Source organism: Ptiloglossa arizonensis, chromosome 8, assembly GCF_051014685.1.
Source record: "Ptiloglossa arizonensis isolate GNS036 chromosome 8, iyPtiAriz1_principal, whole genome shotgun sequence".
Classification (NCBI taxonomy): Eukaryota; Metazoa; Arthropoda; class Insecta; order Hymenoptera; family Colletidae; genus Ptiloglossa; species Ptiloglossa arizonensis.
Window position 1 is genome coordinate 17,801,785 of NC_135055.1, and position 855,411 is coordinate 18,657,195.

At 40.3% G+C, this 855,411-nt stretch overlaps 64 protein-coding genes, 9 long non-coding RNA genes and 4 other non-coding genes across 162 annotated transcripts; 34 read left to right on the forward strand and 43 right to left on the reverse strand.

Annotated features, from left to right (window-relative positions):
- Positions 1–326: 326 nt before the first annotated feature.
- Apd-2 (apidermin 2) lies at positions 327–2,261 on the reverse strand. The gene is made up of 3 exons (XM_076318864.1): positions 2,205–2,261; positions 1,034–1,196; positions 327–602 (listed from the first exon to the last, which is right to left on the reverse strand). Exons 1-3 carry the CDS (start codon positions 2,214–2,216, stop codon positions 547–549), a joined length of 231 nt encoding a protein of 76 aa, XP_076174979.1. The 5' UTR covers positions 2,217–2,261; the 3' UTR covers positions 327–546.
- Positions 2,262–13,972: 11,711 nt separating this feature from the next.
- Positions 13,973–15,052, reverse strand: LOC143150797 (uncharacterized). The gene is made up of 3 exons (XR_012993182.1): positions 14,902–15,052; positions 14,651–14,726; positions 13,973–14,045 (listed from the first exon to the last, which is right to left on the reverse strand). It is a non-coding gene; the product is annotated as an uncharacterized LOC143150797 (long non-coding RNA).
- A 19,380-nt stretch (positions 15,053–34,432) lies between these two features.
- LOC143150471 (glutamate receptor ionotropic, kainate 2) lies at positions 34,433–216,365 on the forward strand. Of its 3 annotated transcripts, XM_076318749.1 has the most exons (20): positions 34,433–34,635; positions 43,899–44,101; positions 87,884–88,045; positions 113,596–113,847; positions 130,559–130,734; positions 132,584–132,637; positions 132,705–132,869; positions 158,058–158,210; positions 187,228–187,329; positions 187,433–187,534; positions 188,993–189,196; positions 193,642–193,845; positions 202,254–202,358; positions 209,668–209,925; positions 210,073–210,270; positions 210,336–210,561; positions 210,673–210,837; positions 211,532–211,632; positions 212,573–212,848; positions 214,107–216,365. In XM_076318749.1, the coding sequence occupies exons 2-20, from the start codon at positions 44,008–44,010 to the stop codon at positions 214,206–214,208; spliced, it is 3,099 nt and encodes a 1,032-aa protein (XP_076174864.1). In that variant the 5' UTR covers positions 34,433–34,635; positions 43,899–44,007; the 3' UTR covers positions 214,209–216,365. The 3 variants fall into 3 exon arrangements, with proteins under 3 accessions (XP_076174864.1, XP_076174866.1, XP_076174865.1); XM_076318751.1 differs by lacking the exon at positions 193,642–193,845; XM_076318750.1 differs by lacking the exon at positions 188,993–189,196.
- A 7,840-nt stretch (positions 216,366–224,205) lies between these two features.
- Positions 224,206–497,434, reverse strand: Sesn (Sestrin). Of its 4 annotated transcripts, none has more exons than XM_076318753.1 (12): positions 497,230–497,434; positions 447,995–448,321; positions 446,326–446,892; positions 442,062–443,274; positions 439,332–439,397; positions 395,197–395,226; positions 242,525–242,695; positions 234,287–234,469; positions 233,959–234,199; positions 231,441–231,703; positions 228,157–228,531; positions 224,206–225,659 (listed from the first exon to the last, which is right to left on the reverse strand). In XM_076318753.1, exons 3-12 carry the CDS (start codon positions 446,571–446,573, stop codon positions 225,573–225,575), a joined length of 2,877 nt encoding a protein of 958 aa, XP_076174868.1. In that variant the 5' UTR covers positions 446,574–446,892; positions 447,995–448,321; positions 497,230–497,434; the 3' UTR covers positions 224,206–225,572. The 4 variants fall into 4 exon arrangements, with proteins under 4 accessions (XP_076174868.1, XP_076174867.1, XP_076174870.1 ...); XM_076318752.1 differs by having other exon boundaries at positions 497,140–497,434; XM_076318755.1 differs by lacking the exons at positions 395,197–395,226; positions 439,332–439,397; positions 442,062–443,274; ... (1 more) ...; positions 447,995–448,321; positions 497,230–497,434 and adding an exon at positions 270,895–271,484.
- Positions 280,713–280,785, forward strand: Trnaa-agc (transfer RNA alanine (anticodon AGC)). Its single transcript has one exon. It is a non-coding gene; the product is annotated as a tRNA-Ala (tRNA).
- LOC143150241 (uncharacterized) lies at positions 297,233–300,965 on the reverse strand. Its single transcript, XR_012992999.1, has 3 exons — positions 299,920–300,965; positions 299,481–299,714; positions 297,233–298,294 (listed from the first exon to the last, which is right to left on the reverse strand). It is a non-coding gene; the product is annotated as an uncharacterized LOC143150241 (long non-coding RNA).
- On the forward strand, positions 325,559–326,242 carry LOC143150328 (uncharacterized). The gene is made up of 2 exons (XM_076318511.1): positions 325,559–325,776; positions 326,101–326,242. Exons 1-2 carry the CDS (start codon positions 325,559–325,561, stop codon positions 326,240–326,242), a joined length of 360 nt encoding a protein of 119 aa, XP_076174626.1.
- On the reverse strand, positions 326,414–326,486 carry Trnak-uuu (transfer RNA lysine (anticodon UUU)). Its single transcript has one exon. It is a non-coding gene; the product is annotated as a tRNA-Lys (tRNA).
- On the forward strand, positions 380,676–383,010 carry LOC143150176 (uncharacterized). The gene is made up of 2 exons (XR_012992973.1): positions 380,676–381,874; positions 381,945–383,010. It is a non-coding gene; the product is annotated as an uncharacterized LOC143150176 (long non-coding RNA).
- Positions 398,887–427,525, reverse strand: LOC143150478 (uncharacterized). 2 transcript variants are annotated; one of them, XM_076318761.1, is made up of 2 exons: positions 427,091–427,525; positions 398,887–403,806 (listed from the first exon to the last, which is right to left on the reverse strand). In XM_076318761.1, exon 2 carries the CDS (start codon positions 403,648–403,650, stop codon positions 403,387–403,389), a length of 264 nt encoding a protein of 87 aa, XP_076174876.1. In that variant the 5' UTR covers positions 403,651–403,806; positions 427,091–427,525; the 3' UTR covers positions 398,887–403,386. The 2 variants fall into 2 exon arrangements, with proteins under 2 accessions (XP_076174876.1, XP_076174877.1); XM_076318762.1 differs by lacking the exon at positions 427,091–427,525 and adding an exon at positions 426,763–426,899.
- Positions 497,435–497,819: 385 nt separating the features above from the next.
- Positions 497,820–507,952, reverse strand: LOC143150477 (hexokinase-2). The gene is made up of 10 exons (XM_076318760.1): positions 507,702–507,952; positions 507,517–507,621; positions 501,834–501,987; positions 501,068–501,286; positions 499,600–499,886; positions 499,403–499,515; positions 499,170–499,328; positions 498,952–499,091; positions 498,746–498,879; positions 497,820–498,678 (listed from the first exon to the last, which is right to left on the reverse strand). Exons 2-10 carry the CDS (start codon positions 507,598–507,600, stop codon positions 498,589–498,591), a joined length of 1,380 nt encoding a protein of 459 aa, XP_076174875.1. The 5' UTR covers positions 507,601–507,621; positions 507,702–507,952; the 3' UTR covers positions 497,820–498,588.
- Positions 507,953–514,438: 6,486 nt separating this feature from the next.
- Positions 514,439–518,936, reverse strand: Nompb (intraflagellar transport protein 88-like protein nompB). Its single transcript, XM_076318763.1, has 15 exons — positions 518,621–518,936; positions 518,487–518,537; positions 518,233–518,408; positions 517,949–518,144; positions 517,657–517,874; positions 517,323–517,554; positions 516,882–517,039; positions 516,611–516,797; positions 516,328–516,514; positions 516,123–516,270; positions 515,936–516,047; positions 515,793–515,861; positions 515,435–515,726; positions 515,163–515,357; positions 514,439–514,806 (listed from the first exon to the last, which is right to left on the reverse strand). Exons 1-15 carry the CDS (start codon positions 518,753–518,755, stop codon positions 514,691–514,693), a joined length of 2,472 nt encoding a protein of 823 aa, XP_076174878.1. The 5' UTR covers positions 518,756–518,936; the 3' UTR covers positions 514,439–514,690.
- A 309-nt stretch (positions 518,937–519,245) lies between these two features.
- On the forward strand, positions 519,246–523,567 carry Ceng1a (Centaurin gamma 1A). Its single transcript, XM_076318757.1, has 13 exons — positions 519,246–519,810; positions 519,920–520,152; positions 520,255–520,396; positions 520,474–520,605; positions 520,772–520,929; positions 520,997–521,139; positions 521,214–521,412; positions 521,495–521,597; positions 521,678–521,905; positions 521,985–522,102; positions 522,274–522,486; positions 522,579–522,723; positions 522,809–523,567. The coding sequence occupies exons 1-13, from the start codon at positions 519,645–519,647 to the stop codon at positions 522,983–522,985; spliced, it is 2,157 nt and encodes a 718-aa protein (XP_076174872.1). The 5' UTR covers positions 519,246–519,644; the 3' UTR covers positions 522,986–523,567.
- Positions 522,270–526,897, reverse strand: LOC143150475 (protein zwilch homolog). Its single transcript, XM_076318758.1, has 12 exons — positions 526,236–526,897; positions 526,100–526,157; positions 525,898–526,030; positions 525,591–525,825; positions 525,361–525,525; positions 525,127–525,300; positions 524,847–525,048; positions 524,667–524,746; positions 524,334–524,572; positions 524,014–524,244; positions 523,841–523,953; positions 522,270–523,757 (listed from the first exon to the last, which is right to left on the reverse strand). The coding sequence occupies exons 1-12, from the start codon at positions 526,365–526,367 to the stop codon at positions 523,687–523,689; spliced, it is 1,833 nt and encodes a 610-aa protein (XP_076174873.1). The 5' UTR covers positions 526,368–526,897; the 3' UTR covers positions 522,270–523,686.
- Positions 526,702–529,372, forward strand: LOC143150476 (leucine-rich repeat protein soc-2 homolog). Its single transcript, XM_076318759.1, has one exon. The coding sequence runs from the start codon at positions 526,955–526,957 to the stop codon at positions 528,785–528,787; it is 1,833 nt and encodes a 610-aa protein (XP_076174874.1). The 5' UTR covers positions 526,702–526,954; the 3' UTR covers positions 528,788–529,372.
- A 2,677-nt stretch (positions 529,373–532,049) lies between these two features.
- LOC143150687 (uncharacterized) lies at positions 532,050–533,192 on the reverse strand. Its single transcript, XM_076319135.1, has 4 exons — positions 533,031–533,192; positions 532,513–532,856; positions 532,216–532,399; positions 532,050–532,145 (listed from the first exon to the last, which is right to left on the reverse strand). Exons 1-4 carry the CDS (start codon positions 533,190–533,192, stop codon positions 532,050–532,052), a joined length of 786 nt encoding a protein of 261 aa, XP_076175250.1.
- Positions 533,193–533,462: 270 nt separating this feature from the next.
- Positions 533,463–534,577, forward strand: LOC143150757 (uncharacterized). Its single transcript, XM_076319235.1, has 3 exons — positions 533,463–533,697; positions 533,861–534,013; positions 534,094–534,577. Exons 1-3 carry the CDS (start codon positions 533,618–533,620, stop codon positions 534,326–534,328), a joined length of 468 nt encoding a protein of 155 aa, XP_076175350.1. The 5' UTR covers positions 533,463–533,617; the 3' UTR covers positions 534,329–534,577.
- Positions 534,578–534,760: 183 nt separating this feature from the next.
- Positions 534,761–539,008, reverse strand: Mcm2 (DNA replication licensing factor Mcm2). Of its 2 annotated transcripts, XM_076317908.1 has the most exons (15): positions 538,882–539,008; positions 538,516–538,688; positions 538,279–538,442; positions 538,124–538,206; positions 537,874–538,056; positions 537,585–537,796; positions 537,317–537,509; positions 537,037–537,240; positions 536,549–536,780; positions 536,216–536,466; positions 535,991–536,155; positions 535,616–535,915; positions 535,340–535,522; positions 535,100–535,255; positions 534,761–535,022 (listed from the first exon to the last, which is right to left on the reverse strand). In XM_076317908.1, the coding sequence occupies exons 1-15, from the start codon at positions 538,882–538,884 to the stop codon at positions 534,894–534,896; spliced, it is 2,631 nt and encodes an 876-aa protein (XP_076174023.1). In that variant the 5' UTR covers positions 538,885–539,008; the 3' UTR covers positions 534,761–534,893. The 2 variants fall into 2 exon arrangements, with proteins under 2 accessions (XP_076174023.1, XP_076174024.1); XM_076317909.1 differs by lacking the exons at positions 534,761–535,022; positions 535,100–535,255 and having other exon boundaries at positions 535,458–535,544.
- A 378-nt stretch (positions 539,009–539,386) lies between these two features.
- Mrgbp (MRG/MORF4L binding protein) lies at positions 539,387–542,034 on the forward strand. 2 transcript variants are annotated; one of them, XM_076319232.1, is made up of 5 exons: positions 539,387–539,608; positions 540,543–540,796; positions 540,940–541,061; positions 541,136–541,496; positions 541,564–542,034. In XM_076319232.1, exons 2-5 carry the CDS (start codon positions 540,691–540,693, stop codon positions 541,716–541,718), a joined length of 744 nt encoding a protein of 247 aa, XP_076175347.1. In that variant the 5' UTR covers positions 539,387–539,608; positions 540,543–540,690; the 3' UTR covers positions 541,719–542,034. The 2 variants fall into 2 exon arrangements, with proteins under 2 accessions (XP_076175347.1, XP_076175348.1); XM_076319233.1 differs by lacking the exon at positions 539,387–539,608 and having other exon boundaries at positions 540,542–540,796.
- On the reverse strand, positions 539,701–540,612 carry LOC143150756 (vacuolar ATPase assembly protein VMA22). Its single transcript, XM_076319234.1, has 2 exons — positions 540,465–540,612; positions 539,701–540,273 (listed from the first exon to the last, which is right to left on the reverse strand). Exon 2 carries the CDS (start codon positions 540,208–540,210, stop codon positions 539,710–539,712), a length of 501 nt encoding a protein of 166 aa, XP_076175349.1. The 5' UTR covers positions 540,211–540,273; positions 540,465–540,612; the 3' UTR covers positions 539,701–539,709.
- Positions 542,035–542,091: 57 nt separating the features above from the next.
- Positions 542,092–542,537, reverse strand: LOC143150759 (small ribosomal subunit protein eS28). The gene has a single exon (XM_076319243.1). It carries the CDS (start codon positions 542,476–542,478, stop codon positions 542,281–542,283), a length of 198 nt encoding a protein of 65 aa, XP_076175358.1. The 5' UTR covers positions 542,479–542,537; the 3' UTR covers positions 542,092–542,280.
- On the reverse strand, positions 542,489–547,587 carry LOC143150754 (stromal membrane-associated protein 1). Of its 2 annotated transcripts, XM_076319231.1 has the most exons (9): positions 547,327–547,587; positions 546,585–546,718; positions 546,307–546,474; positions 546,033–546,237; positions 545,682–545,954; positions 545,318–545,610; positions 545,093–545,236; positions 544,887–545,019; positions 542,489–542,629 (listed from the first exon to the last, which is right to left on the reverse strand). In XM_076319231.1, the coding sequence occupies exons 1-8, from the start codon at positions 547,442–547,444 to the stop codon at positions 544,903–544,905; spliced, it is 1,452 nt and encodes a 483-aa protein (XP_076175346.1). In that variant the 5' UTR covers positions 547,445–547,587; the 3' UTR covers positions 542,489–542,629; positions 544,887–544,902. The 2 variants fall into 2 exon arrangements, with proteins under 2 accessions (XP_076175346.1, XP_076175345.1); XM_076319230.1 differs by lacking the exon at positions 542,489–542,629 and having other exon boundaries at positions 544,612–545,019; positions 547,327–547,583.
- A 122-nt stretch (positions 547,588–547,709) lies between these two features.
- On the forward strand, positions 547,710–549,488 carry Ssb-c31a (single stranded-binding protein c31A). Of its 6 annotated transcripts, none has more exons than XM_076319238.1 (4): positions 547,710–547,771; positions 548,164–548,239; positions 548,393–548,609; positions 548,688–549,488. In XM_076319238.1, exons 2-4 carry the CDS (start codon positions 548,189–548,191, stop codon positions 548,768–548,770), a joined length of 351 nt encoding a protein of 116 aa, XP_076175353.1. In that variant the 5' UTR covers positions 547,710–547,771; positions 548,164–548,188; the 3' UTR covers positions 548,771–549,488. The 6 variants fall into 6 exon arrangements, with proteins under 6 accessions (XP_076175353.1, XP_076175357.1, XP_076175352.1 ...); XM_076319242.1 differs by having other exon boundaries at positions 547,754–547,771; positions 548,396–548,609; XM_076319237.1 differs by lacking the exon at positions 547,710–547,771 and adding an exon at positions 547,778–547,962 and having other exon boundaries at positions 548,159–548,239.
- Positions 547,712–557,006, reverse strand: LOC143150753 (uncharacterized). Its single transcript, XM_076319229.1, has 9 exons — positions 556,858–557,006; positions 556,265–556,435; positions 556,061–556,194; positions 555,851–555,995; positions 555,615–555,746; positions 555,252–555,469; positions 549,614–555,176; positions 549,490–549,548; positions 547,712–549,412 (listed from the first exon to the last, which is right to left on the reverse strand). The coding sequence occupies exons 1-9, from the start codon at positions 556,898–556,900 to the stop codon at positions 549,320–549,322; spliced, it is 6,558 nt and encodes a 2,185-aa protein (XP_076175344.1). The 5' UTR covers positions 556,901–557,006; the 3' UTR covers positions 547,712–549,319.
- A 1,360-nt stretch (positions 557,007–558,366) lies between these two features.
- On the forward strand, positions 558,367–564,186 carry LOC143150484 (lipase maturation factor 2). Its single transcript, XM_076318772.1, has 10 exons — positions 558,367–558,622; positions 558,953–559,136; positions 559,214–559,315; positions 559,381–559,574; positions 559,657–559,835; positions 559,921–560,170; positions 560,242–560,447; positions 560,536–560,773; positions 560,900–561,116; positions 561,185–564,186. The coding sequence occupies exons 1-10, from the start codon at positions 558,529–558,531 to the stop codon at positions 561,462–561,464; spliced, it is 1,944 nt and encodes a 647-aa protein (XP_076174887.1). The 5' UTR covers positions 558,367–558,528; the 3' UTR covers positions 561,465–564,186.
- On the reverse strand, positions 560,702–565,895 carry Pbp95 (proximal sequence element A Pbp95). Of its 4 annotated transcripts, none has more exons than XM_076318768.1 (2): positions 565,497–565,895; positions 560,702–565,227 (listed from the first exon to the last, which is right to left on the reverse strand). In XM_076318768.1, exon 2 carries the CDS (start codon positions 565,089–565,091, stop codon positions 562,311–562,313), a length of 2,781 nt encoding a protein of 926 aa, XP_076174883.1. In that variant the 5' UTR covers positions 565,092–565,227; positions 565,497–565,895; the 3' UTR covers positions 560,702–562,310. The 4 variants fall into 4 exon arrangements, with proteins under 4 accessions (XP_076174883.1, XP_076174885.1, XP_076174884.1 ...); XM_076318770.1 differs by lacking the exon at positions 565,497–565,895 and adding an exon at positions 565,379–565,486; XM_076318769.1 differs by lacking the exon at positions 565,497–565,895 and adding an exon at positions 565,343–565,483.
- On the forward strand, positions 565,797–582,054 carry Nak (Numb-associated kinase). 2 transcript variants are annotated; one of them, XM_076318765.1, is made up of 14 exons: positions 565,800–565,915; positions 565,987–566,159; positions 566,652–566,767; positions 566,881–567,014; positions 567,081–567,192; positions 567,273–567,476; positions 567,558–567,661; positions 567,765–567,897; positions 568,130–568,715; positions 568,797–569,142; positions 569,220–569,358; positions 569,820–570,069; positions 570,231–570,278; positions 576,422–582,054. In XM_076318765.1, exons 2-14 carry the CDS (start codon positions 566,000–566,002, stop codon positions 578,521–578,523), a joined length of 4,434 nt encoding a protein of 1,477 aa, XP_076174880.1. In that variant the 5' UTR covers positions 565,800–565,915; positions 565,987–565,999; the 3' UTR covers positions 578,524–582,054. The 2 variants fall into 2 exon arrangements, with proteins under 2 accessions (XP_076174882.1, XP_076174880.1); XM_076318767.1 differs by having other exon boundaries at positions 565,797–566,159; positions 569,220–569,349.
- Positions 580,566–585,073, reverse strand: LOC143150485 (uncharacterized). 6 transcript variants are annotated; one of them, XM_076318773.1, is made up of 6 exons: positions 584,955–585,073; positions 584,700–584,858; positions 584,335–584,585; positions 583,106–583,468; positions 582,825–583,038; positions 580,566–582,546 (listed from the first exon to the last, which is right to left on the reverse strand). In XM_076318773.1, exons 4-6 carry the CDS (start codon positions 583,435–583,437, stop codon positions 582,334–582,336), a joined length of 759 nt encoding a protein of 252 aa, XP_076174888.1. In that variant the 5' UTR covers positions 583,438–583,468; positions 584,335–584,585; positions 584,700–584,858; positions 584,955–585,073; the 3' UTR covers positions 580,566–582,333. The 6 variants fall into 6 exon arrangements, with proteins under 6 accessions (XP_076174888.1, XP_076174890.1, XP_076174892.1 ...); XM_076318775.1 differs by lacking the exon at positions 584,700–584,858; XM_076318777.1 differs by having other exon boundaries at positions 583,106–583,629; positions 584,335–584,858.
- A 148-nt stretch (positions 585,074–585,221) lies between these two features.
- Positions 585,222–588,346, reverse strand: Tim23 (translocase of inner mitochondrial membrane 23). Of its 4 annotated transcripts, XM_076318781.1 has the most exons (7): positions 588,104–588,346; positions 587,688–587,841; positions 587,468–587,591; positions 586,964–587,213; positions 586,700–586,869; positions 586,504–586,621; positions 585,222–585,387 (listed from the first exon to the last, which is right to left on the reverse strand). In XM_076318781.1, the coding sequence occupies exons 3-7, from the start codon at positions 587,562–587,564 to the stop codon at positions 585,378–585,380; spliced, it is 645 nt and encodes a 214-aa protein (XP_076174896.1). In that variant the 5' UTR covers positions 587,565–587,591; positions 587,688–587,841; positions 588,104–588,346; the 3' UTR covers positions 585,222–585,377. The 4 variants fall into 4 exon arrangements, with proteins under 4 accessions (XP_076174896.1, XP_076174894.1, XP_076174897.1 ...); XM_076318779.1 differs by having other exon boundaries at positions 587,468–587,841; XM_076318782.1 differs by having other exon boundaries at positions 586,494–586,621; positions 587,468–587,841; positions 588,104–588,345.
- Positions 588,347–589,217: 871 nt separating this feature from the next.
- Sirt1 (Sirtuin 1) lies at positions 589,218–597,465 on the forward strand. 2 transcript variants are annotated; one of them, XR_012993116.1, is made up of 11 exons: positions 589,218–589,385; positions 590,072–590,204; positions 590,281–590,515; positions 590,611–590,826; positions 590,957–591,164; positions 591,263–591,421; positions 591,927–592,203; positions 592,326–593,170; positions 593,248–593,493; positions 593,568–593,826; positions 595,566–597,465. XR_012993116.1 is itself a non-coding variant. In XM_076318994.1 (10 exons), the coding sequence occupies exons 1-10, from the start codon at positions 589,238–589,240 to the stop codon at positions 593,672–593,674; spliced, it is 2,574 nt and encodes an 857-aa protein (XP_076175109.1). In that variant the 5' UTR covers positions 589,218–589,237; the 3' UTR covers positions 593,675–597,465. The 2 variants fall into 2 exon arrangements, 1 of the variants encoding a protein (XP_076175109.1); XM_076318994.1 differs by having other exon boundaries at positions 593,568–597,465.
- Positions 597,466–599,410: 1,945 nt separating this feature from the next.
- Mask (multiple ankyrin repeats single KH domain) lies at positions 599,411–615,866 on the reverse strand. 5 transcript variants are annotated; one of them, XM_076318992.1, is made up of 29 exons: positions 615,535–615,866; positions 612,420–612,570; positions 612,127–612,335; positions 611,468–611,615; positions 611,050–611,330; positions 610,681–610,966; positions 610,292–610,593; positions 609,980–610,195; positions 609,077–609,895; positions 608,864–609,002; positions 608,226–608,785; positions 607,948–608,124; positions 607,645–607,855; positions 607,158–607,571; positions 606,723–607,064; positions 606,463–606,654; positions 606,009–606,374; positions 605,764–605,918; positions 605,375–605,550; positions 605,151–605,283; positions 604,295–605,037; positions 603,899–604,213; positions 603,591–603,785; positions 603,349–603,496; positions 603,047–603,254; positions 602,087–602,907; positions 600,709–601,965; positions 600,275–600,466; positions 599,411–600,008 (listed from the first exon to the last, which is right to left on the reverse strand). In XM_076318992.1, exons 1-29 carry the CDS (start codon positions 615,736–615,738, stop codon positions 599,985–599,987), a joined length of 9,384 nt encoding a protein of 3,127 aa, XP_076175107.1. In that variant the 5' UTR covers positions 615,739–615,866; the 3' UTR covers positions 599,411–599,984. The 5 variants fall into 5 exon arrangements, with proteins under 5 accessions (XP_076175107.1, XP_076175106.1, XP_076175105.1 ...); XM_076318991.1 differs by having other exon boundaries at positions 608,879–609,002; positions 612,127–612,570; XM_076318990.1 differs by having other exon boundaries at positions 607,158–607,568; positions 612,127–612,570.
- Positions 615,867–616,504: 638 nt separating this feature from the next.
- Beta-phers (phenylalanine--tRNA ligase beta subunit) lies at positions 616,505–619,695 on the reverse strand. 4 transcript variants are annotated; one of them, XM_076318185.1, is made up of 12 exons: positions 619,509–619,685; positions 619,289–619,445; positions 619,122–619,177; positions 618,852–619,006; positions 618,570–618,639; positions 618,199–618,465; positions 617,953–618,132; positions 617,480–617,860; positions 617,313–617,393; positions 617,151–617,243; positions 616,810–617,089; positions 616,505–616,713 (listed from the first exon to the last, which is right to left on the reverse strand). In XM_076318185.1, exons 2-12 carry the CDS (start codon positions 619,344–619,346, stop codon positions 616,562–616,564), a joined length of 1,773 nt encoding a protein of 590 aa, XP_076174300.1. In that variant the 5' UTR covers positions 619,347–619,445; positions 619,509–619,685; the 3' UTR covers positions 616,505–616,561. The 4 variants fall into 4 exon arrangements, with proteins under 4 accessions (XP_076174300.1, XP_076174299.1, XP_076174301.1 ...); XM_076318184.1 differs by having other exon boundaries at positions 619,289–619,684; XM_076318186.1 differs by lacking the exon at positions 617,313–617,393 and having other exon boundaries at positions 619,289–619,695.
- Positions 619,696–619,951: 256 nt separating this feature from the next.
- Positions 619,952–621,154, reverse strand: Cni (protein cornichon). Of its 2 annotated transcripts, none has more exons than XM_076318193.1 (4): positions 621,007–621,154; positions 620,628–620,696; positions 620,282–620,538; positions 619,952–620,138 (listed from the first exon to the last, which is right to left on the reverse strand). In XM_076318193.1, exons 1-4 carry the CDS (start codon positions 621,016–621,018, stop codon positions 620,114–620,116), a joined length of 363 nt encoding a protein of 120 aa, XP_076174308.1. In that variant the 5' UTR covers positions 621,019–621,154; the 3' UTR covers positions 619,952–620,113. The 2 variants fall into 2 exon arrangements, with proteins under 2 accessions (XP_076174308.1, XP_076174307.1); XM_076318192.1 differs by lacking the exon at positions 621,007–621,154 and adding an exon at positions 620,828–620,990.
- Positions 620,698–622,933, forward strand: LOC143150140 (uncharacterized). Its single transcript, XR_012992963.1, has 3 exons — positions 620,698–620,989; positions 622,459–622,641; positions 622,765–622,933. It is a non-coding gene; the product is annotated as an uncharacterized LOC143150140 (long non-coding RNA).
- Positions 621,756–623,461, reverse strand: Spict (magnesium transporter spict). Its single transcript, XM_076318191.1, has 4 exons — positions 623,146–623,461; positions 622,930–623,052; positions 622,712–622,854; positions 621,756–622,630 (listed from the first exon to the last, which is right to left on the reverse strand). The coding sequence occupies exons 1-4, from the start codon at positions 623,240–623,242 to the stop codon at positions 621,965–621,967; spliced, it is 1,029 nt and encodes a 342-aa protein (XP_076174306.1). The 5' UTR covers positions 623,243–623,461; the 3' UTR covers positions 621,756–621,964.
- A 301-nt stretch (positions 623,462–623,762) lies between these two features.
- Fy (fuzzy planar cell polarity protein-like protein) lies at positions 623,763–625,860 on the reverse strand. Of its 3 annotated transcripts, none has more exons than XM_076318190.1 (6): positions 625,795–625,860; positions 625,347–625,459; positions 624,868–625,260; positions 624,611–624,808; positions 624,330–624,529; positions 623,763–624,236 (listed from the first exon to the last, which is right to left on the reverse strand). In XM_076318190.1, the coding sequence occupies exons 2-6, from the start codon at positions 625,422–625,424 to the stop codon at positions 623,891–623,893; spliced, it is 1,215 nt and encodes a 404-aa protein (XP_076174305.1). In that variant the 5' UTR covers positions 625,425–625,459; positions 625,795–625,860; the 3' UTR covers positions 623,763–623,890. The 3 variants fall into 3 exon arrangements, with proteins under 3 accessions (XP_076174305.1, XP_076174304.1, XP_076174303.1); XM_076318189.1 differs by having other exon boundaries at positions 625,347–625,534; positions 625,795–625,810; XM_076318188.1 differs by lacking the exon at positions 625,795–625,860 and adding an exon at positions 625,611–625,728 and having other exon boundaries at positions 625,347–625,534.
- A 2,673-nt stretch (positions 625,861–628,533) lies between these two features.
- On the forward strand, positions 628,534–637,127 carry Wts (serine/threonine-protein kinase warts). Of its 3 annotated transcripts, none has more exons than XM_076318181.1 (5): positions 628,534–628,808; positions 629,087–629,440; positions 629,535–631,956; positions 632,444–632,721; positions 632,858–637,127. In XM_076318181.1, exons 2-5 carry the CDS (start codon positions 629,162–629,164, stop codon positions 633,287–633,289), a joined length of 3,411 nt encoding a protein of 1,136 aa, XP_076174296.1. In that variant the 5' UTR covers positions 628,534–628,808; positions 629,087–629,161; the 3' UTR covers positions 633,290–637,127. The 3 variants fall into 3 exon arrangements, with proteins under 3 accessions (XP_076174296.1, XP_076174298.1, XP_076174295.1); XM_076318183.1 differs by having other exon boundaries at positions 629,120–629,440; XM_076318180.1 differs by having other exon boundaries at positions 628,534–629,440.
- A 581-nt stretch (positions 637,128–637,708) lies between these two features.
- On the forward strand, positions 637,709–638,918 carry Mpc1 (mitochondrial pyruvate carrier). Its single transcript, XM_076318174.1, has 3 exons — positions 637,709–637,902; positions 638,033–638,133; positions 638,566–638,918. Exons 1-3 carry the CDS (start codon positions 637,847–637,849, stop codon positions 638,721–638,723), a joined length of 315 nt encoding a protein of 104 aa, XP_076174289.1. The 5' UTR covers positions 637,709–637,846; the 3' UTR covers positions 638,724–638,918.
- A 343-nt stretch (positions 638,919–639,261) lies between these two features.
- On the reverse strand, positions 639,262–643,297 carry LOC143149933 (uncharacterized). Its single transcript, XM_076317814.1, has 12 exons — positions 642,455–643,297; positions 642,257–642,375; positions 642,044–642,188; positions 641,839–641,968; positions 641,593–641,758; positions 641,347–641,527; positions 640,901–641,259; positions 640,671–640,827; positions 640,317–640,448; positions 640,066–640,183; positions 639,831–639,985; positions 639,262–639,734 (listed from the first exon to the last, which is right to left on the reverse strand). The coding sequence occupies exons 1-12, from the start codon at positions 643,120–643,122 to the stop codon at positions 639,632–639,634; spliced, it is 2,433 nt and encodes an 810-aa protein (XP_076173929.1). The 5' UTR covers positions 643,123–643,297; the 3' UTR covers positions 639,262–639,631.
- Positions 643,298–643,848: 551 nt separating this feature from the next.
- On the reverse strand, positions 643,849–646,957 carry LOC143150780 (uncharacterized). Its single transcript, XR_012993179.1, has 4 exons — positions 646,736–646,957; positions 646,331–646,409; positions 644,940–645,082; positions 643,849–644,049 (listed from the first exon to the last, which is right to left on the reverse strand). It is a non-coding gene; the product is annotated as an uncharacterized LOC143150780 (long non-coding RNA).
- Positions 646,127–671,016, forward strand: Syp (synaptotagmin binding cytoplasmic RNA interacting protein). Of its 10 annotated transcripts, none has more exons than XM_076319287.1 (12): positions 646,127–646,150; positions 648,999–649,384; positions 649,479–649,586; positions 649,708–649,884; positions 653,311–653,446; positions 657,356–657,561; positions 657,661–657,810; positions 657,972–658,117; positions 658,207–658,322; positions 660,664–660,812; positions 665,230–665,395; positions 666,843–671,016. In XM_076319287.1, the coding sequence occupies exons 2-12, from the start codon at positions 649,001–649,003 to the stop codon at positions 667,088–667,090; spliced, it is 1,986 nt and encodes a 661-aa protein (XP_076175402.1). In that variant the 5' UTR covers positions 646,127–646,150; positions 648,999–649,000; the 3' UTR covers positions 667,091–671,016. The 10 variants fall into 10 exon arrangements, with proteins under 10 accessions (XP_076175402.1, XP_076175403.1, XP_076175409.1 ...); XM_076319288.1 differs by lacking the exons at positions 646,127–646,150; positions 653,311–653,446 and adding exons at positions 646,232–646,640; positions 651,945–652,080; XM_076319294.1 differs by lacking the exons at positions 646,127–646,150; positions 653,311–653,446 and adding exons at positions 646,232–646,640; positions 651,945–652,080 and having other exon boundaries at positions 665,230–665,386.
- A 715-nt stretch (positions 671,017–671,731) lies between these two features.
- On the forward strand, positions 671,732–683,906 carry LOC143150462 (tolloid-like protein 1). Of its 6 annotated transcripts, none has more exons than XR_012993065.1 (17): positions 671,734–672,398; positions 674,056–674,116; positions 674,240–674,338; positions 674,958–675,135; positions 676,183–676,209; positions 676,287–676,498; positions 676,593–676,800; positions 677,653–677,861; positions 678,033–678,264; positions 678,396–678,581; positions 679,115–679,360; positions 679,875–680,095; positions 680,196–680,378; positions 680,807–680,936; positions 681,092–681,276; positions 682,397–682,536; positions 683,489–683,627. XR_012993065.1 is itself a non-coding variant. In XM_076318740.1 (17 exons), the coding sequence occupies exons 4-17, from the start codon at positions 674,248–674,250 to the stop codon at positions 683,896–683,898; spliced, it is 2,718 nt and encodes a 905-aa protein (XP_076174855.1). In that variant the 5' UTR covers positions 672,618–673,130; positions 673,212–673,414; positions 674,056–674,116; positions 674,226–674,247; the 3' UTR covers positions 683,899–683,906. The 6 variants fall into 6 exon arrangements, 5 of the variants coding, with proteins under 5 accessions (XP_076174851.1, XP_076174855.1, XP_076174852.1 ...); XM_076318740.1 differs by lacking the exons at positions 671,734–672,398; positions 682,397–682,536 and adding exons at positions 672,618–673,130; positions 673,212–673,414 and having other exon boundaries at positions 674,226–674,338; positions 683,489–683,906; XM_076318737.1 differs by lacking the exons at positions 671,734–672,398; positions 682,397–682,536 and adding exons at positions 672,618–673,130; positions 673,212–673,414 and having other exon boundaries at positions 683,489–683,906.
- A 3,769-nt stretch (positions 683,907–687,675) lies between these two features.
- LOC143150464 (uncharacterized) lies at positions 687,676–693,810 on the reverse strand. 2 transcript variants are annotated; one of them, XM_076318742.1, is made up of 10 exons: positions 693,138–693,808; positions 692,909–693,056; positions 692,631–692,756; positions 692,326–692,477; positions 692,072–692,188; positions 691,909–691,969; positions 691,543–691,838; positions 691,339–691,470; positions 690,976–691,197; positions 687,678–690,887 (listed from the first exon to the last, which is right to left on the reverse strand). In XM_076318742.1, the coding sequence occupies exons 2-10, from the start codon at positions 693,028–693,030 to the stop codon at positions 689,740–689,742; spliced, it is 2,376 nt and encodes a 791-aa protein (XP_076174857.1). In that variant the 5' UTR covers positions 693,031–693,056; positions 693,138–693,808; the 3' UTR covers positions 687,678–689,739. The 2 variants fall into 2 exon arrangements, with proteins under 2 accessions (XP_076174856.1, XP_076174857.1); XM_076318741.1 differs by having other exon boundaries at positions 687,676–690,887; positions 692,326–692,756; positions 693,138–693,810.
- A 449-nt stretch (positions 693,811–694,259) lies between these two features.
- Positions 694,260–704,052, reverse strand: LOC143150461 (uncharacterized). Its single transcript, XM_076318735.1, has 7 exons — positions 703,391–704,052; positions 703,032–703,205; positions 700,653–701,266; positions 699,800–699,973; positions 699,020–699,138; positions 698,451–698,597; positions 694,260–698,160 (listed from the first exon to the last, which is right to left on the reverse strand). The coding sequence occupies exons 2-7, from the start codon at positions 703,040–703,042 to the stop codon at positions 695,077–695,079; spliced, it is 4,149 nt and encodes a 1,382-aa protein (XP_076174850.1). The 5' UTR covers positions 703,043–703,205; positions 703,391–704,052; the 3' UTR covers positions 694,260–695,076.
- LOC143150469 (uncharacterized) lies at positions 698,542–698,971 on the forward strand. The gene is made up of 2 exons (XR_012993066.1): positions 698,542–698,635; positions 698,772–698,971. It is a non-coding gene; the product is annotated as an uncharacterized LOC143150469 (long non-coding RNA).
- On the forward strand, positions 701,159–701,674 carry LOC143150467 (uncharacterized). Its single transcript, XM_076318746.1, has 2 exons — positions 701,159–701,283; positions 701,367–701,674. The coding sequence occupies exons 1-2, from the start codon at positions 701,223–701,225 to the stop codon at positions 701,672–701,674; spliced, it is 369 nt and encodes a 122-aa protein (XP_076174861.1). The 5' UTR covers positions 701,159–701,222.
- A 1,831-nt stretch (positions 704,053–705,883) lies between the features above and the next one.
- Vps16a (vacuolar protein sorting 16) lies at positions 705,884–710,091 on the forward strand. The gene is made up of 16 exons (XM_076318744.1): positions 705,884–706,099; positions 706,203–706,389; positions 706,535–706,663; positions 706,747–706,891; positions 706,964–707,091; positions 707,172–707,353; positions 707,413–707,785; positions 707,861–707,988; positions 708,077–708,221; positions 708,319–708,453; positions 708,523–708,684; positions 708,767–708,916; positions 709,001–709,248; positions 709,325–709,421; positions 709,515–709,618; positions 709,697–710,091. Exons 1-16 carry the CDS (start codon positions 706,044–706,046, stop codon positions 709,833–709,835), a joined length of 2,508 nt encoding a protein of 835 aa, XP_076174859.1. The 5' UTR covers positions 705,884–706,043; the 3' UTR covers positions 709,836–710,091.
- Positions 709,978–712,122, reverse strand: Ppcs (phosphopantothenoylcysteine synthetase). The gene is made up of 6 exons (XM_076318745.1): positions 711,420–712,122; positions 711,222–711,352; positions 711,049–711,146; positions 710,730–710,944; positions 710,443–710,625; positions 709,978–710,351 (listed from the first exon to the last, which is right to left on the reverse strand). Exons 1-6 carry the CDS (start codon positions 711,546–711,548, stop codon positions 710,166–710,168), a joined length of 942 nt encoding a protein of 313 aa, XP_076174860.1. The 5' UTR covers positions 711,549–712,122; the 3' UTR covers positions 709,978–710,165.
- Positions 712,123–712,259: 137 nt separating this feature from the next.
- Nd-mlrq (NADH dehydrogenase (ubiquinone) MLRQ subunit) lies at positions 712,260–712,935 on the reverse strand. Its single transcript, XM_076318747.1, has 3 exons — positions 712,776–712,935; positions 712,561–712,707; positions 712,260–712,441 (listed from the first exon to the last, which is right to left on the reverse strand). Exons 1-3 carry the CDS (start codon positions 712,824–712,826, stop codon positions 712,391–712,393), a joined length of 249 nt encoding a protein of 82 aa, XP_076174862.1. The 5' UTR covers positions 712,827–712,935; the 3' UTR covers positions 712,260–712,390.
- Positions 712,936–716,591: 3,656 nt separating this feature from the next.
- Positions 716,592–721,708, forward strand: Fer (tyrosine-protein kinase Fer). Of its 5 annotated transcripts, XR_012993138.1 has the most exons (16): positions 716,592–717,144; positions 717,231–717,404; positions 717,468–717,564; positions 717,622–717,817; positions 718,011–718,148; positions 718,225–718,434; positions 718,525–718,708; positions 718,885–719,055; positions 719,433–719,666; positions 719,746–719,922; positions 720,040–720,253; positions 720,355–720,507; positions 720,593–720,715; positions 720,792–720,914; positions 721,011–721,449; positions 721,619–721,686. XR_012993138.1 is itself a non-coding variant. In XM_076319165.1 (15 exons), exons 1-15 carry the CDS (start codon positions 716,932–716,934, stop codon positions 721,151–721,153), a joined length of 2,550 nt encoding a protein of 849 aa, XP_076175280.1. In that variant the 5' UTR covers positions 716,592–716,931; the 3' UTR covers positions 721,154–721,708. The 5 variants fall into 5 exon arrangements, 4 of the variants coding, with proteins under 4 accessions (XP_076175280.1, XP_076175281.1, XP_076175283.1 ...); XM_076319165.1 differs by having other exon boundaries at positions 721,011–721,708; XM_076319166.1 differs by lacking the exon at positions 718,885–719,055 and having other exon boundaries at positions 716,594–717,144; positions 721,011–721,707.
- A 986-nt stretch (positions 721,709–722,694) lies between these two features.
- Eif2balpha (eukaryotic translation initiation factor 2B subunit alpha) lies at positions 722,695–724,765 on the reverse strand. Of its 3 annotated transcripts, none has more exons than XM_076319175.1 (8): positions 724,441–724,765; positions 724,266–724,367; positions 724,055–724,194; positions 723,829–723,945; positions 723,640–723,752; positions 723,418–723,562; positions 723,224–723,349; positions 722,695–723,150 (listed from the first exon to the last, which is right to left on the reverse strand). In XM_076319175.1, the coding sequence occupies exons 1-8, from the start codon at positions 724,451–724,453 to the stop codon at positions 723,001–723,003; spliced, it is 906 nt and encodes a 301-aa protein (XP_076175290.1). In that variant the 5' UTR covers positions 724,454–724,765; the 3' UTR covers positions 722,695–723,000. The 3 variants fall into 3 exon arrangements, with proteins under 3 accessions (XP_076175290.1, XP_076175291.1, XP_076175292.1); XM_076319176.1 differs by having other exon boundaries at positions 724,266–724,381; XM_076319177.1 differs by having other exon boundaries at positions 722,696–723,150; positions 724,055–724,191.
- Positions 724,766–724,895: 130 nt separating this feature from the next.
- On the forward strand, positions 724,896–730,281 carry LOC143150724 (coiled-coil domain-containing protein 149-like). 2 transcript variants are annotated; one of them, XM_076319174.1, is made up of 9 exons: positions 724,896–725,425; positions 725,501–725,670; positions 725,737–725,980; positions 726,053–726,219; positions 726,289–726,361; positions 726,452–726,536; positions 726,611–726,752; positions 726,823–726,920; positions 726,987–730,281. In XM_076319174.1, exons 1-9 carry the CDS (start codon positions 725,354–725,356, stop codon positions 727,214–727,216), a joined length of 1,281 nt encoding a protein of 426 aa, XP_076175289.1. In that variant the 5' UTR covers positions 724,896–725,353; the 3' UTR covers positions 727,217–730,281. The 2 variants fall into 2 exon arrangements, with proteins under 2 accessions (XP_076175289.1, XP_076175288.1); XM_076319173.1 differs by having other exon boundaries at positions 726,608–726,752; positions 726,987–730,280.
- On the reverse strand, positions 727,721–729,053 carry LOC143150688 (uncharacterized). The gene is made up of 6 exons (XM_076319136.1): positions 728,947–729,053; positions 728,764–728,882; positions 728,449–728,682; positions 728,208–728,356; positions 727,972–728,134; positions 727,721–727,897 (listed from the first exon to the last, which is right to left on the reverse strand). Exons 1-6 carry the CDS (start codon positions 729,023–729,025, stop codon positions 727,721–727,723), a joined length of 921 nt encoding a protein of 306 aa, XP_076175251.1. The 5' UTR covers positions 729,026–729,053.
- LOC143150722 (proclotting enzyme) lies at positions 729,439–736,174 on the reverse strand. 4 transcript variants are annotated; one of them, XM_076319169.1, is made up of 8 exons: positions 735,981–736,174; positions 733,849–733,920; positions 733,102–733,431; positions 732,377–732,704; positions 732,040–732,299; positions 731,500–731,692; positions 731,143–731,420; positions 729,439–730,217 (listed from the first exon to the last, which is right to left on the reverse strand). In XM_076319169.1, exons 1-8 carry the CDS (start codon positions 736,003–736,005, stop codon positions 729,922–729,924), a joined length of 1,782 nt encoding a protein of 593 aa, XP_076175284.1. In that variant the 5' UTR covers positions 736,006–736,174; the 3' UTR covers positions 729,439–729,921. The 4 variants fall into 4 exon arrangements, with proteins under 4 accessions (XP_076175284.1, XP_076175286.1, XP_076175285.1 ...); XM_076319171.1 differs by lacking the exon at positions 735,981–736,174 and adding an exon at positions 735,219–735,439 and having other exon boundaries at positions 729,441–730,217; XM_076319170.1 differs by lacking the exon at positions 735,981–736,174 and adding an exon at positions 734,721–734,905 and having other exon boundaries at positions 729,441–730,217.
- Positions 730,290–731,062, forward strand: LOC143150726 (uncharacterized). Its single transcript, XR_012993140.1, has 2 exons — positions 730,290–730,420; positions 730,555–731,062. It is a non-coding gene; the product is annotated as an uncharacterized LOC143150726 (long non-coding RNA).
- Positions 736,175–737,027: 853 nt separating the features above from the next.
- LOC143150208 (uncharacterized) lies at positions 737,028–744,578 on the reverse strand. 2 transcript variants are annotated; one of them, XM_076318310.1, is made up of 15 exons: positions 744,245–744,578; positions 743,844–743,931; positions 743,610–743,758; positions 743,247–743,492; positions 743,142–743,166; positions 741,854–742,007; positions 740,729–740,769; positions 740,342–740,610; positions 740,094–740,256; positions 739,766–740,013; positions 739,192–739,694; positions 738,942–739,115; positions 738,715–738,851; positions 738,351–738,507; positions 737,028–738,268 (listed from the first exon to the last, which is right to left on the reverse strand). In XM_076318310.1, exons 1-15 carry the CDS (start codon positions 744,365–744,367, stop codon positions 738,106–738,108), a joined length of 2,640 nt encoding a protein of 879 aa, XP_076174425.1. In that variant the 5' UTR covers positions 744,368–744,578; the 3' UTR covers positions 737,028–738,105. The 2 variants fall into 2 exon arrangements, with proteins under 2 accessions (XP_076174425.1, XP_076174424.1); XM_076318309.1 differs by having other exon boundaries at positions 738,715–738,854.
- A 331-nt stretch (positions 744,579–744,909) lies between these two features.
- Positions 744,910–746,210, forward strand: Arpc3a (Actin-related protein 2/3 complex, subunit 3A). Its single transcript, XM_076319017.1, has 4 exons — positions 744,910–745,139; positions 745,343–745,519; positions 745,590–745,785; positions 745,846–746,210. The coding sequence occupies exons 1-4, from the start codon at positions 745,134–745,136 to the stop codon at positions 745,998–746,000; spliced, it is 534 nt and encodes a 177-aa protein (XP_076175132.1). The 5' UTR covers positions 744,910–745,133; the 3' UTR covers positions 746,001–746,210.
- Rpl15 (ribosomal protein L15) lies at positions 746,143–748,054 on the reverse strand. 3 transcript variants are annotated; one of them, XM_076319015.1, is made up of 5 exons: positions 747,919–748,054; positions 747,387–747,567; positions 746,949–747,085; positions 746,736–746,846; positions 746,143–746,529 (listed from the first exon to the last, which is right to left on the reverse strand). In XM_076319015.1, the coding sequence occupies exons 2-5, from the start codon at positions 747,556–747,558 to the stop codon at positions 746,335–746,337; spliced, it is 615 nt and encodes a 204-aa protein (XP_076175130.1). In that variant the 5' UTR covers positions 747,559–747,567; positions 747,919–748,054; the 3' UTR covers positions 746,143–746,334. The 3 variants fall into 3 exon arrangements, with proteins under 3 accessions (XP_076175130.1, XP_076175129.1, XP_076175131.1); XM_076319014.1 differs by having other exon boundaries at positions 747,817–747,929; XM_076319016.1 differs by lacking the exon at positions 747,919–748,054 and adding an exon at positions 747,826–747,850.
- Positions 748,055–748,261: 207 nt separating this feature from the next.
- LOC143150596 (uncharacterized) lies at positions 748,262–761,628 on the forward strand. 3 transcript variants are annotated; one of them, XM_076319011.1, is made up of 7 exons: positions 748,262–748,361; positions 748,626–749,004; positions 749,224–749,414; positions 750,169–750,537; positions 750,907–754,960; positions 755,099–756,771; positions 756,930–761,628. In XM_076319011.1, exons 2-5 carry the CDS (start codon positions 748,671–748,673, stop codon positions 751,138–751,140), a joined length of 1,128 nt encoding a protein of 375 aa, XP_076175126.1. In that variant the 5' UTR covers positions 748,262–748,361; positions 748,626–748,670; the 3' UTR covers positions 751,141–754,960; positions 755,099–756,771; positions 756,930–761,628. The 3 variants fall into 3 exon arrangements, with proteins under 3 accessions (XP_076175126.1, XP_076175127.1, XP_076175128.1); XM_076319012.1 differs by having other exon boundaries at positions 755,099–755,195; XM_076319013.1 differs by lacking the exons at positions 755,099–756,771; positions 756,930–761,628 and having other exon boundaries at positions 750,169–750,771; positions 750,907–751,010.
- LOC143150595 (putative peptidase C1-like protein F26E4.3) lies at positions 751,442–764,928 on the reverse strand. Of its 2 annotated transcripts, none has more exons than XM_076319009.1 (8): positions 764,276–764,928; positions 754,058–754,352; positions 753,907–753,970; positions 753,618–753,816; positions 752,803–753,098; positions 752,353–752,552; positions 751,993–752,147; positions 751,442–751,914 (listed from the first exon to the last, which is right to left on the reverse strand). In XM_076319009.1, exons 2-8 carry the CDS (start codon positions 754,332–754,334, stop codon positions 751,795–751,797), a joined length of 1,311 nt encoding a protein of 436 aa, XP_076175124.1. In that variant the 5' UTR covers positions 754,335–754,352; positions 764,276–764,928; the 3' UTR covers positions 751,442–751,794. The 2 variants fall into 2 exon arrangements, with proteins under 2 accessions (XP_076175124.1, XP_076175125.1); XM_076319010.1 differs by lacking the exon at positions 764,276–764,928 and adding an exon at positions 755,372–755,663.
- On the reverse strand, positions 754,363–755,056 carry LOC143150600 (uncharacterized). The gene is made up of 2 exons (XR_012993119.1): positions 754,948–755,056; positions 754,363–754,876 (listed from the first exon to the last, which is right to left on the reverse strand). It is a non-coding gene; the product is annotated as an uncharacterized LOC143150600 (long non-coding RNA).
- Positions 764,929–765,625: 697 nt separating the features above from the next.
- Trnap-agg (transfer RNA proline (anticodon AGG)) lies at positions 765,626–765,697 on the reverse strand. The gene has a single exon. It is a non-coding gene; the product is annotated as a tRNA-Pro (tRNA).
- A 482-nt stretch (positions 765,698–766,179) lies between these two features.
- On the forward strand, positions 766,180–766,253 carry Trnat-agu (transfer RNA threonine (anticodon AGU)). Its single transcript has one exon. It is a non-coding gene; the product is annotated as a tRNA-Thr (tRNA).
- A 594-nt stretch (positions 766,254–766,847) lies between these two features.
- Positions 766,848–774,549, forward strand: Nan (transient receptor potential cation channel subfamily V member nanchung). The gene is made up of 14 exons (XM_076317887.1): positions 766,848–767,060; positions 767,721–767,899; positions 767,972–768,059; positions 768,159–768,335; positions 768,841–769,030; positions 770,022–770,175; positions 770,237–770,491; positions 770,987–771,606; positions 771,832–771,997; positions 772,290–772,551; positions 773,459–773,640; positions 774,019–774,135; positions 774,204–774,329; positions 774,399–774,549. The coding sequence occupies exons 1-14, from the start codon at positions 766,970–766,972 to the stop codon at positions 774,525–774,527; spliced, it is 2,736 nt and encodes a 911-aa protein (XP_076174002.1). The 5' UTR covers positions 766,848–766,969; the 3' UTR covers positions 774,528–774,549.
- A 449-nt stretch (positions 774,550–774,998) lies between these two features.
- Positions 774,999–776,000, forward strand: LOC143149996 (dynein axonemal assembly factor 19). Its single transcript, XM_076317967.1, has 3 exons — positions 774,999–775,268; positions 775,330–775,556; positions 775,809–776,000. The coding sequence occupies exons 1-2, from the start codon at positions 775,116–775,118 to the stop codon at positions 775,504–775,506; spliced, it is 330 nt and encodes a 109-aa protein (XP_076174082.1). The 5' UTR covers positions 774,999–775,115; the 3' UTR covers positions 775,507–775,556; positions 775,809–776,000.
- A 210-nt stretch (positions 776,001–776,210) lies between these two features.
- Positions 776,211–782,964, forward strand: LOC143149994 (putative phospholipid-transporting ATPase IIB). Of its 2 annotated transcripts, none has more exons than XM_076317963.1 (13): positions 776,211–776,925; positions 778,190–778,334; positions 778,412–778,684; positions 778,776–779,018; positions 779,095–779,283; positions 779,374–779,960; positions 780,030–780,446; positions 780,518–780,683; positions 780,754–781,132; positions 781,204–781,444; positions 781,551–781,717; positions 781,798–782,001; positions 782,078–782,964. In XM_076317963.1, the coding sequence occupies exons 1-13, from the start codon at positions 776,756–776,758 to the stop codon at positions 782,209–782,211; spliced, it is 3,315 nt and encodes a 1,104-aa protein (XP_076174078.1). In that variant the 5' UTR covers positions 776,211–776,755; the 3' UTR covers positions 782,212–782,964. The 2 variants fall into 2 exon arrangements, with proteins under 2 accessions (XP_076174078.1, XP_076174080.1); XM_076317965.1 differs by lacking the exon at positions 776,211–776,925 and adding an exon at positions 777,622–777,818.
- Positions 782,965–783,283: 319 nt separating this feature from the next.
- Positions 783,284–785,246, reverse strand: Phers-m (Phenylalanyl-tRNA synthetase, mitochondrial). The gene is made up of 4 exons (XM_076317966.1): positions 784,924–785,246; positions 784,134–784,849; positions 783,777–784,069; positions 783,284–783,695 (listed from the first exon to the last, which is right to left on the reverse strand). Exons 1-4 carry the CDS (start codon positions 784,935–784,937, stop codon positions 783,405–783,407), a joined length of 1,314 nt encoding a protein of 437 aa, XP_076174081.1. The 5' UTR covers positions 784,938–785,246; the 3' UTR covers positions 783,284–783,404.
- Positions 785,247–785,256: 10 nt separating this feature from the next.
- On the forward strand, positions 785,257–785,977 carry Bcn92 (LYR motif-containing protein bcn92). Its single transcript, XM_076317968.1, has 2 exons — positions 785,257–785,415; positions 785,566–785,977. Exons 1-2 carry the CDS (start codon positions 785,330–785,332, stop codon positions 785,759–785,761), a joined length of 282 nt encoding a protein of 93 aa, XP_076174083.1. The 5' UTR covers positions 785,257–785,329; the 3' UTR covers positions 785,762–785,977.
- A 441-nt stretch (positions 785,978–786,418) lies between these two features.
- On the forward strand, positions 786,419–788,834 carry Syx16 (syntaxin 16). The gene is made up of 5 exons (XM_076317710.1): positions 786,419–786,684; positions 786,778–786,996; positions 787,145–787,352; positions 787,426–787,685; positions 787,778–788,834. Exons 1-5 carry the CDS (start codon positions 786,604–786,606, stop codon positions 787,985–787,987), a joined length of 978 nt encoding a protein of 325 aa, XP_076173825.1. The 5' UTR covers positions 786,419–786,603; the 3' UTR covers positions 787,988–788,834.
- A 472-nt stretch (positions 788,835–789,306) lies between these two features.
- On the reverse strand, positions 789,307–799,784 carry LOC143149902 (oxidative stress-induced growth inhibitor 1). 5 transcript variants are annotated; one of them, XM_076317707.1, is made up of 7 exons: positions 799,340–799,784; positions 792,862–792,948; positions 791,545–792,011; positions 791,121–791,371; positions 790,633–790,898; positions 790,094–790,507; positions 789,307–789,992 (listed from the first exon to the last, which is right to left on the reverse strand). In XM_076317707.1, the coding sequence occupies exons 2-7, from the start codon at positions 792,926–792,928 to the stop codon at positions 789,751–789,753; spliced, it is 1,707 nt and encodes a 568-aa protein (XP_076173822.1). In that variant the 5' UTR covers positions 792,929–792,948; positions 799,340–799,784; the 3' UTR covers positions 789,307–789,750. The 5 variants fall into 5 exon arrangements, with proteins under 5 accessions (XP_076173822.1, XP_076173821.1, XP_076173820.1 ...); XM_076317706.1 differs by having other exon boundaries at positions 799,336–799,784; XM_076317705.1 differs by lacking the exon at positions 799,340–799,784 and adding an exon at positions 796,964–797,121.
- A 3,047-nt stretch (positions 799,785–802,831) lies between these two features.
- Positions 802,832–804,339, forward strand: LOC143149904 (histone H2A). Its single transcript, XM_076317711.1, has 3 exons — positions 802,832–802,994; positions 803,073–803,280; positions 803,740–804,339. The coding sequence occupies exons 1-3, from the start codon at positions 802,973–802,975 to the stop codon at positions 803,915–803,917; spliced, it is 408 nt and encodes a 135-aa protein (XP_076173826.1). The 5' UTR covers positions 802,832–802,972; the 3' UTR covers positions 803,918–804,339.
- Positions 804,340–804,520: 181 nt separating this feature from the next.
- Positions 804,521–806,310, forward strand: LOC143150295 (UBX domain-containing protein 1). Its single transcript, XM_076318471.1, has 7 exons — positions 804,521–804,683; positions 804,754–804,807; positions 804,870–805,028; positions 805,107–805,358; positions 805,424–805,640; positions 805,723–805,903; positions 806,033–806,310. Exons 1-7 carry the CDS (start codon positions 804,628–804,630, stop codon positions 806,086–806,088), a joined length of 975 nt encoding a protein of 324 aa, XP_076174586.1. The 5' UTR covers positions 804,521–804,627; the 3' UTR covers positions 806,089–806,310.
- A 23-nt stretch (positions 806,311–806,333) lies between these two features.
- LOC143150296 (ribonuclease Oy-like) lies at positions 806,334–808,258 on the reverse strand. Of its 2 annotated transcripts, XM_076318474.1 has the most exons (4): positions 808,146–808,258; positions 807,387–807,600; positions 806,718–807,237; positions 806,334–806,645 (listed from the first exon to the last, which is right to left on the reverse strand). In XM_076318474.1, exons 2-4 carry the CDS (start codon positions 807,437–807,439, stop codon positions 806,484–806,486), a joined length of 735 nt encoding a protein of 244 aa, XP_076174589.1. In that variant the 5' UTR covers positions 807,440–807,600; positions 808,146–808,258; the 3' UTR covers positions 806,334–806,483. The 2 variants fall into 2 exon arrangements, with proteins under 2 accessions (XP_076174589.1, XP_076174588.1); XM_076318473.1 differs by lacking the exon at positions 808,146–808,258 and having other exon boundaries at positions 807,387–808,098.
- On the forward strand, positions 808,104–809,248 carry LOC143150297 (uncharacterized). The gene is made up of 4 exons (XR_012993022.1): positions 808,104–808,433; positions 808,505–808,531; positions 808,714–808,923; positions 809,075–809,248. It is a non-coding gene; the product is annotated as an uncharacterized LOC143150297 (long non-coding RNA).
- A 346-nt stretch (positions 809,249–809,594) lies between these two features.
- Positions 809,595–822,930, reverse strand: LOC143150273 (ATP-binding cassette sub-family G member 1). Of its 6 annotated transcripts, none has more exons than XM_076318430.1 (12): positions 822,607–822,930; positions 819,335–819,604; positions 815,567–815,684; positions 813,454–813,640; positions 812,158–812,303; positions 811,733–811,971; positions 811,457–811,659; positions 811,207–811,375; positions 810,801–810,901; positions 810,568–810,723; positions 810,216–810,456; positions 809,595–810,109 (listed from the first exon to the last, which is right to left on the reverse strand). In XM_076318430.1, exons 2-12 carry the CDS (start codon positions 819,507–819,509, stop codon positions 809,937–809,939), a joined length of 1,908 nt encoding a protein of 635 aa, XP_076174545.1. In that variant the 5' UTR covers positions 819,510–819,604; positions 822,607–822,930; the 3' UTR covers positions 809,595–809,936. The 6 variants fall into 6 exon arrangements, with proteins under 6 accessions (XP_076174545.1, XP_076174547.1, XP_076174542.1 ...); XM_076318432.1 differs by lacking the exon at positions 822,607–822,930 and adding an exon at positions 820,725–821,020; XM_076318427.1 differs by lacking the exon at positions 822,607–822,930 and adding an exon at positions 820,470–821,020.
- A 1,932-nt stretch (positions 822,931–824,862) lies between these two features.
- Positions 824,863–847,909, reverse strand: LOC143150272 (ATP-binding cassette sub-family G member 4). Of its 4 annotated transcripts, none has more exons than XM_076318425.1 (13): positions 847,741–847,909; positions 846,544–846,640; positions 840,958–841,329; positions 834,155–834,272; positions 832,256–832,445; positions 831,947–832,092; positions 829,115–829,353; positions 828,744–829,040; positions 827,980–828,146; positions 827,746–827,914; positions 827,569–827,669; positions 827,131–827,472; positions 824,863–827,046 (listed from the first exon to the last, which is right to left on the reverse strand). In XM_076318425.1, the coding sequence occupies exons 3-13, from the start codon at positions 841,148–841,150 to the stop codon at positions 826,888–826,890; spliced, it is 2,121 nt and encodes a 706-aa protein (XP_076174540.1). In that variant the 5' UTR covers positions 841,151–841,329; positions 846,544–846,640; positions 847,741–847,909; the 3' UTR covers positions 824,863–826,887. The 4 variants fall into 4 exon arrangements, with proteins under 4 accessions (XP_076174540.1, XP_076174539.1, XP_076174538.1 ...); XM_076318424.1 differs by having other exon boundaries at positions 846,519–846,640; XM_076318423.1 differs by lacking the exons at positions 846,544–846,640; positions 847,741–847,909 and adding an exon at positions 841,893–842,280.
- Positions 847,910–850,502: 2,593 nt separating this feature from the next.
- On the reverse strand, positions 850,503–851,453 carry LOC143149762 (small ribosomal subunit protein eS28). Of its 2 annotated transcripts, none has more exons than XM_076317370.1 (2): positions 851,349–851,453; positions 850,503–851,167 (listed from the first exon to the last, which is right to left on the reverse strand). In XM_076317370.1, the coding sequence occupies exon 2, from the start codon at positions 851,136–851,138 to the stop codon at positions 850,941–850,943; it is 198 nt and encodes a 65-aa protein (XP_076173485.1). In that variant the 5' UTR covers positions 851,139–851,167; positions 851,349–851,453; the 3' UTR covers positions 850,503–850,940. The 2 variants fall into 2 exon arrangements, with proteins under 2 accessions (XP_076173485.1, XP_076173484.1); XM_076317369.1 differs by having other exon boundaries at positions 851,237–851,453.
- Positions 851,454–855,411: the final 3,958 nt, after the last annotated feature.

The following is an 855,411-nucleotide window of genomic DNA, read 5'->3' on the forward strand; positions in this document are numbered from 1 at the left end:
ACAATTTATAATATTCTTTTCTTCCCAGATATCAAATAAAAGTTTGTTTCAAACTACTCAAATAATAGCCTGTCGATATTGTCAACAATTGTACAATTCAATCAAAAAAAAGCTGTACCGTTATCGAATATTACGTACAAGTTATATAATTTATTTTATTCTTTTTTTTCACGTAAGAATCTAATATCTAACGGTTGATAAGTCTTGTAAATAAAAACTTTTCGAAGACTTCGAAAGAGCCACTTATTGGTATCGCCTTCGAGGATATAATTTAATTATCGGGAGAGGTATTGAACAATAACAGGCATTGTAGATTTAAAATAAGTTTATTTTCCGATGGTATAATTTAATTCACTATAAGGAGAGAGGAGAGGTGAAATTTTCCATCGTGCCAATCGCAGGGGGTCGAACGGAATTGCGGCCGGAAGGGGGTTGTTGGGTACCGTCAGTCGCCGAATCCAAATTTAGGCGCGATGAGAGTCTCTTCCCATCGTCAAGCTTCCTCGTAATACTTCAGGTCCAGTTACGCCGGTGTATTCATAGCATTTACCATGCTTTGACTCCCAACGCGGGAGCAAGGACGGGAGATGCTACGACAGCAGCTGATTCACGAAAACAAATTGTCGTGAAACTTTTCATTTGGATATTCGACGCTTGAAAGCTGTACACAATCGATTAAACGTCCACAAAACGATACTTCAAACAATGACAGCGCTACTGTAGAATGGAAACTCTTTTAAGACAATTATCAATGTTTCTTGATTCGACAAATCAGTCTTAATCAAATTTTAGCGTTGAGTAGAAAATGTACAAAATAATTCACCGAGAATTACAATCGTAGATTTAAAATCAATTTAAAATCAAATAAACATAAGGAAACTCGAGAAGTTATTACGGTTTTTCTTATGGGATTTCAGAAATATCAATAGAAAAGAATCTAGAGAAGTTCTGGAAGAAATAAATTATAGCACGAACGTGTGAAAATACCCCGAATCGAACGAGACGATTCGTTAAAAAGCTGGAAGGTACTTACGCGCTGCGAGGAGCTTAGGGGCAGCGGCGATGGCAATGGGAGCCGCGATTTTGGGTGCAGCGACCCATGGTGCAGCCAGAGCGGGAGCCGCGAGGATTCCACGGCGTTCTCGTTCCTGTTCCGGGAAGGCAACGACGACGGCGATGATAGCGAAAAGGATCACCTGTCGAAGAACAAATCATTGCTGGTCGTCCCAAAGACTAGGTTAACTCGTCCCAAAGACTAGCGACACACCCACTCGTTCCATAGACTATGGTAACTTCAGTCTTCTCAAAGATTAGGCATACCTTCACGCCTGTCAAAGAACAGGATAATCCAACTCGTCTCAAAGACCAGGATAACCCTACCCTTTCAACAGACGAGAATAGCCCTACTCTTTCCAAAGTCTAGGATAATCCTCGTCTCAAAGACTAGGATAACCCTATACTTTCGAAAGACGAGAATAGCCCTACACTCTTTCCAAAGTCTAGGATAAGCTCACTTGTCTCAAAGACTAGAAATACACCCACTCTTTTCAAATACTAGGGATACCTTCACTCGTCCCAAAGACTAGATATACACCCATTATTTTCAAAGGTGAGAATAACCCTATTCTTCTCAAGGATGAGGATAACCCCACTCCTCTCAAAGACTAGAGATACACCCACTCTTCTCAAAGACTAGGGATACCTCCAGTCGTTCCAAAGACTAGAGATACACCCACTCGTCTCAAAGACTAGGAATACCCTCACTCGTTCCAAAGACTAGGATAACCCCCTCTTCTCAAAGACGAGGATAATCCCACTTTTCTCAAAGAGGAGGATACTCCCATTCGTCCCAAAGACTAGGATAACTCCCTCTTCTCAAACACGAGGATAACCCCACCCTTCCATAAGACAAGGATACCCATACTATTCCCAAAGACTAGAGATCCCCAACTCGTCTCAAAGACAATCCAACTATTCCCAAAGACTAGAGTAGCCCTAATCGTCCCAACGATCGGGTGTACTCCCTCGATCGTCCCGAAAACGATCGAAAACTGAACAAAGACCCCTCTTTCTTCGCGTCGAGCGATCATCTCGTCGAGAGTGTCGCTTTGAGATGATCTCGGCGAGACCATCTCGCGGAGACCATCGTCTCTCTGGTAAGAGACTCGGTCCTAGTATAGGTGCGTGCGTTCGTGTTCTCTTACCAAGGATTTCATTTTGATGGTTGTGGTTTGGGTTTGCTTGGGCTTCTTGGAACTCGAGTGTGCAAGCGACTGATGAAAATCCTAGCGTAAACTTTGTCTTTTATACTCTTATTTTCCTACCCTCGACGGGTGTCGCGGAGCGGGCGTGGCCGTGGGGGACCTGAATCCGTAAATCAAGACAGCGATCTGAAACGATGAACTCGCGTAGCGGCGATGTTGCATCAGAAAATCACGATGGCGCGGCCTGGTGCACGCAACGCCGCGCGAATGTTGCAGAAGTTTTCAAGCGTCAGCGAAACGGGGTCATTGATATTTGCATATTTCACCGCCGCCGCTTGATTTTTTCCCATCCCCCCATCGGTCGTTTGTACTCGGTGTACAGCCACCGTTGCCGCGTGGGGGAAAAAATCAGACGGCAGCCAACGGCCGTCGCAATTTAGGCTCCGACTATAAGATGCAATCCGCGACGGTTGTTGCGTAATCTCTCTTCTACCACGGACTTTCGATTCTACGCGGTCGATCGGCCTTGAATACTCGCCCGATAGCTAAAATGTACCGCGGATAGCCATACAGGAAGGCAGGAAATGCTGCCTTGAAAATCCAGTTGAGCGTTACGACATAGGTGGGCAATTGCCCGTGTCCGCGCCTCCAATTCGCCCATTTTTTAACCCCAATTGGAATTCTATATTTTTCTTTTCTTTTCCAGCGATATTATTTGCTCTACCAACGATGAATAATACCGTTTAGCGAGTATCGATGCCGATCATTTTGAACTTTCAGTTCTCAAGGTTCTTCAACCGGGTGGTAGATCTGCTTTGCGAGGTTGTACGCTTGGAAGTTGTTACACACGGGTAAACATTCGAGACGAACGAGCTTCTGGAAGCTTCTCGAAGCTACCGAGTCCACGGTTGGACGTATCGTGTTACCTTTCTCGGGTGATAACTATTTTCGAGGGACGGAACGTTTAGGATGGGAAATATACCCATTGCTGGAAATTTTATTTTACGTATACTCGAGTTTTCGAGCGTTTTCTGTGTGGAATCTATACGTACGCGAAGGTTACCGTAAGTTAAGAACAATTATCTGATATCGTTACTTCTCGTATCGAAGACGACTGCAGAAGTAATTTGTTCACTTCGCTAGAATTTTAACGTTCCTTGTCTTAATGGATCTCTTGTGTCGCCTATACTCGATCCAGAGATCACCTTCAAGTGAGGAACTTAAGAATATGTGAAAGTCACTGCAAGTCAAGAACGATTATTGGATATTGTTGTTTCTCTCACCGAAGGCGACCGGAATAGATTAATTAGTTCACTTCGCAAGCAACATTCTTCTCCCACTAGATCTCTTATTTGGTCTATACTCCATTTTCGAGTCACCTTCAGCCACCGACATAAACTTGTGCAAAAGTTACCGTAAGTAAACACGATTATTACGCGTTCTCTATTTCTCTCGTAATTTATTTACATCAAGGATTCGATTCCTTGTCCCTGAATCTTATATTTTCTGTAAGTTCGTCCCGAATTGTGCACGCGATGAAGTCGCGAGAACGAGTCCTAGTTTTCGAGACTCTAAAGAGAAAAAGAATCGCGAAACTGCGCAACTTGGACGTAAAGTTTGCTACGATATTGCTTCATCAGTCGAGCTGGCTCTGCTTCCAGATATTCTAAAGAGAGAAGGAGTCCCATCGTATCGTCAAACTAGAGTGGAAGTTTCCTGGCACGCTGCTCCATCAGTGAAGCTGGCCAGGTCATCGAGAGACTCCCTGTTCCTAGGCCCAATGATCGAGAATGGCAATTGTCTATAAATCATCTACCAAGTACCTAAGACGTCCAAGTACAACGGAACGTTGATTATCCGGAGAACGATGATTCGGACACCGATTATGCGAGAATTGATTCCCCGATTATTGATTATGTCTGAGAGTTTACACTATGAGAACCGTAGTACGCGATACTTGCTGGATCGACGCTAGAAAGTACCTGCAATGTGACTTTAACGAGGATTATTTATTATTCGGTACGAGTGTCCTCCATGAATCGAAGCAAATGCAAACGATTGTACAGTGTTCGATAAACAATCCTTCAATAATATCAATTTCTCCAATTTGAGTATCTTTACGTAATAGAACCGAAGCCTCGAATTCTCGAGTCCACCTGTAATGGAGTTCTGAACATTAAGAATCTTTAAGAACCGCTTCATAAAATTAACCATTTCCAAAACATTGCTACAATCTTTCAAGTCTCGAATCTTGGAAAAGTAAAAATAAAGATTTTCCCCACTCTTCCACTACCCCCTTAATTTCTTCTGTTCACTCGGAGCGTTTCTGTGACACTATTAGCTCAATTTCTTCAGTATTTTCAAGAACTACCAAAAAAAAGGGACAATCGATGAAATTACCATTCGGTCGTTTCAGTCCCTTCTATTCTCCCATAATCGCTACCAATCGCGCTGTATTATACATTTGAGGCTCGGATCTTCGGGGTGACGTAAAAACAAAGATAATCCTCTTTTTTTCTCTAGAATCCCCCAGCCAGACCCCTAGAGCGTTCCTTCGATCGTCCTTCGCCCGTACAATCGAGCGAGCAGGTCGCTTATCGATTCGTCGTACCCGAGCTTGTTCTACGTCCTGGCCGGATAATCGTCCCGCTGCACCGTGTCCCGAGCGTTCAGTCTTTGTTCTGTTTTCCAACGCGTGGAATTCCTCGGAGACCGAGTAGGTACCTGATCGAGGAAACGGGGCGCGGTGACCTTTTTCTTTGCTCATCACGGGAGGCTACATCGTAATGGAGTATATAACGGTTCAATCCGGTTCGAGAAGGATCAGTAACAGACGCGAATGCACCGACGGGCGTAGAGGAACGCCGAGGGAAAATATAATAGGAGAGGACGTCGCAGACAAGGAGCCATGAAGCTGCCGGTAAGCGGAAGAAACTTTATCGCGGCTCATCGAGCGTGCCCGGTCGAATGGGAGAGATTCTTACGAAAAGAGAATCCGCGTGCCGTTCCTGATGAGAAAACTTTAATCTGTTGGCTCGTAATGCACTTTCGTGTCGTCCGTGAAATATGAACGGTACCCACCCCGCCTTATACTCTGACCAATGTTATTTCATATATATATAGAGAGAGAGAGAGAAATTCTGTTCGGGAAGGAAGGTGGTGGGATAATTGAAACGACGAGTTAAAAGTGGTCGTCAAAAATTAATCGTGATGCTGAGAAATTTTCAAAGTCCGCGGGGAACTTTGGTCAACCTTCCAAGTAGACCTTTCGCGAAGTCGAAGTCGAAGTCGAAGAAGGGATTCTTGGAAGTTTGGGGACAGTGGTACGATCGAAACTGTTTTGTAATTTAAAAGTGATTATTATAAAATTCCGGATGTCGAACGAATTTGAAAGTCTACGAAGAAAGAACCAGTTCGATTTTTCCAAGGGTCAATATCCCAAGTAGACCCCTTTATGGTTCTGGTAAATATAGCGTTCGTAGAAGTTGGGGAGCACTCGAACGATAGCAACTGTTTCGTAATTTAAAAGTGTGCCTCGTAAAATTCGTTTGTATCGAACGATTTTCAAAGTTCGCGAAATGTAACTGGAATTTTCATGAAAATTCGTGGTCTTAACAGCCAATCGTCCAAGTAGCTCCACTCCGGGGAGTTTAGGTCCCAACGAGTCTGTCGTTTTCGAAACTCGGAAACTCTCCGTTCTTTTTGCTCCGTATCTCTTCCCCTGAATCTCCTGAACTGTGACGAATCTTCTTTGAACTTCGTCTTCGTACCAGGGAAGATGAGAAAGTCACAGATGGTCAAACCGGGAGAATAGGTAGGATTTCCAGCTACCCTGGAACGAAGATAAAACTCAAAGGGAGATTTGGCACAGTTGGGAAGATTCGTGAAGCCGGTGTATCTAAAAACGTAAACAGACGATGCGAAAGGTGTTCTCGCAACGATGGAACTAATATCGAAACATTCGCGAATGTCGAAACATTCGTTTCGATGTCTTCGAGTGAAAATAGGAAATAAGAAAGAATGGCCAAAATGGAACTCGTATTTTTGACGTTACACGGAACAATTGCGTCCCCTGCGATAGCTCCGACCGTACGAGAAACAATTACGAGTATTATGGGTGGGACTGTGACCAAAGGACCAGGTTTAACAATGGTAGCTGGTTCCAATTCGGATCACTTTATCTCCGAGTGTCCTTCGTTGCGATCCCCGTGCGTAGGAAACTTTATAGCTCCTCCATCGAATTAACACTCGTCATTGTACCTTCGTAAGAATGGTGTGTTCGGGAACCCTTCTTTTATTTCCCTTCCTCCTTCCGGGATCTCTTGATCCCAGTCTGGTCGTGTCTCCTCGTTCGGAGTCCCGAATGGCTCGGTGATTTCGATTCCTCGATCAGCAAGGATCGTTAGGTGACACGGTCGACCAGGGATGCCCCGAGACATCCTCGTTCGAGGCAGCATCGGTCGCACCGCTCGTAAAATGTTTGCTCGAATGCTGTCCACGTGCTGGGCACGTAACCGCGACGATGACGACGCGTTTCATGCGCGGCACGTCTACGGGGAATCGAGTTATGCAAATCCATGGTGCGTGCAACTCTATCCGTGGACATCGGATGCGACGGATGCGTGTCGGATATTGTCCTCGAAGCACCCGTAGCGTTCTCGCGGCCCGCGACAATAAACGCATCGGTTAGACTCCGATCAGCCGAGTTACTCCCGTTACGCTCGATGGAACGTAATCCCACCTAGCGTGGTATTATTACGGGGAACCGAGTTTTCGTGGCCGGAGATGCAGTCTCGCGTTACGTGGATAGAGATACGATCCTCGGGGGACAGAGTCGCGAATGAAGTTTCGAAGAACCGAATGCGTCTTTTAAAGATCGGTGCGGGAGAATCGGGAAGACGAAACAGGAAGGAGTACATCGAACTGTCAAAGTTGGTAGCGAGCTGTGCTACGGATGAGAATTGAGAAGATTGCTGGGTTTAGAGGAATATGGTAGCTAGAGTTGATAGAATGTGAACGAAGTGTCTTTGATTCAAGAATCAAGAAGGTATCAGAGTTAAGATTCTGGCTATAATAGAGACCTGGAGAAATGATTCGTAGGTTGAAGGGAACGTAGACCGTGTACGAGTGGAACGTAGACGAACCTATGAGTTAAGAAAGCACATCGAACGGTCGAAGTCAGCTAGAAGCAGGCTACGTTGGTTATTGCATTGGCCTGGAAAGATGACTCCTGGGTTAAGGAGTGTAACCTAGCACCGCGTGTAACAAGAATGTGGGCTCCGAGTAATTTTTGCTTACTTGTACCTTCTTCCAGATCACCTTCTCAGCTCCTCCAGGGAACCTACTTAGTAAAGCTAGGGCAGGGACATTAGCGACTCCCCGTTTAGCCTGGTGCGACCCAGAACCTCTTCAAATCCTTCGCTATCTACGTTTTCCACAACGTACGCTATCGTGAAAACTTGTCGAGGGTCCCCTCGTAAGACTGTCCAAACGCTGTACAAGCGAAAAGATATCGCCTACAGACGTCGCGTAATAAAGAACACGTAACTATATTCGATCATAGAGGCAGTCGCGGCAGACGTCGGTTAATAGAAGATATTTATGGCCGAGATTACGAGAAAACATTCCAACAATTGTGTCGCCTAACCCAGGGACGCCCGTGCCCACGTTTTACCTGCGGCAGATAACGCGTCGCGGCCAGTGAGGCTCGTCTTAATAAATCACACCTTATCCGTTTTCAGCTGCAGTTAGCGGCATCGATTCTCCTGACATCCGTTTGCGCCAACGGCTGGCCTTATCGTGAAATAGTAGGCGTCGGGCAATCAGCAACGCCGCTGTTCGTTGCACCAGTTTATGGACTCGCACCTGCGCCCGGTCTGTTGCCAGCGGAGGCTGCGAAAGAGCTCCCGACCATCGTCTCGGGCCCCGTAACGGGGACCACGTTCGTCGAAGGATCGTCATCAGGACCCGTGACCATCCTCTCGCCCGGTGATCCAGTTACAGCGCTAGAGAACGCTCTTTCGACGACGCGAAGTAAGCTCCGTCGTCTCGTGGCGTTCGAGAGAGATTTCGAACTCGCGAAAATCGAAGACGCGGGAACCCGCGCGAACCTTTCGAATCAAATTCGAACGTTTACGACTCGAACCGCGGGACTGGTCTCGATTGCGTAACCGAAGTAGCGCGATATCGAAATCTATTGCCTCGTATACATTTTACGAGACGCGTAAACCGTGGAATTTATCGTAGCCGCGTTTCTTCGACGAACTATGGATCCAGTACGTTCGTAAGTTCGCTCCAGGGTGGTATCGTAACGCGCGAGTGTTTCACTAGCGACGAATCGGGGACGCGGAAAACAATGAAAAATGTACGGACCGGGATAAACCCGACCGAAATTACGGGAGAAAAATATCGATTCGAATGTTCCTCCTGGCGAAGTGAACGCGGAAAGAGTCCTTCGCAAGGAGAGCCAGACTCTGTTCTTCGTTGGCCAATAGACGTAAAAGTTGTTTCAAGGTTTTCTATTTGCAAATCGAAGAACGGGTCTGTGCTCGATCGGCACCATGGCAACTGGAACATAATGACTGTGTAATTTAGAATGGTAAATCCTATTTTAATCGTTCCCGAAGGAGAACTTTGCCTTAGCTTTGCACCAAAGCAATTTGAACGTGAACCAAGAACAGGTGTACGATCTTGACTGGTAGTTATTAAGAATCTATTCTGATCGTTCCTGAAGGATGTATTCCTCTTGGACCGAAACTAGAGCAATCTCCTTTCCCACAAAGGAAAAAAGATTATCCGACCTAGAATGATAACCACGAAGAATCTATTTGAATCATTTCTGAAGGAGACCTCTTAGAGCCCAATCGTCGAGAAATGAAATCACGTTAGAGATTGCTGCCACCGAGGAGATTTGTTCTTGATTTGTGTCATTAATTTGTTCGTTTTGATCGGTTGAATCGCGATGACTATCAATCGACAACTGCCACGGACTTCGTTAATTTTCTTTCCAGAAGCGAACGATGCACCAGGTGCGCCCGAAGATTCGGTGCTCATTAAGGGAGCCTCGGCGGGCCCGGTAACGCTCGTCGCTCCTTCCGACAATTCCGTCGCTGTCGCCGGCGCCGATAATGCAGCGTCAGCTCGAGCGGAAACAAAGAACGAGGCTGTTGCATCGTCAGCATCGGCGGAGGTCGCAATCGAAAACGCAGAAGAATCATCGGCCGCGGGAGCGTTGGCGAACGCGGCTGCAATCAGCGAAACAATAGGAATAGCGTCAGCGAAGGCGGTAATAGGTCCCTCTACCGGACCCATAATCATCGTTGGTCCGACCGCCCCGCCAATACCAACTGTCGCTCCCTTAGACGCCCCAGTGACGATTGCAGCTTCGACTGATAGTAGTTCTGTCAATGTAGCTTCGACTTCTAGTAGTTCTGCCAATGTAGCTTCGACTGATAGTAGTTCTGCCAATGCAGCTTCGACTTCTAGCAGTTCTGCCAATGTAGCTTCGACTTCTAGTAGTTCTACCAATGCAGCTTCGACTTCTAGCAGTTCTGCCAATGTAGCTTCGACTTCTAGCAGTTCTGCCAATTCAGCTTTGGCGTCTAGCAGTTCTGCCAATGCAGCTTCGACTGCTAGTAGTTCTGCCAATGCAGCTTTGGCCTCTAGCAGTTCTGCCAATGTAGCTTCGACTTCTAGCAGTTCTGCCAATGCAGCTTTGGCGTCTAGCAGTTCTGCCAATGCAGCTTCGACTGCTAATAGTTCTGTAAATGTAGCTTCGACTACCAATACTTCTGACAACGTAGCTGCGACTGCTAGCAGTTCCAATAGCGCAACTTCGTCTACTAGCAGTTCCACTAGAGTAGTTTCGAGTGTTAGTAGTTCCGAAAGCGCTGCTTCAACCGATAGCAGTTCCAATAGAGTAGCTTCGACTGCTAGCAGTTCCAACAGCGCAGCTTCGGCTGACAGCAGTTCCAACAGTGCTGCTTCAACTGCTAGCAGTTCCAATACAGTAGGTTTAACTACTAGCAGTTCCAATAGCGCAGCTTCGACAGCTGGCAATTCCAACAGTGCAGCTTCCACTTCCAGCAGTTCCAACAGAGCAGCTTCGTCTGTCAGTAGTTCCGCCAATGCAGCTTTGACTGCAGCCGCTAATGCTAAAGTTTTGGACGTTACGATTGTCGAAGAACTTAACAATGGACGTGGTATCGCAACAGGTAAGTCACCTGATCCCTTCTGCCTCTTCTCACAACATTTTTCTCTTCAGTGATACGTCTTCGATTATTAAAAATAAAATCGAGTAGTTATCGAGGATGAGATATAACATGAAGAGTTTTTGAAAAACTCTGTATATTAAACATAAAATTGAGTAGTTATTGAGAATGAGATATAACGTACAAAGTTTCTTAATTGACTCCAACTTACAAATGAAAGAAAAATGATCGATTTTTACCTGACAATGATTACGCGACGCAACACAAAGTAACGCGTAACAACTCGTTTTCCTAATCGCCTAGTTCTTTTTCAAAGAAGAATCAGGTGTCTTGAATAAATAAATATTGAATATTGTGCGTTGAATAAATACTCAGTATCTACTCTCGGTATCTATTTAAATGAAGTATTAGAATAGAAGAGATCAACATCGAGCGGAAATTTTCTGCATTCGCTAACAGTTTACACTGCACGGTAGATGTTTACGCTCTGTTTTCAGGCACAAGGGAATCAACCGGAGCGGAGGTTAGAGCGTCCAGCTCGACCTGGGGAACGCGGAATTCTGGGAATTCCGTAGTAACCGCCACGGCTGGGGTTAATTCGATTACGCCCGGAGCTACAATCGCAGTCGGGGAGGCACCCTTAAGTAACGTTGTCGTATCAGCGCCGACGGTTCCCTCCGCGGTCGTTTCCGTGCCTTCGGGTGCCATTTCCGCCGCCGCCAGTGCGTTGTTCTTCCAGGCGCCGCTCTAACCGTTCCGAAAGCTCGCAACGACCGGTTTGTTGGTTTCTGTGTTCTCGCGAGGTGAAAAATCGTTTCGTTGCCAGACGGCTAATTTACGAAGCTGCTGGCCCTGTAGCTGCACGCATGGTAGCGATGGGACCGATACTGTTAGAGATTTACCACTTGCCGATACTTTCGTGGAAGTATCAAACATGTATTAAATACTTTCGTGGAAGTATCAAACGTGTATTAAATACTTTCGTGGAAGTATCAAACATGTATTAAATACTTTCGTGGAAGTATCAAGTATGTACCAACTACTTTCGTAAAATATCGAATATGTGCCAATACTTTCATGGAAGTATCAAATATATACCAAATACTTTTGCAAAATATCGAATATGTGCCAATACTTTCATGAAAGTATCAAATATGTACCAAATACTTTTGTAAAATATCGAACGTGTACCAATACTTTCATGGAAGTATCAAGTATGTACCAAATACTTTTGTAAAATACCAAATATGTACTTTCGTGGAAGTATCAATTATCTATTGACAATTTCGCGGAAATATCAATTCGTATAGTTAATCTTGTAGAAGTATCAGATGTGTGTCGATACCTTCGCTAAAGTATCAGACAAGTATCGATACTTTCGTGGAAGTATCACATACGTATCGATAATTTCGTGAAAATAACGACATCGTGCGATGTTAGGTTATAATTTGCGGGCTGGTCTGTTGCTATCGATTCGATATCGTTCCCATCGATACTCGCTAACCTTTCGAGAGAGTTTCAAGCGCGCGCGTGCGCCAGTAAGTCCAGTGTGGCGAGAAAAGGAGCGCATTCGTTGACATTGCGTTGGCGATCGTAGCGATACGAAACAAGGAAGGGAAAAGTTGTGCAAGGACGACCGGGACACGCGCCGGATAGTCGTTGGCATTGATGGCTGCGCGTTGCTTTCTTGTAAACGACCGTTGAATACAATGGCGGCGATTTTCACATCTCTACGAGGCACCGAATACCTCGTTGTCGCGATAATTGTTTCCAATAAACGACAAAGCAGAGAAAAATTACGTTTCTTTTTTTTTCTTTTATCTCTCTGTCTCTCGATTGTCTCTGATTTTATTCCATTCTTGCGACCACGAAACTTTTACGATCGAGAACTATAAAAAATATTCCTTTCGATTATAATCTATCGGCGTCAAACCGGAAACGAATTTACATAATTATTCTTTATCGATTCTGAAACGTGTGAAAACTAGTCTCCAACGGGGCAGATTTTTACTAGGAAGTAGTGTCCGTATCGTGTAATTTTAATTGCGCAATACGGTCTGTTAGTTGACTCGATAGCGTGGAAACTTGTACCGATTATATTCATCCGTTAACCTTGCAATAGGGGGTTCATCGAACATGGCTACCCTACAACCTAACCAACCTTAATCCTAAACTTGTAATCTATTTAAACGCAAGATTAACGATGCTGCTACGCAGAAGATCGTTATCATCGAATAGAAAAATTACTCGGCGGTAAAGTTTCGAAATTCCGTTCAAGTGGGAACGAGGTGTTCGGAAGGCGGTGATAAAATACGAAGAAACAAAGGCTAGAGGAATCTAACCTAACCTGATTTAATCTTAAACTCATAATTCATTTAAACACAATATTAACGACACTTCTGTCTGGAAGATTGTTATTATCGAATAGAAAAGTGATGGAGAACCTAACTCTACTTAATCTTAAACTTACAATTCATTTAAATACAACATTAACGACGCTACCGTGTAAAAGATTTATTATCTGATAGAAAAATGACAAAGAACCTAACCTAACTTAATTCTAAACTTACAATTCATTTAAACACAATATTAACGACGCTACTGTGTAAAAGACTGTTATTATCGAATAGAAAATTGCCAGAGAACCTAACCTTACTTAATCTTAAACTTACAATTCATTTAGACACAATATTAACGACGTTACTATGTAAAAGACTGTTATTATCGGATAGAAAATTGACAAAGAACCTATCTTAACTTAATTCTAAGCGTACAATCCATTGAAACACAATATTAACGACGGAGCTAGATAGAGAATCGTTATCGTCGAATGGAAAAATTCTAGAGAACTTAACCTAACTTAACTCTAAGCTCACGCTCCGTTTAAAGACGAGAATAACGATGTCGATACGCGAAAGATCGTGATCATCGAACGAGAGAATTATTCACCGCTGGAATTTCGAAATTCCGTTCAAACGAGAACACTGTGGAAGGAGTGGTTGATTTCGAAGTAATGAAACAAAGACAAACGAGGAGAGAAAGACATTTCGATTAACATCGATGGTAAACACGTTGTTCGATCCACGGCGGCGATGAATTTCGGTATTGTTGCTGAATCGCAACGTGACGCTCTAATTAAGTTATATTTATCCCGTTAATCTAGTTAGCCGTGCTCGCGATCGGAGCGATCCAGCGGCTGGTGCAATCTCTATTTTGGGTTAAATCATAGCAAACAAGCTGAACCTAAACCATGCGATTAAGCTTGAAACTCAATTATTACCGTGCCGCTTTCACTAGGCAAACGGACTGTGTCCGAGTTGGCTCGCTGGTGGACTTTTGCCGCGCGGAGGCTAGCAAATCGCTCGTCTCGTTCCGCATTTCGAACCTCCTCCTGCAACTATTCTAACCGGAAATACTTTCCGCGACGGTGATCCTCCACGTTGAGCTTTGTCCAGTCACCTCGAAGAACGATCCCTCGAAACGCACCCTGTGCTGGCATGTTTCTTCAGCCTCGCGAGAAACGCGACTCGTGGTCCGAAAGAAGATTTACTTAGGTTCCTGACTTGTAGAATATCATTTTTCGAGTAGTGAAAACTACTTGGACGATAATCGAGAATTGTTGTACGGCATGCTGAGCCCCAAAAGCAAAATAGTGAGTTGGAAACTAACAAGTATTGTTAATTATGTACATTCTTAACTGTAATCTATATTATTGGAAATATATACACTCACACATATGCATGTGTATATGTACATGTACATTTTTGTAATGAATATTGTTTACAATTCGTAAACAATACTTATCCAATTCTAAAACATCAAGAAAATTTACTGCTTAATCAATTTGTCTTTAACAACGTATTTCAAGTTCCAAACGCAAATTTCAATAATAGTCGTTTAATGCGTTGAAAAGTAGAAAGTTCAAGCTTTAAAATGGTTTACCGTTCATCGAAATCGAATGAATTTTAACGGAGTTATAGCAGTTTTAAGATTAAGTAAACTTATAGTAGTCGTGTCTGGTTTTTCGAGGTAAACGCGCCATTTTGATTACATCGAAACTATGATCACACGCAACGTTGTATTATTAATACTTTTAACCATATTTATCATCCATACATGGAAGTAAATATACAGATATATTAAAATAAATATACATGTAACAAGAATACGTATGCATACACGAGACGAGGTGCGGCTAAGAATTCGATTACGAAACATAACCTTGCAGAATCTAACCTATATCCACGCAGAGATAAATATTGAAAATTCCACGCACGAATTGGATGACTTCAAACTCCTAGATGCAGCTAGGCTAAAGAAACAGAAAAAAATTTCCAATTAATGATACGGTATTGCAATGTCCATTAGGATAAAATCTTTGCATTCTTCTCTTTGACCAGAGTGCTCAACATAATGTACAAGATGGAAAACTCGAATCGAATGTTTCTCAGAAGTGTATACTATGTGTTATTAAGTAAAGAACGAACCACAGGGATTGGAATGGGAATAATTTCGGCACTTTGTCCACCCTGTCCATTGTCTCCACCTTGTCCACCTTGACCACCTTGACCACCCTGTCCACCTTGACCACCTTGACCACCATTATCTCCACCTTGACCACCATTATCTCCACCTTGACCACCATTATCTCCACCTTGTCCACCTTGTCCACCTTGTCCACCTTGTCCACCCTGTCCACCCTGTCCACCTTGTCCACCCTCGCCCCCGTGATCACAATTCTCATTACAATCGTTGTCCCCTCCTTTTCCATTCGTTGATGATCCTCCTCCGTTTATTACATTGCCACCGCACGAAGAAGTACAACTTTGTTCGATCAAAGCTCGAATACTTCTCAATTGGCCCATAATATCACCCCCTCCTGGGTGAGGGCTCCCACCCCCTGATGAACTTCCTCCTGAATTACTCCCGCCTTGCGTTTGCAAGGCTACGTTTTCCAGTCGAGATTCCAATTGAGGTACTTTGACGAGGTTTCGGAAACGTTGCAAAAAGCGGTTCGCGGAGGCGTGTTCGATCGTCTTCAAATAGAAAAGGGACAATATTTTAACACCTGAATCGATGCGAAATTATTCGTGTAATGTTACAAATTTACGTAGAGACGTGAAATACAGTAACGAATACAGTAGTCGATATATGTATCGTTTCGTTTAAAAATGTTCACTGGTAGAAAAGTTTCACTTGCACGAATATCCGCGGACACTTTGCATAGATAGTTACGATCCGTTAATTAATAACTTTACTCCGCTTTCCTTATTAAAGAACAAAAAAGTTGGGATGAAAAATTCGTGCCTCGTATTTAGTCATTAAAAGTTTCGATATTTCGAAACGTTAAGGGTTCGAAATATTTACCATTCGTAAATAAATCTGTCACGGTGAATCGCAACGGTGTCGCGAGAAGGGAAAGACACGGAATTGAATTTAATTTACGTTCCCCGATCAATCGAAGAAACGTTGTGGAATTAATTTCCACGTTTAAAATTGCATGGAAAGATTCGTTCTCGCTCCGAGCTAAAAAGCGACAATGACGATCGAAACGCGATTGTCCTCGTTTTCGGTGCATGACGTGTTCCGCGCGTTGAAGGAGCGTTAATTAAAAACTGATTGCTCGTTTAAAAATAAAGAAAATATGAATAGAATATTTTCGCACGGAATTCTATTCGGTAAATAAAATTTTTGTTCGTAGACTCGTGTTTGTTGAATGATCATCGAACGTATCGATCGAGGAATACTTTAAATTGAGTTGAGAATTTTTTATACGTACGTGGAGGGAAACGAGAAGCAACAAACCGACGGAAATCATTTTCGTTCCACTCATGGCGAACATGGTAAAGAATACAGGTACTCGTAATCCACCTGAGACAAGTGTACAACGACTAGTGAATTGCACAATTTTTATGCCACTTTATATACCTCAATCGGCACGTAACGATTTTCAAAAGTATTTTCGTTACGTGAATACGATAAACGAAGTTTTGCATCGTCGTTTCGTTATTCTCACGATTTCGATTTACTTATGTATACGCCATAGAGCATGGTTCGCATAAACGGTGTCTACCGGAGGATGATTTCGTGAGAACACGAAAATATTCGCGAAGACGATAGTACGCGTTGCGTGCCGATAACGGTGTTTCGTAATAACAACGAACGTCGGTGTTCGTGTTCGCAGAGTCATCGATGTACAAATATGCGTGTTCCAAGTGAAGGAAGATTCATCGAACCGCGGTTACGGTCGTGTGTTATCGTTCGCGTCGATTGAATTGTAAACAGTGTTGAACGTCTGTTGGATCGAAAAGTAAACACCTTACTACGGTGATCCAATTATCGTGCTTGATAAAGTCATGACATTTGTACTTTTCTGGTATCTGGTCAACATCGTCAACTATAAAGTTTCGATCTTTCCATGTGTTGTGGAACCCTCGTTACACTTATGTTCGTGTACACTAAGATACAAACTGATTAGCCAAGAAGCTACAACGGATCAAAAAAGTGTATTTACACTATAGTACGAGGAAATTAACCTAACTTACAGGTCTGACTTAAATGAAAGTTTATGTGCATATAAAGCATACTGGGCCATATATGACATAATTTTTCTGTCGATAAAAAATGTTCTCGAGAAGATAAAATTCATACCTAAAAATGCAACGTTTTTTCAACGTTTCGATAGAATTCTTTTGGGGGACCTTTTTCAGTGTTTAAATTTGTTAATATAATAAACGAACATATAGAATTTAAAAGGTCAGAGACATCAAAGCAGTGTGCTCCTTTCATCGTATCATTTTGGTTCATATATTTTTACAATAAATTGGTATCTTTCTATGGAAAGGTTTCTCTAAACAAAACTGTAAAGTGAAAGAGTTCTATTGCAAACAGTGTTTGGGAATATTATTCCGAGAAACAAAGCTATCGCCACGCGATCGCATACCATCGTGACGCGTACTATCGCGAATTTTTGCATCCTCCGTGTGACGAACCATACTCGATAGCGTTTCGATAACGTTCCGATAGCGTCAATCGAAATCGTGAGAATAACAAGACAACAGGACACAACTTCGTTTACCAAATTCGTGTAATGAAATTTGTCTTGAAAACCGATACGGGTATATAAAGTAACCTAACATTCTTCGAGTCACTTTACATCGTACATTTGTCTCAAGTGGATTACGAGTTTCTGCATACTGTAAACGTTCCTACATAATACAAACTATGAATGGAACGAAACACATTACAGTGGCTTTGTTGCTTCTCGTCTCCCTTTACGTATGTATATCAAATTGTTCATTCATTTCAATGCCCCCCGATTAAATTCGTTGCTCTCGTCATCGCTGTCTGTCCCCAATATAGACAAATTTTGAATATTACACGAACAGTATCGTAATAATAAAAATTGTCGAATGTTCTTTCTCTGTTTGCAGACGATTCGAGGCTCAACTTCGATAATATTACGGTGTCTAATTCGAGACGCTATCAGAACACCGATAGAGGAATTGCACAGAAACTTCGCTGGTCCGAGTCTAATGTCAAGTTTGACATCGCCGTTTAAAATTTTAGGCGAAGTGCAACAAATTCGAAGTTTGCTCGAGAGTGGTTCGAAACCAGGAAATTTATATCATCCTCAGTATCAATCTCCAGATCCAGGACCAGGATCAGTTCTCACCCCTTTGATGAACGATAATAACCAAGAAAAACCGAATTTACTTTCCAAAATTGACACCACACTCGAGAGTCTACCTCGTATGGGAAATTTGCTCGAAGGTGATTCGAAACCAGGAATTTTCCATCATCCTCAGTTTCAGTCTTCAGATTCAAGACCAGGATCACTTGCTTCCCCTTTGACGAACGATAATAACCAAGAAAAGCCGAATTTACTTTCCAAAATTGACACCACACTCGAGAATCTACCTCGTATGAGAAATTTGCTCGAAGACGGTTCGAAATCAGGAAATTTCCATCATCCACAGTTTTCGTCACCAGATTCAGGACCAGGATCACTCGTTTCCCCTTTGATGAACGACAATAACCAAGAAAAGCCGAACTTACTTTCAAAAATTGACACTACACTCAAGAATTTACCTCACGTGCCAAATTTGATCGAAGACTCTTTGAAATCGAGACATTTTCATCATCCACTGTTCTCGTTTCCATTTTTACAACCGGGACCAATCATTTCAGGATCCCCTGTGGCTCCTTCGACGAACAATAACGATTGTAAAAAACCGAATTTATTTTATAGAATTGAGAATCTACCTTTATTAAAGAATCTTTGAAACACAGGACGAGAGAAGTTCTTGTTATCTGAACCTCGTTCGTGATTATAAGCGAAATATTATAGTTAAAGTAAACAATTGGAAAGTCGTTTCTAATCGACCGTGTAACCTCTATCGTTTACCCTTAATTCTATTTATTTACGAGAGCGCCTGAGTACAAAACAAAGAATCTTTAATCTTCACGTATAAATAGGTTAGGTTCTAAGAGGTTATGTTCGTTGTTTCTAATCGAACGCGTAACCTCCATCGTTTACGTTTAACCCTGTTTACTTGCGAGAGATTGTGACACCTGAGTGAATAAAAAAAAATTGTTTGTCCCCACGTATGGACACGTCAGGCTTTACGAGGTTATGTTTCGTAAGAAACGATCTGACCGATATTGTACACCGTAATCGTAAACAGTATCTATGTTGCGTGATAATTATAGACGATAAACAAAATTGTTTCGTTTCTGGCTGGACATGGATCAGGGAACAATAGAATTCCTCGAAGGCCCAGCTGAACAAGCAATACGGTCACGACTATTTACGAGTTAGGAGTGGTAATTAAGTTCGATGTATGTAAATACTGGTCAAGAAACACTTTACCTGTATGAATAATCAAGTTAAGATATACGAATCTGAACGACGTGAAAGGTGTCGGTCGAAGGAGGAGGAGAAAAGGATAAAAAGGGGAGGTGTCCTGTTCGTAGTCTGCCAGAAGCCTCATCAGTCTGGCTACCTGGCGGATCTCTGCTTCGGTTGTTGGGACAGTCGGTTTCAGTATAGTCGGTTTCGGTATGGTCGGTTCGAAGGGATCGATGTTAGATATAGCAGACGATCGCCAATTGAAATATTACCTTCGAGACGGGAGAATTTATCGACAGACTCGATAGTTCAATCGATCCAGGTTCCAATCCTGCGTCGATAGACCCGTCAAACCACTTTCTCGTTTTCTTTTGCATCGATCCTTCTCTTAGAGAATTTTCTCTCGAATTCTCTGGCTTGGTATTCGTTGTTTCTTTGGTTGAAATTCAAGTTTCTCGGGCCATGTTCGTCAGGATAGGAAAATTGTACGTTAGAATCGTTTAGGTGCATCAGGTTTAGGGAAAGGTATCCATCTTCGATTTGTTTAGGTCCAATCGGCGAACGAAAGATCTGAATTCGAATCCTGGGTGCAAAATTGTAATCTCTTTGTTTCCTTCTGCATAGATCTTTCGACAAGTAAGAGACACAGGGATAAATGTAATGGGAGTAGGTTATAACGCTGGCTTGTAGTTTCTAAATTTAGGCCCTCGTAATTTGTACCTTTGCTCCTAAATTAGTGTCGTTAAGTGGTCAGACAAAGTATAGTTTTCTCGAGAAAGTAAGTATTGTAATAATAAATTTTACTGGTTACTCGTGCGTTTAAAGCTATAAAAAAGCATACTGTCGAAATTTTGGTTCGGTTGATGCTGACTCAGACTATATAGTGTATTATTCAATTTGAACGATGCACTTGTTACCTACACAGCTCCAAAATTCGATAAAATCGAAGGACGATTCCTCGTACAAAAACAGATTCAAAATAAAAAATGAAATTTTCACGCACGAGGTTCCGCTCTGAAAGTAATTGATTTTGAAAATCAAAAAGGCAGCCTTTGTGAAAATATTTTAACGCAATATTTTAAATACAAAATCACCTCGCTGTCGATTCTAACACCTCAATCTCAAAACACCGTGTACGTTTCTCTCAATCCTATCACTCAAACCGTGTGCCCCGTACATTTCCAATACCTTTTATCTCTACAAATCATCTTCCCACAAAAAATCTCATTCCACCTTTTCGACGTAGTTTTAAGTACAGAATAATCTCAGTGTCCGTTCCACCCCGAATCTCAAAGGGTGGCGTAAATTTTGTGCAATTACCAAAACCGTAAACTCGAGACGATCGTTAAAAAGAAGGTCTCGTCTCGGTGACAGACGACAGGTAAAAGGAGACATTTTTCGTCGATTGAGAATCATTCGTTGGTCGAAACACGGAGCATGGAGTACCAAGAGATGCCGAGCATCCCTCGAAAACGTTTATCGGGGTGGCAACGCCGCGACGGGGAATTAATTCGACACTGACAGCCGACACGTTTCCATCCCCCACTTCGTACGCCTCTGTCCCCTCTGCTCGTTCCCCCATGGCTCGTGGAAATGCAGGCGGACGAGGCAACAATGAATCCCAATAAACGGGGCAATTTTACGGCAACAGAGAGAAAAACAAGGGGCGCCGTGGGCCGATGGTAATTCTCGTAATGGCGTAACGCGTTCCGGGGCTCGATGCACTTTGCTCTAATGCACTCGGCCTGCGACCGCCGACAATGGCTGGCCGGGAGCCCTCGAAAATAATACGGTAGCAATTTTACCGTGTGTTCGGCCACCGAGCAATTAATAAGCGCTTTTAACGTTCTCCCCACTCGTCGTTCCCTGGAACACGCGAGCGTTGTTCCCCTCGTAAACAATTGAAATTCGACGCTCGATATTTACCGCTGGGCGAAGATAACGAAGGACGCGGTTACGAAAGTTTCTCGCGCTGAAAAACATTATCTCGTCTTGAGCGAACCAAACGGGGATAAACTATGTTATTTTTCACGTTTTTTTCTTTATCGACTCATTGTTACAGGAGGTAACGTAATGTTACGATCGGTATCGCGAAATTGTAATTTGTGTAATACTGTAATCGGTATTGCGAAATTGTAATTTGGGTAATACTGTAATTAGTATTGCGGAGATTCATTGGAGTGTATAATATGTTCATTGTAGAGAGTGAATATCATTTTGTAGTGTATTGTGACAATTTTGGAGATCGTAGGTTATTATTGTACAGGGTGTTCTGGGACTTGACGATGAACCGGTGTCAGTATGTTTTGTGAGTAGAGGAAAAGGTTTGTGAATGAAAATGTTATAATAAATACACGAAGAACTTTTTCTTAGCATCTTGTAGCGTAGGAATAAATCGATGGCTTTTCTGTACTTGATATGGCCGCAGATGACGTAGCTCGTATTAATCCCTTACTGTTATTACTCCATTTCAAAGTGTTCCTATTTGTCGATACAATATTGATGTTTTAGTTTGTACGAATAAAAGCGATAGAAACTGCCTTCAGCAATTTCAAACAGCAAACACAACGCGTGCAAACACATTACGCAAATATTATCGACTCCTGTACACCCTATGACATATTAACAGGAAGTTTGTCTCGACCTTATACTTCTATTACGATTCTTCGATAAAGCATTTATTCGACTTTATTTACAAAACTTCTTTTTCTTATTTTTATTCACAAAACACACTAATACCGGTCGGTCGTTGAATTCTCCAACGCCGTGTACAATAACAAGAACTATATAATTTCCAAACCCCGAGAATAATAATTCAAACATTTATTCGTATATACAACATAAAATGCTCCACTGTTACAACGCACCTGAAAAAACAAGACTGTTTTCTCAGGAAAAAGCATGTCGATAATAACAAGAACTATATAATTTACAGACCCGAAGAGCGATAATTCAAATATTTATTTCCATATGTTCCAATGTACCCAAAAAAAAAAAAAAAAACAGTTTTCTACAGTCGTGTAAAGTAATTCGAAAGAAGTGCATCGACACCGATAAAAACTGCATAATTTAAAGACGACAGAAGCAATAATTGAAACATTTATTCCCATAAAATAAAAAAAGAAAAAAAAACAATACCATTTTCTACAGTCGTGTAAAGTGACTCGAAAAGAGTGGGTCGATAACAGAGAGACATTTACCTTATCTCGTTGCGAGTGAACACTGACAGCTCGACTGGCCCACGGACAGCCGGACAATCAACGCGTCGAAGCCCTTCACCGCAATTAACATCGACTACCTTCCGCGCACGCGAGAACCCCTTCTATAGCACCGGTACCTCCCGGCGTAGAGATCACACGGCTCGTTAGCGAGTTCTTTTTAACTCGTTATCGCGGGACACTATCGACCCAGGTCACGGCCGGGGGACAGGAGCATTATCTTCATCGGTTACGGTGAGATTCGACATCAAAGGTCGTTACGGTAGATTGCATGGAATGTCGCCGCCGTATAAAAGATCGTCGGGTCGAGAGGACGAAAAGAGAACCGGTTACCCGGTGTACGTGACGCGTGACGACAGAATGGTAAAAAAAAAACATTGGTGGAGGTCGGCCGCGAAATTTTCTCTCTCGCCGGAATCGGTGGAGGGGATACAGCGGGCGAAGATCGACTCGAGACGCGTGAGATCCACACCGGTCTCGATCGTGAAATAAAGGCGCCAAACGTGGCAACGATACATCGCATAGCCAGAAACGCGAAACAGAGATTCAACGGACGTTCGTGACTACGCGGAGCGGCGAGCATCGCTGATAACGCGGCAACTTTACGGCTGGACCCCGATAAGGGCCGGAGTCCGTGAATGGGATGTCAGTGGAACGGCTCCGCCCGGATTTATCCGGATTTTGCACCCGCCAGGGAACTTTGTATACTACCGACGCTCTGGCGATTACATTGGCGCCGAGATAGATTCTTTCGGTTTTCAACAATTTCTCCGAGGGAAATGAGAGATCCAAACACGACTACGGAACGTTTTCCAGCGGTAGATTCTGCGAAGGGGGATTTCCAAAGGTAGAAAGTTAATATTCTGATAATCGTGAGAGACAGGTAAGTAAACTGATGCAAGAAGTATCTAACGTGTAAAAAAATAGGAAAATGAAGATGATAAAAGATTAGGATGGATTAATATATCTCTGAAGAAGGTTAAGGTTCAAATGTTCCTTTAGTATTCGCTAGTTGGGCTTTCAAGGGGAGTAAGGATAAAAGCGTAAGGTATAGGACGTAGTGTTTGAGCATGAATCAGGATTGGGTGACACAGAACCCGGATAATGTACGGATGAAATGACCAAGGGAAATTCTAGCTGGAAAGAAGATATTGGGGAGAATGTGTCGCGGATAAATTCTACGATGAGTATGAAGTGCAATGAAATGTAATATTGTTTTGGATAATTGTTTGAATTTGAACTTACGTGTGTCAAGGTTCAGATTGTACACGAGGTATCGTACCGAAACACGATGTTTAGTTACTTGGGTAAAAAGAGAAGCGATTCTCCTTTGTCCCGTCGTTTTATGTAAATAATGATGTTGCTACTCGGAGCTGTCGTCGCACCATCGTACAGATACAAAGAAGCCCTAATCTGACGGAAACCGGGCACTGGACGAAGATTAATAGTCTCGCGATAACGGATCTCGAGGAGCTTCGAGTTCTTTGTACAATTTGCACCGAGCCTACGATCGATGTTCCCCATGACGTGGAATAACTCACTCGTCTTTCTATTCTAACGTACACAGATCTGGAAATCTCGATATTGCAGGAAACATACGTCACGAGCTAGACACCGACGATTCAAAGTGTTCTAAAAACGATCGTGTACTCCACGACGTAAGATTCATCTTCGAGAAAATAATTTTTACCTTTCTGCAACGAACCAACGACTACCAAAAATCCAAAAATCATAATATAAAATAAATCACTTCTTACTAAAAAAAAACTCAAAGTGGATATTTCAATTGCCTATATTATTTTAAATACATCTTGTTACTAAAACGGAGTTGAAATTTCACCTAAAAGTTACTCCCAGAAATAGAAATTCCTTAAAAATAATTTCTTCCACGTACGATTAGTCTTTGAAAAAATAATTTTGACGTTTTCGCAACAAATTGAAGAGACTCAAAGATCTGACCATTTCTTCGTTACCCCTTAAAGCTTGTCGTCTAAAATTCATAGCGAGTCTCTCCGTGCTGAAAGATACTCGAATCGTGTATTTCAATTACAGAGCCTCGGGAGAGTTTCTGATCAAATTCTTCGGCAAACTTCTCTATACGAAGCTCGTGCATCGTGGCCACGGTTTTCCATCTGAAAATTGTTCCCCGGAATAGAGCGGCGTTCGCGTTTACGAATTCTTTCGTTTACGAACTAGACGCCGAGAAGGAACTCTTTGACTCGCGGGAGAAATTCTCGCCACGGATAAACGTTTTTCCGCTCGAGGAAATCGCGTTTAACCACGCGAAAACACGCGTTGCGGCAACACGGGGAAACGAGGTTGCGAAAATTCGGGCCCCGCGAGAAACGAAGAAAATTTAACCGGACGAGTGATTATCATCGGCTTGGAATCCCGTGCACGAGCGAAACGTAATTCGAGAAATACTGACCGATTAATCGAATAAATTACAACCTCGTGGAGCCTAAGCAGCGATCCGTCGGCTATTCCGCGTCGCCATTTTTCTCTCGGAGCTCTCACGAATTCACACCGTCCCTTCCAGCTCGTCTTATCGATCCTACGGGATCCCACATCGGTTTCCCATTAATTCTCGTTACGTTCGCAGCCGTGTTCCGCTCGTTCATTAAATTTGCCATTCGAATGCGCCGCGGCAGCCGGATGTCGATCGTATTAAAACGAGCGGTTAATTTTCGGCTTTGATACCCTCACGTTTCGGTGTTACAACTTCCACGTGATACCTTGTCACCGGAATCAAGATCCACGATGGACGGAACGGTTAACGAGCTCGTTCGAAGTGGATCAATTTTTACAAAGGACGTCCTCGACTCTTGCACACGACTCTGCAGCTTTGTTTGTTCACTCTTCGTACACGATCTTCGAACGTTCGTCCGTCAATACGAATCGTGCTCTAGCTCGTTCGAAGATACATTTATTCGATTCTGTACGAACGAACCAAAGGTGACCTTTGGAGCTTACCAATAGAAAACATTACACGAAAAATCTATCATCACCTCGAAGTACCAAATAAACCACAGAAGAACTCAAGAATTAACACACTTAATTCTTTAACATCCTAGACACCTAAAGCGGATTTGTATCCCAGATTCGTATATTTAGGAACGATTAGAAGACGAGAATAATATTAGGTTGTTCGGAAAGTCATTTCATTTTTTTTGGTGAAAATGAAACACGATTCTTTTAGAGTATACAAACATTTTATTAAATTACATATTCTCCATTTTGGAAAACGAAGTCACTTCCCGAACAACCCAATACAAAAGACACCAGCTTGTAAACCGAAGATACATCTTCAAAGTTATTCAATGGCGTTCAGTGTATTTCGATTAACAAGTACTGAACCAGCCCTTTCGAAAAGAACGATAAAATTGTTACACGATTGCAACAGATTGCACGTATTCTCTAACACATTTATGGTTCTCTGACCTCGCCAATCGATTCTTCCGAATCCGTTAAAAATCGTGGGAAAAAACCACGAAAGGTGAAACCATCGTCGAAAATTGCACACGTTTGTGCCGAACAACGGCAGCTTATCGTTTGGCACACGGGAGAGGATCGATCCCCGGGTATCGTTAAAACATGGAATCGTTCCGGTCGGCCACCTTGTCGTGAATGCTAACTCCTGCAAGCAGGAGTAATCTGAACCGTTTCGAAGATAACGGAAAAACAATACCGGGCGACAACCTCCGGGTTACTTGTCCGGCCGATAAATTTCCCGACAACGTTCCGGAAACGTTGCAGGCGACCGGTGGTACCCGAGCCCCGATAAGGGACAGACGTTTAATCAAGGGCACCGAGCCAAATTAACCAGCGCCCGTGGACCCGGTTTCGTCGATCGCTTTATTAGCACCGCGTACGATAAAACGCGCGTGCGCGTAACGGGAACCAGTTCGAGGCGAACGAAATCGTCGAAAGCTTCGGAAGACGAAACGTGGAGGGTAGTTGGGGGACAGAGACAGAGGGGAACGAAACGGAACAATGCATCTCGACCTGGACCAGTCGAGGGATTCGTTAAGCCCGAGGAACAGAGTCTTCCAGGGGTAGGGGCCACCACCTCTGAAAGAGACTCTTTAGGATCTTAGAGCAGCAAGGAAGGACATTTTCTGGTGCGGAAAAATTGTGCATCGCTTGAACACTTTAAAGAGTTTAAATCTAAGGGGTGTATTTTTTGTGTATCACGAATCTATCAGGGATGTATTCCCACCTCTTTGTTTCGGATGAAAATTACTACTCACCAGGGAATACGAATTATGAATATTTGTAATTTTAACGGTTATTTGTAATATTTTAAGCGATTCGAAAATTGAACTTACCTTGTAGTTGAAAAGAATTATAGAATCACGTTGCTCGGATTCTCGCCAATCTTTTCCTTCGTATGGTGTTACAACGCGGCAAGTACGATCGATTTATCCCGTTGGTGGGATAAAACGCGATTGTTTCCATATCTCGGGCAGCGTCGAGACGACAAAATGAATTTGTTTGCCAGACGGGAACTGATTTCACGAGTCGAATGCGCGAGCAGTTAACTGAAACAACGTAACACGGTCTTGCGGGAAAACAGAACGCGTGTTCGATTCTGGCTTTCCCTCGTGGTGTTTTCCGCGGAAATTAAAAGCATCGCTAATGGAAGCCGACGGAGAAGCCATTACGGTCATTCCGAAAGCGTAATTCCTCGGCGTGTTCGCATCGATAGCAGAGGCGGCCTTCTGGAACAATGGTAACACCGGAAGTTTTGCACAACAGAAGCTCTGCTCGTTGGCGAAAAATTCATTCGGCTAGGGAAACAGAAGCGTAACGAGTCGCGGGAATATTTCAGTCGGCGAGCACTCTGACGTGGAAGGATACGTCTGGCCACGGGCCAGCGACCGGGAATTTATCACCGACACCGCTTATTATTATCCTTTATTATTATTACACTTTTAGCAAGCGCGGGCAGCTCGGTGCGCGAGTGTATTCCGGTGTCGGGCAGGGCGGGACCGTTTACCATTGCGTTTAAAAGTAACGAAGCACCGGCTGGTAGATGTAGTTCTCCTGACCTTCAACCTAGGTCGTTGGGTTCGTTTCGCCGAGCCATTGTTACCGGGTAAACAAAAGGATGTACGGTTCCATTTAAACTGGAAATAATATTACCATTGAAACAAAAGTCATCTGTTTTCCACACAGTTGAACAACCTCTGCCTCGAATATTGTTTTTTTATCTTTGAAACGGAACGAACGAACCGGACTGTGTAACATAAATACTCCCCCTTTTATACAATCGGGGCAAAAGATACTCAAATTGGGTTCTGTAATCGTCGAGCATATTCAAATACTCGAATACTCGAATAGTGAAGTATTTGGTCTACGTTGGAGTGGTCGAGTATGTTCAAATACTCAAGTTTTCGAATGATCGAGGTCGATGCTAGAATATTTGACTACTCGAATATATTCGGGTAATCGACTATTCGAATACTCAAGCATATTCAAATACATAACTACTCGGATACTCAACTATTTCAATGCACGAATATATTCACATACTCAGCTACCTGGATACTCAACTATTCAAATACTCGAGTATATTCAAATACTCAACTATTCAAATACTCGAGCACATTCAAATACACAACTATTCTAATACTCGACTATTCGAATAATCGAGCACATTCAAATACACAACTATTCAAATACTCGACTATTCGAATACACAACTATTCAAATACTCGACTATTCGAATACACAACTATTCAAATCCTCGACTATTAGAATACACAACTATTGAAATACTCGACTATCCGAATACACGAGTATACTCAAATACCTAGCTACTCCTATACTCGACTATTCGAATACACAACTATTGAAATACTCGACTATCCGAATACACGAGTACACTCAAATACCCAACTACTCCTATACTCTACCGTTCGAACAGCCCTGTGGATCCAAAGACTCGAGCATTCGACTACGTACTCGTACATTACCGGAGCACTCGAGTACGTCGAAAATTACCCACTCGAGCGTAAAACGATTCGACAAGTAGTCCCCAGGCTCGGTGCTGGCACGAGCGCGGGGATCGAGCCCGTTGTCGCGCGTCGAGAGCAAACTACGGGGCTTATTTAAAGCGGAGACTTCCGTTTCCGGATTTCCGTCCTTGTCCGGAGCCACGGCCGTATCCGTAGGAAATTCACGGTATTTTCCGGCTCGCGAGAAGAATTTCGTCCAACGAGCTCGACCGGTACTCGTGCATTCTCGGTCGCGCGACGACCACCGCGGAAATTGTCCGTTTAGCGCGCGTTGATTTATCCTCACTTTTATCGATGCATCGACGTTACCCGCGCGCTTCCTCGAGCGCGATCAATTCGATCGCGGCGCTGGCCGCGTTCAGCTTTACTTTCGTTCGCGTTCTGAATCGGAATTTCGCGCGTTACCCGTGTCCGCGGGGCTCACCGTTCCTCGATTAACATCAGGAAACGCGATTCCGCGTTACGCGCGGTAGAAAGCGTTGCGGGGCCACGTGTAATCGGGAACAAATTGCCGTTGCTTCCACGCGCCGGTGTTACGCGCGCTGAACGCGTACCGCTCCGCTTCTACTCGCACGCGCACAATATGCCCGATATGCATACGTAATTCGTAACCGGTTATACCCGCTCGACTGTTCCTCCGTTAAATACCACTACCACCAGCGACGCTTTTACCGATCGCGATATTCTTTGTACGCAACAACGTCGCCGCTCTCGTCCATGGAAACGAAATTAATAATCGCCTGAAATTTACACGACCCCGGTTCTCCATTTCGACACGATCCTCCAGGTATTTTTCGTTGTGTTTTCCCCCTCTTTGACGACAATTTACCACGCAAAATTATTTCGAATTCTCGTTGACACTCTCAGCGCGTTCGATGCATCATGTATAATACGAAGACGAAGAGAATGCACTTGGATCGAACAGAGAGATTCGCTAGAAATGTCTCCAAAGGGATTAATTCGTTATTGTGAGTGCATTGTGAAAATCGATTTATGCAAATTATCGCTTCTTCGTAGCTTCTTTCAATAGAAAATATAATTTTCTAAGGTTTCAAGACTCGAGAGTACAATTGTCAGGTAGAAATTGGAGTAAGTTTCTGATGGATATGAAATATTTGTTGAAATCAGATCGAAGTATTTTCCGTTGTTTAGTTACTCGAATATTTCTACATTATTCGCATAATTCGAATATCTTTGAAATATTCCAATATTGAGTTGTTCCCTTGGTCTGGACATTGTCATCGTAAAAAATCACAATTCATGGACGAGTATGCCTCAGGAGCATTCTTTACAGTCGCTTTCGGTAGGTTGAGGTCCGATACAATGTTTCCTCAATATTTCGAGACTCGAAGACACAATTACGGGAGAAAAATTCGAGTAATTCCCCGATGGTTACGAAACATCGAGTTCGGGACTCTTGATCGTCGAAATATTCTCAACGATCGCATCGTCTCGCCCCTCTCCCCCTCCCTGAGCTCTAAGACTAGTATTCAACCGCTCGAATACTCCGAAGTTATTCACAGAATTCGAATATTAAATTATCCGGTTCGTCCACGTCGTCCGTTCGGACGTCGCGACGCGTCCACGTTACGTGACGCGACTCACGGTCGCGAGACGTTTCCGGTACGGGGACTCGAACGTGTTCCAGCCCCCGGGGAAAAAGTGGCACGGAATATCGAGGCACGAGGAAACGAGGGAAGAAATTCCGTGGCCGTTGCGCGGAACTCGTTCGCATTTATCGGACAAACAGTCGTCGTTTCCCGCGAGAGTAAATTCGAAACTGTAAACCTCGAAACTGAGGCACAGTTGGGGGTGTCCCTTCGCGTCTGAATTTCTACGTGCGTGTACGGTGAAAAAAACGAAGAAAAAGGTGGAAAAAAGAAAGGGAGAGAAAGAAAACAACGGACAGAACGAGAAGAAAAATAATAGAAATAAACTAGGAGGGGAATTCCGTGTACAGTGAATTCCAGCGTACGTGTGATCCGTGTTTGAAGAATCGGGTGAAAGTTGCGCGTCGAGAAGTATTAGATAGATCGAGAGTGTCTCCATCCTACGGATACCCGGGGAACTACCTCGTCCAACTGGAACTGCAGCGCTTAAGTTTCGATCCTCCGATGCCACAGGTTTCTCAACGGGTTCGTGTCCGTGCTGAACTCGTGTCCTGATCCGTGGGAATATAAATGTCGCCAGGGACCTGTTGCGCCCGTTGCTTTCGCTACTCGCGCACCGTCGGTGTACCACACTTGGCCGAAGTTAGGGGTGCGATTCCCCTCGCCTAACCCCGTTCGGGAACTTTCGAGTTGGCAGCCTCCTGAAAATCCCATCCCTGACGGTGGCCACCGACTTGCTGAATATATTTAAAACGTTATCTTCGTGCTTGTTTCGGCGAGCTTGGAACTAGGTCAGACGTCTTCGAGAATACGATGAGAATACGTTGTTCGTGAGGCAGGGAAGATTGTTGCGTACACTCCAAAATGGCCGACGATGAAAGTGAGATCGAATGTCGGGTTTTTTTGGGGGATTTTCCCTTGTCGATCGGGGATCGAGATCGTCTTTGGGGAAGAGAGAGGGGTATTTGTAAGACTATGTGGTAGATCAGAAAGAGTGTTTCAAACGAACTCGTTCCAGTTTGATTTAGGTCTTCAATCGTAGTAGAAACGACGTAGAGGGCTCTGTACTCCAAAATGGTGGCGATGAAAGCGAAATTGAACTTTGTCAGAAGCTCTCGAGGATTTCGACTCGTCTTCAGGAGCAAGAGATGTCTTGTAATACTATACCGAAGATTAGACGATTTAGGTCTACAATTTATGTGGAAACGACATTAGAGGTCTCTGTGCTTCAAAATGGTGGCGATGAAAGTGAGATCGAAACGTTAGGGTCTATCTAAGATCTCAGCATACATTCAAGAGCGAGAGACATAATTTCCTCTTTCCTTGTTCCTTCTTCCATTAGATACGATCTTGACGCAACAAAGCGTACACTCGACGACTAAGTATAAAAGATCCGTCGTTGTAACTAATAATAAGCGACGACCAAACGTAGGAGTCACATTATCGATCAATTTTCTTTTCCTCTTTCCCTTCGTCCTGTTTCACTTCGTCCAGTAAAGTATCCACTCTAGGTGGCTAACTATAGGTGACCCCTCGTTGCAAGAAATAATAAATGACGACTAAACATAGAAGATCCATTATCGAAGCGCAGCTTCATGCAACCCCTTCGAGCGAGATTCTCGTACGGAATTCTGGGTCGCGAGGTCGGCTCGTCGAAAGTTGACGTTTCGTTTGAAATCTCAGCTCGGTGGGTTCGTTGATTATTCAGGGACTCGAATTAGCCACCGAGGTCGCAGCGGAAGGATCTCGCACGCTTTTAAATTTCTCCATGCAGGAATACGCCGGGATAACCTCGCCTTCGGCTAAAGGTTATCGTCGAAGATACTAAGAACGTACGTGAACGCGCGCGTACCCGAAAATTTATCACGAGGTGATAGAGCGCGTTACGAGCGAGTCGTTGCCACACCGCGGATGAAACTTCCTCGAGAACTCCAGCGTGTTTTACGACGCGTGTTCGCCATGTTCGCGATCATAGGGTACGGATAGTAAAATGGGTAATAACCCGAAAGACTTTCACGATACGCGTTCCCGCCTCGAGACGCGTCTTCGGCCACGCGCTTTCGGAAGAAAAAAAAAAAAAAAAAAAAAAAAAAACTTTACATTCACCGAGCGCTTCGTCGAGCTCTCGGTGGCTCGTAAACGCAAAACCCGCGTGAAATCGAAAAAACGACCGTTTCCTCGTTCCCCAACGCGACCACGAGGATTTCATTACAACAATATGAATTTACGCGTTCTTCGCGCGAAACCTGCTCGTACTATCGGAATAGCCAATAGACGAAGAACAACGACCGAGAGTAAAGTTTACGTCGCGAATATTGCGATCGATCTCGCTAAAATTGATAGTTGGAAAGAAAATACGTGGAAAAGCGTTTTTTCTTTTTTAAATTATTCGTCGACCAGGGAAATTGGAAAATTATCGTCGGTTATGAAGTATATTAAAGTTAGGAGATAGAAAATTATTCAAAATACCCGAGGAAATTGGAACGACAATTTCTCCTTTCTTTTTTCGTTTAATCGTTCTTTTCTTTTGGTAGATTTTTCATATATCCACTGATTTCTAACGTTCACGTGAAATATCGTTTCCTAAATTTACTTTACTTTTCTAAGCAATTGTTTGTTCTACGAGTGTCTATCGGTGCGAATTTAAGTTACTTTACGCGGTGACTTTACGAGCCGAACCCACGGGGGGGAGTGGTGGTGGTGGAAGTTATAAACGTGGATATAAAATTTCGGAATTTGTTCCGAAATTAGTCGCGACTACTGCCACTTTGAGAGTGTCGTAAACCCCGTGGAACGTGGTCGGTCTCGTTTTATAAATCTTTGTCGCGTAACTGATACGAAACTGGCGCTGAATTCTCATCAAGTCAGGAGCGGTGTGTTATTTACGGACGCCCGGGTTCTATTTCATTAAGTATTTAACGGGCGAGAATTATACGGGAGGTTGGCGGGAAAGTCAATTTAAATTTGCGATGCTGGGTGGGGATGGGGGAGGGGGAGGAAAAAGAAATACGCGGGGGATAGTTCGTGGCAACGCTAGCGGGCGATTCGCGGTAGTTAATGCAAACGCGAACTGAAAGTTGCAACTCATCTACCTTTCATCGTCGCTCGTCGTCAAACAACGCTCCCCCTGGGAAATTGAATTTTACTTCGACGTTACTTGAAAAATCGTTATCGTATCCCCCCCTCTCCCTCCTCTTAGAGCTTTACGCGGCTGCAAGCTGCGACCAGAAATTATGGGGACACGAAAAGGTAGAAATTGTTGATACAGCTTTGCGCAGAATTTACAAATCGTTAAGAAGTCGGTTGCGAAAAAATGTTAAGTACTTGGAAATTGCGTGGACGAAAGTTTATATTGAGAAAAGGTCATCGCGGGTGGAATTCAAAATGGCGAATAGAAATGAACGGAAGACACTGACGACAACGTTCGAATTAATAATCAGGTTCGTGGAGACTAAATTTGTTTAAGTTTCTTCAAGTAAGCGGTATGTTATTTTATGGAATATCCAAATAGAAGTTTCTTACTGCTTCGCGAAAAGTATCGTTTCGTTGTAGAAATCGAACTCGTATAATACGGAAGAATGTGCTGCTTGAACGATAATGGAGTAAATAAAACAAAGTACGTAAAAGTTCCGTGAACTCTGTAGCGAGAAATGTCGCGACAGGTTAGAAATACGCGAAGCTATTGTATCCGACGAGTGCTTATCCCATCTCTTTAAATAATCTCGAGAGACAGAACGAAGCACGTGAGTCCGCAAGACTTCGCGGAGACTTGTAAATTTCGTAAAACTTTCATAGCGATTTAACAGAGTTCACCGAAAGCAGTTAAACTTACCGAATCTAACGTTTATCGGCAAACGGAGAGAGGCGTAGAGATGACGCCAACGGAGCACGAAACTTCGCTATCTTGTTCGAGAATTCGGTTCACGAATCACTTGGAATCACTTCGTTAAATATCGACGAACGTCACCGATCGAAAACAACGCGTCACCGTAACGGTTCTAATGGCGTACGAAACACTTCTACGATTGTTGAACTCGCAGATCGATGTATCGATAGAAATCTGTGTTCAAGATATCGATATATTTTCAGAGGGAAAGTTTCCATTCGCTCGCTCGTATCGCAAGGCGCCCCTACTTTCACGAACACTGCCTTAAAGGAACGAAGCACGTGGGAACGCGCCTGCGCGGTGGCAGCAGGAGCACGTGTCCGGCACGAGCCGCGACTCGTTCAATTTCGGATGGTTTCGCGAGTCGACGGCCGAAGGACCGGCGGCAGTCGCGCGCCGGCCGCTGCTTCGAGAGGGTGTTTGTGTCGATGTCGTCGCGATGAAAATTTGGCCGCCATAGAGGTTATGTTTACGCGTGTCGCGGGAACCGGACCGACCACGCATGCCCTGCTGTGTCCAACGTTTTGAAAATTCTGCACGGATCCATCGCCACGTGTTCATCGATAAATTCATCGGTCGTCATTGCTCGTTTCGCGGACTAGCCTGGCAGCGTTTAACGGACGCAACGAAAACTTTGTAAGTAAATCTAACATCTTACTTACCATCCTCCATCGGAACGACTCGGGATTAGGGGTGACAGCACGCTTCGGTGCGATCCAGTAGGATTTGTAATCGATATCGATCTCGATGAACGTTCGTCATCGCGAATTCTACGTTCGAGACAAATAATTCCACACAGTTCTCGTTTCCAAATTGATTAAACGTTGTACAGACGTTTCAAAGGTGTCTCGAGCGTGTCCCATACCTTGCACACCTAACGTAGCGTAACCTAACCCAGACCTAACGTAGAAACATTTCTTTCGGTCAATTTCGAATCGCTTTAAATTTAACATGTACGCGGTTCTGTTAAAATTGTTCGAAATGATCCGTATTCAGGTCCGAGTAAACCGAACGTAGACGAAAAATACGCGCGGAGAATCCGATACGCGCGATCGTATTTCACCGAAAATGGACGTCCACGGTGATTTGTTCGTCAATAACTGTTCTAGGGTGGAACGCACCGCGCGATGCATCCTGTCGCGATATTTTTCTCGTTCGGCGCGTAGACTTTGAATATTTTTCACCGCGCGTCTCGTTCGAACGTGGTCCATTTCCACGCGAGTCCACGCCGGCACGCGAGCTAGCCCGCGGCCGTATATAACACGCGCGAGCGCACACGGAACAATGGCGCGAGTTTTAATATCGTCCAACCGCTTATAACCCTGCTGGTGAATTACGATGGCGGACGGACGTATTTGGGTCCACGAGCGCCGATAACAATTTTACAATCGGGTCGTTCGGTACTTTTCCACGCTAGCGAATAAATTACGCGACACAAATGACTACGAGTCGGGAATCGGATTTATTCGAAGTATCGACGGGACCGAATCGCGTAACTCGACACATTTATCATCGAAATCGAGGCTCCCTTATGGGAACCGTTTCGAGGAACGACCTTGAACGATTCGAGCATAAATTGAACTTTGTCGTGTACCTTTGAAAGTTTCGACGACGTCGTCGAACGACTCTATCACCTCTAGGATGTAAACAGTACCGATTGCTGTATCCGCGAGGACTCTCTGCGCGAGTAAATATTCTACCGAGTTGTTTCTCGTGAAATAAAATTCTCCATCGATAGAATATTTCTTAACCCTGAAACTAATTTAGGTAATCGCGTACGATGTAATATATTTTACAATTGGTTGGAAACTTTTATCTTAGAAAGAAAAGAAGGTCGAGTGACTCACACTGTACAGGGTGTCCCTTAGCACGCGAACACCGCTTCAGGGATAAATTCCGCGCGTAAAAAAAAAATTGAAAAAAGATCGTATAAACGCATGTTCTCTTTGACCTTGATTCTCTGCTATTAGAAGACTCTCGACCCTCATCGCGTACTGTTTCTATCCGTCCAAAGAATTACCGCAAAATCCCCTGCAACTGGAAAACAAAGTCAAGTAGGGCACACGTTTCCATCGATCTTCCGCATAGTTTTCGCAGCCAGAGTCTTACCTTGAAACGACCCCCGCGCGCCACGAGACACCCTGTAAGCAACGCGCGGCGTAAATGGGTTAATTGTATTCAGAGCTCGCCGGAACGAATACACACACGGTGTCTCTCAATCCACTGTTCGATTCGTAACGCGAAACAACGCGAGTGATGGCGTCAAGTACCCCAGGAATTCCAGCAAAGAGCAATTATTATTTTTTCGCTGATCAGACGGTGGGTAACCCGATTGCTACCGAGCGGGATTTACTTTGACGCGGGTAATTGGATCGGAATTCAAAAAGCAGCACGTCGTTCATCCAATTCGACGTCATGGAACCGGGCACGGAGCGATTCGCGTGCACCAACGGGAGATTAAAGGGAAACGTTTTACCGCCTGACGCCCTTACAACTGCCAGAGGAATTTAATTCGATCTCGGTGTTACCGGCTCTCGCGCGACGTGAACAATTTTTCGCGGAGGGCACAACGAAAGGGCAACACACTCGTGCCACTTTATTAAATTTCCGTCGAGACCAACGGGAACGAATCGCGTTCCACGGGCTTTTCTTCGTCCGAACCGAATTCATCGAAGTAGCTTTTTACGCCACGTGGGTAAAAACGTTCGACTCTGTGGATACGGAATAACTCATTCCGAAACACTCGTAACGTTTCGCGATTCTTCGATTCATAGCGACGGAATTGGTTAGAAAGGAGGTGGGGGAGTAAGGTTTGTTAGAAGGGAGAGGGAAAATGGAGTTTGTTGTAAAGGGAAGGGGGTAGAGTTTGGTTGAAAGGAGAGAGAAAGTAGAGTTTAAAAAAATGGAGGGGATACAGAGTTGGTTGAAAAGGGGATGCAAGATAGATTTAGTTAGAAAAGAGAGGGGATGTAGAGTTAGTTGAAAAGTGGAGGGGGAAGTAGAGTTAGTTGCAAGGGGAAATAAAGTAGGGATAGTTAAAAAGGGGAGATGAAGTAGAGATAGTTAAAAATAGGGAGAGAAAGTAGAGTTGGTTAAATAGGGAGGGGGAAATAGATCTAGTTAAAAAGGAACTGGAGAAGGTAGAGTCGGTTAAAAAGTGAAGGGAGAAGTTGGAAATCTTTCCTCGAGTGATTCAACGCATTCGACGGGCGGTTGGAAAATAAGTATTTGATATTACCACTTTTTGCGTTCTCCGGGAGCATCTAATTTCGCGGATCTCTCGGTGGCACGTGACCAGATAGGCCAAGCGATAAAAAAGGGACAATGCTCGCAATCGATGGAGCTATTGTACGAGCTGACGTAACCGTCTACCGACCGGCCTTTTGCGGAATCGCCCGCATAAGCGAAAATCAGTTCTCGGTGGTCCGTGTTGCAAAATTCCTGGCCCTTTGAGGCTCGTGCCATTTCGATCGTTTGTTCGTTCGGAAAACTTGCCCCCGAAATGTCCCGGCATTCCCCCCAACCCGCGTGGATACGAAATATTCCCATCACGCTGCGCGGGCAAAATTTGCGATCACGTGAATTCGCGTAAACTCGAGTTATTTATTCGAACGCTGAAAGGAGGCAAGGAAGCAGGTGGACACGAGCCGCGAACTTTCAATTACCTTCGATAATTGCGATGCCTACTTTTACTCATTTGTTTATCCTTCTCGCTTCTTTCTACAGTGTTCATCGTAACCCTCTACCATTATATTGCTTTTAAAAAGAGGTCAACGATAACTGCTTGCTTTATTCATTTTATGATTCTTTTTTCTCTTTTCTTTCCTTTTTTTTTTATATTATTTTATTGCATTTTAATTGGATCGTTCCCGAGATTGGATCAATAAGGGTGTGCAGCTGTATATTAATTTCTTCTTCTTTTGTTAATCGCCACTGTATTTCTCGTTGAACGCAATCTTGGCACGAAGAGGATACATTATCGTTACATTGTTCTCGAGCTCGGGTCAATAACAGCGTACGACTATACGTTAACTTATTCTTTTCATTTTCTTCGTTGCTACGTTTCTTTTTTAAATCGCTACTTACTTTCTTATTAAATACAATCCTCGTACCGGAAGACACATTATATTTTCGTCGAGATTGGATCGATAAGAGCACGTAGCTGTATATTAATTCCTCTTTTCGTTTTCTTCGACTCTTTTCATCTTACTCGCTGTTTCGTCTCCGGTCGAATACAATCTCGACGTCGAAAGGACGTATTATTTTCGTTATTATTGCATAGAGAACATTCGAAGATTTTAACGAGTTCAATACGCGTGGTGTTTACCGACCATGTTTCTATCTCGCGAAAAAAGGAAAGAAAATAGAAAACTGCCGAGCCAACGTTTCCTTTATCCGAGGCTTTCTAGATGATCTAGCGAAGATGCTTCGAACAATCATAAATCAGAAAAGGAAGGCTGACAAAGGTGTTGAGCAAGGGTGGGTGCGAAAAAGAGGTGCAGATAAAACGAGAAAGAAAAGGAGCGACTGAGAAAGGGTGGAAAGGGGTGCGCGCTAGTTTCACCCCATCCTTTTCTCAAACTTTTTCCATCTTTCGTATCAGCGTTGTACCTCTCTCTTTCTCTCTCTTTCTCTATCTTTCTCTCTCTCTATCTCTTTGAGTGTGATTAAGACGTTTCTATAGTCACGACGAATTATCGTCGAATAAAAGGGCGCGATTATTGCGAATCACGAAGATACGGAAAGGGACTCGCGTTCTCCCTTGACCGTTCATTTCCTCGCGAAAGAGACGCCCAATTTATATTCAAAACGTCAGGAGGATTGTTTGTCGGTAACGTTAAACCGTCTCGTTCGTGCTAACTGTGGCATCTTTAGTTACCGGCGATGTTAATTTTCGGCTGAAATATTTAGAATAGCTCGAAATTCTCGAATTTCCACGCACGGTTTATTCGTACCGTGCGTTTTCATTTTCGTGAAATTTTAAATATTCCGCACCCCGGAGAGTGTAAATACAACGTTCGAAATAATTACAGTAGAACGTTCGTGTACATTTTTGTCGAGAGAATTAAATATTGGGAGCGAAAGAGATATCGTTACGATGATGTATTTTAATACAGTTGCTGTATAGAATAGAAAAATTCATTCGGGTTGTTACAATTTCAACATGTACACTTTCCTTGTACGCTTGCAATTTTCGATGGAATTATTTTCTGCGAATAAGAATCCCTCGAAAAGCTTGCCGTTCGTGAATTAAAAATTACGATCTTCCGGTGCAATTTGTCAAGGAACGATAATAATCACCGACGAAGCACCATTCGGTATACATTTCATTAAATGTAAAAAAGAATACTCCATTTCACTTACTACGATAAAATACAAATTCGATCTCATAAAGTCAGCGTATCGTGCAACAAAACTAGATGAAATTCTACGTTCGAAAGAATCATAATTTTACAACCGAACCCTATTTACATTTCATTATCGATGCTTTCGAAGTATCGAGTATCCGGCACGTAATTCTCCGGTTACTCCCCCTCTCCCCTGAAAACGTTCCGAAAAACAGCCGGGAAAGAATTTAATATAACTTTTGCCAAAGATCCTCGTTTCACGCACGTTTCGGTCTCGTAACCGGCATTATTAACGAGAAACAAACATTCCCCGAACAAACAAGCTGGGTAGTAAAAGTCGAGGATCGTAAGAAGGGAAACCGAAATGTCGCCGTCCAGTCTGCCGGTTCGAGACCGCTCCCGATATACGACATTGCGTTATCGTTGAAAGTCGTTTTCCATTGTTTCGTACCGAGGAACGAGGGAAAAAGCTGCCCAACTTACCCGAATTCCGTCCGACTCGCGAAAGAATCGTTACATTGAATTAAAGTCGAATAAAACGTGGCGCGCGCTCGCGACACACAAAGTCGAATAGTAGTTGGGGGCTACCAAGCCTGTTTCCACGGCTTTTATCCTCGATACCCGCAAAACAACCACGAACATCTAACGAGGTACTTTCGGCGTCGATCGAACGACAAGCACCGCATCGAATTTGCAATTTATGCGAGGTAATGGCGGATACGTAACCACCGGGCACTTTTATACATCGCGGAAGAATAGAAAATAATGGTGGGTCTGAAAGCGTGCTCGCACGCGGCTTGATTTGTACCCGCGAAAGAGGTCGTGTCGGTGCGAGAGAGAACGAAAAGCAACGTTTCTATCTGAAAATACACACGCGCGTTATTTTTACGTGGCTTGATTGCGCTTGACGCGCGAGATCGATTCCATAGCCGAAGGGAGCTTTTCGTCGCCCGATAGAGCGTAAAGGGTTTCTTCGTTTCCCGAGACGTCTGTACTGTTCCCTCGAATTAATTTACACCGTTCGTTCTCTACCAGAGGACCGTGCGAAACGGATCAAAAGAAATCCCATCGACCCGTGAGTAGGTAATGCCTGGAATTGAAAATCGAAGTAGACAGTGTCTGTAACGGCAAGGTTTCGTATTCTCTAGTGAGAGTTTCGGATTAAGGGAACGTGCATTTTCACAATTAAGAATATCTTTCGTCGCGGAGCAGCGTGTATTTTCCCTAAATCGATTTTCTAATTTCGATCGATCGTGCACGAGGAATTTGTACCTTATTTATTAGATACTTATCTTCAGTGCTCTCTATTTTTTTATTACAATTAAACTGCCGTACCTTCATCTTTCCCACACGATCTTAAAAGTGTGCATCGTTTATTACCCTCTCTTCTGATCGAATAATTTCGGTATGACCGATACTCTCACGTCTAAAATCGCGAACTTTATCTTCCGAATTTCGTAATCATGAAACCTCTCTAGGCAAAAAATATTTCACGGTGTGTCGGGCAAGCGGGCCTTCGGCGATTGCTTCGTTTGCATCGCGGCCTCGCTGCAAATGATTTCGAGAACGCGCGAACGAGCAAATAAATTTCAGTTTTACAAGGTCCGCGGCGCACTCGACGCCCGGTAGCTAGCAATGTTCGCGGCGATAAATCCCGTGGCGGGTAGCCCGGGGCAGTGCCCGCGGGCAAAATGTAAATTCACGCGACAAAGCTCCCGGAATCGGGCAGCGACTTTTCGTTTCGCGGGGCCAATGAGAAACATTGAATCGGGGACTCCGAAGCGCGCGATACAGGCGGTCGAGCGAAATGAAAATTTTCTCGGTTCTCCTTTCTTTGGTCTCTCTCTCTCCCTCTCTCTCTCTCGTTTCTTCATTTACGTTGGACTAACAGAAAATCTCGCTTCTCGACGTTTCTTGCCACCGTTGTCCAGGCAGAGAAGAGTGTCTTTCGTCGTTAAACGAGTCCAGATACACCTTCCAATTACATCTCGAAGACACACGACGTGGAAATGTTTGTCTCGACGAATATTCGACATTGTTCATTTTCGGATCTACCGTGAAACCGAGTAGTCATTCAGATAGCCGTGATTCGAATCGGTGGGCGTTTGTACGAAATTGGTAAATTCGTTTCAAACGAAGGAGCGTATTTGAAATGGAAAAGTGCGTTGTACGTGTATTTTCAAATGTATAGAGAAACAGTGTATTTCAAACACTGTATATTTTCAGACGTACAGAGGAACGGAGTAATTACTTAGATAACAATGATTTTAATTAATAGGAGTCTGGGATCCGTATTCCTGAAGTATCCGGGTGGATATTAATTTAATATACGGTAGATAGGAATTTTGCCCTTTTGGTACTTTGCATTAAACGTATGCACACTGCGAGGGACTCCTGTATAAAGAACTGCTCGAGTCGTGTCCCCGGTGAAATGGTGTTAAACTCCAAAAGCAGAGATCACCCAAGAGTAAACATGGTTGCTGGAAATGGGAAGTCTAGGGTCTTTCGTAGTTTCTCCCGGTAATTTGAATACGATGAGAGTTAGCTCGAGTCAGACTTTCCAGTAGTGGTGGATACTAGATGTTAGATACTTTTGTACCACGTCATCTTCCGATTAATGAAGATGTTGGATACTTTTAAAAACACGTCATCTTCTGATTAATGAAGATGTTAGGTACATTTATACTACGTCATTTTCTCAATTTACAAAGGAACACTTACCGAAACTTCGTGAAGCTTTCTCAACAGAGCCAATGAAATTTCCGAATGGAAAAAAAATATTTAGACAGAAATATATACTAAAATAGCGGTTCGGTTAGCTATAATTTTAATCGAAATACAGACGTGGTACAATGTCGATCAGATGCAATTGTCGAGTCATGAACTCTTTAACCGATCGTTTCTGAAGCAAAAATCGAAGAAAATTTCATCGAAGTTCGATCGAATTACCCGCATAAAAATGATTTTCGCTTTCGAGTTGAGAAGCGTTGAAATTTGAAAAAATTATTCGTCTGTGATCCACTTGCGGGATCGGTGTAGCGAATCGTTCGCGGGATCGATGATTTTCCAAATTTCCGGGAACAATTCATGATCGAAAACGTGCAATGAAAATTTTCATCGTTGCGCCATCAGCGCGCAATGTGCATTCGTTTCCCGCGCGCTACGTTTCGGTCATCACTGGTGCCCCGGTCAAAACATCGAACGAATTCGTCGACTCGAATAATTTGGCAACAAACGGCCGTTTTCATCCCTCCCCTCCCCTCCCCAAAACCCTCTCGGCCCCTCGATACGTCTGTTCGCATTAATTCACGGTAATTTCCAGGTCGGTCTGTAACGAAGCGCAGAGCGACGTGCGCACGACAGCGAACCGAAGTTCGTTCCGCAAATTTTCACTGTAACGATTATTTATGGCCGCCAGATTGGCAATTACGCTTGTTTCACAAGCGCCGTGAATTATACGCCGAGAGATTTGTAGGATGGAATATGAACTCATCTTGGGTTTAAAAAATTAAACAAATTTATGTACGCGTTACCGTAATGCGATACCCTTTCGGTGACGAGGGAAAAGTATTGTAAACGTTATGCACTTCTCGGAGATGCAACTCTACAAGGTGTGGTTCTGTTTGAGTTTGTTCTCGATTGCGTGAACAAGTATGAATCTGTGCGAGGAAAATTTCCATCAACTGGACGTCTGTTTTTTTTTACACTGTATCAATTGTGATATTGAAAATTTCAGTATTGAAAGAATGTATTTGTTTTTTTTTTACTCGGTTCCAGATTCTTCAATACGTTCCTCGTCGTCCTGTTTTTGAAACATCCTGTACGATGAGACTACAATATTTTCGACATCCCGGTCGAAGCTGCTTTCCAATGTATCAGATACATCGTCGGTCTCTCGAACCGGTGTTGTTTCTGTAATTTCTCTCGGCGTTAAAATTTCGGTCGTTACTCGATAAAATAAACAGTAGAAATAAATTAGAATATGATAATACCCGTATTCCATGTTGGACCAGTTTCGAGCGCTGCCGCGTTATCGTCGCGCGAATTCCACGAGATAACGTCACCGCATGGATTCAGCTTTGTTTATTTAGACCGGTGCTTTCCAAACTTTTTATAAGACTGGCTGAAAAAAATACCCGTTCGCGATAAGGGCTAGGTTTAAAACTATATACACAAATACTCTACTGCACTTGTTAAACTCGGTTAGTTAAGTTACAATCTCTTTTGCAACGAATTAAAAATTTCTGTAACATAATTGTTATTACAATTGTACATCAAGTACAACTCGATCCGTGTATTTAGAGATAGATTTAAGTTACGATCCCCTTTGAAACAAATTAAAAATGGTTTCGGTATAGTCGTTAAACTGGATCCGTGTATCCATTGATATATTTAAATAATACTCCCGTTTGTAACGAGTGAAAAATTTGTATTGCATCTCTCGTGAATTGTAAGACACTCCCCCTAGGGGTTGCAACCCTGACTTTGGAAGAGGAGGCACGCGCGAACGTTTTGGACCAGTTGTTCCGAACTTTGTTCCCTTGATTTCAGGTAAATGCATAGAAGCGTAAGGTGTCGTGGCTCGCGGGTGTAATTCGTGCGGTGGTGTCTGTGAAAAGGGCCAACGAGAGGCCGCAACGGTGGGTTTTCGAGATGAGCTATGAATTTGGGTTGCCTGGTAGCCACCGTCTTTGTGCTTCAGCTGCTCCAGCTGCCATCCCACGTCGCAGCGCTACCCTCTGTCGTCAAGATTGGTGAGTCGAACGAATGTGTGTACACGGGAGAAAGAAGGATCTTGAAGTAAATCGAGAAAAAACTTACTCGACAGTGTAAACATTGCCCTTACCCGTGCTACTATCTCCCCTTTCGCTTAGGACTGATTTGTCTTTCTCCCTACAATATATAGCTATAATAGCGTCACGATATAGGACGAGATCGGACAGGGGATTATTTCACATGGAAAAATAAGTCGAGAAAATGGAATGATATTCTTTCGGAATATTCTACGCGTACGGTTTAATTATTTCCAGGCTTGGACGTATACCAGTAAATAAAGAATGTCAGTGTAACGATAAGCATCGATACGTTCATCAACGGTTTCGCGTTTACGTTGTTCTACGCTCAAATAATCGAATTGTCGAAAGTCACGCCCGAGAGGAAATGTTTGCAACCGGCTGATTAACCGTAGAGATTCTACCCGCATACCGGATAGAATTTTCCAACTCGATTTTCACGAAAAGAGGACCCCGAACGAAAAAATGTTATTTTTTTTTCGACTTACTTTCTCGCGTGGAATAATCCCCTGCCCGGTTGTACCATCCGTCTGGCCTCACCCCGTATACAGGGGTTTTATCTCGACAGAGTGGAATATCTCTTGAACAACTGATGACAAATAATTTTTTTCAGAGTATATTTTTCGTATCTCCGATTCTTCGTGAAATATCTCTCGATGGTACAGAAACAACCTTGCGTGTGTTGTTTGGGATGGAAACGAGGTGAACAATTATTTATACCGTGTCCCTCTCCATATCGAATAATATTTTTAAAAACTTACTTCTATATTCCACCGTATCGAGATAAAACAACCAGTATACACTGCATAGACTCTGGAAAGGTTACCACTCCGTTTACGAGACAGAGCTTCGCTCCACGCGAAGAGTCGAGGGAGTGGGGGTAGTCGGCCGGTGGCCTTGAGCGGCCAATACATTCGACCGCTACCGATACACTTTCTCCGTGAAATTCTCACCTACCTCTTCGATCTCCGACCATCCTCCCCGCTCGATCTTCTTCGATTCGATTCATCCCCTCCCAAGAGACACGTTCCATTTACTTTTCTCCGTAAGTCGAGGTGTCGCGACATCGGTTAACTAACGTGTCGTTTAAATAAATAACCAGGGTGGGGCAGGGGTAGTTGTTTTCACAATTCTCCGGTAAAACTTCAGGAAACTTATATTGCGCGACAGGAAGTCGCGAGAGAACGTGACGATCTCGTCTCCAGGAGCGGGGTGTGCCTCCTTCTCGCTCGAAGTTCGAAACTTTGTCTTTTTCTTCCCTTTCGTTCGTCTCTCGAAAAGTTTCCCACGTCCGTGCACACTCCTCGAATTCAACTTTTCCCCAAATATCCCTAATTCCGCTCGAGCTCGTTATCACCGCTCCCGACGAGCTGTTCCGCGCGCGGAAGGTGTCCGAGTCGTTACCATAAAACGAGAAGGCGAAAAATAAAGCGCGACTGCGAGTAGTTAGTATTCCGACGATCACGAAGTTAAGACGTAATTCGATAAATTGAACTTCTTAATTCAATCCCACGAAGTTTCCAGCGGGACAGCTTTCTCGCTCCTTTGTGTAATTGTCGATTAATGGGCCCGTGACCGCGTTCTTCGTTGCGCAGCAGGCTGCAAACGCGTGCACTCGAAGTGCAAGTGCAAGTGCAATCAAAACTAAGCACGGAGCGGGGCAATTCGTCCGTATTTAGTTTCAAAATAACGATATTCCCTTGGGTAGACTTGGGAAGAATAATCGATGCCTCTCGGAGAAGGGCTAGCTTGAAATAATAATTTTATTAGCGCTGCGGAACATTTTTCACTCTCGCATTTATCTAGATTAGGCGCGCAATTTTACATTTTGCAACAGGAGTCGAGAGAATCGGTGAATTCGTAATAATAATTTTATTAGCCTTGCAGAACATTTTGAACCTTTAAACAAGGGTTTGGAAAATTAGAAATAAAATTATGAATAAATAATACTAAGAGTACAGGTAACACGGACGAAGAAACGGAGCAAGGTATTGGTTTCAGAATAATTAAATTCGTTTATTTGACTTTCTATGTGTTTTTTCATTTCAGAAAGTAATCTTTATTTTTCTTGGTATCTTTGCAACGTTAGATACTTTAATATTGTTCCAAATATTTTGATATCGTGCCTCGAAGGGGGGGACACGAATCCTTCCATCGATACATTCGCGTTCGTTAAATCGCACTCGCCCACTGTCCCCGCCATTTTATTTTCATTTCGTGCGACAAGAGTTCCCTCTTTTGCTAGAATTTCGATGTTTCGCAAACATGGAGTCGCGAACCGAGTAATGGGTTCGTGGTCGTGTTCTTCGTTGCGTATCGGAGTGTATCTTGATCACCGAGAGTACGCTTGCTATCAAACGCAAACAGTGGCGAGCATTTCAGCGCATCTGGTTTCAAAATAGTGATATTCGCGTATCCGAATAAACGATCGCGGTCCGATGGGTGGATTCATCGGTATTTGGTAAATATCGAATCACGAGCCGCTCGTATACCGTCCCCGTAAAAATAGGTTCTCGATCTTCGCTGGTCTACGAAAACGTTCGACAACGGATGGAAGTCGAGCTCACCGTAAAATCCAGCGGAGTTCGATATTTTCCACGTGACCAGCCAGATGACCCGTATGTTTCGCGAGCTGACATCGGCAAAAGTTTCACTAAAAATTCCAAGTTCGTGTCAGGGCAACCCTGGAATTCACTGCGAACCAACTTTCGACCATCATTTCTGAGAGAACGTCGAACACCTTGCACGCTCGATTCTCGTTCGGGATGTTATTGATGAAACATGGATTGCCACGCGCACGAACGATCCAGTCACGTACCGATCGAAAAACGATATTCGTCACGCTACTTAATGCTTTCTCTATGCACAACTCTTTGCACTCGATGCTCTTTCCCACGAGAAACACCCCCGGGGGAATTCTTCGTATCGTCGCACTTTTATTTCGATATTTCACGTACGTACGTTGACGTTTCACGAGGGTGTATTTAAATCCCAATTCAGACCCCATAGTTCTCCAAAAAAAAGTAGAAAATATAGAGTAAAGTAGAAAATTAGAGACTGAGAGATCCCTCTCGAATCCAAAGGGTGAACAGTGATAGCTCCTCCTTTTAAATAACAAATTTATTCTAGCTTCAAATCAGATGGAATCTTCTCATCGATTTTACTCTCTATTGTATTTTATTTTCTTGTTTTTTCGAAAATTATCAAATAAAATTATTTCTTAGTTATTCACACGCCCAGAGATTAATTAATATTCGAATTAGACAATTAAATGGCCGAGTTTGTAGAAATACAAGAAGTCCCCCGAAAGAAAACTTGTAAAATTTTCCTAAACGAGTTTCACAGGATTTTGATCGAGTTCTCCATCGATCGCATTATGCAAGCTGGTTAAAGATGCGAATCTCCGCGAGATCGTTCCAACGCACGTGGTTTTAAGCGCATCCAGGAATCCATATCACGGAACAGGTTGTCGATGCTCGGTTTCATTCCCGATTTCTCCGAGAGCATCGTTTTCGCAGTCGTTTCTTTCGGTGGTCGTGCAAGCTTTCAGCTGCCTTAGCAAATTGGCTGCAATTTGCATGACTCTGTTGCCACTCGAGTAACGTAACCTTTGAGAGGGTCGATACTTGCCGCAACAGCGTCGAAGTTCCTGTTAATGGACTGCCGTAAGTCATACGATAATGAACATTAGTTCCCGCATTTTGCCAGAAGCGAGTACCACGTTTCCGTTTCAATTAACTCTGTTAAATAGAATTAACGACCAGTCCCCCCCGGTTTCATCGAAACTAACATTCAACGTTTCGTAACCGATTCCACCGATACTTTTTCCAAGCTTCCAGGAACGTTCTTTCGAACAAATCATTCGAATAAATAAATCGAACAACAATTATTCTATATCGAATAATTACACTAGTCCTAACAATACGTGCAATGTCCGAGTTAAAAATTCACCTCGAAATACAAAAGATTCGATCTTTCGTTACCTACGATAGTAAGGGAATACTTATTACACAATATAGTAATTGAATTTACATGGAAGGGGACTGAAATACAAGTGATCGATGCGTTCTGTAAACAAAACTCTTACTGAATTCTTATCCACTTCTTCCAGACTGCTCGAATAATTCCATTCAGTGAGAATAATTTCGCAATTTTTTTCCCCCAATGTCAAATGCTTCGAGGCGTGAAATTTCGAATAGTTTCACAGGATTGATACAATCAATCGTAAGAGTATGAACAACAATCTCAAGAATAATTGAACTTTAACCGATCGAAGTATAAAGCAAAGATATTGAAGTCTGATTTATTTGAATCGAGTAATATTTCCAATGCTCACCGAGCAATGAATTGATTTTATTCCACGAAGAAACGCGCGCCTTTTTGTTCTTTTTTTTCTTTTACAAAGAATACCGGCTGATATTCACGGTGTGTAATTTTCGAACGCGACGAAATTAGATTCCCTTTCGTTTTCGAGCGTTTCTTTCGGAAAATGTTCGGCGGAAGCGACTTCACGCGAATACATTATCTCCGATGGGCCCGAGATATACACATTTCTCGGCAATGTTAGACAGTCTCGGTAACTTTCAACTATCTCGGAATGGTATTACCGGGCTCTGAGAACTTTTGCCAGGAGCGTAACTCATGATACATAAGACCGGGCTCTCTCTCCCCCACACTCCCCCCAAGTTCCACCCCCCGTTTCGCAGTTTCTCTTGGACGAAGCTCGTAGCGAATGAATAGTGAACAAGCACTCTCGTCCCTTCTCACTGAAAGATTTCGCTTTAAAGGAAAGAAAAACGGTCGGTGGATTTACGAAAGAATGGAAGCCGATGATTAAACGCCGTCTCGTATATTTCCCTCGACCGTTTCGTCTTTATTACAAAACGATGGACGATCCTCCGCGAACGAACACTGTCCAATCCGCGAGAGATCCGCGTCGTTCTTTCTTCTTTGTCTTTAATAGTTCGATCGACGGGGGTGAATTAAGCGAAACGTCTCGCTATTTGGCCAGACGAAAGGGCAGAGTTGGAACACTTCATCGTGAAACCCAAACTAGTTGCTCGACTTTGTTTGTCTTTCGAGTTTAAGCGAGTCTTCCGAGGAAGATTTCCTGAAAGCTTCGAGACAGCGAAGGCTACGAACGGCGCTCGAAAGGAACATCGTTTTTTTTTCTCGTTCTACGGTCGTTCGAAACGGTGTTGCTTCCTTTCGTTGCACGTATTTTTAAATTTAACCACTGTCAAGTACACGACACTGTTTACTTTTGAAAACGAGGAAATAGAACGAGCGTCACGCGAGCTTTTCATTCGAATCTTCCTTGGAAGACAATTAGAAAATTACACGACTTTCATTTTTTCGACTCGCGAGTTTTCGAGTTCCTAAAAACAACTATTTTTGAATATTCTTATGAAGGAAAAATAACACAGAATTGTACAACTTTGTTTCTTCAACTCGTGAGCTTCCTAAAAATAATACAACGTACAATTTTTACTTTGCGCGATTTCGTTCCGAAAATTATTCCAAAAAATCACGCGTCGACGATAGAGAATAATTGTTCGGGATTTTTTTATTCTCGGTACACTTTCCAGCGTCTCTGCTGTTTATTTTCTTTCGTAACGTGAAAATTGTCACACTGGGAGGCTATTTTTATTCGGCAGAGTTCTTTGTGGGAATCGTCGCGTATCTCGGGCTCTCTGAAAATGTATTAGCGCGTACAATCGAAGACTCTATTTACCATTGGACAAAACGAAGGACACGTCCTCGTGTATCGACAGGAATCGTTTCTCTCGCGTCTACCGAGTCTGAAATCGAGGTGAGGACACTTGGGGGGATCGCGTTTGTCAGTCGTCGGGAATCCCGCTGGAAATACACCGGCACTCTCTCGTCTCGCGCAGCTTTCATCCCTCCGTGGTTGACGAGTGACGAGCAAAGAGGGCGAATGAATGGACCAAGTTCGGCAACAAAGGAAAGTCGCGGTTAGCCCCCACTTACCCCCGACGCGTGTTCTCGAATCTTCAACGTTTCTCGTCCTTTATCGTTCTTGTTCTCGTGCACAGGGCCGTCGCCGCGAACTTCTCCATTGGCAGACGCCAATCCCCCCGAGCAAACTATTTTTCAAGAAACAAACTCGCAAATACATTTCCTACCTAACCGAAAGCAAACTATTGCGATCGGGGAAAATTACGGAGAACTTTCTCCACTTCTAGCGAAATCTTATTGTTCTCTTCCGTTGTCTATGTATTCTTTAACCGAAGAAATTTTCAAAAGGGTTTGAAATAAATTTCAAGAAGAATCACATTCAGCGTGAAAAAGTGCACCTCTCCTCTATCTTCTCTGCTAAAGAAAAAAATGAAATCTTATCGCGAGATTGAATCAGATATTTTTCGTCCGAACGTTAAGTATTCCGTGTTCCCCTCTGAAGGAAAAAATTCAATTTTATTTATTTCTCGTCGGGAGGTGTATTTTATGTAACTGTATTCCCCCACGATGGGAGAAAATATAGAGTGAAAATGCGAGTGGGTTATGTATTCCAGAAGAATTTTTATACGTGAATTCTTACTTGTGTTGGATTAAGATTCACGGTACGGTGAGAGGGTAATTCTTCGTATAGGAGTAAAGGAAAAGTGGGCAGTAAAATTTTGGATCCTCTATCGTGGCATCGGAAACCGTATGAAAATAACGGGGATAGGAAGGAAACGTGGAGACTCTATGTAAATAACAGGGAGTTCTCCGTCTTCTGGTCGACTTCCGGTCTCGCGTCGGTATCAGTCCGCTCGCTCGATGGGTTTCTGCTGTCTGTACCTAAGTGGAGAGTCGGTCCAGGGTAATTCAATGGGACGGTGAGGAAAGAGGGAAGCGACAGAATGACAGCACGGCCGAGGGATCGAAAGAGAGAGGGTGGTACCGGAAAAGAAGGCCAGAGAAGAGGGTGGTTACGACTCAATGGCGCCCGGAACATCGGTGTACCGCGAACTTTGTCGTGGTTCGTCGCTCGAAATTCTTGGCGCAATTCGTACACGAATTATATATTATTTCTCGATCGGTGAGAAATTTATCTATTCGTGTACTTCGACAGCACACGTTTCCTTTGGATTCGAAAGTTTTCAATTCGAAACAAAAGATTCAAAAGTACGTGTACGCGAATTTGTTATATTTATTTTCAAAGAGGGTGGAGATCGTTCGTAATTTCCAAGGGAAATTTAATTTTCACTGTTATTCTTACGAGAGATAATTCGGTTCAAAGTATTAGTAATTTTATACACGTAGCGAAACGAGAAGCATCGTTATTTTATTTTTTACCTTTTCAACCCTTGCACGGGGCGGTGAAGTTTCGTTTCGAGGGTAGCTTCTCCCGGAAGCTTTCTCGTTTAACCTACGATTTAAATTTCGATAAAGCGTGTTGTAATAAACGGCAAGTTTCGACACAACTCTCACAGTCCTCGCTAAAATTTCTCTTCCGAGACATTGTGCAAGTGTTCTTTCCCAATATTTTTAAGAAAATGTATCTAAACGTATCAACGCGGCCAAAACTCACCCACGGTTCTTATAATATATTCGACTCGATTTTCTTACCGCGAGCCTCACGCGATATTCTAGACGAAGGGGTGAACCGATACTAATCATTTTTCGCACACCTCTTCTCTCCTTCTCGACTCAAGCTTCCGTAAATAATTCAAAAAAAATCCATAGAAAATCGAGCCTCTCAATTTTCAACACATCGAGCGGCAAACAATTACAATGAACAAGAACCTTGCCGGTCCATTGAGCCCGCGAGTTTGAATATCGTCCAAGTCCGAAAGCTATGAAGTTCGTAAAATTCAAGTGCTTCGTGGACCAAATGGCCCGTGAAGTTGAAAGACCGAGAAGTTTCGGTGCGTTTGAAGTTCGATTACTTTTGTAGAAATGTTAACATAATTCTGGCCCCTTGTTTACGAGCCACGAACCACCTCGAGCGTTATCCGGGCCCGGTCTCTTCGACGAACTCGCGAGCATTTCGATCGTTTCTGCGTATCCACGAGGACGATATATTACCGGAGAGGGTCGATAGATTATCGTACACTCGATCCAAAACAGAAGAATGCTTTTAGTAATTCGTCGACAGTTCGACGAACGGGGCCAATCCTTCCCGTATGCGCTCCTCCACGGGAATTCCTTCTGTCTACGCGACTGGGAACACTCAATTCCATTCCGTCGTTCCTCTTCTTCCATGGTCGTTTCCAGCTTCGTAAAACTTTCGGATCGAAGCGTTCGACCGAAACAACCCCACGACTGGCTACGAACTTTCCGGACACTTATAAGGAGGTAGTTCCTTGTCCCCTGTCCCAGTTCCCTCCCCTTCCACGGTATTATTTTCATCCCCGTGAATAATGGCCGATATTTATTTGCACTCCACTTCTCCGCTACCATTTGACTTTGCGGAGACTCCTCGAAAGTCGGCTCGATTAATTTCCGCTATTACGTTCCGTGGAAAGCTTACTCGGAAACTCGAGGTTCGGGCCATCGAGAACTCGGAGAAGATGCTTCCCGAGGAAATTATCTTCGTTTTCTCTCCCCCACTTTCGTCCCCGTTGCTGTTCCCTGGCGACGCTTCGAACTTTATTATCGTTTTCACAGGAGCCACAACGAACCAGCTATTTACCTTTCCACGTTCGTTCACTCGTTTGTAAATAACTCGTCAAATGACTCGCGCGGTTCGATAACTCGAGTTTTCCCGCGTCGTTTGACTTCTTTTTCCATCCACCACCCCCCACACCCCTTCTCTCGTTTCTTCTCCGTAGGGAGAAACGTTTCTCACGGAACGACGAGAGTACGCGAACCCCGCCGCGATGGGTTTGCAAACATTACGCGGTCCCGTGCAAATATTTGTCCAAGCCACCGAGCGCTCAACCCTTGTAAATTATACGCGGGAATGTTGATGTGTTTATGAGCGGATCTTACGGAGGGTGACCAAACTGGATGATTCATTGCGCGATCGACGAAGAGAGAAGTCAATTTGAAGCGAGCTTGACAATTTTTCTTCTTTTCGGAATTAGGTGAGCGAGATGGTTTTGGAATCATTTTTCTGAATGGGAGTAAGAAACTTGCAATACATTTTAAACACACTGGGGTATTTATAATCGGTGTAATTTATTTCGAGGGTGACCAAACTGGATGATTCATTTTGCGATTAACGAAGAGAGAAGTCAATTTGAAGCGAGCTTGACAATTTTTCTTTTTTTCGGAATTAACCGAACGAGATGGTTTTGGAATCATTTTTCTGAATGGGAGTAAGAAACTTGGAATTCATTTTAAACACACTGGGGTATTTAGAATCGGTGTAATTTATTTCGTAACCGTTACTCGAAAGCCAAACGAACTCGCTTCTACGATGTTCCTAATTTTTCGAAACATGTTCTGGTTAGAATAATTCTCCGTAAGTAAAGAAGTCGGCGAGTCTTTCGGAATCGTTCGAATTAACTTCCAGCCCTTAATTCTTCGGTTTGAAATATTTAAGATCGATTTCCCTTCGTTCCCAACTTACCAGAACTCGATCAATAATTCTCCGAGTCCCGAAAGTTCCACGAGAACTGAATTCTCCGAGCACGGTATCGAATTTTCAAATTGCGGGAATAATGAAAAATGCATCGCTCTTTGGACGAAGTGCACATGGCTGGCTACGATAAAAAAGTGCAATTGATCGCGTTGACATCGATTCGCCTCTCGTTCGAAATTTCCCGCGTCTCTGTTTACCCAATTTCGCGATCGAGGGGTTCTCTCGAGGATAGCGAGTCGACTCGCCCTATTATGCACCGAATGCAAGGTAAAGATGCAACGTCTCGTGGAAGCCGTGGCGTCGAAGATCGCGAAGCGGTGGCGAGTGACGATTTTTACGCGAGAACGAGCCGACGAACTTTCACGCAAGTTTTTTTCTACCCCGAAGAGCGACACAATACCCCGTCGAGCTCGGTCGATTGCGTTCTGTTCCGTTCCGTGGATGGTCGTCGTTCCGTGAGCAGAGAATCAGGGTACGTGGAAGACCGCGATGAAAGACGCCGGGAAAGAAAACGGTTACGCTCGGAAAGCAGAAGACGAGGTAAACCGAGTGGAAGGACGGTTTTGCACGTAAGTGGGTTACCGGCTAGTTTCGACCGAGTTGCGGGAGAATTTTTGAAATTGTTCCAGTCGTCCCTGTCACCGACGAGCCTCGACGGATATATCCAGAAAGCGACGAGATCCGAAAGGAAATCAGAGATTTTACGAATTCGAACCTGGATCGATGGGCGGTAGTTGGAACGGTTGTTTGGGAGAAAGTGTGACAGAAGCAACGATTAGGGTGGTGTAGCTTGTGACCAGGAGTGCGTATAGAATTAATAATTATATTGGTGCGCATTTGTGAGAAGTTATAGGAAACTAGGTGTTTTCTGAAATAATAATTGGAGAGGCTTAGAAAAGATTACAAGAGACTTGGTACCGAAGTAATAATTAAAACAGCGTACGCTTGGAAGAAATTATAACAGACTAGGTACGTACTGAAGTAATAATCAGAATAGTGTAACTTACTCGTGAAAAATTATAGCGAACTGGGTATCTATAAAAATAATAATTAATGCCTGTACGAATTAAAGCACACCAAGTGCGTAAACTTATAATTAGAATATTAACCTGCTTGTGAAAAATTGTGAGAGACTCGGTGTCTGTCGAAAGAATAGTAGTCGGTTTGCTTGGAATTCCGACAGACCAGGTACCTAGGAAAATAATGGAACGGTAGCTTGCTCGTAAAAAATAGCGGCGAACGTGTGCATCGAGAAGAAAATAAATCTCCGTTCGTTGGAAAATATTCGAGGCCGAGATTTCGAGGGACGGTGTACGCGGGGGTGAACAAATTTCCTTTTCAAAGTGTTTCGCACCGTTATATTCGAAACGCGAGTTTAACGACTGTTCGCGACGAGGCCGAGGGTTCTGTTTGTCAGACCGATGGGGTGGAGGGACTTCCTTGCTTTCTTACTCGGTGTCGGATTACTCCAGTGTGAAACTCAAGCATGGAATCTAGAGAGAATCATTGACCTCCTGTCAGCTTGAAATCGCAGGGGAGGGATGATGGATTATTACCATTAGTTTCGCAAATCATGCCGAAGAAGCCAGATGGTGATTGCGATGGGCTGTCATGTTACGGCCTCGACCTCTCTTCCACGCGTCAATTCCTTCCCCTAATGTCTGACAATAACTGTAGGGGAGGCTCGTATAATTTCGCGATACTATGAAACTTCCTTCTTTTTACGTGGAAGCGTTCGAATAAATATCAAACTAAAATACTAAAATATCAAACTAAAATCTCCACGAGGTAAAGTAACGTTTAGAAATTTTTACATTAAAATTCTTCCGGGACCAATTAAGAAATTCTAAGGGTTCGGAACATTTTAACGCAAGGGAGATCCACCCAGTTGAACATTTGTCACGTTGGTCTCTAAATTTCAAGGGTTTGGAAAATTTAAACGCAAGGTAGATCCACCGAATTGTACACTTGTCGCTAAATTTTTAGACGATTAAAAATTCTTCCGGGTATAATATCGAGGAATGTAAAGGGTTTGGAAAGTTTTTGCACGCGACGTGAAAATATTCTATTCGTCGATATGTCTCTGACGAGCTAGGAAATTTTCTCGCGTTCTCGACGACACGACGAAAAAAATTGAGTGCACACGCTGTGTAATTTGGTAGCAGACGTACCGACTCGGGGACAATCGGTGTTGGTACCGAAAGCTTGGATTTCCACGTAACGCGACCGGAATTCCAAGCAACGTCGATGCTTCGCTCAACACTCGGTTCCAGGAAATTAACAGAATTACCGCAACCTAACTCGATTGCTTCTCGGAGAGTTCTCTACTCGCCAAAGATGAAAACCCAGAAATGACTTCCAGACACGAGAATCGATCTCTACCGCAGTGTGTTTCATTAGCGGCGATATCTACGTTAACGTAAGTATTTAACGAATACCTCGACGCACGCTCGAAGGTACTTCAATTCGATTTACCGAATAATCTAGGAGGAAATTTGTTTAATCTTGCACGAAATAAAAGGAGATTACGATTCAAAGTTAGAATTAACAATAAAGTTAGAAATAATTACGTAGGTGTTCTTCTTAAAATTAAGTACATATTACAACTATATTGGAAGAAAATATTGGATAATATTGGAATAGAAAAGAAAAATATTTGTTTAGAAAATACTACATTTTTATAATCGATTTTCATTTTCCAATGTGGAGCATGGTGGTCAATTATCAATTCGAGAAGTAACCAAGATTCTTCGTGCAACGTAAAATTTGCAACAATTATTGCATTTCTGTCTTTCATAGCTCCGGATTAATTTCTTCGCGACACGTTCAATTTTCTAGCGTCCATAGAAGCTCTCTCGTTCGCGAAATACTCGCAACAATCAAACGGGAACCCGTGAAGGCAAACGTGGCGCAAAATTCAATCCACGGCGCCATCATCTCGTGGGCTTTTAAGTGCTTGTTGCGTTTCGCTGGTGAAACCTGGTCCTTTCAACCGGCTTCCCTTGTCTTCGAAAACAACCATCTCTCTGCGCCGAAATGAATTCAGTCCCGGAATTATAGCACTCGTTCGAATAAAGGGAGAATTTTCCACTGAATTCCAAGGACAAAGAACGCTCGTCCGAGGCTATACTTTTATCTTTTCTAAGGCTTCGGGTTAGCGAACGTATAAGAATATTCTTGTCGGGGGAATAACAAAAATAATTCTTTGGATATTCAATATCGTGACAATAATACCGGAAATTTTACTCCGATTTAAAACGTTCTCGACCATTGTTCTTCTTTTCCTTTTTTTTTTTGGACACGATACTTTTTCGTCCCTCGCTGAAAATGAGCCAGAAATTGAGGTCGAGAAGGTTCCCAATTGGACGGAATTTAAAAGGAATATTCAATTTTAATAATTTATATCGTAACGCACCGAAACGTGACAAAATCGTAGTCGATTCGTTCGAACACTCGCAGCTTCGATAAAATACGAAAAACAATTTCAGCTTATCGCTCGATCCTTCTTTTCTTTTTACGCGTAGCTGAATCCTCTTCTCTTTACAACGATACTTTCCGAGATATAGCTATGACGTACCAGGCCAGACGGCTAAATATGTTTGCCAGGCTTATCAACGCCCCTAATTCACTTCAGCTTGACGTGTTATTCAACCTGACCCTGTGTCTCTCCGCCCTCTGAGTCACCTCGTCGGATTTCTGACGCTGTCCCTTTGATAGACGCCGCAGGACCAACGTTCCGAGTGTACAAAGCTCGCTAATATGTTCGTCGAGCTCAGAATGCTAATTAGAAAAAGAACGTTAACTGTCTTCCGTGAAGAAAGGACCGCGACACGGAAACGCGTTGACGGTTGTTTTCGCGGTGCTTCTCGCGGTGAATGTTAATTCAACGCTCGTAAAACTTACTCAAACTGGAACAATAAAATACAAGACATCGTACGTTCTCCGATTAAAATGTACAAAACTTGGATAAACGATCGATCGAGTTCTCTGGGAATTTTAATTCGAAATTTTACTCGTAATTTATTCAAATTCATCGCGTTTTGATGTTTACGATGGTTGTACCACCGAAGAGAATTAAATTTCTTATTTCACAAAATGTCCAATCGGTTCGGAGGAAAAATTGTTCTTTTACTCGAAAAGTTAGTATATTTATGCAGCAACAGGTGTAGATCGACGATGAATTTTGTTACGATTGTTAAGTTTCCTTTTTTTTTTTTTCGTTTTCTTAACGTGTTTCAAAATTGCGATATTTTTAACGTCGGATTTGTGTGTTCCTTCACGAGGAATTCAGTTATCAGAGCCAAGAAATTCCTCCGGGGAATAAACGGCCACCAATAGAGAGAAAATTAGGGTTCCTTAACTCATTCCAATCTTTTAAAATATGCGCGGCGTTATCCACAAATCCTGTCGTAAAGTTCCTCCATTGCGCGCACGATTTCTTTAATGGCCCCCCACCCCCGGGTCGCGGGAAATATTTATCTGGGAAATATGTTGTGGGGCTTTAATATTTAATGCAAACGACGGAAACACGTACGGAACGATTCCGACGCCCGTTACTTTATGGTTCGTGCTGTATCTTTGCTTTCGCGTTTTTCTTTTTTTTTGCGCCATTATCTTTATCTTCGGAATTTTATAGCCAGTGTTCACCCTCCTCGCGGGACATCGGGAACGTAAATAAAATCGTCGCGTGCCAAAAATCTCGGCAAAATTTCGATAACGTACAATGTCGTGGAAACTTTCGAGACACTTGACGGGAGTTAGTTAAACAAATTTCGTTCGATCGATTTTCGATAGTGTTTCCGATAGGCTTAAATTGATCGTTCATCAGGTGGTGGAGAGAACGTTAAACATTAGGACGAGTGGCTATGTTAGTTCTTTCGGCCTGTTGGTGCTTCCAGTCACGCGTGACATCACGGTGACATTACGCGAGTTTAATTGGCCACTCAAGGTCGCTTTCCCGATCGTGAACGATGTCACAAATTACCATCTCTGTTACGGTATTGTTACGTATCTCCATATTTCAGATCGATGGATGGATATTTATCGGTCTACGATAATGATAAACCTTAAGTGCATAAAGAAATATCTGTTTGAAATACAATGGTTATACAATACAAGTTTCAGGAACTTCGTGTAAAATGGTAGTTAATAAATGGTAATATTAATTTAGATATTTTCTAGATGATAAATATCACTCTGAATACATTCTAGATAATCAATATGCTTCTGAATATTTCTTACATAATATTCTTCTAAATATTTTACAAATAATTAATATGTATTATTCCAAATATTTTATAGATAATATATACATTCTAAATATTTCATAGACGATCTATAGTGTATATTATAGATAGTGAATGAAAATATTCAAAATATTTACTACTCCAAATATTTCGTTTTTTACGAAAGATATATCGAAAGTCAGGTGTTGGTTTGTCTCGAAAGGTGGGGGAAAACTCGAGCACAGCTACGACAAAAACCTTGCACCTTGCTTCGTCCAAACGACGCGTTGTTTGCATCTAGCCATAATCTCACTCGAGGGTGCATTTAGAACGTCATTCTTGGCATTCGTACGAATCTTTGCCCTCGTGAAAAGGACCCGTTCGATCGTCCACTTTAGTGTCTCGCGCATGCAGAATTCTAAAATGCAGTTCGGAGAGCTGCGTTGCTCCAGAATCGATTGTGTCAAGGATTTGGGCTCCTCGAGCCTCCAGCGTGCCCTGTACGCTTCGTACGGGTTCGATTGGAAGGAACCCGAACCCGAAAGATCGAGACCACCTTTTCTCGAGAAAGAACTCGAGGCACGGACCGTCTCGTCGCAAGAAACGTCACTTTGCTCGTCGAATAAGCCACAGGGACTTCGTTCGAGGTCCCCCCCTTGACCTCCATCTTCTTTTCTTTCACCCCTCTTCTCATATTTTCTCGCCTACTGTACTACCACCCTTTCCCTAATTTTTCTCTTCTACTATACAGTTACCCAATTCTTGTTCTTATACAGTTATCTAGTTTCTGTTCCTCTATTATACACTTGTCTAATTTTTGTTCTTATACAGTTACCCAATTCTTGTTCTTATACAGTTATCTAGTCTCTGTTCTTCTATTATACAGTTACCTAATTTTTGTTCTTATACAGTTACCTAATTTTCGTTCTTCCATTACACAGTTACCCAATATTCGTTCTTTCATTGTACAGTTACCTAACATTTTTCCTCAATTAAAGAAACACCTAATTCTTTTGCCTTACATTATACAAGTACCTAATTTTTTATCTCACATCGTACAATTACCCATTTCCTACTTCATTTCTTCCGTTGTGTACTTACTCCTATCCTAATTCTTTTTTTTTTCTTCGATGTCGTTCGTAACGACGTTCCATTTCGCGCAAATACGAGAACAGGTGAAACAGTTATCCAGAGGGCCGAAGTCGATTCTCCAGGACCATTAGCCACTTCTCCAGGAGCGGTGCATCAAACACGCGTGGCTTATCGGCGCGTTAACGACGATAACAACGGAACAGGCTGTACACGCGACCCATCGTTGGCTGGATCGATTTATCTCGAACGCGACGCGGCGAATACCGATGGCCCCGTTAATCCTGTGGCAGATAAGAGCATTATCGGGGATTCGTGAAGGATTACGCGGCCAAGGCCCGCGAAGTCTTTTTCTTCGAGCGGAGATGAAAAGTTCGACAACGTACTCGGCCTGTTCGATCGTTCGAACACGAACAACACGGATTTTAACAACGTTGAACGATTTTTCACGTAACGATCGAACCTCTCCGGAATACCTCCCCTCGTCGATTCTTCGGCCACCGTGTTCCTCAATTTCTCAAGATCCTTGGAGCAATTTCGTGTCCTCTCGCCTCGAGCTCGTCCTTGGAATCACTGGTAATTGGTCATGAGGACTGGTTCGTTTTTAATTACATTTGGATATTTTCAACTTTTCAATTTACCTAAACTTAAAGGTCCAAAAACTTGGCTCGCGATTTCTTTCCCTTATTATATTGGTCAGATTTCTTTGAGTGCTGACGCGCCACGCTGGAATCTCAATTTCGATTTAGGATGCGTTTCACAGTGATCGTTGAAACTCGCGATAACCAGTCGAGTTTACAATTTTAAAGGAGAAGATTAGAAAAGTATAGTCGGGAAAGTAAAGAATCTAGGTCCAACTACAGCTCTCAAACGATAGAAGGTAGAGCCAACCGTTATTAGAGAACATTTTTTTTTAAGAAAACTGGTAGATTTCTTTATTTTTCTGTGGAAAAGCATTGAGGCACTTGGGTCGAAAATTCATTGTCCCTACAAGCTACTCTAAGCTCTGAGGTATAAGATATAATCTCAATTTCCTAGGTACTTACCGATGACATTAATAGTGATCGCTGAAAATAATAGAACACTGGTACTGTACAGTCTGATACTTTAGCCATCTGTCCTTCCAAACCGTAAATTTATTCTACTAGATTTTAATTTATAATTGACTACGACGAGTCTGTTACTGTACAGTCTGATACTTCAGCCATCTGTCCTTACAGTTTAAGTTTATTTTACTCGATTTCAATTTACAATTGACTACGACGAGTACACAACTGTCACTCGAGTCTACGGTTACAAATAACACTAAAACCTAACAACGAAAGAAGAACCATAAATAATCCCAAAATGGTCCCTACGTAACCTTCGATACTTGACCTCCCCTGTCCTTGCAAGCTATTCTCAGCGCGAGCTGGTCACTACATGGGATATTTTCGTTAGAATCGACACGGCCACCGATCCTCGTATAGTTCTGGTCACCGAGTTATCCCGAATCGGAAGAATTCTCAGCTGCGTATACGAGACGAGAGTCGAGAGAGCGCTTGCGTAACGAAACGGTCGAAACCTCTTGGACAGTGGCAAAGCCGCATTGTTCCACGAAGCACGGTTACGACAACACGGCGTTTATAGGGTTATGCTTCATCCTGTTTAACTTCCGTTCGTTCGTTTGTTTCCGTGGTGCGGGCATCGTCGACGACCGTGAAGGGGTATAGGTAGCTGGGGTTTTAACGTCCACCGCGAAAAACGCAGCGAAAGAGCACCACCAAAGGGGCGGTAGGAACAGAACCGACAGAGATGGAGTTCTCGGTTCGCCGAGGAAGCTTTTCTCCAACCCCTGCTCGTCCAGCCTGACAAAAGGGGTGATGGAGCGTCGGCGGGGACGTAATGAGAGCCATACACGAGAGCCATAATGCGATTACCTCTCGAGGGCTTCAGCCAACTACCCCTGAACTCGTCGGATTTCCAGCTATTGCTCTGTTCCAGCTAAACATCCTCCCAGCGATTGGCACCGTCGAGAGTCCACGATCCAACGGACCACCCCGATCTCTTCTGTTCCCTTTCAAAGTAATTCTCCCCTGTGCTCGAATACCTTGGTACCTTTTTCGCGGACGCCCTTAACGAACGACCACCACCGAACGGAAGAACGTATTTGTCGATGGTGGTTTGTCCGTTATCTCGTATCTCGTCCTTATCTCTTTACGTTTCACCGGCTCGCAGAGAGCCGCAGAAGCGATACGAAACAGGGACCCGTAAATGCGGTTAGAGTGGAAGTTAGTTATTTATTGACAAACGGGGGGATCTAATTGGATTTCTATTTAACTGTTGCGGTCGGAAGAATCGATAGAAGCATTAGAGGAATACTCCCGCGGAATTGCAGCATTGGCGAGAGACTATTCATCAATTAATTCGTACGGTAGTGTGTCGCGCGTATGCCCGGGTGGTTAATGAAAATTCCATCGGGTGGGCTCCATTGCCACGCAGTGTCGCCGCACGCGGAAAATTCACGTGACTGTATCACGCGAATGTCCAATGGATGCGTGTGTACGCTACGCGTGGCCGATAAGTTAATCTATTACCTCGATAGGGTAACGAAGACGTTGCTTCGTTCATCGATTCGCTCCTGGTATTTCGAAATAATCGTTTATGGGGTTTCTCTTCGGTACGGAGACTTCGAAATTGGACGATGTTTCGGAATTATTTTTCGAGGATTTTTGTTTTTTTTTTGTTTTTGAGAAGATGAGGGAATTTTTTCAACGGCAAATTTCTGATTTCTGTATCGAGATTGTACGATGAATTGTTACACACTCGGAGACAAAATTTGAATCGAAAGTCAAAAAATGAAGTCGGTGGAAATTATGAAAGGTCTCGTAAAATGTACATCGACTCGAAGCAATGAAATAGAATTTTTCATCTTGTCGAAAGACGAGGGTAGTAAAGTTAAAAACGTGGAGTAAAGTCAAGTGTGTAAATAAAGTTGTAAAATGATAAGAGGGGTGTACGGTTAAGGCGACCATCGAGCAGCCAGCTATCGTTTCACTTTTCCATTTTATCTCTCGATCTAACTTATATTAATTCGCTATCGACTGCAAATACTCAGGTTCGTATTTGCCCTTTGAGAACAAATTCTTCTTGCGCTATCGCCGTTACGATATTTCTCTCGTCTGAAGCGCCAGTATTGAAAAAATATTCAATAATTCGGTTCACTTTGATACAAGTATGAAAACGACTGAGAAGGTTTGTACCTAATGTGTACAATGTAATGCAGAAACTTTTATGCATTTTTTTTTTACCTAAAATTCTATCTGTGCCAAAAAAATGAATTTCCATAAAAGAAATATGTAATTTCTCAACGCATATGCACCATTGCATTCATAAAAAAAATACTCCCACAAATATGGCACCCTTCGAATCATAAATAAACACCACGCTAATCTTTTACTACTAAATACTTTTTCCCACAAAATTCACTCTGTTGAGTGACCAATGCACTTATAAAACAAAAACACTCCCACAAATATGGCACCCTTCGAATCATAAATAAACACCACGCTAATCTTTTACTACTAAATACTTTTTCCCATAAAATTCACTCTGTTGAGTGACCAATGCACTTACAAAAAAAAAAAAAAAAACACTCCCACAAATATACCCTTCGAACAATCGGTACATTCTTCTTCAATCGCGTCAATAATCAACATTTAACCCCTAAACAGTGAAACGAATCACCCTGCACACCCCATCGTCTCGAAATACTTTCCACGGTGACTGTACGTCCCAAAACGCGATCAATCACGGCTCCTTAAACATTTTCGTCCGTCGATGAAGAAGCACAGGATCGCTACGAAGTATCCTGTACCCCACACAGAGATCATATTGGTGGAATAGGGGCCAGGGGTGGATAAAAAGAGCCACGGTTATCGCATAGCGTTGCAGTTTGACGCTCGATCAGTGTCCTTCCTTTCTGGACTCGTTTGAAAAGGTCGGGCGGGAAACGGTAAATATTTTCCGGAAGATGCATCGCTCGTGCTGGATAAGATTGGATCTTTGCCAGTCGTGGATCGAGAACGTTGACCCGCTCGGCGTATCTCGGGTTGGGTTATGTTTTCGAGGGACCATTTTCCATTCCCCTCTCCCCGCAACGTTTTCCGTTTCTTTTTAAGGGTTTTACAGAGTAGTCGCGCCGGTACACCATCCGTCACTCGTAAATTACAATTATCGCTTTCGGTTGGCGTTCTTCCGTTGGAACCACGCTTGATAATTAATCGCGACGAAGGTCGATCGCGATTCGGGGAATAAAGGAACTCGTCCCTTACCAACTCGGCGATTTATGTTCGCGGAAACCGGAGTCGAGTACCTTTGCCAAGGGCAGTGACGTGTGATTAGGAGGATAAGATAAGAACCGTTCCTTCTTTTTTTTCTCCCACGGATTCCCGTGTCCTTGATCGGGGTGTTAGAAGAAGTTCGAATTACAGTTACTTAACCTCGAGGACTGGAATGTTTGTTTACTATTCTCGAGGCTGGTATCGGTGTTCGGGACGGATTATGACAACGGTGTTGAAGGAGAGTCACTCGCTCTACAGAGCTCGTGGAAGAAGAATGTAACTTTGTTTAAGCAGAGTATCACCTGTGTTGGGGAAAAGGACAATTATTAGTAAGCTTGTAGTACATTTCCGTAATCCTTGTAATATATTTAAGCATCTTCACTTTGACAGGTATGTATATTACGTAATTAATCGTACTTAGTGTATTAATATGGCAGGCTTTACTGTACTTAACATTAGGTCGTATGTTTCCGTTAACCTGTATTTGGTAAGGTTTGACACTTTAGTGAATTTTATTTTGTTAAAGATTCAATTTATTTAGCTTCTCGATAAAGTGAAGAGTGTAAATAAAGTTATAAAAAGATAAGAGGGGTGTACGATTAAGGCGACCATCGAGCAGCCAGCTATCATTTTACTTTTCCATTTTATCTCTCGAACTAACTTATATTAATTTGCTATCGACTGCAAATACTCAGTTTCGTATTTGGTAGATGGTAGTTCACAGTATCAGATCTTTTCTTTCTTAAAAATGCTTACAAATAGTTAATGAATTGTACGAGATATTCCAGACATCACAGTACCAATGAAAGGTCAAACGAATTGGATGTCCAAATGATAGAATTTATCGATTTTGGTATACGTTTTACCAATGTGCACGTATCGCGCGAATTTTTAATATTGCAAAAGATACAAGAGTTTCGAAAATCCTACGGATATTAAATTGGTTGTCAGCTACAGTTAGGACAGTTTTGGGGAGCGTAACATTTATTCAGATCATGTCAACGGAAACACGGGATAAAATACCACGTCACGAAAATATGCGCGCGAGTAGCTCGGGTGTATAAAAGTTTTTAAAAATTGATCTCCCCGGTGCTGATAATATTTCGTGTAATTAATCGCCCGAAAGTTTTTAGCGAATTTTAATACAGGGCGTTCCGAAAATCGGTGTCCGTACTTTGATCGGTTGCGATTTTAATGCGACGTTTGTTGTTTCGCGTACGGGTGGGTAAACGCGCTGGAGATTTATTTGTTTATTTATTTACGGCTCGTACGAGTTTCGAAAGACACGTTCCCGGGCAATTTAATATCCAAAAGTGGTGACGTCTACCCGACAGCTCCCTTTTTCTTGCTTTCGAGTTTCGTGAAGAGCTAGGTCTACGCTAATGAACCGAGAACTCCGGAGCAATTAGGGGAGAATACACGTCAAGAAATGAAAAACATTTTCCGAGAATCCTTGGGAAATGTGCAAAATTTACAAAGTCTTCGAAGAGTTTTGAATTTTCCAAGCTTTGATAAATGTACGCATAGAAGAGTGCTCCGAAACGTGTAAGCGTAACTTTACGAGCGAATTTAGGGTACTAAACTGCGAAAAGAAGTCGTTTAAGTGTAAACGTATGTCAGATACGACCTTATTTTTTAATTACAGCTATTTCTGTCCTTTGGTAATTGAACTCTTTCGTGAGCTCGTTCTGTATGTTTGGACTACGTATTCAAGATAATTTCCAACAAATTAGAGTAATGAAACAACTATGACAGAACTCTTCAAAAGCCTGTACTCGAGGCGCAGGTGTTCGCTTGGAAAAATTTCTGCGAAAATAGTCGAACGACTGGTACAATATACAAACAGCTGTACTTCGCAAACAAGGTCGTATTCCACATATATTTACACGAACTTCTTGTTTCAATCTACCAAATTCGTCTCTGAAACTGTGTCCACAAATTATGGGAAACTCTACACATATACTCAAAAGTTACTTAAATACGAAAGATGTTTCTAATTTTTCGAATCGTATTCCGTTCTTCGATGTACAAAATCCCTTCGAGACAGGATTTCCCACTGCTCGAGCCACGTTAATAATTGTAACACGTTTTTCGCAACATTCCACACCCTTGAATTACACAATCCCCTAGACGAGAAGTCGTGCCCGATCACTTTGTATTCCAAAAGCGAGAACTCGGTGGCTGGCCAATTTTCTTCGTCCTTGCGCGTTTGAAATTTCTTTTTCGCTTTACAAAGAGAGAGAAAAAGAGGGAACGAACGAGAGAAAGAAAGAGAGAAAGAGAGATGGCTCCTGTGGCGAGCTTTCTTGACAAGAAACTCCTCTCTTGGAGTATTTTATTCCGCGCCATGCCGCTACCGCAATCAACACCCGCCATGGCGTCGTTTCCGCAATCAACACTTCTCACGGACAGTGTTCACGGAAATCCGTCGGTGTGGTTTTTCAAAAAGCTTTATTCCGTCCGATTCTCGAACGTCGTCGTCGTTGTCCACTGTTTCGATCCCCCGTCAGGTTTCGAACAACGATCGCGTCGCGAACTATTACGTCTCATTATCCACGAACCGATGAACCATTAGCCCCGCACCCTTTAACTCGGCTAAAAGTCCAGTGACCGTGGTCTGGCCGCCGGGAGGGTGGCTCGCCGCGAAACACCGAGGGTGTTTCGAAATTTTCGACTCAAGCGCGGCTCCACGTTCCAGCTTCGTTGCCCTGGAATTACATTTAATGGAACCGAGCGTAGCCGGAGTCGCCGCTGGAGGTTTAACGCTCAGCGCGACAAAATCGTCACGGATCGTTGCTTTGCCGTTGTTTAACTCTTTGAGGCACAACATTGCTCAACGTGTGAAATAGAAAACAAGTGAAACTAAAAGTAGATTAATTAGATATTTGATTACGAGAAGGAATATCAACGTCCTGCTAGATGTATGAAACAATAGAAAATAAATGAAACTGAAAGTAGATTAGTTAGATATTTGATTACGAGAAGGAATATCAACGTCCTGCTAGATGTATCAAACAATAGAAAATAAATGAAACTAAAAGTAGATTAGTTAGATATTTGATTACGAAAAGGAATATCAACGTGCTGACAAACGTGTGAAATAGAAAATAAATGAAAGTGAAAGTAGATTAGTTAGATATTTGATTAGAAGGAACATCAACCTGCTGCTAAACGTGTGAAATAATATTAAATAAAAAATAGATCAATTAGATATTTGATCATGAGGTGGAATATTACCAGTCTCACCGTGCAACTTGTATGGAGTTCTTTTGATTTTTCATGTTGCCCTGAAAAATATTCCAAATGTATATAAGGGTATTAAAAAGGTGGGACATTTTCTAAGCCACTAATGCCCCGAAGAGTTAAATGCGCGCAACGTCGGTATTAATTCGACGAGAACACCGACGAGACGAGCAAGACGTCCGAAATTTAATGCACAGTGTCGGATAAACACGCGCTAACACACGATCATTAGTACTCGATTGTTCGCTGCTTCCTAGTCGGTGATAACGGACCGGGTAGAACCGGACAGTTGGACGAGGAGGATGTTTTCGTCGATGATTGCTTTTTACGCGAGGTTTTGAAGAATCCTGGATGTCCATTTGGATGGTACAGGACTGGAAAATTTTGGACGTCTGGGATGTGGAATAGATTTTTCATTCTGTTGGTGGATAGATCGCTTCTGTGAGTATTTTTTATTTACTCCGCCCTGTAAAAGTAAATTTGAGCACAACTAGTTCTGATCTGGAGTTCAAAGTATCGGTACAGAGTAAAATCTAAGGGGTATTGTTGGTCAAACGAATAACTTCCAGTATTAGAATTTAAATATTAAACGTCACAGAGAATAATTTATAACGTGCTTATTTTGTGACTGAACACTCTCATCTCTCGAGTAACTAAAAATAGAATATTACTCAGATCGACACTCCAGAGCCTTCTTTGTATCTATACAATTGTACTGATCTCTCGGGCAATTTTTATAAATATAAAAAACTTATTTAGTCACAACTTCTATATAGATACACTTCTCTCCCGGGCAATTCAAACCCTAAGAAAATTGTTCAGCGCAGTAAAAAAAAATTCACATAAAATCTTCCATCCTTCCCTTCGTTTATCCTTTTAAACGATCGTTCGAAGATTCATCGATCGAAGACTGTCGTAGATCAGTGTGGCTCAGCCCGTGGCAATCTGTTGTTAACTCGGGGAAACTTGTTCGTAATCCGCTCGATCGCGTTCGAACGAATACGGATTCGCAAATTGAATAACATCCGCGTATTCGTCGAATAACACTCGATAGGTTTGTCTTCGCGTGTGAGGGCAGTCGCGTTAATTTGGAACTCGGTGCCCGTTGCATTATTCAAGAGAGCTCTCGCCGGTGGTGCATCGACCCGACTGTGCCAGTTTGTAGGTGCATCGCGTATAATGTTCTCGGAGCACCCTCTAATAATCAGAGCTCCATCTCGACCTCCTTGATCGATCCGGACGCCTTGCTTGACTCGCGGAGACGCGGTCGGACTGCAGATACGTCCGTAATATTTATTAATCTTCATGAAAGTCTGATTCGTTTCTGGCCGAGTCCCCCGACGGCCGGGAAGATATTGAAAAATGTTCATTTCTGTCCGGTCACGAATCTGACCTATACAGATTTATCGAGCACAGGGTGTCTCGCGAGCTCCTGGAATTCGACAACGAGATGCCTCGATGCTTCACCATCGTTGAATTATCGGAGATTTCTGGATCATATCCGAGAAAGAAATCTCTCAGTATTCTCGTCTTTACCGGACGATCTGTACTTTATTCGAATAAAAGACAACGACGTTCGTTGAACGAGGACTTTACACCGTAATTAAAATTCTAACTTTTATTCACCGCGCAAGCGGATAAAAAATTCCTCCCTTTTTATTCATCGGTTGAAATTTCTATCCGAATGAAAATTCTGCTCGTCTCGCTAATCGTGTCGTAATAACTTTCACGGTTGTATTATATTTTTCTAATTGTAACGCGTAACGGTGGTGATTTATCGTGCTTATTGATCGGTCGTACGATCGGAAACTCGACCAAGAGGATTTCAATTTGGAAATTGGACGCGCTCTCTCGTTATTTTTCCCACGTGTATTTATTACACGAGTATCGTTCGTGTTACGGTACGAACGTGGCCGATGTTCGCGCCGGAAGAACGCTGTCTACGTAATTATTTTCTCTCGGAGACGACCGTCGATGGACAAATCGATTACGATTGCCACCTCGCGAAGAGCGACGTTTCGCGTGGCTGGAAAGGGCGGCGGTCTCTATAAATGAATTACGAGAACGGGCTGTTACTGCGAATACCTTAACGGAAATGTCGATGGTCGGCCATTAATTCAAACGGTTCGTTGCCTCCTTCTATGAAATTGGCTTCTTCCCTCGCCCTTAATTTATCGTCCAACCTCGAATGAAAAGCGAAATCGTTCCCCTGGCTGCGCCCCTTTCTCTCGTACCGTTTTTCCATTTTAGTGTTTCGTTGCACAACGTTGTTAATTCGTTCATATACGCCGACTGAGAATTTTTTACGCTAGAATGAGTATACACACAAACACCGTGCGATCGGTCGAAGAATTTAAAGGCGTTGTAACTGTCTTTTTTGCGACTTTTGAAATATCGGTGTCTGACAACGGTCCGCCTATTCTACTCGTTCCTGTTCCGATTCGTTTATCTGTACACGATCCACTCGTGTGAATAAATACAAGGGTATTGAATTACTGTTCCATGTTTTTTTCTTTCGTTCCTCAAGTATCTGCAATCGTACCTTTCATTAATATACTTATCCCGAAAATCAATTCGAATTAAATTGAAAACTTAAAAATTACCAATAGTTTTCCATTTTCTACTTTATCAAACGCTCGATCTATTAAGTCGTAGAACAAAAATTATTTTCCCCTATAATCAAGTTTGATCGTGCACCAGTGATCCACTTCAAGTACCCAAGAGTCAAGATATTATACTGTTACATTGTTACACAACTATATCTCCCGCTTAAAATGATATTACACGATACTTACATCTGCTACCTAAAATTATACAAAATTGCACACAGTAAACGCTACTAAAAATTCCAAACACCTACCACCTGTCGCATTCCTGAACGTTGAAACTTTCTAAAAAAAAAAGAAACTTCCCTCGACGAAAAATATTTCTCGATAAAATACACTCGGGGAAAGTAATCGTTGAAAAAGGTAAGGAACTCCGCGAATCTTCCAACAGTCCGCTGCAATCGTTGGCGAGTCCCGGGTCGTCGACTTGTTCCGAAAACGAAAAGGTAGTCTCGTCGGCCAGGTTCTTCGGCACGATATCTTCCATTGTTGGAATTCAATTGCAGAGATGCACTCTCTCTGGCGCGCTCTCGCGAGAACTGCATTCTCGCGGTTCCGGTGCGCGTCCTTACGCAACGGTTCTCCACCTACGCCGAATCCGGCAGGACGTGCATCGCGCAACAGAGCGAAACTTACGAAAGGCTGATTCCGTATTCACGGAAAGTACCGCCGTGAGCATTCGTTGAAACGAATGCGACGCAGCTTGCACAGCCGAAGAGTACAACGTGTCCGTACCAGGACGTATCGTGTAACACGCGCCACACGGCAAACGAGAACGGACCGCGATCGAACACGGAAGATACATTTCCCCGGTTATTGGATCTCTATTGGATCGTCTGCCGGATACCGGCACCGTTTCTATCTTAATGTTATCGCTGGAACATCCCGTGGAATCCCCGGGAATCAATTTTCTTATCCCGTCGGGAACAACCGGATCGAGCCGGAAGTTTCGGGTTGGGTTTTGTTTGTCGCGGCGCGGCTTAATTCTCGCGACGAGTAAATGGAACCGGTAATAGGAATTTCTCTCCGAGTTGTTCGACGACGATATTGCCAGTCAATCGGTCGCTATTTCGACCGAGCGGTTGATTAAATCACCAGGAACGCACCGTGAGGATGGGAGTGCAACATTCGACGGGGCGATGGTAGGTAGCCCGGAAGAATCGCGTTCAGCGATGTTGTCCCTCTGATGATTGCACTTGGACTTAACGTGCAATCGCGTCCAAGTGGTCGAATCGCTCGCGACCGAGCGTTTTAACGCGAACTTTGAGTCATTTACACGCTGGGAGGAGAGTTTTCTACCGATCGGGTTTTGTTTGTCTCGTTGTCGAATGTGTCGTACTAGATGCTTGTCTGCAGTCAGAAATATACCTGGTAGGGTGTCCATTCGCTGAAAGTTTTAGGGTGATCTTTGGCACAATTAGTGTAGAGAAGATACATCGAGGCAAGTATTGTTACAAGTATTCAGAATATAAAGAAAATCGATAACGAGTTAATTTCGACCGATTGAAATTTAACAAGCTGGTAATTTTTGTAGATTAGAATTGAATGGCTTGTAATTCATTTTCCAATATTTTCGTTTCACGAAAATCGATCTAAATGATTTTCTCTACGGAAAACGAAGGACACGCGACTATCTCGGAAATATCTACACGCGACGAAATTAGAGAATAATTAATCACCAGGTTTGAATACACGTGGAACGTCGATAGAAATATAAGTAATTTTTCCGAAAGTTTGAAAAACTTTCGTGGTTATTCGATCGATAGGAATCTCGCGCGATCGATCGATCGAGGCACGTCGTCCGTCACAGTGTCACAGTTTCACGACCTTATATTCCCTCGTTTAACGTTCGCCATATCGCGAACAGGTTTTAACCCCTGCTCGGTGGTCATTGATCGCTGTTGGCACGTTTGGACGGCTCGTGTCAGTCACTGATTCTGTATGGCTTTGTTTCGCCGTGGTGAGAAATTCACGGAACTTTTTACCTGGAACTTTGACTGACAGTCGTGGCGAGGAATGCGTGCAACCTTTGTTTTTTACACTCGGTTGGGACCAATTTATCAATATTTCAACGGTGTCCTACGTCCGACGAAAAGTTTACTTTTCTCCACTGACGTGAATTGCTCTTTCGTTCTCTTCCTTTCGTTCGCCATTCGTGTCTAATATATTTTCAATCTGTCTATCACGGTCACCTTCAAAAACTATCTATATAGAATAATTCACATCGAAGAAAAGAAATACATAAATTATGTATCAAGAAACTATCCGAAAGGAAAGAAGTGTATTATTTGGACGACTCTAAAATCTAGATAAAAAATTAATTAATACGTAGCACAATCGAACGCTTCTGAAACAGAAAATTTTTATAATTTCGCACATTTTGTTAGAATATTTTTACTCGCACTAGATTCATTTCTACCAAAAAATCTCTACTTTTGGTAAGATCACTTTCCAGAAAAATAAACATCGATTGGTAAGACTTAAAAAATAGATACTATCTCAAATAATTTTCCACACTCGTTCAAATCGTATTCGTTGCACAATTCACACAATTCGAACAAAATTACCTCCGCTTCTTTCTCTGCCGCTTTAAAAAATTATTAAAATAATCTCGCCACAAAATTCTCCTCCTTCCCCCTCCAGAGCCGAACGAAACGATGAATGCACGACATCGGTTAAAAATCCCACAGTTGTCCAGCGAGGGATGGTTCCGACGCGGTACGATTCAATTTGATTTCGACCTTTGTTCTTTTTAATATTCATAAGCGGGATCAGCCATGAGAAGAGTTTAATCTTTGATTGAAATCGTCGTACGTTGTTCGTGGATCGAAAAAAATTCAATTCGAATCGTTGGACAAACGATTCCCGGCGAATCTCCACCCTCAACCAACGAGAAGAGTTAGTAACAAAATCGATTCACATCGACGCGCGATTTCGCTCGAAATTTCGAGCGATTCGAGGCGCGGATTGCGCAGCACTTTGTTCGAAAACTATGCGGCTCGTTAATGACACTAATTTCGACGTATGGATCGGCGAAATTTGGCTCTGGACACCTCCAACCCTCCCCTGTCATCCTCGATGCTCTTCTCGATGGACACAGAAGGGCTGGAGTGGTAGAGATGGCCGCGAACTACTAACGAGTCGCATTAGTTTAATAACTCGGTGGCACCGTCTACGAGAAACGCCCCCCGGCGCCCTCGACGATGAACTCCAAACGCGTCGCGACGCAGCGCGAACTATTAATCACTCGGTACCTGGCCATTAATTACACCGATGCCCCCACCGCCCCTCGAACTCGTTCTTCCAACGTGGCGGCAGATTCGAGGGAACTTACAGTCGGTCTAACAAGTAGGGTGAAATTTTTACCCGATAATCGGGGAAATTCATCGAGTAGATTCTTACCCCGATACGCATTTTAGGGAAGGTTTTGATTTCACTTCGATCGTTGCGAAAGAACGATATCGTTGAAGAGGGAGTTTCTTTCTTTTGATATCGAAATGAATGTGATTTTTGGTAATTGTAACCGTCTCTTAAGGGCAATGAGTGAAATATTAAAGTAAAATGGTTCTTGGTGAGTTTTTGGTAACGTGGAACTTCGATGTAACTTCTACTCTACTTTTTATATATTTTTTAATATTCTAAGGTGTACTTTCTTCTCTTGGTACGATTTATCGGCTGTTGTTCTTCGTGGACCTGTCGACTCAAGCATCTTAATATTAGAAGCAGTTTTTAACAATTATAATTGAATGTTAATAGAAAGCGAAAGAAACAACGTTTTTGGTTGCTTCGACTAGTCTTGGCAACAGTTCCTACATGTTTTGAATGTAAAAGCTTCTTGTTTAATCAGCGAGACTTCGGATAGCTGACGGTTATTACGAAAGCTTCAAAGCTTCAGGAAACGAAAGCGTATTACAGTATCGGTTGAAAATAGTGCACAATGCCAGTTATCAATAGAAATTTCTGTATACCCCTAACAACAAATGGTTTCGAAAACATGCTCAACGAAACGAGAACACATCGCAATACGGGTCCGTGAAAAGGCACACAATGCCAGCTGTGCGCGAACAATGGACACGTTAACAAACTCTCGGTAATAAATTATTTCGTACACGCGCCGAAGAGAAAATATGCTATTGTCGGACAGATTGTGTATTTACGGTCTCTGGTCGAATTTAACACTTATAGTCGCGTGTCGAGCGAACTCAATGATCACCGCGGTCGATGGTATCTCGCGATACACAATACCTCGCCTTTTATCCGTGCAAAGTCGAGTGCCATTCGCGCGTTCGTATCTCGTCTTTTCACCAGCCTTGGTTCAGCACGGTACGCGTCCCTTCGTGGGCAAAGTTTGGAGACCCTTGACATACTGGTCCTCCGATAAACCGAAACTCTTTGAGGGATCTATCTAGTCCACGGTGCTAAAAGTTGCACGAGTTCGAGGATTTTTTTCTTCCTTTTTCTTTCTTTTTTTTTTTTTCTTTTTTTGTTCGAGGTACGACGCTTGGAAGCTATAGCATCAATTTTAAATTTCGCACGTGTACACTCGCGTTCCCTGTTTCGACGAAGCCGGAGGAATTTTTTCAACCGTGAATAATCGTGTTTGTGGAAATTATACGGCGTTATGCGCGTCGCGTGTAAAAAGACAATTTATCCTGGGGCTTGGCGCGGTAACTCTCCTACCGGTCGTCGGAAATAACAAAATTAGAGAGATTATAAAAATTTACCTCTGTTTTCACGTACGAGGGAGTTTCTCTTTTCCGTCTCTCGAATACTTTTTCCCATCGATGAATTTTTTACGTATTATGTAAGTTTTTGTAACGCGCTGGTTATTGGCAGCTAAACAATCGGAGAGATTGTACTAATGTATCTCCAGTGTGACGGTTCCACCGGATTTAAATTACATTTGGATGATTTATTTCTTTTTTAATTCTCTCTCGACTGTTTTCCACATTCTGTGAATTCTGTTTTTTCCTTTTTTTATTTCAATAGATATTTTTCTATCAAAGAAAACACGGAGCTTTGGGAGTTTCTACCAAGAATATTAATTCACCCTGTCCTACCCAAAAACAATATTATAAATTTCTTTTTCTTTAACTCGAAATCTCCGGAGAATCTATATCAGTCGTGACACTGTCTCTTGACCAATATTGGAATTAAAATTCAAATATTTTTCTATTCAAGAAGACACGAAACTTAGGGAGTTTCCACTAAGAATATCAATTCACCATGTACTACCCAAAAACAATGTTATAAATTTCTTTCTCTCTAACTCGAAATCTCCGGAGAATCTATATCAGTCGTCACATACCATCTCTTGACCAATATTGGAATTAAAATTCAAATATTTTTCTATCGAAGAAGACACAAAGCTTTGGAAATTTCTACCAAGAATATCAATTCACCATGTACTACCCAAAAACGATATTAAAAAATTTCTTTCTCTCCAACACAAAATCACGACACGGTATCTCTTGACCAGCGTATTGGTCGGGGAATTACGTTACCTTCTGTGACAGTTTCCCCTCCTCGTCAGCGTTTTGAACTTTAATTCCTATCGGCCGCGTTTCTTTGTCCGATAGGGGGGTTAAAGGTAGGGTGTCTTGTGTCACCGAGCGAAAAGGAGGGAAGCACTCGTCGCGAGCCCCACTCGACGAACGAGACGGGAATTCCATGGAACGAAACGACCCTCGAAGAAGATAAGAACGCGACGAGGAAGGCGAGAGCGTGGAAGACGAGGGACCTTGGAGGGGGGAAAGTAGAACAGAGGCGCGAAGAAAAAAAAAAAAAGGTCGCGCGGTCTCGGTGGTATTTCAAAAATCACTCCTGGACCGACGTTAAAGGCTGCGGTACCCCATCTGGGTCTTCTCTCCGCAACTTGGCCCCTCGAGATACAGGTGGGGGGACGTGGAAGAAAAAGAATCCACGGGAGAGAAGTCAGTTCGACGAGCGGACTCGGACAGCAGTGGTCGCGAAAAGACAAAAGAGAAGAGAGAGAGAGAGAGAGAAGGAGAGAGTAGATAAGCGAGGGAACGAAAGATGAGAGGCTGGATTCTTGGAAAGTGGAGTAAAAGTTTTTGCGAAACTTTTCCATTCGCCGGAGACATTATACCGAGTGTAAGAAACTGCCCTTTTGAAAAGTTGCCGGTACTCGGACCAAGGAAGACAAGAGGGGAGGGGAACTTGTAATTGTTGTTGCAATTTTTACAAGCTACTGTCTTCCTCCAGACCCTGTGTTTCGTATCTCGTCGTCGTTTGCATCGCTTAATCGCGTCTTCTGTGAATAAATTTTCGTTGATGCGCGCGCGGTGTGTAGAAATTTGAATAAGAGGCGGGGAAAGGGAGCTGCACGGACGAAAATAACAGCAGAAGGTACTTATTTTCGGAACTATTTCGTATCGTTAAGAGTAATACGGAATACTTTCAAATTTTTCCGCTCGAAGACACCACGTGGGTGTACCGTTCACTCGTAACGTATATATTTATTTTTGTAATTTATCTACGAGAGGGTACGAGCTCAATTTCGCAACCATATGAAGGACAATACTTTTGTCCTTTGAAATTTTCAAATTTTCCCGCCTAAAGTCGCGTGGTTCTACGATTCACCTGTAACACGGTAATTTTTGTAATTCATCTACGAACGAACGAAAGCTTATTTTTTCAACCGCTCGTATTATCAAAGATATTATATCATCCGGACAAACCTACCAACAGTAGATATTTTCCTAGGATTGCGCAATATTTAATTTCCAAATTTCCCCTCCTAAAGCCGCGCGACTCGTCTCCAATTTTATCCACGAGCGTGCGAAATCTTATTTTTGGAACCGAACCGTATTATCAAAGATAACACCATCCGCGAGAAACGTGCTCGCGGTGGATTCTTACCTTGGATCGCGCGATATTTAATTTTCAAACTTTCTCGTCCGTGGTCTCGCTCGCGGAGTGGATCGCTCGGGAAATTCGCGAATATTACCGGCTGGAATCTCGTTGAAACGTACGTACACAAACGAGGGATGGTCAGAAGTGCGCACGACGATCGATGACGACGTACTTGTCCCGTCGTAGACGGTTTCGCGCAAATCGCGTAACCCTAATTCGAGCTGATCGAAACCGTAGCGGTGTGAGTTACTGCCAAGCGGTTTCTGGGACGGATTTCCTATCGCGAAACTCTGTTATCCGACAAAGTCGATACGTCTAGTTGCGGGCCAGCGTTGGTGCACGCGGACGATAATTTCGGACCATTAACGTCGCGCCGTGTGCACCGTATCCCGTTTTCATTAATCATCCCCGTTCCCGTGATTTTTGATAACGCAACGTTCATTTCACGGTGTTGCGGCCGCCGCTGTCCTCGTGGCTACCAATCGGCCAATAAAGTTCGGTAACCGAGCAATCGAAATCGAAATTCAACGCTCGGTGCACGAGTTGGACGTAATTCGAAAATGGAATCGGACGACGCCACGTTTCGCGACTACGTTCGCCACGATCGAAGCGAAATCGTTCAAGGTCGCTCGTTCGAGCGAGATCCGCGTTTCACGGAACTCGGAATTACACGGTCGGCTGGCTTCTCGGAGAAACGGAGAACGTGCGCCAACAGATATTTCCAAAGGTGGTAGACACGCAAGGTGTTTTGAATCGAGCGATACCATCTTTCGGGTGGCGATTCTGGGCGAAAAAATGAACGAAAAATATGGAATAGAATTTTCTCCTACGAGGCTTCGTTTTCCAGAGATTCAATCCCGAAGTGTTTCCAGCCGAATCGTAGAACTCACCAGGGGGTTATTCTAGGTGAAAAAATGAATAAAGAATGCGGAATAGAATTTTCACGTCGAGGTTTCGTTTTCGAGAGATTCAATCCCAAAGTGTTTCGGGCTGTATCATGGAACTCGCCAGGGAGTCATTCTACGCGAAAAAATGTATAAAAAAAGTGGAATAGAATTTTCTCGTGCGAGACTTTGTTTTTGAGAGACTCAATTTCAAAGTGTTTCGGGCTATATCATAGAAAACACCAGGGAGTCATTCTAGGTGAAAAAATGAATACAAAATGTGGAATAGAATTCTCTCGTCGAGGTTTCGTTTTCGAGAGACTCAATTCTAAATAATTTCAGACCGAATTATAGAACTTTCTAGAGGGCGACTCTACGTAAAGAAATGAATCAAAAATATAGAATACAATTATCTCGTACGAGGTTTCGTTTTCGATAAACACAACTCCAAAGCGTTTCGTACAAAACGATCAAACTTACCAACAGTTTATTCTGCGTGAAAAAATGAATAAAAAATATAGAATAGAATTTCCTCGCGCGAGGACTCGTTTTGGAGATACTCGATTCGAAAGTTGGTCCGGCGCGCGGGTAGCTCGGCGCGGCGGTGTCTGTCCACCGCCGGCTAATTCTACTTGGTACGGTATTAGTTTCGACCGCTTCCGATTACACGTATACTCGTGTTCGGAAGTACCCGTACAGCGAAAACGAACGTAGAACTGTTTTCCAAATCCCTCCGTCCACCTTTTACGTTATTTACAACTCGGCGAACACCACCGAAACGCATTTGTCCGAAACTTGCCGCGAATTAAAGCCGCGTTCGTTTCGCGAACGAAATTTTCGAATCGGCATTAACCGCAACCTGGAGGTAAAATCTCCGTATGCTCGTCGGCGTTCCGTTACTATTGTTCCCACGATCGTGTAATAGTTTCTCCGATTAGCCGAAAGTTACCGCGAAAAGACCGCCATTTCGATGACACGTTCACCGACCACGGACCTCCCGTAATAATTCACGGTGGCAGTCTCCCCGGAGTTCCAGGGGTGCACGGAAACAGCGGTAGCAAACTGTGTCGTCAGCGTTGTACGGCGTCCGACTGGCAAAACGATGTAAAGTTCGTAGTGTCTCACGGTCCGTTGGAAAACTGGTCCATTCATCGTGTTAGCCGCCCGAGCGGTGGATCTCTCCTCCGATGCGCTTGTGCTTCCCGCGGATCGGGAGCAGCTCGTAATCCTGAAAATTATTACACGTTAAAACCATCACACGTGGCGTCGCCTAAATCCACCCGCGATACCATCGCCCGTTGGATTTGATATTTTTCCTCGAGCGTCGCCGAACCTCCCTATGCCGCGCGCGTGCCACTCCTCGATAAATCCGCGGGGGAATTCGCGGATTTATCTTCCGCTCGATGGGACACGTTCCGGTTGTCCCGTGAAAGATTTAAAACTCCTCCGGCCGCGTAGAAGGTCCAATATTGCTTTACGGGGAGACAGGAAGGGTGTACGGGGTGGGGTTATAGGTTCGACGAAGTACACCGGCTTTGAAACGGATGAAATTTACGTACAACTTCGAAGGAGACTCTTCGACCACAACCGGGCGGGGGAAGCGAGTTTTTCCGGTCGGGGAGTTCGTCGAATAGACAAACTCCGGCACCGTTCGAGGAAGATTGAATTTATGGTGTCACGGCGCTGTATAACAAACTTGAACCCCGAGCAACTGATAAAAGTAACCGAGAAGCACGAGACACCTGAGTAACCGACCGGAGGGAGTATTCAACCGTGAGTTCTTCCATTGGTAGAGAGGGAATTTCAACGGGGGATTTTCTTCCGGTGTTTCACTTGAAAATTTCCCAATTAGCCAAATTTCCCAATTAGCCAAATTTTTACAAGCTTCGAAGGATTAACGAAAATCCCTTGGGGTTACTTTTCGCGTACCAGGGGGTGTTTTACAGGGTAGGGAAGAGTATTTTTTACTTTTCCTCTTCGCGTAAGCGTAGAAGCACGGTGTAACGATGATTCATTCGTGTAAGACAGTTATCGAACTCGATGTACAGTACGCGCGCGAAAAGATTGCGTTCGAAGGTCTCGTCGTTCGGGGGTCATCTACGAACGAATGATATGATTTTTTAACGCGCTCGAGCGTGGAAAACACGATGCATCGGAGGTTCGTGACTCGTCCGACGTTTTACGAGGACTGGAAAGTCGTTTTCCTCCCGATGGAGGAACCCAGCTAACTTCCGGGGCTCGTTAACCGCTCCGCCGAGAGCGGGAAGTTTCGGGGGGGACTTTGGCGCGAAACGGAATGGAAATAACCGCGAATTCCGGTCGCCTCGCGCGATCGAATCTAATTCGCAAGTTCGCGGAACACCGCAACCTCGTCGTTCCGATTAACTTTTTTCATTCGATTACCGGGGCGCCAATCCAGCCTGGAAAGTTGTCGTTTCTTCGTTTTCCACGTCGCGGCGAGAGTATCGCGGTTGGACGCGGTGTATCGTTGTTCCCCTGGAATGCAATTACTTTCCTCCCTGAAACGAGAGTAGATTAATACGCGAAGGATGGAAGATGGCCGCCGTTCACTTTCGCGCGCGTGAACACGCCGTTGCCACGTCTCGCGACACGTTTTCTCCGAGGAATTGGAGGACATATCGCGTAAAATGTAGATTAATTTTGAATTATCTTGTGCACGGGATGAGCGACGAGGTACGAAACGGTACGGAGGGATTCTTTGGGCAAAAATTGATCGAAAATGTGAAACGGAATTTTTTACCACGAGGCTTCGTTCTCGAGAAGATATAATTTGAAAATTAGTAGGCTACGGAATGGGGATGTCTGACCAGTGCTCGACATTTCTACTTGCGTTCAACGCTCGTGTGGTATCGTTCGATTTCTATCGATCTCGACTCGTTGGAATCCTAATCGTAAATTGAGAAATTGCTCGCCACGTTGAATTGTTGGTAGAAAAATAACAATCAACGCTTCGGTATATTTTATGTAAACTTTACGACCCCGATACGAGCTGCTCGGCGAAACTGCAAGAATCCAAGCTGCAAGAGAACATAAAGTGAACTTATTTACGAGCAATATTTAATCTTTTAACCGACCATTAATCGGTCTTGCGTATGAAGAAAATTTGATCTCCCGTGTTTACTGTATCTTTATTACCGAACGACTTTTTTTTATTTTCTCTGCGATGAATTCGGTGCGCGGGAACTGTGTAGAAGTATAAATTGTCTTCGCGTTTCGATTCTTCAGCGCGAGAACTCGGTACTCGGAGCGTGAAACGAATCCCGCGATGCGTGAAATATTAGAACGAAAGAACGGAAGAAAGTAAAAGCGGAGATTTAATTCTCGCCGAGCGAACGATCAGCGTTATTAAACTCTCCACTCTCCAGCTTCCTTACGGTATTTTAGATTTATCTCGCGTCGCTCACGTTGCCGTGTACTGACTCATTTGCGGCGGTAATCCCGCAGAAATGGAGATTAACCCGTAGAAATCCAGGCCACCTTATCCTAAGCTCACAGGATTCGCGAAGATTACGTCGAAAATGGATGCGGGATAACGTCATTCATTTCTACAATACGAGACTCGAAGTGTCTTCTTTTTACGAGCGACGTGTCAAAATTAAGAAGCAACACGCGCTATTTTAACGATCGAATTTTTTCTACAATTTTCAGACACCTTGGTACCTGGTGAATTCTTTTTAATTTTTTCGTCGCTTCGTCGACGATTTTTCTATGTTTTTCTGTTATCGTTTTTTAACACCGTTTGCTTACATTTTATCTACTTGAACTAATCAATACGGTAGGTTAGTTTAAAATCAGAGGAACGATTCGTATCGTAGTACAGATAGTCCGGATGGTTCGGTGAATAATCTCTTATCGATAAAAAAAGAGAGAATAAAATTTTTCAGCGCGAGGTGTTTGTTTAAAATTGAAATAACGATTCCAAGCATAAATATTCGATTTCACGAGCTAAAAACGTTAATAAAACGAGTACTGAGGAAATTATACAAATATGTTATTTTCGATCAAAATTTCCACTCCTTGGATTGAACAATTAGAACCAATTCGATTTCTGGATAGAAAATTGAAACTATTTCACTAATTTTAAAAATCAGAATTATTTCAATTCCCGAATGAAAAATTCAGTTCATTTACCGAACCGAAACCTAGGACTGCTTCGACACTTGAACGAGAAATGAAAAGTACCGCGGTTCCTGAATTGAAAATCAGAACCATTACGCTTCAACACCTGAATGAAAAATTACAACCATAATGCGTCGCATCTCGAACGAAAAATTCCACTTGTTCCTCTTCGAATCCCGTATTGAAAATTAGAAGTCTCCTTCGCGTCAATTCCCGAATAAAAGAATTCCACTCGTTCTTCGAATCCCGCATTGAAAATTAGGAACCAAAAAGAAATTACCGTTTGAAAGAAAAGAAAGACCACAAAAAAAAAAATAACCACTGTTTCGATTCGCGATCCACCCTCCCGTAACGCCACATTTTCCCGATATCGCGACAAACATTCGCCAGGTGATCGTTCTCGTCGAGGGAAACTCGCGTCTGAAAATACCCGGCCGAGCGGGCGTATTTTTCCCCCGTAGTTCCCTTTACTCTCCATTTAAGCGACGAATGATAAAACGGGGCCGTTAAGGGGATGCTTCTCACGGTGCAGGAAAGAAACCACCGGAAGAAGCGGTCCACGTCGCTCGTCGAGAGTCCCGCAGGGTGCTTATCACCGTACCAGAAGAACCGAGAAACAGTTGCGTGCCCGGCACCCGAGCCGTGGAATAAGAGTTCGAGGTGGAAAAGCACCTGGTTGTACGACGATAAATGGATTAGCCGTATCCACCATGGCCACGACCGAACCAACCACCTAGGAACTGCCTCCGAGGGGTGGTTAAAGGGTTGCCGGGTATATGGGGTGGCAAATGGCGCGTGGGGTGATTTCACGTTGCCGCGTACTTCTTCCGCGCTTTTTTTCTACGGCTACCCGGTCGATTTGTTGGATTTTTGTTTCGTATACCGTCGAGCTGGGATTACCGCCATTAGACTTGGCGAAACGCGTTTCCTTCGTTCGTCCTTGTTGCGCCGAACGGGGCTCACGCTCTGTGAAAAGAAAATGGAGAACGAGAACGTCTTCCGATGGACCTCCGGAAAGAAAAAGAACGAGGACAACGACTGTGATAGAGTTGAGGAAAAAATAGTCGAAAGAGCGAGGTTCCGGAGATCTGCAATAGAGATTACAACAGAGATCTCTGCTACCAGGAATACACAAACACGGAGATAGTTTCGCAGACCGAGGTGACTCGATGTTTGAAGGGATTGTAAACAGATCATCAATGTGATACTTCGAGGGTTACCAAAGATGATTTCGTTTTCGAGAGGATTTCTTGGATTTTTGTTTCGCGTATTATTCAGCTGGGATTACCGCCATTAGACTTGGTGAACGCGTTTCATTCGTACCTTCTTGTAACGCCAAACGGAGCTCACGCTTTGTAAAACGAAAGAAAAAGAACGAGAACAACTGTGAGAGTGTTGAGAAAAAAAAACAGTCGAAAGAGCGAGGTTCCGGAGATCTGCAATAGAGATTACAACAGAGATCTCTGCTACCAGGAATACACAAACGGAGCTATTTTCGTAGACCGAGATGACTCGATGTTTGAACGGCCTGTAAACGGACCACCGATGCGACACTTTAGGGGTTACCGAAGATGGCTTCGTTTCCGACAGGATCTCTTGTATTTTTGTTTCGCGTATCATTGAGCCGGGATTACCGCCATTAGACTTGGCGAACGCTATTCCTCCGCGTCCGTCCTTGTTACGCCGAACGGAGCTCAAGCTCTGCAAAGAGAAACTGAAAAACGAGAACGTCTTCCAATGGATCTCCGGAGAGAGAAAAGAACGAGGACACCAACCGTGAGAGCGATGAGAGAAAAAAAAAGAAAAATAATTGAAAGAGTGAGATTCCGTAGATCTCTTCGCCCAAGGATACACAAACGAAGCTATTTTCGCAGACCAAAGAGACTGGACGTTTCAAAGGGAGGAAAGACAAACTATCAATGGACCACTGTCAATGGTCTACCGTCAATGGTTACTGAAGATGGCCTCGTTTAGTGACAGGGGTCACCGACGACACTGCCCCACCCCTTGCGTGAATGTTCGTTCCGTAAATGGAATCTGTTGGCGGGAAATTGCGAGCCTGGCCCTTTCCAAGGACTTCTGTCCATTGGTTCAAAGATTCGCGTTGTCGCGGAGCCTTTGGGGCTGTGCACACGTCCTGGAGGCGCGAGTGGACGTAACGGAGTGCTAGTTAGGCGTTTTGACCCAATGCCACGGGGCTGTTTGCGATCGGTGGGGAAATTAACACCGTGACGCCGATGAATGGACCCCGAACGACAGAGGGACTCGACGAAAGCGAGGACGCTACGATTACCGGGTACCCTCGTACGTCACTGTCGTAGCCTCGGGCGACCATGTTTTCGAATGGTGTCTCCGAGGAATTGATAACGCTCGGCTAACGGAAGACGTCGAGTGATTTCTCAGCGACGAAAGAACGATTCCGTGTGACGTCTCGCGACCACCGATTAATGCCCGCGTCTCCGTTAATTAATTACGCGTACCAGACAAGAGGTTCCGGATCCGGCCCGTCTCTCTGTTTCGCTCGAGGAAGAGTTCGATAGCTTCACGTAGGAGACCGGAAAGATGTATACCGTTCCAAGGGATTGCAAATAGCCCGCTGGAGAAGATAACGCGAACCTTGTCACGTATTTCGAACTGTTTGTACAATACGCGAGCGAGAAGATTGCAAACGGGAGTTACGACGGACTGCTATTCGTTCGGGAGCCATGTTGCGTTGGGAGACGTATACAGACCTCTCGCCCCCCAGAATCTCCGATGAGATTGCCCCTGAACGTACACGAGCTCCCATCGTTCCGGTGGCAATCTTCTCGCCCGCGTACCGTACTTCCGGCTACGTCGACAATTGGAAGAAACGAAGCTACAGAAATTTGAATCGTGTCCACCGAAACGCGATTGCACTTTCTCCAAAATGGAACTGTACGTTTCTCGCGTTACCGGTATCTGTGTTTCGAATATTCTGAAAGAAAGGAACAACCGTGAGTTTTATTTTTTAAGATTATTGCAACTGTTTCTCGAATAGATAGAATACTTTTATCCGAGTAAGTGTAATCGTCCATCCGATAACTATTCGATCACTGGAGAACCATAAATCGGATTAAATTGTTCCCGGTACCGTTACTCGCGCTAAAGAGAAGTTACAAGCAAACCAAAAGCTATGATTTATATTCTATACGCTTAGCAGAGCGTGCGTAGCCGCTTTGTGTTTTTTGTTTTTTTTTTTTTTTGTACACTGAAAATATCCTGTAAAAATATTACCACGCCGAATGCATACATATATGGTAACGGTATCCTGAATTTTTCAAACACGTGACACCAGGACAGCCTCGGGCAGTTTTCGAGCGAAATCCTAATTGGTGTTCTCTGTGTACAACACTGTTGAAGGGGGTCAAACGAAACCAGCTTATCGAAGCTTGTTCGGGGTATAATACTCGTTAAAGTTACTATGACGGTCCATTGTGCCCAGTCCTTTAAAATTCTCGGTCAATCTTCCTTTCATTTTCCACACAATACGTAAATATTCCCCGCGACGAGGTATACGAAAATTCTATGCTTCTATCCTCGATACTTCGTTTCGAAGAACGTTTTAAAACTGACGGCTATTGTCTACCACTTCCTCTCCAAGTGTCCTCTCCTTTGGAGCTGGAATAAAATTCACCCCCCACTCTGACGTCCTTTGTCGAGATTGTATACCGGTGAAATCTTGTTTTCATTTTCCGGGGAATCCCTTCTCGGAGCCTTTGCTCGACGACCGATCGGATTTGCGAACACGCGAATCGATGTTTCCAAAGGAAACAGTGGTGCGAGTGAACCTTGGAGCGACTGTCTCGAGTCGTCCGGAACACTTTCTTTGCCCCACCGTTCCGGTTCCCTCAATCTCATTTACCGACTATATACGACTCATTTACGTACTATATACTCTGCTTGTCATACTCGAAACAAATAATCCGGTATACATCAGCTCTATCCACGTCCTAGACCGAAGCTACTTTATGGTCATCTTAAGTACGTACTCTCTTCTATTTTCATAACCTCGTTTGTACTTTTAACCCGTTTCGATCTTCTTGTATGTAGGTGAGAAACATTCCAACGAGAAATTATTACTTTTGGAGATTATGAACGAATAACGACTCTGTGTTGAATTTTAGTGAATCGCGTTATTAGTATGATAATTTTATGATGCGTTTTCGAGTAATTTTTTAACGCAGAATTAGCTACTTTTGGATTGTATAAATAGAGATACGTATGAATTTGCTTATGTATGAATAGAGATAGTTTGATATTTAAGATTTTTTTTTATCAGTCTTCATCGATTCGTGTACATAGATTCACCCGTGAGAAATGTAATGAATATTTTTCTTACACTCCATAGAATCAATCGGATTAGGATTGCATTCATTGTAGGACACTTTATATATAAATGGAGACAAAAATTTGACCTTGATCTCCAAGCTTCCATGCGACGTATCCTCATCGATCCGTAGACCCACGAGAGACGCGATAAATGTTTGTTTACACCTCGTAAAATCACCACGGTTTCAAGATATATTCATCGTGAAACACTCTGTATACAAATGTGCACAAAAATTTGACCTTGATTATCCTTTCTCGACAAATCTTCATCGATTAACGCATATAAGTTCACCTACAAATATTTATCAACACTCCACAGAATCACCAAAGATTTTAGGATACACTCGTCCTACGACACTGCGTACGAAACGAAGGCTGAAATTTGTGGAGAAAAATTTGACCTTGATTCACCTTTCTCGACAAATCTTCATCGATTAACGCATATAAGTTCACCTACAAATATTTATCAACACTCCACAGAATCACCTACAATTTTAGGATACACTCGTCCTACGACACTGCGTACGAAACAAAGGCTGAAATTTGTCCACCAGTTCGAAACTTGCCAAATACTCGATCGATCGACACGCGTTCGCTCTTGAGACGCGATAAATATTTCTTTTAGACTCTTGACGCGTATCGGATACCGAGTATCCTAGAATTTACGTAGCCACGAACTCGTAAACAGGGCATTCCAATCAACCAGCGACATACATGCATACCATTTGTGTATGTACACCACCGAGTCCTTGACATGCCTCGTGTCGGCGGCCTCGCTCAGGTTGGAAGCATCGATCAGCAATTAGTAAACGAGTTTGCTCCGCCTCTCGACTGGCAAGAGAACTCGAAGAATCTGCCATCGGGCGACTGATGAACTCTCAGAATGCAAATCCAGCGGCGTCGGGCCGTTATGAAGTGCCTCGACTGTACATCGTGCGAGGAAAACAACGTCACGGATGTTGCGTTTCGTCTGTTCACGAAATGAAAAGAACAGGTGTCCATTGTTGACCCAGCTGGTGTATCTCGAGAATGTTAACGTTGAAACTACCGACCGTGAACCACGATATTTCTACCTAATTTATTTCAAAATCGTATCTTCGAAGAAAAGATAAATCAACGTACGAATATAATTGGTATTTCAATAATTGTCACCGGAAATATTTTAGGCAAAAGTGTGTCGTTAATCGAGTAACTTTAAAAAGATATTCGAAACGGCTCGAACGAACCCTTTGGTAATTTTGGTGTTAAACAGGACCAACGATAGATCGCTTCCTCGAGTATCCCGTCCGAGAGCACTTGTCCTTCGTCCAGATAGAACAGCAGGGTCAGCAAGTCACCCATCCACCCTCAACCTTGCCCCTCCGACGTATATTAACGGAAGTGTGCATTTTGAACGGGAATTTTTTGCGAACCGTCGCGAAACGATATCCGACGAGCCACTCGGCCAGCTGGTCTGATCCGTTCGATTGATTTCAGGTGCTATATTCACTCATGACCAAAAGGATAGCAGTACGGAGCTGGCCTTCAAGTATGCCGTGTACAAGATCAACAAGGACAGGCTCATCCTGCCGAAAACGACGCTGGAGTACGATATACAATACGTACCGAAAGATGACTCCTTCCACGCGTCGAAAAAGGGTGAGAATATTTTTCTGATCGTTAGAGCGGGAGGACGGGGTGCGTGAAATAACCTAAACTGCGTAGAAACGTCGGCAAATGGAGTACGAATTTTCCACGAGCGAGTTTTATTATTATTTTTTTTTTTTTTCTTTTTCGGAACAGTAAATAAATAAATCGATTTGCTCGAATCGTTCTGCTCTGCGGGGGGAAGAAGAATGTAAACTGTAAAGTAATTGAGATTGATAGCAAGATTCGATTTTGAAAACAAACATTTGCGAATTTTTTTCTTTTGCGAGTAGATATTTTTTATGGATTTTTTGCACGGCAGTTTTACCTCCGATTTGAAACTTTTCGCAGTTTGGGATTTTTTGTGTGTATTTTGTTCAGGTGCTAGTATAAGCTGTGCTTTTTTTTTTTTTCAATTACTATTTCACGCTATTGAAACATACACGGTGTAGAATAACCGTATAAATAATTGAATATAAATGGATACTTAAAGATTGTACTCTCGATAAATATAGGCCACCTTCGACACTGTATCTAATTCTGATACTCGTTATGAATTTAAAAGTAACCTAAACCGAAATTCCGAAACAGAAAAACAAAAATTACAAAGGATTTCCACCGAAATAATTAAAAATTCACATTATAATTTAACAAACCCTGAACTACGTGTGATTGAAATTCGATTCAACCAGAATCAATTTGCAGGGAAAAAATTGTACACAACCGTTTCCATTAATTTGTTCGCGGAAAATTAATTTCCTTTCGGTATGCTCGACACAGCCTTGGAGAAAATTCTATTTCTATCTTTTTTCTCGCGAATATTAAAATCCGTCATCGATCGTCGATGTTTCCTTTTTTTTTCCGAATGCATTCCACGAACTTAAGAGCGTGTAAATTCTGTAAAAGCGTGTCGGTGAACGAGACAAGGTATTCCAGTTCCCGTTGAAATTGTTTCGGTACATAGAGCAAGTCACTGCTTTCAGGAAAATTTATCGCGGCGACGCAATATAAGCCGGGCAAGGATAAAAGGGTTGTTGGCGGTGTCGTTATTAAAGTAGCACGTTATTATCTCCCTTCTGTCAACTGCCAAGTGCACATCGTCCAACGGTGTAATTTAACCGGTAATATTGTTTACAACGCGCGTGAACATCGACGTCCCGTATCAACTCCGTAACTGTCGTAATTTCGCAAAACCCGACGCATCGTCACGCGTGAGAAAATTGAAAAGTACCTTACGACCTCGCGTTAAGTATCATTTATTTATACTACCGTTTCGTGACTACGGTGAATTTCCAGCACGGAGTGTCTTTACGGCTTCTTTTACAACGTCGTTAGAACCGGTATCTCTGATCTAACGTGCCGAGGAAACAACCCTTCTTTTTCCGGCGAACGACCACCTAAGGAGATTTCGTTCAATTTCGATTCGTGCTGACGAATTGCAACAGTGTCCTTTCCTTTTTCATTCGCACTGTATCTATCCCCAATTTTACGATAAAAATTACCATTGCTTTCGAAAGAACCTAAGCACCTAAAATAATTAAAACTGTTTCCACAACCCTCTCAAATTATCTTTGATCTAATGCACTTAACGAGTGTTCTTTGTATTTCAATTTTTTTATAGCGTTTTCTTCTTACTTATACTGTATTTTTCCCAATTTTTATTTCCCGATAGAAGTCACTGTCGCGTTTCAAAGATCCCTTGCATCGAAAAACAAAAAAACCTTCCACATCCCTTTCGTCGGGGGAGGAAGTTCGATCCTCCGATTTTCCAAGCTCCAAACTCTCGGGAAGCACAGTTAACTCCAATAATACAAGGGTTAAGCCTGTTTCGCGCCAAAAATCCCCGCGAACCCTTGCCTCGGAAGTTATTGTTCCTAAATTCCCCTTCCCCTCTCCCGTCGTCGCTTTCCATTCGCCAGGATCCTCCTCCCTCGCGTTACGAGCCTCTATCGTTTCCTCTCCCTCCCTGGTTCGCAACCTCAATGATTTAATCGACTTTGGCAGAGACTCTGGGTCAAAACAGACCCGAAACTTGACCTTATCCGGAGAAATATTGCAAAGAAAAATTCCATCATTTCATGAAACTCTTCTTAATTTCCGAAGAAAGTTATACCAACTGTATAATAGAGGGAAAATCGCTCCGGGTCCTGAAAGACCCACGCGTCCCAAACTTAACCTTTCAACAAACCCCAAACTTAACCTTTCCGGGACAAATATTCCAAAAAAAGATTCCGTTACTTCATCGTACATTTTTCGTTTCCAAAGTAAAACTGTACTATCGATGTGATCCTAAAAAAATCTCTCCGGGTCCGAAAAGACCCACGCGTCGTTCCACGAAGGTGAAGTGATCCCTCGTGTGCAAAAAGAAGGTGAAACCTCACCTCTGAACTCTCAAGGAGCACCGTGTGCTCGATAATACAGGGGTTGAGTCCACTTCGCGTGAAAAAGTATCCGTAAATCGTTGTCTCCGGAGTTATTGTTCCCAGATTCCCCCCACCCACGATCGTTTTCCATTCGCCAGGGTCCCCCACCACCGCGTTACGAGCCTCTATCGTTCCCCTGGTTCTTTAAACGATTTTCGGGGCGCCTCTAAACCCCTCGGGACACCGTTTCGCGAAACGCTCGCGATGATCGTCGAGAACAACCGAATGTTCCAGGTCCAAACCCCCCCTCTTCGTTCCTCCATGTCGGTGTTCGCGCGTAACTACGTGCACGCGGCCGTATGCATGCAAATGCGCGACACTCGTGACCGAGATGAACCTGGCCGGACCGTTCGTTTCGCATAAAGCGTTATCTGCATCCCTCCTCCCGTTCACCACCGACCCTACGGTTGTTTTTTCTTTTTTTTTTTTTTCATGCTTTATACGGTTATATGCATACGTGCTGGGTAAACGGTAACCAGGGGCAGCCCCGATACCGCGGGACAGGGATTCGAGGGCTCGATTCGCCGAGCGTATTTAGAAAACCGAGTACCTTGTACCGCGTTGAGAATTTTAAACAGTCGGATCAACCTGGTACAACCAATGTGAAATCGAGTCGCGATGAGATTAGGATAGTTCGATGCGAACCTACACAATGATAGCATCCGCGAAACGGAGGAGGAGAACTCAATGGTGTTTATTTAGCGGAGAAACAGAGAGGGTGCGAATGACAGTTTCGAGGGTACGGTGATCCACCGTGTAATAATTAATTATAATAGAGAGTTCGATAAATTTTGTCGTTGGGTAATACTTATTGAACAACCTAGTATATTCAGAGTGTACTTTCGTGCACTGATAATGCGTCGGTTTGCAAAATAAACCGAAGAGTTTAGCGATGCGAATGGTAGTCGAAAGTTTGTATTTTTTTGTGTAATTTTTTTAAAGATTCTTTGATATTGAATCGTCAAATTGTCACGTGAAGAGGGTAGTAGGATGGCTACTTGAAAGGGAGGATTTTTCTAAAGATTCTTAAATGTAGTATTGTTTAAAGTAGGGGTTTGTGTTTTTTCACGGGGCATTCACTTGTATGTTTAGGTAGAGGGTAGTATGAACGTTATATAGAGAGAAGAAATTTTTCTAACGATTGTTAAAAATGATCTAAAATCCCTTTCACCTCGTCACGCTCAATTGTTGAACTTTTGAACCGTGTAGAGGTAACTGAGAAACTTTATACAGGGGAGAAATTTATCTAAAGATTGTTAAATATAGAATCACCTTTTTAAAGGAAGATCGATATTCTCGAGAAAAGAAAATTATTATATGACTGTTGCATGCTGGTGCGAGAAATCCTAGAATCGACGAAGCAGTGAATAATTAATCAGTATCCCAATCTTTCGAAAAATTTCACCCGCAGTTCCCTCCCTACTCGTTCTTGTCACAGTCTGTGCACTAATATTCGAAACTAGTGGTCCATTTGCCGGAAGTATTTACTTCTCTCTTGTAAGAAGATTTCGAGGATCTGCATTTGTGTTTCCAGGGACCATCCTCGTTCCGTTACCATCTATATACCAAACTATGTTGTAAACCGGTGGCCCTCTTGCGAGAAGTATTTACTTGTCCCCTCTCTGCAAGAAGATTTCGTATTTCGTTGGACTGAAGCGCGTCGAATCGATGGGGGGTTGGGGATGGGGGTGGTTGCATTGTGCGAAATGTGCGAAGAACGTATGCAACTCTTGCTCTGCGAACCTGCAAGAAGAAATCGGGACTCTGTACAACGTCACGTCGTGTCACGTGTTCGAGAGCACCACTTGAGGCTCCATTCTCGATGCCTTTGCAGGAATAAAGGTTCTTCGTGCCTCCACGGTTCTCGATCTTCGATCTTCCTCACGGAGCTTTCTCGGTTGCGAGGGTGTACATGTTCTCGCCAGGTGTGAGAGGGCCGGACTCGATCGTGAGCCATTTTAAATAATTAATTTAAATTTCGGTTCGCAATCAATTTTAAAACTCTGACAGGGATCTGAAACTTATCTAAGACACGAATCGTCGATCTGTTCGGTTCGAAAGGATCTGACAACGAATACTTCCTAATTCTTTCTCTTTCAAAAATTGAATTTACCAAATAATTACTCCTCTATCTTTTAATTATCACAAAGTTACTATTACTCGAAAATTGGAAAATTATTGGAATATTTATTATACAACCATCACCATTCACCTCGACAATAAAACTATCTACAGTGAACGTACACCTATTTCTACCAAAATACGTACACATCTTTCAAATTATAACATGGACGAATCAACTCGACAATGTAATTACTATTTCAATCGTTGTTATCGAAACACCGTTAACAATTGAATAATCTTCGAAAAAAAATTCTGGGAGAGGTTTCCGGTAAATTTTCAAACGATTGAAAATGTTCGATGTTTCGTCTCTAACTATTAACCTGTGGGTCCGAATTCAACGACTTTTCTGGTCCCGTCGCCCTCTCGTGGATCAGTGTCTCGTGGCTCGAAACCGCTACCGCGAAATCTGCGAATAATAGAGCCTACGGCGAAACTCAAAGGTTTCGTGCAGAGATTAAGCCGACCGTATCCGGTGATCGTATTTCAGAGTCGGGTCAACGACGTTCGTGCAGCCGCTGCTCTTTTCGCGATTTAAGCTTCGCTCGGGGCAGCATCTGCGGTCCTATCGCGCCGAGAATCGTGCTAACGCCGCCGCCATTCTGCTCCGTAATTCTCGGCATAGTGTTTCGGTGAACACCAGCGGCCCAAATTTTCGCGTAATACGGTGTCTGTTCGAACAGCTCCGCGGCTAAGGGTGTCTACGCGCCGAAATGGGTTGCGATCTCGGTACGGTGTGTTCAATGTTCACTAGAAGAAACGTCAAACTTTCGTTTCTTGCAGTTTGATGCACCTGGCGTGTCACTCTTCCGGTGAAAGAATCGTCGAGATCGGTTCCTGCGTGATTTTTACACTCGAGGATATTTAGAGGTTACCTGAGTCTATTGGTGAAGATTCACGGTTAAAAATATCAGTGGAGTGTTATTTATCTATTATGGATTGGATAAAATTCATAGAAAAATCAATCGAGAGTGATTTTGACACTCGAGGACATTTAGAGGTTACGTAAATCTATTGGTGAAAATTCACAGCTCAAAAAATCAGTGGATTGTCATTTTGATACTTGAGGACATTCGAAGGTCACCTGAGCGTGTCGATAAAATTTATAGAAAAATCAATCGAGTGTGATTTTGACACTTGAGGACATTTAGAGGTTACCTGAGTTTATTGGTGAAGATTGACGTTTCGAAATATCAGTGGGGTGTTATTTTGATACTCGAGGACGTTTGAAGGTCACTTGAGCGTGTCGATAAAATTTATAGAAAAATCAATCGAGTGTGATTTTGACACTCGAGGACATTTAGAGGTTACCTGAATCTATTGTTGAAGATTCAAGGTTCAGAATATCAGTGGGGTGTTATTTTGATACTCGAGGACGTTCGAAGGTCACTTGAGAGTATCGATAAAATTCATACAAGAATCAATCGAGTGTGATTTTGACACTCGAGGACATTTAGAGGTTACCTGAATCTATTGATGAAAATTCACGGTTCCAAAAATCACTAGAGTGTTATTTTGATACTCGAGGACATTCGAAGGTCACCTGAGTCTATCAATAAACGTATCCAAAACTCAATCTCGTAATTCAACCGACTGCCATTTCGATACAACGTCTCGCAATAATTCGTTACACGAACCTAAGAATTCTACTAAACAAGAATTACTCTCTCTAATAGAGACTCTGCCCTATTGTCGAAAGCATCAAGAGTGTTTGGAGTAGCCACAAAGAGGTTGTACCAAAAACTACCCAAAGAATAAAAGAACTGCTGTTCGAGTGAACCTGAAATAATCGCCTTGTCGAGACCGTAACGAACGCTTTAAATTTCGTTTGTCGACGATTTCTCTCTTCGGTTGTTTCCGTGACCGTAATTCGATTTTTGGTCACAGTGAAAGGCAGAGATTGTCGAAGAAAAGCTTTTCGTTTCGTCGTGTTGCGTCAAGTGTCGTCCTTTCACCGAAACGCGAACGTCTGGAAACAAAAGGACAATCGTACACAGTATCGTTCGCTTTTCTCGCGGACGTTTGTTTTCTTACCGAGCTTACAAGCCGGACACTGCCCCCGCGGGCAGCGAAAAACTCCCCTTTCGTCTTCCCTCCTCCGTGGGAAAAGATTTCTCGCTCGACAAATACCCGTCTAGCCGCAACGAAGGCGATGTTCCAGCGTTCTAGGTCGGTTTACACCGAATTTCCTTCGTTTCCTCCGTCTCCTCGCAGTCACGGTCGCATTATCATGAAAATAATATTACCCGGGGAAAATATTTTCATCCCCGTGCGGAGCAGGCTTCTTCGTGAAATTACCCGTGACTCTATTGCGTCGATGACTCCTTGTCTCTCCGTTACATCCGTGCGTAAAGTCAATCTTCAAATCTCCTCTTTTTAATACAGAAGAGAGCAACAAATTTTACCAATCCGAAGAAAATTTCTATTGACGTCGTACACGGATCTCTACTGAGAAAAAGTACAGTATTATTCGTTCCAAATAATTCTAACCGGTTGGAAGACCTCAAGATCGACGAAAAATGACCAATGTACACTTGAACACACCAACCTGTAAAAAGAATCACTGACGATCGATTGGTATTCGATCGCGCGTGAACTTTCCAAATGGAAATCCTCTCGAAAAGGAAGTCTCCGTTGAAAAAATTTCATTCCACGTTTTCGATGCACTTTCTCCCTTAGAATGAGCCTAATGTCCCTCGTGGCATCGGTTACTCCCGTGCATCTCGTATTATCCATTCAATCAGTGCAATCTGATCTCGCTGGTAGCAATGCGCTTCTTTCGGCGCTTCTTCCATTACCGATTTCGGAAGGAACTTGAGCTCCGGAGTTGGTGATACGCTCCACTCCGCTCCGGGAGCATTCTAACATACTCCTGCGCGAGTTCATCCTTTGATACCGGGCTCCATTCGAGGCATTCCGCTCGATTCAGGGTCGTGACTCCCGTAGACGTTGCCCGCCACCCTTCCTTATCAAAACGTACCTACTTCCGGCGTAGTCGGAGGTCGCGGCCCTCGTAAGCCGCTTTATCGGTGTTTTTACGAATTTCTCTCCGATTTGCTCTCGACGTACCGAGCTCGTTTTTTCCACGAGTCGATTCTGTTCGCGAGCGCGCAGAGAAACGGGTCTGGAGGGGAGGGCGATGGAAAAGGGCGAAAGGGAAGAATGGCAAACTCGCGAAGCAGGTACGAAAGCAATATCGCCGGAAACGAAACAGACGTTCCTTTTCTAGCGATTCCACACCAATATGCGTATTCACGGGGTATGTGCAGGGTCTTTTGTCGAAGAAGGGGATGAATTCATGGGCGAATTCGGTGTAATAAAGATAGCGAGAGCAGGTCGGCTGAATATTCGTCGTAATTGACTTGGTGCTACACTCGGAATGCGCGTTTAACGTTCGAGGCGGTGTATTCTTCTATTGGGATGTTTATTCGCAAGTGTGGTGGGTTTACGAGGTGTCTGATCGATGAAAATATCGAATGTACGAAGATTCGTAGAGAAAGTTTCGTGTGATAAAAATAGCTCGCGTATCGTATTCGATTTCGTACTCGACAGATGTACTCAACGTTTGGGATAGTGTATTCTTCGGTTCGAATATTTACTCTCGACACGAGGTGTCTGATCGATGAAAATATCGAATGTACGAAGATTCGTAGAGAAAGTTTTGTGTGATAAAAATAGCTCGCGTATCGTATTCGATTTCGTACTCGACAGGTGTACTCAACGTTTGGGATAGTGTATTTTTCTGTTCGAATATTTACTCTCGACACGAGGTGTCTGATCGATGAAAATATTAAATGGTCAATTTCCCAAGTGGGCTTGTATACCTTTTCTGCTCAACGAGTAATCTGCCACTGTAGGTGGTTTAATCGATGAGAATATCACGTGTACGTAAATTGAATCCGCGACGAGAAAGAATCACTAATTGTTTCTTTTCTTTCGTTATCGACGACTCGATACTTTAGCATCGATTTAGCGTCGTATATTCAGGGTCGATCAATTTTTCGTTAAGTACCGGGCAATTGAGCGAATAATCGATGCACTTCGGCACTCAGACGTTGACAGAGTGGGCTGAAAAACGGTCCAGACCCGGGGAGAGAGTGGGTGGATTCTCAGACGGTGTAATATTGATTCCATGGGGCGGACGAAGAGATTTAACGCACAATTAATCTGATTGAACGAAGCTGACTAGTCCTCGAGGGGGGCCAGACAGTGAATTACCGACATCAAAGGACAAACCGGTACTCGCCACCTCGTTAAGGGAGTTGAAAGGAACAGCCAACAACGACTGGACACCTCTGCGAAAGGATACGCGTTGTCCCAATCCAGAGACACCCCGAGTGTCTTTGTTATCTGTTTCCAGTATTTCACAGTGCTTCGTGCGCTGAGAAATGAACATCCTGTCCGCTACCTGGCCCGAGCGTTTCACTGCTTTTCTAAGGATGCCAATCAGCGTCAGAGACAGGACCCGATCGACCTGGAAAGATGTGTGGCGCGATAAAATAACAACCGTCGGTGAATTGGTCGGACAGAATCGTTTCATCGTGATTCAGGTTCGCGTGAAGGGACACGGAAAGATCTGTAGAGAAGAATCTTTTTAACGAAGCGTAATAGGGATTTATGTAATTGAATTATTTCTTTCGTATGTTTCGTTCAAGGATGGAGGTCTTCGAGAGAGAAATTTTGAATAATGTTACAGAATTATTAAAAATGTAACGAAATAATATCTGATTAATTTGGTATCGGTGTCGTTTTCTATGTGAAAAAATATTTCTCGAATTTACAAAACTGAGAAAAATAGAACAAAATACGATTCCGTTAATTTGTCATCGGTAGGCTTTTTTACGTGAAAGGATATTGCGAATTTATATAGTTTGTATTGTACTAGTGGGAGGAATTATTAAAATAAAAAATCCTTTATTTATACTTCACAGTAGATGCATTGTCAGAATTTTCTTCTCAATAGTAACCTCAGATAGAGCACATCATCATTTACATTAATCGTATAAAAGCGAAACCAAGAACCATCCGATAAACAAATTAAACAGTGCTTCTTCGACTACAAAATTTCCCATTAATCTTCCATAATAATCATCCATAGCGTACTACCAACAGTTCGTAAATACCCTGACGTAAAATTGCTCGTTTCCCGATTTGAAAGTGTTGAACCCGGGACGAAAGTAGAAAAAACGTATTCCATTACCGGTGTCGATATCTCCAGAAGGAACCGTAGAAAATAAGTAGCTAGTTCTCGCACGCGTTGAATTACTCCAGAAATAGACCTCGTGGAAATCGTGACCGCGCTACGAAAGTTTACCAATCTCCAAGTTCCGCGATACCGTCTGTGACAACCACGCTGGTAGCTATTCTACTTGCAAATGAAAACTGTTTCTCTTGTGTCGTGTTATCCGATGTCACGCATGATCTTTATCGAGAAAGCTTAACAACGCTCTCAAGAAGCATCCGTCCGGACAAAACGCATAGCTTGTTTCAACGGTTTCCCATGATTCTCGACTCCTTGATCGAGGATCGTTCCCGTGAATTCTCCCATTAAAATATGACTCTCGATGGCCGAGGGGTGTAACCGTAATGTTTCCACTCGAGCGAATAATTGAAGCGAAATAACGTCGAGTCCATGGGTTCGCTGAAGCGTCGATTCGCGATTATTGGCAATTAACGAGCGAGCGAGCCGCGGGCTCGTGCGCGTTACGAAGAGGAATCGCGAGTGCACTTTGGAAATTTTAACGAGCAAACGCTTTGTAACGTCGTCGCGGAATTTCGTCCACGTTTAACGAAAGGAGCAACTGACAGCGACGAAAGATACAATCTCGAGGCAATTACAGCCGCTTCTCGCGCCTCGACGACAATTTTCTTATCGGTTTTGTTATCGAGGGAACGCGAAAGAGGGTGGACGAACGAGACTCGGGAAGATTGGTCGAGAGAGAACGCAACTGGGAAGGTTTGGGTTAGGGACATTTGCTCTGTGTTTAACTGATGTCGCTTGAAGGGTGGAATTTGTAAGTAGCTCGAGCCGGTTAGAAGCCACAGGGATCGTTGAGATGACACGATCGTTAAAATTTGAAATGTGTACAAAGTCGGGTAATCGTAGCGGGAAGTAGTCATTCGTAGTCACCTAAACATCTGCTACTCTGGTATGTGGGTAGGGTGTATCGTAAACGCGACAGAAGGGGGAATGATCTTTTTAGAGTATAATATACCGAGGTGGTGGCCTAGAGACATTTGGCTCGTGAGAAATTGTTAATTAAGAGTTTGTTAATTAAGAGAGCGAGTCGGTTAACGAAAGATAAAGGGGCTTTGGAGAAGACCCAAATATTGACGTTTCCAGAGTAGATAACCCAAGATGGAAAATCCCAAGGAGATGATACTTGGCTAGCAATAGCGGTCCACGCGATAGACACTTCAATGAGGGAAATATTTAACCAATTATCACCGTAAAATCATAAAAATGTTCAACGTGGAGAAATTCTAAGTCTCGGAGTTACCAGGATATCGGTTACTCCTGTCCCTAGGAAAAGGGTATTATAAGCCCAAGGGAAGTTGTGTATGATCTTTCCAGAGTGTAGGGCAACCCAAGAGGGCGATACTTTGCCAGTAACGGTTCAGAACGTACAATGGTGCAGTAGGGATTGGAAGTTCTGTGTATCCACACTGAGAAACAGGTCATACATCGCCACCGAAACAATGTATCGTTACCTTCTAAGAAAAGCGCCGTAAAGACAAGGGGAAAGGTTACACGATCCTCCCAGAGTGTAAAAAATCCCAAGAGGGCGGTACTTCGTTCGTACCAGTTCGGAATACAGTGCAATAGGGATTGCAAGTTCTGTGCATCCAGAATGTAGTTTACTTCCTTCCCCCGAAAAGCTTCAGGTGCAAGGGAAGGGGGGACACGATCCACCCAGACTGTATAAAAGCCAAGAGGGCGTTACTTCGTACAAGTTCGAAATATAGTGCTGTAGGGATTGGAAGTTCGTGCATCCAGAAGGTCTTTTACTTCCCTAAAAAGAGCGTGTTATAGGCCCCGAAAAAGGAGGATCGAGATCCTTCCAGGAGCCTGGAGGGCATTTCTTGCAAGTGTTTAGAAGACAGTATACTAGAGATTGCAGATCCTGTAGTAGAATGTAGTACAATAGGGATTGGAAGTTCTGTGCATCGAGGTCTTTTACTTCCTTCTCTAAAAAGAACGTGTCACAGACTCAAAGAAATGGGGGAATCATGATCCTTCCAGAACCTAGAAGGCATCACTTCTTTTGCAACCGTTCAGAAGACGATATACTAGAGGTTGCAGGTCCTAGGTGTCAACGTTGATCGGTGCAAATCCTTCCTAAACCTCTATCACCTCTATAGACCAGTGAGATATTAAACCACAATTCACGTGACTCCCAAAACTCTAGCTCGTGGTACAAACTGTCATGGCAATCCTACTCCGACCTCTGGATCTGGGAAATGGACACTAAGCACCCTGTCCATCCAACCGGAGCCTCGAGAGGTACTCGGTGAACAGCATACCTTCTTAACCTCTTAACAGATCCGTGTGTACTGTTTAAGCCACGGTGAAGCCTGTCTGTCACTATCTGAACCTTGCCGGGTCTAGTTATCTCGACATTCTTAGTACCGGTCACCTGGCGCTTCGAAAAGGCGGATATGGTACCGTCCAACAGTCGCTGGTTTTCAAAATGGACGCTCTACAGGACGGTTCAAAAGACAGTGGTAACGAGATAGAGAATGGAAGCTTTTGTTCGCGGAGCTTCATCCCCGAATTCGATTCATTCTTTGGACTCTAGCCACAAATATGATCGGAAGATACTCTTCTTTAGGTATGGATGAGAATCCTTTGGCTTGGTTAGTGTTTTGACAATCTTAAGAGGAGACTCGTTTCTCGAGAGGATTCGACGATACTCTATGTTACGAGAAATATTGATAGTGAAGGATTTCGAGAGGTTCTGGCTTCGATTCAGGTTAGACACGGGTTACACTCGGATGAACAGAGAGTTTACTCGATGTCCCTAGCTTTGCACGCTGGTACTCTGAGCTGGAAGTTGATCTCCGGAACGAATTGCGAATTTTATTGGGTCGGACGATTGTGGGTCCGTGGCCGAGCAAAAATTAGGTTACCTTTGGTCGTAGTACTCATTTCTCCAGCTAGAAATTGTTCAACAATTTCCAGCTGTGTCCTTCTGGAAAAATAATTAGTGGATCTAAGAAATTGTTACGTAGGTAAATTCTTTTGGTAAGATTAGATTATTTTCCACAAATATATATTTCATACTGGTGATCGCTTCGGGAAGATTCGACTGTCCAATCGACCCTTCGATTCGTAAGAAAAATAATTTCCAATTGTACCGTTGGACAATGGTCGCTAACCCTGTAGCTAAATTCATCGAGGATGAATCTAGCGTCCATGTGTCCTTAGAACCAGCCTTCAATGCGGATGAAACATGGATAATTAATTAATTCCAAGGACCCGGTCCAAAGGTCTCTCGAGTGTTCCATTTCGCAAAAATTGCAGATTCATAATTGTGTCAGCTGTATTGTGACAATCCTCGAGACAGAAACGTACCACGAATGCATCTTCTTGAGCTTTTTAGCTGTTTTTCTTTGGCAAACGTCTCAGGACGCTTCTCCTCGCCGGCGTATTTCGCGTCCTTCGCCTCCTCAAAGAATTTCTTGGCACCGATTCCATGGATCCACTTTACGAGCAGGAAATAATTATGAATTCCAAGAGAAGTGTTATTTGAAGCGTACGTGAATTAAAACTGTAATCCAGTTTACGCGTGTAACACAATAGATAGGGAGTTCGGAGTTAAAAATCATTCTCTTCGCAAAAGATTCTAAATTTTCCACACTCGTCGAAAGATCGCAAGTCTTCTCCACTTATCCATGGATTCTAAATCTTCTATACTCGTCAAAGGATCCTAAATCTTTAACACTCGTATCAAAGATATCACATCTTTTGTATTCCCCAATTTTCTGCAACTATTACGAGTTTCAAGCTTCAATAAATGACCTTAAAAAAAGAGCAAAGTATCATAAATTGATAGATTAGAATACACTACTTGGATAAATGAGAACAGTTTCTTTAAAAGAAGGAAAGAAGAATCTCCCCATGAAATCTTGACTGCACCTAGAGATTCTTGACCACCGTGATATCTTCCTCACAAAACGAAGTAAGTATACTACAAACATTTTTCCAAGCATTCGATAGTTAAAAATATAATTATGCAAAAAGTTCAAGCAGAACCCCCTGTATCCATAAAAACTTCACACGTGAGTCTGCTCCCAAATAAACATTGTACAATTTTTTTTTTTTAATTCAAAATGGATTTTTATCGATTGTCGATTGCACAATCGACATCTTTTTTATCCTCCGTTTCTTTTGATCGGTCGTTCGGATTTATCGCTGTACGAGGTTCGGTCAGAAGCCTAACAATCGATGCAACAACGATAAAAGATTCCCAGGACGAAAAAGAAACCGGTCCCGGAAACGTCCAGGAATTTACAACGCCTCTCGTAGCTCTCGGCGACGTTCGCGTATCGATTCCAGGGACCAGCGTCGACATTGGCACGAAAACGAGGACGATAACCGATGGCCAGCAGCCAACGTATCCGAAACTTTCCGCGTCGACCGCGCGCGTTTTCCCGCAAACGGGTCTAGCCGCCCGAAACATGCAAATAGGTCTTAATAGGTTCGTCGCGATTAATAGTATCGATCTCGATGCAAAAACACTACAATAATAACTAATATAACACTGAAAGTGTCTCTAAAGCCCCCTCTTGCCAAAGAACATCGAAACAGAGTATAGAACGATAACAGTGAACCGTTCTAATCTGTAAATTACAAATATTTGAAATAGATTTTAACAATTCCTCGCGATTAATAATACAGAACTTAGACACGAAGATACTAGAATAATAATAAGTATAACAATAAAAATGGTGTTTTTGAAAGTATCTTTCCAAATTGTAAGCGACAAATGCTCGGGTCACGTTGAAACAGAGTGGCAACTTGATAAATTCTGTCACGATTAATAACACCGATCTTAGCCCAAAAATACTGTGATAAAAGTTACAGGGCCTTTCGAGGACCCCCTGTAGGGAAGAACGTCGATCATCCCACTTTGGTATGCCAAGGGTTAAGTGCACGACCTTCGTCTCCGATGGGGAGACACGGTGGTGGTTCTCCTCCCTTTCTCCGTTTTCACGGGGAAGTTCGATAGGTCGACGAATCGCTCGAAGGGAGAAACAGAGACCACTAAGAAGATTAACATCTCCTTCCATTGGCGCTGAACACCGCGCGGAAAGTTTGCCGACGCGATCCCTCTCGTAAACAAATTCGGATTCAGCTGGCTGGCTGGCTGGCTTCCATCGTTACTTTTTGCTCCTAGTGTTGTTACTGTTCGCGAATGTATTCGAAAGCATCGATCCTGACGAGGGAAGGAGGCTGGTTCTGTTCCAGGGAAGTGGGTGTCCTTGACAGAAGAGAAGCTTGTTTTCGAAATCCACCGCGAATTTAACGAGACTCCCGTCGAAAGGGAGGAATTAATGTCCCCTCATTGGTCGTGTATTCGAAACCGAGGAGCGATTCGTAGCAAAGAGGGTGGTTTAAGTATACAATGATCGCTACGATTCAAGTTTCTCTTTGTTCGAGAGGTAGAAGCTTCGTCTCGAATCGAGGAGAAAGATTTACGTAATTCCTTTTACGTAGAATTTCATTCACTCTAGGGTGTAGTTTTTAATGTTCGAAGGAAGAGGATCATTTTTTCAATGAGGTGTGTTTTCGACAGACAGGGAACTCGTGTCGGAAAATCTTGACGAATTTGACACTTGGAATTTAACGACACCGTAGTTAGAAAGAAGGAAACGATGTCCCATTGATCAGATATTACAGAAGTTCAGTAGTAAGAGTGAAATTAACGATGAGGGTATTTTTCAACGAAGAGAATACACTTTCAGTGTGCGATGAATGCTCTCGATTTCCTTTACCAGAGAGTGGAAAATTGATGCAACTTGTGAATTCCATTTTTAAGGAGCAAAGATGATGCATTTCTAAAAGAGATACTCGACAAAGAGGGAAACTTTAGTACCCTTCAAAATTGATTTAAAACACGTATAAAAAGAACTATTGGTAACAACAAGATCTCCCTTGACCAGCCATCGTTACCTATTGTTCTGAAAATTGAATCGAGCCCTCGAATAAAAATATAAAAACGAATCAGAGAGTTTCGTCGATACCCATCGAACCGTTTAAACCCAATCGCGTTGACAGACATATGTACATACGTGCGTTCAAAAACGCATTCTCCCTTTTGACATGGTCAGTTGGTCGAATATACGAGCCAGTTCGTAGTTAATTCTAACGAGATAACCATCACCATCGGTGTATTCGCGAAACGGAGCGTGTTCGTTTACAGAAATTCAATTTCCTCGCAGAAACGTTCCGTTCCTAGTGGTTAGTATGCGAGAACTGTTTTTCCTTCTCAGGTGGGTAACACCGAAGTCTCAAAACCAATCAAGAAGATACCACCTTTCGGGTAGGTGGATTAGGGGGTTTCGATCGTCATCCTCTCGAAACGTCCCTCTCGAGTGTACCTTTCAAACTGTCTTGGGGAATTAACGGCTCAGGCTGCGGCTTCGTTACAGGTGCGTCGCACTTCCGGTACACGAGTCCTCGGTCCCATGTGGCGTTGGATCACGAATTTATTGGTCCGGCCGCAGAACCGAGAAATTGGATTTTTCCTGTCGGAGCGTTTCAACCGAAACCGTGGCGGGCCAATCCTTGGTGACTGGCGAGATCGATGCCAGCTCGCACTTAATTGCTACCCCTGACCTCCCCCATGCAGCTCCGTTTCTCTCCTCCAGCGATTCTGGCTCGAGTCTGTCGTCGATGATGTAATTACCAACGCCAACGTTTAACGGTAAATTCAGCGGAAGCTTATCCCATTGGTCTTTGCTCCTTCGGGTTAATTAGCGGAGATAAATTAATCGACGAACTGGATAAACCATCGAGCTGGGAAAAATTGAAAAGCAACTCGCGGTAAGCGAGCGATTATCACCGAGAACGAGAAACTCTCGACGATCGAACGATAATTGAGACTCGGGGACGGTCGAGTTGCGACGAAATAAAGTCCTCCTTCGAAATTAATTCCAATCGAGACTTCTCCTTTCGCGCGATGTTTACTTCTATCCCGAAGGGTGAGAAAACTTTGTTTTCGTTGTGTGTATACGTATTAAGGATAATATTAACTCGATCGGTTTAATTTCATTTCGTAACCTGGGGACTAGTTCAATTTCTCGGATAACGTTATTTAATATTGTAGGGAGTAAAATCATTTTCAATGGACAATTTTCTAGGAAATGACGCTTAATTTGTTGCATTACCTTTCTTAACGCGAAGTTTTCGAGATTACTTTTCTTTATGCATAAGTTTTATGCTATCATTTTTAGGTTTAAAAAAATCAAATGTCTCATCTCGTACGACGATAAAGAGAAAATATCGATTCGTGCTCTGGTTGAAAATAACATCGAAATTTCCTCGAAGAGAATTATTCTAGAATCTATGAAAAAGGAGATCGAAACAAAATTAACAAAATGGTGCACAAAACAAAGCATCGTTTTCCATCGAAACGGATTTTATTTTCAATCTCCGAAAGCAAAGTTTCCAAAACCGTTTCAGAGTTTCCGTCCGAAATCGCACGTACTGTAAACGCGCTGTATTTTTTTTTTTTTTTTTTTTAATCAACCCAAATCTTCGAAATCGAGTCATCGCTGCAAAATGAAGAGAGAAAACACGTTTAAACTTTTCCGCTCTCGAGTACGCAATTTTGCGAATTCTCGGTCCAATCGAGCGACCTTTCGCTCCGGAAAGACGATACATTCGCGCAATTCGATAAACAAACGACTCGATACCTCGACCGTTCACTCGCCTAACACACCAAAGTGGGAGACTTCGATGCTTGGCAATCGTCAGGAGTATCGCGTCAAAATCCCTTTATACGACTCGGTTTCCGATCGTAATCGTTTGAAACTGTCCCCGTAGCCAGGAGAGACACCGAACGTTCGAAGTAACCGGGAACTACGTTGACGCGACAATGGAACATCGAACGCAAGCTGGAGATTTAATTAAAAAGTTTAATTAAAGTCCGTTCGGATCGTAGTCTCCGAAGACACCCTGTCCTTCGCGCCGCCCTTGCAATTTATACACGATCGGTCGATCCATTTTCGAGAGCTCGGAACGACGAGCTTGTATACTGTACTCTCTCTCTGCACCTGTCTCTTTTCCTCTGCCTTTTTTCAAATTTATACAATCAGCCGACGTTGAACGCGAGAAATTAATTTCCACGGGCCGTCGACGGTCGAACGTTTCACAAATAAAACGTGCACGCGCGTGTTACGCGTGAAACGGGAGCATCGCTGGCCCTCGGGATAAATGAAACGGGGTTCCCCTTTTAGGCGAGGCATCCATCGTTGAATACTCGTGAAAGAACCAAGACAAATTGTGGAGCTTCCAACGGCACGGAGTTACGTTGGTCCACGTCGTAAAAATTCGTTTTCAAAAGGGGAAATCCGTATTTAACGAAAGAATTCGTAATTAGGGCTACTTCGTGAAAGTTTCCACGAGATACAGCGACGAGCAGAGGGGGTGGGGGATGGGTGCTGGAGAGTAGGGCGACATCAATATTAAAAGCCTTTTTAAATCTCGAGCCAGACTAGGTGTACCATTTTTACCTCGAGTCGCGTAATTCTGTCTCTCGCTTTGCGCGAATACGTTTTCACGTAGGGTGCCGCCCCCTGCCCCCCGTCCCGCCCCCTCCCGTCCCGTCCCGGCTCACTCCCTTAATACGTTATAAGTTAGCTTCCCGCGAAAGTGTTTCAGCCATGGCACATTTCACGAAAGACTGGTCTCGGTAAATATGCTCTTTACGGGCAAATGAGCTTACATTTCCTCGCTCTGTCGTTCCGCGTCGTTTTTCTTTCCCCACGCCCCTTCACCCCCCACCACGCGCTCCGGCCAATGAAGTTACGGGACTGTGTGTTTTACTCGCCGCGGTAATACGGAACGTACGATACGAAATGTTTATGGAAGAAACGGTTCGCGGTTCGTACCGGGCAAATGTACCTCGAAACTTGAAAGTTTCTTTTTAATTACCCACCATTTTTTACCCGGCCACGACCCGACGGGACGCGTACGCACTTGTTTGGATAAAAATTTCGCACAACGAACGAAAGACGAAGAACACTTGTCCCGTTATTTTCTCAGTGAAGAGTACAGTGTGAATTATCAAACGAAATTGTATTTCGCGTTACGTGGATAAAAGCTTCGAATAACTGTGCGGTGGAAAATGTTCGTTGTTCGTTGTTCGAATTAAATTTTGATTTGAAAATTCTGATCGGTTGGAGTACAGTAAAGAGACGTTTGAGGGTCGATCGAATTGAAATCGATTTCTTATTGAAATATTTTTCTATTCGAAAGGAGAATATTCTCGTGCGAATGTTATAGTCGATGGTGATTAATAATTAATTAGCCGAAGGAACGAAAGCAAGGGAATGTGTAGAATTTTTTCAACTCTGATCTTGGGAAGTACGTTGGATCGAAATTATTGAGCAAAGTTTGGAAATAGATGAATGAAAATGATAAACCAAATTTTGAAAATATACTATGTTTTTTTCTTCTTATTCGATCCAAACGAGACTAATTTTCTTTTACCTTTGTTAGGAATGTTATACACAACCAAAGTTTCGATTGTGCAACATGAACAGGATCTCTGGAATGTCCCTTCCTTTTGGAAAAAAGGAGCTTAATGCTCCTGTAACAAAAACAGAACAATATATTAAGAGACTTTATGGTAGAAGGACTTCTGGAAGTACGTCAACCTTAACTGGGTTAAGATGGTCGTCGAGCAGATTTCGTACATTCCACTGGAATATTCTGTAGAGCGTTCCAGTAAAAATTTGACCAGTAGGGAACATACGAAGCAGAAAAATTACCAAATAAGTATAAATCGAAGACAGATCGTTTAAAGAATAATATTCACCATTATTTTGTCCATTTACAACCACGATAACACTACCGATGCTCCTAAATTACTCCTAAATTAATACTCCTAAAATTATTTCTCAATTTTTGATTCGTCGAAGAGTAAACACATCACTACCAAAGATGACACATTATTTAATAAAAAACAACAAAAACCATTATTTCGTCGTTTGCTCCAATATTCCTAAAATAATTTCGTAACTCTTGATTCGTCGAAATGTGAACAGACCGTTACTCTCTAGTAACAATACTCATCGTAGATCCATATTTATCGATAATTTCCGAGCATCGTTCCCCTCCATTATTACGAACATTAACAACCTCGCGATCCGGTTGGCTGTATCTCTTTCACTCGGAATACATTTTTATTATTCCCGATTGGGATCCCCGGACCGGAGCTTTCGTATTTATTTCGAAACCCACGGTTTCCTTGGTCTTATCGCGGCCATTATTCCACTCGTATCGTTCTTCGTTTATCTTTATCTTCGACTCTCCGTTTCACCTCACCGGCCCTTCTCTGTCATTTCCACTCGGCCCGGGGCGAAATCGTCGGTTCAAAGGACACGTTAATGGGCCGGATATTAAAAAATAAACGAAACAGAAGAACACGGGACCAAAGTGGTAAATGGAAAGCGGCGCTGCGATTCGAAATACCGCGCCATTTTGCTTCTTTCCGTCTCAACCCCCGTCCGTGAATTTCCAAGTACGATTACTTCGTTAAATCGTGAATTAATCGTCCTGTTTCAACGAGCGACTCGTTCACACCGCCGTTGGTTTCTTTGCGTAAACGAAAACTTGGACTTGTTCGCGTTCGATTGATTTCCGTGACGCGTTTCCGGTCGTTTGGAACAGGAGTCGCAAAGTTTGCCTTTCGAACACGCTCGTAACGTGCACGAGCACCTCTTCGCGAGGTGAACAAACGTTTGATCGTTTTGTCGAGCGATCCGATAATCGTCGAACGTTTCGAAATCATTGCGGGGAGAGAAAGAAAGAACGCGGTGTTCAATATTGCATCGCGTAGGAAATAAAAACGGACAATAAAATAGTCGACGAACGATCGAGCGGCATAGATTTGCGTACGGTGGTTCGTAACGCGAAAAATAGAAACAAAGAACGGTGAAATTTCTCTCGTTTCACCGACGCTGCTCAATTTCCTCGAGCTTTCTGTCACGCGGCCAACTCTCCGCCGACATTCTCCCAAAGGTGTACTCGCGTTTCTCTCTGATAAGCGCGCGAGCTTTTTTTACGATAGTACACGGATATCCGGGAATAGATCCAAGGCTGGGGATACACAACGGGGGCCCGGCGAAGTAGCCGTAAGCTAAACAAATTTCTCCAGAGAGGATTTCAAATCCTTCGCACCGAGTTTACGAGTTTAAACCACCTGGTTAAAAAGTGCGCGATAGCTGTTGTTTTTTGAACGAAGGGTTTAAATATGCGCGCGTGTTTCGAACGCGGTGACTATGCCTCCCTTGGAACCTATTTGGTAAATTAATCGTTTTCAGGGAAGAATTGAATATTTTTACTGTGCTTTTATAAAAAACTGCTTTTGTAATGTATTGTCTTCGTCGATGGGGAGACGTTGATCGATGTTGAAACAGTTTTTGATTTTTTATATGCTAATCTTTTGATCGAGTTGTTTCTATTTCGATCGAATAATTGATTTACGGTTTCGTGTTTCCCTTCTTGATCGTTTCGAAAAGAAATTTCTCTTTTCGATAATTTTGTAAAGATTGTTTCTTCTTCTCTGTAATTTTTAAAACACTATTTTTCCTTTTCAATTTTTTGAAAAAAATGCTCCTCGATAATTTTTGAAAAACTATCTTTTCTCTTTCTCGATAATTTTGAAAGGATTATTTTTTCTCCTTCTCGATAATTTAAAAAAAAATTACTTTTTCTCCTCCTCGATAATTGTGAAAAGATTACTTTTCCTTCTCGATAATTTTGGAACGATTATTTTTTCTCCTTCTCGATAATTTTGGAAAGATTATTTTTTCTCCTTCTCGATAATTTCGAAACGATTAGTTTTTCTTCTGGATAATTTTGAAAAAACTACTTTCTCTCCTACTCGATAACTATGAAAAAACTGTTTCCTCCCCTTCGAGCAGCTACGTTCGGAAAATAAACCGATCTCTCTCCGAATTATCCCTCCGTATTCCGTCCGTTTATTATTAAATATCCACCCCCGGAACACGAGAGTCCGTTACCACACGTGATAAAGAAATTTTGATACGGAAGAAAAATGAGCCAAGGCCGGCGTAATTCGCGTATAATGACCACGATGGCGCTCCAGAATGTGGCGCGATAATGGACCACCGAAATCCCATTATCTCGTTCGCTGAGAATTCATTACTCGTTAGCTACTCCCACCTCTCTACAACCGTTGGTATTTTTCGGTCAGATAATCGAAGGAACCGGAACGAGGGAGCTCGTAAATTCTGGTGGCTCGTTGTCATAATTTACAATCCGGTGGAACCTCTGTTCCACGAAGTGGCGTCACGACGGAACGTTCCTTGATCGTCGACGCTGTACCAAGTACGCGACGTCGGGCGTCTCTGTGACGGAACGATGATAGATACCGCTTTTATTTTATCTCCACGTGCACGAAGCACCGCTCTGAAAGCCACTTGGTCGTTGTCGTAAGTAGATAAGTCCCTTATACAAGGGACTCTTCGAGTACTCGGAGGGACCGGTCGACCCTACCGGAAGATTAAGCGACCCGGCGAGGAATTTCCGGAGCGGATTACGCTCCCGTTTCATTTTTCGGCGCGTCTCGAGCCACTTTTGCCCGGCCCGATCGGCGTTGAATCTTGTATCGAGCCACGTTCAGGCTATACCGGAAGGATGAGGTTCTCGATCCCTCGGGAGAGTTCCTCGCCTAAACTTGGAACAATTCGAACGACGTTAGCTCGCGGAAGCGTTGGACGAGCTCTTACACTCGGGGGGAGTCTAAAATTGGTTTCGGTTCGAGTTAACATGGCGAGGATCGAAACTAATTTCTTCCTGGGCGAGTCTTAACCGCTCGATCGAGAAGAATCTTCGTAAGAGGAGTCGAGTTGTCGCGAGACGTGTCAGGGTAGCTCTCAGATCTGTTATCGAAAGATTTAGCTTCGTTCTGTGACACGACTATCGAATGTTCGGGAGATGACACTTTAATCGAGTGAATGTGTGAGAAACGAGGACAGTGTTCACTCAAGTTGCCACGAGACGTGTTAGAGTAACTCTCTGATTTGCTATTGAAGAACTTAGCTTCGTTCTGCAACATGACTATGAGAAATTTGAGAAACGACACCTGGGTCGAGGTGAATATACTTCCACGTGTAAACAATGAGGATAGTTTTGAGTCAAGTTGTCACGAGTTGTTCTCAGATCCGCTGTCGAAGGATTCAGCTTCGTTCTGCAACGAGTGCAATGAATATAAGGAGTTTAAAGGCTGACACCTGGATCAAAGATAACGACGACAGCAATTTAATAAAGTTAAACTCACAATTTTACACCAATTGCTTGCTACTACTCTTCTCTCAATTTTTCACTTCGTTCTTCGCAACTCCAGTGCCAACAAAATTATACCTTTCCTTCTCCTCTGACTCCCTCAGTAGTGACAACGAACAGTAAGAATCCAGTCTAATTCGACAGAAGTCGTCCTTAAATAGCACACCAGTCGTCTCATCTACCAGGACAGTTCGTGCAACTTTTTCCAAGTACTTGGCAAGTTCCATTTTCCAGTAAAATTACTTCGATCCTGTTTCAGGACCGCGTGGTCCTCGCAGGATCGATCTTCTTGTTCAGTACAATTAATCGCGCTTCGTTCAACACGTGTCTTTCGAAACATTCGATCGTGGGACTCGCAAGTGGAGACCCTTGCTCCTTAAACCATTCCAGTCCTGGAGTTCGTGTCCCGTGTAATGTATTAACTTGGCAACATAAGGGCCGGTTGTCTGAGGTTTGAAAGGCATCGCGGAGAGTTGGCTAACTTAGGATCCTGAATAGCACCCACGCCGACCGTAACGACACTTGCAAGTGAGGCAAGATAACACCCGGGATCCGGGACAACTACTCGGTCATTCTGCGCGTACACCTGCACTTATGCCAGTGCACCGTACGCCGAAGACTATGCAAGGAACAGCTTTACGAACAACGCGATCTTTGAGGTAGTTCGGTCGAGCGTTAACGCGATAGTAACTTCGTACTCGCGTCCCACGAATCATCCAGCCGTTAGATTTCTCGAAAATATCATTCGTCACCTCGAAGTTTAAACATTGACGAGAAACTCGAGTGATTTACGTAAGGACTTCCATTTATTCGGAATCGTTCACAGGCTGGATAATTGAAATATTCTTTAGAAAATAGGTTACGTATTTTTCCAAAGGCATTGGATATGTTGAAACGATTCGTAGAATGTACAATTTCAATATTTACAAGGCACAATTTGCATACTTTATAGAGAATTTACAGTCTGAGAATTCAATACGTTTCTGAATGAACAAACGGAGATTTTTATGCAGAGTCGACTCGAGCGTTATGTTTCGTCTCTTGGTTAACGGTTGAACGAACAAACTCTCGATTAATTTCTGTTTTCAATACACTATCGATCGTACGTTTCTGTATTGTAGATTATTTCTAAAGGTTGGCACACTCCTTGTAACCACGTTCATCTTTCGATAGATCGATAAAACCATCGTGAAACATTCTCCTTACAATAATCTTCTTACACATTAGTACATTCCTATTTAAGTTGACAAATCCAATAAATTGTCCACGATTTTTGAAACTTTCAAAATGCACAGGGAATCGTGAACTAAAATAATCCAATGTTTCAATATCGTTTCATTATCGTGTATTATCATTAACGTTAACACTCTCTGTGTACGTAAGAGGGAAAACAATGGCAGAGATACGCAATGAAAGAAACGATCGCCAGAGAATTCGAAAGCAACGATACCGTTGCACACCGCCAGTCAGAAAACAGATACGACCTGGTGGTTTCAGGGATTGCGGTAACGCCGGGGTAAGCGTATCGCCATTATCGGTAATAATCGAGATTTCTCCAGCCGGTGCAACAACTTCGAACAGCCATAAAGGAAGTGTACGTCGTTGAACGACAACCACGGTCATGTGTTCAGCTTAGCGAGGCGTTAATGGCGCATTAACATCGTTCCCCAGTCGTTCTACGCGCTCACGATCTTAATGGCGGTAGGGAGGGTACGTTTACTCGCTCGCTTGCTCGCTCGTTCGTGCGCATGCGCACGACCGAGTCGTCTCTGACCGATTTCTCCGTGTAATGGTTCATCGAACCAACGACCAGGGAAATTGTGCCGGTAGATAGCTAAGCAGATTCGCGAGTTCTCTTAACGAGAATCGAATGAACCAGTCGGTCGAGTAGTCAGCGTTTTAAACGAGACGCGTTACGATATTACGATATTCAACCCTTTCGACCTCCGATAAACGTTCGAGAGACTTCGCTATTCGTTTCCCATTGGCGTCATTGATTTTCTTCCGGCGAAGAATCTCGTCCAACTGGAACGAAACCTGTCTTTCGACGGTGATGAGTAATTAATTCGACGATGCGACTGGGTTGGATATTTCTTTGACGATGGGAGAAAAAATGATACAAAGTTGTTACAACGTGGTGCGTCTTTCCACGACCTCACCTCTCTCCTTCGTGCACCGATGCACCTGTAAAGTGCAATTACTTTTCCTCTTCTTCTTCCTCCTTTTTTTTTTCTTTCTTCCTTACCTTTGCATCTGCGACTTTATGAATAGAACGAGGTTCGCGAGAGTCTTCTCAGGTCCGTGTAGATCCATTCAACGATTTGTACGGACTCTGCTTCTTTTCCCACGTCCGCGACCCAACAGAAGGAGGTACATACCCTTTTCAGAGTACGTGGCTCGCTGTTAAGGTTACGCGATTCGATTATTTTCAAGACTCGAGGACGCGTTAAATGACGGTCCCTTCTTTTTGTTCGCAGCGTGTCAACAGGTCAAATACGGCGTGCAAGCGGTATTCGGGCCGTCTGATCCGGTACTGGGCCAACACATTCACAGCATCTGCGACGCACTGGACATTCCACACCTGGAAGCCAGGCTGGACCTGGACCCGGAGGCGAAAGAGTTCAGTATCAACCTTTATCCCGCACAAAGTTTGCTCAACGCCGCTTATCAGGACATCATGGAGTTTCTTAACTGGACCAAGGTCGCTATCATCTACGAGGATGACTACGGTGAGTGGATTCTTCGTCTCGATTCGTCACGGTATTGTTTACAATTGACCAAGTTACTCCGACGACTCGAGAGTTCTTTGAAATTATTCACCAACTACTTCCATTTCGTAATCAACGAAACGAAGATCCCGACAGGGACGAACAACATTTTATTCGTAACGTGAAACTGGTATAATTATATATTTGTAACGTTTGGAGTATAATTCATATTGCAATTTTTATCGAGAAAGTAACCTATCGGAGGTTATTCACCTTTGATTCGTTACTCGATAGTTTTATCTGGACAAAAATTTTAGTTCTTCATTCGTGAGAAATTAATTTGATTTTTATCCGTCTCTTGTTCTTGATTCGTAAGAAATTAATCTACGTTTGTACGTCCCTGGTTCTTCGTTCGTAAAAGAATTAAAAATACTTGTACGATTTTTGGGGAGAAGAGAACGTGTCGTAGGAACGTCCTATTCTAATTCCAAGTAGTTACTAAACTGTTATAATAAATGTAGGAACTACCGGTAGCCAGTTGCTTCCCGTGTCTGACTACGGACGCGCTATACTACTTCCCGCGCTCGTTTCACTCTAAACGTAGCGTCGAATTTCCAACGGGGAAATTAAAAACGAAAAGTGCTGATAAAACTAGCGTTGTAAACTTTAGGGCTGTTAAGTTTTAAACCTATCATTTTTACAAACTGTTTCAACTAATATTAGCCCGTTGAATGGTCTCGTTTACACGCGCAATAACACGAGAGTATAACCATTCGAAAATGAAATTCTTTAAACGAATATCTAAATTTTCGAATCATTTCCATTCCTCGAGGAATATAAAATTCGATAACAACTTATTCTCCATCTCGTAGATTTCTACTTCCGTGGCGGACTATTTCCCATATTTTCCAACACCTCTGTGAGCCGACCCAAAAGAAAAGAATTCCACTTTGGTTAATTATTTATTCGAGAATTCGTTAAAAAAAGTGACTCGCGGTAAAACGAAAAAACCTTCAACCTTCTTCTCCCTTGTGAAAATACACACTCGGTCCTCTGGTTCCGACCTCGAAAAGCAAGAATTTTTCACCGAAAAGCAGAGCCTCGTGAACATTCACGATGAAGAAAGTAACGGCGAGTGTGCTCGCTGCTTTTTGCCAGGGACATTAACCGGAATGCATATTCATAATCTCGTCGTCCTGTTCGACTTCTCGAGGACGCAGGACCGTGAACAGTGGCATCGTCCTCGAAACTTTCGGCCCGCGTCGTTTCTAGTGCACTCGTTCGTTATAATTCGACGTTATAAAAAGCAGCGTGCTCGAGAGGCCGGTCCCGAATATTAATTTAAATCGTTCCGATGAATCGGTCTTCGAACGCCTCCTTTGGCTCCCCACCCACTCCCCTCCCACTCTCGAGTAGAAAGTTTCGAGCCAACGAAACGACTGGAAAATCCGTGAGTATCGTTAATTGTATCGATACTCTCCACCGATTTACCCGAGGTTTGATTATCAATTTGCGCGACACTCTACCGGTAAGAAAAGTTCCTTCCAATTACGGGGTTCCCATTAGGAACGATCACCGCTGGTAATAACCGTTGATTAATAACGCGGGGAAAAATTGGAATAATGAAATTCATTCGTAACGAGAGACCTCGTCTATTCGGTCCCCTCGTTTCTATCGCGAAGAAACCAGTTTCGCGTGGAGGGAATTCCGTCTAATTAATTCATAAAATGGCAGTTTAAACCGAGCGAAGATTCCATTCGTCGACGGTTCAACGGTTCCTCGTACCACGTACCGCCATTCTTCGGTCCCGATCTTCGACGATGAATAATGTAAGGGATCGAGGGGAATTATGTAAGCTGCACGTGAGCGATATCAAACCCCTTGGTGGTGTCGCTTCGCGTTCACCGGTTCCACGGGATTTTAATTAACATTTGCTACATACCGCTCGTCTTCGATACAGCAACGAAACGATAACCATTCTTTCGAAATGTACCCGGGAGATGGATCAGAAACGACACGAGGAACAGTGGATTCAATGAACGGGACCGATCGTCGGTGTCTGATCGGGTACTGGTGTAATCTACTCGGTGCAGACTGAGATGTTTAGAATGGCATTTAAGTTCGACATTGTTATTCCTCAGAATGGTTTCCTAGGAGAATGTGTTTGTGCCATTGGAGAATTAACTGTGTGGTCATTGTATCCACCGATTGTATTTGAATGTAAGGATTATCTTTATTGTACAACACGTGACTAAAGTTTAGAGGTTTGAAGAGTAACGAAACTTTTTTAATAATACTAGTATATTTATTTAAAAAGAAAAAGTAACGTAGCAGCTCTCGCTAGACTTTCTTCGATTCTGACTTACTTCGAGAAATCTCCAACAAGTGTTCCAATTGCGTTTCTCTCGTAACTTATATTCTCACGCGCATTTATTTACTTTTATTCTAATTCTTAATCTTTCTCACTCCATGTATTTGATTATATTCAAAATTCTTTAGTCTGGTGCCATTTTAATTGCTCATCTTTCGCACCTTAGTTCGGATATGTCATTTTGTTCAAGCACTTTTTTTTCACGCCTTGAAAACATTTAATTCACTTTGTCTATCTCGAACACTCTTCACAATTTTGTCAGATTGTATTTCGTTACAGTCCCACATATATATATATATAGCTTGGTAGTTTGTTAATTATGGTTATCTGGCGCAATCTCCTTAGCGCAGCCCTGGAAGTTATTATTCACGTTCGATATTATGGATAAATTATACTAAGTTTGTTTTCCAAACTCGGTGCCTATTTAAGATGGAAATCTAATAAATTTTCCACGATTGGCGACTAAAATATTTCAATATTTCGTAACTTTATTACTGTCGTATATTTTCGTTCTCATTAACGATTACACTGCCCGTGTACATAAATAATATACCACGAGGGAGAAGAATTACGAAAAGATGATGCAATACAACATGAAAATTTTAACAAGTTCTCGCTTTTAAAAGGTCACGGAATAATTCACGGAAGAATAACGAACGCTCCAATTGATGAATAAGAGTAAATCAAAATTACCATCAAATGTGCATGTACCCAAGACATTGTCACTTATTTACAAATTAAAAAAAAAAAAAAAATACATCGTGGCATAGACGTACCGGTAATCCACACTTTGATCCCGAAAAACCACAGAATTTCTCGCGACAAGGTATCGAATAGAGTATCCTCTAACTACTCCACGTCCCCAAGAGAATTAAACATCAGTCCACCCGAGCTGTGGTTTTCCTTTTTTTTTTGCCTCTCTCTTTTTTAAAAACGGTTCAAAACGTCACGTAGTCGGTCGACATTGACGCACGTCCCGCAATCGGCTGATCGAGCAGCTTCAACCTGGATTACAGCAGGTGCAGGAGAAATCATCCGCCATAAGCCCGCGTTGTACGTGGGACTGTCGGAATATTCTTGTGACAGATTGTCGGAGCACGTGCATCGCTGGTGCATTTCGTGCGCAATGAACGTGACTCTTCCCTCGACGAGTACGAAGGACTCCTACGTTGTCAGTGAAGGGGAAATGGCGTATTCGTCGTCGGAGCGTTACCAATTCTGAATTATAAACGCGCCGGAAGCGCGTCCCGGAAACTGGGAAACTTCCAGTCGCTTAAGTATCGCGATAAACTCGTATGGGGACGGATACCACTTAGGATCTCGGGATATCGATAGGTAAGGGGGCCCTTTTGGGATTCAAACGTTCATTTATTTAAACAAACGGAAGCTAAAATGTTGCTCGGGATAATCTAAATCTTTAAAATAGTTTCACTTTGTACGCTACTATTGTAATAATATAGACTTTTACTTCAAGTTTCGTACTAAGACGTAGTTTCTCTCGCTTGCTCTCTGCACTGCATTTTGTGCCTCTAATATACTTTTAAACGAATGAATTTTAAAGTCCACCGAAGGAACGGCTTGTTAATTTTGTACGTGTTATATTTACAGAAATATGAATAGTAACCTTGTGTTTTTTAAAGACACTGTATATTTAAATATATATATATATAAATTTCCCGATAGTTCGAACGGTCGATAAATTTGTGAAGTTGGAGCAACTGAATTGATATTCATCGTAACGAAGATCGTTCACGGTTATCATCCAGCCCCCTCTGGACCCTCGGCTTACCACGGCCCTGCTCGAAACTCCCAGACAGTAGAATCGTGTTAAGACCGATTGGCCTACCAGCGTCCATTAGTAGACTCGTTGATAAGAGGATTGTTTTGGAAAATAGGATTCCGATACCGCATCGAATCGTCTCTATTGCCAAACGAGATCCAATTTACACTTCAATTAATACCACGAATCGTGGAATCGACGTTCGAAGTCGATCGGGGACGTGTTCGTCGCGGTGCATCGTATCGTATCGAAGGATTTCGTTTTCTTACCGGGATCGAAGACCCGATAGGATTTCGCCGTAAGTTAAACAACGTCGATGAAAACATCCCTCGGCTTAACCGTCTTTACCAACGAGCTTACCTATTTGCGGAGGTGCACGAAAGTTACGCGTACAAGCCGATTAGGGCACCCGTAACCCATGGTTCGTTCTCCAGCTATCGTACCCTCTCTCCATCCACGTTCCATTCCAACCCCCTCGACAAACTGATTTCCTCCAAAGATTTACCGGAGCTCCAGAATTTCGGTGTTTCCTCCGCTATCAATTCCAGCCGGCGGTTGTAACCACGGGAGGCAACGAATCCTGGCTCCGGGAAAGGAACACGTCTGGAGTCGTGTTCAAAGCCACCGACCGACCGTTCCCGGTCGTCTAACCGTCTCCTTGCCCCGTAGGGTGAGCCGAGCTACGAAACCGAAAGAGCGTGACGATTTTCTGACGAGTCACGGAGAAGTTTAATCCGTTTTGGCCTGCGGGCTGGCCAATTTGAGAACGAGCCGGGAACCTGTGCTCGCGTCCTGCGGTTCCAGCGCAAACGCTAAACGACTGGAAACGTGGACATTAATCCCACGGCGGGTGGTCACTGCGATGACAAATTACTTAAACTCGTTCGCGGTGGAGCCGCGTCTGGCAGGATACATCGTGTTTCTTTGTACGGATACTCCGAAGTTCCAAAAGTTATTGGTAGTGATGGTATTTTCTACTGCGGGGAATTCTCTTAGAGGCTACTGGAAAACAGGGTATTTCTTTCATCGTGGTCAGAGTGAGTTTAGGAGTTACCGAAGAAAAGGGTATTTTTTACTGTGGTGAGAGTAAGTTTTAGAGTTATCGAAAATAAGGGTAGTTTTTATCGCGGTGGGAGTAAGTTCAAAAGTTAAGGAGTAAGTTAAAAGATCATTTGAAAAGAAGGGTATTTCTTACCGTGGTGGGGGTAAGTTTAAAAGTTACTGAAAATAAGGGTTTTTTTTACTGTTGTGAGAGTAAGGTTAAACGTTTCTAAAAATGAGGGTATTTTGTAGTGCAGTGAGAGTAAGTTTAAAAGTTACTGAAAAGAAGGGAATTTCTTACCGTGGTGGTAGTAAGATCAAATGGTACTGAAAATATTTTTATCAGGGTATTTTTTACCGTGATGGCAGTAAGCTCAAAAGTTAAGGAGTAAGTTAAAAAAATACCTTGAAAAGAAGGGTATTTCTTACCATGGTGGGAGTAAGTTTAAAAGTTACCGAAAATAAGGGTATTTTTTACTGCGATGGAAGTAAGTTCAAAAGTTACTTGAAAAGAATTTTTTTCACTGCAGTGAGAGCAAGATTAAAAGTTACCAAAAATAAGTGTATTTCTTACCGTGACAAATTCTCTCGAAAGTAACCGAAAATACGAATACTTTTCACCGCGGTGATACTGGTGAGCGTTATCCGCAACCTTTTCGTTCTTACATTATTCCATTGTGTTACACGAGAGCTTTCAACTCTCCAAGTTGGTAATTTTCCAGATAATATCAAATTCAGGGGAAGAAGTTTCCCGAGATTATCCTCGCTTATCCTACACGCGTTATTGCATCGTTGTTCCGTCTAATAAAGAGACGAAAAATAAAAAATAAAAAAAGAAATCCGTAAATAAAAACCGACCGGAACATTCGTTAACAATCTCCGCCCGTGGAACGTTACACGGATTCTAATTACAGCGAGCCATCATTCTCATCCGGCCTTTATTCCGCGACTTGTTGAATTATACCAAACTGCGCACTTAAAGCGCCACCGTTTTACACCTATTACAACGAGACCGTAGAAAATTACAACGCCCGTTATACAACCCAATTACCGACCGGTATTTCACCCATAAACTCAAAGAAGCACAAAGAGACGTATCCCGTTCGCGCGGAAGTATACACGCTCGTGTTTGAAACTAAGGTTTCCCGCTAGCGAGCATCGCCCATTCGACGTTGGAATTTCCAACGATCCGAATGAAGCTCCAACAGGGCCCCACCCTTCGTTATTTCTCCATTGTCAGCGTTAACACTCGTTAACGTAGGATCTGCCGTCTTTCGTGAGAGTTGGCTAGACTTCGTTTCCTCTCCGAGCCCTATCGTCCCCCTTACGACCCTTGTACGATCCAGGAACTCGAAAATTTCCTTTCCTCGGTCACGCGAGGCACCTTCCATCCGGTAATAACCAACGTTCAACGCGTGTTAATCGCGCTCCTTTGATCGTTCCCGCCTTATTAAACAGCGGCAAGTACGCGCGTTAAAAGTTACCACGCCACCGTCTACGCGACGCCCCCAAACCCCCCTTACCCTCGGTGAGATTCACCCTAGGGAAAATTTAAGACCACGGAGCTCTTTTGCATCGCGGGCACATTCCTCGCGCGCCCTTGGCGGTGTAACTTTCGTCCAGCACCGGCCCGACCACCCCTTCCCGTTAACATTGTAATTTTAACTTCGCGGACGCGGACAAAGCAACGACCAAGAGGGGGTGGGGGCAAATGGGGAATATTTCTGGTCTCGATGTCCCCGGCCGGAGAATACTATTCTAGAGGAGACCGAAAACCCGATTACTTACCGGGATTCCAACTTTTGTGTTCCCTGTATTGTTTCGGGCATCGTGACTTAATTAAAGCAGAGAAATAATAACGCTCGACCGGCTTAACATGAATTTTTCGAACGTGGAATTAAGATTTTCTTTCGAGATTTCCAGACACTTACCGCTTCACCGTGTGACGTTTTACTCTAGGGAGTTTGTCGATTGAGTTTTTCTTCGTATCTTGTATTTTCCGAGACATCGTGGTGCGTTTTGTAGTTTTAGAGGTATCGAGGTGTGTTTGGTATTTTTAATGGTGTCGAGGCGACTTTGACTTTCTAGAGATACCAAGGTGACCTTGAGCGTTTTAAATGATAGTACATTTTTCAGTGACGATGAAACGACTAATTACCGGTAATGAGGTTACCTCGAAAAATTCAAGGCCATCTGGATATATCTGAAAATACAAAACATGACACGTTAATTCGATACACCTAGTAAACTTGAGTGCAATGTATCGCGTAATGTTTTCTGATCGGATCGATACCTAGTGAAATATTTTAGGCAGTTAAAAACAATCTTACTCATACACACGTTTATGTACACAATGCACGGTAATTGCCGCTTTCGAGCGAGCGATTTGCTCGGTGTACAGCGATTCCCGTCTCGAGCGTCGAAAGTGAAAGGGACGCGCAACGAGTGCGAGAGAGACGGAGCATCGGCGAACGAGTCTCCCATTACGTGCCCACGGTAGCCGAAACTTCGAAGCGATGCTACTCGCGTATCTGGCGCGACGTCGTACCGATATTTCCATACAAAAATTTCTATAAGAGTTTCCCAGACTTTCCCCGGAAAATATTACCATAATATCGATATTCCGTGTTCGGTGGCGAGTCTCTGATTTCCACGCGCGTTTAACGACTTTATTCGGTGTAACGAGGGGGCAGGGGAATCTTCAAAATCGATCTCCGCTCGGAAGAGGTCCAAAAAAGAAGCAAACAAAAAGAAAAAGAAACAAAGGAAGAAAAAAGAAATACAGGGGTCAGGATCCATCTCTTCCTCTAATTCCGGCCAAGCGGATTCCGTTCCCTCGCGCCTCGAGAATCGTCAATGAACCTTCAACCCGGTCCATCACCGACCATTGTGCAACTTCCAGGACCTTGTTCTCTCCCGCTCTTTCGTCGTGCCTCCCTCTCGATCCCTCTTATTCCCGAAACTTCGTTCGCGCTTCTCACGAAACATTCCCGACAATGGGAGCGCTGTCAGAAGGGGGCGGAGGGGGCGGATCGACGGTGGCGCGCAACCCTGCATTTTAAACTTTAACACAGAAAATATCGCTTATCCTTTTCCCCTGTGTTGTCCGCGGTACTTGGACCGAATAGTATTCTTGTCATTCGGCTCCGGAGGGTTGTCACCCCCGAGGGGTTATTCCGGTTTATCGAGGAAGTATCACCGCTCTCGCTTTGACCTTTTCGATTTCCGGGCATTTCGAATGCCTGAAAATAATAACTGGAAATTTTCAAATTTAGAATCGATCGAGTTGAAAATTGTCGACAGAGGGTTGCTTCGATTTTTTTTTCGATTTTAGGTACCTTGGAGTGTTGCGAATATTAGGTGGAAAATTTTCAAATTTAAATTGCCCGAGTAGAAAATTTTTAATCGAGTTACTTCGGTTTTTTTTTTTAATTTTTGGACATCTTGGAAGGCTGAAAATAATAACTGGAAATTTTGAAATCTAGAATCCATCGAGTTGATAATTATCGACAGAGGGTTGCTTCGACTTTTTTGTTTTCGATTTTAGGTACCTTAGAGTGCTGCGAATAATAGGTGGAAAATTTTCAAATTTAAATTGGTCCAGTAAAAAGTTATCAGCACGGATGTTCATTTATTGTTCGAACCATTAATTTTTAATAACTGCTCGTGATGTCGAGCAATTAATAACTGGACAATTTTCCAATTCAAATTGCTCGAGTAAAATATTATCAACACGGGAATTCATTAGTTATTCGAGCTGTGAATAGCAATTGCTCGCATTACGAAAGCTATTATTATTGTCAGTCATGAAAGTCTTTGTACATAGTCTTACAAGAATAATTCGTAGAACAGCGAGGTACAGTCAGAAGCTGCGTTTTAATCTAACCTCAAATTTACTGTGCAAGCACCTACTTATACATTGTGTGGATATTGTTATACCAATTTGTATATTCAGTATAATCGGTACATGTGGAAGGGATATGAGGTCTAGAATATACTCTAAATCTTTGAGAAAATGGAGAACTTCGGGCAGCACAACTTCGATCACGTCTTGTTAGTATATACTTTGAATTTAATATCTCTTGACATTTTTTTCAAACAACTAATTTTCTTCCAACCTTTCCGTGTTAATTAGCGTCATCCGCTGCGGCCAACGTTACAAAGTTCTCTGTGGTCTTAACTCGGTTTAAAAGCATGGCTGCCAACAGCGTGTAGAGTTTCTAGACGATCAATCACTTAAACGTTAATTTAAGATGAGAGTGTTAAAGAAGACCAGACTAAATGACATATTACATTTTACTACTCCGCAGATAACAAGCTTTCCAACGAAAACTTTACATTTACTCTTTAAATATACTTTGATTGACACAGAAAAAATTCGTTCAAAATATTAACTTCAAATTCTTACAAATAATACATTCCAGATCTCGTATCCCTTCCAAATATACTCGATACAAATAATAGTTCGCGTAACAATCTCCACACGGTACACACTCCTACAACAACATTACTGTTAGCTCGATAAATAGCCTCTGGTCAACTAATAGTTGCACAAACCGTTTGTACAAGACGATCCACAAGTACATTTAACAATAATAAAATCTCTTCCGTGACGCTTCGACGTCAGAAGCAACTGGCAAGGATTCTCCAGAAACCAAGGATTATTTTTTGCACAGAAATTCTCCATCGTCGATTTTTAAAATCTACTCGATGTACTCGATACAAGTACTTACTACCTATAAGTACTCGCTGATGCAAATAAAGGTACGAATCCTAGCACAATGTAAATTTCCGGAAACATTTCGAGATTAACGCTTCGACGTCACGAGCAGCAGCCAAGGATGACGTAGCCCCAGCTCCCGTGGAATTCCAGCGTCAATTTGTTCGCGAAGGATTCCGAAATGGGAAGCCAACGTTCCCGATTCCTACAGCCGCGCAAACACGGACTTATTTCACCCTATCGCGAGGACAGATGAGAAAGAGAAAAAAAAAAGAACGTCCCGTACAGTGCACGAAAATCTTCGTGTCAGAAGCAGACTCGTGTCTCCGCAGCCGGGCGATATTGGCAGGCGTGGTGAAGCTTCACACCATCCCCCGTAGGCGAACGTCGTCGAGAAAGTGGCGAGTAACGTACCCCACGTCCCCCCAACGAACGAGGGTGAGAGAGGGTGAGAGAGATTTGCGAGCGACCACTTCAGGAATACGTATCCGGTTTGCCACGTACGCGTTGCGCGGCAGCTAAATCACTGAGACGGAGAGCTGACGCTGTCTCTTCTTTACGATTCGCTCGTGAGAGCTGAAAGATGGAGCGGAAGCGTGCTGGAGACCATCCGGTGAACGAGATACCGGATGGGAGGAAAACTCACCATGAAAACATGGAGAAATTTAACCTAGACGGGATTCTAATTCGAATCTCGCTCTTATTGAGGAGGAGGAGTTCCCTAACTCTTAGGGAGAAGTTCATCGAGCAGGGTGATTGTACACGGTGATCTGGAAATTTTTACACGCGTCAACGACGTATCCTTCGTCTTGAGAACGCAAGAGGTAATCGGTAAATACTGGAGACTAGAATCGAGGCTTGAGTTTCTCAAGAAAGGCGTAAGTAGGATTTTGTTGGATCTGAGGGTACCTAAACTTTTCGAGTATCTGGAGTGATTGTACTAACCAGAAAAAGAACGAGAAATTTCAGTAATTTTATTAATCGGTGAGATTGAAGAATGCATCGAAAGCTGCACTGGACGACCACTTGTAATTGTAGACGGATCGCAATAGCGTTTAAAGGAATTCTAGTACGTTTACGTCTCGAGTTCGCGGAGAAGGGTACAATCGTTTGGAAAACTTGAATATACCCACGCCTCTCGAGTAATTTCATTAACCGGAAAAAAATGCAGGCGTGAGAAATGCATCCCAGAGGGGTGACGAGACGCGTTGAACCGGTTGAGCCAAGGACGCGGGATAAGAAGCTACCGGACGAAAGGGGGAATTCAGGGGGGATCTACCAGTTGGAGAAAAAAAAAGAAAAAGATCCTCCCCGTTGGAGGGTGCTCTCGTGACTGACGAGGGGATTAAAAAGTCCCGTGGCCAGGACGGTAGACGAGGAACGTCGCGATATAATGAAGGATCGCTCGAGGTCTCGTTGTTCGAGTAAAAACGGTAGGCAACAGTCGTTGACGTTATCGTAAAGGGTGGGCGAAACGTCCCGTGAAACGAAGCTCTAAACGTCAGGTCGACGCTTTATCGCAGTGTTCGGGAAAACTCGTCTGGTGTGTTGGGGGGTGGGGTTGGTTTCGCGAGGTTTATCGTGTCGCTCGCGTTTTGAGTGGTTGCGAAGTAGCTTAATCAGCGTCGTTTAAAACGACGTTAAAGTCAAACGACGCCGCGGCGAGGAAACGAGAGGGTGTTGCACGAGAGAGAAGTCATCGAAACGCACCGACCATCAATCTCTCGTCCTAATAACCGGTACGCAGGCCTGACGCGAAAGGGTTGAACGGTGCATTGTCGCGGGCAATTTATCATCGTTATCGAGACACCCCCCCCCCCTCTCACCACCGCTTGTTTCAATAAAATATGTACGTCGAAAGACGCGAGCAATTCAATTTCCTCGGATATCCACCCCACCACCGATCGAAGGTCGAGAGGGTGAAAAAAAAAGAAAAGAAATGAGGGAACGACTTCCTTCCTTCCTTCCTTCCTTCCTTCCACCACGACACCGCAATATTTCATCCCCCCGGGGGCGGTTATCGGTATTCGCGGCACGATCGCGAGCGGTTGTCATTAGAGTACGTAAATGCCGATATAATAATTTGTTTCGAGAAGCTTCTTCCTGGAACCTGTACCCCCCGAGGGAGAATCGTCCCCCTGGTGCCCCATTCTGACTGGTTTCTTCGTTCATCGTCGGTACGAGTTGGGCCCAATTCGAGCAATTATCGTCGCGTGTTTCGTGCCAGGAATTTCTAGGTTCTTTCTTCTTGGGTTCATCCCCGAGGTGGGGATGGAACAACCCCCCACACCCCTAAAGATTCACGCGACCGTTATTCTTCCAGTGTTTCGCGATCGTGGAAGTTTCGGACCGCTTCGAGGGCAGATATTTGTCGAATACGGTGCTCACATCGTGTTTGGAACCGAGAAACTGTGTCTATTTGATCGTGGCGACGGGATAGATCAGGGGTGCAATTAATTTCGGGCTTCGAGACACGTCAGAGGTTAGGTTTCGTGACAGTGCACGCGTGTGTACGAAATGCTTCACTGGCGATTCAATCAATTAACGTCTTCGCTGTTTTGAATTACGGAAGTGTTGATGGAACAGTTATATAAGTGTTGATAAAATAGTTGTACAACTGTTGATAGAGATGTTGATAAAATAGTTGGACGAATGTTGATAGAGGTGTTGATAAAATAGCTGCACAACTGTTGGTAGAGGTGTTGATAAAATAGTTGTACAAGTGTTCATAAAGGTGTTGATAAAGTAATTGTACAAGTGTTCATAAAAGTGTTGATAAAATAATTGTACAAGTGTTCATAAAAGTGTTGATAAAACAATTGTACAACTGTTGACAGTGGTGTGGATAAAATAATTGTACAAGTGTTAATAGAAGTATCAATGCAAAAATTGTATAGTGCACAATATAGCGAGATTTTTTTTCTCTTGAAAGAGAACATCGGTAGAGAATATTTTAATATTTTTATTTCACGTTTTCAATGTTAAAGGTAACGATAATTGTCAAGTTGAAAGTCGAGTGTTTATAAATTCTTGGAAACGAATGACCCGACGACAATTAAATTCTCGATTAATCGCTCCGATCCTGGTTTCGCCCCGTTAATTGACGAGTCTCCGATAAGAAAAAAGACACTCGCGACTTTTGTAGCACGTGAGACTATTTGCTGACACGTGGTAACCATTTTCTCCCGCGCGATAATTCGTTTGTGTTCGTTCGAAATTACTAATTGCGGCACGATCGTTATCGAAACAAATTTTCGTGAAAATATTAACGTAATCGCGCACCCCAATCGCCCCTCAATAATCGATCGAATATAATTAACTCTGGTTTATCTCGCGTTGAAAATTAATTTCATACTGCAATTTGCACGCGAATCGCTCGGACGAGTGGATACACCGCTTGAAAGTTTTAGAATGCGTAGTTTTGTAGAAAACATTTATACCTGGCGCAGATTGTGAATTTTTAACTACTTTCTTCACCTATTATGTTTGTACAACAATTACCGGTTAATTTTCACAATTATCGCGTAAAGCCAGTGAATTTTATTCCCACAGATATGAAATTTTTGCATTGGTTTTTTGTTCTATCCCCGTTGTATTTGACAAATTAATTTACACTGAGTTTGGCTCCGCTTCGACGTAAAATAATACGATGCTTATTTTTATAGGATTTATCGTATCGTTTCGAAGAGGACAACGCCCCGAGTGGTTGAAACGTAAACAACTGCACAGGCAGAACGTAAACGCGTTCTCTTGTTTCTCTGAATGCACTTAAATAAATACATTTTTACGAACAACGCGCAGCGTGATATTTATTACAGCAAAGAAAGGAAAATACAACTTCCAGGTTGTGGAAGAATGAAATAACATCGCGGCAAAAAATGCGAGAAATTTAATCTGAAAAATATGAAATACCACCACAGGTTATAATTGAAAAACTGACATATCGAAGATATAAAAATATAAATATTATACAAATTTTTTTTTGCGTGTGTAACTTTCCAAGATATTAAAAAGCGTAAATATTCGCTAAAAAAAATACTTTCTTCGCATTTATCAAGTATTAAATGAAATCTTGTGAAAATTTACAATTTTCCTCGAGCTTGAATTATCTTCAAAATTATGATCAGTGTTTTATACATTATTTCTTCTTGTTTCTCTCTCATTCCAAAGTGGTGCAATGAGGATATTTAATAAAATTTAAATATCAAAGGTAGTACATTTACTTTTCAATTTGGTAAAAGAAAATTAAGATTCTAAATATTAGAAATTCTTGTTAGAATTTTATCGTTCGAAGAACTGAACGTAGAATGAATCCCAAGTGACACTGGCCATCTCCTGGTTGATTTAATTATTTCGTAACGGTGCAATGGACGTTCTGAGTAACGGAAAATAAAAAATAAAAATTCGACAACTGTCCCAAAAGTTTCGCGAGGGTATATAGAGATCCATGGAGGTTCTCCTCGTCGAGATTTACGCGGAAAGATTAGATTGACTCAAGTACCGAAAGGATCCCAGAAACACTGGTCCCCACGGAGTGTCCCGAGGACAGCGAAGTTCTCGTGGAAACTTGAAAGGGAACGAACTCGAACCTCGGAAGACCCGCAAGTCGAGATGATACCTTGATTACTTAGGCGGTGGGAAGTATTGATTTCATCGGGCGACGCGATTCACGGGTTTCCGTCCCATTAAACGGCCGGTCTAACAATATCTAAGAAGATCCGCGAAGAAACCATTCCGTCTCTCCCGCGGCTATTATTGGAATCATAGAAGTGGACTTCGTAAATATCGTTCGATCCAAAAATTGCCCGGAGTGCCCGTGAATTCGATGGAGAAGAGTCAAATAAACGAAACGTTCGATCTGATTGTAAAATTTTCAACCGTGTGAAAACTACTCGTATCGTTGATCCGAACGTTTCGTCCAGGAACTAGATTTTTAATCCCCCTTTAAATCGAAAATTCATCGACGAGAATTAATATACAATTAATAACAAACACCGTCTTTGACGAACCACCCGGTGCAATTTATAAATTATATAATCCGCTCGAAATAATCGGGCGAACGTTACGGTATTAAAAATATCTGGTATTTTCGCGATAAAATAACGATATGGAGTATTATTCACTTGGTATTGTTTACGTCTTGAAGTGTACGAATAAAGAGAAATTTTACGTGGAGTGGAGAGAAAGGGGTTTCAATTCATTTGTTTTAAAATTTCTATAATCGTCGAAAGTAAAAAATTCGAGCGATATTATCCGGTGGGATTCGTTGGTATCCCGATGATCGATAAATTGATTGGAAATGGTACAGGCTTGTCTTCCATAAAGAATTTTATTTAATTCCGGTGGATAGATACAAAAATTTGGGAAATATTCGTAAAGGTTTCTTTTCTTTCCTCGCAATGAGTAACATTGCTCGAAATCATTGACCCGTCTCGCGAATCTGCATTCGCAAATAGCACGACCACGGAGTCACTTCACGAAACACACCCGAGTACTCCGAATTCCGTTTCCGCGCCTCATTTTACTCCGAATTTACGAGGTCGTTAACATTCCGCTAAGACGTCGAGGGTGTAGTTTTCGTTCGCCGAGTCGAATTCTATTGCTCGGGAAAAACTCCCTTTACCGACGGGTGTTCTGGAAACACCCTTCGCGAGTTTTGGCATCCGTTTGAATCGCGCCCGCTGGATTACGAGTACCCGGGGTATACTTTACGATTTTCACGAGAGCTGTCGCGGATAATTGAGGCATCCGCGCGTACAAAAGAATTTGAGTGACAGAAAGAAAATCCAAAATTACATTCCGCCATGACCGGAATCCGAGTATCACCTACCAACAGAATTGGACGAAAATATACATCCTTTATGATATTATTTAATTATTTCTCCATTTTTTTTACGCGTGACTGTACAACCGAATTAATCTATTATTTGTAAAATTCACTTCTCGCAGCTTAGATAACAAACGTAACCTGAAAATAAATTTCGGTAGAAATATTATCCCAAATTCGAATTTACCTACACAAAATAAACTACTCGAGTAGATCATCGATCCCACCATCTCTCTCTCCTTCAAAATTCACTTTTTGCAACCTATGTAACAATTATCCAAAAAAATTATCCAAATTCGAACTTACCTTCATACTTAAAACTCTCTCAAATGAATCATCGATCCCACCATCTCTCTCCTACAAAATTCACTTTCCCCAACCTATACAACAAACAACACCTACAGAAAAATAAATCTCGTTAGAAAAATCACCCGAAATTCGAACTTATCTTCGCACCTGAAACTCACGAATAAATTCAAGCATCGGCTCACATATCAAATTCCATTTTCCTCGAGTTCCACCCACCCCCACAACCCCGAGTTCTGCGTCAACGCATCGATTAATCTCGACACGCACCGTTAACCACACATTTGAAAAATCATTTCGATCGGACGCGACGCACCGTTGCCTGTTAATTTTTCCGATCCAATAGGCCATAAACCACCCGTTCCGTTACAAATCGAAGTCCAATAGCTTTCCGCGCTGTTTACGACGATATCATTTCCCGCGGTCGACGACGCTTTATCGTCGCGAGAGAGCGAGCGAGCGATTTCCGAGCGGAAGTTAACGTGCACCGATATTCGCTCGTGAAATTGGCGACGTGGTTGTCGGTGCGTAGAAGGAGCTAAAAAAAAAAAGAAAAATAATAAAAATAATAATAAAAAAATATATCACCACCAACTATCCGACCCCCTCTCGAGGAGGTCTCGTAGATGATTGGTTCCGCTTTAATCGACGCGACGGTTGCTTAATGGTGCCACGCGTGGGTTTCAGGGCTGGTGAAGCTACGAGAGCTCGTCAGGTCGCGGAAGTCTCGGGAGATCGAGGTGAACCTCAGGCAAGCCGACCCGGATTCCTACCGGCTGGTTCTCTCCGAGATGAAAAGCAAGGAAATACGGAATCTCATCGTGGATACTAGGCCGGAGCACATGCATCATTTTCTACGAATGGTAACTGCATATTCGTCTATCGATTTCCCGCTCGCCGCGGCTTCGGTAATCCCGACGAGGATATATCCGCGATATTTTCCCGCCTCGCATCGTACACGGGCTGCCTCGAGCAAATAACGTTAACATTGCCACGGTATTAATCGAAGGTCGAGTTGTTCTCGTAAGGGCGATTATTCGCGATTCTTCCACTCGAGCCTCGGGGAAACAATGCGAACGGATTGTTTTTATGCGAGATTAATTCGTTTTTACGGAGTTTTGGGTATCTCTGCTCGGAATATTTAAAGTTTTGGAAGGATCGTGGATAGAAGCTTTTTCGTAGTGATATCAAGGTCGTTTTGGAGTTTTCATATGGAACTTTTGAAAGATAAATGGATTTTTTTCGTTGTATTGTAGAAGACGTCGAAATTAATTTCAAAGTCGTATAAAATTGGTTTCTTTTTTGTATTAATAGTATCTTGTTTGAATTTGAATTTTTCATATTTTTCGAGCGAAGAAATGTACATGAGATAATTGTATTTATCGATCAAAACACCTTGTACATTTTCGATCTCGATTCGTAGATTTTGAGACAATTTCGAAAGCGAGAGAATAGATTATAAAAGAAAAAGAAAAATTCGAAACGGGAGAATAACAATATCGAGCGTATTTTTAAAGAATATTCATAAAAATCCTAAATAAATACGTAAATGGAATACGAAACCTAAAATGAATGTTTGTTTACCTTTCGTTTCATTGCTCGAATTTATCGTCAAAATAAAAATCAAATCATTCGCGTGTGTTTCAATACAGACGAAACTGTTCGTGTAGGTGTTAACACTTTTCCTTTTTTTTTCTTTTTTTTTTTCGAAGCACGCCGTATTTATTTTCAACCCGACACCGGTTGCGGATTATCGTTATCTCGCTCGCGTTTAAATAATACAACGCCCGTGAAATTTGCCCCGTGCCTTTTATATATGTTTCAATATAACCCAAGGTTTCCGAATTTTTGGAAACAGACCCGGTAGTTATCGTCCGGGTATCTGGGTCGTGGGTAATTGCAAAAATTTCGCTCCGAATTTTTCCCATTGTCGCAAATCCCACGATCTTGCGAGGCGGGCCAGTTTTGCTGTGTACCTAAACGGAAATGGAATTAAATTAAAACCCGGGACTGTACAGCGTACGAGTACAGGAGATGACTTTCATGGAGAGGATAAGTTTTGAACGCGAACGAGACACCGAACGTTATTACACAAGTTTCCGTTTGTTTTTCTTTTATTTTTTTTTTCGATAATAAGAAACTATCACCATACCTTATTTTCCAAGAGTAAAAATTTCTATACTCAAAGTCATTTCAAGGTCAAGTTATCATTCGTTTCGATATTAGTTACATCGTCTCCAAATAATAGGTATCTAATTAATATTTTTTAAATATTAATCGACACTCGTTCAAATAGTATAACCTTGAACGAAGTAAACTAGAAATAGTAATATTTCAAAAATCGAACAATTTTTTCTTTTGTTTCCATTGTCAAAGAGAATGGAGATACTTTGGAGAATGGAGATACACCTGTATTTCGAACAAACGCTAAAAGTATGATACCACCCTAACGTTAATTCGTTTCTGCAACGTTCACGCGAAAATAAAATATCCCTAGACGAGATTTACCCCCGAAAATGATTCCAAACGATCGTACGCGAGACTTCTCGTCGCGAATTGTTTCGAAACGTCCGAGTGGCGCTCTTAACTTTTATTAGCAAAGAATCGAGCACCGAGAAAATCGAAACGAGAGGGCTACGAACAATAACGTAAATATTACCCGAGCGATCGCAGCTGGCTCGGTGATAAATCTTCGTACGTACTTACTTTCAGATTCTGCAGCTGCAAATGAACGACTACAAGTACCACTATCTCTTCACGACTTTCGTAAGTACCCTTCGGGCACGGAGAGAGACAGCCACGAGCTTCGGGATCCATCTGTCCCTTTTTCCAGGATATCGAGACCTTCGACCTCGAGGACTTCAAGTACAATTTCGTCAATATCACTGCCTTCCGTCTGGTGGACGCCGAGGACGTCGGCGTCCGGGGTATTCTGAGGGACATGGAGCGGTACCAGCCATCCGGGAATAAGATCCTCAACAAATCGAGAGTCATACAGGTAAGATTTGTCCGTGTACTGGAACCCCTGGGCGATCGAATATCCGCTCGTTGAATGTTTACGCGATTCGAGACTCGAGCAGCGACGAGTTGCGTTTTTCTTCGCGCGCTCGTTTATCTCGTTAACGGGAAATAGCGGTTAGAAAAAATATACAACTGGTTCTTTTATCGCACGGTTCGATGATCGATATATATTCCGAGATGCATTCACATCGATATATTTCCAACCCTTCAGAGTTGAAGAATTGAGGTAGTATCTTTTCAAAGCAAACTGCTACCAATGTGTACAATATGTACCATTTTTTGAGGCACGATGTGCGTTTTGTTTAACGTATACTTGAACGACAGATCTCGAGAATGTTCGAGAGTGGAATTTTTAAGAGGAGTGTAGGCAAAAAAATTACGATGACACGGTTTCCTGATGTTTTAGAGCGTTGCTTGTTTAAGACCGTAAAATAAATCGGTGAACGGTTAAAATTTGCAAGGTAGGTTTCTTTGAGTTGTATTTTCTAGGGGTATTGTGTCTTCGATGTTGTCCATTTCGATAATTGTCCACGAATACTGTAAGCAAAGACACCATCGATAATTAAGTAATTTTAACAACAAATTTACAACAAATCAAATTGATAATTTTGATCATTCTAGTGTTAAAACTGTGCTCATAAATTCCACGTCAGATCAAATAGGTATCTTCGAAGTTAGCTGGGGAAATTAATTTACGATCAGTTGTTCATTTCAGTAATTGTCCACGAATACTGTAAGCAAAGACACCATCGATAATTAAGTAATTTTAAAAACAAATTTACAACAAATCAAATTGATAATTTTGATCATTCTAGTGTTAAAACTGCGCTCATAAATTCCACGTCAGATCAAATAGGTATCTTCGAAGTTAGCTGGGGAAATTAACTTACGATCAGTTGTTAATTTCAGTAATTGTCCACGAATACTGTAAGCAAAGACACCATCGATAATTAAGTAATTTTAAAAACAAATTTTCAACAAATCAAATTGATAATTTTGATCATTCTAGTGTTAAAACTGCGCTCATAAATTCCACGTCAGATCAAATAGGTATCTTCGAAGTTAGCTGGGGAAATTAACTTACGATCAGTTGTTAATTTCAGTAATTGTCCACGAATACTGTAAGCAAAGACACCATCGATAATTAAGTAATTTTAAAAACAAATTTTCAACAAATCAAATTGATAATTTTGATCATTGTAGTGTTAAAACTGCGCTCATAAATTCGATGTCAAATCAAATAGGCATCTTGGAAGTTAGCTGGGGAAATTAATTTACAATAAATTTTTCATTTCAGTAATTATCCACGAATACTGTAAGCAAAGACACCGTCGACGATCAAGTAAATTTGAAACGAGATTTAAAACGGATGAAATTGACCACGTTGGTAGTTCCGGTGTTAAAACTGGGCTCATAAATTCGTTCGACGCGGATCGTGTGAACGATCGCCGCGACGATTGAAAAATCAAGCTTCATTTGTTCACCCCTAAACGCAGAAACAGTCGGTCTGTCCCGCGACGCGATACTTTATTGATCGTAAAGCTCGCGTTCGAATCGAGGCCGGCGCGGCGTCCAAACTGCGAAACACGTGTCGGCTCTCGCAGCCTGCGGATGTAAAACAATGCGACGCGGAAAAAGCTCCGCTTGGAAACGGCCCGTTAGAGTTCCCGTCGTCGATACCAAAACGGACGTTTCGTACAACCATAAAATAATTTAAAAGCTTTCGCACCACGCGCGCCCCGAAATCACCCTCGCGAAACGGTCACTCGTTAGTACGCGCGAAATTCACACGAATCGAACGTTCAAATGTTCAAATTATCGCGCTACGATTTCAGTTTCGATAACGCGTGTCGTAATTAACATCGAACCTACGAATGTGGACAAGACTCGTTTCAAGTTTTTACATCCGGTCTGACTTGTCGCGATAGACGAAGGGATTAAGGGACGGTTTGGCGCGTTAGAAAATAATATACATTGTAAATAAATACCGAAACATTTGGTGGGTATAGATTCTTGTCGTTTAATTTACACTAGAACAGAATTGTGAAGAACATCGGCAATTTTTTAACGAACGAAATCGAGCTTGTCGATTTCAGAAAAAAAGAGTTGGTTCGACGCTGAGAAAAACGTAGAAAGTTAATATCGAGTACGTACGAAAACGAAAGAAACGCAGAGAATCGGGAAACCGATATTTCAAGCTCACCACCTGTCCGATGTTACAATTAAACGCGTGGTCGCGAAAGTATCCATATTTCAACCAGAAATGGATATTTCCACGGTCGGGAAGAATGTGAAAATTTCCGCGAAACTCGTTCGAACGAAGATGCGAAATTTGAAAATGTTATTGTCGATGGAAGTAACGAGAAAATATTGAGAAAAGAAATATTCGTTACGCTCCACTTGAACCCATTACGGCTGTAATTCGTGACTCGTAAATTGCGAATCTCTCCCGTTCAACGAACAATGCCCGATGTTCCATTGTTTGTTACCGTTTTGTAACGTTGGTTCAAAGCCCTATGGAGTATTAAACGGTAATACGGAACGCAATTAGTTGCTACGAATGCAACTCGTTTACGTCACGTCTCGGGCCGTAATTTATATCACGGACGGGACTCGTGTTCGTTATTCTTTTTTTTTTTCTTTTTTTTTGGCTCGTAATACCTGCCCCAGGAGTCCGACTCGATATTACCAGGGGGTTTGGGAGGAGCAGCTGGCTCTGGAAAATGGCGCGCGCCGGGCGTACTCGTATCGTAAAACCGGGTTTGAAACGTTCTAACAGGCGCTGAAAGTCCCCGCAAATGCGTTCGTTACGGGGACGTTGGGCCAACGGGCGAGGCCGGGGGACGGTGGTATTAGTCAAATTTCGTCGGTGATATTCTTTAATGAAACGGTACAGTCGGCCGACAGACCGAGAGGAGGAGTATACTTCGCGCCGCGACGTGCTTACGACGCGTGAACTTTAACATTTTTCCTCGATTTACATGCAGATTAGAACGCACCCGGGGTTCACCGGCGTCCTCGAGTCGTCTGGCGGGCTCGAGGTTGCGCGTGTAATCAGTTTTCAAACCCGCGTGTATGTCTTTTCGTGAACGGTCGTGGAGAAAATCAAATTGAACGTCACGCTCGCGTCAATCCACTGTCGCTATCTCTGTTACGGTAGTCCACGAAATTATGAAATTCGGGGAATTTTTTTTCTTTTTTTTTTTTTTTTATTGTGAAAATGGAGCAGGTTCCCGAGTTACGGGAATTCTTACGCGATTAGTTCTAATTTCTTATAATGTAGCTGAATAAAAAATGTTTCCCGATTATCGCTATCTCTGTTATGGTCGTTCACGAAATTATAAAACTCGGGGAATTTTTTTTCTTTTTTTTTTTTATTGTGAAAATGGAGCAGGTTCCCAAATGGGAATTCTTACGCGATTAGTTCTAATTTCTTATAATGTAGGTGAATGAAAAATATTTCCCGATTGTCGCTATCTCTGTTATGGTCGTTCACGAAATTATGAAATTCGGGGAATTTTTTTTCTTTTTTTTTTTTTATTGTGAAAATGGAGCAGGTTCCCAAATGGGAATTCTTACGCGATTAGTTCTAATTTCTTATAATGTAGATGAATAAAAAATAATTTCCGATTGTCGCTATCTCTGTTATGGTCGTTCACGAAATTATAAAATTTGGGGAATATTTTTTCGTTTTTTTTTTTTTTTTATTGTGAAAATGGAGCAGGTTCCCGAGTTACGGGAATTCTTACGCGATTAGTTCTAATTTCTTATAATGTAGGTGAATGAAAAATATTTCCCGATTGTCGCTATCTCTGTTATGGTCGTTCACGAAATTATAAAATTCGGGGAATTTTCTTTTCTTTTAGAAAATGGAGCAAGTTCGCCAGTGGGAATTCTTACGCGATTAGTTCTAATTTCTTATAATGTAACTGAATAAAAAATGTTTCCCGATTATCGCTATCTCTGTTATGGTCGTCCACGAAATTATAAAATTCGGGGAATTTTTTGTTCTTTCATCGCGAAAATGGAGCAAGTTCCCGAGTGGGAATTCTTACACGATTAGTTCTAATTTCTTATAATGTAGGTGAATAAAAAATATTTCCCGATTATCGTTATCTCTGTTATGGTCGTCCACGAAATTATAAAATTCGGGGAATTTTTTGTTCTTTTATCGCGAAAATGGAGCAAGTTCCCGAGTGGGAATTCTTACGCGATCAGTTCTAATTTTTTATAATGTAGGTAAATGAAAAATACTTCTGACAAATTGGGAATGTAAATGAGAACTTTTCTTTTTAGTCGTACAAATGAAATTGGATCGACTGTACGAAAATACACATCCAAGCGTTAAAGTTCTTTTGTATAAAAGTCGGTGACGTATTCGGGAATTTGCAACGAAGAAGGAATCGATCTCTCGCATCGAATATTCCAAGTTATCTATATTCGTTTTAGGCCATCGTTTAAGGTGATAGGTCGTGTTAATTTTGATCCAAAGATGACCTATTTACATACGAGCCAAATAGAGCTTATCAATATTCTTGAATCGATTGACACAGAAAAGCTTCCGTTAATCTCGAAACTAAGATAATTACGACTCCTTACGCATCGAACGTCTTAAATATTTTAAACACTTCGGGACAAAATCGATCTTTCGCTTTTCCAGAAACAATTTAAAGCAATGTTTCTTTTCCAAATCAGAGACAGAAGGAAATGTCTTACAACCCAAATAAAAGAAAAGTTTCAACGTAGAAAAATGTACAAAAATCAAACACAAAAAATCGATCCTTCACTTTTCCAAAGACTTCTTAGAGCAATGTTTTTCTTTCAAATTGACGAAAAGGGAGGGTATCTTACCACCCAAGTAAAAGAAACATTTTAACATACAAAAATTTGTACAAATCGAACACTTCCTTCTGTTAATATCGTCGAAACTTATCAACCGTAAGTGTATAATTAAATCTAACATCTCGGGTGGGAAAATTTTCTTTTTCGTTTTGTAGAAAGTTTCGAAAGCACCGGTTTAGAGTCTACGACACTAGAAAATTCTTTCTCTCTCGATTCGATACTCCCAATGGTTGTTCCCAGCAAACGAGACGCGTGAACAAATATGGCCACATCGACGGATTAGATACTCGTAGATCTTTCGTTCGTGGTACGACGGGTCTCTAACCAATTACGGTCTCCGCACAGGTTTCTTTTACTTAACATTCCAACTGACTGCCGTCTAACTGTCAACACCTCTTTTGCCGCGTTTCTGCTGAATCAATTTGCCACCGTCTCGGCCGAGACTTGCCTAGCAACGGGTGACGAGTAAACGAGCAATGGTAAAATTTATTTGTTTGTACGCAGTGTACTCGAACCGAAGAAAAAATGTACTTAAAATATGTAGTCTATATATTCACCTAATCTCCTCTTGCGAAGATTTAAATTCCACGACGAAATCTTTTAATTCGTCGACCGTAAACCTATTTTAATTCAAAAATTTAATTTTCACTGGAGAAAAGGATGAAAATTATCGAACAAACGTACGGTGATATTTTAAATATAAAATATACGTTATATTTTAAAAGGTGTCAAATTTTATTTGCTTCTTAGGGGTTCAGAAATCGTGCAAACTTATCAGATAACAATATCGTGGTGTAACTTTTCTAAAGTTTGACGAATGCAAATTTTCAATCGTGAACGAAGAGAATATAGTTACTCGTGGAAATAAAATTCAATGTCCATCGATAGCGAGATTAAACGGTCAGATAATTTTCGTGTAATGTATTGCAACGAATAACTTTATTGTCAAAATTTCGTGACAATCCGCGATTTCGCGCAATGACTGTACAAGTAGTTCGTTTAATAACGCGAGTTTCACGCGTTGAAAATGCAAACGGGTGTCAAAGTTTACTCACAGATACAATATTATTTCATCCGGCGCGGTTCGTCAAGATAACCAGATTCCTGTGTAAACGTGTCCTATTCGAGCTCCTCGTTCGTCTGAAATATCGGCTATTATTATACACAGTGTTCCTGAAAATCAGTCCCAAATCACCCACCATTTTTCTCCCACGCAGTCATCTGTTATTTTTTTACCCTCGCGAAGTAGACACGTGGGAGATTTATCCTGAACGTGGACGAGAATATAGCCAAGCCACGATAAACATCGTTAACCCAGTTAAGGCTGACGTTCTTCCAGAAATTGCACAAACTTTTTAAATATACTCTTTTATTTTTTTATCGCCAAGGAGTTTGAATTTGCGTCGTAGAGGGGTCGTAACTCTCGAGTTTCGATAAATAATATACGTATACGAATCAGTAGTCTTTTATCATTTTTAAATGTTACTCCATGATCAAATTACGCGAGAAAATTTAATTGTATACGGTTTAACACTTCGAAGAATTTTCTATTCCCCGAGAAGTAACGAAAGATACTTTCTTCTTTTTAGAAATTATTTGAAAGTAAAATATGAAACTAATTTTTCTTGACACGAGCGAGAATTCATCTTCCGAAATAATATTAATCGTTAAGGGTACCGATGGGTTTCGAACCATTTCGTGGTACTTTCGACCAGAGAGAACAAAAGTCGAGAAGTCTCGAGAAGTTTGACGTAATTTTTTGCGTCGAAAACCTTGCAAATTCGCGAGAGTCTCGAAACTTTTGACATTCTTACGAATCTTAGCGAGACGTTGAACGAATGTACAAGAAATTTACGAAAAACATAAGAGAAGATTTGAAGCGATTTCTTTGGAACAGCAACGATACCAACCAACGGTATCAAGACAATGGAAAAGTTTAAAAAAGAAAGTTTATGTATTAGCAAGTCGGTCGAAGCTTTTAAAACTACGATGACATATAAAGTATTCAAGAGTTGCGAAATATTCAAGAGTCTTTAGGTATTTAAGATCTTCGAAATATTCAAGAACGAACGAAATCTACGAGACTTTCAAAATATTCAAGATCAATGAAAACCTCGAAGATTTTTGAAATATTCAAAACTTTCGAAACTCATTGTAGTCTCGAGAAAATCTCAGAGTGAAAACTTCGCATTCTTGACTTGCTTGCTTCTTCCCTAATAAATGAAAAACCCCTAATAAATTAACCCTAATAAATTAAAAGAAATATATAATCGAACTTGAACGTACGTTTATAATTATATGGAATGATAAAAGTAGTTCACGATTTATAATCCATTCGTGTTATAGGCTAATTTTTTGTTAGAAACAACTGGTGTTCTAACACTTCTAATCGACAGTGTGCAGCTGTGCTCAAAGTGTTCACGGAACATTTTTTTCCCTTCTGTTGGCACATCTAGCGTCGACCGTGTAGGGCCAGTGAATTCTCCCGTATTTGTTATTCGTTTATTGCATGTGACGAAGTTCTATCGCGTATTGGTGATTTATTGTGAATTTTTTATTATTGTCACGTCGAGACCATCGATCAGACGAATGGATCGAAGTGAATCGAGTTTCGACAATGCATCAGGACACGCCTCGGTCACCATAAAAGAGTTCATCGACCGAAATTTTACTATAGCGCTTCACCATCCTCTGTATATTTTTACATTGGTCCCCGGTAAACTCTTCCTGTACCCTAAATTCAAATAACTCGTGCTAGGGACTCGTCAGAACGACGTAGATACGATTTAGTCAACGATTACGTAACATTTAACGACTTTTATCATTTCACTGTCGATGATAATTATCTTTTTAAATATTTGAGTATTTTCTTAGAGCTTGTGACTGTGTACCAATGAACTGCCATTGCAACTGACTTCGTATCAAGAAAATTATTTCAATAATTGTGATACATTTTACAATTGGAATTTTTATTTTCAATTTTCAAGCATGGAACCTGATTGTGTAATTTCAAATAGAAATATATGTTTCACACTGTATAATAAGCGAACTCGTTACAAACACACGCGAACGTATAAATATCGCGAATATTATCTCTTCTGACTCTTCATAAATTTCACGTTATACAAATGTACTCGTATATTAATAACACTCGTGCATAATCTCTACATTCACACGCATCGAAATCACCAACGTAATAAGAAAGATGAAAACTACCTTCGAATGGCGAGCTCTAGAATTTTTAAAAATTCCCAAAAAATCCACCTCCTCGTCACATTTATTACTATAACGCAGCAAAACTGTAACACGGTACTTTCAAGAAATATTTCACGACCCGTTTCATATCCCAGCAAAATGACAATTAAAAGTAGCGCGAATCCTCTCGATGCCAACTTGAAAACGACTTCTCGTTTGGTGGTGATACATTCCCCTGTGAGTTATTAGAGCAGCACTTGAGAAATAGATTTTCCAAGCTTTTCCGCACCAAGGCGGCCCGTTTGCGTAAAATATACGAGAGAAACGAGACACGGTCGGAGGTGTGTATATCTGCCCCCCACGGCCCCGAAAGAAACCGTATTTCTTGTCCCAGACCGAAGGACTTAATTCTCCGCTTTAAAAGTCCGTGGCCCCCACTCTTTAAAGGTGCGCGAACGGTGCTCGTTTGAATCGACAATCGAGAGCTACGATCGTGAAAAATAAATTCAATCGTGGACGAAGAATTTTCTCCTAGCCGAAAAAGGGGGAAACCACCGATGCTTGGAGAGGATTCGCGCGTAAAGAACGCGAAGAGGAAACGCTTTTTCACGAGATTTAATTGAGCGGTCGCCGTCTCGGTCGTGGTTCTGGCTCTTTCTTCAATCCGCCATCTTCCCCCTCTACAAAGGGCGAAACGTTCAGTCGATCCTTCCCCCCACCCCACGCCCCCTCTTTTGAAGAGAAAAAAGCGAGCGAACTTTAAACAGAAAAATGAGAGAACACTTTCAGCCGAGTCGCCGGTATTAAAGAACTCGAGAAGATTTACGATTCGCGGGGATGTTGGGGAGACTCAGAAAGAGTTTCCTAATTACATCCGTTGCAACTTCCCGCCGTGGGTCGAGCTTGTGTTTAATGTTTTACAGAGCTATCCGGCGAAACAACATTCAGCAACAGCCGGTACGAACGATGTATCAATTTTAGATTCCACATTTAATCCGATACTTTTTTAATAATCCGGCGAGGATTCCTTAAATCGGTGCTGCACCTTTGGTGGAATTTTTTTTGGAAGTTATTACAATGTGGATTTCTATACCGAGGACCCCTTCGTAGAGGATAAGATCGTTTGGAATTGACTCGATTGTGGCTCAAGAAAAATGTTTTCTTTGCGATAGGTAATACCAAAGTGAATTTTAGATCCGAGTAGCATATACAGGAACACTTCTTTTGAGAGATTTTAAACAATTAATCGATAATGCATGTAAGATTGTCACTTCCTGGCAATTGTACTTGAATTTATTTAAATTGATTTGCAAGTGGATTTCTTTCTCGAGGATCCCTTTGGAATAACTCAGTAAGGTATTCTAAGGGAATTTCAAATCAAAGTATTCAGTACAGGGAAATTTCTTTGCGAATTAATTTACAAATAAGATTACTCTTCTATTTCGTTCATTCTCACCGAATATTGCGAGTAAGAGCACAGGTTAACCATTGGGTGATTTTTGAAAGAAGTTCGAAACAGACTGCTAAATAGCGTTAATTATTAAAGAAAAAAAAACACGAAACATATCGTTCGAAGAGATTCGGATTACATCCGCTGTGGTTCGTTCATCTTGTAACAAATTTTCGTAATTTCCGGTTCATGAAATTAATCCCTCGCGTGATAATTCCGTGCAACTCCGCCACAATTCTTTAATAACATCGATAATTATCCACCGGGTGTGTGGGATTGCTCGCGTCGCCTCGTTAACGCTGATTGGCCGAATCCGTCAAAAAATTGAAATGGGCGTGGAGCACACGCACGCGGGTGTAGCGTACACGTGTTCGTCGATTGACAAAAATTCCGTGGCGTGTCAGAGATAGCCGGGATAAATATGTCGGGTACGCTTTTCTCCTTTTTTTTTTCTCCTCCTCTCTTTTTTTTTTTCGTTGTTCACTCGATCGGATAAAGTGGAAATATGCGAGGCCACTGTTTCGCGATTCACGGTGTAAATAAAACGGTGTTCCGTTTTTCATGCATCGACGAGCGCGTGGCCAATCGAAGCTCTGTCACCTTGTTTGCATTACAGGAAACGTTTTGCGCTAAAGAAACGGAACGGGGCACGAGGGAGGAATTTTTCTTCGCAAATAAAGGAATCGAATTAAATTCGTAATGATCGTCACGGGTGCTTGGAAATGTAAACTAAGAAATTAGATTTTCTTTTCTCGCGTAGAAAAAGAAAATGTACACGCGTGTAGAGAAAAGGAGTATCAATCGAATTGAATTAAATTCGTAATGAGCGTCACGGGTACTTGGAAATGTAAACTAAGAAATTAGATTTTCCTTTTCGCGTAGAAGAAGAAAGTGTACACGCATTCAGGGAAAACGAGTATCAATCGAATTGAATTAAATTCGTTATGGACGTCATAAACGCTTGAGAATGTAATATTCTTTTTTCACGTGGGAAAAAAAAGTGTACACACATGCAGAGAAAAGGAGTATCAATCGAATTGAATTAAACTCGTAACGAGCGTCACGAGTGTTTGGAAATGTAAACTGGGAAATTAGATTTCCTTTTTCGCGTACAAAAAGAAAGTACTGACGCGTGTGCAGGGAAAACGAGTATCAATCAACCCGACTGAGATTAAAATATACGAGACGAGTAATCGATATCAGTCGGAAGGTAATCGAGGCTCGTGCAGTGATTCGAATGCAGAGAGTCTTTTTACGTTGGAGAACAATTTTTTTCTTCTTCTTCCTCCATCGTGGCTGAGATTACAGACAACACGATCGTGGCGCGGAAGCGGAGATCGTTATTAGTTTTACTCGATAAGTGAAACGGGCGCAGAGGTAACGCGTCACGTGACGAGGACTCGTATGGTTTCGTTTTGCTTTTGCAGTGGAACGAATGAGAAATCGTTGTCACCGTGATCGGATCGTCAGTTTCAACGATCGACGGGCCAATGAACAACGAGGCCTTCGGGTGGCAAATATTCGCGGCAAAAGTTTCACGTTTAATAACTTTCGTACCGAGAATGATGAATCTTGAAATGAATGGGTGGCCCCGTTCGAAGGCTTATTGTTCCAAATGGAGTGATAAGTTTCGAGTCAGTCGTTTCGCCGAGTATAACAATTTTACGAACAATGGGAAAAATATAATCCCGGTCCCCGAACCTGTAGGGGATTTAATTATGCTTTCGTTCGAACCGTTTGAAATGTACGCGCTAACAACTTGTAAATGAAGTTTCGAGTTCCGGACGGCGAAGAAGAATGGAAACTTTTCTATGGGGCACGATAAATTTCATTTTCTACGATACAGCACTCGGAAGAATCTTACATTCCCTGAGAAATAACGAAAAATACTCGTGCACCTTTCGTGTTTAAAATTCTACAATTCTCGTCCGATAGAATTTGTTTCTATTTTGATAAAAGAGAAGATTTAACCCAGACCTAACCTAAATCTACATTAGAATCTAGAAGATCTAACCTAGACCTAACCTAACTTATCGCTTCGAGGAATCTTACGATTCCTGAGAAGTAACGAAACATAATCGTATATATATTACAATTAAAAGTTTGAGAAAAAAAAAGCAAATATAAATGTAAAATTTCAATCTTTACAAAACGGAAAAAAATAGGTGTCCATTGGTATTTAATGCTCTGTAACTTTCGATTCTATTTCCAAGTTGTTATCGTCCATGTCACGCGTATTATTATTCATTGTATTCACCGTGTGCAAAATCTGAACGAAATCAGTGACCTACATCACGCGAGGACCACTTTCAAGTACGAGACACGGTGTATATTCGTTCCTCGAGCGAAAAAAGCGATCCATTCCGGATCTAGAGGAACCTATCGACGCGTCTGTCCATTTTAAAATTCAATTCGTTCGTCCAATACTTCCAATCGCCCGCGAACCTCGTCTTCGTTCACTTGATTACCGAGCGCGATACCCCCGACCGTGAAAAAGAAGAATACCGTGCAAGAAGCGAATCAGTATGCAAGTATCGTCCGCGCGGTGTAACAAGCTCTCTGGGGGTGAGGGGGTGTGTCAGACACATAGAAGAAGAACTCGTTTATTTTTCCAACCTGGAGAGAACCCATCTCTACAGGGTGTATCATCGTACACGGGACAAAAGGTAACGAAAAAGTTCATGCAAACACGTGTGCCTTATTTGACCTTGTTTCCAGATTGCAACCGTTTCTCTCCACCAGTGATTCTTGATAAAAAAAATTGAGCCACTCTTTCTCCGCGATGTTCGATAAGTGCTCGGTGTCTATTCTGTTCCAAAAGTGCAAGGTTTTGATTAGATTTTAAACACGTCTACCCTATTCAATCTTTCTCGAAAATTCCAACTATTTTTTCACCGAAATAATTCTCGATCGCAGATTGAGCTACTGTTTCTAAACAATACTCGATAAGCGCTCGATTTGACTATTCTATAAGTGGAATCAATCAAATTTCATGCAGACAGATTTTTCATATTCAACCGTATTCTCAACTTGCGTCCAGTTTCCAATTTCAGTAATTCTTGTTTGAAAATTGATCCATTATCTCCACCGAGTACTCGATAAGAGCTCGACGACTCGTTCGACAAGCCGTATCACTCGAATTCGGTCACATTTGATAACCAAATCCAATTCGTGAACACACTCTCCACAAAGATATGAAAAATATCAGATGTCCGTCCAAGCATACGGTTCATCTTTTATTCACGAGCCTGTTTTAGGTCTCTCTTCTTCGTCTCATTCTTCTTATTCGAAAACTTATGTCGAAGACCAATGAACAAACAGGTCGAAACGTTCATGAATAACAAACGAACCGTGTGCTCCGTTCGACTGTTACTTTACACCGAGCAACAATGCCATTATTCCCTCCAAAATTAAATCCATGCGTCACTAGGTTACAAGGGCGGTTCAAGAACTAGGGAACAATGTCAAAAACACACATCGACACGAGCTCGTCTCTCGTCCACCAATCTCGTCCACGACTGTAGGTGAGCTCCACATGTTCCACACCCGATACCACCCTGTATTTTCCCATGGGAGGACAACTTAGAACCCCTATTGGAGTACGTGCCACCCTTGTATCGTCCTCGCCCCATCTTCGTTCGTCTTTTGCTTTCGGCGTTGATCGAGACCGTTCTTTTTTTCGGAACTTTGCCCGGTCGTTTAACAACGAGTAAAAAGAACCATAGTCGTCGTCAGGGGGATGGCGAGGGGATGGATGAAGTCGAAAGGGGGATCGAGAGGCGCGAAAGAAGGGGACAGACCGCGAGCAGACGCCGGTGGATTTTCGTGGGATGTCTCGTCGTGGGAGAACCTTTGGGGAGTTGCGAAAGAAAAGCTGTCCCAGGTAATTTCACCGTGACAACTCTCTATGGGAGCACAGAGGCATCCCGAGGTGAACGGGACGTGCGGATGACAGAGAGACGGTGCCTCGACAACCCTTACCTAACCACGAAAGAATTGTTCTTGGTGAACTACGGAGAGCTCGAGGATCGGGGACATCGAGTTTCCTCGACGATCGATCGCGCGATAGAACTATCGTGAACGCGATCAGGAACGGGGAAAGTGTCTTGGCAAACGTAGGTCGACCGATCTTTTTTCCAGAAACAATAGCTGGGGGAATACATTGCGGAGACTTGATCATTTTCAAGGTGAAAGAAAGTATATGTCTTTGCTGAAGGATATTAAACACCGGTGGATGACATTGGAGAGTTGTTTGGGTGATATTTTTTTATTTTTTCGTCTCTTTATTTTGGGGGTGTATGTTTTCTTCTTTTGGGATTGCAAGTGGGGAGAAGATGACATTTTGACAGAAAATAGTACGCGATAGTGATCTGGGTTAGGTACAATTTTGAAGACAATTAACATTTTTCGAGTCCTCTTCAGATATCTATTCTATGGAGAAAGATGGATCAGTTTTCCAAGGAACTGTGGCTAGTAATGGGTCAGACGCTCGGGGTTAGGTATAATTATTATAAAGACAATTAATATTAAAGGGTTCGACCCTTTTACCGGTGCTACCAGATTCCTCTTCGCTCTTAATCTTCTCCCTGCAGTAGATTAATATTTCGAACGAAAAATGTATTTAAAATAAACTTAATTTCAAGATTAACGCTCGATTCGATATTCTGGTAAATGTAATTTATTTCCTTAAACTCTATTCGAGAGATTCTAAAAAGGATTGGATTTATCGATACTATCGAGTACTCGCAAGGATCGTAGCTGCATTGTAGATTCCATCGACGTTCTCCGAGAAAAGACAAGTTCGATCAACTTCCTCCCAGTTACTTAATTCACCGTAAATTAGAAAATTTATCGAGCGCAGCGATAGGAAAAGTGACGACAGATTTCCCCGTGGTCGTTCTCTCCTTTTCTTTTTTTCTTTTCTTTTTTTTTTTTTCTTCTTTCACCCCGGACGTTCCAGTCAGCCAATGAATCACTGAGTTTCCCGCCACGAAGAGGGATAACCTTTGCTCTCGCCGTCGTAAATCAGACTATCTCGTACTCGAAAGGTTTTATTATTTTATCCGGTACTCGTCCCAGCGTGGTTCTCGCGACGAAGAATTTCAGATGGCGGGGTCGTTCCGGCGCGGGAGATGCCCGAAAATTCAACGAGACGCTTTCCTGATCGGTTTACTAGATTTTGAGTTTCATCTGACCGTGGATACGCGTTTCAGAAAACGTATCGCGAAATACTTCCGCTTGCAAAGTAGAAAAACGTCACGCCAACGACCCCTGTAAATATCGGAAACCGGATTAACCGCGGTATTTGTTGTTCGCGAGCGATGGTCCGTCCAAAATATCCATCACTCTGTGGATTCGAAATTTCGTGTTCAGTTTGCGAAATGAATCGAGTATCGCTTCTGAAACAAACGGTAGAACTTATTTATACGTTCGTTATCGGAGTAACTTGAATTATTTTTCACTTTTGAGGAAAATTACCCGGTGAGATATAAATGGAGGGGTATGTTTAAAAAGAAAGTATTGTACACGAAATGTAACTTTTGCGTACAGTTATTTATATTGTAGGTAGTGGAGTTATAATGGTGGGGAAAAGATACAATTTTTCAAATATTTATTTAAATACGTGGATCGAAAATAACACGAGATTGTAAGTTGTTGATCGATAAAGTATAGAAAGAAAAAATATGAATCTTGAATTCAGAGAAACCTGGAAACACGAGGATGTACAATCTGCATCTGAGAAAGTGCATCTGCATCCAAAGACACGATGGGTCCTATTCGTTCATAGTCGATCTCAAACGCGTACTGAACCACGTAAACAATCTGGAATACTTTCACATTAATCAAAATTGATCCAGTTGACTCCCATCTCCCAAAATATTTCCCCACAATAATTCCAATGTCCCCATCCCTCTTCTTTCGACAAATGCAACACGTAGAGCCAACGAGAAAGGAAACGAAACAGCGACGACAATTTAATCTACACTGTAATCCAACCCCGTATACCGACGCATACATTTTTCAATAGTTCGTAAATCATCCCGAATCCTTGCACTTCCCCTGGTACCATGAAATGTTCACATTGTGGAGTAATTTTGCATTAGTCAGAAATCTCGCGAGAGTTGACCCAGTGTAACTCCTCTTAGGATCGATCTTCCTTTCTCGGTACGGTATGAAGATAAATTGCAACGTATTCCTCTTCCCTCGATGAATAAAACCGATGGAGTCAATGAGAGAAAGAAGAACAATTCCGATGCGTTCTCCAATGGTTCGTGAATCACGCTCGAGTCCCGCGATACTTCTCGCGAATACCGGTCCAGGAGCAGCCCGGTTTATCGGTGTTATCGCGTCGCGGTGGTGTGGCGACGCTACCCACGCTTGCCACCAGAGGGAAACTTACCACTAACCGTTTCCCGCAAGTTCCCGTACCTGCTCCGATCGGTATATATACGATCCCATACCGATCTTCCAATGTCCCGGCGTATAAGGCAGGGCCTGCTAGGATGCCTTACCGACGAGTCCACTAGCAGGCCCGGGATGAAACGCTTCTCCCCACTTCCTTATATTTCCGTTCTCTCCTTCCTCTTACATCTTCAAATTTAGAGCCGCCAAAGTGGTATTCCGATTCCGTCACGTGCATAAGGACGACGATACCCGTTTCGCTTTAAATGCTAATGAACAAGCTCCGATCCCGGCTACCCGAAAACAGGAGCCAGTCGCGAAGTGGCGGAGTTCGCGGACCTGGCTGGCGCAGCGTGGATGAAAAATGACATGGCTGGCCGAATTAATTTCGAGCGACAATTATTCCAGAGGGACGGATCGTGGATTAAGACGTTCCCTCTGGGAAGTTCCAGCCACGTTCCTACGGACCTTGTAATTTCGATGCTCGCGCGGAACTTGCGAAATTTGTGGCGCGCGACAAATGTCTACCAACTAACCGGCAATCCGTCTAATCTACTCCACCCTGAACCGGGCATTAGGCCGCCAGCTTGAAACCGGGATTACGGAATCCTCTTAGACACCGCGGGACTTTTAATTTCGATTAATTAACTGCCGCAATCGCCCGTGAACGTCCCTTAATTTATCGCTGAGATTTCAGGGTGCGTCGAAGTCTTCCGGTTGGCGAGCTGGTTGCCGGTCCTTTGAGGAGACACTCGACGATATAGCCAACCCAGGTGTAACTTGGACTTTATCCTTTGAGAAAACACTGGACCGTAAACTTAGCCCAGACTTTGCTTAGACCTTCGAGGAAACACTGGTCAAATTTAACAACTTTAACTTAAACTTAATCTCGATCTAACTTAGACCTAATCTTTCAAAAAGATACTATAATAGATGATAGATTTAACCCAGATTTGGTTGTTGGAGAAAATCTCAATCCTAACGCTCGAATAAGTTGCCATTTTAGCCTAGCTTGGTTCGAGGAACTTGTCTACGCGTGCGTTGATGTCTCTTTCGAGGCTCCAGAGTCGAAAACCAAACGCAAACGCGCGAAATCAACTCGCACTGCTTGTATTGTTGATCCATTTTTATGAAATCGTCCAATCTATGGACAATTCATATCCAAAAGAAAAGAACTCCCATTTTTGAAAATCGTCTAAACGAAAATATCTCCTACGTGTTTTTAGACAAAATTTAGTGACCAAAACGAGAGACATTAAAGAAACGAAGAAGTACAAAGGATCCTGGAACGATGAATATAAAAAGAATTTCAATTATCTATCCTTTTATGTACACAAAGTATGTTCTTTTTTCTCACGATAAAGCGAAGTGTATTTATAAATTGATAAGAGGAAACGAATGAAAATTTTACCGATCAATTTTACAATTTCTCTCTCGGGAGACTGTTTCGCTTAATTAAGTTACCCGAGCCGGTGTTACCTGTTCGAAGACTATTATGCTAAATGACTAGCATCCGCGTAAAGAAAATTATACGAACTGGTAGAACAAGGAAGACTCCAGACACGATTCCAGTTGAAACCGGAGAGCCGGTGCGTGTAACAAAGTGCTGAACGCGAACAAGCTCGACGTCGCAACTTCGTCGCGTTACCTCGGACTTCGGCTAATTAAAACTACGCTCCAATTAGCTCGAAATAACGGTCGTGTGTTCCTATAGCAACAATTATAGCAAGTTTGGTCCGACGATGGTGAGATTTCCGATTACGTAGCTCCTTACCAACACGAGTTTTTCAACAGCCGGCTGCGGACTGAATTTTTCGTCGATTTTAATAGCGATTTAATTTTCAACGACTGCGAATGAAAACTAAAAGAGCATAAAAGCGTTCACGTTGCCAAGTTTCTTCGAGGAACGATGGAGAATTGATTCGTAAGTACTAAATTTGTTGTAATACTCGTTGTAATTGGTTGTAATTGGTATAAAGCAAAGCTTGTTTCATTGATAAACTTCGTCCGCGTGTATACAGTTAACTCAATTCAATCACCGCAATTTTTACCGTAATTAGTACACGAATCAATATTTTTCTTCTTATTACAATTGATACGATTTTGAAGAATTTTTACCTATATTAATAAAAAGTCTTTCGAACGTTTAGGAATACCTTAGTGGGCAGTTCTCTGCACGGGGCCATTCCGAGACGTCAGTACTCAACGTTCGAAAATAGTAATCGAATATCGTTAAGGTATTGAAGAATTAAGAGAACAGGTGTCCAGTAAATCGTGAATAATGTATTTTAATTTTCTCGACGCACGCGATCGCACTTGGCAGACTTTCTCATTTTCCTCCTCGCAGTTCACTCTTAACTGACTTTGCAGGAAAGTGCACGCTCTCCGGGCAACCCATTCGTGCGCGTATTCCTCTAAGTTCCTCTAAACGTAGCACTTCCTATAAGAGCCTAATGTAACGTAAAGCTGACTGAAGATACGGACGCTCGAAGCTAAAAGCCCTTCTAAATGAAAACTTACCTCTACTGAATAATTCGCCCAAAGGGTTATCAGAACTTTTTTCCATAAAACGAACCTTTGAAAATACTACAGAACTCTCGTTGGTGCAGCAACAATATCACCGGAACGTGTACCATTCACCTCGCGGATGAGTTCAATGCTATTTTGTTCCTACGTTTACAATGTACCCGTACAAAATTTTGTATCGAAATTCATACAATAGCTTATTATATAATAATATTGGAATATTCTCCCTTCCCAATCGTTCTACTTTTGTCCAAAACATTCTCCACCGCGGTTAATTGTAGCGATGTAATCTTCGTTTATGGTAAAAATGTATTCACAGCGAAAAGAGAATCTTATCGTTACGTAAAAATGATTCTTACAGAGATACTATTTTATCAAGACGGTGTAACCTCTTTGAATTTCCACTTTTCAACTTACTCGGAGATGGTTTTCCGCGGTATCGTGGGTTTCTTCTCTGTTCTTTCGATCGAAACAACTTCGACGAACCCCACACTAACTTCGCAAAAAGTTTATTTATTTCTCAGCCAACGAACCCTCCAACTGTGGTTACATCGGATCGTTAACCAAGTTCTACGGATTTTGAACTCGAAAATATCCAAATATTGCTATTACAATATTTTTTCTTACTCGAAACTATAATCGAAGCAGCGAGCTCAACAATACAACAATACACTAAATAAAATATAAACCTTTGTAACAACAAGTAACGACCTAACCCTCTTACAATTACTCATGTTTACACGATAAATAATTTACGTTCAAAAATTAAATTCTTCCTTCTTCGAACAATTGGAAAATTATCAATCTTCCTACGAAGCCTCTAAACTTTCGTTCATCGAATCTCTTCTACTTAAAAACTTCGATGTGTCGAAAGCTCTGTAACTTCGATAGACTCGGAATACGTGTAACTCGAAGATCTCTTAGCTTTTCCTTTAAGATTCGAGTTAATACTTCCGCTCTCGCGAATTAAATTCGTGGAAATATTTAACATTATTTTCGGTTCTGAGACCGTGCGAGAACGCGCGCGTACCGGCGCGAAGGAACGGGCCGCACACACGAGAAATGCTGTTAGCGCTGATTATTTCCGAGGATAACAACATTTCGACGCCTGGGCTTTGTGCGCGCGTTTCCATCGAATTTCCTGGCATGCCTCGTAGAAAACGCAGGCCACTGGGCGTCGAATAATTCCCACCCGGTCCGTTCATCGAGCTATCCGCGTCATTGCTCTCGATTTTGTTCCGAAACAAAGGCCACGCGGGTCGAGGAGTCTCATTCATTTGTCCGTTCGGTCATGCTGCTTATTAACGAGAGAGCTCGGCCTGATAAATAGCTCGATCGAACAACGATTATTCCACGCTCGTTTTTCGGCCATTGAAGTTAATAATCTTTCAAACGACTCGCTACACGTCATTCAGCGTGATAATTCGTGCGGAAGAAAGTCTCTCGTTAAGGGTATTGAAGATCGCGACGAGATCGTCTCGCTCTGCTGCACGACGCGCGCGTGTACTGTGAGCAGCTGAGAAAATTACCTCCGGAAGAAATTGTGAATCGCGTCGAGTCAGAGGTCGAGTCGCGTAGATCTTCGAAGATCTACGACTTGGCAAACATTGCTCGACGTTGTCCAGATTCTCCTTGGACGAGGTGCTACTGTGCGGAGCTGAGAAAATTACCTCTGGAGTGAATTGCAAATCATATCGAAATTGTATACAGTGGATCATGGAAAATCTGCGACTTATCAAAAGATTACTCAACGCTTTCCATATTACCCTTACATGCAATGCTACTGTGCGGAGCTGAGAAGATTACCTCTGGAGTAAATTGCAAATCGTATCGAAATTGCATATAGTGGATCTTCGAAGATCTGTGACTTAGCAAAAAATTACTCGACGATGTCCATATTCCTCTTAAGGGAATGCTACTGTGCGGAGCTGAGAAGATTACCTCTGGAGTAAATTGCAAATCGTATCGAAATTGCATATAGTGGATCTTCGAAGATCTGTGACTTAGCAAAAAATTACTCGACGATGTCCATATTCCTCTTAAGGCAGTGCTACTGTGCGGAGCTGAGAAAATTACCTCTGGAGTAAATTACGTATAGTATCTACATATGTATAATTGGTCTAAACTATTCACTCGCTCTTCGATTATTTTACACGATAAACTCCTTATTGCGCATATTTGACAAGTACAACGATTTAATTACACAACCCCGATCAATCCTACAAAATAAGATTGATTAATTCCAACTTAAATTAAATCACTTGCTATTCGACACTAGTTTCTTTAGAAATTATTATCGAATACTGTAACTCGATATTTAACACACCTGTTACTGTTTCGTATCATCTACCTTCGTGAGATTTTTCTTAAATTACATTTCCTTGAGTTCTACCAAAACCATCCTAGTTGCAACTTGTGTGCAATTTCCCGCAACCTTGCACCTCGGTCGGTGACACGTGTCAAATATTACATTCGACGCGGCACAATATCAACGAAACTTTACCAGAATTGTAAGACACAACCAGAAACTAGTCATACGTTTCCAAGCTGTGGTAACTCAAGCTTAAAAGAAAAAAGTTTGCGCACTTTCTCCTTGCCAACAATAACGAAACTCTTGCGATCAGAGAAGGACTATTTTTCCTCGAAAATCGTAGAAAATTTCTTACAATTTCTTCCATCTTCTACAGTTCTCGAGCCAACACCAGCCACCCCCAAAAGTTTCTCTCTTTAATTCGTTCGTCGTCTGTATTCTACACGACGAAGAAAATAAATAAATAAATTCTTGATTTAGTCGTTCCGGTCGGATTCGACGGTTTAATGAAAAACTTCTGTATAGTTTTCGAGCAACACCAACAGTAATCTATTATTCTCGCGGAGAGTGTTATCGAGTTAACGCGTAAAGACTCGACGCTGATGGTTAACGATCGGCCCGGTTACCATCGACATCGAGCGTTTTAAAACGCTCGATCGAATTTTCCACGAAACTGGTGACGTGCGCCTCACACCATCCCGTAATGTCGGCTCGGTGAACTCAGCCCCGGCAATTCGCTCGACGACGTTAATTACGCGAAGTTTCCCGGCCGCAGAGACGATAATGAGCCACGCTCCGCCAGAAAACTTCGCCCCGTTGAGTCGAACGTCTCTCTCGAAGACGATTAAGAGATTCGACGGGCTACACGCGCGTCTTAGCTTTCAGAGAAAGCACCCCTTGGTATTTCGGTTCGCTTCGGGGTAGACTGCACCGCGTGTCTTCGAGATTTTACCCGTTTGTGTTTGTTCCGAACAAACACGTGGCTCTCCGGGACCTCTACGCGCGGAAACGAGCTGGAAGAAACCAGAAAGAGAGAGAGAGAGAGAGAGAGAGAGAGAGAGAGAGAGAGAGAATTGTGTTTCGGAAAAATTTCAACCCCCAAAACGGTTTGCCTTTTCCTGGAGAGATCAAGAGGTCAAGAGTTAACAGAGATGATACACTTCTGGGAATTTTTTTCTCGAAATTTCTGAGACCTCTTCCAGTTAATGTACCTTCGTCGGAAAGAGTAGACTTTGGACCGATGATTGTATTTTTTTTTTTTTAGTTACAAACACGCAAAAATGATTAAGTTACTGGAATTTCTCCGAGGGCTTTCCCCTCAGAAATATATACAATACTTTGTCACGGAGAGCGTCACTGAGTTCGCGGTTATTTAAAATTACGAAGGAAGAACATTTTGTTGGACGATAATGTAAATTTATCCTCGAGCGAGGGAGTTTTTCGAAATTCCTGGCAAAATGGCAAACGTTCGTTGGGAATGTTTTGATTTTTTTTTTACGTTGAATGGCTAGTTAAAAATCAAAATACTCTATCGAAAGAGAATTCTTTATTTCGAGGACGAGTTGTTTACATGCGAAAAAGACTGTGAAAATTTCGTCCAAATCGATACACTGGTCTTCGAGATATCCTGTCCATCGATGATAAAAATACAGTTTCGAGGAAAACGCGTGCGAAATTTCAACGCGTGTGTTTACTTTAATCGTAACGCTTGAACATTTGAACGATGGTGAATCACGTTTCGGGAAAATTTCACGCGGAAAATGCTTTGATTTTTCCAGGAAAGATTAATTCGATTCGTGAATCCTTTCTGACGAGAGGATTGCACAGATGTTGGTTCGTTGGTCGAAATTCGTCGACGAATAATTTGTTAGCCCCGTTTGGGGGCTGGGAATCGGGTCGCGCCCGCACCGGGGCTTCATTAACGCGTATGGTATTGTCATCGGTGGAAATTACGAAAAATTGCGATTGGAGGGATGAAAAATAGGGTGCAGAGACATGATAAATTTTAGGGTGATTAAACACGAGTCCAGGGCTCGAATGTGCTTCTGTATCGATTAAATGCACAACGCAACGAAATATTATCGATAATTGGATGATCTCCCGTTGGAACGATGCGCAATACCTTAATGGCGTAATTAGGTGCTCGGTAAACAAATATTATGGCCACGAATGCGGTCGAGTTTATTCAACAAGGAACGGATGATATTTTCGAAGCTACGGCTACTTTTTAAAGAGTCCATTATTTGTTTATTAATTTAACCCAATTGCATCATTAGCGTATGTACGCGCAATTTTCCTGACCATTATCAGAGCGGCGACCTCGGTTACCTTCGTCCACATTGTGAGTGAATAATGTTGTCCGAGAACAGGATAATAGAATACACAATGTATTGTACATTTTAGTTCTTTTATTTATATTTCAATTTACCGGTATGTTTTTGAAACACGTCTACCGTGTAGAAATTGCAGGTATTGTATAACTATGAAATGTTATTACCAAAGAAGAGGACAAAAAATATGTACGCATAAATATGCATATACGAATATTTGACTTTATTTTTAACTTTCAAAAAATCACCGAATTAACTTCCAGGTATATTTTAAAATATTTATTCTTAGATTTAACAAAAAAAAATTTAATGATAACAATTTCCATTCTTTTTCTATCTTTGGTACGATGCAAATGGGTTAATAATTCATATTCTAACAAAGGAACTACCGAACGACTTACTCGTCTCGTAATACGCTCTTATGCTTCCTTGTAATATACAAAGTTTCATAAATTCTTAAACGTTGCGAAACATTTCTGTGTTACAATATTATATTTATTCATACGTCTCGAAAAACTGTTTCAACTTCGCAATCAATTACCTCGGTATTATCCACGACGAAAATTATATTATTCTCCCGAATAATACCAATTACCAGATCTCGCTATGAAAAGATTGCCACGAGCTGTGTCACGAAAGAGATCGATGGAACCCCGTATAAATTAATACCGTATCATTGTACATCGATACGATACGAATCTCTTACTGGTAAATCGGCGCGAAAGTCAAACGTTCTTTCGTTACAATTTAATCAGCCCATAATTAAATGGATCGTCGATAATGATCGTTCTAAAACAACCAACAAACGAATAATTCACGGGGCAAATAATCGTGGAATATCAACAATGTGGCGCGTAATTAAAATGGAAATTAATTACGCCGCAGTCGCGGCCAAGGTAGAGCTAGATGAATTAATGTTTGTAATCAACGCGCGAAATAATGAATTAAAAAGTTAGCTCGTTTCAACAATCCGCCGACAGAAACTGTATCCAACTTCCGCGGAAGTGGAAGGCGAAGGAATGCGAAACGCATTTCCGGGCCCGCTCCGGTGCAGCATCGGCGACGTCCACGACCTCGCGTACTTTTCCAAGGAAGCTCGAAAGCTGACGGAGCTTAGATTATTTTCATAACGGCGCGGTACGCGTAGCTGCGTTTATGAAGATCTCACGCGACGCGAAAAATGACGCGCGACCGAAATTAATACCAGTCGCGAAGAGCTGGGAATCCACGCCTCCGTCTACCCCCCTGAATATTGAATTTTTTCACCACCAATAACGCGTCCCGGAGTTTTATCCAGTGATCCGGTTTCGCAATCTATTAAAGCGACCCACGGGGAAATATTGAACACCTTTGCATAAATAAAATTGAAATTCGCGCTCGCCAATTGAGAGTACAAGGTTGGGTAATAGGTGAGTAGGTATATTATTATTTTTAAAAGGTTTGGATCAGTGGTTTGCGCACTGTTCGATATTTATGGATTGTCGATTTGGAAGAAGGCATAGAAGAATTAAGTATGGTAGATAGCAAGTGGTCGAAATATTACAAAGTTAAATGAAATCTTTTGTCGCGTTAATTTATATAAAAATATTACCTTCGCGAGTATTTTATTCACCGAATTCTGAATCGATGGAACGTGCTGTCGGCAAGGGCCGGAACAAAGTGACGTAAACGTGAAAAAATTATCGACAGAATATTCATGTTCGCGCCTTATTGTTTGATAATTTATACAAAAATGTTTCCATCGCGGCTACTACGCTCCGTTTATTCGAAATTAACGTATCATCGCCGAGGGTTGTAATAAAGGAGTGCAAACGATCAAAAAAATTGTTAAAATATTCGCCAGTACCTTATTGTTCGGTAATTTACGCAAAAACGATTCGATTCAAGGTTAGCTGAAACGATCCATTCTCGTGTCTCTTTCATGGTACTATCGTCGCGAAGCGTTTAATAATTTTCGGCCACGCCATTCGCAGGAAGTGATTTCGCACTTTCGGTGTAATTTATGCCGCCCTTGGACACTCGTCCGGAAAAAAGTGGCGGCACGTGAAAATATTTAATGCCCCGAAGACCGCCAAGGCGTAGAACTGAGGTTAACGTTAACTTTTTCAGGCGGAGCCAGCCCTGATGTACGACAGTGTGCAGGTGTTCGCCGTGGGATTGAGGACCCTGGAGCAGTCGCACGCGTTGAGGCCAGCGAATATCTCTTGCGAGATGGAGCACCCCTGGGACGGTGGACTGTCCCTCATCAACTACATAAACTCGGTGAGTTTCCGCGACTTACGTGCACGTGTACCTCTTTAAGAGATCGCGGACGTGTAATTTCGCGAAACTTGATCCTCGTTTTGCTCCTTTCGCGCGAAATCCACGTACATTTACGAGCAGTTACGATAAGTAACATTTTTCTGGCGTCCGATAAGAAGTATTTGCGATACTGGTCCGCAAATGCGGCATTCGCAGGGCTACCGTCGTTTCTGAATCGAGTGGGTGGAGTAATAATTTTATTTCGAATCGATGGAGATTTTTTAATCGAAGAAAGGGAGAGGGTGAGAAAGTAGCCCTCGAAGAAAATACTCACTTGTAATTGTTTACTAGGGTAAGATTTTTAAGTGGAACTTTAATCTTAGATTTGAGATACGTTTCATCGTTTTTCTTTTCGATAGAAAGATATTGAGAGAGGGAAAGGGGTTGAAGATAGCCCTTGAAGAAAATACTCAGTTCGTAATTTTTTACTCAGGAGAAATTTTTAAGTGGAAATGGAATTTTTCAGAGTTCTGTTTCTTTTTTCTCGTGTATTTTCGAGAATACCAATCATCAAACTATGATGTACTTCTCAATCAGTTTCAATTAATAGAAATCTTATTAATGCAATATTCTAAATTCGCAGCCAATTAGCTCGGTACTACCCACGACGAATTATTGTTCGTCGCGAGTAATACCGATTACCAGGTCTCACCACGTGGAGGTTGCTGCGAGCGGAGACCCGGAGAGAGATAGATGGAATCAAAGTTCCATCGATCTCCCTCGATACGCAGTACAAACGAAATTACTAAACCATGGAGATGGAAGGAATCAAAGTTCCTTCGATCTCCTGGTTTAGTCCTGCCGAGCAATTACATGATGGAAAAATGAGGCAAAATTGGGAAAGACGCGACGCGAACCGTGGAGTTGGTCTTACTAGGTCTATCCCGTTTCCCCTCAGTGGGCCCGATTCTCAAGGAAATGCGCGACGCCGTCCACTCCGAGGAGTGCCCCGTTTCTCCCAACTCCGCAGCCAGGAGCCACGCAGAGCGTGGACCTGACTCACGGAGGATGACGAAGAGAGGGTCTTATGGAACAAGGGCTTCCGCAGGGACCGGTGCGAACACCTGCCCCTGTGTTCGCAGCATGTTCTCTCTCAAAGCGGACGCACCAGAAGAGACGGCGATCGACCGTTCGGACCACCTACACGGCCGGTCACTTGCTTATGCAACAAGCAGAGGTGGCCGGACTGAGAAACGAGCAAGCGAGCAAAAATAAGCTAAAGATTGGATAATTGCTCGGCAGATCACATTATTCGTACACGGTGGCCTTAATACTAACTTAGTCTAACCTTAAAATTATAGACGCTCGGAGGATGCGACGAAGCAGTCCTCTTCGTTCTTCTTTTTTCGATAAATCTAGCTAAAGTAGCCAAATGAAATTTGCAATAAATATTAAACAAGTCAAGACAAGATCAAAAGATCGACACGGTACGTGTGGGTTAATGGTTAAACACAGTTATGCAGTAACGAAAGAAATAAACATGGAAAAACAAGTACAAATAAAAATCGGAGACCAAACAAAATAAATAAGAAAAAAAAATTAGAGGGAGGTCGCCAGTATTGACCACCGCCTACCAACTGTCAGTACCGGTCACCAAGGGGTCCACCAGTGTCCGCGTGGTCCGTGGAGGGGGGCCAGATACCTAAAAAGGAAGAGATCCATCCATCTCCGTGGCTACCTGTGGAATGAAATTGTCGGTAACCGGCGGTTCTATATATAGCTCCTCGAAGGTGACTTACCCCTACTTCGACCGCCTTTGTTCCATCTAACCGAATATTTCAACAAATCGATGGCTTTTCAGCTATTGTTTGTACCAGGATATTGTTAACAATTGTTTAAACTATGTTTCGACGACGATTGTTAACAATTATGATAAATAAACATCAAGGTATTGCGAAATCCGCGAAGATGAACGGTTTCTGCGTATGTTTGTTCGTCTGCGCGATTGTTATTAACATTTACGCATATGCTGAATATTAATGTTACAGTATGCAATTTATGTATGCATTAAAACATTTGAAATTCAATTAATCACTTGTCTAGATAAAAAGAGATCATCGTAATGAATACTTGTGAATCGATAATCGATCTCAACGGAAAATTCATTCGCGAACATACAATATTTCAACGAAATGAAATTTTAAGCTATTATTGATACTAGGATATTGTTAATAATTGTCTAATGTATGGTTCTACGGTGATTATTATTAATAATGATAAATAAACAAAAAGATATTGCGAAATCTCTGTAAGCACGTTTCGAATATTAATGTTACAATATGCATTTTATTCATGGAATATACATCATTAATTAGTTTACAGAAATTAGTTTTGGTCGAAAATCGAGAAACATGTAAATACCAATCTTTTACTGTGATTTTCGATCAAAATTAACTAATTAAAATGATTTGTCTTGCATAAATAAATGCATATTGCATATATTAATATTCGGAACATGCGTAGATATCATTAACAATCGTATGGAGGAACAAACATGGATAGAAACCGTTTACCTTTACAAATTTTGCAATATCTTGATGTTTATTTATCATTATTATTAATAACCGCTGTAGGACCATACATTAAACAATTATTGACAATGCCCTGATAAAAATAATGCCTTAAAATAACATTTCGTTGAAATATATTTTGTTCGCGAACGAATTTTTCGTCGAGGTTAACTGACACTGTCAAGGCTACACGTATCGATTGTCGATTCACAATTGTACAACACGATGATTTTTCTATCTAGAAAGACGAAAAATTAAATTACGGCGCTTTTAAATAAAAAATGCAACTTTTACGCGTATTGTCTAAATTACGAGAATTGAACAAATGCTAAATTAATGTACCTAATCAACAATTATTACTTTCCATGCTTTAAAACTTTATGAAACATGTTTTTACTTCGAATCTTGAGCAAAATTAATTTCTATAGTCAAATTAATCATTCTTAATGAATAAATAGGATGCATACTGTAACATTAATATTCAGCACATGCTTAAATATTAGTAACAATCGCGCAGACGAACAAACATACGCAGAAACCGTTCATCTTCGCGGATTTCGCAATACCTTGATGTTTATTTATCATAATTGTTAACAATCGTCGTCGAAACATAGTTTAAACAATTGTTAACAATATCCTGGTACAAACAATAGCTGAAAAGCCATCGATTTGTTGAAATATTCGGTTAGATGGAACAAAGGCGGTCGAAGTAGGGGTAAGTCACCTTCGAGGAGCTATATATAGAACCGCCGGTTACCGACAATTTCATTCCACAGGTAGCCACGGAGATGGATGGATCTCTTCCTTTTTAGGTATCTGGCCCCCCTCCACGGACCACGCGGACACTGGTGGACCCCTTGGTGACCGGTACTGACAGTTGGTAGGCGGTGGTCAATACTGGCGACCTCCCTCTAATTTTTTTTTCTTATTTATTTTGTTTGGTCTCCGATTTTTATTTGTACTTGTTTTTCCATGTTTATTTCTTTCGTTACTGCATAACTGTGTTTAACCATTAACCCACACGTACCGTGTCGATCTTTTGATCTTGTCTTGACTTGTTTAATATTTATTGCAAATTTCATTTGGCTACTTTAGCTAGATTTATCGAAAAAAGAAGAACGAAGAGGACTGCTTCGTCGCATCCTCCGAGCGTCTATAATTTTAAGGTTAGACTAAGTTAGTATTAAGGCCACCGTGTACGAATAATGTGATCTGCCGAGCAATTATCCAATCTTTAGCTTATTTTTGCTCGCTTGCTCGTTTCTCAGTCCGGCCACCTCTGCTTGTTGCATAAGCAAGTGACCGGCCGTGTAGGTGGTCCGAACGGTCGATCGCCGTCTCTTCTGGTGCGTCCGCTTTGAGAGAGAACATGCTGCGAACACAGGGGCAGGTGTTCGCACCGGTCCCTGCGGAAGCCCTTGTTCCATAAGACCCTCTCTTCGTCATCCTCCGTGAGTCAGGTCCACGCTCTGCGTGGCTCCTGGCTGCGGAGTTGGGAGAAACGGGGCACTCCTCGGAGTGGACGGCGTCGCGCATTTCCTTGAGAATCGGGCCCACTGAGGGGAAACGGGATAGACCTAGTAAGACCAACTCCACGGTTCGCGTCGCGTCTTTCCCAATTTTGCCTCATTTTTCCATCATGTAATTGCTCGGCAGGACTAAACCAGGAGATCGAAGGAACTTTGATTCCTTCCATCTCCATGGTTTAGTAATTTCGTTTGTACTGCGTATCGAGGGAGATCGATGGAACTTTGATTCCATCTATCTCTCTCCGGGTCTCCGCTCGCAGCAACCTCCACGTGGTGAGACCTGGTAATCGGTATTACTCGCGACGAACAATAATTCGTCGTGGGTAGTACCGAGCTAATTGGCTGCGAATTTAGAATATTGCATTAATAAGATTTCTATTAATTGAAATTGACTGAGAAGTACATCAGAGTTTGGTGATTGGTATCGAAAGAAAGTCAAATATTATTTGCACAAAGTTTCAGTTTGTCGAACAGTGTAAATAGAAAATAATGATTCCTTACAAACCTATCGTATAACTGTGTCGAATAAGTTTGTTCCAAAATAAATACGAACTAAAGAATTTTGCAAACGCTATGTTTGTCGAGATAAGATTCTTTACTGAATACTTCCGAGACTAATGTCAAGCGGTATGAAAGTTATTGCGTTATACGTTCAGAAATACTTGAATAAAGCCATGGAGATCTCTTGAAAGCGGAATTCAACGTTTCCTTGCGTTGGCAAAATATTAGATGGGAAATGCCTCGGAATGCTTATGATGGTTGTCGGAAATAATAAAAAAGGCCAGAAACTTTTAATTCGTTTTAATTTATCGTGTAAATTGAAAAAATCCTTTGAGTACACATACGTATCGTTAAAAATAAGTATAAAATATATGAGAGCTCAGTGAAAAAGTGAATGAGAAGTTATTACGTAAAAACTAAAATGATGTAACGATTAATTCCGTCCAGAAAAAAATGAGAAAAGTTCGTCTTGATTACGATACAAGTTTCTATCGATATACATGCGGTATAAATAATTAAACGACTCGTGTAAACTGTGTTCGATGAATCTTTCAAACGATTTGAAAATAATAGAAAATTCCACGCTACGTAATATTTCCCAAGCGAGAAACGAAATCGTTTAAATATTTGTACATAAATAAGTCTCGTTGGCCATAATCGTGACACGGTATTGTGGAGGAAAGCTTCACTCTTTATTACTCTAACCCGCTTTCAACAAACAACGACGTTTATCACGCGCACGAAGAAACCTACACTGTGGTTGGCGATAAATTACGAATGCAAAAGGATTGGACGAACGCCAAAAACTACTCTGGATAATCGCGAACAGCGGTATCGAGTTCTTTCGGTGAACGAGGATCGAACAAATCATGGTTTATAAATTTGAAACAGGTCGAAGCTGAAAATGAAAAAAAAAAAATATCCATTAACGATACATCTTGATGCTACGGTTCCTACGACGGCTATAAAATATTATTCTTTTAAAATTCGGAAAATTTCGTTACACGAAAATTCAACACTTGATTGCCAATTGTTGCTCACAATGTCAATTGATTGTCCATCGTTGCGCCTTTTCGCGAAAATTCTCGTTGATTAACGTATCCCATTTCGCGTGTCGAATAACTCCGAGAATTCTGAATATAAAAAAATAAAATAAAAAAAAAAAAAAAAAAAACGATGGAAAGAATAAATTCAATACTCGGGGAAGATTACGTTCGCGAGAAAATTGTTCTCAAAATTCGTGCAGCTGTCAGTGAAAAATCGTGGCGGTCCGAGAAGCGAGTAAAAAAAAAAAATGAAAAAAAAAAACACGTAAAAACATGGCCCGATCGAATATTAGGCGTTTCGACAATGTCGACGTGCATGTTAATTGGAATTTACGCGACTCTGACGCAATTCGAGCCCCGTGTAATGAAACTTCCAAAGCTAGTCGATTTCGATAATGAACAATCTCGTTAGGATCGGAAACGAGTAAATCAAACAGCTATAATTGCGGGGTGGGGCGCGCCTAATTGTAGCTGTTTCGCTACTAACAGAATAATCGCGATGGCAATAACAGAACTAACGATGTTCTCGATAACTGATTTTATTTTGAAAACGTTCGACGCGCCTCCCTAACGTTGATGACTTTTCGACCTAGGCGAAGGGCTCCGAAACTCGAAAATATCGATGGACACGATGGATAAATAAATTTCTATCTCAAAAACCGACGTCTAATTATTCGAGGAAGAAAACAAAATGAGTCTCGAATTAAGAGAGTAATTATATCGATAAAAAAAAAAACATTAAATTTATATATTTTTCTCCTGCGAAGCAATAATTGAATTAAAATGAAAACTAACAGACATATACCTCGTGCAACGTACTTCGATAAGATATTATTTTTCCAAGCAAGTTTTCATCGTTACTCCTAATATTATTTTATATAAAATTACCAGACCAGGAATAATATTACCCGCGTAATTTTCTCTCGCAGAAACTATTCCAACATTTCCTTCCAAAATCTTTTTCTCTTCCTATTTTGATCTCCCTGCAATACTATAATACGCAACGATCGAAGCAGAAATAATTTCCAGCTACAATACGCGATTCAAAGGATGCCGGGTTTCATTGTAGCCGTTTCACCGCTATTGTAATAATCGGTTCAGGCAATAACTGTGCTAATAACGTTCTCGATAAATGATTTTATTATTTTCCCTGTGTTTCATACGCGCGACAAGAATTGCAGACACGTACGAATCATCGGCTCGCTAATGACAGGTTCCCGACCCTGGCCCTGTCGAGGGCACGAAAATTCGAACATACCGATGCATAATGCTCGAAATGCGGCAATATTCGGCCGCTTTGTGCGCCAGCCAGTGACAAGCTGAAAGCCAGTTTCTATAAATTTCAATCAACGTTTTACAACCGGTGCGCCCGCCCCCCGGGCCTGCGGTTCCGCAGGAGCTCGGATAAATTGTTTAATACAATAATGAACGGCTGCAAACCTGTCACCGCCATTGACCGCAAAACCTTCTGCGGTCTTGCTCCTCTTTTACAACGGATTCGTACCTTCCGATCGAAACACGGCCATTTTTGCGCGACAAATAATTAAAACTGTCAGAGAAATGGAAATACGTGGATTATTTCTCGTCGCGTTGAATACGTTCGTCAAAAGACCCTGAACGCAACTGGTATACCTCCGTTATTCGAAATTACAGGGCCGCAAAACGTTTGCAATGAACCACGGGAATAAAGGGACGGAATATTTAAACATCGGGTATAATTTGTGTCATCGAGCGCGGTTACAATATCGTACCGATCGAGGCGGGGTGAATAAATTTGATTCTCCCGATAGATCGTATTTATTAGTCCGACGCGGGTTATAATTCTAGATTATAATTTTTGTCGAACGAATAAAGCGTAGGAAAATTTATCTCCTCTCGTCGTTCGAAATTTGCGCGAAATTAAATGTTTCGTTAATCTTTGATAATTGGAAAAGGGTATCGATTTCTTTCGTAATCACGATCGTTTCAAAAGGACTCTCCGAAATCAAAATTCCGGTTAATCGACGTTCTACTGTACTTTCGATTTGGGATCTTTGTAAAATTGCATCCGTGGACATTCAATAAGAATAATTGATAATTTAAAGGGACAAAAACTTTGACCATTTTATACGTGATTTTTTTCGAAAATGTAACTATACATTGTCTACGAAGTTTTATATATACAATTGGTTGTTGACACTAGGTAAACACGAATTAATTCCGAGTTAGTTATTGTCACACCTTTAACGACGTTCGATAGTTTTCACCGCGAAAAACAGTCTCGGTTCCTTCGTAATCCAGACGGTCCTCGTGCCCGAAGATCTTCCCTCCACACATTATGGACCACCATTAATTTAATAGCGGGATGGCTGAATTCCAATATCGGTGGTTCCCCTAATAGTCTCCAGATATTTGCACCGTCCCGCCTCCCTCGGATTCCGGGATGACAGAGTGCATACTTTCGTCGCGTAGGTGGACAACGGAATTTCGATTTACGACGCGTTACGTGCAATTTCCGTGTCCGAAGATAACGAGTAAGATTGAACAAGATGAACAGTTTTGTAAATGGAATTTTCTCAACCCCCCCACGATCCACTATCGCGACTTGATAACTTTCTGGGGGGATAATTCGATCATTCGACCAGCGACGAAGCTGAACATTGAACACCACAGGATTAGTCGAGTTTAGGGTAACGTAGAATCGATCAACGTGGTGCGACTTGTACAGTATGCGCGCGAGAAGATTGCATCCGGAGTTATGGTGGCTTCTATTCGTCGATCGACTCTTTGAGTGCATATGGAACAAATATATACACATTTCTAAACGAATAGAACTCGCCGAAACTCTAAATGCAATCTTCTCGCGTGCATACTATACATTAGCCATAGTTCTCTGCGTTCGTGTGGCTCCTGTTATTTCAAGGACCTCTAAGTATACCTAAGCCATACGTTCTTGAAGAAGTAACCTCTGAACGAATAGAACTCGTAAAAACTTCAGATGCAATCTTCTCGAGTGCATATTATACATGAACCTCTGTCGTCTATGTTCTTGCGAGTCCTACTCTTTCGAGGGCCATCTCCTCGGCACATCCAGTCCGTTCGTTTCAGAAAAAATTACCCATAATCGAACAGATCCCACAAAAACTCCAGATGTAATTTTCTCGTGTGCGTATTGTACAATAGCCACAATATTCCGCGTTCCTCCATGTTCTATTCTTTGAAGGACTGTATCTTCGGTATATCCACTCTTAAAATATTTCCCCTGAACCCACCGAAACTCCAGATGCAATTTTCTCACCCACGTACTGTACACGAGTTCTGCGTTCGATGATCCTCTATACCAATGTTCTGTACCGTCTCACTATGTTCGATGAAATTTATGCAAGACGAGAAATTGGAGCAGAAACTACGTTTCATTGTACTGCGTTCATAGTTGACGATAGAGGTTAGCGGTTCATGTCAGGGTTTCCTGACAATTTTAAACATCCTCACTGTTTACGATTTAACAGCGGTAACGAGCTGGCCCGTTCATAAACGGTCCTTTTTCCCTTTGAGAGCGTCGCGCGATAACGATGAAGCTGTAAAACTGCTTGGCGGCCCTCCAAACGCGTTTATCGCGGGATTAGCTATCCCGCGTTGTTTGTCCGTACGCTTTTCCCCGAGCATCTTTCGGCAAAAATTTGGCACGCGCGCGCGCGCGCGCGCGCTTCCCCTGTTTATCCGCGTTGGCACCGATCGCGCTCGGGGTTCGTTTCTCAATTTAGAAACGCTCGCTTAAGGCGAGTGCAGCATGGAAATGGGTCGTTAGGGTTTGGTTACGAAAGTTCCGACGCTCGAGGAAAATCCGTGATCGCTTTCAAAAATCTTGCCTCTCCTCGAATGCAGAGCCCTTGCAAATTGAAGTATCTTATTTTAATAAAAATTTATATTTTTCCCTCTCTTCAGTTATTTTCTAAGATAAAATCTAAGCAATGATAATTCAATAGATGAAATCAGTTTGATAATTAATTTTTCAAAATCTTAACTTCAGTCAAATTGAGTCATCTTAAAATACAAAAATATATTTCTAAGTCTCTTCAGTTATTTTCTAGGATAAAATCTAAGCAATGATAATTCAACAGATGAAATTAGTTTGATAAATAATTTTTCAAAATCTTAACTTCGGTCAAATTGAGTCATCTTAAAATAAAAAAATATATTTCTGGCTCTTCAGTTATTTTCTAGGATATAATCTAAGCAATAATTATTCAATAGATGAAATCAGTTTGATAAATAATTTTTCAAAATCTTAACTTCAGTCAAATTGAATCATCTTAAAATAAAAAAATATTTCTCAGTCTCTCCAGTTACTTTCTAGGATAAAATCTAAGCAATGATAATTCAATAGATGAAATAATTTTGAAAAATAATTTAAAAAAAAAACAGTACCGAAGCAGCTTGTTTTAATAAAAAAATATATTCTCTCGTCTCTTCGGTCGTTAGCTAGGATGAAATATAAGCGATTATCCAAATACCAATGACTTTAATTAATAAATTAACTGCTTTCACCTTCCAGTTGAAAAACTATCCGCTACAGACCGTCCTACCTTTTGTATTATAGTAATATTGTTTAATGCAGTGGATACTCTATGCACAAATTAAATGAATTGAACAGGCAAAGCGAATATTCTGAATAATGTACTACTTTGTTTTCTCATACGGGCGTGAAATAGAAAATCACTGCATTATATACACATATGTATTCGTACCTCGGTCGTTTGTGAGAATTTGCATGTGACAGAATACATATTAATTATTATCGTTTGCTTAAACTACGTATTAAATTTTAATAATTGGTATGAAACTAATTATCGATATCCGGGTAATCAAGTAAACAGGAAACGTAAATATTGTAATACTTGATTTTATGAATTAATATACACAGATAATATTGCGTGTAATATTGAACGATAATGTTGGGGCGCGAAAGCGAGTTTTAAATTGATATTGTTTTTGTCAAGTTTTTCGGAAAATCCGCTCACCATTATTCGGGTGAGCAACTACGCATTCGTGTAATTGAAACCTGATCAAATTAAAGATAGCAGACTCCAATATACACTAATTAAAAGGTACAGATGAATGATAAATTAAATGTCTACATTTTTGGGCGAAAATTTCGTAACAACGGATTGAAAATTGCATATGCAAAACATTGAACAGTTGATTGCTTTGCCAACATCATCGATCGAATACGACAGTTATTGGTGGAAAGAATAGAAGGGATCATACGGCTTTCATTCGCCAGTCGAATTAGTATAGAACACGTATGGAAAACAATGCAAAGTGGAACTCGCGTTATAGATTCCACTATAAAAAATACCATCGTTGAAGCGTTTACGATTGTTTCTCGTGACGTCGAAAGGATCAGGTGATTCATAATACCCATCGAAAAAGTGCGAAACGATGATTTATTTTACCCGCGTCGATGTTTCATCGATATTTTATTGACGGAATATCGAAGAGCGTTATTAATTTCGATTCGTTGTACGTATTGTCTCCCTCTCTTCGCCCCCTTCGTCTTTTCGTTACGATTCAATTGTCACGATGCTCCTGCAAATTTTTATTTCATAAAACGTTCAAACGAAAAGTTTCTCTAATCACTTATAGTTTCATAAAACCCACCCTTTCTCTCCGCTACAAAATAATTCAAACAAAATAAAATCGTACCTTATTTATTCTAGTAATTTATCTATTTTATTTATCTCCGTAACGTTATTATTTCTCCGTAACGATACAAATTACACAAATGGAGAGAACAGGTGCCCCTGGACAAAAAAAATAATTTTAAAGAATTCTGAACAAATTTTTCAATTAATTCACCGATCCGTAATTTCATTTTTTCTACACGCTAGAATTAATAAATCTGTTACATATTCCTTGCGAATAATTTTCAATCGGCTGTCAGTTCCCGGAGGCTTCTCGGATTAAAAAATTCGAGCGTTAAAAATACGGTAAAGAAGGTCGAATAATCAATGTACCCTTGTGCAGCGAAGAATCTGTGCATCCTCGCGAACGCGTTTAATCTCTCGCACCCCATAGACGTGCATTCGCGCACGCGATGACGCGTGCACTTTACGACGCGCGCCAAGTAGGAACTCGCTTGTCGATAAATCATCGCGATTTCATGGTAAATCGTGCATCGAGCTGTTTATTTCACGCGTACCGATACGCCGAGGAATGCTTCGCCGTTCGTCGAATAGAACGCCGAGAAATAAGGGACGTGGTCACATGATCGCGTATACGAGTGGCAGATCCAATCTTTCCTCTTCCTTGGTTCCCCCGAACAATCTCGTGGAACGCTCGCGGGCCAAAAGCGGTCCTTTTTCGTTTAATCTTGTCTTCGTCCAAATGTCGCACATTTCACTGCGAGTGGCTCTTCCTGTTTCATTAAAGCATCCTGTTTCTTGCGTTTCCTCGTCCTTTTTCTTCGTCGTCTCCCTCCTTTATTGTCACGAGATAGTATTAATAAGCGTGGTGGAAAATTAACCGAGTGAAATAATTCCAGTGGTTATTCGCATAATTGGACGCGTTTTATCGCGCGAACGAAAGTGTGAATACTTTTCACGTTTGATGATAAAGGCGACAAATGATAGAGATATTGAGGTAGAAAGAGAAAGTACACGGAGAAATGGGTTGTAACAAGATACTGAATAAACGAATGTGTGTAATAATATTGCACAAGGGAATCGAGGTAAATTGCCAACCCAAGCTCAAAGAACAAACACACGTGTCTGGAAAAATAAATATATTTAAATATTCTCATTCAATTTCGTAGAATACGATTGTATAAAATGTCAAAAAAATACTTTCAATTCTGTGTTTCGATACTTTCGATCGCTATTTCGTGCAATTAACCGTTGCAAAAATTTATTCGAAAGCTCTGCGTTAAAATTGATAAATCGTTCGAGCTTGAGGAACCCTTGAAACGAAGAATCTTCTTCTTCAAAATGGTTTCCCAACGTGATCGAGTCCCGTCGTTCGAGACTGGTCGATAAAACACCTGCCATAGAACGCAATACTCGCGATGTCTCTAACGTATGATATAATTTGTACATTTCACAGGTCCCTCTGTTTTACCAGGTGCGAAATTAGTCACTACCGGCGCAATCCTTTACGCTTTACGAGCGCGAGGCCGCTGCTGCTACTTCTCAGTATTTTCCTTTCTTCTCTAAGCACCACTCTCCTTACATCCAGCGATCCCTTTATTTTTCCAAGTGTCGCACTTGTTACTTCTAATGATCCTTCTCTCTTCCCAAGTGTCGTATCTGTTCTCGTATTATCCTTCCTCTTCCCGTGCACAACGTTTGTTCCCTTTAACGATCCCCGTCCGCGTTCTAAACGTCCCGCTCGCCGTAACATCTCGCGGCATCCTCTCGTCTACTCTCTTGGAGATTCGCCTCGGTTTGTTTATCGCGATGTCCCGAGACTATCGACGCGAGCACGGGATTAACCGCGCTTCCGTTTCTCGCTTCGAAGAATAGAGAACGCGCGCGATTCCACGCGGGACGATTCACGAGCCCGCGTTGCGGAAAACGCGTGTAGCACCGCTACTTTCGTGGTGCGCGTCGATGAGCTTTCCATGCGCCATGTTTCGCGAGTTCGTTTGTCGAAATTCCACGAATCGTCCCGCTCATCCGCCTCGTCTCGAGTATATTTTCAGCCACGGTGTCTTTCAGAGCGTCTGAAATCGATAATCGAAACAATTCAATCCCGTGAAGGCAACTTCTGCATCGTGGATCCCGAGTAAATCTTATTTTTGCTAGTCGTCGATCCATCGGTCGTTCGAACGTACAGAAATAAGGATTCGTTTACGTGGAATTTTTGACGATTGATGGAAGGACCAATTATCTTCGAAGGAAGTTCAATGATCTTCGAGAAAAGATCTTTCTCAACCTTCGAGGAAAGGAGAATAAAAATATATGTGTGTAACGTAAATTGAAAATAGAAGATAGTCTTCCACCGTTATTATTTTCCACAATGGATACTGTGAGCATCCCTTGAATCAGCACTTATCTTTGGGAGCACCTTGTATAGATTCTTTATACGTAGCTCCACGTTCAAAGGAATGTCTGATACGTACGCTACAGTCGGGAAAAAATCAATCGATGTACCAAGGTCACATTCCCGAGTCAGGAAAGTCTCCAAACATACATCTACTTTTTCATCTCGGACAAATTTCATCTGCATAGTGAGACGAACAAAAGTTAATATCTCGAGTAACAGTCGAAAGATATAAATCGTTCGTCGTTTGTACATTACTTTATTCGTCGTATTTTGGACTTGAATTTTAGTAAATCGTGCGAAAATTTGACTTCGTTGGCACTGAAACTTCGAAGATAGATCGAGGTAGTTTTTAAATACGTGAGCGTCCATATTGGACACGAAGAGTCCAACTTTAAAAATAGGATGCTTCCGCGTTGACGGTGCAGCGGGCGCCTCGGTGACCTTGAGAGGCAATCTTTCGAAACCGCGACCGTAGCGATTTTTCCTGTCGCCCCCAACTTTTTCAGCTTATCAGCGCCAGTTAAAATACGAGAGCCACGACCGCGAGACGAAAGAGCGCCGAGTAAATTGGAATTAAAGCGGAGCGTCGACAAAGCGACACCGCTCCGTGTTATCGCTTCAGTTATTCATGAATCATCCGCGGGAGAGCGGTGTGTCAAAGAAAAAAAATTCATAGCTAGAGGCACGAGCGTTCCGCGCTAGCCAGGGGACCCGCTCGTGCAAGTAATCGGACTACCGAGCGTTAAAATTGTGCACGATGCTCTTTTATCATGGCCGCGCAATCTTCGTTGAACCGTCATCGTCGCTGCCGGGACACGGCAATGTTTTGGATGAACGGTTACCGAAATTGCTGCCCGTTACGTCCACCCCAAACCTCCGACGCGTATTTCTCCTCTTCGTTCCCTGTATTCCTATCCATTTCTCTCGTTCGCTCAGCTCTCACCATCCTGGACTTTATTATCTCGTTACTTTTGTTTTCAATCCGCTTTACTTCCCTCTGTGAAATGCATTTCCCTCGTCGGTATGCATCAACTAGCTGGATCTAATTTCGCTGTATATACTCTTCCGAATCCCGATAATTCAGTTCTTAAGAGAAAGTCATCGAAAGGAAGTCCTTCGAAGAGAGTTCGCGAGAGCTAACTCGCATAGTGCTGTCTGTCTAGGCCTAGTCTAAGTGTAACATCATCGGGTGTTATTGTCTCGTTATTTTTGTTTTCAATCCACTCTGCCTCCCTCTATGAAACGTATTTACCTTCGTCAGCAGCAGTCTAATGTCGCTTTGTGATCTTCCAAACTCTAGTGATAGTCAGAAGTTTGAGATGTATTGTTATATTGATAGAGGAGACTACTAACAGTCTGTAGGTCATTTGTAGAATGTGCTGAAGATTTCTAGGTCAACACTGTCCAATCTAGAAGGTAGTGTGTACGTTGACCCTACGTGTATTGTTAGTGTCGCGTTTAGATAAGATTGGAAGCATCCCAAAGCTCTTATGAGCTTGCACAGGTAATCTAGGTGTAAACTTTGTTGCATCTAGCATTGTCCATTTGACGTACAGACTCCCGGATGCTTCTTCCAGTAGACAATCTGCTTCTCGTCATATTTTTCTAGAGATTTGAAGCTATTATTTTCTATATACAAAAATTGAAAATATTGCCGTTCAAGGTCACCGAGCAGTCTACCCCTTCCACATCTTGTTTGGGTGCCAGTCTTTTCCAACCATGTCTTCTCTCGTTGCGTGTAATTAGCAACGACTACGTCTAACTTTTAATCCCATTTTCTATTTTATCTCGCAACAGAATCGCAGAAGTTAATGCAACTAGTCGTTGCAAACATATTTCAACCATATTCAAGCGTTCTCTAGACGTTTGCCCTTCTGACAGACGCAGTAATATTCTTGGTTCTCGGTGTAGAAGGGGCGAGAGCGAGGGAAAAGTGAATAACTTGCGTAATCTCAGTTACAGAACTCTCGAGGGAGAATAATTGCAATATTTCGTTAAATTGAACGTACCGTGATACCTCCGTGAAAATACGGGAAGCGACCATAAATGAAAAACAGTCTGTCGTCTCTGAGCTAAGTGGAGATACAGATTCTACATGTCCGGATCAAAGACTTCGTTTCTACATCGAAAACTATTCCACGATGTACGATCCGTGAAATTGTTTTTCCTGTGACGCGAGACAGAGCACAGAGTTTAGTATTATCGATAACTGCGCTCGCCAATTTTTCAAATATTTGCTAAATCCACGGACCCAATTCAACGAAACGTCGATACAAGTCCTAATAAAAAAAAAACCCTATAATCACAGAACGGTGGAAAGACGCCTATAGAGATCGTCGAATGAATACTCTGGCGTGTTGTCCTCTGGTTTTTCGATATTCGTCGTATCAGAGATGTGAAATCACAGAGCAAGTACTGTGCTTGGACAAGTGCTTCTGGATCAAAGAAGAGAATACCGATCCCTCTGATTTGGAACGAAATGACTCGTTATATCGTGCAAAAGAGATCTCCTTCAAACGAAATGTACTGTGCGGACTCGAGAAGATGACATCCAGTAGGAATTACAGATCGTATTCAATCAGAACAAAAGTTACTCAATATTTTCCACGTTCCTCTTGCACATGGTATACTGGAGACCTGGAGAATTTTCTTACATCGTGAACATCGCTCAGAGGCATTCTTCGCAACTGCTTCCAGTACATTCCTCTCAATTCAGGATTTTTGAATCAAGAATTATTTATAACCGGGCGATTCATCTCGACGAATCTTAGAATCTGCTTTCAAGGACACATGGCAAACTTCGTAAAACACCTTTAAACACCTGAACACTCAACATACAGGACCACAGAATCCTGAAAACCGACCTGGGAATCCCAATGAGCGTCTTCGTTGCTTCGCCAGATTTTTCAACGTAAAGTATCCGAAATAAAATGGCTTCCTCCGCGTCTAAAGACTCTTCTGGCCATAATCGCTTCTCCAGAATCCATCCCAGTGGCTCGATGCGTATTTTCCACGAAAGCTGACTTCTCTTGTAAAAATGATAACTCAGTGTTACGGAAACGTTCCCCAGAGTGGCATTACCGGATCAAGGCATCGCTCTTTGAAGCGGCAAGCTGAATAGTCAACGGTATAACGAAGTTTCTGCTCCCTAATGGGAGCATTTCGACGCGATCCTAAATCCTGGCTCGCGATATTACGGTTCTTCCCGCGCACCGGCTTAATTGAACCGAACGAGAAGTAATTGCCACGAATAACCGCTGGCTACGAGAGGAGGCGCGGATGCTACGACTGTTTTTAGAATTCGCTGTCGTTGCTCTGGAGTCGCCATGCTCCGGGTGAGAAGAAAGGATAAGCCCACCCGTGGAACACAGAACTACCGTGTTCCCTCGAATCGATTGATCAACGATCATCTGGCGATGCTTCGTCCAACGTGGCGATCATTTTTGCGAATTAATCGTCGCTTCGAATAGGATTGCAAGCGGTGAAGATTTAGTAGGAGTAGAAGCAGAGTGTCGTGAAGTTTGGAACAATGGGGACGAAGTGTTAGAAACGGTCACTTTCGAACGAAATGCAGGAGACAGTTGCGATTCGTGGAATAAACCATCTGTAATCCTTCTCAGCTTCGTGAGCCCTGTGACTGATCGCAAGCACTCTCTACCTACTCGAAGTACCCCGTACTCGGTAGAGATTTTTCTTTCATCGTACAGTACATCAGGTTGCAAAGGTACGGAATACGTTTCGAGTCTTTGCTAGAACGACCAATTATCGAGTTTTTTCAAAACTAATACTCTTGGTACGCAGAGCTTCTCTACCTAAATCGACCGTCCTCTCGATTCGTACCAAGTGTCCTCTCGGTCGTTCATTCGCGATCGAATTCATCTCTACCACGAGGATTCAATTCATTCTGCGCATAATCAGCACTGAATCGAGTCATCGTTCATCCGAACTAACGAATGCAGGAAAATCGTCGTTAAATGGCCGTGTCCGATGAACGTCGCTAGGCAACGCCTAATTACCGACATAATTGCAATCGTTCGCCTCGAGAGGACCTCCGCCAGAGCAGAATATGATTACGCGGCAAAGCTTGGGCAAACCAGGTTTCCTCTACTTCGGACCAATGAAAAAACACACGGGGATGCGACTGGGAGTCACGAGCGTTGTTTCGTTGGCCTCGCTTAAATGCTTGAACAGCGAGCCTGACAAAGACGACGAGGGGGGCAGAATCGCTCGACAAAGAGCCCTCGACGATTTCCGTTAATTACGTACCCTGCGCGAGATTCACGGGCTGGCAATGTTGTTGCTCGCAATGTTATTGCTCGTTCGTTTTCGCGGCGCTAATTGTTCGTCAAAATCCAAGTTGTCTCGTGGGATTCTCGACGATAATTACGGGAGACACGTATTCGACTTGGATTATATACACTGCCGTTCAAAAGTTTGGAGCTTTCGAGCGTAGTGTCTATTAACACGGATATATGTCTACGTGATACAGTAGTTTACCATTTAAGAGGTTGTCACTAAATTCGTATATGTTCGTCGGTTCTTGTGGAACGAACTCGGTTGCTTTATGTAGGAGGAAAAAATTCTTATCTGGATTTGGAAAGGATAAATAACTATTCGTGGAGTATTTGTTCGGTAGAAATTACGATTAAATGAATCGGTAGGAATTGCGATTAAATTGATAGCTGTTGATAAAAAAAAAACATTGCAAATAAGTTGTACAGTTTTTATTGGATGAAATTCTAATCGTATATGAGCTGTGGGCAGTGAGTAACTCTACGGGGCACGTGAGCAGAGCGAGGTAAGATGGGAGATCTGGTGGGGAGAGAATGCAGGAGTGGGGGTGTGCAGAGGGATCACGTGAGGAGGGAGCGCAAGAGTGGGGGCTACGCGAGAGTGTCGGGTGGGGAGAGAGTTCAGTAGTGGGGCAGCGCGCTCGGGAAGCAGTCACCAGTGCGCAAGTGTACGCCGTAGGCACTGCTCGTGCATCTGTTGCTGCTCCCTACCCGTCACGTGTCCTTGTACCGTCACTCTGCCCGCAGCTGTGCCCACGAGCGCCATGGAGACCGATTCTCGTGCCCCTGAAGAGCCTAGTTACCCGTCTGCGTATCACCTTACAAGGTTAAAACTTACCAGACCTTACTAGCATAGTTGTATCGAATTGTTTCGGTAATTAACAGCCCTTAACATACAAAATTACTCGACCCACCTTTGATCCAAAACCACGCTATTAGGAAAAGGATATTTTTAAAAAGTAAGCCACATTAAGAGCATCGAAAAACAGATTGTTCATTTCGACGAACGAATAAGGTAAACAATACGCCTCTTGTTCGTAATATCGTTTCGGTCATTATTCCTCCCCCGAAACATTTTCATCGCACGAAATCTCCCGCGATTCCGGTCAATTTTCCAGTAAAATGGAAACATCACGATCGCTTTTATTATTATTATTCCAATTCCCCTCCCCCCTTTCACGGTACACCTACGCACCGCAAACCGCGTCCAGACGCCAAGTCTCCCCGGTTGCGGTTTTGTAATGTGATTTAAATTCACACACGGTCCCCGCTCGCGGCGGAAAAGCTTCACGTCCGAGCAGCGTTACGTAACGAGCGGTCCGCAACAAAAAGTAAACGGCCCGCGGGGGTGGTTGTTGGCAGGCAGCGGACAAACAGAGGAGTTTTTGGGTTTTCGAGCGTTTGTTCAACGACCGCACAACTCCGGCCACGATTTACAAGCGTTAAGACGAGGTTGAGTTTTTTACGATACGAGTCGGGAAAGCTAGACAATAGTTTCGTGGAACATCTGCCGTGGAATATTTAATGGAAAATGGTCGCGGGTACGAGGTAATTAATTTTTTACGCGAAAAGAACTTCCATTCGCAAAAGATTTACTCGTTTCTGGTAGATTTTTTCCCACTACCTAGGAGCGACAAAATTACACACGTTACTATTAACTTAAAAGTGCTCGATATTCACTTCCTTTTTTAATCCTAACAAAACATTGGAGCTCACCTCGACGAACCAACAATGGTCTATAAATGTAGAAATATTTCTTCGGATTTTTATCGTGACCCTATCGAACGTAGAATTTAAATTTTGGTTTGGGAGTAATTTTACAGAAAATATTTTCTGCAACTATACATTACACAACACAAAATTGTCGAGGTCGAAATTAATTTCATTTCATATTTTCATTTCACATCTTTATTGTACAATCTTTGTACTATATTATTGTGCGTGTAATCATTACCGCGAAAGGTATATGAAAATAGAGTATAACTCAAAGTGTACTTGAAGTACAGCTTCTAAATCTAGCCTCAAAAATAGACATAAAAACGTTATGTATCTACACACGACCCACCACGAGTTCTAAAGAGATTAAGTTCAAAATGAACTATTCTCTGTACAATGTTATCGTCCATGTCCGAATAAATGAAATTTATTACGTTCTTCGCTGGAAAATAGATATTTTAGAAATCTCTGGGGACCGGGAAGACATCGTTAAGCGATCCTTTTTCTCGTGAAGCAGACAAGGGAACTAAGGGCGATTAAGTGACCACGGTAAAGTACTTCAGGTAATCCAGTCGTCGCTGTCCAGTTATTGCCCTTTTAATCCGACGCTTACGCCGTCAGAAGTTAACGGGCGTCCTCGCTCGAAACGCCAGAAGTTGTGCGTCGTTGCGGGACAACTTGGACCCAAGTTTCGTGCTTTAACTAGGACAAAAACCGTCCATTAATTTACGAGGATGGCGCGTTGTCCCAAGCCACTGTTTTGGAGGCTTGCGCAAACTTGTCCAACTCCTACGATTTAACACCGAGTGTTCGTTGGTAATTGACCGTGAGTGGCTTTATTTCACTGTTGTCCAGTTATTTTAACGTATTTACGTATCACGTACAGTCGTACCTAGACTTATGTCGTACCAGCAACACGACAGGGACATAAGTGTAATGTTCCTTGTTGCACTTAAATTGAAACTTAACAGTTTCGTTAATTTTAACAGTGTGTACAGAGTTAGACATACGTGTAACAATTATAAATATATCAGAGTTAGACGTACGTGTAACAATTATAAATATAACTCTCAAAAATATTAATACGTACATCTGAAGTAGACGCTCAAGATCAGTCGAGGTTAGGGATAAAGGAAAAGCAGTTCCATTTTTCCAATGGAATTTATTTCTAACATTTAATTCGATACAAATAATATTTTAATTTTCTCTAACATTTTTCGATGTCGTCTAAATTTTTACAAATACAAATTGGTAATACTTCACGTGGTCCATTCTGTATATTGTAAGTAAAAATTATATAAAGAGTTCAATTTAGATCTAGAATATATGCAAACACGGGTTATCTTAATTGGGTAATTCTTCGACTGGTACAGGGAAGATCGATATTTAAATTGCCTAGAACATTATGCAGGATCGTTTGTATCCTTCTCGAATCCTGAGACAACAAATTACGGATCTGATCGGTTGCACGAGAAAATCCACGGACGGTTCTTCCGTATAAATTTGCATTGCCGATATTTGTTTTTACTTAATTAGCGCAAACGCGGCCAATCGATCGATTCGGTACTATTAATCGACGGATTCGGCTCTGGAGAATTCGCGATACTTCGAAATTGAAGCACAGTTACGATTTTCCCAAGAGAAACATAATTTTTATGGGAACAAAGAGAATAGAGCTCTCGATTAAACGATTGAATTCTTTTATTCGTTCATAATTTTAACAAACATCGAGAATATAAAAAATTGGTAACCAAAGTGCCAAGACACTTTAAACACGTTCATTTCCAACGCCAAGTAAACAATAAATTCTTATTCCTAATACAGACTCACGATTGAGGTTTTCATAGAGCATGTTTAGCTCCGGCTCACCTGTTGCACATTTACGTGTCCTAATTATATTTCACCGTTATGTATATTCATCCACGTACTACGCAACAGAATTTTTAACCAACAACTCCTCTCTTACTTGCACACATATTTCATCACTATCTCATCTTTATTCGCGTGGATTCCCACGCTCTACAATAATAATATTCAACAAGTTTAGAGTTCTACAGGCTCGATTCGTGCCACAGTGTCCGTCGTCCATTCAACCGAGGAAACCATCGTCGAAAAAATATCGTGGTCGAATGTCGCGTCCAGTTAACGAAAATGAACGACGACACGTGGCCGCGGAAAGAACGCCGCGGTTCCGTAACACCGGTGGAGCGGACTCTTCTTTACGAGCCGCGAGATCTCAAAGCGGAGAAAGGGAGTTCCCGAGTCACGTATATCAAAACGAGAGCCTCGAACGAAATCCACGCTGTGGGAACAACCACCTACACCCACAGCCCCTCCATTTTTGATCTTCTCATATTCCAGCCGCGTGCAGAGGATATATACGCGACGACGCGGAAGGAGCCAGAGAGGAACAAGCGACAACACTCTCGCGAGCTGGTGCGGTTTACGAGAACGGTAGCGCGTTTCGCCCGCAAGCGGTTTGAGAATTTCCGTTACCGCGAGGACGACAGGAAGCGAATCGTTCCACATCGATTCAACGATTTTGGTCACGTTCGAGGGTGTACCTGATAACTTCCACGCGCGAGTCTAATTAACAGCGAAACTTCCATCGAGCGAGTGTCCGAGCCTCGACGATACGCTCGATCCTCGTTTCGTCTCTTCTCGATCGTGGTACAAATTCTGAAAGACAAGGGCGCAAAGTGTCCAGAGAACAATGGACAGACACCAGAGTGGTCAATGGAAGGAAGAGTGGAGTTGTTCGAACGTGGATAAGAAGAACGCGTCGCTGGATTTGAAGTAAATAACTGTTTACAAGAGGTGGAACGCCATGTGTCCAACAGATGGAGTTTAATTTGCAATTAAATTATTCAATTATATGCGATTAGATTATTTATACACTCCGTGTATAAATATATTGTTCGCATACCTTTAGAAATAATTTAATAGCGAACGGTTAATATTATTGACGGACAATATTGGTACACAAATGTATTATGTATCTATCGTTGTACAAATAATTATGTATCTTGTTACACATTTGCGAAATGTTTAGATACGTTAATAAATGGTATGAAATTTCAAGTGTTCTGTAGTATTCTTTTAACCGAACTCTTCTTTTCCTATCCTTCAAACAACCCCCTAATTGACGTCATTTCCAAGAACCGGCGAAATAGTGCCACCTCCTCGCATATCATGTTCTCCTGATACCAAAGTAACGAAATCGACGAGAAAGTTTAGCAAAACTACAGAAATTCAGTTGAAATTCCCGCAAAATTTCAATTCGTGGAAATTCCTGGAAATGACGTCATTTCCAAGAACCGGCGAAATAGTGCCACCTCCTCGCACATCATGTTCTCCTGATACCAAAGTAACGAAATCGGCGAGAAAGTTTAGCAAAAGTTCAGAAATCCAGTTGAAATTCCCGCAAAATTTCAATTCGTGGAAATTCCTGGAAATGACGTCATTTCCAAGAACCGACGAAATAGTGCCACCTCCTCGCACATCATGTTCTCCTGATACCAAGACTCGAAAAATTGGCAAAAATTTCAGCGAAAGTCCAGAAATTCGATCAAAATTCCCGCCTAACGGAAATTCTTGGAAATGACGTCATTTCCAAGAATCGACGGAGTAGGAATACCTCCTCGCACATCATGTTCTCCTGATACCAAGACTCGAAAAATTGGCGAAAATTTCAGTGAAAGTCCAGAAATTCGAACAAAATTCCCGCCTAACGGAAATTCTTGGAAATGACGTCATTTCCAAGAATCGACAGAGTACGAATACCTCCTCGCACATTATGTTCTCCTGATACCAAAGTTCGAAAAACGGCGAAAATTTCAGCGAAAGTCCAGAAATTCGATCAAAATTCCCGTCTAACGGAAATTCTTGGAAATGACGTCATTTCCAAGAATCGAAAGAGTACGAATACCTCCTCGCACATTATGTTCTCCTGATACCAAAGCTTGAAAAATCTGAAATTTTCTAAAATTCTTGCCCGATTTTCAGACTTTGGTATCAGGAAAACATGATAGCAGAGGAGGTATTCGTATCGTGCCACTTCTAGGAATTGACGTCATTTCTCAGAATTTCTGGAATTTCATGGAACAGTCGTCATTTCTGAGAATTTTCGGGATTTCTTGGAACTGACGTAATTTCTGAGAATTTTCGGAATTTTTTGGACGTGGCATTATTTCTGAGAATTTTCGGAATTTCCTGGAACTGACGTCATTTCTAAGAATAATCGGAATTTCCTGGAAATGACGTCAATTCCAAGAGTTTCCGAATTCGGCGGTCCAGGTCTCCAAACTGGAGACCCGTTCACCTCGGAGGCTCCCGGCGGAATAAAATTTTCATTGACCGGCGGCTCTATTTATACCCCTCCCCCCAGAAGGTCACTTACCGTTACCTACCGTTCTAAGAATTTTCGGAATTTCTTCGAACAGACGTAATTTCTTAGAATTTTCGGAATTTCCTGCAATTGACGTCATTTCTGAGAAGTTTCGTAATTTCCTGGGAATGACGTCATTTCTTAGAATTTTCGGAATTTCTTGGAACTGACGTCATTTCTGGGAATTTTCGGAATTTCCTGGAAATGACGTCTTTTCTAAGAACTTTCGGAATTTCTTGGAAATGACGTCATTTCCAGGAGTTTCCGGAACTGAGGGGGGGGGGGTCCAGGTCTCCCAACTGTAGACCCGTCCACCTCGGAGGCTCCCGGTGGAATGAAAGTTTCAGTAACCGGCGGCCCTATTTATACCCCTTCCCCCAGAAGGTGACTTACCGTTACGTACCGTTCTACGAATTTTCGGTATTTCTTGGAACTGACGTCATTTCTGAGAATTTTCGGAATTTCCTGGAAATGACATCATTTCTTAGAACTTTCGGAATTTCTTAGAACTAACGTCACTTCTGAGAATGATCGGAAATTCTGGGAAATGACGTCAATTCCTAGAAGTGGCACGATACGAATACCTCCTCTGCTATCATGTTCTCCTGATAGCAAAGTCTGAAAATCGGGCAAGAATTTTAGAAAATTTCAGATTTTTCAAGCTTTGGTATCAGGAGAACATAATGTGCGAGGAGGTATTCGTACTCTGTCGATTCTTGGAAATGACGTCATTTCCAAGAATTTCCGTTAGGCGGGAATTTTGATCGAATTTCTGGACTTTCGCTGAAATTTTCGCCAATTTTTCGAGTCTTGGTATCAGGAGAACATGATGTGCGAGGAGGTATTCCTACTCCGTCGATTCTTAGAAATGATGTCATTTCCAAGAATTTCCGCCAGGCGGGAATTTTAAACGAATTTCTGAACTTTCGCTAAAATTTTTCGCCAATTTTCGGACTTTGGTATCAGGAGAACATGATGTGCGAAGAGGTATTCGCACTCCGTCGATTCTTGGAAATGACGTCATTTCCAAGAATTTCCGTTAGGCGGGAATTTTGATCGAATTTCTGGACTTTCGCTGAAATTTTCGCCAATTTTTCGAGTCTTGGTATCAGGAGAACATGATGTGCGAGGAGATGGCACTATTTCGTCGGTTCTTGGAAATGACGTCATTTCCAGGAATTTCCACGAATTGAAACTTGGCGGGTGTTTCGAACAAATTTCGGAACTTTTGCTGAAATTTCTCACCGATTTTCGAACTTCGGTATCAGGAGAACATGATCGCCGAGGAGGTATACGTATTCCGCCGATTCTATGCAATGATGTCACTTCCAAGAATCCGCGAAACATTGCCACCTCCTCGCACATCGTGTTCCCCTGATACCAGTGACGTCGTTTCCAAGAAATTCCGCGAACGGAAAATTTTAAAAGGCAAAGTGTGCGAATTAAAGAAGACTTGTTTCGTTCGGTGGAAGAATAACTTTATTTTCTCAAATCTCGTTACATCGGAAAAGAAGTATCTCGAGATGGTGCGGTATATTTCCTCTCGAGAATCGAGAACTTGTCCCATCTCTCCACCTCTGCGATACCCTAAAATTTTCCATTTGCTCGCGATCCCACTTTCGAGCAATCCGACGGGAAACGGAAGCTTCCGTTGCTCGCGCGTGTCTTCGAACGAAAAACCGTCAGATGCAGCAACCGTGAAACTCGCGGATCGCCCTCGAATCGCAATCTCCGAGACATGCACGCCTCCGTCGCCTAAAATCGATCGAATTCGTATTTATGAAGACCGCCTCCTGCACATTGGACGCAGAGGGGCCGCGGAGAGGAGGCTTTCGCAATTTTATAGCCGACGTTTATGCGTCCCTCGTGAATCTTCCCGTATCTGCAACATGCCGGAAGATGAGAACATTCAGGGACGAGGTTATGGTAAACCGTGCACGACAAATAATATTCTTCTCGCTACCCTTTCCCCCACCTCTTCCTCGATTCGTAATTCTCCTTTGGGTCGCGCTCCAACTGCTCCGCTCTCTCATCGCCGTCCTATTAAACCATTTGAGGGGGCAAAGGTGGGGGGGGGGGGGGGGCAAATAAAGAGGAATCAACGATCACGAGGAATCACGTGTTCGTTCGATCGCTCCCCGCCCCCTCGACAATGAGATCGGACGTCGAATATCCGACGAGATTATTTTGTCCGTCGAGGCGAGAGTGGAAAAAATTCAATATCCACCGTAAACTACCCCCGACCACGGTACAATGGAATCGTTCTCGGCTCGTTTCACCTTCGTTTCTGCCCCTTTCGATGCCGGTGACTTCGTAAAAATCGAAATCAAATAACCACCGGTTAAGAGGAGATGAGCAACGGTTCTCGAGAAACGCGGACGATCGCTCGATCTTTGCCAACGTTTTCACGGAGCGTGAATTTAAAATTATTCAACGTTGTAATTTCTGAATGGAAAATGGTGCATCGATGCGACGAAAGGAGAGTCCAAGTTTACGAGACTTTTTAACGTAAAAGGTATACACTGTAATTAAATTATTAATCCACTTGCTGTGTTCGTCTATTACAATTTACGATCGTAAATTTTCTACGATTGGATCAGAGCTAGTGTTACGACGATTATATTCTACTTACTCCGTTCGTCTGTAATCTTTCGGTGTCTTTCGTTTCACGAAAGTATCCTACGATCGCGTCGACTCTATCCACGCTTTTGAATAATTTCTCAACGATTGTTTCTATTCTCGAAACAGTGTACTTTCCGCCCCACGTTTCGAAATTCCCCATCCTGGAACGCGGTGATATAAAAAATACTCAATTTCGTTTTACGCCGCTCGTAAATGATACACACGGACACGAGTGGGCTCGGTTCACGGGACGATTCGCAGGAATAAGTGGATCGTCATCGCCTCGTGATCTACAGGCACGATTCTTACGCGCGGGGGCGCAAAAGGCCCGTAATACTTTTATATCCCCGCGATACTCAACGACGCGGATTTCATTACGACGTGAAACTGCCAGCGTCGACCTCCAGCCGGACTTCCGTTCGGAACGTTGGATATCTGTCTTCTGAATACTTAATTAACGTTTTCGTCGCGACTTCTTCCTCCTTTCTCGGGGAACGCGCGCTCCCAACGACGAAGCTGGTAAATTACAGCCGTGCGTCATCGTTGTTTCGCTCGCTTCTTCGACTCGCCGAGTGAAATTCAACGTAACCGTGAAAAGAAACTTTGATGTATCGCTTGGAACATCCTGGAAGCGCGGCCAGTGAAAATAATAATGTAAAGGTTGGCGGGGAATTGGAAAATTCGATACCGAGGGAGATGGAGAGTATGAAAATAAAAAATAATGAAAATAATTCACGGAGGAATTAAGTCGAACACACGGACGAGGAAAGAAAATTAATTGTAGTTATTGCACGAGCTCTATTAATATTGTAATATATTGATGCGCGAAACAAAAGAAATGATAAAATATTGTAGACTTAATAGAGAATAATAATTAAATAAATATACGAATGAGAAATATGTAACAATGTGCCACAAAAAATGGTAAGAAATATGTAACGCGAGGAATAATAAAATATAGTAGACTTAAGAGAGAATAATAATTATATAAATATACGAATGAGAAGTGTGTAACAATACACCGAAATAATAACAAACACTTTACTGTTACTATCTCTTTCTCTTACCTTTTCAACCATCTGCCTTTCAAGTGATAGAAACTAGTAGAATTGCAACGCAAGTAGAAACAGTCAGTGCTGGTCAGACGCGGATTCCAAGTCCCGCGCGCCGACCAATTTTCAGGTTCGATTTTCTCGAAAAGGAAGCCACCTAGAAAAAAAAGTTACTCTACATTTTCGATGTGTTTTTTCTCGACAAAAAAGATGTTCTTCGATCTTGAGCTAAGACTTGCACGGTCTGCGATTCGTTAATAATTCCTCGCTGATAAACGTAACGGACGAAGTAATCCTCGTTCGCTATCCCCCGGGGAAGATTTACGATCCCGTTGGCTATTTCCAAGAAAATTCGCAAAAAGAACGTTGAGCGAGTTCCGATCCACCGACGAGCCAGTTCGAAAAAATCTTTTCGCGATCGTTGAATCATAATTGCGCATTTGCATCCGAAGCCAGCGAGCTCCCATTGCGACGAGAAAAACAAGAACGCGGAAGAGATTAAAAAGTCCGCTCGCGGGGCAAACGGAGGGGGGGATCGTTCAACTTGTTTCTGAAAATTTATGCGTCCCACGATCCTCTCGAGGAGTGAAGCTACGGCCTCGTACTCGAACCTTCGGCACGTTTGCAAAATATTTTCGCGCAAAAGAGCCGCGGATCAACGTTTCGCCGAGTTCCGCGATGGCGGCTGGTAACGACTCACCCCCTTGGTCCAAGGAGTCGCGGCGATAACGACTTTTTAAGCGGGGAAATTTTTAACGCGTATCTGGGATCACCGTTGATCTCGACGAAGAGTATTACGCTCGCACGCGACCGGATGAATGGCGATTCGCGCGATATCGATGCTTCGAAAGAAACTGGGAACACCCGATCTTCGAGTTTTGGTATTCCGTACGGAATAGTGGAACACCTGGAGTGTATCCGAGTCCTGAAGTACCGGAAGAAGTTATACTTTTCCATTGCGGAGGGATTGATTCGCACTGAGTCGATTTATCGAGCGATTCGCCTGCTGGGCGATTTGTTCGTGCGTGTTTGGGGTTTGGTGATCTTTCGAGTCGAGTAACTCGAAGAAGTTATATTTTTCTATTGCGAAACAATCGATTGGAACTGAACTCGTTGGAAGATGTCAACGTAATTACAATAAAATATTTACGAAAAAAATATTTGAAAATTCTACTAAAGATCCCTCTAACGTACCTTTTTCTAAACGCGATCGGTTACCGGTCGATCTCCGTTGCTTTATTTATACACCGAGATTGCTCCAATCGCCGTAGGTAATGCGGTTTCTCCTGGTGTCTTTTCAGGTCGAGATGAAAGGCATTTCCGGACCCATCGAGTTCAAAGAGGGCCGCAGAATTCAATTCAAGCTGGACCTGCTCAAGCTGAAGCAACACTCGCTCGTCAAGGTACGTCCCCGCGGCTCGCCGGGAAAGCGCAACACGCGCGAGCTCTTATCGTGGAGGAACGTTAAGATTTGCGAGAAGTGTACACGAACGGTTTCACGAACAGGTGGGCGAGTGGCGTCCAGGTGTTGGCGTGAACGTGACGGACACTGCCACCTTCTTCGAGCCCGGATCCGCTAATGTCACTCTCCTCGTCATCACGATACTGGTGAGTCTCTCCCACCCAGCCTCCCAGCCTCCCCACGAGCATGTTACCGTCGTACGATGTTCCGCCTTGAAACGTGGTTTTTTTCTCTGTCTACGTCGGTTCGTCGCGACGAAATCGAGACATCGACTCGCGTTCTGTTATCGATGTTAACGAGACGGATACGCGAGCCAACAACGGGGAAACATTTAACGAATCCTCGGTACCCGGACACCGACGACTCGGTGTCGCGATCGGAGATCGGGGAACACTCTCGTAGCGTATCAAAGGGCTCCGAGTGGTTTCAGGCACGCGAGCGATAACGTCGTCTCACCAACGAGACGCCTCGGTCCGATATGCAGATTCGAGTACTGGAGTAACCCATGGGGCGTTTGCGATCGCAGGAGGAACATTCCCAGCCACCGTGGCGAAGTAATAAACAGCGATTGCGTCTCCCAAGCGGTATGGAATCTCGTACTTTATGTCCGGTATCCGTTATACGTAACGCGTCGTTACGATCGGGATCAGAGGGTTAAAACGTTGTAAAGTTTCAAACGTTTCACGGGGATCAACGAGTGCGGGAATCCGTCGACGAGGAGAGAAAAAAAAAAGGAATACGAAGAAAGTCACACTCGGTAGTACTGTAAGTGTTCTTTTCCTTTGGCCGGGGACCGGGCCGAATCAACTGGTCGCTCAAGGTCGCTGGCGAGCTACCCCCACTATTACGTCGGTTTACAAGGGCTGTTGTAACGAGTACTCGTGCGAGCTGGATACATTCACGAGCAATTGTGATTCGAATCGAAACTTACGAAATTTGTGGCCTCATGTATACCGTGTGCTTCTGTAGGTACACGGTCGTATTGTTTAACTAGAGACCAACAGCACATTAACATTTGAAATCATTCTACTATATGGAATAATATCATTAGATAATGTAAAGCCGTTTGCGAAAGACAAAGCTTGTTTAAGATTGTATTATCAGTCTCCACTGGTTTGTATTATTGACGAATCTACTGTTCGGTGTTTAAAATGTCAAACCCCCTAGAAATAGTATATAAATTAATATCTATTAATAATTAAAATACAAAACTTAGCGATCGTGTATTAAAGAAACAATAGCAATCGTAATATCGAAACATCTATAACTTCGCGTGGACAACACCCAGCGCGTAGCCGTCGCGCTAGCGCCTCAGAGTGGGGGGGGGGGGGGGTGTGTGACCTTGAGCGGCCACTCGATTCGGCCCTCACCCGGCGCGTACATTCTACGCGTACCCCGAGCCTGGACACCGCGCACGAGTGACTCGAACCGCACGATCGTGTATACACCATCGACGTGTGCGTCCCATTTTGGGTGAAAAAAAAAAAAGAAAAACCATAAAGCCTTCGAAGGCAACGGAGAACCATCATCGGCGAAACGGGGTGGTCGACGAGTACGATCCGATCGTGTTCCGTTCTTTGCATGGGCCCCGTGTTTACGCACAGGAAATTCCGTACGTGATGATGCACTACGAAAAAAACTACACGGGGAACGCGCGGTTTTACGGTTTTTGCGTGGACCTTCTGGAGGCGGTGGCGAGGGAGGTCGGCTTCTCTTACCGATTGGAGCTGGTACCGGACAGGAAGTACGGCGCGAAAGACCCGGAAACCGGGGAGTGGAACGGCATCGTCAGAGAACTCATGCGACATGTATGATTTGGTTTGTTTAATTTTTCTCATCTTACTTGGTTCACCCTTGCCGATTCTAACACACACAAACACACACGCGCGCGCACAGATACACGAAATGATCTCCGTAGGTAACTATAGAAACTCTTACAACCCCTATTTGCTGATTTCTTTAGTATGTTTTCATTAGATTACTTTACTCGTTATATAGTTTGATACGAACGACGAACACATATATATGTACATGTACGCGTATGTACGTGCTCGTTGACGAATCATTCGATTATTTATCCACAGTCAACACGAACGCACCTTAGTACGTTAGCGAATCTGAACCACTATGCAATTTAACGTTCTGATGTACTATGCACTTTTAGTACCCGATTCGATGTAATTGTAATGAGAGCGAAGATGGTAGCTCAGGCAGTAGAGAGCGTCTACGAACCTCTGCACGGAAGACTCTTGCTTTAAACCTCGATTGGATCTACTGTGTACATTCTGTCTATCAAGGAGTAATTTAACAAGGAACGTCGCCCGATTGTCGTATCTCCGGTTTCGATGTAATTTGACGCACGGATGAAACGTTGAAAGATATTGAATACACGTTAGTCGATCACCTTCGTCTTACTTTCTTTAATCGTAATCTAGTGCTCGTTACTATTCTCTTTTTACAAATATTTTCAAGGTTAAGTTTAGAAACTGCACACCACATCTCTGCACACTTCACTTAATTACACTTCTACTCTACACATAAAGAATGTTAAATGAATAAACAATATCTACCCAGATGAAAAGAAACACAGGTCCAATCGCACTCCGTGTGTCAAGTTACGTAAACATCGGAGTCGATCGAGCTCCTTGTAGACAAAAGTCCATTCTATGTACAGTACGCGAATGAGAAGATTGCATCTGGACGTCCAGGAGGTCCCGTTACTTCGATTATACCCATAGTTCATCCTCGAGAGATTGCACCGTCCGAATAAATTGTCCCCAGGACGAACAGAATTCCCGTATAATCCCACATGCAATTTTCTCGCCCGCGAACAGTACAAATGAGATTGTTTCCATTGAAATTGAATCGAACTTTGATCTCGTGCACTTCGATCGAGGATTAAGGTCACATAGCGACACGTACGCTCGAATTAAATAAATTCCCCCCTCCCTACCCCAGCCACCGTTCAAAAATGCAATTTTACTCGATCCCGAGTGTACCTACCCGTCCCTCTACCGGCCACCAGCCTAACCGCCAATTAGAAACGCGTACAACCGTAAATGACGTAGAGAATTTGACCAGCACCTTCCCCGTTTACAAGACACCTTCACACCGGGGCGAGTTTTCATCGTGTTACGCGCACCATTGGCTCGCTGGAGGCGGTTGCTCGTTTTATAGACGTTTCATCGTCGACTCGTTTAGCCATATCCCCCCCCCCCCCCTCGAACCTGTCGCCTTCCGACTCGTCGTGATCGATCATCGACCGCCGCGAGTTGTAGGCGCGGTTCGAGGAGTCGAAGGTAAATCACGGAGCCACGCGTTAATTGCCAGCGAGCGTCGACTTGTCGCGTAACAAAGCCCATAAATCGAGCACGGATTATAGGACGCCCGATTGGGCGGAAGCGTCACGGAGGCGAGCGTCTCCTTCGAATAACACCCTCTCGTTGGTTTCCCGCCATTTTTAAACGACAACGTAACCGTGTACAGAGCGTTGATGAAATATGTTCGCAGACTTCGAAGACACGATCGTGTGTTTTACGTATTTAATAAGCTTCGATCTTATTCGCTATTAGAAACCTTGATTAAGGTACTTTAGGTGGAGGTGCGTGTGCAAATTATTGGTACAAATTGTGACAGTGGACTTGGAGATAGCGTGAATTTAAAAGGGGAATATAGTACAGTTGGTACGATTCAAATTTCGATGAAAGGGACAGAGTAGATTAATCGAGGTTTGGAAATTAAGTGTGGATACATTTGTGAGTTGAACGAAACTTGGGAAATTTGTGGAGTAATTAGAAATATTTAAGAAATATTTTTCGTAACGATGAAGGGGTGGAAAGAACTGTCAAATTCGGGGTTGGAAAGTGTACGCGAAAAATTGTTTGGATAGTGATTAACATTGCGATTAAATTTTACAACCTTCGAAGTCTGCAAACCATTTATGCCAACGCTCTGCACGCAAGGTATAATATTGTACATCTAGCCCTTGAATCTGTACCCCAGTCAGAAATAGAGAATAATACTCGTCACACGAAGATTGTCCGATTGAAAGACACACGAAACAATGAAAAATCGTCGGCACGAGTCTTCCATTAATATACGAATTAAAATTCAATAGCGAAGTCGAGTCGAGTCGTTTGCAAGTCCCATGGAAATGTGTTCCAAGGATGATCGATGGAAGAGCTGCGATCGATCAGGCTTAGGGCCAATAGGTGTACACTCGACGAAAGTTATTTTAGCAGTAACGTCGTTCGTCGATTATCGAAGGAAGCTTTATTAATCGTCGGTCGTTAATCTTGTCCGTAGTCAATCGACGATTCCGCCAGTATTCGAGACGCGCTCTCGCCATTGGGGGCGAAATTATTAATCGTCATACTTTACGCGAGTTCCTCTCTGTTCCTCTTTACGAGCACCGTCGACGTCCTTTCACGTCGGTTCGTTCCCGTAATTTAATAGTTTGTATTTAACGTTATAATGTATTTAACGGGACCTTTCGACGGTGACGATCAATTTGCACTTCACGAGATCCCGATGGGTTAATGTGCGGGCACGTCTCCGATGTTCTCGACTCGCTTTTAGCTGCTCGCGAGTTTGCGACGTTAGGCGAAGCGAAACGATGCTTGGGAGATAGGGAACTCGGATACAATGAACTGCCAGTCTGGTCGTTTTTGTGTTCACGAACGTGGACAAGATCGTGATTTCTTGTGGACGAGATATCGCCCGTTAGTTTACAATGGATAGATTTAGAGTAGGATTGAATATTAAGAAGAGAATTAATAATTTAAACAACTGGCATAGTGCAAGGTTTACGAATAAATCAATCAAGATTGTTTATCGAGTACCCTAAGATAGCCAGGAATACAGAGAAATGTGTTGCAGAGATTGTACGAAGAGGAATAGAGAACAACCTCGGTTATTGCAAGAAAACGGGGACACAAATTCCTGGAGCGATCGAGATATGGACAATAATCAAGATAACCAATGAGACGGAGTCTACTCGCACACTAAATCTCCGCTACCTGTGAACGCTACTGCAAGTTACTTCCCCCCTCCAAAATCAGTCGTTGCCAAGTAACCGTCCCTTCCACTCGACAACGCAGCGCAACTATCGAGACTCTCGTGCAATAATCGAGGTTCCGATCTAATTCTCTTGGCCCGGACCGATGAGTTAGTTAGATCATAGAACGTATTTCCGTTTACTTGTATAATTTATTTATTTATTTATATAATATTTTCATTGCCCAAAGCCTATATTGTACTCGTAAACGCTTAATTACCAGGAGAGACGAAATACAGTGAAGATAAATATGCAAAGTGACGAGGTGGAGTTCCCAATCCTAACCTCGATCTTGTAAATGTTCGCGCGCGCAAAAATGAACAAAAGTAGTCAAAGTTTATATCAAGATTCGCGAGATCAGAGTTTGCAATTAGTCAAATGCACCGATTAATCTTCCGAAAGACAAAGCCTGACAGAACGAACAAATTTCCCCGCACATTTTCCATTTATATTTTTCCGATTGAAAGAGATACCAGCCCGGAAAAAATATTCTTGGTTGCTCGTACGTCCGAGAGTTAATTAACAATCGATCTCGGACCTTCCATAGGTACCGGATATCCCCATTGGATAACACAGTTCGTTAATTAAAATTTTCCGGACTAACGACCTTTCTCGAGATACATTAGGACCGATTTTTCATTCTCTCTAGAACACATCCAACGAACAAAACCTATGTAACGATACGCTCGATCGTTTAAAGAGCACAAGAAGGCTACAATTGTATCCTTTCGTTCCACTGAGTGACCTCGAACACGAAGAAAAAGTATGGATTCCGGATAAAGAATAGCGGTCTTAACGGGGTTCGAATAACAAAGCTCGTATTCTGTGATACAAGAAACGCGGGAAATTCAAACGGACGAACGAACGAACCGAAAGAGTGGAAGGGGGCAAATTAGCGAGAAGAGCGTGGGAAAAGGTAGAAGAAACGGGGGCAAAGAGGAACAGAGAGTCGCCATCGGGGGGCAGGCAGAATTTCGAGTACATGCACACTCGTATACACACACGCGCGCACACACACACACGTACACACACGAACGATAAAAAAAAAATACTAGACAGCGACAGAAGGGAAAAGGAAAAAAGAACCCGGGTTTTCGCAGCGGGGAACAGGAAAAGATACCGATAGGCGGGCCGTGCGAGAAGAAGAGGAACAAGAGGAGGACGAAAGGTAGTAGCTCCTTTTTATGGTCCCCGTAGGAGCAGCCGTACGTAATGCTGAAGAGCAGAGGGAATTTCAGCGGGAACGCGCGTTACGAGGGCTTCTGCATCGATCTGCTCAAGAAGATAGCTCACATGGTGGGCTTCGCCTACAGGATCGAACTCGTGCCCGATGGCAAATACGGCGTTTACGATTACGAGACCGGCGAGTGGAACGGAATAGTCCGCCAACTGATGGACAAGGTGAGTATGGCCCGCGTCGTCGTACCCCAAACACCCCACCGACCCCATGTCCCCCACACCCACCAACCCTCGAAGCATCAATGTACGCGGAGTCGTCTCTATTTACATACCGTAACCTCGCTCCGTGCTGGTTGCGATTCCGAAACCCCCACCCCCCACCCCCCACCCGAAACGCGTTACGTCGGCTCGTAAGTACGCCCCACCCACAAGCCCCCCACCCCAGAACACTCTGGTAGTCTAAACAACTATTCCCGAGCGACGAGCAACCCCGAGAATCGACAATGAGACGAGCTCGAGAGACTCGAGGAATTTTCCGGGGTTAACGGAGTTCCGCGGGATGGAACACAGGATCCATGGGATCGAAATTTACTTTAAAGGGTGGAAGAACGTTTCCTCGAGGTACCGAGGCCGATGCCTTTAGGGACGCTTGGTAGGGCACGGTTGTTTCGTTGTTCGAACGAGCGATGCTCTCAAAGAGACAGAGGGATCTCTCTTCGAGGATCTCTTTGAGGGGTGTCGAAGTTTGCGTTGAGACGGCGATGAATATTTCAAGAGGAGGGTTAATTCCGTTGGCAGGGCGATAAATACCGGGAGGTGTCTTCTGCGAGTACCGTGTAACCACGATGAAACGAGATTTAAGATTCAAGGTGTACTTCGAGACGGGTGAACGTACTTTTGCGTGAAAATCCTGGCCCAAGGGATTAACGATGCCAATGGTGACGATGATAGAGGATTCGAGAGACGCCAGGTTGCCAGAATGAATTTCAGACGATTCGGGGAACTACGGTTACTATTGCTCGACAGGTTGGAGAATATACCGGTGGTGGGGGGACGCTGGCCACGCCTCTTCCCCCACCAGACGTCCCGGTGGACTTTCACTTTCAGTTCCTTAGCGGTGACAGTTTCGCATCACGAAATTTGTACCTTCTAAGGTATATTCTCTCAGTCTGTAATTAGTATTTTCAAATATTATTTTTCTAAGATTGCCGCAAAAAGAGGGAGGGGGTCAAGAACGTTAATATTAATAGTTTTGTGAAAGACTATTAAAAATTTTCAGTTTCGTGTTACGAAACTTGTGGTACTTTCTGCGGAACTTTTTCTACCTCTGTAATTTTTATTTTTGAGTATTATTTTATTAATAGTAACCCAAGAAGGAATAATCAAACACGTTAATATTAATTGCCTTGCAAAAAACTATCGAACTCTTTTAATTCCTCGACGATTTCTTGCTACGAAACTTGTAGTATTTTCTAGGTGAATATCCTCTAAGTTTATAATTTTTATTTTTAATTATCATTTTCCAAAGATCATTCCAAAAGGAAAGAAAACGTTAATTCGAAAACTATATTAAATTAACCTGTGAAAGACTGCCTCTTACGTAATATCTCGAACAAATATAGTATACAATACATTAAAAGACAGAAGAAGAAACACACGATACCTTAGCATCATGCGTAACGTTCTCGCTTCCGAGTACAGAGGTCCCGAGTTCGGATCCCCAGAATCACCTAAAAAAATTTTCATCGAAATTCGCGCGAATTAAATATTCATCGAAGCTTTTACCGGTTGAAAAACATTTGAAACTTTATTAACCATTGTTGAATACCGTCGAAAGCTTGCATTATATAACTATCGAACAAAGGAACACACCCAGCGTTTATGTGTGTGTTGTGTTACATCGTCGATTGAACTATAATACATATACAACGCCGTAAATTCGAAATTCACATTTCCAAGTTACGAGTTCTTCGTCGTACCGATAACGAAGATAACCGAGCCACGGGTGTTTACGAGAGAGAGAGAGAAAACGGAGGAGAGATTCTAGGCGCGCGGCGGCTTTGCAATGCAAATCACGACTACAGAACACGTGGAAATGCGTGCAGCGTCGTTGTTCCCCTAACTGGGAGGTGCGAAACCACCCGTGATTCCGCGTAGCTTTAGCTGTCAGCCACGTCCCACGTAGCAGCGCTAATACGCGCATGGCCGATTGATTAAGTGTGGGCTTACGTCGCAGATCCTGCCCAGGGAATAATACTCTAATGGAGTTAGTAAATTAGCGTTATTAGCAGCCAATCGAAGCTTTCAGCGAGACCCCCACGGAAAATGGCGACAAAAATTTGCGTGGGTGGTGTAGTTTATGAATATCGATATGATGTAACAAAACTTTGCAACCCCGATTTTGCGTTAAAATTAACGATGCTGTACAGAGAGCGTATTCAAAATTAACATTTTTCCCTGTCATGTGCAATTTAAATATCACCTGATTTCTACCGTACGACGTTGAGACGCAAAGTGCACTGTAATGTTTTTATCCAACTTTTTTTTTATAATATTTCACGCGTAAATGTAAATATATCCGGCAATAATTCACCTCGTTTCGCTATTCTGGAATATTCCCAAATTTTTGTTAATAAAATCTCGCGCGATTATAATTTATCAGAGAGTATGGAATGATTGTTTCTTCTTTGGTATTTTTCGATTAGAATGTGCTGGGATCGAATATAAATTTTGGCGTAAATTTCAGGCTTGTTGGATCAACGGAATATATGTAGAGAATTTTTTGAAAAGTATGCCAATGGTGGTAAATTACGGACGAGATTCGTAAGGGTAAATTCATCATCCAATGGTAACGAAACTGCGACGCGCAACTCCGAATGGGTGTGTCTACATTCTGAGGCTACTTTCGCCATAAATCTTCGTCGGGATTGGGATTAGTATTCCGCTTGGTCGAAAGTCGAACGATCTACTTTTCCACGAAATACATTATGTATGAGCGTAGCATGTTTACCGAAGTCTGTATCCGCGGAATAATTAATATCGCGGTTTCGGGGCATTAACGGGGCAATAATTTCTTCGTGTTTACGAACACAAGCGAGTTTCGAAATAATGCTGAACCCTGGATCGCGTATAGTTGGCGGCAATTATTCTAGCTGTATGAAGAAATTACGAATTCAAATCGGAAGTCACAATGCCTCTGTCGATGTACTCGAAACTACCAACCCTGAGTGGAAATAATTAACCCTCGAACGCGACCTAAGATAAATTATCCAATTATCGACACACGTTCCGACGATCACTTTGAACGATGATAGGTAATTTGTTTTCTTGCTATATTACTATAGAGGACACATATGTTTTATTCTTTTTACAAGAATAATAAATTCTGTGTCTGTAATAAATTCCCGAGGATGAACCAATGCACGAGTTGTGTAATGAGAAACGTAACTGCTATTTTTAATCTTTATTTGTAAAATTGAAACAAACTTTGTAATTTTTCCATTTTTGAGAGAATATTATTATTGCATTATTAAATCGTCCAAGTTTTCGGTTGTTTGAAAGAAAATTATTTGAAAGTTTTCAAAACCTGAATTACAATTTATATCATTTCTCTCGCGAATATACTTTCCAAAATTCTGCTGTCTGAAACAACGTTCTGTAAACCATGTGTCGACACAAATTTGGCGCGAAAATATTTTATATTGTTAGATAGATCATACTTTGGTTAATTTTCGTTAAATAAATAACATTTTTGAACTATACTTAGCTGTACCGTATTCGATACTGTGGTACGTATCAGTGTGTTACAATCGTGGCGATTTCAAATATTTTTATTTAAAAAATTACTGACCCAGAAACTCTAACACCTGTCCAGAATAATAATTAACAGCGTAGCCCGATATTAATAAATCTGCAGCCGTTGAATCGCTAAAAATATGAAAAACTTAACAAAGCTCTCAACAAATTGTTATTAATCGCGTAAATGAAATAAATCGAGAGTGTCAATGGTTCGATCGGTGTTGAGATTAGGTGAATTTATTTTATTCAAGAACCAGAACGAAGAATAATTGATCGTCACGGTATTTCAGACTTTTTCTTCCCTTTAGATGACAGCTGTTACAAAGCGACCATGGTCGCTGTATCGCTGCGACCGCGTTATTAATTTCGTCGGATGATCATTAATAATTTTCGCGCGTCGTGGCAACCTCGTGAACGGGAAAATGCGACTTAACCGCCACAATTCCCCATAATAAAGAAGGAAGAGAACTCCAGACCGAATAGCCTGGGCTACTTCGCCATTCTCTTTCGTCCCCTAATGGAAATAGATAGGCGTATAATTTACGCGAGTCTTGTGATTAATGAGCAACCTTATGAAATATGCGTAAATTAATTACGACGAGTTCTTAATTAAAGATTCGATGGCACGGAAATTTTTCGCATTTCTCGTTTTCGATCTAGATCGTACAAATGTCTTCCTTGTTCTCCAAAAGTAATTTTTGTTAAGTTGATGTCACAAAATTATTTCCACGAGAATATATATTTAAGAAAGAAAGGATCGAATGGTATTTTTAACACCTGTGCCAATTATTTTGCGAATCACTGTAGATTAGATTCAATTGGAACAAAATGTTTGTAAATTATTCGGCCATCTCGAGAAAATAGGTTTTCATAGTGAAATAATTACAACACATTGTTCTTTGTACTGAGTACTTACAAAATTGAAAAGAGAAAATCGCTAATTGAATTAATTATTAATACTTTTTTAAGTATTACAACTACACTTTCGGACATCCGTTGTATTTTTATGCAGCGTTATTTCTATTTAAATATCGCGCGTTAAAATATGTGACAGCGATGAACGAAACATTACCGTCATGCATATATGCATCGTACGATAAATAGTTTTACAAGTATTACGTAGCAACGATTTTGGCAAATAATAGAGAGGTGTGGATCAAAAGCACGCCTCGTGAGATTGAATAATTAGTATGTGTCTGGGAGTTTGAGCGAAACAATCCTCGAACTCATCAGAGGGAAATATTCGCTCGACGAGCAAAGACTTGTCGAACACTTTGCACGAATATTCATCGAACTAACCAACTTAAGAACTATGGAACATGCATTTCGTTGCTGCTGCTTTTCATCTCTACGAACAAATTCACGATTTTAATAACCAAAACCATTTTGATTGTTCAATCTAAAGATTCTTGGATACGAAGATAATTAAAATAATTCCGACATTACCAAATTGCTCAATTTTAATACAACCAATCGTTTCACGAAGGTTCTACAATTTTTTAAGTCTCTGGTCCGTTGATGAAGTAAAATTAAAATAAAAAATTGAAATTAAAACTAAGAATTAAAATTTCTTAAATATTCCCGAGAAGTGTTCTACTTACTCTTTGTAGACACGAATAAAAAGAGTGGCCGTGATAAAAGAACTAACCCTTAAAATTGAAAGTTAAATTGGTCCAATGAACTTTCGTGCAAAATTTCGATTGGTTAATCGCCATCTAGTCGTCTTCCCGTCTGACGCGTATCGATTCTCGAGAACTATCGACAACTTCACTGCGTAGTTGTCGTTGTGCAAAAGTACGAGCAACAAATTCCTGGATTATCGAGTCGAGAGGCAGTTGTAAATCAACGCGAAATTATCGCGGTACGAGCCCGTGCAACGCTCGAGGACGTTACACGGAGTTGAATGAAGTGTTATGGCATTTATCGACGAAGGAGGGATGACGAGGGTGCGTGAGCTGACGGCTTGGTTTAACGAGACGTAAATTTTGATTAGACATTGCGGTGAATACTCCGCCATTAAGCGTCCCGAAATGGTGAACGAGAACGCGATACTTTCGCGAAGTGTACTTCGAACTTTGGAAACCATTAAAATCGGATCGATAGTTCTATCGCACATTTTACGGTTGTTAAAGTTCTAACGTCTACACAGAGTGATCCAAAATAACAAGATTTTAATCCACCAGGTTTTTCCTAAAAAAATGTTGCAACTGTTTTGAATAGACATGTGGTCAAATTGTGGTCAATTTTTGTAGAAAAACATATAGTCTAATTTCTGTAAAATAAGTATATAAATACTTTGTTAATTATTGCTCGAACTTACTCTCAAAATCTTGCGTCTAAATCTCGTACGGTTGCGGCAAAAAAATGATTTCAATACTATCGTCTTCAAATCCAAAATTTACACTTTGTGGTATAACTTCTAAGTTATTAGTCCGAATAGGGCCGTGTTTGGACTCATTTTCACCGGGAAAATCTTGCCAATCTATTGACGATCCTCCTACTTGTATTCGAGATAAAAATTGTTGCTTGAAAGCGGGAATTACCGATTTTCGCCTCCGAATTCTTTGCTCGATCCTCAAATTTTTTACCACTCCGTACACCATCCTTCGAACTATCGTCTTCGGCCTCTATACAAATTGAGACAAAGGTGTATACACGTACGAAATTTACATTTCGACGAGTTTCTTGTTAACTGAGAGCTCGTTGGACGCAAGCGAGAAATTGGTGGGGAAATTTGGAGCAGGTACGAAAGGTTGAACAGGTTCTTTCAACCCTTTTTATCGGTCGTGGCCACGTGTACGGTTTCCAAGCAGACTCAGCCTCGGAAATAAATCTGCCTAGGCTGGCATAGCGCCGCGGCATAGCAAGTGCCTTTCCAGACGCTGAAAAAGCAGTCGGACAACGCAGCCATGAGCGCGTGTAGTGCTCCTCGACTGGAAAACATTTTCCAACTCAAATCCTTGACGTCCACGAGCCTCTCGACCGACCATGACGCGGATCTAACGAGATTTCCTCGACGACTTGCAATTCATCAAAAGATCGGCTTGGAATTTTCAAGAGGAATTCAGGGGGTTTGAAGCAGATCTTTGGGCGGGTTAAAGACTTTTGGGAAACTGAAAGCAATCTTGAGGAAGAAAGCCTTGGATAAGATTCTAATCTGAGGGAGTACGGTTGACGTCATTAGAGATTGACCTTAAATTATTCTATCGGGTGGTTCTAGCATAGAAACGTACGAGGAAGGGATTAGACACTTGTTGAGCGTTGCTTTCCTGATGTACATTTTTACGATGATGGAACAGTACCTTGGACAATGTAGCGAACAAGTAAAGTGACACATTGAAATAAATTATCCGATCAGAGCAAATTTATCAATTGTAGACAAAATTTTAATTTTGATATTTGCGATATCTTGTTATTTCGAGTGATAGATATAATGGATAATATAACTTTCGGAGAGATCTCGGAGTCTGGTTTGGAATTTTTAATGAAATTTTTCAAAGAAAATGTTCGTAATATCTCCCCTCGTATAAAATGACCAATTCTCGTGTCACTTTTCTTACGTAGATATTTTGATCTAGGAACTAAAGACGATAGATAGGCATCATTGGAGATCGACCGTTCGTTATTCCGTTCTCCAGATGATTTTAGCATTAGAAATAATATATTAACATTAGTTTCTTCTTGCTTAGGAAGAAAGAAGATCTCGATGAAAGAAGCCTTCGGATAATGTGTTGATTTAGAAACTGATCGAGCGACAGATTCCTTTTAAAATACGATCCGTCGTTGTTCTGTCTATGAGGTCTAACGTAGCAGTAGAATAAATAATTAAACTAGTGTTAGATTTAGCCAAACGCTTACGCAACAATCTTGAACCCCTGCGCCTTCGATGTATCATTCTCATAGTAAGTCGGTGTACTAGCTCGAAATAGAATAAATATACCATTGTTCTCGATATTCAAGCTGAGTGTGCATGCGAAGGAATGTGAAGAAAAACGCAGGTAGGAAACGCTATTTCGTGCAAACGCCATAAATCTCGTCCCACGTTCACGAATCACAGTCAGCAACCTTGATCTACGTCCTCGCCGAGCTACACGGTGTGTACTGTTGGGACCTGCCGAGAAACGTACAGGATCAATCTGATTGGTCAGAGTCGATCCCCACCTTGACGCGCGTGACTGGGAGGGGACTCCATGTGGCGCCATCTGTTGGTCGATGTCGAAAGTTCAATACTTCGCGAAGCGGGAAATCCAAATTATCGAAATTAAACGCTCCCTGCGAGAGCCTCGTCTATCAATCGATATTAAAAATTCAAAATTGAATATAATTTACGATATAAATTATTCCAACCAAACGATACCCATACGGAACGCCATTTATTATTTAATATCTGTTCAATTATTCGCTAAGCTGGAAATCTAAATTACATGGATTAGTCTATCATTGTCCAATTATCGATATTAAAAATTCAATATATTGCGAATCTAAATTACTTAGACTGAGCGAGGCCTGCACGTGGCGCCATCTATCGATCAACATCGAAACTTCAATCAGCGAAGAAACCAAACACACGATCGAACTCGCGAAGCGTTCCCCTCGGGCCACACGTCCCCTCGTGTGAGTTCTCTTCGGCTCCGAACAGTACACTCGATGCACCAGAACGCCTCCTACCCCCACCACACGTAGATCCACGTATCTCTGCCCGTGTTAGCGTTCACAGACACGCGCACACCGCGAATCGCACCACACTGCATCGAAACTCTCTCACGCCTCTCCAGCTGCGATCGTTTCAACATTCCCGCGTACTAATCGTATCAATCCGTCTCTATTCGCAGAAAGCGGACCTGGCGGTCGGCTCGATGACCATCAATTACGCCCGCGAGAGCGTGATCGACTTCACCAAGCCGTTCATGAACCTTGGCATCTCGATCCTCTTCAAGGTAAGGAAAGAGAACAATTTTTTTTCCTCTCTTTTTACGAATAAAAAAACAGCGGTAATTTCGCCGGCAGCTGGAACGCCAGAATTTACCTAATCGCCGGGCAATTATGCCGCGCGAAAGGATGAGATCCGGAGCTCTCGCTTAAGAGATTGGTCGCCCCCGAATAAAGCACGCCCTTAATCCAACCTAGATTCGAAATTGCAGCCCCCAGTCACGTTTTCGGGACTCATAATTTCGATTCCAGGTTCTGGCCTCTACTGGGTGTCCCGAGCCTTAACCTGCTCCGTGATAGTGGCACATACGTACGGTTCTGGACGAAATAACAACACGTGTGTTCACTATTTTATTTCTACTGCTACGAAATAATTTCCAATAGACGATTCTGATTGCAGTGGGAAGAATTCTGTTACTAAATCGGTCCATTTTGAAGTAGGTTTCTCCTCGAGAGTCCTACACGATGAGAGCAACCAGACAAGATATTTAATTCTGAAAAGATTCTAAATACGTGAATTAAATATAAATATATTTCTTACGCGAGAATGAATCGTGTGAGATTTTTGTTTTAATTTTTACTCGAGAGTGTCTCATTGGTAAAGTTTGAAACACCGTTTGGAAACGGAGGAGAAACTTCGACCTCCGCAGAAATTTTCGAAACGAGAGGAGAATTGTATTACGCTGGCTCGTTTCAGCAGAAGCACCATTGATACCGCCAAAATGGCTGTAACATGGAAACAGAATCGGACGAGACACGTATTTACATGAATATTTTTACATACAATTGCGTCTCAAATCCGCTGTTAAAGTCAAACATAGCGATACATTCTGCGTTACCTACCTCTCGATCTCCTATATCCTTTCCACTCTTTTTATTATGATTGCCAGGATTTCCAAGGGATTTGAGTCAATATTTAAACCGACATTCTCGAACGGAGGTCGTAAAGTGATTTTCCTTATCTCGAGTCTTACTATTACTTTGACACGGTTACGATCAAACGAATGTTAATGCAAGATTATTTTTCCCTCCTCTTTGGGTCTGAAACGTTTCGGGTTACCACCTCTGACACGATCGAATCGTATATTTCAATTTATTCTCGCTTCATTTCTCCATTTCCACTGGAGAAATCGATCGAGAAAAACCGATCGTGTTTTCCCTTTGTAGATTTATCAAGCGACGGAAATTTTCCAAATCGACTGCAAGTTGTGGAATTCCCTCGATTTATGTACCGTGGAAACTCTGACCAATCTCGTTGCAAAAACGACCATTTATGGTACTCGTCTGAAAAGAAAAATAGATAACGTACTCGTACGTCCTGAGAAATCAAAACTCGATAGTTATTTAATTGACATCTAGTAGGAAAATTCTAATAACTTTTTTAAAAATAGTTATTTTTTGATACTTTTTTTTGAAAAGGAAAAATATCGACACAATGTGCATTCTTGTACATTCTAAAAAATTAGCAATCGACAGTGTTTAATCGACGTATAATAGGACCAGTTTTAATAACTCGTTTGATAGTGGACGTTTTTGGTAGATTTAAAAAAGAAAACAATTTTTATTCGACGTTTCTTACGTACCTTAAGTAATTAAGAATCGATACTCGTTCAGTGAAATTGACAGATAGATTCTTCGATGTTCTTCTTCGAAATATGTCAAAAATGGTCATTTTTCAACAACAACTCGCCAATGAATTTTTCACGAGAGGAAAAAAGAAGATTATTGTATCACAGATGGTGAGAAATTCGCGCGAGTAACGCGTGTTCGCGCTAGAGACACGCCGCCACGTGTCGCAGTGCTAATTAGACCGGCTCGCAGGTGATGGCGCGTGGATGATTTAATAATCTCGAATCGCTTGGCCCGCTCGACCGGGAAATTCGATTTTCGTTCGACGATCCGCTTCCCTGGCTCTCGTTTCCCTTTTCTGTCTTCGACCTTCCTAACCCCCGTCGTCTTTCCGGCGCTCACCCCCGTGCGCCGGAAACGGAGAACACAATGAAAGTATTCAGAGAACGGTCCGGCGACCGTGTCAACGACATCCGTTTTAAGGTCAAATTTCTGACCGTACAACCGCATTTCAACTTGTCTGACCATAAAAAAGCATGTCTACTCGTCTGACCATACAACCACATTGTCTGACTGTGCACTCGCATTTCCACTTGTCTGACTGTGCACTTGCATTTCCACTTGTCTGACTGTGCACTTACATTTCCACTTGTCTGACCATAGACCGATGTAATACCACTTGTCGGATCATATACGGGGGTCCTACTACTTGTCCGACCACACACGGTCGTCATACTACGTGTCTGACCATAGACGTGACGGGTCATACTACTTGAGTAGTACTTAAGAAGGGGTTCTCAAATTCTGACACTTGTTTGCCTTCGAGGTGGCGTTTGGCCCATAAAAATTCGATATAGAAATTGAGGTACCCCAAATTCGATACAACGAAATTGTGATGGTATGGTCAGACAAGTAGTATGATCCCGCCTGTGGCCAGACAAATAGTATATTCCTGTCCATGGTAATACAAATAGTATGATCCTGTCTATGGCCAGACAAGTAGTATATCCCTGTCCATGGCCATACAAGTAGTATGATCCCCGTCTGTGACCAGACAAGTAGTATATTCCTGTCCATGGTCATACAAGTAGTATGATCCTCGTCTGTGACTAGACAAGTAGTATATCCCTGCCCATAGTCGGACGAGTAATATTCCCCCGTCTGTAGTCAGACAAGTGGAATAGCCCGGTCCGTAGCCAGACAAGTGGTATGGCCCTGTTTATGGCCAGACAAGTAACATAGCCCCGTGTGTGGTTAGACAAGTAGTACTGTCCCGTATGCGGTCAGACAAGTAGTGTGCCCCCGTCTATGGTCAGAAAAGTAGTATAACCCCCTCTGTGGTTAGACACGTAGTATAACCCTGTGCATGGTCAGACGAGTAATCTACGCTTCTATAATGGCTATAACATCGTTAAAAATCATTGCATTTTAATGCTCTCGCACTCGTTTAAAAGGCAAATGACTACGCTATCCGACAATCTGACCAATAATTTACTAACTCTTTTTTTTTAAACAAATTGTAAAATTCTCTAGTGAACCACGACCCGATGACAAGTGTATTTCGAAAACTTCGTACGAATTGAGTATCTTATAACGAGAAAAATCATTTTTATTATTCTTCTTAGAGGATGATAGATTTCTTGATTCGTCGTTGAACCTAATTTCTATTTTCCATTTTTGGATATTGGAATTATTTTCTAAAATTTATTTCACCGTCCAAGTGAAATAAAAGGACACCGTCCTTTTATTATTTTGAGTATTAGAATAAATTCCTCGTTGGTGGTAAATTATCTATAATTACTAACAGTACGTATAGTTAATAGTACATATTTCCACTTTGACTACCCTGGAACACTGTTATCCCAATCCGTTAGAATCAAATACCTCTAATTGTTTCAGTGACAGGATCGATACTCCAAATAACAGAATGTACAATTACCGGAGCACAGTGTGTGAAATGACTATCGACCATCATTCATTTCAACCATTTCGAAACACTGTTATTCTAAATCGTTAGAATCAGACACCCCCAATAGTTTCAGTAACGGATCCGATACACCGAATAATAAAGCGTACAATTACCGAGGCAGAATCACTGTCAGATTTCCATTTTAACAATTTTGAAACACTGTTATTCCAAATCGTTAGAATCGGACACTCGTAATCGTATCGATAACAAAAGGACCGCAACGAATGATCCATTTGTACCGTTGCTCTATTTTCGTTTAATTTCGTCTCGCGTTTGTTCCAATCGTTTCCCGTACGAAGATTCGACGTCGAAAATGTTTCCTGTTCGCGAAACACACCACGGTATCTCGCGGACAAGGTCTCGTCACGTTGAACAATCGATGGAACAACGTTGTCGCGCTAGAACGATAACGACGACAATAATGAGGACAGGTCGAAAGGGCGCCAAGGGTGCCGAGGGGGAGCTCGAACGGTCGAGTCGGACCCTAAATAACATTTTCTCTACGATCGTGCCTCCCGTCGGTTTCAGCCTCGTTTCCACGTCTCGCCTTCTATTTGGCCCCGGGTATCGATGGAAAACTCAATCGAGCATTTCGCTCGGCCAAATTTACGAGACGACCGTGCCAGTTCCACTTTCCCCTCGTTTCTCTTCCTCTTCCACTTTCCGCGTCTCCAGGCCTCGTCCTTTCTTTTTTACCTCGAGTCGTAGCGAGCATACGATCTTCCGTTCGTAGATCGCGTCACCGAGTCGATACCATTGTCCCTTTTAACGACACTGGATCGAATTCGGGGAGGTGGTCGTGCCTCGATTTCGTGTCATGTCGAACGAAATCGTAAGGGTGACTTCTTTGACGATCTTGGCGAGCCTTTCGACGCAAGATTCACGGTACTGAGGAAATGCAAATACAAGGGGAGGAGATGTTTCGAAAAGTGATGATCTTTCGAAATACATTGTGCGACGATCTTGAAAGTAATGATATAATAAAGGTCATAAGAATTATTACACTCTGACGAAATACGTGGGGTAAAGATCTTTGAAATAATTGAGATATTTAGAAATACAAGGCGTAAAGATCTTCCAAATAATGGAGATGCGTTTTGCATGTCTTTTGAAATGTAAATAGCGGGTGAAAAGATTTTTGAGATAATTAAGGGCTTTCGAAATATAAATGAAAGATGCAAAGATCTTTGAAAGAATTGAGATCTTTCGAAACACAAGGCGTAAAGATCTTCCAAATAATGAAGAGGCGTTTTACATGTCTTTCGTAATGTGAATACGTGGTGAAAAGAATTTTGAGATAATTAAGGGCTTTCGAAATATAAATCAAAGATGCAAAGATCTTTGAAAGAATTGAAATCTTTCGAAACACAAGGCATGAAGATCTTTGAAATAATTAGAATCTTTGGAAGTACAAGACGTAAAGATTTTCAAAATAATTAGAATCCGTCGAAATACAAGACGCAAAAGTCTCCGTGTGCCGAATTTTGTTAAAATCGAAGATTACCAACCGAGCGATGTTCCTCGCGAGCAAAAGTCACTCGACACTGTCCACGTTCCCCGGAACCATAAACGGTTTTTCCAATGCCTCGAACAAACGACAACGTACGCTGGTGCGTTGTCACACCCCTGACGAAACTATCCCGACGTTCGCGAAACATCGAAAAGCTTTTCGAAAATGACACCGGAAGCCTCGAACATTGAGCGTGGGTTCCCTGTAGCACTCACGGGGCACCTAGGCGTACACCTATAACACCATTGGTCGGAGATCTCCAACTATAGATGTATACCTCTGATGTCCACCATTGTTAAAGGGTTTGACTCGAGATAATCCTTTTGTGATTTTCGAGTCATCGTGGACAGTCAGAAAGAACTCTTGACTTTTAACAGTGAAAATTGTTCACTCTTGTGTCATTTTATTCGATGAAATTCAACACACAATCTCGTCCAGGTTAAAATCCCTTGGAAGCCTCGTACCGTATCAACATCCCCTATTCCAATGAATCTCGCGACACGTGACACATTTGATAGCCTCCAAGAACAAGATCGTAACTTCCGGCGGTAACTGTGAAGCGTGACGAAAAATATATCCAGTCTCGTAAATCCCTGCTGGTAGACAGTGGAGATTGCGTACCGCGCGAAATTTCAACGCCGGATCGGATATATTGCGAAATTTACGAGAAACGCGGAAATGAGGCAGCGCGATAATGTACTGCACGCGCTCGAAAAATTGACAGAAATTGCGTAAACGGATCCACGGTCGTTCGTCAACCGCAGATCGTCAACACTTTGATCGATTCGCGATCGTACGTTTCGCCACTTACCCTCTTTGATCGTCGAAGGCCTCGATTGGAATAATTCTCGTTTTCGAGTCACAATTTTTACCTCGGATTCTTGAAACAGAATTATCTCCACTTTTCATATTTCTTTAACGGTCCTTGTTAACTTTACGAAGTCAACGAATTAACAAAGTTTAATTGGGAATGAGAATCATCAATCACCCCGCTTTCGAGTAACGAGTTTCACCTCGGATTCAAGTAATGTCGTCGCTTCACTGTTCGTACAAAATTTACGTAGCGATAAAGAATGATTTTAGTTCCGGATGAAGATCAGTACCTACCCCGTTTTCAAGCGACAGTGTGTTTACCCCTGATTCGTGTAATCCTTCCACTGTTTATGTTTACACAGTCCCTGCGGTGTATTCTACGTGTTACAGCCTGGATGATAGAATAGAACAATGAGCTATAGGAAAATATTGAACAGTCAATTCATCGTACGGCCACGACAATAGAATAAAGCTTTGCAAATCTCTATTCATCGAGGCGTACGTATCATAAATTCAGATATATACATATATATACGTAGACGCGTGCACACGTAATAGATATACGTATACTCCATTGAACCGCGCGTACGCATACACGCGCGATAATGAATTCTCCTGTTAGTTAGAATTTACAAGCAACGTTATGAGGAGAGCCTCGTGTAAACGCACGGGACGCGAGTTTAATTGAAATCAGAATCGATAGGGTTACCGTCACGTTCAATGCCAACGGACGCCGTTCCGGAAACGGCAATAGGCTCGTTAATTTTAGCGGTGGTTAAGCTCGACAATTAAGGGACCTAATCCAGACCTAACCCAGACACCTTGAGTCACGTAGCTTCCTGTAATAGTATTTCCATTGCTACCGATGGTACGCGTGATTACGGAAGAATATTCCAAACGTTGCAATAAACGTGCCGAATTGAGATATCGCTAAAAATCCATGTCACCGCCAAATGTTTTGACCGCTCGGGACGATCTCTTTAATCGTGAGCGACGTCTCCACAGGTTGTTGCGAAATATTTTGGCTGCTCGAGTTTCTTTCGCGCAGAACTCCTTCTTTTTCGTTCAATCTCGTCGTTTCAGTTGAGTATTAACTCCTGGACGTCCGTATAACCACGAAATCAGTCCATTTTAGAAAACCTGAAAAATAAAATAAAATTCATGTAATTAAGAATAGGAGGAAAAGGTGACAGAGTAGCTGGAGGAGTGTCGTGGTTTATTTCTCGGTGACCTTGAACGGCCAAAATATTTGGCGCTAACTCGGTCGTAGTACCAGGACTACAGCATGTTTCACCGAAGAACGAAGCTTCCCTGCTCCGCTATCTCAACCCACTCTCTCTAGAATCACTCTTCTCAGGGTGTACTGTGTTTAGTACGCTCCGTGTTCGTTTGAAAACGTATAAATTGATAATCTGGCCGTGATCGGATGATTCACTCGATGGAAATTCAATTCCAGGTACCGACCAGTCATCCAGCTCGCCTCTTCTCCTTCATGAACCCACTGGCCATCGAGATTTGGCTTTACGTCCTGGCAGCATACGTACTAGTCTCTGTGACGATGTTCGTGGTGGCTCGATTCAGTCCATACGAGTGGAACAATCCGTATCCCTGTCACGCGGGCTCCGAGGTCGTCGAGAACCAATTCTCCCTGGCCAACAGCTTCTGGTTCACCATAGGCACTCTGATGCAACAGGGCAGCGACCTGAACCCCAAGGTATACCATTGATTGAACGATCTTACGTCAGAATGTTGCTCACAGGCGAAACCAGTCGAACCATCTGCTCGAAATTACTCGAATCATCTGCTCGAGAGTACTCGAACACGGAGACAAGCCAGTCAGTGAACTCCCATTGGTTGTTAGGCTACCAGCACGAGAATAGTGGGCGGGATCTGGTGGTTCTTCACGCTGATAATCATCTCGTCGTACACCGCGAATCTCGCGGCGTTTCTCACGGTCGAGAGGATGATAACGCCGATCGAGAACGCGGAGGATCTCGCTGGACAGACGGACATCGCGTACGGAACTCTGGACAGTGGGAGTACAATGACTTTCTTCAGGGTACGGTTGATCTTCGTAACCCGAATGCGCAAAATCTCGTGACGTGTTATTTAATTATACCTTAGGACTCGATGATCGAGACTTACAAGAAAATGTGGCGGTTCATGGAGAACAAGAAGCCATCCGTGTTCGTGCCCACTTACGAGGAGGGGATCCAGAGGGTCCTTCAAGGCGATTACGCGTTCCTGATGGAGTCGACCATGTTGGATTACATCGTGCAGAGAGATTGCAACTTGACGCAGATCGGTGGACTCCTGGACAGCAAGGGATACGGAATTGCCACGCCTATGGGTAAAAACATACCTTCTGATATTTTGTCCATCGATACTTTCAATGTTTCAAAAGCGTGTACGACCGACCTTGTCGAATCGAGTAACGAAATCGTTCTCGATGCTCTTCCAGGCTCTCCTTGGCGCGACAAGATATCTCTGGCGATTCTGGAACTGCAGGAGAAGGGGGAGATCCAAATACTGTACGATAAATGGTGGAAAAGTCCTGGTGACACTTGCATGAGGACTGAGAAGGGGAAGGAGAGCAAGGCAAACTCTTTGGGTGTTGCCAACATAGGTACACATCGATCCACAATGTCGCTACTCGGAAAGAATGTTCAAGAATGTTACCGGATTTCATAGTACCCTCTTACCGAACTAAATGTTCGAGACTATTGCTAGATTTTACGTTGCCCTATTACTGGACCAAGCATCGAACAACATTACCGTAGTTTACGATATTCTATTACTGGAACAGAAATAGAAATTATATTCAAGAATATTGCAGGCCTTTATGCCCCGCATCATTGGACTTTACGATATCCTATCACTGGACTAAACGTCCAAGAATAACACCGGACCTTACGATGTTCCATAACTGAACTACACATTCGAGAGTATCGCCAGGCGTTATGTTGTCCTATTACAGGACTGAACATTCGAGAATATCATTGAATCCCCTGCTCTCCTTTTTACTCGACCGAACGTGTATACGTTACTAAACTTTACGACGTTGCAGTACCGAGTATTTACAAAAATTGTCCTGTACAATTTCACAGATCTTCGCGAAGTCTACTTCAGGGTGTTCCACGAATCGACGTGCTTCTGTTTCGATTCCTTTTTCTCGCTCCTTCTCTCTTTTTTTTTTTTCTTTCTCTGGAAAACAACCTCGCAGATTAAATGCAAATTTCAAAGAATTATGTCCTGCTCGAAATCGGGACCTTCGAATTTTTACATTTGCCTGAGGATGAACGTCCTCTGCTGCCTTCTAGGTGGAGTATTCGTCGTTCTGATGTGCGGTCTGGCGTTCGCTGTGCTGATCGCGATTTTCGAGTTCTGCTACAATTCGAGGAGAAACACGCCGGCAGAACGGGTGAGTTGAACGTGAACGTAAGACGAATATTCGCAATAGTTTGAAAATAAATTGCAGTTCGCGCGATCACCGCTGCAATCGCCTAGCACGTTTCCTTTGTCACCCAACGAATCGTCGTACGAACGATTCTCTGCCTGACCGCGGAAAAGAGATACTTTTTTCCAGACGATCAACCGAAGCACGTGATGCATGAGCTTTAGGATCGCATGAATTTTTGTCGCTTTTGTTTCATTACGGCCGCCCGTGGGTTTTTTCCGGCGCAGCATGAACTCATCCTCCACTGAAGTATGTCGGCCGACCGCACGCGCACGAAGCTCAATCGTGAACCAAGGTCCGTTTTTTCAAAACTTCATTAACCATCGGTGACTCTGTACGTTTTGATTTTTCCATCGATGACACTCCACCTTCTCCTTTTATTTTTCCACGTGCCGTTACAATTGTAAATCGACCACCGATAATTGAAAATTATCTAAAAAGATTCCACCTTCGTGGAAATTTCAAAATTTAACAAATACCGATTCAAAGAAATCTTTTCATACCCTTTTTCGAGTCAAATTCTCACAAAGAATTCTTATCTGTTTTAAACAACCCCTAAATTAAAAGTTTCATTTACCATTAAAGGAATATCTAAACTTATGAATATTTCCCCAAAAGAAAATTCTTTTCAAAATATCGCGAGAAATTAATTTTCCCATTCGTCGTAAATTCTGTAAAGTTTCTCCAGATTTACAAATCAACCGGTAATTTTTCGTCGAAACGAGCGTTCTCCTTTAATATTCCGGGAATTTCGTCCCGATCGGTATCTTTTTAATTGTTTCGCGAATTTGTTTGCATTGTGTAACGCACGTGTCAGTGTCCAGAGGACGTCTACGTTGTGTTCGTGAGCGGATGTTCGATCGTTGTACGGTGCAGGATGTTCACTGTTGTGGTATCGATTCAGAGAGCTCCGGTACCGACGCCGGCCTGTTCGGGTTCTCTGCAAGGGATCTCCCAGTCCGTGCAACAGCAACAGCAACAGCTGGCGCCGCAGCAGCAACAGCGGCAACAGCCGCAGCAGGAGTCGTTGTGCTCGGAGATGGCGCGGGAACTGTGCCGCGCGTTGCGCTGCCACGCGTCCTCGCGACGCCGACGCGCCTGCGAGAAATGCTCGACCCACGTGCTCGGCTATCCGCCGGACAACCCCACTGCCACCCCCCTCAACGGGATGAGATCCCAGGTAGGATGACATCACGAAAATTGTGTTCCACTCGGGTACAAACGTCGCCCGAAATCTTGTCTTTTCGTTGTCTTAAACGACGAAAAGATTTGCAGAGTTTTGTATGGTTTTTGGAAGTATTGGAAGTGAAGTACTTAGGAGACATTTTTATCGTTTGTAATGAAAGGAGAAATTTTTTTGGGTTAGAATTTCATGGAATAATAGACATTGGGAGGATAAAAGTATCGATGAGTGTTCTAAAAGTGATAGTTTCTTTGATGTCGAATATCGATCCTTTCAATTTTTTTTTATCGTTCGCAAGTGGAATATTTAAATGATATTTAATATCGTTTGAAGCGAACTTCAATAATCGAATGTGTATCTGTTTTTCAATGTGGAGAGCAAAATATCTTTCGGATGGATTTATTGAAATATTTGTTGTTCCATACGAATTCTAGATTTGCAACAAAAAAAAACAACCAAATCGTGTTTGTAGAATTATTTCGGTAATTTAATTAGCAGATAATTCGCTCAATTGCTTTGGAATTGTTTCGATGTAAAAATTACATTCGCCGCGATGGATTTCATTTATTAGCGTGTTGTTCGCGAAGTATCGGAGTTAATAATTGCATTAGCACGCCGGAAGCGCGCAAATTCAATTAAAAGCGGATAATAATATCGACTGATATTTTCACCTATTTCCTGTTGTCGATAAAATGCCGCGAGCTAGGCACTTCGTTCGATTAATGGGTTAATCGAGTGCACTGGGTAAACATAAATTATCGTCTTCCGTCAGGGGTTCTTAATTCCGACCTACTTGACGTTGCAACGAACATCCACAGACTGGTTCTATTGTATTCAAAATATGCTGCACGTTTACTTTCCTATTACCATATCGATCACTAGTGCGAAATAAAAATTTATTAATCGTTACAAATTTTTGTAAATTGTACCTCTTGATATTAGGAATGGATTGGCGAGGCTTTCCCGATGAAAACGAGCCCAAACACGACCACATTCGTACTATTTTGAATCGTACGTTATTCAAAAAAATTTTGAAAATCTTTCAACCACGTATAATGAAAATAGTTCGAATACGGTCGTGTTTGGACTCATTTTCATCGGAAGAACCTCGCCAATTCGTCGGTAATATTCTCGCAAAGGTACGACGAGTAAAGAATTTTTTAATTTTTATTAAAGTTTTCCAAGTTATCAACCTCGCAGCTCGAACGGTAGTAACGAAGAATCACTGCCCTGATTCAGAATTTCTGGGTTCCAGAGAAGCAGCCTGGGTGTTCCCACAGTCGAACTGTCGCCACACATCCACATGCATCATCATGCACCACCGCCGCAACCGCCTCACGATTACGACGGAAATTAGCCACGACTATCTTCACACCTTTGTGATCACCTAGACGTAACGCAGCGAAATAAAGTTAAGGACGGAAAAACCGAGGGAAAAAAAATAAAATTTAAAAAAAAACACAGACACGAGAAGCAAGTACAAAACGCATCAAGTGGCACCGGACGGAAAAATAATCGACGAGTTCGTTTCTTCTTTTTTCTAGAAATCGAAGTAGAAATCCCGCCGCGAGTGTCGCGTTTGCGAGTACATTCACCGAACGAACGTTGCACAATTCCTCCACGGACGTTCGCTGGCGATTCGACGGGCAGAGAACCTCTCTGTTCACCGACGTTTCATCTCTTTAGCCCGGAGAGAGCTTTCGTCCCTTCGTACACTTTCGTAGAGCTTGCAACGACGATTGTTTGCACATCTTTGGTAATGGAAGATCGATCGCTGGTAAGAAGAGCTCACAATTGGAACGAGTGCAAAATGTGGGGGACCATGAATATTTTTAAAATATAGCTTTAATCCATTATTGGGTGAACCTTTTTCTCGTACGTGAGAAAAATTACTTGCAAAATAAAAATTCTCGAAACGTTGTTTCTTACTCTACTGTTCGTACATATTTTTAACGATTAGGATTCGTAGCGCGTGCGACACATTACGAAATTGGGACACAAATCGATAGTGGATACACAAAGTGGATGTTTTCAGTGTCTATTTGCAGTGTCATAATTCCCAATACTTCCAAATATGTATTCAATTGATATTCTACGATTTGATTGTACACGTCGATCTCTGCATTTGCACCTGGTCCCATCCAAAAAGCGCTCGTCCCGATTATAAACTCTCGTAGATCTTTATCAGCGATCGTTTCACATTTTTCTTGCAATTTCTCACTTCTCTCGCGTAGAAATATACAGGTATTCGTTACAGGAAGAAACAGTAGCTTGAGAAAACCGTGTTTCGCCGAGTAAAAAGGTCGCACCGAAATCGCTGCAAGATTGCAACTAACGTCGACACGTAATCAATTGGCCGTTCAAGGGCCCCGCCCCACTATATCGTTCGATAACTGCGCCATCTCTCGTCTTGTCGCGCAACTCTGAACGCGCACTCTCCATCTCTCTCACAGAAAGACAATCTATACCGAAAAACCGAAAAGAATGGTTCTGTACAAAATGCAAACTTAACGACCAGAATTTTTTCAAAATATAATTCACCTACGGCTGTTGGATATTTACGATAAACGTTTCGATCTTTGAATCTAGATCTCCCATATAAATGAAAGTATAGAAAAATTAACAAAAAACAACCGAAAACCGAAGTCCTGGATTTAAGGTCGACACGTTTATTAAAAATAAACAATTATATACTTGTACCGCTCATTTTCGTACACGATCTGGTCCGATAGTATCGCTATCGTAAAAATGAAATTTATAAAAGGTATTCAACGACTCGGAGGCATTCTTTACAGATTTTTCCAGTAGCACGACAATTATTATAAAGAGGAAGAAAGAATAGACACAATGCCACGCGTATAACCTTCGAAAGTGTATCTATCTTTCTCTTCCACCGTAGAAATAGTTTCGAGCGCGATTCAGGATAGAGAGGGGGTGACCTTCGGCGGCCAATACATTTGGCTCAGACCCGGCATCGACGCACCACGCGACTCCGCGATCACGAAACACGATCCTCGAGCATCGTTCGGCTCTGATTATTCTCTCTGCTCGTGCAACTAGGTTTCCTATTCCATCCGATGGAAATCGAGCCTGAAACCGATGGAAATGTTTCCGTATATTCGATTTCTGGGCTCGTGCTCGCCGTACGCGGACAACGTTAATCAATTCGATCGCGGAAATGGAAATACCGTAGAAACGCCGCACGAACAACCCCTAGCTGTCGTTTCTCCACCCCACCCCACCCTCCAGCCCCCATCAACCCCTGTTTTTGCGTCCACGTAAACGAACTGCACGTACGATTACCACATAAACGGCCACCGACCACCGAGGACAATTTGTGTAAATACCGCGGCGGTAAAACGCGCGAAAGTAGAGAAAATCCCGCGCGACGTATTTTAAAACTAAGCGAGGCGAGCGAGTAAGTGTTTAGCGTTTAATCGAGTACAACCAGGTAGACGTTTGGTGTCATTTACCGTGTGTATATGCAGATAGACGGCGAATAAATGTAAGACGAGACGACGGGACTGTCGATAACCCTTCTTTTTTTTCTTTTCTTCACTCGTATCCTCTTCCTCGAAAATCCTCCTGCAGAGTACGCCGCTCGCCGTACATGGAATCGTAAGTATGATTGAATCGACTCTTGCCTGGGAACTGCCGACGTTTAACCCGACCGGGCGTTAAGATGTACTTAATTACATTACCGATTCCCAACTTCACTTCCGCAAATTGTGCTCCGGACGCTTTCAAGGAATTAAAATCGGACCTGGGAACCGGAGAACGCTGGGAGAGTGAAAAGCTATCTCGTTGAACCTATAAGCAAAATAAAGGACGCGTTAAAAGGGAAATGGAAAGGAACTGGATGCTCTGTATTTGGAGAGGTGTCTGGTAATTTTGGAGTGATACTATTTTTTTGCATCTTCTCGGAGATCGAAGTCCTGGAAAGATTGTGCTGAAATTTTTAGAGGTTTACACCGAACTCCATTTTTTTTTTTTTTTAATTTTTCAGCACTTGGAGCAGTGTTTCTCAGCCCGTGTGTCACGGAAGTATGTCATACTTTTATAGTTTTCTTACATTTTTGGTAAATAAAAAATGTGTGTTTTAACTGTGTTTTAACATGTTCGATGCACTTGTTTCTTTCGTAATACATAGGAACATACGAAAGTGTATTATGATCGTGGCAATTGTCAAGAATTTTATTTGAAAAATTATTTAAAAAAACAAAATACAAAATAGATAAAATTGCCTAAATATATCCGATTCGTTCGAAATCGTGCACACCACCGAGGCAGAGATTACCTACCAATTTTTACTCGAATCGAGATCATTTCTCTAAGGAAGAAAATAATTCTCCAATCCGAGATACCAACCTGTCCCCAGAAACCTGGAATGGAACCGGAAGTGTTGCAAGTACACCGCAAATTGATCACAGTATCGGTCGTTTTCTCGTCATTTTTTTTTATATAACATCATTTATTAAGGGATAAAATAAATGACAAATAACATATCACTTATATGAAACTATAACATTTCTTAGAGTGTTCATCATTCGTTATGATATAAAAGAAATCACATCACATACGACCCTCCAACGTAACTCTCGACGGTCGTTCTAGCTCGAATCGCGTAGCTCTCGATCGCGTCGATCGGTCTCTGTCTGTCTCTCGATTGATCGTGTTCGCGAAAAGAACGATCGATCCACGCCTTGAACGTTCCGATCGTCGATCCAAGAGAATTCCCAAACGCATCGAAAATTCGAGGACGACTCGGCCGCGGTCCATGATAAGATTAGGCTTCGACCGCGTCGCTTAATCGAATCAACGTGACCGTGATGTTCGTTAGCCTGAGTCGCGGGGAATGGACAATTCTCCAGGTTCGACGATGGGGAAAAATCATTAACTCTCTCTCTCTCTCTCTTTCTTTCTCTCACTCTCTCACTCTCTCTTTCACTCCCGTTTCGAATCACGAGTTTTAAAAAAATTCCGACGAAAGTTTAAAAGCACGACCGAATCGTCGGATCGAGCGGATTCGAGCTGGCACGTCCGTGCCTACGACTTCTCCTGACACGATGATAATAATAATAATATATAACCGACTGAATCCATTTGGAAGGGCCTAGTCAAATCACTTGTAATTATCACACGATCGTATTCGACGCGGTGGCATGTAAATTGTTGTTCTGTTCGTTATTATTTCTTCTCGTCTCTCTCTTTCTCTCTCTCTCTCACTCTCTCTCTCACACTCTCTCTCTCTTTCTCTCTCTTCACAAAATTTTCTTCCTCCCCGCTATTCTTTCGCAAATATATGCGTACATACGTACATATATGCTTTTGTGACTCTCGGAGGTGGCTCGAGCTCGCGATTAACGCGCGCCCATAAGTGCGTCGTCGTTTCGAGCTCGTATATAGATCTTCTCGTCTCTCTCTCTCCTCGAAATAAAACAATGAAAAGAAAACGAAGAATACAAAGAAACGATACATTTGTGTATGCGTGTACGTGTGTGTGTGTGTGTGTATGTTTTTTTTCCTGTACGTACGCGGGTATGTTCTCTTTGTGTGTACGTATGTGTTTGTATATGTGTTATACGTGTATTTGTGTATACATATAGATATATTTATATATGCGTAGAACAAATGCCTCGTTCCGAGTCTCGTTTCGTTCGCCCCGGATTTGCTTTCTTATCTTGATCTCGTCCACCTCCAGGGTTTAACTTTCACCCTTGAACGCTTCCGTCGAGGCATCGGAACATTGCTCGAAAATACGGACGCGACCCATTGTCACCCCTCTCTCTCGTCTCACTTCGAAGTGGAAAAATTAGAAGCTTGTTAATATTTATTTTTCGTCCCGCGAAGACACGTGAGGAAAATGGGCCGTAGAAAGAAATAAAAATCGATTAAAAAATTGGTTCTCCCGTCGCCCGGCTTCTCTACCATCTACCTCTACCTCTATCCCTCTCTCTCTCTTCTTTCTCTCTCTTTCTCTCTCTCTCTTTCTCTCTCTCCTTCTCCCGAACAATCGACGATTCTCTCTTTCTCTGTCTACTCTACGAGAGAAAAAAAAAAAAGAAAAAAGCGTCGCGCGCTCCTCCTCGTCTCTCCCGCACTACTGGAAAGCTTATTACTTATGAGATCAGTTCGGGCACCTAGCTCGTGCCGCGAACACCGCGATTTTTTTTTTCTTTTTTCTTTTTTTTTTTTTTGTATCTTTTACACCCGCGAATCGTCCTCGAGGCGTTCTCCTACGGGCTCTGATCGCTTCGCTCTCTCACAATCCGCGTGATGCGATTCGCTGTTCCACGGAGACGGGGGTGTGCGAAGAAAGAGAAGCATGAAAACAGACAGAGCGAGGGAGGGGAGGCGAAGAAGCGGTGAGAATGTAGCACGCGGAACGATCGCGCCCTCCCCCCTCCCACCCGCCACTGGATCGTGGGCTCAAGTCCCGTTTCCACGCGCGCGACATCGCGAAAAACACGAGTCGTACGACTATTTCGCCCGTGCACTACACTCGAAAAGATTTCTTTCAACGATTAGTATGTTTTGCCACGTCCGCGTGTTGCGTACACGAAAACAGAGCCTTAAGCCGCGTTCTCGTGTGAGCAATCCGTTGCGCGGGACGCGATTTGGACAGTTACCCTACCCGTATATTATCTTTGAAAATACTTTTTAAACTATTAGAATTTTCTCTGCGCTGCACGTTGCACGCGTGAAAGCGTAGCCTCAAGCCACGTTCTCACGGGAGCAATCCGTTGCGCGGAACGCGATTTGGACAGTTACCCTATCTGTACGTTATCTTCGAAAATACTTTATAAACGATTAGAATGTTCTCCGTGCTGCGCGTTGCACACGTGAATACATAACCTTAAGCCACGTTTTCATGTGAGCAATACGTTGCGCGGAACGCGATTTGGACAGTTACCCTATCTGTACGTTATCTTCGAAAATACTTTTTAAACGATTAGAATCCTTTCTGCGATACGCGTTGCACAGGTGAGAACGTAACCTTAAGCCGCGTTCTCACATGAGTAATGCGTTGCGCAGAACACGATTTGGACAGTTACTACCCTACACGTTATCTTCGAAAGTACGTTTAAACGATCGAAAAGTCGCGCCAATTGGAATACAACCTTAAGCCGCGTTCCCACTTGCGCGACGCGTTGCGCAGAACACGATCCGCGCACTTACTGCACGCGCGCTGCGTTTAAAAACACATTCTAAGCGATTCGAATCGTTTTTGCGCTACTCGTAGCACGCGTGAGAACGTGGCCTTAAGCCACGCTCGCAGTTGTGCAATCTGTGGCGCAAAAATAAAAATTTGAACCCTCTGTTGCACGATGTGACCGATCGGATAAAAATTGAAATAAATTTTATTGAGAAAATTGTACAGGATTCCTTCTGAAGCTCTACAGACTCGGTCACTTGTTGTTTCGAACATTAATTCGTACTCTATAACCAAAAATTTATTTTTCGAAAGATAAAGTAAAATTCGTGCAACAGAGGGTAGCTGAATCGTGTTTTACGCCACGCGTTGCGTACATGGAAACGTGGCTTTATGGTGGTTTTGGAGTCGAGAGGGAACGATCGTTCCACGTGGTACGAAACCGAATTCGAATGAACGTTCAATGTCCAGCCTCGACGATAGAAGTCTCTTTGATCTGCTTCTCAACCGTTTACACGCCGCGTATCATCAACACGTCGGGATCGAAAATTAAATTATACCACTTCGTTAAATAACTCGACGACTACGTTTAAATATGCAGCGACGATTCCTGGACTAACAACGCGATTGTTAAAATATTACGAACGTGCTCGACTGTTCGCGCGAAAAAGAACCGCGCGTGTTACAACAAGGGGGTTGTTCTCATCGTGTCTCTCAGGTTGTCGCGTGAAAACGCAACGATGGAGAGACACTTCGGGAACACGTTTCGACCTTTTCACCGCCGAATTAATCAGTGATGAGAAAAGCCTCTGCGCTGAATTAATTTCACAATATATATGCCTTGTGTAATTATACTTATAAATATATATATATGTAAACATTAAATAAAGTAAAAAAAAAGAAAAAAATCTAAGAGAACCGTCCACGAAAGTCGAAAAGGTTTACAATACTTAGCCGTTCCTTTAACTTGAGCATTTCGAATAGTATATATTATTATATATATATTTTTTTTTTTGAGTATGTACGGTATGCTCGCAGCGATGAAACGGTCGAAACGGTTCATGGTGTGTCCCCTTGTGTTCACCGATTCTACGTACGACAGTTCCTCGACGGGGTACGGAAGAAAGAAGAGGAAAGATATACATATATATCGTGTGTAGAATGAAATCGCGAAACACGTTCGAAGACAGGTGAGAGAAGAGACGAATTAGAAAACAGCGAGAGAAAGAGAGTCTCGAAGTGGAGCCCGGAGGGTAATGAACGTCGAAGATGTGTGAAATACTGTCGTTCGCGCGGCTCGTCGCAACCCCCGTACAATTTCGGGCGGACTGACGACATGGCTGTATGAGAACACGTGAAGAATGAGAGAAGAACGAACAAAGTTTGTGAACGCTCGAATTGCGTCGCTCTCGTCCCGAACGCGGTTAGGATCGCGCGAGAGCGAGGCTAGCGCCCTCTATAGACTCTTTTCAAGTGATATGTGGGGACGTCGTTTAAGAGGCAAACGCGTCGCTGTTGGTCGAAAAGTCTCTCTCTGAATGTGTGTGTTTGTGTGTGTGTGTGTGTACGTGTACGTGTGTTTATCTTTACGTTTACTTCTGTGTCTGCGTGTATTTATCTTTATGTTTACCTTTATGTGTGTATTTATCTCTATCTTTACCTTTGTGTGTGTATTTATCTTTGTGTTCACTTTTGTGTGTATTTTTGTGTTCATCCGCTGATTCTCTACGTTTAATTCGTCGACACGCACCCCAACCCGTCTCTCGATCGCGAACCGGCTGAGATTAATTAAAAATGCGAGAGTACGCGTACAAGAGGGAGTGTATGTGATTTTCTTTTCTTTTCTTCTTCTTCTTCCTCTTTTTGCGGACAGCTCGTCTACAAGGGTCGATTTTAAACGCGCGCACCTCTCGTCGACCGGTTCGCGATCGAAGCTGATGGCGTTGCTCTCCTTGAAACACGACAGCTCCGAATCATATACACGAATATACAATAAATTCCAGAGCGCGCACATACACAGTTACATAATAAAGAGACATTGTAATTACAAACGCTACACGTATATCCTCCCACGATCGATCTTTCTTTCCTTACTTCTTTTTTGTGATTTTTTTGTTCTTTTTTGCTTTTTTTTCTTTTGTTTGTTTGCTTCCGCTCGGTACGCATAATCGATACACCACGCACTCCTCTTTCTTCTCTTGCTCTCTATCTCTTTCACACTCACACTCTCTCTCTCCCTCTCACTCTCTCTCTCTCTCTCTCTCCACTTCTCTCTCTTTCTGGTCGCCGTTAACGTAAATACGCGTCGTATGTACCACCCGTGAGGTACATACATACATATGTATATATATATAATATATATCGGCCCTTTTTTCATTTTTCATTTTCATCTCGACAATGCGTATATGTTGTATACATCTATATTATTATGTATATATAATATATATATAATATGCGATCACAGACACGTGTAATTCGCGTGTAATAGAGTTTGTTTTCATCTTTTTTGTGCCACGTTCCTCGTGTACCGTAACGACTTAATATGGATTTGATTTGTTTAAACAGCCTCTCTCTGTCCTGCTCGCGCTCGACACGCGACGAGCTTTTCATCTGTGTACTACTACTGTCGCCAACCGATTGGTCATCGGAAGAAGAAGGAGCGAACACCGCGATTCACCCTCTCCCCAGCCCCGTACGCCGATTTACACATTTCCCACCGATTCTTTCATCGTTCTCGTTAAAAAGTTCGCGGCTACGCGAAAGGCATGAAAATTCGTTGATAAACACGCGCGCGCGCGACAAAATCGACTTCTCGGGCCCATTTGCCCCCCACCCCCTCCCACACACATACACTCTAGCCCCCTTTATCTTGTTTCGTTCGCCCCTTCGATTGGTCCTCGCCGTTCAACGTTTTCGTGGCCACTAGACGAACGCTGTATTTCGAGCAACAATAAAAATTTGCGCAGCGTTCAAATTACAATCGTTGGTAGAGATATCACGAAAAGTCTTCTCGTTTATTTATTTCCTTTTTTCTTTTTCTTTCAATCGACCGTGTTTACACACTCGACGTGTTTACACTCTAGAACCACCCGAAGGGTAAATTTGATCTGTTTGGAACTTCTTTTTAAAATTACTCGATCGTTAACGACGGTTTTGCACGCGATATTCGGTGACGATTATCAAAATGGAGAATTATATCGAAGAAAATTAATTTGTTCTCTCCCCTTCCACGTGTACCGGTACGAATAGAAATACCGTTCACCGTTGGTAGTTTTAGCGTTAAACGTTGTCCTGAAGAGAAAAGAAAAAAGAAGAAAAAAAGGAAACGTTTCGAATTTATTCGAAACAAAAACGAAGAAGACTTCTTTCGTCTCCGGTGTACAATTTCACCGGTGAAACTCGAAATGATGATCGTCGCGGAGACCTCGAGTCTCGAGTTCACCGCGGTTCCAGTGATTGCGAGCTCGCCTTAAGCGCAGTTCTCTCGCGACAAAAGGGACGATAGAGTTACCTGAGAATGGTATACAGCGCGCGCAACGGGCCCACGGGAACTACTCGTCGGTCGCGCGCACGGGTTGGCGGACAGTAGCGCCGCCCACCTCACCCCCACCACTCTCTCCCGCGAACCATCCATCGTAAATAAACCACAGCCGACAGGCATTGTTGTCTCTGCGCGCGCGCGCGAGCCATCGGTTGCGTCTCGCGTTCGCGCGCAGATCGTCCTACGATCTAAGATTTTTTTTCATTTATCATTTGTATTTCTCGACACACGGATACGACGAACAAAAAGAAAAAAAAACGAAGGTACACTTTGTCGTTTATATTATAGCTTTTTCTTCGTTATACGATAGTCATTGAAATAAACGAGGTTAAAACGTATATGTATTATATATATAATATGTACAGGGGGCGCGAATCACGACCGCAGCGCGATGGACGAGAAGAAGAAGAAAAAATATAAAAAACAAAGAAAGAAAGAATAGGGGTCCGTCGTCTCGCTCGTACACGCTCTCCGTGGTCGTCCCTGTTGCGCCGTTTCTTTTTTTTTTTTTTTTCTTTTCTCGCTTCTTTTTCCGTGCACACGGACGACGACAAAGCGGAACGACGACTCGGTCCATCGTCTCGGATTCGCCATATTTTGTAAATTCCTTCGTTCGCTCTTGCGACTCCAAAAAAAAAAAAAAAAAAAAAAAAAAAAAAATTATTCTCTCGACTGAAAGTGCCTCGAGGAGTCGATCACTATGCGAAAACGGACGATTGGCTTGGACCCTCTCCTCCCCCCGTGCCACTCTCTCTGTCTCTCTCGTAAAATCCGAACCGTGAATGGAAAAAAACAAGCGGCCAATTTTTTTTCACGAGCAACGTCGACTTGGAAACAGTGAACGAAAGTTTAACGACCGGTAAACGAAAAGAAGCATCATCGTCCAATGAATTACGGGCCGTCTTTGAGAAGCTCTAACCGGCGCGGTAGAGGGGACAGGGGGCGGGCACGGTACCGGGGGAGGGGCAAAACTTCAACAGATCTGAAACATTTAACGAAACGCGCAAATAACAATCTACTACGATCTCGCGAACATAGAAAAATACGAGCGTCTATTTACAAAAACAAACGATAAATCTCTCGCTCTCCTCTCGTGCTTGTATCCCGTCTCCGTGCTTGCGTCACTATACCTCGCAACTATACCTCTTCCCGTTCACAATCTCTCCTTCTCTTTCTCTCTCCGAATCTATTTATCTGTCTCTCTCTAATTTTTCTCGACGCGTGTCCTTCGTCACGTTTCGTACCTCCCCGAGGAGGATCAACCGTGACGAAGTTCCGATTTTGCGGAACGGAAATACGACCGATGCACGATGGTGAACACGCGCATGCGCGCACGATCGTCCTTCGCGGATAAACATCGAAAGCTCGCGTTAGCCTCGACGGTGTATATAAATTCTTCGACCCGTGTCGAATTCTCACTCTCTCTCTCTCTCTCTTTCTATATATATATATAATTATGTTTTTCTCTCTCTCTCAAACTCTCTCAATCTCTCTCTCTCTCTCTCTTCCTTTCTTTCTTCGGTCGTCCTCCACCAAGCAGCTTTCCCTTCTTCGTTCGATTAGCACTGACTCATCACCAAAGAGATCTCTCCGTCGTTTATGGTTACGATCGACGAGCAAACGACGAACATCTTGCGACGACGTCTCACAGAGTACACTCGACTCGGGCCAGGTATTATTATTATTATTTTTTTTTTCCTTTTTCTCTCTTCTCATTCGTTGACGCGCGCGATACGTGTGTAACGTGAGCTTCTGTCTCTATCGCGTATGTGTGTATTTTATTGTGTGTGTTGTGTGTCTGTGTTTATGTGTGTGTGTATGTAATCCGTGTGAGAATATATTATTTTATATGCTGCGTTTGTGAGTATGAGAATCGGTGTCTCGTTCGCTCGTTCCTTCTGTGCCGTGTGCAGAGTCCGCGAAAACGCCTCGCGAATCCGTGGCGCGAGTTATACGATTTAAAAAAAAACCAACGACAAACTGACTGACAGACAGCAAGTAGACGAAGGGAGCGGCGCGGTCCTCGCTTAGGTCATGTATCGCATCACCGCGCGGAGCGCGTACAGCAACTCCGCTTGCATTCGTGCCTCCAGGATCATCAGGTTCACGTGGACCTGGAATGAGAAAGAAACGAGAAATAATTAATCGTTCGTCGGTGAAGAGATGATGAGGACGGAGAGGACGTGGGAGGGAACAGTGATCAAGGGGAATACGATAGCACGAGCGAGGAGTGAAGAGGGATCTCGTCGTGGTCTCACGAAGGCTGACTGAAACTATACTGGTAGATGATGGATCTTTGAACGGAAAAATCATGCGTTGTCATTTGGGGAGAGACAGAGTCTTGTCGATTGAGTCGCTGTTGTAGGGAGAGAGAAGAGTCTGATTAAAAGAAGTATTTTGCTCAGACTTGGGTCTCGTGGATCTCAGAACATAAGAAGAGGAATATCTCTGGTTAGTTGAGTCACTATTGTAGGGGGAGAGAGTAATCTCTGTTTGGAGGAATATGATAACACGAATGAGGAGTAAAGTTTGTTCAGACTTGGGTCTCGTGGATCGCAGAATTTGAGAAAAGGAATCTCTGGTTAGTTGAGTCATTATTGTAGGGAGAGAGAATAATCTTTGTTTGGAGGAATACGATAGCACGAGTGAGGAGTAAATTTTGCTTAGTCTCGTGTCTCGTGGATCTCAGAATTTAAGAAGAGGAATCTCTGGTTACTTGAGTCACTGTAGTAGGAAGAGAGAAAGAATAGTCTCTGTTTGGAGGAATACGATAGCACGAGTGAGGAGTAAATTTTGATTAGTCTCGAGTCTCGTGGATCTCAGAATTTAAGAAGAGGAAGTGTCTCTGGTTAGTTGAGTCATTATTGTAAGGAGAAGAGTCTCCGATTAAAAGAAATACGATAGCACGAGTGAGGAGTAGATTTTGCTTGGTCTCGAGTCTCGCGATGGCTGACTGAAATAACACTGAGGGATGGTAGATCTCTGACCAGAAGGATCACACTTGTATTGTAATTTAAACAGAGATGGAATCTGTAGTCGATTGAGTCGTCATTGTGAAAAACGAGGAAAAACAGCCTCGATTAAGGAAATAATATATCACGAGTGTAGAGTACTCCTTGCTTGTTCATAGATCACTCGAAGACCTAAACGCGTGAGCCAATTGGACTCCGTAATATCGTTCAGAACCTGTTTTTCCTCCTCCATGGAATAACCAAGCCATCGACGACTTATTTCTTGAATATTCCGAGTCGACGTGTACCTATCGGTCTGAAGTTTCGTCGCCTTTTGTTTTTCCTTTTTTTTTTTTTATTATTATTTTTCAGTTCCCGTGTGAATCATCAGATTTCTGTACACGTGAAACAGAAAAACGTGCATAAGTGGAAAGAAGTCGTGTGTAAACAAGGTCACGTGTTCCTGCTGTTCGGTTACGTGTGCCTCTTCCAGTTAAGAAATAATTGAACGAAGCTTTTGTTTCGAACATGATAAATGGTCACATTAATTACCGATTGTTATTACAAGCAAGAAAGTCAACTTCGAAGAGACTTCTCCATTCTTCTTCAACCGAATGACTCACTTTGATCTATAAATGTGCGCGTCTCGGGTTATAAATAGAACGACGGGTGTGTACGAAGGTGTTACCTTAGAACAACTCGCGGCAATTGTTGATAACTACGGGAAACGTATTCAGTAATGCGTGGATTGTCATTCGTTGTATTACAACGTTTTCCAATGAAACTGGAAATTTGATACAATTGAACACTATCTGTCCAGACTCTATATCTCACAATGTTGATTTCTTAATTATTTTCAATTCTTCCTTTTATGGTTCGGTGTGCAAACTATCTTTCACAAAATATCAATTATCCCTCCGTTTGCACAAACTATTTTCTAGAAAGTATATTTTCTGTGAAATAAATCACCCAACATTGTTTTCTAAATTCCTTTCAATCGTTCCTCCCTTTGAGCAAACCATTTTTTACAAAATATATCGCCCGATATCGATCTCCAAACTCCGTTGAATTCCCCAACCGTTCGCGGAAACAATTTCATCTCGATCTTCGAACAAACACAATTACCAACAATGACGTGCAATCGAAGTTCTAAACAAATCGCTCGTCACGATCGTATTTTTCGTTGTTTATCGCTGGTTCGCGACTCTGACGTAGCACTTTCTCGTTCTGCGGCGCTTAAACGTGTAACGTTTACATAAATACGGTTATATATTTAGTTGTATTTCATTCGTGTCCTTCAACGGCATCCTGACCTCGTGTCACCGATTACGTAAGAATTAACGTAAATATTTTGCTTCGATTTTTTCTTTCCTTTTTTCTCTTCTGGTTCGCACCGCGCGTACACACCAACGATCGTAAAATTCATTAAGCAGTTGATCGCAAACACGGATGTATCGGAAATAAATTTATCGTCGCTTTAATAAGCGACAGATATCCCTGAAATCATTTCCAGCGGAGTTCCACGAGGATCAGGTTGGAAAACGTGCGAAGATCTTTCCATTATGTTAATTCGGCTTGTAGGGATCGGCTGTAAGGATTCCGATGGATGTAACCCGAGAGGGGAAACTCGTGACCAAGAGCGACAGTCAGGGATACCAACCTTCTCGCTGTGCTTGAACTCCCTCATAACGCGATCGTAATCCCTTTTGGTGACGCGTTCCGGATAGCAGACGGCGCTCTTTATAAAAGTCTTCAGGCTTCGTTCGAGGAGTTGATTGACCTCGTTGTAATCGTAATCGTCGTGCCTAATTCCGAACATGCACTGTATGTAGTTCCAGATGGCTCGTCTGAAACGCGAAGTGTCCACCTTGCTGTGCGTGCCCATCGTGTAGTACGTCAGATTGTAAGCTGTCTTGAACTTGTCGTCGAGGAGATTGCCAACGTCGTTGTACAAACGGTTCACCAGCGAGTAACCGTGATCGTCCCACGAGCAGTCCTGCACGCGGAAAGTCGGTATGTCGTTCAGCTGACCGCGCTGGAATATAAACAACAACGGATAAGATTACGCGCGCTGCGTCGGGAACGTTTGTTGAACGATTACAAAAAATCAATATCCTCTAGTTTTTTCAAGCGTTGCGTTACACACTCTCAAAATATTACCGAGACGTTCGAAATAATAACGAAGACGCAACGTTCTTTGCGGAGCGTGTCGAGACCTTTGTCGGCAGGGTACATCGTCGTATTTTGAGTTTAAACAAATTTTTACCATTTTTTTTTTTTCATAGTTCCGTAAAGTATGAAAGTGTACTTCTCTAAAATCTTACGAGGAAATTCGAGATATTAACGAAGATACAACGTTCTCTGTGAATCGTGTCGTAAAGATTCGTAACGACGTTTATCGATGGGGTACATTACCATTGTTTCGATTCGAAAAAATTTCTATCTTTTTTCCACAGTTTCTTAAAGTAACGAATTATACTTCTCTAAAATCTTCCGGGGAAATTCGAAATATTAACGAAGATACAACGTTTTCTATGGAGCGTGTCCCAGCCTCTGTTGAAAATACTTGTCGAGGGGATACGTCACAAGAACGCTTATATTTTCCATGTACGTGGACATATTTTTACGAAACCTGGATACAAATATTGTCCAAAGTGCGTGCTTTTAATACACGCGCGAAACATTTACGTTAGAGGTTCCGTATCGGTGGAAAAAAATTCCGAAATATCGGCATTCTTCTCGTCTAGGAGAGACGATGTTCCCCCTTAAGGCGGGTTCCTCGTTCGTGTTTCTCCCTTTTATCGAGCTTAATCGCGCGACCGTTTATGGTTAAGCGTTCGCCGCCGCGACCAGAGAGAGATACGCACGTGTCGTCGCGTCGTAAATATTCATGGTATCGACGGTGGAAACGGGCGATCGAATCGACGAACTTTAAATATTCATTCGGCGAGCTTCGACGTCGCCTTGAAATGTACTTTCGAATCGGGCTCGTAAAAACAGCACGAAAAGAGTGGTATAATCCTCCGCTCTGCGTTAGCCGAGTTAGCCAATCGGGTTTCCTCGGAAGGACAGTTCTATCGCGTTGTACTGGACGTTATTTTATTATCGAGTTCTTGCAAAGCAAGTGTCCCGGGTAACTGTACTCCTGGTCGTTTGGAGTCGCGTAGATAACAAGAGAGCCATTGGGCCCCCGAGGAGGCCCCGACAGCTCCTTATATGTCGATCTTCTAATTTATCTACTACGAAAAAGAGTGGAAGAAAAATATTTGTATTCTTGAAAAATAGTGTGTGTAATTTTTCTCTGAGAGTGGATTTACCGTGAAAGTACTGGGCCCCTGAATAGAGGGCCCCGACAGCTCCTTATTTGTCGATCTTCTAATATATCTACTATGAAAAAGAGTGGAAGAAAAATATTTGTATTCTTGAAAAATAGTGTGTATGTAATTTTTCTCTGAGAGTGGATTTACCGTGAAAGTACTGGGCCCCTGAATAGAAGGCCCCGACAGCTCCTTATTTGTCGATCTTCTAATTTATCTACTACGAAAAAGAGTGGAAGAAAAATATTTGTATTCTTGAAAAATAGTGTGTGTATGTAATTTTTCTCTGAGAGTGGATTTACCATGAAACTACTAAAGCATTGGGCCCCTGAGTAGAAGGCCCCGACAGCTCCTTATGTATCGATTTTCTAATTTATTTACTACGAAGAAGAGTAGAAGAAAAATATTTGTATTCTTCAAAAATAGTGTGCATACATAATTTTTCTCTGAGAGTAGATTTACCATGATTACTACTAAAACATTGGGCCCCTGAGTAGAAGGCCCCGACAGCTCCTTATGTATCGATTTTCTAATTTATTTACTACGAAGAAGAGTAGAAGAAAAATATTTGTATTCTTGAAAAATAGTGTGCATACGTAATTTTTCTCTGAGAGTAGATTGACCATGAGACTACTAAAACATTGGGCCCCTGAGTAGAAGGCCCCGCCAGCTCCTTATTTGTCGATCTTTTTATTTAGCCACATTCACCATCGTAGAAGAGTTAGTAAAAATAAAGACACAATTCTCAACGATACCCAAAACGTCTATAATTTGATCTCAGTATTTATTTATCGTAACACGATCCGGCAGGCCCAAGATACTTTAATAAATACGAAATAAATGCACTCGCGCCTTCGTTAAAGAGATGCATATTATATCGATCACTGTAGCGAGTCAGTGTTTCGTATCTTCTAATCGAAAGTTTTCAATCCAACGTCGTGTTCGCGCGCTAACTTTACATTCCACAACTGTATTAATATTATGAACAGTATACTACTGCGTAATGACCTAAATTCAATTTCCACGTAAAAAGTACACTCTCGAATTCGAATTAACTTCGCGCTAAAATTCTGCTAGCATCGCGCTCAACTGGTACAACCTAATAAATACCTAAAACCTTAATACCTAATAAACCACGAATTACGCGGACATATTTCGTTTCGAAGAAATTCTTTTTCCATCGATAAAATTAATTACAATGTTCCACCCACAGATATTTATCATCCTTCGATATCGAGCGACTGATCCCCAATGATCCCCAAATTCTAATCGTTCCTCGTTAATCGGATACGTTCGATCTCTCCATCGTTAATCTCTCGCGAAGTTCCGCTCCGTTTCGATATTTCAATCGCTCCGATCGTTCGATCGATCCGAGACGTAGACGTATCCGAGAATAAACACCATTTGTTCGTCGTTGAATTATGAAAAACTATGCGTTCGTGGAACCCCTCGATGCGTAGCTGACGTAATCGAAAAGTTCGATTCGCGATAACGATCGATCGTCGACGAAAAACACTTAACGCGAAACGATCGACGAATGCTTGTTTACCCGCGAAAATAATTCGACGTGTCGTTGAACGATAGTCGCGCCAGTTCCGTACGATAATTACACGATCGAATGAAGTACCTTGGCGAAGTCCTGATAGATGAAGGTGGGATCCTCGATGAAGTGGCCAATATCCGAGTCGAGGACCGAACTCCTCTGCGGAGCAGCTGCAAGCTCCGCTGACTGGGTCTCGACCGTCTCGAATCTCTTGGAAAGCTCCTCCTGGGTGATCTGATAGGACTCGGACTTCTCCGAGAGACGCTTCATGCGCTCCATCAGGGCCTCGACGCCTACCTCCTGCTCGCCGACTATGCTGGGCGAGGATGGCGGCGACGACATGCTTTCTGCACAGATTGCAAAACCGTATCTCGTTATCGCGACGGCCAATAAAATTAATCCACCGTCGAGACCGCGGTTGTAAATCAACCCGGGACGAGAAGCCGGAGCCGGCTGTTGTAAATCACCGATAGACGATCAGATTTTAGGCCGGTAATCCGTAGAAATGAACCGTCGTGACCGCGTGCGTGACTCAACACGGCTACGATGAAATGTTTCGCAGCGCCGATAAACGTGCGGAGTGTACGATTTTTCTAATTACGTGTCGCTCGAGAATTTATCGGGTATTGTCCGACGTCTCGTTAATATCGTGACGTACGGTGGTCGTTGAACGTTGATTGGAGAGACGTTGCGTCTACGGTGCGCGAACGACACGGGGATGAAGAACGTGTAATTTTGTATCGAGTGAAAAACGAATTGAGTATCGAGGCGAGAAAAAAAAAGAAAAGAGAGTATCGAGGGGAGGAAAATGAAAGTGGCGAGTGGGGAAAGAAAAGAGATGCACTGTTGAGTGGAAAAGAGGAAACGACTTGTTGAGTGAAAAAAAAGAAAGTGAGTACCGAGTGGAAAGAAACAGAAATTAAATACTGAGTGAAAAAAAAGAAAGTATCGAGTTGGGAAAAAGAAATCAAGTATTGAGCGGGAAGAAAAGAAATTAAATATTGAATTTCCGGGGGGAGGGGGGATGCAGTATCGAGTGGAGAAACGAGAAACGAAATCATCGAATATTGTTGGTTACGAAGTTGTGTGTCGTAAATAAAATATAAATAATAGGAGCACGTCTTTGTCGCATCGATATTGTACAAAGAAAAGAAATGAAATATCGAGCGGGATGAAACGTTATGAAAAGAAGTACGTTAACAAAAGCGAGGAACAATTGTGTTTCGTTATTGACGAAACCACGTCGGGTAAAAATAAATCATTGAACACGTGTAAAGGGAAAAGAAAGACCGATACCAAGATAATTGTATTTGTACTCGATCGACTAAAAGAGCTCTACATTAACCTGAAACCAGGAAGACCGAGTTCTTCTCGGAAATGAACGAATGTAACGTAAATTACGATGAACTCGACTCGCCCGACCAATCCGTTCTATCCGTAAATACCAATTTACAAACCGTTTTAACCGAGACCATCTTAGCAGCTGATGGTTAACCGTAGACCCGGCGTTTACTCCGAGTCGTTAAACGATTCGAGCGAGTTAACATTGTACGTAGCTAAGTACGCAGGAATTTAAAATTAATTGGTGCAATCAAAGAGCACGACTGCGACGGTGATTTTCAGGCGGCGTTCAATGTTTGACCTTTTGACTTCGAGAGACTTGGACGCAGAACGTACATCCTGTGCGGAATATCTTCTCGCGCGTTTAACGTGCATACGCACCGAACGTCCATGGGCGTTTCCCGCACACGACCAATGAATCGCGAAACAGAGATTAGACGTCCATAGACGAGAAGGGGGTACATACCTTTACGAAGTACATACATTATGAAATGATCAAGTACCATTTGTGACCGAAAAATGAATAGTATTTAAAAGTAAAAAATGAATAGTATTTAAAAATAAAAAATGAATAGAATGAATAGTATTTAAAAGTAAAAAATGAATAGTATTTAAAAGTAAAAAATGAATAGAATGAATAGTATTTAAAAGTAAAAAATGAATAGAATGAATAGTATTTAAAAGTAAAAAATGAATAGTATTTAAAAGTAAAAACTGAATAGAATGAATAGTATTTAAAAGTAAAAACTGAATAGAATGAATAGTATTTAAAAGTAAAAACTGAATAGAATGAATAGTATTTAAAAGTAAAAAATGAATAGAATGAATAGTATTTAAAAGTAAAAAATGAATAGAACGAATAGTATTTAAACGTTAGTTCGAAGATTTAAAAACAATAAATTTATCGCGCGAAACTTCAAACATGTTTCGTTCAAAACTTTCCAGAGATTGTTCACGGGCTAGAATTTAATAAAACTCTATCAATTTTTAAATAAAATCATTCGAAAAATTCCAATCGTACAGACAGTGGAACTATGGCAGGCATATACGTGAATTAATCCCTCGGCCATGTTTGCTCATACAAAATTGCGACAATTTTTTCAAATATTCTACAACGTATCCCCCTTCCAAGGAAACAAAAATTAAATTGATTCACGGAGTAGTATTTCCCGAATATTTTCCCCGAGCTGTTTCTTTCATCGTACAAAGGTATGTACCCCCTTGGAGGGTCAAGGGTCGTAAAATAGAGATGTGGACTCACCAGTCTTGCCATCGCCATTGAGAATCTTCTTGGGACTACTGGAAAGCTTGTCTTTGGCAGTCGGTACGTTATTGCTATTCTCCTGGACGTTCTGTTTGTAATGGTGTCCAGCAACGTTGTCCAGCTCCTCGTTGATCCCGCAGGAGAAGACGAAAGACGAGAGGGAGTGGAAGTGAGCCAACAGGACTATCGCGTGAACGACCTCGGCTAAGGACCAACTGTCCGCCCCCTTGGTCAGTTTCTGAAACCACGAGAACGATTACTCTCGTCCCCGAGTCTGGATAAATAAATCGTGATCTCTTTGTTCACGGACGGACGACTGACTCACCTCTATGTGCGTTTTGTTCAACAACCACGGCCTGTGGGCTAAAATCTTGTTAATCTCGTAGAGATTTTGCAGCTTTCTTGGAATCGATTTCAGACCCCGAAGCCACGAAGGGTCCCCGCCCTGAAGGATGAACTCTCCCTTCTGAAGGTTTATTAGATAGCTGCACTGGTGTCTACCTGCGGCCTGAAAGCACACGAGATCTTCGAGTTTTTGTCCTTTCTAGATTACTCTCCACTCTGCCACCGCCACATAATTATCTCTCGGTCTGGGTACAGACTTCGGAGAGGATTTTCACGTTTTTATCGCGGCACGTTTCTAAAAAATGTACTATCCATTCAGAGACGAATTTGTTACTTGTAATCGTTTCTCGTAGCACGTTTCTAAAAATCTACTATCCATTGAGAGACTAATTTATTATTTATAATAGTTTCTCGTAGCACATTTTTAAAATTGTACAATTTATCGAGAGATGTTCTCTCTTGCGGTAGAATTTTAATTTTCTTCGACAAATGGATAAACATTAACAAATACAGTTTCGTTGAAAGAAATTTTGTCTTTCTTAATATGAACCAAATCATTGGTGCCTCGTAATGTAGACTAGTGTGAAAATTGAAAGTACAGTAGTGTGAGAAAATTACCGAAAGTATCGACAAGTTAATGTCTACAGATACTATAGTGATAATTTTCTTAAAAAGCTCGTCCATCTTCGAGCGATGGTGGTAGTTTCGTGCAAAACGTGTTCGATCGGTCGTTGTTTCGTCTATATTGAGTTCTGACAATTTCGTAATTAATGATTCCCCGAAATGGGACGTTCGAGCACAAAGGTGGGTCGTAAATCACAAACGTGTAAAAGTAAGGACTGTCTCGCCGAAAACGGGAGACAGGTGGCAACCCTGGACCCTGGGTAGAAAAAGGGCAAAGAGAGGTGTTCGAGCGAAGAGACAAATTGCCAGCGACGCGACGTATCGAGGCGCGAAATTGAGCGAAAATGTGTCGAGCGTGTACGTCGTGTTGGCACGACGCAGAACGATCGCCGATAAAGCTCCGACATGGAAAACATCGTGAACTGTCGAGCGAAAATTTTCATGGAACTTTTCACAATTCGATGCGATCTAAGAATTCCTCCACACTCCGTTGCAGCTACCTCGCGAATTTAATTTTGCGCCGAGACACGATACATTTCATTCTATTAACACGCTTTCGCTGTTAAATTTTTCATTCTCGTTTCTATTTCATTTCGTGGAAGATAATGTGGTACAGTGTATTAAAGAAAAAATACCCTGTGCTTGGTAACAATCGAGGAGAAATATTTGCAACGTTGTTAATTTTTTTTTGCAATTTCGGAGCGATAAAATACTTCAACCATAGACAGAGCTAACGTTGGACGTTCTTGGGTTAGGTTTAAACCGCGTGGATCGAGACAGCGTGATGGAAACATTCGTGCTATTACCAAGTTTGTTAAGTAGTACTTCATTCAGTATATTACCAAGTTTGTTAAGTCGTACTATATATAATATACTATCAAGTTTGTTAAGTCGTGCTATATATAATATACTATCAAGTTTGTTAAGTCGTGCTATATACAGTATACTATCAAGTTTGTTAAGTCGTGCTATATACAGTATACTATCAAGTTTGTTAAGTCGTGCTATATACAGTATACTATCAAGTTTGTTAAGTCGTGCTATATACAGTATACTATCAAGTTTGTTAAGTCGTGCTATATATAATATACTATCAAGTTTGTTAAGTCATGCTATATATAATATACTATCAAGTTTGTTAAGTCCTGCTATATATAATATACTATGAAGTTTGTTAAGTCATGCTATATATAATATACTATCAAGTTTGTTAAGTCGTGCTATATATAATATACTATCATCAAGTTTGTTAAGTCGTGCTATATATAATATACTATCAAGTTTGTTAAGTCGTGCTATATACAGTATACTATCAAGTTTGTTAAGTCGTGCTATATACAGTATACTATCAAGTTTGTTAAGTCGTGCTATACACAGTATACTACCATACACGACCAAGTTTGTCAAGTCGTGCTATATACGAGGCTGTCATCATTTTTTCACCGTGTTATAAAAAAGTCGAGTACACAATGAGAAGACCAAGAAAGTACAGAACCATTTAACTGCGTCTACAACAGCTTCCATTTCAAATTTAGAATCCATTGCAACAATTTGAATTAGAAAAATAAGAACCCACCCTCCACCCTCAGAATCACCAATGTCACGTGCACCTACACAACTCTTAAATCGCAGATATCGAAAACCATTTCGAACGAAACTTGCGCTCTCTCCGGAGCTGTACAAATCGCTAATAAAAAGAAACTGTTGTCCCGAAAGGAGGGCTTCGATACAAGGGGTGGTTTCTCCCTTAAACGTACAAAACAGCAGATACGAAACGAATCGCTTAAGGCCCGGGAAGGTTCGTTTTGATGAAAATCGGGCGCTAGATCGTTCCAGGTCGTTCCTTGTGAACAAAAGAGGGGCATCGAGGACAAACGGAGGGTAGGTGAACGGGGGGTTGAATTTCGCGACGCAACCTTCGAGGAAGACGACGCGACGACCAGGAGGAAAAATCGATGGAAATGATCGCGAACGAGACAAAGTTCGTGATTAATCGCAAAGAGGAGGGAACGTGTATTCCATAACGCGTAGGAGAGGGGGAGAGTAGGAGGAACGGAAGTACAGGGACACGTTGGAACTCGATCTTCTTAATGGTTTGTTTTGATCGCGCTGGAATTACATCAGAAATTCAAATGTCGGCGACTAACCATTGAAGACGGAGACGAATAGGTGGACGGACGAGGGGGGTGTCGGTGGGTTGCTGATGGTGGTGGTGGTGGTGGTGGTGGTGGTGGTGGTGGTGGTGGTGGTGGTGGTGGTGGTGGTGGTGGTGGGGCAGCTACTCGAGATGATAAAGCGCGTAAACAAGACACGTGTTTAACATGCGGCCCAGCGGATCGATCGACTCGAGAGACGCGATAAGCGATAAGAGGCGTCCACAAATAGTCTACCCGGCCAACCAACGTCACAGCACGCGTCTGGAGAAATTTTCTGATCTGGCCCAGTGTCGTTGGATAAACGATTCGATAACAATAAACGTCGAAACAGCGAACAGTCTCGTTCTCACTACCGCGAGTCGTTTCTCGGAATATTCCCGAGCAAGAAATTATACAATATATCAAAATTAATATTTCGTATGTATATACGTATAATTTCGAAGATCACGTTCGGTAGATCCCGTACCAATGTAAACGTGAATTATGCGAGAAATTTCGTTACTTCCGCGCGCAATCTTTCCAGAGTATCTTTTTCCGAAATACTATACACGTATATAATTTCGAGGCAACTTTCGTTCTTCGATAGATTCGAAAGAATACACATTGTAGAATCTTTGCTACCGAGATACATGTATGTAGATATTTGTCGAATTTCAACAACTTTTGTTCGTTAGATTCCGTAAACGTCGATTTTGAAACGAGGAGTTTCCTCGTTAAACTAGTGCGCGCAATATTACAGAATATTTAAACAAAATGTACATGGTACATTTCGAGCACTTTCGTTTAATGTGTAGATAGATCAATTTCCGTTCGATAGTGAGCACGATCGCGCGGATTACAATGTTAGTTTCTTCGTCTGTTTCCGTTAATCGTCGATTTGTTCTCGCGAAACGCGCGCCGAGGATCAGCGAATCGCGAGAGCGAATTCTGACACAAGACGCGCACCAGGTGGGAATGTTTACCGGCAGAAAAGCTGTTTTTCAGATATTTTATCGCTTTATCGCGCTACTCCGTATACCGAGCGACGATCACCTTCCCTCTCCCCCCCTGAACTCGTACGCGTCTCGCGTAACTCGTCGCTCCCCGCTCCCCGCGCACCCCCCCTCGTCCGTTTATCGCGACCGATAAAGTGTTTTCGGTCGATCATTTCCACGACGATATTTCGTGTATCGACTACCGGCGTGACGCGAACTGTTATCTCCCGACGACGATATCCGAGTACTCGGACAGATTGGATCGTATGTCGCGATCGAGACGACCGATTCGCGAGGATTTTACACCGATAAACACCGCCCGAAGAAGCTGCGAAACCGAAGAACGTGGATCGAGAAGAATGAGAAACGAGAGAAGGAGAGAGGAAGAAAAAATTGAAACGATCAGCGAGAAGAATTTTTACGGTTCTTGAAACAATTTGAACGGTTAAAAAAATTGAACGATTGGATAATACCGACGAAAATCGAGAAGTAGAAGAAAGAATGGACCGGTTAAGAATTTTTCTCGTTCTTGAGATCTATGTATGTGTATATCGATCGAAATCGAACGACGAAGAACGAGAAGAAGAAAAAGAAAAAAAAAATAAATAAATCGGTTATTTTTCTTGTACTCGAGAATTAGATTCGTGTGGTGTCGATCGATGAGAACGACGAACACAACGAATCGATCGAAATCGAACTACGAAGATCGAGAAGAAAAAAAAGAAAAAAAAATAAATCGGTTATTTTTCTTGTTCTCGAGATCTAGATTCGCGTGGTACCGATCGATGCGAACACGACAAACACAACGAATCGAACGACGAAGATCGAGAAGAAAAAGAAAATAAAGAAGAAGAAAAAATAAATCGGTTATTTTTCTTGTTCTCGAGATCTAGATTCGCGTGGTACCGATCGATGCGAACGACGAACACGACCAAATGATTAAAATCGAACGACGAAGATCGAGAAGAAAAAAAAAAAGAAGAATGGAACGGTTAGGGAGAAGAAGTTTTTCGTCCTTGAAATTTACATCCACGTGGCACCGATCGATACAAACGACGAAAACAATTTTCTGCGCACGTTTTTCTTTGGTAACGGGGAATCACCGTGGCTGGTCGCTACTTCCGATCATTCGGGGACCTATCTTCGGGAGCAGGAAGCTGCAACCTCGATATAATATCCTGTTTACCGTGGCTGCGTAACCGGTTCGATAAGGCGCCGAATTTTCTCAACGTTAACGAAACGTGAAACGTTATTCTCGATACGCATAAAATAATAAATTTTTCTCGGTGTTCTTTAACCGTAGAACGTTTAAAAAAAAAAGAAACTCTTTCCAGGTTGTTCTATTGCGATAGATTCAATTACAGAAAAAGGATACATTGCGAGCACGCGATGGATCGAGAGAGAGCCGAGGAAGGTTATATCATTGGTTGAATAAAAATTGAAATTTCAATTACAAAACGAAACGCGTCACAACGTAGAGATAAAAATCGTCCGTTAGAACAAACAACGATACACTTCCACACGATCGAAAATCCCTCGATAAAAGTTTCAAAGTTGCGATAACGAATAAACTACTTTATTTGCGTTTCCGGTTTAACGAAAATTGTAACTTCGATCGTAGAACGCAACGTGTAACAATGCAGAGATTAAAATCGTCCGTTTGAAATGAAAAAAAAGAAAAAAAAATACAACAACGATACACTTTTATTCGATTTGAAATTTCTCGATAAAAGTTTCGTGCTGTTAATAAAACATGAACTGCTTCGTGTACGTCGTTCGTTGAATAAAAATTTAAATTTCAATCATACAACGAATCGTGTAACAATGTAGAGATTGAATCGTCCGCTCGTATAAATAACGCTATAGTTTCGTGTACGAATTCAAATTTTCCCCATCCCTTGCGCCAAGGGAGTTGTATCGCGGATCCCCATGGATCGGTGGGATCGATCCACGACATTTTAATTGTTTTCCACGGAGCGTAGCGTGCTCGAACGAACGCCACGTTACGAAACCAGCTTGCAGTCCTCTTTTCTCGATAATCTTCGACCCCGGCGACCCCCGAACGATCGTACGGTGTCGTAGAACTCGAGGAGACAGATTCCCTCGACAGAAAAGAACTCTCTCGCCGCGAATAAATCGCATTCCGGTTTATTACTCACGCTGGCAGATTACGTTAGCGCTGGTACGTATCGCACGATTGCGACGCTCACGCGAAAACAACATCGCGGCGACGAAAAACATGTGCACTCCCATCGGGGATGGAAAATCGATGCGGTATCGATTCTCCTTCTCGAGAACCACGTACACCGTGTTCCCGAGAATCTGTTCTTTTCTTTCTTTTTTTTTTTTTTTTTGAAGAGCGTGTTTCGTAGATATTAATTATCAGTCTCGAAGAAGCTATTTCTTTCTTAATTAACGACTCGTGCGCGTTCAGGCAGTTTAAAAATAGACACGACTGTATATTTATGAAATAGAAAATTAAATTTTAGTACACGAGGCGGGAAATAATCGAGGGATTTTTTGGATTATTAAAATTGTAAGTAATAATATTAAATTGAGAACGAAATTTGGAGTAAATAATGATAATCCAACAGGCTCGTTAGAATTAAAAAGAAACTAGTTTTTGTGTGGTCGATGGAGAAACTTGGATCGAATTCATCGTAAAAGTTACAGAGAGAAAAATATAAATTGTAGTAACATTTTTCAGAAGAATTGTTACGAAATAACGTGTCGGTAGAAAATTGATTCGATCTTGCTGAAACATTACATCGACTGTAAATATTCCGACCGAGTATCATCCAGAAAGTTCTTTTTCCAATTTCTGTGTATCGTGGCCATTATTATACACCGTTACCAGTATCGATATTATTATCGGTATTGGAGTTAGGATTTAAATTATCATCTCGGTCTATTAAATTTATACTCTACAGTTATCACTGTTTACATTGTTCCCGTCGCTACTGACATTATTTCATGTGTTTAAAAGATGTTACCCCGAGTCAATAAATCTATCCAGCTACTTAATTCAGCCATCGTATCTCTCGATGATGGCTCGCAACGAACGACACGAACACTCGTAAACATATAATCTCTAAATTCTTCGATCCCACGCGCGTGCCATTGTACGTTACGTGCCGTGAAAAAGAAAAAAAAAAATTAAAAAGAGAAGAAAAAAACCAAACACATTTACGACGGTAATAAAAGCAGGGATATTCGAGAATCCCTTCTCCATCGTGTTCGAAATGTTTCTTAGATTTCTCTCGATTGTGTTTCACGAAAAATTTTTGCACAAGGTGGCTCGTAAAATAGAACAGTGACGTCAAGTGTCGGTATAAAAAAGAAAATCGTGGAAAAATTTCCTACGACACGTCTAATCCGTCTCGTCGAATTTATTATTAACATTCGAGTCGACGTTTCCGATCGTTCGCGTTGGAAAATTTCTGACGCGTATCCTCGTAAAGAAAATTCGACGCGGAGCATTACGAAAACGTTTGCAAATAGTGAATAACGTAAGCGTGGGGTTGTAAATAACCGAGCGGAATCAATTATGCTACCACAGTATGGAATGGGAATGATCGAAACACTAAAAACAGCTGCATCTTGTAAACAAAGTCAGATAGGGCAAACGTTTATATATGCCGGTGATTACGAAAGCGGCATAAGTCATGTGCATTACATATCGTATATTATTATAATACGGTTCAATGTAACAAACGATAAGCAGCGTATTCGATTTTCACGGATCGTTTTAGAACGCTCTTCTAATCATTAATTAATAAATACCAGCGCGTGTGCATTTTTCTACGCGAATTTTCTGCCGACTACACGCTCTTGAAATTGCGTCTAAATTTTACCGACGTTGTGTACAATAATTCGAAGAATAAACGAATGAATGAAAATGTAAATTTTGGAAATTTTTAACGCACACGGTTGCGCAATTTTGTCAAATGTTTACCGGTGTCTGAAGGTGATTTAAGTCGAAGTACGATGAATGGATATCTTCTGGATACCTTCTCCGTATCGTAATAAAATTTTATAGACTCGTATTCGTCACTCGACGTAATCAAAATTAAATAAAAATGTATATCCCTTCATAACTCGTCGATTGTTAAAATAAACGATTCACGACACCTCTCGTTCCTTCCACCCCAAGAATATCTCAAACGTTACCCATTTCTCAGAACCACCCGATTAACTCATTTATTTATAGATTTTTCTGAAAGAAAAAATTCACTCCTCTACTCGAGTGTCTACCAACGTACCCCAAAAAATTTCGATTCGATGCATCGCGTTCTAGTCCCCCCAGAAAAATTCCAAACATTCCCTTTCGAAACCCTCGGTTAACCGATTCACTCGTAGATTCTTTCGTAGTGGGTAAAAGAAAAAAGAAAGAAAAGAGAGAAAAAAACATTGGTAGCCATTACGACCAATTAGAGGTAGATAACGAGCAGTGGTGGCACTTACCATAATGGCGATGAGATGCCTGTAGTCGTATGAAAGCGGTCCGTCGCCCCTGAGGATGAAGTGTTGGGTACGGAGAAAGTGTTCCAAGTACGAGGGATGCGAGGCCATCACCCTGGAGACATGATCCAGCCTGTTGTTCTGGAGGAACGCATCCATCAACAGGATATGAGTCTGCGAACAAGGTAAAAGAAAACGTAGCATCGGTCAGAGGTGCCATTTCCACGCGATTAAGCGAAAGTGAAAATTTCAACGGGTGAAATCGGCGGAGTCGCGCGTTTTGGGAATACCTCTCGGCTAACAACCTCTCGGTTGCTAATTGCTTTCACGTTTTCGCCGTGTTTCCGTTCCGTCCCCTCGAAAACCTGCTCGGGTACGCGTGCACGCTATAAATTTCAATATTAGAAAGTTCGTATCCGCGGCACGATTTTTCGCTGAAAGAACTCGCCGCGCTGGCGTTTATTATCTAGCCTTGAAATCGACGCGAAAAACAACCGAACTTTTACGACGGAGGATCGTTTCGAATTTAATTTCGATTGCACGCGTTAGATCTAGGTTGGAGAATATTTGACAATTAAAGAACAAAATGAGAACCGAGTTTTTCGAGTAGGTGATTTCGAGTCGATGACCTCGAGATCGAGGTTTCGATCGTTCGTTTAAAGTTCGATTTTGGTTCCACGTGTTAGATCCAAGCTGGAGAATATTTGACAATGAAAGAACAAAACGACAACCGAGATTTTCGAGTAGATGATCGGTTGTTTAAAGTTTCATTTCGATTCCACGTGTTAGATCTAGGTTGGAGAATATTTGACGATGAAAGAACAAAACACAACCGAGATTTTGGAGTAGATGATCGGTTGTTTAAAGTTCGATTTCGATTCCACACGTTAGATTCGAGCTGGAGAATATTTGACAATGAAAGAACAAAACGACAACCGAGATTTTCGAGTAGATGATTGGTTGTTTAAAGTTCGATTTCGATTCCACGCGTTAGATCCAAGCTGGAGAACATTTGGCAGTGTTCGACACGTTTGGCGAAGAAATTCATATTTTGGACGCACGCGTGGGTAAGAATTAAAAAAAAAAAGGAAAGAGTATCTTTTCCTTTCGGGAGCGGTAAGGCTCGTGGAAGCGATTGAGGCAACGATCGTAAACACTGATCCCATAATCGTATTAATGGCACAATCGCGTTTGTTCCGTGGCTCGACGGTGCAGGGAGAAGAACTGGGTCGCTCGGAAACGATTCTCGAAATCAGGTGTTTGCGTTGCATCATCCATCGAACAACCAGCAAGATGCAACTCGCGTCTTCGAGGATCGACAGCGCCCTCGCGCGTCCACAGCCGGGAGCTATCGAGGATGCAAGCTCGATGCAAGCTCGATGCAACCCCGATGCAAGCTCGATGCAAGCAAGCTCGTGAAAACCGTGAAACCGATAGACGCGCTGGCGTCGCGTCGCTCTCGAAACGCAGATGCACGGTATCTATACTTAGATCTTGTATCGTGTCGCCTCCCGACACTCTTTCGGCGCTTGTTCCTTTTTGTTTTAACCGCGACGAGGGTCTGTTCGTTTTCGTACAGCTGTGCGACGAAGAAAAATATCTTCTTCCTCTATCGTACTCTTTTCAAACGGTTCGTAATTCGAGTCGTGAATAAAGATAAATTTTCCCCCAATCTCCGATACGCGAAAGCTCGAGTAAGTATATTTTAATCTAGGTATATTTTACCTGTACCTAAGTATAATATAGGTAAAATATACCTAAATATATTTTAAGAGGGTTCTTGGGAACGATTTTGATTTTTAGTATTTCAAAAATTAGATTCGGAACATTAAATCGAGTATAGTAACGTACAACTTGTTTTCAGTGTTATCGTATTTAATTCTTTCACTGGTGATTTTCCATTCTTTCGAGATACAAATTCAAGGATCGGAACTCAGGGTCATTACCTTTCAGAAGTCTTGAATATATTTAAAAAAAAAAAAAGAACTTTTGCGCAATGAGTAATAGTTTCCGGTACAAGTATGAAAATTCACCGTTCCAAGTTCAAGCACGCCATAAGAAAACTAATACTCGTATTATTGCATTGTATTGTTCTCCGATACTTTCTACGCTCGCTATATACTCCCCACTCTGGTACACGAGGAAACGTGCGTCTGTTTACAATGATAATTAAAATAAAGCTCACCCAAGACGAATCGCTACCAATTAAAATTCGATCGACGTCTCGTACGGACACAACCTAATTTCCAAACAATAATTCAACGACCATGCTCCACGCGACGACGAATGAAAATTGAAAATCAGATTCTTGAAAAATTCGGAATTGTTCCATGTTAAATTCGTGCAACAATACCATTTTACTCTTGAAGATCAAAATTGTATAATCGGAATATCTTCGACTACTGATACATACCTACTACAGCAATCTTGATCGTTTTTCTAACTCGAAGTCATTCGAACTAACTTTGTCTGCACTTTGTTTACAATTTGGATTAGGAGAATTAGAGACAACTTCATTCATTACTATACTGCTCTAACATTGTACTTCTGTACTTCGTTTACCTTCCATATTATAATTAGAGGCATCTCTATTTATTGTTATTCCGCTCTAAAATTATACTTCTGAAATTCGTTTACCTTCCACATTACAATTAGAGGCAACTCTACTGACTATTGTTCCGCTCTAAAATTCTTCCATACTACAACTAGAGACAACTCTACTGACTATTATTCCGCTCTAAAATTATACTTCTGCACTTCGTTTACCTTCCACATTACAATTAGAGGCAACTCTACTGACTATCGTTCCGCTCTAAAATTATACTTCTTCACTTAATTTACCTTCCATATTACAATTAGAGACAACTCTACTGACTATCATTCCGCTCTAAAATTATACTTCTGCACTTCGTTTACCTTCCACATTACAATTAGAAACAACTCTACTGACTATTGTTCCGCTCTAAAATTCTTCCATACTACAACTAGAGACAACTCTACTGACTATTATTCCGCTCTAAAATTATACTTCTGCACTTCGTTTACCTTCCACATTACAATTAGAGGCAACTCTACTGACTATTATTCCGCTCTAAAATTATACTTCTGCACTTCGTTTACCTTCCACATTACAATTAGAGGCAACTCAACTCCCTGTCATTCCCCTTGAAAATTCGATTCTCTAAAATTCTACACCTCGACGAAAATTCATCGACGATAATTGAAAATTACCCACGAGGAGGACGCTTTCGGATAATTTTCGTGGCGAACGCGAACACTCGGAGAACAGTATTCAGACACGATCCTCGTGCGAGTACGAGCACAATATATTAATGCGAACAGTTACCGACCTTGCGTCGGGTCGACGACCCGCGCGTACAAATTAAACGGGAAAGGCATTTCACTCGGAACGCCAGCTTTCGCCGCGCGGTGAATAATCAATTCGCGTTCACGTCGATCTAGCGCAACGCCGAGGAACGAAGCGCGAAGATCATCGCTACGAGCCAAGGTTGTCGTATCGGAGGCTACCACGATCAAAAATATCAAAGGGACTGGGTGTGACGAAACCTTACAGGCGACTACGGCCATTAATCTTGTCAGTGGAAAAGTTTCACAAGTACCGGCGCGAGCTTTACGTTTCGCGCGCACCGCTCCCTCGTACGACGTGTACTAGGTTTCGTTTGATTTTTTCTTTTTTTTTTTTTTTTAAGATAAACTCGACTGTACAAAACCCTCGATCGTGATTTATTCGATGCGTATCCATCCGGAGAAACTTGCTTTTACGTCGATACAAGTATTTTGGAGCTTTTGGTAGAGATGTCGATCCTTTAAGGTACAATTGAGTGATGAAACATTTTTTATCGATACAAGTATTTCGGAGCTTTGAAAATTGTAAGATTTTATAGAGACATCACACCTTTGAGGTAAAATTGAGTGTGAAATATTTTTTATCGTTACAAGTATTTCGGAACTTGTGAAAATTGTAAGATTTTAGTGGAAACATCACACCTTTAAGGTAAAATTGAGTGTGAAAATTTGTTTATCGTTACAAGTATTTCGGAGCTTCTGAAAATTCTAAGATTTTATAGAGACACCTTTGAGGTAAAATTGAGTGTGAAACATTTTTTATCGATACAAGTATTTTAGAGCTTGTGAAAATTGGAAAGATTTAGTAAAGATACTCCTTTAAGGTGAAATCGAGTACGAAAAACCTTGGATCGTGATTGATTTAATATAATATAATAACTTTACAAAAATTCCTAATTTAATCGTACAGTCGATATTCGATTTAACCCAGACCTAATCTTTTATCGTTTTTTGTCTCCGCGTCTATTCGACGATCCCTGTATTCTAATGGGGGGAATGTATACAGTAGCTACTATTTATTTATTCATCGACGTTAAAACCAACAGGTGTTCTAAAACTTTCGAGCGGATTCGGGTCGTCGCTTATCGTCGATAACGATCTTTCTCTCGACCGAGACCGCTTATCAGAGTATTTGAACGAAAACGGTATAGTCAATTATCTATCCGGTGACCTGCTGCCAAAACGCGCGACTGGAAAATTGATACCTGAGAAAAAGAAATCTCGAACTCAGAAATCCAATATACTATCTTCCAAATCTCCTTAAAAGATCATTTTGTTTTTTTATTTTGAAGACACACTTTATCCTCAAGACCGTAAGACAAACAAATATATTGAAATAGGATAGAAAACAATAAACCTAGTTATCTGATAATTTGGTGTCGAAAAAGACGCAGGTAGAAAATTGATCTCTGAAAAAGAACGAACAGCGAACTCAGAATTCTCAAGAAAATATTTTATCGTCAAGATCGGAAACCAAGCTCGAGAAAGAGTACCAAATTAACTCTACAATGGGTCCCTCCATTTCAAATTTAATTATACACTACCAATTCCATCGATTTCCCCTCAACGGAAACAAAAAATCTAGTTATCCGGCGATCAGGTACCGTAAACACACGCAGGTAGAAAACCCTCGGAAAGACGAGCAACGAATTCAGAATTCTCAAAAAAGTATTTTACCAAAGTAACTTTTCAACTCCTTCATTTTTAACTTAATTATACCCTATCTGTTCCATCGATTCCTCCTCAACGAAAATAATAAACCTAGTAACCTGACGATCAGGTACCGAAACACATAAATAGACAATTGAACCCTCAGAAGCACGAACAACGAATTCAGAATTCTCGGAAAGAGTATTTTCCAAAAGTAACTTTTCAACTCCTTCATTTTTAACTAAATTATACATTACCTGTTCCATCGATTTTCCCTCAACGAAAATAATAAACCTAGTTACCTGGCGATCAGGTGTCGAAACACACAAGTAGACAATTGAACCCTCAGAAGGACGAACAACGAATTCAGAATTCTCGAAAAGAGTATTTTCCAAAAGTAACTGTTCAACTCCTTCATTTTTAACTTAAATATACATTAGTTATTCCATAGATTTCCTAGAGTTTCGATTGCCAAGATACCGTGCCGATTAATATCGTATCGGAATCCTGTTCGGTACCTGGTTCTTGAGAAACGGTGCACATTATGAAACGGTGCTACTGTTCCGATCATTCGAGCAGAAACACGCTAACGCGCGATCCGTCTGGTCTGGACAGGTTCTGGTAGAAAAAGAAGGCCCACGGCGTGTGGGACACTCGAGCTGTTACGATGATTCGAGTGTTTGCCCACCACTCGCTCGTCACTGCTTGCCGGAAACGACGAATTAGTTCGGAGAAATTTTGTCTAGCTGAACACGCCACGAAAAACGGGTTTCGTCCTATCACGGAGGTGTTTACAATGGAAAAAAAGTAGCGATAAGAGTTAAGAGCGCGCACCTAGTTGGCTTAGTCATCGATAGCCGGTAGCCTTTAAACTTTGGAACGATACGAGCGTCTTATCGACGTCGCTCGTAATTTTCGCGCGAGTTACGGCTAGGTGCATCGAATATGGAAATTATTAATCCCGACAACAACAATATGGAGATATCACGAATGGAACTCCCAGTTTTTTTTTCCTTTTTTTTTCTTTTTTCTTCGATCGTTCGAACGAACGAGCGCGAAAGCTACGGTCGATGACCAACGTGATCGTGAACATTGCACCTGGTCAAGGATAATAACACCTGGATGCGTACGAGATACCTGGACTCGGTTCATCGGTACCTCAAAGAGTACCGAACTTTACAACACGAGGGAAGATCGAGTTTATCTTAAAATAATCCCGAGTGTTTAACGAATTTACGAAAGACGACATTTCGTTGGAGTTCTGCACGCAGAGTAGAATAATCGTTGGGTAATAACACTAAGGATGGAATAATTCTTGGGTAACCACGAGTAAGGTAACACCAAATTTGTCTCAAAACAATGCTAAGTATCCAGTAAATTTCTAAGAATTATTTTAACGAAGTAAGTTAGCTGTTGCTAGGTGGAGGTTTCTCAAGAATAGCTAAGATAGCTAAGATTAACATTTCGATCGGAGTAAGTTAGGTGTTACCAGGTGGAGGCTTCTCAAAAATAGCTAAGATAGCTAAGATTAACATTTCGATCGGAATAAATTAGCTGTCACCAAGTGGAAGCTTCTCAAAAATATCCAAGATCAAACTTATCCCAAAGTGATCCCAAATATCCAAATTTCCACAACTTAACATTTCGATCATAGTAAATTAGGTGTCACCAAGTGGAAATTTCTCAAAAATATCCAAGATCAAACTTATCCCAAAGTAATTCCACATATGCAACTTCTCATAACTTAACATTTATCATCGTCTATAAGTTAGGTGTTACCAGTTGGAAGTTTCTCAAAAATATCCAAGACCAAACTTATCCCAAAGTGGTCCCAAACAACCAACCACCCAAAAACTTAAACACTTCCATCGTAGTATCTAGGTGTTCCTAGACGAAGACCACACGAAAATCCAAAATCTAAATCCTGGAACGTCCCAATCCTCGCGGATGGGACCGAAAGGATGAAACGTGGCCACCGGCGATCAGCTGCTCGCGAATTAAAGATAGACAGTCGCGTCACCAACCACAAAAGTATTACTCAATTAACCCGTACGCGGGATTTGGCAAGATACCGTCGGATTGTCCCAGTGAAGCCCCCGAAAACCGTGGCCAGCACGCGAGAGGACCCTCCTCTTCCGAGAACTCTTTTTCTTTTGGCAGAAACCACTGGCACGTAGCCAACTCTCGGCAGCGCTCAGAGACTTCGTGGCGAGCCGCCTTCTTCTTCTTCTTCTCCTCCTTCTTCTTCTCCCGCTCCCGAAACTCTCGCTCACGTTCTCCACAATGTCCTCTTCTTGGTCGAGTCGTACGGAATTTTCCCTTCCACTGGTCGTTGAATCTCCTCCCAAGGGATCGGTACCCAAAGTCGTCCAAACGGACGAGGACTCCCTCGACGATACTCCCATCCGTGTTTCTCGTCTCGATTGATAATTTTAACCCCCATCCGTGACGCGAATTCACCGTGTCGTTCGTCGACCGAAGAGTGGGGAGCTTCTAATATCGAAAGCGTGTAAACACGCGCGATTAATAATCCGAGACGAACGATCTGGGACAACCGAAGCAGCTCCCGCAGGTGTTGACAGCTGAACCGTTTGCCAGATGAGAGACGCTAATAATGGTTTCGGTGACAGTTTCGGTTTAGAGAACACGGAGTTTCTAATTTTACTTAATGCCGTGTTTATATTTATAAACTTTCGCGAGGATTTGCGAGTTCTAAATTCGAACGGGCGGGACGGGGGGTGGAGGCTTTTAAATAAGAAGCTCGAGTTCCATTCCACGAGGCTGATTTTCGATTCTCCACGTGGAGATTCTTTCCTTTTCACGTTCTCGGTGATCCCAGAGATCGAGTTATCGATCGTTGAGCTTCTTCGGGGATTCTCCTCGAAATTTCAACACCGATGATGAATTTTCCAACGAGACGAAGTGTTCACCGAGGTGTACGTGGTCTCGGTTTAATCGTTGATCGGAGTTTCGGTCTAGGTAACGGTGTTAACGGAGAATCCGGGACGTCGTTGAACAACCACCAGGAGTAGCAAACAGTCCTCTCGATTGTCGAAAATTCTGATAACACGACCGCCGCGCTCGCTCGACTAAATGCCCTCGGCCACGGCGAACGGTTTCCAACCTCTTTCTCGAGATACCAGAACCCGAAGGTAACTAACGACGCACGCCGAGACCTTATCGGGGACCCAAATGCAACACGAATGGCCCTCGTTAACGACTCCAGGTTGCCACACATCCAGTGCGTCATCTCGACCAACGTCACTATTTGTCCCTCTTCAAAAACACAATTATCGTGTTCCACGAATTCGTGGATCCATCGAGAAACCTTTGAGAAATCGAGATACTCGTCGACCATATGGTCACTCGGAGAGTACACTAGGTTGTTGTCCAATTTGGGAAAACTTCGCGGTTTGGAATTGAAATTAGAGTTCGAATGTACTTCTATGGGATGGAAATGCACGTGAGTGAAATATTGAACGAAATGTGTTACGTTCCAAATTTATGTGTCGATTTGAAGGATTTTGAAAGAGCTTATCGAGTATTGGAAGCAACGGTTAGCGACTCACCACGGTAACGAGCTCGAGTTTGTATCATAAATCTTCGAGGAAGTGACAAAGTTTCGTCAGTTTGTGTAATAGAGACAATTACGATCGTGTTGATACACGTTTGTTTGTGTATCGAATGTTCGGATATCGTCGCGCGATATTTTCCTATCGAGACTCGTACGAGAATTAAACAATAAGATAATATTGCACAAATTTGTCCTCCCTTCCAGCGCGACGTACTAAATACTGCAAAGTAACTGTGCACCATCGAGGCACGTTCGTTTCTTTATCTCTTTAACATAAACGTTGACTGAAGTATCACGTGTCGAGTAATGACGTCAAACTTTGTAAACTATAGCTTCGAAAGGACCCAGTTTCAATTATGCCAGGGTTAACCCTCGCGTCTCTGTCCGACACGGGTCACGCTCGTTCTCGATAAATTGTGTTCCTTCTAATTGTTCAAGCGAAAAATTTATCCGATTACAGCTTATTTTCGAAAGTACATTTTATCTGTCTCGAGTATGTACCGATGGATAAACAATGACTGTCGTAATTTTATCGACAGAGTTGATCTCTGCAATCTACGGAATGTAACTGCGGTTAGTTAATTAAATAATACGACTTGGAGGGTAACTCCCTTCCACGAGTGCAACCGTGCAGTTAATCAAGCGTTGGAAGTAGACCTTCGGGTCGCTTTCGCTTGTTATTAATCGAGTTTAATTCCACTCGAGGCGGTATAATTAATAAATCCCAAGGCGGATCGAATTCCTTACGAAAATTAACTTTCGATCCGTACTACCGATATAGTTGTACAATTTAACGTTAATTGAACATTCAAAGTAGTCCTTGTAGCCCTCGTTATCGAAAGTGATCAATTTTACCAAGAGAACGTCCATTGAAGACAATATCGTTAAGAAATCCCGAGACTTTTGATCTTCTATCGATGTAACCGTTCAATTTGATATTAACCAACCACTGATACTCCTTACACGCTTCATTAATTAATAAAAATTAATAAAGACAATAAAATCCTCGATGAAAAGATTCTCAAACTCCTCGCAAGTAACATCTTCCATTCCCTCTTGTCAATTTTGTACACCTTAAGTCAGGTCTTGCAAGCAGTAGCCTTTCGCACATTGTTGATCATTTTATTCCGTATATCGTCCAAATTGGACATCAACGAATTTCTTTGTTGGTAACGCCACCTCTAACGATAGATCGTTCGCTACCGAAAAAGGTGGTCACCACCATCCCCGATTCTAATTTCGCGTAAAAAGTTACGTTGCGATCGTCGACGGAGCGACCTGGTGAAAAACTGTTCGCTACACCTGCAATATAAATAGCAGTGCACGGCATGCAGCGCCGAGCCGTCAACAACGTGTAATCCTCTAATTATAATCGCGACCGGTCCCGCTTCCGCGCTATTCTCACGTCTTGAGAGGGGGAGCGGCCCGTTTCCACCCGGGGTGCAGAGGCGCGAAAGAAAATCCACGATGAACGACAACTACAACGACTACAACGACGACGACGACTAGGACGACTACGACGATGACGATGATCCCCAGAGGCGATACACCGGCCGCCGAAACGAACACTCGTGTGCGGGACAAACAAGATTAGACGCCAAGAATAGCACGCGGCGTCCGGGTGCGTGGGTGTGGGCGCGAAAATCTCCTAAGGCTTATGCGTGCACGTGTTAACGAAGCGACGACTAGATTACGCGCGAATCACCGACCAGACCCATCTTGTTTATAGCGACACTCTCTTTCGTGGACATTCGTTGTGTAATGGGATCACGATGGGGAGATATTTTCGAGAGGGTCGATTTTTAGTAAAAGGTGTAATTTTAAGGGTACACTTTGTGTAATGGGATCACGATGGGGAGAAATTTTCAAGAGGGTGACCATTTTGAGGGTACCATTTATGTTGTGAAATCACTGTGAAGGGAATTTTTATGTTAAGTTTCGAGTATTGAACTTTTTGAGGACATACGTTGGGTAGTGGAATTACGATGGGGAGAAATTTTCGAGAGGGTCAATTTTGAGTAAAAGGTGTAATTTTGAGGGTACACTTTGTTTAAGGAGATCACTACGAGGGGAATTTTCACGTTATGTTTCGAGTATAGAAGTTTTTGGGGATATTTGTTGGGTAGTGAGATCACGATGAGGAGAAATTTTCGAGAGGGTGACGATTTTGAGTAAAAGGTGGAATTTGGGGGTACCCTTTGTGTTGTGAGATCACTGTGAGGGGAATTTTTATGTTATGTTTCGAGTATAGAAGTTTTGGGGATATTCGTTGGGTAATGGGATCACGATGGGGAGAAATTTTCAAGAGGGTGACGATTTTGAGTAAAAGGGGTAATTTTGAGGGTATCCTTTGTATAGTGAGATCACTATAAGGGGAATTTTTACGTTAAGTTTCGAGTAAGGGGAAAACAATTTTTTAAGAACATCCATATTTAATAACATCGTGCCTAAACTCCACTACCTTGGAGACTCAAACTTGTACTTCCCAACGATAGCAAACGATCTCAAACTTCCAGGTAGCTGTAACAAAAATTACACCTTCTCCGCAAAAGTGTAACTTCCCTAAACGACAAAAAGGTTCTCCAAAATGGCGCACGAAAGTGCTCCACAAGAGTTTCCTAGACTCAAGCGCGTCAAACGATCTCAAACCCTCGAACACCTAACAAAACGATGAAAACTCTACTCCGCAAAATTCCAACCTCCATCGACGAAACATTCCCGAAAAATGTTACACTTCGAGAAGGATCCACGAAAATGTCCAACCCCGTCGAATAACCTCGTTTCGATTAAAAGCGAATAGAAGAAGAGAGAAAGAGAGAGAGAAAAAAAAGAAGAGTAATCACCCTCTCCTGAAATTGGCACTCGCGGCGACATTTATCGCGACACGTGACCTAATATTTGTTCACCGTTCCGGTCGTCACGTTTATTGGCAGATCGATCCCCCGTTTCTCTTTTTCGCTCCTTCGTGGCGGGAATTTCGGACCGCGGCGATTACGCGTAACTCGCGTAACTCGTTACACGTTTCGTCGCGTTTTATCGCGTCGTGGCACGTGTGTTTACGCAACCGGCCCGGCCAATACACGTTCTCTCCTCTCTCTCTCTCTTTTTTTTCATTTTTTTTCTCTCTTTTTCCTCTTTTTCTCCCCTCCCTGCGGTCCCCGACCGATAAAACCGCGCCGCGATAAACAGCTCTCGGTGTTCCGCGAGGCGAGTCATCGACGCTCGAAAATTTCATTACCGATCGTTATCGCGGTTCAGTGATCCAAGAAAGTTATTAAGAGCTTCGAGTACCGGGTACGTCGACGTTGTTTGGTTTATTAGCGATTCGCGCGCGGCCAACGCTACCAGCGAGGGAACAAAGGAGCCATTAGAGTCTTCTCTCCGGCGCGAGGGCGCGCGCGCGCGTGCTCTTTGTGTCACCGGTAATTGCAGGTGTTCCGAATACAGGGATTCCGTTATAGGAAACAACCGTGCGGGGAATATACATACATTGTTTCGACGCGCCCGGTTGCATTATTCATCCCCTCTGGTAACGAACAACCGTGCCCCGAACGTTGGTCTAGTTTCGAGGGAAAAGAAAAAAATGGGGCTTCCTTTGGCGCGTATTCGGTTCGTAACTTTTAAGGAGGTGCAATTGTCGCTCGATGTATACGATTTTTTTTTTTTTCACGTGGACGAGAAGGAAATTAATTAACTTTAAAGTTGAATTTCACCGTTATTCGAGATTTGTTAGTTTTGTTATCGCGTAGGCGGTTCTTTGACGCGAGTTGTCTCGAAGAACGTGGTCCTTTCGTGTGGAAAAAATGGGAAATGAATCAACTTTGGATTGATTTCACGGTTATTTGATATTTGTAATTTTGTAATTTTTGTTATCATATGGAGCGTTTCACGACAAGTGTGGTTTCGACGGAAAGTAAAAGAGATTACCGATGTAACGCTCAATGTCGAAATACGAAAATAAATACACGTACAAGATTGGAAATTCATGTATCCTCTCTCTAAAGAAAAAAAAAGAAATCCTTCGTATCGTTCAATTTTCCGAGTCGAGATCCAAACAAACCACCGATGTGCAAGTTCCAGATCGATCATTCGTACATAGGGAAAAAAAAAACATAAGTAAATATACAAAACGTGAACTTTGTGTGTATCTCTTTCTAAAAAAAAGAAGAAGAAATCCCAAAGATCGTTAACTGTTCAAACTCGAGAACTAGACAGATCACTGACGTACAACTTCAACAGAGTGGCTCGTAAGTACTTCAAAAATCCCTCGATTTCGTCGAAAACGCTAAAAATAAATGCCGGTACGAAATTTCAAATTCATATATTCTCTCTGTAAAAAAATATTCAATTTTTAAAGCCGAGATCTAAACACACTATCGACGTTCGACCACAGGCTCGATCGTGGAACGATATACACACACGTAAATACACACACGAAGGAACTGACGCGTTCGATAATTATCTCGAAAATGAATCTCCGATATTATCCAATTTATCATATCCAGATTCCAAACAAACCAACGTATCGTGCGGTTGATCGATGAAAAAAATTCCTCCGAACGTCAAAACACACACAAGTGCAATACATACACACCCAAACAACTACAAACTTCTCCATGAAAAAAAAAAAATCCCCGATAAAATTCAATATACCAGAATCGAAAGAAATTACCAACCACTTAAAAAAAAATTCCTCCAAATGTCAAAACACACCCAAGTGCAATACATACACACCCAAACAATCTACAAACTTCGTGGAAGAAAAAAAAATCCCCGATAAAATTCAATATACCAGGATCGAAAGAAACTACCAACCACTTAAAAAAATTCCTCCAAATGTCAAAACACACCCAAACAATCTACAAACTTCTCCATGAAAAAAAAAAAATCCCCGATAAAATTCAATATACCAGAATCGAAAGAAATTACCAACCACTTAAAAAAAAATTCCTCCAAATGTCAAAACACACCCAAGTGCAATACATACACACCCAAACAATCTACAAACTTCGTGGAAGAAAAAAAAATCCCCGATAAAATTCAATATACCACAATCGAAAGAAGCTACCAACGACTTGAATAAAATTCCTCCGAATGGACAAAAGACTCGTACGTAACGATGCTACGTAATTGATTCTTTTCCTCGAAAGAAATCAATTCGTCCGCTACTCGTCTCCGGAAGGTCTCCGGTGTCGTTCAATTTATTAAGAGAAGCGAACCGGTGGACGCGAGACGACGAAAAACAAGGGTGGTAAAATTGTCCGAACGGTTTCGATTAATTTCCAGAGTGGCTACACGTCGAGGCGTGTACACGGTGACTCACAAAGGGTCTCTTCTCTGCTCCCGGGAACGAGTACGCTTCCGGGAGACGCTTCAAAGGCGCGAGAAGGATTTGGAAAAAATTGCGTCATTGGGAACAGATGTCGCGCAGCACCGTGTCGGCAGAGAGGCTCGTAAACTCGGGGGATCGTGGAGAGAAACGAGGGGGGAAATTTCGGTTCTGTTAGCGTCACGGTACAGAGGACAGGAGGATCAAAAAGCTCGACCCAATTTCGCGCGAGGCCTCGGTCTTCGACGCGACGACGCCGTTTCGGACGGTACCGTGGCGCTCGGCGTCGGGAATTAACGTCGGATAAATCACGGCCAATATTCTCGTGGAAATGATTGGCGAGGTGCGCATGTCCGAGTGGTCCGCGAATTTCACTCTGTGTACTCGTGCTCCACGAGTCTCGGTCCCCCGAAATATTCCTCGGGACCTTGCCCGAAGAGTTACGAGGAAGCTGCTACCGTCGAAGAATGCGTAAACACGCCGCTAACGCATTAATCGGCGACAACCTGTCCGCCCCGAGACGAATTATAGGTGCCCGGAGCTGACGACTTCGAGCCCCGCTCTGTTTCACCCGTATGTTTATTACAATGTTATTCGAGGAGACGGTGGTACCTCTTGTAAATATCAGAGACGTTCGGTACTCACCCTGCGTGTACATCGCCCTGAAATAACCGTCCCGGTGATTCACCGCTAGCTGGAATGTGACTCGCGGTTGGACTCGCTTTCGAGAATATCGGGACTCGGTGCTCGAAAGCGGGGCAGGTAGCGAAGAGGAGTATGATTTCCCTGAGGTGTTCGATTTAACAGAGATTACGAACTAACTGGTGGATCGTACCGGTTGGAAAGTCGATGGAAAAAATTCAAATATATATGAATACATTTGAATTTTAGAACGTATTTCGTAGATTTTTGCGGGTTGGTGAAAAAAGGAAGTGGGTAAAATATGCACGGTTACTTGGTTGCGTAACGAACTAAGATAACGAATCTTCAACTTTTGACTCTTTGGGTTGACAAATATCTTACCTTCTTGATACTCGTGATGTTCATTTCGGATGTTTTAACTCGGTGTGGAAAGTTAACTCAACTCGTCGCAAGTTGCACACGGTGGTTAGTATCCCTGCTAGTGATTAAACGATCTTTCGAAAATCGTCGTATAAAAACGCGCCGACCTCTTTACGATCGTTTAAGTATTATAAACTACTCGGTGTACCCTGAGTAGTTCCCTCCATCCCTGCCAGTGTCTTCCCACCATGGTTTCGACGATCGTTGACCCGCGAAAACAACCGAGCCACCAGAGGGGAAAAACAGTCTTGTCGCAGCAGTAACACGTCAATTATCAACGCGGGACATAAATGGGAATTAGAGTAGAGTAAAAGAGCCAGTTGGCGTTTTACAGCCTCTACGTGACCAAACGAACGACAACCAGGGCGTCGTAAGAAGCGGAAGGGGACGATAGAATAATATCGTACACACCCACGCCTAACGTTAATCGCAACCATACGTGTAGAGATACGGCTCAATTAAGATCGACGATTAACGGAGATGCAACAACAAGTGGGTACGGAGCGGTTGTCTCACGGAGTATCCCTGTTTTCAGGGAACGTGGGTAACGTGAAAGTGGAGAAAGCGTTCATCGAATGAACGAACGACGATAATCGATGGATCGAGAAACGTCAAACGTGTCGACTACTCCTGGTAACCTAAACAAGCGCCAACTGCGAGACGTGAGAAAATAGTCCTCCCGAGAGAGGTTCGACCAGCTACGCGGGATTATTGCACAGCGAAAAGTTTCGTCGGGCGCTTGAAGGTCGTGAAGGAGAAACGGTCTATTAAAAATCACGTGAATGTTGATGACAATCATTCGCGAAGATGGCTAAATTGGAGATTCAATTGGTGGCTCGTAAAAGCCTAAGGCCCTAGAAGCTTGAAAGCGCGAGAGTCCGAGAGTTTAGAACCCGGACCGGTTAAGCGTTTAGAGGTCGAGAGGATGAAAGAGCACGGTATCGATGAGGTCCGGGTCTTGCCTTTGAAAATCGAGAGACGTTTGGAACCGTGGTTTGAAACTTGGAGATCTAGGATTCGGAGAATCCTGGAACCTAAGAGTCTGGGATCTATGACTCGGTGTGTGACCAGGAGTCTGGAGAATTCTGTGACTCCGGAGTCTGGGACTTGACAGTCCAGGGCAATCGATTAAGTCCAGGAACCTGAAAGGATAGAATTCAGGACTTTAAGAGCCTGGAGAATTCTTCGACTCGGGAGTTTGGAACCCAGAAGTCCAAGAAACTTGAAAGTTTAGGATCTAAAAAGTCCAGAACCTGAAAGTATAGGATCTAAGAAGTCCAGAAACCTGAAAATCTAGAATTCGGAAGTTTAGAACCTGGAGAATTCTTAGACTCGAGAGTTTGAAACCCAGAAGTCCAAGAAACTTGAAAGTTTAGGATCTAAGAAGTCCAGATACCTGAGAGTCTACGATCCAGAACTTTAATAGTCTAGAAAATTCCTGGACTTGGAAGTCTAGAGTCTAAACGTCTAGAAATCTCATCAAAGTCTAGATTGGAAGAAATCCAGGAACCTAAAAGTCCATGTATAATCCATAATTTAGGATTACAAGTGCCTAGAATTCTTGAACTTGGAAGCTTCGAACCTTAAACATCCTAGGAACCTGGAAGTCCATAATCCAAGAGACACCTGAAAGTCCAAAAGCACTTAAGAGTGTACAAACCGGTAAAGGGGCTAGAATTCCGGACCTCGGGAGTCTAGAATCCGGTAACCTGGTAATCTATAAACTCACAAAACTGGAAGAACCTGAACGACTGTATCTCTATTCTTCAGAGTCAGTCTCTCGATAGACCACGGGTCCCGAAACGGTGCTCTCGAAATTTCGAGGACTCCGTCTGGAACAATCAACTTTTGTCAAGAACTCCCACTCGAACGCACACAAACACACCAACACCGTCATCCGCAGTAAAAACATTTCTCAAGACTAAACACTGACAAATTCAACAAATATCGAACGCGTTGCGCGTGTCAGGAAGAACAATATTTACAACTTGCATCAAGCATCGCGCGATTAACCAGCCGTTAAACGGTACCGTTGCCGCTATAAAACTCCTACGACACATTTATGGGTACTCTTCTTCTTCTTCTTCTTCTTCTTCTTTTTCTTTTTCTTTTCTTTTCTTAAGAGAAAAAGAAACTCGCAAAGCTTTTTAAACGCGCGAATACACGAGTACACGGCACCGATAAAGCGCGTAGAGGATCAGAAACGATGTTAGATTTCGCATCCTTTTAAACCGCTTATCTTTATTCCAGGCGGAGTATAAAGCAAGCTCTGTTGGGTTACGGCACTTGTTTGCCTGGCCTAAAACAACATCTCTGCCATGCGGCTCGAGTGTCACTGGCCTTATCGCGCGCGCGCGCGCGAGCGCCTGTGCGCGTGTACGCGTGTGCCAGTGCGCGCGTGTGACGTGCGTGCGAGAGAACCAGGCGCCACGAATTCACGCGCGCGCGCATGCGCGCCAACGTCCACGAAACCGGACGAACCGCCTTTCCGAGAAACCGTCGCTCGTTTCTCGTTTAAAATCACGAAAGCGGGATTTCGTTCCCGGAAGAGGCTGATGACGCAACTCTCTATCGATACTCAACACATCTCTCCGAGATACACGCAACTTTTTACTTTCCGCAAGGAAGTATTGGAATCGTGGTTATGCGCGTCGAACAAATGTTTCCTTTAGAATATTTGTTAATTTTTGTTAATATTTGAGAGAACAATTTGACATACGTGTGCATTTACGTACGTATGTACACAATTCTTTTGCGCTAGAATTTTACGCGTTGACACGTACGAAGATCGAGTACGAACGATTGAATTCGATCGAATTTTGTATTTCAGTCATCGGTGTCTCAAGACCTGATTATTGAATGTGAATAAAATCGAAACGATGGACGATTTTGGACAATGTACGTTGCTCGAAACAATTTTCGAAAATGTCTGAGGTTGAATAAACTTTTATTGTATCTTCTTCGATAACGATCCATGTTTCCTTCGATTAATATAGTATCGAAACGACGTGTCTAATGCACTCGTCGCCGAATTCCGGGTCGATATATTCGCGATTCTTCAATTGAAGAGCTACTTGTATTCCTGGTGGAGCACAATAGCACGGAAAGAGTCGAGTGTAGCGCTTATCTTGTTTTCGATAGGACTTGAAGGACGCGTGGCGTCCTTCGCTCGACTATACACCGAGATTGGATTCTGCCATCGGCGTTCCTGCGAGAAAGAACCCAGAACCGAGCACAACGATCGTCCGATCGCGTCTCTGAACTGTTTTGCAACTTGAACATTCCTCAACCGTTCTTTAAATAAAAATCCACAACCTCTCGAAAACAAGATCGCTTCCCCCACTCCTGCTTTCACCCAGCTCTCAACGATAAACACTACGGTGGGGGTAGCTCTCGAGTGACCTTGAGCGGCTAAATAATGTTGCCTCGACTCTGGCCAATTTCGAACCCCGTTTACTCTACGACGAAAGCAACGAGAAAGATTCTCCGTGAGAATATTTTTCTCGTAACAAAAGAGGAAGAGCTTTCGAAAGTATCCACGTAAGTACAGCAGATAATCGAAAAATGACCAGGAAGAAAAAAATCCAATTCGATTCTCAGACGCGTTGAGTCATGCGAACGCGCGGTCTCGTTGACATATCGATACGGGTATCGCGCGATACCAAATGCTCAAGGTCACCGGATAAAATTCGATAATGCTTGTTCCACCGCTCGAAGCGGTCGTCGACGATTACCAGATGCCTCTCCAAAGAAGGAGGTAGGGGGGGAGCGAAAAATGAGAAAGTGGAGGGGGAAAACAAGAACGACCCAACCAGAAGGAAAGCGAACTGCGTTCGAAAAATACGAGAACGCGACGCATGCAGCTGAGAGAAAAGGGAGAGGATGACGCCGGTACGAGGAACAAAGGAACTACGAGAGTTCGATGCTCCTTTCTTATCAGTGGACTGATACAGCCAAGACAGCGGCGAATTCTCATTGGTCCGCTCGAGCTCAACGTCATCGTATCGATTGTCGGGGCTACGCCATGTGATATACCGAACGCCTCTCTCTTTCGCTCTGGCCCTACGACCGATCGCGTCTCTCGCGTGTACACGATCCGCTCCCTCCCTCTTATGTTGTCGCTTCTGGCCCAGTGGCCGATTCGAGGACACCGGGGACAAAGGCCACATCTCTCGTTGCTGTGGATTCACAACGTACGCGGTGTAAACGTTCTACGGCGAGTTTTGCATCGTGGACGATTGTCGTTTCGATTCGGTGCAAATTGAATTTCGAATTTCGCGTAACGAAAAATTGGAAATTTCGCCGCTCGACGACAATGCGACAGACACACCGGTGCAGTTGCGAAAGGATGTCGGTTCACCCGTTTTCCGTGGAAATTCTTCGCGTAGGTTCTACTTTTAGGTTCGAATCTTTGGATAGTAACCATCGTCGACCAACATTCTGTTATCTTCACGGTTACCGAGTGTCTTAAATGCCTCGTACAGTAACAGTTTATTATGCAAAGAGGTTGCCAAGTCTCTAGAAACTGAACGACAAAGGAGCTAGGAGACTAGACCCTCGCTTCGACTAATCCCCCACCAAGGATCCACGCATTTAGGTGCTAAGCAAGCACATTGCAACGGGGTAGAATATTCTATATATAAATTTATATAATATTCAGTAGTGGAATATTCTCTTACGTAGATACGTAATGGAAAATATTCTATATGTATGATATACTCGGTACTGGAATATTCTATGTGTAGATACATAATGCAAAATGTTCTATATGTAAATGTATGATTTTCGGTACTGGAATATTCTGTACGTAGATATGTAATTCAAAATATTCTATACGTAGATATATATAACATTCAGTACTGGAATATTTTATAAGTAGATATGCAATGCAAAATATTCCATACGTAGATATACAGTGCGGAATATTCAACACGTGAACATATAATATTCTACAGCAGAATATCTCCCTACATAATTTACAAAGTTAAGAATATTTTTACCACAATCTCTACAAAAATGCTTGTTCTCGACAATAATTACGATTTATCGAAATTATTCTCACGAGAGGTGCGAGAATCTTTTTTATTCCACCGACAGTTAACATTCTGTATCTACGTCTACGCCAATGGGTTCCAGTCGCTCGTTAGCGCTTCGTATCGGCTTTATTTCGAAGCCACTCCATCGACTTGGCCAATAACGAAAATGCGTGTAATTCGAGATGTGACGACCAATCTGACTCGTTGGCAACTTACGATCTCCGCGTAGTATTTCCAACCCGATCCACCGTACCGAAAGGGTCGAAGATTGGACGTCGTCCATAGGTTAATTCGACCGGTAGAAGCGAGTGTTCCGTAGAACCTTGACAACAGCGATCCTGGATTCGAGAACCCATCGAAGTTCAAATCCAGCGAACGACCCACAGTGAATAGTGTTCTAATCGACACCCGGTTGGAATTGGTAACCGAGGAACGAGACACGCGAACGACTGACAAACGAGCATCGAATTCGATTAAACCGACTAGAGACTACGAACTATTCGAACCTGTTGCAATGTTCACTCCCGTAACTTCCTCCTCCTCCTCCTCCCCTTTCTCTTCAGAACTGTGCAACTATTTCGCTAACGAGTTCTCCAGACCCTAACCGATGGAACATCGTTTCAAATTCGAAGAGGGTAGCCTCTGGGAGAAGAGATCGTGCATTACTCGCAGGTTATGGGACATAACTCCGGATCCTCTCTTCGTCAATTTGTGCCACGAGAAGCGAAATTACGTAACAACGGACTCTGGATTCGCTCCACGAAACGAAACATTGCGTAACATTTCGAGAGTACCTTCGAGGGAAGTCCGCGAAGATGAGATCACGTATTATTCGAACCTTCCACAGGCCCTTCCACAGGACTCTGTTTCCATCTTCGACTCAAAGTGTCCGTAAGAAGCGATCGTTAAACTTCCAAAGACTCTTTCAACAACTCTGGTTTCACTCGTGACGACAAAGCATTGTTCAACGCGTAGACCCTTCAAGTACTCCGAGAAGAGATCAATTAGTTGTTTGGACATTTCTGACACGAACTTCCTCCTTTCGAGAAACAATCCAGAAAGCTATTTTCACGTATTTACTCCGTACCCAGAACGTTGAGAAGTGGGAACCTCTTTTGGGACCAATTGGCCCGATCGAAGACAGTGTTACGAGCTCCACGGCGGGGCCGTATCTCATGGAAAGAAACCGGTCAGCGTGTAACGCCATAAACAATGACTTTCTAACCAGGATGAACGCGCCGTGAAGAGACTCCGAGGATCCCGTATTTCGAGGTCCACTCTGTGACAATCTCCAGACGTCTGACTGTTGTGAATTTATTTCAACCAGATGCACTTTACGCGGGATAATGAAAATACATTATTATAAAGAAAAATACACTGTAATTGTGGACTTCAACTTTAAAGTATCGCCATCTTTTTAAGTCTGAAGATTTTATACTTCCTTGTCGAATAGAATGCTTTCAATCTTGTCAACATGCCAGGTAAATTTGCAATAACTTTTAGAATTACTATATTTTATTGAAAAAAATTATGACCGATCTCAGAACGTATTTAAGAATCTGACGATCACTTCAGAATGCAGTTTTCATCGGTGTGAAACATTCTCGAGAGTAACTAGTAATTGTTTACATTCAAATGTAACGTTTGTGCAGCGACGAATCGTTGAACACCGACAACGATAGTCAGAGTCGAAGAGTTAGGGCAAAGACGTCGATGAAACAGACGAGGAACATGCTCGAACTCGCGTTTAACCTTTCGCGTGTTTTGCTACGCCGATTGGCGACATTAACGACCGATAAGAAATTACGAAGAAGACCATCATCGTTCCGTGAAAACGTCACGAAAACTACTTTAGTAGTCGACAACAAACACAGCCTCGTGACAAATATTTTTCATTTTTCGCGTTACACGAGCGCCCAGTCATCGAATGTTTGATTAGCCTCGCGTCAACGAGCGAACGTTAATCTCGCGAGTGAAGAAAAATAATCGTTTGAAAATTCTTCGCTGGATCAACCGTGGACTCGGGTTGCTAGTGACTCACGCGAGACTCGCGCGCTCACCCGAGTTGCATTGGCCAATCGCGCGCAACACTCTCTGGAACGTTCGAACGAACGCGACCAAAATGTAACGAAGATAAACTTTCATCGAGACCGTTGGTGTTTACACGACGTGGGCGATCAACGACGTGTTTACCGGTGGCGGATTGCGTTAAAATTTTTAACATTTACATAAGATGCGGCACGACGATAAGCGTGAGCGAGCGCGCACGCGTGAATTCGTGTGAACAAACAGCTCACTTTCGTGAGCTAGATATACGACGTTTGACCCGAATTGGGCAACACGCGATCGACCATTTTATGTTCGATAAAAGCTACCCCCTTTTCGGGAGATCCGATCGAACCGTGAACAACACTATCCTTGGGTAATTCCTCTGCTTTGGAAGGGAATATTTCTTTGCTAAACGGGAGAATCCGAGCGAGTTGGATAAACATGAAATTTTATTTCCCTATTTGTTTATGCGGCTAGTGTATTGTTCTTTCGGTGAGTCTCTTATTGAACCGAGAACACGAATCGTTTCGGTGCAATTCTTCTGTTTTCGGTGAGAAGAATTTTAGCTCAGTTATGGGAGAATCTGGGCGAGTTGGATAAATACGAAATTGTATTTTTTTATTTGTTTATACGGCGAGTGTATTATTCTTGGAAGGAAACTCTATAGAACCGAGAACACGAATAGTTATGATCCAATTTTTCTGTTTTCGGTGAGAAGAATTTTGTTTTGATTACCAGAGGATCTGGATGAGCTAAATAAATATTAAATTCTATTTTTTTATTTTATTATCCTTGTAAGAAGAACCGATCGGACTCGTAACACACGGAGACTGCCTAATTTTTCTATTTTCGAAAAAGCGAATATTTTTCGTGATAAACGAACCTTGGACCGATTTAGAAAAATACTGACTTTCTTATTCTTCTTATTTTATCCTGGTTTCACTTGTTTACACTATGACCACGATACCCGAATAAATTCGGGCGTTGCAGGTAAGCAGGTAATGCATTCAACTGGACCGAGAAACGAACAATGTTTCTCCTGTGTTCCACAAGCTTCAAGATGAACAATCATTTAGAATATAATTAACAATAAAGAAACTTAAACATTCTATACCTTCTTCTAGTTAAATTTCTCCAATCTCGATTGTTGTAACACACCCAAGACTTCTGTTTCCATTCAACCATTATCTACACCGTGTTCAACCCCTAATCGGTACCACGATGTAAAAATAACCCGCGAATCTATTTTTTTTATTCGAAAAAAATCGGTGCACGACTGATCCTCCTAAAACTTGGTGAGTCTTACTTCCAGTCTGTTGTCGAACTTCGATCGAAGTGCACAGTATCGAATCAACCATTCTTTTTTCCTTCAGTGCTACGCAATTTCCTACCAAGCTAATTCAGCACAGATGTAAATGTAGTTGCGTACTTAGTTACATAAGAATACATTTAATTTTGACCTGAAACAGTTATGCAACAAATATTCCGCGATTCTACTCGCCTATCGAGTGTTACACTTTATCTAAAACGAGTTTAGAAAATACGAGTAGCGACTTGGCGAGACGTTTGTTTCGAGAATTCGAATTTCGACGAATCGAAAGTCGAGGATGTGTTTTATATGTACCATAAAATCACCTCGAATTTACCCACGTATATATTTTCTCATTGTCGACGAATAACGAAAATAATCACCGGTTTCGACGAAGCGAGGCCCGCTAAAAGCGAATCCAAGTTCATTGAGCGAAGGTTCCGCGAGTGTCGTTGCCGCACGAAACGAAAGAAAGAAAAAAAAAAGAAGAAAAAGAAGAGACAAACCTCGGGGCTCTCGCGGGGCCCCTGGACCCGGTTCCTCGAGGTCCCCTAGATCCCCCCTCCGAGAAGCGAAGGCGGCCTATGACCCCGCGTAACAATATTGAGTACCAGAACCCAGATCTCCGAAACCGGTTTCGCGCTCGGAAAACAATTTTACGATCTCGGTGGAGCCGAAGAGCTAGAGGGAGGCAGCGTGGGGATGAGAAGGAGGGGCCTTACGGAGAGAGAAGAAGAAAAAAAAAAAGAGAAAAGGAAAAGAAAAGGAAAGAATCGACGAGTAACCGTGTCTCGACGAGCCACCGTGCCCAGATGGAACGCATATATACTATATTCGTCAGCCTCGAAAAGATTCGAGAAGGGACGAATAAGACGACCGGGGAGTAGAGGGGAAAAATAATAAATGCACGCGGGGGAGGAGGGGAGGGAGAAAAGAAATATAAAACATCAGGGCTCGGGGATAAAAATAATTCAAAGCGATCTCTCTTAGAGCCGGTTAACTCTCCGCGTGTCCAATTTGCGCGCTACTTCAAAGGCCCTAGCTGGATCTTCAGCCTCGAGGATAATAAACAGAGAGTTCTCGATTCCGCGCGGAATCGAGGCGCTCCGGTTTGCACGGTTGCGAGAGGATTGCGTAACACGGCGGCGGTGGCGCGGATGAAAAACACGAGAAATGCAAAACTACGATCGTGTCTCGCGACACGTATTACCCGCAAACTTGTCTCGTAATGACCGCTGACCACCGTTCGTACGCGCTAACCGAGAGATCGCCGGGGCTCTGTTATTTTCAAACGTCCGCGAATAATTCGTGGACGTCTCGCGAACGTCGGATAAGCGAGAGGGAAAACGTTTTCGTGGGAGTTTCAACGATTCGCGTGTCACCGCGGGGCGAACCAGAAGCGTACGAGAGATGTTTATGAATGAAATTGGCGAGGCCGATCTTTGCATGCTAATGGCGCCGCGCGGCGCACGGGGCTGGCCAACGTGACCGAATATATAGCGCTCGAACACATTGGGGAACAGTGGGACAGATTTCCCGAAACGTGGCCGAAATTCGAACGAGCGATTTATCGATATTCCGTGCCACGAGCGATTAATTAATTACCGATGAAACGAACGCGTGTCACGCGTATGAAATAAGAAGGGGAACTGGCTCCTCGGTGGCCCCGCTACTCTCGATGATTACGTTTCCGATACGTTTCCATCGGCTGAGTCTCTGCTCGATGGTTCGTTCGTTCGGGCGTTTTGCTTTTCTTTCGGCACAAACGTGGCCGAAGAACCGGAGCGTTCCGGTACCTCGAATCAATAGACGTTTCTACCGTGACACGGGACGGAGGATATTTGGAAAGACGGTCGGTATTTACTTCGGGTGTATCGCGACGTGGGTGAATCGTTTTCTATTCGAATATTTTGCGGGCGTAGGTAAGAATACGAAAGTATTCGGAATGTTTGGGTATTTCAGTGTTCGAGTACTTTGGTATCTGAGTATTTGAATACTTGAATATTTGAGTGTTCGAGTGTTCGAGTGTTTGAATATTTGAATATCTGAATATTTGAGTATTTGAATATCTGAATATTTGAGTATTTAAATATCTGAGTATTTGAATATCTGAGTATTTGAGTATCTGAGTATTTCAGTGTCTGAGTATTTGAGGATTTGAATATTTGAGTATTTGAGTATTTGAGTATTTGAATATTTGTGTACCTGAGTATTTGAATATTTGAATGTTTAATATTCAAGTATCTTGATATCTGAATATCTGAGAACCTGAGTATTGGAGTATTTTGTCATTGGAGAACTTGGTCATCGAAGAACTGAAGGGTTGCTTACCTATTAGAATACTTGGCTACCGAAGTGCATCCATACTTGAATATCACCATTCGAATACATGAGTGATCGAATATCATTCTACTAGCTACTCCAATATCATTATTAGACTATTTGAGTAGGTACTCCAATATACCTACTCTACAATAGTCGACGTCTATTCGAATGCTATTTGAATATTTTTTGTGGATATAATATGGAGTACAAATTAACCCATCTGTTTCCTTTTCAAACGATATGTACTCGTTAAGTATCGGAGTACCTACTCCGATATACCCACTCCACAATAACCAACTTCTACTCGAATGGTATCCGTACTCTATTCACCGAATATCCGCCTCGCGAATGTCCCGGAACATTCGAATACGTGGAAAGTTTCAACAAGTGCTCCCGTTTGCCTGTATCGAGTGCTCCATTGCGTGCGTTCGCGACAGTCCGTAAATATGTAAAACTAACGTCGAATCTATACGAACGGTTGAACTTTGATATTCGAAACGTGCTCGGTTTCCGCTTATCTACCAACGGTCTGGCCACCGACGGCAGAAAATTATTAACAAAGTATCCGGCGCGGTGCACCGTGGACAAACAGGAATTACGCGTCCGCGATAAGACGATGCGTAACACGGCGTCGCGGAACGCAAAATTGACGCTGCAAGGGGTAAAGCCTCGAATGTTGCAACGCAGCACCGTCAATAGCATCGTGGCGGGATCGGGTATGCACGAGCTACCGCGATAAGAAGACGACGTTGGCTGGCACATCGTTGGATGCAGAAAACGTGTAAATACAACCGATCCGAAATTAGCGACGTGTCCCCACGTGCCGCGTACATGAACAACGGTGAACACGCGTGTCACGGGTTATGGAAAAATATAGAGTTTCGTTTGTTCAGGTAACGGAGATAAGACGAAATGTATCTAGCGTGATTCTCGGCGATGAGGTAACGCGATAACGATATTTCTTAGTGCGAAAGAAATATCGGATTCTGGCCACGGATCCTCGTGTAAATTTCGTATTTTCGATCGCAGGGAGCGCGAGAATGCCGCGCGACGGTTGCCAAAAAAAAAAGAAAAGAAAAAAAAAATAAGAACCCTCGGCGGAAAACGATCGTGTACACCTACCTAGCGACTCGCGGTCAGTCCGCGCGAACGTGGCACGGTTGTGACGCAACGCGTCGATAAATCGCGAATGTAACAAGCGAAATTACCAACAATGTCTATTTCCGTTTGTTTTCGTCGTGTTCCACTTACAAACTCGCGAACGCGTTACACGGAAATCTAGAATTAAATTCTCACAGGTAGCTGCGACCGAGCAGCAGCGACGTGTAATTTATGGGCCAAGCCGCACAGGCCTGGGTGAACGTACAGTACGATGAAACGCGTCGATAAAATTTGGCAGGGACCGGCTCAGGGACGAGTCAGGTAGCGGGACGACGGGGGTGGTTGAGGGTGGTTTTCTCACGCAAGAATGGACGTCCCTTTCGAGTCATCCCCGTGCACGATCCACGATCCGCTGGAAAAGAAGGGAATCGTTCCGCTGGCTGGGGCCCGTGTGCCACCAATGACGAAACCACGACTACGGTATTCACGCGACCGATTAAAACACGCACGGAAATAGACACGCGGGAATTTGCCAGAACCGTGGCTAAACGAACGCGACGATTGCACGGGCTATCGCTCGAGTTCGCCGAGAACAGTGACCGATGCACCGTAGAGAGTGGGGAGAGTAGAGAATCGTCGCGACTCTTCTCGATTCCAAGGCAGATTGCGTCACTTTTTGCGCGAACGCGTTTACGTTTACGTTTCTCGAGCGTGAAAAGAAATATTATAGTTGAGGTTGCTCGGTAAAGCGAACCAAGTACGGAAATAGTCGTTACGAGTGTCTTATTATTCGTGATAATATTGAATCAAGTTTAAACCGACGACTGCGTTGCTCGCCGCGTGGTAAAACCCGCTAAGCTTTTTAGACGGAGGGAACGAACCGACGTTCGATTCGACGTGCACCGCTCGCGCGTATCGAATCCGTGAAATGTGACGTTCTGGTAGCTTTCGACGGGAACAGAATTCACACAAGACAAGAGGTGTCGGTTTGTTGTTTCGCGTACGAGCGAGCCGTAGGAACGGTTTGCAACGTATAAGTAGGAGAACACGAAAGGAGGAGCGCCGGCTCGTGTCCGTAGCGGTACAACCGAGACGAAGCTGAATATCGAGGAACGGTGTGCGTTGTCGAAAACTCGAAATTAATTCGAACGTACGCGTTCGGAATACACCGTCTCGTACGGTTGCTCTTTCGAACGTTCGGTGTACGGGGGTCTTTCTAGCCTCGTATCGCACTCTATTTCTGCCCGGCGTGCCGTAAGGTCTCGGTGACCACGTATACGAATGCGCCGGTCGCATGCGTGCCTGCGTACATACGTATGTACGTACGTGCGTGTCGCGATCGAGAAAATACATAAGACTTTCGAGGCTCGTAATCGCGGCCGACGCACGAAGAACGACGCTGTTACCAAGCGAGCAAAAAAGAAGACGAACACCCCGACCGGCGTCCCAAGCGACGAGCGCATTCGTCGTCGGTAGTCGAACCGGGCCTCCTGGATCGGGCGATCGTTCGAACAGCGATTAAGAATGAAGAAAAAAAAATACAATAGAAAAATGTACGAATAGTAAACTCACGTCATTTCCAATCTGACCCATGCTGGCGGCACCACCACAATTCGCGATCGTATCCGCCTTCGGGTAAGACTCGGTCACGTTCGCCACAGGAATTTTGGACGATTCGAATAAATACACTATGTATATAAAGATACAACACGAAAGACTCCGGTAGACGCGCGCGTGTTTTGTGGTGTATACGTGTGTACGAGTGACGATAAAAAGGAAATAAGAAAGAACTTGGTTCTTGGTGGTCTCTGAACGCTCGGAAGCTCTCTCGTGGAGAAAGAGTAAGGAGCTACGCTGGAGCGTGGCGTTACTCGGTAACCTCGCGACGTTCCGCGAATTTTCACCGACTAGTTTTGACGGTGGGTTTTCCTTTGGGATAGGACGTCCGTGAATTGTCACACTCGAGGTACACCGGCGAGAAATTACTAGTCATAATAAATATCACAGAAATATTGCTCGTACCCTGTTGACGTGGGTACCGGCGACAGGCTCGACTTTTCGTACGCTCGTAACTAAGGACTCCCGAAACGATTGAAAGTAACGGATCAAGGAGAGGAAGAAAAAAAGAAAAGAAATAAAATAAAATAAAATAAAATAAAAGAAGACTGGAGGGCTGCAACGATCGTTCACTACACCGACACTCGAAACTAGGAAAAGCACAAGAATCGGGTTACACTGGACATTACGTGCGGGGAGTGCTACGATAAACGATGTGTACTGAAAGAGAGCCGGTTGCTAACTGACGATAACTGATGCCTCGATAGCTAAGCAGAGCCGCGATCATCTGGTCGGGCCGGCTTGGTGGGAGGCGAACAGCTGGAGGGGAGACTCGCCGGTTCTCCGGGCTTCCCATTGGTCGACAGTGCCGTAGCAACAGCGGGTGTCGCGGCGTTGTCGCCGAGACGAATTTACGACAAAGCTCGCGGAAAAGCAACCGTCCCGGTTCGCGATGATTCGTCCTCGATCGTGAACGTTTCGGTTACCGAGCGAAACGTCCGATACAATTATCGAGGGACGTTCCGCGAACGCGACCGAACGCAAACGAGGAGGTTCGCGCGACGAAGCATAGATACGCGGCTGGCGCACGCAAGCGGCCGGCTTGATCAGCTGATGCCTTAGCAACAGGAGTACGAACCGTGCTAAAAATATCGATCCCATCTGATTACCGGTATGATGCAACCCGTAACACGTTACGCGGACTGCACGGTAAAAGTAAACGAAGAATACACCGGCTTGTCGTATTTCCCTTGAATTTTCGTGACGGGAACACCCCGAGAGAAAGTCAAAATTCGAAGATCCGCGTTACGAGTGCTATTGACTCCTCGTTTAAAGTCTTACGCGGAACGCACCGTGTTCCATCCATCGCTATAGCGACCGGGACGCGCGCGAAATGTAGTTTCGAATTTAATTTCCGTCGGAGGATGTTTCGATTCTTCTTTTTCGTTTTTTTTTTTTTTTTCAAACTTTGCACACTCGATCCGAAATTCGCGGTTTCGAACGATCGACGATCGTATCTTCGATTGCGTTATCGCGGCGCGATTCCAATTCGGAATTCGTGAAAAACATTTCGAACGCGTCAACCTAATCTCCGTTGTTTTGTCACTGCAAAGAAACGGCGAACCAGTAATCACTCTTTGCGTAATCGAGGAGCGTGGATTCTTCGAAGGCGAAACGTTCGCGTTGTTTATCAGCGTTAATGAAAAGCCCCTTTCTCGTCGGGGGTGTGGGGAGTGGGCATTATCGCGATGGGTGTGTATGCAAGAATGCTGTGATTCGCGAATGTTCATCGTGGCGAGCGTTCGTCGTGACTGTTCGGATCAATGAGAACCCTGCCTCTTTGTAACGAGGGGAGAGATGATGAAGAGCCATTCAGGGCCTTTAAGGTTCCTTTCTCTTCCAAGGACAACGCGAAATAAAGCCTCGGAAGGAAGCAAGTAAGGGCTCTCCCCCTTTCATTTCCGCAAAACACCGACGAACCTTTGTTGCGGCCACGAACAGCGTCAGGAATAACGTGCCGCGAGATTTTTACTATACGCCATAACCGAGAAACGAGCCCACTCCCTTCGATGACCCTCTCTTTTCCTTTAAAAGAAATTCCAACTGCCCCCGGCTCGACGTCCACCGTCTTATTCTCATCTGGCGAGTATCTGCTCGCTTTTAATTTCGTACAAGAACAATAAAAATCTATATATTTCTCTGGGGTCTTATCAAGGTCGTCTTGTGTTCTCCAAACAATACAATTTCGTTTCGGTACCGTTATTCAACGGAAAATACGAATCCTATTAGTCAGAGGTCACCTTCAGAAGGGAAAATTAACGAAACAGAGAAAAATACGAGTTCTGCGTTACTTAACGCACTTTGTTTCTATTTTTCGTCGGAAATGTTCACCTACCCTTGTTAAATGCCTAGTCCGTTTTTATCTTCCAAGAGGGTGATCGTCTATAATGCGTTGCCAGCGAGAAAGAAACCAAACGATACGTTCCATCGACGAATGGAGTACGATGGACCGGTAATTGGGCATCCCGAGGTACTCGAGAAAATATTGTTTATCGTACACCTACTCCAGAAAACACGCCGGGCGAATCACTGACGCACGCACAAGGGTATCGAAACAAACGATTGACCTCGTGGCCAGCCAAGCGTTTCGCAACGGTTTACAGCAGAATTTGATACGCGAAGGTAGAACTCTCGAGAACACCCTGTAAATAAATCCGTCTCGAAATCGTTGATACGACAACCACGATCGTTACAAACACCCCTTGTACACGCCCGATTCGTTCTTTTACACGTGAAACCGAAAACCTCGAAGAGATCTGAACGAAAAGTAAAAATCGTGAAGTCAATTTGAATCTCAAGTCTTCGTACGTTCTACGAAGCATTTTCGTTACGAAGTTTTCCTTAGAAAAATTCAAAAAAATTAGAAAAAATTCCGATTGACGAGCGAGAGTCGCCTCTCGAGCGCAAAGGGTTAACCCTTTCGCTACGGAGCGCCAACGTTACATTGTGAACAATAGTACCTCGACTCGTGTCTTTTTCCGACAAACGACACATTTTCGAACTTGTTTTTTTTTTGATGCCTCATTCGAGGCATTTTTCATGCCAGATACTCGATTAACAAAAGTATCTCGTGTAAAGTATAAAATAAAAGTATATATCGTATGAACGTATACATACGCTCTTTGTACCTCCACACCACTTCTCCAGAGCGTATATATACGCTCTTCTTACCTCAACGACCAGTTTTCCCGAGCGTGTATATACGCTCTTCGTACTTCAACGACCAGTTTTCCCGAGCGTGTATATACGTTCTTCGTACCTCAGCACCACTTTACCCGACGATATATGTACGGTCTTGGTACCTCAGCGACCACTTTTCCAGAGCGTATATATACGCTCTTAACCTCAGCGTCGACTTTTCCCAAGCGTATATATACGCGCTTCGTACCTCAGCGACCACTTTTCCCGAGAGTATATATACGTTCTTCGTACCTCAGCACCACTTTTCGAGAGCGTATATATACGCTCTTCGTACCTCAGCGACCACTTTTCCAGAGCGTATATCTACGCTCTTTTTCTCAGCGACCACGTTTCCCGAGCGCATATATACGTTCTTCGTATCTCAGCAATCACTTTCCAAAGCCTATATATACGCTCTTAACCTCAGCGACCACTTTTCCCGAGCGTATATATACGCTCTTAGTACCTCAGCGACCACTTTTCCAGGGCCTATACATATACGTCTTCGTACACGAACGGTCATTCTTCGAGAGCGTATCTATACGCCTACCGAAGCGCAAAGGGTTAAAATCCATCGCGTTGTTCCTTTATCCGAACTAACCGCTCTTCGTTGGTCCGTCGATCGAGAACGTCTCACCGTTCACCACTTTTCCTTCTCTACCCCTGATACCCGCCGCCAGTAAAAATAGACGTATTCTCGGGCGAGATCGACTACAATGACGCCGATTGCGTTAGTCACGGTGCTCGACGAACGGTCGCGATGACGCGACATCGAGAATCGCCGTTTGAAAACGCTCCGCGAGACGCACCGGGGCCATCGATCGTCGCGACACCGGTTCGCGGAACGGGATTTTCCAACGGTCGGGAAATACCTGGGCCGTTCGGATCGATGACGAGGTCGCTCGAAAAATTTCGCTCGCGACAATACCGCCCGGCCGGCCCCATCCGTCGTCTCGTTCCATCGAAACGATCGTATCGATTTCGCGTTACGATTTCCCGGTAGCGAGAACGCGAAAGAGGCCGTTCGCCCGGCCGAGTTCCCAGAAGAAGGCGATTTAAAGGGATTGGAACAGCTTGGCCGCTCGGCCCCCGGAAACGGCCATTGAAGCTCGATATAGACGGGCACCTTCGTTGCTCGACCGCGCGCGGCTTCAGGGATCCTCTGGTCAATCAGCTTCCACGAAGACCCGCGTCGTTTGTCCTTCTCTGTCTCGGCCGCGTTAGCAACCGTCGCCGCGGGAAGACCGCCACCCGAGTTTCTATTATTTCGTATTCCCGGGAGCGGGCATTTGGGCGAGGTTAGTATTGGAAGAGCGAAGAGGTCAACGCTCGGGAAAGCGCCTCTCGTTACGGCACTGCTATACGATATTATAGGCCCCGTCGCTCGGAAATCTCCTCCTCCTCCTCCTCCCCCTTCCAGCAGCCCTCTATCCACGACCTCCGCCCGCAGAGACCGCTCTCGCTCCACGAACTCGGGCCCCCCCTCCCTCGCTACGCGTTTTCCACTTTTTTCCCTTTCCCCGTCGTTTCTCCCGACGTGTGCGATCTCCTCCCGCGTCTCTCTCTCACTCTCTCTCCCTTTCTTTCCCTCTCGCGCTCCGTCTTCGTGTTTCGTCGGTCTCGCGTGCGCGCGCCACGTCCCTTTCCTCCAGCTTTCTCTTATTCATTTCGTTCCCCGCGATAGCCGTGGCTTTTTATCCGTTTCCATGCCCCCTCTCGCTCCGACTACGGTTCCCTTTCTCTCTCTCTCGCCCGATGAGAACCGACTCCTTCCCCCGTACCGCCCTCCCGCGCTCTCCAGCCCGGTGCGGCAACACTCTCCTCGGTGGATTCGTTTTGTTCTTGCTTTCTCCGCTTTTCCATCTTTCTCTCTTTCTTTCTTTCTTTCTTTTTCTCCCGCTCCGGTCTCATCCCGTCCTCGTCCACGCGAGCATCGGTCGTTCCTCTCTTTCCTCGATCGTTGGTCGTTTTCTATTCTAGGAGGGACGGAGAGTGTACTCCGCGTCTCGTTTTATCCAGCGTGGAACTTGTGTAGCTTTCAGCCGGTCGCACGCATTGTGCCGTTATAACGGAGGAGAGGAACTCTCTCTCTCGCGGCGCTCCTCGGCACGGCACGGCTCGGCTCGGTTCTCTCTCTCTTTCTAACGCGCACGCTCCGTACGATACGCGCGCAACGGTCAGCCGGCCGTCGAGAAATCATCGGGAAACATCGGCTCCCGTTCGTTGTGACCGCGACGAACCAGCGACGCGAGCGACGGGGCTTTTCACGAGCGCTCGTGAAAACCCGGCCCAACCCGCTCACCGCGACCCCTGCTATCTCGACTCCACTGGGTCGAACGAGATTACCCGACCGGTCTTTCGGTCAGTGGGATGGATCTCGCCCGAATCCCATCCTCGCGGACCGATGTCGCTGAAAACGTACCCGACTGGTCTAGCGGTTGATGCTCGACGAGAGTCGGGCACGAAACGCTCGCTCGCTCGCTCGCTCGTAAGAACCGGTGATCGATCGACGCGGCCAGTCGTGCCCCGTGACGATCCTCGATTCCTCGTCGTAGAGAAAAAACAAAGTCGATTTCGAATTCAACCGAGTCCCGCGAGATCGATTCGCCGAAGGATCGTTTCTTTTTCCGCTCACCGAAATCTTCCACCGTCTCGGTTGTAAAAACGTCGAAAAACGTTACGATACAATGGCAGATCAAATTTGAGAGAAAATATAAAAAAAAAAAAAAAAAAAAAAAAAACAAGCGCAACGCGTACAAAGGACATAGCGAATCGGCCGCGATAATATATCGTGCGTTCTGCATACGATTCCGGTGTGTTTCCTTTTCGCGCACGCACGCGCACCGTGAATGCGTAAAACCTATAATCTAGTCGTTACCAGCGACATCGTGAATACCAAGCGCGACGTCCAACGAATATAATTCTCCCGCGCCGCTACTATTCCAAACAAATTTCAACCACAAACTCTCTCATTCTCTCACTCTATCTCTACTCTCGATACTTCGTGAAGATTCTCTCTGTATCTTCGTAACTTCGATAAGTCCCCAAGAACGTGGAAAATTATGGGATAGGGGGAATAAGGTTCCTTTTTTCGACCGAAATCGGCGTTGCTCGATATCGTCGAATCAAGGCCACCTCTGCGAAAACATCGCGCGGAATCCTTTCGCGGCGATGAGTCACGGCTCGCGTCGCTAAACCGTATTACGAGGCGATGAAAAGTTAGCGGGCGGCTGCGCGTAGCCCGGCTATCGTTACCGCTGTAACGAGGAACAAATTGCGCGGGCCGATTGTTCCTTCGTTCGTTCGTTCGTTCGTTCGAGCGCGAGAACGATTGCGAAACGAACGCGCTCGGACTTATCGGTCCGTTGGAATCCTCCTCGCCGATCCCCGACCGGTTCCCCGTTAACTTGTAAATTTGTTCGTAACGCGCGTTCGCGAAACACCGCGGCGACGATAACGTTGGATATTTTTAGACGAAACGGATCGAAAATTACGCGCTCGGAGGCGACACGATCGCCAAGGACACCGAGCACCTTCCGAGTCACGGGGGATGAGTCAGCGGCGCGAAACGACGACCGATAACGAGGAGCTAGCTCGCACCGTGGCGCGAGAAAGGGGGTCACGGAACCGTTCGTCGTTCGATCGCTGTCGCCGCGGATGATCGACGCGCACGTGTCCAAGACACGCGATCACGAGGACGATAAGGGATGAGGGAAAAGGCAATGTCGCGGAAACCGACAACGCTCCGAGGATCCTTCCGGGTGGTATGGGTGGGGAGGGGAGTAAATTGACCGAGAGTGGGAGAGGAGGCGGGATGTTACACTCGACCCTTCGTCCCTCGCTTGAAAAGTTACGCGAGAGAAGCTCGTGGCGAGTATACATGAAAAAAGAATTACGACCGGTACGATTTGAGTAACCGGTGTATCCGAGCGACGATTTGGATACTTTTTTTTACGAGAAATTGAGTTTTCACGTGAATGAAAGATTCGTTTGCAATTGAGTATGTGGAATATGTAGAAAATATGCAAGATACGTGGAATGTGTTCAATAGGAACAAAGAAGAGCTCGTACCGCGTTCAATGGTAAATTATATCGAAGTTGTACCGGTTTGAGAATTTTATTGTACCTTATCGCGTTATTGTTTATCGGTGATGCGTGTTAGGGTATCGAGAAGAGACGATCGTAACCTCAACATCGTCTCGAGAAAGAAACGATCGTAACCTCGATATCCTCGAGGTTTTTTTTTTGCATCGTATCGGGATTTGCAATATAGCGACAAAAGCTACGTTTCGAACGGTCTCCCTTTTTGTATTCGTTATTTTTCCATTTCCGTAACCGAGACCCGCGCGACACGTTTCTTGCGACACGAAGCGATCAAAGTCGGCACGGTGTTCTTTATTATCTCTAGGTTTCTTTATTAGTTTCGATAATGGAGGTTCTGCAGTCCCGTGTCGGATGTTACCGTCAATACCGAACCACGCTGCGAATAATACCGCGAGAAATAAATTCCGAATCGTTCTCTTTCAAAGTCCCGAGGAGAATGGAGTACGATGAAAGGATAGAGCGCGGTACGTCTACCGAGGAGCAATTTTCGGATTGCAGAGACAATCGATAGCGCAAACGGTGAAGACGACACTCGTAGGGGGGGTACCCAGAACACAAAAGATTGAAGCTGAAACACGTCTGTGTCCACGCGTGACACACAATTCAGAGAGACGTACACTTGTTGCACCAGACAACCTGTGTACAGACACTTCGACCGATCGAATGTACCTTTGTTCGTGGTATGACTCAAGTCTGCCAACTTCCTGACTTTACTTCTCGCCCGGTACGTTATCTGGCCGCCTTTATGGCACGCGCAATAGTAACCCGCACGTGGCACCGGGATCATCTTTATTCTTTCGCTAATGACGCATTCTCGTCAACGCTTTCGAAACAATAGCACCGATACGATCGCTCGAAAAGGAGCAACTAACCGAGGGAAAAGAAAACACACGGAGGGCTGGGGGAGGGGGGAGAATGGATAAGTACGAGCGTTCGATGATGCATGAGAACCACGAGCGCGAATCTATTGCGAAACCGCGTGAAACGGATCGTTGAATAAAAAGAAAAACACAATTTTCCTTTTTCTCTTTCAACTCGACGACGATGAGCCAACCCCCCTTCTATTAGAATCTATTCGCTTTAAAATTTCATTGCGTCTACTGGTTCTAGAGTGTATTGTAGTTTACTGGGTTTGGGGCACACTATGATCTACTAGCTCTAGAGTGTATTATAGTCTACAAGGTTTAGAGTATACTATAATCTACTAGAGTGTACTAGTCTAGAGTGTACTATAGTCTACTAGCTCTAGAGTGTATTATAGTCTACTAGCTCTAGAGTGTATTAGAGTCTACAAGGTTTAGAGTACACTATAATCTACTAGTGTGTACTACTCTAGAGTGTATTATAGTCTACTAACTCTAGTGTGTACTACAGTCTACTAGGTTTAGAGCACACTATAATCTACTAGCTCTAGAGTGTATTATAGTCTACTATGTTTAGAGCACACTATAATCTACTAGCTCTAGACAGTACTATAACCTACTTAGTTTAGAGTACACTCTAATCTACCAACTCCAGAGTGCACTATACTCTTCTACTAGCTCTAAAGTACACTAAAGACCTAGACTTCGGATCGGATATTTATCGTCCAACAACTATTACCACCTGCCATCGATCTGTCAACTGTAAAAGACATCCATGTTTTTTTCCTCCGTCTCTCGATTCGTTATCGGTTAAAAAAAATTTTTTTTTTTTTTCATTTTCGATTACACCGTTCGTATTCGCGCGGGTCACGCCATATTCGCATTTGTCGTCGAACGAAACGCGTTAAATCGTCTTTATTGTACGTACATACGTGTACGATAAAAAAAAATGACTCACTCGACAGGTTAATGTACCATTCCTGTAAATTGTGCCTCGCGTGTCCATACCGTCAGAAATTGTTAAGGCCTGTCCGGCTTATCGTAATAACAATAATGCATCTTTATTGCACCTAGATAAGTATTGGCTGCGACAAGGTGGGGGGGGGGGGGGGGTAGAAAGAGGAGAAATGAAAATTAATGTACAGAAGTAAAAATAAGTATACGTTTACGGTACAGTGGCACAGCTACGCGGGCGGTTGTTATTAACCCAACCTCGATAATGACCAGTAGAAACAATAGACGATGTTAACAATGCCATGGTACAAGTGGACGTCGTAAGACGCGATGTTAATTGAGAAAGAGAATCAAACGGTTTTTCGTTCCGTGATTACCCTGATCCGTACGATTGCAAGAGGCCACGGCTTAGCGAGTCGTTAAGTGCAACGATCTGACACACATAGACGATGATTCAACCATGAGTAATAGAGAGAGATCGGCGATAAACGAATTTCGCGAAGGACAATAGTTCGATTCTTAGGACGAACCGGATGCAGCCGGCTCGCAATCGGTCGCCTGTCAATTAACGGCCACGGATCTTCTAAAAAATCGGATATTAAGAAATTGGGACGCGTTATCATCGACGTCTGCGCTGCGGAAGTTTCGTGGAATTTCACTTCTGTTTATCAGGGGGGCGTAGCTCAGATGGTAGAGCGCTCGCTTAGCATGCGAGAGGTACCGGGATCGATGCCCGGCGCCTCCAAAATCTTTTTTTTCCCTCTATTATCAAAAAAACCCTAAATTTTCCTTGTACACGTACTCTAATGTTTGTTGAAATTTTTGTAAAAAATATGTAAAGTTTTGAACACACGATATTTTTCAACGGGTCCGAAAGTGTCCGAAATTTCTGCCATTCGTTACATTGCAGAGGTGTTCTATTAAAATAAATGATTTATATTTGCGTGGGAATTCGGTTGCAAATCTTTATAAATAATTGCACCGATATAACAATTACGAGAGGGATATTTTTTAATTTTATATTCCCGTGTTATCGTAACGTACATCGTTGCGAAAATAAACGATGCGTTCAATTATTGCCAGATTTTTGAGCAATTTTATAATTACCGTGCATATATTGTTTAATGTTGTTTCACTCTCGTGCCTCGAACGTAGTGAAATCGATACGGAACGTAGGTACCATAGGGGCCAAGTGGCGAACGCTGTTTCATTAATTATGAAAAGAAAACATTTTATTTAACTCGCTGTTGCAAAAGTAACGAACAAATGCTCAACAAGAGAACATTGTTGAACATTGTATGTGCGACTGCTGGCAGAACGCCAGCTCCCTGAGTTATTGGCAATGGCACGTAGGCACCTAATTATGGAAAAATTCCAATCTGTCTAATTTTGGCACTTAGCCCCTTCGGTAGTTTCACTCTACAATTATAATGTGCCTATTATAAATATTGGGTCATTCTATATTAATGTTCCGATATCTTGCACATTCGATCTCATTTTTGGAAATTGTTTTCCCAAAATGTTTTCTTCAACCCTCTATCGTATCCTTTCTTTCTTTTCTAAGAGTAAAAAAAATATATTGAACAATATTTAAATAGTTTCTCGTACGAAAAAATATATAGAAAAATGATCGTAGCTGTAAATAATATCGAGAGTATTTTTTATGAACCGAATAAATGATTTTCAGAGCCACGTTTGTTAATCCGTTATTCCTCTCCAAGTCCTATAATACCTCAAGAGTGCACTCACTAATTTAGCACCCTGTATACGATGCAAGAAGTGCATCGACCACTTAACTATTCCCGACGAAGACGTCAATCTTTGCCTGCGGTTCTCGCGTTTGGAGTACCCGCTTATAGTCACGCAAATAGACAAGCTGGATCCACAAAAGAATCTTGTTTCGAATGCTTCGATGATTCCCCACCCTGTATAATTCTATGCACACCGTGCGATGCGTTCCCATAAAAATGGAGCACCTCGAGTGCAGATTAGATCGCCAACCGAAATTTTGATGTCAATAAGGACGATAACGCCGCGCGGTTATCACTCACGGGGACCATGGGGCGACGCTCGGCGTCCTCCGGCGTCGAAACAGAGCCGTGGTCGAAACGTTCGCGATACGACCAATGTTTGTCGCTCGAATCGACTAGCGAATCGCGAGCTAACACGGTGTACTATCGCGCATCGAACAGTTACGGTAGAAAGATTTTCTATTGCAACGCGCTAGAGGTACTTCGAAGCGACCGAGTAGTACCTCGGTTATTGATAATATTATAATAACTGTCCACTCGGACTCGTGATCTGGAGTCGCCCGTTATTTGTGTCTTTTTAAACAGACGACGGAAAACACTGTACATCGATAACCGTCGAGCTTTGAATTTGTACAAGGTACTTCAAAGCGACGAAGACGGTTTCGATATATGTTACGATCGTGTAACAATGCCTTGTAACCGCGAAACGACACGTTCCGTGTTCGTGTCCGTTGTGCAGAGACGGGGAAAATTTTATTGAAATAATAGACAATGAACGAAACTAATCTACAGTAATGCCTCGGTTATTGATAGATCTCGCTCGGATTCGTGATCAGGAGTCATCCACTGTTTGTTCATTGTCCATCCTTCGGTTGAGCGATAGAAAACATTAGATATTGATAATTCGTCGTTTCGATTTTCGATCATTATGCGAGGCACTACTGTACAGTGACTTATATACGACCTTTCAAATTCTAAGTTTTGCGTAATAGTTCATCGTTGTGTACGTTATTGGAAACTTTTATTTAGATAAAGACTGTGCCCGTTCCTGAAGCGAAACGTGCGGTACAGATGTTACCGTGGCTAGCAGAGTGTGGGTATCGTAATTTGGAGGAAATGGTTAAGAGGAAGGATACAATGACCTAAAAGGCTTTTCAACGGTCGAAAACCGACTACGGTTGCTCGGGGAAAGTATTCGAATCGGTTCTTTTATATAGAACGGTACCTCGCTTATTGCAATCCCTCGCTTATTGCAATCACTACTCGCTTATTGCAGTAGAGATTAATTCGATGCGTTGCGTCGACAAGGGGCAGGGGGCAGGGATGGTCACTTAGCAACGAACGAAGTTCGAGAGGGGGAAATAAGTGGTAAAAGTGTCTGTAGGTAGTCGAGATAGAGTCGGTAAATAAAAAAAAATTGAGCAAAAAAGTATGGAACACGTGTACACGTGACTGGTCCGAGTCGTGGACGGAGAAACGTGAACGCAAATACGAGATGTAATGACAGAGAAGCAAATGACTCGTCAGATAGCTAGATTAGATACAGTTACTTTCTTGCAGCTGATATCGATACACAGACTGCTTAGCGGGTTCTCGAGATATCTCAAATTCGTGAATCGTTCCCCCCACAAGGAATTTAAACCTTCACGGACGCATTGAATTTACCAACAAATATTCCATTTTTCGTTGCTAAATTTCCTATTTCTGAATCATAAAAAATTCTAAACTCGAAGACACTGAGAGAACAGTATTGTATTCGTGGAAACTCGAGGAAGTTGTGAAAAATTCAACTGACTTTTTATCGCCCTGGATCGTATTAAAAAAAAACATTTACGACAACAATCCCTGTGAAGTTACTTGGTAATTTGCTCAATTACCTGGCAATTCGATCGCAGTGTTGTTTTTACCGGACGTTAAACGGTTCCACGGGTACGAGTATTTGAATTTATTATTTAAAGTGTAGATACCTAGGAATTTTTTTTTTTTTCTTTTTTTTTTCAACGATAAAATAAAATTCAAGCAATAAAGGGTTAATGGCCCTGTGGACGGGCATTGGAACGCGTGAAACGGTCACTCGTCGTTTAACCCGATCAACGATACTGTCAAGTACGATCGGTTGGTGTGATTCCGCGCGACAGAATTTTGCAATAACAATACGCTCGGCTGATAAAGCCTAGATATCCGTGTCATCCCGTCGCGCGAGTCCCGTCCGTACATTTTGTTTCACGAAAACATGGAACATTATCGCTGCCGGCGAGCACACGACCGCATTATCTGCGGCTCTATTGACAACGAAATATCAATAATAGGAGACGAAAATGCGCGGTCTTCGTATTAGCGGGGAGATAATAACACGCTATCGGTCGAGCGATAGTCTGGCCGATCGCTGTTAAGGCGATTCACTTTTATAAATGTTTGCTCGAATTATACTCCGACGTCGCGACTCCCGATGTTATTTCCAAAGTTGCGGACGAGCGTAAAAAATTAAATGGCAGAACGAACGAAGATTGAACGAAAGAATGAAAAATACGAATCGAATTTGACAGAGTAAAGGTTCTATTCGACGAATCATTCGGTATTTGAATAGTTGTTTCAGCGATTCGAATATCTGGGGAATATAATTCGAGTACTTGAGCATTTGAGTACCTACGGTTCGAATACCTGAGCAGTCTGAGTAACAAAATGTAACACGATAAGGAATATAGAGTCTATATAACGTGCGCGAAGTATTTACTTAGTTGAATATCCGAGTAGCATGATTCGAGTAACATTGATCGTTCGAGTAGCATTATTCGATCACTTGAATATTTGAGTGGAAATATTCCAATACTCAAATATTCGAGTAGTAATATTCCAATATTCAAATGTTGGAGTAGTAATACTCCAATACTCAAATATTAGAGTAGTAATATTCCAATACTCAAATATTGGAGTAGTAATATTCCAATACTCAAATATTGGAGTAGTAATATTCCAATACTCAAATATTGGAGTGGTAATATTCTAATACTCAAATATTGGAGTAGTAATATTCCAATACTCAGGTATTCAAATAGCAACATTCGACTACTCGAATATTCGAGTAGAAATATTCGAATACTCGGATATCCGAGTAGTAATATTCCAATATCCAGGTATTCAAATAGCAACATTCGACTACTCGAATATTCGAGTAGAAATATTCGAATACTCGAATATCCGAGTAGTAATATTCCAATACCCAGGTATTCAAATAGCAACATTCGACTACTCGAATATTCGAGTAGAAATATTCGAATCCTCGGATATCCGAGCAATGACACTCGAATACCTGTAAAATGATCGGATATCGAGTAATCGAAAGCTACGTGGCCAACCCTACGGTGGAAGTTACTCGATTGTTTTTCGCGCGATTTCGGTAAACACATTCGGTAATTACGAATGGTTCGTCATGCGAGCACGGGTGCTTTAAGGCCGGCCGTAAATAGCTTCTTGCATAATTCCACCGGAACACTGCAAGTACACAAGATCGTCACGTTGCACCGGCGTAATCTGTTTACGAATATTGGCCGTGCCGTTTAATTGCTGTACTTTCGCGCGATAACGACCGACAACACAGTTGTAACACCTGATAACGGGCGTTTACGAGGGGGAACGGGACCATGAACCCCAATGCTACCAGACACTGCCCCCCGCCATATACGGGAATCGTTAATACACGCGCGTAACATCTGTTTTGCATCGATTTTTACATCCGTTTTCTTCTTTTTCCTCTCGTTTCTTAATAGACAATACGATACGCGAGAATTTTTGCCGACGGAAGATTGCCTCGACCACGCGCGCGTGTAAACAGTGTGTTTTCAAGCAGTCCGGAGAATGCAGAGCTGATAACGCCGGGACAAAATGATACACTGTTCCATCATCGTTTTGACCGTATCTGATTGGTCGTGACTGTCCGTTAATCCGAAATGTTCCCCACTTTGCACCTACCTGTCCTCGAAACCGTGTTTGAACCTTGTCTCGGGACTCGAGAAAGTAACGAGATGCAAATTCTAGCGACACGTCGAGAAATCGTTGTACAAAATCCTTCCAAAATTAATCCGGACTTACGAAATCGAAGATCTGCTATCGATACATCGGTGTACCGTCGTCCTGGACGGTAGCTACGATAAAAGGGAACGATATCGAGGGATCTTTGTTCGAAGTATCGTCCTTCGTTCGATTCGATTCAACGATCGCCTTCGTCGGGAGAACGAATAAAAAATATACATTCGCCGGGATAAGGTGGGGGAGCGTATTTACTATTCCTTTTGTTTTATCGAGATTGAATTGACCTCTACCGGTTGGAGATCGCGTTATAATCCGTCAAGAACGTCAGAAAATCTTCCGTGAGGCTACGAGGCCTCGACGTCGGATTAACGTAAATCCCATCGTGTGATGTTTCATTCGAGGCTTTAGCAGGATTTCGAATAACGAGATTTTCAAGCGTCTCGCGTTAACGTACCTCGTCCGGACGTTCGAGACACGACGATGGTTAAGAAGTTGTTTGTTTAAGCTGCCGCGTTTCATTGGTACGCGGCCTCGTGGCCGTTATTTGTCGAGCAGATAATCGAAAAACGATTAAGCCCCGTCGAACGGAAATCGGTCCTGGAAGCCGCGACGGGACGTCCAGTTGGTAGCTGGCCAGGCTACGATGACGTAAAATATAGTCGAACAACACTCGGGTGCTCGAAATATCGGGAGCGAGGAATTAAAAAAAAAAAAAAAAAAAGAAGAAGAAGAAAAAAGAACGGTGAAAAAATAACCGCCCCACCTTCGAGCCGCGAGTGACGTGCGCGAAAAATTATCTGCAACGGTTTCCAAGCTTCTATCGCGCCCGATTCGGCGCAAACAACCGTCGAATTTCGTAAACAGCGATATCGAGCGGACAAATACCGTTGTTGCAACATTTTCCGCCACAATCGGTTTCCACTGCTATGAAAATTCGAGCGATCGATGTTTTTCCTTCGGACGTTTCCCTGTTGTTCCGATTGCCGATTGCTTTCGTAGTTGCTCCGGATGTAATTGTAATTGAGGAGTACCGGAATAATTTCGCATTCGAATATTTTACGATTGTTCGAACGCTATGACTGAACTTCGAATATTACTACTTGAATATTGGTACTCGAATATTTGAGCCTTCGAATATTGCTACTCGAATATTTCTACTTGAATAATTGAGTCTTCGAATATTGCTACTCGAATATTTCTACTTGAATAATTGAGTCTTCGAATATTGCTACTTGAATATTTGAATATTCGAATATTTCTACTTAAATAATTGAGTCTTCGAATATTGCTACTCGAATATTTGAGTCTTCGAATATTGCTACTCGAATATTTGAATATTCGAATATTTTTACTTGAATAATTGAGTCTTAGAATATTGCTGTTCGAATATTTGAGTCTTCGAATATTACTACTCAAATATTTGAGTATTCGAATATTACTACTCGAATATTTGAGTATTCGAATATTGCTACTCGAATATTTGAGTCTTCGAATATTGCTACTCGAATATTTGAATATTCGAATATTTTTACTTGAATAATTGAGTCTTAGAATATTGCTGTTCGAATATTTGAGTCTTCGAATATTACTACTCAAATATTTGAGTATTCGAATATTACTACTCGAATATTTGAGTATTCGAATATTACTACTCGAATATTTGAGTCTTCGAATATTACTACTCGAATATTTGAGTCTTCGAATATTACTACTCAAATATTTGAGTATTCGAATATCACTACTCGAATATTTGAGTATTCGAATACACAATTCGAATACTACTTGGATAATGGAGTCTTCGAGTACTGCTATTCGAATATTTGAGTCTTAATACACCACCTATTTTAATTCGATCATCCTTAGCAAATAATCGATATAGAAAATAGCTCATTTCAAAACAGTGCATATACATTTTTTAGAGAAGAAAATTTAAAATACACTTTTTCGATGAACGCAACTGGTTTCTCAAAGCAGCTGCCTTTCGTCCTAGGCTACTAGGAGACTAATCGGTACGGTTAAGTACACAGCACCGGTATTTGACGTCAACGTCACTATAAATACCGAATTATGTATACTACCGGTCGTGGGGAATGCAATTTCATGAATAAGGAGCTTTTGAATTTGTAGGAAGATAATTAAGCGCAGAAAAAAAATGGCTGTTTTTTGATAACACATCACATACCACATAGTACACATTGCACATGACATTAATCATAACACAACATACATACCACATACGCACCACGACAAAGACACACGCGTACGTACGTAAAAGATAGTTTAATCATTTACATAACGAATAAATATTTACTTGCTCATCTGCATTAATCGGGTAAATTTTTATCCGTTACAGACGTACACTACGAATAATGAATAACGATTGTCCGATGAATTATTCAAATAAAACAGTTTCATTTGTGTAATTATCTGGATAAAGATTTATTCGAAGTTATTAGAATAACGCCCAACTATGCCCGGAAGCAGTATCGCTGATTTATCGAGTGTCGAAGCTTTGGAACGCCCATTGGAGGATCAAGTGTCCACGGTCGACCTGTATTCGTTAAATTAACTTATGTCGATCTTGTTGGTCAAATAAAAAATAAGAGTGTTATCGATAGATAAAACATTGTCCAACCTCTTTTATTTAGATTCAATTAGTATTTGAGGAAAATGAAATGATCGACCTACCTCCCTTTTATTTCTTTTTTTTTTTTTAAGACAACAAGGAATACAATGCAAATATTACATCATCGTTAAATTATCCTCATATCTTAACGTTCCTTAATACGACAAAGTTCCGACAATTAAGTCAATTAAGGTAGTGAAAGTTGACAGTGTACGTTGATAAAACTACGCGAAATTTCGTATTTTCACGTACACATTGTGTAATAAAAGTATTATTATACTTATTACTTTCTTATCTTACTTGTTTAGTTATCACAGTATCTTGCGTTTTACTCGAAGCAACAAAACACTTAAGAGCTTTCTTCACAGTGTCGTCATTTTAAAAATATTCCACATTTCTCTCCGTTCTTTCCATTTTTCATTCACCGTAATAGAATTTAAAAGAAACAACCACGAATTTACATCCATACTTGCATCAAGGATTCCCTTCCTTGTTAAAACAACGTTAGATCGATATTCCGTATTTTTAAACAGATTCGGAAATCCATCGTAAAGAAGAGGAATATTTCGTGACCGGTTCGCGAATATTCTCGAACGTAAACTTATATTTTTCTACGATCCTCTTACCACTGGAATCTCGTATTCGAATCCCTGAAGTGTTCGAAGGGAGAAAAAAAAAAGAAAAAAAAAAACAAATTCGATAAGCAGTTCCCGACGAGCCTGGTCCAGAAGAGTCCTACTCTCGAAGTCGTTCCCACGAACGTTAAACGACGCTCTCACGTTCGAATAAATTTATCAAATTACATCGTATCACATTGTGATCAGCACGAAGCAGGATCGGCCCCCGGCGCGGTTCCTTTGTCGCTCGAAAACACCATCGAATCGATGCGCGCCCTTAAACCGTGGCGAGCGACTTTTATGCGGCAGTAAATTAAGGAGAGCTTTCGTAGAAAACCGGCGGGAAAGCTCGCGACGCAGGCGAAAAAGTTAGCGGCCCGGGACATAAAATTCGAGATATATTTTCGCGACGCCCTTCTCCCTTACCCGGCTCTCCCAACGAAATATTCTTCACCGGATACGATCTACGGGTCGCGGGGGATTAAGCGAGGAGCCGCGCGTTTTACGATCGGGAACCATAAAACTGTGTCAAACAATGCACATATCGCGTCCCTGCTCATTTTCCTTGCGATCATAACACGACCAGAGCCCGGGGATCGATCGTCACTCGAAGAGGGGACGTCTAACCACCATTACCTCGGATATACGATGACCCCTCGTTAAAACGTCGCGTTCGTCCCTCGATAAAACGCACCGAACCACCGATTTAACTTCTTCCGCTCGAGAGATCGTTCAGTAGCTGATCGTGGATTCGAAGACCTCACCGATCGTACTCGAGCGAATTGTAAATTTTTATATTTCTCGTTGTACCTTTGTGAAAGCTTCGTCAACGAACAGGTGAGGTTTCCCCGATGAAAACGAGTACAAACACGACCCACTTCGGACTACTTTTGGTCGCGCGCGGTAAACGATTTTTCAAAAATTTCTATGGCAAGTAAAAGAAAAAGTGGTCCGAACAGGGTCGTGTTTGTACTCGTTTTCATCGGGAGAATCTCGCCAATACTATAATGCCACTCTCGCGACGATACGACGCGATTCGTGAAAGACGGCACCTTTTAAACGGGGTTTTGCTATAATTTGGCAGCGAAAGTCGTAAATAAGAAACGATCGGGAGAGGTCGGAAAGGAGAAGGGACGCGAGAAAATAATCGATGCCAGCCACGAACCACTCGTAGGAATTTATGTCTCGATAAATCGATACTCGCTGAAGGCTGCTTCGTGAAGGGGATTAGGGGCCGCAGCGCGAACTCCGCGATCTCTACGACCCCTCCGCAGGGTCAGGGGCTGCGGAAGGGGTGCAGAAGTGATTGCGGGCCATGTGTCAACGGCATAATAAAAGGTTCCCGGACGAACGGGAGAGGCAACTCTGAAAATTGCGCGAGTAATAATACACAGACGTGACAGCGCGGAAGAAAGGAGCGCAGCTACGGTACCTTCGCGATTCTTAAAAAGAGAAACCGACTCATGGGGAGGGAGGGGGGTTGCCACTCCGTTTCCGGTAGAACGTGAATGGTCGAACGAAGGATGCAACGCGATAATTTACAAGAGGTTTTTCTTCGTTAGGTTGTAGTTTCGACATCTGTTGGATCAACGTGGAAAATTTCGTGGAAAGGAAAGCTGCACGCGCCGACCATACTGTCCCAGTTGGAGGATGATCGGTCGAAGGAAACCGTCGAGCGATAATTTATAGATTTTCGCCACGGCAACCGCGACTGCCTAATTTGACACACATTCGACGAATAGTTTTAACGGCCCCTGGTCGCGTGAATGCGATATTCTTTCGTTGGTCGTGTCACCGTCCGCGCGATTTATCGAGTTTGGTCGGTTTCGAGTCGGTCCCCGCATCGTATATTCCTCGCGGTGTCCACACGCACGGTTCTTTACAGTAACGCTTGGTACGTTGCTAAGCGTCGAAAGCAATATTCGTAGGAGCCATCAGCCGAGATGATTTATCGCGAGTCGTACACGTCGAGTTGCAACGCCGCTGGATGATGTACGATGGTGCAACAACCCCGCACACTTTAACCTTAAAGCTTTCTTCGACTGTACAATCGAAGTGTTCGGGTCAAATATGTCCCGAACGTTAGCACTCACGTTTTTAACTTTCGAGTACCAGGAGAGGGTTAAGAAAATACCGGAGCATGGTGTTACATGTATTACACTAGCGCTGATCGTAGAACGATGTATTTCGAGAACAAGATGGGTCGAAACGGACCCGAAGAAAACACTAAGATCGAAATAACATTTAAAGAATCCTGTCGACGCAAACTGTTGCATGGAAAAATCGTTGCACCCGTTAGATTATTTCCTGCAACGAATCACAACCACGATTCGAGGAATCCCAACCCCTAATAATTCACAAGACCTCGCCTACGTTACGTTCGTTCCACCGAACAATTTCGGGGAGAAGAAAGGGTTTCTGACGAACCGAGACACTCGAGAAGTTTCGGTCGATAATTTCTGAATTTCAATATAATAAATAAATAAATTTCATCCCCGTTGCTCGCAGTGCAGCCCACTCCCGTACCCCGAGTCGTCGTACGTTTCGAATAAAAGGGGTTGCGCAAACCCCGTCCCACCACACGGCGATAAAAAGAATCGGCGTCCCCGTGGAAATGCGATTTCCACCCCTAAACCGGCGATTCGTGGCTGTTGATAGAGAGAAAATGGCGACGGAGGGCATAAAAGGGGGACCTCTTACGACCCCATGGGCGGGGTTCACCTGGATCGTGACTGGCACGAGGTATTATTGCCACACGGGGTCGCTCGTAAAGAGAATCAAAAACACGTCCGAATTATGCGTGTATTTACAAACCGGGGGAGCCGAGAATTTCGCTGTACCCCCTCCCGAGGATCAGCTGCCTCTCGAGGGTACCTGACGCCGGGGAGGGGGCACAATTTCACCATTACGATCGCGGAGGTGGGATTTCACGAACATTTAGGGTATCTTCAAGGCCACCGTGGTACTTACCGAATCTCACGGGGGGCTGTTTACGACCCCCCGGCCCCCTGCACAATGGAGAATTTCTTTCGACATTTTACAAGCGGACTGAATTCGCCATCTTCGAACGAGTGCGTTGGTAATATTCTACGAACATTTGGGGTGTCTTCAAGGTCACTGTAATACTCATTGAACCTCAGAGGGGGACTGCTCACGACCCCCCAGGCCCCCTGTGTAACAGAGAATTTCTTTCGAGATTTTACAAGAGTGAATTCGCCATCTTCGAGCGTTCCAAGAGATGAATTCTCGGCGCAGCGTAATCGAGGGTATCGGTGTTTTGACAAGAGGGATTCGAGTTTGCGGCACGCGCATTGGGGGCGGGGCGAGGCTGGAGGAAAAGGGGGGCAAAGATCGAGGGGAAAAAAGGAGAAACGCGGGTAATTATCGACGATCGGTAAACAAAGCCGGTTATCGTCCGCCTGATGCAACACGGAAGCGAGTTTCGTCAGCTGCTGCAAATAGACCACGCGCGAGGACTATAGATAAACTTAATCAGCCATAATTGTGCATTTTTCCGACGAAAAAATCGCGGATAACCATCGCGAGAGCGTGCCAACGCGGATCCGATGAAAACACCCTTCCTCGGTTTCTTTGTTCGCCGCACGATGGGGGCACACGATGACTCGCGCGAACATCAAAGAGGAACCGTTGCCTTTGTATCGTTGCGCAACTATTTCGTAAGATCGCGCAGTATTTTTCATAAATTAACACACTTTTTTCTTTTTTTTTTTCTGCGAGTGTCCGTGTCGATGTTCGTCTCGGTGACCCGCGACCAATCACGCGGGAACTATGACGTCCGTAATTATCGAACACTTATCGGGGGAATCGGCGTTTGTAAATACAACCTCAAAATCGCTTCACTAATTTATGAACCGGCTGCACTTCTTTTTTATAGATCGTACTTGGGCAAAGTATGTTTTATTGTATTCGAAAATATGCGTTTCCTCTGGAATATTCTTGTGTAAATGTGAACGAGTGGGGGATGGTTCTCAGAGGGGAGGAAAAGTAGAGAAAATTCTTCGAACGTAACCTCAAAATTATTTAACAAGTGTCTTGTGACTTGTGAACAGAGAACGTGCTTCATTCCTAGAGTTTGTCCTTTGTACAAAGTATGTTTTTTTTAAATATGTTCGAACGTAACCTCAAAATTATTTAACGAGTGTTCTCGTGAATTTCGAGTATCTTTTTCTAAAGATTGTCCTTGTGGGAGGTATGCTTTTATTGAGAAATATACGTTAGGTTTGGAACATTCTCGTACCTATGTGTTTCTTTATTGAAAAATGTCCAGAGAACGAGAAACTGGAAGGAATCGAGATCTCGACGAAAAAAATGGCGACGAGTGAATTCCCGCGAACGTACGTTTATACGAGAATTTATTTTACAGCTTAGAGATAAATCTGCATCAGTGATTCTATTCTAGGTTCACATCGCCGGTCAACATACGGCTTATCCGACGCTTCTATCGTGACCCATATTTGCTCGGAGGGTGATTATTCCCCCTTGATTTTCTCCTCCTCGTGCACACTCAAAGAGCAGTCCATTGTTGCGTGGAGGGAAACGCGCGATTCAAATTGAAATGTACTTTTTTTTTTTCTACCCCTACCTCGTGCACGTGAACGCGCGAGGGTTACCCTACGGCCGGTACACGTCATAACAAAGTTGATCGACAATTTGTTACCCGCTGTTTTTTCTCCCCTGGAAAAACCTCCTCCAGGGAATGCACGATCGTCGAAGCCGTCGTAAAATCGCTAAAAAGATATCCATCTCGAAATTATTTCCCACCCAACCGTAATAATCCGCTTAATTAATTCTCAGAGTGTTCGAGACACGAATTCAAAGTCAGTCGGGGAATTTATGAATATTCTCTTCGGAGAATTGTTGCAAATAAAACTCACGTTATTTGTTTAGAATCGTCGTTCGTAGAAACGTTCGAAGAATGATTAAAGAAGGAATCCGTGTATGACGAGAAATTTATTTTCACAGATTGCGCCGAAACCCTCGAGGAGTTGGTTCCTATCGCGCATCGAAATCTCTGGAAGCAGCCTCGTGGCGCGACAATTATAGAGTCGCCAAGATGACTAACCGTGTCGTTTCGAACCAACGTCGATTAATCAATCCGTTACGACGGCAGATTACCCAGGCGAATATCGAAATGCTCGCGTAATTGTTGCAAAATGTTAACATCATTATCGTCCTCGGGGCACGCAGACACTCGGAGCCGCTTACCGCTAAACGCTCGCGGTCTTGCGTGTGTGTACGCGATGATTTCAGAGATTCGCGAAGAAATAAAGAGAACCGAGAGGTGTTCCCGTGTCCTCGACGAGAGAAATCCACGGAGTATTGATTCCTCTCGAGGCATTCAAATCATTACATTCGGCCACCCTCGTCCCTCGACCCGATGCCCTTCCATCCGTCTCCCTTTCGGGGCCACTCGGGATCCCTCTCCCACCCGGCTCTTTTCTGGTCGTTTCACGAGGATCTTCACAAATCCCTTGTCCCTTTAAAGGCTAGGCGTACCTCGCCCAGCGGGAACGCACGGCCCCATGACGGGGGTTTTTCGTTTCCGACCCCGTAACCCATCTTGCAGAAATAAACCGTACTGACAGTCAGACCGGGGAAATTAGTGGCTCGTGGATAATGGTTTGCGGGACGTTCGATTGCCAACGAGTGAAACGAGGGAAAGAGAGAAGTGAAAGACCGGGCGACCGAGCCGAGCGAAACAGAGAGAGAGAGAGAGAGATGAAAGTGAGAGAGTGAAAGAGTGAAAGAATGAGCGAGCGAGTAAGTGGGAATAAGAGAGTGAGTGAGTGAGTGAGTGAGTGAGTGAGAATAAGAGAGTGAGTAAGTGAGTGAGTGAGAATAAGAGAGTGAGTAAGTGAGTGAATGAGAATAAGAGAGCGAGTAAGTGAGTGAGTAAGAGCAAGACAATGAAAGAATGAGTGAGTAAGAGAGGGAGTGAGTGAGAGAGAATAAGAGAGTGAGTAAGTGAGTGAGTGAGAGCAAGACAGTGAAAGAATGAGTGAGTAAGAGAGTGATTGAGTGAGAAGGAATAAGAGAGTGAAAAAATGAGTGAGTAAAAGAGTGAATGAGTAAGAAAGTGAGTAAGTGAGTGAGTAAGAGAGTGAGTAAGTGAATGAGTAAGAAGGTGAAAGAACGAGTGGACGAGAAAGTGAATAAGTAAGTGAGTAAGTGAGTGAGTGAGTAAATGACTGAACGAGTGAGTGGTTGAGTAAATGAGTGGTCGAGTAAGTGAGTGAGCGAGTAAACGATTGATCGAGTGAACGAGTGGGTGACCGAAAGGGAGAAAAATAGATAAAAGTAAGATATACGTACTGTGTATTTGTCCATAGATAAACGAGAGGGAGCCGAGAGTAAAGTAGCGAGCGATAGGTGGAAGGGGGCACGGAGAAGAACGATTAACCGCGAGCGAATCCAGCGCGACCAACTTACGCGAGTCACGTGAAGTTTTACTCGAGCGAAAACGAAACTATCCGCACCCGTCCTTGAACCGAAAGCGCGCGAGAAACGGTGTCCCGTTTATTTTAACTCGTTAGCCCAATTTTCTCCGGCGCGCTTCACTTCACGGCCGACACTTTTCGTTTCGCGTGTACAACGAGCCCTCGTGTACGAAGAGGCAGGCACGCACACTCGCGGAGCGAGGTGAGAACGATACGACAAGAGGCGAGAAGAGAACGTAGACGGCAGCCATTACGGTTACGAGGCAATGGGTCCGCCTAGTTTGGCGGTAAAGTCAATTTAACGATTTTTATATTTTTTTTTAAAGGCTCCACTCGAGTCGGGCTTCGCGAGTCGAGCGTCGCGTATACATTATGGTGTTACTACGTGTACAATTTTCCATCTAATGATACAATGTTTGTCGCTTGTTATTCGATGTGTCTCCATCCACGTGATTTATCGAGTCAGGCTGGAGTTTGACATTGCGAAGATTTCGATTTCGAAAACATTATTTTCGAACCGACTGTTTTTCCTTTACTTTTTTTTTTCAAACGACAGTCTTCAGAGTGATCGATGCAGTATCTCGAGAACCGAGATACAGATTGACTCGAAGGTTGTCACAGATATAAACGGCTGTACATCGAACGAAAATCGGCTCGATGTTTGTAAAAGTATTTTTATTTCTTTGGATGGATCTACCGCGTGGCGATATCAAATTTTTTCGTTCGGATGATGTAATTCCCCGATGATTAATTCTGACTCAATATTTTCAATTTATCGCGAGTCCTCGCGAAAGAGCTGCATCTTATTAGCTCCCCGTTTTATTTTTCTATCGCAACAGTACATTATGCGACAAATATAAGAAACCCGTTAAATATTCATTTTACAAATTATAATTTATAATGAACAAAGCTTTCTCTTCACTGTTGGCAGAGATATCGATGAAAAATTCATTTCCATGGGCGATTTCGGATACAGCTAGGAAATGATTTTAAGCGAAAGTAACCTTCAAGGAAATGATATCCACGAGTGTTAACGAGCTTCCTTCGTAACGAACGATTTTATTAATTTTTAAAATTCAAGGTCACTTCGTACCAACTTTTTCTTTTTTAATTTCACTTTCGTTAGAATTTCTGTGATCGATATACTTCGTCGATAGGGTCTTTCCACGCACCTGGAGTACAATATTAATCTCCGTCGTTAATGACTTATTATTAGTCGTAAACGCCCGCTATGCGCCTGAATATTTTTACAACTGCAAAACCTTCGTTCAAAACGCGAATATCTGTCAGTGACTCATTCATTTCGTGTTAATAAAAAGATAATCAGAGTCACGACATTCTTAGTAATCAATAACGGAAAAATACATCGATTGCTATATTCCAGGCCGACTGAGAAAATTTTGTTCCGTACGATCGATCCGTTCGAGCTGATAACGCACCTGTTACAGTCCTTTCGAATCAAATCTAAGAATTCGCAACGTGTACTATTCTCTATTAAAATTCACCGGTATGATATTTTCCATCGGAACTTGATTTACCGTAAGACATAGAATTCTATCAATTCGTACGATTATAATTCAATTATTCAATCAAAAAAAAAAAAAAATAGAAACACGTCGATAAGAGTTTTCACAACTATCTTTACCACTGACGCTATTACCAGTCTCGTTTCTTCGTTCGTTCATAAAATGTTCATTTCAAAGTTCTAAAATTGTAGTTGGGGTTCATTTGGGTTGGTCGTGTTTCTAAAAATCGACACCTTTCTACGCGAGTGTACACGAGCCATGTTTACTCTTATCGCGAAGGTGCCCCGAGCGCAAAGGCGAAGCTACGCGATAAAAGCGACTCGCGACACGCCTGGTGCGCCGAAGTAACGCCAAGCCACTAACCTCGTTCGATTCACGCGCGAAAGGAAACCTATATTTGCTAATTAAATTGGAAACTAAATTCAGTCATACATATGCATCGAGCCGCGTTCACGTGGAACAAAGAGCCTCTGTGAAGCTCGAGCCGGTAGCCGTGATACCAGATTATAAGCGAGGCGTTAAAGTCACTTTGCAGAACCGGTCTTGCATGCGGTAGCCGTGCCTTACCGCGCGGAGAATGCAATAAAATTACCAGGCAATTGTATCCACGTGCCGTGGACGACGAAAGGACACTTAGTTTCGGGCTTGTGATCCCTGGTGCAACGTTAACTGCCACGGTGATTAATACGTCTCGATATACAGGGTGTCCCGTGTGCACGTACACCGGTTACCCGTTTATTCAATTTTATACACGTCGAGAAGGTTCCACCGTGACGTTAAAAATTATTACGGAGTACATACAGGGTCGAAGTAGACACTGCGTGGAGTACATACAGGATTGAGGTAGAATAGGAAAAGACACTCGGTACGTAGAGGATAAACGATCGAATTGAATCGTAGACAACGGAAAAAGTTTGTTAAACGCGGTTCGTATTTTCCATAACGTGTCTAGCGAATTCAACACTCGCTTATTAACACGAATTGTAACAACTTCAACTGTTTGCATTAAAGGTGCATTAAGTTTGCATTCCCGAGAAACGTCGTAGTTTCCAACTGTGTTACCGTCTGCATCTGCTCGTACATTGTATTTGTTTTTCTACTCTTTTTGCACTTTGTACCGACGGTGTAGTTATTTTTCAAAGTTTCAACTTCGATTTACCGATACGAACAATAATCGAGTTCCTGGTACTGTTTCATTTTTAACGACACGTCATCGGACTCGATTCTGATAAAGTAGAAAGTTTCACCTAAAAACCAGCAACAACCGGGATGATTAATCTCGACGATGTAAGGTAGTAATTTTCCACCGATTTTCTCCACCTTCCTCGACCTTCGCGTTTCCAATTTCCTACGGTTTAACTTTCGAGGCACGATTTATGCATTAAAATCGGACAACCTGTACATTTAGATACGCGAGACTTTCACGAGCCGGGTTCTTACGGGGGCCATAGACGCAACAATTTGTTCTGCGTTTCGTAGACGTGTTGTACGTAGGCTTGGGACCACTCGTGGAATTTTTTCGAACATTTTCTGTGATTCGAATCTTCGATGAATATGTCGGATATTCGACAAGTGTAATTCGAATATTATTCGAATACTTTCATTGATTCGAATATTCCACGAATATAATTCGAATACCAGGTATTCGAACATTTTCGGTGATTCGAGTATTCGACGAATATAATTCTAATACTATCTGAATACTTTCGGTGATTCGAATATTCCACGAATATAATTGGAATACCAGGTATTCGAACACTTTTGGTGATTCGAGTATTCGACGAATATAATTCTAATACTATCTGAATACTTTCAACAATTCGAATATTCCACGAACATAATTCGAATACTAGGTATTCGAACACTTTCAATGATTCGAATATTCGACGAATATAATTCTAATACTATCTGAATACTTTCAACAATTCGAATATTCCACGAACATAATTCGAATACTAGGCATTCGAACACTTTCGGTGATTCGAGTATTCAACGAATATAATTCTAATACTATCTGAATACTTTTAGTGATTCGAATATTCCACGAATATAATTCGAATACTATCTGAATACTTTCAACGATTCGAATAATCCACGAATATAATTCGAATACCAGCTATTCGAACACTTTCGATGATTCGAATATTCGACGAATATAATTCTAATACTATCTGAATACTTTCAACGATTCGAATATTCCACGAATATAATTCAAAGACTATTCGAACATTCATTACCGTTCAAAAAGTCTTATCGACAATTACACAGAGTGTTACACGAGCATACATATTTTCGTTCTCTATTACATTCGATACAAATTTTTCTTTTAGAAAATTATTCGGACCAACGTCCAGCTCCGCTCGTGTGTCGTCCGACCCTAATTCCCCGAGACGAGTATTATTTTCCCGCTTGAATTATCATCAAGATTTCTACCTGCGCTCGTCTCGCAAGAGTCGAGTGTCCCCGTAACGGGAAAAAAAAGCTTCTCCTTGGCTCCCCTCCAGTTCCTCATCTCCACAGACCTTTCTCAAAACTGCTAAGACTGATTTAAGAACACCCCAAGCTCTCCCGGGTGCTTTATGACAATTTATGCAAATTAGAGGCGTGGACGTCGAATAAACCGGCCCGATAAAATCGTCGTAATTAAGGATCTGTCGTTTCGTGAATCTGAAACTCAAAAGAAGCAGGCGATGAAAGTGTGCCGACGAAGGGGAGCAAGACCGAACGATTAAAATTAATTAATCGACAACAATATATTATATACGTCTTTATCGTTATACTCGTACAACGCTTTTATCCGAGTACCTCCATTTTTCTTCCTGTATATTCTCAAACATTGTTACATAACAAGAATTAAATACTCTCTCCTTACTTCTTTTATTAAATTCTTCTTACACTCTCGGATAAAGTTTCGTAATTTAATCGTAATGCTTCTCACTTTATTAAGTATCTAACCGTCCCATTGACTCGTCATTCTTTCTTTCTTCCAGTTTCCTTCCAAATATACCACGCTAATCTGTTTATATATTTTCGTTTAATTTCTCAAACTTCCCTCAAAATTCAAGCGTTCAAAGGTTCTCGCAAACTCGATCGCAATCGATCTCAATGCTTCGTTATTGGTCGAAATTAAACGCTGCAATCTCGTCTATCTTTAAAGAAACCTTTCTTGATAAAAATAAAGAGTTACACTTTCCAAGACACTCGAAACGGTGGAAACTCACGTGGAACGACCGCGAGGAACATGTATTTTTCACTCTCGACGCGTTCGATGTATCGTACGCTGAGAAAACGTGCTCGCCACTCCAGATCGCGTTTCGGGGTTAATTTCTCCTCGGACGACCATCTTGGAAAATTCCACGAGCCTTTTGTGTCCGACGAAACGGTGGACGTTTCCTCGAGGAGAGAGCCTGGTATAGTTATACTTGCACAGCCTCGCACCCTCGCTCGAGGCACAAGAGTACAGGTAGGGAGAGTTTTATGGAGACCCTTCGAGAAGGACGATGTCGCTCCAAGACACCATTGGTCGAGGAAAATTTTTTCCTCTTATTTTTCGATCGATTATTCCATTCACCGAAACGCGTCGTTAATCGTTGCGCGACTATGGTTGGAATCCAGAGCAACCGAGAGTCGAATGACTGCTGTGGGGATAACCTGAAGACTGATGCAACTGTTCGACAGATGACGACCGACTGTCAACGTATTTATGTCGAATGAACACGTAGTGTACACGTGTACTGTTTCGGGGTGGTTGACGAAACAGTATCGATCGAAGAAGGAACGACAACACGCGAACTGATGCAATTCTTTAACAAACGACGATGTAGTTACAAACAGCAGAGACTCCTGTACTCGACTAATGAGAAACACGAGACGTTCTTTCAATATTGAACTTGATTTATCGAAAAAGAAACGAAGAGTATTGACAGTTTGTTTACGTATTTAAGGATCGTGTGTCTTTGCGACTATTATCGGAGTACTCGTGTCAGAGTATTCGGTTACGAGAGACTCTATTATATTTGTATTGAATAGATATATATACTATAGACGTAAGGGAAGATCCTTCACCAGCACTTAAAGTTGTTTCGTTGTAATTCGAGCCTGAGTCGATAAAATAGAAAAAGGTGATTCTTAACGTTAATGGTACTTGGTAGGAGGAAAATTTATTTATGGAAATTTCGTAGGAATTAATAATTCTGAAGAATGAAAATGTTATTCAATAAAACAGTAATCGGTTACTTTGTTAGTACCGACGAATAAAATTATATGGGAAATAATATGATTGATAGTTTTCTGGTTCGTTGCACGTGCATCCGACCTTTACATTAACTGCATTGTACTCGATATTCGTTGCATGATTTCTTACGCACAATAGAATCAGTGACGCCTTAGTCGATCAATGATTTCTGTACAATCTCCACTAAAGTTTCTCTCTTGTTTTTTTCTGGTCTATCTTTAATCGCGCGATGGTGAAGGTGAGAATTAGTTTTGGTCGATAATGGGGGACCCGACCCTGTATTATTTTAGGTCCTATGTCGGGATGAACGTTATTAGTCGAAGATGAAACGTTGCGTATTAAACTCCATCTCGTTTCGACCACAAGTGTTCAAAATTTCTTCCGATGCAACGGAAACCAATTCGAACGGGGGTGGGAGGAAGAAGACGAGATAAAAATCAGGCGATGCAGGTGGCCACGCAATGACTGTATCACGACCTACCTAGATATTTCTTATCTGATACAAGATATTTTTATACGCCGACACGTAAGCGTACTGAAATTTCAATCGACTGATTCAAAAAACAAACCTTTGTTGAAAACTCGAGAACGTGGCATCCTTTTACCAGTATAAACGAGCGACATTTGGTGTTCGAATAACTCTCAAAATTTCTATCCTGGTAACTATCAAAATTTCTATCCAGGTAACTATCAAAATTTCTGTTCAGATAACTTTCAAAATTTCCATTCAAGAAACTCTCAAAATTCAAATCACACAGTAAAGTACAATCTCAACTGCTCGAGTAACTCTAAAAATTTCAATTCAGGTAATTTTCAAAATTTCCATCTATGTAAATCTCAAAATTTCCATCCAGCTAACTCTCAAAATTTCCATCCAGGTAACTATAAAAATTCTATTCAGGTAACTTTCAAAATTTCCATTCAAGAAACTCTCAAAATTCAAATCACACAGTAAAGTACAATCCCTACTGCTCAAGTAATTCTAAAAATTTCAATTCAAGTAACTATCAAAATTTCTATCCATATAACTTTCAAAATTTCCATTCAAGTAACTCTAAAAATTTCAATTCAGGTAACTTTCAAAATTTCCATTCAAGAAACTCTCAAAATTCAAATCACACAGTAAAGTACAATCCCTACTGCTCAAGTAATTCTAAAAATTTCAATTCAAGTAACTATCAAAATTTCTATCCATATAACTTTCAAAATTTCCATTCAAGTAACTCTAAAAATTTCAATTCAGGTAATGTTCAAAATTTTCATCCATGTAACTCTAAAAATTTCCATCCAGCTAACTCTCAAAATTTCCATCCAAGTAACTCACAAAATTCAAATCACCCGGTAAACTACAATCTCAACCGCTCGAGTAACTCGAACTCTCTATCCAGGTAACTCTCAAGATCTCCATCCAAGTAACTTTGAAAATTTCCATTCCTGTACCCCTCGGAATTCAAATTACACCTTGAGATAGTACAATGGCGACAATTCGGGTAACTTCGAAACATTCCACCGTGGCAACCCTCAGAATTCAAATTGCACCGTAGAAGTACAATCTGAACGAACGAATAAAAAATTTCGCTAAGTCCGATCGTGGAAACGTCTCGTATAAATCGTGACACGTTTTGGTGGCCGTGTTTCGTCATCCTTTATTCGGAATAATACGCTACCCGTACGATTCTGATTCATGGGATCGGTGCTCGGCTCCCGGCCTTGTATGAGAGTAAATAAATCATTCTTTTCATAGAACTGCTCCCCGATTGTTAGCAGACGGTTTATGAATTCCAGTTAATTTCGAGGGACGATGTCGAAAGACCGAATCATCGACTCGCGTTGAAGAATTCTCCGCGCCGGGTGTGCCGGGCGAAACGCTCAACGAGGAAAGCGCTACCATTTTCCAGAAACATCGAGAACGATTTCACGGCCACGATAAAAAAAAAAAAAAAATAATCTCGCGTGATTCATCGTTTATCGGGAACAACCGTGGACAATGGTGACGCAACACGCACACGCGATTCCATCCGCGGTGCTTTCCATCCGTCCACTTTTTCCACGACCCTTTTTCTTTTTTTTCTTTTCTTTTCACGATCGTGCGCGCGCGCGTGCACGCGAAACGCTCGAGAAACACGGGCCCAAGCATCCGTGATAAATGATAACAGCCTGTTTCGATACGACTTTTAAACGCGCCGTTCACGCCTTCACGCGGCGTTTGCTCGAGTACCTGTTCCGTTCTTCCTCCGAGCGGTGTACACCTTCAATTAATGCAAATGTATTAACGGCCTCGTTACGCTCCGGGCCCCGCGTTCGTGTAATTTAGTCATTTTCGAGCGTACGATAACTTTTCATCGTTAACGCCGCGTATCGTGTCGATTCGACGCGGTGCTTTTTCATCGGCACCGGGCCTGTTAATTAAAAACAATATGCGCGTGTCAGTGACGACCAGAGGAGCTCTCGATTACATATATACGTATATTATGTGTGTATATATATATACTCTTGACAATAATGTCGAGAGCAACGATTGGAACAATTAGCGAAACGGTCGGCGAAAGTATTTTATTTACACTTTCTGACTCCTCGAGGCGTCCGATCCGAGAACCGTGATATTTGTGTTGAATTTACGTTCGTGTCGGTGTACGTTTCGCGGTGTTATAAAATTATATTTTAAACGGTAAACAAAAAGATTGTACGCGATGTAAATATAGAAATTTCTAAGAAGCATCGTCGTACGTGCTTAGTTTCGATTTGCACAGGGTTTTCTCGTGCTTAGCATTTTTTTTTTCTTCTTTTTTTTTTTATTACTCTTCACTCGGAACGGGATCGTTTTATCTGACGGTGGAACGAGAGGATCTTTTAATTGTGTTCGACGATACGGAGTGATTAAATATTAGTTATTAAATAACCATACGGATGATTCCGCGCGAGTCAATATTATCCGTGTTTATCGCGGCGCGGAGCTTTAACGTAAATTGAAATTTTACGAATTTCTCGGAATGGGATATCAAATTTTAGGGGAAATATCGTTTCGATGATTCAGTTGCCAAGTATAGTGGAGGAATTGTAGTTCGGTTTCAGTTTGGGAATCGGTGAAAAAGTTTGAGGAACACTGAACGATCGAGCGTAGATCTACCAAGACGTGAAAATTAATGTTCTCGAGCACCCGAAGACACGCGATATAACCACCCGATAGAAATATTGCTACGTTAAAACACTAAATTTTTTCTCGCTCTTCCGCGTTGTCTGGAAACATGATCGCTTAATGGCTCCGTGCAGTTTTCGGTTCGCGATGTTTTTTAACGGTGTTCGTGAAAGAAATTAAACGGCCAACGTTAATTAAACGAATCACCGGAAGATCCACGACGAATCGTTTTTGTTTTCACATTTATTTTCGCGTGTACCGAAATTATACGATACTTCGTGAAAATAAAATTCCAATTTACAGGGAACGCATTCTTTCGAAAATCAATTTTAAAGTACGTTACGAGAATAGTAATTTAACGATCGATTGCAAATGTAAAATTACGTGAAAATAAAAATTGATGGTCTCGAGTAGTCAAAGACACGATACGACTACTTATTGAATAAATCTTTGATATTTCTGTGTACTGCTAATTGAAACTTTCAATTTCAAATATTGCTAATTAGACGAAACACTGTGAGAAAAATTCAAAATTTAAACGACACACTTTTTGAAAATCCTTACCGTAGATCTTCGAAAATGTTTAAGAATGTTAAGAAACACTAATTCAGATTATTGAGCGTAGATTCACGTAAAACATAAAAATAAAAATTGACGTTCTCGAGCAGCCAAAGACCCATGATACTTATTAAATAAATCTTCGATATTTCTGCGCACAGTTAATCGAAACTTAAAATAAAATTCAAAATTTTGAACGATCCATTTTTTTCGAAAATCACTAGATCTTCGAAAATATTTAAGAAACATTAATCCAGACGATCGAGTAAAACAAAAAAATAAAAATTGACGTTCTCGAGCAGCCAAAAACCCACGATACTGATTAAATAAATCTTAGGTATTTCTACGCATCGTTAATCGAAACTTAAAATGAAATTCAAAATTTTGAACGACCCATTTTTTTCGAAAATCACTAGATCTTCGAAAATATTTAAGAAACACTAGTCCAGACAATCGAGTAAAACAAAAAAATAAAAATTGACGTTTTGGAGCAGTCAAAGACCCACGATACTCATTAAATAAATCTTCGATATTTCCGTGCACCGTTAATCGAAACTTAAAATAAAATTCAAAATTTTGAACGATCCATTTTTTTCGAAAATCACTAGATCTTCGAAAATATTTAAGAAACACTAGTCCAGACGATCGAGTAAAACAAAAAAATAAAAATTAACGTTCTGGAGCAGCCAAAGACCCACGATACTCATTAAATAAATCTTAGGTATTTCTACGCATCGTTAATCGAAACTTAAAATAAAATTCAAAATTTTGAACGACCCATTTTTGTCGAAAATCACTAGATCTTCGAAAATGTTTGAGAAACACTGATCCGGTCGATCGAGCGTAGATCCACGTAAAACATAAAAATAAAAATTGATGTTCCCGAGCAGCCGAAGACACGCGATATGACCGCCGGTTAGAAATATTGCTACATTAAAAACACTAAATTCTTCCTGGCTCTTCCGAGTCGTCCAGAAACATGATCGCTTAATGGCTCCGAGCGGTTTCCAGTGCAATATTTTACCGACTTATTTACGTCGAGAAATTCTTTGCCAAGGGTATCGGTCGCTGCTGGGCCCCACCGTGAATAATGTCGAGCGACGCGGGACGACAATTTACATTCGACATGATTGAACGCGACTCGAAACTAAGAAGAACGGGAAATAGACAGTGAAGACTTTTGATAAACAAGGGAACCACGAGAGCCGATGAATGATTAAAAGTAACACAAGTCGCGAAAATGGCGGCGCGATTTCCACGATGTCGTGAACTTAAAAACGAGAAACACTCTTCTCGAACGCTCTTCGATTGTACAGTGTGTTTCGTAACACGTGGACAATAATTAACGAACACACTCACTGTCTAAAAGTAACGAGAAAAGTTCCTTTAAACGACCGTGCAACCCAAAGTTTGCTATCGTACGATAGAGAAGAAATCTTGGCGGATTTACAAGCGTCAATCGTATTTATACAGTGTGTTTCGTAATGAGTGAGCAACGGCTATGGATTTAGTGGCTAAAAACAATTTAAAGAGTTCGTATCAACATACATCCATGATTTTATAACCAATGTTATTAAACGATCGAGAGGAATCTTGGCGTATTTACAAGCCTTAATCGTGTTTATACAACGTGTTTCGTAACGAGTGGCCAGTGGAGATAGATTCGATACCCAAAAACAATTGGAGAAAAAAGAAATTTCTGATTCGATTATCAGATTCGTCGTACATAATTCAGTTAGTGAACGAAATAATTTAAACGACAGGTGACAGTTACGGGGACGTCTAACCCGGTGGACAATGAAATCGAATTGGACACGATGAGTCGGTAAAAAAAATTTTTACAATTTTTAATCGTCGAACGGATCCTTGAAATATTTGAAATATTGTTCACTATTTGTGAAACGAGCTCAAAGGACGAGAAAATCGAATTGGACGCGATACGTCGATAGGAAATATTTTCATTGAATTTTTTACAGAACGAATCGGTCGGTGAATTATTGCTCGCCGGTTGGAAAACATTCTGCATCGTTTCTTTCGCGATAACGGCGAGATTGCACTTGAGAACCGAGCCTGGATGAGAATGATCGACGATTCACGATCGAGAAGATTCTTCAGGATTTTGTTCGCGAAGGCGTTGGCTGGCGATTCCCCCGTAAAAATAGACAAAATTGTACGAAACTCGCGCGAATGTTTTATATTTCGTTTGCACGGTCGAGGCACTGTAAATCTTTCCGCTTCCGGCTTACACAATGCTACGCGAGAAAAATAGCGCGTAATCAAACGGTTGATTAATGTTCCCGCGACTGATAGACCAACGCACACGTGGCGCTGGAACTTTCGAAATACACGCGACGCTACGCGAAAGAATTGCTTATTTCTTTATTTCGAGTAACACCGAATCGTTTCCTCCGGTGTATTTATACGTGACGTTTCTCTCTCTCTTTCTTCGGTTCCTTTTCTTTTTTTTTTTTTTTTTTTTTTTTTATTTTGGAGCTCCGAGCAACCGTAGTCTTCCAGAAGATTCTTAAGGGGAACCTTTCTGAACCGGAGGGAAAGTTTCGGGAATTTTTTCCGACAACGAGAAACGCTCGATATAATTGTTCGATAGGTGTGGCAAAAGTACCTACTTTGAACGATATTTCTGCCAATTTTCGTAGAAAAATATTTACACTTGCGGAGAATATAAACGTTCTCGTGGCACGTTGCGCGAAGTTATATTTGCGCGTATGAATTTTTTTCAAATATTGGTTCGTGGAGGAGAGAAGTTTTTTTCGACAAAGTGTGAATTTTTTCGAAGATGAGAATGGTTTTTGAAATTTTTTTCAAGGAGTATTGTAGAAAGAAAAATCGTACGCGAAACGATGCAGTTCGATGAGCGATCATTTTTAATTTGCTGTGAAAATGAAACGCATGATCGTAGAGTTTAACGTGCTTCGCGTTTTATAATTCTTTCACAACGTCAGCAGGATAGACACTCCAAGTGGACGGAATTAATAACAATCACGACCGTAGGTATAACAATCGTTAAGATTAATCAGCGATCGTAAACTATATTTACGATCCGCAATCGTGAATAAGTAATTCGTGATTGTGCAATGAGCGATTTTTGTCGATTTTTATCTATTTTTATTATTGACCTATTGATTCAAATCGCGATGAAATCTATAATAGATCTTCGGTGAATAATTAATGGGTTAATCATGTCCGAAGATTGTATTCGTCTCGATTATTTATATTATTCTTTAATAGAATTACCGATTACACAATAATCATAATCATTGATCGCTGATGGCTCGATTACACGTTAATCGTAATCATCGATTGTTTATCAGATTAAATTTTCACCATGACACTTCTATCTATTTATTCGATCCACTCTACGATTTATCTACACACAACAAAGATTCTCCAATCGTTAGATTTTGTTTAGACTATATATGCAACCCCAACTGAAAAATGTCTCCTTTTTTTTTCTCTCCAGATACTATTTCCAGATATGTTTCATTTTTTTTCAAAATTCTATTATTCTATTACTATCTTCCATTACTCTCTCCAATTTTCCATAATTCCCCTTACCAAAAATTAATAATCAAAATTGATATATTTCGTACACCATTCTTTTCATACGTCAATAATAATACAAATATTCCAATAGGTATTCAAACCTTATTCAAGACACATAAAATACAATATAAATTTTTACTGTATTTTATATCGGTGGAAGAAAATCACCAGTTAGAATATTGCACAAACCAGTAAGATGCATCCACAATAAAGGACCATAAAACTAACGAAAAGTATCTTATTTTCAGTGGTGTTGATTTTGCATCTATCACAAGATGCAATGGAGGAAATTCATCTAAATGGATAATTCGAGTAGAAAAATTAATCTAAATGAATAGTTCGAGTAGAAAAATTAATCTAAATGGATAGTTCGAGTAGAAAAATTAATCTAAATGGATAATTCGAGTAGAAAAATTAATCTAAATGGATAATTTGAATAGAAAAATTAATCTAAATGGATAGTTCGAGTAGAAAAATTAATCTAAATGGATAATTCGAGTAGAAAAATTAATCTAAATGGATAATTTGAATAGAAAAATTAATCTAAATGGATAATTCCAGCAGAAAAATTCATCTAAAGGCATAATTCGAGTAGAAAAATTAATCTAAATGGATAATTCGAGTAGAAAAATTAATCTAAATGAATAATTCCAGTAGAAAAACAATCTAAATGGATAATTCGAGTAGAAAAATTAATCTAAATGGATAATTCGAGTAGAAAAACGTACAGATCGGAGCAAACGTTTCTCGAAAGATTTTCCACGATGTGTTCACACATGTGTCGTCTGTCGTTGGAGAAAATTGTCCGTAAAGGTTTCCACGTGGACACTATGAAAGGTCGAATGGTGTCGGGAGCATCCCTTAATTTAAAAAAAAAGCGCGCGCTCCTCTTTTATATTTTTCACCGACCCGTTGCTTTTATCGCGATTAAATGGATCGGTGCGCGTTACTCGCAGGGAGGCTGACGTCTTGCGTGCGTTCTGTCGTTTTTAAAAAACCTGGAGTGGTAGATATTTATAACCTCGGTCTGAAATTCGACCAAGAATGTGCCGAAAAACACTTGCTGTCTGCCATCTGTTGTTTGCCATTCGGTATCAGGCTTCCATTACTCACTCGGCGACACGGATTTTACGCAAATATTGTATCAGCTTTTGCAAGACGGTGACGTTTCGGAGCCAAATAAGGCCGCGAAATGTATTCGCTGCTCCCGATTTTTCGATCGATGTTAGCGGTGCCCGCCGCCTCGAATAAAATTCATTATTTATAACCGGGGAGTGCAAACTTTTTTCCCGAGCGGGGCCAAACGATACAAATTTTCTGCCGTGCTCCAAGAAATTATGCACGTACATTGCCCTATTCTTTTATTTTCCGATTGAAATTTTACGGGGAAGATACAGTACCGAGAAGTTTTTTTCTTTTTTTTTATTATTAACGAAATTGAAAAGGTAACAAAATTGTCTCCTCGAAAGAAAGTTAAACCCACAGGACAAACGATCGATAATGTGTATTAATGGTGTAATATTGAAACACTTGAGAAGTTTTTAAAATTCGTGGAATTTTTTACCAATTGAAAAATTTTTAAATAGGAAAATACAGTACGATTCAGAGCAATTTTAGGTATTTCTATTGTAGAAAAATTAAAAGAATAATATTGCAAATCCAACATTTCTCCCTTGAATATGTTTAAATTTAAAGATTCTTAAATTAAAAGTACACCCTAACATTCCACTAAATTGTATATGTATTATGCAAAAGTTACAATATCTGTTTCTATATAAATAAAAATTTGTAAACCCATCGGAGAAAACGATTAGTGCAACCGGTGTATTAAAAATTTATTTAAAAAGTCATTCTCATCGCGAGGGTCGTGAACGATGCCCATACTTCATTTACACGAAAATTTGACGGAAGAACGCGGAAACGAATTCCAGTATGGGTGTTAGGGGTGGGTGGAGGTAGATGGAATCAAAATGAAAAGGAATCGATTCTCGCGCGAGAAACAATGGCCGCTATTATCGGCGACGTTGCACCACGAAATGCAATTCAGGCACACCTGCAACGACCACCGGTCCGCGGCTCATAAAAATATTCATCGAGGTCGCCGAACGAAAAATGAATTCCCAGCGACGATCGCGGCCGATCCGAACGATCCAATTTCCATACGGTAATATGTCACTGGTCTGCATAACCCGATCGGGTACAAAGAACTGGACATTTTCACCGGAAACGCCAGGGGAACCAGCGCGCTGTGAAAAAACTGGACGAACACGAAACGAAACGATCGAATGGAGGTTTCAGAAAGACGCGGAGGACTGCGAGAGAAACGTTGACCCCCTCCCTTTCAACGTAAAAAAGAATAAAAAAAGAAGGAAAAAACAAGTACCATCGAACCGGGGACGAGCAAAAAATTTTCACCGGTATAGAAGTTCCGAGCAACGAATAACTTTTTATGGAATTCGAATTACAAAGGAAATATTTCACGGTGAAATTTAACTATTTTATTGGAATATTTTGCCCCGACAATGTTCCTCGAAAAATGGTGAAATTACTTGAATACTTTTTGTAATATTTACAAATTTGATCATTTCGATGATTATTCGAGGAATTCGAATCTACTCGAGTGTACGAATTTGTGCACCGGATTGTGCATTCGGTATTTGGATTGGAAATTGAATTTTATTTTGAAACTTTGTTTGAAAATTTTTGTATTAACAATATTCCACACAGTAGAATTTTAAGATAAAGTAACAGTAAGAGGAGATGCCCTCTTTCCTATCTCGCGTTTCTTTTATTGCTCTTATCTAGATCTATAATTTGGAAAAATACTTATCGTTTCAATCAGTACTGGAGGGTTTCTACGAAGATTTACAACCAGCTGGATTTCTCTTTTAATTGTTTACGTCGATGTTCAAGTTCTTACTGTTAGTAATTTCGATGTTCTTGCTTGCAAATACTCGAGCGAGCCGGGAACGCGAAGCTTTGTGTCACTTTGAGACTGTTTTAAAACTAAAATAAACTCTGGGAGTCTGCAAAACATTTAAACTTTTGACAACCTTCACAGTGTTTGTTAGTATCGTTTAGATACGGAAGAATTTGCTTGCGTTCGTTTTATATAACTAGATTAAAAGATAGTGTTGTCAATGTAATCTTTTTTTATATTTCTTGTAAATCTTCCTTACGTATGTTTACCATTTTACCAAGATATAGAAGAATCTTAAACCCCGGCAAACATTCAAGAATGTGTATGACTTCAACCATGACGGTGTTGCAAAACGTTTCGAGTACAATCTTGACTTCCGCTATGTGTATTTAGCCAAATTTAAAATAATCGAAGTACCTCGTTCTAAACAAAATAATACAACAAACAATGTGTCACAAATTTCAGTCGAAGAAATTTACGTACTTTGTTCTCTGTCTTTTAACAACCATTGGTATACATTTTCCTACTTTAGAAAAATATAAAAGTTCTTAACTTCGGATTATATACGTTACGTAATACGTTATTACTCCTACAAAAAAATATAGACATTTGTACCCAATTTTAGGTTACAGATGTAAAATTATTACAAATGAAATTTTAAAAAATCCAAATACAACTTTAGCTTTGTCGAGTGAATCCAAAATGGCGAAACGAGCAAAACTAGAATCGTTTATACCAATTTCTACTCTTTTCATATAAATTAAAAAGAAAAATCCAAATGCAACTTTAAATCCTTCTCGAGGTATCTGGTAAGAGAGCAGAAGACAAGATTCTACAAAGAAGATAGGCAACAAGTATATACAAACTTGAATCTTTTGTACCAATTTCAACTCCATTTATATAAATTAAAAGAAAAATCCAAATGCAACTTCAAATCCTTATCGAGGTATCTGGTAAGAGAGCAGAAAACAAGATTCTACAAAGGAGATAGACAACAAGTAGACTCGAATCTTTCGTATAATTTTCTACTGGAGCTCATTCTGTACAAATTAAAATAGAAAAAATGCAAGTTTAGCTTGGAACGATCGCCAAGGTGGCGAAACGAGCGAAATCGCTATCGAGGTATCCGGTCAGAGAACAGAGGACAAGATAATGAACGGGGCTGACGTCGACGCGGGAAACTGGAGCGATAAGTAAAACGATCGACTCGTAAATCACGAGAATGACGGATGGGGAGGGTGCGAGCGTTGATCGTTTATTGGCAGACATGCGATCCTCGGCATCAAGATCGGGCTGCCAGCCGGCTACTCCCGTATTCATGCTATGCACAGCCGTGCGCATTGTGTACACGTTGCACATGCAACCGCCCCAATGTATGCACACGCAACCGTCCAATGTATGCGCATGCATTTAGGTCGGGCCGGTAACTCTTCGGCGCGGTCGCAAAATTAGCTCCGTGTTTTGTCTTTCGTTCTGTTACCAGGCGCGAGCGAGCAAGCGAGCGAGCGAGCGAGTCGCTCACCTAGCGACGAGAGCATTGAAAAATATTAGCGCAAAAGGTGCGAGAACCACCTCCAAAGTTATCGACGAAACGCTTATTCGAACGTCGCGGAAATATACGCGCGCGAAGAGTAATTAACGATACTCGAACGATCGTCTGGGTAAACTATAGCTCGAGGACGGAAAGAAGCTCCCTAAGGGGCGTGGTCTGCGCGTGGTGGGGATGAAATCGAACTGTGAAACGTAGAGTCGGCTACGAAGTGTCATCAAACGGTGATTAAAATAAGTAAAATTGCAGAGGACGAGAATTTTGTCTTACTAAGGGAATAGAAACATTTAACATCTCGACATATCTCGAATCAATCGAGTTGATACTTCGCGAGATTTAGTTCTTCGACATTGTAAATATATTCTATAGATTTTCATCGCCACATGTAAGAGTACCTAGGAACGATATCGAAATTCCAAGAATTACTGTTCCCCCATCGTGGGGATATTCTCTGAATCGTCGAACTGTACATCACTGCCCGGGGGATCACGATTATGGTATATTTTCCAAATTGGCGAACTCTTGATTAAAATGTATCGAGTGGTACACCGATTGTCGACAGCTTACCGATATCAATGACAACTTATTTCAATACTGTCCCTCCGCACGACACCTGGGAATTGATACGAAACTAATGAGTATATCTTTGGATCTGTCTGGTCGTTGCTCTCTATCCCTTTGGGTTCTCGTTCGAACTGATTTACGCTCGTCGAATCCTGCCCGAATAAACACTCCGCTCGGTCGGAAATAATCGCCGACGGTGATTGCAATTTTCTCCCGCGTAGTCGATTCGTCTTCGAGCACCACGGTGAAACTTCCGACAGAAATTTACATCGTTTCGCGTGGACGCGGCGGCGCGTTCCCGCCGCCCGGAGCGAGATTAATTTTCCGTTGTTGCTTTGATGAGCTCGCGATGTTTCGCGAGGCGGGGTATTAAATTTATTTATTTACTTTAACGAGACGAGGAGATCGTGAACCGGGTAATAACGTCGAGACTATAAGCCGTGGCTTCTTTGCTATAGGATTCGTCGTGTCGAAAGTTTGGAGCGACAGACTTAGAGACCGAGACTTCATCGGTAATCTCGGTGACACGTTTATTCGAGTGTTGTCGCGCGTTCCGAGGCAATCTTGTCGTCCTTTCCTACGCTTGTTTACACTTTTCGTGCGCGACGATATTCCACCGATAGTATTCATCGCACTACTCACCTCCGGAATCCGTGCCGGTTACTTTTCCGAGAACATCGTTCCATTGGAACGCAGAACTCCTAGAAACTGAAGGCATCGTTGAAAATCTTCTCCCACGTACGGAAAGAATCGTCTCCGATCGTCTTCGAAGTAGAACGGGTGAATGGAACGCAGCGAGAGCGAGTGAGACGGAGCAACCGCTCGCGAGACTCGCACTACATCGCCTCGGTGCTCGAAACTTCGAAGCAACGCTTCGTTCGTACAAGTACAACGTGAAATCTCCATCTGCGCGGAGATTTGCACACTTGCGACCCTGTTACCAACCAAATAAGCTTACGCTCCTTTCGAATAATTTTCCAACCGCTCTCAACGACGCAAAATCGCGACTGGTCCGAACAAGGTCGTGTTTGTATTCGTTCTCATCGGGAGTACCTCACCGATCCGTCGACGACATTGTCGCAAAGTCACACCGACGAATTACAACGATCCGAGCTCGCGTCGAACGACAACAAAACGTTCTCAGAGCTTTCCAGTGATCGTCTCCTACTCGAAAAGCAAAGGCGCGAAAAAAGAAATTAAACGTAGCTCTTCCACGGGCAGGAAAAACGTCCGTCCGTTTTCTCCCCAGTTCGGTTGTTGTCAGTCTCGCGAAAAGTGAAACGGCACACCGAGGCATTACAATTTTCACCGAGCGTGCTCGAGTCCCTCGCCCTTGGTGCACGATTGCTACAATTACGTCGCGCAGATAAGATTACGTAAAGCAGCGGGTTTGGCTCCTACGGTCTGACTTCCGAGCTCGACGAGGCAGGGCAGAGAAGGAAATAGATGCACGAGAGAGGAGAGAAAAAAAGAAAAAGAAGAGGAGGGAAGGTGGAGCAGAGTGTGACGGAGGAGCAGGGGGCTGGCGACACGGGGGGAGGGGAGGAAACGAGCGCGAGAGTCGAGGAAAGAAGGAGAGGGATCCGTATGACTGCTGGCACCAAGCAGTCTGCTCCCGCTCACCTCGGTATTCCCGCAAGCAATGCCAGACCGAGATTGCTGCTCGGTACTTGACTCGCGTTCACGACCGTTCACGAACACGCACGAAGCCCGTGCCATCGACGTGCACCGACGCGGCTCGGAGTGGGGACAACAGAGAAGAAGGGTGGGGGGAAGAGAGAGCCGGCCGCTCGCGACCAAACATTCGAGTCTCCTGCGGGGAACACGTGTTACAGAGCGAGCTGCTTATGCTGCTTATGCTGCTGCTGCTACTGCTACTGCTGCTGCTGCCTTCTCCCCGTTCTCGGAACGAAAGAGACACGGATTCTCTCGAAGAACACGCCCGGGACCATTGTCAGAACTTTACATCGCGGAGACGCCGAATTCCGACGAAACTTTCCGCACTCGTTCGGTACACGTTAAAGAAACTACCACCCCGAGTGTTTCATCCCTTTAATACCACCTTCCATGTTCAACCTCCCAACGGAAACCGTTCTCAGGAGAATTCCAAGATGCTGCACCAATTAACCGAAATATCTACCGATTTCGTTTTCTCTCTCGTTCCAAAAATTATTCTTTATATTTTAGGATTAGTTTTTCTATCGCTTTATTCAATCGCTCGGACGAACGAATTCGTTCATTAGACAAGATGGAAAATAAAGTCGGATAAAATTAGTACAGAAAGGACGTCGCTGGTCGTTTCAAGCGTATTTTCCAGCGGGGAATTCTACGCGAAAGTTCACTGCTATGAATTATGCGAAACATTTACCATTTCTGGCAGGGATATTGTGTTGCCCCGGATGAAAGAATTAACGCGGAAGAATAACTTGGAATCAACGAGTTATTTTAATTCTATCTAAGCGTCTACCGGGAACGGAAAGCATTTTTAGAGGAGTTGGTCTCCTTCTTGTATCTCTTGGAATTCTTACCGGGATAATTTTCTATTTCTGACAGGGGCTCGTGTGTACGGGTGAAAACATTTATTTTCCACTTTCAAGCGGGTCGGAAGATACGAGCCGCTCGGGTAGATTTAACAAGTCGCGTCGCTTTATTTCTGTCGGGGTATGGAAATCATTTTCGAAAGAGTACGCGTCGGGTGTTCACCGTAGGTGTTAATCTACGAACAAAAAAAAAAAAAACAAAAAAAATTCACCCGTTACGTGGCTCGCCGTAAGCGCGAGCGGTGCGGGTGAAAAAGTAAATTTTTTCGACCAGATGGAAAAGAGAATAAATTCAGCTGGAATTAATGAGTTTCGACGACGTTGAAGTATGGTAAGAAATGTTGGCCGATGTATGGTTCGTGGATACGTAAGACTGGTACGGCAATCAACGCGCCGACCATTACCTAATGAAAATAGAGTTCTTTTTTGTCCACGATAACTTCATCGACTTCCTGGATCTATGACGAACGATGGAATATTACGAAGCGTCTTGCGTGACTAGTGAAACTCCCGAGTAATTGCTTCACGGTAGAAGAAAGAACGAAAAAACAACGTACGAACAATGCGTGTACAAACGGAACTGAAATATTTCGCGAACGGAACGAGATTGCTATAAATTGGAATCGTTACGAATTAGGTATCGCGCGGAGGAGACGATGTTCGGGAAACGAGCAAAAAGTAACGGTTCGATATTAAAGTTCGCCTTCGTTCTTGTTTTTTTTTTTTTTTTTTCGTTTTGTTAAGTAACTGTCACGCGTCCTCGAGGAACGGTCGATATTAAAATTCAACGGAAACTCGACTTCTGCCTATTTCTATTAAACGACACTGTCTCGCATCCTTGACGCGCGCTCGATATTAAATCCTCCTGTCCGCGAAACGAGCCCCCTCTCGTCCCCCCCTACGCCTATACCGGATGCGAAATTTAATTCGACGGCATCAGCGTCGATGGGAAATTCATATTCCCCGAAGAAACCGTGCGCACAATGCGCCAGACGCGGCCAATATGGCGGCCGAAATATTTCGCTCGCGACCAGCCCGCTACCTTTCTCTCGTAAGGTCAGGGGGGGTGAGGTGGAAAGCGAGCGACACGTACGATCGAGAAAAGAACGAATTGGTCCCACACGTTCCCCTCCGGTGGATTTAGAAGAAGAAGAAGAAGATAAAAAAATAATTCTCAACGATAAACGTAATTTAATCGACGCGAATTACTTGGAAGTCTTGGACGACTGCGCGATTCCCTTCTGGAGAAAAAAAATAATACACACCCGGAGAGCCCGGTTAAATTTAAGTAAACAAGAGGTTGGCGTTGAAATTGTCCCGGAGCAGGTAGCGACGTTATTCGAGACCCTCGACAAGGAAAGAGAACAAACACAGCGAAAGTAATCGAGAAAGAAACAGTGGGACCCTCGACCCTCGAGCGCTTCGACCGAACCGCGATGAATCATCCGATTATAAAAATTGAAATTGTTCATTTTTTCGTTTTATCTTTGTAAGAACGGTATCGACGAATCGGCGAGATTCTCCCGATTAAAATGAGTCCAAACACGGGACAAATTGAAGAAATTTTACCGTTGCTCTATTATTTTCGTTACGCGGAATATTGAATTTCGTTGGAAATAAAGTTCGTTCGATTTGCGTCGTGTTTGGACTCGTTTTAATCGGGAGAACCTCGCCGATCTGTCGGCGTCGTTTTTACGAAGATTAAAGCGAAGATTATAAAAATGAACATTTTTCGTAAACGGACGATTCATCCTTATGCGTGCGGCGTCCCGTCGTTGTCCTTGAGCTTGATCATCGCTGCTTGCCACACTGTTTCTCTCTCGGTTACCCTTAACGATTCACCGTCTTTGTTCACAGGATTGGATTACGCTCGACTCGAGACACGTAGAACGGTGGATCATTGAAATTTAGGCGAGACAACTCCGTTGAAATCCAATGCCAGCGTTACCGTATCTCCGGGTGGAAAATTAAAGAAATCTATACCTATGTATTTTTTTTTTTTCTATACCCAATTTTTTTCTTCTCTTTTCTCTCTGTACCAGCAAACGTGTACTAATATTTACATTCGTCCCGAAGAAGGTCTCGCTTTGATAGAAACCTCGAGATTATTATTGCCCTCTACAAATATGCCTCCAGCGAAACAAACTACGTATCTCGTTACTTTTCAAATATATTACCTTTCTTTAATTTTACATCACAGATACGTCGTTCGATACGAATTATTTCCATGGAATTATCAATAATTTTCCACCGTCCTTTAACATCGAGATGTTCGAAAAGGGTCACGATTCTCGTTTTCATCGATCGTGTTCCGAAAAATGGTTCTTAATGGGAAAAAATACGACGAGAAAGGTGGGAACAGGGGACAGAAAGAGCAAAGGTCGAGTTGGTACGACAAGATACGATTCGATTCTAAATTTGGTCGGGCCGCGCGAATAGGCATGGTCGGTTACGGGTCGGAAAGGAGCATTAGCTGGGTCGGGACGGGAAACGCGGAGGGGAACGAGGTGTACTCGAACAGACCGTTCATTGTTTGTAATGGGCTGCCTGTGTATACGTCCCGTTCTAATTTCCTTCCTGTTTACGTTCCCCACGACTACTGGCCCGTTCTCTCGGTTTCCAGCTGAGCCGGTGAACATATTTCGGAGCATTTCTCTCGGTTACTCCCAGGGAAAGGAACCGTGGTTTTCGTGGGTTCGTCACGAAAATACACAGGATGTTCTTGGTATCGCGGACCGGGGTCTTTTTTTCTTACAAATGATAAGTATGTAAAAAAATTGAAAGAAGAAAAAGAGGAGTTTCACTGGCTTCAATTATCGATACGACGTGTATTGATTTTTCATATTTGCGATGTTTCTCGAGAAAACGAAGACGACTTCAAACAGTACCAATCGGTATACATTTCTCTGAATTCACTCGCTCAGCTATGATTTGATACTATTTATAGTATTCGAAACCCTCGTTGGAAGAGTTTCTTTAGTTTTCATGGTATTCGCAAAAAAATTGGTATTGTGAACGGAGAGAACATTTAAATAATTACAAGAATTTTTTTTTTCGTATATTTTTCTCACTTGTGATAATATTATTCGTAGTTGTCGAATTTTTCGCTGAAAGAGACGTTTCTCGTCGCAAGGTAAGAGATTGGCGAGGATTCGCTGACAAGTTCGGGCCACGAAGCCACGGCTCGTAAGTTCGGGCCCCGAGTGGCGCAGGTGTCGCCGGAAGTCGTTTTACGAGCGAGCGGAAACGTAAATCGGAGCGCGGCCTTCGTCACGGATCCGAGGGAGCTGAATACACAGGAAGGGCCCGTGCTCGAACGGTACTTGCACGCCTCGATAAACTTTAAATATTCTTCCTCGAGTTGGCACGGGAACCGATCACGATCGCGCCATTCAGAACTATTGTTTCGACTCGTGCTCGAATCGAACCCTGTTCGATGTTTCTCGTTCGACCGGTTCCGAGAATTATATAATTCGATGCTCGATAGTCGAAGTTCGCGCATCCACGCGATTACGTTATCGACACGATACGCGTTCGGTGTGAATCGTGCTTTAAATTTTACATTTAAAAGATCACATTTCTCGCAACTTCAATGTCGAGCTGTACTCGACACTGTACAACCACCTTGGTACTCAATATAAATGAAAAATATATTTTTCATATATTTGTATATATTCGTGTGTGTGATGTACGACTACCTTAATAGTGGTTACTTTATATAAATGAAAAATATATTTTTCATATATTTGTATATATTCATATGTGTGATGTACAACTACCTTAGTAGTGGTACTTAATATAATTGAGAAATATATTTTTCATATATTTGTATACATTCGTATACGTGATGTACAACTACCTTAGTATTTAATATAAATGAAAAATATATTTTTCATGTACATACAGATCCCCTTCTTTTTATCTATTTTGTAAATTAATCGAGGAGTTATTGGTATGTAAATATATTAAGAAATGCAAACGGTTAATCCTCTCAGTGGAGGGTTAAAAGTTAGAAAATATTTGCTAGTGAAAATTTTAACAATTGAACGTACATGGTACGACTAAATTACTATTCTAACACTTTTACTCCGAGTTAAATAATACGAGAAAGTTATTTTCGTATATATTTCTATTCGCGTCCACAGTCGTATATATGCGTCCATAATCTACACCGATAGCTTTCTCTAAACGTATATATACGTCCATATTGCTCAAAGGGTTAACTCTTTGGAGCACAGTGTCTCTTTTAACACTTTCATACTCATGGATATTTTTCAACCCACCATGAATAATTAAACTAACTCCAAATAAGTTGTATACACTATTGACTCTATCTCGTAATTAAATATCTATTGGGTTGTTATATAATTATATAATTTAATAAAACGTTTGTACACTCTAAAAAAATTGTGTTTCATTTTCCCCCCCCAAAAAAAAAAAATGACTTTCCGAACAACCTAATAATTAATCTATTTTTTAGTTTTAGTTATTTTGTATGGTTTTTACACGTTTAGCAACTATGCCCAAGGAGACTTGAATAGATTCAATCGCCGGGTGCATCTTCTCGTAAGTACATCGGATGCATTGAAATGCCCTACCCGGTCAAATAAACAGGTCGTTCGTTGAATACCGATAGCTCGACCGATATCATTTCTGCATTCGAACACCTCCACGGAGTGCATTCTGCAAGGTGCACTTGTTCGTTCCGCGGTCCGTGATCGGATATCGAGCAGGTTGTGTATTTAACTTTTGTTATCGTTTTACCGCGTAACAACGACCCGTTACATTCACCGCGTACGATTTGCAAAGAATCGTTACACGAATTGTTCCAAAGGCTCGTTTAAATCTCTCAAACGTTCAATTATCAGACGTATATCCGCCACATGGTGAGAAGACGCGCTAATGAACTTATGAATAGGCTTTGTACTTCGAAGTTAACTGCTCTTAACGCGCGTCCAAGGCCTCTCCGGAATAACCTCTTTCCTGAACTCGAGTTTAGAAGGAAAAGAAAAAAATGAAGAAGAAGAAGAAGAAGGGGAAGGAAAAAAAAAAGATTTGATTTATTCTTCCTCCGTATCAATTTACGAGCTTTCAACCGTTCCTGTGCATTCGACGACCCATGAACTCTTTCAGCTGTACTTCTATTCCAGTTTCGCGTTTCTTTTTCTCTTTGTTCCACGATAAACGAAGACGTTAAATTGGTACTTGAAATTCGAGAAGTCGTTCGTATCGTCGTTAAGTCCAGCTTGCGAACGTTTTATTACAACGTTTGCCTGTAACTTTCATATCCGACCAAGTAGAAATGATCGGTACGTAGGCAGTATTGTAATTATTATACCGGCAGGGAAGTGAACTTGTTAATGGTGCGATTATAATTTTAGGTCTATCGTTCCAATATAAAGAATCTTATAGCTTCTGACCGTAACTTTTAGATTTTCATCGGTAGAAATTACTGGCTAGAATTTTACTACCGTACGAGACGTGAAAAACTTATTAATTTTGAGATTGTAATTTTCAGTTTAGAATCGTTTCGATGTAGCAAACGTGATACCAAAACTTTCGACCGTAACTGATCGATTTTCAACGGTAGAAATAATTAACACGTTAAGAAAGATGATTCTGGTTACTATGGTAATAAAGAAAAGCTTCTTAGCTTTCGATCATGATTTGAAATTTGCACCGAACTATTTCTACCCTCGAAGTTACGGTAAAAGGCTGCAATAAACTGTTCGTAGACTGGAGTGTCAAACGTGGTTGAATCGTTACTCCTCGATCGTGAGCATTCTTCCTCGTTCTTTGTCAGCCAAGAGACTCTCGGTGACCAGTGTTCACCTTCGGTACTGGTCACTTGGCAAAACAGACGGTAAGTAGCGTCACGGTTTGCGACAAGAAAAGCGAATAGTTGCATCTGTTGTTCGCGGAGTGCGAGCAGGCACGGGAGGAACGACTGAAAACCGGAAAAAAAAAGCCAGCCCGTCACGTTGCTCAACCGTGAAAGGAATGGAGAAGTAGCTGCCAGTGACTAATCAATAATCTCGTCAGCCAAGAAGCAGGGAGAATAATGACAGGCCAGGGAGTCGTCGGCTCTGATTGATCGTAATCGCGCCCGTTCCAAGGATAATGTCCCCAGGCGTTTCGCAGGTCTTTGCCAAGGACACGATCCAGCTATCCGTTTCAACGCGATTGCATCATAATTGCCAAGGCAGCGGTCGCCCAAGCTCGTCGCAATTTCCACGAAATTCGCGCAAGAAACGTGGAAAACTGTTCTCTCTCTCTCTCTTTCTCTCCGAATAGCTTCTATTTTTTTTTTCTATTTTTTTTATTTCTCTGCGAAACGTTCGAAACGAGACACGAAGGTCAGAGTCACGTTTCGCAAAATTTGCGAAAATAGAACAGCGATCCAGAAGTGTCGGGATTATTTGATATTTTTTTATGTACTCGAACGACAGGATGCTTCGATGATTTGAATATTTGGTGCATTCGAGCGCTAAAATAGTGTTCGAGTGCACGATTACTCGAACGGTTGCACGTCGGAGTAATTGGACGCTAGAGTAATTTTGAGCGTTGGGATATTTGAACTCTAGAATAATTTAGCGCTGGAATATTTGAACTCTAGAATAATTTAGCGTTGGAATATTTGAACTCTAGAATAATCCAGTGTTAGTATAGTTGAGCGCTAAAATATTTGAACTTTAGAATAATTTAGCGCTGGAATATTTGAAATCTAGAATAATTTAGCGTTAGAATATTTGAGAGATAGAATATTCGAGAACTAGAGCGCTAGAATGTTTGAACTTGAGCGCTAGAGTACTTGAACACCAGAATACCGTCCGAATACCTGTACACCAGAAATAACTACTCGACGCTAGAGCCTCTGAGACGCTTTTAGCGAAGATGTAGCGGGAATATTACAATATTCGAATTTCGTAAAATTCGACTGTCCATAACGTATTCGAATATTACCAAATACTTAGAGAATACAATTGTGTACTTTGAAACAAACAATTTCAGTTACCTTGACGCGAATAAGACACAAATAACAATAGTTCGTTCAAGATGAACAAAATTGGTCACGGTCTAGCCAAACACTGAATTATTCAAAAGGTACAAAAATAGTCGTGCCGGCTCTGGGTTTCGGAAGACTCGACACTTGGATGGTACGAACACCAAGAGCGATTGCGCGCGCGAGAACGTAAACAGTTGGGCCACGATAAACTGGAAAACAAACCGCGGGTTAATTTGACGCATACGCCGCGTGGTGCCACGTGGTGCAGTTTGTATTGAAAGGAACGGGTTCACAGAAACGGAGATTTACAGAGGTCGAAGATCTTCGCCTAGGCGCACATGTGGGCGAGTGGCTTTCTTTCCGAGGAAGCTTCGAAGCGAGTTCGGTCGAGGAGTCGGCGAGGAGACAAGGGGAAAAGGGCGTGCGCGTGAAAAACGTGGGATCGGCTCGAACCGTGCAACGATTTCGATACAAAGACAAACGAATTTACGAGCCGCGTCGTAAAAAGTGAAACGGAGTAATAAAAAGGAATAAGAAGGGAAAATAAAGAAGAGAGAAAAAATAACCACGAGACGAGACGATAAACCGGGATGAGTCCGCGATCGCGCCGGGGGTGCGATTACGAAATTCGTCGAAGGAAAAAAATGAAACACTCGTTCCGCGAAACCGCGCGGTCGACCGTTTCTGTTTTCGTTGTTTATTCAAGGTCGGATCGCTGTTCGATAATAGTCACTCGCCTTGAACGGGCACTCGCGTGTTTTTCCTACCATATTTTGCTCCTTTTTCGAACGTTTCGTATTCACGAATTCGCACGTGGCGCGAATAAGACACGACGGTAGCCGTGGTTCGTTGCGCGTGATGGCGACGCCATTGCGTCACGCGTTACTTTCGTCGGTGAGTTGCACCGGGAAACGGATCGAATTTCTCGCCGCGTTCGATAACGGTTGGACGCGATTAGGCACGCGATTCGTCGACGTTCGCGTTCATCCTACGGGAGAATACGAATTTCAAGGACGAGCCGTCGAAACGATCGATAATATTCGTTAGTTCGATAACGCGATATCGTTTCTAACGCCTCCACGTTCGAAGCATAGAACCGTCTACGCCAATGACCGTCTAGTTGCATTCGATGCGACGCTACACGTACGTAAAGTCAATGCGAATGAAAGAAGAGTGCAACGATATGTAAACGTCGAGCACAATTTTCGCACGACGAGCATCCAGTTACAAGTTCGTCTTTAATTAATTATTCGAGACTTTCGTCCAGATAAAAATTTCACCCACGTGTGTCGTCAATTTCGAGGACATTCTGACGAAATTCGTTCGCTTTTTACGTGTCGCGTTTTAATCAACTTTTCCATTAGTTAAGATAGGAGAGAGAGTGTTGCACAATTTCTCTTGTTTTCGACGTTTACTTTTGGAAATAGATAAGAACGCTCGACTCGGGGCAACAACAAATTTTTATTTCGAGTGGTCCCGCGCGGTTTGTGTTTGCACGAGCGCGAACGCGCGCGCGCGTAAAGCGGACCAGCGGGGGCTGAAAACGGAAATATTCTGCGAGCCGCGTCGCGACAGAAATATGAACCACACGTGCGCGTTTAATTTACATATATGTAGATCCCTATACACGTGCCGGGTTTTATGTCTGTGCGTTTGTGCAGCCCACGCGAAGAAAGTGTCGCGTTTCCTGTTATTCGGTTCTCGAAAAACCTATCTTTTCCTCGCTCGAGATTAGATAAACTCGATCCGATCGCGATCGTCCAAGGAATCGTTACGAACAAATCGATTTTATAGTAAAACAAACGATCTACGCTCTTCACGAATCGTCCGTGAATATTGTTCTGTTTTTTTTTTTTTTTTTTCTTCAATTTGTCGTTGTATTCAATTCCGACACAAGAACAGATAAGTGAATTAATATGTATTTATAATCGTATTTATACTCGAGACTCGTCCGTGGAAAAATACAAATTACACGAAAGCTTGTAATCGTATGGAATTTTACAAAAATATGAATTTATTTCTATTTATAGTTTCTCTACGAAAGATCGTACTATTTCCTTCCATTGTGTACAATTTTCGCAAAATATACATACGTACAATTTTACACGAACGTTTTCGAAGAGGGATATTCAGATAATTTGAAATTTGTATCTATTTGTTAAATATCTTTCTGTCGCATTTGGAACGATGTAGGTGCAAAATAAAAACGATGTAAGTGACGACTTTTTAACGACACTACGATGTAGATGTAAAGTAAAAAGTATAGTGCGAAACCACAGATTAAAATAATCGGTGTTCCTTGGTGAACAGTTTCGAAGATTGTAAATTTTAAGAACGTTCATATTCCCGAATAGAATCTAGATCACCTTGACTTCCACGAGTAGAAACTACATCGTTTGTCCCCGTTGGTATGGTAGAAGCCATTTAAACAAGCCGAACGATGACGCAATTTTTATTGGCGATGATGAATTGCAATGAAGATCGCGCAAAAAAGGACGAATCGAGGTCCGCGACTCGTGTTCCATTTGTCGCTGCATTAACGTCAAACATTGGCATCGCTGACGTCGAATGTGTTAACGTGAAAATGTTTTCTCGTTCCAAAGAACGTCTTTCCTATTACGGGAAGTGGTCGGTCATTTACGAGCGGATTAGAGTCTGGTAAATTATTACCTTACTTTTTAACGAACAACCGAACAATCTTTATTTGCGATCTCCTTCTCGGAATTACCTTAACCTTTGTCATCGCTTTATCGTTCGATAAATTGGGAAAAAAGAAACGAACGTTACCGGTCGGTTCGAAGCGTGAAATTTTACCGTAATAACAACCGAGTGTGAACATACATTTGTTACCAAAGCGAGACAATTTTTATTTCTACTCGATAAATTTTGTAGAAATTTATTCCCGAAAAATGTCAACCACGAGACGAAAATGTTTCTATTCACGGATGGTTAATGATTCTTTTTTTTTTTTTTCCTTCGTAGGAAAATACCTATTTTGATGTACACTGCGTCTACCGTACTGGGCATTTGTTGGTTAACCGACTGGAAAGTTGTGTGCAAACGTATTCCATTTTACGGGAGCAAGTACGAGAGAGGAAGTTCACAAAAACGCACGATCAAGTAGGGTTACGTAACGCCACGATCGAAGCATGGTTCTGTACAATAATAATAATAATAATAATAATAAATTGTGTTAAATATTTTTGGTAAATTATAATAAATTGTTGCACCGTATTCATGAGATCGGAGGGAAGAATTTGATAGTCGCGTATGAAAAGAAAAGAAAAAAAATATTCGCCCGAACAGGGACTCGAACCCTGGACCCTCAGATTAAAAGTCTGATGCTCTACCGACTGAGCTATCCAGGCGATGGAAGTTAGTTTCCATATTCTGTATTATATCGTGTATTTCGTTACTTAATTCTTTCCATAATAAAAGTTATCGATTACGCGATATAAATTTTTTTCTATCGAGATTACTAATAAATTTCCTTTTATAGGACGTAAATTTATTTCTTGGAAGAGAGGACAATTTTCTCTTCGTTGATGATACATTTCTCGTGAAATCGAGGCAAACAAATATACATGTATACATAAATATATATATATCGTTCGCGTAACAATGTACATAGAGTTTTTAAACAACTTGTTGTGCAACGTCAAGCACTAATCGGCTCGAAAACAATGCTAATCACAATATTTTTCGTTCACCGTGATACATCGAAGCCTGCTAGGATAAAAGAATCTAATAATTATAAGTCGAGCGATAATTCGCGGAAAGAAAAACCAAGGCCGTCGTTGTGCGTGTATCATCGATCGAGGACTCGTTCGCGATTTTTCGCTGTGTTGTTTCGAGCGCGATTGTAATAAAATATTAATACAAACTCGATTTTTATCTCTCCTTACCGCGAACCGATAAGAGACGGAGTTTAAATCATAGCAGTTGCGGCTCACAGGCAGCTTGTTTTCTTAGCAAACAAGATGATTCCGCGGGAATTTGGTAATTCGCGTCGGGACGATTATAGCTCGACAATTTTCGTTGTTCGAATCTAGCGATGGCTTCGAGACGGAGATTGGTAACGTATTTGTTTAGACAAAAATAATAATTTTCTTATTCGTTACCGTATGGAATAAAAATTAGAATTTGAATCGTAGAAAAAAGTACTTTCCAATGAACGAATAAAAATATAACCGAATAAATCGCTCTACGGTGAATTTATTCGATATTTTTCGTTCGAGTAAAATTTAGCGCGTTTCTTATTCGAGACAAATTTTGAAAATTGATACTCTGGTACTGAACGAAACTATACGAATATAATTGTTCCTAAACAAACAATATCCCCCACTACTTTTCCACTTCATTTGAAATAACTTGGTCTTTTGTAATTCGAACGAAAAGTTCATACTAAATGAAAAAAAAATAGAATCGAGAAATAACTGTCTATCAACGAAATCATCGTTAACCCCCAATATCCGAATTAATTTTTCTTTCGCTCTAACTTTAATTTTTGTAACAACCATTGGTAAACAAAATTCAGAATAGCTTCGTTTTTCAACTTCTCGGTTGATACGGTCAAAGTTGCACAAAAAAGTGCAACGTTACGATTTCGAACCCCGTTGTCGCAAGATACAACTTAAGTACAAAACGGTACATTCGTGGTCTACGAAGAAGTAAAATGTTCCATTGGCAGAGACCCGTTGACAGAATTGAATTATTCTCGTCGCGTTCGGAACGTCTACTTTGTTTTCGCGTTCTTTCATTTTGAATGCAACTACGATCGAAATTCTGGCACCGTGAGGAGGAAACACGGTTGTCTGGCACGAATTAATATCATCGAGCGGATACGTGATCGAGAAATCCGTCGCGAGTGGATCTCGCGAACGAAAGATCCCCCTCGATTGAAAATATCGCCGAACGATCGATTTGTTTCGCGGTTCGATTCTCGTTCCTTATCGCGAGCCCACGCCGTAAGAACTTCATCCACTCGAGGTAATTAGATCGAAACGACGATGGGGGACGGTCTCGCGTGCGAGCTGCGATCTATTTACGGAGTCCATGGCGAAAATGAAAAATCCGATCGGCGAAAAGACACGACACACGGATCGCAGCCTTGACACGAAGCGACTCGTTGTTGATGGACTAACCATACGCCGAGCCGCGGATTATCGTCGGCTAATTAAATAATCTACTGTTTCATTGGCCGTTATTTTTCCGTAATAATTTACTTATCTTAACTAGTGGACTATACTTGGTTCACGTAGAAAATAATCACTACGGAGTGTAGAGTCGATACGCGGATTAAACGTATAAAAAGAACGAGTGTTGTTCAGCGAACGGAAAATTAATAAATACGCGGAGAGATTATTTAGAAGAATTTTCGCGCGAATAATGGTTCATTCGAATGGTACTTTTCCTGGACACGCGATCGAAAATTTGCACGAGAATCGATACGCGAATTAAGCGAATGAAAAGAGCGAGTGACGTTCAGCGAACGGAAAATTAATAAATAAATGGAGAGATTATTTGGAAGAATTTTCGCGCGAATAATGGTTCATTCGAAAGGTAGTTTTCCTGGACGCGCGATCGAAAATTTGCACGAGAATCGATACGCGAATTAAGCGAATGAAAAGAGCGAGTGTCGTTCAGCGAACGGAAAATTAATAAATAAATGGAGAGATTATTTGGGAGAATTTTCGCGCGAATAATGGTTTATTCGAAAGGTAGTTTTCCTGGACACGCGATCGAAAATTTGCACGAGAATCGATACGCGAATTAAGCGAATGAAAAGAGCGAGTGTCGTTCAGCGAACGGAAAATTAATAAATAAATGGAGAGATTATTTGGAAGAATTTTCGCGCGAATAATGGTTTATTCGAAAGGTAGTTTTCCTGGACACGCGATCGAAAATTTGCACGAGAATCGATACGCGAATTAAGCGAATGAAAAGAGCGAGTGTCGTTCAGCGAACGGAAAATTAATAAATAAATGGAGAGATTATTTGGAAGAATTTTCGCGCGAATAATGGTTTATTCGAAAGGTAGTTTTCCTGGACGCACGATCGAAAATTTGCACGAGAATCGATACGCGAATTAAGCGAATGAAAAGAGCGAGTGTCGTTCAGCGAACGGAAAATTAATAAATAAATGGAGAGATTATTTGGAAGAATTTTCGCGCGAATAATGGTTTATTCGAAAGGTAGTTTTCCTGGACGCACGATCGAAAATTTGCACGAGAATCGATACGGGAATTAAGCGAATGAAAAGAGCGAATATTGGTCAGCGAACGGAAAATTAATAAATACGTTCAGAGATTATTTAGAAGAATTTTCGCATGGTGTGAATAATGTTTTACGTGGAAGGTAGTATTCCTGGACACACGATCAAAAATTTGCACGAGAATCGATACGGGAATTAAGCGAATGAAAAGAGCGAGTGTCGTTCAGCGAACGGATAATTAATAAACACGCGCAGAGATTATTCAGAATAGTCGGCTAGACGCGCGATAAAAAATGTTGTATTGTTGAAAGACGGAGACCGATTTGATTAAACCGTAGACGCGTTCGATAAAGTGTAAGAATCTGATAAAATACAGCGAGCAGCGTCTAAATTCGCACGAACAAATAGAACACGCGGAAGAAACAGGAAAAGCTTCGTATAAACACCTGAAGTGTACGAGATAACAGCCAGTGATAATTGACTGGCAAAACAATGGAGCGAAAACAATTCCCCCAGACTTTCCCGCGATTAATACTAATCTCTTGGTGATAATTGACTGGCAAAACAATAGAGAGAAAACAATTCCCCCAGACTTTCCCGCGATTAATACACTAATCTCCGACATCGCGGAATTCCGAAATTACGAATTATTAAACGAGAACGGTATCCACGGTAGCAAGTCGAAGTATTTGCGCAAATTATATTCAAATCTTGAGGAACAATTTTACACTCGTTCCAAATCACACGACCGATGTCACTGCACGATAGACACTGTTCTCTCGAGGTTAAAGTTTATTATTACGCGCGTTAATTAACGTTAGAATTTAAAGACGAATTACGCTCGGTGGATTGTACACAAGTTTACGGGACGTGTTTTATTAGATACTCAAGGTGATCTGATTTTTTAATAATAAGCTTATCCATTCGCGTTTAAAATTCAAGTCAAGGAAACGTACAAACGAGATAACTAAGAATTCAGTAACACGTGTTGGAAAAACATTGAACGTAAATTTCACATTTTGCGAGTTTTTCATATTATTATCGATTGTGTACAAAGTAGACTCAAACGTGGCGTACGGTATCACGAACGCAACAAATTTGTTCTTCGTTACTTCTTTTTTTTCTTAAGAAAGGAACGATATTTATCACGAACGAGAGTATCAAAGACACGAGTTGTGCTTTTAGCGCGGGCAAGATAAGTGCACGTTACAATTTTTTTACAAGAAACGACTGCCATAGGTCGAGACGTGGCTCTGATCGTTCGATGAAGGAATGTCTATTCGACGAAGGAAACTTTACGAAACGACGAGTGAACTCGTCGCGAAACATTGGTAAAAATCGAATCGATATCTTTTTCTTTACCTTCACCAACGAATCCTCTGGTTCGCGTCTCGTCTTTAATTGTATTATTCAATTAGCGTCGGAAATAAATTACGACACATCGTATTCTCATTTTACAACGTGGAAGACGAGTTAACTCGTCTCCGTTCGGTTTTAATTGCACCAGCAGAAGGCGTTTCTCGTCGAGAAATGACCCACTTAACCCTCTGAAAAAACATCGACTATCAGTGTCGATATCTTCGTAACGCTTCGACTTCCGTTCGGTTAATTAAAACCACCTGTTTATTTTTTCGTTCGATCAATCGAACTTAAAATCGCATTAGATTATGATAATAAGATGAAATACTCTACGAATAAATAAATATTGCGTATTTACGAATACACAGGATACTCGACAGGTTTCCCTGCAAATTTTACCAGCGGAGCGTGTTCTACAACTAAAAGTAAGAGAAAAAATCTTGGAACGTATCACCGTTAATAGTTGTAAGAAAAATACGCAATCAAAGAGATCGCTATATTTATATTTTCATTAAAAAAAAAAAAGAGAAAAAAATCGTTTATTCAAATCAACGAAGAATCCAAGTATAGACCGGTAAACACTTCCATTCCCAAATTATTTAAAAGGTGCACGAAAAATATTCCCATTTTTCTGCACAATAGACGATAAATAATCGAACGGTGGAAATATGTCGACACTTTGACCATATTTATGGACTTTTCCCCTACTATAATACGCTTCGACTCGATCTTCCCGTACGTAAATACAGCTGAAATATTTCAAGAATGTTTTCCTGCCCCGAATTGTTTCTGTATTTAAATGACCAATAATAATACACTTTATTTTGACCAGAAGTTTCTCAATATGTGCCCAAATACACACCGGTACCGTTTATACGCAATTAAGAGGAATCAATATCGATTTGTATAAAGTATATATACACAGGTGGGCAGTGAGACTTTATTTCATATTTCTATATATATATACGAAGATACGGGAAATGAAAGGGTTAACGAATTTCTCACTTATTGGTTTTTTCTTCTTTTTTCTCTCAAGAGTCTTTACAATTTGTCCAGCAAGGACATTCGGTAAATTGTAGTATGGGGTTTGGTTAATTAACGCGTAAAAGTTATCCCTGTGGTTAACATCTGTTGAAGCCTGATGTTAGGATAGAAGATCCTTTAAACGTTTCCTATGCAGTCTGCGAGATACAGTAATTTTGTATAGATTTTTCGCTAAGTCATTGGGATGACTGTCTATTCTTTTTTTACAGCTGTCGCAACGACTAGTGATTTCGTTAGAAACAGTTTTAACTTCGAGGTCCTTCCGAATATCGTTTCGAACGTACCACGAAGCATTGGTCACTGTTCTGAGAATTATGGATCGTAATCGCACAATTTTAACAATGTGGTCGACTTATCGGTAGCACACCTCGAACGAATTAATCGCGATACCAGTTCTACCGATTCTTCGTAGCGTTAAGGGCGCAGTGTAGAACTGTAGCCCTTTGAATTTTTATTCCCACGTTATTCCTTGCTAACCGAACAGCCAGCTCCGAATGTTCGAGAGTGGAAACGCCGGTGGAAAAATAAAAACACGACGGGGAAGAGCGTGGAGCGTTGCATCACAGCGTTCGTCGTTGTTTCCTATAATTGACTTTTTCCGCAACGCTGGCCCGGTTAGTTCGAAACCCATTTGTTTTCACAAGCTTTAACGACCACCGTCGGGATGAACCCTTTGCAAGAACGACCATCGCCACGACGAACTTTCCAACGGGGTGTGCGTCACGATTCACGGCTCCAAATACGGTAATTCCCGTTTTTAAGTAACAAAATTCGAAACGTGTTCGAAGAATGGACATCTCGCGATCGATTCGAATTCTCCTTGACAATGATTCTTTCGGTTGGATCAGAAATTAATCAAATCGTCGCTCTTTGTATTCCCCGTGAAACGAATTCTAAAATTGTGAAACGTTCTGTCGGGAAAACAGAGTTTCTTCAATTAATGAACGATTTGAGATAGCACTGATAATCACTTTTCTATCTCAAAGTAAAATAAATAACAACGAAACGCTTTATATTCGACGAGAAACGAACTTTGTATCGATTGAATGGAATTCGATGGAACAGAAATTCCATGATCGACTATCGATTGTTACAGATTCATGAAATTTGATTACGTTTCTGGATGAGAAATTCTTTCGATGTTTTACAGAACAGAACAAATTTTACATCAATGTTTCTAATAAATAACTGTTTTAAAACATCGTTCATTTGTAAAACAGTCCGGTAACTTTTCTACCTCGAAACTCTATCAAAATTCGCTTCTATAGATTAATTAATGATTTATAATGCATAAATTATGTGCATATTGTAACGGTAACGTTTATAAAATGCGTAAATATTAATAACAATACGAATCGGAATAAAATTTCATCGAAATCTATCAACATTTGCCAATTTCGTTATATCTTGCTATCTACTTGTTGTAATTATTAACAACAATCATCGAACAATAATTGAAATAATTATTAACACTATCTATTGCGTAAATAATGGATTGTGAATGTCGTTTTACTGCCAAAATCATTTTTCACGAAATAATTTTTGAATCAAATCGAAAACAAATGGTAACCATAAACCTGTGACCTCGTGTCTCTTTGAGAGTATAAGTATCCCTTCCTTAATCGAAATTTCACAGATGCCTCGGAGCCTTCGAGGTGGACGGATCTCCGATGGACATGTTTGCTGACCGAGGTTGGACCCTCCCACCCCTCTTGGACCACCGCTGACCAATGGTTGGACGTGGTCAATACACCCGATACTAATTTCTCCCTGTTTACTAATTTAATTTTTTTTTTATTTCTTCGTTTATTGTCTCTGTTTCACATATTTCTTGTTTTCATATTGTACCTTGAATTTTTGTGTCTGTTTAGATAGGTATAACATCGAATAAAACTAATTTATATTAAAATATTTCACTTCTTTGTTTATTTCTTTGTTTCGTCTAACCCTGTTTCGTGTTTATCAATTCGACTTCCTCAGCTAGATATTTCTCTGAACGAAGAGGATTCAAAGTACAACTACTTCGTTGCTCATCGCACCCGCCGAGGGATCTTTAGTTTTAAGGTTAAACTAAGTTAGTTTTAAGACCATCATGTACGAATATATGTGATCTGCCAAACAATTATTCAATCTTTAGCTTATTTTTGCTCGCTTCCTCGTTTCCCAGTCCGGTCACCACTGCTTGTTGCATAAGCAAGTGACCGGCCGTGTAGGTGGTCCGAACGGTCAGTTGCTGTCTCTCCTGGTGCGTTCGCTTTGAGAGAGAAGATGCTGCGAACACAGGGGCAGGTATTTTTGCCGGTCCCTGCGGAAGCCCTTGTTCCATAAGACCCTCTCTTTGTCAACCTTCGTGAGTCAGGTCCACGCTCTGCGTGGCTCCTGACGCGGAGTTGGGAGAAACGGGGCACTCCTCTAGAGGAGTGGAAGGCGTCGCGCATTTCCTCGAGAATCGGGCCCACTAAGGGGAAACGGGACTGACCTAGTAGGATCAACTTCACGGTACGCGTCGCGTCTTTCCCAATTTTGCCTCCTTTTCTACGAAAATGTAATTGTTTGGCAGAACTAAACGCGGAGATCGAAGGAACTTTGATTCCTTCCATCTCCTCGGTTTAGTAACTTCGTTTGTGTTGCGTGTCGAGGGAGATCGATGGAACTTTGATTCCATCTATCTCCCTCCGGGTCTCCACTCGCAGCAACCTCCACGTGGTGAGACCTGGTAATCGGTATTACTCGCGACGAAGTACCTTCGTAGCGGTAATACCGAGCTAATCGGCTGCGAACTTAGAATAGTTTCTTAGACGTAAGAAAAATTTTACTTTGAAAATATTTGTAACATGGAAGAATTTATAGACCAAACAGGTCTGGATTAATTAGAGTAGTTGTCTAAATGTAAGACGAGATTGTACGCTAAATATGTTTGTAAAATGGAAAAACAAATAGACCAAAAGTGTCCGAGTTAAGAACGATTGTACCGAAATATGTAAAATCTTTCTCTTTCTTTCCTCCTCTTACTCGATCCTGAATTATGAAACAAACAAGTATATAATAAACTTTTATATACTTCTTCGAGCATATTGCTTTTAAAATACACAATAAACAAGAGACTTCGAAAAGTAGGAAAAATTTGAACAAACTGCTAGGGTATCTCTAACTTTGAAAATATTTTTACTCCCGCGCACTCCACGACCTTGCTAAAATATTTCGAGCTATGTTCCAACGTTCTCGACAATGTTTCAAATTCCGTCCGTATCGTGGTACAAAAACGATATAAATTTATTTCGTAACTTTCCGTAATTATTATTCCAATGTGTACCACTTGAACATTCATCGTTGGTATATTTTCCAATGCCGATGAGATAGAAAGCGTTACGATCTTACACGAATCTGTAACCTAAATTCGCGATTATTTTTCTCATTACTCCGATATCCAACGTCCGTCTGTGTCGAGGCTGAAAACTCTTACTAGAAAGCGGGCAAACACGTCTTTTTTTTATATTTTTTTCTTCTTCAACGGTGGTCGAACCGGTCGGTCGCGAACAATTTCATCGAAATCGATGAGAACGGGATCGTTGTGGATGGAGCATTACGATACGCGTGATTCAGGGTCGTCGTCCAGCGAACGAGCGTGGGGGAGCTTTCCCGAAGCAAAGATTCTTGGCGACGAGCCATTAACTTCCCGATGTGTCAAGTTCTCAATATTAGAAGTTACGCGCTACCACTCGCCCTCGTTGAGAGGCGAGTTCTCTTCGCGGGGTTCGAGTCCCCTCGTGTGCTTGGAACCGAGCTTGAACGCTGACACGAGCGTGTCGCGACGATTAAATTTTGATAAACGTTCCCCGTTTTAAACCTGTCGCGTAAATTAACCAATTCGGAGATACATAAGTTCGCGTTCAGTTTCCAAGTTACTCGAAATATCATAGGTAACAACTACGGGCGAGGACACGTATTCGAAACTTCCCAAATGACGAAACGCGACAAACTTCGTCGTAAAATTCACCGAGACGCGCTGGTCGATGTTAATACGAATTTTTTATTCGTTACGAACGATACGATTAATCCGCGAACGCGTCGAAGATGCCTCTATCGAGTCGTAAGTCTTCGTATATTGTGCACGCCGCTTGTCTGGTTCCCGCATTTGCGATAATTCCGTTCGGTGAAAAATACAAGAGTTCTCGTCGTGTTTAAACATTCTTTCCACGCGCGAGACGATCGTCTCGCGCGTTCTCCAGAGTCCCCGAATTATTTTACGTATCGTTCAATGGTAATCGGTCGGCAGTTTATTTGGTAAACCTCGTTCAATGGCAATTTCTCGACGTCTGTGTTCGTCTATGACTCGGTTTAAGTGCCGCCGTAAACTTTGTCGATATTCGCAATTGTGCAAGAAAGATATATTCTTGGAAACAGGAAGAATCGTCGCGAGCCGTACGGTTTCTTTTAAAATTATTAATGAACGTGCTGCAAAGTCCAACACCGTTCGATTTATCGACTTTAACGCCTCGTCTTTCTCGTTCGAGGCGCTGTCCACTCCTCGAGACGCGATTACTCGCCCCGAGATACAGTCGTGGAGATTCTGTTCCTGGTATTTACAGCCAGGCACCGACCGTTGCTGCGATTTTCTTCATTTTTTCGTCTATCTTAATAGCTTCATTACCATCGGGGTTTATGGAACCGTCTGTAATATATTTCTACGAACGATCGCGTGCAATTTCGATGCACTCTATCTATAATTGCCGCAGCCTTAAAGATTGCGCGCTAAAATATGCCCCGTTTAATAACAAACAACTACATAAATTCTTCAATTACGTTATCCTAATTTCCGTGTTATGTACAATGCGATAAGTCTCTATTGTAATATATCGCGTTTTCACGTACTTGAATCTGTACATTTTCTCTTCATATATATTGATAAAAATATATATACTATCTAAAATTCAAAAATAATCATCGATGAGAATTTTTCGCACAATTAATGAGAGATCGATCGTTGAAATTTCATTGGAAATTCGTTCACGTTCTTTCGAAGAGGAAGGAGTATCCTATTATTTAATTTCCGTGTTATGTACAATACGATAAGTCTCTATTGTAATATATCGCGTTTGCACGTACTTGAATCTGTACATTTTCTCTTCATATATAGTATATTGATAAAAATATATATACTATCTAAAATTCAAAATTCTCATCATCGATGAGAATTTTTCACACAATTAATGAGAAATCGATATATCAATATATAGTATATTGATAAAAATATATATACTATCTAAAATTCAAAATTCTCATCATCGATGAGAATTTTTCACACAATTAATGAGAAATCGATCGTTGAAATTTCACGTTGAAATTTCATTGGAAATTCGTTGACGTTCTTTCGAAGAGGAAGGAGTATCCTATTTCGAACTGCAACTGCACTCGCAATCGAGTATAGCAACGATCTAGCGTTTCGACGATACGTTTGCGTTGCTAGTAGCACGCAGCCAAACAGATTAGTGACGCGTGCAACGATACTATATTGTCGAGATTACATCGTTGCTGCATACGGTGTTACGTCAGTGGTGGGTTTCATCAAAGAGCAAAACTTGTTCTCGGGCGGCACGTTATCTGGCGATTCTCATCTTCGATCGTGTCCGTAAATAACGATGTTCCGGCCAGGAACGAGAACCTTCGTTCCGCGTTGCACCGCGAAACGTTCGACCATTACTATTTACACCGGAGCGAGTGCAATTAAATTGGAACGCAACCTCGACGATCTCACCGAACGATCATTTCTACGATTCGTTTTTAAATTTAACATTTCAGTGCAGTTGCACTGTTTCGCGTCGGAAAAATTGAATCTTTCGTACCTTTCCCTCGTTAACGCGAAACGATCGTTTTAAAATGATCGAAAAGTCAAAATGGATCCAAACAGTAGACGATTTGAATGTAGGCTCTTGTTATATAGTTCAGAGAGTGTGTTTTTAACGTGTGTATGAAATGTGAAAAAATTCCTAAAAATTACTCTTTTCACTCTTGTTCAAGGTGGTGTCTCTAAAATTAATTCAAAGAGGGGAAAATCGATTCTAATGTTTCGTAATTGTTGCAAATATCGCTCAAAGTATCTACTCTTTGCATAATCCATAGATTCGCAAATAATTCCCAAAAGCTACTCTTTTCTTCTCAAAATTGCTCCAAACGGAGAAAAATCGATCCAAACGTTTCGCAATCTTTGCAAATACCTTTCGAAACATATATTTCTATCTATAAAATATTTTTGTTACACTTTCCCTTCTTAGAGTCGCAAAAAAATTCCTACAGATCAATCTCCTACTATCCCAAGGGTAGTGTTCCAAAATTGCTTCAAATCTGAAAAAAGACCCTCTCCAACGTTCCGTAACTGTCTCAAATATTAGTCAAAGCTACTTTTAACACACGTGTCAAATATCTCGATAGAATGATCCACGATGACACGTACGTCCACAAACGATCCCCAAAAGCTGTTCTTTCCTTCCCCAAATTGCTCCAAAACGGAGCAAAATCGATCGTAACGTTTCGCAATCGTGGCAAATACCTCTCGAGACGTGTACTTGTACGTATAAAATATTTTCGTTACACGTTGCGCAAAAAAAACTTCCCAGAAACGAGTCTCCACCGATCTCCAAGGCGAGGTGGCTCGTTACTTCTTAAATGTATCATTTGCCTCGAAGTAGGAGGGGGGAGAGATCGAGCGTGCCACTTCTCTGTTCTCCGATCGGGGATACGTGGATCTCGGCACGTTCGTGAGGAACGAGTAACGACGACGATGACATCAATCGCACCACGATGACTTTATGACGACAAATAAGAACGAACCCACTCGCTGAGTGACTGACGTTTACCGATCAAGGTCTCTCCGATTCGATCGCGTACTTTCGTTACTCGCGTCGAACGATCGCGATTTCTCGGAATCGGGCACGAAACGATCGTTCGTTGCTCGTCGTCGCGGGTTACACAACTCTGTGTAACTTCTTCGCGCGAAAAAAAAAAGAAGAAAGAAAAGAAATCCGTCGCGATCACGGAGACGATCCACGGTCGATCGTCGATGCAGCGTGGTGAACAAGAATCGAAATAATTTCGCGTTATCGGTCCGTGATCGCGATCGAGGCGCGATCAGAGTCGCATAGTGCACGCGGTGAGCACGGTTCCGTGCGTACGTCGAAAAGCTCGGCGATTAACCCAGAAAACCCGATGATCGTGCATCGACCCGCGCATGGACTCTTCGTGAAAGACAGAGAAAGAACGAAGAACCATCGGCCGAGAAGGAAGGGGAAGCAGCTCGTTTCTAAGAATCTCACCGTGCTAGCAAGCATCCCTTGGAAACGCGCCAGCATCGCCGTACCGCAAATACAGCCGGTTAATGCTGGCTTCACACCGAATCTCTACGTTTCTAAGGTGAGAAATTACTTTTTCTACGATACCGAATTTCGATATTCATTTACGGCTACTGTTTGTCTATTCCGATCATTGGCCATAAATATTGTAGGTAAAGTATACCGTTAATGATCGAATAATTTAAAAAAAGAGATTTGAAACGATTCGATTGAGTTTTGCAACGACAGCTTCTTGGTTCTTTAATATTAGGAATAACGATGGTGAATATGTTTCTATTTTATGAGATCATGTAGGTATCTTTGAAGTTAGATGGGGAAATTAATTGACGAGGACCGTTGGTTGTCTATTTTGATCATTGTCCACGAATATTGTAAGTAAAGTATACCATTAATGATCGAATAATTTAAAAAAAAAAATTTGAAACGATTCGATTGAGTTTTGCAATGACAGCTCCTTGGTTCTTTAATATTAGGAATAACAATGGTGAATATGTTTCTATTTTATGAGATCATGTAGGTATCTTTGAAGTTAGATGGGAAAATTAATTGACGAGGACCGTTGGTTGTCTATTTTGATCATTGTCCACGAATATTGTAAGTAAAGTATACCATTAATGATCGAATAATTTAAAAAAAAAAATTTGAAACGATTCGATTGAGTTTTGCAATGACAGCTCCTTGGTTCTTTAATATTAGGAATAACAATGGTGAATATGTTTCTATTTTATGAGATCATGTAGGTATCTTTGAAGTTAGATGGGGAAATTAATTGACAAGGATCGTTGGTTGTCTATTTTGATCATTGTCCACGAATATTGTAATTAAAGTATACCATTAATGATTAAATAATTTAAAAAAAGAAATTTGAAACGATTCGATTGAGTTTTGCAATGACAGCTCTTTGGTTCTTTAATATTAGGAATACGATGGTGAACATGTTTCTATTTTATGAGATCATGTAGGTATCTTTGAAGTTAGATGGGGAAATTAATTGACGAGGACCGTTGGTTGTCTATTTTGATCATTGTCCACGAATATTGTAGGCAAAGATACCGTTGATAATTGAATAATTTGAAAAAGATGTTTGAAACAATTCAAACTGACCCCTTTGGTAGTTCTAGTATTAACGATGCTTCTAAGATGAATTCTTCGTAGGGATGCAGGGAGAATTTTATTCGAACAGAAAGATTAGAATGTTTGAGAATTTGCAACGGTTAATAAATGGTAATTTTTGTTGAATAAATATGAAAGAATATCGTTTATTTGTAATACAGAATGTTACACGTGTTACAGGAGAGTATCTATTTGCAACGATCGATTGCCCAATTTTTGTCGAATGAACATGCAATGAAAGTTTATCATTTATTGTGTAATTTTTGTTGAGTAAATACGCATTGAAAGTTTATCTTTTATTCGTGACCACGAAAGATTCATCTGGATAAGAATTTTTCCTATTTCTGTTGCATCGTTGCACGAGAGATTACTCTAGTGAGATGCAATTTTTTATTTACGAACCTGTTTTTGAATTTTTTCGAAAGAAAGGAAAAAGTACACCTTCGACGAGTCTTCTAGGATTACTCGAACCGAAGGAAAGGGAGAAATTGATTCTTTCCTTAAATTGATCACTATTGTTCAGAGATCAAGAAGCGAAGGAATTGACTTCAATTGTATTTATCGATACTGTGTATTAACCTCTACTAGAATAATTTATTTTGTACGAAATAAACGAGAAATTCAAATATCGCCCTATGACATCTATAAATCTTACGATTATGATACCGCGTCATTAGAAAATTTAATTACGAATAATTATTCGCGATTTTAGCGATTGCTTTCATGTTAAAATATTTTAAGTAACTTCGAAACGTATGCATGTGCATCGATAATCCTTAAGAGGTTAAAGCACCAATGAAACGGCAAGTTTGCACACGTGATGCGTAAAATCAATCTCGCGATCTCCAAGAATAGAGTCACTTGCCGGGGAATATAGTAGTTTAATCGGCACAGATGACTTCTGTGTTATCAGTTCTTTGATCTAGGTTAAATCTATAAACTAATATTCCCGCGACTCGTAAGATCTGAATTTCTCGTTAAAGAATCTTTTAATCACTGTCGCTGCCTTCTATGCTATCGCTCCTTCGTTCTGACTTATTTACACGAACCAAAAAACCTAGAAACTCGTTACAACAATTTTCCATAGACTCTGTTGGCTCTAATGAGAAAAATTGATCACTCTCTAAAGTCTCCAATCAAAATTTCTTAACGAAGAATCCTTCTTCACAGTTGACTACTTCAGTATTGTACTTCTCTGCTCCAAATTAATTCCACGAATAAAAAAACCTAGAAACTCATAACAGCAGCTTTCCATAGAGTCTGTTAACTCTAATGAGAAAAATTGATCACTCTCTAAAGTCTCGAATCAAAATTTCCTAACAAAGAATCATCCTTCTTCACAGTCGGCTACTTCAGTGTTGCACTACTCTGCTCCAAATTAATTCCACAGAACAAAGAAACCTAAAAACTTACAATACCAGTTTTCCACAGAGTCTCGTCTCTAATAAGAAAAATTGCTCACCTCCTGTACTCTCGTCGTCTAAATTTCCTGTCGAAGAACCATTCCATCGACACTCGTGGAATTTCCCACCCTTGTTCCCCTCAATCGTTAACAAAGGCTTCTCCCACGATAAAATTCCCAACTTTCGATCGTGTTAATCACCTAATCACCGTATAAAGTTTCCAATTTTACGATGTATTCCACAACAGGATCGTGGCGCTCCCCGCTTTCAAGGCAACCAGGCTAGCTCACTCGGTAGAGCACGAGACTCTCGGTCTCGGAGTCATCGGTTCGAGCCCAACGTGTTGGTATAGTAGGCGAGACTCGATTTTTTTTTTTTTTTTTCTTTTACTTTTTTCTCTCGCGTCATTCCAATCTACGGAAGTGTCAATATTTGAACATCTCCCTTCCGTTTCGGACGCGTTACACCTAGAAAAATGTCCGATAAAGAGTCGTCTCGCTTATTTTCTTTTTTTTTACTTTTTTCTTTTTTTTACTTTTTTCTTTTTTTTCTCTGCACGCGCGAACCGCGTCAGCGGTATTTTTCCCGCGCTACAAAATACACTCTCCCCGAGGCGTGCAAATAATCAAGATCTTCGCCTCGTAATCTTATCAGAATCAACAGACGGGAAGGCGGCGGAGCAACGCACGATACACATTTTCCCGCGACGATGGAACGCGAATCAGAACCGAGAAAAACAAGAGACCGGGCTGACGCATCGTCGACAGGGAACCGAGACAAGGGGCGCGACTTCGATTCATCGATAATGAACACGGTCCTGAGAAACAATCGGGGATTAAACCCGACGCCTCCTCGAACGATGTATAAAAAATCATGAATGACTTTCAACACGCTCGCCGTGGATGTATACACTCGCGGACAAAAGAGACAAATTCGACGAATGTTTGTTCGCGGTCACGGTTCTCTCTCGACGTTCCTTCTTTTTTTTTCTTTTTTTTCTTTTTTCGCGCAGTGACGAAAGGGACAAGTGGAGCGTGAATTTCGAGACAGTTTTCTTTTCGAGCGATGTCCAATCGGTGTGTCTCAGTCACATCGTTACGCAGAGGATGGTGTCGAATTGGATAAATGGAACACGAATCTCGCGAAAGAATTTTCTTTTACATTGTTGTATAGGGGAAGGTTCCAACCTGGGTTCTATTTCGAATTCTTTTCTTGCAACTTGGGGTAAAATTGGTAAAATAGAAGTTTTAAACGAGTAAAGAAAGGAGGAAAATGTAATTTACCAGTGGACAAATTGTCTTCTATTTGCATTATTTTTTATGTATTTATACAAATTACTTCTTACCCCATCTTCGCTATTATAATATTTCTTAATTTCTTTTATTATGTATCTCGAATATATATATCATTTTGACTTTACGTCTCGAGGATGTACAATTATTTAATTCGTTTAAAAAACGACCTCTTACAAAATTTCATTCCACGCGACAAATGTCTCTCCTTCGAAAAAACTCCCCCCACCCCAAATCCTTATTCTTTCCTCCGTTACAAAATATTCCAACATTTAATTTTCATTCCAAAAATAAATTCCAACTTTTAAATTTCATTCCATGCGACAAATATCTCTCCTTCGAAAAAACTCCCCCAAATTCTTATTCTTCCCTCCGTTACAAAATATTTCAACATTTAATTTTCATTCCAAAAATAAATTCCAACTTTAAAATTTTATTCCACGTGACGAATATCTCTCCTTCGAAAAAAACTCTCCCCACCCCAAATCCTTATTCTTCCCTCCGTTACAAAATATTCCAACTTTTAATTTTCGTTCCAAAGATAAACAAAATTTCATTCCACGCGACAAATATCTCTCCTTCAAAAAAACTCCCCCCACCTCAAATCCTTATTCTTTCCTCCGTTACAAAATATTCCAACATTTAATTTTTATTCCAAAAATAAATTCCAACTTTTAAATTTCATTCCATACGACAAATATCTCTCCTTCGAAAAAAAAACTCCCCCTACCTCTTTATTCCTCCCTTCGAAATTTCGAAAGATAAAAGCCCGGATAAAAATATTTCCCAAGCTTTCTCGGTCGATCGACACGGTCGTCTTCGTGGGTTTGATTCTTTTCCGCGTTAATCCAGGGGTGGATTGAAACTTTCAAAGGCGTTCCTCCACGGTGGTGATAGAGGAAGGAGGAATTCGTCGGACAGGTGCGTGGCCGTTGTGGAAAAAGCGCGGGTAGTCGGTTAGACGGGGAGGCGGTTAGGATTCGACCGTGCAGAATAGAACTCTGGGGTGCCAGGTGTTTCGGAAAGTTATTTTCGATTGCAGTACCGTCGAGGGTCCGAGAGGCGGTGGGGAAGGTTGGATCGGGTTGTACGAGGAGAGGGGCGGGAACGGGAGGGGGAAAGGGCCGGTCCGCGGAGTCGTGTATTTTTAGTGGTGCACGGCATGCGGCACACCACCGCAACGTTTCGACACGACCCGAAATAAAGTGTTTATCGAACGACACCGGCGGATCGCAGCCGGCGAGCAACGGCTTTCGTCTCTGCCAGCGAAAGTAGATCGGTTTACGGGACGAAGACAATGTGTAATTAATAGCCCGTGGTTCCTTCCGTTTCGCGCCGCGTATTGAAATAACGTCGTTTATTCGCGGTGCGCCGTACCGCGATGGTTAAATCTACATGGGATGCGCGATATCGGCACGCGTGAGGTGGGTCGAGTTTGGGTCCGGGTCGAGCGAAGATCGACCGCTCCCTTTAACCGGCACGAACGACCCTTTCACGGGTCGGTTAGGTCTGGGTAGGGATATGGACCTTGGGTACGAAAGTAAGGGTATTGGGGGAATTTGGTATTCGAATTTACCAACGTTTCAGTGCTCGAGGGTTCGAGTATTCGAATATTTTGTTGATCAGGTGTTCGAGTATTTGAATATTTGAGTGTTTGTGTAATCGAGGGTTCGAGTATTCGAATATTTGAGTGTTTGAGTACTTGAGAGTTCGAGTATTCGAATATTTTGTTGATTAGGTGTTCGAGTATTTGAATATTTGAGTGTTTGTGTAATCGAGGGTTCGAGTATTCGAATATTTGAGTGTTTGAGTACTCGAGTGTACTAGTATCCGAATATTTGAGTACTCGAATACTCGAGGGTTCGAGTATTCGAATATTTCATTGATCAGGTGTTCGAGTATTCGAATATTTGAGTGTTTGTCTAATTGAGGGTTCGAGTATTCGAATATTTGAGTGCTCGAGTACTCGAGTGTACGAGTATCAGAATACTTAATTGATCAGGTGTTTGAGTATCCGAATATTTGAGTGTTTGAGTACTCCAGTGTACGAGTATCCGAATATTTAATTGATCAGGTGTTCGAATATCCGAAAATTTGAGTGTTTCAATACTCGAGTGTTCGAGTATTCGAATATTTGAGTGCTTGAGTACTCGAGTGTTCGAATATCCGAATACTTCACTGATGTTTGAGCATCCGAATGTTTGAGTGTTTGAATACTCGAATATTTGAATGTTCAGATATTTTTAAGTATTCGAATATTCGAAAGTTTGAACGTTTGAATATTTGAATGTTTAAGTATTCAAATGTTTGACTACTCGAATATTTTAGTATCCGAGTATTTGAATAGCCGAATACTTAAGCGTTCGAGTACCATTATTTCAACATACAAATATTGAAATATACAAGTACTCGGACATTTGAATTCTCGAGTATCGTTACTCGAACATCCGAGTACTCTAATGTTCGATCATCGTTACTCGAACATCCGGATACTCGGTTCCCCGTAACTCGAATATCGGAACACTCCAAAGGAGAGCAAAGTTCGCGAAAGAACAAAGAGCTCGACGAACTTGATTCACAGTCGCGGTATTCAAATAACTACGAATATCCAGACGGCCGATCGCTGCACAGACATTCGAATATTTAAATAATCGAACGGTCGAGCAGTCTGAATAATAAAAACACGCATAATTACGTTTCGTCAAACGACGGAAGTGAATCGCAACGATAGTAATCCGCGATTGCGAAATCGTTCGCATCGAAAACGATGCTCGTGCAAGTTCGCGACGCGCATGAAATTTCCGAAACGGTCGCGCGTGCGATTTGTTTCATCGGCACGGTTGTTTTTCACAGCTCTCCTCGTGAAAACAACGACGAGCAACAATCGATGCACGAACCGTTGTTCGCGAGATTTTTGACAGGTCATTGACACGTTTTCCTGGCTTATCGTCGCGTCTGCGAACACTCGCCCCGTATCGCTCCCGAGGATCGCCTTCGATCTTTAATAGATTTATAGTTATCGTTCGTCACGGCCTAGAGATGTGGCCGGCTAGACCGGTAAATAACTATCGCGATAATACCGATTCTTCCAACGAGTATAATTAAATATCGATTGCGAGAGTGCAAAGTAACAAACCAAGATTAAACCTTATCGCCAGCAGCGATTAGATAGTTTTATAATAAGAACTCGCGAATAAACCTATGCAACGAGGCGTTTAGTTAGGTCGGTGTGCGAACACGCGAATAATGTTCAAATATTGACAGAAGAAATCTGTCGATGGCCTGAATACCTGGATTATTCGCCTTGGAAACTTTAGATCCTGGTTCGATAAATAATTTTATCGACCGAGTCCTTTTTCACATTTCAGGGCACGTCGATCTAGACAGGTTTTATCGCTTGTTTTGTCGAGGATCGAACGAAAAAAAAAAAAATCGTTGAAAAAAGTCGAACAACAAGGTCTCTCTTCCTGTGATCTCAATTCTTCCGTAAGTGCAACGATACCGTGTCTGCGGAATACATTTGCACAATATTTTTCAACGATTCGATTCATCGGCTCTAAATATTCTACAACGCTGCGAGCACTTTTTAAACTGTTTTCGAACACCTCCGAAGAAAAACCGGTACGACTCTTCCGTTACGAAAAAATGCAATTGCACTTTTTTGCGCATGCAGCGTTGCAGTTCTGGAAAAAATGAGACCGTAAGAGAACGCGTAGAGATTTCTTCGATCGGATACACACAGTTCGTTCTACCATTCAAATTTCAATTTTTATTCAAGGAGGTAGAAAAAATTGTTAACTTTCCTTCCACCTAAGAACAATGGAAAAGATTCGTGTCGACGTAATCTTGTTATTCTTAAAAAATTCTCAATCAATGAACGATTGTACTTTTCCTTCGATTCGATACAAAATTGTCCACTTATTACGAAACACCTTGTAAACGATTGCATTTTATGTACTTTTCCTTCGATTCGGTTCAAAATTGACCACTTATTACAAAACACCTTGTAAAAGATTGCATTTCGTGTACTTTTCCTTCGATTCGGTGCAAAATTGACCACTTATTACGAAACACCTTATAAAAGATTGCATTTCGTGTACTTTTCCTTCGATTCGGTGCAAAATTGACCACTTATTACAAAACACCTTGTAAAAGATTGCATTTCGTGTACTTTTCCTTCGATTCGATACAAAATTGATCACTTATTACGAAACACCCTGTAGACGATTGTATTTTGTGTACTTTTCCTTCGATTCGGTGCAAAATTGACCACTTATTACGAAACACTTTACAAACGATTGCATTTCGTGTACTTTTCCTTCGATTCGGTGCAAAATTGTCCACTTATTACAAAACACCTTGTAGACGATCGCGTTCGTGTACTTTTTCGTCAATTCGGTGCAAAATTGACCACTTATTATGAAACACCTTGTAGACGATTGCATTTCGTGTACTTTTCCTTCGATTCGGTGCAAAATTGTCCACTTATTACGAAACACCTTATAAACGATTGCATTTCGTGTACTTTTCCTTCGATTCGGTGCAAAATTGTCCACTTATTACGAAACACCTTATAAACGATTGCATTTCGTGTACTTTTCCTTCGATTCGGTGCAAAATTGACCACTTATTACGAAACACTTTACAAACGATTGCATTTCGTGTACTTTTCCTTCGATTCGGTGCAAAATTGTCCACTTATTACAAAACACCTTGTAGACGATCGCGTTCGTGTACTTTTTCGTCAATTCGGTGCAAAATTGACCACTTATTATGAAACACCTTGTAGACGATTGCATTTCGTGTACTTTTCCTTCGATTCGGTATAAAATTGTCCACTTATTACAAAACACCTTGTAAAAGATTGCATTTCGTGTACTTTTCCTTCGATTCGGTGGAAAATTGACCACTTATTACGAAACACCCTGTAGACGATCGCGTTCGTGTACTTTTTCGTCAATTCGGTGCAAAATTGACCACTTATTACAAAACACCTTGTAAAAGATTGCATTTCGTGTACTTTTCCTTCGATTCGGTGCAAAATTGACCACTTATTACGAAACACTTTACAAACGATTGCATTTCGTATACTTTTCCTTCGATTCGGTGGAAAATTGACCAGTTATTACGAAACACCGTGTATACGATCGCGTCCGCGTACTTTTCCTTCGATTCGGCGGAAGCCACGGGGCGTGTGACGAAGAGGGCCACCACGGGGCCGACACGTGATAATGCTAGACGAGAGCGAAGAATTACGCACGTGCGGCACGTAAACACGAGCCCCGTGAACCAGCCGGTGACAAACACGCCGCGTTATAAACGTATCCGGGTACAGCTATTTTGCGAGTGGCCTAATTCCATCGCGGGGGACTGTTTGACGACGTATTTGGGAATAATTGCGACCACGAGATATAACACGACTACGAGAGATTCATCGAGGTTTGCGTACGGTGAGATTTTAACAGCTACGGTTTCTAAATAAAAATGTGAGAGAAATAACGAACGAGGTTGAGAGAGAGGAATGATGTTGCTACGAGGAACCAACTACGTTCGTTTGCGAATAAATATACGCGAAGATTAAAATTAAATCGTACTTGAAAGAGAAGAATGATTTAATCGGAAATCGAGAAAGAGAAGAATGATTTAATATGAAATAAAATTGCACCATAGTGCAAACGAAAACGTGTAGCCTAAAATGAAACGGAAGAGCTCGCGATTATTAAACGAACGGAATAAATTGATATCAACATCCCGAAGTAAATCGCCGTTACGTAATTGGTTCGTGTTTTCTGTGCAAAAAGGAAGCAATTACGAAGAAGTATTTAAGTATAATAATGTGATTCCTTCCTCGTGATTTTTCCAACACGAATTGTATTATATTTTCAACCACGTGCCTCGCTCGGGGAAAAAAACCATCTATCCGCTATGGAAATTAAAAAGAAATAAAATTGTAGAAAAATATTCTATCTTTTACGTAATCGAATACTTTTAATTTACATTGTAGATACATTTCTCTGAAGAAATCTGCACAAATTGTACTTATCTCGCTCTTCTTAATTTTTATCTCCTTCTGCAAAATTACAGAGACAAAAAGAAATACTAAGAAACTTAACGAAGAACCCAATTGTTAAAAAATAATTCGACATCGGAAGCTGCACGAACAATTCAAAGAATACCTATTTCGACTATTTTGTAAACTCTCTTTCTTTCTCTTTCTCCCTTTTCTCTCTCACTCTCTTTGATTTATTCGTGTCATTTCCAAGTGACCTAATTTGAGAACAGTCGAATCAATGGGTAACAATGACCTCGACTACAAAAGAAGTTTCCGGAACGCCAATGCGTTCCTTCGAGTCATTCCGCGAGTTCCCTTTCAGCATTATTTGCCACTGACCTAAATCCACGCACTGCTTGCCGGCGAGTTTGGGAATAATCGAATCAATGGACAAGAATAACCACGGTGGCTGCGCAAACCGTTTACGAAACCTCTTTGCGACAGTTTGCGATCACGTTTCGAAAATTTTTATTCTCTACCTTACTCGAACGAAAAGTATTCATTCGTCTAGTACTCGAGTAAACAGTTGTGAAGGATCTTATTCGTCAACTACTCAAATAAATAATCATAGAGAATTTCTACTCGAGTAAATAGTTATTGAGAGTTATTATTCGTCTGCTATTCGAAGCAATAGTAATAGTTATAGAAAATTTTTATTCTCCACGTTACTCAAATGAAAAGTCATCATTCGTCTATTACTCGAGTAAACAGTTATGGAGGATCTTATTCGTCAACTACTCAAATAAATAATCATAGAGAATTTCTACTCGAGTAAATAGTTATTATTCGTCTGCTATTCGAAGCAATAGTAATAGTTATAGAAAATTTTATTCTCCACGTTACTCAAATGAAGTCATCATTCGTCTATTACTCGAATAAACAGTTACGGAGGATATTATTCATCTATTCACTACTCAAACAATAATTTTTATTCATCAACTACTCAAATAAATAATCGTAGAAAATTTCTACTCGAGTAAATAGTTATTGAGAGTTATTAATCGTCTGTTATTCGAAGCAATAGCAATAGTTATAGAAAATTTTTATTCTCCACGTTACTCAAATGAAAAGTCATCATTCGTCTATTACTCGAATAAACAGTTATGGAGGATCTTATTCGTCTAGTACTTGAATAAACAGTTATGGAGGATCTTATTCGTCTAGTACTCAAATAAATAGTTACAGAGTATTTTATTCCTCTATTCACTACTCAAATAATAATTTGTATAGAATTTTTATTCGTCAACTACTCAAATATATAGTTACACAGTATTTTATTCCTCTATTCACTACTCAAATAATAATTTCTACAGGATTTTTATTCGTCAACTACTCTAATAAATAGTTACAGAGTATTTTATTCCTCTATTCGCTACTCAAATAATAATTTGTATAGAATTTTTATTCGTCAATTACTCAAATATATAGTTACACAGTATTTTATTCCCCTATTCACTACTCAAATAATAATTTCTACAGGATTTTTATTCGTCAACTACTCTAATAAATAGTTACAGAGTATTTTATTCCTCTATTCGCTACTCAAATAATAATTTGTATAGAATTTTTATTCGTCAACTACTCAAATATATAGTTACACAGTATTTTATTCCTCTATTCACTACTCAAATAATAATTTGTATAGAATTTTTATTCGTCAACTACTCTAATAAATAGTTACAGAGTATTTTATTCCTCTATTCGCTACTCAAATAATAATTTGTATAGAATTTTTATTCGTCAACTACTCAAATATATAGTTACACAGTATTTTATTCCTCAATTCACTACTCGAACAATAATTTCTACAGAATATTTATTCGCCAACCACTCGAGTAAATAACCGTAGAAAATTTCTACTCTGCCCATCGCTCGAATAATAAATCCAACGAGTATTATTTCCCTCCTCGATTGCCCTGGTAAACATCAAAGAATGTTCGTTCGTTCGTCACCCGAATAAACAGTCGCATAATATTTTCATTCGTCCGGCACTCTTGCAAAATTCCGTCCTGCGGAAACGCAGCCGTCACCCGGATACGGTTCGCGCGACAACTCGCGTTAAAAGAGCTCCTCCGGCGCGATCACGAGCCGCGTATTCGCCATGCCGGTTAATTAACAATCGCATCGAGCGATACGTATCGCGTTAACACGGTTGCAGCAGGACTTTCACTCGTATCATTTCGCTTCGTCGGGTAAAACTTCGATTCGAGGAAGAGAAGCCGACAGTGAGTCACTCGGGCGTTGGTAACCAACGGGGCGTTAATTTTTTCGTTTTTGCGTATACTCCCCGTTCTCTCTCTCTCTCTCTTTTTATTTTTTTGTTTTTTTTCTCTTCCACACTTTTCCCACTTTTGCGTTTCGTTTTACAAAGAGCACGATTAGAAGAGCGTGAAACAATCGTACGCCACCTCGATGATTCATACAGGTGCAACGTGACTAATCGAATTTTCGCTCGCGAACGTCTTTCGAATCGTTTCGTTCGCGACATTGTTCACTCGGACGCGATTTCAACGTCGCTCGGGAATTAATCGATCCTTCGAGGGATAACGGGTGTCTATTATTACGCGGGTATTTGTCTCTCCTTACCTCTGACGCCATGTTTCCCGAACGCCGCGAAGAACGTTGGAGATCTGCCCCGTGCAATATTTCAACAGTGCTTTCGCAGACCAGAGCTCGAATATACACACGCGACAGTGGACCACGTCCAAACCAACGAACGAGATTCGTTTACGTCGGTGTCGCGATGCACGGTGCACCCAAAGAGTGCATATTTTTCGCGGAATTCGATTCAAAACGAACGCTAGGAATTTCGTTCATCGTTTAGGCCGGCGTCTACAATTTTTCGGATAACATTCGATCGTGACGAACGAAATTTTACAAGATTGAATCGACCAATGTAAAATACTTGTGAGTTATCGGTGTAACTTATCGATGGGAAATTTTTAAACACAATGTTGGCTAGTCTTCTATCTTCTCGAGAAATGACGAGAACGAGCACGCGTGATTTGACGAGAAAGATTGCTGGAATTATGGAATCGATCAGGGAGCATCGAAGAGTATCGATATTTCACCGATTGGAATTTTTTAATAATATTTAATCTTCTCGAAAGAGTGAAATAATGTGTATTTATTTTCCACGGGGAAACTATGTTTCGGAGAAGGTAAATATGTAACGTTATTTACAATTTTACGACAGTTAGGAACACCAAAGGGGGTGTATGTCAAAATTGAAAACGAATGTCAAAATTACGAGTTTGTAAATTTTGTTGCTTCTTGGAGGGCGAGATATTTTCGCTTTTCGCGCATCGATCTCGATTTCGGTATACTATCGGTAACGACAAACCGGGAAACTCGAATGTTGAAAGCTCGATTGTTTACAATTTTATAATTGTAGGAGTGGAAGGGGCTAAGTGCCAAAATTAGACAGATTGGGAGCTTTCCATAATGAGATGCTAGACGTCCTTGCCAATAACCTTAGAAATATATCTTCCGTTAAACGTACTAAACATCGATGGCCTCTTGAACATTCCTGTGTTCCTTTTGCAATAGCAACTCGAATATTTCCTTTTCATAATAAAAAAAAAACAGAATTACGAGAAATTCAAAGGTTAGTTATTTTCAAATTAAAGTTCAATATTTATATTTAATCAAAAAATTCTCTCAAAGTTCTAACAGCCATGTAACGCAACTACCTATATTAATTTGTATTTTTAAACACGAGAATTAAAATTACTATATATGAAATTTTTTCACTTTATTTATTTTTACGTAAAAATTGTATATTCCATTTCTACGACCTCCCCCATGGATCATCGCCTTTTAGAGTGTCTCGTACATTTTTTACCATCCAGGAACATTGAACCTACTCGTGAGTCATTTTTAATCGAAGATTGCGATACAAAATTGCGAGAAATTCAAAGGCAAGATATTTTCAAATTAAAGATTCATATTTATATTCAAACAAAAAATTCTCTCAAAGCTCAAACAGCAATGTAACGAAACTACCTACGTTAATTTGTATTTTTAAACACAAGAATTAAAATTACTATATATGAAATATCTTCACTTTATTTATTTTTACGTATAAATTGTATATTCCATTTCTACGACCTCCCCCCATGGATCATCGCCTTTTAGAGTGTCTCGTGCACTGTTTTCTCGCCATCTAGGAACCGTGAGCCCACTCGTGAGTCATTTTTAATCGGAGAAACTGCTGGAAGAGTAACGCCTGTTACGCGGCGCTCGCAACCTCGGCGCCGAGTCACGAATTTCCAGCGGCGGTGTAAAAAAATTTAACGCGATTTCACGGACGGTCGAGCAACGGTAGAAATCCGGTCGTTAAGTGGGCAACGAGACGGCAAGACCAGCGATCGTGATTTCACGAACCGGGCAGCAATAATGGGCGCTGTAACAGCTAATCGCCCGCGGCCAGAAGTTCCGCCCGTAATCGCTTCTCCATGATTTACGAACACGCGAGTCGCGAAACAACGGATCATTAATAGCGCTACATTGTAGCTATTGTTCTCTTCGTTTTTCCGTAACCGTCCTGTAATCGAACGTTGACTCGTCAGAGTTTCTGGAAATTCGTGTTTCGAGAATTTATTTTTAGGTTAGGAATTCCTCGGGTCAATTGCATTCGTATATTACGATATCGTGTTATACGATCGGTTCAACTAGAGAAATTAAAGATACGATAATATGGACGAACGATTATTATCGTTGATGTTATTTTTAAGAATTGCGGAATCGAACGTTGACTCGTCACAGTTTCTGGAAATTCGTGTTTCGAGAATTTATTTTTAGGTTAGGAATTCCTCGGGTCGATTGCATTCGTACATTACGATATCGTTTTATATGGTTGGTTCAACTAGAGAAATTAAAGATACGATAATATGGACGAACGATTGTTATCGTTGCTGTTATTTTTAAGAATTGCGGAATCGAACGTTGACTCGTCACAGTTTCTGGAAATTCGTGTTTCGAGAATTTATTTTTAGGTTAGGAATTCCTCGGGTCAATTGTATTCGAATATTACGATGTTCTACAAATTTCTTTCCGTTTCTACAAATTGTTATCGATTCGTTTTATATCATTGGTTCATCTAGAGAAATTAAAGATATAACAATATGGACAAACGATTATTATCGCTACTGTTATTTTCAAAAACTGTGAAATCGAACATTGATTCGTCAAGGTTCCTGGAAATCCGTGACTTAAAAACTTATTTTCAGGTTAGAATTCGTCTGGCCAATCGTACACGAATATTACGATACCTGTTTCTACGAATTGTCATTGACTGTGATCGATTTATTTTACACCATTGGTTCAACTAGAGAAATTAAAGATATAAAAATACGAACAAACGATTATTATCGCTACGGTTATTTTCAAGAACAGTGGAATCGAACGTCGACTGGTCAAAGTTCCTGGAAACTCCTCTTTCGCGAATATAGATTTTTAGGTTAGGAATCGTGTACCTCGTCGCCGAGTGTGACACAATTAGCCAATTTAGTGTACGATCGATTCGACAAAATTGAAGATAATGGTACAGCCGTACGATTACCGCGGCTGTTATTATTATTTTTAGGAATCGAGGTCGTAAAACAGCTTTCCCCGTGGCAGTGTTGCTATACGTATTCTGTTTCCTTTTCTGTTTCCTGTTTCGTTGCGGGGCAATAAAGACGCTGAATAAATCGGGCAATAAATTTCGCGCGTTACATCGATCGTATAAAACGGGGCAATTAAGTAACGTTTAAACATAGATTGTGGCAGTATGTAGGCAGACGGGATGCCGAAAAATTGTCCAATGTTCGCCGTTCACCGATTCGAACTAGGGTAATTATAATTTACCGTCATCCCGACGAATCTAACGATTCTCGAAATTGTTTCGCAATCCCGGGCATAAACAAGCCAAAGATACCGCGCGACGTTAGCTCATACACGAATGTAAAGATAGAACCTCCTCGTTTCGCGTTTGCACGCGCGGGCATAATAAGTACGCGCGTCGTATTTTTGGAACACCGGGTACATGCCGCGGGTGTAGCGTTGCCGGACGAGCGGTTGCGCGACGCGCCGATTACGAATTTACGATAAAATTTCAGCGACTTTACGAGCGATAAACCACCGATCGAGGGCCGGTGAACGACTCCACGCTGCGATATTTATCGTACGAGCTCCGCAGACTTCTCGAATCCGTTCTAGCAGTAAAATTTTAACGATAGAGTAGATTCTTCGCGAAAGGTAGTACGCCCTCGATCCTTGCACCCGAGTTTCTCCTTCGCGATTCATCTATACATTTTCTTTTCATTTATTTTACTTCATTCGACCACCACGTATGTGGTTATTCGTTATAAATAACGAATGTTATTTATAATTATTTATGATCTTGGATCTGTATTATTTTGCTTCATTTCATTCAAAAAGGAAATAATGGACGAAGATATTACGTTGGATGTTATTTATAATTATTTATGATCTTGGATCAGTATCATTTTGTTTTATTTCATTCAAAAAGGAAATACCAGACGAAGATATTACATTGAATGTTATTTATATTCATTTATAATCTTGGATCTGTATCATTTTGTTTTATTTCATTCAAAAAGAAAATAACGGAGGAAGATATTACGTTGGATGTTATTTATAATTATTTATGATCTTGGATCTGTATTATTTTGCTTCATTTCATTCAAAAAGGAAATAATGGACGAAGATATTACGTTGGATGTTATTTATAATTATTTATGATCTTGGATCAGTATTATTTTGTTTTATTTTATTCAAAAAGGAAATACCAGACGAAGATATTACATTGAATGTTATTTATATTCATTTATAATCTTGGATCTGTATTATTTTCTTTTATTTCATTCAAAAAGGAAATAACGGAGGAAGATATTACGTTGGATGTTATTTATAATTATTTATGATCTTGGATCTGTATTATTTTGTTTTATTTCATTCAAAAAGGAAATAATGGAGGAAGATATTACATTGGATGATATTTATAATTATTTATAATCTTGGATCTGTATTATTTTGTTTCATTTTATTCAAAAAGGAAATAACGGACGAAGATATTACATTGGATGTTATTTATAATTATTTATGATCTTGGATCTGTATTATTTTATTTTATTCTATTGAAATAAAATTCTCCGAACCTTCTCTATTTCACTAAGAATAGAAAAATATATTAAACCGTTAAAAACGAATATAAACGACCTTCAAATCTCCAAAAGTCGTCCAGCTATAAACAAAATTGATTACTGTCATATCATAGCCTCTTCCATAACACGAAACTTTGGTTGAAAGTGTCCGAAAATAAGACAAATATTCAAGATGATCGAATTTACTTCTGCATCCTGTACACGAAATTTACAGTCAACTCTGAACACGAATCGTGTGTACATAAAAACTGTCCGATTATACGATTATGCATTCAAGTAAAATTATCTCGATTTCTTACTCGTGGAACGAGTAGCGCGAAAAATACGAAACGTTGAGCAACGTGGATCTCGATGTTGAAAATTTAATAGCGCGGGGATCGGGTAGACGAAAATACGTGTTCGCGTGGATAATACACGGTGATCGGGAGTGTTCCCCTGATAAAAAAAAAAAACAAACGATCGTTTTCGAAGAGTGTCTCGCATTCCAAGCGCATCGAGAATGCAACGAGCCGCGATGTTGACCGACGAACGTGTAATTGCGAGAGATTACGCGCGTTCTGTGATCGTTGAGCAAACTCCGATACACAAACAAGAAGAGGGGCTTGTTTGAGCTCGTTTCTTCTCAAAGTGGCAAGACAAACATCTTTATTCGTGGCGTCCTCGATCGAGCTTCGATACAGACGACAAAGCGACAGAGACACGCTCGTTAACGAGAAAATAACAACAAACACCGCGTATCGGCTACGTGCTTTTTCACGATCACGCGGCTACGAAAAGTCTCCGGCTGGACAATGGCGATGATTTTTCGATGTGTGTCACGGGTAACGAAACAATGAGGAACTATTATGCGAATGACGAAGCCACGATGAATTTACATGGATCGAAATCGGACTCTCCCGAACGCGGCGTCCATATAAAGCGAACAATTCCTCATTGTATCGATCGGCTCGTTTAAAATGACACATCATTTATCCGCCGTGAAACGTGCTATCTGTCCCTTTAATCTGACGCCGGGTGACGTTCGACAAATGTACGAGTTTCGTTACCGAACCGTCGTTAAAGGGATACAAATTGTATGCAATTTTCCTCCGTCGTTCGTCCATTAATCGTCCAAAGGAAAATTGAGCCACGAGGGAAACGATTGTCAACGTCGATGGAAAAAAAGAAAAAGAATAATAATAATCGTCGCGTGCGTGAAACAATTCACGTTTACGCGTCTGTTAAACGAAATTTAGAGAACAGTGGAGAAAGAAGAGATAATTTGAAAGAAAGATGTAATTATTGCTTGCATAAAATAACTCATTTTCACACATACGGTTAGCCAAAAGTATTACGAGAGAGTGGTGGTGGAAGAGTAGAAAATTTGAAACAAAAATGTAATTATTGCGCGCTTAAAATAATTCATTTTCACCGATTCAAAAAAAAATTCTATTGTATAAAATAATTCGTGTCCACGCGTTCCGTTAACCGAAAGATTAACCAGAGGATGATGGAGAACCGAGAGAAAATTGTTCGTCGAACGTTTACGGTAATTGTAAATTGTTGAATATTTTGTTCGCGTTGCGGGTAGAATCTAAACGAATAATTGAACTCGATTCAATGGACAGGGAGTAAAGATACAGGGCCCCGTGTACGATCGATACGCCACTGAGAGAGGAACGGAATACGCGCGGATATTATGCAATCGGGAGAATCTCGGGCGTCTTGGTCGATGCAACAAGTGTCTCGCGGTGCAGTGCACACGTCGTTCGTTCCGCGAAAAACTTCGATATTTCCGACAACCGGCTCTTTTTTTCCCCGTGGGAACAGTATCTTATCGCGCGAGATTGCCGACCGTTGTAAAACTCGTCCCACGTGTTACATACCTGGTAAACTCGCTCGAGAGTACGGTTTGATATCGGAGCACGAGGCGATCGGGCGTTGCAACGTGCAACGAAGATGTTGGGTGATTTCGACACCCGGACACTGCACGTCGAGTGTGGACACTCGGAATCCAATGAGAGAGAAAACAGAATAGTGGAGAAACGCTGATGTATTTTTCAACAATTACTTTTCAAGAATCCAGAATTTTTTAAATTCAAACGTAAATATAAACACTAGCTAGAACACAGTAGAAGAAAAGTAAAGTTTGAAATACTATTGTATTTTTGAAGAATTGAGAATTTTTCTTATCATTGTGTTCCGATTGGTGTTTACATTCAGGTACAGTGTGCATGTTTTATATTTTACAATTTTTGTGGCTCGTAAGAAGGGATCGTTTCATAAATGATTACTATACGATAATAAAAAATAGAATAAATCATTGCGCGTAGTGATCTTAAACAAGTTTGACAAACCGTGAAAAATACAGTGATTAGTTGTAGAAGTGGACAAAGTATGACAAATTTACAAAAATAAGTTCGTGGAATTTACCAAGTTCAGTTCACTCGCTTTTTCTCCCGACTATGTACAATGCGCGCGCGAGAAGATTGCACGTGACGCAATCTTCTCTGACGCGTACAATACATACGTCGTGTTTTCGTACTTTAAAACTTAGAAATCCCTACAAAAGAATCCCTACCGTCCCTGAACCTCTTCGAATACCCCCGTACGCGTATCTTAAATATTCTCATCGCGAAAATCCTAAACAAATATTTATAATTCAATTTCCAAGTAATACAATTCTCTCTGAAGATCGATACGCTCCATCCTGATAAATAATTCATTCGCGAAGACGTTACACATCCCCGGATAGCGTCTTCTTGGATTTCATCCCTTCGGTTAGAGAAAGAAGGTAGTACGGATTCTCGTAAAGGGATTCGCGTTCACCAGGACGAATAATCGTCGAGGATGGTTTCTGACGAAACTCGTACGGTATAATATCGTTCGTAGGGTTTCCATCGTAGGGGGCCACGGGCGCGTTATGTGCTTTCAGCGAGGTAAATACACCGATAACGCGTCTCCGATCCGAGAAAACGAAACCTCGTTGCCCGAATGCAATCTAGCGAACGATACATGGCCGCGGCTAGCAATGTTATTACATAAAAGATAACGGAACGGCAACCCACTTTAACCGCGAGATTATCTTTTTGCGTAACGCCCCGAGCCACGTATATTTAAAGCACTTTGCACTATTGCTTACGATCGTTGTTTTACGATCCACGGAGATGACTTAGACTTCGCGCGAACTAGCACGCGTTTAAGACACTCAATTTTTGGGCTCGTTAAAAGTTTCAATTCGTTACATCTCGATCGGAAACAGTGAAAACAACTCTGTTGTAAGATAATAGAGATAACCGTGTGATTTATTCGACGATAAGTTTCAACGAGCGATAGCGCTCGAATCGCGCGTTAAAGGGTCTGGTATTTTGGGTCGACGATCGAAGATTATTTATACATTTTTTTTTTCTTCTTCTACGAACGAACAACTGGAACGAGTCGAAAATTAATGCATACGTACGTACCTCGTGCAATACGATACAATATTATTTTTTTGCGACAATTTTCCATCGTTGGTTTACTAAATTCGAAACGCGATAAGAGAGAATAGCTGTCACGATTCCTGGACACGATTTCGGGTAAATCGTTGATCCGACGGACTGAAGTCGAACGATTATTAATCCGGATTACTTTATCCGTCGAATACATTGTTAAAGATTTCTAAAATTAGAAGAACCGCCTTCAAGTATTCTATTTTTCAATCTTATCTTCACTTTTCTGTCATGGAATATCGATTCCCTCTTGAATTATTTTTTTTCTCTACGCCTATTAATATGTCTGCGATTCGAATAATTTTACGGCGATCGTTGCACACCGTGCCCGGGAAATATCGTTTCGAGGGAAACGTTTCGAAACTGCGAGAGGAGAAAAATATTAATCCGTACGAAGTTCGAGCGGATATTAATTTCCTTTGAAACAGTCTTTTCTGGAACCGAAAGACTTACATTCTCTTCGAAGGAAGTAAGAGGATTTCAAGTAGGAAAGAAGATCGTCTTTCCCAATAAAAAGGAAAATCCCGAGTCGTACCTTTTCCAGGGGAACGAAGACGACGGCCATTGGAACAAAGGGCAATAGCGATACACTAAATCCGATTAAGTTCGATAACGCCGCTATTTCCGTCTGTTATCGCCTCTCATTTTGGCGGGACTGTAGACACGCTCCTCGAGAGTCAAGATACATACAATTTACACAAAAGTGGGGTAGGTCTTACGAGCAGACCCGCATTATCTATCGGGCACAATAAGTGCAGTGTCCTGGGTTTAAGACGAGTCCATTCTGTTTGATCCATGGAACGCGCTTCGTGTTTACAATTCACGACACCACTGATACTAACCGGGAACGTAAACAAGCAGCAAGTTTTATCGGAGGAGAGATTATTAGTTCGTACTAGAACCACGAGGGTCTTTATGCGACCTTATCGTATCAAATATTCATAATTTCCTTGAAATTACCGGATCGTTTCATTTTAATCAAAGGATTCGTAGAATTTATTATTATAAGTGAATATATGAGCACGGTAGGGGGGGGGGGGGGAATTGTATACGAACTTTTAGGGGGTCGTTGCAAAGGGGAGGCTTTCGTCTTCAAATTCGTGGTACTTTTGCATGTTTGAAGAATTTCTTAAAGAATTTTGAGCGGTTTGAAATTGTTCAATTTATTTTGAGAAAACTTCTCACTTTTCCACTCCGCCACTTTTTAAATTGTTTCCTGGTGTAAGAGGATTTTCAGGGGGATTCGACCCAGGGGGTGAAAATAGAGGGTTCGAGCTTTAAAACAAGCCCACGAAGACTATTGTACGATTAGTCTTCGCGAAGTTATAGTTGCTCAAAGATTGGTACCATTTTTACTCAGGGGTTCGGGAACTTTTTAGGAAGAGGGCTTTAAAAATAATGTAACTCTCAAAAATTACCCACGATAGGAAACTAAACTTTTTATATCGGGAAATAAAAAATAGAACCTCGAAACTTAAACCAAATGAAATCTCAAGTCTACAAAAAATGGAACCTCGAAATCGACAAAAAATTGAGCCTCGAAACTTACAAAAAATGGAACCTCGAAACTTGCCAAAAATGGAATCTTGAAACTTACAAAAAAATGGCACCTCGAAACTTACAAAAAATGGAACCTCGAAACTTACAAAAAAATGGAACCTCGAAATTTACCAAAAATGGAATCTTCAAACCTGCAAAAAATGGCTCCTCGAAACTTACAAAAAATGAAACCTCGAAACTTACAAAAAATGGAACCTCGAAACTAACAAAAAATAGAATCTTCAAACCTGCAAAAACTGGAACCTCGAAACTTACAAAAAATGGATTCTTCAATCCTGCCAAAAATAGTATCTCGAAACCTATTTTCTCGACGTGCCGAAAACATCGACAGAACCAATCCCGTCACGTGAATCGAAGATTAGACGCTTCGAATCGATTTTACGAAACTGTCATCGATCTCGTTCGAACGTCGCGACAAACGTGCACCAAAACGCTCGAAGATCCGAATCGATGTCTCCCCTCGCCATTTTGTTCGGGAACGGGCGAATCTATTAATAAAAATCATACGTTCCCGTCTCCTTGAGACCTACGTGTATGCATTTTCTACGTGTGTTTAGCATGCGAACGATAAGCCGATCGTTAGTTTGCACGTGTTCCTCGTGACCACCACGAGCGCATCCGTGCACGTACGTGTGAGTACTTTTGATACGTGACATCATCCCGCGGTGTTCGCAGCCACACGCGCACCCACACACACACGCACGCACGCGCACACACACGCGCCCGCTTGAACACACACAACGGAGAGAACTCCACAATCGCGGCACCACACTCCCAATAACTACAACAACGCGCGCCAAGGCCTGCTGTGAAAAATTCATCGGACAACCATAAAACTCTGTAATTCAACGTACAGCCGCGCATGCGCCGGGGATAATAAACGAAGCGCAGCTCGTTTCGCTGCCGGGCTCCGGCGCTACGAATCCTTTTGCAAAACGGTAAACAACACGGAGGACGAATCCGCCATTTACAACGACGCGAGCGTCCCCTCGATTAAACGAGACGTTTTTTTTCTTTAAGAGAACGTCAGTGACATTGGTACAGGTTATTCGGTATCGACCATTCCTTTTCTTTTAGTTGTAACTCGTGTAAACACGGACCAAGTATCGTTTTTTAAAGAGTGATCGAGTGAGTGTAGCGTAAACGGTACTCGATAAAAGGAACGTTTGGTTTTTGGACATTTGATAATATACGTTGATAATTATTGTAACTAATATTGTAATTCATAGCCTAGGGAATACTTGTCCCCTGCTATCAAACAGTTTAAGTTCTTTTATCGTGGATCTAGAGTCGATGAGACGCAGAACTTTTAAAGAAGTCAACTGTAGTGTAAACGGTACTCGATAAAAGGAACGTTTGTTTTTTGAAGATTTGATAATATACGTTGACAATTGTTGTAACTAATATTGTAATTCATAGCCTAAGGAATACTTGTCCCCTGTTATCAACTATTTTAAGTTCTTTTATCGTGGATTTAGAATCGATGAGACGCAGAACTTTTAAAGAAATCAACTGTAGTGTAAACGGTACTCGATAAAAGAAACGTTTGGTTTTTGGAGATTTGATAATATACGTTGATAATTATTGTAACTAATATTGTAATTCATAGCCTAGGGAATACTTGTCCCCTGCTATCAAACAGTTTAAGTTCTTTTATCGTGGATCTAGAGTCGATGAGACGCAGAACTTTTAAAGAAGTCAACTGTAGTGTAAACGGTACTCGATAAAAGAAACGTTTGGTTTTTGGAGATTTGATAATACACGTTGACAATTATTGTAACTAATATTGTAATTCATAGCCTAGGGAATACTTGTCCCCTGCTAACAACTATTTTAAGTTCTTTTATCGTGGATCTAGAATCGATGAGACGCAAAACTTTTAAAGAAGTCAACTGTAGTGTAAACGGTACTCGATAAAAGAAACGTTTGGTTTTTGGAGATTTGATAATATACGTTGACAATTATTGTAACTAATATTGTAATTCATAGCCTAGGGAATACTTGTCCCCTGCTAACAACTATTTTAAGTTCTTTTATCGTGGATCTAGAGTCGATGAGACGCACAACTTTTAAAGAAGTCAACCGTAGTGTGAACGGTACTCGATAAAAGTAGGATTTGTTTTCGTAGCTTTGGTAACGTGTATTAATAATTCGGAAAAATGAAAATATTGTAATTCGTGACAATTAGAAACGGTTGTTAGTTTATCCTAAACGAAAGTGTCCCAATCGTGTCACCTCTCCTCTAATAGATCCTCCTTTAATGCTCCTGCGTTCCCTTAAACCTCTTATTCTAATGTAAAGTTACAAATTCAAGACGCAGAGCGCATTAAAGTTAAGGATGATGCACGCTCGGTTGTTCTTGAAATTGTGACGTAACATCGATTATCATTCGTTGTGTAATTGCAATCAAGGGTGTAACTACACACCTGTGGGATGCATTAATAACCGCTCCTAGAGACTCGCGGTTGCAGATGCAGTTACGTGCACTCCAGCTGGTCATCGAAATTGCTACTTCTTCGTTCGATGAGTTTTAACCCAGCGTGATCCTGGAAGTCTCGTAATTAATCAGGGTTCGCTGTTCAGCGAAATCGCTTACGTAAGCTCCGTTTATCAGAAGGAATTCCGGCAGACAAAAATGGCTACGATTCGGAAACGAGATCAGAGGTCGCGCGTTTATACGAAACATTTTACAACTCCGTTTACACATTCGACAAATTGAGCTAGTACAGTCGATACCGCGCGATTTGTTTACAAACTGTTCGACGTTTGACCGATTGTACCGAACGACACGATCTACGAGAAAAGTCAAAATTTGCACACAAGTGACGAATTCTTCGGGAGACGAGTAATCATTGAAAATCATGGTCCAAGGTTCTTTTTTTTTTGTTTTGTTAAAACTTTAAAGAGAACTTTAATCGTTTCTCTGTGTAAAATAGATTGTACAACCAAGTGTGTACGAATGTTGAGTCATTTTGCTATATGTGAAACTATATACTATTGTTAGATATTAATTGGGTGCAATTTGACGTGAACTGCTTCCACGAAGTAAAAGTTTATCCGAATACATTGTTGCTCGATAATGGAAGACTGTTTTAACTTGTTTACCAAACAACATCGAAGACAAAACAAACAAATAATTGACCGTCGGTATATATTCAACAAAGTGATGAAATTCGATGTTCGTGTTTCCTCGAGAAAGAGCAGTTTGTAAACATTTCGCATTTCTCTAACGATTAATTAAAATATGCAATTTCAATCTTCGGTCAAACCTATGTGAAGTCATTCTAACACAATTCTCAATGAAATAGGTACATCTACATAAAACAGCCTTATTTCTATAAAAATCTGCTACTCCAAACGACACCTACATTGAACCCAACAAGATCTCTGGAACGCGCAATGTTTAAAATAAAAATGACCAAACACCCCACCAATAGTGATACACTCTCGGACATATTTCTATCTATTACGCAAGAAATAATTGTATCAACGTAATAGCCTCGAGTGTAACGAAAAGCTATTTAAAAGAAAGAGAAAATTACCAAACGTGTGATAAAATTTCAAAAATATTTCCACGCCACACCTGAGGCGCTCTCGCAACACACAAGTGTGTCACGGTTGGGAAACAGTGGCGCGTATAATGGGCTCAGGGTTGACGGATTCTATTCCCGAGATCGTTACTCCTGGAGAAGAAACGCCTAATCGACCGAACGACTGTTCGAGACTCGTCGTTAGACGATATCCGAGACTGAGTTCCGTTCGAGTGATTCGCGATTCCCTGGTACCCTAGACACAACAGCGTGCATCGGGACGCAATAAAATATCAAATGCCCGGGAGATAATTGGTACGAGCCTCGCGTAATCGTGGAGGGAAACGAAAACGGTCGACGATAACCGGGAGCGTGGATCTCATGGTAGCCGGTCGCGGATGATAAACCAAACGCGGTCCTGGAGCGGAGCGGAGATAAATAATGCAAATGCGTCGGCCCGGGACGATAAACCGGGGTGAGGGGGGGACGAAGACGATATTGCAGAATACGCGCGAGCGAGCGAGCGAGCGAACGTCGCGACGATTTCGGTCGTTCGGCCGCCGGAGATAAAACTGGACGAGGCCCCGGCGTGCACGGGGCAGCAGTTTTCGAGCTAAATAGATAATGGCTAACCGTCACCGCGTATAAATAACGCAATCGGCCGCGAAAAATAGGTCTCCAGATACGATGGAGGAATCCAGCGCGGATAACGCCGATTAAATCATCTGGACCGAGATTTTTCCGGAACCGATCTGTATCTCTTGGAGATGGGCCCTGTGCACGTGTCACTGGCTCGAGACGAGAGTGTGACACTATGGGAGGGTTGGGTGTGAGAATTTGACCTTCAACCGTGTGGTGATAATTGTAGGGCTCAGTAGTGAGTAGAAGTGTACTATACTTTGACGTCTGGTTGATGAGACGAGACAATTGTAAATACGTACGTTCAGTATTAGATACTAGATCTAGCCACGCCTCCTCGTCCAAGCCACGCCCTCGAGGGTTTTTCTAAAATTGTACAATATATACAACTGAAAATTCTTCAAATACGATTACATTTCGTATCCGTTTCATTGTGAGAAATTCGTCGATCCGATTGGGATAATTTTTTAATACTATGCCTATAGATCTAGCCACGCCTCCTCGCTCAAGCCACGCCCTCGAGGGTCTTTCTAAAATGTTCAACATATACAACTGAAAATTCTTCAAATACAGTCGTGTTTGGTATCGTTTTCGTCGTGAGAATCTCATCGATTCGAATCGAGTGTTTTACAACAATTTGGGAAAACATACAAGGACGCAGATTTTCCTGCTTCGACGACTACCGGATCAGTGGTGGGGACGACTCGTTGACGATTACGCTAGGGAAAAACCACGATGCTTGTAGGAGATACGATGCACCGACGTCTAGACGCCTTATTCTCTTTCGGTGCTCGGGTCTTCCGGATACGGAGTGGTCGGCCAAAGATCGCATGCAAATTCGCACGACGGAAGATAAACATACTCGGGACGGCCGGACTTTCAGCAGGCGACTATTTTCGATCCGCGTCGGCGCGTAGTTTACGATCGTAAAACGTCGCCGCGGGGATGTCGTTATTCCGTTAATTCGGCGCGTGGAATTCTGTTTGTTCGTGGCACGGGTATGTAGGTCGAGAACGTACACGTTTTCCGTAACGTTACAACGGGGGAACGACTCGCGATCGCGAAATAAACTCCAAGCACCCGCGAGGTTCTATTATTTACCGCGGCGCGTAAAGGAAAGCGACTCCGTGCTCGCGATTGTTTACAGATCGCGAGAACGCCAGCGGAAAAGTAAGGCCACCGGTCTGCCACGTGGAACACTCGTCCCGAGATACCACCCACGGAAGGTTATAACTTATAATCTGGCGATTTGCTCCGACACTCGTTTACCTACCGACCAGAGATGGGCAGAATTTTCTTCGAACAACACGCGACCAATAAAATCGAAAAAAATGTTCAACGATGGTCACAAAAATCGGCAAATCCATTTTTACTTACACTATTTTTTCTAATTTTATAAATCGAACCGAAAGATCTCAATTCTAGTCACGGAAAATTGAGAGACTATTTTTCCAGTTTCCTTCACAAGAATAAAAGTGAAAGATCTTCATTGTTGTCACAAAATTGAAATAATAACATTTATTTAATTTTCTTCGAACAACACATGATCTATTATAACTCAGAGGAGATTGTGAGAAAATTGAAGAATTTTTTGTTAATGTGAAAGCTCCCGGTATATGTTAAATTTCAATTTTCATTCGACGAGCAACGAATAAAAGATTTATTTTTTATTCGTTGTACGTAACTTCTGGATGGAAATTTTATCGGTGTCTGACCATTGGCCGACCACGTGTTCCTTGGTGTTTTATTGGAACGCGAACGCGTCCCTGTATCGGAGTCGATTATGCGAAGAATCGCGTGGGCCGAACAGTCTTCGACGCGCCGTAAGGACTTCGCGTTACGAGAGGATTACACAAATCGTTGCGTCAACGTTGAACGGCTTGTTGTTGCGATTGTTTTCGCAGACGTGTTAACCGTGTACGAACTTTCTATCCATTTAGAACAACGTTGTCCAAATTATGGACGTGACTCATGGAAGAGGAACCTCGCGAACCAAGGGCAACGCGATGGAAAATTTTCGATGTAGAAAAATGTGGATTCGACTTAAAAATCTCTGTTTAGAAGCTTAGCAGCACAACAGAGCTGTGTAGCTACGTTTTTGGTTGAACGTTACTTGGATTTTTGGATCAATTGAACGAGCAAACTTTATTTATAAATCTTGCAAGTAGAAGACGTTTCAAGCGGGTGCTTTCGAAAAGTTTGGAAACTACTAGATCATCCGTCGGAGTATAGTAAGCAAATGTACACTCTATACTCACGTTACGGAGCTATAAATTAATTTATCTTAAATGTAGTCATTTTTTCCTCAGAGTCTTTCGAAAAGTTTGCATTTAGTTTATATAATCCCTCTCTGAAACCTACATCATCTATCAAAGTGTAGAAATAAGTGTACACTCTATACTCGTGCTATAAACCTACACTCTATCTTATCCCGGTACGTGGAAATTTTCCCATCGGAAAAGGTGTCTTTCGAAGTTTGAAAACCACTGGTTCAGACACGCCCGCCCCGGACCATAAATCGTGATTTTTCAAAGTCTGTGAAAAAAGTATACACTCTATACTCGCGCTACGAACCTGTACACCAGTTTAACGCGTTTACCGCTGTACCGTACAATTATACAAATCACCTCCGTCGTTAGAAGCGAACAAACATTCCCTGCATTTCCACGACCACTTACGACCGTTACCTTGGAATTAATTACAGAAAAATTGTACCAACCATTGCTCCAAGATTCTTTGGCTCTAACGAACAATGCAGCGGTGAAACACCAAAGTACCAGTTTCGTGTATTTATAAACGAATGGAATTCGTTCTGCCAATTCGGTTCAACCGAAATGGAATTTGGTTAAGAAAATTCGGTGAAAAGTGATGCAATCGGGACAACTTTGGCCATTACCTCGACAAGATCGTCGCGTAGCATCTGGATGCAATTTGGAAGCGTTTCGAATCCCGGAAACGTTGACGCCAGCAATGACCGGACATAGCGCGCTCGTTGATCGACGAACGAAGATACACCACGTGCATTGTAGCGCAATGGGGCAACCGAAAAAGACGTCTCCCGGCGTCTTGGATCGACGCGTGTCGCCGTGACGCCCAACACTGGCGGTGAACGACGCAATAACTCGGCACGTGTAATATCGTGCACCATTTGAAAACAGTTCTATCATGCGTGGACCGCGTGCACCGGTCGCATAGCCAGCATACTTTACGCCGACACGCCGCTTCGATTTATATTTACAGTCGGAATTTACAGCGTAGAGGGTACACAACATCATTTGGCGTTCGTTTACAGACAAACAAACTTCGCGTGACTCGCGTACGCGACACGAATTAGGATAAGAAGCCGCCACTTCGCGCTCGTTCGATTACGAGAGGAGAATACGATTACTATACACGGCTGTATATAGTCCGGTAGGTGTTCCTTTTTTTTTTTTCTTTTTTTTTTCTCCCCCCCCTTCGCATCGTGTCTCTCTATACCCTTCTTATTCTATTCTTCGCACGTTCGCGTTCTTTGCTCGATACATTTGGCGCGCAATTTTAGAGTTTAGAGTGTTGAAATACAGAGAAGGTGGTAATACGGAATTTGGTTTTGTATTTGAACATTGATTAGGAACTGTGTTGGAATGTCACCTGTGAGAAGGAAAAACGTTTCTCTTTCAATACTTTGTGCACGATTGTTCCAAATGTAGGCGAGTGATTTTAAATTTTGAATTTGAAATACAGAGAAGGTGGTAATACGGAATTTGGTTTTGTATTTGAACACTGATTAAGAACAGTGTTGGAATGTCACCTGTGATCTAAGTGAACAAAAATGTGCGTTATTGTGAATGAGAAGCTTTTCTCACAATTCTTTGCACACGATTGTTCCAAATATGTGCAATTTTTAAATTTTGAATTTGAAACACAGAATTTTGTAATACGGAATTCGATTCTGTATCGGAAAAACGAAATGGAGTTTCCTGTTACCTTCTCTATATTTTTAGACTTCTCGTTTCGGCCCGGAAGAGGCACGAGGCATAAACTGTACCGTGTATTCGTAAATAAATTCCGCTACTTGCGCCGTGACGATCGACAGAGATATTTATCGAATCGGCGTGAAATTTCGCGAGAAACGTCGCCGTACACGGTGAGAAAAATTTCACAATTATTCCTCTGGCGTGGATTTCAAGCCTTTGCCAAAATACTCGAGCTAGTGTCGTCCTCCCTGCGTTAGTGTCTCTCGATCGACCGAGATCGCGTCGCATCGTTTTCGCGAGCGTTTCGAGAGTGTAACGTCCGGTTGGAAATAAACGAAGAGAAACGACCGATTAACGCGCAGAAGAGACGATCCGCTGGTGTTGAACTCGCATAATTGATTATTACGTAAACTTATGACCTACATACCCTCCGCGCGCGAGATCGCGGCACCGAGCGATCGAACAAGCAGGAAATGGCGCATCGTCGGTAATAGGAGCAAACGATTATTCTTATCGTTCGCTATCGGTGTCGTTATCGTTACAGGCAGTTCCTCTGCCAGCGCGCGAGTGCCTCGAGAAACAAAGAAAAAAAAGGACAAACAAACAAACAAAAAGAAGAAAAAAAAAGAAAAGAGAAGAAACAAAAAGAAAGAAAAGAGAGAAAAGAAACGAGAAACGAGAAAAGAATCACCGAGAGGAAAAGAGAAGCGCGCTCCTCGCGGAACGAAAGCTTCGATTGATGCACCGTCGCGCGACGAGGATGCACTCGATGCACTTCGAAAGAACTCGTCCACGCCGCGTCTACGAAAACGCGTAGGCGCGCTTCGACTTCCGATTGGTAGAACGAGGTTGTGCTCGCGAACCGATTGGCGACGTGCTTCTCCGGCTCGTTCGTGATAGCGAGTGTGTTTCTTCGTTCCCCTCCCCCCCACTACATTTTGTTTTTTTTTCCCCCCGTTGTTGCTTTTTTTCCCCCTTTTTTCTTCATCGTACCCGTGAAACTGTTTACGCGCATATTACTCTTTCGACTGACCCAGTTTCGTTGTTTTTCTACGATACGCCCAGTTAGAAACTTAGCAACGAGATAGAGCGTTTGGCGATAAATTGGCGCTGTTTTACAGACACAGTGAACCGTCGTTCACTGGGTTGAAAGCGCGCCATTGTTGCTCGTTGATTCAATTTGCTTCGTTATCTGTCGAACTTCCCCCTCTTCGCCCTTTCTGCAGCCCGTTCGAAGCTTTTTTCCATTCGACGTTTAGGTGCAGGTTGGGTTGGTTTTTATTTTTTTATTTTTCTATTTTTCTTTTCTTTTTTTTTTCAATTTCCCTGACGACCGAACGATTTCGCTGACAGGCGAGCTAATAACCGGAAGATTGATCGAACCACCGAAATTCAATCGTTCTCGTGGTTTTTACCCGGGATTTATTTAACCTTGTGACGTCGATCTTCGTAGCTGGCACGGAACTTGCATTTTTCGCGTACTGTCCATCCATAACTTGAACGATCTCGTTGGTTCGTTTTACGTGGCTCGTGACAGGTCACAGATGGTCCTGTTGCGGATATCTGCATCGCGGTCCGTACTCGTTACGCGGTGTATATTATCTTTCGATGATTGTGCATCGCGGTGCAGCAGTTCGTTTCGTCGTCTTTCTCGGAACAATGCACCGGCTCGATCGTTTCGATCGCGAGGAATTATTTCTGTTGCATTTTCCAATGCTCGTGAAAAGTCTGAAAAATTGTTTCCTTTGTAGTGAATATTATTCGATCAAGATCACACTTTTTTGGATATTTACAAATCGGGAACATTGTTATCTACAATGTACCTATAACACACTTCCATCGTTGAATATTTCTGTTGCATTCAATGCTGGTGAAAAGTCTGAGAAATTGGTCCACAGTAAATATTACTCGATCTAAATTACCCTTTTCTACAAATTTGAAAATTAGTAAAATTGTATCTAAATGGAACACATTTTCTTTAACACTGCTCGATTGCGTTCAATACTTCCCTTACATTCAACGTTAATAAAAAGAACAAGCAATCGTTTAATCCACGACAAATATTATTTAATCGAGATTACACTTTTCTAAAAATTCCAAACTAATGAAATTTTAATCAAACGAAGCTTACAATATACTCTTAATACAATCGTGCTAAATACCAATACAAACACATAGCAATCGTTCATCGCTCACAAATACCATTCGATTCGTCTGGAACTTTTCAAAACAAAATTTCAAAACCAATAATCGTTTAAACCGACCCGAAGCATTCCCTCGAATGCACATCGATCGTAATTCGATCCGGTAGAATTCGATTCGAAGAATTCGAAACCGAATCGTGTTCGTGCTCCCCATATTCTGCACCATAAAGATAACAAAACGTCTCTGCGCAACGTCTCGATTACTCGTGTTCCTGACCGTTCACCCGTTATCGAGGGATCGACTGTTCCTTCGACTCTCGCGAGACTGCGTCGATTTCTGCCATTGGCTCGAGATCGGTGAAGATCGATCGACCGTACCCAAGTACATATTCACGAGCATACGTATTCTCATACGTGGCGATAACAGGGAGTTTGACCCGGGTGTATCGCGGCTGGACTATAATCCATACAGTGACGTAGGAGAGCCAATCGTAACTTTGCACGGTCGCTCTAGCGAATTCGCGGTGCACACTGCACCGTTGCACTGTGCAGAGAAGAAAGAAGAAAAGAGAAGAAGCCAAAAAAAGAAAAAGAAAAAAGAAAAATTGAAATAAAATAAAATAAAATGAAACGAAAGAAGAACCACGAGTTAACGGATAGGGGACACGGTCGAACATGCGACTGCAACCGGATAATTGGTGATATCCGGCCACGTTTCGGCCAGGCATCGCCAAGATCAATTATGCGCCTCGTCGTCGCCTGAATCCCACTTACGGACGCGCGAACATTATCGTCTGCTCCAAATCGGGAGATTACCGAATCGAGGTAACAATATCTGCTCCGAATTCGTGTAATCCGTCGCTGACGATGCTATTTCCGAACGGAGGAGACACAACCTTTGCTTGCACGAGAAAACGGTTGTGTACGATCCTGCGATTCGGAGTTGCGCTCGAATTTTACTCTCTTGTGTTACCTTTACTCGTGCAGTTCAGATTGGAAATTTTACCATCCTCGATACGGAGAACGAAATTGGTGAATGGAATAAATGAAAATAGAGCAACGTAGATGTCGCCCGTATCCACTCGCGTGGTTTGGATATTTTGTTCGTGTAAAATAAATAAAAATAGAACAAAGTAATAGAAATTCTTAGTGTCTGTACTCATGTAACTGAGATTGGAGATTTTGCCCTCCTTGGTATGGCGGATAAAGTCGTGAATTAAAATAAATAAACATAACGCGCAGACTATCGTGTATCTAGAGCATGTAGACTGTAGAACAACGTTAGCAACATTAACGAGCATTCCAACAAATTTTATGCATTTATCGCGTGCACGTGTACGAAGCATATTTATGGTAAACGTATGGTAATTTTTAGAGAGACTGGCCACGATTTTAAAATACTATTTAGAAATACTAAACGTTACAGGTTTTTATAATACATAGTCGAGGAAAGAAGAAAATAACGTTTCGGGAGGCTTGCGCCAATTGGAAGCTTATCGATGTTATTGTATCTTTGGGGAAATATATTCCGTGTGAATCTTACTCGAGTTTTCCATATCTAGAAAACACCCTCCAAGAAGTATAATACTATTACTATCCTATCACTTCGTAAACCTTATTCCATATCCAATAACCCATTAACCTCTATCACACCCAGAAAAAACAAAACCTTGTTACTACAACAAATTTACAACCCCTCGTTCCCATCAATTTACCCAACACACTCCATACCCACGTTACACCTACTTTCCGTATCTATAAAACCATAAAATTTCAAGAGCTCTGTTCCCATGTGCATTTCCTCCGTACACGCGTATCATCGTCTCTTTCCCATGTTCTTCCTCGCGATGATCGAACCTTTGTCCCCGTACATGGTTACCTAGACGCGATAAAGAAGCTCGATAAACTAATGAACGATCTCGCGTTACGCAACGTGGATCCTCGTTACGAAACGTGTATCTTCTTGGTTCCCTCCGAATGTAAACAGCACGGTTGACGCACGAAAATATCGCATAAAAATCGCCACCGAATATTCAATAACCACGACGGGACGGTTGCTGACACCGAGCGCTGTCAACAAGGGCACCCGGTCGTCTGACACAATTACTGATTGCCAGTTTAGTCGAACCGAGTCGGAGCAGAGGGTCAATCGGACGATTAAGTGGCCGGTTCGTTCTGCGGCGAGCTCTTATCGAATTTTTCCTACCCCGTAGGATCGCCACCGTCTCACGCCCCGCCCCCTTCCTCGATGGCTTTCCAATCCCAGCGGATACTTTCACCGCGCCATTCTCCGCAGCTCGTTCGACGTCGCTTTATCGGCACCGGTCGTCAATAAATCCTCGAACCCCTCCCACCTACCTCCCCGATAAACGAACGCAATGAAAGAGTCACCGGCATGCAAATGCATTTTTTCCTACCAGTCGATGCCTTCTTCCACGGTATCCCCCCCTCCCTCCCGTCCCGTCCCGTACCGCGCGGCGGTTTGTTATTTTCAATAGCGAGTAATGCTCGATCCGTGCAATTAGCATATAATTGAACCGGGTTCGACGATCAACTCCTCCGCGATAGGAGAGGGTCCAAGTAGGAGGGGGACGGACGCGTTTTCTCGAGAACGCGAAGATAAATCGAGAATGACGTCCGTTACGCTCGAAACAGCGATATTCCGATCGTGAAACGACCGTGTCTCGGGAAACCGTGATCCCTCGACGTATGTTTCAGCGTCGTATTTCGATCGGAACGAATTTGTAACGGGAATCGTCGTTTTGTCGTCGAAAGTTTTCTGGGTTTTTTTTTTTTTTTTTCTTTTAAAAAAGGAATACTTTTTCTCGATCGTGTGAGTGAGATCGAGATGGAGAAAGAGGGAACATTCGTTGAGAGATTCTCCGCGTGGAGAATTTGAATTTAAGAAATGGAAACAGTGATAGAATTAGGTGTTTGTAGCTTCTGATCGTTTGGGTCGATCATAGAGGATTCGTAACGCGTAGAGTTACGTAGAGTCATTCAAAGTTGAAAATTTTAAAGCATTGGGTCGTTCGGAAAGTATTCTACTCATAGAGTGTAGAAACATTTTATTAAATTATATATTCTCCATTTTGGAAAACGAAATGACTTTCCGAACACAATAGTATCCACGGTAAATAAAATGATAGATTTGTCATTTACTGTGCCATCGAAAAAGAAATACTCTTTCTCGACTGTAAGTCGATCGAGATGAAGAAAGAGAGAAAATCTACTGCGAGATTGAAAATTAAGAAATCGAAACAGCGATACAATTAGATATTTGTAATTTCCGATCGTTTGGGTCGATCGTAGAGGATTTAAATTCAAACTTGAACATTCAAAAATGGTACAAAATCACAGATTTCGATATTCCTTCGAATTGAAATTTCAATCGTAACGAGTACCAAGGATACCGTAGCGACCGCGTGGCGACTTCAACGCCCGATGGAACAACCTGACGCGTTTCACCCTTGGGGTCAAACAGTGCTGCGAAGTTCGAACCGTTTGATCGTTGAAAGTGCACGCGATCCGTGTTTGCGAATAAAAAAAAGAAAGAAAAAGAATGTAGGGAGGGAGGAATTGCAACGCTTAGCTAGCGCTGAACGCGTTAATAACCTCGCGTTACATTTTCTCGTTAATCGTGTGGTCGTCGAGCGGAGTCACCTTCGGTGTTCCTGGAACTGTTTCGCCATTAAATTGCGTTTACCGCAACGCGTCCGCGCGTAGCGAACCTAACGCCTCACCGACGAAACGATATATGCTAACGAACCCGATCGTCGAAAGATACAACCGCCGCGGGATAAAAGGCCGCGGCGACGCTTTTGCATAACAATCAATGTGTTAATAACCTCGCGTTATTTTCTTTCTTTGCTGTTATTCGTTGTCCTCGCGCGGCTAATTATAACGGCCAGATAAAACGCGGTTCAAAGGGTGAACGCGTAAATGGGAGAAAGAGAGCAAACCGAGAACGGAAAAGAGATAGCGACCACGGGAACGCGTTGCGTGGGTGGCTGGGTGGTGGTTTACGTAAACGGGAAAACAAGAAACCGCGGGACGAACGCGCGCGATTTGTTCAAACGGAGCGATCGGTGACGGAAATCGTTCAGCCACGACGAACGGAGTGGGGAGCATCGTTCACCACGGTGTGTCCGATTCTTCGAGAGGAATCGTTTTTAGAAACGATTTTTATTCGAACCGATCGGGAATTCATCGTTGAAAGAATCGAGTTTCTACGAAATGGGAAAATCGAACGTTTTGTTTTCCATTCGTGTCTTAGGGATACTTTGGAATTTTTAGGTTAGGTCTAAGCGTACTTTGGAAGCTTTAGGTTAGGTCTAAGTGTATTTTGGAAGTTTTAGGTTAGATGTAACGTACTTTGGAAGTTTTAGGTTAGGTGTAACGTACTTTGGAAGTTTTAAGTTAGGTCTAAGCGTACTTTGGAATTTTTGGGTTAGGTCTAAGTGTACTTTGGAAGTTTTAGGTTAGGTGTAACGTACTTTGGAAGTTTTAGGTTAGGTGTAACGTACTTTGGAAGTTTTAAATTAGTTTTAGGTGTGGTTTGAAATTTTTCAGACGGATCTGTGTATACTTTGATATTTTTAGGTTAAGTCTAGGTGTACATTGGAAATTTTAGGTTAATTTTAGGGGTAGTTTAAAATTTTTAGGACGGATTTGTGTGTACCTTGATATTTTTTTATTAAGTCTAGGTGTACTTTGGAATTTTTAGGTTAGTTTTAGGTGTAGTTTGAAATTTTTCGGACGGATCTATGTGCACCTTGAAATTTTTAGGTTAAGTCTAGGTGTATCTTGAAATCTTTAAGATAGATCTATATGGTCCTTGAAATGTTCGACTCGGATCTGCGCGTACTTAAAAATTCTTAGAATAAAGTCTAAATGTACCTTGAAATTTTTAGAATAGATCTACGTGTATTTCGAAATTTTTAGGTTAAACCCAAGTGTACTCTGAAATTTCTCGATCCACGTGTACTTCGGAACGTTTGGACCAGATCTCTACACTTGTACCTCTACACAAAGGAAAGAAATATTCTACAAAAAATCTCCTGCTGAAACATCCCTTACAATCAGCAGATACTGTCCGACGACTCTTAACGAGGCACGAACGATCCCCTCGTACCGTCAAATAACACCTTGGAGACTGTCCAAAGCGAAAAATGTAGAAACTCCAACGTAGATACTTTCCATTGTCGCGAAAAATCAGACCGAGTATAATTTAAAAGGAAACGAAACGACGAGATTCTTCGAGCAGAACGAGAAAAAACGAAAAAAAAGAAAAAAATTGGAGCGTGCATCGATTTCAAAAATATTCCATCCAGGAGGGATAGATTTTTCAGAAAATCGATCGCGAACCGAACACCCCCGTCATTGTTCCGTCGATCCTCGATGGAAGAACCGAGCCCACGATGGCCGCGCTCGAATTACCATACCGATGAATATTCAACGTTGTCGTTCGAATGTAAATCGTGCTTCTTTTTTTCTTTTTCTTTTTTTTATTCGGGATGAAAAACTACATCGCGAAAAGTATTCGCTCGCGCTCGTGCACACCGTCCATTATCCTGTTCTATTTACATCCGAACCGGTTAATAATTACGCGATAACCTATGCGAAAGATGCCACTCGGCTAACTATAGCCTGGCAAGGCCACGATTAATATTTCGCGTAACGCCGCGGCACGCGTGCCGAAGTCAATCGTACTTCGATAGCCGCGAGTCTTCCTTAACCGGTAGGGTGGAAACGGGAATGATTCACAACGCCGTGAACAGTATGAAAACGTTACGTACGATCGGTCACGTTATCTGGGATTATTGTACTCCCTACCTTCGATCTGTTGAACTTCACGCGAAACGAGATTAACTCGGGATAACCAGGTTGCAGAGGTCGAAAGCTAAGGTCATCCTCGCGATGCACGCGCTCCGTGTATAATTGTTTTCTTATTATTGCAAAGTAATCATTATCTCGGTCAGAGCGACACACGGTACGAAAGTAGTCGATTTCGTTCAATGTCACTTATCGACGAAGGGTTAGTTTATTATTCGTCCTTGAGTTTGATGATTGTTCTCACATTTTTATTCATCGATGCACTAAACCTTTTGTAATCGCCAACGGAGGAAACATTAATTTTAATTCAAATTACTCGTCATCGAAGGGCTCCGGTTCGTTGTTCGGTTATTATTTATCGAAGCAGTGAACAGTAATTCGCCGAGTAGAAAACAATAGAACGATGAGAAGATATTAATTTCGTGCAATGTCACTTACCATCGTTACTGGTTGTACCAAAGAAGTTTTCTCTCGATTGTTAAGTTTCTGCTCGAGGTATCCGAGAGAGGAAATAATTGAACAAAATTAACGAACCAATAATTTATGACAAAATTCACTACCGTTTGAGAATATTACGGTTAACATTTCCCGGTTTCTCTAAATATAAAATTAAAACGAATTGAAGAAAACAACGATTACAAACGACGTGTCTGAAAATGTTATACCTTCGTAATTATTATATTTTGCGAAGTCTCGATCAGTTCGGTTTCGTGACAATACGTTCGCAAATATGACACGCGCGCTGTTTATAAAATATTCCACCAGGACTTATTGTTTTGAATTTTCAGATAAAGCTCTAAAAATATATTTTTATAAAATCGTACAGTTTCTCCGATCACAGGGGACAATGTTAACGCGATCGTTCTCGTATCGGAGTTAACTCAGATAGCGCACCCTGTTTGTTGCTCACCGTGTACGAGTTTCCTCGGATAAGAAGACACGCGAGCCCGAGCCACTCGAACGAAGTTCGTATCGATTTCTATCGCACGGTCGTTCGAAAAACAAACGTTCCCTGTTCGATTCGAATGCACGTTGCTCGTCAGTTTCGCTTCCAACATCGCGACGAAAATTACGCGCTCCGAATGACCATGATACCAAAACGAACGACACGAGAACTTTACCGCATACTTTAATAAAAGATTTTCGTACAATCGCAATTTCAAGCACAGCTCGAAAAATAGAAGATTCGGAAACATCCACTCGTGGCTCGGTAGAAGATACACGCGCGTTAACCGAGAACGCAAGATTTAAAAAAATCAATTCTCCTAATGAAGAATCGTTTCAAAGTCTATACGTTAAATAAAATCTTCGTCGCGATTGCACCACACCGGCGACCTTAAACGAAACATATATAACATACTAACCGCTTACGTCTATTAAACCACAGTTACCGTGTCGAGTAGTGGATATAAGATACAAAGTAACAACCGTGCTAATTAAATCTAGTAAACATATGCTGATTCGTTCGATTTAACATTATAATCGCGTTACGTAATCTGCTTGTGTACCGAATAGAGAGGACACGTGATCGAGGGGAACACCTACACGAATTCGTTGGATCGTCGATCGTAGCGGAATCACCGCACGACCGATGAAACTATTTGCGAAAAAACATTACTCGGCTCGGTCCCTCTCGATTTCGAAAAATCGTGACTTCGTGGCGCCACTTGTCCGTCACGTGCTCGATGCTCTGATATCACTCCTCTTCGATATTGCATCATATAACACGGGCTTGCGTAAATCGATTCAAATTGCATAATACGTGGAGGAAAACAAAGCGAACGATAAATCCTGTTCCCGACGATCGAGTCGCGGGCTTTTATTGTGAGGGGGTGGGGGGTGGGGGGGATTCCCATTAAGAAGACGATTAATCGTGCAGGCAATTATTGAACGTTTGTTCAACGGGGGATTTAATTGCACGGACTTTCGGCGGTGATATTTATCGAGCCACGAAATTTTATCGTTTGGATTTCTTTAACGCGTTGCAATAATTATTTCAGGCGTTCCGTGCTGCGATGCATCCGCTGTCCAAGCAAAGGTGTTTTTACTATCGGCACGATTGGCACCGTTCCACGGATAGGAAACAGATGGAACGAACAAATTATTGAAGTATACGAGCGCGGCTATCGCCCCCACCGGAGTGTAAAATTGTAATTTAATTTGTTGCGTTTCGCCGAGAGACAGTGTCGCAATTCTTGGGCAGGCTGCCGAAGAAATTGGAACAATTGAAAGACTCGCTCGCGGACGACGGGGAAGATTCTCAAGAACGGATCGTTTGCAAAATTAGAAACTTTTCCAAATTTTCTTCATGCAGATCCACGAACGAAGACTACAATGTAACCTTTCGTATTTTTAATCGATGATTGAATACTGAATTTTATCCAGAGCTAACGAAATTGAAAATTGAAAGACGTACATTCAACAAATCGATTTTCTAATGTTTCTAATGGAAATCCTCTCCGAAATTCTAATTTAACTTTCTAGATTTTAGTGGAAGATTTCGAGATCGTGGCAACCATATCGAACTTCGCGACAGGTGAAAAAGTAGAAGATTCAAGGATGTGGATTCGATGATGAATCTTCCGGAAAATTCGATTAAGGAAATCAATTTCTCAAACCCTACTGATGGAAATCCCCCTGAATCCATTATCGTGACTTGCTTTGTGCAATGTGGTCATCGTGGATAAGCGGTCCCTCTCGAGAACGACTCGTCCTTGACACGTCTCCCAAAACCGGCTATTAAAAGTTCCTCGTCGACGGACTACTTCTTCCTTGTTCCACGTGTGTACGTGTGCGCGAGTGTGTACGTGGGCGCGCGCACACACGAACTCGAGCACACTCGAATCGCGCGATCGCACGAATACCTCGATGTGGGACACGCGGCGGTCCTGTCGAGCGGTTTGGCGCCACTCTTTGCAAACAGAAGCACGTGTCACTGTAAGAACGAGGCCTTGAAGGAGAAGTCGCGAGAGAGAAGAGTGGGGGGAAGAAACTGCGAGAGAAAGGGCGGGGTAGAAGTTGAGAGTAGGGGAAAAGGCGACAGAAAGGGCGGGGCAGAAGTTGAGAGAGTGGGGGAAGAAAGAGTGAGAGAAAGGGCGGGGCAGAAGTTGAGAGAATAGGAGAAGGAATCAAAAGAGAAAGGAAGGGGCAGAAATCGAGAGAGTGGAGGCAAAAGTTGAGAAAGTGGGGGGAGAAGTAGCGAGAGAAAAGGAGGAGCAGAAGTTGAGAAATTGGGGGAAGAAGTAGCGAGAGAAAGGGAGGAGTAAAAGTTGAGAAAGTGGAGGAAGAAGTAGCGAGAGAAAGGGAGGAGCAAAAGTTGAGAAAGTAGGGGAAGAAGTAGCGAGAGAAAGGGAGGAGCAAAAGTTGAGAAAGTGGGGGAAGAAGTAGCGAGAGAAAGGGAGGGGCAAAAGTTGAGAGAGTGGGGGAAAAGCTGAGAGAAAAGTAGGGGGAGAGAAAAAAGGCCTATTGTTTCGACGAAAAGAATCGATGAAAATCAAAAGGGCGGAATTTCGACAACTTCCCCCACTACACCCTTCGTTGATCCGCCCACGCGTCCTTTCGTACGTATCGTCGCGACGCTCGATGTTCCCACGACTGTGAAGAATCGTGAGAATAGCTCGAAATTATTTATTCGATAAAACGAGGTGAAGAAACGCGGCAGGAAATCGAACAGACAAACGAGCAAACTGACGGACAAACGGGAGAACCTTGCGTAAACGAAGCGTTGCGTCGTCGAGATCGGATAAATTTGGAAAAAGTCGTGGGTCGAAATAAACAGCGGAGCGTCGTAACGTGCACGAGTTCTGGCAACGTCGCGAATCCTCGTTGAAATAAATAAGAGTGGGATCTATCCACCGCTGGCCCTGACCGGCCAAATTATTTGGCGCGGACTTCTAACGCTACCTGTTGTTTACCGTCGACGATTCTGGGAAGTCTCGCTAGAAAATACATTTTTCGAGACAGTCGAAAGGTTAGGAATTTTTCGCTAGAGAGCACACTTTTCGAGACCGTTGGAAGCTTAAGATTTTCTCACTGAAAAACAATCTTTCGATACAATTGAAGGATTAAGAGTTTCTCGATTAGAAAATACATGTTTCGAGACAATTCGAAGGTTAGAACTTTCTACTCGAAACAATTCTAAGAGTAGAATTTTCTCTCCGGAAAACACACTTATCGAAACAATCGGAAGGTTAACAATGCCTCGATTTGAGAAACTGTCCTCGTTTTTTCGAACTTTTCGCGAAACACCGATCTCGAGACAAACGAATTAGGATAGAATCTTTAACGTTGCATTCGATTCGAGTCCCGTGACCGCGAAGTCGATAACTTTACACCTGGAGCAGTACTCGTAGACTCGCTTCGGAGAATAAAATACAACTTACCAGCGAATGAGCGTTACGGGAGAGGCCAACGGGGCCTCCTGAGTTATGTGCTTCGGGTCCAAGTGGGCCGCGGTCGGAAACGTTTGGGAAACGCAAAACCTGAACGGATGTACAGGGTGTACGTGGAACAAGGTATCGACGACCGGAAGAACCCTCCGACGACGAAACTGGTCGCACGAAAATACGAAAATACGGGTCCTGGAATCCTTCTGGCGAAGATAAACAAGCACCTAAAGTTGGACACCACGGTACGTGATACTCGGATACACAGACTCGACAGAGTCCGTGTATCCTACTAACAGTGGCATTACAAGACAGGTTGGTTCCGAAGTGTGTTTACGAAAGAGAGGAACATTCAGGACGGATCTAGCGCAGGCATTAATCCACCGCGTTCCAGAACAACAGACCCACCATTAAGGCTATTGATAGTCCCGTAAAATCGCATCAGCAAATATGTCTGTCATCTCTCAAACTCGCCGAGCTACACCCGACTTTACTTACGATATAAATAGACGGTAGTCGAGAAGTGTGTCGAGTAAAGGAAGAAGCAAATCGTACGTTCCATTCTTCGGCCTGGTTCGTGGATTCGATCTGTACGAACGAAACGAAAATTGTTGGAGAGACCGACTCCCAGATGATACCAGTCGCGATTACACGTTGCGAAATTCCATTTCGTCGACCGAGGGAAATTTTCGGTGTCGAAGAGACCTGGAATCTCGAAACGTAACACGGAGAGACGTTAACGTTGGGATTAAATCTCGTAATTGGCAATGTTAATATTTAACGGAGCATTTGATATTTTTTTCTCATCTTTTGGTAGATTCAAGGGTAAATTTATACCCGCTTCGTTCAGATATCAGTGAGTCGAAACCAGTCGTTTCGACCGGTTGGTAAATGTAGTGTTAAAGCAAGTAGTTTCTCGTGGTTTTATTCGGAAGCTAGCAATAACAGCTGCGGTACGAAAATGGCTCGCGATACACCAACGAAAGAATGCGTCGAGTGCTCGCTGCTCTAGACTGGGTGACGCTGCAATGGTTTTAGAGCCACGAGGATGTGTAAGAGTGCTGTTCGAGTACTCGAGGAGAATCGAGTAGCTCGAACGTCTCTTCTAGGAGATCGAGATGTGCGACCTGTTTCACTGTAAGCTGAATACCTGATCGCTTTGAAAATTGTTGTCGTAGCGTACTCGTATTGAGAACAGAAAGTACAATAAATATTCATTATTCTCGCAAACTGGTTTAGAAGTAGGAAGGAAGACGAGAGAAAAATAGAAAAAATGAGATGGAGAACTGTGTGAAAAATACGTCGTTAAAGAAACTATTTGGTAGAGAGTGGGATATTTTACGGTGTAAATAACTTTCCAACCTCCTTCCTCGACAATCATTTTTCTTCGATGTATAACATTTGATCGCTCGATAATTTTGTTCGGTGAATGGTAAAACTTGTGTAACGAATCGCTTAGTAAAAAATAACGCGCGATATACTTCTCGAGCAAGCTCTTGAACGAAACAGTGCCGATCGCGTTGAAGAGATTCGGATTGCGCGAATTGGTAAATTCGAAACTTGAAAATCTATTACCTCGAGCGTAGAATTTTCTTTTTCTTTTTTCTTTCGTTTTTCATTTTTCTATGGATTTCCAGTAAGGATCGAGGTGGGCCCAATTCCTCGGGGCAGGTCGGCGCAAAACGAAACGCTCGCTCGAGGCTGCGCGCGCATTCGCCGCGTATGCGCGAGAAACGACCAACGTAACGGGAACAGTCTTTATCGCCTACAACCGCAATGACCCGGTAATTTCAATCTGAATCCGACCGCAACTAATTACCACGCACTTCTACGCCGTGCGCACAGACTCCCCGGGCGTTCATGGACCCGGCCCGATCCAATCCGATCGCTTTTATTAGCATCCCCGGTGCACCAGCTGCGAAGTGCACTCGTCACGGTGTATCGATGCGAGCGATCTGGACGTTGGGCGATCGAATATCGTTCCAGATGTGCAAAACCGTGTCATAATCGCGAATCGAAAAATGTCTCGAACCGCGATTTACGCCACGACACCCTTCGACTCGATCGTACACGTTTTTCCTTTCCTTTTTCCCCTCTCCTCGCTCTTCCATCTGGAAACAGATTTGTCTCCTCTTTTTCTCTCTTTTCGTCTCTATTTATTTCTCTAATTATTTTTACTCTCTCTCTCTCTACTTCTCAATCTATATTTTTCTCTATTTCTCTCTTTACTTTTCTCTATACTTTTCTCTTTACTTCTCCGTCTCACTCTTTATTCTTCACTCTAGTTTTCTCTCTGGTACTCTATTGCTCTCGTTACTTCTCTATTTTTCTCTCTATTTCCCCCTCTCTATTTCTCTCTTTACTTTTCTCTATAGTTTTCTCTTCACTTCTCCGTCTCACTCTTTATTCTTCACTCTAGTTTTCTCTCTGGTACTCTATTGCTCTCGTTACTTCTCTATTTTTCTCTCTATTTCCCCCTCTCTATTTCTCTCTTTACTTTTCTCTATAGTTTTCTCTTCACTTCTCCGTCTCACTCTTTATTCTTCACTCTAGTTTTCTCTCCGCTACTCTATTGCTCTCGTTACTTCTCTATTTTTCTCTCTATTTCCCCTCTCAATTTTTCTCTCTATTTCCCCTCTCAATTTTTCTCTCTATTTTCCTTTCTATGTTTCTCTCTACTTCTCTGTTACTCTCTCTACTTCTCTACTTTGCTCTATTTCCCTCTCTATTTTCCTACTGCTCTATTTTTGTCTCTATTCCTCTAATTTGCTCTCTACTCCTCTATTTTTCTCTTCACTTCTCTATTTCCCTCTCTACTTCTCTACTTTTCTCTCTAGCTCCCTTTCTATTCCTCTCTCTACATCCCTCTCTATTCCTCCCTATTTCTCTCTATTCTCTCTATTTCTCTCTATTTCTCTCTTACTCTCTCCCTCGATTTTTCCCTGTTCCTCTCTACCTTTTTCTCTCTCCTCCTCTCTATTTCTCCCTCCCTCCCCCTATCAACCCGATATACAATGCAACGATTGTTCCTCCGGGCCCGGGTTAAACGAAAGACGATAAAACGACGCAGAAGTGTTCTCCATCGAGCACAACCGTCCCCGTGCAACGCGTTACGTTCATTGTTTGTTTAATTACGTTTACACCGAACAGACCCCGGTACCGTTTCCCGGTTTCACCGCTACGGTTAGTCCGAGGTCAGTTTTCCGCGTTGTTGCGCGAGCCAATCGTCTATATTTATCGCCAAGTACATGAAAACGCGGCAAACAAACGAATCGAACGCTCCGCTCGGTGAGACGGCTTTAATCGTTATGCGCATTTCTAAAAAAAGCGTTCCCGATACCACCCATAGATCATCAACGATGAGCGCATTGTCGATTATTATTCACGATATCGCCTTAATAGCAAACACCGAGGTGGTATTTTTAATCGTTCGATTGAATAGAGTCCGGTTGCCGATCGCCAATCGTGATCTACGATTGCTCCAATTAACAATTTTTCACGAAGTGAAACCACCTGGTCTTCCACACATTTATCGAGAACACTGGCAAAACTATCTAATCGAAAATAATTACTCGAAAGGCCCCTTTCGATGTTCCGAAACCTCTCGCGAAAGGTGAACACTGCTAAAAAAATATATTCGTAAATCTACTATTCCCCTTTTTGTAACAAAGAATTTTTTCTTACCCATAGATATCGATAAACGATCATCATCGTCGTTGAATTGTACAAAATACCCAGAGGAACGTTCCATAGAAAAATGTCTCGGAGAATATCGAACAATTTATACGATTACCACCTACATCGTACGATAAATTTTCAGACGTTAGGTTCCGAGTGAAGTCACACGGAAGATTAGAATATTCACCTTAGAGGAAATATGAAAAAATTGACAAATAGGTGACTCTTGGGGGCCCCGTGTAACGAATAAGTAACACTTGGAAGCCGCTTCTAATAAATAAGTAACTCTTGGGGGCCCGTTCTAGACGGGGTCCCCGAAGCTTCGTTAGTTTCACGGTACGTTCTATCGGGCTGCTTTTGGTTCTCGATGCTCCTCGATCATTCGTCGGCGATTATTGGCCAGATCCTTGATCGTAGATCGCGTGGAACGTTGCACAGAGTAACGCGGGACGAATAAGGAACGAAGAGGACGCGGTAATTCGCGACGGTTCCACGCTTTCGTTACGCAAATGATTTTCCATTTATTAATAGCAGCCGCGATTTGGCAACCACTGCTGCTTACCAAGACCGGCCATATACGGGGTGGTCCGTGTGTGCGTGTCGCTCGCGAGCGCTCGTCATTACGAGGGCTGCTTGCGCTGATCGTAAATGTAATTGGCGATTCGCGCGCGAGCACGCGACGGATCGGTGCGCGAGAGACCGCGTTTACTATGAATTTGCACACAATGCGCGAAAGCGAAGCGCGTTCGTACGGTGTCGAACGCAGACCTCGAACCCGCGATCGAAAGCTTTGCTCAAAGAAATCCGAGTTTCTATTTCTTTTTTTTCTTTCTTTCTTTATTTTTTTTTTTTTCTTTTTAGCGATTTATCGATCCCGTTTTTTTATCGCGGCCAGTTCGTACGATCGTTCAGGAGTCTATCGGATCGCAACTGCTCGAGAAACGCACGAGATGGAGCTCGAGGTAATTTTTAATCGAAGAGAGATCAAGTCGAGTCTTGCGTCGCGTCTAGCAGTGGGAAAGAATCGATAGGGTAATTTTTTTCTTTTTTTTTTTTAAGATGCAAAAATTACGTCAATTTAAGTGAAAAAGGAATTGCCGAACTCTCGTTAGATTTCCGACGCTCGAGAAAATGTTCAAAACGAACGAGAGTTACGAGTTATTCGGGACATTCGAGACATTTAAGACATTCGAGACATTCGTGACATTCGAGACATTCGAGACATTCGAGACATTCGAGACATTCAAGCCAACAAAACTTACAAGATTATTAAGACTTCTAAAACATTCGTGACATTCAAGGCACTTAAGCCAACAAGACTTACAAGATTATCAAGCCTTCTAGGACATTCATGTATGCAAGAGATTCAAGAGATTCAAGAGACTCGAGAGATTCGAGAGATCGAGACACTCAAGAGATGCAAGAGATCGAGACATTCAAGAGATCCAAGAGATTAAAGACATTCAAGATATTCAAGTCGTTCGGTACATTCGAGCCAACGAAGCTATCAAAACTGTCGAGATATTCATAATTTACAAAGTTATTCAGACTTTCAACACTTTCAAAACGTTCAAAACGACCGAGACTTTCAAGACTTCCAATACTTTCAATACTTTCAAGACTTTTAAAACTTTCAAGACTTCCAAGACTTTTAAGACTTTTAAGACTTTTAAGACTTTCAAAACTTTCAAGATTTTCAAGACTTCCAAGACTTCCAAGACATTCAAGACTTCTAAGCTTTCAAGATCGTACAAGATTTTTAAAACTTTCAAGACTTTCAAGACATCTAAGACTTCCAAGCTTTCAAAACTTCCGAGATTTCTAAGACTTTCAAGACTTCAAAGCTTTCAAGATTTTCAAGACTTTCGAAACTTTCATCAATACTTTCAAGACATTCAAGACTTTCAAGACTTCCAAGACTTCCAAGACTTTTAAGACTTTCAAAACTTTCAAGACTTTCAAGAATTCCAAGACTTCCAAGACATTCAAGACTTCTAAGCTTTCAAGACCGTTCAAGATTTTTAAATCTTTCAAGACTTTCAAAACTTTCAAAACATCTAAGACTTTCAAGCTTTCAAAACTTCCGAGATTTCTAAGACTTCCAACATTTCTAAGACTTCCAAGACTTCCAAGCTTTCAAGATCTTCAAGACTTTCAAGGTTTTCAAGACTTCCAAATCTTTCATCAATTCTTGCAAGATTTCCAAGACATTCAAGACTTCCAAGCTTTCAAGATCTTCAAGACGTTCAAGACTTTCAGACTTTCAAGACTTTCAAGACTTTCAAAACTTCCAAAACTTCCAAAACGTTCAAAACTTTCAGACTTTCAAAACTTCCAAAACTTCCAAGACTTCCAAGACTTTCCAGACTTCAGAGCTTTCAAGATTTTCAAAACTTCTAAAACTTTCATCAATACTTTCAAGAGATTCAAGACTTCCAAGACTTCGAAGACTTTCACGACTTCCAAGACTTTCAACACTTCTAAGACTTCTACGACTTCCAAGACTTTCAACACTTCTAAGACTTCTGCGACTTCCAAGACTTTAAACACTTCCAAGACTTTCAAAACTTCCAAAACTTCCAAGACTTCCAAGACTTTCCAGACTTCAGAGCTTTCAAGATTTTCAAGACTTCTAAAACTTTCATCAATACTTTCAAGACATTCAAGACTTCCAAGACTTCCAAGATTTTCACGACTTCCAAGACTGTCAACACTTCTAAGACTTCTACGACTTCCAAGACTTTCAACACTTCTAAGACTTCTGCGACTTCCAAGACTTTCAACACTTCCAAGACTTTCAAAACTTCCAAAACTTCCAAGACTTCCAAGACTTTCCAGACTTCAGAGCTTTCAAGATTTTCAAGACTTCTAAAACTTTCATCAATACTTTCAAGACATTCAAGACTTCCAAGACTTCCAAGATTTTCACGACTTCCAAGACTGTCAACACTTCTAAGACTTCTACGACTTCCAAGACTTTCAACACTTCTAAGACTTCTGCGACTTCCAAGACTTTCAACACTTCCAAGACTTTCAAAACTTCCAAAACTTCCAAGACTTCCAAGACTTTCCAGACTTCAGAGCTTTCAAGATTTTCAAGACTTCTAAAACTTTCATCAATACTTTCAAGACATTCAAGACTTCCAAGACTTCCAAGATTTTCACGACTTCCAAGACTGTCAACACTTCTAAGACTTCTACGACTTCCAAGACTTTCAACACTTCTAAGACTTCTGCGACTTCCAAGACTTTCAACACTTCCAAGACTTTCAAAACTTCCAAAACTTCCAAGACTTCCAAGACTTTCCAGACTTCAGAGCTTTCAAGATTTTCAAGACTTCTAAAACTTTCATCAATACTTTCAAGACATTCAAGACTTCCAAGACTTCCAAGATTTTCACGACTTCCAAGACTGTCAACACTTCTAAGACTTCTACGACTTCCAAGACTTTCAACACTTCTAAGACTTCTGCGACTTCCAAGACTTTCAACACTTCCAAGACTTTCAAAACTTCCAAAACTTCCAAGACTTCCAAGACTTTCCAGACTTCAGAGCTTTCAAGATTTTCAAGACTTCTAAAACTTTCATCAATACTTTCAAGACATTCAAGACTTCCAAGACTTCGAAGACTTTCACGACTTCCAAGACTTTCAACACTTCTAAGACTTCTACGACTTCCAAGACTTTCAACACTTCTAAGACTTCTGCGACTTCCAAGACTTTCAACACTTCCAAGACTTTCAAAACTTCCAAAACTTCCAAGACTTCCAAGACTTTCCAGACTTCAGAGCTTTCAAGATTTTCAAGACTTCTAAAACTTTCATCAATACTTTCAAGACATTCAAGACTTCCAAAACTTCCAAGATTTTCACGACTTCCAAGACTGTCAACACTTCTAAGACTTCTACGACTTCCAAGACTTTCAACACTTCCAAGACTTCCACGACTTCCAAGACTTTCAACACTTCCAAGACTTCAAACACTCCCAAGACTCCCAAGACTCCCAAGCCACCCAAGCCTCCCAACCGAATCGAATTTTCCGTTATTTTCCAAATTGGAAGCGTCACGTGCCGCTGTCTGTCACCGTCCGTGTACCAACACCGTTACGGTCGTTTCGAGGATCCCTGGTCTCAGGAACAAAAAGCGAGGGAAGCGTTCGCGGGCGGACGGGTTGGCGTTCGCGCGCTCGCGCACGTTGACCTCGCCCCGACTTCTTCGGGATGTCATTAACCGAAATGACCCTGCCGCCCGGGGCTATCGCGCACTTTCACCGAAACGGTCGCTTTTACTCTCGGACCTTGGTGTGTATCCGCGCTCGCTCGCTCGCACGCTCGTTCGCTCGAGCCACGACCTCGATGCTCTCGTGCAGGCTCCGTCGCTTGAATATGCATGCAAATTCCATCCTGTTTACAACGAGTATCTGGCAACCGGTCGACCGATCGCTGCGGGTGACACAGATATTTTCTTAACCTCTAAAGGCACCTACGGGGCCGGTTCTGCGTGCAGCCGGTTATGCATAAGAGAGCTTGTATGCAAACGCGGCCTGTGCCACGGGACAGACTCGCTCGGATCTCAGCCGGGAACGTGTCGTTACGCAAGAACGCGCTCGAGCCTAAGTCGTTCCCCGAGCCGATGTCGAAGTTCTCGCTTTTTTTCTTTTCTTTCCTATTTGTTTCTTTTTTTTTCTTCGTTTTTTTCCCCGTCCATCCGCAACCGATCCGTTTCGTACCCTCGTTAAACCTCCATCGTCACGATCTTGCACCCCGAACTCGTCACTTTTCCGTTTCGTCGCGATCGAAATTCGATTCCCCGGCCGCGCAGGCACGCGCGGAATTGTTTTCAATTCCTCGACCTTGGGTTCGAGTTTCTACGTTACCCCGTTCAGTGGCACCGAGCGCTACAACCAATAACACGCAACGGACTAGATATCTTATTGATTGACAGAGTAAATAAAACGGTATGCATAATCGACACGGCTGAAACACGCGTAATATTCTCGTACGCGTCGATGATGGTGAAACGCTTGAAAACCGTTGGATTTCACGGGAGAATTGAATGCGCGATGGAAAAGGTGAGCGGAGTGGTGCAACGGTTCACGAAGAGGGAGTTGGGACCATTGAGTTGCGCGAGAGAGTCCAGGATGGGAGCAATAGGTTGTTCAAGAAGTTTTGTCGTTCGATAAAATTTATTGAACAGTTGGGTTCAATGTGGTACTGTGACAAAACTTACAGAATAATCTAGTACTGTTCAATAAGTTTTACTGAACGACAAAATTTACTGAACAACCTAGTACCGTTCAGTAAGTTCAATAAGTTTTGGGGTTCGATAAAACTTATTGAACAGTTCGGTTCAATGTGGTACTGTGACAAAACTTACCGATAAGTTTTATTGAACGACAAAATTTACTGAACAACCTAGTACTGTTCAATAAGTTCAATGAGTTTTGGGGTTCGATAAAACTTATTGAACAGTTCTGTTCAATGTGGTACTGTGACAAAACTTACCGAATAATCTAGTATTGTTCAATAAGTTTTATTCAACGACAACATTTACTGAACAACCTAGTACTGATCAATAAGTTTTATTAAACGACAAAATTTACTGAACAACCTAGTATATACTTGGAAGGGTACTCGCGAAAAGTTGCCATCTTGAACAAGGTACCTAGTAAACGATCCGGGAACAAAAGTACGGAGGTTGTGGAAGGGGAACACGAAAAGGAAAGAAGATACGTGCCGATAGGTATCGAGGAACTCGATGATGAATGAGAATGATTACTCGAAACTGAAAACAGTTGTCTTGAATGGACAGGGAATAGATCCAGGAATGAAGAGAGCAAACAAAGAGCAAAAGAGATAGTATTAATAGTACAAAATTTTGGGAGGAAATTGTAGCTGGTAATAATACAAATATTTTTGTGAAAACTAGAGTAAGTTTTGTAATATTATAGAATTATGTCATAAATTATCATCGTGGATTTGCAACTTTTAAAAGCTTAAATTGTGAGTCTAATAGCCTGAGTTTCTTAAGAAATCTGGAAGTTTAATATATAGTATGACAATCTATTCTATGATTATGTTGGTGGATTCTTCAAGGAAGTGTACTGATAACAATAGTAATAATTTCTTCGAGAAAACTACACCGAGTAATTTTTGCAATAAAGAGAAAATTTCCTAGTAACAATAATAGTACTTTACCAATAACAGTAATAGTACTTTACTAATAACAGTAATAGTACTTTACCAACAACAATAATAATACTTTACCAATAACACAAATACTACTTCACCAACAACAATAATAATACTTTACCAATAACACAACCCCTACTCTACCACAACTGACCCTAATATTTTCCTCCTACAACTACAAACAATACTCCCTTCGGGAAAACTGAATCGAGTAATTCTCCTAATAGAATCCCCACCCGAGTAATCATCGCGAAGTCCACGCACCGATTTCTTTCCCAAAAAATTAAATCTACTCAGCGCGGTCCGGGATAAATTCAAAAACCACGTTTACAAGCCACCACTAGGCTCACCCTTTCGCTTCGGAGGAATATCTTCATTTTTTCTTTTTCACAATTCTCCTTAAAGAACAGTGTTCCCGCGGGTAGGTGGCCGCGTGCGTTTACCTAGGCGAGCGCAACACCGCGCTCGTAATCGTCGCCGCAGTTACGCAATCCAGCTCGCGGAATAATATCCTTCAATTCTGCGACGACGTTGCTCGTTATCTACTTGACTCGGTCGTCGAACCCTCCCAGTCTCTTTCGATCGGCGCGTCTCGCGGTTTTCGCTCGACTGCGTCGTATTTCGGCCCCCCTCCTCCCCTCCACACACGAAACGAAACACTCCTACCCACGGGATAATCGCATGTCACCGGAGAGACTGCTCCACGTCACGCGTTTAAAGTTAATTACAGTAATCCCCGAACGGAGTGGGGAATAGAATTTTTCAAACCCCCCTCCAACAAGATTGGATGAAACGGAGTCGTTCGTAACAACGTTTTCGTACACACGCGAGAGAGTGAGACACGTTGAACTGAATTTTCCGGAGCGATGAAAATGTTGTTCAATAAGTTGAGGGAAATTAAATTTCCCGCTCTTTTATCTCCAGCTCGACATTTGGGCGCGTTTGGGTATGTAACAGGTTGCTCGATAAGTTTCGTCGTTCGATAAGAAATTGGAGCTATTAGATTCGTCGGTTTTATTTTTTTTATAGATGGTTCTACCGTTTGATACACGTGTTCCAAGTTTTGTGTAAATTCGTCGAATCGTTCGTGTGTTTACAGTTGGTCGAGGTTCAAGTGTTATGGTATTTTTTTACTATGGAGCAAACGACAAAATTTATCGAACGACTTAGTATTTACAGTTGTTCAAGGTTGAAGTATCGTAGTATTTTTTTACAATGAAAAAAATTACGAAACTTATTGAACAATCTAGTATTTACAGTTGTTCAAGGTTGAAGTGTCATAGTATTTATTTACAATGAAACAAAATGACAAAACTTATTGAACAATTTAGTATTTACAGTTGTTCAAGGTTGAAGTATCGTAGTATTTTTTTACAATGAAAAAAATAACAAAACTTATTGAACAATTTAGTATTTACAGTTGTTCAAGATTGAAGTGTTATAGTATTTTTTTACAATAGAAGAAACGATAAAATTTATTGAACAATCTAGTATTTATAGTTGTTCGAGGTTAAAGTATGATAGTATTTTTTTACAATAGAAAAAAGAACAAAATTCATCGCACAACCTAATATTTACAGTTGTTCGAAGTTCAAGTGTCGTATTTTTTTTTCCAGTGGAAAAACGACAAAACTTACTTAACAACCTACTATATTCTCCTAATATCAAAGTTTAATAATGATATTAATACATTAAAATTTTTGTCGACGTGACGATACTCGTTACAGCGCTCCGAATCTTGGACTTTAAACGAGGTTCCCGCGAAAGAAATTCTTTCAAACGGATAGTTATATTTTCTCAGAACGATTTCAGAAGAGAATTCTCGAGTGTTTCGAGAGGAATTAAATTTTCTCGAAACTCTTCTCTTTTCTTAAAAAGTTTTCAAACTAATCGATATTTGTAAAGTATTCTAATTTTCCTCGCATTTGATCGTCGGAACCCGAGAGATCGATCTTCACCTGGTGAATAGGAAATTCGTATATATCTTCCGCACGAGTTAATATTTTTTAATAAAAATTGGCCCAAATATTGTACAAAATGTGTACTTTTAACTCGTATACCAAACATTCGTATCAAACATTCGGATATCGTAAAGAAAAATTCGAAAGGTATCGTAAACTTTTCCACGTTTCGTAAAATGTAAACAATTTTAAATTGCCCTTTTCGAAGGTGATTTTGGGGATTTTCTAACAACGTGGGGATCGGTTCGTACAGTAAACCGTATTTTTTCTCACGAATCGTCGGCGAACCGAAGGAGAGCGCGTAATTTCACGATCGATTATCTTAATGATCTGCTTCCGCGTAGCTCCACCTACGAGCTCGAAACCAACGTGCTCGTCGGCCGTCTAGTTTCTCGAATAATCGGCCAATTATCGCGAGGCACCGTGGAAATCGCGCATTATGCAATCTCGTTAAAAATTAACCAACGATAGCGCGGCGGGCAAACAATCGAAACCGGTGAAAATCGCGCGAACGTTGGCCGAAAACCAACGACCGTTCGTTAATATCGTGGTAACGTCGGTGAGCGTAATTTATTCGTTATTAACGTGTGATTACAACGAAATTAATAAATGAACACCTGCGGTCGCTAAAGTTGATGAACGAGCCGAAGGCGGAGCAGGTGTTCCTGCAGTTATAACTGCATTTAATCGCGAGAACAGAAACAAGTTCGAGCCCATTTGGCAAAAGCTGCCGCGATAAATAATATCTGCAAGTTATTGTCGAACTCCATCTGCGTGGAAAATTATTTTAAACGAATTATGAAACGCTCATAGACAGTAGGAAATTACGAGCTGGTTTCTCGACTCGTTGGCAGCCATTTTACTATTTAGAAAACTATTCATTTTCTTCGATGGTGTTTCGAAAATTAAAAAAACAAAATTTATTTTTCGTTTCCAGTTGCGAGTGTCTTATTTTATAGAACACCCTTGTAAAATTAAAAGAAAATCTTATCTCCTCGTAACTTAAAAAAAAAAACAATTCTCTCATCCGTTTAATATTATCGAGTACGATTTTTTGGAAAATAAGTACAAATTTTAAAGAAACGATTATTACGTAATCTAACGCGTTAAAGATTCTTTTCCCCTGTATCGATCGAAATCCTCGATAAGCGAGAAGGAACTCGTTTCTGACGCGCGAGATTAAACCGAGCGGGAAATTCAGAGGCATGCGCGCGCAGGTTGAGAGACACGGAACAACTTTTGAAACAGTGTTTGCTCGCGTTAACAGCGTTCGCGTACCTCGATTCCCCCGGCGGTGGCTCTGCCTTGAAACGCTCTTATTGGTTTTGCGTACACACATATTTTTCACCGGGATTACATAACCTTGTTCCTTTACGAGAACTTAATCCACCTACGACAACCGTGAACGAACGCCTGATCCGTGATTCGAGGCACGTGCCACTTCAGACTCCGCACGGAATCTCTAAGCCGATGTGAAATCTCGTATCGGCGTGTTCAACGAACGCGGTATTATCGCGTCTGGTACGAAATTGTACGCGAAACGAGTGAACCGTTCCGATCGGTGAAACGTCAGAGGTCGTTAACATCGCGGATCGAAATTTCTCGATTGGTCTCGCGCGCGATCCCGGTGAGACGAATTGTACGTTAAAAGAATGACTGTTCTTGGATTTCACTTACCCGTAACGAGACCTTGAGCAATGGGGGGTAGGTGACTGAAAATTCGTGGTAGGACTTACCTTTTCATCGAGATTGTTCAGATCCGGCAACTGTAACAGAAACGATCGTATTAACTCGAGGCACGAGCAACATTATTCTAATGGCGACCGTGAAAAACGATCGCAACCCGTCGATTTAGATTTTCCCACTTCGCGATAGAATATCAACGCGCGAGAACACCGAACGTACGAAAACGATTACCTTGAGCGTTGAACGAACCGATGCGGGACAACATGGTTCTTGACCTTCGTTAATTGTTAACTAATTTCGACGAAAAACGGGACGCGAACGCACCGCTGCATAATTACTTGGCGCGAATTCGTCCGAGGTACGATGACCCGCCATCTACGAGAAACACTGGAACCCCGTTGTCCCGAGCGGTATACGAAGCTTCGAAGTCGGTAATCGATCGAGTCTGTTTTATCGACGGTTGAGCTAGAGCGGTCGACAGATGCCGCCCACGGTATATGAATTTTTACTTGCCCGCAAATTGAAGAAATTGAAGCCAATTTGCAGCAATCAGCCGCCGTGGTTAGAATATATTCACCCGGAGACCACGAATAGCGTGCTGGTATTAATTTAACGCTCGATGTGTCAACCCGTCTAATTAACCTTCATTATGCTCGTACGTGCTACGAAGTGTGCGAAACAATGTGAAAGCGGAAAAGCAAAGAAACGCGAAATTTCCTTCCGCGCGGAGATTCGAACAAACCGGCTTCCCGTGGGGTGAAAACAGTATCACACGAGTTGGCTAAAAAAAAGAAAAAAAAAAAATTTCCGCTCTATGCAAATTTAATCGCGCCGAAACGAATAACAATTTCGCTCCGAAATTCATGTATCCTGCCCCTATGTGTCCCTACCCCTGACTGTATACACGTTTCGTCTCTTTATCGAGCAAAAGCGTTTCAATAACACGAGTTGCGAACAAATTGGCGCGATTCGGTCGAAAACTCGGATGGATCACCTCGTTCACGGTGTTGGCCACCTGAACGCTGGAAGAGGTCTACTTAAATATCAAGATATAGCGGACGGACATTGATCACCGCTATCGTATTCTTTTGCCCGCGTTCAGGTTTCTAGTTCACCTCGAGCCAGATTATTCGCAGCGTCCGTGGTACCGTGCACGTGTGATTCACTTCGATATGGAAATAACTGCCCGCTAAATAATAATTTAACAACCTTGCTCGGCGCTGAAACGCGAGAACTTGGCTCGAGCAGGGGACGGACGACGTGTTACGTAAACGGAACGAGATCTTCTCCGATAACTTCGCGCGAAACGTGTTCGGGAACGATGTTCGGTGGAACGCGTTGAACACCACGGCGACGACGATGACGAGACGCACACTAACAAATCGGTGAAATACACAGACGTAATTATTTACCATTATCTAGTCGCGATAAAGGCACGGTCGAATAATAAGTAAATATATCGGGACGTGTGTATATGCCTATCGTGTGTAACGATCACGAGGAGGACCACTTGTAAACGAAACTCGTCGTCGAGTGGTACTCGACCGGTGGTGTTTAATTAACCGGGAGACTAATATCTACGGACGGTACCGTGACGCGACCGATGTCACGTGAAGAAAAAAAATGTTCCAGGTGTCGTTTGCGGAAATCTAGGTGACCTTGGAATACCCTTGATGCCTCCGCGCTCGACGATCTTTATCCTATGCTAATGTCCTAATCCAGCTTCGTTAAATCCCACGTGTGCGCGTATTCGCTTGCTTTTAAATACGCGCGTTCAATTGTCCCGCTCGGGAAATTCCTTCTATCCGCGTGTAAAGCCGCGTTTCCACGTAAGCGAGGAGAAATATTTTTTTTTTGCGAACCACGTTCAGAAGAGAAGATTATCATCTCGGTGTAAGACTTAAGGTACTTCATGTGTTCCACGCGAATATTTTTTTTTGTTTTTTGTTTCTAGAAAACTTAAAGCCACGTTTCCACGTATGTGACTCGAGAAAATTATTCCCGCCGAGTTTCAAGGAATTTCACGCACGAAACGAGAAAATGAATTTCTCTACGGTTAAAGCTACGTATCCATGTATGCAACTCGGTGTAATATGACTCCCTCGATGGCTAAAGCCAAATTTCCATGTACTCGATTCGGCAGAATGATTCCCTCCAAGCATAAAGCTATTAGGTATGTAATTTGACCGAACGGCTTTTTCTAAGCCTAAAGTTACGTTTCCACTTGCGAAACTTGTAAGTATTTCTTCCTCGAAAGCTAAAGCCACAATTCCACGTATCGAAACTACGATTTTATTCTTTCGGAATATAAAACCGCGTTTACATGTACGCAAGTTGAAAAAATAATTCCCTACAAACCTAAAGCTACGTTCCCACTTATACAATGCGAACAATGTTCCCCTTTACGCCTAAAGCCACGTTCCCACGTATTGAAACTCCGATTTTATTCTTTCTGAATACAAAACCACGTTTACATGTACGCAAGTTGGAAAAATAATTCCCTACAAACCTAAAGCTACGTTCCCACTTATACAATGCGAACAATGTTCCCCTTTACGCCTAAAGCCACGTTCCCACGTATTGAAACTCCGATTTTATTCTTTCTGAATATAAAACCACGTTTACATGTACGCAAGTTGGAAAAATAATTCCCTCCAAACCCAAAGCAAAGTTCCCACGTACACAACGTGAAAAATATTCTCCTCTACACCTAAAGCCGCGTTCCCACGTACCCAAATTACAAAAATAATTCCCTCCAAACCGAAAGTAAAGTTCCCACGTACACAACGGGAAAAATATTCCCCTCTACACCTAAAGCCACATTCTCACGTACGTTTAGAAACGTTCGTGGAACGATCCACTCGAGCGTTACACGCGCGGGAACGGCAGCCACGTTCGAAACCGTCCGTCAACCGTAACCACGATTATTATTCCAATCTTTGGGAACGGTTGTCATTCCGCTCGCTGTTTCCCGGAAATGGTTGACTGGGAACGATCGTGAAATTCATCCCGGCGTAATCGCGAATAAATCAGGAAAGGGCGCGAGAGAGAGAGGAGACCACCAGGGCGATGCATATTTATGCGTCCGTGGTAACCGGAAAATTAAATTCGCGCGTTTCATCGGGATTTACGGGAGAAACGAAAGGGGAACGGGGACAAGGGGGAGGGAGTAGACGCACGCATATTTCGCGGTCGAACGTCAAAATGCGAACAGTCGGAAGAAATTTATGCCGACGAGCAGGTATTTTTTTTTTTTTTCTTCTTTTTTTTTACCTTTTCCGTGTTCTCCTCGTTCCTAAGCTCGTCGAACTCGTTCCGTCGGTTTGTCGTTAAAAATATCAAAATTGGGAAACTCGACGTGGCGATGAACGTGTAGAAGGATGAATCTCTGTGCGCTCCGCGTAATCGTGGAACAAAAGCGCACGCGTTATCATCGTTTGCAACATTTCGAAGCCGTTAACCGCGTTATTTAACACGACGAGAAACTCTCGATCGTGAAACGGGCACCGGTTAAATTAACGCTCGAAATTTCAACGAATCGATAAATTGGAAAGGTTCCGCGACGACGATATCCGGGTAACGTGGCTCCGGATCCGTGGACGCGATTAAACTTTCATATTTTGTGCTCGGTCGCGATACAAAGGAAAACACGACGAGCATCGTTCGGGAAGATAAAAGCCAGGCAGGGAGAGCAACGATCAACGTCCAGTGTCAGAACGTGAAACGCAAGAACGCCACCGTTTCGTAACTTGTCAGAGGTTTTATTAGAAACATAAACAAATAGTATTTTACAACGACTAATCAGGACAAAGGCTCGTTATCTCGCAACGTACATATCTCGTTTGCATTCCACGAATAGTAACCTTCGTCGCACACGCGCAGTCAATTATCGTTTTATATTTAGAAATCTCTCTCTCTCTGTCACTCATTTATTCGCTTTTGCTCTCTCTTTCTCTCTTGTTTTCGGAGCAACAAAATTCCGCGCACGCGCCCCCGCGCGCAGATGATTTATCGATGACGGTTCGCGGCGCACATACCGCATCGAAAGTCCGTGGAAATTTATCGATCGTCCGCGAACGTAACAATATCTGCGTCGTTAATCGAAATGTGTTTCGCGAATAAATATATGCAAAATCCCCGTGGATAGCCGGGATGTATCTTGAGATCTAGCGGCCAATTTGTTCGTACCACGTTGACGCGACTTGTTATTACAATCGGTGGTTTTATCGCGGTGGAAATAAATTTGGAAACTCCACCAAGTAAATCAGAGTCGCGTGTATCCGGGTACGTAACCATCAGGCTTTTACACGCAGGTAATCGGTCCGCGCAATATTTTATTCGTTCGTCGAGTAACAACGATCTTTCCCTCGTGTATTATTTCGAGGTGCACGATATAGCGAAAATACAGAGTCGAGACGAGATCTCGAATGTGTCTCGTCGATCGAAAATATTCGAGGATCTCGGATACATCGAGATTCTCTTATAGGTAACTATTAGTTATTTATTATTACTATTATTATTATTATTACTATAGTTACCGGCCAGAAGGCCCTTTAAATCTTACGAGAACAATACATACACCACGAATGGTAACTATTAGTTACCTATATACGAGGAATTACTCCCCCTTCTATCTATTACCCTCCCTCGGGGTAAATTTTAGTTACTTGTATACCTACCATTTATCTAAGTTCTCCAAATTTTCGAGAATCTCGATACATCCGAGAATCTCGGATCATCCGAGAACTCGACGATCTTCGGGATCGTCGATGTTCCCGAGTGACGGGACACTTTCGAAAACCGGTCTCGACTCGAGTCGTCCGGTCTCGTCTCGAACCCACCGAGATCTCGATACATTCGAGATTCGAGTACACCTCTGACAATTTATTTCTACCCTCGTGCGTATCGGATTGTCATTGTCGAGACGGCGCACGATTTTTGTCGTTCGTCGACCGGGAAATTCCGCGTTCGATTAAAATTTCCCCCGATACATCGTCGTCCCTTTTCCCTTCGAAGCGAGCAACCAGCCGCAACGCTATCAGGGAGTCTTCGAGCTCGAAACTTGGCCCGATTTCTCGATTCGCTGCGCCTTTAACCGTGGATTTCCGCGCGGTGAAACTTTTCCATTTGCCGACTTCGCGTCAAGAACTTATCAGCTTTTACCTCGTTCCCCCTACCCGTTCCCTCGCTGCCCCCTGAGGGCTTTCCAGACCGTGCTACGAAAATACTTAATTGATCGAGAGAATTGAACGCGAACTGAAATCGCTCGACCGTACGATCATCGCTGGAAACCGTTCGAACAAAGCCACGTATCGCGGATTACATTTCTCCGGGGCTGAGCAGAGGGGAGAGGAAGGGGGGGGGGGCACAATCGGGCGCCGTTGTTAGGCGGAGAATCGATACAGAAAGAAAGTATACGTATGCACCGTGTGCCACGAAAATACGCAACACGGAAGTCTCTCGTGCTCCCGTCAAGGCTGCAAACCGTTTCGCGGTACCGAGAGATCCTATCCGATACGTTGGCTTTACGACCGAACTTTTATACCGAAATTAAATGTACAATTTACTCCGCGCGTATCTCGCGTAACATCGGCTTTAATTCAACTGCCCGTTATATTTCAGTTCCTTTGTGTTCTTATCACTCGTTCACGGCTTCCACTCTTCTTTTCTACGTGTATACGTGTATTCTTATGTTTTTACCTCCGTTGCTTTTTACGTGTCCGTCGTGTTTTGCAAGATGAAAATCTACGACACGGGGAAGTAATGAATCGTACCTCGGTGTTCTCTGAATTCGGTAATTTCGATCCGTGAAAAGAATTATGTACACGAGGAAAGAAATATATTGTAAGCGATTGGATATTTCGTACGCTTGATTTAAGATAATAGTGTAAGAGGATACAGAGTGTCTTGCTTGTGACACCGGTGTTAGACACCGGTGTTTCTAAAATAAGACTTTTGTTCGAGGATCGTTTGGAAAACGGTATTGCAACGATCCGATGATCGTGACTTTCGAATCCATGTAACGTTACACCATTTGTGGGTTGATCATCGTAACAGTTTTAAAAATTACACGGTCCACGTACGCGTTCAGCTCGAGAACAGAAAATTCCCACTCTTGAAATTCGATGTACACTCTATACTAACCGTACGTTCGAATTCGAAATTTTCCCCGAATGGTTCTCGCGAGTAATAAAAAATATACAGACAAAACAAAGTATTCACGCTCTTGAAATTTTCGTTCGATGTACACTCTATACTAACCGTACGTTCGGATTCGATATTCACCCCGAATGGTTCTCGCGAGCCGAGAGAAAAATACAGCCAAAACAAAGTATTCGCGCTCTTGAAACTCTCGCTCGATGTACACTCTATACTAACCGTACGTTCGGATTCGAGATTTCACCCGTTCGGAGAGAAAAAAAGGTGTAAAAAAAAAGAAAAGAATTCTCTATTCCATTCTTTCGCTCGATACCTTTCGAGCGGGGATTCATCCTCCATTGTGTCCCGCGTATTTTGGGACACTCCGTGCCACGCATGCACGAGCATTCGGGACGAGGCGAGGCAGCAAATATTCACAAAGGAACGACGCGTGCAAAGTAAGCAGACTGCAGGTTGAAAGGTTTTCGCGAGTATCTCGAGTACTACTCTCGTTTGGCACAGGGTCTCCTCCGTTTCAGAGAAGGGTAGGAGAAGGGCGGAGGATTTGTCGATACTATCAAACGAGTAAGGAGGTTTATGCACGCTCGAACGTATACACACACCGATCTCCCCTTTGATGTTTCTCTCGTTTCGCGTATCTATGCAGAAACGTCCACCGCGCGTATTTTCTTCACCGACTTCCAACGAGATCTACTTGGACCGCAGAATCCTCTCCCTCTGTTCACCCGGGGCTTGTTTTTGTCTCGTAACATCTATCTTCGGCGTCGAACGAAATCCAAAGAAACGAGACGCGGGTCAGCGAAGAAATATCAGGTTGTACCGTAAGTAACGTGATTTCTTCCCCCTTTTATCGAAACGATACAATTTATTCGCGAAACTTAATCCTGATTACGAAAGATCCTTTATCCGTAACGATACTTTCCCGACTGGTAATTCGATGGAAATTTCAACGGGAAAAATTTCACCAAGGAATCTTTCTTCCGGCGAATATTTCTCAACTTCTTCCCGCGGGGAGATGGTTTCACAAAGTTCTGAATAAGTAACAGTCCAACGGAGTCGCGTCTAGGGAGTAAGTAGAGCGAATCGGGGACCACATCCACGGAAGATTTCGTTCTTCTTGCGACGGAATATGGAGAGAAGCCATTTCGAGCTTTAGAAACTTAATTGATCGATTAAGACGAAAGTTTATCGTTAGATGGATGGTAGGCGGTGTTGATAAAAGGTCTAGGGTGATTATAACAGAAAATATAATTGTTCAGATGAGAAAGATTCGCGTTTTTTTTACTCTTGTAACATATTTGAAGGTACCTTTTTTTTTAATCGAATATTTTTATGAGATAGAAATTGAAAGTTTCTAGAAAACGTATCCATGTTTCCAAATCCCTTTGTGTCACACTTTGATCACCCTGATCCTCGAAAGAATTCGTTCGCAAATGGTCGATTATCGGTGGGACGTTCGATCGAACCACGGACTTGGGAACTTTGTTCATTCGAATCTTGGGGAACGCAGGATCCTCGGGACATCTACTTCTTATTGTTCAAGTTTTTCGATCACCGTACCGAGATCTCTCTCAATCTTCGTATCGAAATCTCTCGATCATCGTATCGAAATCTTTCGATCATCGGTGTAGGAGAGCTCTAGATCGCAATATCGAGATCTCTCCTGGTCACTGAGATCTCTCGATCACCAGTTATGGATCTATCGATCACCGAACCAGGATCTTTCGATCACCGTACCGAGGTCTCTGGATTACAGATCTCTCGATCACCGAATCGAGATCTCTCGATCACTTAACCGAGATCTCTCCATCACTTAACCGAGATCTCTCCATCACCTAACCGAGATCTCTCCATCACTTAACCGAGATCTCCCGATCATCGTATCTCCCAATCACCGTATCGAGATCTCTTAATCTCCATACCGAGATCTCTCGATCACCAGTACGATCCACGAGCGAATTCGACCCTCTGCCCAGATCCAAGGGTTTCGACCGACTGTCGAATCCGCTCGATGGTTTCGTTCGAAGCTCAGACCATCCCTACTCCCCCGTCCCACGAAGTCCACAGCTCCCGCGGGGTCTTTAAACGCCGATCAGCAACCAGGGCAGTATCACCGTCACGCACAGTGCCGCCAAGCAACTGGCGCACATCGCCAGGGGGCTGGCAGCTGCCTCCGGTTCCGCTTCGACCGCGTAATCCTCGTCACGCTCGAACTCGCGCACCTCCACGTCGCAGCGGAAGCACACGCGAGTCGTCTTCGGATGAGAGCTGTCCCGTCTCAGCAACAGGGCCGAGCCTTTGCGCTCGATCTTCCATCCTGGTTCTTGGAGCAGCATACGAGTCATCTCGGTTCGATGGGTGAGTCAACTGGTCGCAAATCGCGGATGATCGATTCTTCAGGGGCCGTGGAGAACGATCCAAGCGTCCTCTTCGCGACTGTCAGGATGTCCTTGTGTCCTCGACGATACACGCTTCGCGAAGCTGGTCTCAGAGCCGACTACCTGAAAGACGAGACAGAGTGTAAATGGAGGGCACATTGGCAAAAAGAGTGGTCGGATATTTAACGCACGATAGCCCTGGTAGAGGATTAAAGGGTACGAGAATTTGTTGACTCTAACCTAAAAGGTTGTAACTCGCGGTAACTAGTTTCGAGTCTACCTCGAGACTTGGAATTTGTCTGAATAGGTGTCTCGCAGTTGTTGGATATTTATTCGTAAATCTTTTGGTACATTGATGAAAAGAAATAGGTAGACGACATACGAGAGACACCAAAAGTAGCGCAGAAGTTAGAGAAATCGAAACAATTATTGTAATTTCCATTGGTTCCTATTGGAACAATTCAATTGTCCTGATGTATGATTCCTTCTAGAGAATAGGTGTTTGATTAAAGGTAAGTGATGTGTGAAAGTGTAAAAATGGTAGATGGAACATGAGACGTTTACTTTCAATAGGGTACAAAGGTGTTGCAACTGACGCTGAATGTGACAAAAATCGTGGTCACTTGTAAAGGCAGGTCTACGACCTGCGCAGCTAATGAGATAAAATCTGATAGAGGATTTTCTGCATGGTAATTTAACATTACCAATTCTACGTAAGTACGCATATTCGATGATTTATTAAAGTGTCTTCTACTGAGTTTATTTTCTGATTGAAGAGATGACATTCGTTCTTAGAGACAAGGTGGATGTAGTCTTCAGACGAGAGTAAGTGGAAGAACTTAGAAAGCAAAATGTAAACGGATGCGACGACCTCGATTTTGGTAACACAAAGAAAGAAAATACGTATTGGTATAATTACGAAGAATTATAAATAACGAACTAAATACCAGTACTTTCCGGTGTAATTAGATAGTAAAATAGTTGGAACAAATTGCTGGCAATAACCAGGGCCTCTAGAGGTTAATTATGCGGAGACTACGAAGAAACGACGATAGCTTTTTCAACATTAATTATACGCTTCCAATTACGTTGCGGAAAAAAAATGTATAGCTCAGAGAACGTGTAGTAATTTACCGAAATCTTTTATTGCTTAAATTTTTCAAGAACTTTTGTTTGAAGTGAACTCATCGTGATCCACAACTGAACATTTTCCAGCCAAGATTCATGGCAAATATAGACTCTTCGAACTGATCCCCCCCTATAGCCTAATTTTCGTAAACGATACGAGTAATCTAATCTTCGTTAACTGTTTTGGTCAACGGTTCGATATCTGTGAGTCAGTGAGATATTTTTTACCCTACAAGGACACAGAACATCGACGAAAAATAATAGCCTACAATGAAGTTACCAAGTTATAGTCCTGTTTCTGACGTACGATGTAAACGAAACAATATTTAACTATCGATCGTGGCACACTATACCCGTTAGAAGGCACAGAATACTTTATACGATGTTTGGATTAACGTCGAAGATAATCGGTTATCTAATATCTTCCGTTTCCTATCACGAATGATCGAACGATTTACTAGAAAAGTATTTTTAACAAAAATCAGACCACGTTGGACTTATCAGCATTTCGATGTTCTGAATTTTTATCGTATTTGATACAATTTTCAGTGGAATTAATTCGAGAACTCGAGAAACAAATTTCGTTCGAATTCAGACAAATTTTTAAGTCCACGATAAATGTGAAAAACGACCGTACTGAATCTAAAACAACTTTTGCGTTCTTATAAAATTTGTATTATACTAAATCAAGCTCCAAGAAGATTCAAAGGACGAACAATCAAAATTTTATTCCAATTTGACAAACTTTATATTTAAAAAATAGTGTATTTGAAATATAAAACTGTGAGGGAAACCCAAATCTGTACGATAAGTGTAAAAAACAACTAAGATAGATCAAACACAACTTTCACCTTCTCGCAAAGTTAGCATCGCGTTAAATGATATTCGAAGAGGATTTAAAGTACGAACAATCGTTGTTGTATACGTAATTAACAAACTCCGTATTTTGAAAAGTAACGTTAAGAATCGTGAACGAAACAACAGAGAAGATACTTAGCGAGAAGAATCCACGTTTCCGTTCGCGTGACTTGACGACGAATCGAAAAACGACGAAGCGAGCGGGAAATGTCACGCGCGCGTGTACAAAGCGCGCGCGAACAAAGTGAAGCGTATCAGATTCGGTGTACTTTGCTCCCATGATACGTATAACGCATCGGGACGATGGATACAAACAATTCTGTGTGTCGTACCTTCGTGATTTCTAAGCGAAAACTACTCGTCGCGTTTCTTTGTTTGGAAGTAAACGAGGTTGATCCAATTTACGGTTAATTATGGCAATCACGCAGACCACGGGCAATGGTGATTCACCGGAGCGATATGGAATTTTAAAATCTAGGCCTGACGATATAATCATCCGTTGGATTACGAGGTGTGTCGATGGAACAACGAGCTGCCAGCAACAGAAACGAGCAATGACACATCGAGAATGGACGAAAGACATTGACTTTGATCCCTCTGCAACCTCGATTGCAAACTATCTCTTGCTCGATAGGCGATTGGACGATGAAAGTTATGTTTTTTTTTTTTTTTGAGAACTTTAGTTTAACGCTTTGAAACTACACCGATCTTTCTTATTCTCTGTTTTTCTCTTTCTTTTTTTTTTGTTTCCTGCTACACAACAGGATTGTCTCCGTTAATAATAAATATTATTATTTTATTGTTATTTTGTAGGCAATAATCGAACTAGTTCAGTGATTTTATAGCAAATAATCTCTGGTAAAATGATAATCGTTGTTTAACGCGCGCAAAGTATTTACACTATTGATTTTTCTTTTGTTCACTTCTACGTAGCGGGTTCGTCCCGTTAATGAAAATAAATAATAATAATTGTTATCGAATTACACTTGGTTACAATTATCATTACTATTCTTCGTATTCTGAATCTATGGATCGTTCAAGCGTATAGGAGAGATTTTTCTTCGTTACAAAGAACAACAGTCACGATTTACGTGTTCGTTCACACCGTGTAAAAACCTAATTGCGGAGGAGAAAAACGCAGCAGAATCGTTATCTTTTTCTCCGCGGAGAGTTCTCGAGCCCGCAATGTTCCCGACTCGTCATTAGAATCGAACGCTCGAGCATCGGATTAAACGGTAATCGTACCGGTTCGAAGCATCGATGATAAACGAACGGATAATAATCGCACTAAACGCGCGATTTCTTACCAGTGAGTTCCTCAGTGACGTTAAATAATTCCACCGGTTTAATTCTGTCGCCCTTAGAACGGAATCGTTACGTACGAATTTAGAAACGGGACCAGTCCGCGCGAACGACGAAGGGAGAAATTTTCTAATTTCCCCCGGCGACACGTTTTCCAAAAATTACGGCACGCGAACATTTTCCCCGAGCGATCGTCAAGAGAGTCCCGTGAGCGCCTCCCGAGTTTACTCGTCGAGATGTAATTACGTCGCGCGAATAAAAAGAAAGATAGAAATAAAAGTAGAAGAAAAATCAACCGAATGCCCGAAAAACGAAAGGTCCCCCGGTTTTGTTTACCCGATTCCCGAGTAACCGTTACGCGTGGTTTAAAAGTAGGAAACTCCGCTCGCGAGTGGGAATTTAGTTAGCAGGTGCTACGGTTTTATGAGCATTTAATACGTGGACACCGATACCCACGGGCGCTTCATCAACTTCCTCCACGGAGAAACGAGAATTAATCGAAGCAACTTCGGCTATTTCACCGCAGCTTCCGAGGGTTCGCTACTAAACCTGCTGAAACTCGTGCCGGTCCCCGAAAGTTCCCTCGTGATCGAGCAATTCCGTGCACGTGATACCGTACGATTACAACGCAAACACCGACGGTATAGGAAACCTGTTAATCCGACGAAGATGAAAGCCGATAGGTCGACGACGACGACGTTCGGTTGTAAATTTTCATCCCCTTTTCGAGGGAATACTCGCGTTAACGAGCCACACGGAAATTAAATATCTGTCGATTGGACGACGAACAATCAGAGAAGCAAGGGGATCGAGTATCTTCGAACGAGCCGAGGAATAATCAGAAATGCAATTAGATCGCGGACGAAGGTGGCAGGGGATGCTGGACGATAAAGAAGATCGATCGAAAACTGTGGATGGCGATAGTTTATAAGTTATCGGGTATATTTGACTCGTACGCGATGCACAGGGATCAAGTGTCTTCTGATGGAAGAAGGAACGATTGGAAGACGAGGACAACAGTGGTGGAAATAAATTTTTGTCCACTGTGAAGCTTCCTTGCTTAGGAAGAACAGAAATTACAAATTAAAAGGTAAATAAACATAGTAGGAAAACTGGGAGTTTGAAGACGAGGAAAGTCTTTGGATGAATGAATGCAGTGGTTGTAAATTTTCAACCTTTGAAGTGAATTTCCACCTACGGTGGAGAAATTTAGAATTTGAACTCGAGTTACTTCACTACAGGAAAATTATCAACCCAAGGAGGAAAACATCAGTTGGGTCGATGACTAAAGTACTTGTGAATTTTCCTCCTCTAAAGTGAATTTCCACCTACAGTGGAGAAATTCTAAATTTGAACTCGAGTTACTTCGTTAGAAGAAAATTATCAACCCAAGGAGGAAAAGACCAGTCGGATCGATGACTAGACGATTGTGAATTTTCCTCCTCTAAAGTGAATTTCCACCTACAATGGAAAAATTCAAAATTGGAACTCGAGTTACTCCGTTAGAGGAAAATTATCAACCCAAGGAGGAAAAGACCAGTTGGATCGATGACTAGACGATTGTAAATTTTCAACCTTTAAAGTGAATTTCCACCTACAGTGGAGAAATTCAAAATTTGAACTCGAGTTAATCTACTACAGGAAAATTATCAACTCAAGGAGGAAAAGACCAGTTGGATCGACGACTAGAGTGCCCGTGAATTTTCCTCCTCTAAAGTGAATTTCCACCTACAGTGGAGAAATTCAAAATTGGAACTCGAGTTAATCTACTACAGGAAAATTATCAACTCAAGGAGGAAAAGACCAGTTGGATCGATGACTAGAGTGCTTGTGAATTTTCTTCCTCTAAAGTGAATTTCCACCTACAATGGAAAAATTCAAAATTGGAACTCGAGTTACTCCGTTAGAGGAAAATTATCAACCCAAGGAGGAAAAGACCAATTGGATCGATGACTAGAGTGCTTGTGAATTTTCCTCCTCTAAAGTGAATTTCCACCTACAATGGAAAAATTCAAAATTGGAACTCGAGTTACTCCGTTAGAGGGAAATTATCAACCCAAGGAGGAAAAGACCAGTCGGATCGATGACTAGACGATTGTAAATTTTCAACCTTTAAAGTGAATTTCCACCTACAGTGGAGAAATTCAAAATTGGAACTCGAGTTACTCCGTTAGAGGAAAATTATCAACCCAAGGAGGAAAAGACCAGTTGGATCAACAACTAGAGTGCTCGCGAATTTTCATTCCACCTAAATTTCCACCTTAATACAGATATTAAAAATTCTGTAAAGTGAAGGAACTACGAGGATCCAAGGGAGAAGAAACTCGCCGAGATCGATGACTACGATGATTGTAAATTTTCATTCCCCCAGAGCGTTTCCACTCCACGAAGCACGGAGATCGAGAATTTTCCAACGCGGCGACGAACATTCGTAATTAAAGTCGGATCGTAAACAACGACTACACGGGAAAACTCGTCGACGACACGGAAAAGTCAACAGATCGGTAACGTCTGCACTCGTAAATATTTATCCCTCTTGTACACGATACGCTGACTCGACGAACCGTAGTGATTAGAACTACTTCCTCGCGAACAATTAAAAGAAGAAGAAGAAGAAATAAAGAAGAAGAAGAACCACAACCACGTTCGAAGGAACAATTCGATCAGCCTCGAGCGGATGATAAATGTTTCGTCGAAAGAAAGTCGTTCTGTGCCCGAAGCTGATTGATCGAACGGGTCTCTCGTTCCTCTGGAGAAACGATCCATCGATAATAAGCCGCGAAAACTGGTCAAGAGGCATTAAGTTCGGGAACTGGTAACTTTCATCGCGACGACCTTCCACTGCGTCGAGTTTCGCCCTAGTTTCGCTTCCCTGACAGCTATTAGTACCGATTAGACGGAGTTTAAGGCAACGTCAAGTCGGAAACTAGGCGACGGAGGAACGTTTTTTCAACAAACTGGTTCAACGGTCCATTAATGGAAACCGACGACATAACCGCGCAGACTGTTCGAAACGTTCGCGAAGTGTACATCGAACACTTGGAATTAATACACGTATATTTCCTGCTTTCATCGGCACGATGTTTGCGTAACCGTTTGCTCAACACGTTGACTGCGACACGACATGCGTATGCAAATTCAAACGAGAACAACTCTACCTAGAAATCCAGTACTCGAAAGTGTTACGTTTCCGGTGAATTGCGTTGATAATCGATCGAGACAGAGACTCGAGTATATCGTCATTATTTATTTCGTTGCATTGTAAATATTTCGAAGAATATCGAGCTGTTGATATAGATAAAAATCTTGTCAATGTAGGACGAATTTTTAAAAATATTTTTTCCATTCCAAATCGAGTACTATAGAGTCCTATTTAGTCATTATTTATTTGGAAAATCTTACTTCGACTGTACTTGTCGAATATTCATTGACGATGGTGTACATGACGAGAAATGTAAATTACAGACAAAATTTGAAACGACATTCGGGAAATAAATGACGAAGGTAAACGTATCACTCGTGCACACCGATTATTTGTATTCCGCAATAGGAAACGGTTTACGTAACAGACTAGAGACCTTCTTCGAATAGTAAAGCGCACGATTTCCAGGAACACCGTATTAATATAGTATGTAACAATTGGAACTCTAAATATCGATCGATTCCTGTTATTCCGGCGTGCAAAATTCAACCTTCGGAAAAAGCACGTTTCACCTGTACCGGTCTAACACAATGGCTCGCTAACTTAACTGCGACGACAGTCAGACCAGCTCTAATAATAGGTATAGCAGTGAACTTTCCGCCAGTGAATCGATCTCTCGTAACCTATGAATTGTTTCGCCTTTGAGCGAACAAATCCCGAACGGAAGTCTTTGGAAATTTATTCCAGGTGAAAACGAAGAGAAATTTCTCGATCAGTGTTGTTAAAAAAAAAAAGATAAAAGAACTTTGAAGGGTATAGGTAAAAGTGGATTAAATTCACGAACAACGAACGACGAAACGCACCGTAACGATTTGTTCGCGTTGATCCGTCGCGATTGACGTAAAAGTGGATTTTCATTCGGTTCGTTTCATTCTGTTGTCGAAATTCTAATTTTTATTCAACGCGTCACGGGTAAAAGGTTCTCTATTTTCTGTTCGTTACTCGAAATTTCGATTCAGATACGAGCAACAACGTGTTCGACCGTGCAAACCCGATACACCGGTCCGGGGTTACATCATTTTCGCGAGAGCGACTCAATGGAACGAAACAAAAATTGCATCCGGCCTGATTACCAACGCGTACGCTAACTATTCGAAAATACAATACGGAATGCAATATCCGTTCGCTGTATAGCACCGCCTGGCCGTTTCGAGCTTTAACACGGGAAAATATCGAACATCGGCTTTGAAACGACCTTCCGTGCCACCGGAGTTACTAACGCGTGGAATTCGTAATTCGATAACGCGTTACTTTACGCGGGTGTAATTAGCTACGGGACATCGATACTTGCAGCCGAGAATTTTCTAGCGGGTCGAGCACGCGGAGTTTCGAGTCGCACGGAGATCGAAACGAGCGCTACGAAGCTTTGAAAATTTCGAGTACTTGGACAATTTTGTACCTGTCGAATATTTGGAATATTTGGAAAATCTCGAACCCTTGGAAAATTTGAAATGTGCGGAAATTTTGAACCTTTGGAAAATTTGAAATACTTGGAAAATCTTGAGCCTTCGGAAAATTTTGAATATTTGGAAAATCTTGAGCCTTTCGAAAATTTAGAATATTTGGCAAATTTTGAACCTTCAGAAAATTTGGAATATTTAGAAAATTTTGAACCCTTGGAAAATTTGGAATATTTGGAAAATCTTGAACATTTAGAAAATCTTGAACATTTGGAAAATTTTAAATGTTTTAGACTCAATAACGAAAGATTTGCCGACCTTGGCATTGCTCGTCGGTATCGTTACGATATGGAATAATTCGCTTCCGTTTGTATTATATAACTAACCGCAAATGTCGTCAATAAAATTTTCTCATCGAGAAGACCCGTAAATCTTTCTTACTTTCGTTCACGGATTTAATAAAATTCACAAACAACAATTTGCCCCTTCTTTGCTCTTTCTCGCGAGTTTGATCAAATCCGTAACAATTTCGAGAGTTTTCAAACGTCCAAGAAAACTCGTGAAATTCGTTAAATTCGATAAACTCGATAAACTCGATAAACCCGAGAACCTCGAGACGTCGAAAGGTTCGGGACACTCGAATATAATAATTCTATATCTCCGAGTGTATCGAGTCATCAAGATACCAAGACACCGTAACGTTCAAGATTTCCAAGAGCACCGTAGACGCTGCAAGAATTTGCAAAGTTCAATAATAAGAGTTTTTTCAAGCCGTTTCGAGGGGACTCCTCGAGTGTACCTCTCCCTTTGACTCGAGATGTCCCGAGACGTATCAAATCCCATCGACGGTGTACAACGTGAAAAACCGTCCGCGTCGCGAGTATTGCGTCAGATCTCGAAACCAGTCCGGACGCTTCATAATTTCCCTGTCGCGGTGGAATTCTTTTACCCTCCGGTGGAATTTCATTTCACGGCGGCAGATGAAATATCACGGGCAATAAAAATGTAAAATAAAGGTTAGTTGATGCGGCGAATAGGTTTTAATTGAAACGAGGCGAGCCGGCACCGGTGTAATAAAGTAGACGCGGGCATTCCGTGATCAGACACGTTTCGCGCAGCCCGCCATTCTCCACTTCCGGACTATTTTAATCCGTCCGGAGAATAAAGTGGAGCATTGGTCTTATTCAATTATAAGGCTAAAGCAACGAACGAATCGTGTCAGCTTTGGATGCCGAAACGAACGACCGGGCCGCGTCGAATACCTCCTGGAAACGGACTTTTAAGAGTCGACTCGTTATCGAAGACAGGGAACGTTGTAATGTTTCCCACGATGGCGACGATCGGGGCATTCCCTGTTCAAGTAGGTGGGGTTTCAAATGGTAATTTCGGTACCTTTTCCCTCTTAATGTGTATAAACGACGCCAACTCAAGCTACATTCTATTCTCCGTGGTCATAAAAGCACACTTTTCGCTACCGACGGTATAATTTATTCACCGTTTCGGCCATTTGCTCTCTTCGAGGGAAAAAGGAACTCGAAAGTATATTCGAGCCTCTTGGTGAAACTTCGTAAATCGGCGTACATTTTCTACAAAGTGTATCGCGAGTTTTATCGATTCGAATGTACGATCGATTGGATCGTTATCTCGATTCTATAGTGTGGAGTTACACGTCTACACGATAAGTGTTACGTTGAATTCGTTTATCCTACAATTCTATTAATTCGAATGTACAATCGATTGGATTATTATCTCGATTCTATAGTGTGGAGTTACACGTCTACACGATAAGAGTTACGTTGAATTCGTTTATCCTACAATTCTATTAATTCGAATGTACAATCGATTGGATCATTATCTCGATTCTATAGTGTGGAGTTACACGTCTACACGATAAGTGTTACGTTGAATTCGTTTATCCTACAATTCTATTAATTCGAATGTACAATCGATTGGATTATTATCTCGATTCTATAGTGTGGAGTTACACGTCTACACGATAAGAGTTACGTTGAATTCGTTTATCCTACAATTCTATTAATTCGAATGTACAATCGATTGGATCATTATCTCGATTCTATAGTGTGGAGTTGCGCGTCTACACGATAAGAGTTACGTCGGGTTCGTTTATCGTACAATTCTATTAATTCGAACGTACAATCGATTGGATTATTATCTCGATTCTGTAGTGTGGAGTTACACGTCTACACGATAAGAGTTACGCCGGGTTCGTTTATCGAATTTGCACGGAAAAGTAACTACGCGTTACACGATTGTGGAAATTTAAATAGAGGACACTCTCGATAAAAATAATGGACACTTTCGCGAATGAATTTCTCTCGATTGTATTCCGGAAAATACAAGATTTTTCATCTCAACGAAATTGGAATCTTTTTATCGATTAAAGCCCAGTGCAAACGATAATCTCGCGAAAATTGATATCCGATTCTAATTTCCTCGAAAACCGTTACACACGAACGCCAAAAGCAACGACCACCGATAAAATGTTTGCCAATTACGTCGATGGCTGAGATTTCCAACGATTTCACCGGCGCACTCATCGAACCAGTTCGTGGTTAAAGATAAAAAAGAAAGAAAAAAAAAACACGCTCTAATCGAAAACAATCGGGAACAAGTTCGAGACGAACGTGACAATGGTTGTCGTTGCTAGTTTCCAGAGAATCTGTACGTAAATTACAGTGTTCGAGGAATATCTACAGGAAGGAAGGAAAAGGGAATTTCTAACGAGGCCTGAAAAATAATTGGAAAAACAAGTTGCTTCCAAGAGAAATCATCTTCGATATATCTTGACTCCGCGGACCTTTAATGGCAATTTTCTGCCGACTTGACCCAAATTGGTGGTTCAACGACAGCAGTTTCACAAGCTCTCAACGCCCGGAGTGATGGTTTCCACTGAAAACGACACGATTCCAAACCGGATCCGGAACGTTCGATTTTTCCACGGTTTTCCTGGTTAATTACGCTATCCTTGTTGGTAATATTTACCAACAATCCGGTACGAAGATACTGGAAACACCATCGCACATTTTTATTCGTATCTGATTCAAAATTTTATCCAACTGATTCGATAACTATCGTACTCGTAAATTAATATCAAAGTAAAAAGAAAATATCTTGTGCTGGATGATTTACCAAAGCTCTTCGATTCGAACCAGAAAAAAACTTTCACTCATCGTTGAGTTTCTCCACGAGCTCGAACCCCTCTTCCTCGACAGTACGCGTTTAATTACACTACCTTGATTAATAATATATACCAGCAATTATAATCGGTACAAAACACGTTTAATTACACTACCTCGATTAATAACATATACCAATAACTACAGTCGTTACAAAAATACTGGAAACACTATCACATATTTCTGTCCGTGCTCAATACAAATTTGTACAAAGAAATCCAATGTTAAAAGTTTCAAAAAAAAAAAAACAAAGTACCATCTTTTCAGTAATTTTCCAAAGCTCTTCAATTCGAACCAGAGAAACTTTCCCTCTCAGTAGAGTTTCTCCTCGAGCTCGTATAATTACACCACTTCGATTAATAACATATACCAACAGTTCCAATCGTTACAAAAATACTGGAACCACTACCACGCATTTGTACAAATTAATTTGTAACATTATACAAACATATACGTACAAATAAATCCAATATTAAAACTTCCAAAAAAAAAGAAAAAAGAAAACTAAATCCCATCTTTTCAGTAATTTTCCAAAGCTCTTCAATTCGAACCAGAGAAACTTTCCCTCTCAGTAGAGTTTCTCCTCGAGCTCGTATAATTACACCACCTCGATTAATAACATATACCAACAGTTCCAATCGTTACAAAAATACTGGAACCACTACCACGCATTTGTACAAATTAATTTGTAACATTATACAAACATGTACGTACAAATAAATCCAATGTTAAAAGCCCCCCCAAAAAAAGAAAACTAAATCCCATCTTTTCAGTAATTTTCCAAAGCTCTTCAATTCGAACCAAAGAAACTTTCCCTCTCCGTAGAGTTTCTCCGCAAACTCTTATAATTACACCACCTCGATTAATAACATATACCAACAGTTCCAATCGTTACAAAAATACTGGAAACACTACCACGCATTTGTACAAATTAATTTGTAACATTATACAAACATGTACGTACAAATAAATCCAATGTTAAAAGCCCCCCCAAAAAAAAACTAAATCCCATCTTTTCAGTAATTTTCCAAAGCTCTTCAATTCGAACCAAAGAAACTTTCCCTCTCCGTAGAGTTTCTCCGCAAACTCTTATAATTACACCACCTCGATTAATAACATATACCAACAGTTCCAATCGTTACAAAAATACTGGAACCACTACCACGCATTTTTACAAATTAATTTGTAACATTATACAAACATGTACGTACAAATAAATCCAATGTTAAAAGCCCCCCCAAAAAAAGAAAACTAAATCCCATCTTTTCAGTAATTTTCCAAAGCTCTTCAATTCGAACCGGAAGGAAAAAAACTTTCACTCTCGGTAGAGTTTCTCCGGCGAGGTCGTGTCCCTCTTGTTCGACACCCAGTACACGTACGCAAAAATACGGTCAGCCACGGATCGATAAGCGCGACGACACAATCGACGATTAATAATTGCGTCGCGCGAGCGACTACTCGTCGAGGATCCTATCAACACGGACGAGCATCAGGAAAATCGTTTTCCAACGCGCTGGAACGTACAATCGTCGCTTATTATTGGACCCGTTGAAACGGTATCGTGGCTCGTTACCCGCGTTGCATCGGGCTAATTCCACGCGAGATTTGTACTCGGTGTACGGAAGGAAATTGGCTCCCCCGGCTTCAAGACGCCCTAATAAGGAGACGACGATATTCAGACATGTCCGAGGAACGACAAACGTTACGCGCGGATACGCCCGCGGCAGCCAGCGGGCTGCCGGAAAACAGAAAACGGAATGTTCCAATTTAGTAAATTGCGGACTTTTCCGAGCCAGTTCGCTTCCACGTTCTTTGGATAACGTTCGCGGCCCCGGTTTCAAAGACGTCCGTGTTTCGTTGCACCTTTAACGTCGCGAAAGTTTCACGAGCTACGAGTGGCCCTACCACGACTACGGTTATTACAGCCTGGCACAGAAAATACATTAATTCGACGATAATTGCGAACAAAATGTAATCTCGAACACGCGGATACCTTTCACCTACTGAATTAACGGCTGGTGGAAAGTGTTTGAATTAATTTCGTAATTTACTTCGCGGCGATTACGTTCGCCAACGGGGGTGTGGGAAATAAATTAGCGAAGAATCGTAGAGTAGTGTAGGGTAGCTAAATAGTTAATGCATCTTTTGTGTGTGTGTTTTTTTATCAAAAAGATTATATTTCTGTGGAAGAGGTTATGATTGTATGTATCTGTAAAAAATACAAGAAATTTAGAATAAGGTAAGGTAGCTAAATAGTTAATGTACCTTATGTGTGTGTGTGTTTTTTTACCAAAGAGATTATATTTCTGTGGAAGAGGTTAAGATTGTATGTATCTGTAAAAAATACAAGTAAAGAACTTTAGAATAGGGTAAGATAGCTAAATAGTTAATGTACCTTATGTGTGTGTGTGTGTGTGTCTTTTTACCAAAAAGATTATATTTTTGTGGAAGAAGTTAAGATTGTATGTATCTGTAAAAAATATAAGGTAAGAACTTTAAAGTAGTGTAGGGTAGCTAAATAGTTAATGTATCTTTTGTGTGTGTGTGTTTTTTTATCAAAGAGATTATAATTCTGTAGAAGAGGTTATGATGATATGTATCTGTAAAAAATACAAGTAAAGAACTTTAGAATAAGGTAAGGTAGCTAAATAGTTAATGTATCTTTTGTGTGTGTGTGTTTTTTTATCAAAAAGATTATATTTCTGTGGAAGAGGTTAAGATTGTATGTATCTGTAAAAAATACAAGAAATTTAGAATAAGGTAAGGTAGCTAAATAGTTAATGTACCTTATGTGTGTGTGTGTTTTTTTTTTTTACCAAAGAGATTATATTTCTGTGGAAGTGGTTAAGATTGTACGTACGTATAAAAAATACAAGTAAAGAATGTTAGAGTAGTGAAGGTAACTAAATAGTTAATGTACTTTATGTATGTGTTTTTTTTTCTTACCGAAGAGATTATATTTCTGTGGAAGTGGTTAAGATAGTACGTACGTATAAAAAATACAAGTAAAGAATGTTAGAGTAGTGAAGGTAGCTAAATAGTTAATGTACTTTATGTGTATGTTTTTTTTCTCTCACCAAAGAGATTATATTTCTGTTGGAAGTGATTAAGATTGTATGCACGTGTATAAAATATAAGCGAAGAAACTTAAAGCAGTGCAGGGAAGTTAAATGGTTAACGTACCTGGTGTATCTTTTTCTTTTTTAACAAAATAATTGTATTCTTCCGAAAGTGGATAGAATTATTTTACTTGGCCACGGGTGTGTAGTCAACAACAGTGTTGCCCAACTACACGAGTAAGAGTTGCGTAATATCACCGTAGCGACTCACATTAAATCGTATCTGACTTTTTCGCTATCGCACTTTTTATAATTCGATATACAATATTTATCACTCCGATTTTCGTATTTCCAGACTATGCAGTTATGTATATCTCGGAGATAATCGAAATCGCACGACTCGTAACGCGAATAAAAATAACGACACGTAGGAACGTATTGTAATGTATCCAAAGTCGGTTCAAGAATCGGGCAAAATTAAAAGTATCTAAAATCTCTGCTATAATTTCCTATTCACAGATTGTGTAATTACACATTTCCACGCGTACAATTACTTACACGTACATATATATATAAAACTATTTCAATTAGAAACTGAATTTTGATTCGTTTTCTCTGTATACTCGTTGCACCGTGCCACGGTATAAAAATTGTACGTAACAAAAACTACCTGAAATCGTGCTATAATTCAATATTCATAGATTATGTAATTACACCCTCCCAAGCGTACAATTACAAATAAACAGAACTATTTCAATAAGAAATTGAATTCTGATTCGTTTTCTCTACGCATTAATTACATCGCGAAGACATAAAAATTACGCAAAGCAAAGATATCTAAAATCGCGATATAATTTCCTATTCGCGGAGTGTGCAATTATCTCGTACCTCGTTCGTTCGATGCATCCCTCTCGCGTATGCACTTTCATTCGATGGTTCAACACTGCACCTACCATGGAGTATCAATTTGACACGTTTCGAACTTCTTTTAAAAATTGCTCAATTATCAACGGTATCTCTGCCTACAATATTCGTAGACAATTATCAAAATGGACAACTAATGGTACTAGTCGATTAATTCACCCTTTCCCCGTCCAACATCGAAGATACGTGTATTATCCGATACAAAGAGTAACAAGTTGTAGTGTTAGGAACGACGTGCAGGAAAGACGCCTAATATCGCGGGATATTTTCTAGAACACCCCCAAGTCGCTCTAAAAGTGGACTTTTTGTTGGACGAGGCAGCTTTCCCGTCCGAGACTCCGAGAGCGGGTTGATAATAAATTCACAGAGAAGCAAAACACGTTGCGGACGGTATCAAGGGGAGCGAATGCTAATTAACCGGTCTTTCGCGACGTCGACCGCCGAAAGATTTTATTTTAAACCGTTCCAATGGCCTTCCAAAGGCGTATTATTTAAGCTGCCGCGCTGAAGACCGTCGCGAGCAAATTGCTCGAGCGCGACGGAACCTTTTAGCGTGTTTTAGAATGCGGAAATTTGCACATCGTTTGCATATCATTACGCGAGTCGCGAAAGAAACGCGAACCCTGTCTCGCGCGTGTCGTGGCCGTCCATGCATATACGTATTTTCGTATACAATTTTTATTTTTATTTTTTTTTTTTTTCCTTTTCTTTCGTTCGTTTTATTTCTCTTTATTTCTTTTCCTTTTTTTCTCTTTTTTTCTCCGGTTGTTTGCGAGCCGCGCCGAAGTTTTCCAAACAGAATTACCCGTCGTTCCGTGTGACATTGTCGACTCTTTAAAATTGCGTTTGCGTCATCGCGAGAGCAAATGTTTTGCAACATCCGAAGAAAATAACGTTCAGCGGGGACGAACGCTGAATCCGCGTTTCAAAATCGTCGATTCCGCTGGACACCGAGGTGAGGATCCATCGAGGTGGACGTGTTTCCTCCGGATAACGTTCGAGTTCGGCTGGCTGCAGCGTGGAAACGAGTCTATCGCCGAGGAAAGCTCTGTGAAACGAGCTTGCCAGCCTTTTGTCGGACCGGACCGGGCGAAAACGTCTGCACAGACGTTTCAGCCGCGGCGACACAATTTTCCTCGACGAACGAATACATAAAACGTATTTATACGCATTTAAATGCACGCCGAGCGAGTTTGCGGGTTGACAAAGCGGCCGGGAGCCGCGCGCCGAAGGATTTCATTAAAACCCGCGGGCCAAAGCGAAGCGAGCGCGATGAAAGCCGAAAAGCCGACTCGAATTCTCGAAACAGAGTTACCGCGTTTCGAACAGAAGCGGGGGACTGGTCGACGAATTTTTATCCTGCTCGAACACTTCCAAGTGGGAGGTTCCAATATTTCGTTGATATAATTTCAATATCGTTCGAATAGCTCAACACTTGAATAGCATTCGGATGTACGACTGTTTGAATACTCGACCATTTGAATACTCGACCATTTGAATATTCGACCATTCAAATACTTGATCATTCGAATACTCCACCATTTCAATATTCGACCACTTAAATAGTTGGCCATTTAAATATTCGACCATTTGAATACTCGACCATTTAAATATTCGACCATTTGAATACTCGACCATTTGAATATTCGACCACTTAAATAGTTGGCCATTTGGATACTCGACCATTTGAATATTCGACCATTCGAATACTTGATCACTCGAATACTCGACCATTTCAATATTCGACCATTTAAATAGTTGGCCATTTGAATATTCGACCATTTGAATACTCGACCATTTGAATATTCGACCATTCGAATATTCGACCACTTAAATAGTTGGCCATTTGAATACTCGACCATTAGAATAGTCGACCACTTAAATAGTCGGCCATTTGAATACTCGACCATTAGAATATTCGACCACTTAAATAGTGGGCCATTTGAATACTCCACCACTTGAATACTCAACCATTCAAATATTCGATCATTCGAATACTCGACCATTTGAATACCATTCGAATATTTTGTCCCCTAATCAAGTATTTAAATATTTTCAGTATCAAGTTCCTTAAGTCTGTCCTCAACTTTAGTTTTGTTCAAAGCACTTCGTCACCGATACATCGTACAATATATCCATTTCAATAAAGGAAATTCTTTTTAGAAAGAACGAAGGAAACTAATCAACACCGTATTTATGCGATAATATTCAAAAATTTATATTCGAATTAGTATTCAAATAACTACGAACCATTCGAATAATTCCAGTTCTAGTTCAAAGTCTCCCTCGAAGATTTTTTTCTTTCTTTCCTCACACATCGAACGTATAATTATACAGTGACAAAAAGACGTGCGTCAGAGATATTGCAACCAAGAAACGATAAATAATGAATCACGTAAATAACTGTTCGAGAGAATATATTACTACACGATAACAGACCGCAATGCCGAGAGAACTTTTGCACACGAGGGGGACAGGGGGGGGGATAAGAAATCTTTTACGGACTCGTACGCAACATTTCGCTTTCTCATGTCCGCGTATTTGTCTTCGCGTTGCATGAAATTCAAATCGCAAGGAATTTGCAGAGTTGGTCTCGCAAGTAGCCATCACACGGAACTGCATCGAGGAACTGCATCGATTTACTTCTAATTTGTATTCCATTACGTATTTTCAAATAGTGCTCTGTAATCGTAACGAATACCCTTCGATATTACATACAATACTTGCGAAGATTAATGAATATATAGAAGGAAAAAATATTCGATCACGTAGAAAAAATATTTGCAACTGTCTCGTCCCAAGAACAGTTTCAATACTTCGAAATCTTTCCAACGTTCGTGAACTCTGATACCAAACTGTTCTCTAGATAGCCGATACGTAAAATGTTAATGATATGCACTCGTTATGCTAATTTCTCCTTCTTTTTCAAACATCATAGATCATTTCATAATTTTAATAATTTAAACCGATCGGTACCTACCATCGATTAAAAAATATGTGATTATTTGACAAGAGAAATAAAGATACTCGCGATTGTGCATAAATTCGAACGAAAAATAATTCGTTGTATCGTCTTTTGCAAAATGTTGACGATAAAGGTGATAAATATAATTCTTTCATTTCCCCGTTAAATTTTTCTCACCAATACGTGGAACATTAACAGAAGAGACGGTAAAAAATTTATTACAAAAACTTCCATGTGTCTTGGATAGTTTTCGAAGTAACATCAGGGGAATGAAAGTTCGGAGGATAGCTATGCTCTTTAAACTCGAGTTATCAAGGTTAAACAGAGATACGTGTCCTTTACTTTTTGTCACTTTACGATGTGCAAAGTTTCATCAAAATTGTCGAGGAGGGGGAAGACCCTTCACGGATGTTCCTTGTTAGGGTGGCAGGATACTTCTGCGACCAACTGTATATCACCAATATTCGCGCATTGTACGTACAACCTCGTCCATAAGTATCACGATACCTTATACATTAAAAAAAAAAAAAAAACAGTGAAAACCGTTTCGAGAAAAAAATTTGTTGCGTTATTTTTGAGAGCCCCAACTATCCTTTCGTATGATAGGAAATTTCAATTTTCTTCTCCCGACAAAAGTGAACCCTTTTTATTTCGTTCCAGCGGATCATACATTTGTCCGTAATACTCTTCCAATGTGACTCTTTAATATTATTTTTAAGCCTTTGAGCCACCGTTTCGAATTAAAAAATATTTCAATTTTTTGCCCCATCGCGAAGATAACCCCGCAATATTCGTTCCATCAGCGGATCGTGCATTTATTCGCGAAACATTTCCAACGTGACTTTTTTAATATTATTTCCTAGGGCTCGGTACGTCGTTTTATGTATAAAGAAAATTTCCATTTTTCTCCCAACGCAAAACTGACGTTTCAATATTTCGTTCCACGCGCGATAGTTACCCACTTCCTTCGAGACGTAAAATATTAAACTCGGGGAATATTTCTACGAGTCTTTGGACAAGTTTACAATTTTAAATACACTCCCTACACAAGTGCCCGAATATTTCTGAACGTGCACCTACACAAGTGCCCGAATATTTCTGAACGTGCACCTACCCAACGCGGACGCATCGATTCGCTTCCGTTTGCGTGCTAGATGGAACAAATCCCCGTAACCTTGAACAAAAAGAATAATCTCGTTACAGGTATCATCGTTACAGCATCGGTGCAATTTGGCTCGATATCCCCTTGTCAAGCTTCACGCGAATTCGTCACGTGTCGGGTCGCGTTTCACGGCACGCGACGTCGTGAATAATTCACGTCGATCGAGAATACGTGCAAAATTCAACAACGAATCTTCCCACCCCCTCCAAAAATCCCGAAAATATTCGTAAACCATCTACCATGTCCCTTTGCGAGCATTGTAATCGCCTGGCGTTACAAGATCGCGAATAAATCTCGTTCAACGAACTTTTTCCCGGTGGATAATTTACGAGAACGTCCCGGAACGAACCCGACTTCCGTTCTATCGCTCATAAGCATTTGCCTCGAACTTCCTTTCACGAGCAAAGGCGACGAGTTCCCCGAAAAATCCGCGACCCGTGGATAAATCACAAATCCCACGAGCGAAACGCTCGTACGTACGCCGCGTTTGATCACGAATACGGTCCGAGTCGTAGATTTTATATACCGTATATTGGTACAATGTAGATCGATGTTCTGGCTCATTGAAACTACAGAGAGGGGGGCAAATACTCGGCGAGCGCGGTGAGCGTAGAGTGTACACTCCGGTCTATAAATCACCGGAACGCTCGATGAATGCGGAATAGGAACCGATGTTGCGAAACCTCGCGAGAAAATTTTGATTTACGATCGAGGATCGATGAACGATCAGTGGAGAAGCTAGATATTAAAAATTGATAATACGGGGCATGGAGAGTTTGCCAGTGAAAAAAATGATTAATACGGTGATCGATCATCGGAGATTTTGCGAGTTAACGATTAATTAATCGGGGATCGACCGTTGGAGATTTCGCGGGTTGAACATCGATTGTACGGCGATCGACGAACGAAGATTTTGCGAGTTAAAAATTAACAATAACAGGATCGATGTCTATACACCAGTCGCGTTATTCGGTTCCGGGGTTGCGTTAACCATCTGTGCTCACAATGTTGTCTCTACACCAACATTGTGCTTTACACTGTAAAGTTTGCGAAGTTTCTCTTGAAGCGGTGCTCGATGACTGTGGTACATTAATATTTCCATTAATTTTCGATCGGATAGTGGATGATACGTTCTTGAAGAATGAATCACAGTTATCGAATACCGTCTAAAGAATAACCTTTCCATAGAGTACAGTATCGATGCAACTGGCATTCAAAGTGCAAAGAAACGAGTGCAAAAGGTTAGAAAAATAAATTGCTACTTCCTTCCAGGCTAAGAATACTTTTCGAACGAATTTATCACAATTATCGAACACCGTCTCAAAAACAAATTTTCCTTGAAGTACAGTATCGGTGCAACTGGCAGTCCAAGTGCCAAGAAACGAATGCAGAAGGTTAGAAAAATAAATTGCTGCTTCGTTTCAGGCTAAGAGCACTTTTCGTACTAATTTATCACAATTATCGAACACCAAGAACAACTTCTCCACAGTGTCAATGGAACTGGCATTCCAAGCGCAAGAAAACGAGTAGAAAAGTTTAAAAAAATAAATTGCTACTTCCTTCCAGACTAAGAATACTTTTCGAACGAATTTATCACAATTATCGAACACCGTCTCAAAAACAACTTTTCCTTGAAGTACAGTATCGGTGCAACTGGCAGTCCAAGTGCCAAGAAACGAATGCAGAAGGTTAGAAAAATAAAATGGTGCTTCGTTTCAGGCTAAGAGCACTTTTCGAACTAATTTATCACAATTATCGAACACCAAGAACAACTTCTCCCCAGTGTCAATGGAACTGACATTTCAAGTGCAAAAAATCAAGTACAAAAGGTTAGAAAAATAAAATGCTACTTCCTTCCAGACTAAGAATACTTTCAGAACAAATTTATCACAATTATCGAACACCAAGAACAACTTCTCCCCAGTGTCAATGGAACTGGCATTCCAAGTGCAAAAAATCAAGTACAAAAGGTTAGAAAAATAAAATGCTACTTCCTTCCAGACTAAGAATACTTTCAGAACAAATTTATCACAATTATCGAACACCAAGAACAACTTCTGCACAATATCAATGGAACTGGCATTTCAAGTGCAAAAAATCAAGTACAAAAGGTTAGAAAAATAAAATGCTACTTCCTTCCAGACTAAGAATACTTTCAGAACAAATTTATCACAATTATCGAACACCAAGAACAACTTCTCCACAGTATCAATGTAACTGGCATTTTAAGTGCAAAAAATCAAGTACAAAAGATTAGAAAAATAAATTGCTACTTCGTTCCAGACTAAGAATACTTTCAGAACAAATTTATCACAATTATCGAACACCAAGAACAACTTCTCCACAGTATCAATGTAACTGGCATTTTAAGTGCAAAAAATCAAGTACAAAAGGTTAGAAAAATAAATTGCTACTTCGTTCCAGATTAAGAATACTTTCAGAACAAATTTATCACAATTATCGAACACCGAGAACAACTTCTCCCCAGTGTCAATGTAACTGGCATTTTAAGTGCAAAAAATCAAGTACAAAAGTTTAGAAAAAGAAATTGCTGCTTCGTTCCAGGGTACAAAAACGTTTCTCGAAGCTGTCGAAGCGGAAGAGCATTGTGAGAGGAAAATTTGTTCTTCGACGTGACGTGGCTCGGGTGTCTCTCCGGGTTAATTTCCATCGTGGACGACTGACAACGTTCCGCGCGTTCATTGCCATGGTGACTGTCACCGCATGCGCCATCCGACGCTTCAAATTTGCGATATTACGGAAGCTCTAGCGAGCCTGGGTGCCGCGCGAATGCCCAAGGTCGCGCGTTTGACCCAGAAAAACAATGCTGAATGCGCCACTGCGCGCGATCCTGCACCGCATACCGTCGCCACCCAACTTCTTTGTGTTATCCGTACGAGGAGCCGCCTAATTCGGTGTCGTAAACTTCCTCGCGACATTGCGAAACGATCCGAAATACTCACGGAAGCACGGGGGACAACAAGGTACCATTTCGAAGCTACACAATACGTCGCGTTGCACTCGAGCCAAACTAGTACACACCCGTGATACACACGACCGTCATATTTTCCTTGATACTTTTATCGTTCGAAAATTGAATCGCGAATGTACGAAAAAGAAACAGCACGAAGAATCGTGAACGATAATTGAATTAATTCGAAGAACTGGTGCACGATTTAAGTGAAGATTGTGAGAGGAAGAGGTACCATTTTCGCCTAATACTTCGAACCGTAAATAGAAATGGAATACGAAGAAGGAATAGAGAAATAGAAATCGAATACGATAGAATCTAGAATATGGTACTTACGCACGTGATGAGTGTAAGTGGATGTACGTAAAGGGAAAGAGTACCATTTTATGCGTCGCCTGGAAATTGAATTTTAATTGAATGCAGATACGAGTTATAGATAAATCGGAGACCTTACCGGCGATTCGATATCTCGAGACTGAAGATATCCCGAATCCAAAATACGATACCCGGTGTAAGAGAAGATACAATTATCCCAACCGATGGACGGAATTCGAATCAGGGCAAACGGAAATACTAATCGGGTTTAGGTTAGATCGATCGCACACCTTACCGACAATTCGGTGTCCCAAGGTACGTAGATACCGCGAACCGAAAACGCGGTATCTCTGTATAAAAAAAAAATAAATAAATATCCTCTATAGCTGCAGAGAAATAGGGTGTCAATAAACGAAAATAGAAAACAAATCGAGAGGTGCGTACATCTGACGCGCGTTATCGATTCGATATAGTAATCTCGGTTACGCCGCAGAATGCAAAATCTGATACTCGAGCGAAAGTACAACGTAACGAGTCTTCACCCGATGGATCTCTATCGGCGAGGTACGCGTTCCTTTAAGAATAGATCGCATTACCAATTTATCCGTCGCGGCCCAAAACACGGAATCGAAAATACTCGTACGTGGAGCCCTCCGAGCGAGAAGTGTTTCTCAACCGCACAGTCGCGCACAAGACCGCGAGACGTACACCGCGATCGAAATGTACACGTGCGTACCAGTGACAACACCAACGCAAAGTATTCACCGTGTCGAATCCAAAGTACGTAACGTCCGATCGAGAGTTCGAATCGCACGAGAACTTGTCCAAAGTGCGTCCGGTCGCGTGGAAATCGAGTATGACGCAACAGGGACGAAGGTGGCGTTAAAAGGTTCGCGAGTCGAACAGGTCCCCACCGCTACGTACCTGTGATATAAGGTAGATCGAGGCAACACGCGAGACTGGCACGTGAGTCCTCTCTCTCTTTCTTTCTCTCGCCACCTATCTCGCTCGCTCGCTTTCTCCTTCCTCTTATTTCCCGTTCCCTCTCCTTCTATCGTTTCCCGTTCCCACTCTCCTTTCCGGCTCCCTCTCTTTCTCCTTTCACCGTTCCGGCTCCCTCTCGTCGACGAGGAACGGTGCCGTGTACGAAACCGAGCGGATGGTTGTTGTATCGCGCACGTGGAACCGGTAGCCTCGAGGCGCGATGCGTATATACACACGACCGCGGAGTCGTTGGTGCAACCACGTATCGTGGTAGGGAGAACGGCGAGGACACGCGAGAGCGTCCTACCTCAACCACGTCCGACACGCGAATGAACACCCGCGAAGAGCGATGTCGCGAGGTGGCTGCCGCGGCCAAGGGGAGGAAACTAGAGAACGCGCAACAGACGCGACTCGGTAGACCCTACCCGCGGTGGTTCGAGTGTACGCGGGCCGCGATTGGTCGTTTCCCTCCCGGTCGCGGCTCCGATTGGTCCACGGATACGACGGCGACGTGTACGCGCCGCACGGCCGGTTTTGCCTACGGATGATCGAACACATCGGACGGATATCTCGCGACAGCTGACGGCCGCACGGATTGCTAACGATAAGCGATAACGGTATCGAAAGGAAACTAGTTTCGTTCGCGGTGGGACCGTACGAGCCAGCGGTGGTACCGGTGACTGGCGTGGTTCGCGCGTGGGCGAGTCCGTTTCGATGCCCGATGAATGAACCCGCCGCGATCGATAGCGGTGGGATCGAGCTCGATTCACGCCCAGGGACACGTATCGAGCTCGCCCGATACGCCGTGGCTCGTTCGCGCGAAATCGAAGACGAATCGTTCGACTTCGGCCAGCCTCGGGACATCCTCCTCGAACCGCGTGCAATAATACAAGATCTCGCGAAAACCAATATTCCCGAATCGATCCACCGTACACCCGACTTACTTTCACCATTTCGACGCGTCAAGGAAAGAAAAAATATTCCAACGATCTCTCCACCGAATTACCGATACGAGATTCGCGGGTCAATACCCGATTGCTTCTTTCGCGTTGATTAAAAGTACTTCGGAACTTCGTACGATCTCCCGCGCTGGAAATAGCCGTACGCGAGACATTCGGAGCACGATAATCACGCATAACCCCGAACGATCCGATAGGTGAAACGATCGTGTTAAACGATCTGTTTGCTTCTCGACCGCTCATCGTACGACCGCTCCTTATCTCCCTGGCCTCTAATTCTTGCGTCTCGAGAGTTCGAGGAGGGGAGAGAAAAAAAGAAAGAAAAAAAAAAACCAGAGGTATTTAGGTCGTTTTGCGTAAGAAGTTTCCTCGTAAGGCACTTCGGGGATTTACGAACTCGTGGAAACTCGGCTCGAGCACCGTCGTGGATGGAAGCTCCGCAACGGTGTCGAGCACCCGGTGTTCTCGACCTGGACACGTTACCCGTGTTTTCGTAACAATCGCGGAAACGATATCGCGGATCCATTACGATGTTGTTATCGCGCGGACCCTAAAAGTCTCCGGGCCCCGTAGCCAGAAGCAAACAAGTTTCTACCGAGCGGGAAACAAAACGGTTAAATATATAAGCGAGAACCTAAACCGGGTCCGGTTTTCCGTTATAGAATAATTCACGATGAAAACGTCCGTGATCGAAACCGACCGTAGAAATAGCTCCTCGTGACCGCGGATCGCAATTAACCCCGGAGTACGTCAACCTGATAACCACTAAGACCAGCAGCACGGCTATCTTGTCATAGATTAGGAGGAACTACTGCGTGTGCGGTGGAAGGCGTGTCAGCCATAACGACCAATGACTCGGAAATGGAGAGAGCACCGAGAACCGATGCACAGACAACGCTGTACAAAATCGGAGACGATCTACGATCCTCTGGGGAGACTGGATCCTTCTCGAGAACCATCCGTGGAGAATGATACGAGAACGATCGCCAATTCGCGAAGAAACACGAGTGAAAATCCAATTGTGCTCACGATTGCACGCGAAAGTCTTTCGCGACAGGTTCTCGGCCGTAATTCCGAATGAATAACGATTATCGATCGTTCGATTATTAATTGAAATACGGGAGAGACCACGCGTGGGTCAAAATAGACCCGTGTGACACGGGTATCAAATATTTTGAAAGACACCGTTATTTCGACGTAGTTTTCTCCGCTTCTACGAAAAGTCGGAGTTTCAAGTTTGGGGGAGCCTGTCCGGGTCACAAAAGACCCACGCGTAGCACCAAGAAGATTAACAGGCAGTTTACCTTTCAGGAATCGTCTTTCCGGGGCAGAGACGGACGGGAATACAGTTCGTAAATCGAATTTGTGTACACGAGCGTTTACGATTCTCGCCGGGGGAATTAATTAAAATTTAATTTATTCGTTCGGTAAACTGAAGAACCCTCCGGTGTGGAAAATTGACGGAATTCAATCGCGGGTGGACAAAGCGCCGTACTCGATCGACGATCGGAGCCATTGAAAGATGAAAAATCATCGAACGCTGCGAAATGAATATTAACATTCCTAATTACGGGATTTGTACGGTTACGGTCGTTGTGCACCGCGTGCGTTGAAATTCCTGTCGGAGAAGAACGTAGGTTCTTTGGTAAACTCCGATGAAAAGGTAATATTAAACAAAGCTAATATTTCAGGACGGATAACGATGCCGAGCAGAACTTCGCGAACGTATACAATATCGTGCATTACGAATCTCGTTTCGAGGCGTAAGAAAAATTTATTTCGCGAACTCCACCGCGAGTGACAATTATTTGGAATTGTACCGAGATGGTCGAAGATCGATGAATCAAATTTTCTCGAGAACGAACGCACATTTATTTCGAATTATCGATTATTACGTACACACGTACGATTCATCTCGGACATCGCCACGAGTCTGTATCTGTGAACAACGTGTAATCGCTCGAGACAGATTGTTGAACTTGTTTTCGATTTAAGAACCGTTGAAAGAAAACAAAATCGCTCGACAATTAACCTAATCGTACAGCTTGTACCGACATGTTTTTTTTGTATTTACACCTGTCGGTTCGATCCCCCTTTCCGGGTGTTACCTGTCTGCCAATCGTAAAACACATTTCGTGACACGGGGAATTACGTAATGGACAACGGAGATAACGTTACTCGACGTTACATCGATAACGGGAAGTACATGTGGCGACTAAATGAAAAATTCCTTATCACGGGACTACACCGATATCGAGGTCGTTTATTGGCGTCGCCGACGTCGACGTTTCCATCGAATTATCGACGTAAAAATTACGGTGCACTAAACGCACTCGAGAATCGTTTCGCTCGTTGCCGCGAAACGATATCGAAGTATCCCGGTAAATCCATTTCAACGCAGAGCAATTTGTCAGCTACGCGAGTATTAGAGTTACGATTGTTTGATTACCGTCTCGCGTCACCAACGGTGTGTAAATAAACAAGTGAAGCTCGATGTCTCGTAAAACATTTCGTTCCTCATCTTAAATGCAACCACCGAATCTGGAGCTTTAGCGATACCGATGCGTCGGAGAGAGTGCAACGTCAATTTTTAAGGTAAGTATCCTTTAGAGTAAACAAACCTGCCTTTGCACTCGAACAAAGAAGAATCTTTCGATGTTCCCTTAATGCTCGAAACCGTGAGCGACATTCTTGGCTATTCTTTCGCATTGAAATCTATCTCAACCGAAAACGTCACGTATGGGTCTTTTCTGACCCGGAGAGACTTCTCACATTGCTCGATCACTGGTAAAATTTAGTGAAACTTAGTAAATAAAGTACTTGGTAAAACTTTCCGTAGTAATTAAGAAAGGTACGATAAAATAACAGAATCTTCGTTCGAAATATTTATGCAAGATTTTTGTCGTTGCGGGTCAATTTTGACCCAGACGTGGTCTCCTCCCTGGTCGCTGAAATCATCTGGTAACGCGAGAGTTAACTCAAAAGTATCACCCAAATCGATTCGTGGATGATCGTAATTGTAAAACAACGACTACAATCGTTAACGAATTAATTAACCGTGTGAATTTCTCTAACATCCCCTTTTGAAACATCCCCGCACTCGTTGTTCGAATCAACGTTATTTTCACTCCGAAACGTACCGTTGCTAAACATACTTTACTTGGTCTCTTGTATCGTAAAAGGATTCGCAAAGCTCGTTAATGAAAAAAAGAAGAAAAAGAAAAAGAAAGGAATCGATTTCGGAGCAGATGCGTCGCGACACTTTTATTTCGGAAAATTCGTGTCCCGGCGCGAGAAACCGGATACTCGATTCGAGGAAACGAAATGAAGCTTCGAATCCACGCTTTCGTTGGAAAAGACACCACGATCACCGTGTCACGTTCTCTTCGAAGCCGTGCAAGTTTCGCGGGCGACGTTTTCTCCCGAATATTTAAAATAGCGTCGGTATTAAGGCGATCCGTTACCACGGGGACCACCCTGTATATCAGAAGTAATATTCCCATAGGTATTCCGGAGGCAGCAGCTGGTTATTTACGCAAGGGCTTACAAACCGAGCGCGGACTACACGGGTGGCAGAGGATTTACATGAAAAATTTCACTATTTCCACCCCATTCCCGGCTTTACGTTTCCCTATTTCTCCACTGAAAAATCTATTCCTTCGTGTCTATATTTCGGGTTCGTTTTATAGGGGAAGCTACACGAGGCTCTATCGTCGTCGTCGTCGTTGTTGATAACAAGCCCCGATACCGATTCTCCTCAATTTCACGTGATGTAACGTGATTATTTCCTCATACATGTACCAATTTACGCGACATCGTTCCACCGTGTAAACGGCGGGATGCACAATTTTATTAACTCGGTCAATAATAAGCATCGAGTACAAACTTGCCATGGGTAAGTACACGTGTAATTACATCGAAAATATTCTAAACCGATTACGAATCTGTAATTGAATCTGTATCGTGTACACGAACGGTTTACGCAACTAGAACAGCGTCTATAACCCTCGTTGAATATTGATTCCAGCTGGAAACTTGTTTCCAGATGCGTTCGAAGGAGCTCGTGGAATATATTGCTCCGAATTTTTTTTCTTCTTTTTTTTGCGGAGTGAGGATGAGGGGGAAATTTCAAGGAGATCTTAAACATTTCTCCCGTTCGAATTAACCAGTTTTCATCGACGAAAGTCACAGACAATGGTGAAAGTTACCAGGTTATATTAAATAACGCGACCTTCGAACGACCTTCGCGCAATATTTTACAATTAGAGAAACCGTTCCTGGAATTTCATTAACTGAACGCGCACGATAATTTTCTCTTATCTCGCATCGTGTGCTTCATTTTAGCGGAGATATTCAAAGTGTCGCTTCAACAATAACAACATCGATAGTAAAAAGAAAAGCATCGAGATAAGCGGAAGACTGGTCACACAGTGATAATTTTTTATTTACAAAGCGTACACGAGGTGTCTAGATAGCGCGATATCAGACGCATCGATTAAATTCTCAAACGTTAGTCAAATTTGCATAATGGTCGTTCGAAGGTCGTACGTTTATTTAACGAGCGTCGATTTTCGTCGGTAAAATTCACGGTTTTTCGATGGAAATAAAAGTTACTTCTATTCTTGAAAAGAAAAAGAAAAAAAAAGAAACTACATACGACCTTGGCATTTCGAAGAAACAGGAGTTTCGCGAAAATTAAATTCTTAAATTCTTGACGATCCGTATGCACACGTGCGTGTGGACAATCTCGGGAGAAGATTGTTCCTCGAAGGAATCGTCGCTCGTGTTTGGTCAGACATTTTAGTCGGACCATATTCTACTTACGCGGAGATTCTCGAGCAACGGGCCTAGAAAAAATTCGCCGGTTCTCGAAAGATGAAGAAAATCTCACAATAGAAATTTCTCAAGAAAGGAGGGCGTTTACTCTGCGAAATTTTAATCTTTAAGCGTGTTGAAACCTTGTTAAAAACTTTAAACGCGTTTTTCCCGATACCGTGTTTTTTAAATTGGCGGCCAGGTTAATTAAAAAAGTAATCGATTCAAGACAAAGCTCTCTTACAACCTAAAATTACATTATATTCTTAATATAGAATTATATACTTCGCTCGTAATATTCTCGAACGGAACTTCTAAGAAATGTTTAAAAAGTTTACGAATAGAAATATTGAAAACACTATTTTGCGAATGGGGATGTTTGGAAATACTATTTCACGAATAGAGATGTTTGGAAATACTATTTTACGAATATCAATATCAAAAAACACTCTTTTCCGAATAACAATATTAAAAGATACTATTTTACGAATAACAATATCAAAAGACACTATTTTACGAATAGTAATATTAAAAGACACTATTTTACAAATAGAAAATTTAAAAAGATCCTATTTTACGAATAGCAATATCAAAAAACACTATTTTCTGAATAACGATGTCAAAAAATACTATTTTCTGAATAGCAATGTCAAAAATACTATTTTACAAATAAAAATAACAAAAGACACCATTTTACGAATAGAAATACAAAAAGACTTTTTCTCCGAACAGCAATATCAAAAGACACCATTTCACGAATAAAAATCCCCGGAAAACCGCCAGGTTCGAAACTACGTTAGCTGTCCGAGCGTCATGGAGCAGCCAATACAGTCGCGCCACAATATCAATTGTCGCATACCGTCGATGTTATTCGCGATGCACGTGGACTCGTTTCAGATTGGCGACGTAGCGACCGGCAATTGAAACACGCATGGAAAGAAATTAACGACCACCCGTGAATTTACGCGTGACCAAAGACCTCCTCGAACGAGAGAAAGGGAGAGAGACGGTAGTTGATACAATTAACGAATTCGTTGGTTCTCGACGATCTTGTATAAGATACCCCGTGGAGTCGATCGTCGATCTACCTGAAAAACATCGTGAATTCGTGGAAGATGTTATCTTCCGCTCCCTGGTCCGAATTATTATCCAAATAATCGTTTCGTCGTCTTCTATACAAACCTATATATATATATAGAATTATACGTATCAATATACCAATTTCACGATTCGAAATACGTAGTTGATCAGAGCGGTAATTAAACGATAATTTCGCGACGACGATCGTAGCGGAGAAAAATCGTAGATCCTTTTGAAGGAAAACGGGCAAGAAAGGGATTCAATTAGATCTTCAATGGAGCTTGTATACGAGACACTTATAGCCACTTGCGACCGAAGCTACCGGATCGCGATGACCTGACCAGGATTCCCCTGAGGCCCCCACCCCCCTCTCACTTCACGGCCCCTACCACCACCGCACCGTTCCCCTTCGGGCTCTTTCACTTGGCAAACTTCGGGCACCGATCCAAGATGCCGCAGAAATCGCGTGCCATGTTAGAAATTCAGGGCAGTTTGAACTTGGCTCGATGCGGCACCGGCTGAATTCCACTGGACCTACACGTGGACCACCGAGTGCTCCGTCATACGGAATCTGTGCATAAATTTTCACGATGATTCGGTTCCTCGACCCACCTCGAAGGTGGGGACCCTCCCGAGGACCCCAACCGGCTCGAGAGATCGAGACATCGATGCCACGAAAAGAGGACGAGGAAGACTTTCGTCGAATATTATATCTCTGACCGGTTGAGATTTCGTGAAATTGTTCACTAGTGATTTTCTTAACGATTGTAATTTTTTCGGGGGGGGGGGGGGGGGGGGCTTACAAGTGGTTTTTAACGATTGTGATTTTTGGGGGGGACTTACAAGTGGTTTTGTAAGGATTATGATTTTTTTGAGAGACTTACAAGTGGTTTTTAACGATTGAGATTTTTTTGGGAGACTCACAAGTGTTTTTGTAAGGATTGAGTTTTTTTTGGGAGACTTACAAGTGGTTTTGTAAGGATTATGATTTTTTTGAGAGACTTACAAGTGGTTTTGGAAGGATTGAGATTTTTTTAAGAGACTTACAAGTGGTTTTGTAACAATTGAGATTTTTTTGGGAGACTTACAAGTGGTTTTGTAAGGATTGAGATTTTTTAGAGTTTAGAGTTATTAAATAACGTATGCAAATATGTTAGAAAATACGAGAAAGGTATTTCCACGAGAAGAAATTAAATATGTTGTGAAGTATGTAATGTTACATTGTAAAATTTATACTAACTGTAAGTTTGTTATAATTTGTTATACTATCTATTACATGCTCGAAAGACATTATGTAATGGTGGTGCAATAAATAAATAAAGTGCATAATACAAATGATTTTGGGTAATCTCAAAATTCCAATATTCTTGGGAAGATTTATCGCTTAATTCCCACTGTGGTCAGCTACGTGTTTAAAATCGTGAAATTGATATATTAATATCTATAGATTTATACAGAAACGACGAAATGATTATCTGGATAACATTTTAAATCAAGGAATAAAAGATAAACGATCGTTCATACGTCATTTGTTCGATAAAATCAAATTGTGTTTCACGTTGAACGAGTAAGAACTTATTTGGATAACTGTGCGATCGAATGAACGTTATTAATATTTATTATGCGAGGTATCGATGATTCGAGTTCTCGAATATTCGGTGTAAATGACATTCAGAGAAGAATTTGATTTACAATTCACATCACACTAGTATTCGAATTATACTCACCGAATACTCGAATGTTCGAATTATGCTCGTCGAATATTTGAATCATTCGTGTATTAGAATTATACTCGCCTAATACTCGAATCACTCGAGTGTTCGAATTACATATGCTCGTTGAATATTTGAATCGTTCAAGTATTACAATTATACTCGTCCAATACTCGAATCACTCCAGTGTTCAAATTACACATACTCGTCGAATATTTGAATCGTTCGAGTATTAGAATTTATACTCGCCTAATACTCGAATCACTCGAATATTCGAATTACATATGCTCGTCAAATATTTCAATCGTTCGAGTATTAGAATTATACTCGCCTAATACTCGAATCACTCGAATATTCGAATTACATATGCTCGTCAAATATTTCAATCGTTCGAGTATTAGAATTATACTCGCCTAATACTCGAATCACTCGAGTGTTCGAATTACACATGCCCGTCGAATATTTGAATCGTTCGAGTATTAGAATTTATACTCGCCTAATACTCGAATCACTCGAATATTCGAATTACATATGCTCGTCAAATATTTCAATCGTTCGAGTATTAGAATTATACTCGCCTAATACTCGAATCACTTGAGTGTTCGAATTACATATGCTCGTCGAATATTTGAATCATTCGAGTATTAGAATTACATATGCTCGTCGAATATTTGAATCGTTCAAGTATTACAATTATACTCACCTAATACTCAAATCTCCTGGATGTTCGAATTACACATGCTTGTCGAATATTTGAATCGTTCGAGTATTAGAATTATACTCGCCTAATACTCGAATCACTCGAGTGTTCAAATTACACATGCCCATCGAATATTTGAACCATTCGAGTATTAGAATTATACTCGCCTAATACTCGAATCACTCGAGTGTTCGAATATTCAAATCCAGAAACTTGTACAAGTTACAGCGCTAGTAACGATATGAACGTACGGAATAATTTAACCGAAAAATATTTAACCGTCCACGCGTTTCTACCCGAAACAATTTTTTTCGATATTTTGCATAATCAAGAAACCGGTTGTAACAGACACCAGCAGCAGGTAGCTTCGTTAAAACCCACCGTAAATAGTTCCGCACGAATAGGAAATATATACCGTAATATTTTTCAATAAAACTGTACACTTCCCGAAGGAATATTTAAAAATGAAAAAAAAAAACATTTTCGGCGCGACGGTGTGCGTTGCGTTTATCGATCGAGGGAGGAGAGAGAAAAAAAACTGTCCCGAACGAAACGAATTTCGTATTCTTCGCGTTTATGAAACGCCACACCCGCAAATTCGGTGCATCCGTACAATATGGAAACACACGATCGCGTAACAGTGGCCATTTTTCGAAACGGGATCGCTACGTGAAACGTAATTACTTTCTCATTGTGTAATTCCGTTCCGCTTGCGTGGAGTAAACCACGCGTTGTTTACTCGTACAAAAAACAGACAGGATCGAAATTAAAAATCACACGTACGTGTTCAATCGTAGAAAACGTCCGTGTGCGATACGTTCACCGTGACGATATCCGTTTAAACGACGAGAGATGGAAAACATTAGTTTGATCAAAAGAAATTCGTGAAATCGATTTTTAAACAAACGAAACAATTTTTAAATATTGAATATCGAACGCCGTATCGGAAAATCGATAACGTTTCATCGTGGTAACCAACTACTCGGTATCTCTGTTTAACGTTTTTCGAAAAAATTAATTCGAATTAAAGAAGAGAAAAAATGCAGAACGCGTTACAATAACCATACGAGACACGAAACGTTTGTTTCTTGAGAATTCTTTGATCTCGAGGAGGATATCGGTGTAATTGTATCGATTATTTAGCAAAACATCGAATTAAATTTCAATTTGATAAAATTAATTTTAAAGTGTATCCGAAACGTCGATGAACAGGGCGATCGTGCGTGTACAGATTAATTGGAGAAATGAGAAAGTACTTTATTTCGTACTTACCTTGCACGCTTCTTTCGGTGAAATTGCACAAAACATAGACGAAAAGAAACCAACGGGGCGCGAAGCAAAAAATTCACTTCGTGCCAAAATTTCGTGAGGAGTGGAAACGATTCTCGAGGAAACACGGTACCGGAAACGCGAGAGTAAGAGAAAATAAGCGAAGAAAGAAAAAAAAAAGAGAGAAAGAAAAAAGAAGAAAAGAGAACAAAACACGGGAAAAACGTAACGCGCCGACAGAGGTTGCATAAAATTATTTTGTCACGTAGAACGGTACGTGTTTTGTCAGATGTATGAAATGCGAGAGTCGGGCTGAAAAAACAACGAACGGGAGCGCACGGATCGCGAGACGTTCGCAGTTTTCCGAATTTTCGCACCGTGTGAAAATATTATCGCGAAAAGTATCGCTCCTCGGTGCCGTTTAAAAACGTTTAGGTCGTTACGTGTTCCGCAGAATCACGTACCCGCGATACCGAGTCTCGTTAACGGTGGTACGTGAATGCAGCACGAGTGCAATCTTATCTGCGCTTAACGATTCGGTTCGTCGTGGTAAAAATTTAGGAAACTGCGCTCGAAGGGAAAAATTTGAAACTTGAATACGAAAGATCGGATAAAACTCGAATTTAAAATGTTTAAATTAATATTGAAAGCTAATCAGAGCGTTTGAAAACGCAATAGGAATTATTGCACGCAATTTCACTTCCGTGATTTGTCGCGCTAAATTTAAACGACGCAAAAATTCGTACGTTGATTCGCGAGCGTGGTTGGCGCCATCTGTCGGCCACTACTGGAAGTATTTCACCGATTAATATAAACGGATCGAAAAAAAGAAAAAAAAAAATGGCACCGAAATGGTAATAATTCCGTTGTCGCGATAAAATGTGTTCGAAGCACCGACACGAATGCACGGAGATAATAAAATTTGAAATTACGACTATTATCGACGCGAGAATCGAATTATTATCGACGCGAAGTTCGGCTTGAAAATTTGATCGTTATCTCTCGCGGTGATATTTCACCCGCGGTACGATCGTAAACACTATTATCGGGAATTAAATCTTTTTCCGAATCGATTAAATCGCGAAACAATGTTACTGTCGATAATGAAGGTCCCTTGAACTTACGAGTTACAAAGAGCAGCAGCCGGAGCGAGAAGAGCACCTAATTGTTCTTAATTAGGCTAAATTGAAGGTTACCAGGGGACAAGTAAATGTGAACCAATCCATGGCATCGTCCTCCTCTCAACCAATCGTGAGACTCGATTTTACCGACGACTACCAATCGCAGGGCAAAACTTATCGGCGCTACGAGCGCCAATTCGATGTCCTAGATTAAGCCGAGCGTAATGATTTTGTTTTTCTTGCCCTAATATTTCACGTAAAGAACGAACGCGACAATTTTACAATCGAATATGTTTATCCGACGTCCCTTTAAGTTACTTAAAAAAAAAAAAAAAATAATTTTACACGTACGTACACCTTAAAATAAATACTCGAATATTTCATACATCTGACACCGTCACGTCGTTTCTCGTTGACCGGTACACGATAATTGCGAAAAGTTCGTTGCAATATTGCAAAAATAACAAGTACTAAAATATCGAACAAATACAGCGTCGAGAATGGTACGATTCAAAATCTACTTACCTCGGTTGTAGGAACGAAGGCACTAGGTCCATCGAAAGCTGGCACTGGCACTGGTAGTCCCCTGTCCTGTAATAAATAAACATTCTCTTTATTAGTGTTTCATTTCCGACTAGCTTGAATACTATGAAAACTTCAACACCATTTTTAACGGATCAAGTAGCTCAGTCGATAGAGCGCAAGACTCTTGATCTCAGGGTCGTGCGTTCGAGCCCAACGATAAGTGAGATCGTTTTTTTCCTCATTTTAATAAAATAATAATTCAATATTTACAACCTTCAACCTTTTCGTGTAACAACAAATTGTCAACGTTGAGTAAAAAAAGACGTATGTTTAAATTCCGGTGAGGAATTGTGTTACAGCGCGCGTGCTTAATTTTGCTTCATAATCATGTTATATATTTCACGTGAGTCATACGAAACCCTATCGATCAGTCTCTCTACACGCTACGTTAGCCATCGATTGCAAAAACTCTTCCCAAAAATACATTCACCGTGCATAAATGGAACAAATAGCATACGTAACTTTTTTACGGTATTTTATTTTATTTTTTTTCTAATCGTAAACCATCGTATTAAATCAACTCGCTACGGAACTTTTATCGATAAAACTCCGTCTCGTTATTACGATTCAATCGCGATATTTCCCCGAAATTTGCAGCCGGCAATCGATAAATTAATCTTCCTTGCGAACGCGCGCTAGACATGACTGGCATTCGCGCAACGAGCAAGTTAAAACGACCGGCCGTATTTTTAGGCCACGGTTCGAACTTGTTCTATAAATAGAACAGTTAAAACAACTCCATTAACGTAATCATTGGTCCTTCCCGATCCGTAATGCACAAGAGTATCGCGTTGTCGGCGTGGTTCCACACGAAGCGAGTGACACTATTTCCGATCCTTAAAGGAATAAAAATAGCCTTTTCGCAAAACGACGCGACCACGGTGGCCGTTTATTTACGAGGAACTCCGGGTGAACATAAAATTATTCCACCGGAGCGTTTTACTGTTTCTAAATGGTCACGGCGAGACGTTCAGATACGTGCTCATAAAACGAGCGACTCCGGGGTGAAGAATAAACATTCCGAGGACTATTATTTCAAACTTCTCCGCTTTCGAATTTCCATCCGCGTTCAACTAATTTTATTGTTCCACGGATTCGAAACTTTAAAAACGTTCGACCGACAGATAATGGGATACATATTTCCTGAGATTTTGTGTACCGGATACTCGACTCGTAAAATTCTCGTCTATCGAAAAAAAAAAAAAAGAAATATCGTAACGTATAAATTCACCGTGAAGTCGAACGGTGATCGGAACAATAATTTTTCTTTTATCGTTCGTTCGGCTTGACTATAGTCAGAATAAAATCAATTGGCCGTTCAAGGTCACCCAGGAGTTACTCCCACCGTATCTCATCGATTACCCTGTCACTCTACCTGTCGTCTATTCGCGCAAGTCTTTTCCATCTTCCGACGGGACGATAAGTTAGAGCTCTACGATACCGTTTGCAATTACCAGGCTGGTCGAAAAGAGTACATTTGCTTCCTAGTTAGCTCCGAGGGATTAAAGAATCCATACGATGCTTAACAAAGCTTTAAAAAACTTTTGTTAAGCACCGTATGGATTCTTCGATCCGTTGTTTCTTCCTGGTTTTCTAATCTGGATTTTGATAGAACGTACACTCGAATATTTAGTAACTTTAGAAAATAAGGTGAGATATAAATAACCTAGAAACGGAGTCGGTCGAGACTACGGCTGGGACTGCTCGAACAATTAAAAAATCGATATTACATTTTTCATAAAATAGTGAAAATTGTAAGAAGAATTCCAGTTTCTAGTTTCGTTATTGCTACTGTGTGGAGTTGAGAAGTTGGTCTCTGAACATTACCCTGTTAATGGTTCCCTCGACCCAAGGGTCATCTTTCCAACTTTCGTCAGTACATTTTCCCCTGAAAGTTTCTTCTCTGTCATTAGAAAACCAATGTATAGAGAAACTCCTTTCACAGAAGTATCTGAAGATTCGAATCTGGAAGAATTACATCTTCTGCAGAGAGTGTCTTCTCTACCATTGAAAATCATTGCAAAGAGATGTTGCTCTTACAGAAGTATCCTAAGATTCGAATCTGAAAGAATTGAGTGTCTTCTCTACCATTGGAGACCCATTACAAAGAGAAGTTGCTCTTACAGAAGTATCCTAAGATTCGAATCTGGAAAAATTACATCTTCCGCAAAGAGTGTCTTCTCTACCATTGAAGACCCATTTCAAAGAGAAAATATTCTCACAGAAGTATCTTAAGATTACAATCTGAAAGAATTACATCTTCTGTAAAGAGTGTCTTCTCTACCATTGGAGATCCACCACAAAGAAAAGTTACTCTCACAGAAGTATCCTAAGATTCGAATCTGAAAGAATTACATCTTCTGCAAAGAGTGTCTTCTCTACCATTGGAGCTCCACCACAAAGAAAAGCTACTCTCACAGAAGTATCCTAAGATTCAAATCTGTAAAAAATCTCTTCTCTCTCATTCTAAACCCACTGATTAAACATTCTAAGACAAAGAAGTCACACCTTCCCCCGAAAGTGTCTTCTCCACCATTAGAGACCCACCGAAAACTAAAAGAAAAAAACTCCTCGCAGAGAACCGTTCCTCTTTAAAATCCGTAAAAATTCTACCAGTCCCTGGCAAATGCCCCAAGTATCAAGATAGGAGGAACCCGTAACAGTGCTTACCTTGACCATCTCCAGTATCTCCGCGCACTTGATCCTGACGTTCTGGAACGGGCAGTTGACGCTCAGCCTCAATATCACCGGTAGATGCAACGTGACCAGGCTCAGATACTTGTTCGCCTGAGCCTGCCGCGGGCCGTCGAGCGCGTTCCCAAGATTCAGCATCCTGCCCACGTCCCCGGGCGTGACGTCGGGACTCTCGAGCACCCTGCCGCTCTTGAATGAGACGTCCTCGTCCTGCGAGAGCGGTCTCTTGATCTGACCAGCGCTGAACTTCCTCTCGTCGTTCTTGCGGAGATAATCCTGCTGGGGTTGATCGACCTGGCGCGTGCTGGAACGCTGCTGACGCGGATCGTCCAGGTGGTCGTCCTCGCGGGCGAATATCTCGAAGTTCTGTAGCTTCGCGTCCTCGTTGGTACGGTTGTCGTCCGGCAGTCTGTGATAAATCTCGTTCGCGTTCTCGTTCTCGAAGCCGTCCAACGTGTTGAACACGACCCCGTCGCGGTTCCTGATCGCGATCTCGGTCTCGTCGAAGGACACATCGTCACCGCTGTCGTAGCACCTACGATCGCGGGACAACGCCTCACCGCTGCTCACCGTACGATAATTCAAATTCCGTCGATCGAAGTTCGCGGCGAGATTCTCGTCGAACTTCGGACTCTTCCCGTAGATCCTGGTGTCGGAATCCAGTTCGTCGTCCTCGAGTTGCTTCTGCTTCGCGCCCTTGACCTTCACGTAGTTCTTGGCCCTGGGTCGATCCTCGAGGCTCACCTCGTTCAATCTCTCGTTGGACGAGGAGCCGATGTACTTCCTCTCGCTCTCGCTGCTGGACCCGAAACGCGTCTCGGATCCGTCCTTGAACCTGAGGCAACGGTCCTGCTCGATCTTGAAACCCTTGCCCTCGTCGGACGACGTCGAGTGACCGGACCTGTAGCTGTCCAGGTCGTATCGTCGCCTCTCGTTCGGTGTACCGTAACCGGTCTCGATCCCCAAACGACCGTCAACGCAATCGAACGAACCGGACGGGTATCTCTCGGTACACTCGAGGCTGCTGTCCTCGAGAAACGCTGGATTCTCGGTCACGCTCTGGGGGAAGAAACCCTCCGTCCTGAACGTGTCCTGGAGTAGCTGCTGCTGATGATGATGATGATGGGTCGGCTGCTGCACGTTCTTCGGCGCTGACTTGGTCGGCGAGCGTTCCACGCTCATGTCGTATCTTCGCGCGAAAGGTTCAACAACAAACACGCTTTGGTGACGATTCGTTAGCGGGATACCCGTGTGTACGGGGGCCGGGTGGAAAATTCGCGGGAAAACGCGAACGATGGGGAAACGTCGTTTCGCGGGTACACGGTCATTGGACGGGGAACGTGGCCGATTATTACATCGGGACGCAAATATTATCTTTCCCACGGAACGAGCGGCTTCGGTGTTCATAAATCATTGCGTATCGACCACGCGAGGATAGAGCGGAACGTACACCACCGTCCGTGAGTTGACAGCGAACGGGTTCGCGGCGTTGCAGAATTCTACGTATCGGGTGTGTGCGAACGAACGATCCGTTATACATATGTGTGTATACATTTTCTTTTTTTTTTCCTTTTCTTTTTTCTTCGTTGAAGGTATTCGATGGTCGCGCGGGACGTTGTGACGTTTGTCGACAGGTTGACGCGTTGGATCGTGACCCTTGGACAGCGACTGGGTCACTTCGGACCCCTAACGAAAGCTCCGTATCGCGTCACGGTGGAACTTTCTTTACAGGATGATACTCCAATCGGTGAGGAGACTCGAAAACAGTGACATCGTTTAAACGTAATTGTGACTATCCTACGTTTGCCTAGATCGTTCTAAGTTTCGTACAGATGAATCCAAGTTGTTGTGCGGATCGTCCTAAGTTTCATGCAGATCGTCCTAAGCTGATATACATCATCTTTCGTCCGGATCATCCTCAAGTTTGTACAGAGCGACTTATCGACGAAGAGATCGATAACGTATGGTTGAAGACGATCGAATGCTAACAACCAACAACGACATCGACCTCTACGTCGATAGATCATTTTGTACGAGAACTTGAGCCCACCGATGAGAGAATCACCCTGTATATATTCTCCATTCACACGAACGAGATTTCTCGCAACGAATGATTAACCGAACTCTTGCTGAACTTTTATTACACGAAGATACCGCCTCTTTCAAATCTTACTCCCTTCGTTACAGGTCTAACGTAAACGAATGATTCGTCAAATCGGGTCCGAACGGACCCGAGCGTCCAGCAGAGCTCTCTTTGCTTTTCGTTCGCGCGATTCTAGAAAGTAATTCAACGTGGGAAATTTCTAAATCGGTTGCACTGAAATTTCTCCGAAAACTCGACTCGAGAAGGTCGCGAAAGAGGCGTCGCGTATCGAATGCCAAGAAATTTACTTCTTGCTCCAACGAGCGTGGAAAATATAATATTAACTCCGTGCGGGAACTTTTCTAAATTGGTTGTACAGAGATTTCTCCAAACAGCCGACTCGAGGAGGTCGCGACAGAGGCGAAGTTTACATTTTGCTCTCAACGCGGTGAAAAATATTAATTCCGTAAGGGAAATTTCTAGATTGGTTATACAGAGATTTCTCCCAACAACCGAGCGAAGAAGGTCGCGACAAAGACGTTCCGCGTCGAATGCCAAGGAATTTCCTTTTTGTTCGCGCCAGTGTGGAAGAAAATATTAATTCCGCAAAGGAAGTTTCTAAATTGATTACAGAGACAGTTCTCCGAACAAACTCGAGATCTCGACAAAGACGACCCGCGGCGAATGCCAAGAAATTTACCTTTCGTTCGCGGCAGCGTGCGAGGGAAATCTATCAATTTCGTAAGGAAAATTTCTAAATTACTCGCGGGCAGAGATTTCCCCGAATAAACTCGATGAGGTCGTCGCGAGAACGTTCCGAATACCGAGAAATTTACAAGGGAACTCAACTTTCCGTTCCCGCCGATACAGAAACCGTGATACCTCTGCGGAAAATTTCTAAATTAATTACAGAGAAGTTTCACCGAACGAGCGCGTTCCTTTTCGTTCGTCCCGATCCGGAGGAAAATATTAATTTCGCGCGGACAAATCTCTAAATTGGTCGCACAGAGATTTCTCCGGGGAGATTCGAAGAATTCGCAACAAAGATGTCCCGCATCGAATACCAGGAAATTTACAATGAATTTAACTTTCCGTTCGCACCGATACGGAAACTATAAACTCCGCGCGGGAAATGTTTAAATTGGTAACAGAGAGATTTCTCCGAAGACTCGATTCGAGTTCGCGACAAAGACGTCCCGGCATCGAATGCCAAGAAATTCGCAACGGGAACAAGTTTCGAGATACCAGGTTGTTCGATAAGTTTTGTCGGGTTTTTCCATTGTAAAATAAATATACTTGGACACTTCAACTTTGAACAACTGTAAATACTAGGTTGTACGATATAAGTTTTGTCGCTTTTTCCATTGTAAAAAAATATTACGATACTTGAACTTTGAACAACTGTAGATATACGAATGAGTCGACGAATCTACGTGAAACTTCACACGTGTTCAACTTCACACGTGTTCATAGAACAGTAGTACCATCTTTAGAAAAATAGAACAACTAACCTAATAGCTCTATTTCTTATCGAACGAGAAAACTTATCGAGCAACCTATTATACGAATGACTCGACGGATCTACATGAAACTTCACACGTGTTCAACTTCACGTGTGTTCAACTTCAGACGTGTTCATAGAACAGTAGTACCATCTTTAGAAAAATAGAACAACTAACCTAATGGCTCTATTTCTTATCGAACGAGAAAACTTATCGAGCAACCTACTATACGAATGACTCGACGAATCTACATGAAACTTCACGTGTTCATAGAACAGTAGTACCATCTTTAGAAAAATAAAATACCTAACCTAATACCTCGATTTCCTATCGAACGACGAAACTTATCGATCAACCTGCTGTACGAACCTACGGACCTACGCGAAACTTCACAGGTGTTCATAGATAATACCATCTTTAAAAAAAAAAAAAAGTAAAACACCCAACCGAACACCACGATTTCTTCTCGAACGGGAAAAACTTCTCGAGCAACCTCTATCGGTGACCCCGAAAGCCACGTACGGCCAGTTTCGCTAACCCTCGGCGTTCCATTCCGCGCGTACAAGTGAAAGATACCCGCGATACGAGCTTTCTCAATATTGACACGCGCGGTTTTACGATAGGAGGTGTTGTATCGGTGGAAGCGTACACTCACCTTCCATCTTGGCTCTTGAACGTTCCCCCGAGGTTCTCCGCGTCCTCCATCTCGCCGGTGTCGTCCCAGTGATTCGGGCTACCGACACCACCGAGCCATCCCTCGACCGTGTTCCTGGCCGCCGCCAGTGCAATGTTCCTGGCGGTCTCATCTCTAGCGCACAGAGGCGCTAAAAATCTGCTAACGATCTCGACCTCGTCGCCCTTTGTGGACCCGCTACCCGAGGAGCTGTTCTGATCTCTGTACATCTCGTCTTGTCTTCTCGTCGATGTTTCTCTCTTCTCTCTACGCTTCGATACTTTTTTTCTTCTTTTCTTCTTCTTCACGCTACGTGAGCGCGCTCGCGTGTACGTGTATCTATATATGTATATATATATATATATATGTACACGTGTACGTGTGTGCGCACGTGTGGCACGCACGCGTGCGAGATACTACGTGCGAAACGATACGCGGAGTTACGCTCGACGCGAATTCCAAAAATGGTACAATTTAACAGAATTTGATCCTTCCGCTACTGAACACCCGTTCGCGAGCCTCTTCTTCGTCACGGAGACCACGATGGACCTGAAAAAAACGAGTACCAAACGTCAGAAAGATCACGAACGGGGCACGACGATCGCCGCACGAATTGCTTCCGATCGCTGTGTAACGTTGTTTGGGAAGTGTGGTTCAAGGAGGGAGCTCTGTGGAGCTTAAGGGTGGATTTGTCAGACTTTACCGTTAAATTTGATTATTTGGAAAGATATCTTTAATACAAAAGGAAAGAATGCTCGAAACTTCTAGAGTAACAGTTCCGAGGAATGTTACCTAAAAATTGAGATCTCAAGTTTAAAGGAGGATCTACCAGGGCAATTATTATTCAATGGGATAATTCAGAAACATATATTTAACGTCGAAGACAAATATCGTTTAACCCCTACGGTAGTAGAATCTCTCGTCGCGAAAACAAGACACATACTTCTAGCAGCAAAGAAAAGTTCTCCCAACCCGAACAACATCCTTCAAGAATAAAGTCACCGTCGAGTTCAATGAACGATCAGCCAATGGTTACCGTTCGACAATTCGGAAACATATTTGCAACACCTTGAGAGAAAGAAAAAGAATATTCTCCCGTACCTCGTTTGTATTTCGTTCCACTTACAGCCACGATTGCCGAACAATCGGTGCGATTTGAACATCGGAAGAAAATCGAGGTTATCTGGGTCAGGGGACTCGAACGAATTTTCCGATCGATGGTAATCACGGTCGATCGACAGTTACGCGCGTTATGTATTTTTTCTTAGCTCCCCTCTTTCACCGCTGAACAAAGCACGAGGGAAGGTAGGTAAAAAAAAAAAGAGAAAAAAAAAGAAAGAAAAGGTGGGCGAGAGAAGGGTGAGGGTGGGGGGCCGTGGTACGATCCCCCGGGGTAATTACGGGTCGTTTCGTCGCGTTTCGCCTGTGAGAATCGGGCGTAAAACTCGTTTCTCGGGGATTTTGCAGCCGCGTTGCAGCCACGGCAGTCGTTCCACGGCGATAGAAAGTAGGCGGTGTCGACTGTCGAGCGATCGTGCGGCGATCTAGCGTCGTCGAGGCACGTTGGAACAGTGAGAAGAAGAGGGGAGGATGAAGAGAGGGTAGGGAGGGCCATAAGAAAAGAGAAAAAGAAAAGCCACCGCGATCCTACCGGAGCGAACACTTCGAAAGGAAACGATCGATCCGTGTGCAAAATGGGGGTATGTAAGGGGCTCTGGTTTTCCGTTGATTATCCGTTTTCTCCTTCCCCGCTTTGTTTCCCGCGATTCGGCACCGGGGGTGGTTCTCCCTTCTGGTTTGACGGCGATACGGGAACGTGTTGCTGTTATCTGCACGACAACGCGTTACATTGTTCTTTACATCGTTACGCGGATTTCTTCGTCCAAGTGTCCGCGGGATTCCGTTTTCTCGGTATCGGGGGGCTTGCTTGTCCTCGGTTCCGCGTGGTTCGCCAACGTCGGGTTAGTCCATCGAACGTCTGGAAGCACAACAATACGAGATTGTGAATCGTGGAAGTGAATGTGGAAGGAACGGTTATGATTACGGTGCAGGGGGGTTGGGATGATTTTGTTCGGAGAATATACACGGGGTATACGGTACTCGATAGATTTCGTACGGATAATTGTTAATTTAGAGGGATTGTACTGGGTTTCGTACGGATCGTTCTAAGTTTTTATGGGTCATCGGAAGTTTTATGCAGATCATTCTAAGTTTTGTACAGATTATTCTAAGGATGGTATAGATTGTTGTAAGTTTGCATAGATCGTTCCAGGTTTCATGCAGATCGTCCTAAGTTTGTATAGGTAATTCTAAGTTTGCGTAGACCACCTTAAATTTCATACAGATCGTCCTAAGTTTGCAGAGATCGATTTAAGTTTCATACAGATCGTCCTAAGTTTGCAGAAATCGTTTTAAGTTTCATAGAGATCGTCCTAAGTTTGTAGAGATCGTTTTAAGTTTCATGCAGATCGTCCTAAGTTTGTAGAGATCGTTTGAGTTTCATACAGATCGTCCTAAGTTTGTATAGGTCGTTCTAAGTTCGCATAGATCGTCCTAAATTTCATACAGTCGTCCTAAGCTTGAATAGATTATCTTAAGTTACGTACAGATCATCTTAAATTTGTGTAAATCACGTGTAAGTTTCATACACACCATCCCAAGTTTGTATAGATCATTCTAAGTTTTGTACAGATTATCCTAAGTTTGTATAGGTCATTCTAAGTGTCACGCAGATCGTCCTAAGTTTGTACAGATCATCCCAAATTCGTATAGATCCCAAGTTGACCAGAACAACCAGATATACGAAATTCCCTCGTAACTTTCACCGAGACTCGCTCGTCTTCGTTTATGAACAAATAAATGCAAAAGAGCTCTTCTCTTTCCAGCGTACTCCTGAATAACATTATGAAAAGAATCCTCAATCGAAAGAAGAATTACTCAAAAAATTCCTAACATACATCGAAGTCAAAGATCACCATCCTGAGCGATTGTAGTCTCAAGAATCACAAACCAAGTATAAAGATAACACTACACACAGTTCAAATACAGACGCAAATATGCAATACGATAAACGTTTAAAAAAGTTAAAACACCTCCCAACTCTACAGAATACCTCCAAACTAAACACCAGGACCTATGCAATTAATTCTCGTCGAATTTGTTTTTCCTACGCACCGTAAAAAGGAGGGAAAAGTGTAGAATTTTAAAAAATACCCATGAACTCGAAACCTCGCAAAAAAGCGAACAACCTCGAGAAAGAATATTTTCCGCGCGCATCTGGCACCGCGAGATCGTACATTACGTTATACATTACATTACCAAGAGTAACATTGAACTCTCGGTAGTTTGGTCTCGCGACGAAAAACTAAGACGACGATACACTCGAGACACCCTGTAGGTCGTATCCTCTCGATACAAGCGAGGAACGCAATCCCTCGCTAACGGAGAACTCGGAGCAACCGTGACGGTGCACGAAAAGATAAAAATCGTTCGGTAACCGGCGTTCTTTCCGCGCGGAATCCCGTTCAGCGTGCTTTGGTCCCGGTCGTTCGACCAATTCCACCGTCCCTTCGATAGTACCGAGCAATTCGGCTACGCCTACACCGTGGCTGGATTTTTAAACCGCGAAACGGTTAATAGGCGAAGCACTTCTCCGCGATCGCGCGGAGATTAACGTCGATCGAACATTGCGCAACGTTCGCGATCGCAAAGCTGGTAACCCGAGCGCGGAGTTCTGAACTTTAACGTAATCACCGTCGCATTGTGCCGGTTGATTCCGGGCTCCTGGATCGTTAACCCGTGACGACTTCTGACGCGTTAACGCGCGTGTATCCAACGATCTATCGAGGTGGTATTCTTGTACGGAATCTTTAAAAATCAATATTTCTTTTTTTTTTATTTTCTGTTAAAATATCGTCGAAATTAACGCGCGTGTATCTATCGAGGTGGTATTCTTGTCCAGAATCCTTAAAAATCAATATTTCTTCTTTTTTATTATTTTTTGTTAAAGTATCGTCGAAATTTTGCCTCGTCTTGACTCTTTGAAATACAGTCGTTGAACGTGCGAAACGATACAAAATAAGTAAAAGTGAAAAATATATTTGGATATTTAATTACGAATATTCGCAGTCTCGCGGTGAAATTCGTACGTAGTTGTTTTCATTTTTCACGATTGGATCGAGAAGTGTGCTAGGATGTGTATTAGAAAGGTGGTATATTTTTCAACCCACTGTACTCCGTAGAGTTAACGCGCGAAACTTCCATGGTCGGAGGAGGATGATCGATCGAGCCTCGCCCATCGGTGAGTTTCGATGGTGGAAAAATTTGATCGAGCCCGTGGCCTGGGAATAGGAACGAGCGATTATCGGGGTCCGCTTACGCAATTAGTCGATGTCAGGCTGCACCAGTCTTCCCATTGATTGATCGACCCCGCGAGGGAAGGCCTAGGTCAAGGCTGCCGAGGTCAGGAAATAAGAGAGGTCGCGTGAACGCTTGCAACTTATCGAGAAGGGGAGGCTGAGCCATCCAGTATCTTCGAGAGGATAAAACGGGGGTTGCATTCGCACGCTCGAAGCACAGAGTGGCCTCCGAGCATCGATTTTCCCGCCGTGAACCGTGCGCTTCGACTCGAAGCGGTTATCGAATCGATTCCTACACGAAAACCTACCTACGGATAGAAATTGCTCGAGTTCTTTTTATCGGTGTGAAACTTTGCGACACCGCCAGTCGGATATATCTCGAGTTAGCGGTAATTAACGAAGTAGAGTTGTGTGTGTGCATTTTTTTTTTTTTTACGGGTATTAATATTTAGAACACCGCCGATGGAATATCAGGAGTTAACGATAATTGGTGGAACGGAGTTTATTCGATTGGTATTAAAATTTAGAACACTACGATTCGAATATTTCGAGCTAGCGGTAATTAACGAAGTAGAGTTGTGTGTTTTTTTTTTACAGATATTAATACTTAGAACATCACCGATGGAATATCAGGAGTTAACGATAATTGGTGGAACGGAGTTTATTCGATTGGTATTAAAATTTAGAACACTACGATTCGAATATTTCGAGTTAGCGGTAATTAACGAAGTAGAATTGTGTGTTTTTTTTTTACAGATATTAATATTTAGAACATCACCGATGGAATATCAGGAGTTAACGATAATTGGTGGAACGGAGTTTTTGCGATTGGTATGAAAATTTAGAACACTAGGATTCGAATATCTCGAGTTAGTAGTAATTAACGAAGTAGAATTTCTTTTTTACAGATATTAATATTTAGAACCGATCGAATATCAGGAGTTAACGGTAATTGGTAGAATAGAGTTTTCTTTATCGATATTAAAATTTAGAACACTACTATTCGAATATCTCGAGTTAGCGGTAATTAACGAAGTGGAGTTTTTTTTTTTTTTACAGGTATTAAAATTTAGTACACTACTATTCGAATGTCACGAGTCAGAGGTAATTGGTCAAGTAGAGTATTTCTTTTTTTTTTTTATTGGTATTAAAATTTAGAACATTGCGATTCGAATGTCACGAGTTAACGATAATTGGTGGAACAGAGTTCTTTTTCATTGGTATTAAAATTTAGAACACCGCGAATGGAATATCACGAGTTAGCGGTTATCGAATCGATTCGAACGAAAAAGCTTCGAGGACGATTTAACGAAAATAGAATAGAATTTTTTTCACCTAAAAGTTTTTCACGGTAGAATTTTTTTGCGGTGGAATATTTAATTCCGAGACCTTTTAAAAGCATAGACGAGAGACGTATACATTCACGAGCGATCGCACACGGTTAAGAGACAAAGATAAATTCGACGAAAAAAAGTAATTGTAGTCGTAATGATTCGTCCAACGAATACGATACCGAGGAAACTTCATAAAAGTCCGTAGACTGTTGCAGTTTCGCTCTAACTTGGATATTAACCAACGGTGAAAAAAAGAAAACAGAGGGGCAACAATAATAAACACTTGTTTCACGGTGAGCAATTTCTTTAATAGTTAATAGAGATACCAGGTAGAGTACAGCTCCCGTGGCATTCGACGTATCGCGGTTATAGAGTCACGAGTAAAATTGAAAACCGTAATAATAATCGCAGGTTCTTCGTTGAACCGAATTAAATATACTAAACTGAAACGCGAACAAGTAAGACAAGAAAGTAATTGGGGCTCGATGTTAGTCGCAATTACGATGGAAAACCGGGGTGCGGCCGTACATCGCTACTCTAATCTCGAGTAAAATAACTATTAATAGACCGAGTGGCACGAGCTTAACGTATAAAATTGAGAAGAGTTTTAACAACGATAATGGTGGAATAATAACAAGGTATACGGGTTCGGAAGGAACGACGTTGTAATCGCGAGGCAATTTCTTAACAGGTGAGATGCATTCTGCTTGCAACAAAGCGGGATTGCGCAAATCCTCGTGGCACAGTCGCGGCATTAACCGACGATAAAAAGCTCACGGCTGAAAAGAATTCGATCCCACGCACCGAAACGCGCCCATAATGCGTGTTTTACTATTGCGTAAACGCAGAGAACGCCCGCGGCGGGTCGGTTCTGGGCCTGGTACTGCTCGTTCAATTCTTCCGTGTTCGAACGTCGAATCACATTCGGGAATTTCGAATATAACGTGAACAGAATTCGAGGGTATTCGAAGGTATTCGAATATTCGGTGAATAGAATTTAAAGGTACTTGAACGTATTAGCATATTCGGTGAATAGAATTCGAGGGTACTTGAACATATGCGAATATTCGGTGAATAGAATTCGAAGGTACTCGAACTTATTGGAATATTCGGTAAATAGAATTCGAAGGTACTCGAACGTATTCGAATATTCGGTGAATAGAATTCGGAGGTATTTAAACGTATTAGAATATTCGGTGAATAGAATTCGAAGGTACTCGAACTTATTCGAATATTCGGTGAATAGAATTCGAAAGTACTTGAACGTATTAGAATATTCGGTGAATAGAATTCGAAAGTACTCGAACTTATTGGAATATTCGGTGAATAGAATTCGAAGGTACTCGAACGTATTCGAATATTCGGTGAATAGAATTCGGAGGTATTTAAACGTATTAGAATATTCGGTGAATAGAATTCGAAGGTACTCGAACTTATTCGAATATTCGGTGAATAGAATTCGAAAGTACTTGAACGTATTAGAATATTCGGTGAATAGAATTCGAAAGTACTCGAACTTATTGGAATATTCGGTGAATAGAATTCGAAGGTACTCGAACGTATTCGAATATTCGGTGAATAGAATTCGAAGGTATTTAAACGTATTAGAATATTCGGTGAATAGAATTCGAAGGTACTCGAACGTATTCGAATATTCGGTGAATAGAATTTAAAGGTACTTGAACGTATTAGAATATTCGGTGAATAGAATTTAAGGGTACCTGAACGTATTAGAATATTCGGTGAATAGAATTCGAAGGTACTTGAATGTATTGGAGTATTCGATGAATACAATTCGAAGGTACTCGAAGGTATTCGAATATTTTGCGAACCGATCGAGTATTTGAATATTCGTAGTCTGCCAACAACTCGACATGGTCTACAAATATAATTCTTCCAGTTCATCGATCCTTTTTCAACTTTATTTTTGTCAAATATTCGAACAATCATATTCGAGTACTTGTGTATTTAAATAATGATACTCGGCTACTCGTATAGTCGAGTAACGATACCAGACTCCTCGAATATTCGAATACTAATACTCGAATAATGACGATCGTCTACTCGGATACTCCATTACTCAAATATTCGATGCACGATACTCGACTACTCGATTATTCGAGCCACGATAGTCAACTACTCGAATATTCGAAACGCGATACCCGAATACTCGAATATTCGAATCGCGATACCCAACTACTCGAATATTCGAACATCGATACTCGATTATTCGAATATTCGAGCAACGATACTGGATTATTCGAATATTCGAGCAACGATACAGGATTATTCGAATATTCGAGTATCGAATTATTCGAGTAGTCCCTAGCCCGATTCCGATCGGTGGACGATCGTCCCGTATTCGTTCGGATTTTATTTAATTTCAGAGTGACGCGACGGGGACACGCGAGGCGACCGTTTTATCGCCTCGAACATCCGCGGGGGCCCTGACCATCCTTATATCTCGAAGACAAAGTACACGTATCAGGAATGCACGGCAACGTGCACCGGCATACGGTAGCACGGCGCGACATTAATAATTCATAGCGACGCGAATGGAAGGGTTAGGCTTTGGGGAATTATAAATATTTAGATCGTTCCGGAGATCGTCGCGAAGAAACGCTGGAAACGCCGTTTTGCGCCCTTTCTTCCGTCGGCTTTTCGTTTTTCTTTCCTTTTTTTTTCCCCTGTTTCTTTTGTTTCCTCGGGCGATAAACCACGCCGTTATGCCATGCCGCATTGTGCGTGCGTGACTCCGTTCGTTGCTCCCCCCGAACCCCCTCGTACGTACCCCGTGACTGTCGAATTTCTTTTTCGCCGTTTCGTGTCGCGCGTATCGTCCTTTTGCTCCTCCCTCCTCCTCCTCGCCCCACCCCACCCCACCCCCACTCTACCGCAACCGTTCCCCCTCCAGCGCACGTAAATTTCGTCCCACGAAACTCGTATCGTCGAGGGCCCTCCCCACTCCAACGAGCATCGATTTCCGCGAAACGAGAAACGCCGAGCGCTCCGAAACGAGATATTAAAAATGGCCAACGATCGTATCGAGTGGCCCGCGATCGATGTGTTTGCGAAAAAATGGTCTCGAGTGGCGAGTTCTCAAAATGGACTGCCCATCGGGAATGGTGGAAAAGAAAAAAAGAACCGCGGGGAACTATTGTGACCGAAAATTACCATTTTTGATACTCGAAATGGATCATTTTAGGAATGTAAAAGAGAACAAAATGAGTATCATAGATGGAGAAGTATTGTGTAGAAAATTACCATTTTTTGTTACTCGAAATGGATCGTGTCAAAATGGTAAAAAAATGAGTATCACCAACGGGGAAATATTGTGATTGAAAATTGGTATTTTTGCTACTCGAAATGGATCGTGCTAAAAAAGTAAAAGAGAAAAAAAAATGAGTATCACCAACGGAGAAATATTATGATTGAAAATTGGTATTTTTGCTACTCGAAATGGATCGTGTTAGAAAGGTAAAAAAGAAAAAAAAAGGAGTATCACCAACGGGGAAAAATTGTTGGTCGAAAATTGTAATTTTTTGACACTCGAGCGGAATTCTTGACGACGCGAGTGAAAGTAGCACTCGAACGTGGAGCACCATCGTGTCTCTACCTCCCTGTTCTATCAAAATTGACCACCGACACCTCGGACCAGTACCGTCCTTGGCACCGAGCAAACGGTGCACTTGCCCCGGGCAAAGCGCTTAAAATCTCGAGTGGAAACGACGAGTCTTCCCCGCACGAGTTCTCTGCCAGACTCAACTTCGACGGACTACCCCCACTACAATATTTCGAGTGCTACGAAATTTAGAACCACTGTTAATTTATATAAACACACTCGGAGCAAATTGGAAAAGAATTTTGCGACCTGACGACAATGTATTTAGAAAAAGAAGAACAATCTTGAAAATATCCTATGCAAAGAAAAATTAATTTATGTTTTCTGAAAGAAAAGGATCAAAATTTGTGGTGCTTGTTTCTTATCGAATATGAGTACGTAAAGGAAATAATGCTGCGACACTGTGCGAAGTGAAATTTCCAAATTCATTTTGTGTGCCCCTCAGGAGTATGGAGGTCCTACTACTATGCAACGGGACCGCTGAAAACCTAACAATGAAATTTTTCGACCAGAACTAGCTCTGCAGATGCTTAAACAATGACTGATCTCTATACAGTGGCGTAGCATCCCCTCGAAAGCTTAAAAATCTTTCAGTTGTATCAGAATGGAAATAACGGGCCCCGTGATCATTAAGAGCGACACTATATCAGACACTCGAACGATCAGCGACACGTTGTAACATCGTCTTGAAAATATCCCATGTAAAGAAAAATGAATTTATGTTTTCTAAAAGAAACAGAAAATGAAAATTTGCGATGCTTGTATCTTATCGAATATAAGTACGTAAACGAAATAATGCTGCGACACTGTGCGAAGTAAAATCTTCAAATTCGTTTTATGTGCCCCCCACGAGTATGGAGGTCCTACTACTATGCAACAGGACCGCTGAAAACCTAACAATGACATTTTTCGACCAGAACTCGCTCTGCAGATGCCTAAACAACGAGTGATCTCCGTACAGTGGCGTAGCATCCCTCGAAAGTTGGAAAATTGTTCAGTTGTATCAGAAAACAGGCCCCGTGATCATTAAGAGCGACACTATATCAGACACTGGAACGATCAGCGATACGTTACAACATTGTTCGTGCCTCGAGATAGTAATATCGAGGAGTTAAAAATCGTCGAACGATAAATCAAACAACGATATCGCAATAACGTCACCGACCGAGCGGACCAATTTTTCATCGGGCCCGTTTCGCGTTACGATCCCCTCCAATCGGTCCCCTCCCCCCTGATCGTTACTTTTGTCAATCGGTCTTTCGTAATCGCGTCGTTGGGCGTAATTACCGCGCAAAGAATAATCACAGCCGAGCGCGGTGCGTATCTCGTCGAAAGGTTCGGTGCATCGTGATGCAACGGGAGAATGCAATTTCTCCGATCGCATATTTATAAACTGCCGTTCGATATCACACGGGTCGGTTTCGACACGACACGCACGGCCCTCGATCGTTGGTCGATGTTCGATATGTACACCTCGAGCGGCCACAACCGCGCGATTAACGAAATTCGTGGCCCCGCGTAATTCGCCGTCATTAAAACCGACGAAATTTTACAAGTTGCCATCGCGTGAGCGATCGAACGGGCCCGAAATCCTCCTGTTCGCTCGCTCGCTCGCTCGCTCGCTCGCGTTCATCGAGCGGCGTATTCGCGTCAAAATGTGGGAAACCATTGCACGGTTGCCCCTTCGCTAAGTTCTACACGTAATATTCGTCGACGCGAGGGGCGAACTACGTCCAAATACCAGTCTCGCTAACAACGGAATACTTTACGTGCATTAACGAAGCTCACAGCTCACGCGCGAGCCAATCAGAAGTTTGAGTACCATTTCGTCGGGGCACTCGACGCGTCTTTTAATTTTCAACCGTGCGAAAACAGGGGAGGGATCCTGCCACCTGACGGGGAAGAAAATTGCACGTTCAACGATCAAAGGTCTCTGTTCGAGGTTTCCCTGAGTTTCGAGAGACTGGAGGTAGACTATCGATGGTATGGTTCGGATGTTTAGTTGAAGATTGCATAGAAATATTTCGCAATGTTAGGTCAAATGCGAGTCTCTTTTATAGTTTGAGAAAATGGAGCATCAAAGTATTTTGCAATGTTAGGTCAAACACGAGTCCTCTTTTATAATTAGAGAAAATGGAGCATCGAAGAATTTTGAGATGTTGGATCAAACACAAGTTCTGCATTTTGGAGCAGACCATCGTAAACTGACGCTTACCGGAACAATTTTACGAATTTCTCAATTCCACGTCCCCCCAACATTTTCTTATTCCATGAACAAAATTAAAACGTTACCATACTGAACCAGCTTACTATAGTACACAATGTAAGATTCATCGAGTCAAATTCTCGTTCGCTATACCCCTTCGATGAACTATGAATCATAGTATCGAGTATTCCTCGTGAGCGTACCTCGATCCCAACGTGAGTCCATTGGGTCAACTTGTAGCTGAGATAGTGTCGTTCGTCGCACTGTACACTACGGAGTGTTAAATGGTCGAACGATTATTAACGAAAGTGATACTCAAGAGTATTCGTGGAAATTGTTCGCGTAGGTACATATTATTGAACGTTCCACGAGCCGACAAGTAGAATAGCGTTCGAGGGACAGACACCGATAAAAATGCATAACATTCATGGAAACCCAGAACTCGGGAGTTCGTCGGTCGGTAACTTTCCAACAGCGATGTATATCCAACGCGCGAGCCATTGCATCCTATCGATGCACTGTCTGGTTTCCTCATTACATAATTTAACTATGCATACAATCATGCGGCCACGTGACTGGGGAGACTTGACTGGTTTCAGCGATGACCTCTCGATACAACGAAACAGTTGCTCGAATTTATTGGCTCCGAAAGTTTTCGAAATCGGAGCACCGTTTGTCCAGTTGTCAAAGATGGATGTCAAAGAACGACCATTTTCGGCTCAGTTCGAAAGTGAAAAATTCGTACAGAATTTTTAACCCGAGAGCACTCTTGTCTTCGACCGTATGTACACTTTGAATCTCTGTACGACGAACGTCCTGAACGCGTAACGAACGTCTCCATATTGTATCGTTTTCCTGTAATTAAAGCTATTACAATAGACGAAACTGGATACTCCTTATTGTATTACACTCGTACTTCTTAAACCAAATGAGCCTAGATCAACCTCGAGACATTACTCTCTTCACCGCCAAGAAATACACCGTACCCTGTATGCTAATGTAAATAATCATTGAGACTATTCCTCTATTCCTTATGCTACCTTCGTGAAAGAACTTCTTCACCTTCTGAATTCGAATGATCAACTTATACGAAACGTATGCATGCCAAATGAATCATTAAGCGTTAATAAAATACTATTCTTATTGTATTAGATTTCTTCGTTCGTTACGATATCTTCGTGAAAAGACATCTACACGTTATAAGTCCAAACGACCAACTTGTTTCAAATGTATACATATCAAATGAGTTATTATCCATTAATAAAATACTATTCTTATTGCATTAGTTTTCTTCATTCCTTGAAATATCTTCGTAAAAGGACGTCTACACGTTATAAGTTTAAACGACCAAATAGTCTCTAATGCATACATACCAAATGAGATATTATCCATTAGTAAAGTACTACTCTCATTACACTAGATTTCTTCAATCCTTACGATATCTTTATAAAAGAACATCTACACGTTATAAGTTCAAACTCGCAACTTGTCTCAAACGTACACATACAAATTGATTTACTACCCGTCAATAAAATATTACCACTCTTGTCATCGAGTTAGAAACACAAGTTCCACACATTCTGTACATTGAAACCCGAAAACTAAAGATTCGTACTCGTACCCCGAGAATACTTCAAGGTCAATATTGCGCCCACGACGCGAGCCGATTCGCGTCCCAGTTTCCGGAACGTTTACGTCACATTTATAACCGAGAGACTCGAAATACACGATCGTAGCGAAGAATCGCTTCAAGACCAAGATCGTCCACGCAACAAGGATCTGGTTCGCGTTTCCAGGATCACCCTGTACACGTATCTGGGAGACTCACCTGTGGATACTCGAACGAAAGGCACGTCAGTGTACGACGGATCGATTCGGCGATAACGGTGCACGACAAAAAGCTCGCTAAATGCGAGGCGTCGTTACGCCTGCTCGGCTCGATGGTTAGCGCAAATTGCAAAAGCGCCGAGTCGGCGTTACGACCTTGCGACACGCGAGAGAGACTCGCGATAATGCCTGCCACGGGACACCGAAACGTTGAAAATTGCCCGAACCATTCACCAACGGTGCGAGTAGTACCCTTTGCCACGACCAAGATCGTCGTTGATTCGATGGTTGCACGGATCATCGATCGAACGATTAAAAATCTCTAACAGACGATCGACGTTGACCGTGACACCAGCCACGTGTACCCTTAAACAGCGTACAGAGTACCGTAAGACACTGGGATGTTAACGCGCCCTCGGACCTAACCCATTATCCATTAGACGCAATAGACACGGTGTGTCTATGGTGGACGCAGATTGTACCGGACTCTGAAGGCCACGATCGCGAACAACGCGTATCGCGAACCGCGTATCTTATCGCAACGGTATCCTTGTACTCGGTAGACGTCGGAAACGGTGTGTCTCTCGGTTTGTCTTTCGTGTTTGTGCGAAGAAATTGGATACAGCTACGCGACGATGATAATAATAATAATTACCTGGCTTATTACACGGCGATATAAAGAAAATACGTCGATACGGAGCGGTCGTAGAAGGCGAGGTAGGTAGGTAGGTTGGTAGATAGGTAGGTAGGTAGGTTTTCTATCGAGCATGGCCCGTAATGATGGAAAGAGACGAGAGACGAAGGAAACGCGGAGGTACGGCTCGACGAGTTTAATATGATCCCCGAGGTAGCGAGATAACGAGATCGGGCGATTAGACTATAGACGGGATAGCAGGTGTCATCCGAAACCGGGGGATCTTGTTTTGCTGATCTGTGATTCGAGACGGCCTTGAGGAGTCAATTGAATTTGCGTACAACGTAAACCGGCCGGCCTTTTTCGCGATACTACGCCAACGAGCGAGCGAGCGAACGTTCCACGAGTGTTCAAACGTAGCCTTATCTGGGATCACCGACAAAGCTAATTGCGACTGCACCGCTGGCAAACGATCCGAACGATCCACCGAAAGAACGTGTCTCGCGCCCAGAAGCCCCGACCCGTGAGAATCCTGATACTGGCTCGAGATAACAACACCGGACGATTAGACTGTTCAACTCGCCGATCTATAATTCCTCGATGATCCCGAGGAGTTCAGTTTTAGTTCCCTTCCCTTAGACCGGTTCTTTTTCTACGAACTACCGAGACCACCACGGGGACTTCCACGAGAACTTCCATGACAAAGTTCCACGAGAAGTTCCACGGGAAGTTCTAACGCAATCTTATCGAGAACCACCGGCAAAGCCAATTAGAACTGTACCGCTGGCAAATTATGGTATAAGGCTACTTAATTCGCCGATCTACGCTCTCGAGATACCAAAACGAATTTGCGTCTACCGTGGACTCTCGATCTACGGTCTTTTTCCAGCTATCGAGGGTTCGAATCTTCCGAAAGAACGCATAGCACGCTTCCTCGATCGTGAGAACCGTTGATAGCGTCTCGAGATATCCGAGACTAGACGATCAGTGCTATCTGCCTCGGTGATCCGTAATTTCTCGATGACTGTGTAGCATCGATCGATTTTTCATCGATCTCTTTCGAACCACCGACAGTTCTAATCTCCCTGAAAGAAAAAAGAAAAAGAAAGAAAAGAGAAATACCCCTCTCGCACTTCGAAGCCTCCGATCGTGAGAATTCGATGCGCGAGAGTCTAAAAAATTCTCGTTAACCCTTATCGGTCTCCCGATCTAAAATACCTCTAATAGCTCGATTACACCGATAAAACTAATAATCGTAACTCTCCCGATCCGTATCCGCGCGCATCGAAAGATACCGATTGATCGATAGAACGCTTCGAAAACGCTCGAAACTAATCCAGGAAGCGTTCACCGAGTTAATTGAGTGTAATGCTCGGAGATAAGGGAACGTTCTACCTCAGAAGCGGCGAACCTGTTGCAAGAGCCGGCATTGAATTAAACAAACGATCCCGTTCGTTCGATCGGCAGGCATCCGCGGGTAAAAGTCGAGCCCCGGTGCAACATTGTGAAACACAATATTGCTGGTCCATGGACGACTGTTGATCGACTCGAACGTGTAGAATAGCTCGTCGGTATTCCACGATCGCGAGTTAACTAGCACGGTAGACCGCCGTGAATGCCGTTTCAGAGAGAGACGCATACTCGTAGATTTCAAGATCCAGCCAGATAGCTGTATAGCTAGATAACTATACAGCTAGGTAGCTACGTAGCTAGATGACTGTATAGATAGATAGCTATACAGCTAGATAGGTAGATAGCTAGACAGCTAGACAGCTAGACAGCCAGACAGCTAGGCAGCCAGACAGCTAGACAGTTAGGTAGCTAGATAGCTAGATAGATATGTAGCTAGATAGCTAGACAGGTAGACAGGTAGGTAGTTAGACAGCTGGATATCTAGGTAGCTAGATAGCTAAACAGCTAGATGACTATATAGCTAGATAGCTACATAGCTAGATGACTATATAGCTAGATAGCTACACAACTAAATGACTATACAGCTATATAGCTATATAGCTAGATAAGTAGATAGCTAGACAGCTAGACAGCTAGGCAGCTAGACAGCTAGACAGCTAGACAGCTAGACAGCTAGATAGCTAGATAGATATATAGCTAGATAGCTAGACAGCTAGACAGCTAGACAGCTAGGTAGCTAGACAGCTGAAGAGCTAAACAGCTGGATATCTAGATAACTAAATAGCTAAATAGTTAAACAGCTGGATATCTAGACAGCTAGATAGCTAGACAGCTGGATAGCTAAGTAAATATATAACAAGATAGATAAGTAGATAGATAGGTAGCTGAACAGATACATCGAGGGAGAAGGTAAAATCGACAAAGCAGCAGGTTGCTCGAAAGTAACGTATCCGATATTACGCGAAGAGTAACCAGAATCCTAATAATTTGCTTAACGATTTCACCGTTCCCTTTTTTGCTCGCTCCAGATCCAGCGATCGGAGAAACTCGATAATTCGCTGTTATTCCGATTGCTCCTCGAGATCTCGCGCGTAACGCTCGATACGCGTTCAATTCACCGGCGTGTATCATTATTTATTTATCGAACGGAGAAGTAGATTTATCGTAGACCACGCAGGCTGCACGGATTATAGAAATATCGAACAACGACGAAAATTGCGATCGTGTATCGAGGTACGGGTAGAGAGGAAGATTTCACGAGATACAACGAACGTTTTAAGAGAAACAGCAGATCATGGAGAAGTGGGTTTATTGTACGTGAACTGTGCATACCAGCAGAGAAATTATAGAAATACAAAACGACTACGACAATTGGGTTTATGTTAAAGTATGAATGGAAAAGAGTTCGACGGAGATTTTACGAGATATCTGTACACGGAGGTTTTTAAAGAAACAGCAGACCCTGGAGAAGTGGGTCTATTGTACAGTCTACCAATGAGAAAGTTATGGAAATATAAAACTGCAAAGAACGATAAAAATTGTAATTATATCGAAGCATGGACAGAGAATAAAAGGAAAGGGAGACGCTCGATAGAGATTTTGCAAGATATCCGAACGTGGATGTTTTAAAAGCAACCCTACATCCAACTTATCGTACCCAAGTAATCAGTAGTGGTATTGTTCCAGGACTTTCTCATAAAAATCGACCATCGATCCTTTCAAAAGATTTCCACATTTTCACGCATATCGACGCTAGTATTCTTTCAGAATCTCATCATTATAATTAATCACTGATCGTCTCGAATGAAAAGATCTCCACATACTCGTGCATCGACACTGGAACCATCAAAGCGGGTCAATTTGACCCGGTAGGAATTTCTGTCTCACAAACTATCATCTTCCAATTCCAAAGATACAATTAATATTAACAAATCAACTATCCTCTTCCAATTCCAAAGATATAACTAGCATCGACAAATCAACTATCCTCTTTTAGTAATTTTCCAAAATTAATCGTCCCCTTACAATTCCAAAAATACAACTAATATCGACAAATCGACTATTCTCTTCCAGTTCCAAATATACGACAAAAATTTTCCAAAATTAATCGTCCCCTTACAATTCCAAAAATATAACTAAATCGACTATTCTCTTCCAGTTCCAAATATACGACAAAAATTTTCCAAAATTAATCGTCCCCTTAAAATTCCAAAAATATAACTAAATCGACTATTCTCTTCCAGTTCCAAATATACACCAAAAATTTTCCAAAATTAATCGTCTTCTTACAATTCCAAAAATATAACTAAATCGACTATTCTCTTCCAGTTCCAAATATACACCAAAAATTTTCCAAAATGAATCGTCCCCTTAGAAATCCAAACATAAACGATCCAATGGGAATCTGACCATTTTCACCGTCGCAAGTTCCTCGCGTGAAATAAGAACAGTCGTTAAACGATCGTCCGTACAGAACCGTCGAAAAGCAACGCGAAAACGGTACCCGAAGCAATGGTCCTCGATACATCTGGCTTCCCACTTTTCATTAACCGAAAATTGCATTCGCGGTCACCGACTGAACGTACGGTACCCTCGCACGCAATACTTGTTGAACGTTATTCCCGAATCGAGAAGAGAGAGGGTACCAGGAGGCGGAGGAGGAGGCGGAGGAGGAGGAGGTGGAGGAGGTGGAGGAGGTGGAGGAGGTGGAGAACTGAAATTTCACGGATTCAACGCCGCTGACCACTGGCGTGCGCCCGAACGTGTGGTAAATGCAACTGACCGACGCTGGGTGTCGCTCGAACGGAGTCAGCATAACAAGTAAGAGAAACGGGACCTAAAATAATGCGCTTAATATCGCTTGTCTTCCGTTTTACCCGACGAATACCCATCCAGCGTGGACGGGAGCAGATGCACGGGTATACTAATGGGTCGTGGTGCATCGTAACGTATGGTTTCCAGACCGTACATGCAACACTTGTTGAGCATTAGTCTCCACCTGGACAGAATTCCGCGGATCCAACGTCGCTGATCCGTTTAATCGCCTCGTAAACAGGACTTTAATTTTAATATCAACCGCGCCGGGACACTGCGTAGCGAGTCGAGGGTCAGAGTAACAGGATAGGGGAAAAGTGCTACCCGAGATGTTGGAAATACGTGGGCACTTATTGTGTCCTATAAATACAAACACGGTGCGATGTAATTTACGTTCGCCACGGTTTACCGCGTGTCGGAGCAACGAGAGAAGATCTCGTTGGTACATAGTTCCCGAGAATTGTGGTTATTTTGTAACGATTTAGGGACCGTGTTGAGGATTTACGAAGACGCGAGAGATACTCCATTTGCAGTGGATTTAATAATTGAGTTTTATATCGTGGAACGCGTGGGTGTGTATTTTTCACTCTGAGTGGAAATTGGATTGAACTTTTTTTTTTAAGAGCGTAGGTGTGCGTGTATTTTAAGCGAATGTATCTTTTGTTATTCCTTTTATAGTGTTTATAAGTTGAATGGTGCGGATTCTTGAGTTTGGTACGAGTAATGGTGCACACGATCGAGAAATACGGTGTGGAGTCGGTATGTTTGATTGTGGAGCATCCTCCATTGCACAAGGCGTTGGAGAAGTCAGTGTAGCTGTTCAAGGTTTCGATGACTTTTAAGAAACTACTTGATCCAAATACTATCTCGGCAAACAGTCGGATACCACTGTGCGGTATTAACGAAGCTGGTTCGCTCGAGCGAATCAAAAGTTTGAGTGCCACTTAACGCGGCACTTGACCGTCTTTTAATTTCTATGTGAAAACGATGAAAGAAGAAACTTTCTGTCGAAAAAAAATCGTTTTCATAATTAACGTTATTTCATTTTCCTTTAAGTGTATCGTTATATCTATTTTAAGTAAACTTTTTAAGCTTCGAGGGATAAAAAGGTCGAGCATGCCCGTAGAGTGTCGTGCACCCAACACACTCTTCCAAAAAATTATCCCGACAGCTTACAGCATCCTCTTTCACCTCTTCTTCTTAAGAATGTATCTGCTCTTACTTTACATAAACTTCTCCAGCTCCAAGTGAATAACACTACCGACAATACAAAGGTAATAATACTTTTCAAAATTCATATCGTGTCAGCCTAGATACTCCCCAATTCTACTCCAAAGACCACACTGGTAATTATCAAAGAATCAATCCTCAAGAAATTACTTTCACGATTAACATTATTTAACTTTTTTCAAGAATATCATCGTATCTATTTAAATGAACTTCTCGAGCTCTAAATAATAAAAAAATCTACCCTATTGTGAAGCGTTATCTTTGCAATACAAACACCCGAAAATTCTTATCACGTCAAGCTAGATACTCCCCAATTCTACTCCAAATACTGGTAATTATCAAAGAATCGATCCCTTGTCAAGAAATTACTTTCACGATTAACATTATTTAACTTTCTTCAAGAATATCGTCGTATCTATTTAAATGAACTTCTCGAGCTCTAAATAATAGAAAAATCTAGCCTACTGTGAAGCGTTATCTTTGCAATACAAACACCCGAAAATTCTTATCACGTCAAGCTGATACTCCCCAATTCTACTCCAAATACTGGTAACTATCAAAGAATCAATTCTCAAGAAATTACTTTCACGATTAACATTATTTAACATTCTTCAAGAATAACGTCGTATCTATTTGAAATGAACTTCTCGAGTTCCGAGTAATAAAAAAAATCTAGCACGGCTACTGTGAAGCGTTATCCTAGCGATACAAACACCCGAAAATTCTTATCACGTCGGGCGAGATACTCCCCAATTCCAGGCCAAAGACCATATCGGTAATTATTGAATCTCCAACGCGTTCCTCCGTGCGTTGGCTGTTAAAACGATTCGAGGAAGTTTCCTCGGTTTTCCTCGCGGCGAGGCGAGCAAGCCGAGTAATCCGTGCAACGACATTGGCCCGTAACAATGTGGCACCCGTCGCGTACCATTCCTTGCGTGCAACACTTGTTGAACGTCTCCTTGGTACCGGGTCGAAATTTCACGGATCGAACGAACAGCACTGACCAGTCTAACGTCGGCTCTGTTACTCGGCGAAACGTCCGCGGCATAACAACCGAGAGGATAGATAATAGCGCAACACGCGGTGAGAGGGACGAGGCGGAAACGAGGCTACTCCGCTCGAGATAGCTGGAGTAGAGGGAGGCGGAATACGACCCTGATTGCCAAGGAGAAATCTGCAGCGTGATCTCGCGCGAGCTACGAGCGTGGAATAACGTGTCTTCGCGTCCGAGGCGAACGCAACGCGGTGAAAAGACACGGGGAAAAAAATATACTCGCTTATAAACACACGTACGTCTAGTGTACACACGTAGCTACGGAATAGAGAGAACTCGATCCGTAGAATTCGTTGTCATTAACGACACTGGTTCTCGGTGCGAACACACCAGAAGAAATACACTCGCGTTTAATAGATATATATACGTTGGAATAGAGAGAGAACTCGATCCGTATAATTCGTTGTAATTAACGACGACGACGACGACGACCTCGGTGAGAGGAGACGAGACGGAGAACTCGATCCGTGGAATTCGTTGTCGTTAACGGCGACTACTCTTGGTGAGAAGAGACAGAAGGAGAAGGGGAACCGTTGAATTCGTTGTCGTTAACACCGATGACTTTTAACGAGAAGACCGAAGAAGAATAAAATGAGAACTCGATTTGTAGAATTCGTGAACGACTACTCTCGGTTGGAAGACACGAGAAAAAGCAGAACTCGATCCGTTGAATTCGTTGCCAATGGCGATACTGAGTCTCGGTGAGGAGACTCGAGAAAAAATATACTCGCGTGTAAATATCTGCGGCATAGAGAACTCGAACTGTAGAATTCGTTGTCGTTAACGACGATAACTCTTAACGAGTAGACCCGAGAAGAAGAACTCGATTCGTAGAATTCGTTGTCATTAACAACGATAACTCTTAACGTGTAGACACAGGAAGAAATACACTCCTGTGTAAGCACATGTATACTTACAGAATGGAGAGAACTCGATCCGTAGTATTCGTTGTCGTTGACAACGATAACTCTTAACGAGTAGATACGAGAGGAAATACACTCCTGTGTAAGCACACGTATACTTACGGAATGGAGAGAACTCGATCCGTAGAATTCGTTGTCATTGAGAACAATAACTCTTAACGTGTAGACACAGGAAGAAATACACTCCTGTGTAAACACACGTACACTTACGGAATAGAGAGAACTCGATCCTTAGAATTCGTTGTCATTGAGAACAATAACTCTCGGTTGTCCTGTTCGAAGATTTTCTTCTCGTAAGGTTTTCCATCGTCATCGATTCGAAGGATCTCGAAGAACAACCGTCTCATCTCGCTCCGAGCGAACAGTTCGCGAAAGGGGAATAGGATATTCACCGTAGCGGCCCGTAAACGCTGTGTACAACAGGGCCGTATTATCGTCGAGTCAACGCTGCTCGCAGATAAGCCTCGGGAAATATTTACCAACGAAACTGACATACCCTTTGTCAACGGAGGTGGGGAGCCGCGAGAGGACGCGGTTACACCATTGTTAGCCGTACGAAAGATTATCACGGTGATCCGTTCTTTGTTCGAAGTCGCCCGGTTTACGAAGCGACCGACGAGCTCGTAGATCGACGATTAAAAAAAAAAGGAAAAAAAAAAAAATAAACAAACTCGGTACTCCCGAGAGGACATTCCGATCTAAAATCTCTCGGGAAAATCGACTCTTCTTTTTTTAAATTTCTCGGAGTCCACGGGTGTAACTCCGCCGAAAGGTATCGCTAGATTTGCGAAAGTTACCAAGATTTTTGAAAAAGGATCTCTTTCGATTCCACTGGACCGCTCCAGGTACACATGGAAGCATTCCTCGTGTTTAGTTCAGCTTGAGTTCCGAGCGAAGATAGAGTGTGTGCTATATAAAATTTGCATACCAGTATTGTATTTGTTTTGTACCAGTTTACCATAAAAAAAGAAGAGAAAGAAAGAAACCATCGATGTATGATTCTAGATTGACGAATTGATCGTAAGTACGTGTGATCAGTGTGAAATATTTCAAACACCATTTTCTCGACACCATCTTCTTTCAAATAATTGCTAACCTCGAGTTCCGGTCGACCGATCGACGCTAAATTTGGAGAGAATGTTCAGCAGGTGTGTCTCTACTGAAGATTTTCAACATCCAATATTCCCTACAATATTTTCCCAACGCGCCAAATATGAAGAAAGAACACACACAAAAACTAAAGTTTAACATCGAAGTACCGTCAAATTTTCAATTCCCAATATTTCCCCACAATTCTACTACCACTTGTAATCACGTTCGTGCTAAATAAAATAGTTTCTCAATTTTTTATTTCAGTAAAGCACAAGCGAAACTCGTCTACAAGCACGAAGACACTTCCAACAGAAGGTAGACTCTACAGCAATGGCTGTAGCTGCTGAGATTTTGATTATTTTTCCACGTTAAAAAATGTGTACACTCCTGAAGCATAGACGAAAGATACGCGCGCAAACCCGATACGAGATCGTGTTATGGTTTCGTTGAAAAAAAATCTCAAAGAATCCCCGAGAAAGTGCAGTTTGGATCTGTTGGATCAGTCGGTGGGGCCAGTGGATCCGTAATCTGAACGCGATACACGTTGGGAAGAAGGGAGAAGTATTTTTTCAAAGCGTGATTCGAACGCGAACGATAACCGAGCGAGCAGTCGCGGCCAGGAATAAAAGAACCCGCTAAGTGGAACGCGCGATCAGCGAGAATACGCGGGATTTTAATAAGCGTACGTGTTCACGGGTTGCAGAGAGGCGCTAGCTCGGTCTAGGCACCGAGAATCGTATACAGGGTGGGGCCAGTAATACCGAGCCACGATCGATAAGCAGGTGATTTTTCAGGTTCAACGTGAACCACGGTGAGCACGGAACAAAATTGTCTCGTACGAGACTTTGCTTTCGAGGAGATCGAGTTCGAAGGCTGAGTCACCTAAAGGGGAACACCCGAGTGCCCCGCGACGATGTGCTCCTGGAGGCATGGAAATTTCGTCGAGGTCGTGGTTGCATAATCGTAAATCGACGAACGGCGGGTCTACGGTTAAATTACCGGTGAAAAGAGAAAAGAAAAACGAAAGAAAACCTCGGGGAAAAGGTGTTCTTTTCTTTTTCTTTTTTCTTTTTTATAGTACGTACGCGTCGTGTTTACCACGGGTCGTTGAATTCGTATTAAAATCTCGAGAGAGCCACAAGAAGGGTATAATTTTCCTCTCGACAACCTTTTTTTCTTTTCCTTCGTTCCTTATTTTTTACGTCTCTCGAAGTATAAGAGACATTTAGGTGATCTTTACGATTCTTCCGTAACGTGCGAACCAAGCCGTTACGAGAAACTGTACAAGTCCGTTTATCTTTCTTCCGAGATGTAAAGGTTTCTGCGATTGATTCTACTGGAAAAAGAGAGGGAAAAAAGAGAAAACCGACGATAAGCGCTAATTGGCTCGTTGTGTGCTTTCGGTGATCACCGATAAGCGAATTTATCGGGTGTTTTAAACGTATAGACGTTATCCGAGGAGAGATGGGTTTCTGGTGGTTATGAATTCCCGCCATTTTCATAATCGTCGAATTTTCGAACGCTCGCGTGTTTATCGACCGGTCTTGGATCACGGGCTATGACGAATCGATACCATCGTGGTGATTTTCGTTTAATTTTAACGTTTCGTCGATTGTTCGACGGTTAGATTAATTTGAAGTGTTTTTATTCCGAGCTATCAACGATCTCCACGATCGCGATCGAGGTTTTTAAAATAATCACGGCGGTACAGGTGTTATGTACAGCGATACGTCCATCGTGACCGTATATTTCGCCGATGTTATGGGTCTAGGAACATAACACTATTATTGCAGGAAGATAAGATCACTCGTGTCCGTAGACTTACACGACTCTCATAATGAATGCTATTCTCGTTCTGTTTAGCAGCTGAACTTAAGTCAACACGATCGTAAGAAAATGTTATCTTGTTAACACTGAAACTTCTTTACAGACAAGATCAACGCGTCTTTTAAGCGTTGCTTGTAGAAACTCTATCCTTTTTAAATGGACTTACATTTTTCATTACGAACGGCCCGCGTTATTTATTCAACAACTCGCGCGTGCGGTCTAATTTTAAAGCGTCGCCTTTCCCGTAACGCGACTTTTCAGATTTTTATCGTTCCTTGAAATTTCCTTGAAAAATCGCCCGACGAAACTCTCCTCTATCCTATCCCTTATCCTTCGTTCGAACATACGTGGAAATTCTTTCTCCCGATTTTCTCTTTCTCTCCGAATGCTCGACTTCCCTTTTTAAATACTTTCCAACGCCTGGAAATTCTTTCTCTTCGGTTTTTCCCTACCTCAATTTTCTCTTTCCTTCAAAATTCCCGCTCTATCCCCTCTGAATACTTTCGAACACCCTAAAATTCTTTCTCTCCATTTCTTCCTTCCCTCTTTTTCTCAAAATTCCCAACTATCCTCTCTGGACACTTTCGAACACCCTAAAATTCTTCCTCTTCATTTCTTCCTTCCCTCTTTTTCTCAAAATTCCCAACTATCCTCTCTGGACACTTTCAAACACCCTAAAACCAATTCTCTGTGTTCCCTCCTTCCCTCAATTTTCTCTCTAAATATTCCCCTTCTCTAAAAATTCCCAACCACCTCCCCGAACACTTTCGAACGCCCTAGAACTCCTCTCGAATTTTTCCTTCCTCGATTTTCTCTCCCAATAATCCCCTTCTCCGAAACCTCCCAACGATCCTCTCCGAACACTTTCAAACACCCTAAAACTCTTCCTCTCCCTGTTCACCTTTCTCGATTTTTCCCCTCCGAGTGTTCCCCTCTCTGAAAACTCCCAACGATCCTCTCCGAACACTTTCGAACACCCTAAAACTCTCCAGCTCTCCTTCTTCCTCGTTTCCCTCTGCGGAAAATTCTCTTCGATTCTCTCTAAAAAGAAAAAAAAGAACTTCCATCGTTTCCAAGCACACTCGAAACGTCACCGAATACCGGGCACGAGATCCCCGGAGACAGATGCGAAACGTAACTCCCGTAAGGTGTCCGATTTGGCGTGGCGAACACCGAGTTAGCCAGCCAGCCAGCCAGCCAGCCAGCCAGGCCAGGCCAGCCAGCGGTGCGTCGCTCGGACTCGTAACGAGATAAATTCAGAAACCCGGCGAAACTACGTCATTTAATTATAGATAATTATTCGTGACAGCGTACTACCGTGTCCCGAGCCGCGACCGGTTATATAATATCCGTAAATCGTGCCAGAACGACCGCGATCTTAGGACTCGCGGGAGCGTCACTGACCAGTAAGTGGGCGAATAGAGTCGCGACACGTATATGCGCGGTGCTTGGCGAACGTGCACCGGGACGAGGCTTTAGTCACGCACTCGACCGGGGTATCGGGTCCGCGTGGAATCCTTGCCTCGCGCAGGAACACCTGGCCGTAAGCGTCACGGTTAATTTGCACTTTCTATGAATTTTAATCAGCCCCGCGAACAGAGGTGGATCCGGAGACAATGGCGCGTACGTACACACTCGCGACGAGTTTATCGAGCGCCCGGTAACCGACGCGCAACAACGTTCGACGAGGACACGGTCGGAGTAAAACCTCCTCGTCCTCGTCGTTGTCGTTGTCGTTGTTCGTTGTTGTTCGTTGTTGTTCATCGATACTCACTAGTGGCAACCCGAGGAACGCGTTACTCCTCTCCTGGGACAACGCTACCGGGCTCCTGCGCCGCCCTTGACTGACTGCAACGACCGCCCGGGGTTCGCGGAGAACATTACGCGGTTACTATTTCGTTTACTCGAAGAAGAGAGGGGAAGATCGTGGGAGAGAACGGAAGGGACGCAACGATCGCGTGTGCCCGCCGGATGATCGCTGGATAGTCTCTCCCGCTTCGAGCCCGATAACCACCGGCTGGGAGATGATAAACGATAACCCGAACCGCACGAGGATCGCGGTTTCGCAGAGAAGGAGAGACCTCGATTTTCGATACCTCGTGGAAATTTACGCGAGCCTGGTTCTTCGCGAACAATTTTTTCGGTGGATCGTTCACCCGAGGGATTTTAACTCGCGGAGATTTTTCAGCGGGAGAAAATTATGTCTCGGACGGGGAACGAAAGAGATTTTTAAATCGAAGAAAATTATACTCGCGGTGGGAGGTTACTCGCGAAGGCTGAGATTTTTAAGTAAATGGAAATTATACTTTTGGAAGAGAGTAAGTCGAAGGGCAGAGATTTTTAAGTAAAAGGAAATTATACTTTTGGAAGAGAGTAAGTCGAAGGGCAGAGATTTTTAAGTAAAAGGAAATTATACTTTTGGAGGGGAGTAAGTTGATATATAGAGATTTTTAAGTAAAGAAAATTATACTTTTGGAGGAGAGTAAGTCCATGGCCAGAGATTTTTAAGTAAAGAAAATTATACTTTTGGAGGAGAGTAAGTCCATGGCCAGAGATTTTTAAGTAAAAGGAAATTATACTTTTGGAAAGGAGTAACTCGAAGAACAAAGATTTTTAAATTAAAGAAAATTATACTTTTGGACGGAGGTAAATTGAAGAGCAAAGATTTTTAAGTAAAAGGAAATTATACTTTTGGAGGGGAGTAAGTTGATATATAGAGATTTTTAAGTAAAGAAAATTATACTTTTGGAGGAGAGTAAGTCCATGGCCAGAGATTTTTAAGTAAAGAAAATTATACTTTTGGAGGAGAGTAAGTCCATGGCCAGAGATTTTTAAGTAAAAGGAAATTATACTTTTGGAGAGGAGTAACTAGAAGCACAAAGATTTTTAAATTAAAGAAAATTATACTTTTGGAGCAGAGTAAGTCCATGGCCAGAGATTTTTAAGTAAAGAAAATTATACTTTTGGAGGAGAGTAAGTCCATGGCCAGAGATTTTTAAGTAAAAGAAAATTATACTTTTGGGAAAGAGTGAGTCGATGGGCAAAGATTTTTAAGTAAAAGAAAATTACACATTTGGAGAGAGGTAACTCGGAGAACAAAATTACTCGGTACAATGAACTCGGTAACAAAATGAAGCTTTTGGAAGAGGGCAACACGGAGAGCAGAAATTTTTAGATAAAAGAACCGTTATACTTTTTTCCCCGATAACTCTCCCTAAAAATCTAAATTTCCCGAAATTTATCACCCCCCGAAGAATCGTATTATAGCACCTGCACAGAGCGCAAAAAGTGCTCTATGTCACCTCGTGAAATCATATTACAGCATTCCCTTACCCAAAAGGTACCATCTCGATCTAATCCGAAGAATATATTCTGTACTTCTAAAATATGCTCGGTACATTTATAATATTTTTCTATTTATCCACTTCATTGATATTTTCTTCTCTACCTTCAACTCCAACATTTACAATACCACATTCTTATACCTTCTATCTAAAACAATGTACTCTTCCTCTCCTCTCCGTTAATATCCCTCCTGTACGTATTCGTGAACAAACTAAATTATTCGACAAGTTTCGTCGTTTCTCCATTATAAAAAAAAATACCACGACACTCGAACTTCGAACACCTATAGATATACGAATTAGCCGAGAGATCTACACTAGAAACTTCGCACTATCTTACATCGTAGTATCTTTAAAAAAAATAAAACGACGAACCCAACAGCTCGGTTTCTTATCGACAAAACGTTATCGAGCGATCTATAGAATAATTCTACCTCTCGAAGTGTCCCCCCGGACGCTTTGAAAATTTCCCAAACACCCTGGTGACGTTTCGGGAAACGGGTCGATAGAAATCGCGTCGCATAGCACCGAGGAATGGTAGCGGAACCGTTTGATCGTTAACCGTGTAAACGGAGCGTTTTCGAGCTCGAATGTCCAAGTGAAAAACGAAAACGGTCCCCGCCCGGTTCCCCGGTGGACACGCGCGGCGTTACACGCGGATCACCTATATACACGTTGCACGTGCAACGGTGCATGGTGCAACCCGCTTGCATGCGGGCGTGCAAGCGTGCATATCAATTCCGCGCGGAGGAGTCGCCAAGATCTCATGTAAATCATCGAGACAAGATGGCTCCTCCCTATTTGCTTGGCGCAATGTGCACGCAACGCCGCGCGGCACACGGTAATGCTCGAAGCATGTTTGAAAAGCGCAAACGTGGCACGAGGGCGAGGTGCACACAGATGAGACGAGGGCAGAGGGCGACGCTGAGAAAGAGAGACGCAGAGATACGCGCGCGCAAACCCGTACACACACACGCACACGGTTAAAGAGAGCGATGGAGAGAAAAGGAGACATGCGTCCACGAAACGTACACACATGGACACGCACGGTTAAAGAGAGCGATGGAGAGAAAAGGAGACATGCGTCCACGAAACGTACACACACGGTTAAAGAGAGAGATGGAGAGAAAAGGAGATATGCGTCCACGAAACGTACACACACGTTTAAACAGAGCGATGGAGAGAAAAGGAGCCATGCGTCCACGAAACGTACACACACGGTTAAAGAGAACGATGGAGAGAAAAGGAGCCATGCGTCCACGAAACGTACACACACATGGACGCACACGTTTGAACAGAGCGATGGAGAGAAAAGGAGCCATGCGTCCACGAAACGTACACACACGGTTAAAGAGAACGATGGAGAGAAAAGGAGCCATGCGTCCACGAAACATACTCACACATGGATGCACACGTTTAGACAGAGCGACGGAGAGAAAAGGAGTCATGCGTCCGCGAAACACACACACAGAGAGACAGACGTGTGTACGCGTGCACGGAACGTTACACGCGTGAATAGTGCGTTTCGTTGTATGCATAATGGGCGCGCGCGGAGCGCAACGCGGCGATGCACTTGCAGCGGACGAGCGAATCGTGTGTATACTCTCGTCGTGAGTCATGACGAACAACTGCTTATCGTGGAATCGTAAATAACGAGAGAGACGGTGAAAGAGAGACGGAACGAGACGAGGGACGGTGGGAGGTGGAGGGCCACGGTTACGCACAGCTAGCGCGATCCTAACCGGTGAAAATTCATTTTTTCTTCTTTTTTGCAACGAGAAACAGATACGTCCGGTCGCTTCCTTGACATTATTTTTACCTCGAGGTACACGAGCGTAGTCGTGAGAACCGGCCGAACGCCCTGTACAAAAACGGAGAAATGGAATTGATATTCGCCCGGTTAAAGAGAGGGGAATCGAAGCAACGGAGGGGGACAAAATCGTCGAACATCGCGCGGATTTCGAAATCGCCGGCGTGCCTGACCTGGGATGACTTCTGAACGTTCTTAACATACTTACGACTTTGTTTCCTGTCCCCTGTTATTAATTGCCCGGTCGGTCGCGGTGCAACGTTTCGCGTTCCTCCGCTCCGAACGTTTCAAAATATTCCTCGCGCTGTTTCGCCGTACCGAAAGGTTGAGGATGAGGCTTTCGTAATTAATAAACGATCGCTCGTTTTCTCGAATCGAAAGTACCTTTTTTCTTCTTTTTAATTCGTTCGCGAGAAGGGGTTCGTAACACGGTTCATTCGTGGGTTAAATTCGCTGGAATTATGGTTAAATTCTTCTACATCGAGATGTTTCTACGTGTTTCAGGAAAATCGACGATTCGGGACAAGAACGAGAAGATACGAGTGAAATATTAGCATTCGAGCAAGAGCATCAGTATCGCTACGGTTAAATTAAGTATTATTGGGTTGTTCGGAAAGTCATTTCGTTTTTCTTGGTGAAAATGAAACATGATTTTTTTAGAGCGTACAAACATTTTATCGAATTACATATTCCCCATTTTGGAAACTGAAATCATTTTTCGAACAACCCGATATAATCGTTGAAACGTTTCTATCGTCGAAAGAAGCTTATTTCTCTGCATCGAGAATCGAAAAGTTACCAAATAAATACGAAAAAGTTACATTTAATAACGAAGAATTCAATCCGTTAAATTTTAGACCTTTTCAAAAGAGAAATAACATCGATACGAAGAAAACAACGATCACAGTTCCATCTAGTCCCGATAGATTCCGACGGGAATCACCAATGTGCTTATATCGTGTAGATGCATCGCGACTGTACAAAACTCGATACAAAAAAAAAAGAAAAAAAAACCCCTCGATTCCGTATTCTCTAGAAAGAACGTTATTTCCTCCTTGGCCAATTCCAGACCCGAGGTGGATCCCGTCGGAGGTCCCTGGATAAAAAGAATTTCACTCGAGGCCAATTCGTAATCAAGCTGGCGAATGATCGAGAGACCCCGAATTACCGTATCTTCGGGGTACCTCGTACCTCGGGTCTGTTCGTTCCGTCTCGTCCGTTGAAGAGAAACAAGAGTCGTCGACTTTTAATTACGCGCCGATTTCGTCCCTTCTCGTTTTTCGTTCGGTCTCGCGACGTTAAGTAACTAACGATCCCGGGAGGGCCCGGTGCGCAGCCTCGTCGGATAGATCGGAACCCCACCCGGAGCCACCCCTGGGCTAAACTTCGCCCAGACTCCTCGAGACACCCCTTTTTCGCCTAGCTAAGTCAAATCGACCGTACGTGCTCATCGGCCCCTGTAATCGAGACACGAATCTTCCTGTCCCCGCAGGTAAAATCGCGTGTCGCGGGGGCAGGCAGGCAGGCAGCCAGGCAACCGTTTGGTTCGGGAATTTTCGAATATCGGTCTTTCGGGTGGTCGCGTCGCTCGTTGGAGATTAGCTCGATCTAAGGGCGCGGAATAGGGACGGTGTTCCGTGCACGGTGTACGTTTTGCGTCGAGGTCGTTCGCGGTCAAAGGGTTTCGAAAATTCTGCAACGCGACGAGACTCTCCCTCCTCCTTCGAGGAGGATGCAACGCGCGATCGCGCGCGATGAACGCCTGTGAACGTTTAACGTGTAGGTGCACCTCGATGCGTGAGACACTCTGCGCGTGGTGTACGTTTTGAGTTGGGTTTCGTGGGATTTTTAGTACGAGCGGCTAACGTGTAGGTGCGCTCGATGCGTGAGATCTGAACGTAGTGTACGTTTTGTGTTGGGTTTTGTAGGATTTTTGCTACGAGCGTCTAATGTATAGGTGCGTTCGATGCGTGAGATCTGAACGTAGTGTACGTTTTGTGTTGGGTTTTGTAGGATTTTTACTACGAGCGTCTAACGTATAGGTGCGCTCGATGCGTGAGATCTGAACGTAGTATACGTTTTGTGTTGGGTTTTGTAGGATTTTTAGTACGAGCGTCTAACGTGTATGTGCGTGAGATACTCTGCACGTAGTGTACGTTTTGAGTTGGATTTTGTAACATTTTTACTACGAGCATCTAACGTATACGTACACTCGCTGTGTAAGATCTGAACGTAGTGTACATTTTGAGTTGGGTTTTGTAACATTTTCATTACGAGCGTTTAACGTGTACGTGCCCTCGATGCGTGAAATCTACTGCAGATAGTGTACACTTTGACTTGGTTTTTGTAACATTTTGACTATGAAAATTGAACGCGTGCGTACGCTCGATATTCGAGTAGGTCGTCCGCAAACAGAGGTATATTTTGCGTCGAGGTCGTCCGTAGTCAAGGGGTTAAAAAAATCCTGCAACGCGTCGAAGGACTCTGCGCACGATGCGTATATAGGGACTCGACGGGTTGAAGGTTTTTTTTAACCCTTTGACTACGAACGTTTAACGTGTACGTATGTTCGATACGCGAGATTTACACACAACGTAAGTTTTGCACCGAAGTGGTTCATAGTCGTTGAATTAAAGAAATACTTCGACAATGCATATTTAGTATGTATCTACACTCGATACGGGAGATCTTTCGTGTACGGTTTCGCCTCGAAGTCCAACTCAAAGTGTTCCATTGATCCTTTGACTATGAGCATTTAAGGTGTACGCACGTTGCGCGAAAGAGCTTCTCACTTACATACGCGTTAAACGCTCATAGACGTTTACCACACGTGATCGACAAATAGAGTGCCCATGGATGCCAATCGCGATCAAATTTTTGCAAAGTTAATTTCTGCAACGTTAATTTTTTTAAAGTTAATTTCTGCAATGTTAACTTTTTTAAAGTTAATTTCTACCATATTAATTTCTGCAAAGTTAATTTCTGCAACGTTAATTTTTTTAAAGTTAATTTCTGCAAAGTTAATTTTGTACAACGTTAATTCTTTTGAAGTTAATTTCCGCAAAGTTAATTTCTACAACGTTAATATTTTTAAAGTTAATTTCCGCAAAGTTAATTTCTACAACGTTAATATTTTTTAAAGTTAATTTCTTTCAACGTTAATTTCCGCAAACTTAATTTCTACAACGTTAATTTCCGTAAAGTAAATTTTTGCAAACCCCTGCACCCAATACAGAACCTGCAAAGTGCATTCGACGCGGTATTTCCCGCGCTCTGCTCTCCGATGTTCCGCGTTCGATTCACGAGGCCGATATCCGATAGAACTCGACGACCGATGCAGAAACTGCGTTTCAATGCGTGGCATGCGATTTCGAAGCATCCTGCGCGGGCTGCGCTGTGTCACCTCGATGCGCGTCTAGGCTAATCGCGCGCGCGCGCGCGTGCGCGCGGCCCGCACACGAATTTAGAACCGACGGCGGAAAGAGCGAGACCGAAGTTTCCAGAGATAACTACAACGAAACGATGCAAAACGACGACGGAAGGAACGAGCTAAAAGTGCAAATAAGTTAACTGCTAACGGCCGCTAGTCGCTTCTCCGCGGATCTGTGCAAGACGTATTTGCGGACTCCACCTTAAACCGAGCCACATGGCTGTACACGCGCGTGTACTTTCTAATTCTACACCGTGTCCCGGTCGAAACGAGCTCGTCTAATCGTCGATTTTCCACGCGACGGTACGAGCCTCGTACTATAATTTACACGGTTTCGGAAGGGTGAATACGAGCACGTTTCTCATTTATTCCCAATCGTCGCTCTCTTTCAAACGGGTCTACTTCTCGTTTTAAGATCTGCTGTCTTCGATCGTTCTCCACTAATAGAGGATTACAGAGAATCCAGAGTGAAACACTGGCTCGGAATGTACCTCTATAAATCGGAAAACTACACACGGTTTCGAGCGGGAAAATTCGAGAACGATTTAAACATCGAAATGGTTACGTAAGTGTAACAATAAAGTAGAATAAAGATACGTATCTTACGAAAAATATACTCAAAGTAACGTCTACGGTCCAGTTTGAGATACTAATTTCAATTTGAACGTTTAGTTGTTCACGGTGAACAAGCGAATAAATATTACGATAACGATACAACCGATTACACTGCCATTGAAAATTTACCTACCGGTCGACAATGTCTAGAAATCGATAACGAAACTGACATCGAAATAAAACATTCACCGGTCTGTCGTTATTAATCGTTGAGCGATATTTTATTTCCACGCTGTTACCGAGCTACAGCCCCACGTCAGACGTTGCCTCGGTCAATTTATACGTCGATAAAGACTATGGTCCAATTTAGGATCCGGTCCAAGTTGGGGAACTTTCCCCCTGTATTAATATCGGGTATATACCAGACAGAGAAATATGTATTTACGAATATGAACGATATTGGATGGGAATCTTGTTTTCTCCACGGTGTACGAAACTTTGGGATACGGTTTCTCGGGTAGGAAACGAAAGAAACGAAAGGATCTGTTCCGAGTGGGACACCCTGTGTAGTATCTTCCCGCCATCAGCTGTGCTCGTTGGCTGACCGAGAAACTCGCGAGGACAGAAAAGAAGGCGGAGGGAGCCGAAGAAAATGCGGTTCGCGGATACCGGTAGGACCATTAAAAACCATGACACGCGTTGCGTGCGCGATCTTCGCTATCGCAAAACGGACAAATGGAGGCGCGGTGTGACTCGGGTCGTTATCTCGCGGGAAAGTATTTAAACGCGGTATCCGTCATCGGTGTCCGGAGTGAAGAAAAAAAAGAAAAAAGAAACGGCCGCACGGAAGGTCGAGACGGGAGTGTTTTTCCGCTTCAACGTGAACGAAAAGTCTCGACACGCGTTTTCTATCCGTTCGTTTATTACGAAAACGTCCCGATAGAAACGGCTAGAGATACGAAATATCGACGAAGTTGCGCCAGTTTACCAAAGAACGCCAGTCTTCTTTGAAATTTTCGAGCAAACTTTCCCCACCGAACACTTCTCCCAGTGGAAACTCGAAAAACGATACCTGAAATATAAACGAACATCCCGAACGGAAAATTTAACAGCTCGCGAGGAACATCGATGTATTCTCGTTGATAAAAAAAAAAAACATTCTCTTCGTTTAGTCCGGTAACACCGATGACCGTGTCACATCGAGAAACTTTTCTTTAAATTTAATTTCTCTACACGTTTCTTTAAATTTATTTTGCAAAGAAGACACTTACGATTCTATCGATCTATCAAAATTCGAAAGGTGTGTTTCAGAATTGTAAATATAATTTCAAGTTCTAATTGTAAGTATAATTTCAGAGTTCTAGCGTTAAGTCCAGAACGTCCAAACACTACCTCGACGTTCCGTGAATTTCCAATTAAAAAAGTAGTTTCGAAAAGAAAATATTCACAGTTCTAGCGTTAAGTCCAGAACGTCCAAACACTACCTCGACGTTCCGTGCATTTCTAATTAAAAAAGTAGTTTCGAAAAGAAAACGTTCACAGTTCTAAAATAAGAATATTAAATCCAGAACGTCGAAACGCTGTTTCAACGTTCCATGTATTTCTAATTGAAAAAAATAGTTTCGAAAAGAAAGTATTCACAGTTCTAACGTTAAGTCCAGAACGTCGAAACACTACCTCGACGTTCCGTTGTTGTTTCAACGTTCCGTGGGTTTCCAATTGAAAAAAATAGTTTCGAAATGAAAACATTCACAATACCAGCGTTACGTTCGAGACGTTCGAAGGCCAGCATGACGTTCCGTGCGTTTCAGAATTGAAAAAGTAGTTTCGAAAAGAAAGCGCGCTGCATCGGTGCAGCGTGGCTAGCAACGCGAAAGTGCAGTACGCGTCGCCCGGTAGAAAATACAGTCGGCTCTATGTTTGCGGGCAGGGTGGTAGATACGCACAGCACAAGCGTAGAATGCAACACAGCGGTTGGCACGCCGTGCATCAGCCTTGCAGTTCATCGGCTACGCCTGCAGCTTCTGTATGCCATACGAACATCCGATGCACTTTCCTATTTTGCACCGAGTGGCGACCACCTGATTTCGATAACGGTACGCGCAATCATTCCTTCAACATTGTTGTCCATCTAGGCCAACTACCGCGTAGACAGGCAAATTGGTGGTCTACCGGATGGACATTTCGCGAACGAGTTGCACTCCTTTTTCTCCTACCGTGCGTTCTTAGCATAGTTCCCGGCTCCCCGGTGGACTTTTTCTTTTCTTTTCTTTTTTTTTTTTTTTTACGTTTACACGGATTTAAGAGCACACGCGACACGGATCTTAAGGTATTCGAGAATCGTTCACGTGTAACCGTCGATAGTACCCGGGTCGCAAATATCGATACTGGATCGATTTCCAGAGTACTCCGGTTTCGGAGTAAAAGTATTCGCGACGCGTATGTAACCGGAAACCGGAGATCAAAAGTATTTCAAATCGGAGCTACTTTTGTTCGATTGAACAGTGACGAGTTCGCGTTAAGAGTATCCGGATAATTGAAAATTTGACTGAAGAAGCGAGTCGAGAAATTCTTAAAGCGTGAAATGTCCCTAGTGCACGGAAACTCACAGTCTGACTTTGCAATACAATGAGAGGAGCTGGGAAAATTACAGAAGCGTCCACCTGCATCTATTATAGTATATTAAGGAAAAACGATATATAACGAGGACGAGACGGGTCGAAAAATACCCGAGAAACGCTCCGGAGTGTATAAAACTCATTTTTTCCGACTTTATAACACAATGAGAGAACCTGAGAAAATCACACAAGCATCCAGTTACAGCTATTATGGTAAAAAAAAAATAATACATAACGAAGACGATACGGGTCGAAAGAGACCCGAGAATCGCTCCAGAGTAACCGAATGTACAAAACTAATTTTTCCCAACTTAGTAATACTCTCTGATAATAAAACCTGAGAAAATCACCCAAGCATCCAGTTACATCTACTATTGTATAAAAACAATACATAACGAGGATGAAACGGGTCGAAAGAGACCCGAGAATCGCTCCAAAGTAACCGAATGTACAAAACTAATTTTTCCCAACTTAGTAATACTCTCTGATAATAAAACCTGAGAAAATCACTCAAGCATCCAGTTACATCTATCATTGCATAAAAATAATACATAACGAAGACGATACGGGTCGAAAGAGACCCAAGGAACGCTCTAGAGTAACCGAATGTACAAAACTAATTTTTTCTGACTTTATAACACAATGAGAGAACCTGAGAAAATCACCCAAGCATCCAGTTACATCTATTATTGAACAAAAACAATAAATAACGAAGACGATACGGGTCGAAAAAGACCCAACGAACGCTCTAGAGTAACCGAATGTACAAAACTAATTTTTTCTGACTTTATAACACAATGAGAGAACCTGAGAAAATCACCCAAGCATCCAGTTACATCTATTATTGAACAAAAACAATACATAACGAAGAAGATACGGGTCGAAAAAGACCCGAGAATCGCTCCAGAGTAACCGAGTGTAAAAAACTAATTTTTCCCGACTTTGTAATACTTTGATAATAAAACCTGACAAAATCACCCAAGCGTAAAAACGATACAGGGATGATACGGGTCGTGAAAGACCCGAGAAAGCGAAGAAACTGTAAGGTAAATGAAACGTTCGTACCGAAACGATTACCGAAAGTGTTTAAGCGATCGAACAGCTTTGTACGAGAATGTGTCTCGAACCAGGGGCCGATTTCCACGTATCGTGGCCGTGCACAAAACATGTCCCGTAGCTAAACGCTCGTACCGCGAACGTATCACCGGGACCGCGACGAACTGAAAAAGGCCCAAGCAACGACCACCAACTACACGGGGAAAGTTCGCAAAACGCGCGAGTGTATTCGTTGGCGATAGACGGAGCGATAGGAGGTCAGTTTGGTACGGGCGAGGGGTCAGCCGTCGGCTCGGTAAAAACGTAGATCGATTCGCGCTTTCGAGGAGAACAGGTTTTTCACAGTTGGCCGTTTCTTCGCTCGTATAACACCGCTCCCGTTCCGCGCATAATACTCGCGTAGAAAACACCGCGTGTACCTATACCGTCGTGCCGGAGCCGTGAGAAAGGACACGGAAGATCGACGATCGCTTGTAAACATTGGGAAGAGTCGCGGAAATTTTCACACGACCCTGATATTTTACTACCGAGCAACACGCCCAGACCTTACACCGCGCCCATGTATCGTCCGTTCGATTTTTTTTCGCGGTTCTTCGAAGGAAACATCCCGTGCTCGGAATATTATTATTATTATCGTCGAGGGAAAAGGGCAGAGCGAAAAATTCGGAAGAAATTTCAACGCGACTAGATTCGATGGATTATCATTGTCGTTGAAGAGGACCAGTGGGAGAACGAGAACGATCGATAGAGGACGATCAGAGTATCAGCGTTGTAATTTACTGAACGTCTTTATCGCGCGTTCGAGGAAATTCAGAAGGAATTTAAAATTGTGGCGAAGTCGCGAGACTCGTATCGACGATAGATTATTGTTATTAAAGTGCACACGAGGATGGGGTAGTCTCGACGAAAGAAAGACGGACGATCCGTTCGTGCGGGGACAACATCGGTGGCAAAGGGATGAGAACGCGAACGAATTTACGAGCGTTGCGCACGAATCGAAGAGTAGAATTTTTTGACACGCGAGGACCACATGCAGGATGTGTCCGTAACATGCGGGAGCCACGTCCAACGACGTATCTGGCACGCAAAAGCTAACGCAAAAATAAAGATACCACGAACTCGTGCACCGTTTGACCCTGTTCCCAAGTTATAATCAATTTTATGGTAATCCGTAATCGCGGGCTTGTGTACGACCGATTCCAATCTCCGTACAATGCTCGATAAGACCTTGATACCTCTCGACCTTGCTGCCTATTCCGCTCCGCGAGTCAAATTACTCAAATTCGCTTACACTCGGTAATCAAATTCCATTTCGGGCGTTCTGCCTGTAAAGGCGAGCAGCTGCGCATTACTGGCTGTACAAAAATGGCTGTAATCGGGGAACAAGGTCGTACGGGGCGAAATTATTTTTTTTTTTAATTGTTTCTCACGCGTCACTCGATTTTAATAAAATTTCACTGGTCATCCACGGCAATTATTGAACACGTGGACCTATAATCCTGCCAAATTTCGTTACAAAGGACGAGGATCGCTGACACTCCCCTCGTCGAACTCGCCTAAGGCTGCAGCACTACCCCAGCATCCCCTAGAAAAACTCTAGAGTACCCAAAAACAAAATATTTTCACCCTTCTAGTAAAAATATTTCTTTCTCCGGTTGCTTCCGCTTTAATACACAATTTTTCCAAATTTGTTTCGTTCTTAACCTTCCAGTTACGATTACTCTACATAGGTATCTACAACCCTGCCAAGTTTTGTTAAAATCGATGCGAATCGGTACGAACACTCTCACACGGAGAATAGAGTCAACACTCTCTACAGAGAGTAGTAATCAATCTTACCTAAGGTAGTATCCTCTAGAAAAATCTTAGACCATCAAAATGAAAATATTTCCATCCATCTAATCAAAAAATTTCGTCCTCCAATTACTCCACATTTCTCCTCAATGCTCCTCAACTTCAATTTCGCCTCAATCGTATCTGAAGTATTCTGCCCACCAAGAAATTTGTCCAAAATTTACACTAACCAACTCATCTACAACTGTAATTTCGGTTACGATTACTCCACGTTCCTCCTCAACTTCAATTTCGTTTCAATCGTATCTGAAGTATTCTCCCTACTAAGAAATTTTTCCAAAATTTCCACCAACCAACTCATCATCTACGTCTGTAATTTCAGTTACGATTACTCCACATACGAGCCTGTAACTCTACCAAGTTTCGTTAAAATCTATGAGAATCTATAGGTAGACTCCCCTAGCGAGAGTTTCCACGAACGAATAAAGTACGCGAGATCGAATTCGTCGTGCACGGCGATTCTCTCTAACGAGAGGAAGCTGTAACAGCGCGCGCGTAACGCGGGCAAAAAGTACAAGCGGGAAGAGACGACGAGGACGAGGACGAGGACGAGGACGAGGACGACGGAGTTGCGCGAAGTGTAACTTCGTTAAGGGCTTAGGAGGAAGTTCAACCGGCGGCATTTCTGGCCTGTCGCGAACACGAACAGGGTAACAAGCCCTATTCCAAGTTCCCGGGCTAAACGTCGCGGGGAGATTGCGACTCGCGGGCTCGAAATCTCGAGGAAAACTCCTGTGCACAAGTTCGCGACACTTGCTACGCGCTGGCTAATCAGGGACTCGCTCGCGTGTTCCGTGTACGTTGTTCGTGTGTTCCTATCCGCGTATGTTCGCGTGCTCGTGTTCGTGTTCGCGCTCGTGTTCCCGTACGGTCAACGATCTCGACGATCGTAAATTGTCGCGGGCCTGATATCCTCCAGCGATCGAGGTACTCGGTTAAAACGTCCGAGACCTATCGTACCGAGCGGAGCACGGGTGATACCAGAGGGGGAGGTGGAAGAGCAGAAGGTGGAAAAAAGAAATCCCCTCTAACACCTCCGATTGTCTACAAAGGGTTTCTCGCGGGCTGATCTAGGATAGATTCAATTTAGTTAAATCCCGTGGTTCGAGTATCGCGCGAGACTGAACGAGAGCGAGCGGGATACGGGGGTTAGGGAAAACGGGGGACAGAGAGAACACTTGCAACGCAATCTCTTCATCTAAATGAACCCGTGGCACGAAAATTACCCATTGTAACGGAGGCTATTTTTCTTGCACTTCAAAACCCAGGGCGTATAATGGAAAGAAATTCGCACGAGCGATGGGGGAGCTCTACGCGACCACACGGTTCGCGGTAACGCGTCTGTGTACGTTTACGTGCACGTGTGTACGCGTGTGTGGGTGTGTGTCTTGAAAAAAAAAAAGGTAGAAAAAAAAAAAGAGAGAGAGAGAGAAACTGATGGAGAAGGGAGAAAAAACAACGCGCGAACAATCGTACACCGGTCGCGCAAAGAGACGCCGCATCGTATAGTATACGAGGAATTAAACAATCGACCGATTGTTATCGGGCGTGACGTCTAATAAATATGCAACGGGGAACGCACCTACCCGACGGAACAAAAACATCGCAGGGTACCCCGGAAATTGTTTAATGGCACCGGTAGCAACGGACACAACGACCGCCACCGAAAATTTCCAACGTGGCCGCGCGCGGTGCAACGCGGTGCAACGCGGTGCAACGCGGTGCAGCGCGGTGCAGCGCGATTCAAAACGCGGATCCAATTTCGGGGCGCAAAACAATGACGTTAACGTTTATTACGCCGGCTACGGGGCTCTCGTTCGCGGCCGCGCGGTATCGATCGAGACCGTAATCGTAAACTCGTTGAAAACGAAAATAAAAAATGGTAAAAAAGAGGAAAACGGTAGGAGAACAAGAGAGAGAAAGAGAGAGAGAAATGAACGTCAATGTCAAGGCTTTCGCGCGTTCCACGAGGCCTTTTTCGTTTTGCACGTCGAGGAGCGCAAGGCGGACACGAGGTGTTTTAACGCATTGACTGCCACTCGGGCAACGTGAGTGACAGAGCTGAAAGAAAGAGGAAAAAAGAACGAAAGAAAGAAAGAGAGAAAGAAAACAAAAAAAGAGAGGTAATCCTTCGAGCGAGAGACGCGCAATAAGAGAAATTTCATTCGTGAATTTCGACGAGCGAGAAACGAGAGAAAAACAAACCCACCGATGATTCGATGGTATCACGGTGAAGATCCCGTAGGAAGTTTCACGGGATTTCATCCGATGGCTACGGCGCGTTAATGACCTCGAAACGGTGCTCTCTCGGTGGCTGGATCCTTCTCCAGCCACGGAGAAATTAAACTATCCACGGTTAACCGGAATTCGATTTTACGAGTTCCAGATTATTCGCGCGCCTTGTTAACCGTGCTTTCCGTTATCTGTGTGGAAAAGAAAAAAAAAGGAAAAAAAAATTGCGCGTAAGATAACTCCGGTGGCGGTGTACGCGATTAGCCACGTAGGCTCTCGAGGCCTTATGGTAATCAACGGGGACGAAAATAGCCGAAGAAAATAATTATTTATACTATGCAACGAACAGGATTTCATTGAATGTTCTCTTCGACGTAGAGGATAGGAAAACAGTTCGTTGTGACAACTTCTAACGAGGTTTCGTACTTCGAAACTCGTCTCTCGATCGTTCTCTAATCGGCCCCGAAACAATTTTTCATAAAATTCGAACTAGGTATTTACGCGCCGCGAAGCATTTGAATTTTCAACCGTCCCTTTGTCCCTGTACAAACGAGATTTTTGTTACTCAAGGTCGTTCGAAGGTCGATACATAATATGTAGATAAATTCGTTCTGTCGCGGTCCACACCGGTGTATCGATTACGAAACGAATGACCCTGACGTTTCGTACAATTGAAACTCCGAGAAAAAGTGTTTCCTATTGGGATACAATGGCAGATCGATTATCCGACGGAGAATGAGTCACGTATTTAAACTATGTGTGTAACGATGTTTACATTTCGGCATCGGTAACCGTGGGGCGTTACGACGAACGAAACAACAGAAAGAGACGAACGCCCTGGAAATGTTTACTTTGAACGATATTCGATCGGCGGTATCCAGAAACGATTAATCATTCTTTCGTAATATATTTCTCGTACTCTTTCGCGTAACAAATATCCGTGTTTGAAAATTCTTTACACTCGCTTTACAACGTATTCGCAAATTTGGTACTTCTATTCCCCGATCGGTCGATACAATTCATGTTCCACCGTACTCGAAACGAAAGATGTTCGATTTTTATCTCAATGTTGTCGGAGCAAACGCAACAATGATGCAAAACGCGCCAGATGTCGGTTTGTTTTAAGGACTGTCTTCGTATCGGTGCAGGAGACTCGAGCGTAAAATAATAATATTCAATCGCGTCGCCCCGGGTCTCGATTATCCGGGCCTCGATTTAATCAGCCCGAGTCTCGATTAACCTTCAAGTGGTGACCACTATTTTCGTAGCATTAGTGATAACGTGACGTCAAATTGACTCCCTATCGATAATATGTCAATTCGACGTTTCCTTAGATGCTTCGTAAGTACATTCTAATCGTATCAAGACGCTATTGTTTATCATCCTCTAGATAATTTTATATATATCTATAATATTTCATAAACATACTGTACTTTCTGCGAATACAATTACGATAATGAATTTTATTCCGGTGCGCTTAACAATAATTAAGCGATACATTTTGATACAGAGATCTTGAGTCGTCGAGTCATCATTAATCGATACGGAGTCAATTTGTCTTCGAATCACCATTAATTGATACGGAGTCAATATTAATTCAAGTCACCGCCACTAATAAAGAGTCAATTTAACTTCGAGTCACTATTAATTAGTACGGAGTCAATGTGACTTCAAGTCACTCTATCCATACGGAGTCAGTACGACTTCAAGTCACCTCTATCCATACGGAGACAGTATGACTTCAAGTCACTCTATCGATACGGAGACAGTATGACTTCAAGTCAACTCTACCCATATGGAGTCAGTATGACTTCAAGTCACCTCTATCCATACGGAGACAGTATGACTTCAAGCCACTCTATCCATATGGAGTCAGTATGACTTCAAGTCAACTCTACCCATACAGAGTCAATATGACTTCGAGTCACCTCTATCCATACAGAGTCAGTATGACTTCAAGTCAACTCTACCCATATGGAGTCAATATAACTTCAAGTCGCCTCTATTCATACGGAGTCAGTACGACTTCAAGTCACGTCTATCGATACGGAGTCAGTATGACTTCAAGTCACTCTATCCATATGGAGTCAGTATGATTTCAAATCAACTCTACCCATATGGAGTCAATATAATTTCAAGTCGCCTCTATTCATACGGAGTCAATATGACTTCAAGTCACCTCTACCGATACGGAGTCAGTATGACTTCAAGTCACTCTATCCATATGAAGTCAGTATGACTTCAAGTCACCTCTACCGATACGGAGTCAGTATGACTTCGAGTCACCTCTATCCATACAGAGTCAGTATGATTTCAAGCCACCTCTATCGATACGGAGTGAAACTAACGTAGATCGCCACTGTTTGACGCACGTCACCGCTCTAAGGTCGAGCAAGCTGATCGAGGGCCCCGGTTTGTAATTCGTATCCACGCGTTCTCAACGTGAGAGTAGAAGCAAAAAGGACACGAGGGAAACGTTGAATTCGCCTTTTTCGTGCGACGCGGAACGGAACGTTTTCACGTTCAAAGACGCGAGACCGATCGCCCGTTCGATCGGAACGAAATTTCCAAGGGTCGGGCGAGGAATCGGAAACGAGCGCTCGGGGCTTCCGGTCGGCGAAAAATAGTCTTTGCCCTGGCGTGTCCCGGTAACTCGAACGAAACCAATTCGCCCGGGACGGGCTTTAATCGTGTTTCAAGCGAGAATAAACGACCCAACCTCGACGATCCTCTCGCGTGCACCGTCAGGTCTACGCGCGCTGCGATCAAGTTCAACGACCGTAAATTTTATTTACGAAAATCCGACAGCGAGCGGAGCCTCGAAGCCTTAACCCGGGGACCGAGGGGGTCGGCGCTGCACAGTGTGCAACGCGTATGCACGTACACGGGGGGACAGAAAAAAAAAAAGAAAATAATAACTCGCGGAACGATCGATTTTCGAACCGAGACACGCTGGACACTTATCTCGAGGGACAAGGACCGATAAGAAAATGGTTTTCGTTACGAGTACTTGAAGCGAACTTCTTCTCCAACGGAAAGAACACTTTTTGTCAACTTTTACCAGCGAAATTTAACGTCGACTGGTGCAAATGCCTGGCAAATCGATCATTTCAAATACGACTAATTTTTAAAGTATAAATATACAACAAATATAAAAACTGTACCAAATGTAAAATATTTGAACGGAAATATAAGATATCGAGACAGTAAAGAAATTTTGTATTTCTTTGAAAGATACTTGTAACACGTGACTCGTGTGAACCGAAAATTCTAATAAATTTCCAACTTCGTTTCCGACGATTGGTAAATTTGGTAAAGACGATGTCCGCTTTTGGAATCGAGCGTATTTCAAGGTACAAGAATTTACGAATTACAGACTTGGGCTATTTCGATTCTAGTCGGGCCCACGTCACACCGTGCAACGACTTGAACGCGAGTATCGGACCGCCATCGGGGATCGTGTAAACGGGCCGCGCGGCGATTTGCTTAAGCAAACTTTGATACACGAGTCACGACTCGACGAAAAGAAACATACGGCTATCGATCGTCGTAGGGGTTTGACACTCGAGTTTCGAGGCTCCGTGTTGCACCGAAGACGTAGAACGTTTTATAACACGCGGCAGAATTCAATTTCTTAATTGCCCGGTTTCTCGCCAAGCCCCGGACACTCGTACGCCACGTTACCGTGTTTCCAACTTTTCCTATAGATCTCGATTTCGCTTCGATCCATTTCCCCGCTCGTTTGTCTCGACTTCGATTCCACGCGTAACAACATCTCGGTTCGAAAGCAAACCTCCGTGGAAATTATTCCACGTGTAACCTACGCGCGCAATAAAGTCGTGCAATAAAAATACTAATAACCGATTCACACGGATCCAGTTCCTCGTTTGTCTTATTTTTAATCGCTCGTATAATCGAGGTTGGATTTAAACGCGCGTGCAAATTATCCCGCGCACCATCGTGCCTACGCGCCGAACAAATTAAACAACAATAATCGTGTACTTCCTCCCTGGTGTTTTTAATCGTTCGACGATCGTCATGGTTGTTTTAGAAAGGAATGTAAACATTCTTCTGCTCTCTACTCGCGTAATAAAACCACCGGTAATAATAATAATCTACTCAAAGACTCACCGTGGAACAAATAGAACAATAATCGTGTACTTCCTCCTTAGTGTTTTTAATCGATCAAAGATCGTCCTGATCGGTTTGAAAAGCGATGTAAAAATTATTCTACTCTCTACTCGCGTAATAAAGCCACCGGTAATAATAATAATCTATGCAAAGACTCACCGTAGATTAAATAGAACAATAATCGTGTACTTCCTCCCTAGTGTTTTTAATCGATCAAAGATCGTCCTGATCGGTTTGAAAAGCAATGTAAAAATTGTTCTACTCTCTACTCGCGTAATGAAGTCACCGGTAACAATAATAATCTACTCAAAGACTCACCGTGGAACAAATAGAACAATAATCGTGTACTTCCTCCCTAGTGTTTGCAATCCCTCAAAGATCGTCGTGATCGGTTCGAAAAGCAACGTAAAAATTCTTCTACTCTCTACTCGCGCGATAAAGTCACCGGTAATGATAATAATAATTTACACAAAGACTCACCGGAGCGTCTTGTTCTCGTCGAAGTGGCCGTTATCTACGAGCCATTGAATAAAGTTCGCTCGGCGAGAAAAGGTGCAAAAACTTACGAAACGGTCTGACGTAACGGCGAAGAAGGCGGGCTCGCAAAGTTGCGAGTCGATAAATCAAACTCATGGCTACCTGAGTCTCCGATATCGACACCCAACTTTGTCGCTGGCCGGCGTGAAACGCGACGAGGTAATTTCTATAAATAAAGGTGAACGCTCGCGGTAGCCGACGGTTGAGGGACACTGAGGTTACTACGGCCGCTCGCAGACAGCGAGGCGCACAACAACAGGCGTTCGCGCAATAGTGTGTCATTCGAGATTGAATAATCGCGTTTCACGATTCGAAAAGCGCAATCGATATCGCGCCGTGTTGTCCGCGAGCTGGATAACCGATAACGCGCTCGATGGCCAGCACCAGCACCAGCAACAGCACCAGCACCAGCACCAGCACCAACAGCACCAGCCCTCCACGGAGAACGTGCTCGTCTCGCGTATCGCGCGCGAGTCATCGATCGATCGAGGGTACCGCCGGTACACCTCGATCGAGAGAATCGAGGACCGTTTCTCTCAGGCTGACCCCTCTTCCGTGTCACGTGACCCTCGTACTGCCACAGTCTCGGGACTAACCTTCCACATTGTTATATTTCGAAGTGCCCCGACGAACAAACAGCTATAATTACCATTTACCCGCACCTACCCACGAGCAATTACCATTTATTTGCATGCGGAATAATGATTTAATAATAGCACTCGGGCAGCGAACAACCGTGTTCTGCGCAGCCCTACTCGTCCACGCTCGAGAATAAAGCGAGAAAAGGTGGGAAACTGTTCGCGAGACGCTACCGAATTCTACGATAACGCGATTACGATGGTACCAGTATCGGTGAATCGATACTTCTTCCGAGTACCCGGATAACCATTCCAACGATTCTTCGAATAATTAAACCGTTTCGCACTCGCGATTTCAATAACCGATCGAACTTGGTACGTATCGGGTCGTTCGGAAAGTCGTTTCGTTTTATTTTTTTTTTTTTTTTTTGGTGAAAATGAAACACGATTTTTTCAGAGCGTGTAAACATTCTATTCAATCGTATATTCTCCGTTTTAGAAAACGATACGACTTTCCGAACAACCCAATACTTTGTACAACCGAGGTATCCGGGTATCGAGACGAATTATACGTAATAAGAGGAACTACGAATGGAAATTTTACGAAGGGATACAGACAAACGACTTTACACTGGAACGGGACTTTAACGTGGAACTGTATAGCTTTGAGTAATTTTTCGAATTGTTTAAACGTGTAATATACAATACAAAAGTAATAAATATCCGGTGTACGGGGTGGTTGGATTGTTCAATATGGTTGAAACAACGTTGAAAATTTCGATGGTGCACGAGGGTTAATCGAGAAATCGTGTATGTATATATATATATATATAAACCCGGTTTCGAGATCGTGTTTGCAACGAACCGATCACCGTGAAATATGTGTCCCCGGGTGACAAAGGGAATCTTTCAAACCCGTTGTAGAGAGTACCTTGCGCACGAACTATCGAATTTCCATAAAACAATCCGTTTTTCCGTCCCGCTACGGGGTGGACTGGAACTTAGGGTCGATAGTGTACCCTCCCCGGAACGAAGATAAAAATAAACGCTGCGATCGGCAAAAAAGTTTCTGCCTCGCGAATAGTCCCCTGTCCCCCCACCCCACCCACCCCGCGCCCCCACCCCTCCCCCTCTCGTCCAATAGAACGCGCCGCCCCGAACGAGGGTATTGTCGCGAATCAACGTTCGGTCCCCAGAAACAATTCGATACCGGTCGTAGCTACTTTTTTGTTCGCGATTTCCCGAACAACTAAACAGCGACAACGTCCGCGTCGAATCGACGAATTCGGCCGATTTAATTCGAACTCGAATGTCCAATTGTACCGGGTCGACACCGCCGAACGTACCGAGCCGACGGATACACCGACAACGCAACGTCGAGTAGCGTGTCTGTCAGTGACGGCTAACTTGCAATTCGAAATCATCGAATTCGCACAGAAAATCGCAATTTCAACGGCGACTCGAGTACGCGCCGGTACAAGTATTTTTTTTCATCGCGACTTTCGCGAAACCGATCGTCGATACGATCGATCGTACAACGGGCGAGACAGCGACGGAGAGAAACACTCTTCACTCACGAAAGAAAGAATTCGTTATACAGAAGTGTAACACTCCGCGTGGATCGAAGTTTCGTGGAACGAGTATTTAAGCCGATGATTTTATTATATGTGTATAATGAAATACTCCCCGTTATTAATTTTCGTTTGTTCGCGGAGAGAGATATAAGTAACGAGTGAATATAGTTTCGTAATCGTGAATATATTAACTGATTCGATCAAGTATTAAGTCTCGTTGATTGAATTTTGCGTATAATAGAATTGTTGGACGGAAGGTACGAAAATTTGTCTACACCCGGTATCGTTCAACCGAGTTCGAAGGCAACGAGACCTTCGAATTTGGTAAACACCGACCGCCTCGAAAGCGATATTTTCGCCGGTGCGTAACGAAGGCAGCGAATATGAAACGGTGAACATAATTGCGAAAAAAATCTATCCCCGATATATACACCCGATATTCGCCGTGTTCGTGATAAACGTACAAGTCCCGTGTAGTTACATTACAGCGCGCCGATTATCGTCGTACTGTTCCACAGGCCGGGCCTCGTCGTGTGGTACAACGTTTGCAATTAACCGGCTCGTTGTTGAATTGGTTTTAAACGGTATCCTTCGCACGACTCAATTCCGCCGCGCCGGTTGTGCTGGTAACAGCGCGCTACATAAATGAGAATTTTATTACGGCCGGAGAGCAAGGATTCGACGATTAAAAAAGAAAAAAAAGAAGAGAAAAAAAAGAGAACAGGAAAAAAACAACACCGGCGGTAAGCAGGCGCTGCCTCTCTTATTTCATTAGCCAATCGAGCACAAATAAGAAGTAGCGAAGCGTAGTCTGAAGCCAGGTGACTCACGCCGGGCTTGCGAGCACGCGAGACCCGATTGCTTTTAAATAGCGATGCATATTACATATGTGCGATCGCGGGAAGCGGCCTGCACCGAGCGTGAACTATAGATTCTCTCTATGTGTACCTCTCCCGCGACCAGAACGCACAAACATTCCTCGAATCGCGACAAATACGAGCAAACCTTTTACTTGGGTACAACCCTATCGTTTACATCGTCGTGAAGCTAACTTTCCCCGACGATAATTCATTGTGTGTCACGATGTGTACCGGTGAGCAAGATCGTAAACGGGTGGAAATAACATCGAACGGAAGAACGCGAAAACACCCGTAAATATTTGCTCGCACTACGCCGAGGTAACGCGGACTAATATGGAACGTTTCTAACAGTAATTTACCGGGCTCCGAGCGGGTTGATGGTCCATGTAAACGACATCGCCCGACGTTCCCCAGAAACGCGTGCCCGAAATGCTTTCGATCGAGGGTCAATGTTGCACCCTCGAAATCGCGCGCGTTGCACTCCCGTGTCACCTTGAGACAGTACCGTCCCGCAGCGCGGGTTGAACGTGCCGAGGAGACGCACAAAGAAACGGTACGGGGAACTGGTTCGGCGAAGTCGAGCGAGCGTTCTCGGGCGCGCGCGACGTGCACCACGAACAATACGATTTTCTAGGAGGAAACGGTGCAGAAGAAGGTGGAGGCGGAGAAGGAGAAGCGGGAAGGGGGACACGGAGGAGAAGAAGACGGCAGGAGGGCCGCGGAGCACGTGAAAGGCGATTTAAAGGGAAAAAGAAGGAGGTGGCCTTTAAAAAAAAAAAAAGGAAGGAACATGGCGAACCGGTCGCAGCCTCCATTCGTCAGCTGGGTGCTCAACTGCAGCCGGGCGCGGTGACCTCGAACGGAGCTTCACGGAAAACCGAGTCAATTTGCAAGCAATAACGGTGTCACGCCGCGTACACGTCGTTTTCATCGGTGATTTAACGCGCTTTCGTGCCGCACGCGCGACCACGGACGCCGCACACACTTTTCCCCGGATTTTTAAATGGCACTGACACACGAGATTCCCTCCGACCCGGCGACACTCTGGAAACGCGGTCATCGGTCGCCTTACAGGTGATCGAAAGTACACCCCGGTCGACTGGCAGTTCAACGACATTCGCCTTTAAACATTGCACGAGAGATACCGCTTTCCTTCGCCGTTGTCGTCGTCGTCGTCGTACACTTCCATCAGATACCATCGATCGCGTCTTCGATCCGACGAATTTAGAATTCAGGGAATCGAAATACTCGCTGTGACTCGTTCGAAAGACTCGTATCGTCGTGTCGGTCGAACGCGATCGACTCGCTGTTTACCTGAAATTTCATTCACCACTTTTCGAATTTAACGTACAATCGAACGAAAAAACGTACCGAGACCGTGGTCGGTAATTGCACCGATACATCGAAGCGACGGATTGCCCACCGATGTTCCGTAACGTATTTTCCGAGAAACGATCGTCAACCCGCGAAACGTTCGGTGCACTGACAATCGGTACACCGCGAACAGGATCGCTCAAAAAGTCGGGACAAATGAGAAACACTCGCGGAATGTCACAATTAAGGCAAAAGAGGTTACACCGAAGGATCGAATCACCGTTCGGTATCCTAAGAAAACTGTACCGCGTTTACGCAAAATACTGCACGCGTTGATCTATCTCGGTCATAGAAAGAGACAATTCGAACGACGATGAAACACGAAGGAAAGAGATGAGAGTTTTTGAAAGAAGCACCGTAAACCGGTCGGTGCGTTCGTTCATCAGCTGAGAGGCCAGCTGAACCCAGCGGCCGCTGTAACCTCAACCTTTCTAATAGGCCGTGTTTCGTGGAAAACGATTAATCCTCGACGCGCATACCCCTTATCGACAAAAATAATGTTGAAATACCTTGGCGTACAGGTTTCATCCACGGGCGAACGATGGAACGCGCGAAAACACTGACTTTTCGGAGATAAAACTTTTTGAAAGCCCACTCACAATGGAATCTTCCAGTAGACTGGCCGAGCCGGCAAGCCGTTCCCTCTTGCGTGCACACCCACCGTTTCCTGCACTGTCTCGTGTTTTACACGGACGAATCTTTCTCCCGTGAACCGTCTCGATTTTCGAAACAGCAGAACGCTCCGTGACGAAGTTCAACCGTCGTTTCGTTACGTTACAAAACACTTATTTGCAGCAGAAACGCGGCGGTGCGCATACCGCTGACAGTTCCCGAGCTGTCACTTTTCGACGACCGCGTATGTGCCGCCATCTTATGCCGGTACCGCGAAACGCCGTTAGATTTGAAAGAACCGCGCTCAGACCACCTAGCAACAAGATCAATAGACTAAGTTACGGCAAGTCGAGCAGTAGCCGATGTATCCTATAGCGTTCCTATTAATTATTTAATAAAGGGTAAGTCTACGAACATGAATGTTGGTTTTTCCCCGTTTTGGACGTTCTCGACGAGCACCATTCTGCTGGACAGGACGTCGCATCGATTCTCTCGAATTTATGAAACGAAACGTTCAAGAATATAGATATTTTTCGAAATTTCGGTCCCACAACGAGACGCAATAACTTCGAAGCGATCGATTTTCATTTCAATTTTTATTATAAGAACCTCGTTTCTCTAGTACAAAAACCCAAACGCTCTCGCGATCATTTACAAGGTATATTTTACAAACATTTGTCTTTTACGATTTCTATACGTTCGCCACATTTATTTTCTCCATACTTTGTATTTACTCTTCACGCTCACAGTCTAACTTTGCTTGGTCCGCGTCATAATTCTGTCTTACTCTTAATGTGAGTATATAAATAGGTCGTCAACAATGCTGGAAAAACGCTAGCTCTCGCACACCGATCGCGATCGATCTTTTTTTCTCCCTTAAACGGGACACGGTTACCCTAGAACACCCTACCTATTCTCGTCGCGCCCTAAGTGATTCATTTTTGGCGCATCCACGTAATACGAGTTCCGTGAGAATCTACCTTTAAGGGCGCTATAGCTCTTTACAAACATTACCGAACTGTGTGAATTTACAAAAGATCAAGTGTCGATGCCAGCGACACATTCATTTCCTACCGTACGCAAATTTTCTCTAGACGAATACACTAATAGTGTACGATCGAACCGACCTTACATAACGACGATAAAAGGCAAGACTCCTAATTACAAAGAACGACATGAGTATTTTGAAGAACGTGAATTATTAATATAAGGAATATGACTGTACATGGCCGTTAAAATTACGCTATACTCTGTAATAGGGTCTTGACCAGAGATCTGGTGCGAATCATTAACACCTCTAGCGGAAACTTATTATAGGCCAGCGTACTTGGAACTTTTTATTTTTACTATTCGTTTCTTTTCTGAATTCGTTCTGCGATCGCAGCAACCAATGCAGCACCCTTTCCGCTTCCGTCCTCGACGTGAATTATTTTGAACTGTAAAATATGGTTTAATTGATCAACTTCGTGACAAAACTTACGGTAGATAGAAAAAACACTATACCTTATGATCAGGTGCTAGCAATTTAATATACTGTTTGATCCAACTGTCTAGTCTCGGGTGGTGCTTGTAAAGAGATCCGTCGACGGCGATCGTTACGATTTCCCTGTCAATTCGTCTCAATAAGACCGCCAGACCTTGAAAATCAGTTAAATTGAAATTTATTGCTTCGCCTCGCGTAATAAAATATTTTACGTCTGCGGACTTACATATTGCTACAAGTAGTGCTGCACGATTGGACACTACCTCGCAAACATACTGAATAATTTTCATATCCTCCTCGTCCGGTACGATACCGAAATTCTCCAGAACTTCCCTCGTGTTGTCGGTACCGCCATCTACAGAGTCTCTGCGTTTCAATATCAATAGAAATTAGAAATTTGTATACAGAGTACGCGCAACGTATATTTTACCCCGAGACACTCACTGTTCGATTTTCGAGACCATCATGGTCTGAAGTTCGCCAGGATTTAAAATTGATCCCGGTGTGTGATCCCCTATGAATAAAAGATCTTCTTTGGTTAACCTCGCGAGCACTAGTCGCACAATCTCGCCTAAATATCTTCCACTAATGTACTTTTCGAAGCTGGAAATAAAAAGAATATCGTATAATAAATTCGTCGAAAAGAACTGTTCTTCGAATGATTTTTCCTTACTCACGTGAATGAATTTGCGATCAGGGAGTTCGCATCGTTTTCGCGATCATAATCCGTCTTGATGAAGTCCAACACGCCATTATCTCCAAATGCGCCCCATTCGATATCAATGATAGTCTTCAAGTACAAATGATCGATTGAGTAATCGAGTGAATAACGTTTGTATCTCGTTGCAAAGGATTATATTAAAAACAAGTTTACTTGATGATCGCCGTATCTTTCGGTGTAACAAGCATTGCTTCCAGTGCCCAATATAAGTCCAATTGCTGTGTCTGGATCCAAAACCGAGCCTTGTACCAATGTTCCCGTGGTATCGTTCAAAATGGCGACAACCTCTACTTTGGTATCACCGCGACGATGTAGAGCCTCTCGGAGCAATCTAACGGCGTCCTCGTTCACCGCGTCGGGACAGTCGAAGGTTTTGGTCCAGGTCACTAATATTCCAATATCCAAGGACTCGTTAATCATAGGGAACGAAAATGTGAAACCTGAAACGAACATAAAGCGTTAGAAATTGCAACGATACATTTTATCGAAGAAAGCGTTATTATCGATTGCGCGCGAGATCTTGTAATCAGTGTTTGATTAACGAGTGTCGGCCACTTGAATTTGTAAAATCAATGCTCGAACAACGCTGATAGCATTAAGTGCTTGAAGCTACAACCACTTACCGACATGTGTGAGACACGCGCTGTTAGAAACATTTTTTGAGAAGTATCTTTTTCAATTTCAACAATTCACAGGAGTTATTTGGCACTTGGCGACAATTAAAGGACTTACGCACAAGTCGTTCAACGCCTTAACGTTACACGGGTTATTCTATCGGAAACACGATACCTAATTGCCCTCTTCGTTTTCAACTAATTTGAACGGTCTCATAAAGAAGAATGATGCGTAACAATAAATTTGTGTCCACGTAATCGTTCTTGTCAGAATCCTCGAGGTCGTTGATATTTTTTCACAAGGAAACCACATATATTCGCATCTCGTATCTTGCAGCAGATATCAATGCACGTTTGTTTACGCCTAGATGGACTTTAAAAAAAGGTAAACAAACTCCGAAGCAACATTATAACGATAAATGAATTTACCATTAACGCCAAATTACTCTCGGTCGGTTTAAATATTAATTCTGATTATTTCTGACACGATACTAATACAAAGCTTTAATTACCCTATCTATCGTGTCACTCGGAGTAGCGGATCCTAAACGGTTTACATTTTTTTCTTAGCCTTCTCCTTCCTGTTTTGTACAACGAGATGGGAGACACTTGTCAACACACCAATAAATCATCTTGATTACGTTACTTACGGTAAGCAGATATTATACATTTCTACGTATGTTGATACACACTCGATTGTGTACCTTCGCAAATCATCGTCCGTCACCGTTGAATCCCAGGCATTCGATAACAGCGAATGTGAGTTTTAAATTTCATGGTCGAAGGCCGGCTTAAAGTCCGCCACAAGATGCAAACGACGTAATATATGTGTTTTCGTGCGAATAAAATTGATAACCCGTATCGGAAACTCCGAAGAGATAAAGAAGGGTTCGGAAAACATGTTTTATCGCAGCGTATACGTTTCTTTCCGTATTATCAAAGACGAGAGATGCAATTAAGCGACTTGTTTCTGGCTAGACACCCCACATAGACCGATTCCAATTTACCAAGGGGAAGCTTTACGTCCTGAAGACCCTGCAGCATGACGAAATCACTGATACATTCGGCCAGGAAATCAAACAGAAAGATCGCCGAGCCGACCCTCAAATCAGGACTAATCTGATACATCTTCAATTCCGTCCGTACAGGTACACCATGCGCCAGCTCCAAAAGAAGCAGCCGGAAGTTCGTGCCCCCGAGATCCAGCGCCAAATACAAGCCCTCTTCTGTAATCATTTTTTCATCGATCGATTCAGTCGCCGGTAAATTCTAACTCCGCGGAAGTAACTTATCGTGCAGCCATCGCGTGTACGTCGACACTCGCGAAATCAATCTTTACCATCGTTGCAACATCGTTTCGATATTTTTGTTCTCCATTACTACCGTTACTCGCATCGTCCATTCGTTTAGTCGTAACTAATTAAATCGTCTTATTCGTCTTTACCGTTCGCAACGTTCGCTCCGTTCCCATCGTTACCATTTCGCATCGTTCGTTCCGCTTGATCGTTCTCGTTTCTCTCGAGCAACGTGGAAATTCACGAACAATTACGGACGTTTCGACACGATTTGTATCTATTCGGTTAACAAACTTCGCGATGCATTATCGCGAAAGACTCGTGTCAAGAGCGAGAGCAACACTTATCGTGTACCGTAAAAATGTTTATCAACTCGTCGAACGTAACACGCGACCCGATTGCACGAACCCTCGATATAAGAAGAAAAAAAAAAAAGAAAAGAAGAAAAAAACTATAGATAAAGACAATTCGTAACGACCTGTGCCGTCAAGGAGTTCCGTAACGTAAGTGTTCTCCATTTGCAGCGACGACGGTTGTTGATGAATCCCTTTCTCCATTTCCGACAGGAAAACCTCCTGGATCATCCTCACGGTCGCGGCCGAAAATTTCAGCTTCGCCACGTTCTGCTCGATCTGCGAACAAAGCCCTTTAAATCGCATCGTGTGCCTGGCCGCGTGATCGTTATCGCGGCGGAAAATTTTCAAACGGTCTATAAATGTTCGTAACGTTGCGGCAAAACAATTTCTGCTAGATCTACGGAGCCACTTTCCTACGACCCACGGCTCTGTTCACTGTTACGTGATCTCTAATGGGATTCTAATAGGCGGACCAGAAGCGATGGCACCGGGTACGGACGAATCGCTCCAGAAACGACTCGCGATCCGATCGATTAACATCGGACAGTGTGGGGGGGGATTTATTTCAAGAGCTTCGATATCACGGGGGTCAATTACACAACATTCTACGCTAGACTTTCGTGTTCATCGGCCACGGAGTCTCGGTGTCACGAAAATTCGATCGAACGAACTGTACGGGACGAATTACAAACAACGCGCGTTTCAAACGTACAAATTCGAAAGGATCTACCGATAGCCTCGGATCGATAGGAAATAATCGAGGTGTTATTAAGAAACGCGAAGAACAAACGATTGTACACAACGATTGGAAATTTCTCGCGAACCAATATCCCAGGAGAAACAATTTCGTACGAAACGATCGAAGAGAAACTTCTATTTCGTACGGGAAATGTATCGGGTTGTTCGGAAAGTCGTTACGTTTTCCAAAATGGAGAATATGTAATTTGATAAAATGTTTATACACTTTGGAAAAATCGTATTTTATTTTCACCGGAAAAAAAAACGAAATGACTTTCCGAACAACCCAACAGAACGAAGAATGATTCCTCCACAACGATGGAACGAACCGTCCGTGATGAATTAACCAATACTGTCTATTTGATAAAAGAATAAAAAAAAAAAACTTTCCTACGAGCACTGTAGACGTTTTGGTTACGCTACAATTCTATGAGAACGGTGTGAAAATTATAGATTATTTCTTTCATCGGAAGCTTACAATTTACCGTGTGGACATTTGGTACATAAATCGATTCCAAGGTAACGTTGAAGATTATTGCGATAATTTTCGTGCAAAGATGTTTTCTGATCGTTCTCGGTTAGGATTCCTACGAGATCCACAGAGTGTTTTCTGTTTCTTTCTTGGGATTTCTATCGCATTGAAACCTAACGAAGGTTCGGTGAGACACGACGCGAACCGAAGTGCAACAAGATGCACATGCACCCCCGTATCGCTGCAAACGTGTCAACTCTTCGAGGCACGGTAGCTAAGCGTGCGAAACGATACAAAATGAATAAAACTAAAGAACAGATTAATCGAACATTCAATTATGAAATGAAATATCAACAGTGTCGACGTACGACTTGCAGTTATTTCATTTGTTCGCGATGAATTGAAAAATATCTCTCCTCGCTGACGAGAGCGTTGAAAAAAAGGAAAAAAAAAAACGAGACGTATCTTAACCCACTGTGCTTCAAAGAGTTAAATACGCGATGGCGGAAACTCGACGGACAAAAGGAATTTTCTCGCGCAACCGTGGAATTAACGCTCGGTGGATTCCCGTTTACATAACGAACGTTACGTTATCACGGTAACCAATTAACATAGCCAGCTATTGCCATCGTGTACGGTTTCCTTTATTTTTCCATATTCACGCCCGATAGATTTCCCGTTCGAGCGTTCCGAGTTCGTCGTACGTGCGCGAAATCGAAAACAGTGTCCACGGTGATCGAATAATACCGATGTTTTATTTCCTCGAAGGTGAACCGGTCGCATTCGCGCGACCATCGTCGCCGTAAAAATTCTGGAAACCGATATTGAAGCGACGAGTGAAAGACAAGAAATACCCGGAATATCGAAATGTGACGGCATATCGAGTAATGCCGTCTCGAAGTCTGCGGGAGGCCTATCCGTGCGAATTATGTTGCCGTTTCGAGTAAACAATACCACGCGATACGAGTTGCGAGGCATCATGAGGGATAACCGCGGGATAAAACGGGAAAAAAATCGAATATTATTCTTCTTTTTCTTTTTTTTTCTTTCTCGACAACGCACGAGGCCCGAGGAACAGGTTCTCGCCTAGAAAACCGTAAGCTTCCGAATCGAATTAAACTTCGCGAAACGAAACGCAACGACGTGAAATTTTCGGAACATTTCCAGAAACTTTTCAAACGTTTCCTTTCGTTCGAAGTGTTCGCCCTGTCGAACGGACCGTGAAGGTTCGGTGTCGCGAAACGGAACAGTTTAACGTTAATTGGCGGCTATTGAGGGCGCGAAATTGCATTGTTTTACATACGGTCGATATTAACGTGTATGCGATATTGATGTTCTTTTTTCGGATAAATTTCAATAACTTGAAAAGGAATAAAAGTTCTTCCTTTTTTTTTATTTCGTGACGTAGCTCGAGCTCGAGGACAAATTGGAAAACGAACGAGTTTGGTTTTCGTTACCTTTGACAACCTGGCCATTACCCCTTGACAAACGAACCGTGCGAAAATTGATTATCCCTCGCGGATGGCATCGTCGATAGGGCGGTTGATAGAGCAGCGACTGTCGCGACGTTTTATCTCGGTCGAATCGATGTCAGGAACGATACGGAGAAAGGCTGTGAAACGACGCAGCCGTGGACAAAAGGAAACAGGAATCGACCGTGACATTGCGCGATCCGCTCTAATCGAATGCAGAAAGAGTTCGTGGGCGTTCTGTTACAGCTTCCTCGCTGATGTAACGTTCCTCGCGAGAACCGTATGTCTATTTCATCGGTCCGTGAGTTCGTGCTTCGGCAACGAAACATTTACGTTTACTTCTTAAATACTTATCACAAATTAATTTACAGCGTGTCCTCGACCATTATCGACAACTTCCCCTCGAGACGATTATTGCGAATCGTTGCACAAGGAAGCTTATAGATTCTCCTCGTCCAATTCGTTGAAAAATTGTCCGCTTTGAATCGAGAAAATCATTTTCGCGCTGTTCCATCAGCGATATGTAACCTTCTACGTACAACGCGTATACATTACAGTGTCTACGAATTCTAAAACGTCGGAGATTTTTCGTTTATTGACTCGACGACCCATAGTTCTTGAAAACTTGATCGCTTTACTAAAGACACGAAACGAACAGGTGAACGATCGAACGGAAGAAGAGAACAAAAGTCATCGAACGACGCGTAAGACACAATCGCTGGACAATTATTGCACGGGGAATTTAAATTGGGATATAAACATTAGAAACTTACGGACCGATTCAATATTTATATCGATATTCCTAATATAAGGTAAAGAGCCCCGTACGAAGATAATCCGAGACGAAATAAAATCTCCCCGTGTCTCTGCGTAATTCGCGATAGATAGTACGCGAAATTGAACCGTGAATCGTTTCGTTTCGTGGTTTCTATTGCTCGCGCGCGAAACGTATCACCGTCGACGATAAGCTGGTGTCGAATATCTAGAAGTTTTAACAGTGGGAATTATCCTACGATAACCCTCGCGATAAACTCGTGGAATCTAGCCTTACGTACGATGAATCTGATCCGGTCGAGTTGTTTACGAAAGAAAATATTATACCGTCGTCCGTTACTAAAATCATCCTACGGTGTTTCTAAATTTTCCATCTACACTTGTTCCCTCCCTAAAAGTGATACGAACTCATCGTGGAAAGGAAATATTGCTCCGCTGTTCGTTAATAAAATCGTCCAACGGTGTTTCTAAATTTTCCATCTTGCTTCGGTTAATTCGTCGTTAGTTTTTTTTATCTGAACGATTAACCGAGAGGCTTTCCATCCACTTGTTCCTTCCTTAAAAGTGATACGACCTCATTGTTCGCGAAGGGAAATATTACTCCACTGTTCGTTAAAAAAAACGTCCTATGATATTTCTAAATTTTCCATCTACAATTGTTCTCACCCTGAACGTGACACGATCTCGTTCCTCGCGAATAGAAATATTGCTCCGTTGTCCGTTAATAAAATCGTCCTATGGTGTTTCTAAATTTTCTATCCAGGCTCGTTACTTCTATCTAGACGAGACACTTGTTCTCCCCCTCGGTCGAGTGCCGTACTCGGTGAACGTTATGCCCCGGAGGACTCGCTGAAACGCGGCGCATATATATACGACAATAAATTAAACATTTTTCTTGCGCGAATGACAAGCGGTGTTACGTAATTACACTCCGCATGCCCGCGAAAGACACGTGTATCCAGACGAAGTTAATTGCTCGCGACCGGGAACGGGGATTGGCGCGAACGAGAGTGAAAGTATATCTATTAACGATCGATCGGTGTCAGTAAACTCTTAACGAGAATATCGCAAGGTTAAGGACTCGCTGTTCGCCGTTTCTTGAATCAGCAATGATTCAACGTTGTCGTCAGCTGCCCGTGCCGGAGATCGATCAATTATGTAAGCGAGCGCGATAAAACGCTACGACGAGTGAAAAATACGTTTGTCGGTGTTGGTGGGATCCGTTGCAAGAAATACTCGCGGCTCGTTCCACGAACGAAACGATGGAAATTGGCAACCCGAACACCACCGAGGCCGCGAGCGATAAGCGGTTCTCTTATTTTTTTTGCTTTTCTTCATTGGATTTCCTCGACTTCGTCTTTTCATTGAATGTCGTTCTTATCGCGCGAACGAACGCGTTACGCAGGACTATCTAGGTTGCACGTGTTAATGGGCTCGAAGTTCGCGACCCGACGGACCCGCTAATCGTTCAGATAAAAAAAACTAACGACGAATTAACCGAGAACGTCTCGAAATTAAGATTCCTAGGAATCTTCGTCGTCGAGGTGCAGCTGCTTTAGCCACTTAACTGCCGCGCTCCAGTTAACTCGCGCAAAACAGTCGCGTTGTATAAAGATAGGGAAACCTTGCGCGGCGCGGAGTGAAACAATACGGAACGGAACGATGAAAAATTTCGTGCAGAAATATCCAACCCGCGCCGTGTCTTCCACGAGCGTGTAAAATATCCACGGAACGAGGCGATTGAATTTCGACGCGAGCGCGCGGGTCACCTATTTTGAATACCCCCTCTGTGAAATATTTGAATATTTTCTATCGTAACGAGGCCACGACAAAGGATAGATAACATCGATCTTTGTGCTCGATTTTGTATTTCGCGTATCCGCTACGATTTCCTTTCCCTGAGCTTCGATCGTTGTCACCGATAGCGTCGGTGTCTCGAAAACGAAAGGTTTCGGCCACCGGTCTAACTCTTCTCTCGATTGTCCGTTGAAAAGACACTCGTAACATTTCGGACGAACGATCAGTTCTCACAGTCTAAAAATCAACGAAATCGAAAAAGAATTTCCTTACGTAACTTGTACTCGTAAATGTAGAAAATTACCGATCAAATGTTTGCGTATGCTAAAATAAATTATACCCCTTGTAACCCTATCTATACATTCACCGTGTAGATCTTCGATGGTTCTTCGAAGTTTGAAATTTCAGCCGGAGGACCAAATCGTCGCAATTTCTTACTTTTTTATTACTATTATTATCGCTACTATTATTATTATTATTGTTGTTGTTGTTGTTGTTGTTGTTGTTATTGTTATTATTACACTAACCTCTGTATGTGTACGATATGCTCACCTTTTGCAGCCTGACATTGTCCGCAAGTTCGGGGGACGACACCTGTATCGCCTCGTGGAGAGCATGTTCCGTCGGGACGACCATGTCTTCGGAGTTCCCGGTTTTCTGAAAAACGAACAACAATCAGACCGAACTAGCACCGGAAATAATCCCTGGAACGTATATGGATTCATTGGCCGCGTTACCGATTTTTTGTACAGAGCCGTAGATAAACGAAATGGTCGCGCGAAAATCACCGTCCGCTGGTGTTTCTATCGGTGCACGCGCAGTACGTGCTCACCTAGTTGACGCGGAACGTAATCTGCCGATTGAACTTGTTCGAGTGAAAGAAGCTGACGCGCGCCGCGGGCCAAACGTATGAATAAATCCGTCCCGACCAATGATAACGCGTTAACTGCCAGGCGTGTTGCTCCGTGAGCGCAATAGACGTACTGAGGACGAGTTAAAGAGATCGCCCCGTTTACTATTTCCCGGTTATTTATTTTCCCTCCTATCACTCATTCTCTCGCGACATTCGGCGAGACGCGATAACGGGGCAGAGAATTATTAAATGAAAAGTTGAAAGTCCACGGTATTTTATAATCGTGCAAGATAACGGCCACTGACAATCGCAGAACGCTTATAAATTACAACGCCCTCGTCGATGAGAAAAAACGGCGGGACACGCATTCTTCGACTCGATCGAGTGCATAATTAAGGCATAATTACGTTGGACCACGATCCGCGTGTTATTTAGGTTGAACGATAACCGAATGACCGACAATCGAGCGACCCAGCCTCCGATGAACCGAATGATCGATTTACGAACGAACAATCGACTTTTTTCCCAACGATAGATATCCACGCGCGTAACGATCAATGATTTACCGATCCTGAACGATCGTTTTCTTTTTTTTTCAACTCAGCATAGACACACCGAGAAATCATCTATCTCCGTCTAGCGTCAACACTATCTGCGTCGCGAGATTTGCGTTAAGAGCGCGTGCAAGGAAAGGACCATTAATGAGAAACGTCTCCCTCTCTCTTTGGTATTCTGAGAATTTGTATTCTAGTTCTATCCACAAACGGAACAATAAATTGCGCTTACATGACACACATGACGACGATCTCGTCGATTTCCTCTCTTCTTTCCAGAATATAATCGATGAACTTTTTCGGACACCGATAATTGTCTATTGTTAATCGTTCGATTTATTCCACGTGCTCGGTTTTCAACGTGATATATTTTGCTCGCTGAAAATTCACCTGTTTATTATTCATAGGGAGAACTTTGAGATAATTATACAAATACATTTATAATTACTCTCCTGAACAACTGCGTCGGTAGTGAAATTTAAATAACGAAAACAAATTTGTATCGCGTTATAGTCGCAACTTTTAGAAATAGAAACAATATTGTACCATTATTTCAATCCCGTCGTCGGTGAATCGATCGAAATCGAGAATGTTTAAAATCCATTGGGATAACCGATCGAAAAACGGAACGTTTATCTTCCTTGGTGTTTTCCGGGATACATTTTTTTTTTTTATATTTTTCGTCGTTCAAATACTTTGACGAGACGTAGAGTTACGATCGAACCGTTTGCCGGGAATCGAACTTCAACTGTTTCATCAACCAAATGTGTCATCTATGGTACGACGTACACTTATCGTCCTACGGGTCATTGTCTGTCGTAACATTATCTTATAGTTCATTGATAAATACACGTGTGTACATTCTTTCCACAATTTAGCGGCGTGCCGGGAAACCTTGAGCAAAATAGTTCTCCTCGGATACAGCGCTCGTGGCGACTCGGATATCACGTTTCTGGATAATCTGAAGGGATGGAACGGATCGTTTCGGGCATAAAAGATAAAATCATGTGTATGTATAACGTTTATCTCACGTAGCATATTAGAGCTTTACGAATTATCAAATAATCCTACAGCCGAGCCTACGATCGTTTTCAATCGCGCACACATATATCTGATAAGTGCCTGGGACAATGAATCGGACGGGTATCGTAACATTTTTACCGGTCTTTTGTAGTGTTAAACGATGGTACAAAAATCCAGGGGTTTTTTTTTCGACGAAAGAGAAATAAATGCAAAATTTGTTATTCAAATCGATCGATGTTATCGGAGACCGAATAGAATGTTACGATATACGTAATTGATACTTAACCTGCACACTATTACACTCTGTCACGAAATCACGGGGAACGAAAATATAAGAAACGAAAAATCTTACGAAATCTATGCTGCAACGACCATAGACGCGCGACGCTTTGAAAATCGAAGAAAATCCATTGAATGAAAAATCTCTGGCTACATTTATCGCTGGCCAATCACAATCGCGATACACAAACGACGGAGAATCGACGAATATATGTGAGTGATCGCCGATTCTAGATTCGTTCCCTTCGTGGATTTCTTTCCAAGGTGCATTCGAAGCGACGTGTTCGCCAAAACATATTTAACACCGCATGTGTACATAAATCTATCGTATACATACGTGGGCATGGGGTATGCGTATGTACGTAAAACTGTCACGAAACAAGGTAACAATTTTTCGAACAATGCTAAGAAATCATAAAAATTGATTGTATCTTCCAAGCTTGATATTTATTCTAACATTTTTCACCCTTCTGGTAAATAATAAAATAATCTATAAACATGTTGTCATGTATTACATTTGAAAGAAAATACCAAAAGAAAATGAAAGATATGAATAATTATCCGTTAATGGAAATAATTTACGTACATATGTATTCCTGTTTTTATTAGCTGTACGATTGCAGAGTGTTGCATTATGTAAGAATGTCGTAAATTAGGCATTCGGAGTCAACGACGAATTTTCATTATTTTTTTTTTTACAACCGAGCAATTATTTTAATTACCTGGAAAATGTTTCGTTCGGTCGTTAAATCATTTTGTTCGCGAGTCGTTTGCGAGTCGTTCACATCGTACGGAAGAATGCGTTGAAATTCTCCGTCGATAAAGAATTGAAACGTTAATACATAAAAAAAAATAATAAGGCTCGTTTCTGCGGTTACGGCAAGGTTATAAAAGTCGAAGAACTCGTTCGACGAGCAAGATTCGTCGAGGAACGTGGTGCGTCTCGCATACCATCGATGCGTTTTATTTTTATTATCTTTTCTACCTGTTACGCGTGTAAACCCACTCCACGCTTTTCTATGACTGTTATATATTTCGATAAATTATCTGCGAATAAAAATACGAAAATAGTGGGACGGTGAAAAAATTGAACGAAGATGATCGTTTCCAATAGAACCTCGCGCACGTTCCCTTGAAAAGAGCTCGACAAAACAAATACATCGCGTGCTGTTGCGCAAAAACGCCGGTTATAGCATAAATAAAGATTCAGTTGTCTCGGTCACGGCAGCTTGGATGAGATACGCACCTCTATGTGTTTCATTCGGTATCAACATTAATACACGCTCGTTTCCCCATTAACCACTATAACTACATAAAACATGATCTAATAAAGGGTAAGAAGTTGGTTGGATAATCGAGAATGTAGGAAAATCGTAGGAATATTGTATTTCAAATAGAAATCTATCGACCTGGCCTGATTTTTACAAAAATAAAGGAACAAAAATAACTGTAGGCGCTGAGCTAAAATAAACTTGTATACCTACATTTAAACCAACCGTAAATATATGATAAACTCGAAAAATAAATTCTAAAAATACAATAAAAACCTTCCCGCGTTAGAGAACTCATTTTACGAAAGGAAAGGTATACATAAAATAAACGGTGACGTTGATAAACAATCCTCAAAAATCTAGTTAAAAAGTCAATTATTCCCTGAGCCGCGCTCGAATTATCTCGGACAACGTATAGTATAACGCGTTAATTCTACCGCAGCCGAGTTAACTCGGATACGGTTTTACACAGACCTGATTTGATTCAAAGCGGAAACGTTTGTCTTCTCAACTGCCGCTAAATATACGAAAACTAAAATATAAAAAATGTTGCCTTTCTTTTTTAAATAAAACTACCGAGAAAAATTTGACCCGACTCGCCTTCAGTCGTTTTCACGGTCGATCCCGCGAGGAGGCACCGCAAAATGTCGCTGGAACATTCTTCCGAGCCATCAGAGTCCATTAAAATCAATTGGAAGGTGCAAAACGTCAACTAAGATAATTTAGCCAATTGATTCTAATCCGTAGTGCAATGCGCGCACTCGTCGCACAGACCTGCACGTCGACTGACACGACGCGAAAAGACCGCCTTTGAGTTTCGAGAGAACGTACCGATGTCCCGCGTCGGTTAGACTACGGTCACCGATAACCACAATTTTACCTCTCGCGATCGATGACTCGTGTATCGTGATGTCCACGATACGAACATGATCGACTCGATGAACGACGATTTCGATTTAAAAAGAATATATATATATATATATATATATATATACACACACACACACACACACAAATAAATGTACAGTGAGCGTAAATATAAAGTTAACAACCCTGTTTTTATATTAGTAATTATGACTATTGTAATAAATTTTTATTATATTGGCACCACTGTTTAGCAATATGATCTCGGGGCATCGCCGTGCTTTGTTTCCATACCAGTATCGCAGAAGAAGAAACTACGTGTGTAATTTCGAAATGGGTAAAAATTGCAGAAGTTACGAAAAAAAAATTGTGTGGCTGTGAAAAAAATCATTGACAAATATAATGATCTCAGATTGTTAAGTAATATTGAAACTCAACAAAAGTGACGAGAGACAAATTTGCAAAAAAGTAAAACAAAATCTTTTTTCGAGTGCAGTAAAAATAACAGAACTGAGTAATCTTAAGAAAGAAACGGTTAGTACAAGTACAATTAGTAGAACACTAAATAGAGCAGGATTATTTGGAAGAATTCCAAAAAAAAAGCCAATGATTTCTGAAGTCAGCAGGAAGAAATGATTGCAGTATGCCAAAGACCACCTGTATTATACTGAATCTTTCTGGAATTATTTCTTCACTGATTAGAGTAAATTTGAAGTTTATAGAGATAGAAAACTGCTGAAGGTATGGAGATAAAAATAGTACCTTGAAGGAAAGGAATTTGGTCCATACAATCAAACATGGGGGAGGATTTGCAATGGCCTGGGTGTGTATGGTTGCTTCCAGGGTTGGAAATCTCATGTACATTGAAGATACAATGACAAAAGAGGATTATATTGAAATATTATCAGAAAACTTAGTGCCTAGCATTAGGAAATTGAACTTATCAAAAACATGGACATTTCAAAGTGACAATGATCCAAAGCATATATTACGTGTGGCTAAAGAATGGCTTCTTTATTGTACCCAAAAACAATTAAAACATCCTCCACAATCCCCAGACTTCAATCCCATAAAAAATCTATAAGATTATATACATCAGAAAATAAGCAAAAAAGATGTAACATTGAAAGAAATTCTTAAGAAAGCCATTTTAGTAGAATGAAATCAAATTTCTGTAAGTTATACATTCTTGTTAGTCAAATCTATGGAAAACAGATTAACTAAAGTTATAAAAAGTATTAATTTTACAGAAAAAAAAAAGAAAGATTGTGATTGATACCTATAGATGTTAACTTTATATTGACTCAAGAAAAATATACTTTTTTTGCTTTTTGCATTATAAGTTTGTTTACTATTAATTATTACTAAAAAAAAATATATGTTTTTTATAGAAGACAAATTGAGTTTTCAATATCATATATCTTTTTCTGTTTTCTTTCATACCTTTTAAATTATTTCAAAGAGAATTTGAAAATTTTAAGTGTTCAAATTTTATATTGACGCTCACTATATATATATATATATATCCATTCTGTTAACGAACGTGTGTATACATCAGCGAAACGAAGATGCTTTTGTTGATCAACAACGGACCCGTGACTGGCCCCCTCATCCTAACACTTTTTACGTACATCTACTGACTCCAAGATGGCTCCAACTTGTGGTCCGCTTCTATCCTTTCTATGTTGGGTCCAGTTACCGGTCAATGACTGCGAAGTTTCTCAAGAAAGAAATACGTACGTGACAGAGGACGCACACGTACGAACACGTAGGTGAGATACTGTGAAATGTACTTGGTCTCGGAGAAGTAACTGATCGGTCGTGCCTCCGGATCGTCGTTTTCCCCACTGCTCAGAAATTCAAAACCGTATTGGTGCGTATTACGTGCGAGGACGCGCGCTTGTCGCGCATTGCAAACCGCGCGTACGTATCCGCCATGACCGTGCACACTACCACGCAAGGGTACATGTGCACGAGATTTCGCATACGTCCGTCAACGTGCCCCCTCTTCCATCTATCGCGTGTGGATGCACGATTTTTACACATATCGGTATGCCCTCCCCGTCTATCGAAGACCGGCCAGAAACGTGAATGGATCTTAGAAACGCGCACAGCCAACCTTGTTATTTTTTCTTTTTTCCCTATTCTCCGGTCTTACATGTACAAGGCACTCGAAGTGTGTAAATTTTCAAGAAAGATCAAATTTTGTACGCAGATCGATCGGAAAGAGGATCGAAAAATGTCTTTACAAGTATGCGTGAACATTTATAATTGATGTATTAGCAGTTTATTCATCGTGAATTTAGTAAATGTACGAGCCGGAAGAGACGCGTCGCAAATGCTCCTATGGGCTGGCATTGTACACGTTGAATAGAGTTTGAATATAGCTGCAATAAAATAACATCCGTCTCCTAAACTACATAGGCTGAATGGAGTTTGATTAAATTGGCCAGCGTGTTTAAATTTAGATCGTTACAATCAGCCGACCCTCGTGGTTTCATAATGTACGGCCACCATCCTGCAGACAATTACATATCTTGCACTCCGAAATAATAATTAAGGAATTCATAATTTATACCGAGGCTTGGAAACTTACTGAAACCTGGATAAGAAACACCAATAAAACATAATTTACAAACGTAATTAATATTCGTTGCTTTTATGTACGGTTATCTTTTTTTTAATAACTTCGGATGTTACGAGCAAACGAGCAAAAATTATACCGCACGTGAAATATTACCGATTTATATGGTAATATTATTTATAAAATTAAAACGTGTACCAACTCTTTGCTCAATTTCTTACAAACATCGATCGTGATGTGACTTCTATTATATCAGTAGAAATAGTAGAAGGTAAATGATAAACATATTTGTTATGTTTTACTGTGGTAAAAGATCATCACCGAGTTCTTCATCGCCAAAATCATCATCCCTCTTTCCAGCGGATGTCATAGGGCGGGTAGGTAGAGGACCTATTGGATCTACATATGCTGTACCTGTATAAAATATTTTACAACGTTCATTATTATAGTTGATGGTTTGGAGATCAATGTTGTCTTATCTACTATTTCATTGTGCACAATTTTAAACTATTTCAAATAAATTATGGGCTTGGGAAATACTACTGTATAGAGAGAGAGCAAGAATAGACTGTTTAAAATAGCCAAACCCATCTATCATCTGTTCAATCCATTAGGGCAGTTGAACCATTATCTGTAGATCATTCTCGTTAATGTTCATTTCAAATAAAGCTACACAATTCTGAAGCTTTAATAAGTCTATCGAATGTTCGGTAGTTGCAAAGACAACATGAATACAAAGTACAGTATACTTGGTTTTAAATAATACGTACTCGTTTGATCGTTCGTATCGGATACCGTTTCTGCGTAATTTTCATTTGTAGAAATTCGAGTAGATCGTACGATACCAGCACTACCCAAACCTTGATTGTCTTTTCTACCGAAGGTGGGACTTGATCTGTGATCTGATAATACACTCATTCCAGAACCAGTTCGCGATGATGTTCCGCTATTACTCATTCTTGATCCTATAAAGAAACGTAAATGCAGCAATTTTATATAAATATAGAATTGTGATGCGCTTAAAAACACGTATATTCTATACCTGGTCTTACGGATCCTTGTCTATCTTTTAATTCCCTTGCTTTTTCGGCACGCTTTAATTCCGTTGCATATAATTGTGCCTCTTTCAAACCAAGGTCGCTACATAAACGAACCAAGAATTTAAGACATTCGACATTTTCAGGAAACTTCTCATGAATATCTTGATACTCCAAAAGAGCTTTATGAAATTGGCCAGTTCGTCTCAAACATGCGGCGACAAGTAATCGCCATCGTGGCTCGTCGGAAGCCAATTCTACTGCTTTCTTGAAATAAACTAAAGCCTTTTCAGCAACCTTAAATACAATACAATGCAATCTTGTATTATATATACAATACGAAAAACGGGTTAAAATCTTTACCTGCATCGACACAAAATATGATCCAAGCCAATCAATTACTTCAAAATTAGCAGGGAAAAATCTATAAGACTGCATAAATAGAAATTTTATTATACTTGTAAAATGAAGCGAAATACACATATGATAAGGCAGCTATAGCTTACATCGCTATAAAATTGATAAGCCTGTTGTTTATCTCCAGCACCATCGTACATTTCTCCTACTTTTTGCAGAACTCCAGGATCAGATGGTATTATACCAAGCAATTGATTATACCTATTATGTTCCAAAATAATTTTTTATAATAAAATCAATTAAAATGAAAGTTTAGATTAGAAGCAATCATAATACCATTCTGCTGCTTGGTCTACATCATTCGTAAGTTGATATAAATTACCAATTTGATAGAGTGTCTGTGGATCGTGTCTAACGATATTACGAACTTTCCAAAAGCATTCCAATGCTTCCTCATACATATTTTGTTTCTTATATACTAATCCTATCAAGTAAGATTTCATTAATATCCTGATTTTATATATCTGTTAATAAAAATTACCTAGATTATAAAGTGCCTGGACTTGACTAGCATCCGTGTCCAATGCACAGAGCAAAAGTTCTCTAGCCATGTGCAATTCACCCTTTCTGATTGCACAAGCAGATAAGTTAACATAAGCTGCTGCATTGTAAGTATCCGTATTTCGAGCAATTTCTCCGCATCTTTCTGCTTGATCATAATCTCCTTGCTAAAGATTGAATACAAATTTTGATACCATAGTACTGATAATTACTAAAAATATAAATTTAATTCATAATCAGTAGAAACGAGTACAAGTACTTACAAGGTAGTAAATGAATGAAAGCATGGTCGCAGCTGCACTATTAGCTGTACTTTCTCGATTTTCAAACATTTTCAAAGTATCGATAGCTAGCTGAGTTTCTCGGTTGTGTAAAAACACCATGGCTTTGCTTATTTCTAAATCAGTAGCTAGTGCTCCATAAGCTGAAGATTTTATAGTATCGACGCACCTTGAAAAAATATGATTACAATTAACAGAAGTGAGCATTTATTTCATCTGTTAAGTTTATAATAAAGTAATTCTATAAATTTACCAAGCAAATCCGGCTGTAAGTGTATCTTCGATATTAGGTGCTATAAGTTTTGCAGCACAAAGTATAGTTTTTTCAGCTTCCAATTTCAATTCTTTCTCTAACTTAGATAAATCATCATTCTTTAAAATTTCATTTAATATATTAGAATCAACATCATCCTGCAAAATACATACACTGGATTTTAAAAAAGGAACAGGATCAGTATTGTTTTAAGAATTCATGATTTATGTGTGCACTGTGCTCTGTGTATATTATTTAAAAAAATAACAGCTTTTAGTTGCTATACCGAAGTGATTGTGCATAAAATTACAATTTTTCAGTTATAATATGCTTATTTATATTATTTGAAGCATAAAAAAAAATAATTATGTAGCTACTGAGTTTGGGCTATACTCAAAGCAATACTTTACATAGTGACATTTTTAATCATGCCCAACTCACAGTACTTATGTTATATCTGTCCTCCTGATCTATGTTAAGCTGAACTTCTAATAACTCTAAAAATGCTCTTTTCATTTTATCCCTATGAGACAATGCAAAATGGCATAAAACAGCATGCAACCCTGCTTTAAATTCAGCTCTCTCTTTCATAACCCATTCAAAACTATTAGCTGCTTCTTCCAAACGACCCATTTGTACAAATAACATTCCAATGTTATGCATTATTTTTATTCTGTGAATTATTTAGCGAGTTAATGTTAATATAAATAAAAGATAAAAATCCAATGATGAAGAACCAACAGTTTGTCTCAACAATATACTGTTACTTTATTACCTTAAATCTTTATGAGCTGCTGGTGCTTGATCAAATGCCATTCTATACATTTTAATTGCTTGAGATAGTTGTCCCATTTTAACATATATATTTCCCATGTTCACTTTAAGTCTAGCACTGTTACTAAACATTCTATTTCTTGTTATGGCTTGATATGTAGCTATAGCTTCAGTGAACATATTATTATTGGTATATTGAGTTGCTAAATTAAAAATAACCTGAAAAATTGTACAATATTAAATATTTTCAATACTTTCTTTTCAATTATAATAAAAAACATATCAATTCTTACAGCAAATGTTAAATCTACATTGTGATTGTCACTGAGTCCAGCCTGCTCTTGTAGTCTAATAAGGGCTCGTTCTCTTGAAGATGCTTCTCTTGCTCTTTCTAGAGCAACTCTCATGTTATTTTCATATGCTGCTTCTACTGAACTCTCTATTAACTCCATTATTTTTCTTTCAGCTACTTTTATCTTCTCCACAGGCCTTTTTGAAAAATCATTAAGATATTACATATTAAAATTTTTACTGCATGCAAATAAGGTAACAGCATTAATTGTTAATGCAATCATACGTGTCTTCTTTCCCACTTTCTAAAGATGGTGCAGGTCCTTTAACATTACTACTCAAATTGAGTGGATCAAAAGTTTGACGATTACTACTAGTGTAACCAGCACCTCTAACTGCTGTCATTGGTCGAACTCCACTAGTAGTTGGACGTGCAGATATACCAGTACCAGTTCGATGAAACTGAAAATATTAAACAAAATTATATATTGTAGCAACATTGTAAAATGCAAATATATATAATCTTATAATATGACTTACTCCGCTTGATGTACCTAATCGCATAGCAGTACCAGGCACTTTTGGGGTAAACTATTGTACAGTTAAAAAATATTTCTTTATTGAAATTGATAAACAGTTTTTGTAAAAATAGTAATGGATCTATTATCACTTACAATTGATCTTCTTCCATAACTTGTATTGAGAGTTTCATGAAAAAATTCATCTTGTTCAAAATCCTTGATACTATATATTGATGGATAATCATTGTATCCATCATAAATGTCATCGTTGATTTGTGCAGCAGTCATCGTGAATATTTTTATAAAATGCTGTTATTTAATTCAACGAAGCACAATAACAGAACAACGATAAATTTTACGATACTTATAAGAATTCGATAAATAATACTTTTCTCTCAATCTTCATTTACCTGTAGAATAATATGATCAAAATGAAAATTATCCCGAGAAACCACTAACGAGTGCTAAAATATTCATCTTCCAATTGATTTGTATTTTTAGTGGTAAACGAAATTTTTCTAGTTACATCTATTTTTGCAACGTCAATAGATTTTCATAGTTACTATTATATTCTTATAAACCAGATTTTATTACAACTGAATAAAAAAGTATTACTTTTAATTAAACTAATTTTTGTTAAATACTAAAAGCTATAAAGTTACTTATAAGGAAAAGTATATATTGAAATACAAATTGCATTTAGTTGCATTCAACAACGGGATCTAACGTTTATTGGTTGGCAATGTAAGCCATCGTATACTTTTTAGGCGACTGATCTATAACACCATAAAGTTTCGCAGTTGCTTTACGTAAAGAGAAAAAACGTATTTCGACGACGTATCTTTTCTGATTGCAATTTTTTTTTCTACTAAATAACTGATCAAGAAATAGTTATTTCAATAACTTTCCATTTGCAGTTTAATAAGAGATACTAATTTTTGTTGTTTCCCAGAAGGCGGGGTTATTTTATGCAGCAGCAGTGTCAGATAACCTATTTTACTAAGTCAATAATGTTGATAAATATTCGAATTTGACATGTGTTACGTGATAACCCATGAATTTCGGTACATGAAATTATGTGAAAACACTTTTAATTGTTGACTACACCCGCAAAATGCAGTTCAAAGCTGCATCTGTAATGTGATCTCGTAAAGTTATTTAAAGTGATTTTAAAAAAATGACAACGGAGCAGAGTGGACACGATCATTCCCTTGCAATTAGACAAGAAATACAACGTTTTGAAAGTGTTCATCCATCCATATATGCTATTTATGACTTGATAGATCTCATATCTGATACACACGTTGCAAAACAGATTCGTGAACATGTTGTTGCAATTGAAGGTATAATATGTAATAAAAAAAAATGATTAAATGTATTTAAATATTTTTTTATTTTCTTTACTTTTCCTTTCTTTGTGTTAAAATAAGTGTAAATAATTCTATATTATAGATTCCTTCGTTAATAGTCATGAATGGACATTGGCTAGAGACGTTCCAGAATTACATTTAGGTATCATTGGTTCATCTGACTCAGGAAAATCTGCTTTAGTTCATAGATATCTGACTGGTTCATTTATGCATGAAGAATCTCCAGAAGGTGGTCGCTTTAAAAAGGAAGTTTTTATCAATGATCAAAGTTACCTTTTGCTAATTAGAGACGAGGGTGGAGTACCAGAATCACAAGTACACAGAAAGATATACTACATTATACAATTAATGCATATATATATATTATTTGATAACATATTTTGTTTTGACATTTAACACAAATATCAATCATTTCAGTTCTCTGCTTGGATAGATGCTTTATTACTCGTGTTTAGTTTAGAGAGTGAAGAAAGTTTCTCGATAGTTTGCAGTTTCTATAATAGAATGTGTTCATTTCGAGATATGTCAGAAGTACCAAAAATACTTGTAGGAGTACAAGGTAAAATATGTGCATTCTTTTCATGTTTATAAGACATTTCTTAATGTATAATTTCTTTACTTTTTCACATTGTGTAGATTCAATTAATGATTCTAATCCCCGAGTTATAAAAGATGTTAGACCACGAAAATTGGCATGCGATCTAAGGTGTCCTTATTATGAAACTTGTGCTATTTATGGTTTAAATGTTGAAAGAGTATTTCAAGATGGTAAATATTCTAGATTTTATGCATTTTTAATACATTTAATTTTTCAAACTCTTATAATAGAGTCTGAATGTAAATATTATACATATTTGTTACATCTTTTCTTATACTATTACTGTTTTTTCCAATGACTTTAATGATTATTCTGGAAATATTCTACATATTATAGTGTGTCAAAAAATTATACAACATATATCTGCAAAGCATTATCGATGTAATGGACAACAAGCAACAGATAATGAAACAAAGTATTCTGTTCCAATGATTACAAAGAATGTACAGCTCCTTGCCAAAGACATGGAAGCAACAAATTCATCAAAACTGAATGTGAGTTATTGACTTGCTCAATTATATTAAGGTAAAGTGTTTATCTAATAAATCATTCTCTTTGCAGACATCTGATAAAGATGAAGATTCCCGATCTCTTCATAGTAGTTCAACTCAAAATGATTCTGGAACAATAAGTGATAATTTTCATAATGTACAAAATCAGCATGGAGATCTTAGATCCTCAATTTTAACTCCAACTACTATCAGGTTTAGTTGTTACAATATACTATTTTATTATCAAATCAGGTAAAACATTAACTCATTATATATTTAAACTACAGAAAGTTTAGGAGAAAATCTAATATTTTTACCCCATCAAAAAAAGAAAAATACAATATGGGCGAAATGGGTGTGGGAAGAGAAATACCTGTGAAACAAGGATACTTATTTAAACGCAGTAGTAAATCTTTAAAAGAATGGAAAAAAAAATATGTTACATTGTTAGAAGATGGTCGTTTAACTTACCATTCCAGTTTACATGTAATTAATACGTGATTAAATATTTTTATAATATTTATAATATTATACATATATATATTTATTTATTTATTTATTTATTTAGGACTATATGAACGATGCAAATGGGAAAGAAATATTACTACAATATGTGACTGTGAAAGTGCCTGGAAAAACACCTAAAGGTTCTAAATCATCCAATGCTCAAGGTGCACAAGAAATTATTTAAATGTCCATTTCATTGGTCTCGATTGCATTAACTACATTTTAAATATATCTCAATTTGCAGAGGATAGTTTCGAGTTTTCTATAATTTCATTAGAAAATAAGACTTGGCATTTTGAAGCAAATAATGCTGAAGATCGAGACAATTGGATTTCTGCTATAGAACAACAAATTTTATCAAGTTTGCAAAATAGTGATGGTGATAAAAAAAATGAAACTGATGCTTTTAAAATGCATTGTATAAAAAATAAAGTATCAGGAAATGACGCGTGTGTAGATTGTGGAGCACCCAGTAAGTCACTTCTGTACTACTTGTTTCAAATATTTTTATATTACATTCCATACATTTTATACTTTCAATTATATTTTAGATCCAGATTGGGCTAGTCTAAATTTAGGTGTATTAATGTGTATTGAGTGCTCAGGAATACACAGAAATTTAGGTTCACACATATCGAAAGTTAGATCATTGGATTTAGACGATTGGTCGTAAGTGCGATGTAACTACTTGTTTTGAAAGAATAATTTTCTAGTTCAAATGATAACGTTACCAGTAAATAATTCGATTTTGAGGATATAATTATATAAATTCAAATGAATATATTTTTAGTTATGCATGCATTGTTCTATGGCATAAAATAGACGTGACATTAACTTTAGCGCAGGTCAATTAAGTGTAATGTTAGCTCTTGGTAATGACATAGCAAATAGTGTTTGGGAATATTGTTTAAATGGAAAACAGAAACCGAATTCAGATTCTCCTAGAGAAGAAAAGGAACAATGGATCAGATGGAAATATGAAGACAAAATCTTTTTACCACCAATTAACCCAAACATTTCTTTAGGAAAATTGCTTATTGATTCAGTTTGCCGGTAAATATTCTCAAATTGCAAGTTAGCTATAGTTGCATTGTTATAGATAACTGTTAGATAATATATTTTCTTTTGCGTGCTATGTGATGTAGGGGCGATATGAGAGCATTTACATTGTGCTTGGCCAGATGTAGTTATGACGATATTAATATGTCTGTCAGTATGGAAGATTTAAGGACACCTCTCCATTTGGCTTGTGCCACAGGAAACTTAGCTATGGCACAACTTTTAATATGGGTGTGTGTTTCTTTTTATTCCAAATTATAGTATACAAATGATGTAAAAAAGTATGATATACTTGTACATTATTAAACCATTACAGCATAAAGCAAATCCATACAACTTAGACCATGAAGGACGTACGTGTATGTCGTACGTACGAGCGCTTGAAAGAACGCTTGACAATTCATCGGATTCTATGGAAATGCAGAAACTTCTCGAAGTACTTGAACAAGCTAGTGTTACTGGGGTAGATGACGTAGAAACGTCTCAGTATTAAAACTGTTTACGTTATGTACTTATTGCATGCAAAGCCATGCTTTAATTAATGGCTTAGAGTTGATATATCTTTTATCATTAACGGTACTGATACTCAGAAAAGCAACCAAAGTATGTTAAATGAATTTGAAACACAAAACGGTCTATTTCTATAAAATAGCACTCTGTAATGTGTTAAAAAAGATTTACATTGTGTATAACAGTTTGTCTCCTTTTAAATGTTGACTACAAATTTCATAAGAAATTTAATCACATATTTTAATAAATATAACATACTTTGCATATATATTTGTACATTGAAAAGTAGCTTGAATTAAAGATATAATTCATATATATTATTATATATTATTATTACACACACACATACACACACACACACACACGTGTGTATATATTTAACGAGGTTTAGGTCAGTGAAAGTAATGTCTAATAGCAAATTGGAGTGTACATTATCAATGACTGAGAGTACAAACACTCATAAATCTAGTTATATTTATACACAAAATACATTTAATGTATTTGAAGAATGCTTTTATAATTTTTATTTTATTAATTATGAATTAAACATATGATTACCTCGCAATATATTTCTTTTCTTTTAGATGTCTCCCAAAAAGGATTATAGTTTTAAATTTGCTTATCTATATCTTTATCTTTTTGTGCCTTCTTCTTTTATTAACATTTTTATATAAAATCGATATTTCATTTGAATTTATGAGATGAACAAATAGCACTTGTGACATAATATTCTTCACCTATTATATTTGAATCATCTAGAAATATTACATAAAAATTTGATGTTAAATACACATAAAATTTCGTTTCATGTGTTATACTACTAAGGCACAATTCTTACCTAAAGGATATATACTTGTTGGAAATATAGGTAATTGACTATAGTATTTAATAGTTGTCAATTTTGACAACTTGGATTGGGAAGAAAGTGAGATTCTCCGTGTAGTTGGAATCCTGTAAACAATGTATAGTCATTCTAAGATACAAAACTTTAATTAAAATTTTTAAACTTACTCTTTATTTAAATTATTAATTATTGAAACGGGAAGACGAGAATTTAAACTGTAAATCATGTTTTTATGCAGATTATGATAATTTTGTATAGGAGATTCTTCACAAACATATTGTTTGAAAGCATACAAAAATAAAGATTTTAGATCATCAGTTGGACATTTTAAATTATCTTGTAAAAGTAACATAAATTCCAAACAAACATGAATTTGTGCCATACGCATTAATCTTTTCCTAAAAATATTTAAAAAAGGTTATATGTATGTTATGTATAATAAAAAATCGCATAATTAAAGATCATAATACAACTTTGTTATACACACCTATAGGTATCAACTGTAAATTCATCACATGAGACATTTACTATTTTTTGTTGTATATCATGCAGATCACCAACTCTTGCATTTATTAAAATATACATATAGTCTCTACATAATTTTTCAAAGCCCATATCTACGACATATTCTAATGGTAAACTACCTGACAGTAAATGTGTAATTATATTTTGCTGATGTAGATTGGAGATAACTTTGGCGAATCTTGTTGAATTTGTCAAATTTATCTAGCACGTATTAGTTGCATAATTAAAAATAGCTTCTTTTATTATGTTTGATATAAAGTAGTGAAATTATTTTTCTTAAAAATTTATATTATACCTGTGTGAAACTCTCATTTGTTATAATTTCTTCCAATATTGTATGAATACACTTTGTCATTTCGAAATAATTTGTATTCTCTGTAAGTATATATATATATATATATATACACATATATATCATTTTACATATAAATAAATATACATGTATATTTGTGTTTATTGCATAAGGTACACTCACTGATGAGCAATTCCCATAAATAATCTGTAAGATCTAAATTATATCTAAATGGAAGATTTTGTATATATTGTTCAATTTTTACATTGTTTTCTGAACATTCATCTACAAAATTCATTCCATAACTTTCATTAGTATTAGGATTTTTTAAATTATAATCTCCATTTAGCAGAAGATTTAATTTTTTTATTATTCTATTATATTCCTATTTCAAATAATAAAATAATATTATTGGAATTTTAAATACTTTGTAAGTAGTAAAAAAATTAGAATTTTAAAATACCTCTTTATACGGATTTATAAAATCATCTGGAAATTTTAAAGTTGGTGGAGTATAATGAAAACTTGTGTTTTCTTTATATCCTTCTATTATGTTCAAATACTGATTTAACATCAATAATTGTTTCCACAATTCTTTCAAAGGACTGTTGCTTGATCCTGTAACAATTTGAGCAACCTAAAAAAAATATAGAATTTACATATGCAATTTATTGTAATTATAGAAAATTATTCTCACCAAGTTATTCTTTGATGCTCTTGTGGGTGGATATAATGACAAACTACAAGTATCTACTTCTATGCTTAGATACCCTATAAAATTGCTTTTTGCATTTTCATCCCAATTAATCATTTCATCTTTTGTTCCAAATAAATCAAAAGTATTAAATGCAGATACATTAATCTAAATACATAACAAAAATAATATTATGAATTTATACATAATCGTCAAAGAAGTATGATACCCACATTGTGTTCCTGTACATGTGAAAACTTTGAGTGTTGTTGAAGAATTCCAGAAGAAGACTTTTTAATTGTATCAGGAGTTTCAGTGCCAGTCGAACAAACTTCAATTGTTGTAAACCATTCTCCTTGAATATTTGTACCTAATAATCTACATTTTTTATTATCTTTACCATCACAAAGTGCAAATATTGGAGGAAAGGAATCTGTTATACATTCAATACACAAATTCAATGCATTACTGAAATAAAATCACATTGTGGGTGCATAATTTTATGGCAAATAGATTTTAGTATAATTGCTATGACTTTACCATGCTTCTGTTCTGCTTAATGGTAGATAATTTTCTTCTGTTTTGGTCCAACTTCGTTTTACCACAATAATACTATCCTCAAAATCAACTTCATTAAATGAGTACTTTAAAGGTGATCCAGTAATATCAAATTCTGAAATATTTATTCAAGTAATTTATATCATCTAAATAAGCAGCCTTAAATGTTACTTTTTATACTTACTCTTTGTTTGATCATCATCAATGCATTCTGATTCATTACTCAAAGATTTTGTACATTGCTAAAAGTAAAGAATGAAAAATATACATTTAATAAGAATGATTGAAATAAAAAATGCAATTCATTATACTAGACATACTTGTTTATATAAAATAATACATGGTGAATCCTTGTATTCAGGAAAAAGTCGAGCAACGTATGACAAATAAAGTTCATTTATTTTTATGGACGAATTTAAAACTTTTCGCAACGTCTCGAGTTCATACTTCATTTTTAGTATTTGTTTATATTTTCGGGCGGTTTAAAAACGTATAATATTATGTTACAATAATATTTTCTTATAATCGATTAGTGATTGTTTTCTTATCTTACTGTACACGGCTCTTGGAAAAAATTCAAGTTAAAATTTAAAACGCTTCTTGAAAGACCTCGTTCAAAAATACATTATAATTCGCTACCATTTAAGCTATCTTTCCATGTATAGCTCTCTTGTGTTATGGAACGTTTAAAATATTTTCATTTTTATTTATTGAAGCTCATAAAGAAATATAAATTTCTTATTATGTGATATACAAAAATAAACATAAACATGAATATATTGGAAAGTGAAATCTAATAAATGCGCATTTTTATGTGCATCATATATCGAAAGACGACATTTGGTTGATTTTCAGAACGATACCGAGTACTTCTTGTTCACCGAATCCTCTATCAGCCGTTTCGCGTTTGCGCTACGTGCAGTAGATGACATCGATATGTCAATACTTGTGAAGTACGAAACCTGGTAAAAAGTGTATGATGTCGTAGAAGTACGCGACATATACGCAAATTAATCGTAGTTACGATAGTGATTAGGTTATGAAAAAGTCGAGCAAATACTGGACAGGTGTGGGTAACATTTCAACAGTGTGTTTGTCCGAGGTGAAGAAGGACCGTGAAGACCTCGAAGACAGTCTTCCGACCTTTTACATGAAGGAACAGGATATTCCTGAATATCTGGAAGGCTGTGGTTTAACCACCTGTACAGCCGGCGATATGCCTGAGGACGTAGATGTCTTGCGGGATAATAAAGAACAGACAAAAGAGAAAAAATTATCCTCCGCGTCCATAGCGGGCCCCGACACCAAGAAAACAGTAACTGTCAAGCATCCCGAATCAAATAAGCCAAAACCAACTACGAAGAAAGGCAAACCGATACAAGCTGATTTAGACGTTTCTAAGGAATTTACGAGATGTAGAGAGGAATGTGTGAAGCGGCTGGATTTAAGTAAATCCAGTATCACTAATCTGCCCAGTACCGTACGAGACTTGACGCATTTAGTCGAGTTTTATTTGTATGGTAACAAACTCGTAACATTACCACCAGAAATAGGCTGTCTCGCAAATTTGGAAACATTGGCTTTGAGCGAAAATTCCCTTACCAGTTTACCAAATACATTAGAAAATCTGAAATCATTAAGGGTACTTGACCTGAGGCATAACAAGCTGAGTGAAATACCTGATGTTGTTTATAAATTAACGAGTCTTACAACTTTATTCTTACGCTTCAATCGTGTTAGATATGTGAGCGACAATATACGAAACTTAACAAATCTAACCATGTTAAGTTTAAGAGAGAACAAGATCAAGGAACTTCCAGCTGGTATCGGCAAGTTGGTTAATTTGATAACATTTGATGTGTCTCACAATCATCTAGAGCATTTACCTGAAGAAATTGGAAATTGCATTCAATTATCTACACTTGACTTACAACACAATGAGCTTTTGGATATTCCAGATACAATTGGAAATTTAGTCTCATTAACGAGATTAGGACTTAGATACAATAGGTTAACCAGTATTCCAAAATCATTGGCAAATTGTAAATTAATGGATGAATTCAGCGTTGAAGGAAATCAAGTATCTCAATTGCCAGATGGACTGCTTGCGAGTCTCTCTGGCTTGACAACAATCACATTGTCTAGGAATGCGTTTACTGCATATCCATCAGGGGGACCAGCTCAGTTCACAAATGTTCATTCTATAAATCTTGAACATAATAAAATTGATAAAATACCATATGGTATATTCTCTAGAGCAAAAAATCTAAGAAAATTAAATATGAAGGAAAATCAATTGACTGCTTTACCTTTGGATATTGGTACATGGATCAATATGGTTGAATTAAATTTGGGTACAAATCAACTTACAAAAATTCCAGATGATATTCAATGCCTTCAAAGTTTAGAAATTTTAATACTTTCTAATAATTTGTTAAAACGCATTCCTGCCAGCATAGCAAATTTACGTAAACTTAGAGTTTTAGATCTTGAAGAAAATAAAATTGAGACTTTACCTAATGAAATTGGTTTTTTACGAGATTTGCAGAAGTTAATTTTGCAATCTAATCAGGTAACTTCTTTGCCAAGAGCAATTGGTCATTTAATAAATTTGACATATTTAAGTGTAGGAGAAAATAATCTAAATTATTTACCTGAAGAGATAGGCACATTAGAAAATTTAGAGTCTCTATATGTAAATGATAATGCAAACTTACACAATTTACCATTTGAATTAGCTCTGTGCACAAATCTCAGTATTATGTCAATTGATAATTGCCCACTTTCTCAAATCCCACCAGAAATTGTTGCAGGAGGTCCTTCCTTAGTGATTCAATTTTTAAAAATGCAAGGACCCTATCGATCCATGTAACAAAATTAGAAAGTTGTCTCTTGTATGACTTAGATGTCGATTCTTAATATGAGTGATACAGAAACAATATTTGATACAAATATTTATTAACTTAAATTCTCATCATAATGATCTCACATCAATAAAAATTATATGAATATTATCAATATATAATATATGAAAATGTGCATATATTTGTATTCTCATAAAATGAATAACATATGTCTGCGATACGTTTTCAATATAAAAGAAGAAACATATGTATAGATATACTGTGAAATTGGTGCTGAATTGGAAATGTGCACAATGAATAAACTACAAAAGAATGGAATCATAATAAGATATTTTAGATACAGTAATAACATAAATTATACTGACATTTTATTAATATAAAATATATATAGTTTATGACATTTCATCCATCTGTTTTGTTTTTTTGTATGTATATTATTTAGTAATATAATAAAATATAATAATTAATGTAATATATTTTAATTTGCATGTAATGTGCTTTGTTATTATTTTATGTTACAGTATGCACTATAATTATCTTGTAATTTCAGAAATTATTACTTAGCATTTAACAATGCCATAACAGATTCATTGAGTTTACAGTTTTATTATACACAGATACCTGAGAATACTATCCTTAGATATATAATTATTATTTTGAAAAATCTATTAAGTGTGAAGGAGTGAGAAAAGATTATTCAATTAAATGAAACATAAAATTAAGAATCGGCATCAATGAATTCACATTTTAGTTATTGCTATTCATTGCCATATAAATAAAATACTTTGCTGACAAAATGAAAACTACATATAATGATAAGTTTGTACTGTATTATAGTATAAAGCTTGTGTGTTGTTAGTTACTTTATAACATGTCATATTATCAGTTATAACAGGAGTTTCAATTATAAAAGGTTTTTAAAAAGCCACTCTTCCAAGATATGAAAAGATATCTACTTATATAATTTAGCAAACTGTAATGAATGACATATTATTTTTTTATTTCTAAGACTAAGTGTAAACAATTTTATATTTAAGCACTCTAAAAATGATTAAAAAAAAAACATATATCGTGAGAAATACATATATGATAATAGCACTATGTTTTATTAATAATTTTTACTTTTGCATCTGTTACATAAATTGCAATAATCAATGTACATCTAAATGTATGCTTCTACATAGCAGTGAAAATTAAATGGTACATTTTTTGCGTTCTTTTAATTAATTAGTAAATTATAATTCTAACAATTAGTGCAATACAAATTTTAAATTAAATCATTAATGTGCTCACATCAGATGAAAGAGCTGCCAAATATAAGCATACAATTATCTAGTATTAGCATCATATTATTACATGATTATTTTTTGCTAAGTTCCATAAATGATAGTTTCTGGTGTAATTAAAAGGATATTTTTTATTATAAATAAATTTTTGTATTCTCTGTGCACAAGTAAATAGTGCCAATATGAATTATAAATAATTATAATATAGCTTACAAGTGTTTATATGTCAGAAGTTATTTTTTATGGTCAATCATGCATAGCTTCATGTATATGTGTACAAGTTTTGTATTGGATTCATGATTATATTACTTGATCGACTGAATTTTATTTATAGCCAAGGACATATTGATTTTTTAAACATATTATATAATCTTACACATGTATAACTTTACAAACAATGATGATACACTACTTTTTTCATTTACAAGATAGTATCACAATAGTAAATATTTGTTTCATAATTTGTTTATTATTCAATGGCTGTGCAATAAGAATTTTATGAGTTAGCCCTATTTTACTTACATTAATTATAATACTAAATGATATATCACTGTTTAGTAAATTTTACAAGTTACAAACATCCTTTATCTTTTAATTAGTGCTATTTCTATGTATTGTACGCACTATATGTATTTATTACAGTCAACACAGATTAGTAATATTAAAACATTTTAATATTTGTGAATAATTTAATTGCACTAGTATTTATGGATTCTATTTCAATTTCTTTCAAGCTGTTACATGTTATAATAAAAGATGCAAAATCATTACTATTGAAAGTATGTTAAAATTTTAAAACACAAAATGGAACTTAGCAAGCTCTTAATTATAATTAAGAGAAACAATATCTATTCTATAATTATTCACTGATGTATGTAAATGTATAATTTGTTACTTGTCTATTTGCAGTTTTTCTATAGTAGTTATTTTTCAACAATCATAATATCATACAATGTATTCATATTAAACTTTGTCTTTCACACTTCTACAATTTGTCCATAAAATAATAAAGATTGATAATAATGTTACACAAATAAAATTTCACCTGACTTGGCATTGTAATTTTTTTTTAGTTATGTAATAAGTTTTACGTAAAAATCAAAATATAAGTTTTCTGCGATTGTATAAGGTATCCTATTAGAAACAGAAATATCTGGAAAAAATATTTTATTGCACTGTGTTTATTCTACGGAATCATACAAATTATGTTTAGAACATTTTTCTACATCATCAAAAATAAGAAACATAATTAGATGTTCTGTTTCTGGTGGGACACTATGTCTAAAATTATTTAAAATTTAAATGATCAATGTCAATTTTTAGAATTTATGTAAATATGTTTGTTTTTGTGTTTCCTATTTCTATGTTATATGTATAATGTGTAATGGTAACCAGATATATATAATTTATAAAATTTCATGCAACATTTATCTTTATTATTAAAAACATGTACAAAATGTTGCAACTAAGGTATCATTTCATTTCTTTTATCAACAATATATATATACGTATGTTTAATATGTTTTAAGGTATTAAATAAGTTTCAGAATATACGCAAGAGTTGCCAAAAGGAATGCTACAATGCAAATTGTTGTGATAAACTGTACAACAGTTTTAAAATACATAAGTGACATGTTATAGCATGTTTGGAAGATGATTACATTTATATGAAGATTAAAAAGGAATAGCTATTCTCAAATTATAATCTTGTTGAATAGTCTATTGAGTGCGATATTATATATATAATTTCAGAATCATAATATTAATGTAATTCAATGTATATGACTAATTCTATAGGATGCTGTATATTTCTAAATATATAAATATGCTGTAAACATTTTTTGACTTCAAAATTTATTCTTTGTTACAATTTAATATTAAAGTAAACTTACAAAATATCTTATCATACAAAACATAATTACATGGTAATATTACACCTTCGTACATAAAGGAATGAATTACATTTACCAATTTTTTCTTCTTCTTAATGTCTTAGATTTTGTTCAAATTTCAAAGAAACAAAACTTTGCTTTTTCATTATAAATTTACCAAACTTTATATTACCATTTACATTACCAAACTGAAATTTAAAACATACACAATATAATACTTATACTTTCGATCAAATTCGTTTTAAAAATATTGTATACTTTTTTAGAATTTGCAATTGTCATTGAAGCAGCTTTAACTTCTTCTTCAATCAATACAGTAGAATGAATATTAGATTTTTTAATTAATTTATTAGCACTTATAAATCCTTCAGTTGCTCGTCTTGACTGTTGATATGTAGGTATATTACAAATATTTTGAGAATTTTCTGAAGTATTTATTGATCTAAAATTTATTCACAATAATATAAATAATTATTTTTATTAAAGGTGATAGAAACATTATTTGCTAAGAGAATTGAAAATGTTCGTTTTTTTTTAAGTATTTAATAATAATACCTTATGAGATTTAATATTTCTTCTGAGAATAATCTTAAATTATCTAAAATAAATGTTGCATTTTGTATGTCCCGTTTAATATCCTTCTTACGAATGACTGTTATCTCATTATTGACAATATCAATTTCATTTTTTAATTGTGTAAGTATATTTGCCTTATGTACATCAATATTTTCTACATAATTATGTATTCCAATATGGTATTTACAATTATGCGAATTAACTACTTCCGTAATATTAGGATAATGATTGAAAAAAACATTAAAATTATGTTCTAAAGAAAAATTCCAAATTTCGTTACAAAATTGATCTTCTATAGTCCAAACGTTATAATTTACACTATTCTGTAAATGTGAAGTATAAATTTTCAAAACTTATACTATTCATATATTGTATGTTTTGCATATTTTTAATCATAATCTTATGATTATGATAATATTTCTAAATTCGTAAAAATGATAATATTTTTATACGTAAATATGTAAAAGAATCATAGTTTTCAATTTTTAATAATTTACCAATTTTTTATATTTGTCTTTTAACGTTATTTTTTTTTGCTGAAGTATATCATAGCTTACGTTCAAAATATTTGTAATAACTTTTAATTCCATACTTTTACTAACATACTCTGTTAAATGTAAATCACACAATCGACTTTCCTCGCGATCTAAGGAAGTCATAATATTTCTAATACCTTCAAGATGTACACATAATAATTGTCAAAATATTTTTTCTTTTGACTGGAAAGATAGTTTTTTTTATTGCATATGTAGAATATAATTTCTACTTAAAAATGTACATTTTTTCATACAATAGTAAATGTAAATACTTAATTATTTTGATTTGTATCACAATTAGAAAAAATCATTTTAATGTATATTTAAATTAAACAAAATTTGTATTTTTTCTTTCAATTTTGTGTACAGCATATATGGTACCTGATTGGTGACTTCTGTTGAAACATTTAAATGCCCTACCAAATACTTTTAAAAGCAATTGCGTTTATGCATGGCGCATCGAGCTTAGTAGTGTTGAAAAGTAACCTCTTTTTGCATGTAAACAAACTTTGTCTAAAAGTTGATTCGTCTTCAAATATAAGTCGTCGATGGATATACGACATAAAGTTCCAAAGAATGATTACAAATACAAGATGAACTCAAACGGCTTGAAAGTTTTAAAAAAAAAGTTAGTATAAAATTGAAAAACGTTTTTCGTAATTTACACGTATACTGATTATATTAATAGTTTACAATTTTGTTGAGAACATTCACAAGTAAAGAATAATAAATACATTACAGTGTACAATGATTACTCACATTTAAACTATTTTGAATTATAATCTTTTCAGCAATAATCCATATCCGCAAGGAATGCGATGTCAGAAATGTCTTGAAATGGGACATTGGAGTTATGAATGTAAAGGAAAAAGAAAATATTTACACAGATGTTCGCGTACATCACAACTGAAGAAAGCTTTAAAAAACCAAGAAGATTCTACTGTGTAAGTTTGTAATAAACAATTAATTATATAAACTCTAGCCCCCAATTTATCATAATAGAAATGAGCATAAACTCTTACAGTGAAGAGCAAAAGAAAGAAATCAAAAAGAGCCGTCAAAAGAAAAAAATGAAGAAAGATTCTAGCAGTTCCAGTGATTCTAGTGCTGAAAGCAGCAGTTCTAGTAGCAGTAATGGTAGCAGCAGCAGTAGCTCATCTTCAGATAGTGAATCGGACTCTAGTGACAGTGTTTCAAGTAGTAGTAGTGGCAGTAGCAATACTAGTAATAGCAGTAGTAGTAGCTCTAATAGTAAATAATACATATGCCATATTTAAACAATACATTCTGACTACACTATATATTCTTTCTTTATTTTGTAAACTAATAATTTTCTACTTTCATAAAGATATTGAATCAGAGCAATTTTAGATAAGAAACAAAAACTTATGGTAAACACCTTAATTTTATAAATATGTATGAGATACTTATCAGTCCTTTTACTATAAATACGTGTATAATAGCTACATTGTACAAAATTAAGATAGTTAAGATACTTATGTGTAATATAGATTGCAAATAATAATTTGTATAATGTGTCTTGTATTTGAATTTTATTATTCATATTATGGTAATACCAATACCTTCAAAAATTGATTAATTACTCGTAATCGAATGATCTAAACATTAATTCATAAAATAAGAACTATTTAATATAAAATCAGAATCATTTATTATAAAATCTGAATGGTACAAATATAAAAATATTTTGAATAAAATACGAATGTAGTCATATACAGTCCACATGATGTTTTTGTATTACATAATATCATGATGCAAATATAATTACACACTTATTCATATTGTATTATTTTTAATCTTTCGTTAGTCATCGATACTTTCAGGAAGCGTTTGTATTATTACTTTTCTCTTTGAATCGTAAACAAAGTTATTTGTTTTAAAAATGTCACTCTCATAAAATGGATGAAGATTATATATATCGATTTGTTTAGCCTAGAAAATAAAATTTTAGTTACATAATGTTTATGGATTTATATCAGAGAGTATAAAATAAAATGAATTATTCATACTCGATCCAGCAGATCTTTTTCAGAGATTTCAATTGTTGTAATGTGATTTCCATGTATAGCTTTTTGGAATGCTAAAGTATCTAATGTAATTTGCCTAAGTATGTAATACAGAAGTTCACTGTGATCTTTTTTATACGATAGATATTTCTGAAATGTCTTGAAAAATAATATAACATTATGTTGTTGCAATTTCAATAAAATTATTGTAAATACATTTGAAATCTGAATAAAGGTATTTACCTGGCGCATGCTTTTCATTACTGAGTACTTTTGTGTATCAACAAAACTATCAAGCATCATTCTGATGGCAAGATTAATATCACTTTCTTGAACATGATCACGTAAATGAATTTTAGCACTTGCTTCAGCCATACGAATAATACTTTCTATATGTCGTACAGTAATTGGTAAACTCCCAGTAGCCTAAACATTATCAAAATTAGAACTGTACTATTATAACAGTAGTATAGTTCTAGAATAATACTAAAGTTTACAATTTACAAATTTCTAACTCACCAAACTTTCTTGCCTTAACTGACTGTATAATTTTGCCACTTTATCTTGATCAATATTCGTTAATTTAGGGTGAATACTTTGCCTTGCATAAACTATATATTTTTTTAAAAGATCTTGTGGAATAGATATATCATGAGCATTATCTTCTGTAGACGTTGTTTTTTCTGCATTTGCCGGATGATGTCTAATGTGAGAATTGACAACAAATTTAGCTAAGTGTCGATCTTGCATAGGATCTATTTCATCTTTTATTATACAAAGGATATCAAAACGAGACAAAATTGGTTCCGATAAATCTACCTAAATAAAAAAATTTCTATATAAATACTGCTTATTGTAGTCTTTCATTGATTACAACTATATATAAGTTTTTACATTTTCTGAAAATGTCATACTAGCATCATATCTTCCCCCAATGGGATTAGATGCAGCTATTACTGAACATCTAGCATGAAGTGATGTAACAATTCCTACTTTTGAAATAGATATACTTTGCTGTTCCATAGCTTCGTGAATAGACGTTCTATCTTGATCATTCATCTGGAAGGACAATAATAATGATATCCTACTACAAATATTTAATACAAACAATATATTTACTTTGTCGAATTCATCAATGAGACAGATTCCATGATCAGCAAGTACTAAAGCACCAGCTTCTAATGTCCATTCTCGAGTTGTTGGAGATCTTCTTACAAAAGCAGTTAAACCAACAGCTGAAGCTCCTTGACCTGTAGTAAATACTGTTCTTGGTGCAATCTTTTCAATGTATTTTAGAAATTGAGATTTAGCTGTTCCTGGATCTCCACATAATAATACATTAATGTCTCCTCTTACTTTATGTTTATTACCTGCACATTTAATTATTAAAATTCTGTCATATTGTATTATTAAAAATTACATGTTGGAAACGACATTAAAAACTGAAAATACCAGGATTTTTCGATTCACCGCCAAATATTGCTAATGCTAATGCTCTTTTTGTATATTCATGTCCATAGATCGACGGTGCAATACTTGCAACAATGCGATCAATAATTCGATGATCTTTACTCAGAGAAATAATGCTAGAGATATCTTCCTCAGTCAAAGATTCAACAATTTCTTTTGAACCTTTTACTTGCAAATGATTAGCTAGAAGAACTGTTGCAAATACAGGAAACCCCTATTGTATGAAATAATAAAATAATTAATCATTATGAAGTTGAGATATTTGAGACTTTCACGGCCTGGATTTATGAAGTTGATAATGCTTGAAGCGTCCAGATATATGCCGTGTTCTTTTGAATTTCGACGTTTGAACCTTTGGCAAAGTGTCGAAACGCTTTTCCAAAACGATACAACTTTTAATCGGAAACTTCAAACAGCACCAATTGCAATATAAAATTTAAAAAATAATCGTATGCGAATATATATTTTACTTGTTCTGTATTTAAAGAACCATCATAGTTATTCGTGTAAATTGCGGTAACGTCTACTTCATCGCCAGGTTTACAACGATCACAAAGATCCGATAAAAGAATACATTCTTTGCTTCGAGGTATTCTTCCTGCAGCAATTTTACCTGGTGATTCTTGAATTGTAACTTTTTGATAATTTCTATATATTGTTTGTTCCATATTAATCTATAATCAATATTACTATAATTACAATACAAATACTTTTGGGCACAAATAAAACAGCTTGAATAATTGACCTTACCATAAAAGGTCCAATACTTTGACATTCAGGACATGATCCAGGCTTAACTTCAGTAGTTTGATTTTGTACAAAAGGTCCAAGTACATATCCACACTTTGTGCAATCATATTTTACAACAGACAATTGTGGTAATACTCCTGTTGTTGCAGTAACAACTCCCAGAGTACGTACTAATTGATTTAAATGTAATTTCCTAATATATATGACAAACTGTATCATTATCTAATTTAATATTCGACATTTTATCTAATACATGGCTATCCTTTACCTAAATGTACGTATTTCTTCTATTAAAGGTAGCTCTGATATTCTGACATGAATTTCACTTGTAACTCTTTCATAACTGGGAAAAATAGTTAGCACTAGATCTTTTGCCACTTCATCAAATATTTCTAACATTTGAAATGGTGCTTCTGGCAAAAAGTAAGCCAAGACATGCTCTTTACTAGCAAGAATAGGAAATTCCACAACAAAACTAGACTATTAAGACATAAAATAAGTATTTTTTGGATTTAAATATTACTGTTGTAAGTTATAATCAATAACAGATATATTACTTGATTACTCTGACACATATGACGAATTCGTTCTTTGTACATGTATTGTCCCTTTGAATTAGTATGTGTACGTAAAAAGCTTTTAAAACGGTTTGAAATTTCTGTTCGTGGTCCTAACATAGATACCCATTCTTTAACTGAATGACCTTTTGTATCTTCTAAGTTTTCAATAGATTCAACCATCTGAAACAAAATAATAAATACTATTATATGTCACACAATAAGGCAAGAAACAGAAAAAGATACTTACCTCTGTATCTTCAATTTCACCTATTGCAGCTTTTTCAGCCATGCGTCTCTTACGTGCTTGCACTTCTTCTTCATCACTTTCATCTTAAATGTACAAATATATATGTTGTAGTATATTTTCAAAAATATATTGATTTTTCTAAAGAAAAATTATACCATAAAGTAAATATCTATCATCCCTAACAATGCCTGCTGCTCTATCTCTTATCTGCATTGCAGTTTCAGCAGCTGCACGTTCTCCTTGAGACATTTCCGAGTACTGTTCATCATCAACCACATTTGGATCATATCTATCCAATTCTGGCATAGCACGATAGTCACTAAAAAATTACAACAATGTAAACACTAAATACATTCAATGTCTTCAAAATTTAAAAATATAAATAATTTTACTCTTCCATATTATCACCAAATAACTCTTCCCCTTCTCCTTCTTCTTCTTGATTAATATCATTATCATTATCAAGTAAATCAGATTCATCTTCAAATGGTTCATCTATTTCTGGAGCAGGAGAAGTCATTGCCTCTGTATGTCTATCAGAGCGTACTGGAGAACTACTAAGATCCTAAAGAAAATGTTATAAAAGGAAAATTATACAAGGTTAAAAGACACAAATTATAAGTGTATTTTAGTACAATTATAAAGTATTTTGAACAATTTTATATATTAACAATTTTACTTTAGTGTAGGTGGATAATATTTTTATTGCATATCAACATTGTACACAATTCTATATTTCTATATTTTGAATATCTTACCATTATATTTATCTTACGAGAAACTGAATTTTATAAAACAATTGTAAATAAAACAAACATAAACAAATACGCAGACGTAAACACATGTATAATCACGGAAAATATTTCTTTATTTACACTACAATAAACTGAAACCAAAAGAAAGGAATTGGCGGGAAATTCTTGATTAAGTATGTTCAATCACACCAACAATCACTTCAATTCACAGTTACTAACTTACTAAGTAGTAACTTACTAAGTAAAGTTACTAACCATATACAGAAACAATAGCGCCATCTACGGTAAAACATCTAAGTTTGTAAAGACTTCCATTTTTTTCGTAGCAGAATATTACCACTAATTTGTGTAAACTGCTGTCTAACATGTACATAGCTCATTATACACTATGTGTCTACTTTATATCTAATCTGTTTTTAACATAGCGGTTTTATCAGAAAATCTTGTAATTATAAGTTTTATTCATTATCATAGTTGGAACTTGGGATATTTAAACAACATGAAACTAAGAATATTTTAATATATACAACTACTCTACCAGCTTACTAGAATTTTCCAAGTTTTATTTATTCTTAGATCCCTAGTTCATACCTCGTCTGTTCTAATACAACATAGAAATGTACTATGAAGGAGAAGAGAAAGTGAGACTTGGTGACTTTCCCCTCATGCGGGTACGAATCTGTGTTACCTACGGAATGTTTTCTAGTATTATATTTATTAAAATACAAAGGTAATTAATAAAAAAATAAAAATATTTTGTGACAGTATACTCGAAAATGATGTAGTGGACCAAAATTGGATAAATAAACTGACACTACGTAATCATTTTTATTATTTATTGACATCTGTTAGACAAGAATCATTTTTTAAAAAGTATAAAGATTTTAATTTTTCTAATACAGAAGTGATTTCTGCTTGTATATTTGCTGCCCTTATAGCAAGATAAAGGGATTCTTGGAAACGTTTCTGAGCAATTCGTAAACTCTGTGGAACTAGTACACCAAACCATTTTATAGGATCTTGAATCTTATCTCCATCTTTCTCTAACTTTTTTAAGCTTAGATCAAAGTTTGGAATTATTTTGCCTGTTTCTTCGGTTATCTTTGTTTCTAATTCAAATAGTGTAGCCACTTTTTCATCATCATCAGGAATCTGTAATACACTTATACTTTCCTTGCCACGTATATATTTGGCTTTAGCTAATTCAATGTGACCATCGCGTAATATATTTTCCAGTTGAATATTGATATTAATTTTCTCTTCCATTAGCTCTAAATTACGCAATAAATTTTCATCAATTGCTTTACATATATCATCTACACTGTCATGCATTTTGTATATTACCAATATTATAATGAGATATTTATTGTAAGGTACAATAGTTTGGGATGTTATCTGAAATATACATGTACATTAAATGTAAAATATTATATACGCATTTCTATTATTCTATACGTTAATTACAATATTAGATTCAACGATTATCTATCGTATTTATACGTTTTCATACATACACCAAACATCAAAATAGTATTTTATTTTTATACTTAACCACTAATACATATTAATAAAAATTTCTGAATTACCTTTGTAATCTGTCATTTTTATATGTTTTATATGAGATAATAATAATCACAATTCATTTTGCACGTAATTCTCTTTAGAACACTTCAAAGAAGTAGTCACATGTATACACCTTAAACTGTGAAGTTGTAACATTTGGCAGTACTGCTCGACAGTGCTATTAACTGTTTAAAGAATGAGAGCGCGACGAAATTGACATTATATGATACAATTTTTCGAATTGTAATAATGGCAGTTAAAGAGAAACAAACAGAAGGTTCAACCGATGAAATAGAATGGAATGTTGAAAATGAAATTCAGTTGTTCTTTGCTATGAATGGACATAAGCCTGTTGGTAAGATTTACGATGATATAATGAAGTCTCTATAGGTTATATTTACATTGATTTGACATAAAAACAATTATAAATAACAATAATATGATACAAAATGTGTACTGCTGTTTAGCAAGATTTTATAAGACATTTCTATTTTAAAGGCGTCAATAAATACTTTCACATGGTTTGTATATGGGAAAAATTTCGTGCTGCCATTCATAAGGATATATCGCTAAAAATGATTTGGGATCATTTGGAATCAATGTATGACCTCATGGCACTGGTAGTTATTGTTGTATTAAAGCATTAGGTACAGTCATTTAAAGGAAATTTAAAAGACCATTTAAATTATTTCAGGATGATATGGAAGATTTACCATTTCCTAGTCAAGAGATAGATTTTTCTTTACCAGAACAAGAGTTTTTGGGACCACTTAAATCTAGAAAGAGAGAAGAACCAGAATTGAAACTAAAAGAACAAAGAGATAAATATAAAGAAATGAAGAAAGACAAAGATATTAAAGATCCTATGAAAAAAGATACTATTCTTCGTGATCTCAAAGGAAGCAAAGATGTTGATAAAAAAAAAGAAGAATTTAAAAAGTACATGAAGGATATAGAAGTAAAGAAAGACAAACTTAGAGACATTAAAGATATTAGAAAAGATCACAAATCTTCTAAAGGAAGATCAAAGGGAAAAGATGATCCTGAAGAAACAAGTACGTTTATTTGTTTCTAATATTTTTGTTAACAATGTTTGTAAAATTTAATAATTCTTCCTCTTAGCATCAAATGGGAAAAAGGAACGTAAGGATTCTGATTCTGGCCGTGAAAGTTTAAAACGAGGTCCAAAACGTCCAACTAGGCAGAGTATGGATAGCTCCTCTAAAGCTTCAACAAGTCCACGTGATACACCTCCACCAAAACGAAGAAGGATATAACAATTTCTTTAATGTCCAAGTTGTTATTCTTACCTTACATCATGAACAAACATTGTTTGTTTTTTAAATTGTAGACAAAATATGTCTCACGTGTATTCATATGCACGAACCACGTAAAGACTTCTATGAAAGACTATGTATCTATATAAATTCAATTTTATAATGAATTTTGCATTAATCTACTGTAAATATAATATGCTTTATAATGAAATATCAAAAAAATATTAAACTTATGAAATTAATTTGTTACAATGTATATAAACCACAAGAATATAATATTGGCTCAAAGTAATACTATATACCAGGCATTAAAGTCTTTAAACTTAAGTTATTGAATTAATGTAAGTAAGTTGTGAAAATAAGGTACAATAAGCACTTTGCAAAATATTAGCCAGTGTTTATTACAGAAGTCACAGACATCTTCATTGACATGGATGTTTCGATCAAACTTGTTTGTGTTATTGGAATAGTTGTACGATGCTCAGTTCAGCCGTTGGAATGAATTGTATTGTCAGAGTTTAGTTACTGCTGACAGTTCTTAATATATCGGAAATAAGTTTTTTTATCGAAGTCTTCTTGCTTCACGTTCCGACTCCAGTAAGGTTAGGAGATCCCCTTCTCGTACCGGTCCTTTTACATTTCGGATAATTTGTCGATTTTGTTCTCCCAGGAACTCGACCTTAACTTGCGTACATTGTCCTTGTGAACCAGTTCGGCCTAACACCTTTATAACACGAGCCAAAACTACTGGTTTATCCATGATGGTCTCACGTGGCTTCGATGCAACAACGAAAAGAGCTTTCAAGGAAGTGAAAGAATCTTCTTCACTTCATAATCCAGTAACAAAAATGGCGACTTCCGGTAGTTTCTCCAGTCAGTTGTCAGTAATTAAAGTTTAGTGAACTTCAAATCTATCATAAAAAAATGTTAAAGTATTTTTTTAATCGGCAATGTAAAACATGCATTTTATTAAAATAAGTAGTATTTAATAATTTTAAATTTAAATACTTCAATTTACTATCATAATATAAATATTAACTTGTAGCAGATGGCGTTCAGTATATTTAAATTTAAATATGAAAGTTGAAAAATGTGATTGGTTTTCTAATTTATAACTATTTGGTCAAAGGTTAACTTATTTATTAAAAATAGATAATAAAAACTTAATGGAAAAATGTAGTGTAATCATTATTTCATTTGATTATTGTAGAATTTGAATCTTTCAAAAACCAATCAGTTGATAAATCAATAATATCGATGCCTGAATGCTATGAAATCAACATCATACATATTTTGATAATTTGCTTTAATATTAAATATACTATATGTGTGTGTATATATATATATATATATATTTTTACTTTTTTACCTATATGATGAGAGGGTAAAGAAAGCATAACGTTGTAAAAAATATTAACATATTTTTAAATTGCATGTTCGTTATAGAATACATTCCTTGTGCTTATAAAGATTCGTATATTACTTACGATTTAAAATAAGCGAAGGAATGTCACTTGTTTTGCTCAACTTCAGGGTAAACTGTAATGTACATTTTAATCGTATAATTTCTTATAACAGTTTTGTTCTACACTTGCCATGTAACTTTATGTTCACCTGAGAACTTTCTCTGTATAATCATCGATAAATATAATTTTTATTTGTTTATGGTCGTTGAAACATAAATTAATATGACTTCCTGATTTCATCGTCGTAATGTTATGAATCTTTCAGTCGATAATTTTATAAAAATTTTCTTTTGCTACATTTTGACAATATGTATTTGTACTTATATCAATTTTACAATACGTTAAATGTTTCGATGCAACAGCAAGATATTAGACTCAACTGTTTTTGATTGCTTCGTCGTAAATTACATGATTGTTAATTATTTATAATACGTGCAAAAATCTATTTAATAGGTTTATATCATGCACTTTATATTTAATAGCATCATGATTTAGTATCATTTGTTAAGAAAAAAATGTAAAACAATACAGCATGAATGTAACAGATGTCTAAAACTTATTGTCAAGTTTCAATATTTATCTCGTTACATGGCAAATAAATTACATAATTTTATAACATAGAAACATACATAACCTGATTTTAAGCATAGTTTTAATTAAGCATCAACAATTACAATTAATTGCAACTAAAATGTTTCTTGAAATGCAAGGAGCTTGCAAACCAAAAGTGTTTACTATATTTTAAATACATATGAAACAGAATATCCGTTATATCTCCAGATCATTAAGTCTCAGCCATTAGGTATTAACAAAAACTGTAAATGCATTTTAGTTTTGTAAGAAGTAATAATAATACTTGTTGAAAAATATTAAGTTCTAAAATCTTCTTTAATGTGTAATTAACGTTAAAATTCAACGCTCTAAGCAACACACTATTCAAATATAAACACAACAATATCGCAAACTTTTTAAACACAAGACACTGTCTTTTTAATTATTAATTAATCAATATTAGTCACATGCGAAAATAGCAAACAAATCTTTAAAATATTTAATACATTTTGTTTGCATACAAACATTATATTATGCTAGAAAACGAGTCTGCATTTAAAAATTCTTGGTCACTTCTTAAGTAAAGTGGCCTTTAATATATCATACAGTTTGTCTGATATTTTTAGTAATTTGTGAAAACTATTACGTGCTCTGTTTTCACTTTGTATTTTGGGATAAAAATGAATCATGTCGCAAAATACGCTTATTGTACTAAAGATACTTGTACTTGTTTAAGTATAATGAAATATTTTTTGCCATAATGAAAGTGGACCCTGACATACGTTAGATGTGTTTACAAAAGCACCCATTTTTGTAAATAACATAATTACGTTCTTGAGTACATCTACACTGTACGTCACGAATAACTCTTTACAATCAGTCAAAAATTCGTTTTTATTAGTTCCCACTTTTCCAACAATAATGTTGAAAGCTAGCAAAGCTTTAGAAGAAAAATATTTTCTGACTCGAAGTACTGTACACACTCGCGAAATACTTTTCGAAAATGGCAGCATTCGAGTTCATTTTATTTGTGTCTTAGTAGTGTTATGTCCCAGAGCAATTTCCAAACTAATATGGAAATGTAATCATGGTGGGTAACGAACATTCGACACTAGTGTGCAACACTGAATGGAATAATCAATCAACTAACAATATCCATAAAATTTTTACTGCCACAAATTGGTAGAAAGCGTTTGTCCAGGAAGGACAGTGGTAGTGGACTTTCCTGGTGTGGTCGAGAAATTGGTACCACCTAAAGATAGTTGTGATATTTGCTGCGGTAACTACAAGATGAGAATAATCATAATTATTATTACACTGTAGAATAATTTATGAAATGGTATACAATACATATACCTGAGCACCAAAAGCAGTAGATTGTTGTTGTTGAGAAGTTAAGTTGAAAAATGGATTGCTACCAGGAGCTGGTTGAAGATTTTGTGTTAACATCCCACTCCATCCATTACTATTACTAATATTAGACTGTCCTAGTTGCATCATCTATGGATATATGAAACAATTAGTCCATCTATTGATGAATAGATTTGACATTTGTATTGTGCAACACATAAATTTACATACCATTTGAGATTGCATTGCAATGGCAGGATTAGGTACACCATTCATTTGATTTATCTGGCCTACATGTAAACTTCCTAAAGAGTTTGTTGCCACTGGTCCTAATGAATTAGGATTTACTGTCATTTGATTCTGATTTACGGGTAACTGATTAGTTGTAATAGGCATCTGAGTAGGAAGCTGATTAAGTTGAGATAAGGAACTTTGTTGATTTGGAAAACTATTTTGTTGACCAAACGTTACCATGTTTGGTACTTGTTTATATTGAACAGTGGATTGTTGAGCATACATTCCACCTAAAACACAATATGGAAAAATATTTAATAATTTTCACAATGTATTAATAGATTTAAAGTAATAAATATACCGGGAACTCCATAAATTGCTGATTGTTGATATCCCGGTGTACCATACAAGGCCAAAATACTGTCTTTGGACATTTTACTTCTTTCTTGAGGTGATGGTGCTGGTTGATTAAAGAAACTTTCTTCTTCACTTTTACTTATACTTGTTGATGCGTCTGTGGTTGTATTGGAAGTACAACTATTAATTGAAACTGTTGAAGGAGATGCAGATAAAAAAGAAGAAAATATATCGTCTCCACTACCATTTATATTTGACTGATTTGCTGCTGGAGCATCTGTTAAAAATTAAGCATTTTTAAAAGTACCATTTTTATTTTATGTCATAAATAAAATATATGTTGACAGAAATTTACCTAGGCCCAACAAGTCTAAAGTTGCAGAGTTATTTGCCCTATTAGGTTTAGGACTGACAGAGCTTTTAGGTTTTGGCAACTGAGGCACTACTTCTGGCTTTTTTACAGGTGGAAGTATAGATTGATTATTAGCGGTTTTTGAATTTTCCTTTTTTCGTCTACGTTGTCTTTCTGCTTCTTCATCAAGTTCCTTATCCCAATTTACCTATACAATTTGCAAGATTGTTAAATTTTACAATTCAATATAATCTTTTAAAAGTGAAAGGAATTATACCTTTGGTAAAGGTGGTGGCACCCATTCTCTAGCTATATACTTTTTATGTTCATATTTTGCACGAATAAAACTTTCAAGACTACAGTCTGTTTGAGGTCTTCGAAAGCCATCTGGAAGGATTGCTTCATATACTGCTCTTGCTCTGGAATTGCCCATTTGTTGTAAACTCTGTAAACAATGAAGATACATTGCATGTACAACTCTATAATTTATTGTCATATCGAACAATTGAAAACGTAAAAGCATAAAGACATAAGCCTTAGTCATTGTAAACATACCACTACTTGTTCTGGTGTCCATGTATCTAAGTTAACAGACTTAACTTTGCTGATATGAACTCCAAGATTTCTATGTATTCCAGCACAACGAATACATAGGAATATACCTAAATTCCAACTAGCCCATCTTGGTCCTATAAAACATATATATAAATGGAGCTACTTTATGCAATAAAGAAACATATTTATACTTCATCTGTAAAGAATATTTAATGATATCCATAAAAATATGTAATATTTGAAACTTTTATTCGCATCCAATGTATACACTTGAGAAAGAAAGAAATAAAATAGAATTTACAAAATAATGAAAAAATCAATAGTAATAAAACAATTCAAGTTATACATACATTTATTAAATAACCGAATGTGTTAAACAAAGAAATTAGAAAATGCCGCTTCTGTGCAAAATCTTATATTGAAAACCAATAGGAAAATCATCAATCATCGATTATGCCGCAGATGTGCGAATAAAAAGGAATGGTCGACCACAAAACATTGGTGACGTTTACCCGTAATCGCTGTCATTTAAGGTTTGTCACGGGTGGAATTAAAAATCTATAATGTTTCACTGGGCGAAACTAGGTCGTTTTAAAATCGATATTGATGACCCGCACGCATCGTCGTCTAATAAGAAATTCAATTTTGCAACGCTCGCCGGGAATGGACGAAATAATGCAAGGCAATCGGTCGAGTAGGAAAAAGAAGACATCGCTAGAGTATTCACAATTGATCCACGAACCTTTTGCATCGCAGTCGACACAATACTTGTTGTCTTCGTCGCGTAGCATTTGAGTCAAAAGATTTTGACACTTTTCTTGTATTTGTTTGGCACGTTCTTTTTCCAGGCGGGACGTCATTTTTACACAGTGACCGAGGTCTCTAACCACGCATAGATCCAAAACAATGTTTCCTTCTCGCAACGTTGGACACGCACGAGAGCCGTCAAGTGTATGCTGCAACGGTTAGCAAACGCCCCCAACAGTACGAGTCGTTACTCACTGAAACGTCATGTAGTTGCAGGAATTCTATTGGATCGTTCGTTTTAATGCCTTAAACAAAACAATAAGTAGATTCGTCGACGATACGACATCAGTTTAGGGTTACCATCTACCGAGAAGTTCACGAATTGCGTAGTCACCGTGAATCGCGAATGCAAACATAGTCAAGCTCTGTGGTATCATTTGGTATGTGTCGCATGATTGTTGTAATTGTTCAATGGTTTTTTCAAATTATATACTCGATTTGAGAGTTATCGCTTGAATGAGTAATTGTTCGTCTGTTTATTAAATACAATAAAATTATACATATATTCTCAGATAATTTTCTAAACTTGGTTTATAGCGTTGCATAGATTTCGTACGCAAAATATTTTTAGGTACGTATATACGTATGATATAGGTATCCGTATGATTGTTAAGAGGTTATAGCAAAAACATCAAACAACTTTCTTAATAATCTTTTGCTTTAAACGTACTATTTTAAACCATTTTTGTATGAACATTTCTTATTAATTTATTTTTAGTTTATTATAAAGTATTATATTGACGCAAAAATAATAACTTATGTACAAGATTAGATTTTAGGTGAGCACATTATAAAAAATGCCGAAGTCAAAAGAATACGTATCGACCGATGATGATAGCAGTGAGGAGGTATTTCGTTTATATTGTAAAGCATAGTGTTTACGTGTACGAATACATTTTTTAATGCAATCTTAAATTCTTTGATTTCTGAGTAACATACAGTCTTTATGAAGTTTGTTATGCAAACCTATTAGTAATATATATACATTTTTTCTTCGTGAGGAGGTAAAGCCAAAGAAGAAACAAAAGAGAGAAGCTGAAGATAAAGAAGAAAAAGTATCAAAGAAGCCAAAAAAGGAATCAAAAGAGGAAGAAGATACTGCTTGGGATCTTGGAAGTAACCGTCAAGTTAGCGTACGTGATTTCAAAGGAAAATTATATGTTGACATTAGAGAAATGTATTACGACAAAGATGCAAATTTAAAACCTGGAAAAAAAGGTATTATAAAATTGTATGCTTTTCATACAAAGTTTAACTATTTAAGAGAATATGTTAAAAAAGGATTTCTTTGTACAGGAATCTGTCTGAATATGACGCAGTGGCGAAAATTATTATCTGTTGTGGAAGATGTGGACAAAGTTGTAAAATCTAAATGTTGAGTATTTGTCTTATCATTTGTTCCAAACGAATACATTTTAAAGGATTATTTGCCTATACAAACATAAAGGGCGTCTATTATTTGTAAACGAAATACACTCGTATAGTTATCTGTAAACATTCTGTGTCCATTCAAAACCAATATTTTTAATAAACATTATTATTAACTATGTTTGCGATTTGCTTTACGTGCATCTATATGAATTGGAGCTTATTATATGTGTGGGAAAAAGAAGGATAACAAGGTTTAATTTAGCACTGTCACGTAACAAGTTCAAAACCATATACTTCCATAATCAATTTCGTTTTTTTTTCGAGTTTCAAATTAAATTTCGTAAAAGTCCTAGGTTAACTATAAAGCTTAATTTTCATCAGTACACATATTTTGATTAATTCTAAGACAACCTGTAATACTTTACATATGAAGCATATGGTTTGAGGCAAAGTGATTTTTTTTTAGAAAATAACGATGCACACAATGTATATAACGTTACTGTACATTACATTATGTTTCAAAATGTTGTACAACGATAGAGAGCTAAGTTTTATGCTCACGCTGGTCCGTGAACTGATGTTAAAAATTTATCCAGATCCAAATTACTCAGTAATGTTTGCGGGTCCGTTGTGTATTGTCGTTTTTCAACCTATAAAGTAGAAAATTGTTTGCATTTCTGTTTCGTAAACGAGAACACAATATGAGAATAAAACACATTATACATACCTGCTTGCTGTCTTTCATCTCTGATAATTTCCTTTTTGAAATTTTTCCAGTAGAATTATCTAAAATTAACGTATACGTTAATAGCCTTGTCTAAAGGTGAAAATTACATTAACGAGGTAATTACCTTTATCTATTTCCCGAGTTGTTTTGTCCACCTTCGGTTTTTTTTTACTATCGTATTGTACTTCGTTATTTTTCTCGTTTATTGCTACAGTTTTAACAGTGCCCTTTTTCACCTTGTATGTAAGTGGTTTATCGAAGGGGGACGATGTAGCCAAAGGCTTATCGTGTATATTCTTTATCGTTAAAGGACTGAAGAATACTTTGTCGAGTGATTCGCAAACGTTTTCATTTTTTACGGGAGACTTTCTGTTCGGGAATCTTTTCCTAGATTTTGGCGGAAGATTAAATATTTCTTCGTAATCAGTAGCCGTCATTACTTTAACGCATTCGTCGTAACCCTGATCGTTCAAGACTATGTTAATTTGAAATTCTAACTCATGACTGCTGCATCTTCGCCTCCTTTTCTTCAAGGGTGCATTGTCATCGTACAAAAAATGATATTCCACCGAGTTGGGGACAGAAGTTACGTCAAGGTTTGTCTTACAATCGTTCTCCTGCCCTTGTTCCGGCACTCCCATATGATCGTTCTTGCACGTAGGAACGAGCTGTAAGGACTGAAGGACACGCGACAAATTTTTAGGGTTTTCCGGATCAATATTTTCCGTTGAGGATTTAACAGTATCGGGTACCTGAAGAATTTGAACAATATCATTTACTTCCTGATTAGTCGAGGATTTTATGGAATTGGACGTTTTGTCATTTTCTTCGTCGCTAAACAAATCTCGTTTCACTTGGTCCACCTTCGACTTCAATATATTTATTTTATTACTCTGATTCGAGTATTCTATTATCTTGCGCACGTTTTTCTCGTTATAATTGTGCTCGTTTTTTATCGCGTCAGATTTACTATCTTGCGAAGTAATTTCGCTGATCATTTCATCATTTCCGGATTTTCTCACATCCAAACTGTATTCTCCAGAGTCGTGTGTATTATTATCTTCGGCACCAATTGCTGCACATTTTGTTTCTAAATTTGCTGCCGCTTCTAATTTCGTTGCAATTTCATTCTTTTCTGCGGTGCTTGAGTTGCAGATTTTATTTTCCGTATCGAAAGCGTCCGAACTTTTTTCTCGACTTGCAGCGATTTCGACGTCATTTGCAACGTCCTCGACCAACGCATATATAACTTTTTTCGATTCATTCTTCGCTTCAACATCCGCATATTTTATTGTTTTCAATGTCGAAGTCTCGACACGTACAATTTCCTCGTTGCGACTTGTTTTATTCTGACAAACAACACTGCTCGAGGCTACCGAACATTGCACTATACTCTGTACTTCCGTAGTTTCCGAGCTACATTTTTCAATTTTTGCTAGACTATTGGCTGGTAAATGTTCAACTATCATTTCTTTTTTATTATTGTTATTGGACTCCTTTACGTTCACAGTTTTCCTCTTCTTCCGTTTCTCGCCAAACTGATCACCATTCACCTGACCATACTTGCACTGAGTATTCTTTTTCCTCGGATTGGCGTTACCTTTACCCTTCAAAATGACACGTCCACGTTGAGATTTTCCGCGTGTTAAATTGGACTTGGGACTTTCTCTGAACTTGGCTATCATGCGTTGACGTTTCGCTTCTAGTTGCACGGCCAATTTCTCATCCGTGGTCAAGGACGTTGAACGCTTTAGATTTTTAGTGGGTTTCTTCAGGGTAATCGAAGAATTTAATTTCGTGCGTTGCATGCTCATTATCCTCGGTTTTTGTTTCAATTTCTTGGTAGAATTTTCTACGAACAAGTCTTGACTCGACTTTGACAATTTCCGGTCCTCGGAGCTTATAAACGCTGCAATTTTCGAAGACAAATTGGTCAAACTTTCCACACCGGTTTTCGAGCTATTGGGTGTCTCGGAAATATCTGCTTCGTTTAACAAAGTCTCGTCCTTGGCGGGAGTTTCTATCGTACCGATCTTTAGTTCTTCATCGGTCTTTGCTATCGAGAATACTTTCACCGGTGAGGATTCGCATTTCCTTAAAGCGATGATCTCCTCTTCTGTGTGATCCGTGCACGGTGTGTCCGTTACCTTGTTAACTTGCAGCTCTGAATTATTATCCGGGATCACCGTTTCCAAAACGTGAGTACCTTTTCGCGTAGAATCGTTACTTGTGTCCGTGTAGATCTGATTAGAGATTCTATTACATTTTTTGGACGGTGGCGACTTCTCTGGTAGGTTCTTCGTGATCGATTTATTAGAAGAAACGAACGATGGTGAAGAAGATGACGATGTCGACGACGACGAAGAAGAAGAGGACGTGGACGAAGAATTTGACGAAGTTGACGTATCACTGTCGTTGGATTCTTCTTTATGGATTAAAGATTTGTCGTTATCAGTTATTGCACACGTGTGCTCTACAATACCATCTTTCACACGGTCAGATTTTAATTTGACGTAACGTGTCGAATCTCGAGAATTGGCCGATATTTTAAGTTCTTTCACCGCATCCTCTTTCGGCAGGTTCTCCTTGATCACCTCGAATTGCGTTATTTCCAATTTCGCGGAGACGCAAGCTTGATATGTATTCGTGGAGTTGATAATATTTTGCGGTATACAAAGTTTCAGACTGTGAGGAGACAGCGTGGACGAATTTTGCAGATTATTACTCGACTTCGACTTCGATAATTTCTCTGAATTTTCGTTCTGCTCGGAGGTGGGTTTGTAATACGGGGAACAGGTATTGAATGCATCCTTCTTGGTATCATTGGTGCTTGTCTCCTCAGAGAGTTTCGGCGTTAACGCTATACATGGTGTTGTCGGAAACTCCGGAGTATTGATGAAGCTGCGCAACTTACTGGAGTCTTCGTTACTCTTTACAAATGGTGTCGCGTTGCTGCTGGGACTGAGTAATCTCGGTGTCGGTGGAACTCCTGGTAAAGTTTCAAATTTTCTCGGTGTTTCTTCAAGATTGACCAACTCGGGCATCAACTGCAACATATGTCGCGTAATGTCTACGGAGGACTTTGCGAATTCTGTGTACTGCACGATATCAGTAGACGTTAAATTACTTCCGGCGGTATCTTTTCTTTCAACGTTACATTTGTTCAAATTAGTCTTCAGTGTTTTTAGTTGCGCGTACTTTTTTACAGTCTTCTTCACCAGTGCTGAAGAATCGTTCGTAATTGTCGCTATGGTTGTTGCATCTTGCTGATTCGTCTCCAAAGATAATTTGTTGGTGTTCTTCTCTTCGGGGATATTTTGCGACTCGACGATGCAGGGTTGCGAAGTGTCCTTTTGAGCGTTATCATTATCAACGTGATTAACATGCTGTGCATCTGGCAAATTTTTTTTCATCAACAATGCGTTACTCGGATTTTCCACGAGCGTGGATTCTGTCGTTACCTGTTCTTCATAGACGTGATCGACTTTTGCATCGACAGCATCCTTCGACGTGGAATTTCCTCTCTTCCTCCCTTTCAATATACGAGTATTGCATTTATCTTTCCTCGAAGCGACGGTTTTATCTTTCGTTTGCTCCGTCTTCGTAGTTTGGCACTCGTCTTCGACGATGACTTGCAAAGATTTCCGCAAGTCCGCGTCCCAAGTGTCCTTGATAATTTTTGATGGTTTGATTTGAGTCGTATCCTCAGGGAAAGAAACAGTGACAAGATTTTTCTGCGGAGAAACGTCGTCGATGATCACACCGACTCCGTTGTATTTTTCCCAACCACCGATGAGCTTCGGCATGGGACTTCTCGTCGCTACAGGAGGCTTCAAAGGTCGACAGATTTTCGGTGAGGTCCTTTTGATTTTGTGCGCAGACATTGTGGTGTTGGTAAACGGTGGTGACTTGAAGAGGGAAGTCCTGCGCACGGATTTCACGTGTTTCGAAGACCTGGGTGAGAAATGCGTGTTCTCGTTTTCGCTCATCGATCTGTTGGACATAGCGGCTACTTTCGTCGGTGTATTAAAATCGAGTGCTCTCACGTGACTGCTGCTTTTCCTTCTGGGTGTCGATAAGCTCAGTCTATGATTCTTCGATCTGCTTTTCAACAAAGATCTCGGTGTACGTTTGTTAATGACATCGCGATCGATGTTCTTTGAAGTCGATGAACCCTGATCGTCGAGGACATTGATTTCCAATGGCGCAGTAACCTTTGGGGCCTGTATAATGGGCGTCAAGTCAATATCCGATAGGCTTTGATTTTGATTACCCTTACTGCAATTAAATTTTACGTACGGAGACAATCCAGTGCCCGATAGACTGACGTTATCATCTATGTTTATCGTGGGCATATTCGAACCATCCAGTAACGTTCTCGAGCTGTTTTCGTTACTGTAAAGGGTTATCGATTCACCGATGCCAAATTTGTTAGTAGACGGTATAACGGAATTGACGATCGAGTTTCCAATTGTTAGACCACTTGTTGAATTCTGAACGGTTATGGTTTTCCGTTTATTGTTTATTTTGTTAGTTTTCCTCTTTTGACGTGTTTGCAACGTTGAGGGAGAAATTACGTTCTTCGAATCATCCGGAATATTAGGAACCGCTAGTGGTAGTTTTTGTGGAACGTTAACAGTTTTTAAATACAACGTTTCTACAAAATCTTTTCCGATTGTCGGATCTTTAGGAACGATAGGAATAAACCGGGAATTTGTAATGGACGTTATTGGACGAGTTGGTGGATAAGATGTACTCGTAGCTAATACTATATTGCTTATTTCTTCTTTTGAACACACTATTAATGTCGGCATCGTCATTATATCTTGCTCGGATGTGTAATTGTTCGCGTTAGTTTCTAACTCGCGTTTAGATTTCGCGGGTCGTGGTCGTTTCACCGACGATTTTTTTATTTTCGGTTCAGTATTGTTGCTTTGAACCGTAGTCGTATTGTTGCTATCACCTCTTTGGTTATCAATATTCGTTGATTTTGCGGGTTGCTTATCTTCGTTCGAAGGGAGTTCAAAAGCTGGTAATTTCTTTTCATTGTCGCTGTCCATCAAACGTACATCTTTTGCGATGTCTACAATCATCCTTTTATCATTGGTTGATTTATTGTTGATAATGTTAGCGTTTATTATACTTAACACCGCTGCAGCATTTTGATCCTCCAAAGCACTGTATTCTTTTTCTGAATCTCGTTGTTCATCTTCGATTCGAGTATTTTGTTGTCTGGAAGAACTGCGAAGTCTGTGTTTTAACGGCACGTCCGCGGCGCCTATCTCGTTGGACGATTTTATATCCAATATTGTAGGTGGTTCTGGTGAGCTAACGTTGTTCGAAATAATTTCAGACAATTGCTTTTCTCGCGATGATCCGTTAAGACATTTTGTTTTTGGTATGGCAACTTCGATGTCTTCATCAGGACTTGTGTTATCGGTTTCCGTGTGTGGCCCAATAATTTCATCGAGGAATTTTTCGAATACTGGATCGGTCTCTGTTGCCTTTACTATCGATTTAATAGCGTTATTCAACTCAATCATAATAGAAGTATTTCCTTCACCGTTCACAGAATCGTTTAAAGTTTCATCTTTCAAAGACGTATCCGTAGGAAGTATCGCTTTATTAATATTGTCAGCGATGCGTTCTTGTAACTCTGTGCGATTCAATAGCTCTTTTGTTAGTAACTTGTAACAAGAACGAGTCAAATGTTAGTTAAGAAATTATTACTTCAAAATAAAAATTAACTTGTTAATACCTACACTCAAATTTTCTATAGGTTCATCATTGGATTCGGATTCAGACTCAGGTGTATCGTATGGAGTGGTCTGTACTTCTACACACGAGTAACTCAATAATTCTTCCGTGCTAGTAGCCGCGCTACATTTTGCAAATGGACAGGAACTTTTTATGCAATCTTCTTTGCACGCGTTATCCACAACAATATCTGTTTCTAAGTTTTGGACATCTTGATTGTCGCCTAATTTAATTATTAGTGATTAAATAATAAGTTTAATGTACATTTATAATGTTTCACCTACTGTTATATATATATTCGTTTATAGTGTATAGATGTTATTAAGACATTTATTCATTTACAACATACTTATTTTAATTAAACAGACCTTGATGCTCCTGTAGAATATTATTGCATTTTTTTCCCTTAATTGTAACAGTGTATTCAGATCGATTGGATGTGTCTGTGTGACCAGGTAAACTTTCTAATGGGGTTGTTTCTACACTGTTAAAACCTATTACTGTAACAAATAACAATTGTTTCTAAAAGATTTTGTTCTATAAGGAACTGCTTTGGATATATGAACCTTTCTCTCTGTTTCAACATTTTATCTTCAACATTCACCTGGAGCAGAAAATGACTCAGGTTGTTGAGACATATCCGATACTATTTTTGTACGTTTGCATCGTTCACGATCACTATTACTGTGACGTCTTTTGTGGCCACTACTGGATATTATTGGAGACCCATTGCATGTTTGAGAACTGACCTATACATATGTAAGAATAAAGGAGCTAAATGCTAATATTGCAATGATTGTTTTATTGTACCCACCTGTGGAGGAACATTGATGTTGACAACAAAATGTTGTTCTCGTGTCTTTTCAATAAGAAGCTTTAACTGTTCAAGCAAATCTCTGCAATGTTTCAGCTGTTCACAATCTGCAATTTTGCTGAGACGTTCCTGAACTGTAGAAAACGTGGTACATGTTTATATTTGTAAGTTTCATGATTATATTTAAATTTAATTTTTACTTACTCGTTGCATTTATAACAAAAAATGTTTCTACAACATCTATTAATGACATTCCACTAACTCTTGTACTAAATCGTCTTCCATTAGAAATTACATTACGACATTCTTGTAAATGTGGTGATGTCTCTAAAAATATTTTGGCAGCTTCAATACATTCCTGGCCTTCAAGGTACCCTAAAATAAATTTTTTAACCAATCATTAAAAATTAAGTATAAAAGAATGAAAGTAATTTTTAATAACAATTCTATAAACTATATTATAACTTGTGCATTCTGTAAACAATATACGTATTTGTATGTATTTATATATAGAATGACATCTAGTATAGCATCCATTAATTCATTTTGTTATGTGGCTTTAAAATTACATATTGTGTTTCTTTATTCTTCTAATTCATTGATATAAGTAACACAACACAGTCCACACAGTTCACGCTGTCAAAAGTAATTACGTCAGTTTAAGTAATTTTGCAAGTACGAAAAGAAATAGAATACATTTTAACGTTTCATCAATACAATCAGAAAATATTTACGTTCCCGCCAAACGGCAGGTTATTGTAATAAGACGCCCGAAATCGTTGTTGTGACATTCTTACCGAGAACTAATCGAGCTATTTCCGACGGCAATAATGTTTCCATAATGCTCAATGATCTTTGAGATACAACGATATTATCGACAACTCATGAATATTTTGATAATATCGAAAAAAATAGACGCTTTCGAGAAATATCCTAAAACGAATCTTGAACAGTCTTGAACGGGATACAAAAGCAATTTTACCAACATTAATACGATACGATACAGTATATTTTCCCCATATCAGTGATTCTCGCGAAATGTACTCTTCTCTCTAATGGAAAACACCATAAATTATTGTCGTTTAGAGTGATATATTTTGCAGCAATTATTTCTTTCCTTCGATAGTTGTCGAACTTAACGCAAAGTTGATTCTCTTAGAAGTTACAAAACATTCTTCTAATAACGTCTAATTGTGTGTCGGTTAGTATCGTTAGCACAATAGTATTCATCTTTTTCTTTGAGTTAAATGCATAATAGTTCACCTTCTTGCATATATTTTTAGGGTCATTTTGATTGTACATTTTAAAAGTTTATAGATAATGAAAAAACATCATGATTGATTATTTGCTTAAATAAAAGAAATAGTTGCTGCATGCATTGGCATTATATTTACATATCAATATTGTGTCTACAGATTTATAAACAATGGGAAGTTGGCAGTTGGAAGTTGGACGAATGATTTTGTATATTTCATTTCCAATTGGAATGTTTCATATTTTCAACCATTCGGAGAGTATTAAAGAAGAATTAAATAACCTAAGAGACAGTTATTATACCCCTGAAATGAAGAAACGACAGATGGATTTGAAAAATTTTATAGAGGAGTTCAATAAAGAAAACCAAATGAAACAGTTGAAAGAAATGGAAGAACAATATCACAAAACACTTGAAAAATCAATAATTTAAAGTTTAATTTTTATGTCATTAGGATATATTAATTCCCTGTAAATGTAATGGTCAAATAAACTCTTACACGACAGTCGTATAGCGTTTAATTTATAGCAATACAGAATTATTGTTTATATTTTATTGTTAAAGAGTATGATTGATACAATTTTAACTTGGTACTGTGAAGGTTATAAATGCCGAAAATTACATTATGTTTTAGTTTTATTTTTAAGTATTAATCTATGAAAAGAAAAAATGTTATCAAATATTTTCGTAATTTAATATTAACAGCCAATAATATAAAAAAGCCTGATACAATAAGTGTTAATTGTTTCATAGTATGAATTTAATGACATTTTTCATGACTCGTAAACATAGATATAGTCAATTTTAATAATGCAAAGGAAATAATTTTTTTTCACTTATATTGAAAAAAGTAGTTATTAAATGATTATCAGACTTTGTTGCAAAAATTTACAATCACATTTTAATTGTATATACTCGGCGTCTTTGCTTGATTTTGTATCTATTTTCTAAATATATTATGTGATTGTCAAAAGTAGAAACTGTAGAGTGTGTCTGTGTGTATACCATATATATATATATATATATGCATACTTCATGTGAACCACCAATCCAGAGGACTAATAGCTTTTGCAATCGTAGTGTAGGATTCGAATGGACGTTGTGTATAAAATACCTAACATAGTCTTTGTCGCCGTGTTACAAGTTTGTCGTTCTTCATGCTTAAACGAGTAACTGATATTTTAAACTAGATAGAGATTACAACGGATTTGTGATGGCACAAGTACGATATACTCGTAATTTATTTTTACGAGGAATCTGTATTGTATATCTCTTTGCGTTCCTTAGCTTTTACGTACAAATTCCGGGTGAGTTTTCGAAAAGTTATTTATCTTTCATTCCTTATTTTTCGTTATTCTTTTTTTGCTACATACATGTAATTGTGTAATTTTGGCTATATTTTTATTAACAATCGAAAGTTACATTGAAAAACTTCGTTTGTAATTCTCAAATAAATTTGTTTGAAACAAAACGTGGTACATGAAATTGAATTTCGCGATTTAATTGAACTTTGCAACTTTTTGTAATTAATTGTTCAATTGTGACATTGGTAATACTCTACAATATCAATGTAAAGAGAATTCCAGAAAACTATAATTTTTAATGTGTCTGTATGTTTGTTGCAAAAATAAAAAAAGGGTTGTATGGTGATAATGGGATTCTACCAGCTAGAACTCAGGTGGATCTTAAAGCTCGAGCACCTTTGCTCCAAAAATTAAAACAAAAGCCAACATTATTATGGTTTGCCCCTTACCTTGGATTAAATGTGGAATATATGTTAGATATATTATCGCTTTTTGGAGTTATTCTTTCCTTTGCAGGGTAAGAATTCTTCAGCTATATTTTCATAGTTTAAACAATAATGGAACAAGATTAATAACAATTATGTTTGGTTACAGATTTGTATCACAAAGATTCTGTATTGCATTAGTATTTTCATTACTTTGGTCATTATATTATTCTGTCTATCAGATTGGCCAAACATTTATGTGGTATCAATGGCAAGTATTTAATATTTTATATTAAATTTATATGTTCTTTCTTAGTTTAGATGTATATTTTACAGGGATGTGCTTCTGCTGGAAGCTGGATTTTTATGTATATTAATAGCACCATTCTGGTATTCTCAGCGTGAAAAAATAAACACACCAAGTGATGCTGTAACCTTCTGGACCATACGTTGGTTACTTTTTCGTTTAATGTTTTCCAGCGGGGTAGTGAAACTTACTTCCGGTTGTCCAATATGGTGGAAATTAGACGGTATAATATTTTAAGAAAATTATATCTTTAAATTATAAGAACATGGAAAAGAAGTATGCATGTTCTTATGAAAATGTTTTAGCTCTGAATGTATATTTTGAATCGCAAGGTATACCTACAGCATTAGCATGGTATGCACATCACTTGCCAACATGGTTTTTACGCCTTACTACAGTGGGTGTGAATATTTTTGAACTTGTTATTCCATTTTTATTTTTCTTCCCAAATAGAAAAGTGAGAATAACAGCTTTTTATATGCAAGTAAGTATATCCAACGAATTAACTATTTATATACAACTATTACACAATAGTTTCAATGCCTATTCATTTAATAATTTTTATTTAGATGTTCCTTCAAATACACATTATAGCAACAGGAAACTATAATTTTTTTAACTTCCTAACTATTTGTTTGTGTATTTCTTTACTTGATGATCAATTTTTCTACAAGAGAAAATCAAATAACAATTTTTACAATCTTGTAAAATATTTCTCTACAATATTGTGTATCCTAGTTTATGCAGGAATTTTGTATGGAACTTATGTGTATTATAATCTTAGAATTACTGATAATTGGACGATTCAAAGTGATATTGGTACGTATATATTTACAACTTAAATGGATAAATTGTTTTGATAATCTTACAACCAAACATTTCATTTTTAGCATTCACACAAGAGCAATTTGATTATGTTTTATCACGTGCGGTTCCAATTTCTATGAGTATTGGAATAGTATCTTTAGGTTTTGCAATAGCAGATGCAACAGTTAATTCTTTATTAACTGTTAAAGGATTGCGAAATAAAATTGTTACAATGTTTGTTACAAGTTTGTATACAGCAGCAGTTTGTTTTATTGTTGCTTTAAGTTTTGTAAGTGAATTAAGTTAGAATTACTTGTGATCATTTAAAAACTGAAATTTACTGTAATGGAGATAAAAATAATAATTGTCTTCTTTAGGTTCCATATGCTACACTACATAATTCTCATAATTCGACAATACCGACTGAATTAAGAAAAATTCAAGGAAAAATTGATCACCTTCGGTTAGTGAATAGTTATGGATTATTTAGACGTATGACCGGAATGGGTGGTAGACCAGAGGTAATCATCGAAGGCAGTAATGGTGATGGATCATGGAAAGAATACGAATTTTTATATAAGCCAGGAAACGTTAATAATTCATTGCCCTTTGTCGGTGAGTTGCTAATAACGTTATTGTTTCTATTTTGTATTTGTTTATTTATTATTTCTTTCTCTGATATTTTTTCAACATTCAATTAATAACTAATATTGAAACATATTTGTACATGTATGACTGCAGCTCCTCATCAACCACGTCTCGATTGGCAAATGTGGTTTGCTGCATTAAGTACTGATTATCAGAAACCATGGTTAATGTCGTTAGCTTATCGTCTTTTAAGTGGTCAGCCTGAAGTAATGGCTTTAATGAATAACGTGGAAAATCCATTTCGTGAAAAACCTCCATTGTATATAAGAGCCAGTCTTTACCGTTATCATTACACTCCGTGGAGCCAGTCGTAAGTATTTCCATACACGGATTATACAGGGGTTTTGTTTACTTATTATTTTTTTTTTTTTTCATTAGGTGGAACAAACAAGCTTGGTGGACAAGAGAAAAAGTCGGGAACTATTTTCCGATATTTAGTCATGATCATTTACCTATTATCGACTATTTGACAAAGATGAAAATCATCCGAGACAAGTCAACTTTCAAAATTACAAATGAACCACTGAAACTAATTCTTGATAGTATTCGATCATTAGTTCATAAAATTGAGGCTAGTCTCCTTTTGTGGGGAGTCTTTACAGCAGGTTGTGCAATTATTATGACCGGCTACAATAATTCATTTTTGAAGAAGAAATAGTAATCCAACTAGTCTTTGTAATATTCTAAGCAACGAGTAATGACTAATAAGGAGTTTTCTAAATTGTGCGTATGAATTATTTTTATTGGTATAAAAATAATCTCGATGCTCCTATTCGTTATTTGTCCTTCGTATACTCGATAGGACTAATCTCGCAATTATAAAGTACAATGCGTGGTTGTTACCTATAACAGTTATGTCTAGGGAATATCGTTGAAAGGACATTTAGCAATATAGAAAAATACGCTATGTTTATTTTGCATTAATGTTTGAAAGGAAAATGTTTAAACTGAATTTACGAGGTTGCATTTTACTGCTCCTACGTAATTAAAATTGTTTACATTATTGTAATTTTTATACAAATTGTAAAACTTATGTACAACGATGCACCATTCTTTTTTAACATTTGTCTGTCAATTTACGTATTTAAAATTGCTTCTTATCATCTCGTTAAAAAGAAATATATATTTATTTTGCATTTTTTACGTGAAAAACAAACGATTGAAGAAATGTTTGGATCGTATTTAAGGAAACGATTGTTGTATTTATAGATTTTTTTCACTTATCTTAAAATGGTTATTAATCAGTTACTAACTTGCATTATAAATATAAATACATGACTTGAAATTCGATACATACATACTTGATGAATAAAATTTATTTGAAACTTTGCTTGTATGTAGCTTTAAATGATTAAAGAAATTTGTAAACTTTTTCTGAGAAATGTGATTCCTCCAAATAGTTTTTTTTATAACAAAGCAGACTTCGTGTTTTATACCTTGGTTATTAAAAATGACGTGTGGTAGTATCTTTTGGAAATTAACAAACCAAGGTCGATCTATCATGCTATCGTGTTAGATTTTTACTATTTTTATTAAACGATCGTAACTTTTTTATTTTATACGTTTTTAATATTTTTGACATTTCAGAAGCTTTTCTTTTTGGTGCAACATTATCATAAGAAAATGCATCCATTACGTAAACTTCCGGTAATAAAGTTTTTGACTGACCAATTGGATACTTAAATAATTGCTCCAAGCGTGTTTCTAATAAATTAAACGAATCTTGAAATCTCTTTGATTTCATGAAAAATTGATATGAACTACTGCATGTTTCATTCAATTGTTTCAAATACATTAAATTCTTAAAACAAAATAAAGTTGCGTGTGTTGCTTCAATTGAGGGTATCTCTGGTCCTCCAGTTGTTTCTATGCTGGAAGTTGATGCATAATGCTGAATTTTTTCAAATGTACTAAATAGTGTGGCATTTTTAGTCGTTTTTTCACGTGGTTCCATGTGATTTTCATTTTTTAACTTAACACAGTTATGATCACGAGTACTGTTACTTTCAAAAGTGGTACCAGAGACACTTTTATAACAAATGATAGATTTCGTTTCTTGTGACATATTATCGCTTAAATTATTCCTATTGTTACTATTGCTAGTACTATTACTATTATTCTGTTGTAATGATATACCAGTTGGAAAAGTACAAAACTTTTGGATGTTATATGTAGCCTGTTTACTCTTTGAACTAGTAATTTCAAACGAATGGCTAAGCTTTTGAAATTGCAGTTCTTGCTCGTTGCCGCCGATATGAGATATCACAAAATCTGGCGTGTCAAAGTCTATTGGTTTTACAACTAAAAAAGCATTCTTTGTATTTAGATGATAATCAATGCACTGAGTTTCCTTTGATTTCTTTAATTTTATTTGTGAATCAAAAGGAGGCGGTGGTACATAATGAGTACCTTCTTCTGTATCACAACTTGTTCCAAACATAAGTGAACTACACTTATCTATAACTTCAAAGTGTCTCTTCTCATCATCCTTCATTCTTGCATATTCTTTCAAAGAACATAGGAGTTGTCTCTCTCTATCATTTAATTTTAAATTATTAATGTCATCAGGTATATTAAGCTTGGCATTCAACAATTGCAATGTATTGTACAAATTTTTTGCGTTACTCTTAAGTTCTTCTGCTGTATAAGGTTTTCTTTTATGAATAGAGTTTGTTGTTGCTTGTTTCATATGGAAATATTCAATCAATTCCTGATCTACATCATTATTACAATCTCTGTCTAAACTGCTGCTATTTTTCTGCAGAGATTCCTCTTTCTTCTCTTCTTGTGGTCTTTCATTTTTATCCTTCAAATGGTTCTTATGTAAATCAACAATAGAAATACCCTTCTTAATATATTTCTGCAAAGCTGCATGTCGATGTCTTAGCCGGGTTCTAGTTTTGCATGAAAATGCTTCAGATATCTTAGACCAATTTGGACCAAAGTGATCAAAGAGTTCAAGCAATTTTGAATCCTCTGCGAGTGTCCATACATTCCAATTTTGAATTTCATTGGTAGTTAATATTTGATAACGATAATTAAGTTGAACAGTTGATCTGTTAGGCATTAATGCAGCTGATATTTTACGAAAATTTGGACCATATTTAATAACAGCATCTTTCAATACATTATCTTCAGATTTACTAAATCTGCCTTTCGTTAAATATGGGGCTAAGCTATAAGTCCATCGAAAATAAGCTTGTTGCTTGGTTCTATTTTGCATCCAGCTGGCTACTTCACCCCAAGGAATGAAGTCACCCATTTTAAATATATCAACCAATTTTAAAAGCCTTTCATCCTCTCCATTTTCCCAAATGCAGTTTCGAACTTTAGGTAATTTTTTTGTTGTATTGTACCTAATAAAACATTGATATGCAGTACGATTTGTATTTAATTCCTTGGCAATTTTGTCCCAGTTTTGAAATTTATGTTTCTTTGCAATTTCTTTTAACTTAATATCTTCTGGTTTTGTCCAATAGTTTTTGTTGATCTCAGGATGAAGAAAAACATTCCACATTACACGACAATCAAGTGGTGAGTGTATGTCTTCAAAATGAATAGATGATATTTTAAACCAATCAAATTCTCTGTTTCCTAATGGACCAACCATGTCTATGAAATCTGTAGGTGGAAACTTTTTGGTGGCCATCTTTTTTTCTTTGCTTTTGGACATTAATTTAAATGTTGGATCATTGATCCTGCTACGTTCTATTTTTTGAGAATGTAACACATTTGTAGCAGCTTCTTCTTGTATTGCTTTTAAAAGTGTGTCCCTTTCTTTCGTTGTCCATGGAGTAACTTTAGGAAGGTTTCTGACTTGTAATTCCTTATGGCTTTCTTTTAATGTTTCATCGTCATTGTTAGGAGCAAAAAAATAATTTCTATCTTTGAAGTATGGTATGCCAGCATTGCAAATCAAAATCTTTGCATCTCCAACGGTATGTTTCCGTAAATTTGTTTCTACCACAGTCAATTTTTTTTCACATTTTTGAAGAGCATAGGTTATGTGTTTTTTCAAATCCAATAAAAAGGAAATTATCTGTTTGTTGAAATTCAGCAGACTGTTACAATCTTCAACATCATATTCCATACATTTATTTTTAATTTGATATTGAGATTTCTCTTGTAGTGTACAACCTTTGATAGATATCTCCAAGTTACTTGCCGGTAAGATTTTTTCAATTCTAGAAGTACATTCAAAATGATCTTCATTTTCATATCCAGGTGACAAGCTTCCTAATAATAGTATTTCGTCGAAATTTTCATCGTCCGTTAATTTGTCCATGATCGATGAAAGTCATTGATTTCTTTGGTTCCGGCAGTTGTATACGTTATTATCGATTAATCGACGAAAAGACAGTGTAAGCGAGAATTAAATTTGCATGAATGTCCATTGAAACGTAATTCGTTTTCTTGAGAGTCTACAATTAATAAATATAAAATTTAGTTTTAATATTGTATAGTGTAACGGAATTCAAAGACAAAATACAAATAATAAAAGAAGAAAATAAAAATAAGAAACGACGAAACCTGTACCTTCAACGTATAACATTTTAAACAATGTGTACATACGTATTAAATATATAAATGAAACGAAGTTATGTGATTTGTAGGATTACCAAAAAGTTTAGCTAATGCAAAACAATAATAAAATTATAGTAAAGGAATGCTTGTGCATTCAAACTTTCACCTGTCTCGTTTTCATACAAAGAATCACACGGTCATGACGTCGATCGATTTGTAGTGTGTTTTAAAAGAAGCCACACAAATTAGACAAAAAAAGAAATATCTAATTATAGTTCATCGATTAAGAGAAAATGTAGAACAGGTTCACTGTGATACGAACGTATAAACAATATGATGTTTTTGATCGAATAAGAGCCGATCCAAAAAAAACAACTAGCAAGAAAGTTTTGACGTTCGAGCGGAAGTTGTACACATATGTTTCCGACGTAGCTCCTGCAGAGTGGAGCATGCGCAATTTGTACGGCCTGAATATGTCGGCTGGGTAAAGTACGTTAACTGTTATCATGACTCGAACTATTTCCTTTGGTTAAGTTCACTGGCGTTGGCTTATCACGAAAATCGTTGTGATTTAAAAGTTGGAAGGTACAAGTACGATTAGTATAATTGATTCATGACGTTAAACTCGCCATATTGTACATCTAAAAATTAAGTAGTAGAAGAGGCCTTATGTCAAGTCGGTTCGGTATTGGGAGGGCCGACGACGTGTCCAATATGAAGAAACTATTTTCAAAAATCGAAAACACGTCGAAGGAACCGAACAGTTATTTGGGAAAGGTCTTTGTGGTGGGACGTTATACAGTGACCGTTGAGGAAGTTTTGGCCGAAGGTACGTGTTGCCTTCAACCTTGAATACTTATCATCCCTTCTACCACTTCGTTCGTACGCTCTACTATCTCATTTACTTCTTATACGTGCTCCGTAAAAACAACATTAATTATGCATTATTAATAAGGAAAACATAGGAAGAATAAATTGAGTGTATATGTTCATTTAATCGTCATTTGCCGGGTTTGGGTTAAACATAGTGAATACCTTTTGTTTAATACCTGAAGTAAGATCTACAACCAATGTTTCTATGTAAATCTGTCCATGCGTGTATGTATTAAAAAATCTATCGGTATCATCAATGTTATAAGTGAATTTGAAAAGTAATAAGAAATGTATGCTTGTACGAGAAAGATATTTAAATGCAAGAAAAATTATAGAAAAACAAAGAAATTTTTGATTGCATATTTTACATGCACATTGGATATATTTTTGGTCAATGTTTAGCTAATTAATATAATTGTATAGTTATGTTTCAATATTGGTATTATAGGAGGATTTGCTATTGTATTTTTGGTTAAATCTTCAAGCGGACGTTATGCGCTTAAACGCATGTATGTTAATAATGAACATGACCTCAACGTATGTAAGAGGGAGATACAAATTGCAGTGAGTTGTATAATTATTCATAAAATTATTGAAACAAATTTATTAAATTATATATATGTTTTAAATGAACTCAATTGTTTTCATAATATTTATATAAATGTTTTTATTTATAGAGTAACTTGAATGGTCATAAAAATATCATAGGATATGTGGACAGTAGTATCACTTACATAGGTGGAGGAGTACACGAACTATTGCTTTTAATGCCTTATTGCAAATCTCAAGTTCTTCAGATGATGAACAATAGGTAACAAATACATTTGTTAAATAAAATCTAAGAAAAAATCTGAAAATTTTACTTCAATGCTTGCAGGTTACAGACTGGTTTCAGCGAATCAGAAGTCCTACAAATATTTTGCGACGTTTGTGAAGCTGTATCACGCTTGCATCATTGTCAAACACCAATAATACATAGAGATCTAAAGGTTTGTTATTTGCATTGATTCTATTTCTTTACAGTAATATTTTGTAATATACTTATATGGAAATATGTCTACATTTTTAGGTTGAAAATATATTATATTCTGATGCTGGTCATTATGTTTTATGCGACTTCGGTTCGGCAACAGCAAAAGTTCTTAATCCTGCTGTACAGGGTGCTGCGGTAGTCGAAGAGGAAATTAAAAAATATACAACTCTTAGTTATAGGGCACCTGAAATGGTTGATATGTACTGTGGGAAAGCTATTACGACAAAAGCTGATGTATGGGTATGGTCAATTTATATAAGTATTTAATGTATAAGTGGAATTGTTTATAAAATGGATCAGATAAAGATTTCGTAATTCCAGGCATTGGGATGTTTACTGTATAAACTTTGTTTTTTCACATTACCATTTGGAGAAAGCACGCTTGCAATTCAGTCAGGAAATTTTACTATACCAGATAATTCAAGGTTTGTGCTTTGCATACATGTGTATATGTACATTCTTCTAAAACATTTTATTTTTAACACCTTACATAATAAAATTATTAGAACTACACTCAACTTTATATAGATATAGTAGAAGCCTTCATTGTCTGATTCGTTATATGCTTGAGCCGGATCCTGATAGCCGCCCTGACATTTACCAAGTTTCTGCAATTGCTTTTCAAATCCAGGGCAAGGAATGTCCTGTACAGAACTTACACGTACGTATATGACATTGATTATTTAATCGTCGTCCATAGACGGTTAAAATTTTGGTATGATAAGAACAGGGGAAAGTAATTAGGGGTCATAACGATGTTTGTAATTATTGTCATTCAATTTGCTGGTTCAAGCAAAATATTTGTATGTTATTCAGCTGTTCCAGGCAATATAATGTATTGTAGATGAATATGTATGTACGTTAGCTTTAACGATTTTTTTTTATTCTTCTAGAAAGTTCCAACTCCCGTTTTGGAATCATTATCCAGTCCACCTATGGAATCAGAAAATGTAAAAAGATCGTCATTAGTAAAAACACCAAAATCGTCTCCTGTAAGTATCGTTGAAGGTACTTCAGTTACACCAAGACAACGACCAAAAGGGCAGGCTGTGAGCACGGGACCTATCAGTTTAAGCGGTCAGATCGTGAGTCAAATATCCGGTCAAGGAAATCAGGTGCAGTCGCAAAATTCTGTCGGAATTCCGGCTTCCTACATTCAGATCGGTCAGCAAATTACTTCATTGAACGCGCCTCAGTCTTACTTAGGACAGAGTGCGCAACAAACCGTTCAATCGTTACCGGTGAATGCGCAAACGTCTCATCAAATGTCAACGCAGTCACCTTTTACTCAAACTTCATCGCAAGTTTGCACACCCGGTCAAAATGTTCCCTTCGTACAGGCACAAGGTCACCAATCGCAAAGTCCTATGATCAGACAATCTCCAGTGGCTGTTCAGGAAAAAAGTACGTATTACTTTGATTCGAAGTCTGCGACGAACGTGAATGAAGAAAATTTAGAGGCGTTATTCCCACCATCAGGTAAAGAACCTCGTAAAAGATATTAATTTTTACGTAGTTCAATTGAATTATATTTGATCGTATTGTTGTTTACCCTTACAGGATATCCAGATCCGTTCAAAGACGATACTCGAACTATGCCACCACCCACGAAAATACCACCCCCTGTAGCTCCCAAACCCTCTAAGGTTCTTCCCAAAGCGCCCAATATTTCTGCTAGTTGTCCACCTTCGAAGTTCACACCTGTTACTTCGTTAGCATCTAAGCTGAGTATTTCAACTGGGCCTAACAAGGTAACTCCTATAACACCGCCAACTTTACCGAAGCCAGTAAATAAGACGGAGAGCTTAAGTCAGAATATAAGTTCGAGCGCTTCTCCACCCGATAGCCCGACATTGTCTTCTGCGCGTCACAGAAGAAACGTTAGCGATACAAGCGCATTCAACAAGTACGTTACATTTTCTTACAAGGCCAAATTCTCGCAAATTAAAGCGTACGCGCGAATGTATTCCTTTGTTTATGTAGAGCATTTGCAAGCGAAACCACACAATTTCTGGCGCCCTACGAAGCATCGGTGAAATCACGTTCGGAGGATGGTACTTCACCCGAAGTTTTACCCGACATAAGGCCCTGTTTGGGAACTAGTGCCTCGCATGTACGTATTGTAAGTACATAAAGCGCACAGATTTATTTTAATTTACCTTGATGTTAATTTTATCATTATCGTTGCACTTGTATTATTTTCTCTTAAAATCTTTGTTATCCTTTCTTTTGAGTTGACACATATTTTCAAAGTTGACGCATTTTATAATTTTCGAATTATCGTTTTTATCTTTTTCATGCATTCGAATCTACATCGTTTGTAGTCTATTCGTTTCCCTTTTCTGCACCACACCGTTGTTAAATAATTAACTATTAAGTCGGTTAAATATACATATATCTCGTAGTTTTTAAATCGAGTACAGTTGATGTTGTATTCATCGATTTAGGAGAAGATTAGAAACCACACGAATACATTCTATACTGAAAGGTTTGAAATAACATGAATGTTCTACGTGTTGCGTGTTCACACGCGCATGAATACAAATATACAAATGGTTTATATAATGAAGAACTTTCGATTAGGGCGAACTTTCGAGCGTGGTAGCTACGGAAGGAAGATCTTTAAGTGCAGACGTAGCAGCTTGGAATCCATTCGAAGATGTGCAACCCTTTAATCAACTAACGGAAGATCATATTTTCGGCGCAGAGTTTGATAAAATTAGAAGAGGAAGTAATACGAGTATTAGCGGCGTAAAGAGCCGCGAAAGTCTTGTTATGACGTGTACAGACTTACCAGAAGATCCATTCGAATCCGCGCCTTTTAGTTTGCCAAGTAAGTTTCATTAAATTGAATTTATTGACCTCGGTTACAAAGACAATTAATAATTTGTCCGCATTATTGAGATATACAGTAATTAATTGCCACAATCGTACAATGTTGTTTTACCACCTTTGTGAAAATTGCCACTAACTAATATTTCGACTTGATTTTAGGAGGAAAGAAGAAAAAAATTGGGTCAAAGACTGCGGCACTTGCTGGAGGTAATGCATAGACTCCTTCTTCGTATACTGTCCTATTCCATTTTCGTCTTCTCCTTTATGAGTCTGTATACAGTTTAAAGTAACCATATAAGCATACGCGTAATCGATATTTTATCATTTTAATTTTTCTTCGAAACGTAGTTAAATAATACTCAGGGCTGTATAACGTCGTGTTTAGTTTAAACTTACTTTCTCTTAATGTACATTTTTGTCCAAGACAACGAGACTATTTTCAACCAAAAGTGCTGTCGAATGTGATACACAAGCATGTGATTTGTAACGCGTTGTGTCGATACCGATCAAGGTTACCGTTATGAAAGCGAAAACATCAGGGATTACGGTTCTTCGTATGTCTCTCTTTTGTAATATGTTTCTCACGATTTCTAAAGGGTGGCACATAAAGAGGGAAATCCAGGATCAAATTCTTAATGCAATGTATACAGGCTTATTTTGTCTCCTTATCTTTGCTTAAAGATTTAAGGCAAAAGAGGAGAAAAAAAAGAAAAGAAAGATATAATATAATTTATCCGGTGTAGATAGTAGACATCGGTCGCGTTTATGCAGTTGTGCATAATCATTCGTATATTTAACGCTATACTTCTTGATTTGAGAAATAGTCGAGTTACCTGTGACGTAGAGGAGGCACGCTTTACGAAATTAAGTATAAGCGAATACGACCAAAACAAAAGGAAGATCTCTGATCGGTGTACGAAGAATTTAGTGAGCTTCGTCGTTTAGCGTACATCAACGTAATTAGATTTCATTAAGTTCTCAATTTGCTGCCGCGTGACGGAGCACGAAAAATAATATATTGGTGAATATACAACCGTTGGACGATGTTTCCTTAAATATCACAGAACAGGATACAAAGTCTCGGTTCGGAGATGTATAGTAGACGTCCCGGTGTAACCAAGTTATTGGTATTTCTGAATATTACTGGTTTATGATAACTTTAACGATCGTTTAGCTCAATTTAAAGATAAATCAACGTTCGCGCCCCAACGCGTGCGAGTGTCTTTCATAAAATGTTTTTTTTTCTTTTTTTTTTTTTTTTAACGATTTAAGTTACCAAAGATACAAAAGTAAGTTCGTACGAACGTGTATTAACCACATATGTTGGCACAAATGGAGTTCGGGTGGGGTTGGGGTGGGAAGCATACAAAACGAGGGTAATATTTGTGGGGAATGTATAAAAGAAAAAAAATTGTGATTGTATAGTGGACAATTTTGCGAGGGATCGATTCAATCGTTGTTGTTACGCCAAGTGTCGGGCGTGTTGTTATTATTGTACGTATCTTTGTTAGATGGTACGCTTCGAGTGTATCGAGTGGCGTTTCTCGTGCGTGTACATTTGTAGAACGATCGAAAACTCGCGAGCCGAAAAAAAGTTCAGTAGATTGTGCCTGTCGATAGTATCGTCGATTTTGAGACGTTCCGAATTAGAAACAATTTTACGGTTGTTTTTTTTTCTTTTTTTTTCCGGTGATGAACTGTTTGACGATCCGCGCGCTACAACGCAACTTAGCTCAGTTACGGTCGCGCACAAATTGCAACATTTATTAACGTATTCGTCTTGGGATGTAATTTTGCGAGATTCTATGCGTCGAACTTTTTAATCGAAACGAAGCACATACACGTTAGAACATTTTACGTGTTACCGTTTTTTTTTTTTTCTTTTCGGTCCGGTAAATATTTCCATCCATTTACGTTTCGTTTCTTGCGACGAAAGAAAAAGAGAATCTTTGGAAAAGATAATCGTGTACGGAGTGAATCGTTCGACGTTGGAACTGAAAATATTTCCGTTGTTTGTCGACGATGCGAATAAATAAAAAAAAAAAAAACCCCGAGAAAAGAAACGTATCGTTCGATAGGGCGATATTGTAATTTTCAAAATGTCCAAATAATAGACGCTACGCGATTACACCACTTTTAACGTAAAACTTGCGCGCAAAAAGCATTAAAATTCGAAGACTTTATTCTTGCAACGTTCATCGTAAAATTCTATTTAAAATGAAAGGAGAGGGACTGGAGTAACGTTTTAAAATTTATTATTTTCGTTGTGCTATTTACATCTTCGGTCGAATCTTTTCTTTTCTCGAACATTTTTCTCGGTGTCGTCAACAACCACGACGATACTTAAGCTTTTAACATCGAGTGATTCATCCGGTATACGTGACCAGATATACGTGTGAAACGTGCGAAAGATTGTTGCGCACGTTATGCATAAGCGATCCAATGTGCCGTTGTCTGAGTAAATCAATGCCTTGAGCGTATTGTGCCTACTCCATAATTAAGGCCTCATTTTACTCAAACGATACGTTGTATGTTTATTATATGTTGCGTGTATGCGTACGTACGTACGTGTACGTACAGACTCGGATGTACGAGATTTTCACTTGTGGGACGAAGTTTTGCAAAACCAGATAACGAACGAGGTATTTATGGTAGTAATAAATCGATCGTTCGTTGGTTGCCAAACGAGGAAATCCTGATATCGAAACAGCGAAGCACAGGACGGTGTCAGTTTCTGATTAAAATTTAATCCGTGTAGTGTCATCCAGTTTGTAAATTAAGCGTAGCCAATACGAGTAACGTTCGACTCTTTACATACATATATATAGATACATATATGTATATATGTATATCTTTTATACACATATATATGTATATGTGTATTTTTTCTTTTCCGTTCACGTGTTGCAACTCGGCCATTCTAGAGCCGGCCGAGTGGGTCACTTGCTACATTACATGTGTGTGTATCTTCGAAATAAGGTATCCACGTTGCGTGGATAGACCAAAAGAAACTTAACAGCTAAGAAATCGAACATGCTTTCGAACGAGACACGCTCGTGATTTTCACGTGGCACGTTCAATTTGTCAACTTGTGCACGGTACTCGAACAGTGGACAAATTACGTAAATATGTATGTAAATAAACAAAAAAAAAGTGTCGGGTGAAACGTATTTACGTATAGAATCGCGTATGTTGCCGCGCGAAGCGAATACGCGTTCAATGTTTATTTGTATAGATTAAACGGTCCCGCAAAAATAAGATTGTTGCGTGCGTGTATACGTACATATACTTGTAGTAATATTATAGCGAACGATTGACAATATTCACACAACGCGCTCGAAGCACACTTTGGCGCTTTCTGCTCCTCGCTGTATCTTTCGTCCTTTTGTTTCTCCATTCTTTTTATTTTGTGTTTTTTTTTCTTTACTTTTTTTTTATTTTCTTTATTATTACTTTTTTTTTTTTTTTATTTCTGCAATGGTGTTCGTGTTCTTTCCTGTTTGCCTGTACGTTGTAACTTTGTTCGGTTCTCTCTCTCTCTCTCTCTCTCTTCATTTCTTCCTTTTTGTGGCCTGTGCAAAAACACATACGCGCGCACGCACACATTTGTATCATACTTGTACTTTCTGACACTGTCGAACATTTAGTAACTGTGCTATAACACGCAGCGTCCCGCTTTATTCTTAACTAGCCTACTCAGTAAATGCGGAGCAATTGAGGAGAATTTCGTTCACGCGGAGCCGCACGGAAATCGTTGTTCTCTGCGCGGCGGTTTCCAACGCGAAACGCGGTCCGTTATCGCTTCACCACTCTTTTTTTTTTTTTTTTCCGTCCCCCCCATTTTTTTTAATTTTTTACTTCACGTCGAGCCGAAAATCCGGTGCTTTGCGCGGGCTCGTCAGCGTTACAGAATTTTCACACCGCATGGGAAACTTCGAGAACGATTTTTTTTTTTTTTTTTTTCTCTTTTTTCACGCGCGTTTTGCTCCCACGGTTGCGCGTGTACGTTTAACGCGAAAAGAAAAGAAAACGGAGAAAGAAAAAAAAAAAAAAGAAACAAACAAACAAGCAAAAAATTCCACATTTATTCCCCACTGTCTGGAACAACCTAATGAGTTTAGGTGGCGCGATCGATTTCGTTCGTTCGTTCGTTTCTCAAAAGGTTCGTCGTCTGTTGAAATAAAAAGAAAAAAAAAAAAAGAAAAAAAAGAAAGAAAGAAAGAAAGAAAGAAGGGGCTTTCAATAAATTGTCCCGTGTCGTTTGCCTCCCATTGTGCCGCTACCTCGTGAAACTTGTATCTCGGACGTCTCTTTAACGATGTCACGACGAATCGATTCGTAATTGTCACGGTAATTTTTCCTCCGAGCATGATGGAACGTACAACGAACCCACGGCGTGCATTTCTAATCCGCGTGTATATCGAACGAAAAAAAAAAGAAAAAGAAAAAAAAAGCACTATAGGAGGCCGACAATCTTTGGACATCACCTTTTCTCGCTGTATTAAGATAACAAATGTTACAGCAATAAACGTGTACGTTAGCATATGGCATATGGAGTATTCTTTTTCTTCAAACAAACAAAAAAAAAACCAAAAAAAATAATAATAATAATAATAATAATGGTGCAAAACGCAGCAATCCTTTCGTTCGTTAAACGATTCGATGTTTGTGTCACGAGTAATTATAACCGCTTTCTTTCTGTGTCACAGCGTCTATAACAATTAATCAGTACGTTGAATCGTATTACTTCGACACGAAGATCATTACTGCGTTTTTTCGCATATTATCCTTGAACCCCTGAATCTGATTAGGACTGTTCCAGACCTTACGGTGATGGTACGACGACAGTGGTGTGGTGATTGGTGGTGGTACTAACAATTATCTCGGAGCGGATCAGCGGGTGGGGAAGAAAACTGGGTGAAAAAGAAACCGGTTAATTCGTTGTGTATATCCGATCGCGAGCCTCTAGCATGATAGTCGCAAACCGTACTGCTCCAAAAGCTGAAAGCTAGATAACTCTGAACACGCACAATTCTAACAGCGTAATGCACCGTCTGTAGCAGACCTAATCAGACCTAATCTCCCGTTTCTCCCCTGATTTATTTTATAGCTAGATTGCTTTGTGGGAAAAAAGGAAAATAGAAAAAAAAAAAGACGATAAAAAAGAAAAGAAAAATAATGCGTGCGCATAACTTCACCGAAGTAGCGTTAATTCACCCGGTGCGCGAGAAACCGTACCTCGTATACGTTGAGAAGCGATCGTTTGTACGATTCGATGTCGCAATTTCGTCGCACCGTTGCGAGGATCGTGTAGACAGACAACAACGTATGAAATTAATTGAAAACCGATCGCTTTTACGAAATTGTGCCACTCGATCGCTCAAGATGCACGTGTTAGGAAGTTTTTAACGGTAGAAGGTTTTTCTTGGGGTAAGTACCGGCGAGTTTCAGCTTCGTTAGCCGCGAAGAATACCAGGCAAGTACAAGTGCGTCGATTGAAGTAACAAAATCAATCGCTTGTTTCGTTTGCTAATAGTGGTGTTCGTTACGGTTGATAATATGGTATCGAACAAAGAGAATTAACAGCGCGTCGTTATCGCTGAGAGAAGCCGTGTTGTTGTTGTTGTTGTTGTTGTTGTTGTTGTTGTTGTTGTAAACGTCGGTGCGTGTCGTTATTGTTAAGTAACGAACAATCGTGTCGTATCAATAGCACGATGGCAGCGATCGAGGCGTGCGCGGTTTAAAAATATTCATTAAACGTTTCAACACTCGTTCCGGCGGTGAAGTATCGGTCCGATACACGTAGATCACGATAGGAAACCGATCGAAGATAAAACACGAAGGAGGAATTGCGCGCGAAATTGAATAGAATTAACAGACACTTTCTTTCCTCTTCTCGAGCACCGTCGCATTCCACCCGATGAACGATCTACGAAACTTTTTAATAATTCGTACCTTTTTTCAATTCACGTTACGTACCGTCGGTGAAAATTGTAACAGGCGTTCTTGCGAAACTCGTTACTCGCTACATTCTATAATTAACGTTTTATCGACTTTGCGAGTATTACGTTCGACTGTCTTTCACTGTCCACACGACTGCGTCAAACGCTTCGCGTCGAGCTCGTTCTTTTTTTTTTATTAAAAAAATCTTTCGTTCGGCAGAATATATAAATATATTTTTTTCGATCGATACTCGTTGTTTAACGCAGAGTGCTCAAGATTCAAAGTCGCTTGATAACCGATAACTGTTCTATAAGCCATGCCTTCCTCCCACCGCTGTCATTCTACTATTGTCATCGTGTACCGAGCAATACGAACGTTAATGGTTTCGATCGTGTTATATTTTCCAGGCAAGTCCGTAAACGGTAGACCGAGGCTACCGCTGAAGCAATGGAAGCCGGGGATCGAGCGGATCGAAGTGAACGAGAAAACGATCCTCCTCAACGAGAACTGTCCCGTATCACTGCCGTTCGTTCGCGTACCGATGGAGAACCGATCCAAATACGAGAAACTGCCGTTCAACGCGGGTGACGCGTCCAGCGACAGCGACAAGGACGTCACTCGCGAACGTATCAAGCGACAAAGACGACGGGTGATGTTACGCAGACGTAGGAAAGCGATGCAAGAAGCGACGAAGAACCCGAAAACCGAGAACGACGATCCGAACAATTGGATCGGTTCGATCGGTGACTTGAACGAGGAGTGTAACGATGGTAACGTTACGCGCGCGACGAACGGTATCGACAAGAACCGAAACCGGGACGACGACGACGAGGAGGAGGACGAATGCACCGACGACGACCTGGAAGTCGACGAGGACGAGGACTACCGCGATGACGAGAGTTGCACGAGAATGGACGACGTATCCGACAACCCTCGTGTCTACGGTGAACCGATCGAGGAGGATTACAGAAGAATCAAGAGGCATTACAGAGGTCAACAATTGACCTCTGGTATCGAAGTGGACCCGATCGTCGGTCACGAGTACGGCGAGAAACCACTGTTACTCGACGACGAACTGGATCCGGATTCCAGACCGAAGGAATCGTACGGTGATCCATTCGAGGACCAACAATACGGTCAGAAATCGGTCTCGGTGAAGGAACCGGGTAGCTCGGAAACGTCGAACGACGAGAACATCGATCTTCCTAAGAACGGTCGACCAAGGAGACTCGAGAAAGACGTGTTCGCTCTGGCACCGTTCTCACGGCCCGGCAGAAGGAGCAACGACGGCCTAGAAGGTACACAGAAGACCGTGGGACAGGAGAACGCGAGGACCACGAGAAACTCGCCCTCCCAATTGTCCATACCTATCTTCGCCTCGTCGATAGTACCTGACACGGACGTGGACAGCAATCCGACGAAATACGATCTACCGCGACGCACCGGGAACGAGGACGTTGGTTTTCCAAGCGGTGACGCGCAACGATCGCCACCGTTTCGCGGGATCGTCAACGTGGAGACCATTACTGGAAAGATCGACGAGACCGAGGAAAGAACCGACGACGAGGAAAAGGAACGACCGGACGAAGAGAAGACCGCGAAGGATCTGTTCGGCTCGTCGCCCTTCGGCCCGAGCGGATTCGTGAATCCTTTCGCCAATCGCATGGTTTCGAATTACGTCACCGAGGAGGAGACCAGACCGATCCAAGGTTTCGCGAATCGGGTGCAATTGTACGGGAATTGCGAGGACGTTAACGCGCAGACGCGTGCCTCGAGCGTACGTCGTTTGACGCCGCAAACCACGATCACCGGGAACTCGAATTTGATCAACGAGGGGGACTCGAAGACCTCAAAGGACCTCTTCGGTTCCATACCCTTCGACGAGTTCGCTCCGATGAGAAGCATCGAGCAACAACGGCCCAGTTCTGTGCAACGACCTTACTCGCAACCACCCTTGCCGATCCCCATGACCAGTTTCGTCGACGACACACTGAACGCGATACTGTCCGACAAGTCAAACACCGCCAGAGGTACGTCCATCCCGCAGGATACCGGATACTCGATCCAACCTGGTCAACACACGGCACGCATCACCGTGCAGACCGTGAACAGCGTCTCGAAACCGGACATCACGCCGAATATTGTCTCGCCGATGTCCCCGGAACCGTTGGTAACGGACGACCCGCCGAGGCACAAGAAGGACAAGTTCAAAGAGAGGTCCAAGTATCATCTCATCGACGAGAATCACGGGGACGTTGTCAATGTATTACCGTCGAGCCTGTTGCCGCACAAGGGCAAGTCGGCGTGTCACAAAAAATCACCGAAGACGAAGAAGTGTTCCGTGGTAGCCGCCGCTGGTTTCAGCAACATGAGCTTCGAGGATTTTCCTAGCGACGAGAACGAGGAGAAACAGATCAGAACCCCGCAGAGGATCGCGCCGTTCGAGGTGGTCAGGGAACCCGAGAAACGATTCGGTTCGTTGAAACGACGAAGCAACCCGTTCATTTGAGACGAGGACGGAACGAAGAGAAGCTTCACCAAGAATATCTATACGGGTATGAAGAAATTGTCATGATTTCATCGGAGATTCACCACCACGGAGCTCGGATTGTTACTCGAGCAGCTACACGTCGTCGTTTTGTTACGAATTAACGGGAACGATCGAAGGCACTCGATTTAAGTTCACGGTGTTCCCTCGTTAATCGATTTCATTCCAAAGATTCAGTCTTTTTCGCTAGCCGAGATACTTTAGAGTATCGAGAAATTTGTATTCCAGTTTCGGTAGTTCCTTTTGTTGAATTGTCATTCCTTGTAAGCTTCGAAGACCGTGAATTGTCGGTCGAAAACCATTTTGATAATTTTACTATGTGCTTTGTTTCTAATCATTTTTATACTACGGGAGTTGTCCAACTTCCGTTGGTACGTATTTTGTAAGGCGAGTAAGGGAAGTAACTAGACATCGGTTCGGTTAACGAAGGAAAGATTCGATCGGTTAGCGAGGTAACACCGTACGCGACGCTAAACCGGGCATCGACAACGACCGGAAACGACGTTACACGACAACGTGCATCAAAGGACATCCGACAACTGGAAGAAGTGCATGAAAAATTTCCACGCGATTTTCCTTCGAGAAACAACGTACGCGCGGAGTATATAGTTCGATCGAAGCAATTCGTTCAATTCATTTCCCAAGAGAATCTAGCGATCGTGTATAGCCGTGGATTAGTTTATAACAAGAAGCATTTGTACCAGTAACTGCCAGAATCTATCTGGTTGGAAAACCATGAATCGAACCATTGTAAAACGTGTACGTACATACCGTTACTTAGGAGGTACCGATTCGCGTGTGCTGTTCGCGGGTTCGACAACGCGAGGTATAATAAACTAAAACGAACACCGGTAGATTCGTCAGGATGTTTTTACAGTGAACGAATCCACGTTGCAACGGCGAGAGGAACGGGTGGAGGGGGAGTATAGAGCTCGGATAAAGAAAGCTCGTGCGTCTATTTTTGCAACCAGACATTTTCGATACGTTTGTACTTTGAAATTTGTAGATTTCTACTACTACTACTACTACTACTACTATTACTACCAACTACTATTACTACGATCTAGCAGTTCTTACCAATGAAACAGTTTTTCTATGGATTAGTAGCTACAGTAAACGTACACGATCAAACTTTATTGTGTGTGTACCGTAGTACATTAATCGTGCGTGTTCAGACTTCACCGAGGAAACAATCTTGCGAAACAGAGACACTACATTCCGTGGCTATACAGACACCGATACAGCTACGAGGTATTTACGACTTTTAGAACATCGAGACAGACCCAGGTAACCGCAGCGTAGCATCGAAGAAATAGCACCGAACGCTTTATTCCGTTCTAGAAACGAATTTATACGCGATGCCGAGATACGGGAAATTCTTTTCGATTTGTTCATCGATCGTTTCGTTCGCCGAAAAGCAAACTCTAAACGATAACCTTGACAATTGCTACGTAATCAAGTACTGTACGATTGTACAGAATACGCATTCAATGAACGGTTCTTCTGCGAAAATTTCCAAATTTCGAATAACTTTCCGTTCGTCTCGTATCGATAACATCGTGCCTGTTAGGATGCACCGAGAGCACAATACGCGACAAGGGTGTGCGGTGTTGCGCGTACAAGGTGGTTCGAGAAACTGGGACGAGCTGTGGTCGCTTTCTCTTGAAGAAGAATTGGTACAGAAAATCGTAGTATGGCTTTAACGAGGACCACCACCGTTCTGTGCTATTATTACTTATAGTTTCTTACGAAGTACAAGAATTAAGTACCGTCGACGGAGACAGTACCTGTCTCTTAGGTTGTCAGAGTTATTCCCCACCACCCAACCCCCTCCACCACCGTTGACCGTGTAAACCGTGAAACGATATCGTGACATCGTAGAAAGACAACAGGCCTCGTTAAACCGTTCGACAGCACCTGTTTTCCAAGTGTTGGGGATCGTCCGATAGAGTTCGACCGTAACGAAAAACAGTGACGAAAAATATTAGACAATATGATAAAAGTATCCGCATAATAATCGGTTATATTCCCATATATTCGCGTGCGTGTACAAATTTATACATGTATGTTCACAGACGCGTATAAAAACCGATACCGTGCGTATTTATCTAATGGAAATGTAGATACTAGGTAATACATAATTAGGTGCCTTTCTTTGTTAAGTAGCGTTTGAAGCTTGTACTCTCTGCTGTTGTATAGTACATAAACAATGGGGCGTTAGAATATAAACGGAGTCAATTGTATTAACCGTAAGGAGTTACTAACGATGAAAATTCTATTGGAATTTCAGTTCCTATACGTAGCTATGGAAGTTAACCGCACGAACGATAAGCTTTGATCTTGTAAATTGCGTTGAAAGGATGAATGACGGACGATGAAAAAAAAAGAAAGAAAAAAAAAAGAAACGTAGGTACAACAACGTGCATCTGTAATTAATCGGATCGAACGTAACCGGATACAAATGGGGCAGGAACCGCGTATTCGTGCAGTATTGGTAGGGTAAAAGATTGGTGCTTCGGGAGGGTTTATTTGTACGTCGTAAAAGTATAAACGATACGTTATACCGTTTCAAGCAGAACATCGTTCAGTGATACGCATTGCCGATAGTATAGTAACATTACACATTCCACATTGCTTGCTCGTTGTTATATGTATGTATATATTATATATTAATCCTGGTATGGGAAAATGTAAAGGAAAGAAACGCATTTTCGAGTTTTACTTAAATTTTGTCACTGCCCTCGACACCAGACCAGACCAGTTGCAGTATTTATTTGACGGTGTTCAGTGAAGCGGTATTCCCTCGTTATTCGTAGAAGTATAAGAGGTTCGGAGGAAGATCCTTGTCCTCTTCAAAAGTTGACGCAGAGAAACGAAATTTGTCGCTGAACAATTTTCGAACTAAACGGATTCCTCGTTGAATGCATTTAAGGAGACTTGCTACTCTTCGTATTTCTCTGCCTTGGCTGTTGAACAATTCCAGTAATATGTTCGAGTATCTGTGCGCAATGTGCGAGCGTGTGTGTGTTTGTGTGCGTGTGTATGCGCGTGCGTGTATATATACATACGCGTACGCGCGCGTGATAAATTCTGAAACGCATTCTTCCTATTTGTTTCTTTTTCTTGTTGTTTCACGCGGGTTCGTTAACCGATCGATATATAGGGGTTTTCTTACGTGTATGTAAAAAAAAAAAAGAAACCGGATAAAAGGTTGTAAAAATGTGATGCTTTGTGATGATGTTTGAAATAAAGTGTACGCGGTATACAAAGTTACGTCGATGGCATTGTCAATTGTGAGAAAATAAGCAGGAGGGAAAAAAAAAAGACAACTGCACCAGTGTACAGAAAGAGGCGATATGAACGAGTGATCTTATTTGTGTATAAAGTGTGTGGAGCACTGAAACTAACTGTATTGTTATGCGATAATTGTATGACCATTATGCATTTAGTGTAAGTAAATAAGAAGAATATATGCGCGCTCGTGTGTATGTAGACGATGTATATTATTTAATCTACCAATGGTTCAGATCGTAAGAAGCGAACAAACGAAAGGAACCATTGTACCAATCGGTGTAAAAATTTGGTATCACAGGACGGTACATCGCTAAGGGTCGGTCAAAGTTCTCCCTTATGCATATCAGTTTCGACCAGGGCTGCGACTGCTCGTCGAATATCATTGCAATTGAATATTCGAACGCTTCGATGATTCGATTGTTCCACGAATATCGTTCAAATAACCTTAAAGCCGGGTTCAATCCATGGAAGGTCGTTTCATTCGCGACAACAGAGTCTCTTTCGCGCCATGATGACGTTCAAGAGGAACGCGCATATCCAAACGCAGAAATTCAACCACGTGGATATTATTGCCAATCGTAGAGCGAAGCCGGTGTCGATTTGTTTGTTGTGTCTCCAATCGGTCACGTCTGGTTGCAGATAATCCATAAAGTCGAAGATCGCTCCGCACGAAAGTCTGTTGTGTATCACCTGTAAAAGAAACACCGCCACGTGATTGTACAGGTGACACTATGGTACCGTCCGTACGTGAGAAAAAGGCCAACGAGTGTTTACATCCCCATTATAGTTTACCAGCTCTCCTACCATCGTTCATTGTCGATTTTCGTCACTGCCCTTGGCCAATAGCGACATTGCGCACAATAGTGGGGTAGCTGATAAATTAGAGTGGGGATATGAACGCTCGACAGCCTTCTGCTCACGGACAGACAGTACTTTGGTACTATTTTGTACTTCCATAGACAATCTACCTCGGCCTCGCGACCAGTTGCGCTCAGAAAATGTATGAGTCTTCTTCTGTACTGCTCGCAGGTTTTGTAGTAACCATCCGTCATTACGACCGCGTGCGCCAGCGACAAGCAACAGAGCAAAATAGCGAGGAACACGGCGGGCATCCATTGTTTGTACGGTGTTCTTCTTTTAGCTCGGACCACCACCACCCTTCTCGGAGTATCGTTCAAGTTTCTACGGAAAACGAAGTTAGTTAGTTTTTCTTTGCGCAAACGAATCACGAAAATATGTTCTCGCGTACCTGTTGGTGTCATCGTACATTTGCACAGGCTCGTCCAAATTTCTATTGACACAGCACCGATAACCGTGATATCCACCGAGACACAAACCGATTAAAATTGCAGGAATCGTGCCGTAAACGCTAAAGTGACAGAGTTTCACGTCACCTCCCATGAACGTGCTGAAGGTGTTAATGGCGTACAGTATGCAACCGCAGTCGATGCTGATGCAAATGTTCAGTGTCCACGACCAATGTTGCCAAACGGTAACCAGGCTGATCAACGACACCACGGACAAGATCGCGGATGAGACGTAGAGCCCACCGAGTATGAGCTCCGCTCGCCATTCTTTCATCGCGTTCCCTTTCGTGAGCAGAGAATTCCACCTGAGAACGAATACGAAATACCAACGAATAATATCGCGTACCTCCGTTCCCCTCGATGTCGCATTTTCAATCTAGATATCGACAGAATAATCGGGCTTCCTCTTTCAATCCTCATCGATTCTTCTCTCATCGAATCATCCGAGTTTTGTCAAGTCAGGATACTGTCGCAACGTTTCTTCCTTAATCAATGACGAATGATACCAACGAATACTATTAACGATAATATACGAAACACAGAGAAAACGAAACGAAGAATGGAAGAAAATTTTTGAGAAAAGAAACGACTTCGGGGAAGACGCAAACATGAGGAACCGTCTACGACGAAGAGCAGTGCCCGACTAAAATTTTCTACGGCCTCGATACACCCAGTGTTGTAACGAATGGTTAGCTTCAATCGGATAAATATTTTCATAGCCACGGTTTCACCGAGGTACTATTTTTGTGATAACGATTCATCGACGAGTTTTCAAATTTTCCAATATACACAGGGTATACGGAAATTAAATCGCCAGACGAACCAAGAACAACACATGTTCGACCGGTGATCTCGATTTTTTTACACAACACCGGCGAAGCGTTCGGTTACGATTTGTTAATATTAGTTAATAAGAAACAGGTACACCGTAGTCTCGCGCATCGTGTAAACTAAACCGGACCGAGTAAGAAACGAACAGACCGGCATTACTTTAAATATTTGTAGTTGCGCGAAAATTCTGGATCAAGATCGTATTGAAGCGATAACGAGGTATCGGTGATATCTATTTTCAATTCATCTATTCCTCCATGACACGTCTATGTACATTTATTCGTTAAATATAAATCGTGTCTCGCGACGAAGAAAATTTATTAAGAATATAATTACTTACCGTTACGATAAATTGATACAATTTACCGCGGCGTTGTATCTCGGGGAAACAATCGAACTCCTTCCTAATCGTTAATACGATTCGAAAAAGTCCTAAATATAAATACTTTATCTTCCAAGGTATCACTTTCCCGTCGAGTCGAGAGAAACCTTGGCACATAGGATCTCGTCCGTGCGTCCGTGTATACTGGTTGCGTGTTCTTCTTGTTCAAATAAGCCGTGGATTTTCATTAATACTCATCGATGCAATATCTACGAACGCCAAGGATCGTAGTGATTAAAGACAAATATTTACTCGGTGCGACTGGCTTGTCGCGCATTTATTTTTACCAATAAATATTCATGGTTTCACGATAGAGTTCTAACCAGTGTAAAATCGTTCGTCCGGACACGAGAAACCGGAAAGGGACGGCTGGTTTTCGTTTCGCTTCAATTCTCCTTTACATTTACTTCACGAATCGAGTATGTCGTATCTTACTTACTATATACGTACACACGTACTTATGTACATACGGTATGACACATCTAATGACATAAAGAAAGATATACTTTGTACCTGAAGCGCGACGAAATCCGGACCTCTGATTAACAATGAGAAAATTTTAGTTAATCAAGCATTACCTTCTTTTCTTGTTTCTCACTTCCTATCTGCTGTTTCTTTTTCAATATATGCCAGATCAAAACCTGCACGACCGATGTGAAACGCGAGAATACTTAACAGCAGGGAGATAAACTTTGATAAGATTATCGTGCGTTACTGACACAAGAGTAATCCAGGTGCCGCAAACTGTGCATCCTGTTTGTGCTAGTGACACACGTACGAATCTAAAACTAGAAATCAAGACAAAATAACAGCCAACTTAATCCATGTAAAAACACACGTATGAATACTGCTGTGTAAAATTTTCTTTATTTATATTACAGATTGGCTATGCGTATTTCGATAAATTGTTTATTCTAGAGTACCGTCCAAGAAGATTTTCTATATACAAAACAAGTCGAATTCGTTGTAAATTTCTAGTGGTTTGGTATCACATTTCGATCTCACTTTGATCTGAAAAAGACAAAATGAGAAAGTATGTGAGAATATCGAAAAACATGTTTCGTTCGAAAACAGTTATATTTCTCTTCATCTTTTCCTACTACTTTCATTCTTTTGAGTTCATCGCCCGAGTCAATTGAAGAAAAGTGTATACATCCGCGGAATATATGGTAAAAGCCAATTTACCGGAGGACCAAACATTTATAAGCTGAAAGCACACTAATGTAAACATAAAGAAGTGTTGGTTTTATTAAAACGATTTTATGAAGAACAAGTATAAAGTAAATTCTATGTTTCGAAATACATTTGTATTTCATAAAGTTCTTACCTGAATGCAACATACGATTCACTAGAAAAACGACGAAAGCAGCTTTAACGTTAACCATTAATTATCTAAATACAGAATTTTGCGGCATGTTTGTAAAGAAAATATTACTGTTTCAAATTCGACCGTTTTATTTCGTCGAGACGATCAGAAAACAAAGTATTATTAACTATACTGTATTCGACTGTTAAAAGTTATGGAAATGATAGGATAGTGTTATGTCGTAAAAACCGAGTAACACGTACAACGTTTAATTCGAGTTCAACATCACTACTTATTAGATAACTCTTTTAGAATATATTAAAGACATTTTGATTACGATCGCAAGAAGAATTAAATATTAAACTATTCGAGCATATTAATTTGTTAAAAAAAAGTAAAATATACTTGATTACTTGCTATACAAAAATCGTTACTCATGACTGTGATACATCAGACACAAAAGCAAAAACGGTAATGACGTATCAGTAATGTAACAATGTACAGATACACTTATATTTATACTTTATAGCAAATTGTACTATCTTTGTAAAAGTAATTGCCTCTGTTGCTTTTTGTGTTGACTACAGAATGTACATACTAATACGCGTATCCTTCTAAGACCATTGATGTATGTGCATAACAGTGAAATTGGTAAATGAATATAACTAAAGGTCACTGTTATTTTTTAATACTACTTTACTCCCATGGTTTTTGAGAGTACTAAAAATGTATACAGATCATTTGAATGCAAAACTCTAGTAGGAGCATTCAAGAAATATACAACAGAGTTAAAGTTTTGGCAGGTACACACACAATCTTACGCTGGATTAATGTTGCGATGCCATAATTCCAATAGCGTTTCTCGATTACTCCATACGCAATATATTGATGCTACTCCTAATCCGATGCAACCGGCTCGTAAACATTTTCTCAAGCCAGCTGAAAGAATTAAATGAATATTAGTAGTGTACCAATATATACATATATATATATATAAATGATTTAAACAAAACATACACGAGGATTTAAATAGCATGCCTGTTGCTGTTGCTGCTACTAGAGTATTTAAAGAATCATCTGTTCCTCTTGTCCATGACAAAAGTACACCAATACCACTATACATTACAGATACTATTCCAAATGTGTTTGCTAACGAGGAACCATTTTTCATGACATGATTGATTAATCTGTAGAGAAAAAATGACATATTTTCTAGTAGCTTATTATATTACCGAAGTTTCCAATAGTTAACAAATGATAAAAATAATTTAAATAACATACTGAGTTCTCCTAAGTTTGCCAGTTTGACCGGCTAACGTTGTTGCTTTAATACCTCTGTAAAAGCCTGTTGCACCGCCAATAGTAGCTCCTGTTATACATGCTGCACCGATTTCACTAAAAGCTAATTCAAACCGACCTCTTTGTTTCGTAACTCCCTCAGGAAATATATACTCAGGTTGACTTGGTGGCAGGTATGCCGGGTCAAAGTTTAAATATGGACTGAGCGATAGTAATCCTTGTTGAGATGTAACTTATGTAATAAATATGATTTAAAATGTTATATAATATCATAGAGTCTGGCAATAATTATTAAAGATTTATTTCAAATATTTTAAAGAAATTTTATTATATTATTTTCGTGTAATCACTCTGTTAATATATGTTCCATCTACTTAAATATGTATTATGAATTTCTTCTAGATAAAATGGATGGATTATTAGAAATTCGTTTAAAATTTTAAGGTTATAAGAGAGTTTCACCATAATTAATATTATATACGTTACCATTCCCAAACATTGTGTCATCGTAATTAGGTTGTCTTGACATAGATGGTAAATTACCAAGAATTTCTGTGTTTATATTGTTGTTGATCGAAGACATGTTTCATTGTGCAAAATATTTAATAACCTAATATATTTTTATTAATTTTTAAGTCAGAAATACCCTAGTCTATCATAAACAATGTTATATAACTGTTAAATCATACGTCATTTTTATACGTACGATAAATTAATGCAATAGTTTGCTTTCCTATTGATAATTTTCAATTGTTTATTATTGATCGAAAAATGTTTCGTAAAAGAATGTTGTTATTTACGCGTCTAACGTGTCATTGTACTGATATACAGATAGAAGCAAACGTGAAATTTTTATTTCTCTGCAACATTAAAAATATGCTTAGGGACAGTATACCGTAAATAATAAATAGCATTACTTTAAAATATGAATTGAGGTTATATGTTCGTGCTGATTTAATTAGTTGCACTTTGATCTCTATAAATTTTCTATAAAACAATATCTATGGAACACGGAAATTATATAATAATAATAATCTTTAAAGTATTTACTACATATCAAAAACCGACTAACTGAAAATAACATGCACTTACTTATAAATGCATCGTTAAACTTTAACTTACTTGATTCATTTAGATTATCATATTTTGAACTGTTCATAATATTTTTCCCATTATCATCGCGTAAATTTATCATTTTCGGTGTCCTCCTAATAAAATTTTGTAATAAACACTGGCAACAAACAAGCAGCAAACGAGCACGTTTATTCACACGCTTATTTCCAAAAATTGATTAAGATCAAACACCCTGAACATGCTGAGGATAGAAATTTTCTTTAGTTTACATTTTCGCCACTTTGCTTTCAACAGCTGTAACCGGAAATACAGTGATGCAACAAACTTGGTCCATGATATTGTGTTACTCTATGCTACTATTACAAAGAAATAAAAATGTATAAACTATATAAAATGAAAGAATATCACTTTTATTGGTATCTTTGATTTTTTTGTTATATTTCAATATGAGTTTAAAGTAAGCCTACTATTCTACCGATTGAAATTCCACTGTTCTGTATGACAATCTCAATATATGAAAAATCGAGAAAAGAATTTACAAATTTATTTATTGTGTAATAATAATAATGTATATAAAACAAGTTATTAAGTGCTATGATGCAAGTCTTATATTACTTGCAGTTTCTTTTTAACAACATTATCGAAGTAAACCCCGTTATATAAACTGGCTACTTTATTAGGTATTCATGTTGAACAAAAGTTTTAAATAATTTTTCAAATACCCAAATGCATCTTGTTTTTTAACGATTTAAATAATGCCTTTTATGAAGTCGTCTGACACATAATAATGTATGCGATAAATTATGAAAGAATTAAAAATATTACTACGTAACTGTTGTCTTAAAACTCGCCGCGAACCCGCGTGAGTGCATGCGTGAAGAATACATCGAGATTTTGCAATCGCGGCGCGGGATAAAAGTTCATTTTGGTGTTTTAGTGCATTCTTTTCGTATTATATGTGCGCGCTAGTTTTTTTTTTGAAAGCTTAGAATAATAATAGCGAAAAATGTCGAACGAATACACGAAGCAAATATCGATCTTCTTTCCTGTTCCTGAAACTTTCATATCGTGTCGATGTCATCCTAAACCAAAAAGTGGAGGGGAAAAGAGCATTAAGGACAAAGGCGACCTCTGTTGTGGCAACGGTCGCGCATCAAACTATGCATTGCATTGCTGTCGAAAATGGCGTCGGGCTCGGAGCTGCCAGAATATTCGTCCCCAGCAAAACGACGAAAAGTCGACGGCAACGGTTACATCGGTACCAGCACTGCAAAACCTGATTTCCAAGATTGTGAGACGTCGCATGATACCCCGAATGAAGATCTCGAAGGTATTTTGACAAAAATATGGTCGATTCATTAATGAAATTTGCGAGATTGCAAGATGGCGGTTAAGAAGGCGTCCATTCGCCTTCCGTGGTCGTATCATTTGTTCGTAGTCGACGCGAGACCAGAGCCGCCATGACAGTTTCTATGTAAGTACGTCGTAAATCTCGTTTCGCGCGAATCATTTTTAATCTGATCGAGTTTATAGTTGCGACGTTATTGAAATTCGATTCGTGACACACAATAAATTTATTCGTTAATTGACTTGTTTTGAAATGCTCTTTCAATTTATTCTTATTCAAGAATAATCGTTTAAATGAAAATTGGTGTAGTGAAAATAGAGAAACTACTGACAGTGCAATATGAAGTTGTACGCTACGTTCAATGGACGCTCACAGATGGCACGATTTTCACTGCGCTGGGGAGGGTACATGTTTTTCCGCGAATGAATATCATGCCGCCACTTTTAAAAATTTTCAAAGTTTTCAAATATAATTTTATTGACGCTAATATGATGACCTATATTACTTTTTTAATTACCAAAATTAAGAAATTCTACAATTATTGTCTCGATAAAGCGAAATAAGTTGCTTTTTCGAGAAAATATAAATTTTAACTTTAATAAATGACCATTTGGGTTTTTGTTATTTTTCCAATCAGAAATTTAAACAAACACCGAATATTATTGCAGAAACATATGGAGGAGATAGTGGGTTCAATGAATTAAGCGACGAGTCTAAATCAATTTCTGTTTCTCCAAATGCTACAAACTTGACGACAACTCCATCAAGAATTGATTCAACCAGCGACGATACTGGTTGTCCGTGAGTTTTTTCTCATCTGTTATTGGTAAACTTTATTCTTATCTAATAAGTAATTTCCTCACATATATTGTTTTAGAATTGATAATGCAGATGAGAAAGATGAAGTTTCCTCGACGGTTTCAAATTTGTCTGATTTATCAGGATTGTCTGACTTTTCTGGCGAGGGAGAAGTTAATCATCAATGGAGGAATGCATCTTCATGGGTTCAGAAGCAAATGTTAATAGGTGCTGATCCTCGAGATCTTCTACATCATCTCCTTATGGATTCCACTCAAATTCCAGAGCAGGTGGACGACCTGACTCTTTGGAAGGTACGAGAGTATAGCCTGTATTGATTTTTCAATGTCTTGTGTAATTTTTTGCTTTTATAGATACTTATCCAATGATTTATATATACATTTTTCAGATTATAGTGAATGTAATGTCTGAACCACCGCGTCGACAGAAGTTAAGGCATATAAATACTTTGTCGGATGTGGTCAGATTAATACGTAATAGTAAAAGAATTATAGTCTTAACTGGAGCAGGTGTAAGCGTCAGTTGTGGTATACCTGATTTCAGAAGTAGAGACGGTATTTATTCCAGGCTGGCTCAAGATTTTCCGGACTTACCCGATCCTCAGGTACAGCTAGTAAAACATTTAATTAAGTTCAATGTTTAAATTGTCAAAAAATTGTCAAATTTACTTCTAAGCCACTTTTTAGATTCTTGAGAATAATTTAAATGTTCGTTGTTTTTTTCTTCTTTTAAAGGCTATGTTCGATATTAATTACTTTGGTCAAGATCCAAGACCATTTTACAAATTTGCACGAGAAATTTATCCTGGACAGTTTAAACCGAGCCCGTGCCACAGGTTTATTAAAATGCTTGATAAACAAAAAAAACTTCTAAGAAATTATTCGCAAAACATCGATACGCTCGAACAGGTAGCGGGCATTGAAAACGTGATCGAGTGTCATGGTAAGTATGCGCGTGTAAAAATTTATCCCTTATTTTGAAACCGAATCCAAATTACCGGTGTTCTTTCATATCTATTATAAATGCGTTTTACATTCAAGGGTCCTTTGCTACCGCATCATGTACGAGGTGTAAATACCAAGTGAAAGCCGATGATATCAGGGAGGACATTTTTGCTCAGAGGATACCCTTGTGTCCGAAATGCAGAGTGAACGCTTTGCCACCCATATCGGAGATTAATCCTAATGAAAGTTATAGAGGTAATTATAAATATAATATTTGCGTAACGTTTGCTCATGCTATGGTCATTTTATTATAGTGTTTCATAATGTCTTGCCAATTTCTATGCTATGGAACATTAGCTACCTAGTGATAGTTTTTGCTATTAGTCTTTCCTATAGCGCGTCGCGAGTCGGTGGCCATGAGAGAACATTATCTACTCTTTGCGGAATACGTCTTCGCTAAATGATGTTGCCATTTACTCTGATCTACGCATAAGTTGATACATCAATCGTAACTACGAGTAAAACCTTGGCTTGTTTATAAGCATATAAGGTAAACTTTTAAAAGTTGCATCATGTTACCCGTGCGTGCTGTTTAGCCAGATTTGCGGGGTACAGTTTACGATTCGCCGTTCAGACATTTTCGAAATTAATAGAACATGATGTGTTTGCGATCGAGTAAAACAGAAAGCGCAATCTGCTACGGCCAACGGAGAAGCGTAGCGAAAAAAAAGTTTTCATGGATTACTTTTGTAATTTACAGATTTGGTGACACAGGGCATAATGAAGCCAGATATCGTTTTCTTTGGTGAAGGACTTCCGGACGCTTTTCACGATGCGATGTCCAAAGACAAAGATGACTGTGATCTTTTAATCGTAGTCGGATCATCCTTGAAAGTTCGGCCGGTAGCATTAATTCCTTCCTCTATTCCGTCTCATGTTCCACAGATTCTCATTAATCGAGAGTCGTTACCACATCTAAAGTTTGATGTTGAATTATTGGGTGACGGTGACATCGTTATAAATCAATTGTGTCACCTGTAAGTACGAAATTCTTATAATTAAGTAGAACGACTGCGTACATAATTCATGCTAAAAAAAGGACATACAAAGAATTTGCCATTACGTATAGTATTATTTAGATGCATTTGCTTTTCTACAGAATGGGAGACAACTACAAAGAAGTGTGCTGGAACGAAACAGTTCTTAAAGAAGCAACACAACTTTTGCCGATCCGTTATTTGTCGGATGATACTTGGGAGCAAAGTCAAGACACAACAACGAATACTGTGTTAACGCGAGATAGTGCTGAGACTGATTTTAAACCACACGATTCTTGCTCTGTTGAAAGCCAAGATAGTCTCATGGTCAATAATAACGGTGGCATCCAACAACGTAGTGAGAGCATAAACGTTTGCATTTCACCTTTCCGTAATGATCATGCAAATAATACAGAAGAGAGGTTCAGTCTTTTAGGAGACAGTCCAAAAAGACGATTGGGTGAGTCAAGTGCCGAAAGCAGTCCCAAGAGAATGAACTTTGGCAGCAGTTCTGCGTTAGACTTTAATTCGTCCTCCTCGATAACAGAGACTTCCGATTGTTCGACTGATTATAAAATTCATGTCGTGTCTGTGGAATCTACCTCAAAAGAGAATGGAAAAGTTTACAATTTAGAAGAGTGTCAAGTATTTCCAAGGATAATCGAATTTTCCTCGGAAAGTACAATCTTAGATTCTACGTTAAAAGCAAACCGTTGTATAGAAAATACGGTAGTGTCAAACATAAGCGATGATCGCACAACAGTTGCTACTACTGGAATTGACAAAATTAATTTTAAACCGAGACAAGCGTCTATCGATTCCGCTCTGGATTCTGGGATAGGTGATAGTTGTAACAGTGTCGATAGTCGAGAAGGGAAAAACGACAAAGACGAATTAAAAAATGAAAGACTGGAAAGGCACTGTTGGCAGCCTAAAGTACGAGAAAGTATTGCTGTGAGGTTACCAGGTATGTAATATTTCTTTCACGCTTCTTTCTTAACTTTACACCGTTTCTTTTTTTTATCACAATACTTATTCCAACAGAAAACACGTATTACCAACTAACACCTGGGAAATATATATTTCCTGGAGCAGAAATATATTCAGATCCTGAGGATTACGATCAATGTTCTCTTTCAATAAATTCCGAAAGTTCAGAAAGCGACAGTGATTCTTCGTCCGCGGTGGAAGAGGAGGAAGAAGAGGAGGAGGAGGAGGAAGATGAGGAAGACGAAGATGAGGACGAACAGCAAGGGGAAATGAACAAAGAGGGCAAAGTGGAAGAAACAAGTAAGTCTCGAAAGAAGAATATTTGTTGGTAAATTGAAAAATATCATTTCACCGTTAAATTAAAATCCTTGTAGGCCAGGGTGCAAAGTTGTTGGAAAGTACGAATGTCAAGGCTGATGCCGATACCGAAGGTGAAGAAGTAAAGTGGACGGCAAGTCCTTACAGTGGTGTACACGGTTAATGGAAAACTGCATTTAAGGAGTGACAATCTTGATTCTTGTTACCCTCATCGAACTTCCAAGTTCGATGAAAGAAACGACAAATACTTGGAGAACAGTGCAATTCTTACCAGTTGTACATACGTTACGTGCGTGTACGGGCGCTCGCGCAAAGGTACGAGCGTTTGCTTTTTCATAAGGCTTATGTTTTGTTTTTTTCTCTTCTTAAATAGGATCTATTAACGAAGCAATAGAGAAAGCAGTTTCACGATTTCTTGAGTAAGCAACATCTTTTATTAACAAGCACAAAACATTCAAACTTACTATGATTTTTTGTTACGTGGCTACAAAAGGAGTAACATTGAAATTTTTTTCATTAAATTTTAAATATGTCTTTAAGAATAATGTTTTTGAACGTGCTTTTAGAAAGCACAAATTCCATAGTATTTTCAGCAAGTCTATCGTTTTGCGTAATTAAACGCAAGTACCTTCCAAACGCGTATAAGCAATTAGCCCTGACATATAACGCGAAAACGTACAAATCCGTACAATTTCAAAAATCTAATTTATGAACTTTGGAATGGTTTCAAGTAAACGTCTATAAATTTGAAAAATTGTTTCCCCATGAAAATATCCAAAGAATGACGAGAAAAAATCGCAAGAACATATTTCGAAAAAAATATCTGATATTTATCGAATTAACGTTATTAAAAAGTAAGCATTCGTTATGAGATAGTGGTGTAATAGTATCTCTTAAGTTTCGACGAGCTCGTACTAGATTGAACGCGATTAAAACCGATCCATGACTTTTATTCGCATATAATATTTTCATCTTTTCGTTCATCGATTATTATAGATTAATCTAGCGTTTTATGAGCGAACATTTACGCGAGACGACGGTGCCCTCGCTATCGTTCGTTCATAAGAGAGAGAGAAGTAACGTTAGAAAAGAAAAAAAAAGAAATTAATTTTATCGTAAATTGTAAATACTTTATCGGAAGAAGTAGATTAGTTGTTCAGAATATCGTGCAATCGTAGGAAAACAAGAAATTTAGAAATATTACTGTACTCTCGAAGAAAACGCAGGCAAATTGCGCGAGTAATCGAACATGCGACAGCACGAATTGATATTGGATGTAAACAATTGTGAAAAGTGATTTTGTCTTGATTCGGGTTTATTTTATACACGTGTACGTGTACACTCACGCAGCAACGTTAATTTTTATAGAAAAGAATATTAAGCATTTAACGGGTCGTCCCGAAGGAAAATAACGGTAAACCAGTTGAAACCTTTCTCTTAGAGCAGAAAGGGAATCTAAACGAAAGAAAGAAAAAAAAAACGAAAAATTGCAAGATTAATTAGTATTGACTTTTAACACTAGTGCAACTTTTACTGATCGTTGTCGTTCTTACTGTACTACTGTAAACTAATACTACAATTATCGTTGGTCCTTTCACTGTTACATCTACTGCTACAAAATTACTTATCATTAATAATTATCTATGTTTTGTAAATTATTGTGTAAGTTGGAAGGTAAAAGAAAATCCTAGATAATCGAGAATCATGTATTTTTAAGTAGTTTGTTTGATAACGTAAGGAGACACGAACAGAAAGTATTAATTCTGTCACAAGATTTCTTAAAGTATATATCGGGTGCGCTCGGAGCAACATCGAACGAACAAACGTGTTCGTGGTACGTGCATACGTATCGATCGTATTTTCAAGAACACGAGGGAAGATGATTGCTCCGTAGATCATAAAACGAATTCGCACCGGAGTGAAAATATTACGATCATGGTGACGTGGAAACAGTCTAGATAGACATATAGTTTTTAAGTTTTAGCAATAGATTTCAATACCAGAACGCAGAATTAGTCGCAATGGTTTCGCACTGAATGTTTTTTTTTTTTTAGATTCGTTAGGTTTCGATTTCTTTTCATTGGAGCACGGGCGAATGTACAAAGCAATGTTGGATAGCTTGGCATTGCGTGTTATTTTTATATGAACGAGAGAAGGTAGAATAGTAAACGTACAGGATTAAAACACAAGAAACCAGAGGAACGCGACGATCTTCGAGAAATCACGCGACGAATGCGAGCCGATTTGTGCAGCGAAGCGCGATCATTGTTTCGATGTTCATCGTCGCGAATATTTGTAAGGAACGAAACGGTTGTGTGAAAAATTTATTATAATTATTAGCATGATAATTGTTTACTACACTCTGCGCGTAAAGTTTGAAACGGAGCGCGTCGTTGTGTAGGACGTGCATGTATATACATACGTATACATATGCACCAATAATAAACACAAACACATATAAGGTGGCTGCAGCGCGAAACGAATGAGATTATTAGACCACCACAGAAAAACTCAACGTTTCTGATATGTGTACATATACATACATATTTCCAGTACATGGCATGAAGCTTTATTTTCTATTAGCAGGCCATGTAATGAAAAAAAGGTAACGGAGGAACAATAGGAAAATTGAACTCGGTTGAAACGTCCTGAACGATTAAAGAGAGAGAAAGAACGAAGAGGACTCGTTTGAGGCCTGAGGAAGAAAAAAAATAATAATAATAATTTGGTTCCTCACGGGTACAGTCAGTTTTATAAGATTTAGAAAGTTTATCTTCCGCTATGTACAAATGGCTTTATTTATCATTGTTTTGCAAATCGATACGCAAGTGGTACGGATTAGGTATTATCTTTTAAAGCCTCTATTTTGTCTTTATTTATTTGAGGTCTATGTAGGTAAATAATAGATAGATAGATAGGTAGATAGATATATAGATAGGTAGATAGGTAGATAGATAGATATGCGAATGAGTGAATGAAGAAACGAATATAAGATATGCATACTATACGTACATAGGTGTCGTATATTACACGCGTGTATGCATACGTGCAGAGATATCCGCGTGCACAAACGGTATATATATGGATGTATGTATACATGTAAAATGTATAAAAAGTTGGTTTTAATCGGCGTTCTAAAAATTTTCCAAACCATTCGAAAATCTGTCTCTCTCTCTTTCTCTCTGTTGATCGACTAGAGGCGTGAAGTTACAATATATATATACATATATGTTTATATATGTTTATATATATATATTTCTCGAGTATACGATATCCACACACCGCTCCTGCTGGATTTATCGCAAAATCCATTCTAAGTTCTACTTAAGCATTTATTTACATTTCGGCTACTTAAACGGATAGTATTTATTAAAAAGGGCTTTAAATTGTATTTTCCCCCCTTGCTTAGACGACAGTAGATTTTATGTTATATGTAGACGTACAAGTTTTGTAATAACGTCGTTATTCTGTACAGTCAGTATACATCGTATCGCTCACAGTCGATTCAGAGAGAAGCATCAACTTGCAAAGATTTGACAATCATGCCAACTTTTTTTCCACAGTACTGACTTTTTGTATAAATGCGTCACATGTAAATATTTATTATTTTTACTGTATAATGAATCGTGAATTTCTATCGTTTCGGCTGAACAGTGAATTTCGATGTCCCGTTTCGTTTTTCTTTTTTTTTCTGCGCTTCGAGACTAACGCATCTTTTTGCATCGCTTACGCGTCGACCAAAATGCGGTTTTACGGTTTTCCAACGGTAATATTTTTTCATCGTTCAGCCGATACGAAAGAACGAGGTGCAGAAGCTCTTAATTTTTTTTATAATTTGTTATTTAATGTAATGAATGTTATAAAAATGTTCTCTATTTCAGACGTTATAAGTTTTCTGTTTCTTTGGTATTATTAATGTGTAAGCTTATCTCCTAAATTAAACATTTTCTATGATAATAACGACTTGATCATTTCATGCCACGTTTCTTTCCATCCCTTATATGGAATCCAAGAAAAAAAAAACGATTGAAGCATGTACGAGCACTATGTGCAAAGTACTATATATTCAACGTAATAATTATTGATAGGTCGGCGATTTTTTAATCTGCAACGAAAATTTATGAACCAAGTACTCGATCCTTCTAAGGTATCGTAAATTTCTAATCATCTCCCGATCCCCCTTCTCCTTCGTTCCTAGGAATAAAAATAGTACCGTAATTCCAACGTTAAACATAGACGACGAAGAATCGTTCATAAATAGACATTCATCGTCGAACACCGATAGAGGAACAATGAATAACAAACACACCGAGAGAGTTGTGTTTATTTATTTATTCATTTATTTGCTTTATTGTTGTATGTCATATAATAGTTTTGTGTTGTATATCGGAATTATCATAAATCAAATTTGAAAATAGGCTTTAAATTATAACAACGTATCTTAGAGAATAATTGAAGCGCTCCCTGGAATAATAGATCAAAAGCTCTAGTACAATTTCCACGAGCTTCATCGAAACTTACGCGTAGGGGACCGTTTCAATTACAGTATCGTCGCTATGTGTATTGAACACTTGTCGAAATCCCCGCCAAGAAAGATTTTCAAATGTTCAATCGAAATGAACATTTCTTATGTATGTATATCGAGTGTTTATCTAGAATATTTAGTATATCGTACTAGTCCAGCCGAAACAGCAGGTGACGTTTTCTATTTACCTTCCATTTCCTATAATTACGTCTTGTGTAATAATAACCATAATATAATAATAAACATTATTACCACCACAGCAATAATAGTATTATAATAGCACTGTTGCTAGGGACGCACGGAGTTATATTTACGTGTCGGCGGCCCACTACCTGTTTAACAATGAACAATATTCATTGATTCGAATAGGATTCGGTATACATAATATTTAATGTATTATTAGTACAGCGCGTGTTAATTCGTGCCAACATGATTTCTTTTTTTTTTCTCTATTTATTTTCGTTATGACGCCTTCTTCGTGTAAAGATCATAAATTCAACGATGTTCAAAGCCTGGTTGTGTTGTTTCGTCAGAGTAGCGTGCGCTCTCGTGTATGCAAGTTTTTTTTTCTTTTTCTTTTTTCAAAATTTCTTTCCTCTTTCTTTACGTTTCTGTCCTCCTCCACGCTGCCGATAAGTATCCGTGTCTTATGCGTCCGGTGAGTACGCGATTGCTCGCGACGACGACGGTGCAAATTACCAGCGTGTTCGACGTTTCAACGAAAGACGAGAACGAAGTGAAAAGAGAAGGAGGACGCCAGAAGCGAGAAAGAGCAGTCGCGGTACTGTTGCGTCTCGTTGGGCTGAAGAATTTCATGCATGGTTATCGCAATCGAGTTTTCACGAATCGTATACGACGTTTTTATCTATGTCCCAATGGATCACCGCCGACATAAAGACATCGACGATCTACGAAACCTGTCTTGGAACTGGAGAGCTAGCACTCTCGCGACACGAAACGTAGAAATATTTTAAGGGAGAGAAAACGATGCGCGACAATGCGAAGGAGGAGTTGACGAGGTTCCAAGGTCCCGAACATTTTATTCCCAAGTCCTTCTTCTTTCGCAATCTCCTTTGACCTCCGTTCATCGAACACAAAAGTCGTTCTTTCCAATACGACGACAATAATATTCTTATCCTTGCTGTTATTATTACGTACTATTTAGTTGACAGACAACATGTATGTAACGCTCGATTGGTTATCCATGTGACAAATCGAAGCCTTTTGTGTCTATTCGCGTACGTAATCGAAACGAAGCTTTTTTTTTTTTCTTTTTAATTCGATACACGAAATTCGAGGGGTAGAAACAAGGATGCGAGGTTCTAATTCGAGTGAACTACTACTACTAAGGGTGAAGCCAAAGCCGACGTAATATCGTATGCGTATCTGAATTTATTATCACGAATATCTAGCAAATACCGTAAGATTTGAATCTGGTAAATGGGGCAAATCGATCCGGCAACGATTAAGATAGGAAGAAGTCTGATAAACTTGTCGTCGACATTTCGTAAGTCGAATATGATGTCGTCGACCTCGAGTACGATCCCGGGTTAGACAGAAGCAGCGTGTCCGAAAGAAGATCGTGGATGAATCGGAGACAACAGTTTAAAATTTCCATCGCTCCGTTTCGGTCTCGCAGCTTCTGTTCTCTTTTTTTTCGTTTAACTCTTTTCATGCCATGTCCGGTAATTATTTGGATCGCATAATTATACTAGATAATAGCAATAAGTTGTAATAAGGATTTACCGCCTTACCACCTACTAGCATGACAAATAATATCGAATCTGTGTTTTAATGGATATAATTAGGGTAGTAATGTAATTTAAGTGCCTAGAAACAACGCTTCGTATTCCAGTCCCATCTATTCACTACTTTGAGTTCCAAGTTCTATTTCGTATCGCCCAGGTAAGGAAGCGAAGTTTGTTGCCTTCGCAAAATCTCCCCCTTTTTAATGGGTCCATTTATTCCATGCCTGCAATCAAATTGGTAAATACTGAACGTGAATATTCAAAGAACCAAGTGACTATTGAGGTTGCAAAGTGGGAATGCATGAAAGTATTGAACGGACGCGTAAAGGGTACAGAATTGTTGATCGACCCGTTCGATAATCGGACCGAAAAGCGTAACGAAAACACATTAGATTGTAAAAAAAAAAGTGCAAAACAGATACAAGCGTAACTATAGATTCTGCGTCATACTTCACGTGACCTTTTTATTAATCCCGCGTGTACAACTTACCGGATGTTGCTTATCTTGTACGGCATCTGGTATTCCCCATGCCGGTGGATCCATTTTGTTCGGCTCGTTCGGAGGGATTTCCGTTAAAGCGGGCGTACCAAATTGTCCCGGTAGTAACGTTAATCCTGGCATTAACGACAAAGCTGCAGCACTTCCATTAGGGAACGGCTGTTGTTGAGTGTCCACATGGCCCTAAATGCGATAGAATCATTAATCGATCGTATCTAAACGTGCAAATTCGTTCAAGTGTTTAAAGATGGCGAAAAAAAGCTGTTGGTATACACAGAAAATGATCTCTTAATTGTCGACATCGCTCGTATGTGGCCTATGAAGATGTAGGCTAAAAACTATTTAACAATACATCACCATCTTGATCGTTTATCACAAGTATCTTCGTGACAAAGCACGATGAGAAACGATAGAGAAGTCTGTACCTGAAAAGAAGATTCCATCATCTGGTGGAGTTCCGCGTCGACGTTGGATATACGATTGTAAGCAGCGTTGGATCGAAACACCTGATGCATGTCGATACCCGGCGCTAGACTCGCCCAAGAGCCGACCAGTTTTTCATTATTCAGCATCCAGTTGTTGGAATCGGCATCACCACCTGGTCCCATACCCGCTGTTGCATAGTTCTTCCACGCTCTCTCCGTACCAATTGGACGCGGCACTTTACGATCCTCTATTTTCAGCTGATTCATTTCCTGAGCCACCTGCGCTGGCGAGGACGGTGATATCGCTGGCGAGCCACCGTTCTCCAAGCTCGTGATTAAATCGATGCTACCTGGTTGCGCGGTTATGTTCGCCAAATGATTGGAGAATCCGATCTGACCCATCATAGGATCTTGATGAGGTGGGTAATTATTGTGCGGCGGTGCAAACGGCCAGCGTGTTTGTCCGTTGGTGGAGATCCCGGTGTTCGGAGTGGCTCGCGATGGCGCTTGATACTTTCCTAAGGGAAAATTCCCGAGCATTGCTAGATTATTGGACTGGATTGCGGACGGAGGTGGTGGCGGTACCGTCGCAAACATATTCGGATGTATACCGGCTGCTGAACCAGCATTGAACATTGTCACTTGCGGTTTGCTGTTCAAATGCAGCGAGCTAGAAAAATCCGGCGCCCTGGGATTTAACCTCGACATACTGACGGTGGTATTCACCGAGGCGGACGGTGCCGCTATTGTTTGGGTAAAGTTCTGCATATGAGGATGGAAAGGCAGAAGTGGATGAGCCTGTCCTTCGTTCGGTACCATCTTCAATAGACTCGAGTTCACGTTCGGATGTTCGTAACCGACATTGTTCGCTGCCTTGAACAGACCCACGTCCAGCGTTGGTTGCGAGGTCGATGATATGACGTGAGGCTGATGAGTCGTTGCGTTACGCGACGCCAGCTCGCCTTGAAACACTGGCCTGCTAAACTGAGCACTCATCGCTGCTCCCATCTCTATACTTTGCTGAGGGATTACCGGTCGCGCCACGGCCAAACTTCCCGGTGGTTTGTTCGAAAGAGAATGCTCGTTGTAGTTCGCAGATGATTGGAACTGAGGTGGCTGAATGGGACTATGACCCGTGTTCGATTGCGTGCCGCTTCCTATGCTCGCTGCATTTGTGTTGGTAGTATTGTTCGATTTGCTCGAAACGGGAGAGCACATTGTTGTTCCTCGATATCCGGGAGCCTTCGATGCGTCCACCTGTTCGTAAATAGAGATAAGAAATTCGAATAATCTTGAATACGATATTTAACATGCGGATTAAACAAATAGGTAAGTGTATGTGCAATATATTCGAGTGAATGATGAATTCGATACTAGCCTGAGGGGGGTCGATGAATTTGGACGATGACGAGCCCGATGTGTTTACGGAAACTCCACCACCAGCTACGGTCGCAAAGTTCATACCCTTTTGAGATTCGTTTTCTCGACCACCCCACATCGACTGTTGGGTAACTTTTGTAAAAGTGTCGTTGAACAAGGAATATTCAAGAGGCGTGTTGTTCGTTTGTTGTTGCTGCTGCTGTTGTTGGTGTTGTTGCTCTTGAATCGTAGACGCGATAGGCGTCGAGCTCCGTACTTGTTGTTGTTGCTGATGCTGCTGTTGCAACTGTTGACATTGCGATACGATTGGTGGCGATGGACTGACTCGCACCGAGTTCGAACAAGTCGAGGCAATGGAATTTTCTGGACAATACGCAACTGTTGCGCTCGTTGCTGGCGATATTGCGGCGTTCGAGCCGGGGGAATAAGTAGATTTTCCAGAATAATGTGAGACCATAGTTGGCGGGGCTGACAAGGTAGGCAGTGGTCGGCAATGTTTCGGCGATGTACTGACTATAGGCTGCTGAGACGAAGTCTGAGCCGTTGCCGCAGCTGTAGCTGACATCACGGTAACAGTATTCGCTTGTAACGATTTCTGCTTATTTACCGTGGTATGAGTGGACTGCATCACGGTAGTGGATGTATGCGTATTGGCAGTGATTTCGGATAATTTCGCTGCAAATGTTTGCGTGGTGCTTGTCGTCACGATTTTTGTTGCTCGTCCGGCGGTCATAATTGCGCTGGTGTACGACATTGTCGTCTTTGTATTTGATGACGATGCCATTTGAGCGGCTACCGCAGCCTGGGCTCGTTTTTCGGCTATGTACGTAAAAAATTAAAAATTAGAAAAATAAAAAAAACGATTGCAAACAATTGAAACGTTTGTGTTTATTTTTTGAGGAGCTTTAAACTTTTAACTTTTGAACAAATTTGTCGGAGAGATAGAATGACGCGTTACCTGCAGCGACGAGTCTAGGGGCCGTTGCACGTGGTAGAGGTGTCGGAAATGCTCCAGCGAGTTTGATGGTAGACGATGATCGAAGTGGAATCAACTGATTGACGGTAGAAACTCCCGATGTGTAACTAGATTTATTAATTTGCGTACTATTGGAATTCGACGTTAGACTAGGCGGTTTACTTACAGGACCCAGTTTTGCTTTACTCGACTAAAATCGAAACACAAGTTAGGCTAAGAAACAGATCCATCGTGAAAGTTTGTAAGATTCTTAATGACACTAAAGGTATATTATTTGATCTTACGGCTACAGTAGAAACGGTTTTATCCCAAGAAGAAGTCGTGACGACTGTGAGTTTCGATTTTGGAAGCATTTGCAATATATCAACGTCCGGATCTTTAATGAGAGCTGCTATTAATGTATGCGCCTGTTTTGTTGCATCGGATGATCCTCTGAAAATGGCAAGACAAGTGGAATGGTTACAATTTACTTCACGTATTCGGTTACAAACTGCAACTCGAATGAATGAAACGATCGAGCACGTACTTGATAGTAATGATTCGTTCGCCTTGACATTTGCTTTGTTTCTCTACTTCGATATGCGCTCCCGTTGCGCCTCTAATAGCATTTATATTACTTCCACCTCTCCCAATGACCCGACTAATAGCATTTGGTGGGACAGATACTTTCTTCGAACGGAATGGTGAATTCATAAATCTCCCCGAATCATCGGACTGCCCCCTATTTCAAAAGCGTTTTTATTTTGTTTATTCATTTATTATTATTATTCAAAAATTATTAAACCAAATTATACTTATGTATACATAAAACTTATGTAAAATCGCTTTTCTTACTTTCGCACAACTTCCTTCCAACCTTCTTCGCGCTTGCCACCTTGCTTGGGACTAGTCGTAGTGTTCGTCTTAGTAGAAGTGTTCAATGTTTCCCCATCGTATTGATTACTGTAAGACTTCTTGCCTTTACCAGGGATATAAGTTTCGTTTCCCGTTGCTTCGAAATCTTCCCTATCAGCAGGATGTCTTGAAGACTCAAATACCAGTTGACCTTTTAATTTACGTTCACCACAGTTAACTGCCGAGGATCTGACACTTGTCGTAATAGAAGTCGTAGACACGGATACTCCATTGGTGACATTAATCATGATTCTTCTAAAAATTGAAACCATTGCAAAAATATAAGTACATCAATCGAATTTAATCTACAAGTTTATAATGATTGTTCCAACTTACTTATCAGAGGTATTACTTTGAGACTTGGTTGGCGTGATGGAACTTTGAGATAAGGAAGCAGTTTGAGCGATTACAGACTTGGGCGACCTTTGCGGAGATGTGTCCTTTTCGTTATTAGTAGGACTGTTCGTTTTCTTTTTCTTCTTATCCTTCTTTTTCTCCCTAGCTTTGACATCGTTACTACTGCAGCTCCCTTGGCTGTTCGCATCAAACCCACTATCGCCCTCTTCTCTGTCAGGATCTTCCGGGCTTCTGTTAACTGGTGATGGCATATTATCCATTCTTTCACAACCGTCACCAGTTTCGTGTTCACTATCGTCCGCTCTATCACATTCTTCGTCACCAGATTTTTTCCCGCTTTCTTCCTTGTCCTCATAATTGCCTTCATTTTTTTTATACTCCTCGTGCAATTTCCGCTTCTCCTCTTTTTTCTCGAATTTCTTTTTTTTCTTTCGTTCTCGTCTGCGAGCAGCCGCCGCTTTTTTCGATTCTTCCCTTGTTTTCTCCATATCGAGTTCTTCCAATAATATAGTCGCATTCTTATTCGCTTTTGCTGCTTGAGTTTCCTTTGCAGCACGAATAACTTTTACACATTCTTGACATTTTTCTAGCAGTTCTTTGTCACTGACGGTTGCTATGTACCTCGTCATTTCTTGGTCACTGGGAAATTGAGTAACATGATTTACCATCCATTTAACAACTTTAATGTGTCCCTTACGAAAAGCAGCCATTAAACAAGACACCTATAATTCAAAAAGAAATATATTTTTGTATTTATTCAATAATATACGTATATGCGTATAATAAAGGCAATACAAATTAATGGAATTAATTGAATTTGAGCATTGTCGCATACCTTGCGATTATCCTGTGAATCGATATCCGCACCAGCATGGTATAGTAAATCAACAACGTTTAAGTGCCCACCATTTGCCGCTAGCCATAATGGGCTATTTCCCTTTTTATTTTTCACCTCTACTTGAGTTCCTCTATAAAATTCATAAAAAATATGTTTTATGTTATTGAATAAAATAAATTTATTTAAAATGTGTAATGTGTGATACATGAATAGGTTTTTACCTCGACAATAATAATTCTACGAAACGGCAGTGTCCTTTATCAGCGGCGATGGTAAGAGCAGTATCGCGGGATGATGGAACAGGTGTAGCATTAACATCTGCCCCTTTGGTAAGTAAGACACGTCCAACTTCTACATACCCTCCACTAGCTGCTTCCATTAATGGTGTTAATCCAGTCTGCGAAAAATATTCATATTCCCATATACATATATATATATATATATATATATATATATATATATATATATATATATATATATATATATATATATACACATGCATGCATCTATTTGTTTGAATTAATACATAATTAATGACATATTTATATTATACGTCATGTTAAATGAAATAATTTATTAAAGAGTATGAAAATGAATATTCAACCCATACCTTGGCACGATGTTCTACGTTAGCTTTGCGGTCAAGAAGAAGACTAACGACTTCGTGTCTTCCTTGAAAACACGCCAACGTTAGCGCTGTATTACGATTAGTCTCAATTTGAGCATTTATGTCACTGCCCATATCCAGTAACAGTTTCACCGCCGCTATAATTTGTCATTAATAAATTTATTATGCAAAATATTTAATACACTAGGAAAAGAAATTTTATTTGAAGTGTTTTACAGTAGACGTACCAACGTGGCCATTCATAGCGGCAAGCATGAGCGGAGAAATGCCTAATTTTGAGCCAGTCCGGGAGTTAATTTCAGCACCATGACTAAGGAGAAGCTTTATTATATTAACGTAACCACCGGAAGCTGCAAGACTCAAAGGTGTGTAGTCGGAAACGTTACGATGTTCCTTATTGGCACCCCGATTGAGCAGAAGCTCTACCACTTCGTATCTGCCACCGCTACAAGCAAGAGACAGAGGTGTATCCTTGGTACGTTCGGACTGGGCTTCTATATCAGCCCCATGATTTAGAAGAATCTCCACCACCTTTTGGTGCCCTGCCGTTGCTGCCAATATAAGGGGAGTGAACCCCTTTTTATCTCTATGTTCTAGAAAATAAAACATATGTTAATAAGTGTATAGTTACAATAGAAATTAACCACGGTAAACTCGCATACTATTACTTATAGGCATTACCTATATCTGCACCGCGACTCAACAAAAGTTCAACAAGTTCTTCGTGCCCACCAGCACATGCCAAAGTTAATGCTGTATCGTGATTGCTGTCTGTTTCAGAATCAACGTCCATACAGGAAAACGGCGCAGGCGGCACTTGGTTAGTTGTATAACCACCAACTGTTGGAACACCTGTCGTGTACTGACCAGCAACTAAAATGAAAATTCAATTTTGAAAATGTCAGACGTGTGATGATATCAAACAATGATAGGTAGCTTACCTGTCGTTGGATCTAATTGATAATTTTGACTGGGAAAATTAGGTGCTTGCTGCTGGGTATTGGCAGTTTGTTGTTGCTGGCATGATTGTTGTTGTTGTTGAGACAAAAGCGGGTATCTTCCCTTTTTGCCTTTACCAGTTGTTGGTGCGGTATAAACTTGTTTTTTGTCTGAAGCAACTATAGTCGCAGCGGTCGTCGTTGCTGGCGCTTGAGTCTGAGTAGCCACTTGAACTTGATTAGTGTTACAGGCTGTCGATTGCACATAACCATTCGTTTGATGAGGTATGCTATCTATTATTCCTGTCGCTTCAGTTACAGTTGGTAAAGCTTGCGTAGGAAAGGCTGTTAAACAAATACAAAAGGTTTGTATTCATAAAAACCTCATATTTTTAAAATTAACATTAAACATTAGCATACTATATTTATAAAACTTACTTATCTGAGAAGACTGGAGTAACAATTGTGGTTGAAAATGGCATCGGAGGCCCTCGAGATATCCTTCTTGGTACTCTTTTAAGTCTTTAAATGCTTGATTTTGTAGAGACTGTGTACTAGTCAATTGTAAACCTGCTGATATGTCTGTTTGTATTTGAACACCAGCACTGGTTACTTGGAGCGAAGGCAAGGTCGGTAACGATACAGAAGACGGTACTGACAATACGGGATTGGTAAAATATTCTTGAGACATATAAGGACTGGTCGTCTGTTGAACAATTTGCGTAGTTTGTAAATGTTGCTGCTGCTGCTGTTGCTGTTGCTGCTGCTGCTGTTGTTGCGGCTGTTGTGGATCCTTACTATTCGACACTTCTAATCTTTTCAATTCAAGCTTCTCTTGATCTTCCGTCGCTACTTAACCAGAGAATATCTCAAAATAAATTATATGAATTTGAAAAAAAAAAAACAAACTCTATTGAATATTTACCATCAACAGTATCATCGAAACTAATAGATCGAAAGATTTCGAAAGCGTCGTCAAGGGGAATATGCGTGCCGTCCTCCAATTTTATAACGCTTTCACTAGTACAAAGTGCTTTTGCTTTCTGAGCAGCAGCAACAAAGGGACAAGCTCCATCCCGATGCAGTCTTGTTAACTCAGGATCTGTCTGCTCCGTAAGATTCTGTTGAGTTGCTTGCTGCATATGTAATTTACACGAATAAAGAAATGTACACATTTAATTTTATTTTTGTACAATGCGAATACTTCATAAAAATGACCTATAATTACCTGGTCGTGAAGATGATGAGTATGCGTAGGATGAAGATGCGACATTAATTGAGTAGGCATAAGTATGTTGTTTCCATTAGCAGTTACAGTCCCAGCTTGCTGCTGAGTCTGTGATTGTAATGGTTGCTGTTGAGTTTGTGGTTGTTGTTGTGGTTGCTGCTGTTGCTGCTGCTGTACCTAATTATAAACGAAGTGCTTGTCTTTGTGCTTGCATTGTACGTTATATTATTACATTTTGACAAAAACAAACTAAAAATACAAAATACAATAACACAAACCTGTACTTGATCCAGTTGTAACTGTAGCTGTTGATTAAGTTGTTGCAGCTGATGTACTTGCTGAACTTGATAGGTATGTTGTCGTTGTTTCTGCTGATACTGTTGCTGAAGACCCGCCATCAAGGTTGCCTGTTGTTGCTGCTGCTGAAGCTTTCCGCCTACTACACTGGATGTAGCTTTCCGGATATTTTTACCCTCTTTCTTAGAGACAGGTTTTGCTTTCGGACGATCACTTATGGCAGTATTTTGGCTGACATCACTACTCGCGGTAATAGGTTGGGAAACAGCCATGACGGTAGGAGGAGTAGATATGCTTGGAGGAGTCGGTGTAGTCGTCGAAGATGTATTAGAGGTGACCAACGGAACGGACGACGTAACAGGTATCGTTGCAAGAGAAAGTGGATTTGTTGTAGGAAAAATTTCGGGAGGTAAAGACAATTGAGTTTCTTGTGCAAATCGTTTTCCTCTGATAAAAGCGTTATAATACAGCGACATTGCTTGACTGGTACTTTGATGAGTTAAAGAATTTCCGGACATACCAGTTGTACTGCAAACTAAACCTTTCAGTGGAAAATATTACTATTAGGAATATTTTACGCAACGCAATTACTATTAGTGTATAAAAAAAATCAACGAACCAATGTTTGACGTACCTGGTGATAACGTGTCTGGTTCACTGGTTTCTTCCGGCTGTTGTTGTTGTTGAGTTACGACGGAATTCCTAGAACCGGCGAACAAGTGGCCTGCACCTTTAATTTGAAGTTCTCTTTCTACCCTCTAAAATATTCGTAACATACGATATTAATATCATCAAGTAACAAATTCATACTTATTAATTGAAAAGCACATACTTGTAGTTCTTCGAGAATTTGTTGTTTATGTAGAATTTGCTCTTGTCGAGTATTCTTTCGACTTTCCGAAACATTTAACCCTGGCGTCGGCGCAGGAGCAGGACTAAGGCTAATATTAGGTTCTGAAAGGTTAGTAAATCCTCCACTGCCTTTATCCAGTATATTGGTATCGTCTTTAGTTGCTACGATTGGTTCTCCTGCGGGCTGAGAACGAACTTGTTGCGCCTCAGCGGAGGTAAGACTCGTATCGGGCATCACTGTTACTGATCGATTTTTTCTTAACAACGATTTTTGTGTATTATGTTTAGGTTGAAGGTTTTGCGCTTGTGGTTGTTCTGCAGCATGTTGTTGCTGCTGCTGATGTTGCGGTTGCGCGGTAGACGCTTGTTGTTGTTGATGGGGTACATGCTGTTGGTGTGTTATATGCTGCTGCTGCTGCTGCTGCTGCTGCTGCTGCTGCTGCTGCTGTTGTTGCTGCTGCTGCTGCTGCTGCTGCTGCTGCTGCTGCTGCTGTTGTTGCTGCTGCTGCTGCTGCTGCTGCTGCTGCTGCTGCTGCTGCTGCTGCTGTTGTTGCTGCTGCTGCTGCTGCTGCTGCTGCTGCTGCTGCTGCGGCGGCGGTTGCTGTAGTTGCTGTTGTTGTTGATGTGGCTGTTGCTGTTGCTGCGGTTGCTGCTGTTGCTGTTGTTGAGGAAGCAACATAGGTGCAGGCGCTGCATTATGTGGTACACTCATCATAATACTGTGGGGATAATCTAACAGAAGTTGAACTACGCTAGTATGTCCTCCTTTTGCAGCTTCTATTAACATCGTAGAATTATCCTATAACAAGATTTTGAATTTTATTGTATCTATACGAAAAATTTAATATTGGAGTCACTGAACCAATAATGATTTGATGTATACCTTTAGTTTATGAAACGGATTTGCAGACTGTGCAAGCAGAAGTTCTACAACTGCGAGATGACCACCAGCACAGGCCAATGAAAGAGGAGTGTGATCGTTGTTTGTCGTTTGCCTATTAACATCTGCACGTTTCGATATAAGAAATTGAACTGTACAGAGGTGACCAGCTCTGCATGCCTTCATTAGTGGTGTTCTGCCTCCTTCTGATTCGTGCTCCTATACATGTGTATAAGAAAATTGTAGGACTTGTGTAAATAGATTACCTCAACAGTAAATATTCTTTAACATCATTTTTATCAATCGAACACGTACCAAGTCAGCACCAAACTGAAGCAAGACATCTGCAACATCGGTATGGCCATTTTCACACGCATACGTTAACGCCGTATCTCCTGTTTGTGTTTGAGTGTGAACGTCTGCCGTGGATTCGACTAAATAACGAACGAGATCCAAATGACCCTCTTGCGCAGCTTCCATTAGAGGAGTAGAGGCTCCCAACTCGATATCAGCTCCTGCTTTAATTAGAAAGTCAGCGACTTCTGAAAAGCCACCGCAACAAGCTAAAGTAAGGGCTGTTTCTTGAGTTTCCTCCGTTTGAGCATTGATATTCGCTCCTGTATCAAAATATAAAGATGTTGAGTCGTTTGTTGTGTAATTGCAACGTTTTGTTTCAAATAATGAAATATCGACCGTTATAGTACCTTGACTTAGAAGTAAAGCAACCATTTCTTCGTGGCCTTCACGGGCCGCTTCCATCAACGGAGTATAACCTTCATCATTTACTTCTTCGATATTCGCTCCTCTTTCGATTAGAAGCATGGCAAGATCAACGTGACCTCCACAAGCAGCCAATGTTAATGGAGATTCAAAACTGTCTGTTGGCATATTCACCTGCGCGCCCGAATCTAAAAGTAAACGAGCTACTTCTACATGACCATCCATTGATGCTTCCATAAGGGCAGTGTGCATTTCATCAGTTTTGTGCTCCTATAATAAAATTAATCATTTTAATTTATCCAGGAAAAAAAACATTCGTTCTAAAAAATAAAATTAACTGCATTGAAAGGTACCTGGTCTGCACCAGCTTGTAATAGAAAGCGAACCATTTCCAAATGTCCTTTGTAGCAAGCCAGTGTTAGCGCGGATTCTTTAAATTCATTGGAATGAGTATTAATTCCGGCGCCATGTTCTAGTAAGATCTTAGCTACTGGAACATGTCCAGCACTGGCTGCTTCCATTAACGGTGTATGACCATTCTCGTTGTGATCTTCTACATTCGCACCTGCTTCTAACAATACTCGCACTACGTCTTTGTGACCACCCGCACAGCCATACATAAGGGGTGTATTACCTAAAGATGTGAAAAATTACTTAGATTCTACATATTAATCTGTATATATCAAACATTATTATATTATAAACAACATAGAAACACCATTACCGTTAGAATCATACTATTCTTATGGATACCATAGTTGTATTTCATACCTGAAGTAGATTGAGCATTAACATCAGCTCCATGAGCGATAATCAAGCTTACAACATCTACGTGTCCTGCACTGGCAGCCTCCATTAAAGGGGTACAATCCCCCTTTATACCACGATCTTCTACGTTTGCATTCATTGCCAAAAGTACCTGTTTGTATAACAAGTTACTTGTGAAATAATTTAATTTTGTCACTGAAACTGTTGAAAATTACATTGCATTTGTTATAATATTTGCAACTAAGAAAAGTTATATATTTCACTTTCTCTCTTCAAAATAAATGAATATAAACTAATGTAACTCTATTTAAGAAATATTAAATTCCATGCAAATAAATCATATACAATTTCCACAAGTATTTTAATTGATCCAAGTATTTCTTGCACAGAACATTGAAATAATTCACAGCATTCCTTTGTACTTGCTTAAAATATACTGTATCTTAAAATTTCAATCTATTCCTTAGTTATATCAATAACAACAATTAACTGTTTGTATAAAATATTTTGAAATAAGTAATAACCACCGTGCACATCTACTTTATTATATATGAATTATGTATCCTATGAGAAATAACCTATATGCAGTATATAATGTTATATGTGAGTTTGTACTCTTCTATAATTAAAAATGTGTACAAAATATGAGATAAAGTTCAAACCTGAGCAAGTTCGTAGTAACCAGCTGAGCAGGCGAGAGAGAGCAAACTCTCTCCCTCCTCTGTAGTCTCGTGAACACTGCGTCCTTCCGTTAATAATTTCCTAACAGTACCAACGTCGCCGTCGGTGCAAGCCTCTACAAGAGAGCGTTTTTCGTTTTGTGTGCGTGGATTATCGCTGCGCATTCGAGTTAATGCAGCTGCTGCTTCATCTAATGCACAAGAAACACTAGATGTTAAGCGACGGAGCACTTCGTGATCAGCCAAGTGCTTCCCATCGCCTGACGACAACTTGCCGATACCAGCTGCTTCCAGCAAAGCTTCTAACCGTGCCTGAGTTTCAGGATCCACGGATCTCTCTGGATCTTCAGGAGTCAATAGAAACTTGGACGATTCTAAATGATGACCTTCGTCTAATTCGACCTGATCAATCGCAAAACACTCCACCTACAAATAACAAAGTAATACTTTTTCTAATAAGATTAAATCCCATATAAGTATTTTATACATAATTAAAATTTAAAGAGATATATTTTGAATGTACTTATAATGTTCGATATAATAATTATTTTAATCAATAAATAAGAAAAATAACATTGTATAATAACAAGGATATCATTAGTTTATATTTTTTTAAAGTATACTCTAACAACATGCAATAATTGCTTTCCTCTCAATTTCTTTCATACAAAATTATGAACATAAAAATATCCGATAAAGATAATACTATTACTTTACACGCAATATGTTGATCACAAAGGTAGAAAATTATAGATCGAAAATATTAGTCTAACTTTATTTCTTATGCGTATTTTGTAAAAAATACACAAAAGAATTGTAAAAGATAACCAAAGAACTGCTGAGTCGCTTTAATATTTATGGATGACCAATTGAAAAAATATTATAAAAACTACTTAAATATTATAAAATATCAGTATACTCGATACGATCAAAATTAACAGTACTTGTAACAATTAAAAAAATTTATCTTATAAAGGATTAAGAGAAAAGTGAGCATTTTACCAAATTGAGGTTATTTCAATCATCAAAAATATCATAAAGATATAAAAGAAAATAATATTACTAGAAAATATATTAATTACTACTAAGGAAATATTATTAATCGAACATCGTGAAAAGAATAAAAAATAATAATTAAATCAAAGTTACACAGGATGCGATTTAGACAAAGTAATTGAGAAGGAAAGCATCCTTGCAGTATGCGCTAAACTTACGAGCAAGTCTCTAACATTTCTAAAAGCAAGTTAAAAATTCCACATAATCTAAATCATCGTACGTACATCTCGCGTAGAGGTCATATCCTCTCGCGCGACGAGTGGAAACCGATGAGACATAAACGCAAATCAGAAGAGAGGTGAAAGTATCGCGTCTTCTCTAAACGACTAAAACCGCTTGCCAGTGAACACAGAGACATAAGAACAATGTGCAGCCATTCCAAGAAGGACGAAACTGACACTTCCTTGCTATACTCTGCGTGCGTACCTACGCGTCTCGTTTGTTTTTTTGAATTCGAAGCAAAGAGAAATCGTCGCGTATCCACTGCTCGCGTAAGCACGTCGTATCGACTAATGTAATTGTTCGCACTAAAAAAATCGTGAGGAAAAAAATAGCTTCGTACAACCGCTGCTGGCAGAATATAGAATAATATGGTGGCTCTGCTCTCCACAATTTCCACGCCACGAACACGAGCGACACAGGAGAGCCAAGCAACCGGTAGAGACAGAGGCAAAGATAGAGCTGAAACAGCTCGTTGACAGTACTACAGAACGAGCTAGCGGTTAGGATAAAGGTAGAAATACACCTATGAACGTATAGAGAACATAGGTAAAGACGACCGAGCAGCAAGCAGGCTCACGAACTCGCACGAATACGCGAGAAACGCGGCCGAGAAGAACTCCGCTGGGTGGCGCACAACGTTAGTGCAAGCGGACGTAAAATACTCGCACACATACAAATATGTATATAGGGACAAGCACACGCGCAAGAACGCGCGCGGGCGAATATACTACACGCGAGTTTACTAGCGCAGTGAAAAGATATACGTATATACATACGTGCGAACGTGCGTATGCATGCTTAAATGCTGCTTCTATAAACATATACGTGTACACAGGCGTACACGTGCGTGCGCACGCGCTTGATTATGCAGTACAGCTAACCGGAGTTCTTTACCCAGCGCTTGTACGTGTTCGTTCATAGGGCATGCGAAGCTATGACAAATGAAAAATATTATACAAATTTTTTGGTTCTCAGGGTATCATATACCTTGAATAAAATAATTCTTTTTGTTTGATATCAAAATATACAACCAGAAGACAGATTTGTACGAAGATCCAGAAAGATAGATCGATTAGGTCAAAGAATAGACGAAAAATAATAAGTATATTCTGAAAAACTGGAGGACATTTCTTGTAATTGTGTTGCGCGCGGACTCTACGCTGACGTTCCATCAGCTATTAACGCATACATCCCGATTATATAACGTCCCTGCGTGAATTCCCTTCTTGTTCTTCCTTCCTTTCCTTTTTTTAAGTCATCTATGTAAAATTCGTTTAGATTGGTGATTAGCTGTTTAATGGTTATGTTGCCAACATTCTGTGGTCGATGTCAAATTTGAACTTCACGAGGAGACTGTGAATTTTTCTATTTGGTTGCCTGTCAGCCTTGCTTACCAGCATATACAATTACAAAGTGTCGAACGGTATGACATAGTTTTGTGTTGATTTTTACAGACTAACGATACGTTTCGTTCCAATTTCGCGTGACGGCCATTCACAAATAACTTCTTTTTCATCTATCAATTTGTATCATGATTATATTCGCATTTTCTTCCCTACGTAAACAATGAAACTTTAAAAATTACAATAAAACTGCAGAAATATCAACGTTAAATATTAATGGGTTACTTGACAACTCTTTGTATCTACGTATCGCCATATCTAATCCGTAAACGCGAATAGATTCTGTTGCACAGGACGATGATTCCACAACGAAATTGCAACAAAGAGATTGCGATGAAATAAGAAAATGTCGAACAAGATCAACATCGATCGCGAGTAGATTTCATCGAAAGCTTGTGCGTGTGTGTACGTCTTATACGAATATACACTCACGGCGCATGCATATACAACTACTACAATTGTACATACAGAAGGCAGGTAAGAGTGAGAAGCGAACTTGTACATAAGAAAGAAGAAGAACGCCAGATGAGGGCGGGAGGGAAAGGGGAGAGGGGGGGCGGTGACTGGACGGGACGGACGCAGAAGCGACGGACAGACTCGTACGTGTGCGTGCATGTATAGTGCGTATACGTGCGTACATGCGTGCGTTCAACCTCTCGTCGCACAAATATCTTATCCACGACGTGGCATATTTTTTGACTTAGTTTACCTCTGAAACACTGTCCTCCTCGCTCTCCGACGAGTCTGCCATAAAGCGTGGCTGCAGCTCGGAGAAGGTCTCGGTCTCTGACTTCGTGGGACTGGAGTTCGAAGACTGGGGAATCGACGACGTCTTTCCAATGTCGTGGTGAACGCTTGCTGATTTTTCGTGCTTCTGACTATCCGAGGTCGTTCCTTGTGCTACATTCTGCATCTTTACCTTCCAGATGAATCATATGATACTGAGGTATCGTTCCCGTGTCGCGAAACACACACAGAACACTTGCTTTTCGATAATAATCTCGAGCACGATCGCCGTCATTCACGTAAGCTAACACCCGCCATTTCTACTATGGCCGACACCGAACTCCCGGATGCCTCTTTGACCATCTATATAATTTCATACGATTCGACGAGCCATCTTTCGTTTCCCGTGGCGGGTAACTTCGATTTATACTTTCGAGACATGATACATTTTACATTTTTAATTGTACGCAATTCACCTTCATTTCTGTTTCTTTTATTTTATTATTATTTTCTTTTTAAACAGTGTAATTAATATGCTTTCTCTCTATAGTACTCTCAACGAAACCTTGACCCTACCTAGCGATATCGCAAGTATGTTTCAATTTTTGCAAAGAAATGTTCAACGAAATAATAATTGAAATTTTTATGAACATATCATGTAGAAAATAAAACAAGTGTAATATTTGAAAAAGTATCATTTCTTTGCATTTATTCTTAAACTTTATAAACATTTTAGTATTGTATTAGGAAAATATAATTTAAAACCCATTTTTTAGAACATACTTTACTTTTGTAAAGAATTTATGATTTACTTAAATAAAAACTCATTGACCTAATTTAATATATTTAACGTGTTTCAATGTTCACTTACAACTATTCTAATGTAATTATCAATATAATAAGAATCGTTTGTATTTCCTTAATTATTGATTTAGCACAATAAAACCACAGTGTCAAGAAAATGCATTATTTATTCAAGTATTTATAAAATAACAAATAATTTTACTTTCTTATAAAAATGTTTCAATATTGATTTCTAATACAGAACAAGGTGCATTTAGATCAAACTTTCCAATTACATCCGGGTGTAGAACGCCCATTTTTCCGATTACTTTGTCATAACATAAAATTTCTGCGCAACGACGAGGGAAGAAAGTAGGATCTGAAACAGATAATATTAAATAAAACGTAGTATATTTCCACTTCAGACTGAGTAAAAAACTTTACTAATAAAATAATTTATTGCATAATGCTTTACTATCGATTGCACGAAGGTAATACCCATTCGGGTTTTCGTCAAGGCTCCACGGTATTTCTAATACTTGTAACACTCTATCCAATAAACCATGAATTATTTCAAAACCATCTGATTTATTACAGTACACTGCGCACAAATGGCGATTATTAATCGCGCCTACATCCATAGTACTGTCTTTTAATACGATGTCAGAAATTTCAAACAACTTCTGTGGAAGTGGCATCTTTTTATTTGCTGCTAACGTTTTCAATAATCCTGGTAGTAGAGTAGTACGTGCTACCTGTAACATTACCATACAACGTAGAACATTTGACATAATTTTTTCAATGAAATTTTTGTACCTGAAATTCTAAAGTTTTTGGATTTGATATATGAACCGCCGGTATGTTTTCCAATTTATGACCTAATTTATCCGCTATATCTTCACGTGAACACTGGAAAAAAATTATCAAATTATTGATAAATGTATACAATTAATACAAATGTCGTTAAAAATTATTTACCAACGAGAAAGTCAATGCTTCTGTGAATCCAGCATATGCCAATTCCATACGTAATTGATCAGATAATTTATTAAGTGGGCACTAAGTTTTGAATGTGAAAGAAAAAAAATTATAACTGACTTTCTGTTAATGATCCCAAATTTTAAAATCAATTAATTTATTCTTACTTCTTCTGCGATCGTAAATATATTTGGTATAGTTTTCTGAATTTTGTTGTATCCATATGCTATGGCGATATCTTCATAAATGTCACATGCATGCATCACATCATGTCTAGTGGGTGGTACTTTAACGCATAATTTATTATTTTCTTTGACACAAGTTTTTAATGACATTCTAGAAAGTAGATTAGTTACTTCTTCGGCTGTTTGTTTTATGCCAATATAATTTATAGCTTTATCACAATCGATTTCTTCAGTTCGATATTTTAAGTCAGGATAACGAAATATTTGTTTATTAGGATATACAACTTCCACCGTTTCTACTGTATATTTTGTTTTACAATATTGACTAAATGCGCAAACTATAGTGTCCAACACTACTCTTGCCTATAAATTTGTAGATGGAAACTTCGAGTTAATTTTGCTTTAAATTCTATTAAACCATTATAAAAAAAAAAGAAAACACTACTTTTATATACCTTTGTAAGATCAGTTGCTGTACATTCGATGAATACATTTTTAGTACTAAGTGTGATTTTTGAATGATTTCCATTGATAATAGGTGGAAGAGATAAAATAATCCCATTGCTATCTTGTACTATAGGAAAAACTGGGCTATCTTGTATGATGTGTAAATATTGTTTTAATTGTGCATGATTCTGCAAAACATTTCTCAATGCAAAGTCTTATTTAAATTGAATTAAATTCTATTCAAAAGCACCCACAGCATATAAGTCCATAATTCCGTCTCCTGTATACTCTCTATCTTGATTAAGTGGTTTGAAACAAATGTCGGTTGGTGGTTTTGCATCGTACAAAAATGGACCCTGGATTGTATCCAAATCATGAGTACCAATGGATACCAAACTTCGTTTTCTTCCTATATTCTGATGTAATTTGTCTTGGAGGTCAATAAAACTATTATAAGAGTCTTTTGTAAATATAACATCACGTAAAATAGCTGCAACAATATGTCCTCTGACTCTCAAGCACTAAAACATGACATTTCATAAGTATTTTACTAATGAATTACATGTTGCATTACAACTATTTATTTTCATAACTAACTTCAATTTTGATACTACTTTTCATCTACCTCGCTTGTCATAGTAATTTTCTGCACACCTGTATCCGGAAGTATTGCCATAAAATGCGGTATATCTACTCTATATAAAAATATTAAAAAATGTAATAAATAGTATAATCTATTAATTTTAAGATAAATATTTACAATAACAAATATTCAATCATAGATGTAATTCAATTCTTCTTAGTATCAGAAAGATATCAAAATCATTGGTATATGTATAATTTTTGTTTCAAAAAGATAAATAGATGTTTAAATAACACAAGAATACAATGAAACAATTGTACATACTTGTTTAAGAATATGAGCAATCCAAGGGTTAAACCTTCTAAGCATAATAAATCATATCTATTTGCTGGAATATCAATTTTATATATAATTTCATCAGATGCTTCTATATTTTGGTCTAGTCCTTTCTCCTTTACTAATATTAGTTTCTCTGTTGTCTAAAAATTAAAATCTGATTAATATTGTTTTTGAGATAATATATACTAAAATGTATAAATTTTAATCTCTTGAACATGCTAGTAAATAAACATTGACAAATTCGGGAAATATTACCACTTCATCCAATTCTAGACCAAATTTGAAGCACAAATCTTGAAATTCGTCATCCGCTAAAATTACATTATCTTAAATTGAATTATGTTGCATGTGCTGTTTAAAAATGTGAATTATATAAAAATTATATACTGAATAATTGTAATTACAATATGTTTATAACTTACAATACGTTTTACCAAGAGCCTTAAACAATAAGTCACGTTTGATACTAATGGTCGGCATCTTTTATATTGTATGCTTCACACTTTTAATACAGTATGGTGAATTTGTACAGATTGTTTAGCGGTACTGCTTCGAAATATTCGAATATCTGACCATCGACTATAAAGAATGACAATAAATGAGAGAAATTGAGGTTAGAATCACATTCGCTACAACACACACATTTACATAAGCTTGAATCATTCTTTACCCTTCGAATACTTAGTTTAGGTGAAAGCAAGAAGGTTATGTACATGTGTAATCTATGTATATACTGTGGCATAAAATTGCAAGAACGTAGATAGAAATGAATACGAAAACTTTAATGTCATTCCCAGTAATTTTAACTAAATAAATAGATTTCTGTTCAAGAATTTTTTCAGAGAAGTTATGCGTATACAAATATGTTATAATAACTCATTAAATGAAATTACATGTGATATGAAAATGATGTATATTTGCACCCATACCAGTGTAAGGAAAATAAAACAAGGTTTTTTGGACCTGTTAAGAATAATATACCAATATTATTATTATTATTATTATTATTATTGTTATTATTATTATTATTATGTTCAATTATTTTACTATTACCCAATTAATCAATATGATAAAAGAACAAAGAGTAGTATTTGAACATTAGGTTTTATTTTAAGAAAGTGTAATGTTTTAACAAAATGGTCAATCTTGTTTTTCGTGTGTGTTGACGAATAACATCGGATCTGTGAACCGTATTATACTAGAGACAAGATAGTAAATTATTATTAAAAATACAGTAAAAAATTTGTTCATTGAATCAATGAACTGATCATGCTGAAACAAAAATAAAAATTTTGCAAAAATTTTATTTTTAATACCTGAAACTATGGATAATATATTATTTTCTTCAATGACAAATTAGATATTGAAAGTAGATGACAATATATATTTTTATATATATGTAACCGTAAACTTACCCATACAAATAATAAAAAAATGATAAGAGATAAAATGCAAGTTTAATCCATCCTTCCCTTTGATGAGCTGTCAAAACTTGAGCATTCATTATACTGGTAGGATCATAAAGACCTGGTTTAGACATGACAGGTCTGTGATAATACTGCCATAAATGATATACAATTAATGGAATATTAAGGAGCAATGTAAACCATTGTCCACTTAGCAGAAATAAAATGTTTATCATAATGTGCAAGCTATACTCTGGAATAACTAGCTAAAATGTAAAAATACATTAATTGAAACTTCATTTAAAATGTGTTATTATTGAACATTATGGTGATATAAAAACTTTTAGAGCCTCACCGGATTTAAAGTATTACAATGTTCAATTGGATTTTTCTGTCCAGTTTTTAATTCATCGAATGTAATAACCTGAAAAATTTAATGTTTTTAATTATAGATAATATCTTACATAAAAAACGTGAGGTTAGAAATAATTCGGATCGACTATTCGTGTATAGTTTTTGAGTAAAAAATCGTTGCTGCTTAAAAATGTCACGTACATGATGTATTGCAAAGAATATCAAAAAAGCATCTACGATTAATGCCACGATGTACGAAAAAGCGGCTAAACTGACCGCCATTCTGATTATACACAAGAATGATACCAAATGCTTCAACGCTTGTGGATTGGGTTGACACAAGGATCAAGTGTCTGATTCTGAGTAAGTATTCAGCTTACATTTTTTGTCATTGATGAAATAACGTTGTAATTACCAAGTTAAGTCACATTATCATTATGACCTTTGATCGCATATTAAATATATTAAGAATTTGATCGAGATCGTACAAATGTATTCGCGAACAATTACGAACCAATCTGTAGAAAAAACATAAACGCACCAATTGCAACGGTTCTACTTTGTACAGGATAATAGGTATCGATGTCTTATTGTCAAAATCGAATAAAGTTTACAAGTAATTCATGCACAATGTTTGAAATTTCTATGTACATAATGTAGTATGTAAATAGTATATATATTGTAGCTTTTAGCGATATTTAAATGTATTTCGGAGAAATTTTCAAAATTTTGAAAATTGTCGATTTTAGAGCTTTATAAAGTCCATTGTTAACCTTTTTTTCAATAAATTTTATATATAATTTATAATTATTAAATTAGCAAATTAATTTTTTTAGTTAATTTTTTGCAATTGTTTTAAACAAACGTAATATTTTAATAGTAGGCAAGAAACGAAAAAGTTAAGAGAAATAGAAATATAATCTTATTTGTCCTCTTTATGCAGGTTTTTTAAAAAATACAAAAATTTTTAAATCAGCTGTATGAAAATTGACTCAAGTTCATACTGCATCTGAGTATTCCAGTTTAATTGTGCTGTATTAGATAGCAGTCAGGCAGCTATACCTATTATTATTAGATTGGGTATGGGACAGATACAGTAGGATTTATAAATTATTTCTAAATGCGTATGTGTGTGCTTTAGCTGTTTCTAATCTCATTATTAATCATTTTTATTAACAATTATTATTTTTACTAACAATTATAACACTGTATCAAATCTATATTATTAGACTTATATTATCACGTTATAAATACTTAAAACATACTTGCTATACAATATTTGCTATAAAGTTTAGATTCTGTATTTGTGTTCTAGCTCTGTATTTATTTCATTATTAATCATTCGTTATCTCTAATAGACCACTGGTTATTATAGTTCATAATTATTTCCCTTTTAGGTCGTAACATATGCCTTATACTATCATAGTGTATGTCTAGTTCTTTGAAAGCATGTAATAAAAATATTGCAGTTATTACAGTTGTAAAACCACAAAAGGAACCTAAAATGTCTTCTGCACTCATATTTTCCCATTCTCTGAATAGTATAGCAGATGCAATTATTACTAATATTGTAAAGAACACATAATAAATTGGTATCACAATTGTAGTTTCAAATAAATCCAATGATCTATTCAGATAATTCATTTGTACACAGATGCAAAGTATAACACTAAATAAAAGAAACCATGTGAACCAATTTGTAAATCCATTATTAAGTCCACTAATGGTTTCGGTTAAAGCCAATCCTAGCCCCTTACAGCTCATAACAGTTAATGAACCAACAGACGAACACAAATAGATGTATACAATAATATTTTGCTTTCCATAAACAGGACCATAATGGAAAATTATTAAAAGACTAGATGTTATTATAAGTAAAACATAGATAATATATCCTGGATCCTTAACTTTGTCTAAGAGTTCATTTAATGTATTAACTTCTCCCTCTTTTGGAGCATGAATTATAAGAATTATAGAACCTAAGATACATAAAAGGCAACCAATCTGAAAGAAAGGTATTTATATATGTATCTTCTGATATATTGTATATATATGCACTATCCATTGCAAACATGTTAATCTTACCTTTCCTAATAAATTAAGTCTGTCGTTCAAGTATTTTGATGCTAATATTGCAGATATTAGAACACTGAGAGCTCCTAATGGTGTAACCAATGAAGCTGGTGCAAAAGTGTAAGCAACAAAATTAGTTGCTTCTCCTATTCCCACTTTAATGTGATCATGTAATTTTTAATAAAAATATCCTCAAATCCATTTATAGTACACAAACATTTTCTACTTACTTGAAAGAAAACCAGCCCACCACATCCATTCTTTTAAATATCCAAATCCTCCAGACGAAGCGCGTAACGCGCCACATCTTTGCAAACGAATTAACGCTTTTTTTTTTATAATAAAACTAGCACCTAAATAAATACAACAATATAGAACAATTAATATTAGTTTAAAATGTCGTTATAATGGAATTTTTTTTCTAAAAGTTTCAACCCCTAACTAACCTATGAAACCGCTGGAACTAATGGCTAATCCTAGACCTATATAAAAGTTTGTATCGTACATTTTTAAATCAACCGCAACTCCTGTCGTACTACTCATATTTGGATATCGATTACTGTTTCACAATTGCGGGTTAGTAAAAATTAATGTGCAACGTATTAATCATAAGTACAAAATATGTATTAATGGGACTGTATAATTCATAATACTGTTGATAAAAATTCTTTTATTCACATTTTATCTTTATTATCTTGAATAATTTATCAATTAAAGCGATTTTCCGAATTACAATAGTAAACAAGAAATCTTGATAGATATTCATTTCTTACTGTGTATACATTTTATAGTCGGTAAACAAACGCGCCTGCGTCGTTCGAATGATTGTTTACGCATGCTCAATCACTAAACTATAAAATACTAAGTTTTAATATTTTATTAGTTAAAGAAATACCGACGACTGATATGAAAATTTTGTTTTATTTATATACTTGAACTGTTATAAATCAAAAATGGATGTAAAGTTGAAAAAATCATTAACCAAGCAAGTTATACACAACATATAGGTTACAAATTGAATGCATAATTATCAATGATGAATTAATATGATATTGATTTTTCCAATAATATTCATATAATTAGACATAAGAAGAACATAAAATATGCTGTATAAAAGTATAAAGTAGATTACTATAAAGACAATAGATCAAATACAAAAAAATTTTATGCACTAAATTTTTATCTATGACCTTACTTATCAACAAGTAACATTTTCAATATTTTTTGACAAATTAATCTCATAGTATGAGTAGGAACTATGGATGCATATAAAATACAAAGTATATGATCTCCATATTTAACTGCATGACATTTGTGATATTCTGAACACAAATATATTTCTTTTGCACCAATAAATTTCCAACTATCACTCATTGTTTCACTTTTGGATTCAGGAGATAATATAAAAGTTTCAACAGCTTGATGATAAAAAGTTCTTAATATATCTAATCTGTGTGATCCACTGACTCTGTTTTTAGTGTATTGAGTATTTTTGCCAAGTACAAATTTCTGCACTTTATAATTTGCCAAAAGGAATCTAAACAGATGAGGGAAAAATATATTTTAATTATATTTTGTCAATAAATTTTTGTTTGCAAAATTAAGTAAATAAAATATTTTGGTATATTACCCAAGTGTTTCCGAATCTAAATTTATAGACATGGGTAAATTTCTTGGATAACACTGTTCTGCTCCATGTAAAGCATCAATGCTAGTCTTCCAACATTGTACAGCAAATCTTTCAATCTCCGATAATTCTGGATTTGGTCCACATAATGCTAGTACTTCGATATGATTGATCAATGTAACAGATACTAGTCTGAAAGCCACCTGCATTGTTTCCCATATTATATTTATATGTAGTTGTCATGTTAGATTTATTTTCTTATAACTTTTTTTAAATATATTTACATTTGGACTCTTATAAGGTAAAAATACTGGAATATCGCGCGTAGTACAAACACCTTCTGCAGTAACAGCTATTATTAGTAATTTTCTTTCAATAGGATTTAAACTCCACCATCCTTCTGTTGCGACTGCTAGGCAACCATGTATTAAAATACATCCATATATGGAATCCAAACATTCAACGTAACCTTCTAAACAAGTCTTAAATATATTATTATTTAATATACAGAAGAGTTTGTAGTTTTAAAAATTAAGATTACCTGAAGTAAATTGTTTTCATCACACATAATGCATTCTGTCATGTTAACAATATCAGTTTTTAAAGAAATTCCATCTCCAGCGTCAAGACATTGTAATAAACTATCAACAATTGGGCTACATAAGCGCATGTCTTTTTTAAGTTTTTCAATATTTTTTGTACTTTTTATTTCATCAATACCAACAAATAAAATCATAGCACCAAAAATAGCATCAAGAAATTTGTCTAAAATATATTTTGTAGTTCCACTCGCAATTACTATTAACGTAATACTTTGTTCAAATTCTTTCCACATTATAGTAGTATCAGGTAAGTCTGTATACAGAAGTTTTATGTCTTGCGATTTAAGAAACATGTGTACTCCATTTAAAGATGCTATTTTAGAAAATGTCATCTACAAATATCAGAAATAGAATTATAAGGGATATTTATATAAATTCTTATATTATGGTTCATTTTTTACTGAATAAGTATTCTTACTGTATCTCCTTCTCCTTTTTGACGAGAAAATAATGGAATTCCACCAGAAGAGGTTAAACACATAACGTGAGCTACCATGGTAATAGTGTCTTCCTTCTTCACGTGTCAAGGACCTAGTAATACATGAATTTTGATTATTATTCTTTATTCGCTATCCAAAACCATTGTTTCCTGTTACTTCCCATTATCTAAGGATAAATATTAAATATTATTCTGTTATTCTCACTAATGTGTGTACATCTGTGCCGATATATATCGACTTACGATCTTATTACAAACTGTATTATTTCACAAATTAAATTAAATAAAAATTATTTAATTTTCGGTCCATACTAGTCCCGAACATCTATTTACGTATATTTTATTACGATATGCATGTAAGATGGCAACTAATTTCTATTTATAAATAATTGAATATACATACTGCATAGTATATCAATTCACTTACAATTTGTGTTAAAAGCATGCAGACTTTTTACTGTAAAATCACAATATAATGAAATTTCAATTAAACAGTAATTACACATCTCTTATATGTATATATATATATATATATATATATATATATATATATATATATAGTCTAGCAGTATGTATAGATTGTGGGGTGTGAAAGAAAAAATATAAATGAGTATATTTTTATTGATCATGATTTATTGCACTTAAAAAATGCATACGTCATGAATCATTATTTTTAAACTGACCAAATTTTTTAAAGACAAAGAGAAACTGACAAATATACAAATTATACTAAACATTTATTATTAGAAACAAATCAGATTATTTACGATTTAATTAACTTTAACATAAAAACTACTATAAAATTTATTAAACATTTTGAATATACTTAATTTTCATGAAATAATGATAGATCGATGTTTTATATGTATTGTGCGTTTATTGATATGTATTACGCGTATCATTGCACGTTGAGGGGAATACACAGATTAAATGCATCTCTTTCTCTTCTTCAGCAAAGTTTTAGTTGTTGCGCGGCTGTAGCGCTAGATGGTATTATTTAAACTTTATAATAAATAATTCAAAGAAAAGATTATTATTTATGAAGTACACATCATTGAATGATATTTATAAAGTACTTGTAGTTTTATATATCAGAATTTATTCTCCAAATATTATGATACGTATTTCATAAAAATGTATTCATTGGATCAATAATCTATTATAATGTTAAAATATCGTGGAGTTACTGATAGTTCCTATTTTGTAATATTCATCTTGTTCAGATTATACATATCCTTACTTATTCTTAAAACATAATAATACACATTTAATGTTTAATAATTGTTCCTTGAATTGATAACATATTTTAAAATTTAAATGACGTGAAGCTACAAATTAACAGTATTGATATTTTATAATAACACATGTGAAATGTCACATATAGGTTACTTCAACCAAATTCATTTTTTAAGTGCAATGATACACATTTAATAAGTAATAATTCATTGTTTGGCTTTATAATAAATTAAAAAATTTAAACGTCGTAAAGCTATTGATAGAGTATTATTATTTTATAGCAATTCATACGACTATATAATTACATACAGGTTAGTCGCGTCAAGTTAAATGTTCAACATGATAGTGACGCTATCTAGCGTTTCAATTATACAACTGGAAACTTGTTAAGAAAGAGAAGGGGACGTGTTTGGCGTGCCATATTCCCCGCAAACGGCAGAAATATATCTGCCCGGTGGATACAAATATACATGTGTTTGTGTAGATGCATTTATGTATAAATTTCGGATTTTCAACAATTTTTTCCATCAAAACTTATTGATACAAATATAACAATCGCATTTTGGCCTCTGAAACTTTTAAAGGCAAAATCTGTAACGTACATGTGTATTAATTTAAAAAAATAATTTCTGCACTAATATAGATAATTAAATGTTACTTATAATTTGATGCAACCACAAAGTCAGTAAATATAATTCTTTTCTTTTCATCTATTCAGGATGAACTTTATTTTAATATTAAACTAATTTGATAGTGATAAACCAAGCGTGTATATATCAATAGAAAAAGTATGAGGCATATTGAAGAGTTACTTTAGTAATTTTACATTTCTAATTAGACTTCTAAAATATGTTAAACCTAAAAATCAATTTAACAAAAATAACTTAATCAATCAAATTGATTTATAATGTAAGGGTTGCAGGGAAACTGGAAGTATTGTTCTAACCGAGAGCTATTTTTATGCTCATTTTTTTTATTGTATTGCATGCTCGAATTATTATGACCATGAAATTAATAGATGTAGCAAATATTTGAGAAAAGTTTCTTAAAATTTAAAGGAGGCTTTAATTACAATCAGACAAGTTTCAATGTTGATTAAATACAGAGAATAATTTTGTTGAATAGGAGAACAGAAGCGATTGGTATAATGTTGACATCCATTTGGCACGAAGAGGCAGTTGCAAATCGCTGAAGAAATGCTTGTACAACCAATCTTTTGAATATAGCTTTTTAAAAATCATCTTCCGTCTTTCTCAACAAATGACAAACATTATTCATCGAACATACTACAACGTTAATTGCGAAGATCAATTTGTTTTTTCGCGCACGAGCTTCGTGTATGTACACCGTAAATTACGAAAAAGAGTGTCAAGTCGGTGTAGGAATGTGGCACTTCAAAATGGCTGCCAGTTACTTTAGTAATTTACGGCTGTATCTTTCTTTGTTGTTGCTGATGTAATTACGATTGTGTATCGGAATATCGCAGAATTGATTTTAAGGAAAAATAGTGGATCGAAAGTTCTACGTACACGTTACCCTCGTCACATGGGTTCTGGGTAAACGTGAGAATAGAATATGCTCTGAAGTCGTTCTCTCCCGATTGCTGCTTCGATCGAACTTATTTAAAGACATTTCTCAGCCAATGCCTTCTCGTCTGCGAAGAAAGTGTGTTACTGTAGCTTATTCTACATATAAAGGACTTTCTGGATCGATCCGTTACATATCTAACGAATAGGTTAGATTTCAGATCGATCTCAACATCATGTACAAAGATACGGAGTTTGTGAGATTACATACGAATCAGTTTTATTCTATAGTACGAGCTTCCAAATAATATATATATATATATATATATGTATATATATATGTATATATATACACACGCACATATATATATATATATATATAGATATATATATATGTACAAAATTATGGATGAACGAGCAAAACAATTTTATGCAACAGTCAAGACTTCTGGCATAACAAATAACATATTTTGGTGTTTATCGACTCACTAATATCGATATAGTTTTGTTACTGCATGTAATTACAAATATTTGGAACGGAAGTAGTATTACAATTAGCAATGCCTGTTGTTGTTCCTATATCAAATCGACGTGTTTGTCGTGTGTGGCATATTATACTACTGCTGCAATGACACTACGAAAAGTCTATGCTAAAGCTTGTTAGCATCAAACTAGTTCCGTAAGCATTGTGTTGGTATATTTATTTGACTTACGATAAAAAACTTTGTACAATATCTACTATAATTTAGTTATCTATTATAATTTAGTTAGAACGCAATACAATCATCCTTCAATAATTTCAGTAATTTTCAAGTACTATTTGGATATATTTCTGTGGCTAAAATTTAAAGTATTTTTGAAAATAACACTTTCAAGCGATATCGTATGAAGCACGATACAAATGTATCGTACAATTTTTACGACGCTATAAGAAAGCAACTTAATATTATGTTTTAGATGTATGTATGTATATATATATATATGTCACAGCCGGATTAAAGCTAGGTCTCAGAGGGCCTAGCATGGGCCACTATGAATCCACCCGCGGTTAGTAAATCGAGCACTCGTGGCTCTGGATACCATCAAAAGGCATTAGCTGAAATTCGCAATTCTTTGCTGCCTTTTGCAAATATTGGAGGAGCAGGTGAAGTAGGTTCCAGTGCTGCTAGTACTATATCTACTTTATCAACAACCAGTGGCATTAGTTCTGCCTCTGGTCTTAGCGGCCTTTCTGGTACCTCTGGTTCTACCATTGATAAATCTGATCAACGACAATTATTGACACAGTTATTAGCCATGGGTTATTCGGAGGTAAGTAATTCTGAAAATGTTTATTTATTTTGTGACAGACTTTTAACGTAAAGAAGAAAGTTTTAATGTATTTCTTAAAATTCTTAATGTGTAGGAAATTGCATTACGAGCTCTAAAGTTTGCCGGTTGGCGTTTGGATGCTGCTATAGAGTTTTTGAAACAAGCACAAGGAGAATCTCTAAATGGACTCGGTAAACTTAACACCAAGCTTATAAGGAAACCTAGTTTGGAGAGGGAGTTGAGTTTACAACGCGGTAGTCCTGCGTTGGACAGTGGAGCAGGAAGCTCAAGATCCGATAGTCCCCGTTTGACGGAACTTAGTCCGCATCCGCAATTGAGTCGACAATATTCGCCGAGCAATTTTGTAGAACGAGAACCACCTCCTCCTCCGCCACCTAGATGCAGTTCTACACCACCGCCGCCACCGCCACCTCATGCTCCATATAATCAACCGAACGTACCTACTAATATGCAGCAAATGCTCAAGCGCATGTCTCCTGCTCCAGTCGTTCCTACACGACCACCTCCCACCGCACCTGGAAATACCGGACCTATTTCGACGTCGGTTAATTTACCACAAAGAGGTACAAGTCCGGTGGCAAGTTCAAACAATAATTCAAATAGCCGTCAACCTATGATTGTTCAAAATGGTCCTCAAGTTCAACAACAACTTTCGCAACAGATGCAGGCTCTCAGCATATACCAAACGAGCAATAACAATTCTAATACTCAAGTTGAACCGCCACCCCCGTATCCCATAGTCTCTTCTTCGTCGGCTGGTCCGGTGCAACCACCATCTTATAGTGTTTCTATACAAAACAGGCAGAGCCCTACGCAGTCTCAACAAGATTATCGCAAAAGCCCATCCTCAGGGATCTATTCCGGCCCAACATCGGCTGGATCCCCGAGCCCTATTACAGTTTCCGCTATATCTCCGAGTACTCAAGCTTCTATGGCCAGACCAACACCGCTGCAAGCTTGGGGTGCGCGACAAGCCAAAACGCAGCCACCGATAATTATGCAATCTGTTAAGAGTACTCAAGTGCAGAAACCCGTCTTGCAGACCGCCATCGCACCGACTTCTCCTCAACCTATTTCGACCACTAGCAACACACCTCCGCCTCCCCCATCTTACGCATCCTCTATTCAACAAAAACAACAGCAACCGCAACAGCAGCAGCAACAACAGCAGCAGCAGCAGCAACAACAACAGCAACAACAATCGTCGCAACAACAACCACCACCTGCGTATCCACCAGTGAATAATGTTGGCACTACGTCTACGAATAACATAAATGTAGGTGTTTCGGTAGGAGTACCGACGACAGAACCGCCAAGTTACGCAACCACAATGCAAGCGTTAGCAGCGCAACGAGGTATGCATCATCCACTTCCTCCTCCTCCTTATGGGACACCTACCACCGAAGACTCGGGTGGAATTTCAACGGTAGAGAATAGCACGACTCTTAGGTCGTCTCCGGTTGCGCTGCACCCGCCATTACAAAGAAAATACTCACCCGCGGACAATTGTCAGCATCCTATAGAAACGCCACCTTTGCCTCCGGTAACATCAACTTCTGTAACTACGAGGAATAATAATAATGGTAATAACAACAACAATAGTAATGGTGGAAATAACAGCAGCAGCGGCAATAATAATAATAATAACAACAACAATCATTCACCGGATAGTAACGGTGCAAAGGGAGGAGGTAGTTCACCTTCGTCTTACAAAATTAAGCATCAATCTCCGATACCCGAGCGAAAGCATATGAGCAAAGAGAAAGAAGAAGAACGTAGGGACTGTAAAGTACGTAATTATTCCCCTCAAGCATTTAAATTTTTTATGGAACAGCACGTTGAAAATGTATTGAAATCCCACAAACAACGATTGTACCGTCGGCTTCAGTTAGAAACAGAGATGGCTAAAATAGGCCTTAGTGCAGAGGCACAATGTCAAATGAGAAAAATGTTGTCGCAAAAGGAATCAAATTACATCAGACTGAAGCGAGCGAAAATGGATAAGTCTATGTTTACGAAAATAAAGCCGATCGGGGTCGGTGCGTTCGGAGAGGTAACACTCGTTAGAAAGCTCGATACCAATCAATTTTATGCCATGAAAACTTTAAGGAAAGCAGACGTATTGAATCGCAATCAAGTTGCCCATGTTAAGGCTGAAAGAGACATACTGGCAGAGGCTGACAATGAATGGGTAGTAAAACTCTATTATTCTTTTCAAGATAAAGACAACTTGTATTTTGTAATGGATTATATACCCGGCGGTGATTTGATGTCGTTGCTGATCAAGTTCGGCATTTTCAAAGAACCATTGGCAAGATTTTATATTGCCGAGCTCACGTGTGCGGTAGAAAGTGTTCATAAGATGGGTTTTATTCACAGAGACATTAAACCAGATAATATCTTAATTGATCGAGATGGACATATAAAGTTGACAGACTTCGGATTGTGTACGGGATTTCGCTGGACTCACAACTCGAAGTATTATCAACAAAATGGTAAGAAAAGAAATAAATTAATTATTAAAGTACTAAAGAGTGCTGAAACTGCTGAATAGTGAATATACAATGAAAGCAGAACGGATAATACCAAAAATTGGTTCATGGGAGAAATAAATTTTAACATTTCATACACGTATAATGAATGAATTATACCAATTTGTTTGAATGCAGTAGATTGTACATGGTTTGCAGTGAATAAACACTCTTAATTGTCCTACTTTTTTGTATATAAAATCATGTACGTAATCTATAATATTTATATGGGTATGAAAACAATTGCACAAGATAAGCAAACTGTTAGTGTTCACAGTCAGTCAGTACATAGTAGTAGTGATTCCATTTGTGTCCATCATTTTTATAAATAATTACTTCAGAGTTTGTTTTGTCAATTTATCAATTGCATTTTATTTGTAAAATTTCTTCTCTACAATATTGATAATTATGTATAATTGCGATTAGGTAATAATTATTACTGTGAAAGCAGGTCACGGAAAACAAGATTCTATGGATCCCGCCGATGACTGGAACAACGAATGTCGTTGCATTCAGTCGAAACCATTGGAACGTAGAAGGCATAGAGAACATCAAAGGTGTTTGGCTCACTCGCTGGTTGGAACACCAAACTACATTGCGCCTGAAGTACTACAAAGGACAGGATACACTCAGTTATGCGATTGGTGGAGCGTCGGTGTAATTTTGTACGAAATGTTAGTTGGTTCTCCACCGTTCCTTGCCAATACACCTGCCGAAACACAATACAAGGTAAACCTATTTTTGCTTACGTATGGATCGAATTCTATAGGTCTTCTACAGGTCCAGTTTACGATCGTACAAATAACAAAATTTACTTAATTGAATTAACTAGTGCAGCCAAATTTTATAATACTTCGCATTGTAGGTGATTAATTGGGAGACAACTTTACATATCCCGAAGCAAGCAAACCTCTCTGCAGAAGGTATGGATCTGATATTAAAGCTTTGTGTTGGCGCGGATCGTCGGTTAGGTAAAAATGCGGACGAAGTAAAAAGTCATCCATTTTTCGCGAATATTGACTTTGAAAAAGGATTGCGTCGGCAAGTAGCCCCTCACATACCTCGGATACAGTATCCTACCGATACGAGTAACTTCGATCCCGTGGATCCCGATAAATTACGGAATTCGGAATCTTCCGATTCCAATAAGTCGGACGAGTTATTGGATAACGGTAAGCCGTTTCACGGTTTCTTTGAATTCACTTTTAGACGCTTCTTTGACGATGGTGGTGGTCCTGCGTATCCTAGTCGAATAAGTTTGGACGATAATGACAATCAAGGTCCTGTTTACGTATGACAGTAGGTTTATAAGTTTTATGCGTGTCAAAGATAAGATAATGCAATGTTTCACGTTCGATCGGAAAATGTTTGTAAATATTGTTCAAAAGAGTTTGTTCAGGATTAGAGCGTGTAGTTTGAGCGATGCGAATCGTGAAAGATTTTGTCGAATCATTGTCAAGGAACGTATACCGTACTATATTATACGAGCTGAACAGAACGGCAGTCATCGATAACACAAACCCTCGCTTTCGTTCCTTAATTTTGATAATACGATATATCGGCGGTGTACATCCGTGTGTTTCGTTATTTGTATTCTCGCGTTTTCTTTCCCAATTTTTTCCGCACCCCTCCCCATTCCATCCCACCCCGCCGCGACCACCACATATTTCATAATTGGGGAATTACCTGTCACAATCACCTTCTCAAAGATCAGATTTTTCGGACCAAACTAATCTCACAAACACGATGACAGGACAAAGTTACACTTAATCGCGGAATCCAAATTTATGGGCATTTATCGTGTGTTTATGATACAGTTTCTAGAATTTTATTGTTACAATGTGACACAATATATCTTGAGTTAAGATCTCGAGTTACGATAGCTTTTATAATTTCATGAATTGTGGTAAAGATCTACGACTTTTAAAAAAGAGTACCAATTCATTTACGGCGAGGCGTATGTAATCTCGAATACAATTATGAACGTGATGGTCGATCGAGAGATAAGAAAGTAAATGATCGATGGCTAGGCAATGTATACTCTTATGTAGTGTGTTTATCGAAGAAAAGGTATTGTGCTTGCCATTCTTATTGGAATTGGCTTTCGTGCCTATCGGAAACACGTGTTTGTATGTTTCAGCAAGTACTGTGATATTGCAAATAATTAGAATAATGTGGCTTTTAAATGTATCGGCCTTATTTAACGTCTTTTTTTACATTGAATGCTACAACATATAATAATTATTACTAAATATTAATTATTATTGTATAGATTCTTGAATGGATGTAATGTGTTCATTGCATATTTTATGCAGCTTTCAATCGTCAAGCGTTTTTTTCACTCCTTTTTTTTTAATATTTTGTAATTTTAAGAAATGTTATTGATTTACTGTCATGCCGTATATATTTTGTGTGTGTCTCTTACGTCTTCTCAGATTAATTAGGTGTAACTAAAATTAAGAAACTCTGGAAAGAGTATGAGACGAACACTTAGAAAGTTCAATTGCACAGAAAAATCGTTAATTTAATTTAAGGAAAAACACGAGTAAATAATGTAACGTCAACCAAGTAACGAACATTCAATTTATCCACATATCTTCATGAAACAGTTTCTATCATTTGTAAACGACTTCCTACTGCAAGACTTCTTAACGATAAACGTACCGAAGGAACTGATGAAATTATCGATTGCAATATTTATAATATGAATAACAAATCTGCAACCGGGAAAGCGTTTTCTTTTCACATTTCGTGTCATAAATGCATGCAACTTTATAGAACACGATAGTAACACGATATGCCGTATTACTTTTAAGGAATACTTTCGTAAGACACACGGATATTGTCTGGTTATTGTTTTTTCTTTTTTTTTTCAGTTAATTAGCTTCTATTTAAATTGTTTTCGAGTGCCGAAAAAATTTGGCAAATGAGACTTAACATCTAAAGCGATAAATTGTTTATTGTCTTTGTACATTTTTATTCTCATTGTTAAATATGTATGTACATACATTATAGGCGATCGCGCACAAGCGCAGTTAGTGAAATTGATTTGAACGACTGGCTATGAACCAGTTTATCTTTTTTAAACAACGTACAATTTGATTGTTGCATTTGATCAATTCAGTAAAAACTGAAAGACTTAATCGTTGACGTTACTCGTTTGATAGAAGAGAAAGGGTTGAACACTGCATTACTGCATCAAGAATGTATGTACCATGTACAAATTAAAGATAAATCGTTTTATTCGTACTGTTAACATGTTGACAACGAAAAGTGAAATCGTTAATTTTTAATAGTTAATTGTATCTATAGAGGATTGGCAAGAATCGATAGATATAAAACACCTTTTATGGTGTAACATTGAAACAGTAACGATCAGAAGTTAAAAAATGAATTATATTGCAAATCTACATACAATTGTATGTTTCGTTTCATATCCAAATTGTTTTAAAACTAGTTTAAATAATTACTACTAATTTGTGTGCTTTTTACATGCAGTATATACCAAAGGAAAAGTAAGTCTTTTATATAGAACGAGAAGAATGCTAGAAAGGTGATCGTCTGAACGTTACTGTATTAATAACAGATGACAAATGTTACATATATGTTTCGCATGATTTATTCGTTATTATTGCATGTAGAAGAAAAATGTATGTATTGCAAAAGAAGACAGGAAGGAAAAAAGTAAAAATGACTTAGGTTCAATTACTAATTCACTATATTTATAAATCGGCATTCTTCCTGAAAAAAAAAAAACAGATTCAATGCGTGAGAAGGAAAAGGTTTCTGCAGCACTAGGTTGTCTATAAAAATTGTAAAGGTATCGGTAGTGGAAAAGGAAGGAAAGGGGAGTAGTAATTTTGTAGTAATATGCAACGCATTTAAGTCGTATTCATACCCCATAGTGCGTAAACATCTATTCGTTTTTATTGCACAAAAATACGATCAGGCATACGGCATAGAAGATTGTTGCTTGATAAGAGAATCGAGTATTGTGTTACATCACATTCGACAAATAATGAATACCAAAGGGATTCACTCTTATTATAAAAGTAATCCTTGTATACTACAATTGCTAATCTTACTCTTTGTATACATAATTTTGCATGTGTAATTTTAGTTAATAGATGTGTGCGAGACAATGACACAAGAACACTGAGTCATGCAGTCAAGTGGATGCAATGCTAAAACAAACTTTCAGCAAGCATAAGTTGTTCTGTATCTGTGTTATAAATTGCAAACAGTCGATCGAAATGATCCGAAACATACAAAACATTATTTTGCGCGTATGTATTTGCTGCTTGATCATTAAGAAATTTGCAAGTGCTTCCTTCGGTGGATTTAATTCGTAATATATATTATAGACCAATCGAAATCAAATGATAATCTGCTTTTATACCACATACATGAATACATACAACGATACCTATTAGAATGATTCTTGTCTCTGTTAACACGTTGTGTGCCTTTACAATATCTATGTACGTGTAATCATAGAAGAAAATGAGAAACATAAAACTTTTTTTACTATAAGGCTGAACTCTTGGTACAAAAAACAAACAATACTATATTATTTGCATTAAAGAATATATATAGAACAAGAAAAGTTTTCCAAAGTTAGTAAGTGAAAACAAAAACTTATACTACACAACCATTGGCAATCAACGTGTTAAACTCAAAAATTTGATGATCGACAAGTCGATACCTCTCATTGTGTATTGAAAAAAAAATATTTTTATACCATGAAATATACATGTATATAATAATTTAGTTCTAAATGTTATCCATATATAATTATAAAATAATATCCATTGATTTAACTATGCGCTAAATTAAGCTCAGCTCGACTAATAAATTGTAGCGTTGTTGCCAACGCAAGATCTTATGTCATTGAATTATCTTACAGATTATATCTATTGCAATTACAATATAATATACAGATCTGTTAACCCACATGTCAAAGGAAAGTGATTTTGAATTATATAGTTGTACATTTTGTAACATCCTTTTCTGCTTTGTAATTATGTTATGAAAGTAAGAGGAAAGGCGTATTAGTTTTGTAAGACGGTATAATATATTAAACTTTGTATATATTTTCGATAATTATTCTAAATTAAAATTATGTTTAATGCTTACATGTTTTGAATTATTATTTTTCAGATTTCTACAAATCAAACTACTTCACCTTCTGACATTTTTAACATTAAATTTTCAAAATATAATTAAAAAATTGTACATTTTCATAATGTCTATTTAGAAGCTATTATAAATATAAAATGATCAAGATTATAAAGAAAATAAGTATAGTAAAGTTATGATATATTATTAAAACTTGTTTTCAAATTTATTACTTAAAGATTATCGATTGAGTCGTAAAATTTTAATAAATAGAAACTGCAATTAAAGAAGTGAAAATAATTGCAATTAACGAAGCTATATTCTCCGTTAATTAAACATCAATTCTGATTGAGTAAAAAAAGCTTTAATTCTACAAAATTTTTAAACTGCCGCGCATATTATGGATTACTATCGGTAACTTTACATCTAAAACGAAGTAAAATAAAAGTACTTTATAGAAGTACACACGCCAAAAAATTCAAGTCATGAGTAGAAGTGACACATTTTTTATTTTAAATTAATAATGTTAAAGAATCTTAATAATTTTAATTCAAAATCCTTATCAAATGTTTTCCGATTGGTAGGGGAATGTTTTTTGTGACGATTTATGTAACTAAACTCATGCTTATTGCTTCGAAGTTATCTTACACGTTTCTGCATATCTTTCGTTTGCTTTATTTTAGAAAATCAATTTGTTAGGAAAAGAGAAGAGTCTGAAAGTAGAAAACCCATCAAAATGAATCGTATTAAGAAACTCCTATCGAGCAAAGAGACTCGTGATTATTTAACGAGGCAAGCCACATAAGATTTGTATAGATTTACATGCTCACGTGTACATGCATGCGATTTTCTTAATCAATATACTATATGTATTACATTCGAAATATGATTTGAATATATGAAAAGCGTTTTTTTGTTTTAGCACACATTTTTGGGGACCAGTTGCTAATTGGGGTATTCCGATTGCTGCTATTGCTGATATACGAAATGATCCGAAGTACATCAGTGGAAAAATGACATTTGGTTAGTTTTTCGATTTTAATATTTCAATTGATAAATGTTTAAATTTTTCTTACATAAATTAAGTATGTAATATGTACAGGATTTTTAAAATATTACAATATCGAATAATTATATCTTTTATTCATGTGCACATAGTATTACAGACACGTGCATGTGCGCTTCATTATTTCGTGTACTCGGAAATTCCATAAAAAAGCTATAATCCAATTAAATAAATGTATTTTCAACAATTGTGTGTCCCGATATATTACATATTACATTTATATTTTTATTGGAGATAAAACGTTACACTGTCATTAAATTGTAAATTGCATTAATAGAACTTTAAAGTATATACAGTATACTGTGTTAATATGTTCAAATCAATGAGGATTGCATAAGCCAACAAAAAACCTAACAACATTTATAAGCTGTTATATTAATTTTTTTCAGCCTTGTGCCTGTACTCAGCAATGTTCATGCGATTTTCACTCAAGGTTGAGCCACGAAATTTGCTTCTCTTTGCCTGCCATTTTGTTAATGAAGGTGCACAATTGACTCAAGGTTTTAGATTTATTAAATATCACTTTACACATAAGAAAGAAGAATAATAGTTGAGAATATTTATGGATCCTTAAAGTTAGAAATAATTGCAATTATTTGTCAATGTTATTTCCTTTAATGTACATTATTGTAATCTACTATTATTTATAAATTCATTTTAGGAATAATCTTAGTTACTTTTAGAATGAAATACAAATGTAAATATAATAAATTGTTCCTTTCTTTCAAGTACAAATTTAAAAACAAAAGAAAAGAAGTACCAGGCGTTAATGACTCCTATATGTTTTAAATATATGATACATACATATATAATGATACATAAATTAATGAATTATCACTGAACAGTATTACTTACATAATATTAGTTTACTATATAATGTTTATTTCTTCAAAAAATTCTAATTTTACTTTTATATTTGTTTATAAGTTCAGTGATACGTATAATTCCATCTTGTTAAAATTTAATATCAACAAGAATTGACTAAAAGCTAATTGTAATGTTTTAATCTTGAAAATTATTTTTAACTGATTCAATGATTGAGCAAAAATAGTGAAATACATGGGATAATATAAAACAAATTGACGTGATTGTATATACAATATATTATCAAAATATAAAATGTATAAAACATTTGAAAATGACACAAGTTGAAACATGACAATGTATGTCACGATATAATTTTTCAGTGATTCTGTTCACTTACAGTTGCATACATTTCAATTAAACATACAATCTACGCGTATGTATGTATTTATTTTTTACATTTATGACTTATCTATTCCACTAAAGCGCCTTAAAATGACTATAATCTTTCAGTGTATAAAATACAGTATTTAAAATATCATTGGACGGATTGTACTACTGCTAATACACATAAATTTACAAAACTTGAAGTCTTCGATCATCGGACGGCATAATGGTAAATCGAATTTACTATAATATCACTGCAATTGGTTATTTACTTCTAATCAGATAATAAAACATCGATGCGAGTAATAATACCCAGCTAATTTCGGCCGATGAAGCACCAGCTAATCGACACTTAAACATATCATATCTGCAAAACAAATATCAATTGAATTACATTCTAACCCATGTTGCGGTTGTGCAATTACTTACTATACAATAACTACTGATTTATATATTTAATTACCTAGTTTCTTGATCGTTAATTAGATTATTGAATTCAGCCTCTACTAATTGACCATCGTAATATGTAATTAAATCTTCAAATGGATATTCGAAACCTTGTTTGCATTCGCATTTGTACCCGCCTGTTTCAAAACCTCGGCCAAGAATAGGTACGCACTATAAACAAAAAATATTATTATTAAAAACAGATAATTAAGATGCAAAAATATTAATTTGGATAGAATCTAATATCTTACGTATGACGTTTTCTTATCGCACTTGTGGGTACCCTTAAACGCATTTGGTGCGTAGAACAAATCGTCACATTGGTTAATATCAAGCTGAAGCAGGTCCATAGTAACAGCTACAACACCTCTGTAAGAATTTTAATATAAAATGTGATCTTGCTTTTCTTCTTTCTTTGTAATAAAACTGGTTCTCACATTCGATTTCTCATGCACATACTACAACTTTATTCAATTGTGTGTGTGTGGACAGAAATACTTACTTAAATTCCAGTTTCTCTTTCAAGCTGTCCCAGCCGAAAAATGGGGATGCATAGGTAATTACCCATTTCTCCATCTTACCGTTACAATCAAAATATGGAGTTGTCCAGTGACCATGATTCAGGTTTGCTGCCCTGTACAGACGAACGCGTGTTCCCACACATTAAAATAAATCCTATTTGGGAGATCAAATTCCTCTTGCTCCTCAATCCCATAAATGTAATCTCTTTATACTTTAATTGAATGTTATAGATTCTTTATAGCAACTTCATTATTGTAATGCAATATTTGTAAGCAAAATTTCCGCTGAAATTGTAGTTGTGCAATACTGGTGTTTTTATAGTTTACACTCTTACCTGTAAGAATTCGGATAATGTTCGTATTTTTTTAAATGTTCTCCTGTTTCATTGTATCTAATTTTTATTTTCATATAATATTTCTCCAACTCGTCGAAGTTTGTTGCCCATCTTTGTTTCAATATTTGAAAATAATTCCTTTTAGTGTATACTTCATCTGAAAACATATCCAAGGTACAATTATATTTTGACGAAAAGTACGAGAATTTCAAAAATGATATCTATATTACCTGTGTTATTGAGCCTGGCTAAATCTTCAACTTTAAATTTTCGGGTATTTAGTTGAGTTTTATACGCATATGGAGCAAAGAATGTTCTATTTGTGAATTTATTACGATCCCAGAATGTTCCAGCAGACCATATCTTAGTATCTCCAAGAACTAGTGCTAGAGTTTCCCCAATCATTTGATCTTCGGTAAGTGACCTGTCTGCCACTCTTTTACCTGAATAAACTTCGTGAGAATCAGAAATTTGTAAAAAAACACTAATAAAATTGGCTAGTCGAGTCGCCATTTTTGCTTCGTTTTCAAAGAATTCTTTAGCAGCAAAACCTATATCTCCGCGCAATGTTAATTCTTCTTGTGTGTAACTGTAATTTTAGATATTGAATTTTGTAATTTCTACATTTTAATATTTGCCTCTAAATTTTACTTAAGGAACAAAACTTTATATTTACTTTTTGCATGTTTTAGAATTTACATTCAAGATAAATTTAAGGGCTTGGTCTATATTCATTTTCTCAGACCTCAGAGCTTCTGGTCCAACAGAATAATTTCTATAATGATAAAACTGCTCAAGATATCTTTCTCTAACATATGGTGTTGCTTTTTCCCACTGTACAGGCGTCTTTTGAATCCCTGAAAAATAAAATACATCCACTGTGCAAGATAATAGAAAGGAACAGTAGAAACAAGACACTTACATCCTATTCTAGAACAATCAAACCCATTATAATATTGTTCTTGAGTCGCCCTTTCTACAATTTCTCCAAGATACGGACGTCGTACCACAGTTGGTAGCCTAAAACCTGGCTTACATCTACATTGATATCCTCCTCTTCGAAAACCCCAGCCTTGTAATGGTTCACACTGCATACATAACACAAATTGAAATTGACAAAAATAAACTCTAGAGTATAAAATATCATAATTTCTTTTATATTTAATACCTCTGTAGTTTCTGTTTTACATCTAGCAGTATTTGCAAATCTATTTGGTTTGCTATTTCCTTTCCCTTTAGGACACTGATTTATGTCTATTCTTTCAAAATCCATTTCTATTACAGATACAGCAGTATATCTGAAATAAAGAGAAACAATTTAAAAGATAATTCAAATGAGTAATATCAAATGTAGCAATAGATGAAAAACATACGTCGGATATTCTACGTGTCTGAATCCTGTATGTCTTGGATAAATATCTGCAATAGGTACAACTGCTGCAACGAGCCACTTATTTGATCTACCACAGTCGAAATATGGTCTGGTCCATTTTACTGGTCCAGGATATTCATCCGCTCCTGTATGAAATGACACGACAATTAAATATTGAACTCTTTGTTTTAATTGATCACTTTTAGTACAATACCTGGTGGTCCATGAAATGTAAATGTTTCATTAGTATTATTAGAATATCGAATTTCAACCTGGTAAGTGGTTTTAGTGTCGTGTCTCTTTTCAACATTATCTGGCAACCATTTTTTATACCTGAATTCATAAAACTAACATGTACAAATGCATAAATAATTGAAAAGATTATTTAAATGTTGACTGAATGTTTAATTACCATTCATTTATCCGATGATAATCCGTTGTATAATCTTCGCTGAGACTACTGCTTGCAAAAGCACCAAGATCTAGTACTGTAAATGTGTTTCTTGTAGATATTCTTTCCAAATGTATTGGATCGTTAAAATCATCTGCTCTGAATGTTCGTGGAGCAAATCTAGGCATGGTTTTATTAAAAAATCCCCTATAGGATGGGGAATAAGACATGTTTGGAGAGAAGTATATAGCAGAAGCATTTATATATGGATTTGCGGAAACATCGGCAACTGTTGACAAAAAATAATACATCATGCCTGGATCATAAGTGTCGTTGATAGCTGGACGTATAAATCGCGATTGTAAAATGTAACTCCAAAAGAAAGATCTGCTAAGTGCCATATTATGAAGATGCAACAATGCAGTTCTATTCGGAAACACGGGATTAATGTTAATGTCTTTGATGTCGGGTAAATGAGAGACCGTGTCCTCTGGTAAATAAAGGTCTCCAACATGTTGTATAGGACAATTTTCTGCACTAATTTTATCCATTCTTAGACGAATTTCGTCGAAAGCATCTCTGGCTTGCCATTCATATTGCCCGACAACGCCCAAACAACAAAGGCACACGATCACCGCCACGTATTTTTTTAAATCGGTAAATTCCATTTTTTGGTCGGATGGAATCATTAGTTACGTTTTAGACATTTGTATCATTATTTCACTGATTCATCAGGAGATGAGAAAGAGAAAATATTAGAAAAAAGGAAAGAAAAATGTAATCTTTCTTTGTACGACGTTCATTCACAACCCACGCCAGACTGGCGCATCGACAAACGAGTAAACACACCCAATCCACACGAATCGTGCTGTACGTTCGTGCTATTTCGTAAATCCTACATGTTGCTTGAGCTATGACGTCATCGATTCTATACCGAGTTAGACTTAACTTTTGCCGTAGAAACCAAACTCCCAATAGATATGACGCACGCCAGGAAATCTAGTCGCCACCGTTCCAAAGATTTAAATAGAAAAATTTCAAATTTGTCTAATTATTTCTTTAAATTTACGTATAAGTATTTATTCATTTATCGAAAGTTATTATATGTATGAAAATTCATTTCAAAAAATTATTTTTACCTTTCTAACGAGTGGCCTACAAATATAGACTTATATCAACAGGTACTAAGATGCTAATCGGCGTACAATTTACACTAACAATAAAATTAGCAGCTTACTTATTGTGAATTGCGTTCTAGGATACGACGAGCTTAAGAAAATATGTACTTATTTTCTATAATATTTAAACGTACGGCTTCTATTCTCAATTTAATAATTTTATTTTTCTTTAAGACAGCATACTGTAATCTTGATCTGCATACTTTTATTGTTAGAGAAAAAGATTGCCACGGAAGCTGTGTCTACAGCATTTTTAGAAAAAAGAAGAAAAAGAACTAAACTATAGCTTAATATGAGATAACATTTAAATATCTTTTATTATGGTAATTCATATAGCGCCCTGGTCCAACGACCCCCCAGGGGTTTGACTCTCCCAAGTACCTAAGTATTCCGCTCGCTGTGGCATTATTGTCCCAATACAGGTTCACCCCTATTTATCTGCGAAAAAAAGAGAATTTCTCATACCTAAACAAGTATTTCGAGGAGACAACTTGCTGGGGGTCTATACCGTGCGGCTGTTCATGCTACTATAGTTCCTGAGAAAATTTCTATGATGCCCGTTCACAGTTCAAGACTCTCGATATTAACGTGGGAAATAGTCTCCCATAGGATCATTCATTAAATATTACCGCCAAAAACAATAAATTTCTTTGTCTAACAGTGTTCTAGTTTAGATTAAAATATTTTTAATAAAAATAATAAAAAGTAGTTATAATATTAATAGCAAATCTCTCGATAATAATATTAATTTCATGTTTTTCATAACATAATATCGCATAATTTTCTAAATTCAATAAACTATTCGATTATGTATCATTTCCAGTACGATAATATGTTGAAAATATACATCAATAAGAATAAAAGATATTTCCAAATCAGCAACCATTTACAGTACTTTATCTGCATTAAGTAAAATTTAGTAACGTACAAAGAAAGAAACAATGGAGATGCATTGATGCATATTTTATAATTTCAAGAGAAACGAGCCGATATGTAAGTATTTTTCTACTCTAAAATCTCAACCTCCCACGACAATGGCTCCAGAGTCGAGCAAAAAATGCATTGTCTGCGGAGAGTGCAGACAGCTAAGTAATGAGAGATAGAATGAGAGACCGGATCACGATAGAAAAGAGGGAGGAAGAAATGTAATGCAACGATTAAATAAAACATAATTGAGTGATAGTTCTATAGTCAAGAGATTATGAATAGTTTTTACATCAATAGTTAATTTTTGATAGACAGAGTATTCAGGCGAATAAAAATAATTGTTAAGAAAACGGAAAAGTTCCGAAGGAACAGGTTTCTGCAAGCGAGTGTGCAAGCATTACCTTTCTCTGTTGCTCCTTCTTATTCGAGGGACGCGGGTGCGTGCTCAACCAGACAGGCGGTTTACGGTTGAATTCAGGACCGTATCTTCATGTCTGAACCCTGTTCTCCAGCATTGAACATCGCTCACTAAATTTAAAGAAAACTGGAAAGAAATTGTAAAACCTTCCATAAAATATGATACATCGATGATTTCATGATTATGGCGATTAATTTTTCGAAGTGAATGCAATCGACTATAAAGTTAGAAATGTGATACACATGTTTCATTCGTGTAGCTTCACTACCAAAAAATCGCGCGCACGTACGTATGATGAATGTATGTATGTAAAACACCTACGTAGTAGTACTTTATCCTCTTTACCGTTCCTTGACGCTATCACGTTGACCTTCTACAAGTCCCTAAATTTTGCAACGTAGCACGAATAACATAATCCAAATATTTGTTCCAATTTACTCTTTTACATTTCGATATATGTACCTTTGAAACAAATTTTTATACAAGACGTTAAGTGACAGTATGTTTAGTAATGTACTGTTTAACTGTTCCTAACAAATATGAATTTAAAGAATGTTGGAAAGTAACGAAAATAGAAGATGTTTTCATTATCTACAAAGTTATGTATATATTTCGATCTCTACAGTTTTACTTACATATATACCCACGCATATACATGTTAGGTAATACACACATACATACGTGCGTGTCAGGCGCTAAACCTCTGTATGTATGTTTGCACAGCAGTGTTATTCGCAAACTATTAGCGTATATAACAGAAAAACGAAACTTGTTGCGTTACTCGATGAATTCTTTGATATGTAATAGTTCATGAGGGATAAAAAATACGATCGTATTTTTAATCGAATATTATCACAATTGTAATATTCTAACGCTGTTTATTCTAGCCATGTACAAATATGTGCAAGACTACAGCTATGATCATAAAATCAGTTTTTTAATTACAAGTCAATTTCCTTTAAATATTTTATGTTGTACTCCAGATTAATTGCAAAAAAATAAAATATCTAGCAATACGAAGAAATAAAAAGAGACAAAAAATATAAATTGTGAGAAGAAACGGTTGAGAAAGAGCCAAAGAAAACACAAATGATTCGTAAAAAAACTGTGAAAAACTTGGAACAAGTGGCAGGGGCCAGAGGACAGTTGTGACGGATCTGACTAAGGCGGGGCTCGCATATACCGCGAAGAGAGGTAAGCGGTTGAATCGGATTGGATTGGGGCGCAACTAGCAAGCGAGCGAGGAAACTGGTTTGGTTTTGTGGGGCTTGCACCACTGCACCGCTCTTTCAGCGAGACAGTCCAATTTATGCATTACGGCTATGTAGGCACTACACGATATCAAAACGCTGCGCCCGGGCTTACTCCACTTACTGTCATCATCGTTGCAATATTATCAGAACTTTGCAAGTGCCTACAAGACTAAATTCACTGCATTACATCTTCTTTGGTTCTACAACAAAGTGTTTATATTTTTTTACGCATATTAGAACTCAGTGGCATATAATAAAACGCGAAAGTGAAGCGAAATACACAACACGTTTGAACACGCGTTAACATTGGTGGAATCCGGAATATGAATTTTATACCAGTTAGAGGATTGTGACTGTTTTGTGACGTATCTGGTGCTCCGTCATTCAATTTGCTCAAAATTAATACTCTGAAGATTTCGAATCTCGTACAGGTACACCATTTTTATATTGTATAATCATATTTTTCGTTTCATCGCAACGAGAATCGGAATGTATGTATTCCTATCAAATATACTTATATACTTACGTGTATATTTATTCTTCATGGTGTCATTGTATTTAAGAGGTTATGGTATTTGATGCCGACTCGGTTGTTGCACGTATAGGAGGCAAGTTTTTCATGTTTCTGTTGATTTTTTCTCTGTACTTATCGTACCTTAAAAAGCAATTTTATCCGAATATCTTGTACAATATATGTATACATATGAACAATAGCTTATCATAATGTCCGAATATTGTCGATACGGAGTAAAAATTCTACTAGGACTCAGTATTTAAATTCGATCATTTTTATTATAAAATTTCAGATTAAAAAGAGTTTGAGTAATTAGTTCTTATATTTCATTTTATACTTCTTGTATTTGAAAGGAATAATCTTGAAAAAACATGGACAAGATAAATTAAAAAAGAAGAATAAATTGTACCAAGCCGGTACGTTTTTTTACTTTTAGTTAAATTTAATTCTATTTTTATTTTAACAAATTCCAACTCAATTACAATGAAAGAAATAAGTATTTCCATGCTTAAATTTTGAATATCAACTGAAATGAAAGGACTTATTGAAATGGTGCGAAAGTTCGTTAAATACAATGAACGCATATGTATACGCTGCCAATATTTCAAAGGCATTCCAACATCTGGAAATTTAATTGTTATTAAAATGAAATTGGATAAAATAAAAATATTTTGAAGAATTAGTATAAACAAATGATCAAAATTTACATATGGAAAAGTCTACGTATTGCCTTGTGTACACGATTCAGTTGCGAGATTCGTTATTTTATACGAGTGCATACTGCACGGTCAACTTTTTCTTCTCAGTTTTTTGCATGAGCCAATCAGAATTCGCGAATGCGCCTCAAAAGAAAATGGCTAACTCGTGTCGCTGGGTTCGAGCGTATCTTTGCGCGTCGTTTTGTGAACCCCGTAGTCTGCAATCACGTTGACGTCTATCGCCATTTCCTCGCAGGAGGATTTCGTTCATTTACTTTCTAAGGTATACGCAACTTTTTCGACTGCAAGACTTCGGAATTTTTTTTATTGGTGCGCTTCTGTAACAATGTGTTTCTAAACGCGAGTGGAAATTCATTGGTTAAAAAGGCATGTGTTGATGTTATCGTGAGTGCAAAAGTGCATCGCATTCTTCAAGAAATATGGATGCAGTTCCATTGCCGGCCGGCAAGCTATACGCAAAAAATTTCAATCATAGTTCTCTCGAGGCATAAATCGCGTTTTATACACTTAAATTCATTATTTCAGGCCTTTTTGTTACAATAATTTGATTATCGTGTCTTGAAGAATATTGTTCAACGACAAATTTTTGTTACTTTAGGTTTTAAATCAAGGAATAGATATAAAATGTCATCAATAAGAAATAAGGAAAATACAACAAAATTGTGTGACCTGCCATTTTTTTATACTCCGAAAATTGCACGATATTTTGAAAACAACGTGGTTTGTGTTCGTTAACGCGGGAAATTGTATATTCCACGCGTTATATGGTGTCGGAGGCAGATGGTCAGGCCGGAGTTTCGAGAGTTCATTGCGTTTCCTGTATTTTGTATACTCCATTTTTGCTTAGAAATAACTAGAAAACTTTCAATTTTTAAGTATATTTAAACATACTTTAAGGAGTTTCTCACTGTATATTGAATTTAATTTTTTAATTTCGTTTTATTTTTCACGATATGCTTTTGTCCGACCTTTTTTACAAACAGTATTTTTAGCCGGAAGGGTGACTGTATTATGAGTCGTGTTAAAACATGAAATCATTATTTATTACTTAATGGTATTTAATAACAGCTTCTTTAAGTGAACTGTACAAAAAGTTTACAAAATTTTCTGTTTTTTTATACTTTCAACGAATCGCGTCGTCATATTGTCGCGAACACGTTTTAAGAAACTAATTGTTTTCAACCGCTCGATCGCAAATTACTGATAACGAACTTCTAAATAAGCATCTTGCAATTCGGTTTACCAGAAGTCGATGTTATTTGTTTATATATTTGAAGGGAATGTCAAAACACTTCATTCCTGAAATACAAGCAAAATAGAACAGCATATAAAATGCATTGAATGCTAGGAACCAAATAGTAATTTGATAATTTATTTTGCATTTTATGTGTATGTACATTGAATTATTGCAAATTTAGTTTACTTTAATGATAGAACAGTCAAGGATATAAACTGTTTCAATGTATTAGATCTAAGTGGTATAAATTTTAATCTAAAAATATATTTTACTTTGGCATTGCAAAAAATCATGCTGGAATTGTAAATTATTTTTCTAGCTATGGCAGAAGGGAATGGGGAAATAAAAATGGAAGAAAAACAGTCTAAAGAGGAAATGGAATATGTAGAAAAAACAGAAGATTTTTCAAAACTAATCCAATACGGACTGGATGAGAAAGTAGCTGCGAAACTGGATGAAATTTACAAAACAGGAAAATTAGCTCACGTGGATTTGGATGAACGAGCGTTAGATGCTTTAAAGGAATTTCCAGTTGACGGCGCGTTAAATGTACTCACGCAGTTTTTGGAATCGAATTTAGAACACGTATCGAATAAATCTGCGTACCTTTGCGGCGTAATGAAAACGTATAGACAAAAGAGTAGAGCTGGTCAAGGTACCAGTACTAGTACAACTCCTAAAGCACCGGACGAGGATAAAATAAAGGTATGCTTGTATTTTGCTTATATATTTTTAACATTACATTTCAAAAGTTGTTTATGTTGCACGAGAGATATAATAATCTATGAAAATGTTCCAGATGATTCTCGAACGAACCGGTTATCCTTTGGATGTAACGACGGGGCAGAGAAAGTATGGAGGACCTCCTCCAAACTGGGAAGGTCCTACACCAGGAACTGGTTGTGAGGTAAGGAAATAGAATATTACTCTTTTTCTTTTCACATATATTTCTTGTACTGAAAGTCAAGGTACAAATAGAATCAAACATTTTGGTTTTTACGTCAAATACGCGGTTCCTTGTGTTAAAGGTGTTTTGTGGAAAAATTCCAAAAGATATGTACGAAGACGAATTGATTCCATTGTTTGAAAAATGTGGAAAAATTTGGGATTTAAGACTAATGATGGATCCAATGGCAGGTTGCAACAGAGGATATGCATTTATCACTTTTACTAACAGGGAAGCAGCACAGCAAGCTGTTAGGGAGGTATGTAGACATTCTCTGATTTTCTTATTATTGCGTAGGTACGTGTTTGTGAAGCGTACAAATTCTGTTACCCTAGTTTACGATATCTTGCTATGGACAGATCGATTCCCTTCACTTTTATTTACAAAATTTTTAGAAATGTTACAAAATTGTTATTGCTACCAAAATATATGGTCTTTCGAAATGTTTAAATATTATGTATAGTATTTTTCTTTCATCTTTTTGCTGTTTTACCATTTCATGGCTTATGTATTATTTTATTAAGTCTTTCCATTCATCGTAATCATACTTGTTTTAAAACAAAAGTTTTGTGTGTATTAAATATTAGTATTGTTTACTCTTAATATTTACTATTTTACCAAGTAAATACATTAAATGAGTTTCGTGATTTTAAATTCTGCTTTACTTTCTTTTACTTTTTGCATTAAACATTTCGAACGAAGTTTTTCATATTCCCATGTGGCTTGTTCTATGTTGTCACTTGCGTTTTCTCGCTTTTTTTTTCCGGTAGTTTCAACGCAAATGTCTTAGCATTGTTTCACTAATGGTAAAAAGTAACGAAATTTAAGATTAAATGTTTTTAGTTAGGAACAATCCACATATTTGTCTCATATGCGTACATATATGTCCCTGACCATCGATTCATGTTTAAGTACATAATTACATCCAACACATCCTCAAATATTTATCAACTACCACACTGAAAACTGAGACATAGATACATATATACGTACATACCTAGATGCATATATACATATATGCATACACATGCATATACACATATATACATATATGCATACGCATGCATTTACACATATATACATACATCTGTACACATACATACATACATACATACATACATACATACATACATACATACATACGTTCATATATACATACGTACGTACATACATATATACATCTATACATCTATACATCTATACATACATACGTACATACATACTTACACACTTTTATAAATAATACTTATATAATTATATACATACATACATGCATACATACATACATATATGAATATATCATACACATGTACATACGTACATACATAATTACATACATTAGTAGATATATACATTAATAGATACATACAGATATACATGCATATGTAAATACATTTGTACATATACACGTACGTACATATACATCTGTATACATGCATACGTACATATACACATGCGTACATACATACATGCATATGTACATATATATATACATACGTACGTACATTCGTACATACATACTTGCATACATATATACATGCCTACATACATACTTGCATATAGACATACATACACACATACGTACGTACATACCTAACTACATACATACGTACATACCTAACTACATACATACGTATATACCTAACTACATATATACGTACATACCTAACTACATACATACGTACATACCTAACTACATACATACGTACATACCTAACTACATACATACGTACATACCTAACTACATACATACATACATACATACATACATACATACATACATACATACATACATACATACATACATACATACATACATACACACATATACATACATACATACATACACGTACGTACGTACGTACATACATTAATGATATCCTATGGATGAGTTTCTTTTTCCAGCTCTCCTCTTTGCTCAGTGGGCAAAATTGGGAGTGGAGAACCTTCCTGAATAATGACGACGAAAAAAAAAAGTATCTCGTGTGGTCTAATTGGTTAGGGGTATATTTACCTAATTGGTTAAATTTCATTGGACAGTGACAATTTTTGTAACAAAATTTTGAAAATTGGTAGGCTTAAAATTTGTTTACAGGAGCACATGATACGTGTACGCCGGTTTCCTATATTGTGAAGACTCGAGCGACAAAGCGCATGCCACTTTCTCGCTTTCATGGAACCACGCCATGTTAATATTTCACTAAATTGCACATTTTGAAAAATTGTTCCTAAATTCTCCTGTTTGTCGCAATTACATAAAACATGAAGTTATCTCATTGGAACAATATTAGGCATGTGTCTGTTTTCTTCATCCCACAGCTCGATAATCACGAAATAAAACCCGGCAAGAATCTGAAAGTAAACATTAGCGTTCCTAATCTACGACTTTTCGTGGGGAACATACCAAAGTCAAAAGGCAAAGAGGAGATCTTGGAGGAATTTGGTAAATTAACAGGTAAAGTGAATTCGAGGCGTGTGTACCTACCTATCTACCTATACCTACCTGTCTACCTGTATTGTAACTTACGAGTGGTAGCTTTTAAGTAGTGGTTGTAGATGGTATGGAATTATGGAGCATCCAAGAAAAAAAGACGATCGCGCGTGTGACCGTGCGATCTGCGATAACCTGTGGCACCTTCAGTTCTGGTCAGTCTCCTTGCCTCTCGGTTTATTAGTGAACAGTAACACCTCTCTGGTCCAAGTCTTCTTTTCCTCGCATATTTAGGTTGAGTTATGAGTTAATCGCTTCCCACTTTTATTCACCAACGTGCTCCTTCCGTACCTTTTATCTCCTCGTTTTTTCCCGTTCATTTCTCCTTTTGTTGTTCCCAGTTCTCCTTGATTATTGTCATTGCCGCCGCCGTTGCGCCGCTGCCGCCATCGCTATCATCACCGTCGTATCACCGCTACCGTAGTCACCCATTCATCGCTACCATCACTGCGATGAATCTCATCCATCCATCCATCCATTTATCCACCCATCCATCCATCCAACCGTCCGTCCTCTTCTTCTTTTTTACTCTCACGTCGTTTCCCCCGCTTCCATTCCATTGTCCCATCGCTGTTATAATTTCTGCCAATTTCATCCGAGTAGTTCTGATCTTATGTATTTCACGGTCGACTCGTCGATCTTTTCGCCTATCGGTGTACGTCTTTGTTCTCTTGTTTTTTTTTGTCTGAAAAAGAGACGGAGAAACTGAAAGAGAAAATGTGGAAGCAAAATGAAGCACGATTTTGATCGTGAATCACGTAGAACGATTCGGTACTGTAAATGAACGCGGCGCTGTCCTACGTGGTTATTTAGGAGTTTCTCGCGACACGCTAAACGCGATTCATGACTGGGCCTCGAGCATGGGGGTATGGGAGATTTGCGTGGACCGCTGGGGCGTTTGGCTCGCTAACAAACGGACAGGCACTCCCATCCACCTACCCACTCATCCATCCATCCAACCGAAAACCACCTGTTCATCAACTCGTACTACGCAGTGTCCCTTGGTCTTTGTCTCCACGATTCACATTCCACGATTCCTCGGTAAACATCGCTTGCCCCGACCCGAACGTACGATATGTACAAAAACCTCCCTGAAGGTCGCTTCACGAAATCCCACGTTCAGACAGCCAATAAGCAGGTGAAATTATAAAAGGCAAGCTTAATTGGCACTCTCCTTCCACATTATTCTTACAGCTGAATGATTATGAGATTCGGAAAGGGAAAAAGATTGGTGTTACCGTATCTTATAACAATCACCGCTTGTTTGTGGGAAATATTCCAAAGAATCGAGACCGAGATGACTTGTTCGAAGAATTTACAAAGCACGCACGTAAGTTGACAATTGTCCTTAAATCAGCAAGCAGTAACCAAAGGAAGTTCTATGGGAAAGATGGTGGGACAAAACTTTTATCTCTTAACGATCGGCTGTTTTTACCCTCCCCCCAAATTTTGAGATCAGACCTGTCAGATGGGTTCATTTTTAAGCCCCTCTTGCATCGTTATCAAACTAGGCAAATTTCTTTCCAAATTTGGTACATAACCACGCGATAAAGACAAATTTCACTTCTACATACATTTCGCGCGTGTTTCTCGCAAACAGAATCCCAACAAACTTTATTATTTAACATCCAACGAGAATTCTTCGCTTTGTGATTCCATTGTTTTTTTTTTGTGTTATTTATTAATTTTCTAATGAACAGAAGTGCCCGTAATCGACTAACGGTGTCCTATACTAAAGCTGTGCCCCACAATCAAGGAGATTTTCTCACGACACACGCCCAAACACGTGGAACGCATATTTTCTCGACTATTTCGTGTTTCTGTTTTTTTTTCTTGGAACTCAACTTTACATATATACATATATATAATCTATTCATGTATATTTATGTGTATATATACATTTTTTTTCTTGACCGTGTAGATCAGTTACCGTTTCGCGTCCCGCGAGCGTATGTTTTTTTCTTTTCTTTTTTTCTTTTTTTTTTTGTTTTTTTTTCTTTTTTTTTTTTTAATATGTTTTTCCTTTACAAGTATCTCTGTAACACTATATTCCACGTTCGTGAAAGAAAAGAGATTTTTCATCCTCATTAATTGATTTTGGGACACATGAAATCATAAACCGCAAGAAGGGCGATAAAGTGTAGGTGAGATTATAGAAAAGACAGAATGCACAGTGTCGTCTAAAATTTTACAAAATTGTTTCGTTTTATATGCATATTGACGATTAACGTTTCACGATATCGGGCACACCTGCTGGTAATTGACCGGCGGGTTACGATTACGAAGTTTTCGCTCGACGGGAAAGTTTCTATTCTTTTCTCGAACGTTTTCATATTTTTTTTGTTTAGATTTATTTGTTAACAACGTGAGGTCGATCAGAATGATTGAAGCGAATGTGTATGGTACTTCTCACATTTTCAGTGTGTGTTTGCATAGCATTCTTGCATGTAATATTAAAGTCTGGACACAGAGAGGAGATAAAAGATTTAAGAAAGAAAAAAAGGAAATAAAAGAACCAAAGTGGTACGTTAATATCGGATTCACGAGGCATATAAGGTGGTCAAAGTTGAGAATAACGAAATCATTGAAGGAAGGGGGGTGGTGACAGGGCATCTGAATTGTCTTAGCGATATATTACAACATTAAAAACTCACTCCGAACAATTGAGAAAGGAACTGTGCGTTTTTCTCGGGATGGCTGGGGGCGGGAGGGTGGTGTATTTTAAGATTAAACGTCGGTTCGTTTCTATCGGGTGCCTTGTTATCCAAGTGCGCACACACACACGTACACGCACACGCACGCACACACCTGTTAAACACGTACATACATACACACATGCATACATACATACATATATATGTATACTCAGCTTTTAAACTGAGAGGAAGGAGAGAAGAACTATGTATTAAAGAAAAGAGCAAAGAATTGTTAGCGATTAATAACGCTTAGAATAACGTTTAGAAACGAAACACTTGTGTTCGAGTATTCTTACAGACGTTTTCTTGTCAGTAACGAAAACAAGTCCGCTACGATATCATCGGTCGTGCGTACAAATCCCATACCTTACTCTAATCGAAAAGCGTTCGAAAGAAATTTCGGTTTCATAGCGTCACTCTATTGTGGATTCGTGATTTTCAGTCGCTGCAGTGCATGTGAGTTCTAATAGCATGGCAACTATTCTATTTAATGATTGTACAATTGCGTCTCGATCGTGTTAACATATCCAATACGTAAAAGAGAGAATTGTACGTCGTCGGGTGGATTACGATTGTATAGCTGAAAAAAAAGAAAAAAAAAAAAATTTATACCCGTCATCCGTGTGCCGTTTCATTAAATACGAATAGAGCTTCGCAATTTCTCTTCTAACAGTTGTTAACGATATTGCGTACTAGAATGCTTTTCTAACGGTTACGAGTTTCTATGGTTTTTTGTCTTTCAGACGACACGACGATGTTCGTTAATGTTTCGTTCGGTAAAGTTTACTATCTTTCCCACTTCCTCTGTACTTTAATCCCGAAAAAAAAAAAGAAAAAGGTTTGCCCACTCAACTGGCGTTTCGAACGCGGGAAACGTTTTCGAGCGATAGCCGACCACCAATTTTTGCGGTTCGCTATTCCTCGGGTCTGAGTAGATGTTGTGTCGAGTTTTATTTTTGTTTTTTTTTTCGTTTTTCTCTTCTCAAGCTTTTTTGTTCGCAAGAAGGATATCTTAAATGCGGGTTTTACACTTTTCGCAGATACTACGTGTACGTATATACGATATGTACGAATGCATGTTGCGTATATAAATACACGTATACACGTCACGTGGAGTAACACACGCGCGCGCGCGCGCCCGCGTGCACGTATTACGATTACGATTACGGTTGGGGTGGTACCCGTTGCGACCGTACGTCGGTTTCATCGAGTCTTGACAACGACCATTTATCCGTAACGTAATCCGTGTACGCGTCACGACGGGGGACTATATAAGATTGATGCGTGCGTGCGTGCGCCGCGACGCACGCGCGCGAGTGCGCGGGCGTATGGCTATGTGTGGTGTGTTTTGTTTTTGTACCCGCGTGCGTATGTACTCGCCCAGGGACCCGACAGCTACATATATATACGCTGCTGGTACCGCGTGTGCGTTGTGCGCGTCGCCGCGAAAATCCGTTATTGTCTCTTTTCATTTCTTTTCTTTTTTTTTCTCTCATCGATGTGTGTAAATAGCGAAAAAAGGGAACGATTTCTCGCACCGCGAACGATTTCCTTTCGAACGACGCGCACGCGCACACACGGCACCGTACATGTGAGTATCGGTTTGCGAAGAAAATGGAAAAGTAACGAAAATGGAAAGATGTCATATTTGTGTGTCGAGTTTGACAATTTCAGAATCAGAATTTCGCAATGAACGAACGATGGGCTCGTGACTTCGGCCGTGTAAGTTCACCGAACTCCGGCGTCGTTGGAAGCTCTATTCGAAGCAATTACGTGTTGCGCGTTCGGTGTACGAGTACGATGGGAACGTAATCGAGGAGTTCGGTAACGCGTCGAAGTCGCGAACCCTCGTATTTTGGCTTCTTTGGATGACAATTTAGATACACTTTGTGCATCAGTAGTATAAAGTTGGAAGAATATCCGAATGCTTTTTTAGGTAAAGAACCAAACTATCTTTAACGCAGAAACGATTATTTCCCTTCTCGATCGTGCTGTCACTTTATTATCTTTCGTGAAACAATTCCGATATTTCTTAGCGGTCAATTTGAAAGCGTTACGCATATTATCGTAACTCTCACGTATCGATACATTATTTCACGTATCGTCGAATTAGCTAATTAGATAAACAATTTACATGTTTTATTTTTCTGATTCCTACTTTTTTTTTTGGTTTTTGTTTCTCTGTCCCTCGGTTTTACTTGTTTCCTGTTTTTCCATCCCTTCTATTTTTTTCTCCCGCCCCTCAACTGTTTATTTTGAGTATCGCTAACGCCGATAGCATAGTTAAATAGCATTCTACGGACACTATTACCGTAACGATGAGAAACGAAAGCCCAACCGGCATAAATAATCGAGTATTGCAATTTTTTCTTATTCGCGCTTATTTCTTCAACTTTCTTTTATTATTATCATTATTTTTTTTTAATTTTATTTTTTTTATTTTTATTTTTTTTTTTTAATAACCGTAGAAGTACATATTCGTTATTCTCTCGACTTTCCGATGAATTTTATTGATCGCTTTTGTATAATTTTTCGTCGTACAGCTGGCCTGACCGAGGTGATTATCTACAGTTCACCGGACGATAAGAAGAAAAATAGGGGTTTTTGCTTCTTAGAATATGAATCTCACAAAGCAGCTTCCTTAGCGAAACGAAGACTAAGCACCGGTCGCATCAAGGTGTGGGGCTGTGATATCATAGTCGATTGGGCAGATCCGCAGGAAGAGCCAGACGAACAAACCATGTCTAAAGTAAATAAAACGTGATCTCTTAAGGAGAATGATTTGTTTTTTCTCGCGTATCGATAACGTATCGGTAAAATAATTTACTCATTCTATTGTGTGTTTCAGGTGCGCGTACTGTATGTAAAGAATTTGACGCAAGATTGTTCCGAGGATAAGCTGAAAGAGTGTTTCGAACAATATGGTAATATCGAAAGAGTGAAAAAGATCAAGGATTATGCTTTCGTGCATTTCGAAGAACGAGACAATGCCGTTAAGGTAAGAATTTTCTTATCGATGATATCGCGTTGTACCTTTCTATGCAAAAATTATCTAAAAAAATTCCAAAAAGTATAATACGTTTATCGATCGACGCTAGTTAGCGTTGATCGCTGCTCGTCGTACGAAACTAATCGTTCGATTGGGTATTTTTGTTTTAGGCAATGAACGAATTAAACGGTAAGGAAATCGGAGGTTCTCACATAGAGGTATCGCTCGCGAAACCGCCGTCCGACAAAAAGAAAAAAGAGGAAATGCTTCGTGCTAGGGAGCGAAGAATGTTACAAATGTTGCAGGGTCGGAGCGGGTGAGTAGTTTGTTGTTCGTTTGTAATAACGACGAAATATTTACCAGTGTGATTTGGTCTCTGTTATAAACGAGATTTGTCAATTTTAGAGGTTCCCCGTCGCATCCGAGTATGATGGGAGGACCGATGCCAGTTCGCGGGCCTGGCCAAGGTCCTCGCGGCACTGGTGCAGGTATGCGAGGACAAATGGGACGAGGCGACTATGGTAAGTACTAAATTAGGTCCCTTATTAATCGCGATTCGTTGATATTTCTAGACCTAACCAGAAACTCTATATTTTATTTGACAAATTACATATATATATAATAAAAACACATTTTGATCGCATTTCACTGTCCCTTTAACAAATACTTCCGTAGAAATGCAACGTGTACGCGTACGTGCACGTGGTTTGTTCCCATCTAATGAAATAACGGTTTGTTTTCAATTTTTTCTTTTCGCTTGCAGTCAATTTCGTTCTAAATTAGGCTTAGACCATAACGTTTTTTTTTTTTTTACGTATCGATCGGTATTCGTTCCTTAATTAATACTTGGATCAAATTGTCGTTTCTTTAATCGATATATAGAGTATGCATTCAGACGATGCATATATACACGATACAGTTGGAGCAAGAGAGAGAGATACATATATGTATATGTGCGAAAAAGTGTCGTTTGAATTGACGAGAACCGTAAGAATTTTTATTGGCGCGCGTAGAATGCTAACGTAGTAACGGTAAAAGAAAAAAAAAATATATATATATACACCGATCGAAGAATTTCTCGATAAACTTCTCGTTAGATATAAAAACATTAATATTTTATTTTTCAGATTTAAATAAACACAAATCATTGTTAGATCACTTAAAACGATGTTCTATGGTAATGTTTATGTAACACAGACATCCCGCATGCTTTTGGGGATTTTTCACTATCTCACTACATACCTTGGCTTACGCGCATGACACATACGTCAGAATCTCTTTAGAAATGCAAACGTATCAACGGCAAATGACAGTACCATCCGAAATATTTTCATCTTTACATCGACCAAGAGAATCACGATATATCCCGTTACTCGAATTCAACGTCGGCTGTTGTCGTACAGAAATCTTATTGTAGAAACGAACGTAACGAGTCAGTTCGCTGTAAAATCTAGAACGATTTTACGTCTCTTCGAAACCCATGTAAATTTCACACTGTATCGTGTTAGAAGGTTGTAGTGAGAAAGTGCTCAGATGATGGAACACTCCTTTTTTATTGAACCGAATATTTCTATTCGAACAGTGCCTTTAATAAGTTGTTTACTACCTCATTGACTGAATTTGGTCTGAGCCTACCATTACTACTGTGTTTTTACTTTTTTTTTTACTTAATTATTAATTACTTTCTTATCGTTACTTTCGTCGGATATTTAACGCGCAATTTTATATATATCGTACAACGAACCAAACTAGCAAGGTATTTTAGATAAAATTCAGCGCACTCATAGAATTGAAAGTTAAACGATTTTCTTTCATGTACTTTCATGCATATGTACGTTCATACATACGTATGTATGTCAGGTGTGGCTTAACGTTGTAATAAGAGCACCTTGTTGCCTTACCACTACCACTTCCTGTGACACCTGTTTTCTTTTTTTTTTATATATATATATATACATAGATATTTTACCGAAAAATAATTGCATGTGTATTGTTTGTTTTTTGTATTTACGTATTATGGTGCCATAGTGAGAGTTATTTTGCGGCAGTGTACAATCACACGCATTGCCAAGAAGTTGGACCTATCATTTATTGTTTTTTTTTATTCTTTTTTTTTTTAAACATATTTTCCCATTTTTTGTTTGTTTACGTTGTTTGTTCTATTCCATTTTACCTAAGCGTGTGTATTTCGTTGATTTTGTATGCATCATAAACTCAAAAATTTGTTTACAGCTCTCATGGAAATAGGTAAGATGCGATATCGAATGACGAGTGGAACGTAGTAGAGTACCATCTGTAGACTTGTGTATTTTTTCCCCTTTTGAATTATGCTCAACGTTGAAAGCATCGTACGCTGTCGGATCATCGAAAATTCTAGACAGACAAACATGGAATCATTCCGATCATTTCGATTACGTTCTTCACGGTTCCGCGATCACGATCACTCGAGCACAAAACGGAGCAGCTGACGATGGAATTAATAAAAAAAAAAACAATTTTGAAATTTTCTATGATCCATACAAAGCGTAGAAATCTATCAGGATACGTGATGGTGGTAGGGTAATTGTTGCGAAGTTTTTTCTTTGCCAGTATCATACTAAAAAGGAAAAGATATATAATTTTGTTTCACGATGATTTAATTGAACCGTTTCATAGTTTGTTTTCTGAGTAACGATCGTAACGCTACACGGATTTACGAAATTTTTCTTTTCTTTTTTTTTTCTATTATTGGAGTTTCAAAACCATCTTTTCCCGGCATGCCTTTTCTTATACGAAACACAAGTATTAGTTTTTGAATAAGTTGTCAATTGGATATATTATCGTGGCTAAATTTGGGTCTATTTGTAATGTGTGTTTTTATAGATTATGATTACGACTATTACGGTTATGGGGATTATCGAGGTGGCTACAGTGATCCATATTACGATGACTATTATCGATACGAAGATTACTATTTCGATTACGCGCCGCCTCCGCCACCTGCCAGAGGGAGAGGCAGGCAGCCTCAACCGGTGGGTCGCCTTTTTTAATCGTTCTAAAGTCGTTTCCGTTCTTGAATCATTATTACTTTTAATATGATTCGTGTATGTATGTGTATGTGTCTGTATACGGGTATATACATATGTTCGTATACATATGTATATATGTGTATACAAATATGCACACATCAGCGGTAGTTTGACTGTGGCACAGTGTTCGCGGATAAATCCCAATTATGTTACATGATCCACTTTACACACTCCAAAAAAACCTGCTCACTTTATCGTATAGTAAGAGTGTTTTTTTTTTCACTATTATTATTTTTTTACTTTTTTTTTTTCGTTCAATTTCTTGCTAATCACCGATGTAAGTATACGTATAGACATATATGTGTACATAATTTAAAAGCGTGTGTCAGTGCATACGTCAGCATCCCACCCACGTAACTGTCTATACTTGTTTTTGTGACGTGTGGGCTGTTCCTCACGTATGTACGGTTGTATGTTTGACCAGTTTCGTTTCGTGCGTGTGTGCTATCTGAATGCCCTGTATACGCGTACGTGCGTGAGTGTGCGTGTGTTTGTTCATTTGCGTGATGCATTACTAATATACATCCAAGGATACACGAGTTCGATGTTAATCCCATGCGTATGTGTAAAAAGAACGTGCACTGCATTTACAGTAAACGAGTGTACAAAATGTGCGGTGAGCAAATAAGCGAATCGAAGATATTGAATGCAATGGAACTTGTAAACGTTGTTTCTATACTACGACGTGAGAAAGAGAGAAAAAAGGGGGGGGGAGAGAAATTGATGAAGAGAGAAAGAAAGGGTACGTGTACAGGTGTATGTGTGTTTATATGAAAATACGCGCGCACGAGAATGGTAGATGGATCGAACTAACGAACGAACGATCAGAACGAGTGAGTAACAGGAGTGTAAGGTGTCAATAGTAGGAAAGTGAGTTGCACGCTGTGCGTGGGACCGTATCTCGAAAACCCAATTTTATAAATCCCGATTATACGTGTATCTACTACTAATATCATCGCTTACACTAACGTTAGTCCTATAATCCGAACACATTGCCACTTTCAAATTGCTTGCCAATCATATCTGAGCCATAGTAGACCCATTCTAAATTTTTCAACGAAAATACAGCCGGGAAAAGCTATTAGAAAAAGGAAAGTAAGAGAGAAGCGGAAAATAAGCAAGAAAGCGGTAAAGCGAAGTTCACGTGGTCACGAGAGAGACGATAAGAAGGCTTGAAATGACGAGTCACTCTCTCTCTCTCTCGAGATTTTCTTTTTTTTTTTTAATCTTCCTCGACGTGAAAGGAAAAACAAGGTTGCAAGTGTTTTTAGCGTCGTAGGTTTCCCTAATTATATATATCCATCATACTTGGTAACGTTTTGATGAAATTCCAGCCGTAGGCAGAAAGCACGTAGGAAAATGCTCGTATTGTCTTTGTGCGTTTTGTGTGAAATATATTTATGTATATATATATTTCTATATGTACATTATATTTTACGCACACACACACGCGCGCACAAATACATTATGTGTACGTAAATGGTGTTCGTCGAGTCGATGACGTTTAATGAACATGTACGTTTGTTTTCTCTTTCCGCAGAGAGCGACGTGCGTCTCGTGGCTCGGATATGATACGCATAGATAGATATATATATATATATTTGTATGTCAAGTTGCAGGGTTATCCAAATACCGTAAGAGAGCATTGGGCACCCTGTGAACATCATTACGACTATGCCATCATTACTTTAATTTGACCGACCATAGACCGACCGACTGACTAACAGATCGATAGCCAATAGGTAGTTAGCTTAGGTAGAGAGATAAATTAGTGAAGAGAGATTTAGGCCGATCATATCGATTGCGATCAACTTTTTCTCTTGGCAGCTTTGCTACGATGCCTGTACACGAATTGTGCGTTTTTACCTCGACGCTGTCGTTGTATTCTTTTTTTGCATCATCGTAGTACTTGTTTCTTCGTATACGTCGCTTCGAATGGAGTAACAATTTCTTCGTAATGAACAATTATCATTTTCGTTACTCATCAGCCGACCGTTTCACCCAAGTTTCTTCGTGCAAGTAGATCAGGCCCCGACGCGGATTCCTTTTTTTTTATATATATACGTACATATATATATATATAAATATTTTTTATCATTATTATTAAATCGTTGATGAATCCGCTCGATCAAAATATTCTTCTTCGTATGTCGCTTGGTGCGTAGTTAATTGGGGTGATACCGTAATTCGTTGCATTCGCTTGTTTCGAAAGATTATTTTTTTTTTATCTCCGTTTAACCCGTTTCGAAAAGAAGAAGAAAAAAACTGAAACATACGTAAAGCAATATTGTTTGCATCGGACGCAAGTCATTACGTTGGCAATGTTTGCTGCACTAGAAACTTGTCTTCTCTCTTTTGTGTGCGTGTGCGTGTGTCAAATGACCGACGATAAAGAACGGTGCTGGTTTCTATCTATCTTTTTTTTTTTTAAATAATTTTTACAGTTACGGTTCTCACGGGACGAGATCCCTCCGATGAATTCTCCGATGAATCGAGGCGTTGTGCCATTTTTTCCATTCGAGAAACCGGAAACTAACGTAACGTGAAATGTTCGGGGTCCACCATCCGTTCGCAGTGTGAATATTTGAGAATATTCTCGAGTACGTTCTATATCGTTCGATGCGATTTGCCAGCGTCGCAAACCAAGAGAGGCAGAGCGTGCATGTGGTTTCGTTAGGTTGTTTGTACGTTTGATCGCTTAATGTGCAAATATGTAAGGATGTCTCGATACTCGTTTCGCGAAATACGTTCGGCGCACGTTGATCGTAAAAACTCGCCGCATCATAGTGTGCACGTCGTGTCATGTATCCGATGCACGTGTTTATTTCGTTTCGATTCGCGATAATAGGAGGAAAAGTTGTTCAGAAATCGCGCCACGTTCTTCGAGCGTGCACGTGCGACGTGGAGGAGAGATGCGTAATGCAAAGAAAGGCTTCGGTGATCGATCGATTGATCGATCGATCGATCGATCGATCGTTCGTTTGAGTAACGACGAAAGAGAATGGGGGAGAAAGATACTTAATTATTAAAAGGTGTCGTTTGCGCCGCTCTTGCGTTTCGGTAGATGGTTACCGAAACTGCGTCGTTGTGTACATAATAGTCTCTGTGCAATAGAAAGAGAGAGAGAATTAATCGTAAAGAAAAGTGACGATCTGCTAGCCGGTGTTTATTAGTAATCGGTAGCATCGATAATAAAAGAATTTGATGGCTGTTGCTTGCTTCGGTGTACAAAGTACCGCTTACGCTTAAACTACCCTGCTGTTGTAATGCTGCGCCGCTTATATTTAAACCTTGACTTGTTGAATTTTGTTCTAGCTGACAGTGCAGTAGGTTGTGTCGCTTAAAGTTCCCTCGCCAACCCCATACAGTTCGCTTTTCGCTTTACTACATTGGATAACTCTGCTAATACTACTACTGCTGTCTGTAAAAAAAAAATGTGGTTAGTAAGATTTGGTTCTAGGTGATCCCTTCTGTTGCATCGTTCTCTATTACATACATCGTATCGACGCGTATATGTATATGTACACATACATGAGCATCTATCTCGCATCCCATTTACCTCCTAACTCCCACTGTTTCTCCTTGTATACTTCTATCACGCAACGCACATAATTCTGCCTATCCCCCTTTTTGTGAAATATGTCAGTATATATATAAATATATGTATATACAAAATACGTTACATATATATACGTGCGCGTAGTATACCGCTACGCGATTACGTGTATAAAAGTATGTGTACAATATGTTTCATATGTATATAACGTCCACGAGGTCTCACACACAATACACATACACGCGCGGGCACAGAGTTTACGCGAATGTATAATATTTACATGTATACCTTTTTACCTGTACGTGTACGTGTTTGTACATAATACGTGTATTATATATATATATATTTAGTGGGTAATAGAAAGTATATACACAACGATAGGAAATTTTTTTAGTCGAGCAGTCTCGACGAGGTTCTGACAATCGGTATGCGAGTCAAATGTTGTTCTCGCGTTAACTCGCGCGATGTATCGTTAGGTTTAGCTCACGAATAGTAGACGGTGTACAGATACGAATTATAGAGAAACGAAAACCCGTTTGATAGAGAGAGCGGTTATATAGGATGGAAGGAAGGAAGGAAGGAAGGAAGGAAGAATAAATTTAAAAAAAAAAGAAACAAACAAAAGAAAGAAATACGAATTTAAGGAGAAATGCGCGCGCGAGATGAAAAAAGTACGCGAAAATGAAACGAAAGAAAGTAAATAAAAAAAAAAAAAAAAAAAAAAAAGCGAGAGTGAAGTTACGAGCCGTAGGAGCGTAATAATTATCAGATGGGGTAACGATTGGGTGTGTGTTATTTGGTCAGGCTGGACGTGGCCGTGGAGTAGTGCCGCGTGGCCGAATCGGTGGCCCGCAAGCTCGTGGGTCAATCAGGGGGGGACGCAACCCCGCAACTTCAGGGGCCCGTGGGGTCCAGCGGCTGTCCGCTCGTGGGGGGGTCCGCGCCAAGGGAAGTTTACCAGGTGAGGATGGTCTGTATCTCCACAATAAGTTTAATCATCTTTTTACGCTATTATTACATTTAGTCACTCTCCTAATTCTTTTACGCTTACGTACACTGTCGATCTATCTCATTCTATCGCGCTGTCGTCTCGTTGCACTTTAACGATACTTTTGCTTCATTTTCCCCTCGGTTCTCGTTTCGAACGTTGTATTCGCGCCGCGAGTCCGCGTTTCCGATTCACGATCCCGTATCCCGTGCAGTAATTTCTCCCATGTATTTTCGTTGCTCCATCGTTTCCATTCGTGCGACGATTTTCGTTCCTCGCGCGTCGTTTAATCCTTCAGCTGTGGCGCCCATCGACGAAGAGACTACGAGACACTACGAGTGCTCGGATCGTTTCGTCGCATCTGACGGAACGTCGTTGCATCGATACTCGATGTTGCTACGCGAAAAATAATCGGTCCCGCACCGTACGAAATTTACCAGGCGTTCGTTTCTCCGTGTACACGCATTTCGCAGCTAAAGGTTTAACAACAACGACCTTGTTCGACGAGAATCGAAACGCACCGATGCATCCCGGATACATCGCCAACGAACGACACAATAGCGCAACGTTTCCTTTCTTCGCGGAAGCTTTTATTGTTTCGCGCTCTTATCCGCCTACGATCCGCGTGTATTGTGCCAGCCGAGAACATTTTATCGGTCACGATCGGTCGTTTCGATTCTTTCGAACGTACAACCGTGTGTAGTTCGTAAATGGCACATTTTTCCACGTGTGTACAGGGTGATCCATTTGTCTCGTCGATCGTGTTTTTCAATCGCTCGACAAAATAATATTCCGAACGAGAACTTCGCGTGGATCACTTTGTACGCCGGACGAAATCAACGGGGTATTTAGAGTTCAACACGAAGATCGTATACGTGTCCTCGGTTCTGTCCCAACCTCTGCCTCGTGTTCCTCCTCGATCATTGGCGAATCGATCCCGTGTCGATCACTCTCGTCAATGTCCTCCAATCGATCCACTTTGACCGATCCCTCGACGATGTGTTTTCCAGTGAATTTGTGACCTATGTGATCCTCCTCCCGGATATGTTTTTCTCGTTCGTTCCATCCTCCAGTCTCGATTTGATCCTTCGGTCTCGATACGAACAATTCCATCCCCTCGATCGTAGTGTGCAGTTCCTTCCATTCGGTCGATTCGTGGTCCGGTTGTTCCGGTTGTCGGTTTCTTTTACGTTTCCATTGATAATTACGAAACAACGACGAGAACATCGACACCACCGTGCACGCATCCACACAGTTAAAACGCACACACTCACGCACGATGGACCGTGATATCACCGTCGTGCCCGACCGAGCCCGGTTAGGGTAACGGCGCGTGAACGAAGGTACTCGGCGCGGGAGTGTGTTGCGAATGGTGCTGCATTCGCGTAATTGTTAACGTGACGGACGTTTCGTTTCTTTGTTTCTACAGCAGGTAAACGAAAATTTGACGGGGGTCACCAGAACCAGGGGGAATCTAAGCGTCGCTTCCAGAGCAACTGGGGAAACCAACCCCTCGCCCAACAACCACTGGGCAATGCGTACGGATTGGCGAGTGTGAATGGTGGTAGTGGTGGTGGTGGCGGTGACATAGGATTCGGAGGCAGAACCGCCACGCTCGGCGGTGTTTCCAACGACGATCACGAATGGTATCAAGACTCCTACCAGTCGTGGAGCTAACTTCTGCAAGTCTGTGAGTGAATACGCACGTACACAAGCACGCACGCACGCACGAACGAACGAACGAAACCAACGAAACAACCGGGACGGAATCGAACGAACAAACACGTACGACGGAGAGAGAAACAACAATAATCGGGAAAACGTTGCTGCGCAACGAGAAGGAGAGAGAGGCGAAGTCGGAGAAAGAGAGAGCGAGAGAGAGAAAGAGAGAGTGGGAGAGAAAGGTAGAGAGAAAGAGAGGGAGAGAGAGAGAGAGAGAGAGAGAGCGAGCGAGCGAGAGAGGAACGTTGAAAAGTCGGAGAGAGGTAATCGGGAACGAAGGAGGGAAAGCGAACAATAATTAACAATGGGAGGGATATATAAAAGAGAGATCGAAGGGAGGGAAAGGAAGTAATTCGCTTTATACATTATTTACTCTATCGATCTGATAATTGTAAATGTTTTCGTATATATTTAACAAAACGTACGTACGAACGGAACAAACGTAAGAGAAAACGCGCGTAGCGTCGTGCTCGGCGCCACCACCATCGCCCGCTGTTGTTGTTGTGATTACGTATACAGTGATGTGCCACTGGGACTAATTATTACATCGGAGTGACCACCCAACAACCCACCCCGTACTATTATTATATATATATATACACATACATATATATATAATACGATAATACTAAGTACCGCTACTGCATTGTCACATTGTTTACTGCCAAGTGATACGAAGATCGGCGATGTTGACATTGGGATTGTGATGATGGATCGTATTAGTTAAGAGAATTCGTGAAAGCCTGCGGTTTTATTATGCGTCGATTCGATTTTTTGAGTCCACGCGAAAGGAGCGTGTATGCTTTCGAATAAGTCGAGGGAAAGGAATCGCGTTGTACGAAAGGTGATGCGAGAATGAGCGTGAACGAATGGGGATACAAAAGGGCTATAGGAACGAGCGTGTCGCGTTTAGAGATCGTTCGTTCGCAAGCAGCAGGTTTTTTTTTGCGGGATAGTTAAATGGGTGCGAATGAGATATCGCGATTTGTCGGTAAGTTACACCGGCACGTTTGGATCAAATTTTTGCCGCGAGTTAAAGGAAGGGAACAGGTGTACGTGTTACGGATGCGCGTGTGCGTAGTGTGTGTGTGTATGTGTGTATGCGTGGAGCGCGCCAAGCGCCGCTAGACCTTCTATTGTTGGTCTATAATGTGTACAGTCAGTGAAACTATTATTATTATTAAGGGTCAAACAGGTTTTACGGATACGGAAAATGAAACGTTGTAAATCAAATTTCTTAGGAGTTGTCTATGGGAGTGTCTCGCATTCGTTCGGTTACGGTCACGGAAAAGGGTTTTTATATATCGGGTTATACGGAACAGAAGGAAGAGAAGTGGGTAAAAAGAAAAAAAAAAGAAAATTTACGGTTTCAAAATTGATCAGAGAGAAGCCCAGAGTCGCGTAGGAAATTTTTCGACGACGGTACCCAAGTAGCGAGAAAATTAGAAATCTAAATTATTAGTCTATTTATTATTTATGTTTATTTTTTTTTTTTTTTTTTTTTTTTTGGTTTTTTTTTTTCGTAGTCCGAGGACGTTAAATGGACCGTTGATTACGAAACGGACGTACGAGACGGATAGAGAAAAGTTTAGCTTATACGTTTCGTTTTTATTTTTGTCATAAATTTTACTGTCAAAATTTTTATGTCGCATTTTTGCGCGATCCTTGCTCCACGTGCGAGAATTGTTTTAGGAACGACGACTGACTACCGAGTTTGATAATGATAGTCACGGATTGATTTAGGATGTGTAAAGTGTACGCAACGTTTACAAATGCATGAACACATACAGCACACATTTTGAGTGTTGACTCGTTGTTATTGTTAGCCTGTTAGTTAATTAGTAAGAGTTGTAAGTGCGGGCTGTAGTTGGTCCCTGTCCCTGGAGCCCAGACACCCCCCTGTTCTGGAGAATATTCGAAAAAGGAAAACATAAGTAGAATCCATTACTATTTTACATGCACCCCCGAATTATGACGGAAACACAGAATCGGATAAACGACAAAAAATAAATAAATAAATAAATAAAAACAGAGGAAGAAAGATTATAATCCAGTTGTAATCGAGCGACTGCATATCACCGTATCGTCTTATAGTACAGCATCGACGAAAGAACTCTACCGTGTATTTTGGCCCCATCGGACATTGCACATCAGTAGGTTCGATATACGCAATTTCATACGGAAATAACGAAAGGAATGATAAGGAATTAAACGCGTAGGCAAGAAAGCACGATTCCCATACAATGAAAGTACGAAACGATCGATTCCCTTCGAACAAAACAAAAAAAAATTATCTCGATGCGGATCGATTGTTCGCAAACTCTCGTATTTATGAGCATTTTGTTACATTTTATTCACATTTTACTTAAGTCTAATTCTTCTTCGTCATCGATACTGTTTTGGTAACGATGATATATGACTATATCTAGTAATATAACGAATGAAAACCCCTCAATTTTACTTCCTGTCCCCAGTCATGCGATCATAGTTTAAAGGAGAAAGGCGACGGAAAGCTTTAGAGAGGGAAAAAGGAGGGGTGAGGGAGAAAAAGCCAGCAGTCGAAAAGAAAGAAATTGATCATATCTATACCGATCAATACGATTACCTTTCATTCCTTTAGTCCCCCTCCCCCATAAACTCATTATTCACTTACCGTATTTTATACCTACCTACTCTACTTACCTACACACCCTATTTATAAAAAACATAATATCGAGGATATAATAATAATAATTAATATTAACGAATATAATAAGGATGATATTGCTAATCATACTGAGTGGGTTTTTGTGACACGATAACGTTTCACTATAAATTCTGGTTTTCCTTCGAAATTATAATAAAGGAAGATTAATAAACATATGTAAGGCAGGCAGGTAGGAAGCAAGCAAACAAGAAAGTAAGAAGGAAATAACGAACGAACGAACGAAAAAAGAAAAAAAAAATAAAGAGAGTAAAAGTTCAGCTTGCGGGGGCAAGGAAGCATAACTGGCAAAAGCGGAGGCAGTTCACGGTGACGAGACTTTAGACTGATCTAGGTACTAGCGTTACGATATTGGCCCTGCCCCAGCTTCGAGGCGCCCCACAATATTATATCACTTACCCTTCGCTATTTTATACTTTGACCGGTGTGGCAGCTGGGGTGCCTGGGGGGTTATCGGTCGCATTTAGGATAATGCACCACTGTGGCTGACGATGCTGTAGCCGCAAGCGCGCCCTTTTACCCGGTCATTGCCCTAATTCGCGGCACACATCCTTGGGAACTTGACTCTTTTTGGTTGGCCCGTGTCAGGCGGATGTTGTGTGATTTTTGGGTCGATCAATTTATGTTAATAGCGACCCAAAGACGTGTTTTTTTTTAATTATATATAAATATATTATATATTATATTCCTGCGAATATGCATTTTGTGACGTGATGTTATTTAGCACTAATGAGGAAAACAAATTACAAAAATGAACTATTGTACGAGAAGAAAATGAAAAAAAAAAAAATATTGTACGTAACAACACTATTCACACGAACATATATACGGTTTATGTTTCTCGCGCCACATTGCCACGTGTCAGCTCCACGGCTAAAAACGAACGACAAATTCCTTACGACCAAATTCTTCTATCGTTAATAATTGCGTTTTCAAATTTTTCTTTTTAATTATTCACCTTCCAATTGCTTTGCTTTTTTTAATTCCCGCGATTTTAAAAGTTGCCCCTAATTTTAGTGTGACGTAGTTGAACGTAATGATTATTGATGAATTTAAAACGATGTTGAAATGGTTCCTTTTTCGGGCTAGGAGCTTGATTTAAAGTGTCAAAGATTTTTGTGTATGACCAGATGTATTCTACATGTCTCAATAAACAGTTGTATGTGAATTACCTTTCTTAATCGGTGCTACTTTTATTTTCAACCCTGAACATTGTAAATTGTTAGAATAACGTTAATTAGATTTAGCCATTCTTTTCACTGTTTGCTCTGTTTTTTTCTGTATCGACGAACAATAAAATATACTTATTTTATCAAATTAATTGGAATTTACTTTCTTAAAATCCTTACCAAAATTTCGATGCCTTTCTTTTCTTTCGCATGCGAGTCTATATATCGAATGTGAGAAAAGTCGATGCGAATCGTATCGATTCCTTATCTACCAGAGGCATGTAACATCGAAATCACCAATCATTTTTCGTTCTCAATTGGAACGTTTTAATTGTTTCGAGTAAAAGACGTCAACTGTCTTGTTCGGATTTGTAGACAACATGTTAAGATGTGAAGACAGATCAGAAATATCTTTGATCGAGAGGAATGTATACGAATGCATTTTTATTCGTCATAATGTTCCAAAGATACGAATCAACTCGTTCGTTGTTTTTATCCGTAAATCCGTATAAAATGTAATATATTTCAGTGAACTTCAATTGGATGTATGGCGGATTGTATCAAAACGAATTGGAAAAAATTGAAGGCATAAATTTCATATCGTATAAAACGTTCTTTTCAGTTTTCATTGTAATTTCGCCCGATGTTGGAATCTCCCACCACGGTTGATACTCCCCCACCCGTAGCCAGTACGACTCTGGCGACCTCTGTTCCGACAGTAGGGCGTGTTGGGGTAGCCAGTATCTCCGTAGAAGCTGAAAGAGATTAGGGGTTGCTTAACGTTGTATCTATCGTACCGCTCTGCCACCCCTTTCTCCTTCTCACTTTTCCTCTCTCCCTCACACGTACACACACGTACACAAATAGGCACGTACACACACGCACACATACATACACAAAAAACCCTTACTTTTCTCTTATTCGTAATGCAAGTGTAACGATGGTGCTGTGTCGATTTGATTCTTGTGATACGGTTATCTTTGGTGTAGCACGAGTCGTTTTACGATGAGATACCAAAGTATTAGTTAACGCGTCGACGAACGGTTTACGCGCATCGCGTATATTCTACGAGAATAATATACTCCATTGGTGGAGTCCGTGTTCTCGGTAACCGTCAACGTTTCCACGAGTACGAGTCTATTCCTGTTCGTCGGTTGTTTATCGTTTTGTGTTTTTCCGCAATTCGGCAAACATGATTTTGAGAAATTGCAGTGTACCGTAAAGCAAAGTGCATGCATCGTAATCTCGAGTGCAACGTTTGCGGCAGAGGACATTCGAGAATCCTTTCGACGGCAGCATCGCATCCCGTCGTTTACGTTGCAGGTTTATGCGAAACGTTCTGAAGTATCGGATAATATTTAAATCCATCTCGGACTATTGTCCTCTCGAGGTATGTATCCACGGTATGGGCGTATGTGTGTGTGTATATATATGCGTATATGTGTATATTTTATATATATATATATATATATATATATGTATATAAATATATATGCATTATACATACAATGTATATATAAATATGTATTTATAACCAAAGAGCAGACGACACGCAGCTAGGTAGTCCGTTTCGTGGCAGTGCGAGAGAGGGTGGTGACCCGATCGGTACTACTCGCACCGTTCTGTTTTCTCCGTCGAGAAGGGAACTTTGCGGGCGTATAGACTATGTAAAAAAGGAAAGAAAGAAAGAAAAACAAACACGAGACTTCGTTTTATAAGTGGGCCACTTGCGCGTTCAGGCGAAGAGCTTTACGCGTCGCGCGTTAGATCGTGTAGCGCTCGTAATCGGAGGTGTGGCGAGTCGCGCGTATTCCTCTTAAAGTTGTTCGTAATTGGTGCAATTTACGACACGCGTTTTATCCATTTACGAACGAATCGTTGCGAATTGCCCACATATCTCTCTGTATGGCTCTGTCATGTCGGTTAAAAGGGTTCGGCTGTCATTCATCGGCAACACAGAAACGTCATAAACGTCGAAAAAACGTTCGTAGCGCTTCGTTCGAAAGGGTGATCCTGTATTTATCGTAGCGTCGTGGCACGCGTACGACGCGCAGGTTATTTCGTGCGGAGAGAGAGGCTCGAAAGCACTCGAAAGTGACATCGCGCGTGCACGCAGAGGGAGGTTAGTCCGTTAGTGCAGAAACCGACGTTTATCGCTGGAGGCGCTGCTATTGACCATCTTCCTATCCTTTTCCAAACTCAGGGGTGCGGTTCTAAACTCGACGAGCTTCTTTTTTTTCCTCCTTCACTTCAACCGTAACTTTTCGTTGCGTCGCGTCAACGGCACGTACAAGTACAACAATAGAGGAATATTTTTGCGAACGTACAGACATCGGATCGGATCACGAAGAGTATCGTAACGATGGAACGATTACGGTTCGAGGGTGTGGCAAATTACGATAAACGGCACGTGTCTATCACCTTATAACACTGTTTCCATCCACGTTTGCGCGATATTTTGATCGAACTCTTTTATATGAATCTATCTGTTCGCGAGTTTTCATCGCTTAAAGAAAAAACAAACAAACAGAACGGTATATACACGGTGAATGCACGAGACAAGGATCGAAGGTACTTCTACTCGTAAATAAAAGTTTCGAAACATTTTCCGCGGTACGTTCTTCGATCCTTGATATCACGCTCGTGTTATACACATTATTATTATTATTATTATTGTTGTTGTTGTTATTATTATTATTATTATAATAATAATAATTATTATTATTATTATTATAATAATAATTATTATTATTATTATTATTATTATTATTATTATTATTATTATAATTATTATTATTATTATTATTATTAGTGTCATTCCACGAGTATATTGTCATTCGTCGTTTTCTAATCGCAATATTACAATTCGACCGATCAAATCGATTGATTATCTCACGACTTGGGTGTCGATCGTACAATTATTTCCGATTCGACTAATTGATCGATCTACGCGCGACTTTAATACTCTTTTCGAGACTTTTCGCGCGATAAGGTGTACTCGATGCGTCTCTCAAGGATCTAACGACTTGGGACGCGTGTGTTCGCAGATGATCTTCAGGATCGATTTTTCATGTTCTTCCTGTGCGTGGAATAGAGACTGACGATATGGTAAAATTGCTTGTTATTACTACTTATATTTCACCTATGTAGGTTGTTTTTTTTTTCTTTTTTTTCCGAGCATCAATCGATGAACAATCGAGCAAAAATGTAAACGAAGTCTGTATTTCTTAGGATGCAGTATGGCTTCAGTACTCTGGCATGCTTCTGGGAATAGTTTCGTTTTTCCCGCCTTTATCTTGTTCTTGCTACTTTGTCCTCGCAACAGTACAGGTTAGTACAAATATTAATACGTTCTCTCTCCCCGTTTCTTGTTACCCATTTATCGAATAAACGACCGTTTGGTTACCTTTTCGGGCACAGTTGCGGAACTAAAGTTGCGTTTCGATGTTTGCACGAATTCGCGTAAAGACGCGCGGGTCTGCTACGTTCAGGGGGCGAACGATAACTGTGAAAGCTTTACTATAGCGAAAGGGTACTTGAAAGGGTCGTTTGATAAACGCGTACGGTGCATTCAAAGACGATGTTTACCGTTCGCATCTCGACACGCAGAAATTACGGGTTAAATGCGTGTACGGCCGGGATATTAAGGGAGGATTCTGTTTCGAACGCCCAGAAACCAAAGGATGTTCTCGAGAACGTCGAGTGCCACTTGAGATTGGTCATCTTGTAAATATTTTATGAACGAATAATAAAAAAAAAAATGTATCGATTAAAATTATTTAGCAAACGGATTAGGAAAATAATTGGGCAGTATTCATCGTATGGAAATGAAGTTTTCTTTTCAGTTCACACCGTATTGTAGCAATAATCCCCCCGAATATCCACGAACCCTTGGTTGTGTCGTATGACCGTTCGTACATATCGAGAATGTTTGTGCGTGTGATTGCAGAGTGCGATCAAAAATTTATAAGCACTCCGGATGGTCCACCGAATGGAACCTTTCACGCTCCGATGTTGATTAATCCCGATGGAGATTCCCGGCAGTGCGTGTACACATTTTTCGCTGGTCCACGGCAGCGAGTCGAGTTGGTTTTCACTTCGTTCGGTCTTCGGGGGACTCCGCCAGGGTGAGTGGTTGTCCTCTCGAGTCCGACGGATAGGTAAGAGAGTCTAGGGGAAGAATCTTGGTCCCCCGGCACCGATCACTTGAAGTTTTTGTTGTATCTTGGGCTACCGTCGGTGAAATACAATTAAAAAAAAAATTGTTTGCAGTGTAAACGGTATTTAACAAAAGGAAGAAAATTTGTTCTTGGAAATTTAATAATAAAGATTATTTTGTTGGTAGATTTTTAGGTAGATTGTCAGGAGGTGTTGGTAAAAGACATTTATATGTTAACATAGAATAATATTTGAAATTTATTTTTACAAAGACCGCGGATAAAATAATTAATATATTCCTGGCCGGTGTAGTATATCCAACCTTTTTTATTGGGGGACCTTCCCCTTTACCATTAACCCTTTGCATTCAAAGCTTTCCCTATTAAGGGGAACCGGTAGCTCGGTGAAATTTCCCAGAGCAAAGATAAAAGTTTCATTACGCGTACAATTCTCAACGGAAAATTTCGTATTCGTTGTTTTACGTATTTCCACATTTTACAAGATACAATATTTGGGCCTCGGGCTTCGGTAGATCTCCTTGGTAGATTACGACCGTGAGTTGCCCGTCGAGTGCGATATTAACCCTTTGATTGCGGACGACTTCGACGCAAAACGCACCCTATGTGTAAAGGATTTTCTCACATGCACGTATTGAGTGGGTATATGTACATACTGAACGCTCATAAGCGTTTACCGCACGCAAACAAATAATCGACTATTGGCACCGATGGCAAGCAGTCAAAGGGTTGACTCTAGAGTAGTCTGGCTGAAAACTGAAACTAGGTCTGGTGAGATCTGACTCCCAAAAGTAATTTTTGTTAAATGCGAGCGTTGCGCGTTCTTTTTTCTTTTCTTTTCTTTTTTTTCTTACTCGTTCACACCTGCATAACGAGTCCGTTGCAAGGTAGCTGTAATTAATTACGGACCGATGTTTGTTGACTGGGGTCCGTCAGATCCTACCAGACCGCTCTAGGGTTACTCTCTGAATTATTTACTCACGTACTTGTGTCCGTTAGTGGAGCCGCCGTTGGAGAATTACCTGCGTAAGTGTCAATATACGTTACGTACACAAACTGTATGCTTGTTACGGGACCTAAACCATGGCAAACTTGGTTTTCAGCTGTGTTCACGAATATATGGACCTGTACTCGGAGATACGGACGGAAAATACTACCAAGTTGATAGACACACCTTTCGGTGGACGTTACTGCGGTCCGATTCCGCCTCGTAGGCGCGTTTCTCTTTATCAAGGGATCGCCCTTGGTTTCTACACCGATAAAAATATCACGTTACCCAGCCTCTTCAGCGGTATCTACAAGTTTATCAATGCCTGTACGTGTTCCTTTATGCAACTTTTTTTTCTACGATATTCGTTCACGGTTACGCGATCCTTATGGTATCGAGCTCCCAATGCATATGTTTGCAGCCGAATACGAGGTGGGAACACCTGTTCCTAGCACGCCATGCTCATTTACGGTAGACTCGGAACACAAGCGTAGCGGTAACATATTGTCTTCGACGTATCCGGGCACATATCCGAAGGATCTCACTTGTAGTTATCAATTCATCGGTAAACGTAACCAACGAGTACGCCTGGAATTTCGAGACTTCGACTTGTTCTTCGGAGGCCCACAGTACGTATACTCGCTACTTGGAAAGATGACTCCTGGATTAAGGGGAACGTGGTACAGTGATACTCGCTTTTTCGTTTTCTTTCCTTTTTTTCTTTTCACTTTGTCTTTATAATAATCGTAGCAACGAAACTGCGAGGTTTCCCCGATGAAAATAAATCCAAACACGGTCTCATTCGGACTATTTTTAATTTTGTACAGTTCGCGGTTTTTTAAAACGATTCCTACAGTGTGTAAATAAAAATAGTCGGAACGGGGTCGTGTTTGGACTCGTTTTCATCGGGAGTACCTCGTCGATCCGTTAACGCCATTGTTTCAATGATCGAATGAAAAATACCGAAATTACAATATTTCCAATTCGACGATTCGTCGTAACGAGCGCGACGTTTCCTCAAAGTGCTCGAGCTTGATAATCGCTACTTGGCACGCTATTCCTTTCTCGCTTACTTTTCGTACATTTATCCACCGCCTTTGTTCATGGTATCGGATTACGGTCAGCTCGAGACACCGAGCAGTGGAACAATGGTGGGAATGGGTCATTGAAATGCAGACGAGACAATTCTAGTCAAATTTAAGCAAGCATTACTGTACCGTGTGTAAGTTTCGCGATTCCTCCCGGAGGTCAACTTCTCAACACCGCATAGTACAAAATTGTACTCACCGAGCTTCAAAAATACTCGTTACTAGTGTGCAAATTACTTCGAAGAAATTCAACTTTTGTCGTTGAATTTGACAAATCGATTCTATCGATTAAAATTCGCCCGTACGTTTGCGTTAGAAGGGACGAGTATTTTCGAGGCCAGTGTACGTTCACGATTTCGGACGCAAATTTTTAACGCAATCGTGTGTCCGCAGCTGCCCCTTGGACTACGTGAAAGTGTACGACGGTCTGGACAACACGTCTGCCGTGATCGGGACGTATTGCGGGCAGCAACGAAATTTAGTATTATATTCCTCGAAGTCCAGTTTGTTCGTGTTGTTCGCGACGCTCCAACGTACCGCGAACACGCAGAACCGTGGATTCAAGGGGATCTTCGAATTCTCGGAAAGTTTCGTCAAGTTAGGTGAGTCGTAACGTTTACGCCGCGAGCGGTTCGCGTACATACACAATATTTTCTTACCCCCCTATCTCTCTCTGTTCACTGTTGTGTTACCTTAATGTGTACACATGTGCATACACGTGTATTTCGCGCGTGCTTGCGCGTATGTGTACACGCTCGTCTCTGTCTACTCAGACTTCATAACCACTTACAAGGGCGAGCACATCCGAGGATCGGAATGCGATCAGAAGATTTTAAGTAAAAAGGAGTCCTTCGGATACGTCGTTAGCCCGAACTTTCCATATCCGTACATACCGAAGGTCGTGTGTCGGTATTTCGTTTACGGAATGCAAGACGCGCAGCATCTCGAACGCGTGCGATTAGAATTCATGACGTTCAACATACCGAAAAATAAGACGACCGGAGAGTAAGTGTGGCCAGAAATTTTAATTTCAATCCCAACCTGGATTGCATTTAATCGATAACACGTTTCTCTCTATCTATCTCTATCTCTCTCTTTTTGTTTCTATCTTTCTTTGTTTCCACGCGGTAATCCAGCTCGTCGTGCACCGATGGATACTTGAAGTTGTACTTGAAAGGACAAGAAGCAACGGATTCGTACGATAAATTCGACCACGAACTGTGCGGTTTGAAGAGCAATCCGAGCCACGTAGTTAGCGACGGGCCGAGGCTCGTTATGGTGTTCAGTAGCGGCGAGTCCCAGGGACAGGGTTTCAAAGCACGGTGAGAGCGAGAGAAAACGAAAGAATCGATCCACGCTGATCTCGAGCGACCGTGTACCAGCGTATTCTTCCTGTATACGGGGTGAAGCCGGAAGGATGGTACAGTCGGGAGGGAGATTATTCTACGTGTAAAAAATGAGTCGAAAAAAAAAAGGAGAATGAAACTTTTTCGTTCGAGGTCTCGTTTTTTGAGAGAATCGAGTTGTAAAATTGTATCGGGTATTTAACCGTCTCTTCGAGTTTGAGTGTAATTGAATTTAAAAAGGAAACAATGGAAAAATAAGTGTAAAAAAAAAAAATAAAACTTTTTCGTTACGGGACCTGTTTTCTCGAAAACGAGGCCTCGAACGAAGCGGTTTCAATCTTTTCTTTCGACTTATTTTAATTTAAACGAAAAAATATTTTTTTTTTTTTTTTTGACTTACTTTTGCACGTTGAATAATCCCCTCTCCGGTTGTACCACCCGTCCGGCCTCACTCTGTATAAAGCACGAACAAGCGCGGTGTAAAATAGCACAGGGTTTATTTTCCACAGGTATAGCTTCGAGACGGAATATAAAATACCAGGCACCGCGGCACCGGATGGTAGCTGTACATTCACGTACCGCAGTTCCTCTCGCAAAAGGGGGGACTTCAATTCACCACGACATCCCAGCAACTATCCCAGTGACACGAACTGCACCTATTACTTTTTGGCGACACCGAACGAACAAGTTACCTTGATATTCGATAATTTTAAAGTCAGAACGAAAAACACGAACGTGACTCGCGGCCGTTACGGGTAAGCAACGGAGCTGCTCGGAGTAAAATAAAAAATCAAGTGACTGGAATTTGGGATTAGCTGCCCGTACACTGACGTCCATTTCATCGGTACACTTTCTCAGTTGGCGCGATACGAAATGATTTTTATCGTTTACCGTCGCGGAAGGGATTATATTTCTTTGGTGCATCGCAAGGATGTAACAACGCGAAAATGAACGGGAAAATTTTCCAAGTTAGTGGGCAACGACTTAATTGTAATTCCTCTCGCGACATAATTATACGCAATTGCTTCCTTCGTGGAGAAAGACGTCAGTGTATGGCTAGTTATTGTCTCTCGTCTCGCGTTTCGAAATTCCCGTGTTTTACGGGCAGTACCGCCCTTAGAGATTGCAAAATCTGGAGCAAGTGTTCCGTTTCCCTGGTGCTAAGGGTGGTGCTGTTTACGGGATCTCGAAAAGCTCTAGGAAACGAGCTCGAGGCTTTCGAGACGTATTACAGAACGAACTGTATTCATCGTCGTTTCTCGTTCCTAGGTTGGACATTTGCCAAGACGATTGGTTAGAGATATACAACATGTACCGGGACAAGACGGAGAAATTAATAGGCAGATATTGCGGCACCACCGCTCCAGGTCCGGTGGAATCGAATCTCGGTGCTCTCGGTTTGAGGGTGATCCTGCACTCGGACTCTGAGCTCGTTTACAGCGGTTTCAAAGCACGTTACACATTCGAGGTGGCCAAACCAATTTTCGGAGGTATCGATGCAAATCTCCACTCACGATCGGTGGATACTTACAAAACGGCCGAACCGATCCGTTCGCTATTTTTTTTTCTCGCCTGGTTTTTACGTTGCAGATTGCGGATCGAACATAAGTAGTTTGAATTACGGGATCATCGCCAGTCCGAATTTCCCGAACAAATACGACGGACCGGCGAGAAACCACGCCAGCAAGACGTGCAATTGGTTTATAAGAGTTCGACCGAATCAACGAATACTGTTGAACTTCGAGTTGTTTTCCGTGGAAGGTGATCAGTCAGGTATACGTCGGTCAGCTTCACGAAGAACCCAGTGAGTTTCGTATACCGGTAGTTGACCATTCGAGAGAGAAATTATTGGAAAAATTCCAGTATCTTTTTTAGTACTCGTGTAGTTCACTTATTGCGCTATTGATGGAAATACGTAAAGATACAAGCAATATCGAGAAACGAAGATGTAAGTCAGATGGGTATAATTACAGATGCAATTAGCTATTTTTTAAGTGTACCTTAATGGACTGGTTAGGCTCACCGAAGGTTCAATTACGTAAAAGACATTTCGATCTTTAACGACTTGCCTTGGTTTCTGGTTTTGTCGCCCATTCTCTCCGGAAGTGTCGACTATTGGTATACGGTTAACCGCTGTGGTACTTTTATCTTACATTTACGACCAAGTACCGCGTAAAAGAGCAATTGTGTGGTTTCTTCAGCTCGTGGCTGTTCAGCTGCAGTGTTGCGCTTGTGGTATTCCGTTACGTCGACGCCGGTCGAGCTCTGTGGCGTTAAACCGCCGGAAATGGAGTGGATGTACCTTTCCGAGGATAATAACATGCGTCTTAGGTTCGTTGTTCGCTCCTACCTACCTCCCTCGACGAACCCCACGTCCCACGCCCCCCCTCTAACATTCTTTGTACGCGCCAAAGTGTTTATCGTCACACAGTCGAAGAGAACGCATTGATCACCTCTGTTGCTTTTTCTCTCTCGTCTTCTTTCAGCTTTATATTGGCCGACAAAGCGATAGGACAGGAAGGGTTCAGAGCGACGTGGACCGAAGTAAGCACGAACACTGACTGCCAGAATCAATTTTTCTGCAGTAAAAGTAAATACTGCATTGCAGAATCGCTTCGGTGTAATAACATTTATAATTGCGGCCCGGCTGATACTTCGGACGAGGAAAACTGTAAGTTTCGTAAACGTTAGAAACACCGAGAACGACTCCTTATAAGCAGTGTGGTTGGTTTCTTCTTCTTCTCCTCCTGTTTCTTATTTTACTTTGCTTTTACGATTGTTATATACATATATATATATATATACATATATCTCTTTCCGCTATAGACTATACTCCGATCCAATGAGTATGTAATTCCTTCGGATCGTTCAATAGACACTGTGTTCTACAAGTTCTCCAAGCGTATTCTCTTTTTGTATTGTAATACCTTGAATAATCGATCCTTTACATGTATATATACACATATACGTGTACATATACGCACGCATATATACGCGAGTGTGTATGTATGTATGCATGTACGATGTATGTAAATACATGAAACGCGAGAGAATCGAGCCGGATATCCGTGCGAGAGAAATACACGATCCGTTCGGTACGTATTGAACCCGCGTTTCGGACCAGAGAATCGCGCGCGCGCGCGCCAACCAGAGGTTTCACGCTTTCCTTTTTGCAATCCGACCCCTCCCCTGCCCTTTTTCTATTGTTCGTTCTGCAACCGGACGCAGTGATAACGACACGCTTAGAAAATTTTACTAGCACCGCGGACACGCGAGCGTAAACGGTTTCTAAATTATTTCAATGGAGAAGAAAACAAACACGTCGTTACATACTTGATGGACAAAACAGAACAAAATTCGTAAATACTGCACGGAGCATGGTATCGTCGAGTTCGTTTGACCCGAAAGCGGTCAAACATACTTCACGAAAATGTACTCGTTACTCGATGCGCGACGATTTCGTTCGCATCGCAGTGTCCCACCCTCCTCCCCCTCCGAATATATAATAACGCGTCGTATCGAATGCAACTCGCGTACGATGCGTTCACTTGAGATGTAGTCGAAAAAAAAAAAACAAAGAGTAAAAAAAAAAAAATTATAGTATAGAAGACGATATACTTGATATAATATATTCGATTCGAAGAAACGAAAATGAGAGAGTAATAAACAAGTACTCGAGGACAAAATATGTACAGAATTGTTAATTTTCTAGGTAAGTAGTTATGTAGTTGTACGTACAGACGAGAGAATGGAAGGATCGAGTGGGTGAATGACTGTGTGTGGTGTCGCAGGTGCAGCATCAGCCCCATTGTCGCCAGCACTGGCTGGAGTCTCTGCCATGCTTCTTCTCTCTCTGTGCTTTGTGTTCGTGGCCATCTGAGCCCTTCATGAAGCTTCCGACGATCCGGCATGTTATGATCTCCCCTATCACGTGAGTTCACTCACAGTATTGCACATGTACCGTGTTTTAGTTTCTAACGTACCACCTTACATTTTATACGCCTCTCCGATAAACGGGGAGGTATACCACGACGTCATGTATCCGCGGATGTACGATTCGCGCTACTCGGTTATCGTCAATCGTTTTCGTCGAGCATCGATCAACCAACGGTATTCCCATTCTTCCACTCGGGAAGCAAAAATTACCGATCTTTTCAAATCGATTCGATCGCGAACAGTTCACACGTAGCCGGATTACGAATGTTTAGAAATTTACGTTTATTCGATATTCGTTTCACCTTTGAGGCCCGCGCATGATTACGGTGAATGCAATTTTTCTTCGTATACCATAGCATGCGAATTCTCTCTCTCTTTCACACATTTACACACACCCACACATACACACCAGTATACGTACCAGGTATACCTCTTTCTCTGCATCCGACAACTCCCAAGCTTCCGTTTTTTTCCTTCGAGTTTCGATTAACACCGTGTCGAGACACGCGATATTGTAAATAAACCAAAGCATCGCGTCAGATCGATAGAGAAACATAGTTGCCCGCTCGCTGAATCTCCTCGAAATTTTACCGATGCTCAATCATGGGTGTAATAAGTACTTAAAAAATTCGACGATTGCTAATTTGTGTTTCGTTCGTACGTTCGAACTTTGTCACTACCGAACATTTAATATTTAATACTCGACAATGTGTTTGGGTTTTTAATTTCCAAATGCGTTTCGATTACAAAATTCGTTACAAAACGCGTCCATTTCTTTCAATTGTACGCCATAAGTTTACGCGAAGTGCTCGAAGATCGAACGAAATCCGAAACGAGGGAAAAGCGGTGGCGAACGCTTACGTTGGAAGTTGGGGATCGGAGGAAAGAATCTCACCGGTTGGATATTCGTTCGGACCTGCGTTTGAAAGAGATCGAATTTATTTCAGGTGACACGGCCGTCGCGCGAACGGATAGCTACGGCGTCGTCGCGGGATACGCCGCAGGCGCGGTGCTGGTCGCACTGGTCGTTTGCCTCCTCTATCATCGAAAGCTGAAGAGACGGGTCCAGACGGTGCACCTGGACGAGCTGCGTCAACGCGTAGACGAGACCCACCGATGTTACCATCACGAGAACCTCCTGCATCATCATCATCATCATTACCAGCATCACCAACATCACCAGCATCACCATCATCATCATCATCATCAACAGCAGCAACAGCAGCAGCATCATTATCAGGATCAAACCGACGAATTCAATCCGAGATATCAGCTGGAGGCGTCGGTCAGCCCGGCGAGCGAGAGCGAGACCGAACCAGCCTGTGTCGAGGAAGCGAGCAGCCTCGACAGTGTGTGACACTGTGTGCTCGCCCGCGCGAAACTGTTCGTTGCTGTCCGTTGTTGTCCGAACACTTTTTACTAATCTGTAATTATCACCTAATCGTCGCGCACGCGCGCTAGCGAATCCTACCGAATGCGACGAAACGACGATACGCGTATCACGGCCATCTTGAATGGCCGTACAGCCGCGCGAGAGAAATCCTCTGTGTTTATTACGCTCGGATTTTTGGGCGCCGATTTGGAACGAAACGGATGCACCCGGTTTCAACGAGTATCGTGTGCATCCTTGTAACGATAATTATACGGGTTTCGTAGGACTGTTGACGTGCTTGATTCGGTACGACGTTACGATACACACATTTCTTCCCGTTACGTCGAAACGCATATTGAACGTCCGAGTCCTCTAGTTTCCGAAGGAAACCAAAGAAATCGTACCGAAGCAGTAGTAAACGCGCCAGAGTATGTATACGTACACGGTAGCGGCTCGTGTCATAGACACTCCTGTAATATTAACGTACGAGATTTTCTTTCTTTTTTTTTTGTATACGCGCGTCGAACGCGATGCGTGCGCGTTGTATCGGTCGGTGCACGCACGCACCCGCGCACAAATGTTGTAGGCGTAATTAAAGAGCGTCGCGCGAACTTAGCGAATTTCAAGCGGATCGTACGGCGATACCGTAAATTGTAACTATAAAGTTAAGCTGTAGGATCGAATATCGGCATTAATGTTTGACCGAAGACATCGCCTGGTCGATCGGTTTTGGTCAATGAGGATAGTCGGAAAGCGTCGGGTAATCAGCGTAATTGTTATCAACGACATCTCGAAACTCTTGTTCCTTCGTAAGAACGCGAAATATATTTTTACGCCGAGTTAACTCGATTCGTTGATGATGGTGTTGTTGTTGTTGTTGTTATCGCTGTTGCTGTTGCGTAACCAATACCGGTACATTTCACTCGAATCCTGGAGCCTGTCTGCCGCCACGCACATCCTCCCCTCCCTATCCATATATCGCTCTGGTGTAACTCTGTTCTATGCTCAAAGTTTGTTTTCGTGTTTAACGATGTTAACGTTATATCGAGTTTTGTTGCGTGTTCGAGGCGAGCGATTATGATAGTCGAGGCACGGTGTATCTTTATGATTTCAATCTTCACCTAATCAATGTTCGTTGTGTCCCGCATACGTGTTCGAGAAAGAGATGTTCACGCGCGCTATGCAACTTGTACGCGATACACTTTTACACGTAGACGTAATGCTTTTTTACCGCGAAGAAACAGTTGCAGTACCGTTTTCTACGCTTTGAACGCGATAAACGTACCGAGTACGATCCATCCATGCGCAACAGGTAGTCGTTCGAAAGGGGACGAACGCGTAATTTCAATTTTACGTGGGAACACGTATCCGTGTACGTAACGAGTATACGCAATTCCAGCCCCTCCACTTCCGTTCATCGAACGTTTATTTCTATTTACACGACCGAGAATACCTTAAACGAATCGACGATAATTTCTAGCAGATATTTTGATCGCGTACGTTATTTGCGTATACATCGATATATTACTCGCGCGTATGCGTATGCTTAAACCGTAAATGCTGCCATTTGAAATTGTAATAGCGTAAACCAACGCGTCGAGTTACAGGTAATTACTTCGAGGTATAAATTTTAAAATACTAGTGTCGTGCACCCAGCGGAGAAGGACAGGAACAACGTGAATTATCCAAAGCGAGTGGACGAGCAACTTGTGTACTTGTACGGTGATGTTCGAACGATTCAAAATGGGATCACGTTTCCGATACTTTGGGGCCTTGCAAATCGACGTCAGTCGTAGCAAGATGAGAACGGTCGTGGTAAATGCGACGACGGAATTTCTCTACGTCGAACAGCTGTGTTCAATTACTTCGACGCTCTCGTACAAAAAAAAAGGGTACAGCGCGATGTACTCTCTCTCTCGTTGCTATTAACTCGATATGAAACAAATCTGAAAAACGACGCACACGATACCATTTTGTAGAATGTTCAAAACCTGTGTTTTCCAACGAATAGCCAAGCATCGCACAAAATCGTATATTCAGATTTCATCGCACCGAATGAAATAACTATTCTCGTCGTACGGAAACGTGTAATTCAGAATCGATCGACGTAGTGGCGTGGTGTAGCAATTCGAATGATTCTTCGTAGTGTGTATTTATCGGCACTCGATAGGCGATGCGCGTGTGGTTGCAGTTCTAGTTTCGGTTCCGGTCGCTAGATGTACAATTGAGAATACGCGTGTTCCAAATCGAGCGCTTCGCGAGAACAAACAGATCGGTAAAGTAGACACTCGTAACGGCTATTCGACCAATCTGGTATGTCGCGGATCTCTTTTTACCAGACACACGTTACGACAAACCTTTTATCCACCGTAACATCGCGAGTATGCATTTGTTATTGAGCACGCGATAGTCTTTAAGTTTTTTCTCTTCGACCCGAACCAATAATGTCGGACCAGATTTTCATCGTTTACTGGTTTCAAGTATTCGTAAAAAATACGCGATTGAGACGCGCAAAAGAGAGCTGTAACTTTGAGAACGTAGCTGGCTAGAAGCCGTAAAACGAACCTTGGGTTGAAGGATAAAATAGGGTTTAGTAAAATAGAAAGGAAGACGCAGATTTGTGAACGAGATAAAAAATACTCGTGTGCTTTTTTTAACGTCTTTATTACGCATATTAGGAGGCAGTGTAGACAATATGTGATAAAGCGATTGTCTAGTTGCGCAAAGGCGAGGTGTTTTAAACCTAACCTCAACGTTTTCCAGACTAACCAAACAGGCATCTTTCGTTTTCGAAAGTACTTACCTTTTTCGTGGAACGAAACCAATCAATCGATTCTAGCGAGTTTTAACAATGAGACTGATTTGTGAGAACTATCTCGCGCCTACGATACCAGGTTTATTTACTCAAAGGAAATCGCTAAACATGAAACTTGTCTCTTCGACGCGTCTTCAAAGATTTTGCTCTTCCCCGCCCACCTCCGAAACCGCCAAAGTTTCTGTTACGATTACGTAGATCATAAGAACGCGATTAACAACAACGATCGTATACTTAGATGTAGAAAAGTAGAAACGAATGGGAGTATATAAATGGAGCGCACATTACCTTTACCTCGTCTTGTCAGATTGCAACGAGTGAACTAATTTAAGCGCAGTTCATCCGAAACAATCTGATTTACGAATGTCAACGATTGTAGCGCATCCGAAGCGAATTTCAAACGCGATTCTAATAATTATTTTCGAACAATCGACGATCGAATGCGTTCCTTAAACGATAATATCAAGCTACCGGCGAGCGATGTTCACGCGCGGAGAAGACCAAGAAGTTGAAAGATCCAATCTTTCATACAATACCGATATTCTCCTTCGTGGCCAATCGAATCGCTATTCGGCGATCGTACTCGACGTCTATAGTTTTACAACGCACCATACTCGTATGTATACACGCGAAGGAAGAGAGCGTAATCAGTTCAGTTCGGCTGAGAGAAATTTTGTCTGATCTGGTGCGAATTCGATCCATTTAGGGTGTCGATATCGGTAATTGTGCACAAATTGAGCATCATAGCGGTTAAGATAAATTAGAGAACAGAGCCGAGAAAGAGCGAAAACTTTTACATTGTAAAATTGTTTCGACTCCGCGTTAAAAGTAACACGAAGCGCATGTAATCGTATTTTATGAAAAGGAATTATAGAAAAACGAAAAAAACAAACGAGAAGCAAGTTGTCTTCACACGTGTTGTTCGTTCTGTTTTCAGCGCTAGTCCAACCACAACGACACGATATTTTCGTATCTGCGTTATTCTCGTTGCATCGAGACAGCGTGGGAGAAACTGAAATATAGGAGGTGGGAATTTTCTACTTCGATATTCAGCGAATTTTTATACAGCATCGACAGTTAGTTCGAATCCAAAGTTGTCGTCGACGTCGATCTTGAATCTCGCAACTACTCGTCGAAGAATTTTTTGTGACAGATTTCACGGGACACGTTTGAACGCACTTGGGCGATAGAATGCATCTCTGATGCTGGAAACAATATAGAATAAGTAAAAAAAAAAGAAAAAAAACGAAGATAATGTAATTTATCCGAGAATTCGATATATCCGGTAATATACATTATCGTTGACCAATCGCGAGGATCGCGATTCGACGCGAACTTTCAAAGATTTGCCCGTTTACGCACTATCTTTCGTACTGAAACGCAACTTATTCCATTTATTGTCGTTATCGCTGTGTTAACGGTGCAGTCGCTTTTAAAACGATTCGCACTCGAGATGCCATCGAAAACTTACAATTTGGCGATGCTTTACTTTCAAGCTATTTTTTATTGTATATAAAAAAGTTCTGTCTCGTGATGGGGTACAAAAGAATACAAATCGTTACGGTTATAGTAAGCACGTTTCGTTGCAAAATCTCCTCAGTTTCCTTTTAATTCGATGCTATTAAGTAAGAATGCGTTACGTTCAAAAGTGGATGTATACGTTTTACGTGTACGTAACCATACCACGTAACCGGTGTGACCGGTAAGTTGCGCAAAGGTACGCGCGTCGAAACGCAGATATTTCTTTATATACAGAGATGGTCAGATTTTAAGTAACTGTACAAAAAAATGAACCTTACACATACATATGTATATATACACGAAACTTGCGAATATTACGTGTTTACGAAGGTTACTCGAACAAGAGGGAGAGAGAAAGAGAGAGAGAGAGAGAGAGAGAGAGAGAGAGAGAGAGAGAGAGAGAGAAAGAGAGAGTGAAAAATAATAGATTACATTGATTCAAATAAATAAGCTTTTGTTTGTACGTTATTCTCGTATCTCGTATCTGTGCCATGCGGTCGTTAAATGATTCTCCATCATTTCCTCGTTAAATGGAGTAGCATTCGAAAATTGTGCGAAACTAAATATTCCTTAATCATTACTATAAACTCGTGGACGTATTAGTTTAATTTGCAAAATAAAATCGGATAACTTATTCGGTGGCGCGCGGTAGTATTAACGTCGGTAATAAAATTAATTTTATTTTATTTTGATTCCGTTTTCCCTTCGTTCTCCCCTTTCTTTGGCAACTTGTAATAGATACGATGAGTGTAAACATTTATTCTCAAAAAGAATCGACATTCGCAAAAATATTTAACTTAAGAAAATTGGTCGCAATATGTCTATCGTCGGTAGAGTTTTAACGTCTATCAAAAACTAGATTAGAATTACATTAAACAGACATGAAACCATGTACCGTATAATGTATGATTTGCTAACGAAACAATGAATACCGAATGTGCGTATAAAAGGATGCGTTCGCATCGTGTTCGAAACGTAGAAAATTTGATCACTATACTGGTAACTAAAAATTACGCGGCTTGGAAAAGGCGAAAAGCATACGTTTCAAATAAGAATAATTGCGAAAGCGCAAACCATTCTGATTTTGCTCGTAAGCGTAGTTTGTTTTCGTCATACATAACTTTCCACAGACACACTGTAATTTGGTACCTAATCTAATAACACTGGGTTTTTAAACGCAATTTTATCTACACGAAGTCTTCAGTTCTCTGATTAAAGTTACAAGTCCCTAAGAAATACAATAATAAAAAATTGACAATTCCTTAGCAGATCCAGTGTGTCTGTGAGGGGTTAAATCACGTTGCGTTACGTGCTGATGACGAGCGAAGCGTTTACTCGACAATAGCAGGAAGCAGCAACAAAATGCGATCTTGTTATCGCGTATTATGATTGCAAACCGAACGAGATCTGCATATATTGTACTTCAAAGTGTAATTTCGGCCATTGTCGTTGCAAACCGGTAAAAAAAAGAATGGGTAGTGTATACACAGTTACACTTGCACATACTGTTCGTCGTCTGTGTCACCATTGCCGATTGGTTCTGTAGTATGTTGCAACTGTATCCTTTCGTAATCAGCGTTGAACAGATGTTTTTTGATCTTCTCGTATCCGTCTAAACTCGGTTCGGATTTAAAGCTATTCACCTGCTCGTAGGGGGGTTCCTCAGGACGTGCTACGCTCATATATTTCACGCTCTCGTAATTTGGATCTCCGTGATTGACGGACTCGTAATTGGGGTCCGTGTCACTGTCTCCAGGTCGACAGACCGACGCGTAATTGGGTTCACCGGAATCGTGCGGCATGCTCTCGTAATTTGGCTCCGAATCGGTGTCTAGGTCGGTATCGATCCTTCTTCTCAATCTCACCTTCTCGTATCCCGGGTCTTCGCTGCTAGCATTGCTCGTTTGCCTATGTTTGAGTGACACGGAATAGGTTGTCGACAAATCTGTGCTGTTCCGAGCAGATATCGAAGCGGAGACATCACTGTTTTGTCGATAATCCGCGTCGTCTGCGTTAGACCTCTGCGGCCGCAACACTTCGTAGTTAGGGTCGCAGGATGCGCGAATCATCGCATTCTTCTTAGCAAGATCGGAACTGACCGCTTCGTAGCCATGGTCAAATACTGAATTAATGGATACATCAAGGTTCGCGTTTACTTCTGTATCCACGTCGTCGCAAACAATTCTAGTTAATTTCAAAACGTCCGTTTCCAAATCAAGGTTTCCAATGGAACTGTTTGACGCAGAGTAATGCGCGGAGTCAGGCTCTTTCTTTTGTATCTCGGTAGAATCGTGACTAGACCATGAGATTCTATTTATCTCGACGAGACTCGGCTTCCTACCGGAAATTGCGACAACTTCGGCAGGATGCTGCACACTACTGTGTGAACTCGGCTGCGCATCGCTTTGCTCCTCCGCTTCTTTTTTCTTCTTCATCACTTTGGCGTACATATCCTCTAAGGATTTCCCATTAGACAGGGTCGGCTTGGATCGGTCCTCGGGCTTCGTCCTCTTCTCGATCGACGCGTACATTTCCGTCGTTACTTCCGGCGGCGGTGGTAAGGGGGAATTAGCTTGTCGTTTCTCCGGTTTCGGTGACCCAGGATTCATGATGGAACTGTTGGCACTCGAGGACGAAGCTATAGCCAATAGAAGATCGTGTGAACATTTCACCACGGAAGTGTCAGAAAGCGCGTACCAACGTTCCAGGGACAATTACTGGCCTACCTTGTCTCGAGTGAGCATGTGCAACATGTCGTAAACTGTCGACGCTTGGAGGCTGCGGAGCAGGATGAACTTTGTCGGAACGGGACGGTGCTCGCGAGTATAACGGCTGTTCGCTTTGCACGGCTCGTTGGACCTCAGTCATAGTCGGCTGAATCTGAGCGTACGTTTCGCTACCGCTCGTGTAAATTTTGTCCTGTTCATCGATTGCAGCATACATTTCGTCTGTCGAACAAAAGACGGTACTCATAAATCGGAATACATAGGGCGTTTCATCATTTTAATATTTCCACGTGATCACGTGGTCCCAAATTATTAATTATTTAAATTAATTATTCAATTGTATAAATGTATACAAACACATACCAGAGTCATCCGAGACAGTTGCGTAATGAGGATCCGTGAGAGGTCTAACGGACTGATTTTGCCGACAGATTGTCTTCGTTTGTGCGATTATATTGGCTAGAGGCTCCCTTACGCTTATACTGGTGTACCCTTCTGTGAGAAGAAAGGTCATAGTACTCCGTAAACATTAACTAATCGTTCCATTTCAACTTCAAAAATACTTACTCGAGTCTTGGGAGTCACCACTGAAGTGCTGTTGTGGACTATTTGGTTGAGGTTGGGGAGGTTGGGGCAATAACATTAAAAGTGGCGGAGTTATGTACGGTAAATCTTGATTAGCTTGTATTCCGCCCGTTATGGCATTAGCCGCTTGAATGTCGCATGGAGTAACGTCGGTGGAGAGAAGGGAATTATGAGGCGACGATCGACGAGTTCTTGGCGGAGCAACTGGATTTCCTCCGGTAGCTGGACTCGTCGAGGTGGATGGCTTCTCGGTATCGATCGCTTGTTTAATATTATTTCTGCAATGTTAGTAATGAACTGATAACGAGACTGATTATTAGGTAATGCCTACGAGTTTCCAATTATTACCTATTCAATTGACTAGCCTCGGCTTTTTGTACGTTTTGAAGTTGAGCGTACGGGTGTTCGACTAGAATTAAGAGAATACGGTTTAAGGATGAACAGTTAACGGTACATATTTATCCAGAAAAAATGACAGTAATACAATAATATCACATCTTATTATTCATACCATTGTCAGAGTTGGGAGAAGAAAATCTTGCATAAGGGTGAAGAGAGTTTTCTCTAGTCAAAGAATTTTGCTGCGGAACTTGTTGTATTTCCTGCTCAGATGCTTCTTCTTCCACTCCTATATTAAACACCTTCATATTAAATTCAGATAGTAAAAGACATTCCAAAAAGCTAATGAATAATTTAAAATTGTGAACAATTCAAGAGGAAGATATATATATTTGTGAATTGTTTCAAATTTTACTTCAAGAGTACCTGTATCTTGTACTGTAGCATAGAGTTCGGAGTGATCACCAATCGCTTCTGTAGCTTCATAAATATCTTGAGATATAGATTCGCCTGGGTCTTCAAGTCTCTTGTCCTTGTCTTTTGGGATATCCGGGAGACTTCTATTTGCGCCAGTTGTCCTATGTGCATCGTGTAAAAGTATTTCAATTTTAAGGCAGAAGATTCCACACATAACATAATTGTTGTTTGTATCGTGTTGTAATGGCGATCGAGTTTGAAAGTGTTTTAGGAAAAAAAGTTGTGCATTGCCTGATCGCTTAAGCGATAGAAACCTTTTTGCATTGTCGATAGCATCTTGTGCTGCTATACGAGAAGCATTTGTCATCGGGATCCCATCAAAGCCTTCATTTTCAGTATTGTTCAGTGTTACCATACCGGCGAGCCCAAGAAATTCATTCCTGTTCAAGGGAATTACAACTGAATGTATCCACGTAAACAGCAATGTACATTGTATAATTTACTTTCACACGTAATTGAAATCTACCCAACCACTGTATACCACTGAATTCATTTAAAAAAAATATTAAGATACATTTTTAATTATAATTACTTGTTCTCATTTCGCCGGCAGCTGCAGATGCAAGCAAAGATAAAACCAAAGAAGGACAATAAAGCTCCAACAGATACAACCCAGTAACACCAGGCATCTTCCTCGAGAAAAGGACGTATCATGTTATGGAATGTATTTTGTGTGTGTCCTATAAAACACTCGTATTAAAAAATATTGTGCTTTAATAGATCATTGAAAAAATAGACATGCTCAAGATAGAGAAAATTACCTTGTGATCAGGTCATTGTTATGGAAATTTGCAATTCGCTTAATCTCTTATATTTTAGCAACATAATTGCTCCATTGCCCTTTCATCTGCGTAATATTATTATTACAAAGGTAATACGTATTCGAGCTGTTAAAGAAGTACAGGTAATTTATAATTTTATCTGCCTAAATTATGCGTGGTACATTCTTATAGCAATCTTCCTTTGTTACTCTCCCTCTCTCATACAAACTTTCTGCTCTTGTATTACATTTTGAATAAATAAGTAGTTTAATATGTTTCCTCAGAAATTTATAGCATTGATAGGTGACATTTAACACTGTGTAGTTTTTCAGTGTCAATTGACTGATCTGGAGCAGTTGTAAACATTTTGCATATACACTTTTTGTTTGTGTCTTGTATGTTGACAATTGTTAAACAGTTTGCAAACAGAATCTTGATAAAAGATTCACGATAACATGTCGTGAATTAAAAGCATTCGTTTGAAAGGTGTACACGAATCAAGCGTCAAACGGACTTTATATCGTTTAATTTAATGTGTCGTATAGTTATGATTTCGCTGAAACAGGTCCAGAAAAAACGAAATACTTTTTTTTAACCCGAATATATGTACGTGCTTACATATCGGTGTACCGATGCATCGCGCGTATATACGTATGACATATCACGATCACGAAATAAGGTTATCTATGCATACCCTCTACATCGAGTATATAGATATATAAACTGCCTACTCAGCACGGATGTACGTTAATGTATATGTGCATACACGCCTTGGGATTCTCGACTGCTACGTTTCGATAATCGATAGGGAATTGCGAGCGCAAAACGAAAGTTTAACTGTACCGTTAAAAGTTATACGAAAGAACTGCATCTATTGAAGACAAAGATGCATTTAAGGAGGCAGGAGATATAAACTATAACGATTCTGGCTTTGATATGGTATTAGTAGAGATCAGGAGGGATCGTTTAGATATGGACCGACAAATACTATACCCATCTAGCTACTACGCGTATAAAACAGAAGAGCTCTTAGAAGTACATAGAAGTACGTATATAAATTATCTACAAAAAAAATTTGACATTTTTCTGATATGTTATAAATATTTAATAACATTTATTTACGTAAACCAGATACAAAGTACTTGAAAGAAATATGAACGGCTCACGAAGGTCGAGTCACGATATGCTCGACAAATAAGTACAACGAATTGCATACATCCAGGGGTTATGTTAGTTTGTACAATAGTTGCTAATTGATTATTGCATTTAACAAACGCAGCAAATTGATACTGTTTGAAATCGAAGTTTCGAATTGTAAATGGTAAATCAATTGTTCTAGACAAGATAAGTATGCAAGTTTCGGCTTGTTCCATCATTTGAAAGATCCTCTATATATGTATATGTATATATGTATATATACAACGTAAAGAAATCGGTACATAAAATTGTATATTTTTACAAAATAATAGTTAGGTTATTAGATGTATACATATACGTATGCACGTATAGAAGTGTACAACCATAATATAATTAAGCGATCGAGCACCAAGTCTTGGATAGCATACAATTATTGTCGCTGGATTTATGTTTTATCGGTCGAGATCATCTGTTGGCTGATGTTTGAACTAACAATTTGTTCCAACCTTTCTTAAATTCGATATACTGTATCATAAATATGTGTACACGGCTTTTATCATGATCGAAATGAAATGTACGAATATGTGCACGGACGGATTCTAATGTGTTAATGTTGAATGTAGAGCGAACGGACGATCGACCGATAAAACTCACTTTCGCGCTAACAGTAAGTTTCGAAGTATAAGTACGTAAATATATACACCATGTTATCGTATGGTGGCGGAACGCGTTAAAATTACTCGTGTAAACTATATGAGGTATGTGTGTGTATGTACACGCGCTAAATAGACACAGAGGGCAGTTATCTGTCGCATTTGGTGTCCGTGGAGCAGGCAACGTAGACGGGTAACGACGAACCATCGCAGTATCCGTAAAACTGTTGCGACTGCAGTTGCGACTGCGGCTGCGGTTGCGGCTGGTGCATTGGCGTGGGAGTTAGAAGTGTGTGCATGAGATGCATCGGTTGCACGAAAGGCATTATCTGAACCGGTGGAGTGGGGATTGAAGGGGCGACTGCACCGTTACCGCGATCCAACGTCGATCCATTGTAAGATCCAACGTAGAGATCGTGATTGATTTTGCCCGAATAAGTGCTGGCAGGTCGGATCATCGAGGCCTCGCGTATACTGGATGCGACAGCGGCCATTCGTGCTTCTTCGGCACGGCTGGACCACCTCAGCCGACAGATGCAGATTACGATCACGATAATGGCGGTGAGTGCGACCACACCACCGACTATACCGATAATGAGGGTGTCATCGGTGCCCGAGGTGCTCCCCACTGAAGCGGTATCGACCACGTGCTCGTGATTATTATTGTTGTAGTGTTTATTTCGTTTCGGATCGTTTTGGACAGCTGGCGCCACCGTCCAGATGATCTCCGGTTCCAGGACCGGAGACGTCGGTTTCTTGGAGGCAATGGTAGCATCGGCCAGCAACGTGGTGCGATGTTTGATACCCGGTGTTGCGGCCGTGAAATCGCACGACAATCTGTCCTCCTCGATACTGGTCAGGACCAAGCCCGCGAGATGAGGAGGAGCGACGCAGAGGACGCGATTTGCCGAGTTACCATCGTCGACAGCGTTTGTTGTTCGTAGCCACTTCCAGAGGGGTCTGGCGTCGCAACTGCAGTTGATCGGGTTCTCCTTAAGGCCTTTGATCTTTACAGTGCCGCCGCGTTCGTCGAGCGCTGCTAGAAACTGAGAGGACAGGGTAGTGAACTTGCTACCGGAGATATCCAGCTCGAGCTCGGTAGAACGTGGCACCGGGAAGAAGAGGGCGGCCGGTATCGCGTCCACAGACGTGTTCTTCAGACCGATGGTCAGCTTGCGGCCACGAACACCCACCAATGAGCTGGAGAGGACGTTCCTCAGTCTCTCACCGCGCAGGATCAGTTCGCGCAGCCTTGGATGAGCGCGTATAGAGAGTTGCTCGTTGCTCACCGACGAGTCTTTGATCTCAACGTCTAACGTCTCCAATCGACTCATCCCTTTCAGGATCCCCTGGACGTCGAAGTAGCCCAACTTCGGATAGTTGTATGCGTACAGTGAGCGCAGATTCGTCAACGGTTTAAAGGCGGTTCGCTCTATTCGCGCACAGTTGGGCAAATCGGACATCTTCAAGGATCGTAGGGTGGTCAATCCCTCGAAGGTAGTCTCGTTCACGGTGCTGGCGTCGTTCCCGGACACGTCCAATTGTCTGAGCACTGGCAGACCCTTCAACGCCACAATGGCGCTGGCCAGATCGGTCAACCGATTCCTGGAAATGTCTAAGCTCTCCAACATGGTGGTGCGCTCCAGCGCGTTGAGTTCCACATCAGTGATCATGTTCCCGGAGAGGTTCAATCGTCTCAGAAACGGTGTCTCCAGCCTGGTGAGCGAGCTGATCCCGGTATTGGCAAGGTTCAACGATCGCAGGATCTTCGCTTCGCCAAGTATTCCTTTTATCGTGTTCTCACTGAGAGGATTCTCCGAGAGGTCCAGATCCTTCACGTTGTTGGCCACGTCCTGGGTGAACACCTCGACTAGTCGATTACGCGCCAGGTTCAAACGCGACAGGGACGCTGTTTGTCGTTGCAGGCTTCGTATCGGGATCTCGTCGAACCGGTTCTCGGACAGATCCACGCTTTCCACGGAGCGGACTCTACTCGGATCGAAGATCGTCTCCGGCAACGAGGTCAGTCTGTTGTCACGAAGATTGAGATGCTCGAGACGCAGCAGTCCCTCCATCGTTCTCTCGCTGAGTGACTCGACGTCGTTCGCGGACAGATCTAGCAGCTGCAACTGCGTGGAGTTGTGGAACGCCAGCTCGTCGACGGACTCGATCTGGTTCCCGGCGAGGTTCAGAACACGGAGTCGAGCGATCCGCGAGAACCCAAACTCGCCGACGCGCTTCAACGCGTTACGGGACAGGTCCAGGCGTTCCAAGAACTGCAAGGATCGGGCGTAGTCGCCGGGAAAGTGGAGAAATCGGTTGTCGGAGAGATCGAGCTCCCTCAATCGCGGGTGTATCGCGAAAGCGGTCGGTGACAACCGATCGATACGGTTACTCGACAAGTCAAGGATCTCCATACCCGTGCCCGTGTTGAAATGTTCACCGGCGAACGAGGTCAGCCTGTTCCCTCGCAGGTTCAGCTCGTATAGGTTCGTCAGGCCAGCGAACGCCTCGTTCTCGATACGCTCGAGCCGATTCTCCGACAAGTCGATCCTCGTCAGATTGCGGAGACTCCGAAAGGTCCCCTCCTCGATCCTCTCTAACTTGTTCCCAGCGATGGAGATCCTCTCGAGGGACTCAAGGTTTACCAGCAGGATCGCTGGAAGTATTCTCAGATCGGTCCGCGACACGTCCAAATCGAGAACAGAGGAAGGGAAGACAGGTGGGAAGCCACCGTACAGCGGGTTCGAGCTTAAATTCAAATATCGTATTCGTTGCAGGTGTTCGAAGGTCTCCGGCGGGACACGGGTCAGTTGATTGTCCGCCAGGTCGAGAGAGATCAGGTTTCGAAGTGGAAGCTCGCCTATCGATGTCAGCCTGTTGCGAGAAACGTCCAGGTTCACCAGGGTGTCCTCCAATCCGGCGAACGTGCTCGGTGTGATCGTCGAGAGCATGTTGCCCGACAGCTCGATGCTGATCAGATTCTCGAAATCGTGGAACGATCCAGGTGGTATCTCTCGGACCAAGTTTCGCGTCAACGCCAGGGTCACCAGCCTCGAGGCTGTGGCTTTTATCAACTCGGTCGAGAGCGCGGCTATACGATTGAACTCCACGTGGAGATGAGTCAACGAGGGCAGTCTGGTCAGAGCTGTTGCCGGCACCAAGAGGATGTTGTTGTCTTGCAGGGAGAGCCATTTTAGTCTGGTTAGACCCTCGAACGATGATTCCTCGATCTGTGGAAGTAACCGGGTAAACGATTAACGAGCAACGTGCGTATCTGGAAGGGGAATTTCAATTCTTAACCCATTCGTCAGGACGATCCTCTCCGCTAGAACGTTCCACTGAACGAGGGTTTGCGTATTGCGTCTAAAAGAATTGCTTTCACGATGATTTTTTGAAAAAAAGAACTACTTCTTTTGGAAGCAAGATATTTCTAAGTTCTTGATAAACTTATTCTAAACATTGATGAACGTCCATTGTATGTTGTAGCGGATGGGTTAAATGTCTGGTCGTGGTTACGCACCGTGCGCAAAGCGTTTAAACTCAGATCGAGTCTTGTCAGGGCAGACAGGCTGGAAAACGTGTTAACACCCAAACGACCGATGTTGTTACGACTGAGATCCAGCACCTGCAACTCTCTCAGCCCCGACAGATGCCCCTGGTCTATATCCTGAAGCGACAAAGAGAAGAACATGATTATCGGTATATGTACGTAACGAAGGTTGCAAGGTTAAACGATCAATGTTTACCAGGTTGTATCGCGAGTAGAAATAGAAACAAAAATGTTACGTAAACATAGATCTGAACTTAAGATTCTATGAATTTCACATCTATCTTGTTTCAGCTCCGAGCGTGATCGATGCTTTAGAGATCCTTTCTACGAGTTCTTGTCACGGATTCACTCATGCGTGGTACACCATACGATGCATCAATAGCTCATTACCATTTTCGTATTTATACCTCTTAAGTGTAGTATTGCCAGACGATGTTTACACAACAATTTTTTTCGTATTTCAACCCACAGAACACCCTGGGAAAGTTTGATCGTCCAACTTTGGAACACCCTGTTCGTACATCTATTATGTTACTTACGGTAATCAAATTGTTCGAAATATTGAGAAACTTCAGATCCGTTAAGAGTCTCAAAGCATCGCTGGGAAATTCTTGGAGAAAGTTCGCCGAAAGATCCAATTGCAGTAAATTGTAAGCCCCTGAAAATCGTAAATTTAGCGTTAGGAGTTTCGCATACCGTGTGACTCTCCTCTCATGCTTCGAAATATTAGGATGTCCCAGAACGTTTTGTGCGTTTAACGAAAGAAAGAAAGCTGCTTTGTAATATCGCGTTTGTAACCGTTTGTTCAAAGTTTTTGTTATTTTATATACAAAACACTCCATTCGTACGTTCGTTTTGACAAAATCTGTTTATCCTCAGCCAAACGTTGTTATCGTAAATACAAACGATAAAGTTGTATTCTCTATAAATATAAAATGTTGTAAAGTTGCTACGTCAACGACCTCTCGGCTACAGATTTACGGACGATGCGAAACTGCGAATATGTTAACGAATCGAAGCTTCCGAAGTGCACAATATTTTCCGAGACACCCCAATATTAACCAACTCGGTGAACGATCGAACGTAACGATAAAGGAAGTTAGCACAGCTCTGGAATATGGTGCGCGAAAGTGGGAGCCGCGTGCGCAACTAACCGACCCGTGAGAACCACGATTGCGATTCGTTCGTTGTTCTTCGAGAGGCAGCTTGGGAATATGGACAACGAACGATTCGCTTTTCGCGCGCGTCTCTCCGAAAGTGGAGCTCGAGTAACGCGCGAACTCGGTTTCCACGATCCAGGTCGTGCAATCGTTTCGCACCTTTGAAAGCATCGCTGTTGAAGCGACCAAGATCGTTGCGGGACAGATTCAAAAGTAACAACCGCTCCAGCCCGGACAGAGCACCATCGTCCATGTGGGACAGTTCGTTCTCGCTCAGATCCAATCGCAGCAACGACTCGCCGACCATCGAGAAGGCAGCTCGTGGAAGTGACCCTGCGAGAAGAAACCAATAGAATTTTTTAACAACAAATTTCCCGCTAATGGTACATGTACAACGATCAGGCGAGTCACCTGCGCCGACCATCCCAAATTACTCGCAAATCGTTCACTTTAGGAATGAACGTTTCGAACGAAAGTTGCACAGTATCCGGAACAGTACACCGACGATCAATTTTTGACCACGCGATTGTTGTATCGAACCGTATAGATCGCCTCGAGTATTTCTAAAACGCTCGACATTTTGCTCTGGAATTCGAAAGAGCATCGAACGCTGGTTGAAAAAGTATCAGAGCATGTGGTATAGAAAGTTACTAATTACTGAGATATTCCTAAATTAATTACCAACGTATCTTTTCTAGATTGTCTTGGCTGTAGATTGGAGACGTATCGTAACGTGACTACGACAGTTGGGAACACGAGAACGACGGAAAGTTATAGCAATTTTGACATTCCGGTTGTACGTAACCTTGTCGACCGTTTTATGAGTCAAATGTCTTGGAGCAATTTTGACAAAAATGGCTACAACTTCGGAACAAGTTCAAACGGAGAACACGTTGATACTACTTTCATCGCACTATTCTGTGTGTTACGATACAATTTGTGTACTCGACGATCGATCATCGTTCTCGTTCTCGAGAGTGTACGGTGTTACGAGTTATCGTCTACCACCTACCGATGTTGTTGTCGGACAACGAGAGCACTCTAATGGATTTAGGGCCTTTCAACGACGCCGTTGGCACGGCCATCAGATCGTTCCCGTCCAAGTAAAGTTGCTCGAGGCTCTCGCACCCTTTGAAAATGCCCTCCTCGATGCTCCTCAGGCCGTTTCTGCTCAGATCGAGGAGCTTCAGCTCTCTCATACCGTGAAACTCGTTGCTCGAGAATATCGGGTTCAGGCTATCGCCTAGAAGATTGTCTGCGAGTTTCAGCTCCTCCAATCCAGGCTGAGCCTCCAGTAAACGGTTCATCAGCTTGTAGATCGAATTTCCGGACAGGTCGAGCTTCCTCAGTGTCAAACCAGAATCGAGGAGGTCCTCCGGCAGAGTTTGGTAACCGCTGTGTCTTTGGCTAACAGAAACGATCGGTTGTCCACGCAGACTCTCCACCGTGTCTCGCGTGAAGATCACTCGATCGCAGTTCATTTCGATCGAGCGACCGGTATATTCCGTGGAAACGGAACACGTGCAGGGTACCTGCAGGTTCCGTTTCAACTCGACGCAGGGCACCCATTCCGCTTGCTCCGATGGGAGAACCCTCGAAAGCAAAAGTATCGACGACAGCCACCACCTGGAAACATTACAGTTGTAATATTAACCAAGAATTAGATAAACCTTGACGATCAACTATTCGATATTATTTTCGTCTTGATTGTTCTTTTAACGAATAGATAAAAAATCCAAAGGAACGATTTCGACACGAGTATACCTCTGGAATTCCGGTACAGTACTTCGATTAGGTACGTTACTCGATTCGTGCCAGGTTTGGAAAACAATCTGTTACGATATTATACGTAAAAGAAAAATAAATATATTGACTCGTGCCGAAAGCGGAACGACGAGAAGAATCGATTTGTGCACGAAAAAGGAGCATGGTTCCATTCAACAAACAAGTGCAAGTGCACGTTGCACGCATATCGGTGTAACAACTACTTATGCAAACTATACGACGGTTTCTTCGCGACGAGTTTTCTCTTAGCTTACCCTACTTAACCCATTTATGCCTCGCGTTCCTATATATATATATATATATAATAGGTTGTTCAATAAGTTTTATCAAACGACAAAACTTATTGAACAACCTAGTAGTTTGCACCTTTAAGAAATCATTTTTCCTATTGGTGAATAATTTTCTTTCATGAAAAACGATTTGGGATCACGTTTACAGCACACAAAGATACTTTGCGCATAATCGGTATTATTTGGATACTAGCGGCGATAGTTTCGTTTTGCGTTATCGAACTTTGGATATATATTATGTATGTATGTATGTATGTATGTATGTATGTATGTATGTATGTATGTATGTATGTATGTATGTATGTATGTATGTATGTATGTATGTATGTATGTATGTATTATACATGTATGTATGTGTGCGTGCGTGCATGTATGTATGTATATACATGTTTATCGCAGGCATAAATGGGTTAAAGACGTTTAACTCGACGCGCTTTCAATTTTCTTCCGCGATACATGCCGTGCGTCGCGGCGCGGAGAGGCGTGTCCAGCCTCGGACGACTCGGGCGTCTTGAAACGCGGAAACCTACGTATAACGGTGATTTCGTCCGCTGTACGGACAGATACGCACAGTGAAACCTGTTTGTCGCGAATGCCTAAACGACCACGTTCCCTTCTTTTTCTCCGAGCGAACGGGATTTCTCGACAGAGTGATGCATTCCCGCGTTAATTTTCGCCTCCAAGCCGGAGAGCTACTCGTAACGTACACGCGTATCGTGCGTACCTAAGAACGAATTTGATCGGAGACGCGCGCAACACGAATCCACGTAGGAACGGTGTTGTGGGCGTAACGCGGCGGATCACCCGCGAATCAAATCCCATAAATCTCTCGTAGCGTTACCTACTTACTCGGTAAGAAGGGAGCAACGAACGGTAGAATCGAATCGGGATGAAACGACCTTCGCATTTCTACAGAGAATAATTGCGCATTGAATTCCATGGGAATTATGCATCACCAGCGAGATTATCGCGTCCCGATTGTTTCTAATCACGGATCCACGAGAAGCAATATGTTTATTAATAAACGGTCCAATTCGTTCCGTTTGGCGCGGAACAATTAACGATCCGTATCTCGTCCGCACAATTATCGAGTGACTCGAACCGTAGATTCGTCTCGAGTTAGAAAGTAACTCGACGATACCCGATGATCAGCCTTGAATTCGTTGCAATATTTCTACGTGGACCGCGCGAACGATCGGCAGGGCGTCGCGTACGTTACGTATTCCATCGATGGGCCCCGTTGCCATTGTTACCGATCGAATCGTTGAATCAACGAACTGTCCGCAATTAGACACTATGTACACACGGCAACTTACACTGTTATCATGTTCGCTGCTCCACGCGGCACTGTTCTATTATCGTTCGACCGCGATCGGCATCACCTTCCGTATTATTTGCTCGCCCGACGGATCGTCCTGAGGCGGCTGGACCGCTAAGAACTTGTCTTCATCGTGACGTTCCCTTTCCTACGTCTCGCGTCTCGTGGTCCGCTTAAATTAAAAGAAAATGATTCCTCCGTTGGTCACCGTCGCGACCCGACTGGTGAATTGCGCGCGCGCGGGCGCTTACGCACTCGTCCCCCTTTTTTTGTTTCTTTTTTTTTTATTTAATTTTTTTTTTGAATGAGGGGGAGGATGATTCTCTCTTCTATCGCGCCTCTTTTATTTTTATTTACCAGAGAGGGGAAAAATACGTCGTCGCCTTATTCGTTCAAAGTATGGCGTTTCTATCGAGCTTGTTTCCTTCGCGTGTCGTTTTACACGGTGACCAGTCGCAAAACGAACCGCGTAATTATTTGTTCGCGAACGCGACGCGACATTCGGAAACTGATGGAGTTCGAGCAACCCGTAGCGTAGCAATGAAAAATCGTAATGAACGAGTAAAGAAGGTGGGGACACCTCGGGAGACTAACGTATACCGTGCCCTTCTCCACGGAATTCGCGGACTCCGACATAACGGTGTTCGCGCGAGTTTACCTACACTTGAGCAACCACCGCCATACGCTGCGCGATTTCTGCGGGTAGGGGAAGCAGCGCAGCGCAACGAAATGGAGGTTGTGTACGTGCATCTGTGAGCCAGTTTACACCGAGCGTTTGAACGCGTACTAAGTACGTACTACTCGATTCGTATCGGGCACTCGGTGTAAACGATGGCGTATATCAAGTACAAAACCGAAATAGTACCCGTATTAAACGAGTCTCTGCGGTGCCATGAACGCCTCGCGTGTTTTAAAAATAGCCGAATTAAGGTTAGCTTTATTTGTATATATGAGTCTAATCGTTTGTCAAAGTGAATAAATTGTTGATCATAAAATTCTGTCGTGCCAAAAAGAAAAGGCGAAATTGGAGAGGGGAGAGACGAGCAATCTTGTAGAACTTTGCATCGACGAGCAAATATTATCGACGATGAATGGGAAAATGTATTATAGTAATTACTTTTTTCTATAATCTCACTGATCTTTCCCGTAGGACCGAATAATACGCTAAATAAAGGCACAAGATGTTTTTCATATTTATTTTCATATTTTTGAGAGTGTATACTATATTCGTTATTTATTAGTACCTTTTAAAAACTCGATACACTCGGTGTAAACGTAGTCGAATTACGTGCTTATTGCGTATTTTTTTAGTTCGCCTATCAAAATTAAATACTTTGTAAATCAAGTCTGTGCGTTGCATGTCATGTGCACTTGGTTGCACGTATAGTTTCTCCGAATGCGTGTATGTATATGTATTTGGTACACGCAGCTGGGAAAAGGACACGAGATGGGAACGGATGAACGTAGAAACATTTATCGGGCAACCTTTCACTGCCACTGTCTGCTTGGAGTGCTCGGTACCAGCGGGTTCGTTGCCTGCACCGTTACCATGCGGTTTGATACATCCGTTCCCCGAATCCAACATCAGAATTTTTCATGCAATTACAAGTTACCGACGATATGGTATTGTTAACTGCTTCAATCGTCACTGCGATACCGATTGATAATTGACATTGTACTTTTTTTTGTATCGCATTACTTTCGTTCGACGCTGCGATCAAAGGTATAACCGTCGCCAAAAACTTGTTGCATCTAATAAGTACTATAATTAATCATCTCGTATAGATCATTTCATGTATTTTGATGAAACCTTTTTCGACTCTATTTTTTTCTTGATTAACTATCATGACAAAGAGGAAAAAATTTATAATTTCTGTTGAAAAGTCAATAAAAAATGAGTAAAGAATTTGTTTGATATTGTTTAATAACTATAACAAAAGTATTTATACTAATATTAAACATATTGTTTTAGATTTCTATAAAAAATTATTGTACACCGAAAAAGACTTATAAGACCGAAAAAAGAATAGAGTTGAAAACGTTAGATTAAAATATTTGAATCGATTTATACGTTAAAAAAGTTTCATTTTAACATAAGCATAAACTATCATCGTTTATAATTAAATTTCATTTGCATTTCGATCAATTGTGATGACCGCACCGTTCGATACGTAATTTAAATTGGAGAAACAATCGATCCTGTCATTAACAAACAAGAAACGTGAGCTGTTTGTTAAACGTGAAAAGGAAATTTTTTCATACAGAAATAGATAAGTAATGTGAAAATAAATTGTCAATCGATGATGTATGAAAATAAATACAACGAAAATGTAAAAATATTGCAAATCTCGTGAAGAACGCGCAACACAGTGAGATGGAGAAGCGACCCTTTGAAGAGCATTCCTCGAATGGCCTTTCACTGCTACTATACGATATCGGTTATTAGTAACCTGTCGTTATTTGCACTGCTTACTTTTCTATTCGTTAATAATGGTATTTATTGTTAATTAATAATTACTTGACTATGAAACGCATCGAATGCAAAATGAATCCGATAACTTTCTACAAGTGGTAAATACGAAATTAATTTACTTAACTGTTTCATACACCAATGGTTCACTTTCATGCCGTCGAATTTGTGTAATCAGAAAGGCAATAAGTTCAATGTTCCGAATAATACAGGACGTTAAAGTGCCGCGATTAAAATTCCCATTCCATTTTAATCCAATATATATGAGTCATAAGGCGGATTAAGAAATATCAGAAAGTTATATATTTTTTGTTTATGTTTTTCATTCGATCTAGAACTAGAATAAAAAAATCTACCGCACCGTTTGTGGGACGAGGAGTACGGAGCCTGCGCAGATTCACATTAATGTGTAAAGAAGTGTCACCAAGTGTCACTATATACGAAACGTAAACGTTTTCTTGTGGTCACTGTCCGCTAACGTTTACGATTATGCTTATGTGCACAGAGTAATACTATTAGAACAGGCAGTATCTTCTAAAAATGCTGGCGATATTAACTGCTGATTGGTTTCCTTTAGGCCGAGACGTATACTTTAGGTAATGATATTAAGGTTATGTGGTAAAACGATACAGAAAAACAATGTTACGAAAACGAGTAAAAAACAAAAAGTATATTTAAAGAAATATAATTATTTTATAGAAAGTTTGAACTGTATCCGATATCGTTCCAAGAAGAGGTTTCAAATAACAATGTACTAGTAGCAGCTCCTTATGGAGGTTCCATTGCAGTTACCAGAAATTCCAAGACATTTGTTAAAGTTCACGGATCAAATAAATCTATAATATATTTGTATACTTCTGCTGGAAAGCTAACAGCTAAATTTCAAGTAAAAATTATCAAGTGTTGATAATTTGTGAAAATGCTAAAAACATTTTAATATGTTTTATTTTATGTTATTTGTTTTATATGCTTATATTGATATTGTGCCATGTAAGTGATATTTTGTGCACAATGTGATTTAATCTTTTCAGTGGAATAGTGGTATTTTGGTTAATTTTGGATGGTCTCAGCAGGAAGAATTACTATGTGTTCAAGACAATGGTATGGTTTATATATACGATATGTTTGGTACATACCAACATGCATTTACTATGGGAAACGTATGTTACTTTTTAATGATTTTGTTACTGTCAATAAAATATGTAGAAAATAATCGAATTATATATGTGTTTTCTTATATTAGGAAGTAAAGGATACCAAAGTTGTAGAGGCAAAGTTCTTTGTAAGTTATAGCGGAACAGGTATTGCTGTTTTAACATCCACTAATAACATATTTCTAGTGAATAACATAGTTGAACCAAAAGTTAGACAAGTATCAGACGTTCCCAGTGAGTGTTTTAGATCACAAATAATATTGATACAAATTGAATGAAGCATTAATTTGATCATATTTCTTTCAGAATATGGAGGACCAATAGATTGTTGGTGTTTAGTACAATGCAATAGAGAAACACAAGTAATTTTATCGAACAAGGATGGAATATTTGTAGTCTATCAAACGCATCAAGATGCGTTGTACATACCATTTGTATGATATAACAGTTTGAAGAATTGAAAGTATAAAACAACTTATATTCTTGAAATTTATCAGAATTATGTATGTTTTAGGATGCTTTCTTTACCGCACAGAATAAAGTAAACCATGTGGTGGCCATGGCTGTTTCTGGAAATAATCGTCATATTGCTCTTTATGCTGATACTGGCCACTTATACCTAGGTTCCATAAATTTCAAAGAGATATATTGTAAATATTACACAAACATGAAAGAAACTTTATCAGGCTTAGCATGGTTGGTATGTTTATGATGTTGTAAAATGCAGTTGATGATATTTACATAGGAATTTCTAGGTGTGGAACAGAAGCAGTAGTTTGCAGCTGGAATAGTATCATAATGGTAGTCGGGCGAACAGCCAAAACAATAGAATACACATATGATGGTCCAGTGCATCTTGTTACAGAGATTGATGGTGTACGTGTATTATCCAGTTCTTCCCATGAAATGATACAGAAAGTACCAAGTGTTGTTCAGAAAATATTTGGGATTAATTCTACTGATCCTGCATCTTATCTTTTGGAAGCTTCTAAACAGTTTCAAAAAAAGAGTCACAAGGCTGACAGCTATATAGACCTGGTGAAATGTAAATTAGATGCAGCGGTAATAACTTGCATTGATGGAGCTGGTCATGAATTTAATTTTGAGACACAAAAACTTTTAATGAGAGTAAGGTTTCTTGTATTAGTCTTGTTTTGTGTCTATGATATAAGGAATAAGTAACATGCTCATTAATTATCCTAGGCAGCCAAATTTGGAAAAGGATTTAGTAAGACGGCTAATCCTGAATATTATGTTGGTATGTGTCGAACATTGAGGGTTCTAAATGCTGTGAGACATCCTGCAATTGGAATTCCATTAACATATGCACAGTATCCTTTTACATAATGTGTAATAGTTAACACTATTCAATACTTTCTATTTGATTTCATAATTGGAAACTACTTAACGAAAACTCAGATATACTGTTTTAACGAATCAAGTGTTATTGGACAGACTGGTTGCAAGAAGGCACTACTATTTAAGCATACAAATAGCTCGACATCTTCAACTGCCAGAAATCGAAGGCGAAAGTCGAATATTAGCTCATTGGGCTTGTTACAAAGTAATGTTATCCTTACTTTACTTGTTATCAATATAAACCCAATTTACGATGATAAATATGGACTTTAATATATATAAGAAAAAATTTTCCTTATTAGGTAAAGCAAACACAATTAGACAAAGAACAAATAGCAGAAGAAATAGCTGATAAATTAGGATATGCGCCTGGTGTTTCTTACAGTGAAATTGCAAAACGAGCAGCCGACTGTGGTAGAAAACAATTAGCTATTAAAGTAAAGCATTTTTTCTATCCAAATTAAACTCTAGTTTTTATTCTTTTTAACGTAATACGTACTTTTTAGTTGATAGACTATGAGCCACGCGCCCACCAACAAGTACCGCTTTTATTAACTCTCGGTGAAGAAAAAGCTGCGCTTCGTAAAGCCGTTGAAAGTGGCAATACTGATTTAGTTTATACAGTAATACTTCATCTTAGGCAGAAGATGACGCTTAGTAACTTCCAGGTAAACAATTTATTACTGATTGACTGTAGTCATAAAGAGTAATACAAATTTAATTAAGATTCTTATTATTGACACAACACAGATGTATATAAAGCATTGTCCTTTAGCAATGGCGTTATATATCAAATACTGTCAGAATTACAATCGGGAAACCCTTCGAGATATTTATAATCAATATGATAATTTTCATGCTCAAGCAATATGGTCCATTACTGAGAGTTATCAACGACAGGTTGGTGTACATTAATAAGATGTAATTAATTGGCTGTATATCTCAACACATATGTCTCATGCAATAATTAATCATATTTTTTAGAATATAATGACGAGAGAGGGGTTATTGCAATCCGCACAGGAGAATTTTAAATTAGCTCGTAATGACATAAATGCAGCTTTGACGGAAGAACAAATAAAATTATTGCGTTACCAAAGGTCTCTGGAAGATACGTTGCATGATCCGGTTGTTGGTAAATCGTTGCACGATACTGTAAAGACATTACTGTTACGCAATGAATTAAAATCAGCAGATAAATTGAGATCAGAATATCGAATACCAGATCGAAGGTACATCTTTTTGTATCATAATTTCCTTTTTACGGCAAACATTATTTACATTATTAATAGCACAAATCTTTCTTAGATATTGGTGGTTACGAATACAGTGTTTAGCAGAACGGGATATGTGGGACGAATTAGAAAAGTTTTCCAAGAGTAAGAAGTCTCCCATTGGTTATGAGGTACATATTTCTGATATTAAATATCTTTCATTTCTTAAAGTGACAAGTAATAGTTATGTAAAGATACATCTCTTTTTTCATCATTCCTTTCAGCCATTCATAGAACAGTGTTTAATACATAACAAAGAGAAAGAGGCAAAGAAATATTTACCAAAAGTAAGGAATGAACTGAAAGTGAAGTACTTAATTAAATTAAAGTAAGTATATACTAAAGTGATTTGTTGTCTTTAATAATAAATTTATAATACAACAAAATATTTCTTGTAATCTTACAGAATGTTCAATGAAGCAGCTGAGGAAGCAATAGAACAAAAAGATGATTTCGCGTTAACTTTTGTCTTAACACAATGCGAACCATCAAATACACAACTGATTAACAAAATTAATATGTTCAAAGCCAGTTTAAGAAAATAACTCTTCGATATTTTTAAAACGATTCTGATTCTTTGATTAAACATTTGTAATATTTCTTTGCTTACATTTGCAAAAGGTATTATTAATAATTATTTTCTAAATCAATATAAATAAATGTGCGATAGCATAAAGTACAATGACGAATCTTTCAAATTTATTAACGTGTTATTGCATATCAAATAATAGGATTAAGTATTTAACGTATCTCTTAAATTCTTCTGTATGGAAATGTACTAATATAATACTAATTATTGATTATGGAATATGTTTATTTAATATTTCCCAAATTAAAATGCATTTTATATTCATTAAAAATGTGCTTAAAATACATCAACTAGTTTTTGTAGTACATCGTATAAAATTTTGGTGTCTGTCAATAAGATCATTGACAATTAATCTTTCAATTTCCTCACCTCTGTTTAATTGTTCATCCGTAAGAGATATAATGTAATCATCTTCATGGCTGACAATTGTTACTTGCTGCTTTCGAGTTTGCAACATATTGGCTATGACTAACTGTGAGAACATATTTTCAGTATACACAAAGGATCAGAGTATTTGATTTGGAATATTAGTTTCTATCAGTTGAATAATTTAAATTACTCACATTGTGTTTGTACTTATTAAGTGCATTTCTCGCTTTTGAAATCAATAGAGTTTCATCAGTTTCCAATTTAAAAGATACTACAAAAGCCTGTGGAATCCATAGACTTACTAAAGGAGCTAATATTTTTGGTACTAATTGAAGGGATATTGTTGGTGGTCCACTGGAAGAGATCTTATGAACCGACTGAAAATTTAAAAATCGTTTTTTACACATAGCTTCCAAAAAGATTGTTCTATAAAAGTATACAAATTCGTTCATAATCTTTTATTAGAAGAACTTAGATATACCAATTCATTGGACGGAATGTAAAAGTCTGATACTGCTGCTGCAAGATATAAAATAGCTTTGTTTTTAAGGCAAGTTAGAGTTTGACAAGCAGATCGAAGAAGCCAAAGATATTCAGAAACAGTTGTGAACGTAAGCTGCAATAATTTGTCTTGATTCTGAGCTTCTTTATATTTATGTAATATCGTTGCTAACTTCTCTGTATATTGTGGTAGTACTAAAAACAAATATTATACTTAATTCAAAGGTACATATTACAATTAATTATAACAATATAATATACAAAATAGTCTATGATTTTAATGCATAAAAACCGTGTACCTGTAATGATAGCTCTTCCTTTTTGTTGATTGACCTCTAACATGTCTAAAAATTTTTGTCCTATAAAATGTCTTGAAAATGGTTCTAGGGATTTAACTCTGTTAATGGACAAATATTGCTTGTATGTTACATATAATAATATCATTTGTGAACATTAATTGTATAATAATTACCTATGCATAAAAATCACAGAATATCCTTTTTCCAAAAAATATTCTGCAGATACAGATCCTCTTGTTCCTGCACTAAAATTATCTACAAATCTTACTGTATTGTGTTCTAAAGGTGTCGTTGTACCACCACTCTGTAATATTGATATGTAGTCATTCAAAATAATTATACGTACCAGATCCAATGATATAAAAACTCACTGTTACTAGCACAACTTTATTGTTTTTTTTTAATTGTCGTTCTGTAAATTCTTTCAGCAATATTTCACTGTGAGCAAGGTCTTGAGGTGGCGGATGTTTGGCATAGAAATCTTCCCATGTTGAAACCATATTTATATATTATTAAAAATTAATAGTATCACAGTAAAACTTTTCCTATTCTACTGCAAACGATTTCCTTATAAATTTAAGTAGTATTTTATATGTAAATAGATATTACAAAATGTAAATCCAATAAAAGATTAATATTGTGAAAAGAATAGTAATTATTAGAAAGGATACCGTTGTCTAACAAACAATACTTTATTAAATAAAATATAATAAATTTTTAAACTGTAAAGAAATTTCAATCTTATTCAATCTTAAAGATAACATGTGTATCAAATGCTTTTGATTATGTATTTTTCTTGGACTTCAGACTTTGGAATTCATCAAAGAAACTGAACGCGGTAGGCGAACCACGAGTGATGTATGCGCTCTCTTGCGACACGTTCGATAGTTCACGAATACAATCGATAAAAGTGTTGCGCTACATTATCATGAAATATTACAAAAGATTTTGTTACCATTTGCGTCAATTTTATAGGGATCATAAGCATAAATTTGAGAAAATTATATCGTTTGTGATTTCTTATTTAAAATATTTTGAAACGTAAATTTTACCATAACAAAAGATGTAAAATTCTCAACTACATAAAACCTCTTTTATTTGTAACCCTTACAATGTTATCAAAGTGAAACTATTTAAGGGTATTCAAATTTTATTTAATAATGAAATCTTATTTAATTTTGTACATTACATTTAATAAAGTAATAGAAATCTATGGTTTGTCAATCAATATAATCACTTATAATTAGTATGATTACAAAGTATAGACATAAATTATATTGCAGGGTAATACAACCTTAACTTAACTATTTATAGTTAATACTAAAATACGAAAAATACGTTTTTAGTATTCTGGTGCCTGAGACTTGCTATCAGTATTGCGAAACGTTACGAACTGAAAATAAAAATAAGAAATCAAACGATTAAAGGCATTTACTACTTGAAAATAATCAAAGATGATTGTCATTTAATCATACCGTTTATTTCATTCACACTACTGTACATGCAACGTACCTTGTATGGTTTTTCTTTATAATCATTCCATGGTTGGGGATTTTTCTTAGGGTCCCACGATACATCGGGATTACGCAGAGCTGTACGGATTAGAAACACCGTCGAACCGACTGCTCCTACTCCGATGCAGAAGAACAGCGGAAACAACTGAAGAAACCCAAAATATAGTATTATTACCGTGTGTGTAGACAATTTCGATTCGTCACTTTATTTACCATAGGATTCTTTTTCAAGCTATTTAGAGTAAGACCCTCCATTTTCGTCATCTTGTACTTAAATCCTGCTTGTGTACTTCACACGACTGTACTTTTAGCTCTTGCAACGTAAAAGCGCTGTTGCCAAATGGGGTGCTCTTTTAGATCATGCGTATTAGAGAACAGTGATGTGCATAGTTAGTGTCATGGGCCTCAAAGTTAAAATAGCCCTCGATGTTTAGATAGATCAAGTAAGAGGGTTGTAATATGAATGTAGGTTGTAGTATCATGTAAGGAATTATATAAAAATTGAATTTTACGTATTTTTGTATCGTGAATACTGGTAAAGTTTTTAGTTGTTATTCTTACTCTTATAACAAATGTTATTTTTTATCTTACATGAATCTCACATTTTGTTTCAACAGTTCAAATTTTTCCCGTTTTTAGTTCCTTTATTCATTTTCTAAAAACTTTAAAATATTTTTCTGACACTTTTAACAAAGTTCATATGTTACCCGCTTTTATTCGATTGTAGTATACTTTGATTCGATTTCCAATGCGCATGACTGTAAATGGCAGTACATGTGGCAACTATGTTATATATACGTGCTATCAACTCTTGGCATTAAAGACTGTTTTTACAGAATTTAGTCTTAAACTTCTAATTTTGTCCGAGTCTACTAATCATAATCTATAATGGCTTAAGAACGCTCGCAAAAGGAATTGATATAGTATTACGGAATATTATTGCAATTACTATTTTATTTTAACTTAGGTTGTGAAAAAAGTATTCTTAATATTTCTTCAACTTCTTCTGTTGTATAAACTACATCAGTGGTGTTCACAGGTAATGCCTTCTTGTCTCCTTACATCAAATGCATTAACAATAGTCACCTGCTGCATTTTAATCTATATCAAGTGATTTCTCTTTGATGTAATAGCTATTAAAATTATTGGTCTTACTACTGTATATGTAGAAGTTAAATTTATACCTCACATACTTTATACATTAGAAAGTTACCACTTATAGTGTATTAAGAATTATAAATCATATAGTTATGTATCTATTATTTACTGAAAATACATTTGTAGAATTTTATTGTATTATGATACATTTATTTCAATAAAATGCAGTTAAGTGACACTTAAGTGTTATAACACTTATTCAAACCCTATATTTCCAAAATCCAACTCCTATATCCTATTATACATTACATTAATTTTAAGTTCCAAACCTTTATTTTTATTTCATGCAGAGGTATTCTAAGGTTGTTTACTTTTTGAAAACGTTGCTTCAATTCTGTGTTGCAAAGCTATAACTTTTGATTTTATGTAATAACTCTAGCTAGTTCAGTTTTTATATTATTGAAGAAGAGTACTTTTTCTTTGACAACTTTTAGGAAACGTATTAGTACTCTAAATGTATTAGAGTACACTTCCTTCTTTTCTAGGAATCGTTGTAAGTAATAAGCTATAAATTAATATGTTTTGTTTAAAAATGTTTAATAATTTAGTTATTTCTATTACTTTAGATAAAGAAGAGTAGTAGTACTAGTATTTAGTAAGTAATAGGAAAAAAGTATGTTTTTAGCTGTAGTATTCAATAAATAAAACATATATTTCATTTCATTTTGGGTTATTAAAATAAATCATTCAATGATAATGGAATTAAAAGAAATGTATTTAAAATTTAGTATATGTTGTATAAATACATATCTTAATTAATAATTGATAGTAATCAAGTACATTGTATGTTTCAAACGAATTACATGAAATATACAATTTACAATCATAAACGTGTTTAGATATTATATAATTCGACTTAAATTGTATCTATGTATAATATTCTTGTCACTTATGTATATAAATATTTTATTCTTCAATATGTAGAAATATGTCAATCTTTATCGTTGTTTCTTAATAATCTTTAGAAAATAAAGATGACTTCCTGGAAACGTTTAAAAGTACTCCCATTTTATTAAATATCTATAATATGTTCTGAATTAATAAAGCTTCACTGAATCGTATTTTGTAAAATTTATATATCTTGATAATTGATTCACGAAATTTAATGTTTAGAATAGATTATCGATTTAAGGACCGAACTGCTACTTATTAGGTATGTGTAATTGAATAGCCACCTAGCGGTAAGTGGACTAAACTAATGTTAAATATAAAATCAGCGCTCCAAGGGGCAAAACGTCCAAGTTTGTTTCAAAATAATTCTCAGTTGGACTTTTAGATGGCACCACAATGTACGAATACCGACACTGTAGAATTATTCTTAGATGTTTAATGTTTGTACACAGATTTCTAATTCTATATCGTTTGAGTATAATAAGCATTAAATGAAGCTTGTGACCATTGTCTCATCAGTTACATGTCTATATTTTATTATTTTTAATATGGCTATGATACATATTTGTGCTGCCATCTAATAGCAGAAAGTGGATTTATTTCTCTACAAACTTGGGCGTTTTCCCGCCGAGGGCGCAAATGTAAATAGATGAGTAGTTCTACTTGTTCACCGCTAGATACCTACATTAGTGTAAATGTCAATTTTCTTTACAGATTACTTAAAAATTAAACATTATTTGTTAATAACGTTGAGAGAGTAAATTCCGGTACATATACTTTAAACACGATTACTATCTAAATTTAATTTTTTTTAACACAGCTGTAATACATATTCGTACTGCCATCTAGTAGCAGAAATTGGATCTATTTCTCTACAAACTTGAATGTTTTCCCGCCAGGGCGCAAATTGTAGATAGAAGAGTAGTTCCACTTGCTCACCGCTAGATGCCTACACTAGTTAAATGTCAATTTTCTTTACAAATTGTCCAAGGATTAATTATTATTTATTAACTGCGTTTGAAGAATAGATTTGGATATATATAATCCAAACAAAATTTTTTTTTTATCGTAATTGGTATAGTTATGCAAATCTTAATCATTGTAAGTTCTCGGAGTAATAAAAAGAGTAGCTGATGTTTTACACATTTGACTTGTAAGCAAAGCAGGTTGCCTCATTATTAGATGTAATATAGCAGTTTATTTAATCTCATGCTTCAAACATGAGACTTGACTTCGCGTGAAGTTTCTGCGCGCTTGTATCAAATAGTCTTGACTTACCTTATGTTTCAAAAAAATATAATGTACAACCATGTCTCCCAAGATTGTTAACTTTCTGGAGAAGTCATTTAGCGTGCCGCATTCTTTTTGAACAAAATATATTAAACTTCTGATTGCTTATATCATGTTTATGTTTTATTCAAAGTCAATACAAAGCTTACACATATTAGATGCAATTTTAAAATGAAGTAATATAAATGCTACAAGATAAGTCAGAACAAATAACTTGATCTCATTTAACGAATACAGTCATGCATACCTGGTAGCATCTAGTAGGAGGCTTCTACTTACTCTCATACGTAATTGCAAGGCAAACCTAAACTAAAATACCTTAAGCATATATCACAGATTTTGCAGCTTAATGTGATACAGTCCAAATGATAAGCCGTTTCGATAAATAATTTTGCTGTCGTAATACCTACGAATATAATTGAATTTTTTAAAATTTAATAACATTGAAAAAAATTTAATATACTGTTCGCAATATAATTCCCAATTATTCGCAAAGATTCTTTTTGAAGAATATACTTTAAGTTTATTTAATCCGGCTTCATCGAGTGTATAATACCAAAGTAACTGTTATCAGTAGTATTCTATCGTGATTAAATTAAATTGCTAAATTCCAAGAAACGTTTAAAAATCGGAAGCGTGATTGGTTGAGATGTTTAATACATTATATCTGTTTAGTATTGATAAGTTTCCGATCTTTTCCAGAAAGTAGAATGACCGTCTGACTTAGTCGTTGTTCCGTGACGGTATTTCATGAGTAAAAGTAAATTTTTACAGTTTGAGGTCTGTATAAATATAAATGTTGATCTCAGCCACCTGAGCGAATGTAAAGATGTACGGGAGTCGAGTCAAATAATATGTACATAAATTTGTGCTTGAAATGCTGTACTTCGACGAGCAGTTTATTGAAATTTATTGGACTGTCTGACCATTGATGTTATTATATTTGTTCAACATAAGAATGAATCTTTGTTCATGACACGTTCGATAAAGTCTGTAAGACGGTGATATTTGGTTTTGCACGATAAGCGGGATGGGCTTTTCTACAAGTTTGCAAGGGCAAACGTCCCATGAAGCGTTGCTCGGCCGTCAGGATGCTGAAATCAAGCTTCTCGAAACGATGAAACGATGCCTAACGACTAAAGTTAAGTCGGATCGCGAATATGCTTCGACAATTTCTTCCTTAGCGATTCAAGGAAAGAAGATTGAGCGCAATGAGGATCTCGTTGGTAGTTTAATAGCGCAGGTATTTTTTCAAAATTCCCAGGAATATTAATAACTTTCGAAACTGCATTTCATCAGAAGTATCTAGTTAAATGTGTCATGTTCTAGAGTTGGAAAGATATCATGGACTCTATTGATCAAACTGCTAAATTAATAAAGCAACAAGCAGATTCTATCGAAGCTATAGTTGTCGAACATATTATGACACTGTGTACCGAAAGAAGGAGAGCCAGGAAATTGTATCAAGAGGAACAAACATGGTTGAACAATCAATTCCAACAGGTATGTGAAATAATGATGCGTTTCAAATGTTGTTACTACATATCATACTATTGTATTCTTTAGTTAACTGACGATGTTACCAGAAAGAAATTGGAATATCAGAAGAATTTGGAACTGTATAAGTTAATGAGATCGCGCTTTGAAGAACATTATGTTAAATGTAAGCATTTCAATTATTTAGTTATAATTATTCTCTGTAACTTATAATATTTTTCAGCGGGTAGAGTTGGTAGAAAATTGGACGAAGTAAGAGAAAAGTATCAAAAAGCTTGTAGAAAACTTCATCTTACTCACAACGAGTACGTGTTACTTTTGGGTGCTGTAACAGAGTGTGAATATGATTTAAGAACTTGCTATTTGCCAAGCTTGCTTCATCGACAACAGGCAATACATCAAGAACTTATAACATCGTGGTAAGCATATTTATCTTTGTGCTTGGAAAAATTTATGATGTACTTCGTACTTTTGCATCGTAGATCGCTAATCTAATTTGTGTAAAATCTTTATGCAAGCACATAGTTACATACAAGGTAAATGTCAATGATGGTCATTATGGTAACAATGACAATTACATTATAAATTGATAATATTTTTTTTATATGATAGGAAAGCCATACTTCAGGACATAGTGAAGTATTCTAACTTTACAACAGATAAGTTTCAAGAGATACATCTGCGAATGCAAAAGGCTGTAGATTTGGTGAAACCTGTAGAAGAATATAGGGATTTTATAGGAAAGCATAGGTATTTGTTGAAAACTTGTTTTTCTTGCTGTAAATCACTTGAAATGATAGTATAAATTTGGTAATGATCGATGTAGAACGCAACCGGCATCACCGATAAGATTCACGTTCGACGAGAACCTTGTAGACGATACTTCAGGAAAATTGTTGCCAAATAAATTGACGGTCGATAATCTGACAATAGACTGGTTAAGAAATCGGCTAACAGAACTAGAGACTTCTTTAAAAACGACTCAGCAGAGTCGACAAAATCCTCAATATCCATCAGAAAATAATAGCGATTCTAAGTAAGGATATTGTTCTAAAGTTAAATATCTCCATTGTATATTTTCTCCTGATTTGTGTATTTAAATATAATTTTCTTTTTACGGTATTAGGGTATCGATTCTGGATTATTCCCGTGAGAGAGAAGAACTACGATTACGTTGTCAGGAAAAAAAGCTTCAACGACAAGTGGATGTGATTAGAGCAGCTTTGAACGAATTGGGTTGTGAAGAATTACCACTGGGATACGATCTTTCCATGGAGAGTTCTTTTACTGATTCGCCAGCTATTAGTAAGGTAATTAGAATAATATCGATTATATCGACAGAATTAAATATTACTGTAGATATTATCTATATTTTATTTTCATATACCCATACTCTGAATGTTTTTCAATTGTAAAATCTTTCAATGTTTTATAACGTTTGTCATATCTGGAAGATTAATATTAGTCAGTACCACTGCCCTTCCAGAAAAGTACAGTTGCAGATATCGGTCTATTTACATTACGAAGGAATCAACGATTCATGACAATATTTAGGTCTCCCTTCAAATCTTTACCGATGATAAACGATACGAAAGATGGAACGATTAGATCGAGTAGCGAAGGTCCTACTTCAAAAACAGATAATACTTTACCAGTTGTATGTTTTTCCATATATATTATCCGTTTGTTGTACACATAAATATGTTCTATTGCATATCAACTTGAACATACTGCTTCTTTTTTACTCTATGTAACATCATATGGTTCTAAGAGAATGTATATAAAAAATTTACAAAGGCTGACAATAATTTGCATACGTTTTTCTTCTTACTATTATTATATTATTAGTATTAGATTGTTGCCATTAACATAAAGCATGTTTGTTTTATATGAATTGATTGAGTTTGAATATTTGAAAGCTAACATCTGTGCAATAGTATTTGAACAGATAAATAAAAGGACAAATTCGTTTGTTAGTTCATACTCATGATTAATTGTAATTTTATCATGTGAAATATACCAAAATTATTGTAGGCGCCATTACGTGGAATTTCGCATTTAACGACTAATCAGAAAGGAAGTGGAAACGGCGATCTTATGGAAGAGGAATGGTTTCATGGTGTATTACCAAGAGAAGAAGTAGTAAGATTACTTGTAAACGAAGGAGATTTTTTAGTACGTGAAACAACAAGAAACGACGAGTGTCAAGTAGTTTTATCTGTCTGTTGGGATGGGCATAAGCATTTTATTGTACAGACAACGAACGAAGTAAGCAGTTGTTTGTATTTACGATTGTGGCATAATGTATGAAGATGACATATAACAAATGTATTCGTATCAATTTCAGGGACATTATAGATTTGAAGGTCCTACATTCCCGTCAATTCAAGAGTTAATCAGTCATCAATGGTTATCTGGATCACCCGTAACTAGTCGATCCGGGGCAATTCTCAAAACGCCAATAATGCGTGAACGCTGGGAGCTTAATAACGATGATGTAATCCTTCTAGAAAAAATAGGACGGGTATAGTGAACTTATATTAATACTGATTGCAGCTGCAAAAGCTTTAACTCATCAGGTCATCAATATGTTAAAGGTTTATCGTTTTAAAGAACATAAATAAAACTTGTACATTTTTAGGGTAACTTTGGAGATGTATATAAAGCGCAACTCAAAACTTGTAAGACTGAAGTAGCTGTAAAAACTTGCAAAGTAACATTACCAGATGAACAAAAGCGTAAGTTCTTACAGGAAGGACGAATATTAAAGCAATACGATCACCCAAACGTAGTAAAACTTATTGGAATTTGCGTTCAAAAACAGCCTATTATGATTGTTATGGAATTGGTACCTGGTATGTTAACATGATTCAATTAATTAATTTATAATCTTATTTACAAATATTTTATCGCGAAACATTATTATTTATTAATATGTAATCAATACATTCAATAGGTGGTTCCTTATTGACTTATTTACGAAAAAGTGCTAGTACCATCACTCAACAAGAACAGCTTCGCATGTGCAAAGATGCAGCAGCAGGTATGCGCTATTTGGAATCTAAATATTGTATCCATAGAGACTTAGCAGCCCGAAATTGTCTCGTAGGTAAATAAACAATATATTTTGTTACAAGGGACATACACTTTTTCCTAATATAAAAAAAACATATAACAAATGTCTTGTATTTCAGGATACGAATCTATAGTAAAAATTTCAGATTTTGGAATGTCGCGGGAAGAAGAAGAATATATAGTTTCAGACGGTATGAAACAGATTCCAATTAAATGGACCGCACCGGAGGCATTAAATTTCGGTATTTTGCAGAATGTTATATAGCATAAACATTTTTAGAACATGAATATTATTTATAATCACGATGTTTACTGTAGGTAAATATACATCGCTTTGTGACGTTTGGAGTTATGGAGTCTTAATGTGGGAAATATTTTCCAAGGGTGGAAATCCCTACAGTGGAATGTCCAACTCTCAGGCTCGCGAGAAGATAGATGCAGGTATTTATTTTTCAATGACAATATTATACTATTTTTTAAATTTATATAATTTTATTTAAAACTCAAATAACAATTTGATTACAATATATCTTTCAGGCTATCGAATGCCAGCACCAGAAAATACGCCTGATGAAATATACCGTTTAATGTTACGATGCTGGGAGTACGAGCCAGAGAAACGTCCTCATTTTGATTACATTTACACTGTGCTTGAGACACTGTCTCAAGCATATTTGTAAAGAATAAGTTTGAATTGGTGCTAATCTGTATCACGAGTTACATTATCTTTACATCATTATTATAGTTTTAGATTATTTCGTACAAATCGTAAAATAGCTCAGAGATTACAAACTTTAAAAACCGATTTTCAGTACCAAAATGTATTTTACGCGATACATTCATTGACTTGCTACAACAATCTCGAGCATTGTATTAATCTATTTTTAGGATATACGAAGAAAAGAAATGTAAACTTAATTGAACGAAGAATTTCATATACTTATGCACGTTATTCCTGCGATGCCAATTTCTTAAGGTAAATTTATCAACTATACTTTTCTAATTACCTACGAGTTTCAATGAACTTTGAAATAAAATAAAACGAAAGAACAGCATTTAAAATAATCGTTGATACGTGGCTTTCTTCTTGTAATAATATGCTTATTATTCCCTTTAATTTGTAATTTTTTTTCTCTTGTTTTAAGCATATGTGATTTTCTCCTATGCTGGCATATCAGGGTAAATTGATTATTAATTTCTAAAACGTATTATTTTCAACTGAAATAAATTCATTTCACATTTTAAGAACGAACCATTGATATTTTATAGTGTATTTATATGCTATTATGCAAAAAGATGTGTATAATGTATTATTATATTATAAAATCATGTTTTTACGTCTTATTGTTCGTGTCCTTTTTATTAGCAATTTTGCATTCACATGTCTTAAATTATTTATCCGTCCATGTAACGATACAATTTCGCTTGCTAAATGGCAAATATAGTATGTACTGTTGAAATTAAAAATGCTATAATGTGAATTTTTGTTTCTTAGATTGTATAGTGTTCAAATATCAGGATCGATTTTTTTTCTTTTAAGTGATAGACTTTTGAAAAAATAATGTAAAAAGTATGAGAAATGATTTATACGATTTGTGTGCAAATTCTAGTGTACAGTATGTCAAAACAAATGGTGAAGCACGTTCAAATTTTTTTGTTACAGAAGTACGAAAAAAAATGTAAATGAACAAAAAATTATTGATATTGAATCTTAGTATTATCATAACATGTGTGTATTTTATTAATTTCTATATCAATGTGCAATCTTTCTGCAAAGTTATCCATTAAAAATACATAATATGTCGATTGAGTTATTTACTATGCTGTATCAAACTGTATTGAAAGATAATAGATACGAAAGTTTAAAAAATTGTTTATATATGTAATAATGTTTTAAATTTTTAAAGTTTCGTCTCCTTATACGTTTAAAATAGCATAGATTACTTTCATTTTTATTGCAAGAATTGCGATTATAAAAAATCATCTGCTTATTTTATTACGTTAATTATTGCTGTGCAATATACAACATATTTAACTTTTAAAATGCATATAATTTACGACTTAATGTGATCACGTGTAAAAATGAAATGTGTACGCGTGTAGTATATACATTTAAGTAAAATGTATAAGTTGACTTCCGACAAGTTAAAGCAAATTTAATAATATTCGAGACAACCGAACTCTTATATTGTATAATAGAATTGATTATATGCTTTATTTCTTGTTATTGTTAATCACAATTTAAGGAACAATGTAATTTAACGAGAAGTATGTATGGTCATTTTCAAATACTCAATATTATTTTAAAAATTAATTAATAAAATTTTTGGTATAATCTTTTATAGTCTGACTTTCCTGCTATTAGACTGTTAACATTGCGATGATTCCCATTTAAACAGCTATTTTCAGATTCCTATATTATATTTCCTGTTCATATTATCATGAAAATGAAACTTATAGATATGAACATGTACAATGTACAACATTTTTAAAAAATAGTAACGATTTTAATTAGTGAATAAGTTTTTTACAAATATAATTTAATAAGTTCATCACTGACAGCTGAAGGAGTCAAAATACCTAAATCAGTAAATAATAAACTGATATAGTGCGGGGGTGTATAATCGACTAACGGGTGTTCCTTTTGTAAGTCCTTTTTTAACGTGCTTGCTGTATACTGTAAAGAAAAACTTTTATACTTATTTTGTTGGCAACTATAAAAAAGAATGTTCAGTTTATTAATACTGTACCTTAAATTCATTTGGTAAATCAACTTGATTTAAAGGATATATTCTTGAAAATTTGAAACTTTCTGTAAGTACATAGAAAGGCTTTTTCACTTCTTTGGCACACATGGCCATTGTATATGTGCCGACCTATAAATAAAAGACATTCATAATCAACAAAAGAGATATATAATTTATATAGTGTTCGAATTGAGTACCTTATTAATAACACCACCACTTTCTGCAACACCCTCAGCTCCGACCATAACCATATCAACTTGTTCCATAACATATCCCATTGCAGAATCTAATATCAAAGTGCATGATACACCTAACTTAGTTAGGTTCTGACACATTTCCTCTCTAATCATAGGAAAAAAAAAACATCTTATGTATACAAGCATATTACAACAAATCAATAGCACACAAAGAAATCATACCCGCTATTATCTGGTGAAGAGCTTGTTACATATACTTCAAATATTTTATTACTTGCAGCAGCTTCTTTCATTGCTTGCAATACAACTCTAGATTTTGAATGAGTAAGTATTTTCTAGAATATACCATGACATTACAAAAACTGCATTTAAAAAAAGTTATGAAATGTTAAAAAAATAAGAGAAACTTACAGAGCCATCCATAATAAAGTGTGCTGCTACTTTGGCCACTTTTCCCCTAGCAGCCACCAATTTTTCATAGAACATCTTTCCTCTATGAAGCATAATCCCTTTGCATTCTGCAAATGACTAATCACAAGTAATTCAAACTATTGAATAATATATTTTACAAAACATTTATAGTATTAAGTAAATTATGGAAGGTTAGTTCTGATAATTGATGTACAAACAATCTTACTGGAGTATCTAAGGTAGCTAAGGTTATAAAACGGAGAAATAATTCGCTACCAGATGCAATAGCAGTTACAGGATTTTCTGTAGATCTCATTGCATCTATTGCATTCTGCAGACAATACCTAAGCTCCTGAACTGTTTCTGCTGTAATCAAATACAATATTTTACATTTTTAATAAATATATTTGTTTAAAAGTTGACTAAAATGCACTTACACTTTGAATACTCCAAAACTTTAAGTAATGTACAAATAGCAGCCATTCCGGCAGAAATATCCTTTTCATCTCTAATAATACTATTGAAATATTGACAAATTTCTGAAAAAACCAAACTATAATAGATTTGTATACTTGTTAATTTATTTTCAAGAGTCAATGTGAAAATATTTACCTTGCTTCTCCATAATTAAATTACTGCGTAATTTACACGTAATTTATAACGTTGTGTGTTTTATTTACAAAGTTTCATAAAAACAGTATTTGTATAAAATTGGAGGAACATAAATAAATCTATCAGTACTTCTAGGTTAACTTTCTTAATTTGTCACGTTTATGGAAACGAGTAAGTTGCATCTCTATATGTATCGTACACCTATGTAACTTGTATAATTAATGTGAACAAAGTGAAACATTTATTTGAATAATTTATATTTATTAATAATTTATATGACTAATATATGCTCTGGAAAAAATTCTAAAAATTTATTTTTGAAATGCCAAAAATTGTTATAAATACTATACGTATATACAGGTATATACCTATAGCAGTCACACATTTTAATTTGCTGAACGTTGGTAGGTGGCACTACAAACTTGACTTTATAGTATATGAGATTAGGTCTCCTACATACGAAAAAACGAATTAATGCTCGTGGTGTACATTTATAAATGTTATATGTATAACAAACTATAATACTTTTCTAATTTTCCACGAATTTAACGAAGGTATTGTAAGAAAAAAAGCAAAAAAAAACGAAAAGTAATAAGAGTCCGATATATATTGCCCAAAAACTAATAGGATATTACTACATTAGTGTCTAGACATAAAACATTGATTATGACAATTACGATAATTGCTGCGACGAAACACTAATCAAGCCTATTTTGTGATTACATTTGTACCATCATGACTGTAAACTTACACAAATGTTGCAACGGGTTAACATATAAAGAGCCGGTGAATGCTATTTAATTATTCACAAGAATTATTGTTACTTTCTCATTTCTTGTTTTGAAAGGAAAGAAGGAACTACTACATAGTGTTATTTTCCTCTAGCATTTAATCTAAATTTCTGTCTTTAATTATGACTAACGAAATGAATGGAGAGACTTCAAATATTATAGTAATGGAGGGTCAAGATAATCTTGCGTCAAAAGTGAGTAATTTACAATTTTTGTATAATTGAAATAATATTTGTAGTATTAGTATTTGAAATTAAATTAATTTATAGGAATTGTTAATGGAACAATTAGAAATGAAATCTGAGAAATTTACGTCTCTACAACGAGAACTGATTCAATGTAAATTGCAAAGGGATCAATTCAAGTTAATGACAGAACAAATGCAAGAAAGATTTGTACAGCTAAAGAGACAAATAAACGATATACAAGAGTCAAAAGGGTAAGGAGTTATTTCCATAATATCTGAATTATGTACAAATATATTATTACAAATTTAAATTCATAGATGTTACAATCTGGAGGACTACTTTAAGACATTAGATCTATTAACAGAAGCACGGGAGCAAAATAAATGTTTAAGATTACAAGTGGAGACACTAAGACAAAAATTAGGAGATGCTCAAGGTGATGTTAAAGCATTGCGTGCAAATGGTACTCGAACTTGTACGGTATCGCAAGATGCTCTGTGTGCTCCTGCCATTCATCAAAGAGAAGAGATGATAGAACAGTTAGAGAAATTGAATATTAAGGTAACCTTAATTTATTCAAGCATAATAAATTTTATAATTTAATTAGTGTTTGTAAAGTTATTATGTTTGCAGCATACTCAATTGCAAACAGATTTACAGACAGTTTTAGATGAGAAGCATGAACTGGAAATGGAAAGAGATGCTTTTAAATGTAAAGCACACCGTTTAAACCATCAATTATCAAAAGCACTAAATGCATCTAAACCAGTGGATCTAGATGCCCTTATCAATGAGAATAGGTAAATAGCAGAAAGCTTTATTCACAAAATTTTTGTATAAGAGTAGATCATAACATTAGTATTTTTTAGGTATCTTCAAGAAAGATTGCAACAGTTACTGGCAGAGAAGGAACTAACAAGACAATCTCTTTCAAAATACAAAGTAACAATACATAATACGTACGATGTTCTAGGTATATTGCTTAATTACAATGTATTACCATACCTGATGACAGAATAATGACATTTTTAGAGTATGCTGGATAGCAAACGGGTAAAAGGATCTATAAAACTAGGTGCAAATACTGCTGCTGGTACCATTATGACTCATAAACAAGGTATGTCAGTATGTTTGTTGTATTTCAATAATTATTATACAACAGGATAAAAAAAAGTATCCATTTATTAGTAGAACAGTTGCTGCATCATGAAGCTCATGTACCACTTCAGAAATCTGCAGCTGCAATGTCTGACTTGCGATGTTTGTGCATAGCTCTGTTAGAAGCGCTAAACGATAAAACTTTAGCTTTGGCCCATCAAAAAAAAGCGAACAAGTCAGTAATGTGTACCTTAATTTTTATAATGTTTGAATAACAAACATTTTATTATATGCGTTAATTATAGAATATTGGCATTGAGAATATGTGAATTGGACAGTGCAGTAGAATCACCAACAATGAAATTATTGGAAGGCTATACAAGTTCAAATGTCGATGCAAGATGTAAGTAAAATTGTTCGTTGTAATCATATTTTTTCATGTATATATTCTTTGCTGTGCATTTATTAGGTGAGAAAGATTTTACTGAATTGGTACAGACGTCTGGTTATAGTGTAAACAATGTTGAAGGATGTAATGTCGTAACGTGCAATGCCAGTACACAAGACGATATTTCTTCTTCAGAAAGTCAAGTTATGCAACAATTACATTCCATACAAATGAATCTTCCGAAAAATTTGGGAGTTTTAGTTCAAAAAGCAATAAATAACCTAAAGGACAGCGATAAAGAAAAAATTTAAATTTACCTGAATGCAGAAATATCTAAAATCGACGTATTATCTTGTCACACTCGATGAATATTTAAAAACAGATTGTATTACCGTCGATGGATATTTTATTACGTTGTATGGTAACGTTTACAGTTTAATAGCCTAAAAAGAAGAATTTTTTGAACATTGTAGTAATCACGCATTACGGGAAAAGGAGATCAACGAACAAAGACGTTTGTAAATAATACTCATCTCGCTCATAAAGTTGGGTCTCCATAGTAAACGGGTTGACAATAGAATGACCGTACCATATGTCGTCGTTCTCGTAAGTACTTATCATGCAGAACCCAATTGAGTTGATTTAACCACGAATTGAATGTAACGCCTTCCTGAAGTTGCATCCAAGTTGTCTTGACCTTTCGTCTATTTACGTTAATCGGTCTTCTGAAAAGTTTGAAGCAGTTTTGTTTTTCTCTTTTCATGTTTGTTTCTCGTAGTTCTGCAGGAAATCGTTCGAAATTAATTTAAAAGATGTTACCGCGTCGATAATAATCTCTTTTTATCTTTATCGTATTGCGTAACTTTCTGTTTTCCTGGTGCATTGAAATTAGATTCGGTAATAACATTAGTTTGATTAATCGTGGCGATATACTTCTTTGATAGCTTTTGATTTCGTTGACGTTGTTGCTGCTGCCTTTTACGTGCTCGTTCCTTAGTGCGAATATTGCAAAATTATATAGAACCATCACAAATCTTTCGAAAATTTAATTAGTTACAGCGCATACCTGCTGAATGATCTTTTCTCGTTTTATATTTTCCAAATTTGCTAGTAGCTGTTGCTGCTTTTCGTATTCTACCTGTTTAAGTAATTGTCGATACTCCATGGTTTTTCTTTCTTTCCAAGCTTCAAAGGATATCTGTCTTACACTTCTTTGCTTTCTCGGTGGTCTTAAATGATTTTTCGATGTTGTGTAAACACAATATTAGTTCGTTAATATTCGTTTTAGAGTGAAATAGTAACCTATTGTCGCTGCAGAGTGTACGGGTTCCCTTAAGGGCAGCGTTGGTCTTGTTTCTCGATTTGTTGGATCGCTTAAAAGAATTATTCCAAATTTCAGTAACCTTCGTATTGTCTTGAACGTTTTTATGGTCAATAATTTGATGGTATTGCTGTAAAGATATTAGGATCTTTAAATATCGCATTGGAATGATTAACACGGATGGCTAATGCGTTAACAATAAGGATAATCGAGACACTTTACTTGAATAGAATTGTTTGAAACAATGTTTATGCTCTTATCGGTCGATTCATCCTCGCTGTCAATGTTCAAAGGTTGTTTACTGTTTCTGACAAAAAGGCTCTGTACACGCCAAATTTTTGAATTATTGCTCACGATGTGATCTCTCGTTGAGTCAATGTCTATGGAAGATCGACTTCTTTGACGTTTGTATTTGTACCGTCGCGATCTACGATGCGCAACAGTTGCCGATATATTCTGAAAATAAATGATAAAAATTCTGAGACTTGAAAGAGATCGATAGAGTACGTAAATTGTTACTATATAGAACGGACGAACCTGTTCGTTATCTTCTAGCGATTTTGTTTCATTTTCATCGCGCGCCGTGTCCTTTGATTCCAACAATTTTTTGAAATACCATTCTTCGTAAATCATTTGATGAAACTTGATCACCTGTTCTGCATTCGAATGCAAATATAATTTTTAAAATCGAAAGAGTATATCACAATCCGCCCCACTAACCGTTATCTTCTAGAGCTTCGTTTACTATTTGCTTTACGACATTTTCTAAATTTTGAACCGACACGCTTTGAGTTTTCATTCTGAAAATATCGGGAATCGACTAAACCAAATGGACGGGAATCGTCTAAATTGTTCAAATTTATCTTCGTTACATTTAAAGCTTTCGACTTATTTAATATCTATGCAAAATTGTACGCAATATTCAATCTATTGGTTTAGCAACATAGGACATATCTATGAAGCTTTGTAATCACGCAAAAATTTAACATTGCAAATTGTGACATAAAATGTCACAATAGCGATAGGTGGAGAACCGACGGATTGATGAATAAATCGAATGAATGAACTAAGAAGTAGATAATTCGAGTTGAAATAGTCGACACACAGATCGATTATTGTAACCACGTTTACGCTCTAATTGTTACAAATAAAGATAGAGAGGTAGATATATTTATCTCCATATAAGTAACAAAAATTAATTTATTATTATATATCTAATGGTATAATGCCACTTTTATTTGAGTGGAAAGAGTAATACGATATTTGTATTTCGTTACATGTAACTTATTAAAACAGAATTTATCTCGAATATTTCGAATTCTTTGTAACCTCGGGATACGTGTAAATCGAGTGCATAATACAGTACGCATTATTGCTAATTTCGAATATGTGCTATTATTGCTAATAGTAAACACATCCATAAATATGTATAATATGAAATATAAATAATAATTCTTGGCACACATAAGTACAAATAATGTAACGATCGAGCGTTTACGAGCTGCAAGAACACCCTCGAGTATTGGTTTCTTTGACGCAATACGCTATGAAGGAACAGTAAATAAATGGATGATAAATTTGTCGGAGAAAACGATGCAATTAAAAAATTTGTGGCGCATCGGTGTTTTATCGACGATATTCTTAAAACAAGAAACTGTCTTTGGAATGCGAAGTGTCGAGCGGTGCGTTCTGCAATCACTTCAAATTACTTTTTATCCAATCGGTATATTCGGTGACGCGCGTGTACACTCCCGGATATCCGGGCTCTCCGCATTTATTTCCAAAGGAAACGATACCGATTTGAATCCATCTGCCGTCGGCCCTGAGCATTAACGGTCCACCAGAATCACCTTGGCAAGCATCTTTACCACCTTGACTATAACCGGCGCAAAGAAAGTTACTTGTTATCGGTTGAAAGTAAGCCGCATTGCAATCTTCGTTTCTCCATACCGGAAGCACTGCTTGTCGCTGCACAGTACTTTCTTTGCCTCCTGTTAAAAAATACGTTTCGTTTGAAAACATGTCTTTACCCTTTGCTCGCGTGTCTTGCTTTACATAGTGAGTTCCATGAGATGATGAAATGGATCCAAACAATACCACGTTACTATATCAGGGTCGTTTTGGCAAGAGACCGTTTCCTGAATATCGACGGTAAAAGTGTAGAAATTTTGGAAAAACACAAAGACATCGTATTGTATGTATTGTTCTTTAAGAAAAAATTTAGTTTCAAAAACATGAAAACCAAAGTTTCATGACTAAAAAGTAGAAATGAACTTAACCTAGATGCAATAAGTATGGTTCGCATTTAATAAGGGTATCGTTTTACAGACTTTCCGAAATTAACTTAATAAGATCACTATATTTGTATGAAACTTCCTTGATTAGAACATCGTGTCAACGTAGTGGACCAATGAGATTTTCAACTTTGTCGTTTCAAAGAACATATTGAGAGACAGATGGCAGCAATGGCGTTAATGTTAGAACTGTTCGAGATCCTGAAATATGTTGGAATTTTTACGAGCAATATAACACAGGACAATCCTAATACAAATTAGGATAATGAGCATTATATTTGGATGCCGTCTCGTCATAAATATTCAAGATGAAATTTTAGTCACGCGATGAGCTTGGTTTACATTCAACTTTATCTTCTCATGGAACAGATGATATTTAATACCAGACCTAGACACCTTTGAAATACTATTTCAAATAACATGTTAACTTCTTCCATGAAATAACATAAAAAATAATAATCCTGTACTTCAAGTAATAAAGTTATCTATTATTTTAAGGAAATCAATATTCGTTTATATCCAGATAACGTTGTGGAAAATAAAAGAATGGAATATTATATGAAATAGTTACTTTTTTATTTCAAGTGAAATTTTCCCGGATCTAGTTTATACTCACACGTACCATAATAGGTGGTACCCCATCCGACTACGGTGGGTCTGGCGCCAGCGAATCGCTCGTTCCGGTAACGCGATTGTGGCATGCAAATCGGTATCACGTATGGCGATTTTCGTACGGGTCTGGTCAACTCAAGAACCGCGATGTCGTTGTAAAATCCAACCCGTGAGAATTTTGGGTGCGCATGAATTTGCTTGACCGCGTAGGTTTCAGGAGCAGACGGTTCATCGTCCCTTTCCAGATCTATGTCCCCGAGCCTCACGGTGAATTGTCTCGCCGCGAATCTGCGCAAACATTGAAAACCACTCTGTCTGCTTTCGAGTTGGTAACCGGACGAAATTTACTTACGAACGAGTAACTTACGGCCGTTGACGCTGATCGCGCGTACAATGAGCTGCGGTGAGAACGTGTCGCGGCCCGATCAGGGAACCCCCGCACCAGAATTCCGTGCGTTTAGAGCCGTGCAAAAATATTGCTGCCATCCAGGGCCAACGTCCCGGTAGAGCTTCCTCGCCGCCAACCACTCGATACTTACCCGAGTTTCGTACTCCGCATTCTGAGGAATGTAATGCGCGTCCATATCGGTTAATCTTGCCAAACAATTGAGTCGATTGACGTAAAAAAAGATCTAAGCGCTAAAGACTTAATTCTACGGAATAAAAGAAAACCAAAACGAACAAGTTCATTCACAAAACATCTGCAAACCGCTCAACGCCTTGTCGAGGTGTTATCGGGACATATATTGTTCTCTATGCTACACTGGCAATATTTATATTCCCTTCGTGACCAAAATTGATTATTGATTCTTCTTGACATTTACATCCTTTTCTATGTCAGTGACTCGATTATCCAGCCGGGACTCTCGCTGTTTATTGTTATCGTTTTCGTTACGTTTGCTATTACCCTCGTCATCCTGAATGAAATTATTGTCGACCGTGGCGATAGTCGGCTCGATGAAACCGTTTGACTCGTTAGGCGATAGGTCCGGTACTGGAACGGATCCTGCAGAAACAACAACACTAGGAGGACTGATCGTTGTCGATGATGGAACGGGGAACAGTGGAATTGGTCTGGGTGTCTGCGGCTTCGTTGGACGGATCGGTGGTCTCGGTGAGTGTACGCCGGATACGATTGCAGCGGCAGGAATTATGCCAGGTACGGTGCTGAAAAATCCATGCATCTTTGATTCTCATACGTTTGTTAGGTTCGCGCGTTTCGAGCGTAGTCTATCGGTAATTACCTCGGGCCGTCTGGTTTGTCGGACGAGGGGCAGCAAACGCCTGGTACGAATAAACTTTTAAAGCACAATGATTGCCTGAGTTTGGTCAGGTCCAGTAGAAGCTGAGGACAATTGCTCAGATCCTGACACTTTCCTGGGGCACCGTCGGCCGTCGTGCAGCCTGACGACACCGACGAGGATTCCTTCTCCCGATCGACGATGACTTCTGCGGACGATTGAGACGGAGACGGAGAGGAACGATCTGGATTAGGTGCGACGACTGGTGTCGCTCTCAAAGGCAGAGTTACTCCACGAACCAATGGTGCTATACTGTCCGTTACGTTGCGTCCTGAAAGTACAAAATATCGTTAAACGTTGGATATAAAAAATAATACGTTAAAATCTCCATTATGGGTAAAGGAGACCAGGATAATTCTTTTATCTTCTTCCTAAAAAACAATTACGATCGGTCAAATCACTGTTTTTAATGTTTGAAGTTTACTTCCGTTACATCGTAAATTTACGCTTTCTCCGCTATACTAATACAAACTGAACACTCGAAGTTATTGCTCGAAAGTAAACCGCAAGAATAATTCGTTTACATTTTATAGCAGTTCTTGCTTATGTAACCGGGAATACCCTGGTTTACTCTGTTATTAGAGAGTCAAGATTGTTAAGGGGATTTTTATCATTTAAGCGTGGTGACAGTAGATCCCTCCTGAATATGAGAGTCATTGAAATCGTACCTAGGATGTTTTTGGAAATAGTGTATATAGCCGATGGTAATTCCTTCGGCGGGTAATTCGAATTCTCCACGCCCCTGGTCATGTTGACGATGTAACTGCCAACAGTGTTCAGAGCGCCCAAAGTCTCGCTGATCGCGAGCAACGGGTCCGGTTCCACTCGTTGCTCCACTTTCGTTAGCTTCGCGTAAGGTCGTGTTTGCGTGTCCCTTCGAAAGATTCCTGTAGCTGATCTTCGTGGTCCGTCAACGACCACGGGCCACGCTTCCGTTTCGCTCCATCCACGAATCGGTGCCACGAAACCTGGAGAGCTCGTCATTCCATATCTCGTTGCTGGAAATATATACCGCGAACGCATACGTAACGTGTTCGTTACATATACGCGCATATAAGTACATACTAGACACAGACATATGTATCAATTCCTTCAGGATCGTTAACTATATAATCAAAACGCGATGGATTCAAGAATCGAAAACAACCACGAACGATGTTGACGAACCTTCAAGACATTGTACACTGGTTTTGAGAATCAAACTTGTTCATACTAGCGCAAACAGGTTCGAGTCGTTGCCAATCTATCAATCGAAAATCAAAGATTAATCTCGCTCTACAGTTTTGAATCGAATCGAATTTACTCGATAAACGGAGCAACTAACCTCTCTCTTATTGATTAAATACTACACATTTGTATTAGTATGAAAATGTAGTTTAGAAACCAGTATTTAGTATAGTATGCCCCTTACTTACGGTAACGATAGCGCGCAACTTCTTCGGTGTAAGACCAGCAACTCGTTAGCAAGCTCCATATCATGTACAATTCTGTAACATTCGTACATCGCACCACATATACTATTAATTTATTTCGAAAGCAAGGAGAATTAACCCAGTAATTAATAAGACGCTTGCAATAAAATATTTATAGTCAGAGATAACTAGTAACGCAGACAAAGCACGTGAACGCCATTGAGCAACGAGAAGGAAATACGCGGGAAAAGCATCCTCCGATCGAATCGAACGGATGATCGATCGTTCAATCACGCGTAATCGACCGAACAGGACTTCGAGTCACGACGCCCTCTAGCTACATCGCCTGAATTCGCACGAATGACCGATCGATCGATAAACAACGACCGATGGGCACTCTTAAATCGAACGACGATCATTATGCAATATTGTCAGCGGTTTACGTTGTAGAAGGTAGCTTTCGAATCTTCAGGGAAACGATCAACGATGACGTCGTTCGGAGGAACGTAAACTCGAAAGTTTTGCGAATCGCGTCGCTGGCGGTTGGTAAACGCGACCTTGCGAATGTGATGCGCCGCAATCTGCTCCCGTATCGACCTATTAACACGATTTCCCGAGTTTTACTTGTAAGCCTGAGCAAAATTGATAGGAAAAGCGTCTTGGAAGCGTACGAGAAGGTAACTCGATTCTTCGTGAAATCGAATTGGAAGTGTAACGGAGCTACGAGTGAAATTTCTCGCGTTTCACGTATCTACTGTTGCCGAGATTCTACGTACGCGTCGTTCGATACCGATTCGATTGAGAACGATTGCGAATTTTCAATGATTTCGTGTTCGTCGATATCTCGATTAACGTTTACCGACTTATAGGCTAACCTTTAAATATTTCGATGCGATAGGTATGCGTGGGCGTGGACCGAGCTCGATCGTATAAAAACCAGTTCCTCGTGAAACACGTGTCCGAAATCACATTGTTCCAAATTATGGACTACGATGATTGTTGAAACGTGACAACCGTTCTCGTTTGAAAGCAATGTACGCAATAACTTTCCTCTTGTTACTTTCGGCTTGCGGTGTATACGTACGATCGTTCGTCGCTTAGAATGGTTGTGACTCGCGTTTTCTTTTCTTTCGAGGGAGTAGTATCGATCGTTAGATCGCAACGGCACGATGTTGATTAAATGCATTTTTGGCACTTCACCCTACTCCTAAAAAAGTTAGGTCGATATAGTGAATGTATTTACTCTCGCAAAGGGTAGGAGGAGAACGAAGCTACGGAGTAGGCAGAAAGGGGTGACGAAGATGCAAACGTATTGTATTCGAAATAACGTGGCCCGCCGTTCAAGGAGGCCTTTTCGGAACGAGTTAACGTACACGGACTTCATCGACGGTGAAAGTTGCTCGACGAGAAAGCGCGCCTTTCTTCCGTTCACTGATTCATCGTCGATACTCACTCGACCGTTCCGCGTTGAGAAAAGAGCGAAAAATTGTTTGTCGTTCGGTCGTTCGACGAACACAAGAAACGTTCCGGGGTGATACTTGCATTTATATACCCCGCGCCGGGAAAACCGATCGTAAACACACGAGAACGAATTTCTCCGTCGATCGCCGCGCGTCAAGATGGACCTTTGCGCCTCTGCGGGAAATCGTGAATCGTCGACTATTTGAAATCGATATTACACAACGGTAGTACGGAAGTTTTAAATCGATATTATCTACTTGATCGAACTTCGACTCTTTAAAGTTTATTTTCGATCACTCTGTTCGATTTTCTTTCGTACGCAACGTAGTGCCTCGACTTGGGTAAGCGTCCACGTGAGCGCGTGCGCGTCATTCGGCCCGCATCGTGCGGGCTCAATGTCGCTCGCGATCCTTTGCAACCCTGTTCTGATTGATAACGTAACAGTTTTATCTGGACGAAAACCAACCACGAACACCAACGCGTTCTTCTATACTCTCATCAACAGGCACAAGAAACCTTGCAATTTTAATTCGCGATTAGGACTGGAGCATGTTTGAAACAAAGTACGACTTTTGAACTTTTCTGCGCGCGCAACCGTTTGAATTCAAAATGCAGCTGAACACAAGATCGATCGATAGACATTGCATTTAAATTATCGTCGATAGATCACTTACCGAAGAAGACAGTGGACGGCGACATCCTGCTGACAGAGTAAAAAAAAAGTCAACGATCCCTTGTCACAGACATTCCAGATACTTCTGCTGTCACCACACCTGATACCCGCGATGAGACACGCGGCGAACTATTTCAATAGAGTTGTCGCGTCCGCGAGAGTACCGGCGAATTGTTCATCGTCTATTGAGTCCCGACAGGGAGATAGAGATAGGGAAACGGATAGAGGGAGAGAGAGATGAAGGAGGGGAGGGGCTGGCACACGCGGGGGCGAGGTGGGACAAGGAGCAGGAGAGGGAGCTGATGAAAAAAAATTCAAGCGGAGGAAGAGACCGAATCGTGCAATAGTGGTTGCACAGGGCAAACCTCGGTCGCACGATGACTGTCCGTGAAAAGACCTCGACACACTTTGCTTTCGACGGACTTGTTCCCTCACTCTCTCCGCTTCTCTTTTCCTTCTCACCTTTCTTCCTCTGACAGGCGCCATCCCTGACTACGCTCGACCAAGGGAAAGTGTTCCCTACCATCGGTTACTCTTTTTCTTCCACTTTCCGATCATTTGTCGTGCGGTAACGCGCAACAACGCACTTACACGCGCAGAGTGAACTCGGCACTTCATTCACTGGCTGTTCAATTTCTTTCGACCGACGAGTCGCGCTCTCGTTGAAATGGATTATAATTAATGCACATGAATTGGAAAACCAAAGAAAGTACGAATATGGTCGGTACGAACACGTTATTATTTATAACGATGAACGTTTCAATTTTGGGTCTAGGTCTTCGGTAAAACTTATAGATATATAGACGCGAGGTCAAAAGTAAAATATAATAATATATACAAAAATTGTTGATAACTATAAATACATCATTTTTAGATTTATAATAAGACGAAATGTTTATTATTATAAATAGTATGCTTGTACTGGTTATTTTCGTATATATATATTTTTGTTATACAACCGGACACACGTCGATTGGAAAATGTTGCATCTGTTGCAAAAGTAGAAGACTCGCCGACGCGATCGTACGGGATTTAACGAAAAACTCTATTATGCCATAAATTTATTTATGCTGTAATAATCGTCGCTACACTGAAACGTGGTACGTGTGCTTCACGTATGAACGCAGACTCCATCGTCGATAGATATACAATTCTTATGGAATTCAATATACAAATTCAGTCATATCCTTGCAGAATATGTACGTGTTTCTATGAAGAATCGGTTAAAGGTACACGATATAACTGCGAGTGACTATACGATACCTTAATGTCCTACAAGAATATGTCCATCGATGTAAACGAATGCGCGTTATTATCGTTCGGAATAAGTTGCAGTAACGATTCATAGAACGCATCGTACAAATCTAATTCATTTCGTCATGCAAACGAGACGAAACGAAACGAATAAAATGTTCGTTCTGCGTCGGGCGTCCCTCTTTAGGATCTCTAACCATGTGATCGTTATCTATTAACAACTGTACAAACATCTATTACAGTTCGGTATTGTGTGTACCGTGCGTTGTACGCGTTGCATGCATTCCGCAGAGGGTGCGCATGAGAAATTAATAAATACGTGCCTTTAAACACATTTCACGGTGGGCGCTGTAAAAGTCTTTAGTACCACTTTCGATCTGTGCCCGTGAAATGTACAAAAAAAAAAAATTAAGAGGACAAAATGCCGTTTTGATTCATTTGAATCGTATAATCTCAAAAATTGAATATTTTCAAGTGTCCTCGTGATCGCTACGATTATATGAGAAATACGCGCGACGATTAAAAATCTATTCGGTATGAAATCGAAATGCAACGTATAAGAGGGAGACCAGAGGGGATTTCTAACGCGTACGTATACATTTCGTTCTTCGATAAAAAAAATTATTCGCATCTTGCAGATCAAAAAGTTCTCAAACGTCGCGTGTAAATGATACAACCGAGACTGCGCGTACGATAAACTGCTGTGGATAGTTAAATTTGATTTTTAATCAAGAATGTAGGTAGTAATTCGGTGTGTTGTTTGTGTAGGTGTGGGAGAGTGTGTCTGTGTGTATTGTGCACACGCACACGTCTTAAACGTATTAGTATTGAACTCGTTAATCGTTACAGTAGCCTGTATCGGAGCGACAAGATCAATATTTTCTCATGCTTGGCATGGATGATTTATACGGATCGAAGCGATCGTATGACGGCGTTGTCCCGGGTGTCGTTAATCCCATAGACTGGAGAGGACTTTGGTACGTCGGTGGTACTGGATGTCGCAATGTATTTCCCATGCTGCTTGAATTGCTCCATCTGAAATTAATTTATTCCTTCACCTTGCGTTTTCGGTCGGAATAGTTCGTTGGAAAAATATAGAAAAGACATGGTTACATACCTGTTTACACTTTCCGAGGACCTGGAACTCCAGCTGGATGGTTCGTTTCGAGGGTCTCGAGTTCCGCTACTTGGTACAGAATTAAATGACTTTGTAGACGGTGGTCCGGAGTGCCAGCTACTGGTTGTTCTGTTGCTTTCCACGTAGCGACTATCACCTGTATACGTACGCGCGTATTTGAATATTAAAAAACGTTACTCGGTATGGAAAGAATTTTAAAACAAACACATTGACCGCCATCCAGATTTTTGTAAGATATCCCGCGACACTGTAGTATTTTGTGTACAATTTTTATAAAATCAATGTCAATTAAAGTTAATATACACATAGCGGTCAATGTGTTACGATGTATCATTGTACTAACGTGGCGTACTGGAACCGGTAGGTTTGAAACTTTCACCGTATCGTGTATGACTATCCCTAGAGCTTCTATGCGTTTCTGGTTCGGAACGTCGAACTTCACGCTCGCGAGTATAAGTGGTCGTACTTGGGCGTTCATACCTGCTGAAAATCCCGACGAGGATCGTTTGATCGTATTCAACGAAATCGATTGTTTGTCAATGTGTAACGTTAAATTGATTTGTAATTTACCTTTCTTTCACTTGTCGAGGATCGATGGACGACGTTGTGGTGCTAAGAGGTTCTCGGCGGACTATCACTTCCCTTCCACGGGATACTTCGGTAAAGCTTTCTGGACGACTACTTCGCGAAGTAAAGTCACTGCTGCGTTTGAATTCTTTCTTCAATCCCAAATCTTGAGCAGATCTATAACGCATTAATAAGTAAGCAAACGAAGCGACGAACAAATTAATAAATTAAATTACCCTAACGACGTTCTTACCTACTAGATTCGTAACGAGCAGGTGGTGATGTGTCTAATCGTCTGTCCGAAACACGATCCAAAATTTCACCACGCCGATCGCTCACTCGCTCCGGAGTGTGTCTTCGACTATGTTCCGTGGTCATGCGCTTTCTATCTGGTTCTACGTACATGTCTCTTGGATCTCTTCTGTCGCTGGACGATCGTTTAATCGATGGTGGCGGTGGAGCCCGTCTACTCTCTTCGAGTCGCATCTGTTGTCTTTTCAGCTCCAACCTTTCTCGCTCTAGTTTCTCTCTTTCGAGTTTCTGACGTTCTCGCTCGAGCCGAAGCAACTCGGCCTTCTCTTGTTCGATTCTTTCCCTCTCCCTCCGTAATTTTTCACGTTCTCTTTCCAAACGTGCAGCCTCTTCCCTTTGTCTGCGCTCTATTTCCCTCTGTCGCTCCATATCCTCCCGCCTCCTTCGTTCTTCCTCGCGAAGCATTCTCTCTCTTTCTCGTAATCTTTGCCTCTCCCGTTCCTCCTGAAAATACGCCCGACTTCGTAATCGTTCTCCTTGTTTTGACGGATGGATCATGGAAAAGTCCAGTTTACCCTGATCTTTGCGAATGTGAGCACGTCGTCGCGTCTACGCCGTTCGCGGCTACGAGATCGCGTATGAGATCGATGGTGATCCCAGGAACGGATTCTCTTCTCGTCGCGCCTTCCTTTCTCGCCCTCTGGCTTTTTGCTGGTCGACTTGGTTGATCGGGAATCAGATTCCTTGGAAGCTTCGTCTTTCTTCTCCTGCACCTCCGCTTTCTTGTTTTCACCACCCTCGCTTTTCTCGTCCGATTTTTTCGCTATCGCACATTTAAATGTTTCTTTTATAAATTCATCGATACTGTTTTCGCGTTGCTAAACTTGTTCGATAAAGACTCACTTGTTTCTGATCCTTTATCCTCGATTTCTTTTTTCGTTTCTTTATCTTTCCGATCGCTTACGTCGTGATTATCCTTTGCCTTGTCCTTCTCTTCTTTCTTCTCCGATTTTCCATTCGTTGTGTCTCGTTTCCGCATATGACTTTGTTGTGTATCTCCTTTCGCCTTTAAACGAAAATAAGCACTTCGTGAAAGAGCACATATGAAATGCTTAAAAGAATAGGAATATTATTGGTTTCGTCGTACCTACCTTTTCTACGGATATTACACGCCCGTGAAGTTCCGTTCGATGTAGATGCTGTATACATTTCGCAGCATCTTCGCTCGTGGACATAGTAACATATCCGTAACATCTTGCACCCGGTGTTCTTGCGTTTGTAACCACTTTGGCACCTATCACTTTCCCGTATTTCGAGAATATTTGTTTCAGGTCTGTCGCGCGAGTACTCGAAGACAATCCAGATACCCATAAATTTCTACTACTTGCATTAACAGGACTAACTTGCGAGGTCTTCTTGTCTACGACAACAAAGTATAAATGAATGTAATAAAAAATAGGATTATACACTTGAACGTTCAATTGTAATCACTAGACAACAGATTCAAATACATTTGTATCAATAACTCAAGTAGTTACCTTTATCTTCCCTTTTTTGACTCTTGTTACTAGACTCCACACTGAAAATAATTATTCGTTTTCATTACATCTACAAATCATTTAAAAAATCCTTATTACGTACAAAAGGTAATACTTTAAAAACTATGGCTTTTTGAGGCTTAATAAGTACCTCTGTAACTATGTTAAGCATATAAATTTGGCTAGCAACTTTTTCATTTTCAGTAACCATAATAACAATAGTAATAGTAATAATAGTAGCAGCAGCAGCGGCAGCAGCAGCAGCAGCAGTGGTAGTAATAACAGTAATAATAATAATAATAATAATTAGACACGATTGCGCTCTGGCGTTCACTTGTACATCGTTGTTACACAATACTGTTACCAGTTTGCTTAAGTTACTATTATGCATGTTTTCACTGTGGTCTGCATCCAGTTTTCATCACTCGTGTGTAAAAAGTATGTCCGTGTGGGAACGTTTGTATTGCGTATCCCTCAACACAAGTTTTCCAGAAAGGGAGCATCATCTCTTCGCAGTTCTTCCGGGAGGGCACTTCTTGTAAAGTTGGAACGAGTATCGACACATACGCGAGATATGGAGTAGCAGTATCTCCGGTGAACAATAAGATTGCTTCTTGTCGCGTTAGGGCTTAACCGCAGTCTGCCGAGTGTATAATTTACCTCAAGATACTAATAGTCTTGCTATCATGCTCGATGAAACTGCTGTTTGTTTTACAAACGAATATCTTCGTCAGATAGAGAAGGCAGCACATGAAACTTTCATGGGTAATCGTAGAGTGTGTAACACCTTTGAAAAATATTCGTTTACGAATAGGAGCGGTATAAGACTCGGTTTGACTTAAGTTTGCTAGCCAATTTCTCGATTTCTTAACATACTTTCCAGAGTTAAGAATTACAGCCTAAACGTACGAGCGGAAAGAAACTTCGTATGCGATTGAAAAAAATGGAATAAAGTAATCTTGCGTGCGACTTTGACGAATAATTTCATCTTGGTAATCCATCGTCCGACAGTATTTTTTATCCTGATGGTATTTGTATGCGGCAGAAGAGAGCATCGCTAGCATAGAGTTGTGTGACATTTCGTTGTCGTACCCACTGTGAACCGTTTAGCAATGAGAGACCAACCTCTTGCTTCCGTCTCCACCGTCCTGCTTGTTCTTCGTCCCGACGTTTGCACCTGACGTCGTCCCTTCCTTGCTGTTGGCACCGGCTTCTGCTCTACTGCTCCCTTTAGACTCTCCCTTCTTGTTCTCTTCCACTTTCTTCTTCTCTCCTCCATCTGCAGAGACAATCAAGGTAGCATAGTCACTTTCTGCGAGGCCAGATTTCTTCTCCCTCCCTAACACTCCTGCTTAGTGGCCTGTATTTCCTGCATGGAACTTTTCCGAGCCACTAACAGATTGCGCAGTGAATTATGATGAAGATCGCATGATCGCAAGATCACAAATTCGCTCTTCAATGTACGTTCCATAGTGACCCTACTTTATTTTTTTCTCTCTATTATGACTGAAAGTTACCTTTGTACCTTTGCACACCAGACTCTGAATCGAGGCCTGAATCAAGAGAAACTAGTGGAAGGAGGGGCGAAGTGCCAGTTGGACTGGGGTGCGGTGCAGTGGAGGAAGAGGTAGCGAGAGAAGATGAAGAGTAGGGGAAGGAAGACACATATACGATATTATGTCAATAATTATGAATTTTGCGATAGCAAAATTCCCGTGCGGGAAGAATTTGTCAAAATATATGCGGCTGTTTCAAGTCCATGATTCACATGGTTCGAAGATATTGATTTCTCCGCTGTGACGAACAACGTCGCATCATTAACTGTATACGGGGTAGATTCGTGGCTTGACATACACTTGAGTCTTCTTGTATCCAGATAATTTGGAGGCAGTATGATCCAACGATGCTCTATGCGGTTAGGTAGAATTAATGTAACTGTATATCAAACTCTAGCGTTAACTAACTTATAGACTAGCGCTTATGGGATAGATTTTTTTTTTTATAGAACATGGTTGACAACAACAGCGCAAGGACGATGACGGATGTATGTTTCATTCTGGGTGAAACCTCGTCGATCGTCGTGCCATAACAGTTTGTAGGTAAATCATTGCATGCCATGTCCATGTGACAAGCGGTTGCATAGCATCCTGTATGCGTACTTGTTCAGACATACAGAGCTCGAAGAACGGACGTAAGATGAAGCACGATGTACAACTTTGTAGACAGATTCGGCACGCACGGTTGTGGTTCTGGATAGATGAGGTGTAACACACGCAGAGAAACAAGTCCCTTGGTCTTGATGCCGTAGATTTAAGTAACTTACTCGTGACCACAAATAAAAGTACTGCTATATCTATTCCTTGAAATCTTACATCTAAATATACTACGCGATTTAATGCGTCGTAAAACTTACCCTTGTGTCTATCGTGAGACTCTGTCTGCAATGTAACAGAAGTATTTCATTAATAATATCCACATTCTGTAAACATTTAAGTCATGATTTAAATAATTTCTTTACCTCCTCGGCAAGGAGATTTTCTTCATCTTCTCCAATAGTTAGATTAATTGAATCTTCATTATCGATGCCATTAGCTTCAACAGTTGAAGCTGAATTAGTTTGAGTTACTACAATTGCAGCTTCAGACTCTACTTTTTTTTCAACAACCTGCGTATTTTCAGTTGCGACTTTAATCAAATGAATTTTAGGTTCCTGCTTGCAGTCTGTTTCTTTAGTAGTGTTATTTTGAACTTCACTCTGAGGTTCCTAAAATAATCCTTCTTTTATTGTGTGGTGTAAGACTCTGAACATTTGTACAATTATATACATATATATGTTTTAACTATCTTTTAGAATTTTTAGAAATGCATAAATTGTGTCTACCTCTATCTTAGGTGCCATTGTTTCCTTTTCTATGGTAAGCTTTGTTTCTATTTTCACCTTCGTTTCGTTATTATCTGGCCCCTCTGTCGCTTCTTCTTTTTGACTTTCTAACGTTTCGGGAGACTCGTCTTGATTTGTCACACCCGTTACTACAATTAAAATAGAACGCAATGGAATTGGACAATTACAAATACTATGTAATACTGAACCAATGCATTACATAAAAAAACCTACCGCTATTTTTTCTTGGACTAACTTTGCATACTCCACCGCATGGTATGATCAAGTATTCGTCAGGATTTTCTCCTTCGTCAGATATAGACTTTGCATATAAGAATAATAATTGAATTACTATGATCATGAACAATCAGAATTTCTTAAGTAAGATTGTTACATTATAAATTAGTTTTATTAGACCGATATAAATAATTACGCTTGTTAAAAGTTAATGTTTCTAAAATAAAAATAAATATTGTACGAATTCTTTGAAAATTAATTCTTCTCTATTATATACGGTAACTATCTCAGCAATAAACTATCAGCGAGATCAATAGGGTTAAAATGGCGACAAAACAGCGAACCACATTATTACTGAAAACTTTAGAGAAAATATTTAAAGTAGTAAGAAAATTTACTTTGGAGAGACGCTCGAGGAGTGCCGCTTTATTGCCAGTCTTATCTAGTCCGCGCCGCTCGAGTTCTGTTTTTAGATCTATAACTCGAAGTTCGGTTAGCTTTTTTCCTTCGACATCGGCCATTATTCTTGTGCAAAAAGTGTCCGACACAAGGCACGCTTATGCTTCAAAATTTTACCACTCCCGCACGCACGAGATTGTGAATTAATCCTCGTGCATATACTCAAAAGGATAATGAAATCACAGTACGGAAAAAGAAGAATTAGAAAACCTCCCGAAATAACGAAGGCAAACACACTACAACGCACTTCGAAACAAACTATCCATCGCAGTCGCCATTCAACGGAAATGACCGGAAGTAATTCCCACACCAAATGGACAGAACCGCCAATCCCAAAAATTAAAAATACAGTACATTAGAAAATTACTAGACGAACTTCCGTCATCCTAGAACCTTTGATCCTTCATTTTAGAATTGACGCTAAATTGAAAATGAAATAAAGAGGCAATAATAAAATTTCTTTCTAAATTTAAATATTGAACGTAACATTAATAATATCATTATTCTAAGAAAATTTATCGTGTTGTAATTTTGAGAATGAAAAGTACATACAATAACATATAAATTCTAGATAACAATGTTTAAATATAAAGATCAAATAGAAATGTGCGTAGATTGAAATATTAACGTTTTGAACTAAAGGTGCCATAGCTTTTTCCACTTTCTACGCTCTTGAGACAAGTCATTCCTTGTCAGTTTTGTTATCTATAAGAGAAGGTGGTAATATTGACACATTAATGTCTCTTCCTGGTTAAAAGCGTTATTTTGACAAAATACACCCAAAAATTGATTAACGCGAATAACATTATTTCACATTGGTTTGTCGATATGCCTGTAAGTAATAATCTGTAACGTAATATCAGTTTATAGTAAAACCATTCGCGTATGATTGTTAGGGCGTTATCTTAACCTTAACAAAATATGATCTGTCAAAATTTACATATCTGTACGCATAAAACCGAATGAAATGTACTTAAATACAGTAACAATAAAGACTACTGGTTGTTTTTTTAACATTACTTGACTTTTTATTGCAGGCATATCACTCAAGTTTTGTAGAAAGTAATGGAAATATTGGTAATTTGGCGCTTTTACCAATTAAAACAAACTTTAGAGGTCCTGCGCCTTCTTTTAATAGCAGAGATGCAGATATAATTGACGAAGCATTATACTTCTTTAAAGCAAACGTATTCTTTAGAACATATGAAATTAAGGTAATTGGAATATGTGTTAATGTTCAAACATATTTTCTAAAAATCTTGATTGCATTTTTTGATTTCACAGAGCGAGGCTGATAGAGTTTTAATTTATATTACATTGTATATAACTGAATGTTTAAAAAAGCTGCAGAAATGTGCAACCCAAGCTCAAGCAACGAATGAAATGTATTCTCTTGCTATATCAAAGTTCGATATACCTGGGGATCCTGGATTCCCCTTGAACTCTGTATATGCCAAACCAAATAATCCTGCAGAAGCTGGTAATTTTACCTTGACCTTTGGATTAGGAATTAATCACTAAATATATATTGTTTTTACAGATACTATGAGACAGTATTTACAACAAATACGGCAAGAGACAGGTGTCAGACTTGTAGAAAAAGTATATGGAGAGGATGGAAAGCCAAGCAAATGGTGGCTCTGTTTTGCAAAAAAGAAGTTTATGGATAAATCTCTGTCTGGGCCTGGACAATAAAGCATATTTTTTAATTTCACATTAGAATGTACGCGATGGTTAAATACAGGCATCCATTATGCATGAAACTAATGTATTTTAACATCTCATAAATTATAAGAAAATGATAAAATTTTTGAAAATAATTACATTTCACAATGTGTACAATTATATGCATAATTTATATTTGTCTTTGTGTTTAAAAAAAAATATACGACAGTACAAACGGTTCTTGAGGGAGAGATGTTTATTTCGCACAGGATATACCATAATATCGATACGAATATTTGTATTATATCAATGAAATAATGTATCTTGTCCGGGTAACAGTTCTCATTATAAACATTAAAATAACTTATCGCTTTCTGCGAAGCGATAAAGAGTTTCGTCTCAACCATGCTGCACGACGGGAACCGCCGATTGTGTGTGAGAAACGATGTCCTTTGCCTAATCCCCGCGAGCTCCTGCCAGCTGATGTTTTTCCGCGAAGTTCCCGGTGTTTGTGTACAGCGTTGCATATCCAGTTAATCTTTGGATCGTTACGAACATCCTGAAATGTCAGCGATCATAAACATTAATAACATATTCGTTATAACCATGCTATAGATTTTTTATTACTTTTTACAATTCAGACATCCAAGGAAGATAAAAATCATGAATTTTCAACAATATATGTAACAGTATCATCATTTTGTATATATACGTATTTCAAAATGATTTATATGATAATAAAAATGAGACAAGTATACAAATTACCTGATGTGCAGGATCAACCAAAATAACTTCATAGTACATATATGTGGAATCCTGAGCTACCCAGTAACTGTTCAATACTCGTAAACCACCACAACGACGGCCAACACGTTCCTTAAAATAAAAAATTGTGAAATATTACTTTTTCTTGAGCGTTACAAAAAAAAATACAATGGTACTCTGCAAAATAGCATTTTGTATATAAAATATACTTACTTCGGCAACAGACTGTAACTTTCTAGTTGGTTTCAGTTGATTTACACCATGACTTTTTGGTTTTCCATATGTTGCACCTTTTGGGACGGGACGTTTACGTCCACCTCTCCTTACACGGATTCTGAATATGACAAAACCTGCGTATTGGAAAGAAAATTTCCCATCTATTTTTTGTATTTATTAAAATTTAAATGGCCCAAATTGAACAAAAAGCATTATCAGTATGTACACTATATCACCATTTTAGAGTAAGAGTGGTGCATGGTATCTCATCATATAACTTTCTAGAAATCTATTTTATTTTTACAAAGTTGCAAAGAGAAATTTCATTTGTTTTAAAAATACAGATATTACAATACTACTGTAATTTTACTCTGAAGCTAATTAACAAGTTCACATACATTTATACATAGTATGTAGAGTAAGTATTCTTTGTACCTTGTTTAGCTTTGTAACCCAGACGGCGAGCTTTATCTGGTCTGGATGGTCTGGGGGCACGATGCATTTTGGTCAACTGACGGTATTGCCAGCATCTAACGCGAAGCAAAAAGCGGAGCACATCGCTCTGCTTTTTACGGTATAATTCTTGCATATACTTATATGCTCCCATTGTGTAGCCCTGAAAGAAAATTAAACAAATTGTTTACAATACATGTTAAGTCACGACATAAAATAAACGCAAATTATTGAAATATTAATGAAAATAACGAAGAATAATTATCAAATCGTGTGAAAACTTCATCATCACAGTATAAAGTTCATGAAAGCGAAATGTGTACAAACGAGTGAAATGTGTATTGAGGTTAACCCGGACAAAACAATAAATATAAATGTTCCCGTTTGAATAATATTGAAAAATCATAAGAACATTTTGTACGAGCGAGCCTGGTACTCAATCTTCTCTGCACGCGGTCCAGAAAAAAATGTAGATGCTCAGGATATAATTCGATTTCCAACACGTAGCACTCACCCTTCGCGATTGGAACAGAAGGAAAGAGCTTCGCTGTTAGCCGCGTCGACGTACTAAACCATTGTATGATAATACTAAAGACAGTCCACTCGATGGCGGTGAATATCGATCGCAAGGACATCTGCAGACTCATACGTGCGTTTCAACTCCATCGACGGATAAAGTTGAAAATTCGATTGAAGCGACCGCTCGATCCTATCGTAAGACAATTTCGTGGCTAACGTGCGAGCTGATTCAAAATATTCAAATCAGAAACGATTAAGGGTAAATTGATTTTAACGAAAGAAATTTTCAATATATACCTACTATCAAATTAATTACCGAATATTAATCTTACCTTAAAGTGGATATATGCTGTTTTCGTTAAACAAACAAAGGATGAAGCAACGCGATAATAGGTTACTTGAAATTCGTAGACGAATTTCTCATGATCCACAAACACGGTAAGTATAAGAGTTGAACAAGTATTGAGATTGACACTTCGATCAAGTATCGCTTCGGTCGATCAGTGAACGATCGGTAATAAGACACGCGTTGAATCGACCATTTGAAGGGGTAAAAACGGGTGTCGAGGGAAACACATTGAGAGGATGGTAACGAAAAAAAGCGTTGCATTAGGCAGCCGCAAAAACGAGAACGTTTCGCGCGGTTCTATACGTATTATCGAGCGACCCGGTGACCTCTCGTCGTGCAATTGATTATTTCAGGAGAGGTAGTCGGAATATGTTGTCAGCAAGGAGGCGTAGTTCGCAATGGAGAGTCGTTCGGACAGCATAAAGGATCCGATTTATTATCCTCCGATGCAGGAGATCGCTGAGGGTTCCGTAACGGCGACCGATGCCGAGACGATCGACAGGAGCCGAAGTTCCGCGGGTAGCCAAGAACTCGGCCTGGAGGAAAGCAACGCGTTGAAAGTACCTCGTAAATTTATCGCGAACTGGCGACAGGCCTGCGATCGTACTCGCGACAGGACGAAGGATCTGTTGAAGAGATGGCGAACAGTGTCGACCAACGTCGACGAGATGGTCGGTGCTCCGATTCCCAACAAGCAATTGGACCCTCCTGGTTGGAGCGTGCACGTTTGGAGTAAGCTCTCGTACATTCCTCTGTAGAAAAGAAAACGCCAGATACAACAATACCAGATCGAGCACCATTTAGAGATCCATGTTTCCACACTAGTACATTCACCAGTACGATTTCCATAACTTGTTAATAAAAATATTTTTCCGTCCCTTTTATTTTTATTTTTTTTTCGTCTCTCGGCTTTTGTTCTCTCGTTTTTTTTTCTTTCTCTCCTCGACGCAGCCACTTGGGTGAATCGTTATCCTAGCGACGAGAATCTCGAGGCTATGGATGGAGAGGGAACTACCAAGGGAGGACGACTGAAGGATTTGGCGACCATACAACGGGACAAATTCTCGCACTTCTTCACCTACCTCTTGGACCACGACAAAGACGGTTTTATCGACAGGAAAGATTTTCGAATGCTTTCGGAGGTATCTACGAGCTTAGATTCGTACAACAAGGGGTCTTGTCCGTTTTTCGGGTCCGAAAAATCGAGTTTCGTATACACTTTCAAAATTCGTGGCCTTAGAAACGTATTTTTGAATTGTTATTGATTCGAAAACATTTCTTTTTCAAGGTGAAACTTCTGCAAAGCTATACCGAGAATTTGAACACGATGTATACCCGCTCAAGAGTCATAGGACACGTATTTTGATTATATAGTATAATGTAAATTATCGAAATTATTTTGCTTCGTTTTTGTCTATATTTACGGGTATATTTTCGCTATTAATTAAGCACGGAGAAAGAAAAAAAAAAGGTTTCAAAGTTTCTTCAACGTTCCGTGAGACGAATGGAACGGTTCAATTAATCGAGAAATTATGAAAAAGCTAATCGCCAGGGAGTGAATATTATCGAAAGCGGTACTTGAGGTACACGAAGGATGTACAGACGGAAAGAAAAAGATCTAATCGTTATTAACGATGTTGGTGAGATTTTGTGCAAACTGTTGCACACGTTTTTTCATTCATTACACACAGCTAACGGTGTTCGATGATTTTTATTATTATTTTTCTAGGCCTTTGCGACACTTTAGTAGGTGTACTATGACTTTCGAGCGGGGACGTTCCGTTAGTTTCGTTCCAGAGAAATATCAAACGTTCGCTCGAACCTAACACCCGAAAGCGAGAAGGACCCGGTCGAGTTGATCGTCGCGTGGCTAATGTTTTTCACTTTTGAAAAAAGCGACTCAGAAGATTCGCTGATTGGTCGTGGAACGGGCCCGAGTATTTACGATTAATAGAGGCCGAGGAGGGCCTGTCCGAGTTGATACTGGACGAAAGGAAGTACGAAGGTGAACAAGGGAAGAAGATCAGTTTGGACGAATGGCTGCGTTGGTGGACGCGAGTCGTCGCACCTGTCGGTGGTGCGTCCTACAACGACATTCCATTTTGGCTGAAGATTCTACCGAGGATATTCTTCCTCGCGATCAACAGCTCTGCGAACGGTGTGATCTCGAAGCAAGAGCTCGCCTCGTTCTACGGATTCGTCGTTGGCCTGGACCCGGACAGGATCGCCAAGTGTTTGGACATAGCGTACAATTCCATGACCTCGGTAAAACGTTGTTACCATTTTAAACGAAGTAAGAACATCACGGCACAAAGTAGACCGTTATAGACCATTATATAATGTTTCGACACGTATCCCCGCGTTGTCCACGCGGGAGTGTCGATAACGTTACAATTTACGATAAAAGCTATACTCTAGTCACGAAAAATTGTATCCACGAGTAAACTAACGATCTTCGCGATTCACCTTCTCGCTACTGTATCGATTAATCTGTTCTAGGTGAGTAAAGCGCGAAGAAGGTACTCGATGCGGTTCTAAGGAACAGAGATTATCGGGGAAAGGAATAGGGAGCACAGAAACGAAGAGAAACGAAATCAGATGCGTTAAAATTGTTCGTTTTTGTTCTCTCTTCAGAACGGAGGTCATCCTCTCGGTTGGCCGCAGTACCAGCTCGTGTTCGCCAACTTTCTGTTCGGACGGGGTCCGTTCGGTCCAGGAGAGCATTTCCTCGGTATGACGGATTCCTGTATACTACGTGGCAACGATGTACCGTTCCCCATCGATTATTCCGCGATGAATACACCGAGGGACAAATTGGAGGTGTACAGTCCGCACTGTAGGACCGCACGACGTAGCGTCGTAGTATGAGAAGTAGACGCGTAATTCGATCAGCACGTAATTACACAGGTGGAACACTCGATGACGCGTGTTCCCGAATGTTGACTCTTACGAAGTTTATTCTGCACCCAGGAACAAAGGAGACACCGTTCGTGAAAATTCACAAGATTTCCCGGAAAGGGTCTTCGCTGATTCCCAATAAAAAAAAATGATCTCTCTTCGCTAAGATCACTCTCACCCTACGATCGTATCGCTTCTTGCGTTCCGTTCCCGCGCGCACCATCGTCCAATGAAATTGCTCGCAAGACCGAATTTTACTTACAAACGCATGTGTATTTTGACACTTTATTTCATACAAACACGCAAATACATACGTACGATTAGAATGTACGAATTATTCGAACTGCGTCTCCGGTCATGTGTAAAGCGCAACGGGCAACGACCTTATCGAGAGAACAACTGACTGTTCCGGCCCCCTTCGCGGAAGGTACGGCCAATTCTCGTTCGTGCACGAATATATTATTTATCGATTCTGGTTTGTACGCGACACCGCGTCTCGATAACAATAAGAGGCGATCGTCTCGACGTGACGACGCCGATCTCGATAAATGCACTCTCTGTCGCGAAGTTTTTACGGTGCACGGCGAGCATCAACGAACTTCGAACAACGATAGCTTTGGTCTCCTAGACGGTTTTCGCCCATACGCCCAGAACGAACGACTCGATCTCGCACTCGTTCGTGCCCTTCTGGATCCGAAACAGGCCTTCCTCGCCCCATTGACGACCCCAGGAGTTCGCTACCAGCTGAAACAGAAACGATTCGAGAGCGTATAAAAGTGACAACGATTCACGCGTACAAAAAGTGACGAGGATCCATCTTACCCAGTATTTGAGCGACTGGCCGCTACGGGGGTATTCTTCTCCCCATCCAATAATCCTCACCGAGTGATAACCGGAGTCGTAGCGCTCGACGATCTCCGAGTGTCTGTACACCCCCGACTCGTAGGAGAAGAAGTCTTGATAGACTCTCATGGTAGCTGCGATCATTATTATTTTTCTTTTTTTTTTGCGATATATTAGATATACGTAGGTACAGCAGTCTCGCTCTTAGAGATTGTACGTGTACGGGAGATTTTCACGAAGAAGAAATCGAAAATCTTTTACATTTTTAACAAGCTCGAGTATGTAAAATGATATATTAGCGAAGTTTGATTTCGGCATTCGAGAAAGTAACGAAGTTACCTTGAACTGGACCCGATGTTAAGATCTCTTGCATGATGTCGGTCTCGTTACCCAAACGATAGGCTGGTCCGACCTTGTACAGTTCCGTTCGAAGAGGATTCATTGGCGGAGAACAACCAGCGTTCTTCAAGTCGGTTTTCTTTCGAAGTTTGCAGTGTTCGTTTCTACCCCTCCATGGATAGCACATCTCGTCTACCAAGCTGAAAACAATACAGAGTCGAAGCGACGCTGTTCGAAAGTGTCCTCGAGGTATTATCGAGTACACAAGGTGTCCCGTAATTTCTGGGATCCATTTAGTACGCGCAAAAATAATGAAAAAAGTTCGAAGTGATGAAAGAAAAAAAATTTTTTTTCCACTCGTCTCGAGTGGAATAATCGAAAACATTCTCGAGCGAATATTCTCCAGAGTCGACCGTGACGCGAAGATTGTTGAGAATGTGTAAAAATTACCCAAATTTTCGCATATACATCCAGGCTCTGTCCAAGTAACCACCGTTGCAGCCTTGCTGACCCCTGTTGTTGCACGAGAGCAGATGCTGCGGGCTTAGATCGACGTTCTCGGCGCCTTTGCTCATGATGGAGAACCTATCGGACGCGACTCGCACAGTGGAGATGGCCCAGGACGCGGCGCACCATCCTTGGTCCTCGACGTCGGAGATGTCACGTGGCCAACGATTTCTGGCGTCGAATTCCCGTGGCAGCGAATCCGGCTCGTAAATTCGTCGAACGGAGTTCATCTTGTGGACCTTCGATAGACGAAGCGCGTTAAGGGTCTCGATGCGAGGATAAAGTGGAAAATTTTCTACATTTTTAACCATTTCAGTGGCGAACACTCTTGCGTCGATGCAATTCAAAGAATATTTCTTTTTTCTAGGATAAACTCTGACAAAAATAATTACAAGTTACGATCGTAATTATACTTTCTCCATAGTCCGCATGGATAACTTTCTGTGGACGTGTATAGTAGCAGTCGAAGGATTAACAGGTTCGACTATGTAAGAATATATTGGTAAAATTCGATAGAGTAACCGAGTTACAAACTACTTTCAAGAGTTCATCGGGTTCGAAGGTACCTCGAAACGTATCGATTTCAAACCGTGAAAGTAGTTTCTCGGATGTACCGAGAATTACGCCCGGATTACTCGGATGCACGTTCGATCGTGGTATTCTCTCGGTTTTTTCACTTGTTTTCGATTTTCTGTTACGAATGTTTCTTTTTTTTTAAAGCGACGATCGAGAGACCATCGCGTTGAAACTCGTCTTACCGATCGCGTGGGGTTCAGTGTACCCAAACGGAGTTGCACCCCTTCCTTGAGCGTTCTGCCTAAAAATTCCGAGTAACTTCTGGCCCTCCAACCAAGCAACGAGTTCATCATGTTGATTTCGTCTATCAGTTCCTGTTCCTGTAGACATCGGTTCTCCTCGCAGAACACTTCGGCGCGTCTGCCCATCGAGGAACATTTACTGAAACCGAGAAAACATTTGAAAAAGATAAAGTAGAAGACGCGAACTAGACGCGAAAAGATAAAGAGAAGAGTGAAGAAAGGAATGTACCATACGTTGCAGTTGACTTTGAAGGTTTGATTGTGGTTGTAGTACTTCCCTTGGAAGTGGCATTCTGAAACGTCGAATGGATTAGGCGGTTACGAAACGATCGTGTCGAATCGTTAACTCTAATCGTAACAGAGATCCGTCAACTACGAACGTCTGAATTCCTCCGGTGGTAACGTCGTGACGTTGATCTCAATTCCTTTGCAGAGACTCCAATAATCTGGGCAACAATCCTCCTCCCTGTATCGTTCGCAGAATTTGTCGCAGTAACATATCGTGGCTTGGATCGGGGCACTACACTCGTCGTGACGCCCTACACAACAATTGGTGCAGTAGGGGCCAGGTGGAAGTCCCGAATAGTCTGGCAAGCCTTCCACGATGGACAGCAACAGGACGAAGACGACTGTCCCTAGACTGTAGCACGATCGCATCTTCGATGAGTTTCGATCCTGCAACGAATTCGTTGGTCCGCTATTAGCTAACAGGATCTTTCTCGCGCCGTTAATTTTAGTCCCGCGAGATCAATTTCAAAGTACAGTTGCTATACAACGGTTAAAAATATTTCAAAGATCATTCGTCATCTTCTGAAAGGGTTAGGTAAAAAATACAATCGTCGCTCATTCTTTTGCAATTACTATATAACAGGAATGAATACTTTAACCGTAGTGTACAACTGTTACTCATTTTTTACGATTACTATGCAACAGCAACAAATACTTTAAACGTCACTCTTCGATAATTTTCTATAAGAAGTAGATAAAAAATACCATTGTCCCTGGACGCCATCGGAATAATAAATTTCAACGGTTTTAGTACCATTGACATGATTTACGACTTTTGATATAAGATCTGTCCAATAGTGAGCATCCTTGGGCCAAATTGCCACCATGTCGCGGACCACGGATGTACCATTATTATACAACAGCCAAAAATAATTCAAAGGCCATTTTTCGGTCAGCACCGGTCATCACACCTATCGTGAGCAAACATACGTAGGATCGAGAAGAAAACAATCATTTCCAAGAAAATGAAGAACACTTTTACCTCAAAAAGGGGGGTAGGTAAAAAATACTATCCCTAAACAGCATCGTGATATCAAACTTCGAAACTTTCGATGTCTTTGAACAATCAATCGTCCAAATTATGATTTTAACTCTAATACTACCGACGGTGACTATATTCCTGTTTGTTTCAGATCACATAAGTGTCTTCGAAGTTAGACGGTGAAAGGGCAAATTAATTTACGAGTACCATTAATTATCCATTTTAATAACCGTCCACGAATATCGTAGGTAAAGACATCGTTGGTAATTAAGTAATTTTAAAAAGAAATTCGAAACAGGTCAAATCGACCCCTTTGGTAGTTCTAGTGTTAAATAACAGTCTGTCACCGGTTGAGGCTGACTCGAGAATAAACATTCGTAAATAAAATCGATGTTGCCAAAGCTGTGGCACACGAGGGACGTACCTTTTAGAAATTTAGGTTGAACACTTTCTTGGTGCGACACAGTTCGGAAGGGTTACGAATCTGGGATGCATATTTAAGACGAAGAACCACCAACGGGGGCGTGCAGAGTTTACTTTCCTTTTCACTGAACCACGGGATCCACCGTTTCTCGCGCGCGTGCTCTCGCTTTCGAAAATGTAAACGAAACGTTGGCCACCGATTGAAATTCCTCGGGAATTCGGACGCGGGGCGAATACGTTGTTGGAAACAATGTCGAGGCTCGCGTAACTCTTTCGAGCACTCGTTACATTTTATTCAGCCTTCGTCCAGTTGTACCTGATTCGGCAACAGCTGGCATCATCGGTCGACTACCGTGCCAAAATGCGCGAGCGTACAACCAAAGAATCGTTCCCTCTCGTTCGGTAACCCGTTAAAAGTCGCGTCTCTCTGTTCCTCGTTAAATGTCACGTGCGTAATTTGTCGTTCGCGGCAAGGTTCGTCCGTTCCCGTAACAAGGTGGAGGAAGTAGACCGCGTTGACCGTGGCGCGGTATCTTGTGCAACGTGGACGGGAATCGAGTCGTATTTTGGATCTGTCGTATGTAACATTAGGGTGTTACACGAACAATTTATTCCACGATCGGTCGTGCAACGTCCAATTGCGAACGATAGCCAACGTCGCGGCCAACAACCCTCCGACGAAGAGCGGAGTGCTGGATTTTCTTCGATATACCCTCGATTTTCCATCAAAGGGACCATTAAGAATCTGACGGGCCTTAAATCTTGATCCTGGAACTTACCGAAGATACTTCGAGGATGCACGAATTGTTTCACGAAAAATCGTTATGTCTTCGGGCTCTGGTAACACGTAGGCACGCGTATGATCGAAAGTACAGGGTATCGTCGATCGAGACACAATCCTCGCCCGTTGTCGAATCATTATAATATTAATGGAATCTGCCAGACTGGAACGTATCGCGTCTTCGAGTTTTTTGACCTCGTCCCGGCCGCAAAGTACCGTGTTTCGATCGTTACTTTTCACGCACGGTCAGACATCCATCTTCGAGACGCAATAATCACGTACGGGAGCAGAAATAGATGACTACGAACCGGAGAGATGTACATTAGGGGAATGGTTCTGTGGTGGTCAGAAGATTTCAACGGATTTTCCGTGCAAAGCGCAATTATAGTTTCCACGACGCGGTATTTCCTATGATCAGGGCAAAATCGAGTTTCTCGTGGAATTGAATTACACCTCAGCAGCAAAAATGATCCAAGAGTAAATTTCCTTGGAATCGCCAAAGACTAGAGCGAGGATTACCCCGTACTGTATGATTCGAATACGACGAGAGGACTCAGGGTGGAAAAGAAGACCTACTTCGAGTCTTACACCCTGACAGAGGATGGCTACTAGGGGTTTAGGTAATTCTGTTCGTGATCAATACGATGACAAACGGAAGCTTCTAGACTCGTGAACGTTATACGTAGAACACGATGTACAAATAATTATGTTTTAGTAATGAAATGTAACAATTATAAATATAGTAATTATGTTTTAGTAATGAATCTTTGTTTTTCAGTTTCGATCATCGTGTGCAGCCAAATCGCTCTCTACCGAAGGATCTGGGAACTTTCGACGACGAACGAGCGATCAATTGTCTTCTCTCGAGTATCGTCGCGCGTCTCGTTTCGTCAAAGCGTTCCGCGGGCTCGGTATAAAATCCGTTCGTTGCTCGCTGAACGAATTGACGCGAATCGCGTAACGAATCGTGGCGGCTCTGTTATAACTTAGCGTGCGCTTACAAACGAGCGAGTGCGAGACGTTCTTGACCCGTTTCGTTTCATTAGGGATAAACCGACGACGCAGCCGCGATACGATTACGCGCGTGTCCCTGCCCACGTCTTGGTAGCTAAAAGTATAATGTCTCTCGTCGAGGATAAACGATCTACCCTTCCCGAGCGCCGAGAACCGCGCGAAGACATCCCTCGCCGATTCTGGTTGTGTTGCGGCGCGCGGATCACGTAATTCTGACTCGAGGAGAGTCCACACATGTGCAATATCGCCGGGTGATTTCGTCCGGGATGATCTCATCGCGGAACGTGTGGTTTAAATACGTTTAATTGCACCGATCATTGAATCTAATGAGATCAGTTTGCAATTCGAAACGTGAGTCACGCTTTGTTTATCGTTTCGCAGATGTTAAGACCGTTCCGTTAATATCGTTCTTAACCTTGGTGCGTTCCTTGGGTCTTCCTCGACCCTTCGCGTCCTTGCAATATATTGTATATATTTTTTTTTCTATAATTAAAGTTATTATTATAGATGTTATTAGACACTTTCGTATTGCCTCTCTCGTTGTATCGTCAAGTCAAGAACACAAATTGGGGACATTTTTGAGCCAATGACTTTCAACGTGTATTCTAGTTAAAGCGTTCGGGGAATACCCATATGTAGATTGCAGGTCGAAAATTTGAACCACCTTTTGATCGTTATGGAAACGAAGCTTGTTAATTAGATTCGTTAAAAGTATGACCCAGTCGTGTTCTAAAAAAAAAACATTGCTTATTCATAATGTGAGATAAGAATTGCACATGGTAAATATTCCGCAGAGAAACCACGAATCGAATTCGAATGTTTCGTTGCATGTACCTTCCGGTGTTAAGCAATGGATTATATCGACAAACATCCACTCCTTTCAGGAAGTTTACGGAGAGAGATTGTTGTAAGTCCAGAGCGATAAAATATCTAAAATCGAATACAAATACAATCTTGCATCCGAAATTACGGTTAATTTTCGATTAATCGTAAGGATATTTTCGAACGTTTACCGCGCGATAAGTAAAAGGTTGGTTCAATTTCGTAGGGAGGGCTCTGCATCTTTCGAGTGCATCTCGCGGCAACAAGATTTGAAATTAATATCGAGCAGTCGTCCTTGTCGAATTGTCTTTTAAAGACGATAATAATAGTACCGGCTGGTGCGTTCGAATAGATCGCATAATTAAAATATACATATATTCGTATCGCATATTCCGTGGATCGATCGTCTAAGTTCTTCCGTAATAGTTCCTGCGAAATATTTCATGCGTCATGACGCGAGCACTCGACGCAACTGACTGAAAAGAGGGGACACCGTATCGAGCTGCGCGCGCACGCGTACACAACTACACCGTGCATTGGTTAACCGCGTTCACATGCGATGGTACGGTTGACGTCAGGGAAAGAATTACTCAATGAATGTAGTCAATGGATAACTATGCAATCTTTTTACAACTCCGCCACGATCGAGACGAACGATTCGCCGAACAATTCGCCGCGATGAATCAGCGACAGCGATAACAAACCGCGCGGTTCGCTTCGCCTTCGATTACGTCGCCCTTGCGACGCGATCCATTCGAGAAACCGATCGAATCGATGGAAACGCGCGAGCGACGATCGAAGGTCGAGGTGAACCGAGCGAGTGTAACGATCGTTCGGCGCGCGTCTTTCGAAACGCCCGTACCACGCGTACAGCTTCACTTCCGATCTCTTTGTTCCCCGATAGCCAATCGATTTACAGCTGCTCCCAGTTTTTTTTTTTTTTTTTCTTCCACTTCTCGTTACGTAAGTTGTGCAAACGCTCTTTATCGAACAGCGGTCGTGTTATCGATATCACGAGGTAATTCGTGCGACACGCGTCTAACGCTCGTATCTATATTTGGATCGCACGTCATGCAAACACGCGGCCACGAATTCGTCAGAATTCGAGCAATATTTTTTCTTCTTCTCTTTTCATTCGACCAAAGAAAGCGGTAATAAACGATTCGTCGCGGTAGCGAGCGTGATGTCACGCGATTAACGATACCGGGGCAACTACCATCGGTCGTGTGGAATTCCGTTTGACCCGCTTGGACGCGGGTACCTTTTCGGGTCACAAATAACCGCGGCGAATTTGGAATTCTCGACAAACACACGCCCGCCTAATCTTAAACGAGTCAGTCTATCGGTCGTAAGACGTTCAACGCGTACAACGCGGACTTGCTCGCCAAGCCCGATCGATAAACACAGTGACATAACGCGAGATATCAAAGTTTGCGTCAACCTTTACGGCAGCTGGCACCCATTAAAATTCCGATTACACTTCTAAGTAGATTAGCCAACGATCGGGTTGGATCGTTACCGTAAATTTCGGTGGGAAAGGATCACGGAAGCGCCAGAAGGTTCCCGTATCGATGTAGCGATAAGAGGAAGGATTTGAACCGACTCATACGAACGAATCGAGTGATTCGATATCCAAGTACCTTGTTGGGAGGCGTGAAAAGGTACTCGGTAACCGTAGTAACTGGTCTAGCCGAATACACGATCGAATCTAACATCGAGTAGGCGTTTCTTATTCTAAATGTATTAGCGAACGAGTGGATTCTATTAAATAAATCCAAGGATACACGTATCGTGGAATATCGCGCAACGTAACTTGTTGATTGTCGAGAGATACACTCTTCAACCGATGTATTTGATAGCAGACATACTCCGGTCCTCTAATTGCCAAAATAGAGGACTACAATAGCCTAGAACTATCCTTCGAGATCAAAATGGCAACAGATATTTTTTTGGAACAAAATCAAATGGGTACGAAGCAAATAATTGCGTATTAATTCAACGGCCACAGGCAATTTCGTAAGATTAGATTTTGTTCAATTCTTTCGACATGTTTGCTTGAGTTGATACGAGATCGATATCGACCGGTGTTCGTTATAAAAATACCTATACCAAAAATGCATCCGAGTGCACCGTGCATCGCTATCTGTACTGATCTATACTGATCGATACCGATCCTGTATAATAATAATAATAATAATAATAGTTCAATGACACGAATAGGCAGAATCTTTTCTTTCAAAAAAGTGTCTTAATGGATCGGTATCGGTTATAAAAATACCGATATCCAAAAATGATACTAAAAATGCATCCGAGTGCATCATGCATCGCTATCTATACCAATCGATACGGATACTGTATAATAATAATAATAGTAGTTCATTGACATCAGTGGAACGAACCCTTTGTTAAAGAAAGAGTACGAATCGAATATTTGCACGAAGTTATAAAAATATTTGTGTCCAAAATTCGTACGAAGGATACATACCCCGAATGTATCGAGCATCGCTGCCTATAACTTATAATTATAGCGATGCGTTCGCGATCGGTGGCTGTTTTAAAAATGACTCGATCGGAGAAAAGAGGTTAACATCGTATATTTTTAAGTGGGTGTTGAACGCTTCAGGGCCGAGGGGTTCCGTTTACCGGTAAAAGGAACGGGCCATCGCATAGACACCCCGTTCGATATTCTGGATGCGCTTATTTTTATAGCCGCTCGCGAGAACTCCGCTGGAATGCCCGAGCAGAACATCGAAACGTTCGAATTTCGCTCGATTGTTCGTGAACGCGATTCGATTGCACCGTACGACACGTGTTATCAAATGTAGCCAATCGTATGTAGCCTGTCGAACACGAAGAAACGGTCTTGCAGCGTATGTAACAATAACAGGGAAACGAATCACCGACTCTGATACACTTTTACGAGAAACGATCGATATCGACCGAAAGTTGAATTAAATCGGATTTAATAAAACCGCGACCGTATTCGAGTAACAATAATAGAGAATAATTCTTATCCAGGTCCAATCTCCGATCGTTTTTAAAACGAAAAGCTTCAGACGTCTCTCTGAAGCTTAATTGAAACAACACGAGTATGAAGTACTCTGATATAACAATTTCAACTCGATCTTAACTCAAACGAAGTTTAAGTTAAAGGTTTTCTACCCGTTTAATAAGTAAATAAATAAATTTCAACGTTATTCTTTTTCTTACACTTTAGACGGTAAAATATCGTAGCGTTTATCGATAATCCATCCCATTCTGCAAGCGTTTCGCAAAAATCGTTATTCTTTCGAGTAACAAAACTCAAGATCGACCGATCGTTTTGAATTTCCTTTATTTGAAAACTATCAAAGTGGATCGATAGCGATCTTTGTTTCTTCTCGTTTCTTCTTTTCCCCGATATACAATCGCGAGATCGACGATGTACGAACGATCGATACGATTCGATCGAGGCGGTTCTTTCTCTTCGGCGGAACGCACGGTTCGCCACGTTCGCCTGATTTCGAAAGAAAAAGAAAAACGCGGAACGTCAAATAATCAATCCCGATCCCGTAAAATGTTTGAAATCCCAGACGCTGCGTTTCTTTCGCGATTCGTAATAAACATCGTACGTTTTAATGTCTTGCCTCTCGCGAATACTTCACGCTCCCACTCCTTGTCCTCTCTCTCGCGCGTTTTTCCTCTTCTTTTAATCTGTTTATCGCACGGCGCGCCAATGCTTATACGCGATCTTTCAAATTGTTCGCGCTAAAAATAACGCGAACGTCATATTAACACGTATATGCGCCCGTTGCCCCAAATTCCGCTCGTTCTTCCCGCGTTATGGATATGATACGCGATCGTGACTTGTTTATCCACGATTACGCGCCGGTACCCTGGAAAGTGTATCCGTCACGACCGCGGAAAAACCGTCGCCGGTGCAACAGCGACGCATTCGTTGAATTTTTTTGACACATCTTTGAAATTTTCACGACGCTGCCTCATCACGCGTCTAGATAACGAAACGGATCAACCGCGCGTTCCTTTCCTTCGTTTATCGGGGGCGTCGACGAGATAACGATTATCTTTTGTTCTCTACGTTTGGAAACTAGATTTTTTCACCGACCTTCCAAAAACCGTTTCTTTCGGTGCACGATCACCGTGACTCGATCTGGAGTACGACGACAAAGAATCGGCGCCATTTCGTACGATACAACCGTTCCTCCGCAATGTTTACTCGATCGAGAACCATTCGGATCGGACTTTTATTAGTTCAACGCGAAATGTAATACGAATATGTATTATTATTTATCGAACGAACCACGCATCGTGGTTTATCTTTCACTCGTTTGAAAATTTTATCTAAATCGGTTATTGTGCTCTTCTGATAAATACAATACCGTGTGTTATTTTGTATTTTGATTCAGCTTGGCGTTTGGTGTATCGAATTCGTGGACGACGACTAGGAGCGATTTCTGTTTTAGAAGGTGAAGTAAAGTTCAAGCGAGAGAAGGTCGTCCATCGTGACAATGGTCGTTGACGGAGAAAGAGAAGTAGGGGATGCGGTCGTGAAAATGGAGTTTCGAGTCGTGTCACGATGCACGAGGTATACGAAATGTTGCAAAAGGCTCGTTCGAAACGTGTCCCGAATCGTTCTTGCATTTAAACCGGGTTGAATCCAGGTTGATCGTGTTGCTATCTAGTATGACACAGTAAGAACCTGTCGTGTTAACGGGGGATGAGTTCCAGAGTTCTTCGCGGACAGCTGAAACCACTGATTAGTAGCGAAAACTATATAGATTCATACATGCTGTCTGTACGCACTTGTGTATTTTATTATGTCACGTATTATTCCGCTATACACATATATACGGTACATACTCGTGTATTTTATTATGTCACGCATTATTACGCTATATATTAGGTTGTTCGGGAAGTCGTTTCGTTTTTTTTCTTTTTTTTTTGGTGAAAATGAAATAAGATTTTTTTAGAGCGTATAAACATTTTACTAAATTATACATTCTCCATATTTTGGTAAACGAAACGACTCTCCGAACAACCCGATACGTATATATATACTTGTGTATTTTTATTATGTCACACGATATTCGTCATCATTTATTATTGGTAGTAACGGCAGATGATAAAGTAAAGCAGAATTTATAATACGAGAGAAATGCAGTAATTATAGAAATTATATGTCACTAGATAAGGTAAAAATGTCTATGTCCTTGAGATAAGATAAAATGCATTTTACATACATAGATATGTACATACTTGTGGTATATTTACAGAAGGATCATCAGCTTCGGGCAACAGACGTAGACGACTAACGTTTCGTATAATTTTACATTTTCGACCATTTCTTCCAATTGCGGCCAACCGTTGATAATCGAACGCGGATACGTGGTTCTTACGGTATACGAAATATTGCAAAGGATTGCAAAACTGAAAAACATTTCTGCGTTTGAATCGAGTCGATTACGAATTGATCGTGTTGTTGTCTAAATATGATTCATACGTTGATTGGGTATATTTTGTTGCGATTGCTGTAACCGTGTATACGATACAATTGCACCGTATTTCGAACACCTCTCTCTTCGCAGAAACCGAAACCGAAACCGAAACTTCCGTTCTTTTATTTATCGTAATCTTGTCCCGTACGCATTTCAAAGTCTGAAGAATCGTAAACTCGTTTAATCTCACTTCAGACTGCAGACTCGTCGTATGAAATTTAAAACTCGATCAGATAGAGGTGCCAAACGAAACGTCGAATACGAACGCCACGGCGCGACAAATTTTAACCCTTTGCAACAATTTTCGCAGAAATTGACAATTGTTCTTCATATCCATCGGACAGTGCCGCCTCTCGATCGTGTGACGCGATCCTATCTGAATACGTTCGTGGTGATCTCGGTGTGAAAGAATATCGGAGACACGAACGATAATCGTTCTGCGCGAGAGCGACACAAAAACGAAATAAAAAATTGTTCCACCGTACGAGGTTTTATTTTCGAGAAATACGAGACAGCGATGGATCCCGTTCTCAGCAATATTTAAGCCGATAACGATATCAAAAGTAAGCTAATAAAATAAACCGTGAACGCGCGCGTTTCTCGCGTATCCTTGATCACCGAGCGGCATTAACACGAACGGAAACACAAGTAATTAGGTCAAAATCTGCGTTACAAAGATATGGAGAAAAATTTCAATCTACATTTTCGATTCATTTTTCTCCGATCGCTCCGTCGCGTTACCAAATGAAAAAGTTCAATTCTCCCGGCGGAAACACTTCGCGGTGCGACTTACTCGTGGTCCAGGGTCTGTTGTCGGGGTTTTCCTGACGTCCGAACGAGGGGGACTAGTGTCTTCGAGGAATATCCGCTACCATCTGCCAGGTACGTCCGCGATGCAGAACGTTGGAATAATTCTTCGACGAGCGCGAGATCTCGAGAGGATGCTTACGCGAAGAAGCTCCCGTGTAATTGCGGTGGAAAGATTTTGGTAACGACAAGTCGTGCGAGGAACGAATTTTGGAAACGAAAGGCGGGCGATGAAGTAATTTTTGGAAAGAAATATCGGTGCGAATCTCGCAGAAGAGGAATGAAAAAGATTTCGCGAAAGAGGAGACACGTGGTGAAAAAATGTCTCGAAAGACGACGCGTGATATGGAAATTCTTCTGGAGGTGGAGTCGAGCGCTCTAGAAATCTCAAGCGAGAGAGGAGACGCGTGGTGAATGAAATTTTGTGGAAGAGGAGACGCGCGATGTAAAAATTTGTTTAAAAGTGGAGACGCGCGATATGAAAAATTTGTCGAGAAGAGGAAAAATTTGATGGGAAAGGAGACACGCGAGAGTCGAAAATTCGAAGTCACGGTCGGTTCGCGATCGGCAAAGATTAGAAGAGAAATAAGCCGGTGCTGGCGGCTCGAAAGCACGAGCCTAACTGGTCCGCGAACACGCTAAGTAAACGCGAGGTAAACGCGGGAGTGTCGTACGTATCTCGCGGTTCATCGCGATTCGGTTCTGTTCGGTTCGAAGTATCGCGCATCGCGCGTCGCGTTTCTTTCCCCTCGGCTACCTACCGGATCTCCTTGCTACTTCTTCCGTCGAGATTCGTCATTCCTCGGATATGCAAAGGTCTCCGATTAGACTCATCGTCGAGCTTGTACGATTCGTCTCTGACGTCCGTTTCCATTTCTCATCCGCGAAACAGTCACGATGAATTTCTCTACGAGCGTCGAGTCACCGACTGGGCCTCGCGAAACGAACGAATACGTAATTATTTTAAACAGAACGCTCGCGGTGTCGTTGGATCTTTCGTGCGTTACTTACGTTCAAGTTGTACTCGTTCTCGCTTTCATTTCTCTCGGTTTCCTTCCGTTTCCCCAAATTGAAGAACGATGAAGACGTTTGTTAATATTTTGAACGCTTTCAGTACGTTCGAGTCTTCGTGAGGGAAAGAAGAGCTGTGGAAACAAGACACGTGATTGAAATAACAAAGAGAAAGATGAATGTTTTGTAGAAAGTGAACGGTCGAAATGAGAAATTGGAAATTCATAAGTTGTCGTTCGAAATTATTTCACATCGTACACTTTCAATTTTTAGCTTCGGTTGTTTAAACGACGAATCTTGTACTTCAAAATGAAAAAAAAAAAGTGGGCTCGTCCGGGATTTGAACCCGGGACCTCTCGCACCCTAAGCGAGAATCATACCCCTAGACCAACGAGCCATCGTTGAAAGACTATTCCAAAATTTGGTACACGAACTAATGATTGTGTTACCTTTTAATTATTAAAATTTGTAACGAAACGTATTGCCTTGTCGATAAATTGCGCGCAAAGTAATACGTCGCCCGATGATTTATATTCGTTTAAAGCGATCATTAACTCCCTTATCGTCACACGTAATGGAATTCAATGTTTTTTGTAGCCTTGAATGCATAATGAAATTAACGTGAACCGATGGATTAAGAAATTGTAATTATTTCGTTCAAAATATACGCGTACTAGCGAAGAAACGCGATAGTTTCAATTCTAGAGAAACGTTTCAACAAGATTTATGAATTTCTTATCGTTAAAGTTTGGATAGCATGTCCTGGATGCATTTAGCGTAGATTACACGCTGATTTCGTACGAAATAGAATTCTCTAAACATACGATAACGACCTCTGTAATACTATATATACATTCTATAACAAACCATCATCAACTTGGCGCCGTGGCTTAGTTGGTTAAAGCGCCTGTCTAGTAAACAGGAGATCGAGGGTTCGAATCCCTCCGGGGCCTAGTCCATATTTTTTTTTTTATTGTCTTTTTTATCGGTATTTTTGCTAACTAAAAAAACGTTAATTAGCACGATTAAATGCATTTGTGCTGCTTCTATATATAACTTATAGTCGTGACGACACAACCGAGTACTGAGACGCGATTAATTTCAACTCGAAAGAAACAATTCAAAATCATTGTTGGAGCAAATATTGCAATATTTGGTGTGTCCCTCGTGACGAGTAACGTAGTCATTCGTTTATTTTCCATTAGATCGCTTATGAAATTTTGTCACGATCCCAATGTTTCGCGTAATAATAAAACCGGTTTCGTCACGGAAGCTTTATCAATGTGGTTATTTCCTTGTCATATTAATTTCGTCGTAATCTTTATTTTCCTTTTTTTTTTTTTTGCGGATTTAATTTTTCGAGACTATTAGGGACAATTAAAGACAGGACATCCTTTGGAGAGCAATAAGCGCGTTACCAAATCCTTCCGTTGGGAAATCGTAGGCTTATCTCGCGAGTTGTTGGTCGCGAAGGATTTCCGCTTTTGCAGCGTTGCGACGTAATCGAGCATTGTCATCCTGTGGAAATATACGGCATATTTGCGTGATCGATACCGTAACGACGTCCCATGGTAACGAAGCGTTTGAGAAAATGTTCCAACGTTGAGACTTGGAACGGTTTCGACTGCATTTTGCTCCACGCTGAAACTACTCGTAGATAATTGAAAAGATGGGAAATACGGAGAGCAATGTAGCCAGCGGAGTAAAGAAACAAACAGATGCTGGATCTATCTTGATGTACAACTTGGTAGATTTAAAAGGTACGTACAGTGTCTGACGGTACATGGATACACGGTAGATAAATGGAGCGCGTTGAAAAGGTAGTATTCGAGCTTTTTCCAATGTTACGGCGTTCTTGTAATATATTCTTTTCTCATAATAAAAACGATTACAACACGTTCCACGTTTATCGAACCGCTTCCTCCTAGATATATTTCCTTAGGTCTCTCATTATATTATGAAATTCAAAACACGAGTTTTATACAATTGGACACTTTTCGGTAAAATGTTATTTAGGTGTTATACCTGACAAGTATGTTACGATTTTTTATATTTTTCGTTCCAAATATATATATTAATAACGTGATATTGTATCGTTGAATAAAACCAGTACCTAATAGTTTGGTAATTTTATTTATCTTACGAGACCTTTTCTAACAAACGTTCGAAAATCGTTTGTTTCCATGGAACTTTTACTATACGGATTCGAAACTATCTATTCCACGAGTTCCGTACTCTAATGGCAACGTATTGAAAATAATTCCACACGAACAGGTATTCTCTTGAACGAAACGTACAAGTTCGAATAGAATTTATTCAAAAACGAAAGATAACTGTTTGTTTCGATCCCTGCTGTTTATCCAATTACCTCAAACGGAAGAACGCAAGATTAAGATAGTTCTCTGGGTGTTCTCCAACAGGAGGTGGTTTATTGGTAGACATGATGAAAAGAGCCACGCAAACCAAACAGTACGCCGAGCTTGATCACGCTTTGAGGACAAAAGTGGAACCGTATTTGTACAACAAGGGTAGAGGTAAATGGATTCCAATCGAGAAGCTGGTTTTGCTACGGAACAAAGATCGACCGAAGCATAAAATGGTAAAGGAGAAAATGTACAAAGATCCACGGAACGTTTCTTCTTTTTTACTTCGTCGTGTGTTCGCTTTGTAGCTACCACCGTTAAAGGCTATGGAGAATCCAACCGATTACGACATAGACAAGGACATGGGCGACGATGAAGTCGACGAGACGAGAATAGGTAAGGAAAAATAGAAAAAAAAAAACAATACAGATGGTATCGAACATCAAGGAATGTCCGAGACACCGAAATATATACGTTGTTTCAACGAGTGTCCAGATAAGAGCAAGTACAGAATGGTCTGTTGGAGTTTGAGTCAAAGAGGCGCGGTCGGTGAAACTGCGTTACATTTGTGCATGTTGCACGCAACTGCTATTCACATCGACCTGGCAAAACGTTTGTTGCGCTTTTATCCGAAGCTCATCAACGATATCTACATCAGCGACGAATACTACGGTGAGTCGAGGACCAGAATAATCTTTCTGTGTAACTGAAACCAGACACAGATTTTGCAGTGACAGGGAAAAATTTGAACGACGAAGAAATATTTGTTCGGTACGATGACAATAGAAAAATATTCATTTTTATTAAGACAGACCCCTGATACCGAAACTCGACTTACTATACTACTCGTTGGACTATAAAAATGTGAATGACGAAAAAAACATTTGTTCGGTACGATGAAAATAGAAAAATATTCATTTTTATTAAGGAAGATCCCTGGTACCGAAACTCGACTTACTACAGTAAGTAGTAATTACGAAACTCGTTGGGCTATGATAGACAAAAATATGAATGACAAGAAGAAAATTATTTGGTACGCTGTATAAGAAATAGAAAAAAGTTCATTTTTATTAAGATAGATGGAACCGAAACTCGACTTTGTAACTGTTACCTCGAGGACTCGATTTCGCTTCAACTGTTCAAAGATTATCGTAACTCGTTCTTTTGGAATCTACAGGCGAGAGTGCATTGCACATTGCGATTGTAAATGAAGATCCATCTTTGGTGAAGCTGTTGCTCGACAGCGGAGCGGATGTTCACGAAAGATGCGTGGGGAACTTTATGTGCCCCGAGGATCAAAAAGCGTCGCGTGCCGACAGTGTGGATCACGAGTGGGTGTCCGTGGCTCCTGAAACGAATTACGACGGGTAATACAATGCTTTTGAGCATGATTCGAGGGGTTACACCACTTCTGTCGATACCAACGTACGAGTTACAATCGCAGAAATCGCTACCATTTTTTGTTACATTTTTTTATTTTCGTATACATTAAGATTATGTAAAAGAATTTCCTTTCGAAACTCGTCACACGTTCCACTTACAACGGAAAGTTCACTTCGATCCGTCGAATATTATTCTACATCGACAACACCGATGTCCTCGATCCCTTGCTAATATTATTTCCTCGAATTAGGTTACATTATTACCTCGTAACTTTCATTTCCCGACGCGTAAGCTACTTCTATCGGTGTATATTGTTTCTATTCTCTTTTGTACACGTTTCCGTTTTCTCATTTCTTGGCGCGTAAGCTACTTCTTCTCTTGTATATTATTCCTATCCTCTTTTGTAGACACTTTTGTTCGATCACTTCTGCTGTATATTATTTCTACTCTTCCCTGTACGTGCTCCTGTTCGCTCGATTCTTTTTACACAGTACTGAAAAACTACCGTGGAATAAATAACGATGGCGATAAATTCGTAAGAATACCCGCTAGAATAATTCCATCGTGAAAAAAATCCTGGCTCGAAGAAAAAATTTTTATCGTACCCATCTCCTTATGCAATTAACACTTGAAACTTGGAGCTCGATAAAATTTCGTTATTTCGTTTTCCTAAATGGAGAATATATATATAATTTAATCAAATGTTTATACGCTCCAAACAAATCGTGTTTCATTTTCACCAAAAAAAACGAAATGACTTTCCGAACAACCCAATAATTCAAACATTTTTTTTTTCACACTAATCGATTTTTATTTCAAAACGCAGCCTTTTTGGACCAAGAAGAATGTTACATTTTCTTTTTTTTACATTCATCGATTTTTATTTCAAAACGTCCCCATAAAGAGTGGTGCAACCCCTCGAAGAATTTCCGAAAGAGCTCAAAGTATTTTATTAGCATAGAGATATTAACATAGGTACGTCTATTGGGGGGAGTACCCTTTGAGCTTCGCAGCCTGCTTGGGCCAAGAAGAATGTTACAGATTGGTACTGGCGAGGGGGGCGGATCCCGATAAACAGGACACGAACGGAAACACCGTTTTGCACATGCTGGTGATCTACGAAAAGATGGTAAGAGTATGAGAAACGTATCGTCACGGATCGGTATGACGAGCTCCTTTCGCAACGCAAGGCTACGTTCGACATGGCGTACGAGGTAGGTGCGTCCCTGTCGCTAAGAAACGCTCAACATCTGACGCCCTTGACATTGTCGGCGAAATTGGCCAGGATCGAGCTGTTCTTTCACATTCTGAACATCGAGCGAGAAATCTATTGGCAGATCGGGAGCATCACGTGCGCGGCGTACCCTCTCTCGCAAGTAGACACCATTGACGTCACCACGGGGAACATCAGCCACAATTCCGCCTTGAATCTTGTGGTTTTCGGCGTGAGTGGAACAAGCACAATTGCACCGTGCCCTTCAACTCTTTGACTTGCACGCAAAACATGATACGACGTTAACTCGACGCGTTACGAGCATCCAGTGTAGAATAACATGCTTGTTCGACACTGGAACTACCAAAGTGGTCAAGTCGACCTATTTCTAACTTCTTTTCAAAGTTACTCGTTAACAATGACTCTGTCTACAGTATTCGTGGACGATTATCAAAATGTACAACGAATGGTACTCGTAAATTAATTCGCCCTTTCCCTATCTAACTTCGAAGATACTTATGTGATCCTTATGTGATACGAATAGTAATACGCTCACTGTCGGTGGTTCTAGTGTTACGTTGTAGGTTGTCGATACGAATGAATCGCGATCGATAACTTTTTTCACACCGTATACGCGCTCGTAAGCATTTATCGAGTAATCGTCTGAGCCCTCATGGTCACCGATAGTTGTCAGTCGAGATGATAGAAGTTTCTTCTCGCCTTTCAGGAGACGGAAGAACACTTGGAACTGATGGACGGCATTCTGATCGACCTGTTGAACGCGAAATGGAACACATTCGTTAAATCTCGATTCTATCGTCAATTCTTCCTCTTTTGTTTCTATTTCGTCCTCTCCCTGATCAGCTTCACCCTTCGTCCAGGACCATCGTTGACCTCGTCCACCGAGACGACGAGCACACCCACTGCTACCACCGAATCGTCCACGACGCTCGTACCCGATCTTCTCTCGAATTTTACCACGATCGCGAACGAAATCACGAGCAATCGTCAAAACTTCAGCCTCTCGGAGCTGGTCGGGAGGATCGTGGCCACCAGCTTGATCGCGAACCTCAGATCTACTTTAAACGTAACACCAACCCACATCGAGAAGCTGAAGCTCGACATCGTGGCCGATGTAACGTCCACGTTGAGGAACGTTTTCTCGCTGAACGCCGATGGGAACGAGAATCAATTTTTTAACAGTACCTACGAAACGATCGGGCACGTACACCAACGTAAAAACGATACCGATTATCTCAAAGTCGCGATCAACGAGAGTTTGCTCCTCACGACCAAGTCGTTGCTCGATGGCGTGACGATGACCGGGAGTAACGACAGAAACAACTGGTACGTTGTATTTCGTCGAGGTCGAAAGTCCGAAACGGTAACAAAGTTTCTCTTTTTTTTTTAAGAACCATTCGACGTACCGATTTCCAAACAAAACGCTTTTAAAGTTTAGGCAACGTTGAAGTACACGGGTTTCGTTTACGGATGATTGGACGATTGTTGGCAACCTGTGTTTGTTTTACTCGAAATTACGAATAAAGATAGAAAATTGTACGTAACAATTAGGTGGAACAACCTCACCGAGGAGTGCAGACTGATGCAGCTTTCAACGTTCTCGGGAAAGATTCGACTGATCGCGGAACTGATGATGGAAGTCGCGGCTGGCCTCTACATATTCGCGGCGTTACGGGAGGCCAGGTTTCTGGGCCTGAATATGTTCATCGAGAATCTGGTGAGACGATAACGACGTGAATCGAGAATTACGCGCGTGCAAATTGGTACGATGGAAAAATCGAAACGACCAAGTGACCAATGTATTTTTACTTTTCGTACGAAATATTTCGTCGAGAGTGCTTCAGTTTCTTTCGAGACGTAAAAAGTTTCGAGCGCAAACGATCAAAGATTCTACACGAATGTTTCATTTTTGACCAATATTCTCTGTTAGAGAAACTTTTCAATCCACTCGGTAGATATCATTGAATTCGATCGATGGAAAGGTCGACGCTAACGAGAATTATTTCCAGATGACCGCACCGTCGCGAGTCATGTTCCTCTTCTCCTGCTGCATACTGTTATCCTTCCCGATCCTGAGACTGTCCTGCGCGGACCAGGTCGAGGACATGCTGGCGGTCGTCGTGATGTTAACCACCGCGCCGTATTTCCTGTTCTTCTGCAGAGGTTTCAAGACGGTCGGCCCTTTCGTCGTGATGATCTACAGAATGATCATGGGGGATCTGCTACGTTTCGTGTCCATCTACTCGGTGTTCGTGATGGGATTCTCTCAGGGTAACGAACCGGGAACCGGATCGAAATCGTTCTCCATTTTTCCCGACCGATTTCGTTCCGTTTTTTACGAACGTGGCTCACCTCCTTGGCCTGAAACTTTTGGCACACGATTAAAGATATATCGCGTCTTATTTTATTCGTATCGCGGGTATAAATAGACCACGAGATCGATCGTCTATGAGATCGATCCGGTCGGCCGATCAAACGAAACCGCATCAACCGCCGATACTAAGAGCAGTTAACGATCGATCGACTCAATCGAAATGCCACGGACGTTAACCAGTCCATATGCATGTATATATGTATACACTTCACCGTGCGATCCGCTTCTTTCTTCGCCTTCGTTTTTTTTTTCCCCTCTTTTCTTTTCCTTTCGGAGTCATTAACCAAATTATAACGGCGTCGATGAGACGATACCACTTTACGTTATGACCTAATCGTCTGTTTTGCCGCATCAGAAGCGACATTGACACAGATTATTACACTGGAAGCTCTTCTAATGTGAAACGTTCTACTAAGGACCGAGGCACTACGCCAAGATCTTACTGAGTTAACTACGCCGCGTTATTACGCAATTTCACTTTAACGAGCTTTGTCGTACGGTTCAAATTTCTTCTCAATTTTTGTTTACCATCGATCCGCATTACCCGTGATTTTACCGTCTTCGCGTATCTTGGATCGGTGTCGGCAGAACATGGAACGGACGTTCGTGTGTCCGTCTTCTTTGTTTTCAATTGGAAGAATAAGGAAAACCGTACGATCGTGATACAAAGAGTCGCTCGTTCGATAACGACCTTACCCTTTGTAATTTTTTGCGGTTAAATCGCATCGAAACCTGCAATACCGACCAAATATGCCGGTACGACATTGTATTTCTTTATCATCCATCAATTTCCTCGTCTTTCAGCCTATTACATTATATTTCTATCCTTCGACAATCCTAATACACCGGAAGGGGTCGACGATTCGATAAGCAATCCAATGCCCTCGCCAATGGAGAGCGTGATGGCAATGTTTCTTATGAGCATGACGAACTTTGGTGATTATTATGGCGCGTTCGAGAGAACGCAACACGAGATGGAAGCCAAGGTACATACTCGGTCCGTTAACAATTTCTTGCTGTTTCATGTGTATCTTTTTCTTACAATGTTTAGATGGTTAATATTTACACTCGATCTCGTATATTTACACGTATCGTATATTTCACTGTATTTTCATCGCATTATTTTCGTGACTAGGTTAAGAACAGTATATAGTTGTACCATTCCTTTATACCATAATGTATAACCTTACGTCTATATTCTTTGATTTATTTCAATACTTCTGTATATTTTGTACACAATTCTGGCACAACGAAGGCATATTGTTATTATTATTTTACCGCTTGAATGGGCGAGTAGCGTCGGTAACTCGGCTCATTCTATCGACAGATAGCGACAGTTCACGCGAACACTAATTCTGTTGTAGCTTCTGTTCGTTCTGTACATGGCGATCGTTGCGATTTTGCTCGTAAACATGTTGATCGCTATGATGGGGAACACGTATCAGAAAATCGCCGAAACTAGGAACGAATGGCAGAGACAAGTACTTCTTTCCCTCTCTTTTTTCGTATGTTATTGACGATCACTGTTTTTACAAAGTATGTGTTGCAGTGGGCGCGCATAGTATTGGTAGTAGAAAGAGGAGTAAGTCCGAAGGAAAGGCTGAAAAAATTAATGGACTATTCGCAGCCAATGTCCGATGGTCGGAGAGCGTTGGTACTTCGTTTGAATCAGTCGGTAAATAATAGCTAATCGGCGCGTTAAAATTATAACACGCGGAACGATTAAGCGTCACACATGTTTTAGGAAGAGGATAAAGAAGAAATGAAAGAAATTTTAGAAATGAAGAGGACACATGACAAATTGTACAAGAAAAGGCAGGCAAAAATGGCAAAGGAAAAGGCCGTCGCAACCGAAGATAATGTTCTTTTGTAACAAACGCATCTTTCGATGTACTCCTCAATGTAATCAACGACCGTGGTTGTAAAATATTTATTGAACATCTTTGTGACGAAAAATATAAACGTGTAAATATATGAATTACAAAAACAAGGGACGTATAAATACGTAATAAGTGGCAACCGATTGCCACTTAATACCATTCTGGTATTCTCACTGTTGTTTAAAAAATTGTGACCAATTATAATTTATTATCTTTTACTCGCGATGATTCCCATGTTTCGCATTTTATTAAAACTTTTTAAAGTTATAAAAAAAAGCAGTTAAGATAACGGCGTTTTAAATTTTATAGAAGAAGGAAAAATGGCGTCCTCTATACATGGCACCCTGAACAATTGCACGGATTGCATATCCCTAAAGCCGGCACTACAATGCGAGTCGACTAATGAATGATACTATGGACATAACGTAAAAGCAATAGACCCATGGTGGTAACTATAACGACCCTTTACTATAGCTAATAATAACAAGTTTGTTGCTTCGAGTTGTAGTTTCTTTGAAAGATAAACATCCTGAAAAAAAACCTGAACATTTACAGATATATATATATACATATTTATAAAAATGAGTAAATTAAAATCGCCGATCGATTATAAAAGTTTGGAGCTAGAACTTGCTGAGGCTCTTAAAGTCGACGAAACGTACAGATTACAGAATGAAGCGAAACTCAGAGCGATAGAACAGAATGTTCCTACATACGAAGACTTTAGACAAATGGTAACGATATGATGCGTTTATCTCAAGAACCTACCTTAACCTAAGTATGATTCACTCTTAGGTGAATGCTGCGCATTTGAGACCCTTGGAACGTGTCGACGTTACATCTAAAGTAAAGAGATCATGGAATCCTGTCGCTAATAATAATAAGTCGAATACGACAATGGCACATGACAAGTTTGAAGACAAACGACTCGACAAAGACAAAAGAAGCAACGGCGAATCTATTGAAGCTTGATGTACAAACAAAGAATACGAAGCCAATTTTAAATATCTTAGAAGTTTAAGGTATACCATATGCGAATCTTAATGTTAGATGACTCGTCTATTTGAATGTAAATGCATACGCTTTGAAACGTTATGTCAGAGATATCTTAGGAGAGAAAATTTTTGTTGAAATCCTTTTGAGATTGGTTCCCGAGCTAATAGATGTTTATCTTCATCACTTTGTTGTGATTACGAACGGTATCGAGTCCGTCGTTGAAATTCCATTATAAGTGAATACAACAGATTCTCCAATGCAATGTTTTTTTTCAACAGACAAAAATAGTGCAACGCGCAGACAGCTATTCCATGAGTTGTTTGCCAAAGCAGAATGTCAAGGCGGGCTTCTCAAAAACACAATCAACATTGGTATTAACTTATTGCGTCAAAATTGATTCGACAAACGAGAATTTGTGAGAAAAATAAATTATAAAAAATCAAGTAAAAAAATAAAAATAAATTCTTGATTTTCGTAACGTCAAATGTAAAGGTTGAAATAATTTTGAAAGAGTGTAAGCATGCGTACTGACCAACATCGAGAAAATCACGTGATCGTCGAATGCTCAATATGGCCGCGTATACCGTAACATTAGTTCGAAGTACCGTGATTGTAGCCGATTAATGTCTAGTTTGAAGATTGATCGAAATTCCGAGAAATTCGAGTCTATTCTTCTTTTAATCCGAAATGATTCGAAAACTTAGTACTGAATCCTCTTGTTATCGTCGTCCGAAAGGCATCTCGCGATGCGTACACGTATGTACGTGGAATGACCCAATGTTGTATGTGTGTGCATATATGTCGTACGTCCGCACGCATTCAGTAAACAAACAGAACCGTTGAATCGTCCGATAGAATGTCAAATTATAGTGCTCCTTGAAATTCCGTTAGAGAGAAATTAGCAAATACATGCGGAACATTAACTGTCAAAAACCGCGATACCATCTAATCGAAAACGTTTCGATAAGATATTAGGCATGTAACGTATGTATGGAACTATATACGTACAGTTCATTTAGCTGGTGTAACACTTTGATATCACGTGACGCGAATAATATATCGTAATAAGCAAAACGAGTAATATCTATAGCAACTGCAAGTTCTGTAGTCGGAAGGAATATACATACACGTCGTACAATTATTTAGCATCCTATAAAGATAGAAATAATAGTCGTGTATCCGTGGTAAACGATAAACAGAATTTACCGAGTGTCTTGTCGAGAATATGCGGTTAGAAGAGATGCCATTGCGTTTGAGCTCGGACGAGCGGGATTTTGAAATGGACGAGGAAACTGACTATCTTCTTCAGCCCTCTGAAGACAGTATACGACTTTTAACTTCAAGAAGACGACGAATTAACGATTGTTCTATATTTCTCAGGAATTTTCTTTGTGGGTGAGTATTATCTATGTTTAATATTTCCGAAAAGAAACATATAAAAAAGAATAAGTACATAATCTTCGATCAACGTTTTATATTAAGCTAATTACAATGGTAGCCAACGTGACGAATAATAAAAGTCTATCGAATTAGCACAGGAAGTGTAACATTTAAACATATAAATGGATATCCAAGAAAATTAAGGCTTGCTTGTGTTTGAAAATTGCCGCGATATGTAACTAACAGTGCGGATATGTGATTCTAAAAAAATACACAGACGATAAGATTGTGCAACATTTTTAATAACACGCATTTGAAGGAGTATTAATAACATAGTTTTACACAATAAGTATTAAAATTTAAATTACGTGAAATGTTTTAATTTCTAATTTTTACGAAATTTATATTGCCTAATGTTGCATTACTATTTGTTATTGGTAAATAGTAAGTATGGTGAAAATTCTTTAATAAATAGTTCCAATTTTTAATAAATCCTTATACGATCGATTACAATGAAAATTAATAAGAATTCTTAATTTTTGAAACTATTACCGAATGTTTATATTTACAAACTTAAATACATTTCGCAAAAACTTTAGAAAAATGCAAAAAATATTCTACTGTAAATGAAGTATGTACGGGCATAATTCGATTCACTGTGGCAAGTAAGCGAATTCGTCTTGTAAGTGCGTGCTTCGTGGATGTTATGATGTCACAACAGAGTCGTGTTGAACGTCGAAATATATTTCCGAGACAATTTTTCTTAACGAGAGAATAAATAATACTGTTTTCTTATATGGTTTGTAACGAAGAAATATCTAAATGGAGACGCAGAGCAATGTTATAAGGCTATCGAAAGAAGATATCCCGTTAATATCTAAGCCGCGAAATGACAACTCGTGGACAAGGTGACGTACATTTTGCTGTGTCCAAGAAATTTCGATTTCCCAACAATTTTAATCCTTCTAAAACTGTTAATTAGATATTGTCAACTATTTTTATGATATTTAGCTCGATTTTGATTATGTTTTGCAAAAAGTATCGATAAATTTGTTTCCTGTTCCATTCCATATTAAATAAGTACGTGCGTCTCGCATTACAATCGTTAAGTACAAACTTTCGATGCCTTTTCGTTTTCCATAATTTTTCATCTGAATAATTAGCTCACAATTAATTCGATAATAATGTTGTTGATACATTATAATAAAAATAATATAAAATTAGTCAGAGAACAAATAGTTTCTTCTCTGCCTACTTATTCATCATTTTACCCTCATAGGTGTTGTACCTGGATGTGGAGGAGGTGTTGTAGAAAACGTGAATTAAGAGCTAGAGTTATTCACATTGGTCAACCAATGCAAGAAAAATTTCCTACTAATGTTATACGAAATCAAAAGTATAATTTTGTTACATTTCTGCCCTTGGTAAGATTTGATACCAAGCACTAAAATATAATCTAACATAGAACAAGAAAAGTAATGATTGTTTTTTTGTTTCTTAGGTTCTTTTTCAACAATTCAAATTTTTCTTGAATTTATATTTTTTGCTTATGGCTATATCTCAGTTCATACCAGACATACGAATAGGATATTTATATACATATTGGGGACCATTATGTTTTGTGTTAACTGTTACAATTTGTCGAGAGGCGATCGATGATTTTAGACGATACAAAAGAGACAAAGAAGTTAATGCCCAAAAATATTACAGACTGGTAAAAGGTTTTGATACACCAGAATTAGTACCAAGCTCCAAGTTGCGAGTAGGTGATCTGGTAAGCAATTGAATAAAATAGTTAAAAAGCACCAGTCAAAATAAAATATAATGTAGAACAAACAATAAATACTCTCTTCTTATATTCCAAGGTAATTGTGGAAAAAGGTCAAAGAGTACCAGCTGATTTGGTTTTATTGCGTACAACAGAAAAATCTGGAGCATGTTTTGTGAGAACTGATCAATTAGATGGAGAAACAGATTGGAAACTACGACTGGCTGTGCCAGCTACTCAAAAATTGGAAAATGATTCACAGTTGTTTGATATCAAAGCAAGCCTATATGTTGAAAAACCACAAAAAGACATACACAGCTTTATTGGAACATTCACAAGAGTGAGTCTTCAAATGTTCAATTTGTTTTTAAAAGTTATTTATAATGTGGAATAAATTGTATTGTACTTTGTTTCAGTATGATGGTTACAGTAGTGAAGAAAGTTTAGGTGTAGATAATACTTTATGGGCAAATACGGCTGTTGCTTCAGGTTCAGCTCTTGGTATTGTTGTATACACAGGACAAGAAACCAGGTCTCTTATGAATCACTCTGCTCCACGATCAAAAGTTGGCTTACTAGATCAAGAAATAAATCAATTGACAAAGGTATTGTACAACTATGAAAATTGTGTAACTTGAACTATAATTGTGTTTATTATTTTATTACATCATTTATTCTAAATTTTAATTTTATAGGTATTGTTTTGTGCTGTGATCGGTCTTGCATTAGTAATGATGTCTTTAAAAGGATTTAGTGGGCCATGGTACCGTTATATGTTTCGTTTCGTTTTACTATTTTCGTATATAATACCAATCAGTTTAAGAGTAAACTTGGATATGGGAAAAGCTTTTTATGCATGGTGCATACAGAGAGACAAGGAAATTGTTGGAACAGTCGTAAGAACGACTACTATCCCGGAAGAACTTGGTCGCATTTCGTATTTGCTAAGTGACAAAACCGGCACATTAACGCAGAATAAAATGGTTTTCAAAAAGTTACACTTGGGCATGATATCTTATGGTCAAGAAACATTTGACGAAGTTATGTCCGTGCTGAGAACATGTTACTCTTCTGTCTCCAAAACTTCGCCGGTAAAACCAGCGGCATCCTTACACAGCGGAAAAGTTAGAAGGTCTGAAAGTACTAGGATATACGATGCTGTGCATGCTTTGGCATTATGCCACAATGTAACACCGGTTTACGATGAAATAAACAAATCTACTAATTTGGACACGGTCAGTGTACAAACAGGAAAAACAGAAGATTCAGGTTCCATTCAAAGGTAATTTTCGCAAAATTAATAATAATGTTATAATATGTAATGCGTGTGTTTACATTACTTTTATTTTAGTCAAACTGAAGCAGATCAACATTATTATTTGCCAGAGCAAAAACGTAATTATCAAGCCTCTAGCCCAGATGAAGTAGCTTTGGTTAAATGGACAGAAGAAATGGGATTAGCTTTAGTTAAGCGCGATTTAAATATTATGCAGTTGAAAGCTCCAAGTGGCAAAATTTTGAACTACACAATTCTACAAATATTTCCATTTACATCGGAAACCAAAAGAATGGGAATAATAGTGAAAGAGGAATCTAGTTCTGAAATAGTATTTTATTTGAAGGGAGCAGATGTAGTAATGTCCGGAATAGTACAATATAACGATTGGCTGGAAGAAGTTTGTGGTAATATGGCTCGAGAAGGTTTGAGAACGCTAGTTGTTGCAAAAAAAAATTTAACGGAAGAACAGTATCTCGATTTTGAAGCAAGGTATGCTTGTGTATGTTCTGTGATAAAATGATTAAAAATCGTTTATTACTTCGGAAATATTTTCCTTTTAGATATAATTCAGCAAGGATGAGCGTCAGTGATCGTGTTCCAAGAGTTGCCGCAGTTATCGAAAGTTTAGAAAGGGAGATGGAATTACTGTGTGTAACTGGTGTTGAAGATAGATTACAAGATAGTGTAAGACCAACGTTGGAAGTATTAAGGAATGCTGGAATTAAAGTAAGCGCCTTACATAGAATTCAGTTATCTTTTTCTTTTGTCAGTAGATTTAACTTTTTATGATTTTTAGATTTGGATGCTAACAGGGGACAAATTAGAAACGGCAACTTGTATAGCGAAATCTTCGTGTTTAGTTTCACGAACGCAGGGTCTTTACGTTTTTAAATCTGTGGTAACTCGTACAGATGCTCATTTGGAGTTAAACACATTTCGTAAAAAGCAAGATTGTGCCTTAGTTATCAACGGAGATTCTCTAGAGGTGTGTTTACAGTGCTATGAACAAGAATTTTTGGAACTAGCGTGCGGCTCGCCTGCTGTTGTTTGCTGTCGATGTTCCCCTACACAAAAAGCCGAAGTTGTCAGTCTTATCCAAAGACATACAGGTAAAAGAACCGCGGCTGTCGGAGATGGTGGAAACGATGTATCTATGATACAAGCAGCAGACGCTGGTAAATACTGTTTTCATGGTGTCCTATTAAAATGAATTATAAAGTAACAGATGACAAGTTTCGTTTTGTAGGTATAGGTCTTGAAGGTCTTGAAGGAAGACAGGCCTCTTTGGCTGCAGATTTCTCCATCTCTCAGTTTAGCCATTTGGCTAATCTTTTGTTGGTTCACGGACGGAGGAGTTATAAACGTTCTGCTGCTTTAAGTCAATTCGTTATTCATCGTGGTTTAATTATTTCGACCATGCAAGCTGTATTTTCTGCAGTTTTTTATTTATCATCGGTATCCTTGTATCAGGGATTTTTAATGGTGGGGTAAGAAAAGATTAGATAATCTCAAACCAATTGTTTACACTCGATAAAAATAATGGATAATCAAATTTCGAGAATAATAATAATTACAATTACTATTACTTTGCAGTTATGGAACAATATATACAATGTTTCCAGTATTTTCTTTGGTATTAGACAAAGATGTATCTGGAAAAATTGCGCTCACTTATCCAGAACTTTATAAAGAACTTAGTAAAGGTCGGTCATTGTCTTACAAGACATTTTTCATGTGGATTTTAATAAGCATATACCAGGGTAAATATACGTCTTAGAAATTTGTGTTGATCATTTGTATTTCAAGAATATATTAATCATTCGAATCGTGTATTTTCCAGGTGGAGTTATAATGTACGGTGCGCTTATAATGTTTGAAGATGAATTCATACATATAGTGGCCATCAGTTTCACAGCGCTTGTTTTAACAGAATTAATTATGGTGGCTTTAACAATCAGAACATGGCATCACATTATGATACTTGCAGAGATTTTCTCCTTGGCTCTTTATTTGTTATCTCTAGTCGTTCTTAAAGACTATTTCGGTATGTTAATGTACAGATTTAGTGGTGCATTAGAATTAGTTAAAGAAATTTAATTAATCGTTTCTGTTTAACACAGATGCTGAATTCATCAAAACTACAGACTTCTTGTGGAAAGTATTGCTGATAACTTTAATTTCTTGCATGCCATTGTATATCTTGAAATTCTTACGGAAAAAATTTTCGCCTCCTAGTTACACCAAGTTATCTTAAATTTTGATTACAATAATCTCACTTTGCAAAAGTAGCTCATATGGTGAATTAAAGAAGTCTGCTTTGTATCGAATGGTACGAAAAAGTATTTGCAAAGTAATTATCTTTGATTCCTGATTTGAGTCCTTTGCTCAGTATGAAATAAATAAACACCCATTTTGTAAATCTCCTCACTATTTTTCTAACTATGCTTCAAGTAATCAATAAATACAAAGTTTACAATTTAACATTAAAATGCAACTGTTACCGAAGTTTTCGAATTTCCTGTGCTATTAATATTATACTGAGCGTTCCAACTGGACCAACATAATGAGTCAAATCAGGCTTATTTTCATTCAAATTTTTAATTAAAGATAAATTATTTCATTATTCTATTAACGTATAAAATTATTGTGGATTGTTCTCTATTTATTCAATTTAGGTTAAAACGCTTTAAAATTATGATAATTGTAAATAGGGACTTTACCCTAAAATTGAGCTGTTTAATTGTGTTTTGTTAATGTTCATTTATGAAAATAATTAACACGAATGTTTCTTCCATAAAATGTGTTGGCACAACATATAGCATTTAATTCAGTTACACGTAATATTTACCGTTTATATTCGATCGTACCATTTACAGTATTTTTTATATTAAGTTTATAAACTCGGACGTTTAACTAACTAAAAGCATATATTGCCTTACTTGACGTTTTCTTCATGTATTTAATAAATATGTGAAAATATTCGAAATGAAATCTTCATTTTTATAAATTAAGCACTGAGAGATCTATTTACTATCGTTTTTCTTTAACGAAATACTTTTCTTTTATGTTTTAAATATAAGCTATATTTTCAAATACAATGTTATTCACTGCAATTTATTTCTTGTGAATACACAGCATTATAATAAAAGGAAATCGATTTTTATATTCGTGCGTAAATTATAAGCATGTAGAGCTAGTTGTAACTGTTATTAGTTATAATGTTGATGAAATGTATTGTACTATAGATGACATAGTTATTTCTAGGTAAATATTATTTGATTTAATGACATATTTGTAATTAATTTATGCGCAAATAAAATAATATATTCCTTTGTCTGATTAATTCTTTATTTCATTTTTTCCTTTAATTGCTTACGCAAGGAAATGTGTGATATTTAAAAACTAACAGTAGCCAATGGTTTATATTTTAAAGTAATCTGTTCCAATTTATCTAACTGTAACGTGTAGTTTCTCTGCAGCATATTTTCCTATTTGACTATGAATATTGTTTACTTCTATTTTTAATAATGTACGTTCCATATGTCTATACACTATAGTATAACAATGTGACACTCTTTTAGTGACAGGATGAGTATATACATCATTTAATATAATTTGTTCTACTCTGTCACCACCGATATACCGTGCTAAATCACAAAAATCTTTCATTGAATAAGATTCATTTTCAGGTAACCAAAAACTTATGTCATTTTTGCACTGAGGAAAAACGCTAATAGGCTGTAAAGAATACATTTTACTATTCACTAAGTTTTCATAAAATATTGATTATATTTTTATTACTTAATTATATTTCTCTACCTTATATTCTATTGCTGCATTAGGATCTTCAACTTTGAACTGGGACAAAAAACCAGTGTCTACACTCCAAAATAATCTGATATCAGGTATATTGTATAAACACATAGCTAATCTTTCTAGACCAAGTCCAAATGCCCATCCAATGCGTTCTCCTGCTCCAGAATTTTGTAGGATTTCTTGACGCATTATACCACATCCCAAAATTTCAAGCCACTGATCTTTATAATAGATTTCCAATTCCCATGACGGATGGGTAAAAGGAAAATATTCCTCAACCCATCTGAATTTTATTTCTGAAATAAAAATTTATAATTTTGAGTTTCATTAAAGTTCTGTTTATTTGTTTGAATACATTACCTGTTCCAAAAAGTGATTGTGCTAAACCTGTCAAAGTATTTTTTAATTCATGTTCCATTATTTTCACAGATTCCAAAGTATGACAACCTTGTTTGTCATTACTTTCTACACCTCTGTGTTCAAACAGTTTTAGGTCGTCTGAGCTTGTATTTTGAAACACTTCTTCTAATGTACATAGCCTGACAGCATCCACTTGATGGAAAACAGGATAATGAGTAGAATCTATTTGGTCTTTACGATAAACATCTCCAATTATAAGGAAATTGTTCAAACCCATAGATATTAGTTCTGTTTGGTGTGCAGTTGTATGTGCACGCAACAGAGTATTTTTATTTATATAATAACAATCACTTGTTTTCCTACTTGGATGGTCATTTGATACAAGAAGAGAGTCAAAATTTTGAGCAACGGTTACTATAGGCGATATGTTCTCGTACACACTGAATATTGGATTACCAATGCGATTATGAAATTGCATATAAAAATAATTAATAATACGTTGACGTATATGAGATAAAGGATGGTATGGAGTAATATACAGATTTCTTCCTACTTTGGAAATAATATTTTTAGTAATATTTGTCCAATCATCTGTTGGATACTTGTGACCAAACAATATTATTTCATTGCTTGATTGAGTTTCTGTAACTGTAGATAAGGCTTTATGTAGTGGTGACGTTAGTATCTTGTGCCCAAAATTTGTATACAGCCTATACCTACAAAAGTATACTTTAAATTCACTTAATTATTTACATTGTTGCAGTGCGATATATATTGTAAATAACCTAACCATCTTAGAATCATTGTGATAAAATAATTCTACGTATTTTAGAATCGCAGGTACTGTTTATCATCAATATTATTAACAGAAAATATATTTTACATAAACTTTCTGTATCTAAATTTTCTAATCACAAAGTAAAAAAGTTTATTAAAGAACGCGTATGTATGAATTTAAACAACATTCAAGGAGAATTTACAATATGATGATTCTTAGAGATAAAGCTATTCAATTGTTTCTTTTTGTAAAATTATGTATAAATTACAATTGAAATATTAACACTTAAGAGATCAAATTTGTATAAATTTGGATTTATGTAAACGATCAAAATTTAAAGTCGTGAACAAAAACACTATGCCAATACGAACATACGTTAGAAAATCTACATTCATACTTTATCTATGATGTACTTGAAATGATGGCTAGTAATCGAAATATGATTCGGAGCCTTTACCGAAGTCTTATTCGAGAGAGCAAAAAATGGAATTCTTACAATTACCGGTAAGTTTAAACTATTAAACTTACTTATAAATTTAAGATATCATTTATTTTTCATAATTATGAATATTGAATTGGTAACGTTACATAGAAAATATCCAAGCTATACATATGTTCAACACGTTCATATGTATCTTTTTCTATTTATTATAGAATGTATGCTCTGCGGAGAATTCGACACGAATTTCAAGAAAATAAGACACTTCGAGATCCGGAAAAGATTAATAAGTATTACGAAGAAGGACAAAAATTGCTTGAAGTTATTAAAAGACAAGTAATCATTGGAAATCTTTACGCCACTAGACCATTAATTATTGAAACTATCTCAAGTAAATCTAATTTCAATTAAAAAGTACACAAAGTTAATATCCAGTAAGTGTTTGTAAAAAGAATTGTAATGAGTGTGGGATATGAAAAAGTTATTATTATTAAGAACATAAGAAAGTTGGAACTCGAAATGTTAAAAGATTCATTATAATTTTAAGGATTCTGTAAATTTGTATTATGTTGAATGAGGTAAAATATTTGTTATCATGAATAAAACATAGATAGAATATAATGTGTATACTATTTCTAGATCATTCTTTAGAAAAAATGTAATTATTGATAATACGACAGGTTTTCAAATTCAAATGTATAAGTTCTTTATGATAGTAGAATCTGTATTTATCTGTACTTATATATGTACAAATTATTTATAATTTGTACAAAAATAACGATTTCACAGTAATGTATCAATCATATTTTATGTCTGCATTACATTGTGCATGCGCAACAATATACATATATATATATATATATATATATATATATATATATATATATATATATATATATATATATATATATATATATATATATATATATATAATATTATACATACATGTATGATATCATTTAATAAATAAAGTGAAAAACTTTTGCTTAATATCACTTTTTTTTAAATACATTAATTCGGTAAACAAATATAAAGTATACTACCAACAATTTTATGATAAATATTTTTAGTGAAAATATGCTTAGTAATAAGAAAAAAAAGTTCCAGATCTGAATTTGGTAGTACTGACGAATCAGCTGTTTCACGATGACAGATGGAGCACACTACGATAACAGAATTCGTCTACTTGAAGGCGACTATGATGAGTAGTATAATATTGTGAATTTTTTAACAAGTAAATTAAGTTAATAAAAATGGCTATGAGAAATTTAACGGAACCGTTCATTTTGATGCGAAATAATGCATTACAAAGCAAACACATATATGCCGAGCAGGTGTGACAGACATAACCTTTAATTAATGGAAAATTTGCGATATGAAATTTTTACACGATTATAAAATTTACAAAATCAAACATATATTTTCAGAATCTGTCCGATCGAATGGCACTAGTAGCTCCAGAGGCTGGCAGTTCTGACAACGTGGAATTAAGAAATATTAATTTGGAGAGTAATGCACCACCTGTTTGGATAGATTTCTTGGAAGAGACACAGTATATTTTAAGTAGATTACGTGTGAAGATAGACAGCTTAGTAGAGTTACAAGCTAAACAGTTAACTAGACCAACATTAGATGATACGTCACAGGTTCGTCTATGGCTTTAATGCAATACTAGTTATCGTGAAAATTAACGAATTATTGTATATACATTAATCTCAAAGAACCATACAATCGTTTTGATTTATTTCGATTACTTAATTGTTAGAGAGCAAATCGTTAAAAACATGTCTACAGGAAGAAAGACAAATGGAACAATTGACGCGAGAAATAGGACGTGCATTTTCTAGTGGTTACCGTCAAGTGCAAAGTATAAAAACTGCAGCCAGACACGATAATAAATCTATAGAGCGTCAGTTAGCTACAAGTGCAGTAATGGCTCTTTCAACTGCTTTGCAAGAGCTGGGTCTTCGATATAGAACAGCTCAGAATCACTACTTAACACGTACGATTTCTACAATTTTTAGAAATTATAAATGTACCAAGCAAATCCTTTGAAACAATTTTTATGATTTTAGAAATAAAATCAAGAGAAGAAAGAAGCAATCAATTTTTTACTGAAGATCAATCAATATTTTTAAACAACAGTGTGACAGACACATGGTTAGTGGAATCTAATGAAACAAACACAGAGACTTGGTATAACAACGAACAACGACAGGACTCTATACTTTTACAGTTGGAAGAAACAGAAGATAGAATGAAAGTAGCTGTGGAAAGAGAAGAACAAATTGGCAATATAGTTCAAAGTATAGCAGATCTTCGACATATATTCAAAGTAAGAAACTCCAACAGTATCTTTACTATAGTAGAAAATTTTATGCTATGATTGTATTTAAAAATTTTAAGTAAGAAATTTTATCTGAACAGGATTTAGCAAATATGGTGCAGGATCAGGGTACTATTTTGGATAGAATCGATTATAATATTGAACAAACGCAAGTACAAGTGCAAGAAGGTTATAAACAATTGAAAAAGGCAGACTCTTATCAAAGAGCTAATAAAAAATTGTATTGTATAGTTGTTCTTGCTGGAGCTATTATTCTAGTTAGTTTTCTTTTCATCGTATTTAGAACATAAGAACAATATATGAATCGGGCAAATACATTCTTAATATACAAACAGATGTTATTCATTGTTGTTTCTTGAAGGGAAACATATTCGTAGCACATATTCTGCGCGGGAAACAATATTTTTTGATGAGATTCATAAGTATAATAATAAGTGAGATAAGCAGGAGAATAGTGCTGCACTGTTAATTCAAACTCGTTACAAACGCAATCGTCTCCACGAATATGATGGATACGATTACATCGACATATTAATGTTGTCTTTAAATAACTAGTAACAATGCATGGTACTTATTTTTAAAAATAATAAGTAGAGTTGAAAAGTATTTATCATAAAACTCATCATAAATTCGTCGTATGAAATCTTTTTTTTTATAAGATTTTGAACATTATATTCATGTTTTTAGCCAGTTGACTACATAAACTGTTCTCCTGTTGTTAACTAAAATCATTCCAGTTAATAATGAGATGATGCGCATGTGGTATTGCTTTTTTTTGTAATCGTACCCGTCGTATTTAACTGTATTTTAAGTATGATTGTAACATATATTTATACCAGAAACATAAGTACGCGTATATAGCTTTTAAACGAGCTCGTACTCTCCAATAAATGAGAAAGAGAAATCTAACGTGTTCATATATCAAACCAAATTTATGAAGTGAATACCAAGAATACCTGTGGATAAATTATATATATATATATATATATACACCATTTAGGCATTTCACTGTTTTAGAAAGCGTTTATTAACGTTATAGTACGCGAAGATTAACGTTATAGTCAAGCTTAATACTTCTATGTAACGTTATTTTTTCTCTAATAAAAGAATTATATAACCAAAGTCAATAACATTTTGGTTTAGACAGTGTGTAATTCATTCTATACTTAATGATACCGGGTAATCTTTTTTTAGAATATTGCACTTTTATCTCAGACTGAGCGATACGTATATTTATATGCAATATCTACATGATTTATCTAACTTTATATGTCTAGCAAACATGTTATTTAATCTTTTAAAAACCTTGTACACAAGTTGAGTTTAAAACAAAATATTACCCTTATAAAGACGATTTTCTTATTTACATATATCTGTATACACTTTTATATCCAAATATCTATACATTTTATCGGCACGCGTGTATGACGTAACATAGCTTTTTTACGATTCTTACGTTATGAATTACAAATTAAGGATCAATGGATAAAATTCAAAGAAATTCGAGAAAAGAATCGATACAAATTTAAACGTGTTCAAATTAATTCAAGACACAACTTCGCTCAAAGTACCGCAATAACGTTTATTTTAATAAATGGAATGCACTAAATCCTGTTAGCAACGTCGTGCCAATTTTATTGTATCACATTAACTACACATGACAGGATTTCCCTCTTTCAAATTTAAAGCAGAAAATGTCGCAATTACAAAATCTCTTATCCTTTTCCCCGAGCACGGTACACATCTTTATCTAAACGAGGAACTGACGGAAGAATTACGTTCGACGTAATAGAGTAACTGAAATTTCGTTTCAATTTCGAGAAAGCGAGACATTCTTGAATTTGTATACAGGAACGCGTACCGATTCTTTATAAACAATGTAAAAAAAAGGAAAAGAAAATAGAACACTTATGACAGTGACTTTTGAACTGTGACGTACGCGTAGTGCATACTAGTTACCTTGTTATACGTTCGCTATCGACGATTTCTGAACGTGAAACAACCGAGACCGAGAAGTTACGCGAATTTAAATTGTAAAATTCGAAAACACGCTTCAGGTCGTGGACATATTCAAAATATGAGCTAAAATTCCGAACGCTCCTCCGAGTATGTAACGTACAAAGTTATCACCGACCAACGGACCTAGAGCGTACAGACCGGTTCTCGGTGCTTTAGTCACCTCGTATGTAAAATCATCGACCTCGATTGGATTCGATTTACTGTTTATAGGTTTGTTGGGGTGCCTTCCGAGGCTGATACCACCGGCTTCTAGATAGGACAGGTCAGGCTTATACCCTGTGAATAAAGTATTTCTTTGTAATTTTCTAGAACCATAATTAAGTACTCGCATAAATAATCGCGTAGATGATCGCGTAAGGTATTCACGCAAGACGTACCGATGAGTATCACTACGATTGAAACTCGAAACAATTTTAGTTGTCCATCCGGGGCTAAAAGTGTGACCACTCGTCTGTCGGGTTCATCGATATTCATACCATTGTTTTCATTTCCATTGAACCCGACCAGCGTGTATCCTTGTAGTGCTCTGTACAATGGATAGTTGGTACCACCATCGGCCATCATCTCGTAAACCTTATGATATTCAGGATACATGGAACTGGGAAGCTCCTGCAATCTATCATACTTGGTGTGATGTATTCGTTGAGCCTTCGGTTTGTCCTGTTCGGTCGACGAGTCTTGGAATACGTGTAATACGGGTATGCCTCGAAAACGTGCTGCTATTATTGCATCTGCGGCGCTTAGTCCGGCACCGATTACCAAGACGGGCTCGACTCGTTCCGCAAGTTCGTCTATAATCGAACCAATCGATCGCTCAGGGGAGTCAGTTCAGGTTAGGTCGTTACTATTGTTACGATTGCAACACATCGAATGTGTTCGGTGAAAAATGACGAAAAAAAAATGTGCGTTTGGATACCATGGTGCTGATCAACCAGACGATCCAATCTCGATTCCAAATCGTTCAGGTCGTGTGTCACCCATTCGAATCCCGAATCTTCGCCCGGTATTCCCAGTCGGTTGGACAAATCCGTAGTACCAGTAGCAAGAACAACTTGTTTACATCGATACCTGAACAGCTTCTCAGTCTTGTTCTCGAATCCCTTCACCATCCATCCGTAACGATTGTCCGCCTCGTCTGCATTCGAAACGCGGACTGGTCGCACCGAAGTAACCGTGGTCCCACTGCAAAACAATGTTCATCGCGCGATGTCAACACAAGTAAAAATCGTGCACGCGGTGCCCGTACAGGGTGTTCTTTTGGAAACTTTACATTTCAATATTTAGAAAACATCGTATTTTCTGCTAAAAAAAAAAAGAAAAAATATCAAATACGAAAGTTCCTCGGTTTCAATGGGAAAATATAATATATAAATACGTGCCCTAAAAATACATCGCGATACGAACCATCGAAAGAATTTCTCCAGTCCTTTTCTGCGTACGTAGTCTTTGTAATAGGCGGCCACTGTACCAATGGAAATTCTGCTGATCGGTTTACACGCGTTCAGATTCTCTTGGAACGCGTGCGGTCTACCCTCCGTTGAATTCGTTATTCGTAGTTGTTCGAATTCGATTAACATCTCCCACTGCCTTATCTCCAAATCGGGAAGCGACATCCATCGATTCAAACTGATGGTCAATACGTTTGGATCCATCGCCTACAAACAAACGGTGGTCATACATCGAATGGATTCGTAAATACGAAAACGAAACTTGACACGAGATAAAGGATACGCACGCATTGAATGTTTCTGTACTAAACTCGATACCGAATGGATTGTCATTCGTCGGAACAGGAATCACGATCGATAGTCGATAAATGTCTCGTTACCTGCCAAGCGCCACCTGGTTGATCCTTGCCGAGTACAACGTGATCGATCACTTTGTGTTCGGGATGTTGATCGGCAGATTCCCATGTTAGAAGAGATGGCACATCAAGGCCGGCATCCACGCAGGGATGTTGAAGTTGGTCCATGAGAAGAGCCAATGGTCGTGCCCCGACTCTACCCTCCAGCCCAGAAGAGAGACACTCAAGTTTGTAACGTGTGCTGCGCGCTAATCCTCTTCCCGGACTTTTCGTTCCGCATTGTTCCGATTTTTTTTGATGCTGCCATCGGTTACTCGTTCCATTTCTAATCTCCCCGTCCGTTGTTGTGTGGCTGCACTCCTCGTTTCCGGATCTTGTGCTGAAGTGCAATCTTGCAGTGAGCATCTCGTCTCCGGGATGCGGTTCGCCAGTGTAATACGGCCAATTTCCGGCAAGCATGTAAGAGAGGCATATTCCACTGGGTCCATTTCCTAAACCAAACACACCGTGTAACAGTGGCGCTTGAATCAGTTCCTGTCCTTACTTTCTTTCTCTCTCTCCCCCCCACCTTGTTGGAACTTTTTAGCGCGTCTATTTTATGCCATTAAACGCTTATTTTATCTGCGAATCGGATCACGAAGGGAGAAAGAATCCGGTCACAGGGATTTCTCAGAACGCGTGATCGCAATGGTTCCAACCTGCTCGATCATTCGAATCGTCGGTGCCAGATTCCTTCTTCCTATTAACGCGTTAACTATTGTTTCCCAAATGCGATGAAACTTAACCCCTTTTGATGCCGAATACTTACGAACGAGTGTGCGCGCACGGAATGTGCTTTGTTACCGGCGGTGAATACATTCTAATACATAAAATCAACTGTTTCTAAACTCGAGTGACTTTCTGTTATGTTCCCACGCTCCGTTTACGTATTTTTACTCGTTTCGAAGATTACCTCCCGTCCTTCACGCGTGTTCGATTGTTTTGTCTTTTCGGATGAAAAGCACTCCTCTCCGCGGTAAAGCCACCAGTTGCATCGAAAAGGTTAACGTACTTTCGCACGATAAACGAATATTCGAATAAAACGATACAACTAAGGAGGCAAACCTGAATCCTGACATCTTTAATTTCTGAGAAACAGAAGGTAGAGGAAACGTAGAAGGAGGATGGGGAGAAGAAGGAGGAGGAAGAGAGAAATCGTCTCTCTTGTTATTGATCGTAACGCTTGTACCGACGATGCATGAATGGAATTTTAACGACGACTTAGGCGAATTAACGTAATTGGTTCACGATGCGTTAGAATTGCACATCATCGAGCGCGTTTCGATATTAAACGAACCATACCTATAACAACCACATCCTTATAGACGACGTCGTTATCGTCGTCGTCGTCGTCGTAATAATTTTGCATCGTTTCTCCGATTTCAAGGTCTGCAACAAACGATTAAAAACTTCCGATTAAATTGACTCGTGAATAAGAACCAACCAACCGCGTTACAAAAGCAGTTAATACACCTCGTTGTCGTACTCAACGTAAACGAGCAAAAAAAGAAAAAAGAAAAAAAATAACACGCGGAAGGGCGGGAATAACACGTTATTTGTCGTTGCAAGGAACGACGTACAGCGGTACAGAAACTTACGTTATCTTCTCGATAAAAAAATAATAGCAACAATCTAGCGTGGCCGTTATGTAAAGCTGGTATAATGTTCTTATTGTATTATAGAAGTACGATCGTTGGAATATACGTTAAATTTCATAATTTACCGTAGGTGGATACTCACGAAACAGGAAAAGGTAGTTTAGTAAATAAAGGATACCGCGCGATTGTACAGCGCGAACGAAACTCGATACTGTTGTTACAGTTACTCTTTAACGTTATTTTATTTCTATTGGACATAGATATCCGAGGAAAGATAACGACTTAATTAATGACGTTCAGTACACTTTACACCTTGACTACCGGTGTTTGCAATCGGTGTGAAGGTAATCTTACTATAAGAACTACATCGTTTCTGTTGCGACGTCTCAATGTCGTCACATTGCGCAACAGACCTTGCTGATACACTGTAACTTGATACAAATTATTGCGCAAAAATTGTGTTTTTATCCTGAATTGTGCAATTCATCGTGCAACACGTTTGAACCGTCCGCACGCATGAGACAACGGATTTCCACTATCTATGGCAATTCGACGAACTATCTTCGATCGTCGTTTATGCACAGTCATTTTAAAGTACTATGCAATCGATTCGATCGAACCGGTCTATCGATTGTTTACGTTCCCCGATGATTCGAGACGTATCAGGTTTCACCCTAAAGCGGTAAAAGCATCGTGTACAGATGTTATCGATTGTTTACGTTCCCCGATGATTCGAGACGTATCAGGTTTCACCCTAAAGCGGTAAAAGCATCGTGTACAGATGTTATCGTTTATTATCTTTAAATTCGAGATGGTTAGATTAATCCGAAATGCTTTGTGATCTCGATGAGACGCAAAGTGAGACGCAATCTTGGAAAAATTTCTGAAATACATCGATGCATCGATGGACTTTCGTTCGTTCACCAGGTTGAATCACTTCCGCGTATAAATGTATGCGTGTTGTAACACACATTGCAAATAAATGTATGTATGTTTCGAGTTTCATTCACTAAAAGTTGCATAAAATTAACGAATACCAGAAATATAAATTCTCTTTGTAACTCCGATGTTTATCGATTACGAAGCAACTTGTACAATTCTCTGTGATCGTTGCGCACTCGATGTACATTATAAAACGACTAGGAAAAGCTCGAATGCAAAAGAAAGCAACTTGAATGGTGAAACGTTGAAAACGTTCGGTACAATTAGACTCGATTGTTCCAGAATTAACACGCGAGTTACAATCGATATTAATCGATCGTATCAAACGAAAGCTCGCTCGAATGATCAATACAATGACTTATGCAGCTGGGTGACGGACTCGAATTACGTATTTTCAAGCGTTGGGTGAACGCATCTATGGATCCATCTGCTATGCATAAACGATAAAATGTCTATCTAGATAGTTTTTCAGTAACGTGCGGCGAACTAGCGAAGCGTACTAAAATATGTACGTTAACGATTGATAGAAATGCGTACGCTAGTCACGATCAAGGTTAGCTAGGGTTAAAGGGAACTTCTTGCCGTTTCTCCATTTATTTCCTCACGACATAACACATTCTGTGCTCGAGACTGTGCACAAAAAACAAATTCGTGTAGGACGAAAGGTCAAAAAACTCGGCCTTTCTGTTTTTTTTTTTCACGAACAGGAAACACGCACAATAAACGACAGCCTATGCACACGTATGAGTGGACTCCGTAGCGTCCTTGCGAGGAGAGGCTCGACGAGTTCCTTTCCAGGAAACGATAGAATGGATCTACAATCTGCACGCGTCGCTGCAACACGCGATAACTCGAATCGTTCGTTCTTCACTGGCAGAATTGCCAACGATTTTTGAACGACGTTCGATTCCTATCGATTGATGGGCAAAACATTCGAGAAAATGAAAATCGATTCGCAACAAAAGTGGATACAATGCACTCTCGATCAGAACACATTTGAAACTTTTGTAATAGATTCCGTTTAAAGAGTTTAGTAAGTTATACTCGATAGTTTCTACGAGAACCGATAATTCAATTTCTTGAAAATACAAATTCTAATTTAAACAATTAATCGATTATTCATTACGGTTACGTGTTTAAATGTTCTCAAACTCAAGGACATTTAATCATGTTATATTTACACGAGTAAAGGCAGAGATCTTTGGCTGAATAAATAAAGAATCGAACGAATATCGAAAGACATAAACGAGTACACATGTTGAGCTAATCCGACTCTCCTGGTTAACAGGTTAAAGGCAAATACCGAACAATGCGGAAAGGTCGATTTCGAAGAACGATCGATATTCGAGTACAGACCAGTCGACCAAGAATTATACACCGCGTTCGGTCTAATGTATCATTTGAGTCCGAATAACCTCGTTCTAGACGATTATTTTTCTTTGAAAAATAATTTGAACAATCTTTGACTTGTACCGTTTAAAGTCAGCATGATTTTTCAAACATGAACTATTTGGAAATCGATAGAGTTCTAGAACAACAAACTGTTGCCAGAACATCGCGTGTTGCTGCTGTTAAAAAATAATTCTTAGTGTCCGACCACATAGTCTTGCATCACGTTCTTCTAATGCGATGAATTTGGCGGGATATCTGTGGAACGTTATAGTCGATATTCGCTAGTAGAACGAACAATTATATCTAAGAGCCATGTAATGGCAATAATTTACATGACGGTCAATTGTTAGCTGTTAACAGTATGAAGATATGGGTGTCTATAATTTTCAGCTAATCTATTTTTTATCGTCATAATTATTTCTTATATCTCGTTGAAATTACCACAATATTGTAAACCAAAATGCTTCATTATTTGAAGTATTATTCATTGATTTGATTTTCTTATTTTAACGACTATAGCTTTCTTACTGTGAAAGAGTAACAAAAATTCTTTCATAAACGATATTGCAACATGGATGATATTGCACAATTTATCGTACGATACGATTATGTTAAAGATAGAGATGGGTGAAATATGTATGTAGATAAATATTATGAACGCCGAAAGAATGATAAACGACTGTTTTTTCCGTTACTCGTCCAACCAAAATTAGACTTTTAATACATCGCTATACGTTAGTTTTTACTTATTTATGAATCGAATAAAATTTTGAAAAATGAACCGTTATATTCGTATATGGCTCCAGCGAGGTCATGACACCCGTATGACAACGTGTTATATCGGGCATGTTATACACGCGGCCCGATCCATTAAAATTTGTGGCCCGTTTAACCTTTCAAATATAAGCATTGTTATTTGCTCTGGGCATTAATCTTTTAATGGCACGATGTGAAAGAAAGTTTTTTTTTTAAATATGTACAACTATATTCTTCGAAAACAAGAAATAATATTATGCGAGATCAAAAATTTCTTTTCATGTAGCCAAGTCTTTTTATAAACGAATATATCCTTTTGCTTCTTTCCGTGGAAAATGTCTTTACAATTCTTTACACATTTGTCTGTAATATGACAATGCAATTACTGGTTGGTACAAGAAAAAAATGACCCTCAAACTATTTTTGACCGCCATAAAATACTTGTACATTTACAAAATGTAAATTGACCATTGGATTAAAATTTATTCGACATGCCTGCTTCATACTGTAAGAACGAGTCATTCTACCGCTACCACTTGGTTACTAGTACTGGTACCGATACCATGACAATTGGTATCCTTCTAATCCAGGCATAATATTTAAAATTCACTGAATTTTCGAGCTCGTGTCGAAGTACAGCAACTACGTACTATATAGACGCAAATGTGTGTAATTCGTAACCACGATCTTACATTTTGCGAAAAATAAATATTTACCTCGTCGTGGATGATCGTAAAGAGAATCAAGTCCCAAGCACTGTAATCCGTGATCCGATGTTGTTCGCGTTTATCGAAAAAACAAAATACTCACAGGATCTAAATCGAAACCAACCGTGATGAAGCTACTCGAACGATTGACGTCGTACTAAAGCGCCAGCGAAACGCGCGCTTCCCTTTTCCGCGGAAGGTCGCGGTATACACCGGCAGCGACACCTAATTCTTTCTTCGATAAATTTACGCCCTCTAACGAATTACGCGCACACTTTGACGCGGATTAATGATCAACAATCGTGGAAACTAAACGCGGTAAATAGCTACAGCCAACTTTTCAGACCATTTAAATTCGTACGTTGCACGTTTTGTCTGTATCGAAATTCAAGAAGTTTCAGAAACAATGATAAATGTGTGCGATCTAGACACCGGCGCACGTGCCACACCATTTCATTTATCTCGTATTTAGAACGAGTGAATTTGTATTTGTATTATTATTCGTATTTCTATTCGCGTTACGATCGATTATGTGGCGTTATGTACAACATTAATGAGAGTAACTTTTATGTCTGCGAATCGAGACAAAACCGGTCGAAGGTCGGGCGTCAAATCGCGCGTCAAATCGCGCGTCAAATCGCGCACACTTTTTCTTCTTTTTTTGAAATCCGCTAGCCGGTAAAAAACCGGTTATACCTTTCACCATTCAGTTATTCAACAAATACACGTGTACGAAACCGAAACTTTTATCAGGTACTTTTTCATTTCAGTATCGCGGCAATTTGCACAGAATAACCTTTATAAATTTACAACCAAAGATCTGGACTTTTTTTTTTTAAATCTCGATTGGAATATATTTTTTCGTAAAATCTGATACACTGACGCAACACGCAATCCTTGAAGCGTTACCATGGTGTTACGCGTCCTTACACGTCTAATTAAATTTGGGTGTATCAAAATTGAAAAGACTGGTACGCACTTGTACTAAAACTGTATCTATAAGGAAGAGATAATTAAACTATATAAAAGTGAATCTGTTATGCTTGAGTATTTATTAAATTCTATATGTCTGGTCTGCACTGTGTAAGATTTGATTTATTAAAATTTTTGATCGGTAAGAGTGTGCGAGAGTTAGTCGACTAAGGGAGAAGATGCACGCGACGCTTGTGAAGCTTCAACATACATATTAATCCATTTATGATAAAAGTAAAAGTATTTCTTTATATTTTAAAAAATTTAATAATAACGTGGAACGAAGCCATCGGTACTGATTAATTTTCTAGGAATAAACATTTTCTATTAATAGAAAAAATATTGTTCAAAGATGGACTATATATGGAATGTAAGGTTTAAATGGGTTATTTTTTACGCGGTTTAAAGTATATCCATGTCGTTGACCAATTACAAAGAACATTTTTTCAATTTAGTAAACGAAATAAATAAATATTGTTTGTCGATTTTCGTTTGTGCTAAGTACTTGTGCATATTCGATTATATATCTGTTTTAAAGAATAATTTTCCATTGACCGACCGTCGCTGGGTCCTCGTCGATAAAAGGACACGCCTTGGTAGACACAATCGCAGAATGAGCAGCTGCGCTCGATAATATTTCGCATAGCACGTATAAAAATGAGAGACGAACGTAAAAAAATGATAGACATTTTTTAGTCGACATCGTCAATCCATCGTATCTTCGTACAGTTAGAAAAAGAAATTTGCCGCACAATTAAAAAAATCGAAAGAATATATGGTTCATGGTAACCACTTACCCTACACAATTGTCGTTTATCATTAAACTCGTTTGTCCAACGATAACGAAACACGAATATTTAAAAACTTTACAGAATACTTCGATATAATAATGACGCGGAAAACACAACTGATCGTGTTACTAATTTTCTCGATAACTTTTCACACTTAAGTTCAGTGTCATAAGAAATACTATTTAGATATATGATATATAACGCGATGTTTCTAGAATTATCGTGACTGGACAAATTTTGTCGGCTCAATAAGAATTACGTAATTCATGCCAAACGTCATTTTGGAAACACGATGGTATGTACTAAAAATAGGGTACGCGCGTTGAATGTGTCGAGTAGTACATACATGCCTATCAAACCAGACCACATTTACATAAGACTTATTAACGTTATCCTTATTTCCAGTAACCGCAACAGTACATATCTTCCGTAAGTTTATACAGAAAAGTTAGGAAAATAATGATAACGTGTAGCGTGACATCAGGACAAAGTTAGTTGCATGGAATTGATATTCGGAAAATAAAATTATAGTAACGAATAAAGTTGATCCTTCGATCGACGATATCAACTCACATATTTAAAGAACGAAAAAATGAATGAAATAACAGGTTTAATTACCTACTTCTCCTTTATGTGTTCACGGCATCTTGTCTAATCTGGATTGCGCACTTTAATCCGATGCATCACGTCGAAATTTTGTTGAACGACATTTTGCACAGAACCTCGATCATCAGCTATTTTCTGTCGATTACTATCACTCTCAAGAATCATTTCCGACTTGTTTTCATTTAGTCCACACGTAATTTCTGCTTAAAATTGTTTTGTTTTTTGAACCAAATTTATTGATTCTTACTCTGTATTTAACTAGTATTTTCAACCGAAAATTTGCCTTAGGTTGACCAATATTCTTCCCATCAAAATCGCGAAAAGTAACGTCAATTTAACTTAGAATTAGATGTTCAGATTTTCCGTACCGACATACCTCGTAGCGTATTGATTTTGTTTTACACGAGGTTAGGTTTTGTTGCACGCATATAGTATATCGCCATATTATTACATATGTGGCGACACCTCCTTGACTATTTACAATATCAAAAGATTGCGAATCACGATCGGTTATTGTTTTTTAAAAGTTATCGGTCTATGTTAATGTTCTAAACACAAGAAAAACGAAATGTTTAAACATCAAAGGTAGGGTTTATTAGACATGTGTTAATGACGTGCATGTATTACGGACTTAGGACAAAACACTATTCTCTTTTATATTACAGGTCACTTTTTACTAATATCACACCCGCCACAGTTGACAAATACTATATAGCTAGATTTAAGCAGAAATGAATTACAGAATACCTCGTACGTAATGTAAGCATGCGTTTGAACGAAAGGAGCCTTGAAGTGTGCAACCGGCAAAATTTTTGTATAAGTACTCTACATACCTACATATCTAAAGGAGCCCAACTAGTTTATGTATGATGTCACTAGATGGACATAGCTTCCAAAACTATACAGAACCTAATGCTGAATCAAATATAGCAACTAACAAATATATTACACAGTACCACCGAAATAAAGTATGGACAATGAATAGAATACACAGATGAGATATTAAATAGGTGGTTGAAGTTACAGAAAGTGAGTCACGCAAAATGGAATATTGACTTTATAAAGTATTAATAGTTTTCAAGTGCCTTTTCGTTTAAGAAAAGTAATTTTACGGACTATATTGAACTATACCATCGAAGTCGGTAATGCTGGTAATGTAGAAAACTTGTCTCTGTATGCGATATGAGGTCCTACCAATCCTGCCGGTCATAAATATTCATTCCCATAGATGAAATTTGAAAAACCTTAACAACATGGAACTAAAAATATTTTCAAAGCTTTAGCTACATTTTTATCTATAGCTAAATAAAATTTTCTAAGCCAAACTTTTCTTAAACTTTACTTCGTAATACCTCATATTCTAAATAACATAAACAAAAAATCGCGAGTAATACCGATTACCAGGTTTGTAATTAAACTATGGTCCTACGACGATTGTTAATAATTATGATAAATAAACATGAAGATATTGCAAAATCTGTGAAGGTGAACCATTTTAACGAATATTTGTTCCTTTACACGATTGTTATTAACGTTTATGCATGTGTTAAATATTAATGTTATAATAAGCGTATTAATTATACATTATAAATGATTAATTTGTCTACAGAAATTAATTTTAACCAAGATTTGAGGTAAGAAATGGTTCTTGACACGTTTTCTAATAAGTTAAGTTTTAAAACGTGTAGAACAATAATTGTTTATTAGATATCATTTTTACAAAGGTGCAAACATAATAAATTATTTTTAAATTTAAACAAATGTCTTATAATGCATTTCTCGCATAATCATAATATCTACATACACAACTTTTTACTATTACCCACAGATAATGTTTACAATTTAGGAGTCTATTTCTTAATAAACCTCTCCTTTTGAAAAATACATTATACACACAAGTAGTTCCATTTTTAGAATTCTTGGTTTTATTAGTAAGGCTGTTAAGTACTTTAAAAACTCAAACACAATGTGTTATCTATAAAATACTTTGGAACATTTCAAATTAAAATATGCATGCCAAATTTGATTGTATTATTATCATTACCAAACGCACACACTTGAAAGGTCCAATATAAGTTTCTGCGGCTAACAGTTTGTCATTTAATAACACCTATAACAGTAACCAATCATGACTTCTCCAAAATACAAATACAATTAAACATACTGGCATTGGAATATCAATACATTAAACTAGATCTTCTACTCAATTATAAACTTCTAAATGGTATGATTATGTCTCCCAACTTACTTTCTTCAATTAATATATCTATACTTAGGTTTGCGAGCAACTAAATTTTTTCTCTTCTTATATCAACTTTTTGTAAAAGTTAAATAATAGATAAAGATTTCTATAATTCTGTGAAAGATTTGTTATTTTATATTGTTTTATTTTATTTTATTTTATCTTAATATATTTTGTGATATATTCTTAGACTATTTTATTTATATACCTGCTCTGTACATTATTTTAATTGTATACAAAGAGATATCAAACCCATTAATAAACTAACTAATAACAAAAACAAAAAATCAGTTTCAGTATATTGGCAAAAGTTGTAAGTTTAAGTTAATGGACATTATTCTTATTGCGATGTAAAATGAAATGTATATAGTTCGGTTTATTTCCCGTTACTTGAATATGTATATCATTTCATCACGTGCTTTTTTTTTTTATCAAGCACCAAGGGCTTAAACTATTATTTAATTTAAATATGCAACATTACATTATAAGAATAAATTTCGATACATCTAACCTAAGACGAATCCCTTTAATCACTGTGAAATGGCAAACTCTGACAATTGCTGGGCGATATTTAAAATCTGTTATAAAAATCAGTATCAATCCAAGTATTATACTAGTATTTATTAAACATTTAATATTGCGTTTTAAAAATAAATTTTGGTATTTAAAATAAAAATTTGGCATACTTTATTTAAATGACAAATACACGAATGTATTCAAATGAAATGATATATTATGAATAAATTACGTCATCTCGAGTTTTAATCATGCAACAACTAGAAATGTACCATGAAGAAGGGTTGATAGAATTTTGTGACGTTCGTCTCACTTGGCACGAATCCGTGCCACTGGGAGTATATTATTTACCCTAAATTTTTAACGAATGTCTTGCGTTATTTGTTTGTTTTTAACTATTAATGTAATTAAAATTTTGTTTCTATTTTCAGTGCTTTCTGGGTATTAAAACCTATTCATTTCTGCAGGGTGTACAATTGATGATACGAGTTAGGTAACTGTCAATGTTCCTTAAATATTATAAAAGCAAAATGAGAAAAGTAACTATCTAATGCGCACTTTAAATTTGAAAATTCATAAGTTTATTTACAATAAGTAATTTTACATACTGATTTATGTTTTAAAAGTTATTGTAAAATGATCTTTTTTAGGTAATGTATATCTTTAACTAGGGACTTTAACCTTACAATTGCAGCGCCACTAGCCACCGAAGTTGAGACAACGTTCCCGCGCAAACCAGCGCCGACCTAACTGTCGCCGCCAAAATATCTGTCGTTCATACGCATAACCGTCGTCGTTCAGGGTAGAGGTTCATTCGCTGTTTGATATTCTGAGGAGAAAGTTCTTTCGTTGCTCGTGTTCGAGAAAAATTTCGAGGAAATATTATAAAAGATGTCAGGCCGTGGTAAAGGTGGTAAGTATAATGTCTCATTTGCGACGATATGACGCTACGAGCCGCTGGAAAACCCGAAAATCGTTTACGTTCTTCCAGGAAAGACCAAGGGAAAGGCGAAGACCCGCAGTAGTAGGGCAGGGCTCCAGTTCCCTGTGGGAAGAATCCATCGACTTTTGAGGAAAGGAAATTACGCAGAACGAGTTGGAGCTGGTGCACCGGTCTATTTAGCTGCCGTAATGGAATATTTGGCGGCTGAAGTACTCGAGTTAGCCGGGAATGCCGCGAGAGACAACAAGAAGACGAGGTTGGTTGAGCAAGCCTTCCCTTCTGCCCCCCTTTTCCTTGCCCTTTCTTTTCCTGCCATTGTATATATATTTAATTTTTTCCACGTTTAAATAAATATATTTTTATAAATATTTATTTACGAAAATTTTATTTGTTAAAAATTTCTTGATACTTTAACTTGTTAAATAATTGTATTTAACATGAAATCTTATTAGTTTCTACTGTTATGTCAACTGTATTAGCAGTTACATGTATTTTGTATTACAGTTACAAAACATTCATAAGCTTAGTGATATAAATTTGTTTACCATTGTTTATAAGACAAAAAAAATGTATCTGTAGTTAAACATATATATATATATACACACACACACACACGCACACACATCAATACATACATTTAGGGTTAACCAATGACCTTTAGATACAATATGAATTTTCAAATGTACTAACTAAATGTACCTGTTTCCTGTTTTAGGATAATTCCACGTCATTTGCAGCTAGCTATCCGCAATGACGAAGAGTTAAACAAATTGCTGTCGGGTGTAACTATCGCCCAAGGTGGTGTCCTCCCTAATATTCAAGCAGTTCTGTTGCCGAAGAAGACTAGTACCGGTGGATCTGGAAAAGGCGACAAAGCATCTCAAGAATATTAGATTGACCTTTCTAACTTAACAGTACTTTAGGAATATATCCTTATTTCATCAATCTTAAAAGAACAAAATATCTAGAATGTATGAGATTACAATCCTTATCCAACCACATACATTGTAGAATTATCTGAGTTAACAATGCGATTTACTGGTCCATTACTAAATTTTTTATTTCGGTAATGTAGTAGTATGTTGCATTATAGCTTAAGATAAGTATCTGATGTACCTATGCATAAGTTTTATTATTTAAGTTCTAATTTCCATTAATGTATCCATTTCGTTTTCTTTCGACTGATTCTATATTGAATTCTCAATGATATTTTATGAATTGTAAGAAAGAATGGTAATTACAACTGGTTAAATGTTTTTGTTGACGGTAAACGATATTTAGAGTGAAAATAAAGGATGATTAAATCTTCACTTTAGATTGCCTTTTGTACATTTTAATATTTTTCGTGTACCCATATTCTTTATACTATTGCTACATTTAATGAAAGGAAATGTTTATATTCGATCTCAAATAATTATACTTTTAAAATTCAGAACGTAAAGAACTTCCGGTAGAACGTCTCCCGGTAGGAGTTTTGTAACGTATAAATTGGTGTAGGTAGCGCGTCGGTTCAACGTGACGTTTAATTTTTGATCGCTTGGTATCGAATAGTATTTTTTTCACGAAAAGTATTCATTAATTTAAAAACACAAAACGTTATAAAATGTCGTCGACTGACATAAATATGCTCGTCGACATGGGTTTCAACTTGCCTAATGCGTAAGAGTCTTTAACGATTCGTTGACGAGTATTTATAACCTTTAATATTTTGTCGTGTATTTTATTTCAGGGAAAAGGCCTTAGAGATCACTGGAAACAAGGGTGTTGTTCCAGCAATGGAATGGTATGAGAAAGGCTGTGACTCTGTTTTTCATCATTAGGTGCCAATCATAATTTTTATTTTAGGCTCTTGGCTCATTCAGATGATGCAGAACTATCGCCTGAACAACCTACTGCAGAAAGTTCGACAACGTCAATTGCTCAAATACCAGCAGAAGATAGCAGTGCTAGTGCCAGTGGTCAGGTATCAACAACTGAAGTTGCTAAATCTATGAAATGCGATGTGTAAGTAATTAGATTTGTTTGCATTGTTTCTCAAACAATCTCCAGTTTATTGTAACAGTAACTAATGCGTATATCTAGTTGCGGAAAACTGTTTAAATCTAATTTAGAAGTTGAATACCATGCAACAAAGACTGGACATGATAGATTCTCAGAGAGTACAGAAGAAAAGAAGCCACTCACAGAAGAGGAAAAAAGAGAGCAATTACGAATATTAACAGAAAAGTTAAAACAAAAGAATAAAGAACGGGAAGAACAAGATAGAATAGATACATTTGCAAGGGAAAGGGATAGGATACGGGTAGGAAAACAAATGGCTCAAGCTAGAAGAAAGTAAGTTACTTGTTTCTTACAAAATACGAGTATTGAACATATTTACTTCTGCATTTTAAACACAGATGGGAGGAATTAGAAACAAAAAAGATGATGGAACAAAGGAGGCAAGAGAAAGAAGACGAAAAACAAGCACGACAAAAGGTAAGAGCACAAATTGAAGCTGATAAAATTGCTAGACGTGCCAGAGCTAATGCCAAAGAAGAACCTAGGACACCTCCTTCCGCACCTTCATCATCTACAACGCTTTATAGCAAAAATTATAGTGAAACAAAGCTACAGGTAATAAGTTGTATATTTATTTATCCCAATGCATGCTTTTCTTATTGGTATATAGTTAAAACAGTAATATTCAACATTTTAGATTAGACTTACTAATGGACAAACATTGATGCACAATTTTGGACATAAAGAACAGTTATCTGCTGTGGTATTGTTTATTGAAATGAATAGGACAGATGATTCTGCTCCATTTAGTTTAATGACAAACTTTCCAAAAAAAATTTTTACAGAAGATGATTATGACACACCATTAGATGTTTTAGGTACGTTATGGATCTGGTTGAACTGTTTCGACAGAGAAATGTGTATAGTATCGATATCATTTTTGCTACTAATCTCATTTGAAGGAAAAAAAGTCCACTTAGCTGAATAATATGATTGATTGCTTTCAGGCCTAGTACCATCCTCAGTTTTAATTGTTAAGAAGAAAGTGCAGCAATTGTCATAAACATCAGTTATTATTTGCTATGAAATGGGTAATACAACTTGTAAGCTAATATATCAGTGTACAATGTTCTACAAAGTGTTTATTAAGAAGGCAGCATTTTTAATTCCAAGCATTCTCAATTAATAATTTATAAGGAATACAAGTTTTTGTGACAATTGTTATTCCAGAATAACATAATTTATAAAAATTAACGGAAAAAGAAAAATATACACTTAAAAATAATGGGGAACTTCAAATTTTTTACCTATTTAAGAACAAGAGGTATATTTTATGGTATGCACTAATTTATTATGATTGTCAACATTTTTATCACTCTTTACATCTGTACAGTTCCATTTAATAATGGCAATTAGATCTTGCAATACGTAAAATATTAATTTACAAAATAATTCTTATTATACTTGTATTACATGATAATCTTGTGGTACTTTACTCGGATATATCACGCTTGCATGATCACAGTTTGTAGGATATCCATGAACACCATTGCAATTAATTAGTTCGAACATCTTATTGAAACAGATTTCTATTTCATATAAGTATGATTTTCCCGTGTTCTAAAACAATTATATTATTAACTACATATATTTAATACTAGTTTATTATTATAAAGTTAAACAAATTCGTACCTTATCTTTCCTACACACTACTACGCCCCGTTTGCCCAATACTCGTTCAACCGCATTGAGAATATCAGTTGCTGCATATTTCTTTCCAGGCATAATATTTGCTTTCCCTAGTACATGTTTCATATCGTACTGTGATAATAAAGAAAGACCTTCTTTGAAATATTTCAGCTCTGTATTCACTTTTGGCAGCACTGCAGCGCAAGTGCCGTGTTTGTTCCACTCATGTTGCCAAAGGCCATAAGATGCTCTTCCTTGTTCTACGTCTAACCATTTCTCTTGTAGCTCATGCTCCAATGATTTTAAAGCAGTTTTATTAAACGGCAAATTACTGTTACAGTAATTTGGGCCCAGTGCATTATACACAGAAGGCCAAAGACCATGTATCGTCCACTCATGATTATCTCTTGGGAATGTACAAGTATGAGACGTTGACTCCTCTTTCCACATAAGGCACACAGATTGTGGCCAATATTGAGTAAAGATTAAAACATCAAAATGATTTGATTTTCCTATTGCATGCCTACAATAACATTTGTTTTTTATTAAAACAAAGAAGAGTTACAAGTAATATTAAACCATTTTCATTATGAACCAATACTTTAGGTTTGCGATTTTCGTTTAAAACAAAAAAATAGAATATGTTAAAAAAATAAAAAATTCTTTACTTACCCATTCAGAACAGCGAGAAAAAATAAAAATATGTTTCTTCTATAGTAAAACATCTTTGAAAAGCTAAGGTCTTTGTAGATAATGAGAATCCGAACTGATGTACGTTCCGTGGTTGTTGGACGGTTTAGAAAAATTTTATGCTTTCACCGCTTTTTATACGTATAGCCCCACCATTCCTATGCCCCGTAGAGCACTCCTTGTATCGTAGCTTTTGCTGAGTATACATTTAACAGATGTTTAACAGATGCCTATCTTTATTGTGTATAGATAAAAGATCAAAAGTATCGTTTATCTCGTCTCGCTGCATTATATTATTTCCACAAAAGTGAAAGTAGATAACATTTATCTGTTAGTAAAGGCGATAATTTGTTGATTTTTTCAGAAAGAATTTTGATCTGCTCTAGCTTATCTTTTATTAATTACTATAATTTATTTTGTTTAAATTTACGTTATTAAAAAATATACATTTTATTTAGTAATATTTAAATTTAGATATAAATAAAACTTTGTTAGGTGGTATATTTCAAGAAGCTATCTGTTTAATATTCAAATTTAACGATATGTCTGATTTATTTTTCCACATGATTAGAGTTTACATTTGAATGGATTAACTACTGGTACGTTACATAACATTTATTACTAAAATGTCTGCATTTTATATTTTTTATCCATTAAATAATGTTATTATGGTTACTCTAATAGATGTTTATTTTACACATGTAAACAGAATCTTGTATGGATAATTTATCACAAACATACTTTCCTTATTAGATTAAACAAGGTTAAACGAATTTGTACTGCGTTTAGCCTTCCTAAATGCAACCCATTATACTTATTTGTAATGCAGCTGTATGCAGTTTCATCTTTAGCCGTTAAGCGTCGCCACATATACCGTTCGACAATCGAAATTGAAAATTTGAAAACTTCGATTCGATAGTTCAGTATAATCAGTTTTCAGATTGAGAGTGCTTGAGCGAAAAAGTCGTGCAGTATTATTGCACTAAATTAACAGTAATCTATTTATATTTGAACAAAGATTGCAATACGGTAATAGAATGCAGCCATTAAATTGTATTTTATAACATATAAGCTTGTAACATTTTTGTTAATGATTTCAGATCATTTTACACGCGGCGATGATAGAGGTACTGTTTCAATGAAAAGTTATATTTGAAATATTAAGTTTTTTTTGCCAATTTTGACCTGTATCGTTGATGTTGAGAAAATTGTTCAATAATTTATCAGATACAAACAAGATGTACATAACCATTAATATCTGTTTAGTATCATGGGACGTGTAATAAATCGATATCGAATCTTTTTCCAGGAGATTACTTCGATCGTTAGACGTTACGCGTCGCCACTACAGCGCCATTCGATAATCGCAATTGAAAATTCGAATACCGTACTTCGATTTTCCATCGCGTGCTCGGTGCAACTGCTTTTTATTTCGACGTGAAATCGCAAAGAAGTTATGTGGTATTATCGTGTTGATTTAATAGTGATTCAGTGGCACCTGTACGAAGATTGCAATACGGTAATATATTAAAATGCTGTGAAAAAGTTTTTTTAACAATACTTTAGGGTTTTACATTATTTTCGTGAACGCTTTCTGATCATCCTATACTCAATGCTATCGAAAGTATTATTCATTACTATGATATTGATACTCAAATTGTTCTTTTTAGATGACTGGTTCGATGGGTAAATAACGGAATGGAAAAAAGACACTGGAGTTGCGGATTCACGTTGACGATTACTTCACGTACAAGTAAGAAGTTAAGTAAATAACCTTCAAAATGATCTATATAATTTGAACGTTGTTTATATATACAATTTTTATCAACGATTCGAATTATGAATATTGTTTTTATATTTTATTATGGGACAATATATTTTCATTTCCATGAAATGAAAATGGTAATATTGTAGTTGATTAGGGTTTTTTTATATATATATATATATTATGTTCCAATTTTCTTGATTTATTATAGTCTAGTCAAAACGTAGGTATATATATCTGATTAAAATAAAATAATTTTTCCAAAAAGGTCTTACAGAAGAATTGAAATCGAAATTGTAATGTATTTGCTTTATTTAGTAAGATTATTTTATATACTTCCGACTAAATTATCTATTACAAGAGCAGCATAATACTGTTGGTGAACAAATTGTGGAAGAAAAAAATAAATAATTTGCACGTCTTGGTCGAACTATAAATTACAATATTATTCTAACAAAAGTATAATGTTCCATTGAAACGCACATCGATAATCTAGAAATGAAAAAAAAATGTCTTTGTTTAACATAATACTCGATGCTCGTTTTTTTTTTTCATTATAAAAAGTAACGAAAACATTGTGCAATCAAGCTAGGTGAAATAATCTGTACACGATACAACCGAAACGTAACTTATTTTCAATACCTTGAAAATCTTTTTATTTGCGTTCAATTATTTGGTACTATTATCACATCAAGGAAGTATAAAAAGATCAGTTTTCGCTGATACTAGTATCTTACACGCGATTGTCGTAAAACTAAATGTAAGTTTTAGGTATTGATATTAAAGTGACTCTTTATTAACCGTCCTATGAGATGAAGCGCCCGGAATGTTTTATTCGGTTTGAGCCTCTGTCGCAATAAATAATAAGTAAGGACCTTCAGTAGAACAAGGATAATTATCAAGGCGAGGAAGTCCACCCAGAAGACCACGTTTTCCATTTCTGAAATTAAAAACATCTACATTGCTACCGGCTCGGTAACTACTCGGGTACTTTGTCCAAAAAAAAAAGGAAAAAAAATGTTGAAAATTATTTTCAGAAGTCTTACGCATCGTTAGCAACATTTGTCGAGGGGCCTTAAATTCGCAGAATATTTCCGAGGGCGGGCAGTATAGTTGTTCTCTGTTGAAACCGTAGAGAGCAGTTATGAGACCTTCCAAGCCGTAACGAATGTAGCTCAGATACATTATCAATTTACGATAAATGGGCAGAGTTTGCGTTTCGCCCAAACCTTGTACCGCTAACAACATTAGGGGTACACTGATCGCGGGTCCGACGAACGTACCGTTCTAGAAGGAAACGAAACAAATTTTTACGCTGAGAAATATCTTCAACGAACATTAACCGACGAGTGTAAACGCAAGAAGATGATAAAATGGTAGAATGAACGTGGAACGTACCACGATGTTCAGAGTGCTGGCTATAGCCAGGGCCATACTCTCCGCTATGAACATGCACATAAAGCAAATACTGAAGAACATCGTGCATCTGAAGAGTTCCAAGGGTTGTCCCGTGATCACGTAGACCATCGATAGATAAATCGTCGACACCAATACCTACGTATCGGATGAAACGTATCAACGAATTGTCCACGAGGATGTTAAATGTTAAAGAAAATTCGTTCTGGTACGACCTGCACGGGTATGTTCACTACAGTGAAAGCACAGTAATAGGGACTCAGGTTGTACCACATATTGAAATACTCTCGTTTAACCAGTTGCACTTCGGAGGGAACTGTAATTTCAAGATTAGTCGAGAAACAAAGGAAAGTATACGATCGGGTCGCGAGAATAAACGGTACCGTTCGGTTAAAAATCTAAACGACGATCGGAGGTATTGTTTCGCGACGTTGTACATTTATCGATCAAAAATCCGAGCCTCCTTCGATGTTCGAATCCCGTTAATGTTTAATCTCCACATTCGATGATCCGTTAAAGGTTAAGTGGTAAAAATACCACTACGTAATCATTTGTAACGCGGTGGTGGCCTACGAGGGACCGTTCTCGATTTTTTCCCCGTATAACGATCATTTCTCTTACAGTGTAGCAATACTGGAAGCATAGGCACGTAGAGGAGTAGTATCAAACAGGCGAAGCAAAAGCCGAAATTGAACAGGGCCTTCGATCCGTCGTTACCAACGTTCAAGAACAATCCACCGATTATGAAGCCGAGGAACACGTGTAGACTTATTTTCAGATACATATAATTCTGTGAAACAACAAGTACTCGTTAAGTAGTCTCGCGGGACACTCGCGGTGTTTCGTTATTACGCGTATCAATTGGTCCTACCCTGTTTCTACGTAACTGTAACATCATCCTTTTCGACAGAACGACGAATTGATCGTACCAGGAGATCTTCGGCATCACTTTCGCCAGCTCGAGTTCCTGCAGCGTCGTACGACTGATCGGTACGATCGGTAACTCGGTGTCCACCGTGGTTATCATACGACCGATCCACTCTGGGCCGTATTCACCGGACGAGACTTCTATCACTGAAACGAAATTCGAATCGTCTTACCGCGTGGATCGGGACTCGAGCGGTCCACGTGGACGTAATTTACTCACCGAAATCGGCAGGATTGTAATGTTTCGGGCACTCGATGCCAACGTGACGTAGAAACGGCACCAAGTTGTCCACGGTGCTTCTGTAAACGCATTGGCCGTCCGCCACCACGTACGTGTGGTCGAACTTCGCGAATATACTCGCGCTCGGTGTATGCACGGAGCAAATCACGGTCCTCCCTAATCGCGCCAAACTTTTAAGCAAGTCGACGCACTGCGCGGCCGATATTTCGTCCAATCCTCTGGAATCGTTCGAACGATTTTGTACAAAATGTGAGTTTGAATCGTTGAGAAGTGTCGCTTGGGAGTTTCGATCACGGGGATCGTGTACTCGAGGTACACCGATCGGTGTAAATTCTTTTTGACAATCGTTTATTTAAATTTGTCGGTCGGTATAGGGATCTTTGATCGCGAACGAAGGTACTCACGATGTCGGTTCGTCGAGAAATATAACCGGTGGATTGTTCACGAGTTCCAGAGCGATCGAGAGCCTTTTCCTCTCGCCGCCCGATAGACGCTCGGTGATGGTGTCCTTTGCCCGTTTCAGTCGTAAAATTTCAAGGACTTCTTCTATCTGAAACCATGTACGGATCGTAAAATCCATTTACGTGAAAAATTCATGGAAATTACCGCGGGACATTATTATTACGCGGAAGAGAATTTTTTCCTTTTCTCTTACTCGTCGAGCATTCAAAGAATTGTTATTATCGAGTATTATGACGGAATTGCGTAATTACTGTACTGCGATCATGTTGTTTTCCGTAATTAGAAGTTAATCTAGATACGTGTCAGGCTCTTTCGAGGTCGATTCTTTCTTCGCCGACGGCGTTGTTCTCCGATGCTGAGGTACGCGTTCCAACGTTCGCGTTACCAAAGTAATTTTCTAAACGAGGCGAGACTTTGAAAGATTTAACGGACGCGTATCCCTCGACGACTCTCGGATACCAGAGAATACTTTTTTTTTTTTTATTCGAATGCGCGCTCTTTACGCAACCGTATTACCAGAAGCTTCTCAACGTCGGTAAACGTTCACAGAGTAGGTAAATTTGTAAACGAAGACGCGAGTTCTTTTAAAATGTTTCAAGTCTAAGCGGTACATTTTATTTATCGACTCAGAGATATTAGAAATGGAATACTTTCGAAAGCAACTGAAGGTTCTAAGAGTTACCCGAGTAATTCCGTAAACGAAGCATCCGAGTATCCCAAGAGTTATCGAAACAATCCTGTAAATTACCAAGTTGTGAAACTTCCAATTCGAAAGGGTGTATTTTATTTATCGACGACTCAGAAATATTAGAAATGGAATACTTTCGAAAGCAACTGAAGGTTCTAAGAGTTACCCGAGTAATTCCGTAAACGAAGCATCCGAATATCCCAAGAGTTGTCGAAGCAATCCCCTAAATTACCAAGTTGAGAAACTTCCAATTCGAAAGGGTGTATTTTATTTATCGACGACTCTAGAATATTAAAATTCGATTACTCTCCACTCGCGACTCGTTCCAGACACCAGTGTATCCCGAGAGCGCGAAAGAGATTCTTTGAAACCCGATGTAAATATCTTCGAGCGCGTTTCCCTCCCTTTACGAGCGGCAGCGTTCCTCGAGCGCGCGCCTCGAATACGAAATAGAGCCACGCGATGCAATTTGAGTACATATTCATGCATTTCTGAGAACACGGTGGTTCGGCGTGATTTCGTTCAACTCTCGTGTACCAAACGTGCTCACAGCGGCCTGTTTCGTCTCCCTCGATACATTCCCGAGCTTCAAATCCACGGCGAATCTGAGCGCCTCGAGGATCGTCAGCCTCGGTTGTAGGAGGTCCTCTTGCATGATGTAGCACGATAGTTTCTTCAAACGTTTTGCGTCTCGTGTCTGGCCGTTCACGTTTACGTGCCCGGTGACCCCCGTCGATCTGAAAACGTCTGCTTTGAGTTTCGACACCGTTCCACGGCGAACAAGTACTCTATCGATCGTCTCGATTCGCGTTAACTTCGGCTTAGGTATAACTTCCGTTTGCTCGGCACGGGGTCGCGAGGTCGGTGATCTTTGATATCGTTGAGTCGTTCTTTCGGGGGTGGGGGAAAGAAATGGTGCTGTCGACTCATCGCGAGTCACGTTGATCGGTAATTTTTTTTTTTTTTTTTTTTTCTTTTTGACAAATTCGCGACGTCGATGTACTTTCGAAACCCTCGTCGCGACGGGGAAGTTTCCAATTTATCGAAATTTATTAAAAAATGAAAACAAAAAAAAAATGAAGAAATTCCAGCGAGTATCTTGAATATCTACTGAAATTTTCTATCAGGTGTACGCAATTTTCTCGATACATTGGCCACGTTCGATTACTTTCGAAACCCTCGTCGCGACGGGAGGCGTTTGTAATTTATACAAAATTATTTATAAATGGAGAAATATGTAGAAAGGAAAGAGGGATGGTAATTTTTAGAATGGAGAGTACTCGGTCAAATGAAGCAGAAAAGTTTTGGTAAACGTGGCTCGGGAAATTAACATTTACAAAGTTACGTAACTTTTTTCGGTTCGGGAGCTATTGTACCGTACTGGAAACAATGGGGTATCTCGTTTCTCGTTTTTCTGGATGCAACGTCCCATAATAAGATAATCCTCTGTTACGATACGTGTGTGGAGTGTAAAGACAGCTTATCGATTCTCGAAAAGAAGCGACGCGTAAGCGAAATTCTTCGGAATCTTGGTACTTGCATTTAATTTGGACTATTGGATAACTTTTCTTTGTTGTTCGTTAATCGTTCGATTAATCTCCAATATTCTTACATTTTTTTTTCTTATATAGAGAAATATATGAGATATTCTATATAGAAAAATGTATAGGATATTTTATATAGAAAAATGTATAAGATATTTTACTATATAGATATTTACTAGATACATATATTTGTGTAGATATTTAACGAACAGGAAATCGACGTTTTCTCTTTTTATTCTTCCTCTTCGTGTAATAATAATGTTACACAATACTTGAAGATAAACGTGTAAATGCAACGTTTCAAAACGAACGTCCAACGATAATGCTATGCAATATTTAGTGAAAAATATGAAGATATTTTTAAACGATTACAGCTGCTTACTTTTACGTTTATCGTTTATCGTTGTCGAACGTGAACCAATGATACAAACAAGATGTTGCTTTTGTTCGAATTGAATCTTTCTGTGTCCAAACTGATAATATAAATCGATCTTAACACGTTCCGTGAGCTTGTTTGGGAGTGGCACAAATTTCAGGGGAGATTAGTTACATCTTGAGAGGAAAATAAAGTGAAATTCAGGTTCGATGGAAATAAAGTAAAATTCAGGTTCGATGGAAATAAAGAAAAATTCAGGTTCGAGGAAAATAAAGTGAAATCCAGGTTCGAGGAAAATGAAGTAAAATTCAGGTTCGATGGAAATAAAGAAAAATTCAGGTTCGAGGAAAATAAAGTGAAATCCAGGTTCGAGGAAAATAGAGTAAAATCCAGGTTCGAGGAAAATAAAGTAAAATTCAGGTTCAATGGAAATAATGTAAAATTCAGGTTCGATAGAAATAAAGTGAAATACAGGTTTGAGGGAAATAAAGTGAAATACAGGTTTGAGGGAAATAAAGTGAAATCCAGGTTCGAGGAAAATAAAGTAAAATTCAGGTTCGAGGAAAATAAAGTAAAATTCAGGTTCGAGGAAAATAAAGTAAAATTCAGATTCGATGGAAATAATGTAAAATTCAGGTTCGAGGAAAATAAAGTAAAATGAAGGTTCGATGAAGATAAAATTGAGACGGGTTTGGTCAAAGTGAAACAACGAGAAAGGATCGTCTCGTTCTTGTATCTCTTACTTGTATCCCGCGAGGATGTTCAACAAGCTGGATTTCCCAGCGCCGGACGGGCCCAGAATCGCGGTCAGTTCCCCAGATTTGAATTGTCCGGACACTCCGCTTAATATTACCTTCGATCCTGCGACACACGAACATGGACAAATCTATTTAGCCGTGGACTAACGCGCGTTGAAAACCTGAAAACAAACAACGTTCGTCATTCGTCCCGGAGAGTCGCGAAACCCGCGTGATCGTTCGACGAAAGTTTCGCGCGTTAGACGGTACAATTTGATAAACCGCTTTCGTTCGCGGACAAATTCACGCTCGTTGTGAACTGAAAAGGTTTCAAACGGAAGCACTATTGCGACTTTGTCGTCGGTTCGCATTGCGATCGGCTCGTTAACGCACAGCGCCGAACAAATGTATTCGAACGGATACTTTGGCGATGTACCGAGTAATTTCATTCGACAGTTTTCGAATTACGCGTAGAAACGAGAAATGGATAAATCGAGAGTAGATTTACAGCGAAACGTAAAAATTGTTAACGCGTGAAAACGCGAAGGACGATAATTATTTGGTCGGTATCGAATCGGATACAGTAACGATAAATGGATAAACCGAGAGTGGATTTTCACCGAGACCTAGATTTTCTAACGTTGTGGTATATCAAAAGACAAGTTTGTACTGCATTTGAATGTGTTCGTCACTGTACACAGATAATTTTGCATAGACACACAACGGTGTATTTTTAATCTCCGCGGTGATGCAGCGACGGACGTGGACTTTAAAGCGGGATACTATCGTGCGTTACACGATCGAGTCGTGTCAATTATTCGAGAACTAATTTCCCTTTACGAAACGTGACCGCTCGATCTGTGTGGGAGTTACATTCTACTTTCGTTCTGGCCGTAGGTATCTATCTAAATTAAAAGCACTGCAATCCATCGTACCAGGAACACGGTTGCATTGCTGTAGTCGTTGCATCGTGCGCGCGTAAAGATCCTAGAATTCAAAGAAAAAAAATCGAATAAATTAAACGTCCAGCGTGTCAGATGAGACACAGGATTAGAAAATTGCCCGAGCAACCTAGCTGAGAAACTGTATGTAGAAATCTAGCTAGAAAAATCCGCAGAAAACATTCAAACGACCTTCTTCCCTAACATACATGTCGCAAGGTTGTGACCGGTATGCAGATACTCCCTAATAGGGAATCATCTACGCGATACAGATACTCGATATCGGTGAAACAATTTATCGAACTCTCGATTGGATAAATAGTGAAACATCTAAGAGATAGGAGTATAAAGAAACTTCTATTCCCTCCAATATTCAAAGAACCACTATTTTGTAACAACCACTATACAGATTCTTCCCAATAGAAATGCATCTGTATGCAATACAGATGCACAATACCTGTTTCACAATGTGAAACGATCTATCGAACTCTTCGTTGGATACAAGTGGTGAAATGATTAGAATTCTATGAAATATCCACGAGATAAAGAGAGAAAGGGAGTTTTCTTCGTCGTAGGCTCGTAGAACCGCTGTCTTCGATCGCGTTCGTACGAAGCACGTTTTCTTCCACGCTGGAAAGCACGTAATTGCTACCATGATGAGCGGAACAAGTCTGAAACGTTCACTGAAGTGTCTTCTGGCTGTCCGCGAGGAGAAAGGTTGAAGACATCACGGAGAAGCATAGAAAGCGAAACCCCGAGAAATTGTAACGGTTTCGAAATGATTAAGGTCATGGTTCCAGCGGAACTGTAGGGCTTTTCACGCGCGAAACCTCCCACGGATCGCGCGAAATTGCAATTTTTTCGAAATAGAAAGCGAATGGAACCGTTTAGGGCTTTTCACGCGCGAAACCTACCACGGATCGCGCGAAATTGCAATTTTTTCGAAATAGAAAGCGAATGGAACCGTTTAGGGCTTTTCACGCGCGAAACCTACCACGGATCGCGCGAAATTGCAATTTTTTCGAAATAGAAAGCGAATGGAACCGTTTAGGGCTTTTCACGCGCGAAACCTCCCACGGATCGCGCGAAATTGCAATTTTTTCGAAATAGAAAGCGAATGGAACCGTTTCGCGGTCTACGCGAAACGTTCGACGGGTATCCACGATTTCGTGGTTGAATTCTCGTTTTCGTGGTTGAAGGAACTTTCCATTTTACCCTCCAATCTGTTTCCAAGGTACCGTTGTTTTATACACGAACGATAACGAGACCGAACCCGGTCAATTTCGTTTCACGAGCGTTTCGTTTTACATTTCGATTCACCGATGCGACTCGCTTCTAAACCGTGACCGAATGCACGGTTTCAGCCATTGAGCAACACGTGGGAGAGGCACGGACGAATCGAATCGCATCAGAAACAGAAACAATCGCGTTGTTGTTGTTTTTTTCGGTGCTGTTTCCTCGATCGTCGAATATAAATCACCGCGACTCGTTCCTCACGACTCGAGGTGAAACTTTCAGACGAGCGAGTACAGTATACGCGATACTTATCTTCGCGATACTTCTCCGTGCATCTTGATCTTCGAGGTGATGCTGATCGAAGAAAAAAATAATATACCGCGTGGGTTCGACGAGTTGAGATCGATCAATGACGAACAACGAAAAAATTGATTCGGAACGTCACCGTGACACAGTTGTTCGTCGCTGTTCACTCGGTTCGTTGGTGCCTTTTTGCAGACGGTCTTAAACTTCGCGAGAAAATACAATCTTGCAACATTTTCGATCGCATACCGTGACGATTTCAATTTACATAAGATTATTCAACATTGCCTCGCCTACGAACTGTGTAACGGCCTTGTCCCGAACGATCGAAAGAAAGGAATTCGACGAGAGTCGATCGTTGCAATTTATTACCGGGAAGTCGATAATTGATGATTCAATGGAAGACGCGAAATAAAGTACGCTTCTCATTTTTTTTCTTCCCCCCCTCCCCCTTCGTTGTTTTATAATATGCAAATAGACCGCGACGGCTGCACGGGAGAACGCGTACGTCGATTTGGTTTGCTAATTGCTGCATTACGCGTACTCGATGGATAAGATTTATATATTCCATAAACGACACTTGTTCGGGACAGTATTTATCGATCGACATTAATTGCATCGCTCTAATACGCGCCGATTAACATTGCTGCGCGAGACTACGAAAAAAAAAAAAAAAAATGGATTTACGATTTTAGTTGCGAATCTATTTCAAGAGCGAACGATTGAATAGTACGGGGCCTCGTTGCGCAATTTAGCGCACAACAATCGTGGAAAAGGAACGACGCGCAACTTGGAAATTTCTCGCGATTTCTTTCATCGAAAAAACCATTAAGAAATCATTCCCCGTCGAGGGCATCGTTGGAAAATTATTTTCCATTCGAGACATTGTTCGAAAGCGATCTCTCGATCGAGAAATTATTTTTCATACAAGGTACCATTAAGATGCTATTCTCCGTTCGAAACATCACGAGGAAACGATTTCCCATTCGCGATATTATTAAGAAGTTACTTCTCGTTCAGGATTTTCTCAAGAAATTATTCTCCATTCAAGCATATCGGCTACGCGATTATTCTCCGTTGGAAACATTATCGCGTAATTAATCTCCGTTCAAGAAAATTGTTACAAAATAATCCTACGAATATTCAAAACCGTTCTATCGATCGTTTCTCATCTCGACGATAAACGGCTCCGTTGGACCGAGTTCTCATCCCGGTACAATCGAGTCTTAGTTCAACGAAGATTTCCATTGGGAATCTCTTTCTCGCGAATCGTTTGTACTTATAATTATCGTACCTTTTCTACTGTAAGGTATCGTGTACGTCAGCTCGTTAAATTCGATGTCGATCGGTGCCATTTTTTTCAAGTGCGACAGCGTTATCGTTGCATCGTGCGTGGGCGCGAGTTTTGAGCAGTCGATGACCCCGTCGTCGTTGCTCTCCTCCGCGTTGGACTCCGATTTCAACGACATGGCTGATCCCTGCTTCCAAGAGTTTATCTACGCTCGTTTCGCCGAAGATCCATTACCCGCGATACTTTCTTTCGTCTCACGACCGGCTCACCGCGCTGAAAACCCCAAAGAGAATTACCAACACCGATTTCCTTCCATCGAGCGACAATCGTTCGCTTTCGATCGTTTGTCACTTATTTCCACGTCTTGCAACTGCAATTACTCGAGCATCGACCGATGCGCTATTTCGCGCGTATTATTTCACTTGGACGTGATTTGTACGTCAATCGTACGCACGGTGTACTAAAATAATACACAAAGCTCTCGTTCGTACGCGACGCGTTTCGCGCGTATTTTTTCACTCGTACGTTCTTTATATCCCAATCGTGCGTACAGCGTATTAAGATAATAATACAAAGCTCTCGCTCGTACGCGACGCGTAGTTTTCAATTTCGACGTACGCGATACTCGAATCGTGCGTACGGTGTATTTAGAACAATGCGTAAAGTTATTGTCCCCGCGCGTTGAATAATTACTCGACCGATGCGCTTCGCGTGTATTTTTCACGCGAACGTTCTTTATCTTTCGATTGTTCGCGCAACGTGTTAGAATAATGTGCAAAGTTCTTATCCGTACGTGATAAATAGTTACTCGAACCACGTGTAATATTCACCATGGGGAATTCGTTTACGAAAATCTTTCGATTGTTCGCGCACCGTGTTAGAATAATGTGCAAAGTTCTTATCCGTACGTGATAAATAGTTACTCGAACCACGTGTAATATTCACCATTGGGAATTCGTTTACGAAAATCTTTCGATTGTTCGCGCACCGTGTTAGAATAATGTGCAAAGTTCTTATCCGTACGTGATAAATAGTTACTCGAACCACGTGTAATATTCACCATTGGGAATTCGTTTACGAAAATCTTTCGATTGTTCGCGCACCGTGTTAGAATAATGTGCAAAGTTCTTATCCGTACGTGATAAATAATTACTCGAACCACGTGTAATATCCACCGTGAGGAATTCGTTTAGGAAAATTCTCTTGTAGCGATTATCGATGGTGAACGAAACAACGCAAACGTTCGTCCGTAGGCTCTATCATATAGTGACAAAGTATCACCGAATTCGAGCGTTTATCGAGTATATTATTCCCGTATGAATAATCAACGGACACCAGCTCCGTTTATCGGAGACTGGAGAGTTAACAAAACGACACGACCGAACGGATTCACCTAACAAAGAACCGACGTGAGTTTCGTTTCGTTAAAGGGGTTGAGAACGAACGACACGATGCATAGAAACGATCGGAAAGCTCAGCACACGACAGATCGCGGTGGAAGACTGACGTTCGAGTAAGTTTGTGGGGCTCCCTATTCTCTACGACGTTGTACACAGAGACACAGCCGAGCAATTGCGTTGGTAGCTTGCGCGTGTTTTTCACCAACGCCACGGTACACACAGAGACACACACATAGAGAGAACGTTGATAGCGGGTATCGTGACGCGCAGTCGTTGCAATTGTACGTATACGTGTTCGACAGAATATTTGTTTCTTTTTTTTACTATCGAGAATCGTACAGAGACGTTTGCAATTTATTTGAAATTCGAGAGAAACTATGGAACGAACATCCAACATTGTCAAACTCACGGTACGATAGAACGATAGAATGTATAAAAATGTAGAATCTTTGGTTTAGGATCGGCCACGAGGAACATAATTAAACAAAGAATTGATGCATTCTCTCGTATCGAGAGTTTTCGGTAGAAAAATTTTCTTTTATTGTAGATACGAGATGTGTAAATACCACCGAAGCGAAAGGGCTCTGGAAGAAAGGGCTTCGTCGAGTGTGGATAGGTCGCGGTGAGAAAGTCGAGACGCGTGGAGCGAAGAGTTTCATTCTTTAAATATACTTTGTATCTTTATTAGGAAGATGATACTTTCTCTGGTGATTTTCTTCGACGAATTCCCGACTCAATTATAGACACAATTGTCAATAAACGAAATATATGAAGAAATTCCAGCGAGTATCTCGTACATCGTCCAAACGATTTTCCATTACGATTACTCAATTTTCTCGTTAACGTCCAAGTACTTTCGAAACCCTCGACACGAATCAATCGTTTGCAATTCGTTTGAAATATTCGGCGAGCATCTCTGCACTAGAAATACTATCGTAAAGATTCACTTTTCCACATTCTCTGTAAATTTGCAATCTCGAAACACTTTTGAGCCTCTCGAAAGAACGCGACGCGACCAAATTTCGAAAACAACCCTCGGGCGCGGAGTCTCGCGCTCGAACTTCGCAAGCGTTCGAATGGAAACGCTCGCACACCACGCACGTAAATACGTGTATCGCTTTAACCATCCAAGAAGTGAAAAAACAGACCATCGAGACCGTTTCATCGATTAGGCCCGTTACACGCGTCTTCCGCGCAAAAACAACGATAGAATTTCGCGATAAACGGTTCCGCGTAAAACCGCGATTACGACGCGTTAGGTCACGGTTAGAAAATCGTTTCGACGATACCCGCGACACGAGAATCTCGCTGGGATCTGTTCAATTTTTATCCATTTATTTGTCAATAATTCGGAATGAATTACGAGTGTCTCCGTCGTTTGATTCTATCGCTGAAAAACGATTCTTTCAATATTTTCGAATAGTTTCAAACTTTGTATTACTCGCGATTGTTTCGATTCGTCGTTATTACGATCGTCGATTGCTTGCTCATTTTTCAAATCAACGTCGTTTGATTCTATCGCTGAAAAACGATTCTTTCAATATTTTCGAATCGTTTGAAACTTTGTATTACTCGCGATTGTTTCGATTCGTCGTTATTACGATCGTCGATTGCTTGCTCACTTTTCAAATCAACGTCGTTTGATTCTATCGCTGAAAAACGATTCTTTCAATATTTTCGAATCGTTTGAAACTTTGTATTACTCGCGATTGTTTCGATACGTCGTTATTACGATCGTCGATTGCTTGCTCACTTTTCAAATCAACGTCGTTTGATTCTATCGCTGAAAAACGATTCTTTCGATTCAATGTTTTCGAATCGTTTCAAATATTTGCATTACTCGCGATTGTTTCGATTCGTCGGTTGTTTGCTCACTTTTCAAATCAACGGATGATAGATCGTCCATTCAACGTGCGACGCATCTCGCCAGTTTACGCGTTCTAAAATAGAAACGCAGTACGACGAGTCCGTTCTATTTTTCCAATACACACGCACGTGGTCCCGATAAACCTGCAACGCGAACTGCACTCGCGAACTGCACTCGCGAACTGCACTCGCGGTTCTACGGAATTTAACAGCTCAGAATTTTATCAATTAACGTTCTAACGTGCGATACGATAGCTTGTCGTTAAATGTGGCAAATGGCGAGTCGCGACCATTCCGTTCCGACCAAACCAGACTCGTGCTCGACGAGTTACAAAAGCGGACTGACTGACGCCGATTTACTTCGCCCTACGCGCCGATTATGTTTGTGTACGTCTATACGCCTCGTAAATCTACACGCATGCTCCGATATCCGAAACGCGCGGGGTTGTTTCCTCGAGATTTCCTTTCGCACTGTTCCCTCGCGGAATGAATTATATATATACGTGTATTAAATTATATATATATATATAGGTGTGTATGAAATTATGTACATGTGTGCATCACGATGTGCATTGTTCGGGCCACTAGATTCACGGAAACACTTTACCAGAGCGTGTGAACGCCCTTTGTTCAAATTCCATTCGCGATCGTTCGGCTTCTTCCGTTAATTTCTCAGTACGTTGGTTCGTGGAGTTGAAAATTTACACGAGATTTTTCTCTTAATGTTTACCCGGGACATCAAACCTTCCTTGACCGAATCGATACAATTACGAGACGAAGAAACGATTGATTTTTATTCATTGTCTATAGGATTTATTTTTCGCTCTGACTTTCGTTCGTGAAATTGAATACGATTTTCAGCCGTGAAATAATAAATATAAATCGATACGATAGTTTTTCGACCGTTGTTGATCAAATTACGAGACGAAAGAACGATAAGTAAATTAGTTAAATTGAATAGCTTTTAATAAAAATATCCTCCCCGTACAATTATAACTTTCATCTGATATCGTAATTGAGCAATACTCGATGCTCAGGAAAGATTTTCGGTAAAAAATTTGCCCCCGTTTAAAAAAGGTCCTTGTTTCAAAGATTGAAAGAAGCTCCCCCTGCAAAATATGCAAACATTTGAACAATTGTCCAAAGAATTGATGGATAAATACTTTGCGAAATGCATCGATAGATTCTCTAAAGTTTTTCGATACATTGTATCTCAATTCGTACATCGATACATTGTACAGTCTTATTCAACGTTTCCCAACAAGAATGCAAAAATGCTATCGGTATTCGAGTAACACGCGGCGTGTTATCGAGGCGTTGGCGTTCGATACTGAGAACGCAATTATTTGTTGCTGTTTGTGAAAGTAACGAAAATTCAACGACACGGGTCGCAACGAAAAATATACAAATAGCACAAGCACGCCGTAAAATGTATACGTTGACGAGCTCCTTTCCCCTGTAATAACTTGCCGAACATTGTACTTTCCCGTTTGTTTAACTAGGAAGAGACGAAAATAGAACTGCAAGAATTATACGAACGCCACCGCCGGCGTAAAATACGAGTACGTTGAACTTTCCCGGTAGATGATAGAAAAACGTGCCCACGACTCGTGTTTCGAGTCTCCGTTAAGTTGCAGTTGCATTATCCGCACTTGCTCGAAGTGCAACGCTGCATCCTGGGGACGCGCGTACTACGATCGATGCAATCTGGACGATTCGTGCGTATCTGGGCGCATCTGATCGATCTCGTGACACAAATGGTCGTGTTTCACGGGGTTTGAACACCGTATGCGGACAACGTGTATTAAGGTTTGCTTTATGCAAAAAAAAAAAAAAAAGAACGGTGAAAGAAAGATCTTCTCGACCAGCTGGAGAAAAATCATCGAATATTCACAATTGTGAGAATTATTCACGAACGCGTGCAATTTGTTTTGTGTTTTGCGCAAGGAGATAATTAAATTTGCCGCGTCGAAATTGTGCCAGTGTTTCTAGCACATTTTTGCAGGGAGATCGCGTTAAGGAACGCAGGACCGAGGGAAACCTTTCACTTTGAATGAACGATTCGTGTATTACGATCGAACGATTATACGGAAGATACTTCGTATTGGGCAATAGTGGAACAATTCAACGTCAAATGATGTAATTGGGAAAAAATCGATTCGAATGAAAACGGTCGTGAGAGTTTCTGGTATCGCGGTTAATTAATTAACGGCGCGAAACCGTCGATATATCATGGCACGCGATAGTTACATAAAATCAAAGTGGTAAAATTATGAAAGGCATACTTTTATTCGTAAGAAACATACGCTATAAAATACAACGAAGATTATGCCAATGCAACACAGAGACACGTGTACACGCGTACACGATGCTTTATAAAAGTATATATGTATATCAATCGGTAACGATCGCGCTAATCTTTTACATATAAACATCTATAATTTATCCCGTGTAAATAGATACAAACATATTTTCCCGTTAAAGTACATTTGTCGTGTCGGTATTGTGTATAAACGAAAACGACGAGAACAATTCGATTATTTCTCACGATTATTCTTCAATTGTCGATAACGAGCGATTCCGCGATTTAACAATCGGTCGGTTCAATCATTTTCGTGGATCGTGTGTTGTCGCGTTCGGTGTTTTCTTTTTTTTTTCTTTCTTTCGTGAATTTTTCATTGTGCTTCGTTCGTGTAAAGTTCCGCAAACGTTTGCTCGAGTATACCAAAATATATGGGAAAGCAATAACGATAATGGGAAATCGGTAAGTTCATCGTTTCCCATCGCGACGAGAACGAAAACAGGAAACGGATGAAGTGACTATGGATAGAGTCGTTATATGTACACTCCTCCGGTTCGTAGGTCGTAAAACAATACCTACTGATCGGTAACAATTTGTATAAATAGAGTACCGATAGAGTTCGATTTCAACTCCGTTCGAACGAAACGGAACGGACGATTATCAACAATTCGAAAAAAACATTTACACACGAAGACGTATTTGGAAACGGATATACAAACAACGTGTACCGTGTCGAACACCAAAGAAACACGTACCGAGAAAGTGCAAGAGCACAATGTTCTTAGTGGAAGTGGGAGCGAGAACCGACGATAAATTGTTTCTTTTTTTTTTTTTTTTAAAGCTTTTCAGAGTGTCGCGCTCCCACCGTATCTTTCGCGCGCACGGTGAATTATTTTTGTTCATTTCTCTTTACAAAAGTAGGCTCGCTTACAAAATAGAAATCGGTTAGTATATGATTGGACTCTACGTATAAGAGACACATTAATTGGAAGAGTTACGACGAACGTAAGATTTTTCGATGCGAATCGTGGGTGCGAATTCTCGCTTGAAACCGGAACAACGAGATGAAAATTCGACGATTCGCGATACACCTGGTAAACCTGGCAAGATTCACGTTCGCCACGAGCGTTGCTCTTAATCGAACGCGGAGCAAACGCGCGTTGCGTACGATGCTTGGAAATTTCAACACACTCGCGCGCGTTCATCGTTCGTAACTCTCCTGCATCGTCAAACTCACAGCCATAGGTGGATAGAAAAAGAAAAAAAAATATGTGATCGCTCGCGAAACGTTGTCAATTAAGGCCTCTTATTCCTTCCAGAGAATAAAGTTGCAGAGCTTCGATGTTCGTTCGATAAGCTGCTCCATTTGGCTCGAGATCCCGAGAATCTCTTCTTTGCTTTGCTTATCCCCTTCGAGGAGCATTAATACACACGATACATACATATACACATGATGCATACATACACGCACACACACATACGCTCTCGCAGTCGATTCGAGATCAAGCTGCGTACTTACTACTGCATAGAAAGTTGTGCTACCGTGTAATAAAAAAAAAAAGAAAAAGAAAAGAATAATAATAAGAAGATGACGAAAAAATATACCCTGAACAAGTGTGTCGTGTTAGTTTGCTACAGAGTAATCGTTTTGTCGTTGTAAAACTAAGAGAAACGAATAAATTACGTTAGTTTAGACCGTATGGAATCAACGTGTATTACAAGTATGAATTACGGGGTAGGAGAGGTTGCTGCGTGTCTCTCCGTTCTTTCGGTGCAACTTTTTCGACTATCAGGGCTGGGTTGATTATCGTCGGAAAAATTGAAACCGATGTGCGTGGAGAGCCCGCGAGAAATGAAATGATCGATCGATCGAGCGCGCCTACGTTGTTACCGCGATGATAAAACGCGGATTTTCGCGTCATCGTTCGTTACGTATTGTACGCTTGGACTTTGTCAAATTTCCTCGAAAAAAAATTGTGCACGCGGTTCTACCGCGCAGTCTTTAGTTTCCAACGGAGGAACAGATAGGCAGCGATTCGAAGAACGACGAATATCAAAAGCAGGGCAAGAATATCGAGGGTGAAATCGGCGTCGAGCATGTCCAGTTCCTCCAAAGTGGTTTCCGGATTTTTGAAGTGGCAGTAGACCTGCGAACAAGTTCAACGATGGATAAGATACTAGATGAAACGTCATCGAGAACTTTGACGATCGTTTACGAGGAAATACCGTACCTGGAAACACTTTAGTTTCTCCCGACCGAACGAGTAAGTCGCCAACGCAGTTCCTTCGAAACCGTACCTGATGTAGCTCAGATAGGTGATCCATCTGAGGTACACAGGTATGGCGTCGAAGCTGACGAAGAAGCCCGAGAACAGGAGGAACGGTACCGACATCACCGGTGCCAGGAATACACCGTTTTGCACGTTCATGGCAGCTCCAACGACCAGTCCGACCGATTGAGCGACGAACGAAATCAACAAACAAGTCCCCAAGAACATATTGAACCGCATCGTGTCCGTTGGTTGGCTCGTCAGGAAGTAGACAATCGTGACGTATATTATGCAAAATATTGCCTGCAAAGGAGAGATCATAAACGAGTGATCGTTCGTGCACGATAAGTACGGTGTGTGTTTTCGTTTGGAACGTGTACGAGTTCTTTCGATCGTTACCTGAAACGGTATATCGGACACGGTGATCGCTAAATAGTAGGACTTGAGGGAATACCACCTGTTGAAGTTCTCTTTCAGAAGCACCGGCAGCTCCAACGGAACTACAAAGGAATATGCGTTCAATTAACCCGTAATTACGAAGGTACCGAGGTAGTGGACACGCAAGTGTATACGTACAAGATAGAATCGTGATGGTCATGGACGTGTACATAAGAAACAGCATATTGAAGAAGAGGAACCCAAGGTTGCTAAGTACTTTAGCGCCGTCGTTTCCAATGTCGTAGTAAAGCGCACCGATCAACAATCCGACCAGGATGTGAGCGAACAGTCGAAGGTACATGAGAGTCTGAAAAATTGGAAATATAACGATCGAGTTTCTACGATACGGTGGAACCAGGACGATAGACTCACCCAATCTCTGCGACTGAAGAGCAAAGTCCTCTTCAGGATGATCCAGAATTGTTGACACTCCGAAGTGGGGTATCTTTCGGGCAGGACACTGATCGTGTCGTCGAGCAAGGCCACGTCGGCGTTATCTCTCTTCTCCAAGTCCATCGATATCACTACGTCCACCGTTACTGCCGAAAAATACGGTATATAATATTATTCAAACTTTTCTTCCTTTTTACCAACCTCTCGCCAGCTACTCGTTTAATTCTCCCTTCGTATCTCGTTTCGGGATATCGCGATACGTTTCGAGAGACATTCGTTCGTTATCTACGCGTCGATATCTCTCTCTTTTTTCACATTTTTCATATTCCGATACACGAAACGTGTCGAGAGTTCTATTTACAAACTATTCACCGCCTACGCGCCGATATCTCTCTCTTTTTATCTTCTTTTCCATCCCGATGTACAAAATGTGTCGAAAGTTTTGTTTACAAACCGTTCGCTATCTACTCGTCGATAACTCTCTTTTCTTACCATTTTTTTTCTATCCTGGTATAAAAAATGTACCGGAATGTTTCTTATGAACTTTTCATCGTCTATTCGTCGATATCTTTCTCTTTTCACCTTTTCTATAGTCCAATATAAACTATCTATCGGCATTTTTGTTTTACTAATTTTACACCATCCACTCCCTCTTTTTACATTTAATTTCGCGATACAAAACCCGTCTCGATTTTATTTCCCTGCTGTCTTTTCATCACCCGCTCCGATTTCACTCTTTTTACCTTGTTTCGCGATATCGTTGGTCGCGTAGGAAGGTATGGCCGTTTTGGCGTTGGTCTCTTTCGACGTGTTCACTTGGAACTTCTCCTCCAAATTCTTCACGTCGTTTTTGTCCTTCGTCTCCATCGTTTCACCACCGTCGACTCCTTTCTGAAGCGTTTCGCTGAGACTGTTGTTCATCCCCTCGGATCTATTCTCCGGGAACGGATATCCTTCCCGTATATCGTACTTTCCATTCTTTATAGCGTTCACCAGATTCTTAATGTTGTCCCCGTATTCCCCGCATGACACTTCGATAACTGAAAAATAGAAGGAAATCGGGGCGATTAGTATTATGTGCAAGATACGTTGCTGGTAGATAATCGAGACTCACTGAAGGAGGCCGGATTGTGGTAACTCGGACAGTTTAGGCCAATGTTTCTAAGGAAAGGCACCAACTGCGCCGTGGATCCCTGATAGACGCATTGTCCTTCGGCCAACGTGTACAAAGCGTCGAACATTTCAAAGAGTCTGGCGCTGGGCTGATGAATGGTGCAAATTATTGTCCTCCCACCACGGGCCAGAGTCTTCAACAGCGAGATACATTGAAAGCAAGACGACGAGTCCAAACCACTGCGAACAAACCAAACGAAACACGGTGTTCATTGTTCATCGTTCATGGATCTCGTTCCTGGTTTTCTTTTTTTCTTTTCGAACGTTTACGAATGATATCCAAACAATTACAAAAGAAGAATGTTGAATAATGTCAATTTTCGATGTATGGAAACGAGAAATTCACACAGGATCCTTCGTGGTGTTTCCTAAAGAAGAAGAATGAACTTCTACGAAAAACGATGGGAAAGTTGTTAAGGACATTCTTTGTTCTTCGTGGGGATACTCCTAGAGCTCTTGCATGAATTTTTCATTTCCAAAATCGATCAATTTCTAAATCAGAATTGCTTATTTTTCAATCGAATACGGTTCGTCGTAACTCGAATGCGGGTGTTTTTAAATTTAAAGTCGACCATTTTTAAATTTAAAATCGACTATTTTTAAATTCGAAGTCGACTAATTTTAAATTTAAAATTGCTCACTTTTTCAACGTTCTTCTTTGTCCATCGAGCTTCCTTTCCCCGGACAAGGTCCGATCGTTCCACAAACGCGGACCTTGAGCCGGCTGGTCATTGATCGCGGTTGTACACTCGTGTCTTTTATCACCGCAAAGAAAAATAAACGCTACGAGGATCCCGAGGAACCGGTTGAACGCGTATTTTCAAAACTTTCGGCGCGGACTTTAACCGATACGAGCTCGTAAACAGAAATTCGTAACGACGAAACGGTCGAAGCGTGTCTCGTGACGTCGGACGAATAATAAAAGAAAAAAAAAGGAAAAAGCAAGAAAAGAGACACCCGCGCTCGATTACGGTGAAAGCGGGGAAGAAAAGAGCTTCGCAAAACTTGGACATTGATCGCGTATACTTTCTCCCGTCTGTTATTATGCGCGTTCATCCTTTCATTTCGCTGTCCAAGGAAACCTCGGTCGCACCCTGTGATTTCGTACACGTGTAATTATATTGCACAACGAAAAATCACGGTACCGTTAGCTCGATACCTGAGCATTAACGTGCAGCTACGTGTACACAAGCCACGTGTAAAATAATCGTAGACGGGAAAATCTTGTTATTAACGAGCGCGGGAAAAAATCGTCAAGATGGTCGATCGTTTACGTCGTTAACGTAACTTTGTAATTTCGTCCAGGTTTCTTTGGTCGAGATTTCTTCGTCGATGAAAATCAAAGCGGGGAAAATATTCTCGTTAACTATCATAAGAAAAAAAATCGTCAAGATCGGTCAATCGTGTACGTTAACACGACTTCGTAATTTCGTTCATGTTTCTTTACTCGAGAAGATTTCCTCGTCGATGAAAATCAAAGTAAGGAAGATATTCTCGTTAACTATCATAAGAAAAAAAATCGTCAAGATCGGTCAATCGTGTACGTTAACACAACTCCGTAATTTCGTCCATGTTTCTTTACTCGAGAAGATTTCCTCGTCGATGAAAATCAAAGTGAGGAAGATATTCTCGTTAACTATCATAAGAAAAAAAATCGTCAAGATCGGTCAATCGTGTACGTTAACACGACTTCGTAATTTCGTCCATGTTTCTTTACTCGAGAAGATTTCCTCGTCGATGAAAATCAAAGTAAGGAAGATATTCTCGTTAACTATCATAAGAAAAAAAATCATCAAGATCGGTCAATCGTGTACGTTAACACGACTCCGTAATTTCGTCCATGTTTCTTTACTAGAGAAGAATTTCCTCGTCGATGGAAATCAAAGTGGGGAAAATATTCTCGTTAACTATCATGAAAAAAAAAATCGTCAAGATCGGTCAATCGTGTACGTTAACACGACTTCGTAATTTCGTCCATGTTTCTTTGCTCGAGATTTCTTCGTCGATGAAAATCTTCTCGTTGTTAACTATCACGAGAAAAAAAATTGTCAAGATCGGTTAATCGTGTACGTTAACACGATTTCGTAATTTCGTCCACGTTTCTTTACTCGAGAAGATTTCCTCGTCGATGAAAATCAAAGTGGGGAAAATATTCTCGTTAACTATCACGAGAAAAAAAATCGTCAAGATCGGTCATTTGTGTACGTTAACACAACTCCGTAATTTCGTCCACGTTTCTTTACTCGAGAAGTGATTTCCTCGTCGATGAAAACTGAAGTGCGACGATCGTCCGCTGACACTGACCGTGTGTCTTCGTTAAATCGTTATATAAAAAGCAGACAGGTTTCTCCGGTGCTAATAGCGGTGAAAGTGAAAGTATTCGTAATAAGAAAAAACATCTCCCGACTTTACACCCATCGTCGATTTCACGTCTTCGGAATCGATATCGCGGCGCTTCCAAACCTGTTTACTTTTCTTTTTTGCATCCCGCTTAGGTAGGTGCACATGCACTCGCGAAACTAACGGCACCACCTGTTGGGCTCGTCGTATATCGTTCGGGTGCAATGCACCGTACGTGTAAACAACGCTCGCGACGTCTAATCGGTTCAACGATTCAACGTTTAGGGGTGGTGTGTCGTTGATTAACGTGCACGAAAGACCATTCGAGCGAATACGTTGCATTGTACCTGTGTGTACAATATATATATATACACTGCTGGATACAACTAAGGTTTAACGAGTTCCTTGGAGTACATTTCTTTTTTTACCTCACCTGGTTGGCTCGTCGAAGAACATTACAGGGGGGTTATTGACTAATTCGAGGGCGATGGAGAGCCTCTTTTTCTGACCACCGCTCAAATTCATGGTCATGGTCCGAATATGCTCCGACAGACCGAGCGTCTCGAGGATCTCCTGAATCTGGAAAAATCGCAACGAAAACGTTCCATTAGCGTGTCGTTAATCGTATTTACAAACTCAAGATCGGGCAGCCAGGTCAGCGGAATTCTTCGGAAACATCGAAAGACCGTAACCCTAAGCGATGCCCGCGCACACGCGAGCTATTTAACTCGAATACACGTACCACTTCCTCCTTTTCCGCATTGGTAGCGTGCGAACCGAGTTTAAGGTTCGAGGCGACTTTCATTGCTTCGGCCACGGTTAAATTCGCATGAAGTTGATTGTCTTGCATGATGTAGCAGGAGAGCTTTCTGAAGTCGCTGAGGATCCTCTCGTGCCCGTTCATCGTGATACTTCCTTCCACGCCCATCGACCTAAACACACCGAGGACTCGTGATGCTTTCACGTAAATGACTTTCGTGTACAGTGAGCGAAACGTTCACCCTTTGAACTCGAAAGGTGGTCACACAATTCGGTGAACTTTTCCCAAGTTGGAACATTTTCGAGCTTGGAATTTAAACGTTACGTTTTTGTGAAATGTTGAAATAATAATCTGCACTTCCGGATTAATTTTACGGTTCAATGGATTTTAACGAGGTACCTGTTTCTGATAGCAGAAACAAAGTTTCCAGTGCAAAAGGTTAAAACGCATATGGCCTTTGGATCGACCGAGGCTTGGGAAGTTTCGCTGGAAATTTTCCCGTTGAGATATTTCACGGATCGCAGATGTTAGCACATTGACCCATGGTATGTATTTTTAAAACGAAACGATCTACCAAACACATTGGAAAAGTTTTTCGGTACGGATTCAAAACACTCTGTATCTTGATCCTTCGCACTCGAGAGACGACCGAGAGTCACTAACCGATGCGTTGGAATTTTTAAAAAAATTTTTTCTTCATTTTTTCAACTTCCAAGGAAAACTTCCTTCGTGGCTCGAGATGAAGAAAGTGCCTCGCGAAATATACGAAATACCTCGATAAGATCACATCCAAGTTTATTCAACAATTTATTCTTATACTTTCGATCTGGAGGATTTCTTCGAGGTTTGGAGTTTCATGCGTGGAAAAATGGTTCGAGCGACCTGGGTCCGAACAGACCCGTGATTTCACCCCGTACAAATATTTCGTGCAAAAAATTCTATTACTCCATATCGAATATGGAAAAGCACAACGTGTGACTATCGAGCGTTGTAATATGCAAATGAGAATATTTATTAAAAGACGTTATCGTTACGAAATTCAAGTTATATATATACAGATCCCGAACAAAGTGAAAGACTTTTTTATTTTTCTTTCTGTGTACCAGTGCCAAGAACGTTTAACCATTTGATACATATATACATACATTTTCATTTTTGCTGCAATAAAAGTCAAAATTCGACATTTTATCGTACCTTTCTTAATTCCCAAGGAAAGTGTCCTACACGCGTTATCGATACAAGGTACCCCTGGGTCAGGAAAGACCCAGGGTCGGTTAGAAACGAGGTTAAAACTTTCCGCGCCCACCGAGGTGTTTTTCGCGCGCATAATTCGCCGATGCGTTACGTCAACATCATTGTGACGTCCGCAAACGAAATGGAATAATACCGAGCGATAGAATGCAACATGTCGTCGCTCGTGGCTCGAATTATTAACGTACCATCGAATTCGTTCGCGCGTAAGAAAATACCGGTTTTCATTTACGAGACGTTGAACGTGCGATTATAGTTGCATGCTTGTCGAGCACGTGTCCCTGGAGAAATGGATCCTTTCTTTCTTTCTTTCTTTCGTTCGTTCTCGGCCCCGATACACGAACGGATTCGCGGCGTTACGTAGAAAGTACCAGTCGAAAATTTCTCGAGAAACAATTGCGTAACGCTCGATCCGCGAAGAAAGCGAAATTTCGTCGCAGAAAGAAAGTGAAATCGCGACCGACGAAAACACACCTGAGCTTCTTTGCTCCGTTTTGGTACGATCGGTTCGCAGAATCGGCGAAATAAATAAATCGATGCGAACATCTACGGGGAAGGAACGATTTAATCGATGATTTTACCGGTCAATAACGCTCGCGTTAATGAACATGCATAAACATAATGACTCACTTGTATCCGGTCAGGATGTTTAAAAGAGTAGACTTTCCCGCACCGGATGGCCCCATAATAGCCGTCAGTTCTCGGGACCGTAGTCTTCCACTGACCGATTGTAGAATTGTTTTCACATCTGAAAATCGGTTGCATATATTGTACACGTGTATACGTAAATATATTCCTCGACGCGTTAAACGTCACGGTGGTCTCTGAGGATTGGCGCTTCGAGGTTACAGTAATTTTCTAAAGTGCTTACAGGACACTAATACTCGTGAATTTTTAAAGGGCGTTACTTTCGTTATAAAGTAACAAGCACGAATTGTCGAATATTTCTTCTTTTTGCGCTACAGTTTGAGGAAATATCATGGACATCCTTAACGCGTCGAACGTCACGGTGGTCACCGGTGAACGTTGCTCCGAAGTCACAACGATTCCCTGAAGTGTTCACGAGTCGCGAACTCTGATACTCGTGAACTTTCAAAGAGCGTTACCCTCGTTACAGATAAAGTAACAAGTACGGCGTAAAATTATCGAATAATTTCAACTTTTTGCACCAAGGTTCGAGGAAATATGGAAAACCGACGTGGCGCTTAACGCGTGAAACGGATAATCGAATGAATATCGGGCGGAAGAGAGAGGACGGGAGAGAACGTAACAACCGGTTCGTTCGTCGATGTTGCGTCCTCGTTTACAAATTACAATTAATCTTGGCGAACGTCAACGACCGTGAGTCGTCCGCGTAGTCTCGTTCCTTCGTTCCGGAGAAACAGAAACAAAGAAAATTACGCTTCGAAGTAGCGGCAACCATGCATGCAGAGTGTATCGTTTGCCATATTGTTGATTATACTTTGCCCCGACAGTGGATATCGCGAAATAACGAGGCCCGTCCTATCGTTCGTTAGTTAAGAACATTTCTGGAATATGCTCGTGGGCGTGTGTATCGAACGTGCCGGACGATAAACGATGTTCGACACGTCGAACGTCACAGTGGTGACCGGTGAACGTCCATTGAACGTCCATCCGGAGTCACAAAGATTCTCTAGAGCGTTTGCAAACTCTTACACGGACTCTAACACTCGCAAACTTTTAAACAGCTCTCGTTAGCGATACTGTAAAATAACATGGACAAATTACTGAATATTTTGACTGTTTACGTTACGGTTTGAACAAATACCGTGGACATCCTTAACACGGACGCCACGGTGGTCACAGGTGAACGTCCCTCCGGAGTCATAACGATTCTCTAAAGCGTTTACAAGTTCTTACACGTTGTAAATGATTATGTAGCATTACTCTCGTTAATGATATTACAAAATAACAAGTAGCATCGACAAAATTACCGAATATTGCTACATGAACACTACGGTGGTCACAGGTGAACATCCCTTCGGAGTCACAACGATTCTCTAGAGCGTTTACACGTTCTTACACGTTGTAAATGATTATGTAACATTACTCTCGTTAATGATACCATAAAATAACAAGTAGCATCGACAAAATTACCGTATATTGCTACTTTTTACAGTTTAGACAAATATCGTGGCCATTCTTAATACGAACGTCACAGTGGTCACAGGTGAACATCCCTCTGGAGTCATAACGATTCTCTAGAGCGTTTACAAGTTCTTACACATTGTAAGTGACTAAGCAGCATTACTCTCGTTAATGATACTATAAAATAACAACTAGCATCGACAAAATTACTGTATATCGTTACTTTTTACAGTTTGAACAAATACCGTGGACATTCTTAACACGAACGCCATGGTGACCACTGGTGAACGTCCCTCTGGAGTCACAACGATTCTCTAGAGCGTTTACAAGTTCTCACACATCGCAAACGACTAAGTAGCATTACCCTCGTTCGTGATATCGTAAAATAACGAGCACGGTCGACAAATTACCGAAAATCTCTACTTTTTGCACCACGATTCGATCGGACATCGTAGAGATCTTTAAACGCGGGAAACTAGCGTGGCCGGTGAACACGGTGAACGTGTTAACGAGCGTCTGGTTGTGATTAACGTTACTCGTGACAATTTTTCTCGTAGCTCCCGGGCATATTGAAAACAAACGGCGGCGTTCGCTCGATTACCGTATCGTTTTTCATCGCGTTTTATTATGCGTTGCGTGTCGCTCACGATAATTGATAAGTCCGATATTACGATAGAACTTCTATTATGTCACACGTTAAATGTGTGCGTACGTGTGCCGCGGATTGCGTGACACCGAATGTTTTTCCCCCCCCGTTTGCAAATGTAACACGCTCGCCATTCGAGAAAACTAGAACTTGATCCAAGAGGGTTCGAAAGAACCCAACGACAAAGCTGACCGACCAGGTTACGTGACGATCGCGGTACGTTCAACATTACCATTCGATCGAATCCAATTGTTGATAATTAACGGAGATAAGCGTTATCGTTGCTCGGTCGTTCTGTAATTAATCGCGATAGGATCGTCGGTCGGTGTTTACGCGATGGAATTGTTTCGTTGCCGCGAAATTCGGTGCCACGCGAGATTTCCTCGAATTAAAAACTCGACTCAAAGAAACCACGGTACCGTGAATGTGAAAGGAAGTAGGGTGCGTGAACTCCGTTCCTGTTAACTGGGACACGAAATAAGTTGGCGATCTTTCCTGCCGAGTAATCGTTCGCGATACATTCAATCCTGTTTAATGCTTCACCGCGATCGAGAATCCACGTAATCGAGCAAGGTGGATACCACGTTCCCGCAAACTGTCGTTTAAATTATTTTACTCGACAACGATATCCAATTGTTGCGAATAAGGGACGAATCGCGAGTAAAATGATTCCAGTATGTACAATTCGAACTTGGTATTTACACGTAAGATGGACATCGATTGATACTTGAAAATAAATATTTGCTTCACCGTTTGTGTACGAGAAAGTACACTAATGCGAGTAGAAGGCACGTAAGTTTATTTTTCAAGAATCGTTTCCGTACCAGTGACAACGTTTCGAACGATACCCTAGCAGGGTCGTTGGATTTCCCTCCGGATTATCGTTAATTGGTGATCGATTCATCGCATTCGACGCAAGGAAAACAATTTTCACAAACAAAAGAAACGTTGAGCAATTGTTATGCTCCGATCTGGAACGATTGTTGGGTTACGCAACTTCTAAAATAATTAAACCAAGTTACGCGATAAGCTTCAAGTGGCTGTAATTGAGACATTTACCCCGCCGAAGGAAACAACGACTTTTGGAACGTCAAAGATCCGAGGTAACACTTGGAATTTCTGAGGTTCAGCGATGTGGTTTTCATTGGCGCGTAAACGCGGCTTGCAAATGAAGAGAGAGAGAAAAAAAAAGAAGAAATAGGATGACGAGTAAATTACGCGACACGAAGGACACGCGTTGTGTATAATTCGTACAGAATCGGTGATTAATTCAATTGCGTTATTAAGCGGAATAATCTCCACATAATTGCTTTTAATTGTTATGTGTATCGGTGCGTCGGTCGATATAGTTGAGCGACACGTAGGTGATTTAATATCGAAAGAGGAGTCGAGCGAATAAATAATAAATCACTTTTGGTCGTTGTTTCATCGTCGAGCGTGGTATAACGCGCCTCACATTTAGAGCAAAGATGGAAATGGGTTGAAGGCAACATGGCGGCCGATATCCGCAATCGCGCGGAAGAATCTCGCCGGACGTTCGCGTCAAGAGCGTCGAAGAGGTTTTACCGAGTGTTGCGCAAAATACGGATTGCAAAAATGTTGTCAGAACGTATGCGTTCACTTTCTATGCGCGATGGTGTTACGCCGATGGCTCTGTTCGCGCAAAATGTAAACCGAGCGGGGAAAAAAACGAGGAAAAATTACATCGGTAACTGGTGAAGTACGAGGAGAATTTAGTTATCGTCAACGATCGAATAATTTAACGAAAGTCGGATTATATTGTCTCAAAAAGGTTTAGAAATATTTAAACGATTATACAGGGTAGTATGGACGCCATTGGTTGAGGTGGAAGGGTCGAGTGAAATGTTACAATAAATATACAATTTTTTTCTTTTTTTTTTTTCTTAATCGGAATTTCTCGACCTTTTGCGAAGTAATTGCAGAAAACTTCTAGAACGGCGTGTATCATCGTTAATTAAAATTTTTTAAACACGATTCATGTTTACACAATACGTAGATCCATTACGAGGTGTAATTGATCATGTTTTATTCCAGAACGGCGTAAAAAGATTGTCGTAAAACCGGTAAAATGGATTCCATTTCCACGAAGAGGTTGCAACATTACTCCTCCCGGTGGTTTTCCGTGACATTTGTTTCCCATTGGGTTAGGTCTGCGCTCGTCGAGGAGCGTTTGTAATACGAACACGATGGGAGGGTCCGAAGCAACGTAAATTATCGGTAACGCCCTACAAGTGCAGGCCAAAGAACCCAACGTTCGCTCCGATTCTGCACGCGTCTTCCTTCTCGAGATAATCTTCTAATAGAATTATCCAAGAACGCGATGTCGCCGTGTCTACGAAATCTGTGAAACGTCGTGACAAATTCTCGCGATCGATCCATGAAAGAACACACCGTAGTTTGACTAGAACTACCGATAGATCTCGGTGTATTGTCCCTTGTACGTGTCGCAAGAAAATCGAGGAAAATAGTAACTTACGAAATGTAACGAATGTATAGAATAGAAAAAGTCGTAACGTCGTTTGAAAGTACACTACGGAATTTAAAGTAAATTTATTCGTAAGGTAATTTGAAACCAGTCGTTTGGACTGGTTGGTAAATCCAGTGTTAATAAACGCGAACTGGGTTACAATTATTGCGAGGTAAGGACAATTGTAACGAATTGTCGGGATCGTAGAAAAAAAAAGAACAATACACCGGATCCGAATGATCGATAAACGGGCACCGGTTTGCAATTATCTCGAGATGAGGACAATTGATCAACGCTCGAAAACACGCTATTTTTACCCCTATACGCGGTAAGGTTAGGTACGAACCTTTAACACGGAATTGTAAATTGCGTTACGCAACACCGAGACTTCTTCGTAACGCGCGGCGCGCTCGCTCGATCGGAAAGTGAATCAACGAAACGATCGGGTACACGTTTTTCGTGCACTCGAAGCGAAATAGGCGCGAGGATAACGTAAGAAACGAAGCTTTATCGCGCGCAGCTGCCCGCAATTGGAACACCACGCTCCGTGTATAAATGAACGATAAGTGGGAACAAAGACCGATCTTTTCGAATTGCTCCTCGTCGGGCGTCACGTTTACCGCGTCGTGCGTGTCTTCGAACCGGTGGAAAATTCTCTCGAAACAAACACGGGTTCACGACGATCGCTCCGTTTCGTTACCAGAGTACCGAACGTTTTCACGAAGCACTTTGGAAATCGTGTGTCCGAAGTCTCGTGCCGTAACCGGTCTTCTTACAAAATCTCGGTCACTAATTCCATTCGCTTTAGCGACTCGACGACTACGCTCTACAAAACCTGTGTAGAAAGTTATTTTTTCGTAAGATGTATGGACGAAATTATCCTCTTCCAGGAAATACGAACAAAATTGTAGGATTTTTTTTGTAGGAAATACTGACTAAATTATTTTTTTGTAGGAAGTACGAGCTAAATTATTTTTTTATAGGAAATACTAATAAAATTATTTTTTTGTGGGAAGTACGAGCTAAATTATTTTTTTGTAGGAAATACGAAGAAAATTATTTTTTTGTAAAAAATACGGACAAGGTTATTGTTCCTATTATTCCTTCTGTAGGAAATACGAAGAAAATTATTTTTTCGTTGTAAACACGAAGAAAATTATTTTTCGTATGAAATACGGATAAAGGTATTTTTCAGTAGAAATTAGGAAGAATCTCAGCACTTTCAACGCAAGCGAAAATGTGTGCGCTCGATCGTCGAAAGACTCCGTGAGATATTCCCGTACGTCGTCGATCGTTGGGCGTACTTTTTACAAAAATTCCGTGTCCCGTTGTCTCTTTGTTTTGGTGGCGTTATCTCGATTATACTACCGCTCGATAAGAGTCTATCACAAAATGTGCAGTTGCCACAGCACGCGAACCACGTCACCGCGAGATATGTCCCTCTTTGAGCGTTTACTTTCACTTTGTGGTCAATGTCATCGAAAACCAGTTTCTCGAACGTTTCGATTCATACGATCGTGGAGCGAGACGATACATTCGACACCCGAATCTACCCCTCTTGGGACAATTCCGCGATCCGAGCGACAATTTTCGAACACGATTTCTCAACAAGGGGCGAAACACCGCGAGAAGTTTCAACGCCCGTGGTCAAAGATCAAAAGTATCGTTCGAGATACAACAATGGTTCTTGCACCGATAACATTATCCCGACCCTCTCAATTTCAAGAATATCTCACTCCATTTACTCTTTCCCCGTTCGCTTATCGTAGGTTCCCGTACGATGCGTGTTTATCGATTCGCCTCTATTAACAGTCGAATGCAATCGTGATCTGGCGACCTCTTTCCTCGGTAAATCCGTAGTTTAAAGTATGTTCGTGTAAACTGGCCGAAGGCGTCGATGTTTTCCCGATTTTTTCCCCGTGCGGTCAACGAATCGATCGACTCATAGCGATTATCGCCGATACGAGAAGTTGAAGTTCATTATCGGTACGGTTCCCCGAGTATCGATACGCTGGCGACTCGATACGACGCGAATCGCAATCGTACACCGCTTTTCACGAAAAGAACACAACGTTCCTACGATCACGTGTAACGAACGTACCCGTGAACTACATAGATTAGAAAACGTGGAAGCAACAGGGGATACTTGTTCCTCGATAGCGAACACATAAATAAATAATAATCACTTACTGTTCTTGCGTCCCTCTCGCACCTTATACGTAAGATCGGTGAACGCCAGATCGACCGGCGGCCTCTTCGGCAGGTGGGTGATCGTTTTCGGTTGCGTGGGCACAATTTGCAACCGGGTCCCCGAACCCTTCCTGGGTTGCAATAAAATTTCATTGGTGTTATCCTCTTGCGAACAGTTTCCCTCGAGCTTCATCTTTTATCGTGGTTTCTCTCGCGCGATATCAGGCTCGATCTTGACCCGTACACGGACCCGAAGCTCTCTTCTTTTCTCGTACACTTATTCTCGATCGAGTTTTTCGTTCAAACGATCCGACGGCCGTTTCCTAGCGCAGCGTTCTCGTTAGCGGTTAAACGTGCAATCCCTCTCATCGCCTGGAAAAATGATATCGGAAAATTGGACTCGGGAATACGAGCTGTGCACGAGCGAGAACCCGATACGCGAATCGACACGACCGACCCCGGAAACCGGACGATTGTTCGCCTACGTGTGTTAAAATAACACGCGGTGTCACGGTTTCCCATTAACCTTTTTCAAACGCGAGAACGACGGCGACCGACGGTACCGACCGCCGCGTGTATTTACTTGTCCCAACGGAACGGAGCACGTCGAAAAATATTTCGAACCGTCACCACCGTTCCATTTTTCTAACTTCGTACACGGTTTCGTATCACGGCGAATCGAGCGACCGACGGATACGCGCGAAGCCGAACGTTCGTCCTCGGGCGAGATTTCGAATTAAAGCGCGGTTCTTACATGGTCACGGCGCGTGGGGCGTCGCGTACCAAAACCGACAACACGGTAGACGCAACAATTGGTGAACTCGGCCCTCGCGATCTAACGGGTGAGCATCGCCGGTCCACCGCGGGATTCGGAGCTCTCCTTTCGTTCGCGCGGTATCTCGTTTATTGTACCAGCGATCGAACTGAACACGTACGCAAGATCGCGGCGATAACGCAGCGCTGGATCCAACGCGAGCGCGGTGAGTCGATCGGATGCCCCCGCCGCCGTCCAAACACGATGCTCGCACCTCGGCGTCTCGAGACTGACTGACTGACTCTGCCGCCGTTTAGCTGCACTGCGGCCATCACCATTGACCGTCATCGCTTTCCAGAGTGCTCTTTCTCCCTCTGCCTCCTCCCTTTCCTTCCCACTCCGTGGTAACCGGCGCGCGGTTCTCCTCTGTCTTTTCAACGACGCGACAAAGACGGGATCGTACGAACAAACGGAACGAAAATTGGCCGAGCGACGCGTCGTTAACCCAGACTAAAGTCTACGACGCCGCGGAGCTTTTCGGTTGCGAATCGTCCAGTGACAATTACCCTTTTTAGAGCGTTCCGACTCACCCGTACCCGACCGCGATTATTTCAGCTTGTCACGATTTACCCGCGCCCGCTACCGTCTCTCCCCCCACCGCACACACCCGTTCCGAGTTTCTTCCTGTACGTATCGGTCGGTCTAATAACTTTCAACGAGGACGTCGTTGCCGGCCGCGCTGTTAACCAATGATCATTAAAGGTTCGCTAAGTGAGCAATTTCTCGACCACGTGTTCCTTTCTCGTCGAGCGTGTAGGGACGATGCGTTCTCCTCCGCGCTTAATGGTATTCTACTATTTCGGTCGTCCCTCGTAACCGTTACGAGGACGACCCACAGACGAGAACGCGTCGATGTAACAAAAATTCGTCTCTGCGTTTCGATTCACGCGGCGTGCGTTTACACCGAGTCTGTCTTCACCGGTGTTCCACGATTGGTAATTCATGAGCGCGAGTGGCGACGGATTTAGAAAAGACCGTGGACGACCTCCCCGGTATCGGAGGAGTTCGAACGTCGCGACGTTTCGCATCGACTTTACACAGTCGCGGTGTATTCCAGGAAAAAAAAAGAATTACAGACCTCAACGACCTTGATCGATTTTTACCCCGAGATTCTAGCTTGGATTGTACGCGCGAAGGTTGTGTTTTTCCTGTGGGTGTGCGCGCGCGTGTACACGTGCACGCGTAGAGATGACAAACGTACGGCGAAGAAGAAACAGCAGAATCATCGCGATGTATCGAACGCGATCGAATTACAGGAAATATCACGTCGATTATTTCGTAATTAACTCGTAACAAGTACGACGTATTCTGCGTACGAGGGGAGACCGGGGTTCGATCCGAGTTTACCTCGCGAATTCTCTCCGTAAATATCTCCTCCGTTATAGGCACGACGTGTTAGCAAACGTTTGCGTTTCTCGCGCGATTTCGCGGGAAACAATGGATCGTCGCGTCGTTGAAAACACGTCGTTTCGACGCGTGTCTGTCCGTCCGTCCGTCCGTCCGTCTCGTCACGTTTCGTCGGCGTCACATCGTACGCGTTGGACTTAAGAACGAGCGAAGTGGTCCGCTACGGGACTGTATAAAGGCAACACGGTCTCTGCTCGAGACTATAGAGCGCCTCCGGCGACGCAACACGGAAAACGGTGGCCCGTCGTTCGTGGTGTCGATTATACGCGATTTCGATCGGTGAGGCGTCCCTAACCGAGCCCAACACCTCGATCGGCAAATTACCGATGACGCGCGCTCAGTTTTCCACGAGTTTCCAAGGCGTGTGGGTCGCACGGATCGCGACGGTGCTGTTAGTACTTTCCGATCGAAACGTGCGAAGAGTCCACGAACACGCACAGATATTCCCGGTACGATGAATCGACAGCTTCTACCAACGACTGCGGCACCGTTTATGCAAATCCCGCTTTAATGATCGGAACGTGTAACGAGTCGTCCCATCGACGGACGCAGCATTCTGTGAAACGTTTCGTGTACGGTATCTACGTTGAAAAAAAAAAGAAGAAAAGAAAAAAGAAACGACGAAAACAATGCGTACCGGTCGCGTCGATAACGATGCTTGCTTATCTTGTTCGCGCGCGACAAAGGAGAATGCTAACGACTGCTCGCCTAATTTTCCAACAACCGCGTCAGTGGGAAGCGTTGTTCGATTGTTAGTTTCTTCGCGCGATTCGCATGCTAAAAGTCACGTAGAGCCCCGTGACAAAATCAGTGCTCGTTTGCGGACCGAGTGCGTTCAGAAGGACACTAGTCATCGCTACGACACGTGCTTGTGTTCCACGAGCGTCGACGACCCGGCCAATTCGATAAGTTCGTTACACACGGTATACAACATTCTTTTATCTTGATCGACTCGGTCCAAGATAATGTTTACAAACATTGTTTATCGCGTGGTTAAAGCGGTGCAATAATTTTTTCATTCTTATTGCTACTATCTAGTGCAATACGGTACAATATTGCAAGTACCGTTGAAAATGTTCCCTTTGTTGCATCGTTTTTTAATTTCTCGAATTTAAATTCGATACGCAATATTTGAAATAATATACTCAATCGAATCGTTCGCAAAGTTGAACGAACTTTAAAATCGATTTTCTCCGATACGAAGTATTGTTGAAAATGTCCTCCTCGTTATTACATCATTTTATTTAATTTCTCCAATTCCTCCCTGATGCTACGAACGTGCAATATTTGAAATAATATACTCGACCGAATCGTTCGCAAAGTTGAACGAACTTTAAAATCGATTTTCTCGGAAACGAAGCTCCGGTTAAAAATGTGTTATAATTTTTTAAATTTCTTCGCCTAGAGTCACTCTCTGCTCGGTCGTACCGCGTGTAATAATATCGAGATACAGCACCGGACGATCCAAGGACTTGAGAACGTCCACCGTTCCGTGAACCAGGCGAGAAGAAATTTCAAAGGAAGCGATACGCGGCTAAAACACGCGAGAAATTGAGAAGCGTGTCGCGTGCGTGTAGATATTCCCGCAACGGACGTTTCGTTCCGGTGAAATACCGTAATACGATCGACCCACGCGTTCGCGCGAATTTCAAAGTCGAAGAGGAGTTTTTCCGTACCGTGAGCGCAAATATCACGCACGTCGAATCGAGTAAAGAAAAAAAAAAAAAAAATTATTAACCAGAGTGACTCGTCATCGTCGAACGTACGCATTCGAAAAGCGTGTACGCCGCTATTGCTAATGATTCGGTCGTGAGATGCTTTACGAAGCTACCCGGAATAAAGGTCGCTTACACAACCGGGAGCGCAAAGTCCGCTCCGCGCGAGCGGTTGTCGTTGTTTAGCAGCTACGATAAGACTATAATTACTGTGCTCTAACCGAGAATTTCATATCGACCTCTCTTCTATTTCCACTACGATCTGCACAGTCGTGATTCTCGTACGCTCGAAATCCCGCGACGCTTAGCAACATTTCTCGATCGATTTTCCAAACTGACGAATCAATTCAAGAACAATAGGTACCAAAGTATTCGCGAGACCGAACGATTTCGATTTATTTAAATATTAATTTTTCATCTGGTATTTTTCAAGCGCGGTAAATAACACACGTAACGACGCACGATAATCTCGTCACTCGTGCTCACCTCAATCGTGTTCTAATTGAACCAGATCGGATGTAGGACGAACGGTGGTAGCGTTTAAATATGCAAATCAGTCGCCGCAACGATGTTCAATAAGCATCGGTGGCTTTCAGCGACAATAACGTTGAAGGAACAAAAGAGATCACGGCGAGAGTAGACGATACCTCGAAACTCGACTCCGTACGTACAGTATCTCGATAATCGATTCCAGACATAATATTAAATTTCTGCAACACGGCTCGAAGTCCATCGGAGCATCTTAAAATTTCAGAGATGTGCGCAGTGGGTTCTTATCGAACAATTTATCGATATCGAATCAACTTTATCGAGAGTTGTTTCAAACACTTTGGTCAAGGTTCCGTTACATTCCACGCGTATCAACGAAAATATACAGCAAAATTTTTCGAAAACGCCGCATCACCTCGCGTAACGAATAATCGACGAACGCGAATGATTCTACGCCGAATGAATCGTGTTATTTAAGTCTTTCTGCGATCAAACTCGACGTTAATGAGACGCAGCTGGCTCGGTCGGTCGGTTCATTCGAAATCATCCGACTGAGTTGATCACTGGTGCAGAATAACGAGCACAGATCCAAATAAGGACACCGAAGATATAGAAACGTTGGCATACATTGTAGTATCGGGCACACCTTGTACTAAAAAACCAACCACTAGCGTTAAATAGAATAATTTAATGCTCCGATGAATCACGCCGAATTACCATCGCGAGAATTAAAAGTAAAAAAATTTTAAATATCGTGTTTTTGTATCGTCGGTGAATCCGCTCGAGGATCTCGAGACCTCGAGGAACTGAAGGAAATCGTTGAGACTTCTTAAAAGTTGCATCACGCATGTGCATCATGGTGCACCGACACGACGTTGTCACGAGGCCATTGCAATCCACGTATCATCGTATGCCCTTTGCCCGCTTAAACACTCGTCAATTTTTTAACGACGAGAAGAAGTGAATTTACTGTTGTAATTTTCGCTTTTTTTTTCTTTTTTTTTTACTCTTACCGTGCACGGAACCTTTCGAAATGTCAAGGAAGCTCGAGGGATGGTTAATTCGTTGGAAATTAACTAACTACGCATTAAACGTTAAAAATTAACCCCATTCGTTCGCCGCACGATTTTGCTCACCGTTTGATTCCATTGTTAAACGAACCTTCTTGCCGGTTCAGCTTTTCGTGTTCCACCATCGTTTAATTCTATACGTTTCTGCGGATGGATTTGTCTCAATATCGACGCAACGATTCAATTTTCTGAAAGAACAAATATACGTTATGGACGTACAGGTGGAATATTAATCGCCGTACGAAACTATGATGTAAGATAATAATTCGCTACAAGCGTGTAAAAAGTTGCTTACAATGGCACGAGAAATCAAATGACGTTAGAGAATGCCACCACGTGCGTCAAAGTGTGTCAAAACACACGCAATGTACGTAAGATTTTGCTTGCAGAAATACATTTTCAATATTTACATACGCGGAAATGTGGCTTTACACTGGATCCGTAAATATGCATCGGAGCTACTCGAATAATTCTCAACTATTCCTGGACGTGGCCGAGGAAATTAAAGGAGAATATTAATATCGTGTGTTCGAGGAATAAATTTCACAGCCAAACGTGACAAAATAATTTATATCTGTGAACGATCCTCCGAGATTACGGTATCATGCGAATCTACATTCACTTTTATCGGAATACGTTAAGCTCATAATTTTCTACCTTGAGCAATTATATTACCAATTTGCCGACCTTGGGGAAGCGACAAAGCAAGGTTTGATCCTTGAAATTTACATAATCGCACGAGAGACTTGAATTTTATCTTCCGGATTTTTTTTCTGTCATACGAAGACCATTAACAACAATGACATCTCGGAAACCGATTCGATTGTTACGAAATTAAATTTTCGAAAGAAAAAAAAAAGGAAAGGAAAAACTCGCAGTTACCGGTTCTTACGCGATCAATTCGTAAATAAAAATTGAATTGTGGCGGCAAACCGATTAATCAATAAACTCCTATTCTTATCGGTCGAGCGCTTCCACCGACAAACTCACGATTGTTCCGTTGAATTAAATTGTACAATGCTCGGCGACATACAAATTGCTAATTGCACGGATGCGCCGCACGATGTTCCGAGTCCCACTTCTAAGAAAACGAGAAAAATTCAAGCATCGTCGTCACGTTGGTGAAAACTGACACGCACCGTGTAACCAGCTAACCGCAAGAACTCGAGGTTATGATCGAACAAGAATCCACTAACTTCGCGTTCTATCTACGCACGTATCTATATGTCCGTTCGCTCCAATAGCTTTCTACACCCGGACCGTCTAATCTATAGATGCACGAACGTACCGTTTTCCGGACAGATGCAGCGTGAACGTTCAAGCGCAGCTTCGCACGAATGGTGTGTGGTGTTCGGTTGCACGAGAGAGAAAAAAAGTATTTGGCATTACACCTTCAACGTCTGCCAACACGCGGCACGACGTTCCACTAAACGCGTCGATCGATGGTCGACGACTGTTGCACGTTTCTAATCGTAATCGTAGCCCGATCGACGATCATTCAACGCGTATCCCCATTCTAAAATACAGTAAGTCGATTGGTTGCCAATAACGCATCGTGGGATTGCAAACTTGGACACCTTCTTTACCTTCATCCAAATCCCTGCCAACAGCGTCCGTTACTAACGTTTTCTCAATCCTGTTTCCATCTGTTATTCGTCGTATTCTTTGTTCGACCCTGATACACGCATTCTTCGCATCGGTAAAGAAAATGGCCGCTTTCGTTGTATTTGTTTAACTTAATCGGTAAGGTTGGAAGCTACGCTATCGTGAAAAAGTAATGTCCGTTACAAGACGCGTCGTACAAACAACCGGCTTTATTATAATACACAGTGAATAGAACTCACGAGAAGAACACGTTTCCGTATGGAATTAATAGAAAATAGCAATGTATCAAATCGATACGTTAAATACCGTAGGTTGATGTTTTGCGTGAAAATATTTCAGAATTGGACACGTGTAAAATAAATATACCTTTATTTTCATCAAGGCAGATATGCTAGACACACTTGTAGGTACTCTGTCTGACCTTCGTATCGTATCGTAAACATTTATTTTGCGAAGCAGAAATCTTCCTTGTATTCACAATGTAAACACGTACTGTTCGCTTCGTCCTCGATATTTTCCTTTTTTCATCCTGCGGTAGAATTCAGAATTGGTATGTAAACCAACGGCCAACATTTATTAGCAATAATGTCTTTACACTCGACCATAGAAATTCTTGAAAGAAAATACGACGCGTTCATCGAGCTAGGAGTGGAAAATGATAGCTCTAGAAATTGTTAATAATGCAGCCATTAGTAAATTTGTTTCACAAGAGTAATACAAATTTTCCAAGTCACACCACGTGGAGGTTGCTGCAAACGGTGACTCACCCTGTCTCCGACGTATCCCATCCGCCCTCCTGTGCAAACCAAGCCATGGTAAATACCATGGAATTTATTGTATCCACTATTCCTCTAGTCGGAATAATCGGTACCATCACTACACGACCTACCCGAAAAAGAGGTAGAGGCGCTAACCATCCCCTAAACTCTTTTTAAATCTAAAAAACCCTACCTACTCTAAAGAGCTAAGCTTTTTCCAGGCAGATTCTTCCTACTCAACTCGAGGGGAAATGTGCGCCGGTTGCAGTGACATGTTGCTCGGTGGCTTTCTCCCGCAAATACGAAAAAAAAGCCGACGAGACCGGAATCGGTGCGAAACTAATCAATACCCCGCTATAGGAGGCGTGTTATTCGGATATTTTCCATCTCCTCCAACGCGTCGTCGAGAGGACAAGATTAAGGTAAAAGTGTAAATAGCATAGAAACACGAAACGTTTCTATTCAATTTACCGCGAACTTTACCGACGAAGATAAAGCAAAATAATCATTTCGTTCGCGACGAAATTATTAGATCGCTTCCGTTCAACGGTAATCGCAAAGATCCCTACAGGGTTACCAATTTTACGCGTACGATCTCCTCCGGCCCAAATAATTGTATTACTAGAGAGGCTGTCGAGGAAGCGTAGACCATTAAAATCTGCCGAATCGTCGCGTAGAACCGGCCGCGTAATGGCGGTGCACGTCACGGAAATCCTCCAATCCCGAAGAACGATCCTCGGAACCGATTACTTCTGGACGCGGCACAAATTATATTTTCCTTAGCAACGTATCGCCTCGTGGACGCAACCGCCAAGATAACGTCTCAAAGCAAGACGCAATGAAACGAAAAAATGGCGATCGTCTCCGTACGGCGTCACGACTACGAATTATACAATTTTCACCTTACCGGCTTGCAGACAGGGGGGAAGAAAATCTGGAAAAGGGGCGACGGTCTTCCGAGACGTACGATGACCCGAATAGCACTACGCGAATATCGCGGGACGCGGAAGACGCGGACGAACCTAGAAACACCAACATGTCTAACGAAACGTTTGCACTGAGTCCAACTTGAACATGATTCTAAGAAAAATAAGAAAACGATGCGGATGAATCGACAATTGATTCAAAATTTCCCCTGAATGGAAATTTGAGAGCAAGAATGGAACCAACCACTCCCTACGAGCGTTCAAGCTGGACTGAAGTTACGACGCCACCGTGCACGCCGCTAGCGTCGTCACGCGCAGTCGCCGAGCGACGGTGCTGCCACCGGAAGTCGCGTTTCCGTTACAGATTTCCAAGTTTGTCGTCCGATCACGTCGAAAACTGTGCAATTGAAATAAACTCGTGAATACATTGTTCATCCGCAATCTACCAATCGCGCAGGATCGTTTACAAAACCATTGGCTTCTTCTTCGAACGAAATAGATTCTTGCCGATTGGCCGCGCATCGACGAACGCGACATCTACCGGTAGAGGTACGGCCAAGGAGGAAACCGAATACTCCGTTGCCCTTTGAAACGGACGAGAACGTTCCATTGTTTCCAAAAACTTCGCAGCTAGCATGAATTCCAATACTTTGTAACACGTTCTTGGAAAACAGTTGGAACGGTGATTAAAAGCGAGTCGACGACACGGCGACCGTAAGGTAACGACATTCCAGGGAACAGTAAAAACGTTACACGAATCGTTCCACGAACTTGTAGACAAATGAGTTTTATTTGGAAATATATCTCGGTTACATTTGCACAGGAACCGGAACGTACGTCCGTGTCTCGTATATAAATTTATATTTGGTTTAAAAGAGAGAAAAAAACACGCGTATATAAAAGGAGAAATGCTGTTTTCAATTTCAGGCCAGGTACGGTGGTTGTTGTTGTTGTTCGTAGTACCTGGGGAAATGAATATTTAATCGTCAGTAAACTGTTTTCACGGTTCTCTGATCGTTGGACGCGATATGTAGGTATTTCGATTGGTGCGTGTATCTATAAATATACACAGTTCCGGGAACGTTGCTCGACGCATATACTATATACACTCGACGTCTGCGAAACGGATTTGTATACCTGATCGGGGTTCGAATGTGTTCGTTCGTTTGGATAGTACGGTCGTTCCTCCTGGTGCGACCCTAGCGTAGACGTCTTGCCTCCCTTTCCGATTCCAACAGGGTTAGAATGTCTCCCTCCCGTACCGGGCCCTTCACGTTACGAATCAGCTGTCTGTTCTGTTCGTTCAAAAATTCCACTTTGACCTGGGTGCATTGTCCCTGGGAGCCAGTCCGGCCTAGTACCTTCACCACCCTCGCGCGTACTATCGGTTTCTCCATTTTCTCACGATTTATTGATTCCTCGTGTCCTGTTGCACGATTACACAATTGATTACGACGCTCCCGACGGATTCCGTAAACCGTGCCAGATTCCTTACCAACTTTCGGTTCGCGCAATTTCTAACGAGTCGTTTCGAAGGGGGGAAAAAAAAAAGCAAAACAAAACAACGCTCCTCGAACGAACCACGTGCCCGTGGCAACGAAACGTACCTCGCGCGATTATCGAACCACGTATACGAATTGGAACAGACCGATCGAACGTGTTTCGCGGTTAACGTCGATCCTCGGTCGCACGGAATTAAAACGTCGACGAAGCTTTTGCTTTGGCAGCATTGGTAAAAGCGTGCTTAAAATAGCTTCACCGACGTTAGATTGGTCGCTTAAATCCCACGTGCGTGTGACGAATTCTTTGGCTGCAAATTTAAATAGGACGCTCTCCGCTCGCCTCTAATCGAGGCGTGGAGCCGATCGGGGTGAAACTCGTTACCCGATCGAATTAAACGGTATCACGTACGCATTATACAGATGTTTATTCATTTGTGCTTTAGTATAAACGTGACATTCCTTGCTTAGAACACGGAACATTATGTACTTGAAAATTTGTTTCGCAAGGATCTCGTGGTAGCTCACCGTCCTTTGCGTGTGTGATATTTCCCCCGCCCCAGACCCCCCCCCCCCCACCCCTACCCCCACCCGTTCATCACTTTTGCACTTCACTTTTTATACACCTTCCGATGTTTCGCACACACATGCGTACAGCCTCGCACACGTATACTCGTTTGTTCATATAAAATTACAATACTTGAAAAAATTGTCATGTACTGTACGCGATACATGGTCGGACAATATACATTGTACATCGACGTGTGTTGTGTGTCTATGTGTGTGTGTACGTGTGTACGTGTGTATGTGTACTAAAAGCAGAAATTTATGAATCAATTCTATGCTGCGCGTTTATATGCGTATACATACACATACGTTGTTGTGACGTTGTTTTGAATTCGTTAGCAGCAGTTCGGGGCCTCTGCTCGCAGAGATAGTTGTTTTTAATTAAAAGTTCGCTTTGTTCGTTAGTACAGTCTCAGCTCGTGCGAGCGTTGAACACAATGCGCGCGGATTCGTGTGTGATTTTTTAGTCAGACACTCGTGACTGCTTTCACGTTTACACGGATTGATGATTTACCGGCTACGTATACGATAGCGCAGCACATTAACAGGTGAAAATCGAGAACTCGCGGTAAACTAAGTAACAATTCGGCGGACACTGCGAAACTAACTGTGAACGAACGAAAATTGTGATCGATTTTTAAAGTGACCGTTAACGCGCGTTTAGATCTCGGCTCTGTATGCACGTTGTGTCTCGTGGTGTGATTTGCATCCGCATTTGTTAAGGATAATAGTAGTATAGTAGTAGTAGTAGTAGTAGTAGTTGTAGTAGTAGTAGTAGTAGCAGCAGTAGCAGCTATGGTACAGTAGAACTAAAACGTTATTTCGATTCGTATATTGTAAATCTCACTTTCGGTACATACTAGACACGGGCCGAAATCTAAACAGGTATACACATGTCTCTAGATACGTTTCAACGTAACACAACAAACACACTCTCGTGTCGGTAGAAAAGCACAACTGTTTACACTTTCATCGTACCCTATTTCAATATCAGTGCATCTCTCTATGTCCGGTTTCCGTAAATTCCTATACTTACACCCGTCTATGTACATTTTACAGAGTTCTTTTTTTTCTTTTTTGTTTGTTTTTTTTTTTTCTTTGTTTTACTCGTACGTCAAACAATCGTTTGCCGATACTGAATCACAGACATTCCAAGTTACCATCACTGAAACGCATTCGGAATGAAACGAAATATAATCAAACGATTCCCAAGTTCGTAGTCGAGTTTCAATAGTGATGACCTGATCACGATACAATATTCGCTATAATTTGTTTTAACAACAACAACAACAACAATAATAATATTAATAATAATAATAATAATAATAGTAATAATAATAGTAATAATAATCGTAATCGTAATAATAATAATAATAATAATAATAATAATGATAAAAAAGGGTATAGAAAAAAGAAACGAAATAGTCGCACGTGCAATGCAGTGCCTCGTTGTTTCCTGCCTAGATATTTTGTCAATATGCTCACTTACATTAAGGATATTAATTAAAAGTACAAACGATCATAATTATATAGCGAGTCTAAAAATATGGAAACATTTTTTGCCCCCTTCCCCTCCCCTCCCTCCCGCTCCCTACGATTCGTAAGATATAATTTCTTCGAGAGTTACGGTTTCTTTTTTTCTTTTTTTCTTTTTTACAGCTTAACATTACCACTTACACGCGAAGCGTAAATTATCCGCTGGTTACAAACTGTTTATTTTTTCTTCATTTTTTACTTCGGAAATGCTACGTCGGCGTTTCGTCTAGCGACGCTTCGAAGATCGTTCTACTTTGCGTAATAGTCGTAAAAATCGCTACAATCTTCTCCAGCCATTCGCGGTCGTACGATTTTTCGCAATCGAGAGAAGGGAATTAAAAGCGGGCTAAAGTTCAGCAAAATTGAGAACGACTCGATCAAGTAAAGAAGTACGATTCTGAAGATTCTGTGTTGAGAATTTCTCTAAGTAGTTAGCACGTACGCGATAAGTACGGTCGCTGATTCTTTATTTTTTTTTCTTCTTTTACTTTTACGTAGCTATCGCACTCCGATACAACAAGCACGTATCGGAATTTAATTCGAATATAGTTCCAGCCCGTTCCCTACCGATATGATAAACAAAACGTAACGGAAACCTCGATGAAGACGATCGTATCGACGAAGATCGTTTACCCTAGAGAAACAAATTACAATTAAAATCTCTATATAATATTTGGAATATAAAAATATTTATATGACTATCGCTTAACAAATATCATTTCTGCCCGAGGGGAACTTTAGCTTAGAATGTTGAACTAAGGATAACAGTATCGATCGACTATAACGTTAAGATTATTCTGTAATTGGCCGTGTTTTCGTAACGGCGTTTGTAAATTGCTATACAGCGATATGAGATCTAAAGTGAAGGAAAACGAATCTATGGAATTTTCAATCGGTTTTGTTCCATTATTTCCTCTTATTCTCTTTTGTTCATCGTTTCGTTTGTTTGTTCGGTTTGTTTCATCAGTCGTTGAATTAAATGAATCACGTCGCGATACGAATGTTGCATAGGCCGTGAACAGAATTCCTGTATAAGTTTCCAAAACCAGAATAATCTTATTAAATTCGTTAACGTACAAACTCACGTGCCTATTTTTGGTTTTTGTTCGTTATTTTTTTTTGTCGGTTTTCTTTTTTTAATATGTATGCTCCCTTCACCCTGCCCTCCCCATCCCTCCCGCCCCGGTAATTAAACGACTATATCGTAATAAATGTAACAATGTTCAGCACTCCCACTTAAAAGCAAACGCACAGGCAGCTAGTGATTGGTCAGGTGTGAGCTTTTTACAATACATGCTTACCATTTCCTTTCTGCCGCTTAAACGTTATAGTTACCAAATTATATCTATCAATGGAATGACAATATGGGTAAGGATTGATCGCGATCACGTAAGAAATCATCTCGAAGTACAAATACACTCTGGTGCCCCGGTCGAAGTGTACGAATGTATCGGGTCTAGAAATACGTTAATTCGGTGCACAAACGATATCACGATCGATGTTTCGTTTCACCCGATACACCGAAACGATCGTTTCTGTGTCCTTAGTTTCGTGCAACTTCGTGGCACCGTAATCCCTTCGTAGCCTAAAGTGTGAACGTGGCGATCGATGTAAACACGAAAACAATAAAGAATCCGTTTCTAACCATCGATCCGTAAATTCTATTGCTTATCTATCGAAAAAAGTCTATCTTGTTCGCGCGGTGCACGCGCGCGCTCGTTGGAGGGACCATGAGTCTTGAACGGGCCTAAGGCTCCTGGCGAGTTTGTAGTAATTGGCTATAAATGTTTTGCGTATCGATTCGATGCGTATTATCAACGGTGGTCTCGTCTCGATCTATTATCGATAGATGTACAATTCGAGTCTAACTTTCTGCGTACTTCTAAGTTCGTTAGAAATGCCTAAATGTTTCCTACGCGTACGATTCGTTCCCCGACCGACCTCTTCGACGTACAGATTGTGCGAGGTAACGTTCGCGATCGATCGTGCGTTACCTTCGTTCGCGAAGAGTCTCGCTGATCGCGTGTTCCGGGAACGTTCGCACGTCGTCGTTTCGACGTGACATCGT

Bases quoted from the DNA above. Each gene is read 5' to 3' on its own strand.
- LOC143150272 (XM_076318425.1), bottom strand. From the start codon at position 841,150: ATGAAGCTCGAGGGAAACTGTTCGCAAGAGGATAACACCAATGAAATT. The intron at 832,446-834,154 runs GTGAGTCATTAT...CGGTGTGTTTAG, and splicing joins AACATCCTGACCGGATACAA to GTCGATGGGCGTGGAAGGAA. The intron at 832,093-832,255 runs GTACGTGTATTC...CGATTTTTCCAG, and splicing joins ATGCGGAAAAGGAGGAAGTG to ATTCAGGAGATCCTCGAGAC.
- Bcn92 (XM_076317968.1), top strand. From the start codon at position 785,330: ATGATGGCTAGTAATCGAAATATGATTCGGAGCCTTTACCGAAGTCTT. The intron at 785,416-785,565 runs GTAAGTTTAAAC...TATTTATTATAG, and splicing joins TGGAATTCTTACAATTACCG to AATGTATGCTCTGCGGAGAA.
- Spict (XM_076318191.1), bottom strand. From the start codon at position 623,242: ATGAGTAGTACGACAGGAGTTGCGGTTGATTTAAAAATGTACGATACA. The intron at 623,053-623,145 runs GTTAGTTAGGGG...GTATTTATTTAG, and splicing joins TAGTTCCAGCGGTTTCATAG to GTGCTAGTTTTATTATAAAA. The intron at 622,855-622,929 runs GTAAGTAGAAAA...ATCACATTAAAG, and splicing joins GTGGGCTGGTTTTCTTTCAA to TGGGAATAGGAGAAGCAACT.
- Beta-phers (XM_076318185.1), bottom strand. From the start codon at position 619,346: ATGCCGACCATTAGTATCAAACGTGACTTATTGTTTAAGGCTCTTGGT. The intron at 619,007-619,121 runs GTAATATTTCCC...TTTAATTTTTAG, and splicing joins GTCTAGAATTGGATGAAGTG to ACAACAGAGAAACTAATATT. The intron at 618,466-618,569 runs GTAGATGAAAAG...GTCATGTTTTAG, and splicing joins AAATTACTATGACAAGCGAG to TGCTTGAGAGTCAGAGGACA.
- Mpc1 (XM_076318174.1), top strand. From the start codon at position 637,847: ATGAATCGTATTAAGAAACTCCTATCGAGCAAAGAGACTCGTGATTAT. The intron at 637,903-638,032 runs GCAAGCCACATA...TTTTTGTTTTAG, and splicing joins ACTCGTGATTATTTAACGAG to CACACATTTTTGGGGACCAG. The intron at 638,134-638,565 runs GTTAGTTTTTCG...AATTTTTTTCAG, and splicing joins CAGTGGAAAAATGACATTTG to CCTTGTGCCTGTACTCAGCA.
- Ppcs (XM_076318745.1), bottom strand. From the start codon at position 711,548: ATGGTTTCAACATGGGAAGATTTCTATGCCAAACATCCGCCACCTCAA. The intron at 711,353-711,419 runs GTGAGTTTTTAT...TCAATATTACAG, and splicing joins ATAAAGTTGTGCTAGTAACA to AGTGGTGGTACAACGACACC. The intron at 710,352-710,442 runs GTGAGTAATTTA...ATGTTCTCACAG, and splicing joins TTAATAAGTACAAACACAAT to TTAGTCATAGCCAATATGTT.
- LOC143150596 (XM_076319011.1), top strand. From the start codon at position 748,671: ATGGAGAGTCGTTCGGACAGCATAAAGGATCCGATTTATTATCCTCCG. The intron at 749,005-749,223 runs GTAAGCTCTCGT...TCCTCGACGCAG, and splicing joins TTGGAGCGTGCACGTTTGGA to CCACTTGGGTGAATCGTTAT. The intron at 749,415-750,168 runs GTATCTACGAGC...TTTTGAAAAAAG, and splicing joins ATTTTCGAATGCTTTCGGAG to CGACTCAGAAGATTCGCTGA.
- LOC143150484 (XM_076318772.1), top strand. From the start codon at position 558,529: ATGGCACAAGTACGATATACTCGTAATTTATTTTTACGAGGAATCTGT. The intron at 558,623-558,952 runs GTGAGTTTTCGA...AAATAAAAAAAG, and splicing joins CTTTTACGTACAAATTCCGG to GGTTGTATGGTGATAATGGG. The intron at 560,448-560,535 runs GTAAGTGAATTA...TGTCTTCTTTAG, and splicing joins TTATTGTTGCTTTAAGTTTT to GTTCCATATGCTACACTACA.
- LOC143150756 (XM_076319234.1), bottom strand. From the start codon at position 540,210: ATGCATGACAGTGTAGATGATATATGTAAAGCAATTGATGAAAATTTA.
- LOC143150754 (XM_076319231.1), bottom strand. From the start codon at position 547,444: ATGACGTCCCGCCTGGAAAAAGAACGTGCCAAACAAATACAAGAAAAG. The intron at 546,238-546,306 runs GTATAATTCCTT...CAAATTGTATAG, and splicing joins TGCCACCACCTTTACCAAAG to GTAAATTGGGATAAGGAACT. The intron at 545,955-546,032 runs GTAAATTTCTGT...AATTTTTAACAG, and splicing joins TTTAGACTTGTTGGGCCTAG to ATGCTCCAGCAGCAAATCAG.
- LOC143150296 (XM_076318474.1), bottom strand. From the start codon at position 807,439: ATGTTTTACTATAGAAGAAACATATTTTTATTTTTTCTCGCTGTTCTG. The intron at 807,238-807,386 runs GTAAGTAAAGAA...ATGTTATTGTAG, and splicing joins TTTCTCGCTGTTCTGAATGG to GCATGCAATAGGAAAATCAA. The intron at 806,646-806,717 runs GTACGAATTTGT...TAATTGTTTTAG, and splicing joins TAGTGTGTAGGAAAGATAAG to AACACGGGAAAATCATACTT.
- Rpl15 (XM_076319015.1), bottom strand. From the start codon at position 747,558: ATGGGAGCATATAAGTATATGCAAGAATTATACCGTAAAAAGCAGAGC. The intron at 747,086-747,386 runs GTACAAAGAATA...TCCAATACGCAG, and splicing joins GGGTTACAAAGCTAAACAAG to GTTTTGTCATATTCAGAATC. The intron at 746,847-746,948 runs GTAAGTATATTT...TTTTATTTTAAG, and splicing joins AGTTACAGTCTGTTGCCGAA to GAACGTGTTGGCCGTCGTTG.
- Wts (XM_076318180.1), top strand. From the start codon at position 629,162: ATGAATCCACCCGCGGTTAGTAAATCGAGCACTCGTGGCTCTGGATAC. The intron at 629,441-629,534 runs GTAAGTAATTCT...CTTAATGTGTAG, and splicing joins TAGCCATGGGTTATTCGGAG to GAAATTGCATTACGAGCTCT. The intron at 632,722-632,857 runs GTAAACCTATTT...TTCGCATTGTAG, and splicing joins CTGCCGAAACACAATACAAG to GTGATTAATTGGGAGACAAC.
- Fer (XM_076319165.1), top strand. From the start codon at position 716,932: ATGGGCTTTTCTACAAGTTTGCAAGGGCAAACGTCCCATGAAGCGTTG. The intron at 719,056-719,432 runs GTATGTTTTTCC...AAATTATTGTAG, and splicing joins CAGATAATACTTTACCAGTT to GCGCCATTACGTGGAATTTC. The intron at 720,508-720,592 runs GTAAATAAACAA...CTTGTATTTCAG, and splicing joins AGCCCGAAATTGTCTCGTAG to GATACGAATCTATAGTAAAA.
- LOC143150478 (XM_076318761.1), bottom strand. From the start codon at position 403,650: ATGACTCGTATGCTGCTCCAAGAACCAGGATGGAAGATCGAGCGCAAA.
- LOC143149904 (XM_076317711.1), top strand. From the start codon at position 802,973: ATGTCAGGCCGTGGTAAAGGTG. The intron at 802,995-803,072 runs GTAAGTATAATG...ACGTTCTTCCAG, and splicing joins GTCAGGCCGTGGTAAAGGTG to GAAAGACCAAGGGAAAGGCG. The intron at 803,281-803,739 runs GTTGGTTGAGCA...TTCCTGTTTTAG, and splicing joins AGAGACAACAAGAAGACGAG to GATAATTCCACGTCATTTGC.
- LOC143149762 (XM_076317370.1), bottom strand. From the start codon at position 851,138: ATGGAGAAACCGATAGTACGCGCGAGGGTGGTGAAGGTACTAGGCCGG.
- LOC143150688 (XM_076319136.1), bottom strand. From the start codon at position 729,025: ATGAAAACTCAAAGCGTGTCGGTTCAAAATTTAGAAAATGTCGTAAAG. The intron at 728,683-728,763 runs GTTCGTCCGTTC...ATTTATTTTCAG, and splicing joins CGCTAGAAGATAACGAACAG to AATATATCGGCAACTGTTGC. The intron at 727,898-727,971 runs GTATGCGCTGTA...ATTCGCACTAAG, and splicing joins GAGAAAAGATCATTCAGCAG to GAACGAGCACGTAAAAGGCA.
- Mrgbp (XM_076319232.1), top strand. From the start codon at position 540,691: ATGGCAGTTAAAGAGAAACAAACAGAAGGTTCAACCGATGAAATAGAA. The intron at 540,797-540,939 runs GTAAGATTTACG...TCTATTTTAAAG, and splicing joins GAATGGACATAAGCCTGTTG to GCGTCAATAAATACTTTCAC. The intron at 541,062-541,135 runs GTAGTTATTGTT...AAATTATTTCAG, and splicing joins TGTATGACCTCATGGCACTG to GATGATATGGAAGATTTACC.
- Ssb-c31a (XM_076319238.1), top strand. From the start codon at position 548,189: ATGCCGAAGTCAAAAGAATACGTATCGACCGATGATGATAGCAGTGAG. The intron at 548,240-548,392 runs GTATTTCGTTTA...TTTCTTCGTGAG, and splicing joins ATGATGATAGCAGTGAGGAG to GAGGTAAAGCCAAAGAAGAA. The intron at 548,610-548,687 runs GTATTATAAAAT...TTCTTTGTACAG, and splicing joins TTTAAAACCTGGAAAAAAAG to GAATCTGTCTGAATATGACG.
- Mcm2 (XM_076317908.1), bottom strand. The intron at 538,443-538,515 runs GTAAAATTATTT...GTAATTTTTTAG, and splicing joins TTTGGTGATAATATGGAAGA to TGACTATCGTGCTATGCCAG. The intron at 537,510-537,584 runs GTAAAGGATAGC...CATATATATTAG, and splicing joins GAAGAAATACGTACATTTAG to GAAATTACATTTAAATCAAT.
- LOC143150475 (XM_076318758.1), bottom strand. From the start codon at position 526,367: ATGAAGTATGAACTCGAGACGTTGCGAAAAGTTTTAAATTCGTCCATA. The intron at 526,158-526,235 runs GTATGTCTAGTA...CTTTACTTTTAG, and splicing joins GTATTATTTTATATAAACAA to CAATGTACAAAATCTTTGAG. The intron at 524,245-524,333 runs GTGTGTATAACA...AAATATTTTTAG, and splicing joins TTTACAGTTGATACCTATAG to GAAAAGATTAATGCGTATGG.
- LOC143150462 (XM_076318736.1), top strand. From the start codon at position 674,248: ATGGCTTCAGTACTCTGGCATGCTTCTGGGAATAGTTTCGTTTTTCCC. The intron at 680,937-681,091 runs GTTCGTTGTTCG...GTCTTCTTTCAG, and splicing joins GATAATAACATGCGTCTTAG to CTTTATATTGGCCGACAAAG. The intron at 681,277-683,488 runs GTAAGTTTCGTA...AATTTATTTCAG, and splicing joins TACTTCGGACGAGGAAAACT to GTGACACGGCCGTCGCGCGA.
- Ceng1a (XM_076318757.1), top strand. From the start codon at position 519,645: ATGACAACGGAGCAGAGTGGACACGATCATTCCCTTGCAATTAGACAA. The intron at 520,153-520,254 runs GTACACAGAAAG...CAATCATTTCAG, and splicing joins GTGGAGTACCAGAATCACAA to TTCTCTGCTTGGATAGATGC. The intron at 522,103-522,273 runs GTAAGTGCGATG...CATTAACTTTAG, and splicing joins TTGGATTTAGACGATTGGTC to CGCAGGTCAATTAAGTGTAA.
- LOC143149996 (XM_076317967.1), top strand. From the start codon at position 775,116: ATGAGTAAATTAAAATCGCCGATCGATTATAAAAGTTTGGAGCTAGAA. The intron at 775,269-775,329 runs GTAACGATATGA...ATTCACTCTTAG, and splicing joins ACGAAGACTTTAGACAAATG to GTGAATGCTGCGCATTTGAG.
- LOC143150595 (XM_076319009.1), bottom strand. From the start codon at position 754,334: ATGCGATCGTGCTACAGTCTAGGGACAGTCGTCTTCGTCCTGTTGCTG. The intron at 752,553-752,802 runs GTAATTTTTACA...TATTGTTTTCAG, and splicing joins ATGTATATGCGAAAATTTGG to CTTGGTAGACGAGATGTGCT. The intron at 752,148-752,352 runs GTAACTTCGTTA...TAATGATCGCAG, and splicing joins AACATCGGGTCCAGTTCAAG to CTACCATGAGAGTCTATCAA.
- LOC143149902 (XM_076317707.1), bottom strand. From the start codon at position 792,928: ATGCAAAATTATTACGACGACGACGACGACGATAACGACGTCGTCTAT. The intron at 792,012-792,861 runs GTATGGTTCGTT...TGTTTGGTTTAG, and splicing joins TAAGGATGTGGTTGTTATAG to GAAATGGACCCAGTGGAATA. The intron at 791,372-791,544 runs GTAACGAGACAT...GTTTGTTTGTAG, and splicing joins AACCAGGTGGCGCTTGGCAG to GCGATGGATCCAAACGTATT.
- Syx16 (XM_076317710.1), top strand. From the start codon at position 786,604: ATGGCTATGAGAAATTTAACGGAACCGTTCATTTTGATGCGAAATAAT. The intron at 786,997-787,144 runs GTTCGTCTATGG...ACATGTCTACAG, and splicing joins CATTAGATGATACGTCACAG to GAAGAAAGACAAATGGAACA. The intron at 787,686-787,777 runs GTAAGAAACTCC...TTATCTGAACAG, and splicing joins ATCTTCGACATATATTCAAA to GATTTAGCAAATATGGTGCA.
- Nd-mlrq (XM_076318747.1), bottom strand. From the start codon at position 712,826: ATGACGAAAATGGAGGGTCTTACTCTAAATAGCTTGAAAAAGAATCCT. The intron at 712,708-712,775 runs GTAAATAAAGTG...GGGTTTCTTCAG, and splicing joins GCTTGAAAAAGAATCCTATG to TTGTTTCCGCTGTTCTTCTG. The intron at 712,442-712,560 runs GTACGTTGCATG...TTTTATTTTCAG, and splicing joins ATAAAGAAAAACCATACAAG to TTCGTAACGTTTCGCAATAC.
- Cni (XM_076318192.1), bottom strand. From the start codon at position 620,908: ATGGCGGTCAGTTTAGCCGCTTTTTCGTACATCGTGGCATTAATCGTA. The intron at 620,697-620,827 runs GTACGTGACATT...TAAATTTTTCAG, and splicing joins TATTCTTTGCAATACATCAT to GTTATTACATTCGATGAATT. The intron at 620,539-620,627 runs GTGAGGCTCTAA...TTTACATTTTAG, and splicing joins ATTGTAATACTTTAAATCCG to CTAGTTATTCCAGAGTATAG.
- LOC143150687 (XM_076319135.1), bottom strand. From the start codon at position 533,192: ATGACTTCCTTAGATCGCGAGGAAAGTCGATTGTGTGATTTACATTTA. The intron at 532,857-533,030 runs GTAAATTATTAA...TCACATTTACAG, and splicing joins AAGACAAATATAAAAAATTG to AATAGTGTAAATTATAACGT. The intron at 532,400-532,512 runs GTATTATTATTA...AATAAATTTTAG, and splicing joins GAAATATTAAATCTCATAAG to ATCAATAAATACTTCAGAAA.
- Tim23 (XM_076318781.1), bottom strand. From the start codon at position 587,564: ATGTCTTCGATCAACAACAATATAAACACAGAAATTCTTGGTAATTTA. The intron at 587,214-587,467 runs GTAACGTATATA...TTATTACATAAG, and splicing joins TGACACAATGTTTGGGAATG to TTACATCTCAACAAGGATTA. The intron at 586,870-586,963 runs GTATGTTATTTA...TTTTCTCTACAG, and splicing joins GGCAAACTTAGGAGAACTCA to ATTAATCAATCATGTCATGA.
- Syp (XM_076319287.1), top strand. From the start codon at position 649,001: ATGGCAGAAGGGAATGGGGAAATAAAAATGGAAGAAAAACAGTCTAAA. The intron at 649,385-649,478 runs GTATGCTTGTAT...AAAATGTTCCAG, and splicing joins CGGACGAGGATAAAATAAAG to ATGATTCTCGAACGAACCGG. The intron at 660,813-665,229 runs GTGGGTCGCCTT...TTATTTGGTCAG, and splicing joins GAGGCAGGCAGCCTCAACCG to GCTGGACGTGGCCGTGGAGT.
- LOC143150273 (XM_076318430.1), bottom strand. From the start codon at position 819,509: ATGTCGTTGAAATCGGAGTCCAACGCGGAGGAGAGCAACGACGACGGG. The intron at 813,641-815,566 runs GTAAGAGATACA...AGACGTTTTCAG, and splicing joins AACATCCTCGCGGGATACAA to ATCGACGGGGGTCACCGGGC. The intron at 810,902-811,206 runs GTAAGAGAAATG...TTGAAATTACAG, and splicing joins GCTTCCAGTATTGCTACACT to TTCCCTCCGAAGTGCAACTG.
- LOC143150485 (XM_076318775.1), bottom strand. From the start codon at position 583,437: ATGAAAGAATGGCGAGCGGAGCTCATACTCGGTGGGCTCTACGTCTCA. The intron at 583,039-583,105 runs GTACGCGAGAAC...CGTTTTCCGTAG, and splicing joins ATGTACGATGACACCAACAG to AAACTTGAACGATACTCCGA. The intron at 582,547-582,824 runs GTAGATTGTCTA...TTTCTTTTACAG, and splicing joins CAACTGGTCGCGAGGCCGAG to GTGATACACAACAGACTTTC.
- Fy (XM_076318190.1), bottom strand. From the start codon at position 625,424: ATGGTAGCTCACGTTATGTGTTTAACCTCTTCTGGTGGAATTCCATTA. The intron at 625,261-625,346 runs GTAAGAATACTT...TGATATTTGTAG, and splicing joins AAAAAGGAGAAGGAGATACA to ATGACATTTTCTAAAATAGC. The intron at 624,530-624,610 runs GTAAATATATTT...GAAACAATGCAG, and splicing joins TACCTTATAAGAGTCCAAAT to GTGGCTTTCAGACTAGTATC.
- LOC143150476 (XM_076318759.1), top strand. From the start codon at position 526,955: ATGAAAAAGTCGAGCAAATACTGGACAGGTGTGGGTAACATTTCAACA.
- LOC143150208 (XM_076318309.1), bottom strand. From the start codon at position 744,367: ATGGCCGATGTCGAAGGAAAAAAGCTAACCGAACTTCGAGTTATAGAT. The intron at 743,932-744,244 runs GTAAATTTTCTT...TTATATGCAAAG, and splicing joins TCCTCGAGCGTCTCTCCAAA to TCTATATCTGACGAAGGAGA. The intron at 738,855-738,941 runs GTAAATTACAAA...CGGGATTTTCAG, and splicing joins CCTCGACAAGTGAAAGAAAG to CAGGTATGAACGCCCAAGTA.
- Apd-2 (XM_076318864.1), bottom strand. The intron at 603-1,033 runs GTAAGTACCTTC...TTCGTGAATCAG, and splicing joins CCCTAAGCTCCTCGCAGCGC to CTGCTGTCGTAGCATCTCCC.
- LOC143150467 (XM_076318746.1), top strand. From the start codon at position 701,223: ATGGGAGAACCCTCGAAAGCAAAAGTATCGACGACAGCCACCACCTGG. The intron at 701,284-701,366 runs GTAATATTAACC...TTTAACGAATAG, and splicing joins CACCTGGAAACATTACAGTT to ATAAAAAATCCAAAGGAACG.
- LOC143150724 (XM_076319173.1), top strand. From the start codon at position 725,354: ATGACTAACGAAATGAATGGAGAGACTTCAAATATTATAGTAATGGAG. The intron at 725,671-725,736 runs GTAAGGAGTTAT...TTAAATTCATAG, and splicing joins GATATACAAGAGTCAAAAGG to ATGTTACAATCTGGAGGACT. The intron at 726,921-726,986 runs GTAAGTAAAATT...TGCATTTATTAG, and splicing joins TTCAAATGTCGATGCAAGAT to GTGAGAAAGATTTTACTGAA.
- Sesn (XM_076318753.1), bottom strand. From the start codon at position 446,573: ATGTACAGAGATCAGAACAGCTCCTCGGGTAGCGGGTCCACAAAGGGC. The intron at 443,275-446,325 runs GTGAGTGTACGC...TTTCGCGCGAAG, and splicing joins TTCAAGAGCCAAGATGGAAG to ATACGACATGAGCGTGGAAC. The intron at 439,398-442,061 runs GTAAGCACTGTT...TATTTATTACAG, and splicing joins AGATACTGGAGATGGTCAAG to GACAGGGGACTACCAGTGCC.
- LOC143150471 (XM_076318749.1), top strand. From the start codon at position 44,008: ATGAATTTGGGTTGCCTGGTAGCCACCGTCTTTGTGCTTCAGCTGCTC. The intron at 189,197-193,641 runs GTATGATTTGGT...TGGTCCCCGTAG, and splicing joins TCAGAGAACTCATGCGACAT to GAGCAGCCGTACGTAATGCT. The intron at 202,359-209,667 runs GTAAGGAAAGAG...ATTCAATTCCAG, and splicing joins GCATCTCGATCCTCTTCAAG to GTACCGACCAGTCATCCAGC.
- Nan (XM_076317887.1), top strand. From the start codon at position 766,970: ATGGGAAATACGGAGAGCAATGTAGCCAGCGGAGTAAAGAAACAAACA. The intron at 768,060-768,158 runs GTAAGGAAAAAT...ACGAGTGTCCAG, and splicing joins AGTCGACGAGACGAGAATAG to ATAAGAGCAAGTACAGAATG. The intron at 771,607-771,831 runs GTACGTTGTATT...CGTAACAATTAG, and splicing joins AGTAACGACAGAAACAACTG to GTGGAACAACCTCACCGAGG.
- LOC143150461 (XM_076318735.1), bottom strand. The intron at 699,974-700,652 runs GTAGGTGGTAGA...TTCTTCTCGCAG, and splicing joins GTTGTCCGACAACAACATCG to GGTCACTTCCACGAGCTGCC. The intron at 699,139-699,799 runs GTGCGAAACGAT...TACGATTTTCAG, and splicing joins CAACAGCGATGCTTTCAAAG to GGGCTTACAATTTACTGCAA.
- LOC143150295 (XM_076318471.1), top strand. From the start codon at position 804,628: ATGTCGTCGACTGACATAAATATGCTCGTCGACATGGGTTTCAACTTG. The intron at 804,684-804,753 runs GTAAGAGTCTTT...ATTTTATTTCAG, and splicing joins GGTTTCAACTTGCCTAATGC to GGAAAAGGCCTTAGAGATCA. The intron at 805,359-805,423 runs GTAAGTTACTTG...TTTTAAACACAG, and splicing joins ATGGCTCAAGCTAGAAGAAA to ATGGGAGGAATTAGAAACAA.
- LOC143150464 (XM_076318741.1), bottom strand. From the start codon at position 693,030: ATGATACGTCCTTTTCTCGAGGAAGATGCCTGGTGTTACTGGGTTGTA. The intron at 692,189-692,325 runs GTACTCTTGAAG...TGTTTAATATAG, and splicing joins TGCTACAGTACAAGATACAG to GAGTGGAAGAAGAAGCATCT. The intron at 691,198-691,338 runs GTATGTGTTTGT...TTTGTTCGACAG, and splicing joins AACTGTCTCGGATGACTCTG to ACGAAATGTATGCTGCAATC.
- LOC143150753 (XM_076319229.1), bottom strand. From the start codon at position 556,900: ATGGAAACATTATTGCCGTCGGAAATAGCTCGATTAGTTCTCG. The intron at 556,195-556,264 runs GTAAGTAAAAAT...CGTTTTCTACAG, and splicing joins TTTTGTTATAAATGCAACGA to TTCAGGAACGTCTCAGCAAA. The intron at 555,996-556,060 runs GTGGGTACAATA...ACATATGTATAG, and splicing joins ACATCAATGTTCCTCCACAG to GTCAGTTCTCAAACATGCAA.
- Sirt1 (XM_076318994.1), top strand. From the start codon at position 589,238: ATGGCGTCGGGCTCGGAGCTGCCAGAATATTCGTCCCCAGCAAAACGA. The intron at 589,386-590,071 runs GTATTTTGACAA...ATATTATTGCAG, and splicing joins CCCGAATGAAGATCTCGAAG to AAACATATGGAGGAGATAGT. The intron at 593,494-593,567 runs GTAAGTCTCGAA...AAATCCTTGTAG, and splicing joins GGGCAAAGTGGAAGAAACAA to GCCAGGGTGCAAAGTTGTTG.
- Nak (XM_076318765.1), top strand. From the start codon at position 566,000: ATGTCAAGTCGGTTCGGTATTGGGAGGGCCGACGACGTGTCCAATATG. The intron at 567,193-567,272 runs GTTTGTTATTTG...CTACATTTTTAG, and splicing joins TAATACATAGAGATCTAAAG to GTTGAAAATATATTATATTC. The intron at 570,070-570,230 runs GTAAGTTTCATT...ACTTGATTTTAG, and splicing joins CGCGCCTTTTAGTTTGCCAA to GAGGAAAGAAGAAAAAAATT.
- LOC143150477 (XM_076318760.1), bottom strand. From the start codon at position 507,600: ATGGTCGTCCCGACGGAACATGCTCTCCACGAGGCGATACAGGTGTCG. The intron at 501,287-501,833 runs GTCGTTACGAAT...AAATGATTACAG, and splicing joins GGAACTCCTTGACGGCACAG to AAGAGGGCTTGTATTTGGCG. The intron at 499,329-499,402 runs GTGAGTAAGGAA...TTTTATTTCCAG, and splicing joins CTGATCGCAAATTCATTCAC to CTTCGAAAAGTACATTAGTG.
- Arpc3a (XM_076319017.1), top strand. The intron at 745,520-745,589 runs GTAATTGGAATA...TTGATTTCACAG, and splicing joins TTAGAACATATGAAATTAAG to AGCGAGGCTGATAGAGTTTT. The intron at 745,786-745,845 runs GTAATTTTACCT...TTGTTTTTACAG, and splicing joins AAATAATCCTGCAGAAGCTG to ATACTATGAGACAGTATTTA.
- Pbp95 (XM_076318768.1), bottom strand. From the start codon at position 565,091: ATGGACAAATTAACGGACGATGAAAATTTCGACGAAATACTATTATTA.
- LOC143150722 (XM_076319169.1), bottom strand. From the start codon at position 736,005: ATGTCGCCGTCCACTGTCTTCTTCG. The intron at 731,693-732,039 runs GTAATAGCAAAC...TACATTCCTCAG, and splicing joins TTTCATTCAGGATGACGAGG to AATGCGGAGTACGAAACTCG. The intron at 731,421-731,499 runs GTAAGTTACTCG...ATGTTTGCGCAG, and splicing joins CGCGATCAGCGTCAACGGCC to ATTCGCGGCGAGACAATTCA.
- Eif2balpha (XM_076319175.1), bottom strand. The intron at 724,195-724,265 runs GTAAGTGCATTT...ATTTGATTACAG, and splicing joins AGTTTTGGAGTATTCAAAGT to CAGAAACAGTTCAGGAGCTT. The intron at 723,151-723,223 runs GTACAGTATTAA...TTTTCTTTACAG, and splicing joins ATTTACCAAATGAATTTAAG to TATACAGCAAGCACGTTAAA.
- Nompb (XM_076318763.1), bottom strand. From the start codon at position 518,755: ATGACTGCTGCACAAATCAACGATGACATTTATGATGGATACAATGAT. The intron at 518,145-518,232 runs GTATGATTGCAT...TTTTTCAAAAAG, and splicing joins GAAAGTGGGAAAGAAGACAC to GCCTGTGGAGAAGATAAAAG. The intron at 517,040-517,322 runs GTGAGTTGGGCA...TGTATTTTGCAG, and splicing joins ACAGATATAACATAAGTACT to GATGATGTTGATTCTAATAT.
- LOC143149994 (XM_076317963.1), top strand. From the start codon at position 776,756: ATGCGGTTAGAAGAGATGCCATTGCGTTTGAGCTCGGACGAGCGGGAT. The intron at 778,685-778,775 runs GTAAGCAATTGA...TTATATTCCAAG, and splicing joins AGTTGCGAGTAGGTGATCTG to GTAATTGTGGAAAAAGGTCA. The intron at 782,002-782,077 runs GTATGTTAATGT...TGTTTAACACAG, and splicing joins CGTTCTTAAAGACTATTTCG to ATGCTGAATTCATCAAAACT.
- LOC143150759 (XM_076319243.1), bottom strand. From the start codon at position 542,478: ATGGATAAACCAGTAGTTTTGGCTCGTGTTATAAAGGTGTTAGGCCGA.
- Mask (XM_076318988.1), bottom strand. From the start codon at position 615,738: ATGCAGAATGTAGCACAAGGAACGACCTCGGATAGTCAGAAGCACGAA. The intron at 608,786-608,863 runs GTTCGTTGATTT...TTCCACTGAAAG, and splicing joins ACCAGGTACGTCAAACATTG to GTTTAGTTTGCAGTACAACT. The intron at 606,655-606,722 runs GTAAGCTACCTA...TTTTCATTTTAG, and splicing joins TCAATTAGATCCAACGACAG to TTGCTGGTCAGTACACGACA.
- LOC143150757 (XM_076319235.1), top strand. From the start codon at position 533,618: ATGGATATACGACATAAAGTTCCAAAGAATGATTACAAATACAAGATG. The intron at 533,698-533,860 runs GTTAGTATAAAA...TAATCTTTTCAG, and splicing joins TTGAAAGTTTTAAAAAAAAA to CAATAATCCATATCCGCAAG. The intron at 534,014-534,093 runs GTAAGTTTGTAA...AAACTCTTACAG, and splicing joins AACCAAGAAGATTCTACTGT to TGAAGAGCAAAAGAAAGAAA.
- Phers-m (XM_076317966.1), bottom strand. The intron at 784,070-784,133 runs GTAATGTATTCA...TTTTTATTTCAG, and splicing joins ACAATCACTTTTTGGAACAG to AAATAAAATTCAGATGGGTT. The intron at 783,696-783,776 runs GTAGAGAAATAT...TATTCTTTACAG, and splicing joins ATGCAGCAATAGAATATAAG to CCTATTAGCGTTTTTCCTCA.
- Vps16a (XM_076318744.1), top strand. From the start codon at position 706,044: ATGCTGGCGATATTAACTGCTGATTGGTTTCCTTTAGGCCGAGACGTA. The intron at 707,092-707,171 runs GTATGATATAAC...TGTATGTTTTAG, and splicing joins ATGCGTTGTACATACCATTT to GATGCTTTCTTTACCGCACA. The intron at 707,354-707,412 runs GTTGGTATGTTT...AGGAATTTCTAG, and splicing joins ACTTTATCAGGCTTAGCATG to GTGTGGAACAGAAGCAGTAG.
- LOC143149933 (XM_076317814.1), bottom strand. From the start codon at position 643,122: ATGATTCCATCCGACCAAAAAATGGAATTTACCGATTTAAAAAAATAC. The intron at 642,376-642,454 runs GTAATTAAACAT...TTATGAATTCAG, and splicing joins TATCATCGGATAAATGAATG to GTATAAAAAATGGTTGCCAG. The intron at 639,735-639,830 runs GTAATTAAATAT...TTTGTTTTGCAG, and splicing joins ATTAACGATCAAGAAACTAG to ATATGATATGTTTAAGTGTC.
- LOC143150328 (XM_076318511.1), top strand. From the start codon at position 325,559: ATGACGCAATTTTTATTGGCGATGATGAATTGCAATGAAGATCGCGCA. The intron at 325,777-326,100 runs GTAAATTATTAC...TTTCCTTCGTAG, and splicing joins TACGAGCGGATTAGAGTCTG to GAAAATACCTATTTTGATGT.